This window comes from Heteronotia binoei, chromosome 10 (genome assembly GCF_032191835.1).
Source record: "Heteronotia binoei isolate CCM8104 ecotype False Entrance Well chromosome 10, APGP_CSIRO_Hbin_v1, whole genome shotgun sequence".
Classification (NCBI taxonomy): Eukaryota; Metazoa; Chordata; class Lepidosauria; order Squamata; family Gekkonidae; genus Heteronotia; species Heteronotia binoei.
In genome coordinates, this window is record NC_083232.1 from 62,049,709 (window position 1) to 63,203,141 (window position 1,153,433).

Consider the following 1,153,433-nt stretch of genomic DNA (forward strand, 5'->3'; position numbering starts at 1 on the left):
TCATTTTGTCCTTGATAATGATTTCTACCAACTTTCCCAGTATTGAAGTCAGGCTGACTGGCCTGTAATTTCCCAGATCTCATCTGCAACCCTTTTTAAAGATGGGGGGTGACATTTGCTACCTTCCAGTCCTCAGGAACGGAGGCAGATTTCAATGAAAGGTTACATATTTTTGTCAGAAGATCCACAAGTTCAACTTTGAGTTCTTTCAAAATTCTTGGATGTATGCCATCTGGACCTGGTGACTTATTAGATTTTAATTTGTCTATCAGTTGTAGGATCTCCTCTCTTGTCACCTCAATCTGACTCAGGTCTTTCAACACCCCTTCCAAAATTAGTGGTTCTGGAGCAGGCAAACACTTCTCGTCTTCCACAGTGAAGACAGAGGCAAAAAATGCATTCAGCTTCTCAGCCATTTCCCTATCCTCTTTCAGTAATCCTTTTACCCCTTGGTCATCCAAGGACCCCAATGCCTCCCTGGCTGGTTTCCTGCTTCTAATATATTTGAAGATAATTTTATTGTTGGTCTTTATGTTTTTTTGCAATATGCTCCTCATAATCCCTTTTTGCCTGCCTAATCACAGTCTTGCATTTGATTTGCCACAGCCTGTGTTCCCTTTTATTAATCTCACTTCAAATAACTTTCCACCGCTTAAAGGAGTCCTTCTTACCTTTTACAGCTCCCATTACTTTGTTTGTTAACCATGCAAGCCTTGTCTTATACCTGTTTGTGCCTTTCCTAACTTGTGGTATATATTTTATCTGAGCTTCTAGGATTGTAGTTTTAAATAGCCTCCAAGCTTCCCCAAGGGTTTTGACTGTATTTACCTTTCCTTTCAGTTTCCTCTTCACATGCCTCCTCATTTACCCCTTTTAAAGTTAAACGTGGTTGTGCTGGTCTTTTGGGGCAACTCCCTATTTATACAAATGGTGAAATCAATAACGTTATGGTCACTGCTCCCAAGCGGTGCAATCACCTTTACATCTCTCACCAAGTCTTAGGCATTACTTAGGACTAAATCCAGGATCGCCCCACCCCTGGTAGGTCCTGAGACCATCTGCTCCATAGCAGAGTCATTGAGAGCATCAAGAAACCCAATCTCTTTCTCTTGACCAGAACACATATTGACCCAATCAATCTGCGGGTAGTTAAAATCACCTATTATGACACAGTTTTTACGTTTAGCCACTATCTTTAATCCTTCCATCATATTATAATTGTCCTCTATCTTTTGATTTGGTGGGCGATAACAAACTCCCATAGTTAAATTTCCTTTTGGGCCCTCAATTTCAACCCAAAGCATGTCTAGAACGGAATCTAATTCTCTGACCTCAGTCTTACTGGACCATATACGTTCTCTGACATACAGAGCCACCCCACCTCCAACCCTTCCCTCCCTATCCTTCTGATATAACTTATATCCAGGAATCACCATGTCCCACTGATTCTCCTCATTCCACCAAGTTTCTGAAATTCCCAAAATGTCTATGTTTTCTCCCAACACTAAACATTCCAACTCACCAATTTTACTTCGAACACTTCTAGCATTTAAATCCTTTTTTATTTTCATGAGTTTCTAACTTCCTCTGTAGTTTGTCTTGGGTAATTAATTCTGCAGAGAGGGGTTTTGCCTTCGAAGAGGCACTCTTTGGAATGCTACTTATGTTGTTTGGTCAACCAACACAGACAGTCTCTGCTTATCTGGATATCAAAGCCCTGATCACTGTTGCTTTGGCATGCTTTAGTGTAGGATGATATTGCTGGTTAAAGCATCCTTTCTTAGTTTGTTCTGGCATTGCAATCAGGTACTGGTGACCTCCTGAACAGGAAATATGAAGAATCAGCAACTAAAAACTACAGATTATAATTCCAACTGCAACACCATTATAAAAATATACATTTACTAAGGAAATCTTTAAAGATTCAAGTAATATGTAAGACTGGAGAAAGAAAAAATGAAGTTTATAAATAGATAGTGCACAATCTTTGCTTGCTTTTGTGTGGGTATCTACAGAAGAAAAATATTTCCTTAGGTCTGTATTAGCTAGCTTTTAAAGTGGGACTGTGCCTCTAATGAATTACCCTCTCATTCCCAAAGGATTCCCAAATGACCTATCTGGAGTTCCACTTGCTGTTTCGGTCCAAATCTTTTAATCTATTCATCCAGGAGGTATATGGATTTTTAAACTATTAAAAGCCCAAATTATGCTCAAGGGATTTCTGTGTTCTATCATGGACTTTTAATGACCCCTAAAAACCCACATGGGTTTTGTAAAAAGAGTTTCTGCACATATATGACTGTCTAGGGTGCTGCTAGCCATGCCTTCTAGTTGGTAAAGAACACATTCTTAAAATAGATTCCTGCTATTTTTTTTAAAAAAAACCTATATATGCAAACATCCAGATGTACTCATATTTTCTGAATCCAGTGAGTCTTAAATAGGCTCGGGGGGCCCAGTGGTCCTGAGTGCACATTCAGGTGCTTTCTGAGGCCTTGGAAAAAATAAGGAAATGCCAAAATCTAGTATGAAAGCAGTAGATTTATTCTCTATTCCTGGCTTAATTATGGCCACCATGGAATTTGCTTTTTTCGCAATAGCCCCACAGTGGGTCAACATTTTCATCAAACTATCCACTACTATCTCAAGGTCCCTTTCTTTGTCTTTTGTTGCCAGCTGAGAGCCAGTTTGGTGTAGTGGTTAAGTGTGTGGGCTCTTATCTGGGAGAACCGGGTTTGATTCCCCACTCCTCCACTTGCACCTGCTTGAATGGTCTTGGGTCAGCCATAGCTATCACAGGAGCTATCCTTGAAAGGGCAGCTGCTGTGAAAGTCCTCTCAGCCCCACCCACCTCACAGGGTGTCTGTTGTGGGGGGAGAAGACATAGGAGATTGTAAGCCGCTCTGAGTCTCTGATTCAGGGAGAATGGCGGGGTATAAATCTGCAATTCTTCTTCTTCTTCTTCTTATCAGTGTATAGGTGAAATGAGGATTATTTGCCCCAATATGCATCACTTTACACTTGCTCCCACTGAATCTCATTTGCCATTTTAAAACCCATTCCCCCAATCTGAAGAGATCCTTTTGGAGCTTTTTGTAATCTGTTTTTGCCTTAATCACCTTAATTAATTTGGTATCATCTGCAAATTTGACCACCTCACTTCTCACCACTTAATGACTCTCACCAAGTCATTTATGAACAAGCTGAAAAGCACCAGTACCAATACAGATCCCTGAGGGATTGTGCTGATAACATCCCTAACATGACTATTTATTCCTATTTTCTGCTGTGTTTTTTAGCCAATTTCCAATCCATAAGAGCACTCTTCCTCTCATCACATGACTCTGAAGTTTGCTTTAGAGTTTTTGGTGACGGAATGAAAAGAAAAGCACAAGTGGCTGCCATGGAAATTCTCTTCTATATGCAAGAGCAGAGAGTTTTGTGAACAGAGTTTTCTTGGATCCTAGCCAAAGAGGACAAATGCAGAAATTTAATTTAGAACTCTTTCATAGATCTTCCCATAGAAATAAAAAAAAATGTGATGGCCTGCAAAGAAGCAAAGTAGAATAGTGGTTTTCAGTACACAGAGTTGAAGAATAGCTCCAGATGTTCTTCTTTGCATTCAGCTGGTTATATGCTTCCCTCATATATCCAGTATGTCCTAAGAAATAATCTACATGATGAAAACTGGTTTCAGTGATCTGGAGAGTTAGGGCCATTTCATACTTTATAGTCCCTATGTGGAAACCACCTAAAATCATTTCCACATGCCAGTACTCCATCTGACGGGTAGGGTCATGGCTAAGAATGGCTGGCTGATGTTTTCCCAACATATACTAGTTCAGAGGCAACCCCTTTATCCATGGGAACTTAGAGGAGGTGACCACTCCCAGCTGAATGGAGGTGAAGATGCATGGCTATGTGTGTTCATTTATGAATGTGCATTTGAAGAAAGAGCAGCGTTAACTGCTGTGAAACAAAGGACATATAAAATGTTTGCAGTCTAAAACAAAGTGCGCTTTAAAAGGAAAAAGAAAAGAATGGCTTACACAGGGGTATCAAATATGCAGCCCGGAGGCCGAATCAGGCCACCACTGGGTTCCTATCAGGCCCCCGAGCAACTGGCTGTCATCTGCTTCCTTCTCCCTCTCTCTTGCTTCCTTCTGCATCACAGCTTGCTTTGCCAGGCTTGCTCAGTCACTCAGGAGCTACAGAGCAAAGCCTCTATTTCCTCCATTGGTTGAGGCTCCTCCCTTGAGGAGGAAGGGGAGAGGAAAGCTTGCTTTGCCAGGCTCTCTCCATCACACAGCAGAGCTACTGAGCCAAGCCTCTCTTCCTTCTATTGGCTGAAGCTCCTCCCCTTCCTGGTTCTCAGAGCTTCCTTTGCCCAATTCCCTGGATTGCACGGGAGAGATACACAGAAAGCACCTTTAAGACCAATGAGTACTAATGTTTCAAGCATGTTTTACTTTTTAAATAAAATCTTTAATTCTGTTTGTCTGTGTCCTTTATAAAGTTTCTATCTCTGCCACCTAATCTTAAATAGGTACACACATGGCCCGGCCCGATATGCCGAACCCAACAAAGTCTCATTTATGTCAGATCCGGCCCTCATAACCCCTGGTTTACAACCAATCTAAACCAATATTCAGTTTGCATAACAGTCAACTGAGAGGAGATGAAAGGAAGATTTCATTTAAGGCTCACTGATTCCCAAATGGGAGATTAGCATTCTCCTTTCTAGTTCACCTTAGGGAGTAAAACTAAATGTTGTCTATTTGAACTTCTGGAAAGCAGAAAGGATTTTTAACCCTTCATGGCTTACATCAGATCACTAGAAATGTTAAAATCATGTAGAAAACAAATGCTTTTCTAAAAGATGCTGATAAAAGATTTGGAGCGGGGGTTCAGGAACAGCTGAAGCAGGGAATATTAAAGAAGGTGCAAAAACCTGAAGATTTGCAAGCTTGTGCATCCCTATAGTATTGAATATAAAGAGCAGGACTGGAACCTCTCTTTCCAAAGGGCTAGTTTATTTACAGTAAGTTTTTACTTGAAGGAGCCAAATGTGACTTTTCCCACATGCAGAGGAAGCTATACAGCTCATTCCACTACTTTTAGGATCATGTCACTTAATTATGCTGCCAGTGTAGACAATCCTCAGACTTCTATCTGACTCTAAATAGATGGGCACACACCTTGAGCCTTGTCCTCTAGATAGATGTACCTTCATCCACTAACCAGGACTGCTGAGGATCACTGTGGGTCTCCAGACAAAGATTGTTTCAGGGCTTCCATCATACTATTCAGAACTAACCCAATGATCTTATGAAAGCATTTTGCCCAACTTGCCCACCACAGATTGTGGGACTCCCCAAATTTTATCTTATCGAGTTTCCTTTTGGCAGCCCTGCCATGGACTATCAGTGCTAATTAGAAACATCTTTTCCTAGTAGTTTAAAATTTGCATAGAGACAATTCAATTTTCTTTAACAAAATGCTATTTCTACAGCAGTACTGACCAGAATAGAGTGAAGCTTGCATTCTTTATTATTTTCAGGCTTATCTATGCATACTGTTTATTTGAAATTCTTTTCCTCAATAGGATCAGTAGGGTATTATTTCTTGTATGCTGTACTGCTGCTTCATTTTTATGAAGAATAATTCAGGATCCCCACGCTCTTGTTTCCTACAGACTTAAAAAAAAACTGTTAAAATACTATTTCAGTTGATAAAGTGCTAACAGCATTATAGTGTAGAAAGAACACCAGTTGCAGATATGGTTTCAATTCTGTGTTGTCCTTCTCTGCTGGGAACAAGTCCAATCAATACTCTACTGAAAATAGTGCTGGCGTTTGTTGAGTTGTTCACATGAAAGCTCCCATGGTTACTAACATCCTTTTCTCACTGGACCGAAGTTAGTGAAACTAATTACAAACCCATTCATTGCTTTTTGGATCTGGGCAGGACTTAGGTGTGTGACCAGCCAAACATAAAGCAGAACACCCAATAGGCCCTTAAATAAGTTTGCCATTCTGCTTTCTTCCAATTAACTGAGGCATTGTAGTACGATGGAAGGAGCTAATAAATTTCCAAATAGCTCCATCCTGTCAGGAATTCAGGCTACTTTAAGGTGCTTCAAATTATGTGCTTTTCTCTGCTTTAAGAATGCAAAATAATGTCAGTAGAAATCTTTCTTATTTTCCATGTATAAGTTTCTTCTCCAAAGTATCATTGTGCCTACTGCAAGTCTTCCCAACAGCACCCTTTCTTCCTCCCTACAGGAATGCCAGGAGCCACCACAGATGCCCCAAAGTTTCTCTGTGGAAGCCATTCAACCCACCAGACTCAGCCAAAGCACCATATGAAAATAAATCACAACTTGCCCAGCTTCATGGGCACCTGAGTTGATCACAGGTCCTAGAATTTTGTTCCCCTAGTCCTCTTCTTTTGGTGCTCCTGACTTGCTGTGTTTCATGTTGATAATAGCTACACTATGGGGTGTTTAATGGTATTGTCTAGCCTGATCTCATCAGATCTCGGAAGCAAAGCAGAATCAGTACATGAATGGAAGACCTCCAAGGAAGACTTTGCTGAGGAAGTCAATGGCAAACTACCTCTGCTTGATCACTTGTATTGAAAACTCTGTGGGGTTACCATAAACCAGCACTTCACGTGCACACATGCACACACACAGAGTACATATAGTCTGTGATTCTAGTCACTCTAACTTCTGCACTATAAGATACACATTAATGGAAGGAACTGAGAGTTGCTGCAAACTTCTTGTTAACAGGACTGTACAAGATTTAGAAATCTGTGGCTGAATAAGTTGTCTGAATGCAACCATTGTGAATTCACATCAGAGGTAATATTTGTACCAGAAACTTGCTGATTCTAAGTAATCGTTAATATACTGTGACAGTTTTCCAAAGGGAGTCCACCTTAAGACTTTATCCAGCTCTGCTTTTGACTGTCCTTGAATCTTCTCATATACTAATCAACTGAAGCTCAAGAATTTTCTTAAAGGGACCTTTATAATTTTCCTTTCACATTAGAGGATCTCAATTATGAAGTAGGTCCCCAAAATCTCAATTCTCTTAGAATTGTAAGTCTTATAGCCAAGTTATATTACAGAGTCATTTTAAGACCTTTTTGAATATGAGAATGCTTTTATGTAGTCAGAAATTGTGGTCCGTGACTACGAGATTTTGTATATTGTTATTGCTGGTCAATCAACCATAATAAATTGGGTGTGTATATAAAAAAAGGACCTTTTTTAAAAAAAAATAAGAAAGGGAATCAGTTGTTCAGTGTGTTAGTTGAACCACATTACTAACCATATTTTGGAAACACAAGTAAATACCTGGATGGTCCAGGCTAGCCCACTCTTGTCACATCTCAGAAGCAAACATCTCTTGCCATGAAAACTCTGATGGCACTTTCCACCACCACCACCACCAAGCAAGCATTACCCAGGCATGAAGAAAAAATTGGGCATATATATGCTGTGATTAACACATGCAGTTTGGAGGAAGGCATCTTAAGAAACTGAACCATGGGATAAAGTTAATGGGTCCTGCAACACTGTTTGATTGATATTATATTTTGCAAGTGATAGTTGCTCTGACACAAGGAAAGCAAACATAAGATAATTATTTTGGGTGGAAGGGACTTACTAAAGTACATCACTTTCGTTTCCTTGGCAACTGGTGTTCATTCAACCCTCAAATTCCCATTAATTTTAGTAGTCCTGAAGTGTAATGCATTTTCAAAAGCCTGTCATATTTCTCATCAGTACGATTCCCCACATACTTTCAACATATTTGGCAGTTCAAATATGGTTTATGACACTTATGTTCTAAATCCATATATCAAGATTTTTAAAAGGATGGCTCTAGCTTTTCACATGCGATAGGTGATGACTTTTGATTGTACAGTAAATGTTTTTGTTTTAGCTGGCTTTTTCTGAAGAGATTAAGGGGAATTAAAACAATTGAGGTATGTGCTGCAAAAATAAGTGTCTTTCTAAGCTAGCAATATCTGTAAAGAGTTGGTTTATGAATCCAGAGGAGAAAGATAGACTTTGTATGGAGGAAGAGACATTCTAAGATAACAGTTAAACAAGATTCTATGCATGTTACTTGTATGAAAGTGTTACTGAGTTCAGTACAGCTTATTCCTAAGTAAGAGCAATTCTAGCAGGTCTACTCAGAACCCTACCCAAGTGATCTCAGCAGGGCTTACTCTCAGGAAATTTTAGGATTGCACTGCATGTGTACCTCGGATCACAGCATCAACGCCTATTCTATATGAACATGAAACAAAATGAAATATCTTTGGTTTTGTATTTAAAATACATTTAGGAATGTTTTTCCATGGATACCAGGGTTAACATTTTTGGGCAACTATTAGTGAGTTTGCATGTAGCAGGCAGTGAGACTTGTGACCAATGAGAACAAAAGTTACCCAGCTGAGGTTTCATCAGCCCTACACCTTCTGCAAAGAAAAAAGGGGGCAGAGTTGTTAGCTGGTTTTCACATTCATCAGTTAGACTTCATCATCTGTCTTCCCCTTCAACATCTACAATAGGCCTCCTAGGAACCACCCCACCCCCCTCCTCCTTCACTTTTGGTTGACATATGGACACACACTGCGAATCAAGCAGCAGCCAAGAGCAGGTCTGTATGTGAAAATTTTCAACTCCCTCCCATATAATTTCCTCATCAAATTATACATAAAAAGACTTAAAGCTATTTTAGGGGGGAAATTATACATAGCATGGATTCCTGTCTTTTCCCCTGCTAGAGCTTAAATAAATACAAGGTGTCCATTTTGATTAGGAAGATGGTATGCAGAATGGGAAGAATTAATCCACTTTGCTCAGCATTGTGATAATAGTTCATATCAGGCCTTCTTGCAACTGCTTTTAATATTCAAATAAAATGTTAGGAGTTCCACTGTCATCATACGTCATTTTCTCTTACTCTGTTTCCAGACACTGAAGGTAATTAATTATAATCAATTTGCAAATCCTTTGGTCCACAGTTCTTGACATCTGCACTGTTAATTTACATAGAATGAGAATATATTGGTGTTGAGGCACACAGTAGCAGCCATTAATGGGTCAAGCCCATTTGCCTACTTAAAACATGACTTCCTGGCTCTTAATTCATCTTTAGAAAATGGTAAGACAGCTGTAAACCACACTGAGAACCCTAAACAACTTGGGATCTCTCTTGATCCATACGTTTATCTATTTGACATCCCTGAATTAAATCTTCAATTAATCCACTTTTGATTTTGTATGTTTGCATGTTATTGGGCAGTAGGCTTTACAGTCCCCAGGTCTGGGAGGGGGACCCCCTGGTTTTGCAGGCTTCTCCCCACTGACAGACAGCTTGGAGGCAGGGGAAGCCCTGCCCCAACAGCCACCATGTCTATTTAAATCTCAGTAGGCTTAGAAGAAGCTTAGAAACTGCTTCTGTTTTGGAAGGTGTGTGTGCCTTTAAATTTCAATAGGAGGAAAGCTGGATGCAGGCAGGGCAAGTAGGCAGAGCCACATGGCTCTTCCCAGTGACTGTGTGAAGCTGTGAGAAAGTAAGAGAACACAGTGCCTCTGTTTTGCATTTGTTTCAAAAGTTGTTTGCATAGTAAAATAGATAGTAAAAAGCAAACTAGAACTGATTAGGGGATGGAGGAAAACTCCACTCCCTAGGCTGCTTTGTTCCTTATTTTAGTTTCCCTGGTTGAAATGCAGGAGACTGTTACATTCAACAACTCTTGTGAGTAAATTGTCCCAATGAGATCACAAAGATGTGGGCTTGCAAACTGTTTATTTTGGCTGCTTTGTGTGTATATATGTGGCAATGGACTTGTGGGGGTATGACAAATTTCACTTTTGTTTAGTGGAAGTGTAGCTGCTGGGGAAGCCTTTGAAGGTAAAAAAGAGGATGAGGAAATGAAGTTTGTATTCAAGGGAACTGCACTGCTGTATTTTTATTTTTTATTTTTCTCCTGGTTCCACACCCAGAGTCTCCAGGCTCCACCCTTAAAGTCCCCAAATATTTACTGAGTTGGAGCTGGCAGCCCTATTGGGCATCAAAATTAAGGTTCTGGAAGGAGTCTTTCCCTCCTGTCACAAACTAAACCATGTTTGCAGTCAACTGAAGCTGAGTTACAATGCACTGTAAAGCACTGTGGAAAGTTGTGGAAATATTTCCCACAGCTTCCCTGAAAGTTAACTCTGTGATGAAACTTAAAATGACTTTCATTTGCTGGAAGTGGTAGTAGTGGTGAGGGTTGTTTCACAGTGTGAAGCTATCCTCAGTGTGCAACTTTAATGCATCTACAGTCTCTTTTTGCAGGAGGCTGATGCCTTCCTGGAGATAAGGCTCAGCCATTAGACTGTCTTACCAGATGTGTTGTGTTTAACTGTCATCTCATCACTGCATTAGGCACTGATAGAAGCATACGTCTTCTTGTCACTAAGACAACATTTGAGCTTGGGAACAGCTTGAACAGAAGCCATTTTTGCTACCTTTGCAAATAATGCATATTAAATACTGAATTAAAGGGAGCCCAATTCTGATCGGAGGAGCTTCAGTCAAAAGAATCAGCTATTGATTGGTTTGATCCTCCTACGGGTCCTTCCATGAACTCTCTGTTTGTGTGTACACATGCACAAAGGAATTTTAAACCTGCACTATCTGTTACATTCAGACATTAATGCATTTCTCAGATGTTACTATATTTCACATGCCAATGGAAAGCTCCCCCTCCACACACGCTTTAAATAACTGTATGGATTAAATCTAACTTGTTTGAAAATTGCTGCCAATTGGATGTGGTCTTACATTTTCAGAAATATGACATCATTCTGTTATGTACAAAAGAAGCTCATGGAATTAAATGTTGAAATGGTCTAATGCTTCAGATTTGAGTCCATCCCTCTGCAAACTGTGTGTAAAAGATTAGACTAGAAAGGAATTCTCAAATGCTTGTTCCATTTCCCCCTCCCCACATCTAGTCTCTGGTTTAAATGTTTTATTTTGTTTATATATCCTTAGGGAAATATCTGATTCCCTCCCTTCTAATCTCTTTCACTCTCATTCTTCATGATGTTGAGTCCAGTTCCAAGGTTATATTTTGTCCAAGTTTATTGAAAGTGGGGGGAAAGATTTATTTTTTACTCAGTAATTCTGAAGAGTATTGGATTTAAAAAAAAATGTCATCAGTGTACATAAGGTTGAACATTTTTAAAGGGGGGAAATATTCTTCCATTTATTTTATGCGCTCAGCCTAGAACATAACATTCTATAAAAGGCCCAAATACTCTGATAATGTTATATCCCTAGAGCAATGTTAAAAATATCATCAAACCACTGAATAATAATCATAAAACTAATATGTGTCCTGAATCAAGATCAAGTTTCTTGATACTAATTTAAAAATAAAATAAAATAGAGCTGTAATTCAAATACTGGCCACAAACCAAGATAGAGTTATTGATTTCAGTGGGTTTAATAGTGCTGAATATCTTTGCTGGAAATACAACTTCAGCTAGAATTTTTCGTCTCCTATAATCTGCTCACAAACATCCATCCCTCAGGAAAATATTGCAGCAATGCACCATGAAGAAGTGTATCAGTACATTCCAAAGAATGTCTTATTATGGCGTGGCAAAAATGGACTTTGTTGTTTATGTTCAACAAAAATCTTTTAAAATGTATGTTTGACTTAATTGGATTTTATAGGCATTGGATTCTACAGCTATTGACAGAGTTAATCCCATCACTGTTTTTTCAAATATATTTACCATGAGTTGTTTTGCACAATTCCCTTCCTCTCTAGTAGGTCTTCCTCCAATGGAAGACGCTTTTCATTTAGTGTAAGGAAGCCCTTTAATGCAATGCAGCTTTGTTTGTTCATTATACACAAATGGCACCAAAAATCATTGCAATACAATATGCTAAGCTCTTTTAGATGAATTCAGTCCTGTTATAATAGAACATGTGTGTCCCCAGCAGGCCTACATGACCTACATTGGCCATTCTTGTCTTAGGACTCAGCAGAGGGTCAGGAACAAGCCGAGCTTCATGGCTGCTGTAGGGCTGCCAGCCTATACAAATCATCATCCTTGCCACACCCCAAGTCCAATTCACAAAGACCTTATGGTACTATCCAAAACACAGGGCCACTTGGCTCTATTGTCTTCTGGCTCTCAGTGATCCTTCTGGACAGCAGTCCACCAGGACCTTTCCTGGTAAATTAATGGACCTGTCATCCCCTGTTAGGAGGACCTCAGTATTTCTAATTCAGTAAAAAAAAAAAAATCAAGTACAATTGCCATCCTCCAGGTGGGCAGAAACAACAATAAGACCAAAAAAACTTAACAAATGACATACAAGTATATTATTATATAGAACTACAAGAAGATATAACAGTAAAGTCATAGTCCATGAATGAACATCCTGTGGTACCCTAAAGACTAACCATTTTAAAAACTCTAGTGCAAAACTCCCCAGCCTTTTTAATCCTGTGGGCACCTTTAGAATTCTGATACAAGGTGTTGGGTAGAACAATAAAAAAAAAGGCTGCTGCAGGTGCTGGAGCCAACCACAGAGGACATTCAAGTGCAAGTGAATAGAAGAAGAAGAGACTGGATTTATACCCTGCCCTTCACTAAGAGTCTCGGAATGGCTTACATAAGAACATAAGAGAAGCCATGTTGGATCAGGCCAATGGCCCATCCAGTCCAACACTCTGTATCACACAGTGGCCAAAATACACACACACACACACACACACACACACACACACACTGTGGCTAATAGCCACTGATGGACCTCTGCTCCATATTTTTATCCAATCCCCTCTTGAAGCTGGCTATGCTTGTAGCCGCCACTACCTCCTCTGGCAGTGAATTCCACATGTTAATCACCCTTTGGGTGAAGTACTTCCTTTTATCCGTTTTAACCGGCTGCTCAGCAATTTCATTGAATGCCCACGAGTTCTTGTATTGTGAGAAAGGGAGAAAAGGACTTCTTTCTCTACTTTCTCCATCCCATACAATCTCCTTCCTTTCCTCTCCCCACAACAGACACCCTGTGAGATAGGTGGGGCTGAGAGGTTACAGAGAACTGCTCTTGAGAGAATAGCTCTGTGGGAACTATGGCTGATCCAAGATCACCCAGCAGCTGCATGTGAAGAAGTGGGGAATCAAACCCAGTTCTCCCAGATTAGCGTCTGCACACTTAACCACACCAAACTGACTTTTTAAATTTAGAGTTCTCACATTTAACCACTACACCAAAAGCTGTTTTGTCTTTTCCAGAGAAGAGAGCCAGTTTGGTATAGTGGTTGAGTGCATGGACTCTAATCTGGGAGAACTGAGTTTGATTCCCTACTCTTCCACATGCAGCTACTGAGTAACCTTGGGTCATCCACAGTTCTTGCAGAGCTGTTCTCTCAAGAGCAGTCCTCTGAGAACTTTCAGGTTTCCCAGATTAAAAAACCCTGGAAAAGACAAGAGAAAGAATAACCACTGTCACAGGGCAGGCAGCAAATCAGATCTCTCATGGCCAATCAGAAGCCATACTAGACCCCCACTTTCTGATAACACCTCGCAAGCAACAGGTAAGGTGTTGGAGGACCCATGCTCTAGCAATAGCTTCCACATAATACAGCCCATTTTATGAGATACAAGTCTGGACTGTAATTCTGCCCAGTATGTTCTCCAAATGAAAAGGAAAACTTTTTTTCTTTTTCACAGACTTTCCCTCACAAACTTTTGATATAGTCAGTCGTGGTGTTTTTTGTCCACTGCTATTGTTTATCACAAAACACTGTTCAAATCCTAAAACAAAGCAGCATGACAGGTGGCTACCAATTACAACTGTAACATCCTACAGATCTGACAGAGTAAAAGAAAAAGATTAACACATTGAGACATGTTCAGCTAAAACATACCCTGCTAATATCTAAGCTGCCACAGCAGATTTTGTTACACTGTAAGAAACAAACTTGTGGTGGTGGGACAAATAAATAAATCAGATAAAAAAACTTCCATTATATCTCTCACATGGTTTGCCAGATCTGGTACAGTAGACAAATGTTTTCAGGCAGTGGTATCCCACATAGTCCATTAATTAGACTCTATGTTTTTAAAAGTCCAGTGCAGCAGCCAGGGAAAAGATGAAGGGTTGATTGAATGCTCTGGGGAAAGTCATCTTGGGCTTTTCATTCTCCACCCCCTGCTTTGCTTTTCTGCCTTCTAGCAACTCCTTGCATCAATGAGGCAGAAATACATCTAACCATTGCTCCTAGGCTTCCCTGGGGAGGTTCTCGAGACACACACAAAGGTTCATCTTCTTAGACCTGGAGTGCAATTCATCCATGTTCACACCAGTCCATGTTAGGGAATAAGGTATCAAATAAGCAAGGTGTGCAGGTGAGACCTAGATTAGGGAACACATACTGAAGGATTTCATTAAATTATATGAGAAGATAGATGAGGAAAAGAGAAAACAATAGAAAGAGTAATAAGAAGAGTGAAAGAATGGAATGGCCCAACCAGAGCAGTTCTAGCAATCAAAACTTGTTGTACTTTATAAATACTAGTACATTTTATCTTAATTTCTGGTGCTGTACAGCTGAGTTAAGGTACCTCATCTTTCACTCAGCAAGCAATCAATGAGGCCAGGATAGATAATAGTAATCATCATTTTGGTAGGTAAGCTGGGAAATCTCATTATGCCCTGTACCAGGCTGTTGTGTAGGAGGTTTCTGGATCAGGGCCACTGTGTTTCCTTCTGAATGCTTATGAACATTTTCTGCTGTGTGCTGGAATGTTTTCATTTTCTTAACAAGATGTTAGTTTTGCAAAAAAAGAAAAAAGCCTTGCACCTCCCTTAATTTTTTTGAAACTTAGTGGGTGTTTTGAGGAGAGGCACTGGATGCTATGCTGAAAATTTGCTGTCTCTACCTCAAAAAACAGCCCCCGCTAGATACCCACAGATCAGTTTTCCATTATTGGTCTTCATAGAGTATAATGGAGTGCCCAGCAGACATCCCCCCACAATCTGATGACCCGGAAGTGGCCTCTAAACTGAGAGATCTCCTGCCCCCAATTGGGGATGGTGGCACCCAGCTGCACATCTTCCCCTGCCTTCCCCACCCTGCATGCCCAGAATATTGGGCTGCCACCTGCTCCTGGTCCTGGGTTGGGTAGGTCCAGGGTAGCTGAGCCATTTCAGGCCTACTCTTGGCTGATGCTGCTCCTGTGGCACCATCTGATGATGCCATGGGTGTTTTGTAGCTGGAACAATGCTGCACGGAGCTCTGGACCTAGCTCCCTCCTGTAGCTGCGACCAAAGCTCCTGCTCCTTGTTCCAGCAGTATCATCCACAATCCAAATAGGTCCCAGTCACTCCTTTCCCTTTCCACAGTTTTTGCAGTGCCAGGGGATGGTGGTGACTTTGAATGCCCCCAACCAGGGCAAGTCTGTGCTCAGTGCCAGAAGCCCAGCTGAGCTGGGGCCAGGGGTTGGCACCAGACATAAAAACAGCCAAAGACAAAAGAAATGAGAATAAATGCAAAGGAGGAAAAATATGAAGACTTATGCTATATATTACTTCAGATCGCGCTAGCCAAAAAGCACCTAAATACAAGACACATTTATTTAATTACCACACAATCCAATTTTAAATACTTTAGTAGTATTGCTCATCAGAATTCCGAAGCAACATTACTGGCCAGAGCCCTGAGGAGAATGTTGGCCAAGCTTGGAAGATTTTGTGGTTTTTCCTTTCCCAAATTCACATATGGATTTCATTTTGAGTCTGGGTTTTGCCACTTGCACTTGGTTTTGCTCAGAAATAACATCACACTGCATAAATAATAAAGCACAGCTGAACGTACTGAAGTTTTAATCAAGCTGGTTAGTAAAGTTGGTTAAGAAACTGAAATGTTTGTATGTAAGATTATTTTCATTGGCCAATGAAATATAATTTTCAGTGAAATAACTGAAATGCGCGGTATTCTGCTTTCCATAAATCTTTCAGCTGGTACACTTTACAGGAACAAATGCTGCAGAAAACAAATGTTAACATCATCTTCAAAGGACAGAGTGGGGTGGCTAGGACATAGACCATTTGTGTTCAATGCTCAGTCCTGCCAAGAAACTTTTTATTCTGTTTTTGGTAGCCTTGTCTAACAGCGCAACCCAAAGCAGACTTATACCCTTCTGAGTCCACTGAAGGCAATAGTCTTAGAAAGGAATAACCTTCTTTAGATTCCACTGGCAATCACTTAAAGTAAATCAACAAACATTAAGAGTTCTATACAGACAAGCAGCATTGCATTGTGATCATGCTGTTATTTATAAATATTTTGGGGTAAAATTCATTCCTGGCTGCATTATTATTATTATTATTATTATTTGGCAGAATGCATAGATTCCCATGGGGATGCACAGAGGAGGGAATCTCATGTTTCCATTCCTTGTCTTCCTTTTGGGTCTGTTTTTGCCTACCCAGCAATTTGCAGGTTTCCCCCCTTTTCCCCTTTCTTCCACCAGCCCCCTATTTCTGTTTTTCCCCTGGTAGTCTGTACCCCCCCAATTCACTTACCCAACTTTTCTATGCCCCCCCGGTTGAAATAAAGAGTCAGAAACAATAACTGGATTAAACTAAGGGCCACTTTATTTAATTTATTAATAAACGGCAAGGGCTAAATGGAATCTGTGGCCTGGTCACGGCCAGGGGTCTCAACAGACACCTCCCCTGCCATTTAATGGGCGAGCAACCCAGCCCCTGGCTAGAGCCATACACCACAGCTCACACCAGGCCAGCTCAGTAAAAGGCCACAAACCAGGAAGGTCCAACCATGAGCCGGGCAACTCAATGAAAGGAACCTTCCAGGTAAGTCCCAAAGGACAGTCTGCATTCTCCCACCCCAGACCGGCAAACCCAAGGGTTGTTCCTGACAAACCCCTAACCCCACAAAAGGGGGATGCTTTCTGGTCCTCCCCTAGTCGCATAAGCTCATTAACCACAGAAACCTGCCACCCCTAAGGCCAAGCCTCTGCTTAGGCCTTAGCACCCACTGGGAGACCCAAGGCCACCCACAGCCCTTGCCAAAGGTCTCCCAAGAAGAGATCATTACCCTCATCCGAAAGATGAATGCCATCACCCCTATAGAGGTGGGGACAACTAATATGAATGTCCGGATGAGGCAAGTAGTAGCCCAAACTGTCTTCCAAGGCTCTCGGAATTATTTTATTAGCCTTGTGACAGGCCTGTCGATGCCCAAAGGGTCCCAAACACCATGCCAAAAAAGGCGGGGATCATGGCCAACCAAATTATAATGGTCCCAGGCCATCTCTCCTTGATAGCCCTAAAATCCTCTTCTGCCTGCAGGACCAAAGCTGTGCCCTTCATCAGCCCAAGATCATTACCTCCCAGGTGTATAACTAAGACCTGGGGAGGAAGGCAAGCACTCCCTTGAAATAACAATGGCAACAGCCCAGGCCAATGAAGGCCCCTGGGTCCCCGCCATTCAATGGTAACCCACTGGCTGAGTTCCAGCTGAGCGCTGACTGAAGTTCTCCGAGCCTGATGAGCAGCCCAAAACACATAACTGTGTCCACAGATGAGAACAAGGCTCTTCTGGCCAGGAACAACAGCATCTAAAAAGAAAAACAGTTAAACTAGCAACAATAACCACAAACTCCAATCTAAAACCCTCCATGAGCTAGGGACTGAGCAGGAGGCAAACATAGGCTTTATAAGCTGCTGAGTGCCAAAGGCCCAGATGCTGAACGGTCGAAGAAGGATAACCCAGGGTGGCAGCTGTAGAGGCCGCCCCAATTCTAATGGAGTGGGTACCAAACCGCACCCCAGACAACCCGAGCTTAGCTAAAGCCCAAGTAGTCACAGCCCAAAATTGATGTTCTGTCAATGGACTGCCATTGACATGACAAAACAAAAATCCCTCCCTAGGACCGCGTATTGCCAAATAGGCAGTCAGAGCAGAAACTGGACACAACTCCAGCTCAGAACATGTGCCCAGCTCCAAAACAGTTCCCTTGTGACGCTGGTCAGTCTTGGAGCGTCGAACGGTGATGACCGCCTTACTCTCAACTAACCTCAGATCCTGTAGTAACAAAGCACTACCAGAAACATCATTTCTGGAGTGTGCCACTAGCTCACTGACTCTAAGGGCCCCAAAGAAGGCAACCAAGGAAGCAGCATGAAATAGTGTGGAATTCCAGAAGCCTCCTCCAGAGCCCTAAGCCTTTGCAAAATAGCAACATTTACCACCTCATCACCCTCCTCATCCGAAGATGATAAAGGGGGAGCTGGCCTCTTAGGCGGGGCCCTAGAAGCCTTAGGTATGGGATGTTTTCCCTTGGACTTCCCCATCCCTTTTTCCCCAGGCATTTTAACAATACTGGCCTGAACTACTAAGAGCAAAAAACTGCCAAAAATTCCACTAAAATGGCCGCTCCTGCACAGTACCTAAAATGGCTGCCACCTTCTTCAGCAAGAAAGCCCCCAGGGACAATAGCAAAGCTGCAGCCAAAATGGCCCCTTCTCCACAGCTCCCAAAATGGCTGCCCTCTGATTCAAAAAGACAGCCACAAAGGGGACATAAAAATGGCTGCTGCAACACTATAGCTAAATTACCCCCCCCAAAAAAATTGGGGGGGGGGGGTAGAGGCCTTTCACATCACTCACTACCTGATCCAATACCAACAAGGGAAAAAGTGGCTTCCACAATACTGCCCCCACACCCAATCCCCAGAGGAGTTTGCACTCCATGCTAGCAAAAAGCCTAATCCAAGAAACACCTTTTTAAAAAGAGGGGGGGGGAGAGGGGGAGGGAAGAAAGAAAGCTGGAAGAAAAGGGGAACTGACAAGACCAGAGACAGCAAGCAAAAATGCTCCTGCCCAGCCACTTAATCTTCACTTAAGGATCACCTAAGAAACAACTGAAACTGATAAGATCTAAGCAGGAGCAAGCTAAAAGCTCTCCTGCCTAGACCAATCACCAGATGGAGACTGGCATGAGCGGGGAAGGCACGCTGCTGCTGCAGCCAGCCCCACCCCCAAGCACAAGCCCATTGGGTTGTCAATCTTCCTCTCTTCCCCCAAGGGTGGCAAATGTGTCCCTCTGTCCTTACAGTGAGGCTGCAGGTGTTTGGGACAAATTTCTCCCATCCTCAGTTTTGCCTTTTTACCTTTTCTGCCACTCCCTGCAACTTTATCTTCCCTTCTTCTATCTTTTGCTTTTTTTTTTTTATCTGTCTTTCTCCACACTGACAATAAGTGAGGCTTGGATTTTTTCTCTCCCACTTTTAACATTTTATATTTCCCTGCAAACCTAGGGCTTCCTTGGGTCTGTAGAAAAATACTCCTTGTCTGATCCTGGCTTCATTGTTGAGGTTTTTGGATTCCTGGTCTATGGCCCACTTCTGAGTAAGATATAATGATGTTCCAAAAGACAAAGCCTGTGGGTTTAGAAGCTGAAACTGAGTGGAGTTACACAGACAGTTTTCTTTTCTTTTTTTGAAATCAAAGAAAGCACCTGGATCATAAAGCAATTCTGCAATAAAACCATGGGATATTTTTTTTTTTGTCTCAAATAATGGAACCCATCGGGGTCATTGAGGTAAAATACACTCCATGAGGTTTTTTATCCCTCTGTAGAGCCAGAAAAGTGTTGTTAATCTTTGTTAAGTTCTATGAGTTATTAAATATGTAAACAAGGAGGGAAAAATTCTAAAAAAACCACTCTACCTCACATTAAAGTGTTATTATATAGGCTGTGGAACACCTTGGATTCTATCACCAAAACCAGGTTTATTTTATTTTATACTATCTTGAGATGCATTGGAATTTGATTTGGGGTTTGTGAGTATACCCCAATTACAGATGTGTATATTATTTTCTGCTATGGGAAGCTTCTATTTGCACCATTGAGTAAATGTGCATATGTCCCATTGGTCAAGGGGTAATGCCTAGCTAGGACAATAACCAAGCTTTGTATTAGAGCAAGGAGAAGGTAGTGGCGGAATGGGTCTAAAAATATTGGTTGCCAGGAGACATAGGGGACCCACCCACAACTGTAAGGCTATCATTTAATTTTTGTAAGAAATAAATAAAAATTTTAAAAACACATAAGTGGAAAAAAGGTACAATTAAAGCTTTTGCGAAATATATATATATATATATATATATATATATATATATATATATATATATATATATATATATTAGTAATTACAGTGTACATATATTGTACATATTACTGGCATTATACAGTTGATACTAAATGTAAATACAGATTGCGTTTTCTCCAGGGAAGCTGATCTCTGCCAGCTGAAAATCAGTTGCAAAAGCAGAAGATCCCCAGGTCCCACCTGGAGGCTGGCAACCCTAAATACCATGTAAATTTTAGTTGCATTACAGTAATAATACTGGAACTTCTATTATTGTTTCAAGCTACTAAAAGGTCATTAACATTTTTAACATATTGTCTAATGTTTAAGGGGGCCCACTTGCCATCGGGCAAGCTGACACCCTGGCCAGTCCACCACTGGAAGAAGGTAACCCCCCGGCATGCACATCCAACAGACTATTTTGCTTAGCACAGAGGACAAGTTATCTGCTCAAGCCTTGATGCAATGGCAGCATCACAGTGGCTAGCACTTTGGTAGAAGGCAATAAGCATGGCTTATGCCTGTCATCGTCTCCCAGACCAATACAGCCAGTAGCCAGGTATGAGGCTTGCTTTCAGTGGGTGTAGCCAAGTACAGCCCTCACTCCATTCTTCTGTTTCCCAACACAATGAAATTCTCACAGGTAGACACTGTGAGTTATTTGGCAGTTGGGCAGGTTTTGGGCTGCCATGCTCATCTGACAGATAGGCAACCTTCCCTGGTGGGCTTTGGAGGTATAAAAACTTTGCTTGGGCCTCTGTTTGGGTTGTGTTGTTGCTGGGCCTTTCTTCCTTGTCCTCTACCACTCCACCCCAGAGACACCGCATTGAGGGGGCCACAGTCACATCCTTTCATAATGGTTGGCTACACCCATGTGTACCATTCAAATGGATGATCTTGGTACTACACAGAGGGTGGATGTCGCTGGGGTTGCTCAGGACTTCAGTGGGTTTGCTATCCAATTTGTAGTTTGCAGAGAAACACATGTTGTGTCCTGCACACACACATAGTATGCCCACAGGGAACCAACCAGGGGACCTGCTCTTACACCAGTGGCCAACTACCACAGCTGCAGCAACTCTCACAATTAGGCTATAACACTGCAATCCAAAAGATCCTTTTTTGAGAGTAAGCCCCATTAAATATTGTAATGTACTGAGTGACGAGACGTGTTGAAGGCAACATGCTTTATTAGCGAATACATCACAAGGCAGGGCAATGCGGGCCGGGTCCCGATTATGTACATACCCCAGAACAACCCTCCATCTGGCCAGGTCCAATCCTGGCCAGTTAAACTTCCCGCCATAGATCTTGATTGGCGGAGCGTATTTGCGGAGCTACATCCAGGGACCAGTGGACTTTCACTGGTCACCTCCGTAGTGTCTGCTGTGTTGTAATTTCGGGATTGAAATGCAAGACACAACAAATATCATGGCATTTACTTCTGAGTAAGTTCTGCTTAGGAGAGCTCCCTAACAACTATGATAATTGACCCCATGTGACTACATTTCAAGGGGACTGGAAATATAACCTTTCAGTGAGGCGGGTGGGGGGGGGGAGAGAATATGAATACTGCACCCAAGGGTTGATGTGTGCACATTATGGTATAAATTGGAAACCACTTAAATTTGTGCCTCATGACTGATGTTTGCAGTAACTTGTGTGGATAAGAAAGTTTCTCTGTATTGTAGCAGACATATTTTGGCCATTTGAGGATGAGAAAAGCAGTTGATCTGTGTGGTGGGCTGCTTCACATGAATAGTTCTCCACATTAACAGGCACCACACTGTATTTTAAAGTAGCATCCATGTGGTTGCAGTAATGTGAAACAGCTGTAAAAGTTAGAGAATTATTTGATTGCTCATGATCCAAAAATAAAATAATTTCCATATTGTAGACACTGTATCATAAATATACAGATATAATCAGATCTTCTTCTGGGCTACTTATAGAGGGTTTAAGTGCCTATTCATTGAAAAACAACAACTGTACTTACATTATGATACAAACTGCTAGCACCCTCTCCATTGAGAAAATCTGATATTGCTTAAGACAGGTACTGTTCTGTATCTATTACTGGTGCCGCCTCTGGTGGCAGCAGTTTTAATGATCCCTAAACTTTTTAATAAACCACCTTCCATTCCATTTTTTTTTTTTTGCTGACACAACATATCAATTTATTTTTAAATGCAGCTCAAGTTCAAAAGCAAGCACTCATGACAAATAATGTCCTAAAAGCACTTCAAACTTTATTCACTTTCATAATTTCTCTGCTAAAGGGGGGGGGGGGGCTTCCCCAGCCAGGCATTTTTGAATTAAATGAAGGTGGCATTGTGAAGCAAAATAATCTTCACTAGGGGCTAGCTTGAACTAACCAGAGTTCTTTTCCCTTGCAGCCTACTTTAAAATCTAGGTCTCCAAAAGTTAAAGAGAGGCAATTGCATTAACCTACATTCTTATTAAGCCTTATTAATTTGCTTTTCAAATGATGACTATTTTTGAAAGTCATCCATCTACAGAGATTTGGAAGGGAAGGAAAGACGACTGCATTCCTGAATTCCCTGAGGGAAACTATCCATGATTAATTCCATTGCTTTGACCTCTTTCCACATTACATTGTGCTCTGAGCTTCCAGGTGTATTACAGATAGGTATTAGTGGTGGCACCATTTGCACCCTAGTCATTGATAGTCCCTGTTATGTAATTATTTTCATTGTTACTGTAGTGCTTTAGTGTTATCCCTTGCCCTTCTGCATTTCCAGTGCCAAATCTCAACTTCACAGCCATTGTCTGATTTCTTCACAATCTTTCTCATGCCCCAGTAGCTAGATTTTCAGTCAGATGGTTGAAATTGCCTCCAGTTTTACTTTCTGAAGCTACAATATTAGTAAAACTTAAAGCAATGTATACATTATTCTAAATCCATTGAACTTTGGTTAGGATTGCACTACTCAGTTCCGCAGGGCCTGTAAGACGACCTTCTTCCGGTTAGCCTACGCCTGACTGGACAAATGTAGCTCTCTAGATATCTGTGATACTGTATAGTTAATATTAATTTTAGGTTTTTAGGTTTTTAAATGTCGATTTTAAATGTAACTAATTTATTCCGATTTTACTGTTTTATTGTTTGTTGTAAGCCGCCCTGAGCCACCCGTGGGAAGGGCGGGATATAAATCCCGGAATAAATAAATAAATAAATAAATAAATAAATAAATAAATAAATAAATTAGACTATAGTCCTTCAAATACTTTCCTGGCAGTAAGCCCCATTGAATGGAATAAGAGATCTGCTTAGAATTACTCTTTTTTAAAGAGATGGTAGTGGGGACTTGTGGCATTTTTATAGTATCTTTTTATTTACAAATATACAAGTAGAACAGGTAGGACTGGAAGCAAGCAAGTCATAGTCAACAAGTCCCAAAGCAGCATTATTTTCCCCAAAGTTGCTTCTTTTTTGCCCTTTCCAAATATCAGATCATTTTTCCTTATATTATTTTTCTTCTTCTGATCAAAGGACCTCTTTAAACAAGCTGAACTAGACTGTTAATTATTCAGCATGCATTTGTAGTTAGTGGGCAATAACCTTCTATGTCATTTTATGACATGCTAACAATATATTTGGTCACTGGCTAACCGTGTCCTGGTAGAAAACCTCCCCTCAACCATTCTGGCTCACAGGAAGTTATCACTAGATACTTCTTTATTGCTTCCAGGGCTCACTTTGTAGCAGGAGCTCCTTTGCATATTAGGCCACACACCCCTGATGAAGCCAATCCTCCAACAGCTTACAGGGCTGTTCTTACAGGCTGTTCTGCCAGGGCGGGGGGGTTGGGAAGCCTATTGGAAAGTCAAAGCTGCCTTTTTAGCTGGAGTTTATGGTTAGTTGGAAATCCAGTTGTTGACATTCAAGAGCCTTTGTCATATGCAAGTCCATTGCCACATGGCAATAAAGAAGTGACATTTCCTGAGAAGCTCTCTCATGTGACCATTCAATACTATCCCTAAATTATTTAATATGCATTGAATGTAAAATATCTACATTCCTTTCATTTAGACAGGGAAAGGGGAAAAAATAAAAGCAGAAGCAGCACCGACACTCTCTCTCTCTCTCTGTAGATATATGAAAAACAACAGGAATTTGGCAGCATGTTTATCCCCAGCAAGTAGTCAGAATCATTGTACAACAAATCAAAAAGTGTGAGGTCTTAGGGCCTTATATTTCTAGAAGCATCACAGCATATTTACATCAGTGATTCCTGGGGCGTTTGTCTTTATTATTTTTTTTCTGTTTAAATAAAATTTTCCATATGCTGTGCATCTGCCCTCTGCAGACTCCAGCCTGGAGAATAACCATATGGAGACCTGGAAATCTCCTTCACAGAAGTGCCAGGAGACATCTTTATGCTCGTTCCAAATGGCAAAAGAATCATTTGTCAGTATTTCTTTCACCTCCCTCTGAAATATTTAAATGTAGTGTATTATGTTGTGTAAAACACACATAAAATACCTCTTTTGTTCCAAACTCCAAAGATGTTTCCTATCAATCGAATTCAGATGAACAGTGAATTTTTCTTTAAGCCTTAGTACGCCTTCTGGTTCCAAAGTTCCTCCTTAACCTCTTTTTGAGCTAACAGCTCACACATTTCTTACAGTGCACTTCTCTCCGTGCTGAAGCTGTTTAGCTTTAACAATTGCTTGGGGCCATTTTGTTTTATCCATGAAAGGCCAATTCACTTTACCAAGTGGTAATTACTAAATCATAAATGTATCACTCTCAGCTTTTCCTATTGAGGGTTCTCTATTCACATTAGGAATCTGCTGTCTTGCTCACTTGCTCCCCATTAGTCTGCCTTTTGTGGCTTCATTTCCCCTACCTAGCCAGGATCTGTGTATGACAGCCAGACAATTCCACTCTTCTTGCCAGGTGCTGTAGTCTGAGTAGCTGTAGCAGTCCAAGGCCAGACTCGCTTGTTACATTAAACATATGGCTATGACCAGGAATAGCAGCAGTACAGATTTACTAGTCTGTATGTTGTTCATGACCATCAGCTGAGATCTTCAATAAAGGCACTGCACTGGGTGCCTCCACCTTGAGAAGTTAGGTGGGTGGCTGCCTCTGTGTCAGACTTGAATCTAACTATTGTACTGCAGACCAACACAGCTACTTTTGAAACTATCTATGTTGGTAATTGGTCTTTGAAACTTCCTTCTCATAGCTCCTCACCTGGAACCTTGCTGACCTAGCTTTAGGTGCTATAGGAAAAACTTTGTCATTTAGCCAGGCTATTTCTTAAATTTGGTATTCCACTTTTTTTTTTTAAAGCATGCATACTCACCCTCTGCAATCAAATAGCAGAGGGATATTTCAGACCCCCTAACCTGATCAGTGAATTTGCTTCAGAGGATTATGGGAAGGAGTCTGAGGAACCATGATCAATAGCTAAGAAGACTAGGGGACTAGGAAAGGCGCGGCACTGTAGAGACACGTGCTGCGGATGTACCAGTAGCACCAGAGGCTACCCTGCCAGAGCCTGAAAAGGAAACCTCACAACCGGCCTTTCAAGCCCCTCTCCCCCTCTACAAAAATGGGGGTGGTAGAAGGTCTGGCCTGAGATGGCACAAAGGAGATGGTTCCAGACTGGCTATGCACAGCCTCTCCGTGGTCTAGAGCAGAATGCTGAGGATAGTGATTAAGAGTGGCAGACTCTAATCTGGAGAACCAAGTTTGATTCCCCACTCCTCCACATGAAGCCCACTGAGTGACCTTGGTCCAATCATGCCCCACCTACCTCACAAGGTGCCTGTTGTGGGGAAACAAGACGTTTTAAGTTGCTATGAAACTCCTTTAGGGTTTCCAGCTCTCTCCTGGCCACTGGTGGGGGATGGGAGGGTGGATTGCAATATCCTGGTTGGGAAACTCCTAGAGATTTTGGGATGGAGCCTGGGGAGGGCTGGGACATCAGTAAAGAACTATACCATAGAGTCCACCCTCCGAAGCATCCATTTTCTCAAGGGGAAACTTCTCTTAGTCTGCAGATTAGCTGTAATTTGGGGGCGGAGGATCTTCAGGTCCCACCTGGAGTCTGGCATCCCCAGAAGGTAGAGAAAAGTGGGGTACAAAAAACTTATCTTCTTCTCTTCACAGGATTCCAGCCAATGCACAATGCAGCCTCAGGAACGTCAATACCTGCCAGCAGTGCAGCTGGGCACAATTACCTCCTAGCCTACTTAAATTGAATCCTGGGAGACAGTCTCGTTTAGGGTTGCCAGCCCCCAGGTCCCAATGGGGGAATCCCACAGTTTTGGGGGCTCCTCTCTTCCATGGACAAGCTGGCTAGCAAGCAGAGCCCCTCCCTTAAGCAGAGATGTTGCACGGGGGGATGATCTGGTATTTGGCAAACAATATGGTTTTGAGGGCAAAAAACCCATAGAGTTTGCCCAAATAGCAAAGTGTTCCCACATGACATCTCTGACATAATGATGTAATATACCCATCCAGAACCAAATCCCCCTGCCAGGTGGGCATCCCTAGCTTTGCTGGATCAACCAGTCCACTAGGTGCAAGCCTTGTGCACTAGCATTAAGAGTGTGGTATTGCTCTGAGGAAGCCTGAATGACCGAATGCAGAACGGATATAGACCAGTCCTCTTGATAAAGTAGGTTTGCCCACCTCCAGGTGGGGCCTGGAGATCTCTTGCTTTTATAACTGATCTCCAGACTACAAAGACCTGTTGCTGTAAAGAAAATGGCTGCTTTGGAGAGTGGACATCAGAGGTCGTTTTGAAGAAAAATAGGTGGTGGAGCTCATTAGTATAACTCATTAGCATATGCCAAACCCCCCCCCCCCCACTGGTCAAAAGCAACCCAATGCAAGAAAGGAGAGGCCCGGGCAATCCAACCAGCCCAAGCAGGCCTCGCTCACTCGCTTGGGGGGTCACCTGGGCTAGCAAGCCACCTGCCATCCAAAATCACATAAGTGGGAAAAGGGTAGTGTGGGCTTCTCCAGGGGTTAATGAGGGTTGTTGGGGGTGTGGCAAGGGCCCTGGTGGCTGGCTGACTGCCTGATCTCCTAATCCAGGGATTGTTAAGCAACTGCACCTACTATTCAATGGAAAAGGGTAGGTGCGGAGGAGGAGGGAGAACCCTCAGAAAGGTTTAGGAGCTGCGATCCTATGAGCTCCTGCTAAATCTGAGGCCTGGTGGACATTATAACATGCTGAAGTCCCTCCTGTCCCCAAACACCACCCTTTTCAGGCACACTCCCCCCCAAATCTCCAGGAACTTTCCTAGAGCTGACAACTCTAGAAGTAAGTGAACTAGCATCAGATTACCAACCTCCAGGTGAGGCCTGGAATTAGAACTGATCTTCAGACCACAGAAATCAGTTTCCCTGAAGAAAATGTCAGCTTTGGAGGATTGTATCTATGGCATCATATCCCTGTGGTGGTCCCTCTTTTTCCTAAATCCCTCAGGCTATGCCTTCAAATCTACAGGGACTTTCCAACCCAAAGTCAGCAATCCTAGTATGTTCATAAATCATCTAGTACCAGACAGTTTATGGTTTTAAAGTTCTGAAGGACCCCATACAAGTTACTAAAAGGGTTGTAAAAAGGTACATTTCTTCCAATTCAACATGTCTCTAGTCTTACATTGCTAACAGCTTCTTGATATCAGATGAATCACTGCCGTGTGTTCTTATAGAGTAGTTACTGCATACCAGAATTATATCTTTGCCTTTTAAATGCTCTTTGCACATGCAGAGTGTTTTTTCTCATATATTGATAATTTGAACAAAAAGATGCTTTAGGCACAATAAGAGATATCTAATCTCATGAACATTGTTTTAGCTTTCTGGTTACTAATCTAGTAATGCAAAATTGGTTTGCCAGGTTGTTCTATTGGACCCAAGAACCAGATCTGGGAACCATAAAGTATGCATGATATATAATAATATATAATAATAATAATAATAAATTTTATTTATATCCCGCCCTCCCCGCCTAGGCAGGCTCAGGGCGGCTAACAACAAGTTCGATAAAATTATACAATATATAATAAGTTTAAAAACAGCATTTAAATTATACAATAATTTAAAACAACAATATCTAAAACCAGTTCCGATTGTCTAAGCCATTCCATAATTTAACAGCAGCGGTGATGTTCCTGATGTTATTCTGTCCATTTATATAATGGCAGAGATCACTAGATGGAATCATTTGGTGGGTTGAACAGCCATCTTTGTCAGCGGTCTACAAAGGCCTGCCTGAAAAGAATGGTCTTACAGGCCCTGCGGAATTGGTCCAGATTCCGCAGAGCCCGCACCTCCTCCGGGAGCTGGTTCCAGAGGCACGGGGCTGTAACAGAGAAGGCCCGTGCACGGGTGCTCTGTAATTTTGCCTCCTTTGGCCCAGGGATAGTCAGCTTGTTCTTCCCTGCTGACCTCAGTGCTCTTTGGGGCTCATATGGGGAGAGACGGTCCCTCAGGTAGGCAGGTCCTCGGCCATATAGGGCTTTAAAGGTGATAACCAGCACTTTGTAGTGGACCCAGTATGTAACTGGCAGCCAGTGCAGTTCACGCAGCCCCGGCTGTATATGCTCCCATTTCGGGAGTCCTAATAACAGCCTGGCCACTGCGTTCTGCACTAGCTGCAGCTTCCGGGTTCGACACAAAGGCAGCCCCATGTAGAGGGCATTACAGTAGTCCAATCTTGAGGTGACCGTCGCATGGATCACTGTTGCCAGGTCCCGGCGCTCCAGGAAAGGAGCCAACTGCCTTGCCCGCTTCAGGTGGAAAACCCCCGACTTGGCAGTGGCCGCTACCTGGCAGTGGCCGCTACCTCCATTGATAGTGAAGGCTCCAGTAGGACTCCCAGGCTCTTGACCCGGCCCGCCGCTTTCAGCGGCGCACCGTCAAAAACCGGGAGAGGTATTTCCTTCCCCAGAGCGCCGCAACCCACGCAAAGGACCTCTGTCTTCGTCGGGTTCAGCTTCAGCCCACTCAGCCTAAGCCAGGTTGCCACGGCCTGCAATGCCCGGTCTAAATTCACTGGGACGCAGTCAGGCTGGCCATCCATTAGCAGATAGAGCTGGGTGTCATCCGCATATTGATGACAACCCAGTCCGAAACTCCGGGCAGTCTGGGCAAGGCGGCGCATGTAGATGTTAAATAACATCGGAGAGAGAACTGCTCCCTGAGGCACCCCACAATCTAGTGTGCGCCTCTGGGAGAGCTCACCCCCGATTGCCACCCTTTGTCCCCGACCTTTGAGGAAGGAGGAAAGCCATTGTAAGGCAAGCCCCCTAACCCCTATGTCAGCGAGGTGGCGGGTCAGTAGCTGATGGTCGACCGTGTCGAACGCCGCCGACAGGTCTAACAACATCAGCACCGCCACGCCACCTCGATCCAGTTGCCACTGGAGGTCATCTGTCTCCACTATCACTAAGGTCTTATATTTTTTTCAAAAGCACTGTCACATATTGAGCCTCTTGAACATAAATACCTTCTTTAGGGCTAGTAGAGCTAAATCTATTTTCTGTTTGAAATACTGAATGTGCTTGGACCATGATAAATCTGGGTGGAATACAATCACCAGATATTTGTTGATGTGTAACTTAAATGCACCAATTTTCCATCTTTTGTTTGATCATCTTGTTGACTTTGTGAACACCATAATTTTGGATTTGTCCTCATTTATCTTCAGTAGCTCATTGTTACAATAAGCAATAAATGCTTTAATAGCACCCTTTAGGCTGACCTGAGTTCTAGAGAGTAGGACAAGAGCCTTGAAGTGCTACATTCAGTTGGCAGGCACACAGTCCAGGATAGGCTGTTTCATGCAAAACTGAACAGCAGGAGTAGATGGAATTATTACAAAGCAAAGCCAGAAGCTACAGCTTCCCTGGACAAGGCATACTAATGTAATGTTACACCCAGCTTCGTCCCATTTTGCTAATTTATCAGTGCTTGAGATTGGTCTATGTACACTCTGATGGGATCATTTACAGTTCTGCCACAATCTTGTTTTTGGTAATATAACATAATACACTGATAGGGATGCCAGGTCCAATTCAAGAAATATCTGTGGACTTTGGGGGTGGAGCTAAGTGCAAGGTTGTGACAAGCATAACTGAACTCCAAAGGGAGTTCTGGCCATCACATTTAAAGGGACCACACACCTTTTAAATGCTTTCTCTCCATTGGAAACAATGGAGGATAGGGGCACCTTCTTTGGGGGCTCATAGAATTGGACTCCCTGGTCCAATCTTTTTGAAACTTGGAAGGTGTTTTGAGGAGAGGGACCAGATGCTATGCTGAAAATTTGGTGACTCTACCTCACAAAATAGCCCCCCCCCGCAGAGCCCCAGATACGCACAGATCAATTCTCCATTATACCCTATGGGAATTGGTCTCCATAGGGAATAATGGTGTTTCCAGCGGACATTCTCCCCTCCCCCACCACTTTCTGACCCTGAAGCAGGGGGAGGGCCTTCAAACCGGAGGATCCTCTGCCCCCACCTGGGGATTGGCAACCCTACAAACTGATCTCCTGGGATACTGGAAATTCCAGCCTACTTTGAAATAAGTCGTACTCCCTTCTGCTACTTGTAACTTTGGGTATCTCCCTCTCTGCCATATGAATGTACTTTCTGTATCTGAAGAAGCTGGTGCTGGCTGACAAAAGCATATTGCAAAAAACATTATGTCTGAAGTTCTTTTTCTGACTCCAGCTGTGAGTCTAGGACTAAAGCTGTGTTACAATCACATTATGTAGACTTTAAGGTGCCACAAGACTCTTTATTATTTTGGAATAGTTGTGTTCCCTTTCAGATTTCTGCAGGTTTTTTCTTGATAATAGTAGTGATAACTTTAATCCACCAAATAAACCAGCACTTTATATATTACAGAAATTAAAGTACTATTCTTTTCTTAAAAGGCCTATCCAGTGCCGTTTTACACATGAATGCCAGGGCCATGCAATAAGTACAAGCAGGCTTGAGGCTGTAAGTCATGAAAAGTGTATTTCAAAGAAACTCTCATCCAGTTTTTTGAGATTCCTCTTGAAATTTCCTTGTCTAGTGCCTAATGGAAGTAAATTCAGCAATAGCATTAATCAGAGAGTCGGCTGGGAAAAGAGCAGTGAGAGAAATCAATTTTTGAACCTGAGATGACAACATAAATGTTCACATTCTCCCCTTAGTGTCTTTGATTAGGAGAAAATAGTTTGAAACGCAGAAGAACATTACAAACTCAATTTCATCTATTTCAAAAAGATCACAGTTGAGGTGCAGAAAGTGAGGCAAAGAGCTTCTAATTATGTCAGATTACAGCCTCCAGAATGTTGAACATGACCTCATTTTGTCTGAAGTTCTTTTTCTGACTCCAGCTGGGAGTCTAGGACTAAAGCTGCGTTTCAATCATATTTGAACTTTGGATTACTAGGGAAGGTGAGAATGGAGGAAAACACATGGCAATTGTTATTGCAAAGTAAGCCATTTGTATAGGTGGCTCACCACATGATTTGGGCAATTTTCTCAACCTCAGCACAAAACATTCCTTACTGACAGTTGAAGTTACATGCAGAAAATCATCCAGGCTCCAGGATAAGCTGCTTCACCAGGCCTGTAGCTATGAGGGGGCTGGATGAGGCCCCCTAACTTTGGGCCCCCACCAATCCCCAGGGCCTCTGGTCTCCTTCCCGCCACCCTCCCTTCCCTGGTACCCAAATCCTATGTGGGGGTGGGTGGCGGAAGCATCCCCCAGCCAGTTAAAGCACCCGCTGATCAGCTGATCTACAGGCCCTTTAACTGAAGGCTGGGGCTGCTGCTGATGCCCATCAGCCCGCGCACGCTATTTGAGTGGCAGGGAAGGGAGGGCAGTCCCTTCCTTCCCTGCCACCAGGCCTGGCCTGTGGAGTTCTGCCGCCAGCGCTGGAGAGGGGAATTGACGTTTTTCCTTGGCTTTAAGGGGGAGGGGTTTCCCTCTACAGCACTGGCTGAATTCAGCCAGTGCTGGAGAGGGGAATCGCCGTTTTTCCTTGGCTTTAAGGGGGGGGGGTTCCTCCCTCCCTTTAAAGCCAAGGAAAAATACTTGTCAGTTTCCTTCTGCAGATGGGCCGAGTTCAGCCAGTGCAGGAGAGGGGAATCACCATTTTTCCTTGGCTTTAAGGGGTGGGGTGGGTTTCCCCCCCTCCCCTTAAAGCCAAGGAAAAATACTTGCCAGTTTCCCTCTGCAGCATGGACCGAGTTCAGCCAGTGCAGGAGTGGGGAATTGCCATTTTTCCTTGGCTTTAATGGGTGAGATGGGGTTTCCCCCCTCCTCTTAAAGCCAAGGAAAAATACTTGTCAATTTCTCTCTGCAGCGCCTGCCAAGTTCAGTCAGTGCTCTAGTAGCTGCTGCTCTCCCTTCCCCATCACCCAAATAATGTAGGGCAGTTTTATTTGAAGGGAGTGGGAGGGAAGGCTATGAGCTGGGGCCGCTGAAAAATTTATAGGGCCCCCAACCTTCCAAATCCTGGCTAAAGCCCTGTGTTTTACACAGGTGTCTCACAGCACAAAATCAATTGTTGTATATAGTAATGAACAGTGGCTTCCATGTGACTAGTCCTTAGTCCAACAATGACAGTCACCAGAGAGGGAGATGCTGATAGTCAGACATGGTGAGTAATATTTGCAATTATCTATAAAATAGCAGGGCTCAACTTTTAGGAGCCAGTGTAGTCCAACTTGTAAAGCTGGACTTGGGGGCAAAAATCTGACACTCTAGATAGCTTGCCTCAGCAGTGGAAGGGTTGGGAAAATGTAGGTTGATGATAACGGTGTACATACAAAAAAAATCAGTATTTTTCAGATTTTGGTTTACTGAACCTAGGAAATATTGGTATTCCTCAATATTCCAGAATCCCCATGTTGGTATGATATTGGGATTCAGGATATATTCAGGACTGCTGATTTTTTTCAGCAAACAGACCTAGCTGGGACTCTTCTGTCTGGCAATTTAAACTGCCAGCAAGAGAAGTTCACCCCAGAATATCTGTATGGCAGGGAAAGCTGCACACATTGCACACAGACCTGGCTGGGAGCCTTCTCCTGCCCAGCAATTTAAACCACTGGCCAGGAGAAGCTGGCCCCAGGATCTGCATGTGGTGGGGAGGTCTTTCCCTGCCACAAGCAGACTTGGCTTGAGGAGCCCACCAGCTGAGGTAGCATCGAACTCTCAGCTACTACTGCCCCAGATGATTATCTCCTTGCTCCATCTAACCTGAATAAAAGCCAGGAAAAAAGTCACCTTTAATACGGGGTCAGCTGTTTTGTTAGCCTAATTAGATCCTTTGATCTGTATTCAGCTGAATTATTATCTGAAAAACACCAATAAGTTATTTCTTGGGTATTTATTCAGTTTGGTTTATGCCAAACACACTCCACTATGCCCCACTACATCCAGCCAATAATAGGGTCACATTAAGGTCCTATACCTCTACTTCAAAACTTGCATTTTTTTCTCCATATTCTGAAAGAAGGACCTTAGGCACTAGACAAAGTACACAGGTTAAATGTAGGTTTATTAATTTCAATTAAATAAAAGTGCCCAAATAATTAAACTTGCTCCCCCCCCTCTAATTGTACATGTTCACTAATAAGGCTGGATTTACCAGTGTTTGATCAGTCACATCCTGGCTCCAAGCTCATAATGACCACAGACCATATGTCGCTTTCCTGGCCTGCACCACATTTATGCAGAGTGATTGATCCCATCCTTCTTGAACAAGGATGTGAAGCACAGAGATATTAACTCCCCAATAATAGGTTTGCCAACAATATGGAAACAGGCAACAAAAGTTTTAAAATGAATAACATAATCTGGTAAATAACATCCTATTGAACTGTTCAACGGACAGGACATGCCTCAAAGTGCTTATTCATCTAACAAATAATAAGCATGTAACCTATCCAAATCCTGCACATCCCTGTTACCACTTCACTAGCCCCTCAGTTTCAGGCCTATTTATATCACCCAACCTTTCAACAGCAAATGGGAAGCAAGTGAAAAGAGATCCTGTGAAGGAACAGACTCACAAGCCCTTCCCTATTTCTTTTGATTGAATCCCGAGAAGACTGAAAGACCCTTATGGCCACAACAAGTTGTTGATTTGTACCCTTTCCCTTCACTCTCCAAAGGTGCCAGTTACAAACTGAGTAACCATCAGCTACACTAATGACTCTTAGGAATATTTTCTGCCTGATTAAATCATACCTCTAACACTCTCTACCTGTGTTACTGCTTAGATGCATTTGCCTTGTAGATGCATTTCCCACAGCCCCCCTTTTATAGTCAATCATCTACTGCAGCTTCACATTTTAGTGTTATTGTGACCCAGGGATGATTAGATTCTCTGCAGCTGATCCCCAGTTAACACACTTCAGATAGCTAGACCAAATGGCTGTGGTGAGTTTCTAAAGATCAGACTTAGTCACAGAGTTCAAACAAAAAAAGAAGTTTACTAAATGATTGTGTCTTTTGGAAATTGAATTGTCTTAGTTTGATGTCATTGATGTTTGGTTACAGGATGGCTCTTGGATGAAGCTCATTTGTGAAACATGGGATACAAAGTTGACGAACACATAAAGGGAACACAGTACCTTTGGAGCCTTTGGTTTTGGGAGATTGGATCAACCACAGCTTTTGAAATTGACTGCGTTTGAATTTCCAGATGAAGCTTTTTTGAAAGGACTCTTAGCATTCTCCTTGGAACCTCTCTTGAAATTCATTGTGGGATCCATCCCCTCATAAAAACTTCCTGTATATTTGTGGTATCTTTATAAATAATTTGGACACTGTACTTACTTATTTATTGTTTATTTATTTTTGTGTACACAGTGGTTTTGCTTTGGCTCAGCTATCATTCTGCAGCAGAGCTCCTGTCCATAGACAGAGAGAGCAGTCCCAATAATTGAAATATTAGGATCAATTTTGCTTTGTCATTTAAGAACATAAGAACTTAAGAGAAGCCATGTTGGATCATGTTGGATCAGGCCAACGGCCCATCCAGTCCAACACTCTGTTTTACACAGTGGCAAAAAAATTTATATATACACACACACTGTGGCTAATAGCCACTGATGGACCTCTGCTCCATATTTTTATCTAAACCCCTCTTGAAGGTGGCTATACTTGTGGCCGCCACCACCTCCTGTGGCAGTGAATTCCACATGTTAATCACCCTTTGGGTGAAGAAGGTCCGGCCCCTTCCCAGCCGAGCCGGCTTGCCGGCGCTTAGGCTGGGGGCCGTCTTTGCCTCCCGGGTGTTTGTCTTGGGTGCGGGGTCCGCCTCCTCAGCACGCAGTTCCTTTTGGCTCTCTGCCCACCCACCCTTCCCTTTTGGCAGTACAGGCGTATGCCGGTCGCCTTATTAGGGGCCAGGTAGGAATTTTTTCACTTCCACACAATTGGCGCATGTGGGGGTGTTTTTTGCCTACCTTGTACTGCCTAGTAGGTTAGGATTTGTTAGGGGTATTTGTTATGGTCGCAGGCTGGAGGAGGTTTGGCCACAGGGTTTTCCAGGGGAGCACCTATGGCCTAGCACCGTTGGTGCGGTGGTCTGCAGGAACCGTAGATGGGCTACACGGCTCAGTGCGGGGAATGCAGATCACAGGGAGCCTCACCTGGGTGGATCTTTCCATGGGGATTGATGCCAGCCCAGATGGTGATGGCTGGAGGCCTGGCCGCTCAGCTAAAACCCGAATACGGCGGGCTTGTGCTGGGGGCAGGGTGGCTTGCCCTTTGGACAAGGCGGGGTCCGGGGTTGACCCCAGGGCTTGTCTGGTTCAGGTTCTTTCACCCCCTGCCAGTTACAGTTGTTAATTATTAATAAAGCGGCCCGGTTTAAAACCCAACACTTGTGTCTGCCTCTTCATTCCGACTGGGGGGGCAAGTACTTCCCTCTATCCGTTTTAACCTGTCTGCGCAGCAATTTCATCGAATGCCCACGAGTTCTTGTATTGTGAGAAAGGGAGAAAAGTACTTCTTTCTCTACTTTCTCCATCCCATGCATTATCTTGTAAACCTCTATCATGTCACCCCACAGTCGATGTTTCTCCAAGCTAAAGAGTCCCAAGCGTTTCAACCTTTCTTCATAGGGAAAGTGCTCCAGCCCTTTAATCATTCTAGTTGCCCTTCTCTGGACTTTCTCCAATGCTATAATATCCTTTTTGAGGTGCGGCGACCAGAATTGCACACAGTACTCCAAATGAGACCGCACCATCGATTTATACAGGGGCATTATGATACTGGCTGATTTGTTTTCAATTCCCTTCCTAATAATTCCCAGCATGGCGTTGGGAATTATTTTTTTTTTTATTGCAAACGCACACTGTCTTGACATTTTCAGTGAGTTATCTACCACGACCCCAAGATCTCTCTCTTGGTCAGTCTCTGCCAGTTCACACCCCACCAACTTGTATTTGTAGCTGGGATTCTTGGCCCCAATGTGCATTACTTTGCACTTGGCCACATTGAACCACATCTGCCATGTTGACGCCCACTCACCCAGCCTCAACAGATCCCTTAAGCATGTTTAAGCATTTGAAGCATGTTTGTTTCACGCTGCTCTGTTGTTAAGGGATCTGCAGCTATTTGCGGGTAAGGCAGTCATCACTGTCCGTCACTCTAAGATGGATCAGTTGTAGAAGGGTATGGTGCTCAAGTTGGGTAGTTGTTCAGAGCTTGAGCTGTGTCCAGTTACTGCGCTGGCTGCTTATTTGGCAGTTAGGGGGCCCATGGAGCGGTTTTTGTTTATACATTCGAATGGTGGCCCGCTGACGAAGCATCGGTTTTGGGCAGTAATGTCACGGGCTTTGGGGGAGTTGGGGTTGTCTGGGGTGCGGTTTGGGACCCACTCCTTTAGAATTGGGGCAGCCTCAACAGCAGCTGTCATGGGGTATCCTTTCACTTCCATTCAGAGATTGGGCAGGTGGCATTCCTCGGCCTATAAGGCTTGCCTTTTATTAGGCCGTGAGTGACTTGGTGTCTCTTTATTGTTGGTTCTGTTCTTGTTTAACTGTTTTTTTCACTTTAGATGTTGTTGTTCCTGGCCAGAGGAGCCGAGTTCTCGTATGCAGCCATAGCCACATGTTTTGGGCCACTCATCAGGCTCAGAGAACTGCAGTTGGCTCTCAGCTGGGACTCAGCCACCATGTGTGTATCGAATGGCGGGGGTGCTGGGGCCTTCAGTGGCCAGGCCTGCTGCCTTTGTTGTTTAAACATTGTGTGGGTCCTCCTCCTCAGGATTTAATTGTTCACCTGGGAGGTAACGATCTGGGACTCTTAAAGGGCAAGGCCTTAGTTTGGCGGGCCCGGGAAGATTTCCAGCACATTCGGGAGCAATGGCCTGGGACCACCATAATTTGGTCAGCCATGCTGCCCCGCCTGGTGTGGCGTTGTGCTTGGGACCCTGCAGCTATAGAAAGGGCCCAGTAATAAGGCTAATAAGGAGATCAGGAAGGTGCTGGAAAAGAGGTTGGGCCACTATTTGCCCCATCCGGACATTTTGTTGAAATTTCCTGACCTCTACAGAGGGGATGGGGTCCATCTCTCGGAAAAGGGTAATATGCTTTTCCTGAGAGATTTGCAGCAAGGGTTGTGGGTGGCTTTGGGCCTCCCAGTGGGCACTAAGCCCTAAGTAGATACTTGGCCTTAGTAGTGGCAGGTTTTGGGGGTTTAGGGTACTATGCAGCATCCCCCTTTTGGGGAATTTGGGGTCTGGCATGATCAGCCTTCGGGTTTGAAGACCCGGGTTTGGAGAATACAGACTGTCTGGGAGGCTCGGCTAGAGGGTGCCTTTCTGGCGAGACGTGCGTCTGGGTTTGGGCCCTCTTTTGCGTGCCTCCCTGCTGGGCCTGCCTGGAGGGAGCTGAGTAACACTCAGCTATGGCTGGGGGGCTGGGTCTCTCTCCCGTTAATGGCAGGGGAGCGGTCGCAGTGACCCCTAGCCCTGGCCAGGCCACTGGTGGGGTACCCTTGCTGTTTATTAGAATATTGAATAAAGTGGCCCAATTTTATACCAATACTCTGTGTCTGACTCTTTATTCCATCCTTGGGGAGCAAAATGCTCTTCTAAGTTCTTATTTGGAAGAGAAAAGATCAACAGCTCTCCTTTGTGTATACTTTATCTACCGCATAACTGCAGCCAGCACAAGCAGTGACAGGCTTCCAGCCATAAATACCACATCAAATATCAAATTATTTTGTCTCTCTAAGAACTTTTTACTAAGGTTTTCTTGCTTTTTAGATCACCAGGGGGGAATTTTTTTAGTTAAAAAAGCAACCCAATTTAAACTTAACTGATGGCAATACCACTTTGCACAGTCTAGTATTCCAAAGTTCTTCAACCTCCTGAATGTAGAGACAGAAACGGTGTTGCCATCAAGAAGTAATAATGTCAGTCCAGGAATAATATCATCCCAAGAAAATGTTTTACCCTTTTTGATTGTCAGCATTATTCAATAGGTTTGTGCCTGTGCTTATCAGAATGCATTGCTTGGGGGCTATAAAAGAATTCCTTTGTTTGCTCTTAATGTAAATTGAGGATACAATCTTCTATTCATTTCGTTGGAACTAATGAAACCAAATAAAACCAATGGGATAATTACACAACTCTGGCTTTTTATGTAACACATATCCATGCTGTAATAGTTTTATATTGATATTAGCAGGACTTAGGATCTTTCCCTAAGACACTGATCAGCCCTGCCTAAGACTTTTTAAAATCGCCTTAGATTTGTGATATGATACCTTACATTTTAAAAAATGAAAGGTTATTTTTAGAACAGAAATTATGTTCTTTTTTCAAATTAGTTGTGACTAGGGACCCTCTGAAGTGGCAAAACCCACCCAACCGACTTGCCCATGCTGGTTATCTCAGATTCTTCTTGGCTAAGGGATATTTTTTTTCACAAACAATTTTTATTGATAAAGGGTTTCCATTATCAATATACTGTAAATAATAAATAAAGCAATAACCCAACATAATAATAATAATATAACATAAAGAAATAAAGCTAACATCATAATCAAAACTAACAATAAATAATCAAACAGGGAGGAGAATCAAACCAGACATTAATTGCAAATCAAGAAAGCAGAATGTTCTTGTTTTCTGAACGTTTGTTGATAGAATTAATATAAAAAGGATCATTATCTATTTTTTTCAAGTACAGGAAACCATTTAGCAAAAAATTTCTGGGCTGCTTGGACCGAGTCGTTAAGATCAAGATCAGAGGTAATCTTGTCCATTGTTATGTAGTCCCATATTTTTAGGAGCCAACAGTCAATACTCAGGCTTTGAGGAGATTTTCAAAACTGCAATGATGAACTTAGCTGCAGTTATTAGAGTAATAAGCAATGATTTTTTTGAAAGGGAAGTTTTGACCTTAAACCGGTTATTAAAAAGTATAATATCTGCTTGCATAGGAACCACAGTGTCTGTAATATTTTTAACATGCAGCAAGACCTTTGTCCAACAGGCTAAGGAGTATTTCTAAGATCATTATTAAATTGAAATGATCCCCAACCAACATTGTGTCAGCTACCATGACTGTGAGTGTAAATGAGTGCATACGGAATAAATTGTGGAAGTTAATATTTTCCTCCTTCAAAAACAGTGACATTTAAAAAGAACAAAAATATTCTTTGTCAAGTTGTCTCTTTTGGACACTGCTGAGAGACAAGGCTTACCAGCCTCTAGGTCTGACCTGAAATTCTCCTGAAATTACTTACAAGTGATTTTTAGACTACAGAGATCAGTTCCTGTGCAGGAGATGGTGGACTCTTTGATATCATATTCATGCTTAGTACCCACTCTGGCCCAAACTCCACCTTACCCAGGCACTAGTCCTAAATTTCTAGGAATTTCCCAAACTACAAATAGCAAGCTTAGGGCAGAGTGCAAGTGGAAGAACGCACAAAACAAATGCAATCAAACACAGGTATGAGCACATTACTTTATCCACTCTGTGGTGGTGATGGCGATGAACTGAGATCATTCTCTGTCACCAATGTATCTGTGCAATGTAGAATTTTTTTTTCTGATTATGAAAGTGCTCTTATTCCAGGCCCTGGAGGATGTTGGCCCAAAATATATACAGGCCAGTTGTGACTCTTTTGCAATACATTTTATCTAGCATATATGACACCTGGGGCAGATAATTTTTTAATACCACCCTCCTCTATATGACATGTCTTTCTGGTATTGAACTATGCAATGCCTCCATTCCTGCCTGCACTGCTTTAAACAAGTCTGCCCACGATTATTAGCTGCTTTATTAAGTAAAAGTAATTCTGGAATCATAGAAATATCTTTTTGTTGTTCAGTCGCACAGTCGAGTTCGACTCTTTGTGACCTCATGGACAAAATCATGCCAGGCTCTCCTATCTTCCACCATCCTCCAAAGTCTGCTCAAAATCATGTTTGTTACATCAGTAACGCTGTCCAGCCACCTCATCTTTTGCCGTCCCCTTCTTCTTTTGCTTTCTGTTTTTCCCAACATCAGGATCTTCTCCAGTGTGTGCTCCCTTCTCATTTGGTGGCCAAAGTATTTGAGCTTCAGCTTCAGCATCTGACCTTCCAGGGAACAGTCTGGGTTGATTTTCCTTAGGACTGATTGATTTGATCTTCTTGCAGTTCAAGGGACTCTCAATTCTTCTCCAGCACCACAGCTCAAAAGCATGTATTTTTCTACTCTCAGCCTTCCTTATGGTCCAGCTCTCACAGCCATACATTACTACTGGGAATACCACTGCTTTGACTATATGGACTTTAGTTGGCAGGCTGATGTCTCTACTTTTTATTATACTGCCCAGGTTCACCATAGCTCTCCTCCCAAGGAGCAAACGTCTTTTAATTTCATGGCTACAGTCACCATCTGCAGTGATCTTGGATCCCAGAAATGTGAAGTCTGTCACTACTTCCATGTCTTCCCCTTCTATTTGCCATGGTGTGATGGGGCTGGATGCCATGATCTTAGTTTTTTTGATGTTGAGTTTCAAGCTTAATTTTGTGCTCTCCTCTTTCACCCTCAACAAGAGATTCTTTAGGTCCTCCTCACTTTCTGCCATTAGAGTGGTGTTATCTGCAGATCTGAGGTTGTTGATGTTTTTCCCAACAATCTTAATTCTGGTTTGTGCTTCGTCCAGGCCGGCATTTCTCATGATGTACTCTGCATATAAATTAAATAAGCAGGGTGACAATATACATCCTTGTTGAACTCCTTTTCCTATTCTAAACCAATCCGTTGTTCCATATCCCGTTCTGACTGCTGCTTGACCCTTATACAGGTTTCTCAGGAAATATGTGAGGTGGTCTCCCATCTCTTTAAGGACTTGTCACAGTTTGTTATGATCCACACAATCAAAGGCTTTAGCATACTCAATGAAATAGACGTTTTTCTGATACTCCCAAACTTTCTCCATAATCCAGTGAAGATTGGCAATTTGATCTCTAGTTCCTCTACTTCTCCAAAATCCAGCTTGAACTTCTGGTATTTCCTGATCTACATACTGCTGAAGCCTAGCTTATAGGATCTTTAGCATGACCTTGCTGGCATGTGAAATGAGTGCAATGGTGCGATATTTGAACATTCCTTGGCATTACCCTTCTTTGGGATTGGATTATAAACTGACCTTTTCCAATCCTGTGACCACTGTTGCGTTTTTCAAATTTGTTGACATAATGTGTGCATCACTTTAACAGCATCATTTTTTAGGACTTTGAATAGCTCAACTGGGATATCATCATCTCCACTCACTTTGTTGTTAGTAATGCTTTCTAAAGCCCATTTGACTTCACACTCCAGAATGTCTGGCTCAAGGCCATCAATTTCACTGTCATGGTTGTCTGGGACATTGAGATCCTTCTTGTATAATTCTTCTGTGTATTCTTGCCACCTCTTCCTGATCTCTTCTGCTTCTGTTAGATCCCTACTATTTTTGTCCTTTATCATGGCCATCTTTGCACGAAACATTCCTTTGATTTCTCCAATTTTCTTGAAGAGATCTCTTGTCCTTCCCATTCTATTTTTTTCCTCTGTTGCTTTGCATTTTCCTTCAGGTAGGCCTCCTTATCTCTCCTTACTGTTCTCTGGAAATCTGCATTCAGTTGGTAAATCTTTCCTTTTCACCTTTGCCTTTTGCTTTCCTTCTTTCCTCAGCTATTTGTAAAGCCTCATCAGACAGCCACTTTGCTTTCTTGCATTTCTTTTTCTTTGAGATGGTACTGATTGCTGCCTTCTGTACAATGTCATGAACCTCCGTCCATAGTTCTTCTGGCACTCTATCAACTCCAGTTCCTTAAACCTATTCTTCACCTCCACTATATATTCATAAGGGATGTGATCAAGGTCAAACCTGAATGGCCTAATGACTTCCCCAGTTTTTGTCAGTTTAAGCCTGAATTTTGCAATGAGTAGCTCATGATCTGAGCCACAGTCAGCTCCAGGTCTTGTTTTTGCTGACTGTAAGGAGCTTCTCCATCTTGGACTGCAGAGTATATAATCAATCTGATTTCATCACCCATCAGGTGATGTCCATGTGTAGAGTCACCTTTTAGGTTGTTGGAAGAGGGTGTTCACTATGACCAGTTTGTTCTCTTGACAAAACTCTATTAGCCTTTGCCCGGCTTCATTTTGTTCTCCAAGGTCAAACTTGTCAGTTGTTCCAGTTACTTTTTTACTTCCTACTTTGGCATTCCAGTCCCCTATGATGAGGAGGACATTTTTTTGGTGCTAATTCTAGAAGGTGTTGTAGATCTTCATAGAACTGGTCCACTTCAGTCTCTTTTGCATCAGTGGTTGGGGCATAGACTTGGATTACTGTGATATTGAATGGTTTGCCTTGGATATGGACCGAGATCATTTTGTCATTTTTGAGATTGTATCCCATTACTGCCTTCCTCACTCTCTTGTTAACTATAAAGGCCACACCATTTCTTCTGCGGGACTCTTGCCCACAATAATAGATGTAGTGATCCTCTGAGTTAAATTCACCCATTTCCATCCATTTTAGTTCACTGATTTCCAAGATGTCGATGGCAAGACTGAACATCGACATCTCTTATTTGACTACATCCAGCTTACCTTGATTCATAGATCTTACATTTCACATTCCAATGCAGTATTGTTCTTTGCAGCATCGGACTTTTACCATCAGACACATCCACAGCTGAGCATCCTTTCGGCTTTGGCCCAGCCACTTCACTCTTTCTGTGGTTACTTGGACTTACCCTCCATTCTTCCCCAGTAGCATATTGGGCACCTTCTGACCGGAGGGGCTCATCTTCCAGCACCATATCTTTTAGCCTTTTGTTACTGTCCATGGGGTTTTCTCGGCAAAGGTACTGGAGTGGTTTGCCATTTCTTTCTCCAGTGGATCACATTTTGCTGGGTTCTCAGCTGTGGCCTGTCCATCTTGGGTGGCCCTGTATGGCATAGCCCATAGCCTCACTGGACCGCGCAAGCCCTCTCGCCACATCAAGGCAGCAATCCATGAGAGGGGAAATTTCTCTACCAAGACCAAAACTGATCAATTCAGGACCCATAATTGTAGTGGTCTTATTTACAAGCCTAAAATAATGTAATATTCATGCACAATTTGGGTGTATTTTTTAAAAAGGTTTTTATTTTCCTCTTTCAAAAACAGTTGGAATAATCACCTGCTCACAGTTTGGGGATAAATTACAGAAGATACCATTTTTGGCACCAGGACACCAGCAATCTGCCTGCAGCATGGAGATGGAGCAGAATTCCAGGAACTGTTGTATTAGAGACTGCCAGAAACTGAAATCAAATCCTTTTTTATTGTCCCTTTTGATTGTCATGGACTTTCAGCCTAACTTACTTCACAGGGTTGTTGTGCAGATCAAAAGGGAAAGAGGAGAATGATGTAAACTGCTTTAGTTCTCCGCCACTGTGGAGAAAGACTGTCCTTTTCCTAGGTAGAGGCTGCAGGGAGGGAGGAGGTGATGGAAAGCTGAAGTCAGAGGGGGCAGGTAGGTTAATGGTTGTCTGAGGGGCAGGTAGTCAGAGGGGCAGGTTGGTTAATGGTTGTCTGGGAAGGAGATAGGGTTGCCAACTCCAGGTTGAAAAATTCATGGAGATTTGAGGGGTGGTGCCTGGAGAGGGTGGGGTTAGAGAAAGTGTGGGAAAGACCTCAGATAGGTACAATGTTATAGACTCCACCCTCCAAATCAGCCATTTCCTCCTGTGGAACCATTCTTGCCAATCTCCAGGTGAAGGCTGGAGATCACTCAGGATTACAACTGCTCTCCAGATGGCAGAGATAACTTCCTCTGGAGAAAATGGCTGTTTTTCAGGGTGGAGTCTTTGTCATTATACCCTGCTAAGTTCGCTTCCTTCCTGCTTTGCGCCCCACTGTACTTTTCCTAGGTAGAGGCTGCGGGGGGGGGGGTGAGATGGAAAGCTAAAGTCAAATCATTATCCTACAGAAAAATGGCAGCCTTGAGGTGCATACTCTATGGTATACTATAACATAACCAGACCAGGCCAAAAAAGACAGATCACATCACAAGCTCATGCTGATGCTACAAGGTCAAATATGACAGGAAAAGGTGGCAGCAATGCATTGCAGACAGAAAGAATGCTAAGCTTCAGCATCTGCATGATTGTTGTCATGCTATGATGACACAACAAATTGATGCTGAGTTCCCAAGGCTGGTCACTTGCTGAGAGCCTATTTTTAGAGCCCGTTGTATTTATTCTCACTAAAGGCCTTCTTCCTAGTAGTTTCATATTTTTCCAGATGCAATTGATCTCCTGTGGTAAGTTCTATTTTAGAACTTATGTCTTAGGCAGATGGCAATGGCAACTCTAGCAACCTTACTGTTTACACAAATATGCAATGTCAAGTGTAGAAGTCAACCATGTTTTATATGGTTGCTTAAAGGAAGATAAATTGTGTGGTAAACCACTGGAATTTACACAAGCCTGCCTGTGGATAAAACAAAGATCAACACTTGCCTCTTGTGACTTTTCCTACAACATCAGTGAATGTGATTACAGCAGAGATTGGTGCCAATTAAATTTTATTTGCTTTTATACTTTTTAAACAGTACTTCTTGAGAGGAAAAGATGCAATCCTGTTTAGTATATTCCTATTTCTTCTATTAAATGGGAGAGATTTTCCCACTTGATTTGTATGACATTTGTGGAATGATAACTAGTGCTGCTATGAGCAGAAGAGATGTGATGCAGAAGATTCATAAGAATGTTTCCTCACATTTTAATTGTCCCTTAAAAACACCCGCTGAGGGATGTGTGCTAATTTGAGTGGGAAAGAGTGCTTAACTATGCCCCCCTACCATTTTCTTGTTCTATTTTTCTTCTTCCTGATACACTCATAAACACTGTTATTAGCTTCCAGTAAGGCTTACAGAAGTTAAATCACTCTTCCCCACTGTACTTTCCCTATCACAGAGGTGGCCAACGGTAGCTCTCCAGATGTTTTTTGCCTACAACTCCCATCAGCCCCAGCCAGCATGGCCAATGGCTGGGGCTGATGGGAGTTGTATGCAAAAAACATCTGGAGAGCTACCGTTGGCCACCCCTGCCCTATCAGGTTAGAAGCTTTTCCCATGGTTGCTTTGAAGTGACGATTGAAATGACTAAAAAACTGACTACTGATCCCTTGTGGATCTTAGTGTGAAAGCAGCCATGTGTGATACAGTGCTCATGCATGAAAGCCAGTTTTGGATGTTTGTGCTGTTGCACAAGATTTGCAGCCACCCAGCAACTTCTGACCAATGGCTCAACTATCACTTGATCCAATTATCAGACAATCTGGGGGATATTTGTGACTGGCATTTATTAGATGAGTTGAACTCACAGGAATTTTTTCATCTCTTGTAGGCACTAAGGGTTTTATTATTGTGGGGATAAACCCTAAATTAAAGATGGAGGAAGAGAACAATTTCAAAAGCAAGTGTACATTAAAGTTTTTTTCTTCCATTTGTATTAATGACATTGCAGGAGCAAGCATCTAAGCAACATATATGGAAGCAGGCTAATAGATTTTGATACTAAAAATATTAATACTAAAAATATTAATACTACAATTGAGTAATAAGTAATCTTCCCTGAGCATCTTCACTTTATTGTTACACCATCTACTTGGCCTCCCTATATTGACTAATTGATTTACCATCTCAATTATTAGATTTCGGGCGGACAATTATGACATTCATATTTTAATCTGTAAAGTGTGCCCCCACTGCCTATGCTGTATTTTATGCTGTATTTTATCCTGATATGCTTGCTTGGTTGTTTGATTGTTGGGTTTTTAACCATTTTATTGTGTTTGTAATCCACCCTGAGCCCATCATAGGAAAGAGTGAAATATAAATCTACTAAAATAAATAAATAAATAAATAAAGTAGTAAAGAGGAACCATAATATATTTTATTTTAAAGGGTTATTATTTCATGTTTGAGTACAGTGACTATGGGTCGAACATGGGGTGATTTATGCCCAGGTTTTTTTTAAAGTTATAAACAGGTGCAGGGTGTTCTTGTTTAATTACAGTCTCAGTGCTAGGGGAGGAATGTGAGTTCCCACCTTGCATCTTTTTCTTGATACAGATTACCATCTCAGTGCTGATATTTGCTCTGGGAGAGGAAACACACACAGTTACCTGACTGCCTGACTCACTGACTGCTGAGTGGAATGGCTCACTGACAGATGATAGTAACCTAGGGTAGCATGGAGGCTTTAGTGTTCTGGTGTGACTTAGAATCTGTTGTGATCAGAGGATCTGGGAAGCACAGAAAGGATTCAGCACCTTTTCAATGTGAAAGATGTGGTCCAGCATTAAGTGACAAGAAAAGTCAACAGGGTTTAGGATCCAAGGGTAGGAATGGGCACAAACAAAGAAAATGAGGTTCAGTTAATCGTTTATGGCATGCTCAGTTAATGAACCAAGAACTGTTACAAACTTTTAACCACCAAACAAACCAGTTCAGCTTATGGTAGAACAAGCCCCTAGTATGCTAGAGACACCAAACTTGTGGAGGACGGCCAAATGATCCAGCTCTACCTGCCCTGAAAGTTTGGTGAGAGTTGGATTTATGAGGTCTGGGTTACATCCCTGCAAAGAAGGTGCCACAGGAAAGTGCTGTCTGGGGAAATGACAGGTATAAGTTCAAGAGTGTGTAGAATGGATGCTGTGCATGCTAAAGTAATCAAACTCACAGAGGATGTTTTCCTGATACCCCTCTACATGCCCTCCAAATTATCAGCAGATTGGATTGTGTGGGGTGGGGTCTGAGTTATGGATCCCCTCCAAATCAAATTCTCCAAGAAAAAGCTTTGAAGGGAAATGTCAGTCAGAGGTTCAAAAGTGCAAGCTATTGGAGTTTCCAAGGCTAGAGAATTCCACCCCTCCTCCTGTTACTTTGAAGTTGCTTTGTTGCATTGAAGTTTGGTAAACATTTTGTTTGAGCAGAGTCAGTCTGTCTGAAAAGTATCCATCCACAAACTGCCATGAATTGCTTGAAAGTTTGTGGGAAGTTCATGCCAGTTGACCTGCTCCATGGACTGGTCAAAATTAATCATGAACTTTAGTTCATGAGCTGGTTAATGCCTATTCCTATCCAGGGACCATGACATAGTCCTCTTATTTTCTTCCTATGGTCTCTAATAAGTAAACCACTGAATATTTTGCATTTCTGTGCTCCAGCCTCCTAGCATGATTGAGATTAAAGTACACATTCTTTGCCATGATAGATATTTTTTTTATTTTGTTCTGAAATATTTTGATATCTGAAGCAATGAGAAGACTTTGCTTATGTCACTCCACTAAATCTTTTAATGTATTGCAGTTCTATTATAATTCAGTTATTTTTTAAGCCAGCAGCCTTTGGTAAACAACTCTGTGGCACCAATGGAGAAACAACACAGCCAGTTAGTTTGTAAATGTTTCCTCTTGAAGCACTTCCTTGAGACCACAAGACGCCATATGAAACAGCTAACAGTTTTTGCAAGCAAATGTGATTGAGTATTGTAAAAACTCTCCCATAGAATGATTGCTGGGCTTCTTGTTTTAATTATGCGACTGTCATGCCAGTGTTTAGCTGCTGTTTTTGTATGAAAAGTTGTCTAAGATGCTTTTGGAGAAATATTGATCATAACAATATGTACTTCCAAAATTTAGGTCATAATGCTGCTGCTGAAAATAATAACCCATGCCTATTGTAATACAAAAACAGGTTTTGCATAATATATATATTTAAAAGGGAGCTCTTTTGTTCAACACATATACTGATTCCAAGGTAGAATTTGTCATGAACATGTGAAGCTGCCTTACATTCAGTTTTGACTCAGTATCTTCCAGTCTCCCTAGCAGTCCTCACACATTTAGACAATCTTTCCCATCACTTGGTCTAATGTGAAGTGGTTACAATGCTAGGCTTATCCTAGTGATTCTCTCTCTGTCTAATCTAGTGATCTCCAATATTGTACTATGGTGCCCTCTGATGTGCTTCCTGGTGCACAATTGCATTTTGGCTTTTCTTCACTTCACTGGAGCAAGAAGTGCTTCAAAAGACCCCAGGATCCTCACCTTTGAAATTGCAAGAACTGAGGTACCCATTCAAAAATACCTGCTGCCATGATAGGAATGCCCTTGGATTGGAACCTCCAAACATTTTGTAATTGCCTACTTCTGGAGCTGTTTTGTGCTTGTTATCACCTCCCAGGACAACCATTTCATGATGGTGCCCATTGTCCCTTTTCAAAATTTCAAAAGTATCCACAAGCTTAACATGTCTGGAAACCTCTGGCCCAACCTGTCATGGGTGCTGGGGACCCTGCAGAAGAAGCTGAGCCTGCAGAAGAAACTGTGCCCCTGCCACCTGCACCAGTGCCCCTGCCACCGGCACCACTGCCCCTGCCACCGGCACCACTGCCCCTGCCTCCTACTGGAGAAGATCCAAGCCCCCCTGCCTCGCCCTCTCGGGTGGCTCGTGTGCATGACCGCCTTCGTCAGAACCTCAGGGATCGAAGGAGGGCGGCACGCTCACAAGCAGGACGCTCCCTGAGCCCTGAGTTCTAAAAGGATCCTGGCCCCTCTAGGAATGAGGATGCTTGAGTCTCAGCAGGATCCTGGTCGCCCTCTGAGTCAGCAATTAGTCCAAATGGGCAACAGACAGCAGAGGGCTATATAGCTGTGGGCTTTGGGAGAAGGCTTTGTGGAAACAACTAGTCACTTACCTGATGTTATAGCAGCCACTTTGGCTTCTGGACCCCTTGACGTTGGCTTTGACTTCTGCACCCCCTGACTTTGACTTCTGAACCTCTGACCTGTGATACCTGGACTGTGATTTGGTTTTGGTGCTTTGAACCCTCTTTGCTCACCAGCTACAGACCTTGGACTGCCCCTGGACTTCGCCTGGCCTGGCCCCAGCTCGTGACACAACCTAACTCACAATGCTGTGAAGATAAAAGGGAAGGTAGAACCAGGTACACTATGCTGAGCTCCTTGGAGGAAGAATGGGATTAAAAAATATTTTGTTGTTGTTCAGTTGCACACCATTATTAGCTGCTTAATTTAGTAAAAGTAATTCTGGAATCATAGAAATTTCTCTTTTTGTTGTTCAGTCGCACAGTTGAGTCTGACTCTTTGAGACTCCATGGACAAAGTTCTGACAGGCCCTCCTGTCTTCCACCATCCTCCGAAGTCTGCTCAAATTCGAGTTCGTTGCATCAGTAACACTGTCCAGCCATCTCATCTTTTGCCGTCCCCTTCTTCTTTTGCCTTCTGTCTTTCCCAGCATCAGGATCTTCTCCAGTGAGTGCTCCCTTCTCATTTGGTGGCCAAAGTATTTGAGCTTTAGCTTCAGCATCTGACCTTTCAGGGAACAGTCAGGGTTGATTTTCCTTAGGACTGACTGATTTGATCTTCTTGCAGTCCAAGGGACTCTCAAGATTCTTCTCCAGCACCACAGCCTGGGAAACTTTCACTTGAGGTTCCAAAGTCTGAATCTTTAGTATACAAAACATGTTATCTGTTTTAATGTGGGAAAAGAAAGAGAAGGTGGGTTGCTATGTGAAGAATTTAAATGGAATGCGCATTCCTAGGACTAGCTTCAGGTCTACAAAGTATGCTAGCAAGAAGTCAATGTCACTATTGCACCAGGTCTTTTTGCAACAGCATTTTGTCTTCATGCTAAATGGGAGTGTCAACCCATTTATCTGAGATCAAAAGATTCCTTCTCACTTTAATTTCAAAGCTTAAAAAAAAGATTAATGGGAAATGTCACTGTGATGCATAACATGCTATGAATCCAATAATTTCATTTTAATCAGTTACACATTATTGGTAACACTGAATCATAATTTTACTTCTCGTTCAAGGGCACTATGACCTTAAGCGGCTTGAGAAAGTGATTCAACATTTCAGCCTGCTAGTCTCATAATTTTCAGGTTCCATAATATTCTACTCTTTACAAAATATTAATGATGTTCTTCTAAACAGATAAGCTTATGCAGCCAAAAGCAAGCAAAATAAATAAAAAACCCTCCGGAATGGATTCCCACCAGTCAATCATATTGTAAGAGTATTGGAGAAGGCATAGGCGACTGCAGTTTACCAAAGGTGGGTTCTTTGGCTTTATGCTCCCAGTCCAATCCAATATTTCAAGGAAAGCAATTTTATTTTTGACAGCTTAATATGAAGATTTAATTTGCTCTGGATAATGTGAAAAATGATGAATAATATTTACAAACAGATAATTTACACAATGCAATTAATTGTGTGCAGCACCATATTCGCGTTAATAGATTAAAACATTACAACATATTAAGGTTTCAGTAGCACCACAGAAGACACATACATGCATGCTTCTCATTTGAATTGTTCACAGCTGTTATTTATAGATAAATATATTTCTTTGTTTAAAATAGGAAGGAAAAGCAAACAATCAATTTATTTTCAAAAGTGGAGCACTGGAATATCTGGTATGAAGGTTAAACAGATGAAAACATGTGAGGACTATTGGTATATTTCCCATTTAGAATTTCCTGAATCCTGATTGTCTACCCATCAGTCTGTTCACACATCAATTAAGTCCATTTAAGTTATAACAGACAAATCAGACTTTGTTTTGATAGCAGAAACTGGTTAACTGTTGGGCTTGTAATTTCTCTTCCTTATCTCCCAACATTTCTTTTCTCAGGAACTAATTTGCATATTAGGTCACACACCCTGACATCAGCATTGCTTCGCAAAAGGATTTTTGTAGAAAAAGCCCAGCAGGAACTAATTTGCCTATTAGGCCACACCCCTAATGCCAAGCCAGCTGGAACTGCGTTCCTGTGTGTTCATGCTCAAAAAAAGCCCTGCACTGGAATTCATCTGAAGAAGTGAGCAGTGAGCCATGAAAACTCATACAGACTCTGAATGGACTAGATAGCCATCATGATTAGTAGCTATTGATAGCCCTGTCCTTCATGAATTAGTCCACTCCCCCTTTAAAGCCTCCCAAGTTGGTGGCCATGACCACATCCTGTGTCAGTGAGTTTCTCAAACTAACTGTAATCTATGTGAAGAAATATTTTTTGTCTTAAACTGTGCTAAAGAATGCTGGCTAATCAGAACTAACCTCAGTTTTCCAAAGATTTGTGTTATAGGTTGATGCCAGGCAGAATGCCAAACACTGCAGAATGTTTATAGTTCAATAGTATTCATCAACACTGGGAGGTAGCCAAGATGTCCGAATACTTTTGGCCTTGTGGAAAACAGCAGAGTCTAAACTTGTGCAAGTTTTGAGATATTTCCCTGGAACAGAGACAATTACATTTGAGGAAATGTTGTTTTTCTTCTCCTTGAATAGAGGGTACAGCTGAATTTTAAACTCAGATGGACTTCTGCTGCTTCACCATGCTTGACTGTACTTGTTATGTTTTTTTAGAAATAGGTACATTAACTTAGAAAGAGCCACGTGGCACAGAGTGGTAAAGCTGCAGGACTGCAGTCGGAGCCTTCTGCTCATGACCTGAGTTCAGTCCCAGCAGAAGCTGGTTCTGGTAGCCAGCTCCAGGTTGACTCAACCTTCCATTCTTCCAAGGTTGGTAAAATGAGTACCCAGCTTGCTGGGGGGAAAGTGTAGATGACTGGGGAAGGCAATGGCAAACCACCCCATAAAAAGTCTGCCGTGAAAACGTGAAAGCAAGGTCACCCCTGAGTCAAAAATGACTGGTGCTTGCACAGGGGACTACCTTTACCTTTTTACATTAACTTAGAACTCATATGTGCATATATACAAACACACATATACATGTGTATGTGTGTATGCATACATATATATACATAACATATACATACACACATGCGTGTGTGTGTGTGAGAGAGAATATATTTGTCTCGTAGAAAGGAAGCTTTCAATATGTTGTAGGGTTGCCAGGTATGGGTTGGAAAATTCCTGGAAAGTCTGGAGTTGGAGCCTAGGAAGGGTAGGGTTTAGGAAGGAAAGAAGAGAGATTGGATTTATACCCTGCCCTTCACTTGGAGTCTCAGAGCAGTTTACAATCCCTTTCCTCTCCCCATAATAGACACCCTGTGAGGTAGGTAGGGCTGAGAGAGCTCTTTTGAGAACTGCTCTTGAGAGAATAGCTCCAAGAGAAGTGTCTCAAGGTCACCCAGCTGGTTGCATGTGGATGAATGGGGAAACCTCAACAAGAGATAATGCTTCAGAGTCTGCCCTCCAAAGTGGCCATTTTTTTTCCAGGGGTACATATCTGTGTAGTATGGAGACTGGATGCAATTCTGGTGGATCTGCAGGTCCCATCTGGAACTGGGCAATCTGAGCTAACTGAGCTAGGGTTGCCAGCCCCAGGTCCCAGCAGGAGTTCCCCCACTTTTGAGAGCTTCAGCCCATCACTAGCCAGCTGGTCAGTGTGAGAAACCCCACCCCCGAACAGTCACATTACATTCCTGATGCAATGACATCACTTCCAGGAAATGTCATCACACTGGGGAAATCATGTGCAACATCCTTCCCTCCCCCAGAATGCCCCCAAATCCCTCCTCTGCAACAGTGAGGGGACATGGCAACCCTAAACTAAGCCCTTGCCAAAAGCTTGGTATTTTTAGTTTTGACTGCTGGGCCCCCACAAAAATTGCATGTCTGTGACATATCTGCATAGAGAGTTTACAGTCTTATCATGCCATGTGTGGCCAAGAAGTATATGAGACTAGCAAAATTAAGCACAAGCTCTGGTTGTTAATGACAGTTGATACTTGGGCCTTAGAATGAACAATCCAGAGACAAAATTTGAGAGGGCCTCTGGCACTTGGGTTGCAAACAGGCCTGAAGAAAAATGCCCTGCTCCTTTAATAGAGGCTTAATAGAAGCTTTTCATGGCATGAAGGTAAATAGTATGTTCTAGTAAACAGCATTCTATTCTACCTCTACTAGAGGGGCAGGACATCTCTAGGCAATGGGCAAGCATGTTTGGCACCACTGTGCTTTTCTATAGAAGAAGATTCTGGCATCTGCTAAGGCTTTTCAAATGCTTTCCAAGTTCATATTATTTCTAGATTTATTGCCTATTCCCAGGGCTTTTTGGGGGCAGGGACACACAGGAACACAGTTCCGGCTGGCTTGGCATCAAGGTGTGTGGCCTAATATGCAAATGATTTCCTGCTGGGCTTTTCCCACAAAAAAGCCCTGTCTGAAACAATGGTGATGTCACAGGGTGCATCCTAATATGCAAATCAGTTCCTGCTGGGCTTTTTCTACAAAAAAAGCCCTGCCTATTCCTCAGACCTCTGCAGGAGCTGTTCCCCTGATGTCTTGTCCTAGTTCCAGAAGTGTCTAGATATCTTGAATTCCTGGATATCCCAACACCAGTGGTGCATCAGTCTCTCATCATCTCTCAGTTTTCAGTCTGTGACATAACACAACACTTTTCAAATAAAGGGCTTGCAGGACCTCTCTATGCAGGCCTATATAATGACCTGCAGCACAACTGATATCAGAATACGACATCCACATTTCAACTGTCAACACTTTTTTTGTTTCTCACCAAATGCAATTTTTGCTGACATGATTGCCCTTTCTCCTATAGTTTTCTTGGCAGGTAGATACTACTAATGTGAAACACTTCAGGCCCCAGCAGATAAAATAATAGGGCAGATCATTGCAGCAAGCTTTATATTGACTGCTGGACAAGTGAGAGTTTAAGATGCCATCTATTTCTTAACCTTTTCAAGCTGCCAGCATTTCTTGTAGGGATCCTCCTGCTCAAAAGAACCAGTATGGACAGCGCTGCCTTCCTGCCAGCTTCACACTTCATAATTAATTCTGACTAGAATCATTTTTCGTGTGTGAATATCCATTTTATTTCTGCCACTGCTGTGTTCATTTAAAACTCTTCAATCTTCCAGGCAATAACCTTTTAATCTACATGCTGCAATATTTTCTTTAAAAATTCTAAGTTTTCCATTCTTCTGTCTTCTTATGGTATAAGTTGCCACATGAACTTCCCTAGGAAAAGCCTAGATTGAGGTAGGTAGCCGTGAAGCAATAGAACAAAGTTTGACTCCACTGGCACCTTTAAGACAAAGTTTAATTCTAGGTATAAGTTTTTGTGTGCATAAACAGTTCTTCAGCTTATACCCAGAATTAAACTTTGTTGGTCTTAAAGAAAAAGCCTATAAATTCTTAGTAGAAACATCATTCCTCTCTGGAACAAAACAAGCAAATTCTTGAAGTCAAATTGGGATTCTTCTTTCTCTTCTTTTGATGATATTAATTTTACTGTCTGTTTAAGCACCTAATAGCCATTATTAATACACTCTACATCCAAAGAACCTCTGCATAATACAGTCCCATTATGTCTAGAATATCAGCTTTACTGAACTTTCATAAAATGCTCAGATGTGACCCTCACCAAATCTCTAGGAAGCTAAAAATCCATTACTAAGCAAAAATTATCCAAAGCCCCTCCACATCTGTCATCACATGGACACTTGATGGGTAATATTTTCAAGAGAGTGGTATTGACCAGTTGTAAAGACTTCTAAAGAAAAGTACACCAGGAAGCATTTAAAACAGTAGGGTTTGACTTTGAGGTAGTTAATTAAAAGTACACAATACAATAGTGGTCTTCAGCCTTTGCAGACCTGGGACCCACCTTTAACTTCCAGTCAGCAGCATAGAACTAACAGCTTGTGACACAAAGTCACTTGACATGACAGGAAGTGGGGAGCCATGACCTTCCATCGTCAGGGTCAGGACTTTGTACAGTAGACCAAAGCAGCCATGGATAGAAAACAAAAGCCAAGCACCAGGGTATATACAGTCATGAGGAGCTATAAAGAAATCCTCTTCATCACTGAATGACTTAATTTCAGTGTCCTTTTGCTCCGCTCAGCATGTGTTTAAAGCTAAGATGCATACATGGTGCTCTTCTTTCTAAATGTTTATTTATTTTAAAAAATTCTATCCCTCCTTATATCCCTGGTCTCAATGAAGTTACATGAAGCATGAGTGCTAGTAGCAGGCTGTTCCAAAAACAGCACAAAACAGGACCATTGGTGGGCTGACAGTGAGGATTAGTTTAGAGCGGTGGTGGTGGCAGCAGGCAAGTGACAGGGGACTGATTGATGGGACCACACAGGTTAAACATGGGTTTGATTGTTGGGACTTAACCCTCTCCCTAGAATCCTCCTAGCTATGGGCCTGGGCCTGCAGATCAGCAGATGGGTATCTATGATCCATGTGACAGTTCCAAATCATAGGCTGAAGACTACTGTACTAATATGTGTTTGAGGCAACATAAAGGGAAATGATAGGTATGATATCCCTGACAGAAAAAATATTTATTTGTAGTCAAGAAGGAAGGCAGCCTGCTCTTGTATACATCATGGAAATAGGGTTATGAAAGCTTTTAGTCACACTACAGAGTGTGCTTCTGGTTAGATAAACAAAATGCCATATGGTAATTCTTCAGCCTTCAGTGAACAGGTCTAAAGTTTGAGAGATTTGTGAGACAGCTGCACTTCAAGCCCCCTAATTCCTTTACTAGTTGATTATTCAGACCACCTAGAGGATTTCACGGGCTGCGGTTTAAAAGCTCAAGTGAAGGGCAGCGTATCTCGATTAACAGAGAAAAAAAGTCACATAGAACCATCTTTGCAAGGCTGACATTACCACATAGTCAAACACTTTATATAGTGTTGTGAAGCAGGAAGTTCTATGTAAACTTTTGCAGTACCTTGTATCTGTTAATGTTTAATTTAACACAATTAGCTGTATGGTATTCCAATGTCTTTCTAGACTTACTGCAACTGGGCATTAAAAACCAAATTTGGTAGTCATCTGAATTTAAAGCAGCCAGGTGGTATCCTAATTATTCCAATCTGGCCATAAATTGAGCAGATTGAGGGCAAGTTTGGATTTTAAGTATACAATAACATTGTAAATATTAATTTTGGAAAGTTACTATCTCAAGGCATGTTCCTAAACTTCACTAGCAATGTAGTTTGTAATGTTCATTATGAAATCTAGTCTGTAAATTTTTGCTGAAACTTCTTGAAGTAGCACATGGCTCTGGATATGGAAGAGGGTATACTTGGTTAAAGGATTATTGCTATTTTATGAAAGCAGTTTCGAAGGTTGTAGGTGAAAGAACCTATGAATCTAGGTTAGAACACATACTTTCCATGCAGAAGTTCCTATATCTGACCCCCAGTCTCTGCACTGGTATTTGGAAATTCTTTCTTTGTTTGAGAATCACAGCCAATAAACAACATTAAACTGGAGAAATCAATTGTCTGTGTCAGTATAAAGCTGTTTTATCCATTTAATTTGGTGTTCTTTTAATTATATTAAAACTTATCTTAAGTGTTTTGAACAATGAGGCTTGAAAACAACTCCGAATACAGCAGGCCACCAAAAATATCCCCACATTTCATTATTTCAAGACTGGTTTCTTCTTTCAAGTACTGTACATGAACTTATGTTGATCAATTAAGTGGACTGTGAAGAAACACTACATAATGGAAACCATTTTCACAGAAATCTTCTACATAAACTCAGTCATTTCTTCACCCATTGATTTCCTAAATAAATCACACCTAAATGCATTTGTTTTCCCCTTTTACTCATAATAGAGTTTTATTTCTGTTGTTGTTGTTACTAACAAGGAGGCAACCTATGAGGACTTGCGGAATCAGGTACATCCCATCCTCTTGGCTGCTGCATATTACCCTCTTGTTTCCCTTTCTTATCACCATTGCATGTTCTGCTCCCCTCCCCCTGGTCACCACTTTCTTTCTCCCTTCTTTGTTACTCCAAGCCCTTGCTGCCACCAACTTTGAAGAAGGTGGACTTGAAAAGGAAAGTAAATTCAGCCCAGCCCCCTTCCTCACCCATGCTGTGAGTATGGGGTTTTGGGTTAGGTGTGTTTTCCCCCTCAAATCACCAGGTGGCTGGTGGCAAGAGGCTTGGAACAAAAAATACACCCTGCTTAGTTGTCTCCACCAGTCAGCCAAATGATGCGGGAATAGGGCTGCCAAACTCCAGGTTGTGGCTAGAGACCTACTGGGATTACAACTGGTCCCAGGCAGCAGAGATCAGTTCGCCTGGAGAAAATGGCCACTTTGGAAGGTAGAATCTATGGTATTAAACATTGCTGAAGCCCCTCTCTCCAAACTCAGCTCTCCTCTTGCTCTACCACAAAAATCTCCAGGTTTTTCTGAACTTGGAGCTGGCAGCCCTATTGGGGGATGGAAGGGAAAGCATTTCTGATCTGTCCCCTCATAGTAGCCTGGAGGCCAGGTAGGCAATACATGCTTTCTGCTCCAAGGCTCCCACCTCTACCCACAATTTTCATTGAAATTTTGTGACATTCACAAGATGGCCTTCAGAATTTGAAGTAGGAACTTCCAGGCTCTTTCTTCTCTGATTTTTTTTGTTCGTTTTAAATCCCATTTTAAACATTTTAGAGTTTTTCTGCAAATCTGTAGAAAATCCCCTCTATCTATACACAGCCCCATTATGCAGATTTTATTATCCATTCTTTGGGACCCATGTTCAAAGTTATATATAAATATTTTTATTATTTGGATACAGTTTCATTTCTTTGGAAGTTGAGTTAATATGAAAGAGAAGTGGCAAATAGTAAAAATAAAGCATATTGCTATTAGGCTTATATACTGTATTTAACAAATGAAACAGCATTATCAAATAGTGCACCAATTTATCAGCTCCAAACTCTTTTATAGTGGCTTCTTTGTCCAGAATTAATAGAAACAGGAAGAATAGTGCTTAGCTGTGTTTTCACAGTAAGCAACCATTTCTTCTCCTGAAGCAACTGTAATAGTTTTTGAATTGAGTTTAGAGCCTAATTATGTCTCTCGTCATTCACTTGCATGAGGCTTAAAGCTGCTTCTTGCTTCTGCCACTTGAAATGTTTGCCATAACACTCCATCTGGTTGCATTGGTCATAATTTTCATTCATATCACAAAGCTTCTATTCTATTTTTTCTTTCACATTAACAAAGAACTATACCCATATTACACTGAGAGAGCAATCCTAAACAGGCATACTCATAAGTAAGTACCATGTTATTAAACAGGGATTATTCCTATGCAGCAGTCATTTTGTAGAAAAACAGGTGGTGGGGCTCATCCAGGGATTGTTATGCAGCTGCAATACTATTCAATTGGCAAGGAGGTGGAACTCTCAGAAAGGTTCAGGAGCTGTGCTCCTGTGAGCTCCCACTGAATCTGAAGCCTATGGAAGAATCTTTACTAGGACTGCAGCTCGAGTATCCTATAAAGGTCAAACAGCAAGAGAGATGTCCAGACTGGCTATCTAAAATTTCACTCTCTGGACAAGTTCATGCATTGGGATTCTCCACATGGCAGCATCGCTTGATGCATGGCTAAATTCATGTAAGTTTAAACTTTTTGAAATCTGCCCCCCTAACTTCCATAACCTTCTGAGTTTAACATAATACCAATAATTTATTTCACAAGTGAATACAGTTATGTGTACCCAATGAATTAAATTATGTGCACCTAGCTTGTTGTAAAGTTCAAGGGACTGTGGACTAGGATGGCAGGCAACAATAGCACTAGACAAGAATTAAAATAATACTGTGAACCAATGAGGCATCAAGACGTCTAACGTCCAGTATAGATCAGCAGTGATACTTCATCAGAATTTATCCAGTCAAATTCAAGTCAGCTGGAGAATACCTCCTTAGGTGTGTCTTTCTTTTATTTCTTACAAAACTTCAGGCCATATTAATTACCAGACAAACTTGAAATGATGACCTTCACAATAAACTTGTATTGTTCTTTTTTGTGCAGCTAAACAATAGCAGGTTTACCTACTATTGAACCTATTTAATGAAAGTGTATTCTGATCACACTACTGTATTCCATCAATAAATGATCAAGTTATGATGAATTGCTGAATACCCTGAGATTTATATTTTAACCAACTATGTTGCCACAGCATAATGATGAAATTTGTCAATATTGTGTTACACAATTTGAGTATTTAACAAAATGGAATTCTGATCAATAGATATGGCTAGTCCAAGTAAAACAATCCAACCCTGAATTACAGGTAATCCAGTGTACATAGAGTTCAAAGAACTGGTATTATAATACGGGTATTGCTGCTTTTAGTTTACAAGCTGTATAGGATTATAAATTCACTGTGCATTTAGTAGTGCTTCCTGTGCAGACATTAATGTGACACATTTCTATGACGGCAAAAGTTTTACCTGATGGTTTCTGTACATCAGGCTACTGTTAAAGGCACAAGACAAGTTCAGGCTGTTTTATTCTAGTTAACTGGCATTGAAAACATAGAAAAGGAAATGTCCAAGATATCTGGAATACTGTCCTGGAAATTCTGCAACCACAAATCCCAGATTCAGCTACAAATAATTTACAAGCTTGCAAATAATTAAATTAAGCAGGTTTTTTTAACACTAGTATGTGCTTTACTCAATTGCCATTATTGTATTATTTGGAATAAGGGAGTAAAGATTTATTTGTTACTATTTATTGCATTTATAGGCTTCTTTTTCATGGAACTCATATCTGCTCAGCTTCGTCAAATACCGGATATTATTTTGTCTTATAGCCTGAAATCCAGTGTTTCAACTGAAAAATGATGATAGGGTAGGAATTATGGAACTTGATTCCTATTGCCTTCTGCAGAACCTGAACCTTTCAAAAGACACATTAAGGGTCTGATGTGTGACTGGGGAGATGCATGAACACAACTGCTTAACCATTCTTAAACAGAATTCAACACTGCTTTTTGTATGTATAAAGAGATGGAATTTAACTCCCCACTGTAGTTTTGCTGATTGCAACCTCCCCTCCCTGTGCTGTTATTAGTCCTATATATAGAAAAGTCAGGCAAGGAAAGAGTCTTATTTTCCCTTGCTCAGACTTGTAGCTACAAGGGGGCCTGTGGGGGCACAGCCCCTCGACTGCTAGTTGGGCCCCCTGACTTGGGACCCCTAAGTAGCCCCCGGGGCCTTGGCTGCATTCTTCTGCATTCCCCCACCATTAAAATTTTACTGGAAAAAATCAGGGGCCCCCAATTCTTCAAATTCTGGCTACGGGGCTGCTCAGGCTAATAACAATTGAAGGGAGTCAGTCCTGATCAGTGAAGTGACATGCAGGAAGGCTTAAAGTTGCCCTGCCTCTGCACCACAGTCCCAGTCCCCATCAGGACTTCACACAGCTGCTATTTCCATTTGAAAACCACTGACAAGTGTTGTTCTTGCCTCTTCCTGCACGTTGTCTACATTGGCCCTGAAATGTCTTTAATTACAGAAGACAGGATTTGATCTGGCTGATCTGAGCTTATTTGACAGGTATTTATTTCAAAGCCGTTGTGTGCTTGATGTTGCTCTTTTATTATTATGAGTTTTTATTGTAGCTATACAGTTGATCTGATGTTGCTAGACAAACTAAGTTTCATTAAGAAAGAATGATAGGTGTAAATTGAGAAATCAAACCAATAAATCAGCTCTTACATTACTTTCAGATGTTTTTCAGAGTTTATCTTATCTATGGATTATATTTGATGAAAGAAAGACACACCCCCTTCCAATTTTTCTTCTAAATATTTTCCCTGGAATTTGGCAGGGCGGTGGGGAGAGTCATGCTTAGAAGAGCAGTTTCACCAAACACCAAAACTTTTTACAACCAAATATCTTTATTAAAAACCAGTGAGCAATTGAAGCAAAGGCAATGGAAATTGCTGTATTTAAAAATACCGAGCAATGGGAAATGAACCACAGCAAACAAACACCAAAACTTCTAGAATCCCTCCAAATATTCCTTCATTCCTAGTATGATTAAGGAAAGATTCAGAAAACTCTGAGGCTTTCTGAGATGGATTTAGGCAGGTCGTATTCAGTCTTTTGTCTGTTTTTACAACAATAGACTGAACTAGTCTTTCATTATATCTCCAGTAGTAGTATTAATGGCAAGTCACTTCCCTTATTTATCAAAATAAATAAGGATTATGCAGATGAATATGTATTGGGTCATACCTCATTTTAGGATCCTAAAGCTGAAAGGGAAGATGCGATTCAACTGCAGATTCAGTTTTGTTGTAAAGGTAAAGCTCTGTTCCAAACATTTCACTACTAGAAGTTAAGCATCCACAAATGGGACTCTAACTACCATTCTACATGTGAAGCAGCTGCTCAGCTGTTTGGAGCTGTTGATGCTATGGCCAGAAGAAAATTGAAATTTAAATCTCTTATTGCACTTCCAACACTTATTGGCTGTGGCCTGACAACAGACTTAGCAGGATCTGACCCTGCCTCTAATTAATCCAGGTTTCTTTGTAACTGAGAGTTTTAATCAGACATCCCACTGTAATCCTGTGCATGCTCATTCTTTGGCTCAATCACATTACTGCTGTGCGGCAACCATGGAGTGGGTGGTCAGGCAACTTTCCGCCCATCATTTGTCTTCTGAGCATGCATGTAAGTGATTATGGGAAGCAGCACTTCAGGCTCCAGGCAGGCTGGTGGCAGCTGGTGGTCAATGGAATTGCTGGAAGAGGCTGCTCGGATTTGTAGTTCAGCATGGGGAAAGTGTTTTTGAAACTGTGCCTTGAAGGTTTTCTTAAGAAGAATACAGTTTTGAGAAGCATCTGTGAGAGACAGAGGGAGAGAGATGTCGGTAAACTCTAAATAATGAACACACAAATGGTGATAGATCACAAGGGGTGATTGCCAGAGGCAATTATACGCTTATGCACATGTCCCTATCTGATAAAAGGGGAGGGACAGATGGGAGGGTTCATACTTCCTAACCAGCTTCAATTCACAACAGAGAATTCAAACATCCAGAAATTCAGGATGAAAGTGCTGACACCCATGAGGAACAGATTTTCACCGGTGCCTGATAGCTCTACTTTGAAGACAGGTCAGAATGGGATGCCAATCACTGGGAAATAGGAGGCAGATGTCACTGTCTGATTGTGCACTTTAAATCCAGGAGGGAACAGCAATGACTTCAGATCAAAGTGCTCATCTGACTGCAGCCATTGAGTCTTAATGTCTTGTCAATTAAGCAATGGAAGGGTCAATGGGCATCATTGGTGGGCTGTGCTTAGGGCATCAGTTGATCTTAATATGGTCCTGCCTAAAATATATCTACCTCTGCAACACCCACTCACACTCTCTCACACACTCAGACTTTCTCTCACATTCACTCTTAGAGTACACAAGTTCTATAAATCCAGATGGAGGTCTTGTGGCAATTTTTAAACTGCTTCCAAAATAGCAGTAATGGACATGGGATGAACCCATAGCTATTGTCATGCTTAGTTTGGTTCTAAGTGCAAACTGGTATAGGCTACAGTCTTCTCACTCACCACCTTTGCAAAAGTGAAAGGGGAAGCTTAGTTCCCTTTTCTCACCATTCTTGATGCCAGGCTGTCTAGGGAACATATTTCTCTTTCATTTCTCAGGCAGCCCTGCCTGCTTTGCATAGGAACCAGTGGAAAATTATTCTGAATTTCTATAATTATAACATTTGAATACTAAATAGGGCATTATTTGTAATTAGCTAATATTTCCAAATCCAAATGGCATATTCTTATGTAGGATTCTGTTTTTCAGGGCAGAGAGTGAGCTGTACATGCCTTCATGCATATGGACATGGAAGAATGTTGGAATGAACATACACCAGGTTTTGCCACTGTATATATATATACCTCCTCAAAGCCACAATCCTGTTCCTATATTTCAAGCTATAAGATGTGAGTCAGTTTGAGAGTTCAAGCCCTCTTCTAACAAATGCCTTAGATAGCCTTTCTGCCAATCATCCATAGGATAGAATAGAATGATTGTCTTTCACTTTGCCTGCTTCCTGACATCTGAGATCCCTTGAAAATATTTATGCAGTAATCCCATTCATATACATTTAGTAGAATACTTTCATAAATATAAAGCTTCCAGATTTCTTCAGTAATGGAGTATTTTTCTTTGCCTTTCCCACTTTAGTAGGGTTTTTTAAAAAAAATTAGGCAATCAATATCAGAATTTAAAGAGTGAATTTAAAGAGAGCACCATGGCGCAGCGTGGTAAAGTTGCAGTACTGCAATCGGAGCTCTCTGCTCACGACCTGAGTTCGATCCCAGCGGAAGCTGGTTCAGGTAGCTGGCTCCAGGTTGACTCAGCCTTCCGAGGTCGGTAAAATGAGTACCCAGCTTGCTTGGGGGGGGGGAGTGTAGATGACCTGGGAAGGCAATGGCAAACCACCCCATAAATTGTCTGCTGTAAAAACGTTGTGAAAGCAATGTCACGACTGGTGCTTGCACAGGGGACTACCTTTACCTTTACATTCCATCAGTGAAAGAAGTGCGCTCTACTTCCTTCAAGTATTTGAATGGCTCGGAAGTCTCATTTTTTCGCCATAGCTTTCTACCGCTGTTAAAGTGGACAGCGAAATGGATAGTTTTGCAGCAGCTGTGCTTAGTGAATTGTACCTCAAGTAATCATCCTATATTACAGAGTAATAAAAGGCCCAAGAGGAGAGCCGTTTATCTTGCAAAGAAAGGAAGAAGACTCTTTCTCTCTCCTTCTCTCTGTATGGGAAACAATGCTTCAGATAAAGTCTTGATCTTTTGATGTAAAAAGAAAAATAATGCAGTAAAAATAAGAAGCTAATCTCCAAATAATTACTTTGTTTATTCTTTATTTGGATACAACTGAGTTTCATTCTGCAGTTTCTCAGTTTCTTTCTTTCACAGATGTCTAGTGTTATCTGTTAGAGCTTCTTGTGAAACAACTAATATGCAGAATACTCCAAATATAAAAATTCTTCCAAGGCAAATGCAATTGCCTCTTCTCCCAAGGTTCTTCTTTATTTGTTTGTTATTATTACCTCCTTCTGTGCAATGAGAAAACTAGCACACTCTTCACAAAGCGAAATACAGATAATTAAAGCATGATAGTTGGATGGGAACTTTTGTCTGGGGATGTCCTCTGTAAAGGGCAGGTTTTGAATCCAACCATATCTGTCTACAACATTGTCTCACAGTAATTTAGATGCTGTTATTAAAAGATTACATAAAATAAACAAGAGCAAATGGGCACCCTGGACAATATATTTTTGTTCTGAGAGGTTTTTTTACTGCTATGGTAGATGTTAAGTTCCAAGGAAACAAAAAGATTGTTTAACATCTACCACAGCAGTAAAAAGCTTTCAGAACAAGAATGTGACTTCCAAACTGTTCAAAAAGTGAGATTGTCATTGAAAGACAATCTCACATTTTGACATACTGTTTTGTTGCTTTCACATGCTCATGCTACTCAGATCAAAGGGCAAGGTTTGTTCAATTTGTTAATTTTATTTCATATTGCTGTTTTGTTGCTTTCACATGCTCATGCTACTCATAAGAACATAAGAACATAAGAGAAGCCATGTTAGATCAGGCCAATGGCCCATCCAGTCCAACATTCTGTGTCACACAGCGGCCAAATATATATATATATATATATATACACTCAGATAAAAAGGTTTGCTCAATTTGTTAATTTTACTATTCTGTCATTATACCATTTTACATTCTAAACTACAGCCTACCAGATAATTTTACTTCACTGTCATTGGTTCTTAAATCTGTACCATGTTGCATACTGGGCCACTGCCTACCAGCTATGTATGGCTTTGCTCACTGTGCTGGATTCCTCATCTGATGAAGTGTGTTTAAGAGCGCACGAAAGCTTACGTTCTAAATAAAAACTGGTTGGTCTTAAAGGTGAAACTTGACTCCTGCTTTGTTCAGCTGCTTCAGACCAACACGGCTACCCGCTTGGAAGCATTAACCAGATTAGTAATGGAATCCCATTAACACACCTATGAGTCAGATCATTGGGCTGTCAAACCCAGTACTTTCTACTTTGACTAGCAGTAGTTCTGCAGTTCTTCTCAAGATGAGATATTTTTCATAACATGTTACCTGATCTTTTGAACTGCAGGTACCAAAGACTGACACTGACACCATTTGGGTGCCAAACAGATGTTCTGTCCCTGAGCTATAACTCCAGTCCAACTTAACACTCTTGCGGAAGACTGTCTCAATGTTGGGGAAGACTGTCCCAACCACAGAAACAGCCTTGTATTAGCTAAGATGAAAATGACACACAGAGCAGGGTTTCAGATTATATCTGCAGCATCTGGGCAGGTTTATGTGGGAGAATAGCTAGACTGTTGACTTGATTTTGTTTCTTTTTCCCTATTCTATTTCAAGATGATAGCATCTATGTGTCAGAAAAATTATGGACTCATAGAAAGAAATGCACTTACCCACCAGAAGTGGACACTGAAACAAAGAGCTATTTTAGATGTGCCCAAGGAGTTGCAGAGGTGTGTTTTTTTTAACTTTCCCCCTGATTTGCTAAAATGCAAAAGTTTTAGTGGACATATGGGGCATCCATACATATGAGACTGTCTCACTTTAATGGCAAGCTGAAGGTCAATATCTATGGTTAGTGTCAGAAGCACATCCCAGTGCCCTGCACTGACAGATCTACATAATGTTCTACCAATAGTTGAGTATCCACCATAATATAACCACTTATTTTTGGCTGCTGGGAATAGGGCCAACAGATATTAATTGGCTTGCCAAACCAAACTGGAAACCAAAGGACATATATTCTTCTAATCTAACATTTTTATTTATTTATGCTCCTTTATTCATACCCCATACCCATATAGTGCAGGAAACTACTAGTTTTCCACTGGTGGTAGACAACCCTGTAAATGTGGGCAATGACACTTCCCTCCAAGGAACTACATGCTTCATTTAATTGTGAGAAAGGGAGAAAAGTACTTCTTTCTCTACCTTCTCTATCCCATTCATAATCCTGTAAACCTCTATCATGTCACCCCTCAGTCGACGTTTCTCCAATCTAAGGAGCCCCAAGCGTTTTAACCTTTCTTCATAGGGAAAGTGTTCCAACCCTTTAATCATTCTAGTTGCCCTTTTCTGCACTTTTTCCAATGCTATAATATCCTTTTTGAGGTGCGGGGACCAGAATTGCACACAGTATTCCATATGAGACCGCACCATCGATTTATACAGGGGCGTTATGATACTAGCTGATTTGTTTTAAATTCCTTTCCTAATAATTCCCAGCATGGCGTTTGCCTGGTGTCAACAAGAAGAGATTGGATAATCAAACACAAAGCTGATAATAAGGTTGTGGGTTTTTTAGGAGAGCAGTTTCACAGAATAATATAACAGTTAGTTGCTCTCAGTCAGCTTTAGTTATACTATTATAAAGATACTATATGTAACTAGTTCCACCCCCTTTATGTACATTGCATTGAAAGCAAGTCACCAAGGATAGAGAGCATCCATATTCAGTGCATGCATGTGTACATTTGGACATATCCTCTTTATCCCATGGTTCCTGATACTGAAAACAGACAGTGTGTGGAAGCAGGGCCAGCGCTGGGTTTTCTGCCGCTGGAGGCAGACCCCAGCTCAGTGCCCACCACACGCATCTTCTTTTAAAAAAAACATTTGGATGCACGCTGTGCACACGAGCACAGCACGATGATGTCACAAAAAGTGACATCATCGAGCAGCCCCTCTCACCCTCAAGCTCCCAGACGTATCCCGCGCTGGATGCAAGCCCCTTCCCTCACTCAGCCTTCCTACAACGCAGGAAAGCTGATTGGGGGGTGGAGGAGCCGACGGTCACCTCCCACAGGATGCCCTTCCCTGGCTCAGCACAAGAAGACTGATTGGGGGGAGAAGGAGCCGACGGTCACCTCCGCAGCACCTTTCAAGGCACATGGGACGCGAGCCCCGGCCTGGCTTATGGGGGGAGGCACCCAGTGGCGCCTCCAGGCGGGGTGGTGCCCTAAGCGGCTGCCTACCCCGCCTACTCCCACGCACCAGCTCTGTGAGTAAGCCTGCTTTTATATGGTGGTGTCCTTAGATGGATGAGTGTGAATGAATATCACACTGCTCTCATGAAATTCTCCCCCCCCCCCCACTCCCATCATATCTTCTCTTTGGTCAAGTTACTTTTGGGCTTCATTTAAAAGAAAAAAAATCTGCTTTTATTGCACACAGGAATAATGTTAATGCATTTTCACCACAGACTTTGAAGAGACAAGAACTGTAGTTAGATTCAAGAAATCTGTTCACTATCATCCTTAGTGGTACAAAAAGGGGGTTAATTAAGAAAAGAAGGAACAGGAATGGTTTTTTTGTTCCAATATTTATTTTGTTTTTTAAAAATCAGGAAAGGCAATGGGGAGAGAAAATAGCATGCTCTTATTAATTAAAATTGCATTAAGTCAATATATGACTTTTTGCAAGAAGAAGAGAATGCTACTGTACGTTTCTGGAACTTACAAATGTTAATACTGGAAATAGCTGTTAATCAAAAGGGGGCTTCAGCAGTAAAGGCTTTTATAGCTCTTGTAATTATCATGCCTTCCCCCTTGAGACAAAATGAAACAACCAATTATATTTGAGCTTGGTTTCCAGGGAGATGCCACTTTGGTCTCAGGTGATGCTGGTACTAACAAGAGAGGTAACATTTTCCCTTTTAAAAATGCATCATTACTGTAGATGGGCTTATATCTACATTCTTGGTGATAACATGTACCATCCCCAAAACACAACAATCATACCTTACAATAAGCCTGGTCAGGTCTTTTTGACATTGGTAGACAGATAGGGGGACTGATGATGCTGATGATGTTAAGGGGTGAGGGCCTGTTTTGTATCTTTCTTTTATTGTCATATCTTTTGACATCTACCTATGTAGCCTGTAGCATAAATGAGGTATAAATACTGCTGATCATTGATTGTTTGTGGCTGCCAGGTGATTGCTCCATTAGAGCCTCAGATGACAGCCAAAGAGATCTATTTTGTGCATACTTAGAAATATTTTTCTAAGTATGCACATGAAGTGGCCAACTAAGTCTATGATGCTGCCGCAGGGAGGCACAAAAGCATGGCAAGCAAGAGGGGAAAGCATTAAGTAACCTATTGTTCATTGCACTGCACAGGCAGCCTTTCCTCTTTCCCTACCCCTAAGTCTGGTGCCTCCAATTATCTGAGAGGGATGGGTACAAAACCACCCCTGCCACTCTTTGGCCCTGTTCAGACGCACAGTATAATCAGTTGTCGCTGTTGTTTCATACCGGATTAAAAGTGACTGATCAGACAGCAACATCTGCCTCTTGGTATTAACTCATGGTAGCCTCCTCCAATCCTTCTCAGAGCCAGAGTATTTTGTTACCTGCTCCTTTGCGGTGTTTTTTGAGTTCTCTGGTTTCACCTTGTAGTTTCTCCGTCTGGATAGTTCTTGATCAACTTCCAGATGTCTGAAGGCTGTCCCAGAGCAAAAGGAGCCTCAGACATTCGGTTTACGGTCGCCATTTTTTTTTTTTTTTTGCTACTTAGCGATATGCACATAGTCGCATAACCACATAATGGTTTAACCTATGTGCATGCATGCATACGCATGCATGCATAATGTGTGCATGCACATAGTGCACGTGTGCGCATGTGCGTAATAGTGGAGAAAAAAAGAACTGCATGGTTCCATCATGTGGACAGCAGAAGACAGTTTCACTGCGGAGTGATTCGAATTGCAGTATGGCAGTCTGATTGATAATATCTGGAACAAAGATATTCAGAGCAGAACCGGGTCAGTTTAACAGGAACTCAACATGCTGTGTGAACAGGGCCTTTGAGTTGAGACAGATTTCCTGTATGAACAATGCAATCCAATAATAGATTGCTACAGCACAATGATGTTCTCTGATGAGTAGATGTAGCCATTGCTGATTCAATATCAACTTCTTTTAAGAACAGAACATTTCTAACTTTTTGAACTGATAATGTAAATTGTGTTAGGATTTTTTTTTTAAGTCTTTCTCTGTTGACCAGTCCTTTGCAGTCAGACGGGGGGAGGCAAGAAAAAAAACCCACCAGAGAAATGTTGTGATTTCACAATTTTATTTAATAAGCTGCTGCACATGGATATCATATCATGATGCATTGCTGGACTTTATTAGCCAGCACTGAATTAGCTTTTTCACACTGAAGCATTTCATCGTGCTATTTTATTGGCTGTTACTGTCACTACGTAAAGAACTGACTAAGGAATGATGTACTAGGTTTGGACAGGCTGACAGTTCTCGAAGACTTGTAAAAGAGATGTCTGCAGCACTCAAGCAAATCTGAAGTTCATCGAAGGGCAGAGGCAGTTGTGAATCTCAGCTGGGGAGAGAGAATGAAAGGCAGGGGAAAAGCTAGGACGGAACAACTAGGTATGTTTTAAAAAACATCCAGCTCTATCATTTATATGGCCGTTTCAAAGTGAGGAATATTGAAATAGTCTAACCTTTAATGTGGTTTGAAGCAGAACGGCCCCACTGATCCACAAGTGCTGTTCAGTTCTGGCCTTTGAGGCATTTAAGCACCAACAACTATCCTGGCCTCCATGCAGTTATATGTTACATTTCCAGCCCACCTCACCCCTGGAGAGATTTATGTCTTCTTTGGTATGCAGCCACTGGTTGGCAATTTGGGAATACCCTCCAAAAAGTTCTCTTCTACAGTGCTGATAAAAGGCTTTACTTTCTACCCACATTTCCTGCTACCCACTGATTGGTTGCCACAGAATTGGCTTCCTGCACTTGCACACTCCAGGGGAAATAGTGAGACAGTTCCAACTACTCCCCTTCCCTTGGTGGCCATTTCAAATAATGTCTTCCAATGGTAGAAGTCTATGTGGTATGGAGAACAGCTACCTCCAGTAACAAATATGTTAAGAGAAAAAAGTTCAAAAACATATCCTGCTTAGCAACAGAGTGAGCAAAGAAGACAAGCACACATTCTTCTGGCAGCCATCAAGTGGTGGTCTGGTGTGATAGCTCCTTTCTCCGGGTGGTGTCAGCCAAAATGAACCCTTCTCCCTCCATGTCAAGGGATATTATCTGATCTGTTTTGGCCACCCCCTTCTAAGTCAAAGACTCCTCTCCTGAAATGAGGGATATGCCCATCTATTTCCTTCCCTCATACCTACCGAGGCACTGTGCCCTCTCTAAGTGTCAGATTCTAGCCAAGATGCATCTACAAAGCTTTGATGGATGGTACTTGCTAAAGCTATTGACAAGACAAGGGGTACTTTGGAGCAATAGAATTCCCCATTCCCTCCAGTCTTTAGTTAACTGAGAAAAACTTTTAAACCAGAGGGGAGGGGGGCAGAATTTACGGAGCCTAAAACACAAAATAAAATGTTTGTCTCCACAAGTTTAATCTATCCCAGTACTTTCCTTTTGATAGTGAGATGTCAAGGAAACTTCTCAACATCAAATTGCAAAAATGACACGTGCATAAAATATTTGTATTGCTTCTTGTGAAAAGCAGGATCAGATTCACATTCTTCAGTGTTCACGAACAGTTGACTCACACTGAGCGGACCCATACAAGCAATGCTTGTATTACTCTCCAACCAGTCATGTAAATCTCCATGGGAGTATCAAAGCCCTGTAAGAGCTTTGAATCATGGTCATATAATCCCAGTTTGCCCTGTCCTTCATGTACATGGATTAAATCTGCAAGCATTTGAATAAGTCTTCTAAAATATTATACAGCTATTGATTATTTTGCTGCTCTGGGCTTTTTCTTACTATCATCAAAAATAAGCTGAGGGCAATAATTATCTGCCAGATCCATAAAAAAAGTGTTGAGAGGTAATATTGAATACTATTTGTAAAAATATATCAAGTAGCATGATTTTATGCATTTTACAATGTAATATTAAACTGAGGAAAACCTTTCTAAACCCTTTGGCTTCCCCACTTCCTCTGATTTTCTCATCCTACAGGGGTAGTCCAAGTGATTCTGGGACCCTGGGCCAAAGTCTAGGATAGGACCCCAGAAACACTGTCACCCCACCCCCACTGTCCCCCAACTAAGGCCAAGCAAGGAGTGGTCCTGGTTCCATGTGAGGTAGGCAGCAGCCACCAGTTGCCCAAGCTCTAGACAGGACAGGTACAAGTAGCAGCAGGAGCCCAATCTTTTTTCTTCTCCCCCCTGCAGTCAGCTCCACCCAAGCATGTGGCCTGGAACAGCTGCCTTGTTGTCCTTTGGCTAAGACCATCCCTGCCATCATGTGGGAGACCTCTGACTTTCTGCCTTTAAAAAAAAGTTATTATTGGATATCCTTTTCCCCCTGTGAATTCCATTTTAGGGGGCAATTGAGCTGCATTGGGAAGTTACATTCCACAGACAGCAAGCTTGCGAAATTCAATGCAGAGTTGAAGCCATTGACTTCTACAAAGAGTATAAGAACATTTTTGTGTGTATACTACTGTGTGTATGTTTAACCGAGAAAACTTTTACAACCCTCCTCCATAATCTCCCACTCTCTAGTTTTCTTTTTTAAAAAGCAGGAAAATGTGCTTTTGCTCAGTCAGGCAACCATTCTCAATACCCCCTGTAAAAAAAAAAAAATATTTTCAAGCCTTAGAAACAGGTGCATAATAGGGATGGTAGAAGATCAAGATAAAGTACAGAAAGTATGTGATTACCACCTGACTCTTTTTTTATACTTGATGATCGGTCAGCCTCACTGATTGTGGGATTTAGGGTTTAGTGTATAGTATTTAAGCACCATGTCTTCAAACCATTTTCTGAAATTACATCAAGGTTGACATTCTGCATGCTGAGATGCAACTGCAATTTCACGCAATCTGCATGAGTAGTCAAGCAGAGGAGCACATTGATCAGAGGTCCAGGGTCCATGAGTTTGAGTGATCTTTTAGCGAATATCCTTGGCATTTCCTTTGCTACTAACACATTACATTGTCTGTAATAGTCTTCTGAAAACTTGTGATTATGAAAGTATTTTCAAATATCTAGTAAAATATATATTTGAAAAAGCTACACAATATCCAAGTGATCTAGAGCCAGCCAAAAACTACATCTGAAAAACCATTTGCCAAGATTTCATCAAACTTTAAGAACATTAAAAACAGCTCTGTTGGATTGCACTGAGGTTTTATCTAGGCTTCTTCTGGCTTCCCCTTAGAGCACACTTTGACATGACCAAGAATCAGTTCTGCTTAGAGATAAGAGTTGTGAAGGCAGAGATGAAATTCCCAAGTCACCTTGGACCATATTGGCTTGGGGCCAGTTCTCTCAGCTGCTAGTTTCTCTCCTTCTATTTCTTATACTTTCACAGATGTACCAAGCTGGGAAGGGGAGGAGCAGAGGAAGCAAAACTGCAGACGAGACTAAAGCTGGAGAATGTCTAAGCTATTATCTAGGATGTGGCATTTTTAATTCTTCTTGATCCTTCAACTGGGAGGAAAAAGAAACAAAGAAAAACCCATACAATTCCCAAAGTAGTAAGCGGCAATGAAGATATGCAGCATGATCAGAAGCCTTGATTATAGGGTGAAAACTGGATAGTTAGGCAAGATCTTGGCTTTTGAGAGTCTTCATTTGTGTCAGTATGGTTAGAATGGCATGCTATGTCATGGGCCATCCCTGGTTAGCGTGTGTGTGTGTGTGCGTGTGCATGTTTGTGCTTGTGTGTATTATTTCTTGTTCCCACAATCTATATGTTAGGTAAAGTTAGGTGGGTGGACTGACAAGCAACAATGGAACTGGGACAGGTGCTTCTGGTCTTTGGATAATTGAGGAGTGGGGTTAATTGCATTCTGAGGATTTTTACAGAAGGCTTAAATATACTGATCAAGATTAGTAGCTTTTATTTATCACTAGTTCTTCTCTGGTGTTGGATAGAAAGGTTTCAAAAGAGGAGATAATGTGGCAGGATCAGTGTGTATCTGCATGTTGCTGGGCTGAGGAGCAGGTTTAACTTTTGTGTTTCCTTTCTTCTTCCTTTAGACATGAATGCTTGCTGTTCATTCTGATTCAGGGGGACATGGCTGCATTGAGAGCTAAACCTGCCTTTAAAGGGACAGCACAAGATAGCCTGAAACAACTGGGTGGTGGGAAGCTGGCTGCTCCCTGACACTCAGCAGTTTTTGTGGCTTTTGCATGGAACAGAAAACAGAGGTGTAAAGGGGCTCCAAGTCTGCTCTGTCCACAAACTGCTTAAAAGTCTATGGAAATTTGTGGTGGTAGACATGTCCACATACTTTGGTTCACAAACCACGAACAGGGCAAACTTTGTAACAAATTTTGCTTTGTGGTTCAGTTCATGCCCACTCCTACTACAGATTCAGCCCTCTCCAGGATCCACCACCAAATCTCCAGAAATGTCCCAATCTGGAGGTGGCAGCCCTACCTCAAGGAGATTGCAGTATTGGTACATTATCTCAGGTGTTTTTGTTTGTTTGTTTTTAGTTGAATGAACATTGCTCAGATGTAAATAAACCTCACTCACATCCTACTTATCTTAAAGCGTCCTAACTTCTCCTTGACCCATAATACAATTACTGAACTTCTCTGTCTCTCTGTGTATACATGTGTACGTATACACTCTATCCTCAACTGGCTTTCTCAGTTTAAAACATAAGAATCTTTCTGACAGACGGATTCAAAAGTCTGCTGCTCACAAATACTAAAAAGGCAGTTGTTCCTTTCTCCTCCATACTAAGGCTTCAAATAAGGTACTGCACTTAAAAACAGCCTATCTCGCTCAATATTGTCTATTCTGAAAGACTTGCTCCTCCAAACATCAGGTAGCTGCCTTTTTACAGGCCTCTTATCCAAGTTCTTTTAACTGGAAATACCAGGGATTGAACCTACTCTACTCAGTGCTTCTTTTTTGTAGAAAAAGCCCAGTAGGAGCTCATTTGCATATTAGGCCACATCCCCTGACATCACCGGTTCTGTATAAGGCAGCTTCATGTGTGTGTTCCTGTGAGATGTTGATTATAGTTGGCTGCTGGGTCAGGCCAGCCAGAGCCCTGGCCATCTCAGGCAGAGCTCTGCTCCTGTGGGTTCCTGCAGAAAAAAAGCCCTGACTCTACTCCTGTCCACTGTACAAAATACAGCATCTTTTGTTCACTCACTCATATAAAGGCCCTTTTGACAGAGAACAGCAAGGGACCTTGTCAAGCACCACTGAAGTGTACGCGCATCCCATGCATCCATCCTCTTTTACTCTACATAACTAGTAAGTCTCAGGGCTCAACCTTTCTTTCTGTGTAACTACATTGTGATAATTTTACATAAGGAAAGGAAAGGTCCCCTGTGCAAGCACCAGTTGTTTCCGATTCTGGGGTGATGTTGCTTTCACAATGTTTTCATGGCAGACTTTTTTACGGGGTAGTTGTCATTGCCTTCCCCAGTCATCTACGCTTTCCCCCCAGCAAGCTGGGCACTCATTTTACTGGCCTCAGAAGGATGGAGGGCTGAGTCAACCTCGAACCAGCTACCTGAACCCAGCTTCCACTGGGGATCGAACTCAGGTTGTGACTAGCAGAGCTTAGGACTGCAGTACTATAAGAGGTATGTGTTAATAAATTGTTAGAGAGTGTTCTGCCAGTAACAGATTGGGGTGGGGGGGAGTTGTCACAGATTGGACGACGAGTATGCATTCTTTAGAAAATAGCTGCAAGCGTTGTTCTTCCCATATTAATTACACATTCTTCAGGTATAGCTGTGCCATACACAGTCCTGCAGCTGATACACAGACCTACAGCTGAAACTGACGTATGAAACCACATTTCACTGGTTGGGGAATGTACTGAAGTTCATCTGGTATTGAGAGACTAAAACATATGCTACGAATTTTGAAGTCACATTAGGAAACACCATTCTGTTTTCTAATGTGACTTCTTCAAAATTTGTAGCATATGTTTTTCTGAGATGTGGAGGCATAACATACTATCCACTCTTTCTGCTCTTTGCTCATGAATTTCCTACACCTTTTAATAACCAACTCTGTGTATTTTTAATAGACTGCAGTGCTTACAGGGGGAAGGGGTCAGAACAGTCAGTTATTTTAAAAGTAGATAACTGCAAGTGGTAAGGCATCAGTGCAAACATGTGCAAGTTAATCTTGTCTGGTGAATAAATGCTGTGAGACTGATTCAGTCCATCTTTACATAAGGTCAGTACCAGCTTTTTCCGCCTGTCATTTTATTGTATTTGTCCACAGAAAAAGAGCTAAGTAGCCTCCACATAAGTTATACCTAGATACCAATTTACAGTTTAATTTTTTAAAGCCCAGGCCTGCCGTAAAACTGACTGCTCAAGGGGTGAGTTTTCATTTGAAATTTTCCTTTGTTCTCACTGCACCCTGTGTCAGTATCATTTTTTCTCAGTTAAAGTATGAACACTATATTTTTTTTAAAAAAAAAATTGTATTTGACACATATGTAATGCCCTTAAGAGAAACCATCGTGATTGTCAACATGCTGACAATACACCCCTTTAGACTTCTGTATCCAGATCACCTGAGCCATTGCCTAACTGTTGTGGTTAAATGCCTCAGAGTGCACATGCTTAAACTGAACTTGGCAAGGTTGGCTGGGAAAGCAGAGGTCTACATTTGATAGGGTTCAGTGGACCTTCACTGTTAAGAACCTGGAGAAACAAGTTGATAGAAATGCATCATTCATCTTCATTTAGTCTAGAAGGGGGCTCCATACCTTGACACAGCTGATTTGCCAAGAGCAATTTCAAGGCTAGACTACTATAATGTATTCTGTATTGGTCTGCCCTTAAAGACAATTTGGAAATCTCAGCAGGTACAGAATGCTACATCTTGCTTATTATCAGGCACTTGGTGAGGTTTACATATTACAGCTATTCTGCAGTCACTCTACAAACTACTGATCAGTTATCAGATCTAGTTCATGGCCTTGGACCAGCTCTCCTGTTGTGCTCTGTAACAGCTTCTGTCTTCAGAACAAACCTTCAGAAGACGTTACTCTACAAATGTGTAAAAACAACAACATTCTGTACCTAAGCTTTCTTCATTGTGATCCCAGTTTTAAGAAATGGCCTGCCTAAGAAGTTAGGGACAGCTCCTGTGCTCCAATTGTTCCATGGAATGTGTGAAACAGAAATGTTCAGGAGGGCACTTCTATAAAGGAAAATAAGGCAACAGTCTAATGAAATGGTTCAGGATGGTGTTTTAATAGGAGTATATGATTTTACTGTTTATGTTTGTATTTTGATTTTGCTGCCTTGTCTTCAACTTTTGTAATCCACTTCCTGTGTTGTTCATGGTATGTCATGCCTTAGTATTTGTTTTTGGCATCGTTTTCTAATTTCATAATCCTAGTCCTGTTGTATTGCTTGCTGGGTATTTTATCCTGTCTGATTGCTCTGTTTTTATCTTTTGTAATTCACCTTGAGTCTTAATGGAAGAGGCAGGCAATAAACAAACGAATCAATAAAATAATAAAACTATAATGTTTGTTGACGTGGTCTCCTTCTCATGTAAGGTAGGGAACAATTTTCCTATTGGGTCACATTAAAATGGGGGCCTGATAAGGTTTGTTTTGTAGCATATGTATGTAAGTTTAGCCATCTGATTAAAACTGTATCAGTTTTACATCATTGCTACCACTGAAGGGAAGGAGCTCAGCATGCCTTAGAGCCTAACCTACAATGCACAGTTGCAATTCTAGGAGAACTCCAGACCCAACCTACCAGTTGCCAACCCAACCTCAAGGAGTCAAGGCTCTTATATATGCCCAAACCTTTTCTGCTTGTAAGGTTCTTTGTAGGTTCTTTGCAGATCTACCTGAACCAAAAATATACCTGAAAAAAATGCCTTATCTGTATTTTTCAGGGTATATTTTGACTTCCCAAATGTATTCAGGTTTTCCTGGGAAAACCAAAAATAAAAAATCCAGAGAAAATCCTGGATATATTCAGGAATTACCTGTAGATCTGAAAACAGCAGAGAGGTGGGAGAAGATTGCTCCCACCTCTCAGTTGTTTGTCAGGCTTCTACTACAGTCCCTTTAAAGTTTAAAGGGACTGCAGAAAACAGCCAGAGAATCAGCTGTGCTGGGAGGAGGAGACTGTTTCTGCTGCCTTGGCTTGGGGCTGGCTTCTCATGCCATCCAGTTTAAAACTGCATGAGATCCTGGGGCCAGCTTCTCCTGCCCAGCAGAGTTTGCCAAGCTAGCCCCAGCATCAGACTGGCTTTTTTTTTAACTGGCATTTTTCTTCTCAGGTCTGTTGGACCCAAAAATTCAGGATATCTGAAAAATCCCAGTTCTGAATATCATACCAGTATCGGGATCTGGGATTTTTCAGAAATATAGAAATTCTTCCAGGTCCAATAGACTGAAACCAAAAAATACCACTAAAAAATTGCATACCCTTTGTTCTTTGGGTTGCACCCATAAGTGAAGCAAAACTGACATGAGTAACTCATTACTTTTTTATATTATATGAAGCCCTAATTAATGTTGCATGTTTCTCTGATCTGTTCAGTACGTCTGTTATTCTTACAATCCATTTTTCCTTTTTGTTGTAATTCCTTTTATGGCTTTTATTTATCATTTCAGCAGACACCATTCAGGCATTGTAAATTCCAATTCCAATGAATCAAATTACAGCATCATTAAATTGTGTCATTCATCTTCAATATTACAAGCACTTCTGCATGAAAGAGGTTCTAATTTAACATGCTTTTCTTTCTTTCTTTCTGGAATAATGTGTAGTAATTCAGACAGACCAGCTACAGATAATAAATTTAAAGTTAATGGAATTGTGATATCAGTGAGCCTGATAACTTAGCATTAAATATTAAGATCACGTAAGTGTACCAAAAAAGAAAGACTTGGGACTGGTTTAGATGTTTAAACATTTATCAGCATGACACATCCTAATTATCCCAAGAGACATGTAAACTTAAGTTGTATTCCAGTGTCTCCATTGGTTCTACAATTGTCTCATGAAAAAATTGCCATTATTATCATGGACATCCATTCTATGAGGATCTACTTATGTTCCTGGAAGACCTAGATAACATAGTGATTGTCCTGTAGGGCTGGAAATATTATTGGCAGTCCATTCTAAGGACTTAGCTAAAGGAGATGCTGTGAGATCTGTGAATGGATCCACCCTGTATTGCAGTGATGGTGGGTCCTGGCCATGATGATAAGGGGAAATGGATTTTGTTACAAGTTTTCCAACTTTTAACCCTATATGTGGAAAAAGAAGCCAAAAACTTCAGTTGAGTAAATTGAGATATAATAAAAAAAATAAGATCTGAAGAGCTCTTTAAATCTGAATAACAGCATGTAGAATGAGGGGAAATCATGTTATCAGAAGAGAATGACATAAAGGGGTTGTGTATTTTGTGTGTGTGTGTCTGCACCTGGAAGCTATGGTGACTTCTGGTGACTGACCCCTACTGGAGGCCTGGAGAATATTCAGATGAATAAAGCCTGCCCCTTTCCTCCCGATTGCTGGTATTTCAAGGAGGTCTTCCATCCAAGTACTTGCCAGAGTTGACCCTGTTTAGTTTCTGAGATCTGATGAGATTAGGCCTGGGCTATTCAGGTGAGGGCATGACATGTTTTTTTTCTTCTTTTTTTTAATGGGCTTCCCCACTCCCTCAAAAGAAAGGCACAAAGCAACGCACAGATTTGTCTCATTATTTAAAGAGAACAGAAAAAAGCAAGATTGTGTTGAACTTCTGAGGTTGGAGGTGGTAATGATGGTGCTCTGAATAGACTATCTCAACATCTATAAAATTGGTGTTTGTAGTAAGCTTCTGAATATTTTTTTTGCTCTTATCTGTCCCTTGAGCATATAAAATGCAAATTTAAATGTCCTTTATATTAATTAAAAAAACGTTAGCATTTCTGCATTAAGAGCAGTTGAGGCAGCTTAACAAAATTCATAGTTAGAATAAATTATTGAATTCATAGAACATTAGATGCATATATCTCAGCCTTGATTTAAAAAGAGAGTTCAGCATGTCTGGGCATTTTACTGTAGTGCCAATAAATGTGTATAGATTGAGGCTGGTAGTTGCATGATTAGATTATCTCTGTTAAGAGGGGAAGTTTCATGTTTGTCCTCCAAAACCCAAGGACAAATTTATCTGATTAAATAAAGTTCAACCTGTTTCATGGACTAAGACACTGCAGATTTTAGACCCAAGTTTTTGCTTGCTAATATTCATAATTTATTTGTTTAGAAATTTTTTTAACTGCCTTGCCAGAGAACCAAAACCATAATAGCCACACATAAAATAATGTACAAACCCTCTCCAGCCAGCCAATTTCAATTTTTTTCCCTAGCTCCCGTCATCCAGTGGGAAAGGTCTTGGGGGTGGGAGATCTGCCTTCAGTGAGCATATGACAACCCTGGTCATGTTACTACTACATCAACATAAGTTCACATTAAAATGGGGAACTAGTTTGCATATTTGCACAGGGAGCAGAAGATAGATCTTCTTGTCAAAGAGGTAGCTTTGTGTAGCATGTTCAGTAGAAAAAGGACAACAGCTATTTTAAAATTAAAAGAATTATGGAATTTTAATGAGGGATTTAGAACAATATTTGGGAGGGGAACTTAACACGCGAACACTAAATGAACTCAAAGACAAACAGCTTTAACAACCAGAAATCCATCAGAGCTATCCCCAGGGCTTTTTTTTGAGCAGGAACACACAGTTCCAGATGGCTTGGTATCAGGGGGTGAGGCCTAATATTCAAAAAAGTTCCTGATGGGCTTTTTCTACAAAAAGCCCTATGTAGAACAACGGTGCTGTCAGGGGGTGTGGCCGAATATGCAAAGGAGTCCTAGGTCTAAATTTATCCCTATGTTGATAGGCAGAAATATCCTACAGAACAAGTAGAGAAGAGGAAGGAGAGAAAATTAGCACTTTAAAAAAAAACAGACTTCATGTCAGAACTGTTTGAGCTTAACTACTGAGCATTCACAAATCATAAACACAGCATTCTCAAAGCAAAGTTGAAATTCTTATACTTCTATGAAATGTCATTTCATCACATCCTTCACATTAGGTTGTGAGCCTCTTGGGGACAGGGGTATTTTGTATGTGGGAAAACGTTTGCAAGTGCCATCAGTTACAACCCACTTACAACAACCCTGTATGGTTTTCAAGGGAAGAGATGTTCAGAGGTGTTTTGCCATTTCCTGCCCCTGTATAGCAACCCTGTTCTTCCTTGGTGGTCTCTCTTCCAAATACAAACCAGGGCCAACCTTGATTAGCTTCTGAGATCTGATGAAATCAGGATAGTCTGGACCATCCAGGTCAGAGCAACCTGAGTCTGCACTAAATACCAGGGCTTTTTTGAGCAGGAACACACAGGAATGCAGTTCCATTTGGCTTGGTGTTGAGGGTGTGGCCTAATATGCAAATAAGTTTCTGCCGGGCTGTTTCTACAAAAGCTCTTTGTGAAACAATGGTGATGTCAGGGTGTGTGGCCTAATTTGCAGATCAGTTCCTGCTGGGTTTTTTCTAATTAAATTTACACGAAAATGTCTTATATGAATGGTAATAACAGGGGAAAATATTTCCAATCATCCTTTCTTAGCAAGTGCTAGTTCTAATGTTCATTATACCAGAATGGGTAGTATGCCATTGTTTATCAGCTAACAACTTGAAGATTGCTCCCAAAGTTCCATGTCCCATTCAGTACAGTTGTCCAAGAGGATACTACAGTGCAATTAGGAATTTTTTCTTGGTAGAAAGTCGCAACACTAATGTTCCTCTTCTAAAAGCTTCCTCTTTGTTGCTGCTGCTGAAGATGGAATACTTTTCTGTCTTTTCCTAGTTCCCACCCCTCCGACCATATATCAAGTCAGACAGCAAGACTGCTCTGTTCACACAGTGAGCCTCAAATCCCGAATGTGGTATCTTGATCATAGATAAGACCTCATGCAAATTCTATTAAAATTCAATCATGGAAAATAAACTGCAAACATCTGCTGTTCATTGAAGAGTTGTCTAAGTGTTTCCCCTTGGTTGTAGCAAAATTTGAATATGTTGGTTGAATAAATGCCAGACCAACAGTTTAGAATTGATATGTGAAGTAACACAGTAAACAGCAACCATAAGAAGATAAAGGTGACTGGTATCATAGAATATCTATTTATTGGTTCTGTATTTCACTGTGGAAAAATGCTGATTACTGATCTTTGCTCAGATCCCAGTAGAACAGAACATTTCCTCTCTGAGAATTAAAGGGAAGGGATCTCTTTTATGTGTCTCAGAATACGATAATTCTTTAGGGAAAATAAGAGCAGATTACTTTTCATCCTGATTCTTTGAGGTGTATTATTCAGGGATGCTTCATCATGTAGGTTTACACCCTGAAAAAAATATTATCTCCCTGTCAGCAAGTCACATATATACTGCATGTACAGCATCACATGTGACAAGGATATTGATTTCTCTGGGCATGGATACGATGTACATACATTGGAAAGTTATGACCAATGACAGATTCCCCTATATACATGTTCCCATATGTAGATAGAACAGAACAGATATATGGTGTGCATGCAATTTTTGTTATTGGTGGTATATGGAAAGGAAAAATTAGCCTTGTATGCACCTTTCTATGTAGTTCTTCTAGGAATCTGGTTTTAGCACTATACTGCCCTTGAATCCATATCTAATATCCCACTTTCCAGGTTTTGTTTCTTTCTTTATTTACTTTATGTATACCCCACTTTTGTCCCCAACAGGGACCCAAAGTAGCTTACATCATTCTCTTCTCCTGTATTTTATCCACACAACAATGTGGTGAGATAGGTTAGACTAAGTGTCTGTGACTGGCCCAAGGTCACCTAGTCAGCTTCCATGGCAGAGTGGGAATTCAAACCTGGGTTTCCCAGATCTTAGTCTTACCCTTTACCCACTGTACCATGCTAACAGGGGACACAGCTGATAATTGTGTCAGGTTTGAAGAGAGTTTCCAAAAATATGCGCTTCTTGAGGTCTGTATGTTCAACCTCTTTGACTAGAAGTTAAGTAGGAAGACAAAAGAAACATTTGTATTCATCATTGGAAGGAAAGTCTCTTGCTAATGCTAACACAACTTGTCTTTCTCCATCCTCTGATGCTTTGGGAAAGAGGGGTGGGTGGGAAACTGAAGTAGTACATCTCAGGCTGACACATGAGATTGTCAGTTTGCATAAACGTATCTAGTTGAATTTTAAAGGTAGTAAAATTCTTTGAAATTTCTCTTCTCCCTTTGTAGTAAATCGGTTAGCAAATCTTAGTTATTAATTGACAGATTATCTCTAATTGCTATTTTATCCATCAACTGTTTTACACTCTCGGGTGACTTTAGTGTATTTATCCTCTATCATATTTGCATTCCTATCAATCTGGGCTGCTTTCCTTTCCTTTGCTAGCAAGAAGTTATCCACTCTTCTGAAAATGTGCATAGCTCTTTTCTGTACTTGTTTCCAGTTCTACAAGATGACTAAGCAAAAAAAAAAAAAGTATCATCTGATTATTAATAGAAAATACCAGGAAGGAAAATTTCAATTGAGGTTGTAAATAATCATTTAGAGAAAATGCTACTTTCTTATTCCACTAAACTGGTCACTGTTTTTCCACTGTCCACACCACTGCACCATACAAGATACTCACTGTACAAGATACTCATCAGAAATATACAATTTGAGATGCCTCAACATGAGTACAAATGGCAGAGATTGAGACTAATCTAATGTCACCTAATATATTAATTTTATATTATGAACTCCTGTACACACACAGGCTAGGTACTTGCCCCCACTGCCCCCACCCTTGGTACCAATGGTTCTACTGCCCATCATTTCTTATGAATAGTTGTATCAGAAGGAATGACTGAAAATTTTATTTATTTATTTATTTATTTTATCAGATTTATATCTCACCCTCCCCTAACGGTCCCCTTCAAGGTCAAACATCATGACATACAATAATATTTTATCTGAAGTTTTATCAACATTTTGTACTGTTCATTACAGTTACAGTAGTCTTTGATCTTTTGCAAATCAGAGACTTCTTACTTTAGATATCCAGATTTATGTCTTGCTCACTAAAACTTACCTAATTTATATGCAAAACCAGTCAAACAAATACTAAAATAATAAGGGTCCATTACACAAAATAACTGATGAGTTAAATGCTGGCCAAACCCATCCAGCTGTGCTTACACTCAAAAAGCAAAACTTCCATGCCATGAGACAGAAACAAATATGATATCTGGTGATACCTTCAAACCCAATTTTTAAACTTTGGTCACTCACCATGCCAAAGAAAGCAATTTTTAATAATGCAGATTCAAGTCAAATACTGGTAGATAAGGACAATTACAAAAAAGAGAGAGAGACTGAAGTCGAGTGTGGCAGTGAAAGAGTTAAGGGGTGGAACTCCTTCTCTTGGTGCCCTAAGCACATGCTTGTTTGGCTTAATGGTTAATCCAGGAATTAGGGTCTCCTAAACATACAGCATCCCCTCAGAAACCCATTCTATAATATTGGAGCTACAATGGGAAAAAAGGACAAATTTTGATTACTTCCAGACAGACTACCATAACTGGGGGAACAGCCACAAGGAAGCAATATGAGGCCCATAGCTAGCACACAGGGAGGTATGAGCAAAGACAAGTCTTTAGATATATGAAACTTTAAAAATATGACACTAGTAACGTTAGTTGATCAAATTTTAGGAATTCACTCAAGGTATTAGTACCATAAATATTTGAGGCAAAGTTTACAGAATTTCCTAGATAGAGAGGCTACCCCTAAAGATACTCTGTTATGCTGATTTACAGTGCAACAGTATTTATACCCTTCTAAGCCCTTTGACTTCACTAAGAAAAAGTGTAACTCTGCTTAGAATTTCATTGTTAGTCTATTCTCTTACTGAATTAGAACTTGGACATAATACAGAGATTCCGGAGCCTCATTGTCTACAAAAGTGTCACAGCATGCTGGAGTGGCTAAATAGCTGCTAGCTAAAAACATCAGGGGATGTTTTCCAAAACAAAGATTTCCAAAGCAAATATCTCTGTTGCAGTCCTCTCAGATTTGAGCATGGGGAGGGAGAAGGAAAAAGGAAATGATTTCCAAAAGACTTCATTGACGCAAAATTGTGATTCAGGAATGACTCATTTTTTTTTTAAATGTTCACTTGGATAATTACTAGGGGCAGTATAATTACCAAAAAGGATGTACTTAGTATATCATTGTACCAATATTAAACTGGAAATGTTATGGTAGCCATTGGCATCAGTGAAAAGAAAGACAATAAGCACTATTAAGGACTGTATGAGAGTGTTCCATTCTTTGCAGCTAGTCTAATGTCACAGAAAGATGAATCAGAAATTAAGGCAGAAAACTAGGAACATATACTACAAACTTAGCTTTGTTGTAAATTTCCTGTACAATATTAAACAGCTGTTTTGAGTGCACTGCTTTGTTTCTGTATCTATCAAGTGAATATGTGACCAGCACTGGGAAGTTGGCACAAGACTGGCATCACAGGGCAGGCACCCCCTGCCACCCCTTGCTTCCTCAGTGAGGGTGAGCTCAGAGGCAGCCACACCAGAGCTTCTGGCATCAGCATGCACCCACACACGCACACTGTTGTTCTGCCCCTCATGTCTGTGCTTGGAAACAGAAGACGCGAGGGATGGAGTGACACTGAACTAGTGGCATGCATGCATGTTGAGACTGGAAGCCCCGTGGCAGCTACTGAGCTTGCTATTTCCATGGCAGCCACTGAGTGAGGGTGGGCAGGAGCACCGAAATGGCGCCCTCCCCCCAGAGCCATGCTCCAGGCAGCCACCTCATGCTGCCTAATGGACACACCGTCTCTGTATGTGAGGCCATTTCTTTGGTCTTGGTGATGGGGGCCTTCCCAGGATAGTTGGGGTAGGGCGGGATATAAATCGAATAAATTGAATAAAAGAAATTAAATAAATAAATAAATAGTTAGCTAAGGTATATGAAATTGCTCCACAGGATCATACTGAAATTTATTTAGTGCAGGGCACAGAGTGTTTTGCCATAAGGTTCTGAATAAAAGAGATTTGGGAAATGGGGAGGGATCTATTTTGTTGGAGCCAATATAGTCAGTGTAAATAGGGTCAAAATGCCAGTGCTAATGCACCAAGGAAAATAGACTTTTGTCTCCTGTTGTTCCTCTCACCAGCCACAAGGTGAAAATGTTTGAGATATTTGTTGTTACATAATGATAAGCAGCTGTTTCTACAGTTTCACCTGCCTGTATAAATTATATATCTTGAGAGTTATGGATTCAGCTGTGGTGTGATGCCGCTGCTTCAGTTGGAAGTGGAGATATAAAAAGGGATCAGCAGCCCTCTGAAAAGCTGTCATGCCAGATCAGTTGTCCAGGCAAACAGCTGTTCAGTGTACCACTTGCTTTGTGTCAGTCATCTGAGACATTTTCTCCACATAACTTTGTCCGTCATAGTTTTACTTCCGAAGGTATTGATGTAGGTCAGGTTTATGGTTTCCATTTCGAGTTAGTTGCCTAGAAATGCACAACTCCCTCCACTCGAGCAGCGATTGTTCTATAAATACTCATTACAGGCTTTCAAAAACCATTATTTGTTCCTTATTAATTTTTATGTATTCATTAAATAGGATTATATCATGGCATCCTTGCACCATTAACATAAAACGGCAGAGCAATTACAAAATTATAAAATCTAATAAAACCCTAAAGCATATTTCTCATGATGATATCTCAATCTAAAACAGCAGATAAAGTGCAATAGCAGCAAGAGAATAGCCATCTCCTTCTTAAGCTCACTGGAAAACCTTCTGGAGGGAAAAAAAGTATTTTGAATGTCCTTCCCCCTAAAAACAACAAAGATATATATGAACCACTTCACGTAATAAGTATTTTTAGGAGAAGTTCCTTTCTTATTTCTTCACTCTTCTTATTGCTTTTATAGATGTCCTTGTAAGTAGGGTCTCTACAGAAAGTGAAGTGTGTTTTCATAGGAGGAAGTGTTTTCTGGAGTGAAGCCTTCTTGACTATGAACTGGATGGAAGATTGATGAGTTCTCCCTCCCCCCAAAATGGGAGGGATGAGAAGAAAATGATGGAAGATTGCCCACCACCACTGCCCCCAGGATTCTGAAGAAGCTTCAAAGGCACTGTAAAGTACTGGGGTCGACACAGTAAGAGACCAGAGTCGGAGAGTGATTTCAGCAAGCTTTACTTCAGGAACACAAACACAGACTGAGCTCTATTCAAACCTCCCGCTCCTTTATACAATTCTTGCCCCCTTCTGATTGGTCCTTAACTATGTACATGGATTGGCTATTTACAGGGGCCTAAGGGCCTATCAGGGTACAGTATGAGCCTAGATGTTGATTGGCTACTTATGTTTCAATCCTTCCCCTGATTGGGCACGCTTAGGCCTTCTCTGGAACCCTGGTGTGGAGTACAAGCTTTGGCTTGTTCAGCTTCCCTCCAAAAGTAACAGTTCCCTCCAAAAGTAACAGTTCTCCCATTTCAGCCTAGGACACAACACCCCTCCCCCCATAGTTCCAGCTATCAGGTGACATAGTCCTGGAGATATGCCGGAAAGCGGCGGTCTCGTGTCGAGCGTCGGAGCTCCGAGGGGACTGGGCATTCCGACTCGGTTGGTGGTTCCGCGGCTGCAGAGCTGGAGACATCTGGGACGGCGGCCCCGGGAGACCTGGGTTCAGCTGCGCGGTCGGGGGTCTCCTCCTGCTGGGCCGAAGCGGGCTCCACGGAACCCTGTTCTGTGTCAGGCTCACGGGGACTTACGTTGTCCGGATCTGGAGCCTCTGACCTTGGCTCCCCGACAGGCAGGCGACCACGGAGTTGGTCGATGTGTCGCCTCAGGAGATGTCCACCGTCCAAGGTCACTGCATAGGAGACCAGTCCAGTGACGTGGTCCACCTTTCCAGGGAGCTAGGCGGGGCCAGTGGTGGCATAGTTTTGTGCCCACACTGTCTCACCTGGGTAGAACCCTCTGGGGGCTTTAAGGTGTTCCGGCGCCGGTCGCCTGTCTGAGGCTCGGTCAGGGTGCAGCTTGTCCAGCAGGGTGGTGATGCGGCGGCCCATGAGGAGTTCGGCTGGACTGCGACCTGTGGAGGCGGTGGGTGTGGTCCGGTAGGCCATTAGGAAACACGCCATGTCTTTTGGCCAGTCTGAGGGGCCCAGACGGTTCAAGGCCTCCTTTGCCGTGCGCACCATCCGCTCTGCCTGGCCGTTGGTGGCTGGATGAAATGGGGCAGAGCGAATGTGCCTGATGAGGTTCCTGGCTAAGAAGTCCTGGAACACTGCGGACGTGAATGCTGTGCCGTTGTTGGTGACGATGGTCTCCGGCAACCCGTGGGTTGCAAAGATGGCCCTCAGAGCCGTGATGGTTGCCTGCGATGATGGCGAGGGCACCTGGACCACCTCCAACCACTTGGAGTATGAATCCACTAGTATGAGTAGAGTCCGCCCATGGAAGGGGCCAGCAAAGTCCATATGCAGTCTTGACCAGGGGTTTTTGGTGGATTCCCATGGTTGCACTGGGCCACGTGGGGGGTCAGGCCTTGACACCTGGCATGTCGGGCACCTTTTAATCCAAGCCTCAATTTCTGCATCGAGGCCGGGCCACCAGACATAGCTCCGTGCGAGAGCCTTCATGCGGACTATGCCTGGGTGTGCCTCGTGCAGGGCTCTAAGCACTTGGTCTTGCAAGGGTTTGGGGATGACGACTCTGTTGCCCCATAGTAGGCAGCCTTTGTGGGTGGATAGTTTGTCTTTCCGGGCTGCAAACGGAGTAAATTCCGGCCCAGTCGAGCCCTTGGGCCACCCCCTCCCCACCCAGTCCAAGACATGGGAGAGGACTGGATCACGAGCGGAGCGGGCAGCAACGTTGTGGGCGAGCAATGGCCTGTCCGGAAGCATGTCCATCAGTAGGATCTGATGAGCCGGGGCTGGATCGGCATCCACGTCAGGCAAGGGCAAGCAGCTCAGGGCGTCAGCATGGCCCATTGCCTTGCCCGGGCGATGCACTAGGGTGTAAGTGTAGCCGGCTAGAACAATGGACCAACGGAGGACCCGTGGGGACAACACCTGAGGGGTCTGCCGGTCTGATGCAAAGAGGCCCAAGAGGGGTTTGTGGTCCGTATAGAGGGTAAAGGGCCGGCCGTAGATGTAATCATGAAATTTTTTGACGCCGGCCACAACTGCCAACCCTTCTTTGTCGATTTGGGCGTAGTTCCACTCCGCCGACGAGAGGGTCCGTGAGTAGTACGCAATAGGGACTTCGGTCCCATCAGGGAGTCGGTGGCCCAGAACTGCCCCCACACCATAAGGGGATGCGTCGCATGCAAGGACCAAGGGCAGGGTCTCGTCGAAATGGGCAAGGATGGAGTTGGACATCAGGAGGCTCTTGATATCCTGGAAGGCTTTAGCGTGCTGGCGGCCCCACGCCCAGGGTCGGTTCTTGTCTAGAAGCCGGTGCAGGGGTTCGGCCACCGCTGCCTTGTGGGGGAGAAAAGCATGATAAAAGTTTAGGAGGCCGAGGAAGGCCTGGAGTTCTTGCTTGTTGGTGGGCGCTGGAGCATCTCTGATGGCATGCAGCTTGGCGTCGGAGGGGTGGACCCCCTGGGCATCGATGGAGAACCCCAGGAATTCCACCCGATCCACGCCCAGGAGGCACTTCTCCTGTTTGACCTTGAGGCCGGCTGTTTCAAAACGTTGTAGGACTCCTCTAAGGCGGGCGGCGAATTCTTCAGACGAGGCTGCAGCGATCAGCACATCATCGAAGAATGGAGTGACTCCGGGAAGTCCTTTTAAAAGAGAGTCCATGAGTTCCTGGAACAACCCCGGAGCCACACTCACGCCAAATTGCAACCGCTTTACTCTAAAGGCCCCCCGGTGGGTCACAATTGTTTGGGCGTTGGCCGTGGCCTCATCCACCGGCAGCTGTTGGTAAGCTTGGGCCAAGTCCAACTTGCCAAAAAATTTTGCGCTGGCTAGGGTGGCTAAAACGTGGCTGACGATGGGCACAGGGTATGCGTGGGCCTGAAGAGCCTTGTTGAGGGTGCACTTATAGTCTGCACAAATCCACACCTCCCCACTGGGCTTGACTGGAGTCACGATGGGAGTTTCCCAGGTTGTGTGGGTGACAGGCTCTAGTATTCCCTGTGCAATCAGTTTATCCAGTTCCTCCTCAATTTTAGGCTTGAGCGCGAATGGAACTCGCCGCGCTTTAAGCCTAATAGGCCGCACTGTGGGGTCGAGGTGTAGTGTAACCGGGGGACCCGTGTAGCAGCCCAAGGTGCCATCGAAAACGGCCGGGAACTCTTCACAAACCTTGTTAAAGTCCACTCCGACAGTCTTATTGACCCCCCTGATCTCTATTCCCAGGGGCTTGAACCAGTCGAGACCCAAAAGGTTTGTAAGGTGGTTCTTGACCACTAGCACTTGTAGCTGGCCCTTGAACCCCTTGTATTGGACTGGGACTGGGCCCACTCCCAAGATAGGCACCTTATTCTTCTGGAAGTCCACTAAGGTAAACCCCGGGTCCCTGAGACGAGGCCTCAGTCTGGTGGGGATTTTAAAAAATGTCTCTGCCGCTATAATAGATGATGCTAACCCAGAGTCCACCTCCATTTGGCAGGGCACCCCCCCCGATCCCTACATTGACCCGGATTTTGGAGGGCCTGACTGGCGAGGGTAGGTACTGTACCGGGTATGGGTGGGCGTGGAGAGCGTCGGTCTCGAAGTCTGGCTGGCCTTCGGAGTGCGCAGATCTTTGCGGGACGCGTGCTCGGGATGTGGATCTGCAGGCACAGGCGATGTGGCCTTCCTTGTTGCAGAGTCGACAGGTGGCATTCCGGAATCGGCAGGTCTTCCGCTCGTGCTGGCCCCCGCAACTTGCACGTGCAGGCGGTGTCTTGTGTCTCATGCCCTGTGGGACATGGGTGGTCTTCCTTCCTGCTGAACGATAGCCGGTTTGTAGAGCTCTGTCCTCGTCCGAGTCCTCCATAGATGGTTCAGGGTTGATCTGGTGTGTCGCAGCCTGTCTTGTCAGCCGCGGCTCTGCTGATCTGCCCTTCTCCCAGCTGGTGGCCATATTGATTGCCTTTGTTAGGTCGCACTCGGAGAGGGACAGGAGTTTCTGTACTAGTTTTTCGTCCCTCAAGCCCCATAGAAACTGGTCGAGCAGGGCTTCATTGAGGTCTGTGAAACTGCATTGGCTTGCCACCCGGCGCAGGCTTGTCAAGAACGCCATGGTGGTTTCACCTGCCTTCTGTGTCCTTTGTCGGAAGTCCCAGTGCCGGGTGAGCTTGGTTGGCTGGGACTGGAAATACTTTTCCAGAGCGCTGATGATGTCGTCCACCGGCGTCTCTGAGAGCTTCCTGGGTTGGAGAAGAGCCCTGGCTAAGTCCACGGTCTCCGTGCCACACGTACTGATAAGCAGAGCTCTCTGCATGGTAGTCTCTGTAATCTTCCGGAAGGTCAGGTATGACTGGAAGCCTTCGACCCACGAGTCCCACAGCTCGGGGCGATCGATGCTAAAGGGCTGCAGGAGGTTGGCTGAAGCCTCCATTCTTGGCAGCGTGTCTGGGCGGCTTGCGAGATGGGGTGTGCGCAGAGCGGAGGTGCGGACCCAGATGGCTTGGATTTAGCCACCTTTCCGTGTTCCTGGTTCTGTTGCTGGTTCTTACTGGCATCCCATCCTCGTTGCCAGTGTAAAGTACTGGGGTCAACGCAGTAAGAGACCAGAGTCGGAGAGTGATTTGAGCAAGCTTTACTTCAGGAACACAAACACAGACTGAGCTCTATTCAAACCTCCCGCTCCTTTATACAATTCTTGCGCCCTTCTGATTGGTCCTTAACTATGTACATGGATTGGCTATTTACAGGGGCCTAAGGGCCTATCAGGGTACAGTATGAGCCTAGATGTTGATTGGCTACTTATGTTTCAATCCTTCCCCTGATTGGGCACGCTTAGGCCTTCTCTGGAACCCTGGTGAGGAGTACAAGCTTTGGCTTGTTCAGCTTCCCTCCAAAAGTAACAGTTCCCTCCAAAAGTAACAGTTCTCCCATTTCAGCCTAGGACACAACAGGCACTGAAGTAAGAAATGTTAATTCCAGGGCTTTTTTGTAGGAAAAGCCTAGCAGGAACTTATTTGCATATTAAGCCACACACCCTGTTGCCAAGCCAGCTGGAACAGCCCCAGTCAGCTGATATACTATGAATCTGATGAAGTAGGCTGTGGTCCATGCAAGCTTGTGTAACAATAAACTTGCTTAAGGTGCACCTACTTTGTTTATCTGCTTATCTGTTTGCTGTCGTTGCATTGTGGTGTTTTTGGTTTTTTGCTACAATGCACTCTAATTCTATCCCAATGTATACTGACCAGTATTACAGCCCCAACTTCTTCCAACAATATTGAATATTTGCTAGGTTTTTTTTTTAAAAAAAATGTTGTATTTGAAACAGTATGTTCTCCAGCTGTAAGACATATTTGTCTCTCAAATATCCTAAGTCTCAGTGCCAAATCTGTACCATAAATCTGACAGCATTGGAAATGAAAAACTGAAGATACCACAAGGGAAAGTGACTCATATCAAACAGAATTTCCTCTTACAACCCTACATAACTCCATCACTGATGTGAAGACTTAGCACTAAGCTATGCTAATATAACCATATTGGAAGCCTCTATTTCAATTCTTTTATGCTTCTGCCTTTTGACAATGCAAAGTCTAATTTGATATGTGGATGTAGTCATAAGTATTCAATAGCACATGGCACTTTCCTTGCACTAACAAGTTCACATCCATTCACAACCAGCTACCCCTATACTGTCCTGTCTTTTCTTTCTTTTCTATACTATATCAGTACACCTGATATAGTATAGTTTTGGATTTGGACTTGGAAAATTCAGTTTGGAATCATAAATCCCATTGAAGACCCATTGTTTGGTCAACTGTGAATTAGCCTATGTGATATCCTAGTGTTACGATAAAGCATAATGATAGTTTACCATGGGATCATTGCAGGAAGGATGGGATATATTTTTATGGCAAGAAAGAAGAACCCAGAAGCACCATGGTCTTGTTGTGAATTAGCAGTTTCAAATAAGCAAACAAATATCTTTGAGCTGTCTGTTAAGATAAAAGTCCTGTCTGAGTGGCTTGAACAGTAATCACAGTTTTATAAGTGGTGGATTTTTATTATGGTCAATAAAACACTTATGTGTTAGAGAAATGACACCTCAGGTTTTCAAATGGCTGAAACTCTTGAGCTTAATGAGTACTGGAGGGATGATAAAAATCACAATTTTCTTCCATTTTCAGCCCTTACCATTTATTTTCTTTAGTGACTGTAAGTTCAAACCATCTTGTATGGGCATCTCTGGTTCTGTGCAAACTAGTACAACATTATGCCTAGAAACAGGTGATAAACAACCAAAAATCAAGAGCAGGAGTTGGCAGAGGCACCATGAATAGAACTGATTAAGCAGCATATTAAATAGAAACCAAGCCCACTTTCTAAAAACACTTGGGGTGTTTTCGCACTCACGTTTTACTGGCGCCACGACCCTCCTGACGCCGGCGAATCTGCATGGATTTCGCAACAGAAGCGCCGGCGCTCCCAGAAGCGCCGGCGCTTTCCGTCGCTAAGCCAGCGCAAACGTTTTCCTGCATCTTTGCGATTTCCGTTTGCGCTGGCTTAGCGACGGAAGTAGCCGGCGCTTCTGGGAGCGCCGGAGCTTCTGGTGCGAAAGCCATGCGATTCGCCGGCGTCAGGAGGGTCGTGGCGCCAGTAAAACGTGAGTGCGAAAACGGCCTTGGTGATGCCAGGAAAAGGTGTTGACAGGTGCCATCATGCCAAAGTCACCACAATGGAGACCTCAGTCTAGATTGTATTTTAGTCTCAGACTGCCAATTCAGTTTTTAGCTCTTAGCTCATTTCCTATTTTCTGCTCTTTATTATTTCTCTATTAGTTACAGTATATTCTCTTCCTCATTCATTCTGCCCTGCTCAATGTTACCAGACTGCCTATTGTGATAAATGCTTCTTGATTAAAATATTACATTTTTCAATTGAGCTGTAAGCTACTGAGCCAAAGTAATATGAGCAACATATACAGTCACTATAAGGGACAGTCAGCCTGGTGTTGCTTGCAGATAGCTCTTATTTGAGGAACGTACAAGACTGCTACCTAATCAGTAGGCTAAATCATGGGTTTGGATATAAGACAGACAGTGCAAATTACTGCTCAGTCATAAATCACTCATCCTTGATGATTGGCAGCAAAATGCGTGAAAGGATTTAGTTGTGTTTCATTAAACCATCAAAGTTCTCTGTTTGGCAGTTCATTTGCACATGTAGATTACCAGTAGTCCTCATTTGATGCTGCAGTCCTCAAATGATAGATACAAAGGTACATATGCAGTCACTTTCCTTGACACTGTGCCCTTCAAGTGGCTATCCACATCTGTTCTTAGATGCCAAAACTAATTGGCATCTGAACCCGCAGCTGTGGGCTAATGCATTTTGCTCTCTCTCTCAGCAGACATCTTGTGCTGGTATAGCTATAAATCAGGAATATCAGGGTGGAATTTCAGAGGAGGAAAGGGGTTGTGGCTAGAGAACCTGCTTTTCAGGCAAAAGGCCACAGGTTCATCCCTGGCATCTCCAGTTGAAAGAATCAAGTAGTAGGTGATGTGTAAGACTTCTGCCTAAGGAATGTGGACAGTGCTGCCAATCAGCACAGACAATGCTGGCGTTCATGTTCTGATTCAGTATAAGACATTTTCATGTTATGGTAAAGAGTTACAAAAGATGATACTGTTAAAAAAGAATTAATATTTGGAGGGAAGGTTATCTACCTCCTGGTAGCATCAGAGCCCAATTAACAATTAGGGCAAGTAGGCACTGGTTTATGGGGCCCCACACCTTTAGGGGCCCCGAGCTGGCTTTCCCCCAGTTTCCCCCCTGCTTGCAGTCCTCCCAGCCTGCATGCACAGTCAGCAACTGAGTTGCTCTTTGCCTGACTTGCCTGGTGCAGCTGCTGCTGGTGTTGACTGCGCCTCTCTCTGCCTCTCCCCCACAGCTTTGTCAAGGGGGCTTTTGAGAAGGTGCCTGAAGGCTGCAGCAGGGGCCATGGGCAGTGGGGCAGGCACTCAGACTCTGAAATAATTTGCAAGGGGTCCCCCAAGATTTCAACTGCCTAGGGGCCTCCACAGGGTTTAATCTGGCACTGGGTGGCATAAGAAATTGTTGTGGTTTAAATGGCTGCTGGACTTGTTGCAGTTAGGTGCTCTAGGCCCAATTTGTATAATATGTTACCAAAACAATCCCTGAGTTTCTTCACAAGCAGCTAGGGAGCTGTTCTTTGGTGTGCCTAGGGGCTCTTCCTAAGTTCTCATGATAACACATGTCGTTTTGTGTGTCTATGATGGAACTCCAGATGTTTAAACCTAAAAATCAGCTCTGGAGGAGCCCAAAATAGATTGGGGTCTTAGAGAATGATTCCTTCCCTCAAAGCTTACCAGATCCAAAATAGCTCAAGTAGGCTGATAACAGACAAGCAATGTGGGGCAGATAGGAGGCATTCCAAATCAGGCCAGCTCAAAAAGAGCCGTCCGGAAGCCTCCACACACTCACCCACAAGCCATCCCGATCTCGTCCACAAGGCAACATGGGCACAATCAGACTAATGTTGTGCACCATTCTTGTTGCTTGGTTTGGGTTTCCCTCCCCGCAACATACATTTTTAGTGGTCACATCACCAAGACACCTTGCTTGCGCCCTTCTGCTTCCAGACAGTGAGCTGCACTGTGGATGCCAGAGGACAGGGTGAATACAGGACAAGAATGGGTGGCATTGTGTGTGGAAGGATTTTTCTGGTCAATTTCTAAGGTATCTCTGAGTCAGCCCAAAGTGCCAGGGTACTTTAGGGTACTTTAACTTCAAGAAGAAAACAATACAGGTACCCATACTGTGCCTGTCTATTCCTCTACTGACTTAAAGCTGTTCTGGGGGAGATGGGTCAATCAGGAAAATGTTGTGTCAGAGAAAAGTTAAGCCTTCTTCCCCAGTGTCACAGCTCCATTCCACAGAAGCCCCCCATGTAACTTTATGGAGCAAAATAAAACATCTGAATTTCCAGTAGCAGAACTCCAGAATCAGATCTACTTTCCCCACTTAGATATTACTCCTAAACACGCTTATTAGGGAATAAATTGGACACAATGGGACTCTGTGGTGCTCTATGGATAATTTAATTGCCTTGTCAATGACAATGACATTGAAGCATTCTGCACACTAAAAATTGATACAGAATTTTGTGTGTGCATGTGCAAAAGTTTTTGAGGAAGCCTTTGTGAAATGAAATGACTGAACTGCCAAACTGTTAAGCAGAATATTGCTATGGGGGGGGGGTGTAAATTATTTTAAAGTTTAATGTAGAATGTGATTTCTGGTCCTGTATATGAAAAAAGGCAGTTTTGCCTTTTAATATGGATGCTTTGAAGAAGGTACAGTCAAAACATGCAAATAAAGTTCAAGAATGAGTAAAGTGGTAACGATGATGAGTGATCATTCCAGGCTGCTAAGTAATTAAGGAGATCACTGGAGATTGCTAAAACTTGTGCATTACCAACTGGCGAATTAATATTATATGCTGAAACACGCCGCATGGGAAGAGTTGGCTATGCTAATATTATATTAAAGCAACTGCCATTGGCAAATATTTTACTGGAGAGAATTCAACACAAAGCTTCCACTCCAGGCAAAATGACTTAATGCATGACATACAGTTACTGAACAGAAGTCACTAAAGAAGATGAAAGCAATAATTGCATATTTTTGTATCCTTATGATTACTGGTAAATGATTGTACATCTTCTTCTCTAGAAAACTGAGGATCACTGCTGTATAAATATATCCTGAGAGGTTCAGAGAAAGTCTGGGATATAAATATTTTAACATCCAATATATCCAATAACATAATAAATAAATAAATAAATAAATAAATATAAGATAAGAGTGGTTTCCAGAGTGCCTTTCTGCAGATGGAAGGGATTTGTGTCCCTGGAGTGTGACTTTTTCACCCTTTGCTACTATAGCACCAAATGCCTACCATAAAATACAGGTCCTTGGGGACAGGGGAAACCTAGAAGCCCCATGTGGGGAAGATTTGGACTGAAGCACTGGTGAATAGTGAGAAAGTCATGTTCTGCTTGTGGAAATCCTTCTGTCTGCAGAAAAAGTAAACCTCGTTTAGAGTAGTCTTCAAACATTGATGTACATTTCATTAAACAATATGATTCCAGACAACATGTAATATTGAGAAATCCAAGTAACCATCCATGTATACCCTAATTCCAAATCCTGCCATCCCCTATAGGCCATACAAATGCTCTTCAGTCTGGAGATGCTTAGAATTTCATGTGTGACCTGCAAACAGAACATGAGCTGAACAGCTAGATTCAGCTCATGAGCATCCTAGCTTCTGTCTCTGTTCTTTCCACTCATAAGCCTTCCAAATCTTCCAAACAAAACCCACATCTTCTCATCAGTTAGCATATAACAGTAGGATAGCAGTGTATAAGATGTTCAAAGGAGACATTTCAGGGATGCAAAGTAGATATAGAAATATGTGGTTGACCAAAAATCTACCACAGTCATTCTGGAGAAAAGGAAGTGCTGATACAGAATATTAACACAAGCTGTCTCATGACCTTATCAAGATATTTACAAAAATTGAATTGGGGTCAGGTCAAACTGGTGCTTGAACCTCCTTAGCATGCTTCATCTTGCTTTTAATTAATGCTAGGAATTTTGCACAAGTAGCCGTTTCTTTTCCATGTTGAAATGCTTAGTCAGGCTTTCACTGAATTATTGTTGTAAGCTCATGATTTGAACATTACAACTCAATTAATGTAAAGAGACTGGTGGTCTCCAACCTAAAAGAAACCAACATCCTAACTTGAATCAGCAACTACATTTGCTGCAAATGTAACATCAGACTGATAGCATCAGTAGTCTTGGGACTTTGGGCAGAGGGACAAACAGGTATCTGGGTATGCAATTGCTTCTATCTCTGTCCCTCTTCCATTATGGCTTATAACACTTATAGAAGCAGCTGGATCCTTAAGACTTTTTGTGATTTTTTTGAAGCTTTTTGTGAAAATGAGGTCCTAGTACCCAGAGATGCTCATTGAGTGGGTTTCAGTCTTCTGCTGGAATACGTTCCTTATTGGGTTTCTACTGTGCAGTTACTTGAACAGAAGACGTTCCCTCTGGAAAAGGAATAAGTGACTGCATCACTATTTGAATTTTACCTGTGGAATTTTTTCAGGATAGTTCTATCTGTTAAGCACTGCATATGTTCCATGTTTTGGTGGCAAATATTTGAGTCTATGTTTAATATTAAGAACATGTTTGCATAAGAACATTGCATTTATGAATTTTTTATTGCTTGGGTTGGAACATTGTTTACACGGAGACTGAAACATTATTGGTGCTAAACTTTAAAGCCCCTAATGTCCTGGGACCTTTATATATACAAGACCACCTCTTCCATTACAATCACCTGTGCTCCCTTCAGTCATTCTCTAGAGGTTTCCTACAGATGCCTGGCCCCAGGATGGCTTGGTTAGCTGTCACCAGGCGAAGGGCCTTCTCAGCTGTCACTGCTGCCCTGTGGAATGCACTCTTAGATTACACCCATGCCCTGATGGACTTGTTTGATTTCTGCAGGACATAATTGTTTATGTTGGCCTTTGGAGGGTAAACACATTTGGGCTATTTTTATTAATAGTATGGTGATAGTAACATATTCTGATAGTTTAATATTTGATGTTAATATTTTATATTTGTTACTTGTTTGCTGCTTGTACCTTATTAAGGCTTAATATTATAAGTCACCACTAGACCTTTTGGATGAGCAGCAACTAAAAAAATCTAATAAATACAATAAAATAAATGAGTGTAGCTTTATGGTATGAATGACTCCAAAGGCTTATACAGAGGATCAAACCAGAAGAGATGCTGGAAGGTCTATGAACTGTGTGTATTTTTGTTCAGCATCTCTAGAGACTCCTAATTTGGACTTTCTTTGCAACTTCCTGGAGCTGGTATTTGCACCACTGGGAAAAACATTCAGCATGCAAGTTTTCCCCTCAATAGGACATAGCATGTGAAGGGAGGGCAATTTGAGGATGTGAAAACAGTATGCATAGAAAAAGTTAAACCCCCTCCTCCCCCACCAAATTGCAGCATCAATATATATTGAACCCCTTCCACAAGGCTAGTTAGTACCATTACAGATTTTCTGCAGTGTCTTGCTGACCCTTTCCATTTTATGTGCATGTGTAAAAAAAATCTTTGGTGGATTCTTTAAAAATGTAAAGTAGCAAGCAGTCCTGGAGAAACAATTAGAAATTCCTGGGCTGGCAGACTTATTCTCCTTGTTCAGTGATAGTTCATAGTTGTGGGATGTGCACTAATGGCAGAAACAGTTTTGCTCGATTCCCCTCCCCCAGGAAAGTGGAAAGGCAGGGATGTGTGACAACTTTTTCTTTTACATTTTGGTAACTGACAAAGAGGGGGGAATGCAGGGTAATTGATGTTTTAAGTGAATCCCTATATTGTAATTTTACCAAGGCTTGAGGATTGCAGAGTTGGTCCAAGTACTTGCTGACAAGCTGTTCTCTGGTTTATTAGGGTTCTTTCCCAGGAGGGCTGGATTCAATTATATGTTTCAGCTATTTCCCAAGAGAGCTTCAGAATTAAACCAGAAGGGTTTATATTCAGATTTTCTTCTTAAGGTTACAAGAGAACTGCTTTTGCAAACTTTTAATCTTCCCAGAAAACGACAAATTTGAACACACTAAGCAGAACAGAAATGCTAGCCATGTTTTTACTTCCATATGCATCATCAGAAAGTAAAGAAGAGACTGAAACAGCTAAAAAGGCATTTCATCTCCTTTGTTTATGGATCTATACAATGAGTGCACATTATCTTATCTATTCCAAGTGGCTGTGTTTCATAGTTCAAAATTTTAAAAGATTGCTTTAAAAGAAATCTAATTATTTGGACTGTGTGGCTGACAACATTGCTCTTCCCTTCTTCCTTTTCTCTCTAGGTTGCTGGTGATACTGACTCCAAGTGAAGGATGAACCATACATAGCTATATACTGCAGTAGGCTCCAAAATCACAGGACATCTCCAGCTGATTCTTCTCTACCTGCTCACTAGGTTTCGTGAAGACTGGACTTCATGGGTCCAAGTTACAGAACCCCAAACAAGGCGCCTCAGGAAAGTGTTTTTTGGGGAGATACCAGGTGTGGGTTCAGAAGTGTATAGAATGGACTGAGTGAGCTGAAGAATCCAACTCACAGTATATCTTCCTGGGATGCCCCTCCGCATGCCCCACATTACAGGTGGGTTGGTTTGGGCGGGGGACTTGGGGGGGGGGGTCCAAATTACAGACCCCAGCAAACAAGGTGCCCCTAGAAAACAGTTTTTGTGGAGATGTCAGGCATGGGTTCAGGAGTGCATAGACCAGACCACCCTCCATCTAACTGAAAATGTGATCACTAGGAAGGACAAGCTTGCCCACCCCACCTGCCCACCTGGTCCTGGAGCCAGCTGCATGCTTGCAGATGCCTGCTTCTATCCAGCCCTACCCTCCTTCCCTCTGCAGACTGTCAAAGTGACTACTGGGCAGGGACAACCCTCCTGCCCCACCTGAGACCCGAGAGCCACCCACATGCTTGTGAGTGGCTGTTTCTCCCCCTGCCCACCCACTATTGACATAGTGACTACTGGGCAAGGCAAATACCCTCCTCTGGGATAACTGGGTAGGACCAACCCTCCCACCCTGCTGAGAGCCCAGGAGCCACCTACAGGGTTGCTCCCCAGGCCTGCCCTCCCACTGCTGGTGGGGTGAATGCAAAGCAGGGCCAATCCTCCTGCCCTTCCTGGGTCCAGGAGCCACCCACAGAGTTGCAGGTGGCTGTGCATCTCTGAGCCCACTCTCACTCTGCTGGGAGCATGGTAACTGGTCAGGGCCATCCCTCTAGTCCCAGAGCACCAATTCTATTGCTAAGGACCATCATTCCACTCTGAGGGCTGTCATTCCAGTCCCCAAATGCTTCTGTTACTCTCAGGTGCTATCATTCCAATCCTAGATCTTGTCTGGTATTCTCAGGGGCTGTAATTCCACTCTGCAGCCTGTCATTCCAGTCCGAGAGCACAGATTCTGTTCCCAGAGATGGTCATTCCATTCTGGGGGCTATCATTCCAGTCCCAGAACACCTCTGCTACTTCCAGGGGCTGTAATTCCACTCTGGGGGCTGTCATTCCCATCCCAGAGTAGTCTATCTGGGTCCAGAGACTTTAATGGAAAATCCATTCCACATTTTCTTTGCAACCTTTTTGGTACTGTATTTCAATGGAGCCCATGCAAGTCAATTGGCATTTCTGACTTCCATTATCACCAATGGACCTTCAAGCCTTTCCCATTGTTTCCAGCAGGCAATCTTGTCACTCCTTTTAGTACATCCCCCAAAAACAAGCAGATCAGAAACAAAAACACTCCAAGAGAAATCCCTTCACTGCAACCCAAAGGAAATGGGGAGGAGATGAAATAAAAAGAGAAGGGAAGGGAAGGGAAAGCTAACAGCAGCAAACTCCTGCTAAACCAAAATGCTTGTTATGTGAAGTCCCAATTTTCTCTCCCTTTACACTAAGAAAACAAAACAACTACAACACCAAAAAAAGAATGGTGACTCAGAGGAACCCAGGTCAAAGCTAAGCCCCCCAGCCCCTAACTGAGTAGGCTAGTTAAGCAAACCCCCATGCCCAGCAGCAAAGCTATTTCACAAGCTAGTATACTCACTCCATCCCAAACCACTGCATCTTGCAAACTAAGCGAACAGACACTTGTTGAATGCTTATGCACATTGTTCCCTCCCAGTGTGAGCGATGGGAAGGGAACTCTGTTATTGGCTGGCAGCACTTCCTGTCAAGTTTTGAGGATCCCTATTCATGTTTCCAAGGCTGCAAAACATCATCACCCCCACCATTTCCTAGCATTTTCACATCAAACTTTGTGGGTGCGTTTCACTTTTTGAGCTGCTCTGAACCACATCCAAAACTTGGAGGTTTGTTCAGTGAATACGTGGATGACAAACTTCAGCTTGCAAGCCTCAAACTGTGCAAAATTCAGTTCAGATTTTGGCTGATCACCAGATTGATGTTCATCCCTACTTCATGCTTCATCTAAGCAATGGGCATATGGATACCAACTAATGACATTCCTGATTCTGTTTGTGGTTCTTTTGTTTGTGGTTCTATTTGCCTTGAAGCTATCCTTTTACTGTTGTGGGGAATATGATTCAAATGCATTCTCAGCAAAGTTTGGAAGACTTTTTGATACAGTTCCCATCATCTGGATAACATTCAAATGATTCTTCAGGGGAAATTAATTGTAATTAGTAGCAATTTGAAAACATGCTTTACTTTAGATTTGCAAAGTATGCCTTGCGGGAGCTCTGCTGTGTTTTATTCCAGAGTTAATCCTTTTTCCAGATCATTGTTTTTCTTTGCCAAATGGATAGTCTATTTTTGACCTTTTTGTAGGTGACCCTATGATGATTTTCTTGCACAGCGGCAAAGAACACCAAATAGTAGCACCATGTTCAATGTTCCTTTGCAGATGACCATCCCTTGAGTAACCTAGCAGAAATGTGCATAAAGGTTCAATATGCATGAGTGTGAATTTAGGTAGAAACATTGTGTTGCTGTTCCAAAAAAAAGGTTATTGAAGTGGAAAATAGAAAAGGATTCAGCATTTTTTCTATTTGGATGTGCCTATCTCATCTTTGTCTGTACACTGTTTTATAGATGCCTACTAGATATGAAATAGATAACTTCAGCTATTGTTATTAAATTCTGTGTATCAGAAAACTATATTTTGCTCAATTTTGAGCATCTTTTACAGGATATGTCATTCCATGTTTCAACAGATTTTACTGACGTAAATTGTTAAATACCTTTATTTTTTAATAGTTCCAATTACTAATGCTTGCTTTTGAGAATATTTCAGGTTCCAGGAACTACCATGCTGTGAAGGCAGTGAAAGGGGCAACTGCCAGGGGGTAGACTGTGCAAACCACTGCCTCCAAAAGCAGAATGCTAAATAGTCACACATGATTTGAATGTATCTCATCCTGCCGCTGGCAAATAGGAAATTGTGTAGTGGCCTAACATAACTAACACAGATGATAGCAATATCTTCTACGTGGAAATCACAGGGTAGTTATGCAGTTTGCAGCAAGAAGTTCCTGATCAGAAGTCATTATGATGTTTAGCCCCTTCTGTGTAATGTTTGGTGGATTTCCATACATGGCTAATGAAAGGTTCTCATAGGCGTGCACATCATGATTTGTGGATAGTGGCAAATTTTCCAGGATGTTGTGACACTCTGTCAGTGTTATTACATTATCTCTGTCGCATCAACCATCACCAGTGGTCTGACCTAGCCTCAGATCGCAAAGCATGGAGGCACACCATCCACCAGGCTGTCTCTTCTTTTGAGAACGCACGCATAGCTGGTCTTGAGGACAAAAAGAGATTGAGGAAGAATCGCACTGCTACAGCACCAACCCTAAATCAGACTTTTCCCTGCAGCCACTGTGGCTGGACCTGCCTGTCCCGCATTGGTCTTGTCAGCCACCAGCGAGCCTGCAGCAGACGTGGACTATTGCACCCTTCTTAAATCTTCATTCGCGAAGCCAAGCCAAGAGAGAGAGAGAGAGAGAGAGAGAGAGAGACTTCCACATTGTGGAGAGAGAGACTTCCACATTCTGCTGCTGTACCCCAACTATATGAAAGGGATGTAACACTTGGACTTGCAGCCATCAGCTTAGTAGACCCGTAGGATCCACCATCTAACACAATCTAAACAGGAAGTTGGAAAACCTAAGAAAATAACAACTTTTTTTGTTATTTAAACTAGAAGGTTTTGTAAGTATTTATGAATGGATTCCAGGCCAAAAGTCAATCTCTCCTGCCAGTACAGCTCCAAGAGTTTAAAATAGCACAGTTTTAGTGAACTTTGGAGAAGAAAAGTATAGAGACTCACTTATTGGCATCAGATTTTAGAGCTTCTTTTTATAAGTTTAATCATTAATACTTTCAGAAACAATGCATGGCCAAATGTATCTTTTTCAAAAGCCTCTCAGGCAGCAATGAAAATGTTCCTTTTATCCCCTAAAATGTTTTTTGCCTAGTAGCTACAAAATTCTCATTTGTTCCCTACATTTGTTGGTATGGAACAGGACATTACTAAGAAGGTTAAAGTTGCTGGGATTGTGGGATTTTAAAAAAAAAATCTTGATTTCTCAGAAGTAAGATCTGTATAATTTATTTTTATGCATTAATTGCAATGCAACATCTAATCCTGTTAGCTACAAAATAATTTCAATGGGATTTCAGCATTAGGGTTGAGTCAGATGTGGGGAGGGTAGTTTTTTTGCATGTGCGTGCATGCATGCACGCATACACACACGCCTTTGTGCCCTGAAAATTGTACCTGCTACTTTAGGCAACCCCCTTCTGGCTTCTTCCCATGCCCAGTTACTCCTAGAAGTGATAGAGGCAATTCAGATGGCACTACAAAGAGTTAAATTGCAGTGTTGATTGCTAAACTGGTGCCATTTTTTTTCTTTTAAAATCACTGTCCTCTGCAGCTTGTTAGGAAACAGAGGCACACCCCTCAACAAAAATGCCAGATAACAACATGGGTTACACTAAGGTTTATTAATCTATAAACAGCATTACTGCGATTTATATAAAAACTTTCCCTCTGATTAGCATGGAATTCCTAAGAAACTACTCAGCTGGGTTCACCAGCATTTGATCAGAACCATCTGACTGAAAATCTACAGCAGTTACTCCCCCCGCCCCCAGTTATATAATGGGAGGGAGGGTAGGTCAGTCTTAATCAGCAAATGGCTGTTTCAGATGTACAGAAAGGCAGTGAGTAACCTTCCCTCACAAACATGAAAATGGAACTGGCCAGTTCCTTACGTCACTGGTTGAATTTAGAAAAGAATCTACAATTTCATAAAAATCAAAAACTTTATATCTGGATTAGGGGCCTTATTTTACTTATTCGGATGGGGGTGTTGGCTAATTTACAAGTGAGAATCCATTTCTGATTAAGTTGACTTGGCCTTCATAACTTCTCCCTAACACACACACCATATTTCTGTGCTGCTCTGATTCAGGAGTTCTCAGACATGAGTCTGCCCCCATCCACTAAAGGATATAATTGTTCTGTTCTGCAGTGGATGGTTCTCATTCAATCATTCTATTGTATGATATAGAATTTTTTTTTAAATCAATCCTACTTGGGAAAGATCAACTTCTGAATTCATCTTTCCTGGCTGTTTGAATGTAAGATCCAGTTGAACAAGGCCAAAATCTAGACAATTTATCAGAAATGTTTTTTTAAAAGATAAATTACCAACTTAAATCAGTTTTCACTTTACTTCGATTTCCACACATACACCCCATCTGAACAAATCCCTCCAGAAACAAAGAATGGTCTTCTGTAGTACCTAGTAAATAAACATAGCATGACAGGTCTGCTTTAAGTTTTGTCAAAATGTGGCTAGGAAACAGAATGAGCTTGAGTGTTAAATCAATATGGCTTTTGCCTTGCTAGTAATCATAAGTCAGAGTGAAACATTAGGTATCCCTTTCAGGGCCAGACAGAATGAATACTGCACACTAGACAATTTTGTCTCACATACAAAAATCAGCACTTAAGTCACACACAGCATGGTGATACAAGCTTCAAGGAACACCCTTCCCCCCCTCCCAAAAAAAATCCCAGTCTCTTTGACAGATCTGGCTTTATTGTAATTGTTCTGATTAGAGCTAGAGCAAGGCACAACAAACCAACAGATGATATCAGCTCAACCAGCAATGTAGAACTTATTTGATCAAATCTCTCTCTTTTTTAAAAAACAAACAAACCTGTTATTGATGAGCTTTTGGTTAATGTGAAATGAAAAGAAGATGCTTTCAAAATTTTGGAATCCTTTTATTAATTATATGAGTATCCAGAACAATATACACTTTTACTTGATCATTTCTGCACATTTGATATTGATTGAAGTCTGCTATTTGTAGTTGATGGATGCTTTTGAATTCTTTGTTTGATTTTACATATTGTAAAGAGATGCTCTGCATTTATTTTGACTTAATTGCAAGCCATTGCAGCACTATCTGTAGAAATATTGACTTGGATCCCAACTGTCATTTCTATGGATGCAAAGACTGCTGGTCTTGGAGTATGGTTTCCTCACATTCCTCTCTTGCAGCAGCCTCAAGTATTGTTCAAAATCCTTTTTATCAGCTAACAGGGGTTCCCAGGAATGGAATTTCAGGTTATAATATGGGTAGGGCCAGCCCTGCTACTAGGCTAGATGATTGCCTATGGTGCCAGCCATCTGGTGGCACCAAATTGGGTGCCTTCCTGTGACTCAGTCTGCCAATGAAAGATGCCACCGAGACTGACTGCCTCTCCCTGTTCCCCCTGCATGGGCCTCTCAGAGTCTCTCAGAGGCACAGGTGGTGGGGCTGCTGGGGTGCAAAAGCAAGGAAAGGATCTCCCCCCTGAGCCTCTCAGAGACTCTGAGGTGCAGGCAGTGGGGCAACCCCTTTTCTGGGGTCACTACAGCTGAATTCCTTCATTCTATCCTATGGGCCCATAGGATAGAATGGAGGGATTGGGCCATCACTGCGGCACAACCTCAGCGAAGGGGTTTAAGGGTTGCCAAAGGGTCTAGAGCTGGCCCTGAATATGGGGAAGACAGGAAAATTGTATTCCTGAATATTGGTAAAACACCATTCAAAAAGAATCGTGACACAACTATAACAAACAACAACATTAATATATATATTTTTGCAGAGTTTTACCCATGTGTATATTGTTTATACAGAGGATGGAAAAAGCACTGAAGACTGTAGCAACAGCAAACTGCACATGCACAGTATGCTGTGCAAAATCCAGTTGTTTTTAATGGTACAATAGAGTACCCAGCTTGCTGGGAGTAAAGTGTAGATGACTGGGGAAAGCAATGGCAAACCACCCCTTTGGCTGGTCTATCATATTATGGGGTATGATGCAGGAAAGCATCACCATGCAAAGTATGAGTTGCACCTGTGAGAACTGGAGAGTGATCCTAAACAGGTCTACTTGGAAATAAGTCCAATTTTATTCAATGGCGTTTGCAGCATTAGTACTGGGATCCTACCTCCCTGAGCTCTACATAGAGCTCTCCTCCTTACAGTAGCAAAATCTGAAACCTTTTCCTCTAATTTCAGCTCCACTTTATAGCAAAAAGCTTATTCTCAAATTCAGCCCATTCACAAAAGTTCACTGCAATCGTTTGAAAGCTGAAAGGCAAGACTGCATTTCCTGATAGCTTTGTGTAAGTCCTTTTGGCAAGACACGTGCATTTCTAATGTTATTAAGAACCACAAAGGGCAGAATTTTGTTTTGTGATTCCAAGAGCCACTCTCCTTTCGGCTGGAAACCTGGATACATATTTGGAGATAACAAGCCATACACAATAATGTGAGAAATAAAAGGTTCCGAACACAATATCGGGTGTTTTTATTTTTTTATGTGGCTCTATCTGGCATACAGCGAAGGAACAGCAATGAAACAGAGCGGATCCCAATTGTGTCTCGAAACACCTTTTCATGTCTTCCCAGTACTTTCAGCATGTTAAAGCAATGTTATAGCAACATCATTTCCTTTAACAATTCCTATCTGATACATTTCCAAAAGGCAGCTGTCTGAAATGAAAAATGGGCTATAGCAAGTGGAGCAGGAGTAAGAAGACATGCAGTTTTTTCAGCAGTCAGTTCAGGTTTTTACAGCCTATAATTAATAAATGGTCCCAGTGAGGCATCTGTTTATAAGGTAGAGAAGTCACTGCAGCAAACTTCCCTAATAATATTAGGTACATTCCATATCCCATTGAGTGGCAAACTCCCTGTTGTTCTTGGGGATTTGTGTCACCCATATTTTCATGGCATCATATTCCCTACCCTATTTCAGTCTTCTCCAAACTCATTGTAATTTCAGACAGTTGACTATTTAACATTCCATTCGCAACAGAAAAATGCTCAAACACAAAAGGTGTTTTTGTATGTGAAGATTAGGTCTCCTTTGCCCCTTCTTTGTGTTGTTTGTGTGTACACAGTATTTGTGTGTATACAGTGTGTATACAGTATCTTTTTATGTCTCAGCAGGGTTGTTTTGAGGATAAAATGGAGGAGAGGAAATTATGTGAGTTGCTTTGGGATCCCCATTGTGAAGAAATGTCAGGTATAAATGAAATAAGTAAGTGAATATTGAAAGAGAGGGGGGGGGAGAGATAGCTACATGGATGGAGAGAGGAGAAATCTATATCATCTATCTTCTGAGGAGAAAATTGATACAGCTTAAGAATAACATTATGGGGGACCCATGAAGAAACAACACTATTTTTTGGGGGGGGGGGATCATTAGCTTCCCATACGCTACCCCCTGCAGAAGCTTCTTTTCTTTATAGCCATGGCATATTCCACCATAAGTGAGAATGGGAAGCAGAAGAGCGGCATTTTTAAGTCTGAAGTCCCATGGTACCTTAATGATCAACAAACTTCTTTAAGGTGCCACCAAACTTCTGTTTTATTTTTGCTACAACAGATTCATAGCTGCTACTCCTCTGTAGATGGTACATCCCATGCACTTTTAAGTCAGTTTAAAAAAAAAAAAACCACCCTTGTGAGAGAAAGTAGCCTGTGGTTGGGATCCAGTGAGACCGAGGAGGTTCCAGATTGCTGTATGGGGTGGGGACTAAAAGAACAAAATTCTGAGCTCATTTTTTGGGCCAGTGGAAGGGGGCAGTTCACATAATTTGTTTTCATATTTGGTTTGGGATTGATCTGGATGGTGTAAGAAGTGGACAGAGAATAGATAGATAGATGATAGATAGATAGATAGATAGATAGATAGATAGATAGATAGATAGATAGATAGATAGATAGATAGATAGACAGACAGACAGACAGACAGATGATAGATAGACAGACAGACAGACAGACAGACAGACAGACAGACAGACAGATAGATAGATAGATAGATAGATAGATAGATAGATAGATAGATAGATAGATAAATTTATTGTCATTGTTCTCCACAAAAAGAGAGCAACGAAATGAGGTGCTCTTCCACAAACATACCAACACATCAAACACACATATTCATATTCATACCATTTAAATACATCTAAAACCATTAAAACCATTTAAACCATTTAAATACATCTAAAACAGATAAACATTCATAAAACCATCTCTTTGACTAGGGCACCTGTGGTAGCTTCCTTGAGAGGATTTGCCTATACAAGGCTGTGGAAGAGACAAGATTACTGTTCCCTCACAAAGGTTCACCTTCTGCAGCTGGCAATGGCAACTTCATATATGCAGATCTCAGGGGCTCCATTATGATGTCTTGTTTAAGAAGAATGCTTTCCCTAGAAACCTATGAACACGCTGTCAACTTGACTAAATGGTATGAAAAATCATTCATTCTGAACCTTTCCCAGGAATAACAATTACATTTCTGACTTAAGTCTATTTCTGCTGCAACCTATAAACCTGGGTACTGTTACAATAAAGCACATTAACAGTTTCATCCTTTACATTTTGCTTTAATTTTAAAAGGAAGTTTTTTAATTTCTTTTATAGAATAATTACTTAACTACATATAAGTGGTGTGATTTAGTCATCAGGCAGTAGCTGTGATCAGTGAAAGTTAAATCTGTTTCAACCATCAAGTTAAGAGGGATTAAGATGAAGCCAGAGGGACTCTGATTTTAATTTTGTGGATATTCTGGAGCAGTTAACCATCTTTTCCCTTCCTCCTGTGTGCTGGAAGAGACAGATGAAGAAAAAGTCTTCTATAAACTTGGCCAGTTTCTGAAAGACACAAAACAAAACACATTGAATACTCATTATTCGTAGCAGTCTCACAGTCCATTTTAAAGACGCTAATTGTTTTGCAGTTTGCTGTGTTCACATCCAGACCATGCTGGCATTAAACTGATAGTTTTTGTATATGCACTCTGGTAAAAAGGCTGCTTCTGTGTGCATATATGGAGTGTTCTGAATCACTTAAATGAATGGGGTAGCACTTGTTGGTGCAGAGGTTCATAGAATATGGTATAATATTTTGATTTTTCCTTATCTACTAAGGCAGGGGTGGGGAACGTCAGGCCCGAGGGCCATAAATGGCCCTTGAGATCACTTGGTCTGGCCCTTGGGGATTGCTGGGCTAAGCCTCCTTCCCTCCCTCTCTCTCTCATGGGCATTGTGAAGGACTGCTGCTGGGTATGTGGGTGCCTTTAAAGGTCTGCTGGGAGCAGCTGAAGGGAGGGTGGCAGGGGTGGGAGCCAGCTACCACCAGTTCAATTTGCACGTGATTATCTGAGATGGTGTGGCCGCCCTGAGCCATTCGTGGGAAGGGCGGGATATAAATCCCAAATAAATAAATATAAATAAATAAATAAATAAATAAATAAATATGCTAATGAGTGTGTAGCCCAATATGCTAATATTAAAGGATGTAGTCTAATATGCCTGGTCCTAGGCATTTGCCTTGGGCAGCAGGCTGGGGTGTGTCTCCCCGTATGACTTCAAACAGAAAAACAATTATTTGCATTAATTTTGCCGGCCTGAATTGTTCTCCCTCAGCAGAGCATTGTTTTTTAAACTGATAATTTTGTATGGCCCGCGAATGATGTTATAAATATCCAAATGGCCCTTGTCAGAAAAAAAGGTTCCCCACCCCTGTACTAAGGGATTTTAGTCGCTGCTATGGGACAGTATGGCTGCAGTCAAATTACAAGCTTGGTGTGATCTGGCCATGCCTCTAATTACACTGTTTTATTTTGTAATGAAAGTTTTGGTCAGATATCCCATTCACTGCACACTGGTCCCTTGGCTGGTCACTCAGATTGTTGCAGCATTCTTCTTTTTGTCTTTCACCCATGCACATAAGTGTGTATCTGAATCTCCAGCCCCCTTTTGACATCTCCACAATCCTTCTGCCAAGTACTTCAGCCCCTCTCAGCTTTCTTCCCTTTGCCTCTCCTTCTTGGATTATGGAGGGTAGAGATTTACACAAGAGTAGTCCAATTGACTTTGGTACATTTACCTTTGTGTCAATCATGGGATGGTTTCAAGCAGAAACTCTGACACAGAAACGTGAGAGAGAGGTGGAGGGGGGTGTTGTCACTCCAAAACAACTCCCCTGGGGACTCCTGATCCGGAATGACTACTTGGCCATGGTGGTTGACAATGCTGGAGCATTTATGCACACATTGCTACTAGGAGTGTGCAAAAAAAAAAATTCAGAATTAATCGGATTCAGAAATATACAGGGCCAAAATATTCAGAATACTGTATATTTCTAGATCAGAACCATTAGTTTTTGTGGGTTTTAATTTTTTTTTTACACTAGTCTAGAAGGGAGACAAGAACTCCTAAAGTCTCAATGCCATGCCATTTGAAATCACTTTATGTTATTTAATTTAAAAATTAAGCAAAAAAAAAATAACACTTAAAGATAAGCAGGCAGGATGGAAATATCAGTAAATTCCACACTCATCGATAAGCATTTCAGGATGGGGTCCTGAGTACAGTTGAGGATGATCATCATAATATGATGAAATGCAAGTGAGGTGACACTCCTAAAAACAAGAATATGGATAATTGCTTTTGTTTATTGGGGCAGCCAAAGGAATGATTGGGGTGTCTGAGCCCAAATGTGCCACTCCAGAGTTATGATGCTGATAAACTATAGTTCTGTGTTTGGACAACAAATTTAAATCAACAGAATTACAAATGATTAGCAGAAGGTTTCAAATAATATTCTACAGCTCATACAAAATCATATGGCAACTAAAATACCACAAACACTGGAAAATGTGGACATCCAAAGTAACCAGCATTTCAACATTTATTGACAGTATATGATTGCTGATACTCTTTTTTATAGGGAGCTGCATATGAACTAGAGCCAGGTGAAATAAAATAGTGATCTCATGGGAAGAACTGCAGCATGTTATTTGGCTTGTGACTGACTCCTGTGAGCTTCAGTACTGCAACCAGAGAGAAAACTACAGATTGAGCAGTATAAAGGAGGAAAGATCTGTACAATGTCCTGCAAGTAAACTTACTTTGGCACTGCAACAATGTGGAAAACCGACTTCTCTGAACATTAGCAGCTCCTTGGTGTGATAAAGAAAGCTGAGGGGAGAACCATTAGAACTCCATCAGTCACTGAAGTATTAAAAACCAAAATGCATTTATTGCCAGCTTAAGTGGTCTCTTCTGTTTGACAATAAGGGATCAACTTGATTCCAGTGACAGAAACCTCAGCAGAAAGAGTTATTTGAGGCTTGTAATGTCAAAGGAAGTACCATAATTGCTTTTAGATTAGAGATAAAGGGACAGCTTGTGCTGTTTTTGGTTGCCTCAGTTTTATCTTGAGGAATGTGTGCTAGAAAAGAAATCTGGCTGGCTTCTTAGTATTAAGAAAAGAGGATAATATGGAATTCTTTTAAGAGGACTTGAAAGGGATTCTGTAGCCACTGCAAATATGCAGTCTTGCTACCATAAGGAATTGAGCCTTGACTGTTTCCTATATAATGTTTATTCTTGTTAGTGATAGCTAGATGTCACAATTAATTTATCTCTAATAGAATTAGGAGTAAAGCAAATGAAATGTGCTGAAGAGGAGGACTGGCAAAGTGCTAGAGGAAGCCAACCCGAGTAACTGCATTAATATACAACATCATATCAAAAGATCAGGAAACTGTGGGTACTAATGCTGGAATAATAAAGAAATCCTATTGAACACTTTTTTCTCCCTTCTCCTGCTCCCATCAAATTTCCATTTATTCAATATTCCCAGTTCTAACTTATGCATAAATAACAGCTCAGACATCATCTGTGACTAGATGCCAGACATATGTTACACTTAAGAGGGGGTTGTGGGGGGGGGGAGTTGCAGGGCAGCATATTTTCTCCAACTTCCGTTTGTTCCCTTATTCCTTGATCTGTAGTTAACTTATGGTAGTGTAGTACTTATGTGGAAATGCAGCTCACAGCTTATCTAATCACCCAGGGAAAACTGCAGTTGTTGCTGAGGTAAGTCAGCTAATAGCAAATTGACCAGCTGCTACCTATCTTCTTTACTCACTGTCACCAGTGTGGAACTTCTTCCCAAGCCAAAATGCACATAATGGTGCAATTTTTAGTGCTTGTTCTGCTCCTTCAACATTTAGTAAGGAAGTTAGGCATGAGCATCATGGGACTGCAAATAATTTCACATGTATGATTTCAGTCCAGAAGGGAGACAAGAATTTCTAAAGTCTCAGTACCATACAGATGTTGTAACACTATGGTATGGCAAAAGGTTAGGTTTTAGTTAGAATGCAGCTGCAGTTTTTTATTAGTAAATGACTGGTTATGTTTATTATTATATATTTTTTTAAGTGGCTGATCACAACTGTGCACTTCAGATACTGAATTTGGTCATACTGGGATTCTCAGTACTGATTTTTTTTAGTCCAGAAAATAATTTTAAAATATTGGAAATTTGTGGTAAGTGAATGGTGGCAGCTTAGTGCAATTTGAAGCAGTGTGATTTGTAGCCCATGTTCAACCACATTTTGAGACCCTTTCTTAAGAAAAACATGGCAATTTCTGCTGATTAATCTTCTTGCTGTCTTAGCTACACACCAGTTTGTGTATCTGCTTATTTCACTTGGTAAGAATGTTTTTGTAAATGCTTCCCAATTTGTGAAAAAGGAAGTATGAACAGATGTTAACTGACAGGAGAAGAGAAGGAACAGAACTATGCTACCCAGAAAAAGAGAAACCAAGAACAATCACACCAGTGAAATGAACATGAATACAAACCAAGATCTGTGTAAATGTGTAAAGTGACTCTTAGATACCACATGGAGACATGGGAAGGTCTTCCAAATGCCACAGAATGGGGCATAATTGTTGTCCAACATTCATGTCTTTCACTCTATCACTTTCCCTCTTCTACTACATTTATCTCCCCCTTTAATCCATAAGGCTTCAAAATCTAACCATGCAATTCCAAACAGTTGTACTCTTTTAAATCCACTTAAGTCAATGGGACCACACTGGAAGTCTTATAAGAAGAAAAAACCAGGATTGGTTTATCACTGCCACAGGAGGTGGTGGCGGCCACAAGCATAGCCACCTTCAAGAGGGGTTTAGATAAAAATATGGAGCAGAGGTCCATCAGTGGCTATTAGCCACAGTGTGTGTGTGTGTGTGTGTGTGTGTGTATACATGGCTTCTCTTGTTCTTATGTTCTTATGGTTCCAGCCAACTTTGCTGCTGGTGGGAAAAGAAGGATAGGTTCTCTGATCACCCAAAATATGTTGAGAGACCTTCATAAACAAAAGTCATGAAGAATGGAGACTCTGGACAAGACTGAATGGATCCGAACCTATGTAAAATAAGCATATTTTTATAAAATTGTTTATGTCATTTATACAGAATCTAAGATTCCTTTATATAGAGTTTTTTGTTTGTGTGATTGTATGTGTGTGTTTGTATTACATTCACATCTATAAAGTTTCAGTGAGAGGAATCCTGTCTCTGAAATTTCCAGAGTTTCCTACCTTGGGTTTATTTTCCTCACACTACATCTTGGCTTCATTGACAGCAAAACTCCCACATAACATACTATAAAGGAAGCAGGAAACTATTATTCCTGTAATTATTTTTTTACAACATCTTGTCTTCTGCCATATCAGGTACATGCTGAAACAAGTATAACAACCAGGAACACATTTTAAAGAATGGGCTTTCTTCTTCAACATGAAAAATGACAGAATAATTAAAATTCAATTAATTGAGGATGCAGCAATGGGAGCTGATCTGAATGACAATGCAACATACATCAACCTCCAAAAGTACTCTAAAGGACCTGACTGAAGCTCACTTAAATTGGAAGCCTTCAGTTTAGTAGAGGCATTGTGATGAGATGCCAAAGAGAAAAAATAGGCAGTAATTCATAACACAAGCATTTCCAGCTATTGGCCAGGGCTGCAGCAGAACAATAGCCAAGATTATCCCATGTTTTCCTAGGAATGAAATGAAGTTGTTGCTGAATGGGGGTGTCTTTTAGGAACTGTATTGGATTAGGGGCTATTTGATCCCTTTCCAATTTTAAAATCAGCATGGTTCCCAAACATTCTAGAAGATCATTGAGGACCTGATACATGGAGTATCCATGCAATGTGAATGCAAACATTGAAGCACAATCTCTGAGGTAAATCTCTAACAATTAAATTCATAGTCACTTAAGAGCTGCTGTGTGAATGACAGGGCATACCAGCAAATAGATAGATGACTGCCTCCCATGAGATATTTTTGTGCTCCAGATGAAAATATTCAAAGAAAACTGAATGTGGGGGATCTATGCAGGCATCAAATATGTATATCTTACGCATGTTTCTCATATGTGTTTGTATTCCTGTACTTCATTTTTTGCTTCCTCATTTTTTTAAAAAAACATCCTTTTCTATTTTGCATTCTTTGGAAGGGGCTGTGGCTCAGAAGAAGAGCATATGCTTTGCATGCAGAAGGTCCCAGGTTCAATCCTTGGCAACACCAAAAGAAAAAAAAAACGGATAGTTGCTGATAGAAAGGACATCTGCTTGACCCTGATTTCATGTCCATTGTATGCTCATCTTGTCCATTATATTCTCATCTTGTAATATCAGCCATTTCTCTCATTGGGAGGGCCAGCCCTGGTGATGGTCAATTTTTTTGGCCTTTGTGGGCCAAACATCACCCAGGGTTTTTGGAGGTTAGACTCTTTTGGAGAAAGGTCTGACATAACCAGGCTAAAAGAGATTGGCAGGCATCCTTTCCGGGGTGTAAGAACAAGATGTCTAAGAGAGAGCCTATGCTGCGCTTTAAAGAAGCATCAAATGTCTCTAATACATATACAACCCAGAATTCATTTAATTTATCTTGCTCCAAGGAACCACACAGACTGGTACAAAAATGTTGAACACAATGAAATTCCTCAACCTCTTTCAACTTGTCATTGATAGCTGGCAGAGAATGAAGAACTTTTGAACTAATGACCCAGCAGCCAATCCCCATTTTTCCAGCATCTTGAAGTTCTCTTTTGTGGGCACAAACCACCCATGTTCTCCACCTTTATGGAAACTGATATTCTTTGTAGGCCCACTGACTTTATCCTATGATCATATAATTCCTTGCAAAGATGAGAGAACAACATTGGAGTGAAGCCAAAACTGTTGTCTTTTGATGGATGGGGGGAATAGCAAGAAAACAAGCACAATTAATTAATCAATTATAATTAATATTAGCATAATTATTATGCTAATTATAATTATTATTATAAGTACAGGAGCTTTTAAGGATGCCAGTGTAAAGTTTCTCACTGATTTTGAGTTTGATTACTAAAAGTGTATTGATTGTAGTTCTTATAACCATAATTGTGAAATAGAAAGGTGGCAACAGAAGTATAAGTACATTTCAAACCCTACAAAGGAGGCACAATATTATGCAGTGGAGACCAGGTTGCCAGATGCCCCCTGGCCACCGACGGGAGATGAACGACTGATAGGGTGCATTATTCATAACAAAAAACAAACATTTTTTTTTCTTTAATTTTGTACTGGTTTCTTTTGTTATTGCAATGTCTGACCTCTGTTTGTTTCACTTTTACAAGGCATCTAACATTTTCCCCACAAAGGCATAGAGAGAACACAGTGCTCTTCAGGATTAGGGGTGAGAGAGAAGCTCTGGCATGCTATAGCCATTAGGATTACATAGTGTGTGTGGTGTTCCAATCCTGAAAGATTTGTGGTGGGATTTTACCTTCTCTCCTGCCAATGCCTGCCCTGCTATGCCAAATTTTCCCTTGCAGCCTGCACTCCTCTGCTTGCCTGCTGTTCTCCAAACCTTATCCCCCATCCAATCAAAAAGAACTGCATAGAGCTGGGCGGGGCCAGGGCTTTTATAGCCCCGGCTCCCCACCCAACAGCAGTTCCCTGGATGCCTGGGAAGGCAGGCCAGCCTCCCATCCTTCCAGGTTGGCAACAGCTGCCCCTGTCCTCTAGCTGCCGTTGCCAGCCCAGCCGGGAGGGGCCGACTTCTTCAGATTAAGTGAAATGAAACAACACCATTCAAACTTATAGACAGGATTGAACAGCAAATCAGCATATAACATGATGAAGGCATTTTGAAACAAAACTTTGTTGGTCCTAAAGGTGTCACTGGACTCTAACTTTATTATATTGCTTCAGACTAATGAACCCACCTGGACCTTATCTTCAGTGTTGATTTGGTATCCAGCAGCCTGCTATGAAAGAGCTGCATGTGACTGACAGTCAAAATACATGCCTCCAGGGATCCTGTTTGCCCATTTCTTGGGCTCTACACCTGAGAAAGATGTCAACAGACTCCTCATGGTCATTTCTGCAGGCAAAAACAGTGCAGGGGGGAGCCTGAAGCCCCCCCTTCCCCCTTGCAGCATTTGGAATCACACTAAATGATTGATGGGATTTTAAATGTTAGTCCCTGTGGGAATGTGTGACTGAGAGTTATGTCAGATATCTTTGCCCTGACTCATGACATGCATGTCGTTTATTTTGGCTCTAAAGGGGTTGTATAAAGTGCATCTGAAACCTAATGAAAACTTCTGTGGAAGGAAGAGTAATGTTTAAAGGTATTAAGAGACAGAAAATACAAATGTGCCATCATCCCAACTACATATTTGTTATAATCAGGAAAACTAGAGCTCTGGTCAGTACTTTATTCACACCTTCTGGGTGCTTATGCTTATGTGGTAATATAGACAGTCCCCCCCCCTCTCCTGGCAGATGATATCACTAGTAGAGCAAGTATAAGCTTTATCAGGAAGAGCACCAAATGGATTCATGAAAGGGACTGGGGAGGCTGTTAATTCCTGGCTCAGACCTGACCAGATACAAGTCCTTTTGTAGGCTGCATCCCACGCCACCAAACCAGCTGTGATCCTTGACTCTACAAACATTTATTTAGTAGAGCAAATAGGAGCAAAAATTATGCTGCTATGCACAAGAGCTTGGCAAGGAACAAAACACTAAAGCCATGAAACATTAGGCATTACAATTTGGCTCTGCATGCCTGGATTCTGTGCTTACCTGTAATTCCTGGGCACAAACTGTTCAATATGCAATCTGCCACTGCTTGGTAGTGCAATACCTGCCTGTCTCTCAAAATGCTATGACTAAATGAAGTGCCTATCTTTCCAAGAGAACTACAAGAACTCTTCAAAACCTTACCATGTGTTTCAGTGTATGTGTCCCCTTTTCTTTACAATATACCAGATGCAGAGGCTGCAATCTGAGTGGAAGAAACCTTCACTCTTTCCCTTCTGCTGACTTTCTCTTAAAAATCATCCCCAGGAGCTCCCCTCCCCTGTGAGGGGAAAAAATATGACTAAGTTGTTTGACTATTTAGTTATCCCTTCTTTTGAGCTATGAAAACATTTGTTTTCACATCCTTTGTGTTATATATGTGGACTAAAGTGAAGACTTATTTAGTGTTCCTGCAGGGCTCATTGGAGCCATAAGGACTGAGCTTGGAGACTAGGGAACAATGGGCAGCAGGATCCAAATCCCTGCTGCCCTGCTCCAATCACGGGCCCCTGATGGTTTGATTGATCCAATAACATGCTCGCGTGGGAACCCTGAGTTGTATATAGTTTGCCCCTGTGGGCTCAGTTAGCCAGTCTCTGAGTGCAGCCCTATACTATGCTGTACCTAATAAAAAGCTGATGATCACTACCACCTCGCCTCTTCATTGCATTGAACTCACTATGTTATACTTTGTCCAGTCATTAAGTTTTGCTCAGCCCAGTTAACAAAGGAATATAGTCAATTTTTATAGCAATTTCAGGTCTTGAAACATATGAAATCAGATCTGTTGGCTTGTGCAGAGAAAAGATAAATCACTGTACAGAGCAAAGCAAGTTAGACTATGATTTGTACCAGAAAGGAAATAGGGAAATTCATACATGCTCAACATTGCTTATGTCAGTAGCCAAAAGTATGTGTGTATTATGGATCACTTCAAATTTATCATCCCTGCTTTTTCAATTCAACTCCCCCACCCCATTTCAATTTCACTTCTGGTATGAACAGAAGTTGTGATTCTATATATCTGCACCCTGTTTTGCATTGGTGTTTCCTATAATATGTACATTTGCAAACATTATTGTGCAATAAATCAGCATTATATGTTATACGTGTAGACTATGTGCACTGTATGTATAATGGAGTGGTATGTATAAATACCATGTGGGCTGCCTCCACCCCCAGTCCACACAAAAACCACACAACTTGACCATGCGGTACACAACATGAACAAACCAAATTAAGACCAAAAAGCAGACCGTACTGCAATCCTAAACACAACATGAACAAACCAAATTAAGACCAAAAAGCAGACCGTACTGCAATCCTAAACCCTGCTCATGACCTGAGTTTGATCCCCGGCGGTAGCTGGTTTTTCAGGTAGCTGGCTCGGGTTGACTCAGCCTTCCATCCTTCCAAGGTCGGTAAAATGAGTACCCAGCTTGCTGGGGGGAAAGTGTAAATGACTGGAGAAGGCAATGGCAAACCACCTCGTAAAAAGTCTGCCATGAAAACGTTGTTTAGTAACATCATCCCAGAGTTGGAAACGACTGGTGTTTGCACAGGTGACCTTTCCTTTCCTTATATACAAAATTGCCCAGAGCTGCTCTGGGTTAGACCATGTACTTTTTAGGACCTGTTTGTCCAATTTATATGGATATCTTTCCTCTTGTGAAGCCTGAGGATGTGGACATGATCAGGCCTCAGATTCAGTGGGAGCACACAGGAGCACAGCTCCTGAACCTTTTTGAGAGTTCCACCTCCTCCTTCTGAGAGTTCCACCTCCTTGTCTATGGAATAGTATTGCAGCTGCATAACAAGCTCCTCCACCTATTTTTGTACAAAATAACCCCTGGACATGATCCTTGGAAAGATGAGAACTACCACCTGTGCTCTTGACACTTGCCCTTCCTGACTGATAAAAACTGCCAGAGAAGGGCTGGTATGGGGAGTAGTAAATGCTTCCTTGGGAGCAGGGATTGTACCACACATTCTCAAGGAGGCTTACATCATAAAGACCAGCAGAATAAAACAATAAATAGGATCAATGGTGAATAACAATTAATAAAAAAACACCATGCCTTATATCTGGGGGGAAAACATACACATAAGTAACCCCAAACATTCCAGAAATATCAGAAAACAGCAAGGCACTAGGAAGGGGCTATAGACAGGGGAGAATGAAGTAATTTGGACATCCATCATGTCAGGCAAAAGCCTGATGGAGCAGCAGTGATCAGAACTGCTTTGTGGGGGGGGGGGGGGGACCACACACCACCTCTAAGCCCTACTGGAGAACTTCTGAACAATGCCAGGTGTTGTTTTTGACCTTTAAAGACCTGTATGGTTTGGGATTGGGGCATCTGATGGATCATCTTCTCCCATATGTTTCTGCTCAGAAATTATTATTACAGGGAGCGGTCCTCCTGACTGTTCCATCAATCAAAGAAGCTAATTTAGTGGGTACATGAGAGGGCCTTTTCATTGGCAGCCCCACGATTATGAAACAACTTCCCCAGAGAGGTGCAACTGGCCTCCTCACTTTCAAACTTTAGGAGGCACTTGAAGACAATTTTATTTAGGACCATATTTGGTTAAGTTTGCTAGCTGTTTAGAACTGCAATTTTCAGTTTTGATTTTTATGTTTTATGTATGTTATTTTGTATATTTTATTTATGCTGTAAGCCTCCTTGACGTCTGTGAGGAAGAAAGTTGTCTAATAAATGTTTTGTTAAATAAGTTAATTAATAGATAAACACAGTAACCTTCAAGATAATAAGATTGATTCCTTGTTTTTCATTATGCTGTAGTCAAGTGCTTTTGTTGGTAGGTAGATAGACTGATAGCCTAGTGAATAAAGACTTCCCCATTTGTTTAAGTCTTCTGGGCAATTTTTTGTACACCTGTCTATTATACACAGTCTCCTGGTACTAAAATGAAGGAGCTAGAAAGAGGGAACTGAGTGCATACAAAGATTTGCACTGGATTGAGCCTCTATTGAACGCTATTTATTGGCTGCACAGGGAGTGAGTCGCATGTTCCCAGCCAAGTTTACCTGCCCCACTTCCAAAATCTGTTCTTCCTGTGTCCTTCAAGTAATCGAAAGTTATTTTCGATTATCCACTGACAAAACATAATGAGGAAGGATACAGCATAACTGCGGGAACCCCATGTTTACTTGATACTAATTATATGTTCCAAAAAGCCTTCTTTGGGTTATGAATGTAATATGAATCCATTTTCTTACAAAGACTTATTTTCAGCTTTCACATGGAAAGTGTACTGTATTTTGGCTTAGAAACAATAATCTGCTGTTTAGAAACAGAAATTCTTGCATGGAGTACATTTGCGCAGCATTTCTAACTTAGTAGCATTCGTTGTACAGCTACACTTTTAGCTATGTACATAACCTGAGATTCAGAAAGAGGGAGGGAAGCCTCATTCAAGTCTAACATGGAGATTTTCCCCAACAGTAAATATCTAAAATGAATGAAGTATGTTTCACACCTGGAGATTCTGCAGTGGTTTGACTGTATGGCTGTAATGTATTCAAACTGTGCTGAGGCGCATAGCAGGGTCTTAAAGTGTGCAGAATTTTTTCCAAACAGATATATACTTCTCCCTCTGAAGAATATGTGCTTGGCAAAGTATTTGATGGCATTTTAAAAAGTTGCAGGGGTGCTGCTTCTTATCATTTTTAGTTTACTGCATTTCTGTACTGCTCTTCCTCAGAGGGATGTGGAATGGCATTTTATCCTTGCAAACAGGAGCCTGGCAGTGCCTTAACGATAAGCAGATTTATTGAAGCATAAGTTTTCATGGACCAGAGCCCACTTCATCAGAAGATGCCATTTTTGCAAGAGGATAACACAGACATTTTGTTTTTGATGCAACAGACTTATGTGCCTACACTATATTTTTAATTCTTTGCAATCATCTTATAAGATAAAATGGAATGATAATATATTCAGAATGCTGAACCCAGGCTGCATTTTCCACTAGTGGAAAGCACATCCATTGGCAGAACAGCCCTCTCCTCCTTTCTCTCTCCAACTGCAGTCCATTTATCTTCCTGAAATGTGGTTTCAGGCTATAGCAGACCTACATTTTTGGGACCCTAAAGCTTGAGCTGTTATGTGGGCTCCTTCTCAACCAACAGCAATAGGGGAACCTGCTGCCCTTGCAAGGACCTTGAGGCCCAAATGGCAGAATACAAGGTGGTGGGGAAGAGCCCCTAAGAAAATTTTGAAATTTGACCAATAGGACATTTTGAGGCCATATGAAACAGGTATTACAGCATATTCTAAGGTCAGTATTAAGTACTTCAACTCACTGGCTTATGATTCTGTCAGTAAAATTGCCCTATTTTAATAATAAACATTTTTTAAAAAGCTTTTTCAATATTGTTGAAAAATTCATTTTAAAAAGTTGTTTCAGGATTAGAGGCCCTGAAGTTTAAGCTTCATTAGTTTCATAGTAGATCTGTCCCTGGTTTCAGGGAGACTGGTTTTTGGCGGTTTCCGTTTGCGCCGCAAAAGCGCCGGGACTTTCCGGCTCTTCTGGGTGCTCCGCGGCAATTAGTGCGAAATCCGCGCAGATCCTGCGCAGTGAAGAGGGTCGTCGCTGCTGATTAAGGTGAGTGCGAAAATGACCAGGGAGTCCTCAGGATTGCCACTGGGGCAAACACAGACTCTGCAACAGGAAAGGAGGGATCAGCAGAAATTAAACTGTCCTCCTTTTGCTAATGGAAAACTCAGTCTGGATCCAATCCAGAGCTGTATAGGAGAGCAGAGATTTGGTACTCGGTCTCCAGTATGGCAATCCAATATCTTTACTGTTTCTGTGCATGGGCAGCCACATGAATTTTTGTTAACACCAAGCAACAATGGAATCCTAAGCAGAGTGACTCCAGTCTAAGCCCATTCATTTCAATGAACTTTGAGTTGAATAATTTTGCAAAGGATGGTATTGTAAGTAAATAAAGACTTCTCCTGTTCCTTAGTTCTAATCCACTTGGATGTTTTTTTAAAAAATAAAAAACATCAGGAACAGCAAAACATTGTACTCAATTTAATGAAAATTAAATGGCAAACAAAATATTGTAGCAAAGTACTTAGGATAACGCGTTAGTTAAATGTATAATTTCATGGGTCAGAGCTATTTCTAAATTATTCTTTAAAATAAATGACTTTGCCTTTTGCCTGTTAAGCAGACATACAAGGTCCATTAATCATGTACAACTGTAGTGTCAGGGTGTTGTTTTCCAGTAATGGGCAATTCATTGAGCTATGCACAAGAGGGGGGGAGGGAGGAATTGCTTAGACAAACCAACACCAAAAACTGAGGTAATGGATCTAAAGCAACAAAGGATTTTAATGAGTTACAAGCAAGACTAGAGTAGATTTAAAAACTTACATGCATGTATGTGCCTACTGGATTGCGGAGATGTTGTATAAGGAAAGTATGGCTAAATATGGGAATATGAATCAGTGCTTGACACAAAATACCAAAGACCTATCAGACAAGTGTTAGAAATAATACAGTATTGAATTATTTGTTTTAATCTTACCACTGCTACAGAGTTTGAAGTAAGTCTGTCTTCCATAAGCAGTTCCCTATCAACCCCAAACAGGCATTGTGGTCCTCACATGGATCAGGGGCTGCAGTGAGGATTGGAATTGGGCAAGATCACCAGAATCGTCCATTACGTCAAGAAACCTTGACCTGCTGCAGTGTTGGGCTGTTGACCAAACTGTATTGAGGTCTTGTAAATAAAAGGCTTAGAACAAAAAAACAAGAGCTGCATACTCTGAGATTATTTTTTAAAATTGTTGTACAAAGTGTCCTATTACTTTTTTTTTTTTTTTTGCTTAATTAGGGATTGGGATTTATTTCTTTGGAAACCAAAATCATTTTTGTTGCCAGTCCACCCACATCTTGTGTTTTTCTATATCTGTGTAATAAGCTCTGTTTCTTCTCTTAAAATGGTGCTTGGCTAATTTCCCAACAGGACTTGTAACTGTACATTACCAGCCATGCAAACTATTTCCTTAGCTCAGTACTGGATCTGTCACTGCAACAAATTGCAGATCAGTGACCTCATAGTTAGATGTTTCATGTTGTCTTTGGCTAAGAAGTTATGGTTTTCATGATCTGAAATGAAAACAGGAATTCAAGATAAATCCTGTCAGTGCTTCTGATATCTTACATTTCACAACTAAGGAGACCCAAAAGAAATGGCATTCTGAATGCATGCTGTTTCATCCTCTATGCTGTTAACATTTCATGCCTCTTTAATAGCACCTCAGAGGTAGAAAGCAAAGAAACTGTTTTCCTTTCTTTGAAAGCAAATGTAAACAGCATCTGTATGCTTTCTAATATTCAGCTTTTGTCAAACCAATCCATTCATCCTAAAGCTACATGATCCTTCGTGTCATAACTAAATTTTTCTCTGGTTCTGAGAAAGCTGAACCAACTCAATATTACTTAGTAATCTATTATGGCAGAGATATGTACCACATCACCTTAAGAGGCATCCAAACCAACCCACCCAACAGTGGCAGAGCCACATTCTGTTCTAATTATATTCTACTGTGCTACCCTACTGCTGTTCAACCTGCATGATACTATTCTGCTTGCATGTTCTACTGTTCTACCCTAATCGGAATTACACCCTTCTTAATCAATTGAAGTCATTGGGCTTAGAAAGGGATAACTTGCTTAAGGACTGCACTGTCAATCCTGTTATATAATCAGATCAGATTTTTATGGTTGGAAAATATATGAAATTGTTTTAATTGTATATTTTTTTTGGGGGGGGGTTAATATTTTTTGTGGTTTTCAACTGCTGTTAGCCACCCTGAGCCCATCAGGGGAGGGCAGGATATAAATTTGATAAATTAAATAAATAAAAAATAAAATTAGCATATCCCTTGTTACTTAAGTCTGTCAGTTAATTTTTCTTCCCCTCGTCTTACACCTTGTGTCTCTTCACCTTGTTAACTTTAGTTTTATTACTGCTTTAATTGCTTTAACAGTCTTCAATTGATTTATGCATGATTCATAAATGTATTCATTGATGTGATGTACACTGTCCTGAGTCCCATGCACAGAGGAGAATGGTCTAAAAATCAAATAAATAAATAAATAAATAAAACAAATAAACACTTTCCTACTGATCATATAGAAAAACAGAATTAGATCCTATTGTTCTAGGCAGGGTTGTCAAATAGGTGGCCCACAGGACAGATCTGGCCCTTACAGGACTGGGATCCATCCCACAAGCAACTGAGCCCTCCCCCGTGCACCTCTCTGGTTGTCTGAGAGGAGCAAGCTGGCTGAGCTTTCCTCATGCCTCTGCAGCCTTGGCTGCAAAAGGAGGAGGAAGATCTGCAGGAGGAAGGTCTGCAGTTGAAGCTGCAAAAGCAGCAGGAAGATCTCTCCCCCACCAGCTCACACCTCTGACTGTCAGGTGTAGGCTGGCTGGGTTTTCCTCCTGTTTTTGCAACCAATGCTGCAGAAGCAGGAAGAAGACATCTTACCACCTACAGACACCAGCCATTACATTTTATGACACACATGGCCCGGCCCAACAAGGGCTCATTCATGTCAAATCCTGCCCTCATAAAAAAATGAGTTTGACTCTCCTGTCCTAGGACATTTTCCCAGTACAATTCAGTTTGTTTTAACAAAGCAAAGTTCTCTGGAACTTTCTTCTCAGTAGGCATGCATAGGAATACAATGCTAAACATTTTCATTTATGTGGCATCATCAATCTCTGATACTTTACATAGTAAGAAGAAGCCAGGTCCTGCCCGAAGGTGCTTATCAACTAAAATTCATAACAAGAAAAGTAATAGAGGGCAAGGGAAAAGACAGGAGTCTGCATTCAATTCAGTTATGCATATTTAGAACAAGCTTGATATCAGTGCTTTGCTATGGTATGTAAATACTATTTGCAGATTTCTTCGCTGTATCTCTAAGTTGCTTCCTCCTTGTGTTGGTGTATCTTACACAATGTATGCCAAGAGTTTTCTTGAGGGCAGTAAAAAGTGATGGCTGTGAGAGGTGCTGGGGTGGGGTGGGTGGGTGGGAGTTGGCCTGAGGAAGTGGTGGTGTGGTGGATATTTTGGCATGTTCATGTGAGAAGTTCACTTCCAAATGGGTGCTTGAAAGGTCATGCACCATTTCACTCTGATCATTTGAAAGCTCAGTTTCCATACTGGCTTTTATGTAAAATGCAAATGTGTTTCAACTGTTTTGGGGGTGGGGGTGGGATGATGTATGGAATGTTGTCAGCAGTTTCCTGTAACTGTAACTCAGACCAACCAGGCTCCATAGGGAGATTGGCAAGCCTAATGAGCTTTAGAATGTTGGGGGTGACATCCAATCGGGCGGTTTATACAAATGACCTTTTGCTCTGTCTCTATGGGTGCGGTCAGACGTCCAAAAAACCCCGCTACAGGCATGAGTTGAGCCCGCATGCATGTCGGATTTTACCGGGACGTTCACACATCCACATCTGTGAAGCGTGCTTAGCCCGTGCCCGTCCCACGCTGATGCGCCTTGCTCGCGGATTAATTTGCCACTGCTTTTAATCCGGAACAAGACGTTTCCTGAGCGCTTCCTGGGCGCTCTGGAGCGTCTGGACGGGCAATCGTTGCTGAGTTGCAACAGCGCTTCCCGCTTCCAGCTTCCCGCCACAAGCAAAATGCATATCACTGCGCCATCGAAGGGGGGGGGGCTTCTGAAACGTGCAAGCAGCCCGGCCTTTTTTTTAAAAAAATATTTTAGTTTATTGCGTAATAGCGATATATCGAAATATCGCACCTGTATGACCAACACGGCTGCACAGTTTTAATCCTGCTATGAGCTTTCGTGCATGCACCATACCAAGGGCTCAGACTGAGAAAAGTTAACTTTCTCCCCCTTTTCAGTTTTCCCCCCCTCTGGAGAATACGGTAAAGGCGTCTCCGTCACGTGCGTCACTTTTCCTTCTCGCTTATGATTATTGGAAGGGAGGAAGACGATTCTCTCGGTGCCCAAGGAAAGCGGGCAGCTTTGGCCGCTCCGAGGAGGAGATGGTTCCACTTTAAAAGCCGCCCTCGGGGAGGGCCGGGACTTCCCTGGGCTGGTGGCGACCACCCCGCGCTCCTGCCTCCGGCTGCAGAGTCTTCTCCAAAGGGGGACCGAGAGGCGCGGCGACCTTCCTTCACTTCTCCTCCTCCTGCCGGCGGATCCGAGTCTTTCCCTTCTAGCCGGGTGTGCGTGCGAGTCGCGTGTCCGGCCCGGGGGACGTGGGAACCTTTGGCCGCCACCATGGGGATGTGTTCCAGCCTCCGGCCCAGGCTGCTGGGGGGCGCCCACCCGCCGATCCCTCCCTACGTGCCGGGAGACGCGGAGGTCTCGGAGCGCGGCGGCGACCGGACAGCCACCAAGCAAGAGCTCAAAAATTCCATTTCGACACAACGATATATCGATATATCGATATATCGATAGAGCAGCGGGGAAACAAAAAAAAAGAGGTTTAATAGCCGGAAACCCCGCAAACCCTCCTGTTAGCGCCCAGCACTGCGCCTGCGCTAATGCGGATTGCCGCCATCTGAAAGAAGTTCCGGGAGGGCACTGTGTGATCGAGCAGGGGACGGGATCAACACGGCATGCCATCGGAACTCCATGCTGTCTGATCGGGAAACAGGATGCGGCGGATTATCTGACATACGAAATAACGGCGCTTTAAAGATGGGTTGCTGATGGATTTAATGTAAGTGTGACCGCACCCTATGAGTGGGGGAAGAAGCAATAGCCTCCAAGCCACACTTTATCCTTATAGGGAAACAGATTTGATTCCTTTATATCCGCTTAGGAGGCAAATTTCTTAAAAAATTTTCTTAATGGCTGTCTGCATCATGAAAGGAATGTTCTCCCCAAATTTCAGGTATCTAGGATAGACAAACTAGATGAGATGATTTTTCATGGGACTGAATTCTCTAACCTGACTTTCAGATCATCGGCCACATCATGCTTCTGGGCAGGGCTTTTTAAATAGAAAATGCCCAGCAAGAACTCATTTGCATATTAAGCCACACCCCTGATGCCACCATTGTTTCACACAGAGCCTTTTTTGTAGAAAAGCCAGCAGGAACTCATTTGCATATGAGGCCACTCCTCCTGATGCCAAGCTAGCCAGAACTGCGTTCCTGTGAGTTCCTGCTCAAAAAAAGCCCTGCTTCTAGGAGCTCAAGACAAATCCAATAAGACACTGGCTTAAGCTCATTTTAAAGTGTACTTTGTGGCCACAAAACAACACTTTACTTCTACCATTTTGACTGCACAGTGTAACCCAGAGGAGCTGTTTTAATGTCCCAGGCGCAAAGCGCCCGGTCGGAGGTATCCTTTTTCGACTGTACTACCAACTCAATAATCCGCAGTGCGCTGAAAAAGGCCACTAAAGACGCAGCATGAAAAAGTGCAACCTCAAAGGAAGATGAACATACATAAGGCCAAACCCCGAAAAGCCCCTTCAACACTGAAGGAGATGTGGGCTGCTGAGCATCCACCCGCGGCCCCCATTCCCTTGCCCAACCTTCTAGCATCTTCCTGACTCTAAAATCACCAGTGCCCTCTGTAAGGCCCTTATGATTTACTTATAAATGAAAGGGCGGCCAATTGTCCCTTAATAGACTTAAGTCCCAACCCTCTGCTCTTCTGATGAATGCAGAATTGCAATATGTGCACCACTTGGACCAGCCAGCTGTCTGGAAGCCCGACCTCACACCTAAAAACCTGGAATTGCCTAACCGCCCGATCATAAGCTTTCTGGGTGCTAGGTGCCAAAGCTAATCGAATTGCCCTACCGGCTTCGGCTTCCTAAGCTGCCAAAGATCCAGTGGCATTCGCGCTGGCTGCAGATCCGCTTCCGGAGCAAGCTGGCGAAAGCGCTCCATCTGTTGATGAGATAGAGTGTCCGACACCCCATTGCACACTCCCGGAACAGTGTCCGACACCCCATTGCACACTCCCGGAACATGCCTTGCCAGAAATAAAATGTTCAAACAGAGGCATCACAATGTGAATGCCCACACCAGGTTCATAACTACTGCGGACTTGGATGACAAGGAGTTGATAACATGTACCACAGCCATATTATCCCACCAGAAATGGACCGTATGGTTGGCCAGCTGCTCCCCCAGATCCAAACTGCCACTACAATGGGAAAGAACTCTAAAAAGGTGAGGTCACGACATAGACCCCTGTCCACCCACGCAGCAGGCCACTGCTCAGCACACCAGTGGCCCCGGAAATATACTCCGAAGCCAGTGGTGCCCGCCGCATCAGAGGAAATTTGGAACTCGGCCTCTATCTTCAAGTCCTCCCGCCAAAATGAAATTCTGTTAAAGGATTTCAAAAATTCCTCCCACACTTCCAGGTCCCTTCGCATACCTGCGGTCATCCGAACTCTGTGATGAGGAAGCCGCAAAGACCCCATTGTGTCACATAGGTGCCACAGGAAGGCTCTCCCTGGTGCCACAACCTTGCACGCAAAGTTGAGGTACCATACCAACTGCTGCAGCTCCAAAAGCGACACCTTGCGCTGCCTTTTAAGTGAAGCTAAACGATCCCTCAGCCCCTCAACTTTATCTGCAGGCACCCGTGAAGCTTGCCGTGTGGTGTCCAGCTCGATACCTAAAAAAGTAATCACCAAGCTGGGCCCCTCCGTTTTTTCATGGGCCAAGGGAACCCCGAGCTCACTTGCCAGGTCCTCAAATAACTGCAACAACCTGGCGCATTGCCCAGACCCAGCAGGGCCCACAAACACGTGCTCCATCCCAACAACTGAACGAAGATTAGAAGCCATACCAGGGACTCTAGGTCCCTGATACAGAATTCTAAAACTGAAACTAAAACCCTCCAGTAAATAGGCCCTATCAGCCACCAAGGGGTACTCAGCCAGCAACTGTCTAAGTACCCTCAGACGTATGGGGTTGGGTCCCTTTTCCAGGCAGTTGCTGATTGCTCCCACCCCCGGGGTGCTTGGCAGTACCCTTGGTTTTTGACCTACTGCAGGCTGAAAAGGCATGCGACCCCCCACATAGTGGGCACTCATGTTTAAATTTACAGGCTTTTCTAGCACACACGCCCTTGGATGTAAATTCCCAGCATAGCAGTCAGGGTTGAACCGACTGGCCCACCGTGCTGCGGGCACCTGCAGTATTCTGCTGCCTATGGACCAAATGCCCACTATCAGCCCTATCACCTGTGTTGGGCTTCGCCGGGGACATCAACTGAAGCCAGAGCTGCTGATAAATTTGACTGCAGCCCTCATTCTGAAGGCCTCATCATATTGCAACCATGCAGCCCCAGCAAAGTCCATATATGCCCAGTGTACTATATCACAATATTGAAAAAGGGCCGTGGCCCGTAAAGGCTACACCCTTGCTATCACCCCAGCATAAATCAGGAAACCTGACAGCCAATTGGACCAAGTCCTGTCTACCCTTCTACGTTTCAGCTTCTCCTTTTCTTTATTGTCTAACTCCTCCTTGTCCTTTTTCTCCAATTCTCTAAAGAGGAGACTGAAGACGTCTACATATTCGCCCCTCAATATTTTTTCCTGGGTGGCCACCGCCAAATGATCACCCAGAGGCTATGTGGTGTCACCGTAGGGCAGGACGTGAAACAGTAAAGACCCATAAGAATTCAGGGGATAATGCCACATACCCCACTGATGACCCGGCCACACCCCCTGTTGCAAAAACTGCTGCTGCCCATTCCATGGCAGCACACCAGGCACTGACTGTGAAGTAGAGGCGCCTGTATTCTGTATTCTTGGTGCTTGGGGGGGTGCATATGTGTTCTGGCCCCACTAGTGTCTTGGCCCCACTGGTGGACCTCCTGATGGCACTTGGTATTTTGGCCATGGTGCAACAGAGTGTCAGACTGGATGAGCCATTGGCCTGATCCAACATGGCTTCTCTTATGTTCTTATATTAAGTAGGGCTGATAAAGCTGTTTCAAGAACTGCTCTTGAGAAAACAGCTCTGAGAGAAACATCACTGACCCAAGGTCACCCAGCAGTTGCATGTGAAGGAGTGGGGAATAAAACCCAGTTCTCCAGATTAGTGGCCCTGATGAGGGGAGAAAGGTGGGGTACAAATTCCATAAATAATGTACAGAAGCCCAGTTGAAATCAGAACCTTGGTGTGGGTGGAAAATGAGCCATGCCTTTTCCCCCAACCACAATTGCTGGGGGTGCTAATTGCTTTCTTGAAGGGTTACATTGATGGGGCACATATACAGTCCCACAGGGCAAATAATATTCCCAGGCTATTTTAGGTTGGAAAAATCGTATAAGAGAATGCTGGAGTCACTTATGCCCTCATGCTTCAGTCGCAATCTGAATCAGGCTCCATGTGTTTGGGAAATGAGTTTCTAGCAGCGTGAATTGTGGCTGATAGTCTAAGAGTTGGGCTGCAAACACACATCCAGTCAGAGAAAAATGATCTTGTCTAGTATGGACCTAATATAATGTCTTCTTTTGGAATAATTTCCTTAGATTAATATATGTACAGTATTACATTGCTCTTTCGTGTGATTTTTACAAAGGAGTGATGAAATACCTAGCTTGTGAATCTTTCATGAAAAACTCTTGAAACTTGGCAATTACGATTTCTGTGCTTCCATGAGAACAGTGTAAAAAATATAACCATAAATTAAATGCAACTTGGTACTGATAGGATCATGGTTTAAGGCTGTGAAATATAATCCTAATTCCAAGTATTTCAGTAAAATAAAAATCACATGGCAATTAACTGAGCATGACTTCGCTCTGATTCACAAGCAAAGCTTTTTCATTCCAATGGGGAAAGATGAACCACTTGTTCTAAAAGGGTACACTGATAGTAATGTGCAAATTGCCCTAGGTTTTACGTGCATTGGTGATTCTTCATCCTGCAAATATACTGCTGGTTATAGACTGTACTCAGAATTATAAACTGTAAAAGAAATTGAACATAAGAACTTCACCAAAGACAGGTGCTTGCCTGTGGAGCCTGCTCCACCTCCTCAGAGAAAGCATGAGGGTGGGGAACCCAATTGGAGTTCAGTGCAGGAGTGCTGTCCAATCAAAGGCTAATTCGCCACCATCCTCCCTCCTCAGTTTGGCCCAGTGCAAGCTCCCCAGCCACCTACCTTCTTTTTAGACCATGTGGGATTAGCTAGTTGCCAGTTTTGGAGGCTGAGCAGGAATTTTTGGGGCCTCCAATTGGCCATGAGGAGGGTCTCTCTTTTTTGCCTGTTTCACATGCTCAGAGAGGGTGAGGTATAAATAGACCTGGTAAAGCTGGTTAGGGCCTAACTGAGAGGGTGGGAAAAGCATGGGTTGAGGGAATTTTGAGTTGGCAAGCACCCCAAGGTATGGGCGGGGGGGCTCAAGCTGGGTATCTATGGGCTTGGCAGTTTGGGTGATTCAGTTGAGACCCTCTTTGGGGTTGAGGGAGCATATGATAAGTCCCAAGGCTGTACAGTTGTAGGTGGAAGTGTGCTATCCATCCCCTCTACACACTGGCATATGAGCCATGACAAGTAGATCCAAAAAGATCCTGGACACAGCTCTGAGATGAAGTGGTTTGCCCTGTTAGGGGACTTGCTTTTCAAATACAATACAACCTGTACTTTAACATGTTAATTAGATGATTTTCAGCTTATGTGTAAATAAAATTCCCAGTTTAACACACAACTTGTGTTTCATTCAAAGGGTGGGCAGGCAAAATACAAAGCTCCATGTAAATGAACAGAGTTTCTTTGTGAATAATTGTAGAACTACTGTATCACATACTTTGATTGGGGTGTGTACTCAACACTATTAACATAATTTTGCTGATACATGAAGCAATTGCTATCTGGAATCAGGGGAAGAAGTTCACACTTCTAGCTGTAGTGCTATGATTTGTATGACAAGCTGTGGACTCACTTGGGTCCTTAGTAGTCTAACTTACTTAACATAAACTACGTCAGCTAGTAATGACAACAAATTAAGGGGAGAAAAGGCTTCAAAATAAAGTCTTGCATTTCTGAGGGGTAGATCTGACTAGCATTTCCATTTATTTACAGGTTTGTCTATGTAGCTCACAGAGAAGAGTGTTTCTGTTCTCACCCAATTTCCCTCCTCACCAAGGACTTCGTCCTCCTGCATGTCCATGCAGATCCAGTGATTCTAGGCATAGACTTCTTGGTGGTCAAAGGGCCGCTTTTACCTCTTTTGCTTGCTGGTAGGATCCAACCAAATATTTTAAAAGAAAACTCAGAAAGGAAAAATGGCTTCAAAATTAGATGACTATATTTTAAAAGATCCTGGAAGCTAAGCAGGGTTGTCACTTGATGGAGGGAGAGAGAGAGAGAGAGAGAGAGAATGCAACCTGAGCTCAAACTTGGATGAATAGAATTCAATATTCTCTTCCTAGGTTGATTAGGTCTAACACAAGGGAATTACTCCACCCATGTTAACATATTTGCAACTTATTTGTTTTTATTTAAATCTATTATTTATTGTTTATTTGTTTATTTTAAAATGTCTATATATATCCAACATCCTTAGCGTTCATTCCCAAGTTTTCATTCAGCTATAAAAACATGTAAAACAATTAGAAACGGCATTCAACAACCATAGATTCATTTGCCCTGGCTTCTTTATTCCAATGAGGCACTTGGCAGCACTGAAAATATCCCAACCAATGGAGAGGAGTGGAAGGGTAGCAACTTACAATGGCCATGCAACTAACCCACCCACCTTTCTTTGGCATATTACAGGATTAGCTGGTCGTTTGCACAAGTATTAAGAAGGATTTATTTTATTCCTTCAGATTAGCTGTTGGGGGGACCTTTTTTCTCACCTGCTCAACAATGTCAACAAAGAGGGGAGTTAAAATTAAATAAACATGGACAATGACTGGTTATAATATAACTATTTGGTAAGAATAGAGTGGACTGCTCAGGAAAGGTAAGAAGCAGCATCCTTGGTGATGAGCAGCATTATTCTAACCTGGTAGAGGATTTACAGTGTATCAGGGAAAGGGGAGGAAGCTTGGCAACTCTCAGCACATTGCTTGTGCCGTCAAGGACCAATAATGCTAGTATAATCCACCAGCCAAGTTTTGAATCAGGGTACATTTGTCTTAGAAAAGGCTGCCATTGGAAAAGCCGCCAAGCAGAGCCCCCCCCTTAAAATATACCAGAGTATTTTAATAAATGATGGTGTAGATCAGCCATTTAAATAAATGAGTTGCTTTTCATGCCCTTAATTTAGGAGATGTTTGGGCAATAAAAATATCAGGTATCATTAAGAGCAATAGTAAGACCAATCATAATAATTAGAGGCCAGCATACAACCAAAGCAATAAGCCAAAATACTCAGACACTCCACAAATTATAGTAATAGCAGGAGTTTAAAATGATCACAGCGTGTTTCAACCTATCATTCAATAACTGGCAAAAAGATAAATGATGGGAAAGTGAACAAAGAAATAGAGATGTAACAAAAAAACTATAAAGGGAAATCAAAGAGAAATGAAAGAGAAATTTGAAAGAGCAAAAGACAGTAAGAAAAATCAATGTCTATAGAAGTGACTTTTGGGGAAAAAAATTACACATCCTATAACAACTCTGATTTCAGACTGTATTACATTCTGCATAGATTGACCACTAAGATATAATATGCAGAGACAACAATTTCTGGTTGTATGACTGAGGTAGAACCCAATCCACACTTCTTCCTGAGTCTGAAACTTCAGTTTGGGCATTTCTTTCAGCAGCAGCCCACAATGTCCAAGGAATCAGTTCAATTCCATTGATATTTAATTGTGTTTTAAATTGAACAAACCATGGTTAGGTTTGAATTCACACTGGGATTTTATTTTGAGTAAATTTATTGGGATTATTTTTTAAAAGCAAGATACTTTTTCCAGGAAAGGTGTAGAAAAGAATGAAATAAATCCTCTTTGTAAACTCAGAAAGTTTTAATTTACAACAGAGAATCTGATCAGTTATATTCCACAACCTAACAGTTTTCACTTGCTTAAAATGGAGTTTAAATGGCCATCCTGCTAACTCTCTGTATCTTAAACTCAGTTAATGAATCTCATAAAAACAACCTCAACCACAACATAATGTTTTACTATATTATTAAGTCTCCCATATACCAAAAGTGGGTACCAAATATAACTCACAGAATAATATGTTGGATTTATGGCCAGGTCACAATTAGCCTTTTCCCAAATACATGTGCTAATTGTGGGTATTTTAGCTGCTGGTAAGGGTTACTGTTGAAAGGCTTCGCATTTTCAGACCAATGCCTGGAGAGTTTCACTAACCCAATTATTATGATTTATTTACTTGAAAAGGTGTATGGTCTACAGTATGAACAGATTTATTTATTTTTTACCTTCATTCAAATTCTATTCAAGGATAAATGGAAAGGCTAACTTTTACAAGCATGTCTGGTGTTAATAGCCGCTTATCTCATTCACCTTCTCCAGTTAATGATGCACCGTCGGCATCAGCTTTTGTGACTGGCTTTTCATTTCTTTAATTTTTGCTCCTTGTTTTGGCAAGGGCATTTTTATCATTAAAAAAATGTCAGACCAAGAGCTCCACTTCAATAAATTTGCACCTAATTGACCCTCAATGGCTTCTGAGCTGTAGATGTTCAGTGATTGTTCTAAGACAACACTTCAGTTTTCTCTGTGGTATATTTTCTGTATATTATTAAAGCACATAATTAAGTTCTCACAGCAGGTAAACTTCTATTGGCATGTTCCCTTTAGGAAGATATTATAAAGATCAGAGAACAAAGATCATTTCTTATAAGCTCAAGAGCTGGAAGCACAGTCAAAACATTCACCAAACCATTTAGTTATAGCACAGAATTGTTCATGGTAGGCAGTGCAATCCAAAAGTCAGATCCATTGTAGCGTGTATCATTAACCCAAGTTCCACCAAAACGCACTGGCATAAATTGGCAGTGTCAGTTCAGCCATCACATGTCCTGGCAGTGACTCCAACCATTTCAGGTGTTATCACATGTGGTCAAAAGGCATATGTACACATGCGTCAAGATAAAAGTGGCCTGTTTTCCGATATAAACCAAAGTTTAAATTGAAATTAGGGATGCTCAAACACCCACAGGTTCAGTTCACTACTGGTTCACCAGTTTTTAGTCAAACAGTTTGGTTGTTTGTGAACAGTTCAAGTCTACTCATTGGGGTAGTTTTTACATAGACAATTTAGTGCAATACACCAGTCCATCATTCACACATGCATCTTCTTGCCATTTCCCCATCCAGAACAGACTGCTTATCATCCAATCATATAAATAAACATTCTCCCACCCCCATAATTCTTCATACTGGTTTTGCTCCAGTGAAATATTAGGATCAGAGAGACACCAAATTGAACTGAACTCAAAAATGAAACATTGTCTGCTTCTGATGTCCTTGTCTGTTATTTTAAAAATCCATAGTAATTGACAGGAGTTCTTAGTGGGACCAGACATTTATTGGTCATTGAGAAGACATTTATGGTCATTGAGAGCTACTGAATTTTTCCCTGTAACTATGAGGAGCCTCAGGGTATGTTTTACGTTAGGACTAGATGCAATTGTTTCAAGAATATATTTTACTGCACCTTCTCCAGCATGTTCTGAGTATTTGTCCCTTTCTCCTTGATGTAATAAAATGTTATAAATATACAGAATTCATTGGACAGAGTTAAGGAGCCTATACAAAGTTGTCATACCACGCAAGTGAATTTCATATTATATCCACCTCTAACATTATTATCTTTATCTTTCGAAGGCACACAATTTGTGCCATTTCATAATTTATTTGCATTCTTTATCCAAAGGCTTTGGGAATGGGATATCATGAATTGGGGGAGAGGAGTACATCTGATACATTTTAAGTAAGAGTATTATGCAGGAGCAATATTATTGCAGTGACCTTAGTCTTAGTCAGATTCAAATGACAAATGACACAATTCACAGGAAAGTTCTTGTACTGTCAGTTGCATCAGAGCTGTTCAGGAAAACTTTCAAGTGGATTATACCACTAGATTATAATGACGCAAAACATTTGATCAAACAGTGAGCCTTTGAAGGACTCCTGTAATCAGAGTTACTGAAGCTGTGACTATCCTCAAGACAAGTAACAAAGTATGTATAAATCAGAAGTTCTTTATCTTCACCTTCACCTAGTCGAGAACTTACTGCAGCCAGAGCCAGTTCGTGGGCGCAGGCAAAGTAGGCACTCACCTAGGCACCATCTGACCCAGGGGGCACTGCTGGACGCTTCTTCCCCAATGCGTGACTCTGGCTCCTGACTGCTGTCGCCTCATCCTCTCTCACCACCAAGCTGCCCTCAACAAAGCCAAGCCACCCCCCCCATGTGTGACTTGGCCTCCCACCTTGTTGTCTCCTGCCACCCTTCTTCCTTGTGTGGCCAGCATGGACTTATTCTCACATTTTTAAATATCAATTTTTTTAAAAAAAATTAAAATTAAAAACCAGTAAATTAAAAATGTGAAAAGTTTCAATTTGGTGCTCTTCATTTTCCCTATAATTTTTTAATAATGGGGAGGGGGGGCTCAGTGGTAGAGCATCTGCTTGGTAAGCTGAAGGTCCCAGGTTCAATCCCTGGCATCTCCAAAAAAGGGTCCAGGCAAATAGGTGTGAAAATCCTCAGCTTGAGACCCTGGAGAGCCGCTGCCAGTCTGAGAAGACAATACTGACTTTGATGGACCAAGGGTCTGATTCAGTATAAGGCAGCTTCATATGTTCATATATGTTTCTCCTGTTTGTGCAAGCAAAGGCATTATTGTGTGTGGATGATAATTACTAACCAAGATGCACCAGCATGAAAAAAGAACTTGCAATGTTCCTTCTGTGTTTTCGGCTGCATCACAGGAATGTCTTATATGAACATAGATTGAACAGGGTGACTTTATATCTTCTCAGTTCATGTTGGCAATTGACCCTAGTGTGTACTAGGAACATTCACATCAACAGCATCCATACAGAAAAAGTTACCTTGACAAAGAAGAAATGGCAGAATGAACCTTCCTAAACTGTTGAAATGTTAGAGGATATGTGAGCAAATGATCCCACAAGTATTTTGCTGTGGCAGAGCTAAAGGAATAAAAATGAGTGGTAATAACCCCTGTTTCTGTGACTTTCATTAACTTCTAGTATCCATTGTCAGGTCTGTTTGCATCCAACTCTTCCTCCCACCATCTAGGTAGTGATCAAACTCACAGTATGATTCTTATCACCTTTTCATTTGATTTGGTGGCTTCTCCTCAGAATACTATCCAGAATAATTCTTCTAGAGGACAGATTTTCCCTATTACACGTGTACTTTCAGAGATGCCTTGTTGAATCAAAAAGCATGCACAAAAGAATACAGGATATTTTATTAATTGCTGCTGTTGTTGAGAGTAATAACACTTGCTCTGAACTGTACTTATTTTGAAATGTGTGGTTGGAGGACAGTTTTACAGACAGCCAAAAAAAAAAAAAAAAAGGCTGCCAAAAAGTCATACCAGTAAGTTGTAGGTCAAGCCTGAACACTCCCTAGAAGCTACAATGACTAACCTGAGGCTTTGGTTACATTATGAAAAAACAATAGTAACTGGAAAAAAACAATAAAAAGAATAATGCTAAGAAATGCTGAAGACAGCAGGAAAAGAGAAAGACCCAACATGAAGTGGATTGACTCCATAAAGGAAGCCACGCCCCCTCAGTCTGCAAGATCTGAACAAGGCTGTTAAAGGTAGGACAATTTGGAGGTTGTTAATTTATTTCAAGAACAGCACCATGGCACAGAGTGGTAAACTTGCAGTACTGTAGTCTGAGCTCTCTGCTCATGACCTGAGTTCGATCCCAGCGGAAGCTGGGATCAGGTAGCCGGCACAAGGTTGACTCAGTTTTCCATCCTTCTGACATCAGTAAAATGAGTACCCAGCTTGCTGGGGGGTGGGGGGAGCATAGATGACTGCTGTGAATACGTCATGATGCAACGTCGCCCCAGAGTCAGAAATGACTGGTGCTTGCACAGGGACTACCTTTACCTATTTTACCTTTTTAATGTATATCACCATAAGTCAAAAGAGTCTCAACAGCACTTAGCACACACACATAACATGTATTTATTTAATTACATTTATTTTAAATATGTGTAAACCCCCTTTCTCCCAAACCAGTCAGAATAGCAACAGGGTTATATGTCAACTTTTCTTTACTAATCCTCAGATTATTTATTCACCATGTCTCATACATGAGTGAAAGAATCAACACAATCTAAAACAATTATCACTTTGTCAATGAAGAATTGCATTGTGTCTTCTAAGAAAATGTAGGGAGCTAATCTGTTGTGTACACACACACATCAAAATTCACAGTACCCTTAGACTCTCAACTACACACAAGCACATTCCTTGGCAACAGCCACAGTGCTGAAGATATGAATATACTATCAGTCACAAAGTCTCTATGGGAAGGTTTTCTACTGTTTGAAATAATCACCTCAGACTCCACTGAGCACTGAGATTTTTTTTTGTTGTTCATCATGATGGGTTTCTGATTACAGGAAATACAGCTATGGGGGTGTGTGATTTATTCTTCTGGTATAACTTCCAGCTTTTGACAAGGTGCTGTGTCTTTCAAATCCGTTATTTGGTGTTCTGGTAAGTTAGATAAGAAAATCTGTTCCCTAGTTACCCTGTAAGCCAATGAGAACTCTCAGCCTGTTTTCAATATGACAAGGAAAGAGATGACAAAAACCAAAGTCCTTTGCTTTAGATACTATAATAAAATGAACAGTTGCACTGGAATGGTGGACACTGAGGGGTTTCTGGGTCCCCCCCCCCTCATTATTTTAACACAATGAAGTTTCCCAAGGCATGGAAAGGACAAAGTTCCTAGCAGATTTCCATTGCTGAATGACTATAAAGCATCATCCAGCTGTGCAGCCCGAAAATGAAATGACCAGTTTGGCACAAGCAGTCATCAGCTGTTTATTAATCATCTAAACATTCCCTACCCTTTAGTATTAAGCCTCCTGGGTCAGTAGCTATTACTCTAGGATACAGAGCCAGAATGGACAACCTTGTTGACCTAAGTGCCAGCTCCCCTGCACTGTCTATCTGTTGAGATGCTGATGAGCTATGAGCCAAAGGAAAGGAAAGACAACACGGCTACATGGCCAGGTACATAGGGCACTGCAAGGTGAAACACAAAGGCACTGCCATCAACACAACTGTTGCCTTGGAGATGGAAGCAGCCCAGTATGCTCAAAAAATGGCCAGTTAGACTGCTTTTCAGTGTGTGTGCTGGGGACTGCCTTGCAGCAGTATGGAAAGAAGGCAGATGATACAGTAATTTGACTGAAGCTAAGAAGATCTAGCTTATTCATATCTGGGTGGGAGATTTCCTGGGAACCATTTAAATTGCCTGACAAAAAATTATGCAGGAAATAAATGTAATACATAAATTAATATCAGTGCTCAATTGCAGCCCTGGCATTAGGGATTCTGCCACTCCAGACAGAACCCAGGCCGCTGCCCCCCCCCCCCCTGGCTCCATTAATGTGCATGGTGCAATGATGTAACCCAGAATTGATGTCATTGCACCAATGCACTTTTCTGAAGCATTCGTTCTCTGCTCTGATTGCTTGGAGCTGAGAAAGAACGCTCAGCGCACCCCCCGCCCAGCCCTCTCTGGGTTCAGAGGGAGCTGGGAAGGGAGCACAGCGTTCTTTCTCAGCTCTGAGTGATTAGAGCCAAGTAAAAATGTTCACATGTCATTCTTTCTTGGCTCCAATAACTCAGAGCTGAGAAAGAATGATGTGGTGGATCAGGTGCAGTGCAAGCGGGGATAGGGAGTGCCTGCCCCCCGCCCCTATGGAGGTGGTGCTCTCTGTGGCCACCTACCTTGCCTAACTTGCCTACTCCCATGCCTTGGCCCTGCTCAATTGTCAGGCACTGTGACAGCTTGCAGTCCTGTGGACCAGGAATAACTTCTTGCTGTCTTCTCCGTGGATCAGCTAATCAGATTGGAAGTTAGGCAGTTATAGCTGAGCTATTCATACAACAGCCAATCACATTCCAGACAGGTGATTCTTGTCAGCCAATGGCAGCTCACTAGATTTTCTTCCTATACAACCAAACTACAAACTTTCTCTGTTGTACAGGGTATGCTGTTAGGCCTTCTAGTTTGTTGGCCACAGTTCACACTTTCTTCCCTTCCTACCTCACTTCATCTTGTTTCCATAAAGGAAGTGATTGGGGGGGGGGGGGCGTTGTTAAAGTAATAAAATGAACAACAATTAATTAACATTTGTTTCATTTCCTGGGGGTTTTGCTTCAAATTGACTATCAAACTATCTTCTATCTGCCTACTCTACCTTGCAGGACTGTTGCAAGGATAAAATGAGGAGAGGAAAGCCTTGTACACTTCCAGGAGCTACTTTGAGGATAAGTGGGATGAAGATCTATCAGACAGACAGACATCCCAAGATGCCCCAGTTATGTCCCTGTCTTGGCTTTGGGTAATTGTGTTTTGCTTTAACACATCCATATATCAGCTAAAAAGACTTGAATTGTTTGTATGAACTGACCTTTCAGCTCCAATCACATCTCTGTCTCTTAAAAGCAAAATGAAAAAGGCTGTCAGTCACATGAGGAAAAATGTGTGGCTACTTTACAAATCTGTTTTATCAGATTCATTTGCCCTCAAAATTAAAAAAAATAATAATTTGTTGCTAATGGAATTTGCTTCCATCATTATTGTATTGTTGATTCAGGCATGGACAGATACTTTGAAATGCTCACAACATGTTTAATTACCACAGCTGTCCCATTCTGTTCAACTTCTGCTTCACACCAATGAGCCTATCAACATCTCTGATGCATCTGCCAGCTGTTTCTAATAGACAAAGATAGTTACTACCCTATAAATGACAATCATTCATGGTTTCCCATAATTGTAGAACTGCACTGAAGGAGCAACCTTAGTCTCTTGATGCTCAGCTGAATATTCTGCTCATGAGGTATTTTTTGCAAAAGGTTATTCACTGCAGATAACAGACACTCAGAAAATATAAAAGCCAGTGCTACATATTGAAGTCAGTTGCACTGTCTTAGGACAGGAATGAAGAAGACTAAAGGAAATCACTGATCTATAAAATGAACACAAAACTGCAAGGTCTCATAAAGATAGCCACACAGTTGGAAATTAGTATGACAATTTGTTCTAAAGTCCCAAGCATCCTTTTAGTCTTCCCAAGCAATAAGAAAATATGAGTGAGGATAAGTTGCAACATTGTGGAGGTTCAAAAGATAGATATGCATATGTAAACAGGATTTCCAACAGTGTCTTGTTACCATTTAAACAGCATTCAACCACCTGGGGAGTCTTCTTAAGTAACATTCAAAAGAGACTTGAGCTTCCTGTTTTGGAGATGTTGAATTATCCAACAGAACCTCATAGAAGGTTTAAAATCTGAGCTCAGGCCTGATGCTGGTAGCTAGTATGGTGCTACTGTCTAAGGATGCTTGGACAGTGGCAACAAGGAGGATTAGCAACTGCTGCCATCCATGAGCATCCTAACCAGGAGGCCATTGCTGCTTCCCCTTACTAATGCTGCTTTGCTGTCCTTCTTCCATTCAGCCAAATAAGCCACAATATTTGTACGAATGGGAAATGGTATAAGTAATCTGATCTAATATATATTTATTTCGTTCCAGTGAAATAAAAACAATTTTTATTATCTCAGGAAGTGTATTACCAAAACTGCTTGCCATATTTTTATCTAGTGCACATTTTTTCCATTCCCCCTGCCCTTTCTCAGTGAAATATCAATTCGCTAGCACAATCCTGAATGACTATTATCGGCTTGTAACAAAACCAGCACTGAACTTTTAGTTATAATGGAAAAGGTACATTAATATATAAAAATGTCATTTTCAGATTCTGTCCAGGCTCATACCTGTTCTATTAGACAGAGGCTCAAATTACAACTAAGACCCCCGTGGAGCAGAGTGTTAAAGCTGCAGTACTGCAGTCCTAAGCTCTGCTCATGACCTGAGTTCGATCCCCGGCGGAAGCTGGGTTTTCAGGTAGCCGGCTCAAGGTTGACTCAGCCTTCCATCCTTCCGAGGTCAGTAAAATGAGTACACAGCTTGCTGGGGGGAAAGTGTAGATGACTGGGGAAAGCAATGGCAAACCACCCCATAAAAAATCTGCCATGAAAACATTGTGAAAGCAACGTCACCACAGAGTCAGAAACGACTGGTCCTTGCACAGGAGACCTTTCCTTGCCCCAAATTATAACGATGTGTTCCTCAGAGTTACATAATTTTTAAAGAAACAAAGAGGCCCAATTCTGCTAGGAGGAGGGGTCATAACATTGATCCCAGCGGTTACAGTGTGTAGTCAGAACATATGTGTACCCAAGATACATGCCTTTGGAAGTGGAGTGTGGCTCAAAGGTAGAAGCTCTGTTTTGCATGCAGAAGTCCCAGGTTCAATTTCTGGCATCTCTAATTAAAGGATTTGGCAGTAGTTCCTTTAAAATGTTAGGGAAAGGATTATGTTGATGATGGAGAACCCATGCTTATAAAGCATTATGGCAATGCGTACTCTTTTTCCGGAAGTTACCTTTTCTCCCTAGCACCCGAAGCAGGGATCCACAGTATAACCAGGGCTCTTTTTCTAGCAGGAGCTCCTCTGCATATTAGGCCATGTGCCCTGATGTAGCCAGTCCTCCAAGAGCTTAGAGGGCTCTTAGTACAGGGCTTACTGTAAGCTCCAGGAGGATTGGCTACATCATGGGGACATGGACTAATATGCAGAGGAGCTCCTGCTAGAAAAAGAGCACTAGTATAATTAGCTTAACCCCCTATGAATTACTTCTTTGAAATTAATCTGATTATTGATTAATGGATATCCATTTAAGGTATGGAACTAGAATGTCTTCTTTCTCTGCCAGTTTCAAGAGGGGACATCTTCAGTGCTACACTTGTGTCAGCTACCCTGAAGAAAATGATATAACACCAGCATAATATTATGTAGACCTTATACCAAAAAGTCCATTTCAGGAGATAGATGGTATCACTGGAAGCACTCTTAAAATGAAAAGTATGAATAAAAGGAATCTGGGTTCTTATATATAGTACATTTTTCATAGAATCCTTGAATCCAAAATATTCTCACTGCTAGAATACACTAAGTTTAACTGATGAAACCAGGCTGTGATATTACACAAGGATGCATACAGTTACTAATTAGTTACCATTTCTTTACATTTAAAATGTATTAATTTTACTGCATACTTCTGTTTTGTTGCTTTCGCATGCTCATGCTACTCAGATCAAAGGTTTGCTCAATTTGTTAATTTTACTATTCTGTCATTGTACCATTTTACATTCTAAACCACTGCCTACCAGATAATTTTACTTCACTGTCTTTGGTTCTTTGCATTCTGGGCCACTGCCTACCAGCTATGTATGGCTCTGCTCAGCCATGTGTGGCTTTGCTCACTGTGCTGGATTCCTCTTCTGATGAAGTGTGCTTAAGAGCACACGAAAGCTGATGTTCTAAATAAAAATTGGTTGGTCTTAAAGGTACACTTGACTCCTGCTTTGTTCATTTCTTTACTGTTCATGATTCCACAGAGCCATTACCAGTACAGCTGTTTTGCACAAACACATTCTCACACAGATCAGTGGCATTCTATTCTTCCCATCCTTGTGCACCACAGCTCCACTCAGCAATTGGTTAATTAGACAGCTTAATGTCATAATTCATATCCATCAATTAATCATAAATACTGTAGTGTTATATACACACACACGCACACCATTGGGTGTTTTCCTAAGTAGTCTTTAGCAATATTAACAGCTGCCAGTATGTCTGAACAAGTGGACAGCTGCAAGGGCATATCATCCCCCCCCACAAACCACAGCTTCTTCTTTCCTTTCCCTGCAGCCTTTTCCTGCTTTCTTCTCTCCTTCCAACTCTCCAACAACCTACATTAACTTGCTCATCTGTATTCAGCGTTCTTTCATTCCCTCCATCTTGCAGCCTCTCTCCAGGAAAAGCCAGGTGCCAGCACCAGGCCAAGTTGTACAGTAGTTGATGATCCTGAGCCAAGTTGGCCAGGGCCCACGAGTCCAGGTCAAGTTTTGTAGTGGCTGCCTGGCCTGGTCAGGCCAGTTTCATGGTGGTGGGCACTGCTGCTGGGTAGTGAATCTCTGGTAGTCACTGCTGGGCCTGTCCCCAGTGAGTCCTTCTCCATCAGGGGACAAGAGCTATTTTAGCCTCCAGGTTATAGAAACCAAGCCTTAGAAGGCTCAGCAATATGGTTGTGGCTTGCTATGACAATAAAGGTTGTTTCTGTCTGTCTGTCTGTCTGCTTGTGTCTGCCTAGCAACCTCCAACACAGCCACTGATCGTTCAGTGGGCATTCTTTAAAAAAAAAAGCGTACAGCCATTTTTGTATTATTTTGTTTGTATTATAAATTTTAATCCCCCATTTAAAAAAGAAAAGAAAAGAAAAGAAAAGAAGATTTCAGATTTTTCTGCAATCCTGGGACTTTCTTCAGGTTTGTAGAGAAATCTGCTCTCCATCTATCCCTAGCTCCATTTTGCTGCTCTACAGATCATATTTTCTATGGCACAGTTAGGAAACACACATATTATGGGGTGGCATTTTTGAATATGTACAGACAGGTTTTTGTTTCTTTAAGATGCAAACCAAACAGTCTTGGCATCCAGCTAGGTCACCCCTAGTTGGAAGAGCTCTTGATCTGGAACCTGAGAGATTCATGTCTAAAGTCACTGTGTACTTTGTGCCCAGTGAACAAGTTGAAAGCAAAATATAGATCGCCTCTGTCAAAATTGTCCTTAGGTCCCATTCATCATATTGGCAGCCTTCTTCCATACTATTAGCTTTCCATTGTAACACATTAGCAAAATGTGTTGATGTTCTCTGTAGTGAAACAAAAGTCAAGTGATTGATATGAGCCACTTCTATGTTGCTATAGTAAAGGAAACAGAATAATAGGCTAATCAAAGGAACAAAACACCCGAACTGAAAACTACATTTTATATTTTCACATGTAACTGAAGTCTATTCCCCACCCCCCTGGAAATAAGACCTATTAAAAAGACTTGAGCTGGATCCTGAGTAGACGTGCTTAGGATCACTCTCAGTCAGGCTCTTGCTGTATCAAGTGCAGCTCAGTCTTATCTACTCTTATTGGCAGCAGCTAAGTTCCTTCTTATCACCTACTACCCGATATCACCCAATATCCAATTCTTTACATGGCTGAGACTCACCTGAAATGGCCAGATTGCAGTGTAGGCTTAGGAGGGTCTGGTTTTCCCATCTTTGACTAGTGGCCAGAAAAGGCAGGAGCCTCAGGCAATGTGCTAGCCAGCTTCAAATCTTCTATAGGCACTGGGAAATTTTGGCTGCACGCAGGGGTTACATAAAGTCTGCCGAGCTCTGTGCTGCCTGGTGACTCCAGCAGCATGTTTTTTCTTGGATCAGAGACATCCAGTGACCTCACACCTTTGGCTCATTGGCTGGGCTACTCTTCAGCTTTTGCCAGATTCCTTGTAAGCTCAGTTCCTCTTTGGTGTTCAGTGGATCCCCCTTGGCTCAGCTCCTCAGTGCTCTATTGAGGCACCCAATCATCCATTTGGCTCTCGTGAGGGCTTTATTACTTGGCCAGGCTAGATCAACTCTTCTGCAGCTTCAGTCTGGATCACCTGCTGCCAGAGCATGCCAGAGCCTTCCAGATTTGCTGCTTTCCAGCATGGCTAGAGGCTGCCACCTGGGGTGAGTGCCTGACTCTGAAAGCCTCAGGCTGTGATCACACACCCTAAATAATGCACTTTCAATCCACTTCCAATGCACTTTCTGACTGGATTTTACTGTGTGAACTGGCAGAATCCAGTTGTAAAGTGCACTGAAAGTGGATAGAAAATGCATTATTTAGTGTGTGTGAACATAGCCTTAGTGACCAAAAGAACCCCAGCTGTTGGTGCCCAGTTGTGGGCTGAATTCTCTACTTTCTCCTTCTGGGCTAATGTAATTAGATCAGCTTCAGCTAAGTTCTTGCAGGCAATTTAATTTAGTATCTCACAGGTGGAAGCATATTTTGTTTACTATTTTCTAATTTTGTTTTTGAATTTGTAATATATTCATTTGGTGAGATGCCTTCAAAGAATTCTGCTTCCATCAACAAAACCAGGGCAATTAAGAATCAGATGCCATCTATGAAAAATGCCAGTAAAGGCAAGTGCATGGCCACCACAACTACAACAAAGCCAACTAAAAGGTTGACTAGGAAGTTGCCCCTTATTGTTTCATGTATGCTCAGATGGCACACTTCTGCATTTCTTGCTCGCTCGGTGCAGGAAACTAAAACATGCAAATGAATGTGCCTGTTTATGAACATTACCTGTTTGTCTTGTGAATGCAACATGCAATCAATAGCATACAATACAAAGTGAAAAACCAATACAAAGTGAAAAACCCAGTACTGGCGTGCAGCACAACTACATGAACAGACAACACAAATTCAAGCTAACCACTTGGAAACCACTAAGGAAAGGAAACAGACTAATTAAATAGCAAAGTATCATAAACAGACAGAACAGGCACAGTTTTAAAGAGAAAAGAACTTCAAGCAACAGTGGAGGGAGAGTCATGAAGACTCATTTTGCTTATCTAGAGTCAAGAACATCTCTCCAAGCAGCTGAGCCAAGAGTGACTGGTTGGAAACATTGTGGAAACACAATTCATTCCTGTTGCAAGATCTGTTGGATTTTGATGACTGGAAATTCTCAACATCAGTTTCATATCTTGCCCCTGCCCCTGCCTCCACTCTCTAGAGTGCCAGCATCAGGGAAATGCATGAAATGAAGGAAAGAACACTAAATATTTCCATTCATTTTGTTCCTCTTATGAATGGAATTTTTTCAGTTTGCTTTGTTCAGAGGTTCAAAAATGAACCAGATCCCTAGGACCCAGCAATACAGCATCACTGAGAATTATGGGGGTTAATGTTTTTGGTCTGTAATCTTATCAGCACCTAAGCATCTAATTTGAAAGGGCATATTCTTGACCTGAAAGCTGTTTGTACAGAAAGATCTGTCAAAAACCAACTCTTTCAAACTTTTAAACAGCATTTTAAAACTTATCCTGATCCATATTAATCATAAGCTAACATTTTCAGCACTGAAGAATAATGTAAGTTAAATTTTCAGTATAGTGCCATTGCTTCCATTATTGCACTGATTTACACCAGTACAGGATCAAGCCCAATGATATATAACCTTTAGTCTCTCGCCTACAAAGTTTAATGGCAATAGCCTAACCTTTTCTTTCTACTGCATATCATAATTATATGGTGTTTGATTTTCAAGTCCTTCATCAAACACATTCTATTCCCACATCATGTCAGTTCATAGGGGATACCAGGGTTTTTTTCATAGAAAAAGCCCAGCAGGAGTTTATTTGCATATTAAACAACATCCCCTGGTGTCACCATTGTTTCACAAAGGACTTTTTAAAAGAAAACCCCCAGCTTGAACTCATTTGCATATTAGGCCACACCTCTGATGCCAAAACAGCCAGAATTGTGTTCCTGTACTTTTCTGCTCAAAAAAGAAGAATTGCAGATTTATACAGATTTATTGCAGTATAAAGCAAAACCACTCAGAGCGGCTTACAATCTCCCATATCTTCTCCCCCCACAACAGACACCCTGTGAGGTGGGTGGGGCTGAGAGGGCTCTCACAGCAGCTGCCCTTTCAAGGACAACCTCTGCGATAGCTATGGCTAACCCAAGGTCCAGCAGGTGCAAGTGGAGAAGTGGGGAATCAAACCCGGTTCTCCCAGATAAGAGTCCTTACACTTAACCACTACACCAAACTGGCTCTCTGGGTGATGCAATAAGATTATTGGAGAGGGGGGTGAAAATATGTTTAGGCCAATAAATGTGTTTGGTGGCAAAAGATCTTTCAAAACTTGAAAATACAAATATTACCTCTTAATGCAGAACACACAAAACTGTCCTATACTGATTTAAATAACTGGTTTATCAAGGGCAATATTGTCTACTGTCACTGGTAGGATCACCCACTATTTGTTTCTTATTTCAGCATTTTAACTGGAGATGCTGGGAGCTGATCTTTGGACCTTCTGCATGCCAGGCAGATGCTCCACCACTAGCCCCCCAACAATGAGAGTAATGTCTTAAAATAGCTGATCCTGTGTAACCTTCTGTGCCATTGCCTCAGCTTCATAATAAGCCAAGCCTAATGAGACAGTGGCATTGCCAGTTCCAAAAGCAAAGCTTTCTCTCAGATGCCCTCTTTTGTTATAGAAAGAAAAGTGTATAGAATGCACAGTACAGGCAGACAAGCTAACTAACCAAACTGCATTTCAGAGCTGGCTTGGGATGGGTTCCCTTAACAACGCAGCCAATGTTCCATGCCAAAAGTGATTACCTGAAAATGAGTGGCTGGGGACCTGTCTTGCTCATCAGCATTCAGTGCTGCTGACATAACTTGAGGGGGGTGGAATCCCAACTAAAACACAAAAAAGGGAGAGAAGATAAAAGGAGCTCAGCGAAGCAGAAAATAAGGACACTCATGGCAAATTGATTAGGAACAAAAATTGCACATACTTTAAAAGTTGTACGTTAGAGCAGAGCCACATGTCCTCCCCATTCAAGTCATGTTTCCCTTTCAATGGGCATGTAAGAAAGGGCCTGCAAGCCAAATTGCCCTCAAAAGAGGTTGGGGAATTAATAGGTGGGCAACTCTGGCTCAGCAGGATTCAGAATCTATGTATACAGGATGTAACTTCCAGAACCTCTCACTGAATTGACAAAAGGACACTAGTTAAGTAAACTAATTATGCTTTTATTATAGAAAAATATAGAACACACACGTACAAGGTAATGGATACATACAGCACACATAGAGCTTTTTCACACAGCCTAAGTATTCCGGTATGGAAGCTGGTCAGTTACTGAACAGTAACGGGTTTCTGCTGGCATTTCAGACAGACCCGACTCAGTAACTGGCTGCTAACGGAATACTGTCACCTTTTCACACAGTCCCGTGGCTGTCCTGGTAGTGAAGCATGCCTGAGTCGTTACTAACAAAGAGCAGCTTCATCCAGTTTTCAACACCTCCTTCCGGGTTGAAATCGGTATGGGGCGCTGTGTGAAATGTCCAATACCTAATCCAGGAGCAGTTTTCGCACCCTTTTGTGCCCGATCTTCAGCTTTTTTTTGGAACGTCTTTTAAGAACGCTATAGCGCTACAATGTGATAGTGACATCTCACAACAGCACCACCATAGGGATAGCTGGGCTCCATTGAGATGCCAGAGATCGCCTCTTCTGAAACTTGGTAATAGGTGCCCCATTGGATACACAGTTCAAGCGGGAGATCAGGGCACCAGGCATTGGTCTGTCACCCCAACAATGACTTCCATGCCCACACGGGAGTCAGGGGAATGTGGTTGGTTTGTAAGTGACTCTGAGGCACATTTTTTTTGGGGGGGGGGCTGTTGCCACCTGGAGAGGGGTTGCCCATAGGGCAGCAGGTTTCGGCAGGAGAACAGACCAACAGTGATTGGTGAGACAGATGTTGCTAACTCAGCCTGATGTGCACCGATCCATGCTCACAGGTTATTGGCTGGAAAGTGACTTGTGCCAAGCTGCAGCTGGTATAATAATAATAATAAATAATAAAATTTTATTTATACCCCGCCCTCCCCACCGAGCAAGGCTCAGGGCGGCTTACAAGATATGGCAAAAGCCATGTTGAACAATAAAACAATTATACAATTCAATACAATTTACCATTTAAATTTTTACATAATCTAAAACAGTCTAAAATCAGTCTAAAATAGTCTCATCTCATTGCTATCTGTTATATTAATGTTAATGATGGCGTGATGTTTATTTCAGGCTCCATCTTGGAAGGCTAGCCAGAAGAGGGCGGTTTTCCACGCCCTACGGAATTGACTAAGGTCCCGTAGGGCCCGCACCTCTTCCGGCAGCTGGTTCCACCATTGGGGTGCTTTTATAGAGAAGGCCTGTTCTCTAATTATTTTTAGTTTGGCCTCCTTTGGCCCAGGTACTTCCAGAAGGTTTTGTGAGCTGGATCACAGTGCTCTCTGGGGAACATATGGAGAGAGGCGGTCCCTAAGGTAAACAGGTCCTCAGCCATATAGGGCTTTAAAGGTAATAACCAGCACCTTGTAACAAACTCGGTAAGCAATTGGCAGCCAATGAAGCTCCCGCAGGCTAGCCCGCACATGTTCCCCCCGAGGTAGGCCCAATAGCAGTCTGGCTGCTGCATTCTGCACTAGCTGCAGTTTCCGAGTTCAGCACAGGGGCAGCCCCATGTAGAGGGCATTACAGTAATCTAGCCTCGAGGTGACCGTTGCATGGATCACTGTTGCCAGGTCATTGCATTCCAGGAAGGGAGCCAACTGCCTCGCCCGCCTAAGATGAAAAAAGGTGGATTTGGCAGTGGCTGCTATCTGGGCCTCCATTGTCAAGGAAGACTCCAGTAGCACTCCCAAGCTCCTGACCCTGTGCACTGGTACCAGTGACGCACCGTCAAAAGCTGGAAGGGAGATCCCTCCCTCCGGACCACCGCGCCCTAGGCAAAGGACCTCTGTCTTCGCTGGGTTCGATTTCAGCCCACTCGACCTAATCCAATCTGCCATGGCTTGCAGCGCCCGGTCCAGATTTATAGGAACATCGGCAGCCCGGCAGCCCATCAATAGATAGAGCTGGGTGTCATCCGCGTACTGGTGACAACCCAGCCCATATCTCCGGGCAATCTGGGCAAGGGGGCGCATGTAGATGTTAAATAACATCAGGGAGAGAACTGCTCCCTGAGGCACCCCACTATTAAGTAGGTACCTCCGGGACAGCTCCCCCCCAATTGCAACCCTTTATCCCCGACCCTCCAGGAAAGAGGAAAGCCACTGCAAGGCTAGCCCCTGAATCCCTGCGTCGGCGAGGCGGCGGGTCAGCAGCCAGTGGTCGACCATATTGAATGCAGCCGAAAGGTCTAACAACAGCAATACCGCTGCACCGCCTCGGTCCAGGTGTCGCCGGAGATCATCCATGAGGGCGACCAGAACCGTCTCTGTCCCATGGCCCGGGCGGAAGCCGGACTGGAATGGATCCAAAGTGGAAGCGTCATCCAGGAAGCTCTGTAACTGCAACGCCACAGCCCTCTCTATAACTTTGCCCAAAAAGGACAAGTTTGAGACTGGCCGGTAATGAGCCAATTCAGCCGGGTCTGATGTAGCTTTTTTCAGGAGGGGGCGGACCACTGCCTCTTTCAGAGGGGTTGGAAAAGAACCCTCCGAAAGAGATCTATTTATGATGTCCCGTATAGGACATCTCAGCTCCTCCTGGCAAGCTTTAATTAGCCAGGAGGGGCACGGGTCCAGATCGCAAGTTGTTGGGCGTGCAGTAGAGAGGATCCTGTCAACCTCCTCTAGGTCGAGTGGGTTGAAACGGTCCAGAATCAAACCAGAAGACAGGCATGGAGCCTCGAGTTCACATACTGTATCTAATATGGCGGGGCAGTATAAATGTCGGGGGGAGGGAGTCACAGATTTCTGTGGGTTGTAGTTGGTGAGTGGTTTGTCAGGAATTGTGAGGAGGATGAGTGGGTCAAGAGGTGTAGCTTGGAGTGAGCAGGAGATTCTGGATCTCCTAGCAGTATGGGGAGATGATGAAATCCAAGAAGCTCTGCAGACATCCCATAGGAATTATGCTTGCTATCAAAAAGTCTCAGCTGAGATGGCCAAACGTGGCCATGACAGGACAACAGAGGAATGTAGGAGTAAAACCAAAAGTCGAGAGCAGAATACAGGCGGGTAATTGCACATAATTCCAATCCTGGAAATAAAAAAGTCACATGCCCCTTTTATAGAATACTGAAGGGGGAGGAAGCGTTAAGCCATCAGACCATGGCAAGACTGTGGGCATGGATGGGTGCACATCAGGCTGAGTTAGCAACATCTGTCTCACCAATCACTGTTGGTCTGTTCTCCTGCCGAAACCTGCTGCCCTATGGGCAACCCCTCTCCAGGTGGCAACAGCCCCCCCCCAAAAAAATGTGCCTCAGAGTCACTTACAAACCAACCACATTCCCCTGACTCCCGTGTGGGCATGGAAGTGAATGCAACAGGTGACAGACCAATGCCTGGTGCCCTGATCTCCTGCTTGAACTGTGTATCCAATGGGGCACCTGTTACCAAGTTTCAGCGGCGGCAATCTCTGGCATCTCAATGGAGCCCAGCTATCCCTATGGTGGTGCTGTTGTGAGATGTCACTATCATGTTGTAGCGCTATAGCGATCTTAAACTGTCGTTCCAAAAAAAAAATGGAGATCGCGCGCCAGTGGGCAAAAAATGGCGCGAAAACGGCTGGCGCTGGTGGAAGCGAGATAAAAGCGGAACAGTGTGAAATGGCTCGCTTCAATCACAGAACCCTACCGGAAAAAAAACATGTTTCTGAAAACTCCCATCCCTGTCTCGGATTACTGCAAGGCGGCACAATACCGATTCCCTTCTGGTTTTCACTGGTAAGTGTGAAAAGGGCCATACAGACCTAAGAAAACAGCAAACAATGTACAGGGGTAACACGAGAATGGACAAACGGTGATAATTACCTATCGTAGTCTTCAAGGAAGGCTCCAATGGTGATGAGAAAAGGAAGATGGGGGTGGGGACCCTCAACTGATCAGGTATCGGGGGCGTATCTAAACAGCAGGGTAGGGACACTGTCAGATGCACACTTGTAGGCTGCTGGGTCAGAGGTTATAAGGTCTACCTTGAGCCCTGAGGGGATGGGAGGTCCAAGGACCTGTGACATTTGGTCAGATGGGTCATGATGCTGCATCACATGGTACATTACCTCAGAAAAGGGGAGGCTCCAAAGTGACAGTTTGGGCAAGGCATGGGTGAGTCATGGGTGGAGGGGGTTGAAACAATCTATACAAACTTATCTAAAGTGACAATAGAGGGCCGAATTGATATCTAAGATGACACCCAATTTACACAATAGCTCTGGCTCTGGATTAAGACTGGTCTTCCTCTTCTTCCTCTTCTTCCTCTTCTGGCTGGCACCATCTTTTGTCTGGAGTTCCATTTGACAAAAGCTTGAGCAGTCCGACAGGATCCATGCCTCAGATAAGCGTGATTGCCTTAAGCAGATGTTTGAAGCAGCTGTTTCTTCGTCATGGAGTCTGGCTGTGCAAGAAGGTCACTGGTGATGTTAGCCTTAGAACATGACTTTCATGGAAAAGGGCTGGAAGCCGCTTGACTGGACAGCTCATGGTGGCGCAACTTCTTCCACTGCAACAGCCAATATTGTACTCACATGAAGAGGCTGGGAGCTTGTCTTCACTCCTGGCTAGCACCCATTCAGAGATAGAGAGTGCTGCTGTAAAGCTGAGGCATTTTGTATCCATCTAAGTCTCTCAGAAAATGGCAGGTAAAACTCACGTCTTAGAGCAGATGTGTGAGTTGAAACTCCAGGCACCCTGGCAACCAAACTGGTGATCATGATGCAAAAATAGGGGGCTTTCACTCACAGACCATGACAACTAAGCACTGATGCAACCCTTCCTGCCCTCCTAATCAAACTCCAGAAGGCAGTTTCATATATTCATACTTAGAACACTGCAGTTGAAAATAAGGACCTACCAGGATATATTATAGCATTACTGTCTTTCAAATTTTGTTTTCCTTTTTAATAATATGTAAACCAGTATGATTCTGTATGGCTTTTTTGGCCTTTTATTACTTAGTCTATTCCTTACTTTTAGTACTGTTTGTAAAACTAAATATGGCAATAAAAGGGATGATAATGATGATGATGACGATGATGATGATGACGACAACAACAACAACTTAGAACATTTGTTATGATGGCCATCGCCTGGTAGACCAGCCCACCTGGAGACCTGATTCGTTTCCCTTTAGATTTCAATTTTAAATGTTATTTATTTTGTTCATTTTATATTTATTGAATTTCAACTTCCAGAATTAAAGCTTCTTTTTATAACAGGATAACTGGTAATACTCCAAATTCCAGTAATATTTTGCATTCCTAACAGATTTTTCAAGATTCCCTTAAGTGGTCCACAGTAGCTATAAGCATGGCAGGATGCTTAAAGAGTTATTAGTTAAGAAAAGCAATCATTTTTTTAAACAAAAGTATAACACAAGTGTTCTTATTCACTTTCTAGTGCTAACAACTCATAGTCCCTAAAATACATTGAACTTGCTGACAATGTTACAGACTTTTCTGTGAGTTATTAAGAAATCACTGGTATTAATTTCTTTAATGCCTTATCTAGAAATATGTCAGCACTATACAATGAGCACATAAAGCAACTTTATCTGGAGTCAGGGCACTGTTTATAAAGGTCTATATTGTCTATTCAACTGGCAGTCTCAGACTGAGTTCTTTCACATTACCTGGTCCTTTTAACTGGATTGAGTTTGGGACTTCAGGCATGCAAAACAGAAGTTCTACCACTGAGCTTCAACCTATGTGAGGGAAGAATACCTAAACCTTTGATGGCTTATAGCATTATGTAATCAGAGTCTGTAATTCTCCATACATGAGAAGTTCGAGAAGGTTTTTTAAAATGTAGAATGAAAACTTGGCCCAACCAAACAATAAAGTTGTTGCAATAATAAAGCAGGGGGGAAAAAACCATACAGTTCCTTTAATTCTCAAAGAGACAGAGGAACAGATAAAGCAGAATTGTAAGACAAGCTTTTCTGCTTTTTTCCCAGCCAGGGGGCAGAGGGTCCCCCATGACCACCCTCAAAAGGCTTTGCTGGGTATCATGTGATGTATATGGGGAAAATCCATGTGGGATGGGGGCTGTGGTATGGAGCTGGTTTCCTAAACTGGTCTGGGTCCCTGGGATTCATGAAGAGGGGCAATTTTATATGCCTTCCTTTCCGAGTTGCACTGCAGTGGTGGCATGCCCTCAGGAGTGAAAGGAAGTGAACATGGCTATAATCTAAATGAACCACTACAAAAACACGTGGCAGTTTATGAGCGAATTGCAAACCAGAGGATTGCAAACCATGAACTAGTCTGGTTCATGATAAAACCTGGTTCATAATTCAGTTCATGCCCATGCCTAATTCTGACTCCTCCAATATTACCATTCCCAATACTAACAGAATCAGGAATTTTGTTGAGATGGCAGGAAAGGCTATCGAGGTCAGAGTGCTTCCCTTCTGATTTGCAGCACATGTGCATTTAAGCATTTAAGCGATGCGACATCACCCCAGAGTCGGAAACGACTGGTGCTTGCACAGGGGACTACTTTTACCTTTTTTTAAAATTGTCAACTGGGAGGCCAAGCATACCCTCATTTAAAATAATATCCCTTAAAAGTTTAAAGAACAGATGTGCTATCAACCAGCCGCGAGAGGGGTTGCTCTAAATAATGGGCAGTGGCCTTGCCTCTGGAGTCTTTCTGATATAGTAACAACACTCCTGATATTTAATGATAAGCATACCCTTTTCAACACATTTATACGTAATTAAAAGGACAATTTTGCCAGTGTCCAGGAAGTATGAGAAAGACAGAACTATGAAAAATGAACATGTGATCAAGAAAGGTTCTGAGACCACACAATAGCAGTAATAACATGATTTCCCTAGTTTTGTTAAACAAACTTACCCCTAAACACATGTTCAGATATAGCATGAGAGAATGAAATGATCTCTAAGAGGGAAAGTGGATGAAAATAATTCTAATGATACATTTCTGTATGGTAAGCAGTGAAGCTATTTGGTTAATTACGGAGAATGTACTTCGAGTTAGGACTGGCTTTCCTCCAGCTTTCGTGACATTGAGCACACCATTTGTGCTGTGAACATCATACTCTTCCAGCCTGATGAAAAGCAAGGAGGGGGGAATCAAAGGCTATTGCCCTGATTTAGTGAGCAGTTCATTGACTTGCAACTGTGTTATAAAGTGCTGTATGACCCATTTGCTAGGAAGAAATTTGTGCAAACCCACAAAAGTGTTTTTAAAGTCCTTTACAATTGAAAAGACTCACATTGTCAGTAAGTAATTTATTCCATAAATGATTACAATAAAAATTGCTAATAAGATGACCCCCATTCAAACATGTGCTGGAGCATGAATGGATCGAATTACACAAAATACCATCTGAGAACCTGAGATAGTAGCAGTTTTAGAAACACAGCAGCATTTTAGGTCAAGAGAAGGAGAGAAAGTGATATGTGTTCTGAATTGCTTCCTGATTTCTTCTTACTTTTTTTCCTCTTTAAAACTTTGTAAAGATTTCACACAGTGCAATCAACTAGCACAGCTTGTACAGAAGCAGTATGTCTCTGGCTACTGGGCAATTTGTTTTATGTGTCCCTGGTTTTTAAACGGCACAGAAGATCTTTGTACTGAATCCTGGGGAACTGTCGGAAGAGATATGAGCTGAACGTTTCCCAAGCCTGATTTTTGTGTGTGATCTGATATAAGTCATTTTCAGATGTTTTAGGTGTATACAGTGAATGTGTGGATGGTGGGGTTTTTTGTTTTGTTTTTTTGCAATAACAAGAGCCATCCCCCCCAATCTTCATGTGATCCTTATAATATATACATGGATTCTGTGGACATACCACTGTATAAATTTATTGCTTTTTTCATGCAATTTGGAAACCTGATAGTGCGGAGAATCTTGCTTGTATGCACACAGGTTCTCTACCTTCATGGACATTTTCTTCAGTTTCTTCAGTTAAGGGAAGAATTCTGCTTACAATGAAAACTAGGTGTGATCAGAATTCACTTTGACAACTGGAAGGAAAACCACTTGCATGGGCAATATTTGAAAGACATAGAAAATAAAATTGATGGTGAAAATACCTAGAAGTGGCTCCAAAATGGGTCCTAAAAAACCAAAAGGACTCATTCTAGCTGCACAACAGCAGGTACTCAAAACAAATAATATGAAATCCAAGATTCAGAAGACCAGTAATAAGAGCAAATGTTGACTTTGCAAGACAAAGGAGGAAACCACTGGCCCCAAGGAGAGTGCCTTCAGTAAAATTGCTCAAACTGACTATAAAGAACATCACAATAGAGTTGCAGCTACGTTGCACTGGAATTTTTGCAAGTATGGCTTACTATCAGCCAGAAATTCATGGGAACACACACCAGATAAGGTCATAGAGAATAATTAAACAAAGATTCTTTGGAATTTCCAATTACACAGAGGAAACCTTTGGAGAATAACACCCCTGATGTCACAATTGTAGGGAAAAAAATAATAGAATTTGGATCATTGACATTGCAATCCCAGGTGACAGCAGAATAGAAAAGAAAGAACAGGAGAAGATCACAAAAGACCAGTACCTACAAACAGAGCTGGAGTGTTTCTGGTGACCATTGTGCCAGTTGTCATTGAAGCCTCGGAGCAGTGTTTAGAAGTTTCAAGAAATATCTGAAGCTTCTCGGCATTAAGTGAACAACACCAGCTCAGCTCCAGAAAAGCAAGAATCTTGTGAAGTTACATCTACAGTTCCCAAGAACTTGACTAGATCTCAAATTGCAGAACACCATCTACCAGTTACTTCAGGTGACCTTGGGCCAGTCACATACTCTCAACCTAACTTACTTTACAGGATTGTTGTGAGGATAAAATGAAGGGGAGAGAAATGATGTAAGTCACTTTGGGTCACCATGCGGAGAAAGGGAGGGTATAAATTGATATAAATAAATACATGGACTTATAAGGATGTAAGACCTGAATGGACAAAACTAGACCAATCTCATCAGATCTCAGAAGCTAAGGAGAACAAAGCAGGAGTCAAGGTGCACCTTTAAGACCAACCAAGTTTTATTCAGAACGTAAGCTTTCATGTGCTCTCTAAGCACACTTCATCAGATGAGGGGATCAGATGAGGGGATTTGACCAGTAAACAGAAACAGGCAATTGCAAACTACCTCTGGATGTCTCTTGCCTTGAAAATCCTATGGGGTTGCCATAAGTCAACTGCAACTTGATGGCATTTCTACCACCAGTTCTTCTTATGATTGTATGGTTGATTTATGTACTTGTCTCAAAATGATAGTTCTGTTATTTTAAAAAAGGTAAAGTTTTCCCCTGTGCAAGCACCAGTCATTTCCAACTCTGGGATGACGTTGCATCAGACTTTTTATGGGGTGGTTTGCCATTTTATCCTCAGTGTAGCAGCTCATTGCATTATGCCCTGAGAGACCAACTTCAGAAAGCCAAATTTCATTAAACGAGAAAAACATAAATAGTTTTATTTATTGGAGAGCTGGTTATCTACACCTATTGGGAAACACCAATGAAAGATAATCCTTTAGAAGAAATTGCCTATTTCTTATTTTAAGAAATAATTGCCTGTCATTCAGTTAATTAATTATGCACCCTGCTATTATTTTAGATTGCTGGTATTCCAAATTGTTTTTGTTCTCTCAGGGACAAAGATAAGAATTGGTTAAAAGTGCCTCTAACTTCTCCTTAATATGAAAGTTCAGGACATTATTTATTTATTTCAAACATTTATAAGCCCACCTTTCTCCCAGATAACCGGGACCTAAGGAATATTAAGAAATGATGTAAGTTTATTTAAACCCTTGATAATATCTGTGGTTTACAAACTGTTTTCTGCATGAGTGATTAAAGAACATAAGAACAGATATATTAACCTGTGTGGGGGACAGGTTATTGGCTGACCATGCACTTTGGTCCAATCTCCAAGCTTCATTTTGAATGCCAAACTCCTTCTTGGAATGCATAATTGGCTGGCACCAGGAGATTATAAGAACCTCTTCAATAGGCCTTAGGGCCTGGAAGCATTCTTGTAGATGGTCCTTTCCCCAGGAAATAATAAAAGATCTCTCAGTTTATGGAACTATGAAGGCACTTTCTTAAACAATGTCCTTAAAATGTGCAGATAATAATTCTAGATGGTGAATTTTTGAGCTAAATTTCTTAAATAATACTTTGCCTGACATTCAGGAACCCAGACATCCAGTTCAGAGAGATCCTTTTGGATTATATAAGAATATTTTATGTAGAACCTTCCATTCAATTTGAAGCTTTTCTGGAATTATTTCATTTCAATGCAATACAGTTTATCCTATATTGTTTTTCAGAATCAAAATCAATTGTACATTTTCCTGTTCGGAGTAAATATAGCATCGAAATACAGATCAATATTTTTTTCAGACTGTCAGTGAACTTTCCTACATGATTATGCAGAAATCAGTTAATTGTGTGGAACAAAGTCCACATTATAGTGTTCATACGTGTTTCCTTTACATGCGCATGATGTCTCCCATCCCAGTCTAATAGATCAACAGATCTTGTTATGACACATCACATCATCTATAATTAATGCAGGAAGTGGACTGGTATAGTATAGCCTGATCTTGTCACATCTTTGAAGCTATGCAGAGTCAATACTTGAATGGGAGATAACCAAGGAAGACTTTGAAGGAGAAGTTCTTAATCACTTACCTCCAAAAAATATATAGGGCTGCTGTAAGTCAGCTGTGTCTTGTCAACACTTTACACACAATCAATGCAGTCCAAAACAGAATCACACACCTCTTAGGCTATTGTTTTCAATGAACTAAGAAGAGTGAAACTCTGCATAGAATTGCACTGACAATACCACAAAGGGGTAACCAGACTTCTCACATAACTTCACAAGAGTTTTTGGTATCCTAAACCTTTACTTAGAAGTAAACTTGCTCTCAGGATCTTCCAAGGAAATATACTTAGCAGCCTTGGGTGTACATTGAGAAATATTTCTTTATAATTTCAGACAGGAGGGAAACCTTTTTCATGAATATTAATTTTCTTGTAGGACATTACCTGTTCAGGTTTCAAATCCATGTTTATTTGTTCATTCGGGGGGGGAGGGGTCTGGACACCTGAACATGAAACATGAAACATTACATAGACTTTTCCATGGAGGTGTTTTTTACAATGGCTAGAAATCCTGGATTTATGTAACCATTCCAGAAAATCATGATAATACCCTGAAACAGTTTATTTTTGTGCATATTTTTAGCTTGGACATTCCAGAATTCTGGAATTAGCAGCATAATTTTAGTCTCTATTATTATCACTATTATCAGCATAACTTTTGTTTCTTTTGAAGGCTTGTATCATCCGTTTGAGAAATATAATCTGCCATTATTCAAATAACGGTGACACCGAATTCTAGCTCTTCAAGAGGACCAGATATTAAGACTGGCACAGGAAGCTGTTCCACTCCTTTGACCTGTTTGTTCTATTTGTTCTATTTCAATAAGAAAAGCTGTCTAAGCAGAATATGGAATGTTTGTTGCCAGTCCCTGTCTTTTGCCTGAAGTCTAACTAGATGTTACAAGAGACTCAAAGCTACTGTCACTCCAAATCTCTTCCCCTTTTTGCCTTATAGCTAAACACAACTTAATGTCACTACGGTGTTCATTCCGCTGCCCAACTTCCCGTCATTAGCTGTCAGTGGTGAGGCACAACAATATCTCATTTTTCATCGTATTCTAATAGAGCTTATAGAGAAGAAAAAAAAGAGAGAAGAAGGGGTGGCAATTCAACAGTGCTTGATTGAAAGTCACTAATGGATCTGGCACATTGCTTGATATTTTGCAGTTCATGCATGCTTGCCCCAAGCAACTTGCCCTTTTTGATTGTTCCCTCATTCTGCATTATTTGACATTTATTACTTTGATGTAGTAAAATATATTCAATGTAGCAGCATACAAAAATAGAAACTATCAAAATATTTCACATTCAAAACAACGATACTGAGTGGTGAAAAACAACATGCAACATAATTAAGTTCAATAAATAAAATGCATGAGGTTAGAGCTAAGGTTGCATTCTGCTAATGGTGGAGCTTTCCAATAATTCTGTGCCTTGCAATGTCAAAAGTCCACCATTACTAAAGAAAAACCCTTGGATGCAGCCTTGCAGTGTAATCCTAAGAATATTTTACCAAGAGTAATCCTCATTGAAATGACCTAAGTAGGATTCTGAGGAGACCTTTTTTAGGATTATTCTCTTAATTATTTAAAGGAATGCTTTAAATATGTACATAAATACAAAAGATATTATAAGTATGTTTTCAGCTGTTATGGCAGTTATACTGTAAGGCTCCTGGGAGGATTTTTACATGGAATTCCAGAGAGTAGGAGTCCCTTCATTAAGAAGCTAGGAGTAACCTTGCTTTGAGATAATGGGCGTTTTCGCACTTACCTTAAGCCGGAGCGACGTCCCTCTTCACCACGCAGCGTCTGCACGGTTTTCGCACTAATTGCTGCGGAGCACCTGGAAGAGCCGCAAAGTCCCACGGCTTTTGCAGCGCAAATGTAAACCGGTGGTTTTGGTCCGGCTTAAGGTAAGTGCGAAAACGCCCTAGGTTTACCATGACAGACCCACCTAGATAAAAACCTACAAACCTATTCTATATCCTCTAGTAACTTAATAATCAGGTCTTGGTTAACTCATTTCTTTTTAAAAAGCAGTTCCATTGTTGCAGTTATATGGGGAAATTAGTCTATGAACCAAGATTTTCCTAATGATGCTGATCTCTAGCCTCATTCTCATAATTTCAGTTCAATTTCCATAACTTTATGCAGAATATAAATTGTATTTACAGAGTTAATGTGTTATTATGTGGCTGCTTTGTGTGGTGTATTATTAAATGTACAAAATGGGATATTTGGATATTTAAAAGTCTAGTAGGCCTATAAGGGTATGCACATTCTAGCCATATTAGTTGTATCACTTTCTATGGAATTAAAAAAAAATTAATCTCCAAATGGTTTGGTCTTGTCAGCCACCAGCGAGCCTGCAGCAAACGTGGACTACTGCACCTTTCTTAAATCTTCGTTCGCGAAGTCAAGCCGAGAGAGAGAGAGAGATTCACCCTCCTCTGTGTTCAAGATATACAGTTCCAGATCAGTGTAATTTTGTTTTTCTTTTATATAAATGAAAGATGTAGTTAGCAAAAAGATTTTCCATCTCAGCACAGTGTATTAATCAGGCCTTTGTTATGGTGTTTGCAATCATGTTTCTGTTTTTAGCACAATTTAGAAAAGGTAGCAAAAGTTGTATATATGCATAATAAATCTTTATATTAAATTCATACTTTGAATGGTAAACTCCTTAATCTTGCCCAGTAGACAATGAAATATGTAGCTGCATGACTACGTACAGCACTGGACAACTTTTTCAATTTACTATACTATCAGTGCAATCCTCTGCAGAGTTGTTCCAGCCTAGGCCCATTGAAATCAAAGGATTTCAATGCACAGGATAGCACTGTAAATTACAGCTTCACTGAAACATTGATGGGAGGTTAATTATATGCAACTTGCCAAAAGATCAGTTATGTAAATATGTTACGGTATACATTATGCCACAATTAGCCTCATGTGTTCATTGTATTTCAATAATTTACCATAAATACATAAAATATAACATGTAATGTACAATTGCAAAACAAAATTATGTACAAGTGGAGAGATTGGGAAACATTAGTTTGCTGATCACTTTCATTGCAAATGTCATTTGGAAGCAGCAGAGCAAAATACACAATACTGAGATTCTAACCACCACCACCCCTCCTTCAGATGCAGCCACAGAAGTTATTTTAGGAAATTAAAGGGCTACATTTATGCAGTTCCTCAAAGCTGTTTGCTTTCAGAACTGAGTTCTTGCTGATCCCTTGCCCAGGAAAATGAAGCCAAAGATTAGATCTAGTGCAACTTTCCCAAGTCCATTAGATATTATTCATCACAAATAATGTAATTACAATGCACACCACAGCACTTAACTAATTTTCTAAATGTATTACAATTAATATTCTGACTCAGATTTCCAAGAATTCCAAGCTGTCACTGCATCATTAGAACACCAAGCTAGCAAAATGTGCTGCTATTAACATTAACTGTACTACATTTCTTAAATGAGAACATGAATGTGTATAGTGAAAGTACTAGTATATATTCAACATTGCATAGAGTTCATAGAATCAGACTTTTCCATTTCCCCCTCCTAATGTAGCTGGAAATTTTGGTTTGAGGACTGCCATAGGGGGCAAAGTGGAGTCTGCAGTGAGAACAATGGATTAGTGGAAATTTCTGCTTCCTATTCAGAAAATTAAAGCATCCTTAAGTCTTTAAAACCTCATGGCTGAATACATGTCATTTTCTTATATCCCAATGCATATCTGTTTGCTATATGCATAATCCTGATCTCTGGGGATTGTTTTCTACTTATTCAGTGTCATTTCCTGCATTGTTCAACATACCATGTGTAATAGGTAACACTTTGCTTCAGATTTCAGTAATGCTAATCTTATTACATTGTTTATTTGATGTTTCATCCTACTGATTGCATTGACTCACACTATGCAACCCATCTTTAGTCTCAAAGAGAAATGAAGTAAAAATAAATAAAGAATTTTTAGCATAGATTTCATGCTAGATTATTAATTGATCTTTTTTGAAGGAATTCTGGAGGTCTGTCTCTAGCCAGAGAGAGACATTTCCCCCTGCTTCATACTGCATCAGGGAGCAGGGGTTTAATTAGCCTTTCTTAAAGTAGACTAGCAGGGCTTTTTTTTTTCTTGGGGAATGTAACAGAATGGAATTTTGGAACCTAAACAAAACAAAAATCTCAAAAAAATGTTTAAAAGTTAATGAGGGGCACCTGGGCATTTCTCCTTCATTTCCCTCTTGAGAGTTCTGGCACCACTTTTTCCAGAAAAAAAAGCCCTATCTAATAATATCCTAACTAAGGTGGGTTGGTTGTCAAGTTAGGCTGATCAGCAATCACTCTAATGCACCTAAGGATGGAAGGCTATTAACAAGTTAGCCCCTTACTGGCCCAAGTTGTAAATTGACTGGGGAAGAAACATCTGTAGCACTAAAAAGAATCGTTTTTTAAATTAAAAATAAAAAGGTATGGAGCTTACTTAGTCCCAGAAAGGACAAGAACAGAGCCTTGGTTTTTGACTCCCAGTTAAAACATGACCCAAAATTTTTTTAAATGTCCTTGTACTTTATCACCGACTAGCCTTTGAACAGCAAGAACAGAATTTGTAACTATAATAATCAAGTAAATAGTTGCAGGCCTATGCTTCTACAGCTAGAAAGTAGTGATAAAAATGATCATTATGTTGTCCTTCAGCATTTCAGCTGGCATGAAAATGAACGTTAGGGACAAAGCAAAGTCACCTTTCCATTGTTGCAAGCGGAGATGAACAAGTTTCAAAAGAGGAAACACATAACATTTTGAACTATTTCTCTGCACAGCAATGAGTCTGGAAAAAACAGTGGGCTAATTTGGTTGGGCTCAGCACTGCTTCAAGATTGAGCAATTGGACAGAACATCAGGGGAAGCTTCCTAACAGTAAGATCTAATGAAGTGCAGAATGCTTTTCCACAGGGAGTGTTGCTCCTGACATATCAAAAAATGGGAGGAGAAAAGGGATCAGAAAATACAGTGCAGTGTAAGAAACAGCACTTCACTACTAGAGGCTTGATCTAGGTGACCTGTTATTTTTCTCTTCTCCTCTGTAAACCTCTAGCTCTTTGATTCCCTCAGCAGCACTTCAATTGCAGGAAACTGTGTTGCCTGCTAATACATACTTGTGGCCGGACTCAATTTACAGGTAAGGAATTTTTTTGGGGGGGGGGGGAGGGGGGGTTAGATACAGTGACAAATAACCACTATTTTTTTTAAAGGGACAAACTTCTGCTGTATGTCCTTGCCTTTTAAGGCTTGAATTTCAGACACGATGAGCAATTGGCACAGGCATCACTAAGATTTGATCTTAAAAGAAGTAAATCACATGCTCACAGCATCATAATTCCATAAAATAATTTCAAATGGGAGATCCATCAAGACCTGAAGAATTAGTGGATGGCGCTATATCACTCCTTAAAAAAACACTTCGAGAACAGCACATTAGGAATATTTTACTTATACATTTGAAACATTTATGAGCCACCTTTCTTCCTTATGGAACTCAATGATGCTTACAACATAGATAAAATACATAAAATAAAATGAATAAAAACATAAAACCCAAAATTTAAAATCACCACTAGTAAATTTAACCAAATGCAGTCCCAAATAAATCAACCTTCAACTGTCTCCTAAAGTGGGGAGGTTGTTCCATGATCATGGGGCTGTCATTGGGGCAGTCCCGTCTCATGTACCCACCAAAAAAGCTTCATTGGTTGACAGGATAGTCAGGAGTGCTTCTCCCCATGATCTTAATTCCCCAGCTGGAACATTCAAGAGAAGGTGGACTTTCAGATATCCCAATCCAAGTCACGTAGGGCTGTAAAAATCCTAACCAACACCTTGAACTGAACTCAGGAGGCAATTGGTAGCCAGTGTAAATGCTGTGATATCAGGGTCACATGCTCCCAACAGCTAGTTCCAACCAGCTAAGTTAGGCAACACTAGTCTTATAGTGGCTACTTTCTAAAAAGGCAGAAATTGGCTCAAAATCATTGAAAAGTTCTTATGAAAAGTTTTTAAAAACAATGAAACCAAAGTATCAGAAACCTGCTTCACTTTCTGCCAACTCGATTTTTAATGCAGGAATTTCAGAAAGAATACATTTTCTAAGAATAACCAGAAGGTGAAAGAATTTGTATCAGTCCTCATGTTTATGGAAAGACTTTCCACCAGTGTAAGAGTCAGAGAATGATAAAACTAGCAGTGACTTTGAAAGTCAACTAGTACAACCCACTGTGCAGTATAGGAATACTGTAGAAATATGCAACCTTAGCATCCCCAACAGATGGCTGTCTAGCTTCTCCTAAAAATGGGGTGTTTTTAGGAACACAGATTTATTTGATTTTTGTTGTTTCCACCACTACTTTTTGGAAGAAGAAATACTCAAATATTATACAAATATAATTTGCCCCAACAATCAAATCACACATATCCAGTGGAACTGCAACTTCTGGGCTGGTCCTGAATTCTCTGAACTGGTTGACAGAGGGCCATGGAATTCAGGCCAAGATCCCTTTGGCCATATCCAGGCTAAAACACCTGTAACAGAGGAAAAAACACAACTGAAGTTCCCAAGATATTCCTTCTCTACTGCAAAGAAGTGTTTGTCAGATAAATATGCTTTCTTTGTCTACTGATTTTGAACAATATAAATGTTTCCTTATAGCCATGCAAATCATATTTAGAACTGTACATTTTGTGAAGAACTACACTCTGGAAACCTCCCTGCATCAAAAGGTCCATTTGCATTCAAAACTACAGCCTGTCTGAGCATAGTCAAGTGACCAACTTCATGGAAACACTCAAAAAATCTCCAGCTACATGTGTCCTTCTCCTTGGCTTTAGTTACAGGTGCATAGGATTGTAGTCCAAAGCAGCAACTGGCAATGAAAAGTGCAAGAAACAACATGTCAAAGTTTCAGACAAGCATTTCTCTGAGAATTCTTCAGGAACCAAGTGGCACACAAGCTAAGTGGCAGAGTGTGTTGAACGCAATGGGCTTCATACCACAAGAGTGGCTAAGGGTATCAATTTTCTTTTAACAGAGCAGCAAAATGTATTTCTTTGCAGGAAGAAGAAAATTGTTCTGGGACTAAAATAGCAACATATGACTTAAGCATGCCGTTATGGCCCTAAGATAGCTGTATAGAGAAGTAATAGAAATGAGGCAAGATTTTCAGGGCATCCAAGCCCATATATATGACATTTTTAAAAAATTCAGTCCCTTTGCTTTAATAAATTAAAATCAGTTTTCTATGATAGAATTGAAACTGGAAACCAGAACTACACCTTCTTCATTTATTTGCAGCATTGCTGTTCTGATTTTTTAAAAAAATAGATGAATGCAATTTTTTGTATCACGAGAATCCTTATCCACTGCAACATCTTGTTTCCAATTAACATCCTGAGGGCAACAGCCGGTGAAATTCATTCAGAGCTGCCCCAAAGGCTCAGTTTTTGACTCTACGGGGGCGATCCATTCAAAGCACAACAGAAACATTTAACGAAACAATAAAAAAGGAGTTGCAAACAAGTAATGACATAATTAAAAGACTGCCTCCTGTGAGACTTGAAAGGGCTGAGGGTAAACTAGGCCTTCAGCTGGAAGGTAGTCGTCACCAGGCAGGGAGGAAAGAGCTGCTCCTAAGAAACTAAAGAAATATAAAAACTGGTTGCTTTCCAAACAGACTGTAAAACCCAAGGAGCGCATATATAAGCAAGCCCCAGTGAAGCATCCTTCACAAGAAATATGATGTGTTAGCTGTAGAAGACTGTTGTGGAGAAGGTCCACGTCTCAGAATAAGAAAGTAGGTGTGAATTCCAAATAAAACAATGAGCCTTACTTCACACAAATTTTTTAACATAAACACTATTTTCAAACAACAAAATAAAAATATAGGTCTTTCAGACATGGAAGGATGTGGTCAAGTGACACAATATAATATATTTAGAAATCATTTGAACTGCTGAAAGACAGTCTTCTGTGAGCTGATGCTATATGTATATGGCTGGGAATTGTTTCTTATTGAGTTTGGGTGATGAAGTTGTTAGAATATCAGACTATGACTGAATAAAGGTAAATGTAGTCCCCTGTGCAAGCACCAGTCGTTTTTGACTCTGAGTGACGTTGCTTTCATGTTTTCACGGCAGTCTTTTTATGGGGTGGTTTACCATTGCCTTCCCCAGTCATCTACGCTTTCCCCCCAGCAAGCTGCGTACTCATTTTACCGACCTCAGAAGGATGGAAGGCTGAGTCTACCTGGAGCCGGCTACCTGAACCAGCTTCCGCTGGGATTGAACTCAGGTCATGAGCAGAGGGTTCCACTGCAGTACTGCACCTTTACCACTCTGCGTCACAGGGCTTCTGTGAATATGTGGGTTCAAATCCCTGTTCAGCCATCCATTGCATTTGGTGACATTGGGGCACTCACCATCTATTAGTCTAATCTCACAGGATTGTTGAGAGAAAGCCGAGAACAGTGTGTATGCTGCCTTGAGCTCCTTGGAGAAAGAAGTGGATTAAACAAATGTAAGAGACAGAAGGCATGATGATGCTACCATGGGAGCAAGAGCAGTTATATTGATCTCACTTACCAAAGTGATATCCCACTGGTTGCAGGATGCTAATTCAATTAGTCCTATTAATGCATTTGGCACCATAGTGATTATATCACTGTGTGGGATCTACTAAATGGAAGAATGACTCTCACACAGCAAGAAAGACATATGTAGATAATATGATCTGAAGGGGAAAGGATATTGGATTCCTATTCCTATTGTGATATTTTGACAGAAGGCATTGGCTGAATGGGAAAATTTCATAACCTCTAATCTGATCTGTGTCCCAGTAGCTAACCATTTCATTCTGTATTATACTTTCATTGCTCCTTGACATGTTAGCTATATTCTTTAGACAGAAGAAAATGCAATGTTCCAAGTACTACAAAACAGCTTTGAAAGGGGTGTAAGTACACAGATCAGAAAAGGACAAACTGAGTTAGAAAGGGCCAATGCCATGACGCTTGTTCTGTTTCCTGATAAGAAGTTGGCTACTGTGTACATACCCTATAATGATTCCCTGTACTGTCATACGAGGTAAGAACCTCCATCCACAAAATAATGGAACTAGTGCTTAGAATCCTTCTCTCTGACTTACAAGGAACTCTGAGTTATAAAGGCCACTATAATATAGTGGGTTCAATGCATGGCAGAGGCGAGGTGATAGTGAATCATCAGCTCTTTGTTGATTACAGCATCTTGAGGCATGCACATAAGACTCCCTAACTGGGCCCACAGGGCCAACTATATACACTCCTGTGTTCCCGTGCAAGCGTTTGATTGGTCCATTCAAGCCAGCAAGGGGCTTGTGATTGGAGCTGGGCAGCAGGGTTTTGGATCCTGCTGCCCATTGTTCCCAAGTCCCCAAGCTCTGGCTGTCTGGCTCCAATAAGCCTGACAGGAACACGCTTTCAGTTCTCACTTGAGTCCACATACATTACATCCCTCCCCTCCTAGTTCCTGAGCCCTGACATACATAGTCTTTGAGGTACGCTGACTTGTGGACTTCCCTTGTTGACTGCCTGGTTGCTGCAGAGGTGGTGCTGCTGCGGCCGCTTCGGGCATGGTGGATGGAGGAGCTGGGGATGCAGAAGCTTTTGTTGGTGGCTCCCGGCTCCTGGATGTGTCCTGCTCCAGCAGAAGGTCGGGGGTCAGAATTGCAGTCCCGCCAGTCCGGGGTTTGTCAGAGCCGGAATCACCGACGGGTCCTGCATCCCGCTGTCTTCTTCGTTTTCTTCCCCGGGTGCCTCCCATGACCTCAATTGGCCTATGTGCCACTGCATTATGAACCCCCCTTCGTGGTGATCTCATACATGACTGACCCCAACATCCAGAAGATTCTGGCTGGAAGCCATGCTGGGCCACCCCCAAAGTTCTTTGCATACACTAAGTCCCCCTTATCAAAACCCCTGGGTGCTCTGACCATGTCAGGCATCTCTTGCATGTCTGGGGCCTGATCAGGGTACATGCAGTCTAGGAGCGTCGACAGCTGCCAGCCCATAAGGAGCTCGGCTGGGCAACAGCCAGTGGCGGAGCAGGGAATACATGCTGGACTAGCAGGAATTCCGTGAGGCGAGCCTTCCAGTCCCCCTGGATGATGCGGTGGAGGGACTCTTTTGTGCATCTCACCATCCTCTCCGCTTGGTCATTAGTGGTCGGGTGAAAAGGGGCTGACCTGAGGTGCCAAATTAGATTCTGACCACAGAAGTCTTGGAATTCCCCTGACGTGAAGGCGATCCCACTGTCTGAGATGAGAGTGTCAGGGAGCCCCTGGGTAGCAAAAACCGTGCGGAGCGCTGTAATGGCGGCCCTGGAGGACGTGGAGGCCACCGGGACTATCTCCAACCACTTAGAGTAGGAGCCCATGATTAGGAAAAATAGCTGGCCCTGGAACGGCCCCGCAAAGTCCAGGTGCAAGCGGGACCACAGGTTATGTGTGGACTCCCACTGCTGGGCTGGCACTTTGGGTGGTGCTGGGCATGGTCTGGGAGATACTCTAACAGCATTATCTGGTGCGCTGGCACCAGATCCGGGTCCCCACACGGTAATGGCAACCAACTCAAAGCATCCACGTGGCCCATAGCCTTTCCCGGATGGTATTGCAAGTCATACTGGTACCCCGCTAGGAAAATGGACCACCTTAGGACCCTGGGTGACAGCATCTGGGGCGTTTGTCGGGGGCAAACAATCCCAGGAGGGGCTGATGATCAGTGAGTATGGTGAAGGGCTGACCATACAGATAATCATGGAATTTTTTTACCCCAGCTACAATATCCAACCCTTCCTTATCTATTTGCCCATAGTTGCACTCCGGTTTCTGCAGTGTCCTCGAATAGTAAGCCACCGGGACCTCTCGGCCATCAGGCAACACGTGCACTAGGACCGTCCCCACCCCATAAGGAGACATGTCACATGCTAAGACCACGGGCAGCTGCTCCTCGAAGTGTGCCAGCAGGCTGTTTGACATCAGCAGGTCTTTCACCGCTTGGAAGGCGGTGGCCTGCTGGCAGCCCCACATCCATGGGGCCCTTTTGTCCAGCAAATGGTGGAGGGGTTCCACTACTGCTACCTTGTGGGGAAGGAAGGCGTGGTAAAAGTTGAGGAGGCCCAAGAAGGCTTGCAGTTCCGCTTTGTTACTAGTGGTGGGGGTGTCACAGATGGCCTCCACCTTTTCCTTTGAGGGGTGGATCCCATTCGCATAGACTGAGTATCCCAGGAAGTCGATCTTGGGCACCCCCAACATACATTTCTCCCTCTTCACCTTTAGGCCCACTGAGTTGAAACGCTGGAGTACTGAGCGGAGGCAGGAGGCGAACTCATCCTCCATGGCTGCAGCGGTTAACACATCATTGAAAAATGGCTGGACCCCAGGGATACTTTTCAAAAGAGAATCCATTAGGTTCTGGAAGATCCCCGGGGCCACGCTGACCCCAAACTGGAGGCACTTGACTTTGAACGCACCTCTATGCATTACTATCGTTTGCGCCTTGGCCATGGTGGTGTCCACTGGAAGCTGTTGATAGGCCTGGGCCAAGTCCAATTTCTTGGAAATTTTTGCCCCTGCTAGGGAGGCCAGCACGTGACTCATTACCGGCACAGGATAGGCGTGGCCTTGCAGCACTTTGTTTATGGTACACTTATAATCCACGCAGAGGCGGACACGGCCATCAGGCTTCACTGGGATGACAATGGGCATTTCCCAGCGTGTTAGCGACTGGCTCTAGCACTCCCTGTGCTACCAGGAGGTCTAGCTCCTCCTCTATCTTATGTTTGAGGGCAAAGGGAACTCGCTGTGCCTTCAGCCTTACAGGCTGGATGTTTGCGTCCAGTTGTAGGGACACTGGGGGGCCCGTGTAAGTTCCCAGGGTCCCTTCGAAAACTGCTGGGAACTCCCCACAGATGCTCTGGAAGTCTCTGGGCTGTGTGGGGACCTGATGTAATCCTGTTACTTGGATCCCTAAAGGTCCAAACCATGTTCGGCCCAGCAAGCTGCAGAAATCCCCTTCCATGACTATCAGGGGCAACTGTCCTGAGAAATTGCAGTACTTCACCCTCAGGAGTCCCACTCTTTTGACTGCAATCTCCAGTTTCAGATAGTCCCGAACTATAAACGGGGATGGCTGCAGTTTGGCTTCCCCCTCGGGGCATAACCTTTGGAAAGCCCTAAGAGAAACGATAGTCTGCCCGGCCCCTGAAATCCACTTCCATTTTACATGGTTTGCCCTCGATGTTAACAGTCACTTGCAATTTCCCAGGGAAGGGCAGGGGAAGTTGGCATACCTGCTCTTCCAAAGTGGCGATGTTGTGGAGGTCTTCTACCATGGCGGTGTCCTGGTTTCTGCCCGGGTCCTGCCGGCTGGCACTTCTTGGGGTGGAGCGCTTGGGCCGGAAATGGCAAACCTTTGCGAGATGGCCCATTTTCCCGCATTGGTGACAGACTGTGTCTTGGAATCGGCAGGAATGTCACTCGTGGGCGTCCCTGCAGCTGGCGCACTCTCGAGCAGGCGCTGTCTCGAATGAACGGCTTGGCGGTTTCTTCTGTGCCGCATGCTGGAGCTTGTGTGTGTCATCTTCCCCGGAGTCCTCAGATTCGGATGAGGAGGCGGCAGCTCATTGCGCAGAGGTGCTGGCTCGCTCCTTCCTTGATTTCTCATATGCTGTAGCCTCCTTGATGGCTTTGGCTAGGTCGGTGTCATCCTTTCCCACCAACTTCCATCTCAGTTTCTCGTCCTGCAGGCCGAAGATGAACTGGTCCCTTAACGCTTCGTCAAGGACTGGGAATTCACAGTGGAGTGACAACCGGTGGAGGGTGGCACTGAACTCTGCCACTGACTCATTTGGTTGTTGGTGCTCCAAGAACTGGAGGCGACGAGCCAGGACAGTTGGTTGTGGGGTGAAGTGCGTCGTGAGAGCTGTGATGATCTCATCGAAGGTGGCTGCCTTGAGGGTCACAGGCACCATTAGCCCTTGGACCAACTCCAGGACATCCATGCTCCAGGAGCTGAGCAGCAGCAGCAACTTCTTTTTGTGCCCCGTGACCTCGTTGTAGTCGATGTGGTTCTCCAGTTGCCCTAACCAGGTCTCCCATCTCTCCGAGCGGCCCACATCGAAGGCTTGAATCAGTCCTGGTGTAGCGGCCATCTCATCAGCAGCGGCGGGCCGAGTGCAATGCTGGATCCAAGCAGTGATGAGCGATGCAATGCCGGTTGGGCCACTTACCAGGATTCCATCTTCGTCGCCACTATAATATAGTGGGTTCAATGCACGGCAGAGGCAAGGTGGTAATGAATCATCAGCTCTTTATTGATTACAGCATCTTGAGGCATGCACATAAGACTCCTTAACTGGGCCCACACGGCCAACTATATATACTCCTGTGTTCCCGCGCAAGCGTTTGATTGGTCCAAGTCCAAAAAGCACACTGTTTGATATCCTGGGCTGGTCTTGGACCCACTGTGCTGATTTGTTCAAGCCAAAGAATGCAAGCGATGGGCTAAGGGCTAAGAACCAAGAGCCCATTGGTTCTTGACAAAAGGTTTATGCCTTTGCTCTTGTAGAAAAGCATGCGTTAATGCATGTGTAAAGAAATTTCATTAAGGCTCCGCATAACGTCGAGAGAAAGAGGCTGATGAAGTATATTCTATCAAAATCACGAGGAGTTCTGCAATAAGCGGTTCCTTCTTACTTTCTCCGTGCTGTTTGGAGTCGAACGCTGAGTTCAAAGGATTTTGCCCACCCCTGTGTCTATTAGAAGAAGCCAACTTCCCGGCTGTGAAAAGACTTTGTGGGGACATTACTTATACTGTATACTCAGTGTTCTGTTGTTTTTGTTCAATTCTGTTTGCACTAAATATATTTGTACACGGTTTTGTGAAAGTTACATTGTTTCTGGTGATTTCCTTATATTATCCATTGAGTACACCAGTTCCAGTTGTGTTTATTATTACTGAAAGCAAGATGTCTCCTCATTTTCTTCCTTGCTAGCTGATGATCAGGTAGGGTTGCCAATCTCCAGGTGGGGCAGGAGATCCCCTCGTTTGGAGGCCCTTCCCCGTTTCAAGGTCATCAGAAAGCAGGGGGATAGGGAAATGTCTGCTGGGCACTCCATGATTCCCTATGAAGATCAATTCCCACAGGGTATAATGGATAATTGATCCGTGGGTATTTGGGGCTTTGAGGGGCTGTTTTTTTTAGGTAGAAGCACCAAATTTTTAGCATAGCATCCAATGCTTCCCATCAAAATACACTCCAATTTTCAAAAGGTTTGAACCAGGGGGTCCAATTCTATGAGCTCCCAGACAAGGTGCCCCTATCCTTCATTATTTCCAATGGAGGGGAGGCATTTAAAAGATGTGCAGTCCCTATAAATTTGATAGCCAAAACTCACTTTGGAGTTCAATTATGCTTGTCAAAACCTTGCTCCTGGGTCCACCCCCAATGTCTCCTGGCTCCACCCCCAAAGTCTCATGGCTCCACCCCCAAAGTCCCCAGATATTTCTTGAATTGGACTTGGCAATCCTATGATCAAGTGATCAAACAAAGAATAGTCAATGAACTGCAACCTTGGCATTCATGCATTGTACTACCATTAAACCCCTGTTTAAGGGTGCCTTGTAGAAATATAAAAGTATTATCAGGGCTTTTTTGTAGCAGACTCCTTTGCATATTAGGCCCCACACCCCTTACATAGCCAATCCTCCAGGAGCTTACAGTAGGCCCTGTAATAAGAGCCCTGTAAGCTCTTGGAGGATTGACTACATCATGGGTGTAGCCTAATATGCAAAGGAGTTTCTGCTACAAAATAACCCCTGAGTATTGGAAGTATGGAGTCAGACTTCTAACACTACTGGAAGTATGCATTTTGTATAGGTAGTGACCGGGCTTTTTGTGTAGCAGGAACTCCTTTGCATATAAGGCCACACATCCCTGGGTAGTAAAGAAACTTCTCCCATCCCCATGCATTGACAAAGTGGATATACAAAGTAGAAGTATATTATCTGCCAAAGCTGACATGTTAGGGAAGGGTTACACCTAAGAATTATACCTAGCCCTGATTGCTGTGGACTTAATCCTCAATTTTGCCTTTTTAGGAATGAGGAATTCAGTAAGAAGTCTCACTACAGAAAAAAATATTATTCCAGTAATCAAATGGGTGAGAAATACTGCTCTAAAGAATGGTTGAATCCAGAATCCACGGCAATAGCAAATCAATAAAGTAATTTTAATTTATAACTACTCCATGCGCACAAAAGCATTGTTTGTGCATCAAAGTCATTGCATATATTAGGCGCTAGAAGACAAGCTTTCATTATTTTGCCATTTTGAAACTGTTTTCAATGTTCAATGTTCATGAAATACATTAATTAATATAGCAAAAGGGTTCCAGGCCAGAAATACATGCAGAGGTGATTTGATCTGTTGATAGCATTTTTTTAAAACCAGTGGGCAGGATTAATTTTGGAATAATGTTTCTAGTATGATTTTTTTTGACAGAATTAGCAAACATCCTAGATCAATATTTTAACTTTTAAAAACACTTCTGATAAATAATAAAGTGCATCACACCACATTTGTTTTTCCAAAGGTTACTGAAACCATGCAAATGTACTAAAACAGCAACCACCAAAAGCTTTTAAAGCTCTGGTTTTATTGCATTAGGTACAGGTGGGCATTCATCATGGGAAAAGGCCAAAAGCAGCTGCACAAGGGGCTGGAGAAGCAACCCAGTGAACAAGACATTGCTTTGTTCCATTGTACCAGTGCCATAGCCAGGATTTGGAAGATCAGGGGGCATTTACATTTTTTGGAGGGCACTGATGCCCCCCAGTGCCCCACACAACCTTCCCTCTAGTTGTTCTCTCTCTCTGACACCCTCCACTCCCCCCTCCCCCCCAAGGAAGGGAGGGTGGTGATGAGAGTGACAGACAGGAGTGCTATTTTAATGGCAGAGAAGGGAAGGTGGTGGCGAGGGGCAGGCAAGGAAGAGCTTCCCTTCCCTCCTCTCCTCTCCCTGCTGCTTTCCCCGCCACCACCCTCCCTTCCTTCCCCACCCTTAAAATAATGTGCAGGGCTGGAGGCAGAAGCAGCTCCAGTCCCTGTGCTAGTTAAAGGGCCTGTGAAACAGCTGATCAGGGGCCCTTTAACTCCAGCGGGAGACTGGAACTACTTTTGCCCTCGCCTGCCAAATGCTCACGGGGCCAGCAGGAGCTCCCAGAACCATGGCAGGCCTGGGGGCTGCTTGGGGCCTCCAGTCAGGGGGCCTTGCCCAGAAGTCGGGGGGCTGTTCCCCCACAGCCCCCCTCGTGGCTACGGGCCTGCATTGTACTCAAGTCCAATCACATTACAAACAAGTAACTGTTACTGCCGTGGCTGGATGAATTTGATATCATTATGTTTTGATTCATTATCAGGAAAACTGAAAAGTATTGATGCTTGTGCAGGGTCAGATTCTGATGATGAATCCCAAAACCAGGAACAACATCTCTACTTGGCAGCCTCCCTGATAATTCTGTAGGGGACTCAGGTAGCCTGTTTGGTATCCCTAGAGTGGCAGAGTGCTGACTCAAGTACTGAACTATTTGCCATGGGAACAGGAGTGGCACAAGACTTAGAAGTTTATGGAATTCAGGGAGAGTGGTTACAACCACAGATGGGCACAGACTGGCTCACAGCTAAAATTTGACATGAACTTGAAGCAGTTTGGAGTCCTCAAACCAATGTTCAGAGAAGGTGCCTTCCCTGAACATTTAGCGGATTTTTGTGTGGTTCAGTGCAGCTGAGTGGCATGGCTCTGCATCTGTTAAGTTTAAATGACCATTTTGCCAGTGGGTTTCGCTTCCCACACTTTGAAGCGGAGGGAAGCAAAATGGACCAGCGAAATTGCTGCTGGTCATTTCAACCTCTCAGTTGATGGGTGCACCCACCCTGCTGTTAGCCATTTCACTGGTCAATTTTACTCCCCCCCCCTCAAAGTTTAGGGAAGCAAATCCAGCCAGTGAAATGGCTTCCAACTATTTAAACCTAACAGCCGGGCGGGTCCACCTATCAGCTGTTAGATTTAAACAGTTGTGAGCCATCACTTCCCCCCATCTTTGAACCAGGGGGAAGTGAAATGGACAGGTTAAATGGTAAGCCATGGCTGGGAGAAAAGGAAACTGAACTCACCAGTTCAGTTCAGGGCCTTTTGGCTTGGTTCAGTTTAGGGGCCTTCATGAATCCCAAACTGAATCAGATTTTTAAGGTTCATGCCCATCCCTAGTTGATAGCCATAGACACTTCTGAGTGCTACTGAAATGCTTGCCATTTGTGGCTGAGGAAGATACATTAGGCTGACTCGCTTGTTTCAGAGAGAGAAGAACCAAGTAAGCTGAAGGGAGAAGGAGAAAAGGTATGAAGAGGAACCCATCCCCTATCTGAGCCTTTTAGGAGTATACTTGGGGTTTGGAATACCTAGAAGGAGTCAGCCTGCCCTCCAGAATGCATTGCTTTGAACAAATAAGAGTAGAGCAGATCTGAAAAATAATTTTTCCATCAAAAGTGAATGGCATTTCAGATTAATAGCTAGGATCTTCTCCATAGCTAGATTGTTTTACAAGTTCTATTATACATAGCTCTTTTCATACTTGCATTAACATCTCTCTGTAAGGAGTAAAGGTTGCAGTATTAAAATACTCAACTAGACATATCACAAATCATGATGGATGAACCACCTATGAATGAAATTAAGAATGATAGGATATTTGTAACCATTTAAGAATGTGGCACAAGGAAATTATTGAAATGAAATCACTTTAAAATATAAAGGCAGTGTGACATAGTGCTAAGAGTACGGAATTATGAGTGGGGAGATCTGAGTCCAAATCTCCTCTTTCCTATGCCAGCTTTAGGCTACAGCTTTCTCAGGACCCTGCTTCTCTCTCCTACCTCTTTGTAATAGTACAAAGTCTTTTTGTCCCATGGCACCATAAGATGTTTTATTCTGTCCACACTAACTTTAAAAGGGTAGCTTCAGACATTACTGGAAATCACATCTGAAGGCAGGGAGATGATATCTGCTTTCTGATCTTCACTCTGCCTTCCCAGTATTAATATCAATGCATCCAGCACCATGGAATAGGAGGCTCATGTTCTTATTGCCATTATTGAAACAGACAGATAGCAACTATAAGCCTTTAGGGCAGGGTAGAGATGGCACCCAGAAAGAAAATTAAAGCAGTTGTTTAGAAAAGTGTGTTTCTAAAAAGGGGGGGGAGCTTTGTCCCAAGTTTTAGATTTCTGAAAGTGAAATAATGGCACAGTTTACATTAATACTGTCATCCTAAACAGAGCTATACCCTTCTGGGCCTACTGACTTCTATAAGACTCCCACCCTAACATATTCTCCCCCCCCCCATCAAAGGATAGTAAATTGAGACAAAGTACAGCTTCTTACACAATGCTATGAAGTGGATAATAATAATACCAAGGTCTAGAGATTTGGAGAGTGTTTTCTATTGATGCTAGGGCAATGTTGCTTATGTGTTCATCACATATATATTTTTGGCTGCTTCGGCAGGGACAGCGGGATATAAATCAAATACAATAAATAAATATAAATAAAATAAATATAGCTTCAATAAATCTGTTGTTTTAAAAAAAAAAATGCCTTGCCTCCTTCCCCTGAATACTCACCTGTCTCCAGATACTTATTTGCAGGCTAGATTATAAGCTGCTGTGATATAGTGTAAAATATGATAAAAGTCTCCTGTTTGCCAGGGAAAGTCATACCCCCGAAGTAAGGGACAAGATTATTGATCTTCCAGCATGCCAGCCTCCAGGTAGGACTGGGGGACGCCCCTGAATTACATCTTATCTCCAGACTACAGAGATCAATCCCCTTGGAGAAAATGGATGCTTTGGAGGGTAGACTCTGTTGCACTGTATCCCACTGAGATCTCAGTTCTCCCTAAGCTCCATCCCCAAATCTCCAGGAGTTCCCGAACCTGGACCTGGCAACCATAGTGGCCCCAACTCCTCTTTCCTACTACTGCTTAAAGTAGCAATGGGATCATTTTTAAAAAATGGCTGACAGACCAACAGTGTGATGTGAGTTTGAAGGGGGAGAGGACCAGAAGTGATAGCATGCTGTTGCTGATGGCCACCTCCCCATGGTCCCCATGGTCTCCCTCTGGTTGCCAAGCCAGGTTTGGCAACTCTAGCAGGGAAGAATGCTATGCCAAAGAAAGGTGATAGGGACAAAGTGCTGCTGACTTTTTAACACAAAGAAGGGGCAAAGCAAGTGGTGGAGAGCTCTCATCTTAGTCTTTTCCCCACCCAGTTTTGTCAATGGAAATGAGAACCCAGGGATTTTTTTCTTTAGATATGTATTGACAGGGCCAATCATCCTGGGATTGAAACAAAGTGAAGAAGAAGAAGATGAAGATATTGGATTTATATCCCGCCCTCCACTCCGAAGAGTCTCAGAGCGGCTCACAATCTCCTTTCCCTTCCTCCCCCACAACAGACACCCTGTGAGGTGGGTGGGGCTGGAGAGGGCTCTCACAGCTGCTGCCCTTTCAAGGACAACCTCTGCCAGAGCTATGGCTGACCCAAGGCTATGCTATCAGGTGCAAGTGGAGGAGTGGGGAATCAAACCGGTTTTCCCAGATAAGAGTCCTAACACTTAACTACTACACCAAACTCGTGGGGGGCGGGGATGGCTTAAAAAATTTCTGGCATATGATGAGTTTCACAACTTTAACAGAAAAAAGCTACACAAATAATTCAAATTATCACTCTTACTTTCTGATGCTTTATTTTGTTTTCATGTTGTCATTTAAAAATTATTGCACCTATGGGCCTCAAAAGCCTGAAACTGACCCAGTCAGGCCACTCTGGACCTCTGAGAGGGACCATATATTTATTAAAATAAGAAAATCACTCCAAGTATGTGCAAAGTACCTTTCCATCTATTGAACACGAATGAAGGAATTGGGAATGGAAGAGTTAAGTTACTTATCTAAGGAGAACTTTTGCCCCCCACCCTTCTCTGGCACAACCTATGGGGTTAATTCATACCGGTTAATACAAGAAACTCATCCAGGCCTCAGAACATAATGTACTGGTCATATTTTACCACAAAGAAGCATTCCTCTAGGTAGTAAAAAGCTTTTAAAATGATTGCAGCCTTGCCCAAGGGGAAAAAAAACTAGCTAGATTTTTAAAAGCTTATTCCCCTGAGATGGAAAATTAACATCTAGGTTTTCAAAGGTGTCTGGAGCACTGTGAGCCCAGAGCAGCAGTAAAGTCTTTCTGTTATTTGCAGTTTATCACTACTCACTGAGTCTCAGTGATAGGAAGTTAGCAGCTGAATCTTTCACACTTTTTCTTCCTAAATACATCAATGCAGTGGGTGGATGAGCCAGAAATACCTCCCATCTCACCAGCAGTAGCTCATTGTAGACTTTTTTCACTGTGTTCCCAAGAAGACAAAGTGTTCACACAAACAGTTTTAACCTGGGAATGTTTTGCCATTTTCTGCTAACTTCCATACACACGGAAATGAAAGACTCCCCTCACTTCTGACATAAAAATTCTATAGGCTAGAGACAAAAGGGAAATAGAGAGAGGTAGCTAATCAAAATCACAACTGAATATTCTCCATTAATGAGTATATAGTCATCATATCTCATACAAAGAAACAAACGACAGTAATATTAAAGGAATTTTAAAGGAGTTGTGCAGATCTGAGCACTGACTGACACAATAGTAATGAGTGATCTCTGATGAAGTAGAGAGGTGCATGCAATGATTCAACATTAAGAATGTGGATAAAGCGAAAACACGAAGTGTGTTGAAGCAATGGCCTCCAAAGCAGCTATAAAACATACTTAGGGGAATTGTACAAATGCTCTTATAACTGAACAATACCAACCAAACTCATTGTTCCTTAAGCAGCATGCGGTAGGGAGAGAGATGAAGTTTCATCTTTCTGAACACATTTTGGATATGCAGGATGGGATAAACAAAAGTAACAGAAATCCTGTCCAAGTTTGGATCAGAGGTGTGATGGGAAAACCTCCTTCTCCCCAAAAGGTGCCCAAATTATGAGCACTAAATCCTGCCCCGTTCTGCACTTAACATTACTGCATTCTATTTCTTTCATGCCTTCATTTTCCATTTTTGTTCCCCATCTTGGAGGGGGGTATGTGAAAAGTAGTATATCGTTATATACATGCCCCTTATGTATATTTTTGGCTGCTGAGCTAGCTTGTACTGCTAGCAAGAATTTCAGTTGCCTATGCTTTCCCTGCCTAAAATTTGTTACAGAGATCCCTTGGGTGAAGGACACAGTCCCTGAGAATGTCATTCCAAATGGACAAAGGGAGGAAAGTTTAAAGGCAGAATTATGTGTTTCTCATTACAATGACTGGAATAAACAACAAATAAATGAATATATATAAATAAATGTATATATAAATATTTTTAAAAAAAATAAAATAAACCTGAAATAATTTCGTGTGCATGCATACGTCTAACAGGAAAGGCCTATTATAATGAAAACATCAGTCCATTATAGCTTCAGCTGCCAGTCAGACCACACTTCTGGATATGACAGCTGAGAATGAGGTAGTTGTCTGCAAGCAAAGAGGTCAGCTTTCTCATTGCATTGCAAAACACAGAAACATGACAGCAGACGCTGACTTGAGCTTATGGGTCTTGCCTTATAGCATGCAGAAGGCATAGTGTTCACCAGGGTCTTCATATGCAAATAACTATCCAAATGGGCACCAGTCCTGATGTCTTTCCACAGTGTTTTCATGACAAATGGATGGAATGAGCAGCACTTACTTACTCAAACTGTAACCCCACTGTCATGCCCTGCATTTAAGGGTGGCCTGCTACAGTTATATTGGCAGATACCCTACCTGTGAATTACCCTGGAATCTCACAAAGCAGTGCTCCCAAGCCTCTGGACAAGAAAAGAAACGCACGTATATGATCATAGGAACTTGTTATAACATGAATCCTGCATAAATAGAACAGCTGTCTTGTCTACATGCCATCTGCCTCCCTTCTCATCTGGTATGTATTAGTATCTTCAGTAAAGTCCCAGCATCTTCTCTCCTTTATCTCTCTTAAGTGTAAAATTCCTTTAGTGACATTCCTGTGCAGTACATCTGCATCTGGCCATAAATTCCTTTAAACGGTAAACACCTCTGAGAACAGATTTATGACACTCTTCCAGGACTATCCTCTATGTCAGGGGTGGCCAATGGTAGCTCTCCAGATGTTTTTTGCCTCCAACTCCCATCAGCCCCAGCCAGCATGGCTGATGGCTGGGGCTGATGAGAGTTGTAGGCAAAAAACATCTGGAGAGCTACCGTTGGCCACCCCTGCTCTATGTTACCAAAACAAATGAGTGAGGCATTACCTTTGAAGTATCAAATAGACGGCATCAGCCATGAACACTGCATAGGATATGCCCACTAGGTTGCCATCATCCCTCTTGATCAGAATCTGAAAAACCCCTGATCAAATGGTTGAGAACTCATGATCAAAAATGAAAAACTTCTCAATTCTTTGTTCAGACCCCTCATTCCTGCCCACCAGGACACCTTTTGCCCAGTCACAGCTCAGTGTTTCACTCTAGGGCACCCATAAGAGTAGCACCCCCAATCACGTTGTTTGGGTCCCTTTTGTTTGGTATATACTGGCCATTCACAACCTTTCCTATATGGGATTTTGCACATCTGGATGCTACATATCACTTCAAACTCCCTTTATGTCTCTAAGCTCCTGTTTCTCTGTATATTGTTTGTGTATCTTATTTGCTTGCTTTGTGTGTATGGTTACATTTAACTAGTATTTTTCAATAAAACTATTTTCTTTTAATTTGGTCTTGATCATTGGGTGGTTTTCTCTTCAAAATTGATCCTGGTGTACACAGGTGTACAATCCCAGCTGTTAACCCCAGCTTTGTCTCCTCACTAATTCCCTCATCAAAAGCAGAGACAGGCAGTTAGGGTAACAATACAAGCATTTATAGATATAAGCTTTAATTTATTTAAAAGTCACATGTGTAGTTGAGAAGAAGATGAGACCATATGTGCAAAGGTAGATAAATGATTAAACCTATACTTTGCTTTTTACACACAGTTGGAAATGTGTAATCTTCATCTGGCCTATTGTAAGCCAAAATGCCCTCAAAAGAGGTTGGGGAATTAACAGGTGGGTATCTTTGGCTTAAAAAGGACCTAGAATCTATGTATACAGGATTCCACTTCCAGAAATTATTGCTAAATTCACCAAGGACACTAATTAAGTAAAACAATAATGAATTTATTACAGAAAAATATAGAACACACACATACAAGACAATAGACTCATATAACATACATTCAGACCTAATAAAAATAGAGAGAAATGCATAGAGGTAACATAAGGGTGGACAAACAGGGCGATAATTACCGATCATAGTCTTCAAGGAAGGCTCCAATGGCGACAAACGAGGACTAGGGGGAAGGGGGACCCTCAACTGGCCAAGAATCGAGGATGTATCTAAACAGCAGAAATGGGGTACTGCTAGATGCACACCTGTGGGGAGTTGGGACTGTGGTTATAAGGACTACCTTGAGCCCTTAGGGGGTAGGAGGTACAGAGGCGGATGACAGGTGGTTAGCTGGTACATGACCTCAGGAAAAGGGGAGGCTCCGCGATGACCATAAGGGCTGGACTTATGTGGTAGCCAATAGCCAGTTTATTGGGGGGCCCTGATTGGATGTCCATACCTGGCCAAAGAGCAGACCTGGCCCTGGTTACCTGATTGGACTTTTAGGTAACAATGGGCCAAAAGGGGGAGGCTCCAGGATGACCATTAAGGGAAAGAATGGGTGAAATTATTGGGGTGGAAGTGATTAAAAGGCTATCAAAACTTATCTAAAAGGTGACAATAGATGGCCAAATTGCTACCTAAGATAACACCCGATCTATACAAAGAAGCTTGGCTCTAGAGGAAGATGTTCTTCCTCTTCTTCATTCCTCTGCTGGCACCATCCTTTGTCTTGGGTTCTGTTGGACAAAGGCTTAGGCAGTCTGACAGGATCCACGCCTAAGATAAGCTTGATTGCCTTATGCATAGGTGACATCTGTTGAGTACGAGCCTCCCGCTTCACTGTCATGGAGTTTGGCACTGCAGGAAGATAGTTGCTGGTGATGTTAGCCTACCAATATGGATTCTATGGTCAAGGCTGGAATCCGCTTGCCCAGACAGTTCCTGGCGGCGCAACTTCTGCTGCAACGGCCGAGATGGTGTGCGCACGGAGTGGCTGGAAACCCATCTGTCCTCCTGGTTAGCACTCTTCCAGAGATACCGAGTGCTGCTGCAATGTTGTGGCTGTTAGTATTCACATAAGTCCCTTACATTCTGGTAGACAAAACTCATGTTCTCCTCGCAGATGTGTGTGAGTTGAATCTCCAGGCACCCTGGCAACCAAATGGGTGACTACAATGTTCAGAAATTAGGGTTCTTTTTCTCACACTATGATTTTTTTAAACCTACTGTGTGAAGTACTATGTATCATATGAATTGTCTATTCTGTCAAGATACCTGTCCTAGAACCAATATCTGTTTTGGCTGAGCATGTTTGGAAAAATAACAGTTCCGATTAAAACAAGAGTTTTCTCTTTCTGGTAGCGTGGAATGGCACTAAACACCTGGGTTCAGTTGGTGACTTACTCCAATTTAAAACAATAATAAACACATTTATTTATAACAGATAACAAAGATAAAAACATACAAGTAGGGAAATGAGGGTGCACAGAAGAGCAAAACTCAAACAAAAAAGTTAACTAACTTGCTTACTGATAACTGACTCCTAATGGCATACAGCACGATAACAGGAAATGCATGACAAGCAGCATCTTCAGCAGCGCAGCCGCATGGAAGTAGGCATCCTTAGATGTCACACTTTCATCCTGCATAGTTTCATGCATGTCTCTCTTGCCTTGCCTCCCCCTTGGCTTAAACCTGGGCTTCAGTTATAGTAGCCTAGCTGTCATATGCTAATTCACTACCCAATCCTATTCCGCATCTAGCCTGGATCTTTCAACAAGATGAATCTAGATGACCAACTGTCATTAGATCTAGGTAGGTCACTGTCAAACCCAATTTACTTGACAGTTCTCAGGTGGTATCATTTATTTACAGGGACACATCGAAACAACTGCTAACACCCAATGTTACAAATTGCCTTAGATACTTTGATTACCATCCAGTAAATACTTAACTATGTGCAGACCTTTTTTTGTAGCAGGAATTCCTTTGCATATTATGCCACACACCCCTGATGTAGCCAGTCCTCCTGGAGCTTACAGTAGGCCCTGAACGAAGAGCTCTTTGAGGATTGGCTACATCAGAGATGTGTGGTCTAATATGCAAAGGAGTTCCTGCTACAAAAAAAGCCCTGACTATGGGTGTTGTCATTTGACATTTGAAAGGCATTAGCACATTCAACATAAGACCATTGAACACTGAAAGACAACATGACTACCAGACAAGGTCAGTTTCTTGACATATACAAAGAAACTGATTGTAACAATTCATGAAAAACACAGATCTTGGTTTTTTCATTTGGATGAAATTTCAGTTAGTGCATGGTGTGAAAGCAACATAAAGATTTCAATAACGAGAAACTGTTCCAGGAGCTGTTGTGCTAAGAGTATGAATTCATTCAGTTAAAAAGTTTCAGTTGACAACTACTGGGTGCAGAGAGTGGTCATCTGTCAAACTTTTAAAATACTTGAGATAAATCTTCAGCTTTTCTACAGCTTGAGGAATCTCATGTTATATTATTGTGACTCCAAATCTTTAGCCAGGTTTCCCCAGAAACTAGGCTCTGAGGCTCTCATGAGCACAAATCCGTTCCCCAGCCTAATCTGGTTTCTCCCAAAGTCAGGCCCTGAGACACATTCTCCTGAGAAAGGATCTCTCCAGTCCCAGTCTCTGAAGGCTCAAACCATATCTGAGCAGAGCTGGAAGTTTAATGGGTTGTTCTCTCTATTCTTTCCTCCCGGCTGGCTCCTTCAGCTTTCCATAGATCCTAACTGGCTGTTAGCTGCTCTGCATATACCCCAAGCAGTCATACAGGAGATTGGTAGCTGATAGGAGATTGGAGGAGGACTTTTGTTCATCCATCATATTAACTGCCTAATATTTTATATGCTTGTAAATAGGCGAATGATATCTATAATGCAATTGTAACACAGTATACATTGCTGTGTGGACCAGCCTCAATTAAGATGTCCCACAGAACTACAGTGAAGAAATCCTTACATTAATGTTGATTAATTAACATTGCTATATACCAATAAAACTTTTTAAAAACCCATCTTATGAATTTGTAAGCAAGCAATAATCAGAAAATGAATTACCATGAATAGAGGTTGCTTCCTTCTAATTAAAATAGTCATCAACAAGCTTATACAAAAATGTCTCATCACTTCACAGCATTAGTGGTCACGTGTCCTATTGTGCATGGAAATAATAAGCTCAGTTTTCACTATACTGATTAATGATGCATATTAATCAGGAAATTTTGTGGAGGGGATGCAGTCTGAATTCCTAGTTACCAAGAAACTAGACATTTGAAACAAATGCCACCCAAAATCAGATTAGTGCTATGGCGATAAGGCTGATTATTCACCTATCTGGTAGCTCCTCTTCTAAGTGGACAAGAAGTATGCCCATTCTGCAAATACCACCTCAATAAAACATGAAAAATGCTCACTAGATGTTCCCTCCCATTAAAATGCATTTATTCACTCATTTAAAATGCTAGCCTGCATACTTTCAAGAACTCTAGTCTCTGGAAAGAGGGTAATTTCATGAACTAACCACAGAAAGGTATTTGTACTTCCTACAATGTAAAATCCCGGAATCATTTCTGTTTTAGGAGAAAAGTGTTATGCCACACTCTCAATAATAAGATCTGTCTATTAATATTATAGAGACTAGCTTTTCCAGAAAAGCAGTAGAATTTCTCAGGATTCATTGCAAAGATTAGGAAATCATATTTAGGGGAATCTTGATTGATTGTGCACAATGAACATTCTTGGCCTGCCTTAGAATGAGGTAGATCTTTTTTATACTTCTTGATCCTCAGTTGAACTGACATTAAAAAGAAGAAATGAAAACCTTAAATGCACAGTAGATGTCCAACTACTTAACATGTCTTATCTACCATGAAAGGTGAATATAGAAAGAACATTCAGGAGACGGTTATTTCTCTTCTAGCAGAATGATCAGTGAAAAATCAGCTTTTTTCAGTTAGTTTCTACCTTCTTTCCTTTTAAAAAAAATTATCCCACCATCTGCCTAGCAGGTTAGACTTACTCAACTCCAGAATAGTGCCAAAAGACTACGCATACACACATCATTGAATGGGTTTCTGTTGTTGTGCTGCAACATAATCATTTGCAACCGGTTTTGCCTGTAAAGGCAAGGCAATCCTGAAGGTTCCAGAGGGTAGCTGTGTTGGTCAGCAGTAGAACAGCTGTATTGGAATCCAGTAGTAATTTAGAGACTGACAATATGTTGGGGATATGAACTTTTGAGAGTCAAAGCTCCCTATATCAGGAAGTCTGATCTGATGAAGGGACCTTTTGACACTCAAAAGCTCAGATCCCAGAAATCTTGGTCTCTAAGGCACTACTGGACTTGAATCTAGCTGGAGGCAAATGATTAGCGTAGTGCAAGTGTGCCTATCCAGATACTGCCCCGAGGCACATGCTCTTGCACTCATGCTCACTCTCCCATTGCAATGCTCTCAGCAGCTCCCTTTCCTGTACCAACCCCCTCAAGCAACTTTCACATTTATATAGACAGGGGGGTTTTTTGAGTAGGGATGCAGAGGAATGTCGTTCCGGCTGGCTTGGTCAATTGCATATTAAGGTGTGGCCTAATATGCAAATGAGTCCCTGCTGGGCTTTTTCTACACAAAAAGCCCTGTGCATAACAATAGTGATGTCAAGGTGTGTGGCCTAATATGCAAATGAGTTCCTTCTGCACCTTTTCTACACAAAATGCCCTGTCTATAGCTAAGTATTTGGAATACCCTTTGCATATCCCATGCATAATTACCTGGGAATGAGCTCCACTGAACAAAATGGGGTTTACTGTTGAGTAAATATGCATAGGCTAGCACTGCTTATTACCCAGTTATGACTTGGCAACAGACGATACAAAATGTGCGGTTGTGGGATTTTTTTTTATTTCATAAAGCAGTTGCAACAGAAAAACTGTAGAGGATAAGAGACTGATGATATAATTGGTCAAGGCCTGGTGAACCCATTTAGCTATAACCCAGACCATTTTGCTACTGAGCTGTGAACACCTGCTCTTGTAAGCTTACCTGCATACCCCTTATCTACATATTGCAGTAGTAACAGAGAAAGCTATTTGTAAAATTGATTTGATTTGTATTTTGTTCTGGTAGCATAGTGAATGGATAACGCATGTTTTAAAAAATCTGATTAATGAACAACAACAACTGATATACTATATTGATGTGGACAAATGTATCATGTGTTTAGAGGATCTAACAAGGTATCTCATCTTGGCTTGATTTTTGTTTCTCTTGCAATGTGCTACTCACTGTAAAGACATATTGATTTGCCTTACTAAACAGCTATATCTGCTTGGAATGACTGGCTTCCATTTGCAGACATAACAGGAACTGGGAACCAAAAGCACTCTCATGAAGTAAAAAAAAAGTTTATTAAAAACAGTCATAAGACCAGCATACAAAATAACATAAGATAATACAGTATAAGAACATGGCAATAGACAGTTACAGCCATAATTCCTAAAATTCCGGACCGAACTAATCCTTCACTAATAACTCAACTTACAGTACGATCTACGCTTTTTAATTACCAGATAACAATACCTAGCAACCTTACTTGAGACGGATTCATAATTGTCAGCCAATAAAAACTTCATCGCTTGTTCCTCGGCATATTTACAATAATTTGCCAATGGTTTAAAATGTGAGAGAAGGGGAATCTGCAGCTGCTGTCTCTCTTCATCATACAGAGGACAATGAAGAAATATATGGGCAACTGACTCCACCTGATTCAACGCACAAATACAAATCCTCTGATGCATGGGAGTCCGGGTATATCTACCAAAAAGGACTGCTGAGGGGAGCGCATCGAAACGGGCTCTAGTAAATGCCCATCTATAATTAGGATTTTTTATAAATCCAAAATAAGATGTGGATCTTAGGCTTGGTCCCAGTTTCAGTTTCTTGTAATAACAAGGTAGAGCTGCATAATCATTTTGTGCTTCGATATCCTTAAATCTTTGAGAAATCAAACTCCTTGCATACTTCTGCCCTCCCTCTAATAAATTTTTAGGATCTAACCCAATATAACATTCAGACTCATGAAGGAACTGTGTAGACTAAATTTTTAAACTCTCTTGTGGATTAAGAATTGCTTAGATCATGATATATTATATATTTGGCTCTGATTACTGTATTGTGCAGCCCTTATTATTTATTTTCATACATGGGAGAGGGCTTGGGGAGCAGACACAACATAAAAGCATGTCAAAAATATTTCCATGTAACATAACGGACATTCATTTGCCTTCTGCTTTTGAAAATATCCATGTTACCCTTAGCATAGTTTCAAACTTCTTAAAGGTTTATATGACAAAGGCTGTAATCCTAGGAACTCTTATTGATTTCTTATGCCCTGCACATCCAGGACTACAGGTCAGAAAAAGAAACTGCAAGACCGATTTCTCACTAGTGTTGCTCCACTCCCAGGCTTTCATTTCCCTCTGTCACAAGCGATTGATTTCCCACCAGTTGCTCCACAGGTGCATTTTGATGCAGGGCTCCTTCCAATATCCCAAGTGGCATCATAATCCTTAAAAGAGAGCATCACAAAACCACACAGGGAACTGGAGGGGGCCCTGTATCAAAATGCACCTGTGGAGCAACTGGTGGGAAATCGATCACTTGCACTGGGGGAAACAGAAGCCTGGGGGTGGAGTAACATTAGTGAGAAATCGGTCCAAGTAATTTAACCTTGGATATCAATTTTGCTGGCCAGAATCCTCATGATCCTGAAAACCAGGTGATCCCGGAGAACCAATTTCATAGTACTGCCTGATTTTTGTTGTTCAGTCACACAATCAAGTCTGACTCTTTGCAACCCCATAGACCAGGGGTGGCCAAACTGTGGCTCAGGAGCCACATGTGGCTCTTTCACACATATTGTGTGGCTCTCAAGGCCTCTACTGCCCTGTCAGCAAGCTTGCAAATGCCTATAGTTTCTTATTAACATTAAATCCTATCTCTCTAGCAACTTCAGCGGCCTGTTCTCAGACAAGCACTCTTGTTCTCTGCAAGCACTCGGGGGGGGGGGGGGGAGGGTTACCAGTCTCCAGACTGGAGAATCTAACTTTGGCTACCAAAACAAAAAAAGCACATCCTTGCAAAAAGAGTTCTCACAGGCCCATGTCTGGGAAACTGATTTCTTCCAAGGGGCTTTGGAACACAGCTTAAAAAAAAAAAAAAAAAAGGTATAGTTTTTCAGCTTCATGATGTTTTGATAGCTGCCTTCTAATTTGATCGGTCTTATATTTTGCTATTTGTGAGACAAAAGCATTTGACCCGCAAACAGTCCTAAAAGGTCAGGGGCTCTAGGTCAATGGTTTTACGGGTGGGAAGTGTAGGCTGCAGAAATGTTGCTGTAAATATATTTCAAATGTTGCCTGTCACTCCCGGTGTTAGACTCCCATCAACATGAATCTTAACAGGTCCTGGACAAGATAAATAAACAAAGAACTTGGGATAGTTTTTCAAAAACAGATGTCTTGTAATTCTAGGAGATTTCCACCCGGAGGCTGGCATCCCTAATGCACAGCATTTGTGCATGTGCAAAAGCTGTGCAGAGCTGTGTCTGTTTGTTACATGTTTTTAAGTAATTAGTTTCAGCCACATTTCAATTCAATGAACATTTTTTAAATTTTTTAGTTCTTTGGGCTGCCAAAGCCCCTGATTTTCAATGCATAATTTGTCAAAAGAAAACTGTAATAGCAGGGGTCTGATAGGCATAGAACTATGGGTCCCAGCCACAATATGAATCACTCAACGAAGAAATTTTATTTTTACCCAATGTATAGTCTGTATTAAGCAGTTAGACATTCATAACATTACCTCAGTAATATTTCCTTATAACATTGCAAATTATTGTGACTACCTGCATATTATAAATGGTATTATTGCTTCAATTTTTAATTTTGTATTAATGTTGACTTCTCCCCTTGAAATGAAAAATGATCAGTGTGTTTGGTCACAACTATATAGTTTAAAACCCATCCATGATTTCTGTGATATGTATGTAAGGGTTGGTGCATGTTTTTGAACTTATCATAAATTTAATTTATTGTATACACACATCAATATTGATATTAACTTGTTTGCTTCAAAAAAGTAATAAAAATATAAATAGGGAAAAAAATTAGATGTTCAGAAAGTAAGAGCAAAGGCTCTGGTGTACAGGCAGTCTGTTTGAAACACGGTCCGCTCTTTTAATAGGGAAATCATTATTTGCTACAAGTTATTTTACTAGAGCACAAGATAAGGGTGGAGATGACAACGGCGTCTACCGGCTATGCAGATCTAAGGAAAATTATAACAACAACTTAACCATATGGTACTTGCCCATCACAACATGCCACGGATGTTCATGGAGCAAATACAAAATGGTTCCCCCCAACACACACGCTTCTCCATGTAGGGGAATCCATTTCCTAGCATTTGGCCAAAGAATAAATTTAAATGACATTTATCGAAGTTAGTGAGACTTTCAAAAAATGAACATGGGGCTGAACAACGGTTTCTTCAGTTTATATCTATCGGTCTAATTTAATATCTAGAATGGGTATTCTTCTAGACAAACGTGTACTCTAAAACCGCCCAAAGCACTTTGTGTAGTTTTGAACTGTTTCATTATATATCAAAATTATTGCTTAAAATGACAATAATGTGTATTTTAAAAAAGAATAATAAGAATACAGAAAGAAAGAAAAAAGAATAGAGATAATTATATAAAAAGTTTACATTTTAACAAGCAGATTCTCAGCATTATTAAAAGGTACGATAGTCATAAACTGTAGAACTGAAATAAAAGTTGAGTTTTAAAAGTGAGAATTTCACAAAGATAATTATTGACTAGATGACTGTTCCACCAGCCTGGAACTCTTCCTCTGCAGCTTCAAATAGTTAAGCAAACTCGGTTTGGTTGAAAAATTAGATTTTGCTACTTTTTGCAGTATTTATCAGAGGCATCAGATGCATAATCAGTTTCTGAGGAGACTGTAGGAGACAGATGCATCTTTTCCTGGGGCGTCACAGTTATGGGGGGCAAATGCACTGATTGGGAATTGACATTTTTTTCCCCAATTGCATTTGTTAATTGATTTATGTCGGAAGCCACCTCAAAACTTTTCCTTCATCATTTTTTTAATGTTTTCAAAGAAGCTTTTAGCCATTCTAGCAGTAAGTTCAAGAAGTGCAATCCCTGTAGGCCACACTTATAAGAACACGGGTAGAAGTAGAACAATGTATAAACTGTTCACAAGGCTTTAATTCCAGAGGGGGGGCTAGAGAATTCATGTGGGAACACTTTACACCAGCCTTTCTGAAAAAGAGATAGATCAGACCAGATCTTTACTAATAAATTTCCATATGAACAAAGCTGTACTCAACAGCAATGCATGGTATAGGCTCATCGCTTTTCACAGGACATACATCCATAGCCGTTTTTGTGCGCGCATGTGAATGTAAGTTGCACAGATGCTAAGTTCTGTGAGGCTGTCCGCAAGATCACAATTCATCTTGAGTAAAAATTAGCCGCTAATGTACATTGAATCAATGCTAAAGCCTATGGAATAGATGCCTCTTTCCTTCTGAACGTATATGCACGAATCCTGCCTTCTCTGTCCTGTCCAGGCCTCTCCAACACAGATTTGTAAACATTTTTTTAACTCATCGTAGAGTGCAAACATCCACCATCTGAAACAAAAGAACGATTCTAAGAATTTTTGAGAAATGGAAGAGATTATGAGTGGCATATATAATACCAGAGCAAACTTTGCAACTTCAAAAATATAACATATCATAACCAAATAGCGTTGAAATAGTTTTTTAAGGCAGCTGCGAGATTTTATTTCCTTTGTTTATGGTGGTACCTGTATTCTAGAATGTAATAGTGTTTTTATACATTATAACACATACTGTGAATACACGGAAGATGATCTAGAAGATACGTTTCAGTTTTAATACAAAGGCACGTAAATGGGGCCTTTGCGGTAGTTTCTAAAGCATCCAATTCAGTGTTTTGATTACGTGTGTCTTAGCGGGTCATGGTATATAACCAAATAGAATATAATACGTAGTCACAATGTATAAATTAGACAACCTTGTTACTCTGACTTATGATGTGCCAAGCTGTAATACCTTCGTCAGTAGCGATACCGCAACCCCCGATATAGGCCCCTCTGTGAATTCAGCTCTGCAACCCAATAGGAGAGTTGCAGTTGTTCAAATGCACCAATGGGTGCGGGTGGGGGGAGGACATAGGCTGACCCCTCTTTTTCCCCCACATAGAAAACATCTGGCATTCCTTGCATGGTGGATCCCTAGCCTCCCATCAGGGACAGTTGCATCACTCCCCCATAGGAAAACATATGGTATTCATTTTTGGGTATGTGGGTGTGGGGGGGGGGGCAGCTGCCACTTTGGTACCCCTATCTACTACTCACCACACCCCCTCAGTTTGGGCAACTTGTGGTTAAAAGTCCCTTTGGATTTCTAGACTGTCTCCTGCTCATCTCTTTGCCAGATGGCCCCGTCTGCACCAGAGCCTAACTGTTTCCCAAACCATGAGAGATTGGACCTTGCAGCAGAGTCCTCACAAGCTTCCCAATTTAACTGTGAAGCTCTGGGCACTTGGAAAGTTGGGGGAAGCCCTCTTGCAAAATCTTTAGAAGTCCTTGCATAACATAGCAGTAAAATGAAAATTGGATATTAAATTCAAAAGTAATTAATAATGAATATGGAATGGATACATCAGATTACATAAAGCAATGATCAAATGATTTGTTAAAGAAGTCCTTATTGAATTGATGCTTGATATCATCTGAGAGACTAAGTTTTTAATGTAACTAAATGAACAAAATGGCAAAATCACATTCTTATTAATATGTTAGCCTTGTAAGGAATATTTCTGTATTGGAGGCATCTGACAAGATAGTGCAGGCAAGTTAATTAGATTTTGAGTGAACTGCTAACCATGCTAATTTATATTTTATAAGAAAGGTAATTAAAATCCAATATTCTATAGCTATGGTACAGTATCTTTTTATATTCTATACAAACTTTGCCTTACAAGTAAATTAAACAATGTAGGAATAATGAATCAATATAAAAGCACAGCTCACCATTATTGCCAATATAGTAAAAATTATAACAAGAAATATTTTATCTTTTATATATTTATTATAGCTCATCAAAGACTCCTTAAGCAATCATTGGCTGCAATAAGTGATTTTATATGCAACATTGAATACAGGTTTGACAAAATAAATATCTATTCTAAGCACAGCTTTTTCACCCTCATTTCATTTTCATGGGGGAATCATATGAAGCCAAGATGTATAAGTATACCAATTGTTCCAAAATGCTGAATTAAAACAGATACATTAGCCCATTACACACAAGTTTCTATATATAAATATACCCTTTCCCAGACCCTAAATTCACACTAAATGCATATAACGATCCAATTTACACTCTGTATAACAACATATAGCCCTTGGAGGGTACTTTGTCAAGTCATGGAGATGCTTAGGACCAAGGTAGAAGAATTTATTTTAGAGCTAATTAACAGTGCCAAACAACTACTGTGAAGATCAGAGGAAGGTCTCTGCAGGGAAGGAATATTTGACCTTCTCCTCCCATACCTCTTCCATGATATAGTCCCACTGAAGCTGATTTGTGATGCGACCACTGTCCTGCTACTCTGTATGTCTTAGCCCCTGTTGTCTCCTGCCTGACGTTTTCAATAGCTTCACATTGGTGCTCCAGACCAGCCTTTCACAAAAATTTCTGCTATGAGGGCTGCAGATGTCTCAGTCAAATCCATTTCTCAATTTAAAAAAAAAAAAATCACTGGAAGTTAATATGTACCTGCAGCGATTTGGGTGTTTAACACAAAAGTATCTGCCCAGCTGTTACATGCAGTGGCAGTTTGGATTAGTGTGGTGACAAATAATATTGATCAGTCACTTTTACACTTTCTTCATAGTATTCTGAGTGCCCCTAAATGCATAGCTGGTGTGGTATTTTATGCTGAAGTAGGAGAACAGTCATTGGAATAAAGGCCTGGCTAAGAGCTTTTAAGTTAAAGATTTTGAGGTCTGATTTGCTTCTGGGCTTAGTTAAGAGCGAAAGTTTTAATTTGACTGGGACAGGCTACTCGAAGATACGTTGATATGTCTAAAATGTTACTGCTGATGTGTTAAATACGTTAAAGAGTCAGAACTTATATTGCCTAATCAAAGATATTTAAATAGCTAGATTCTAACAGTACTGTTATAAAATCCCATCAGGTTTGTTCATCTGTTGCTATTGGTGTATGCCTTTTCCCCCTCGTTGAAAATCCTAGAGTATTTTAGGACTCTGACTGTACTGAGATACAGAAGGGCTTTTATGTAGGCCTGTCTGAATGCCTTTCCTTTAGCAGTTATGACTGGAAGGTACTTTGGTATATCATTCTTTGACAGATTATGTGCCTGTGGATTAGAGAAAATTGATACTATTGATCATATTCTTCTTGAATGCCCTTGACTTTCAGATGTTAGAAATGAGTTTCTATTTCCTTTGGAAAGAATATAGTTTATGTGGATTGGATGGAATGAACATTCTTTTGCAGTCAATAAGTGACAAAGAACAACAAATTACTTCGTAGGTAACAAAATATTTGATAGTAGTGATATCTTCTTGGACCTCTAATCCCATTAATATTTTAGTTGTGTTTCCTGTTCATGACTTTGGTTTAATGAACAGTAACTCAAGTAGTAGTAGTAGTTCCAGAGTCAAGAAGGCAGGGTGTTGGCTGGTACCTTGTTCCTCCTCCTTGTCATCTTGCCAGCACCTTCTTTCACAGTCTGCAGAGGGTAGCCAGGTATTCTCCTTAGTATCCTTCTGAAGGCAGTTCAGAAAGTCACACATACCTGCTGGCTGCTTCTAACTTCTCACAAAGGCCTCTCCATTCGCAAAAGGTTGAAAGCCATCTTGGCCACTGAATCAGCTGCTCTTCACATCTGCCTCCTACTGAGATGTCCTGGGAAACAATGGATCAGCTGTTGAGGAAATTGAAACATCTCTGCCAGAGCCAGGAAAAAAAGGAAAGGGGTCCACAGTTTATAGCACTAGTATATGTTTATTTGCATCCCCAAGAGTTAATTACTAGGGATGGGCATGAAGCAGCTCACAAACTAACATGAATATTGGCAGGTTCATGGTTCACAAACTGAAATTCATGGCAAGTCAGCCAGTGTGAACTTTTGATCAAGTTTCAAGTAGTTCATGGTGGTTTGTGAATGGATCCATTCCCAGAGACTGTCTCTGCTCAAACAAAATGTTTACCAAACTTCAAAGCAACTTCCAACAGTAGGGGGATGGGGGCAGAATTCTCCAGCCTTGGAAGCACCAATAGGTTCCCTGTGCATTTGATGTGTCTAGCTTGCACTTCTGAACCTGTGCCTGACATTTCCACCAAAGCACTTTTCAGGGGGCATCTTTTTTGAAGGTCTATAACTCAAACCCCCTAAATCCAATCTGCACATAACTTGAAGGACATGTAGAGGAGCATCAGGGAGGTCTCCTGTGAGATTGCTGTCTCTAGATTGCACAGGGTCCATTCTATACACTCCTGAACCTATGCCTGTCAACTCCTCAGAAAGCACTTTCCTGGAGGAAGTAACTCAGACCCCATAAATCCAATGCTCACCAAACTTGGAGGGCAGGTAGAGGAGAGACAGATGGAGATCCCCTGTGAGTTTGGTGTGTCTTTAGTACACCAGGGGGCCTTTTACCACATCACAAGCCGCACAAATCAAACTGGTTCATTTGGTGGCTAAAAGTTCTGGGCACACCACAAACACAAATCAAATGGCATTTTCCTGTTTTGTGGCCATCCCTATTAATTACAGCATTAAACGATAGTTGTTTAGAGTAGGACAGATGCATAGTAGGAATGGGTTAAAAACTTTCCTTTAAATGATCCTTCCTGATCTTCAAAAAGTTACATGGTGATGCTAATTATTTTTTAAAGTAAGAGATTCCAATGACAGGTCTCCTGCACCGCATCTATTTTAATTCTAATAGTAACTTGCAAACAAGGAATAAAGTTATCCCAGGGAAATACCTAGGATTTCTGTTGCCATGACAGACATTAATAATGTTGTTGAAAATAATTAAGCCCAAAGTCTGGCTCACTCAGAAGAAAGCTCCAAATGCAAAACCGCTGTGTATGTTACTCATAATTGTTGTGGCATTGGAATTTTTTATATGTTGCTTTGTATTGCTTTTCTGTGCACATAGGGCTTTTTTTTAAAAGCCAAGGACAGGGAGTGGAGTTGCCTTGGAAACCGTTAAGGTGAAAAGTGCAAAATGCAGGGGAGGGAAGGGTTTGCTGAAACGGGACGCTTTGCGATGCTTTTGAGCATGCGTATCTATTGCTAGGCAGATTGTGAGGGGGCTCCACCAATTTGTGGGAAGAGAAACTTCAGAGTTAGCCAATTAGTGTGGAATTTGACTCACTCAGGAGAAATGAGATAATGAAGTAATATAGAGTTTCCATATAAGGGAAGGGGGTGCTGCTTTGCGGCTGGGGGCAGTTTAGATTGTAAACTCTGCGCCGATGACCTCTCTGGTCACAGGGGAAGAGGGGGGGGGGGGGCGTGCGTCGGGTATGCTTAAAACAACAGCTTGGGCGGAAAACGGCAGAGAGACTGCTCTAGCCTGACGTCTCTCTCTCACAATTGCAATGTGATTTTTTTTCCAAATAAACCTTTGGATTTTGAGCAAGAAGTCTCTGCCTGGTAAATTGTTTTGGGTTTAAGGGCTGCTGGCCCAAAACCGGTTAACAATGTCACCTAGTCAACTAATGTCATCTTTGGATCTTTCATATGTACTTTGCAAAAGGATAAAGACATGGATCTAGATGACATTACTTTAGTCTGAAAGACCCATTTAAATATCTTTTCTCAAAGATGTTATCCCATCTTCTGCTGGCTTTCTGGGCCATTTGGGGTGACATCATTTCAAATGTGTTGTCTTGACTGATCCAGAAACAGCTGCAGCCAGCCTTGGTGTATAAAATGATGTGCTTAGAGAGATTTTTTAAAACAATTGGTAAGACAAATGCTTGACAATGCCACATGCAGTCTCTGCCACTCAAACATAAGGTGTTATACTAGAAAAGGCAATGGTGTGAAAGCACCCTAGAAATACTCTGGCAAGCTAATTATAAATGCTAGCCTGGAAGTCACACGGTAACTCCTTATTTCACAAAGAGTATCTCAGTCCTGTGTTGATGCCTTGAGTATCAGGAAGAAGAAAGAGGGAGACAGCTGCCTTTTCTGTCATCACATAGACATCTAATTGCATTACACATTCTATTGCTCAAAACTGATTTTGCAAGAAATTTGTGTATGCTAAAGTAATATTTGTGGCTAGAAACAGACTCATGACATTGTAACTCATGTTTCTATGAGTGAGACAAACCCAGGATTTGTCACACACAACTTTGCAGTTAAATAAAGCAGTACTTATTTCTTCATACTGGATGGCAGAATGTCTGAACAAATTCTTCTCTAAGATACATAGCATTTTCCCCCCTCTTCAGTTTCTAATTTGCTGGGGGAAAGTCATTCCATGGTTTATTTCTGTGCATTTTTCTTAGCCATTTAAAGCTTCCAAGGCAGGAAAGGAAATCAAAGCACAAAATCCAGGATAAAGTTAATCATGCAATCTGTTTGCCATTTTTCCCAATTACAGCTTTTCCTCACCATGAAATTGGCTTCTGAAGGCCTTACACAGGCCTCATTGAAAGAGATTTTGTAATGTGTAAAAGGAGAGCAAATAGACCACAGATGCTCTATATGTACTGTAAGTTAAAAAATGTATTGTTTTCAAACACTAGCATCTGTTTGCATTGTGGTTCATGTGAGTTCCTTTTCAGTAAACTGTTGACATTTTGGACAAAATGCAAATGTGAGCTACGTCTGCATTCATTTCATCAGATTCTCTTTGCTCTCTGAATTCAAAATATAATTAGAAACACCATGTGCAAATCCTTAAACAGATAAAGAATTATGGGACAAATTTTAGTTCAAGGGTTGCATATGTAGTGTACTGACTTTCAAAATATTTATGGCACCTAGATGTCATAGGAAGTGGATAGATCTTGCTTGAGTCCTGGGATCGGGCCAACAGAGAACCCATTGTAAGAGCTTACTCCTGCCACATGCAATGCTTACCACAAATTATCAGGCTCCTAAAGATTAAAACAGAATACAAATTTAAAATGTGCCGTAATCCAAATGCATGAAAAATCCCATGCAAGGACAATAAAAAAAAAACCTGACCCAAACCACAGCTAAAGGTCAAGTTGCACACATATATATTTCTCAATCAAGGAATTAAGCATCTAGAAGACATTTGCCGATTTTCAGATGAGAAATACCAAGGCCAAGACTTACCCCAAAGGCAATAAGTGAGTCCATGGCCCATGACCCAGAATTTGCAGTGAAACCCTTAGCAGAGATATAGTTTTCAAAGCCCACATCAAGTTCAATGGACTTAGAAGTGTGTAACTTTGTTTAGGATTACACTCTTAGCTGTGTGGGTCACTTAACTCATGCATGTTATGTAATAGTAGACTTAAGTGGTGTCACAAATTTTGGGGAGTTTAGGAGAGGTATCATTCTTTGTGTTTTTTTTTTTTGGAGGGGAGGTTGTGCGGTTTAAGATGTGGTTTGTTTTGAACTTTTGCCTTTCCTTTTCATGCACCTGAGGAGTTTGTTTCTTATTTTTTATTTTGGGTTTTTCTTTTTTTGGTTTTTCTGGTTGCCTTCAGGTAGTGGGTTACCTTTTTACAGATGAATTATTGATCTTGGGTGATGTTGCATTTTCATTGCTTAAGGTTCAATAGGTTAACCAGTTTGGTGTAGTGGTTAAGAGCATGGACTCTAATCTGGGATAAATGGGTTTTATTCCCCCAGGCTTTTTTTTGGCAGGAACTCCTTTGCATATTAGGACACACACCCCTGATGTAGCCAGTTCTCCAAGAGCTTACAGTAGGCCCTGTACTAAGAGGATTGGCTACATCAGGGGTGTGTGGCCTAATGTGCAATGGAGTTCCTGCTACAAAAAAAGCCCTGGATTCCTCACTTATCCACATGCAGCTGCTGGTGTGTTCTTGGGTCAGTCAAAAGTTCTCTCAGATCTGTTCTCTCAAGAACAGTTTTCGAAAGAGCTCTCTTAGCCCCACCTACCTCACAGGCTGTCTGTTGTGGGGAGGAGAGGGGAAAGGAGATTGTAAGCTGCTCCGAGTGAAGGGCAGGGCATAAATTCAGTCTCTTCTTCTCTTCTTTCTTCTGCCACATAATTGGAAGGCTGAGTTGGCACATCACTGTACTGCTCTGGAAATATTATTTTTACTCACAGTTTCTAATTTTGATTTAAATTAAAAACCAAACACAGCTCCAGAAAACTGGCAGCCTTTTTCACACTTTTTTTCTCTATGCAGAAAGGATGGCTGGGGGCACCTCATTCAAGGGGCTATAAAATTGGACTTCTTGGTTAAATTCATTTGAACATAAGAAGAGCCCTTCTGGATCAGACCACCTGTCCATCTGGTCTCTCATGGTGGCCAACCAATTCCTCTGGAGGTCCAACAAGAGGGCATAGGAGCCAAGGTCTTTCCTTGATGTTGCCTCCTGGCACTGATATTCAGAGGTTTACTGCCTCTGAACATGGAGGTTCCTCAGGAGTGCTTAGAGGAGAAAATAGACTGCCTTTCCTGATAGCAGTACCTAGCAATCCGAGATTCTTTCACCATCAGACACATTCACAACTGAGCGTCCTTCCGGCTTTGGCCCAGCCGCTTCACTCTTTCTGTGGTTACTTGAATGCTCTTCCCCAGTAGCATATTGGGCACCTTCGGACCTGAGGGGCTAATCTTCCAGCACCATATCTTTTAGACTTTTGTTTCTGTTCATGGGGTTTTCTTGGCAAGGATACTGGAGTGGTTTGCCATTTCCTTCTCCATTGGATCACATTTTGTCTGGGTTCTCAGCTGTGGCCTGTACATCTTGGGTGGCCCTGCATGGCATAGCCCACAGCCTCATTGAACCGTGCAAGCCCTCTCGCCATGATAAGGCAGCAATCCCTTACCTTAGTCTTAAAGGGTTTCTTTGGTCTTTCCTGATAAGAAGAATTGAAGATTTATACCCCGCCCTCAGGGCTGGCCCAATGCCATGGGGCACCCTAGGCAGACTTGCTGCCTGGCGCCCCTCCAAAGTGCCCCCCATGGCTCCCCCCCTTTGGCTCAGGTGCAAGCTGCAAAGCCAGCAAAACTTAATTTTAGCCAGCGATGAGCAGGGGGAAGGGAGAGAGCGAGCAGAGTGCCGCCACTTTTAGCCACGTCAGGCAGGCCAATGGAGCACTGCGGGGGTGCGGGGGTGGGCGGGATGGAGTGCCGGGGGGTGGTGGCCATGGCCTGGAGGGGGCTAGCAGCAGCTGCGATGCCTGCCGGGAGGGGGGAGGGAGAAAAGCTAAGCACTTGCCTGGGGCACTGGAGGGAGGGCGAGAGCCCAATTTGCCGCCCCCGCCTCTCGGCACCCTAGGCAACCGGCCCTGCCCACCCTTCTCTCTGAGTCAGAGACTCAGAGCGGCTTGCCATCTCCTTTGTCTTCTCCCCCCATGGCAGACACCCTGTGGGGTGGGTGGGGCTGAGAGGGCTCTCACAGCAGCTGACCCTTTCAAGGACAACCTCTGCCGGAGCTGTGGCTGACCCAAGGCCATTGCAGAAGGTGTGGGTGGAGGAGTGGGGAGTCGGGACCGGTTCTCCCAGATCAGAGTCCATGCACTTGGCCACTACACCAAACTGGCTCTCTTTAAGCCAATTTTATTTTTTGTATGTATGCTGGGTTGGCCATATTTGCTCCTTTTGTGGATTTCTTTCTTCAGTAGAAAGGTGGCCATTTTAGACTGTTGTAGAGCAGGGGCCATTTTCATTCCTTGTGGCCTTCTTTATATAATAGGAAGGCAGCCATTTTAGGTGCTTCTGTAGCAGCGGCCATTTTTGGGCAATTTTCTGGGACCTTATTTTCTTGCCCCGTGGTGCAGAGGGGTAAAGTTGGAGCCCTCTGCTCACGACCTGAGTTCGATCCCAGCAGAAGCTGGGTTCAGGTAGCCAGCTCCAGGTTGACTCAGCCTTGCATCCTTCTGAGGTCGGTAAAATGAGTACTCAGCTTGCTGGGGGGAAAGTGTAGATGACTGGAGAAGGCAATGGACCTCTGCGGTGAAAGCGTTGTGAAAGGAGCGTCACCCCAGAGTCGGAAACAACTGGTGCTTGCACAGGGGACTACCTTCACCTTTTTATTATTATTAATTGGTGTTGTTACAATGCCAAGTAAGAAGGGGACAGAGAGGTCCAAGGGTAAACATCTGGCACCTTAAGCCCCAAAGGCCCCTCCAGAAAGGCCACCCCCTCCCTTTCATTGTATTTAGATGAGGAGGACTAGGATGGGGTGAATACAGCCATTTTGAGAAGGCTTATGGCTCTGCAGCAGGCATCTGGTATTCCTCTTTCACAAGGTTTAAGCTTAGGTATAAAAAAAAATAAAAATTCTTGGGTAGCATTTCAAGCCAATATATTAACCAGGTTGTCTGTCCTTGAGGGTAGGTCTGCAGGAAACATCGCTGGAGGAGCCAGGGAGTTAGGCAGTCCAGACAGGGGTGCAGCTCCATTTTCAATGGATGCCAGATCAGGGTTGGCGCTGGTACCGATGAGAGTGGGTAAGGCTACAAACACTCCACAGTCATACACTGGGCCAGCTTGGCCATGGGGTCCATGGGGCCCTGCTGCTCCAGCTGCTCCTAGTGGTGCCACAGGGGCTCCAAGTATTCCCCTGTCCTCTGGAATTGGTATGCAGCAAGCTTGGGCTTTGCCATTGGGGCAGTTTGGCCCCTATGGGCCTTCGCCTGTACCAGGGCAACATGGCATGTCAGGTCCTGTTTGAGGGGGTTGGGGCTTCCCTTCACCCTTGGGTGCTTTTTATGGGGTGGCCCCCCTTTGCTGCCTTGCTTTTTGGGGATGTAGCATTACCTTTGAATGATCATTTGTTGCCTGTAGCAAAAATAAGATTCTAACGGGTGAATATGTGGATCTTTTCCCTCCTGTTCTGGGAGTTGGAAAAGAAAGATAAGGAGGATTTGGATGACGAAGAAAAAGAAAAATTGAAGAAGAGGAAAGTGGACTGGGCTTGGGCCAATTGGCTGCCGGAGTTTTTCAGATATGTGGATGTGATAGCACGCGCCCAGCCTTGGAGGGCTGCTTTGTTTATCCAGTATATGGATATTATTTATAAGGGGTATACAATGTTTAATCGGCCTACTTGGATTCTATATGACAAAGAGTTCAGGATGTGGGCTCTATACCCTTCCCTCCAGTGGGATCACATCCACCAGCAGCTTTGGCTCTAAGTCATGTCCCCTGTATGACCAAATTTGTGTGACCGCTCTGATAGCGACATTTGGTTGCCAGGACATCTGCGACTTCTTCATCTTCTTCCCTCAGTTCTGCGGGGCAGGTGGTTCAACTCTGCTTGTTTTGCTGGAAGTTTGGGTCCCAGGGAGTATGCAGTAGGAAGGCTTGCCAGCACAGGCACGAATGCCCCATGTGCAGTGGCTCTCCCTCTTTTAATAACGGCCCCAGAGCCCAGCCACATAAGGGTCAATAGAAGCAGGGTGGGGATGGAGGTAATTACCAAGCTGGAATAGGGGCCCAGTCTGATAAAGGTGGGACCTCTTTCTCCCTGTCCATCTAGCTGCAGGAATTTGTTTTGAGTCCTTTAAGGGGATTTCATAATTGGAGGGCAGACATGAAACTTGAAGCAGAACTTCAGGTCATGTCTGATGCTGCTGGGGCTTTAGGTTTTGAGGTTTATTTTTGCGGACATTAGTGCACAGATATATGGCCAGATTCCTGGGTTCAGGCAGGTGTGAACCTAGATCTTACGTTCCTTGAATTCTTTCCCATTCTCACTGCTGTTTGGTTGTGGGGGAGTTATATGGCCAATTGTATGATTCATTCTTGGTGTGATAACATGACAGTGGTTCTTGTAATTAATTCCCTTTCATCCACAACTCAATGAGTTATGAAGTTGGTGTGGGCCTTCACTCTGCGTTGTCTACAGCTTAACATACTGTTTTCTGCCAATGCATGTTCCTGGGATGAATAATAGGGTGGCTGACACTCTCTGTCATGAACATATGGAGAGGTTTCATCAGCTGGACCCTGAAGCTGATTGAGAGCCAGCGCAAATGCCCCAGGAGTTATGGCTGATTGGAGAGCCAAGGCCTGCAGAGTGATAGGCCTAGCCGTTGTGCCCAGCACCAGCAAGTCTTATGAACGTGTCATAGGCTTCCCAACGCCCCCCCCCCGCCCTGGCGGGGGACCCCAGGATTTGCAGCCTCCTCCCCTGCTCTCCAAAAATCCAGAAGCGGGGGGGGGGGAAACAACGCCACTCTCCCCCATTGTCTCCGCCACTGTCACTTGCCAGCCCTTACCTCGACCAGGGCATGACTAACGCTCACTTGCCTACTTACATCCCTTCCAACCTTCAGTTGCTCGGCCAGCTCAACAAGACGTGTCCCAACAAAGGAGCAGCGCGCCTGGAGCCACTGCGGGCCCTACTACATCCCCGCATGCCAGGTCCTAGCGCCTGCCGTTTTCTTGGACTTTTCCTCGGTCCCAGTGCTTACAGGCTCGGCCTTAATTATTCCAACTCTGGCCACAACCCAGCCTACAAGTTGCTGAGGCCTGACCCCCACCCTTCTGCTGTTCATTAACGAGTTGGCGTTGGGAGTTAGCAGTAGGGTTGCCAATCCCCAGGTGGGGGCAGGGAATACCCCGGTTTGGAGGCCCTCCCCCCCACTTCAGGGTCATCAGAAAGAGTAGGGAGGGGAGGGAAATATCTGCTGGGAACTCTGTTATTCCCTATGGAAATTTATTCCCATAGAAAATCATGGAGAATTGATTTGCGGGTATCTGGGGCTCTAGGGGGGCTGTTTTGGGGGGTAGGGGCACCAAGTTTTCAGTATAGCATCTAGTGCCTCTCCCCAAAATACCCACCAAATTTCAAAAAGATTGGAACAGGGGGTCCAATTCTATTAGCCCCAAAAGAAAGTGCCCTTATCCTTCATTATTTCCTATGGAAGGAAGGAATTGAAAAGGTGTGCCGTTCCTTTAAATGTGATGGCCAGAATTCCCTTTGGAGTTCAATTATGCTTGTCACAGCCTTGATCTTGGCTCCACCCCAATGTCTCCTGGCTCCACCCCCAAAGTCCCCAGATATTTCTTGAATTAGACTTGGCAACCCTAACGTGTCATGAGGCAGTTTGAGGGCTTTAGGTCAGAGGTAGGGTATCATATTGTTTGGCCCCTCCCGGTGGAGCAGTTGCTCCACTACGGTGTTTCTTTAAAGGTGAGGGACTGACTGTGCAATCCATTAGGGGATGCCAGTCCGCTCTGGCTTTTGCTAATAAGGCGTTGGGTTATAAGGAGGCATACTCTGAGTAGGTGTTGTGTCCTCTTTCTGATTTGGCTGCTTATTTGGCAGTGCATAGTCCTAGGGATAAAATTTTGTTTTTGTCACCTCAACGACAGTCTGCTGACAAAACATCAGTTTGGGCTGGGACTACTCAGGCTTTAGTTAAGCTTGGGTGTCTGGGGTGCAGTTTGGTACCCACTCCTTTAGAATCAGGGCAGCCTCTATGGTAGCTTATAAAGCTTACGTTCGCCCCTTGCTCAATCCCAAACTGTGTGGTTGTAACATGAATTTTATGGCTATTGTTTCTAGTTTGACTGTTTTTCTTTTTAGATGCTGTTGTTCCTGGCCAGAGGAGCCGAGTTCTCATCTGTAGAAACAGTGATGTGTTTTGGGCTGCACATCAGGCTCAGAGAACTTCGGTCGGCTCTCAGCTGGGACTCAGCCAATGGGTCACTATTGAATGGCGTGGGCGTTGGGGTCTTCATTGGTCTGGCCTGCTGCCATTGTTATTCCACGGGAATGCTGGCCCTCCCCCCCAGGTCCTAGTTATTCACCAGGGTGGGAATGTTCTCAGGCTAGTAAAAGGCAAGGCATTGGTCTTGCAAGCCAGGGATGATTTTAGGGCCATTAAGGAGAGATGGCCTGGAACCATTATAATATGGTCAGCTATGATTCCCTGTCTTGTTTGCTGTGGTGTTTGGGACCCTGCAGGCATTGAGAGGGCCCGTTACAAGGTTAACAAGGAGATTAGGACAGCTGGAGGGGGGGCTGGGCCACTACCTGCCCCATCTGGATATTTCTCTTAAATTCCCTTACATTTTTCAGAGGGGATGGGGGCATCTCTCTGAAAAGGGTAATATGCTTTTCTTGAGAGACATTCAGCAAGGGCTGTGGGTGTCATTGGGCTTTCTGGTGGGTGCTAAGGCCTAAGCAGAGGCTTGGCCTTAGTGGTAGCAGGTTTTACTGTGCTTATGGTACTGTGCGGCTAGGGGAAGACCAGAAAGCATCCCTTCTTGGGGGGTTAAGGATCTGGCAGGATCAACCTTGGGGTTTGATGACCTGGGTGGGAGATTGCACACCATCCTTTAAGGCTCAACTGGAGGGGGCCTTCCATTGAGATGTGCATCTGGTGGTTGGACCCTCTGGGGCTTTCCTTCTTGCTGGGCTGGCCTGGCGGGAGCTGTGCCACACAGCTCTGGCTGGGGCCAGGTCCCTTGCCCATTGAATGGCAGGGGAGGGGTCTGTTGAGACCCCTGGCCCTGACCAGGCCACAGTTTCAGTGCTGGAGGGTGCCTTCAATTGAGATGTATGTCTAGTGGATGATTGACTTCTTGCTGAGCTGACCTGGCAGGAGCTGTGGCGTACAGCTTTGGCTGGGGGCTGGGTCTCTCGACTGTGGAATGGCAGGGGAGGTGTCTGTTGAGAACCCTTGTCTGTTGAGAACTAGAGTCCATGGTGTCTGTTCTGAAGCAAAATTGATGGAGGATTTCATAAGTAACAGTTTCATCATAGCCTTTTTCAGCTGTTTGGGTACCTGCTGGCCACTAGAGATGCATTTATAGCTTTCCTCAACTACCTGTTCAGTCCCCCATGGCAACTTTAACCAGCTGGGCAGGACAAGGAGGCTCAAGCATATAAATGCTACACTTTATCTCTCTAAGAACCTCTCCGCATCCTCAAACTGAACAAGTTAAAAGGAATGTAATGCATCCAGACACATGGAAGCCATCTCTATCTCTAAATGATGTGGCATCCAATTTAGAACAAATGTGTGTGATTTTGCCCTTGAAGTGTCTTGCAAATTGGTCACAGTGGGCCTCCGCATACTCCTCTGAATCCCACTGGAGGCCACTCTATAGCTAGTTCCAAACCATTAAAAAATGAGTGATATGTGATCTCTACTTTGCTTGAATCCCAATTTGACAACAAATTTCAATCAGTGCTCTCAAACAATCAAAGAATTTCATTTTAGTGGAGCAGTCAACATTATTTTGAATTGCATTGTAAATAGTTTACCCTTTTATATTCCTACACCACTTTTCTTTCTCTCATCTGTTGAGCTCACACCAACAGAACAAAATTTACACCAAGAGGTTTTTTTCATTGGTTGTTCCAAATGTTCTGAGATGAGCTGAGGGGCTATGTGACTGATTTGCAGTATTCCAGCCTTGCCAGCCAGATCTCCAAAGACAGATATTTTTATTAAAGTATTCAAAACTGTATTGCAGTTACTTAGCATGTTCTTCCCACTTCTGTCCTGGTGTGGAAGTAGCACATACACTTAAAAGGTAGTACATAATCACAGGAATCCTGCACATTGCCAGCATGTGCCAACAGCAGCTACCTGACAAGGTTCTATGCTGAATGACACCAACTGTGTGTATTCAAAACCATTTGCAATGCTGATTACTTTAAACTGTGAACAAAACATCAATATGAGACAATGGGGTGCTCAACTGGTGGGATAATGGAATTGAGGAAGGAGTAAGTTTAGTGTTTAACATGTTATTTGCAATGATTGCAGACTCATGACTCAGAAAATCTCTTCAGGGCAGTTTTGTTTAGAATCAGTAATGGTAGCTAACTGCACTTAGGAAAAGGAAAGGTCCCCTGTGCAAGCACCAGTCGTTTCCAACTCTGGGGTGACGTTGCTTTCACAATGTTTTCACAGCAGACTTTTTACTGGGTGGTTTGCCATTGCCTTCCCCAGTCATCTACACTTCCCCCCCAGCAAGCTGGGTACTCATTTTACCGACCTTGGAAGGCTGGGAGGCTGAGTCAACCTCGAGTCGGCTACCTGAAACTCAGCTTGCACCGGGGATTGAACTCAGGTCGTGAGCAGAGCTTAGGACTGCAGTACTGCAGCTTTAACATTCTGCACCACATGGCTCATAACTGTACTTAGAGTAGCTTCTAAAATGGACTAAATCTCGTGTTTATATTGAGCACTGTTTAGTATCATCCCTGTGTTGAAATATCTTGCTTCCGGGCACAATTCAAAATACTGGTATATAGCTTTAAGGTCCAAATGGTTTTGGCCTAGTGTACTTGAAGGACTGCCTCTTCTCATATTGTCCATGCCACCAGTTGTCAAACATGGCCCTCTGTGGTTCAACATGTAGAGTTAAAGTGGGTGAACACCAGTGGCAGGGCTTTTTTTTCATTGGTGGCTTTTGAATGCACTCTCTTGAGGCTCACCTAGTGCCTTCTTTAATTTCCTTTAGGCACCAAGCCAAATATTTCTCTTTGCCCAGGCTCAGTGTTGAGACATTTCATCTTTTTAAAAAGATATTTAATTGTCTGCTCATAGCCTGAGAACTGTTCTATCAATATCAATGCTATATGCCTTGGATAACTTTTCGTGGTGGTTTTTATTGGCATTTTTCATTATTGACATGGATTGCTTTGTTATGAAGAAGAAGATATTGGATTTATATCCCGCCCTCCACTCCGAAGAGTCTCAGAGCGGCTCACAATCTCCTTTACCTTCCTCCCCCACAACAGACACCCTGTGAGGTGGGTGGGGCTGGAGAGGGCTCTCACAGCAGCTGCCCTTTCAAGGACAACCTCTGCCAGAGCTATGGCTGACCCAAGGCCATGCTAGCAGGTGCAAGTGGAGGAGTGGGGAATCAAACCCGGTTCTCCCAGATAAGAGTCTGCACACTTAACCACTACACCAAACTGGCTCTCCAGTTTTTATTATTATGCTTTGTTGTTATGCTTTTGTTTTTATTATTATGCTTTGTTGTTATTGTGTTTATGTATGTGTTTTGTTTATTGCTGCAAACCATCTTTACATATTTTCTAAATAAAATAAATATCTAGCCGCCTCATTGGAGCATTTAATTTGATTCTCTAGTCTCAGACAAGCCAATCCTTTGAATATTGAATATTCAATTTCAAGGCTATTTTATATGCTGAAATATGATTTTTTTTGGCTTGGTCCTTGTTTTCCTTTAACCTTCCAAGTTTATTGAACAATATTCGTGAGAATGGATAAAATATCAAAGTACTGGAATTATTAGATCAAGATACTGGGCATTGCAAGGAAACAAGCATAACACGATGAGCTGCTTAACTCATGATAAAGCAGAGGAGCTGAATCACATTCCAATATGCTTTGCCTTGAGCTCTTGAACAGTGTAAGCACTGCAGCGATTCAGCTACAAAACCTCATAAAATTAAATGAAAATGCCTCAGTCATGTAAAGCTAAATTCAAATATAAAGACTTCAGTCTCGTAACGTTAAAATCACAGTGAAATATCAGTGCTTTTAGAAAAACCACACATTAATTAAGGTAAATTTGTAACATCTGAGCTGCTTTGATTGCTGAGGCATAAGTATTGCAAGGAATAGAGACGAGATTCACAAGGAGAGAAGCATTAGAAAATGGCCATTTCCATTTAAGCCTTAAAATATGCTTTTGGTTTTTATCATATATTTAGAAATGTAATCTGGCCTTGGTACCATCTAGAAGACTTCACTGAACCTGCAATATGTTGTGATTCCATATTCACTTGGCCTGGTCTAAACACACTCACTAAAGGAAGTTTTTGTTTTCATGTGATGCATTTTCATTAGCGAAGTCATTATGTGCATTTGGCATGTTCAGTTGTTAGTTTGCAGCTCAGGAATGCACACCAAAAATTCCATGGTGAGCCTTTGCCATTTTGAACATCTGCATAATGCTCATGTGGGATGTGGCTTTTAGTATCTGCTGGTCATTTATTCCAAACCCTCTGGCAAAATGGAAACTATTTAGCCATCTGTGTGCCTATAGTTCTATTTCATAGTACTGGTTCCTACAGCAGTAAGTTAGTAATAATTTATGGACTATGAAATCTCCAAAATTCTAAGAGAGGTAACATTTCTATATGAGGCTTTAAAAAATGCTCATAACCCTAACCCAAAGCAGGTACTCAAATCACATATCACCTCACCAACCAGGAAAATAGTACTGGTTTAGACCGGGTCTGGTTTATGCCCCAAGTAACAATACAAAAACTGTGTGGGGAACATGCACATCTGTTTGCTGAAGAACCCTGCTAAAACTTCATGTTCTTTAAGCATGTGTAAGCCTCATGTCTGAAAATGTTATTTGCCATATAACATAGCCAATGTTTCATGATTCACCTGTTTTACACTGAGAGTGGAACATCTATTGAATATTATTAAGAAGTTCATACCTCTAGATGTCCTTGTATGAATTTAGGGAATAAAATTTTTCAAAGGATAAATTGATATCTAGTGAAATGAAACCTTATATCATGGGTAACCTGTGGCTAAATCACAGGATTTGTGGAAAGTATTTAAGTTTGTACTCTTTTCATATTAATAACCAAAACCTGTTACTCACATAGGACAACTTGCTGTGAAGCTGGGTTAGTTTTCAAGGGGACACCAGCCACTGTAGTAGAAAAAGCATTAATGTACTGAAGTGAGGCAGAAGGCTGTTGGATTGATTAGTAGAAGAAAGATTTTAGAAGGAGAGACTGTGTTATGAGGAGCTGCTATATGGAAGATACAGAATTTTCTGTACGCATACAGCATGTCTGTCAGTGGAACAGAATGTTCCTCCATCCCCCTCCCACAACAGCCTACTTCTGTCCCTAAAATGCTGGCCTAGGGAGACAGGAGACTCTTAGAACAGCATGGCTGGGTCCAGACCAGCATTTTGAGCCTGTAGACGGACGGGATGCAGGCAGACCAAAAAAGCACAACCAAACAAGTATGTCTGTCTCCCATCCCACTCCTGCCCCTGGGTGATCCCACTAGCACCGCAAAAAGCTACGCTTCAGAAGTGGTAGCTTTTTGCAGTGTGAGTGAGATGGCCCTCAGACAGGTTGGGGATGAGAGTGGGACAGGAGGCAGATGCACATGTATGGTCCACCCTCATCCCATCTGTCTACCAGCTGGACCCAGCCCATGAGTGCCTGTTCAGGGGTCTGCAGTAAGAAGAGTGAATTACTGGAAATTATCTCTCCCTCCCCCTTCCATTGGCAGAAAATTTAATCCAACCTGGAATCATAAGGCTACCATGAGCTAAATGGAAATAATCTGTGGTACTCCAAGTTTAGTACTTACCTTACCTCCATCTATAGATATGTTTCAAAAGTGCAAGTAAAGATGATGTATTTGTTTATTACTCCCTTCCCCCCTTTACCCAACTGTCATAAATAATTACTGGTTCAATTATGTTTTCCTTTTTTTAGAGGCTAACATACAAATGAAGCCAGAGGATTTTTTGTTGAGAATAATGAATAAACAACATGAGAAGATGAATGGAATATTGTTTATTTATATGTCGACAGCAGCAAGATTGTTATATACTCAGAAATGGAAAACTGTATGCACACCTACAATTGAGAAATGGCTGGTGAAGATGATGGAATTTTCAGAGATGGTCAAACTCATATCTCTGAAAACAGATAAGACTTAATTTTATGAATTTATTGCAAGAAAAAAATGAATTGATGATTCATGGTTTTGAAGATCATAAGGAAAAGATGACAAGATTATACAGAAAGGTGATAAATTTCCCTTGGTCTAATTCTGGACAAAGCTTGTAATGAGTAAATGTATAGATTCCAGTAGTGGAGAAAGTAAGATATTAATTCCTTATTTTACAACTGTAGTTGTTTCTTTTTTATGCATAAGTGCTTTTTTGTTTCCTGTTTCTTTTTATTATTTGTACAAAAATCTAATAAAAATATTTTATCCAGATGAAAGTTAAAAGGAATAATGCAATACATTTCCTTACATCTCTAGTTCTCCTATTCTATGTTGTCTGCCATTACATAATCTTTTGATGCAGTAAAAACTGACAGGGAACTTACGAAGCAATCCTAAGCAAGTATACTCTGAAATTATATCATGAAATATATCATGAAATTCAGGCCACATAGATATTGCTTTAGTGGCAAGCTCAGTTACATTTGACACATGGAAACCAAGCCAATGTCTTAGATTAATGGTTCCACTGGGTCTCTTTCTACCATTCAGCAAAATTCTGGGATGAGCCACAACTGAATTCCATCACTCTTGATTTACGTGCATCAGGGGAAACTGGCATTTACTAACATAAAAGTTAAACTATGAACGCCAATCATTCTGGGCATTTGGTCTCAAAATGTATAAAGGTCCTTTTGTCACCATAAATCAGTGTTTTTACCATTTGTAAAAACAAACTGAAAATAACAATATTGTTAAATGCAAATTATATACCAGAAATTTCTCAGACACTTTTTGTAACCTATTATACAGCCTCCCAAAAGAACTGAAACAGCCCAGCTTCAGAAACTGCATGAAGCAATATATGATCAGATTTACAGGGAACCCAACAAATATGAAATCACTGGTGTATATACAAGTACTATAACATGAAGGTAAATCAGATTGAATTTTTCTTGTGTACAGTAAATTGCTTTGCTAAAGGAGGGCTTTTTTTGTACAAAAGTAGATTAGTTTTTGCAGATGGAACTCTTATAAGTGTCACATTAAAAGATATTTTCTCCCAAGTGGCAATCATTCAACATACCTTGAAGTAGAAGAAGAAGATATTGGATTTATATCCTGCCCTCCACTCCAAAGAGTCTCAGAGCGGCTCACAATCTCCTTTACCTTCCTCCCCCACAACAAACACCCTGTGAGGTGGGTGGAGCTGGAGAGGGCTCTCACAAAAGCTGCCCTTTCAAGGACAACCTCTGCCAGAGCTATGGCTGACCCAAGGCCATGCTAGCAGGTGCAAGTGGAGGAGTGGGGAATCAAACCGGTTTTCCCAGATAAGAGTCCTAACACTTAACCACTACACCAAACTGACTCAGTGTGCCTTACCTAGGTTTCCTGTGTAAATAATCAGTCCTGTTAACTCAAAGATGACTCTAAATTCATTCTGACCAACTAGAAACTTTAGAAACTCGCAAATAAATAAAGGGAATGAAACTTGGCAAGGTGCTGAAACAATGGGTGCACAGTGTACTGAAGTTAATCAAGGTTTATTTTAATGCAAAGGAAAGGAAAAGGAAAGGTCCCCTGTGCTACTTATTTTTGTTGTCTGGACAATCATTACAAGTTTCGCTCAATGTAAAAACCTTGGTTCAGGCTTATGGCCTACAAAATAATTTCTCACAGAAAGAATAACAATAGCTGTGACCTTCAGGCTAACTGCTTGCATCTGGCTGAGGGAGGTACCATTCTCACCTGGGCTTCTTAATTGGCAAATTCCAAACATCTGAAAGAATGGCCTTAGAATAATAGAATCATAGAGTTGGAAAAGACTTCTGGGGTCATTTAGTCTAGCCCTTGTACAATGCAAGAAAATCACTACCTCCTCCTACCCTCCTTGTAACTGAAAAATGGACAGCTAATCTGCAGTCCAGCTGTCACATGTCTCAGAAATAAGGGAAGAGACTAACATCACCTATTAATTCTAATTGGTTCCTTTGGGTCTGAGTCCTATCAGAATCCTTTCTGTAAGTTAGCCAGCCTTTTGTCTTGGCAAACACTATGTCAGTGGTAGCCCCGGTCAGCCCTGCTTGGAATCCATCTTGATTGCTGTTCCTGCATGGGCTGATGCCTTGACTTGTCTCTGAGAACCAGAATTTAATGCTGAACCTGGCAAAGTTGTCGTCTACACTGATAACTAATGAATATTGTATTAGCTTTGCTGGTTATGCATAGTTTTCTTATTTTTATCCTTCACATGTGTCTTTTAAGAAATACCTTTGCACTATCTATCTATCTATCTATCTATCTATCTATCTATCTATCTATCAATCATCTATCTATCTATCTATCCCTGGTGTGGTTTCTTGGCACTGCACGATCCACAACTTGTGATCTGAACCCATGCCCCTCCTGGCTAATTAAGGCCTGCCAGGAGAAACTAAGATATCCTATACGGGATATTATAAATCGATCTCTTTCAGAGGGTGTTTTTCCAACACCCCTGAAAGAGGCATTGGTCCGCCCTCTCTTGAAAAAACTTTCATCAGACCCGGCCGAATTGGCACACTACCGGCCGGTCTCAAATTTGCCCTTTTGGGGCAAAATTATTGAGAGGGCTGCGGCGTCGCAGTTACAGGATTTTTTGGAGGACGCCGCCACCTTGGACCCATGCCAGTCCGGCTTTCGCCCGGGCCATGGGACGGAAACAGTCTTGGTCGCCCTCATGGATGACCTCCGACGGCAACTGGATCGAGGCGGCTCGGCAGTATTGCTGCTGCTAGACCTATGGTCGATATGGTCGACCATCGGCTGCTGACCCGCCGCCTCGCCGACGCAGGAATTCGGGGGCTAGCCTTACAGTGGCTCTCCTCCTTTCTTGAAGGCCGGGGACAAAGGGTGGCAATTGGGGGGGGAGCTGTCTCAGAGACACCCACTTCATTGTGGTGTGCCTCAGGGGGCAGTTCTCTCCCCGATGTTGTTTAACATCTTTATGCGCCCCCTTGCCCAGATTGCACGGAGGTATGGGCTGGGTTGTCATCAATATGCAGATGACACCCAGCTCTATCTATTGATGGACGGCCGGGCTGGCGATGTCCCTGTAAATCTGGACCGAGCGTTACAAGCCGTGGCTGACTGGCTCAGGCTGAGCGGGCTGAAGTTGAATCCGGCGAAGACTGAGGTCCTTTGCGTGGGCCGCGGCAGACCGGGAGGGGAGATTACCCTACCAGCTTTCGACGGTGCGCCACTGATACCAGTGCGCAAAGTCAAGAGCCTGGGAGTGCTGCTGGAATCCTCTTTATCAATGGAGGCCCAGGTAGCTGCCACTGCTAGGTCCGCCTTCTTTCATCTCAAGAGGGCGAGGCAGTTGGCTCCCTTCTTGGAGCGCAGCGACCTAGCAACTGTGATCCACGCAACGGTCACCTCGAGACTAGACTACTGCAATGCCCTCTACATGGGGCTGCCCTTATACCGAACACGGAAACTCCAGGTGGTCCAGAACGCAGCAGCCAGGCTGCTAGTGGGACTACCACGGTGGGAACATGCGCAGCCTGGGCTGCGGGATCTGCATTGGCTACCTGGTGTACCGTGTTCGCTATAAAGTGCTGGTTATCACCTTTAAAGCCCTATATGGCCGAGGACCTGCCTACCTAAGGGACCGCCTCTCCCCATATGTTCCCCAGAGAGCACTGAGATCTAGCTCTCAGAATCTTCTAACAATCCCTGGGCCAAGAGAGGCTAGACTGAAGACAACCAGGGAGCAAGCCTTCTCGGTAATGGCCCCTCGATGATGGAATCATCTTCCAGAGATGGTACGAGCCCTGCAGGACTTGAATCAATTCCGCAGGGCTTGTAAAACATTTCTTTTCCAGCTGGCTTTTGAGACAGAACCTGGCTAATCTGATGTGTAGCTATTTAGCCATCTTGTGGATATTACAACTTACAGTATTTTTATAGCACCTATTTTTATCTATTTTATTCATTTTAAATTATTATGTAATTAACTATATCTAATATTTGTTATTTATATTGTTTTATCTAATTCATGGAATTTCCATGTCTGTGAGCCGCCCTGAGCCCGCCTCTGGCGGGGGAGGGCGGGATATAAAAATAAATTTATTATTATTATTATTATTGTCTCCTGTAGCCTCAAAAGCTAAATCCAGAAGTCTTGGAATTGATCGCCTACTGGTAACATCTTACCTTGGAAATACAGACTGCAAGCCAATCATGTATCTTTCAGAACTTACCCCTGAAGTCCATAATTCACACATTACATACTCTACTACCCAAGCAAGAAGGCCACCCTTGTAAGTTTGTGTTGCAAAATGGCCCCAGTAGCTTATGAACAAGTCCTCCATTGACACCCAAACCAAGATGCTTACTGTAGCCATTTCAGTCTTTCAGCATTCAGACTTTTGTTGTCCTTTGTTCAGACCAATTAAGCATTGATTGAGAAAGCAATTAAGACTATACTTATTTAGACTTAAATTTAAATGCCTGACTATATTGAATCAGGCCTTCTTTTCCCTAAATACTGGAGTGATTTAGAAGTATGGGCCATTTATTTTTGATGAGATGGGTACTTCTAAGTTATTAACACATTTGTGTGGGGGGGAGGGAAGACTCTTATATGCATGAACTAAACTGATGTTGTTATTTTTTAGCAGTGCTAAAAACATCAGTGCTGCCAATCTCAGAAAATTATTTTAAAAATTGAATTAGCACTATTTAGGGGGTGCATTCAGCTATATCCGAGCAGAAAAATATCCCCAAAAGATTGTATCAGTATTTACTGACTATTCTTTCAGCTGGATATAGATTTTTTTTTGGGGGGGGGGGGTTGGATATTCAAAATGGACAAGCATCCAGAATCTTGAAAATATTTGTGATCTTCAGGATCAGCAGATAGTCAAAGTTAAAGGGTATTTAAAAGGACTGTAGTTCCCTTAAACACCCTCTGGGTGAACTCGCTGCTTGACGAAGGTGTTTAAATGGACTGTAAGCCCTTTAAATGCCTTCAGAGTTCACTCATGGCTTAGAGAAGGCATTTAAAGGGACCGCAGTCCCTTTAAACACTTCTTTCTATTGAAACCAATAGAACATGGGGCACCTTCTTTGGGGGCCCATAGAATTGGACCACCTGGTCCACTTTGAAATTTGGGGGGAAGGGGTTTGAGGAGAGGCACCTGCAGCTATGCTGCAAATTTGGTGCCTCTGTTTCAAAAACAGCCCCCCACAGAGCCCCAGACACCCCCTAGATTGATTCCCCATTATACCCTATAGACACCATCGACTATAACCATACTGGTACTGGGATCTGGGAATATCAGAAAATAATGATATTTTTCAGGTTCAATGTACCCAAACCAAAAAATACGAATTAGTTTTGCATACCTGTAGTACTATTGTACATGTAAATAAGGGTATTTTCAAATACATCAAACCTACTTGCAGAGTTTTTTGTATCAATGATTCTGCATAACAAAATGGGTGGTCTACCCTGCTGGACCAGTTAACATGCTGAATTCTCTATGAGGGAATGTGAGACTTGAATGCATCATCAATTATATCACCTCCTTTCCTTATATCACCTTGATTGCTATGACTGAAAATAATTGCTACATCATTTTTCTTCAATGATGCTCCTAGTAAAGGTTGCTCCTCAGCTATTGCCTCACAAAGGCTATGGCATCAAACAGAATAAGGTGGCAATAAAGAAGTGCAAGTTTTCTATTTGTGGAGAGTTTCTAATGTAACTTCTAAGGAGCTGTTAACGTATTTAAACATCACATCCTGCTCACAGTCAAGAGTAGGGATGGGCAAAAATCAACTCATGAACTCAAGTTCAGCATGAATTGGCCTGTTCACAAAGCATGAACTAGGGATTCATGAGACCAGTTCATCCTTTAAACCCATCCATTAACCTCCTCAGGGTTGACTGGTAAATGCATTTGCTTTCATTAAATAAGTTTCTTTGCATAGTTCAGGTATCTTCTCATAACATAGCAGGTGCATGAGCCTGTTTTTGTGCATGCATGCTATTGTAATGCATACAGGATGTGACTTGGACCGGTAGGGCCAGGCTTTCCATCCTTGCTCATTAATGAGCTCACCAGATGGCTTTGGGCTTCTCAGTTCCCTTCAGTCATGATGTCATCGTGTTAGGGCATGGGCTTGCAGATACATATATGTCTGAAAGGACATTTCGCACTTCTTTCCCCAGGAATCTGCCTCTTTAAAAAAGGTGATACACTATGTAATGTCTAACCTCTCTGGGCAAGCATTTTGCCAAGGAGTTTATGTCTGCATGTCAGACAGTGGATCACTTCATTCATTTCTTGATATTCCATATTCCCATATCTCATATTATGTTTTTTTTTCCATCATGGAAGTGAAGCGGCATCTCCTACTCAGGCACTGATCAAACTATAACCACTTAGCTTTGGAAAGGTTGTCCCATCCCTCAACAATCCCTCATCCCCCCTTTAAAAGTATCAGCTCCATGAAAATGAGTCCATTTTTTATGATCCAAGCCTAAGACATTATCTATATACTCTCTGTTCGTGTATTTTGGAGTCTTTCTTTCTTTTTTAAACAATGCATACATCTCTCTGTCTGGAAAAAATATGACTAGTGGAAAATAAAATATCAGTGAAAATAATGTGTGTTTTAAGAGTGAGAATTAGAAACCTAGATGGATGGCTTCAGTAGGACTGTGGCACACGTGACACTATTGTACCCATATGGAAAATAGAAGTCCAGCAAAGAACTATGTGTCAGTAAATCCAAACCACAGTGTTCAAGCTCTTACTTCTAGATTAGTCCTGTTAGAGTAAATTAGGTTACTCACTAGTAAACAGTGTAGAGACCAGAATTATAATGTTTCTTTATAGAAATAAATTCAGTGGTGAATGTGAATCCTCTGGTGAGCAAGCTAGAAAGAAGAACTGGGGTAAATTTTAAAAGGTAGACATGCTGTGCAGGATATCTTTCTTTTTATTTGCAAATTGCAGATGTATTAAGCAAGACATTGTCTTGCAGCTGTTCTCTGTTATTTCCACAGTCTTTGAAATGATTCTGTAGGCTAAAGGATCAGCAATGTGTTCCAACAATCTTCAGCTCACATGGCCTTCATTAAGCATCACAGTGGGGAAAAGTGCAGAAATTTCTCTGGGAAAACTGCTGCTAGTCCTAACAGGGCTGTGCCCTCACAGGGGGGCTGTACCACCTGACACGGTGAATACCTGAATGTATTCATGCACTAGAGACTGTAATTCATCTGCCAATGTTCTCAGTTGGTTCTTTTAATTTTGTCGGGGTGCAAACATGTTTGCTGAGCTGTGCTGGGGGGGCGGGGGCTGCTGAACAATGGTGGCTAAGGTATGCAAGTCTTGCCCCAAAGCTGAACTCTAATAGCCCCGCTATAACAAGTGACAACATATATTGCACACCATTTTCAGTGGGAGTATTGAAGGTTATCCAATCTAACAACACAATTCCAAGCAGAGTTATACTCCCTAAGTCTATTGACTTCAATGATCTTAAAAGGTAAAGGTAGTCCCCTGTGCAAGCACCAGTCATTTCTGACTCTGGGGTGATGTCACATCATAACATTTTCATGGCAGATGTTTTATGGGGTAGTTTGCCATTGCCTTCCCCAGTCATCTACTCTTTCCCCACAGTAAGCTGGGTACTCACTTCACTGACCTTGGAAGGATGGAAGCCTGAGTCAACCTTGAGCCGGCTACCTGAACCTTGCTTCCTCCAGGATCAAACTCAGGTTGTGAGCAGAGAGCTCAGACTGCAGTACTACAGTTTTACCACTCTGTGCCATGGGGCTCCTTCAATGATCTTAAAGGAAAAGGTAGTCCCCTGTGCAAGCACCAGTTGTTTTTGTTTCTGGGGTGACGCTGCTTTCACGTTTTCACGGCATACTTTTTACAAGGTGGTTTGCCATTGCCTTCCCCAGTCACCTACACTTTCCCCCCAGCAAGCTGGGTACTCATTTTACTGACCTTGGAAGGATGGAAGGCTGAGTCAACCTTGAGCCAGCTACCTGAACCAGCTTCCACTGGGATTGAACTCAGGTTGTGAGCAGAGGGCTCCGACTGCAGTACTGCAGCTTTACCACTCTGCCCCACGGGGCTCCTTGATTTTAGAAGGGTATAATTCTGCAAAGCGTGGCACTGCAAGGAGGTGGTGAAGATTTCCTTCTAATGATCTGCACTTTATAACTCTAATGCAGTGGAGCAGTTGCTGTGGTCACCTTCCCCCATCTGCAGTCACACTGAGATCAAATTATACTTGTAGCATTATTTCCCCCCATCATGTACAGTACAACTGGTTAATGGATGGGAAGGTGCTGCGTTGCAAAAATTTGGGAAGCAAGGAGGAAAAAAAGATATTTTGTTCCAAGAAGCACTGCGGTCAAACTGTGTTGTCAAGCAGAAATCAGACTGATCAGGTTTAATGTGCTGCAAAATGTGCAACCCAAAACTACAGTTGAAACAAAGCAAATAAAATGATTTAAGTACGTAAGAGGAGGAGTCAGAATTGGTTTTAAAAATCAATTTTTTCTGAGTCAAAATATTTTTTTACTTTACTCCTTCATTCCATTTCTATCAAATTTATCATTATTAAAACATACCAGATAAGCAAATAGAAAGCTTTACCGGTGAAACAAATTCTACATATATCCAATCTATTCAGTATTTCTGGTGTTAGGAGAAGATGACCCTATTTCTGTACTGTGTCTGATTACATATTGACCTTTAAATGTAATAAAATGTAAGTTTAATGTAATGTAAAGGTGACTGCCCTAGAAAAGCTGAGGAAACAAGTATTCAATGAGATCTTCAGGGATAGTTAGCAAAGCACCATTCTCATGCTGGTGGCATAGTGGAAACTGGGGATATGAAATTACATTGCACTAAAGAAATGTTTCCACTTCTTGAGGAATGAATTGAGGATATCTTCTTGGATGATCCGCATTGCGGTTGGATCCTATGGTCCATACCCTAGTTTTTGCCAGCAAAGGAGGGGCAATTTGTTTTCACAAATTTCCCCTTCCCACTGTATATACCCATAGTATATACAGAACAGCTCCTGGGGTTTCTATGGGTAATATTTTTGGAGGCTTGGGGACTACAGCAGAAGAGAAGATGCCAGCGAATTCCATCTATGAGCAGAATACTACTCACAGATGTTTGAATCCAGCTCATTGGCAGATCCAATCACTAGATATTATTAGATGGCTATAGTTTGTTTTGACAATTGTCTGCTTTTGTGTGGTGTGAATATTGAGAATGTCATAAAACTGCTAGACAGCTTATTATAAAGTGATGGAAACAGTACAGTAGCTATGCTACTCAAATGAAGCCAACAGGTTTTGTAATCCAAACAAATGTCTATGAGGAGAAAAAGTTAGCTTTTGTGCAGGAAGGGAAAGGTCCTTGTTCCACAAGACTGGCACCTAGATCAAGGATGTCAAACAACCAGTCCATGGGCCTAATCCAGCCCCCAGAGGGCTCCAATCAGGCCTGCCAGCAACTGGTCATCACCTGCTTCCTTCTCCCTCACCTGCTTCCTTTGGTCACCATTTATTTCTCCCATGATGAGGCAGCCAAGCAAAGCAGTCTGTTGCTCTTTCCCTCTTCCCCCTCCCTCTTCCCAAAAGGAGGAGGGGGTGGGCGAGCCTCAGCCAGTGGAGAAGCTTGGCTCTGTAGCTCTGCTGTGTGATTGAGATGGCTGGGTTGCCAGGCTATCTCAATCATACTGCAGAGCTACTGAGCCAAGCCTCTCTTCCTTCTGTTATACAATAATGCAGGCACCAGTGTATTAACCATGGCAAAATTCAAAACTGCACCAGTTGAATTATTACTCTCACACATAAAGTGTGTAAATAAGCATTAGTGCAATATAAAACAATACATGCAACAAAACATTAGAACACACACCCTCTCATTGCTCCCCCAGTCCGTTTTCCTTGTCAAGGTCTTAGCGGCATTGCCTTCTGCTGCTTTTCTTAGAAGTTGTACAGAAGGACACCCACACCTGAGGTCCAGACTGCAAAAAGCAGCAGAAGGCAACACCTCTAAGACCTTGACAAGGAAAACGGACTGGGGGAGCAATGAGAGGGTGTGCGTTCTAATGTTTTGCTGCATGTATTGTTTGATATTGTTTTATTTTGCACTAATGCTTATTTACACACTTTATGCATGAGAGTAATAATTCAACCGGTGCAGTTTTGAATTTTGTGATTCTCTTCCTTCTGTTGGGGTCCAGAGGGAGGGAAAGAGGGAAAGCTTCCTTTACCCAGTTCCCTCCATTGATCGCATGGGAGAGATACAAAGAAAGCACCTTTAAGCAGGGCTGCAGCCAGTATTTTAAAAGTTGAGGGGGCTTTGTAAAAAGTCAGGGGGCACCCTTTCCCATCCACTGCAGGGCTTGCTGCTTCTCAGAAGCTTTTTGGGGTAGGGGCAAAAGCTGGTGGCTCTGAATGTGGCCAATTCAAGGAAGCCAATGCTAAAACCATCAAGTCAATAAGAGATTGCATCCTGCATACAAGCAGGAAGGATCCACCCCCTTCTCTCCCATCCCAGCACTTCGCAGCCAGAAGCTCCATCCATCCCCCCTTCCCCGGCTCATTCCACAATGGCTTATTTTACTGAAAGCCAGCGCAGTATAGTTTTTGGAGTGTCAGATCCAGAGTGAGTTTATATCCTCAGTGGGGGGGTCTAGTGCCGATAGTTCCCTCTCAGCCTAATATATCTCACATTTGTCATGAAAGTATAAAATGCAGGAGCAGAGACCTATATATGAGGCCCTCATCTCATTGGAGAGGAGACAGATAAGACTTAGATAGGTAGTAATAGGTATGTAGATACTTGAAATTTGATGTCATTGCTTCTTTAATGAGATGGTGACTTTATGCGAGACAAAGTTACTGCCCCTGCCCCAACACGATAATAATATATGGCTAAACTAAGTAGTACTAATTAACTACCTGAACTACATCATCAAATTATTCCCTTAATGTTTAAGTATGAGTTTAAGGCAGTGACTTGCTATCAGCATTCTGGGCAACTCCACCCTGCTTCCCAACTAGGCCAATGTTACTGCTTGCATGGGCAGAGAGAGCCTCCCTGTGAGAATCTCCTTTGAGCCTTGGGCACCAACCCATTTTACCAGTGATGCCCCATGCCCCATTTGAAATGGAAGAACTGGCACAATGGCACCCCTGGCTCCATTATAGCCATGAATGAATTTCAAGCAATGCATATACAGTCTACAAAGTGGTATATGGCCACCTACAGATTATGTTAACACCTGTCATACAAGCAAATTCCGTTTTCTATTCAGAGGTTTAATGATACTTGTTACCATTTTTCTTAATTTAAAAAATTTAAAATAATTAACTATCACACCTAACTGCTTCTGCAAATAGATCTGGCCACCAAATGTTTTCCCTGAAAGCTGCAGTTCATTATAGTGGTGTATTGTTCACAGCGCTATTATCACAGCAGTATCATCAGCAACACTTCAGTAAGGTTTTAATAGATGTTAGAGAGTCCTAGACTAAATCTGTAATTCCCATGACAATTTCTGCACTCATTCTGATTCCAAACGCACTTTGATAGCATTGCAAAATGCCAATATTGCCATTCTATGATTTCTTTGTTTTTATATTGCTTCTACTCAGTAATACAGAGAATGGAGCCAATATGATTGTTTGTTTGCTTGCATCAAAAAGAATACTTTTTATAGTTGGGACAGACCATGCAAGTTTTGGCAAAATCTGGTCAATTCTGAAATAACCCACAGGATTCTCTCTGTTTTAGGATAAAGAGGAAGTACAACATATATAATTCTGCTGTGTTCATCAACTCTGATAATTAGAGGTTTGTATTTAGCAAAATGCAATATAGAACAGAACAGAACATCCATTTTTGTTCATTTGTTGTCATAAGAGTCCCATGGCATAGAGTGTTAAACCTGCAGTACTGCAGTCCTAAGCTCTGCTCACGACCTGAGTTCTATCCCCGGTGGAAGCTGGGTTTTCAGGTAGATTAGATTAGATTAGATAATTTTATTTATATCCCGCCCTCCCCACCGGGGCAGGCTCAGGGCGGCTAACAGTAACAGTAACATTCCATTGTATAAAAACAAGGTTACATTCAACATTAAAATTCTAATAGATTTAAAATTAATTACAGTTATAAAAGTGCTAATGCTATTGCTATTTGTTCTTTATTATGATGGCGGTATCATTAGTACTTAATTTTCTACATCATCGAAAGCCAGTCGGAAGAGGAAAGTCTTGCAGGCCCTGCGGAATTGTTCAAGATCCCGCAGGGCCCGCATTTCCTCTGGAAGTTGGTTCCATAAGCTCGGGGCCACAGAGGAGAAGGCCCGATTGCGGGTGCATTGCAACTTCACCTCTCTTGGTCCGGGGATAGTCAGCAAGTTTTTTCCAGCTGACCTCAGTGCTCTCTGGGGTTCATATAGGGAGAGACGGTCCCTGAGGTAGACAGGTCCTCGACCATATAGGGCTTTAAAGGTAATGACCAGCACTTTGTAACGAGCCCGGTATATAACTGGCAGCCAGTGCAGCTCGCGCAGCCCAGGCTGTATGTGCTCCCATTTAGGGAGCCCCAACAGTAGCCTGGCCGCTGCGTTCTGCACCAGCTGCAGCTTCCGGGTTCGGTACAGAGGCAGCCCCATGTAGAGGGCATTACAGTAATCCAGTCTCGAGGTGACCGTTGCGTGAAGTACCGTTGCCAGATCTTGGCGCTCTAGGAAGGGAGCCAACTGCCTTGCCCGCCTCAGGTGGAAGAAGGCTGACTTGGCAGTGGCTGCAATCTGGGCCTCCATTGATAATGAAGGCTCCAGTAAAACTCCCAGACTCCTAACCCGGTGCGCCGCTTTCAGCGGCGCCCCGTCGAAGACCGGAAGAGGTGTTTCCCCTTCCCGGGCGCCCCGACCCAGACAAAGGACTTCTGTCTTCGCTGGGTTCAATTTCAGCCCGCTCCTCCTCAACCACATTGCCATATCCTGCAGGGCCCGGTCTAGATTCTCAGGGACGCAGTCAGGCCGGCCGTCCATTAGCAGATAGAGTTGGGTGTCATCTGCATATTGATGGCACCCAAGTCCGTATCTCCTGGCAATCTGGGCAAGAGGGCGCATGTAGATATTGAATAATATTGGTGAGAGAACTGCCCCCTGAGGCACTCCACAGTCCAGTGTGCGCCTCCGGGACCGCTCGCCACCAATTGCCACCCTTTGTCCCCGATCCTCGAGGAAGGAGGAGAGCCATTGTAAGGCAGACCCCCTCACCCCTATATCGGCGAGGCGGCGGGTCAGTAGCCGATGGTCGACCGTGTCGAACGCGGCCGACAGGTCTAACAACATCAGCACCGCCACACCGCCCCGATCCAGATGCCGTTGGAGATCGTCTACCAGGGCGACCAGTACTGTCTCCGTCCCATAGCCCGGGCGAAAGCCGGACTGGCAAGGGTCTAGGATGGTAGCCAGCTCGAGGTTGACTCAGCCTTCCATCTTTCCAAGGTTGGTAAAATGAGTACCCAGCTTGCTGGGGGGGAAGCGTAGATGACTGGGGAAGGCAATGGCAAACCACCCCGTAAAAAGTCTGTTGTGAAAATGTTGTGAAAGCAACATCACCTCAGAGTCAGAAATGATTGGTGCTTGCACAGGGGACCTTTCCTTTCCTGTCATTAGATGTTCAGATTCTCAAGCCCAACTAAAATGAAGTATGGCCATATAAACTATCATTCCTTTTCTCTTAATTCTTATAATTAAAGAAAAAGAAAAGAATTATAAAATCATTAAAAAATAAAGGTGGTGAAGAAGTTACCCAAGAAGATCAAATGAGAAAAATTGTGCAAAATTTTTATTGGAATTTATAAAAAAAAAAAAAACAGGAGATTACAGAACAGCTACAAGAGGATTATATAAAAAGCGTTAAGATGAAACAGCTAATGAAGGAACAACAGGAATCTTTAGAGAGTCCCATCACAATACACAAAATAATTGAAGCAATTAAAAGACAGAAAAACAATAAAGCCCCTGGTCCGGACGGTTTACCGGTGGAAGTATATAAATCTTTCGAAGAGTTCCTCTTGATTCCTTACAAAAAGGTGATAGAAAAAATTCAAGAATCAGCTGGGATGCCAGCATCCTGGAGGGAGGCATTGATATCACTAATTCATAAAGAAGGGACGGAACCATCAGATATCAAAAACTATAGACCAATCTCCCTTCTGAATGCTGATTATAAAATCTTTGCGGCAATACTAACTAACAGGCTTAAAAAAATTATAACGACCATAGTACATGAAGATCAAACGGGATTCATACCAGGAAGGATGATGTGACAAAATTTAATATTCTTTTTGAATATTTTGGAATACTATAGGTAACAACCTGAAAAGCAATTTGTGGGTATCTCGCTAGATGCTGAAAAGGCGTTTGATAATGTTGACTGGAAATTTATCAATAAAGCGTTGGAAGCGGTAGGCTGTGGGAAGATTTTTAGAAAGCTTGTGGAGGCTATATACACCAAGCAAAATGCGAAAATAAATATAAATGGATGTAACTTGGAATTGATTGAAATAGAACAGGGCACCAGGCAAGGGTGCCCTTTATCCCACTTGCTTTTTGTATTAACGCTAGAATTCTTGATAAAGAAGATAAGAGATGATACTGAAATTAGAGGTATGAAAATTAAAAATGAAGAATTCAAAATTCAGGCTTTTGCAGACAACTTGCTATTTATATTGGAAGACCCTACCTCCTCAATTGTCAATTTGAAGACAAGGTTAAAACAATTCGGAGAAGTATCTGGATTGAAAGTCAACATACAAAAAAACAAATTTCTGACCAAGAATATGAGCAAGGAGCAAATTACGCAATTAAAAATTACATCTGGATTTAAACATAAAAAAAAAAAGATACTTAGGTGTTTACCTAACAAATGAGCTAAAATCTGTCCAATGAGATAATTACGAGAAGATCTTAAAAGAAATTGGAATAGATCTGGATAGATGGAGAGACTTGCAAATTTCTCTTCTGGGGAGAATAGCCACAGTCAAGATGAATATCTTGCCCAGAATCTTGTTCCTGTTTCAGATGGTTCCAATCATTTTACCTAAATCCTTCTTCCAAAAACTTAACAAAATGGTTACGGCTTTCATTTGGCAAAACAAGAAGCCAAGGATAAAATTAAAAGTACTGCAAGAGAGTAAGTTAAGAGGTCGCTTGGCATTACCGGACTGGAGTCTATACTATAAAGCATGCTGCTTTACCTGGGCCAAAGATTGGCTTCTACTGGAAAATAAAAGATTGCTAGTACTTGAAGGTGCAGGGCTGGTTAAAGGTTGATATGCATATACTTAGTACCAGACTCCCCAGAGAAATAGTAACTTCTTCAACCATGAAGTAAGAAAAGCAATCTATAAGGTCTGGACGGAAATCAAAAGTAAATTTTATACATATACTCCACTTTGGGTATCCTTGGTAGAGGCAGCCATGCATCCAAATTTATATGATTGGGGAAACTCTTACAATTATGGTACGTTGTTGGATACTGGAAATAACCTAAAATTAGAGGGTAATATAATATCGGACTGGTGGGTCAGATGTCAAGTAAAGTCAAGGTATCAATCAGATAAAGAATTAGGTTTTCCCAAAAAATCGGAATTAAATGAATTTGATACACTGATCCATGATCCCCAAAAACTTAATTCAAAAATTTATAATTGGTTACTGCAGGTTAAGATGCAAAGCGAATCGGTAAAAGAAAGTTGGATAAAATGGTTAGAGGATTTCGGTTATACTATTGAATTGGCGGAATGGGAAAAGGTTTGGAAACAAAATATAAAGTTGACCAAATCATCAGGTTTTAAGGAAAATTTATATAAAATGATGTATCGATGGTACCTTACCCCGGAGAGATTGGCTAAAATGTATCCAAGCTATACAAACAAATGTTGGAAATGCAGAAAAGTTAAGGGGATGCTCTACCATATTTGGTGGAAATGTGAAAGTGCCAAAAAAATTTGGATTCAAATTAACATCTGGATTCAAAAAATTTTTTAAAAAAGGCTCAAGCACTCTGCAGAATTGTATTTATTGAGTATATGCAAAGAACATTTATCTATATCTGAAAAAAGTTATTAATTTATATGATTACTGTTGCCAGAATATTATACGCAAAGTATTGGAAAGTCCCCCAAATTCCTGATAAGGAAGAATTTTTATTTAAGTTATTGGAAACTGCCGAAATGGACATTTTGACTACAGGATTTAAGAGATGGGAATTTGCAGGAGTGTAAAAAGACTTGGGAACCAATATATGTATGGGCAAAAAATATTGGGTTTATGATGAGACAATAGAATTTGTATAAAGCAATGCCCTTAAACTCCTTGTATGAGTGGGTGCGTAGGTGGTGGTATAGGTGATGGTAGGTGGTTTATATGTTTGTATATTAGTGTATCAGTATGTGTGTTTTTCTTTACGACAATAAAAACTTATAAAACCGTAAAAAAACATAAAAAAAAACCAACTATCATTCCTTATTTTCAACCGGACACAAATTGGTATTGGATTGAATCCAAAGTTCTGTTCAATTAAAAATGGAAGCACCCTTCAATGCAAGGAGGCTTCCTCTAGTAGAAGGAGCATGTTTCATCAGGGGAAGACCCATTGCATTGTAGGATATACGCTTCATGAATTTGTAAAGTTCCCTTTTTAAAAAGCATTTAAGCTAGAGCCCGTCACTAAAACTTGTAGCAACAGCCGGCATCATGGAGGGTCACTTGCTGCCGGTGAGATCTGCTAGTGGGCCCACTTTTTGCAGCTGAAAGAGGGAGTCTGGAAGAATCAGCTGAAAGCAGGGGAAAGAGGTCACATCCTTCCCAGCTCCCTTCTACCCATTGCAGCCTGCTATCTGCACACAGCATTTGCTCTTGTGAGCTTGGGAGGATTTGGTGTATTTAATATGGAATGCATTAAAACAAAAGACAGGATAGCCTACTAGGAACAATGGGGAAGTCTTAAAGACCCATTGGATATAATGGGAGCCCAGAATACCAGCTGACTTGCATTGGTTCAACTGAATTAAATTACAGCAGAAAAAATGTGGCAATGACAATGGGAAATGAATTTTGGTTGACAGTCTCTGAGCCCAGATAGACTGCTCTGGTATTGGATTGATGGTCCTTAGGAGTAGTGTGAGACCAATCTTGCACTCACCTTACCCCGCCTTCACATCGGTCTTTTCCGCACGGTGCCCTCCTGATTTCCCACTATTTGTGCTGGCGCTGCAGCAAACATTGCGGTTTTTGCACAGCAAACAAAAACCGCTAAAAACCAGTTTCCGTTTGCTGCACGAAAACCGCGATGTTTGCTGCAGTCCCGACGCAAATAATGGGATATTGGGAGGACGCCGTGCGGAGAAGACGGACATGATGGTGGAGTAAGGTGAGTGTTCTAGGAGTGGAATGAAGATCTCTGGGAGTAGCAGAAGTGTTCTGGGCCTGGAATGATAGCCCCAGAGTGGAATGGATCTACCCTGGGAGTAGCAGATATGATCTGGAATGACTGGTCCCAAAGTGGAATAATGATTGAAATCAGTATTCATTCCACTCTAAGGTTTATGATTATAGCTGCAGAGAACTGATTTCAGTCACATGGGCCATCATTCCAGCCTTGGACCTATCATTCAATTCCAAGAACATTTCTGGGCCCAAAATACTTCTCTGATTCCCAAGGGCTATCATTTCACTCATTATGTGCACTAGTGCTGTACAAGACTGTTGTATTTTCATGAACCAATTATTTCTTTATTTTATTAAACACCACCTTTTCACCCAATCAGGTTCTCCCAGGTGGTGCATATAAAAATGCTAAACATTTGAACAATTAAAAATTGACCTTTAAAACTGTAAAATAATTCAATTAAAAATCAAAGAAGCAATACCAGAACCAGGGAAGAGGACATAACATAAAAGTTGCCTTTTTCATTGTTCACTGTCGATATTTCCATTGAACAATATGCTAGACTCACAGATATCATTCCTCCTCAGTCACTTTTAGTTTTGACTCCATCATTGCAGGGAGGTTTTCTGCCCAGTGTTCACCGGTTTGAGTCCATTGCTTTAATTGACCCTTATTTGCTTGGTTATGCAATTTGCAAAGATTCTCATAGAGTTCTCCACAAACCCCTTTATTTTCAGCATCCTTAATAAGCTGATAACATCTACCGGCCTGGCCATTTTGCTTCTTACTCCTCATAGCAAGAATAATAGCACCATCCAAATCCATTAACATTCTCACTATTTGCCTCTCTGCAACAAGCATTATTTCGTTTACTGCTTCCTCCATCCCAGACCGAACTGTCACCTCCCAACCTGTGGCTGTTATCTGCAACTTATTAAATACCCAAAAAGTGTATAGAAAGAAGTAGCTGCTTTGGATGTTCAAGCGTTTGGTCTTGCAATATTAAAACCCTTTTCATATACTATAGCTTCATTGTTTAGTCTAGTCTATATCACATCACAATGTTTCCAGGCTAATAGCATGTATTCCTTTTTCAGTAAAGCAATGGCTTCCCCTTTAATGTTTTTTAATAAGTTAATAGCATCAAAAATCTGATTACCGCTGTGCTGACACCACAGGCTGCATCTATCTAACTTACTGTAATGACATGCTCTTGTCAAATGCAAGACTTAGGAGCTCTTTAAAATGCACACATTTTGGATGATTTCACTGGTGAATTTAACAGGGGTAATACTAATAGAGGCTATACTACTAATAATGAAGACTTTGAGCACACCAAGCAGGGAAGTTTGATATTACCAAGTTATTGCCTCAAAATATCCCCATTGAGATACCCCCAGGGAAGTGCAGGGGACCTTTCATGCTCTCAGATCAAAAGATTTGCCTGATGCAGGCATGAGCCAAAACCTTATGACTTATCCCCTGGGCTTGTCATAATTACTTAGTAATGGAAAGATGGCACTCTACAAATACTCAGAAATACTCTTCATATTATTTTATACATACCTGGGATTTGTCAATGATAGTACCATCCTAGAGGTACACCCTTCAAAGACAACTTAGGCTCAGAAACAATTATTGGAATGGGGGTTTTCTGGCCAGATCTATATGAAAAATAACTATTTAAGAAGACAACTATGCAAAATTGCATATTGAGAGAGAGAGAATTCCCACAACACACTAAAAGAGAGTGATGTGGTAACTTCTCCAGTGGACATCAGGAGATGATTACAAAGGCAAAGGTGCTAGCTCCATGTTGCAGTGTCACAAGAACATGAGAAGAGCCCTGCTGGATCAGACCAATGGTCCATCTACTCCAGAATCCTGTCTCACACAGTGGCCAACCAGATCCTCTGCAAGTCCAATAAAAGGGCACAGAGGTCAAGGCCTTCCACTGATGTTGCCTCTTGCCCTGGTATTCAGAGGTTTGTTGCCTCTAAACATAATGTGGAGGTTCCCTTTAGTCACCATGGCTAGTTTTCACTGGAAGACCTATCCTCCACAGATCTAATCCTCTTCTAAAGCTATCTTTGCCTGTGGCCATTGTTAGATCCTCCAGCAGTGAATTCCACATTTTAATCTCTCATTGTGTAAGGTAAACCCAGTTAATAGCTGTGTATGTCCATTTAGTATGTCCATTTACCATCTGCATATTCCATGGTGCTGTAGCCATGGTCTTGTCCTTCTGCTGCTCTATCCAGATTAGGGATGATGTATATTTTGCTGCAAATGTGTTCCATGGTTGAACTTCCTATTTTCAAATTAAGGGTGGTGATCAAATGTGAAATGATTACCTGTTCTGCTCAGTTTGCATTCAGCAAACTGAACTGGCTTGCAAAGGATTTTCCAAAACTTTGAATGCACAAACAAGCTGTTGACTGAAAACAGCCGGCAGCATCACTAAAAAACACTTAGATGAACAACAAAGTGTGTGATTTTATTGAAACACAGCATTTATTAATTTATAGAATTTACATGTCAATTAATTGTTCAGCAGAATAGTTGTGTCCCAATGATGATGGAGGGGGAGTAGAACTTAACCAGACCATGTGAGCATGCCTGCGCACAGAAAGCCAATTGAGCTGAACTGTATGGTTAATAAGGAATACAGAGGGAGGGGGGACTTGCCAAACAGATAGATGAATTATCAAACTGATTGTCAAAAAACCATCTCATTATAGTGGAAACAGAAATAGTTCCTAAAATCCACCATGGGATTTGCTGCTATCTAAAGGTTTGACAGACATTATTTACCTGCAACTCATTTCCATATTTAACTTTTGAGATATCTTTATTTTATTTGAAATTGAACATGAATGGATTCTTTTAAAAATTACATTTTTAATCCTGTTGACAAATGTCAGTGTGAGAATTCTATATATCAGCTTGCAAAATGCAGTATTTCATACATTTTTTAACATTCTCAATGCTATCAGCTAACTATACAACAGATAGTCTTCTAAGACCTTTTAGCAACATATATTCCAATAAACAAGTGTGGTGCCATCTGTGGATGCTTACACCTCCAGATTGGGACTTGGAGACAAGGAAGACTTTTCTCCAAATGTAGAAAACTCCCAAGCTTGCAGAATCTGATAACCAGAGGGGGAGGGAAATCTCCCAAATACAAATGAGCACAAATCACATTTTTGCAGTTCAGTTCATGGCTGAACCACAAACTCATAAGAACAGGGAGACTGGTTCATGAACAGATCCAGTTTGTATCAGTTCATGAGCCATTTAAAATTTAACCCCCTGTCTTTTGCTTCCAGCAGATTTTCACAAGGAGCAGAAAGCAAGGGGTCATTTAAACCAAACACCTGAGCAGTGGCCCCTCCATTTAGCTGTTTGGGTTGGCTGGGAGCCATTGAAACCACTGCTTTCTACTCCCTGCTGCTTTTCATAGAAAGCATAAAGCAATGGTTTAAATGGCTCCCAGCTGTTTTTCATGAAGAGCAGAAAGCAGGAGTTTAAACCCCTGCTTTCTGCTCTTTACAACCCACCAGAAACTTCTATGAACTTCATCAAAATTCATGAAAGTTCATGGCAGTTTTTCAGTTCATGAACATTGTTTCATGAACTGTGTACAATTTGCACACAGATGGTCTGTGCCCATCCCTACACCCAAAGCAATGTCTGTTGGAGCTGCTGCCTAATAGTGTAGAAAAAGAGGAGCTGCTGTAGAAGTCATGGTGGTGGCAACACTTCAGCTTGGCAGGCTAGCTGGCAAGTAGCCAGTGTACTGAGTAAGGAGAAAGGATATGTGAGTGTACAGAGTGGCGGGGTGGATAAGTGAACAGGAGGGCAGAGCACCAAATAAGAAAACTGCTCCCCATTGCTGTGAGGAGGCTATGGGAGGATAAGCTGCAACCGCTACCAGGTGGGTGAGTGAAGAACCTTTGTTGCTGCTCCAGGCTCAGATCTGACCCTCACCATCACTGCTGCCTCCTCCTCCCCCTGCCACCACCTTCCCCTGGAACCATTGCAACTCCCGGCATCAGTGCTGCCTCCCTCAGGGCTCAGTGTGGCTTCTGCTACCACTAGAGTGGCTATAACTGGCCTAACCAAGGCCAGGGACAGACACAGAGGCAGGGACACCAGATGTTCATCTGAGGCCCAGAATCTCACCATCAGTGGCTCAGAAGCATGAGAGGAAAACAGTAGCCATGCCAGTAGGTGAGATCAAAGGAAGTGATGTGGGAAAAGAAAGAAAAGGAGTGACGAGGAGGAAGAGCAAAAGAGAAGAAATGACAGTGGGCCTGTGGAAAAGACAGAGAGAAAGAAAGTAAGAGAAGGGGGTGGGGGACAGAAAGAGTGAAGAGAGGGGGGAGAGGGGAAGGAGCAAATATTTACATCTTAATTTTCTACTACATATATAGTATGGCAACACAGTAAAACAGCTTAGTTAGTAAGATAACATCAAAGTAGAAATGCGGGGATGTGGTCATTTAAATTTCTTTTTGAACATATATTATCACATTTAGCAGATCTGATTAATCTAATTATCATTTATGTCATTGATGTCTCTCTTGATTACACATACAAGCAATTTAATCTTTATTTATATGCCATTTTGTACTATTTATATGAAAACACTGATTTTTTAAATTTTAATTGGGGAAATAAACAAAGAAATTGGTACAAAAATAATGACACAACATACAAATATAAATATTCTAATCAAACTCAACAGAGCTCCAATTAAGTTTTATTCTTTATCAAAATCAGTATAGATTTAAATCAGCAATGAATTGAATAAAACTTACAGCAGGGTCCCACACAAGAGCCACTTAGCTTAGAAGAAGTCTACTTAGACTGAAAGAAGACTTCAAACTTGACATGAAATAAAAAGTGAGGTATTGTCCTGTATTCTGCAGGCAGAGCCAGTCAAGTCTCCACTGGAACAGTGCCCTCAGATCTAGATAGCAAGGCTTGGAAGAATCACCAGGTGCTTGCTGGTCGCAGGGCACTAATTGGCACACAGGCTTCTGTCTAGTGGACTAGTTGATCAAGCAAACTAGCTCTTTCAAACCTCAGCCTAAATAGCTTTGGAAGAAATCAGGTTCAGATGCTCTGCTGACAATTGTGAAGCTCTTGCAGCTGCACTGTGCTTGGCTGGCCTCCTACAAAGTATTATTATTCTTTCTTCTTGGATCTGAGATGGGGTTGTATGCAGCCAGCTGAACACTTCACCTGCTTTGGGACATCTTGATCCAGACCTTCTGCCATCACAATTCCTGCAGAAGAGGCCTCATGACTATTCCAGGGGCTGGAAGTGAGGCCTTCCTCTCATGATCAGTCAGGATGGACTTTGGTGCTGATGGACCATTGTTAGGTACTTTAGCAATGTCAGACTCTCCCTGGTCCTGCTGGTTATCCTCAACAGCTGGCTTTGGCCCCTTGGGCTCTTTCTCTGAGGACTCCGAGTAGCTGAACTGGTTAGTGGGGGGTCATGATAGGTATAAATATTTTAATAAACTAATGAATAAATGAATAACTTTACTTGACAGAGTGGCAAAATAGGGGCAGGGTCCATTCCACTGTCTACTGTGTTTTACCATGGTAAAACAACCTAATGCAGCATTAGAAACCAAGAAGTAAAGGTGTAAGATTTGTCTCTTGGGGGATAATGCTCCAAAGTCTGGATATTATTATGCCTAAGAAGGGTCATGTACACAAAATATGAACTCTGTGCTTATGTGATTATTATCATCAAAATTTTATATCTAAACAAACTGCACTGCTGACAGTGTTATCTGCTTACACGCCTCCCAATGTGTACACTACTACAATCACACAAATCACTACTAATTGTTAAGCTGCAGAGTTTGTAAGACATTGGGGCACTCTGCATGGAAAGCATACCTTGCACTTTCAGAATGTTAAGTATGCATAAGCTTTGTCTCTTAGGAAGTCTTTAAAGGGAAAAGTCAAAGCTACTACTACTGTTTGGGCCAGTAAAAGGTACTTGCTTGTTTTTTCCTTTGCTTTCAATAATTAACTTGGCATAACAGATTGCTTTATTGACCTACCATGAATCCTCCGGGAGCACCTTGAGATATATTGGTATAACAAGTCTATAATAAGCTGAATTTTCTGTTGGTGCTGGTGGAAAGGGCAGCCAGCTGGCTGCCAGCATACAATGCCATTACTTTGAATCAAGTGACTAAGAGTATTTCACTCAAAAGACAGGCCTTTCAGAGCACTGCCAGTGCTTATGAGCTTTACAGTACTGCATTAGTTGGTAGTTGACTTAATACTCTTTCTCACAGGGGTCATATATCAGCTTTTACTTCTGTTCCCATGCCTTACCTCTCCTTCCACATTGCTCACCAGGAATATTTGCTAAGTCAAGGCTATTGGGAGTGCTCATCTGTCTTCTTGTGCTTCCTCTTCCAAATGGGAATATTTATGTTGCTATACAGGCAATTGTGTTTATCTCTGTAATGGTTCATCTTCCCACTGTTTCTGTATGGCACCAAGTAGTATACACAAAAGAGCTCCTCTACTTCAAATACTCAGTAGTTCAAAAGTGCAGTTGCTAAAAGACTATAATTGACCTGGCCTGGCACATACATAACACATGCCCAACAATACCTGGTAGTCTGTTGAGCTCAGATTTGCATAGACAATTATTCCACCCCCAACTTTTTTACTAGAGGCACAAAGGAATAGAACTGTCCCTTCCACTGAAATGGAAGATCCTTCTAAAATTGAGACTGAAATGCTAAGGCCTTTGCCAGAGTAAGCAATAATGAATATCAAATAAAACAGTTCTTCTGTGCTGTGTTGCAAGTACATTGAACTTACAAGGTTAGGGACGGGGACCATTTGGCAGATAGCAGGTGGGTGTTGCAAGGCTGTATGTTAAATCAGCCTTGAACAGTAATGTCTTGTGACAAAACTATAGTGATGCTAAGCCTGTATAAATCTAGAAATGCCTGCCTGCTAACCTACATGCCAGCTCTTGTACATTCAATACAGCTGCATCAGAATGCAGAAGAAATTGAGTTTTTTATTTGAAAAGCCTTTAAAATAGCCTCTTGCACAGCAAACTGAATGTAAGATAAGGTGGCAATTTACAAAGAATAAGCAAACCAGACTAGTAGTATGCAGTAAAAGGGATTTAAAAAAAAAAAAAAAAAGGATGCCCTGATGTCTAAGACTAAACCCTGTCACAACACAAACATCTGCTTCATAGGTAGAAGGTCTCAATTTCAATTCCTGGCATCTCCAGTTAAAAGTGGGCAGGTAGTTGATGATGTGGGAACTGGAATGATGTGGTATAGTCTGATCTCATCAGATCTTTAATGCCAAGTAGGGTCCAAGCATGAATGGAGGACCATCAATGAAGACTTTGCAGAGGAAAGCATTGACAAACCACTCCTGCTTCTTACTTGTCTTGAAATCCTCTTGATGGGGTCATAATAATTCAGTTATGACTTGACAGCACATACATACATAGTTGATGTCGTAAAAGGCCCTAGAAAGTGCCTACTAGTTAGGGTAAACAATACTGACCTTGATAGACCAATGGTCTGAATAGGGCAACCCATTTGTTTTTGTGTTTCTGGATGATACTGCACCTTCAAGATCAAATGTCTAGTGCAGCAGATCATAAAAGCTGCAAATTAAAGTGTAATTAGGGATTTTTCTTTCTTTCATGCTTTGGGACACCCAGGGGTAGTATTCTAACAGGAGCTCCTTTGCATATTAGGCCACATACCCATGATGTAGCCAATCTTCCAAGAGCTTATAAGGCTCTTTTTTGTAAGCTCTTGGAGGGTTGGCTACATCAGGGGTGTGTGGCCTAAAATGCAAAAGAGCTCCTGCTAGAATTTCACCCCTGGGGACACCTATATGTGTTTGAAGTTCCAGATCATGTATATGCCTGCACCAGTGAAATGCTGGCCTACAGCTTCTAATGCTTTAGATTTCAAAGTGTCCATAACTGGTGGGTTGTAGAAAATTTCTCCTGACGGCATTTCACGTTGTTAGTTTATAATTTCCATATTGCAATTTCAGCTGAGTTACAGAACTCCTTTAGGCTCTTAATGAGTTTCCAGAATTATCTGGAACTGCTATAATTCTCCAGGGTCAAAGAACTGGAATAGTTATTGACCTCAGCCATGCTTAAAAAAAAAAAAATCAGATATAATTATTTCCCCAGCTGCTTGCACACAGCTTCTCCTGGTGAGATTTAGATTTTTCTGACCTTGGTCCAGACATTATCTCCTTCTTTGCATAAATTTCAGGGGAAAGCTGCACACCTAGGGAGTGGCATCACCTCAATTTGTTTTGATTGGCACATGCCTATGGAAGCTTCCAGAAGAACAGCCTGAAATTAATGTTAACATACTGCACAAAGCAATGGAATTAACCTTGATTTTAATTCACAGAATAAAATAAATCCTCTTAGTCCAAGCTTTTTGAATGGCTAGAATGTCTAGTGTGGAATTAGATATTTAAATATGGACTATTACAGCAGCTTCTGCAAGACATCCACATATTCTGGAAGGAGAGGGAAACAAAATTACAGAAACATGGGCTGGTTGACTGCTGAACCCAGTAAAACAGGCTGAAACTACCTTGGTGCAAATCACCTGTTTGTGTGTGGATTTGCCGCATTGGAAGGAAGAATGGCCATGAATGCACTACTCCCATTTCTTGCTTTTATGAGATTGCTGAATCATGCAGGGAAAGTGCCCATGCACATGTTCCTTACCCATGAGCTGTAAGCAGCTTCACTATTGGGGGGAGGTCCCTTCCTTTCCCCATTCACACTGAGCAGAATACTTGGTAATCACATGATGAGGGGGACAGGACAGTACACTCATGCCTGCTGTACTTCCCATGCAAAGTCAACACAAGAATAGGTCATCTGCACATGCTAGAGACAATGTGTCTGCCTCTCCCAGCCCCTCCAGGAGATTCAATGAAAAAGAGCTGTCAGTCGGGAGTCTCCTTTAAAATATACAACTTTATTGATATCAAGAAAGAGGGGAGTTGCTTTTCAACGAGCTCCCTGATCAGTTCCATACATGCCCTTTTATCCTCTACTCCCGGCCGATGAGTCCCTCCTCCTTTCCCCATAGGCTGAGGTACTCGGAAGGTACAGCCTACCCGACCGTGTACTTCATACCCCTCCTTGATATGTACCCCTCCCGTTACATACATTGCATGTGCATTTAAATGTACCTTTCTTCGAAGTGGGGTGTGTCAGTTAATATTCATTACTTGATTACGCCTGCGTACTTGCTACTTATTAGTCTCTATCGCTATTAATCTTTACTGTTGCCATGACCTGTTCAACTGTGTCATTTCTTTTACTATAGTAGTTCTGCTTCTGCGTTCTAACAATGGCCAATACACCTGTTCTATGGTTACTAAATGTTTGTGCTTTGCATACCTGGTTCTGCTTCTTGCGTTTTTACAATCACTAAGACATTACATTTGGTTCTTTCTTTGGGAAGTACCTTCTGTTTGTTTCAGCTCATTTCATTATTTCACTCCTCTCAATCTCTACTCTTTTATTTTTACCTGAGCTGGAACATTTTCAAACTTTGCAACCATCAGCTGAGCTTGTCCCTTCTTTGTATGTTTCTTTATTGCTCACTTGCAAGCACTGGTGCACACAGGTAGACAGTGTAGACAACAACAACAGATGATGCTGATTACTACTATGATTATGCCAATTTGTAATATGCTCTTGAGCCATCCCCAGCCTGGTAACCAGGAGGTTAGCCAGTCCCAGGGACTTTGTATTCCTTCATAGTTTTCCTTTAAAGTAGTTTGCATTTCTTGTAGGTGCATTTCTATGCTTTTATTTAAATCATGAAACTGCACATGACATTGTGTTCCTATCACCTTACAAAATCCTCCTCGCTGCACTAACAAATAGTCTAGGGCCATCCAATGTTGTAGCTGGATCTGACTTAATTCTTCTATCTCAGTTTGCAATTCTCTGATGACCTTCCCTGTTGCATTCACTGTTTTCTTTAGTCTACAGGTCAGGCCTATTACGCTTTTACGATTTTCTTGTGCCACTATTCCTGGCACAAGAAAATCGTAAAACACCCCTAATGTTAAAAAGACCTGTTATTAATCCTCCCCCTATGTGGCTGCCTGCATCATCTGAGAGCTGACAGCCCACAATTACTTCATCTTTACAATTTGTACCTAACTGTCCCATTCTGGGACTGAGATGATCTTCCCTTTTTATCCAGGAATGCTTGGGCAAAACCTGCACCGGGAAGGTCAAGAATCCTATCCCAACACATGCCCCTCTCTTGTACCCAGGATGATAATTAGCAGCCCATTTATCAAAGAAAAACCACAGGTTGGGGTCTTTTATTTTCATCCCTGAACATATACTACCTTTACCTGAATAATCGGTCTGGAACATTGGTATGTCAGGAAAATATCTCCCAAAGTTGTCGTGCCCCACAGGAGAGTTTTGTTCCCCAATGTATGGTTTCCTGGTGTTGACAACCAGAAGTAGTTTGTGCAAGCACTGTAGTTACTCAGTTTGCTCATTCTTTCTTATGCTTGGTTGAAGCCTGGCACTATAGAGTTCCATACCCCACTATGAGTGCAACCGAAACATAAACCTGAGGTCAATTTGCTGTATCTAAACCATCTTAATCCGGTTTTTCCTATATTTGAGTGGGAAACAAACAATATTTTGCGTCCACTAATTGTGCTTTGTGTTTGGACACCTTTAACCCTCCCCCCCCTAGGAAATTCAGTAGGCTTACTGTGGCTTGTTCCACCACCCCCTTCTTTTCTCCCAACAGGAGCAGATAATCTACATATTGAACTAGAGTGACACCCTGTGGTACATCCCAGTTCTGTAATAGATTTTCCAATATTTGGCCGAATAAATTTGGGGATTCGGTGTACCCCTGGGGTAACACTGTCCACCGGAACTGTTGCTTCCTCCCCATCTCAATATTTTCCCACTCAAACACAAAAATATCTCTACACCCCTCATCTAATGGACACGCCCAGAACACATCCTTCAAATCAATGACACTGAACCAGACGTGCTCATGAGAAATTCTACTCAGAATGGTATATGGGTTGGGAACCACAGGGTGGCGCTGCACCACCAGAGCATTCACCTCTCGTAAATCTTGCACCATTTTAAATGCCCCATCGGACTTCTTTACGGGGAGTATGGGAGTGTTGTATAGGGACATGCAAGCTTCAATCAGGCTGTCTTTTAACAATCCCTCTACCACTGATTGTAACCCTTTTCTCCCCTCCAGGGACATGGGATACTGTCTTTTACAAACTATAGTACCTGGGACTTTCAATTGTATTTTGACTGGCTCAATTCAGCACTCCTCGATTTCCCGGGGATGCCCACACTCTCGGGTCAACTTCTTGCTCTGCCTCTTCCGATAGACTACATAGTTTCACTCCTACATTGTCATGATCGCAAACAATCACAATCCCCTTTTTACCCAACAGGTCTCTCCCTGCAAGGTTAGTCCCTGCATCTGGAACATAGACAAAATTGCACAAATATCCCTGACTCTCTGGGTCCAGCCTCATGAGGAGGGATCTTCCTCTGACTCCCTGTGCTTGTATACCACTAGTAGGTAGATTGCTACCGGCCAGCTGGTAGTTTAGCTTCACTATTGGGGAGGGGGCCTTCCTTTCCCCATTCACACTGAGCAGAATACTTGGTAATCACATGATGAGGGGGACAGGACAGTGCACTCATGCCTGCTGTACTTCCCATGCAAAATCAACACAAGAATAGGTCATCTGCACAGAGCAACTAATTGCAATTATATTCTTAAACCTGTTGTATGGATCTTAAAATGCCTTTCCATCATTAAAAGACATTTCCACTTACATTTTTTGTAAATTTCTTATACAAGATGCACCAGTGCTGCATCCCAAAGTGTTCATTTGGATCTCTAGATGTTGAAGAGCAGCTTTTCAGGTAGCATTAAGGGGTGATAGGAAAGATCTCTTCTGGAAATATAGCAGATCTCACAGATCTTTGGACCCAACTCATTGCCCACTGGAATCAATAGAATATACCTTCAAGTAATTAATATTAGGTCTCAACAATCTGACAGTATGTATTGTTTATGTTTATTTACTGGTGCCATGTTCTTACTTCACAAGGGTTTAGAGGCGCCAATATGACACAATTGTTTAGGAGTATATCACAATTCCAGTGAAAATATTGTTGGCGCCAATCAAGAAAAAACAGAAAGATTGTGAAAGAACCTATCACAGAAGTTGTGAAGTTTAAATCATTTTTTTCCCATCAGCCTTTCTTTTTAAATATACAGTTAAGAAGGGGAAAATAGATTTTGCATTAAATTTCAGTCCTCAGACCTGGCAAAACCACTTGGGCTCTACAGCTGGTATCCTTTCATCTAAACCAGCAAATATCCACTAGTCTCTTTCCCCAGTATGTGCAGAAAACTTCATCAGAGCAAGAGAAAATAGGAGGACATGGAGGAGGAAAAGAAGTAATAGTTTGTTTTGTACCCTGCTTTTCTCTACCTGAAGGAGCCTCAAAGTGACTTACAATCACTTTCCCTTCGTCTCCCCACAACAGACAACCTGTGAGATAGGTGGGGCTAAGAGAACTGTGACTGACCCAAGGTCACCTAGCTGGCTTAATGTGGAGGAGTAGGGAATCAAACCCACTGCTCTTAGCTACTGCACCACACTAGTTTTCTTCTAAGAAGTCTTTAGAAAAGTGTAGTGGGAGGCTGAGTTCCTCTGAGGACTATGGGAAGAGGATAAGACAGAACAGCTTGGCATAGATACCAAGTGAAGTGTGGGATGGCAGAACAGCTATTGAGGAAAATTGGCAAACCCAGCTTTGATGGATAGCAAGAGATATGAATTGCTGACTGTTAGAACGAGTACAGTATAGTGGTTGAAGTACTGAAACTGTGAATGGAAGACCTGGGTTTAAATCTACACTTGGCCATGAAGCAACTTCATGAGCTGTGGCATAGTCACTTTCTTTCAGCCTAATCTACCTTAATAGGCTGTTCTGTGAACAGAATGTAGAAGACATCCACATAAACTGATCTCTGTGAAGGAAGGAAAGGAAAATAGCTAGATGTCTATGAAGCCTTTTTCAGACATTAGGTTTTGGTATACCAACCATATTTAACAACGGTGAAACTACTTTGAGAACAGAGCAATGCATATATTTTCCCATGAGCCTACAGCTTTAGTATGTGCAGATGCATACCATCAAAAAACAAAAACAAAAACCAGAGTTCTGTTCATGCCTATCAAAGTTAGAAAATATGTGTTTGACCCTATTTACACAATACACCAGCTGTGTATATTGAAAGGATCACAGGATCACATCTGAAAAGAGCTAGAGTGGAACTACTTTTCAGATGGGCCTGTTCAAAAGCAGAAAAACTCATCAATGCACACACGCACACACACACACATATATATACTTCCCCCCTCCATGCTCAAAAGTTCTGTTGAGGTTCTTTTTAAGATTCTTATCTGAAGCAAGCCTTTGAATCAATCTGAAATTTTGTCAGTCACTAACATCCCAAAGCAGATAAAAATACAAATGTAATTTATTTGGCAAACAGAAATTATCTCCCCTATTATCCTGTTCACAAAGCCAGCCCACTGGAGGTCAAACAGAAAAACTTCATGCAGGAACATTGCAAGCTGCCAGGTAAATGGCATCTGATAAAAATGAATGCAGTGAAAGAAAGCGAAATGAGATTTCTGCTATCGACGCAATAAAATTGCGGCACAGCACAGAATGGTTAATGAACTTTAGACCTCAGACTTAGCTTATTGCTTCTGGGAAAGAAAAGATGATATAAATTATATTAATCGGCTCCTATTTTCAAATGTTAAATTCCTTCTCTTGAAGTGTCTATGGAGTAAAGATGAAAGCAGCACAGTTCAAGCTTATTACTGAGAATATGAATAATCTTCTGTGTTCTTTAGCATGTCAGCTGCTTGTGCCCCTTATAAAATTCCAAGCTCTGTCTGTGTAACTGATTCTCTAATATATTTAAGAGCTAGGATTATAGGCATTTAATGAGGCAAACATAGAACTCAAAATGTTATGGAGAAAGCCAATTAGACCTGGGAGAAAAATTCTGTTAATGCCCTCAAGTTTGACATGCCAGGCATTGAAACAGAACCCAAATGGAGAAAAGGATTTTTCTAATACCCAGTACAAGATTACTGAACTTAACATGCTATGTGTACCTATTATAGGTCATTGGGACCTCTGACCTTGAAACAAGATTTGAATAATGTTCAGAAAGTTTTTAGTGGCATCTGCAGTGTAATACTTTCACAAATTCACATTTCAGATTCATAGTTCCTCTTCTATGCCAGTCTGTGTGCCTGCTGGGGAGAGAAGAATCTTGAGGAAATACCTTCAGTCTAATAACTGGCTGATTCCAAGCTAGTGTCATGTTTTCATGAGGTTGAATGTACAGAATGCAATGGAATGGCAGCCTTATTCACATGCATCATGAATAGTTTTGTTCCCTTTCTACTGGGTAGTGAAAAATTGCCTGGAAGGGGAGAGGCTCATTTTTCAAAAATGAAAGTATTCATGCTTCCTTATTAGCACTCAAGACTACTCTGCTGTCAGTAGATTTTTAGAAATATAAAATCCTACTCACTGAGTTGGATCCAGACTAAATCCTCCAATGGAAGAATGAAACTTTCCTGCCTTCCTCTTCCCACTACAGCCCAATAATATCCACTGAATGCTCTTCATGGAGGATAGCTGCGGGGTATAATAGCGACGGGTTAGGGATCGATTTAATGGTGAGTGTGACCGCAGCCTCCTGTCACCCAGTCTTTGCTTCCTTTATGGTCTGCCTTTTCCAGAGACTCATGGTAGCTTACAAAGGCTGAAAACCATCTAGTCTTCACTCAAAGAATAATTACCTTGTGAAATTCATTGCCACTGGATGTAGTTATGGTCACTAGTTTAGTTGTGTTTAAAGAAGGATTAGACAGATTTATTCAGGATAGGTCCATCAATGGCCATTAGTCACAATGACTAAATGAAATACTATGTTCAGACACAGTGCGTCCTTTGGATACCTGTACTAGCAGATCACAGGGCAAGGCTTTGACCTCTCTTCCATACTTATAGACCTTCTAGTGCATCACGTTGGCCACTGTAGAAAACAAGATAATGGACTATTGGTCTGATCCAGCACAGCTGCTCATATTTCAGCTTCAGATGACTAATTTGCTCTTTCTGCAGACTTAACTGATTCCAGCTTGGATAAATGCATTTTTCCCATGTAAAACAAACTCTCTAAACAGCTCCATATTTTCATCCTCCTGTAAGTAGCACAAATTAATTCAGATGGGTCCCAAACTATTCAACACATGCAAAAATGATTATATACAAAGCTAGGATAATGATGTCAGAAACACGGTATGCATTTTGTATCACTGGAGACAAACTATTCTGCAAAAAATAGATTTTTCTATAGTTCAGGATAATATCTTTTGGAAAATAATATGCATAGTGTTTCAGAGACAACTGTTTCAGTGCACATACAGTGGAAGTCTGTAAATCTCAGAAAGGGATTCAGTGTATGGTTTCTATAGTATTAACTGGAACACAATACATTTTCAAATATTTATTAAAAGTAATATACTTCTCCAGGTGGTAGTCACTGGTTTGGCCTTCATGAAAACACCAAAGCCTTCTAATATAAACAAGTCTTTACTTTTTAAAATATGATATTTAATTTTCAAAAATAATAATATAATAATAATACTTTTTATTTATATCCCGCCCTCCCCGCCGGGGCAGGCTCAGGGCGGCTTACAACATAAAAATACAATATACATCAACAGTTATACTTATAAAATCATCATTAAAAAGTTTACAAATTATATTAAAATTAACATTATGGTGCTATAAACATTAAATCTTCAGTAGAATTCAGTAGCTAAAAGCATTTCCAGCGGCACTTTCTTAGCTTGTCATTAGTTGAAGGCTATTTTGAAGAGGTAGGTCTTACAGGCCCTGCGGAATTGATCTAAACATCATAGGGCCTGTATCTCCTCCGGGAGTTGATTCCACAGCAGTGGAGCTGCAATAGAGAAGGCCCGATCCCGGGTGGCCTTCAATCTGGCCTCCCTTGGCCCAGGGATATTCAGCTGGTTCTTTCCCGCTGACCTCAGCGCTGTCTGGGGCTCATATGGGGAGAGACGGTCCCTCAGGTAGGCAGGTCCTCGGCCATATAGGGCTTTAAAGGTGATAACCAGCACTTTGTAATGAACTCGGTATACCACTGGCAGCCAGTGCGGTCCGCGCAGCCCCGGCTGTATGTGCTCCCATCTTGGGAGTCCCAACAGCAGCCTAGCTGCCGCGTTCTGCACCCGCTGCAGCCGCCAAGTTCGACACAAGGGCAGCCACCTGTAGAGGGCGTTGCAGTAATCCAGTCTCGAGGTGACCGTAGCATGGATCACCGTTGCTAGGTCCCGCGCTCCAGGAAGGGGGCCAACTGCTTCGCCCGTCAAAGATGAAATAACACGGACTTGGCAGCGGCCGCTATCTGTGCCTCCATTGATAATGAAGGCTCCAGAAGAACCCCCAAGCTCTTGACCCTATGGGCTGCTTTCAGCAGCACACCGTCAAAGACCGGCAAGGGGATTTCCCTTCCCAGGGCACCGCGGCCCAAGCAAAGGACCTCTGTTTTCGTTGAATTCAACTTCAGCCCGCTCAGCCTGAGCCAACCTGCCATGGCCTGCAGTGCTAGGTCCAGGTTTTCTGGGACGCAGTCAGGTCGGCCGTCCATTAGTAGATAGAGCTGGGTGTCATCTGCATATTGATGGCACCCAAGCCCAAACCTCCGAGCAATCTGGGCAAGGGGGCGCATGTAGATGTTAAACAACATCGGAGAGAGAACTGCCCCTTGTGGCACCCCACATACTAGTGGGTGCCTCCGGGACAGCTCTCCCCCAATTGCCACCCTTTGTCCCCGTCCATCAAGGAAGGAGGAAAGCCACTGTAAGGCCAACCCCCTAATCCCTGCGTCGGCGAGCCGGCGGGCCAGTAGCTGATGATCGACCGTGTCGAACGCGGCTGACAGGTCCAACAACATCAGCACTGCCACGCCGCCCTGATCCAGATGCTGCTGGAGGTCATCCACCAAGGCAACCAGCACTGTCTCTGTCCCATGGCCTGGATGAAAGCCGGACTGGTGGGAGTCTAAGGCGGAAGTGTCATCCAAAAAACTCTGCAACTGTAACGCCACTGCCCTCTCAATAACCTTACCTAAAAATGGTAAGTTTGAGACTGGTCGGTAGTTCGCCAATTCGGCCGGATCTGCTGTACTCTTTTTTAAGAGAGGTCGGACCATAGCCTCTTTCAGGGATGTTGGAAATTGCCCTTCCGAGAGGGATCTATTTATGATATCCCGTACAGGATATCTAAGCTCCCTCTGGCAAGATTTAATTAGCCAGGAGGGGCATGGGTCAAGATCACAAGTTGTAGGGCGTACAGTTGAGAGAATTTCGTCGACTTCCCCAAGGCTAAGCGCGTCAAAGTGATCCAAGGTAACATCAGAAGACAGGCACAGAGCCCCGGGTTCTTGTACTGCATCCAGTGTGGCAGGAAGGTCCTGGCGGAGCAACAAGATTTTATCTGCAAAAATTTTTGCAAAAGCCTCACAGCCTATTTCCAATTCTTTCATGTTTGGTCTGCCTTGAGGCAGAGTGGTCAGATTCTCAATTATCTTAAATAATTGTGCCGGGCGCGAATTTGCAGATGCAATCCTAGCCGCAAAGTAATCCTTCTTTGCGGCTTTGACTGCCATCTCATAAGACTTCATAAATGTTCTGTAGGATGTTCTCGTCGCTTCGTCACGAGTATGCCGCCACCGCCTCTCTAGTCATCTGAGTCCCTGTTTCAATTGGCATAGCTCCAAGGTATACCATGGAGCCAGCCTACTTCGGGGGCACAGAGGATGCCGGGGTGCGATCTCATAGATGGCCCTGGATAGCCTGTCATGCCAGGTCTTTACCAGGTCATCAAGGGAATTGCTAGGGGGCCAGGGGTCCTGCAGAGCCCTTTGGAACCGCTCAGGGTCCATCAGACTCCACGGGCGAGCCAAAATAGGCTCGCCGCCCATACAGGGTTGAGGCAGCGCACCCACACGAGCCTTGTGGGCTAGGTGGTCCGACCATGGCACCGTTTCTGCTGCAATACCATCCACCAGAATCCCGGACGCAAAGATCAAGTCTAACATGTGCCCGGCCTGATGCATGGGGGTGGTAACAAATTGGGAGAGTCCCAGTGTCGCCATGGAAGACACTCAGTCCAGTGCCTGATTGGAGGCCATGTCATCCGCATGGACGTTGAAATCGCCCAAGACCATAAGCCTTGGGAACTCCAACGCCCAGCTTGCCACGGCCTCCATCAGGGCTGGTAAGGCGCTGGCTGGTGCGTTAGGCGGACGGTACACCAGCCAAATCGCCAATCCCTCCCCCACTTCCCACGTCAGACCGGCACATTCCAGGCCATCGATCGTTGGGGCCGGGAAAGCCCTGAAGGAGTAACCCTCCCGTATGAATAGCGCCACCCCTCCCCCCCGCCCAGTTGTCCGTGATTGGTGAAAGACCGAGTAACCTGGGGGCGCTATCTGGGAGAGAGCCACCGTCTCTCCATCCCGCACCCAGGTCTCGGTCATGCAAGCCAGGTCCATATCCTGCTTAAGCAGGTATTCCCTAAGGATTGAGGTCTTATTATTTATGGACCTAGCATTACATAACACCAATGACGGAGACGGGCTTTCCCTCTTAGCCCCACTACCTGCCACCGTTGGGATGGGACGCAGACCGGAAGAGGGCCGAGCACTGTTTTGTCTCCACCTCCTTCCCTTATAACTCCGTCTGCTCCCACCGTCATACCTTCCCCTCCCCATGAGCACTGAGATCCCTAGGCCAGACATCCACTCTGTACCCGATCCATGCCCTAGAATTAAAAAAATTAAAAGAATTTAAAAAGAATTAAATATGCATGCCCTAGAATTAAAAAAAAAAAACAGACAACACCTATTTATTGTATTCCATATTCATTCTGAGCTCCATGAGTCCTATAGCGCACAGATAGATCTCAAAGTCTACAACAGCACAATGATCTCAAAGTCTACAACAGAGCATATGAATGCAGTAACATGTATCATTCATGACATGTGCCATGTTGGCACAGATCTTTACATCATGGAGCTTATTCAAAATAAGCAGTCACACAGTGAGAGAAAAGACAGCTTTAAGATAACATGTGATGTCAGTAAAAGATATTCATTCATAATGAGTAGGCAAACAACCATTTATATGAGGAGATTATAATATTCCACACTGTAAATTATTGAGGCAGCAGGAAGGTAGAGCTTCCTTTAATGTATACTGCATGGCCCACTGTATAAAGAAGTTTATCTTCTTATACAGAAAGTCTCAAATTCTACCCTGTGGAGACCTAATGGCTAGAAGGAGGAAATGTTGAATATGGGATGTGAGTGTGCTAAAGTCTGGATGTGGGTTTTGGCTCTTGGTGTGAATTTGCAATCTGGAAGCCCTGAGCTGTAAAGCAGCAAAGGAACCAAGTGTTGGCAAGTATCACAATATGGTGTCCCCACAATATCAACAGATCAGAAACAGGATATAGAACTTTTGGACCTAATCTCCAGCAAAGAGATTTTGGGACTTTCTGCAAATCCTTTAGGAAGTGGAATGAAAATAAGTCATCTTTAGAGATATTGTAAATCAGCAAGTTTACACAACTTGGGGATTTTGTCCCAAAGAATATAATGGAGAAATTGGCTCATAAAAAGTGCAGTTGGAAATTGCCAGCAGGATGTTGACAAAAGACAGTTCATAATGAAGTACTTTAGAATACTTCAGAATAATGTACAGAATTCTATTGGCCTCAAGCCTAGATGATGCAGAGAACATCAATTAAAAACATACATGCCCATAACTTTCTATGAGCAAAGTTTCACTCTTCCTCCCTCTTTTTATAAAAGTGTTTCCAAGTTTGTCTCCCTATTTCTGTGGATTTTGTTTATATTTCAGGGAAGTTATAGATAATGGCACTGTTGTCAACACTTCTGGAAAGTAGATTGCTCTAAATGCCTCCAGGAGACAGCTCAGTATGATAAATCTCGTCCCATGCCATTAAACTCCAGAGGTAATACGGATAGCATTTTCACACGAGACATTTAAGAGGTGCTTTGGAAGTGGGAAATTATCAAAATTCTCATTTCTTGGTAGGTGTTGCACCACTGCACAGCTGTGGCCAATTAGGCAGACATTTGCAAAGCAGCAGGGAAGGGGAAGCAAAAATAATTTTCACCTTCAGTAACACCTGACTATCTATAAAATCCAGGAATGGGCTGCATTGTGCAAGAGGCCACAAGGACACTTGAGGGACACTTGACCTCAGGATGTCAAGTCTACTGCCCAGGAAATTTAAAGCTTAAAGGGTGGTTGCAATCAGACGGGCTTTTGGCTACCATACCCCATCCCCAGATTTAATGCGTGCAATCACATGCACACTTCTGTTGTCACCAGCCCACTCATCTTTACCTTGTCATAGGACAACTCCCATATGCATTAAATAGCCACCAGGAACCTCCAGCAAAGTCTTTGCCACATCTCCATGGTGCATTTCTAGTTGTGTGATCGGCCCAAGTACACCATGCAGATGCAGGAGCAGTGTGAACTCTTCAGCCTGCATGTGTGTGACCCACTGGGTGGGTGTCATCTAATCGCCACAGTGTGCCTCAACCTGGATCGGCTTTCTTAAGCCATGGCAATTGGCTCATCTAATCCCAGCCAGTGTTTAAAGTACTGCAGCACTATTGGTAAAATGGACTGGCTGGGGTGCTCTTTCTCTCTCTCCCTCTTCCCATGCTACTCCACCTACTGCTGCCTACTCAAACCTGCAACACTCCCCAAATTTCTGCACAAAAATTGTTTTTCTTAGAATTTTAGAAGTGTTTTGATTTCTTTGGGGATTTCCAAAAACAGGCAATTTCCGAATGACAGGCAAACACACACCCTACTGCAAACCAGTTTTTCAGCTCCTATGCTGATGTGCAAGTAACCATAGATAGGGGTTGGCCCATGCTTTGATGATCACATTCTAACCAGTTAGTTCTTGTGACATCTGAACTGATCCCGTGAAGCTGACATTTTACAATAGATACACAGCCCTCATGTGGGGAAGAATAATCTAGAAACAGGCAATAAATGTGGTGTAGTGGCTAAGAGCAGTGGACAGTGATCTGGAGAACCAGGTTCAGTTCCCCACTCCTCCATAAGTTCTCTCAGAACTCTTTCAGCCTGACCTACCTCACAAGATGCATACTGTGGGGAAGGAAAGGGTATGTGATTGTATGCCACTTTAGGACACTTTAAAGGTAAAGGTAGATTGTATGCCACTTTAGGACACTTTAAAGGTAAAGGTAGTTCCCTGTGCAAGCATCAGGTTGTTACCCAGCCATGGGGAGATGTCATATCAGTATGTTTTCTTGGCAGACTTTTTGTTATGGGGTGGTTTGCCATTGCCTTCTCCAGTCATCTACACATTACCTTCAGCAAGCTGGGCACTCATTTTACCAACCTTGGAAGGATGGAAGACTGAGTCAACCTTGAGCTGGCTACCTGAACCCAGCTTCCATGGGGATTGAACTCAGGTCATGAGCAGAGCTTGGACTGCAGTTTACCACCCTATGCCACAGGGCTCCTTAAGACACTTTAGGGTAGAGAAAAACAGTATAAAAGAATTCTTCTCTTCTAATAAGCAGCTATTCAAGAATGTTTTTATTTATGACACATGAACCTATGAAGGTGCCTGGACATTAAATCAAACTATCAAGGTCAGTATTGTGTACGCAGATTGGCATGAGCTCTACAGGGTCTCACATCACCCACTACATAATCCTGTCATCTAGAGACACCTGAGACCTTTTGCATGCCAAGCAGATGCTCTACCACTGAGCAATGGCCCCTCTCCATTAATACTTCTTTCAGTAAAAAATAACTTCCTTGGGATAAGGCAGGTTGTAAATCTAAATGAACAAACATTTCCAGTCTTATAACTAGAACACAGATGTATGAGAATAATTGTTTATGTAACTTTACAAAACTCATGAGCGGGATCCAAATACACCTACCTATGAAAGGGTATCATGGAATATATCATGTTTTTAATTCCCCTGCTGACTCTCAGTTCCCCACCACTGGTATCCACAGAAAGTTATAATGAAATTTTCTCTTCAGAGTTTTCATAATCCTGCCAGAAAACAGCATAGGATCCTTAAACTCTTTGATTGGGCAGAAAGGTTTGTATATTTTATTGTGTACTATGGCTACTTAACTGTGATGAAAGGCCAAATTAGGCCAGGACTCATAAATAATAGTGGAATTGTGTTTATAAGGTGACTGTTTGCTTTTCTTGGCACATTACTTGCTCCTCTTACAAATTCTAGACCAGAATTTACAGAGTAAGCCTGGCGGGGGGGGGGGGGGGGGTGCAACCTTAATCCTAATGTGCACAAAAGGAATGATTTCAATATAATTGTATATAATATAGAGATGGGCTATAAATAGTTACCTTGGCACGGTTTTGCTCATGACATCAATATTTTATTTCCGTAAAATGTTTTAAAATATATATATAGGAGTAGAAAATGCACACTGGACTTCTCAACATAAATATTAAAATGGGAGAAATGAGTCACAACTTTTCTGCTTGTCTATTCATTTTCATTGGAGAGCTGTGCCTTTGTTGTATTTTCACTGGAGAACTGTACCTTCATTGGATAAGAAACAACAATCATTGACATGGTTATGGCTTTTATGGAGAAAGGAGATGGGATGGAATCCTTTCTTAATTATATTCTCCCAATAACCCTGTGAGGTGGGCGAACCTGAACGAGAGAGTGACTGCCCCAAGCTGGATGACAGAATGAGAATTTGAACAACCTGGGTCTCTCAGGCTTGAATCCAGCACTCTGACCACTACTCCACATTGACTCTCAGATCTGAGAAGTGGAATTTTCTTGAATCTACCTAAATGCTGATCTCTAAAGTTCCTCAGACACCTCATATTGTCCATTTTGACCTCCTAGTGCCCTCTTGTTGGAAATTTTCTAGTAATTACTAATTAAATGTCTTCACCTTTGGGTTTATCTTCAAACATTCAGCCTTCGGGGGCTGCAAAGTCTGTCCATCTACCTATTTCTCACCAGGTCTACTTACCAGCAAAGACAGATAAAGCATTTTCTTCTGTCACCAGAAAGTTCCAAATACTTCTTTTTAATTGGTACAGAAATGGGCTGACTGCACATCCCTGAAGCATATCTTTGCTGCCTCTTCCATAGAAAGCAGTATGCATTGCAAGAAGTTAAGAGATGGAGAGAAAAAAACACCTGCCCCATGGAAACACTATGCAAACAGACATATTTTAACCATTTTAATGTGTCTTTGCTTAAAGTAGAATATTGCATTTTGTTATTGTATCGCCACTGAATTTTGGTATGTCATAGTTTCCTAAACCCTCTTTTTTTGATTGACCATTCTACACATCCTAAAATTCTAGTATTACTACACTTGAAAACTTGACCCACTGGTTTCAGTAATGTTTGCTTGCCACTACGTTGCATCCTTAGAAATGTTAGCTTCTCCCTGGTTTTATAAGAAGCGAAAACAAACAGACACACAAATAAAAGCTTCCATCTACTGCAAGGTTCTTTATTGCTCTAGGCACTTTTCTTTCTGAGTAAACAGATATAAAATGGGCCAGCTTTGGTGGGCAGAATATAAATTACATCTTGATTGCCATCTGAATCCTTTCTTCAATGGCAGCAACAATAATATTCTAGACAGAGTTCACTTTTATCAGCACTGTAGAATTCTATCAGCACTGCAGAATTTCCATACTGTGGGTATTCATAATTTAATAAGAGTCAGTGTTGTTGTCAATATTTGGAACCAAAGAGTTTGGGACTAAAGTCAGCCAGTTCAGAAGCTTATGGCCCATTACAAACTCATTGCAAACATCTCAGAAGTTATGCTTAGTTTGACCTACCACCAACTTTTCCTGCTGCTGCTGCTGCTTACCCAATGGTAGTGTTGAGGAGGCTCAGAACTGGATTATCCTTTAGGTATACTTAGGCAGCTGCCTAGGGTGCCAGTCAGTCTGAAAGCTGGAAGGACTCCAAGCCAGCCCTCCCACAGCACTCAAGATCACCCACAGTCAGTAGCATTGGGATGAGGTACATGGTCAGGGCTTTCTCCTATAGCCAGGCTCAGAGTGGGATCAGAAGGTGTGGTGGCAGTCCCAGATGCTGCTGCACTGCACCAGTGTGGCCTTCCCCCATTGCCAATTCCAGCTTTGGTGGCACCATGCAAACCACAGCCCTAGCCCCAGTGAGGGTAGTCTGAGTGGATGCAGGTTCCCTATGGGGTGCAGCAAAGTCAAAACCCTTAGGTCTGCCTTGGGAAGATTTGTGGTAGTAGGTGCCTCCATTAGGCCCTAAGTGCTATCCTGCAGCATCTGCAGCATTAAAAAAATACAGGAATTACAGTTCCCACATCTCCAGTATCTCAAGATGTTGAGTACTTTGGGGCTTCCATCATTCTTGACATTAAGGATGGATGTTATGGACATGCTTTTCAGACCAATGGAGCACTCCCGTTTGTTTCACTTCCAGCAACTCAAATTGGATAAGAACAGAATAGTGTAGCCAGGGCTTCTTTTCTGGAAAAAGAGGTGCCAGAACTCTCAAGAGGAAAATGAAGAAGAAACATACAGGTGCCCCCATGAACTTTTAGACTTTTATTGAGCACTATCCAGCTGGATTTTGCCAGTTCACACAGTAAAATCCAGTTGGAAAGTGCATTGAAAGTGGTTTGAAAGTGCATTATGTGTGTGATTGCAGTCTAAAACTGTCCCTCTTCTTTGGGATGAGGAATCCATGGAGGTTCTCTGTGGAATAATCAGGATTCTAACTCAGGTATCTCACCACTTTCACTCTTTCTTTCATTGTCAGTGATGCTTCTTATTTTCTCAAAGCAATGTAAGTTGGTTTGATATGAAGTGTCCCCCCCTGTACACACAACTTATATGATATCAAAATAAGTCTGAAGAGCAGAGAAAACATTTAGTTTGAAACAACTCAAACATATTTTTCTTCATCAGGCAGAGAGAAATGGGGCGGGGGGGGGGGAACCCCGAATCTGAAAGTCAGCCTGAGAAGATTAATTTTAATTATGGTTTAGATGAGAGTGACAACTTCACTGATAAATTGGCTTCTCCTTCATCTTTTACATACTTTTCTTCCAGTCAAGAATGTTCTTAGGATTAAGGAAGATGTCATTATGTTCAGGAAAAAAGTTATAATCATCCCAGATAGGTAACTGGTAGATATTAAAAGATAAATGGCTTCAAAAATCAAATGTATCTGGACACAGTCAAAATCATCCTTTGAAAACCCCTTAATGTTTGAGTAAAATTAAAGCTTGCTTTCTCTGCAATCAACATGTTCCATGTATTTTACATACAGAAGGGTATGGTGAGACCAACATTCCTCACCAGCACCTGATTTTGAAGTGTCCATGGTAGACAGGTTGTTGCGTTCAGTGAATGTAATGTTTTTAGTGCATGTAACTTAAATGAGCAAATAGCTAGAAACTAGAAACTAACCGTCAGCCTGGAGGATCAGGCATTCCACTTTTAATGGTTTGTTTTTTGATATGGTATAATCAGAAGTGCTTGGTTAGGGGAATTAATGCACAGAGGAGAGGGCATTTGGGACATAAGCAATTAAGAATGAGAGAGATTCATTATTAGATATTAGAAAGGTGATAATAAGGTCCAAGAGATAAAGCAAAAAAGAAAGCAAACTGAAAATGGGGATGGGGGAAGACCAGGAAATACGACTAATGGCAGAGACGGCATGTGGGAAAAGACTTACTATATTTAAGGCAAAGAGATATTCACATTAGAAAGCTTTCATGACAGAGCATTGTGGAATATTGATTATTCTGTGGGTAATGTATGGAATATCAACCATCCAACTTGAGAGAAAATATATATCCATTTATTCACCTGTGTTGTGCAGAATTTTTGCTTTAGCTTCCTGTGTGGACCGCTCTAGCCTCAACAGCTTCAGCCAGAAAGCGAATACTGAGAGCCGCAAACAAATGGCATTTTTTTAAAAAAAATTGAGCTCCATTTTCTTATCTTGGCGATCCAAGCTCTCTTTCCCATGGACTTATTTTTCCTCTTCCTCCCTTGTTTTTTGGGTATTTGACTGTGATTGTCTAGCAACCACAAAATAGTTTTATCATTTCTGTCCCAGAAAAGGAATCTTAAGTGTTGAAACATAAGGATCAGAATGAAGTGGAGACCTTTGGGTGAAAAGGTGGGATTGAAATGTTTTAAATAAATAAATAAAAAGTGTCACTCCAGAAGAATATGATAGAGAAGACAGTGTTTACTCTGGTGTCTCTTCAGATCACATAAGACTGTGTTTACCAAGCAAGGCTGATGAAAAGGAGGGAAATGGGAAGAGGCAAAAGAACATTGGCCTGATCAGGCAGAATGAAACAAATTGCATTTCAAGACCCTTAAAATTCTATGAATCTGTTATCAGCACTGGTTTTGCGTAAGGTTAAAGCACACACAAGCATGAAATTGGCTTTTATGATGTTATGTTTGTTAATATCAGCAATGGAGGAGAGTTCAGAGAACACTAGGCCATTTTTTAAAATGGCTGGATGTGTTAATAAAGAATAAAATGCCACTTTAGAAAAGGACAGCAATAATTGGATTGGAGCAGGGCTGAATGTTTTGTTCTGAGGTGAACATATAATGTCCCCATTAAATCCAGTCAGAAAAATAATGTGTGCAAGAGCTCTTCTGTTGTCATAACTGTTGTGTCATACATATTGGTCACACACTACCAGCTTTATAATACTTATTAAACACTGATACAAAGGTATCGATCTGAAGGAAGAAAGATACTGTAGATTATATCTAACCAGACTTCACAAAGATGTGATCAAGCTAGAACTGGTAACCAGTTTAAGACCCAGAGTCACATGTGTTGCCTAGACAGAAGAACTAGTACCTCAGTGTGAGGTCAGGCTGGTCTGATTGGCAACCGAACAGTGTGATTCTGCAATGAATTCTATAGCTCAACATGCATTTCTGTTCATTACGTTGCATGTCAGTCAATGATACATGCACATTGTACATGTCCTGGGTCATTCAATGTTGTTTTACTTTTCTTGAAAATAACAATACATTACAGATGTTGATTCCTCTATTCACCCATGAAAGGATTGCATACATTTACCCTATTTTTTTTCCTCTGTACTTCTGCATGTTCTTCTACATAACAGCACATCAACCATATAAGTGATCAAGGGCAGAAAGCAGAGATAGCCACTTGAAGCAATAAGAAATTGTTAACACACTCACAATGATTTTAAAGAGAAGAAACAAATGCCTGGTTCATTTTTCTTTCAAAAATACATAATGGGCAAGCTGCAGAAAATTTATTCATTTATTGAAATATTCACACCCTGCCTTTGCTCAAGGCAGCTTACAAATCAGAATTAAAAGCATCACAATCTAAAACCAACAAATAAAAACCCAAATGGCCTGCTTCTTCTGATGAAAACTGCTTCCCCCACTTCTAACAATGCATGCACAATAAAATCCTGCGGATGAAAGCAGAGTAATGCTTTCTCCTGGCACTCCTTGCCAGGATTATACATCAAGGTTTGAGAATGAAGAATGTATATTTCATTTTCAAATTGTGCTTTTCCCATTGGCCCAGTATTGAAGTGTTCATTATCAAAGTTCATTTCACCCAGGGGTGGAATTCTAGCAGGAGCTCCTTTGCATATTAGGCCCTACCCCCCTGATGTAGCCAATCCTCCAAAAGCTTACAAAAAAGAGCCTTGTAAGCTCTTGGAGGATTGGCTACATCAGGGATAGGGGCTGATATGCAAAGGAGCTTCTGCTAGAATTTCATCCCTGATTTCACCTAATAAACCAGGAAAACGAAGGAGAGATTCACATCAAAAGAAGGTTTGCCTTTTCCCTAAGCTTTTGTGGTTGGTCCATGGTCTTGTCTCCTTCTCTTCCCCATCTTAAGCAGTACCTTTACCAGAGTGGGCAAGCAAAATATTTGCCCATGTTTCTGACTAGTGTGGCACCCAACAACAGAATGGCTGCATTCAGATACTGTGACAAATTGAGGTTAAACAGAGTTTTCTTGACACTGAGCCTGAATACAGCTTGTTTGCCTTATATTCACTTGTTCTCTAATTCCTCCCACCTCCCTCCTTCTCTCTTACACACAGTTTGATTGAAAACAATTCTAGATTGATCAAACTATAATTTTATGTGATGTCTGAATGCCAGTGCCTGAATGATTTGAAGATTGTTTACTCCACAGAAAAGGATATTCTCAGCTAGGAAACACTGGTTTACCCCTACAGCTGCATTTAGATAACGTGACAAATTGGAGCCTGATCAACTAGAAAATTTTTAATCTGCTTATGTACTTAAGAAGAGGAGGGAGGTGGGAAGAATGAGGAAGCCATGCAAATAGAACAAGCAAGCGGTTATTGTGTTTAAAATTAACAAACTGCTGTTAGCTCAGGTTGTTCTGGCATCTGAAGGCATCCCGTATCCTGAGCAAACAGTTGACATGACTTTTATATAAAGAAAACCAATAAAGCATGATATATAAAGAAAACCAATGATTGCTACAAACCCTTTGGAAAGATATATATCAGTACAATCATGTTTGGAGGCAAGATCTGTGTAATTTTGCAGGTGAGAAAATACCCTTTCAGTTACATTATTTGCTGACTCACTCTCCTTAATTTTTTTTTTTTTACCTTTGTGATAATTAAGACCAGAAGCACAGGGGTTCCTGTGGGTGACCTGGCATCTGCCAACACCTTTCCTGGTAGCTGCCAAGTGATTAGAATATGAGTGGAACCAGGTGGGCCTTATGACCAACAGGATTTCTGATTGGCCGCTGGAGATCTGATTGGCTGTGCATGGATGGATGGCTTTGGCAGCAGCTGCCAGCTCAGCACAAGGATCTTCACTGCATCACTGAACATAAGCTGCAGTACTGTTAAGCAATATGCACATTTTAAATGTTATCATGTTAAACAGAGCTTCTGTCTGAAATGTTGAAGAGTTATTGTTAGAGTTATGCATTACATCACTATCTGACATTTTGTGGTTCATTCCACCTTCTGCAGCAGCCATGTTGTACCCACCATGCTGTGTCAGAATGCCAAAGGTACCCTCAGACCAAAAAAAGGGTTAGGGACCTCTGTACTTAAATAATACGCATAATCAAAGATTTCCAAAAATGTCTACCCATTTTCCAATTTGTACTAGTTATGATAATAACTAATGAACAGAGGTTTTTCAGTTTATGTTTTGATTAGTTAACATGCAAATACAGATCCTTAGAAATGCTATGTTCTGCTAGCTCACAATTGCCTGACAAATTCTACTCCTCTTTTGGCACCTTACAAAAAGCAGAAAAGGGAGAAGAGATGGGTGATTCCACTGCGCTAATTCAACACTTGTTCCAACAAATAAATAAATAAAAATCAAATTCAAGCCCATCATTTCAGGAGCCAGAGGGACAGTTGTACAGAAAACAGCGTGAAGTTTGCTGCGGAACAAAACTTAAACAAAATAAAATATGAGACGTGTTGGTCTGGATGCACATTAACCCAATTTCCGATTCTATGCCTGTTAACATAAATCACTCACCACCTATTCAAGTTTCAAGTTTATTTCAAATTATATCCCACCCTTCCCACCAAAGTGGCTCAGGGCGGCTCACAACACATAAAATCTAACAAATTCTGAATTTAAAACAAAGGCAAGCTGGAAAAGAAATGTTTTGCAAGCCCTGCGGAATTGGTTCAAGTCAGATCAGTTCTCCTACAGAAAATGGCTGCCTTGGGTAGGTGTGAAGACACTAAGGTTGAGGGGAGTGAATGCCTTTACTTGTGTGAGGAGGTGGGAAGACAGCAAGGGTGAGAGGTAGTCGCCTAGAGCCTCCTTCTAAAGCCCATTGTATTTTCCCCACAACTGGCCTTATTCCTACTGCTATTATATTACAAAACCAATTCCAAAAATAAAACATCCTTCCTAAAACACACAAAAAATTATATACCTAAAGTATTATAACTAGATTAAAGGTAGTTAAGTAGCAAAGCACAGGTTTCATGCAAGTTGTCTCTATAACAGTGCAAGTGCTATCGGTATAGAAGTGGGATCTCTTTATCAAATCTCCAAAGGACTTCTTCACAAAGTTCTTTTCCTGACTTCAAATGAATGAAGCCACCCCTTTGGCTAAGGAGCTCATAGTAACAAATCCACAATAATAACTCCAAGCTAGTAGACAGAGTCATTCAAGTGGAAGTTTACAAAACACTAGCAACCTCACCAGACTGTTGGCTTTCTCCCTTTATTGTTTTCACTACAGGTAAAGTTAACCAAATTAGAAATAGATAGCATTCACCATTTTTGTATCATATAGATGCTTAACTCATCTATTCTCTGGTGATTTGTCACTAGGATTGTGAAGCTTCATTGCAGGCATGCTGTCCTGCTCTTAAAACAAACTGCATGTTTTTATTGTTACTTGTATTGTTTGCCTTACTCCTGGATTTGAACTACAAAAGACAAAACTGTGACATTTTCTTTAGACTTTTAAACACTGCATCAGTCTTAATTCACTAGATACAGTGGAATGATCTAAGTTGTTTTGTACATGCTTATGCCCCCGGTGCTTAGTCAAAACTTGTCTCTCCAGTGCATATACTAGATTCACATCTTGGCTTAGGACATTTCATGGAAAGCCAAACTGAGTATGCTGCTGAAGAGTTCACAGCCACGGTATTCCACGTGTCATTACACCAGTTGGGACCTTCTGGGTAAATTTCAGAAGGAGGGTTTTATTTGGGGTGAGTGAATTCCCTTAGCTCCATCTACTGTTAAAAAATCCCCTAATATTATATTTTTATTTCACATTGAACAATCATTTTACAGTGATCTCTAAAAGTATCAGATTAGATAGTATCAGATTAGATAATCCACCAGTATAAAAATAGGGAACTGTAATGAAAACCTCAGTGAGCTTATCTAATGATTCCTGAATTGCAAAAATGTGAAACCAGAGGCCTCAAAATATATTTAAATCCCTGGCAGAACCTTAATAAACACTTGGACGCACTTTTATGATGACTCATGAAGCACGGGGTCAGTTCCTTCTTTCCCTATTGCTTTCTGTTAAAATTCTACATTTTCACCACTAATTTAAATGCTCTAGTGCCTCATGTACAGATATATGAATTTCACATACACATTCTACTTAAAGGAATCCTTCAGAAGTTCCATTCATGGTCCTCCTTCCCCAGTGTTCATCATAGACCCTTCTCATCTATAGAGACCATTCTTTCTTTTTAAGGCCTTAGATAAAAATGTTGCCCCTCTCCCACAGCATTGAACAAGGTGGTTAGATTTTGAAGGAGAAAAGCTAAATACGAATGAGTGTTGCAATTTCAGCAAAAATGCTTCTATTTTTAAATAGTTATATCTGAAGAAAGATCTCAGAGAGCTTGAGGCTTCTGGGAAACAATCATATTTCACATACTTATGTCCCAGCAGCAGAACTCTTCAATGTCCTAAAGTGCCAGATCACTTGAGAATAGCAACCTGCTTCAATTGCACTGAATGAGTACTTTCACATTATGGAGGAAAACCACGGAGAGACAAATCCCACAGTCGATAACCCTTTTTGAAAAAGTCTGAATATGGCTCATTATTTACTTTTAGGAGTTTGTCTATAAAAACTGAATACCAAGTAGACATCTTTAGTATAGATATTTATGTTGGAAGTAAACAATGAATGCACACAATCTGCCCTCATCTTAGACAGGGATAATAAAATATTATTTAGTATTGCTTTGATATTTAAGAGAAACATTGAACACACAATTTATTCCCTTAAGATTTTTTTTGGCATTCAGGAGTTCCCTATTTATAACTAGATAAAGGCATTTGCAGCTGTTTTGCTATAGAACAAAAAATGACCTTCCTTGGCCAACAAGGCTAATCAAAGAGAAGATGTCCCATAGGATGCATGCTCTACTAATATCTTCCACTTAGTGCTTTAGCGAGAATGAATTTGACTATTGGCTACCAATTCAGCTTCTTTTCCTCATTGCTTTATAAATTAATTGCTTTATAAATTAACTATTCATAGTGTCTAGAATATATTCAAATAAAGACACCTATTATCTCTTCTTTTACTGTGTCTGTGTGTATGTTGGGTTTTTTTGCTTTATGGAGCACTCAGGTTAATTTAAAGCAATGACTGGATCCATAGTTGTACTGCCAGTAAATAATTGTGATGAGAGGTGGTAAATTGGTACTTGGCCAACTGACAGTGGCAAATGTTCAGTTTCAACTAGACCAATTTTCCTCTGGAATGGTTTGGAAAGCTCTTACAAACATTGGTTTGTAGAGATTAGCAGCAGAAGCAAGTTGGCCTGAGATAACAAAAAACAGTAAGGTTTTTAGGAACAAAGAGTGACTAGTGGGCTACAGTTCACTTGCTGGGACACAAGTTGTTCACAAAGACTCACGTTTGGTTCCATCAGTCTCTTCCATGCCACAGCCAGATTCAACCAGCAGGGAATCCGAAGATGATTAGAAAGCCTGTGATGAATTACTTGAACCTTTGACTGAGGAAATGCCTGGGCTGTCAACAGCTGCAGGCCTTCCCCAAGATTTACAGTCAGTTCAGTCCACAAGCAGGGGCACGCACCATGATTTACAGAACCATTGTTGAGCCCAAGCTCTTCCCCAGAATTACAACTTGACCCTGGAGAGAAAGACGCTGCCCCACCCACATTGTTAAAGCATCAGAGGGAGAAGAGAGCAAAACAGAAGCAGAGGAAAACCCATCTGTAAGTGATCACAGCTGGAGAAGCTGATGGCTCCTTTCAAGAACAAGCAACACTTGGTTGTGGAGTAGCTGCAGCAGTTCCATAAATGCCAGACAGTTGCTGCCAGTCCTTTGCTAGAAACAATATTTGTACCAGCTCCCTGCTGTATCTCTCAGTATCAGACTTGTTTTTGCTTCCATCTGCTTCATTTTGGACCTGACCATGCCTCAGACTCTGCCTAGTATTTGGACTTCTTGTTCAGCAACCTCTGTTCTGAACCTGATGATACTCTGTGGACTCTCCTGGGATTCTGGCTCCTTTTGTGCCTCAATCTTGGCAGGGCTGGATTAAACCCTGCAGAGGCCCCTAGGTAGACAAAATCTGGGGGGGGGGAGGGGTTTGCAAATTATCTCAGAGTTCGAGTGGCCACCCTGCCACCTGCAGCCTACAGACACCTTCTCAAAAGCCCCTTTGACAAAGCTGTGGGGGAGACGCAAACTTGGTGGTAACACCAGCATCAGCCACACCAGGCAAGTCATGCAAAGAGCGGTTCAGTTGCTGGCTGTGCGTGCAGGGGGAAAACCAGGGAGAAAAGCTGGCCCAGGGCCCCTAAAGACATGGGGGCCCATAGGTCAGTGCCTACTTGGCCTAATTGTTAATCCAGCCCTGAACCTTGGACTGGACCAGACCTCAGCTGTTGGAACTTCCTTTGCATTGTTACCTAACCTAGGTGCCTTGGTGCCTTGGTCTCTTATGGGAGGCTGGGACTGTCTCTTGTAACCCAGATGCCAGGGCCCTTAATAGTGCCAAGCCTTTGGTCCTGACCACAGGGCATGACAGCAGATGACAGAGGAAGCAGGAACTGTTAGGTATAGTAAAAGCAGCAGAGATTTAAAAATGCAGCAAGACAAATGTATTAGCGTTAAAAAGTACAAACTTTAGTTACTAATAAAGGGAGGGTTTACTAGGAGTTGAAAATAACAAATAACCATGCAGGAAAAACACCTTGTCTGTCTACTCTCAACCTACATGTTTACTATGAAACTTCTAAACCTCATATGAGGAAAGACTAGAGATTCACAAAGGGCCATAAACTGAAACTCAATTATTACTCTCTAGTCCAACCCCAATGTATTGATTACCCTATTGAAGCATCCCAATACAAGCTAATTATGCATTTTGCCACCTAACTCTGGTTGCCACAGCTACCTAAAATACTGTTGTGAATGGTGAAACTTCTGCAACATCCCCTGACAAGGAGAAGCAAGTCTATGGAACATTAGAACACTTAGAACCTATTGCAGGTACTCAGAGCATGGTCAAACTAAACACAGTGTTGAAGGGCTGTACCCATATCTCCTGCCTGTCTTTTAAAATGTTGATAGATATCATCTACAGAGTGGCAGAACAATCTAGATTGGAACACTAAGTGAGGGATATTAATGCTTTCTCTGTTCCCACTATAAATCAGTCTTTTGGAAGTACCACATGTGTTGGTATGGACAACATGTGAGCAAAGGGTCATACACTGACCCCTGAAAAAGGTCAATTGAGAAAAGAATTCAGGGGTAAAAGTTCCCCTAATAAAAGTATAGAAATATAAAGAGATGGGAAAGGCAATCCTGGATCTTGGCTGCTTTGAACTTCAGTTGTAACAGCACTGGCCCATGTTGCCACATATAAAAACAGTGATATCGTTTCTTCCATCCAGCTCACTGCATTGGTGGTCAACTGCCCTTCCCCTAGGCTGTTGAATTACAGGCATTTCAGAGTAAATACCAAAGTCTCACAGCTACATTGGGCTCCTGTCGCAGATGAACAATTGCCAGATTCATCTAGCTTCAGCCTCACAGATCTCTGTTGACCTACTATTCACATTTTTAAAAAAGTGTAACATGATGGAAAGTACCTCTGATAAAAGCAGAGCTTCCAAGTATATTGACATCTCATATTTCTTCCTGCTCCCTCTCCCTCAATGGTGAAGAAATATTACATTTTAGAAGGTTTTTCTGTGACCAGAAAAAAATAGTAAGAAGTTGCTTCCTGCTGCCTACAGGTCTTGCAGCACAATCCTAAACAGAGTTACACCTGCCTAAATCCACTGAAGCCAAAGGGTTTATAAGGGTGTTGCTTTGCTTAGGATTACACTATAAGTCTCCAGTTGTACAGTAGGCTGTTTCTGGTCCATTTAAGAGTAAATGGCATCTGTGCCCAGAAGTTTAAAGATACATTTATCCTATTTGCTAATCTAAACTTATGAAGGAATCCATTTATTTATTAGCACATTAATAGGACTATGGGATGTAACGGACTATTTTACTTTTTGTTGATGATTTAGCACACATTAAAATGAGCAGCTGCAATTGCTAAAGCCAAGCACACTGTAGGGAGATACTGGACAAGATTCATACTTGATCCTGCCAATTCACTCCTATCCTAACCTGAACTGTTCCTAACACTCTCTTGCAAAGTGTTTTTTAATATAAGATGGCCAACAGTAATAGATAGTTCCACCAGCTAAACTGCATAATGTAGTTTGTGGCATACATACATTCTTTAAATGAAAGCTATATGCTTGACAAGTACTGACATAGCTGTAAGTCCAGGTAGTTAATATTAAAGATGATAGATTAGTCTAATAAAGCAAATTATTGCTATACTGCTGGGAAACAAGCATGTACAAGGTCATTGCCTTTTGCTAATGACTGGTTATCATTCCACACTTCCTTGCAAAGAATCCCTACTGTGGATTAGAACCTTCATTACCCATAAACTTGTATAAATGGGTTTTTAATCCCTCCATTTACTGTTCTTCAATCAAATAAATATTCCAGTTTATCAAGGAACAAGTGCCCATGCGTCTGTGCCCAGAAGTTTAAAGATACATTTATCCTATTTGCTAATCTAAACTTATGAAGGAATCCATTTATTTCTTCTAATATGTATATATGTATCTATGTACTCTCAAGTTGCAACTGACTTATAGAAAACCAAGCAAGGGGTTTCCAAGATAAGGCTATATTTAAAATGATTTACCATGCTACATTTCCGACTTTCATCTAGTATGGGGATAATACAACTCTTCAAAGCTGAGAACCATTTTCTTTCTAATAGTGGTCATCTTCATTGTTAAGTATTCATTTATGCTGTTTCTTGAAAAAGAAACAAAAAAGCTTAAGTCATCCCAAACAACATCCATTACTACTATAATGGTCCTCTGTCTTTCCATCGACACTGATAGCTCTAAGGCTGCTGCTGAAGACACTCAACTTGAAACTTTGAAACAGGGTCAGAACCTTCCTCTTGAACAGTGTGCTCAGTGACACCTTCTGCTCTGGGCTTTCTACCCTTGGTTCACTTTACTTGCAATTGAGACATATAATTCCTCATCATACCAGTTTATCATTATTTTTCTCTGATATAGCTCATAAAGTACCAAAATCTGTGTCTGTGAGTTGTCCATCTCCTGAATAAATCTTCAGATATGCGAGAAGAAAATGCAACGTAAAAGGTGATGGGCCCACTATTGGGTAAAAATGAAGAAACTGTCAGAAAGAGAACTGAAGGGCTTAATGCCTATTTTGCCTTAGTTTTTCCCTTAAGAAGAAAACAGGCTCATTTAGAGATGGTAATAGGCAAGGCACAGCATCTGGGGTGTTGGTTGACATGGACAGAGAAGCAGTTGGGAAGCACCTGGCTCTGTTGAATGAATACAAATCCCCCAGGCCATGAATGCTCAAAGAACTTTCTAGAGAGCTTGCAGAGCCTTTGCTCATCATCTTCTAGACCATTAGGAGGATGGGAGACATGCCACAAGACTGGAAGAGGGAAGATGCTATCTCAATTTTCAAAAAAGGGAATAAGGATAGGAAACTACAGGCTGGTCAATGTGACCTCAGTCCCAGGGGAGATATTGGAGCAGATTTTAAAATGATGAATGTGCAAACACCTAAAGGACAACCTGGTGATCCAGGAAAGTCAGCACAGATTTGTCCCCAACAGGTCCCATCAGACCAACCCCATTTCCTTCTTTGATAAAGTGATGAGCTTACTGGATCAAGGGAATGCTGTTGATGTCGTTTACCTAGATTTCAGTAAAGCTTTTGACAAAGTTCCCCATGATGTTCTGATGGGTAAACTAAAGAACTGTGGACTGGACTCTAGGATTGTTAGGTGGATAGAGAACTTGTTGGAGAACCATATTTAAAGAGTAGTTATCAATGGCATTTCATCTGAATGTAGAGAGGTGTCCAATGAAGTGCCACAGGGCTCAGTTCTGGGTCGGGTACTTTTCAATATTTTTAACAGTGATCTGGATGATGTGGAGGGGCTACTCATTAAATCTGCAGATGACACAAATTGGAAGGAACAGTGAACACACCAGAATTCAATGAGATCTGAATATGCTAGAAAAGTGGGCAGAGTTGAACAAGATGCAATTTAACAAGGATAAGTGCTGAGTTCTACATCTGAGTAACAAAAATGAGGAACACATATGCTGGATGGAAGATACATTGTTGGGTAACAGTGTGTGTGAACAAGATCTTGGGGAACAGATGGACTGTAAGTTAAATACGAACAGTCAGTGCAATGAAGCAACAAAAAAGGCTAACAATCATGGAGTGTGTCAACAGAGATATAGCATCCAAATTGCAAGAGCTGCTGTACATTGCATTGGTCAGGTCACACCTGGAGTATCGTATGCAGTTCTGGAGGCCTCATTTGAAGAAGGATGTGGAAAGAATGCAGCTGATGCAGAGTAGAGCGATAAGGATGGCCTGGGCCTGGAGACCAAGCCCTGTGAGGAATGGCTGGGAATGCTTAGTCTGGAGAAAACAAAGTTGAGGGGAAACATGATTACTCTCTTTAAGTATTTGAAGGGCTGTCACTTAGAGGAGTGCAGGGAGCTGTTCTGTTGGCAGCAGAGGATGGTACTTGCAATAATGGGTTTAAATTAAGGGTGGGAAGGTACTGGCTGGATATTAGGAAAAACTTTTTTATAGTAAGGGTTGTTCCACAGTGGAATTGAGAGACAGTTTGTGTAGTGGTTAAGTACGCAGACTCTTATTTGGGAGAACCGGGTTTGATTCCCCACTTCTTCACATGCACCTGTTGATGTGACCTTGAATCAGTTTCAAGTTCTCACAGAGCTGTTCCTCTCAAGAGCAGCTTCTGCCAGAGCTCTCTCAGCTCCACCTACCTCACAGGGTGTCTTTTGTGGGAAGGGGAAGGGAGAGAAGATTGTAAGCCACTCTTGAGATTCCTTCAGGTAGTGAAGGGTGGGGTATAAATCCAATTCTTCTCTTCTACCCAGAGAGGTGGTGAGCTCTCCCTCACTGGCATTCTTTAAGCAGTGGCTGGACAAACATTTGTCAGGGATGCAGTAGACTGATCCTGCTTTGAGCATGGTATTGAACTACATGGCCTGTGTGGCCCCTTCCAACTCTATGATTCTATTATTTTAGGGCTACTTATTGGATTTCAAGAGGTTTTTAGAGAGGACAGAACAATGAACCTCCAGCAGGCTTCTTCAGATTTGGATGAGAACCCTCTTGAGATCCCTAAATGTGGGAGGAATGGTCAAGGCCAGCAAAAGGATTATTTATTCTGTGACTCAAGATTCTGTCCCTGCAGTCTCTGGATTCCTGAAATTATCCAACATTTCTTCCTTTTCTTGCAGGCTCTACATGTAGCTAAGGGTATCCCTGCTAATTCAATATAGAATAACATCTTAAAACAGTTAATGCTAATTTAGATTCAATGTTACCTGCTGGTGGAAAGTGTCATCAAGTCACAGCTTACTTATGGCAATCCCATAAGATTTTGAGGCAGGAGACATTCAGAAGTAATTTACCATGGCTTGCTCTATAAAGCAACCTGGATTTTCTTGCTGGTCTCCAGGGCCGAATTAAACCCTGTGGACGCCCCTAGGCAGTTGAAATCTTGGGGGGCCCCTCACAAATTATTTCAAGAATTGGAGCACTCACCCCATTGCCCGTGGCCCCCGCTGCAGCCTGCAGGCACTGGTGGCTAAAAAGGCAAATGCAATAGTGGGCTGCATCAACAGAAGTATAGTGTCCAGATCATATGAGGTGATGGTATCGTCTTCCTCTGCTCTGGTAAGATCTCACCTGGAGTATTGTGTTCAGATTTGAGCACCACATTTTAAGAAGGATATAGACAAGCTGGAACGGTCCAGGGGAGGGCAACAAAGATGGTGAGGGGTCTGGAGACCAAGTCCTATGAGGAAAGGTTGAAAGAGCTGGGGATGTTTAGCCTGGAGAGGAGGCGGCTGAGAGGTGATATGATCACCATCTTCAAGTACCTGAAGGGCTGTCATATTATAGAGGATGGTGCGGAATTGTTTTCTGTGGCCCCAGAAGTTAGGACCAGAACCAATAGGTTGAAATTAAATCAAAAGAGTTTCTGGCTCAACATTAGGAAGAACTTCCTGACAGAGCAGTTCCTTAGTAGAACGGGCTTCCTCAGGAGGTGGTGGGCTCTTCTTCCTTGGAGGTTGTTAAACAGAAGCTGAATGGCCATTTGACAGAAATGCGGATTCTGTGAATTTAGGGGGAGGTATTTGTGAGTTTCCTGCATTGTGCAGGAGGTTGGACTAGATGACCTTGGAGGTCCCTTCCAACTTTATGACTCTATGGCTGGTAAGGACTGGGAAAGTTATTTTAAAATTTACTATAAGCTACAAATATGAGAATATCCTTACATTTCATGTTGAAGATGAATAGTTAGCACATAGTGACTAACACAGAATATCTGGCATACCCTGGAAAGTAAGTGTGGATGAGGGAGCATCAACCATTTTGTGACTCTTTAACTACCCTGATTGCAACTGCAAGTAGAAATAACCTTCAACAGATATGCTATTTAAAGGTAAGCATGCATACATATTCTATAGGAAGGAGGTGCTCTAAAACCGCACTGAGCATTGGTTCTCATATTGGTATGGGTCACATGTGCCCCATTTCTTGTAAAAGATGCCTCATATTCAGTTGAGAGTATTCTGTGTACTACAGGATACTTTCTATTTGTATTTTAAAACATTTATATCCTACCTTTCCTCCTAAGGCAATCAGTAACATATTTCTAAAGACATCTTTCATAAAACCTGTCAGGTGTCAAAACACACACAAAAAAACTTCCTTTAAAATGTCCACAGAAACAAAACAATTTTGTCCTTCTGAAGACCAACAGCAATGTGATCTTTATTAGCTCCACAGAGAGCTTATTCCACAGAAGTGGAGCCAGTACAGAAAAGTTCATGAGCATCTGGTTGCCAGCTCTGTCACTCTCAGGGAAGGCAACACTAACCAATATTGATCTTAGAAGCACACTGATGGCATGTGAATTCACAGAGACTGATGTCTTTCAGACTTTTAACACGGTCTACTAATGACTATAAAGCAGGGGTGGCTGAACTTGCTTAACATAAGAGCCACATAGGATAAATGTCAGATGTTTGAGAGGAAGAAGATTTATACCCTGCCCTTCTCTCTGAATCAGAGGCTCAGAGAAGTTTACAATCTCCTATATCTTCTCCCCCCACAACAGACACCCTGTGAGGTGAGTAGGGCTGAGAGGGCTCTCCCAGAAGCTGCCCTTTCACGATAGCTATGGCTAAACCAAGGCCATTCCAGCAGCTGTAAGTGGAAGAGTGGGGAATCAAACCAGGTTCTCCCAGATAAGAGTCTGCACACTTAACCACTACACCAAACTGAGAATGTCAGATGTTTGAGAACTGCGGGAAGGGAAGGGGAAGGGGAAGGGGAGGAGAAGGAAAGGAAAGGAAAGGAAAGGAAAGGAAAGGAAAGGAAAGGAAAGGAAAGGAAAGGAAAGGAAAGGAAAGGAAAGGAAAGGAAAGGAAAGGAAAGGAAAGGAAAGGAAAGGAAAGGAAAGGAAAGGAAATCTACTATGGAAGGAGGGAACCTTTGAACTAGGTGACAGTCCTCATCTAGGATACAAAAACAATAGCCACATTATACTTTTTATTAGGTTCAACCCAAATGACTCCCAATATTGCTCAGGTTTTCTCCAGAATTCTTCATCAGTAAACCTCAAAAGTTCACACATTTTTGTATCATCCATTTACTTAAGTTCTATCCCATTTTTCTCCCCAGTAAAGACCCAAAGCAGCTTACACCATTCTTCTCTTCTTCATTTTATCCTTACAACAATCCTGTGAAGTAGGTTAGGCTGAGAATGTGTGTGTGACTGGGCCAAGCCAAGGTCACCCAGCAAGCTTCCATGGTAGAGCAGAGATTTGAACCCAGGCCTCCCAGAACCTAGCCTGACACTCTTAACTACTACTCCACACTTGCAGTAAATAAAAATAAATAAAGGAAGTAAGGAAGGAAGAATGCACAAAGCCAGTGCTTTCAGCTGCCATGGAGAATATATGCATTAATGGTGCCAGACTTCCTGAGAGTAAGTCTCATTAAACAGACCAGAGTAGGATTCTGAGTAGACCTGCTCAAGACCCAGAGTCACTGTCAGCTTAACCTACCCTCACAAGTTGTGAGGATAAAAATGAAGGAGGGGAGAACAACGTTGTGAGCCAGTTTAACTCCCCACTGGGGAGAAAGGGCTCCCCTAAGTTTCCCTTTTTTACGCTGCAGCTGCAGAAAAATAGGAGAAAGCAGCAAGCTTTTCCTCCCCACAACACATGAAAGGAAGCTGTTGCTGGTTGCTGGGTCCTAGCGCTCCTCAAATATCTTGTCTTTCTAAACAACCACCCAGTCCGCCTCCCTCCCCTCTCTCACACACACACAAACACAGAGGAAAGCATGCAGGGACAGAAGGAGGCCACTGGGCGCTGTTGCAGGGGTGGCAAGGAGCTCTACTCAGCTGATGGAAGAGGCACCAGGAACATGCCAGCTATGAAAACTGGGGGAGGGGAGAACAGGCCTGAGGCCTTCAAAGACCTGGGGTCCATAGGCAAGTGCCTAGTTTGCCTAATTGTTAATCCGGCTCTGCTGATCTCCCAAGTAAGTACTAATCAGGGCTGACCCTGCTTTGTTTCTTAGATCTGTTGAGATTGGGCTAGCCTGGGCCATCCAGGTCATGACCAAAATTATCCACTAACCCTCAGTCTTATGCGCCTCTCATCACTTAAATCCAGCTGATGGAAATTATACAAACCAATGGAAATTATGGATTGTAGCCTACTTTATGCCATGAGATGGTTCAGGAAAATAATTTGTTCATATTTGTGTGTGGTTTCCATTCCTGAATGTAATACTTTACTGCATTTTCAAGTTACTGCCATATGCTTATTCAATACCACTTTGAATTTTTAACATTTCTTCTTAAGCATATGCAGTTATCTTCAGCTCCAAAGGCTGTTGATCATTAATAATTACATTGAACGGAGCACTCCTGGATTTTAAGCATCTTCCTACAAAATGTGTATCATTTATGAGCCTCATCTCCTCTCCCTTAGAACCAAATTCCACCAGAAGCTGGAAGATGACTATTTCTCAAGATAACAACAAATCTATAACAATTCTTCTGAAACACTCTTTACATGTATTTTCAATATAAAATTTTAAACCAAGTCAATTCTCATTATTTACTCTCTATGCAACCTTTCCCTATTGTGCCATATTAAATGTTTTTCAGCATTCACTCTGGATTTCTAATCAACTCTCAGTAATAAGAAATAGCCCTCTGGCCATGTTTAACAACTATTTCCAAATGCATAACTCTAGATTTATAGTTGATCTTGCTAATGTACAATTAGCTTAAGTTCAATGCTTGACTTTTTAAAAAGTCAGAATATGAATCCCATTATATTTGCTCTCCCCCTCCCCCCCGTTTAAATATAGCATGCTGGTTTCACACAAAAGACAACTGTGAGCAGTCATTTGACCAAGTGGTTAGAAAAGGCTTTCCTCTACTGTACTGGGCTATCACAGCAGCAGCAGGAGAGAAGGGATAAAACCTTGGGGTTATCCACCAGCTTCTTTATAACACCTAGGAGTGCCATAGTGGCAGGACTATATAGATCAATACAAATGTTTAGACACAGCAGCATCATAAGAGCCCTGGATTATGCCAATTGTAGTACTGTCAGTGGCACACAGCCCACAGGTTGTCATTTGCCTGGGCATCTTGCTTCTTTATTTATTCAGTTAAAACACTGATTAGCCACCTTTCTTTCTTAAAGAGCTCAAGGCAGTTTAAAACATAATAGATAAAAAACATAATATAGGTCAAAAACATAAAAAACCAAAATCTAAAATTATAACTCAGGATGCCTAGGAACCAGATCTTCAAATTGCCTTTTAAATATTGAAAGTAAGGGTGCCAAATGCACCTGCCTGGAGAGGCTGGCCCATAATCATGGGGCTACCACTGAAAGGCCATCTCTTGTGTACCCACAAGAAGAGGAAGGCAGTTGAAAAATTTAGTTTGGTTCCAACCCAATAAGAGCAAGAAACAATGCAATCTGAAGCAGAATTATGCCTTTGAAAGTCCATGAAAGGGAGTAACTCTGCTTAGGCTTGCCCAGTTCATCTTGCTTTCTTTTATTTGGTCCCCCTCCTCGCCATAGATGTTGAATCAGTTGTTCCTTTCATTTATGGTGATCATGGTTGGTAATATTAAGACAACAATGTTCTAGAACTTAATCTTTGCTGAGGCAGTTGATCTTGAACCATGATCATGATGTGGCTGGACAGAGCTGCAAGGCCATTGTTGGGTTGACAGAAGAGAGGGAGAGGGAGAGGGAGAGGGAGGGAGAGAGGGTGGAAGTGCAGCCAGCTGCTGAGGGATGATGAAATGAAGACTGTATTCAGAGGAACTGCACTGCTGTATTTTATTTATTTTAGGGAATGGAAAAGTCTCTTGGCTCCACCCCCAAAATCCCCAGTATCTTCTAAGTTAGACTTGGCAACCCTACAATGAGCAGTTCATATGTTAGGAATGTATGTGCTGCTTTTTCTCTACAGTCAATGGTTTTAATCAGTTGTCGCTTACTCATGTTAGTATAGGCACAGAATTTACAAGGCTGAACTACAGTTCCCGGATTGCTGTGCAAAAATATTGTTTGAGCAAATTTAGAACATTGAATTAATCCAAAATTAATTGGCTAAACTTTCTTTATACGATCTGAAAGAGTCTCATTGAGATTGCACAGCTTTTTGCAGACAATAGGGAAATGCTGAACCCTTGTCCTTTCTCTGTTCTGTTACATACATTACAAATGAGTTATTTGGTCAACATATGTTGCATCCTGGTAGCCATTACCACTTCTGTGATTAATATTGTTCTAGTCTTTTAAATCTAGACAGATGCAGAGAGAATTCATCTAGACAAGTGTAGAAAGAAGTGGGTCCCCCCCTCCCCCGGTAGATTTTATTCCTTTTCTTTTTCTCAAAAAGAGAAAGAGATACAATAAGTAATACATTGACTTTGGCTTCTGAGAGAGGTGGGAGGAGAAAGGATATATGGAAAAGTAATGGTGTGGACAGCCTCACTCCATTACTTTCAGTGTGGTTTTCCAGTTGTATCCATTATATCACCCTCACTTAAAAAAAAAAAAAACCTACAGTGAGCTGTTTTTCTCAGCCTTCTCTGGAGATGAGAGAACATTATAAATTGCATTTCAATGCTCCGAACCAAATAGGAGGTGTTCAGCTTGTCAGCATTCATGCTGAGTTTGAAACATGATCACATCCACGAATTTAAATTACGCTGTAGTTTCAAAACACTTTCTTCCACCCCCCCCACCCCCCATGCTCTAGCACATGTGGAGTGTGTAATGGCTTGTACAGACATGATATGTAAGTTTCCTCTGTACATTATTTCTAAAAAGCCTTAATGGGGTCTATAGTCACTGTCTCTGGAAGTGTCACATGCATTTTATTTCCTTCTAAAATCTTGAGAGGCTGGTCAAAAACATAAATAAGAAAAAATATGGCCATTGCAAGATTTTGAGGATGCTGCTCATCTCAGAACTAGATGCCATCTACCATGCTGGGTGCCCTGATTGTAGCCACATTAGGATTCTCATACCACCTCAGCCATTTCATAAAAGACTCTGTGATTCCTTGAAAGATTTTTACCCAGACTCGTCAAATTATTTTGAGTTTGAGGGGTTTTTTTTAAATCAGGTACTTGTAGCTGATACTATTAATCCAAATTAGAAAACCCCTCTTCTTTATAAATCCCTTGTCCTTCCCATTAAAGTTTTCTGCAGCCTAATTTAACCATGTCTTTCTGCCCTTATTTCCCACTATATCACTTCCTACAATGTCCAGTTTTCTGACTGCTTGTTATATTACATCATGTACTCTCCATTGTCACCAGCAAGACCAAATAATGTGTAGTATTTTAAGTCATCCTCAAAAAAATATATTGGCTAGTCATTGAAGACAACATTACCCAGAACTATTACTTAAATGGCAGTCATGTTCTACTTAGTTTCTGAGAGATCTTCAGCTGTATTCCGTGCTTAGGGCTGTATGTATAAACTCTTCTCCAAGCCATGTTTCCTGACTGTGGACATCTATATCTCATCCCCAGGAATTCTGCATCTAATGATGTTCAAGCACCCGCTGGGTCTGATCACCAGTAGTAGCCAGGGTCCCAGTTTACCGATAGGCTGTTCAGCTGCTCATGACTGCCTTTTAGGCATGGACAGATATCTTCTCATTGAGTCCCAGCCTTGCACAGATGCAGCAAAATGTTGGTGGGGGAAGGGGTTCAGAAGCCAACTTTTATCTGAGTAGAGGGATTAAAGAAACAAAATTAGCAACAACCAGGCAACTTGTTTGGGAACTCTTAGAGTTGTGCAATGCCAAGACAAAGAGACTCAGAGCTTGGCTCTCATCTAAGAGAGACAGTTGAAAACTGCATGTTCAGTTAATGAACATGGACACAGTGACATTCTTAGCATCCCTAGTTGCAGTTTTGTCTCTGGGCAAATATTATCTTCTCCTTGTAGATACATCCTCTGAGACAGATTTTATGGAAGCAATTTGAAGTGTCTGAACTGAATCAAGAGAAGCATACAGTTAGCCATTTTCCCAATCACTTCCATAACATTAATATTTTTATTGTTATTGACAGTTTACTAGACATTCATAATGAAGGAAGACTAATGTTTCAGACTCATTCCAGCCATTCTTTTAACTGAGACATTTTTTTTCCTTTTCTTGGAAACTCATAACATGAAAACATTAAGGAGCTGATATCAGTTCAAAATTGGAAGAGTTCTTAATACTAATTTAAAGAAATTAAAAAGCCATTAAATGGTGTATGGAAATTGTTTTATAATTTATTTAGCAAAAGAAATAAATATTTCTTCCAAATAACATTTTATTTCTTTTAATTCAGATAGGTGGATCTATAATCAATTAAGTTCTTGGGTCTTTTTTTCTTGGGCAAAAAAAAAAATCAGAAGAAATGAGTTGTTTCATTTAAACATCAAAAAGTAGGATTAAGCAGACCAAAACTTTGAAATATATCAAGCTGCTTCTCACTAAATGAATCTTCTTCACTTCTGCACAAATGAAAGCAGAAAGCAATGGATAGAAATGGAAAATTCAGTATTTGACACTGTTCTGTAGATGAGGCTAGGTGGCTAGCTATCACTTAAAGATGACCAATATAATCCCTTAAAAATGTCTACTGAGATAGCTGGGAAAGGTCCAGTGTGTCTTCAAAGGTTTTAATAGTATAGTATATTAAAAATTAAAAGGAAAGCATCACATGGACTTAAAATAGGAATATACTTCAGAAGCAATATGTTTTGAGATTATGGAATGCCAAGCAATCATAGCTAAGAAATATATGTAAATCAAAACGATGAAAGTAAAAACTTAGTATCTATCTACATAGAAGCATGAATTAGAACTATGACACAGAGAGAGAAAGAGAAAGAGAGAGAGAGAGAGAGAAAGAAAGAAAGAAAGAAAGAAAGAAAGAAAGAAAGAAAGAAAGAAAGAAAGAAAGAAAGAAAGAAAGAAAGAAAGAAAGAAAGAAAGAAAGAAAGAAAGAAAGAAAGAAAGAAAGAAAGAAAGAAAGAAAGAAAGAAAGAAAGAAAGAAAGAATTCAGGGAGCAACAATTTACAGAGGAGCAGGCAGGGGCAGCATGGTCAATGCCCCTCCCTGTGTGTTGAGTGAATGTGAGGGGTTGTCATGTGCACTAGGTGAGTGAGACTATTAGGCTGTGGAGTGAGGGGGTTACAGGAAGCAGAATCCTTAGCTTGTCTTGCTAATGCAACATGAGATGCAAATGTTCAAAATGGGGTGAGTGTTGAACTGATTGTACGGAAACAGTTTTAAATGTTTCAGCTGAACTAAGAGTAGAACATTTTCAGCCATTTTTTCCTAGTAAATTCATTTTATTCATTTTTACTCGGTGGGGAGGGCAGGGTATAAATCAAATTAAACATAAACAACATTTTTCCTAATTGTTCTAATAAGTTTTTTCTAATAAGGTCCTTCCTCCAATCCTTTTTTGCTGCTAACAGTTTGCTAAACATTTATGACAAAAGAGCAATAATGGTTTCCACTTATTTAACTAAGACAAGATTTTCATTAGCTTGGAAATCTCTGACAGGACAATTTTAATAGAACCTTTTGAACCTTTTAATGATCTGACAAGAAAATTAATTGGCATACGACACTAAGGGGCTATTCAGACGCACAGTATAATCAGTTGTCACTGCTGTTTCATACCGGATTTAAAGTGGCTGATTAGACAGCAACATCTGCGTCCCAGTATTAACTCGTAGAAGACCCCCCCAATCCTTCTCAGAACCGGAGTATTTTGTTACCTGCTCCTTTGCAGTGTTTTTTGAGTTCTCCGGTTTCACCTCATCATTTTCCTGGCTGGATAGTTCTCGACCAACTTCCGGATGTCTGAAGGCTGTCCCGGAGCAAAAGGAGCCTCAGACATCCGATTTACAGTTGCCATTTTTTTTAACTGCTTAGCGATATATGCATAACTGCATAACCACATAATGAGCATAATATATACATGTGCATAATAGTGGAGGAAAGAACTGCATGGTGCCATCGTGTGGACGGCAGAAGACTGTTTCACCACGGAGTGGTCTGATCGATAATATCAGTCTGATCGATAATATCCAGAACTAAGACATTCAGAACAGAACTGGGTCAGTTTAACATGGACTCAACATGCTGTATGATCAGGGCCTAAGTAAGGGGAGGGGGCTTCAATATTCTCATTATCATAAATTAAAATATCTCTAATTTCCTCAAGCACTATCAGGTGGTTGTGAAAACTTACTTTAAGAAGAAATTTAACAGAAATTCATAAGGTTGAATTCTTTCAAGTTTCAGGTCAACTCTCCTTAGTTTTGCTATTGATGTGAAAAAGAGTAATGTCACATTCTGAGTTAGAGTTGCCAAGTCCAATTCAAGAAATATCTGGGGACTTTGGGGGTAGAGCCAGGAGACTTTGGGGGTGGAGCCAGGAGACATTAGGAGTAGAGCCAAGATCAAGGCTGTGACAAGCATAATTGAACTCCAAAGGGAGTTCTGGCCATCACATTTAAAGGGACGGCACACCTTTTCAATGCCTTCCTTCCATAGGAAATAATGAAGGATAGGGGCACCTTCTTTTGGGGCTCATAGAATTGGACCCCCTGGTCCAATCTTTTTGAAACTTGGGGGGTATTTTAAGGAGAGGCACTAGATGCTAGGCTGCAAATCTGGTGCCTCTACCCCAAAAAACAGCCCCCCCAGAGCCCCAGATACCCGTGGATCAATTCTCCATGATTTTCCATGGGAATAAATCTCCATAGGGAATAATAGAGTTCCCAGCAGACATTTCACTCCCCTCCCCTCCGCTTTCTGACGACCCTGAAGCGGGGGGGAGGGTGTCCAAACCGGGAGATCCCCTGCTCCCACCTGGGGATTGGCAACCCTATTCTGAGTACAAAGTACTTTTCACAAACACTGAGTGCTGAGTACTTTTCACAAACACTTCTTAAATCTTTTCACCAAAGATGAAAATATTTATAATGCCCTGCTTTGTTTTTCATCCTGTTGAAAACTCAGTTTTTGGGGGGAGGGATGTGAACAATATGAAGAAGGCTTTAAAACTTGCTGTTTATGAGGACCTAAGTGAAGACTACAATGGGTGTTCCTGCCTGGCTCAATGGAGCCATAAGGACTGAGCTTGGGGACGCGAGAACAATGGGCAGCAGGATCCAAATCCCTGCTGCCCTGCTCCAATCACGGGCCCCCTGCTGGCTTGAATGATTCAATAATGTGCTTGCGTGGGAACCCTGAGTTGTGTATAGTTGGCCCCATTGGCCCAGTTCTCCAGTCTTAGAGTGCAACCCTATACTATGCTGTACCTAATAAAGAACTATGATCACTATCACCTTGCTTCTTAATTGTGTTGAACTTTATATAATTTTATGAATTTTATACAATTGTGTTGAATATTATACAATTGAATGATCCAAGTACAAAAAAATTGTTTCAGTTAGGGGTCATTTCATAGAAGAAGAAGTGCTGGAGCTCATTAGCACAATTCATTTGCATGTGCCACATACCCCTGACATCACTGGAAGGTGTACTAAATCATATCAGCTCAGCATCTACCTTAAAATGCTTCTTGAATTATAATTGTCATAATTCTCCTGTGTGGCCATAGTAGCATGATGACGATTTCCATCTGTCTGCTTTTTATGTTTGGTTATTTTTCCATTTTTTTGTGAGGAAAAATATTAGAAAGTTTGTCAAATCTTAGAGTTCAGCAAAATTCTCACAGTGAGGTTGAACAATGGAGCTCAGAAGCAAGGGGGTTTTTTTTGGGGGGGAGGGGGGTTTAAGAATGAAAGAGCACAATAAAATTTAGAGGTTCCGGAGCTCTGCTTCTGTGAGCTCCTGCCCAAAATGAGGCCTGGTTTCAGTTTTGTACAGTGCTACAGTCTAAAGCCCTAAGTAAGAAAGCTGAGGATAAAAATAATTCTTAAAAGACTGTTGTGGCTTCATATTGCACTCTGCTATCAAGCTGTACCTTTCATATGATGTGAATTGTTCTTTGTGAATATCACTTTGTAAAATGTTTTAAGAGCCACATGTCAGAGACATATCGTCAGTTATGTAAGAAGTGATGCTTCACATATGGGTTGATATTTTCATTTTTTTTAAGGGCTGATTCTATCATATCTAAATGAAGCAATGATGGAAGTGTACCTCAGTGAAGTCAGTTTTTGGACACTACAAACTCCTGATCTTCTAAAGGAGAACTTTCTGTGTAAACTGAGACACAAGAGAATTCATGGCATATTGCAAAAATACTGAACATACAGAGAGAGAGAAAAGAGGGAGAAAGATCCAGAATTTCTGGCATTAAGTGTGTATTTTAAAACTTCCACAGAAATATATTTTAACATGTCAAGGATGCATTGTTTCTGGTCAGACAGCTGGTAATTCCAAAGGAATGAACCAGTAAAAAACACCACAGCTGATATTAATGTTGTTGAATGTGGAGAAATGCCATTTTAGGCTATGATTATCTGGGAGTTGGCAGGAAGAGGCCATCAAACTGGACTCAGGCTTCCACCTAGTCTCTTCCTCCTCCCCCATCCCCTCCGGTTTGGAAGCAGCAATTCTGAGGAGGCTTCCTAGAGAGGAAGTCTTTCAGGCTGGTCTCCCAGAACGCTGCAGGAGGGAAAACCAGTTTCTGGGCGGGAACTGGGTTTTATATTAGTGATTTTTGGTGGGAAGCCTGCAGTTTGAGTTGGGCTTTCAGTTCAGTCAGTTGGGTTGGTGAATCTGTCTTTGCTGGACAGTATGGTCAGGCCAAGTATTTTATATTAGGGGAAGAAGTGTTTTTCCCTACTTTGATTTATTTTTTCTGTGCACTATTTTAAAGTGCCTGTATATAGTTGTAAATTTTAAATAATTTTTTTTTGTCTTTTTAAAAGGTAGTCTCTCTTTACCACATAGTTCCCCCAACTGCTTGGAATGCTTGGAGTGGGTTGGGGAGTCCCTAGGGTGGAGAAAAATGGCACAGCAGCTGGTTGCCAACTTTCCAGGGGAGCCTCAGCGTTCCATGGGAAGCCCTGAGCAGGGTTCCTAGGGTGTCGGGCGGGAGGTTAGGAGACTGTCCCGCCTAACCAGAGCCCAGAGAGGGACAGTGGTGGCAGTGTGCCGTAGTGGTGGGAAGAAGATAAGCTCCCTTCAGGAGTTGGCAACTCAAAAGGGAGTTGACGGGACCGGGTCTGAAGGCAGAACTGGGCTTGTTCTGCCATATTGAACATAAGAGCTGCAAAAAAATGTAAACTCACAAATATATAGGCCTCTAGAGAAGTAACCATAATTGCTAAGCATTCCAGAAACTCCAATTGAATCAAGTGAACTCCTTGATGATGTGAGTCTAAGTAAAAAACAGCATTAAAGGAGTAGTAGAACCAGCAATGACCACAAGTGGAAAAGGTTACTTTTTTCCTCTGTGGGTATTTTATACCCTCTAAAGTTCCTTCTCTTCCAGTTTTGAAAATTTCTTAAACCAGTTTGACAGATATTAAGAAATTAGCCCAAAATAGTTGAATCTCAATGATAAACTATGTTGCCCTTTCACTGAACACTGAGAATTTCCCCGATGATTCTTTTTTGTTATTTATTAAAGCTTTTTCTCTTTCATTAACATAGTGTGGCTGCTTGAATGATCCTCTTGCAGAGCTGGCTACATAACATGTGGAGCTAATGAATTCCAAAAGCTAGCTGTTTTGCCTCCCAGACTAAAGCTGCAAGACTAACTTGGAGAGGATGGAAATAAGCCAACACTAACTAATTCCATTATGGTCTTTAGGTGGGAAAAAAAGAACAGTTGGGGAAAGAGAGGGACACAGCTGAACATAGTCCAATTCATTGATTAAATATGTTCTCCAGCAAACAAATGGAATACGAATTATGAGTCAAAGTTAAGTCTATACTCAGTGCTAGCAGGCAATATCAGGAGAAGGGCTTGGCCTCACTATGTTGTTTGTTGGCCCACTGGAACAACTGAATGGTCACTGTGTGGAAGAGGTTAGTGGACTAGATTGACTACTTGTCTGATCCAGGAAGGGTCTTCTAATGTTTGAAAGGCAGGCTTGCCAGGCCTCGTGGGTACTGAAAAGAGGATGGGTGGTAATGGTGTCATCATGTTGCTTCAACATCATTTCTAACCAAGAAATGGAAGTATGTCACTACATCACATTGATATTCTAGAAAGCCCATAGAGACCCAGGAATGTTCTAGTCATTATGTGATGAAACATCACTTCCAGTTTTTTGTTTAGAATTTTATTTCAAGGCATCATGCAGCACCGTTTCCCACTCTCTATTTCCCCCTGCTGCTCATTTGAGCCCTGTTATTAGGGGAGGTAGGGATTGAGCATTAGTTGGTAACATCAGGTTGTCATGCTGTGCAGTCTTTAACATATGTTCATATTCATTGTCACCTACTGGCCTAGCTATAGATTCTTCTTGTTTAGAAGGCAATCCAGGCATGCTTCTAGGGATGGTAAGGCTAGAAGAGAGTAAGCTTCCAAGATGAATGCCTAGGCAAAGACTTGTGCATTGTGGCACAAATAAAACAAAGCAATACACTTGCTTTGCTGGTGTGGCCTCCCACTTGTGGGAAGAGACTGTCTTATGTAGTGCAACTAATGGATATAGGACATGGGAGGACCCTTTAAGGAAGTTTGCCCTCTCTTCTCTTCAGCGTTCAGCAGAATGTGCAAATCCATCTTCTCGTCCTGATCATAGCAGTGTCATCTATTTAATAATTCCTGGAGTGTTAGATTTCCCCGCCCCCTTCCATTACCTGAACTGATCATTAAGAAGGTAATAATTTTCTTTCACAACCATCAGGCCTATCTACAATCAAGTTCTGTATAGGGTTGGGGTAGAATGGCAAAGGATCCTGGGGAATACTGTATATAATAGCGTCATAGCATCGGGTACAGACAGTACAAGGTCCCAATGAATATTACAGAAGATCTTATTCACCTCCCCCCCAGCTACTGTAACACTATAAAGCTCATACCCAATAAGATCTCATTCTTGAAAAAACCTCCAAGATTTGGAAAACCAGAAGACCACAAGCAGAAACATCATTGAGAAAGGAAAGCCAGCATCTCCATACAACTGGCAGCAAGTGCCCAAACTGGTTTGAGATTGTGGGTCCCCCCCACTCCAGCTTTGTGAGTTCAAGTTAAGAAGATATGTCAAATATTTACATCTATCTTGTTCCTACACTGGATCTCCAAATGTACATTATGTGATATATGAAGGAATCTTTAGCAGGTTCCTTATGGATTCCTGACAAAGTTCTTTGCTGTTCTCAACCAAGGAAAAGTAAATCTTCCAAAGGCCAAGGGATTCTGAGATTAAGAAGGACTTGTTTGCCCTGCCACTGTCAGTTTTGTAACAACTGAACTGTTTGTTCAGCCTTTCCATGGCCTACAGCCTTTCCATGGAGTAACTGCCATGAAAGCAATTTCTTATTGATTTAAGTCCAAAAACTATAAACAAACTATGATAGTTTTGACAAACATTTTAAGTTATATCCTAAAATATCATAATTTTTGACTTCGTCTATTGCCAGAATGTTTTTCCCTGCAGCTCACACTTTTGCATTATGCATTTATGTAAAATAAATTCACCCTGAAGGAATCCTTTGAAATTTTCATCTTTATTCCAAAGGGGGGAAATTATGGTCTAGATTCTACTTATGCAATCCTGAAATAGGCTTCCCAGTTACTATATAATTTAGTTCTTTAATTTGAATATAAAGTTAAATGTTGTTATCTTCCTTTGCTTGAAGTTTGATTGATGGGTATAAAATCATTCTGTAACTATTGTCTTTGATTAATTCTTATGCAATTCCATTCTTTCTTTCCATAATTGATTTTTGAATTCTTTGGCTATGATTATTTCAGTGGGAGTTACTGTGCTTTACACGATGCTGCAAACCACATTGAAATCTCATTAGAACGTTTAGTTAGAAAATAGTTCTCTTTTGTATATATTATTATTTTAAACATTAAACCAATTACATCAGTCATGAAAGTACATCTTTGTATAACTCCAATGAAGGCTGATAGCCTATTCATTTCATAATGTTGTTGCAAGATGTGTGTTTGGATTACTAGTTTCAGCTTTGCACCTGTTTTCCTGAGCTAAATCCTTGCCCTTATGAGCAGAGCACAGATGGAGGTCACCAATGGCTGCACCAGCACAGCAAGCATATTGCTCTGTATCATAACAGACTAGGCTAGAATGCCGCATTTGTGCAGTAGCATGAATTGATGTTCCTGCACCATTGATGTAACTGGTGAAGTTCAGCTGATGCTCTCTCGGTCTTCTCAGCCTCAGCACATTCTAGGCATTCTTTGGTTTATGGCGCATGCTGGCACAGCTACCATGTATCAGCCGGAAATCATGCTTGGGTTGGTAGCCATTGAAATACCCCCAGCAAGGAACTGCAGCCTGTAGCACTCTATTCCCAGGTAGAGAACTATTTTGTCTCTTTGACTAGTCATTATAATACTAGGAAGTGTTTTGTATGATATTCAGGTTATACATCCTCCCAGCTCCTAAGCTGCATATCTTAACTATCACTCACTGGCACAGGAACCAGCAGAACCACAACTTTTTTTTGAGGTTTCTAAAAAGACACCATTATAATGTTAGGTCAATATTTGAAGTAGCAAGCATTTCAGAGATGCTGTTTTGGGCACAGAATCTTGAGCACCATGGATATTTTTTTTTTTAATTGTGTTTATGGTTTCAAAGATAAAAAGAAACCTGAAGTTAGAGCAATGCCAGCATTGCTAATGGCATGGTTTGGCAGGTCCAGTGAAATCTCTGTAGAAAGAGTCTAGATGTTAATAATGTGTATTCATTTCTGAATGAATGAAAAAAGCAAAGTCCATAAAACTCCGTTTGCCAGCCACAATGAATAGAATGTAGAAACTCTGTGCTAGTATTGCTGATTCAATAGAAAGAAGAAGAAGAGAAAAACAAGAGAAGAAGAGATGGAATTTATATCCTGCCCTTCACTCGGAGTCTCAGAGCAGTTTACAATCTCCTTTCCTTTCCCTTCTCCTCCCCACAACTGGACACCCTATGAGGTAGGCAGGGCTGAGAGAGCTCTCAGAGAACAGTTCTGAGAGAGTTGTGACTGACCCAAGAACCAAGGTCACCAGCAGGTGCAGCTGGAGGAGTGGGGAATCAAACCTGGTTTTCCCAGATAAGAGTTCATGCACTTAGGCATACTGGTAAACAGAAACACTGGCAAACTCATCTTATTGGATAATGTCCCTATCAGGCACATATCATTTCCTCTCCCTTGCTGCTTCATCCCTCATGTAACTGGAAAAAAAACAACATCAGTAAGAAATCAGAAAATATATGGAGGAATAATCACATCTCATTATTTCTGAATGCAAGTGATGCTTTTGTTTAGATTAAATTCTATTATGGAATGGGATTTTGTTCCGGTTGGATTTTGATTAGTTATATCAAGAATATAATCATTTCCACAACATTTTTTTCAGTGATAATAATGAACATTGTTGTGTCAAGTTTTAAGCTGTAGTTATGGATCTTTTGCAAGTTTACAGGCAGTTTACAGATTAATAATAAATGAAAAAGAATATCCCAGGTTACCAGCCAAATCATACACCAATATTTGTTTTAGATTCTAATCTCATATCTTTATACTGAACAGTTGTCTAGCTACTCACATTGCTGTGTCCACAGGGACTATGTGGAGCATCATTTCCAAACATTTTATGACTGCTGCTATTCAGTTTTGATGTTGGCACTGGCAGGCAGCAGTTCTTCTATTATATGCTTGATTTACTGAGGTCTTGCAATGGGGAGAGAGAGAGGAGAGACTGAAGGTGGGAACTGAGAACAGGTAAGGAGGCAACATGCTTTATCAATAATGAAAGACTGCAACTGCAAGTCAGTGGGAATATATTTGCAAGAAGAAGAAAAGGAAAGTTGGAGGTCCATATTCAGCTATGGCCAAACTTACCTATGTGACTGCAATTCCATTCTGTCTTTCTGGAATTGCTAAGCATTCCAGAAATTCCAACTGAATCAAGTGAACTCTATGATGATGTGAGTCTAAGTAATAAAAAAAAAATAGCATTAAAGGAGTAGTAGAACTAGCAATGATCATAAGCACACACAAAACAGATCTCACATTAAGCTCAGGTTATCTGTATTCTCAAGTATGAAGAGGAGTGAAGCAATGGCCATATATCACAGCTGTTCATGATGCTGTGTTATGGCCACTGCTGACCCATGACTGTTTCACCTGGAGTCTAAGGCATACAGAATGAAGATTAGTTGTGTTCAGGAAAATTCCAAAGCATTAACTATGTTGGGCTACAACAAAAAACAACTTGACCAGGGCAAAAATGTGTTAATATATGATAGCCTGCTGTGAAGCATGGTAGATGACAGGTGTCACATGACAGGAGGTGTCACATGACAGGAGTCACAAGACTACCCTGGCTGATGCAATAACTAGTAATAGCTGGACATGTCCAGAGGAGTCACATTGAGTCAGCAGAATTAGCTGATTGGTGGGCTGTACTATTTAGCCAGCAGAGTGCCAAAATGTTTTTTCTCTCAATGTGTTTGGATTACTGGCGAAGCATTTTGGTACTCTGGACCATGTATGTATATATCTTCACTGCTGTAAATATTTTGTATAATACACCGTTTGTTATAAAAACAACTGGTGTGTTGGCTTTTCATATCGACGTTCCTATTGCTAAGGCAACTTCCTGTTGTGGTCTACCTACACTCTGCACACGCTCTTGCCATCAGGGTTATGGGCCCAGTCCATGTGTTGTGCAGTTAAGACCTGGAGACTGTGCTTGGTTGTGGAGGTTAGTTGGAGTTTGGAGAAGAGCCATGCTGGCGCAGGAGGTGAAGTGTGAGTCCGAGGAGAGTGCTGATGCCGTGTTGTTGTCCTTGTCGGTGAGTGACGAGGAGGAGAAGGAATTCCAGGTGTCTGTAGATGGCAGAGAGATGGCTCAACCATTGCCTGTTTTGGTTGAGAAGCTCTCTTCAGTGAATTATGTTGTTTGGTCTCTGCATATGGAATTTTTCCTGAAGAGAGAAGGGCTGTGGACGTTTGTATCTAACCCCCCCCCCCGCTGCTCTGATGCCTAACAAGATTGCCCAGGAGCAGAAGGCTCTCGCAAACATCATCCTCAGTGTGGGGGATGATCAGTTGATATATGTGAAAGGGAAGCCGACGGCGAGGGAGGCTTGGAATGCTCTTTGTGGTATTTATGTGCATACCACTGCTGGGTCTGTCATGGCGTTAACACACAGGATGTATTGCACGTTGCTGGTGTCAGGTGGCTGTGTATGGGAGCATATTAAGGCTCTCACCGACTGCTTTGTGGAGCTGGAGACCAGAGGCAAGGTCGTGGCTGCGGATGACAGAGTTTATATTTTGCTTTCATTGCTCCCTCCAGAGTTTTCGCAACTGATAACAGCTCTGGAGTCTGTCAACGCCAACATTCTGACCATGGATTACGTCTGTGCCCAGTTGTACGACTTCCAAAACAAGCTGACTGCAGCATCCCATTCTGGGAGTGGAGCCGGTGCACCTGCCAGTGGGAGTGATTCGAGGGCCGTGCTGAGTCAGAGGGTCACTGCCAAGCAGCAGCAGGAGACTAGCCCAGCAATACTACATGTGAGAAAGTGTTACTGATGTGGGTCAGCTTCTCACATCAGGAGGTTCTGTCCAGTAGCTGGGAGGCAGAGAAGGACATCTCTACAAAAACCAGTGAACTGTGAGCAGGCAAAGCTGGTGACTACGAGAACAACAGCACAGGGGTCTGTTTGGCTAGTAGACTCTGGGGCGACTAGTCACATTTGCATCTCTAAATGAAGAGTTCTCAGCAGGCTGTTATCACATGTAAACCTCGCTGATGGTTCTGTGTTTGAGGTAGTGTGTAACAGCCGGGTAAACTTTCCAGCACTAGGCTGTGACCTTGAGGAAGTGCTGTGTGTGTTTGCATTACAATCAAATCTGCTCAGTGTTAGCTCATTAGCTAAAGCAGGATATGAGGTGAATTTTTCTGACACAGGCTGTAAAGTGTCTAAAGGTGGAAAAATCCTCACAGAGGGAAAGTTGGTTGATAATGTGTATGTGGTGGGGAGTGAAGCCATTAAGGCAGATCAAGTGACTAATGTATGCCCCCATGATTCATGTTTACACCTCCTCCACCGCAGACTTGGGCATTCAAGTTTTCATACTATTAGCAAGATGCTGTCTTTGCTGCCAAATGCATCTGTAAAATCTTGTAAGGCATATCTAGACTGCCAAGTATGCAAAAGGGTCAAAAGCAAGGCATTCCCAGTTGCAAAGGAGAGCATGAGGGTGTCTGAGTGGCCACTAGCTCTAGTCCATGCCAATATTATTGGGCCATTTCCAAAAAGTCATTCAGCTAATAGATATGTATTTCTGATAATTGATGACTGTACTAGATACTGCTGGTCTTATATACTGAAACAGAAATCAGAAGTGTTTCAATGTTTTAAGCAGTGGGCAAAGAGAGTACAGAAGCAGCTTGGAGTGCAGCTGCTAGCTCTACAAACTGACAAAGGGGGTGAATTTATGTCAAATCAGTTTGGTACATGGATGAAGCACCAGGGGATTGTATATAGGGTGGCAAATCCTGCAACACCTGCAGAAAATGGGGTGGCTGAGAGGAAAGCTGGCATATTGCAGACAATGATGTATGCCATGTTAGATGATGCATCTCTACCTATTGCATTTTGGGCTGAGGCATTCATGGTAGCCACATTCTTGAACAATAGATTGTGGACAAAGGCTACAGACTATATCCCCTATAAGGCTATGTTCAAAGGAGCCTAGTTTAGAGTTCCTCAGAGTGTTTGGAACAAAAGCCTTGGTTAATATTCCTCTGAAATTGAGAAGAAAAGGAGGTGCCAGATCCAGAAAGTTGGTATTTCTGGGATACCAAACCAATATGAAATCATATAGGTTTAGTGACACTGAACAGAAGGTGACGTTCAGTAGATCTGCTAACTTCAGCGAGCATAGAACCAGATGCATGATTCTTCAGTTCTGCACCATTTTCTATTACCGTACAGTAAATTCTTGCTGTAAAATGTAAAATATCAGTGTTATTTGTGCATCAACAAACCAGCACCATGCAATCAACAAATGTCATAAAAAGGGCTTAGAAAAGGCTTAGAAAATGTTTTATTGTGTACTTGGTTGGAACAATAGTTGCAATTTGGGTCACCATATCTCAAAAAGAGTGCTGCAGAGCTCGAAGAAATATAGAAGAGGGCAACTAAGATGATTAAGGGACTGTGGTACCTTTCTTATGAGCAAAGGCAAACACTGGACTCAATCCAAGGGATAAAAGATTACTGAGGGGGAACATAATGGAGGTTTATAAAATCATGCATAAGGTAGAGAAAGTGGACAATAGAGTCAGGAAATATTTTTTTACTCAGTGATTTATTTATTTATTTATTTCACTTTTATCCTGCCCTCCCTGCCGAGGCGGGCTCAAGGCAGCTCACACAGAAATGCATGTGCATGATTCAACGTAATAATACAGCATTAAAACCATAAAACATAGAGTAAAATAGACATAAAATACATCTTAAAAAATAATAAGTTGTGAAATTCACTGTCAGGGACTGTAATGTGTGCCAAGGCATGGCACTTTAAAAGGGGATTAGAAAGATTCAAAGCTCTGAATTCCAGTCCTAGATAGCAACATAAGGGAAAAACCTTGCCCCATCAGCACTGTATTGTCCCCTGCCCAGGTAACTGATTGGCTAATGAAACAGGATGCTGGTCTAGATGGACAACTGGTTTGCTCCAGGAAGGCTCTTCTTACATGTAAGTTCAATCTTGTTGGGCTCCAAGGTGGTATTAGACACGAATCTAACTGCAGAACAACATGGCTACTCTCTGGAATTATATTCTTATGAGTCCCTTAGAGCAACAAAGAAAAGCAGAATTCTTAAATCAATGAAAAACAATTAAGAATGAAATATAGAATGTTAAATTGACCATGCAATCCTAAACAGTATTGCCCCCTTCTAAGTCCATTGCCTTCAATGAATTTGGAAGGGTGTACCTCTGGTTAGGATTGCACTGCAAGTTCTTTCTACAATTGCAGAAAGTTTGTTCTCACTTTAACAAACACAAAGAGGTGCTATAATTTGACTGATATCAAAACAGTAGCATCTCACTAACTGCCAATATTGCTTTTCTTGGCAGCTAGTGCTTTGGTTTCCTTGGTAACTTTCTTAACAGTCAAGATGCCAACAAACACATACAGGAAAAATTGTTTGCTACATCAAAGGATGTGAGTACTCTAATGACAGCATAATACATTTTAATGCGAAAATTTAATGCTACATTAGTGGCAGACTAACTGCTGTCTCACTACTTTCTTTTTTTCTTCTTCTTTAGAGTTATATTGATGGTACCATGGTTTATGCAACTCCTTATACTGGACTCTCAGAAAGGTTCTTTGGTGCAATTTGAGCATCAATGGGCTATTTCAGACAGTTCATAATATTTTTGTATGTAAAGTGCTGTCAAATTGCAGCCAATTTATGGCAGTTTTTAAGGCAATAGACAAACAGAAGTGGTTTGCCATTGCACAGCAAAACTGGACTTCCTTGGCAGTTTTTCATCCAAGTACTAACCAGGGCTGACCATGCTTTGCTTGGTCAAATATTTGATGAAACTGAGCCCAGGTCAGGGCTACGTAATATTATCATCCCTAAAATAAGAACTGAGTTTGTAGTGGTTTCATCAAATAATGTAATCAGTGTGTAGTGCTGGTAATACAAATAACGACAGGAAGTTGCCTTCCAGCAGTATGTTTCAAGAAGGTGGTTGCTTGATTAAGTGGCCTCTATTACAGGAGGAGGAAGGGAAGGACAGGTAAATCAAAAATAGAGTATGATGTGTCCTAACTAGGCAGCTCTTCACCATGATGCCACATTTTAATATACTAATTGGAGTAACATAGGAAGTGACAAGGTCAGTGTTCACCAAACTCTAAGCATCCACCTTCATTAGCTTCAGCTTGACTGATATGCATAATTTGCCAACCAACAGGCATACGATAATATTTTGCCACACTTTTATGTTTAGCTTTACTTTTTAAATATTTTCAGCTGTGTGACTGTGGTAGGGTGGACCTCCCATAGGAAAAGAAAATATCTGGCCGTTACTTAGTCATGTTATCTCATTTATTGGATGGCTATAATTTTTTTTTAAAAGTTAAGGCTAATTTTTCCATTAGGCAGCAATGAAAAGCAAGTTTAAAATCCATATGACTTATGCATATAAAGAGAAGAAAAAGGTGCAAATGATGCCACAGAATTTTTACTTATATAGGTAGAACAATGTAGACTGAGAGGCAATGAGACCAATGTAGGCATAAAGAAGGTCCAAATTCAATACCTAGCATTTCCATTATCAGGTAGTGTATAATATGAAAAACCTCTGACTGAGACTCTGGAGAGCCACTGCCAGTCAGCATAGACAATGCCAACCTTGAGAGACCAATGATACGATTCAATATAAGGCATGTTCACATGTGTTCGCTCTGCATGAATCAAATATATATATATATATGTGGCATTGATTGTAGCCACAAATAAAAATTGGCTACAATTGAGCAGTTTCCTAGTTTTCATCAGCCAAAAGAAATTCTATTTCATCCTGAGTTCACCAGTTTTTCAATAACTGATAAAAGAAACTTAATTTTGTTTATAACTCAGAAATAAGACAAAGAAACAGATGGTGAGCAACTATTTCAATTGTCTACTCACTGCAATATATAATGTCAACTGAAAGGCATGTTTTGGTGCACCCATCTAAAACTGCAGAGGGTATGTGTTGAAATATCGACAAATTTCAAAACAAACCGGGACAAGTGGAATAAATACAATATTAATTTATTTTAATTATTTTAATCTAAGGTCAATAACTTCACAGTTAAGATGGCGCAAGTATCAACTCTGACTGGTTCTCCAGCTGTACCCTTTACTGAATAGGAATAAACACAGAATGCAGTTCAGATAATAGCTTATGAGGACTAGCGAAATGACACATGACTTCATTCTAGAAAGGAACATGCCTTCTAGATTACAGTAGAATGCTATATGTGGGACAGCCTTTGACATATTGGGAAGCTGCATCTTCTTCTGCCACATGGAGCATATAATGCCAGGTTTACAACAGCTTCAATGGCTGCCAGTGAGCTTTTGGACCTAATTCAGAGTGCTGGCTTAGACTTTAAATACACTAAAGAGTCTGTGCCAAGATATATTAAGGACCGCCTTTTCCCATATGACTTTTTTTGAACTTTAGGATCGTCTGGTGGGCATTTTCCCACACTGTCTGACTGTTTAAGGTGTTTGCTTGGGGTGGGGGTTTCTCAGCAGTGGCACCAGAATGTGACATTCTGTGCTTGCTTTGGCAGCACATATACTAAAATTAGAATGATGTCTACATTCTGTCTTTGCTTTATGTTTGTTAGTACTCAGATGCTGGGCAAATGCAGTGTTTTTTTCAACGGGCTTTTGAAGGTATTTATTTTTGGCTAATGGTCCCATTACATTCTGCTGCTCAGTGAGCCATGACTGCAGTGTGGTCCCTACGTAAGTCACTGAGGATTTTGTCCCCTGCTCCCCGCAAGAATTTTAGAAATTTGTAAGCTGTTTCGGAGGATGTTTAATCAAAAGATATAAATATTCCAATAAAGAAACAAATAAGTGGTGACTCCCAACAGCTCAGGACTCGGGAAGACTTCAGATATAATTGTTGTCTCTGTCAGAATATCCACATTACAGCTATTCTGAGGTGAGGACAACTGTATATTTACAAACACTGCAACATTTATTTGGTAGGAAATTCTGTCTGCGCTGGGCTTGATGTTAATTAAAGAAGCCAAGAATAAAAATTGCTTTGGCCTCAAATGCAAGGAAAACAGAAGGTTTCTTTTTTTAGCCAAAAACATTTTGAATCCTACTGTGGTCTCCCAAAGCTTTTTTGTTCTATAAACCATTGCGAAACACAGTTTGCATGAAAGCTGCTATTCCGATTCATGTGGCAATAGACTGTGAAAACCATCAAATGCTACAACTGTGCATTTGGAGCCTTTCTTCTTGTAGCATGAATTTGTGAAACCGCCCAAGTATGAGAACATAATGATTTGAGATATTATGTCAGGTGTCTAGCAAGGCTCTCATATGGTACTATCCTAAACAGAGCTATACCCTTCTAAATCTACTGAAATCAATGAGCTTAGAATAGTCTGTTTAGGATGGCACAGTTAGTCTCCCTGTTTGATAACTTCATGACTAGGCAGAACATTGTGCCATTTGATATGAGCTTTAAAGAGTGGACAGATGGAGAGGAGAATGAGTCTCCAGGATCATATGTGGTTAAGCTGAAGAGGAGTTAGAGCAGATCCAGCTTTTTTAACTCTTGCAAAAGCTAGTTGCTTCTCAGCACAGATTCATATGGGAAGAGGCTATAAACTGGAAAGGGCTATCAGAATCTTCTCCAGTGTGGTGGAAATGTAAGGCTGGTAGAAGTGTTGAGAGACTACACATGGAATAATGTAAAGAATGCTGTGGTATTCTCTACAAATATGCTATAGCAGGGGTCTCAAATGTTTGGCCCATGGGCTAGAACCGGCCTGCCCAGGGCTTTAATTGGGCCCACGGGGCTCTTTTCTCCCTCCCTCCCAACCTCCTGTCCTCCTTTGAAGCTCAGAGGCTACAAGGTTCCCAGCTCCTTCTTCTTTGTCTTTGCAGGCTGAAGTGCAGGCTTGCAAAGCTGCAAAGAAAATGAGGAATGGACTTTCCATTAAGGTCTCTCTGCTCAGAAAGATTACTCCCAGAGACTTTAATGGAAATCCATTCCATTTTTCCCTTGCAGCTTTGTCAGTGCGGCAATGTATTTTTAATGGAGTGGAGCTCAGTTTCACTTTTCAACATTTATATGGCCAGTTAGAAGCTGTTCCTTGCTGGAGGTGTGTTCTTGCAAATAAAGGGTCGATGCTTTGAAGCAGCATGTCTCTACTGAATGGACCTTAGAACTGGTACCTAGTGAGTACTTTAACCTGGGAACCCACAGCCAAAGGGGAATATTACACTGAAGAGCCATTGCCAATCTGAGTAGACTTGAAGGCAGGGGGAGAAGCTTGCAATGCCTAGCCATTTCATGTTTTCCTAAGCTCAGAGCATTTTATATTTTTGGTTTATATTTTTAGTTTCTGCTGTGATCCTTGTGCTTCTTCTTGATTTTTTTTTAAATTGCATTGGCAAGACCCACTATTTCCCCACCTTTCCATTTTAAACAAAACATGGCAAGAATTTTAAGTATGTTTGTATTATACACACACACATATATACATTTTATTATATGCATGGTTTGGCCCCACAAAGTCCCATTTATGTCCGATCCAGCCCTCCTAATAAATGAGTTTGATAACCCTATAGGTAGGCTCTTAATATTTACTAAAATATATATGTCAGATGATTCCTGATCTACCATCCAACTTGAATCCTTGCCTTTTACAAATCTTTTTGGTTTATTTCTTCTTGGTATGTAATCCTGCTTTATACTGTACCATATTACTGGCTTATCAAAAGTTAATACGGTCTGTTCCAACTGGCAATGGCTCTTCATCACCCGGAATTGAATCTAGGACCTACTGTGTGCAAAGTCAGTGATTTGCTGCTGAGCCATGAACACTTCTACTTTCAGTACCTTAATCTCTCTCTCTCTCTCTTTTAGTTATTTAGCATACTTAGAGAGCATGCCTAAGCAATTTACTCAGAATCCTACCCAAGACTGTTCAGTAAGGCTTATTCCAAAGAGAGTGTTCTTGTCTCAACCCACAGCTTGTTGTACAATTGTCTGAGAAAGCCAGGCTTCCATAGTGGCTACTTTAAGTGTGGGCTTGTTATTGTCATATCTTGATGGATCTTATGGCCAACATAGAAACTAAAGTATTTTAGAAGGGAACCAGGGCCATTAAAAAAATACTGTCAGAGCCTGATTCTGATGGTTATATGGTGAGACCAGGCAATCTTGCCATCCCCAATGCCTTTTCACATGCTAAAACAGCTGGGGGCGGGAGGCTATTTCAGCACTTTAAAAAGACAGGGGGGGGGGGGATGACAAGAATGGTTGGTCTAATGGTGCTGTAGGCCTGATCAGGGGTTCTCATAGTATTTTTAAATGGACCAAGTTCACCTGTAAAATGGCAGCCCAAATGTCTACTTTGGCCCAGAGGCTAGATCTGGAGTACATTCAGGTACCTATGAATAGTTCTCTCACTCCAGATAATAGCTAATATCGAGGTAACTAAGAAAAAAGTTGGACAGTGCCCTATCAACAGTGTATCCAATGCTGAGTTACACTCAGAAGTCAAAGGGCTTAGAAGGATATAATTTGGACATAATTATAAGGCAAATAAAGAAATTTTATCTAAGAAAAATTAAGTGAAAGTCCATCTAGTAAATTAAGTGTTTTCTTTCAACTTCTAGTACTTTTTAAAAAAATTCTTTTCAGGACACGTTTCTAAGTAAAAGTCTCCTTAAGAAGTGCACATGGTAGATATATTATCACTAGAAATTGCCCAGGCAAATAGTCCATTGTACATTTTTAAAAAACAAGTCCTCATGTTGGCAGCTTTCTAACCTTATCTCAGGTTTTATGTTTTCCCCCCTAGTTTGCATGGGTATTATGAGTTACTTCTGAGAAATTTTTTGTCATCTGCCTTTGTCTATTCATAAGGACCAGGCCTGTACTGACAAACCCTAGCCATAACCAAGGTTAATTTAGACCCATTTATGAAATGCATTTGGACAGGCATATGGAGCATGGAATCCAGAACACTGCAATTACAAAGGGAAGAGACAAATGGGGAATTCCATAAAATATATTTGTTATATAGCTGAAGGCTCTGCTATATTTCTTTATTTCAAAGGTCCAGCTTCTCACAGAGCTTTGAGAAGAAAATCTGTCACTGTATTTAATAGGGTAATGGAAAATATTAATTTAAGTCATTTCTTTCCATGGGAGTTTGTCACAACAAATTTTAACCAGATTGTGGTCAGTGTTTGCAAAAAAAAAAAAAGTTATGTCTCAGATGGAATCATCCTTATTTATAATCTGGAGTACATTCGGGTTTTCTTGAACATTGATTAAGAAGGGTTGCATTTCCAAAAGTGGAAATGAAAAACCAGTGATGCTGAAAATCCACAGCGAAGAGCTGGACTGCTGAAAAACTATTATGTTGTAGTACATCTAATGTTTATATATGGCACATTCTTTGTATTTTGTGTCAAATATGGCTCTGGAAATCGACACCGAGTTTCTGAAGTTTCTGCAATGCAGGAGTTTGTAACTGAGTCTTTGTTAATATAGAAACACTTAACTTGGTTGTTCCTCTGCTTCAAAAAAAGGCAGCTTCCTTCGGCAAACTATTTGCCAATATTTTTGGTTACTCCACTGAGGCTCATTTGGCAATCTAAGCAATTTCATTATATAAGGTCAATTAGCAATTAGTTACAGAATGGAAATATTGTAAGTAATACATCAATAAGAGTTAATGCAAGGGAACGAAGCTGATGAAACAGGAAGTTGACTCTTTAAAAAGCTGAATTAGTTCCCCTCCCTGGACAGAAAATTATGAATCAACGTGTTCATTAAGAAAGTAGATAAAGGAGGGATTGGGAAATAATCTATATGTTCCTATTAGATTTACCATATTTTAAAAACAAAAAAGAGGACATATTTCCTGACTACTTCAAGCATGTGATCACTATAACAAATCCCATTTTAAACACCCTTACTATTTAAGCTGTGATAATTACTACTAACTAGCAGGGCTTTTTTGTATCAGGAACTCCTTTGCATATTAGACCACACATCTTTGATGTAACCAATCCTCCAATAGCTTACAGGGCTCTTAGTACAGGGCCTACTGTAAAGTCCAAAAGGATTGGCTACATCAGGGGTGTGTGGCCTAATATGAAAAGGAGTTCCTGCTACAAAGAAAGCCCTGCTAACTAGGAATATACCTTCCAACCCAAAAGGAGGGCATTTTCATCAGTTTTTTTTTAAAGGATCCCCAAAGAGGATGGGTACCAAAGAAAGAGAACATGTCTTCAAAAAAAAGATGACATCTGGTAACTCTAGTTCATATTTAAAAAGTGCAGGCATCAATGAATTGTGCGGGTTTCAGAAAATTATTATTTGTAAGGTTTGGGATTTGACCCTTATTAGTGGTGATACACAAATTCTACTTGTATAGTTGATCAGCTGTTGAATTTTCAAACTCAGGACAGTGAAACTACTATCCCTGCCTATAAATTTCTACTGAAGTTTTCGTTCTTCTGAAAACCATCTGGCATTTCTGATTTTTTTTTTTTTTTAAGTTTGGTCACATACTAAGATTACTGCAGATGCTGCTGAGCCAGGATATAGTGTTGTTCTATGTCATTTGACCTGGATAGCTCAGGCAAACCTGATCTCATCAGATCTCATGAAGCTAAGCAGGGTTGACTCTGGTCAGTATTTTGATGAGAGACCACCAAGGAATACCAGGGTCATGACATGGAGGCCGGCAATGGCAAACAACCACTGGATGTCTCTTGCCTTGAAAATCCTATGAGGTTGCCATAAGTCAGCTGTGACTTGACCACAACACAAACATCATCTGAACAAGTAATAAATAATACATGGATGTGTACTCAGATCGATTCCTGCTTCTAGCACTTCTAGTTCTTGCCCTAACTTATCCTCTATGTTGTTTATTTTATTTATTAGAACATTTATATCTCACCTGTTCCCCGTGGCTTAATACAGAATTTAAAATATCAAACAATAAAACTACTCCCTCACCCAATAAAACACTTGCAACTTATATTCCATTTAAAACTCAATGAAACTGATGGGCAGTAGGTTCAGGAAGGACAAAAGAACATTCTGCTTTACACAGAGAGTGATTAAAATTTGGAATTCGGTGCCTTTTGCACTACCTGACTAATCTGCTGCAGTTTCAGAGATCAATGTTATGCCACAGTACTGACTTACTGATAGCTGCCTGTGTGGCCTAGACCAAGGGTGTGTGAGAGCCAAGGAAGTCTTCAGCCCAGCTCTTTGCTAGGCACATGGTTTTCAGTGGGGGTGTGAGGGTGTGTCCCAGCAGTAGCGGCCTCCAAGCAGCTAATTGCACTTTCTCTGGGCTGGCTGGGGAGGGGTAGAGCTTGCTGTGGGCAAAGCCTGGAAGAGCTGGGGTTACTTAATCCAGCTGTGGCTAGCATTCCCCCCAGTTGGTCACAGCTTTGTTTTTCCTCTCATACCCCTTGCATTTTGGTTGTTATCTTATGTGTCATAGCTTGGTAGGCAGCTTGGGCACTAGGATGGCTCTTTCGGGGGGCGGGGGGCAGCAGGCTGTGCCTGCATGCTCACCTCCCCAATTCTGGGGACTCCCTTATGGGGTCTTGGGGTGGAGCCTTCAGCAACAAATCTGGGTCAGGGGCTGCTGGCTGGCTCTCACCACCAGGTGCCAAGGGAACCACACAGCAGCTGGTGTCCAGGTGGATCCCAGAGTTTGCCACTCAGTGATTTCACTCCCTCTCAGGATGCAGGCTGGTGGAGGGGATATCAGTCAGCAGGTATATCATCCAGTGTTGGATCCATGTTGCACCAATGCTCCTGCTATGCACTCAATAAATCTGTGGCATGTTCACGCCAAGCTGACTGGTGCCTGGTGTTTCCTTCCTCACATTCTGCCACCCTCAGTCTTCAGCTCTGGAAGATGGTTTCAAAACCCAAAAAGATTATATAGACATGTGCTGCTGTATTATACATGAGGATAGGGTCTAAAGTAGCAGTTCCTGAAGAAAAACACAAATTCTCTTATCAAGTAGACACCCTAGTGTACATTGTTTCAGTATGTCCCCCAAACCTTACTCCTTAGAACAGCTAACAACACCTTCTGAGAAGCGGACAGAGCTATCTGCTATCAAGTAGATTGGCAAACTGCATGAGAATCATGGCAATTTTTCTCTTTATGCTGTCAAAAGTGAACTGACTTTCATTTTCACACTTCTTTTTTGTGTGAGAAACCATTGATCAATTGCTAATGGCTGCTAAATCTAGGGGAAGGAAAAAGTAGCAATGTCAAAGTGGGGATTTCAACAGGTGGGATGTGTTCTATCCTAGTATACACAGGTGCAAAAATGGAGAGCTGTCAAAATTCCCTCTGGTGCCTAATTATTCAAGGTAAAAGAGCTCAGCCTTCTTGGGCATCTCATGGGCACAAGCACTGCTCCTCCTCACCCCTGCTGACTCCTGTGAGCCAAGTGCCTTCTGAAGAGGAATATAACATGTATGCTAAAATTAAGAAGAAACAAGAGAGGATAAAGGCACATGTTGAGCCTTTTAAAACATGATTCATGCTGCATTTCAAGCAACAAATTAAGTTAAACATAATCATGAGCAATGTTCCCTCTAAGCTGTGTTAGTGTGAGCTAGCTCACAGTTGTTTAGTCTCCAGCTCATGAGCAATGTTCTCTCTAAGCTGTGTTAGTGTGAGCTAGCTCACAGTTGTTTAGTCTCCAGCTCACACATTTTAGTCTTAGCTCAAGAAAAAAGGTCCCAGAGCAAGCTAATTTATGCAGTGGCTCACAACTTTAATGTTAGTAGCTCATAAAGAAGAATTTTCACTCACAATACTCCACGGCTTAGAGGGAGTATTGCTCATGAGTCATCACCATAGAGCAGGATAATACCCAAAGAACTGTGCACTGACAGATGATTTCTTTTTTAAAAAAAACCCTGCGTTTAGTTGAGTCATTGCTGCTTATTTTGGAATGCTTGCATTGAATACACTGAGGCCAACTGTTACCTTGCATCCAGATTTGTGCCAGACTCTTTTGTTGTGTACAGACTGTCCAGTAAGGAGACAATCACCCTCTGCTTTAGTCTGCTCTCTCTGTTTGATCAAAACGAGGGTTTTTTGAATAGGGAAAATGGATTTGTTGTTATTAACTCTAAAGTGCATGCTTTAAGGACACCACACTGTTGAATTCCAAACTCCCAAGTCACAGCAAATGTGTACTTGGCTTAAACAAAATAACAAATGAAGTCTGGTCTAAAATTGTATGACCTACATATCTTGCTAAATTTGCATCACTGCAGTATTCTTTCATCTAATCCATACTACTTTATACTCCTGCAGCACTTTGTAGCTGGCTCTCCGTGTCAATAACTGATACCATGTCCCCAGTAAAAGCCACCAGCATGCAGAATTCATGAGCCAGGCCTTCAATAATTATGACAATTTTATAAAATAATAAACACTTCGCTCTTTCTATCAGCCTGCTGGGATTTGAGCCAAGAGGCTTGAAGCCATCAAGTTTTTTACCCGTAGAGTTGATGGCTGAAAAATTAATTGTCTAAAAAAGGAAAGCTTGAGCTCTCCCAGCCACACTGTGTCTTTAAATGGCATTCAATAGTGGAAGTACAAGGTTCATAAAGAATATTGATGTACAGCAACCCCTCCAAAGTTTTATTCTCTTGGGTAATGAAAAACACGGGGGGAATGAGTGAATGAATGCTATTTATTTGTTGCTAGGGATGCCTGAAGGGGGGATAGTCCAATCTCATCAGATCTTGGAAAGTAAACAGGGTTGGTGCTTGGATAGCAGACCATCAAGGAAATCTTTGCAGAGGGAGGCAACAGCAAACCACCTTTGCTTGGAAAGCCTCTTGTTGAAGGTCGGCGTCAGTTGTGACTTGATGGCACACATGTACTTATATACGGATGCTTGCAAACTCACGTTTGATTCACATCCTGTTTGATCAGCCTGTCCGGCAGCTGCTTCGCTTGATTCCTTCCTAACATTACAGTATAGTGCAATTGGGGTTTGGTGCATATGTATTCTTACCAAGCCTGAAGGGTTCTATTCCTCCTTCCCTTCCCATTGGTATGCTTGGCAGGCAATTGCTTAAGCAGATGGGTAAATCAGTTACTACATATATATTTATATTATGTTTGTGTGCTGTCTTTTCCCTTGGGCTATAAATGAATCAATCATAAATAGTATGTTAAAAAACAACAACCAACAACCTGATTGTTCTGTCTTTGTCTAAATGGCAATGTTACCAGCTGCTTTGTTTAGAATGGCAGTGTTTTTCTGCATGGGCAAGTTTTGGGGGAGGGAAACAATGTAATCCTACTTAGGAGGCATTTGAGCCATTCAGTGCTGAACTAAGATGAACCAGAGAGTAGCTTTGTTGGACTGCAGTAGAACAGCAAGATACGGATGCAGAAGCAGCTTAGAGACCAACAAGAGTTTCAGGTTATGAGCTTTTGAGAGATTCAGTATCTGACAAAAGGACCTTTGACTCTTGAAAGCTCATCCCCTGCAACTCGTTGGTCTCTAAGGTGCTCCTGGACTCGGATCTAGCCGAAAAGATGCAGTGATTGGTTCGCATCTAACTGTCATGGCTGAATATATTTCTCATGAATTATATAACATATATAAGATCCTGATGCTGGGAAAGACAGAAGGCAAAAGAAGGGGACAGCAAAAGATGAGATGTCTGGACAGTGTTAGTGATGTAACAAACACGGATTTGAGCAGACTTTGGAGGATGGTGGAAGACAGGAGGGCCTGGAGTGACTTTGTCCATGGGGTCGCAAAGAGTCGGACTCGACTGTGCAACTGAACAACAACAACAACAACATATAACATCCCTATTTGTTGCTCCCCTCTTAGGCTCCTCTCCTTCTTTCCCCTCCTTATTACCATCCGCAGTGCAGCTGTTGTCACACTTCTAAGGAAAGATCTCCTGAATCTGTCAGTAGGTTTGACCTTCCTATACCCATGTCTGCTTGGTTCCACATAAGGCTTAGCCACAATGGAAAGGCCATCTGCCTCCAGACATCCCTGACACTGTCTCATACTTGTATGGCATCAGGTACTAACAAACAAGTAGCCATCATTATTCACTTGGAAGATCATTATCTGAGCAAAGGAAAGAAATCCATAGACCTGCATTACGGCTGGCACAAAGTACGTGTATGTTGGACTGAATCAGCGTTGTAAGTGCCTGTCTGCAATCCAGAGCTGTGTACACACAAATTTTCCCTTGTTAATGGTAGCAAATGAAGCTTCTCAAGAAACAGGATGGTTTTTCCTAGTCTAGTTGTCAAGGGGAGAGTCTCCTTGCCAGGGCTTTGTCACTCGGTCACAGCTTTTTGACTTGGAAGTGAGGACATAGAAATCAATGACACTGACTTCCCTGAAGTATTATATTACAGAGAATTTTGTGAGGAATTCTCTGAAGGATTGTTTGTGCCGTCTAAGGGTTAGAATCTCAAGCTTCTATTTTAAAAAGGAAAAAAAATCTAGTTCTCATTGCAACAAGCATAAAATGGAATAGTAGCAAGCATCAGACTAAATAAAAGATCTGGCTTATCCCAGTAAATGTTACAATTTTTTTTAAAAGCAGCAATGTTGCCTATTTTGTTTTTTGCATTTGTAAATCTTGCCTGTTTTTATGAGTACATAATACTACTAATTATCAAAAGTGTAAAGCCTTAGAAATAATTTATAAATTAAGATAGCCATTTCCGAAGTAATTGCCTTTCTTATCCTTAATAGCTCCACATTGGTCTTTTCCACTTCGTTTTTAATATATGCCAGATGTTGCATCTGCTGAATTGACCTTGGTGGGCCTAGTCTATAGCAGCAATTAAGGCAGGCTCTATTCATCTCTTCACGGTGGTGAATCATCAGGACTGAAGTCAGGGAAAGTTGCATGTTTAATTTCAAGAGACGCAGATAGTAAAGCAAAAAGGAAAGTGCTGCACAGAAGAAAGCGGCTTGGGTGAGACTGTTAGCACTACGAAGAGCAAAAATGCTGGCTATAGTCATCAAGAGATATCCCAGTGGCCAGGGAGCAGGTCCTGTACAAAACCCCCTTGATAAAGAGGTGAGCTGTACTATTGGCTTCCATCACTACCTTCTGTAGGGGGAGAAAGGAAATAGGAGAACTGTCTTTCCTTTCTGCCTCTCCCAAGGAAAGATTTGCTTTGGCAGTGCTGATTACATCTTATGAGATGATTCTGCAAGTATGGCAGGGGGACATAGCATTCTTTCTGACAGCAGCAGACTGGCCACGTTACCATGTCTTTGAATGGATGAAGAGTTGAATGTACATGCACTACCCAAGCACCCCAGTTTTTCATCCAGTGCCTTTCTTCAGCTCTCCTTGGCCTTTTCTTCATATCCATTTAGTGGGATTTGTAGAGGCATTATCAGGCTAGGACAGCCAGTGCAGTCAAAATGATGTAAAGAAGCACATAAATCTTTAGCATACTGCCACAACTACTTACAGGAGTGACTATTTTAACAGTAGGGAACACATTTTACCAAACTCAGATTGCATATTTATGATCAGCATGTTCTGTAGTTTTTTTTTTGCTGAGTTACATGCAGATTCAATATCTGCTTCTCTGGTGAAAAGATCACAGGCATTGGGAAGGATCTTTCTTGATCAGGGAACCCAGAGATCCACAGCCAGGCAGAGGAGATCATGCAGAGTTCAATGGACCAACGGCCTGACTCAAGAGAATAAAGTTTCTTATGTTCACGAGTTCAAGGACTGAAGCATTGAAGCATGATCACACAACTCCTATTGTGAGGATTAACATCAATTCTGATCCCTGCAGTGCAACCACATGGGTAGCTTTGGCACACAGTGTTGCTTCAGCATTGAGCCACCAGGGCTCAGCCAAAGACTGAGAAGGACTGCAGTCTATATCAAGGGCTTCTGTGGAGGAGCACCCTCTAAGGAGGACACCTGCATTTCCCCAGGTTACAGCACATCTCCCTCATTGAGACAACTCTGCCCGAGAGATAACGTATTTGCAGCAGCACACAATGCACAGAAAATCCACCACACGTTCTTGACATTTAGGCTTTATCCTTTATTAGGTAGTGAGTAAGAGATATAAAAAGGATTGTTTGTTGCTTACAGCTGATGTTTAGGAGAGACTTCTGTGAAGGAAAGATTGTTTGTGTACAGCACTGTGATGACAGAAAAAAAAGAGAGCAAAAGTAAAAGAGAGAGGTTCAGACAACTTAAAAGATCATGGATCAACTGATGAGAAGAGTAGGAATGACTCCTTATTTCTAGCAAAGCTTTGATTATCTCTGCCATCTATACTGTGCCTCCATACATGCCACAGGCCAACATATTATAAGGATCAAGATATTCATTTGCATGGCATTTTGGACAGAGTGGTAGCACGTGCTTGGTAAACCATGTGTACACATCTCTGCTTTGTTAGTATTCTCCAGTATTTTATTCTGCATATTATTTATATAGTAGGATAAAAGTCCATATCAGGGCTGCCTCCCTTTGGAGCCCCTCCAATACTCTATGGTTCGGTTCACAAAGGTTTCCTTTTGTGGATAGAAGCAAAGGTTCTATAGGGCAATAAACATTCATGGAACTTGGCTTGAAAAATCATTGCCATGTGTGCACATGCCAGAGTGCTGAGGACATCACCCTTATTGCAGCTACATCGTAAAAAAAAGAAAAGAAAAGATAAAACAGAGAATGAGAGCACATTGAACAGTTGTCATGGGGATGCAGCTGCAAACAGCTTTACATATAGCAAATCATTCCTGTACTGGCCATAGAACACAGACACAGTGACACGCAGATCACGGTAGGCATCTCAGCAGAGCCACTCCATATTCCCAGTGGTTGCTGGGAGAGAAACTCACAATGCATCTCTGATCCATGAAGTGAGTATGTATACATGCTAATTTCCAGGGCAGGGATAGTTTGCCATGTTGATGCAACTGTAAGCAGTATCCCAGGGAGAGCCACAATATGTTCAAGTTCTAAGACTATACCTCAAGGCTATCCTTAGGAATCAATGTCAGGTATTGCTTTAAAGCACAGTATGGCCAGAGAAGGATACTTGTGTTCAGGCTACTAGAGTAGGCTCTCTGTCATTCTATTTCCAAAGGTGCTCTCCCCTACAAGGTCCTGGTGCTTCAGGAATATATTTATTCATTTACTTATAAGCAGTTAATAAATATTCAGAATTCTCAAGTATGAATTTTGAATTTTAACTTCAGATTTATTATAAAAGTTCTTGAGAAATTTGACTAATGAAAGAGCCTGAAAACCACCAAAATCTTTGATTGACATCCTATATCTAGTTTAAGATTATGAAAGAAAAAAAGTGCTTTAACTTCAAGGCACAAATATTTGCAAGTAAAATGACTGAAATATTGTAAAATAATTCATAAAGAGCTATATCTTTAAAAAGTTAACACTTAACAGACAAATATACCTCTTTGGATTTGGGGGCACATATTTTTGGAACATCTTACTCCTCTTATAATTATGTGCGCATATACATCTTTTATATATTTATATAAATACCTTTTAAAAGAAAAAGTTACCCATTTTCTCTCACGGTCTCTTATATATAAACTTTGTGGATAGCTTCTCTTTTGAAAATAGGAAGTACCAATTACTAACTCTTGATTTTAATGATCTCTAATTTTAATAATTCCAAAGTGCTATAGACATATGAAGGTAGCAAACCTATGGCCTATACTTTGCATCACTAACATTTTATAACCATCCTTTAAGTTCTGTAAACCCACTTAACTTAAAATATGTTCTACTCCCTTTTTTTGTAGCTAAATTCAACTTGCAGACATTGGAGTTGCAAATCAGTATGATCATAATGGCTGAATGTGGCTGACCATACAATCTCATATTATGATCATACCATTTTCTGTTCTCGATGGGAAAAGTCAACAGCAAATATGCAGAGATTCGAGATATGTGCAATTTCTTTCTCTTACTCTGCTATTTGTTGCCAACCATTACATGGCCCATGCATAACTCTGAATAGATGCATATAATTATTGTATGCAATTTTCTCTTTATAAATTATTTTTAGTTCTAGCATATATACAATATATCTCTATAGATCTCCAATATCCCATTCTTTAAAAGCCTCACAGTGAACACAAGCCCTTAAGAAGTTATTTCACAAAGACCAGTTGTGGGGTTTAGGATCCAAGGGTGCTCTCACACAAAGATTTGTGGCTTTCTTATAACATATCTTCATATCTATTTAAATTAGAGCATCTCAGTAGCAATTTGTACCATTCCTTCCTACCACAATCCCTATAACAAAATATTCCTACTTCTGGCTGGTAATGCTTCCACAGGTGTGGTATAATAACAGGTACTTCATATGTAAATTTCTTGGCTCTATTTGAACAAATATTTTCATTACCTGATGAAAAATATAGTATTTGCCATTTTATATATAGTAGCTTTGTATGACATAACCAGTCTAAAGACTTTAGGTTTAAATTTGCTTACTAGTAATTTCATCTTTCCAGGGAACCCCAGTTAGGTGAGGGATTTAGATCTAATTGAGAATGCTTAGCACTTCACCAAACTGCAATACCCAGAATTCTTTGAAGAATTTGTCATGACAAAGTGGCTAAAAAACCCCCTCAGCAGCTAGAAAGATGATGTGGCAGGCAAGCTGCCATCATGGAGCAGCAACCAAGGGGCAAAGAAAGATATCTTACCAATGGTAAGAAGAATAAGAATAAGAAGAATAAGAGGCAGGGAAAAGATATGTGTAGCTGTGTAGCACGCTGCACCGACTAATGATATAATTTACTCAAGGCTATCAAAGTTTGTTGGTCAGTTAGCAGCAATGCTTGTTCTACCTGCACCACAACATAATGCCTACTGGTAAGAGCATAAAATGCCCCTTCCCTACAGTGGCGGACTGGCCAGGGTGTCAGCTTGCCCAATGGCAAGTGGGCCCCTGATGAAATGGGCCCCCTTAAACATTAGGCAATATGTTAAAAATGTTAATGACCTTTTAGTAGCTTGAAAATATAATGAAAGTTCCAATATTATTACTTTACTTTACTTTACTTTATTCGATTTACTTTACTTTACTTTACTTTATTCGATTTACTGTAATGCAACTAAAATTTATGTTGTATTACTATTTTAATGGAAAAAAAATAATAAAATTTATTTTGCAAAAGTTTTAATTGTACCTTTTTTCCACTAATGTATTTTTTGAATATTTTATTTATTTCTTACAAAAATTAAATGATAGCCTCATAGTTGTGGGTGGACCCCCTTTGTCTCCTCGCAACTAATATTTTCAGACCCAGTCCGCCACTGCTTCCCTAGTGGCTCTGCACCAACAGCTGATTCTTTCCTGGCCTATTGGCTTTCTGGCTGCAGCTAATAAAACCAACAAAGTGTCTAGTATATAATCACTTTGTTCTCTGCATATACTATATCATTGTAGCAATCAAGATCCTGGACACAATCCTGATAAACTTAGAAAAAACATATTTGAACAGCGGGAACTTTTTGCTTCTTTTCTGAATGGCAGCCCCTCCCTCGCCTTTGCAACACTTTGAAATTCAGAGGAGATTAACAAGCAGATAGTTGTGAGCCAAAGTGTGGCAAGGGAATGGGGTAGGACCACTGCTTGGAAAGGAGAAGAAAGCCCTCCTGCACAAGCTCTGGATTCCAGCTGCAAGGCAGCTCCTTCCATGCTGGCATTGATTGCAATGCAGTCATTTGAATTGGTTTGGTAACTAGGCTGGCTATCCCTGTGGCAACTGATCAAGGGGAGGTGATGCACTTTTACCGTCTCAGTTCACAAACCTAGTGGCACAGATAGAGACACAATACTAGTGCTTAACAAGACAGCTATTGTATCTACTTTTACTCTGATAAATACCCAGGAAATGCTGACTTGGCAGGAGTCTTGTTAAGAGTATGACTATTCACAGTGTTTCTATTTTTTTTTGTTTTGTTCTGCTTTTATTCTATAAGTATTTTATGTACATTGGAACCAGTTAATGCCCTTTAGACAATTCTGTAAAGTTGTCTTATAAGCAGGAAAGACATTGCAGGGGGAATATGTGCTAAAAAGCACAGTCAAAATGAACTCATACCTTTTTAAATATATATATATATAGCTATGAATCAACATTTGTAGGACCACTTTTTAAATGGTTGAGATTCAAGACAAATGTTTCCATCTGGAGAAAATACTGCTTCTTCCCCCTCTTTAGAATTTGTTCAGTTCTCTATCAAAAGTCCTAGCTCTTCATTTATATATTTATATATATACACATTTTACATTAACTATAAATAAACACTGCATAGTTCATTGTTCTTGTTTTGCTTTTGCTCTGAAAAATTATTGCAGTACGATTAATCCCTTTGTGGAGTTCAGTAAGGAGCAAAGAGCACGGGTGTGTGGGTGGTCCGTATAGGCCCCGGGGCCGGTCGGAGAAGTGCTGGAGGAAGGGCTGAAGTCTGAAAGAGGGTAGCTGCTGGGGCTGTTCGAAGACTGAAAGGGGAATTGACGGCCACAGCAGCAGCTGCTGCAGCAGCTGCAAGAGGATTTGGTAGGATGCGTGGAGCCATTGGTTTTGTAGGTTCTTTTGAAAATACTAATTTTACCTGGGGGAAGAAGAAAAAAGAAGAGCTATTATTGGTTCATCTTGTCCATGTTTAAGACAGCTTTATATTAGGGTTGCCAACTCTGGGTCTGAAAATTCCTGGAGATTTGGGAGTGGAGCTTGGGAAGGGCACAGTTTGAGGAGGGGGGTCAGCAGGGTATAAAGTGATAGAACCCACCCTCCAAAGCAGCCACTTTAGATATCTATAGCCTGTAGATCAGGTGTAATTCTAGGAGATCTTCAGGTCTCACCTGGAGGTTGGTAACCCTAGCTTTGCATAGAAAATACACAAAACAATTGAGTGCCAGAAAGACAAATGAAAGGAAAATATAGAAAGAGGTGAGTCGAGGCAGACCTTAAAGCATCTGCTCTGCTAATCGAAATTAAAAGCTGCCCAGTTTTTCATGCTAAACAAAATGGTGCAAAATGTATTATGGATAAAAGGCTATACTTGTTCTTTTTGAAACCTCCAAGATGTTTAGTTCCCCAAAATTCAAGTAAATCCCCCCACAGCATTCTTCTTATCAGACTAACCAAGATGCCTGAGCAGACAGCTAGTATAAAATTCTATTATTGTATAATTCTAAACGAAGTTGCACTCTTCTAAGCCCATTGACTTCAATTGACTCAATTTGGGATTTTACTGAGAATGCTGAATTTTCACTGCATAACATTAGATGAGTTTATGAGCTACAGGCTGAAGATACTGTGGGGAAATACCATTATGGCTGTTGACTGGCTTCACAGGTTCTGTACATATTGACAATGTTAATGAGAACATCTGGGACAGTGGACTTCGGAGGGCAATTCCATCCTCCCTCCACATGTTCAGCCTACAAGGATGGAATACCATTGTAAAAAAAAAAAGTGATTTGGCTAAGGCCATTCAGTGAAATTTGTAGCTGAGCAAAAGTCATTCCTCTCACATCTAGGGCCTTCAACTGTATTGGCTCTTGTATTTTTCATGCATTCTCTAAACAATTTTCTTAGCAAAGTGACTGCCAGTTTGCGAACTGGATGGAAGGATGACCATGCCAGGAAAGTCACATAGATTAATCTCCAACTCAGATTCTGTTCATTTGAAAACAAATTCCCACTTTTCCATTCTGTTTTCAATAATATAATATAAAAGGTCTAGTCTTTTATGTTATATTATGTGTTATCAATTCTATGAATGTTGAATCAGAAGTAAGTCCAACTGAATTCAATGGGACTTACTGTCAACTTCATATGGGACTCCAGCCATAATCCAACATTATGAAAACTATTTCCTTACCCCGAGAGGGTGTGTTCCCTTCTGTAGTTTGTTGTAGGGGCTGTATTTGGGTTTCGGGGGTTTCCCAGCAGCTCTGTCTTTGTGCCTTCTACTGCTTATGTGCTGTTTGAAAGGCAAGTATAGCTTTATTATTATGGCTATTATTATAGAAATTAATAGCTTCAGCATTGAACATGTCTGGTTCCCCTAAACAAATGTGTTTGTCCAATACAGAGGGTTTTTTTGGTAGCAGGAATTCCTTTGCATATTTGGCTACACATCCCTTGATGTAGCCAATCCTCCTGGAGCTTACAGTAGGCCCTGTACTCAGAGCCCTGTAAGCTTTTGGAGGATTGGTTACATCAGGGGTGTGTGGCCTAATACGGAAAGGAGTTCCTGCTACAAAAAGAGCACTGGAATATGAATACAATACTTCTTATCAAAAATAGTACATCTATTTCATTTTCAAGTGTCCCACAGCAATCTTACATGTATGAAGAGCCCCCCTCTCCCCCAGGATAAACATCATAAACATTGTGCTGGTTTTTCCACAGAAATGTGGGCATTTGCTGCAGTTTTGTTATTGACACAAAGCAAGTTTCAGCCCTGTGAAAAGCCTCAGTGGGAGACCACCTGGGAATCACATGTAAGTTGTTTTGAGTTCTCTAGAGGAAGAGCTGCATAGATGCATAATAAATAACTAAAGGCATGTCTTCCCATGTCCTTCAAGCCTAAACAGGATGGCCAGATGCATATGACTGTCTAGAGGACAAAATTTTGATACGGATAGCTTTTCTCCTGTCCTGCAGGGCAAACTGCACTAGTCAACATGTCCTTTTCTACTTACAAGAGCTCCATTTCCTACTTTTGCATCTGATCTCCTCCATTCATTTGGACTACTATGTCCCATCATATTCACTTATGCAGGGTTCAGGACTTGGCTGTTAACCATCTTGATCTCTTTGCTGTTGCGTTTATCTGCAGGATTTCCCCCTCCCCCCCAATGAAAAAAATGACTGTCTGGCACATGCTTTAAAACGGGTAGAATTCTAGCAGGAGCTCCTTTGCATATTAGGCCACACACTCCTGATGTAGGAGTTTATAAAAAAGAGCCTTGTAAGCTCTTGGAGGATTGGCTACATCAGGGGTGTGTGTCCTAATATGCAAAGTAGCTCCTGCTAGAATTCCACCCCTGCTTAAAACTAACCTTTGTGGAAACAGTCTCCATATTGCAATTTGTCTGCAACAACAGCAGTCTGCAACCACAAACCCACAATCCAGAGAGTTGATCAGAGGTATTTTATGCCTAGAAGGCTGATGTATGTGACCAGCCACATGTGGCCTCTTTATAGTGCCCCTCAAAGGTAACACATTGATAGGTCCTGAAAGAATTATTGCACAAACATGACACATAATGTTAAGCATTCCAATAGCATATTTTCAAACCACATCAGATCTGTTGCCTTTAAAAATTTATTCTAATTGTAAGCTGCCTCAAGAAATCTCCTAAATAAATAAATACAACATACATATCTTAACAGTCATAGGGCTGTTGCCTTATGAATCTGGCCCATATTATTATTAAAGAAGCTAAAAATAGTGGCTACACTTCATCTTCAAAAGTGGTGTGGAGAGTTTTTCTTAACAAGCTCGCAAAAAGACTTGTGCAGCCGCAATGAACGGTAGTATAAATAGAAATTATGCTTTGCCACTGTGTGAATTTCAAAGTAATTTACAGCATAGCACAGTGGTTAGGGTACTGGACGGCAATCAGGGCAGAGGACTCAGGTTCAAGTATCTGAAGTATACTGGGCAAGCTCAGGCCAGAAATTCTCAGTCAGCTCAATCTGAATCACAGGGTTCTGGTAAGGATAAAATGGCTAAGGGGTGATAATGCAGCTCATCACTCTAATCATCTTTGAGGAAATGCCCATTGCATTTACTAGCAGGAGGAAAAAGATGAGGAAAAGAAAAACTACAGTGTATTCTGAAGCCCAAAGTCATATATATATATTTGGTTGGCTACAATGCCTGAACTGTGCTTTAGAGAAATGGTGATTCTGATATCTGAACTGTAGGCTTTCCTGGTCTTCACAGGTCACACTGTTAGCCTATTATGGACGTGAAATCAATTTCCCAAGTATAAATGTAAAGCGAGATAGTAGCTGTTCACTTGTTAGAACCTTCTGAGAGTTCCTTGACAAGCCTGTTTTTACCATGTAGAAAATTTAGCACATTGAGTTTCTGCCAAACTTTAGAGTAATTTCCTTGTAAAAGATTTGAGAAAGTATTGATATTTCAGAACCCAGGTTTCTGTTTTTTTCAGAAAAGAACAAACTGCTGTCTTGGCCATTTTCTTATAAGATAAGTCTCTATGTAGCCTCCATAGTTGTAAAATCTCTTCATAAGTTCATAGTTCCACCAGAAACGTAAAGGTACTCTTTTACAGAAAAAAAAATGAATTTGTTCATCTGAAAAGAATGGCTGTCACTACACAACTTACATTCAGTTTGGAGATGATGCTTCCCAAGTACAGAGAAGAATTGATTTTTAAAAACAACTCACATTCCTCAGAAAATTATCTGTTCTTTAAAAAAAAGTACATACTTCTCAGTGCCCCTATAATTTTGGATACACAGTACAGGAGAGCAAATAAAATGACAGTCTTTATGAAATACATTGTCATAGCATGTAACTCAAGAAAAATGTTCTAAGTTCAACAACAGATATGAGAAAATATACCTAGTGGGCTGGGAAAACATATAGAAAACAACCAAAAGCATCACTATAGAAGCATGAACTGTACAGAAGATTCATCAGAATCACAGGGCCAGTTCACACATCACCAAAGACACCCTAACTCAAGTTAATTCAAAAGTACATGGGGGGTCCAGCACTGACTCACAGCCAGGCTATGCTTGAAGGAATGGGCCACTTGTAGAAATAATGAACTTCTTTATGTGGCTGCTGCTTATGCAAATACTATAATCACTGTAATAGAGGGGGAAATACTTTCCAGATCCCTGCTGCAGCATCTGCAGAAACCAAGGATTAACAGCTCACAACCTAACAGCTTATACTAGTGCCACAGCAATGTTTTGACACAACCTGGTCGTCAGCTTGACAGTGACTCCACACTCCTCAAGTATGAGTGCTGCCATGATAGGTATAATCTGGCACATATTAATGATCCTTGAATATTTGGAAAGCGTGAGCAGCACAAGACCCTTGATCTACAATGGTAGTACCTGTTTAAGTTGTGTCTCAGAATTTACATGCACATCACAAATTTCACAGTGAAATGTTTTGTTCTGAAGTCCCGTGTTTCCTTTATTAATGGGTCCTTTGCCCTTGACACCTGCCCGGGGAAAGGCTTTGATGGTTCCACTTCCATTTCGTGCTTCCAACATAGTTTTGTGCTTCGTGCCTAAATATTAGACATGGAAAAGAAAAGTTATTTTAGCAAGTTATGTGATCTTCCTTCTCTCTTGTTACATCTTCAGTTTTGTCTCAGATAGGTCTCAGGCTCCATGATAGTAATGAAGTAATATTTATGTTTCATTACCTCACATTTAATTATTATATGATGCCAATTTATGCTCTGAAGGAAGGTGCCATCAATATGTAGTGACATGGTAACAGAGGCCTGAGGTGGATGCCTTGTTTTTAGGGCCTCCTGCTGCTAATGAAACATGTGTTGTCACTGAAAGAGAAAACCATGACAGATGTAACTTTAAGATGTAGGTTGGAGGTTTTTAAAATACCTTTCAGATTGCATTCAAAAACAGCTTGTGAAATTTGGGTGCCACTATTGAAACAATGGGCTATCTCAAAGGAACTTTGGATAGGAAACTTTTATTTTTCCAGGCCCTTTGAACGGAAGCTGCATATTTCTCAGAGAAGAAATGCATCCAAAGACCTCAACAAAGGCATCAGACGAGTTACGAATGCAAGATCAGAAGAGTGGTCTATGTAGTCCATCATCTTGTTTTATACAGTGCTCAATTTTAGTCACTTTGGAGAGCCAACAACAGGACCTAGAAGTCAAGGCCTTCCCTTAATACTGCCCCCTAGGAATGGTATTTAGTTTATATTATTCCATTCCCTGAACAGTGAGAAGCAGCAGAGCATAGGTACCGGAGGATGATGGGATGTGACGGGAAAGGACAGATGGAGATTTTTTTGTCATATGGTTTGTTTCAAACTGCTTATTTAAAGATGTACTATTCAGAGATAGTGAACAAAGATAGACAAAGCACACATAGATTTCACAGATCATAGAATCATAGAGTTGGAAGTGATCTCTAGGGTCATCTAGTCCAACCCCATGCACAGTGCAAGAAATTCACAAACACCTCCCCCCACACACACATCTCCAGTGACCCCTGCTCTATACCCAGAAGATGGCAAAAACTTTCAGCATCCCTTGCCAATCTGGCCTGGAGAGAAACTTTAGACTGACCCCAAAGTGTCAATCAGCATTTTCCTGGGTGTGTAAGAAGGGGCCAGAAGAACTAAGCACTGATACAACCCTTCCTGCCCTCCTTCTCATGATCTGCCTAGTTCACAGCCAGTCTCTCTTTAAAAACCTCCAAGGAAGGAAAGCCCACTACTTCCCGAGGAAGCCTGTTCCACTTAGGAACAGCTCTAATTCTCAGGAAGTTCTTCCTAATGTTCAGCAGGAAACTCTGATTTGATTTCAACCTTTTGGTTCTGGTCTTACCTTCTGGGGCTGCAGAAAACAATTCCGCACTAACTTCTATATGACATCCCTTCAATTACTTGATGGTGATCAAATCACCTTGCAGTCATCTCCTCTCCAGGCTAAATATACCCGTCAACCTTTCCTCATAGGTCTCCAGACCCCTCAGCATCTTTGTTGCACTCCTTTGGACATGTTCCAGCTTATCTATATTCTTAAATTGTGGTGCAAAAACTGAACATGATACTCTAGGTGATGTCTAACCAGAGCAGAGCAAAGCGATACCATCACTTCATGTGATCTAGACATTATACTTCTGTTAGTACAGCCCAAAATTGCATTTGCCTTTTTAGCCACCGCATCATACTGCTGACTCATGTTCAGTGTATAGTCCACTAAGACCCCTAGATCCTCTTTGCATATACTACTACCAAGACAAGTCTCCTCCATCCTATAATTATACTATAATTATTATGTCTCCCCAATCCTATAATTATGCATTGGATTTTCCCTACCTAAATGCAGAACTTTATATTTATCCCTGTTAAAATTCATTTTATTTGTTTTAGCCCAGTTTTCCAGCCTGTCAAGATCATCCGGTATCCTTACATTAAGGAAAAGGCAAACAAAGCATAAAACAGAGTTTGTGTACAGCATTCTTGAAAGATGGATCTGCCTGCTAGAAATTTCTTCACCAAAGCTCAAAATTATGTTTCCTTTCTAGATCTCTTAGCCCATAGCCCCAACTCAGACTAAGCAAATCAGCTTCACAGTGTCTGCCTGGTCTGCAGCTGGGTACAATTTCAGATATCTAAATGAACAAGTGATCTGATGCAGTGATTAGCATGCAGTGTTTATGTTCAACCACACTTGAATTAAGAATATGAAAACAAATAATCTACTTTTATAACAACAACATATGAACTATATGATCTGGCTCACCTACCTGAAGGAGGACTATAAGTTATAATGTTATGGAATTTAATTTCCCAATGATGATGAAGAAGAAAGCATTTCAAAAAGGCTATAATTCTGTTTTATTTTCAATTATATACACAGTACGTTCTTCTGTTTAACAAATACAGACTTGTATGCATCAGGAAAGTATGAAAATTATGTCCAAGGCTGCCATGTATCATTTTAGGCCTCCAGCACAAACATTTCCTCTGGCTCCTGCTCACTCTACTAAGACCTATGGTATCACATGCTAAGTATCATGGAACCCCAGGGTAACCAGAATACCTGGATTTTGGTTTACTAACCCCAGTGGCCCTGAAAATGCGAGCTAGTAATTAATTAAATCATCATATGGCTGTGTGTGTAGTATAAGCAGGAGCTCCTAAGATGGTCTGGAAGTCAGAAGTTCTAGCTCTTTTAGCATTATGCACCACTGGATGGTGAGTTAGACATGTTTTTAAGGCAAGGCACATTTCAGAGGTGGTTTGCCATTGCCTGTCTCCATGTCATGTCACTGGTATTCCTTGGAGGTCACCCATCCAAATACTAGTCAGGTCTGACCCTGCTTCGTAACTATATTTCTGAGTCACAATGACCTCAACTAAACTATTGGAGGAAGCAGATAATAATGGGAGGCAAGGTGAGCACTTAAGGAGGCTGATAAATGATAAAGTGTTCTAACAGATAAATGGCAGGTGTCCTCTTGTTATCAGCTGGCCTCCCCAATATTTTCTACCATTACTGTGACTGTGCTATATTGCCAGATTGGCCTATATGTTGTTGTGTGGACATGCCTTCCTATGCCTGTTTGTTGATATGTTGCACTGCCCTCAGATTTTTACGCTGTATGCTTTTATGATGTTTTAAATTTTAATTTGTATGGATGTTAAACTTCTGTTGTAGGCCACCCTGAGCCCACTAGTGGGAAAGGGTGGGATATAAAACTAAAAATTAAATTTAAATTAAATTAAACTAATGCTACACATTTATCCAAGTTCCAAAACCACACATTAGAAAAGGCTGAAAGTAATAATTAAACACTGAGATGAACTTATCAACCATAAGAGTCTTTCAGAAATGGGAATAAAATTTTATTTTCTGGGGGGGGGAGGAATAAGCAACTTTTCCCCATTATATTCCTCCATCACTCATCAGCACTGCATTTTTCTCGCTCCCTTTTTTCAGTTTAATTAGGAGAATTCAAAAAACAAATTCTAAAATTGGAGCATGTGCATTTTGCTGCAGCATTCAATCCCTTCAACTGATTTGAATTTACAAAGCAGTCTGGGGCAGTCCTTCATCATTCTCATGAAAGCTGTTGAGCCAGTCAGGACATTCAGTAGGCCTATGTAGCACTGGCTGCACTGGAAGAGGAAAATCTGGCCTTTTAATTGACTGAAGGACAGAGTTGCATGTATATTTGTTGCTGGAACCTGTCTGTCTGTCTGTCTGTCTGTCTGTCTGTCTGTCTGTCTGTCTGTCTGTCTGTCTATCTATCTATCTATCTATCTATCTATCTATCTATCTATCTATGACATGGGTGGTACCAGTGCCATGCTAGGGTGCTGGCACTAGGATGGCATCCCAGGCAAGGCCTTTTGCTGCCAGCCGATTTTATATGAGCTGGTGGCTCAGGCTCCCCTGTAGGCTGCTGGAGCCATCTGCGAGAAGAGGGTGCAGGTGGAAAGGGGGTGCCCAGCACCCCTGTAGGCTAGGTGACTGCCCTCGGTGGCCACCTACCTGGCCTGCTTGAATGTGCTGGGCCTGGGTGGCCCCCATATCTAAATATCGAAATCTGTGGCTCATGGTCACACTGACATTGGAAGTGGTTGACCCCCTATACCTTCCTCCTTCCAGCAGAGGGTTTGAATTTGGGGTTAAATCCCTCCAACAATACATACACGGAGACTTATCTGAGCAGCAACCTCCACGCACAACTCAACTGTCTGTGTAGAATTCAGAAATAAAAAATTGAGCAATTAAAAATTCTAAATATGTCAGCTCCACTTCACATAAGGAGAATTTTGAAAGTTTTCAAGAAAACAGTGTAGAGCAGTTGCTTATGAAGACTTAGAGTACCGTGCCTTAGATAACAGAATTTGTCTAACGAGGTAATCTGTCAAATCTAGGGTTGCCAGGTTTGACTCAAGAAATATCTGGGGACTTTGAGGGTGGAGCCAGGAGACTTTGGGGTGGAGCCAGGAGCAAGGGTGTGTCAAGCATGACTGAACTCTGAAGGGAGTTCTGGCCATCACATTTAACGGGACCACACAACTTTTAAACACCTCCCCTCCATTTGGAAATAATGAAGGATAGGGGCACCTTCTTTTGTGGCTCATAGAACTGGACTCCCTGGTCCAGTCTTTTAGAAACCTAGGGAGTGTTTTGAGGAGAGGCACCAGATGCTATGCTGAAAATTTGGTGCCTCTACCTCAAAAAAAGCCCACCCAGAGCCCCAGATACTCATGGATTAATTCTCCATTATACCCAAGGAAATAAACAGCCACAGGGTATAATAGGATGCCCAATAAACATTTCCTCCCCCTCCCCATCTTTCTGATAACCTTGAAGAGGGGGGAGGGCCTCCAAACCAGGGGATCCCTTGCCCCCAACTGGGAATTGGCAACCCCAGTCAAATCTCTACTCAGGGCCTTTTAAAAATGACACTAATAACAGCTCTTTTCTGAGATGTGCCACTTTAGGAATGCTGCTGACACTGGACAGTAAATTAAAAAAAAAATCAAATGTACATTTTAGTCAATGAACTTTTTCATTTGATTTACAGACATGGGAGATGCAAAAACCAATTTGTCACAGCAACTATCAAACTCCATGAGTCTACTCATGCTTCACCTTTTTTGTCCAACAATGCAAATTAATGTTCAGTTTGCCTCTGGGAATAAATGGACGAATGTAAACTACTACTGCAATAAAGCATAAGCTCTGGAATTCTTCCATAATGCAATATTTAGAAGCATTAAAATGGAAGTTTACAGAAACTGATCACTTGCAAAAAGTAAAATTCCTCCTTTTTTCTTTGATGAAGGACTTTTTGCATGTCATTTTTATTCTTTAATAGTTAATGAATTCCATGTAATTGCTGGTTTTCTGCCACCTCTTTTTTTCCCCCTGGCTTCAAGCAATCTAATCTATTCAGGGCAAGATAATTGCAGGCCTCTTGAGTTGGGAAAGAAATTGCTATATCTCACCACTGTTGTGAGCCTCCAACTGTGAGGCAGAGTTGACAGCAACCTTGCATAGTGAACAGTAAAGGAGTCGCTTGGCCTTTTCTTCCTCTGTCTCTCCAGAAGAACATGTGTTGCTGGTAGCGGCTGTTGTGGGGAGCTTTTCAACTTTAGAGGTGATTTCAGTCGTCATGATGTTGCTTTTCCGAATTTCAACTGTTGTGGCTGTTGATATTGCTGGTGTCCCTGTTGTACTGTTTGCTTTACAGATTTAAAAAAAAGACAGAAAAAAATGAGTACTTCTTCACAAAGTGTAGATTTGTAGGATGCAATGAGAACGTCGCATTGGGTAGATAGAACAAATCTATGGGAGAAGAGCTCATGGCCAAAGCAATTTTATTTTGACTCAGTGAAAAAGATTTATACCCTATACCACACACTCAAAATTACACTCTTGTATTTTGTGATTAGGAATCTGGGGGGGGGGGGGGACCCTAGCACATTGAGCTATGTAGAATTGTACCTCTACTTGAGCTGTTAACTGGCAGCCCTGCTGCATTGTAGAGGATGGGAACTGTGTTTCCATGGATAGCCAAAAACAAATGCTGATATATGATGAGTATTTCACTGCACCACTGTGAGAGGACAGAGATAGTGTATCCAATCTAAACACAGTTGGTGGCTCATAGGGAAATACATTTTAAAATGCACTTTAGGAGGATGAGAGCTTTGTATTCTGATTATATTCTGCAATTAAATTGTCCAAATAATCTAAAACAGGAAATAGTGCCTTCCTATATTTTACCTGATGACAGTGAAACTGTTCTCTGAATTAGCTCCTGAAAGTAATATAGTCACCGGACAACAAATCAGTAACAAGGCTGAATTGCAATATGGTAGCAAGGAAACACAGAGCCCATGTCTCAGGTGCAGAAACATACCTTCATGGAACAGACAGTAATAGGTTTTATGCTGTGGAAAGCACATGCAGAAAGGTTTCTCCTGAAAAAGGGTTTTAGTTGTAAAAGGCAAGTGCGCTGAATTGACTTTTTGAAGACAGTGACATACTGTAAACTTCTACAGTGTGACCTGCTAAGCTGAACATAGCCATGTATTATGGGTTGACATTTGCTTGACCATCTGTTATCTTTGCAGTCACAGCACGAGCTGGAAGGTTTAGACATGACTGGTGGTTTGCAGTCAACTGGTATAGGAAAGCAGTACTCAGCTTAACTTAGATTACTCAGAAAACAAGAAATAATTGCTAAATACTTCTGAAAGAAGTTGGCTATTTATCCAAAATGCAAGCAAAAAGCACCTAAAAGATGGAAACAAAATCCTAAAAGGTGAATGAAACATCAAAAAATGCACCGCAACAATGGTTTCAAGATAATCCCTTTTTTTTGGCAAGGAAATAAGTGCCAAACTAGCCATGGGGATGAGGCACTGAACCTGCCTCCTTGCTCTGTGCCTCGCTTTAGGCCCTTCTGGTCCTTCTTAACTCACTTGCTATCAGAGCCAGGAAGTGAGAAATCATTCCAGATGGGTAGCTGTGTTAACTGTGTTGCAGCAAAATAAAACAGAAGCTAACACAAATCATTCCAGCAAGAGCTTTTTCTGTGAGTCAGAAGCCACTTCACCAGATGCAACAGTGGAAGTGAGAAAAGTGCCTGAAACTTCTGACTAATGAGAGATAAGGCATAGGAGAGAGAATGCTCAGTGACCTATACTGCCTGTGCCCTTTTCTATTAAAATAAGACACATCATCCTTTCTTACCTCTGTGAGCTGATGGGCCCATTAGTTTACTTCTTTTTTTTTTTGGTGCTGTCATGTCACAGCTGATGTATGGCAACCCCATGGAATTTTAAAGGTGAGAGACCATTGCCTGCCTCTGTGTCACAGATCTGGTATTCCTTGGTGGTCTCCTGTCCACATACTGGTCAGGGCTTAGCCTACTTACCTATCATAGTTTTATCCTGCACCTCCTCCAAGAAAATCTGCTCCTTCCCATTTCATCCTCATAACATCCCTGTGATGTATGGTGCCCTGAGTGTCTGGCCCAAGGTTATCCACAGTGTAAGACTAAGAACATTTTTGTGGGAATAAACCTCACTGAATAATCCTGATTAGGACTTTAAGAAGACCTGTTTAGGATTCCTGTTAGTGAATTTCATTGCAGAATAAGGATTTGAAGCTGAGTCTCTCCACTCATCCCAGTCCAATTTCCCAGCTCATATCTATCATTTTAAAAAAATCAGATATGGATCATAGACCTTAAATAACAGCCATGCCATGTAAAGTTCTGCACTATGGTGACAGTCAGGATGAAAAATGAGTATGTGTGCTTGTACTTAAACCATTCCAATTTGAAAATCTATTAAAACCAATTTTCCCCAAATCTGATGAAAAAGTTGTACCTCCACTTTATGAAAAATATTACATGTTCACTGGCTCATAGTTACCATTCTTGAAAATGCCCCACTACAATAGTCCCTCACCATCCCTATGCCTCCTCCTATTTATGCCTGCAAACACGTAACCAGGCAATAGAGAAAGAGCAAATTGCCTCCTCCCCTCATTGGTATTTGCCCTTGTGTTGCACTAGATTTGGATTCTAGTTTTTGCAAATGGATTCATAATAGATTTCATGAACTGTTTCCTTTACAGCATCAAATAGACTGCATCTGTAGAATTAACTCCACAATGAAAAGGATCTCAGTTACTTATGCTTTTTAAATTAGCTGGAATGAAGTTTTCAGAAATATACTGCAGGGACCATTCTACCATCAGCAGAACAACAGATTAGATTCCTCCATTGCATCTGTAACGTCTAGGAATGTATTCATCTTCTTTCTCTGTTCTACTGTAGCTCTCCTTTTGGAATTTTTAGTCCTACAGTTTCAACATGATTAAAGTGTAAGTCATCTCTACATGCAGGGAGACAATCAGCTCTAACAACTCTAGAGGTGAAACCAAAATTGCCTCTATAGGCAGGAGATATAATCATGCAGTATAATTACAGTCGTCAGTCATGCTCTCTGGAGAAAGGTGTGAAGTGTGGTAAAAGGAGGAGAGAATAAGACCATTTATTCTTTTCTTTAAAACTTCTCCTGTCCTATTCAATCCTTAGTGTTTCTTGATTAATTCATTGGGTTAACGTGACTTGACACTTCAAAATCACCTGTCACATGGAGAAATAACACCGATGCACGGGCCCAAAAGAGGTCATTTAAAAACACTTCCTTATCAAAATAGCAATGGCTTAGTTGAAATCTTGGAAACTTTCAGCTGATATGGTTCATGAAAAGAGGCAAAACTTTCTCATTAGCACCCCATAAAAATAATGGATTGTGAAAATGCATTAAGAGTGGCAGGAGTCTAAACAAAACTATGATCATAGCAGACTCAATTTCTGGCCAATTTTTCCTTAACAGATCCACTATCTAAATTTGGTGTAAGTTCAATGCACGGTATTTCCAGATTAGTCAACTAATTGAATGAGGGTTTTTTCTCCACTTGTGATTCAGTTATTTGCAGCTTATATTTCAAGGCAACGCCCCCCCCACCCCCCAAAAAACCCACCTAGAGTGATTATTATTTGCTTCTTGACATTGGACTGCATAATTTATGGTACAAAATATGGTTCTCATAACATCTGAAGGATTTGTAAAAAACAATTTGAGTTCCCCCATGGTTCTTCATGGTAACAGATTTATTGTGATCTCCCTTGAAGGGTTCCATAGCAATGACTGAGTATCTTGACACTTCTCTTAGGAGGCTGAGAGATAACAACCCTCCCATGAATTCTAGATCTAAGTTGCACTTTGAATTTAGAATACTTCAATATGTGTTTATTTCTACCATGCCTATTTCCATTGATATATGGTTAACATAAACAATGATTCCACAGAGTTCCCCCCACCTTCTTTCTAGTCTCTATGCAAGCTAATTTCTTGCTTGACTTTATGAAATCAAAGAACTCAGTATTTCTTTCATTTGATACACGGGGGCTGATAACAGACTGGCACTTTAGGTTGACTCAGAGACGCCTCTGAAGTTGACCCAAAAAATCTGTGCAGATGGCAACATCTGTCGGCTGTCCTCCTCCCGTCCTCACCCCATCCTCCAGGCGCCTGAGACCGGCTCAAAAAGCTACCACTTCCAAAGTGGTAGCAAATCTTAGCTGGTTGTCAGTTGCCTCCCCGCTGTCTGGACGAGGAAGGGTGCAAGCGAGGTGACTTGGCGGTGTGGAACTGCCAAGTCGCCCCAAGCTGGTCCCAGGGTTTTTAAAAAATAAACCATTCAGAATGCTGGAGCTCTTATGCGCATGAGAGCTTGCACCCTGAGGGGGGAGGGAAAGGAATCTGGCTTCTGGGGCACCTTCCCATGCGGAGGCGCCCAGCCGCCATACAGACGGGATGGGGGTGGCATGCGGGTGAGCGTGCGGAGGCGTTGGGACAGCTCTTTTTAAGCTGTTCCAACTCAGGACGCCTCCAAGCTGCCCCAGAATGCCCATCTGTTCTCAGCCCCAATATGCCCCAAAGTCACAATATGTGTAGGAGACAGCTTTGAGAGAATGAATAACCAAAGGCTCTGATGCAGTCAAAATTCACTGAGACCAAGATCCATGGGAAGTTAGCTTTGACTAATAAGCCCCATTGGTTTCAGTGCACTTATTTTTTTACATAAATCAGGGGTGGCCAAACTTGCTTAATGTATGAGCCACATAGAATAACTTCAGATGTCTGAGAACTGCAAGACATGAACACTAGGTGTTTGAGAGTCGGAAGGAAGGAAGGAAGGAAGGAAGGAAGGAAGGAAGGAAGGAAGGAAGGAAGGAAGGAAGGAAGGAAGGAAGGAAGGAAGGAAGGAAGGAAGGAAAATAGATGGGGAGGAGGAGGGATGGGAAGTGGAAAGAAAACAACTTTAACTTTAAATGCATTCTCCAACCCACTGATTTAAAGAGACAAATGCCTTCTCCAAGTCAGTTGATGGGGCAGTGGGAGCTTTGAGAGCCACACAATGTGTGTAAAAGAGCCACATGTGTCTTCCGAGCTGCAGTTTGGCCACCCCTGTAATACATCTTGACTTTCATCCCCTGTGGAAACCTAAGGCAGTGTGTCTTGGGTTTCCAAACAACTCCCAATTCAGACCTGTATCAGCTAAGCAGTTATAGGTCTGAATAGGAATGGGTCTTCTAACCATAGTCTGCATAAATCCTATTTACAGTTACTTGATAATAAGCTCAAATGATCTAAATATGGGTGAAAATGAATTAACTGTGCTATACACTATAATTAACTTTAGCTGGATCAGGGGTATGATCTTTGACTGCTACAGAGAATATTTCAGTTCCAACATGGTTGTTGATCTCAGGTTCCATCATATAATAAGCTTCTGATGAAAACAAAACATTATTCTGTTAAGAGAAATTCAATCCCATTTAATTCCATTGCTTTTTACTTTATGACTCCTAATACTAAATGCACAATCTCCCAAGATCTGCTCCAGCCATAAGGCCCACTGAAATAAACTGCTTTCATTGATATCAGTGAATGTTCTCAAGAAGTCTATTGTATTCTGTCTGTGAAAACAACATTCCTAGTGCCATTATTGAACTTTATGCATTTTACACCACTGTGTGTACATATTCACACATACAATAGATGGCTTTCCAACTATGTTAGTGAGGTTTACTGAAAATCTGATTAATTGAATGGTATATTGTCATAGTCCCAACACAGGGTTTTTGTTTTGTTTTTTGAGCAGGAATGCACAGGAACGCAGTTCTGGCTGGCTTGGTGTCAGGGGGTGTGGCCGAACATGCAAATGAGTTTCTGCTGGGCTTTTTCCAGAAAAAACGCCCTGGTCTCAACACAGGGAAAATTTTTCAAAACACTGAAGAAAGTATAAGAACAACCTGTTTATTTATTTTAAACACTTTTATGCAGCCTTTCTACCCAGCTTAGGGTCCCAAAGTTGGCAAACAGTCTAAAACATTTACCGTATTTGCCGGCGTATAAGGCGACTTTTTTGCCCTGAAAAACATGCCTCCAAGTGGGGGGGGGGGTCGTCTTATACGCCCAGTCATTTTAAACGCCGGCAAATATCTGCCCAAGTGTGCTTGTGCATGAAAACTTGGCGCAGAATCAAACTTCCTTGGTCTTAAAGGTGCCACCAGCCTCGCCTGCTGCTCTTGAGCCAGTCTGTGCTGAATCTCCTCCAGGAACACTGACTTTTGAGCAAGCATGCTCACCACCGGCCTCTTTTAACCCCGCGCTTCACCATTTAGTTTATTGGAGGTGAGGATAAGGAAGAGAGAAAACTCCACAGCGGGCGGGAGGCGAGCGAGGGGTGTGGTGGCCGTTGCCCTCTCCAGGCGTTCCTCGCGGGGCAGCGGCCCCTTTAAGAGCCGGGCTGGGCTCTCCTGGAGCGGCCGCGAGGAAACCAATCCCGCCGCCGGCCCTGTTTGGCCCTTCTCAGCACCTCCCTCCATTCCTCTTCCCCACTGCCCCCTCCACCGATTTCCCACAACGCGGCAGCGGGAGCGCGCTTGCAAGGGCTGAGGAGAAGGCGAAGGAGCAGCAGAGGGGGTGCGGGGAACGAAGCGAAGCCGTCGCCTCGGGGGCGCGCATTGAGCGGCGGGGTTCTTCTCCCCTCCCCGGAGAGGCGCAAGGGCACCAACTGCCGCTCTCGCGCCCCCTCAGCGCGGCCTGCATGGCTTTTTTTCTCCTCCCCCCGCCTTTTCTTTCCCCCCTTCCTGAGGGGAAGCACCTGAGGAGAAGGAGGAGGGTTGATGAGATGAAAGTGACAGTGTGTTTTGGCAAGACGGGGATAGTGGTTCCCTGTAAGGATGGACAGATCCGGGTCAGAGAGTTAACCCAGCAGTCTCTTCAGAGATACTTACCGTATTTGCCGGCGTATAAGATGACTTTTTTACCCTGAAAAACATGCCACCAAGTGGGGGGGGGGGTCGTCTTATACGGCCAGTCGTCTTATACGCCGGTAAATACGGTACAAACATTTAAAATATGCAAATATAAAACAATTAAAATACATAAATGGAAAACAGGGTCAGTGAGGGATTGCCAAATAAAACAGAAAAGGCTTCAGCCACTGGTAGAAGACAGTGAGAGAGGGGGATAAATAAATCTTCCTGCGGAAAGAATGCCATAATTGTCACAGGAAAGCTCTGTCTCAGGTTGCTACCTGAAGCAGGGCTCCTACATACAGCCTTAATGGTGGGGTAGGTTCAAGTGAGTGTACGTTGCTGGCCTCCAAATAGATAGGGCTTTAAAGGCCAGTTCCAGCATCTTGAACTAAAACTGGAAGCAAACTGGAGCCAGCTTAGGTGGAACAAGGCTGGTGTGCTATGGGCCGTGCGACCCACTCCAGTCACCATTCTAGCTGTAACTTCCAGACACAGTTCAAAGGCAACACTACATACACCAATAATTGTAGGGGGGAGGGGGACGTTGTATTTAATACTTTCCAATTTGTTTTCCACAAGAGCAGCGTAATAGTGGCACAGCAGCTTTCTATTTCTTTTAGACCTTTCAATTATATGTTGCTCTGTCAATATATTAGCTAATTTTGAATTCATTAATCTACCAATTATATCAATTAAAGCTGGTAGTCCTAATGCATATGCTAAGCATGCCAACCATTGTACATCTTGCATTAAAACATTTTGGAAAGAGAAGCCAAAGTCAGTAAGAAGAAAATGTACTCATAACAGTGTTGAAAAAGAAATGGTGAACGCTACACTATGAAATCTGGCAGATTAGAAATGACAGAAAATAGGCCCTGTCAACTTTTGTCCTAGTAAATTCCTTGAGTCAATGAAAACTTCTAGTGCCTCCCCATACTAACAAGGATAATCAGGCCATTAGGAAGTGATCACTCTCACAATCTCTTGCTACATTTTGTGATAAAGATATATACAATTTCAGTTGGCAAAGTTTATACAGATTTAGATGGCTAATTTCTCCTTAAAAATACACTGGTCCCTTTGGCAGGACTATTTGGTTGCTGATACAGTGTATTTTAAAGGACAAGGTGAATTTGAAACTCAAACATTCTCTCTGAAATCAATTATATATATATATATATATTTTCAGATATTGTAATTTTTAAAAAAGAAACAAACTGCATCTTCAGACAATCCACTGGGAAAATTTACTGGGCATGAGAAAATTAGGTAAAAATATAAGAGAAGCCATGTTGGATCAGGCCAATGGCCCATCCAGTCCAACACTCTGCATCACACAGTGGACAATACACACACACACATTGTGGCTAATAGTCACTGATGGACCTCTGCTCCATATTTTTATCCAATCCCCTCTTGAAACTGGCTATGCTTGTAGCCGCCACCACCTCCTGTGGCAGTGAATTCCACATATTAATCACCCTTTGGGTGAAGAAGTACTTCCTTTTATCTGTTTTAACCTGTCTGCTCAGCAATTTCATAGAATGCCCACGAGTTCTTGCATTGTGAGAAAGGGAGAAAAGGACTTCTTTCTCTACTTTCTCCATCCCATGCATAATCTTGTAAACCTCTATCATGTCACCCCGCAGTTGACATTTCTCCAAGCTAAAGAGCCCCAAGCATTTTAACCTTTCTTCATACGAAAAGTGTTCCAAACCTTTTATCTGAGCTTCTAGGATTGAAGTTTTAAATAGCCTCCAATTTTCCCCAAGGGTTTTGACCGTATTTACCTTCCTTTCAATTTCCTCTTCACATACCTCCTCATCTCAGAGAATTTATCCCTTTTAAACTTAAACGTGGTTGTGCTGGTCTTTGGGGGCAACTCCCTATTTATACAAATGGTGAAATCAATAACGTTATGGTCACTGCTCCCAAACGATGCGATCACTTTTACATCTCTCACCAAGTCTTGGGCATTACTTAGGACCAAATCCAGGATCGCCCCACCCCTTGTAAGTTCTGTGACCATCTGCTCCATAGCACAGTCATTGAGAGCATCTAGAAACTCAACTCTTTCTCTCAACCTGAATACATATTGACCCAATCAATCTGCGGGTAGTTAAAATCACCTATTACAACACAGTTTTTACGTTTAGCCGCTATCTTTAATCCTTCCATCATATTATAATCGTCCTCTATCCTTTGATTTGGTGGGTGATAACAAACTCCCATAGTTAAATTTCCTTTTGGGTGCTCTATTTTGACCCAAAGCATTTCTAGAAGGGAATCTAATTCTTTGACCTCAGTCTTACTGGACTGTATACCCTCTCTGACATACAGAGCTACCCCACCTCCAACTCTTCCCTCCCTATCTTTCCGATATAACTTATATCCAGGAATCACCGTGTCCCACTGATTCTCCTCATTCCAAGTTTCTGAAATTCCCACAATGTCTATGTTTACCCCCAACACTAAACATTCCAACTCACCAATTTTACTTCGAACACTTCTAGCATTTGTATACAAACATCTATAATTTCCCAGGCAAGTTAGGCCCGCAACCTTCCTCCTGCTGCCTCGAGACTTTGGCAGGCAGCCCATACTGTTTGTCACCATCTCAGTGGACTCTTTGAGACGAGTCCTCCCAAATCAGAGACATTTCATCTCCCGTCGGCTTTCCCCCAAGATTTAGTTTAAAAACTGCTCTGCCACCTTTTTGATTTTAAGCACCAGCAGCTTGGTTCCATCTGGGGACAAGTGGAGACCGTCTCTTTTGTACAGCTCCCACTTGTTCCAGAAAGCATCCCAGTGCCTAACAAACTTAAACCCTTCCTCCCTACACCATCGTCTCATCCACACATTGAGACTTCTAATTTGTGCCTGTCTCTCCAGCCCTGCACGTGGAACAGGTAGCACTTCTGAGAAGGCTACCTTGGAGGTCCTGGCCTCAAGTCTCCTGCCTAGCAGCCTAAATTTTTCCTCCAGGACCTCACGACTGCATTTCCCCACATCGTTGGTACCAACATGCACCACCACCATTGGCTCCTCCCCAGCACTGTCTATCAGCCTATCTACAACACACGTAATGTCCGCCACCTTTGCACCAGGCAGGCAAGTCACCATACGGTCAGTACGTGGTTTTGCCACCCAGCTGTCTACTTGCCTAAGGATAGAATCACCAACTACCAAGACCTGCCCTCTCTCCCTGCCCAGGGATGGCTGCTTGGCGCGAAAGGATACCCGCTCACCAACTGAAGAAGAGGTCCCTACTGAGGGTGCATTCCCCATATCCTCAGCACTGTGCCCTGTTCCCTCTCGACCCTCATGCTCCCTGGCAGCAACGGGGCTGCCACGTTCAGAGCGGGGCTCGTCTAATACGTCCCTGACAGTCTTCTCCAAGTGCCTAACTGACTGTCTCTGCTTCTCCAGGTCAGTCACCTTGGCCTCAAGGTTACGAACTCGTTCCCTGAGGACCAGGAGCTTCTTGCATCGAGCACACACCCAAGACTTCTGTCCTGTGGGGAGATAGTCATACATGTGACACTCAGTGCAAAACAATGGAAAGCCTGCACCCTCCTGTTGGCATTCTACCTTCATGATAGCTTTTTTCAAAATATACCATCCCCTTTTAAATCTTGTTTGTTTATGTGGCTTTCCTTCTGGAGGGTCTACTTAACTTATTGGGAACACAAGGAAAATAGGGATCTGGGTTCCTGGTCCTTACAGAGCCCCCAGGCTAAGAGCCACAGGCCAAGAGCCCTTTAACTCTCGTCCTTCGGCTCACGCCAAAGGCTTGCGCCTCTGATTGATAATAATGTAAAGAGGGTGGGGAACACAGTCATTCCTAATCAATCAGCAACAATCACCTTCAGCCCACTCAAACCAAACAAACAGCAGTTCCCCAGCAACCACAAACTCAGAATTTTCAGCAATCCCACAGTTACACAAACTAAGAAATTCTCAGCAACTCCCTCAGCTGCTTAGAAAACCAAACCTCACCCTTGTAGCACTTCTCTGCTCTTTCTCAGAGCTCTCTGAAATGTGCTCAGCCTTTGGCAAGGCGCAGCTTAATAATGCTAAGATGAAGGTGAATAATGCGAAGGTGAAGGATTGCCAGCCTCTAGGTGGGGCATGGAGATTTCCCGCTTTTACAACTGATCTCAGGCTGGCAGAGATCAGCTCCCTTGGAGAAAATGGCTACTTTGAAGGGTGGACTCTATGGCACTGTACCATGCTGAGGGCCCTCCCATCCACAAGTCCCTCCCTCTCCCGGATCTGCCCCCAAAGTCTCCAGGTATTTTCCAACACAGACCTGAGAACTCTAATTAGGAGGCTGTTCATTTGGGTCTCCACCCTGTAATCTAAGGACAGGCCACCAAATGTGATAGCATTCCTTTCAGCAAAGGTAAGACATTAAATCACCTTTCCACATAAATCAATACAAGCATGTACACTTATCTTCCTACCAGAACTGATGGTGGCTGATATTGGGCTAGAGATGATGCCTCTAACTAAGCAGGAGCACATGGCACAGAGCTTGCAGACAGAAGGCCTCCTCTGGGGACTGCCTCCAGCTGGCATCCTTTATGTGTTTCATCTAAATGTGCAAGCTGTGGATGGTCACATGTGCTAGGTGGCTACATTAAGCTGAACAACAACCTCCAAAACAAACAAACCAGGAGGCAGGAGGAGCAGCAAAGTTGGTGAATTTCTCATTCCTCATTCAGATCCCCAAATCTTTGTTTTTATTTCACTCCCCCCTTGTGAAACTCCAAAATGTAATGACATTTCTATTTCTACATGTATGCTTTTGAAAACTGTATAAATATATCAGCTTTATACATCTGGGTCAGAACCAGACGGCTTTTTCACTCCTCCAATTCTCCTCCTTCTTACCAACCCAATCCAATATGACTTTTGTACATGGAGGCCCCATAGCCTTTTTGTGTGGTCAGAGGGAATTCTTCTTTCCTCTTTCACCAGCAGAAAGCTGGTTGGCTATAAACTAATATAAAGCATACTTGTAGAATGGCATGTATTGTAGTACTATATAAAATCACCTATTATATGGCTCTGAAATTTTATTGTATGTAGATGTGCTTATGACTCTCTCTGTGTCTCAATCTTAGCTGATCTATGATTGTAATAAGTAAAGCTTGATCGACTGACAATATAAAAATCACAAAACGGATGCATATACAATGAAGACAACTCTAAAAAACTAACAGCAAAAAAGCAGAGACAACCAAAACCACTGACAGAAACAGAAATAACTATTAGAAGAAAGAAAACTGGACATTTGCTCATCCTGAGGGTCTGACACGTACCTTTTAACTGCCTGCTTTAGGAAGGCCCACTTCAGCACTGAAAACTATCATCTGAAACATTTTCCATTAGAATGCTGCTGGACACATCCATAAAGCAATGTCGTGGCCCCCTTCCACCTGATTCCCCATAATTCTTAATCATTTTAGGAAAATATTTTGATCATTTCACCAGTAAGCAAACTGGTATTTCTATTGCAAGATGCTGTATTAAAAGCCCAAAGGGATTCCATCAATTTCACTTTGATGAACAGAAGATCAGAATTGCCAGTTTGTCAATGTATTCATTTTAGCCCTTGAAGAAATACTGCAATGACACAGAGCCCTGGACAGAAGTTGGAAATACATTCAGTGCGCACATGAAATAAATTGGTTTTGGTGATGCGGGCAAGCTGCATTGTGCTATTTTCATACTAATGGCCTGCAGTAATTATTCATTATTGCAACTGTCGCTGCTCTGCATTGGCACTGCCACAAATGCTAATAATGTGCAAAATGGGACATCAGCATCCAATAACAAAGAATGCTTCAGCATGCATAACAATTCCCTGTGTGATCTTCAGCTTAATATAAACAAGTGTTTAGGAAGTCTATAAAAAAATAAGTACATTGGGGGAAATAAATCCCAAAGTTTATTTTCACAATAAAACAAAAAAAAATGTACATATAAATAGCATATGTGGATTCCCCATAACGCCCGGACCACCTACTGAAGTGGGAACTCAAAAGTGAATTATTTAAGGATTTAAGTACTCAGGTTTAATTTGGTAAGCCAAATACACTTTTAATTAATTTTCTCTTGGCAGAATATGCACACTTCCTCAGCGATTCAATACGGAATTCAACATGTGTTCTTATTGAACTCTGTCAATATTGAGAAAAGGTGGCATTCACACTCATCTCTTTAAATTCATATGTTACAAAGAATCTGTTTAACATTTACAAGTAGTTCAAGTGCCTTGACTCAAATACATCAGTTATGGTTTGGAAAAACTGAAAATATTATGCCATATTATGATGAACACATGCATTTGAGCCCCTATTTAGTTTCAGCAGCAAAAGCAGAATGAAAATTAGAGGCTCACCAGAGTTGCCATAAGTTGTGCTATTGAATTTTGATTTCTACTAAAGTTTAGGCCCTCACCTCCCTTGAGGCTCTTCAGTCACTGTCCTTCTAGTTGGAGTACTGGGGGTGATGGCATCAGGGAACCCATTTAACAGCATTGGAATGGTTGTTTTGAAGTCCTTCTGGAACTGAAAAAATACAGTTCCCAGGCCTCCTGGTAGCAAGGTATGCTGTTGAGAGTGTTCAGGAGCTTCTATCACCGCCAAGAATCCTGATGATGCCTCAAGAACTTTGTTGAAAGATGGGATGTTGTAAATGAATAACTGCATACTTTTCAATGAGCCAAGAGGAACTGAAAAGTTCCTATACTTTCTATACGCAACAAATGCCTCAAAGCATGCTTGGGAACTTCCATTTATGACGTAAAAACTAGGAATTTTAGAATAAGGACCCACTTTGCCTTCCTCACCACTGTTTTTCTCATTCCCTAACACAATAGGTTTGTTAAATGAATGTGAGGTTCCAACTGACAAAAGAGCTTAGTATTTCTTTATTTCTTGGAGAATGACTGTTGGCACTTGCCATTAGGGGTCCTTGGGCAATTCCCACCATCCAATCAGGTAGAGGCAGGAATTAATTTCTTCCTCTTCCTGTGTGGAACACCCTTTCCTCAGTTTGGGTAGCAGTCCCATTATAAAGTACTCCTATACCATTTTATGCATAATGTTCCCAGTGTTGGGGACTCTATCTGTCCCTTGAAGGAAGTTGTGGTCATCTGAAGCTGCTTGCCTTGACCAAGACCTCCCTTGGAGGCTTGGGTCATCTCTTAAGTGGTCTGGGAGCTGGCAGCTCTCCCAGGAGCATTTCCTGCTAAAAAGTGAGATCCAATATAGCTGCCACTCCCAGCTGAGTGGCAGGGGCAGGGAAAGATTTGAGTGTCTGCAGAATGGTGGTGTTTCTCCCATGCCTGAAATGGGCTCATTGCTGGCAGCCAAGGCAAGCCAAGAGATCATGCTGGCTCCAGATATTTCTCCTTTGTGGCTCCTGTCTGGGCATCAAGTTCTCTCTCCTCCTCAGAAAAGAAACTGTCTTGCTGTCTGCCAATCATGGCAATGTTTCTTTGTTCTGTGGCTATTTCCCAAGGCCAAGAAGCAGCTGCCATGAAGTCCCCCCACTGTGGAAGCGGGGGATGTTAAGAAGACTGCTAGATAAGGACTCAGGAAGGGATCAGGTTGAAAAAAGAAGGAAGGGACTAGAATAGGAAGAATCAGAAGAATGAGTAATAGAACAATCAACCAAAAAAGGTATGAGTAAGCACAAGTTTGGAGGCTAAGCCTACAATGATCCTCTCCCTGTTGAGGCAGGAATAAAACTGAGGAAAGGGTGTTTCTGCACTGCACAGGAAGAAATTAATTTCCTGACTCTCCTTGATTGGACAGTGGGAATCACCTAAGATATCCTCTGCCTCAAAGGGAGAACTATAGGGAAACCCCTGAGCTCTCACTGAGAAATGTTGGAAGAACAAGTTGGAACAAAACTTTGCTGCTTTCCCCTTATCACTGCAACCCAATGGAAAAGTTCTTCCTGAGAAGCAGAGGATCTTTAGGAACAGTATGGGATATGTTATGTAGGGGAAAGTCTGCAGTAAAGGAGAAAACAGAGCAACCCGCATTCTGCTTACATGAACAGAGCAGAGACTTGCAAAGAAAGGAGAAATTCCTGCTGAATCTCACTGCCACTGTATCTCATACTGTTCTTGAGGGTACCCTAACCACCAGGAGTAGATGGAATTGAAAATATGTCCATGCGATAAAAGGAAAGTTTTATATCTGGGGTTTAGAATGAATGGGCCATTGTGCTGCACAGCTGCTGGGCGAGACATCTTGCCTAGGGCACCAGCTGTGCGTTGGCACCCTAGAGCTCTACTGGGTATAGTGGTTCAGAGAAGTGGACTCTAACCTGGATAACTGGGTTTGATTCCCTACTCCTCCTCCACATGCAGCCTGCTGGGTGACCTGGGGTCAGTCCCGGTTCTCTCCAAACTCACTTAGCCCCATCTACCTCACAAGGTGACAGTTGGGGGGAGAAGATGGGAAGATGAATGTAAGCTGCTTTGAAACTCCGTAAGGTGTAGAAAAGCAGGTTATAAACACCAAGACCAATTTTTCACTAGACCTTTAATCCTGGTTTAGCCTTGTCCCCAAACTGATATTCTACATTAGAATCATAGAATCATCAGAGAAACCAAGTCTGTGACTCTATGATTTTATTGTAGAATGTCAGCTTGGGGACAGAGCTAAACCAGGATTAAAGGTCTAGCATGAAATTTATTCAACTCTTCTTCTTCTCTTCTTCCGGGAATTGGATGTTCCACCACCCCCCTCCCCGTCTGACTCAGCATGCCTCCATCGACAGGTGGGGCTCTCTGGAAAGGGAGTTTCACAACTGTAAACATCCCTGGCAGGGATATGTTGTGCCTCAGATAGCAGCTGCCTTCCCTAGAAGAGCATCTTTCGATTATAATCCTAGGATGGTGAGGGCTAACTGGAAAGAGGCAGACCGGATTTTGGTTTGATTCAACCTTTTGTTGTATCTCCTGCTAACTGCTAATTCAGTTCAAGCAGATTGCACAGAGAATTCATCCTTGGAAGATCTATGACAGATTTCCTACTGTTTACCTCAACTTTCTCCTTTTTTACTAGAAAATTTACACCTGATAGACGTGTGACAGATTTCATACCCTAATGCTGATTGTTAGTTTTTCACGTTCCTGAAGGTGACTGCCTAGTTGGCCCAATGGTAGCACTGGCCCTGCCTGTGCAGTAGATGGGTCTGAGAGAGCTCTTTGAGAGAACAGCTCTGAGAGAACTGTGATTGACCCAAGGTCACCCAGCAGCTGCATGTGGAGGAGTGGGATATCAAACATGGTTCTCCAGATTAGACTTCACTGTTCTTTGAAACTAGCTCTTATGGGGTTGTCATAAGTCAGCTGTGACTTAACAGCACTTTCCACCGCATTACCATGTATAAACTGAAAAAACCCTATTCTTTATAGAGAAAAATGCAGAAAATAAATAACTGGTAATGTAATTAAGGAATAGCAATAAACTAAGATATTCAGTTACATGTAGCAACATTATTTAAGAAGCCAATGTTATTTCAGGAAGTGTCAGATAGATAGGCAAAAATTAACAGGCTTTATTTATTTAGATTTATATTGGGCTCAGGAAACAATATATCCATGAGAACAATAGCACAATGCAAGTGGATTTCTCTAATTAAAATCAATGTCTGAAATGACGTACAGCTTCCAGTTCTGAACTGTCATTTGAGACTTCATAAACCTCAGGATATGGAAGATTTACAAGCTTGTGAACTCTTTCACATGTTACTTGTCCCTTAATTTTGTATGTGTACTGTCACACTATTGGTTCATTTTATTTATTCCAGATGATGAAGGAATAATTGCAAAAGAGTCTTGCTACCATATTTGGCAAATGAAGGAGTTTTGCCACCTACATTTCAGTCTTGTCCCAAATGCCTAAAAATGGCATTTGTCAGCATTGGAAACAGCTTGTCCAACACCAAATCTTAAGAATGATGTTTGTTTGGTAAGGAACACAGCAGTAATTCTATAGCCTCTATTTCATTTGGATCCCAGTGATTTACAGCATTGTGGATTGGGTGCAAGTATAACAATGTTATTTTGAAAGGTAGTATTAAAATACTTCACATCATCTCAAAAGGAAAAGTATTTATAAGAGCCTAGCTTCCTTGCCTGTTATCTGTGTGTTTGTGTGTGTGGGTAAACTGGCTGACTCCCATTTGTAAGAATGAGATATAAGGCAGAAGGTTCAGGGGTTAGAGAAATCACACATGTCATATGTAGCTCAGTAAGTTGCCTTTAGTACTGGACACCTATTTAAGGCTAGTTCCTTTTCTGCCAAATGCATGCATCTCTGGTAACAACCCTACTCTTCAGACAGTGCAGAATTAGGCAGTGGAAATTTGGGGCTGACAGGAAGGGGGGTTTTTTTAGCCCATGCTGTAAGATAGGCCTCAGAAGTTGGACATTTCTTCAGTGGCTTTGCACTACTGGAGTAGGGTGAGCCATTCTAATTTGGCCTGAACATTAAACTGGCTGGCAAAGCCTTAACTAGCTATCATAACTAACATGCACAGTGCAGGTCAGATGGCAAAAACATAGGATACTGTGGAGACCACCTGAGGTACCAAAGCGATGAAAAAAATTTCCCAGATCAGTCTTTTACTGCTTACCATTCTGAAGGGACCCACAACAAGGAATGGCTGGAACTCCAGCCCCATTGAAGTAATGGAGAACAATGATGCTGTCTGGTTCTTCTCAACCTACCTTGAGCCATGTCAGTATATGAGAAGTAATGTATAGCAGAGGCTTTGAGCCAGAAGAATATTCCAATAATCTCCTCTAATTTTAATTTATTTAAAACTAGGAATAAGGCTCATTGTGAGAATAAATACAATGGGCTCTAGAAAGAGGCCATGGTGGCACACCATGATGATGATCACGCAAACACTGAAGCTCAGCATTCCTTTTGTCTGCAGTGTGTTGTTGCCACCTTTTCCTGTCATATTTTGCTTGCAGCTTCTAGCATCAGCCTTAGTTTTTGGTGGCATGGTTGTGTTATGGTTTACCATAGGGCAGGGGCATCAAACGTGTGGCTCAAGGGCTGGATCAGGCTCCTGAAGGGCTCATATCAGGCCCACAAGCACCTCATTGTCACCTGCTTCCTTCTCTCTCTTGCTTCCTTCTGCATCACAGCTTGCTTTGCCAGGCTTGCTAAGTCGCACAAGAGCTACAGAGTAAAGCCTCTATTTTCTCCATTGGCTGACCAGCACATGAAGCAACTTAAGTAAAAAAGCTTGCAATACCCAGCTATTTCATGTTTTCTCTGGGTCCTAGGGCACAGAGCATTGACCATGAGATTTCTGTAACAAATGTCAATAAATCAGAAGTAAGTTTGCAACTTATACACACACACCTGACCAACACCTGAACAGCATACTCAAGATTACTACAGCACAGACACTGTCTCCAGATTTTGATGCAATAATTCAAAGGTGTCAGTTTTAACAAACAAAACATTGCAAGTGTGCTCATCTTTTAAGCAACTTTTGAGGGTTTTTTTAAAAAAAATCTTTAATTGTGTTTGTCTATGCCCTTTATAAAGTTTTTATCTCTGCTACATGACATTACATTTTATGACACACATGGCCTGGCCCAATAAGGTCTCATTTATGTCAGATCTGTCCCTCATAACAAATGAGTTTGACACCCCTGAATAGAGTATGCACTTCAAGGCAACTATTTTCTATAGGGGAAGTGATCTAACTTCAGCTTTCCATCTCCTCCCCCCTCCATGCAGCCTCTACCTAGGAAAAATACAGTCTTTCGCCACAGTGTGGATGAAAGCCTCAGCAGGGTATAATGACACAGAGTTCACAATTTTCTCCAGGAGAAGTGATCTCTGCCATCTGGAGAATAGTTGCAATTTTGAGTGATGTCCAACCCTCACCTGGAGATTGGCAACGATAGTTCCCAAGGAGGAAATGGCTGGTTTGGAGGGTGGAGTCTATGGAATTGTACCTATCTGAGGTCCTGCCCCTTGTCAAACCCTGCCTTATCCAAGGTTTGTAGGATTTGGGACATCATCAGTTATTGCCAAAATGTGCCATGTATTATACAAATGTAGGTATAGCATTGCCATGGGGTATTAAATTTCTATTTAATTTCTATAGTTCTTTAAAGCACAAATAGCAGAGTGAAGGGAGTCAGTTTTAGATAGTGAAACCTTCCTTGTATTGCCTTAAGGAAAATTGAGACTGCATGAGCCCACAGTTTGCATTTCATTGACTGAGATATGTGCTTCTTGCCTCATCTACCTGAGCCCACTGTGGGGGGGAAGGGGGAGCATGGGTCGTTTTGGACAATATATTTGACCAATGTGTTGCGAAAGTAAAAATCAGACTGTAGACTTACAAACTCAATAATGGAAAAGGAAGAAAAAAAGAAAGGTAACTACATATAACACCAATTCAGGGGCTGGGTGTTCTCCTTTTGACAGTGTCCTGAAGTGACTTGTTTTTGTTAATTAACGGTACACAGCTTTGTAATGAAATCTGTATTCTGTTTCAACCGTCAGTCCCTCCAGTTCAATGCACAGTTCATCAATCCTGAAAGAAATTAACTGCATAAATGGGATTCCTGCTAAAGTTAATTGAACAAAGCTGGCAGGAACAACAGTTGGAGGTTGAAGAGCGGGTGGGAAAAGAGCAGGGCAGGAAAATGGGAAGCAATTTCTGAGTTGGGGGCATCTTTCTGAAAATGTCATTTAAAGAAAGATGACTGCAAACAAGGGAGGAGAGGGGAGAAGAAGCAATTTATTCAAGTTCTATTTTAAGTAATTGGTTTTGATTAAATTTGGAAGCTGTCCTTTCAAGCCTATAATACAGATTCTCCCCCCTCAGCAAGGCAGAAATAGAAACAGTTTTCAGAAACTATGAATGAAGCGTTTTCTGCTCAAGCAGTTCTCGGGGAAAGTGGTGTTGCCTCAAGCTGCCACTCCGGCCATTTAATTATAAGACATGTGCAGAGAGATCAGTTTCTGAAATTAGGTCAAAGGGCAAGGATTTGAGCTTCAAAAAGCAGAGTGTATAATCAAGACCGGAGAGGATCACAATGATTTTAGTTCCATCTTATCCTTAAAAGTCACAGTTTCTGTTTAATTTCAAGGTACTGGGATTAAATTCCATAGCTGCATTGTTGTTTTGGAGGGGAGGCTGCAGCACCACAGATTAATCATGTAAAATGGGGCTTAGAAGAAAAGGAACAGAAACACCACATGGTGGTTTGATCGCACATTGGAGTTAATGTCACATAGATCTGGTGTGGCCCTCTTTAATTAAACATAACAAGAAAAAGAATGGTTAAAGGTGGCATCCAGCGTGTTATGTATAAATGCCTAAAAGAAGAGTGCTTAAAATGACAGAATGTTAATTTAATATCAGGCCCTGTGAGGAATCCCTTCACCAATATAGCATTCTGTTTGAAATTTTTTAAAAAACCTCCCCTTCTGCATACCCCAAAGATACAAAATAAAAGTAAAATCAAGCTGCATGACAATGGCTGAAGTGGGAAAGAAAAAGGAAGCAAGATGGATTTGCTTCAAATTGCACCTGACTGTTTAGACCACAGTATGATCCATTCACCATCCTTAGGTGTAGATAGATCCCTGTAGGCAGCCGTGTTGGTCTGAAGCAATAGAACAAAGCAGTAGACAAGTGCACCTTTAAGACCAACTAAGTTTTATTCAGAATGTAAGCTTTCGTATGCTCTTGAAAGGATACGAAAGCTTACATTCTGAATAAAACTTAGTTGGTCTTAAAGGTGCACTTATCTACTGCTTTGTTCCATCCTTAGATGTGTAACTCCTGCCTACCCAACACCCTTCCAACTCCAGCAGGGGCTACTAATTAGTTTTTCAGCATATTGTGTCTCAGAAGTTTATTTGTGTCTCAGAAGAAATAATGATGAGAATCTACAGCTATGAACACGAAAACCAAACCACAGATGTCCTGGATTTTAGCATTCTAAATTGCTATATCATCTTATAAATTGAGTAGAACTGCTGACGATTGAAAGGTCTTGAATGAAAGGAGCTGGATTTTATCTTTGGTTCTTCTGTGCCTACTCAATCCCATGTTTGTTTATTTTTCACATCAGAAACTTCCCACCCCCCATGAAGTGACTGATGGAGTCTAATTTCAGGAAAGGTACTGTATAAACACTTTCAAAGTAAAAGATCCTGTTCTGTTGCTGGAGATATGTATACAGTGTTGTGACTGGGCTGCCAACTTGGCTATTCATTACGTGCTAAAAGAAGCTGTAATGTTTGATCGTAAGTCATAACAAGAGGTGTCTCTGGGGGACATTAGAGGAAAACAATCATAGTGGAAACAAAGCTGCCAACTACTGCCTCATTCTAATTGTCTGCTGGCTGCTTAAAAGTCCTGCAGTGGTGAGACAGTAGTAATGGCTTCTACCATTTATTCACTACTCTTCAGCTTTGCCTGTTGACATTAGAACACATTTCCAAAAACCGGTCCTCAGTTTCATCCAACATTACAGAAAAGTATGATGCAGTTTTCCACCCCAGGGTGACCCATCAAGCATATACTGAGGTTTGCTGTTGCCAAAACCAACAGAGTGATAGACCCAGGATGTCATGTAAGATGATTCTGTAGCCTCAGTGGAGCTTTGATTCTGGTTCACCCATCACAAAGGCCATGCAGCAAACTGAGAGCACCCCAAGACATCACCAGTGCAGAAGATGGAGCTCATCTGAATTGCCTTCCAAGCTGAACTGTCAAGTCAGCCTAGCTATAGCCAAACCTCCATCTTACCCCCTCCCCAACCCAATGGGGGGTGGGAACTTCATCCCAATTTATCCTCTGACATTCACTCATTATAACAATAAAATCAAGTATATGCTGCAGATGGAGAACACCTGTAAAATTTTGTACTCAACAATCCTGCATAACTATTCATTTACATTTCAATATATTTTTACCTCATACTACAATAAACAATTCTAAATTAAGTAAAAATGACCAAAGGCATGCCATTATATTAAAACAGCCATTATATTAAAACAGCAGGTTTTTCTAGTTCCATAAAATATGTTTGTAATACCAGGATTTTTAAATGTGTAATTATGAGGTTCATTTTTCAAGATTGTTTAAATTAGAAACAGCCACAGAGACACCAAAGAAAACCACTCCATTATGAGGATTTCTTCCAGAAGGATTTCCTGCCACCACTGAATCAAGTCCACCTACTATAGCAGTAGTTCTCAAAATGGCATTCACAAAGGTACTCCACAGGGTCCATTAACCCACAGGACTCCACAGAAGCAAGGCTATATTTGAACCTAGCTGGCAGACTGAAGTTGGAAGGGTGAATGGCTTTGTTCTTCTGTCACCATGCCAGTTTCTCAGAATACATAAGGGCAAGATGTGAAGGTGGCAGCAACAACAACAACCAGCTTTGCAAAGTTCCCAGCACCATTAGCTGCAGCTGTTCCTTTAAACTCTGGCTTTGCTCTAGGCCTACTGCTTTGGAAGCAGACAGGGAGTCATTACCAGCACAATTTCCTCCCAGAGAAAAGCACAATCAAAACAACAGCATCTGCCTGAAGGGACCCCCAGGCACGGTACAAGGCTTGGAGTAACTGCAGCTGCTGAATCGAAGAATGGGGTGGATGTGTATCTGTACAGAGCAAAACCAGGCTAACAACAATTCTTGTGTATTTAACAAAAAAGAATTACCACTTGTAAAACCATGTGAGCAATTGTCTTTTTATTTTTTTGTCTTGAGTAGGTATGCTCTAGCATCCACCAGTTCAACTCATGTTCATCTCTTGAGCAGGAAGCCAGTTGTTCTTTTTTCTTTTTCTTTTTAACTTTAACTTTTCTTTATTGTGGATGTAATCAGCAAACAAAGTTGCAAATTGAGCCAGTTGTTCTGATGTAGCTTAACAAATTCAAGTATGTCCATTCATACAACCACAGTGTTTGACACATAGGATTTCTCACTGTTAACCCTTCCCCTCACCACCATTATTACTAGCTCTAATGTTTAAAATGGAGTGAAGTGGGGAATGGGGATTGGAAAGTTCTGAGATGAGATTTACTTTTTCATGACTCAATGTATGTGCATGAAACCTAAGTAATACTGTGATCAGTTCTTGAGATTGTTTCCTGAATGGATGCTGCTGCTGACTGCATAGGCACATCAAGTTAACTCAATGCATTCTATTCAATGTCAGTCATGTACAGGATCCATTTGACTATGCAGGCACAAAAACAGGGTGAATGGTAAGTGATTCCATGTTTATACAAGTTGGTCAATTTATCATAGAACCATAGAGTTGGAAGGCACCTCCAGGGTAATCTAGTCTAACTGCCTGCACAATGCAGGAAACTCAAATACCTTCCCCCCACACACCTCCAGCAACACTTGCTCCATGCCCAGAAGATGGCCAAAACAAACAACCACCCACCCAACCCTCCAGGATCCCTGGCAAAACAAACAACCTTGACTATGAGGGGATGCAGCCTCTTTTAGGGCATATGAGAGGGTTTAGTTGGCAAAAGCACCTGCAGGCTACAATGGCTGAGCAGCACTGTACACATGCCAGGCTGACCAGTGCTGTATTCTGCCTGTGGCAAACTCTACCAGGGAACATCATGACAATTTGATCAGGAGCTTGCCTAATGTGTACTCAAGGACATTTGAAAAAGATATGTTCACCTAGCAAGCATGTTTGCCACTAAATTCTCAGCACATCTAATTCTGAAAGAGCATCGTGAAGATGGGTTGTCTTTGTTTCCTTGTCATCCAGTTTCCAACCAGCTTAACGGAAGTGGGGTGGATGCCAGTGTAAGTAACAAACTAAGTTTAAAGGCAGCCCACACCACTGTTTTAAGTTTCAGAAGCTCAGCTGGGCTTTTTATTTATTTATTTATTTAGCATATTAATATGTTTCACATCAACACTGATTGTCTAAATAATTAGTCTGAGCTCCTAATAAAAGCTCTAAAGTCCACTTGCAACTGTTTAGCTACTGCAGAGATGCTGAGCAGGCTCTACTTTTGGGTAGCTTAACTTAAATCTACCCCGGTATACATTTATTGGATGAAGCATTTTATTTGCTGAGTAAGTGTTTCTCCCTCAACTTGGTGGGAGGCTTTGACAAAAGAGATTCCAGAGTGAGCTGACACAGCTGGGCTAATGTTCCTGGGCCTTAACCAGTAAATAGCACTCTCATGGTGCTCCCATTGATCATTATGATCTGTATTTATGATCTGTTGTCCGTGGTCTTAAGTATTTTTATTGCAGACGTTAGTTGCAAGCAATTGTCTGAAAATACCTTTCTGCAATATCTTCTTCCTGTCACTGCCCTTGATTTTGTGTAACTTGGCAGCAGAGAACAGTGCTTTTCATCACTGGCTTAGTAGTTAGGCCATGTAATAATTAACTTAACAGTTAATCAACTACTTAGTAATTTAATTAACTTAAGTGATTAAGCCATCTAATTATGATGCACACCGCCCTGAGCCCTCTGGGGGAGGGCGGTTTATAAATCAAATTAATAATTAATAAATGCATTTCTATCTTTAATCCTGTGACAATGGATCAGAGGAATAAATCATCCCTTTACTAGAATAACTTCAATGATTTCATACGAACTTTCAAGAGGAAAAGGTTGTTCTTACAAGGGAAAACTTTTCAAAGTGATTAGTTTAGAATATAGCCCTGATCTGAGTAGTCCAGACTAGCCTGATCTTGTCGGACAATGGAAGCTGAGTAGGGTTGGTCAATATTTGAGTGACCTCAGGAAATTTCAACTCCTGATTTCACTTGACCTTTCCCTTCTATATTGAATAAAATATTTTGTTAATTTGGAATATAAAAACTTCTCGAGTGCCATTTAAGTTGTGTGAGTTAAAACGGGCTTTCATTCCTTCCCGGAGGTTCTTGGACTGAGCAAACAATTGTTACATGGTGAGAAAGCCAGAATTTTTCAGGAAACAAGAAAACAGACAACATGAGTGGTTCAGTTACAAAAGGGAAAGAAAAATTGAGGGGAAACTTTGCTTCTGAGGAAAGGAAGTGGATGGTCTCTTAAGCTTAGCAACAAGAAAACAAAGAAGCTAATTATTCTATCTAATACAGTGAACAACTTGGGAAAAGATAGCCATTCTCTAACAGCATAAAATCTAAGCAGTAGCATAAAAGAGTTCCATATGTTGCTGTCTATCTTGATGAAACACAACATATCTAATCATGCTAGCAAGGCATTAGCATAGCTCTCTCTGGCCTATATCCTTGTTATAGCTTTCTACTATATGGCATTAGGTGGTCTCTCAGGTATAGGGCTGCCAATACCCAGGTGCGGATTGCCTGGTTTGGAGGCCCTCTCCCCGCTTCAGGGTCATTAGAAAGCGGGGTGGGGGGTGGGGAAAGGGAAATGTCTGCTGCGCACTCCATTATTCCCTATGGAGACTGATTCCTATACAGTATAATGGAGAATTGATCTGTGGGTATCTGGGGCTCGGCTGTTTTTTGAGGTAGAGACACCAAATTTTCAGCATAGCATCCAGTGCCTCTCCCCAAAATACCCTCCAAATTTCAAAAAGATTGGACTAGGGGCTCCAATGCTATGAGCCCCCAAAGAAAGTGCCCCTATCCTTCGTTATTTCCAATGGAGGCAAAGCATTTTAAAGGTGTGTTGTCCCTTTAAATGTGATGGTCAGAACTCCCTTTGGAGTTCAGTTAAGCTTGTCACACCCTTGCTCCTGGCTCCACCCCCAAAGTCTCCTGGCTCCATCCCCAAAGTCCCCAGATATTTCTTGAACTGAACTTGGCAACCCTACTCAGGTCCAATCAAAACTCTTATTCTCAGGAATTTTCCAGAGGATGTTGGCAACTGCTTTTAATTTCCCCCTCCCAACTAGTTATACAACTAAGCACATGTTCTCATGATTTGCCCAATAACCACATTCTTGCATCTGGCCTTGAAAGAGATAAAGATGGTAGATGCAGGAACACTGAAATCTCTTGTGACTAGGCCTCACATTAACCCTTGAGGGGAAATTAGGTTGCTTAGCCTCCCAATAATCCTTATGCTATTTCACTCATTCTTTTCTTACATATTCCACATGTTGATAAAATATACAGGTCTGCCACAATAAGCCTTCCCACCACTTCTTGCACTTAACTCATATAAATGTTTGTGATATTATTAGTCTTGTTTATCTTGAGTTGAACATCTAGTGCCTTTTTCATATTATGACAGAAGACCATCTGAACAACTTACTCTTTTTGAGACTTTTGAAATTTCAGACACACACAGTGCAATCCTTAAGATATTCCTGCTATAAATCCTAGAAATGTGTCTCTTTCATTAGAAATGTTGCTTTATGATTGCTGATAGAGCTCTTTAATAAATCGCCATAAGTAAACAGTTAAGCTCAAATAAACTTCCTAGTTTTTGGGGGGAAATATGAAGCTTGATTTCCAGTTCCTTTTAAGTATACACAGCACTACATGGCTGTGTCTTTCCAGTTTTATATTATTTATCTTTGACTGCCTTATGATCATTTGCAGATATCAGAACTGATGTAAATCATTTGGCATGTGAATTTCAGAGCTGGCAACATGATGTTTGATGTTTAATTACAGTTTTCCTAACTGATCAGTGTGCCTGTCTGGAGACTCAAGATTTTTTTTTTTTGCCATGTTATACATCAACAGTTATGAATAGACGGAGAAACATCCATATTTGGCTTCACTTCCCTTACTGTGGTTCAGAAGCCATGGAATCTGTTTCAAGTGTCAAAGAGAGAGAAGGGCAGAATTAAAAATGACAGATAATGTGAAGCATGAGAACTAACCTATGAGCATCCAGCGTGAACAAGATCTTTGCAGATGGATAGTGCAATTTGTAATTTTTCTATCTAGAAAGTCTTTTTAAATTACCTATGAAAGCTGCAGTCAATGCCAAGAACAATGATTAGGATAAAATTCTCAGGGCTCCAGTGGGAAATGTTTCAACTACTTTGCACCAGCTAATTGTTTCAAATCCAGAAGGCCTGATTCAGACATAATGGCAAGTCATGGTTTACTGCAGCATGAACAAGCCTGCTCATAAAATCTTCGGCATATTTCCATCATACCCAGCAAGATAAGAAGCTAATTCCAAGATTCCAATCTGGGAAGGGAACTGCTCGGAATTAAGCACAAACTATAGCTCAAAAGTTTGGATATACCAGCAAATCACATTTTCATGTAATCCCAGATCCAACTAATTATCTTGCTGCATGGACAGAGTAGTCATTATGAATACCTGCTTGAATCCCCTTCAAGGGTTGTTCACATGGCAACAGTATGTCATGGTTTGCCATTATGGCTGGACCAAGATGAATATTCATTTGTTTGTGGACATAATTCTGACATAAATAACTTGTGGAAGAACTTTTGCTCACTGTTACAGAAAGAAAATGTTCAATAATATATAATTTAAGCCCTTTTCAGCAACAAGTCCTTGGGCTTGAACCTACCAGCTTCTTCACTAGTATGAAAAAGGGCCATCTTTAACCACCAAAGAGGCTGCACTGTGGATTTAATAGATAAATATCATGTGAGCCAGGAGCTGCAGCAAGAAGAGAAATTGGTTCCATGTTTTAGAGAGCCCTGGGCAGACAATGCCCATGGAGCCCCTCATGTCCACTATTAGGTCCTCTTTATGCCTTCCTTTCCTTCCAACCACCCACAGTCCCCCCATTTAACTGTTTATCCTACCTCCCTCTAAACACTCTCACTGCCTGTGCCACCCTTGTGCTTATTATTTTATTGTAGGTTTTAACTGTTTTATTGTGTCTGTAATCCGCCCTGAGGCCTCTTTGGGAAGGGCAGAATATATTCACTAAATAAACACATAAATAAAAAATAATAATTTCTAGCCACTTGCCTTCTGTGTAAAACAGTTTGGTGACAAACAGCTGAAAGGCCTGGTATAAACAAATTCGTAATACAAAATTTTGATCAAAATCCATTTAGTTGCTTACATAAAAAAATATCATTCACATTTATACCTGTACTAGCCTTTTTAAAATATATATATCACAAATGAAAAACAGGATCTTGCTGTTCAAGAAACTGAATTAAGAATTATATTAGTCCATCAGCAATTGCTCTTAGTACTGCTACATTTGTGAAATCTTATGTTACTGTAACAGACCTTCAATCTACCCCATAAACAATAAAAGACTAATAAGTGAAATATCGACATTATGTAGTTCCAAGTCCAAAATGGAATGATGCAGTCAAAGTTAAGCATTTCCAATCCCCAGCACATTCTATGGGAGAGTCAAGCATATGCTTGAATCTCCAACTGCTGAAATACTTGCAACTTAGAAGGATAGGATTGTGCCCTTCAGCTTTTTGATATGTAAATATCCCAATAGTTTTGATGTCTCAGGACATATGTACTCCATTAAAACTACAATATGTTTGTGGCATTTCTGCTTTTTCTTCTGTACTGTCTAGCCAGTGGTTTCAAATGCTCTTCCTCTTCCATCTGACAGCTCAGTATCTTACAGAGTGTCATTTTATAACCCAAGTTTTTGATCTAGAAAGGCTTGTGTAACTAGTATCAGCTGCTGCTGCTAAATCACCTGTCAAATTTGCACAGCTTTCACTCCATTTAACTTGGATGTTTCTTGGGGAAGTGTCTATAATTTTAATAATGCTGTTAGAGTCTGCCACAGTCTAGCAAGGGCTTCCTATATAGTGTTGTTGTTTTAATAGCATCTTTGCCATGGAGTACAATCTACAGCAGAACAGATTCCAAATGAATGCTGATGTCTTGTGCATTCTGCAAAAACAGACTGGATATGTACTAAAAAAAATTATCATTTGAAGCCATTACACAGAGATATTACAAACAACTAAATATGAAAATGTGAACACATAAAGATGATTAAGTGACAACTGTTGTTGCTTTGCTATGTGTGTGAATGGCCTTAGACTAGAGTGAAGACTGCACTGTTTATCTCAATCATTTTCAAGCAAAATCCCATTTGAAAAAACAGAAACATACAAGTTTCTGAGCCAGACCGGCACTGGGCTTGTATCCCTTGAATCACATTGTTCCACTGAAACTAGAAGTTAAATTCATTAGCACCAAACTGTTTTTAAAATGTTTTAACTGTTTTATTGTAAGATTTTAATGAGTTAATGTTTAACCTGCAAATATTTTTACTGTTGTGAGCCGCCCTGAGCCTGCTTCAGCGGAGAGGGCGAGATATAAATCCAATAAAATAAAATAAATATATCTAGTTCAGAGCAGTGGAAGAGTCTCCTCTTAAATTTTCAAGAATGCTGTGATAGTACAATCTGCTGTGAAATTTCAGAATGCTGGTGGAAGAATAACTTATTTAGTGTTAAAACTTTCTGAACTTTAAAATCAGAAGCACAGTGTTTTCAAGATGGGCTGATATTCACTTATTGGGAATTATTAATGTAGAGAAACGTTGAGAGATTTTGAGAAAACCATCACCAATAGTATGAAGTGGTATATGTCCACTCATTACCCATTCATTCGCATTTACTAGCACCATTTACTAGCCTTCTTCAGGTACAAAGACCCCTAACCAGAGCAACCATGGTGAAACTAATACATTTTGATGTAAAACAGAGTTTGAATTATTATCAACATACAGATTCCTTGGTCACACAAACTAACCACTAGGGAAAATGTGGCTTCATTTGATTTGTGGTGTGCCCCGTTCACGAACCATGGACCATCACAAACTTTTAGCTGCCTTACAGTTGTGAGGTGGAAGAAAGCCCCCCCCCCCCATGGTAGAGACACCAAACTTGGAGGAGACTCTGGCTGACTCTCCTCTACCTGCCCACCAAGTTTGGTGAGGATTAGATTTATGGGGTCCAAGTTATGGCACCCCAAAGAACATGCCCCCAGGAAAGTGTGGTCATTTTTCCACAAAGCACTTCTCTGGGGCACCTTCATGGGGGGGGCATAACTCAGATCCTGTAAATCCATCCTCACCAAACTTGGAGGGCAGGTAGAAGAAAGTTAGCCACAGACCCCTGAAAGTTTGGTGTCTCTAGTTTGCACAGGATTCTTTCTATACACTCCTGAACCTGCACCTGTCAAAATGGTAAGTCAGCTTGACAGGCGTAGGTTCAGGAGTGTATAGAACAGATCCTGTGCAAGCTAGAGACACCAAACTTTCAGGGGATATAGAGGGGCATCCAGGAAAGTTCCCCTGCGAGTTTGGTGTCTCTAGTTTGCACAGGATTTGTTCTGCATACTCCTGAAGCTTCTGAGCCTGCACTTGTTGAAATGACTGCTGTGATAATTTTTTTTTTAAAAAACCTTTTTATTGTTAATCATTTTATTAACTTTTTACATCACAACTAAAATATATATATAAACTTTGCAAAAAACATAAGCAAATGAAGTTATCTAAAAATAAATCTTTCACACTAACATATATCTACATTACAAGTTTACAGGAAGTATATCCTTTTCTGTCATAAAACATATAATTAAAACCAAATTTCTATCCATTGAGCAGCTTTAGCAGGAGTTTGATTTAATATATTATTTGATATCTTGCTCATTATAAGACAGTCAACTATCCAAGTTTGCCATGAGTTAATTGTAGGAGGTTTTTTATCTGCCCATTTTGCTGCAATCATTCTTCTATCTGCAGGTAGTAATATTGAGATTCGTTCTGTTTTTTAAAGATCTGTTCTGCAAAGGGTCTTTCCATTTATTCAAGAGCATTACTTCTGGTAAAAAAGGTAAGTCATACCCTGTTATTACATGTATCTGTTGTAGCACTTGAGCCCAAAGTGAGCTTACATGTCCACCAGCAGTGCATGAAATCGGCTTTTTGCCAGTTTTCCTATGGTGAGGATCGTTCTCTTTATTTATACAATGTAATGTTATAGGAGGTAAATACCATCTTGTAAGTATTTTTATAGATTGAAAACAGATGCTGAAAATTTTAAATGAGATGCAAGGAGAATTCTGATACAATTCCAGTCCTCTTCTGTTAGCATACACTGCAATCTTGTTGCCATTGATTTTGATATTTCATAATTGTTTTATCATCTATGTCATTTAATATTTTATATAATTTTGAGACTAAGCCTGACTGTTATCATCCTACATTTTATAAAATATTTTCAAATTCTGTCATAGGTCTGCTTAATATCCTTGCAAACTGAGGTGACTCGAGCATTTGATTAATTTATAAATATGAGTAGCACATTTTTTGCCCCAATTTTTTTTTGTCCAGTATTTTCCCTTTATCTATTACATTAGCTGTGGTCATTTTGATAGGTACAGCTCCAGGAATGTAACAAATTTTGTGCAAGCTAGAGACATCAAATCTGCAGGGGACCTCTCCTGGATAGTCCTCTACATGCTATCCAAGTTGCTGCTTTGAAGTTTTGTAATCATTTTGACTGAGTGGAGATGATTTGTTTGCAAATTTATCTGCTCACGAACTGGTACATTCAGCTTGAAAGTTCATGAAAAGTTTATGCCAGTTGACCTGCCACAAACTTGACTTCATGAACCATGAACTGGCCAAAATTAATCACAAATGAGACAGTTTATGCCCATCCCTACTAACCTCTGTTAAAATAAAATATGATTTTATATTGTGTGTGTTGAAATATCTGTATCCCAAGAAAATACTAATGAATCGTAATTTAAGAAATTTTCACAATATCTGGAATGTTGAAGACACTATTATTTTTAAATATAAATGTTTTATAGCATGAATAGAATTTACAGAATTTACAAAAAAAAATGCCCTACATACCCCTTTCTTTTCAGAATAATCTAGTTACTGCCAGCAGTTATTTAGGTTCACTTTTTTATAGGGTAGGGGATAGTATCTTAATAAATTCTATATTGAATTGCATTGTTAGGAACACACACTGGTTAACAGTTAACACAATACATTTTTGGTCCATGTGTGAATCCTATCACAATGCAATAATGATGGAATAGGGAACCTGAGAGCACAAAATAGATTAACATTAATTTATGGCTTCTGTGTGACATAATTTAGTAACTAGACTTTATAAATCATGAGTTTCTTGTTTCTCTTAGTATGCTTTATTGAGAGCCATTAAATATATATAATTTATATACCAGGTTGCTTTTGAATAATACATGTTCAACTGATCAGACAGACTAGGAACACGGATGTGTAGGAATGACAGTCTCGCAAATCACACCCATAATTATACAATAAACTAGTATATAATTCAACAATATATCAGGAAGAGCAGGGCTTTCTTTGTCACAATCCTGGTTCTTCAGAACCTTTGCCCTAATTATTGATTTTAATGCAACTTGTTTGTATGAAGAACATTAAGTAAAGCTGTATCATGTATACATGATTATTAAATAATTAGCCATAAAAAGAGAATCTAAGAAAAGCCTTGCCTGACTATATCATTATCCAGCTTCATGCAGTTTGCCCTGGAGGGGCAACAAACAGGACATAGAGGCCAACATCTTTCCTCTGATGTTGCCCCTAGTATTAGTATCTTCAGTTTAAGTGCCTCTGGATATGGAGGTTCCTTTAAATACTTATGGGCTGGTAGCCACAGATGGATCCGTTCTCCGTGAATCTGTCTAAACCCCTGCTGAGGCAATCTATGTTACTGCTGATTTTTCAATCACATGCTGACAGAGTGCCTCCAAGAATTGTTTGTAACATAGTGGGACACATAAAAACACCTTCCCGTGGTGAGACGCCTTTCACAGAGTTGCTTTAAGGTGACATCAAAGTGGCTGCCTGGTTTTGCAAACAGGGCCTCATAAAGCAGACCATACTCTTCACTGCATTCATAAAAGGAAGAAGAAGAAGAAGAAGAAGAAGAAGAAGAAGAAGAAGAAGAAGAAGAAGAAGAAGAAGAAGAAGAAGAAGAAGAAGAAGAAGAAGAAGAAGAAAAAAGGTAGACACATTATTCATTTAATCCTCCCAGTTGTTACTGCAATGGTTGGCTAAAGTATGTCAAAGTGCAGCCAATTCATATTAAGACATTTTGAGCAGGTGTCCTCAGCAACATTCACATTTATGTACAGTGCATGCTTTGTATTTGAAGCACGACAGATAAAGGAGAAAATGAGGCCTCACTAATTCACACATTGAAGGAGCATGAAACAGTAACTACTAAACTAAGATAATGGATTATAGGCTTTTATGAAATGAAGTGTAGATGTTAAGTGGTGAGTGTTTTAAGTTGTAAGTGGGAAAGATGCTTCCCCTTCCCATTTTGCCCTTAATTGATCCCAGATGTTAGCTCTGCCCTTCAGCTTCTAATGATCACAGCTGTGAGCTCCTCTTTTCAAAGCTAAAGAACAACACAGTTCCCACAGTGAGGCTAGCTCTCTATAAGTTCATCAAGAATACTGAACCTGGATTCAAGGATGACAAGTGATCAACCAGGGCAGTTTTGTACATGTAGCTGTGTGAGGGTTATCACATTTATTTTTTAGCCATGTGACTGTTTAATAACAGCTAAAAAAAAATCAAAAATTCACCCAACAAGAGCATGTGCGAAACCAACTTCCTACTATGAAATCCATTTACTAGCATAGAGGAATCATAGAGTTGGAAGGGATGTCGACAGTCATCTAGTCCAATCCCCTGCACAATGCAGGAAACTCACAAGTATCTCTTCCCCCCACACCCCAGTGACACTTGCTATACCCCAGAAGATTGGGGGGGAACCCCCAAACAAACAAACCTCCAAGATCCCTGGCAAAACTGACCTGGAGAAAATCAAACCCAAAGTTCCTAAATGCATATTCTATAAGGACATGTAGCAGATAGGTCAAGATACAATCCTTGGCTTCATTTTGGGTCTAATTTAGTAATTAACCCAGCCCCTTTATGAACAAAAAGAAAAACGGCAGTGGAAGAATGTGAACATTGCTCCATTTTCTCTCCAATAAAGACAGCTGCTCCATAGAAATGAAGTAGCGCCTCTCAACCCATTTAACAATAAAGGTTTTAGCACAATAAAGAGTACAATTCAGCCTGAGTTATAATAATAATAATTTTATTTGTATCCCGCCCTCCCCGCCGAAGCATGCTCAGGGCGGCTATACAATGTAGGTGTGAACTCATTGGGGAATCTGAAATCAGAAAAACATGCAGTTCAGTTGTAGATATTTTTACTGATTGGTAATTTCCAATAAATTCCAATAGGACTTATTTCATAGTAAATTTCCATGGCAGCCTTGGCAATTATGTTGTTGGAAGAAAAGATTTAATTTGCTAAGAGGAGAAAGGAGGAAAGTGGAGAAATAAAAAACTTCTATCTATAAGAGAAATGAAGAAAATGGCCAACTTTCAGTCTTCCTCTGGACTGACATTTCTGGGCTTAGGTTTGTAGGCAGGACATCTCCAAAGATCAGGTCTTCTCATTCCAGAATTTGACATTCATCTACTTGAATTTGCTACAGCGCGACAGCCCTTACTACCTATAAATCTTGAAGGCCTACCTATATACCTTGAAGGCCACATTAAATTGTCAGTCTAAATCAGGAATGGCCAAACTTGCTTAGCATAAGGGTCACATAAAATAAACATCAGATGTTTGAGAGCCGCAAGACATGAACGTCAGAGAGCCACAAGATAGGAGGGAGGGAGGAAAGGAAGGAAAGAAAGATAGGAGGTAAGGAAGATAGATGGAGGGAGGGAGAGGTGGATAGAAAGCAACTTTAAATGCATTTTCCAAGCTGCCAGCTGGCTTGGCTTGGAGAAGTGATTGCCTTCTCCATGTTGGCTGACAGGGCGGTCAGGGCTTCAAGAGCCACACAATATGTGTGAAAGAGCCACATGTGGCTCCCGAGCCACAGTTTGGCCACACCTGGTCTAAGTACATTCTTTCCCCCAGGTTTGTTTTTGCATAAAAGGTAAAGGAAGTCCCCTGTGCAAGCACCAGTCGTTTCCGACTCTGGGGTGATGTCACGTCACAACGTTTTCACAGCAGACTTTTTAATGGGATTGTTTGCCATTGCCTTTCCCTGTCATTTACACTTCACCCCCAGCAAGCTGGGTACTCATTTTACCGACCTTGGAAGGATAGAAGGCTGAGTCAACCTTGAGCCGGTTTCCTGAACCCAGTTTCCAACAGGATTGAACTCAGGTTGTGAGCAAAGCTTCGACTGCAGTACTGCAGCTTTACCACTCTGCGCCATGGGGCTCTCTGTTTTTGGATAATATTTTTTTGCATACTGTTACCATGTGAACAACGCTTGAAGGGGATTCAAGCAGGTATTCATAATGACTACTTTGTCCATGCAGCAAGATAATTAGCTGGATCTGGGATTACATGACAAAATAAATTAATCACTCTTGACAGTCATTCCTTTGAAACTTGCCCATCTTCTTGGTCTCTTTCTAACAAACTCAAATTATATGTACTCCAAAATAGAAACAGCTGTGCAAACAGTGTAAAAAGTGCAATGCAGCTTGCTGAAGAAATATCTGCAGTGTGTACACTATCCTCCTTGATATCTCCCAATTCTCTTTGCTCTCTTTTGTTTCCACGGCTTCATTCCTCCACCCTACCTGCTTTTTCTCTGTTTTCTCTGCCAGTTGTCACAGGCGGATAATCCTTCATTTCTGCTCTGAATAAACTACTGGCTTCCATGGCAGCAGGGTAAGGAACACAACAAATACTTCTTCCAAACTTGTAGAAGGGCTCTTCAGTTTTCAAGCCCCTTGCCCTGCATGCCGTACAGGCCTTGCAGAGGCAAAGTTGAAAAGGAGATTATTTTATTCTGTGCTCCCAAAGGAGCTCTCCTTCTCCTTGGTTCACAGGTAGCCTTTACAGCTAACGCCAAACCCATCCTCTACACACACAAAAATATGCTTAGGCTCTGCTGGGTCCCAGTTTACCCCTCTCAAACAGTTTTTGCAGGGTATAAAACAGTTTCCACACCCAGAGAAACACAACATCAGTTGTAGCTTAGGTTAGAGTTAGGTTTATTTGATTTATATCCAAACCTTCCCGCCCAAGCGGACTCAGGGCAGCTCACAGTTCATAATAAAACAATAAAACATTTAAATTAGAACATTAAATTTGAACAATTTAATTTCAGTACAATTTAAAGATGGCATTCAGTAGTCTTAAAACATCCATTCAGATTCATTCAGTTAAATGCTAGCTGAAACAGCATCATCTTGCAAGCTGTGCGGAACTGGGAAAGGTCCTGCAAAGCTCTGACCTCAGGGAGTTGGTTTCACCAATAAGCGGAGGCAACTGAGAAGGCTCTTTCTCAAGATGTTTTGAGTCTTGTTTTAGTTTGAGCGTATAAAAGTGCAATCCTATGGAGAGTTACTCCTTATTGAGAGTTCAGAGAGGAGTAACTTTGAATAGGACTGAATTGTAATGCACTTGAATAAGTAGAAGAAATCATAACACGTGGTCAGCGCAAAAATGTGAATTGCATTAGCTGTAAAACTTCTGCCTACATCTGAAAAAAGAAAGGATCTGCACAGGCACAGAGACTATAGCCTTGAAAACAGAGTTACCAAAAACAATTTCCAAGCACCTGGGCTTTAGAGACGGGGTTTCCAGTCAGTTTTCTATTGTTTATAATGGCACCAAAGTGACACATTAGTCTCCAAATTGTGGAAGAGGAAAAAAGAAATGAACCTTGTGAAATTAATATGAGAATGCTCTTAATCATATTCTTTGAGGGCTTTGTTCTGGGTATACTTAACCACCATGAGTTAAGCTGCTCAGTGAAATGTAATAGAACAGAAGTGGCTTCCCTCATCTGTGCTCACTAATGATTTAATTTCTATTTGAGATGGTGGGGGTGGGATGCAGCTTGCAAAGACACCAGGCATGGGCAAAAAGTTCTTCAATTTAAATTTAGCCACAATGACATCAGCCAAGCTAATGAATTTAATTGTTACATCTGAAGAATGAAAATCTTGGTATTTAAGCATCTATTGTGGAATGTTTCAGTGGTGCTTATTTTAGTAACGCCATTTTAACAGTCAAGGCTATTTTGAGGGCTCAGTCTTGATTAAACAACCAGTTATTAAATGCAAATGCCCCTGATGACCACAAGAACCACTTCATGAAGTTCACAGAACAATGTATTTGTAGAGCTGCAGGCCATGCTGGTGGGAGACACATTTGGTCGCATCCCACTCCATGTCATCGAATAAGCACTCTCTACAGCATTATCAGAAACAACGAGAAACTGCTTTCAACAGTTATGTGACAGGATTGCCATGAGGTAATATGCATCTAGGAATGCATGCAATAGAAATAAAATAAGAGACCGTTTATGAAAAGATTTTCACTTTAATTTGCCATCTGGACACTGCTTTCTAATGGGTTTATGGGTGGATGGCTACAGGTTTTAATTTGTATTTTTAACTAATAAAATGAATAACTCTGAAGTTTTAGAATCCCTTGGTTTAGTTTATTTTGATTAAGTACACAAATTAAAGTACACAAATTAAAATCTGATACCACTGCCAGCAATAAGTCAGAGCTAGACATCTGGCAGGCAGACTCAGTGTGAAAAGAAGTAGCTGCTGAACAACTGGGAGATGTGAAGGCTGTGGGATGATGCAAAGAACGAAATGAGGCAGTACAGTACACGTGCTTGAGCACCCACCAGCGTGGCTCATTTTGTGATCATGCATTGCGGTCAGTGGGCTGTTGGACCTAAATCCAAACAAGTTGAACATACCTGTTACCAAAATGTCACCTCTGTGCACACATACAAATACCTTCTTTTTTATGATGCTTACCTGCACATTTAAAAAACTTTCCTAGGTCTAGACAGCTTAAGCATTAATGACAGCAGAACTGTCTAGATTCAGATTGGCTTGTACATTCACATCTTTGTGCAACCTTATGGGAGTTATAGCTCGTTTCACTACCTCTCTGTCAGTTAAAAAATTTGTTTCTTAAAACTTTTAACTTGTAAAATAACAGGGTTGCATTGCACATTGACAGAAACTGACTGAACTGTGCTCATGGTTCAGACAACCAAACTGACAGCTGTATACATGTAAGTCACTGGATGGCCACTGCAGAAATAAAATACATTACATAAATGGAAGTAAATGATGGGAGAAACTATGTTCTCTCTGATTAAAAAAACCAAGACTAGGACCAATTCCTCACTTAGGGTGGCCAGACCGTCCCGGTCACCCGGGAAAGTCCCGGTTCTGGCCCCCAATTCCCGCCTCCCGGGCTGGCTATACCGGGACCATTAGAAGTCCCGGTTTAGCAAGCGGGGAGCCGGTGGGCCGCGCGCGCGGGTGGGGAAGGCGGTGAGTGAGGGAGCCAGCGTCCCTGCGCGTGCGCATGGCGGTGTGGCGGGCTCTGCGCATGCGCGGGGCTCGCCACAACGCCGTGCGCACACGCAGGGACGCTGGCTCCCTCACTCGCTGCCTTCCCCGCCCGCGCGCGGGGCCCGGCGGCGGTGGCGGAGGCTGGGGAGGCGGCGGAGAGGCCGGCGCTGGTCCCTGGAGGCCCTCCAGAGACCAGCGGAGGCGGTGGAGAGGCCGGCGCTGGTCCCTGGAGGTCTCCAGAGACCAGCGGAGGCGGCGGAGAGGCCGGCGCTACTCCTTTGAGGGCCTCCAGAGACCAGCGGAGGCGGCAGAGAGGCCGGCGCTGGTCGCTGGAGGCCCTCCAGCGATCAGCGCCGGCCTCTCCGCCGCCTCCCCGGCCTCCGCCGCCTCCCCGGCCTCCGCAGCCGCCGCCAGCAGCACCAGCCGCCGCTGCGCCTCCTGGCCAGCCCACACGCCCGGAGGGGAGGCCGCCACCCACCCTGGAAGAAGGTAAGCAGGCTTCCCTCTTTCCCTCCCTCCTTCCTTCCTTCCTCCCTCCTCCCTCCTTCCTTCCTTCCTTCCTTCCTTCCTTCCTTCCTTCCTTCCTTCCTTCCGTGGCTCTCAAATATCCGATGTTCATGTCTTGCGGCTCTCAAACATCTGACCTTTATTCTGTGTTGCTCTTTTGTTAAGCAACTCTGGCCACCCCTAGAGTAGACAATACTGACTTTGGTGGACCCAAGCACTGATTCAGTGTAAGGGAGCTTTGTGTTTGTGTCTTCTGGTGCAATTTTGTTCTCAAATCCTGTATTTACTTCATCAGTATATGGGATAAGGCACTTTCTCAACTGTGCTGCATAATGCAGCCTATTTATTTTGTCCTGTTGGCTCTGTTGGCTCTATCTGCGCCACCTTCATCACTTTCGGGGTGTGGATCCCCCAGTGGGGTGGTCTCCCGACTCCCTCCGCTGGCTGTTTCTGATAGCCCTGCGCCCCCTCTTTCATTTGATATGTGTCCCGTGCGGGTGCCACCCTCCCGCCGGGAGATGCCGCAAAATGAGCCCCCTTGAGGCTTATGGCGGCAGGGCTCGGGGGAAGTGAGCTAGACTGCTGTTCTTTTGAGGGGTTATAGAGTGTTTCGAGCCCGTTCCTGTGGCATCGGTCCCATCATTGTGGGACCCAGGGGGCCGGCACAGCGGCCCGCTGAAGCAGCGTGTCGGTCACTTCCGGGTTCCTGTCCTGCATCTCGACCTGTGTTATTAGTGACAGGCTGCTTCGGCGGGCACACACATTCCTTCCCCCCTCAAGGTGTCCCTGGCTGGCCTGAAGATATTATGGCCACCCTATCAGTTGCTCCACCCTGGGCTTCTGCTTTCTCTAGCTCAAGTGACCAGTTCCCCACCAATTGCTATGTGGCCACATTTTAATCCACAGCTCCCTCCAATTTCCCTTGCAGCTTCCAGATCTCCAAAAATGAAGATCTAGTAGCTGCAAGAAAAATTGGAGGGAACTGGGGATCAAAACGTGCCCGTACAGTAACTGGTGGGGAATTGATTCCTTGAGTCACAGAAAGCAGAGTCCTAGGGGTGGAGCAACTGCTAGTGAGGAATTGGTCTAGGAGTCAATTATGATACTGACCATGAACTATTAATATCAAAAATTAGACTAAAGCTAAAAAACACAATACATCCAAACATTCTTTCATAGTGTCAAAAAAACAACCTAAACACCGTTCCTGAAGAGTTTAAAAACCATGTAAAGAACAGATTTGTATTACTTGCTTATAGGATCCCATTTGACCAAATTCCTGTTTCCCCTTCTGTCCATTGAGCTTGTTAGGTCTTCCTTGGTTTTTGTTAAGTTGCACCTGAACTGGTAAGCTGTGTTTTGCCCTTTCCTTGGTTACTATCAATTACTGCCCATAGTAAAGAGAACCTCTGTACACAAAACAATATCAGGAGAAGGCCTTGGCCTTTGTGTCATGTTTGTTGGCTCTCTCAGAACAACTGTTGTAGCTACTGTGTGAAATGCTGCTGGACTAGATGAACAACTAGTCTCATCCAGCAGTATTCTTCTGTTCCTCTGTCTCTGCATACAGGGCCAGCCTTAGGGTGCGTGGTGCCCCAGGCAAACTTACTGCCTGCCACCCCCCCTCCACAGCGGCACCCCCGGGCTGCCCCTTCCACAGTATCCCCCCTGGGCCCCCCTCCCCTCTTCTCTCTGCCCCTCAGCATGCTCAGAGGAGTGATGCCAGCTTTGTCCTTAGCCACTTTGGCAGGCATCGCAATAGAGCGTTCTCTTTTAATAGAGAGCAAGACAAGGCTTCACTCCCTCTCCCTTCTGGTTCTGAAAGGGAGGGGGAGCAAAGCCTCCCTCGTCCTGCTCTATTAAGAGAAATAACACTCTACTGCAATGCCCGAATTGAAGCAGGTAAGGATGAGGATGGCATTGCTCCTCTGAGCACACCAGGGGGCAAAAGGTGGCCTGCCTGCCACCTCCTCCCCCAGTGTGCTCAGAGGAGCAACGCCAGCCTTGTCCTTCCCCACTTTGATGTGGGCATCACAGTAGAGTGTTCTCTTAAAAGAGAGCAGGATGCGGCTTTGCTCCCCCCTCAAAAGCCTCATCTTGCTCTCTATTAAGAGAGAATGCTCTACTGTGATGCTTGCCAAAGTGGGTAAGGACAAGGCTTGCGTCGCTCTTCTGAGCATGCAGGGGGAGATGGCCTGCCCCGCCACCTAATTGCTGCTGCCAGCCAGCAAGCTGGCGACCATGGCAATTAGGCATTTGTCTTGGGTGCCAGGAGGGGAGAAAGCACAATTTGGTGCCTGATTTGCCTAGTGGGTGGGCCAACCCTGTCTGCATATGAAAATTCCAACCAGTGGGTTCAAACCTCTTTGGAATTCTGATCTGTTGAAAAAGTGCAAACCAGAGTTTGACAGAACATCTGAAGTATGACTTGCTGCAAAATGGAAGTAACTAATTAGTTCTCTCTATATGAAAGAAACAGAATGAAAGAATCAGAATTTATTTGAAGAAGTCTGAAGATCATTCAAGGCTTAACCATGTAAATTTTGCAGATCCTTTTAGTCCAAGCAACAGTTAAAGGAGGTAAAATAGCCAGAAAATATCAATATAGATCTTGCAACAGGATGTTAAAACTAAATAAAGTGTGAGAATATTCATGAATATTTTTGGTCTTGTTAAATTGGACTTATTATGCCACCCTTCCCTACAAGCAAGGCTCAGGACAGCTTACAACAAATGAGGTACAATAAATAATTTAAATTAAAATCAACATTAAAACTCTAAAGCATCATCAAATAGAACATATACATCCAGTTGGTGGAGGGAAAATCAGCTTCTATAGACCTCCTGGAAGAGGGTTACAGAAGGTGTGTGTGAGAGAGTGCCAGATTTTGTACTGTCCCATTGCTGCTCTCAGACAAATGCCTGGCGGAACATTTCTGCCTTGCATGCCCTGCAGAAAGGTAATAACTCCTGCAGGGCATGGATGTTTTCTGGCAGAGAGTGCCACTAAGCAGGAGAGTTCCACTAAGCTGAATCTATCAGGCCAGAAACCACAAGGAAGTTTTTGTTCCCAGAGCGTAATGCCCTTATGGGAACATACTGAGAGAGGTGATCCTGAAGGCATGTGTGTCCCTGACCACTAAGGGCCTTGAAGGTCAGAACCAAAACCTTGAACCTGATCTGATGCTCCACTGGAAGTCAGTGCAGTGCATGCAGCATCAGTTGAATATATGCTGTCTGGGGGGACCCTGTAAGGACCCACACGGCCACATTATGGATCAGTTGGAGCTTCTGGATCCGTTGCAAGGGTAGGCCTATGTAGGGTGAATTGCAGTAGTCTATCCTAGAGGTGACTGTTGCATGGATTATTGTGGTTAGGGTGAGACAGGTAGGGAGCCAGTTGCCTAACCTGACACAGTTGGAGGAATGCCAGCTTGGCAACCTTCATGACCTGGGTCTCCAGAGTCAAGGAGGCATCCAGAATCATGCCCAGAATTTTGATGGATGTCAAGACAACCAACTTACTTTCATAATAGTTACATTCTCAAATGTTATAAAAAAGGCAGGGATTTCCCAGACACAAATGCCACCATTTTTTGAATTTCCTACCATTAGACATGAATATTTTATCTGCTATCTTTGGGTCCAGAACTCCAACTTTAGGTTTCTTTCCATGAACTGCTGATACAATCAAATGCACCCTTCTAAGTAAACTAAATTCAATAGATGTAGCAGGATATAACTGCATAGGATAACATATAACTTAAAAAAAAACCCTGTCAGTATTTTAAATCTCAAACTGCTCATGTTGTAGCAGCAAAAATTACCATACTTACAGTTTCCAAAGATAATTAAAATCCCCTTTCCCCAGAATGTCCACATTTTCATATTAGCTATATGTCCATTTATTTATTTTTCTGTAGCCTCTTTACTTCTCATCAACTGGCTATTGTCATCCTACCTGTAACTTAAAAGATGTACTTGATCCTGTAAAATGGAGCACTTCAAAAATCCAAGTTCCACAATAAATTAAAGAATGTTTATTTTATGTCTTCTTTTAAATGAACGTAAATGGCTTTTTTCCACCATAAAACCCATGCTTGATTAAATCCATATTAGATTTAATCTAATATATAAATAAAAAACAGAGCTATAAAAAAACCAATGCTATTTAAAGGGTGTTGATCTTCATTAATAAAATGCAATTCATATTCCTATAGACTGAAATAATAGTCTTATTCAGACATAATGCAAAATCACAATTTAATTTAACTATCCATAGTTAACTTGGTTGTGTGAACACTGATCACCATACAACCATGGTTAGTTAGGTTACCTCAAACCAAGATTTGGAGCTAGTATATGAAGATGATTTATCTTCTACAGTCAGTAGGGTTATAATCTACATGATCCAAGCAAATATGATATCCTGATTTAATTTTAGCTTAGTCTATTCTGCCAAAGTTACAGAGGCTACAATAAGAAGCAGGCTCCAGTATATAGTCAACAACAACAAAAGTTATATATGCACCAAAGAATAATATCTTATGTTCAAACAATATAGTTATTATATATCCTACAGTGTTTACATAGGATCCTGGGAATGTGGCTATTGTGACTGATGAAAAAGGGAGTGTGGACAGTGTGTATTTATGAGAAAAGTGTATCTTGATTTTTTCGGTTTTTACATGGCATAAGATATATAATAACTGTGTATTGTTTGAGCATAAGACATTATTCAGCATCCCATACCCAGAAATCAAAAGAAGGTTTCCTTCTTTTGCTGTTCAAGACAAGATTGTGGCAAGGAAAGCCTGGGAGGTTTGAACTTGGAAGACCCCCATAGAATTGTCTTGCTGCATGCAATAAGGTACACGATTGCCTCAGCCTGGTAGGGCAGGTGTGAGAGATGTAGTCCTCCCACCCGACTCAGCTCTTGGCAGGCTACAGAGGCACAGCTTCTGCAGCCCAATTGACTCCATAGGTGAGAGTATTTTGTGTGGAGAAATTCTTCAAGCTCTGCTGCCTGTTATTTGTGTCACTACTGGCAGAGTTCAAGGCTTCATACTCCAGAGGCAGCTGGAGCAGTAAAGGCACTGCTCTTGAAGATCTTCCTCATCACTGTGCCCACTGCCAAAAGGTAAGGACACATGTTCAGCTAGCTTCAGCAGGTGGATAAGCTTTGACCTTTTCTTGTAACCCAAACCCTTAGATTGGTCATTCATTCAGTAGTAATCAACCTCTCACTAATTACTTTAAACAGCTGTTTTATCTGCTGAGACCAGCATGGTTTTGTTAGGGAATGGAATGTATGAGAAAGAGGGAAAGGGGAAAAAAACCCACATGTTGCATCATGATAAGCAGCAAATCGTGAAACACTGAAAGTTACAGCTTGTCTTCTGCAAGGCAACTAATGCAAGTTGTGTTTTGCCAGGTGGGGCAGTCCTTATCCCCTCATCCCATACTCCAGATGAGAATGGCAACCAACACTCTGTTTCAGACCCTGTCACTGGTTACTTTGAGACTGCAAAAGAATTTTCCACTCCCTTATATGAATTGGCCATTGCTAAGGCAAGTGTTTTGCCTAGGGAAAGGATATTACAGAAAACAAAGAGATTACAGGAAGTAGTCTTGTATAAAGATTTATCACAAAATAAAATTATTTTGAGAATTCAGCACAATGATTGCCATAATGATGAAACGCTCTCTGAAAAGAGAAACTGCTTCAGGGAGATTTTCTTTAAAAAAAATGACAACTTTATTGTAGTTCCATAAAATACAACATCCTTCACAAAACTATAGCTGCCGGCAAGAAGCAGCCGGAATTAAACAACAAAACGTGGAAGGTAATCAGCCTAATTAAGGGCTGAGCTCCAGCACCACCAATATGGCGAGCCAAAGAGGCCAATGCACTACACTGAAAATACAGGAACACTTCCTGGATGAATGAGCAATAGACATAAAGGACATTGTGAAATCTGCCTGTACTTTAGAAACACTATTCTTATTTTACAAATCTACATATTCATCCACAAATCCTAAAGAAATTGGCAAATCCCATCCCACCCCCAATGGGATTAAGACTAATTCAGCTTTTGAGGTCGCATGCCTGTAATGAAGTTGCCACTCGGAAGCTAGGGCACAGTGACAGGTTCTTTCAGAACAGAATCATCCCTTGTTTTGATAGCCATTCTGAGGTGTCAGAGAGCCAATTATTTGTTATGCAACCAACAAAACTGTGGTTTCTTTAAACAGGTCTTCATTTGCTGTTGCCCACAAACCATGTAATATAAATATGGAGAAAAATCTGAGAGGCAATTTACATTTCAACACAACCCTCTATATCCCTATCATGGTCCTGCCATCATTCTATTCATAAAACCTGCAAGTAAGAAAACAACAGAGGCAGTTTCATTACTAATCATAAACAAGGGACAAGGACAGCAACCAACAAAAGGGCAACTTTAATTGTGGGATTAGATTAAAAAGAATGAAAACGGACAGGCATTACCAGCTGTTATGATATTTAATATATAAATACGTGTGTGTCTCATTTAGATATGCACTATTAAACTCTGTAGAAATAAATTATATATCTAGGTGAATACTAATGACAAACATTGCAAAATCATGTGAGCAAATACAAGCTCAATTCAAAGGCAGCAAAGCCTTTAGAGATTTTTTTTTCAGATCAAAAAGAAGACCAAAAAAGAAAAACAGAAGACAAAAGGATGGAATTAGAACATAGTTACTTACACACTGCTACACTGTACCTTTTAAACAAACCCTCTTGGATTCTACAATTAAATCCTCCTGAATGGGTAAAAGAATAAACTTGAATGAGCATAATGGGTATCTATAAATACTCCGTTTCTGAAAGGAGTTAATATTTAACATACTGTCCTTAATGATTAAAAGAAGTGACATAGCCTGCCATGATCTAATTGCTCACATATGTAAGAACTACAATAGGCATGCAGAATTTCCTAATTATAAGGACTTTCCCATTCACTTCAGTAGAGAAAATGCCATACCATTTGTGAGCCAGGTGGATGCGATCCATCTGTTGAGGAGAACAAGACTCTACCTGTTTATTAAGACTATGAGTTTTGAAACTTATACTGGGGTGGATCGTATTCTACCACTCCACTGACAAAAGGCTGAAGCTCTCCTCCAGCCTATGAAGCCATTCCATTAAGCATCTCTTCCATTGGAGGATAGTTGGATCCATTGCATTATGAGTTGATCTATCTGTTCAAAATATTTTTTTTGGACCATAAGACGTATTTTTTGGACCATAAGATGCACTTCCCCCCCCCCCCAAAAAAAAGTGGGGGGGAAAGTGTGTGCGTCTTATGGAGCGAAGGTACCTTCCTTGGGGGGGGGGGCGATCCGTTGCCTCCGCCTCTGATCCCAGCGCTTTCCCCGCGCCTGCCTGCCTGGCTCCAGCTTCTTCCAGCAAGCGCTGGGATCGCTCCACGCTGCCCCCACCGCAAACCCAGCGCTTCGCGAGCGCCGGCTGCGGAGAGGGCAGCATGCTTCCTCCGTGCCTGTCTGCCTGGCTTCAGCTCTGATGCTTAAAGCAAGTGCTGGGATCGCTCCCTCTGCCCTCCGATCCCAGCGCTTGCTTTAAGCATCAGAGCTGAAGCCAGGCAGACAGGCACGGAGGAAGCATGCTGCCCTCTCCGCAGCCGGCGCTCGCGAAGCGCAGGTTTTGCGGTGGGGGCAGCGTGGAGCGATCCCAGCGCTTGCTGGAAGAAGCTGGAGCCAGGCAGGCAGGCGCGGGGGAAGCGCTGGGATCAGAGGCGGAGGCAGCGGATCTCCCCCCAGGAGGAAGGTGCGTCCTATGGACCGGAGCGCCTTATAGTCCGAAAAATACGGTAACTATATGTTATAAACTGCAATCTTAAGAACTTTCCTGAGAGTAAGCCTCACAGAATAAAATGGGACTTACTTCTGCATGGACCTACATAGTCTTTTGGGATAATACCACTTCATAAGGCAGGCATAAAATTGCCTATTCTAATGTTCCCCTATATACAAACTTCTTTGCACATAAAACATAAATACTTTATCAGAATAAACCAGGCTAAAAATCTTCTCCTTGATATGCTATATTTTCAAGGGCAGTATGTTCCGGATGTTGAGACAGTGATCCTCATGCCATTCTTTCCCTTGGCATTCTAATAAGGACTCACTGGGTGCTAACAGATAGGCATTTAGGGCTGGCTCGAAAAGAGCCATCCCGAAGCCTCCACATGCTCCCCAGCGAGGTGGCCCCATCCTGTCTGCTAGGCAGCCAGGTCCCTCCAGACAGGGAGGTGCCTCAGAAGGCAGACTCCTCTTTTTTTCTCCCAACAGGTCAAGCGCTCATGCGCTCCAGTGCTCTGGCTGGTTTCATCAGAAAAAAAAAGGGTCGAAACAGCTTGGGTTGGCCACACAGTCAAGTTGCCTCGTTTGCTCCCTTCCCCATCCAGACGGCGAGAAAGCAACTGTGGCCGGCTCAAATATTTGCTACCACTTTAAAGTGGTAACTTTTTGAGCCACTCTCAGGAGCCTGGACGATGGGGTGAGTATAGGACAAGGACGGGCGGCAGATGTTGCTATCTGGAGGGATTTTGGGGGTTGATTTCAGAGGTGTCTCTGAGTTGGCCCAAAGTGCCTGTCTGTAATCACCCATTATGTCCCAGTTAATTTAGCTGTGATACTTCTGCAATGGGCCTTAAGAAACTCAACAGATAGAGGCTCAGAGAAATGTGGTACAACAGGACCCCTGCTAGCAGTTAGGTTTGGAAGAATGGAGGAGAAAGGAAAAGTGGAGAAGTAATGTGTCCAATCTCTAGGTGGGGCCTGGAGTTCTGCGGAATTACAACCAATCTCCATGTTCCCATAGAAAAACAATGACAGCTTTGGAGGGCAAATCTGATGGCATCACATCCCTGCTAAGCTACCTCCCTTCCCAAAACTCTGCCCTCCCTATGCTCAACCCCCAAATCTCCAGGAATTCCCTAACTCAGAGTTGAAAATCCTACAAAAAAGATAAATCTTATATAAGATCAAGCCCAAATTTGAAGGAGTATGGATTCACTTCACATTCAGGTAAGCAATGTCAAAATGGAAGAGTTCACATTGTCAATGGGTAGGATCACACTGGGAATTTGGCGTGGCAGTATCCTGGTTTTGAAAAAGCTGGTGCCCTTTGGTGCACACCACAGCAATCACATAGCCCCCGCTCTGCTGCCAGGAGAGGCATGGGCTGCACATGCACACAAGGAGAATCCAGACTGTCCTGCATATGTGGGTGGTTGCATTGCATGCCCTGGCTATTTAGCCAGCCAAGAAACATGCCCTGAATGCATTTTAGATGCATGCTTATTTAATCCAGTCCTACCCAATCTTAAAATGAGTTAAGTATAGGCAGGACTAGGGTAAGCAGATGTGTGCTTGTGATCATGCACATTAAATCCTCAGGAGAGATGTGGCTAGGTCAGGCCAAATCTCTCATGTGATCTCACCCAATATCAGTAACTGAAGCACAGAGGAACTCGCTCTTTACATCAGGGTAAATAAGTACTAATTTTCTTAGAATACTACCTTGGGGCAACTGATAAAGTTGTGTTTTCCTTCCAAAGCACGCAGAGGAAACAAGCAAAAACATACTCCTTGCCTTCTGTTGGTATAACTCTTCGTTTCATTCTTCCATTTGTATATGCACAAATATTTACATGGGCTTTCTCAGAGATATTAGTGAAAAGCATTGCTGATTGTTACTTTAAACATTCTTAGCCACAAAACAGAAAAAGAATAATATATAGCAGCAGAGGAATTGGGATGCTAGAATAGCAAGTCAGGAATTCAGAACTTCAATTTGCTGTAACTACTAAAAAATTATTGCTCCATAAAGACTGTGGGGAAAAAACTTTGCCCTTGGCTTGGTTATGATTCCTTTGTGTTTTTATGCCAAGCACAATAAAATAGATTAACATGTTGCACATGTGTGCAAACTCAAAAGGGAAATAGATGACTTCAGTTGACCCAAGAAACTTATTCTACGAAGCAGCAGGGAAGAGAACTATGCTATTCAATGTATTAGCAGACTATACTGATATTTCTTTAGCCCTCACCTCCCATTGTGAAAAAGGGCAGGGTTTGTTCATATCAGAAAAAGGCCATAGGCATCAGTGAGAATGTCAGGTTTTTTCTATGTGCATTTTTGATGAAAGCAGGAAAACAACTGAAGACTAGAGAACCAAATACAATGGTCTTTTACACAGGTTTGCAAGTTCTGTGTTACCAAATGACCATTACTTAGACATTTGATAGACTTTATTTGTTTCTTATGAATCCACTGGTCCATCTAGTTCATTAATGTTCAGTTCTTCAGAATCCGAGGCAGAGAAAAGTCTTTTCTAAGACAGAACTTTTGAGCATCTGCATATGAAGCATTAGCCACTTGTAAAAATTTGTGAATATATATCAGCATTTTAGCTTAACTAAGTGAGGCATCGGTGTAACAACAAATAGAACAGCTACCATAAGAACCTGCGATCACTAGTCATCATTTCTTAACCCAACACATCTAACAGTGTCTAACAGTATAACTACATCAATGATGGAATAAATTTATTTCCCAGTAGATTAAGATATTAGATGCCTCTAGTAAAGTATTACTGAGCTTCTTCTACTAGATGGAGAATGGTATGGGGACACCTCCAGTTTTAAACTAGCTGTGTAAGCAAAGTAATGGCTTTCTGTCTATCTCATGACATACATAAGCACATGGAGAGCCAGACATTGTCATGCTTACACCACTACTTCATTATGCATTTATTTAATGATGTATATAAGCACATGAATGCATAATGATTCTGAAAGTGGATGGAGTGGCAGCACGTAAATTAGTCAAAAGCTGCTTGTATGGGCAAACACAATTCAAGGTTTCATTGCAATGTATCAATCCCACATGAACTAAGGTTGCCAACCCAGTGTCTCAAATAGTTGGAACTTTTTTGGGGGAAGGATCCTTGAAAAAAGCAGTGCAATGATGTCACCTCTAGTGAAAATGCATGTGATGTCACAGCCACCCTGGGGTTTTCAATGGAAATGACAATGTGATGTATGTGTTCTCCTCTCTCCCCCTTTCCTTCCTCCTACCCAAAGAAAAGCAGCACATACAATGCAGATGGACTACCTGCCATCATGTCACTTGTACTGACAAAACTGGACTTCAGAATACAGGTGTTTCAGAAAAGAGACTATAATACTAGTCTACAAACCAAAAAGACAGTTTTGTTCTGTCAACAAGAAAAGTAGATATCAGACTAACTTTTCCACTAACAGAAATGGAGAAAAAATATTCACTGAGCCCCCCTTCCTTCTGCAGACATGCTATGTTGTTCTTCATCATCTTCTATCCCTTGGAAGCATTTTTTTTAAATCAGTGAGCTACAATGAGTGGGGTGGGAAGGAAAGCTCTATTCCACTGATGGAAAATGTAGTCTGGCTACAACCATATTAAATCCATTCTCCTCTTCCTTCTCCTTTTCTCCTTCTTCTGTTATAAAGATTACTTATGATTATTTATGAAGGACATGCAGTGTGTGCTGCAGGTAGGGATGGACACAACCTCCCCAAAATGAACTTTGAACTGATCTGACCCCAAATGGCCCCACCTCAAACAAGCTGGCCCTGTGAGTTTGGTCCCCTTTCTTCCAGCTGCAGTGAACCATGGGCAGGAAAAAGGGGGTGGAGACACCTTGGGATAGAGCTCATTGTCACCAGGAGAAAGAGTCACCAGGAGAAAGACTGGTTAAGTGACTGTGAGCCATTAAACTCTTCAGTTTTGCTCCACCCTTCAAAGCGAGAAGTGAAACTGATGGATTAAATGGCTGACAGCCACTAAGTGGGGGAAAGCGAAACCAACAGGCTAAATGACTGGCAGCCATTTAACCCTTCATGGTTAAATAGCTGCCAATCATTTAGCCTGTTGGTTTCGCTTTCCCCCACTTAGTGGCTGTCAGCCATTTAATCCATCAGTTTTACTTCTCGCTTTGAAGGGTGGAGCAAAACTGAAGAGTTTAATGGCTCACAGTCATCTAACCAGTCACTTTCACTTCCCCCTTTTCAAAGGGTGGAAGAGTAAAACCAAAGGGTTAAATGGCTGCCAGGCATACTGGCCATGTCTGGTAAATGTTTGGGAAAGGTGGCTTCCCTGAACATTGGCTTGTGAATTCTGAACCAGCCCAAGTTTGAACCAGTTTGAACCAATTTTGGTTCATGAACCAGTTTGTGCCTATCCCTAGTTGCAAGTCAGAACCACAATGTAGTTCATAGTGTGTCCATAGTGGAAGGATAGCCTCAGTTCGGGCAGTGTGGGCTATCATTTATGCAGATACAATTTATTTTAATAGTGTATGCATAAACAATACACTTCCCAGCCAATGAACCTGCACAATGAGCTCCTGACTGGCAGAAGATAACATGAAATGAATTTGGTCCCCTCCGGCTATCTTGGCCTACCACTAACTTAGCAACACACTGCTCAGTTACATTGGTAAAATTCCTTTAACACTAGAACTGATGTTCATGTTTTCAGTTTGGCAACTTTAAATGAAGAGATGGGAAAGTCAAGTTAAACATTTAAATTCATTCGGTTTGATTCCTAGATGTTGCACTTTTTCTTTCACTTTGTGTTATCCAGCATGACATTTTGTGATACCTAATGCACAGATGTGTGAACAAGAATTTCAGACCTATGCAAAATAATTGCATAGTTGATTATTTAAGTGCACATACTGTGAACACATTTTTGTGAATAAGACTTCTAATTTACAGCCAGGTACCTAAGAAAACTACTTCAAAACTCCTATCAGTTCTCCAGCTCCTTTATGAATACTGAGTGGCCTGATTTTTTTTATTAACTTCACAGAAACAAATTAATTTACAGTGAACTATGCTTTAGTAGTTAATACTACATTTATATGCCTGTATAATTTACTTCACTTAGACTGTCTCCTGTTTTAATATTCATTATAAAAGCCCTCTTTTAATATTACTTGATTTGACAGGAATGCATTAGCTATGACGAATGCTTTAGAAGGCACTCACACAATATTAATACAACCAGAATTTATAGTAATTGCAGTTACTTAAACACTAAGGTTGGCCTGTTCTGTTTGTTTTCCTTCTTTCAAAATTCTAAAGTAATTTTAAAACGAGGAAATCATGCACAAAAAAATTATAAATAAATAAATGGATGTGTTACCAATATCGTGGAAGACCATTGAAGGGTGTGCTTTTTGTATATGACAGGAAACAAAGGAAGAGGAAGTATTAATGTTTTGCATTTACTTTTTCATGCTTCCACTGTAATCTGCAACTGTCTGGATCTTTTATTAAACTACAGCCTAATATATTACATACCACTGACTTTATCCAGGTGAATGGGATTGAAAAGAGTATTTAATGCCACCTCTCAGCCACAACTACGGTAATTATACCACTGCCACACAATGAGCACTGTTATCCCCTGAACAGTTCAACCATTCAACTAGTTCAATTGAGGTTTTTATATGTTCTTTCTTTGAACAGCTGGCCTTCATGTCATTTTACACTGCTCTTGCACTCCCAGTGGTTTCAAGCAGTTTGCCATAGGGGCGAGAGAGGACGGTTTAAACTAGGGATGGGCAGAACTTCCAATTTCCTTCGGCAAATGATTGGTAGTAGAAACAAGCCATTCAATTTCACCAAACTCTGGAATAATAGTGAAAGTTGAAACAATTTTTCTAGTTTATTTTAAATGTACCCATATTGGGTAGTAGAACCTTGGGCCTTTTTAAGTTGCTGTGCACTGCTAGGACTCTGCAGTGACAGAGTGGATACAACATATTTTTCAGCACCAAAGATTAGAGGACAGGAGAATGGTGGTCTACAATTCCTGCGCAATAGTGTAACAGTGCAGTGAGGAGATTTTGTTTTAACAGGCTTTTTATTGTGTCCATATAGATTTGTACTTTTGATCACAAAGAGGAGACCTTATAAAGGGTACATTGCATGTGTTATCAGGAGGAAACTTTGAACTGAATTAATTGCTAGCTTGAGTCAAGTGGAACTGGAAAAATCCAACTGCTCTTGTTGTGAAACTCATCTCTGGCACTTCCTAGTATGGTAACTAGGCTATGGTTATGGTTCTCATAACTTAAGGTATAGTTACTGTTGTCTGCAACATTTTTGTGCTGAGTGTGCTATATTTCTTTTTTGTGATTTTATATTTTTATCACTAATCCCCCCTCTCCTGATTTTTATGTTTCAGATGCCCTTATGCAGAGAAATAGTTCAGTACATAAATAAATACTGGATTGCGGGTCAATTGTCAGTGACCTGAGGATATATGCATCTTCTTGCAACTGAAGAAACAGAAACATAAAGGGCTAGTTGAGACATGTGTACTGCAAAGCACAATGCAATCCAGTACAGAATATCCACTGCGCAGAATACGAAGGCACTCAATAAAAAGCAGTTAAATGCTTTTTCAGATACGTAAGGCTGGAAATGTCAGCAATGCATACAATACAGTTATATTTAGTTCTATAAATACAGTCATCTTGAATGGATGTTTTGTTTGCATTGTGAGAAGAGGTAAAGGCACTAAATTTAGATTAGACCCAAACTGTGTAAGGTGAACAAGAATTGGGTCATTTCATTAAAACTTGCTACATCTCCCCCCCTCCCCCCCCCTGTTAAACTGCCACAGGTCTATGAGAAATACAAAACATGGAGAACAGAGAGAGTTTGCAAGGAAATAATAAATATCAAACTGTTTTTTTTAAAAACCAACTGCAAGATACCCTAAAATAGTACTGAATTATGAATTTAATCACCAAAAGTACACCGAAACAAGCAAGTTTTTTCTCTGCTTTCTGATAGCTAGGAGGAAGCTGGCAGTACACAAGATAGCAAGATAACATTCCATGGACGGGTGACCCAACTATAAGAATATAACATTCCACAGATACTCAGTTCCTTGAGGATGGTGACTTTATCTCAACCAAGGAAGGTGCATAGAACAAGAACCCACCATATTATATGAGTATCAAGGAGTTTGGGGTGGAGAGACACTGAGAAACCTGGCCCATACCAGCCATGTTCACTACATCTGGACTCAACCCTGAGAATGGAAAAACAGGCCAGCACGGTTGCTAAGAAGGCACATAAATTGCATTCTCTCCTGGATTCACACAATCCAACAACTCTGATCCATGTTTGTGTAACATCAAGACACTACATTCTACTTGGGGTGATTGGTAGAAAATGAGGTGGCCCTTTCTTGTGCAAACTGCCTAAAGTCTTGCTGACAGACTACAAATGAATTAAGTAAATTCATAAATAAGTAAATTGCTGCATTAGATTGAGTACATTTACTACTGCTGTGTTTCTGAGCTCAAAGTTCTGGTTTTAACTTTTAAAGCCCTCTATGCCCTAGGAAACATCTGCCTGACATCTTCCTTTGTAGGCCTGCTCTTCCCAGCAGAGTGTACTTTCACTAGTTCTTTGAGGGAAGTTGGATCAGCTACCGCCCATGCAAAGGCTTTTTGTGTGCTGGCTCTTCTTGTTTGGAATGGGCTACTCAGTGAGGTGAGGGCTGAAGCATTTTTTTCTCTGTTCCATTTTCTGGTTGATTTTATGAGGTTCAAGGCTCTCTGGAAGATCTTCTAATGCTTGCTTTTTAATTTTTAAATGGTTTTATGGCATATCGCATGGTATTGCTGTTGAAAGTCACTAAACAGTAATGAAAAGCAATATACAAATACCAGCAACTACAGCAATATTATTTTTTGTCCAGCTTTGTCTTACTGGCACCCATTTTAAAAGCATCTAAACTTCTCTTCTGCTGAATAAGCAAAGCATGTAAAGCAATCAATTTTGTATTGTCATCCAACAATGACTTTACCTCATCTTTCTGCCTATTCACCCACAAAAGTTCTAGGAGAAGTTGCTAATTCCTGGCCAGGTTTTAATACCATTCGTGGAGTTCTGAATTAAGTAACTGAATTGTTCGCTCTCTTCATCCTTCAGATGGGAGCTTTTCTGCTAGAAGCAAAACCAAGGCTAGGCTCAGATTTGTCAGCCCCAGTGACTTCTTTTGCCCCAGGGCTAGTTCACATGGCAATGTTCAGCTTCTTTTCTCCATGTGAACCAGTGTCAGCTACCTGATCACCTGGAAGTATATATTGTGCTGTATAAAAAGCATGGCAGAATCAAGAAAATCACTGCTGCTCAGATAACAATGAGTCATGGCAAATGTTCTCCACAGTCACTAGCATGTGAAGTGAAGGGTAATTATATAGGGGGAAAACAGGCTGGAAAAACTGATTCTGAAAAATCGGCTGAACATCAAGGTAAAATATTTAAACTCTGGAATGGGCTTTACAGTAATGCACATAACAACTATTTTGAGAGGTAAGGAAAGAAGCAACAATCTTGTCTCACACCTTCCCCACCAACACTAAATAACCACCATCTTCCACAGTTTCTCCAATTCCATTTTCAAACTTTTAGTTGCCAACTTCGACTACTTCAATGAGATCTGTCTTGGAACTGCATAGTCCTCTGCTTTGTTTAGTTTCCATTTCATTCAGGAGGGTTATGCAATTGCAATTGGTCTGGATGTAGCCCATTTTCCTTTATCTCATGCTCTAAAATCTCTCATATTCACCCAGATACTGGCACCCTTTCATAAAACATTTTCATTACTGAAATACTGTAAATTGAAATGAAATTTATATTTAGTTACAGAGAACTTCATTTCATAAGGTTAAAATTAAATGTGAGAGTTATGTTAAGGCATTTTTGTCCCAAGTGCTCCACTTATGCTTTTTGGTCTACAACATCTATAGATCAATATATGTAGACCAAAATTCAGTGTCATCAATAAAGCATGTAAAGCCAATAGAAAGGTACCTGTTCTCAAAGAAGAAGATTAACTTACACCCTTTTATATTTGCATTCTGGTTACTTCTACTAATCTCACCTAGGCCTACTTTTCCATATATACTTATCTCATTAAATACTATGTATTTGCTGCTATGTAATACTTAGGAAGCAGGAGTAATATCCCATTTTGAGAACAAGAAAATATGATGTAGCACATAGATACACAAACACAGTATATTGAGTTGTGCTCCACCTAGATCCCAGGAAACATGAAAATCCACTCATATTAAATAATGTCCATTACATTAAAATGTGCTCTTTTGGTCCTACACACTCTTTATCACACAATCATACATGCTTCATGTTGCAAAGAAGAGACAGGGGCTGCTAGCCAGCCTAGATATGAGAGTGATGGTATTGGGGCATATATTAACCAAAAAGGAACAGCAGACTAGATGCAGTGAAGCAAGCCTGGTATTTAACCTGATCCAATATACCACAAGATTATATGACAAAATTTGGACTTCTCTGTCAAAACAAATGAATGTCACCAAATAGCTAAAAAGTAGTTTTTTTAGAAGCTAAGAATTCCCTAATCAACTTTCTTGCTCTTTGAAATTAGTCAGAGTACCTGATTAAAGAGGGACGAGGGAAAAAGAAACTAGAAATGGATGAAAAACAATAAAGGTTTAATGATGGATGATAAATATCATTGAACACATACATACTTAGAATTAGAAAGATCCTTTTGATAATTTAAATATCTGCATTTTAAATAAAATCACTATTAACTGAGTTACCATTGCTATCAGTAATTTTATGGTTTTATATAGTTAGCAAATATGGCATTCTTCGGTTTGGTAATGCAAGAAATACATTGCTTTCTTAGACTTTGAAAACTTTCCTGGAAAATCTAGTTTTTAAAAGTAGGGATGCTGGGTGCTCTTTCTAAAGATCTTTCTTAAAGCCCTCCTGTTACTAATTCCCAGTTTTAAATATCTGTTAGCTTCATAGAACCAGTAGATTATTTTGATATGTATCAGAAGGGAACCATGAAAGACAGCACTGGAACATCCCTTTACTTTGTGATGTCTAAAAGTGGTTCATAAAAACTGGTAGATAGTTAATAGTTATTTATCAGTAAATATTTAATTAATAACTGTTGGTTGATGCAAACTATACAACAGCAGCCAATTTGAGTAATTTGGGCAGAAGGGGGGTTTGGCTAAAGTGATAATAGACTAGTTGATGTCTCGGATGGATTGACTCCTGCTGCGTTAAATTTTTCTTGCAGCTATTAAACCAGCAGAGTAGAAAATAACACATTTGGATCACAAATTGGAAATGCTGGCTGTTACCAAGGATTAAAACTGTACAACAGATGTCTCAGGACTCCCATGACAAGGTGAATGAACTAAAAAGCTCATTCTAGGGGAGAGTTGCTTACCGCATGCATATATGAGACAACTTGGAAAACACAGAAAGCAAATACAATAACACAGAACTAAGCTTTATGGTTCTAATGGGAGGAGAGGTCTGAGATTATTGTAAGGATGTTGTGATGTTTAGACTTCCTTTATAAAAGATCTCAGGCTCAGATGAATGACACCTGGAGTTCAATGATTTTTTAAAAGTGCTAGAGCACTAATGGATAGGAAAAAAGGGCAGATAAAAATGTAAATACAGACCCTGGGGAACAAAAAAAAAAATTAAATTGCTTCATGCTAGTCTTAATCCAAAAAAGACTTCCAAAGAGAAATACTATCAAAGAGGATAGGAAAAAATAATTTTGAAGCAGTCAAATAAAAATGCTTTAAATTCTCCAGATTCACTTTTGTCACATATTTACCTCCTCCATCTCTTTATGTCATGGAAGACAGAGTTCAAAATACTTTTGAACTGTAATGAGTTGTATTTGTTGACTATCTCTTAAAAACCATTCACAAACTTCTAATTTGAGTAAATCTAGTGGCTCTTTGCACATACTCAGGTAATCTGATGTATCGATGACATTCCCATTGTTGAAATCTTTCATGTTCACTTCCTCAGAGAGGACTGGTGCTCCAGCATTGAAATAAACGTTCAATATATATACTAGTGTGTCACCTGGAACGATGGGTAAGAGGCATATTCTTTCCAATATGAAATCTTGTAAGCCAAATTGCCCTCAATGAGAGGTTGGGGAATTTAAAAGTCAGGAATAATACTTACTGGCAGACTCCATCATCCTTATGCTCCATTTGGGCAGGGGAGAAGGCTGTGTTAAGAGGGTGCCTTAAGGTGGTGACCAGAACAAGCTCTCTGCTGGGTCTACTCCATTTTGAATGGAATATTTTCTTGGCCTGTTTCTGATCAGACTCCATTTTGTTTCCAGGAATGGGAGCCCCACCTTTTCTCTCTCTCTAGCTACTGGCGTGCTCCGTATGAACAGGCAGTGCCTCTTGGCCACAATCTCTCTTTATTCATATCCATATTCTTAATAGCAGTGAGGTTAATATTAATACAATTAAAATTGTGTCAGGATAAGGACATACCTAACAGGAGATATATCATGTAAGTTCAGTCTCTATCATAGCACATGGCTAAGGGCCAAACAACGCAATATCTTGAGCCATAAGTCTCACTTCTTTCCTGAAGCACTGGATGAGACCTCTGCCTTCACTTCTGAGCCATGTTCCAAGTCAAAACAGTCCAGGTAGCATTATTGCTCCATTGCTGGATGAATGGGTGCTTTAAAGTCTTTTGGCTAAGATTAAGTGTGTGCACTGAATACTGCATGTGCAGCCCTGCAACAAGGCCAATAACAATTTTGTCCCACCCCCAACCTCCATGCTGTTTGGAGTCAGGAAAATGGCATGGGAGAAAAGGGAGAGGCACCTTCTTTCCCTACACTATGTCTGCAATGGGCAGTGTAGCACATTTTAAATTAAATTTCCAGCATCTGCCCATCTGGATGCAGGGAAAGCAAGTTGGGTCCTCTGACACAGTTCATGACCAAATGAATCATGTAGTTTGGTCCCAGGAATATGTAAGGAGTCCAGCAAGTTTTGTTAATTTTAAGAAGTAGCATGCAGTTCGGCTTTATATTGATTTCTTTAGTACTGTTACTTTTCTCTGAAAAACTGACAGAAAATGTTAGCACAATAACTATTTCATTCTTTCAAAAAGAGAATTATTTTTCAGTCAGTCTTTCTAATAAGTATATTGGTTTGTTTCCTTTCCATTGTATTTCAGAAGTACATTCTTTTGAACAAGCATCAGTTGTAAACAATGTTCCTCATCCCGTGTACTAATTCATGATTGATTAAATAAAACAGTAATATGAATCAGAGAGATGAATTACCTGTCTAAAATGGAGAAAAAAATTGCAAAACATAAACTTGTTTCAGTGGATAGGATATTTGAAAGAACTGGGAAAGCTGCTTTACTTGGAGGCCCAATATGGCTACTGGCATTCCTCTTATCTTAAAATGCTACATAGAACATGGGTAAAGAAGAAAAAATACTGTGAAAAAAGGCAGTATTTTATTTTGCTTCTACCCTTCATAACATCTTTAAGGCTAATAATTTTATAGCAGAATGGATGTTCATGGGCTGAACTATCTTAAGAACATAAGAACATAAGAGAAGCCATGTTAGATCAGGCCAATGGCCCATCCAGTCCAACATTTTGTGTCACACAGCGGCCAAATATATATATATATATATATATATATATATATATATATATATATATATATACACACACACACACACACTGTGGCTAATAGCCACTGATGGACCTCTGCTCCATATTTTTATCTAACCCCTTCTTGAAGGTGGCTATGCTTGTGGACGCCACCACCTCCTGTGGCAGTGAATTCCACATGTTAATCACCCTTTGGGTGAAAAAGTACTTCCTTTTATCCGTTTTAACCTGTCTGCTCAGCAATTTCATCGAATGCCCACGAGTTCTTGTATTGTGAGAAAGGGAGAAAAGTACTTCTTTCTCTACTTTCTCCATCCCATGCATTATCTTGTAAACTTCTATCATGTCACCCCTCAGTCGACGTTTCTCCAAGCTAAAGAGCCCTAAGCGTTTCAACCTTTCTTCATAGGGAAGGTGTTCCAGCCCTTTAATCATTTTAGTTGCCCTTTTCTGAACTTTCTCCAATGCTATAATATCCTTTTTGAGGTGCGGCGACCAGAACTGCACACAGTACTCCAAATGAGACCGCACCATCGATTTATACAGAGGCATTATGATACTGGCTGATTTGTTTTCAATTCCCTTCCTAATAATTCCCAGCATGGCGTTGGCCTTTTTTATTGCAAACGCACACTGTCTTGACATTTTCAGTGAATTATCTACCATGACCCCAAGATCTCTCTCTTGGTCTGTCTCTGCCAGTTCACACCCCATCAACTTGTATTTGTAGCTGGGATTCTTGGCCCCGATGTGCATTACTTTGCACTTGGCCACATTGAACCGCATCTGCCACGTTGACGCCCACTCACCCAGCCTCAACAGATCCCTTTGGAGTTCCTCACAATCCTCTCTGGTTCTCACCACCCTGAACAATTTAGTGTCATCCGCAAATTTGGCCACTTCACTGCTCACTCCCAACTCTAAATCATTTATGAACAAGTTAAAGAGGATGGGACCCAGTACCGAGCCCTGCGGCACCCCACTGCTTACCGTCCTCCACTGCGAAGACTGCCCATTTATACTCACTCTCTGCTTCCTATTACTCAGCCAGTTTTTGATCCACAAGAGGACCTGTCCTTTTACTCCATGACTCTCAAGCTTTCTAAGGAGCCTTTGATGAGGAACTTTATCAAAAGCTTTCTGGAAGTCAAGGTAAACAACATCTATCGGGTCTCCTTTGTCCACATGTTTGTTCACCCCCTCAAAGAAATGTAACAGGTTAGTGAGGCAAGATCTTCCCTTGCAGAAACCATGCTGAGTCTTCCTCAATAACCCGTGTTCATCAATGTGCCTACTCATTCTGTCCTTGATAATGGTTTCTACCAACTTTCCCGGTATTGAAGTCAGACTGACTGGCCTGTAATTTCCCGGATCTCCTCTGGAACCCTTTTTAAAGATGGGGGTGACATTTGCTACCTTCCAGTCCTCAGGAACGGAGGCAGATTTCAATGAAAGATTACAGATTTTTGTTAGAAGATCCACAAGTTCAACTTTGAGTTCTTTCAGAACTCTCGGATGTATGCCATCCGGACCCGGTGACTTATTAGTTTTTAATTTGTCTATCAGTTGTAGGACCTCCTCTTTTGTCACCTCAATCTGACTCAGGTCTTTCAACACCCCTTCCAATATTAGTGGTTCTGGGGCGGGCAAACACTCCTCATCTTCCACGGTGAAGACGGAGGCAAAAAATGCATTCAGCTTCTCAGCCATTTCCCCATCCTCCTTCAGTAATCCTTTTACCCCATGATCATCCAAGGGCCCCACTGCTTCCCTGGCTGGTTTCCTACTTCTAATATATTTGAAGAAATTTTTATTGTTGGTCTTTATGTTTTTTGCAATATGCTCCTCATAGTCCCTTTTTGCCTGCCTGATCACAGTCTTGCATTTGATTTGCCACTGTCTGTGTTCCCTTTTATTAATCTCACTTGGACTGGTTTTCCACCGCTTAAAGGAGTCCTTCTTACCTTTTACAGCTTCCATTACTTTGTTTGTTAACCATGCTGGCCTCTTCTTATACCTGTTTGTGCCTTTCCTAACTTGTGGTATGTATTTTATCTGAGCTTCTAGGATTATAGTTTTAAATAGTCTCCAAGCTTCCCCAAGGGTTTTGACCGTATTTACCTTTCCTTTCAGTTTCCTCCTCACATGCCTCCTCATCTCAGAGAATTTACCCCTTTTAAAGTTAAATGTGGTTGTGGCGGTCTTTTTGGGCAACTCCCTATTTATACAAATGGTGAAATCAATAACATTATGGTCACTGTTCCCAAGCGGCGCAATCACTTTTACGTCTCTCACCAAGTCTTGGGCAGTACTTAGGACCAGATCCAGGATCGCCCCACCCCTGGTAGGTTCTGAGACCATCTGCTCCATAGCACAGTCATTGAGAGCATCAAGAAACTCAATCTCTTTCTCTCGACCAGAACACATATTGACCCAATCAATCTGCGGGTAGTTAAAATCACCTATTACGACACAGTTTTTACGTTTAGCCGCTATCTTTAATCCCTCCATCATATTATAATCGTCCTCTCTCTTTTGATTTGGTGGGCGATAACAAACTCCCATAGTTAAATTTCCTTTTGGGCCCTCTATTTCAACCCAAAGCATTTCTAAAAGGGAATCTAATTCTCTGACCTCAGTCTTACTGGACCGTATATCCTCTCTGACATACAGAGCCACCCCACCTCCAACCCTTCCCTCCCTATCCTTCCGATATAACTTATATCCAGGAATCACCGTGTCCCACTGATTCTCCTCATTCCACCAAGTTTCTGAAATTCCCACAATGTCTATGTTTTCTCCCAACACTAAACATTCCAATTCACCAATTTTACTTCGGACACTTCTAGCATTTGCATACAAACATTTATAATTTCCCAAGCAAGCTAGGCCCGCCACCTCTCTCCTGCCGCCTCGAGACTCTAGCAGACAGTCCATACTGTTTGTCACCATCACAGTGGACAACTCTGATCCGTTACTCGGTAGAAAAATAGAAGCCAACCCTTCATCTCTTTGAGACGAGTCCTCCCGAACCAGAGACATTCCATCTCCTGTCGGCTTTCCCCCAAGATTTAGTTTAAAAACTGCTCTGCCACCTTTTTGATTTTAAGCGCCAGCAGCCTGGTTCCATCCGGAGACAAGTGGAGACCGTCTCTTTTGTACAGCTCCGGCTTGTTCCAGAAAGCATCCCAGTGCCTAACAAACTTAAACCCTTCCTCCTTACACCATCGTCTCATCCACACATTGAGACTTCTAATTTGCGCCTGTCTCTCCTGCCCTGCACGTGGAACAGGTAGCACTTCCGAGAAGGCCACCTTGGAGGTCCTGGCCTTAAGTCTCCCACCTAGCAGCCTAAATTTCTCCTCCAGGACCTCACGACTGCATTTCCCCACATCGTTGGTGCCAACATGCACCATGACCACAGGCTCCTCCCCAGCACTGTCTATCAGCCTATCTACTACACGCGTAATGTCCGCTACCTTCGCACCAGGCAGGCAAGTCACCATACGGTCAATACGCGGTTTTGCCACCCAAACGGAACATATGAAGCTGCCTTATACTGAATCAGACCCTTGGTCCATCTAAGTCAGTATTGTCTTCTCAGACATCTTCCTCAGTTTATCTTCACAACAACTCTATGGGGTAGTTTCACTGAGAAAATATAACTGACCCAGTCATTCAGTAAAATTCACAGCAGCATGGGGAAATGGACCTAAGTTTGACAAATATATTTCAACAGATAAATTTAAAGACAAGGCAAGGCAAGACTAACAGTGTAATCTTAAACAAAGTTCACTATAATTAGGATTGCAGCATAATTCAAGCACTGGATCTAAATTCTGTGCATAGAAGCAAACCTTCTCTGACTCCCTCTCCCCGCCCCCAAATTCCACTTGAAAAGCTGATCTTGGTGTCAGGAGATCTCCAGGAACAATGCAGAGGGAAGTTTCACCTCCTTGCACACGCAGACCTTTTTTATGAGATCTATTGAAAAGGGTATGTAAATTATTCTGCTTAATCATGGTGGATTTGTGGGACAAATGGGTAATACAAGCAATGCAGCATTGTGGAAGGCAATATGTGAAAGCTTCATCTAATTTCTTCATTAGGCAGTAATGTCCTCTTTGTCTGACTCTGGATTACCTTGATGAAAAAAGAGTCACAGACAAAGAGAATAAGAAAGGTAGTCTGGACAAACTTGGTTCATTGATTCTTGTTTGTGTCACACACTTTTAACATTATGTTGTCTTGCATTCACTGTTCCATTCTACAAGAGAATACACTAGAAGCAAACTGACAACCAGCTCCACAGTACAGTGGAGATATAGCAGAGGAATTTGGGTTTGATAAGTTTGCAGCATTAGCATTGAATATAGGAGTATTCAATAGAAAACAAGAAGAAATCAAGATGCCAAAAAATAGCATCAAAACACTGGGCGTAGAAGAAAACTATACCTATCTTGGAATTTTGGAAGCTCACAACATCAAATGTACCATTATTAAGAAAAATATAACCAAGAAGTTAATTGAAGTGTTAAAAAGATATTGCAACTAAAGAGTTAAAGAGATATTGCAAACAAAATTAAATGGAGGCAATATGGCAAGGACAATTAACACTTGAGTAGTCCCAGTTCAGAGGTATGCAGCTGGCATTTTTGATTGGAAACAAGCAGATTAGAAGTAGTCAGGTCTAGCATCAGGGTTTTTGATGCCCTAGGCTACAGGGGCTCCCCACACCCCTGCAGAAACCCCAGTCCCCAGCTTGCGCATGGACGAGGGGGAGGGGCTAGAGGTGTTAAGGGCAAACACGGCCCTGTCTGGGGCCTGGCCAAGAGCTGCTGCAGCAGCAGCAGGTCGCCCAATGGGAGTGGGTCTGTGTCAACCAGCCAGTCAGTGGCTTGGCTGAGAAGGCCGCAAGTGGTGCCCTGCTCAGACTGCTCAGTGGCTGGGCGGGGGTGGCGGATGTGCTGCAAGAGTGCCAGCCAGACAGCATCTGCTGCAGCCTCCCATGTGCTCCCTCTCCAGTGGTGCCTCTGCAGGCTTATTGCACCAGTCGAGAATGCTTGCTTCTCTTCCAAGTAGGATTTCCTAGGAAAATTCCAGGTGTTTGTGTAATCTCTCTTTTCTTTTCGCTCTCATTTTACAGCTATTAATGATCACACCCTCACCACTAAGCAACCAAAACAAATGGACACAGCCCGCTTTAGTACCCAATTTAGTACAGATGATCTTCCTGCTTTCAACACGCGTCTCTTCAACCCTCTGGTTAGAAAGAGGGCAAATGCCTCCCTCATCCTGAGTCACACCTGGCTTTCCAGGGCACAGAAGATATATTGCTTTTGAGAACATGAGCAGGTCACTCAACTTGACTCTGGTGTACTTGGAAGTCAGCCTGGCTGCTGCAGCTCTAGCACCACTGATGTCCAAGCCTATGTGGAGGGGGTGCAAAGCAGCCAGGCAGTCCTGGTTGGGAGTCCAGTTTGAGTTCTGTGGGTGTTGCCTGGGAAGGCAGTGCTTCATTGGCCAGAGCACAGTGCCTTAGCTGGGGTTTCGCCAGTGTACAGCACTTGGGGTGGTGGTGGGGGAGAGAGGCAGAGGGGCAAGGTGTGCAGGAGGGAGGCTCTCTCTCTCTGGCTTCTAGGCAGATGGCGCACATGTGCAGAGGGACATGTGCCTCGATGTGGTGGTGGAACTGACACTTTAGTCCTGCCCACCCAAGTAAGGGGAGTGAGTGAGGATGCTGCTGAGGCGTGACACCTGTGGCTGCTCCTTCCGCATCCACCCTCCTCTGCCTCTTGCCCTGATAACACTTGGTGGATGAGGGCTGCACAGTCTGTGGCAGGCGGCATTGGGTGTCAGGCAAGGTAGGCATGCAGGAGTCACCCCTGCCATCAGATGGTGCTATAGGCAGCCACCTACCTTGCCAACTTGGACGCACCGGCCTTGGAAGCACTAGATCACAAAACTCTCAAGGTAATCATTCACTACATAAAGTTGATAACAAACACACCTTGAAGTGGCTTCAAAACTGGCATGTGAAGAAAGTAACGGAATGCCTCATTGTAGCTGCACAAGACCAGGTACTCAAAATGAAAACTAAAAAAGCCAAGATTCAGAAGGCCAGTGATAACAACAAAGGTTGACTTTGCAAGTCAAAGGATGAAACAGTTGTCCATAGGGTCAACGCCTGCAGTAAAATTGTGCAAACTGACTATTAAAAATGTCACAATAGAACTAGAACCCTGTTGCACTGGAATCTTTGCAAGAAGTAAGGCATCAGCCAGAAATTCATGGGAAGACAAATCAGAAAGGTCATGCAGAATAATGGGAACAAGGATTCTTTGGACTTGATTGCAAACAGATAAACATCAGGAATATAACACCCCTGATATCACAATTGTAGAAAAAATAAGAAATAGGAGAAATAGGATTTGGATCACTGAAATATATCAAAATGGGTAGCCATGTTAGTCTGTTTGTAGCAGCAAAAAAGAGTAAGAGCCCAGGAGCACCTAAAAGGCTAACAAAAGTTGTGGTAGAGCATGAGCTTTACTAAGTCCCTGCTCACTTCTTCAGTTACAGCTACAATGTGAATCCATCTGTCCCACTCCACTTTCCAATATATAGGTTCCCCACAGGGTGTAATGGAGAGTTGATCCGTGGGTATCTGGCTCTGGGGGAGCTATTTTTTGAGGTAGAAAAACCAAATTTTCGGCATAGCATCTAGTCTCAAAAAACCCCTCAAGATTAAAAAAGATTGGACCAGGGGAGTTCAATTCTGTGAGCCCCAAAAGAAAAGGTGCCCCCATTCTCTATTATTTCCAATGAAGAAGATATTTAAAAGGAATGTGGTCCCTTTAAATGTGATTACTAGAACTCAGAGTAAAATCGTGCTTCTTATAACCTTGCTCCTGGCTCCACCCCCAAAGTTTCCTGGCTCCACCCCCAAAGTCCCCAGTTATTTCCTGAGTCGGACCTGGCAACCTTATTTAGCTTTAATAATTTTGCCTCACATTTAAAAGACTAAAAATAACTCAATGTTTACATAAAGTGATATATTATAAAATGGTGTGGTGTAAATATAGTGGTGTAAATATTGACTATAATATCCATAAGAGCAACTAACGGTTGCTGAATGGCAATGTAAGTGTTGCTCAGTGTATCCTTCCTCCCATCTCAGTTCATTTCTTTGCCGTTCTTTTCTTCCATTGCTCCTTTTCAATCAAGTGCTTTGTAGCAACAGCTGCTGCAATAGTCTATGTCACCTGAATGCCTTTCAGGGACTGGACCTGCCAAATTGGTACTGTGAGCCATTTCAGTCTGCTCTGTTCACCATCTGTTCACCATAACTGGCCAGATATATATTAGGTAGGAAAGCTCTGAGTAGAATGTGGGAAAAGAGAGAGAGAGAGAGAGAGAGAGAGAGAGAGAGAGATTCGTATTGTTTCGCACTGAAACCTTCTTTCAGTACAAATCTTAACTTATTTTAAAGTGCTATCCTTGTGTTTTGTACAATGCCACAGTTTTTTCAACTGTTTCTTGTTTCACCTATTGTTTCTGCTTCATCTATTACTGTATTTCTTTCTTTTGCCATCAGTACCCTCAGGCATAGCAAGAGACATATCAACACTTTCCTTTTCAGAAGATAATTTGTCATGGCACAGTTTGAGCAGGAATGTATTTCCAGATCATACTTATACACTTTACATAGGGAGGGGGATAGAATAATGCATTTTCTGGGCATTCTTAAGATATTAATTTTTTACTGCACTCTAAAGATACATTTTCCTCTTTGTTAAATATCTATTACATATAATACAGTTTGATCCAATTCTCAAAATTCACCATATAAAACTCAGAAACAATATTGGAACTAGTGATCCTCTGGATAACTGTGGCTTTTCCACTGGCCTTTCTCCCTTCTGGCAGAGAAGTCGTCTAGATTTATGACATATACTAACTAGGCAGGAAAATTAAAAGACATAAGTTTTTTTTATTATTGTATTTTTGTCTGCGTTGATGCAAACTGGTATAATTAACGAAGACTACACACCAACTAATACCAATGAATTATTTTGCCCCATAAGATTTGATTTATGATCAGTGTCTAGTTGAGGATGAAATGTTTGAATGCTGTCATTTGTCAACCAGTCCAAGGCTTTCACAGTGTGTGTAGGAATTTTTGAGCTGGAATATCTTGCAACCAGAAGTTAGCAAATCCTTGTGAATTGAACAGATTTATTATTTTGGCAGTAAGGCCAGGATATTGCAGTTGGTTGAAGAAGGAGGAACTCACACAATGTTTTTCAGATGCAGAGTAGGATTTGTCAGCTTCTGTTCCGGGTGTTCATAATCCAGAGGTGGGGGGGAGAGGAGCAGCAGCCCACTGCAAATCTGATTGTGGAACAGTAAAGACTGCACAGTATTGAGGTTGCAGAGAACTACTGGAAAAGGGTGGGCATTCTGTCAGCTTCACAGTAGAACCAAGGTAGGTGATAAGGTACATGGCTTCCAAGTTGTCACCAAAAAAACACAGTGAGTGCAGAAGTGTACTGGCCATGTAAGCTAGTTGAATTAGGAAGGCTCTGCTTAGCCCAGGGCTCAACTCATCTGGAGAAGACCCACTGTCATGGTCAGGAATTGGTTGAGACCTGATCCTGCAAAGCAATATATGTGCTCAGGCAGTTATCTGGCTTTAGCTTGGATATGGGTTACCAGTTTGGCACCTGAGAGCCAGCTTGGTGTAGTGGTTGGACTCTTACCTGAAATAACCAGGTTTGATTCTCCACTTCTTCACATGCAGCTGCTGGAGTGACTTTGGGTCAGTCATAACTCTCTCAGAGCTGTTCTGCTCAACAGCAGTTTCTTGAAAGAGCTCTTTCAGTCCCACCTACCTTACAGAGTGCCTGTTGTGGGGAGGGAAAGGGAAAGGAGACTGCAAACTGCTCTGAGACTCTGAGTGAAGGCTGAAGCATAAATCCAATCTCCTCCTCCACCGCCACCTTGTCTTCTTCTCTTTGTTGTCACTGAGTTGTCTGCTCATGGGCTCTGCTGCTCCCATTGGGTGATAAGAGAATGTAGGGAACTGGTAGTCTAGGATTTGGTGCTAGAAGGCAGGGGGCTCACTGTCCTGGAAACCTGTGTGCTAGCAGCACTGTTTGAAGCTCAGGCTTCACAGAAAGGTTCTGTGATGGAGGTCTCAGAATCAAGGGTTTCTGGGTAGGGAGGGGGTCTTGATGGTACCTCATTCATCCCTGTCATCCTCAGATAGTAGAAACAAGCTAGTAGCACCTTAAAGATTTACAAAATTTGCGGCAGGGTATGGGCTTTTGTAAGTCACTGCTCACTTCTTCAGATACAGCTAGAATGTGAGTCCATCTATACTTATAATTAGACAGTAGAGTGATTTCAGATGAATGACAATAGCAGGTATGACTGGATTAGGTATGATATGCAGGCGTGGAGTAGGCGTGGAGAAATCAGCATTGGTAATGAGACAGGAAACCTAGATCTTGATTCAGTCCAGGATAATGCATTGTCTTGAGTTTCATTATCAGTTACAAGTCAGCAGTCTCTTTTTCTAATCTGCATTTGAAATTCCTTTGTAAAAGAACTGCTATTGTTAGGTCAACAGCCAAAATGTTCTGGAAGACTAAAATATTTCAGTCCAAACATGCCATCTACTTAGAGTGATCAAAAAGTCTTATGGATTTTTCTTTTTATAAGTTCAATGCAATAGAGATATTAGATAGCATGTTCTTTGACTTTAGTATCACAGAAAAGAAACGGATGGAATTTAAAAGTGCTTAGTTTTGATGGAACTGTGCCCTTTAAGTGAGATGCAATTACACAAAAGTGCTTTAAGTAGATTTCTTCCGAGAGCTAGCCACTTCCATGCCACTCCTGGGCATGGTAAATAAAGGGACTGACTTGCTTCAAGAGTGGTACATTCTCCTGAATGTGCTCGCCAAGGCTATGTATTGAATTATTTACTCCACCAAAGCATGTAAACATTTCATTAAAGCATGGGTGGTGGGGAATATGTAGCCTTAAACTCAGTAGGGCTTGCTTCAGAGTAAACATGAACAGGCCTGAAATGGTAAAACTAAGAGCTACAATTTGAAGCACTTTTTGAAAATGCCATGTTAATGCACAGTAGAAGATGTTAATTTCCTGGATCAACTGTCATTCTTATTACTCCAGACCACCTCCAATTTGCCTACAGCTCCCAGCTGGAATAATTCTCTGCCAAAAAACTAATGGTATAAACAACATAAGTAGATCCTTTTCTTCCTGCTCCAAGTTGCACTTTGAGGAACCTTTCTCATATGCTTTATTACTTGACACTGAAAGTTTTCTAAGAGGTATAGAAAGCACATGGAACCAGTTAGCAGAAATTTTGACCAATGTACTGTTGTTGACAACTTATCCACTATTTAACCAATGTCTGTAGGTGATATATTGGTGGGGACGACAATATGACCTTCTCTCAGTTTACTTTGAATCACAAATCTTTCAAGCATAGTTTTACAGTTTAAAAAAGGTTCTTCTCCTTCCCCCACTAAAAGACACACAGTTTCCAAGGAAAGATACATAATTTCTAATGACCTTAGTAGACCTAACACAATACCCTACGATCACTTATATCATCTTCTAAAAGCTTTATAAGTACTTAGCACTTATATAGCTTTCAGTGTCAAACCACTTTGCATACATTATTTTGTTACAGTCTTACAACAATCACAGTGGTTTGTAATCTTCATTTTTACAGAACAAGGTCTGAGGGAAAGTGAGTTGTCTATGCCTATCCAGTGAGGCTCTTCCCAAATCACAGCTCACTCTCTTTGCCACTGTGATACAGAAGCTCAAAAATTAATTCTTGCTCTCCATGGCACTTTTTGCAAGAGTTTCATTCACCCACAACATGAAGAACTAAAACCTAGACTGTACAAACATGAACTGAACAAAGTGTAGAGTGTGTTGTGTACTTAAGTATACTAAAAACTGAGGGATTTGATGGAAGAAGAAGAAGAAGATATTGGATTTATATCGTGCCCTCCACTCCGAAGAGTCTCAGAGTGGCTCACAATCTCCTTTACCTTCCTCCCCCACAACAGACACCCTGTGAGGTGGGTGGGGCTGGAGAGGGCTCACACAGCAGCTGCCCTTTCAAGGACAACCTCTGCCAGAGCTATGGCTGACCCAAGGCCATGCTAGCAGGTGCAAGTGGAGGAGTGGGGAATCAAACCCGGTTCTCCCAGATAAGAGTCTGCACACTTAACCACTACACCAAACTGGCTCTCCAGTCGTTAGTAGTAAATCTGAACAATGATCAGCACAATCAGTCCTGTCACTGGCTCTCGGGGTGTCAAGCGAAGGCTTCATTCCCAAGACCTGCTTCCTGTTTTTGTAACTGAAGAGGTCAGGAATTGAAGCAGAATGTGGGATTTGGATATCCAATGTATTTGTTGTGCCACTGTGCTTGTCCTGCATGGCTCTGCTATGCTTTTACAAAAAAACAAAACAAAAAAGAAAAACAAAACCCACACTTACTTTGTAAAGAAAGTTACCAAAATTGAATCAAGGGTTATTTTCCCCATATCATCATCATCATCATCATCATCATCATCATCACCGCCACTACCACCACCATCCTACCCTGGAGTCTTTTGCACCATTTTAGATATTTTAAAGAACTTTGAAAGCTTTAAAACCAACTAGAAGCTCTGAAAAGTTTTATTGTCCCAAATGACATGAAAATGCTGCACCATTCTGTTCATCAAAAGGACTAACAAAATCACCATAATCATTGTACACTGGCATGCTTTTAAAACTGCATTCCTTACATCACTGACATTGGCACCTTTCCCAGAGATAAATCTACCATTCCTCTTTGGCACAAGTTAATTTATTTAATGTATAAAATTAGCTGATTGTCTAGTATGAGATTATGGGTTTTTTAAAAAAAAATTATAAGGCAGTGGCAAAATCCCTGATACAAAACACTTAGACTTTTGTTTTATATGCTATTATTATAATTACTAGGCTAGTCAGTATATTAACGCCTTTAGTACAAGACTGACTTTCAAATTATGTTGTCTTGCTTGCCACCCAAGTCCCTAAACCAAAACTAAAAACCCTGAAATGAATCCATGAGTACTTGAGATTTTATTAAATCTGTTATAGACTGTTATGGACAGCATATGCAGCTATTCTCATAAGTACTCATCAGGCGGAACTTCCAAAGATGACCAAAGCCACCAGTGCTTTAAGATAAAAGTCCTATCTTATCTAGTAACTTTATACCTTATTCATCTGAGAGTAGCCCCCTTCTGTTCACACCTGTTGTGTCAAAGGTCCCATGTTTTTCCAAATCCCTGAATATTAGCATACCTACAAATGAGCTCAATGACTTGGGTTGATACATGGCTGATATTGGGTTGCACTAAGTGCTGGGGTAAATGCTTTCAAGTCTTAATCATTTCTGATCCTTCTCTCTTATATGTTCCCAGATCAAAACCAAGAACAGCTGCAGGAACAATAGAGTACAGACATGTTGCAAAGCAAGCCTTCCATGAATTTCCAGGATACCAATACCAGAAATGAAGCACTCTACACTGTAAGACAGGGAATACAGTTTACATATCCCTTAGACATTCAGCTTAAATCCTTTCATTAAGACTGACCAACTGAGAAGAAAGTACCAATAGGCCAATAAAAAGTGAACACTGGGTTTGCCAGGAGATGAATCACATTTGGAATGACATCAGAACACTCCATTGTGGTGTTTTAGAAATGGTCTTTCTATATGCCTGCTAAGGCTGTGCCACAATTCAGCAAAAAGAAATGCAAGCAAGATGATTTCCTAATGATTCAACCCTTTAAGATAGATATGAATACTACGGTATGAATACTAACAAAATCACATTACCACTATCATTAAAATATACAATCAACAAGTTTCTTACAGATGGGAGAGATCAGATTTGTGTAGATATAGTGCCATATTTATTAATTTGGATACATATATATAAAATACAAACAACATTCTTAACATTTACATATTATGAAGTTGATGATATAATCCAAAGATTCCAAATCAATAATTCTTACATGTCCAGGTCAGTGTGAAGTGACCATGGAAATGCTGAACTTCTCTGCACAATGAATTTACTATTATCCAATCTTTCACTAATAATGTATAGAAAATCAATACTATGCAGCATTACTGTCAAATTGAGTTGAAGCTGAGCTAACCAACAGCTGATTAACGTCATTAACACAAAGAATACCTGAGAATTCAAAGATTATAGAGCTGAAAGGAGGCAGATTTATCTTATACCAGCCATTTATCTTATACCAGCTGGGGGATGTATGGAAGGAGTGGGGGCAAATGATACCACGAACTATAGAATTAGAGTTTGTTTTTAAATTGTTATATTGTTTTTATATTATTTTATTATATGAATCTGATTTTAACTTTGTATTATTGATTGTTGTTACCCGTTCAAAGCCCATTTGGGAAAGGGCAGGCTGTAAATAGAATATAATAAAACAAACAAACAAATAAATAGAGGGCATCTATTTCTACGTCTTGTTCAAATGCTGGGATTTTTCAGATTTCAGCCAATAGAATCCAAACCACAGAATAGTGGTTGTTGGCTGCTCAGAGCAAATGGTTCCAGATCATTCTCTTACACTGCCTGCCATTTCTTGAATGCTATATGTAGCTCAAAGCTAACTGGTTCAGGTGAACTGATGTATCGCTTAGTTTTTGTTTCTTTGGGTCTTTATTTCTGTGTTTTACATTCCTAGCACAACTGCACAAGTTTGAAGCAATACAACTGCACACAGCTGTGCATTTCGGCACCATTTTACAGACTCTTTCAACTTTGGTCAGTGCTAGGGAGTCACTGGGTGGTGCTGAACCAACTATCTCTAAGCTTCAAAACAAGCCAGTGTAAGAGTGATGCATATTAAAGCAATGCATATTAAAAATGGCACATGTATGACAAACAAATTGAAAAAGAAAGGCTCATCAGTGGGTGGCAAGACTCTCCTATGAGAGATGTCAGATAAATAATACTCCACTCTGATGGGTTTAGTAAATAGGATAGCCATACACCCCATCACACTCCAAAGCCCAAAGGTTGTCTTTTTGGAAAGGGTACTACTCTGTTAGTCTCTTGCCTTGAAAACCATATCAGGTAGGCATGAGTTGGTTGTGACTTGATGGCACTTTACATACACAATCCATTGCATCATAAACTGTATTTCGTTAACAATGACTCATGATTAGAAGAATAGATTTTAAGTACAAAGACAGAGCAAATGCTGCAACCCCATGTCATGCAGCTTTGAGGTATGTTAAACCAAAAAGAAGATCTTTGTATCAAATGACTCCTGACGCAGCAGAAACAAACAACTTTTCTGCACATCTTTCAAGTCTGCCTCTCATGGTTTTGTATGGTACAAACACACACTGCAGAAAGTGACAAGATCAATTCTTTCATTTAAGGCACTGCAACTACCTGGCTTTGAAGTCTCCCAGACAATGGCTCAAATTTTAAACACCAGGCTACTCAGATCTCATCACTTTCACCAGCTGCCCACCACGTGTTTGATTAAGACGAGAAGAAGAAACACAATTAGTCCTCCATTCATCCCCCCTCAATCTAAAGCATGATGCAAGCAGAATAAAAGTCACACTTACCTCTTTAAGAGTGTGCTGGTGCGGCTATGTAACTATTATAGAACTTGAAATCATGCAACACCCATTAAAATAATAACACAGTGCACAGAATTTACAGCAATACATTTCTGATGAATAATGCTATTATCGGAGGCTTCCAGTCTCTCAATTAGTGCTATTTGCTGTGTTTATAACAAGCTGTGTCATAAGACATCTGCATGGATATGCACTGCATACAGACAAGAAGGTTCAGGGCCAGTTTTTACTTGAGTGTTTGCTTGCCATAAATATTACGTATGCATTCATGCCTGAAATGACAACAAACATGTTTTGTGCACAAGAGAAATCAGTTCCTTGAGTGGTTATGATTACCTTATTCTCACAAAGTGTACTGCAAAGAAGAAAGAAATCAATATTACATAGAATGATGGATCAAGCATGAATCAATGTGGCAAGCACATAAGCAAACGGACATGGCGGTAAACAAGGAAAATAAAATAATAAAAGAAATAAAACCACAACAGAGATTATCGCTTAACCTGTTTTGTCAGAGCTGGTATTGATGGTATTGGTAGTGATGGAAGTGAAGGTAGTCTTTGCGGTGTCCTTGGTAGTTACAGATTTCTGCTTATTTTTCATGGCTTCCAGTGCTTTGAGCTTCTTGGCATGTTTAGTGCCTTTGTAGTGGGCCGCAGCCTGGCTCTACAAAGGAGAACAAAATGAACCATGCAATCAGGCTCATTTCTAAACTGGCATTCTCTGTATTAGTACAAATACAGACCACCTTTCAATAATAGGTACCATGCGCCATACCAAAACAGTGACCAAACTGCAGAATTGTTTTAAGAATTATACTTTGGACACTGAAAAAAACTTTTATCCCTATACAACCAATATTATAGGTATTGTTAGGGCTTTCTTAGTTTTTCATCTATATTCCCTTTTATAATTTTGGCAGTTAAGGATTTTGCTCCTCAGTAGAAGAAACAATGATACATTCTGTTTGAAGTCATTACATGAATATAAATTAAGGCAGAACTTAATTTTAACTTAAGGCTCAGGAATATTTCAAGAAGATGTCAATAAATAAGAGGTGAATTGTGTCTCTTTGTAAAACATAGCCATTACCAGAGGCCAGTTCAACACTTATAGCCATTATTTGAAGTTCAGTGATAAAACTTCAGATTTTTATAGACACTGAGGCCTTTTGGTGAAGTTTGGGTGAAACAAGGATAATTTATATGTCTAGAACCTATCAGCATGTCAATACTAGAATGAAGTCAATGCACCCACCCTCTTTAGATGCAAAGAATGAAAAGAATAAGCTTATCACATGTGAACTTATTTTCCTCATAGATAGCTTATGCTTTAATACTGTACAAAAAGTCTAAATTCCCGAAGAGCTAATACTGTGGAACTTTCAAATTTCATATTTGTCAACTGCCCACAACTCTTGATTAATTGCCCAATCAGTTCCTCTGGTGTAAGCGTCAGCACATTTGGAAAGCCTATATATTTTTTAAAAGAGTACTTTCTGAATGTGTAAAGGCTAGTTTCTGCCATTTTCTCTATAAGAGGATCAAACCGATGAAGGGCTGGGGCTAGGGGTATGCAATTTAAAAAAAAAGTGTATTTTTCAGTTTGAGTCTATTGGACCCCCCCCCCAAAAAAATAAAAATAAAAAAAAATTCTGGATTCTCAAAGTACGGTATTTGAATTTGGGAGTTTTTCAGAAATCCTGAATTTTTGGGGTCCAATAAACCCAAGAAGAAAAACAGGTTTTTTTAAAGCTTGTGCAAAGATGAGCTGGTGAGGAACAATCTGCTCCTCATGGGAACAGTCCAGTTTAAACAAGGCTACAGGAGAAGCCAGTGCAAAGCCCATCCTGCAGGGAGCAATCTGTTCCCAGTGGTACAGATGATCCTGGGATTGGCTTCTTTTGCAGCATGGTTTAAACAGGGCTGGATGAGAAGCCAGCCCCAAGCTGAGCAGGCAGGAAGCAGGAACAGTCTACTTCCCACTGGCACAGTTGATCCTTGGGTTGTCTTCTGTAGTCCCTTTAAACTTTAAAGGGACTTCAGCAGAAGCCCAACAAATAGCTGAGAGTTGGGAGCAATCAGCGCCTGCCTTTCTGCTGTTTTCAGATCTGCCTGGTAATTCCCAAATACACCTGGGATTTTTGGGGGGGGATTTTTTGTTCGTTTGTTTTCCTGAGAAAACCCAGATACATTTGGGAAGGCAAAATCTAACAAAACCCCCTAAACAGTCGTAAGGTATTTTTCAGGTAGATTTTCAGCTCAGGTAGACCCACCAAATGTAGAACCCTAGCTGGGGTGTGCAGATGTGATTCTCAGTGGTTGGAATCAGTAGTGTCAGGGAGCAGATTCAGTTTGCATCTCAAAGGATAAAAAATCCATTTACTTTCTCAGCAAGAATGTATGTATGGCTGCTATTCAAACTCAAAAAGAAATGCACTACTTGGGACACTGTTGCGGTGAGATCAAAACTTGCTTCCTGTCCTTGACATCATGGGGCAAAGTCATTACTGGAAGGTTTCCCATGGGGTATGTGTTCATTTGCAATGTGTGCCTATGAACTGTAGTCTGTGAAGTATACAAATTTGGCTTCCATGTATACTTTGGACATGATAATTACCAGCATTTTAAGGATCTGAAGCATAAACTTCATATTTTATCAAACCATCACCATGATATAAAGACTCCACTGCTCACAATGAGTTCCACATGCGATGGGTTGACCCCCATGGATACAGCTAACTGTGTGTGTAGAGGCAGCAACTGCATTTGCAGAGAATTTCTAAGATTAAAGAGGAGAGAGCAACCCTATCACAGAGACTTTTGGACAGTAATACTCCCATTAGTTTGGGACCATGGCATGATCATTGCTCCTATTGCTGCAAAACAGTTTTTCCCCCCTGTTTACCAGCAGGTATAATGCAATATGTAGTCAATTTGCAAGTTAAAAACTGAAAAGAATCTTCCTGCACTCAAAGAGTTTTTTAAAAAGTAGTTAAAGGACAAATGTGTTCTTGTGTGTGTGATCATTTCTATTTAAAACATCTCCCAAACTTTCATTGTTTTATAATGGGGAAAAATCTACTAGTATTAAAAGCCAAAAGTATAATTTTTCTTTCTTTCTGAATATCTTAGGTATTGTGGTCGGTACCCTTATTGAAAGAACACTGGACAGTGAAGATATTAATCAGAAACAACTTAAACAGAAATAGCACAATCATGCATCTTTACAGTTTTTCAAACAACATGTAACATTAAGAGACATACTATAAGCCAAATGTGAACAGTTAAAGAGGTGTTAATTACTATTAAATTGAAAGACCAGTGTTAGGTTAGGGTGACAATAAAATGGCAGCATCTTGTACATATTTATGTCATCATTGTCAAGTGTCTGTTTTTGTGGTCCAACATTTTTAGAAGTTCCTCTTTACTAAAACAATATTTGAATACTGTAAGTTAAAACTTTTTTTTTTACAGAGATATGTTTCATCATTCTGTTGCCTATGTAAGTTATAATGTCAGTCGAATCTCTTATCTGAAGTTCTTCATGAATATCTTCTCAAACCTGGAGTCCCCAACCTTTTTTAGCCTGTGGGCACCTTTGGAATTCTGATACAAGGTGGTAGGCAAAATGATTGCCATGTGAGTTGGGAGTCAAAATGTCAGGGAGTGATGTTAAGTATATAATAGTAATTTTTTCAACATTTCAGGAAAAACCTCCATTTAACAGAAAATAAAATATTTTCTTGATTATACACAGCTTATCTTCAGTCATGCCATGAAGAACCTTGCACTGTGGTGAACTACTCCTGAGGCAACTTTTTAAAAATCTGCACAGCCAAAGAGAAGCTTCACCGGGCATAAGCTCCACATGACTGCACACTTTAAAAAAAAACATTTGACAGGTGCCAACAAAGTTAGTGAGTGCCCTGGTGCCCATGTTGGGAACCCCTATTTTAGAAAAAAATCATAGCATTTTTATTCAAATGAAGAAACACTCACCTCCTTCACTAGGAGGTGCAAACAGATAGCAATATAAAGAACAAGTCCCTCCATGAGAATTCATAATCGGTTTTTTCCTCTAATCTTTAATGGTTGCTACAGTGAATTGCAAACTTTCCATACTGACACATTTCCTTCTGTCTACTCATAAGGCTTTTACAAGTTTTAAAAATTTCAGGATGTAAATCTTCATTTTCTATTGGGATATGAAGTCATTTGAGGTTTTTTTTAATATAACAAAGGTTGGCAGTTTAATGGTACTTGTATGTGGGAAAGACAGATTGCCAGCAGTTTTTTAAGCACTTCTAAATTAGCCTATACTAGGGAGCTCTTCCTGAACCTTTAGAGCCAAACTTGAAAATTCCAGAAATCCGTCATTGTCTTTTCCAATGAAGGAAATTACTCAGAGATGGAGAGAAAAGTGGAAATATCTTTCTAAACATTTTTACACATATATAATATACAGCACTAGTACTTCGCTAAATAATTTATTTACAGAGTTACAAAAAAAAGAGGTAGATTCACCATATAATGGCATCCCCATGAAGCATAAGGGCTGAAATCAGACAGACTAAAAAAATTATGCAACAATATCATGCAGAAAAGGGGGGGGGGGGAGCCATAACCTGAACCTGAGTGGAAACCATAATGAAGAACTGTGAAAAGAGACTGAATGACTGACTGCACCATTTTATGTGGGACCGGAAAGAATCATACATACTGTGACATCCCTCAAGATATTAGAGACAGAAGAATTTGGGAGAGGGGGACCAAGTCCTTGAAAACAGAACATTGTTTTTACTAATCTATGGAGATTTTGGGGGCTATAAGAAAGTATTCTGTTGAGCAGAAAAAAGTAACAGCATTTGCTTCTGTTGGCTAATATATTTTGAAATTACAAAGTACTAGCTATTAAAAATATCCTTCAACAAAAATTATCAAAAATTAAAAAAAAGATATTATCCTTTACATTTATCTGTTTAGAATGTTTCTATGCTGCCTCTTCAGAGTCCAATTTAAGGGTGGCTTACAATTAATATCACCACAATATGAAAAACAAGTCATTGGGACATGTAGTATAAGAAGTATACATAAAACAGAGGCAGATCATTAAAAAGCTGATAAGATAAAGCACAAATCAAAAGCCTGGGTAAGGAGATGAGTTGGCCTGTCGCCTAAAAGAGTAAAGTAGGCATGAGGTGAGCCTCAAGGGGGACGACATGCCAAAGGTGAGATGCTGCCATAGAAAATGCCCTTTCTCTTGTCACCACCTGCCCAACTATGAAGGCAGGGGCACAGAGAGCAGAACTTAACTGGCAGGCTGGATGATATGGAAGGGAATGGTCCTTCAGGTACACTGGCCCCAAGGGATTTAGGACCTTAAAGGTAAGAACAAGCACTTTGAATTGAGCATTGAAACTGATGAGTGCAGATCTTTCAGGCTAATATGATCCTCTAAAAGTGATTCACTATGTATAAGTTATCTGTTTAGGTATCTCATGTTTTAGCTAGTACTACTAATTCAACAGTTATGCTGTTGTGGGAGCTGCTTTACAGCAAAAATAATTGTTTTCTAGATAGAACTAGCAGAGGAGGGAAACAACAAAAAAAGAGAGCAGTGCCTAATTCCTGATTTCAGTTCAAAAGAGTATCATAACCCCTATAAAGCCCAATGTGTTACTGAATCTCAATTTAAAGTGGAAATCTCTTCAACAGCTCCAGCTGGAGCAATGAAGGAATGCAGTTACCTGTCCTTAGCCTTTCCTTTCAGATCAGCTGAAATGATCTTATTGACTGAATACTAATCTGCGTTTGTAAGGCTTCACCTTGTGAACCGATTAAGTAAAGGAAACTTGAGTGGGTGAGAATAGGGTTGCTAACTAGAGTGTTACCTGGAACCTGTTGCTAGGGAAACCATTTCTTTTGTCTGTATACAATCAAAACAGCTGCTTCATTGAACTAGGATTTAAAAAGCTATGATCTGGGCAGGGCAAAAAAATAGTGGTAGGAAGTCTCTAAATATAATATCAGAAATCATGGAGGAACACTGAAAAAGCCACCAGGTCAACTCACTTAACTTCTTGATTTATTGTGGAAAAGAATGATGTTGAGTAGACAAGAACTGACTCAATTACTTTCTTTCATTTGGGGTCACTTTAAAGCGAACATTTTAAATCCAAAGTCTTGTGGTGCTTTAAAAGCTATTGTGGCATAAGGTTTTACATGTGGATAGTATACTTAGGTGATTATTTTGAACAACAGTGGTCTCTGGCAATCAAGAACTTAAGCCACAATAAATTTGCCAGACTTTAAGGTGCCACAAAACTCTCTATTGCTCTTGTTTCAACGTATCCAAAAAGTTACCTTTCTGTAAGAATAGAGTCGATAGTTGTTCAACTCTAACACAGTATTTCTATAGTGGTCTCATCATTACCTCTTTAAAAGATACAATAATTTATTAGTCCATCTATCAGTAGTAATCATTTGTACCAGCCATTGGGAAAGCCATTCTCTTAATAATTACATCAACGAAGATAGACTGTCCCAGGGCTCTCCACAGCAGGGGCTGTTTATTCCTAGATTCCGCAGTGACACTCAGCTGTGGCATTTATTTCCTCTGCTATAAAACTAACACTTCTCCCCTAAAAAAAAAAAAAAAGTATGTTCTCACAGATTAAAAACTCAATAAAGTTATTGAAGCCATTTTCCTAATACTGGTGACTGTAATCCTGTATCATATACTACAAGTCAGTTTGGTGTAGGACAACCAGTTTAATATAGTAGTTAAGTGTGCGGACTCTTATCTGGGAGAACCGGGTTGGATTCCCCACTCCTCCACTTGCAGCTGCTGAAATGGCCTTGAGTCAGCCAAAGCTCTCGCAGAGCTATCCTTGAAAAGGCAGCTTCTGTGAGAGCTCTCTCAGTCCCACCTACCTCACAGGGTGTCTGTTGTGGGGGAGGAAGGTAAAGGAGATTGTAAACTGCTCTGAGACTCTGAGATTCAGAGTGAAGGGATGGGTAAAAATCCAATATTATCTTCTCCTATAACATTTGGCAGAAAGGTTTTTTTTTTAAATTTATTGAAATAAATTTATTTATTTAGATATTTATTTATTTATAGCCCGCCCTTTCCCGTAATTTAGACTCTACCTCTTACAAAACTGTTCCCAAGGCATTTTTAAAAAAAAAAAAAAACCAAGAAAAAAATAAAAGAACAAAACACCAATGTATACATTGTTAAAAGATAATGTAGTAAAAACCAAAAGCACAAGGAAAAATTAAACAATAAAGAAGCATAAAAAAAAGGTAAAGGTAGTTTCCGACTCTGGGGTGATGTCACATCATGACGTTTTCATGGCAGACTTTTTACGGGGTGGTTTGCCATTGCCTTCCCCAGTCATCTACACTTTCCTCCCAGCAAGCTGGGTACTCATTTTACCAACCTTGGAAGGATGGAAGGCTGAGTCAACCTTGAGCCAGCTACCTGAACCCAGCTTTCACTGGGATTGAACTCAGGTCATGAGCAGAGAGTTTGGACTGCAGTACTGCAGCTTTACCACTCTGGGCCATGGAGCTCAAAGAAGCATAAAGGGACCCTAACAGCTAAGCCACAGGGGGAAAAAAATCTACAAAAAAATTGTGGGGGATACAAAAATGTATTCACCTGAAGTCAGAATGCTTGGTGCCAGATAAACTGATATAGGGGAAAAAATCCACAATTACAGCACGATTCCACAATTACAGCACCAAATTTCTGATTTTTATTCACTTTACTTGAGTACCTCTGTATATGAAGTAGGACCTCAGGATTTCTTCACCTAACTTTAGTCCTTCTCCCTTTTCTTTCTCTTTCTCTCATATTACCCATTGCCTATTATTTGAAGACATTTAAGAAATTACATTGGAATTAGATATGCAATCCTTTCACACATCTGCTTGTCAGAGCATCTTGTAATGCCGGTAAATGAGAAATATAAATCCAATTTATTAGGTTTGGCTGATATAATTAACAACCTCTCATTGCTCATTTGCTCTACAATTTGCCAATAAATCCCTCAAATTACTTAAATTATAAAATCTTATAGCTTGAAAACTGCAATACAAAGTACATAGTTCAGTAAATGTTGCATCTGACCTGAAGACGGGAGAAAATTGCACTTCAATCTTACCATGTTTCAAACTCAGTCGGAGTGATTCAAGAGGTCTGATTCTCACTGAAGGAGAATCCTTCAGTGAGAATCACAAAACCAAACTGGCACTATATGAATGAGCCTGAAAAATGCCCAGGAGTCATGCACTCCATTCCCTTTTCTTCCTGTCTTCAAGTGCAGTAACTAGTTAACACATGCAGTGGCTGGGGTCTAAAGGAAGTGAAGGATCATGGAAGATCCCATTTTTGAATGCTCAAACTTCTCACCAATAGAAACCCAACATAGCGAGCAAAGAGAGAGAAGAAACTCTTTCCCCTCCTATGCTGTTTTCATGGATCATTTTAATGTGAAATGATATTCAAAGCCAGAATCTCCCACCGGGAGTTCCGAGTAGTACAGTCCATTGGTACTGAGGTTTCTGCAACCTTGTTCTTCTGCACATGTGAACCTTCCCTTAGTGATTTCTGGCTATTTTAGCAAGTCGTAATTTGTTGTTCACATGGGGAAGTACAAACCATAGTATGCTTCTGGAAAGCAAAACTATGGCTTGCTGAAACACCAGAATTAATTAATTAGTACACAGTGTATGGCAGAGCATGTGAGCCTGAGGGAGTCTCTATTATATCTGAACTAAGACACAATCTTCTGGCATCTCATTTTCTCTGAATTCTTTCAAGTGTTCAAATCACTAACTACTGGTGAGAAGACAGTTACACTCTGTGCCCTGTTTCACTGCTTTTGTGACATTCTGTGCTCAATATATTACCCTTAATGCTAATACCAAATTGCTTCAGCCAGCAAGCTTATTCCCCTGTGTGTATGAATTAACAATTTACTTTTTGCAGACTAGTGCACAAATATGATTAGTTTTTGCAAATTGCTGCTTATTCTGTTACTTGTAAGTAATTTTTATATTATTACTGTGTAAACAGATGCTATTTCCCACTATATATGCAGCAGTAATGAACTAATTCAATGTGCTGAAAACAGCAAAGAACTTAAAAACTAAGCTATTTGTGTGAATATTCTCAGCCACATTGAAATCTATGATGGAAACCCTCCATGAACAAATGTCTCAAGAAGCCTGGTTTCGAAGCTGGGACTTTGAGAAAGTGGATGTTCATCAAAATGCTTCACAACTTTCCATTAGCTATTTTATCCATTGATCGTTTAACCAACTTTTCAAACACTGCTTTGGAGGATTTGCTTGTAGTTTATTTACAACCTTCCTGCCTTCTTACATACTAATGTGTACCAAGAGATTGAGACGGGAAAATAATTCCTTTAACCTTTTAAATATACATAGCTCATTGGAATAAACAAAAGAATGTAAACTATGTCAAATCATGAAGATAATTAATATAGGAAGATTATAGAGCAACACTAGAATATTTATATTTGATACATTTTTACACTGAAAACTTGTGTAAACTGTGTAGAAATTTTATGCAAATATTTTTAGCTAAGTATTCTCAAAAGGCAAAAATTGGGATAATGATCTACCAAGGATATCATGAGATTTAGCATGGATATCCTGGCAAATAGGAAGAAATGGTTGCCAGCCTCCAGGGATGGTTGCCTGGGGATCTCCTGCTTTTACAACTTATCTCCAACTGCAGAGATCAGTTCCCCTGAAGAAAATGGCTGCTTTGAAGGGTAAACACTATAGCACATTAAACAAAAAGATATTAAACGAAACAGGTCTCAGGACAGATCCTTGAGGCACTCCACTTATCACTTGTCTCCAAGAGGATGAGGAACCATTAACAAGTACTCTTTGGTTGCAATCTATCAACCAGCTACAGATCCACCTAACAGTAATAGGATCCAAACTACATTTTACCAACCTGTCAACAAGAATAGTATGTGGAACCTTATCAAAAGTCTTACTGAAATCAAGATAACTATGTTTACAGCATTTCCCTGATTCAGCAAGGTAATAACGTCCTCCAAAAAAAGGGATAAGGTTAATCTGACATTACTCAGAACCTTTCAAAGCCCGTCAATGGACTCAAAGTAACATAAATGTATAGGACTGCATATCTGATGCCTGTCAAGAAGAGTACGAGAGCTTCCTCCTTCTCAATAATAACTTCTGTGATCTCTTATTGCTACCACCCTGTAGAAGCAGCTGTCTCTGTCTTCCATCTGTAGCCAAATGCTTGCAGTCAGCATGAAACTGCATCGTGTGTATGTGTATGTGTATATATATATAAACTACCGTATTTTTCGCTCCATAAGACGCACCTGAGCATAAGACGCACCTAGTTTTTAGAGCCGTTTGTGTGAATTTAGAGGCATTTGTGTGAATTTTTTGCAGTATTTGCTCCTTAAGACGCACACACTTTTCCCTCCACTTTTTTTGGGGGGAAAAGTGAGTCTTATGGTGCAAAAAATACTGTATATTGTAACTATATATAAACTAAACAGGGAGGGGTCAAAGGACCCCAACCCCGCTCCTTACATTAACCCAGTACTTGTGTTGGTAGCAGATATGGTCCCATCAACACTGTGGCCAGCAATCTATCAGAATTCTTATAGTACCATTGATGGTATGGTGAAGTAAGATGTTGATTTGTGGTGATGCATTGTTTTGTTTGATTAATTTTTTCCAAAGTCTCTCAGGGAGGCTTTCAAATATAAAACCATAATATAACAATTAAAGTAAGCCAATAAAAGCAATATTAACAATGGAATCCTAAACAATATTCCAACCTTCTAATACCATTGGCTTCAAAGGGTGTGACTCTATTTCAAAACACTTCAAAACATGAAATAAAACAAACCCAATTCAATCAAAACAGTTAAAACAAACAGCAAAGTACAAGAAGAGAAGGAAAAACCTAGACAAAAACTGATGAAAAGGCCAGGTGAATGAAACTCCTAGTCTGGAGTAAAACCTAAAACCAACCACTGAAGATTGGTAATATTCTGATGTAGTGTAGTTCATTACTGCTTTCTAAATTACACCCTTCTGTGATATCTTCCACAGGATTCATATCTTGGCCTCTTTATTTATACACGCTTCCCCAAATGAGGACCCAAGCAGCTTACAACACTTACCTCCATGCCTCCATTTTATATTCACAACCACCACTCTGGAAATAAGTTAGGCTGAGAGAGAATCTGTAAACTATACGTCCTTCATCAAAATGATTTATAAATATATTAAGCAAAACATTATCCTGAAGCATCTTTAAACTTTTACTCACAATCTATAAAATTGTATCCAGAATATACAGGACCTGGCTGCATGCCTTCCACCCTTCTACATGCCTTGCCTCCTCTTGACCTCAGCCTCTTTTCTCAGCTTGTAATGATTCCCCGATGCAAATGTCTATGTTGGTTATGTTCACCTTAGCAAGTTAGAACCCCCCTTAATATGCATTATCAACTGTTATGCCCAAGCAAAGCAGTTCTAATATGCTGCACAGGAACGTTTGTTTCTATACTTTAAAGATGAACTTACATTTGGGGTAACAATTCTAACGGCATTAATCATTTGGTATATATCTGAAATTTCATCAGACATTAACATAAGTTATACAATTGCTTTCATAAATCTAGTCTGCTGCCTTTTAATATTTTGCTTTCTGATTTTTCTAGGAAAACTCTTGATTTTATTCATCTGTTAGAAACAAAACAAGTAAATGTATGAGTTTTCAGCTTACATATGATTTGTCCTTGAATCCCTCAGTTTTTAAGATTTGTTCTAGCCCTGCTGGTATATTCAAAACAGTACAATACAGCACAGGGTTTAGGGTATTACTCCATATATGCCTTTTTGAGTATATGCCATACTCTTTGATCCTCCCCTCAGGCCTAACTAAATTTGTACCGTAGTTCCATCAAGTCCCTTGCCGCCATTCCCACTGCAGATGCTTATGTGGGATATATTTGGGATGATACATATCAGAGCTTTTTTTCAGCAGGAATGCACAGGAATGCAGTTCCGGCTGGCTTAGTTTCAGAGGGCGTGGCCTAATATGCAAATGATTCCTGCTAGGCTTTTTCTACAAAAAAGCCCTGATTAATATGATATGGTAGGATAAGAAATTATGCATGCAGTGTGGAAATCAAGCATGTGAGAATGGCAACTACACTAGAATAGTAACATTTGGATCTGGCAACATCAGCTTGGGAAAATCCTGGAGATTTTGGGGATGGAGCCTGGGAAAGGTGGGGTTTGGGGAAGGGCTGGAGCTCAGAAGGTACAATGCCACAGAGTCCACCCTCCAAAGCTGCCCTTTTCTTTTGGGGAACTGATCTCTGTCATCTGGAGGGCAGTTATCATCCTGGGAGATCTTGAGCCCCCATCTGGGGATCAGCAACCCTACCTTCGACAGTATGAAGCCAGCTAGCTGAGGGTGTATGAAGACATTCCATGCTCACTAAGCATGAGGTGTGGGTTTTAAATAGTGTAACTTATAGTTCATCTATATAAAACACATATTCTTTGAGTGGCTTAGACACATTTAAATGGTGTAATGGGATTCCCTGCAAGTTAAAACAGTATTACATGAAAGCTGCTCTAAATAAAATACTCAGTAGAACACACCAGGACTATGCATTTAATGTCATGAGCCAACATACCTACTTATTATCTTAGAGATCTTTAGCTGAGCCTTGCCCAATGGTTTCAGTTAACCTGTGTGGTATTTAGCAGGTCTACATGAGTGGTAGAAAGTATTTTCTCAGGACTGAGAAGGTTCCTCAAGTCCACCTGGCAAAATTACCAGTGTTCTGCCAAGCATCATAAATGTTTATTAGAACTCCAAATGTTTTTTTTTCTCCTTCTGAAATACTTCTGACACAATTTTTCCATCAAGGACCACAGTCTTGGGACTTTTTCCACCCATGGCCCTTTGGTTCTTAACTCCATCAGTTTCCTTCCATTCTTTTCAGAAACTGCTCCAGACTCAAGGTTACAGTTGCATATCTTCTGTAAGTAATGAAACTCTATCATACTCTCAATACGAAGCAGATATTTTCCTTTCCAGCTCACAGACTTAAGATGTATTATCACCTTCAGGCTTTTTATACATGGTGAAACTAATGAGCTCCTTCAGACATATAACCAAACAGGAGAAAAACTTGAAGCACGCAAGTTAAGCCAGCGGCTTTCTAGTGTGAATTTGCCAATAGGGCAAGCTCTCTACTGGGGATGGATTAACTGTATGGTTTATTCAGTTGAAAAAGAACATTCTTTTTAGTCAGTCTGAGGTATTTTTGTAATTCCTGCAGATTTCATGAGTATAGTGGTGGCTCTGAATGGGAGGGAATTCAAGGGGTAGGAGAACTTTGGAGCATCAAAGAGGTTCAGTTTCTCAAAACTGTTCTAGAGAATTACTGCTCTATGATTGGTGGTAATTTTTCCACCCATACTCATATAAGGCAAACTGGTCTCATTTTATGTCTCAAAAATATACATAATATTTTTACAAGGGGATTTTTAGTTTAGTAGATACACAGTGCAATAAAAACAATAAAAGAGTTATTTCCCGAAGTATCACAATGGCAGTGTAGGTAGAATTTTAGTTATGCTAGTTACCATGAGTCCTGCACGGACAAGCCATATGGGGTGGGGGTTGTAGTGAGGATGGAAAGGCAAAATTGAGTAAAAAGGCTAGCTAGAACCAACTCTTTCATTATACAGAAATTGTATTTTTGTAAAAGAATATTGTTTATGAAAATATACATGTATTCATACCCTCCTGCCTATTCTATGGAACATTTTCTTTTACCCGCATTCATATGAGTACATGTAGGCAAGGATTATTGATCTGTCTGGTTAATTCTATACCTGTTATTCACAAAAGTGGGAAAAATGGAAAGTTTATCTGGTTCTTTTTTCTTTGCAGGCAACCAATGTTTCTGGTTGTTTTGTCTTTGTAATGTGGTCTCTGAAGAATTCCCATATTCTGAACTCTAAGAAATATTAAAGAAACCAAGAACAGTGAGCAGGAGATGGACAACTGCTCCATATGTGACAGGTAACACAGGTAACTGATATGCCAGATTTACAGAATAGGTATTCTATACATCTGGCATATCAGTAAATCTGATCTCTATGCTGTAGTCAAATTAGCATAAGAGCTAAGATGGTTTTTGCCAAAAAGGATTTTTACTTAAATCACTGCCACTATTTGACTAAGTAAGCAATCGCAACAGGTCCATTTTATGCAGCAGGGTTTACTCCCACAAATGTGTTCTTAGGATTGCACTGTTAGTTGCTTACTATTTTAAGAATCTGCAATAGGAATGTATTGTCTTTGTGACTGTGCTTCTGCCTACAGAATGAATTAAATTTGAGTCTGCATAGTTGAGTAACATCTGCAGTAGCTATATCTGCTACTAAGTTTTGAAAATTAAACTTGCAAGTTAAAAAGAAAATCATGCACAGTCCTTGTTTCTAGACCTGATAAAGACCGTATTTGCCTGATATTATATTTACTAACTGACACACAACCTCAGAGTGGCACACATTGGCTGTCTACACACAAACATATTACAAGCTATATCAATATTGGTCATCACTAAAAGTATAATGTTGCTGCATGATAGCACAACTCTATTATATATGGTGCTGATACAAACCATATATCCAGGGGTGGCCAATGGTAGCTCTCCAGATGCTTTTTGCCTACAACTCCCATCAGCCCTAGCCGGCATAGCCAGTGGCTGGGGCTGATGGGAGTTGTAGGCAAAAAACATTTGGAGAGCTACCGTTGGCAATCCCTGATATATACAAAAAAGTCTCCCAAGAATTTCAAGTGCCATTTTATCACTTATAACTTGGAAAATGCACTTTTGTACATACCCTGTGGTGAAACTAAAGGCCAGTCTTCTCCTACAGGCAATTTGTACTTCAGTACACAGCACATTAACATACAGTCATCCACTGTTAGACCAGCAATTCAACAAAAAAAACCCCTGGCAGGCAGAACTATAACCAATTAGCTTTAGCTATAACTGTTCTTCCTGGTTGCAAAGTAAGGGGTTTGCTTTACAATGTTTGTAACATAATTAGCTGAGCCTCTTGTATGAAAGAGAGGTCATGCCTACAAATGACTTGTAAGTTTCCAAGAGAACATTCACTAGTTAAACACCTGAATCAATACTTACAGACTTCTCTACTATTTTTGGAAATCCTTCTTATGATGATTTACATGAACACACATGAAGCTACCATATACTGTGTCACAGTTATGGTCCATCAAGGTCAGTATTATCTATTCAGATTGGCAGCTGCTCTCCAGGGTCTCAGGCTGAGGTCTTTCATATCACCTACCACCTGATGCTTTTAGCTGGAGATGATGCGAATTAAACCAGGAATATTCTGCATGCAAAGTAGAGGCTCTTCCACTGATCCACATGTGTAGTCAGAGTGTATAGTACTCAAGGTCCTGTCTTTTTCTGGGAATAGTGAACCACATCCAGCCTGATCCTATCTAACCAAAATTAACCCATCTCACAAAGCGGAATAGAGCTTACTACCAAACAAGTAGAAACAGAATTACAGCCTTAATCTTAAAAACAACTCAGTCTTAAAAGCTCCCTTTGTATATGACATGATTTTGGCCAAAGGGAAACTAAATGATGCACATGAAAGCTTTGCAATTCTGTGTTACATCCAATAATCTGACTCAAGAAAGACAAAGCTATTATTTTCCATCTTTCATGATTCTTGTCATCTCCATACACTGATACTTATTGCTGCAGCTTTGTGCCTGTTTACAACAGACTTTATTATAGGCATTTATCACCACATACAAATTTGATTCAAGCATTACATTACATGATAAATTGACAAATAATGACAGATACATTATAGAAATCTATTAGACTAGAATTATATTAGAAAATATATATGGGTATTCAGCAGCACAGACTTTTGCAATTTATAGAGCGATAAGGAGGGGCAAGCCTTTGGAAGAGTAATACAGATTGATGGAGAATGTTAATACCACAACATGCTCCCACTGATTATTAAACTAGAAACATAAACATGCTATGGAAAGAATTTCTGCTGAAGATATGGAAATTTGGATCAGCAAGAAGTATTAAAGTAATTAAAACATGAAGAGCAATAGTGTTTTTATTATCACTCTGTTTGAAAATAACAATCATCATCAATTTAGATGAAAGCAAGCCTCTGTAGTTAGTACTTTATCTTTTTAAAACTACCAAGTACTCATCAGTGGCCCTCTAAAATTGACATTTTGAGTGGTTTTGTACTATAGAATCGATTAAGGAGGCAAAAGAATATATATTGAATTGTCTTAGTCTGTTTGCTTGCATCACTTAAAGTAATTGAGCACCTGTTACTATTACCAGGAATATAAGGAAACAGTTGCTGGTCTTGATTAAAAAAAAATCATGCAGGATGCTTCCATAAGTCAGAAACAGGACTGGCCTGGTCTGTCAGCTGAACCTGCCAGCTACTCAGTCCAGAGACCCAGGACATAATAGCCTTGAGAGAGGTAAAGGGGAAAAAATAAAAACATGGCATTTTGTAGATAAGAAAGTCATATCAATGGATAATATGTATTGGGGCCCACGTGTGAGAAGCATGTGAAATTGTCAAGAATATCTAACTAAATCCTAAAATGAGGACATAGGTCAAAGATGGGGTTTATTGGCTGGACTCCAGCTGATAGCCGTATGTACAAGAAACTTCTAATGCCTATTTGTGATATTCTTTGTTAAGATAAAAGGTCACAAAAATAAACTAACATAGGCCCTGTTCACACAGCTTGTTGAGTCTGTGTTAAATTGACCCGGTTCTGTTCCGAATATCGTTCTGGATAGTATCAATCAGATTGTCATATTGCCATATGAATCACTCCGCGATGAAACCATCTTCTGCTGTCCACACGATGGCACCATGTGGTTCCTTTTTTTGCTTTCCCCACTATTATGTGCATAAGCGCATAATGTGCATAGGCACATTATGCACATAGGTCAGAAAACATTGTGGTTATGTGGTTATGCGCATAAATGGCAACCATAAACCGGATCTCTGAGGCTCCTTTTGCTCTGGGACAGCTTTCAGACATCCAGAAGTTGGTTAATATCGCAGCAGAACTATCCAGACGGAGAAAACTACGAGATGAAACCGGACAACTAAAAAAACACCGCAAAGGAGCAGGTAACAAAATAATCCTATTTGGAGAAGGATTGGGGGGGGGGGGGCAATGATTGACTACCAGGAGGCAGATGTTGCTGTCTGATCAGCCACTTTTAATCCGGTAGGAAACAGCAGCGACAACTGATTAAACTGTGCGTCTGAACAGGCCCTGAATGTGATATATTTGAAGAAGATATTTGACTCTGTATGATGTTTGAATTTAAAAGATAGCTAGTCAAAAATGTGAGCCCCCTCAGGTGGCACAGGGAGCTATTGTTGCGAGATGATTTTTGAATTTTAGACGTCTGAGAAACTTAACTAAACTAGGTATTCTTCTTTGAAGATACTCCTTGCCTCTAACCTGCTTATTTTTGATAAGCCATTTTAAATGGGCTCAAATAATAGTTCTCCTTTAATGAACTATGTGAAACAGTGGGTGGTATTATACTCTTTTCAGTAAGTCTATGTTAAAATTATAAATAATTATGTTTTAATTAAAACATTCTTCAGTAATATTTTTACTTGTGCTTTATACCCTAAACAAACCAAAAACATTGTTGAGGTCTAGTTCTTCCTCAGGGCTTAATAACATGATATACGAAGGTTAACTAAATGTCTAGGATTTCCTGTATCTCAGTGGTCCCCAACCTTTTTGGCACCGGGGACCGGTTTTGTGGAAGGCAATTTTTCCAAGGACTGGGGGTGGGGGGTGGCAGTGATGATTTTGGGATTATATAATTGTGCACTTTATTTCTATTACTGCATTGTAATATATAATGAAATAATTATACAACACATCACATATCCACATTGGGAGTCTGTGGAGTGTGTGTGTGTCCATTTTGCAGTACCACTTTAGGGGTGATGCCTCAAAACTCACTCTGCATAACCCACCCAGAGTCCAAAACAGACTAAGAATATAACACAAAGTGAATGTACCCAAAGGAAGTCCCCAGAAAGAGGGAACAGGGTAGCAGGCAGCATCTCCTAAATTGGCTGCAAGCCATCTGCAAGATTTCACAACTGCACTGCGCAAAATCCCACTTTGGGCTTACCAGACCTTTCTCCCTCTTCCAGCTGAGTTCGCCCCTGCCCTGCCACTGCTGAGCCTCCCTCCTTCCATGAAATGAAATCACACCTCTAAGAAGAGCCCCGTCCGTTGCACTAGCTAGGCCCGCCCAGCCAACAACTCTCCATTTTCCTACCGTTCCTTTGCTGCAGCTCACTCAGTGCCTGGGCCCCGGCCAGCAAGCTGAACAAATCCACAGTTTCCACCCGGTCATCTGACTTTTCCTCTGCTGGAGCTGCCCTACCACCACTCTTTTATCCCTTCCCTCCTTCCTTTCCTCCCTCCCCAACATGGCAGACCAGATCTCCATGTCAGAATTTGTTTCGCCGACTGCCTCCAACATCAGCACCCAGTTGACACATCGAGAAAGTGAGCGAGGTAGAGCAGCCAAAAGGGAGCAGAACCCAGCCAGCCAGCTCCACCCTTTCCCCTCCTTTTCTCTCACAGTTACTGCCTCAGGGAAAGTGGGAGGTGAGCTGGAGTAAAGGCAGCTGTCCGAAGGAGAAAAAAAATCCTGATATGCATCATGTGTCTTGCTGCTGCTGCCCTCCCTTTTGTTGTGTGGCCCGGCAGCTAAGAGGCCGCGAACTGGTACCGGTCTGCAGTCCGGGGGTTGGGGACCTCTGCTATATCTGAATCAGGCTTGACCAGCATGATCAGAAGAAACATTGTTCTAAACAATGATCAGCAGGAACAATAAAATCAGAGCTGGCTAATTAAAATATTTTAAATCAAAAAAAGAGTTTTTTAACTGTTGTATTCTCCAGCATTCCACTTAGTTATTACATTTGGTCATTTGAAGTGCCATATTTAGAAGATTATTGTAACTTATTCATTTCCTATAATAAAATAATACCACAATGCAACATGAATTACTTTTAAAAGCTCCATTAAAGAAAAAAAACAATATCTGAAAGGAGAAAGTCTGCATAAGTATTAAATTTGAGAAGGCTAGAAATACCTCATTTAAAGTAAACTTTACAAAGGAATCACATGCAGTTTATTTCAGCCTGCCCACTGAAATCACTAAGATAATTTGAACTCAACTCAGCAGATTCTTTGATATGTGGACCTGGCTACGTCCTGTGAATGCAGAACCCGTGCAGTGGCTGTCAAGTTGGATGCAATTCAAATAATGCTGCCAAACAATTTGAATTCATCTGTATGGCTCCTACTTTCAGGTGGTAGAAAATGGGTCTGTAATAGTTCATGGAACACAATCAGTGCATTGAGGGGAGGGAAAGGGAATCAATACAAGTAGCAGGTAGAAGGCACTGCTGTGAAAGGTCTTTAGTCATTATCACCACTGGAGTAGAAGCTTGTCCTCCTTATTTTATAGAGCATCTAGCTGAAGAAAAATGGCAGAAGCAAAAGAAGCTGCACCATGGTAGCCTGATCTCTCATGTGCACTTCAAGGCACATATACAGTGCAATCAAAGCAAGATACAACCTGCAAGTTCAGGTGCTATTTCTAGGCTCTCATGCTGCTTCAATCCTATGTTGCCAGTGGCCTAACAAGATGAGAACTGTACTTAATTTCTGACTATAACACTTGATGGAATGCTGGGAAACAACACTTGAGTACACATTACTGTGTATGCATGAGCCAGCTGTCTCTGAGACTGTCTAAGAGAGCCAGTTTGGTGTAGTGGTTAAGTGCGTGGACTCTTATCTGGGAGAACCAGGTTTGATTTCCCACTCCTCCACTTGCAGCTGCTGGAATGGCCTTGGGTCAGCCATAGCTCTCTTAGGAGTTGTCCTTGAAAGGGCAGCTGCTGTAAGAGCTCTCTCGACCCCACCTACCTTACAAGGTGCTTGTTGTGGGGGTGGAGGTAAAAGAAGATTGTGACTGCTCTGAGACTCTAAGATTCAGAGTATAGGGTGGGATATAAATCCAATAGAATTATCATCATCTTCTTCATCATCATCATCTTCTTTTAGTGGTACATTTTCTGGGTATGTAGTTATATGATACAGCTATCAAAACCTCTGAATAAATATTTGTATAATTCAAATAAATATTCATATCATTAAGATCAGCAGAAAGCCCCTTGTGCTGGAGAAGAGTGCTACCATTAGCAAAAAAGCTTTATAGGATCCAAACTTACTGCTTGAGACCTGCTCTGGCAGCCTCAGACTCCAAGACCTTACAGGAAGCCAGCGAGCCCAACCACCCAGACTGCAACCACAAAGGGCAATACAAGGAGTGTCGAGATACTGCTAAGGCAGGGAAGGGACCAACGGAGGACCTGTCATTAGCAATTCCCCTCTGGAATGAAGACTCAAGGGGAGAAGACCAGCTGGCAAAAGAGGGAAAGCTGGCCTCTATCCCATTGCTTACTGAGGCAGCCAAAAAGCTGTAAATATTTGCCTTGCCCTGACTCTGACCCCTTTCCCCCATATCAAGGACAGCTAAACTCAGGGCAGTACCACTGGGGGGAACAAGGAGGGGATGCTAGGTATAAAAGAGAATCAGGTATGACTAGATAATAAACTGAACATCAGTGATCAAATTTCACCTTAACTAAATTAATGGAAATAACTGGCTTTGCTCTTTAAAAGACAGAGTTCGCTTTGTCGCTTGAGGCAAAAGTACTGTCTTTTAATTTGTGCTTTTAAAAAAAGAATTCTGTTTACTGTACTAATAATTACTGTAATATTTGTCCAATTAAACGAAGCATGTTATAGCAAAGAAAGATACTTCAATTTCATCAAAGCAAGAATAATCTAAATTCAAAGACTACAATCAAAGGTAGAAGTGAGAACTTGCAAGGGAAGAGAACTTGCAAGGTAGATGAAAGTACTTTAGACAAAAGCTGCAAAGGCAACTGAGTTCCCATTGAGCAACAAATTTCAGTAGTCTCCAGGTATAATATTATGCACGCTGATGAGCTGATCAACAGTACAAAACTTCTATCCAGCTGTAATCAAGAATGATTGATGGCTGGGACAAAAAAAGTTGATTATCATGACAAGACCACTGATGCAGAGAAAATAAGCTATGCTGGGGAAAGCATAAATCCAATTCTCTGAATATTCCTGAAAGCTTCTTTATAAGTGTACAAGGAGGCATTTATGCCTATAACAAAGTGCTCCAGTACAAATGAAATATATTTATGCAGCAGTGGATTTTTCCTCTAAGTGCACACTTACACCTATAGAAACCCGGTCGAACAAGACTTGTAAATCAATTCACACAAAAGTAATTTCCTAAGATCTATCTGCTATTCAAGATTGTGGGTTACTACTACTATGAATATACCTGCCTATTTGTTCTTACATGAAAACGAAATTGATAACAGCTCCTGGGATTTCATTTGAACTGGCCTTTTTTTATTCCATCTTGATAAGAGGCAAGTTCCTGATGGCTATTTGAAATCTTTAAAAAAATATTTTTAATTCTGATCAAAACAGAAGCTTGATTAGAGTCAGATGAGATTGTCTGGGTCTTCCTGGGGATGCCCCAGCATTTACAAACTCTGAATTCCCACCAGGGAAATCTTTTAAATTGTATCATGGGGTACATCAGGAACACTATGATGTGGGGAGCAGAGGGGAGGGGCTCCTGCCTTCCCCCATGATATTTTTCCGCAATGGAATAGCTCTTGGGGAGGTATGAACAAATAATGTCTCCAAGCTTCTCTTGGAATAGAAAAACAGCACAGGGGAAGGCAGGAGCCCCTCCCCCCCACAACAGTGGTCTTGAGCACTAGGAATTCTGTCTTTCAAGATGGCAGGGCATCCCTCACGAATGCCATAACATTTACTTCAGCCCTTTTCCCCCTCAAATATAATTTATTGAATTTTAAATCTTGTTATATACTAGAGTATTAAATATAGGCTTAAATACATAATCATATAAACTTAAAAACAATGAGGACTGTCAAGATTGGCGGGGAGGGCGGGGTATAAATAAAAAAAAGATTTATACACAATAATATTTGTTTACAGCTAATAATAGCATAAACAATAAAATTGATAGCCTCACATAAGTAAAAATATTGCTCAACAAAATCATAATGTTATTACCAAAGGTGTAAAGCTGAAATAATATCACGATTTTCCTTTTGTATTTGAAGGTACTCTAAAATTGGGTACCATATAGGGTGGCCAGACCGTCCCGGTCTCCCGGGACATTCCCGGATCTGGCCACCCAATCCCGGATCCCGGGCTGCCTATACCGGGACCATTAAAGGTCCCGGTTTAGGCAGCCCAGGAGCCGGTGGGCCGCGGGCGCGGGCGGGGAAGGCGGGGAGTGAGGGAGGGAGCGTCCCTGCGCACGCGCAGGGACGCTCCCACCCTCACTCCCCGCCTTCCCCGCCCGCGCGCGGGGCCCGGCGGCAGTGGTGGAGGCCTCTCCGTGGCCTCCGCTGGTCGCTGGAAGCCCTCCAGAGACTCTGGAGGGCCTCCAGCGACCAGCGGAGGCCGCGGAGAGGCCGCGGGGCACCCGGCGCTGGTCCCGGAAGGCCTTCCAGAGCCTCTGGAAGGCCTTCCGGGACCAGCGCCGGCCAGCGAAGGCTTCCCCGCGGCCTCCGCTGGTCCCTGTAGGCCCTCCAGAGTCTCTGGAGGGCCTGCAGGGACCAGCGGAGGCCGCGGGGAAGCCGCGGGGCACCCGGCGCTGGTCCCGGAAGGCCTTCCAGAGCCTCTGGAAGGCCTTCCGGGACCAGCGCCGGCCAGCGAAGGCTTCCCCGCGGCCTCCGCTGGTCCCTGCAGGCCCTCCAGAGTCTCTGGAGGGCCTGCAGGGACCAGCGGAGGCCGCGGGGAAGCCGCGGGGCACCCGGCGCTGGTCCCGGAAGGCCTTCCAGAGGCTCTGGAAGGCCTTCGGGGACCAGCGCCGGCCAGCGAAGGCTTCCCCGCGGCCTCCGCTGGTCGCTGTAGGCCCTCCAGAGTCTCTGGAGGGCCTGCAGGGACCAGCGGAGGCCGCGGGGAAGCCGCGGGGCACCCGGCGCTGGTCCCGGAAGGCCTTCCAGAGGCTCTGGAAGGCCTTCGGGGACCAGCGCCGGCCAGCGAAGGCTTCCCCGCGGCCTCCGCTGGTCCCTGTAGGCCCTCCAGAGTCTCTGGAGGGCCTGCAGGGACCAGCGGAGGCCGCGGGGAAGCCGCGGGGCACCCGGCGCTGGTCCCGGAAGGCCTTCCAGAGCCTCTGGAAGGCCTTCCGGGACCAGCGCCGGCCAGCGAAGGCTTCCCCGCGGCCTCCGCTGGTCCCTGCAGGCCCTCCAGAGTCTCTGGAGGGCCTGCAGGGACCAGCGGAGGCCGCGGGGAAGCCGCGGGGCACCCGGCGCTGGTCCCGGAAGGCCTTCCAGAGGCTCTGGAAGGCCTTCGGGGACCAGCGCCGGCCAGCGAAGGCTTCCCCGCGGCCTCCGCTGGTCCCTGGAGGCCCTCCAGAGTCTCTGGAGGGCCTGCAGGGACCAGCGGAGGCCGTGGGGAAGTCGCGGGGCACCCGGCGCTGGTCCCGGAAGGCCTTCCAGAGCCTCTGGAAGGCCTTCCGGGACCAGCGCCGGCCAGCGAAGGCTTCCCCGCGGCCTCCGCTGGTCCCTGCAGGCCCTCCAGAGTCTCTGGAGGGCCTCCAGGGAGCAGCGGAGGCCGCGGGGAAGCCGCGGAGCAGCCGGCGCTGGTCCCTGGAGGCCAGCGCCGGCAGCTCCCTCCCTCCCTCGCCGCGACGCCGCCGCCGGAGGACTCCCCGCCGCCGCCGCCGCTGGACTCCGCCGCCCTGGAATAAGGTAAGGGGGCCGAAAGCGGGGGGGGGGGGGCGGGGGGCGGCCTTCCTTCCTTCCCTCCCTCCTCCCTCCCTTCCTTTCTTCCTTCCTTCCCTCCCTCCCCCTTCCTTCCTTCCTTCCTTCCTTCCCTCCCCCCTTCCTTCCTTCCCTCCCTCCCTCCCCTTCCTTCCTTCCTTCCTTCCTTCCTTCCTTCCCTCCTTCCCTCCTTCCTTCCTTCCTTCCTTCCTTCCTTCCTTCCTTCCTTCCTTCCTTCCTTCCTTCCTTCCTTCCTTCCTTCCTTCCTTCCTTCCCTCCCTTCCTTCCTCCCTCCCTTCCCTCCCTTCCTTCCTTCCTTCCCTCCCTCCCTTCTTCCTTTCTTCCCTTCTTCCCTCCCTCCCTTTCTCCCTTCCTTCCTTCCTTCCCTCCCTCCCTCCTTATGTTGTTATGTGATGCAGAGTGTTGGACTGGATGGGCCACTGGCCTGATCCAACAGGGCTTCTCTTATGTTGTTATGTGATGCAGAGTGTTGGACTGGATGGGCCACTGGCCTGATCCAACAGGGCTTCTCTTATGTTCTTATGTGACACAGAGTGTTGGACTGGATGGGCCACTGGCCTGATCCAACAGGGCTTCTCTTATGTTCTTATGTGACGCAGAGTGTTGGACTGGATGGGCCACTGGCCTGATCCAACAGGGCTTCTCTCATGTTGTTATGTGATGCAGAGTGTTGGACTGGATGGGCCACTGGCCTGATCCAACAGGGCTTCTCTTATGTTGTTATGTGACGCAGAGTGTTGGACTGGATGGGCCACTGGCCTGATCCAACAGGGCTTCTCTCATGTTGTTATGTGATGCAGAGTGTTGGACTGGATGGGCCACTGGCCTGATCCAACAGGGCTTCTCTTATGTTGTTATGTGACGCAGAGTGTTGGACTGGATGGGCCACTGGCCTGATCCAACAGGGCTTCTCTTATGTTGTTATGTGATGCAGAGTGTTGGACTGGATGGGCCACTGGCCTGATCCAACAGGGCTTCTCTTATGTTGTTATGTGACGCAGAGTGTTGGACTGGATGGGCCACTGGCCTGATCCAACAGGGCTTCTCTTATGTTGTTATGTGACGCAGAGTGTTGGACTGGATGGGCCACTGGCCTGATCCAACAGGGCTTCTCTTATGTTATTATGTGACGCAGAGTGTTGGACTGGAGGGGCCACTGGCCTGATCCAACAGGGCTTCTCTTATGTGACAATACTGACTTTGGTGGACCCAAGCACTGATTCAGTGTAAGGGAGCTTTGTGTTTGTGTCTTCTAGTGCAATTTTGTTCTCAGATCCTGTATTTACTTCATCAGTATATGGGATAAGGCACTTTCTCAACTGTGCTGCATAATGCAGCCTATTTATTTTGTCCTGTTGGCTCTGTTGGCTCTATCTGCGCCACCTTCATCACTTTCGGGGTGTGGATCCCCCAGTGGAGTGGTCTCCCGACTCCCTCCGCCGGCTGTTTCTGAGAGCCCTGCGCCCCCTCTTTCATTTGATATGTGTCCCGTGCGGGTGCCACCCTCCCGCCGGGAGATGCCGCAAAATGAGCCCCCTTGAGGCTTATGGCGGCAGGGCTCGGGGGAAGCGAGCTAGACTGCTGTTCTTTTGAGGGGTTATAGAGTGTTTCGAGCCCGTCCCTGTGGCATCGGTCCCATCGTTGTGGGGCCCAGGGGGCCGGCGCAGCAGCACGCTGAAGCAGCCTGTCGGTCACTTCCAGGTTCCTGTCCTGCATCTTGACCGGTGTTATTAGTGACAGGCTGCTTCGGCGTGCCGCTGCGCCGGCCCCCTGGGTCCCACAACGATGGGACCGATGCCACAGGGACGGGCTCGAAACACTCTATAACCCCTCAAAAGAACAGCAGTCTAGCTCGCTTCCCCCGAGCCCTGCCGCCATAAGCCTCAAGGGGGCTCATTTTGCGGCATCTCCCGGCGGGAGGGTGGCACCCGCACGGGACACATATCAAATGAAAGAGGGGGCGCAGGGCTATCAGAAACAGTCAGCGGAGGGAGTCGGGAGACCACCCCACTGGGGGATCCACACCCCGAAAGTGATGAAGGTGGCGCAGATAGAGCCAACAGAGCCAACAGGACAAAATAAATAGGCTGCATTATGCAGCACAGTTGAGAAAGTGCCTTATCCCATATACTGATGAAGTATATACAGGATTTGAGAGCAAAATTGTTTCCGGCGGTGATATTTGGGGGATTTTTGGGGACGTCACAGGAAGTGCTGTGAAGTCACTTCCTGTTTCCGGCAGGTGACGCGGGGGAAATGATGTCACAGGAAGTGATGCCACTTCCTGTTTCCGGTGGTGGCATGACATCACCGGAAGTGACGTCACCGGAAGTGACGTCACTTCCTGTTTCCGGCGGCGCGCACGCTCCGCGCGCGCGCACCCCCCCCCCCGTGTCCCTGGCTGGCCTTCAGACATTATGGTCACCCTAGGTGGCACCTTCCCCATGCTACAGAGGGAAGGAGAGTGGTGTCAGTGGCTTTCCCACAGTCTAGGATAGGGTTGCCAGGTCCAACTCAGAAAATACCTGGGAACTCTGGGGGTTGAGCTTGGAGGCTTTGGGATTTGAGCCAGGAGACTTTCTCATTCCCTAAATAGTTAAAAATACAGCAGTGCAACTCCCCTGAATATAGTCTTTATTTCCTCATCCTCCTTTTTGCCTTCAGAGTGTTCCTCAGCAGCTGCACTTCTACTAAATGAAAGTGAAATTTGTCATACCCCCACAAGTCCCTTGTTAGGCTTGGCTTTATTAAAGGACTTGGCTTTATTAAAGGACACACACTCGCAAAGAAGCCAAAATACACACAGTTTGCAAGCCCACACTTTTGTAATCTCACTCAGGCAATTTACTCATGGGAGTTGCTGAATGTAACAGTCTGCTGTATTTCAACCATCTTCTTCAGAATACCACAGGAGAACCCAAGTAAGGAAGACAGCAATTTTCTCCATCCCATAATCTGGTTCTAGTTTACTCTTTACTATCCACTTAACTATGCAATCCACTTCTGAAAAGAATGCAAAACAGAGGGACTCTGCTCTCTTCCTTTCTCACACCTTTACAGACTCATCAGGAAGGAAGTAGGGCTCTGCCTGCTTGCCCCCACTCCCATTGCTTTCCTCCTGCTGAGATCTAAAGGCACACACACTTTCGAAAACACGCTTAGAAGTTTGCAAGCATTTTCTAAATCTGCAGACATTTAAAGATACATCATGGCTGTTGGGGCAGGGCTTCCCCTAACAGCCAGCTGGCTGGTGGCGAGGAGGAGCCTGCAAAACTGAAGGATCCCCTGCCCAGACCTGGAGACTGGCAAGCCTAATGCAGGGGAAGTGGCAATTTATTTGTCTAAGGTTCCAGAAATCTTTGGGCTAGTTTACCCTAAACTCTGTATTGCATTCTGGAGTTTTATTTGACAGAACTGATTTATAGTGCAGATGTACAATCCAGCACTAACTACTCATGGTAAAGCTGCAGTTCAGAATTAGGATACTTGGCTCCCATCAACTTTAATTGGCTAGAGCAGCCTGTGTGCAGGATTGCTGATCAGCTCTGAAGAATAATAATTTTGATTATAATACAACAATGACAAAAATGGTAGAGATAAAATAAACTATTCTAAAATAGTCAAATGGTTCTTAACACATCCCATTACAGCCATCTCATAGGTTCTGACTGTGATTTCTGCTAGTATTACCAGCTTTTAAAATTGTGTCTTAGGAAACATAAGGTAATGTTTCAAACTGTGCAGCATATGCCCATAAAAACAAAGCCATTACACATCCAACTGTGTAACAATTCATTGGTTGTTCTCAAAGTAGTCATATATGCTACATAAAAGCAAGGCATCCTGTGGTATTTGGTTCGACTTCCTTAGGGCAATAGTCTTATGTCTCAAGATGTCTGGATGTTCTGCAGGGTTTCTAAATTATGCAGACGTGAATGCCAGAGATACCACAGGAATCTCTGCATCTATTCCTTTCTATATCTTTCTTTTTCATTACATTTTCCAGTTGACAACATAAACCAGACTTTTTTTTTAAGGTAGGAAATAAAAAAGCATTTGGGGCATGAGTCACATTTACTTTCCAAAGGAGAACATACCTATTAGACATATTACACTTGAGCAATTACATGCCAGGAAGGGAGGAGGTTTTTGTTGTTATGTTTTAAAGATTTTGTTTAAACTACTTCTTTAAAAATACTTCACAAGCTAAGTTATTCTCACAGGACAAGAGGTCATGAAAAGAAGCAAATCATCAAGGTTGGATGTATGCACCATATGTTTTCCACTCCTGCATCATTTTCCAACCTTTACATACAAGACTGCCCTTATGGCATGCTGTATGTAGTCACATGAACAGCTAGGATTAAACAGACTCCACAGAGATCCTGAATCAAACAAAGCTGAGAAATCATAATATTCTGTATGAAAAATGGACTTCATGCATGAGGATCTGAACAAGAGATGATACTGATGAGGTTAGTGACAGAATCCATGAAATGGAATGCACAGGAAACTTGTTATTATTATATTACATGCTTTATTTGCAAAACTATTGTTTCATTTTTGCAGACTCACGATAAAGCTGGAAGAGTTATTTGTTGTATTCATTTTATTTGCAGGGAATGCAGGTTGCCACACACTATACAAAAATGTCATTCCAAGTGTGAACAAAATAGGAGTCAATTGCACCTTTAAGACCAACTTAGTTTTATTCAGAACTTAAGCTTTCATGTGCATATGCATGCACACTTCTTCAGACGAGGAATGAGGTACAGTAAGCAGAGCCACATATAGCTGGTGGGGTTTGGAATGCCAAGTGGTACAAAGTTAAAAACCAATAGCAGAATAGTAAAATTAACAAATTCAGAAAACCTTTGATCTGGGTTGCATTAGCGTGGGAAACCATAAAACAGTAAAATGTCAACCTGGGTCAAAAAGAAGTCATTTCTTTTTTCTGGGAAAGAAATGCCTTCTTTTTGACCCAGGTTTATTAGCAACAGAATAATTAACAGGCATTCTCACATTCTGACATGTTACTGTGGTTCTGCTTACTGTACCTCATTCCTCATCTGAAGAAGTGCGCATGCACACGAAAGCTTACGTTCTGAATAAAACTAAGTTGGTCTTAAAGGTGCAATTAACTCCTATTTTGTTTTACTACTTCAGACAAACACGGCTGCCTATTTGGATCTAAGTGTGAACAATTTAGGATTTACTCATAAAGTGAATAATCTGGGGTTACTGAAATATCCAAACCTCAAACTTCTCTTGTCCCATTAAAATCTGTATCTCACTACTAGTAATCTTAACCAGCCTGATACAAAAAAAAATCTTAAAATAAGGAACAAAGAGATACTTAGGCAAGGGGCTTGTACTGTGGGGGATTTTGGATTTAACAGCTGAAACTTGTGCCATATCACCAACTACCCTCGAAACTCTTTTGAGTTACAGAATCTGTTTGCCATGAAGTATGAAGAAGAATATGATGATTATATTGGATTTATACCCTGCCCTACACTCTGAATCTCAGAGCGGCCTACAATCTCCTTTACCTTCCTCCCCCACAACGGACACCCTGTGAGGTAGGTGGGGCTGAGAGAGTTCTCACAGAAGCTGCCCTTTCAAGGACAGCTCTGCAATAGCTGTGGATGACCCAAGGCCATTGTAGCAGCTGCAAGTGGAGGAATGAGGAATCAAACCTAGTTCTCTGAGATGAGAGTCTGCACACTTAACCACTACACCAAACTGGCTACTAGTCTGAAGTCACACTGTGTATCATTGAACCACTTTTACTGTTCTCGGGCTCCTGGCTAGAGGTGTGCAATTCTATCCCCCACCCCCATTTTTTTCAGTTTGGGTATACTGAACTGTGAAAACATTGTGTTTCCTGAAAAAATTCTGGATTCTAATACTGGTGTGGTATTTGGATCCGGGATTTTTCAGAAATCTTGAATTTTTTCAGGTCCAATAGACCTTAGAAGAAGAAGAAGAAAAGGAAAATTTGCACACCAGAAGCAGTGCCCACAAGTAACAGTTTGCTCCCTGTAGGCACAACTGATTTAAACCGGGCTACATGAGAAGCCAATGACAAGCCAAGGTGGAGAGAAGCTCTCAGCTCCCACTGTCCTGACTGGTCTTTAGCTGACTTCTCTTGCAGCTGGGTTTAAACTGAGCTCATCCTCTTGAGGCTTGTTAGGCACTTGTCCCTGGCTAGGCTTTAACTGACACTTTATATTGTTGATTTTTTGGAAATGATTTTACAGATGAGCTGCCTTGGGCACCTGTCTTTGGAGAGGCACAACATCAAATTAACAAAATAAATAAGTACATACTCCAAAAGAATCATTTGACTAAAGTATATTTCTGAATATAACCAAGTTTTGCAGGACTTTGCATGGCTTGCATATTTATCTAAAGTCATAAACAGGGTGGGTGTTAGGATAAAATGGAAGAGCAGAGAGTGTTGTAAATGTACTGTGAAATAACACATAAAAAGCAATTCTCTCTTGAAGATGAAGCCTGAACCACAGTACTGTACTGGCATGGAGAAATTTATTAATTATGGCTTACTCTTTTTCCTTGTGGAAGAACAAAGAAATCCTGAACATGCAGCTGTTGCAAAGACTCATAGATAACTTCTACAGAAAGGATTTAAATAATTTTGCAACAGTGTTGCCTTTTTTGATTTCCACTGGAAACTTGATTTCATGACCCTATGACTTGAAGAATGCTTCTCCATACTGAATGGAAATGAAATATCATACAGAGCTGCTTTACAATAAATGTTTTCATAATACAATCATGCCATAAATAAATGTATTTTTGTCCATTCCTGATATAGAAATTGGATCTCTAGGATTCAAAAAAATCCTCTTGTTTCTATGGAGGTCTGCTTTTTATCAAAAGGGATGCTCAAAATACTTGAATATTTCCAAGGACTTACTTTAGTCCATATTGTTTAACATGCTAAAAACCTACAAATAAATTTATTTCAAAATTATTTTATTAGTTTAAAAAATGAAGCAGCCACAAAATGTGGAAGATCAGCAAACCCACCATGAACAAAAAAGATGAAGTAAAAATATAATTTGATTATTTCATGTCCCTCAAACACATGTGTGTACAGCATGTCAACTTTCCTCACGTAAGTTCAGTAACAAGCAGTATACACAAGGCTTGGAGGAATTTATAAAAAAAATCTCAATTTAATCTCTAACTAGCTCACTTCCTGTCAAACATTATTTATTTTATGTTCAAGTCAATTTTGATCCACCTTTCAGGACTCAAAGTTGATTACAATGAGAGTTTAAAATACTGTGCGTGACAACTTAAAAATCAAGGAATCAATTGTCATGGAGTTAAATGGATATGTCATGGAGTGAAATGGATAAACTTACAAGAATCTTGAAAGACTATGATTTAGAGGGATTTAAAATGGATTGGGATAAATTCAGAAGATATATAGAAAAAGAATGGAAAGTAAAAGGACATTGGGTGATTTTTGAGAATACCACTTAGGTTTTTAGAAGAAGAAAGAAGATGAACTATGATAACTGGGTGGGACTTTATAAAGTATAAGAAATGTGTTTTATTTCTTTGCAAAATGATATATATATATTTTTCTTTTTTATTATGATTCTTTTAAAGTTAAAGATACCTTTTGATATTAGAATTTTAGGCAATTGGCACCGGTGGAAGTCAAGATTTGGGGGGAGGGGAGGAGGGGAAAGCGTAATGTATAGGGAAGGTAGTAAGTGTTTATTAATATTTTATAATATTAATCTCTCCTTCTTTGGATATTTTTAAACAGAGGCTAGATGGCCATCTGACAGCAATGTGGATCCTGTGAATTTAGGGGGAGGGTGCGGTATTTGTGAATTTCCTGCATTGTGCAGGGGGTTGGTCTATATGACCCCGGAAGTCCCTTCCCACTGTATGATTCTATGATTACCAACAATTTACCACTTCATATTAGAAGGTTGCATGTTATAGTCTAAAATTCTCCTGGCATTTTAGTTTTATGTTTGGGCATCTTCTTTTTCATATGGGAAAGCATACAACATAAAATACCATACAGTACCAGTAGCACTTGCAGGCTGAAAGTGTTTTTAACAGCACAGGCTATCTATGTTAGTGCTGTTGTATCCTGCTGGAGGCAGGGGATTTTATTTTCACAGCAAGCTTTGCTTAAGACACATGAGCAACACTGGGAGAAAGAAAGAAAAATTGCCATCAGCAACAGCAAGGTGTCAGGGAACAATCAGGAAGTGATGGCAGTCCTCTCTAAGATTGGCCAAAAATCTTTGGTTTTACAATACAGTGGTACCTTTAAGACAAGCAAAGTTTTATTCAAAGTATAAACGTTTATGTGCATGTGAATAAAACTTTGTTGGTCTTAAAGGTGCCACTGGGCTATAACTTTGTTTTATTCCTTCAGACCAACATGGCTACCCACCTAGATCTATCTATGATTTTACAACAGAGTTTCTAGTGAACCTTAGATAGGTGTGACATCATGTCTGGGGTTTCTAGGTTGCAAAATCATACCATTGCTTAAGCCATGGTGGAGCAAGGACTCCCCATGTCCTTGCTCCACCATGACTCCTGTTGGTTGCTAGGCCTAGCAACTCTAGTACACACTTCTTCTATGCATTTAAATTAGTTCTGTAAAGCAGCTTCATTTCATTAGATTGTTATCAAACTATAGTTACTGAAGACAAAATTGCCAGGCAAGAACACCGTCAGGGAAGAATTAATGACACCAAAGACCTTTGGTGATGTTGCAATTTAAACATTTGAGGCTAGTGGATATGTTAAGAGCAAGTAAACTCTACAGCTTGCTGTCATGATGCATCAAGTCTTCTATCACATACATTTCTGCAATTGATTGGTAGAACTTAAACTGTAGAAATGAAATCCAAAATGAATATGAAAGGACAAACGGTATCCATAATAAGTGATCATAAATATGATTATATTTTATGTACAATGATCAGGTAGGTTCCACAGACAAAAAGAAAACATTATCACATATATAAACTCATTAAGAGATGTAAAATTATCTACTTACATCTGAGTTAAATCTTAACTGACAAATGTTGCACGATATTATTTGCTTTCTTCTGTGAGGAAGAGGAACCCCAAACGTATGATTTATTACTGCTTTTTGAATTGGGTCCATCTGCAACAAAAAGAAGAGAAATAAAAGCTTTTCTGTTCTCTTGGAGGCCTGCCAATTTTGCTTACAGTGTTAAGTGAAATTTATAGACTGCCACTATTTTTCCATATTAACTGAAAAGTTTTTTTCAAAAAGAAAAATTCTGCCACAACAATTTTTTCTCTTTTTAAAGTGAAAAATTCTCTTATCTTCTATTTGCATAATTTTTAAAAAGTGAAAAATCCAGGGGCAAATGAATTAGCAGTTTTGAGAATCATTGTTTTATGTATGTTTCTTAACAACAACAAAAAATGTAGATTGCAAGAACCTGATGAAATTGTTTTGAATATTCAGTTATGTACGAACTCTATCCTTTTAATATTATCCATGGAGTTAGTTAAACTCTAGTAGAGTCCTAAATATTTTCTTTTTTTATGTAATGTCACAGCAACTCCCTGCAATGCTGTCACGACACTGACATAGCTCATCCCTTGGATCTGTGCCTACAGTGGAAGAACAGAAATTAAGGTGACGACTCAAGAAAAAATAGGATAATTATGTCAAGACTCAAGAAAATAGGATAATCAGGGCAAGGATTCTACAAGCTGTTAATTTCAGACCTTGCTTACTTTATGATATTTCTGTAGAAAATTCAAGAATTTAAAGCAAAATTAACTCTAAGTAAAATGGGATTATCTCTCCAAACACTCATTGCTAGAAAGCTTGCCTATACTCTTCCTTTCTAGAAGATGTTCATAGAATCATAGAGTTGGAAGGGACCTCTAGGGTCATCTAGTCCAACCCCCTGCACAATGCAGGAAACTCACAAACACTTCCCCCTAAATTCACAGGATCTCCATTGCTGTCAGATGGCCATCTAGCCTCTGTTTAAAAACTTCCAAGGAAGGAGAGCCCACCTCCTCCTGAGGAAGCCTGTTCCACTGAGGAATTGCTCTAATGTTCTGCCAGGGCCTTTTTTAAAAGAAAAAGCCCAGCAGGAACTCATTTGCATATTAGGCCACACCCCTATGTCACCATTGTTTTTTTCTACAAAAAAGTCCAACCAGAATTCATTTGCATATTAGACTACACCCCTTGACACCAAGTAAGTCGGAACTGTGTTCCTGTGCATTCCTGCTAAAAAAAAAAGCCCTGTGTTCTGCCTTAGGAACTGCCAGCCTGGAGCCAGAAATGTTATGGTAGTGGGCGTAAGTACATGGTGGGATGAGGATGGAAGTGGCCATTTGGCCATCATTCCAAACCTCAGCCCCATGTCATGGGAAAGGACTTGGTAATGACACAGTGAATAGCAGACTCAGGGTCCCCCCCCCCCCCAGGGAAACATGGCAGAATGAAGTTCCAGAACCTCTTTGTGGAAACAAAATGCTCAAAAAATGCTTAAAAGTTCATGAGTAGTACCCATGTGTTTCTCCATCATTTCCCTTTTGAGAGTTCGGCACTTTTTTTTCCCAGGAAAAAAAGCCCTGAGCAGACTTAATAGTAGTACTTTCATATACCAATAGGTATTGCGCCCATGTTGTATTCATGTATGATCATGACTCAGAATCTTTGAAAACATGGACTATCTGGAAATTAGGTAATAATAAAACTTAGAAGTTAGGTACTAGATGGAAAATGTAGTAGAAATATTAGTGCCAGATTATTCCATCCCCTTTCCAGTTTTCATGTGCAGTGGTTATCACAAGCAAACACGAATTCAAGTCTTAAAAGAAGCCACATACCTATTCAAGAACAACTGAATTTCTTACAATCATACAAGGAGTCTTTTGTTGATTTAATTAGTATACTTATACTCATCTTTCAAAACATGATGCATGGCATAAACTTAGGCAGTAAATTTCCAAAAATGTTTAGAAAGCTATGGGTAGGGGATAGCGCATTAATTACTACAGTGCAAGATTCCTAAATCAGACCTTCCTGCACATTACTTTGTCCAATCTAGAAATTATCTTCTAATACTAGGTAGGGTGATATGTGGGTGTAGTGAGGGCAAAACACTATGCTTTAAGAAAATAGACTACTCTTAGTTCAGATTTATTTAGGTTCTCCAAAAATCCTGATTAAGATAGGATAGAAGGCTCTTTGGCCTTCTGCAATGAAGTAATCATTTTTGAACAGCTGTACTTAAAGGCCTTGGTTTGCTTTTGTGCTAACCTCTCCTTCCAAATTTCAACTACTAGTGGCAAAAGAAAGGAGGACATGTGAATAGATAGGTAATGAAAAACTGAAGCAGAAGATGTGGGCAAAACATCTGGCTTGCTAAAATACCTGGTGAATTTATAAGTTATATCAAAACCTTCCAGTTTAAATTAGTGATGTCACTGAAGGATGTCTTTGTTTTGAAATACAAACACCAATTACTGTTATTTCTCGTATTCAGTAGAAGACATCCTCACAAGTTCTTCTCCAGATCAGATTTTAATGTGAGCTAACAAAGAGCTCATGTACACAACATCCACCCACCTGCTTTAATGGCAGAAGCAGGAGAGGTTTCTTTTTATTGCTTTTCCCTTTATCCCAGCACCCTAGGCCACACAATTTTGTGTAGAGTTCTTGATGTCCTTCTGTGAAAAAATGTGTGAGCATTCATAGAACGCTTCCACAGCAGTTCTCCATGTACTAGGGGAGTCGTAGACGTGGACTATTGCACCCTTCTTAAATCTTCGTTCGCGAAGCCAAGCCGAGAGAGAGGGGAGTACACAGCAGTTCTCCACTATTTTTTAAAAAGTTCTCAAGTGTTGTTTGTAATTGCTACTATCATTCCAAACTCATTCCAGGGGAGTTTACCTGCCAGTATTTACAATTTTTAAAATCTGCAATTGTGTTCATTATTTTGTCCATCTAATTTGCTTAACGTAAGAGCCAAATAGAATAAATGTCAGATGCCTGAGATCTGCAAGACATGAACACCAGATGTTTGAAATGAGGGAGGGAGGAAAACAGAGAGGGGAGGGAGGAGAGAGGGTTGGAAAGAAAGCAACTTTAACTTTAAATGCATTTTCCAAGCCACCAGCTGGCTTGGCTTGGAGAAGTGTTTTAAAGAGACAAATGTCTTCTCCAAGCTGGCTAATGGGGTGGTGGGGACTTTGAGAGCCACACAATATGTGTGCAAGAGCCACATGTGGTTCCTGTGCCACAGTCTGGCCACCCCTGATCTAACACAACTTGATATCAAATGCAGCTCTCTCTCTCTCTCTCTCTCTCTCTCTCTCTCTCTCTCTCTCTCTCTCTCTATCTATCTATCTATCTATCTATCTATCTATCTAGTGAGATTTATATCCTGCCCATTCTGCCAAGGCTGGCTCAGGGAGGGTAACAACATAAAAACATACATTGATCCCTAAAAACATACACAATGATCAATTTTCTATGCAAATAAAGATACTTCAGATAAATTAACTGCTTTATGATGTCAAATATTATAAACATAGTTTTGTAGATAAGGGCAGCTGCCCCACCCCCCAAAATTTGTAAGTGATCCCAGGAATTGAATTCCAGCCTATTTCCAAGTGATGACACACTATATCTCACCAGAGTAATCCACTGAGTTCACTGAGTGATCGCCAGTTCATTTTTAAACAGAGTTGCACTACTCTGAGCCTCTTCAGTTCAAAGGACTTAGAAGTGTGTGACTCTACTTCAGATTGCATTGCTCTGTCTCCTGTTTTATGTCCTTGACTACCTAAACTCTGCAGTTTTCTCAGTTCTCAAAGTAAGTGCGTCATACGTCATTGTAAATGACCTATTCTATGAGTAGAAGTTGTTGACAAATTGTTGACTATATGGATCATGATGGATGTACAGCACAGGCAGCTTCTGCTTACACTCTCTTAGTTGTCTCACAAAACCTGCTCCACAGACACATTCAACTAAGAACACCAAATAAAATACACCAATATTGAGAAACAACCACCACAACTGTTCCCCCCCATAGGATTTGGATTCTAATAACTTCTACTGACTACAAAATGTTTTTCTAAAATACAAAACTTATGGATCTTGCTTGAGTGTAGTTTAAAAACTGTGAGGTTTGGATGGTGGCCCAGGTGATTGGTTGATTCAAATGTAGAAATATCTTCTCTGCTGGTTGCTCTTTGATACAAGAAGTCAGAATTACTTTAAAAAAAAAAAAAAACTCTATAAATCCCAGATTCTAATGAACCCAGAGGAGACAGACAAGTGAACTTCAGAGTGCTGGCATTGTATCTGGCTGTAGTATTTTTCCTAGGGTTTTCACTTGGGAATGGTTGCCAGCTGGTAAAGTTCTAAATAAATATTAGATAAGCTGCCCAAATGTTTGTTGTAAGAAAGGGACGTGGCATGGGGATAATACAAGAAAAATCTCTGGAGCCTGAGAAACTCCGATCAGAAAGAAGAAAATGAAGGTCTGTTTGGATCACAGACACAGAGGAAAAGAAATGGACTAAAAGACTAAAACTGTTGGGAAATTTGGTAAAATAGTTATATCAGTCAGAAATAATTTGTACATAAAAATAAGATACATTGTAGTCTCTTTGCCTTCCTTCTAGATGTAATGTTCCAGGAATTGTTCATGCAAATCTTACATATTTTACTGAAATTAAAACTGCAACCTTGTTGAAAACCCTTATTTTGGAAGACCCTTTCACTGCATCAGTGTACCTTTTAATTCACAGCTATTATTAGCCAACACGAAACATACTTCCCTGCCTATTCACAGAGGCCTATGTTAGCAAGTGGTAGTGGTGGTGGAGAGAAACAACTCATGGGACGGAGACAGTCTTGGTTGCTCTCATGGACGATCTCCGGAGGCACCTGGATCGAGGCGGCGCGGCGGTTTTGCTGCTGTTAGACCTATCGGCTGCGTTCGATATGGTCGATCACCAGCTGCTGGCCCGCCACCTTGCCGACGTAGGGATTCCGGGGTCAGCCTTACAGTGGCTTTCCTCTTTCCTTGTGGGTCGGGGACAAAGGGTGGCAATTGAAGGAGAGCTGTCCCAGAGACACTCACTCAACTGTGGGTGCCGCAGGGAGCAGTTCTCTCTCCGATGCTATTCAACATCTTTATGCGCCCCCTTGCCCAGAGACATGGACTGGGTTGCCATCAGTATGCTGATGACACCCAGCTCTATCTATTGATGGGTGACCGGACTAGCAATGCCCCGGAAAATCTGGACCAAGCGCTGCAAGCTGTGGCAGATTGGATTAAGCTGAGTGGGCTGAAACTGAATCCAGCGAAGACAGAGGTCCTTTGCCTGGGTCGCGGTGGTTTAGGGAATGGGGTCTCTCTCCCAGTTTTTGACGGGGCGCAACTGGTAGCAGTGCGCAGAGTTAAGAGCTTGGGAGTTCTACTGGAGCCTCCCTTGACAATGGAGGCCCAGATAGCAGCTACTGCCAAGTCCACCTTTTTTCATCTTAGACGGGTGAGGCAGCTGGCCCCCTTCCTGGAGCGCGGCGACCTGGCAACAGTGATCCACGCAACGGTCACCTCGAGGTTGGACTACTGTAATGCCCTCTACATGGGGCTGCCCCTGTACCGAACCCGGAAACTGCAGCTAGTGCAAAATGCAGCAGCCAGGCTGCTACTGGGACTGCCTCGGTGGGAACATGTGCAGTCTGGGCTGCGGGAATTGCACTGGCTGCCAATTGTTTACCGGGTTCGTGACAAGGTGCTGGTCATTACCTTTAAAGCCCTATATGGTCGAGGACCTGCCTACCTTAGGGACCGCCTCTCTCCATATGTTCCCCAGAGAGCACTGGGATCCAGTTCAAAAAATCTTCTTGAAATCCCTGGGCCAAAAGAAACTAAATTAAAAGCTACCAGAGAACAGGCGTTCTCTACAAAGGCCCCCCAATGGTAGAATCCATTGCCGGAAGAGGTGCGGGCCCTACGGGATCTTAACCAGTTCCGTAGGGCCTGCAAAACTGCCCTCTTCCAGCTAGCTTTTAAAGAAAGAACTCCTGATAAGATCAGTAATACCGAACCATCTTATACGCCATTCGACTGTGTTTTAATGTCATACTGTTTTATTGGTTTTATTGTTAAATTTTAATTATATTATCTATTGTTTATCTGTATCATGGTTTAACCATGTCTTGTTAGCTGCCCTGAGCCTGCCTAGGCGGGGAGGGCGGGGTATAAATAAAAGTTTATTATTATTATTATTATTATTATTATTAAACTGTTTAGTTTCCTAGAGGCAATTCTTATCTAGCAAAGGCAATTGGTCAGTGGCTACTTCTCAAGGCAGCTTCAGGCAGACTCCAACTCTACAAACTGCCTATAAACAGCCATTTGGGGGAAACCACTCAACAAACTAATGTTTTGTGGGCAAGTCATCTATAGTCAACTCTCAGTACTACTGCACAATGCATGATGATTATGTACTAATTCTGGAAGCATGTGCGAATAGATGAATCACATCCTATTCTGAAATAAAGAATAAATTGCAAACAGACCTTTCATCCACTAAAGGTTACTGATATCCTGTAGCACTGCTAAAAGTTATGGAAAATATTGTCACCTATGGATAGTTAAAGAAAGCAACCAAAGCAGTTCATTGTAATTTGGAGCCTTTTTGAATTAACTCAAATATTCTGAATTAAGATGTGTACTAATTGCGATGGTACTGTCTCCAAAGCATATCTAAACAGCTATACAGCTGCAGTACAGGAGAGGAAGAACAGCTCCTTTATGCTCCTCTACCCGAGGTGAGTTTCCATTAGGCATCGTGCTATTGCAGAAAGGATTGTGTCATTTTACTTTTAACTCTTCTCCAAATGTGACTTCACTGAGCAACTTCTCATTCACGTCCAAAGTAGAACGTAAGAATAAAACATGTTTCACAAAATCTCATACAAATATAATCAGATATGTGCAAAAGTCAGAAACGTGCAAGGAATAGCAGGATAGTAGTGGAGATAAACTGATTCACTTCTATCCTCATCCAGATCTATCTCTCTGTCATGATATCAAAGATGCAGCCTGAGGGCCAGATCAGGCCCCTGGAAGGCTCCTATCAGGCCTGCAAGCAACTCACTGTAATCTGCTTCCTTTTCTCTCTTGCTTCCTTCTGTATTACAGCTTGCTTTGCCAGGCTTGCTCAGTCACACAGGAGCAACAGAGTAAGGCCTCTATTTTCTCCATTGGCTGACCAGCACACAAAGCAACATGTACAAAACCTCACAAAACCACATTTCCCTTGGGTTTTAGGTTCAAAGCTTTGCCCATGAGATTTCTGTAAGGAATGTCAATAAATAAGTGGGTTTGCAACTTACAAACACACACCTGAACAACACCTAAACAGCATATTCAAGATTGCTACAGCACAGACATTGTCTCCAGATTTTGATGCAATAATTCAGAGCAAGTGGTGTCTGTTATCAGAGACTGTTAAATAAACAAAATATTGCAAGAGTGCTAATATTTTAAGCATATTTTATTTTAAGGGTTTTAAAAAAATATTTAATTATGTTTATATGTGTTCTGTATAAAGTTTATAACTCTGCTACCTGGCATTACATTTTATAACACTAATGGCCCAGCCCAACAAGATCTCCTTTATGTCAGATATGGTCCTCATAACAAATAAGTTCGACACCCCTGGTATAAGCTCTTCAAGGCTTGTGTAGGACAATTTTTTGTTCCTCCTGTTTTTTTCCCCTTTAACTGAACCTCACTTGCTCTCATCATCCCAAGAGAAACAAGCATGTACAGTTCTCTGTCGGCTGGCTGGGATGGGGAATCATCTTGTTTTTAAAATATGAAAACTAATGTTTTGCTGCATACCTAGGGGCATCGAATCTCTTCTGAATTAGTATGAAATCAGAATGGGCTGAGTAGAGAATCAGTGGAAGTTAGGGACCTACCCTTGGCCCCCTTCCTATACAGAACAGTCTGTGGATGAGAGAAAGCCTTTCTGAATTTATTTTATTTTGGTCTGAGCTGGTTAGCCTAGGATACTGGAGAGCCATCGTAAAACTCCAGTGTCAATATCCAAGGACACATACCCCTCCTCCCCCCAAAAAGAACATGGACAACATAGGGAACAGACACAAGCAAATCTAACACAAAATAAATCTGGCCTGGAGAATCCAACTGCAATACATAAGAACATAAGAGAAGACATGTTGGATCAGCTCAGTGGCCCATCCAATCCAACACTCTGTGTCACCCAGTAGCAAAAAAAAAAAAAAGTGCCATCAGAAGGTCTGCCAGTGGGACTAGAACTCCAAAAGCCCTCCCTCACTGTTGCTTACCAAGCACCAAGAATACAGAACATCACTGCCCCAGATAGTGTTCTATCTATATGTCATGGCTGATAGCCACTGATGGACTACTGCTCCATATGCTGATCCAATTTGTTCTTGACACTGACACTGGAAGCTACCACCACTTCCTGCAGCAGTAAATTCCATTTGATAATTAATTACTCTTTGTAATTATGTGTATGGTCGATACATTGTTCTTAATGGAATTCATCCTGCTGAGCGGCTGATATATTTGGTTGAAGACATATGTAATAATATATAAAGCTGCTCTTAATAGCTCCATGCTTGTCAAATAAGGCTAATTTTCTCCTATCCAGTTATATAAATTCTTAATTAACATTTGAAATAAACAAGGGATCCAGCTGAGGGAACTTACTCATCAAAATATCTAAATAATGAAAAAACCTGAACTCATATAATTTGTTTTTATGTAGAACTGAAAATCAGTGATTCCAAGTAGTTAAAATGCATGTTCTAGATGTGCAATCATGAATGGTTCATCCTTTTATATCTAATTTATTCAGTGTTGCCTCAGTAGTTGTGGTGAATAATTAGCCAGTGATTTGAAATTCAACATAAAAAGTTCAAGCACTTTTAGTGATTAATTGATTTTGGCTTTATCAATGAAAGACTACACGATGCTGTGATATGCTGTTTTTCACACATAAAAAATTCACTTCAATCAGTTCACTTTAAGGGCAAGCTCAGTCTGAAGGCTAAACAAATTTCTGAAGTATGGACAGCCAGTCATTTTGAAGGATGTTATGTTAGCTTTCCCACTTGCTACCATGTTTCATAAATCAACTTACTATCTCACAAGTAGTTCCACCACTTTATTTTAACCTCTTTACAACCGAACAGCAGACATATCATTCATGGTGAAGGATCCTTAAGTGGTATTTAAATATTTATATCGAGCACCACACTAACTAATATTATCTCATGATTATTCTCAGTCACTATATTCTTATGTTGTGTGTTGAAATTGTTGTTAAATTTTAACTCTATGTGGTTTGGAGGTACAGCAACAACTCCTATACCTGAATGTCTATTACATTCCAGCAAATAAAGACAGCAAATACAAATGTATCAAGAAGAAATATCTAAAAGAAGGTAGGAGGAGGAAAGGAAGGTAGGGATGGAAAAAAGGAAAGGAAAGTTTTATCTATCAATCAGCTCCCCTTCATATCTATGAAGGAGCCAGGGCCATATTGGAAAACAAGAAATCCTTCAGGAAATCTTTGTTATTGGTGATGTACATAGCCCAGCAGATTTTCAATATTCCAATTACAAAGATAACAATAAAAACATAAAATTAGTGTTTTACGTGTAGTCATTCAAACTATTATAGTGTCAACCGTCAGGGTCACTGGGCCTGCCTTCAGAAGGAGAGCTTGATCCATTTGTAGCCGGGGAGTTGCTGACACGGCCTTAGATACAAGTGAGAGCATGGGGGGTTACAAACACCCTGGTCCCTCTCTCTCACCCTTGTACTCTCCCTTTTTACTTCCCTCTCTCTGTGGTCTCTGGGCACAGGTAGAGCAATTCCTCCCTGACTGGTCAATTTCAGTTCCCTTAAATCCCTTTGGTCAGCCCTCCTCCATCTGAAGCCTCCAAACTGTGGCTTTCCTAAAAAGGGCTGGTGTGATGGCTGAGTTGCGGGACCAGTTTCCAGCTGCCTCCCTTGGGCTGCCTCCCACCTGTACCCTCGGTGTCAAGTGAGGTGTGCAACCCATTCACCTCTGCTTCCTTTGCCAGAGCCGGTCCATGCAGCCTGTCCTGTGAGGAGTTCTCCAGCCTTCCCTCTTGGCTTAGGCGCTTGTTCCAGCATTCTTCCCTACCTTCTCCCAGCACTAAGGCTGTCAGCTACATCCTCTGGCCCTGTTTTCCTCACCAGCAAAACTCTCGGGAGCCCATCTGTGTTGTCTCCAGTCTCTGGCACTGCCAAGACTCTCTGAACTCCTCTTGCCTTCTCTGGCCCACTGGAGGCTTGCCTGGTGTTTTGTTACTCACTGTGCCTTGAGCCCACTTGTTTGCTGTTCATCTGTGATGTGGCTAAGGCCAAGGCAGGGTGAGTCAGGCCCCATGTCTGGGGCTGGGGTGGGCTCTGATGAGGCCAGAGGTTCTGAAGTCAACAGAGGAAGGGCTGACCCTGGATGTAAAGTCTGGACATATATTAATGAAATGCTATATGAAATGTTCCACTAAAAACAAAGGTTTCCATTTCTGGAGGTAAATTCCCCCCTCCCCTGGAATTGGTGTGATTAGAAACTGCCTTTAGAGACCTAAAAGTCAGTTAACAACTCAAGAAGTGTACTGGTGTTTCAAGAAAAGGGGTTTGGGTACCAGAAAGAGGGTACCAGCCTTCTGGGCACAAAACGAGCCAACAATTATACAGATAGTGTATTAGATGGCAGTCAGATGACAGGCTTGGCATGATCTGGCTGTGCCTCTATTTTATCAGGTGTTAGTTGTTCCAAAGAGGTTTGTCCAAACATGCCATCTTTAACCTGCCTCACCAAGTTGCTGAGTGGTAACCACAGAGTGGGCCGTCTGGGGCATCCTTTTTTTTGTCTTTCATGCATGCACATAAGTGTGTATCCAAAGCTCTAGCTCCTTTTTGACAGCTTTGAATTCCTCCGCCAAGTACTTTGTCCCCTCTCAGCCTCCTTTGCATTGCCTCTCTCCCTTGGAATATTGGGGGGGGGGGGATAAGAATCATGCAGATTTACATTAGAGTAGCCCCATTGACTTCAGTGCATTTACTCTTATGTCAATCACGGGATGTTCTCCAACAGCAACTCTTTTTCTGCTAACACAGTTTGCATGGGGGAAAGTGGGATGGGGAGTAGGGTTGCCTAACTAGAGACTATTTCCATGGCTTTCCAGTTGCAAGAAACTGGAGGGTTTTTTTTATTTTTTTGAGAGAGATCTGTCGCTCAAAAAAACCAACAACACCTTCCCTGGGGAATCCCAAATCTGACAGAATGTTTGGACACAGAAACATGCAAGTGGTGATTCACAGCCTTGGAGTGAAGTCCTGCTTATGTGAACATCACTAACTGAATTCTTAAAAATGGTACGCAGCCTCACACATGCAATCTGACTTCCCAGATGGCTTGAGAGCAGGATGGATTGATTAGACATCCATAAGTGTGGGGTGGAAATGCTGACATTTGTGAAGACCGGACTTTCCTCAGTGTCAAATAACTGCAGCTTGAAGACTGGTGAGAATGGCGTGCCAAAAACTGGAGAACAGGAGACAGATGTTGCTCTCTGATCATGCATTTTAAGTCCAGGAGGGAACAGCAATGACACTGGATCAAACAGCTTGTCTGTTCGCAGCTTTAGAGTGTTTGGGAAAATACTGGAACAAAAGTCTTTCAATATAAAGATCTAATTAACTGTGAATAATTTAAGAACCTCTCATTAGCCTGATATCTAAAGCCAAATTTCTGTGCTTGTGCTAATTTGCCCGTGTTTTCAACCCCTGATTTCACCTGATCTTTCCCCTTTATGTTAAATATAACCTTTTGTTACGTTTGAATTTTTTTAAAGGATCTGAAATGTAATTTTCAAGAGTTTAAGGGTGAACCTATCTCTTTTCCCTCAGGTTCCTGGGCTGAGCAAATAGCCAATATATTATTATTATTATTATTATTATTATTATTATTATTATTATTATAAATTTAATTTATATCTCACCCTCCCTGCTGAAGGGCAGCTCACAAATTAATGGCCAGACAATCACATTAGTGTGACCAAATATGATAAGATAACAATAAAAACATAAAACATAAAAACAATTACTAAAACATCTGCATGTGCTGATATCATGGTTTCAGACAGCGATTAAATTCTAGTGGTGGTTAGTTGTTCTAAGAGGTCTCACGATCACCACAGTGTGATGAGGTAGGCCGTTGGTAGTATTTTTATGGGCCAGTCCCGTTGCTGTAGATGTTGCCATCATAAAAATGCATGGTGGAAGAGTGCTGTTTTGCAGGCCCTGCAGAACTACGGAAGCTCTCATAGGGCCCTGACCTCCTCCGGCAACTCATTCCACCAGCTAGGGACCGCAACAAAAAAGGCCCCAGCTCTCGTTGATTTGAGCCTCACTTCTCTGATGCTGGGAACTGTCAGCAGGTTTTGAAACCCGGACCGAGGTGCTCGCTGGGGCATGTGCAGGGAAAGGCAGTCCCTAAGGTATGCAGGACCCTGGCCATATAGGGCTTTAAAGGTAATGACCAGCACCTTGAAGCGAATCCGGTACATTATTGGTAGCCAGTGCAACGCTTTCAGCACAGGGTGAATGTGTTCCCATAAAGGAATTCCCATTAGCAGCCTGGCTGCAGCATTCTGCACTAGCTGAAGTCACTGGATTTGGGACAAGGGCAGCCCCATGTAGAGGGCATTACAGTAATCCAATCTCGAGGTGACCATTGCATGGATCACTGTTACCAAGTCATCACATTCGAGAAAGGAGACCAACTACCTTGCCATCCCACCATGTTACTGACATATGGTGGGACAGAAAAAGTTTCTTCAGTACACATTACCAGGGCTGCTCAGTTTCTGAGAGGACGGGAAAATGGAAGTGAAATCTAGACTCTAAAGGAGGGAAATAGAGGGGGTCTGTCATAGCTCCCTTCACCCAAGTGACCCTCTTTTCAAAAAGATATGAATGCTACAAGCAATTAAAATTTCATTTGCACAGTGGACAGGGCTTCATGAATAGACAACTGAGCTTTCTCCTTTTTTGCTGGAATCATGGAGCCCTAAGTAGAGGCATTTTGGGTGTTTTATAACAACAGTCATCCTTATAAAGGTATCTAAACAACACGTCTTGCCTTCTGTTGCTGCACTGCATTCTTTCTCCCCCCTGCCCCTTCAAATTTCACATTGGAGACTGACTGGGGGGAAATATATACACATAAACTTCAGTGCAGTAAAATAAAGATACAGGATATAGTCATGGCTGTTTCACTCCCAAGCAATCCAAGTGACTTTCTGGGATGCTACAAGAGCACTGAGACACAACTGGAGTTTAGCTTCCTTCTAGCCAGCAGTGATGTGGACAAAGACAGGAGATGTGGCCTGCTTCATCGTCACCTTCTGTTGATGCCTGGCCTGATGGGAGCTCCAGTGGCACTACAGCTCATTTTGTGTCCAGCTAGCAGCAACACAGGAAAAGGCAAGGCCATAGCCTACACCCTTCATTGCTTCCAAGGCCTGGGCTAGCAGTGAAGAGCTCCAAAGACAAGATGCTGATACTGTTGTTGGAGCCGAAAGAAGGCAACAGGCATGACTTGTTCTTGTTATCACTTCCCAGGCTCATTCTCCTTGGAAAATTGGCTTCAGCTGGCCCTGGAGGGTGCACGATTTAGCTCCCTTGACCTGCAGGTTCCATACATATGAAGAGCCTTGGATATTCAAACAATACAACTAAAATAGTTAATAGTATAATTTACATCATTACTGTGTTTTTTCTTGGTGTCTCTCTGTCTTTCCAATAATTCCCAGCCTCACTTTCCTCATGCATTGCAAATAAGGCTGTTTTGCCTTAAACAAGATATTTTTAAAAGAAACAAAAAAATGACAAAAGTGTTCTGAATTATTGGGATCTAGTTTCTATTAATAACAAGTTATGTTACAGTTGGATCTGCTGTCCCATGAGTAACTCCAGACATGATGTGAATTCCTTTTCAAGGGGGAAAAGAAATCAAAACAAGCCAGGCTTCCTTTTGCTGTATCTTCCTTATTTGAAGCTGCATATGATTTAGGAAAAACTTTAGCAAACCTGTATAGGTAAAATGGTTGCCAACCAAGCTATTAGCTCAACATGTCTTAACACTGTGCTGCAGCTATGTAAGAAATATATGGTCATCTATTACCATGTTTCTCAATAAGACATGTATGAGAAATTAAGAGAGACATTATTGCTGTTAGTCAACTATTGTACAGCTGCTGCAGATTTTCACATTCTCTTAAAACCTAACAGGCTGAAATCAATGGTCACAAGTAGGGCCAGATGCAGATGTATCTAAGGTAGAATAAAACAAAACAGAAAATGACATTTTATACACGACTCTATGAATGAAGTAACTACCAACAAAAGATAGAAAACACAATAGAGAAAGAAATATTTTTTATGATGCTCAGTTAAAAGTCTCATAAAAACTTTATAAATATATCTGCACATAGATTCATGCCTTGTGACAGACAAGGTTAAGTACAAAGAAGCTGAAACATTTTATAAATTCCACAGGAAACTAGGTGCAGAGCTTTATCAGTAGGCATCAACCATATATCTGAACAAGAGCTGCTCTTTTGGTATATGCCTCTAGAGCGAAGTCTCAGTGTTGCTGACATTGGATTAATTGACTAATCTTATCAGCACATTATGAAACTCAAAACTTCAGCCCTAAGGTCTAACTGATCTTTGTCACCACAAATGACAGCTTCTGTTTGCATCAAAGTCTCATAATTTAATTTTATTGTCTCCCATATTCTGGTTAGCATCAAAGATAACAACAATGCAGTCCTAAACAGAGTTACACTCTTCTAAGTATATTGAAGTCAGTGGGTTTATAAGGATGTCGTTGTCCTAAGCACTGCATTGTAGAACTGTGTGTAGTATAAACTGCCTCTGTACTTGAAATCCACATAAAATCAACAAGAAATGAATTTCATGTACAAATCCTAAATAAATGGTGCATTCACATTATACTAAATAATGTGTTTTGCATCCGGATTTTTACTGTGTAGCAACACCAAAAAGCCAGATGTAAAACACATTATTTAGTGTAGCGTGAATGCACCAAAAGTGAACTATGAAAGTCAGAATACTAATATCTCTTATCTTACTATCACACTCATGCCAAAATCTGATTCAAATGTTTTGGAGGTTTTGTGTGTGTTATAGTAGGTGATACAAAAACATGGTTCAGTGCAACTGGGATATAACTAACCAAAGAAATACCAAATCATTCTATTGCATAGCAAGAAAATTTCTTGTATAGATTTGATTGCCAATAATGCATCTTCTTCTTTTGTAGTTAATAGTCTAACACATGCCTATATTGTCTGGCTGCCTATTTCAAATGACTGTTTCAATTGCCAGGGAAACTGATGGGTCATATTCAATTCTACGCACACATAATGTAATGCCAAAAAGTATGATGACTGGATAGCATCCAACAAACTAAAGCACATGAAGATTTCTTAGTATCTAGTTCCCAAGCAGCCAACAAAAACAAAAATTAGAAAGTGGAATGACAATAAAAATGTTCAGACCATTTTCAAGCTGTATTGAACTTCTATATAAAAAATTGAAAAGGCTAATGAGAATTGCATAACAATTCCCAGGAGGATATTTCACATATAAAAGATCTTCAGAGAACTAGACCAAATTCAGTAATTGGCTTTTAATGACAGTCTAGCTTTTAATCATTTATGGCAAAGTAATACAGAACCTTTGCCAGGCACAGAACTTGCTGTATGGACTATATTAATTTCTACATAATTACATAATTTCTACATAACTAAACTCCTACATGCCTGTGAATGGCTGATTTAAATAAGACTATTACACTCTGTTGGATTGATTACATATGTATTCAGGAACTTGATTTAAGGTATTCCATAAACACTTATACCTATAGGAATTTAAAACACACAGTAATGATTCAATAGCATATCACATTTCTAAAGAAATGAGGGAAACATACAGTTGGTGTTAATTATTTGAACACTGGTTTGTATCCAGCCAGTTTTTTCACTGAATCTTAGTCAATTTCTCTCCTCGTTACAGGCTCTATTCCACTAGGTTATTCATCCAGGCCCCCAGCTTACCTTTTTGGGGCAGTCAAAGCAGCTGTTCTTTCCATTTTCACTAGCTGCTTGACTGATACTGGCTCTCTTTTGTATCAGTACAATTTACTTTATGTAGAATATTATATTTACATCATTTTAATTTATATACTTAAAGTAAACCTATTTGTGTTAAATATCATGGTACAAAATGTAAACATCTTTGAAGATTAGGGCTGCTAGAACTAACATAATGGCCAAAGGAAATTAACATATCCACTGTTACTTCAAAAAATACTACTTTAGAAATAAACCATGCATAAGACAACAAAAGGATAATAGGGAAAGTTAAGGGGGATCAGCATAAGACATAGATTTATTCAAATTCCCAACAAGTTTCATATTTGAAGTATGTACTAGAGAACAGTTACAAATACATCTTTTTTCTATTCTACAATGTTTAGTTAGCCTGAAACATGTTCAAATACCTGTATCTTTCATGTACTGAGCTGAGTCTACATGATAAAATATTTTTCAGTTATACAGCCCACCAGGGGTTGTTTTATAGAAAAATAGGTGGCGGAGCTCATTAGCATAACTCATTAACATATGCTGCCCCCCCCAACCAGCAAAAAGCAACTCGACACAAGAAAGGAGAGCCCTGGGCAAGCAAGGCCTGTTTGGGCTTGCTAGAAATCCAGCTATCTCAAGCAGGCCTCGCTCACCAGGGGCTCTCCTTGACTGCCCCCTCAGTCAAAAGGCCAGCAAGCCACTCACCGCCCAAAATCACACAAGAAGTGGAGAAAGGGTGGTGTGGGCTTCCCCAGGGGTTAATTTGGGCCGCTGCGGGTGTGGCAACGCTCTTGGTGGCTGGCTGGCTGCCCACTCTCCTAATCCAGGGATTGTTACACAGCTGCACCTACTATTCAATGGACAAGGTAAGTAGGTGAGGAGGAGGGGGTCATCGGAAAGGCTCAGGATCTGCTCTCCTGTGAGCTCCTGCTGAATTCAAGGCCTGCAGTCCACACATATGGTTCTGCTTCCACAAGGCAGTCACATTTCAGATAGTTTTTAGAACCAACCATGAGACTTACACGGTAATGGCAATGGAACAGGGGGAAAAGATACAGAAACTTTTCAATAGTTTAATTATCAAACCTGTATGTGAAATGGCCCAAAGGTTACCTATAAAGGAAATGGATGTATGATATCCATGTGAGCCACCAATACACTATGGTTGCAGTCCTAAGTACAATCTCTTGGAAGTAAGCCCTGCTGAATAAAACGGGACTTACTTTTGAGCAGACCTTAGAATTGCTCCCTATGTCTATCTTGCTGTACCTGCACCAATGTATGGGGACCAGCACAGATGCAGTGAGGATTGTTGTTCATCTGGGGAAAATCATAAGGCACATTTCCCATGCTGAATCTCACTTATGAATGCTCAAAAAGTGGAGACATAAAAATACCATAGCTTGACCATTCCCAGCTCAGCAGGTAAAGTGCTTCATCTTTTTTCTTGCTATGCATAAATAATGAACAAAGAGGTTGGGCATGATCAATATCCAGAAGAATGCATTTGGCAACATAGATATTTAAAAACAAGAGTAGCAGTAGTGCCACTAGAAATGTTTATGCTGTGAGAAGGTGAAATATTGTGCCCCACCACCCCAGGTGATGAGAAATCCTGCAGTAATAGAGTTTACAGTGCAGTCCTATACAGAAGTACTAGAGCATGTCTTATCTGAGCAATGACACACTAATTTCAATAAAGGGATAAGGGAAAAACTGCAGAGACTCAAAGGCAAATATAGAAGTATTACTGAGACTTTGAATATGGTGAAATCAAGATAGTCCATTGAGAGGAACAATTATCATACTCAAATTGTCACAATAACATCAAGCAATGGAAAAAATACTCAAGATTAGAATGTATGCACCGAGATAAAATATTCCAAATGCTCACACATACTGTGCAACATGTGTTACCCAGGAACAAGAAGGACAAGAGGCCAAAGAGATAGATCAAGAGGGTAAAGCAGGGGCCTACAGTTAAATATCAATACAAGCTCCAGGCACAGGTCCAATTTTTGAGGTGGGAAGTCCCAGTTTCTAGGTAGACAATAATTATGAAAGAAAAAAAAAGAAAAAAAGAGCAGCAGGGAGCAAATCTTGGTGTAGTTTCAAAGCAGGCAGAGAGACAGAAAAGTAATGGAGTGGTCTCAGGCCAGATGTATTGCTGTTCACAAGAACCATGTAATCTTGGTCAGGTCAAAGTGCATTGGGATAGCTTTGAGGTTTAAAACAAAAGATCATTTCCTTTCCAAGCTTGGAATATAGGTTGGCATGATAAACTGACAGGTATGTTTACAAAGCGGTTGCGATGACAACCCTCATCTATGGCTCCGAATCGTGGGTTTTATACCGTCATCACCTGCGACTCCTTGAGTGCTTTCATCAGCGCTGCCTTCGCACCATCCTCAACATCCACTGGAGTGACTTTGTGACCAACACTGAAGTCCTCAAGCGGGCAAAGGTTACAAGCATTGAGGCACTGCTGTTGAAGACGCAGCTGTGCTGGGCAGGGCATATCTCCAGGATGGAAAACCACCGCCTTCCCAAGATTGCCCTGTATGGCGAACTTTCCACCGGCCATCGAAATAGAGGGGCACCAAAGAAGAGGTACAAGGACTCCTTGAAGAAATCCCTTGGTAACTGTTGCATTAACCATCACCAGTGGTCTGACCTAGCCTCAGATAGCAAAGCATGGAGGAATACCATCCACCAGGCTGTCTCTTCCTTTGAGAACGCACGCATAGCTGGTCTTGAGGACAAAAGGAGATTGAGGAAGAATCGTACTGCTACAGCACCAACCCCAAATCAGACTTTTCCCTGCAGCCACTGTGGCCGGACCTGCCTGTCCCGCATTGGTCATGTCAGCCACCAGCGAGCCTGCAGCAGACGTGGACTACTGCACCTTTCTTAAATCTTCGTTCGCGAAGTCAAGTCGAGAGAGAGAGAGAGATGTTTCTTAACTGGCTGGAAATGAGGAGCGGTGAGTTCCAGACTACTGCGAACATTTTCAAATCAGGAAAAAGAGGGAAGCTTATGGGGAAAAGGAGGTAGGTTTGGAAAGAATCATGGGTTCCCTCACTGAGCTGGGGCTTTTGGAACGAAATTCCAACCAGTCCATATTAGATAACTGGATTAATAACTTTTTAGTGTGAAATGTTGTGAATTTAATTATTCTACTAGAGTTGACTGTCAAAGTGACTAGGTCCTTTGTACTAAACATCTCAAATTAATTATTGTGTGGTCCTGATAAATGAATTGAGGATTAAGTAGAGGAAGAGGCTTGATTTGTAACTGAGTTGCTATTGTTGTTACCTGTGAGTCTGATTAATCAAAGTGAGGTGATATTTTCTCTCTGCTGACTCTCAGCCTTTGTCTTGGAGATGGCATCCAAACTCATCAGCTGCATGTGGAGAACTGGGAAATCAAACCCAGTTTTCCCAGATTAGATCCCACACACCTAACCACTACACCAAACTTGCTCTCTAAAGCCTAAGCTGAAGAAGCAGAAGGTGGGAGTTATGAAGAAAGCAAATTTCTTTCCTGATTCCCATTCAAGACCTTGCTGCTGAGCTGATTTCTTCTGGTGTGCTCCTAATAATAATAATAATAATAATAATAATAATAATAATAATAATAATCTTTTATTTCTATCCCGCCCTCCCCGCCGGAGCAGGCTCAGGGCGGCTCACAACATAAAATACACAGTACATCATTTATACTTATAAAAACATGGTTAAAACAAATTATAGATTAATTAAAATTAACATTAACAGTATGGCGTTATAAACATTAGATCTCAATGGAATTCAGTAAATAAAAGGCATTTTCAGCAGTATTCCTAGCTTTATCACTAGTTGAAGGCCATCTTGAAGAGGGGAGTCTTACAGGCCCTACGGAATTGATCTAAGCATCGTAGGGCCCTCACCTCCTCAGGGAGTTGATTCCACAGTAGTGGAGCTGCGGCAGAGAAGGCCCGATCCCAGGTGGCCTTCAGTCTGGCCTCCCTTGGCCCAGGGACATTCAGCTGGTTTTTCCCAGATGACCTCAGTGCTCTCTGGGGCTCATATGGGGAGAGATGGTCCCTCAGGTAGGTAGGTCCTCGGCCATATAGGGCTTTAAAGGTAATAACCAGCACTTTGTAGCGAACTCGGTATGCCACTGGCAGCCAGTGCAGCTCGCGCAGCCCTGGCTGTATGTGCTCCCACCTTGGGAGCCCCAGCAACAGCCTAGCCGCTGCATTCTGCACCAGCTGCAGCCACCGAGTTCGGCACAAGGGCAGCCCCATGTAGAGGGCGTTGCAGTAGTCCAGTCTCGAGGTGACCGTAGCATGGATCACCATTGCTAGGTCACGGCGCTCCAGGAAGGGGGCCAACTGCTTCGCCCGTCGAAGATGAAAGAACGCGGACTTGGCAGCGGCCGCTATCTGTGCCTCCATTGATAATGAAGGCTCCAGAAGAACCCCCAGGCTCTTGACCTTATGTGCCGCTTTCACCGTCAAGGACCGGCAAGGGGATTTCCCTTCCCAGGGCACCGCGACCCAAGCAAAGGACCTCTGTCTTCGTTGGATTCAACTTCAGCCCGCTCAGTCTGAGCCAACCTGCCATGGCTTGCAATGCTAGGTCCAGGCTTTCTGGGACGGAGTCAGGCCGGCCATCCATTAGTAGATAGAGCTGGGTGTCATCAGCATATTGATGGCACCCAAGCCCAAACCTCCGGGCAATCTGGGCAAGGGGGCGCATGTAGATGTTAAACAACATCGGGGAGAGAACTGCCCCTTGTGGCACCCCACACACTAGTGGGCGCCTCCGGGACCGCTCTCCCCCAATGGCCACCCTTTGTCCCCGTCCATCGAGGAAGGAGGAAAGCCACTGTAAGGCCAGTCCCCCAATCCCCGCGTCGGCGAGCCGGCGGGCCAGTAGCTGATGATCGACCGTATCAAATGCGGCCAAGAGATCCAACAATATCAGCACCGCCACGCCGCCTCGGTCCAGATGCCGCTGGAGGTCATCCACCAAGGCGACCAACACTGTCTCCGTCCCATAACCCGGACGAAAGCCGGACTGGTGAGGGTCTAAAGCGGAAGTGTCATCCAAAAAACTCTGCAACTGTGATGCCACTGCCCTCTCTATAACCTTACCTAAAAATGGTAGGTTCGAGACCGGTCGATAATTTGCCAATTTGATAAAATCACTTTCTTGGGAGGATGGATAATGGCCCCCAGACCATATCTTTTTAGTGTGAATTTTAGTTAGAGGCAACAAATTAACAGAGAACCTTCCCATGTTACCCCCTCTGCCTGGCCTCTGAGTTTGGTGACATGTGAGGGGGGCTGAGTAGCAGCCCTCCAAAGCAGGTGCCCCCAGGAAAGTGCCCTCTGGAGAAATCACAGCTACAGGTTCAAAGGAGAATGGTGAATGTCCCCCCTGCAAGTTAGAGGCATTAAGCTTGCCCTCTGCTTAACTGCTGCATGTGAGCTGGGGGTCTGTATCCCTGTTGCTTTGACAATTAATTGATCAGTGCCTGTGTGTCTGCCTCATAAACTGCTGACACAAACTGTACAAACCTCTGTTAAAAACATGGTTGTTCATGGGAGGTGCGTGAGAGATGTGATTGTATGAACCTTGGCTCACAAACCACGAACTGGGTGATTTTTATAATGAACCTAAGTTTGTGACAAGGTTCATGCCCATCCCGAGTTATGAGTATAATATAAATTATGGCAGCTGTTTCAGGTGCTCATTTGGGAGAAATAAATATATGAAGAGTGTGTGTGTGTGTGAGTGTGTTGAATAAATCTTGGAGCTTTTACTGCTATATTGATGTCTTTCGTCTTCAGATCAGTCGTGATTCCAGAACTCCAGGCTCCACCTTGAATTTGGTGACTCTAATCATGCAGAACAGAGCCAGCAATCTTTGGTCTGGACAAAACAATATGTCATCATACAGTCTCCCATTCCTATTTCTACATAAATGAGCTACCTGTGTGCCTTTGCAAGCTAGCTTAACAAACGGCTGTATGGAACAAAATACTTATGCAATGAAATAGCTACTTGGATAGGAAGTAATGTTCTGGGGCAACCAAAAGCACTAATTTCAACATACAAGACCACTAGGAATGACTTTTAGTGGTACTGCCTGCTTAGCTTCCAACTACTGAGTTTCTTTTGCAACAGAAACTTTTCCATTAGGCATTGGTCTCTGAAAGCAGTTTTTCGCATACCTGCCTGTCAAAAACATTTAGCCATAAAATAAAAATAAAAAAGGAAAGAGTTCAACAGAGTGTACAGTATCTTTAATTCAACATCTCTTTTGCCACCTCTCATTCACTCCCTAAATAATTATTTTTAAAAGCTATAATAATGTAAGGTCACTTGCTTGAGCTTTTTCAGTGGAAACAGAAGGCAAGCCTTTTCCTTGGCATTCAGAGGTCTCTCATTCACCTTTTAAATGTATTTTGACAGTTTGCCAGGTGGGTTGCCCTTCACCTCAATGCAGTATATCACCTGCCTTTTGTTGTAATAAAAACAGACAATGTGCTGCAGTATAAATCCAAAGGAAATATTTCAAATAGTCCCTAATTTGGAATTACTTTGCTTAGAAGGAACCTGAATATAGAACTGTATTGATCTGCTAGCTGAAGTGGTTCTTTGTATAATACACAGTATTGCTAAAACTGGTATGTTTGAGCAAAGGCCAATCAATAATTTGGAAGGATGCTTCTTAATAACAATTAATTGACTGATGATACTATAGAGGTCAATTTTTTTTTTTTAAAAAGTATTATCTAACAGATTTGATGTCAAATATTACATTTCCAGGCTACAAACTGAAAAGACAAGTCTTAAGGAAACCCATCTGGAGCATACAGACTGAAACTGGAATTTTGCTGCTTCTTGATATAATATCATAGCATATTTATTAAGGTCAGGATTCAAAGAGAAATTAAACAAATTATCTGGAGCGCAAGAAACATCCTGCCGCTGCCTTGAGAACAAATCTTTAGGCTACATGACAAATGGCTTTTGAAACTGAGAGGAGTTCGTGAGATGATGTGTGTCAGGCTGTTTATTAAGAAAAGTCCAGAACTATGCCGAGTGATTTGAATTTCCTTGCCAAACCTGACTTACTTAAAGTTCCCTGCAGAAGCCCAAACTGCTCTATGAACGTTGGCCCACAGGAGCAAGCCAGATGATTGAGGAGAACCAGCTTAGTAAAAGCACAAACTATCTCACCCTGTTATACAAATGATCACATGCCCCACAGACATACAGCCCCAGGTTCAGACATTGGCACCCAAGTGGACAGGAAGTGAAAATTATAAAACAAGTGATATGCTAAGAAAGGACGCCAGAGATGTATGAGCTATTGTATTAACACTCCTTGAGCAGCGTGAATGTACTGCTAATGGCGGTCAATTACTATGCAAATACCCTGTAATTGTGCTTGTTAAAAGCTGAGCATAGTATGCTGACATTTTAAAAAAAGAAGAAATGAAAAATGACTAGTACATGATGCAGGTTAATTGTTAAGAAAGAATATCAGAATTCTCTTGTCCTTTACAGTCCTCATAATGATGCAAACAGAAAAGAACAAATTTACATCTTTAAAACTAGCATGCAAAAAGTCTTGGATTTCTATAATTATGCTTTTGCTGTCTAAGATTAATCAGGCAAGTTAATGATGCAAAAAATTACATTTATAATCCAGTCTACATACAGCTGTACTGCAAGCTAAAAACTAAGTGCTATTAACATAAATGGAATTAATGGGCTGTCCCTGGCAATCTTCATATCTATCACTTACTAATTAATATTATTCTGTAAAAAATAATTGGAGGTGAGAAAAACATACAAAAGCAACAAGACTAAACTTGCATCAGACATCGCTGGACCTGCAAATGATAGGAAAGGGTTTGCTGGGCTTCTACTTCATAAGAAATTGCCAAGTAGCACTGAAATCAGCAAAAATCTTTTATGCAAGTAATTCATTATGGCAGCCAAGTTATTATCTCCCTCAAGAATGAACTTTTGTGAGAAATGTCAACTTCAGCTAATAACTGAAGGACTGAGTAAGAGAAGCTATAAAATGTGATAGTTAAATTACAAGAGAAAAATGGATGCCGTGTGTTATCTTTTTAGACAGTTCAACATATTTATGATCAAATTCCTTGTATATATTATAAACGTTCCTACCAATGAATAGATTAGGGGAGGATGGGCTATGGATAAGTGGCAGAACATCTGCTTTGCATACAGAAGGTCCTGAACTCAATCCTGGAATCACTAGTTAAAAGAATCCCAGAGAACCTGCAGTGGCGCTGCTAGTCAGAACAGACAATATCAACTTTGGCTGACTTGGTCCCTGGTGCACCTGGGCACAATAGGTTCCCAACATGGTGTCTGACTACTGTAAAAGGAACAAATACTAGGGATGCCAGTATCCAGGTGATTTCACGGGTTATAGCCTGCTGTCATATTGCAGATGGGCAGCAGGGGAGGCCCTGCCCCCAAGTATGACCATGAGGTTGATACTCCCTTCATCCCCTGCTGCAAGGAAAAAAGAAAAGAGCAGGTGCTGCGCTTGCCTGCCCTGCAAGCAGCAAAGTGCTGGGCAGGTGCATGCGGTGACACTCTTGCAAAGTGGGGGCCACTGGCTCCTGCCCTGTAAGAGCTTGCAAGAGTTTGCCTCTTGTAGGTCAGGTCAGGTACACATGGCACTTGGTCTTTCCAAGTGGGGGCCACCAACTTTTGCCCTGCAGGGCTGGCACACATGGCCCTCACCTTTTTTCCAACCATTTAAAGTACAGGCTCTCTTTAAACTGTTGGGAAAAAGCTGGGGGGGGGGTGTACGCTGTGTCCAGGACATAATGATGCCACTCTGTATGACATCATCACATTGGGGATGACATCCCCCTCCTGGAATACCCCCCAAATCCCCCTGCTAGGGAGAAGATTGGACTTTCCTTCCTTCCTTTGGTATTATATACACTTTTAATTGCGTCTCAAATATTTTCTTTTTTGTTTTGAAGGCATGAAACATTTGTTTTGATACTAAGAGAGAATTAGTTGATTTCTCACATTTCTCCAACAGAGCAAGGAAAGCCACTGATATTCAAACAGATCTTGATCTCAGTTCTTGGATTCTCACTTCAGCTCTGTTTTTCTGGAGCTAATCCTTCTGAACCATCCTGCCCTTCAGCATATGCCGGAGGAGCACCTCAATCTCACTGGCTGTTCTGATGCACTTGATCCAGCTGTGTTTATGTTTCCAATTAACATTTGATGGTTGGTATTCATTTCCCAGGGCTTTGTTGTGGATCTGCTGATGACTCCATGGTAGCTCTTGTCCTGGAAATCTCTGGCAGGCATCTGCAGGGTCTAGTGAGATTTGGGTGGCAGGAAGCTGTTCCCCTGTCACAGGAACAGTGGAAGTGATCCCACGGTGGAAGAGCATGAAGGTGGCCCCTTGTTTCATCTGTAGGAGAAATCTTGAGATACTGCCTCCCCCAGGTCCCATCAGGGTTCCGACCATTGCTTCTCCCACCTTCAAGCAAAGATGGTGCTCAAAACCCAAAGGGTTTCCTTCTCCTGTCAGGCTGTGTATACATACACACACACACACACTTAAAAAACAACCTTAAAAACATAGAAAGAAAAAAAACAAAAAAACCCATAGAAAAGGATTGAGGTGATGCTTCAGGCTATAATGCTAACTCCTGTTCAAGTCAGTGCTATGTATTAACTTTTAGGCAGGCAGGCAAGTTTGAAATTATGCTAGTGTCTACTTACACTTATTTAACCTTTAGAATAAAAATGTATCACTCTTCAATAATGACATCATCCTTAATCATATATAGATAGAGTTGGTCATACCTGAAAATGTGGTTTTTTTAAGTGGCCATACCTATCTCCCATAAACATATTCAACACTGCCCTACAGACTCTGCAGTACTGTCTTGAGTTATACTGTATATCCAGAGAAATTTGAATCAACAGCCCTATGTTCTCAGAGTTACAATTTTGAATTGCAATCCAAATCACACTGAAAAAGTCTCTTGTGATTTCCTCAGAGAGGCATGGGGATCAAATACCCACCCAAGCAACTAAATGCGCACAAAATAGCTTGCATGTATGTTAAGAAACCCACCAATTTTTGTCAAAGTGTTCCTATAAACAGAACCACCTGTTGTTGCTATAAGCCAGGGGTAGCCAACGGTAGCTCTCCAGATGTTTTTTGCCTACAACTCCCATCATGCTGGCTGGGGCTGATGGGAGTTGTAGACAAAAAAAATCTGGAGAGCTACAGTTGGCCACCCCTGCTATAAGCTGTTTCCATGTTTAGCAGAATACATACTAGAATAGGCACCATACAGTAGTGCCTTGAAGGTAGCAATTCTAGATTCAATACCTAGTACTTCCAGTTAAGAGGACTTCTGTCTGAAACCATGGAAAGACACTGCCAGAGTAGATCCAGGTGGGTAGAAGTATTCTTGCATATGAAAGCTCATACCTTGAATAAAACTTTGTTGGTCTTAAAGGTGCTGCTGGACTCTAACATTATTCTACTGCCAGAGTAGATAATTTTAGGCTAGATAAATTAATTTCCTGTTTTGCAATGCAATCCTCTACAAATTCTGATTCAGGTGATTTCCACTGATTTCCATAAGATTATATTGGAATATCTCTGGATTACACTGTTGGTAAGGGATGTTCATAGAGTCAGATCCTATTTAAAAAAAATCCTCTCATGCAATTCCCCCTCCTGGTTGCAACCTTCCAACTTTCTCCTTCTGTTGATCCCAGAGATTCCTCATCCCCCAGGAGTAGTATTTCAGGTGTTATTTTGTACTGGGGGAGGGAGGCAGGGAAGTCATGTTTTCATGCATGGCATTTAGAGGGGATTCAACCCATACAGTGGAGAAGACAGTGATGATTTCAAGGCTATTTGTGGCTTTATTAAACAGTAACATAATAAAGCATCGCTAGGTTAGATTACTGCAATACAGTCTGTGTGGAGTTGCCCTTGAACAAAAACTTCAACTGGCATAGAAAACTGCAGCCAGGATGTTGACTGGAGTTGGCTATAGGGACCGTATCACACAAGTCTTGGCCTATCTGCACTGGCTCCCAGTATGTTTCCAGGCTCAATTCAGGTGTTGGTGTTGACCTCTAAAACCCTACATGGCTCAGAACCAGACCTTGCTTTGGATGCCCCTGACTGCTGGGGTTAGGTGGATGGCAACCCAAAAGATGGCCTTCTCAGTCATGGCACCAAACAGGGTTGCCAAGTCCAATTCAAGAAATATCTGGGGACTTCGGGGGTGGAGCCAGGAGACATTGGGGTGGAGCCAGGAACAAGGGTGTGACAAGCATAATTGAACTCCAAGGGAGTTCTGGCCATCACACTTAAAGGGACAGCACACCTTTTAAAATGTCTTCCTTCCATAGGAAATAATGAAGGATAGGGGCACCTTCTTTTGGGGCTCATAGAATTGGACCCCCTGGTCCAATCATTTTGAAACTTGGGGGTTACTTTGGGGAGAGGCACTAGATACTACACTGAAAATTTGGTACCTCTACCTCAAAAAACAACTCCCCCGGAGCCCCCGAAACCTCCAGATCAATTCCCCATTATACCCTATGAGAATCAATCTCCACATGGGGAATAATGAAGTGCTCAGCAGATGTTTCCCTCCCCCCCCAGTTTCTGGCAATTCTGAAGCGAGGGACTGGCCTCTTTACTCACGAGTTGCTACCAACTTCTTCAAGGTAACACAGATACACCATCCCAAGAGGAAGCCTTTCAATCGGAGACTGAAGCCTCCGGAGGTAGAAACGCACATGGTCCTCTGGGGGCGGGAAGCAGCCTGGGAAAGCAGAAGAACCCGCGCTGGGACCTGGGGATTGGCAAGCCTAGCACCAAAACACTGAAACTCTACCCCCAGAGACACTGGCTTCTTTTGTTGTCTTCCACCAGTGGGTGAAGGGTTTTTTTTCACCATCTTGTGTTCCTTGAGTTCTTCTTCCTTCTTTGTTTTTAATTGCTGTTTTTTTGTTTGAGCTATACATTTTTGTTTGATTTTAATGGTTTTTAATAATTTGTTGTGTATTTTAAAAATCTGTTAGCTGGCTTGGTGGCTCTGATGAGGGTGGTAAGGCAGGCTATAAAATTGGTAAATAATAAATAGACTATGGTTTATTATGCATTTATCCTAGTCTGTCTTGTAGTAGAGGGCAATTATGCTTTAATATAACTGTTCATTATTTTCATCATTTCATGTTTGTACACTGAAACAAATATTCTTTCTTTCTTTATATTATATCCTACCTTTCTCACTGAGACTCAAAGCAGATATGATATAAACAATATGATCAGACAACTTGAGATAGTCACTAAATGTAATAGGACTAGGAATACAAAAATTGAAAAAACAGTGCAAAAGATAGACGTATCAGATGTGATATATCATGAACAGTGCAGAAACTGGAATTTAAAAGGTAGAAGATAATTCAGTAAAGAGGAGAATAAACATATAGTGAACACTGGAGTAGACAACAGTAATGTTCCTTTTATAGAGAAGTGTCCTCTGGAAGCATTCCATTATACTATAGCCCTATTCCCTTTATTTAAAAAGACCTCCTGAACAATTGTGTATTAATTAAAAGATCACAGCTCTAGTTGGTTTATTTGTTTTGAAACGTTTATTTTCTTTTTGGCTATATTATTAAGTGTGTTGGTTGTATGTAGGAGTGTGCATTCAGATCTATCCAAGCCAAAAATATTTTGGCTTCCCAAATGTATCTGGGTTTTCTCAGGAAAACTGAAAAAAAAAACCCTCAAGAAAATATTGGATATATTTGGGGTAGATCTGAAAAAAGCAGAGAGGCAGTTCTCTCAGCTGTTTGTCAGGCAGGTTTATGGGCTGATTACAGACAAGCACTTTGGGTCGACTCAGAGATGCCTCAGAAGTTGACCCAAAAAATCCGTACAGACGGCAACATCTGCTGGCTGTCCTCCTCCCATCCTCACCCAGCTCTCCAAGTTCCTGAGACCGGCTCAAAAAGCTACCACTTTCAAAGTATCATTCAAAGTGGTAACAAATCTTTGAGCTGGCCGTCAGTCGCCTCCTCGCTGTTTGGATGGGGAAGGGAGCAAGTGAGGTGACTTGGCGGTGTGGACCTTCAATAAAGCATTCAGAGCACTGGAGCACTTGTGTGCATAAGCGCTTACCCCCCGAGGGGAAAAAAAAGCAATCTGTCTTCTGGGTCACCTTCCCATGCGGAGGTGCCCAGCCGCCTCACAGACGGAATGCGGGCCGCATGCGGGTGAGCGTGTGAAGGCTCCGGGATGGCTCTTTTTGACACATCTCAACATCTCTTTTTCCAAACATCTCAACAAGATGGCAGTGGTCTGCAGTATGAATATTGCATTAAGAGCAGAAAAAAGGAATGGCCCTTCTCAGTGAATCCAAGCATCATCAAGCTATAGAAAGTGTTATCCAAATGTTTCCAAAAGGTTCTACCTCTGGTTTTGTAGCAGTAGCAGCAGTTGTTTCAACTGTGTGTCATGTCTCTTAGTGCTCATTCGGACCCTCTTGCACAGTGCAAACTTTTCCAAACTGGGTTTCTGCCAAGTTAATTGAAGCACGCAACAAGCATATGTTCTGCTCAAGTAACTGTGTGAAGTTCAAAGTATCATATCTAAACAGTCTGTAATCTTCCATGCCTTCAAGGCACCATAGTCCTGGAAATGACTCCTTAATTTCAAGCCAACATAAAACTTTAATTTATTGAAAAGTGCTGCTGCTTTTTGATGGGAAGGCAATTTCAATGCACTCACTGGAGAATTATGTCAAGGCTTAATTAAAAGCAGCAATTCACATATGAACTTCATCCATCCCTACTTAAATTTGTCCTGAGTTTCAGATACAAAGATGAGAAGAATGGCTACATTGGATTTATATTGAAAAGGTGTCTTTTAGCACTGAGATTTTACTTGCAAGGAAGCTTGGCTGGATAACTGTCCAGCCTATCCTCCACTCTCACTTCTCTGCTATCGTTAGAGGCCTCCACCTTGGGTAGTAAGTACCATGACTTTTTTGTACAAAAAGCCCAGTAGGAACTCATTTGCATATTAAATCACACCCCCTGACATCACCATTGTTCCACACAGGACATTTTTGTAGGAAAAGCCCAGCATGAACTCATTTCCATATTAGGCCATACCCCTGGACACCAGGCCAGCTGGAATTGAGTTCCTGAGCATTTCTGCTAAAAAAAGCGCCTTGGAAGTACTCTATGAATTCACATATTTGGGGAATTTATTATTGTATTTAGGGAATGTGTAAACTATAAACTTTAAGTGTGAGTTGAGGTCAAAGAGACTGGAAGAAAGAAAAAGGGTGACTATAAGCAAATGTAAATAAATGTACTCAAGATTCATAGCCCTTGGGGATGAGAACTAAAGGTTTAAGCCAAAGGAAGAAACAAGTTCTGAGAAAGGAATATACGATTAACCAGAAGATGTTAGGATTAGGGGATTTTCTTGGACCCTGGGCACCAAAGTGAACAATGAATGAGGGCAAAATTAAGTCCATGCTTCTGTCTCCACCTCTGAGAAATGTGGTGCCACTGTAGTACTGCCACTGCCCAAGGGAAGTATAAAAGAGTTCAGGAGAAAGGTGGATTAGGAAGCCTTTTTTTTTTTTTTAGCAGCCCTTTCTGTTTAGGGTCTACCTGCTTTGAGGATGGTGTGTCTTAAGGCTTCTGAAAACCTCTCATCAACCTGCCCTCTCTTTCTCCAAATTCTCAGGAGACTGAGGGTTGAGAACCCCACAAACCTATAAGGATACTGTCTCTTCAACCTTCCTGGATCTTTGGATCGATAACAACACATCAATTTCTTGCTAGGAAACTGAGGTAAAATTAGAAAAGCAGGTTGACGTTTAATGGTTTAATGTTTAAATTTAGATCGGCTGACATACATTAAGCTTGCTCTCATGCTTGCAACCTTTTCTTTCATGTACATTTACAATGCCTAGTAGCTTATGGTTCATGGCTCCACTACCTAACATGTCCTCTACTGGGGACTGGTTTAGAACCACACTACAGACCAGTGGCGTAGCTAGGGCTTTGGGGGCCCGGGGCCCAAGATTTATGTGGGCCCCCCTATGTGTGTGCACGCCACCAGAAACAGGATATGATGTCACTTCCGGTGATGTCACTTCCGCAGGATGGCCACCACTTGCGAAGGGCCTCCAAACCGGGGGATCTCCTGCCCCCACCTGGGGATTGGCAACCCTATTTGGAAGACCCCACTGAAGCCCCCCCCTTTCCCAAACCCTCCAAAATCTCCCGACCTGGGCCAGTGGGGCGAACTGAGCTAGCCGGCCACTAGTTGACCCTGGGCACTGGCATGGCCACGCGAGGCCGGCTAAACGAGGGCATCGCTATGAACAAATAACGGGGGGGACAGCGGGATGCAGCCAGCCCCGCTGCCGCTTCACTGCACCCAACTCTCACGCCGCCCGGCTCGGCGGAGCCGCTGATCTTGCGATATGCCGCAATATTCTCGGCCCGACTGGCTGGCTGACCTTGCCGGAGGTGCCGTCGCCCAAAACCACGAACTTGAGCTGCCGGTCGGAGCACTCCTCCTCAGAGTCCGACATCGCCCGGCGGCCAGAAGGAGTCCCGCGCTCATTCACTCCTCCTCACGGCGGCAACGGAAACAAAGTCGCCGCCGCCATCTTGCTTCCCCTTCGACCGCTCGCTATGGCAGCCGCTGGACGAGACCATGAGGCAGAACGGGGGGGGGGGAGACAGAAAAGGAAGGTGCCCAAGCCGACTCGGGGAGGGGGGAGCTGTACTGAGCGGACCAGGAACGGGCGGTGTAGCCGGTGAAAGAGTGAAATAGCGCAGCGGAGAAAAAGCGGGAATGAGATTCGGCTCCTTCGGGACCCCCCTTGGCAATGCGGGGGCCCCCCAGACCCCCCAGACCTGGGGCGACCCGCCCCCCCCGCCCCCTCCCTACGCCACTGCTACAGATTCATGTTTTATTTGTTTATGCTTCTGCACTTCTTGTTTATGTATCTCATAGTTTTCCTTTCAGCTCCAGAAGCTTTACAAAATGGTATGACTGAGAGATAACAAAAAAAAGAGGGTAATACACTGGAGGAAAATATACAATGGAACAAGGAAGAATGAAATTGGCAGCCTGTCACTAAAGTACTGTAACGGTCAATCTCCAAGACGTAATTCCTAATCAAAATGGTTCTCAATACTGGAAAAATTAGAAGATACCCTTGAAAAAAAGGGTATTCATAACGGGACCAATACTACAATTTTTTTTGAAAACCAGCTGGTTAATCTAATTATAGATATTTAATTTAAAAGTTATGTTTAAGCATGTAACAGATATGTTACCTTTATATAGACTAAGACTGTGTTAACCAGGGCTTTTTTGTAGCAGGAATTCCTTTGTATATTATGCCATGCCCTCCTGATGTGCCAATTTTCCTGGAGCTTACAGTAGGCCCTGTACTAAGAGGCATGTAAGCTCTTGGAGGATTGGCTACATCAGGGGTGTGTGGCCTAATATGCAAAGGAGTTCCTGTTACAAAAAAGCCCTGGTATTAACTAAGAATAAAATTATGGTGCTGTAACATTCTATTGATGGTGAGTTGTTGTATTTGAAGTTTAAGAAAAATAAAAATGTTATACAAAAAAAGATAATCATATTTACCCCAAGTCATATCAATTAATAATAGTTTATCCTCCACAATTTTCACCCACATAGATTTAAAAGGCTGTTGTGAGTCAGCCAGGGCTCAGTAATAGTGAGGGCTCTTCAGGAGGAGCCCCATATACCCAAACTTGAGTTAACAGAAGCTGACCAGCAGGAAAATGAACTACAGGCTTGTCAGGATTGCTTCTGAACAGCTGGCTGGAAGCATGACCCTTAGGCATGGGGCTATAAAAACCAGCCAAGAGAGGCTGTTAGGCATGGACACAAGTTCATGCTAACAGTAATATTCTCCTCCAATACCACATTTTGAACAAATCAGCTTTCTTCATCCCCATACATAACAATGGGGGAAACTATGGCATGAATTATCTTGATCTTGGTTATTAGAGACACATCCTTATACTTAAGAACCATTTATAGCTCCTTCATGGGCAGGCTTCCCAGTCTCAATCTCCTGATTTCTTGGTTGCAGTTTTCCTATTGGTTGATGACTGAGCCAAGGAATAAAAAATCTTGAACAATTTCAATTTCCTCATTGTCATCCTTAAAGCTGTATAGTCATGCCTTTTGTCTCCTTAACAGTCAGCTGTAATCCTGCTTTGACACTTTCTGCTTTAATGCTCAGCAGTAGTCATTTTATATCTTCATTATGTTCTGCCAGAATGTTACATATCTCAAATTCTTAATGTTCCTTCCACTGATTTTCACTGTACCTTTTTAAAAAACTAAACCAGCTTTCCTTATGATTTGTTCTTCATACAGATCTGAATAGATAAGGAGAATAGATAAAATACATCCTTATCTGTCACCTTTGCCAGATGAAAACCATTCTGTTTCTCTATATTCTGTCCTAACAGGAACACCTTGTCCAGAGCTCAGGTTGCACATCAAAACAATCAGATTTATGACACACCTATTTCATCACAGGATTTTTGAGGTAAGAGAGTATTAAGAGTCATTTACCATGCCTTTTCCTGTGCATCTAACTAGACTTAGCTGAAGTGGCACCACTGTTGTCTATAGAAGATCCTCTACCACAGTCACTTTCTACTACTGGTGTTGCCCAGCAACAACCTTTTAAGTATTCCTCCACTCCCATCACCAGTGGAACTGTCCATTCTCTTCTGCTGATGTGGCTGTTAATGCATCTTAGTCTGGTGTCTCAGCAGTGACCATTTTGCCTTCAGAGACTCTGCTATGAGTTTAGCCTCTGGCAGAGCTTTTTTCTTTTTGTAGAAAAAGTCCAGCAGGAACTCATTTGCATATTAGGCCACACCTCCTGGCCCCAAGCCAGCCCAAACTGCATTCCTGTGTGCTCCTGCTCAAAAAAATCCTTGATCTCTTGACAGAGTCCCAACTCCATACAGTTTGGTTCTCAGCTTTCCTGACACACACAAAGCACCTCCCCATTAAGGTGTGCATCAAAGAGGGGACACAGTTGTTGGATTTTTGTCAAAAAAATTATCTTATCTGTACATGGCCCCATTGGGCAGATATTTTGATCCACAATATGAGACAAAATTCAGTATTACATATATTTTTTGTAAGACACATTCTATAAGCATTTCCTTTCCTTTTTTTCTTTTTGCACCTTCCAGAGTAAAGGTTGCAATTTCAGACCAAGAAGAAGCAGCAGTAGTTCATGCCAAAATGAGAGGAATACAAACATAGTAGAAATTACTAGAAATGATCCAAATGGGTTACTAAAGCAGTTAATATACCAGAACTTCAAATAGAGTTATTTTTAATATATCAGGAAAAGTGTCAGTATTATAATGGTCTTAACATTCTGCTGAGGATGTCTTTTGGCATGTATTTTATTTCAGCTATTTCTAAATTATTTGAAATTATTTATGGAGGATGAGAAATGTCATGCTCCTGAAAACTTAGATTCTATTCTATGTCTACAGAATGTGGAGAGTGTATTATTAGTTTTTCAAATACTTACAAACCTTGCAAAGGCTTTTCAGTATCTTTTTATAAGTTATAGCCAGGCTTGGAGCTAAGCAGCTTCCGTGTGACTAGCAAACTGCAGCAGAATACTGTGATAATAATATCTTTAAATAAGTCTATATACTTACATTTAAAGTATCTACCTACATTTAAAGTAGATCAACAAAACGGACAATCTAGATCTTTAAGAATTCAAACAAGCAGCTAGTCAGATGGGGCAGAAGGTGGCATTTAACTCCCACCACAGAACAAACAGGGACACTACATCGTTACAGGCAGGAGACATGAGTTCACAGCAAAGGCAGCAGACTTTGACAATCAGCTCCATGTGGATATACTGGAGCTGGTCAATCAGGAGAAGAAGGAAGAGGAAGAAGAATGCAGATTAATACTCTGCCCTTCTCTCTGAATCAGAGACTCAGAGCGGCTTACAATCTCCTATATCTTCTCCTCCCACAACAGACATCTTGTGAGGTGGGTGCGGCTGAGAGGGTTCTCACAGCAGCTGCCCTTTCAAGGACAACCTGATCATGCATGGAATGTGCTGTCTGTGCAGTTTCTGGAGAGTCAGCAGCTGTGTACCTGTATGATGTGGTCTCCAACTGCCCCTTTCAACCATCACTGTGCACCTCCCCATCTCCTCTGTTCTGCTATCCCCTTTTTTCACCTGTCACTCTTAACCTTGTCACATCTACACAAATGCTAACTGTGTTTACTGATAACAATCTGTTTCAATAATCTGTTTCAAACTTGGCTTCATGTATTGATTAAAGTTATTAGTGTTCACTATGGATAGGGTCGAAGCAGATAGACAATGAACTGTGGTTAAGGCTAACAAGAGAAGAGGCAGCAGGACTTAGGCTGGTTGGAGGCATTGTGCATTCTGCACAATAGATTATAATTCACAAAATATTTTTTCCAATGATTAAGGCTGTTGCTGATAACATGTATTCTGTAATCCACACCTGCTGGATGTTTAACAGAAGACGGTTCAGCATTTCAAACCCTGGAATTTAACTTCAGTACTTTAGCTCCATGGTAAGAAACCAAAGATGAAAATGAAGATATTCAGTTCTGTTAGAGATGAATTTTAAAAATCGCATCAGAAACCCTAAAAATTTAAAATTCTGATTACTACAGATTTGTCAGGCTATACCAGAGGTGGCCAAACTGAGGCTCAGGAGCCATATGTGGCTCTTTTATACATATTATGTGGCTCTCAAAGCCCCCATCACTCTGTTGGCTGGCTTGGAGAAGGCATTTTCTCTCTTTAAATCACTTCACGAAGCCAGCTTGCTTGTTCTCTTTCCACCTCTCCCATCTATTTTCCTTCCTCCCTCCCTCCCTCCCTTCCTTCCTCCCTCCCTTCCGTTCTGCCTGCCTGCCTGCCGGCTCTCAAATAAGTCCATATCTTGCAGCTCTCAAACATCTAACATTTATTCTATGTGGTTTTTATGTTAAGTAAATTTGGCCACCCATGGGCTGTACTGTTTCCCACATCCTATCAACTATTCAATAATTATTAAACCCACTGCATTCCAGCAATAATTTTTTGCCATCTACCTAATTACTGAATTCCAAATTCCTAGTGAATGCCAATCCAAAATACAATTGCACATTGACTGTGAAATGCTAAAAACCTATACACCACCTGCTATTCCATAATATTTCTGAAAGGCTAATTACTAATGCATATGATTTACCATACACACTGAAATACTAAACACTGTTGCTTTTTCACCTCTCATTCTGCCAAATATTGCCAAGTATGAAAATGAAAGATCAAATTTAAACCCAAACATGGGCTGTCAAATAATTACATTGTAGCATCAGCTCTTGCATGAGATAACTGCTGGGGGGGGAGGGGGGCAGTAGCTTTAACCATCTGCAGAGCATTACTGAGGCAGATAGATAATTTACAATGCAATCTTAAGCAGATATATACCCTTTTATGACCATTGACTTCATAAGATTTAGAAAGGTGTAATTCTTTTTTGGACCGCTCTGAGAGGCATTTAACTATATGTATGAATAATTTATGTAAACTTTTTCTCTTTACTTAAGAACCAACACAGTCTTTCCCCCCATTCCATACAAATGATTTTTTAATCAGCACATGAGAAGAGGTAGGGGGGGCATCAATATTATTATTTAATTTTTGGCGTTCAAAGTTCTGTGCCCCCACTGCTTTATATCTACTAAGAGACTTGTTTGGAAGTTAACATAAAGAAATGCCATTGCTTCCCATGAGCTTTCAAGGCCTGGCTTTCAGACGTCCTCTCCTGCCTGTCACAACAATCGTCTGAATTAATATTTTAAAAAGTGTTAGATATCTGTTTCAGAAAACATCCATACTTGTTCTAAGGGACATCCATAAACACACAGAAGCAAGCTTTGCAAGTAGCTTAGCTACCAGTGATGCTGATGAGATCAGACAGAAACAGCAATCAGGCATTTTTTTAAAAGTCAAGTGACTGCTCCTGCCATTTATCCCATATCTAAATCTATAAAACATAAGCCCTGTATAACACTGTACACACAGTGGTAAAAGTTCTTTCTGACTTCAATAGACTTAGAAGTGTGTAACTCTTATGTAGCGCTGTACTTACAAGGCCTTTCTTTTGAACAGATAAGTGTATGAATCTTTTTTGTGCAACAGTGTTCTAGCTCCCACACTGGAGATGCAACCTAAATACACCATCCACAATGTATCATATTTCATCCATGCAGATGTTCCAAAGTGTATAATCTCTTCCCATGAAAATTCTGCACATCATATGAGGACAATCTACAGTTGGAAGATCTGCAGTTCTATACTATATATTATGTGTTCTCCAAATGTTAATGGAATTTCATTTTAGGCGGGGTTTTAAGTGGAGTGGGCCCTTAGAGATAAGTGATGGGTGGTGTACCATGTGAGGAAATGCTTGTTGAATTTATATACACTATCATGTTTCTCTTGATTTTTTTTGTCTTTTTTTTTCTCTTCTACCCCCTTGGGGGTAAGAACAATTCCAGGCACCTTCTGGAATGATTGCTATATTGTTAATGTTTTTAATTATTTTAAACTGTATTTAAATGTTGTACACTAGCCTCAACCCCAAGTATTGGGGGAGGGTGGTCTAAAAATTAAATATAAAAAGAACAACAACAATACTGTTTCTCCATTTAGAAATGTCCACATTTAGGAAGAGCATTTTACAACTGGAGGTGCTTAAGTGCTAAGAACACAACACCATAAATTTCAACATGTGGCAGATAATTTACTGAGTCTATATAAGGATTGAAAGATTTATATTAGGATCTTTTCTCCATGCAAATGACCCTGAAGGTTTCCTTTACTGTCAGGTTAATCAGTGGGTATTAGCCATGGTGACTGAGAGGAACCCACATGTTCAGAGGCAGTCAGCCTCTGAATGCAGTGCTGGGAGGCAAGATCACGAGAAGGTCTTGGCCTCTATGCCCTGCTGTTGGTCTTTCAGAGGAACTGGTTGGTCACGATCTGAGACAGGATGCTGGACTAGATGGACCACTAGTCTGATCCAGCTGGGCTCTTCTTATATTCTTACCTAGTGGTACATGTCTTGGGATGGTTTCTTGTGTCATCTGGAGCATCTTCGTTATGCACACTGTACTTTCAGTAATCTATATTAAGGGATGTGTACCCAGATCATCCTACTTTGTAATAGATGCCTTCTTACACCTTTTTGGCTCAATAGACTTAGAAGGGTATAACTCTGATTAGAATTGCACTGTAGTGTAATTAATATGTACAATACTATGATGATTATCTGTAAGACTATTTTTGTCTGTCCTGAATCTCATTAGACTACCCTAAGACAAAAAAAAAATCTCATTTTTTTCTCCATGGTTAATTTTCTGACACACAGATATGATGCCTGTTAAATTTATTATGTTTGTTTTCTTGGTCTTGATTCTGAGAACACAAAAAGGGGAAAGGAGGTCTTCAATACAATCAGAACAACCCTCCCTCTTCCCAAAAGGACTGAAGGAAAATATACATATGTAGATTTGCTATTTTGGCACAAAATCAGCACAGAAAACAGGGCAGCTGCTACAACAAGTTCCTTGCTTTAAAATAACTTTGAAGCATGTTATAAAATATATTAAAAATAAAAGCAAATGATATTCCCTTAAAGATCTACATTAAAGCTTCTACATTATTCATTTGATGCCATGTATTCTGAATCAGTCCATCCAACTTTCTCTTGCACATGCTTTGAACAAGGCTAAAACTTTATGACGTCTATGAGCTTTAGATTGCACAATATTAAAGCCACTGGAGTTTTTGTAGAAGGTATCTTCCTAGCCCCTATTGCATGGTCAAGTCTTGCCAATGACAGGGGGATAGCATCAATATTTTTTTTTACTTCAACTGACAGGTAGGTAAATCTATTAGATAAGTATTTTATTTCTTTCATGCAATTCAAAATAATTAATGTGTAGAATTTATTACAATGGCCACAGCTATTGAAGGCTTCATAAAGGAGTATACAAGTTCACAGAAAATGGGTCTATTAATGGCTGTTAGACATAATAGCTACACATGGAATTGAATTGTTCAGAGGGACTTACTTCTCCGATCAGTAGAGTTCCAAAGTTAGCCCCTACCTCTTTTGAATCTTCTCTACCCAGAGCCAGCCCTGGTAATTTTTTGGATATAACTGAGTTGCAGAACTGTGGCCAAGAGATGTGCATATTCTTGTTCTGAAACTATATAGAAAAGGGAAGAAAGTTGGAACACAAATTCCTGAAACACTGTAATGCAGTGAATGAAAAAAAAAACTCTTTAAAATTAACATTTACCTAGTCAATAGAAAGATGCCTTCCTACCCACAAACCTATTCAGGTAAACATGTTTGTATTCATAAAAAAAATGTAGTCCATCTTAAATGACATTCCTAGTTATTTCTTCAGCACTCTGAATTATGGAATAAACACCACTCTAGAGTCTTGTACTTGACATACCTGGGAATACAGAATATTTTATTCTAAATAAATAATTTTCTGCTTTGGAATTCTGAAAGAGACATTTAACTACAGCTTTGTTTTATCAATAATAATGACCAAGTTACTTATGTTATTAAAGTACCCCTGGGAGAGTATCAGAAGTTTCCGTTTTCTCCCCTTTGAAATGCTTAAGAAAATTCACTGTGGTTTAATACTTAATGTTCTTCAGTTCTCTTACACAAATGTGAAAATACCCTTCATTGTCCATGGCTAAGCCAAAATTGTGCCATTTTTCTGTACCACAACAGCAAGCTCTGATTAATTATTAAACTGGAATTTCCCCCCTCATCTTTCCTGGCTGTTCCATCAATGATGACTTTGCTGAGGAAGGCATTTGTTGTTAAATATTAATTGGATGAACTGGTCAAGTAATCTCCACCCCCTCTATTTTGTTTACAACTTTGGCAGAAAGAGAAGTGTGGCTATTAGAAAATACCGCTACTAAGGAAACCTAGATTGGGAGGCAACTGCACACTCAAAATCCTAAGCTGTAAATATTGTCTGTGTCACCAAAACAAAGGTAGGTGGGATCGATTGATACCTCTGCTCTAGGGTTGCCAGTCCCTAGGTGGGGGTGAGGGTTCTCCTGATTTCATGTGCTCTTGCCTGCCACTGGCCAGCTAGCCAATGGGGGGGAACCCCACCCCCAAGAGCAACCACTGGTGGCCACCCCTCTCCCTCCCTCCTGTGAAATTTAAATAGCCCTTCAGCTGACTGGCAGGAACATGTGGCCTGCTGATTTAAAGGAGAGCTGTTTACATTTTGCAAGAGGAAGGGATAGGGGATGCATGCCTAAATTTCAGATGTGAAATGGCTGCTTGGAGTTCAGGCGTGTGGGGTGCTGGTCCCTAACATGATGACAGCACTTCTGCCCCCTCCGGGAATGGCACCCAAAGTCCCCCACCAGGGAGGAATCAGAACCTGGCAATCCTACTCCACCTATACATAGCTCCATTCACCAGAGAAAAGGACAAATTTTATCAGATGTGGCTCAAAGCCAAGGGAAGGAAGGTGGCATAGTATAGCCTGAGTTTCTCAAATCTTGGAAGCTGTACTTGGATAGGAGACCATCAATGATGACTTTGCTGAGGAAGGCAATGGCAAACGATCTCTGCTTCTCACTCACTTTGAAAGCCCCCTGCTGAAAGTTCCTTGCAAATTGATAGCACTTGTGTACATCTGTAGCTACCAGTGTGAAATATTGACTAACTACCCTTGGCAGTTTCCCTAAGCATCTCAATACTGAAATGATTATACCTACCTATTTCACATTGGTCTCCATAGCTTATATGCTAGGCTATCTTCCTTCCTCTAGTAACTTTGCTGGAAGCCCCACTGAGTAGACTTGAGAACAATTCTAAATAGGCCTGCTTAGGATTGTTCTCAGTGTGGACTGTTTTAATTCCACCTGTTGGCATTTGGCTGTTAATTCCATTCCACCTGCAAGTTCTTTTATAGAAAGTAGTTTACAGATAGTAGATTTATGCTTTACCAATAAATGCCATATTGCATTAGCTGCCTCGGAACTATGCATACACATCAATAAATACATAAATACAAATACATCAAAAATAAGCATAATGTTTGAATATTATCCTGTTTAGACTATTTGGATACAGTGTCACAGCAGGATCTGGGAGACCCATGTTCAAATCTCCAGTCTAGCTTGGAAGCTTGCTGCGAGATCAGTCACATACTATCAACCTAACCTACCTCACAGGGCTTTGCTGTGATGATAAAATGGAGAATGAAGAAATGATGTAAGTCATGTTGGGTCCCCATTGGGGAGAAAAGTAGGATATAAAAGAAGTACATGCATAAATAATTTTAACATTAAAGCTCTATGTTTGTTGCAATTCTATAAACAATCCCAATTACAACCAAATACAGAATAACATAGCTGACTAAAATTGCATTCAAAACAGAGAAGCTCTGCACCTAACTTATAATTGCAGTACCAGATAAAATAGATTTATATGGCTCACTGACAGTTCAAACAGTTATCTTATACAGTACACCAAAGTTGATTGTGAACGTTATACAGCATCACATATGCCAGGCTACTGAATATTTGCTTTTCTGTATTTTCTCCTAAACTATTCATTGCATTCCCAGAATACATTTTAACAATGCAGCCATTACAGGAGTGATTTATGGTGAATTATAACCTATTATGGTGAATTATGAAGGAAGGGTGACTCAGGTATTTACTAAAAAAGGAGATCAAACAGTTAAAGCAGGCAGAACAGAACTAAAATAGGAGTTTTATGTCTGCAAACATTTTATCTCTCAAAGGGCAGCTAATGTACTTGCAGACAGGAACCGGACCACGTGTTCCTTGGATTCAGTCTACACTTTCCTGCATAACTGGTAGGAGCATTCCAGAGAGAACCCCAAGGCGTGAATTGGCCACTGCTTTGGGGATGTTTTTTGTTTCTGAAATGAAACTGAGTAGATCTCTGCTTACTAGTAATAGTGGCATCATTAAACAGCCAATCAGATTTAGCTATGTTACAAAATCATTAAGCACTGATGACAGATGTGAAAATGGGAAAAAATGACACAAAAGCAAATGCTAATGGAGTGGTAAAGAACAATGACAACATTATTTCTATAAACGTTTCTGAAATATTTACCAGAAATTTTATGGCACCCTGAAATTATACCAGAATGTTCATGCTTGAACATGAAACATGATCCTAATAGGAAATAAAAATCAATGTAAGTCAGCTTTAATGCCTCCTGCCCTAAACTAATTTTGTAGGATCTGTTTTGTGTTCAACTCTACCTATACCATTTTTCTAAAGCTTCTAATACTATAAAATTACATTTTTACTGAAAAGAAACCTGACTTATTTGGAATAGCACATTTTGCAGTTGTACAATACCATATGTAAAATTGGTGAGTTGGAATGTTTAGTGTTGGGGGAAAACATAGACATTGTGGGAATTTCAGAAACTTGGTGGAATGAGGAGAATCAGTGGAACACGGTGATTCCTGGATATAAGTTATACCGGAAGGATAGGGAGGGAAGGGTTGGAGGTGGTGTGGCTCTGTATGTCAGAGAGGATATACGGTCCAGTAAGACTGAGATCAGAGAATTGGACTCCCTTATAGAAATGCTTTGGGTTGAAATAGAGGGCCCAAAAGGAAATTTAACTATGGGAGTTTGTTATCACCCATCAAATCAAAAGACAGAGGATGACTATAATATGATGGAAGGCTTAAAGATGGTGGCTAGACGAAAAAACAGTGTCATCATAGGTGATTTTAACTACCCGCAGATTGATTGGGTCAATATGTGTTCTGGTTGAGAGAAAGAGATTGAGTTTCTAGATGCTCTCAATGACTGTGCTATGGAGCAGATGGTCACAGAACCTACCAGGGGTGGGGCGATCCTGGATTTGGTCCTAAGTAATGCCCAAGACCTGGTGAGAGATGTAAAAGTGATCGCACCGCTTGGGAGCAGTGACCATAACATTATTGATGTCACTATTTGTATAAATAGGGAGTTGCCCCAAAAGACCAGCACGACCACGTTTAACTTTAAAAGGGGTAAATTCACTGAGATGCAGAGGCATGTGAAGAGGAAACTGAAAGGAAAGGTAAATACAGTCAAAACCCTTGAGGAAGCTTGGAGGCTATTTAAAACTACAGTCCTAGAAACACAGATAAAATATATACCACAAGTTAGGAAAGGTACAAACAGGTATAAGAGAAGGCCTGTATGGTTAACAAAGTAATGGAAGCTGTAAAAGGTAAGAAGGACTCCTTTAAGCGGTAGAAAGCTAGTCCAAGTGAAATTAACAAAAGGGAACACAGGCAATGGCAAATCAAATGTAAGACTGTGATCAGGCAGGCAAAAAGGGACTCCGTCTTTTTGCCTCCGTCTTCACTGTGGAAGATGAGAAGTGTTTACCTGCTCTGGAACCACTTCTATTGGAAGGGGTGTTGAAAGACCTGAGCCAGACTGAGGTGACAAGAAAGGAGGTCCTACAACTGATGGACGAATCAAAAAGGGACTATAAGGAGCATATTGCAAAAAACATAAAGACCAACAATAAAAATTTCTTCAAATATATTAGAAGCAGAAAACCAGCCAGGGAGGCAGTGGGGCCCTTGGATGACCAAGGGGTCAAAGGATTACTGAAGGAGGATAGGGAAATGGCTGAGAAGCTAAATGAATTTTTTGCCTCCGTCTTCACTGTGGAAGATGAGAAGTGTTTACCTGCTCTGGAACCACTTCTATTGGAAGGGGTGTTGAAAGACCTGAGCCAGATTGAGGTGACAAGAGAGGAGGTCCTACAACTGATAGATGAATTAAAAACCAATAAGTCACCAGGTCCAGATGGCATACATCCAAGAGTTCTAAAAGAACTCAAAGTTGAACTTGTGGATCTTCTAACAAAAATATGTAATCTTTCATTGACATCTGCCTCCGTTCCTGAGGATTGGAAGGTAGCAAATGTCACCCCCATCTTTAAAAAGGGTTCCAGAGGAGATCCAGGAAATTACAGGCCAGTCAGTCTGACTTCAATATTGGGAAAGTTGGTAGAAACCATTATCAAGGACAGAATGAATAGGCACATTGATGAACACGAGTTATTGAGGAAGACTCAGCATGGGTTCTGTAAGGGAAGCTCTTGCCTCACTAACCTGTTACATTTCTTTGAGGGGGTGAACAAACATGTGGACAAAGGAGACCCGATAGATATTGTTTACCTTGACTTCCAGAAAGCTTTTGATAAAGTTCCTCATCAAAGGCTCCTTAGGAAGCTCGAGAGTCATGGAGTAAAAGGACAGGTCCTCTTGTGGATCAAAAACTGGCTAATTAATAGGAAGCAGAGAGTGAGTATAAATGGGCAGTCTTCACAGTGGAGGACGGTAAGCAGTGGGGTGCCGCAGGGCTCAGTACTGGGTCCCATGCTCTTTAACTTGTTCATAAATGATTTGGAGTTGAGAGTAAGCAGTGAAGTGGCCAAGTTTGCAGATGACACTAAATTGTTCAGGGTGGTAAGAACCAGAGAGGATTGTGAGGCACTCCAAAGGAATCTGTTGAGGCTGGGTGAGTGGGCGTCAACGTGGCAGATGAGGTTCATTGTGGCCAAGTGCAAAGTAATGCACATTGGGGCCAAGGATCCCAGCTACAAATACAAGTTGATGGGGTGTGAACTGGCAGAGACGACCAAGAGAGAGATCTTGGGGTTGTGGTAGATAACTCACTGAAAATGTCAAGACAGTGTGCGATTGCAATAAAAAAGGCCAACACCATGCTGGGTATTATTAGGAAGGGAACTAAAAACGAATCAGCCAGTATCATAACGCCCCTGTATAAATCGATGGTGCGGTCTCATTTGGAATACTGTGTACAATTCTGGTCACCGCACCTCAAAAATGATATTATAGCATTGGAAAAAGTGCAGAAAAGGGCAACTAGAATGATTACAGGCTTGGAACACTTTCCCTATGAAGAAAGGTTAAAACGCTTGAGGCTCTTTAGCTTGGAGAAACGTCGACTGCGGGTGACATGATAGAGGTTTACAAGATCATGCATGGGATGGAGAAGGTAGAGAAAGAAGTACTTTTCTCCCTTTCTCACAATACAAGAACTCGTGGACATTCAATGAAATTGCTGAGCAGTCGGGTTAGAACGGATAAAAGGAGGTACTTCTTCACCCAAAGGGTGATTAACATGTGGAATTCACTGCCACAGGAGGTGGTGGCAGCTACAGGCATAGCCAGCTTCAAGAGGGGGTTAGATAAAAATATAGAGCAGAGGTCCATCAGTGGCTATTAGCCACAGTGTGTTGTGTGTGTGTGTGTATATATATTATTGGCCACTCTGTGATACAGAGTGTTGGACTGGATGGGCCGTTGGCCTGATCCAACATGGCTTCTCTTGTGTTCTTATGAATGAATGACACACTTCTCTCTGGCAACTGAAATAAAATATGCTAAACCAATTACATTCATACACTTTTCTCTTGAACCTGACTCAAGTTTTAATCCAATTTCTGTATGCCAGCATTCTGCAACAGAAGTCAGAATCCCTGAAATATATAAAGGGCTTCAAAACATCAAGATATATAATCAAATTCTCCAATCTGTAACCATTCTAGCTTTTCTCATTTACAGTTTTTTTCAAATGTGACTTTTTTGAAATATGGTGGTGATCACAACAACAAACCAAATAAAATCTTGTCTGGTGAGAAAATGGGAAGAACTGCAATGGCCTTCTTTTATTGTTTAGTTGTAGAATAAGTATTGATTTAGATGATGATGGTGATGAAGAAGAAGAAATTGGATTTATATCCCACCTTCCATTCTGAATCTCAGAGTCGCTCACAATCTTTTTTATCTACCTCCCTCACAACAGATACCCTGTGAGGTGGGTGGGGCTGAGAGAACTCTCACAGAAGCTGCCCTTTAAAGGACAGCTCTGCAAGAGCTATGGCTAACCCAAGACCATTCCAGTAGCTGCAAGTGGAGGAGTGGGGAATCAAATCCACTTTTCCCAGATAAGAGCCCGCACACTTAACCATTACACCAAACTGGTTACAATTTTTGTTACTCTTTAACATTTTAAACATTTCTACTTTTTAACTGATATTCACAGCAGATGCAAAACTAATTAAAAACTAAAAGCCAAGGTGAAATGTATTTGAACAGTTAGTACTCAAAAACTAGCTCTTTTCAGATATTCCCTGCGAGTAGCAGGAGGGCACCTGGAAGGGAGCAGGACCACCATGCATGCACCCAACCTATGATATTCACAGGAAGAACTGTAGATGGTGCTTGCGTACAGCCTGTGAATATGTTTAGGAACTCTCCAGGAGTTCTTACCATGACTCCCAATCACACTGAGACAACAGTATATGTGTAGACTACATATTTAAGGACCAGGGCTTTTTTAGTAGCAGGAACTCCTTCCCGTATTAGGCACACACTCCTTTTGTAGCAAATCCTTTAAGAGCTTACAGGGCTGTTAGTACAGGGCCTACTGTAAACTCCAGGAAGATTGGCTACATCAGGGGTGTGTGGCCTAATATGCAAAGGAGTTAAGGAGAATCAAATGCAGAGCTTTTTTTGTAGGAAAAAACCCAGCAGGAACTCATTAGCATATTAGGCCACACAGCCTGACTCCAAGCCAGCCGGAACTATGTTCCTGTGCGTTCCTGCTCAAAAAAAGCCATGATCAAATGTATGTATTGGGAGAGCAGAACTTTGAATTTAGTAATAATCCATAGATGTCCATAGTTTGTTCACCTACACATTTGAAGGAAAAATACACATTTGCTTGGTGAATGCCACAGAAATCATAGAACACAGTTTTAGCAATGCATAGTTTTAGCAATTCTGCTTTTACTGGAAAGGGAGGAAAAGCAGAACATGACTCCTGTTCAAGCAGACAAGAGACACGTCTCCTGTTCAAGCAGACAAGTTGTGGTTTTCTCCTTTTCTTGTTTTTACCATTTTCTAATAATTGCAGGACATATTAACGATATACCATGTACCTCCTACTACCCCAGGAGAGGATAAGGGAACAAACTGAAAGTGGCTAGTCCAATCCTAACTGGAAAGAGGTAAGAACTAAGTTTTCATTAAAGGCACAGTTGGAGTGAGACCACTGCAACCAGTCTCATGGTTCTCAATTTTCACATATTTAATATTGGCCTTCTAACAGCAGTATGACATTCGAAACATATATTTTCTTTTGTATGCATCTAATGTTCCATTTTGACTCCTGTTCTTAGAAAACACATGCTGAACTTTTATACATTTAATTCCTGTTCATAATGTGGATTATAGCGGAAACCTGTTGGGAAGGGGGAGAGGTTTAATGTTTAAAGGGCTTTGCTGGCATGACATCTACTTAATTGAACGAAGCTTGAACTGCTCAGGCAGTTCAAAAGCAGCAATATTAGCAACAGCCTAAATAGCATTTTCAAAGTAAGATGCCAGCAATCAGTACCTTAAAATCTTTTTGGCTTTCATCAGTGCTTATAATTACTAGGCACTTCTAAATCTTTGAACATTTTATTCTGTGTTGCTTACTGGAGATTTCATATTTATTTCTTCGGGTGTTTGCCAGTTTTTCTAAAGTCAATGTAGTCAAGACCCACCATAACTGCTTTCTTCTTTGTGCTGGGGTACATGACAGCAGTTTTTGTCTGAAAAAAGTCTTTTTATTATTCTTTCCATTTTTTTTCATTCTCTTTGTAACTGCAACTCTATTTCAAAGAAAAACTTCTTTAAGAAGAAAAATTCAGAGCTCTTATTTGTGCAACCGGGAGATAAGCGGAATAACATGGAATAATTTCATATTTTTGCCTCTAAAGATTAGACAAAAATGGAATTAGATTTACAGCCAACATTCCTCCCAACAACAGCAATGAATAGATTGGGAAGAAGGGGGTGGGGGTGGGGGAAATTCTTCCAAAAGTGTCATTTTGCATTCACTTCTCTGCAAAGAAACTGGTTTCACTTCCAAAAACGTTCACCCTCTTTTCTTCTAAACTCTGGCAGCTGCCATGGAAACAACAAATATTCTGTAGCTGTGTAAGTAATGCTGTTATTTACTACCTGACTATTCATCAAGTGGACTGGATTAAGGCATTTTTCAGCCAGAAAACTATAAAGTGTTTTATTCTGGAAATGACAAACACAGAAGAAAAGGGGCTGGTCTAATAGTGAGGTGAGATGTAGCAAAAGCAGTCAAGGATTATAACAAAGTCTGACCAAATAATATCAATCAGACTTCACAGAAAGCTTATCAACACACCTGTCATTCAATTTATGCCCCAACTATAGATGCAGATAAGTAGGAAATTGAAAACTTTTATGCAAATATCCAGAAAGAAATTGATCACATACCAAAACAAGATGTGCTGATAATCATAGGTGACTGAAATGCAAAGGTAGGAACCAAAGCAGAATCAAATATTGTTGGAAGATTCAGGCTAGGAGCATGAAATGAAGCAGGGGAGTGTTGCATAGAATTCTGTAAAAACAATTTGTTAATTACGAACATATGTTTCAGGCCATCACTGGATAGCCTATATCAGGGGTGGCCAATGGTAGCACTCCAGATGTTTTTTGCCTACAACGCCCATCAGCCCCAGCCAGCATGGCCAATGGCTGGGGCTGATGGGAGTTGTAGGCAAAAAACATCTGGAGAGCTACCGTTGGCCACCCCTGGCCTATACAGAATTCAAATTCCTATGCTATAGAAATATATATTTTCAAGATTTTTTGTTAAAATAAAATAATATTGGCAATGATTAATATGCTATAATGTGTTTACTGATAATACCTTATTGAAGAGATCAGTTATTTCAATGTTATAAATGATAGTTTACTATTCAAACAAGCTGGCAGTCCTACCAATTGTGATTCTGATTGAGTTTCTGTCCAAATAATATACTTTCTTCTGTTCACTCCTGATTTTTTTAACTTTAAAATCGCAAAACTTAAAAATAATATGCTATGGTAGCAGACATTCAGCAGTCTGCAAACCTTCTTTTGTACTAGGTACACTTCTAATCGTTCTTATGGAAAACAAACATATTAATATTTTAAAATTCCATAAATAAGCCAAACTTTACAATTTTGTATGCTTCTAAATTTTGTATGTTTGTATAAAATACAAACAATTAATTTTATGTTGTTTAACCAAGTTTAGGTTTTATAGGAAATTAGGATTTTTATATATTTCCAGGTCCCCAGAAACGGGGGGGGGGGGGGGGGGAGAGGATGTATTTCCACCTATTTTTCTCCATAACCTCAAAAAAAAAATCAGAAATTTTACATCTTTAGTTCTATCACTAGCTAAAGCTGAGAGCTATGCATAGAGGTATGCACACAAAGAAACACAACAGAAAGACAGAATAAAAATAAATGAAGAACCTACAGATGAAAAGCAACATGTTGCAAGTATTGAGGCAATTCTAAATTCTCTGTCCTGAAGGAAAAATAAAACTCTAATGGGACAATGGCAGATTTGGGGGAATGACAATTTCCCCTCCCACCAGACACCAGCTGGCCATTGAATATTGCCTTGACAAAGAGCTAGAGGAATAATTCTACTTCATCACTGAACTCTTGTCATGATCACAAGATGGGGTGTACACATGGCCACTACCTCAGCATCGTTGTGCTCTGTAACAACCAGGCAATCGTGCAGAGGTAGGGGGCCTGATTGTCTACAGACTGTGACCACACAGAGGAAGTGGTCATGTGTACACCCCCTCCCCATGATCAGGAAGGCTTGTCTCTTCCAACCTTTTTCTATTGTACTTAACAACAGAGTTTAACTCAGAGGTGTAGAACTCATTTGTTATGAACGATGGATCTTTCATAAATGAGACCTTATTGGGCCAGGCCATGTGTGTTATAAAATGTAATGCCAGGTAGCAGAGATATAAACTTTATAAAGGACACAGACAAACATAATTTAAGATTTTAAAAAACTTTAAACAAAATATGCTTTAAAAGATTAGCACTCTCGCAATATTGTGTTTATTTAACAGTTTCTGATAACTGTTCTGATAACTGACACCACTTGCTCTGAATTATTGCATCAAAATCTGGAGATAATGTCTATGCTGTAGCAGTCTTGAGTATGTTGCTCAGGTGTGTATCCGAAAGTTGCAAACCTACTTTTAATTTATTTACATTCCTTACAGAAATCTCACGGTCAATGTTTTGAGTCTAAGACCCAAAGGAAAACATGAAGCAGCCGGGCATTGTGAGCTTTTGCACCTAAGTTGTTTCATGTGCTAGTCAAGAGCATGTGAAGGCACCATGACACAGACTGAGGGCTATGTGTTTGTCTACAAAACTATAGTCTTTCCCCAGAGAAATAACCAACTCCCACAAGGTAGTGCAAGAATACAGAGACAGCAATGTATAGTGGTCAGTATCAGCCTACTTATCTGGGAAGCCTAGGTTAAAAATCCCTAGTCTTCAAAGGAAATGTGCTTAGTGAGCTTGGTCTGGACACACACTCTCCACTTAATCTCTCTCACTGGCTTGTTGTTATTCATCTAAATAGTTCACACTGCTTTCCTACTGAGAAAGACATTCATGAAGGCATGAATACAATGAAAAGGGGGAAGCAAACACAGTTGCTCCCAGGAGATCCCTGGCATAATGAACTAACTAACTAACTAACTAATTCTCTGTCTCTGTCACTCTGTCTCTGTGTAGCGAGGCACAGAGCTCTGTCTCTCTGTAGCAAGACAAAAAGCTCATACCTTGAATAAAGCATTGTTGATCTTAAAAGGTGCTTTGTATCGCTCCTGGGCAATTGAGCGAACTGGGCAAAGGATGCTCTTGTGCTCCTTCTCTCTCTTCCTTCCCAGGAGACAAGGTGGGGGAGGAGCCTCAGCCAATAGAAGGAAGACAGGCTTGCCTCAGTAGCTCTATTGTGCAACTGAGAGAGCCTGGCAAAGCAAGCTCTTCCTTCCCTCCCTTCCTCTCCAAGCAAGGAGTCTCATCCAATAGAGAAAATAGAGGCTTTGCTCTGTAGCTCCTGTGTGATTGAGAGAGCCTGGCAAGGCAAGCTGACACACAAAAGGAAGCAAGAGAGGGAGAAGGAAGAAGACGACAGTGAGTTGCTTGCAGGACTGTTAGGAACTCTCTGGGGGCCTGTTACGGCCTGTGAGCCACAAGTCTGATACCCCAGGTTTAACTCTCATTTATGCTTTGCATATTTCTTTTCCATATTATTATATGTCTGTTATTTCCCTGTTCTTATGCTGCATTCTTTTGGCCAGCACTCCTGCAATTAAATTTGCTTGCATTCCTGTGGAATAACTTTGCTATTTCAGAACTGTTGCAATTCCACTAACAGCCCCTTTGATACTTAGCTGTTTTGATAGCATAACAGACACCTCATGTCTAAACATTATTAAAATTGAAATTGCTTTCTGTAGAAAATAAGAGACCTCTACATATCTGTGAAAGAATCACAAACATTTTGTGTACCATCTCTGGGCTCTCAATGAGTAGCAGTTCCTTTTTGTGTGAGTTTTAAACCAGTGGGATGTATTTCCAAGAAAATACGTTTAGCAATTTATTCTCAGCTAACATACTTCAATTTGAAGAACTACTACCTGGGTGTATCCTATGGGTGACAGAAAATCAAAACCATTTTCTGAATTATGTCATCAGCTTTTGGGATAATGTGCTTGAATTTGATCTTGAGTAGTCTCACTAGTAACATACAACTGAATTATTCTTCATAAATAAATCTTCAAAATCCCCTATTGTTCATATTCCATGGCTGTGAGATGGAACGACCTTATGTAAATGCCACCTTAGCAGTTTCTCTCACAGGTGTAGCCAAATTGCTTTTGCTATAAATGTCACTGCAATTATTACAGTTTCCCTCCCAAAATATGTTTAAAACCCACTGTGCTAAACCTTTTACGCTGTGCCTTGCTGAAACTCTTCCAATTGACAAAACAGTTGAAAATATATAATAGGTAGCTACAGAACATTGCATAGGGCAGTACTGAATACAGAATATTTTTATGGTCTGTTCAGTGATTCCTGTTCAGAAGGGAAGTTAACATTAAGTAATGTAGAGCAAAAAGAAGTGGAAAAAGGAGCTGGGGGGGGGGAGGGAGAGAATCAATAATAACAAATGGGGAAAATACTTCTGAAACAGGTATTCATTATAAAAGTACATGAAAAAAAAATTCAAAATGCCGATAACTAATTCTATATACCTAATTCTGAACATGAACCCAGACTGCAGAACAAAATAACTGCACAATTTGGTAATGTACAGTGGTGATTTTTCTACTAATCCTGCTGAAACCCTAGATTTGCTTAAAAATCTGAAGAAAAAAAATAGTTTCCCATTTAAACTGTAAGTTAAATGAAAAAATGAGATCCTCTGAGATCTAGTCACTATTGTGGGGTATTGCCTACCAACCCCATAAACATTGTTGAAGATGGTGGTAGGTAAAAAGAACATATGTGGAATATAAGGAGGAAGGGAGAAATGCATAGATCAGGGGGGCCAAACTGTGGCTTGGGAGCCACATGTGGCTCTTTCACACACACTATTTGTCTTTCAAAGCCCCCACCACCCTGTTGGCTGGCTAGGAGAAGGCATTTGTCTCTTTAAATCACTTCTCCAGGTCAAGCCATCTGGTGGTTTTGAGAATGCATTTAAAGTTAAAGTAGTTTGCTTTCTTTCCACCCTGTCTTTCTCCCTGTCTTGCAGCTCTCGAACATCTGAAATTTATTCTGTGTGGCTCTTACATTAAGCAAGTTTGGCAACCCCTGCCTTAGATAGGGCAGGGGAAAAAAAAGAGGAGATCTAGAATATAGGGGCAGAGCTGAACCTAGACTTTTTGGCACCTTGAGCAAGGCTAATTACTTGCACCCTCTAGTGTCACGCTGCAGCAGCAACCCATTTCTCCAGTCTATCCTATGGGTCCATAGGATAGAATGAAGAGATCAGGCTGCCACTGTGGTGTGACCCCAGACAAGGGGTTTAAAGTTGAAAACCCCTTCTCTAGTGTTGCTTCACAGAGGCAGCCCAATCTTTCCATTTTATCCTATGGGTCCATAGGGTAGAATGGACTCCATTCTATCTTATGGGCTTAAAGGAGAGATCAGGCTGCATCAGAGAAGGGGTTGCCCTGCCAGCCTGTGCCTCTTAAAGACTCCAAGAAGCTTTTTCCTGCTTTTGGACCCCTGGGGTTCAAAAGCAGGAAGAAAGTCCCACTGGCTGTGCCTCTCAGAGGTGGCAACTGTCAAGTTTCCTCTGACTTATGTTGACCTAATAGGGTTTTCAAGGCAAGAGACCTACAGAGGTGATTTGGTATTGCCTGCTTCTGTGTAGTAGCCCTGGTATTCCTTGGTGACACCCCCCCTCCTAATACTAACCAGGGCTGACCCCGCTTAGCTTCCAAGATTTTACAAGATTGGGTTGGCCTAGGCCTGCTAAGACAGGGTGCAATCAATGTGGCTTGATATTATCACTTGATATTATCACTAGTAAGATGGTATTGCAAAAAAGTCCACCTCCTCCCAAGACCTCTACATCTGTACACTCCCTGAAGACCCTCTGACTTAGCTACTGGACACCTGGATAAAATCACCCAGTTTAATATCAAAAGGGGGGGCATGAATTATCAGGAATTTGTCGTGTGCTCTCTCACAGAAGTAGCCCTCCTGTTGGAACGCTCCAAATGTTCTCAGCCTCAAAGAGCCCTCTCATACTCAGGAATAACTCTTTCAGGTTTGCTGGGTTATAGGCTACAGAATCCTCCGTACTGTACTGTCTGTCCCAGAAATTCAACCGCCGAACTACAGTAATGTTATGAAGCTGCTGCTCAGCTTTTGTCAGACCAGTCTAAGCTGGTCCATTGTTTCAGCAACTCATCACTTCATCTAAATCATTCCATGGCTGTGAGATAGAACAATCTTATGTAAATGCCCAAACCAGTCCCTGCACCCAATCTGTCATGCTAAAGGTGTTCCCTTTTCCACCTGTGTACACACTAAGCCAACATCATTGGGAGGGACGGTGGCTCAGTGGTAGAGCATCTGCTTGGGAAGCAGAAGGTCCCAGGTTCAATCCCCGGCATCTCCAAAAAAGGGTCCAGGCAAATAGGTGTGAAAAACCTCAGCTTGAGACCCTGGAGAGCCGCTGCCAGTCTGAGAAGACAATGCTGACTTTGATGGACCAAGGGTCTGATTCAGTATAAGGCAGCTTCATATGTTCATATATGTTCAAATCATGGTGTCTTTTTGTCTATGTCTACGCAGCTGTCAGTTCTGATGTAATAACCCTTCCGGGGTGGGAGGAAGGGTAAGAAAGATGGAGGAGACACAGAACACTTAAAAGAACACAATTCTACTAACCTGACTGACACATGGAAAAATCAGTATACAAATATATGTAAATCAGCACAATCCTGCCAACAGTAGCAATTCAAACCCAAATACATGATATAAATTAGGAAATGTTTCTCCCAGAGTCAACATTAATGAGGGTAGGAGAGAAACACAGAGTGCATGCAGATGTGAAAAATCAGTAAAATATGGGGCATGTGGAAACAGGAGGGGGATGAGACAAAAGCAAGTCATGTGTTACTTAACCTTCCTGAACCTGATTCCCTTTCTTCTGCCCTGGACCTCAACTCAATATACTCTTCAGGATAAGGCAAAATCCCCCCTTCAACTTTTATTTCCCCTTAGATTCTCCATTTACCCCAATTTTACCTCACTTCAGTAACAACCAGGTGTGGCATTGATAGGGCTGCACTAGTGCATTGCAACATTGTTTTATGTTTATGTTTCCCCTTGCACTTCACCTTTCAGTGGCATCCACTATGCAACAAGAAGCAGTTGTCAGAAGCTGAAGAATGAGAAGCCCCAATGCACATGGACAAGTCCTTGAATGTACCTAAAGATGCATTTAAAAGTACTAATATGAGTCACTGCTGTGTAGACTATTCCTTCACCATCTAGTGATTGTGTGTGTATGTGAGTTGAGTGACTTCTGCATGAGAGACTTCCTGAATGGTACTGTGAAACTCCCCACTACAACCCACTTTACAGTGTACTCTTCCATGCAGCCTCTGGACATTTATAGTGAGGAAGCAATTATTTATATATATTCTATCTGTAAAGCCTACATAAAATTTACATATTTTAAATAAACGAATGCATTAGTCTTATCAGCAGCTACATGGGGCTCTCCCTCTTCCCCTCTTCATTCTTTCACCCTTTCTGCCTATGATAATTAAGTCATTTCTTTAAGTGATTACTTTTGACTAATTGCAGCTTTTTAAGAACAGGTTAATAACTACCATCCATATTTAAACTGCAGATTTTAAGACTGATGCTTATTATGCATCCAGTAAAGATTTTATACTCTTTACAAAATAAAATAACCATTGATCTTTTCCAGCCAGGCACTATTAAAACAAAAGCTGTAAACCTCAGCTGATTAAAACATTACTTAAAAGCTATATTAAAATTTATTTTTAAGCATTTTCACTCATCAAAACTTGACAAATCTGAAGAGCACTTCATTTAATTAACTCTGTGGGAATGTTTTGCATGCAAAACAAGTGCCCAAGGGACAGTCAGTGCATGGTGAAGGACTGTGCTATTATTGCATAGGATGCTACAATTTACAGGGAGCTACTTAATCTCACTTCCCATTGCGCCATCCCTTCTAGCATATGTTAAAGGCAGGAAGAGATAACTAGAAAGTCTTGCATATAAATCCCAAACATCAGTTCAAAAATAAACTCCTGTATAGAATAAAATTAAGGCCATCCAATAACTCCAATAACATACAGGACATCCTCCAACCTACTCTCTAACCAAAAGTCTTGTTCTGAACACTGCAGACCAGTTAAGTCAGGTCTTCTCTGGAGCAGCACACCTGAGTCTAGAATGCAAGACTTGAGAGGTTCCAGCCAGAAACTGGAGATGGCAGCCAGGCTTATGCCTAGTGGACCAGTTGATCCAACAAGGTAGCCTTCTCAAGCCTCAGCCTAAATAGGCTGGCAACTAAGCAGGCTCAGCTGCCCTGCTAGAAAGGGGTTGAGCTCCTGAGACTATACTATGCTTTGTCCAGGATGCTGTAAAGAATTATTTCTTTCACTGCCTGGATCTGGGAAGGGGTGGCATGCAGTCACTTTGCCTGCTTTGAGCCATTGCAGTGCAGACCTTCTGCCACTGCTATTCCTAAACAGTGAGAGCATCCCCTGAGGAGCTATGAGCCCAAGTTCACATCCAGTCTGGTGGACCCCTAGTGGTTATTTCAGGGGCTGGTGGTGAGGTCTCCTTTGAAGGGAGGCTTTGGGGAGCAGGGCTCCAGTTCTACTGGAACATTGGCAGCAGGCACCTGTGCAGTGCTGGGCTACCTCTGATGTACCTTTGTCTCTTAATTGGCTGCGCAAAGAAGATCATGACATTTCTGAGTCCTTCAAAATATGTTTTCCTCTGAGTAGAATAGTATTCAATATGCCACTCCATCTGATAATCTGTGTTGTACCTAGCCCAGATGGCCCAGGCTAGCCTTATCTCATCAGATATTAAGCAGGGTTGTTCGTAAGTTTATGGAAGGGAGATCACCCAGGATCACTACACAGAGGCAGGCAATGGCAAACCACCTCTGAACATCTCTCATTTTGCAAACCCTGGGGTACCAGCTACAACTTGATGGCACTTTCCACCACCAATTAAGGGCACTGCTACTTGGCAAGTCCTTGAGGGTCCTTAGCTAAAACAAGCAAAAAGAAAACTAGAGCCTCAATGCTACTCTACTGAATTCATTATTGCTGCTGCTCTCAAGCTGACTTATGGTGACCCCATAGGGTCTTCAAGACAAGAAATGTTCGGAGGTGGTTTGCCATTGTTTGCCTCCATGCCATGATCCTGGTATTTCTTAGTGGTGTCCCTTCCAAACACTAGCCAGGGTTGACCATGCATTGGTTCCAAAGTCTGATGAGAAGTGACACATGGTCAGCCCTGGCTAGTGTTTGGAAGGGAGACATAACCTGAATAAGCATAACGAAAAAGTGCAAATCTGTATCATGACATCCTTTATAAGACAGAACACAATTCCAAACAAATATTCAACTACATTCTCATTTTCTTAATACCATTCATCTTTGGTCAACACTGAGAAGGAATTCTGATCTAAAAAAAATCTTAGCAGATTGCAGCATGAGCAGGAGTCCTGTGTCTTTAAATAGGTCACAGAGACAGAAACCATACCTTTAATTCTTCCTTCCTTTTAGCTAAAACAATTCAGGCCCTTTCACATATTGGTATAGGAGGGAAACCTAATAAATAAGTGGTAAGAACGTACTTTGCAAGCACAAGGTTCTAAATTAACTCAGTGGCATTTCCAGTTAAAACAGATCACATAGCAAGTGTTGGGAAAGGCCTTTCTCTGCCTGAGACCTTGGACAAATATTACCAGTCAGTGTATAGAGTACTGGGGTAGATAGACTAATGGTCTGACCTCATAAGATAGTTCATATGCTGCTTACTACACAACCTTGAATGGGCTGTTGTCTCCCAAAGTCCCAGGTTCATAGTTGCGGTACACATCTTGATTCAGTACCGCTCCTGGATGTTTACTATGGCCATAACTACCTTTTACTTGGTACATCATCCACAGCCCTTCCTAGCAAACTCTGACCATTCCCAGGGGCACTAGGGGTTCTAGCACCCTAGGTCCCAGCCCTGCAGCGGCAAAGGTGAATGCAGCGGCAGCAGGGTGGCACAGCAAGAGAGGGAGGGCTCAGAGAACCTCCACTCAGTCTTCCCAGGTCTCTGTGTTTCTGCTCCTTCACCTTCAGGCAGGTGAGCAGACAGGCGTTGTACCCGCAACTGCCTGCTTTCCCTCTCTCCCTCACAGAGACACGTAGGGTGTGCAGCTCAGGCAAGAGAGCAAACCCCCCACATAACGCTTACCAGCGGCTGGTCAGGCAGCATACATGCCTTCCTTCAGAACACCAATTCAGGTGGGATAATCCTCTCAAGAGTGAGCAATACTTATGGGCTGTGGATGGGATGGAGGGATTGGGATGTGGGCAGGAGGAGACTGGCTCCTTCAGAAACTTTCCTCCTGCTCTGCAAACATGTGTCTGAAAGTCCCAGTCTCAGTCAAGGCTGAAAGAAAGGGGAGTCAAGGCAGCCATCCAAGGAAACAGGCTGCACGGAGGCTCCTCTGGTGGTAGGCAGGGCTTTCTCCAGAAACTGCTGCTGCCACATGCGCCCACTCCGCTCCCTCTGGTGCCACTGCCAAATCACTGACCATTTCATTAACAGAATGCCAGGAAAGTGAGTCTCTTTGGAGCCAAGGCAGCCATGGTGAGTCCACAAGCCCCAGCCTACCACCGACCTGTGGTGCTGGGAAATGGAGTCTGCCAAGAAGGCTGGTGTAGCTGCCTTCAGGAGCTGCCCTGTGGCCAGGTGGCCACCCTAGGCAGCCGCCTACTCAGCCTACTCCTACGTGCAGGCTCTGACCAGGGTTTGCTTTCTTTCTTAATTCTTACCATTTCTTACACCTTATAACAGCACGCCTCGCGGTCTCACTGGATCGCTTCTATATCCGGCTTATGGCTACCCCAGCCCCTCTTCAGCCTCAGTTCTTCCTTTAAAATTTTACCTCACGACTATAGAACTCGAGGGGTGGGTGTACTATGGATTTCTCACTACTAGTCTCTTCGGGGTTGTTGTTTTGCTTTCAGATGGATATAAACTCAGTTTGTAGGGGACCACATTAGCTTTGATAGTTTTCCCAATATACTGGCACCAGAGAACTTTAAAGTAAACCACAGAAATTTATTAACATACACACACCGTCTTCAACTGGGGAATGGGAAATATATACATGGGCTATATTGTATCTCAAGCAGTTAACAGTTTCTTCATAGTTCAGGCTTTATAACATCTAGTTCACTTAGGTCTCTCAGGTTTCACAGATCATACAGCTTTCACTCTCCAACACTATTCTGGGTTGGCCTCTTGGGTATAATGCGCCAAGTCCCTTAAGTCGACTGGAGTCTCTTCTCCCAGACCTTCAGACTTCTAGACCCACATATTTCCCTCAACCACCTCTTTAGCTCTTAAGAGAAGTGTCTTTGTGTCTGTGACCTCTCAGGTCTTTTACTGTGACTCTTGTCTAGTCACACACAGCCCCTTGGCTGTCTTTATAGAGTGAACAGTGAGCTTTGCTTCTCTCGAAGACTCTCCTCACCTCCTGTCTCAGCTCCTTCTCAGACCAACTGCTCTCTTCAGCAGTCTCCCTCAGACTCTGTCTGACACTAACTGCCCTCAGTCGTTAGCTGTCAATCACCTCTGAGAGTTCCGAGCACTCTGGCCCCCACCCTCAGGTCACCTGACGCAGGCTCTATGCATCCTTAGTTTTCTGGTTAACCCGTTCATTACCGTCACAACCTGCTCAGCTTTCACTAGATAGTTTGACAGTTATGGAGATGCACAGTTATTAAGGGACAGTTAGTCTTTATAACTAAGCCTAACTTTCTAAACATGGCCAGTTTCACAGTCCAGTTGGACAAGCTGTCCCAAATATTCAGAGTATGGTTTAGCTAAAAAATTATGGCAACTCACAAGTGGAGCACATCTATCTCACAGATGACTTGCTGTGCAAAGCAAAGAGGGAAAGATAAATATCCTCCAACCATTTCATACATTTATATGATGCCACCACTCTCCCTTAAAAGGGATAGTCAGAAAATAACTCTGTCTATTCTGTATACCAGTTCTCAGTTCTATAAAATTACAGTCATGACATAAAACACCTCATTTTACACACACTCTCTTTTCCAAGTAATATTAAAACTCATTGGCAATGATTTTCTATTACCACATACACCTATAAAAATGAAGTGCTGATTTACAGTAAATTGAAAACATGACACTGCTTTTTGTCACAGACATACCCTCCTAGAACCAGACTATCCTGGCAGTGTCATCACTGTTCTGCTTTGAAGGACAATATAGGTTGCTGGGAGCAGGGGAATAACATCATGCTCTCAGTCAACCCAGAAAATAAACATTTAAACTAGAACCTGTTTTTTACCAGATGCATTCCTTGCCACCAACAACGGTTGCAACTGTACATTTTCTGCTTTTCTTTCACCCGCTCCCCCCTCAACAGAACATTTACAGTCAAGAGCACAGAAATCCACACAAACACACAAATGGAAGCTATTGGCTCAATGCTACGTCCTATTACAATTTTTTTTTAAATAATAAAGATCTTGGATCTTTAAAATGCTTAGGAAATAAGATCAATGTAGCACTTCTAAGCTACTTTTTTCTGTGGTCATTTTTTTTTTTACAGCTATCTCAGTGTTTTGGTTGACAATAAAAATATCTTGCCTTGTGTAATTTTGTACCAAGACAGTTAGATGGCTACTTTTGGGATAGTAGTTTCATTTGCAAAACTCTTGTTACAGTTCTACAGGGCCTGTAAAACAGAGCTGTTCACCAGGCAGCAGATATCCAACAGGTGACATATTGGAGTCCCCTGAGCAATGTATATTTTGCTGCCATCTTGTTTTAGTAGCTGGTTTTAATTACATATTTATTGTATTTTATTTATGTTGTTATCTCACCATGAGATAGGGTGAGATATAAGTATAATAATAAATAAATGCTGTAAGCCATTTGATTCATTGAAATTGATTCATTCAAAGATAACTTTTCTATCACATTCTCTCTGTCATTGCATAGACTAACAAAGTTGTAAACATAGCTATGATAAGTATTAATGTCCTTTCCTGCCAGTAAGCCTTCCAGTATAGTAAGAATTAAATGAACCATTGCTCAGTTACTCATTATTGCTCACAGATCCCAGTTAGGGTTGCCAAGTCCAATTCAAGAAATATCTGGGGACTTTGGGGGTGGAGCCAGGAGACATTGGGGGCGGAGCCAGGAACAAGGGTGTGACAAGCATAATTGTTTTTACATTTAAAGGGACAGCACGCCTTTTTAAATGTCTTCCTTCCTTAGGAAATAATGAAGGATAGGGGCACCATCTTTTGGGGCTCATAGAATTGGACTCCCTGGTCCAATCGTTTTGAAACTTGGGGGGTACTTTGGGGAGAGGCACCAGATACTATACTGAAAATTTGGTGCATCTCTCTCAAAAAACAGCTCCCCCAGAGCCCCTGAAACCTCCAGATCAATTCCCCATTATACCCTATGAGAATCGATCTCCACATAGGAAATAATGAAGTGCTCAGCAGATGTTTCCCTCCCCCCGCCACCATTTCTGGCGACTGAAGTGAGAGATTGGCCTCTCTACTCTTGAGTTGCTGCCAGCTTCTTCAAAGTAACACAGACACACCATCCCAAAATGAAGCCTTTCAGTCAGAGACTGAAGCCTCCGGAGCTGGAAAGGCACATGGTCCTCTGGGGCGGGGCTTCCCCCCGCCAGCCAGCTGACTGGAGGTGGGAAGGAGCCTGGGAAAGCGGAAGAACCCCCGCTGGGGCCTGGGGAGTGGCAGACCTAATCCCAGTAGGCAGCTGTGTTGGTCTGAAGCAATAGAACAAAACACTAGACTGAGCAATGATGAACAAAGCAGTAGACAAGTGCACCTTTAAGACCAACTAAGTTCAGAATGTAAGCTTTTGTATGCATACGAAAGCTGACATTCTGAATAAAACTTAGTTGGTCTTACAGGTGTGCTTGTCTACTGCTTTGTTCATCATTGCTCAGTTACTCATCAGTATCTCAGCATTAAAAGACCAGATAGTTCCTTGTTCATCATATGCAAGTATGAGATGAGTGCAGGAAAGAATCTCTAAGAAGATAGTCTTTTCAGCTCACTCTTTCATAGCTACAGCAAACATGATAGGAAAGTTATCACTCAGTTATCACCTGATGTCACTCAGAATGGGGTTACAAGCTTGCTGCATTATCAAACATGTTGTTCCTTTCATCTTTATAGGAGGCTCTGAAAAGTTCCCTAAATCCTCCCCTTGTTTTACCTTCCTCTACATTTTAAAATCTGTTAAGTGCTTCGCATAGCAACCTTTCTTAAGCTGTCTAATAAGTTGCAGATACGACATTGCACTGGGTGATTTATCAAGATAATGGTTTCAATAGAATTTAGTAGTTCTATTGTCTTTTATTCTCTCTGTGCTTATATATATATATAAAATGTTCTTTGTCATAGATATTTCGCTAATGATGGTGGCCAAATTGAACTCTCCCACTGGCTTACGGGTGCATACCATGCACTCCATATACCAATGGCTCATCACAGCTCAGTCTCTGGCTTCCCACTGGCTGACTTCCCTGCCCCCACCTACTGCAGGCCTAGGAATACTGAATAAATCACTAAAACAGTCTTACCTCAGAGGCAGACACATCTCCAACTCTTCTCTCTGTCAACTGGCCTCACAAAAGGCATCACTGGCAACAGTCCTCTGCCACCCTATCAACATCCCACACAGATGGCCTCTCAGCACACACAGTCTCTGAAGGCTGCAGAAATATCCAGGGAACTGCTGCTGTAATGTGACAAGGTGGCAAAGTCTGGCCCCGCTGGGAGTGTTTCCTCAGAACTAATGGCTGTGCCTTTTTCCTGTCACTCCCTCTCTCCCTCCTCCCCCCAGCCTCGCCCCTAGTCAGAGGCTGTTGCTAGGCAACCAAGGTTGCTTCTTTCAGTAAAGGAAGAGGCCATAGGTGAATAGAATGGCATACAGTCTATCCTCCAGAGCAGTTCTTTTCTCCAGGATGAGTAAAAGAGGTCTGTTGTCTGGAGTTCAATTTTGATTCCAGGAAATCTTCAGGCTCTACATGGAAATTGGCTACTCTAGGCCTGGAAGCACCCTCCGGGTGACTTGATGCCACCTGGCAGGCATGACTTAACTAGGCCTAGATGCTTGCTCTTGTTCAGCAGCAGCCCCACTATGACAGGCAACTCCAAGTTGGGAAACTCTGGGAGATTTGAGGGGTGGAGTCTGGAGAGTGTGGGGTTTGAAGAGGAGAGGAACCTCAGACAGGTACAATGCCATAGACACCACCCTCCAAACCAGCCATTTCCTCCTGGGGAACCACTGTTGCCAATCTCCAGGTGAGGGCTGGAGATCACTCAGAATTACAACTGCTCTCCAGATGACAGACATCAGCTCACCTGGATGTGGGGGGACCATCTCCATACGGTACAATGGAGAATTTCACTTGCCAAGTTGTGCTGCCATAAAAACATGACTCGGCAAGTGAATTGGGCATTGGTAGCCAAATCAGATTGTCCAAACTGTATTTGGCTAAGAAATTCCAGGAAATTACTGATAAGATATTTTGGGGGATATTTCTTCACCTTGATATAGACCAAGGCACACTCTAGACCCATGATGGCGAACCTATGACACGCGTGTCACTGGTGACACGCGAGGCAATTTGGCTGACACACTGGAAACCAAGGAGCGTGGCGAGCCGCGAGTCATTCGGAGGCTGCTGAGCTCGTCTCGGAGGAGCAGCAGCTGCTAAGGTGAAGGCGAGAAGAGGCGGCAGCAGCACAGCGGGCCGCCGCCGCCTCTTTCCCCGGCTCCAGGCCGGGGGTGGGGGTGGGAGGGAAGGTTGGCCGACGCTGCCAGCGCCTCGCCTTGACCTGGGGGTGGGAGGAGACAGCCTCCTGGCGCAACCGGTCCCCCACCCAAAGCAGAGGCAGCCAAACGCGCCTCCTCCTCCTCGCAACAGGGCCGAGCTTTGCAACCCCCTTTTCCCGCCCTCCCCGGGGCCTGAGGAAATAGGTGGGTATAGCAAGAAAGAAAAAAAGAGCATTGCAAAAAAAGAGGCAGGGGGGGAAAGAAATGCCCTCCTCGGCGGGTCGTGCCTTTGCAATGCCGGGGCTTTGCAAATGCAGGAGCAAGGCAGGCGTGTTTTTTTCCGTTTGTTTGCACGGAGCGGCTGGGGGAGGGGGAGGCAGAGATGGCATTGCAGCAGTGTGTGGGGGGTGCAATGCCCGAGGGGACGTCGCTCTTGGGCCTGTTGTGGGGCTGCCCCCCTCCTCCTCCACCCAGTCCTGTTTTTTTTTTTTTTTGCAACCAACATGATCTTTCTCACTTTGCTCTCTCGCTCTTTCTCATGGCCGCCTGCCAGAGGCGGGGTTTCAGATTTAAAGGACAAGCTGCCCTTTTCAGCTTGGAAGAGGAGGAAGGGGGTGGGCGATGGGGGCTGTGTGTGGGTTGCAAAAGAGCAAGGGGAGGGGAGCATTGGGTCGCCCCCCTTGGCTTCCCTTGGCAAGCGCTGGAGGAGAAAAGGTGGGAAGAAAAAAAGATACACCCTTTCCCGCAGGGTTACCAATCCCCAGGTGGGGGCAGGGGATCCCCCTCTCCCCAAAATACCCCCCCAAGTTTCAAACGATTGGACCAGGGGGCCCAATTCTATGAGCCCCAAAAGAAGGTGCCCCTATCCTTCATTATTTCCTATGGAAGAAAGGCATTTTAAAAGGTGTGCTGTCCCTTTAAATGTGATGGCCAGAACTCCCTTGGAGTTCAATTATGCTTGTCACACCCTTGTTCCTAGCTCCACCTCAATGTCTCCTGGCTCCACCCCCAAAGTCTCCTGGCTCCGCCCCCAAAGCCCCCAGATATTTCTTGAATTGGACTTGGCAACCCTCTTTCTTTATTGGGGCTGCAAATATCATCAAATTATTGATATGGTGAAGTGACACGCGACCCGAAGAAGACTAGACTTTTTCCCGATTTTCGACACACCAAGCTGAAAAGGTTAGCCATCACTGCTCTAGACATTACATATGGGCAGTGGGTGAGAAGGATGTTGCCAGGAAGGGCCAATAAAAGCAAAGACTGGATTAAAGCAATTGTTTGTTTGTTTTAAAAAATGAACATATTCTAGACTACAATGAATTCATCTATTATTTTACTAGATAAACTCTCACTGAACCCATGAACTTAAAACAACACTTCTATGGGGGTTACACAGCAATGTTCTGTTTTCAGCTTAAGTGACTGAGTTGTTAACATTTCTTTCTACATATGACTTGAGGGTATGCATGCACCATACAATTAAATACCTAGTACCTACAAATGTTCTGCTAACCAGATTGCTAATTAGCGTGCTGTTTTTATATGATGCTTCATAAAGTTCTACTTAATGCAACCCGATGACAGGATCATTAAAAGATACCTCAGTCACTGCAGTGAGGGGAAGCTCATGTGGCTTGCCCTGAACCCACAGTGATTTTCCCAGACCTACTTTCACTCCTTACGATACTGATGAATCAGCAAGATGGAATGCAATAAAAATATCCTTTAAAGCAGATCTTCATGCCCAAATGCTTGTACCTCTATTAGCCTTATTTACAGAACATCTATGAAGTACTCAGCTCTAATTATCACAGCAAAGGATGCTTTAAACAAAACAACAACAAAAATCTTTTTCCTACTATGTGTTTATTTGCAATACTGTGATATTATCCTCTTTGCCCTCCAACTGTGCAAGTTTCAAAACAGAGAGAAAATGATGAAAAAGAATATCCCTCTTCTGGACCATTTGACATGAAAAAGGGTATTAGTTTGCTTTTAAATCACAATTCAGTCTAGAAAGTCAGCCAAAGAAAATTCTGAGAAGGCCCACACAGTATGTGTAACTAGGACACCTCACATATTTTGACAAGGGGGATATTGGACTGAAGATTATCATATTGTGGCTGTTGAAGAAATAATGTTCAATAAATAAAAATTTAATCAGAGGGTTTGTTGCTAGTTAATCAGGATGGACATTAAAATACTGTTTCTAGCAGGACTTATATTGGAACAAAATAAAAGTATGAGAAAGTCTCGGGGTGGGGGGGAGACCAAAATCTAATGTGAATGCTGTTTCGGGGGAGGGGGAGAAGGAAGATAGAGTACTCTATAACCTACCAAAAGTAGGGAAGAGAGAACGAAGTGGGTAGGAATGAAGATTATACGCTATTATGGGCACACACGGATTTAATAAAGACAATTCTATTATACCAGAAATAACAAACAATTTAGATAAACAGGAATCATTTTTGCACAGACTACTTGCATGATGAGATCCAGTACAGGCAGGTAACTGAGGCTATGCTAATTTCAGAGAAAGCATTTATGCATTATTTTAAAAATTATCTTTTTACTACATTTGAACCTCACCTTTTTCCAATGAGCTCAGAGCAGCTTACTCCATCTCCCTCTTTCCATTTCATCCTAATCACCCCTGGGCTTATATTTTCATTGGATCAAATGACTGATTTCCCACCAGTTGCTGTGTGTGCTCATTTTGACCCATGGCTTTCTTCAGTTCTCCCTGTGCCTCCAAACTTGTTTTTTTTTAAACATTGGGAAGGTGCAGAGAGAACTGGAGGGAAGCACAGGTCAAAATGCGCTTGCGCAGCAACTGGTGGGGAATTGATCACATGTTCTGACAAAAGTAGAAGCCCAGGGGTAGAGCAAAAGTGACTGCAAAATCAGTATCTGCAAATGATATAGGTAATGAATCGGGAAGGAGAAAACACAGAAAACTACATACTGACCAGTGGTCCCCATTAGGGCCTAAAAAAAAAAAGGTGTCAGAACTCTCAAGATGAAAATGAAGGAGAAACACATGCACTTTTAAACCATTTTGAGAATTTTGTTTCCATGAAGAGGTTCTGGAACTCTGTTTCACTGTTCTCACAGGGGAAAAAAGCCCTGGCCCCCACACCTGAGAATGGTAAGAAAACTCTTCTGCTTAGAGCAGAAGTATATCGCCACTGAAATGACATTCCCCTTCCAAGTTCTCCCTTTCTGTTTGTAATATACAGGAATAATATGTCATGAAACCACGACTTTGCATGTCCACATGTCTGCCAGTAGCGGCTGTTGCTAAGGAGTGAGATATATTTTTTAGGCATTACAATCAGCATACCAGGAGTAGGGGTGTGTATTCAGGTAAACATAAGCCCAAATTATACCTGAAATTAGCTGTTTTAGGTCAGCTGTGGGATACCTGAAACCAGGGCTTTTTTTGTAGAAAAGCCCAGCAGGAACTCATTTGCATATTAGGGCATACCCTGTGACATCACCATTGTTTAGCACAAGGCTTTTTTGTGGGAAAAGCCCAGCAGGGGCTCTTTTGCATATTAGGCCACACTCCCTGCTGCCAAGCCAGCCAGAACTGCATTCCTGTTCAAAAAAAGTCCTGCCTGAAACAATCTTGAAACACTCCAGAAATGGTAGAAGTAATGACAATTCATGAAATTTCAGAAAAAACATAGAAGTGGAGAGGAAAGAGAGGAAACAATCCCAGAAAGAACATGGCAGTCAGTGTCTCTCTTCCCTTTAAAAGAGATGCTTACAAATAGCTGATGGTCTGTATACCTATATGGCTCCTTTAAATTTTGAAGGGAAAAGGGTTTAAAATGGCCCTGAACTTTCCGCTGGAGGCTTCTCCCTACTGCTGGCATTGGAGACAGACAAGCCTGCCCCCAGAGCCAGAAAATGGTGGGCAGGCTGGCAGGCTACTTGACTCTCACCAGCTATGGCTATAGTCAGGGGCGTAGCTAGGGCTTCGGGGGCCTGGGGCGCAAGATTTATGTGGGCCCCCCTATGTGTGTGGCGGAGGGGAGGGGCTTCCCTGCCTTAAGACGCTGAGCGGCGCGCGGCCCTCCCCACATCCCTTCGCCCCCGCAGCCTGCCTCACGCACGCCCGAAGTTCCTCTTTCTGGCGCACCGCCGCGGCCAGGAGCGGCTGAGTCGTCGGCGCCTGGGAGTTGAGGGGGCCGGAGAGCTCCGGGGTGCTGCTGCCGAGCGTGGGGATGCGGCCACTGGGTGTGCAATGCCACCGCCTCCTCCTCCTCCTGCTGCCCGCCGCCGCCTGCTGCTTCCTGCTGCTGCCCGCGGCACGTGGAGCAGCAGGAGAAGCCTCGAGCAGGCGAGGGTCGGACGCCGCTTCCCCCGCCCCGAGCTGGGACTGTGGCCGGAAGGTCTGCGCGATGCTCCGGAGCCCTGCCGGGGAGGGGAGGGACCCCCCTTGGCAATGCGTGGGCCCCCCAGATCCCCCAGACCTGGGGCGATCCGCCCCCCCGCCCCCCCTCCCTACGCCACTGGCTATAGTGTCTATTCTTTCTACCATCCTGACATCAACTCTATCAGGTTCCCAGAATTCCCAATTTTCATTTTTTAAAAGTAAGGCTCTAATCCCTCTCCTAGTTGATATATATATATATATATATATATATATATATATATATATATATATATATATATATATATATATATATATATATATATATATATATATATATATAAAAGTCATATTTCCAACAACAAAAGGAGTGAGAAACTTTCTTTTTTCAAGAAATGAAAGCTAGGAATTCAGGACACCTGCTACACATATTGGATACTGTTATGTCAATATAACACTATTCAGTTGCCAATTATAAAAAAAATAAAATTCCTATGGCAGTGGAGGGGGGGATGGTCACTGTGGAAGCCAAACCTTCATCCACCTGCCATTTTCCAGCTGCGGAGGAGACTGCCATCTCTGATTTTGGCAAGAGGGAGAGTGCTTCAGCAGGAAGATGCCATACAATGTAAGTCTGAGGCTGATTACTTCCCTCCCTCCCCACTCTTAATGCCTTTCAAACTGGAAAGCCAGTTTGGTGTAGTGGTTAAGTGTGCGGACTCTTATCTGGGAGAACCGGGTTTGATTCCCCACTCCTCTACTTGCACCTGCTGGAATGACCTTGGGTCAGCCATAGCTCTGGCAGAGGTTGTCCTTGAAAGGGCAGCTGCTGTGAGAGCCCTCTCAGCCCCACCCACCTCACAGGGTGTCTGTTGTGGGGGAGGAAGGTAAAGGAGATTGTGAGCTGCTCTGAGACTCTTTGGAGTGGAGGGCGGGATATAAATCCAATATCTTCTTCTTCTTTCAGGGAATGACAAAAATTTTAGGAACACCCCCCCCCCAAAAAAAATCTTGAATCAGTAACAATACTTCTGAAACACTCGATGCAATCACATGAGAGATTTAGCCCAGCCTAGCCATGCCTCCCCTTCAGATTTAATGTGCAAGATCACATATGCGCATCTGCTTCCTGCCCATACGTACCTCATCTTTAGACAGGTTGGGACAAGATTAAAAAGCTACCAGGAACTTCCCAGTAGCAAGTATCTGAAGTGCATGAAGGGTACATTTACCAGTTGTCTGAGCAGCCAGGGCATGCAATGCATCCGCCCTACATACACAGGAGCAGTTTGAATGCTCCTCTTGTGCAGCCAGTGCTTCTCCTCACAGCAGGGCAAGGGCTGTGTGACTGCCATGGCATGTATCAAAGAGAACCAGGATACTGCCATGCCAAATTCCCAGTATTATCCCACCCACTGGGATAACTAAAATAGTGTCTACCAGAAATCTGGATCCAAAATTAAAAAGTTTTGAATCCACCCCTAACCAATACCCTATGTAACAGGAGTGCACAATATGCACAGTCAAAATGGTATGGGAAGAGGAGTATTTTCAATGTGCACACAGGCTCAATAGCATGAATGATGCTCCCGGGGGGGGGGGGGGACCAGTCCATTTGCATGTACCACATTTATATGCACATAGTCAAAATGCACATTGCTTCTTGTTCACACAGCATGATGACTATGTGAATTGTAGGTAGTGCACATCCCCATTAAATGCAGTTGGTAGGCTCCTGATACATGTAATTGTAACATCTGGAAATGTAAAGGGGGTGAACTAAAATATGCTATCATCATGACACTGTGGTACTGAACACCACAGGAGATCAAGGAATAAATTAGCAAGGAAGTGCCACATTGACTGGCACCATGGGTCTCCGGCAATGTGGAGTCTCACAGCTTTTCAGCATTCTAACTTTCTTCAAAGCACATTTTTGCCTACAAGGCTTTTGTGATCCTCCCCCCTATAAAAACAGAAAATTTGCATTTAACATAGGCTAGGACAACTAGGATCTAGCTGCCAATCATGCAAACAATTCCATCCACAGCATGCTTCTAGCATTTTTGAAATTACTGAATATGAAACACACCTTTTTGAACACATTTATACCCCCCTGCTCTACTGCTAATTTCTCCACTTGTGCTTCATTTTGGCATGCATGATAAGACAGCACTTAGAGTGCTTTGATAATAAAACAGAAGCTAGGTATTGGGGGAGGGGGTCATTTAAAATATTGTTTTAGACTTTAAATCTTGCTTTAAAATTCAAAACTCAACAAGAAATACTACTTGCAACTTCAAGTTATAATGAACATAGAAAGCTGCTCCCAACCCCAACAGCTTATAATCCAAGAAGCTGAAAAACAGCATGGAATTAATTATATAAAATATTGATTCTGTAACATCACAAGTTAGGAAAGTACGCCTTAACATAGTGTTAACTGTGATACTTAATTTACCCCTAAATTAAAACTAATAAAAATATTCATAAGGAACATCAATTGCAACAGCTTCCCATACTTAGCTTTCATATTCATGGCAAGAACAGCAAATGTAACAAAAATGTGTAAATATTTTCAAAAGTTTTTATAATGAATACATTGTTTTACATTATTATACTACTTCCTGCACACACACACATACACCCTTGGTGACCCTTGGCATTATTTTGAGAAGGTTTTTGAAATAATATGCTTTGCATACTGTGACTTAAGGACAAATACATTATTCATCTATAAGAATATATTTTTAAAAAAATTAAAAATGAGGATCATTTAACTCATTGTTAAATCATTTAACTCATTGTTAAATGAGTTCATATTTTGTAAGTGAAATCGTTTAGACTGCACATGTGTAACCAAGGTACCATCAAGTTACTATTTTTAGGTTTTTTAAAAACTTTGTTTCATTAACTAAGCTATTATTAAAATTAGTTATTGGTTTTTGTTATACATTTATTTCTATGGAAACAAAACATTTCTGTCTACATAGTTTTATCCAAATTCTTAGGTATTGTACTTTTTGCCCAACAGATGGTGAAACATACAGATTGCAAAGAGAATTTCACTGGCCACGTAAAGAGGGCACACAGAAGCATTTGGCAACCCAAGAAAGCAGGCACTACGGCACAGTGGGAACAAATAATATTAAAATAATAAACAGAATGTCATTGGGAAAGCACCACATTTATTAAAATCGTATGCTCTCTGGCCTAGGCAAGTAGGTATTCGGAGAATGCTGTGACATGGCTGTGTAAATTTTCTTCAACAGAATGCACTATTATTCACCAAAATGGGCAAGGGTTAGAAGATGTGAAACCCTGCCTCCCCCCCCACTCCCCACAATTGTCCTTATTTTTCTGTGTTTGGTACTTTTCCCCTAGCCTAGCTGTTATTCTTGAAGTTACACACAACTGAGAGGAAAATGCTGAGAGATGAGCAATATGAATAAAACATGACAAGGGGGACATCACCTGCAGACTTCATTATTATTTAATAATAACCCCACCTCCCTTGCTTTAGATCCAAATGAGATACTGTAGTAAATGGACATTAGCATTAGAAATGCAAAAAAAATTGCTTTTCTCAAACTAGAGTGCAACCCCAGCAAGAGTGCTGTCTTTCAGCACAAAAAGAAGTGATAGCATTTGTCTTTATCTTCCCACCCAATCAGCAGCTCTGTCTCTATGCCACAGTGTAAAAGTAACACACTTATCCCAATATGTAGGAAGTTGGTTACCAGAGAATGTAACAGGAAAACAGTAGCATTGTTCATGTAGAAGCTAGAGAGCTAGGAACAAAACTATCTACTAGATACAAACTGGTGCCTATTCTCCTCCCCCCACCCCTCATTCAGATTTCTTATAAGACTAACAAATGGGTAATTTTTAGATCAGGTATTGGTTAGATAATATCCAAATGCATACTCCTGGCATGTTTTAACCCTAACAATTTTTATTACTTTGCTGATGTAAACAATTTTTTAAAAACCATTATTTTCACATGCATGGCTTTTGCTTTCTGCTAATTGTCTTGAGATTCCTCTCTCAGTTACTCCATGCCAGATATATGAGTGTATGTGTATGTGTGCATGCTGATTGTTTGCCTTGTTAAAATGGAAGCTAAGGAGATTGAAACAAATCCTTCCATAGGAAATGGAAAGCAACCCTTTAGTAAAGTACTTACTGCATTGAAGTTGGGGAAGAGATTTACAGCTGCCGCAGTATCCAGAGGAAATGGAAGAAAAGGTTTGATATCCAGCGATGGCTGCAAAGCTGGGGCTGGAGGACGTACCAGGGCTGGAAGAGCAGGACTCTGGCATGTACCTCCTATATGAAAAAAAGAAGTAACAACTGAAATCACACAGAACAAATTTTGAATCTGTATTAGTTCTTATTTTTAAAAAGTCTCTTATCTGCACTGGTCAGATACCAGATAATTAAGGTAGGATGCTTCTCAGCTGCTAGTCTTAAACTCATAATAGGCTGGCAGGGTCCCCTGCCCCTCACACATAGACACCAGAATCTTCAGCTACTGTTATTTTAGTGGTACTCAAACCATGGGTCATACCTCCATATGGAGATATTAGATGCTTTAAGAATAGCCAAGAACTACTCTTTGATAACCTTCCCACACTTGTTGTATGATGCTTGGACTAGGACAAGGAATATGGCCTGTGCTGAAGTATAATCAGTCCAGCAATGAACGTAACAATGAGATTCTTGAGAACCTCTGCTGGGTGGACTTCTGAAATAAAGCAATGAAGTAGTTCCCCAGTTCTTCCCTGGATGTCTTCTTGCTTGGCTTTTTAAAATAATGTAGCAGAATTTCATTGCATTTCTTCTATCCCCAATTTCAGAATAAGATAGATGCAGTCTATACATGATTTATGGACTACTAACACACATACACACACACACACACATGCAAATTGGAATCCTAAGAGAGAAAAACAGTGTAGTGGAAGAACAATGTTGAGTGAACATAAGAGAAGCCATGTTGGATCAGCCCATTGACCCATCCAGTCCAACACACTATCACTCAGTGGTCAAAACCCAGGTGAGTGGAGAAGCAGTGGTCAAAAAAAAGGTTAAGTAATCCCAATACACATCTCCAAATTGTTTAGAAATTTATTTCAGGGGGAAAATGGTCCCTAGGGTTCATTTAAAGTTTAAAGTTACATAAAAACTGGCATTGAAAAAATTGTGTTGAATCAAAGAAATCCTCCTCCCCAAATGTAAATTATTTTCAACAAGGCAAATTCCCGTATCATTGGCAAACTCTCTACTACTTAATAGCAAACAAGAAGCAAGGGAAGTGGTTCACCTTCTGGTTGGAAAGCAGAAGGTCCCAGGTTCAATCTCCTGCACCTTCAACTAAATAGGAAAAAAAACAGGTCACAGTTGAAGTGTAATACCTCTGCTTGAAACCCTGGAGACCTACTGTCAGTCTGATTATACAATACTGACTTTGATGGACCAAACAGTCTGATTCAGGATCAGATAGTTTTATGCATTCAAGCTTTTTTCAGTTACTTAATTTACTACGTGTAGGGTGCTTTTTTTTTTTTTTTAACAAAGTCCTAAAATTTATTTTGATCACTTTTAAACATTATCAAATGAACTCCTCTGTTTATTCAAAGTAATCATAGAATTTTATAATTAACTTCAAAGGATTGATTTTAAAAGGAATACAATGCAATATAAGGCCAGCCTCTGAAATTCTGCCCAGAGCTGCCCTTCAGAAGAACTGACAAACCCTGGGGGCTGTTGTTGAAGGTTCAGGTGATCAGGAATTGTCTTGAAGTGCCGCAAGCACTTCTCTTGTGAATGCTGCTCCCGAGCAGTTCTCTGGGAACGTTATGCAAATGAAGCTTTTTCTTTGCATACTGATAAGCAGACACCTGCTTACCATGGCCCATAATTTCGCTCGTTGTTTGTTTCTTGCCACAGACCACCACATATTCTACTGGCTGAAAGCTGGGAGCATTCAAATCCTATGTCTGCTTTAAAAAGCTCCTGTAGTTTGGGTACACATCCAGAACATCAATTCACAGCTAATTAAGATTCTTTGAATCCTAGCAAATTCTTAAAATATTCCTGTATTCTTTTAATCTGACAGGCAGGCAACAGACTATAAAACGACTACTGGAATGTGTCCAAGAAATATTCCAAAAACAAAATGCAGTGGGAATTTTTCTAACTCCCTGCAATCTTACTATTCAAAGGATGTGTGAGGGTCAGAAATTGGATTACCTCTTATATTTATTTCTGCATTCGATCCAATTCTTATATAAATAAGTTGGAGTAATTCACTCAAAGTATGTCCAAGTGCAGCCAGAAAAGCTCTTAAGGAGAACTGCATTTTAATACTTCTAATTGAGGGCTTATAACACGATTGAGTTAACTAGCTATATCAAATTATCAGCTCTCCCACTTTTTCTAGGAAATCAGCTGATGACCCCAATTATATGACAACAGTTTATTTCTATCATTTCAATTTCCCTCTCAAGTGCCTGACAAAACTTTTTTTGTGTGCATGCAAAAGAAGCAGTGATATTATAAATCAAGGACATTAATTTATAGCTCATATTTACTTCACACTGTACATGGACTATCTTGGGATCTCTTCTGATTTACAGCAATTGTGAAAGTGAACATTGAATCTGACCTTTAGAAGAGAACTATTATGGGAGGAGAGACGATAAAAGAATAATACAAGAAGTCAGTGCTCATCTCAGGCTACCAGACAGTCATTTATCAGCTGCTTAAATATTGGCTAAATTGACCTGGGGGAGTCAGCAGCATTTAAGGCACTGCTGTGAGGAAACAAGACTGTTCTTTTGATCCAGGACTTCGGTGCAATAATTGCCCTGAACAGATTCAATAAGTATGCTCTGAGTGACTGTGGCAGAGGCCTGTGATAGAAGCTAGAGGCACAACCTGTGGGTTACGTGGAAGGTTTCCCAGATATCAAAGATAATGCAAGGACAGAATGTAACATTACTTCTTAAAGGCACTACTATCAAGAGTCAATCCTCATCTGACTGACCAATGAAGAACTTCGAAAGTCCCAGGCAGAAACAGCATGACACTGACAAATATAGAGGGTACCCAGATATATTTATTTCCAATTCCCCAAAATTAATTTGACTACTTTTCCCAGAAATGTTATCTTCCTATGCACAGAAGCCTTCAACTTCACATCATAGATATGGATCCTGGGTCCTCATAGAAGCAGTGTTCACCAGATTAAATTAGCAGCCTCTGACTCCTTCCTCATCGATTTCAATATAGCATTATACTCACCATCAGTTACACAAAGGAGACTTCTCTGAATAGAAACTTCAAAGTCAACAACTCAGTTGCATGGGTATTGGTTCTGCAAGCTTTGGCTAACGTAATCTGCAATATAGTGAACATACTATATTGCAATATAGTGCAATATACTGCAATATAGTGAACATACTGCAATATAGTGAACATACTAATCACTGAGAATTTTTGGATGCACTTGACAGACCGCTGGTTTTTATGTCCTATGTTTTATTAATTTATTGTTTTAACTGTTATTATGTAATTGTTTTTAAGCCAAACCTATGTAAGTTTTATGTGTTGTGAGCCGCCCTGAGCCACCTCAGTGGGAAGGGCGGGATATAAATCAAAATATAAATAAATAAATAAATAAAATACCCTTTCCTCTGGCTAAACTGTCCTGAAAATTCTGGTGTTGAATATGAAAGCCTTCCATTGTCAGTGACACAAATTCATTTTCAACCTGTATCTTCTATCCTGAAAAATGTGTCCCATGGATCTTTACTCCAGCAGCACCAAGCATAACCACACTTTAAGCTGCCTGAAAACATCACAGTGGGAGATTCTTCAATATTCTTGCCCTTTGTGAAAATTATAGTTCACAACCAGCTAAAATTCAAAAATTCCATCAACTGGAAAATGAGATGAGAGCCTATTTACTGTGGCTGTTTCCTCCATTAAAAACCTAACACAATGTAAATGTTCAAAGTCTTAAAAGACCATTTAAGCAAGGAATTTCCAACTCTCAAATTGTATTATGATGCAGCCCAAATTGCAAATCTGACTTTAATGCTCAATCCCAAAACTGATTTTGATTGGAAATACATAGAACAGTCCTATATTTCCCCCAAAGTCCTTGCTGAGGTTATCTGGAATAGACCCAAGGAGAGACCATCTTCCATAACTGACAACAGATTCTTAACTATCACTTTAAATCTTTGGGATTCCTGGAGGTCTAAACTTACCCCATCAGTTTCATCTCTCGCCACCTTTTGGAACAAGCATGGTTTGAACCTGGGCAATGGCCAGCCTTTTCACAAATTTTTAAAGAATCACATCTTACTTGCTTAATAGACATAACATCAGATGGTACTGTAAGTAAAAAGACCTACATAAGAACATAAGAGAAGCCATGTTGTATCGGGCCAATGGCCCATCCAGTCCAACACTCTGTGTCACACTGTGGCCTATACACACACACACACACACACACACACACTGTGGCAAATAGCCACTGATAGACCTCTGCTCCATATTTTTATCTAACCCCCTCTTGAAGCTAGCTATGCTTGTAGCCGCCACCACCTCCTGTGGCAGTGAAGTCCACATGTTAATCACCCTTTGGGTGAAGTACTTCCTTCTATCCGTTTTAACCTGACTGCTCAGCAATTTCATCAAATGCTCACGAGTTCTCGTATTGTGAGAAAGGGAGAAAAGGACTTCTTTCTCTACTTTCTCCATCCCATGCATAATCTTGTAAACCTCTATCATGTCACCCCGCAGTCAATGTTTCTCCAAGCTAAAGAGCCCCAAGCGTTTTAACCTTTATTCTTAGGGATAGTGTTCCAACCCTTTAATCTAGTTGCCCTTTTCTGGACTTTTTCCAATGCTATAATAACCTTTTTGAGGTGCGGTGACCAGAATTGTACACAGTATTTTAAATGAGACCGCACCATCGATTTATACAGGGGCATTATGATACTGGCTGATTTGTTTTCAATTCCCTTCCTAATAATTCCCAGCATGGCGTTGGCCTTTTTTATTGCAATCGCACACTGTCTTGACATTTTCAGTGAGTTATCTACCACGACCCCAAGATCTCTCTCTTGGTCAGTCTCTGCCAGTTCACACCCCATCAACTTGTATTTGTAGCTGGGATTCTTGGCCCCGATGTGCATTACTTTGCACTTGGCCACATTGAACCTCATCTGCGACGTTGATGCCCACTCACCCAGCCTCAACAGATTCCTTTGGAGTGCCTCACAAACCTTTCTGGTTCTCACCACCCTGAACAATTTAGTGTCATCTGCAAACCTGGCCACTTCACTGCTTACTCCCAACTCCAAATCATTTATGAACAAGTCAAAGAGCATGGGACCCAGTACTGAACCCTGCGGCACCCCACTGCTTACCGTCCTCCACTGTGAAGACTGCCCATTTATACTCACTCTCTGCTTCCTATTAATTAGCCAGTTTTTGATCCACAAGAGGACCTGTCCTTTTACTCCACGACTCTTGAGCTTACTAAAGAGCCTTTGATGAGGAACTTTATCAAAAGCTTTCTGGAAGTCAAGGTGAACAACATCTATTGGGTCTCCTTTATCCACATGTTTGTTCACCCCCTCAGATAAATGTAACAGGTTAGTGAGGCAAGATCTTCCCTTACACAACCCATGCTGAGTCTTCCTTAATAACTCATGTTCATCAATGTACCTACTCATTCTGTCCTTGATAATGAGTAGGCACATTGATGAACACGAGTTATTGCACCTCTTCTGGTAGCTGGATCCACCAGTGGGGTGCTGTAATTAAGAAGGCTCGCTCCCTTGTCGCTTTTAGTTTGAACTCCTTTGGCCCAGGGATTTTCAGCAGATTTTGTGAGCTAGATCTCAGTACTCTATGGCGAACATATGGGGAGAGATGGTCCCTAAGGTAGGCAGGTCCTCGGCCATATAGGGCTTTAAAGGTAATAACCAGCACCTTGTAACAAACTTGGTACAAAATTGGCAGCCAGTGCAGGCCCGTAGCCTAGGCTGTATATGTTCCCACCTAGGAAGTCCTATTAACAGCCTGGCTGCCGCGTTCTGCACTAGCTGCAGTTTCCGGGTTTTGCACAGGGGCAGCCCCATGTAGAGGGCATTACAGTAGTCTAACCTTGAGGTGACCATTGCATGGATCACTGTTGCCAGATCATCACGCTCCAGGAAGGGAGCCAACTGCCTCGCCCACCTAAGATGAAAAAAGGTGGATTTAGCAGTGGCTGCTATCTGGGCTTCCATTGTCAGAGAAGACTCCAGTAGCACCCCCAGGCTCTTGACCCTGCACACTGCTTTCAGTGGCGCACCATCAAATGCTGGTAGGGGAATTTCCTCTCTCAGACTGCCACAGCCCAGGCAAAGGACCTCTGTTTTCACTGGATTCAACTTCAACCCACTCAGCTTAAGCCAACCTGCCACAGCTTGCAATGCCAGGTCCAGATTTTCAGGGACATCGTCAGTCCGGCAGTCCATCAATAGAGAGAACTGGGTGTCATCAGCGTACTGGTGGCAACCCAGCCCATATCTCCGGGCAATCTGGGCAAGGGGGCGCATGTAGATGTTAAACAACATCGGGGAGAGGACCGCCCCCTGAGGCACCCCACAATTAAGTAGGTGTCTCTGGGATAGTTCCCCCCCAAATGCCACCCTTTGTCCCCGACCATCAAGGAAAGAGGAAAGCCATTGCAAGGCCAGCCCCTGAATCCTTGCATCGGCGAGGCGGCAGGTCAGTAACAGGTGGTCGACCGCATCGAACGCAGCCGATAGGTCTAACAACAACAGTACCGCCGAACCAGCTCGATCCAGATGCCGCTGGAGATCATCCATGAGTGCAACAAGCATTGTCTCCGTTTCATGGCCCGGCGGAAGCCAGACTGATATGGATCTAGGATGGAAGCGTCATCCAGAAAACTTTGCAACTGCAACACCACTGCCCTCTCAATAATTTTGCCCCAGAAGGGCAAATTTGAGACTGGCCGGTAATGCGCCAATTCGGTCGGATCTGATGTAACCTTTTTCAGTAGGGAGCGGACCACAGTCTCTTTATGAGGTGTTGGAAAAAGGCCCTCCGAGAGGGATCTATTTATGATGTCCCATATAGGACATCTTAGCTCCCTCTGGCAAGCTTTAATTAGCCAGGAAAGGCATGGGTCCAGATCACAGGTTGTTGGACGTACAGTAGAGAGAATTCTGTTGACTTCCTCCAAGCTGAGTGTGCTGAAGTGATCCAGGGTCAAACCAGAAGACAGGCACGGGGCCTCGAGTTCACATACTGTATCCAATGTGGCGGGGAAATCATGGCGGAGCGACATGACCTTGTCTGCAAAAAATTTCGCAAAAGCCTCACAGCCTATCTCTAATTCCTTAACATTTGGCCTGCCTTGTGGCAGTGTTGTAAGATTCCGAATTGTCCTAAACAATTGTGCCAGGTGTGAATTTGCAGACGCAATCTTAGCCACAAAGTACATTTTCTTTGTGGCTTTGACTGCCATCTCATAGGACATCATAAACCCTCTATAAGATGTATTAGTCGCTTCATCCCAAGTACGCCGCCATTGCCTCTCTAGCTGTCTGAGTCCTCGTTTCAGCTGGCACAACTCCAGTGTGTACCATGGGGCCAGCTTAACGCGGGGTCGCAGAGGCCGTTGAGGCGCGATCTCATTGATGGCTCTGGAGAGCCGGCCATGCCAGGTATCAACCAGATCATCGAGAGAATTGCCAGAGGGCCAGGGATCCTGTAGAGCCATTTGGAACCACTCTGAGTCCATTTGACTCCGCAGGCAAGCCATAATAAGGGTTTGGAGTGGAGCATCCACACGAGCCTTGAGGGCAAAGTGGTCCGACCATGGCACCACTTCTGCAGTTATATCGTCCACCATAACCTCGGCTGCAAAGATCAAGTCTAACATGTGCCCCGCCTGGTGAGTGGGGGATGTAACAAACTTAGAGGGTCCTAGTGTCGCCATGGATGACACTAGGTCCATCGCCTGACTAGAGGTCGCGTCATCAGCATGGACATTAAAGTCACCCAGGATCACTCCAATGCCCAGCCTGTTACAGCCTCGATCAGGGATGGTAAGGCGTTGGCTGGTGCGCTAGGTGGATGGTACACCAGCCAAATCACCAACACCTCTCCAACCTCCCATGCCAGACCGGCACATTCAATACCATCGATCTCTGGGGCCAGGAGAGCCCTAAAGGAGTAAGCCTCTCATATGAATAGGGCCATTCCTCCCTCCCGCCTGCTAGTCCGTGACTGGTGAAAGACTGAGTTACCCAGGGGAGCCGTTTGTGAGAGAGCCACTGTGTCCCCCTCCCGTACCCAGGTCTCAGTCACGCAAGTTAGGTCCATGTCCTGCTCGAGTAAAAACTCGGAGGACTGAGGTCTTATTATTTATGGACCTGGCATTGCATAACACCAATGATGGAGGCAAGTCATTAAACCTGGCCCCTCTACCTGTCAGCCTCGGGATGGGATGCAGACTGGAAGGCGGTCAAGCACTGTCTGGTCTCGGTCTCCTTCCCTTATATCTTTGTCTGTTCCCACCATCATACCTCCCCTTCCCCAGGAGCACTGGAATCCCTAGGCCAGTCATCTCCCACTGATCTCTACTTCTGTCGTAGCCACTACAGACGCACAACTCACACCCCACACTTGATTAACTCCCCAATCCACTCCGTCCTACCAGCTGCCAATTCTAAAGTTAATCAATCAAGATAAACCCTACCCACAATCTTCCTTTTAAATTAATTGGTTAAAATACTTAATTTAATTCTAATGGCTAATTATTAATTATAAACCCCACCCTAACAATAACCACCCTTAATTAATCTGCCAAAAAAAATATATTTATCTGAAACCAATCAATCCAACTAAATCTCTATAAGTTAATTAACAAAACCCATAAGCAACTAAATTATAAACTGGCAGTTCATAAGTGGCTGGAGTGGCAGTTTGTAAGTCACAGAATAAAGTGCTGTTGTGCATCTATGACGTAGATGTAAAGTTCTCCTCGGGTTGCAGTTTGTGTAAGAGCAGGGTCCCCAGTTTCTCAGGTGTAGTTGTGGGATAAAGTGCAGGATTAACTGCAGCAGTCGTACAGCAGGATGTTGAGCGAAATATAGGACGATATATCGATATATCGAGCAAGTGAGCAAAGGCCTGAGCCCAGCAGTCCCCCCGCGCAGCCTGGCAGGCCCGGGGGGGTGGAGACCTCCCCCCTCGTGTCCCCCGCCACATAGCAAGGCTCCAAAGCTCCGTTGGTGAAGTCGTCCGGCACTTAGGACGGCCGTTGTAGACCTCTGCTCCACCTATGTACTCGTCAACGCCCAGGGCGGTTGCTTCAAGTCTCCTCACCCAAGCCAGAGGCACCACAGCCGCCAATCACCCCCACCAGCGCTCCACTCCCGGCGCCTGACCGCGTCAGCGCCCTGTTCGTTGCACAGGTCCCCTGACTCCACTCGGCTTCACCTGGCTCCGTCCGACTCCACTCGCTGCCAGGCCCCTGTCCAGTCACACCCACACTCCAGACCACAGCCTCAGCAGCCCTCCATGTCTGCGCCAGGCCCACTCACCAAAAACGGTAGGGTAAAGCTTGAACTTAACTGATGCTCTGTGGGACCCTCTGATGTTAAGCTTTTGCTCTTCCCATGGTAAAACATAAGTTTTCAGTTTCAGTTTTACCGTTTACCATTTGAAGCAGCTAAACAGACAGAAGGAAGCCTAGGTTTCAAGAGCTCTAGCACCCGAGCTCCTGCCTCATCGCCATTTCAATGAAAGATTACATATTTTTGTCAGGAGATTCACAAGTTCAACTTTGAGTTCTTTCAGAACTCTTGGATGTATGCCATCCAGACCTGGTGATTTATTAGATTTTAATTCGTCTATCAGTTGTAGGACCTCCTCTCTTGTCACCTCAATCTGACTCAGGTCTTTCAACACCCCTTCCAAAATAAGTGGTTCTGGAGCGGGCAAACACTTCTCATCTTCCACAGTGAAGATGAAGGCAAAAAATGCATTCAGCTTCTCAGCCATTTCCCTATCCTCCTTCAGTAATCCTTTGACCCCTTGGTCATCCAAGGGCCCCACTGCCTCCCTGGCTGGTTCCCTGCTTCTAATATATTTGAAGAAATTTTTATTGTTGGTCTTTATGTTTTTTGCAATATGCTCCTCATAGTCCCTTTTTGCCTGCCTGATCACAGTCTTGCATTTGATTTGCCACAGCCTGTGTTCCCTTTTATTAATCTCACTTAGACTAGCTTTCCACTGCTTAAAGGAGTCCTTCTTACCTTTTACAGCTTCCATTACTTTGTTCATTAACCATGCAGGCCTTTTCTTATACCTGTTTGTGCCTTTCCTAACTTGTGGTATATATTTTATCTGAGCTTCTAGGATTGTAGTTTTAAATAGCCTCCAAGCTTCCCCAAGGGTTTTGACTGTATTTACCTTTCCTTTCAGTTTCCTCTTCACATGCCTCCTCATCTCAGAGAATTTACCCCTTTTAAAGTTAAACGTGGCTGTGCTGGTCTTTGGGGGCAACTCCCTATTTATACAAATGGTGATATCAATAACGTTATGGTCACTGCTCTCAAGCAGTGCGATCACTCTCACCAAGTCTTGGGCATTACTTAGGACCAAATCCAGGATCTCCCCACTCATGGTAGGTTCTGTGACCATCTGCTCCATAGCACAGTCATTGAGAGCATCTAGAAACATCTAGTTCTTTGGGTTTGTTGGTGCTGTTTGCTTTGGGAGGCTTTTGGCCAGTGTTTGTTTATTATGCTTTTGAGTGTTTGGTAATTCCCTAGAGAAAGCTTGAAATTTCTCCTCCCCCTTCTCCAGCAATAGTTAATAATAGGACACCTTGTTGAAGAGCTGATAAAACTGAACATCTTGATCCAATTCACTTGAATTTTAGTGGCTATTTACTAGACAGGCACCAGCAGCTCCCCAGCAATTTTGGTACCTTTAGTTTAAAAAACCAGCCACCATGTTCCCCATATTCATTCCCTCACACCACAGAAAATGAGATTTTCAAAATTATGGAAAAGTTCATGCACACTTGTGACATGCAACACAACCATAAGCCTTTCCATTCATAACCAATTAACTCATTTTGGCTTCTGTGTTGTATATATCACTGAAGATCCCCTCTCTAAGCCCTAATGATTTTTGTAATTTCTTTTTTTTAATGGAACCACAGGAAAATGAGAATTTTTTTTGACAACCTTCTGAATGCATGATTAAGTATAACCTAAGAAGGAAATTTTATGATCATGTACATAAACAAAAATGATCACACAACATTTGCACAGACTTGACAACTTTAAGGTTATAAACTATTCTTGACACTAACAGATTTTTAAAGTGTGAAAATAAGGCTGCAGCATTTTTTTCATATTTATATGATGGAGTTTAATCTTAAATCTAATATGCACTAGGAAAATAGACATTATAGTTTAGTATTTGATAATAACCAAGATAACTTTTGTTCCCTGTTATCTGACTTATATTTGCAGTATATTACCGTTAAATGGTAAATAACTGTGTGTCTGTAATATATTTGCAGTTATATCCCTTGTGGATTTTTTAATAGTTAGTGCCACATCCAGAATGTTACCCAAAATAGTTCTTTTGACTTCCCTGTGTGATTTTTAGCACCACTTCTTGCTCTTTTTTTCAAAAGCAACGCCCATCAAAACAACATATGTCCAAAAAGCTCTGAACAATTGACTGTAATTGCTCTTTGGTTGTTCACTGATGGATCTAATCTAGTAAATGCAATTCTAGATTTTTATCGGGCAATCATTTTTTTGATATCTCAGTGGTCTGTTAATAAAATAGGCAAGCACATTGCATTTTCTGCCTTGTGTGACCAAGATAAGAAGAAAGATTTAATTCTTGTGACTCTACAGATTCTATTATTGTAAATAAGCACATTTCTAAAATATTTCTTGTCCACTGCTGGATTAGTCCTCAGAAGCAGATATCATATCAGAATGGCTCTTCAAAATGGATTTTTGTAGACTCAAAGGCTTTAGACCTTCAAAGTGTAGGATTTTTAACAACTACTGTAATCCTTTTGGAAATTTTACCATCACTAATCAGGCAGAGCAATTTTGTACTGACATTTACATTTTTTATTCCTTACTACTCGGGGGGGGGGGGGGATTCTCTTTGTACAGAGGTGCAAGGTTTCTGATGCCTGATCTAAGGAACCTCATATTCAAAGTAAATTTACTAGCAGCTAGAAGATCACTAGTTTCACAGTAGAAAAATGACATTCTTCTAATCAGGGTTGCCATTGCAATGAACACTGAAGAAGACAGGAAGGCAACTGTTCTGGAACAAAAGGTTTCTTTCATATTCGCAGCTATTCAGAACTGTTTTATATCATTGTGTAGTTATAGTTCTATCTCTATGTAGCTTGCCTAAAGTGGCACATGATGGGTAATAACAGATGGGCAGTGTGGGGCTGTTGGGAGGTGTCCCAAATTGGGCTGGCTCAAAAAGATCCATCTGGGAGCCTCCAAATGCTCCCCAACAAAATGCTTGCAAAACTGCCAGGCGCCTCCAGATATGGAGGCACCTCAGAAGCCCAACCACTCTTTCTTCCCCAAACAAGTTAAGTGATCAAACACTCATGTGCTCCAGCACTCCCAACAGTTTTTAAGGGGGGAGGCAGAAGCTGTTTGGGGTGGCTTGGCGCTTTCACACAGTCAAGTCACATCACATCTGCCCTGCCACTTCCAGACACCAATGGGGAAAAAGCTGTCGCCTCAGAAATTTGCTACCACTTTGGAAGTGATAGCTTTTTGAGCCGGACTGTGGAGGCCAGAGGACTGCGGTGAGTGTGGGACAGGGACTGGTGGCAGATATTTGTGTATGGAAGGATTTTTTGGGTCAATTTCAGAGCCATCTCTGAGTTGACCCAAAGTGCTGGTCTCTAATCACCCGATGAGAATCAGGAATTTGATCAAAAATGGTAACTTGTTAATTGCTGTATATTTCCTTAATAGAAGCAAATTGTTAGTATACAGTCTCCAGAGATATATATCCAAGAATAAGAGTTTGAAGAAGGTATTCCCCTCTTCTCAGATAAGGGGAAGACAATTGGTGCAGGAAAACCGTTTTGAAATTTAAGGAGGAAGAGCATGAGGAATTGGGATTTGTGTTGGTGTTTCTAGGTCCTGTCTTACCTTACCTGAGCGGCTGCAGCAAGTGATCCCACAGGTTAACACCACACCAAAGTTAACCTGCTAGGCTCTTGTGGAGAATACGCTCTCAAGGATTTAATTTCACAGCCGCAGCCTGTCATGGAACCCTTCCCCTAACAGGAGCAGGACTGTTAAGAATAATCTCCTGCTTCCCAGAGATCCAGAGACAAGCTCTCAACCAAAACAGAGTTTATTCAGCAACAGATAGATAACAAGCACAACCCACACTGACTCCCCAGATCAGGCTAGAAAATGAAGCAAGATATATAAAAGCAAGGTAATAACCTGACACAGCTCTCAGTTGCTGCAGACAATGGACTGCTATAGCAGGATCACCCCCTCTGGAGAAAAGGCCACCCTTTGCAAATTTGGGGGTCTCTTTTTATACCCAGTTCAAAACATAGGCTGATGTCATCATAGTACATCAGAGTGAACATACACACTTATATGTTAAGTACATGCTGCAAGTGTCCCTGATGTAAAACGACAGAATGGATCCTCTTTCGGGCCTCATTTGGACTTCAGAAACCTTATGTTCCCAGTGGGTGTGCCTTTAGGGTGTCTGTTCTCTCTAACATACAACTTCAGTACTGATAAAATGATCCAGCTGGAGAAAGAGATACATTTGTTTCTGAGATATATTGTTTCAAGATCCAACTGAAAAGTAAGCTTGGGTGCAGAATTTCTCTCTGTTGCAGAGTAGCCATGCAGTCCTATAGACGTGCCTTTTTGCATCTACTACTACTTGTATATTTGTAAAGGAAGCACCATAACTCTACAAAGACACAGTAAAAAACAAACAACCCCCCCCCCCCATACCCAGTTGTGCTGCCCCTGGAATTTCTCATCATTTAGAAGTAGGGAACATATATCACTATGTTACAAAGAAGGGAAAGTAAATAATTTGTGCTCCTCTATTTCCTATTTCTGCTGTACCTTGTACAACACCTAAGAAGCTTCCTAAAGAAGACAGCCAAGAGCCCACATGACCTTTATTAGCTCAGAGATTTCAGTAGAGGATTCCTGTTTCCCTGTATTAATCTAGAGAACTAGGAAAGGGAAAGATGAAGTTCCTTTCCCCCCACTTGTTTAAAATGCAGGGTTCAGTTCTTCAAGAAGGGGCCTGTCAATGTATAGGTGCACAATTGAATAATAATATTGATAGCTGCAAACCTTTGGCTGTTAAATCAGTTTTGAACCTTCAGCCTAAGCAACTATAGCCCACTTAATGTCCCTAAAGCTGGCCCTGATCCTTATTAATCCTTCCACCTCATGTGGTCCTTCCAAGAATAGCTGCAGTGTTCATGCTTTTCCTCTGAGCTCTTTTGTTTGCTACAATAAAATACTCTCACAAGATGAACATCCTGATGGAACTAATGAGACCATCCATATCCTTAAAAGGCAGTGATGAGGAAAAGCAACAACAACAACAGGTTTTATAACACCCAACTCTAAATGTCAATGCAAAGCCACCATATTCCCACCATTGTATAGATTATTCGATCGGAATAGTTGTTATAATTTGTTTCTACAATAATAAAAAAAGATTAAATATGGGCTTAAAGTTACTTAGAGGTAACTATGTTTCACACTTACGAAAGGTATAAGAATAATGCCTCCCTCAAGTTTTTAAAAGGACCAAGACATTTGGAAGTAAAAAGTATGGAATTCAAAACAAAATCACTTTAATCACTTTAGTGAATGTGTTTTTCAAATAATGTTCTTTGTGCTAAACTAAAAACATCTGCAACTTGCCATGGACATTGTCACTATTGAAAATAAATTATTCTTAGTGACAAGACTGAATAAATTTGGTCCATGAGTTTTTTTTAAAAAATATATATAATTAATAGTGATGGGCTGGAAGGAGAAAGTAGCAACTTTCCAGCTCTGTTTTTGAGCAGAGCTTAGATTTCCAAAGAATGCGAAAGGGCAGAAAAAAACCAACCCAAACATAAAATGTATGAATATCATTCTGGAAAAACTGAAAATAATTGGCATTTCTATGGGACATGAATTGTAAATCCACATTTTTAAAATAGTAGTCTTGGAACTGTCAAGATATCAAGTCCTAAATCCCATTCTCTTATATTCTACTATTAAGACACAAACAGCACAATCCTGAGCAGAGTTACACCCTTCTAAATCCATTGAAAATGAGCTTAGAACAGTGTAACTCTTCTTAGGGCTGGACTGAAAGTCTTGTACTATAACAGGCGTGTAAACGAGTCTATTGAGTTTATTTCATACCCAAATATGTGTGTTCTCCAGTTTCCTTCTGGTTCTTTAGTGAACATATATTTGCTGAGAAACCAAAAGGCTTGGAATCCTTGCTGTACAAAGTGTACTTTTAATCAATTACCTTGATGCATTGTTGATCTTTCTTTAAAATAAAACTTCCATGTGCAATTCTAGGTTTACTTAAAGGTTCATTTGGGGGGAAATCTAGTCAAATTAAATGCAGTAAATTCCTCAATGACTATAGCACATAAAACCAGAGCTTAGTGTACATTCTCATCAATTGTTTTAATTGAGAAACCAAGGTATTTCACATTTGAAGAATTCAAGAGGACTGAACATGCAATTGCTATTTTTTGCCACATGACTGTGAAATTGTCTCTGAAAGAAGATCAGAAGAAAAGTAATGTGTTCCTTTATGGTGACCCAGAGTAATTATTTATGTTAAAACAGTCCATTGTTCTCTAGGTAGAAAGCCATTATGTGTTCAATTTTGCTTTGCATTTTTTAAAATATAATTATTTTCATAACTACTCACCTGATATTTTTCTTCAAACTCTTAAGCATTCTACATACGAAAGACTGTATGTTTCAATTGAGAACATCATGTAAAAATGTTCTTGGTTAGATCTTCCATTATACAAAATAGGCAAATTAAACAAAAACAAAAACAAAAATAGGTGATTTTAACTACTTACACATTGATTGGGTCACTTTGTGTTTAAGTCAGGAGAAAGAGATTGGGTTTCTAGATGATATCAATAACTGTGTCATGAAGCAGATGCTTACAGAACCTACCAAGGGGAGGCAGTCCTGGACTTGGTTCTAAGTAATGCTCAAGACCCTCTCATGGATTGCTGCCCTGACATGGCGAGAGGGCTTGCACGGTTCAGTGAGGCTGTGGGCTATGCCATGCAGGGCCACCCAAGATGGAAAGCTGAGAACCCAGACAAAATGTGATCCACTGGAGAAGGAAATGACAAACCACTAAAGTATCCTTGCCAAGAAAACCCCGTGGACAGTAACAAAAGGATAAAATATAGGGCGCTGGAAGATTGAGCCCCTCAGGTCTGAAGGTGCCCAATATGCTACTGGGGAAAAGTGGAGGGCAAGTCCAAGTAACCACAGAAAGAGTGAAGCAGCTGGGTCAAAGCCGAAAGGATGCTCAGCTGTGGATGTGTCTGATGGTGAAAGGAAAGTCCGATGCTGCAAAGAACAATACTGCATTGGAATGGGGAATGTAGGATCTATGAATCAAGGTAAGCTGGATGTAGTCAAGCAAGAGATGGCAAGACTGAACATCGACATCTTGGGAATCAGTGAACTAAAATGGACGGGAATGGGTGAATTTAATTCAGCGGATCACGACATCCATCATTGCGGGTAAGAGTCCCATATAAAAAATGGTGTGGCCTTTATAGTTAACAAGAGAGTGAGGGAGGCAGTAATGGGATATAATCTCAAAAATGACAGAATGATCTTGGTCAGTATCCAAGGCAAACCATTCAATATCACAGAAATCCAAGTCTGCCCCAACCACTGATGCAGGAGGCTGAAATGGACCAGTTCTATGAAGATCTACAACACCTTCTAGAATTAACACACAAAAAAAGATGTCCTCCTCATCATAGGGGACTGGAATGCCAAAGTAGGAAGTCAAAAGGTAACCGGAACAACTGACAAGTTTGGCCTTGGAGAACAAAATGAAGCCTGGCAAAGGCTAATAGAGTTTTGTCAAGAGAACAAACTGATCATAGCAAACACCCTCTTCCAGCAACCTAAAAGGTGACTCTACACATGGACATCACCTGATGGGTGATGAAATCAGATTGATTATATACTCTGCAGTCAAAGATGGAGAAGCTCCTTACAGTCCGCAAAAACAAGACCTGGAGCTGACTGTGGCTCAGATCATGAGCTACTCATTGCAAAATTCAGGCTTAAACAGAATAAAACTGGGGAAGCCATTAGGCCATTCAGGTTTGATCTTGATCACATCACTTATGAATATACAGTGGAGGTGAAGAATAGGTTTAAGGAACTAGACTGCCTGAAGAACTATGGACGGAGGTTTGTGACATTGTACAGAAGGCAGCAATCGGCACCATCCCAAAGAAAAAGAAATGCAAGAAAGCAAAGTGGCTGTCTGATGAGGCTTTACAACTAGTTGAGGAAAGAAGGAAAGCAAAAGGCAAAGGTGAAAAGGAAAAATTCAATCAACTGAATGCAGATTTTCAGAGAACAGCTAGAAGAGATAAGGAGGCCTACCTGAAAGAACAATGCAAAGCAATAGAGGAAAATAATAGAATGGGAAGGACAAAAGATCTCTTCAAGAAAATTGGAGAAATTGGCTTTCGGGTTACGTCATTTTGCCTTCAGGGGTGTCCACAGATCGTCCTCCTGTAGCAGCTCTGAATCTGGTTGTTGGAGGGGCATCACTGACGTGGCGCCTCCATAGGAAAGCCCCGGAGGAGTTTTTCTTTGGCATGGGACTTTTGCGGGGAGCTGGGGGTGCCAGTGGCAGCTGCCCCTATGCTTCCTGCATGCCATGAGGCTCCGCAGCCATGACAGCTGGTGCAGAAGCAGAACAAGATAAATGCCCGACTGCTTTCTTTTGCTTTTCTCAGTAAGCTTTTGATGTAGCGTCTTACTGAAGGAGGATAGAAAAATGACTGAGAAGCTAAATGAATTTTTTGCCTCCGTCTTCACTGTGGAAGATGAGAACTTTTTGCTCGCCCCAGAACCACTAATTTTGGAAGAGGTGTTGAAAGACCTGAGTCAGATTGAGGTGACAAAAGAGGAGGTCCTACAACTGATAGACAAATGAAAAACTAATAAGTCACCGGGTCCGGATGGCATACATCCGAGAGTTCTGAAAGAACTCAAAGTTGAACTTGTGGATCTTCTAACAAAAATCTGTAATCTTTCATTGAAATCTGCCTCCGTTCCTGAGGACTGGAAGGTAGCAAATGTCACCCCCATCTTTAAAAAGGGTTCCAGAGGAGATCCGGGAAATTACAGGCCAGTCAGTCTGACTTCAATACCGGGAAAGTTGGTAGAAACCATTATCAAGGACAGAATGAGTAGGCACATTGATGAACACGAGTTATTGAGGAAGACTCAGCATGGGTTCTGCAAGGGAAGATCTTGCCTCACTAACCTGTTACATTTCTTTGAGGGGGTGAACAAACATGTGGACAAAGGAGACCCGATAGATGTTGTTTACCTTGACTTCCAGAAAGCTTTTGATAAAGTTCCTCACCAAAAGCTCCATAGAAAGCTTGAGAGTCATGGAGTAAAAGGACAGGTCCTCTTGTGGATCAAAAACTGGCTGAGTAATAGGAAGCAGAGAGTGAGTATAAATGGGCAGTCTTCGCAGTGGAGGACGGTAAGCAGTGGGGTGCCGCAGGGCTCGGTACTGGGTCCCATGCTCTTTAACTTGTTCATAAATGATTTAGAGTTGGGAGTGAGCAGTGAAGTGGCCAATTTTGCAGATGACACTAAATTGTTCAGGGTGGCGAGAACCAGAAAGGATTGTGAGGAACTCCAAAGGGATCTGTTGAGGCTGGGTGAGTGGGCGTCAACGTGGCAGATGAGGTTCAATGTGGCCAAGTGCAAAGTAATGCACATTGGGGCCAAGAATCCCAGCTACAAATACAAGTTGATGGGGTGTGAACTGGCAGAGACTGACCAAGAGAGAGATCTTGGGGTCGTGGTAGATAACTCACTGAAAATGTCTAGACAGTGTGCGTTTGCAATAAAAAAGGCCAACGCCATGCTGGGTATTATTAGGAAGGGAATTGAAAACAAATCAGCCAGTATCATAATGCCCCTGTATAAATCGATGGTGCAGTCTCATTTGGAGTACTGTGTGCAGTTCTGGTTGCCGCACCTCAAAAAGGATATTATAGCATTGGAGAAAGTCCAGAGAAGGGCAACTAGAATGATTAAAGGGCTGGAGCACTTTCCCTATGAAGAAAGGTTGAAACGCTTGGGACTCTTTAGCTTGGAGAAACGTCGACTGCGGGGTGACATGATAGAGGTTTACAAGATAATGCATGGGATGGAGAAAGTAGAGAAAGAAGTACTTTTCTCCCTTTCTCACAATACAAGAACTCGTGGGCATTCGATGAAATTGCTGAGCAGAAAGGTTAAAACGGATAAAAGGAAGTAATTCTTCACCCAAAGGGTGATTAACATGTGGAATTCACTGCCACAGGAGGTGGCGGCGGCCACAAGTATAGCCACCTTCAAGAGGGGTTTAGATAAAAATATGGAGCACAGGTCCATCAGTGGCTATTAGCCACAGTGTATGTGTGTATATAAAATTTTTTGCCACTGTGTGACACAGAGTGTTGGACTTGATGGGCCGTTGGCCTGATCCAACATGGCTTCTCTTATGTTCTTATGATGTCTGGCTCAAGGTCTGCGATTTCACTGACATGGTTGTCAAGGACGTTGAGATCTTTCTTGTATAATTCTTCTGTGTATTCTTGCCACCTCTTCCTGATCTCTTTTGCTTCTGTTAGGTCCCTACCATTTTTGTCCTTTATCATGGGCATTTTTGCACGAAACGTTCCCTTGATTTCTCCAATTTTCTTGGATTTTATAATTTTTATTGATTTTAACTACAAAGAAAAAAAAGCAGAGCAAAAGATACATAAAAGGGGGGAAGCGGCATTTACAGAATTGGAAAAACAGAAACAGAAACAAGTACAAATATATCAATTATAATAAAATGCCCATATAATTCTACCTGCAAGTGTAAAGGTCTCCATATATTTTACCATCCTTTCTTTCATTACAGAAAATTTTTACTAAACTAATACTAGCAATATGAATCTAAACAATTCTTCTTGAACACAAATAAGTATATAAAGTTTTAAAAAAAATTCAAAACCATCTCAACACAAATTTGTCTGATTTACCTTAATCCTGTTATAAGCACAAACTAATTTGTTGGTTTAACAATATCCTTTTAAAAATAAGCACATAAAAATCATATCTTTATCCTTAACAAATTAAAAAAAAATACAACTTAATAATTTGTCTATCTCAGTATAAACAGTTTCTCCAAAGGGACATATTAGAAACAAATCTACCAGATTACAAAATAATTGTGCTATCTGCCTTTTTAACCATTAGTCCAACTCTTACATCGATATAAGCAATTTCACCAAATAAATATACTAAGAATAAATCTGCTATGCAAAAATAAATGTGTTGTCTCCACTCTTTAGCAATGATCCAAATTAACCGCATATTTAACTAAAATTTTAACAACACCCTTCCTTCCTTAGGATCTCCCTTGTTCTTTTAAAATCATATATCAGTTCATTATCCATATTTGTTTACCCACAAGAAAAACTAAAACTCAGGAATGCTTCCCAAAATTTAAAAACTTCTGAATTCCTTTAGTTTCTATATCCATTTTACACCAGAGAAAACCAACTTAATGTAACCCAGACATCACACTTTGCCTTTTAAAATCGCATGTCAATTCTTATTGAGGGTTCCATATCCAACCATCCACAAAAAGGGAAAAAGTTCAAGAGTCCTTCTTCCTGAAAGATTTCTACATCTTAATTTGCTGGTTGGGAATCTGCACCTTCTGTCTTCTCAATGTGCCCTGCCCTCTCGATAATGAGAAGAATTCAACGCCATTTGTTCCTCTCAGCATGACTTCACTCAATCTTGATTTCCGGTCTTGTTTTGTAAGTGCGCCATAGGGATCCATCTTGGTTTTCTTTTGTTTGTTTTGGAGCGGATCACTTTCCCATTCTAATTCCGCAGACATCAGCAGAATCTCTTTAGCACTCAGCTCCTGTAGTTTTGAAAGTTTGCTAGCTTTCAGTATAAAAGCTCCCGTTTGCTTTCTAATCAGCTGCATTAATGAGCCAATATCCTGTCTCAGAGAAGTAATATTCCATAAGATATCTTTTTTTATAAGACATTTTGCTTGGTAGTGCAATTTTCTCTGTCAGCAAACTCTGTCAGCAAACTCAGCTGAAAAGTAGCTTCAAGATCCTGTTAAATCAACATTCCACATCAACTCCAGTTGAGATTTCAAATGTTATCATTTCAAATGCAGTCAGACGACGGACAGATCTCAAGAATATATCTCATTTATGTTCAGATCATATTGCAGCCAAATAATAGTCTCTTTAACATATGTGCAATTATAATCAAGGTTGATTTAAGTATTTGTATTCAATACAATTCAAGTAATTACCAATACTTAAGATTGCTTGTAGACTTTTCAAGGCCTCATTTGCACGAGGAAGTAGGCATAAATCCATCCCTTCTATCCCTTCCTTTGAGGTAACCACTCATTGTTATGTAAAATGACCCATTAGCCAGTGGAATTGAAAGTTCACTTACTTGTCAAGGTAGAATTGCCACAATAGAAGTAGAAAGAACATAAGAACATAAGAGAAGCCATGTTGGATCAGGCCAATGGCCCATCCAGTCCAATGTCCTATGTTTTATTAATTTATTGTTTTAACTGTTATTATGTAATTGTTTTTAAGCCAAACCTATGTAAGTTTTATGTGTTGTGAGCCGCCCTGAGCCACCTCGGTGGGAAGGGCGGGATATAAATCGAAATATAAATAAATATAAATAAAAAGTCCTAAAAGACAATGCTGTTAAAGTGATGCACAAATTTGGTAAACACAGCAGTGGTCACAGAATTGGAAAGGATCAGTTTATATTCCAATCCCAAAGAAGGGTAATGACAAAGAATGTTCAAACTATCGCACCATTGCACTTATTTCACATGCCATCAAGGTCATGTTAAAGATCCTGCAAGCTTGGCTTCAGTAGTATGTAGATCAGGAACTACCAGAAGTTCGAGCTGGGTTTCGGAGAGGTAGAGGAACTAGAGATCAAATTGCCAGTATTCACTGGATTATGGAGAAGGCACTGGAGTATCAGAAAAATGTCTATTTCTGTTTCATTGACTATGCTAAAGCCTTTGATTGTGTGGATCACAACTAACTGTGGCAAATCCTTAAAGAGATGGGAATTAAAAGATGTTTGCTCCTTGGGAGGACAGCTATGGTGAAACTGGGCAGTATAATAAAAAATAGAGACATCATCCTGCCAACAAAAGTCCGTATAGTCAAAGCAATGGCATTCCCAGTAGTAATGTATGGCTGTGAGCTGGACCATAAGGAAGGCTGAGCGCAGAAGAATAGATGCTTTTGAGCTGAGGTGCTGGAGAAGAATCTTGAGAGTCCCTTGGACTGCAAGAAGATCAAATCAGTCAGTCCTAAGGGAAATCAACCCTGACTGTTCCCTAGAAGGTCAGATGCTAAAGCTGAAGCTCAAATATTTTGGCTACCAATTGAGAAGGGAGCACTCACTGGAGAAGACTCTGATGCTGGGAAAGACAGAAGGCAAAAGAAGAAGGGGACAGCAAAAGTTGAGATGGATGGACAGCGTTACTGATTTAACAAACACAAATTTGAGCAGACTTCGAAGGATGGTGGAAGACAGGAGGGCCTGCCGTGACTTTGTCCATGAGGTCGCAAAGAGTCAGACTCGACTGTGAGACTGAACAACAACAAAAAATGCTCAGAACCTGGTGAGAGATGATAGCTGCAAAATGGGAACAGTGACCATAATGTTATTAAAGACCAACACAACCACATTTAACATAGAAGGGGTAACTACTCTCAAATGAGAGGAGTTGTGAAAAAGAAGCTGAAAGGAAAGGTAAGAAGGGTCAAATCCTTTAGGATGCTTGGAGGCTATTTAAAACTACAGTACTGTAAGTTCAGATACAATCCATACCAAAGGTTAGGAAACGTACAAATAAAAAAGGTCTGCATGGTTAGCAAATAAAGTAATGGAAGCAGAAAAAGGTAAGGATTCCTTTAAGCAATAGAAGCCTAGTTTGAGTGAGGTAAATAAAAGGGAGCACAGGTTTGGGCAAATAAAATGCAAACTGATGATCAGACAGGCAAAAAGGGACCATGAGAAACATATTACAAAACAACATAAAGATCAAAAAGGAAAAATTAATTCAAATACTTTAGAAGCAGAAAAGCAGACAAGAAGGCAGTGGAGCCCTTGAATGACCAAACAGTAAAAGGATTACTGAAGGAGATGGGGAAATGGCAGAGTAGCTGGATACATTTTTTTGCCTCTGTCTTCACTGTGAAAGATGGGAGATGCTTGTCCACTCCAGAATGTGGAAGGGTGTCAAAAGACCTGAGTCAGACTGACGTGATGAGAGAGGAGGTCCTATGACTGATGGGCAAATCATCAACTGTCAAATCACTTAGATAGCATACACCAAAAATATGCCTCCATTCCTGGTGACTGAAAGGTAGCTAAAAAGAGATTCCAGAGGAGATCCGGGAAATTACAGGCTGCTCATTCTAGCATCAATACTGAGTAAATTGGTGGAAACCATTATTAAAGATTGAATTAGTAGGCACACTGATGGATTAAAGCTATTCAGGAAGAATCAGCATGGATTCTGTAAGGGAAAGTTCCATCTAATTAATCTTTTATTGTTCTTTGAGGGGGTGAACAAACATGTGGACCAGGGTGACCCAGTAAATCTTGTTTACCTAGACTTCCAGAAATTTTTGATAAAGTTCCTCAACAAAGGCTTCTAAGTAAACTCAGCTGTCATGGGATAAGAGGTCAAGTCCTTTTGTGGATTACAAACCGGTTAATTAACAGGAAACAGAATGAATATAAATGGGCAGTTTTCACATTGGAAGGTAATAAGCAGTGAGGAACTGCAGGGAGTAAGCAGTGAAGATGACATGAAGTTGTTCAGGATGGTGAGAACCAGGTAGAACTGTAAGGTGCTCCAAAGGGATCTGTCAAGGCTAGGTGAGTTGGCGTCAATGTGGCAAATGAGGTTCAATGTGGACAAATCCAAAGTAATGCACATTGGAACCAAAAATCCTAACTATAAATATATGCTGATGGGGTCTTAACTTGTGATAATTGACCAGCAGAAAGATCTTGAAGGCATGGTAAATAACTCACTGAAGATGTCGACTCAGTGTGTGACTGCTATAAAAAAGGTAAAAGCTACACTGGGGATTATTAGCAAAGGAACTGAAAACAAATCAGCCAGTATCATAATGCCTCTGTATAAATCTATGGTGTGTATAATCATTTGGAATACTGTACAATTCTAGTCACCACATCTCAACCCCCCCCCCCCAAAAAAAAATCCCTACAACATTGGGAAAGGTGCAGAAAAGGGCAACAAAAATTATTAAGGAGAAAGAAAGCCTTCCCTATGAATAAAGTTTTAAGAGGCTAAGACTCTTTATCTTGGAAAAAATGATGATTGAGGGGTAACATGATAGTTTTACAATATTATGCAGGAGACAGAGAAGGCAGAGAGCAAAATACTTTTCTCCCTTTCTCACGATACAAGGACTTGTGGTACTCAATGAAATTAATGAGCAGTAGGTAACAAGCAGTAGATAACTGATAAAAAGAAATACTTCTTCACTCAAAAAGTAATTAACTTGTAGAATTCACTGCTACAGGAAGTGGTGGTGGCTACAAACACAGAAGTCCATGAGTGGATATTAGCCAAAGGGATAGATGGAACACTGCCTGGGCAGTGATGCTTTGTTTTCTTGGTGCTTGGGGGGCAACACGAGGGGGGGGCTTTTAGAGTTCTGGTTTTGCTGATGACATCTGGGTTTTGATACTGCATGAAAGAGTGTTGGACTGGATGGACCATTGGCCTGATCCAACATGGTTTCTCTTATGTTCATTATTTCTTCACTGTCTACTCTGTGGTTTAGCAAATGAAGTGTTAAGGTAAACTGCAGGGAAGAAATACATGAAATAATAGTTATGTTTGCTCTGCACAGATCTTGGTCCTGTCTCTGCTATTTAAGCTATGCCAAAAGGGACTGCACAATAATTGCTTCCCACTGCTCCTTATTGGAGCTTTGCTGTTTGAAGAAGTGCTATCCCCAGAGGATTTGGAGCAAACATGTACTGGCAGGAAATGCTAGCAGCTAAAATCCAAGGTTCTTACACATTCAAATGGATGTACAAAACCAAGGCATGCAAACTTTTAAAATTATACTTTAAAACTGGTGATAGCAAAGCTGAAAAACAACCCAAAAATCCATAATTGTTCTACCAGAATTCATTATCATTAGTGATATATACAGTGCAATGCTATGCAGAATTAATGTCAATGGTCTTAGACTAGTGACATTTGTATTACAACTACATGTCAGAAACAAAAATGCATTGCTAGAATATTCCAGAGGAATATGACTACAAAAATCACACATACCCAAATATGTAAAGTATGTTAAGAGAGGCAAGTTTTAGAATGGTGTCTGATTCCCCCCTCCTCCATATGAAGCCTGCTGGGTAACCATGGGCCAGTTACAATTCTTTCAGGACTCTCTCAATCCCACCTCCTTCACAAGGTGCTTGTTGTGGAGAGAGGAAGAGAAGGTGATTGTAAGCCACTTTGAAACTCCTTAAGGTAGACAAAAGTGGAGTATAAGAAACAACTCTTCTTTCTTGGTCAGGAGGAAAATTTATCTGGAACTTACACTGCTTTTTAAACACTGATCTTTTTCCTGTGGTGCTCATTTTGAGCAGCTGCCTGGAAACTTTTTTGCCTCTTCAGTATTGCAACATGAGTCTTAATAGCCCTGGACCCTCCATCATATTGTTCTCTGGGGTATCCTCTCCACCTCTTCTACTGCTTCTAGTAAGGGCTCATTTACCAGATAAGCCTGTTCTTCTTGTGGTAGAGAAGTCTCTCTATACAGTTCAGGAAATGAAACAGGGAGCAGAGCAAATCGTGGGTAGTTGAAAACTTCAGTAAGGGAGGGCAAATAATTGGGCACCTCAACAAAAAGCCCAGTGGAACAGCTCCATTTTACAGGACCCACAAAACTGTGATAGGTCCTGCAGGGCTCTGATCTCTGATGGAAGCATGTTCCACCAGACTGAGGCCAGGGCAGAAAAGGCCCTGGGCCTGGTCAAGGCTAAGTGGATGTCTTTGGGGCCAGGGATAATCAGTGATGGTCCATCAAGTGTAAAGTTCTCCGGGGTACATAGGGGAGAGGTGGTCCCCAGGGGATGTTTTGTAGAAAAATAGGTGGTTTAGGTCATTAGCATAACTCATTAGCATATGCCACCCCCCCCCCCCAGCCAAAAGCAACCTGATGGAAGAAAGGAGAGCCCTGGGGGAGCAAGGCCTGCTTGGGCTGGCTAGAGTTCCTGCCAGCCCAAGCAGGCCTCACTCGCCTGGGTATCTCCTGCCCCCCCCCAGTCAAAAGGCCAGCAAGCCACCCACCGCCCAAAATCACATGAGTGGAAAAAGGGTGGCGTGAGCTTCTCCAGGGGTTAATGAGGGCTGCTGGGGGTGTGGCAAAGCCCCCGGTGGGTGGCTGGCTGCCCACTCTGCTAATCTAGGAATTGTTATGCAGCTGCACCTACTATTGAATGGACAAGGTAGGTGGGGGAGGAAAGGCGGAACCCTCAGAAAGTTCAGGAGCTGTGCTCCTGTGAGCTCCTGGTAAATCTGCGGCTTGGTGGTCCCAGGATACAAAGGGCTTTAAAGGTCAGCACCAACAGCTTGAAACAGATTCGGTACTCAATTGATAGCCAGTGCAATTGGCATAGAACCAGCTGATTGTGCACCCACATGGATGTCGCAGTCAGTAGAGGCATGCCACTGTATTTTGCACTAGATGGTGCTTCTGGATCAGCTTCAGTGGTAAGCCCACATAAAGCAAGTTACAGTAATCAAGCCTGGAAGTGACCATTGCATGGGTCACTGTAACCAGCTCCTGGGGGGAGAGATAGGGGGCCAGTTGCCTGATCTGCTGGAGATGATAAAGACTGACCTGGCAAATGTGATGACCTGGGCCTCCACAGAAAGTGAGGCATCCAGAATCACCCCAAGGGCTCCTCACCTTCTGGACCAGCATCAGCGGTGCCCCATCTAACGCAAGGAGCCTGATTCCTAAATCTATCCCCCGAGTCAGGTACAGGACCTCCGCTTTCACTGGATTTCATTTTAACCAACGCTTCTGCAGCCACTCAGCCACGGCCTCCAAAGCCCTGTCCAAACTCTCTGAGGTGAAGTCCAGGCATCCATCCAACAACAGAAAGAGGTGGGTGTCATCAGTATATGGATGGCAACCCAGCCCAAACCTGGACCAACTGGGCAGGGGGGCACATGTAAACAACACTGGCAAGAGGATCGCCCCCTGTGGTACTCCACATCCCTCTCACCAAGAGCCACCATCTGTACCCAACTATGAAGGGAGGAAAACCACTGTAAGGCAGTCCTCTGAACTCCGATGTCGGTGAGGTGGTAGTGGGTCATAAGGTTGTAATCAACCATGTTCGACACTGTCATTAGGTCAGAGCCAATCAGCCCCAATCCAAGTGTCTCCAAAGGTCATCTGTTAGGGCGACCAGCGCCATCTCTGTCCCATGGCCAGTGTGGAAATCAAATGTACTCCTCTGAAATCTCTGGTAATAACCAGGTACTTAACTTTGGTTGGAGCATATCATGTGCCTACCAATTGATTGAAATAAAGCATAGATTCATAAATTTAAACATAGAATGGATGCTGCATTTTTAAAAAAGATACTTCTGGAACATGCTGTAATTTATTACCTCCCTATTATCCTTTGATTCTCAGTCACAGATAGTACTGATAGTAAAGTAATATTATCTATAAAGACAAAGCAAGCTCTTCTCACTGAAATGGTGGGATGAGATACTTTTGCATTAAACTAGTTTGTACAAAGGAAAAATAAAACATGGCTAAAATCTGAGAAGATTTCACAATGAGACATTTATAAGTTATCTGTAACTTTCACACTTGGATATGACTTGCATTTACAAATGATATAAGCATTCATGCTGTCAGACATAAACTAGTCAACAATTTACGTATGTAGGTTTCAAAATAGCTTTTTACCCTTAGTCAGGAAAATATATTACTAAGAATCAGCGAAGTCAAGATTAGAGCTTCATTTTCTGACTTTCTCACAAACAGAGAAGTAGTTATTAGTGATGCCAATGGAGTTCACACTTACCTATTTCAGTGCATGAGATTTGGTTCATAACATTTAACTGCATTACAGTGCCAGCGTTATTTCCCTTCAAATTCTTCAACAGCTTGCTTATAATGCTGACTATAGTAAGGTTATTTCTACATGGATTATCTGCCTCAGGTTCAATGATGTTGAGGAACTTGTTTCTTCTTCAGATCCTCATGGGGTATTCATGTGTCTCCTAGGATTTTCACAGCTTTCCCCTGATCTTTCTCAAACCTACATTGCTGCAAAGTCTTGGGAAAGATCAGCACAAAGCCTGGATAGCTGCTGTGTGGATAGATAACTTTCAGTTTTTGGCGCACATGGCAACCATTTTCCCTGACAATGTCCTTGCAGTGGTCATTTTGTATCTCTGCCATGGGTTTTGTTTTGTTTTTTAAAGAAATGGCATTGAACACTGTTATATTGTGTAATGGGTTTTCTTAAACTGCAGCGCTTTTTAAAAAAAGGATAAGACTTGGCCCTTTTCATATATAAGAAGGAAGGAATATCTCCACAGCAGAAAATGCTAGGGACCAGAAAGAAAGCTGGGAGTTCAGCATTCATTTTGTTTATAATGTTGTACTGATACAATGATAGTCAATGCCTGATTTAAAACAAAACAAACAGCCAAAATCTAAGAGGTCGAAAGGGAAGACTCCTCCTCCTTAGAGACTAGGACAGGAAAACTGTGAGGAAACCTGCCATGTGGAAGCCGCATTGTTGCTGTGCTGTATTGCTACCTGCACCAATCACTCAAGCCTCAAATGAAAACATTACATGTGCCAGGAACTCTGTATTGCGTAGTTATCTCAAAGCTTATTAGAAGTCAAATGCTCTGGATAGAACTATACTATGTCTAAGGAGCTCTAGAACATGTTTCAAGGCATCAGATGTCCACAATAGATATACAAAAATTCCATAAGTATCGGATTTCCCGCCCAAGTAATTTTCATATTAAGAAAGACTCAGGTGTGGGAGGGGCTACATGAGATCCTCATGGGCACAAGACAAACGGGAGACTCATCTAGCTTCTGACTTTCTCAGGCACTGAGTGGATGTTCTTTCCTGCTTCCAAAGGGAGGGGGGGAGGCAGGGCTGAAGTGGGCAGCTCCAGAGGGTCCTATGAGCACTGGCAGCCTCTTCCTCCCTTCCAGCCTACTTGTGCCTGCCTGCCCAAGCAGCCCCATTGCCTCTCTTCTATGAATGGGTGGGTGGCAGGCCAAGGCATTGGCATACACATGGAATGGGGCGGAAGTAGTGGGGCTGGCAGGACTATGGCACAGTGGGGATGGCATTGGTGGGCTGGGCTCAACCATGGGCTCTAGTGGTGTCCCAGGGCTCCAGGAAGCAGAGCAGTGACATTGGCCCCTGGTTCTGGAGAGGTTGCCACTGCCCATGCATTGCTGACCCAGCCTGAGTGCCTGGGGAACTCAGTCTCACCCTGGTCAGCTAGGAATCCCAGTGTTGCCCCCACCTGCCCACCCCTTATGGCTGGAGCTAGGCGCACCAAGGAGACCGATGGAGTGGTAAGTGATTGGGCCAGGACCCTGGGAGCCCCACTGTAGCTACAGGTCTGAAACTTCCCTCCCCCAGATCAGTCCACAGACTCTGAACCACAGTGAATGTCATACACAGATAAGAAGAACATTACTGTGATATGCCTACGTTAGGGCCCCCCAACCTTTTTGAGCTTGTGGGCAGATTTTGAACTTTGACAAGGCATGGCACAGCAACAAAGTGGCTGCCAGAAAATAGCTGCTGCAGGAGACAGAAAATAGGGTTGCTAGGTCCAACTCAGGAAATACCTGGGGACTTTGGGGATGGAGACTGGAGACTTTCTCATCCCCTAATATAAATAAATAAAAATACAGCAATGCCATTTTCCTGAATACAGTATCCATTTCCGCAACCTCTTTTTTGCCTTCAAAGGGTTCCCCAGTAGCTGCACTTCCAATAAATGAAACTATTATTTGCCAGACTTTGGTAGCATTTCTAAGCATGGCTTTATTAAGGAACACACACAAACACTCATAAAGCAGCCAAAATAAAAAGTTTGCAAGCCTACACAGTTCGCAAGTCTCAATGGGGTAATGGTATAGATAGCTTTACTCACAGGAGTTGCTGAATGTAACAATCTGCTGTATTTAAACCAACTTCTTCAAACTAACACAGGGAAACAAAAGTAAAGGACTAGTCTAGGGGTGCAGTTTTCTTCCATCCCATAATCAGGTTCTACGTAACACTTTACTATCGGTTTTACTATACAAATGACTTCTGAAATGAATGCAAAACAAAGATCACAGGTCTAAACAATTATGCACAGTAGATTGTCTCCTTTATTCCATATCTTTAGAATTGAAGGTCATCAGTTTAAAAAGAGTTACTCACATGTCCTTCTACACAATGCACAATAACTTACAGGATTTACTTCCACAAAATGTGTCAATACCCACTAGTTTAAAAGGAAATAAACAGGTAGTATATAGACAGTTATGACGGAATCTCCTTACAGGAAACATCTCTGAATGTCAATCTGCTGGAATGGGCATCTGCCTTTATGCTCTGCTTCTGGGCCTTCCAGAAGCATCTGGTTGGCCGTAACTGGAAACAGGATGCTATACTAGAATGACTTATGGCTAATTCTTCAGAGCTCTTCTCTTGTGTTCTTTAAACAACACCATAATTATTTTTTCCAGACTGCAGAAATGGTGTCCAGTCAGAACCAAAGCATACACAAAATTAATCCATTTAAGAATTTTACTGAACCAAAAAAATTATTGGAAAGGAAGGCCAAGCCACAGAATAATTACACTTTAGCAAGACTCCCTAGTAGCAAAATGGTTTATTAAACTCTTTCTCCATTAAATTCTGTGTTAATGTTTACATTAAAATGCATCATAATTTCACTTCTAAAATTATACTTGCAAGAAACAGGGATATCATCAACACTATTATTCAAAAGATATCTTTTCTAAAAAGGTACCCCCACCTCAGAACGTTGAGATGTAAAAAAAAAGAGGCCAGCTTGCATCATATAATTCTATTCAGAAAATGTGCAATCCAGATATTACTGCTCTACCACCATGCAAGTTGTCTACTAAATAACAAATAGATGATGATTCACAGTAGTACAAGCACACAAAACAAAAATGACAAAACATTGTCCTTTTCAAGCTAAGGAATGAGTCACTTAAACATTAACAATTGGTTCTGATTTAGAATGAAACCTTTTGATCAGCCAGGCTGTTGTTCCTAATGTAGCTGACACAAAACAGAGAAAGGAGGGAAACAATTACCTTCCTTCTAAATGACAGCAGGACAATGTCTGGGTATACTACACAAAGGCATCATGAAAGAAGAAAAGGTGCATTTTGCGGACTAAATATACATAGATGATTTGGAAGTAATGGCCCTTGCTAAATGAACAGAGGCATTAGCAAAGGAAGGCAGTAGAATCAATGAAAGAACAATGTCCAGTGAACATGAATTTGCGTTAGGACTTCATCAGAAAATATTGCCAGTGTTAAGGAGCCATCATAAGGCATGCAATAAAATGTTTGCACTCTATAATGTCTGTAACACTGTACAAATTTCTGTAGCAAATACAAGTGTGGAGATCATACATGTAATTTGCATATGTACACTCATTTGGGCACTCTCAGCCAATAAAGAATCCTAGATACAAGTAGTGATTTTTATGATACATGCATGCATACATTTATCATGATCTCACAAGTAAATAATTCAGCAATCATAATGTCTGGAGCCACAATAACACCAAGGACAGAGTGTCTTGGGCAGATAATATAATATCAAAGCACATCTCCTGTTTAGAAAAAAGTGCTGTCAATTAGCCATATACCACATAACCTTTTCTAAATGTTCATCCCTTAAATATAATTATTTTTAAATGTTCACTCCTTAAATATAATTATTTGAAAGTTTAAGTATTGTTCAGAGAGTTGCCCATCCACAAAGATGTGGCTCAAACAGGCCTATCTAGACTAAGATCCTGACAACCGACAATATTTGTTGTTGTTGTTCAGTCGCACAGTCGAGTCTGACTCTTTGCAACCCCATGGACAAAGTCCTGTCTTCCACCATCCTCCGAAGTCTGCTCAAAGCCCCGTGGTGCAGAGTGGTAAAACTGAGCCCCGTGACGCAGAGTGGCAAAGCTGCAGTACTTCAGTCCAAGCTCTCTGTTCACGACCTGAGTTCGATCCCAGAGGAAGATGGTTCAGGTAGCCGGATTCAGGTTGATACTCAGCCTTCCATCCTTCCGAAGTCGGTAAAATGAGCACCCAGCTTGCTGGGGAGAAAGTGTAGATGACAGGGGAAGGCAATGGCAAGCCACCTTGTAAAAAGTCTACCATGAAAAGCAATGTCACCCAGAGTCGAAAATGATTGGTGCTTGCACAGGGGACTACCTTTACCTTTTCAACCAGCAATAAGATCTGCATAAATCCTGAAATCACAAAATTTCAATCTAGGGAAAGAATGGTTGCAAACATGGATGTAATCAGTTCCACCTGATATCTATAACCTGATAAACACCAATGAGAGGTTCACAGGATTTGACTTGTCACATTAAGTATGGAAGATGGCTAATGGAATATGAACAGACTTTGGCACTTGCACAGGCCTGTTGTTTAAATGGGGCAATACACCAGGACCGGAATGCAATTGTGGTGCAGCCCACCAAACTATTTTCGATATGTCATGGGAATGTGAGTGCCATGTTTTTCAGGGTGATGCGATGGAACTCTTTGAACTCTCCCCAGCTGCAACCGAGTGGACTGAAAATTTAGATATTAGTGTTCGGGGAGACTGCCCAATCGGTCTGCATACTGGTTGCATCAACTTGTTTATGTATTTGATGAACACAAGTTAATGAGGAAGACTCAGCATGGGTTCTGTAAGGGAAGATCTTGCCTCACTAACCTGTTACATTTCTTTGAGGGGGTGAACAAACATGTGGACAAAGGAGACTCAATAGATGTGGTTTACCTTGACTTCCAGAAAGCTTTTGATAAAGTTCCTCATCAAAGGCTCCTTAGTAAGTTCGAGAGTCATGGAGTAAAAGGACAGGTCCTCTTGTGGATCAAAAATTGGCTAATTAATAGGAAGCAGAGAGTGAGTATAAATGGGCAGTCTTCGCAGTGGAGGACGGTAAGCAGTGGGGTGCCACAGGGCTCAGTACTGAGTCCCATATTCTTTAACTTGTTTTTAAATGATTTGGAGTTGGGAGTTGGGAGTAAGCAGTGAAGTGGCCAAGTCTGTGGATGACACTACATTGTTCAGGGTGGTGAGAACCAGAGAGGATTGTGAGGAACTCCAAAGGGATCTCTTGAGGCTGGGTGGGTGGGCAATAACGTCGCAGATGAGGTTCAATGTGGCCAAGTGCAAAGTAAAGCACATTGGGGCCAAAAATCCCAGCTATAAATACAAGTTGATGGGGTGTGAACTGGCAGAGACTAACCAAGAGAGAGATCTTGGGGTCGTGGTAGATAACTCACTGAAAATGTCAAGACAGTGTGCGATTGCAATTAAAAAAAAGGCCAATGCCATGCTGGGAATTATTAGGAAGGGAATTGAAAACAAATCAGCCAGTATCATAATGCCCCTGTATAAATCGATGATGCGGTCTCATTTGGAATACTGTGTACAATTCTGGTCACCGCACCTCAAAAAAGATATTATAGCATTGTAAAAAGTCCAGAAAAGGGCAACTAGAATGATTAAAGGGTTGGAACACTTTCCCTAAGAATAAAGGTTAAAACGCTTGGGGCTCTTTATCTTGGAGAAACATCAACTGCAGGGTGACATGACAGAGGTTTACAAGATTATGCATGGGATGGAGAAAGTAGAGAAAGAAGTACTTTTCTCCCTTTCTCACAATACAAGAACTTGTGGGCATTCGATGAAATTGCTGAGCAGTTGGGTTAAAGCGGATAAAGGAAGTACTTCTTCACCCAAAGGGTGATTAACATGTGGAATTCACTGCCACAGGAGGTGGTGACGGCTACAGGCATAGCCAGCTTCAAGAGGGGGTTAGATAAAAATATGGAGCAGAGGTCCATCAGTGGCTATTGGCCACAGTGTGTGTGTGTGTGTGTGTGTGTGTATATAATTTTTTTGGCCACTTTGTGACACAGAGTGTTGGACTGGATGGGCCACTGGCCTGATCCAACATGGCTTCTCTTACGTTCTTATGTTCTTATTTTATATTACTATATGCTTCCTATGTGCAACTCTGCCATAGGAGAAATAATAGCATCTTTTAGTACAAAACATTCTTGTAGTGATTATCATGCACTTTCCTTTACAATACACATTTGTAAAATACATGAAATCCTACTAAATCATTAAAATATTACAATCAGAAATAGGGATGATGCTAGGTTCAGAGTCTGCAGGCCCAGTGTGTGGGAGTAGTCTGAACTTGAAACAGGGGCCAATTACTCTCAAGGATCCTGTATTCCAATTGGCTGTTCTCTTGGAATTGGCCGATTGGGATGTGAGGCATTTCTCCAGGAAATGCAAATGACGAATCCTGGAGAATCAATTGGGATTGGCTCAGGCCTGTCAATGGGGCATGGTTAACCACTTCCAAACTGTATATAGTTCATGGCGTTGCCTATGTTTCATGTGACTGTTCTTGCTAATAAATGAGTTGTGTTGAGATGAAAGTTGTCTGCACTCACTATATAACACTGATGACAAGGTGTCACTTTCTCAGGGTGCAGGCAGGCAGGAGTCCAAAGCCAGTCCAAGGTCAAAGCAGGAGCCAAATCACCAATGCAGAATCAGAAGTCAATGGCCAAAAGGTCAAGGTGCCAAGGAAATCAAGCAGGTCAGGATCAGGAAGGAGCATGGATGCAAGCCAGAGAATAGACTTGTTGCTTCCACAAGGTCACCAGGTCCTGGGTGGGAGCTATATGGGAGTCTCAATCAGCCTGCTCCTTGGGTGGCAGTGACTCTGCTAGAACTCAGGGCTGAGAGATCTGAAGCATCGGCGTGCCTCATCTCTTCGCTCTGAAAGTTCTTTCCGGAGCCTGCTTCGAACTCTTGTGATGGGAGGAGGACAGCTTGGAGGAGATTGATCGTCAACAGCTGACACTGATGCCTGAAGAGTGATTGATGGGTCAGCTGCTGTTTGGTCAGTTGAGGAACTGGCTGGCAACTCTTCCAGGTCTGTTAACCCTTCCAGCTCCTCGTCAGGGCTCATGACACAAGGATGGGATTCTTGCTTGAGTTGAAAGTCCCAAGAACTGAGCTGAATCTCTTCGCTGAATCACTTCGCTGGTGAGGAATCATTGCCTTGACATCCAGCATGCGGTTACCCTGTCATTCCAGTGTGACGGACAGCATGGCCACCAAGTCCATATTGAGCTGTTCAATCCAGAAGCAGAAGACTGGAACTCATACATCACTCGGTTTCCTTGGCCTGTTTTTCTGACCAGCATCCATTTTGTTTCCTTAGCTGGGAGTCCCCTTAACTCCAGTGGGGTACCCCCTTAAAGGTAGGCACAGTGTCTCACAGTGTTTCTGCCCAATTAACAGTGCCTATGGTGCGACAATCCAAATGGTATAGCAGCAAGATCAAGGTGACAGTAAGCATTGAAGGCATGCCCTATGAGATGGAGGTGGACTTAGGTTCGGCACTCTCCATCATCTCCAGGGACACCTTCTGTCGAGTTTGCCTGTGGAAGTCAGATCAACGCCTTGAACTGTTTGGTGTCCATCTGACAGACTTCCAAGGATGGCAAGTTCCAGTGGCAGGCATAGGAACATTTCATGTCAGTTACAAAGACTTCAGTGACCTTGTCTTGGTCAGAGGCCACCACACTAGCTTGCTTGGATTCGACTGGCTCGAGGCATTGAGCATTCATGTTACAGGTGTCCAACAAATTGGCTAGTCCTGTTTCAAGACGGTTTGTTTTGAATTAGTGGCCATTTTTCACAGTTCCCTAGGACATACACAGGCCCTCCAGTGTCATTCAACTTGGACCCAACCATTATGCCTGTCCGACTCAAGGCTGGTCAGGTGCCATTTGCCTTGAAACCTAAGATCAAGGAAGAACTGGACTGGCTGATCGTCCAAGGTGTCCTGGAACTGGTGTTCCACGCTCACTGGGAAACTCCAATCATGACCCCACTGAAGGCCAATGGGGCCATCCGCATCTGCGCCAACTACAAGTGCACACTCAACAAAGCACGTCAGCAGCATACATATCATGTTCTTATGGTGAGTCATCTGCTGGCATCATTTTCCAGCAGGAAGATATTTGCCAAACTTGACCTGGCACACAGGTGTACCAGCAACTTCCCGAGGACAACACCACTGCAGAAGCCCATCATCACCCACCAAGGCACCTTCAAGGTGAAGCATCTATAGTTCAGGGTTAGCATGGCTCTGGGCATCTTCCAAAGTTTGATGGAAGGACTGTTGAAAGGAAATCCAGGGGTCATTCCCTATGTTGCCTGTGTTTCTTGTGACTGTTCTTGCTAATAAACAAGTTGTGTTGAGATGAAAGCTGTCTGGACTCACTATTTAATACTCTCAATTTTTGTCCCATTGAAATATATTATTTTCTCTTATATAATTGCTGTTTCAGGAGGAGTGGGATATAAATGTACAGAAATAAATAAAGAAGATACCTATGCCCCCACCAAGCCCTCTAGCTATCGTGTTCTCCCTAGCCTTAAGGAGGAAACCCATATCACCATCTCCATAGAATTATGTGGTCCCCTTATTTTATAGAAAGTGCAGTGAAAATATTTTTTTTAATGTGTGTTACATCTGTATGTCTGACAGATCTGCAAACTGCCTGTCTAGCACAGTAGTGCTCAAGGTTGTTAACAGGTGTAAATAAAGTTTAAGTAAATTAAAACAGAATAGAACTATAAAATAGAGAGATGCTAACCATTTAAAAAAAACCTGTTCAAGACATTAAGGGTTGTAGCATGAATCAAATGCCTGCTCTTGAATAGAGTTAAGCTTAAATTGCAAAAGAAAATTCATTTCTTATGATACATTTCATGATAACGTATCATGAAATATAGATGATACCAAAGAATTATCGCAAGAAGTTTGGAACATGGAGGAGAGGTGCTTTTTTTATTTTAGATGTCTGACAGAGTTCCAGAAAAGAAGGATCTACTCTCAGATGGTGGCTACACTGCTGACACATACATTTGGGCAACATCTGTGGAACTGCTCCTGTGATAAAGACAGACATTAGACAGGGAGTGTCATGATTTCTTTGTTATATTCTTCTGACAGCTAAATTATACTTTAAACCACTTTGCAGTATACACAGCTTTTGAGTGTTGCTATGCAGAATCTGTTGCTAGAAAAAAAATCAGCATTTTGTATTGTGTACCCTGCTATTTAAGTCTGCTAAGAAAAAAAAATCCAGTGGTTTAAGTGTTCTACAATATAATCCTAAGGAAAGTTACTCCAGTCTAAGCCCATTCATTTCAACAGGCTTAGACTGGAGGAACTCTCTTTAGGACTGCAGTGGTAAGTATATTAGTGTGCATCCAGTATAAACTGAACCAAATACCCCAAATATATTATTTTTTCTTATATAATTGCTGTTTCAGGAGGAGCAGGATATAAATGTACAGAAATAAATAAAATAAATAAAGAAGAAGATACCTATGCCCTATGGTAGTATTGGTATTTTCCAGGTATTTATTAAGCTGAATACAAATCAGAGATTGGAGATCTGTATTTGGCTACCAATATGATTGAGTCTGATAAAACCCTGGAAACCATAAATGAAATACATGCATAAGTAGGATTAGTTGTCAAACTGAAAAGAAAACAAACCAAAAACCAGCTCCAAAACTCTTTATGGATCTAGTGCAAACAAAACTAGATCTCACTGCACTTTGCAATGGCTGACTCCACACTGAGAAGCAACACTGGTTGTGGCGGGGGTGGTGGAAAGAGAAAGGCAATGGTGGCTATCCTCTCATCATATGAAAGCTTGCTAGGTAAGAGAACAACCCTTGGCACTTACCGTGAGGGGTCCTTCTCCTAGGAGGACAGGAGGACATCTTGGGTGTTTTCCCACCGTCCAATCAGGGAGGCAGGAATCAAAACTTCCTCTTCCTGTGGCTGTGGGGAACCACCCATCTCTCAGTTCGGGTGACTCTGAGCAGCAGTGTGAAAATAATTGTATCTAGAAAAACAAAAACTTCTAACATAACAACTAATTAGTCTGTCGGTACCCATAACGTCAAGTCTGGACGACCGACAAGGGAAAAAGTAAATCCTACAGACAAGAACTAAGAACAGGCCCGTAGGCAACAGACGTAAGTGAAGAAGAACTTCGGTTGAAGGGTTGGTAGACGAGATAGAGCGATAAGTTGCCCAAGGTAGGGCGACAGACGGGAGGGCAAGATGTCCTCCTGTCCTCCTAGGAGAAGGACCCCTCACGGTAAGTGCCAAGGGTCGTTCTCCCTAGGAGGCGGAGGACATCTTGGGTGCTCCCAGAGCAGTAGGTTACTTAGGGTGGGATCGCCCTACTCAGGTAGTACATGTTGTAGGATTCGTCTACCGAAGGCCGCGTCAGCCGACGCGTAAGAGTTCAGTTTGTAGTGTCGAACGAAGGTGGAGATTGATGACCACATAGCTGCCTTGCACACTTCCTCGACCGAGGCATTCTTGCTGAAGGCTGCATTAGTGGCTGCGCTTCTGGTCGAGTGTGCCGTGATCCCTGGCGGAACCTTGAGGTGTAAGGCCTTGTACGCCTCTGTTATGCACTGCTTAATGGCGTAACTAATGGTCGACTTGGACATCCTCTGCCCCATTCTGGGTGCAGTAACATTGATGGACATGGAATCTGACTTATGCAGTGGTTCCGTTCTAATCAGGTAAATTTTGATCACCCTGCGCATGTCCAGGGTGTGCCAAGTGCGTTCCTTAGGATGTTTGGGATCCGGGCAAAAGGATGGTAAGTTGATCTCTTGATTTTGGTGGAATCTGGATGACACCTTTGGTTGGAAGGTAGGATCCGGGTAGAGAACTACTTTGTCCTTGTGGAACACGCATAACTCCTTCTTAGTCGACAGGGCTCCCATCTCGGAGACCCTTCTGGCTGATGTTATTGCCACCAGAAATATCGTCTTCATGCGCAGCATCTTTAAGGGCACGGACATGAGCGGCTCGAAGGGTGGACCTGTTAAGGCGGAAAGCACCGGGTTCAGCCTCCAGGTCGGAAAACGATGAGCTTGTGGCGGAGAGCTCAAGGAAGCCCTTCTAAGGAACCGGCGGATGTGCGGGTGAGACGACAGATTTACGCCGTCCACCTGCTGAAGTACTGAAGATAGTGCCGTGATCTGGCGCTTGAGTGTGGCTGGCTTCAGGCCGGACTGAAGGCCGTCCTGAAGAAATTGCAGAACTCTGGGAACAGTAGGATGCAGCGGATCCACACTCTTCTTCTGGCACCACCTGTGGAAGGCTTTCCAAGACATGTTGTAGATCCGCGTAGTGGATTCTTTTCTGGATGCCAGGATGGTATTCGTCACTTCACTAGTGTACCCTAGGCCTAGCAACGATCTCCTCTCAGCCTCCACGCGGTCAATCTCAGCCATTCTGGATGGGGGTGCCACACTGGTCCCTGCAGTAGCATGTCCGGCCAGGTTGGTAGGCAAAGAGGTTCCTCCACAAACATCTGCTGGATTGATGAGAACCAAGGACGTCGAGGCCACCAAGGTGCAACCAGGATGACCTCTGCCCCCAGCATCCTGATCTTTCTGAGTAATCTCGGGATGACTGGGATTGGAGGAAAGGCATACAGGAGGTCTTGCGGCCACGGAGATATTAGCGCATCTGTGGCCTCCGCCTGACTGTGGTAGTACCTTGTGAAGAATCGAGGGAGTTGGTGATTTTGGTGAGATGCGAATAGATCCAAGGTTGGTGGACCAAAGTGATCCACTATCTTTAGAAATAGAGACCTGTTGAGAGACCACTCCCCCGCCTGGATGCTCTCCCGACTGAGCCAGTCCACCTGCACATTGTGCGCCCCCTTGATATGTTCTGCTCTTATTGACTTCAGGTGATGTTCTGCCCATTCCAACAGTTTTCCGGCCTCCCTGTGGAAGGAGCTGGACCTGGACCCCCCTTGATTGTTTAGGTAGGCTTTCGCTGCTATGTTGTCCGTTCGTACTAGGACGTGTAGTCCTGAGACTTGGTCCTAGAAGTGGAGAAGAGCTAGACGAACTGCCCGAAGCTCTAGGAGGTTGATTGGGAGGTTCGACTCCTTGGCCGTCCACTGACCCTGAATGGGAATCTCGTTGAGGGTTGCCCCCCAACCGGAGAGGCTGGCATCCGAAAACAGCTGCAACTCCCCCTCTATGAAGAAGATTCTCCCCTGACGCAGGTTGCTGGCCTTGGTCCACCACATAAGACTCTCCTTCACCACCGTGGGCAGTATCAGAGATATGGAGCGTCTCTCCATGATCTGGAGTTGATGGGGACGTAGGAACATCTGGAATTGCCTGGTGTGATGACGGCCCCACTGTAATGCTTCGAGGTTTGAGATCAGAAGGCCCATAAGCCTTGCTAGCGTCAGGAGCATCGATGACGACGCCTGGATCACCTGTTGCGCCATCGTCATGGTCTTTAGGATCTTGTCTTCTGGGAGGAAGATGGATTTCAAGTTTGTGTCGACTATCATGCCCAGGTGCTCTAGTCTCTGAGTCGGTTGCAGGTGACTCTTGGCTGTATTGATCAGGAAGCCGTGTTTTTGGAGACAGCTGACTGTGCTCTGTATGTCCTGTTCTGCCTTCTTCCTCGATGATGATCTTATCAACAGGTCGTCAAGATACGGGTGCACGTGTATGCCCCTCTGCCTGAGGTGTGCAATTAAATTCACCAATACCTTGGTGAACACCCGTGGAGCTGTTGCAAGCCCGAATGGTAGGGCTTTGAATTGGTAGTGAGATCCATTTACGCAGAAGCGTAGGAATTTGCGATGCGTGGGCAGGATCAGAATATGTAGGTAAGCCTCTGTTAGATCCAGCGATGACATGTAATCCCTGTGGTTTAGGGCCTCTGTTATAGACTTGATGGACTCCATTCTGAAGTGGCGTAGCTTGATGTTCCTGTTCAGGAATTTTAAGTCCAAAATTGCCCTCCAGTCCCCGTTCCTTTTGGGAACTGTGAAAAAGATGGAATAGACACCTTGATATTTCTGCTTTGGAGGGACTTGTTCTATTGCAGCTATATCCAGGAGGTGGCGTATTGCCTTGAGGGTGATGTCCCTCCGCCCTGGGTTCGAGCGGAGGGGGGAAATAATGAAGCGATCTGGGGGTGTACGCCTGAACTCTATCGGGTAACCTCGGGAGACAATCTCTAGAGTCCAAGAGTCCGCCTGCGATTCCACCCAAGCTTGATGAAAGTGAAGCAGGCAACCCCCTACTGGGATGTGATCCCAGTCATGTCTTGTTAGACTTGGGGCCCTTCTCGAACTTGTCCGATCTATCAAGCTGGTTCCTCTGAAATCGGGTGTTGGAGAAGTTTTTACGGAAATTCTGCTTGGTTTGGCCCCAGGACGATTTTTTGTACTCTTGCTTTGGCTTGGAGAAGCTGTTGGAGGTCCGAAAGGAATTAGAGCCAAACCCTCGCCTGTCGGTACATCTCAGGAACTTGGGCATGGCCTTCTTCTTGTCTCGCGTCTCCACTAGGATCTTTTCCAGTGTGTCACCGAATAGCTTCTGTCCCTGAAAAGGATAGCCTGACACGATCGACTTCGAATGGACGTCAGCTGGCCAAGCTCTAAGCCACAGACCCCTTCTTGCTACCGTGTTGGATGCCATCGCCCTGGCAGAGACGGTAAGAGCATCCAAGGAAGCATCCGCTGAGAACTCAGCCGCCCGCAGGAGTCTGCTGGTGCCCTCCAGGATCCTTCTATCTGCATCCGGCAAGAATTGTGTTAGACGTCTTATCCACACTATCGCCGCCCTAGAGACTATAGAGTTAGCGGCAGCTGCCTTGATGGCCAGGGCTGTAGCCTCATGGCTCCTCTTCAGGGCCAGGTCAATCTTTCTGTCCCAGTTGTCCCGGATTGACCCTTGGCCATCTTCCGCTAGTAGGCCATGGGACTGTAGAGCTGCCACAGGTGCATCTACTAAGGGAACCTGTAGAATGTCATTAGCGAAGGCAGGTAGCTCATACAGCTTCTTAATGGAGTTGGGGACCTGTCTGCTGGCACTTGGTTTAGCCCATTCTGATCTTAGCTGGCGCTCGAAGAACTCTGGGAAGGAGAAGACCTTGTCGGAGGATCGGTACCTAGGGAAGAACTCTGAGTTCCCCTTGGGTTTATTCTTGGGGTTAGTCAAAGGACTGGAAGCCTCCTGGTCCTCAGGAGACACTTGGAGGTCCAGTGCAGCCAGAACCTTGGGTAGGAGGGATTGGAACTCTTCCGCCCTGAAAAAGCGTGAGGAGGGTTCTGGCACGGATGTACCCTCTATCTCCTCATCTAAAAGGAAATTTGCCCTCCTCCCGTTCTCCCTCATCTGACTCCTCCGACTGATCCCCATACTGGGATCTCTCGCCCTCCAGGAAGTCACTGACTAAGGAACCCCTTGTGGCCCTAGAGTGGGAGCCTTGTTCCCTAGGCCTTTTGGGTGAGGGTGACCTGGAGGAAGGGAATGGGCTAGAGGGCCTTGGTGTCTTGAGGGTGGCTGCTTTAACTGCAGCTCCCACTGTCTGTCTAATTGAATCTAGAAACTCAGCAAATAAAGAAGGTCCCATCATGGGTATGTTACCCAAGCCCATCTGGGGCTGGAAGGTCTGCGCAGCCTCCTGCTGTGGCCAAACTTCAAAGGAGTTGGCATACGAGGAGGTTGGCATACGAGGGTCCCCGTCCCTGGGGGCTGCTAGTCTGCTGGTCACCGTCTTTTCGCGCCTGTTTCCGCTTCTCAAAATGGCCACCGTGGCCGGGGCGGTGCTCTGAGGAGGAAGCCTCCTCTGTTGCCGAAGATGACCAGCGCCGCTTCCGCTCGCTCCTCAGTGTTCTGCCCCTACAGGGCACGTTGCCGGCAGCCGAGGCAAGCCCCGCGGTCATGCCGGCTCCGGGATGCGGCCTCTCAGCCCCGCGCGGTGCGCTGGCGGCCGAGTCCTCATCTGGGAAGGCGTCCTTCGCCCTGCACGCCATCTAGCTGCACTTCGCACCGCGGCTTGTAAGCACAGCCCGGGCTGTCGGCGCGCCGCTCCTCTTCGGTGTGTGAGGGGGGGGGGAGAAGAGGAAGCCAGAATCGGAGTGAAAAAGATTAAAGCAGCAGAGAGGCTGACAAGGGTTGGATTCAAGACGAGGTAAGGGGCAGCTAAGAGAGAAAGGGTAAAGGAAAGAGGGAAAAAAGTTTTGTTTTGTTTTTTATAGAAAGCAATCAGAAGGATAGAACCTATCCTAAGCACATGCTCTCCCTGTCGAGGCAGGAAAGGAACTGAGAGATGGGTGGTTCCCACAGCCACAGGAAGAGGAAGTTTTGATTCCTGCCTTCCTGATTGGACGGTGGAAAAACACCCAAGATGTCCTCCGCCTCCTAGGGAGAATGATGGGACTCTAGTCAAAGTGATGGGACTCTAGTCAAGAGGTATTCCGGTCAGAGGAAGGAAAGCTCTGCTCCCTAATCAGTGGTTGCTGTAAGGTGCAAAAGGAGCCAGCCCAGGATCAACCAGGGTGGTGGGAGATGACAGCTCTGTGCCATTCCTGCTATTCCTCTCTTGCAGCTCTGGACTGCCCAACAGAGCCCATAAAAAATCAGATCCAGCTGAGACAACTCTCCTCACAGGCTCTGCTGGGCAATCTGGCTTCAATCAGGCAGCCCAGTAGAGCCCTTCTGGAAGCTGATCCTGTGGAGAGAACTCCCTTCCTTTCCACTGGCTGCGATTCCCGAAGCCAGTAGAATGGAAATGGGAGGAAGATCGGAGATCTTTCCTCACTTGCACACGGCTTGCAGTTGCAAAAGCTATTTATAAAGGTAACGTTCCCTTCCATGCACAAGTGAACCCAGAAGTGATGCAAGTTCACCTACCCCTTTCTCTGTTATACTCTATGCAGATGATCCCCATAGGGTATAATGAAGCAGAATAAATTTGGTAATCCTGATTATTTCTCACATATTGGGATTCAGTAATATCAGGAAATACCAACATTTTTCTGGTCAATGAACCTAAACCACAAAAATGTCAAATTTTTTTGTGCACACCCCTAATGGGTCCTAATGTAGATACTATTAAACTCAATAGAGGCAAAGCAACAAGGTATATGTAGTGCGCTGCTAATCAGGCTGAGAGTAAGTTTTTAATAAGTCAAAAGCTACACATAACCAATGGAATAACCATGACATAAATGAGCAGAATAAGGTAATGCTCAATGCTTTATTATTATTATTATTAAATTAAATTTGTGACGGGCTCTAGGTGATGTTCAGCAAAAATACACATAAAATCAATAAAACTGAAGAATTAAAAGCAGTTGCAACTCAATCGACATTTTCTATAACGTGCTGTAATTCTACTTTCTAGGCATTGGGAGCAGTCCCTCCCAATGGAGGGGGAACAGGGGTGCCAACCCATCAGCCATCAGTAAGCCCAACAATTTACACAATGGGAGGTATCTTTTAAAGGGAAGATACACAGCCACAGACCTTAGAAAGTTTGAGGTGGCCAGAAGAGGTTAAGATACCAGCATGTAAAATACATACAGTTAAGTCCAAGAGGACACAGAATTCAGTACACTTGGATATCTCTTCTCTAACCTATGCTGAAAAATCTTCCCTTTGGGGCAAACTACTGTTGGTGGGATGCATGTGATTGTATATGCATATCATATTCATGTATATCCACATCTAAGAACAGTGTACCATGAATCAGAAAAGAGCACACCAGTAAGGGAAACAAAACTTTTCACTGTCCCACTCTCATCTTGTCATGTTCTGTCATTTTAAATATTCCAGGGATTATATTACTAGTAGTAATGGTTTTTCTGTTTATTTATGGACTTTATTTATTTTCTATTTATTTATGGCCTTTCTCATGGATTACAAAATATAAAACCAATGAAATCAGACAACACTAGACATCCAATAAACAATGCAATAGGACTAGAATAACAAAATCAGAAAATAATGCAAACAAAAAAACTGTTGTAAGGTATGACATATCATAACCAATGCAAAGAATGGATTGCAAAACTAGAAGACAATGCATAAAACACAAGATCATACATACAATAGTGTAATAAATTACAATGTTATTCTTTTATAAAAGTGCCCTCCTTAATTTTTTCATTATACTGCACACCTATTTACTTTCTAGAAATGCCTTCCTGAATGTTTTTGTTTTTACACAGAATGACAGAAGTGTGGAAACCTCATGTAAGCCATTCCATAAGGTGAGAGCTTCGGCAGCTGCTGATCTTACCCATTTGCAGGGTGGCATTTTAAGAAAAGTGTGCTCAGATTAGTGAAGATGTCAGCACGCAAATGGAGGAGAAGAGAAAAGCGAAGATGTCATGACAGCGCAAAGCAGGAGAGGAGGGGTCCTATAGATATGTGGGTCACCAAATTCTGGATAGCTACTAAACTGCATCAGTTGAAGTTTCTAAGGTGACTTCAAGGGCAGATCTACGTGCAGTGCTTTACAATAGAGTAGCCTCAAGATTACCATAGCATGAATCTATGTGGCCTGATTAGATGAACTGAGGTATAAAGTCATCTTCTGAACTAAATGAATACAGAAACAAAGCATTGACAGATTCCATACTGATGACAACTGGTTTCCAACAGCAACTCTCTGTATTGGTCTATAAGAAATTATTTCAACTAATTTGCTACCCCAAATAATACTAATAAACTAATTCGCTACCCACAATATTTTCAGAGGCCCCTGTGCACAAGAAGGCACTCTGTTCGCAAAGGGGATGTCCTGAATGTCCACCAATTTTGACCTAACGCTCAGGTACATTGCACACCACTACAGAGAGTCTCAGGATAACTTTTGAGAGATAAAGGAGCAGGGAAATCTTGATGCCCAAACAAAATACTGCTGTTATTTATTTTCCTGTGTTTGTGTAAAGACACAAAGAGGGATCAGGACTGATCATCTGAAGACACTTCAGGAGGAGACCTTAGCAATATTTCTGTCTGGGAAAGCCCCTTCACTGAGGATGTAAAACTAACAAAAGGTTTGAAATTTCTTGCCAGTTTCATATTCATAGACTGGAGGCTCTTACTCACTCACTGATAGGTGGGGAACCTATCAATTTCACAATTAGCCTTTGTGCAGGGACTGGATAATACGCAATTAGCAGAAGGAATAGGAAGAGGACACCAGTGATGTTGATCATATATTTGTATGCATAAATTATCCACATTTATTAACTTGTTTATTCTTAACAAGCTGTTCTCCCACTGTAACTTGCATTCAGTTGTTTGACTAATCTTTTGGCACTGTTGGAATAGATGGATAGATAGATAGATAGATAGATAGATAGATAGATAGATAGATAGATAGATAGATAGATAGATAGATAGATAGATAGATAGATAGATAGATGGATTATGGATGGATAATGTTATATGAATAATCAAAGTAAGTAATATGAAAAACTATACGAAAAATATGTTGGCTTTATACTTGTCCACAATGGGGTTTCTCCCCCCAACCCATCTACTGTACTGCACCCAGACCCAAAACTGAGTCACCTGTAGGGCTGGGATTAACCAGAAGGTAAACTGGTCACCTGCCTAGGGCCTCTATGCCCTACCATTTTTATACATTTCTTAGCTCCGGTTCCATGCACACCTCAGCCATTTTCACTTGTACTGGTAGGGACTCTTCTGCTGCTTCTACCTCCCTCTCCCACCTGCCCTCCATGTCTTTACATCCCCTCAGGGACAACACAACACTTTTCTCTGCTTCTGGATGGTTTTTCTTGACTAGCCATGTAGGAAGAACATGCTACTTGCAAAGTAAGGACTCTTACTAGGTGGCCACACCAGTTGCTATTGATACTACTAATCAGCTGAAAATTGTCATTTCTATTTAAAGTAATTACTTTCCCCTTTCTTTTGCTATTCTGTATCATGGTTAGGGCAATCAAATTATGAGATGATTAAGCATCTTTTTCTCACTCTCCTTTTATCCTCTGGTGGCAAATGCTTACAACCATAGCTGTGTATACGGAGCCTTACTAATTCCCTCAGAACTAGTGTTTGGGACTGACACATGCTGAGATGTTTACATGTGTGCCCTCAGACAGGGATCTGTTTAGGCAGCTCTCTTGCCACTGCATTAGTGGTTCTGAGTAGGCTTCTTCATCATGACTTATTCTGATTTGTTTGTTTGTTTATGGGACTTATATCATTGCCCATCCTGCCAAGGCAGGCTCATTGATCACTGAGAAGATTCAGTGGCTCACTGTAACATGCTTGCAAGGCATTTTTGTAGTATAAATTCTTCTGCATCCATTTTGAGATTGAACTACTATTGAACTAAGTAATTGCATTTGCTTGAATAACTGTTGTCCTGTTGAGGACATACACGATTGCTTAGAGAGCTATAGCCTACCACTTCGTATTCAACTCTTCCTAGCTGGTTTCTCATGCTGGCCAAGTGAGTTCGGGAAGTAAAATTTGAAATAGTAAAAACCAGCCACATTGAAGAAGGTACTTATTGGACCCTCTTGAAAATGATTTCCTGTATAAATATGATTTTTTTTTGGGGGGGGGGGGGGGAGTTGCAAAGATTCCTTTTTTTTTAAAGGTATGGTGATATAAATGCAGGTTATTTTTTTTTTTATTTATTTATCTGGGATTTATATCCCGCCCTTCCCATCGAGTGGCTCAGGGCGGCTTACAACATATATAAAACTAACATAAAAGTATAAAATTACACTTTAAATTAACAATTCACAATATATAATTAAAATAAAACATTTGTTATAACTATACATAATTAAAACAGCCAGCAGTCGTAAAGCTACACTCCATTCAGCTTCAGGTAAAAATTCAGTATACAATATACAGCATTCGGTAGTCGGTATACAGGGCCGTTAGTTGTGGGCCAGCCGGAAGAGGACTGTCTTACAGGCCCTGCGGAATTGGGTGAGATCCCGCAGGGCCCTTACCTCCTCCGGCAGCTGGTTCCACCAAAATGGAGCCATTACAGAGAAGGCCCGGTCTCTTGTGATCTTCAAGCGGGCCTCCTTTGGCCCGGGGACAACCAAAAGATTTTGAGATCCCGATCTCAGTGCTCTCTGGGGAACATGCGGGGAGAGACGGTCCCTCAGGTAGGCAGGTCCTAGACCATATAGGGCTTTAAAGGTAATAACCAGCACCTTGTATCGAACTCGGTAGGATATTGGCAGCCAGTGCAGCGCCCGAAGTCCCGGCTGAATGTGCTCCCACCTTGGGAGCCCCAATAACAGCCGGGCGGCGGCGTTCTGCACCAGCTGCAATTTCCGGGTTCGACACAGGGGCAGCCCCATGTAGAGGGCATTGCAGTAGTCCAACCTCGAGGTGACCGTAGCATGGATCACCGTTGCTAGATCGTCGCGTTCCAGGAAGGGAGCCAGCTGCCTAGCCCGCCTAAGATGGAAAAATGCGGACTTGGCAGTGGCTGCTATCTGGGCCTCCATAGTTAAGGAAGGCTCCAGAAGTACCCCCAGGCTCTTGACCCTGTGCGCCGCCATCAGCGGCGCACCGTCAAAAACCGGAAGGGGTATTTCCCCCCCTGGGCCACGACGGCCCAAGCAAAGGACCTCTGTCTTCGCTGGGTTTAGCCTCAGCCCGCTCTGTTTGAGCCACCCAGCCACAGCCTGTAGCGCCCGGTCCAGATTTTGTGGGGCGGAGACCGGCCGGCCGTCCATAAGCAGATAAAGCTGGGTGTCATCAGCATACTGGTGACAACCCAGCCCGTACCTTCGGGCAATCTGGGCGAGGGGACGCATGTAGATGTTAAATAACATCGGGGAAAGAACCGCACCCTGAGGCACCCCGCAATCAAGCGAGTGCCTCCGGGACAGCTCATCCCCAATCGCGACCCTCTGTCCCCGACCTTCAAGGAAAGAGGAAAGCCATTGCAAGGCCAACCCCTGAATCCCCGCGTCGGCGAGGCGGCGGGCAAGTAACTGATGGTCGACCGTATCGAACGCTGCCGATAGGTCCAACAACATCAGTACTGCCGAGCCGCCCCGATCCAGATGCCGTTGCAGGTCATCTACTAAGGCGACCAGCACCGTCTCCGTCCCATGGCCCGGGCGAAAGCCGGACTGAAGAGGGTCAAGGACGGAAGCGTCATCCAGGAAGGTCTGTAACTGCATCGCCACTGCCCTCTCAATAAGTTTGCCCAAATAGGGCAAATTCGAAACCGGCCGGGAGTTATGGGAGTTGACACATCATTTTGACCATAGCTAGAAGTATGGTAGTATAAGTCCAGGTTTTGGAAACTGACACATTATTTTGACCCTGCTTAATCCAGTTTAAGATCCAGAACAGTGATTGCCTCAGTCAACACAGATAGGACAGAGATGGAGGAGTATTACTCTGTTGATTCTCTTGAGTTTTTCAGTGCCTTTTGATACCATTTACCTTCCAAAAGTTACAGATGAAAATGTAAGATGCCAAATGGCCAATGTAATAGGCAGCTGTAGTTTAACATTTCCATCCCCCAGGAAAGACTGTATGATCAGCCAAGACAATTTGCCTTATTGGTCAAATAGCTCAGGCTGGCTGGAAGAAATACTGTTTCCAGGTGAACAGGGAGGTTTTTTTAAAAAAAGCAGCCAGGTATGGTCTATTAATTCATGATGTTAAGAGATCTAGGAGTCATTCTCTGAATGCTCTGACTGCCTCGAACATAGCCTACCCAATCTAATGCTAGGTAAGTGAATTATTATGGTTGGCAATATTTGACCACACACCCATAGTTCTGGATTGATAATCTTATCTGCAGATGTATACTTCAGTTTCATAGTATGCAGCAACTTGAACCAGCTTTGTCTAGTATGTCAGCTGTGAATTTATCTCAAAAAGCATGATTTGGCCATAATTATTGATACATCTGAAGTATTTGTATATTGTCTCCCCATAAACATGCTTGAAGTGGTTCATAATACAATAAAATAGCTCATAACAATAAAACGATTCTATAATCATATAACCAACAACTAGAAAACCTAGAGTATAAACTAGAATACCAGCAGTACCACAACCAACATCCATGTCAAACCAAGAAAAAAATAATTGCTCAAAGGCGACACTTAGTCAATTAAAAGCCAGTAACAAAACCCATAACATCTTGGCCTTGAAATTCATTCAGGGATTATGCTAGGTGGATTAGGACAACAGCATTACAGAGTCAGTGGGATTAACCAATGAAAAGCTCTACACTCTGTGACCACATGCTGTGTTTCAAAAGGTGGGGAAATATAAAGTAGAACCTAAGACAATGTGTAGGGTGCCTCAGCAAGACTATATGGGAGTAACTGGTCTATCAAGTACCTTCAAATTGGGCTTTATAAATGAATCTACCCTCTGACCACTTCCAGTTTAGATTGCTGCTATGTATTCAGTGTGGGCTGTCTTTTAAAACAGGTCAAGAACTACAGTTAATTTAAAATACTGAAGCAAGGTAAGCATTGGTTGCATATTCCCCACAGTATATGTGGGTATATGGTATAACAGACATTTCAGAGTTCAAATCTCTCTGTAAGCTTCCAGTTAGTTTCTGGGCACAACTTAATTTGCTGCACCTTGCCTTTAAAACCCTCTAGGACCATGATCTCATATTTTATAGGATCCCTTATGAAGTTGCCTAAGAACTGTAATCATCATCTGAATCCTGCAACATGTGCCTTTGCCTTTAAAAGTGAGTTTAGTGGCCACCAATCTTAGTGTCTTTCCTAAGAAATTAATTCGCTGTAACTTCCACTTCTGCAACAAAATCTTCAGTACCAGATAAAAACTCTGTTTGCGCAAGAATTTGTGAATTGTTTTTTTTTACTTTTCAAACATTTTATTAAGAATAATGACAGAGTACAACCAAGATCATCATCATAAACATAAGGCCAGTAAATCAATAAGCAATAAAAAAGTTACAATGGTTAAAAGCATATGTGAATGGAGGTCAAAACATAAATGTTATGACAGAACGAAGGCAATTCAAACAAATAAAAATTAAGTAGGTAATTAAATTATACATCCAGGAGTGGGAACCTTCAAATATTATTGAAGGGATGGTAGAAGCTCTGGTCAAGACAGGAGGGGGTCTCAAAAGAATCTGTAAACTGTTAATGGGATTCTTAAAAAAAAATCTTATGTGTCCTTCTAAATTTGTTTGGGTTCTCATATTGAATGGGTCTTTCTGCTACCACTATTTGGTTTGGAATCATTTTTATGGCTCCTGTTTTTGATCTGATTTTATGTTACTGTTTGCTAGCATTGGCTTTCCTTGTATTTGATTCCTTTATTTTATTTTATCAGTGGGAAACTGCCTTGAGAATTTTGATTGAGTATAAAGGATAGCAATCTATTAGACAGGCATTATATTAAAAAGACATTTTCTTTTCTACTCACTGAAGCATAGCAATAAGGTTTTAGAGTCAGGCATATTACATGCATTACTGTTTTTCTTTGTGACATCTGATTTTGACAAAACTGGTGTTTCTAGTAAGTCTTGAATATTAGTGAAACGGTTTATTTTCTGCGAATACAAGAAATATAAAGTCACCCTTCTATATCTTTTATTGTTAAAATGTATTGTGCATTTGCTTTGTTTTGGGGTACAGAAGGTAGATTTTTCCAACATAAATTCTACTTGTACCTGGTTACTATTTGACTGAGCAGGGGAAAGATTTGAGCAGATCCTGCTGGTAAGCAGCAGTTGAATACCATCTCACTGAATGTGTTATTCTGCACACTAATATGTAAAGCTTGGTGTGATCAGAGGTTCAAGCCAAATGGCTGTTGTCCTTCCATTCTTAGACTGAGCCTGAGCCTCTAGGCTTAGATGGAACCTCGGGTTGGACAGAAGGTCACCCAGCAAAGAACTTCTTGAACTACTGGCAGCTGCCCTTTCCCTTCTTGCATTATTGATCTTTGAGTATTACTATCTGCTTTGGATTCTCCTGGGGAGAAAAGCAGAATACACATATGCTTTTTTTTTTTTTAAGTGCTTATTCATTTCAGGGTAGCAGCAAGCTTTTCTTGCTCCCAAATTGACAGAAATTTCATGAATAATGATAAAATAACAGATAACCATGAAGAACACATAACTCAGATTATGTGAGCCAGTTCATTTAAAATTTCTAATGAAATTATTAATTTCTTTAAAAATTTCTATCACTAAATTAAAATGCCATAATGTGAATCTAATTTCAGCCTGAGGGAAATTTCTATGAAATAACATAAGAGAAAAACATGCTAGCTTCTTAAGAGTTGGAAATATGGGTGAATTGCTATGGAATCAGGGTTGGTTTATATGGATAGTGAAGACAGAAGACAGCACAGTCGTCTGATCCAAGCAATGGAGTATGGGTGTGTGTGTGTGGGGGGGGGGACAGAATGATGGATAAAAGGCTTGTACACATGATTTGCTTTCTGGTGGTCCTGTGATCTTGGTTCATCATCACAGACAAGCTTAAATTCTATTCCTTAGTACTGCTAGAGAATAAGGCTGCATAGGTAAATACATTCACAGAAGTTTACATGTTTGTTTCTCATGATGGCAACTCATCTGTAGTTTAAAGAAACAGGAAATACCGTACATGCGAAGGGAGTATGTGGAAGAATAGCTTATATGTTGCAAGGCCCCCAGGGTACAGCAAATCTATAAATCATGCTTTTGGGGTCCTGGATCAATGACAGCCAGGCCATGTGGACCATGCACTTTATATGGGAGGAAGTAAATATGTATTTACTTCATTTATAATTTCCCCCAATAGGAAATTATACATTATCCCCTTCTCCATTCTATCCTTACAACTATTCTGCAAAGAAGATTAGGCTGAGAGTACATACTGTATAAATCTTATGCTGAGTTTTCTTTTAAAGACATACTTGAATGTGAGTGACCCCTTTGGAACTGGTTTTTTTTATTTATAGTGACATTTCAAAACATATTTTCCTCCTATGAAATCACTTAACTCTATAAACTTAAATAAACTGGTTCACATATATATGTGTGCTATACTTGTATGACATTGGTTATTTTTGTTCAATGCAGAAAAACTCACATCTCAACACTGCTAAAGAATTTGCTGCTTCTAGCTTTGGCATTTACCAATAACAACAGAATAGCCTATTGTTGTACACTTTCAATATAATAGTCAAATCTGTGACAGACTAAATGCTTCTGATAAATGGCTTGTCTTGACAGAAGGTGACTAGATTGGCTTTCATGGGCAAATGCTGACAAACAGAAACTCATTTGCTAAACATCATACTGTAGATACAATAGACCCTGAGACATGTTCTGAAAAATGACTTGGCTGAGCAAAAAAGAAAAGCGGGGAAGCCGTGATCTTCTATACTGCACCAAGTAAATAGCATGCCTCTTACTTTGTGCATTTACAACTGAAGATCTTGTCAAAGCTCTGGTTTTTAAAAATATTGATCCTACTACAAGGACAGAGGGGGCAGTATTGGAAAACAGAGCCATTATCTCTGCTTGTTCTCATGAGTTACTATGTTTAACCGTAAGGAAGGTTAACTTCTGAAAGAAAGAAAAAAAATGAGTTCTGAATTCTCATCCAAAGTAAGTGAAGATCCAAAATATAAATGCATACAAATTTATATATAATGCCATTCTTGAGGCATTAAAAGCAGAGCATATAAACCAGACACAATATATTTGGGGTAAGTGGGTGGGGAATATATATATGTGTGTGTGCACACACACGTATGCATGTGCGAATACACACACACTAAAGAGTCCTGTAAAAATATCAACCAGCTTTACAGGCACTACAAGGCAAACTCAGCATTGCAGCTGGCATGAATTACCTTTAAAAACCAAAGGATTTTAGGGTATAAAAATAATCAAAGTGCTGTTCAAGCTGTGCTTGATTGCCAAAATCTGGATTCACAATATTAGTCACAGTGGACTACACTTTACAAGTTTTTACAAACACATCAACAGAAATACACAATTCAATATAAGAATACTCCAAATTGTTAAAATTCAGTTTTGAAGGTAAAACGTTGTCAGGACACCCAATAAGATATTTTTAAAATGGGCAATTTTCCCTGATTGCTGACTGCTTTTTTAAGCTAGAAACTTAACATGAAGAAGAAGAAGATCTCTGATTAAGCAAAGCTTCTCAGGTATTTGAAACCCAAGAATGTTCCAATAGTTGACAGAATAGATACACTTCAGATTGACTGAGGCCTCCATAGGATATGTTCCAGGAATAGGGTAGGAATGGATTAATTGGATGAACTGATTTGGAATGGGGTACATAAATTCACAGATAAGGACTTCCGGGGGGGGGGGGCGGGGAGAAATGCTGAGCTGCTTCTCATAATGGGAGCAGGCTGGAACGTCTGTTCAGGGTAGTGGAAGGCAAATTAATGCCTACTGCCTATGTTTTGCAGTTAGAGATTAGTCCAAGATATGCACAGAAAACTTTGAGGAGATATACCTTGGCTAAAAGGGAGTTACGGAGGCGGGCTCCTTTGAGGCTTTAAGGGGTCTCTGGAGAAGAGTTGCATTTTCATCATTTGCAGAAGTTCTCAGAGTCATTTTTTGACTTAAGCTCGACAGAATCCTAACCTTCTTGGACATTGCTAAACATCAAAAGCTACACAAGACCGATGTGGATCTGGATAATTGGCAGAAAAGGTACAGATTACTATCTTTCATTCCGGGACTATTTACAGTTAAACAGAATAAATTCGGAAGGTGGGAAAAGGAAATCTAGAAAGCTTGGAAGAAGAAGGGAGGAAGAGGTGAAATTTGGACTTTGTAAATTTAAAGGACAGTGCTAAAAAGTGCGAAGGAATGTATTGTTTGGTCTACTTGTGGCTTTGAAAAAAGAACACCATCGTCACAGACCTGCAGCATATACAATCAACGCAGGAAGTACGTCAAGTATCGTGAGATCTCTTTACCAGCGAAAACGAGATTTGGTGGCAAGTAAAGCAGGAAGTAGCAGATGAAAAGCCTACTCTAGGACTATAATACCATAGAGAAACATCGGCGGCCATTGCAAGGAGGATAAAATTAAAATAATATTTTTTAAGTGTTCGGGACATTAAATATTGTTGGAAATAATTGAGGTGATGATAAGAAGATAAATATTATTGGACATATTGTTTATAATGGACTTTAGAAGCCTTTAAAAGAAAAAAGGAAAATTTTTTAGAGAGAAGCAAAAAGTTGCGACCGTCATTTTGAAGGATTTAAAAACTTTAAAAAATAATATCTCGGTTTGGGAAGCTCTGAGGACGGCAAAATTAGGTTTGTTATAAAAAGCAAGCTCTAATCTTTTTAACGTGATAGTCAAATTTGAAATTGGTGAGATCAAAATTTTCGGTGTTTTTAAATGTCAGAGCACAAGCAAACCCATGCAAGGGCTGCTTCATTGGAGAAAATGCAGGATCAGTTAGAGGCAATGGTGGCTAGAATGATGAAAGGCATGAAAGAGATGATAACTTCATCTAAAAAAGAAATTATTGAAGAAATTAAAAAAGATATGGAAGATCTCAGAAAAGAGACAGAGGAAACATCTAAGAAAGTGCAGGAGGTACAAGGGAGAATGAAAGTACATGACTCCACCTGGTTGAAAATACAAGAAAAAGTGACAATCCATGACTGTAAATTGATGGAGACTCAGATACGTCTGAGAGGAGTACCTGAAAAGAAAGATGGCGACTTGAAAGAATATATCATAAAAATAACTGCAGAATTTTTAGAGGAAGATCCTGAAGAGACTAAAAATATGTATGATTATATGTAATTATATGAACTCACTCTATGCAAAAAATAATAATTTACCAAGAGATGTTGTCATGAGATATATGACAAAAGAAATGGTGGGAAAGATCATGAACAAAAACTTTGAAAAGACATTGATAGTGGGAGGCAGCAGAGTAAGAATTATGAAGGAATTGCCAAGGCAAGTGATAAATGATAGAAGAACATATAAAAAACTGACAGAAAAATTACGGGACAATGAAATGAGGTATAGATGGATTATACCTGAAGGTTTGAGCTTTGAACTTCAGGGGAAAAGAATCACAATTACAAATGCATAGGAACTGCGTAGATTTTATGAAGAACATAAAGAAATTGAACCGTGATGGATTACAAATTATTGTCTTGGAATGTAAATGGACTAAAAAAGAAGGGCAACGTTTCATTGGATTAAAAAGCAAAATTGTAATATAGTTTGTTTACAAGAAGTGCATATTAAACAAAAGGATTACAAATTTTTATGGAATAAACAATTGGGACTAGAATTTTATTCATTGGCTGAACAGAAGAAAAGGGGAGTGATTTTTTTTATATTAAACAAGAATTGGAGCCAAAATTAGTGTTTAAAGATAAAGATGGAAGATTTGTAGCAGTAGAAATAATATTAAATGCAAAAAACCCCGTAATTGGGACTGTATGCACCTATTGGTGCAAAGGATGCTTTTAAAAAAGACATTATACAACAATTTGATGAACTGACATATGACCAAGTTTTGATAATGGGAAACTTTAACGGAACAATAAAAATACACTGGATAGGTGTGGGGGAAAAATAATAATAAAGAAGGAAAATTGCCAAAGTCTTTTTTTGAATTGGTCAAGCAAGGAAATTTGGAGGATATATGGAGGAAATTTAATCCTAAGGTGCGGGACTACACTTTTTTTTCAGCAAGACATAAAACTTTTTCCATAATTGATATATTATGGGGCACTAAAGATTTAGGTCTTATAACAAAGAAAATAGAGATTTTACCTAAAATTGGGGCTGATCATAACCCAATAATGTGGATTACAAAATTGTCTAAGAAATTGAGAAGATGGAGATTGAATGAAGATTTACTACAGAATAAAGAAATAGTGACATCCCTAGAAAATAAAGCTTTCTTTCAAATGAATGACAAAGAGGATATTGAATTTCAGATGGTCTGGGATGCTTATAAAGCAGTAATGAGAGGAATATTGATTACTTTGAATAATAAAGATAAGAGAGCAAAAGAAAAACAGTTGTTGGACATTCAAAATGAAATAAAGAAAAAAGAAGGGGAGTTGAGAAAAAGGCCAGGGAAAAAGAAAATTATAAGGGAAAATACAATACTACAAACGCAAATGAGACATTTGTTAAAAAAAGAATTGGAATGGAATCTGAAAAGATTGCAGCAGAAATCTTTTGAGGGAGCAAATAATTCTGGAAAATATTTGGCTTGGCAACGGAAGAAAAACAGAGAAAATAAAATTATTAATAAAATTGTGGTAGATGGAAGAGAGGTGGTTAGCCAAGAGGGAATAAAAAGAGAATTTTTTAAGTATTATGCCAAGTTGTTTAAAAGTGTTAAAATAAAGAAAGAAAAGATGTATGAGTATTTACAAAAGATGAAAATAGAACCCTTAACAGGAAATATGCAAAAAGTTTTGAATGATCTAATTGAAAAGACAAAAATTGAAACAGCAATTAACGCAATGAAAAATGGAAAGGCACCTGGGCCAGATGGATATACAGCTAAATATTTTAAAACCTTTAAAGAGGAGTTAATACCGATGTTGCAGAAGTTGATGAACATGATAAGAATAAAAGGGAAAATACCAAACACATGGAAAGAAGCTGTTATTTCGTTGATTCCAAAGGAAGATAGAGATGTCGCGAATGTAAAAAATTACAGACCGATTTCGCTTTTAAATAATGATTATAAACTATATACAAGAATCTTGGCAAAACGGCTTAAACAACATTTGATAAATTTTATAAAGGAAGATCAATCGGGGTTTCTTCCCAAAAGGCAAATAAGAGACAATATTAGAACTGTTGTAAATATTGTAGAATATTATGAACATCCAGAAAAGAAAGTAGCATTATTCTTTGCGGATGCAGAGAAAGCATTTGACAATTTAAACTGGGACTTTATGTTTGCAGTAATGGAGAAAATGGAGTTAGGAGAAAGCTTTATAAGAATGATAAAAGCAATATATACTGAACAATCTGCAAGGCTATGTATAAACACAGATCTTATAGAAGATATGATAATTAGCAAAGGTACAAGACAAGGCTGTCTGCTTTCCCCATTGTTGTTTATAATGACTCTTGAAATATTACTGATGCAGATTCAAGAAGATAAAGAAATAGAAGAAATATGCAAGAAATATAATTTGTTACCATATGTTACCAAATAAAAAATTGTTTTAATCAAATAAATTCACAGATAGAATCTTAAGGCTTCCCTCTGCGGAATGAGAGCATAAAATTTGGGGGAATGGAGATGTACTGATATGTACTGAGAAAAACAGGCAGAAATACAAACACACATGTATAGAGTATGTAATTTGTTTCCAAATGAATAGCCAAATGAGCCAAAGAAACCCTACTGGATTAATTTGGTTGGTTAATATTTTATTCTATTTGTCCATCCCTCCTTCCTTCTCGCTCCTCCCATGCAGTTCACTTACTGTGCTGCAGGTAGAAGGGGAAATTGTTGCTGCTATAGTAGAATCAGACATCAGTCCAGCAGTAGCATTGGATGCCAGGCCACCAGCCAACCAGCAGATGGATAAGCAAGAAGAAAACCTTCCCACCTGTTTCCTATAATAACTCAGATGCCACCTTTGCAGCGTCTGGGGTTCCATGACTTGGTGCACCCTAAGAAACGTTTTCTCAGGCATGCTTGAGACTACATTTTCCAGGCTGCCCTGAGGAACAGTGACTTGGATATCATACAACTGAAAAAGCATCTGGAGTGCCAAGGAAGGTGGGAGGCAGGACACAGATTATCCTGCTGTCAGTCCATTGAGTGGCTAGTTCTATCTGTTGATGAGTGGGCAGCCAGTCGCCACCCCTGACCAGTTGTCTGAGGCATTGGGAGCCGTGGCTGGGTGTTTACAACAGAGTCAGCTGAGGCTGAATCCAGCTAAGACAGAGGTCCTGTACCTGAGTTGGGGTGGGATGGGTATGGGCATCGAGCTCCCATCTTTGGATGGTTCCACATTGGTGCCAACCCAACATGTTAGGAGCTTGGAAGTGACCTTGGATGCCTCCCTTTCCATGAAGGCCCCTATCACAATGGTTGCCAGGTCTGACTTTTGTTATCTTCAGCAGATCAGGCAGCTAGCACCATATCTATCCCCCCAGGACCTGGCTACAGTGATCCAGACTAGACTACTGTAACTCACTCTACGCTGGCTTAGCCTTGAGACTGATCCAAAAACTGCAGTGGGTGCAGAATGTGGTGGCTCACCTGCTGACTGCACCACCTTTACAGGTGCTCTGCAGTCTGCACTGGCTGCCCATCGAGTACCAGATTTGCTTCAAGGTTCTAGTACTAACATTTAAAGCCTTACGCGGCCTGGGACCAACATACCTGCAGGACCGTCACTTTCCATATATGCCCAGGAGGTCATTACATTTGGCCTCCCAACATCTGTTGGCCATCCCCGGCCCAAGAGATGCCTGCCTCGCCTCGACTTTTTCAGGCTTGGCCCCAACTTGGTGGAATCAGCTCCCTGTTGAGCTCCGGGCCCTACCTGGCTTATTAGCCTTCCGTAGGGCCTGTAAAACGGAGCTGGTCGTTAGGCTTTTAGCTGAGGCTGTGGGCGTCTATTCTTGATCTGGTTGGCCTCCCCAGCCAACACTATCATCTGTTCTAGGAAATGGAATAAAGACTGCCATCCCTATGAGATATCATGATGTGAGATGGCTAGGCTGGGCAATATGTGATGTCATGGTAATCAGTGCTGTTGAGTTGTCTGTTTATAAATGTTTTTATTATATTTTATTGGTTTATTATATGTTGTACTCTGCCCTAAGCCCTACGGAGAATGGATAGAATAGAAATTTACTAAAAAAAAATAAAAATAGTTGGCTGCTCTGCCAGTTATTGCCTATCACATTTCTGACACCACCTGCAGCACAAATAGTAGGAAGAGTAAAAGTAGTGGGTAGAGAGAGAGGATGAGGATGGTTTCCCATTTCAAAGTGCTGAGAATAAAAACAAATGTAATAATAAAAATGAGAATTTGTGGTAAGGAATCTAAAAACACAAACCAATCTTTTAAGCTGAAGGGGTGGGGGGGGGGAAGGGATTGCATTTTCCAAATACATATACATCACCTCAGATGCCTTGCAACTGAATTTAAAAACTCTCTCCCCCCACCTCATTGTTGTGCTTGAAGTGATGCCAGGTTATCTGGAAGTTCTGCCAGGAGCATTTGATTTGTGATGGCTGTTTCCCAAATATAAGTAATTGAAGTAGCCAGTGAGTTGTGAAAAAGCCTGAGTGAAATCTCCTTTGCATCAATTTCCAACAGAATTACAAAATCCAGGCCACAGTCAATATATCAAGAGTCTGATATTCAACACAACAATGTAGAATTCTGAGGTGGTACAACAAACCCTGTCATTTGACAAAGCGCTGAAAAATGGCACCTCCTAATTCAGCCCAAATGACAAAGACCTTGCAAGTCAGAAGTTCAAACCCTCTAACTCTGCCAATAAGTATGGTGTGTCACTTTCCCGCCATTGCCCTTTTTATACGGTGAACTAGATAATTATAAACTCCAGTTACCTTGTTAGATGTCATTCAGAGATGTTAGAGTTCAACACTTCAATCAGTGTTTTTACTCTTCAGAATCTGTGCTACTTCTCAGCTAAGGGACAAAGCTTGGACAGTCAGAAGCCATGCAAGAGCCAAATGGGCTTCTATCTTCCTAAGGAAATGGTGGCTATCACTGAGAGTTCAGTAGATACATAGAACCTGATCCTAACTTGCCGCCCAGAAACCAACCTTTTCCTTCTGCATCCTGCTTCCATCACCTTCAATGATGTACACATCTTACTGCCAGTTGCTTTAGCCTCAAGCTAAAGGCTGTTGCTGAAAAAGATAGGCAAGAGTGATGTGTCAAAACAGCAGAACGGACATGGAAGACTGAAGGGGCTGAAGCCATGGGATCCTCTCAGCACAGCTCATCCACACAAGCCTGCCGCTGGTAACTTCACATTGCAGTTTCTACATCTTCAAGAGAATATTTGCATTTCTCACAATGTTACTATATCTGCACACATTGCACTAATAGCAGGACTTAAGCACAACAGGACCATAAGCAGAGTGTGCAGATTTCATCCAGGGAATGATGATGGTATTTTGTTTTTAAGTATATTGCTTCATCTAAGTGACTTAGATGCAAAACAAAAAATGTTGCTGGATCAACATTTAAGAACTATCCATCCAACATCACAAAAAGACCAGTCAACAGAACAGAGAGAGAGCATTCATTAAGGCTGCAGTTCTATACATGCTTACCTGACAGTAAACATGCATAGCTTTGCACAGTAAGATATGTACACTATTTCCATACCCCTGATTAAAAACCCTCATGCCAAACTTCAAACTGGTTTTTGTTTCTTTGTTTGTTTAACATGAGGAAGCTGAAGGACCGGTTCCAGGACTTTGTAGAAATGACAAGTGAAAATGAATACCTTGGGGAACAAAGCACAGCTCCCTAGATGACATTTGTGTGTTAAGCAGGCATCAGCCTCTGCATCATATGCAGAGTTGGCATACATACATAAACACAATGTGCGTGATTCTGGGATTACTGCATCTCGTATGGGTTGATGCTGTTCCTTGTGTCAGCACTCAAGACACCAGTGGATCTTGAACTGATGACCTAAGTTATAGTCAATCGCTGCTCTGAGAGAGTGGAGACAACTCTGAGGAGATCAGTTTTAGCAATCAAGGAAGTCCCCTTATAACAATAGGTCCCAGGAGATCCAATTATACAAAAGGTTACAGGTGAGGCTTGCTCACTTGTAAGGTCTGAGCAACCTAGTGACCAATCTTTGCTGATTACACCTTGCCTTCACCTAGCTTTGTGTATGTGTTTGTCACTCATCATCGGGTTAGGCAGCAGTTTCTCAATAAAATGCTCACTGCTGAGCTTTCACGACAATAAACCTTTGGTAGAAGAGTGTGTAGAATGAAGCCAACAGATCCCTAGCACTATTTGAACTGACAATAAGGGGGATGGGGACAGAGGAACATGCATCTTCAACAGCTAAGACACAAACTTCTGCTGCACACTGAATACAACATAGACCTAGGAGAAAATGCAAAAGTTGTAGCTAGGTCAAGGGCAGAAAGAGGAATGTATATGTTTTGAACCTATCCAAAAATAACATTGTGTGGTGAAGGAAGAAAATGTAATGCCTCATAAGCAACATTAGCTAGTTCATTTGATTTTGTGGAAATAGGCTACAGTTTCAAATATTTGCTAGCTTGATAGCTGACCTGCACTCTGCTGCTCTTCTATATAATGACTTAATGAGGCAACCAAGCAAAGGATCTTTTCATCCTCAACCCTAGTAATTTGACTTGAGTACTTTAGGGCTTTGGTATTGCTAACCAACCTTTTAGACTATATTCTTCTCTTAATGCTGCCATTCGTCTGTGAAATTCGGTTGCAACACTAATCTTTGCAGTAAATGATACGTAATAGTCCATTTCTTGAAAATCAAGACAATACAATTTCTTGCAACATTTTAGGCATTTTGTGGCCTAATACAAAATGCAAATATTTTTATTCTCAAGGTCAAATGTATATGTAAATACGGACTGCAATATTCCTCACATTTCTGCTGAAAGGAGTGATACATTTTATACATTTTTTTTAAGAAAAACCCAAAGCATCCTCTAAGAATTTAGGACAAAAATGAACTACGCAGTATAACTTGAGTAATGTACCTGCTTAGACAATTGTGTGCATCCACAAAAACACACCCAAATTTGAACACATACACACACACACACACACAAAGCACTAATATGTAGTGCAAAGAATTTACTCATTTATAACAAGCCTTGCTGTTCTTTAAAATATACAGTGGATGTTCCATAGACATTTAATGCCTCAAAGTATTAGATTTAAATCATATCCCAGTAATGAATTCATTGGGTTGCCTTAAGCATGGCTCTCCAACATCCATCTTAGCATCTCAAAGCACTACACACAGAGAAATAATTATGATTACTACAACTACCATTACTTCTCAAAGTAGTAGCAGCAGTAGTAGTAGTAGTAGTAGTAGTATGACATTATACCAGAAAGTTAAATAGTAATATATTTACAAAGCAACAAACCACAGATAATGGATAGCAATTTATATTGAGCCTGATGTAGCATTTTTGACAGCAGAAAGACATTTCCTTCAGCAAAATATGCATCCTTCTCACCAATGCGTTTGGTTTAAAGAAAATGTTTCAGTCAAAAGCCATTGTCGCTATGTCCTTTCTCACAAGCATGAAACCACTGATTTACATCATTGAGTGATTATGCCACCCGCAAAGACATTTTATTGCAAACCTCCATTATCAAAAGAATGCAAGTAATTTATCTTTTAAACAAAACCACTGTATTTCCTTAACACTGCTGCAATCAGGGATATGTCTAATGAACAGGCATGGGATGACTCGATTGGATGTGCATGCCACAACACTTTGTAAAGAGAAGATGTATGTGTACACTGATGGCTAGTCCATGAAATGCTCCCTCCCATCTTTATGTATTTATCTATTTCGGAACACAAGCTTGACATGCTTACAGATATTTTTGGCTTTCATGATTCTACACTTTGGCTCTCCTCAGCTAACATTCTTCTGTCGCAATCAGCATCTATTATGTATTAACTACACAGTTTTACTGCACACGCTGATTGTAAAATACTGCACAGTGAACAGCTCAGTATAAATAGCGTCTGAAAGCATTTTATTTTTTAATGTGTCGTCTTAAAGATCTGCCCTGATTCATTCTTCTACACATGAAGATAAGCAGAAGTAGGAAAAGGAGGATTCTGCTGTGTGTAATCTTTCACAATACATGCTGCAGCTTCCTCAAAACAAATGGGAGCTGCTTGAAGTGCTTTCCATGAAATGGCAAGTGATTTATTTCACATTTCCAATATATATTTTCTTCAAAGTGCCTCTGAGATTTAGTGGGAGGGGGACACTTCTTTGCTTGCGACTCATCTACCATGAATCTCTCTTTCTTGTAACTATGTCAGTAGTAAAAAGTGATACTCAATGAAAGAATATGAAGGCTGACAAGATCACATCCACTGTTATGCTCACTGGAAGACAGACCTGGCCCTAAAAACAGCCAAACTGCAAAGAAGAATGTGACACATCTCTCTGCTGCTTCCATTACAAAGGGGTCATGTAGTCCCCAGCATCAGATAGGTACCGATAGATTAAGCATGTGACTGTTACATATCTTGCTTTAAAAACACAAGAGTGCCAAGAGTGAGAGTAATGGAAGCTCCTTGAACATGGTAATACTGCAGCAAAGGCAGAAGAGGAAAACACTACCAGGATAGGTAACATCCCCCTCTAGAAGAACATTTCCACAAAAATGGAGTAATTTATACATACTACCTTCATTCCACCGTGGAGGTGATGGGATTTTCTGAGACAGCATGCACAATCATGTAATTGCAATATTACTGAAGCATTTATTCTTACTGACAATCATGGCTGTAACACGCTGCTGGCTCATAAACCCTCTCAAATGCCTTTCCTTTCAGCTACATCTACTGAATGTAAGAAAGAAACTGCATGTTGCATTCAGCTTCACAAACTCACTTGCCACACATGATACAGGGACTTGAAATGGCACTAAATTTGCCCTTCTGGCCTGCTCAGGGTATCCAAAGGCTTATATCAGACAATAACAACTGTGCTGACAGGATATGTCTATGGTCAACTTTTTAAAAACTGAGCAAGTCTACTGGAACTGAATGGCCTGTCAATCATAACACTGTCTCTATGTTAACCAGAATGTAGTGGAGCAACCAGCACTTACAGCATCACAATGATGGCACTGACAATCACTCCAAGACTTCTTTTTAACCTATAGAGAATATTCATAGCAGACTTGTTTTTCCTACACACTCAACAATCAACATGATAATTATCCTAAGTAGACACACAGAGTTAGATCCAACCAACTTTCCAGCTGGTGGAAAAGGGATACTGGAGGAGGGGGTCCCTTTTGACCACCAGAATCATAAGTCCTGCGTATGAACAACAACCATGAGGGAAGGGGGCTACAATAAGGATGGTAATTAGTGAAAAAGCTGGCTAGATTCAACCCACATGTTGTTTCTTCAAGCTACAAAATACTTCCTAATGTTAGGCTTTATTCAAACCATATATGTTCTCATATATACAAAAGCACATTCTTCTACAAATCCCATTAATTGAAGTTGAGCTTAGAGTAGTGAACTTTAAGATCAATTGTTCCCATATCATATAGTAATATTTAAGCAATAGCACTTCTTATTTTGTATCCAACTCAAAATACTGAATGCACAGGCAGTAAAATAACCAATGCAACATACATAGAGGACACCAATCACAACATAGTCAATGGGAATTAGAAATCAAGACAAAATTCAGTTAGATCACAAATGGCCAGGATATACGTACAATCCACGGATGATGAAAGTGTCATCATAATGCATACAGGAAATAGATATTATTTTCTTATGAGCAAACCTTAGTGCCCCAAAGGTGACAACAGAGTGGTCAGCAAGATGCAACACATACAAGTTTATTTCTGTCATATGATTACAGAAATGTTTAAGGGGGGGGGGAGAGGTGTTTTTTTTTCCTTGTTATGTTTTTAAGTCTTGAAACTCAGTGGGTGGCATGTTCTATTGTAACATTACCCTAATTAGAAGCATTTTAGTGGCAAGGCCTAGTGAAGCAAAGAAAACATTTACCTAGAGGATACATTTTCCTGACTCTTGTAAGACTTTAATGTAGATTAACATTATTTTTTAAAAATATAAAAAAAACCAGACAGAAACAGTGTTCAAATGAGCCTGGCTTTATAATTTTATATCCGGGGGGGGGGGGGGAGACAGGGAGGGGGAGAGCATGAACATGTCTATTTTGCAGTGAATACATTCTATATATCATCTAAAAGTAAGGGGCAATGTAACAGCTCATCTTTCTTTTTGGATATTGAGTGTCGCAAGCATACCTGATTTGTATATTCCTACTGGGAACTGGTGAGATTCTGATATAACCTTCTGAAGGTATGAATAAGAGACTGTCCAAAATAGCTGAACAGGAAGGTAATAGCTGAATGAGAAGGTAAGGACTGAGATAGGGGAAGTGGTTCCAAACATGATCTGGTACTCAAAACAACTCCAAATTTCTTTTAAAAAACTGATTTGAACACAAGGTCAAAGAGATGAAAGTAGGCTACCAAGATGCCTAACTTCACTGTTAGTTGAGCTTGCTAAAGCAATGTGTTTCCTATAATGTGAGGTCACGATGCCTCATCAATTAAAAATCTGAAGTATACAGCATATCAGAATGAATGTGTGAATGGCTGGCAGCACATTTTGTTTAGGACGCTGAAACCTTGTGGAGAGCAAAGCCATGCTAAACAAACATTTAAGCTTCTGAATCAATATTGCACATTTATGGAAGGCACCCCTAAAAATGCATTTTATTTGCTTTAGGACAACTTATTCCTAGTATTCCTGAAATCTGCAGCTGTGGTCATACAAACATAGATCACAGGTTCCTGCCAAGATCAAGCATGTAACTATTGCAAAGCTGAGCAGAGTACAGAGAAATCTATTATAAACATTCTCCTGGTAGCCCATCACAGTTTAAAAGGGGCATTTCAAGAAAAGCACACAGCTCATTCAACTCCATGTTTATTGCACAATGAGAGATTAATTGTGCCATTATATGCATTGACTCACACCTTCTTGAAAACAGTCACACTGAAGATGTCATGCTTTAAAAAGAATTGTTGCTTGTCTTTCTTTGCATACACACACACACCCTTTTCAATGATATATAAGAATTTAAAACTTTTCCTGCTTAGCAAGACGGGCTTTACATAAAAAATTAAGTCTTCTGAAGCAGAGCACATGGACTTCATCACTGGTCATATTTCCTTTATCATTCTAAGGCACTGGCAACAATGCCTAAGAAATAACGGTTAAAATTACACTCACCAACATTAAAAAATATGCTAGTCAAAATGAAATGAAACTGACATGAGCCAAACAGAATATCAAAGAAATACTTCCTTGAAGTTCAGGTCAACTCTGGATTTAATATTTAATGAAAGAAAGCTATTGACTACCCCAGGAGTTCCCTGCTTCCTAGTGTGTATCACTGAATATCAATTGCCTACATTTAACCCCGGCTAAGACTTCACGTTTTCAAACCAGCACAAGATTTGCAATGAATGTTATTAGTTCTTTCCTCCGTTTTTTGAAGCATTAAGTTACAGATTTACACTGTGGGCTGCATCCAAGCTAGCTTTCAACATTGCAGAGCTTACATTACTAAACACACACTTCTGAGCTCCAACATGTTTCTAGGATAAGCCGCCAGCTCGTCCGCAAACCTGAGGAAGGATTTCATCAAAACTAAACTCTGCACAAATATTTAACTGCTCTCAGACCTCTGAAGGCTAACACACACACACCATGCTTCCCTTGGTGTGCTCGGCTGGCAGATCCAGAGAACTAGAATCTACAGAAAGAGTATTCAAGAAAAAAAAGCAGCTGGGTAAAGAAAGCATTGTTTCTTCTTTTTCAGAACCAAATGCAAGACTTTCAATGGAAAAGCTAAAAATAGTTACACAGAGACTTCAGAATCCTAAATAGTCCAACGATGGCTCGTACTTATTACATTAAGTTTGCCTCCAACTTCCCACGCTTCACAACCCTTGCAGCGGATGACACACAGGTTCATTTGCAGGAACGCAAGGGGGCTGGCGATCATCCTCCTCATTATTAGTACCATGAAAACAGTTTTCAAAAAAAACTAAGCCACAAAGCAGGGAAACAGACACATTATCTAAGACAATGGAATCCTCCTTTGCAACAGCGTGTGCTGTCTGGGTTGGCTTGTCAGCATTAGGAGAGCAAAATCTTCCGGCAGCTGCAAAACAATGTTAAAATCTTCACTTCATACGGATAAAAACGGAAGAGGTGAAGGAGTAGTAGAATAGCACCATCAGAGACTTACCAAAATACATTATGTTTCTCATTAATCATGCAGTCAGGATCCCTCTGCTGTGTGTTCAGCATTAGCTCCCGCACTGAGCTGCTTGGAAAAGCAGAGCAAGCTCCTTTCATTCTACATGATGTGGAAATTTCCCAGCCTCGAACAGAGCGAGGAGCAGTGTGAGCCTCCTTGGGATCAGGGCTTTGAAGGCAGACTTATCCCCGATACAATTCCTCTCTGATTTAGCACTGACTCTCGCTGCATGCTGCACTGCCCATTCTTACTGTAATCTGACTCCTCCTTGTGATGTCCTTGCTGTGCCTGTGACATCAGGACGAGGAGTACTACAAACACATTTCTTCCCTTATGGTCTTTCTTTCACTAGGTTTTGCTATTAACTCGGGTAGAAGTGACCCTGCCTTTGCCTGAACCTTTTAATAGCCTTCTACCATTGAGGGTATTTCTCCCCCCCCTTTCTTTCTTGGCATCAAATATAGTCAGTGACATAATGTATTTGATTGCATGGGGAGGAGGGCAGGAGGAGAAAGACAAAGCTGGTATTGTTTTTCACCCTCTAGGGGTATGATCCAGCAAAGTACTGAGTACACTTTAGTGCCAGAACCAGCTTGATGTTAATGAGGAAGGCAATGGTATATAATGTTCAATTTGCCAAAAAAAAAAAAAAAGGGGTGGGTGTGTGTGTGCTGGGACTCTGCACATGAGGTTTTATCTTGCTAGAGCTTTGCTATATGGGATTGTGACCGTGACAAGGCACTCTGCTCATGGTCAGAGCCTCTGTTGTCCAGCAAGCATGAAATGTGTAAAGCTGTTGGCAAAAACTAAGCCCTAAAATACCTAATCCTAAAAGTGTAATTTCAAAAAAAAAAAAATCACAATGAAATAAGCAGCATCAAAAATTTCAATGCACATGTCTATAATATATTATAGTGGATACACACATTTTAAACCCTTAACATTTTATGTCATTCCACCCGGGTTCATGTCAACAAATCCATGTTTTCCTTCTTCTATGTAACGCATGAAAAGAAAAAGAAGAGTTATCATTTGAACAAGATCTTAAGCTTTGCACAGAATGCAGGCACATCTGGAACAGATGACTGGTTGTCTTGCCTATGTGACAAATGTGATGTTTCAGGCCAGTTCACACAGGCAGCACTATTGTAAGTGCCATTTTGGGATGGGAGGCAGTTGGACTCTGAAGAAAGAGAATAAAGACAGAGATGTTCATTGTCATGTTCTCAGGGTGCAGGCAGGCAGGAGTCCAAAGCCAGTCAAAGTCCAGGAAGTCAAGCAGGAGCCAAGTCACCAATGCAGAATCACAAACCGGAATCAGAAGTCAATGTCCAAAAGCCAAAAAGTCAGCCAAAAAGGAAATCAAGACGGTCAGGATCAGGAAGGAGAGTGGATGCAAGTCAGAGAATAGACTTATTGCTTCCACAAGGTTACCAAGTCCTGGGTGGGAGCTATATGGGGGCCTCAATCAGCCTGCTCCCTGGGTGGCAGTGACTCTGCTAGACCTCAGGGCTGAGAGATCTGAAGCATCATCGTGCCTCATGTCTTCACTCTGAAAGTTCTTTCTGGAGCCTGCTTCGAACTCTTGAGATAAGGGGGGGGAGCTTAGAGAAGATTGATCGTCAACAGCTGACTGGTACCTGGAGAATGATTGATGGACCAGCTTCTGTTTGTTCAGCTGAGGAACTGGCTGGCAACTCTTCCAGGTCTGTTAACCCTTCCAGATCTTCCTCATCAGGGCTCATGACACTATCCCTCCCTGCAGGACCCCGCCCCTCCCCCCAGACGGGCCAGGCCGGTCAGAGTAGACCATGTGGAACTGCTGCACGAGGTCAGGGGCATGTAGGTTGTCCGTGGGTTCCCATGAACAGTCCTTGGGGCCATAGCCTTCCCAGTCCACAAGGTACTGGAGATCTCCACGGTGGATTCAGGAGTCCAGGAGCTGGTGGACCTCTTATTCCTCCTCGACATCAACCAGGACAGGGGGAGGCAGCGCTGGAGGCGGTGGTCAGATGGGATGCGGTGATGTAGCAAGAACAAGGAGGGATCGGTGGAAGACTGGGTGGATGCGGAGGGTGGCCGGAAGCTGTAGCCGGACAGCAACGGGGTTGATTTGGTCCATAATTAAGTAAGGCCCCGTGAAGAGAGGGCCCAGTTTGCGAGACCGGCCAGGCTAACACAGGTAATGGGTGGAGAGCCAGACATAGTCCCTGGGCTTCAGTGAGGGCCCCACCTGTCGCTTTCGGTCAGCGGCTGTCTTCTAGGCCTCTTTAGCCTGTTGGAACTGCTCTCGGAGCAAGTTCTGGAGAGCCCGGAGTTCCTGCAGATGTGCATCAACAGCAGGGACTGCTGTGGGGAGCAGGACTGTGGGGAAGAAGTGAGGGTGGTACCCATAGGTGTCTGCAAATGGGGTCTGTTGCGTGGATGCACGTACGGCGTTGTTGTAGGCAAACTCGACCAGGGTAGCAAGGTGGCCCATTCATCCTGCTAGTAGCTGGTGTAAGATCGCAGGTATTGTTTCAGCATGGCGTTGGGGCGTTTGGTCTGCCCATGCGTTTGGGGATGGTACGCTGAGGACAAATGCACCTGGGTGCCTAAGCTGGAATGCAGGGCTTGCCAGAATCGAGAGGTGAACTGGGGGCCTCAGTCTGAGATCAAGTGTGCTGGGAGCCCATGCAAGCGAAAGACGTGCTGGAGGTAGATCTGGGCTGTTTCAGGAGTCATGGGTGGTTTGAGACATGGAACAAAGCGAGCCATCTTGGTGAAGAGGTCCACCATCACCAGGATGCAAGTGTGCCCCTTGGACCTGGGGAGCTCAGTGATAAAGTCCAGGGAGATGGTGTCCCAAAGTCCTGCAGGCGTGGGTAGGGGATGCAAAAGCCCTGGGGGCTTGGCCGGTACATTCTTGGCCCGCCGGCAGACCTCACAGGAACTGACATAGCGGGCCATATCGGCAAGGACACAAGGCCACCAGACCTCCCGTAGGTGCAGGGTCTTGTGTTGGCCAAAGTGCCCTGCAGGAGGGGAGTCGTGGGTCAGGCAGGGCACATCAGCCTGGAGGGGCCCCGGAGGCACGTATAGGCACCAACAATGCAGGAGGAAACCTTGGTGGGTAGAGAGGTCCCCGGCCAGGCTGTCTTGCACTTCCAAGAGGCGTTGCTGAGCCTAGAGGTCTTGGGCCTGGCTGGCCTGGATGTCTGCAGCCAAGGTCGGGTGAGTCGTGGTGGCAGCAAAGACCGAGGATGCAAGGATGAGCCCAGTTGGGATCTCCTCTGTTAGAGGCACAGCGTACTCTGGTTTTCGGGAGAGGGCGTCTGCTTTCTGTTTCTGCGGGATGTAGGTGATCCGGAAGTCAAACTGGGGAAAGGAGAGAGATCACCGGATCTGACTCTGGGTGAGGCGTTGAGCAGTGTGTAGATGCTCCAGGTTCCGGTGGTCAGTCAGGTTCCAGTGGTCAGGGGTGGCGGACCCCTTCAAGGTGATGCTTCCAAACCTCGAAGTGGTCTTGCTGGCCAGGAGTTCCCGCTCCCAGATGATGTAGTTGCACTCTGCGGGCATCAGCTGCCACAAGTAGTATGCGTAGGGTTGTAGCTGCTGGGAGGGGTCCTCCCACTGGGATACACTGTGCCGAGGGCCACGCTGGAGGCGTCAGTCTCTACTGTGAATGGCAGCTGCGAGTCTGAGTAATTCAGGAGTGGCTTGGTGGTGAAGCAGGTTTTTAGGGTGGTGAAGGCAAGGTCTGCCTCTGGAGTCCAGTGAAATGGCTCTTTGGGCCGGAGGAGCTGGGTCAGAGGCGTGGTTATGTTGGCATAGGCAGGGATGAACTAGCGATAGTAATTGGAAAAGCCAAGGAGCCACTGTACATCCTTGTGGTTCCACAGCATCTGCCAGTTCAGGGCCACCTTTACTTTGTTCAGGTCCATCCGAGTCCCATGGGGTGAAATGATGTGGCCAAGGAACTCGACTGCTATTAAATTGAAGGCACACTTCTCTAGCTTGGCGTAGAGACCATGCTCGTGCAGCCACTGCAGGACCTGGCATATGTGCCCTGAGTGCTGCGCGGGGCTTTGGGAATAAATTAAAATGTCATCTAAATAAAAGATCACAAAGCAGTTGAGCAGGTCACGGAAGATGTCGTTCATCAGCCTTTGGAAGACAGCAGGGGCATTGATTAAGCTGAAGGGCATCACGAGATACTCGTACTGGCCATAGTGGGTCCTGAACGCCGTCTTCCATTTGACTCCTGCGTGGATCTGCATCAAGTTATACGCACCCCAGAGGTTCAGCTTGGTATAGACCTGGCCCCCCTTAAGGTAATCTAGTAGTTCTGGGATCAGTGGCAAAGGGTAGTGGTCCCGGACAGTGATTTTGTTCAGCGCCCAGTAGTCATTGCAGGGTCGGAGCTCGCTGCCTTTCTTCTTGACAAAGAGAACACGGGCAAACAGCGGGGACGTGGATGGCTGGATGAAACCCCATTCCAGGTTTTTTGAGAGGAAGTCCTGCAGGGCTGCTAGCTCTGGTTTGGACATGGGGTAGAGCCACCCCATGGGCAGGGGTGTCCCTGGTACGAAATGGATGGAGCAGTCATAAGGCCAGTGCAGGGGGAGCTGGTTGGCCTCCTTTCCCTCAAAGACATCGGCAAAGTCTGTGTAGGCCGGGGGAAGTAGAGGACCAGCAGTAGGGGCGGCAGTGGCCAAGGTGGCCAACTGGGCCTGGAGAGGACAAGGGTCCCTGAAGCTCAGCTTTCCCTGTGCCCAGTCCACGAGGGAGTTGTGCTTTACTAGCCAAGAGAATCCCAGAATGAGGCGAAAGTGAGGCATGCAAGCAACATCGAATTGTACTTGCTCGTGATTGTGTTGGATCTGGAACATGACCGGGTGGGTCTCCTGGGTCACCGGACCAGAGCGGAAGAGGCGCCTGTCGATGGCTTCGACCAGGGTCAGAGTGTCTGTGTCCTGCACCGGGATCTGGTGTTGCTTCACAAAAGCCACATTGACAAAGCAGCGGATGGCCCCGGAGTCAACCATGGCTTAGACAAACAGCCAGCACCCGTCCAGCAAGCCGAGTGTGACTGGTACGAGAAACGGGCCCTGGCTGGTAACGTAGGGTTCAGGGGACCCAGCTAGGTGTCCCAAGTCAGGGGGTCCACTCAGACTTGGGCCTGGTCTTTTACTGGTGGTGGTGGCATGGTACTGGGCTGGGTGCACTTGGGGGGACAGCCGGAGAAATGCCCCGCCCCTCCACAGTACAGGCAGAGATTATGTGAGCGGCCCCGTGCTTCTTCCTCGGGGGTGACCCGCGGCTGTGCAGCCCCAAGTTGCATAGGCTCAAGGTCGTCAGTCCTGAGGCTGGTGTGCATCAGGGTTGGCACCATCGCTGGGTGGCGAGACAGCTAAGAGGGACGGACGCTGCTGCGCAGTTGGCGGCGGCTTTCCAGGCGGCCATTGATGTGGAGACACAGCGTGATTAGGCCTTGCAGCGTGGTCGGCCTTTCTACTCGTGCCAGCTCATCGAAGACTTTGTCAGCCAGCCCCTCCATATACTGGTCCATGAGGGCAGCCTCATTCCAGGCCAGGTCTTGGGCCAGAAGCTTGAACTCAGTGGAGTACTGGGAAACCGAATCTTTACCCTGCTTCAGGTTCTGGATCTTCTGTTTGATGGTGGCTGCTTGCTGTGGGATAGCAAAAGCTACCACCATATGATCCAGGAAGCCCTGGTAGTCAGTCAGCTGGGTGATGGGGCTATAAGCAAGGGGGTAGCCCATTTAGCTGCCTGCCCCTTTAAGAGGCTGACAATGAAGCATACCTTGGTCTTGTCATTGCAGAAGTCTCTGGCACGTAATTCAATATACAGTTTGCACTGTGCCAGGAATGCAGGAAACTCCTCCACCTTCCCAGCAAACTTCTCTGGGGGAAGCACCAGGCATTTGGGTGGGGCAGCGACAGCAGCTTGCAGCTGCTGCTGTTGCAGAGGAGCCACCATTTGGGTGAGGTGCTGCACCTGCGTAAGCAAGGCTGCTAGCTGCCCAGAGCCTCCGCTTGCCTCCTCATCCATCTTATGGAGTGAGTGTGTAGGTGGAAGTAATCTGTCATAATCTCAGGGTGCAGGCAGGCAGGAGTCCAAAGCCAGTCCAAGGTCAAAGTCCAGGAAGTCAAGCAGGAGCCAGGTCACCAATGCAGAATCACAAACCGGAATCAAAAGTCAATGTCCAAAAGCCAAAAGGTCAGGGTGCCAAGGAAATCAAGCAGGTCAGGATCAGGAAGGAGAGTGGATGCAAGTCAGAGAATAGACTTATTGCTTCCACAAGGTTACCAGGTCCTGGGTGGGAGCTATATGGGGGCCTTAATCAGCCTGCTCCCTGGGTGGCAGTGACTCCGCTAGAACTCAAGGCTGAGAAATCTGAAGCATCGGCATGCCTCATGTCTTCACTCTGAAAGTTCTTTCCGGAGCCTGCTTCAAACTCTTGAGATGGGAGGCGGGGGAGCTTGGAGGAGATTGATCATCAACAGCTGACTCTGGTGCCTGGAGAGTGATTGATGGGCCAGTTGCTGTTTGTTCAGCTGAGGAACTGGCTGGCAACTCTTCCAGGTCTGTTAACCCTTCCAGATCCTCGTCAGGGCTCATGACACTCATATGCATTCTGTTTCTAAGAAGAAATGCTCTGGGTTAGATTTGAGGCAAATTGACAAAGGAAAAGGAAAGGTCCCCTGTGCAACCGAATCTTTACCCTGCTTCAGGTTCTGGATCTTCTAGTCATTTCCGACTCTGGGGTGACACTGCTTTCACAACATTTTCACGGCAGACTTTTGACAGGGTGGTTTGCCATTGCCTTCCCCAGTCATCTACACTTTCCCCCCAGCAAGCTGGGTACTCATTTTACTGACCTCAGAAGGATGGAAGGCTGGGTCAACCTCAAGCCGGCTACCTGAAAACCCAGCTTCCACCAGGAATTGAACTCAGGTCGTGAGCAGAGCTTAGGACTGCAGTACTGCAGCTTTAACACTGCATCACAGGGCTCTTAAATTGACAAAACAGCATGTGAAAAACTATACCATTAATGTCTATATGCCATTGTTTTTCATTATGATCAATGTGAATTCCTGGGCAGCAATAGAAGTTTTAGATACAATAGAAAAATAAGAGCCCAAAAATTGAAAGTGAAAGCATGTGGTAGTGCTTATCTCTTTTAAATAGGATCTAATACGATGAATGCTTTACATCATCAGAAAGAGGGTGGCAGCTCTAATATTCGAAGCTCAACTTCTTAGTCTTAAAATCACCCATAAAACAAGCCTGGCTCCACATAGTGCTGCCTACCTAATGCAGCAGTGAACGAACTACAAACATCCTAGGAACAAGCCAATTACAGAGGGTTAGACTATATCAGTAGGGTTTTACAGTGTATCCCATTACCATGGCCAGATTAAAAGACTATGGGGAAAGAGGAGAAGAGCAAGTGACAATCACTGCATACCATATACCTCATATATAAATTTTAAAATCTTAAGTGGCAGTGACACCATCCAAGCTCAAAAGATAACTACCCATTGGAGACATAGATTCAGGTGGACAGCCATCTTGGTCTGAAGCAGAAGAACAAAGTTTGAGTCCACTGGCACCTTTGAGACCAACAAAGTTTTATTCAAGGTATAAGCTTTCATATGCATGCACACTTACCAACAGTGAAATTAGGGTGGCATCTGTCCTTCAGTGTCCTCTGCAGGGGTTTGCAGATTCATTCACTGAAGGGATTCTACAGTGTTCAGAGCCTATATACTCTGGACCTTGAAAGGAAACTCTTCTAGCTTTTTTGCACTACTTTGCACTGAAGCAAACCCTACCCACAAAGTTTTTTACAATTACGTTTTGGTGCCCAACCTAATGATTGTCATAGTCCATCCCCCAGTATTTCCTTGCCACTCATGCTCCTGCAGGGCCCAGAAATTGCTGTTTTGAGCTGATTACAGTTCAAAGGATAAGAACTGGCAGAACATGAAAGGAGCAAGGCAGACTCAGCATGATTCTGTCAGATCCCACTGAAGATCCAATGAAAGTTCAGAGAAACCTAAGCACTAAGGCTTTTAAATTATTAGTCAGGATGTCTTGGCTAGTGTATTTTGACATGAAAACTCTTATTGCATTATCATTTCTCTTCCAATATAGACTCTGGCTGCATTACTGTTTTTAGCTAATAAGCTGTTTTCCTCACATAACTCAAGATTGGACAGTTGGAAGCTATTTCTCTCCCTACGAGGTAAGTTGGAGGAGAAAGGAGCCCATAAGGGAACAGTAGGGATGGGCACAAACCAAGAAAATGCCATTTATTGTGGTTTATGGTTTGTGGCATGCCCAGTTCGTGAGCCACAAACTGTCACAAACTTTTAGGATCCAAGGTTTGTGATGCAATAGCACTAGTGCTAGAGACACTAAACTCACAGGGGATTTCTTCTTTACCTGTCTGCCAAGTTTGGTGAGGATTGGATTTATGGGGTCCGAGCTATGGCTCTCCAGGGAAATATGGTACTCCAGGGAAAGTGCTTTCTAAAGTAACAACAAATGCAGGTTCATGAATGTATAGAACAGACTCCGTGCAAGCTAGAGACTTAAAACTTGCAGGGTGTCTTTCCCAGGGAATCCCCTGGTTTGGAGGCCTGCCTCCCACTTCAGGGTCATCAGAAAACTGGGGGGGGGGATGTCTGCTGGACCCTCCATTATACTCTTGAGACTGACTGCCATAGGGTATAATAGAGAATTGATCTGTAAGTATCTGGGATTCGGGGGGGCTATTTTTTTAGGTAGAGGCACCAAAGTTTCAGCACAGCATGCAGTGCCTCTCCTCAAAACACCCCCCCCCAAAATTTTTTTCAAAAGGATTGGACCAGGGAGTCCCATTCTATGAGCCTCAAAAGAAGGTGCTGCCATACTCCATGATTTTCAAATGAAGGGAAGGCATTTAAAAGGCATGTGGTCCCTTTAAATGTGATGGCCAGAACTCCCTTCAGAGTTCAATTGTGCTTGTCATATCCTTGCTCCTGGCTCCACTCCCAAAGTCCCCAGATATTTCTTGAGTCAGACCTGGCAATCCTAAATGACTGACCTATGTTAATAATGAAAACATCACTTACAGGGGTACCTATTATGGATGCTGAATAACATTTAGTAAAATTAATATGTCCATTAAATGTTCAAGGATCTCTCTCTTCTGCTTTTGAAAACACATAAGACGCACCCAAGAACAGGTCTACACTCAAATTCTTATTAGTCAGCTTTAAGGACTCTTTCTGTGAATATGTGCAACGGTACACCTAGGGACTCTTTTGTTTGCAGAAATGTAATGATGTGCAACAAAAGATAATGAGTGACAGAATGTTATCAGTCTAGATGCCTTATGTGATAGGTTAAAAGATCTTGCACACTTGAAAGGTTTTCCAATTCTTCATAAAATAAAGTTCATCTTTTGGTCCCAGATAGGTATCAGGGATCAACATATGCTGTACTGTAACAGAGACAAACAAGAATGAGCAAGCAAAATATTTAATTTTTACAATGGGTGTTTTCTTTCTCTTCCTTCCTCCCAATCCAACGATAAAATATTACTGAAGTTAAAGTGAAATGAACATTATGAAATATTAAGTGAGGATGGATCACAGTCAGCTTTATGCATTCAAAAAAAAAAGTAGAGTTGAAGGAACCATCCTCACATAACTCAACCATTTCATGCTAAGAATATCTGTGAGTGTTTCCAACGGTGCAGAATCTGCAGCTGTTAGTCAAAAATGTAAGTGCCATTGCTAAGACTATGTTTTCTTCAAATCCAGCTTGACTGGAATAGGGAAAACACATGTTTATGTTTAATTTGATTTATATCCCACCCTCCCTGCCAAGGCGGGCTCAGGGCGGCTTACATCAGATCATAGAACAATGATCGCAATCATCCACATTCACTTTAAAAATGTACTTCACCTAAACAGTCAGCTGAGGTTGTCGAACAATTATAACATGAAGGCACTTGTAGCACAGTTATTTTACATGACTATACCATTTCAGAATGCACAGAGTTTTTTCAAGTTTCAAGTTTATTTCAATTTATGATGATGATGATGATATTGATGATGGTATTGGATTTATATCCCGCCCTCCACTCCGAAGAGTCTCAGAGCGGCTCACAATCTCCTTTACCTTCCTCCCCCACAACAGACACCCTGTGAGGTGGGTGGGGCTGGAGAGGGCTCTCACAGCAGCGGCCCTTTCAAGGACAACCTTTGTCAGGGCTATGGCTGACCCAAGGCCATTCCAGCAGGTGCAAGTGGAGGAGTGGGGAATCAAACCCGGTTCTCCCAGATAAGAGTCCGCACACTTAACCACTACACCAAACTGGCTCTCAAATTTATATCCCGCCCTTCCCACCAAAGTGGCTCAGGGCGGCTCACAGCACATAAAATCTAACATAAAATTATTGAATTTAAAACATCTTACACAGAAAGCAGTAAAATAAAATATATAACAGCAGTATTAAAACTACACTCAGTTTCCAATGCCAGTTAGTTATAGGCCAGCCGGGAGAGGGCTGTCTTACAGGCCCTGCGGAACTGGCCAAGGTCCCGCAGGGCCCTCACCTCTTTCGGCAGCTGGTTCCACCAGAAAGGGGCCGTTACAAAGAAAGCCCTGTCCCTGGTAGATTTCAGGTGGGCTTTCTTTGGCACGGGGATAACGAGCAGATTTTGAGATACTGATCTCAGTACTCTCTGGGGAACATGTGGGGAGAGATGGTCCCTAAGGTAGGTAGGTCCTAGGCCATATAGGGCTTTAAAGGTAATAACCAGCACCTTGTACCGAACTCGGTATATTATTGGCAGCCAGTGCAGAATCCGGAGCCCTGGCCAAATGTGCTCCCATCTTGGGAGCCCCAATAACAACTGGGCAGTGGCATTCTGCACTAACTGCAACTTCCGGGTTCGGCACAAGGGCAGCCCCTTGTAGAGGGCATTGCAGTAGTCCAACCTCGAGGTGACCATTGCATGGATCACTGTTGCTAGATCGTCACGCTCCAGGAAAGGGGCCAACTGCCTCGCCCGCCTATGATGAAAGAATGTGGACTTAGCAGTGGCTGCTATCTGAGCCTCCATCGTTAAGGAAGGCTCCAATAGTACCCCCAGGCTCTTGACCTTGTGCGTCGCTGTCAACGGCGCACAGTCAAAAACTGGCAGGGGGATTTCCCCTCCCGGACCCCGACAACCCAAGCAAAGGACCTCTGTCTTCGCCGGATTTAGCCTCAGCTTGCTCAGCCTGAGCCACCCAGCCACGGCCTGTAACACCCAGTCCAAATTTTCTGGGGCGCAGGCCGTCCATCCATAAGCAGATAGAGCTGGGTGTCATCAGCATACTGGTGACAGTCCAGCCCATACCTTCAGGCAATCTGGGCAAGGGGGCGCATATAGATGTTAAATAACTTCAGGGAGAGGACCGCCCCTTGAGGCACTCTGCAATCAAGCATGTGTCTCCGGGACAGTTCACCCCCAATCGTGACCCTTTGTCCCCGACCCTCAAGGAAAGAGGAAAGCCATTGTAAGGCCAACCCCTGGATCCCCGCATTGGCGAGGCGGCGGGTCAGTAATCGATGGTTGACCGTATTGAACGCTGCCGATAGGTCCAACAACATCAGCACCACCGAGCCGCCCTGATCCAGATGCCGTTGAAGGTCATCTACCAGGGCAACCAACACCGTCTCCATCCCGTGGCCGGGGCGAAAGCCGGACTGAAGGGGATCAAGGATGGAAGCATCCTCCAGAAAACTCTGTAGCTGCATCGCCACTGCCCTCTCGATGAGTTTGCCCCAAAAGGGCAAATTCGAGACCGGCCGGTAGTGTGCCAATTCGGCCGGGTTTAATGTTGTTTTTTTCAAGAGGGGATGGACCATATATGCAAAGAGCATATATATGAGAAGAGCATATATGCAAAAGTGCTCCCATAATGTCCCCTGTATTAGGGAACCTTTCATATAAAAGTATTCCTTCATTTGTAAAGTCTTCATATCACAGTGAAAGCTCCTTCTTCAGGAACAAGTAATTCTCATAGTTCTTTTCAAGGCAGTACCACTACACAAAAAGTCTGTACCTGAGAATGGATGAGTGCTTGAATAGATTCTCAATCTCCTATCATGTGCCAAGTTTTCAGAAGTCTAGTCTAGAAAGTATCTCCTCAAGACATGATCACATGGAGAGAGATTTTATTGTGGAGCACACTTTCAAACAAGTAATTCCCATTGTACAATCTGAAGTGGTACATTTACTAGAAATCTGTACCACACAAGTACCTGGACATTTGAATAAGCAAAAACTTGACAAAAACGAGGGAAGAAATATAAAATTGTATGCAGGGAAAAATTATGCCAGGTTTAAATATCCATCTTTTTTCTACAGTGTTTTTCTGAAACAGTAGTCCCTAAAACAAAAGATGCTATGTGTGGCAAGATAACATTTTTTGACCTTATATCACCTCTTCCCAGCCCATAAAAAAGTCTTGTTTGCAGCCTTTAGTAACTAGCCTTTCTGAGACTTTCTTAAGGTTCAGACAGCAGATTAATTAATTTTTTGGAGTGCAATAAAGTGAATTTTCATCTAGGTTTTACTTCCATGCAGCACAGTCAGCCATTATATTAGAATAATAAATTAATGCATTCTTAGTTGCTGGAAGTTGCCTTGCGTGGCTTCTGTCCAATTTGCAATAATGTGATAGTGGCTTCCTTATTATAAATGTGGGTGGCTAAATGAAAACAATGCTAACTCCATATCCCAAATGGCATTGTCTTATAAATAGACTGCTGTCTCTACATTTATAACTAGTCACAACTGTTCTTCACTGGGTTTTGCTGCTCACCTTTGGATAAAACTACCAAATGTGGAAAGGTTTTTTTTTACCCTTGAATCAAAAGTGTCACTTCTGGAAATCTGCAATATTTGTCACCATGAATACTATTTAACTGCAGCAGTACCCAAAGGAACTCTGTACAGTCGCCTGTGAATACAACTGGAGGGACTTAATTAATCTTCCTGTCACTTCCATGATACTTTTCATTAGTTTGGCTTCTATCTGATCAACCAGCCCTTTCTCTATTGGAAATGGCTTTCCAGAACCCATTTCAGAGGCATTTTCAAGAGGTAAACAAAGGCTCACCTCTGATGTGAATAGTCTTTGCTAGTCTTAGCCATGCAAACTTTATCAGTTCAGTTATATAGTTTGTGCAGAAACCTTATTATATCCACAACATGGAGTTTCCAACAAGAGATTTGATATGCATTAAAATTATTACTATTAAAACAGACAAAGAAATCCAGTTTTTAAAGTCTAATTCCAGGTTGCTGGACCCTCCCCCCCCCAAAAAAAAGTACTGGTTAGTAGTTGCTCTTCAGAAATGCCCCCTCTCTTTTAAAGAAATCAAAACAATCCTTTTTAGTAATTATTCTTGTACTTGCTGGCTTGACGACATTATCAATATAAGAGGAAATAAGTTTCTTTAGTAAGGTGTATTGATCAAAATTTGCAGTAGATCTCTCTCTCTCTCTCTCGCTATCTATCTATCTATCTATCTATCTATCTATCTATCTATCTATCTATCTATCTATCTATCTATCTATCTATCTATCTATCTATCTATCTATCGTAACAATAGCATGTGGTAATCTCTTAACATTGTTTGTGTCAGATATGACCTTCATCACTGACTGTGGGCTTCACAATTGCTAATGGATCTTTAGCTTCCCAATGCTACTGTAAGGTAAGGAAGCATTATCTCTGTGGTACAGACAATTGACCAGCACACACAGTAGATTAAAAACAGTGGTAGGCTGTACCATTATTTAACTCTCACAAGTACTTCAGAACAACTCTGCATGGAACAATACTGGAATTCAATCCAAGAAAACCCACTGAGTTTTCATTTGTCAGCCTTTGCAATCTATGTGAAGTTTTTATTGTTGTTAATGTACATAAGAATGTATGTGAGCAGAGAGGAGAGGCATTTGTGAATGGGAGAACTTTTTCACCTATGTAAATTTTACATTTGCAAAAGTGATTATGGCTCTAATTCTATACATGGCTTTAGAGAGTAAGCCCTTTAAACAAACTCAGGCTTATCTTGGAGAAAATTTCCTTAGGAAAAAGCTGTAAGACAAACAACACTTTAAGGTATGAAAATAACAACTACCTTCAGATATTGCAACCCTCCCCAGTGAACCCAGGCATTACTTAGAGCTGATGCAAAGGTTAATGAAGCTGACTTGCCTGCAGAACAAACCTCTTATGCATGCCCAATTCAGTGTAAGAACCTGAGACGTTCATGTAAATCCCAGAGAGTCACCCAATGTGCTGATGTTATGTCCAGGTTCCTGTCAGAAGTGACACTGTGGGATTGGCATAACACCAATTTTTCCCTCTCAGTCTTGTTCTGACTTATCTTGATCCATGGCTCTTAGTGCAGCATAGAGCCTAGCTATAGACAGCAGATTGTTTGGAATCTTTAAGATGGTAGTTGACATGGACAGAAAGTTAATTAAGAAGCACCTGGTTGCATTGAATGAGTACAAATCTCTCTCTCATATCTGTCTATCTGGGCCAGATGATATGCACCTGAGAGTGCTCAGAGAACTTTCTAGAGAGATTGTGGAGCCTTTGTCCATCATCTTCCAGACCTCCTGGAGGATGGGAGATGTGCGACAAGAATGGAGGAGGGCAGATGTTATTCCAGTTTTCAAAAGAGTGAGGAGGGATGACCCAGGCCAGTCAGTCTGGTTTCTGCCCCATGGAAGATACTAGAGCAGATTTTACAGGGTTCAATCTGCAAGCACCTAAAGGACAACTTGATGATTTGGGGAAGTCAGCACAGATTTGTTCTCAACAGGTCCTGCCAGACCAACCTCATTTCCTTCTTTGACGGTTGTTGATGCTGTTTACCTGGATTTCAGTAAAGCTTTTAACAGTTTCCTGTGATGTTCTGATGGAAAAACTAGATGATTGTGGACTGGACTCTAGGACAGTTAGGTAAAAAGGGAACCGGTTGGCAAATTGCACTCAAAGAAGTTGTCAATGGCATTCCATTTGAATGGAGGGAGGTGTCCAGTGAGGTGCCTCAGGGCTCAGTTCTGAGCCTGGTACTTTTCAATATTTTTTATCAGTTAACTGGATGAGGGCATGGAGGGTCTACTCATTAATTTTGCAGATGACACCAAATTTGGAGGAGCAGTGATCTCACCAGAAGACAGAGATATAATTCAATGAGATCTGAACACACTGGAAAAGTAGGTGGGTGTGAACAAGATGCAATTTAACAAGGGCAAGTACTGAGTTCTTCATCTGGGTAACAAAAATTAGCAACACACATACTGACTGGGGGATACACTTCTGAGTAGCAATGTGTGTGAACAAGATCTTGGGGTATATGTGGACTGTAAGTTAAATATGAACAGTCAGTGTGATATGGCAATCTTGGGGTGTATCAATAGAAACACAACATCCACATTACAAGATGTCATAGTCCCACTGTACATTGCATTGGTTCGGCAGCACCTGGACTATCATGTGCAGTTCTGGAGGCCTCACTTCAAAAAGGATGTGACAGAGTGGAGAGGGTGCAGAGGAGAGTGACCAGGATGATCAGAGGTCTGGAGACCAAGCCCTATGAGGAACAGCTGAGGGACTTGGGGATGTTCAGTCTTGTGAAGAAGAGGCTGGAGGAGGGGGGAAACATGATTGCTCTTTTTAATTATCTGAAAGGCTGTCACAGAGGGCAGGGAGCTGTTCCTGCTGGCAGCAGAAGAGAGGTCTCACAGTGATGGGTTTAAATTAAGGGTGGGAAGATACCAGCTGGATATTAGGAAAAGAATTGTTCAACAGTGGAATCAGCTACCTAGGAAGGTTGTGAGCTCCCCTTCACTGGCAGTCTTTAAATAACAGTTGGACAAAGACTTGTCAGGGATGCTCTAGGCTAATCCTGTACTGAGCAGGGGATTGTCCCATATAGTCCCATCCAGCTCTGTGATTCTATTATTCTATGGTGGTAGCTGGATGCATGTAGATTTTTCTCATCAATCAGTAAGTTTCCAGCATAAGGATGTCTATGGGTCCATTGTGCATTTGTACAGTGCTATCTAGAAAATGTATTTCTTGCACATGTATTTCTTGGCCATTTATACATCAATCTCCAATACTGATATATTTATTTGTTTCACTATGTTTTCCCTCAGAATTAAATCCAAACAAGTGGTGACCATATAAACTAAGCCTATTATGCCTGCTTTGTCCTTGCATCTGTTAAACATCATTATGTTGTATGCTAATTTACTGCTCACCCTCTACCTATATGTATGGATTGGTAACTTCCATTTCAACATATCTGAAGAAGTGTGCATGCACACTTAAGCTTATATCTTGAATAGAACTTTTGGGTCATAAAGGTGCCATTGGACTCGAATTTTGCTCTGTTGCTTCAGACTAACATGGCTACCCGCCTGGTGCATGGTTTGTCACTTGCTGAGATTCTTTTTAACAGAAAGCAAAGAATTCTTTTATCTGAACTGGGCCTATACATGGGCCTATATGGCTTTCTAGAGATGTAAAAATAAATGAACACGGTAACTGGCTCTATTAGCATTACACCCAATAGCAAAACTGATATTTTTAGCTGTAACTCTTTGGAACAGAAAGCACATACCTTAAGCATGGCTGTGTCATGTTCCTGTGAAGTACTAATGCATGTTGTATACTCTTTGACATAGCAGAGAAATTTACACCTTGTTGTGGAATATGGGCAAGATGATTATGGACTAAATGACAAATATAAAGAAACTGATAGAGGAATGTGTCTTAGAAAAAAAAAAGAACAAAAATAAAAAGAATTCTATCATGCCTTGGTGACCAAGAAATTTAAAATATCTCCCTACAGATGAGACGGAAAAGGCAGAACATCAGAAAGATTTATTCAGCAATGTCGATTTACATGTTAAAAGTTATATTATCTTTTTATGTTTCAAAAACCAGAGGTGACGTAAAAATAAGTATTCTTTCTCTCAAAGTTTGTTGAGTCTAGGTAATTAAAGCCACAATGATTTACAATGTCTATACCAGCTGCTAAAAGGAACTGGCTACAGCCTTAGTAAGAAGCTAAGTGCAGAAAGAATCAAATATATAATTTTCAGTTAATAAGTAACTGTTGAGATTGAAAAATTGCTTTGGAAAAAAATGGTTCATGGTACATACAGAAAATTCTGGGCATAGGTTTTCAGAAGGTCAATTTATTAAAGCATGGCATCTTTTATTATCTTTTTGTAACAGAATCAAACTAGACAACTTTGTTAAAGAGGAAATTTTGAATTATATTTGAATTATGAAAACTTGTTCGAACCTGATAAAAGGAATTATGGGATCTGTTTACAGTTGTTTAAAAGATTATACCTGTTGTCAAAAATGAATAAGTGTTGAGAGATATCAGAAAACTTTTTTTTTATTAAAAGAGAGAATACCACATGGTCTTGCTCCTCCAACACCACAGCAGGAATCCTATTTCATGACACAGGTCACATATAATAAAATTTCTTACACAGAAATCACACTGTGTGAATATGTGATAAATGAGAATATCCATGTTGCCACATCTTCAGTGTATACATCTCAGTACATATACTACATGTACTGCTGTGGCACTAGAAGAGCTGAATTGTGTGATATTGTCTCATTAATAAGACTTCTGATATCAAAAAGGTTCTTATTAACTGTAGACTATACTACTGTGCATAGTTCATACTATCTGTTGCTGTAATTAGGCCCCTACTATGTAGTTTTTGCTTTAATTTAACATGGCATGTGAATACTTATGCTGTGCTTCACCTGTGGTTGGTTTCCAGATCTCTACAAGTAAAATCCTATTGCATAGTCCTTTGGATGTCCCAATCTGCTGATTGTATTTATTTATTCTGTAAGCAATGTAAATAAAATTAATAAATGAATAAAATAAATCATGTAGATTTTTGCTGTTCACAAAAAAATCACAGGTAGGAAGTTCATCCTTTGTGAAGTTTCCTACAGTGGTACACGGATGGTGAGATTTACAAGTAGCAAAATACAATTATAGCTAAAATAAACTTTAATTTCTAATCCACTCAGGGACTTGTCACATAAATTTGTCAAACAAATCTTTTTGGTAATTGACCATACCATGACTATCAGCCCAAAGGAAAATATTTGCATACGAAAATTCAAGAAAACTAGTGAAGCCAGTTCAAGAAATCTTAAAAAGGACGTTTTGCAAAACTCTTCATGTGCACATGACTTAACAACAGAAATATTTTAAAACTTCATATCCTATCTGTGTTAACTGAAGGAGAACAAATACTTCAATTGAAAGTACACATTCAAATCCTAGCTATAGTAATTTAATATTATTACCTTTGTTTTAGGTTTTCTTCCTAAAACAATCCCCTTCAAGCTAGCAAAGTTTAAGAATGCTTTCCTAGGGACACTTGTGTATAGTAAGAATGGATATTAAGAGCTCTCACATCAAGAATAATGCAGTTAGGAATGCAGAACACTTTGCTCACGAATATTTCATTTAAAGCCACTTCAGTTTGGAGAACATCTAATAGCAATGAGGCAGTTACAGAGGTACAAACTAGGAATGAGGTATCTAAAAATTGAAGAAATTAGATTATTAGGGAGGGATTATCAGAGAGTCTTCCTTCTGTGCTTTATTTTTAAATATTGCTTATTTGTGGCTATTGTTATGAAACTATGGCACACTGACTCCATATGTTGAGCAGCCAGAAACAAATGGTAATAATATTTTCACTGACACAACAAACGCTAGGACCAATTTCGCACTACGGCTTGTGGAGAGCCCTTTTGCCTCCAGCGCTTCTCTCTGTTTTCACACAAGCTGTCCTAGAGCTGTGAGTTGGTGCACCACTTTTCCATGGCAAGCAGAAACTGCTTGTAAGAGGATCTCGCTTGCTGCAGAAAAGCGGCGCGCCAACTTGCAGCTCTAGGGCAGCTTGTGCAAAAACAGAGAGAAGAACCAGGAGCAAAAGGGCTCTCCACCCAGAACAAGCCTAGCACGAAATCTGTCTAGGTGAAAGTCTGCAGAAATTTTTTAAACATGAAGCTCCAGACTACAATAAAGGAAGCAACACCTTTTCACCCTAATTCTTATCATAGGAAATGCCATGAACTAACCAGCACTGCTAATCTTTGGTTTAAAAAACAAAACAAAAAAACAATGTAGTGTACACAAAGGCATAAAATTGCTCACCAGTTCCTTGGAAGTAAATTCCCTTGGAAGTAAAATTTAATTAAGTGTACTAAACTTGCACACAAACAGAAATGTGAGCAGGGTTTGAGGATGTTGATACCATGATTTTTCCTCACAGTGAAAAGCTGCTCTGGTTTGCTGAGACTGGGTCCATTGCGGGTGTGTGTGTGTGTGTGTCAGTCTTGACTTTTGGGATACAGCTCCTTCTCTTCGAAGGTAGGATCACTGAATGTTGCAATCCCAGAGGGGACAGATCTGGAGTCTCCAGGTTGTTTTTAAGCCATAGCTCTCCCTCATCATAATAACCAGCTGTTCAAAGATATAAGATTAGGAAAACTTTGTAATTAACAACTCACACTAACCACAGAACTGAAATCCTGAGATGCCAAAATTCCCAACCACAGGGTTCTGAGCATCCAAAGATTGATGCCATTGATGGTTCATATCCACTGCTATGATGGATCTCCTTGGTTCCCTAAGGGGATCTCTTCCTGGAACCTGGAGGGAACAGTCCAACACCTATTTTATGAATCCAGGTAACTGAAGAAGCCTGTATCTCTTGCTGGCCATTAGGTTCCAAAAATGGAAGCTGGAACCTCTGGAGTGGGCAAGCATGAAGCATGGATCTCTGAAGAACACCCTGGCATGATGCCATCATGCCTAGTGGGTTTGCCAGTAACATCACTTCTGCCTAGGAATTAGAAGACTCTCATACACTGTAGCTGGAGTCTCCTCCTGTCTCTTTGGTGATAGAAAGACCATGTCTTGTGTAGTGTCTAACACCCCCCCAACTGAAAAAAAGGATTGCCCTAACCACAAAGCCATTTTCCTGAAGACAAGACATTGTCCAATTCACGTGTTCCATACCTTATTGTAAGGAAAGGTTAATACACCCTGGATCCTCAGATGTATTACAAGGTCTACCAGGCCCCAGGTAAATACGCTGGCACTGATTTCAGCCGGAATGGGAGAGTCCAAAATTGGAAGTGCCCCCCATAGTATGCAAACCCAGGAACCTTTTACAGCTTACTCAGAAGGAAATTGCAGATAGGCCCTTGATAAATTGATAGATGCTGAGAAGTCTCCTCGCTGTATGGATGCCAACCACAGTGCACTTGAGGGACTCCATTTTGAACCTCTGTACTCTTACACATCTGTTCAGCCACTTGAGATTAGAATGACCCTTTCTTCTGTGGGACTATGAAAAACACTGAGTAAATACCTAAAGTCCTAGGTGCTTCTGGTAATGGTTCTATCATTCCACTAACCAACAGTTGTGAATGGCCTTCTCTAGGAGGAAAAGCTTCAGGGCAAAACAATGTCTTGGTACCTGAAGAGAAGATCGGCCAGACTCAACCCACTTGTCATTCCAGCTTTGATTAAAACAAATAAAGACTACCTATGACTCAAAGGTTGCCTAAATTCACAGCATAGTAATGCAATAGATCCCTTTGAGAGTCCTTGGTGTTCTGCCCTTATCAGTTAAAGGTAATTGCATTGTAACTACCTTGCTGCTTGCCCTGCCATCTTCCTTAGAAGGACCCAGATGACTCTTGAGGATTGCTTGGAATCTCAAAGGAGGAAGAAGCATTTTCTGCCCTTCTTCTTGACTTTATCTTCCACTTGGTAGTTGTTCATACCTTTGCCAAATAGATTGATGCCCTTGAAAAGAACACTGGCCACCCTTGCCTGGGCCTCAACATGTACCCCCAACTCTGAGGTCAGGTACTGCACTTGATTGCACCACTAGAAGCAATGGCTCTAACCAAATGTTGAATGATGTCCAGGAAAGCTCTTGAGAGTGCAAACATCTACGACTCATCCTTAAGTATCCTGGGCATATTACTGTCTGCAGCTACAAGATCAGATGTCCAAGGGTACATGACTCTGGCAAACAAGTAGCATAACACAGAAGCTCTCAAGGTGGTTGAGAAGGCTTCAAAATCCTTACATAGATCCTGCTCTATCTGCATGTCGCAAGAATCCCTAGGACAAAACTGCTCACTTTAGCTGGGAGCACAGAATTTTAGCTCAGGCTTGCCAGAGGATCATCCACTGGGGCAGCTTGATGATCTGCCATTTCAGGCGCCGAGGAATAGCACTTAGAAAAGGTAGGATGGTTAGACCTTATTCAAGCTGCTGCTTCCCATTCAGTCTTTGGCTACATAGCTATGGACTGAAGGGAAAGGGATCCTGGAGTGGACCATTCCCACCTTTAGAAGGACACTGCCCAACACATCTGGAAGATTTTGGGTCTGGATCTTCCTCTCCTAGGTATTGCAAGAGGACTCTTAATAGACACAACACCTTTGGCAGTAAATTTGCATTAACCTCCTGAGGGAAGACACCTGCCTGCATGGAGGTAAGCCTTAGGTTCATCCTTTACAATTGCTCCCCTACCCCTTTGTGGGTTAATAGTCTGAGCCTTGAGATTCCTCCTAGAAGACTCTGGATGATACTGGGTTCCCAACTGTGCCTGGGAGAGTGGTCTGTCTTTCTCCTTTTGGCTTGGGATGGCAGGGTTTCCTCTGCCATGGGAGAAATTGCTTGGAGGGGAATGCTCTCCTTGTCAGACAGAAGACCTGGTAGGGGTACTCCTGGTCTGGCAAGTCTGACTCAAGTCCTCTTTAAATTTTCCTCCTTGATCCAGGGTAGAAAGTTGGTATAGCAGCGCCCGCCTTATGGCCTCACTGGACCTCTTTATTTCAGTCTCTTCGGGGTATTGTACTTGTTTATTTGATGGGACCACAGCCGCTTTGTTTGTTCTCCCCACAAAATATAGGCTCTTGAGAACTTTAACATAAACCACAGATTTATTGTAACACAAAGTTCTTAAACTGGGGACATGGGAGATATTTACACAGGCTAAAACGTTGTTCAGTTGTTTCAGGCTTTACATTCACTTTTCCTTTTGTTTTGTGTCTTTCACAGTTACACAGTTCACCTTTCACTCACTCTCCACCTCTACCCAAGGTCTGGCCTCTTGGGATTGATGTGTCTAGTCTCACCCCTCGACTGGAGTCTCTCCTCTCAGCCCTTCTTGGTGTCTCAGACCCACATCCACTCCCTCAACCTCCTCACTAGACCTTTAGAGTAGTTTCCTGGTGTCTGTGACCATTCCAGTCTTAACTGACTCACACACACACAGCTCTCTTGGCTGGTTTTGTCCAGCTGGCAGTCTCTGGAAGACTTCCCCGTCTCCGTCTCCAGCTTCTTCACAGGATCAGCTGCCCTCTCAGCCCTTCTGGCCGGCGCTAACTGACCCTCTCAGTCTCTGTCAGGTCCCCACTGACAGACTTCTCTGACAGGCCTCCACTCTGTCAGACATCAACTGACTGAACTCCTGCCTCAGCAGTTTCTCTCCTTCAACTCACTTTTCCCTCCCTGAGAGTTCTCAGCACTTTGCCCCCCACCCTCAGGTCACCTGACGCAGGCCTGTGCGTCTTCAGATTATGGTTAACCAATTGCTTTCCGTCACAGTTGGCCTTGACATTTTCCCCCAGAAAGGAATATAGCAGGTGCATCTTCCATCTCCAAAACCAGCTGGGACCCTGGGATGAAGGAGGAAGCAGAGAAATTGGAAGGTCTCAAACAAACACATGCTATCTTGGAGCTGCATGGTTGCTAGGCCTGCCTTGGCTGCAATTCCTCACCTTAATGTACCCCTTCTCCCCTAGGGTTTTCAAGGCAAGAGCTGCTCACAGGTGGTTTGCCATTGTCTGCCCCTGTGTCAGCACCATGGTATTCCTTCGAGGTCTTTCATCCAAATGTTACCTAGAGGTGACCTTGTTTAGCTGCTAAGACCTGACAAGATATTTTGATAGCAATTATTAATAAAAATGGGAGAGAAGACAGCATGGTATTCTCATCAGCTCTCGGGAGCTAGAGAGGGTCAGTATTTGGAAGAGGAACTGCAGAGGCAAATCATCTCTGCTTCTCCTTTGCCTTGAAAGCCCTTTGCTGGGGTCTCCATACATCACCAATACTTGATGGCACTTTACAAACACACTAATAAATAATAATAAATAATAAATACAGTCAAAACCCTTGGGGAAGCTTGGAGGCTATTTAAAAATACAATCCTAGAAGCGCAGATAAAATATATACCACAAGTTAGGAAAGGTACAAACAGGTATAAGAGAAGGCCTGCATGGTTAACAAACAAAGTAATGGAAGCCGTAAAAGGTAAGAAGGACTCCTTTAAGCGGTGGAAAGCTAGTCCAAGTGAAATTAACAAAAGGGAACACAGGCACTGGAAATCAAATGCAAGACTGTGATCAGGCAGGCAAAAATGGACTATGAGGAACATATTGCAAAAAACATAAAGACCAACAATAAATTTTTCTTCAAATATATTAGAAGCAGGAAACCAGCCAGGGAGGCAGTGGGGCCCTTGGATGACCAAGGGGTCAAAGGATTACTGAAGGAGGATAGGGAAATGGCTGAGAAGCTAAATGAACTTTTTGCCTCCGTCTTCACTGTGGAAGATGAGAAGTGTTTGCGTGCTGCAGAACCACTTCTATTGGAAGGGGTGTTGAAAGACCTGAGCCAGATTGAGGTGACAAGAGAGGAGGTCCTACAACTGATGGACGAATTAAAAACTAATAAGTCACCAGGTCCGGATGGCATACATCCAAGAGTTCTGAAAGAACTCAAAAGTTGAACTTGTGGATCTTCTGACAAAAATATGTAATCTTTCATTGAAATCTGCCTCTGTTCCTGAGGACTGGAAGGTAGCAAATGTCATCCCCATCTTTTAAAAGGGTCCCAGAGGAGATCCGGATAACTACAGGCCAGTCAGTCTGACTTCAATACCGCGAAAATTGGTAGAAGCCATTATCAACAACAGAATGAGTAGGCACATTGATGAACACGAGTTATTGAGGAAGACTCAGCATGGGTTCTGTAAGGGAAGATCTTGCCTCACTAACCTGTTACATTTCTTTGAGGGGGTGAACAAACATGTGGACAAAGGATTCCCGAAAGATATTGTTTACCTTGACTCCCAGAAAGCTTTTGATAAAGTTCCTCATCAAAGGCTCCTTAGTAAGTTCGAGAGTCATGGAGTAAAAGGACAGGTCCTCTTGTGGATCAAAAACTGGCTAATTAATAGGAAGCAGAGAGGGAGTATAAATGGGCAGTCTTCGCAGTGGAGGATGGTAAGCAGTGGAGTGCCGCAGGGCTCAGTACTGGGTCTCATGCTCTTTAACTTGTTCATAAATGATTTGGAGTTGAGAGTAAGCAGTGAAGTGGTCAAGTTTGCGGATGACACTAAATTGTTCAGGGTGGTAAGAACCAGAGAGGATTGTGAAGAACTCCAAAGGGATCTGTTGAGGCTGGGTGAGTGGGCGTCAACGTGGCAGATGAGGTTCAATGTGGCCAAGTGCAAAGTAATGCACATTGGGGCTAAGAATCCCAGCTGCAAATACAAGTTGATGGGGTGTGAACTGGCAGAGACTGACCAAGAGAGAGATCTTGGGGTCGTGGTAGATAACTCACTGAAAATGTCAAGACAGTGTGCAATTGCAATAAAAGGCCAACGCCATGCTGGGTATTATTAGGAAGGGCATTGAAAACAAATCAGCCAGTATCATAATGCCCCTGTATAAATCGATGGAGCGGTCTCATTTGGAATACTGTGTGCAATTCTGGTCACCGCACCTCAAAAAGGATATTATAGCATTGGAAAAGGTGCAGAAAAGGGCAACTAGAATGATTACAGGTTTGGAACACTTTCCCTATGAAGAAAGGTTAAAACGCTTGGGGCTCTTTAGCTTGGAGAAACGTCGACTGTTGGGTGACATGATAGATGTTTACAAGATTATGCATGGAATGGAGAAGGTAGAGAAAAAAGTCCTTTTCTCCCTTTCTCACAATACAAGAACTCGTGGGCATTCAATGAAATTGCTTAGCAGTCGGGTTAGAACGGATAAAAGGAGGTACTTCTTCACCCAAAGGGTGATTAACATGTGGAATTCACTGCCACGGGAGGTGGTGGAGGCCACAAGCATAGCCAGCTTCAAGAGGGGGTTAGATAAAAATATGGAGCAGAGGTCCATCAGTGGCTATTAGCCACAGTGTGTATTTATATGTATATATAAATTTTGCGCCACTGTGTGATACAGAGTGTTGGACTGGATGGGCCATTGGCCTGATCCAACATGGCTTCTCTTATGTTCTTAATAACTCTGACAAGAATATTTTATCGTTCAGTCCAGTTCAGTATCTTTATTGGCATAAATTATAAACACGAACAAACAGAGAATGCAGATTTTAACATACAATTTTAACAAATAAATAAATAATAGTAAAAATGCAGCTCTCTACCTGTTCCACGCCTCCCATTATCTAGACCAGATCCAAAATCCTCAAAAAATCAGTGCCTTTAGCCTACTGCAGAAATACTCTTGCTGGAATCTGTGTTTCTTGTCATATTATGGTATGAGCAGAAATTCCCTCGTACCTAGGAATGAAAATGTCAGTGGGGTGGATCCTGCCCTAGCACTCAAAAGCCCTGTTCAGATGTACAGTATAATCAGATGTCACTGCTGTTTCCTTCCGGATTTAAAGTGACTGATTAGACAGCAACATTTGCCTCCCAGTATTAACTCATGGTAGCCCCCCTCCCCAATCCTTCTTGGAACCAGATTATTTTGTTACCTGCTCCTTTGTGGTGTTTTTTGAGTTCTCCAGTTTCACCTCGTAGTTTTCTCTGTCTGGATATTTCTGCTGCGATATTAACCAACTTCTGGATGTCTGAAGGCTGTCCCAGAGCAAAAGGAGCCTCAGACATCCGGTTTACGGTCACAATTTTTTTTTTACTACATAGCAATGTGCGCATAACCACATAATGCTTTACCTATGTGCATAATGTGCGTGTGTGCATAATGCATGCATGCGCAAAATAGTGGAGGAAAAACAGAACTGCATGGTGCCATCATGTGGATGGCAGAAGACGGTTTCACTGCAGAGTGATTCGAATTGCAGTATGGCGGTCTGTTGGATAATATCCGGAACAAAGATATTTGGAACAGAACCGGGTCAGTTTAACCCGGACTGAACACACTATGTGAACAAGGTCAAAGAGTGAAGTGTATTTATTAAATATTTATACCCCCTCCTTTGCTTTTGTCTCAAGTTGGAAGCATTCTTCCAATCTAAGAAAGAATGCTACTTGGAAGATGGTTGGATCCACTCCATTTTGTCCTTTTCATGACTCTGGCAGCAGAAAGTCTTGAGTTTTCCAGCAGTCATTAATGAATTGATTTTCATAAGACTATCTGCAAAGAGTTGTCAGCTTCCTAACACAGCGTTGCAATAAATACTCCTGCAGTCAGGCTGTATTTCCAAGCCTTATCACCACCTTAAATCACGTTGCCAATAATATCTTTGGAGATTTTTTTTTCTTTTGGAATTCTTCAGGCTTGAATTTAATTACCTTATGTAAACTAGAAAATGTTCACAATACACTTGGAGTGAATAGCATATCTCTGCAATTGTTACATTCTGTTTTGTCTGAAATATTTGCATTTTGATAACTTTGGTCTCCTATACGCAATATTTATTGACCTTTTTCAGGAATTCATTTTTAGTACACTGTATTACCTTCATTTTGCATAAAAACTGACTGGAACATTTACCTTATCAGCTTTTAGAGGTAAAAAAATACTTTGCAGAGAATGCAAGATGGAAACATAGGAAGTAAAAAGCATAGAACAGATTTGTCATGGTTTCTTTGATTTCTTTCATATCAATTACTTGATAGTGATACTGACATTGTTCATAGTTCAAACACACATTTTCTGAAGCATAAATACTAACAGTGCCCATGAGTGAATGACCAGATGACAAAAATAAATTCTAATATGTAGAATAGGGATTTTTTTTTTACATAGAGTTACTGATTTCTATTGTGGATGGTGTTATCTCTATTATTGGTTGCCCTGGTAGATGACCTTCAACGGCATCTGGATCGGGGTGGCTCGGCAGTGCTGATGTTGTTGGACCTATCGGCGGCGTTCGATACGGACCGTATCATACGGTCGACCATCGGTTACTGACTTGCTGCCTCGCCGACGTGGGGATTCAGCGGCTGGCCTTGCAGTGGCTTTCCTCCTTCCTTGAAGGTCGGGGACAAAGGGTCGCGATTGGGGGGGAACTATCCCGGAGGCGCACACTTAATTGTGGAGTGCCCCAGGGAGCGGTTCTCTCCCCGATGTTATTTAACATCTATATGCGACCTCTTGCCCAGATTGCCCGAAGGTATGGGCTGGGGTGTCACCAGTATGCTGATGACACCCAGCTCTATCTACTTATGGACGGCCGACCGGTCTGCGCCCCAGAAAATCTAGATCGGGCACTACAGGCCGTGGCTGAGTGGCTCAGACTGAGTGGACTGAGACTGAATCCTGCAAAGACAGAGGTCCTTTGCTTGGGCCGTCGAGGACCGGGGGGGGGGGAAATCCCCCTGCCAGCTTTTGACGGTGCGCCGCTGATGGCGGTCCCTAAAGATGGAGGCTCAGATAGCAACCACTGCAAGGTCCACGTTTTTTCATCTTAGACGGGCAAGGCAGTTGGCCCCCTTCCTGGATCGCGATGACCTAGCAACAGTGATCCACGCTACGGTCACCTCGAGGTTGGATTACTGTAATGCCCTCTACATGGGGCTGCCCCTGTGCCGGACCTGGAAATTGCAGCTGGTGCAGAATGCCGCGGCCCAGCTGTTATTGGGCCTCCCAAAGGTGGGGGCACATTCGGCCGGGTCTTCGGGCTTTGCACTGGCTCCCAATAACATACCAAGTCCGGTACAAGGTGCTGGTCATTACCTTTAAAGCCCTATATGGCCTGGGACCTGCCTACCTGAGGGACCGTCTCTCCCCACATGTTCCCCAGAGAGTACTGAGGTCTGGGACTCAAAACCTTCTCACCATCCCCGGGCCTAAGGAAGTCCGTCTCAAGACAACCAGAGACAGGGCCTTTTCTACAATGGCCCCTACATGGTGGAACCAGCTACCGGAAGAGGTGAGGGCCCTGCGGGATCTTACCCAGTTCCGCAGGGCCTGTAAGACAACCCTCTTCCGGTTAGCTTACGCCTGACTGGATAAATGTAGCTTATTAGACTCTGTGAATTATACTGTATAGTTTTAATGTTAAGATTTTAAGGTTTTTAGGCTTTTAAATGCTTTGATTTTTAAATGTAATAACTCTACACTTTGTTTTGTTGTTTTATCGTTTGCTGTGAGCTGCCCTGAGCCATTTTGTGGGAAGGGCGGGATATAAGTTACAGAATAAATAAATAAATAAATAAAATTATTTATCAGTATTGGTTTGGGTGGATTATTTATTTTTCTCTTCATGTGTTGAAACAACTGTGTGCCCCACCCCCCACATTTATTTCAGATCTAAACATGAAGGTATTTTACAGCCAACAAAGCAAGGCCTGCTTCCACCTCTGTGGAAAGAACATGGAAGAACAATTCTGATTAACAGACCTGGAAAGGAATCACATCAGAACCCCTCCCAATGTTCCCTCTAAACTGTGGAGTCTTGTGAGCAAAAAATCTACTTTGTGAGCTACTGGTATTAAACTTGCAACCTACTGGTATTAAACTTGCAACCACACAAATTAGTTTGCTCTGGGGCCATTTTTCCTGAGCTAAGACAAAAATGTGTGAGCCAGAGGTTAAAAAAACCTGTGAGCTAGCTCACACTAACTCAGCTTAGAGGAAACACTGACCCCTGCATAAATACACACATGCAGTATATACTCAGCAAATCATGGAGCTTTTCACATCTTTTCTAATCTGAAATTTTAGAAAGCTCAAGACAGCAAATGAAACATTTCAAAATATAGCTTGATGCTTGTCAAATCAGTAAGTCATTTGTTACACTGTATGTGGTGTCTGTGGGCAACTATTTTGTACATGGTAGTAATTCTGAACAAAAACATTAAAATGAGGAAGTCCATTTCAAGAAAGAATGCTTATGCTTGTGTCACATGATATGTGTAGCAACACTCTATTCTCCTAAAATCCTTGTCATTTTTCTAAAGGTAACAAACGAGTCAGACTGTGACATAAAGAATTAAATTCTTGCCTCAGCTCAGAAATAAGAGTGCACCTTACATAAGCAGCAGAGATGAAAGATTATTTGGACAGGAATGCAGAAATTTGGATCAGTTGGATGAGGCTGTCTTACAAATAGCATCCAGCTGTATACTGCAGTTGTTCTGGCTTGAACTCCTCTAACAAAATGTCATATGTTATAGCCAGAGAGAGAGGAATTTTCAAGTTCAAAATCACACACATTTGGATGCTCCTATACTGTCACACAAAGCAGGCCATTTAAATGGGGGGAGTAGACAATTTACTTTGCAGTACAGCAGTCTCCTCTGACACAGAAGCATTGCCTGGTTAGTGAAGCACATACAGTACGATTTCATACATACCTTATTGCAAATACTTTAAGAATTTGTTGTGACTACTCATTCAGGGGATAGGATAGTACACCCTTCTCCAACACAGGTGCTGTGCAATGCCAGATCTATCAATAATAAGATCTCTGTTCTCCAGGATTATCTGGTGGAACAGGCGGTAGACCTGGCTTGCGTGACCGAGACCTGGGTGCGAGATGGTTAAACCATTGCCTTGAGGCAGCTGGCTCCCCCAGGTTTTTCGGTCATCCACCAGTCCTGGACTAATGGGCAGGGGGGGGGTGGCGATACTTATTCGGGAGACTTTCTCCTTCAGGACACTCCCTGAGACACGGATTGCTGGCACTGAATGTGTAGGCCTGGTGCGGGATGCTGAGGAGAGCTTCGCCATTTGGCTGGTGTACTGTCCGCCTAACACACCAGTGTCCTGCCTGGCCTGATGGAGGCTATATCCGTCTGGGCATTGGAGTATTCCAGACTATTGGTTCTGGGAGACTTCAATATCCATGCAGAGGATGTGACCTCCTCTCAGGCTAAGGACCTGGTGTCCTCCATGGCAGCACTAGGGCTCTCCCAAGTTGTTTCAGCTCCCACACCTCAAGCAGGTCACACGCTAGATCTTATCTTTGTCTTGGGGATTGGAGTGGACTGTATTACAATGGATGTGGTGCCATGGTCAGACCACTTTGTCCTGAAGGCCTGGCTATCCACGTCTAACCCCCCCTATTTAGGCAGCGAGTGGATTTACGCTCGCCCTCAGAGCCAAATGGACCCAAATAGGTTCCAGGAGGCTCTGAGGGATCCAATTTCCCCTGGGGGCCCATTAGATGAGCTGGTGGAAGACTGGCACAGCCGTCTTTCTGAAGCCATTGATGTGGTCACTCCCCAGTGCCCTCTCCACCCCTGTACCAACTTGGCTCCTTGGCATTCCCCGGAGCTGAGGTGGATGAAACGGGAGCTGAGACAACTAGAGAGAGTGTGGTGGAAGGCTCAAGACAAAGCTACAAGAACATCTTATGAAGTTTATGAAGACCTATGAGATGGCGACGAAGCCAGCAAAGAAGGAGTTCTATGCTGCCTCCATCTTTTCTGCAAAATCGTGCCCAGCTCAATTATTTAGACTAATTCGGTCTTTAACATCTTTTTCACAGGGCATGCCAAACGCTAAGGAATTGGATATAGACTGTGTGGCTTTCACAGATTATTTTGCAGATAAAGTCTTGTCACTCCACCACAACCTTCCAGCCACAATTGATACACTAATGGAACTGGAAGCCCCTTGCCCGTTTTTAGGTCCCGTTTTGGACCATTTCAGCCTGCTCTCCCAGGATGAAGTTGACAAGACCCTGGCTGCTGTGAAACCTACCACTTGCCCCCTTGGTCCTTGTCCATCATGGCTGATTAAAGCCTGCAGTGACGGCATACAAACCCCCCTGAGGGAGATCATCAACTTGTCCCTCTCAACAGGGGCATTCCCAGGGATCTTGAAGGAGGCAGTGGTCCGTCTCTCCTGAAGAAACCATCTCTGGACCCTACGGTCCTAGCAAACTACCGCCCAGTTTCAAACTTGCCATTCCTGGGCAAGGTAGTGGAGAGGGCGGTGGCAACACAGCTTCAGGCTTTCTTGGAGGATGCTGTTGTACTGGATCCCTTCCAGTCCGGCTTCTGCCCTGCCCATGGAATGGAGACGGTGTTGGTCGCCTTGGTGGATGATCTCTGGAGGCATCTGGATCGAGGCGGTTCAGTGCTGCTGATTCTTCTTGGTCTGTCAGCAGCGTTTGATACAGTTGACCATGAAGTGTTGGCCCACCACCTCGCCAACGCAGGGATACGGGGGCTGGCCCTTCAATGGCTGGTCTCCTTCTTCCAAGGTTGGAGACAGAGGATGGCGCTTGAGACTGAACTATCTCAGCGGCGCCCATTACAATGTGGTGTGCCACAGGGAGCAATTCTCTCCCCAATGTTATTCAACATCTATATGCACCCCCTTGCCCAGATCATCCGGAGGTATGGGTTGGGGTGTCATCAATATGCAGATGACACCTAGCTCTATCTGCTGATAGATGGCCACCAGGATTCAGCCCAAGAGGAATTGGGTAGGGCACTGCAAACCATAGCTGGTTGGTTGCAACAGAGCCAGCTGAAACTGAATCCATCAAAGATGAAGGTGCTGTGTCTAGGTTATAGGGAGCTGGGATCAGGGATCAGGCTCCCATGCTTTGATGGGGCTTCATTGATGCCCACATCGAGGGTAAAGAGCTTGGGGGTATTTCTAGATGCCTCTCTAACTATGGAGGCCCAGGTTACCATCACTGCCAGATCGGCCTTTTTCCATTTGAAGCGGGTCAGGCAGTTGGTCCCGTATCTCGACCCCCATGACCTGGCCACAGTAACCCATGCAATGGTCACTTCCAGGCTAGATTATTGTAACTCTCTCTACATGGGGCTGCCTTTGACCCTCCTCCGGAAGCTCCAGCTGGTGCAGAATGCAGCTGCACAGATGTTGACTTGGTTGCCTATACGGACACAGATCCTGTGCTGCGTGAACTGCACTGGCTACCCATTGAGTACCGGATCCAGTTCAAGGTGTTGGTACTAACCTTTAAAGCCCTATACGGCCAGGGGCCAGCATACCTTCGGGACTGCCTCTCCCTATATGAGCCCCATAGGTCCTTACAGTCAGCAAACTAACAACTTCTGGTAATACCCGGCCTCCGAGACGTCCATCTGGCCTCAACGAGGACCACGGCCTTTTTGGTGGAATGAGCTCCTCCTGGAGATCTGGACCCTGTGGGATCTGCTTCAATTCCACAGGGCCTGTAAAACAGAGCTCTTTCACCAGGCTTTCAGCTGAGGCAGTGGGTGTCACTTGTTACCAGCCTCCCCCCCTCATTTCATCCCAATGCTACAAGATCTGCTAGACTTGGATAATAGGTTACATCTGTGAGGCAGAATCTGCCATCTTAATCTTTGTAATTTTAGATTTTATATTTTAAATTGATTTTTTACTGTTTTTACTATGGACCGTTTTTATGATGTAACCTGCCCTGAGCCTGTTCTAAGGGAAGGGTGGGCTAAAAATCGAATTAAAAAAATAAATTCAAACATTGCTTTGTTAAAATATATAAATGTTTTTTAAGTCCCACAAGTATCAAACAACTGAAAGAAGAAAACTTTTAACAGAGGCTACATTTGGAATTGGGCAAGGGATGAAAGACAAACACATTGGCTTAACACAGTTAGTCCTGTGAACATAAAACATAGGAAGAATGTTGTTTGATGGGACTAAGGGTCTATATAGTCCCATAGCAGTCAACCAGAAACCTCCATGGAGGTCTCTGTCACTGTCCTCCATCCCCAGCAACTGGAATTCATAGCATGCTACCTCTGAAGATGGCACAGTATAATCAGATGTCACTGCTGTTTCCTTCCAGATTTAAAGTGGTTAATCAGACAGCAACATCTGCCTCCTGGTATTAACTCGTGGTAGCCTCCCCCCAATCCTTTTTAGAATCGGATTATTTTGTTACCTGCACCTTTGTGGTGTTTTTTGAGTTCTCTGGTTTCACCTCGTAGTTTTCTCCGTCTGGATAGTTCTGCTGCAATATTAACCAACTTCTGGATGTCTGAAAGCTGTCCCAGAGCAAAAGAAGCCTCAGACATCCGGTTTACGGTCGCCTTTTTATTTTTTACTACTTAACAATATGCGCATAACCACGTTTTTACCTATGAGCATGTGCATATGTGCATAATGTGTGCATGTGCATTATGCTCTTATGCACATAATACCGGAGGAAACAAAAAAAAGAACTGCATGGTGTTGTGTGGACGGCAGAAGATGGTTTCACTGTGGAGTGATTCAAACTGTGGTATGGCAGTCTGATCGATAATATCTGGAACAAAGATATTCGGAATAGAACCGGGTCAGTTTAATATGGACTCAACACACTGTGTGAACAGGGCCATATTCTCCTCCATGTATTTGTCTATTCTTATAGACTGTGGAAGCCAAAATAACAAGTAAAAAACCATAATTCCAGTAATCAAAGAGTCTGTTTGCTGATTTCTGAATGTGTGCTAAAACACAGGTAAATGACAGTGAGAACCAGAATGCATAATAACAGCAAAGCTCATAGATCTGTGTGCCTGTCTCCCCTGGATTTTTCCAGGGGGGGTCCTTAAGGGTTCTTGGAGCTGGAGCTTGGGGTGGAGCCACTCAGCCACATGTCCAAGAGGGGGCTGCCCGCTGGCTTCCACTACCAGGCAACAGGGGGACAATGCAGCAGCTGGTGCCCACTTGATCATGGTATTTTGCCATGCCATGGCTATCCCCTAGCAGGTGCACTGGGGGAGGAGGTTATTGGACAGTAGACAGGTCACCCAATGCCAGATCTGTCCCTGTGTGGCACCAGTGTTCCTTTGTCTGTATTCAATAAAGCAAGCTGTGGCCATGTTTTACCAAAGAATTTTTGTGCTGTGTGTTTATTCCTTCCATCACCCATCTCACCCCCTTTCCCTCATTGAACCTGCAAGCACAGAAGAAATGCAAGAAGGTTTAAGAAAAGCCAGGAGCCCTGAAAGCCTACAGATTGTGCCACTGGTTCATGTGACTAGAGCAGGAACTGCAAACATTCAGGTCAGCTACAAAGGAAACTGCTTACAAAAATTCTAAAATCTGTACCTTTGCTAGAAGAGACAGATCATCTATTCCTGAACTGGAGAGGATTTCAGTAAGCCACATTTTGCTACACTTTATAAAAAGCATGCATACTGAAGGGAGAAGAGAAAATGCATGGGATTGTATCCCTAACTCATCTATGAACAATCTATCTTCTTTGAAGAACTCCAGACCAGACAGGGAGGAGCGATTATTTTGGAAATGTAGGGAAGGTTTTTGAAGGTTTTTTTTTTCATTCCAAGGGAGTCTGAAACCAGGCAATTTGTTGCACAGAAATACCTGCAACTCTGCTTTTGAAGACACTATTTACTACAATTACCACCTCTGCAGGTATGCCTTTCCTTTCCATTCTGAAGAGGGGAAAAGACCAGGGAAGAAAAGCATAAGCGATCAAACAAACATTTTGATCCATTTTATGATAGTAAAATAATTTTGTTCATGAAACACCACAAAGTACAGTGAGCATGTGCCATGAAAGTTTGCTTTTTTCAGCATGACTCACAGTTAAAGGGTTTCCCCCCTTTCTTTCATGTCAGGTCAATAACCATCTGTTCCCAAGTACTACTTTTGAGTGGCTTTGTATAACTGTCCCAGGAAATGGCTTTAGATGTTATACTTTATATAACATCTAAAGCAAAAGTCAGCGTCTGCAGCTCAATGAGTCCACTTGCCCTATGGAAGAATTGTGACAGCAGAGAAGAAAACCGGAAAGAATAGATTTTTTGTTAATTTTGCTTTTTCTATCCTTATCCTTTGCACAAACTGGAAAGGCTCCAAGAGCTTAGGAATCTACTACCCTTTGCTGCTGGTATCCCTGGAGCCTGTCTTTTCTTCCATTTGGTGGGAAGCTTTCAAAGAAGATAAAGCTCCTCTGTTCCCAGAGTGCACTGGCAGCTCATTCTCCTAATTCAATTTAGAGTTTCCTACTACAATTATTTTGACCCGCTTTTTCAAAGTGACACTATTTGCTATATTGACAGATGCCAGAGCTGTCCCTGAGAGGAAGTGTATTTTGAGCTAGTAGAGACTAAATGATTAATACACTATTGATCGCCAGTAGGTTTCGCATTGAGATTACCAAAGCCAATGGCTGCCATACCTTATCAACAGGCAGTTCTTTGACAGGCCCTTATTTGATGCCTGATATCCATCAGCTACCTCATACATTCTTAAACAAGGTTTATACAAGTTCGACAGAAAAAATAAGCTGCTGAAACCACACAGAATGCATTTCCCCCATGTTGCAGTCTTAGGGTTCCCAGGTCTATGTTGGAAAATATCTGGAAACAGTATTGCACAATGCCACCCTTCAAAGCAGTCATTTTCTCCAAGGGAGCTGATCTCTGCTAGCTGGAGATCAGTTATAAAAGTGGGAGATCTCCAGAACCCACCTGGGGGCTAGCAATGTTATGCAGATTTGCATTAAGTTGTGTTAACTTTTAGAGTGTGAGCATGATTTTATAATCCCTGAATTACTTCAGTTTTTTACACTTATTCAGAGTATAAACCTTCCTAGAAATCATTGTTATATGCTAAATGGGCAAAATTAAGTTTCTAAACAATCTCTTAAGACAATTTCTCTTTAACTTGTCATATTCAGGTCCAGTTCAGTTCATGGTCCACTGTGGTACATCATCTAATCAGAGTGGTGATTTAACAACATGATATTTCCTGGGACAGTTGAAATGACCTTACAGCCAAAAGATGTCAGTAGCAGGAAATGTAATTTATTGGCCAATAGATTTGCCAGGAAGTAAGACTGCTTACAGGAACATGTAAACAAACTATAATGTCTTCTTGTGGCATAAGAAGGCAAATTTATACCCCCCAAAAAGTATGACTATATTTCTTCATTTCAATCCTGTCCCCAGCCAGAATCTCATGAAGGTATCTTTAAACAATTCTTTAAACATTCGTTATTTCTAAATATACTATTATTTTTATATATATTATTTTTTCTTTTGTTTGTTTGTTATAAAAGTTACTAGAAAAGGATTTTTTTAAAAAAAATACTCAATGCCGACTCAGGTGTACATACCAAAAGCCAGTTCCAATTTAAGAGCTTTCCAACACTTTTTTGGGGAAGGTCCTCAGAGGTACTCAGTTACACACAGCACAATGAGTGCTACTAGACTTTCTTTTTTCAAATCTAGCATTCAGTACTATAGATACAGGATCCATTATCAGTTATGTCATGCGCATTTTGGCTATACACAAATATGCTAATTTGCAAACTCTGGAAACTCATATGTTTATATACAAAAAAGCTCTACCAGCTCATTGGTAATAAATGTTATCTAGTTAAAAGCTAAAATAATCTGTATCAATATTGTGGGATTTGTGGCGTAACCATTCATACTAATCTTAACAAGCAAGAAAAGAGGGACTTGACATTCTATGACATGAATTAAAACAGCAGACCTTATTTGTTTTCAGTTCTCTTGAAGGAAGAAAATACAATCAAATTAGCTTATTTCATAGTCATAAAAAGATTAATTCACTGGGTTGCTTACCTGTAACTGTAGATCTTTGAGTGGTCATCTGTGCATTCACACTCATGGGATAGAGTGCCTGTGCCGATCCCCGAATCGATACCTAAAAAGCCCGGGATTTATTTGCGCTCGGCACCAACGGGCATGCGCAGGCGTCCCAGTGCGCATGCTCGCCGCCACCAGCGCGAGGATCCCGCCAGTTCCTTCTGGACCACTGGAAGCCCCTACTGGAGGGAGACCATCAGCAGTGGGGAAGGAGGGCGGGTAGTGTGAATGCACAGATGACCACTCAAAGATCTACAGTTACAGGGAAGCAACCTGTCTATCTTCTTCGTGGTCTCTGTGCTTCGCACTCATGGGAGATTAGCAAGCAAGACTTACCTGGAAGCGGGAAGACGGTCAACCAGAAGAAACAGCTTGCAGCACCGCAACTCCCAGACAAGTCCTCTGCTGAGCATGCACATCCAGCGCGTAGTGCTTCATAAAGGCATGCGGAGAGGACCAGGTGGCAGCCTTGCAAACATCCATCAGGGAAACGCCTTTCAGGAACGCCACCAACATCGCCATCGCTCTTGTAGAGTGTCCGTAAATAGGCCCAGGTAACGGCTTCTTTGCCAACAAATAACACAGTTTAATAGTCTCAGTGAGCCATTTCGAAAGCCGCTGAGACAAGATCTTGGAACCTAACTTAGGAGCAGCATAAGAAACAAAAAGCTGCTGGTCCTTACGGAAACTCTTGGAGCGACTTAAAACAATAAAGCACGCTTCACATCTAGAGCATGCAACCTACGTTCCTCATCCAAGGAAGGCGTAGGATGAAAAGTGGGAAAATAAACTTCTAAGTTGAGGTGGAACTGAGAAACCACCTTGGGCAGAAAAGAAATATCAGGAGCTAACGACACCCCAGCCTCCTGAAAAACTAGATATGGGTAGTCACAACGCATAGCCGTGAGCTCCCCTGCACGGGGTGCTGATGTGATGGCTACCAAAAAAGCAGTCTTCCAAGATAGAAGCGGTAAGGAACATGTGGCCATCGGCTCAAAAGGACGTTGAGTCAGCCTGTCCAACACTAAAGTCAAATCCCACAACTGTGGGGGTGATCTCGATGGAGGATGAAGCCTAAGCAAACCCTTCAAAAACCTCTTAGAATGAGGGTGCGCAAAAACAGAGTGCCCCTCAACTGGTTCATGGATCGCAGAAATTGCTGCCAAATAAACCTTGATGGAAGAAAAAACAAGGCCAGCATTCACCAGAAATAACAAAAACTCAAAAATTACCGACAATCCCACCCTTTGGGGTGAAACTGAGGGATCAACTAAGAACTGCAGAAACCTCTGCCACTTCCTATCATAAGAAGTGCGGGTAGAAAGTTTCCTGCTGTTCAAGAAAACATGTTGGACTCTGCTAGAGAACCCACAGGGTCGATGAACCACGTAGTTAGCTTCAGGTGGGGCACGTTGTGATGGAGTACATGACCGTCCTGAGCTGACAGAAGGTCCGGTTCCACCGGAAACTGGTAGAAGGCCCCCCTCGCAAGTTGGAGCAGGATCGGAAACCAGTTCTGGTGAGGCCACCAGGGAGTCACCAGGATACAGCATGGTCTCTCGCGCGCGATCTTCTTGACCACCCTCGTCAGTAGTGGCAGAGGTGGGAACAGATAAAGGAACCGACTTTCCCAAGGGAACAGCAGACCGTCCCCTAACGACTCTGGATCTGAGCCCCCTCTGGAGCAAAACAGAGGACACTTCCGGTTTTCGGCTGTGGCAAAGATATCCACATGAGGATACCCCCAGAACTGAAACACGGGTTGAAGGAAGTGCCACTGTAACTCCCACTCGTGCAGGGAAACTGCACCCCTGCTGAGGGAGTCTGCTTGCAAGTTGAGGACCTCTGGGAGATGTGCTGCCTTCACAAAGATGTTGTGGTCCAGGCACTCCGACCACAGATCCAGCGCCAGAGCACAAAGCTGTCGAGAGACTGTCCCTCCCTGTCTGTTGATGTAACACAGGGCAGTGATATTGTCTGTTAGCAGAGCAACAATCTTCCCCGCCACCATGGGGCGGAAAGACCGAAGAGCAAAGTGAACTGCCAGCAGTTCCAAGTAATTTATGTGGCAGTGAGTCAATTTCAAAGGCCAAGGACCCCCCACACACAGATCATCCATGTGGGCCCCCCAAGCCCATAAAGATGCATCTGTTGTGATAGTCACAGTTGTTGTAGGTAGATGGAAGGGAGTTCCCTGACAAATGTTGTCCTTTGACTTCCACCATTGCAATGTTTGAAGTGTCACAGGTGGAATTACAAACCTCTTTCGAGGTGAGTCCCTTAATGGGCGAAACTGATGAAGAAACCAAAATTGTAGGCCTCTCATCCTCAGCTTCGCAAAGAGCAGCACGCTTGTAGTCGACGCCATCAGCCCCAGCATACGCTGCAGCTGCTATGCCGTGCCCCACTTTCGACTCTGCAGAAGTTTGACAAGGTTGATAATGTCCATCGCTCTCTGCTGAGGCAGAAACACGCGATGAAGGTTCATATCCAGCAAAGCCCCTATGAATTGAACTGTCCTTGATGGAGTAAGGTGTGATTTCTCCAAATTGACCTGCAGACCCAAGGTGTCGAGAAGACGAAGAGTGATGGCAATGTGGGATGACAAACTCTCTTTCAACTCCACCACAAGGAGCCAGTCGTCGATGTATAGAAAGACAACTATCCCTTGAAGCCGGAGATGGGCAGCCACAATGCTCATCATCTTCGTGAACACCCGAGGTGCAGTGGACAGACTGAATGGAAAAGCTTTGAACTGGAAGTGCTGAGAACCTACTGCAAACCGAAGGAAACGTCTGAACGCAGGATGGATGCTGATGTGGAAGTATGCATCCTTGAGGTCCAGCGTTGCCATCCAATCCCCTTGGTTGATGAGGGGCAGAATCGTTTGCAGAGTGGACATTCTGAACTTCTGGTACAAAATAAATTTGTTCAGATTCTGAAGATCCATGATTGGTCTTAGACCCCCATCCCGCTTGAGAACCAGGAAGTAACAAGAGTAGAAGCCTCCCATCCTGGCCTCCATCGGGACCCTCTCTATGGCTTGTTTCTGTAAGAGGCTGCTCACCTCCGCCAGCAGAGGTGGGGAAAGGGGTGTTCGGAATCTGAGCAAAATCTATTTTGTAGCCTTCCAATGGAAAGTACCCACCTGTCTGTAGTGATGGACTCCCAGGCTGACAGGAATGGGCGGAGGCGGACAGACGAAGGGGAAGAGGGGACGGTGATGCGTGCTGCCAGAAAGTCAAAGGCCCTGCTTTTGAGGGCGAGTGCCCTTGGACTTGCCGGTGGTCTGTGCTGAAGCATAACAGTTTCTGTTGTTCTCCCTGTATGGGGACCTACTCTCAGGATGAACAGAGTGATGTCTCCACTGCTGTTCCGGGGAGAACTTTTGGTACGGCTTCTTTGCCCAAGCCTTGTGGCACTGTCTCTGTTTTGCAGCTCTGGAAGATGCCAGTATGCCCAGGTTCGTGGAAGTTTTTATACTTTTATCCATTTCCTGGAGCGCATTGTCGGTGGTAGAGCTGAACAGGCCTTCGCCCTCGAAGGGCAGATCTTCAACGAAGGCCCTGGTGTCCTGCTGGAGAGCCGTGGATCTGAGCCAGGAGTGGCAGCGGAGGCAGACGGCAGAAGTGATGGTCCTTGCTGAGACAACGACCATATGTTTTGCTGCAGCCAGTTGTTGTTTGGCTACAGCAAAGTCTTCCTTCTGCAACTTCTTTGTAGCCGACCTCTTCTCCTCACTAAGGGAAGACAGAAGGGGGATAAGTTGTTCCCACACTGAGTATTGGTATCTAACCACGAACACCTTTACTCCCAGCACCCCAGCAGAGTAGAACTTCCTCCTGATGTTATCCAGCTTCTTCCCCTCCTTGTCTGGTGGAGAGGAGTGCGTCTTGCGGGCCTTCGATGAGGAGGAAACGACCACCGAATTGGGCTTTGGGTGTGTAAAGAGGAACTCAGCCTCGGACTCTTGGACACGGTACATATGGCCCAACTTTTTCAATGACATGGGTGTAGAAGCAGGCTTCGCCCAGGGCTCCTTCACCGCCTGTAGGATGACCGGCAGGGCAACCGCTGTAGATGTATCCCGCTGCATGATGTTGAACACTTTATCGTCTACAACGGGTTGCGGCTATGTCACTGGAAGCGAGAGGGAGAGTGACATAGGTTCCCATATGACTTCAGATCCTCCGATGGTGAGATGGGAAGATCTTCAGCCGTATGAGACACTGGTGAAGGTTCCAAAGCCTGGTTCGGATCGTTGGTATGGAGTAGAGAATGTTCTGAGAACACTGGTGTTGACTCTCTGGCGGGTGACCGGATCGACACCAACGACCAAGGTTGGACTTCCTCCACTACCACGCCATGTCTGTCAGGCGGGACAGAGATCGATGCCGAAGGATGCCGTCTAGAGTGTTGAGACAGCCTGGACATATGGGATGCCTCGGACTGCTGGTCCCAGTCTGCGAACTCGCGAGGAGGGTACCATTGGTACAGTGGGTAGGGATAAGCGTAAGGAGGCCATTGGCACTGCTCCCAGGGTGGAATCGGTGAGAAGCGATGAGCTATTGTAGTCGGTTCCAGCTCTCTCCGGCCTCTCGCCTGATCCATCGGTGCCGAAGGCTCCATCGGCGCCGACACCTCTACCTCCGAGACCGAGTCGCTCTCACTGCGACGCCTGGACCCTGAAGAGTAGGAGCGCTGAGTCAGGTCGATCTCTTGCTCTGATGCCAATAGGCACAGCTGCGAAGCATTGCCTCTCGACACTGCAGGGCTACGACGCGGGGATACAAAGATCTTCCTTGGTGGAGCTGTCGATGACAAAGCATCATGGGAAGGTGAAGGAGTGCGGGATGGTCCCTTCTTTCGCTTCTCCTTTGATTTCACCTTCTTCAGCGCGGATGATCGGGTCCCCGAATCATCCCGATGCTTTTTTGCTGGGGTGTCCACTGACCCTTCAGAAGGCTGTTTCGTGGAACACCCACGCTCGACCGGCATCTCGGTCCTAATTGGCGAAGCCTCAACCGATGTGACCAACGGGGCTGCGGCCACACCCATTGGTACCGACGGCCCCGATGCCATCTTTTGAGGACGAAGTGCTGACTCGACCAAAGCCACCGAAAGCCTCGCCGCTCGATTCTTATGAGTTTGCTTGGAGAAACTCAGACAATCCGTGCAAGAATCGACGCGATGTCCCTCGCCCAGAGGAGACGGAGGGAATGGCCGTCGGGGGGGGGGGCAATCTTCTTCCCACAGGAGCGGCACCTCTTAAAAAAACCCCAACGTCTTTTCATAGACGCCCAGGAAAAAACCCACCCAGGAAAGTCTCTGAGGGGGAAAACATGGGGAGAAAACCGAGCCCCGAAGGGCAAGTCCAACAAACTTTAAAAAAAAAATGACACTAACCATCTAAGAACTAACTAACTAACTACACTAAGAAAATAACAAACGGGCTATATACAACAGGAAAAAAGCAATCTAAGATTACTTTACCGACTGGGGACACGAAAGGAGATTCTCTCAGCGCAGCGGTCAGAAAGGAACTGGCGGGATCCTCGCGCTGGTGCCGGCGAGCATGCGCACTGGGACGCCTGCGCATGCCCGTTGGTGCCGAGCACGAAAAAATCCCGGGCTTTTTAGGTACCAATTCGGGGATTGGCGCAGGCACTCTATCCCATGAATGTGAAGCACAGAGACAACGAAGATCCATACCATATCAGACCTTTAATGATGTAACAAGCACAACTGAGAATAAACAAAGCATAAAAAGGTTTAAACATTAGAAATAAAACCATAAAAGATACCAAGATTATGCATATATTCACACATGGGCAGATTTAGATTTAAGAATATCTGCCAAAAATTTGCTACAGAATGCAAACATAATGTCATGTTTGAAAGAGGAAAACACAAAGCAGCCTAAGGAAAAAGCTTTGCAGTATTAAAGGACCCTGTATGCAAAACTATCTCATTGTTTAACGAAAGGGGCGGGCACTGAATGCAAACAGCTGTCTTATAAAATATCTCAAATTGTATAAGGTTCACGGATCAAAACCTGTGAAATTAAAGAAGAAAAAAGTTTGTCCAATGCTGGTTGGAAAGATGCCAGTAACCAGGGATTTTTTCCTGGAAAAAGAGGTGCCAGAACTCTCAAGAGGGAAATGAAAGAGAAACATGTGGGGTTCTGGAACTCTCTTCTGCCACATTCCTCCAGAAAAAAAGCCCTGCCAGTAACTACCAAATGATAGCCACAAGTCTAAAAGCTTTGGAGTACTTTGAGCCAGGGTACAGCTTTGACAGGCCTCAAAAGAGACATTTTGAAAGGGGTGGATGAGAATCAAAGCTATTTAACACAGCTCTGATTTTTGCTAGTGCTATGAATAAAATCATATTACTGATAGTAAATCCTCCCATCCACCAACTGAATTTGCACCTTTCCATGTTCGGAAAATGTCCAAAGCACACAAAAAAAGTGTTAGACCTTGAAGGAAATTGACTGAAATGGAAGTGCAAAGATATACACATGTATTGTCTGCAGGGCAACTGACAAGCAAACTAAATGTCTCTCCTATTCCCTGCAGTATTTATTTCTGTAACTGAGCTAAATGAATAAATGAGCACATTGACTTATTGTTTAAATACCTTCAGTGTCCTGATTATTGTGCATTAACTTAGATGCACTGTGAAACCCTCACTTGTCATCTAGAGATTTATATCATGCAAGGGGAGAATCCAGAAAGGAGATATAACCCTGGAGTTGGGAAAAGAAGAATCTACTGTGCCAGGGTTCTTAGCTTTTGGCTTCTATTGGAGAAGATCTATTATGAAGCTTCTTGGAACCATAACACTCATCCTCAAAGAGAAAATAAGGGAAAGGTCAAAATATTCTCAATCTAAATGTAGATCAAATTCTGAAAAGGGGCGCCTTAACAGTGGTTTTTCCTTTGTCAGTTTACTAAATGAAGTAATACACTGGTATGTTAGAGTCCAGTGGCACCTTTAAGACCAACAAAGTTTTATTTAAAGAATGAGTTTTTGTCTGCATGCAAACATCTTCTATATTGTTCTAAATACTATATCAATATATTGTTCTTTAGTGGTGTTATATCAGAAAAATCTATTTCTATGTATTGCATTCCTATATATTCCTACATATTGCAATGAAATAGAAGCTAACCATTCAAACACAGACAGAGGCTGAATAGCAGATTAGAATATAATGTGTTAAAGGTATTTTAAGATATATGGAAACAAAACAGGAATAACAAGCTGAGTTTAGAGGATCAACAGTTATATGAATTTAATTCAGGGAGAACAACAGTGAAGCAATAAATATGTCAAAATAGGAGATAAATATGTAAGAGAATCCTTTCTAATTGTGAAAAGTTAACAGACTCTGTTGTAATCCTGTATTCATCTCCTCTCAAGCATTAAGGTAATAAGCATTTTTTTCTTTTGTTTTGGTGGGATGCAATGTTATGGAAATATATTTCAAGTTTCATGCATTACATTATAATCACCATATATTGTTCTAAATAGAATAATAGAACCATAGAGTTGGAAGGAACATCCAGGGTCATCTAGTCCAACCCCCTGCACAATGCAGGAAACTCACAAATACCTCCCCCTAAATTCACAGGATCTTCATTGCCTCTGTTTAAAAATACTATATCAATATGTTGTTCTTTAGTGGTGTTATATCAGAGAAATCTATTCCTATATAGATTTATATTGCATTACAAACAAGATTCTAATATACTATCCCCAAAAAGAAATGCATAAACACAGAGATGAAATTCTTCATGAGAATGAGTTTAGCATATGTGACTGATATCCCTGTTATGTCCTGTGGGTGTTTGTTCTGAGTGTTGTAATACCTTGCAATTTCCCTTTCCATTCTGTTCCCGAAGTTCCTTTGCAATAAAACAGCTACTTTGAGGTCACCCATTGAATGTTCTGGGAGGTTAAAGTGTTCTCCTACAGGTTTCTCAGTCTTGTGATTTCTGATGTCAGATTTGTATCTACTTATCCATTGGCATATGGTTTGTCCTGTTTGCCATATGCAGAGAACCGAAGGGCACTGTTGGCATTTAATGGCGAATACAGCGTTAGAAGATGAGAAAGTGAATGAGCTTGAGATGTTGTGAGTGATGTTAGGTGATTATGTTGTCTGGGTATATGTGGCAGCAAAGTTGGCATTTGGGTTTATTGCAAGCTCTGGTACCAGTGTCCATGTTCAAATTAGATGTTGCATTATCGTGGGTGAGACATTGTCTGAGACTGGGGAGTGGTCTGTGAGCAAGAAAGGTTTGTCCATGATTATCTTACAGTATAAATGTTTATTTGACCCATGCTAGTACAACTGAATTCATATTTATTAAGTCAATGTTGTCTTTTTCTCCATTGTAGTGACTTCCTAGATATGCAGAAGAACATTAAATATAGAAGAACATTTGTTTATTAACAAAATAAGATGCTTCCCATAACAATCTGATAACTGATCATGCCTTGGAAAATTGTTAAGGATAGGGAAGGGAAACACAGAGGAACAATAAAATCAGGGAGGGTCATTTTGTAATTCTTTTCAGGTTTGGGAATTTCAGCACCTGTAAATCATATCCTAAAAAAACACCCCCAATTAAAACAATGCTTGGGATTTTTAATTTTTTTAAATTTAATTTAATTTAGATTTATATCCCACCCTCTCCACAAGCGGACTCAGGGCAGCTAACAATCAACCAAAGCGTTACAATGCTAAGATCATTAAAACAAACAAATACTAAAATCCTTAAAATATAGACATTATGGTGCTATTCAACAGATAGTGGTTCAGCAGGCAGTTCTAATGGTTCTAATGATAAAGGTTTCTCTTGAATACCCCAGCAAGATTCTCATTGACACACAGCCCTGCCAGAGATTGGGGCAGAAAGTCACTTTTTTTGTTTACTCCCCAATTCCCCCAGTAGGTGGGATTTGGAAATCTCCTTCAGATAGCCACCCTTATCTCAAGTTTACTTTCCTTTGATTTCCCCCCTGCTCCTAGTGGCTGCTCTGAGGTACAGCCCCAACCAGAGATGTATGATAGCATATGGCAAGTGATTTGGATGTTTACAAAGAATCCATTTATTTAATTCTGGCCTATTTTGAAGAAAGGTGAAATTACCTTCGAAATCCTGGGGCAGGGAGTGCACAGGCAGCCAGCAAAGCACTTTACTGGCTTATCTCCAAGATGCACAGACAGAGCACTCCAGCATGGCTGTACCCAACTCCAGCATGGGAACAACAATGAGCAATGCCTGCATAAGCTGCTGAACAAGTGGGGGAAAGAGTGAACTCAGGAGCATGGCAGAGTCAATCAACTCCCTAAGCCATCCCAGCCTGGGAACACCACCACAAACCAGCTTCACAACAGAGACCATAGGTGCCCTTAAAATGGGATGGAAGAGGCACTCCCCACAGGCATGATGCTACCCAAAAGCCCCAGTGGAGCACAGGATGCCAACTACTGCCAAAGTCAATCACCTTCCTCTCCAGCAGCAGCCAAACCCCTTTACATACACCAAGTCACAGTCCCTTCTCCAGCACTTTATAAACCCCAGCCAGGATACCCCATAGTTCAGTACACAGAGTGTATGGCACAGGACTCTTTCAAAGAGGTCTCTGCCATATACACTTAGTACACACAGCATTGCACTTTGATGGCAGGAGAACTGAGAAGACACTTAGCCCCAATCAGGAAGCACTTTACACTAATGCTTTGGAGAAGGACTGTGGCTCAGTGGAAGAACCTCTGCTTTGCAGGCAGAAGGTCTCAAGGTTCAATCCCTGACATCTCCAGTCAAAAGAACCAGGCAGGTGATATGAAAGACTGCTGCCTGGAGCTCTGCTTTCAGTCTGAGTAGATAATACTACCATTAGTGGACCAATGGTCTGATTCAGTATAAGGCAGTTTCATATCTATAGCACCTAAGTAGTAGAGCAAAGTTCATGTTGGATGGCTAATGTGTCTCATTTCAGAACCCCAACAGGTACCCCCCCCCCCAATCTCCTGAGGCTCAACACAAAGGAGCAACTATGCAGGTGAGCAGTGCTAGGAACTCAGCTACCCTGGCCCAGTAACCTACATGCACTAGTAGCTGTGTGTGCATTTGGGGACAACCAAAGCCAGCCCATCTACAACTATGTTTCATGTCATGCAATGGGGTATACTCCCAGAGAAGTGTACCCAGGAGAGCCATGTATGATGCCGGGGGCAGTGATGCTGGCAGCCACATACTGAACTGTTAGCATATTCTTTTTCCAGGATGTCCCCTCCTCCTAGAGGGGATGGGGCACAGTTGTGGTTTGGAGTGACTGGCAGCAACTCACTGTGTTCTGTGGATCAGCTGGCAAAGACAACCATAGGACCCATTGCCTTGAGGGATACATTGCCCTAAACAGCAGAAGCTGGTGGGCAGTTGCACAGGATCAGTAAATGTAATTTGGATAGCTGCAGCATGCACCTCCACATGGTTCCCTGAAGCCACCCAGTGGGGTGGAACCACAGCTGATGCCAGAGCACACAGATATAGCATCTGTACAGTTTCTATTTAGCATCTGAGCAAGTGGTTATTTAATAGGAAGACCTGGGAGCAAGATTGGTACAGTTTCTGTCACTCTGCTTAAGCACTGATTTCAGCTCACCTCCTGGAGAATCCTGCATTGGACAGCCTTTGATCCAGGAAGTCCAACTCATTCACATGCATGCTGTGCTAGGAACAGTTCATCCTGTCTTCCCCACAGCCCTGGCACAAAAGCACAAGTGCTGCATGGGGCAGAGGAAGTTGGATCTCATCATGATTTGATGTCCAATAAAGCCTGGATAGTTCTACAACTTTGTCCCCCTCTTTGAGCAAATAAGAGCAGTTCCCTGCCCCCCCTTCCCTCATCTGTGACTTCCCCATCATATGTCTAAGAAGGTGGGCTCTGACTCAGGGCTGCCCATGCTGGGATTGCTGCTGTTGGTCTTTCTGGTGCCACTGGACCTGTTTTGTTCAGCTGAAAAACATGTCAGAGATTGAGTGGTACCTTGATGTGTTGGTCCTCGGTCCAATCTCACACACCCCATCTGCTGGTTGCTGTGTGCAGCTTGCAGAGGGAATGGGCTGGCGGTATGCAGATGATCTAGCATGGGGGAGGTGGCAGACTCGGGATTCCACACGCCCCCACAGTACTGCTGGCATGCAGCTTGATGGTGCAGGGGACCCAGGATAGATATATAGGAGCTGCTGCCATGGATACAGCACAGAGGTACTCTCACTGCCATTCCACTGAGCCAGTGGTATCTGCCTGGCCCCACGTGGCTGGTGGTGATGTCAGGGATGCAGCGGCGTGCCTAATGCCTAGTGGCATGCTTCCTTTGAACCCATCCTCTTGGTCCTGATGCTGGTCATGGAAGTGGGACCTGTGAGTTCAAGCCTAGCCTCTGTCTTTGTTTTTTCAGGGGAAGGTGTGTATGATTCAGAGAAAGGATGATTGCAAAATCAAACATAACCTGAAGGGATAAATCTCCCATTCACTTCTTGCATGGCCCTGATCCAAATTATAGCTAGGACTGCCAGCCTCCAAGTGGGTGCTGGAGATCTCTCAGGATTATAGCTGCTCTCCAGATGACAGAGATCAGTTCCCCAGAACTGCTTTAGAGGGTGGAAGCTGTGGCATTATACACTGCTGAGGTCCCTCCCCTCTCCAAACCCTGCCTTCCCCAGGCTCCACCTCAAAATCTCCAGGTGTCTCCCAAGTGGGAGCTGGCAAACCTAATTACAACTGCATGAGCAATTTCTTTTTCACAAACCAATGGACATTATCTTTATCATGTTTGTTTTAATCCTTATAATTATTGTCCTTTCTATTTCATATTAGAAACTAAAGCAGCTTTTTTCCCACTGGAGTCAGAGGCATGAGTTTATGCTGTCTGCATATACATACATGCATTATCTCCTTCTATACATCATCAGCTCTCTGGCAGTAGGATCCAATAGCATTTCTATAGGAGTTACAGTCCTTGTTTTTTTTAGAGTATTATTTTAGCACTAGCCCCAAGAAAACTTTAATGTCAAATAAGGGCACATTTTCCCCCACTATATACACTATTTGGATATTTTTATGACACCCTTTTTAATATATAATTTTTCCCCCAATGGCTTTGTTAAGATGACTATAAAAAGACTAGAAGGTTATTTTTCTTAGGATCTTTTATTGCAGAATGTAGAGATATCACTACGTAAAACAGAGTGACAAGTTGGAAACATTTGAAAAACTATTCTGAAATTTTTCACTCCTGTCAAACATCCTCAGAATGATATATCATTGCATTATCTCAAAATCAAGTGATGATGGCATTCTGGTGATTAAAAATCAACGCCAGAATGCCCCCTGCTGAGCAATAATTACATTTTGGAATCATATAGTGTGACATGTGACAGAATAATATGGCCATTTATATCTTCATTGGCTGGTAATTCATAAAACCAAGTACAAGTAATTTCTCGAGCATTAAAGCTTTTCAATGACTGAAGAACAGAAGTATGCTAATGAGTTAAACCATTTTTGTACATAAATGCACATTATCTTTTCCAACCAGAACCAAATTTCCCAGCTAAATCTCTAGATATAATTTCCTGAGCTTGTATAAATAATTCTTTTATGCATGATTATTTTGGTAGCAGTGATTTCTTTAAGAAAAAACTGCTAAATTCATTAAAAATAGTAATTGACTTTCAAGTACATTCTGGTATTTATACTGATACCCATAACGAGGAATCAAACTATTATTCTTTGCTTATTTTCACTACATGCACACAAAAGTTTATACCTTGAATAAAACTTTGTTGGTCTTAAAAATGCCACTGGACTCAAGTGTCATTCCGCTGCTTTAGACCAACATGGCTACCCACCTGACTGTAAAATCAGGCAGATTATTTAATAAATTGAAAAAACAACCCCCCACGCACACATATCCAAAAAAGTCTGATGGGTACCCAACAAGGACACCATATAGGTGTCAAGTATCAAAACAAACAAATAAACAAGGTATTACAAATGTCTGGTTCAAAAACACCTACAACATAAAAATATGCAAAAATGTATAACATAAAACAGTCAAAATTGTACTATATACATAATGAAATTAGCCTTTCTCAGTGGCACATATTTATTTTTTAAAAAGATGCAAGCAGGCCACACGATATAGGTAAAGCCTTTTGTATACATACTTCTGATCAGATACTATAAAAGTCAAGAATAACAAATCACCTCCTCCTAGCATAGAATTCACAATGGACATCAATAGGGCCTAATGACAATCTAAATAAAATGTATTATTTTATTTATTTTAGCATATTTCTATTCCGCCCATTCCCCATAGGGCTCAGGGTGGAGTACAACATATAGAAACAATAAAATACAATAAAAACATTTTATGAACAGACATTCAGAAGTTACAAGGGTTATCAGAGTTACAAGGCTAGTGGTTGCATGTAAGTGTATCACCAGCCTCAATGGAGATAAATGGATGAATGTGTAAATGTACATCTGATACTACAAACAGCAACCAAAGAGGCAGCATAACTGAAACGAGGAGATCAAAACCACTGACTGATCTAGAGTTTTATTTATTTAATCCCGTCCTCCCCTAACAGGCTCAGGGCAGCTAACAGTTAAAATAACAGAGTGTTAAAAACAAAGTACAATAAAATCATTAAAACATTTCAACGGTTCATACAATATAACATATGTAGTACGGTTCCAGGTTCACTCGCCAGAATCCAGATGGTGGGTTTTAATTTAATGTCACCTCTTGAGGAAAGCTGACCTCACAGGTGAACACCTTGCTGTGACTCTCCAAATATTTCCTCATCCTTGTAAAAAGAGTCCCATGAGGCACCATATATTTAGATAAACCTGTACTCTGGTGTGATGGCCATCACACAGACATATTTAAGTTAGTACTTCCGAACATCTTAACACATTACTATAACTTGCCAAAGTCTTTACAGGCCTGAAATTTAAGGACAGAAAGATTATGACAGCAACAGATGACAGCTACCCTCACAAATTTCTGATAATTAATGTCAAATGCTGTAATAAGACTGTTGCTGTCATAATGTCAGAAGCATCTCTGAGAGGGAGTCAGCTGTTCTCATCATGTCTATCAGAATGCAAATGATAAGCTTTCAAGTTGCATTCATGTGGGTGGACCACATAAACTTGGGTCAGTGAACTTAAGTTATCAAGTTGCAAATCTCTACTAGGAGCCTGTAAAGAGACTAGTGAAAAGAGGCTTACTAAATGACTTCTTACACTATCCTCTGGAAGATAATATATTTTTATAGTATAACAGACATAACAAGTCGTTTTAGTGGAGAAGAAAGAAGTACAATTATTATTTGCTAATAAATTTACTTGTTTTTCATTGTTTTATTTTTGTCCCCCTCTCCAAACCAGTGTGAGCTCCTTACACTTTCTAGATCAGGGGTGTCAAACTTACAGTCCATGGACTGGAACCAGCCTGCCCAAGGTTTTGATTTGGCTGTGGTTCTTTTCTGCCCCCTCCTCGCCTGTTCTCACCCTTGGAAGCTGCAGGCTGCCAAAGGATCCAGCTCCCTCTGGCTTGTCTTTACCTGCTTTGGCAGGAAGTTCTTCCGGGCTTGCAAAGTTGCAAAGAAAATATAGAATGGATTTTCCATTAAGATCTTTAGGACCATTTCTAGCAATAGAAACAGAGCTCTGGCAGTGGAATGACAGCCGCCGGAATGGAATGATGGACTCTAGCAACAGAATCTGTGTTCTGCGACTGAAATGACAGGGCAGAGAGTGGAATGACAGCCTCTAGGGGTAGCAGCAGCATTCTGGAAATTGAATTCCACTCCGGGGGCCCTTATTCCATTTCCAGAATGCTTCTGCTACTCACAGGGACCATCATTCCACTCCTGGGACTGTCATTCCAGTCCCACAGTAGTATATCTGGGCCCAGAGACCTTAATGGAAAATCCATTTTGCATTTGCTTTGTAACTTTGTGCGCAATGTATTTCAATAGAGTGGAGTGCAAGTTCTTTCACTTTCTAATGTTTGTATGCTAGCTGAAGCTATTGCTTGCTGGAGCTGTTTCCATGCAAATAAAGAGTTGATGTTTTGAGACAGTTTGTCTCTGCTGAATGGACCTGAAAATGGGTGCCTGAGTGAGTATGCTAATCTGGAAACCCACAGCCAAAGGGGGGCATTACACTGGAGAGCCATTGCCATTCAGAGTAGTTATTGGGGGGAGGCCGTTTGCAATGTCCAGCCATTTCATGTTTTCCTAAACTCAGGTCATTTTATATTTTTAGTTTCTGCTGTGATCCTTGTGCTTTTTCTGATGTTTTATTTTTAAAATTACACTGCCGAATGGTACTGTTCCCCCATCTTTCCATTTTAGGCAGGCATCTTTTAAGTGCAGGGGGGAAATTTGGGAGGTGTCAGTTATCAGACTGTTAAATAAACAAAATATCACAAGAGTTTTAAGCAACTTTGTATTTCAGTTTTAAAAATATCTTTAATTGTGTTTGAATCCTTTATAGTTTATATCTCAGCTATCAGGCATTACATTTTATGCCACAGATGGCCCAGCTCAACAAAGTTATGTCAGGACCATTGCACCTGCAGCCACTTAGCTTTTTTTTCCAGGGCAAATCAGATCCTAGGAGAGGCCTCTGGACTCACAGGTTCCAGATCCAGCAATGAACAGATGTACAGTCCCAGGCAAGGATCTTTTCCATGGAATATTACTGGAAATACTTTTAAGTCATCCATGTTTGGCCAAACCTGCTAGTTGTACACGACTGCCTGAGCATACTGCCTGGAGGAGAGATCTGTCAACGGTGGAAAGTATAACTCCCCAGTCCATCTTTGGTCCCCTTTTGTACAGCGGATGATGTCACAACACCTCATGCCCTTCTTTGATCTTTCTTCACCTCTTTTTGCCTTGCCTCATAGCCAGTTTGATACAGTGGTTAATTAGTGAACTCTAATTTGGAAGAACTGGGTTTGATTCCCCACTCCTGCACATACAGCTGCTGGTGTGACCTTGGGTCAGTCACAAGTTCTCTCAGTTTTCTCTCAAGAGCAGTTCTTGAAAGAGCTCTCTCAGCCCCACCTATCTCACAGTCTCTGTTGTGGGGAGGGGAGTTACCTTTCTGGTCTTGTTGACATCTTTGTCAGTTTCCAAAAGGTTCCAGTTATCTCTACTGATCCTCTTATCTTGCTGCTGTTTCGGGATTGCTTTCCTTTATCTCACAATACTTGTGAGAAGGCAAAGAGAGGCTTGGCTTACAGGGAAAGGTTCCAGAACTTCACATGTGCCGTGTCACAATGAAACAATTTGTTCCAGGGCTGCAGGGTGAGATCCTTGATCTTTGGCCTTAGTGTTAGGCACAAAGAGACACTCACAGACACACAGGCACACATTTCCCACATGTATTTACAAACATTCTCTAACTGTAAACACGGATAAGGAAATTTCAGCCTGAAGTTGCTGATTATATAGAAAGAAATAAACAGACAAGTTCAGGGACAGTTGCAACAAGCTGCATTGAACCACAAGGGAAAATGGTGCATAAATGATTTAATAAATAAATATTCATAAATAAATGCTCTTAATCCTACAGGCTTAGAAGCATTTAATTAGGCCTATTATTTTTGCAACTAACCAGTGGATCTATCTACAGTATTAGTTATGGAATCCGTATTTCATATCTGATGATCTTGTGAACCCCCACAAGCTTCCTGGAGTGTTACAGTTGAGCAACAGACCTGTTATTCCATTTGCTGTTTGGAAGAACTGGGCTTTTACAGTGCCTCCACAAGTGGGTAACTGGAGATTCCAGAAAGGTCAAGCTTCAACCACTCCCCAAAATGCTGCAACACTTTTGTTTAGGTAGCTGTTTTTCAGTGTCTCTGCTTCCCACTACAAGGTCTCACATTCCCTGAAAACTAATTCTCAAATGTTGGGCAGCTGTCTTTAGAAGAGAAAACTGAGCAACCAACTATTCATCCACAGAAGCACCTTTGGCATCCACACAGGCATCTTATTTATAATAAAGAGTAGTCATAATAAAAGTAGATGCAAGGAATCAGATACCAAGCATTGTGGGGGTGGATTCTGTGATATTTTATCTCATCAATATCATGGAACAACTGCAAGCACATGGCTGTTTTTTAGCTGTATGTAAAATTCAAGATCCTATTACCATAAGCACGGAACCATCTGCTGGATATAACAAATGTCAACTGATATATATTTTTTCTCTGAGAGTGTCATACTGTGAGTGGCCAATTCAAATTATGCATTCACTGTATAAAATGGGAGAGGTGAGACAATGTGGCACATAGGCACAGATGCAGCAATTTGTTTGGAAGATTCAATTACACTCTTCCGTACAGAATTTGATTTGCTATCTTTCCCACTGACACACTTTCATATTGTGAAACCTGAAATTTATAGTGAGTGGTTTACCCTCTTCTTTCAGTGTACCAATCCAGGTGACTTCCAGTCACTTCAAAAGCACAGAGTCAAAATCAGTGGTGGAACTAACTGACATCTCCTAATAAATCATGAAAAGTGCTCAAAATTCTCAGGGTTATTTGTAGAGAAGATACAACGTTTACACAATTACATGTCTGATTTGATTCAGAGTGAGTATTAGACTTAATGTAAGGCACACACATATAAAGCATTCAGGAAATAGCAGTCATATCTGATCAGAATACTCTCTATGGATGTAATGCTGGATAACAGTGCTATGGAGATACGTGCTTGTATTCTTTTACACCCTGAAAACAAAGATATGTCATGAGTATGGTGGTATATTTTCAAGGTTATACATCTGTTCGTAGACTTGAAAAGGTAGAAAGACATCCTGACCATCCCACTGATTCAACAAGCACCAGCCATAAAATACCAGATTCTGGTTATAGTGAACCACATTTTTAAAAAAAGAAGAGAAAAAGATGTCAACAGAGAACACAATTCCAAACATCTCCAGCTAGTAGAGCTGGTTGCAAGTTTTCAGGTTATACAGAACTTCTTTTCTTAGAGTTTTCACCAACAAAACTTAAAGGCCAATTGATCAAGAAATGTTACAAAGTCTTGAATCAACTCATGAACTCAAGGTCGCATTGAAAATTTGTGTCTTATGAAAAGGTTTTGATCCAAAGCCAGACATAGCAGAAATATATATAACCCTCTTTGTAAATTGTGAATAGTGACAATATGGTGAGGAGAAAAGAACTTGTGAGGAATAGGTCTAGTTCTACTCTTAGAGTGTTTTCACACTGACCTTACTCGGGAGCGACATCCCTCTTCACCGCGCAGCGTCTGCGTGGATTTTGCACTAATTGCTCCGCAGAACCCGGAAGAGCCACAAAGTCCCGCGGCTTTTGCATCACAAATGTAAACTGGTTTTTGGCCAGTTTACATTTGTGACGCAAAAGCCGTGGGACTTTGCGGCTCTTCCAGGTTCTGCGGAGCAATTAGTGCGAAATCCGCGCAGACGCTGCGTGGTGAAGAGGGACGTCGCTCCCGAGTAAAGTCAGTGCGAAAACGCTCTTACTCTCTGTTCTGCCTTGGACAGATTAACCAAAGGCACTTCAGTGGGTTCTCCCCTCCTAGTTGTTAACAGACCCATCAACTTCAGGGCTGGCTACATTTATTTACTTATTTTGTTTATATCCCACTTTCTCCCCCAATGGTGACACAAAATGCCTTACAGCATTCTCGTCTTCTTCATTTTATCTTTCATTTTAATTTAAAATAAGAATTCATGCAAAGAGAATGCTGTAAGTTGTAAAGACACTGAAAATATCTGACTTATTAATATATTACATATAAATCTTGCCTTTGCACCTTCATGCATCTCAGTGACATACCTAGGAATGTGAAATGCATCATTGCTCATCTCTTTTCCTTTTGTATGCCTCTTGGAGGATAACATGATTTCCAGTCCAGCAAAAATATGCACAGATGTGAATCTGCACAAAAGGCTAAAGGTTCATTTCAGCCTGGGTTATCAACAAGTGATATAGAAGCACCGGAGACATGATACGAACGCAAAGATTCATGTTCAATTTACATCTGTGTCCCAAGATAATAATTTTATTTCTTCCTTGTGCTGCCTTTGCATATATGGCTGGAATAAGAAAAAGTGCAAGAGGGGAGAGGGAGCTCCTAAATGCAGACATTATCTGTTAAAGAAGTAACAGTACGTAACAGACTGGAGCTGAAATTAGTGTACAAAAACACAGCAAGTTGACATAACATTGTGTTACTTGCCCTGAAGGCATAAATTCCAATTTGCCTTGGATAATAAATTTGGTCAAGTCATCTACAGTTGCGCATGAGTAAACATATTCAAATGTGAATTTCTTTTTCCATAATGCAGAAATGGTATAATGAATTATAGCTTGCTTTCTGTAAAAGCAATTCTCATCTCTCCCTTTTGAAATACGTGGGGCCTAATAAAGCAAATCCCCTTCATAGTATAAACAAATACTACATATAATGTATCATTTGTTGCTTTACTGGTTTGAAAGCATAAGAAAGAAAAGAGTTCATCATATATTTACAGTCCATTCTTTTTTGTGAATCACTTTTCCAAAATCTGTCAGGAAAATCATCAAACTATATATTATAGAACAAAAATAGCAACATTTTGAAGATGACTGAAATATAAAATGAGCAAAACCCAGTCAGTTGTTCACAAAACTAGGCTCTGTAATTATTTCTTCTCACCAATATTCTCTTTTCACTTTTTTGTGTGTGGCTGAAGCCCTTTTTCATTGAAATTAAGTCGGCTATGCAGTTTTATATCCATGTAGATGAGAGTATAATTCCAACTCTGAATTGAATGTTAAAATGTTGCCATAAAACAAGCCAATATAGCACACACTTTTGATCTATTACTGAAAAAAGCAGTGAATACATGTAATATAATCCATGTTTATCCATGAATGATAAAAAAAAAATGACTTGATGCTTATACGATGAAAGAAGGGTCTCTGAGGGAAAGAGAAAACATTCCTCCACTGATCCCCCTTCCTCTCTTTCTGTCTTTACCTCCTTCCCAGTGTCACCATCTCCTCCTTCTCCATCCCCTACCATTCTATTGGCACCTCTTCCTCCTCCTCTTTCTTCTTCTCCTCTTTTCACCCAGTCCTTCCACTGCCTTGGTCTTCATGCTCTCTTCACCACTCCACCTGTCTCCATGTCCTCCCTCTCTCCTAAAAAGCTCCTTACTCTGTGCCTAGAAAGCTTTAAAGCACTACAACCTCTTTAAAAAAAAAAGCTGAAATTTTCCTGCAAACCTGAGGGTTCCCATTGTTTGGGTTGTGTGATCCATTCTCTGAGAATCAGTCAGATTAATAATCAGACGTATGATAGCCAAGACATTGCATTTTAATGAAGCATTAAAGCATTTCCAGTGAAATCTTTCCTGATGTTAGTACTAAAGCTATTGGCTATGGCCAATAAAAGGTTCACTTCTCACAACAATTTCAGCCTGATGCAGTCCTCAGTTCTTCCCTCAAAAGCACAAAGGACCACTTCTAACAAGTGAGCAGCATGGAGCTGCACCTCAATAACATTTCCTTTAACAGTTCTCTGAACAAAGGCTTTGACAAAAGATTTTCTTCCCCTACCTTAGCTTCCCCTTTCCTTACATAATGTGTGCTGACTAATTTGTTTGACTCATCTAGTATTTTTCTGCCCTGTTAAAATATTTTTTTCAGGTCATGAGCTCTCTGCACCAATCTACAGGTCAGGCCCTGTCCCAAATGTCTTCATTACAAAAGGCACAGCGAGTTCAAAAAGTTCAAGGACTTAAGGGAAATCAATCTATGAAATCTGAGCATTTCCCCCCTTGCCTCGTAAAAAAAAATCCTAGTGGTGTAGTTTCAATCATTCAAGCTGTAATCAAACCCATATTTGTTTCCTTAAACACATCATGACTTAGTATGTAAACTGTCAAGAGAGAAGTCATCTTCAGAGGAAAATTCCACAAAACATCTCCCCCCCTCCATTTCTCTGGTTCGTTAACAACAGGTATAAGCCCACCCATAGACAGTTATTAGCCAAGGTCATTTTCTCAAGCCTTGCTAATTATCTCACATGGTTAAGCTGCATATGGATGAGAAAAGGAAGAGAGCTTGCACTCATTCAGAATCTTCATCAGAGATAGCCCAGTGATCAGTTGGAGAGAGTTAAAAGGTCTATGGCCTGCGTTCTATACAGTGTAGTACATGTTGTTAGGCCTGATCCCTTTCCCTTATCTACTCAGACCCACAAGCAGAGCAAATGCAACCACTCTCCCCAAATTTGCCCCTTTTCTAACTGGTATTCAGCAGTATATGGTATACTACTTATGGCCAGGGCTCTTTTTGTAGCAGAAGCTCCTTTGCATATTAGACCACACCTCCTTGATGCAGCCAATCCTCCAAGAGTTTACAGTAGGTTCTGAAAGTACAGCCCTGTAAACCAGGGGTGGGGAACCTCTTTCCTGAGGGCCGTATTCCAGAGGCCCTCAAAGTCACTTGGTGTGGTCCTCGGGGATTGCTGGACCAAACCGAGCCATGTGGCAGCCTCCCTGGGGCCTGGCTGGCCAGCAAGGATTGTGGGGCCCAGCTGCACTGTGCAGCAGCCTCCCCATGGCCAGGCAGGGATTACAGGGCCCAGATCTACTGTGCAGCAGCCTCCCTGGGGCCTGGCTGGCCGGCCAGAATTGCTGCAGGGCCTGGAAAAGTTACTATCACAGTTCAGTTTGCACTTGATTATCCCAGATGGTGTGGCCTAATATGCTAATGAGTGTGTGACCTAATATACTAATATTAGGGGATTTGGTCTAATATGCTACTGAGGTCATGCTGGGCTTTTTCTGCAAAAAAGCCCTGGACCTATGCATTTGCCTAGGGTGGCGGGCCGGGTATGTCTCTGTTTGTGTCAGATTAGGCTTTCCCCACATGACTTCCATTTGAAAACAATTATTTGTCTTAATTTTGCTGGCCTGAATCATTTTCCCTCGGCAGAGATCTGTTTTTTAAGTTGATAATTTTTTATGGCCAGCAAATGATGTTATAAATATCCATAAGGCCCTTGACAGAAAAAAGGTTTCCCACCCCTGCTGTAAACTGTTGGAGGACTGGCTACATCAAGGAGGTGTGGCCTAATATGAAAAGGAGCTCCTGCTAAAAAAAGAGCTCTGCTTATGGCAACTGTATACACATATAATACTTATGGCAACTAACCTCTACATTCAAATAATGCTACATGGGAACAGATGCCACAGGGAAGAATCTAAAGTAACAGAGATGTAGTGGCCATACCATATACACCAAACTTAGGATTCTGTTGCAAGCATGTAATACTTAGACACTTACATTGAATGAATAATTGTATTACATATGGGAATCATAACTTAATTTAAATAATTTAATGCACTACATAGTGGAAGTACCATTATAAACAAAAAAAGCTATAGGGCTACTTCGCAGTAGTTTGGTATGTGGCTGTATCAGAGACAATCTCATTGCATGTACATGTTCAAATGTGGTAAAATAAAATATACATTGAAAATAAAATCACAAGCACTGTCATAGTATTAACATGTGACTCTACTCTTTAAGAACACCTTAAGTGTACATCTGCTGAATAAAGCTGATGATAATTGATCTCTTCTGTCTTAGCTTATATGTCAAAGTAAGATCTCTGGAAGTGATTCTGACTCATTTATTACCAAAAGCATTCTCTCTACTTAGCTGTAGAAGTATCTGGCTATAGAGTCACGGAATGTAAGTGCACATGTTTGAAATTAACATCCATTTAAAAACGTAACATTTGCAACATTCATTGATATTAGGAAATGGCTTCCGGAATTGCCTTCTGTTTATCAGGCTTCCTTATTTTTTAAAATACTTTATGAACTGTATATTTCTTGTCACCTTGAAAGAAGTTCAGGTAGAACTTTATGGCAATCTTAGCATTTTTAAGATAAGAGATGCTAAAAAGAGAGATGTTTCTTACAAATACAAAACTGTGAGTTGAGGAGGAAGAGTTTAATGGTTTTCAGGACTAAACTTTAATCTTTGAATTCTAAAATTCACTTTGGGGTCATGATAAATTGTTGGTCATGGATGTTTACTGTATGGTTCAGTGTATAAGCCTTGGACATCTGACTAAAGCCTTTGCTCATCTCTGAAAAACTATCTGCTTCCCACCAGCAAAGTCTGTATGTAAAATGTGATCAGCATTATACAAAAAATCATTGGTCTAGGTTGTGAAGCTATTTATTTGTTAATGGTGTGATGTTTTAGTACTGGATTTTAATGCGTTATTAGCCACTTTGGGAGTTGATCTGGAGCTGGAAAGCAGAATTTAAATGTGATAAATATACATACATCAGAAGACATAATAATGAATAACTTACTAGTATTTAAAACACTAGAGGAACCCCATTGCAGAGTGGTAAGCTGCAGTACTGCAGTTGACCTGATTTCAATCCCAGTGGAAGCTGTTTTCAGGTAGCTGGTTCAAGGTTGACTCAGCCTTCCAAGGTCGGTAAAATGAGTACCCAGCTTGCTGGGGGTAAAGTGTAGATGACTGGAGAAGGCAATGGCAAACCACCCCGTAAAAAGCCATGAAAATGTTGTGATGCGACATCACCCCAGAGTTGGAAATGAATGGTGCTTGCACAGGGGACTACCTTTACCTTTTTATTTAAAATACACTTAAATCTATTATTTTGTGTGTCTTTTTGTTCACAAAATTTAGTCCATAGAGGGCCATGACTTAAAGACAGGATGGCACACTTTCATGTGGTATGATATTCAGGGCCATGGTTATTTTAGGAACCACTTGATTAGAATCGCATTAAAAACAGAATTTAAAAAGTGACTTATCCAAAGATTCCAAGATCAGTTTCTCCCACTGAAGATTTCACACAGTCACAATTGCTAATGATTAATAAAATAATAAGATATCAAGACCTTTTATGGGATGATGATACTTTGAAAACAGATGCAGATTTGGTAAGACATAATATTGTTTTAGATTGATGGCCACTCACCCAATTAAAATCTAGATTTAATACAGATAAAACATTGGGTTTTTACTCTCAAAATTGTTTGTTTGATAAGTTACTGTTGGAACCTGATGACAAGCTTATAAAAAATTATTTGCTGCAATTGAAAATGGAAGAAGAAATAGTTAAGGAAGTTATGATTAAATGATCCCAAAATTTAGGCCACAATATTGAGATAGAACAGTGGTACCAATTATGGAAAACAAATGTTAAAATCACCAAAACCATAACCTTCAAGGAAAATCTATTTAAAATGTTTAATCGTTGGTATATGACAGAGGTGGCCAACAGTAGCTCTTCAGATGTTTTTTGCCTACAACTCCCATCAGCCCCAGCCATTGGCCATGCTGGCTGGAGCTGATGGAAGTTGTAGGCAAAAAACATCTGGAGAGCTACCGTTGGCCACCCCTGGTATATGACACCGAATAGGTTAGCTAAGATATACCCAAATGTATTCAATGTTTGTTGGAAATGTGAAAGTCAGACAGGTACTTTCTTCCATGTTAGGTGGTAATGTAAAAAGGCAAGACCTTATTGGGCTAAAGTACATGAAATGTTACAATTTTTTAAAAAAAATTATGATTCCTTTTAAACCAGAATTATTTTTATTAAATGTAATGCATCAAATGGTAAAGAAGAAAGATAAACGTGGCGAGAATTCTCTATGCAAAATATTGGAAGAAAAGAAATGTACCAACTATGGAAGAGTTACTTGAGACGGTTATGGACATTGCAGAATTAGACATATTAACAGCATTATTGAACATCCAAGCAAGAAGCGATGGATAAATGGACTAAATTACATGCTTGGTTACGGAAGAACTGGTTCATCTATATCAGGAGTGGCCAAACGTGCTTAATGTAAGAGCTACAAGGCATGAATGTCAGATATTTGAGAGCTGCAAAGACAGGAGGGAGGGAGGAAGTAAGTAAGTAGGAAAATAGATGAGGGGAGGGAGAGATAGAAAGAAAACAACTTTAACTTTAAATGCATTCTCCAAGCCACCAGCTGATTTGGCTTGGAGAAATGACCTAAAGCAGTGTTTCCCATTTGCAGGGTCATGATCTGGTACCAGGCTGTGGAAGCCTCAATACCGGGTCACAAGAAAAGCCAAAGCTAGCCCCGCCCCAGCAAAACATAAGCTCTGCTCTGCTTCCTTCTTTCCCATCTCTCTGTTGTGCAGAGAAAAGCTAGGTTTGAAGACTGACACAGGCTGAAAAGCCTGAGCTCCGTTTTCCTTTCTTCCATCCCCCAACATATCTGTGTTGTGCAGAGAGGAGCTGGGCTGCCTCTCCTTCCGTCTCCCCCCCTCCCAGTGCTTGAGAGAAAAGCTGGAGTCCACTGGCACTTTAGACCCATGAAGTGTTCTTCAAGGTATGAGCTTTCATGTGCCTTGTAGTATGTTCTTTCAGGGAGATTCCCCCAGGAGGCCTGGGCGGCAAAGAAGAGGAGGATGTTTTTTTCAGTCTAGAGGGGCGAAGAGTGGGCATTCCAGTAGCTATTTTTTTTTTTTTACCAGACCCCTAGGAAGAATTGCTGCTGGTTGTGGTCATCTGATAGTGAGTAAGGCTTTTTTTTTTCTTTGTCCCCCCCTTCTTTCTTTCTTTCCCTGCAAGTGATGCTCTGTCTGTATTCTTGGTGCTGGGGGGGAAGCAACAGTGGGAGGGCTTCTAGTGCCCTGGCCCCACTGGTGGACATTCTGGTGCTTTTGGGGCACTGTGTGAGAGAATTTTGGACTGGATGGTCCACGGGCCTGATCCAGCATGGCTTCTCTTATGTTTTTTCTTTCCACGGCTTTTCTTTCCACGGCCAGTTTGGTGTAGTGGTTAAGTGTGCAGACTCTTATCTGGGAGAACCGGGTTTGATTCCCCACTCCTCCACTTGCACCTGCTAAAATGGCCTTGGGTCAGCCATAGCTCTGGCAGAGGTTGTCCTTGAAAGGGCAGCTGCTGTGAGAGCCCTCTCCAGCCCCACCCACCTCACAGGGTGTCTGTTGTGGGGGAGGAAGGTAAAGGAGATTGTGAGCCGCTCTGAGACTCTTTGGAGTGGAGGGCAGGATATAAATCCAATATCTTCTTCTTCTTCTTTTCATTTCATTTCCTTCCATTTCATTCTTTCCCTTTCTTTCCCTTTCTTTCTTTCCTTCCATTTTTACTGGATGAAACTTTTCTGTTAATCATACTGTTGTTGCAGACATAGGAGCTCTGCCAATTAAAAGTTGGCACCCCCAATTGTAGCCAGTTGGCCTTCTATGAGATTTCTGTGAGAGTGAGATGTGTGGGATAGAAAGAGATTATTGGAGATTACTGCTGTATATCTCAATAGCACTGGAAGTGATGGTACTATGAACTTGGCACCATTTTACTGGTCCTGCTTTTAACAGCTGTCTGACACCAAAATAAAACTCCTCCAGTAGATAATAAAAAGGATGAAAGAAGTTCACTGGCTAAATATCTGTACAACAGGTTGCTTTTAAAGGCATGGGAAACACAGCCAGCAAAAAGCTGCAAGCCCCTCATAACTATCCTTTTTGGGATAACTGCAGAAAAGCTTATATGAACTTCATATAACTTGAAATTAATTCATTAATTGCAGTACAATTCTCTGCTACCTTTCACAGCAATTTCTCAGTGTTTCAGCAAAGGAAAGGTGTGAAAAATAGCTGTCAAAAGATTTTCTTGAAACCAAGCAAGCTTAGTTGTAGCTTGAGGCAGGGTTCCAGTAGCAGCAGCTGAAGGAAGGGAATACTAAATGTGTCAATATGTTTTGAGGCAGAGCAGCTGCCAGGGCCCAGTGTGGGTGGTACACAGCACTGGCATTCTTGTTGGCAATGGCAACAGCACTCCCAACTGCATACACTGACCAGTGCTATTGAGGAAGGGGTGTGTAGGTGATGCAGGCAACTGAACATGGAAATTAGGAGTGCTTGCAAGCTGGAGAAGAGCACACAAACAGATAGGTGCATGCAGGTGTGCAAGTGGAAAGAGAGGACTCTGGGAATGTATGAAAAAGTTGCAGACCACTCACTTTCCACCCCCATTTTGGCTCAGCATGAGTTTCAGAGAGATTTTTCTGAAAACAAAGTTACTTCAGAAGAAGAGGCAGGTTTGGGAGAGTGCCCTGGAAGTGACATCACAGGAAGAGGTGGAGTTTTGGTTCAATGTGCCCTGGAAATGACATCACTTGGCCCTTGACTTGGAAGTGACACCGCAGGAAATGACATAATTCCTGTCTCCCAGCTCCACCCCCAAAGTCTCCTGGTTCCACCCCCAAATTTTAGTGGGCTGCGAAGGAGAAGTGTAAAAATAACCGGGCCACAGGGGAAAAAGTTTGGGAAACCCTGATCTAAAAAGACAAATGCCTTCTACAAGTTAGCTGATGAGGCAGTGAGGGCTTTGAGAGCCGCACAATATGTGTGAAAAAACCACATGTGGCTTTTTTTATGTTTATGCCAATGATGCAAATTGGGAGTGACTAAGGGATAGAAATCTTTTTTTCTCCTTGATTTTCTTTAATGGGCACTTATTAATGCTCTTTTAACTGCTTTCTATTTCCGCATGATCTATATGCTTTAATATGTGTAATGTGTTTTCTTTCTCTTTTTTATTTTTAATTAACAAATAATGAAACTAGAAATATTATTAAATAAAAACATAAACAAAATTTAGTCCAAAGGGCATAGCTGTCCCCCCGCCCCCCCGCAAATTCATTCTATAGTGCAAGTCTAACAGAGCAGGCTTTAGAATCGTATTATTAATTTAGCAGGAAGAGAATTTTTATAAATGTACATTGCCAGTGAGTTGGACAGAGAGTGCCTTCCTCCTCATAAGAGAACTCAATGTCACTCATTTTTTTAAAAAAAATACATTATTAATATAGTATCAATTAAAAGTGTACAAAATATTTAAATTACAGAAGAACAAACCCCAGTAACACATGCAGCACCACTGGCAAGAGATGACACTGCAATCAGTTATGCAGCTTAGGGTTGCCAGGCCACAGGTGAGGGATGAGGGCCATTCAAGTGATCAAGTCAAGAGAAAACTCATCCAGTGAAGCAAAATAACAACCATAATAGTAGACAAGAAAAAGCGGGGAAAAACAAATAACCAGAGGGCTTCTCTTGCAAAGCATACATACCAAATGCAAAAGGTTGAAATGTCAACTACAATCACATTGTTTGATCTACTATGCTCTAACAGCAACACATTCTTTTGTGGGTCTGAAGAAGAAGCTTATTTTCAGAAAAACGCAGTTTATGTTGATGGTTCAAACTGTGTCATACATCAGACTTGAGAGTGAATTTGTCATTTGATTGCTAAATCATTCAGTTATTAAATTGCTTAATGATACATAGAGGACAAAATCTTCACCAAGCATTTTCAGTGCATTGCTTTCCAATACTTCTACAGAATGAAATGTTTCTGCCCTCTCATACTAACATAACACAGTCATCTGTGCAATTTATAAAATTGAAAGTGGATTGTTACTGCCCGAATACGGCATTGCTTAAGTCAAATTCTTGACAGCATGCAGCATGATCCTTATGCTGAAAGATACATGGGCTCACTTTATGTGTGGGTAAAGTGCTGTTAAGTCACAACTGACTTATTGTGACCCCAGCAAGAGGTTTTCAAGGCAAGTGAGAAGCAGAGGTAGTTTTCCATTGTTGTCCTCTGCAGAATCTTCCTTGGTGGTTTTCCTTCAAAGTACTGAACCTGCTTAGATTCTGAGATGTAGCAAAACTGGACTATACATGCTGCATTCACTCTCAGGCTCACTTTACAACAGGATATATTTTATACTTCTACCTTTAAAATATTCAGTGTTCAGGATGGCCACTGCACATGGAAACACAATGGAAAGAATCAAACATGTTGTTACTTGGGCAAGTTCATTAAGAGTCACAACTTTATTGTTTTAAACAGAGAATATGCAATAGATAGGACAAGTACGAACTTTTGTATTCTGCCAACAGCATGCGTAATTACTGTCAGGAATAAGGTGGAGTCAAGTCTCCTTCCACTGACCTCCCTGGCATCTGGGCAACTTCATCATATCTCAGAGTCCATGACCAGTTACATAAACTCAGGGCTTTGTTTGAGCAGGAACGCAGTTCCAGCTGGCTTGGCATCCCCTGCAAATAAGTTCCTGCTGGGCTTTTTCTACAAAGAAAGCCCTGCATAAACTGTTGAGGTTCCTCCCAGCTGAACAATTACTGGCATCTGAGAGAGGTGTGCTTTCATCCTACCCATTAGCTCTCAGTTCAGGGGAAGTGCTGCCCCACGAGGATCCCAGTCTCAGTTTACCAGGGCAAGGAGGTATGAGCTTCTGTTCTGAGAAAGGTCATTTTCCATATTCAGTTGATACATCAGGATGCTTACTACTACTTCTAGATTTTATGTGCTTTATCTATAGCGGTGCTGCAACTTGTGAATAGTCAGACATTATTTAAGGCCACTGACCAAAGGTATCAAAGGCACACTTTCTATCCCTGTGCTGATTTGCAAGGTGTAGCAGGTGAAAGTCACTCATCCCTATGATCCTTTGCTGGGGTAAAATAAAATCCAATTTTGGACACAAAGAGACAATCAACAAGCATGTCTTGCGATGTTGAAAAGGAAAGATGCTATATGTACCCAAATTAGGCTAGGAAGTGCAGGCTAGAATTTTATAGCCCATCAAGGTCAAATTGACAGCCTGGCACAAGACAGTAGTCTTGTTCTCATCAATACTGGCTCTCCTCCAATACCTGCTTACCTAAATTTCCTTATGGGACACAGTTGGAAACAGTATGTTAACGAAGCCGTTGTGAAATACACAGATACGATACTTCATTATTTATTTATTAATACTTGCATTCACATGTATGTATATTTCTTTTGTACCCATTCAGAATAGTTGAATTGATTAAAATCCTTGGTTTAGATGCTCATAAGTTGAGTGTCTCTTGGCCATCCCCGGCCCAAGAGAAGCCCACCTTGCCTCAATGAGGGCCAGGGCTTTTTCAGTCCTGGCCCTGACCTGGTAGAATCAGTTGTCTACAGAGATCCGGGCCCTACCTGGCTTATTAGCCTCCCGTAGGGCCTGTAAAACAGAGCTGTTCTGCCAGGCTTTTAGTTGAGGTTGCGGGCGTCTATTCTTGATCTGGTTGGCCTCCCCTATTGGCACTGTCACTTGTGTTACAAAATGGATTATCATCTGCCATCTCTATGAGATATCATGATGTGAGACGGCCAGGCTGGGCAATATGTGATATGGTAAACTATGCTGTTGAGCTGTCTGTTTTTAAAATGTTTTTATTGTATTTTATTGTTTTATCATATGCTGTACTCCGCCCTGAGCCCTATGGGGAATGGGAGGAATAGAAATATACTAAAATAAATTAAATAAATAAAAATAAAATAAAATAAAATAAATCCTTCCTCATAAAAAATCAGATTCCAAGTTTTCTGCCTAATGTGTCACCTTTCTATGTGTGGTAGGTTTTTTGCTTGTCTGGAATAGCATTTTACTGATAAATATATGAAGAGATATATATCCTGTTAATTTTTGTTTTTAAAAAGCATATTAAATATAGGCAGCCATTAAATATAAACATTCAAATATGTTGAGGGACCTGTTGATAAATTTATTTACTATAAATATTATCTACTATGACAATTTCTTTACAGAGGAAAAAACTGTCTTCCCAACTTTTAGAGGAATGGCTTTACAGAATTTTTACTTTCTTGAGGAAGCTATATTATTAAAAAATGGATTACATGTGAAGCTATATTACTAAAAAAAACACATTTTGTACAAAATTAGTTTGGTTATGTATTGGAAAGGTATGCTTTCTGAGAATGCATTATTTTATCTTCTGTAAGAATTATTACTGGAGATTGGATGGTGTGAGGTTTGGCATTCACTTAATTCACATTGGTGCAGCATCTATGGCGATTACTTTGAGTTAATTCAGCTCATGATATTCAATACCTGGGCAGGTGGCGGTCAGTAGCCTACAAGGGCTATGTGCGTCCTCTTCAATTTTGGTAGTTGTTGGCTTCTTCAGTTGCTCACTGTTTCTGTTTCTCCTAGGTGCTGTGGTGCATGGCGAAAGAAGTTGCGTCCTCATCTGCAGGCACAGTTTTGTTTTTTGGGCTGCCAATCAGGCCCGGAGGACTGCCACTGGGTCACAGTTGGGCCTTAGCAAGTGGGCCACTTTAGAATGGTGTGGACAGCAGGGTCTTCAGTGGCCAGGCCTGTTGTCTCTGTTGTTCAACGGCAGTTTTCAATCCCCACTGCAGGTTCTGGTTATTCATCTAGGGGGTAACGACCTGGGGCTAATGAAAGGTAAGGCTCTTATTGTACAGGCCAAGAATGATTTTAGAGTTATCAAGAGCCGGTGGTTGCAGACTCTGTTAGTATGGTCCACCATGATCCTACGTCAGGTGTGGCGTAGGGTATGGGACCCATGTGCTATTGAGAGAGTGCAGCGTAAAGTCAACTTAGAGCTTTAAAAAGCCCTTGAGGGTGTGTTGGGCCACTATCTGCCTCACTCTCAAATCCAAGCTCATGAGTTGGATTTGTACAGTGAGGATGGTAACCGAAAAAGGTAACGACATCTTCCTGGAGGATTTACGGCATGGGCTTAGGTTGGTGTTAGGTCTGTAGATGGGTGCAATGGCCTAAGGAGAGGCTTGGCTTTGTGGTGGCAGGATTTTCTGGTTAATGTTATGCAGCTTGGTGAGCACCAGCAGCTCTCCCTCTTTAGGGGAGTATGAGGGTCATGCTGAATCATCCTGGACCGTGTAGACCGGATGATGAGGATGTTAACTGCCTGGATCAATCTGCCCCGATAGCCTTGTGGCTGGGGGTTGGAACTCCAGGGCTTAGCCCATTTTGATGTGCTGGCCGTTTCAGGATGGCTCATTTCAGGATGGCTCTACCTAGGGGCAAGGGTGCCTTGCCCTTTATGCAGCGGGGGATTGGTCATTTTGACCTTTGGCCCTGCCCATGCCGCTAGTTATGTTAGTACCCTTGCCGTTTGTATGTACTAACAAATAAAAGTGGTCCTTAGTTACCCAACCCTTTGTGTTGGCTCTTTCTTCTATTTGCATGGGCAATTTACTTTCGCAATGAAATTGGATTATTATATGTGAAGCTATATTACTTTCTTTAAAAAAACATGCTTTGTACAAAATTAGTTTGGTTATGTATTGGAAAGGTATGTTTTCTGAGAATGCATTATTTTATCTTCTGCTCACGACCTGAGTTCTACCCCAGCGGAAGCTGGTTCAGGTAGCCGGTTCCAGGTTGACTCAACCTTTCATCCTTCCAAGGTCGGTAAAATGAGTACCCAGCTTGCTGGGGAGGGAAATGTATATGACTGTGGAAGGCATTGGCAAACCACTCCGTTAAAAAGTCTGCCGTGAAAATGTTGTGAAAGCAACATCACCCCAGAGTTGAAAATGACTGGTGCTTGCACAGAGGACTACCTTTACTTTTTACTTTTTAAGAATTATTACTGGAGATTAATAAGCCTAACAAAATACTAAAAGGCAGAAGAGGCTGGCCAAAAGAAAACTCCTACAAAGTAGTAGTAAAATTGTTTTTTAAAGACAGCTACAGGTAAGTAGACATTAAAAGACCTTAAAAACAGCTTCAGCATAAATACCAAAACAGATGAAAATTCCAGTGTCAGGAGATAAAATCACCAGAGGCCTTCGGCCAGCTTTCACAAACTTGTAGAAGGCTAAGAGTAAGGCAGTATGATATATTTCTTTGGGTAAGGAATTCCATGGTTTGGAGGGTGCAACCAAAAAGTTCCTGTCCAATACGCCAGCCAATCTCAAATCTGTCTGTATGGATAAACCAGACAGACACTGGAAGACAATCTTAGATCTGGGACAAGCTTATATGGGTAGAGACAGTACTTCAAGTATCTTGGTTTAGGCTACTCAGGGCTTTCAATACCAGAACTGGAGGCTCCATGACTGTCTTCTGGTTTAGTCTTGGATCATTTCGACCCACTCAGCCTGGAGGAAGTCGACGGAATACTCTCCTCTGCACGCCCAACAACTTGTGATTTGGACCCATGCCCCTCTTGGCTAATTAAATCTTGCCTGAGGGAGCTTAGATGTCCTTTACGAGACATCATAAATAGATCCCTCCTGGAAGGGCGCTTTCCAACGCCCCTAAAAGAGGCTCTGGTTCACCCCCTCCTGAAAAAAAGTACAGCAGACCCGGCCAAATTGGCAAACTACCGACCGGTCTCGAATTTACCGTTTTTAGGTAAAATTATAGAGAGGGCAATGGCGTCGCAGTTGCAGGGTTTTCTGGATGACGCTTCCGTCTTAGACCCTTGCCAGTCCAGCTTTCGCCCAGGCCATGGGACAGAGACAGTACTGGTCACCTTGTCGGATGACCTCCAGCGGCATCTGGATCGAGGCGGTGTGGCGGTGCTGATGTTGTTAGACCTGTCGGCCACGTTCGACACGGTCGACCATCGGCTACTGACCTGCCGCCTCGCCGATGTTGGGGTTGGGGGGTTGGCCCTACAGTGGCTCTCCTCCTTCCTCGAGGATCGAGGACAAAGGGTGGCAATCGGGGATGAGCTCTCCCAGAGATGCACACTACATTGTGGGGTGCCTCAGGAAGCAGTCCTATCACCGATGCTATTTAATATCTATATGCGCCCCCTTGCCCAGATTGCCAGGAGGTATGGGCTTGGGTGTCACCAGTATGCAGATGACACCCAGCTCTATCTGCTAATGGATGGTTGGCCTGGCTGTGTCCCAGAGAATTTGGACCTGCCACTGCAGGCCGTGGCAACTTGGTTGAGACTGAGTGGGCTGAAATTGAATCCAGCGAAGACAGAGGTCCTTTGCCTGGGTTGTGGCGCTCTGGGAGGGGAAATACCTCTCCCGGTTTTGGACAGGGCGCCACTGAAAGCGGCACACCAGGTCAAGAGCCTGGGAGTTCTACTGGAGCCTTCATTATCAATGGAGGCCCAGATAGCAGCCACTGCCAAATCAGCCTTTTTTCACCTGAGGCGGGCGAGGCAGTTGGCTCCCTTCCTAGAGCGCCGGGACCTGGCAACAGTGATTCATGCAACGGTCACCTCGAGATTAGATTACTGTAATGCCCTCTACATGGGGCTGCCTCTGTGCCAAACCCGTAAGCTGCAGCTAGTGCAGAACGCGGCTGCTAGACTGCTGCTGGGGCTCCCAAAGTGGTAGCACATACAGCCGGGGCTGCGTGAACTGCACTGGCTGCCAGTTATATACCGGATTCGTTACATAGTGCTGGTCATTACCTTTAAAGCCCTATATGGCCGAGGACCTGCCTACCTTAGGGACTGTCTCTCCCCGCACGAACCCCAGAGAGCACTGAGGTCAGCAAAGAAGAACCTGCTGACTATCTCCGGGCCAAAAGAGGCAAAACTCCAGAGTACCCATACTCGGGCTTTCTCTGTCATGGCTCCACAGCTGTGGAATCAGCTTCCAGAAGAGATGCGGGCCCTGCGGGACTTTGAACAGTTCCGCAGGGCCTGCAAGACCATCTTGTTCCGAATGGCCTTCACTGAGTAGAACTGCTAAGTAAAACTTGCCATCCGGGTAATAGCACAAAAATATTAATTTTATTGTTTTTAGAATTTTAATGGATTTTAATTAATTGTAGTTAAAATGTTATATTATACAATGTATGTATTGAATTCTTGTTGTTAGCCACCCTGAGCCTGCTTCAGTGGGGAGGGCGGGATACAAATAAAATGTGATGATGATGATGATGATGATGATGATGATGATGATGATGATGATGATGATGATGATGAAGAAGAAGAACTTTATAAGCTGTGCGGTTTCATAGCACTGGTATATGGTCACCTCAGCAAGTTCATAAGAACACTCACAAGCCTAGTACTAGGATTGCCAGGTCCAACTTAGGAAATACCTGGGGACTTGGGGGGTGGAGCCTGGAAACTTTCCTAATCCTTAAAACAAGCAAATAAATAAATACAGCAGTGCAGTTCCCATGAATACAGTCTTCATTTTCTCCTCCTGTTTTCTGCCTTCAAAGGGTTCCCCAAGCAGTCGCACTTCCATTAAATGAAAATGAACACACACACTCAGCAGCCAAAACAAACAGTCTGCAAGTTCACATTTTTGTGATTTCACTGGGACAATTTACCTCATGGGAGTTGCTAGATGTTGCAATCTGCTGTATTTCAACCAACTTCTTCAGACTAATACAAGAAAACAAAAATACTGAACTAATTAGGTTCTGGTTAACTTTTTACTATTCATACACACGACTTCTGAAATGAATGTCAGACAAACAGAGGGACTATGCTGGCTTTATTTATTTATTTTAGTATATTTCTATTCCGCCCATTCCCCATAGGGCTAAGGGCAGAGAACAACATATGATAAAATGAGCAATATGAGCAGGTGGAAGATAAACAATTACTTAGGGAGACTGGCCAATTTGCAATGAAGAATTATATCTGAGTTGTTATTATTGTTGCTATTATTGTTCTTAAATAATTGTTGCTGGAGTTGTTGGAGCCAGTTTGGTGTAGTGGTTAAGTGTGCAGACTCTCATCTGGGAGAACCGGCTTTGATTCCCCACTTCTCCACTTGCACCTGCTAGCATGGCCTTGGGTCAGTCATAGCTCTGGCAGAGGTTGTCCTTGAAAGGGCAGCTGACGTGAGAGCCCTCTCCAGCCCCACCCACCTCACAGGCTGTCTGTTGTGGGGGAGGAAGGTAAAGGAGATTGTGAGCCGCTCTGAGACTCTTCAGAGTGGAGAGTGGGATATAAATCCAATATCTTCTTCTTCTTCTAAAACAATAAAATGCAATAAAAACATTCTATAAACAGACAACTCAACAGTCATCACATATTGCCCAGCTTAGTCGTCTCACATCATGGCAGTTTTTATTCCATTTCCTAGCACAGATGACAGTGCTGGCTGGGAAGGCCAACCAGATCTAGACGCCTACAGCCTCAGCTAAAAGCCTGGCAGAACAGCTCCATTTTACAGGCCCTACGAAAGGCTAATAAGCCAGGTAGGGCCCAGATCTCAATAGGGAGCTGATTCCACCAGATTGGGGCCAGGACTGAAAAAGAGAGGCCGAGGATGGCCAACAGATGTTGAGAGGCTGAACGTAATGACCTCCTGGGCATATATGGAAGGAGACGGTTCCGCAGGTATGTTGGTCCAAGGCCACGTAAGGCTTTAAATGTTAGGACTAAAACCTTGAAGCGGATCCGGTATCAATGGGCAGCCAGTGCAGACTGCAGAGCGCCGGCCGAATGCCCATCCGTAAAGGTGGTGCAGTCAGCAGGCGAGCCGCCGCATTCTGCACCCGCTGCAGCTTCCAGATCAGTCTCAAAGGTAAGCCAGTGTCGAGCGAGTTACAGTAGTCTAGTCTGGAAGTGACCATTGCATGGATCACTGTAGCTAGGTCCTGGGGGGATAGATATGGTGCTAGTTGCCTGATCTGCCAAAGATCAGCTTTCTCTCTCACAAACACACTAGGAAGAGCCACATGGCTCTGCCTGCTCACCCTGCCCCCCTGCAGCTTTGTGCCGCTGAGATTTAAAAGCATGTATCTTCCAAAACACAAGAAGTTCTTTGCAAGCTTCTTCTAAGCCTGCTGAGATGTAAAGGCACATGGTGGCTGATGGGGTGGGGCGTCCCTCCATTGGCCAGCTGGAGCCTGCAAAATCAGTGGATCCCCCACTTGGACATAGGACTGGCAAGCCTACCTAGTACAGACAATTTTTGTATATTTATTTTGGTTATGCCAATAAAGGTGTGATATTGATATTGATTGATTGACAACATATCTGTGGGCTGGGCCAACTTACACAGTGGGAAAAGAGGGACAAGAAAGCTAGCCCCTTACCCACAGCCATGGACACTGGTCCTGCTCCTTTCTTTAGGTGTTTACACAAATGTAGAGACGGTGTCTGCATATGGCCAAACTGTACATGTGGGGTCTTCATACTTGGAACTGGGTACGTTCATTCTTTGTCATTCCCAATCTGATACAGTCTAGTTGCCAGTTTACAAGAACCAAGGAGCATTGGTTATGTCTTCCTCTAATGCTTTCCATGAATTTTAAGATTGTATTTTAATGGACTAGGAAAGGAGCTATTTGAAATACAAATTAACTGTGATGGAAAGTAAGCAAGCAGAGACTATGCTTGATGGAAATATTCCCAACACAGATGTGACTTCTTGTGTAATGGAATATAATAAGCATAATTGCTTTGATACACTACAAACCCAGACATAAAAGCTCTGAATATACTGTGCCTAGTACTAGCAGTATTATATTTTGCTTTTAAAATAGCCAGGATTTTTTTCCTATAGGCCAGTTGCTAACTAAACTGGTAGAGGCCTTGCCTGCAAATCTGAGTTAGCATGTCATTACATTTTAGAAAATGAAATGAACAATGTCTACATTACACAAGAAAAGCTATTATCGCTATTAAACTATGGGCAGAAATTTCTCACAGTACATAAACTCAAAGGGGGAAAAACAGGAACAAACTATAAGGTACATATCAAGGTGCTAAATACGAATTACACTAAATGATACATAAAACGAAGTTTCTCTTTGTACAAATGTACCAATTAAAGGCTTCCATTAAAGGCAAAAATGCTTTAAAAAATAAAAGTGGAAGAGTTACCCAAATAAGGAGAGAAGAAAGGAACTCTGGTTCTGGCAAAATAAATGTAAGTTTAAAACAAGACAAGCAAAAAGAACAAGCATGTGGATAAGAGTGATCTGGTTCACATTTTGAAAAGGTCCATGAAAGATGACAGGCATGAGGAAAGCATAGGATGGCAGTCATGAGGTGAGATGACAGTCTTCTTATGGATTAAAAACTGGTTAAATGACATGAAGCAGAAAAGAATAAATAAATAGCAGGGGTGGACAAAACCAGAAAAATGGAGGTCCATGGTTTGTGGTTTTCATGAACCATGAATTTCCATGAACTTCTCCATCGAACAAACCAGATAGTGCTTTGAGAAGTTTGTGGGGCCAGAGCACCACTCAGAAGTGAGCGCCAAAGACATTTCAATTAATTTATAAGAAATACTAACGTTTGAAAGAGAAATTAATATTCTAAAATGCCTAATAAATGAATGAGAGTAAGTAGACTGCATTCTGAGCTAAGAGTCCAAACCAGGCTTAAATATTGAAAGTACAAATATGTAAAGATATAGCTCATGTATGTAATTTGATGGAGAAAAAGCCTGACAACATCTACTAGTAATGCCTCATCACCAAACCACCCAAATGAATGGGAGCTACACATCCCATTATCACGCTCTTGCACAGTTCCCATTTATTTCAATAAAGAAATATCATTTCTTTTCTGAAAATGCTCCCAGTAGGTTATGGCTTTGGATTTCTGATCATTAATGTAATTCAAAAGGGTGAAGGTTGTGAGTCTTAAAACTTTATTCTACTATCAGTAATAATTCACAGTTCTCCTACAACCTCAGAACAAAGACAGAGGACAGCAAAAGCTGGTAATTTCTGGACCATAATTTTGAAAATAATAGTCTGAAGTGTGCAACACAAACAATTTCCCAGCAGTCAATAAGGTAACTTTCTATTTCAGAGAATACTTGAGCTTAAGTCCTCATTTACTATCCTTAGTATGGCAAAACGTTCTGTCTTTGAGCTATAGACCAGTACTAGCACTTCTCCATAACTTCACACACACAAAGAAGATTTTGCCTGTCAGCAGAGCCATGCTCTTAATCTGGAACGCTTTGAACTGCCAAGCACCAGCCGATGCCAGCTGCTGAAATCCAATCAATATATATGGCTGGTGAGGCAGAACTTCCCTTTGCAGAAGCCATGCTGATTTTCTCTTAGCAGGATAAATATTCCTATAGCACATACATAAACTCTACTAACTACTAACAAAATACTGAAAGGGGGGGGGGGAGACTACCTAAGGTCCTAATTGTGCATACTGCATAATTTGTCATTTTTATTGCGGCTATATTTGGACCTATAATTGTTTTTAAACCAATTTGCAATAAATATATATATTTTTAATCATTTGTAATATTTATGTGGGTTAAATGTTTCCCTTTATTACAGCGCAGGTACTGATCACAGTGGTTAAAGGTGGTATAATGCTCAGTGCTAAGTAGTTTCTAGCAAACAGCTGTTTAGCATCTACACTTCCATGCATGATGGATTTTACCCAGTTGTGACAGAACCATGTATTTTTGAAGTTTAGATGGATACTAGGGGTGCTGATTGATTAATTAAACATATAGTGATGGTTTCTAGACCAAGTTTCTTAGTAAGCTTAGAGAGGATTAGAGCAAATAATGGGCATTCGATGAAATTGCTGAGCAGATAGGTTAAAACGGATAAAAGGAAGTACTTCTTCACCCAAAGGGTGATTAACATGTGGAATTCACTGCCACAGGAGGTGGTGGTGGCCACAAGCATAGCCACCTTCAAGAGGGGTTTAGATAAAAATATGGAGCAGAGGTCCATCAGTAGCTATTAGCCACAGTGTGTGTGTGTGTGTGTGTGTGTATATATATATTATTAATATTTTTTGCCACTGTATGACACAGTGTTGGACTGGATCGGCCATTGGCCTGATCTAACATGGCTTCTCTTATGTTCTTAAATAATATAAAGCTGAAATGAAAAGGCTTTGGAAAGCCACTTGTTGGGGGGGGGGGGTGTTCAATGTTAGGGGAGGTGTTCAATATGTTCATTGTGCAATGTTTCTTGGTTTCTCAAAATGTCTAGTTGGCCACAGTAGAAAATGGAATGCTGAACTAGATGAGTATGATGGTCATAGTTCACCTAAGGATGGGAGGGAAAAAAACATCTAAACCTTCGGCCAGCCCTGGATGGGTCACCATACCAAGTAAATTTAGACACACATAAAAAAGGTTAGGAACCACTGATTTAGACTAATCTGATATATGAAACATGGGCACAACTTAGCTTGAACAATAAACTAGGATGCCATTGCTAACACTAAATGAACATCTATTGTCTTGGGGATTATATTCAAGCATAACGTGAATTGACTAAAGCATGAAGTAGGCACTGCTCTTGTTCCACAGCTGCACTTGGAACAATCAGGCTGAAAACAACCAAGGTAATGTAGATTTAAAAACCATGAAGGTGAAAGGCCCATTAAGCAGGCTCTTTTATTTGAAGCTGAAAGAGCCAGGTGTTAAACATTTGATCTGTTCACTGCTGTGATGGGGTTGCTTTCTTTATGCTGGATATGCTCCAGTAGTTAATGTCTTCTCATTAGTGTACAGTAGGTATGTCCTGGATGGCTATGTTCCTGTTAACGATCTCTCTGCATTAGCATATAACCACCCAGGAAAGATATCAAAATACACTACTTGATCCACTTTCATTGCTGTCTGTTCACACCAACCCCTTTTGCTGTGTGGCAACATTCCAGGATTTCATCGTCCCTTCAGCATTGCTTGTCTGCTGTTCTGACTGGCCAAATTCCAGTGCTTGATCTCCCGTAGTTCAGCATTAAATGCTTGATTCCTCTATACCAATTTTGCCCCACCTGGGATGGGTGTATTCCAGAATTCAATCAATTCATCTCTCAATTAAGAATTACAGATTTGACTCTCCATAAATTTATAGTAGACTAAATTACATTTTACAAGTTTAAATGAGGCCAAACTGTTTTCCCACTTGTTTTATCAACACTAAGCCTTTTCTTTAATATTATTAAGGATGTGCACAGATTGACTATCAACTAAAGCAGAGAAATCCACGTTGCCTTCATGAGTACTCAACCCCCCCCCCCCCAAATAACAATGTTCAAAAGATACTATGAAATCCAAAGGTTGTTTAAAAGGGTAAGTAATACCATGAGCATAAGTGAAGTATGAAATGATAAATAAGCATGCAGGCATAAGTATTAAGGGAGAAAGGGGTTGTATTTTATTTCTAAATATCTAATGCAGTTGCATTGACTTAATTTAGACTAGCTCTAAGGTTTGTGTAAATTCAGTTTCCTAACCTGCTGTCTCACTCTACTAAACTACTGTAGACAGCTAGCTAATATTTGCCCTCTGACTATTGTTCTTGTACATTTATTACATTGGCATGTTATCTTTTGAAGTATGTATTTAAATAAAACTTGGGGGTTCAACAAAAACACAACATGCTTAAAGAAGCTGTGAATAAACCAACTTTTCTGTCTTTTTAGTTTTGTGTTTTTACTCGCAGCATTTTCCCCAATTATGACAGTTATGAATATATGGGAAAGTACACTTGGAGTTTCTTTAACTTGAGAATGCGTGGCATGAGGTCCAAACATCATATGCTTTCACCTCAGAGGCACTAAATATTCAAGCTTTATTTTTCAAAATTTGGTCACTATGGTATCTTACACCGCAAAAGTTGCATCATTTCTGTAGAAAGATTCCAAATGTCTGTTGGGGAAAAAGGAAATAGGCGAGATCTTTCTATCATTGTTCATGGCAATGCCCAGTCATTCAAGGGTTTTGGAGCAAAGTACTTAGGGTGATTCATAAGATCTGCAATGTAAAGTTAGTGTTAGATTCTAAATGGCTACTATTAGATTTATCTGCTCCTAAGGATACTGATATACCAAAGCCTAAGCTCATTTCAGCTTTATTGGTAATGGCAAGTTTTCATATTACAACAAACTGGAAGAAGGATAAACCTCCATCTTTAACATTAGAGAAGGTTAGGAGCTTATGGTCATAGATAAAATCTCTATAACTCAGATTCTAAATTATTCCATTTTCTTTTAGAAGTGGATGCCTCTTGTTTCTTATTTTGAGGGAATGAAATGCCATAAAGGTGAGGAGATCCCCTCTAAATATAGGTTCCTTTTTTAATTTATCTCTATCTTGTAAGTATGTATTTTATTTTATTTGTTTTAAAGAGAAAAAAATATTTTAAAAAAAATTCCCATCAAAACCTTTACTTACAGGAACATCCTTGCAACACTTTCTTGGAAGTATGTCCCATTGAAAAGTCTTTAGTAGGATGGATTCTAATTCTGGAATCATTTAAAGATTGTACAAATTCTACCAGATTCTAATTAGCCAGAGTCTCATTGCCAGGCTTGTGGGGCTGAGCTGCACTGCAGCTGCTTCCTGAAGCCCAATTTGCCAGCTGGGTTCATGGGGCTGAGCTGTGCTTGGCAGCTTCCTGGAGTCCAGATCGAAGAGAGAGTAGGTGGAGGAAGGGGTGGCCTTTTGTTACTTGGTCAGCAGTCATGGGTAGCTGAGGAGGTTTCTGGTCCCCACCCCCACCCATGCTCACATAGGCAAACCCCACTGTGGTTAACTGGGTTGCTTTAGCGAACTTGTGCAGAAGAGGCAGCCTTTGCAAGCCACATTCTGTTATGCATCCTTATTTACAGAGTTGTGTGCACAGAAATTTAGCAGCATGCTAGTTAAAGGTAAACATGGACTTAATCCCTATATAGGGTAGCTACCAGTGTTCCCTCTAAGCTGAGTTAGCGTGAACTAGCTCACAGATTTTTAGCCTCCAGCTAACACATTTTTGTCTTGGCTCAGGAAGGATGATCCCAGAGCACACTAATTTATGCAGTAGCTCACAAGTTTAATGCCAGTAGCTCACAACTTTAATACCAGTAGCTCACAAAGTAGAATTTTTGCTCAAAAGATTCTGCAGCTTAGAGGGAACATTGGTAGCTAGCAGTCTGTTTTTGACTTGCAGATGAAGCATGTTGAAACAAGTGATGTGTATGAATTCCAGCTGATATCTGGGCAACCCTGCATTGTAAGAAGCATCCTTGGTACTCAGTAATGACAGATTTATCTGTTTATTTCCTTCATATATACTGCACCTTTCTCCCCAGTGGGGCTGTTGAGAACAGTAGCAATTTGGATGCTGCCACACTGTGCACAAAAGTTTATAAATTCCTAGATCTTTGTTGCTGCTCTTTCAGGCGTGCTGAGTTCAGGAGACATGGTCCTAAACTTGTGCTAAGACTCGAAGGAATATGCAGTTATCACCCAACACACCTTCCTTTGTGTATTCATTTAGTTATTCAAATATACATCTCTGTGTATGTTTTTTCTTCTTCCTCCAGGTCTAATGTATCAATGCCTTTATATATGGCAGTAATTTCCCTGGGCAATCAGAAAAATTCCAAGCTTTATTTCTTGGTATTTGTTTTATATTTTGATTACATAAAGGAAATTCAGGGTGATATCAGGGGTGTGTGGCCTAATAGGCTAATAAGTTCCTGCTGGCTTTTTCTTAAAAAAAAAAAAAGCCCTGACTGTATATAACAATAAATGGCCTGATTCTTTGCAAATGTAAACAAACTGAACCAATGTAAACAAACTTAACCAATACTTTGTTTTTAATTCTTTTAAATTATAAATAGTTTATATCTTATTGTTTTATACCTGACATTGAAATGTTGGTTTTATTATGATTGTTTGCTGCCCTGAGTCCTTTTGGAATGGGCAGGATACAAATCAAAATAAAATAAATAAAAATAAAATAAATAAATTCTTCAAATACATCCAGGACTTTCCTAACTGTAACAGAGGCAGAATGGCAATGTAGACCACCTGGAATCTGGATCAAGCACTCTTGAATTATGATAAAGTTCACCAGCTTACCCTCTGGAAATTGGTTCCATTGTCAAACTGCATTCATTATTAGGAAGTTTCTCTTAATGTCCAACTGAAATCTACCCTACTGTTTCTTAAATCCATTAAATTTTGTCTTTGCCCTGTTCATGTGTTAACCCTTCAGGCATTCAAAGACCGCAATTGCATATATATCTTTCTCTCTCCACATTAAAAATATCCTTTTCCTTCAGTCTTCTCTTATAAGATGCTTTCCAGATCCCAACATACTTCTGAACCCATTCCAACTTATTAATCTGTTTTTTAAAGTGTGGTGTCCAGAACTTGACACAGTTCTCCAGATAAAGTATTAACTAGCAAAGCATAGTTTGGAACAATCGTTTGTCATGGGTTGCATACTTTTATTCTATTGATGTAGCCCAATATTGTACTAACTTTTCTTTTTTTGTAAACTCATCAAACTGCTGACATGTTCACTTTGTGATCAACTGCAACCCAGAGATCATTTTCATGTGTGCTACTTGCCAATCCAAGTATCCCCCATCCTATATGTATACATTGTTTTTGCCTAACTACAGAACTTTGCATTTCTCTCTGTGGAATTTCATTTTGTTTCAATCTAGCTTTCCAACCTATCATTTTGGATTTTACTTCTGTATTTTAAAGAAGTCGTGCAAGAGAAGGCCAAACAACTGTATAGTGCTCGCTTTCCTAACAGTTACCCTCTGTATCATGATACCTCATTCAGTTTGCCAAGTTCCCCTGCCAATGGATGGACTCAAATTGCTTTCTTAAAGGCCACATTTATATGATGCACACTACGTCCTCAAGATAGATTTTAAATCAAGTGTCATTGGTTGACAGAGACCTGGCTCAGAAGAGCCATGGTATTGTACTGTAAATTATATACCCATTTTTAAAATCTCAAGTCAATTTCATCAATCAAGAAAAAGAAGAAGAGATTGGATTTATATTCCGCCCTTCACTTGGAGTCTCAGAGTGGCTTACAATCTCCTTTCTCTCCCTCCCCCAACAGACACCCTGTGAGTTAGATGGGGCTGAGAGCTTTCTCAGAAATGCTCTTGAGAGGAACAGCTCTGAGAGAGTGATGACCAGGGCTGACCCTACCACTAGGCAAACTAGGAGACTGCCTAGGGTGCTGGTCTTCTGGGAGGTCAAATTGGGCACCCTCATGTGACTCAGTGAAATTATGGGGGAGCACCAGAAGTTAGCCTTGCCTAGGGTGACAGGCAGTCTAGGGCCAGCCCTTGTTATGACTGACACAAGCTCATACCAGCAGGTGCAGACGGTGGAGTGGGGAATCAAATCTGGTTCTCCCTAATTAGAGTCCATGCACTTAACCACTACACCAAACTGGCTCTCAGCAAATATGCCAATAGAACAGTTTCCTTTTTCTAAGGCAGACTGCACATTCAAAGCATTAACCCTTAAGTTTCATAATATTAAAACTCAATTTCAAAAGCAAAGAACTTCACCTCAAAATATGGGGTTGAATATAACTAGCTTTTTTACTCAATCTTGCCCAGTTCATCCTCTTACTACAGACTCATTCTACATGGCCTTTGTACATGTAGGAGGCATGATACCCAGCATAGCCTCTTTTGTTCATCAAAGATAAATACTCCTTTCCTTCAGTAGCTGGTGGATACAACCATTAGATCTTTATTGAAAGCCGGGTAAAGTCATATGTTGAACTCATTATTTTTCAAAGTTTGGCTCTATCAGCAAATAGTTCCAGTGAACTCATTGTGTGTTCTATCTAGCTTATGAGGAGGATACATCCTTGAATAAGCATCATTAAGGAATATCCTCTCAGATAATCAATAGTAAATTATTACCCAGACAAATACAGTGCTATTAGAAATCTTAAAAAGATGTATACATTTTTAATGAAGTGTTCCAAATGCACAATAACAGCCATGCAGATTCATTATGCAGTGTAAGCAGTGTTAATGCAAAGGGGGGAAATGTGCTAGTTACAGCATGAGCATTACCAATTTAATAAAAGCATGGCTTGAATATGAATGTAAGTTGCTTCCCTCAACACAGAGTAAGGAAACACAAATATGATTGTCATCAAGAACCTGAAAAAGTGCAGTTCAAAAGTCAAAACATTAAAAGAGGTAGTGTTTGCAATTAATAGCTTAGCTCAAAGCTATCAAGTGCATTAGCACAAGCTTAAGCAGTTTTAGATTGTTGTGGTGTTAGCTAAAAATCTGTCTCCAAGTGCCCAGAATTATTTATAACTCAGAAGCAGACCACTAAAAAGTTGATCAAATAAAACCCCTGATTAAAAATCCTAGATAAAAAAGATGTTTTAGCCTGGGGCCTAAAAGAAAATAAAGTAGGTGCCAAGTGAGCATCAAGAGGGAAGGCATTCCAAGGGTGGTGGAGGCACAGGGAGCAGGGCTTGAGACCCAAACAGTAATTTGTGGGCTGGATACTATGGAAAGAGAAGGTTGTAAGGCAAGAACCAACAATTTGAATTTTGCCCCAAAACAGATGGGTAACTAGTGCAGATCTTTCAGCAAAGGAGCAATACAATCCATGTAACCAACCCCTGATAATAGTCTGTCCACATTTTAAAAGTCAGTCCTATGTAGACTGCACTATAGTAATCTAACTTGAATGTGATCAGAGCATGGATCACTGTGGCCAGATCATGCTTTTGACAAAACAAACATAGTGAACCAGCAAGAGCTGATAAAAGAAGCTATACACTATGCCTGAGCCTCCTGCCAAAGGCCAAGATCTAGTAGCACATCCAAGCTATGAATCTGCTCCTTAGGGGGACCGCAACTCGTTCTAGGACTGGGTGGCTTTGCAGTCCCCAAGCAGCTTCTCCATTAACCAACTGCACTCCAGTCTTGCCTGGACTGAGCTTTAGTTTACTGGTCCTCATCCACCCCGTTGTCTTGTCCAGACACCTATTCAGGCATTCCAAAGACCCACCTAGTTTAGTTGCTGAAAAGAAACAAAGCTGGGTGGCATATTGGTGGCATCTCACTCCAAATCCCTAGATGACCTCTCCAAACAGTTTCATGTAGATGTTTAATAGCATAACATGGAACCCTGAAAGACCCCATAGCATAAATTCCACAAGGCCTAGCAGCAGTCCCCCAGCACCAGCTTTTGAAACTGGTTGGTCAAATATGAGCAGAACCACCAAATTTCAGTGTCCCCTATTCCCAGATCAGTTAGCCTCTCCAGAAGGATACAATGACTGATAGTATTGAAAGCCACTGGCAGGTCCAATAGACTAAACAGGAATATAATATTATTATTATAAAAATTTATTTATATCCCGCCCTCCCTGCCAAAGCGGGCTCAGGGCGGCTAACAACATTTTCATATAGTTATACAGAGTTTAAAATCACATTCGCTTTAAAACATTCCAGTTAACCAAATACAATACAGATTTCCAGGTGCTATATATTCCCTCTGTAACTCTCCTGGTGAAGGTTATCACTCAGACTGACCAAGGTCATTTCCATTCCAGAGACAGGCCTAAATTGAAATGGGTCTAGATAATCCATCTCCTTCAATACCACCTGAAGCTGCGTAGCCACTGTTTGCACAAGCACTTTGCCCAAGAATGGAATATTAAGAACTGGGCAGTAATAGTTTGGTTCATTTGGACTCAGAAATGCCTTCTTTGGGAGGGGTCTCACAACTGCCTCTTTCAAAGCAATGAGAACTTAACCATCCCAAAGAGAAACATTTAATACCTCCTGAATCCCATCAACCATCCCAACCCTGCATGATACTATTAGCTATCAGAAACAAGGGTCAAGAATAGATGTGGTGGGCTGCCTACTTCAAAGCACTTTGTTCACTTCATCAGGCCTCACCAACTGAAAGTCATCCATAAAAAGAAAGCAGGCTGTGCTCCAATAACATCCTGAGATGGAACCAGTCGAGCTGTGGTGGATGTCGTGGTGGATGTCTGCAAAATTAATTGAAAGGAATCACAGCAGGCTTTCATATTTTCTGGGTCAATATCTTCTGTGGCTTAAGTTAAAAGCCACTTCACAACCTGGAAACGCTCCACCAGATGGTATTACGCAGGCACAATGGTGGCACAAAAGTGAGCTTGCTCTGCTGTCGTTGCCATAAAGTATGCAGGATAATGTGTTTGCTCGCCTTTGTCACATTTACTTCAGTTTTTTCTCTCTACTTGCACTCTAACCATCTTGCCTAACCATTTCATTATCCAAATAAACCAAGTGGCATTCCAGACACCATGGAAGAAAAATAACACTAAAGGACAGTGATGTCTACAACACAGGTTACATGTCAACTAAGACTGAAACAGGAATGCCAGTCTTGCTGAGTAGAAAATCCCCAAGGGACATCAGGAACCCATCTGGATCCATTAACCTCCTGGGGTGGACTATTCTAATTGATCTATCACCCTTGAGTTTTTGAGTCTTTCAGAAGTTAGTCTGTGCAGGACAACTTTTATATCAGTCTGTACTGCCAAGATTTGCTAACTTTCCTCCTCAACAGCTAAAGGTGGAAGCATATCTGATAACTCCAAGTTTAAAATTAATTGTTTTGGGAATTGTACTACAGATAGGAATACATTTTCATTGTTAAAGATCACCTTGATGATAACAATCCGACAAGGGCTGTCAGCCTAGGAAGAAGAATGGTAGCATTTTAGTAGCTTATGTATATTGCTCCTGTGTCCACATCCACAACTGATTCATCTTCTTGACATTGCTCATGTATTTGGGTACCCCAAAATGAACCAAATTTTATCTTCCATTTGTAGTCTGAAAGGATAGATTTTAACATTCATTAGCATGGGTTCTGGGATCTCTTCTGGTGTATTTAACTTCAGAAATTCCTTTAGCTTTCTTAGGTTTTATATACTGTTCAGATTGCCTTCTTAACAATAAGGAATAGTGTGATTCACTGCACTTTTAAAAGCATAGAAGTGCTGTGTAAACAGGTAAAGGACTGTGAAGGGTTAATTCTTCAAAGAGCCAGAGAACCTTGAGTGACAGGCTCCCCAAACAATCTGATTGGTTAGCATCAGCTGAGCAGAGGAATATTTGAGAGCTAACGATCTGAGAGCCAGTTTGGTGTAGTGGTTAAGTGCACGGACTCTTATCTGGGAGAACAGAGTTTGATTCCCCACTCCTCCACTTGCAGCTGCTGGAATGGCCTTGGGTCAGCCATAGCTCTTGCAGAGGATGTCTTTGAAAGGGCAGCTGCTGTGAGAGCTCTCTCAGTCCCACCACCTCACAGGGTGTCTGTTGTGGGGAAGGAAGATAAAGGAGTTTGTGAGCCACTCTGAGACTTTGAGATTTGGAGTGGAAGGCAGGGTATAAATTCACTATCTTCTTATACTACTACATGCTGAGGACACAGTCAGTCAGATTTCTGCCTTGGTTGAGTTCAGTCTGATTTCAGCCTTAGCTGAGAGCACTTTACTACAGACAGGAGAACTGGGAGAAAGTTGGCAAGGAAGTTTGGGAAGTAAGCAACAGCTTCCATTTGGGCCAAGAAAAGGGGATAGATCAGGGGTGGCCAAACTGTGGCTTGGGAGCCACATGTGACTCTTTCACACATATTGTGTGGTCCCCACTTCTCCATCAGCCAGCCTGAAGGAGACATTTCTCTCTTTACATCACTTTGCCAAGCCAGCTGGTGGCTTGGAGATTGCATTTAAAGTTTAAAATTGCTTTCTTTCTATCTCCCCTGCCCCTCACCTATTTATTTCTCTCCCTTCCTTCCAGTCTTGTGGCTCTCAAACCATCTGACGTTTATTCTATGTGGCTCTTACGTTGCAACTTTGGTCACCTCTGGGATAGATCTACTAGAAGGAGAAGAAAATTCCCTACCCAGTGAAACAGGGAGTTAGCTCTGAAGAGTGACAACATCCCTGTGGTTAGAAACTATCTTTAGAGACCCTTAAGAGTCAATTAAAAAACCCTCAAGATGAGTACTGGTGTTTCAAAAGAAGGTGTCTGGGTGCTGGAAACAGTGTATCAGCCTTCTGGAAACCAAAAGAGTCAGAGGATACTCAAAGAAAGTGTACTGAAATGTTTGGGGGAAACACTAGAAGAAAAGCCACTCAACATCAAGATTTAAGTCACTGTGAAAAGTTAAGAACTTTTCATTTGCCTGAAACATAATAACTAAATTCTGTGCATATACTGGTTTTACCTCAGAAATTTCAACCCTGATTTCACTTAACCTTTCCCCTCTATGTTAGATAAAATATTTTGTTAATTTTTGAATTTTGAAATTCCTCAAGTGCCATTTAAGTTTTTTAAGTTAAAGAAGGCTCCTGATCCTTTTCTTAGGTTCCTGTGCTGAGCTAACAGCCAAAATATTGTACCTTGACAGAGTTCTTCAGCAAAGAAGAAAACACATTGCTAGGGCAGCTCAATCAGTAAAGGGAAAGAAAAATGGAGGGAAAATCTTGCTTCTGAGGGAGCGAAGTGGACATGGCCATTATAAGCAGGAGCGAAGTGGACATGGCCATTATAAGCAGCTTACTGCTGTTTTTGTTATCCAACAAAGTTTCCTGCCTTCACTCTCTTATTTTAACAACTGGGGATCCACTTCTCAATTTATCCTTACCTTATGACAACCAGAGGGTTTCTAATTTGATGAATTCCATTAAGTTATTTGTTGGGTACTTGGTATTATTCATTAAAGAATGTTATCTGATTTGATGGGAGGCAGTTTCAAGCCACATTGTTAAACATGTTGTAAGGTTGGTAGAATACCAGAACTGAAACTATAACATATTTACTGTCTGCATCCCAACTGCACAATATATTTAATTAAAACAACTTTGTTTAAAAAAAAAAACTTATACATATTGAATATGTGGTATATTTCTACTCTAAAGGAGTCTAACCAGGCTGCCCTAAGAAACTTACCTTAGGACAGCTAACCAAGTGATGGGAAACATCCTGTCCCATGGCTCTCCCTCCACTTTTGCAGAGGGAGAAAACTGTAGGGACATCACTTCTGGTCATAATGTTTGCAATGCTCAAGGAATTTCCCCAATCTTGTAGGTCTTTTTACCATGCAGATCTGAGAAATTCCTTGAGTAGAAGGGGGGCGGGGTGGCATTACTTCTGGTTGATCACTGGAAGTGATGTGTCACCATCATTTGTCCTCCCTCCACATGCAGTGTCCCCTCAAAAGCACAGGGCTGGCAACCCTAAGCCTAAACTGTAAGCCCTAAACCTAAACCGTATTCCTAAACTGTATTCCAAGTGCATCTTGTGGTAGAAACATTCCCACAAAACAAAAATGTTTATGGTGGCAGATAGCATTGCGTTTCACATTGCTAAAACACTGAACCTGAAAACACATTTTGACATGTGGCAGAATTTTCCTTTGTAGAGATCCATCCATCTCTCTTTTTTTCAAAACTATATTTTGAACCTAAGATCCTAGACAATATAAATGTCCATGAGTTTTAAAGAAAATCACCTGCCTTTACAATGGCAGAAAGGTGGGATATAAACAATAATAATTTTAAAACTTGAAGTTTATAATTTCTGGTGTTTTTGCACCCTGAGGTATTTTTATACCCCATGCATATATTCCTCTGAGATAAACATTATCCAGATTATCAGGAAGGGTCATCAGGTTGACATGAAGGGCCACATCTCTTTGGAGCACTTGAAAACAGTTCCCTGTGTCAGTGTTTCCTTAATAAACTCTTGAGTTTGTTTTTTTAGCCCAATGGTAAAGTACACAGATTTCTGGAATTGTTTTGTCAATAGAGTGCTTCTTTGTTTAAAGAAAAAGATATTGTAAGGGATAAATCACTGTAAGGAATAAAATGTTTGGGGACATTTTTTTTTTACTACTGTACAAATGACAATGTTACAAAAAGGTACATCTCTTGAGCCACTTTTCTTTGTATTCTGCCAAAAAAATGCACAACCAGGTAAGCAAATGCATCCTTAACTGACTGTGCTTTTAAAATGTTTCCATTTAATCATATAGCAGTACTTGATACATCATCCTCATAGGAATAATCAAAGTAATTAAGGCTACCAGCCAGCTGTTCTCATCAGCCTTTCTTTCAGGATCCAAAGACCAATACATTCACCCAATTCCAATCCAGAGCAACTTTTGATCCCAAATATTGCATTCATTCTTAGAGTTCAAGGTCAATACATAAACAAGACCTCAAAATTCTCAATAACATTAACTTCCTACTTTATACATATATATGAAATCATTTCATTTCCAATTTTCTTTTAAAATTGATGGCATTGCCCAAATTCCATATGTAATAAAAGAGGCCGAACTTCTTTCAACTGGGAAAATGGTAAAAAATCTTTGTTGATAACATGTCAGTTTCTCTGGCACTTAATTACTACAAGTGATTCCCTTTCTTCAATCCTTATTAGATGTGATTACCTGTTGCATTTACACATGGCACAAAGACATTTGCTATATGATCAGCATTGAAAGCTATATTTTAGAAAATTCAAAGAAGGTCTAAAAATGTACAAATACTACATTTGTTACATGTTACAGAATGTGTCAAATCTTCACATTTTGCTCATTACTAACAAGGCAGTCCACTAATGAGAATTGCCTCATAGGCCTTCAAATCTTGAAGGCTTTTAAATCCCTTTCTGTGGTTTTAATATCAATCAGCTGAAACACCAAAATCTTGAAAACACCAGTATACGGCTGGGTTTAGACCGATAGCTTCGGGCACATGGGAGGCATCTCAAATTGGGTCAATTAAAAATGGAGCAACCGAATCCTGATCAAATACTCGCGTGCAAGTCACCCATTTCCCCCCGTGTGGGAGGTGCTTTGGTGCAGTCAGATGATTGTTGTGCACCATCCCCTTGGTGCAGTTTAGCTTTCTTTTTGCCATACATTTTTAGTGGTCATGTGCATATGCAGTTATGTGCACATGCACTCTGGGGAGTTTTTAAAAAAGAATACCAGTGAGCGCCTAGAGCAGACTGGTGGGTTCAACCACCAATCCACCTAGGGTGGCCAGACCGTCCCGGTCTCCCGGGACTTTCCCGGTTCTGGCCACCCAATCCCGGCTCCCGGGCTGCCTATACCGGGACCATTACAAGGTCCCGGTATAGCCAGCGGGGAGCCGGCGGGCCGCGCGCGCGGGCGGGGAAGGCGGGGAGTGAGGCAGCCAGCGTCCCTGCGCGTGCGCACAGCGGTGTGCGCACGCGCAGGGACACTGGCTGCCTCACTCCCCGCCTTCCCCGCCCGCGCGCGGGGTCCGGAGAGGCCGGCGCTGGTCCCTGGAGGCCTCCAGAGGCCAGCGCCGGCAGCGTGGAGAGGCCGGCGCTGGTCCCTGAAGGCCTCCAGAGGCCAGCGCCGGCAGCGTGGAGAGGCCGGCGCTGGTCCCTGGAGGCCTCCAGAGGCCAGCGGAGGCATCGTGGAGAGGCCGGCGCTGGTCCCTGGAGGCCTCCAGAGGCCAGCGGAGGCAGTGTGGAGAGGCCGGCGCTGGTCCCTGGAGGCCTCCAGAGGCCAGCGGAGGCTTCGTGGAGAGGCCTCCGCTGGTCCCTGGAGGCCTCCAGAGGCCAGCGGAGGCAGCGTGGAGAGGCCTCCGCTGGTCCCTGGAGGCCTCCAGAGGCCAGCGGAGGCTTCGTGGAGAGGCCTGCGCTGGTCCCTGGAGGCCTCCAGAGACCAGCGGAGGCAGCGTGGAGAGGCCAGCGCTGGTCCCTGGAGGCCTCCAGAGACCAGCGCCGGCCTCTCTGGCCTCCGCAGCCGCCGCCAGCCCCGCCAGCAGCCCGGAGGAGAGGCCGCCACCGCCCTGGATCCAGGTAAGCCAAAAGCGGGGGGGGGCGGCTGGCGGGGGGGGCTGGCGGGGGGGGGCGGCTGGCCTTCTTTCCTTCCCTCCCTCCCTCCTTCCTCCCTCCCTACTTCCAGCCTGTCGGTCACTTCCGGGTTCCTGTCCTGCATCTCGACCTGTGACAGGCTGCTTCGGCGTGCTGCTGCGCCGGCCCCCTGGGTCCCACAACGATGGGACCGATGCCACAGGGACGGGCTCGAAACACTCTATAACCCCTCAAAAGAACAGCAGTCTAGCTCGCTTCCCCCGAGCCCTGCCGCCATAAGCCTCAAGGGGGCTCATTTTGCGGCATCTCCTGGCGGGAGGGTGGCACCCGCACGGGACACATATCAAATGAAAGAGGGGGCGCAGGGCTATCAGAAACAGCCGGTGGAGGGAGTCGCGAGACCACCCCACTGGGGGATCCACACCCCGAAAGTGATGAAGGTGGCGCAGATAGAGCCAACAGAGCAAACAGGACAAAATAAATAGGCTGCATTATGCAGCACAGTTGAGAAAGTGCCTTATCCCATATACTGATGAAGTATATACAGGATTTGAGAACAAAATTGTTTCCGGCGGTGATATTTGGGGGATTTTTGGGGACGTCACAGGAAGTGCTGTGAAGTCACTTCCTGTTTCCGGCAGTGGCATTTGGGGGAAATGATGTCATTTGGGGGAAGTGATGTCACAGGAAGTGATGTCACTTCCCGTTTCCGGCAGGTGACGCGGGGGACATGATGTCACAGGAAGTGGTGTCACTTCCTGTTTCCGGCGGTGGCATGACGTCACCGGAAGTGACGTCACCGGAAGTGCCGTCACTTCCTGTTTCCGGCGGCGCGCGCGCACCCCTACCTTCCACCCCCCCCAAGGTGTCCCTGGCTGGCCTTCAGACATTATGGTCACCCTAAATCCACCTCACTTGCATGGTCCTGCATTGAGATGGTCAGAAAAATGGATGGTGTACGGCTACCATTTTGTAAGTGGTAGCTTTTTGAGTCACCTCAGAGATGCTGGAGAATGGGGTGAGTACGAGAGCAGGACGAGAGGCTGCTTTTTTAATCCATCTGCAAGCTGTCCATGTCAGCTTAAAATGCTGGTCTGGACCAAGCCTATATTTTAATGCAACTATTTCAAGATATACTTATCAAAGTAACAAAGCCCATTCTCAGAAGGAAGCATAGGGATTCATTTATTTCTGTCCTTATGACCATATTGCTACTCTTTGCTAGATTTCAAGTGCTTCTGTCCTTTTTCTTGTTGATAATGTAGTTTTTTTCACAGAGATTGTTCTACAATAAATTCCCAAAGAGGAAGATAAAAGATTTTAGAATATTACAGAATACTGTACCAGAACTCATAATAACATCAGGTGTTTTTAATAAGCCTGCATTAGCAAAATTTGGCCTTATGCAGTACAACTAAAGGATTTGTTTTCCTAAATCAAATGGAAGAGCTAATGAAATCAGTCACTACTGCTGCAGGAAAAGAAACGTTCCATGGTCAAATACAATGGCAGATAATTAAAATAAGGAATTTTTCAACAGCAAAACAATTTATATCTTTTGACAAATGCATCCCTCTACCATTTTAAAAGACTGTACATGTTAAATAATGCAAAATCCACTATAAAACTTAATTCTTAGGTGACTATCTTAGATATATTTGATATACTATTATTTTATCCACAGATGTTAAAGTGTACAGGCAACTAGGCCAGACAGTTCAGAAGATTCCCATTTCCTCCATTTTTTTGATACTGTCATCATTTAATTAGAATAATCAAGGTTTGGGTTTTGTTTTGTTTTAAAAAAAAGAAGCTGAAGGATAATCTGGTTGGGGAGGAATCTCTCAGTCATATTGGATGTAAACATTAAAGTCCTTCTGTGTCAAAAGCAGCACCATAAACTATGCATGAAAAACAACACAGATCTAGTGCAGAAACTGAAGCAGTGGCACAGAGATAACAGGGGGAAATGTCAGAAGGGCCACTGTTACAGTCATTTTATTCTTTCTTCCCCTCATGGAGTTTTTGTTGGCCCCTGCAAACATTTATAAAGAATTCAGGATTAAAAATTACCTTCATTAAAAAATCACTTCAGAAGAGTTTTTGATGGCTATCTAGGAATGAATAATGAGCCCTTTGTCTCCTAACATATTAAAGAAATGACATGAGAACATACTATGTATCACCAGCAGATTATACTATAAGTAGATAAGGGTGCCTTCCTAATCCATATGGGTAGATTTATTTCACTGATTTGATAGCATGAGATGGCTTCTCTGCAAGAACACCATTATTTATTGTTCAATGGTTTGGCGCTACAAAGATTAGGTGATGGAAAAGATGTTAAATTGCTTTTAAAGTCTCAGATGCTGTTTAATGTAGATTCATTCTTGCTTTTTAAAAATGAGATAACTTGTCATCTCTTCCCCTCCCCCCTTCCTCCTACCGATTTTATTTGCTATTTTTCATTTACTGTCACTCTGGGTTGACTCTATGCATCAACATGGTACAGTTAAAAGGAGTTTTTCAAGAACCTCTGGCTGGGTTTCCATATGGATCCCTATTTGTTTGTTCTATGTTATGTCCAAATGTAGTTCAGCACAGAATAGAAGGCTATTACAGATGATGATGATGATGTATACAATAACAACAACAATAAATACAGGTGTTTTCCTCCAAAACAGTAATTCCCACCTATCATTCCTTCATGTGGCCATGAACCTGAGGTTCTTTAGGAGTTAAGCAAAAGGCCCAATTTATTATTCACGAGTTTGCTGTTTTCTGAATCCTATTATCGTGCCTTGCTGTAGTGTATATGAGAAGTGAACCCATGTGGTATAGCGCACAAAATGTTTGGCTTGCATTGCTCCACGCAATGAGTGATGTTAGGCTAGACTCTATCCTTCATCAAAATCTACCTCAGTTGTATTAAGGATTCTCTGAACTTATGTTTAGATGAGCAGTCGGATAATGGTGATGATCTCAGGACTTATTTGGCTCTACATCACATTCTTCTTGTGATAGTTGTTATCTCTGTTAACCTGTCTCTTGCTTGACTTACTTTCACTGTGTCCATCTAGATAAACTATGCAGAATCATCATTCCTTATTGTAATGTACTGGATTCAGACACGAGTAGCAGTCAACATACTTTATTAGCTAGTACATCGCAAAGACAACATGGCGGGACCGGGTCCCCGATTATATACATTACCCAGAACAACCCCCTTCCTACGGTAGTCAGGTCCAATCCTGACCAGTTAAACTTTCTGCCACAGATGTTCATAGGCGGATTGCATTTGTCCCTTACGTCAGGTGATCTGCAGTTTCCCGCTGGTCACCTCAAAACATGTAGTCGCTCTGTGTTGTAAATTCAGAGACCAAAATGCAAGACACAACACTCCTTCCCCCCCCCTCCAGTTCAAGATACATAGTCTTTTAAATAAGCTGGTGGTTGCCACTCCCTGTGGGACGCCCAAGATTTGACCTGGGAACGAGGGCTGCTGGAATCACAGGTGGAGCAGCATGTTCCTCGCTGTGAGGCGAGGCCGGAAAGCGTCACCCTGTGACTGCAGCAGTGTCAGAGGCTCCTCCCACTCCCCTGCTGGGGGAAGTTCTCTCCAGTCTCTGTAAGGCTCTGATGTCGGCAAGACTGGTGCCGGCATGACCACTGCCGGTGGCATCCGGCAGGGTGTTACGACACAATTGGTCAATGTGCCAATGGAGGAGCTGACCCCACCCCCTGTCGAGACCTCGTACAAGTGAGATCTGGTGACCCACAGCACTCAGGCCGGTATCCACGCCAGGCCGCTTGAAACATTCTTCGCAAAGACCGGATTCCATGGAAAGAACCCCCTAGTGGCCTCCTGGGTCTCATGGGAGCTGCGGAGGTCCGGAGCCTGGTCAGGATGCAATCTATCTCGCCTGGTGGTTAATCTCCTGCCCATGAGTAGTTCAGCAGGGCTCAGGCCTGTGACTGGGTTTGGGGTGATCTGGTTGCCAAAAAGAAAGGCTCCCAGGTGATTATCCCAATCCCCTTGAACAATGCAGCCCAGTGCCTCCTTGGTGGTGCGAACCATGCGCTCCACTTGGCTATTAGTGCCCGGGTGAAAGGGAGCGGACTGTATGTGCTGGATGAGGTACCTATTCAGGAACTCCTGGAATTTCAGGGAGATAAACACAGTACCATTGTCCATCACTACAGTCTCTGGGATCCGATTAGTGCAAAAGACTCTTCATAAGGCCCTAACTGCGGCCAAGATGGAGGTTTAAGCTATGGGAATCACATCCAGCCACTTCGTGTAAGCATCAACCAGGATGAATATTTTATCCTGATATGGCCCCACGAAATCTAGGTGTAGCCGGAACCAAGGTACGCAATTAGACTCTCAGCGATGAATGGGGGCGGTGGGCGGGTCTGGCCAGGACACTTGGCAGGGCTGGCACCTTCGAACCCACCCCTCTATCTCTTCATCCATCCCTGGCCATGCGCACCATCCTTGGGTGCATCTCGTGCAAGGATTCAAGCACTTGCTTCCGGAGTGGGGGAAGGACCACCACTCTGCTGCCCCAGAGAATGCAACCCTTGTGTACTGAAAGTTCATCCCGGTGGGATGCAAAGGGCCTGAACTCCGCTTCCATTTTTCCCATGGGCCAACCCCTCCCCACCCAGTCCAAAACACGTGCGAGGATGCAGTCACGGCCTGTGGACCAGGCTATCTCAGCGGCATGGAGGGGCCTCTCCAGAAGAGAGTCTATTAGCATCACATGGTGAGCTTGTGCTGGATCAGGGTCCTGCAATGGCAACGGAAGGTGGCTGAGGGCATCTGTGTGGCCTATCGCTTTGCCCAGGTGGTAGACAAGGTTGTATGTGTATGCCTGGAGGAACTCGTTCCAATGCAAGATGTGCTGGGACATGATCTGTGAGGTAAGATGGTATGAGGCGAGGAGGCCCAGCAGCAGCTTGTGGTCAGTGGTAACCATGAATCGCTGCCCATACAAATAGTCATCGAATTTGTACACCCCTGCCACAATCACCAACATCTCTTTATCGATTTTTGCATAATTGCGCTTTGTTGGTATCAGGGTGCAGGAATAATAAGCCACAGGAACCTCCCTCCCATCCACCAGTTGATGGCCCCAAACTGCTCCTACACCATATGAAGAAGCATCACAGGCCAAGATCACTGAATTTGTACACCCCTGCCACAAGCACCAACATCTCTTTATCGATTTTCGCGTAATTGCGCTCCGTTGGCGTCAGGGTGCAGGAATAATAAGCCACAGGAACCTCCCTCCCATCCGGCAGTTGATGGCCCAAAACTGCTCCTACACCATATGGAGAAGCATCGTAGGCCAAGATCATTGGTAGGGACTCGTCAAAGTGGTGTAGGACCTCGTTAGATACCAAGATGTCCTTGACACCCTGGAAGGTGGCGGCGTGTTTTTTCCCCCAGACCCACAGGGCATGTTTGTCCAGGAGTCTGTGTAGGGGTTCCATGCGGACGGCTTTGTGGGGCAGGAATGAATGGTAGAAGTTCAGAAGCCCCAAGAAACTTTGAAGCTCCACCTTGCATGTGGGGGCCGTAGCTTGGACTATCACCCTGGTCTTGTCGACCGAAAGGTGGATTCCTGCGGTATCAACTACAAACTCCAGGAACTCCACCCTCGGCACTCCGAGTGAGCACTTCTCCCACTTCACCTTAAGTCCCGCTGTCTGAAAACGGGACTTTCAAAGGCAGAGCTCTCAAAGGCAATGGCTAAATTCTTCGACATCGAGTGCCGCAATTAAAACGTCGTTGAAAAAGGGTTGTAGTCCGGAAATCCCTTTGAGAAGAGAGTCCATTATGCTTTGAAAAATTCCCAGAGCCATGCTAACCCCGAATTGCAACCACCGGATCTTGAAAGCCTCCCCAGTGTGTAACTATGGTATTGGTAGGCTTGGACCAAGTCCAGCTTCCTGAAAATCTTAGATCCGGCCAAGGATGCGAGGACATGGCTAACCACCAGGACAGAGTACAGGTTGTCCTGGAGAACTTTATTTATTGTGCATTTATAATCTGCACATATGCGCACATCCCCATTCCGTTTCACCGGAGTGACTATGGGGGTCTCCCGAGCAGAGATGGGCTCTAGCACCCCCTGGGCCATGAGGCGGTCCTGTTCAGCTTCTATTTTTGTTTTCAGCATGAACAGAATCCATCAAGCCTTCAGCCTTATGGGCCTTACCATGGGGTCAAGCTGCAGTGCTATGGGTGGTCCTTTGTGAAATCCTAGAGTCCAATCAAATACCTCCGAGAATTCCTGACATACCTGGTCGAAATTGTGGGTCTGAATTTGGTTCACCCCAACTATTTCTATTCCCAGCGGCTTGAACCAGGCCAATCCCAGCAAGGTGGTGAGTTGGCGCTTTACCACAAGTCTGTCCAGCTCTTGCTTAAAGTGTTTGAACTCTACCCTGACTCTGGCCCACCCCTTAATCTGGACGGAGTTTTCTTGAAAGTCACACAAAATGAACTCCACCAGCCACAATGGTGGCTGGCTGTGGGGGCATAGTTTTTTAAGGGTCTCCTCTGAAATTATGGAGATGGAGGACCCCGAGTCCAGTTCCATCAGGCAAGGGCCCACCTCAATCCGGACCGACACTTTGACCTTATCAGGGATGCCCAGGGGCAAGTTCATTACCTGGAGGCTGGTTGAGGCAGTCATGTGTGCATCAGTCGAGTTGTGGTGTATGGACTGGCACCTCTGGTTGGCCTTGGCCCGGCAAGCTCGAGCGATGAGGGCCAATTTTCCACAGTTTCTGCAATCTGCATTTCGGTAGTGGTAGTCATGGAGCTCGTGTGGATCCCCACAGCTAGCGCACTTGGCAGAAGCAGGCTTCTTGGCAGCCCCAGGTTGGGTTGCAGGCCTCGGGCTTTGACGTGGCGGTTGGCAGATTTGGTGGGCTTCTTCCCCATCCGAGTCGTCGGATGCTGATGAGGCGGCAGCCTGGTGTGCACTTGTGGAGTGGCCGAGGTGTGCCTGTTCAAAGGCCATTGCCTGTTGGAGCACTTCGCAAGAATGATATCCTTGTCTTTGATGGCCAACAGCTTACAGAGCAGCTTCTTTCTCTGACCCCCACTGCGAAACAGTTGAGTAGGATCTCCTCCAGGTCCCCCATGAAGTCACATTGCAGGACAAGACCCCAGAGCTCGGTGAGCTATTTGGCCACGGACTCGGCCTGCCGCTGCTGCCTTGTATAGAAAGCATGTCTGCGAGGCGGGTTGGTTGTGGGGATAGGTGATCCGTCATCACCTTGATCAGGTTCTCATAGGTGATGGCTGTGAGGGTGGGTCAGTGCGATGAGTCACTTCATCAGTTGGATGGTCTCCACCCTGCACGAACTAAGGAGGAGAGCCTTCTTTTCTGCCACTCTATCTTGTGTAGCTTGATGTAGTAGTTGAGCCAGTCCACCCATGATTCCCACAGGTCAGGGTGGTTGGAGTTGAATTCCAGGAGAGATTGTCCTGGAGTCACAGCCATGACCTTGACCACGTGAGTTGCGTTGTGCAGAGGAGAACACTGAGCTCGGTGAGCAGAGCTTGCAGTATGGCTGGGCGGAGAGTTGGCTGCTCAACAGGATCCCACCTAAGTCGCCAGTGTAATGTACTGAGTTCGGACATGAGTAGCAGTCAACATACTTTATTAGCTAGTACATTACTTGGAACAACCCCCTTCCTGGTCAGGTCCAATCTTGACCAGTTAAACTTCCCGCCACAGATCTTCATAGGCAGATTGCATTTGTCCCTTATATCAGGTGACCCACGGTTTCCCGCGGGTCACCTCAGCACATATAGTCGCGCTGTGTTGTAAATTCAGGGACCGAAATGCAAGACACATCACTTATATTGGGTCAAAAAGTGTTCTTCTGCTTCTACGTCTTACACCACAAGTGTAAGCTATGTGGAACTGTTCCATGTGGTTTAGGACCTCTTAAAGCACAGATACAGGAAATTGGACTCTGGCCACAAGATCAATTTGCTACTTGCTTAGTAGATAAAATTGCCCAGATATGATCTGAGTTAAACACTGGCATTGATGCTGTTCAGATGACATACCTCTGGCATCTGCTTGTCTGATTGTTAAAGATACAGAATCCTTGGAGAGGTGAGGACTACCACCTGTGTCCTTGACCCTGGCCCTTCCTGGCTGAAAAAAGCTGCTGGAGGGAGGCTGGCCAAGTGGGTAAGTGGCAAATACTTTCTTGAGAGCAAGGGCTGTGCCATGTGTGCTCAAGGAGCAGTAAAGAGCTTTAAAGATTTGGGACTAGAGAATCTGAAGAACCATCTTCTGCCATATATTCCTCCCCCAGAACCATATTCACAGGATGAGGCTGTACTGACTGTCCCATTTACTAAAGAAGCTCATCTGATGGGTACAGAAGAGTGGGCTTTTTTATTTGCAGCCCCAGGATTATGGAACAACCTCCCCAAGGAGGTATTCCTGGTCCCCTCACTCTCACTATTTAGGAGGCAGCTAAAGACAATTATGAAGGCATTTGATTATTTATTCTGCTTACTAACAATTTTAAATTATTGATTTTAATGTACTGATTTTATTATTATTTATGTTGAAAGCTCTCTTGAGTTTCTATAAGGTAGAAAGATGACTAATAAATGTTCTAAATACATAAAATAAATAAGCACTTACACTTTTCTAAGTGAATTGAAGTCAAAGGGTGCAATTGTGGTTTGGATGGCACTGCCAGATTACATGAACCCAGTTCCAACTTGTATATAACTTTATACCAAATATCCATTTGTCTTACAAAAATTCATAAGAACATGTTGAATCAGGCCAATAGCCCATCCAGTCCAACACTCTGTGTCACACAGTGGCCAAAAAAACCCAGGTGCCATCAGTGGGGCCAGGACACTAGATGCCCTCTGACAGTGTTAAGTTGCTTTAAGAGAACTAAAAACTGCTGAATCATTTGTTATGTAACTACAGTATCTCCAACAAAATTCAAGACTAATGCAATACTGGACCTTGTTTTTCTTGATCTGATTGGACCTTTTCCAACCAGAAGTTTGGGCGGAGCTAAATTCTGTTTGCATATAGAAGATCATCATTCTCGCTACGGTTTTTGTTTTTTACTTAGATTGAAGGCTGAGACGTATCAAACTTTCAGCAATTGGCTTCGTTTCATCAAGAGGAAAACAGATAGAGTTCCACACACTATTATTACTGATAATGGTACAGAATTTTGTAATGATAGAATGTTTTCCCTACTTAGGAGATATGGCATCAGTCATCAACGCACAGCTCCATATCGACCACAACACAATTCATTTTGTGAAAGGAGAAATCAAACCCTTTACAACATGTGCATCTCTATGCTGAGAGATAGCAACCTACCAATGTGTTATTGGGGGGAGAGTATCATGTATGCTTCCCATGTTCTAAATTACTCTTGGTCTTCTGCTATTGGAAAAATACCAGCTGAGATATGGTATGGCAGAAAAGTTACAATTAACCATATAAAGATATTTGGGATACCAGCTTATGTAAATATCCCAAAGCAGCTCCAGAGAAAGGGGCAAAACAAGGCTGTAAAGTTGTTATTTCTTGGTTATGCAAATAATCACCAAGCTTACAGATTTTCCCAAGTAGGTGAAAAGAAGATAACAACATCGTGCTCTGCAAAATTTCTGGAAAACTCTGTGGGTTGGAAGAGAACGTCCTCTACAGTATTCCTGCCTACAGCGGAGAAAACTGATACGCAGCTACCACCTAGAGGCGAGAGGCGGAGTCCTTCACCCAGCAGCAGAGACATCAAGCCAGAACCCGTAACACCTCCATCTTCGGGAGCGGGAGTGTCACAGCAGCAGCAGCCAGTTGACCAGCATGCAGCGCCAGATGAGGCATCAGCACCGGTTCTACGACGATCTACAAGAGAAACACGTCCTCCAGATCGCTACAGTCCGGGCCAAGCGTGCATCGTTCTTGCTGAACCTTCTTGCTACGAGAGCATCAAGCATCTAACGCAAGATGAGCAGACTGGATGGTCAGATGCCATGAATGCGGAACTTGAGTCGTTGAAAAGTCTGCAAGTGTATGAAGAGTCTGTAATACCACCCAACCAAAAACTCATAGGGTGTAGATGGGTTTTTAAGTTAAAATCTGGGTCAGATGGAAAAGTGCAGTACAAGGCTAGACTTGTGGCACAAGGGTACTTACAGTCAGCGCTAGACTATGACGAAATTTTTTCACCAACACTCAAGGCCACATCAATCTATTGCGCATTGTCTTATGCAGCAAAGCACAATTGTGTAATTAAACACCTTGATGTCAAAACCGCATATTTGCACGCACCTCTAGAACATACAATGTATATGAAATTGCCACCAGGTGTATCTGGTGAAAATGGCAATGTAAATTTATGCTGGAAACTTAAAAAATCTTTGTACGGGTTAAAACAATCTGGTCATCAGTGGAACCAGTATTTAACAGAATGTTTGAAAAAGCTAGGTTTCAAACAGGGTGTAGCTGACCAATGTATATTTGTCAAGGGAAAAGGGGAGCAGCAGTGCTTAATACTTGTTTTTGTTGACGACTTAGCTATAATTTGTAGAAATGCAAAAATGCTAAATACCATTGTTGAAACTCTGAAAAACCAGTTTACAGTGAGGGATCTGGGCAACATCAGACAATATGGTGGCTTAGACATAGAGTGTGTAAATGGTGGGTATCGAGTCTCACAAAGGGGTAAAATAACTCAGTTATTGAAAAGTTACAAAATGGACCAAAGCAAGGGAGTTCAATGTCCTATGCTGCAGAATTTTGATATTGATGACGATCAGAGTCCATTATTTGACCAAAGTATTTATCAGTCCTTGATTGGTAGTCTTTTATATATAGCTAACTGGTCTAGGCCTGATATTGCGATGGCAACCAACCAATTGGCCAGGGCGGTGAAACAGCCAAGACAGTGCCATTGGATAGCGGCAAAACATATTCTTAGGTACCTGAAACATACTTTAGAATACAGTTTATTTATAACACCTACTAAAGATCTAAGAATATATGCTTATGCAGATACAAGTTTTGCCAATGACCGGAACACCCGACAGTCCACTACCGGATTGGCAATTTTCTTAGGTGGTGTACTAGTAGGATGGAAATCTTTGAAACAGCGACATGTAGCTCTCTCGTCATGCGAGGCAGAGTATTCAGCACTCAGTACAGTGTGCAGTGAACTTATCTGGTACAAACAGTTACTATCTGACATTGGTTTGTATTATGTAGAACCAATTACTGTGTATGAGGACAATCAGGCGGCTATCAAGCTAGCGAACAGTCTAGGAGTAAAATCTTGATCAAAACACACAGATGTCAGGTTTCACAATGTAAAACAATGCTTGGAAGATAAACTAATCACTCTTGAATACTGTGCTACAGCTGATAATATTGCAGATATCTTTACAAAGTCTCAGACACCTGTTAAACACAAAGAGAACTGTCTGAAACTAGGTTTGAAGTAAAGGTGGCAATACTACTGTATATAGACTATGAATGTTTATATAACTGTATAGCATGTTTAGTTCCATAAAGGGGAGGATGACAGTGTTAAGTTGCTTTAAGAGAACTAAAAACTGCTGAATCATTTGTTATGTAACTAAGCTATACAGGAGTCACGAGAATCACAGGTGCAGCTAATGTGACAATCAGTGTTATGATTGGATGGCTGTACTATATCAGTAAAAAGCCTTGCCCTGTGTGGGTGTGGGTGATGAGAAGGAGCAGAAGGACGTTGTGAGTGAAGGAGGAACATCTTGCTTATATACTGAAACTCTGGAGGATTGCATGGCTACTGATATGATGTATGGACTGGACTTTTGACTTCTCTACCTGGACATTGAGGAGATTGAGGAAGAATCGCACTGCTACAGGACCAACCCTAAATCAGACTTTTCCCTGCAGCCGCTGTGGCCGGACCTGCCTGTCCCACATTGGTCTTGTCAGCCACCAGCGAGCCTGCAGCAAACGTGGACTATTGCACCCTTCTTAAATCTTCGTTCGTTCGCGAAGCCAAGCCGAGAGACCTGGACATAGAATTGGTACTGTATATTGGACAGACTATTTTGATGTGTATGACCCATTGGCTTGCCTGAGACTGCTTTCTACGTGTTAACCCTGAATACAACTGTTTACTTGGCTGTCTTGGAGTTTTGTTTCTTACCACAGTGTTCTGGAGTTGCACTCTACTACCTACTCATACAGGGGCACCTTCCTACGCACACAAAACTCTGTCACCCTCCCACTGTGCCCCCCCCCCCAAGCACCAAGAATACAGAGCATCACTGCCCCAGATAGAGAGTTCCAACAATACACTGTGGCTAATAGCCACTGGTAGACTTCTGCTCCATGTTTATCCAATTCCCTCTTGAAGCTGTCTGTGCTTGCAGCCACCACCACATCCTGTGACAGAGAATTCCATGTGTTAATCACCCTTCGGGTTACTATGCTGATTGTCAAATCCAGCCATATTGTCAAACCCAGCCATATTGTCAAACCCAGACATATTGTCACCCATAGTTTGGGTGACCATGCTGATAGTCAAAGGGCTATGCTGTTTGTGGTTTGTGCTTGGTATATACTGGGATGAATAAATACCACAAAAAATACCTTATTGGTATTCTTAAAGTATTTATTAAGCCAAATACAGATTAGACAATCTGATTTGGCTACCAAAATAGCCATGCCTGAAAAAAGGCTAATATTATTCAGCTTTTATTCAGGCACGGCTACAAGGCATTTAAAGTTTAAATGATGTCTGAACTCACCAAGGCGCTGAGTCCCAAATATTTACTCAAATACTGATACAACACCAATAATGGTATTTGGGAATATTTAGTAATACTGATATATTTTGGGTCCAATCTGAATCAGGAAAAAATGATTTGATTTTATTTTTTTGCACACCCCTAATACTGACCTGGGGCATTTGGCAATATTTTATTTACATTCAGGTTAAATTTCTGTTGTTGTGCTTTTCCAAACACAAAAAGTTTCAGCTGTGACAAAAAAATGTAGCATGAAAGATAATCTACTAACACCAGATTTGATTAGAAAATTCAAGGTCCTAGTAAGTCAAGAAAAGAATAAAAATTTCCTACCGTTTTGTAAATCCCTACAAGCTTTCCCTCAGTTATCTGTCTTTCTAAACCAAAAAACTCCAACACTTCAGCCTGTTTACACATAGATAACATGCTCTACTACTCTGATTTATTTTTTTGTCTTTTCTATATCTTTTTATAGCTGTAAAATACATTTTTTGAGAAGGGACTACAAGAACAACTCACAGTATTTAAATGCATCTACATTTTTAAAAACACATTGTGATGCTGCTGACCATTTTATGTTCAGTTATCTTACAAAATATTCCTAACATGAAATTGATCTTTACAGCCGACTTGGGGTTTCACCATCCTGACTACTTCATTTCTCATTCCTAACATCACACAACTTATATCATATTTAATGAATACATTAAAGCATATGAGTCCTTGTATAAATCCTTGAATTATATTACTGTTTTGTTCCCTTCACCATGTGATTTGTCCAGTTAATCCTATATATGTCCAATTAGCCCTTGACACTGATCCAGAAACTGCAACTGGTCCAGAATGTGGCAGTGCAGGTCCTTACTGGAATATCACGGACAGAACATACACAGCTGCAATGGCTCCAGGTGGAATATCAAGTTCAAGGTTCCAGTATTAACCTTGAAGGCCCTAAATGGTCAGCAACTCACGTATCTTCGGGACTACCTCCTCTGGTGTACCCTCTGAAGAGCAGTATGCTCTACTTGCACCCAGGGGTTTTATTGGACCCACTGTGGAATCTGACATATATCTCAGGGAACATGTGGATTTCCCCAAATATTGCTTCCTGAGATTGATTCCATCCTGTGTAATGAGACCCTGATAGAGGAATGGCAGGACAAAATCCACCTTCCCCTTCATACATCCCAAAGGTAAGGTAATCTGGTACTTGTGTTAAAAACAAACAAACAAAATGAGTAACATAAGAGAAGCCATGCTGGATCAGCCCGATGGCCCACCCACTCCAACACTCTGTGTCACACAGTGGCCAAAACCCAGGTGCCATCAGGAGGTCTAAAAGCGGGGCTAGAATTCCAGACGCTCTCCCACTGTTGCCCCCGCCCAAGCACCAAGAATATGGAGCATCACTGCCCCAGGCAGTGTTTTATCTATACCTTGTGGCTAATAGCCACTGACGGATTGGATATGTTTATCCAATCTGCTTTTGAAGCTGTCTGTGCTTGCAGTCACCACCACTTCCTGTGGCAGTAAATTCCACATGGTAAAATTGCTCTTTGAATGAAAAAAGTACTTCCTTTTATCTGTTCTATGCTTACTGCTCATTAATTTCATTGAGTGCATACCATTTCTTGTATTGTAAGAAAGGAAGAAAAGTACTTCTTTTTATGCCTTCTCTATGCCATACATAATTTTGTAAACCTCTATCACGTTACTCTTCAATTGTCATTAATCTAAGCTAAACAGCCCTAACATCTTTAACCTTTCTTCATAGAAAAGGTGTTCCATCCCCTTAATCATTTTAGTTGTCCTTTTTGCTAGTGGGCATGCCACCCAAGGTTTCCATGGAGAGATCGATTGTAAGCACTTTTCTCCCAACAGACATGGATTCAGACTAATTTAAATATAATGGGGAAATACATATTTAAAGGAAACAATTTTATGCATGAGTCCTTAAAAGAACGGACAGCAGGCTGTCCTGACCCAAAGAGTAAAAAAAATAGTCACTCACGAGCCTAAGAGAGTGCTGCTCCAGCATCTAGCCACTCTTCAGAAGGGGGATGGAATGTTGGTGAGACGCTCAGCAGGAGTTTGTTTACTTCAGGTCTGCCTCAAGAAGAGCGCAGAGTTTAGTTCAGTTCTGCCTTAGGGAGGAAGCAATGAGAGCACAAGGCTAACTCAGAAAAACAGCAGAGTAAAAGGTAGCTCCAATTGGAAATGTGGCACAGCGCCTTAGCTCTACCGCTAAGAGAGAATAGAGTACCAAATTTTTAGGCCAGTCTCTGCTAATGAGCAAACTTTGTGTCATGGGCCAGCCAGCTGCAATCTCCTCTTCAGAAGAGGAATCAAAAGAACTGGACCCTGCTCCAGTGGAATCCCCACTTGAGCAGCTGGGTTGTTCCAGCAGCAGACTCAATGAGGGAAGCATTGGCAAGTGTGAATGCTTTCCAGCAGACAGCAGAAAGTAGAAACAGAGCTTGACAGCTCTAGAGAGAATACAAAGTACTCACCTCATTGTTCAGTGTTAATTCCTAGAGAGAAGTCTTTACAAGATCATGGGTGCAGTCACACGTACCATTAGTGGTGACACAGCTCCGTCTCACTGACGGATTAAATATGTACGTCCAGACATCCACATCTGGCAATTGAGCATCATCCAGGGTCATTCCAACTTGCTGCGGATCAGTGCCGCATTAATTTGACAGCGCAGAAAGTCCGGCCCTTTTTCAAAAAAGCAGCACAAGATTGGCTTTTTCCTGTTTGGACAGCTCACGCGCGATACTGCCCCTTGGAATGTTTACCGCTCCTCCCACCTTTTTTTAAAAAAAAAGCCCCAGCAGACATGCGCATTGCCAGATCATCCGGGAATCTGAGGTGACGCTTCTGCTTCTCCAATCAACACAGGATTGGAGCGGGGGGGAAACGTTATCCCACCATTCAGAAAGGAAAAAAATCTTTTTTTTTCAATGTGGAGGATTTCCAGATATCATTGTCACTGCCAATTTCTAGGAAAGTAATTCCTGGCAGTTCCTTGGTTTGAATCGGCAATGTTAATTCCGAAAACTTCCCCCCTTCCCCCCTGCCTCTGAAGCAACATTTGATTTCCCACCTCCAAACAGTTGGGTGCATGTTCAATGGACCCCCTCTCCCAGAAATCACCATCTAATCACGCATGCGCCAAGAAAAGAGCATGATAGTATTGGATGTCTGATCGCTCAACAACAGAATGAGTCGCATTCTTGGATGCTCGTCTGAACAGCCCTGCATCGAATCAATATTCAGCGGTTCAAATCTGAGCGCTACACACCTGCTTTTAATGTGATGTGTGACCACATCCCAGGACTGACATGAAAATGTAGGTAACTGAACACAACTGTAAGGAGTGATACCTGGGCCTCAGGAGATGAGTCAGCAAAGGAAGCAAATAAATGGAAAATGCTGAGCAAGGCTCAGGAAACAACCTCTCTCTCCACCCTCTGTGAGCTGACCTGCTTAGCAAATAAAGCTCTACCCTGACATGCTATCTTATATCTTGTTGCTGGTAACCTGTGCTCGCTCCTACAGCCTGTGATCCAGATTCTACATCCTGCACCTGTTCTTCAGGTTTACAGTTTAAAATGACCCTGGTTCACCCCAAATCATAAGAGGCTGTGTGGGTCCCCCTCAGTTGATAGAAACGACCTGTTACACCAACAATCTGAGTAAAGTAAAAATTGTATTTGGATAAAACTGACTAGAAAAATAGGGAACTATTAGGTCCAAACAACAGAATGAGTCGCATTCTTGGATGCTCGTCTGAACAGCCCTGCATCGAATCAATATTCAGCGGTTCAAATCTGAGTGCTACACACCCGCTTTTAATGTGATGTGTGACCACATCCCAGGACTGACATGAAAATGTAGGTAACTGAACACAACTGTAAGGAGTGATACCTGGGCCTCAGGGGATGAGTCAGCAAAGGAAGCAAATAAATGGAAAATGCTGAGCAAGGCTCAGGAAACAACCTCTCTCTCCACCCTCTGTGAGCTGACCTGCTTAGCAAATAAAGCTCTACCCTGACATGCTGTCTTATATCTTGTTGCTGGTAACCTGTGCTTGCTCCTACAGCCTGTGATCCAGATTCTGCATCCTGCACCTGTTCTTCAGGTTTACAGTTTAAAATGACTCTGGTTCACCCCAAATCATAAGAGGCTGTGTGGGTCCCCCTCAGTTGATAGAAACGACCTGTTACACCAACAATCTGAGTAAAGTAAAAATTGTATTTGGATAAAACTGACTAGAAAAATAGGGAACTATTAGGTCCAAAGATGAAATGTCATTGCTCATTCTAAAGGTCATAACTGTCAAGGAATGTTGCACTCTTGAGCAGGTACCACTATTTCAATACAGCTTACAATGGAGGAGTTCTCTGAGGAATCTAATATTCATTATCATTGCTTTGTTAGCTTAACTTTCATAGAGAAAAGAAAGTTACACAAAGAATTTCCCTATTGAGATGAATTTTTCTTTTCCTATGTGCCTTAGAAAATCAAATTTGGAATTTTCTTCTCCTTCATTTTTTAAAGATCAAATCCTTCCTTATTTTGTGTACTTATAAGCAGTGCAAAAAAAAAAAAAAATTCCTTTCCTAAATCAAGTGTGGTGACATTTTGTTCTGCTTAATCATCTATACTAAAATCATAGCAATTCCTTGCTACTTAATAACACCAGAATGTAAATAACAGGCTGCCTTCTTAGAGGGTTTGAATTCTTTAAAAATAGTTCAGCATTAGTCACTTAAATATATCCTGTGGATGGCTGCCTAATTTGAGTATCCATTTCTAATTTCAAGTTTTGTGATCTCTGAGAATTTGTCTATTTTAGTGTTTCACTTTTAACATTTTGTGCTACATCTGAAGGATGTCAGCATACTGAATGTCTTTTAATCTAAACCTATGTCATGCTTCTGGGCTGCATTATAAATTTATAGATTGGAAAAAAGGACCTAGGAGCTGTTCACTATATTATGTGATTAAAATTCAGGGGCTGCCAGGGATTATGTTAAAAATTAAATTATTTTGGCTGTATGCAAGTTCTCTCTTTGCAGCTTTGTCAAATGAGTCAACATTATCTTCATGAAGATATATATCTGTATTGATACGTAGGTCACTGTCATCAGTAATCCTAATTAATATATTTCTGCCAAGACAAAGCATTTTTATCATTTTATATTTAATTTTTTTAATTGTATGAATGTTAGATTGCCAGTGGAGACATTATGTTTTAATGTTTTGTCATGTAAGAAGTTCATTGCATATGTTTAGGCCAGCTATCTCTCTGACTTCAATCTCACATCCAAGAAGTTTTTTGTGTAGAGGTACACAAACTCTATGATACACTCATCTATCTGAGTTGGCACAGTTCCAAATTCTACTACTTCCATCTATCATGCCACGTAAAATGTACATAGTCTCTTAGAGACATTTCTGATAGTATATAATAGACATGGAAGCCACTGCAACATGGGTGATGGAGAGCAGAACAAGCGGACGTCGTTTCATCATATAGTCTATACCATCTATTGCACTCCCCCACAATAGGCCGGAAACGGTCTTAATCTGTAAATTGTGCCCGCCCCGCCTGTGTATATTTTATTGTTGTGTTCTTTTAATTGTATATTATTAATTTATTATTGTATTTTAACTATTTTGTTATGACGATAATCCACCCTGAGCTCACATGGGAAATGGCGAAATATAAATCCACCAAATAAATAAATAAATGTTTGCCATTCTGTGCTTCTCGCAAGAAGGGCAGAATCAAAGTACGATAGAAATGATGTGAGGTTCACTCCCATGTGATTATGTTTTCTCTGTCATGTTGTGGAAATCAGCTTTCCACTATGTTTTTGCATTTAAGCAAATAACAAGTCTCTAGTCATCACAGAACAAAGAGCAGAAAGCAAAAAGGGAGAGAACCTGCAGGGGTTGAACATGCTAGCAGAACCTGAATATGCATTCCTTGGCAAAGCAATACTTGTAGGGTATTTTGTCTTAGTAGCTTTATAATTGGGTTCAGAATCTTCCCCCACAGTGTAATTTTTACTCATTCAAAACTGCCCATGTTTGTGCTGTTGCAGAGTTCCTACTGGCATATGAAATACATCACTGATTCTATCGTTTCTGGATTTACTTGCTGCCCTGACACTTGAGCTGCTTTGCACACAGAGATTATTCTCTGTGTAGCTTTTGGTGCTGCATTTGAAGTACCAACAGAACATCCACACAGCAAATTTCCCCACACTTTCCTTGACCGATTTCGCATTCACCCTTACGCCGCTCTCACGTCCGTCTTCTCAGCGCGGCATCCTCCTGATTTCCCACTATTTGCACCAGGGCTGCAGCAAACATCACGGTTTTCGTGCAGCAAAAGGAAACCGCTAAAAACCAGTTTCCATTTGCTGTGCAAAAACCGCGATGTTTGCTGAAGCTCCAGCACAAATAGTGGGAAATTGGGAGGACGCCGCACTAAGACGGACATGAGACCGGTGTAAGGTGAGTGTGAAATCAACCCTTGAGTCAGCCCTCCATGACCACCATCACACAGACACAAACCAGATAGATTTTTAAGCAATTCCCAGATCACTATAGATCACTATAACATTGATTCCCAGATCACTATAACATTGTAAGAATAAATTTCCAAAGCCCACTAATTCCCAACTTTGATTATTTTAAAAGAAAACTTTTCATTGCAGAATAAGGGGGAGGGGGCAAGTTTCCTGATAAGACATGCTTTTGCAATTCCCCTTTTTTAAAGAAAAAAGTACTCAGGAGGGTGGGGAATGAGAGCTCATGGGGGAGTGGCTGAGACAACAAAAACAGCATCCATGCAGAATGATCTGCAAAAATCCATATCTTCCTGCATACACAGCATCCAAAAGTGCTTTGACTGTAAATATCTTACCATACCAAGTTTGCACACATATGGTTAGAGAAGACAGACAGGTAGGTATTGGATCATTTGGAAGGAAGTCAAAGTATGCCTTTTACACAAATACAAAAAATTAAAAATGCCCACCATTTTTGAAGAGGCAGCAAAAGATAATACTCAGAAAGCAGACTGTTTTGAAGAACCAGCATTTTTAATGTTTATATTTAAGAAAAATAGTATTTTAGAACTAACAGAAGACTAAATAACATGCATAATGACCGAAAGTTCATTTACTTATGTGGGTCATATCAACAGTGAAATTTCAATTGTACATAAAAATTTCACTTAACATTTCAGTTGCTAGCATAAGTTAACTGCAAATAATGTAAAAAGGACAGAAAAAGAGGTGTCAGATAAAGTGTGGTATTTTAGGGGTTTTTAAATATATATATTTTAATATAATATAATTTATATTGCAAGCAGCCCTGATTTCTACAAGGTAGAAAAGTGTCTAATAAAAATTTAAAAAATGTAAATAAAAACATTGCTGATTTAAAAATCTTATATATACATTCAAGTTCCAAACAGTAAAAGTAACATTTCATTTCATTTCATTTCTATTTATTTATTTATTTATTTATTTATTTATTTATTTATTTATTTATTTATTTATTTATTTATTTATTTATTTATTTATATTTCGATTTATATCCCGCCCTTCCCACCGGGGTGGCTCAGGGCGGCTCACAACACATAAAACTTACATAGGTTTGGCTTAAAAACAATTACATAATAACAGTTAAAACAATAAATTAATAAAACATAGGACATAAAAACCAGCGGTCTATCAAAGTGCATTCTAGCTCCATCCAAAAATTCTCAGTGATAATTAGCTGTTGTAGGCCAGCCAGAAGAGGACTGTCTTGCAGGCCCTGCGGAACTGCCCTAGGTCATTCATCTGAAATGAGTGCTATATTTTGCCTTATGAGCTCCAAAAATAATTGTTAAGGGCTACTGAAAATTGAAAATGCTTCTAGGTCTAAGAAATTTATTCTCCAAATAACCACCAGGATAAATACAACACTGTGCAGTTTGCTTCTGAACCCATCCAAACATATGAAATCAAAACTACTCAACAAAGTCAAGCTCAGCCTTTAGAAACCTGCACCAGTGTGTCACATGAACATGACAAACTAATTTCATATATTTGAGTTCAGATTAAACTGCTGCAAAAGACACTTGGCACTTCAATACAGCCACACATCTTCTTCTAATTTATATTAAAAAGAGATGTTTGCATTTCTTCATTCACCAAAGGCTTTGTAATACAAGATCTCATTTCATCATGTTATCTGAATTATGGCATTATCTATCTCCACCAGCACCTCTTGTGCGGAATAACAATGTCAGCAGGCACTCTGGGCCAAATTTAACTTTCTGGTCATGTTATTACAAATTAGTTTGAGTACAGCTTGCCAAGGGAAAAAGGCAAATCACAAATCAAATAATCCACAAAGGGAATTTACTGGGTGGGGGAGGGGAGAAAAAGAAAAAAAATACTTTTTTTCTTTGTTATCTGACAAAAGATGATGATAAATAGAATTACTTTGTGGATGGTTAATTTGTAGCCTATCTTTAAAGTCTACGTTCTGTATAATGCAAAGTAAAAAAAACAACAACAACCCAGGAGTATTACCTCTATATATGAAACACCAAATTTGTTGCGATGCCTCCTTTTTTAAGAAAAAATCTCAGCTATCATCAGGGTACCACTACAGAAACTGTATCTCTTCAGCTCATTAGTTAATTCATTCACATATTTAGTTAGTTAAACTCATATGCTGCCTTTCTACTACCCCCCCCCCAAAAAAAAAAACCTCAGGTGATTCACAAAAAAGATCTATCTGATAGTAATCAATCCATACTGGAACAAGACAAAGATTCCCTCACCTAATGTTCCTCTTCATGGAGATTTACATGGCAAAAAAGTTTTGTGTAGCCCCCCTCTTTTTTTTTTGTCCAAGAGAGTCTCAAGACCCCCAGAATAGCCATTTTCATAGAATACAAGCCATTATACTCCTAAAAGCAATTTAAAACATATTAAGATGCAATAAAAGCATCACTGTTTTTGTGTATTAAAATGTTACATCTTTAAAGGTTTTCCAGAATTTAAAAAACCCTCTCAATATTTTAGAAGATCTGTAGAGATACCACAATTTTCCTCATACAAGCCTTGTACATTTTTTCATAACTTTTTTTTAAAATCCCTGCATGTAAAGTATTGTTAGTGGGAAAGGGTTTCATCTTTTTCCTTTCTCAAAACACATGCACACACATATTAATAAATGCACACAACACTGAAAAAAATTCCAGAGGATTAAAAACAAGTGACTGAAATTCTGCCCCCCAAATCTGTTGTGATTACAAACTGAAAAACAAATTTTGTAATCTAAGGAAACACTAAATTTTAAAGCATATGCTTTTCATTCAGTTCCCAATATATTTCTCAGCAGGTTTTCACGGAATATGGGCTCCCTCCGGTGGAGAAGAAAGACCCATGGAATTTCACAACTGTTGGTTTCAAACCAAATAACAAAATAAACAATTGTCAGCCAGATGTACCTTAAAGGTTGCGGCTTCAACAGAAGGGCCTCTGGCCCTTTCCCTGAATGTACACATATTAATTCAGTGTTTGCTTTTTGCATGCTGCATCTGTCCAGTATTAAATCTAAAAGGTTTTACTCAGCATAACAATTCTTTGTAAAACATTTAGTTTGAACCAAGCCTGCAAGTAATGAGATGTGAAAGGCAGCTATAGCTTGATAAAATCCGGATGTAGTAGGATTACACAGTCTTTGCCCCTGACTCTGGTTTTAAACCTTAGCCATATTGTTGAAGCATCTTGGCTTTTACCTACAGAAGGACCAAAAAAACACTGTGGCAATAGCAACACGTGGCACAATCAGCTCCACTTCCTTAGCCTACTGTTGGCAGAGACTTGGACGACAGAGAGGGTGAGCCTGAAGAGTAGTGTTGCCCATTTCCAGGTGGGAGCACTGGAATTTGCTCAATAAAGTTTTATAATAAATGAGTTAATGTGTAGTACTGCAGTATTTTGTACAGTCATCCAGAATCCATATAGTAAGTTCAAATCCAAAAGTCTATTGTATACAGGGCTTTTTTTGCAGCAGGGATTCCTTTTCATATTAGGCCACACCCTCTTGATGTAGCCAATCCTCTTGGAGCTTACAGTAGGCCTTGTACTAAGAGCCTTGTAAACTCCAGGAGGATTGGTTACGTCAGGGGTGTGTGGCCTAATATGCAAGGGAGTTCCTGCTACAAAAAAGCCCTGATTGTACATATACAGTTCCAAGTGCATTCAAGCCACAGGAAGATTGCAAATGCAGCAACAAAGGCTTTCATGAAAGCTGAAACAACTACATGCATCCTAGAGTTTACCTGCATATTTCAATTGTAGTCTTCTTCAAGGTAAATATATATTTTAATTAGAATCAATGTTCAAAGAATAATTCTAATTATGGAAAAAACCACCTGAAACTGAAGTAGGCCTCTTGGGAATTCTTTACTGGAATGCAGCTTTCACTCTTCTACAGGTTTAGTGTCATTTGGTTGAGAAATAGCCACTCCCCCACCAAGCCCCCATGGGAATAATGGCAGAGTAACTAAGAGACAGGATGGAGAAGAGGAACCAATTTTCATTTTGTGAAAGAAAACAAATGGGCTACAGCTAGGAAGAATAGCAAATGAAGAGTTTTCAGTAGAAAGCTAAAGCATTTTTATTGTCAATCAGTCAAAAGAAGAGTAGGAAAATACAGACAGATTTCTGTTGTTTGCTTTAAAAAAACCACTGTGGCCAACCAGAGTTCCCCTGCTAGGCCGTCACTTAACTATCATTTTAGGAATCAGCAGAGAAAAGTGCAACTATAAAGAGTGTTACCTTGCTTGTGAATCTGTAAATATAATCCTTTTGTTCAGCCTATGTTCTGTGCAAGTTTGGTGCCATTGTCTTTTTAAAAATCACATGGATTGAAATCCTGAACCTGTAATGCCCTACTTGGAAATAAGCAGTCACAGTAAAAATCCTTCTTTCTCCAAAGCCCAGATCCAAAATTGTAATTCTTTTTTATCTCAGTGCACACCTTTACCACCATCCCTTTCCAGATAGCTGGCCCATGCCAGAAAAATATTCAAATGTAGTGTGAATAGAAGAGTGCCAGATAAAAGATCCATTAATAAGAATGGGTTCACCCAATATGAAAATAAGGTAACATCTGAGGTAGAGAATTCCACTACAAATTGCAATTAGTAGATGCCATTTTTAATGTTCCTATGCAAAAACAGAAAAATAGTACATCAGGGCATTACCCCCCCTCCCCCCTCACACATACGCAGTCTGCTACAAGACTATTCACCTTCCCTCTCTTACAAAATACAAGATGTCATCTCTCAGGATTCTTCATTTTGCTGAACTGGAGAACTAGTAAGAAGTCTGCAATCATGGCAGAAGGTTAAGACCAGAAGGAGCTATTTGGAACTGCATGCACATAATTACAGACCAGTGTTACCACACAAGATGTTGATCTAAATGCTACAGATAAAATTGAGCCAGTGCCATAGTCAGATTTCCTCCTGAAGGCCAATCTGAGATTTGTTACTCTTCTCTGCAAAGCTGATGAGCAGCTTTATGCTCACTTGAGGAGACTAATGGATCCATTAGAATTCCAGAATGCTCAGCAGGATCACCTAGGACCTGTTGGAATTTCCCTCAATGAGCTTACTGAGATCTGGAATAGGAATCTTCAGGAGACCATTGACAGAATTGCTCCCCAACGCCCTCTGCATCCTTGTGCCTCTTATGCTTAGAGAATTAAAGAGGATATGCAGATAGCTAAAGTGCTCACAGAGCCCCATGGCACAGAGTGGTAAAGCTACAGTACTGCAGTCCAAGCTCTCTGCTCATGACCTGAGTTCAATCTCAGTGGAAGCTGGGTTCAGGTAGGCAGCTCAAGGTTGACTCAGCCTTCCATCCTTCCGAGGTCGGTAAAATGAGTACCTAACTTGCTGGGGGAAAAGTGTAGATGACTGGGGAAGGCAATGGCAAACCACCCCATAAAAAGTCTGCTGTGAAAACATGATGCAACGTCACCCCAGAGTTGGAAACAACTGGTGCTTGCATAGGGGACTAACTTTTACTTTAAAGCGATATTGGAGACAAACTTGTGATGAAGCAGCAAGAAAACTTTGTAGAGCCCAACTGAGGACCTTTGAAGTGGCAAAACAGCTTAAGAAGTCTACTTTTTCCATCCATTACATCTACTAGCTCATGTCCAGCAGTTATTTAGGGTAGTGTGGCAACTAATCTCCCTGAGATGAGAGTCCCAAAATATTAGTCATTCAGCTTTTAGCTGTGGCTTATTTGCGAGATTTTAAAAAAAAGTTTTGAAGCTCTGCCAGGATCTTGCCTCCAGTTTAAATGCAATTAGTGATCTGGAGGCTCTGTTGGTTTTATCTGGTCCTTTTCTGGACCAGTTCAGCCAGCTCCTGATGTTGGAAGTGGACCTTACCTGAATACTGTTAGAGCAACAGTTTGCACTTTAGATTCCTGCCCTTCTTGGCTGATTAAATTTATATGGAAGTGACAGAAGGCCCCCTGAGAGAGATTTGCCTCAGGGTTGCTGCTTCCCTAGTTCCTTAAAGGAAGCTGTAGTTAGAAAAAGCCTTCCTTACATAAAAAAAAAGAATTAGCCAATTACCATGTTTCACACTTACCATTCTTGGGAAAGGTGATAGAGGGCGTAGTTGCTAAACAGCTTCAGGTCTTTTTGGATGAGACTTTGGCACTCCAGTCCATTCCAGTCCAGCTTCAGGTCTTGTTTCAGTAGAGAGACAGCCCTTACAGCTCTTCTGGATGACCCCTGGCTGCAGTTGGAACAAGGCAGTTCAGCACCTCTGATCCTGTTGGATCTCTCCGCAGCATTTGATACAGTGGACCACTCAATTTTGGTCCACTGTCTGGCCTCCCTTGGGATTCTTATCTCTTGGAATTCTTATCTTGGTCCTCATTTCTCCAAGGACGTAGTTGAGGAGTCTTCTGCGCAGACCTTGGTCCGCAGGGTACTTCAGGGATTGGTCCCGTCCCTAATGTTATTTAACATCTATATGAACCCTATAGTGGAGCGGCTGATGAAATGAGGGCTCAGATGGCTAGAGAGGCAGTGGTGGAGTACTCGAGACGAATCGTCTAGAACATCTTATAAAGAGTTTATGAGGTCCTATGCGATGGCAGTGTAAGAAAAAGCCCCTATTTTTCATACACATGGGCATCATGATCACCAGGATGGTTTCCAGGGTGCCTGGAGTTTGACTCGCACACATCTGCTCTAAGAAGTGGACTTTCCCCACGGTTTCTAAGGCTTATGTGGAAAAGATAGGTTGCTTACCTGTAACTGTAGATCTTCAAGTGGTCATCTGTGCATTCACACCCATGGGATAGAGCGCCTGCGCTGATCCCCGAATCGGTATCTAAAAAGCCTGGGATTTTTCCACGCTTGGCGCCAATGGGCATGCGCAGGCATCCCAGTACGCATGCTCACCAATGCCAGCGCAGGGATCCCGCCAGTTCCTTCCTGACCGCTGGAAGCCTCTACTGGAGGGAGACCGTCAGCAGTGGGGAAGGAGGGCAGGTAGTGTGAATGCACAGATGACCACTCGAAGATCTACAGTTACAGGTAAGCAACCTGTCTATCTTCTTCGTGGTCTCCGTGCTTCACACCCATGGGAGACTAGCAAGCAAGACATACCTGGAGGCGGGAAGACGGTCAACCGGAAGAAACAGCTTGCAGCACCGCAGTTCCCAACCAAGTCCTCTGCTGAGCATACACATCCAGCGCATAGTGTTTCATGAAGGCATGCAGAGAAGACCAGGTGGCAGCCTTGCAGACATCAGAAAGGGACACGCCTCTCAGGAATACCACCGACGTGGCCATCGCTCTTGTGGAGTGTCCACGAACAGGCCCAGGTAACGGCTTCTTTGCCAACAAAAAACAGTTTAATCTTCTCAGTGAGCCATTTTGAGAGCCTCTGAGACGAAATCCTGGAACCTATCTTGGGAGCAGCATACGAAACAAAAAGCTGCTTGTCCTTACGAAAAACCTTTGAACGTTTCAAATAAAACAGCAAAGCACACTTAATGTCCAGAGCATGCAACCTACCTTCCTCATCCGAGGAGGGGCTAGGGTAAAAAGTGGGCAACCAAACTTCTAAATTGAGGTGGAACTGAGAGACCACCTTCGGAAGAAAACTAATGTCCGGAGCCAGGGAAACCCCAGCCTCTCGAAAAACAAGATAAGGATAATCACACCGCATCACCTTGAGCTCCCCGACACGACGTGCTGATGTGATGGCAAACAAAAATGCAGTCTTCCATGACAAGAGCTGCAAAGAGCACGTGGCCATCGGCTCAAAGGGGTGACGGGTTAGTTTGTCCAGCACTAAAGTCAAGTCCCACAACTGTGGGGGCGATCTTGATGGTGGATGCAGCCTAAACAACCCCTTCAAAAATTTCTTGGACTGAGGGTGTGCAAAAACGGAGTACCCCTCCACCGGATCATGGAAGGCAGATATTGCCACCAAATAAACTTTGACGGAGGAGAAAACCAGGACCACGTCCACTAGGGACAATAAAAAATCAAAAATTGCTGGCAACCCCACCCTGCTAGGTGAGACCGACGGGTCAACTAAAAACTTAGTAAATCTCCATCACTTCCTGTCATAGGAAGCGCGGGTGGACAGTTTCCTGCTGTTCATAAGGACCTGCTGGACCCTCTCAGAGAACCCTACTGGTTGATGAACCACGCTGTCAGCTTCAGATGGGGCACGTTGTGATGGAATACATGCCCGCCCTGAGCTGACAGAAGGTCCGGTTCTGCCGGGAACTGGTAGAAGAACCCTCTCGACAGTCGGAGCAGGATCGAGAACCAGTTCTGGCGAGGCCACCAGGGAGTCACCAGGATGCAGCGTGGTCTCTCCCTTGCTATTTTGTTGACCACCTTCATCAACAACGGCAGAGGAGGGAACATGTAGATGAATCGACCCTCCCAAGGAAACAGGAGCCTGTCTCCCAGAGAGGCTGGATCCGCTCCCCCTCTGGAACATTTCTTGTTCTCGGCCGTGGCGAAGACATCCAGCTGCGGATACCTCCAAAGCTGGAATACAGGCTTCAGAAAACGCCACTGCAGTTCCCACTCGTGTGGGGAGGCCCCACTCCTGCTGAGGGAGTCTGCCTGAATGTTGAGGACCCCCGGAAGATGTGCCGCCTTCACGAAGATGCCATACTGGAGACACTCCGACCAGAGATCCATCGCCAAAGTGCAGAGCCGACAAGACACTGTCCCTCCCTGCCTGTTGATGTAGCACAGGGCAGTGGTATTGTCCGTAAGCAGCGCTACAGTCTTCCCCGCCACTAAGGGATGGAAAGAGCGTAGGGCAAAGTGAACCGCCAGCAGTTCCAGATAGTTTATGTGGAACTGAGTCAGTTTTGGTGGCCACTGGCCCCCCACACACAGGCCTTCCATGTGGGCCCCCCAACCCCACAAGGAAGCATCTGTGGTGATAGTCACAGTAGGAGTTGGCATATGGAAGGGAGCTCCCTGGCAGACTCTCTGACTCCCACCACTGTAGCATCTGAAGAGTCCCGGATGGGATGGTGAACCTCTTTCGAGGTGAGTCTCTGAGTGGGCAAAACTGGCGAAGAAGCCACAACTGTAGGCCTCTATCAGTTTCGCGAAAAGTAGCACGCTTGTCGTCGCCGCCATCAGCCCCAGCATCCGCTAGAGCTGCTGTGCTGTGCCCCACTTTCGCCTCTGAGAAGTTGTACCAGATCGACAATGTCCTTTGCCCTCTGCGAAGGCAGATATGCACGATGCTGGTTCGTATCCAGCAAAGCCCCTATGAACTGCACTGTCCTTGACGGAGTAAGGTGAGATTTCTCTAAATTGACCTGCAACCCCAAGGTGTCGAGAAGACTTAGAGTGATGGCAATGTGCGTTGACAAACTTTCCCTCAACTTCGCCACAAGGAGCCAGTCGTCGATGTATGGAAAAATGACAACTCCCTGGAGACGGAGATGGGCCGCCACAACACTCATCATCTTCATAAACACCCGAGATGCAGTGGACAGGCCGAACAGAAGGGCTTTGAACTGGAAGTGCTGGGAACCCACTGCAAAACTGAGGAAACGCCTGAATGCCGGATGGATGCTGACATGGAAATAGGCATCCTTGGGGTCCAGGGTCGCCATCCAGTCCCCTTAGTTGATGAGGGGCAGGATTGTTTGCAGAGTGGACATTCTCAACTTCTGGTACAGAATGAATTTGTTCAGATTCCGAAGATCCATAATTGGTCTTAAGCCCCCGTCCCTCTTGGGGACCAGGAAGTAGCGAGAGTAAAAACCTCCCGTCCCGGCCTCCATCAGAACTCTCTCTATGGCTTGTTTCTGTAGGAGGTTGTTCACCTCCGCCAGCAGAGGTGGGGAAGGGGGAGTGGTGATCACCACAGATTGGTTCGGAATCTGCACAAACTCTATTTTGTAGCCCTCTTGTAACGGACAAGACCCACCTGTCTGAAGAGATCAACTCCCAGGCAGGTAAGAAAGGGCGGAGGCGGATAGATGTTGAAGTAGGGGTGATGACGCGTGCCACGAGAAAGTCAAAGGCCCTGCTTTTGAGGGCGAGCACCCTTGGATTTGCCGATGGTCTGAGAAGCGTAGCGGTTCCTGTTGTTGCCTGAGTACAATGGTCTGTCAGGCTGGGTAGAACGAGGTCGCCATTGCTGTTCCAGCGAAAATTTTTGGAAAGGCTTCTTGGCCCATGGTTTGTGCCACTGTTTTGCCCTAGGAGCCCTGGTGGTGGCCTGCACACCCAGGTTCCTAGAGGTCTTCAAGCTCTTGTCTATTTCCTGCAGTGCACTGTCTGTGGTGGTGCTAAACAGGCCATCCCCCTCGAAGGGCAAGTCCTCGACAAAAGCCCTAGTGTCCTGCTGCAGGGCTGTTGATCTTAACCAGGAGTGCCGACAAATGCACACAGCGGACGTGATTGCCTTTGCCGACATGTCCACCATGTGCTTTGCTGCAGCCAATTGCTGCTTGGCCACAGCAAAGCCTTCTTTCTGCCGCTTCCTGGCAGCAGCCTTTTTGTCCTTGCTCAGGGAAGAGAAGAAAGGAGTTGTTCCCATATGGAGTACTCGTATCTAGCCATGCAAGCCGCATAATTAGATACCTTTACTCCTAGGGCCCCTGCAGAATAAACCTTTCTTCCCATGTTGTCCAGTTTCTTTCCCTCCTTGTCGGGTGGGGATGAGTGGACCTTTCGTGCCTTGGATGAAGACGAGACAACCACTGAGTTCGGTTTCTGACGGGTGAAAAGGAACTCAGCCCCCGTCTCCTGGACCCTGTACATTTGGTCCAGCCTTCTGGATGACACTGGAGTCGAAGATGGTTTCTTCCAGGGCTCCTTCACTGCCTGCAGAATCACTTTGGTGACTAGCAAAGCGATTGCTGTGGATGTGTCCCTCTGCATAATGTCAAAGACATTATCATCCATGACGGGTTGTGGTTGAGTCACAGGCAGGGAGAGGGAGGTTGCCATCCTCTTCACAAGATCACCATAGGACTTCAGATCCTCCGATAGCAAAATTGGGAGATCTTCGGTCGTCTGGGACCTTGGCGAAGGCTCCAAAGCACCCTCCTGGGTGTCGGTACCGCTCTCAGAGTCCGATGAAGAAGACTCACAGTGCTCAGAAAGGATCGGCGTCGATTCCCGGATTGGCGAGCGGATCGACGTCAATGGTCGCCGACAAGTCTCAGCCGCTGATGTAGTGCGCCTCTCCGGAGGGATCGATGGCGATGGTCTTCTGGAATGGTGCGACAGCCTCGACATACAGGACGCCTCGGACTGTTGATCCCATTCCGCAAACTCCCTCGGTGGATACCACTGATAAGGAGGGTACGGATATGGATAGGAGGGCGGCCATTGACGCTGCTCCCACGATGGTAGCGGTGGGAAACAGCGTGGTGCCATGGAGGACTCTACCTCCCGTCTGCCTCTGGGTTCCATCGGGGGAGACGGATCCATCGGCGCCGAAGCCTCCACTTCTGAGATTGACCCGCTCCTACTGCGACGTCGCGACCCTGATCGCTAGGTGAGGTCGATCTCCTGCTCGGACATCGAGAGACGGTGTTGTTGGGTACTGCCTCTCGATGCCAATGGGCTGTGACATGGGGACGCCAGGATCTTCCTCGGCGGGGCAGTCGGTGCAGAAACGTTGCGTGATGGCGATGGAGTGTGGGCCCTCTTCCGCTTCTCCTTGGCCTTCTTCGGGGCGGATGCTCACGTCCCCGAGTTATCCCGACGCTTCTTAGCGGGCGTTTCCACTGATCCGTCATGGGATCGTTTTGTGGATGAGCCTCGCTCAATCGGCATTTCGGTCACGACCGGGGTCACATCAACCGATGTGACCATTGGGGCCGGAGTGTCTGCCATGGTCAATGCCGACGGGCCCGATGCCGATTTTTGACGGCGGAGTGCCGATTTGGTTAGATCCGCCGAAAGCCGCGCTGCCTGGTTCTTCCTCGTTTGCTTGGAGAAGCGGAGGCAATGTGGGCAGGACTCCACATGGTGCGCTTCACCGAAGCAGAGAAGACACAGAGAATGGCCGTCTGGGGGGGCAATCTTCTTCCCGCAGGAACGGCAACGTTTGAAAAACCCCCAGCGACTTTCCATAGACTCCAGTCGTTAAAAACCCGGTCAGAGTCCTCTGAGGGGAAAAAAACTTTGGGGAAAACAAACGAGGGGGAAGGCCCCGGAGGGCAGTCCGACAGACACACACACAAACTTTTTTTTAAAAAAAAACTAACTAAATAACTAAGGAAAACAACAAACGGGCTATCTACAATGATAAAGGCAAAAAAACAGTATCTCACCGACTGGGGACACAAAAGGCAAACCTCTCCGCGCAGCGGTTAGAAAGGAACTGGTGGGATCCCCGTGCTGGCGCCAGTGAGCATGCGTACTGGGATGCCTGCGCATGCCCATTGGTGCCGAGCGCTGAAAAATCCCAGGCTTTTCAGATACCGATTCGGGGATCGGCGCAGGCGCTCTATCCCATGGGTGTGAAGCACAGAGACCACGAAGAAGATCTATAAGCTTCAGCTTTGCAGCAGCATTCTACATCTCTGGATGGATGTTAGCCAGAACTACAGACGAGCTTCCAGCTGCTCCTTGCGTGCCCAGTCTTGGCTGCTGCAGTGGAAGAAGCCACGCCACCATGAACTGTACAGGCAAACAGTTTCCAGCCTGTTTCCATGAACCAAAGACTAACACCACCAGAATCCATCTTGTTTTCCTGACTCCATTACAGCAAAGCAAGAAACTCACGTATCCAACAGCTGCTTCAACTTCTGCATAAGGCAATCAAGCTTTTCTTAGGCGTGGATCCTGCCAGACCGCCAAAGCCTTTGTCCAACGGAACTAAGGACGAAGACTGGTGTCAAGAAGAATTCTGAAGAAGAGGAAGACCATCTTCAGCCAGAGCCAAGTTCCTTTGTGTAAACCGGGTGTTACCTTAAGTAGCAATTTGGCCATCTATTGTCACCTTTTTAGATAAGTTTAATAGTCTTAAGCACACCTCCACCCAGTAATTTCCCCAATTCTTTTCCCCAACAGTTATCCTGGAGCCTCCCCCTTGGCCCATTGTTACCTGGACAGCCAATCAGGTAACTAAGGCCAAGTCCACTCATTGGCTAGCTATGAGCGTCCAATTAGGGGTTGCCAACTAACCGGCTATTGGCTACTGCACTAGTCCAGCCCTTATGGTCACTGCAGAGCCTCCCCTTTTTTGAGGTTATGTACCAGCTGACCACCTGTCATCCACCCCTGTACCTCCCATCCCCTAAAAGCTCAAGGTAGTCTATATAACCTGTAACACAGCTCCCCACATGTGTGCTTCTAGCAGTATCCCAATTCCGCTGTCTAGATCCATCGCCGATTCTAAGGCCAAGTTTCGGGTCCCCTCTCCCACTTCCTCGCTCATCACCATTGGAGCCTTCCTTGAAGACTACGATCGGTAAATATCACCCTGTTCGTCTACCCATGTGTTTCTCTATATCTCTATCTAATTTTCATAGGACTGTATGTATGATTTTATGAGTATTTTGATCGTGTGTATGTGATCTATAATTTTCTTGAATAAAATTTAATTGTTTTTACTTAATTAGTGTCCGTAATATTTTAAGCATTAATTTCTGGACCTAGAATCCTGATTAAGCCAGGTGCCCACCTGACAATTCCCCATCCTCGTTTTGAGGGCATTTTGGCTTACAGTAGTCAAAGCGACAAAGAAAGCTTACTTTGCGGTTAAGATTGTGTCTGCAACTTCGCGCCCGTCACAATTGTTTAGCACAATTCAGACTCTTACAACATTGTGGCGTTTGAGAATTTTGCCAATGATTCATTTGATGAATTTTGCCAATTTTGAATCATTGGCAAAATTCTCAAAGGCCACAATGTTGACACAGTCTTCAAACCCACACAACAGATCCGCCACTTGCTGCGCTCGGCCAAAGATATGAGAGATCCACTTTCAACCCCTGGAGTCTACAAAATACCCTGCTCCTGTGGTGCAGTCTACATTGGCACTACCCAACGCAGTATCAACACCTGCCTCACCGAACACAAGAGACACTGTCGCTTGTTTCAGCCAGAAAAATCAGCTGTAGCTGAACATACACTTCAAGAAGGAGACCACATCATCCACTTTGAAAGAACTGAAGTCCTTTCTATGGCCTCACATTATCATACCCGCCTGAACAGAGAAGCTATTGAGATTTACAAACACCAGCACAACTTTAACAGAAAGGAAGAAGGCATTTCCATCCACCAATCTTGGTATCCAGCTCTACAAAACACCCTACAGACTATAAATTGCAGAAATTCACAGAACAACCAGCACATTGCACAGAACAATCAGCACAGTCAACAACCATCTTCCTTTTCTTCACACCCCTTCCAACCCTCCCAGCAATTAACACAGAACAATGGTCACAATCAACAGCCAGTTTCCTTATCACTACCCTTCCAGGAAGCCCCACCAAACAATGGGCACATCCACAAACCTATTGCCCTTTCACCACACCCCCTCCAGCCTAGAAATAGCAGCTCTCCAGCAGCCCTGGCCTCACTCAATGCACAGCAGCCAAGAAGGTCAGAGCGCCTGCTCCAGCTGCAACGCCACTGCGGATGTTCTCCGCAGCCGAGAACGAAACGTCTGGAAGAAAAACTTTCTCCAGTAGAACACGGCACTTGAGCCCGAAAGATTCTACAAACCCTAATGATGTTACCAGCCGTAAAAACCTGAAATCTTTGTTAAGAGAATGAATGGTGGATGAAACTGTTAAGAGAAAACTGAACACAGTTTCATTTAGAACACCTCCAAATGTTCGCTTATGCTGTTGGTGCATGGAAAAGACTGCATTTAGATTAAACCAATTAGACTTACCCTTTCTGTGAATTTTTGCAGACTTCCACGGGTTATTTTTATAATTCCTTTGTTGCTAAGAAACTCTATTGCAGGAGAGATTAGAATTACCTGCTATTAAGGTAATCAAGGGAGCTAGAAGTGGACAAAAGAGTCGAGCCCATTAAATCACTCTAAGTAGAAGCACTTAACTGAATGCAAATAGGTTTGCCAATTTCTTGTTGAGGTTTTGTCAGGCTAGGCAGATGTCCATTTTCAGCAAGAAAAAGCAGATATAACAGTTATAAATAAATACTAGAAAACAAGGAGATAAAAATAATAATGTACATTTCAGAAACAATAAGACTGGATTCATATATTACCCCATATTCATATGGGGACCTTTCATATGGCTGAATGTTCCTTTGGTAACATACATTACCATATAAAAAATCTTGTAGTATGCTAATTTAGATTTGAGACCCACTGAGCTGCAAAAAAAAAAAAGTGATAGGAAGTCAATTTATGTTGCCTGTTGCTGACTGTCTTGGTCTATTGCTTACAGCCCTTATCCTACCTCTATAGTTATAAGACTTAAGTTAGCGTCATGGCAACAGACCAAGAGAGCCAGGAACAGGAAACACAAGTAAACACTAGGAGGCACACTGCAGTGAAATGACCTCACCAGTGAGTGACCTTACCTCACAGTGTTGATTCACTCACAGTGCACGCAGGGAGAGATAGGAGGCATATCTTTTGTGTCTCTACATGCATACCAATGCATTGTTCTTGCAGAAGACAGACATGAAAAAAAGCTGTTCTAAATCCAGCTGGTAGGGTACCATGGCCCACCTAAATGACAGGCATATGAACCACTGTGCTAAATTATGTAGCTTCTACCCATGAAACATTACTACTACACAGGCACTGGAGGTGCTGGCATGTAAATGAAACACATCATTCATCTAAGTAAAGTCACCTAAGTTAACATTATAGACATTACTGTAGGAGCATAGGCTATAGCTACCTTAAAATAACTCCTATACCATAAGCAGTTATGTTTGTATAGATCTCCCTTAAATGGAATCTCATCCAATACAAACTAATGACAATTATGGATTTGGTTTTGTGATTAATATTCTTCCACAGTGGAAGAACCATGGGCAAGTGGCAGAGCATCCACTTGCCATGCAGAGAGTATCAGGTTCAATCCCTCACATCTCCACTTAAGAATCAGTGTGTAGGGGATGTGAAATATCATTATGGTTACAAGTTAATCATTATGGTTACAAGTTAATACAGTATAAATTCATCAGTAAACATTACATCAACAACATACACATCAAGACATGAGTTCATTAATTAACAAATTCATCAATTAGTAAATCAAGTTCAATTGTTGTTAAGTTCATACTTCAACAGCACTGTTCACACAAGGATTCCTGGGTAAAAGCCCCATTCTGGCCACCTTTGTCAGTGAACCGGTTTGCAGTGAACACTTGCTAATCAGATCTTTTCTGCAGAGTTATGGGAATGAATACACAGGAATTTGTAATATTTATTTTTGTAGGCACCATACAAAATTACTTAGAGCATGATTGCTTATGGACCACCAAATCTAAGCTATGACAGCTCCAAAGGCAAATTTTCCAATAAAACAATTAGTAATTAAAACAATCTGAATCTAAAAGCAGCTTTGGTTCTCCATATGTAAGAAAATTAGGATAAAAACTTATCAGATAAATAAAATGGTGATATTGTGAGAACTAGTATTGGTTGTATACTGGGAGAATTGATCGCTAAGATAATTCTTCATAGGTTATGCACTTTTTTACAGACTTTCTCCTTCTATATGCTACATTGCAACTATGAAGAATGATAAATTTACCTTATTAAAATTCATGCAACTTGAACAAGTGCTCAGTAATTTCTAGTATATAAAAGAATTTCAGTTTTCAGATAACACAGTACTTTAGGGTCATGTCAATATTGCATGACAGAATTCTACAGATAAGACAAGCATTCAGCACATTCATAGGAAGCCTCCTAGGCATATTAGGTCATAATCACTAGTCATTATTAAACAAATAATAACTGTGCCGCTTATCCTACCTCTGATCACCTTCTAAAAGCCTTGCCTAGTCCATATGGATGATCCATGATCAAGGAGTAACATTTGGACTACTCTGCCACCACAACTGCACAAAGAATTGGCCACCAAGTACTGTCTGTAGGGGCAGCTGATGATGAAGCACTAGCTGTTAACACAATCTGATATAATTTTATATAGTACATATAAAATGTCGCTGTCACCCATGGTATATTGCTGGCAGTTACTGAAAGGTAGGATGAGTTGAATAAGCCCTCATATATGTCACTTGAACCATGATGAAGAAACAGAGTCAAAATCAAGATCAATGTCACTCTAAATATTACCTTGTTTTTTCTATGTCTAAGTCGTTGAGAATCAGATCGGGGGGGGGGGTAAGAAAGAGCTGATGGAGTGATTTCTTTTTAATGCATGTTCCCACAATGCAGTGAGGCAATCACTAGATATATATTAATTTTTTTAAAAAAAAACACCCAAATTTGCCCTCACAGGAGTGGGATTTTTTTGCCTTCGCCTGCTATTTCTTGTCTTAGGGTGCTGTGTTACTTAGATCTATGTAAATAACTATCTGAGCACATGGTAACATATGATAAGGAAGCAGGATCAAATGCATTGGCCCACCCAACCCCCTTGCAATTTAAGGCATTTGCTCCACCCATTCCTCTGCATGTTTGTCTGAAGGCCTTCCACACCAGCACACTTGTTCATACTTCTGTTTGTATTACCTTGTGCTCATGTATCTCACTTGTAAAGAGCATAGTTAACTGTTGCTTTATGGAATAGTATTTATTTTTAACATAGTGTTTTGATAATATATTGCTTTGATAATATTTTGTTCTTATACGTTGCTTTGGTAACTTCTCCATTGAGATGCACGCAGAAAATCCTTTTTTTGGACCAAGGTTTGCATTTCTTGTTTAAAAACACTTTTTTCAGCTTCACTGGAAACTATGGCAGCTTTGTACTTGGTGTTCAGTCCAAATGTTTCTTTTTTCCATTTTTTTGTAAGTATTAGTCATGTCTTCATTTTCCTATCTATTTAGATTGCATTAATTCCTTTCCTGGCCTTTGCCATTTCAATGGTCTGGTATATAAGAGTTTTATATATGATAACATGTCGCTTTACTAAAATATATTAATATAATACCAAAACAACCTTAGAAAATGTGAGTTTAGAAAGAATAATTGATTCAGTTCAACTAAGCTGAAATTAAGTCATTAGGATATTTGCGATTCAATGAATTAGGTCTTTTGCTATTGTCTATGTTTTACTATCTTTGACTATCAGGACTGAAGAAACTAATCTAAGGGAAACCAGAAATTACAGCAGATGTATTTTGAAAGAATATTACTAATATTCAAAATCTGATCATCTACATGGAAGTCACCAAAATACTTTCTGCGCAACACTGCTATATAAAGTGGGCTGTGATATTTCAGTTGTTCTTTTTCACATCTGTCTAGCTTTAGGAAGCATATTCATCATAGCATATGTGTTTCTGGAAGCTGTTAACTTCTATGAGGACACATCTGACACAGAAATGTGTGGCTCCTTATACACACCCATATGCCTGCTTTCTTAGGCCCTCAAAACAACTTCTTCTGTCTTTATCTTCCCATAGTTATATCTGAACAGCCACCTTGAGAGCCTTCTCCTGTTTCTTCAAATGGGGTTTCCTGAGGATGTTTGTACAGACCCTTACTTACTTACCTTCCACCAGCAATTTAAGAGACAGCAGAAAGTATTTGATTGTCAAACTCTCAAGTTCTTCTACCAGTACCATTAGCTACCTCAAAGGACAGAGATATTTTTTAAAATATATATATTATGCTAAGCCTCATGGAGGATTTCTACTTTGACCCATTCCAATATACACATTCCATCTTTTACAGTGCAAAACCAGCAGACTTTCAGCTGTTTAAAAATATATGAATATTTTGCCCTGACCTGGATAGCCCAGGCAAGCCCGATCTTATCAGACCTCAGAAGGGACAACTGTGGTTAGTAACTGGATGGGGAATTTCCTTGAAATATCAGGTCGAGAGGATGGGGGGGGGGGCTCTATTCAGCCACTTATCTGAATATCCTGAATATCCAGTAGGGGTTAGTCACCAGAGGTTGACATGACTTCCAGGTGCAGACACATGCACACACACAAACAAATATACAAAAAGAAAGAAACCTGCATATTTTAATAGTGTTGAATTCTTCTGGTCAAATTTTGATGTTTTGGGCACAAAGATTGATATTTTTTACTGCACATGGATTAGTTGTTTGGTTTTTACCCCTTTGAAAACCATGATAGTTCATAATATTGATTCGTACCACATAATGATCCATCTGCTGAGATTTGCACATCGGCTGAAGTTAAAGTTAGAAAAGGATTTGTTGATGGGTTATTTTTATTCACAGCGATATTAATTCAAATCTTAAAGTAATCATTTTGCATTATATAGCCTTTCATGCAGTTTGAACAGATTTACAGCTTGGTTGATTTGTCTGCTCTCATGTTTGTGAGACAGCTGCTAGGCATTTAGCTAATATTCTAATACACAGGGGCATTCTGCTTTGTTCATTTGAAGTTAGATGCATACACCAAAGACTACTATAACTCTTAAGTATTTATCCTGAAAATCCCAGTTAGACCTTAATGTCATACACTGTGTAGGACTTGGTACACTCTGTGATAAGCCCTGGTAAGGACAAGTCATATGAGATATATATATTTATGGTTCTGGTTTCAGGAGTCCTATAAACAAGTTCCATTAGTTTGTCCCATCTAATCTAAGTTAGCAAATGTTGGCAGCAAGTTGGCAGCAAGTTGTTTCCTATTCTGTAGTTTCAAGACATAAGCCATTGTTATTACATTGTAAATAATCTTGCTGCTGTGTAGATGACAAAATCAGATCATCTCTCTAACTACCAAGTCTCTGCATACCTGAAGGACGACACAAGTATGCAGAAATATATAGCTTTGTAAATGAGAAATCAGAAAACTGGGGGGGGGGAGACTTCAGAAGACAGTCTCCTGAAGAGTAAATATGCTCTAGAAGGGATGAAATGATGGCAGGAGCGTGCGCTGAGTGCAGGTAGACCAAAGCAGTAACTTGCCTTAGCAACAGGAACGTTGATATGAAGAGCCCACACACCAGTTTGGTAGTATAACAAACTGTGTATTATACAAATATTTACAGTGAAGTTATATACAAGTACAGTCCAGAGTAGCAAAGTGCTTCGCCAGTAATCCATATACAAAGAGAGAAAAAACCACTCTGGTACTCTGCTGCTTATATAGGACAGCCCACCAATCAGCTAAACTGCTGACTCCTCTGAACAGATGCAGATATTACCAGTCCTTGCATCATCCAGGTTAATTAGTCATGTGACTCTTGTCATGTGATTAGCTGTCACTTTGACAGTTCTTGATCTAGCATGCTTCACAGCAGGCTACATAATACCAACATGAAATGCTGAGAGAATTTAAGAACATAAGAGAAGCCATGTTGGATCAGGCCAATGGTCCATCCAATTCAACACACTGTCACACAGTGGCCAAAAAACCACGTGCCATCAGGAGGTCCACCAGGGGAGGCAGGACACTAGAAGACCTCCCACAGTTGCCCCCCCCCCGCAAGCACCAATAATACAGACAGTGTTTTAGCTATACCTTGCGGCTAATAGCCACTCATGGACCTTTGCTCCACATATTTACCTAATTCCCTCTTAGGTGGCTTTACTTAGATGAATGATGTGTTTCCTTTCCATGCCCCCTAAGCACCAAGAATACAGAGTATCACTTGCCCCAGACAGAGAGTTCCATCTATACCTTATGGCTAATAGCCACTGATGGACCTCTCCTCCATATGTTTATAAAGTCCCCTCTTGAAACCGTCAATGCTTGTAGCTGCCACCACCTACTGTGGCAGTGAATTCCATGTGTTAATCACTCTTTGGGTGAAGTACTTCCTTTTATCCATTCTAACCTGATTGCTTAGCAATTTCATTGCGTGCCCATGAGTTCTTGTATTGTGAGAAAGGGAGAAAAGTACTTCTCTACCTTCTCTATCCCATGCATAATCCTATAAACCTCTATCATGTCATCCCTCAGTCATTATTTCTCCAAGATAAAGAACCCCAAGTGTTTTTACCTTTGTTCATAGGGAAAGTGTTCCAAATCTTTAATCATTGTAGTTGCCCTTTTCTGGACTTTTTCCACCTACCTCACAGGGTGTCTGTTGTGGGGAGGGGAAGGGAAAGGGGACTGTAAACTGCTTGAGACTTCAAGTGAAGAGCAGAGTATAAATCCAATTTCTTGTTTTAAAACTAATGTAGCCCAAGTATTGTCCTAAAGATTGTATCTTATGAAAGATTTGTAATGGCTCTAAACAGAAAAAGCTTGGAACAAAGGAAGAATAAAGAAGGTACTAGTACTTGCTATTTTTAAGCTTCACAGTTTATTACCTTTCCCCATTCACTGAATAATAGGATTTCTTTTTACAAACGGAACAGCATGATACTAACAAAAAAGAGTAATATAAGCAGAGAAGTTGGAAAAGACTCACTGGTTCAGATGCCATGATTATTAAAAGATCTGTTATTTCTATTTATCAGAGGCAATTTTTATTTAAACTACTCAATACACTGTATCTGTAATCACTAAATTTCACATCCTTCACCATGTTAAAATATCACCACATAAAATGAGAAATTTAAAAATCACTCTTTCCCTCTACTTCTCTTACAAGAATTTTTTTCTTGTAAAGATGGAAAACTGTTACTTGGGTTTGCTATTTAGATTGGTGGTGTCTGATCTTCTGTAGCCAGATCATATGTACTTATATTTCAAAACTAAGAAAGAAGCATTAACAACCAGATTCTGGCTTGGAGCCAGAGGTGCAATTTCACAGGGGTCCCCACCACAGAATTTGGGAGGGTATTTGGGGCTGTAGCAGGAGGGGAAGACAGAAAAAAAAATCATATCCCATGGATGAAAAGTAAGAAAACCTCCTGTTTTTCAAGAGCTCTTCTTAGAGCTGGTAGCAGCAAATTAGAGCCTGTGTGGATCCATGTTGTAAAGAGTAGAGCTGTGGCTCCGTGTAACATTGGGAGAAAGAGGCTGAGGAAGAACTACCTATTGAAACTGTGAGGAGTCTTTTTAAAAGCAGTTCCTTATTCTCTCCGCACCATCATGAGTGGAACACTAAGAAATTAAGACTTCACCCACATCTTCATTAAGTCCTATTTGAAGAGGCTATCGTTCTTTGTGACTGTTGAGAGACTTTGTGGGAAAAATTTCAAGAATGTTCAGTGTTCCTTAGTTCTGTTTTTGTTTAACTTCGCTAAAAATGCATATTTACGTGCTTTGCGTGAAAGTTTTATTGCTTCCAGTGGTTATCTTATATTGCTTATCTTCACACCAGTTCCAGTTGTATTTACTATTACCTAAAAGCCAGGCTCTGACACCTATATAATCTCCTGAGAAAGGATTCCCCACCCAGCCTAATTATCTAGGGGCACAAACCCCTGCCTTGTAAAGCATTCACTATGTTAGCCTGCTTTGTCCCAAAGCCAAGACCTGAACAGTCTCCTGAGAAAGGCTGGCTCCAGTCTCAAACTCTAGAGAGACTTAAACCATATCTGACTAGAGCTGGTACTTTAATGGATTTTCTTCTTCACTCCCCCCCCACCCCCACCCCCACACACACAGCTGGCTCTTCCAGTATTTCGTGGGCCGTAATTAACTACTAGCTGCTCTGCACACATAGAACTGGCATACAGGGGATTTGTGACTGAAAGAAAGGGCCTGGACCTTTGCCCATCCTTCACACCACTGAATAGCGAGTTACTTCGACCACCAAATTACAAACAAGCTACCACTCAGGTTAAACCAGAGAACAGAGATAAAGGAAGACAAAGATACAAAAGAGAGAGAAAGATCTGTATCTAACAATCCTGAAGGTCCAACCAAGGGTTCAACAGAAATTAGGAAAATTAAGTAACAAAACAGCAAAAAAAAAAATCCAATAGCAAGACTGGATAGTGTCATGTAGCATGCTCCAGATAAAGCTGCAAAGGGCAAGGGGTTTATAAATTTCTGAAGCAAAAAGTGAATTTGGGAAATGATTCTGTCCCCAGTTACAAGACAACCAACAGGGACCTAAAACAAAAAAAAATTATCTTTTCAGTCTTGGAGGAAGGAGGAGGAGTTAGATGTGAGGAAATGGTGCAGGTTTAGCTTGAAAAAAAAGTAGGTTTAGCTCGAACAAAAAAAGGGGAAGAGGGGGTTGGCAGATATTTCAAGCACAGCCAAATTAACATTCTGGACAACTAGTCCAAAGGCAAATATGGGCATGGAGCCTGTGTTTAGCTAATGGAAATACTAATAGCAACATGTTCTGCTAGTAGGCAAAGTACAGCTTTTTCCAGGTAATTTTCCAGGATGCCTATTTAGTTTCAGTTACTATGACTGAATTATGTGTGAAAATTCCTTCTCTACCTGTCTGATTTTTGTCTTGATATGGCTTCATCTGTTATGCACTTGCTTAAATGCAAAAATATAGATGAAAGCTGGTCTCAGTACCAAATGGAGAGAGAGAGACAAAATGGAGAGAGTATGAAATCCCAGTGCTATAACCTCAGAGTGCGAAACTCCATCACAGAGATAAAGGACAAATGTAGTGTTTCTCATTTAGATTTGATTGTTTTGCAGAGCTTCCTAAACAGAGTACCAGCATGTTAGCTAGGTTACTTGCTCTCTTGTTATGCCTATGAAAGCATTCCAACCCTCCAATGCACTTCTTGATACTCGGGTAATTTCCTTCCTGAAATTCCCCTTTCCCAAATAAATAATTTCTAATATGACATATAATGGGAATAGAAAAAGTTGCACACTTTAAAAACATACATAAGCACTAACTTGTCCTGTACACAAAACAAGATATGAATCAGACTATGGGTACATCAAGGTCAGTATTGTCTACTTAGACAAACAGTGGCTCTCCAGTGTCAGGTGGAGGTCTTCTGCATAACCTACTCCCTGGCCCCTTTAAATGGGGATGCTGAGGAATGGTCTTGGGACCTTCTGGATGCAAGGCAGCCCATCCTCAGTATAATAAAATGATCCTTCATCGAACTCATAACAAAGCTGTTTGCTTAGGCTGAGGATGGTTTAGTAACACTAGAAACCCGGGCTTGATTCTATGCCATATGTCTGTGGCTTAAGTTAAAATTTTCCCCTTCAGGGTTAACTTCTTTAATCCTTTCAGATAGTTTCTGTTCAAGCTGGGCTTCCTCAATAGAACATAATGGAACCTCCGGCAGCCAGCCACATTGTGGCGTGGCTGCTAGGGAGATTCCGCCCCCTCCGGAGGAAAGAGCAGGCGATTTAGAGCGCTTTAGGCGCATCTTTAGGGGGCGGGACTTCAGCATGCCTTCAGAAGCCTCCGCTCCCCTCTCGGCAGTCCTCCTGCAGTGCTCGGTGAAGCGAGAGCGTGATTTTACATTCTTAGCCAGCATTGGGGGGGATTAGGCCTGTATCGGCCGTTGGTCCATTGGGTAGTGTGTCGGAGCCTTGGAGGACGGTGATCACGTCGTGGGACTCGTGTTTTAAGAGGGTTTTTTAGCGGCGTGGCGTGGCTTTCTCACTTCCATCCTCATTGGCCACCTGTCTTCGTCCTGCGCAGCGTGTGCTATGTATTGGGTGGTTGGGTGTCCTCCATTTTCCCCTCTTGTTACTGGCTAAGGGGTGGGATTGCAGGGGCATTTTTGAGGGTGACGGGGGGCTGCTTCATGTTAAGGCCTCGATTTCAAAGGTCCCCTTTCACTCCCCTTTCACTCCTCTCCCTTCATGGCCTTGTGGCCTAGGCGGCCATTTTAAGTTGGTTGGAGGTGGCAGCCATTTGGTGGTGTAGCTTCGGCCATTTTGTGAGGAGTTGGTTGCTTGTTCTTCCTTCCTTGCCTCTTGTTCTTGGTGGCCATTTTAAGTGATATTGAGGCGGCAGCCATTTTAGTGGTGGGATTTAGCCATTCTGGGTAAGGAAATTGAGTGGTTTAAGGGGTTGTGAACCTTAGCCCCTGGGGCAGAGTGGTAAAGCTGCAGTACTGCAGTTTAAACTCTCTTTAATTTTTGTCTGGTGCCATAATCTCTTTGGGTGACAAACATGTTGGGGTGGAAAGGCGGTGGAAAATTAAAGGGTAAGCAGCCTGTTCGTAAGGCTCCTAAGCTGCTCCAGAAGTGTCCTCCATCCCCCTCATCTTCAGACGAGGAGGGAGAGGACGAGGTGAACGCAGTCATTTTCCAGAGGCTGCAGGCCTTGGAACGGGCATCTGTACTTCCACTTTCTCAGATGACAAGGAAAGGGCGGGTTCCCAAGTTGGCTTTGCAGGTAGATATACTGACCTGTTTGTCTATTTTGGAGGGAAGGTCTGCTGCGACTACTAGTGGAGGAGCTGTTGGGCTGGTCGGCTCAGATGCTGGATCTGGCCCATCGTCCGGTGCGGTTGGTGTGGGAACAGCATTGGTGCCTGCTGTTGGGGGATGGTTCTTTGCCCTATACTGGGCCTGTGTGGCCCTGGGCGTCTTGGGGATCTGCCACACCTAATGGGGCTGGTGCTGTTTCAGGTGGTTCTGGGACTCCTTCAACTTCAGGCGTGGGGCAACAGAATAACTGGATGTGGCCACATGGTCATTCTGGCCCATTCGGTAATTGGCCTAGGGCCAGGCAACAGGGGGCAGCTTCGGCTTTAACTGGTGGATGGGGTTTCCCATCTCCTTACGGGGCGGTCCCTTTTGGTGCCATGCCTTTTGGTGAGGTTGCCTTACCTTTGGACGATCACCTGCTGCCTGCCACGAGACAAAATCCTTAAGGGGGAATATGTTGACATATTCTCCCTTTTATTTAGAGAATTAGAAAAAAAGGATAAGGAAGAGCTTGATGATAAAGAGAAGGAGAAGCTTAAGAAGAGGAAAGTTGATCGGACATGGGCCAATTGGCTTCCAGGGTTTTTTAGATATGCGGAAGTGATAGCACGTGCTCAGCCCTGGTGGGCGGTAGCGCTGATTCAGTACATGGACATCATATACAAAGGGTATACGATGTTCAGCGGCCTGGCCTGGATTCAATACGACCAGGAATTCAGGATGAGGGCCGCTTTGTACCCTTCCCTCCCTTGGGATTAGATTCACCAACAGTTGTGGCTACAGGTGATGTCATCTGCGCGGCCCAATCTGGGGGACCGCTCTGACAGCGGTCACTTAGTTTCTACGGGTTCCTCTTCTCCTTCCATTTCATCATCGTCTTCCCGCAGCTCTGCGGGGCAGGCGGTTCAACCCTGCTTGCTTTGCTGGGAGTTTGGGTCGCAGGGGGCGAGCAGTCGGAAAGCTTGCCTGTTCAAGCATGAATGCCCCATGTGCTGGCCCACACTCGTTTACCAACTGTCCAAGAGTTCGGCCACGTAAGGGTCAGAAAAGACAGGGTGGGGGTCCTTCCCAACCTGTAAAAGGGCCCCAGCCCAATAAAGGTGGGACTTCTTGAGCAATGGCTTCGTAGGTACCCACGTAGGGCTGACAGTTTATATTTGTTGAACGGTTTTACGTTAGGTTTTAGAATTCCTTTTCAGGGTTCTTGGGTACCAACTTGGTCTTGGAACCTCAGTTCAGTTAAAGGTTTAGAGCACGTAGTGGAGGCTAAGATTGCCAAGGAGTGGCGGAGGGCAGGATTTTAGGCCCATTTGCTAGTCCTCCAGTGGTTAACCTTAGGGCTTCCCCTTTAGGGGTAGTGCCAAAGAAGGCGCCTGGTGAATTTCGTTTGATTCACCATCTTTCTTACCCCAGGGGTTCTTCCGTTAACGATGGGATACCTGAGGAACTATGTTCACCATAGGTATGCTACCTTCGATCAGGCCGTGGGCGTCATTCGACGCTGTCAGGGGGCTGAGTTGGCTAAATGCGACATCAAATCTGCATTTCACCTTCTCCCTGTCCATCCGGATGATTTTGAGCTTTTGGGTTTCTCTTTTGCAGGGCAATTTTACATGAACAGGGCATTGCCTATAGGCTGCTCTGTATCGTGTGCTGCTTTTGAGTGTTTCAGCACATTTCTTGAATGGGCTGTGCACGAGAAAGTGGGTTTACAGGTTGTTGTTCATTATTTGGATGACTATCTGTTTGTGGGCCCTGCGAGTTCTGGACCCTGCACTCAGTTGTTGTCTGGCTTTATTGAGCTGGCCACTGAGTTGGGTGTGCCATTGGCTGAGGAAAAAACAGAGGGCGCGGCCCATTGCCTTGTTTTGGGGGGTTGAGCTGGACACTTTAGCGCAATCGTCCAGGATTCCTTGCCATAAACTGGAGGATTTGAAGGAAAGGATTAATACTTTCCTCCTCAAAAAGAAGGTTGCGCTTCTTGAGCTTCAACAGTTAGTTGGGCACCTTAACTTTGCTTGCAAAGTGATTGCCCCGGGTAGGGCTTTTCTTCGCGGGTTCTGTGACACTATGGCGGGCCTTCGCTTGCCTCAGCACAGGACCAGGGTTGCTAGCAGCATCAGGAAGGACCTGCAGGTGTGGCAGGAGTTTTTGGAATCCTTTTTGGAGAGCGGACATGAGGCTTGAGACGGAGCTTCAAATCATGTCCGATGCTGCTGAGTCATTAGGTTTTGGGGTCTACTTCCGTGGACACTGGTGCATGGAGGTGTGGCCGGATTCATGGGTGCAGGCCGGTTTGAGCCGGGATTTCACGTTTTTGGATTTTTTTCCCATTTTGGTTGCGGTTTGGTTGTGGGGGAGCGATATGGTCGATCGCACTGTTCATTTTTGGTGCGGTAACATGGCTGTTGTTCATGTTATTAATTCCCTTTCATCCAAACCACAATGCGTTATGAGGTTGGTGAGGGCCTTCACTCTGCGTTGCCTGCGGCTCAACATTTTGGTTTTGGCCAGGCACGTTCCGGGGGTGAATAATGGGGTGGCTGACACTCTCTCTCGTAAACAGATGGAGAGGTTTCATCAGTTGGCCCCAGACACCGATCTGGAGGTGGCGCCAATGCCCCAGGAGCTATGGCTGATTGGAGAGCCGAGGCCTGCAGAGCGATAGGCCTAGCCATTGCGCCTAGCACCAGGAAATCTTATGAACGTGCTGTGCGGCAGTTTTAAGACCTTAGGGCCGAGGTAGGGTATTGCATTGTTTGGCCCCTCCCGATGGAGCAGTTGCTCCATTATTGTGTTTCCTTAAAAGGTAAGGGATTGGCCGTGCGATCAATTGGCCGTGCGATCAATTAGAGGACGCATGTCTGCGCTGGCCTTTGCTTGCAAGGTGTTGGGATATAAGGAGGAAACAGCAGATTTTCGTATTCGAAAGATGCTGGAGGGGTGGTCCAGAGAGGTTGGGCCTAAGCCTGATACCAGGAACCCTATGTCTCCTGAGATTCTTAGGGGTTTGAAAGGGGTGTGGAGAGCAGTCTGTGCATCTCATTTTGAGGCTGTTTTGTTTCATGCAGCCTCTTTGGTGGCCTTCTTTGGGGCGCTGAGGATTAGTGAATTGGTGGCAAGCTCCAGGAATGATGTTTCTGGCAGGACCTTGTCACTGAGGGATATTAGGTTAATGGGGGTAAGGCGGAGCTTACCATTCGTCAATCCAAGACAGATCAACAGGGCATTGAGACTGTGGTGGAGTTGGGTTCATGTTCAGAGGTGGAGCTTTGCCCAGTTTCCGCATTGGCCGATTATTTGGCCGTGCAGGGAGGCTGCGAAGGGTTGTTGTTTTGTCATTTTGGAGGCAGCCCTCTGACAAAACATCAGTTTTGGGCAGTGACATCTAGGGCTTTAGCTTTGTTGGGGTTGTCTGGAGTGAGGTTTGGTACTCACTCCTTTAGAATTCGGGCGGCCTCTATGGCCGCGGCCTTGGGTTATTCTTCTTCATCCATCCAGCAGCTTGGCTGTTGGCGGTCTCAGGCTTATAAAGGTTATATTCGCCCTTTGCTCCACTCTTAGCTTTGTTGTTAGGAGCTGGGGTAGTTTAAAGTTTGGGTTTTATAACGTGTCTGTTTCTCTTTTCAGATGCTGTTATTCCTGGCCAGAGGAGCCGAGTTCTCATCTGTGGACACAGTTATGTGTTTTGGGCGGCACATCAAGCTCGGAGAACTGCTGTTGGCTCTCAGCTGGGGCTCAGCAAATATGTTACGGTTGAATGGCGGGGGCGCCAGGGTCTTCAGTGGCCCGGCTTGCACCCGCTTTTATTTCATGGGTGTGTGGGCCCTCCTCCTCAGGTTTTAATTATTCACCTGGGGGGGAATGATCTCGGGCTGATTAAAGGCAAGGCTTTGATCTTGCAAGCTCGAGACAATTTCAAGTACATTAGGAAGAGATACCATTATAGTTTGGTCGGTACCATTATAGTTTGGTCAGCCATGATTCTGCGCATGGTGTGGCGCAGTGCTTGGAATCCAGCTGGGATAGAGAGGGCTCGTTACAGAGTGAATAAGGAGATTCGTAAGGCGTTGGAGGGTGATTTGGACCACTATTTGTCCCATCCGGATATTTCTACGGAATATCCTGAACTCTACAGAGGGGATGGGGTGCATCTCTCGGAAAAGGGTAATATGCTTTTCCTGAGGGATCTTCGGAAAGGGCTGGTGTTTGGGCCTTTGGGCCTTTCGGTGGGTGCTAAGCCCTAAGTAGAGACTTGGCCTTAGTTGTGGCAGGTTTTACTGGGTTTATGGCGCCATGCAGCCTGGGGAGGACCTGTTAGCCTCCCCCATTTGGGAAGTAAGGGGTCTGGCAGGATCAACCTTTGGGTATTGGTGACCCGAGGTGTGTGAATGCAGACTGTCCTGGAGACTCGACTGGATGGGTGCCTTTCGCTGAGACGCGCTTCTGGTGTGTGGGCCCTCCGGTGCGAGCCTCCCTGCTGGGCCTGCCTGATGGGAGCTGTGACATACAGCTCCGGCTGGGGGGCCGGGTCTGTCACCCGCTGAAAAAGGCAGGAAAGAAGTCTGAGGAGACCCCTGGCGCTGACCTGGCCACAGTTTGGTTGCCCTTGCCGTTGCTGTGTTATTTAATAAAGTGGCCCATAGTTTTACCAACTTATTTGTGTCTGCCTCTTTATTCCGACTTGGGGGGCAATGGAACTTCTGTCAGCCCGCCACATCGCAGTGTGGCTGCCAGCGAGATTTTGCCCCCTCCGGAGGAAAGAGCGGGCAATTTAGCACACATTAGGCGTGTCTTTAGGGGGCGCGGCTTCAGAATGCCTTCAGAAGCCTCCGCTCCCCTCTCGGCAGACCTCCTGCAGCGCTCGGCCCTCCTGCCCACCCTGTTTGTTATTTAGGCATTTGCTAGTCGCCTCTTTTTTGAGGGCCGGGTAGGAATTTTTTACTCCCTGGCTGTTTGGCTTATGACTGGGGTGTGTTTTTTGCCTACCCTGCATAGCATATCAGTGGATTGAGGAATTGGCTTTGGGATGGTGCCTTCTTATAGATTGGTCACTTTTTAGGGCAGGTTTTACTGGGCTTAAGGTGCCATGCGGCCTTGGGAGGACCTGTTAGCCTCCCCCTTTTGGGGAGTTAGGGTTCTCGCAGGATCAATCTTTGGGTATCGGTGACCCGAGGTGTGTGAATGCAGACTGTCCTGGAGACTCGACTGGATGGGTGCCTTTCGCTGAGACGCGCGTCTGGTGTCTGGGCCCTCCGGTACGAGCCTCCCTGCTGGGCCTGCCTGACGGGAGCTGTGACACACAGCTCCGGCTGGGGGGCCGGGTCTCTCACCTGCTGAAAAAGGCAGGGGAGCGGTCTGAGGAGACCCCTGGCCCTGACCTGGCCGCAGTTTGGTTGCCCCTGCCATTGCTGTGTTATTTAATAAAGTGGCCCATAGTTTTACCAATTTATTTGTGTCCGCCTCTTTATTCTGACTTGGGGGGCAATGGAACTTCTGTCAGCCCGCCACATCGCAGCGTGGCTGCCAGCGAGATTCTGCCCCCTCCGGAGGAAAGAGCGGGCAATTTAGCACACATTAGGCGTGTCTTTAGGGGGCACAGCTTCAGAATGCCTTCAGAAGCCTCCGCTCCCCTCTCGGCAGACCTCCTGCAGTGCTCGGCCCTCCTGCCCACCCTGTTTGTTATTTAGGCATTTGCTAGTCACCTCTTTTTTGAGGGCCGGGTAGGAATTTTTTACTCCCTGGCTGTTTGGCTTATGACTGGGGTGTGTTTTTTGCCTACCCTGCATAGCATATAAGTGGATTGAGGAATTGGCTTTGGGATGGTGCCTTCTTATAGATTGGTCACTTTTTAGGGCAGGTTTTACTGGGCTTAAGGTGCCATGCGGCCTTGGGAGGACCTGTTAGCCTCCCCCTTTTGGGGAGTTAGGGTTCTCGCAGGATCAATCTTTGGGTATCGGTGACCCGAGGTGTGTGAATGCAGACTGTCCTGGAGACTCGACTGGATGGGTGCCTTTCGCTGAGACGCGCGTCTGGTGTCTGGGCCCTCCGGTACGAGCCTCCCTGCTGGGCCTGCCTGACGGGAGCTGTGACACACAGCTCCGGCTGGGGGGCCGGGTCTCTCACCTGCTGAAAAAGGCAGGGGAGCGGTCTGAGGAGACCCCTGGCCCTGACCTGGCCGCAGTTTGGTTGCCCCTGCCATTGCTGTGTTATTTAATAAAGTGGTCCATAGTTTTACCAATTTATTTGTGTCCGCCTCTTTATTCCAACTTGGGGGGCAAACTGACACTTCTAGGGTTTTTTAGTACAGCCTTTCTACACCTTTAATTCCAAGGCCAAAGCAATGGTCAAACAAAGATTATGTGACACCTCTCTCCAAATGGATAGAGCATGAGCAAGTAGTGAGGAATTAAAACAAATTGTTCCTTGTTAGAACTTCCCAGGCTGTAGAGCTTTTACTTCAGCATGATTTAACATTTTACCCTCTGCCCTTCTTGAGGGGAGATATGCCCACATGCAAGCCGCCTTTGCCCTTATAAATCTGGACAGGTTGAGACAATTGAGCACATTCTTCTATTTTGTCGATTTTATCATGAGATTTGGCTTAAATATATCACTCCAATAATCATCGCCTATCCAGGCAAGTGTAACCAATTTTATTCTACTCTCCTGTTAGCGGATAGCTCTAATGAAATCACTGCTAAGGTAGCAAAATTTTGTGCCATAGCTATCCTAACTTGGCAGAAGATTAGTGTCAGAAAATTTTGAATCCATTTTAGTCTTATTCAGCTATTTTTTTCTGAACTAATTGGTTGGCTGTGTTTTGTAGTTAATTCATATGTAATATATCAATGTATTTTCTGATCTTTGATTGTAATAATTTACTGAGTACTAAGAGCATCTTAAAGAATGTTTGTGAAAACCTTTGAGATGGCAGTGAAGGCTACCAAGAAGGAATTCTATGGAGCCATCATTGCATCTGCAAGCTCGCACCCAATCCAATTATTTAGAATGATTTGATCTTTAACATCCTTGTTACAAGGCAAGCCAAACAGCAGTGAATTGGACATTGGCTGTGAGGCTTTTGCAACCCATTTCACAGATAAAGTTTGTCAATCCACTATAACCTTCCTGACACAGTTGAAACAATAATTAACAAAAACACAGGAAAATACAGTGTTGAGAAATAGCAAAAACCCCCAAAAACCAATTACGCTGTATACATACAAATTTCAACCAAAAGAAAAACCACTTAGCAATGACTATACAGATGAAAATTCACTCTCACTCTTTTAGAAATTGTATCTGTTTAAATTACTATTTTATAACATATAGAACACAATTACAACAATGACCACCAGCTCACTAAATTGGTAACAGTCTCCCAACTTTGAAACAATAGCAGAACTGGAAGCCCTTGGCTGTCTTCTGGTCCTGTTTTGGATCACTTCAGTCACCTCTTTCAGGAGGAGGTCAATGATCCTTGAGGCCCACCACTTTGAGGCCCACCACTTGGCTCATCGATCCGTGCTCATTTTGGCTAGTTGAGGTCTGTGAAGATGGGCTACAGGCCCCCCCTGTACGAGTATAAATCTATCCCTGATGTCAGGGGTTTTGACAGCAGGGTTGAAGGAGGCAGTAGTGCATTTGCTCTTAAAGACCCTATGGTCCTGACCAACTACTGCCCAGTATCAAGTTTTCCATTTCAGCGTAAGGTAGTTGAGAGAGTGGCAGCCAAGCAGCTGCAGGCCTTCTTGGATGATGCCTCCATTTTGGATCCCTTCCAAACCGGCTTCTGCCCTGGCCTTGGGACCAAGACTGTGTTGGTTGACCTTACAGATGACCTTTGAAGGCAGATGGATTGAGGTGGGTTGGTGCTGCTGTTGTTTCTTCATTTGAAAGCAGCATTTGACACAGTTGACTACAGTCTTTTGGATCACCACCATGCCAACGTGGGGATTTGGGGGTTTGTCCTGCAATGGCTTTCCACCTTTCTACAGGGTTGAGGACAGAGGATGGTTCTGGGGGAAAGGGTTTCTCCATTATATTCATTGGATTGCAGCATCCCTTTGGGAGTGATCCTCTCCCTGATGCTGTTTAACATCTATATGCACCCCCTCACCCAGCTGGTCCTGGGGATTGGGCTGAATGTCATCAATATGCTGATAATGGGTTCTGTTAATCGACAGCTGGTTGGACATGGCCCTGGATGTTTTGGGCAGGGCTCTGGATGGTTGGTTACAGCAGAGCCAGCTGAAGTTCAATCCAATGAAAACGGAGCCATGCAGGACTGGGTGGAGCAACAATGATGCCATTGCCAAGAGTTCAGAGTCCAAGGTGATAATGATATTGATAATAATGATAAAATGATGATAATAATAGTGATGCCTCACTATTGATGAAGGCCCAGGTCACTGCAGTTCCCAAGGTAGCCTACCCTTGTACCTGATCTGAAAGTTGCAGCTAGTGCAGAATGGGGCAGCGCACATGCTGACTGTGACATCTCCACAGGTGCACATTCAGCCAGTGCTGTGCCAACCAAAAATTCTGGACTCATTCCAAGGTGTTGGTTTTAACCTTTAAGGCTCTTAGAGGCCAGGAAGCAACATACCTGTGGGATTGCCTCTCCCCATATGTGCTCCAACAGGCGTTTTGCTCTTTCAGGGTTCACTAACTGGAAGTCCCTGGCCCAAAAGAGTTCTGCCTAGCCTCAATCAGAGCCAAAGTATTCACAGCCCTGGCTCTGGCCTGGTGGAATCAGCTCCCAAAAGAGATTAGGGCCCTGTGGGATCTTTTACAATTCTGCAAGTCCTGTAAAACGGAGCTGTTCCACCAGGCTTTTGGGTGAGGCAGTGAACACCATCTAGTCCCTCCTCCCACAATCTGGTGTAAATAGTTGGGTCACGGGATTATAATGTTTGCTGTGGGCTACCTAAGAGCAATGAACCGCACCATCAGAGAATTTCTAATGGCCCTGGCCTGTCATCTCTTTATTGTTATGCAGTGCCAGGACACTGTGAAATGACTTAGACTGTCATCTAGTTGCAAGAGCTAGAGGGTTTTTTTTTTAATAGTAGCTGAGTTTGTTTTTATTGCTGTGAATTTTATGTTGTAACCTGCCCTGAGCCCACTTGCAGGAAGGGCAGGATAGAAAATAACAACAACAACAACGCTGTATCAGTGTGTAAATGTCTGAAATCATGAAGAGCCATCAGAATTCAGAACATTGCAGCTATCACATAGTGCCAGCATATGAACTACTGCACTGTCATAGTAAATTGGATCAGTCTCTACTGCCAGATATGTTAATGGAATCAGGCCAAACCAACACAAAAACATAGAAACAAAATGGTAGAACACGGGACACAGCCAAAACATATATAAACAGTCTTAGAAGCTCCTACTCTAATATTGGCTGAAACCGTCACACAAACAGTTATAAAAGTACTCCAACTGACAGCTCAGTTAGTTAATCTGTTTAATGCTTTCCTCCCTAAAGGGACCCAAAACAGCTTACAACAATTAAAAATACATTAGGTATCAAAAAAGAAATTTAAATATACAAAAAGACACAACAAGAACTATATCCTGAAGTCTGAAATTGGACAGACCAATTATCCAGACCACAACTGCTTAGCCTTAGCCACATTCAGTCTATATGTATGTATCTATGCATACAAATACCCCTTAGGCAGGAAGAGAAAACAGAAGCACAGCTAAATGTTGTAGCTGATGGCCTCCCAATCTCCCTTACCAACTCACCAGGGACAGTGTAAATGAACAGAGCTGTCTAACTTTGCTACAGTAATACCTTGGGCAAATCTAGTCAGCACCCTTTATTCTGTGCATTACTGTAGCTAAGCATATCATTAGGACTAGGATATCAACTGTTACTTTAATCTGCAATATGGAGGCAAGTAATCCTCTGAATGAGGCAGACACCTGTTGTTAATTGACCCTGGCCTTGGCTCTGGGCTTCATGGCAGGCATTACTTTGCTCATTAATGACCTTTGAAGAGTAGCTTTGTGTTGCTGCTCAGAATTGCTAAGCTTTATTGTAGAGTCAACAGAAATAAGAACTGAATCTCAGAGTGTTAAAGTGAAAGCTGCAACATAGAAAAATATAATTAAGAGAAGTTCAAGGTGTCACTGAAACTATTTTAGAGCATTCATTTGTTTTTAAAGATTTGTTTCCTACCGTCTCCTTCACTTCATGGGGCTAGCAATAAACAAATTTTTAAAAAACAGTTGACATAATGACATCAAAAAACTTGCAATAAAACAGCCATAAAAACTAGACATAGCAAGAAACAACTTCAGTATAGAATTATACATACAGCAACCAGAACCCCAAAGTACCCTTCTAAAAAGCAGTGTCTTCTTCCATTGTTTCTTGAAGGACAGTAAGGCGAGGACTTAAACTTTGTCACAAAGCAAGGCTGCCACAAAGAACTGCTTTTTTGAAAATTCAGGTACAATAGAGCCCTGTGATCCAAGACATCTTCAATCAAAGCCTCATACTCTGTTCTATCATCTATTTTAAACATTATTCAGTCTAGTGCATTTGACCTTTGGAATACAATAAAGCCAATGGCTTTTACATTTATTTGCTCCATTGTGTCACTGTAATTGAGTTCACCTAGAGAGCCATCTGACATTGTAATAACAATAATCATTTGGGCTCCAGGTTTGGTGCTTCTAATCACAAGGAAAAGAATAACAATAATCATTTGGGCTCCAGGTTTTGGTGCTTCTAATCACAAGGGAAAGACCTCCTTTTCAGCTAAGTTATCGAAAACATTAATTGCTATGTGCATTCTTGAGCAATGGCAGGACTTTTACCCTACAGTACTGCTTGTATTCCTTTTTACCTTGTTAGAATTTTTACTATGTTCAAACCTGACAAATCATATATGAGGAGAAGAGTTATTTTGAATGGGACAGAAGTGTATTTGTCCACACACGAAACAAGGGTATGTACCCACTACATCCATATCATTTGATGATTCAAAACATTGTTTTCTCACTACAAAGCACAAATCTGGCATTCTCTGAAAGGCTTTGGTTTCTGGGATGCAGTTTTCAACTACAAAAAAAGTTTTACTAGCACATCCTTCTCCCTTTTTAATTTTAAATATTTTAAATAACCCAATAATTCTAACAAACTTCTGGACTTTTATTTTAATTAATTAATTCATGAGATTTACATCCCATCTTTTCTGTTGCAAGGAAACTTGTGGTCGTTTAAACTTAACCGATAAATAAATAGCAAAATAACAACGACAAAAGATTCCACATGTATTTTGGTATTTAAACTCAAGCAGAATTTTTTTTTAGTAAGCACATGAACAATTCTCATAACTGTCCACTGCTTTGCTTCAATCTTTCCCAGTCTTTCTCACCAAACCTGGCTACTCTTACCCTCTGTCACAGCCACATTCATCCCCTCTGCTCAACTTTATACTTGTCCTCACCCTCCCCATCCCATCTTCAATATCGTAGGCTGGGTCCAGACCAGCAGCTTCAAGTGCACCGGAAGAGTCTCAAATTGAACTGATTCAAAATGGAGCAGCTGAATCCCAATCAGACACTTCCGTGTGAGTTGCCCTTCCTCCCCCCCCCGCCCCACAGGAAGTGCTTTGGTGCAGTCAGACGGTTGTTGCACACCATCCCCTTGGCACAGTTTGGGTTTTTTCCCATTCATTTTTAGTGGCCATCGCATATGTGCTCATGCGCTCTGAGCAGGTTTTTTTTAAAGAATACCTGGTGAGCGTCTAGAGTGGATTGGTGGGTTCACACCACCAATCTGCCTCCCTTGCACACTCCCACATTCAAATGCCAGGAAAGGCAGATGGTGCGTGGCAGAAGAATTTGAGCCACCTCAGAGATGCCAGAGGATGGGGTGAGTACTGGAGCCATACGGGAGGCATATGTGCATGTTTGGTCTTGATTCTTTAATCTGTCTATGAGCAATTCCTATGTCAGCTTAAATTGCCAGTCTGGACCCACCCCTATTTTCTGTTCTTTCTCTTGGGGACACCAAACACTTCTAAATGGATGGAATGCAGCCTTATCATTTAAAAAGGTAAATGTAGTCCCCTATGCAAACACCGAGTTGTGCCCAGACATTGAGTGCCCACGAGTTCTTGTATTGTGAGAAAGGGTACTAAAGGAACTTGCTGATGTAATTGCAAAGCTTCTGTCCATTATTTTTGAGAATTTTTCGAGAACAGGTGATGTGTGAGAAAATGGAGGTGAGTAAATGTCTCCATCTTCAAGAAGGGGGGTAAAGGAAGATCCAGGTAACTACTGACCTCTCAGCTTGAATTGATTTCAAAATATATCACCAGTCAGTCCTTAAGCATTTAGATACAATGGCTGTGATCAATAAAAGCTGGCACAGGTTTCGCATGAACAAGTCATGCCAAACTAACCTTATCTCCTTTTCTGAGAGAGTTACTACTTCGCTGGATCATGTGAATGCTGTAGACATATTTTATCTTGATTTCAGCAAGGCTTTTGAGAAAGTTGTACATGATATTCTTGTTGACAAGCTGGTAAAATGTGGTTTGGATCCTATTACTGTTAAGTGGATTGATAACTGGTTGATAGATCACACCCAAAGAGTGCTTATTAGCAGTGCCTTCATCCTCTTGGAAGGAGTCACAAGTGGAGTGTCTCAGGGTTCTATCCCAGGCATCTCTATAAATTACTTGAAGGAACAGAAGGGATGCTCATTTTATATGCAGATAATACTAAATTGAAATAGGTAGTGAATACAGTAGAAGGCTGAATCAAGATACTACAGGATGATCGTTACTGGCTGGGAAACTGGGCTAAAACTGACAAAATGAATTTAAACAGAGATAGATGCAAAGTTCTGCATTTAGGTAGGAAGATCAATTACATACTTATAGGATATGAGAGACTTGTCTTGGCTTGCGAAAAAGATATATGGGTATTAGCAGACCATATACAGAACATGAGTCAGCAGAGTGATGTGGTAGTTAAAAAGGCAAATGCTATTTTGGGCTGTATCAACAGAAGTATAGTGATCAGATCACATCATGTACTGATAGTATTGCTTTATTCTGCTCTGGTTAGACCTCACTTATGGTAACCATGTCCATTTTGGGGCACTGAAGTTTAAGCAGGATGTTGACAAGCTGGAACATGTCCAAAGGAGGACAACAGAGATTATAACAACTGTTTATTTAACTTTTAACTTAATTTATATATGAAAGTCAATTATATTTTAACTGTTTTTATATGATTGTATTCTACTGTAAACATGGTATACACCACGCTCTGTGAGCTGCTCTCAGCCTGCCTTTGGCGGGGGAGGGAGGGATACAAAAATAAACGTATTATTATTATGATGATGATGACTGGAGACCAAGACCTATGAGGAAAGGTCGAAGAAGCTGGGCATGTTTATCATGGAGAGATGACTGAGAGGTGATATGATAGCCATCTTTAAGTATTTGAATGACTGTCATAATGAGGATGGGGCAGAGTTCTTTTCTGTTCCCTAGAAGGATAGACCAGAACCAATGAGCTAAAATTAAGTCTAATGAGTTTTCAGATAAACTTTAGGAAGAACTTCCTGACAGAGTGATTCCTCAGTGGAACAGGATTCCTCTGGAGACAGTAGGCTCCCCTTCTTTGGAATTTTGTAAGTGGAGGCTAGATGGCCATCTGACAGCAATGCAGATTATGTGAAACTGTGAATTTCCCATGTTGTGCAGGGAGCTGGACTAGATAACCCTTGTTGTCCCTTTCTGCTCTGTGCTTCTATATCCTATTATTTATTAGTGCTAGTGTATTTCCCAATATTAGTGTATTGCATTGCATTGTCTTTATATTTTCTTTCTTCTTGTATATGTTTGATAAAGATTAAATCCAGATCAATTAAAATTTACTGTTTGTCTCTCTTTTCCCTTCACAATTTAACGCAAAATACTGCCTCCAAGATTGCTCCAGTGTATATACAGATTACTGTTCCTGGAGCCAGGATCTAGGATCTATGCATGTAGGGACATGTACATGCAGGGCTTTTTTTTTTTTTTTTTTTAGAAAAAGCCCAGCAAGAGTTCATTTGCATATTAGGTCACACCCCCTAACATTACTAGAAGTGTGGTCATCCTGCCACATTTACCTCATAAGAGTTTCTGGCAATTAATGCTGGAAAGTCTAGAGAGAGTAAAGACACTATAGTCATTCCAGCAGAAAAGTTTGACAGAGAGTAAAAATAATATAGTTATTCCAGCAGACTGACCTTGGACCAGTCATACACTGTCGATGTAACTTACCTCACAGTGTTGTTGTGAGGATAAAACAGAGGGGAGGAAAACAATATAAACTGCTTTGAGTCCCCAGTGGAAATTAAGGCAGGGTATAAATGAAGGAAATAATTAAAACAATGTCTCTGTTACTGAGGAAAATGAAATGGTAGGGGAAGAAGAGAATCTCTTCAGTCTCTCCTCACATCCCACCTTTTTGGTCTGGCCTTGGGCTTATGGCCCTGAAGCCTTACTGCCAACTATAACCAAGCTTTAAGTACAGCATTTCTTCCCTCTGTTGTGCCTCTTCACTGTCCATTTTATAAGACAGTGTCTCTGTTGCCTACATAGCTCTAAGGTGCCACTATATTGTTGTACCAGTAAAGCAAGTTTGGTTTCTATCTACCCATTTGGCTAATAAGAGAAAGAAAGCATTTGACTCCAGGATGAGGCGGGAACCTTAACAGCTCTGAGATAAACCCTTCCAAATTTTAATTATGTAATCTAGGGAGCAACAACTTCTTTCAGCAAGTGGTACTACTGAAAACCAATTCCACTCTAATGTAGCTTAAAGCCTGGCAAATGCCACTAGCATCAGTGACTCACCAATCTGAGTTGCCAATTGACACTAATTCATGCCTTCTGGCCAGTTCTCAAACTGCAGAACTCCATCTACTAGTCAAATATCTGACTGTGACAATCTATAATAATAGTAATATAATTTAGTGTTCAAAGTATGTGTTATTTTGTTATTGTGTTAGCATGTGTTAAAACGTGTTATTTTGTAATCCTTACAACATCCTTATTAAGGATGAAGAAAAAAAGGTGCAGGAGCTCAGTAGCATATCTCATTTACATATGCCCCATGATCTGTGAGCTACAGGGAGAGAACTCCCCACTGCATGCAGAGCCTGGCTGGAGGTTCAAGAGCTGTACTCCTGTGAGCTCTTGCTGAATTCAAGCCCTGGGTTTGGCCTATATGATTTCCCCTATATTACAGATTTGGAGGCTGACAGGGTGGTTTCCCCAAAGAGACCAACTAGTGGGGGTCATGGCTGAGGAAGGATTTAAACTGGAGTCTTTCTAGCTCATCAATCACTATGCTAGTTCTCAGGAAGTCTTTTTATTCCTGTCCATCAAGTGTTGGAAGCTATGAATAAAAGCAGTCCAATATTAAGGAATGCATGCAAAAATGTGAAACTGCTCCTCCCACCAAAAAAAAAAAAAAATCACAGAAAGAGAAATGAAGAAATAAAACTCCGGGAAAGACACCCCATGTCCATGCTTGAAAAGATGGGGAAACGTCAGTTGACAAATTAACACGCATTCACTTTTCTGATTCTTGTTCCAAACGAAAGTAGTTACAAGTTCCATGCATTGCATTAGCCTTCCTGCACTCCAGGGAGAAAGGACACAAAACAGGTTCTGTGAACCAGTAACGCATAATTGCATTTTGAAATGCTGAAGCCCTAGGTTGGCTTTCAGAGTTCACACAACTGTTTGTCAGTCTTTGTCAGCTCCAGGAAGCAGCCAGTACCAAATGTAGCAGATTAAAGCAAAATAATATTTACCTCACAGGACGCAGTCATGCTGAAGACAATCAGGATACAAAGCCAATTACAACTCCCATGAAGCTCCCTGAGCCAGGCTCCAGGAAGCCACGGCTGCAGCACAGCTCGGCCCCCTGACCCCAGACGGCAAGTTGGGCTCCAGGAAGCCACCACCACAGCATAGCTCACTCCCCCGCTCCAAGCCCAGATGGCGAGCTGGTATCCAGGAACCTGCCCTGCAGTGCACATGGTAGCATGTAGTTGCCTTCTTCTGCCAGAGTGCTCTGGTGTGTTCCAGCTCAAAAAAAGCCCTGCTTACATGCAAACACCCAGGCACAGGTGTCCAGTTGTAAATAAAAGAAGAGTGGAAAGGAAGGTGAAACAAGAATTTAAGAACATGGCATTCTGCTCCACACAAGGCCTATTTGGTTGCTGTTGTTCAGGGATAGAGCATTCTCAGATAGACATAGGCAAAATTCAGGTCCATCCTGTAAGGATATAAACACAGTCATGTACCCAGAACACAACAACACTTTGACTACCTTTCCACATGTTCACCCTAGGATTCAAGCTCAAAGGTGACTATACAAATACAACTGTTTGATGGAATTGATAGGACCAGAATAAATTTTTGCCCAAACTGAACTGGCTCAGGGGACACCTTGTGGTTTTGCCTTCTTTATAACAACCACTAGGACAACTGTACAGAAAATGGCTATTTAATATTTTATACACAGTGCTATTAACAAAGTGTGACAGCTAATTTGGCACAAGATTTGGTACCTTGTAGCAATTTGGCATTTGGAAGGAAACAGGCTTTGCAGATATAAAATAAGAAAGAGCACCCACGACCAGGGAAGGAGGTAAAGAGACCTCTGAGGAAAAGTACACTAAAATTTATCCTATGATTGGGAAAAGAAATAAAACCATATAGACTGGGAAGTTGGCAGTTTCCAGCTTCTGTTCATCTCCTCCTTGTATTTTCTTCCCATCTGGTTTAATCTACTATCAATCTCATCCGGCACTTATGCCATTGCTTGTGTTTTGCTGTACTGAATGCAGGAGAAGAGAGCTGAACCATCCACAGAGCAAAACAACAAAAGGGGGGTTGAGGAAAAAATGGTGCCATGAGAAAAAGATTCCATTATATCACTGCACATGTCTTAACTATGCTTCTTCAGGGGATCTGTGTAACAGTCTCAAGTAACAGAATTTCAGGGACACTGAAGTCTTACAAAGGTACAATTCTGCTTCTGGAGGCACCCTTAGTCCTAGTCAACAGACAACTTCAGAAAGTATATGGATAACCCCTCACCCTACATCTGGTGTCATTTATCCTGGACAGAAGAGGCTGGCATACCACTGATAGTGTCCTTGCATTTATTGGTGCCATCAACATGGAGGATGAGAGGCTTCTCACACTCTTATGCTGGGGTAAGAATGGCTGGGCCTCGCTAAGGTCAGGTCCAGAGTGCTAATAAAGGTCTGATAGGTCTAAGAACAGTCTAAGAATTAAAGATAGTTAATGCTGCATACCTGGGACAGGAGCAGCTTCTCTGTGTTCCACAGAAACTTTGCCAAGGAATCAAAGGCTATGTCATCTTCCATTGCAGATACACAGAGTTTTATTGTGCTGCAATGAACGTGCCATTATGAAATTCACAATTAATTACACATGTATGCCCATGTATGCCTACATTTCAGATCTACATGCATGCCAAAATTTCAGACAGTTGTTTGTGTAAGAACAAGAGCCCTGTGGCACAGAGTGATAAAGCTGCAGTACTGCAATCCTAAGCTCCGCTCACAACCTAAGTTTGATCCCGGAGGAAGCTGGGTTCAGTAAGCTGGCTCAAGGTTGACTCAGCCTTCCATCCGTCCTTCCAAGACCAGTAAAATGAATACCCAGCTTGCTGGGGGAGAAAGTGTAGATGACTGGGGAAGGCAATGGCAGAACACCCCGTAAAAAAGTCTGCCATGAAAACGTTGTGAAAGCAACATCACCCCAGAGTCAGAAATGACTGGTGCTTGCACAGGTGACTACCTGTGTTGTGTAAGAACACTGACAATTGTTAGGATTTACATGGAAAGAGTTGTTTTCCATCATGCCATAAACAGATTTTGTGGTATTTCAAATTCTACCCTACCATCAGGGTAAAAAGTTAGTCCCCTATGCAAGCACCAGTCGTTTCCAACTCTGGGGCACGTTTTCATGGCAGACTTTTTTATGGGGTGGTTTGCCATTGCCTTCCCCAGTCATCTACACTTTCCCCCCAGCGAGCTGGGTACTCATTTTACCAACCTCAGAAAGATGGAAGGCTGAGTCAACCTTGAGCCAGCTACCTGAACCCAGCTTCCACCAGGATTGAACTCAGGTGGTCAGCAGAGCTTGAACTTGCAGCTTACCACTCTGCACCATGGGGCTCAATTCTGCCAGTGTACACAATACAAGAAAATACACCTGGCACACACTTTCTACACTCTGTTAAAGTTTTGGTTTATAAATTTTGGAGTTTATCTGTAATACTGATACAAACAGGGCAGTGACTGAAAATCTGTAGCTCTGATTCCAAAATAAGCCAAGAATACCAATTTTTACGAGTTATGGTGAATTTTGTTGGCAACGCTTCTGTCACAGAGCCTCTAATTGCTGATGAAGACATTGCCTGGGTATAAAAAAAAAGGTAAAGGTGCAAGCACCAGTCATTTTCGACTCTGAAGTGACGTTGCTTTCACAACATTTTCATGGCAGACTTTTTACGGGGTGGTTTGCCATTGCCTTCCCCAGTCATCTACACTTTCCCCCCAGCAAGGTGGATACTCATTTTACCGACCTCAGAAGGATGGAAGGCTGAGTCAACCTGGAGCCAGCTACCTGAAACAGCTTCCGCTGTAATTGAGCTCAGGTCGTGAGAAAAGGGCTTAGACTGCAGTACTGCAGCTTTACCACTCTGCGCCACAGGGCTCTTTGCCTGGGTATAGCCTGATCAAAATAAAGAACAGATAACATGTCTGTCAGTGGTTAACTCTGTGATACAGTTTGCTGCCCATGCAGTCTTACCAGGACGTTTTCAGGCAAGAGACCCATATAAATGAACTGGATTTATATTAAAAGCATTTCACCTGAGCATGTGGATATTGCTGCGTTACTCCTATTCCTTTGGGGGAAGGGTATTGCAAAATAACTTCAGTGTTACTAAATTGGCTTAATTCCATAGTTTACGGGTTAGATCTACACTAAATTTTCCAGAGGCTGAATGAAACTTGTCTGCCTTCCCCCTCCCACTGCAGCCCACTGATCTCCACAGAATGCTGCTCCTGGAGACAGGGGGCCCTGAGAGGCAGGGTCTGCAGCAGGAAGGGGGGAAATCAATAAAAATTGCCAATTAAGTCCAGGTACAACTCACAAGCTTCACAAAATTGTGTCTTTGTGGTTCAGTAGATCTCAGCTGAATTTAAATCTCTAATACCAGTACTAACGTACAGTTTTAAAGGACAAACTACATGTTATACTGAAGCCACATAGAAACAAATGCTTAAAGAAATGCTTGAACTTCTTCCCCAACAGCTACTTTTTATTGAAATTTCTTTTCCAGCTTATTTTTAATCTACAAGAGAACATGCAACATGGAGTCCAATACATAGTTTGCTTCTAAAACTCTTTTCAAAAATCTTTCTATTATTTCCTAGAATACTTTGGGTGAAGCCAACAGAGCGTCAAAGAAAGAAGCAAATTCATCTAACAGTAAGCAAAGTATGACAGGTTTTTAAACAGCATGCTGTCCAAAAGGAGCTTCTGAAAGACTGTTCCATTATACTGTAAAAAGAAGCACAAGGAAATAATTCAGTATTGTCAAATCCAATGTTTACCATTATGACTGGGCTAAAAATTCAATCACATTTGCCTTATATATGAACACTGAATTTTTAAAATGTCTTGCTGCAAAAAAAAACCCCAAACCCAAAACCCTACTTTCAGATCACCAAAGCATACAACTGCGTTCAACAAACACAATCCAGGAAGGCTAGTTTTTTATTTTTATATCACACAGTGCTGATATCACACAATCCATTCTTAAAGCCTGCTTTCTTTCTGTCCTGATTCAGCAAAGGAAAGCAACTTAAAAAAAAATTAATGAGAAACTTTATAGATTTCATATTTTTACACTTTTTTCTTGTCATAGTTATGCATGCATTAACTTACCTAACAGCATTGCAGTTTCTACTAATGAAAAGAAAGCCGGCAGTACAAATCTTCTTAAGCCTCCTGTGGCATGAAAACTATTACAGAAATGAATATAAGAAAGTCTGCTGAGCCCTTTCTTTGCCCGCTTGTTTTAAAAAAAGCAGTCTGAATCACACTGAGAAGTGTCAAATCTGAATAAGCCACTAGCAATTGAGCTTATAGCCTTGGGGCAGTTAGTTCTTCATGTGTGATCAGGTTATTTTGTCCAAAAATTCCCAATATGTGGTGATGAGGGAAAACACTGCAGAGTCTACCAGAGACTGTAGCTAAGCCAGCAATGGTAGATGAAGAATCAGTTTCTCTTGAAAGGTTTGCGTGAGAGAGCTTGTCACAGAAAAATAATTCAGGCAGCCTGAAATTATTTCAAACCAATCCATCTAAATTCTGTCAATCTGCTGCTTTTCTCATTGCATTTTAAGAGCTGTTCAGCTGCAGACTGGAGGAGTCTGGATTTATGGTGTAATTTATAATATAAGAGAATCCCTGCTTTCCTCTTACATATTCAAATTTATGATGAGCAATACAGAATATTTGTTGCAAAATGCAGTTGTCCAAGAAGTATGTGAATTGAAGCTGAAATAATTAGTATTTTTTTAAAACTTTTATTTATACCCCGCCCTCCCCGCCTAGGCAGCCTCAGGGCGGCTAACAAGACATGGTAATACCATGATACAATAAAACAGAATATAATTAACAATTTAACAATAAAAACAATAAAACAGTATGACATTATGGTACAAATTATGTATAAGATGGTTCGGTGTTAATGATATTATCAGGAGTATATTGACTTAAGGTAGCCAATAATATCCATTATATTCTTTCTTACAAGAAATGCACTTTAATTTACTAAAATGGAGTACATGGTTTTGAATGTCTTAATTTGAACAAAATATGGTATGCAAAATTACCAAAAAATGAGATGGAAGAAAATCAAAATTCCATTTCTTTGCAACCTTTGTATATTTGAAAGGTTCAACATTATTATATAGACCCAGTGCTTGTTGCTAACAAATGTTCATAACGCCTCTTCCAAGACATTTACCACTTAAACAAAGTATTTCTGTTCTCAGTCATTTGGTGTTTAATGCTCTGCAAACTTAAAAAACATTTACTGCAAATTTAGACTGTGTGATCGAATAAATGTGCTTACATCACTAACAATGCTTTTGAAAGAACAGTTCTGAGTTTAGTATATACCCTGGCCCAGGCATAATCAGTGTATCTAAACCTCACTGAAATCACATCTCACTGAGATGCTAGAAGATACCCAACTGGTTCACCAATTACACTATTTTATACAATGTTCTGTGAGTGTTAGAAGGACTGGACTGCTGCTCCCATCACATAGGGCTGCCAGCCTCCAGATGGGTCCTAGAAATCTCCTAGAATTACAACTGATATCCAGATTACAGAGATCATCTCCTCCGGAGAAAATAATGACTTTAAAGGGTGGACTCTAGCATTATACCTCATTATACCCTGTCCGGATCATCAGTACCGACCTCGGAGTACGATGTCGAAGAATCTCTTCTAGCAGAGTGTTCAGATAACATCAGGGTCGAAGCACGTTCGGGCGACCGGAACGATACCGATGGATGAGCCTGCAGGTCTCCAGAACGCTCCCTGCGTCTCCCTGGTGGAATCGACACTGATGCCGAAGGTGAACGATGAATGGCGGAGTGATGCGAAACCCTCGAGAGGTGAGAGGCTTCCGACCGCTGGTCCCATTCCAGGAACTCACAGGGAGGATACCATGGATATGGCAATGGATATGGGTAAGGTCCATACGAGCAAGGCCACTGACGTTGGTCCCACATTGGAGGTGGCAGGAAACGACAAATCACAGCACCTGACTTGAGCTCTCGCCATCCTGTAGTAGGCTGAAGTGGTGCTAAAGGTTCCCTCGGTGCCAAAACCTAGACTTCCGATACCGAACCACTGTCGCTCCAACGACATGACCCCGACCTGGACGAATGAGTCTGCTGAGTTAAGTATTTCCTGCTCCGATCCCAAAAAGTGGGTCAGCTGCGAGTCGCATCTTTCCGATACGAAGGGCTTCAGAGACTGGGAGGCACCAGAATCTTCCGAGGTGGAGCAGTTTGCACCAACACCGACTCCATCAAAGCATCCCTAGCAGGGGAAGAAGTGCGGGAAAGTCTGTCCTTCTTCCACTTCTCCTTAGACTTAAGCTTCTTCGGGAGGGATGATCGGGTCCCCGAATCGTCCCGACGTTTCTTGGTCAGCGTGAGCACCACTAACCCTTCAGAGGGTCGTTTCATGGGTGGACCCCACTCAGTCTGCATACCCGCCTGTACTGGCAAGGATGGATCGACCGATGTCAAAGCCATAGACTGGGTAGCGTCCCCCATCAATACTGACGGGCCCATTGCCATTTTCGGCGGATGAAGAGCCGATTCCACTAAGGCCGCCGATAGCCTTGCTGTCCGATTCTTTCGGGTATGCCTCAAAAAACTCGAGCAATGCGGGCACGAGTCGACACGGTGTCCCTCGCCCAGGCACAACAAGCAGAGGGAGTGACCGTCAGGGGGTGTGATCTTGCTACCACATTTCACGCAGCGTTTGAAGAACCCCAAACGCCTTTTCATAGGCACCGGAACCCACGAGGGAAGGGAGAAAATAAAGCCCCGAGGGGCAAAGTCCAACACAAAGGTTTTTTGGGGGGGGGTTTTTCACATTTAAACATTTTATTGAGGCATATTTTGGGTTTTTTAAAACAACTACTAACTACTAACAAGAACTAGGGAAAACAAAAAACGGGCAAGAAAGGGAAAATCCAGAAGGATTACCAGGCACCGACCAGAGCAGTGAAGAGATATCCTTTCAACACGGCGGTCAAGAAGGAACTGGCGGGATCCTCACGCGGGATCCTCACACTGGTGAGCATGCGTACTGGGACGCCTGCGCATGCCCACTGGTGCCGAGCACGAAAAAATCCCAGGCTTTTTAGGTACCGATTCGGGGATCGGCGCGGGCGCTCTATACCATGAGTGTGAAGCACAGAGACCACAAAGGAGATCCAATTGAAAATTTTCACAGAGAAAAAAAAATAAAATGGGCCCACTTAAAAATAAATCTACAGGAGACAAACAGATGGTCAATTTTTTTTAAAGATCCCTAAGTCTTTGTAGAGGGAAACACTAAAAATGGCCAAGGAATTTCTATGGCACTCATTGCTTATGTTGTATCATACAAAACTACAACCTCATTTGCACCAATAATGTACAAACTGATGAGTCAATCTAATTTACAGCATGTTAATTACACAAGACCATTATCCAGTTCCAGCAAATTAGTATTTCAAAAACTCCTGTATTTCTCCAGTTTGATGTAGTGGTTAAGTACACAGACTCCTATCTGGGGAACCAGGTTTGATTCTCACTCCTCCACATGCATCTGCTGATGTGACCTGGGGTCAGCCACAACTTGCTCTGAGATGTTCAGCTTAAGAGCAGTTATGGGAGAGCTCTCTCAGCTCCACCTACCTCACAGGATGTAAGTTGTAAGGAGGAGAGGGGAAAGGAGATTATAAACCGCCATGAGACTCCTTTAGGTAGTGAAAGGCAGCGTACAAATCCAATTTCCTCCTCCTCCTCCTCCTCCTTCTTCAACAGTGTCAGATCTGCCTCAATATACTACGTTCCATCTTCAATGCTGTTCAACAGAAGTTTCTTTCCTGTTTTTACAACATGCGTGGCTTCTAGCAAGTCATATAGTTTGCTGCAGAAAGGGTGGGCAGAGGACTTGTTCAACTAGTTGTTCAGAATGTAGAAAGAACCTCAAAAGGGTTTAGCAGGACTTTAGCCTTTTTTCTGAAATAATGGTGCCAAGCATTCCATTCATAAAGGCTTGTTCTGCAGTGCTCAGTTGTATAAATATTCCCTAGCTGTGCCTCAAGGCACAGGCAATATAAAAATGTGTTTACACTTAATTAATCCCTGTCAAGGATTTCCACATTTTAGTAGGAAGACATTATTGACAGCAAATGAATAGATCTGTGCTGATCCCCCCCCCTCCCCGGGGAATAAATTAGCACACCACAATGACTCAGAGAATGTGCCTGTAAGGAAGCAAGGGAAGATGGCCTGGGTGGCAAAACCACAAGTCAATTTACCTTGGCAAATGTCAAAACTAGAAATGATGTGACATGCATCTGTCAACCACTGAAGAAAGCAGTTAAGAAAAGTCTGAGAATGGTAACAGATACTTAATCAGTGCTCTGGGAACTTCTTCCAAAAGACATGCCCCAAAGCCAACTAGCTGGGGAAAAACAATGGCAGACTATTTCATACAAGCAGTCCCGGGGGACATACAGAACCCCTCCCCCAACACTAATGTGGCACAAGATAGAAACTGTAAAGGCTAGGAAGTCAAGGGAGTGACAGCTCACCTGAAGCAACATGATGCCAGAGTGAGAATTTTATACATGAAAGAATGGCAGTGGAGCCACTGAAAAATCAAGTGACATCATCACATCAGAGTGAATAAGCAGATAAAAGGGGTGACCATTGGACCATTTTACTTATGCATTTACAACACTTCTTGAAATGCACTTTTTACAAGATAATCTTCTATTCACTACAATAATTTTTCCTCAAGCAAGATTTGGACAAAACAAATTAATATGTTTCCCCACACTGCAGTGACAAAAAGGAAAGGGGGCAAACAACATCAGGGCCCGGTGGGGCTTAATCTAATTCCATGGGGACTGAAAGGCAAAGATGTTCTGCCAGGTTTTTGGTTGAGGACACCAATGGGCTGGCAACCTCTTTTTTACCCTTTTATCTCTCCCCCCCTACTTATTCTGCTTGTGAGGTGGTGACACAGTCCAAATTGGTTAAAGGTTAACTATTAATGCCATCTGGGGATTAATTTTAAGTCTGTAATGTTATATTTATTGTATTTTAAATAATTATTATGATGCATTTATGTGTTCTTTTATTGATGTAAATTGCCCAGAGCCCTGTGTATTCAGGGATTGGGCAATTCATAAATCTAAAGTATAAATAGTCTCTATTTTGTACAGAAGACATAAGAATGCTTAAATTATAAAATGGATAAAGGCCTCCTGCTCTGATGACTTCCATACACTTTCATGGCTTGTTTGACCATGTCTATCTATTTGGAAAATTCACTGCTGACTTTCCGGAGACCTGCTCAAGACATGTACATTTCCCAGAGCAGGACTGAAAAAAGACACACAAAGATGAACTGACAGTGACATTCTTATCAAGGAGGCAACTGGAGCTCTGCTTCTGGAAAATTTCTCACTGAATGAAAAAAAAATGTAGTCCCAAGATGACTAGACTGAGTATTACACATGTATTATAGAATCACAGAGTTGGAAGTGACCTCCAGGGTCATGAAGTCCAGTCTCCTAACAAAGCAGGAAATTCACAAGTACCTCCCCCCCCACATATATGTGCCCAGTGACCCATGCTTCATTCTCAGAAGATGACAAAAAACCTCTTGGAGCCCTTGCCAAACTGGCCTTGAGAAAAATTGCTGACTGATCCCAAAGTATCAATCAGCATTTCCCTGGACGTGCAAGAAGGGGCCACAAGAACAAAGCACTGATGCAACCCTTCCTGCCATCCTTCTCATGATCTGCCTAATTCACAGAATCAGGATTTGTATCAGATAGCCATCTAGCCTCTGCTTAAAAACCTCCAAGGAAGGAGAGTCCACCACCTACTGAGGAAGCCTGGTCTGCTGAAGAACCTAACATTTAGCCAGAAAAGAAATTGATTTAATTTCAAACCATTGATTCTGGTCTGACCTTCTGGGGCAACAGAAAACAATTATGCACCATCTTCTATATCACAGCCCTTCAAGTACTTGAAGATGGGGATCATATTACCTTTCAATCATCTCCTCTCCAAGTTAAACAACCTTCAGCTTTTCCTCATAGGACTTGGTTTCCAGACTTCTCACCATCTTCATTACCCTCCTCTGGACATGTTCCAGCTTGTCTATATCGTTCTTACATTGTGGTGCCCAAAACTGAACACAATATGCTAGGTGAGTTCTAATCAGAGCAGAGCAAAGCGATAACGTCACTTCATGTAAACCTGACACTATACTACTGCTGATACAGCCCAAAACTGAATTTGCCTTTTTAGCCACCCCTTCACACTGCTGACTTATGTTCAGTGTATGGTCCACTAAGACCCCTAGATCATGGGTGTCAAAAGTGTGGCTCAAGGGCCGAATCAGGCACCCAGAGAGCTGTCATCTGCTTCCTTCTTTCTCTCTTCTTTCTGTGCCTTTATATCTCTGCTACCTGGAATATCTTTTTTAAGACACACATGGCCTGGCCAGACAAGGTCTCATTTATGTCAGATCCAGCCCTCATAAAAAATGAGTTCAACGCCCCTGCATCTAGATTGTTTTTTGCACATATACTGCCAGGACAAGTCTCCCCCATCCTATAATTATGCATTTGATTTTTCCTACCTAAATGCAGAATAGGGTTGCCAAGTCCAATTCAAGAAATATCTGGGGACTTTGGGGGTGGAGCCAGGAGACTTTGGGGATGGGGCCAGGAGACACTGGGGGCGGAGCCAGGAGCAAGGGTGTGACAAGCATAATTGAACTCCAAGGGAGTTCTGGCCATCACATTTAAAGGGACAGCACACCTTTTAGAATGCCTTCCTTCCATAGAAAATAATGAAGGGTAGGGGCACCTGCTTTTGGGGCTCATAGAATTGGACCCCCTGGTCCAATCTTTTTGAAACTTGGGAGGTATTTTGGGGAGAGGCACTAGATGCTATACTGAAAATTTGGCGCCTCTACCTCAAAAGACAGCCCCCCCAGAGCCCCTGACACCCGCGTCATTCCCTATGGGAATCGTTCCCCATCATTCCCTATGGGAATCGTTCCTGGAGGTGCATAATAGCTATGGGGGTGGAGCTTCCCCCGCCAGCCAGCTGGCAGGGGGAGGGGGGAAGCCTGTAAAACCAGGGGATCCCCTGCTGGGACCTGGGGATTGGGAAGCCTAATGCAGAATCCCTGGGAGACAGTAAACATAGAACTTCCTGACTGAGTAGAATAATGGATTAGAACATATTTTGATTTATACATTGGCCCAAATGACTGATGTAATATAATAAGAGCGTGCAAGCACCAGTCGTTTCCGACTCTGAGGTGACGTTGCTTTCACAATGTTTTCACGACAGACTTTTTACAGGGTGGTTTGCCATTGCCTTCCCCAGTCGTCTACACTTTCCCCCCAAGCAAGCTGGGTACTCATTTTACCGACCTCAGAAGGATGGAAGGCTGAGTCAACCTCGAGCCAGCTACCTGAAACCAGCTTCCGCCGGGGATCAAACTCAGGTTGTGAGCAGAGCTTAGGCCTGCAGTACTACAGCCTTAACACTCTGCACCATGGGGCTCTTCTAATATAATAAGAACTGTTTAATAATTAGGTCTCACATCAAGAACCATACAACCAGCTGTTAATCTAGTGTATTTTTTGCCCTGAATTGGCCTACTTACAGCCTCCATCTTTGAACAAATAGATTTTTATGTAGCTTGCCATCAGAAATTGTAACTTTTGCTGAGACTGCAACAATACAGTGTTAAGTGATCACATTCTATAAGGAACATCTAACTACAAGTAGCTGTAAACACTGGGAAAGAATCTCTTAGTATTAATAGAAGAGATTTTGACACTGTGGAGAGAGGAGAAACTGGATATTTGATCCTATTTTGTCGGATTATTCCTATGGCTTTGAAAAATTTGTGGATTCAGCTAATGAGGCCCAGAAACTGATGTGTCAACTGGAATACTAACTTTGCCAACTAAACTGAGATATGCAGCTGCTGAGATGCCATGAGAATAAGATGGCACAGGACTTGGTTTCACACAGAAGTAGAAAAAACATCCCTCACACACAAACACACACTGTTTACGTGTGTAATCATGCTATTTTATTTTTCCTTGAACTCCAGACTGAAACTTAAAATTGGAAAGTTCCAGAATTTACTGTTGGTCAAGCATGAAGACTGAAAAACACACACCTGGCAAATACCTGCAACTCTGACAAATAAGATCACCAGTCTCATGGCCAATAAGAACTCTGACTAACAGAAATACCGCAATACCAAGAAAATGTTAAGAGTATAGGGTTTTGCAGCACCTAGGTGCCAAAGAAAACAGTGAATGAGGAAAAAATTAAATCACACCTCTGTCTACACCTCTCAGGAGTGATGTGCCTCCGTGGTGCTACTAAGGAAAATATATTAAAGTCCAGAAGGAAAGCAGGTTTTGGCAGCAGTTTTCCTTATCAAGCCAGAAACAGACTCTTCTGTTTAAGGCCCTCATGCTTTGAGGATACATTGAGGGATCCAAATGCCTGTCCTCACCCTACCCTACCCACCCTACCCTCCTCCTAATGAGCTTGAGGGTTAAGAGGCCCTGAAATCTGTGAGAATCATGCCTCTTCAACCTTTCTAGATCCTTGGATAGATAGCTATGGAACTGCAACAGCTTGCTTGCTAAAAAAACTGAGTTAAACATAGAAGTATAGTGGTACAGTGCCAATTAATGGTTTAATATTTAGATTTAGATAGTCGAATATGCATTGTTTGCTGTCTTGACAGCAACTTTTTATTTCAAGTGTATTTACAAGGTTTAGTGTTCTCTGGAGAGCCAGGTTTAGTGTTCTCTGGAGAGTAGTGGTTAAGTGTGCGGACTCTTATCTGGGAGAACCGGGTTTGATTCCCCACTCCTCCACTTGCACCTGCTAGAATGGCCTTGGGTCAGCCATAGCTCTGACAGAGGTTGTCCAGCCCCACCCACCTCACAGGGTGCCTGTTGTGGGGGAGGAAGGTAAAGGAGATTGTGAGCCGCTCTGAGACTCTTCGGAGTGGAGGGTGGGATATAAATCCAATATCTTCATCTTCTTCTTCTCTGCTATGTAGTGTACCCTCTAGTTAGGGCTGGCAACTTCAAGATGGTGGCTGCAGATCTCCCGCTATTACAACTTATCTCCAGACAACAGAAATCAGTTCACCTGGAGAAAATGGCTGCTTTGGAAGTCAGACTCTATGACATTATGCCCCAAACACCACCCTTCTCGGCCTCCACTCCCCAAATATCCAGGTATTTTCCAACCCAGAGCTAGCAACTCTACTTTTACTGGTTTAGAACTGATTTAAATTTGAACTTTATTTACTCATGCTTCAGCACTGATGGTTTATGTTTATATTATTTTATGTACCTATCTGCATCTTACACATGGTTTTGTTTCCATGCCATATATATATATTCCTATATCATGTCTCTGATTCCATTTGCAGTTTGCCATTTGCTTTTGCTGAGAATTGTACAACAATACCTCCCAATAAACCATTTAATTCATATCAGTAAGAATCTGAAGTCTGTGTCTTCCTACTAACAGTCACGTACCCACTGGGATGACAAGAACCCATAGGAACAAAGGTCTCTTGCTTAAGTCGACCAAATTAACACCAGCTATCATCTAAAACACACTCAAACAAGGCATTATTCTTTAGAAGTATTTTTGAAGAGTGTTTCATTCTGACATACAGTATAAGATTTTGCCTTAGAGATTCATTTTTAAAAAAATAAAAAAGTTAAACAACCAGTTTAAAATTGCTAGACTTAAGTCCAGCAGCAGAGATTAACAAGATTTTTGGATATGAACATTGAAGAGTCAAAGCTCCCTTTGACAGATAGGAATGCTGTTCTACTGCTGACCAATATGGCTACCCTATGAAACTAGCTTAAAATAATAAATGCAGGAGTGGAAATCTAGCAGAAGCTCCTTTGTATATTAGGCCACACACCCCTGATGTAGTCAACCCTCCAAGAGCATAAAAAAAGAGCCTTGTAAGCTCTTGGATGATTGGCTACATCAGGGGTGTGTGGCCTAATATGCAAAGGAGCTCCTGCTAGAATTCCACCCCTGAATAAATGAAACAAACAGTAACTAATTAATAATAAAAAACTTTAATACAACATGGTAAAAAAAAATCTGAATGCAGAAAGTTGCCTGATTTTAAGCAAGCTTCCTCAAAAACATGCTGATAAAGAGATAACCAAAAAGCACAAAGATCAATGCTGTAATCCCACATAGTCTGACTTCAGTCTAAGTCTACTGCAATCAATTGGTTTAGATTGGAGTAACTCTGAATAGGATTGCATTGTAAATTTCTACTGGCATGGTTTTCAGTGGTCCTTAAAATTAACTCTGCACAAAATCACACTGTGATTTAGTTTCCAATTAAACAAAGACCAGTGATACAACAGTTACAGTTTTAACAAGACAAAAATGTATTCATATTGTCAGCATGGTGATACACATCTTTTAAATTCATCTGAAGCATTATTATGCATACTGAAATTGGATGTGGACAATTCCCTACCACACTGTAATACTAAAAGGCAGATAAAATGTTTCAGCCCCAATGGATTTCTACAATCTGTTCACTTCTTTTCAACTCAAAGCCACTCAAGCCCAATCACTGCCTGAGCTATAAAGTCCAGCTGATTTATGCCACCAATGGGAAGAATCAATAAAACATTGTGCAACTTGATATCTAGAACATCATGAACCCAACAAATCAAATTTGTTGACACCCCTTCAATTCAGCCATGAACATCTTCTCCACAGGAGGCAGACACTATAAGATGCTGCTTTCATTATTCTGCCATTCATCTACATTCATTAATAACAACAAAATGAAACATTGCAAGGAATCTTGCATCAGCAGCTAGAGAACAATTTAGGGTTTTTTAGAGCATCCTTTCCTGTTTCCTTATTAAATAAATTATATGAACAAAAATGCATCTAAGCAGCTTTACCAGAAGGAATAGAATAGCTACAGTGTACACTGGGGGGGGGGGGGTAGCTCCCATTTATTCTCAATTCACTTTGCATCAGAGGATCTTTGGGAAGACACTTGAAGGAATGGGGATCATTAAGTCCAGTTACATGCAGTTAAACCAGATGGCCATTGACCATTCAGGGGAGGCTGAGTGAAAAAATAAACAAGAGGAAGGAGGTAGAGGAAGAAGATGAAGATGAAGAAGACAATTTCTTGGGACCATCCACTTCCTCATCCAGTTTGGTGTAGTGGTTAAGTGTGCAGATTCTTATCTGGGAGAACCAGGTTTGATTCCCCACTCCTCCATTTGCAGCTGCTTGGAACAGCCTTGGATTAGTCATAGCTCTTACAGAGCTGCCCTTAAAAGGGCAGCTTCTGTGAGAGCTCTCTGAGCCCCACCTACCTCACAGGATGTCTGTTGTGGGGGAGAGAGATAAAGGAGATTGCATGCCATTCTGAGACTCAGAGTGAAGGGCAGGGTATAAATCCAATATCAACATCATCATCATCATCATTCAATATAATGCATGCCCTAATGTGCCAGTAATAACTTTCTGTTATCTACATTAGACAAACAGGTCAGTCTCTATATAAAAGAATAAATGAATATATCTGACATCAAAAACTGCAATATTCAGATGCCAATAGAGAAAAATGTTAACCATTCTGGACATACTGTTGCTGTTCTAAAGTATAGTTCTAAAGTATAGTTATACTACAAAAGAACTTCAAAGAAATAAGCCAACATGAAAGTGCTGTATTTGGATTCATCAAGAGATTCAACACTCTCTTCCCCAGGTTTGAACACCTGCACATAATTAGGTCCATAGACAAAAATAATTACATAGAAAAAAGTAATAATTGATAAGGATGATGATGATGTTTGTATGTGGAAATTAATAAGACCACTATGGCAGTAGTGCCATTTGCAGTGGCCACGCGTATGCATACTGCTGCTAGAAGGCATACCTGAAACTATGCATATGACAGGCCTGATGCAACTTTCTTTGTTTAATTCTGTCCTTCTAGCCACTGTAGATAAAAGAGCCTTCAAATGTCTTAACTAACATTTAAATTTAAATTCCATGCAAGAGCTCTCCAGGATATCTTGGAACACTGTGGTACTTGGAATAAATGAAATTGCACTGCATGTATACAATAACACAGCGAGAGAGAAAGTGACAGCAAATTACCACTCAGAGTACTGCCAGTGAAGACCATGAGTGACCATGTGCAAATATGATTGCCAGATTTGTACAGTCCAAGAACTAAAGTGTCAAAGAAGGAGGAGGAGGAGGAGGAGGAGGAGGAGGAGGAGGTGGTGGAGGAGGAGGTCTCCCTGGAAGCAAACATATCCACACACAAAAGCACAAAATACAGTGCATTCACACTACACTAAATAATGTGTTTTACATCCAGATTTTTACTGTGTAAGAATAGCAAAAATCCAGATGTAAAATGCATTATTTAGTGTAGTGTGAATGCGCTAATAGTTTACCACTAGTGCCCTCTTTGTGCTTTCAGAATCAGAGGCATCTATCCAAAAACCTAATGCAATCACTAATCTCATGATTAGTTGAGCTTATGAGCATTGAAGACACAGAAACACCTATGCAGTAAACCTCAACTTAAACTTACTTTTTTATTATTATGTGCCTTTTAAAAACTGAAGAAGTCGGCAGATGGGTGGCAGCTGAAAAAAGCAGTATAATCATGAAGGCAAGCACTGTAATAATGTTAACAGGGAATATCTGAATTTGCTCTAACAGAAAGCTAAACAATTGGCTCCCTGCTTGCAAATGGCAAACACAGTCAAACTGTCAGATATTTAAGCATGACTACTGTATGCAAATACAAATAATATAATATCAGTATAAAGAAACTTAGCTATTCCCATGTAACATCAGGTTGAGTTCTTTGATGTCTCAACCTGAAAGCTATTTTGCATCAATATATAGCTCCCCAAGATCAGTATTACAGCTGCCTTTGATACCATCCAAATCATCTGTGCAATAGAATGCATTGAGCCACACTCTAAAGTCACAGCAATGAGAGTTCACTCACACAATGCCATATGACACACAAGACCTGAATCAAAAGCCAAAATTAGTCCCTTATAATCAATAATAGAATACACTACTATGGTGTTACAAAGAAACTTTGAAAATTGCCCTTAGAAGTTTTCATCAAAAAGACCACTTCTATCAAGGGAACAAAGTAATTCCCCAGGAGAGTTCAGGGCTGCCTTGAATATTTTTTGTCACGAGTAAAAATCACCTCTGTGCAGAGTATGACTAACCAATCAAAAGCCCAGCTTAAATGTGAGTCTCTGTGAAATTTCAACCCCAAACTCCTTGTTAAAATCTGATGGAGATTTTAGTCTTGTGATATGATAGATAAAATTATCTAACAAATTAACAAAATATAAATGAGTAAAAATGAGGCCACACAAGATGAGGCTTTATATTTGATTTAGAAGAGGGAAATGCTGTGAGCAACAGAAGAATTCCAATAAAGCATTATTTGTTTCAGATTCTGCCCAGCCAGCTTCATGATTAATCAAAGCCACTATACCATGAGTCTATACCATACTGCCACATATAAGCAAGAGTGACCAAGTGTAGCTGTGATTTTGGCTGTGTAGAATTGCATTATTTTGTTTTGTTGTTTTTCTAACACTAGGAGGCTTCAGACTGAAAACAAGACACAAGGTTCGACAGACCTTATGAATGCGTAAATAATTTCTTATATGGACAGCACACTGTGTAGCATGAAGGTGAAGATTTGCATTAACCTTTTAATGGATGTACATATAAATTTCCCAGCAATCTGAAAAATACAAAGAGAGATAACAATAATAGCTAATAATTTGTATCACTGCTGTAGGTTGAGGAGAATATATATGGGAGGGATCAGTGAGTGAGCAAGTAAAAACTTTGATATTACTTCTAAAGGAAACAGGCAATTTAATACTGTTAAAGTTATGTTATGTTAAGCTCATGTCACCTAGCATGATACCAGTTCCAATACACAATTACTTAAAAGGTAAGTTGAAAAGAAAAGAAAATATTCTAAAGCTGTGGGGGATGCTGTATGTTGTTCCAATCATGTTGCTTTTCAGTTTGATGCTGATTTGAGACTCAAGGGGACATATAGAGGCCAAGTTAAACACGCTGTTGAGTAAGCAGCTATAGAAAACAACACAAGCCAGAATTACTTTCTCTGAGTTCTTTCAAAATGCTTTTGTTCTTTTCACCAAGACAGCCCTGTAGTACTTAAAGCTTTGAAAAGGTACTGAAGTAGAAAGATTCTCACTGAGCACAGCTCAGTGAAGTTCAAAGGGAGGCTGACCCTCTTAGGTGTAGGGGTGAAGTGGAATGTATTTTACAATATTACAAAAAACAAAACAAAACCCAGTATATCAAGTTATATTTACAGTCTTTCCTTTCTGGTTGGCTTGGTCTCTGACTCTCTTAACCAGCATTGTAACAATAAATATGATGCCATTTAAAAAAAAATACTGAGATCAGAACAAAGCTTCATGTTTGCCTCAGCAAAATTAACTTCTTAATACCGACATTTCACTAAATCTATGAAGATTACGCATTAGATTCCATACATGACAGTCTGGTGTATGAACTGTGTAATATATTCTACTCCTATGTCACAGTGAATGGGTTTCAAGAATATTAAAGAAATGGCTTTCAAGAATATTTTAAGAATCATATATTTAGATATTGGACAACATACTGAACATTCATCATTAAAAGTCATGCAAAATGGATTTTATTTTCATCTAAGGCCAGTTGTCAGGTGTCATTTTTTTCTGCACAGTATTGTGTATATGAAAATATAAGTGTATCAAAACATTAGCATGCAAAAGTACATTTATGCCTGTGACTGGTTACTTAACAGAAATTTGTGATAATATACTTTTTATTATTCCATGGCTGAGATCACTTCCCCAGGAAGAACCCTCAGTTTAAAAATGGTGCAAACACCAATGGCCGTGACCAGTTTCAAAAAGGCAAGGAAGAGGCGGATTTGGAAAAACATTTCAGTCCCTTCACCTTGAATGCATTACTTTCATGATGAAAATATTCATAAGGGAAAATTCAGCATAGCCTTACTTTACAGTTTTCACCAAAATAATATCTAGTATTACCATATCTAGTATTAGGGATAGAGCCACCACATTTTTTTCTAGCACATCTATGTTTTAACAGATGACAAATAAACTATAACAAATAAATGGATAACTATAATAGCCACATTTACTGAACTTCTGCATTTCTTCCAGCTGTTAAATGTACAGGAATTATATGCAGAAAACAGGGCAATCCTAAGCAGAATTACATTTCTAGGTCCACTGAACACTCAGAAGGATATAACTCTGCTTAGAGTGGCACTGTTAGCTTTAGTTACAGCCAGAAATATGCTTAAGATAGTTGATTTTGCATTTGTGAGTGAGGAGGTTGCTTGGATAGATAATATTAATAGATGAACCAGTGTGAATCAGCAGAATTAATCAAACTAATATATTAATCAATTAATGTGGTGACTGAACATCAAAAGCAGAGCCTTGATTAAAAATTGCTTTGCACTGAAGGGAACCAGATCACTCATCAATATAATGTAAGACTTCAGAACTGCCATCACTATTGTGAACAGTCTTCAAAAATCTCTTGATTGCTTTAGTGTTATTTCACTGGTGCATTTAGAATCTACTCTCTGAAGAAAAAAAGGAACACAAGGGGCACTGTCTACCAAAAATTTCTCCTTAGCCCTGAAATCAATGGAGACTAGGCAAGCAGCAATGGTAATTGCCAAAAGCTAAAGACTCACTAGGCTCACCATTCCAACAGCATTGTTATTCTTACTTTGCATTCAGCACTCAGAAAGGAAAAGCACAAGGTCTACATGCCGTGTTTCTTCCAAGAGGAGGATGAGAAGAAGGAGGATATTGGATTTATACCCCACCATTCACTACCCAAAGTTAATGTGAAGAACAGCTCTGAGATAATTATGACTGACCCAAGGCGACTCCAGCAGTTGCATGGGGAGGAGAGGGGAATCAAACATGGTTCTCCCAGATAAGAACCTGTGCAGTTAACCACTACACCAAACTGGCCCTCAAATGTACTTTGCATAAAACTGCAAAACTGCCACTAAGAAAGACTGTCAATTTGTGGGTGCTGGGGAGCACAGAAAGCTCAGCAGTCATGTGAAGTCACTTAAGAACTTCAGTTTCTCTCAGACTCTAATCTAGAGAGTAACACCATATCATCAGCATAAAGTAAGACTGGGATAGAAGTATGTAACAATACAGGGGCATGAAACTGCTGATTATTCAATTTAAGGGCCATGTAATTAACATAAAGATTTAAGAGAACAGGAGCCAGCAAACATTCTTATCTTACCTCCTTCTGCGGAGGAAAGGAATTTGACAGATGCCCTTCAGAGCTACAGTGAAACTGGGCAGCCAAAAATTCATAAAGTCTTTGCATTAGTGACAGAAGTCTCCAATCAATCAAGGTCTTCCCTAGTTTTTTCCATAGACACTTTCTTGGTACTGAATCAAAGGATGATTGTACGTCTACAAAGGCCACATAAAGACACCCTTTTGTAACAGCTGTATATTTCTTACCCAGAAGATATAATAACATGCAGTTGTCAATTGTTGATCCCCTTTTAATGAAGCCTGCCCTGTTCAGGACCAATAAAATTATCTAGGAAAATCCAATCAAATAAATGACGTAACAGAACAGCATATATTTTTCCCAATACAGATAGTAAACTAATTGACCGGTAATTACTTGAATCATTTTTGTCCCCTTTCTTATGAATAGGGACAGTTATTGCCCTTTGCCATATACTGGAGATTTGACCTGTCCGATTAATGATAGTGTGGTGCTAATATATCATACCACCTATCATTATTAGCCAAGAAAAATTCAAGTGGGACTAAGTCTGGCCCAGGTGCTCTAACTGACTTCAGTCCCCTGATGATTTTCCTAACTTCTTCTTTTGTTATTGCTGGCCAGGATGGTAAGTTCTCAGACTGTTCCAGAATAACATCCACTGAGTCACTGGAAGTACAGTATATAGTGCTGAAAAATATTGTTCCCAATCCCATACTGGTGGAGGAATACAGAAGGTGATTAATTTACTTGTGCATTGGGAAGAAAAGAATAATATCCAAAACTGTTTCGAATTACCATTCCTTGAGGCATTAATTAAAGCATTCCATCCATTGTAAATAGCCTCATGTTTCTTCCTATGAATCATGACTTTGTATTTGATGTTCCATTACTCAGGCCCCTAAACCACATGTCATTTGTAGGCATGTGGGAGGCATCCCGCTAGTTGGATGTCTCTAGCTCACACAGGGTCTGTTCAATACACTCCCGAAGCCATGCCTGACATCTCCCTGAAAAGCACTTTCCTGGTGGCACTTTACTCAGAGTTCCATGACTCAGACCTCCTAAGTCCAATCTTCACCAAACTTGGTGGGTAATTAGAGGAGAGTCATCTGGAGATGCCCTGTGATTTTGAAGGCTCATCCCAAGGTTCACAAATGGCATGTTTCAATCAAGGTTAAGGTTCACAAACCAGTTTGAGACACGGTACGGTTTGGTTCGTGAACCAAACTGGGGTTGCTCAGTTTGTGCCTATCTTTAATTCTAACACTAAGCAGAAGCTTCAGGCTTCACTTCGTCATTCTTGCATGATTAGGAAGGCCATGCACCTTGGATAGATGAACGCATGGCAGAAATCCACACTTGCTTAGAAATGTAAGCCCACCTCCTTGGTAAGATTGCATTTATATGTTCTATGGCTATGACTGGAAACCAGTACACATTACACACTGCTGCACAAAATGAAGACTCTTTAGTGGTATGCAATGTTATGTTAGAAAGCAATGCTAGGTTGGATGAAAGAGGATTCAATGTGTTGGGGGGCAAGTGTGCTTAGTTACTAGTTCGCTCAGTTAATAAACAATTGAAATTATATTAAAGTATACTGTGCAACAACTAATAAAAGCAGAATACACAGGATTATCATATCAGCATTAAAAATCCCATGAAATTTTTACTAAAGTGAAATTGTTCATGTTGGCATTCTACCTCAAACTGAGCAAATTTGTTATTTGAATTCCCCTACAATTGTAACTGTTCTTCAAGTTATTTACTACAGTCCTTATTAGTAGACTTTTAAGAGTGGATGTTATGCTTCATATATACAGTAACTGTAATCTAAATTATACTCTGCATAATTCTCTTTGGTATATATGTTCACACCATTTAATTAGATTTTTCCAGAGCATTCGGTAAGGCTGTAGCCTGAAAAGAAATATAACAATTTCATACCATTAAAGCCAAGGGAGTTTGATGATATGCTGTTCCTGCTTGCAGGCAGCTGTCATCAGAACTGAACATTTTAGACACTGTTTGACTCCAATGCGTTCCCTTAACCCCCCCCCCCCGCCCCAAAAAAAGACTACACACGTAAACTTACATGTTGCTATGGTGCAACTGCCTTGCTCACATTGCTGCAGCTCTCACCACCTCCAATTGTTAAAGCGTACATTGTTAAAGAAGGGGGGGGGGGGAATTATCATTTTGAGGTAAGGTGTACTACTTGAGTTATCTGTGTGGACCTTATGGCAGCGTAACAAGGTGTCCATCATGGCTGCAAAACTGCACCCATCAATTCACACATGCATGTGCTCACACAGGAGAACATGATAATTTTGTTTTATATAGAAGAACATAGGCATTGTAGATCCACCACTACCATGTGGGGAAAAACATGTTTTTATATTGCACTTAGGGCTTAACAAAAAGGAGATAAAATTGTAATAAATTCATATATTAATGTTATCACACTTTCTATCACCGTTGGTGCTTCCTTGTGACATGATAGAGAGATGTTCGCACTGGCATGTACTGTATGTTTCACCTTTTAAATAAGTGGAGCCTAGCAGCAATGTGGACCAGCAAACCTCCTCTAGTAGAGCATGCTGGAACAGACACTTGCCCATGTAAACAAGCTGCAGCAACATGACCCTCTTAGCCCTCCTCTGCTGCTCCAAAAGGAACTAAAATTACAATTCCATGATGATTAGAATATTTAATGCCCCAAGGGTCATTTTTTTTCAAATTCCTTATGTCTTTAGACATTACCATGGGGAATGCAGACATTATCGGTTCATTTTGTGTATCTGTGAAACACAAAATGGATCCTCTGGGGTCATAATAGTTAGGAATGCAGTCATTCGGCTACACACCCAGTGCTGGTGTGAAGATAGCCAGAATCCTTCAACAGATCATCATCAACATCAGTTATTACATCAGGGATAAGTTTATAGCAGCCCCAACCCATGGCAACCCACACAACAGGAAATGGCATAATTTAGTCTTCTGAAATTTAGTTGTCTGAAAAGGGTGTAGGAGTGTTGTTGTTCTTCATGTTCTGAAGAAAGTTTAATCAAGCAAAAATATCTGAGACCATCTATGCTTGGGACCAACATACCTGCAGGACCACCTTTCCCCATATATGCCCCAGAGGTCATTGCGATCTGCTACGCAACACCTTCTGACCACCCCTGGACATCCGACTTGCCTCAACCAGGGATAGGGCTTTCTCAGTCCTGGCCCCAGCCTGGTGAAATCAACTCCCTGTGAAGATCCAAGCCCTACCTGAGCTATTACCATTCCACAGGGCCTGCAAGATGGAGCTATTCCACCGGGCCTTTGGTGGAGGCAGCAGGCATCCTATTCCATCTATTATTCCATCAGTTGGAGTAGTAGCTGGAATAGGATGCTGTACATCATGCTCTACTATTGTGCTATCCTATTTATTATTACCATTTTATTCTTGGACCAATAACGGTTTATTCCGTAAAATGTGCCCTTCCGGCCTGTGATGCACTTTAATTTCCAATTCCAAAACTTTTATTGGCATAACAATAATTTTTTTTTAAAGGTAACAGTACAAATCAGCCTATATGCCAACAAACAGAAACAATCAAAGTACAATGATGGTGAGAGGTCCGAAGACCAATTCCTATGAGGAAAGGTTGAAGGAGATGGGATGTTTAGCCTGGAGAGAAGGCAGCTGAGAGGTGATCACCATCTTCAAGTACTTGAAGGGCTACCATATAGAGGATGGTGTGGAATTGTTTTCTGTGGCCCCAGAAGGTAGGACCAGAACCAATGGGTTGAAATTAAATCAACAGAGTTTTCAGCTCAACATTAGGAAGAACTTCCTGACCGTTAGAGCGATTCCTCAGTAGAACAGGCTTCCACAAGAGGTGGTGGGCTCTCCTTCCTTGGAGGTTTTTAAACAGAGGCTAGATTGTCATCTGGCAGCAATGAAGATGCTATGAATTTGGGGTAGGTATTTGTGGGTTTCCTGCATTGTGCAGAGGGTTGGACTAGATGACCCTGGAGGTCCCTTCCAACTCTATGATTCTATAAGCCTACAAAATAAATAAAATAAATATGAACTTTCTATGAGTATGCAAAGGCACAAGAAACCAACGCAGAGAAATCCTCAAAAATTAAGAGGCAGGTTTTGCATTTCACTATATATAGATATGCAAGATCTATGGCATTTTCTTGTGGAAATTCTGAAGAGCACAGCATTACAACTATCTTCCTTGGATTCACATCACATTATATAGCTATAACTCCAATCCACCTTCAAGCTACTACTACTTAAAAGACAGAATTCTTTCAAGTTAAATGGAGTTTTCCAAACCAAAGGCTGATATTCAACATAAAGAAGCCTAGCAATAAAAGCAAATTGTCTATTATGAAAAGATGTTTTATGAACAATGACACTTTAAGATATATACCGATAGTCCACATTCAAACCAACAATAGTAAATAAAAAATACTGTTTTTATCAATCAAAACAAAGTAGAAGTAATAGCAGAAATGGAAGTTTACTTTCGTTAGATATAATTTATTCATCAATGTAAAATGTTTTATTCTGATATTAAGGGACGCTTTTTAAAACAACAAACCAGATTTTCCACAATGATGCTAAATGTAACTGGTTTCATAAGCACTGTCCAAAAGGGATATTAATCTACTAAGTGAAGTTGCTAATATGAACAGTAAAGCTTTCCATTAAGCTCTTTTTTATACAATTTTTATACAGCTATTTTTATACAATTGCAATGCTGAAAACAAATATTAAGAATAAAGAGGCAACAGTATTTTTTTTTCTTTTAGCAGTCTGATAAAGGGTGTGCAACAGCTGAGAAATAAGGCAAATGAATAGTGAGGTGATAGGATAAAAATGTCTGTGAAAACACTGTTATGTGGGATGTCTAACATGAGCTGCTTTCATAAAGTGCAACTCATGTGACTCACAGAGGTGTTCCTAGTTGTTTGATCTGTTAATCCTGTCTTGTTTATTATTCTATTCATGTCAGAAGAGGCTGGACTTTCTGCTACAGCCCAGACCTCTGTAGAATAAATACATCCAGCCTTCTGGAATTTGAAAACACACCCCACTCTTGAAAGCTACCAAGGTATGACAGCTTCAGTATGTTTTATAAAAAATGTGATGACTGACTGACAACAGAGTCCCAGCTTTTAATTTCAGGAGCACTTCAAAAGCCTTGGCATCTCAAGTGAAGACTTTAATTTCAAGGTTGGGTCATATGATTCGCCTTTCTGGCCTGTGTTTCATAAAAAATATTTTCTCACATGGTAGATCTTTTGGCGGGGAAACCTTAAACCAGTCAGTTCATCCTATTTCACTGGCACATGTACAAGAAACTTTATTAATTTAAAACATTCAATGGGTCTGAAGTTTCCAAGCAGACTAGTATGTGCAATGCAGAATCATTAGCACTGGAGATGAACAAAGGCTGCCTGGAACAGAAACCAAATCTTATGTCATTGGAGAAATGCTATATATGTGAAATGTTCTAAGAATTCTGAAGGTATCCTCAGACTAGATATATCTATGGTAGCAACCTAAAAGGCCTGAAGTCCACACACATGCTGAAAAAAGTGAATCTGTCCAGTTCCCAGTGGCGTCGAGAGGGGGGGGCGGGGAGGGCGGGCCGCCCCGGGTCTCGGGGGCCCCTGCAGGTCTGGGGGGCCCCTCGCAGAGCCCCGGCCGCTCGGGCACCGTCAGGCACTGGCTCCAGCCTCCCGCTTCCCTCCCCGCGGCGAGACCCTGGGCGGGCGGGCAGGCGCAGGCCGCCGGTGGGAGCCCCCGACGCAGAGTCCGCGAAGCGCTGCTTGCCGCCAGGGGCAGAGCGCGGCGTCCCCGAGGCGCCCTCGAGCCGCTGCAGCTCCTTCCTCTCCCTCCTTCCCGGCCAGTGGCTCCGCGGCGCGATGGGCAGAGGGACGGTGGCGGTGCAGAGGCTGCCGCTGCTGCTGCTCTTGAGCCCTGGCCGCTCGGGCACCGTCAGGCACTGGCTCCCACTTCCCTCCCCGCGGCTAGACCCTGGGCGTGCGGGCGCAGGCCGCCGGTGGGAGCCCCCCCGACGCAGAGTCCGCGAAGCGCCGCTCGCCGCCAGGGGCAGAGCGCAGCGTCCCCGAGGCGCCCTCGAGCCGCCGCAGCTCCTTCCTCTCCCCCTCCTTCCCGGCCGGTGGCTCCGCGGCGCGATGGGCAGAGGGACGGTGCAGAGGCTGCCGCTGCTGCTGCTCTTGGGGCTGCTGCACTGGGGGCCCGGCGGCAGGGAGGGCAGGAAAAGCTGGAGGCGGCGGGGGCGGCGGCCCGCGAGCGGCGGCCCGCGAGCGGAGCGAGGCGGCAGGGCTGCCGGTGGAGAGCTTCCCGCTGGACTTTACCGCCGTTGAGGGCAACATGGACAGTTTCATGGCTCAGATCAAAAGTCTGGCCCAGTCGCTGTATCCTTGCTCGGCGCAAAAATTCTAACATAATTATGTATATAAATTTGCTTCTTTCATTTACCCTGTCTCCACTCAGAGGTTGTACTCCAGTGTCACAAGCCTCAGAAAGGTAATACAAAGCTAATGAGAAATACAGATACTCCTCCTAGCCATGCAGGTGTTTCTGTTCCTGTGCTTCTCAAAACCCTCCCCCTTTTTCTACTCCCTGATCCCACAGGTACATCTGCACCATCTCTCTGTTGCCTTTTTCCTTCTATATATGGCAGAATACTTCCCCCCCTTGTCCTATCTCGGCTTCTCTTTGCTGAGTTCATAGGGTACAATGGAAAATTGATCTGTGGAGAAGGCATTTCTCTCTTTAAATCGCTTCTCCAAGCCAAGTCAGCTGGCAGATTGGAGAATGCATTTAAAGTTAAAGTTGCTTTCTTCCCACCTCTCCTTCCCCATCTTCCTCGGGAGGTGGTGGGCTCTCCTTCCTTGGAGGTTTTTAAACAGAGTCTAGATGGCCATCTGACAGCAATGAAGATCCTGTGAATTTAGGGGGAGGTGTTTGTGAGTTTCCTGCATTGTGCAGGGGGTTGGACTAGATGACCCTAGAGGTCCCTTCCAACTCTAGGATTCTGTGATTCCTTCCTTCCTTCCCCTGATGCGCATGTCTTGCAACTCTCAAACATCGGATGTTTACTTTATGTGGCTCTTTCATTAAGTGAGTTTGGCTCTCCCCACGCCCAATGGCCTCCGTGCCGCCACAGCCCCGGGGGCTGGGGGTGGAGGGGTCCCCTGCCTGCTGTGTTGATCTGCTCCTCTGTCCAGTGCACTTTGATCTCAGCTAAGGAGCTGTGTTGTGTCCTCACAGCAACCCTTTGAGGTAGGTCAGGCTGATGGAGACTGGCCCCAAATTGCTTTGGAGTAGAGGGGACTGCTCCACTGTGCCACAGCCTGTTGGGGAGTGCAGTTTGAGTTCAAGGACCTGGGGGTTACCAGTAGCACAGGGGTGGCCAAACTGCTGCTCGGGAGCCACATGTGCCTCTTTCACACATATCGTGTGGCTCTCAAAACTCTCTTGAGTTACTCCTGAAGGTTTTGGATCTAAAATTGGTTGTGAATGGACATGTCTGTCACTCGAGGTTGCAAATTCCCCATGAGAACGCAGTTTCTAACACAGAGCTTTTGTTTTTGTGGCCAGTCCAGGTTTCTTGAAATCCCCACTGCCCTGTAGCTGGCTTGGAGAAGGCATTTGTCTCTTTAAATCACTTTGCCAAGCTAGCTGGTGACTTGGAGAGTGCATTTAAAGTTAAAGTATATTTCTTTCCACTTCTCCCTCCCTCCCCATCCATTTCCTTCCTCCCTCCCATTGTAGTGGTTAAGTGTGCAGACTCTTATCTGGGAGAACCAGGTTTGATTCCTCACGCCTCCACTTGCATCTGCTGGAATGGCCTTGGGTCAGCCACAGCTCTCGTAGCAATTGTCCTTGAAAGGGCAGCTTCTGGGAGAGCTCTCTCAGTGCCACCTATCTCACAGGGTGTTTGTTGTGGGGGAGGAAGATAAAGGAGATTGTGAGCCATTCTGAGACTCAGAGTGGAGGGCAGAATATAAATCATCTGTCTGTCTGTCTTCCTTCCTTCCTTGTGGCTTTCAAACATCTGACATTTATTCTGTGTGGCTCTTACATTAAGCAAGTTCGGCCACCCCCGCAATAGCGATTGTGTGTGATCCTGGCCTTCCTTTCAAAGCGTTCCAGGTAACATCGGTACAGAACTTCTGCAGCCACGGAGAAGTCCCCAAGAAGATTTTAAAAAATAACCTGGATCACCTGGGGAAATGATAGGTAATGTGCTGGCATGGCTGCTGTTGGCACAGTGCTGTTAAATACTTCTGGGCCCCGTTTTTTTTTTTGAAAAATGGCTTAACTTTACTTGGATTACTCCTAGGTCAAAGTCCACCAACTCCTCAGAGATCAACAAAAGTTCCAGAGTATAAGTTTTCAGGAATCACTTCCCGTTTCCGGCAGGTGGCACGGGGGAAATGATGTCACAGGAAGTGATGTCACTTCCTGTTTCCGGCGGTGGCATGATGTCACCGGAAGTGACATCGCTGGAAGTGACGTCACTTCCTGTTTCCGGTGGCGTGCACACACGTAGGGGGGCCCACATAAATCTTGGGCCCCGGGCCCCCAAAGCCCTAGCTACGCCCCTGCCAGTTCCTATCCACTAATCACATATAAAAAGGATTTCCAAACTTGAGTGCCTTCAATAATGTTAGTGTGTGTGTGTGTGTATCTTATACCACATTTCCAAAAACCTGCCTAAAATAGCTTACATTTCCAAAAACCTGCATAAAATAGCTTACAAAGTAAAAAAAAAGAATTCTAAAAATTAAAAGATATTAATTAAAATCTAGCATTAAAAACCCACCCCCGTCAATTTTAAATTATACTTTTTCAAGACTAAAATAGCATTACTAGATTGACCTAGATTACTAGATTAATTAAAAGACTGCATGAGCAAAAATATTTTGGTCTGATACCTAAAAGAAAGCAGCATAGGCCCCAGGATAACCTAAGGCGGAAGGGAATTCCATTAAATAATATAAGACTGGCATGTCACAATCAGAGCCAGCTCACCCACTAGCAAAACTAGGCATTTGCCTAGGGCACCAGCAGGGCGGGGGTGTCAAAATTGCCCCTCGCCCCTGCCACCTAGGTAAATTCCTTTTTGCCTCCCCCTCCCTCCCTCCCAATTTTAATGCTCAGGTGAAGCACAGTGAAGTGCTGCATTCCCGGGGCTGTTTCAAGGCCACCCCTCACCGATCAACTGATCGGTGAGTAAAACAGCACAGAGACTGGTGGCTCCTATGCCGGCCTTCTGTGCACTCACCAGGATCAGCGTTGGGGCAGCGGGAAGGATGAGGATCCTCTGAAAAGCAGCCAATACTGATGCCTCCTCCCCACTTCCTCCCTGGATCGCGTGGGAAGGAAGTGCGGAGGAGGCAGCAGCAGTCACTTTTTCAGAGGTTCCTCGTCCTTCCTGCCACCACTACCCCAGCGCTGATCCTGGTGAGCACAAGGAAGGCTGACATAGGAGCCGCTGGCCTCCGCACTGCTTTACACACTGCTTTGCACACTGACCGCACTTCAACCGGGCACTAAAATTGGGAGGGGGGGAGGTACCACAGAGGGGCACAGTGTGGGGGGTAGCATGCAGCAAGGCTGCCTGGAGCGCCATGCGCCCTAGGGCCGGCCCTGGTCACAATTGCAGACATATCATTATACAGTCAATATTTCTCCAATATACATTGGCATGGATCTATCATCTTCCAAGGAGACTTCTTCCAGCCTAAGGAACCTCTTCCATTGGGAAAAGGCATCAAGCTTTGCTCAGTTGAATGGTACAATCCATGCCATTGACTTTTATGTTTGTGCTGGGTGGTGGGATGTCAAGGCCCAAGAAATGGGATGAGGCAAAAACAGGCTAGAAGTACCGTAGGTTTCAATAAAGTATGTGTCTCACCTTACTTAACCCTATTGTTAATTAACAGTGCTATCCACTATACAGGAAATCAATAAATCTATTCACTAACAAAATTGCGGCAAAAAAAAAAATCCCAAGCTTGATACTATCAGTGTGTCATTAAGACAGGTTTTGTGTGGAAGACCAAACCTAAGTGGAAACAAAAAGTACTGAGGTAAACATCAGGGGAAAAAATCATAAATTGACAAACTGGCCAGTATCAATAAAATACAAAGCAGGAATAAATCAGAATTCTTTGCATAAACCACTTTAATAATGGCTATGATACAATTGTGTGTGAGTGCATGCAGCAACAAGAGCTGCATACACACAGGAAGAAAATCAGCATGCATATCAGTTGGTAATTTCAGCATGGAAGAGGGAGAAGGGGACTAAATCCAGCCCTCATTCACTTATCAAACAGCTGATGACAACCAGTGTATACCACCTGCAACTTTATCAGGAAAAACTGTGTCCCCTGATCCTAAAATGAGCAAAAATATTACATACATGCAGCTAATTATGACACTGAATAATAACCAGGATGCTAAATGAAATACTCCCGAATGTTTGTTCAAAACTGCAAGGCTGTATTTCATTCTTTGAAGGAACAGCTGGTACTAGACCACATGGCTGGTTCCAGTATTAGTAGAGCATCAAATTAAGTAATCTGGAAACAAAGAGCTGGCAAAATTAGTCACTGTCACAGGAGATTAAAAGGGTCAATTGCGCATTCAAATGTGCTCATTTGATTGTGCCAATATATTAAATACACAGAAGGGTGAAAGGTCTACACATCTATATTAAGTTAAGTGCACTGACATAAATATGCATCAATATGCATACTGTGCACACCGGGGGGGGGTGGGAATGAGCCCACAAGAATATTAACTAAAAAGTGCAAAAAAAACCCTACAGTTGAAACTTTGTAACTGTTACTTATTATCATATCAGTTTCAGCTTATCATGTCAAAGTGCACTTGGGTGGGAAAAAGCTGCATCTGCCAAGATGGATTTTTCCATCGAAAGGAAAATATGACAGGGGAAGCTGACAATCATGAATATGGCTGGCAGAACTTGGACAATGTGGTGAAATGTCCACTAGCAGCCCTCCAACTATCCAACTATGAATGTTCTTTGATTGATTTTGGCACTGCTCTTTCATCTGTATATTGTATTTTTTAAGATGACTACTTGCTTTGGCCATATCGCATCTTTTATTGGTTTCTATAACCAATTTTGATTTTTAAAAAACAATTATTGTAATCCACTATGAGTACTCAATAAGTTAGGGGGCAGGTATAAATATTTTACATAAATCAAAACAAGCCTAATATAATGTTCACATCTATTGTAGAAAAAAATCACATTTATCTCATTTAACAGAACAAAATCTGAGACTGGTAGCAACTTAAAGACCAACAGAATTTTCCAGGGTATAAGCTTTCATGACTCAAAACACAAAAATTCTGTTGGTTTCCAAGGTGCTACTGGAATCAAATTTTTATTTACTACTGCAGACTAACATGGCTACCCACCTGAATCTGTCTCCAGTAAATTGATTACACTTGTTTTGATCTGTTGCAAAGTCAAGAATGTTATGAACAAAAGAACTCCTACAGCTGCATCCTATGATCTCAGCACCAGTGGTGATGGGCTGTTCCTGATCAGCTGCCTCATATACCCATCATTTTGACCATCCAGTCCTCATCATACCATCTCCCTTCTGCACCCATGGAGCTTACTACTACTACCCACTCTCATTTAGCCCAGTTCCATCCATTCATGCCTGCCCCTTTTATCAGATACATCCTGGAGACTCTCCCCATCCCCTTTGCAAGAGCACACCTGTGTTCCCTCTGCACCCTCTCAGTGTGCACTTCATGATGAAGACAGCTGAGGAAAAGAAGAGTAGAGCACGGAAACTATAGCATGTGAGCTAAGTGCTTATTTAGTCACCACTTATTTAGTAACCTACTAGACTGAGGCTGTAATTGTGAGGCAAATCACCTTTTCCTAGATATTTGACTAGACAGACAAGACACTGATGGAGATAAATGTATATTTAACAGAAAACAATATATTTAATAAGGTAAGTGTTTTCTGTGAATGGCTTCAATATATCAAGTAAAACGGACTCTCAACTTCACTTCCCAACGAAGTGGGACTTTTCCCAATGAGAGTGACTAATATGTAGCTGAACCTCAAGTAATAGAAATAACATCTTCTTCCAGATGAGTCCAAGGCTACTATTTAACACACAGAGCTCCTTTCCATGAAAAAGTTTAAGGCTGCTATTTTAACACAGAGAGCTTCTTTCAACATAACCTATGTGCATAAGTTAGAAATGCAGGGCCTGCTAGCAACTCTTAGGATTTACTGCTAGCAACTTTCAGGATAACAATATACAAACATGGTACATAGGGCAGGGGAAAATGTTTGCAGCAGTTCCTGGTAAGAACTTGGACTCCTCCTTCCTTCCTTATCTCTATGGGGTGTATTATTATTGTACCAATCCCATTGTGGGGACAGCATCTCTCCCTTTGGTGTCTGCATCCTTGGATGGGATAATTGTGAAGGTTTTGAGCAAAGAAGGGTTAGTCAAATGCAACAACAATGTCTTTTTTCAGCTGTTTATGGTAAGTGTTCCCTCTGTGGTGCTAAGTGTCCCATATGGAATAACTATCATCAGATTAACAAAGCAGGAGTCAAGTTGCAGCTTTAAGAGCAACCCATTTTTATTTAGAACATCAGCTTTCGTGTGCTCTTAAGCACACTTCATCAGATGAGGAATCCAGCATAGTGAGCAAAGCCATACACAGCTGAGCAGAGCCATACATAGCTGGTAGGTAGTGGCTCAGAATGCAACATGGTACAGTTGAATGAACATGGTATAGAATGCAACATGGTGCATTCTGAGCCACTGCCTACCAGTTATGTATGGCTCTGCTCAGCTATGTATGGCTTTGCTCACTGTGCTGGATTCCTTGTCTGATGAAGTGTGCTTAAGAGCACACGAAAGCTTACATTATGAAAAAAAATTGGTTGGTCTTAACGGTGCAACTTGACTTCTGCTTTGTTTAACTGAAAGGGTGCATGCTCTAATTGTGTCCAACATGAGTCAAAGAGAGATTGTTTTAGACCACGCACCTTAGCTTCTGAGCTACGGATGTTCTGGCTGGGATTTATATAAAACTGGCTGCCTTGTCAGCATACTAAACTGCATCAGTGCTTTGGAATGGCATAAGAAGTGGGAGTAGCTGGATTTCTCCCTTGTACAGGATTACAATCTGAGCTATGCCAGGGTTTGCAGTGGCATAACACTGCAAACCCTTAAATAACATATTTAAGGCTGGTGGTCCATAGGAAGCTAAGTCATGATGTCACCCAGTTCTGCACTGGCAGAGTAGTTACACCAGCATAACGCTAGTGTGGCGCCAAAAAAGCTTGTCACTGATGCAAGGCTTAGGCATTATGCTAAGCCTTTTAAGGCTGGGACTTGGGATAAGGCTCTTAATACATTGGAAAATCTAAAATATTTGCATTGCAAGTAGCACAATTGTGTATGGAGTTAGCTATTAAGTAGAAACAGCTGTTTCCAGCCTCTGCAGAGAATTCTGATTAATGGTCCAGTTCCATTGTACACAGAGGGTTGTTGTAACTGACTCATTTCCAAATCAACCATTTGACTGAATGTGTTTGTGCATTCATGTACACACATGCTGTCTAGAATCTAATTGCCAGCAAAAGGAACTTTTCTTATCAAATCCAATATCTACAAAGTTGTTCCGAAATACATATATCATTACTACTGACATGTTTCTTTACTAAAGAACAGCTTGTGATTGTCAGATCAGAGATAGCAAAAAAGAGTGACTACAAACAAATTATATGTTACAATTCTATGAACTTAAAACCCTGATTCTTTGGATCCATATGGCAGATCAAGTGCACCAATTTGACTTCCCCATCACAGATACACATCAAAGTTCCTTAAAATTTCCACAACAGTAGCCACATTAAACTGTTCCAGCAAAAACAAAAAAAGGAATATTCTGGTATCTTAAATACTAAGTTTTATTTATAACAAGTTTTGTGGACTAGACTCTATAGTAATAGATACTTAAAGCCTGAAAAATAGGTAGACTGACCAACCTGAGCACAGTGATTCATAAACCAATGAAATATAAGAAGTATAGTCCACTAAACTATTTAAAACCTGGGTAATACAATGTTTTCTTATGAATTTTAATTCAGCAGTTTCATGCTGGGTTTTCCTTTTGGATTTCTTTTATGAAAGAATTATTACTTTTAATTCGGTTACAGAGAGTACCAGGAGACTGTAATGACCCCCACTTGTCCGTTGGTTCTTAACCACTGAATCCACTACCATCCACTAGGTACACCATGATATCATTTAATACCCTTAAACCACAAGTTAAAGATTAGGAAACACACAAAGAAATCTAGACAAGGCTACTTTATTTATATAGATTAAATATAGATCCAATACACAAATTATACACATATGCTGGATGTGTTTTTATACACTTGTGTTTGATGGCCGTCTGCCAACTCTTTAATGTTAGGTTTGACTCCTGTTTGCTGTGCAGATCTTACAAAGGGTCTGGGGAAATCCAGTATCAGGGATTTTATCCTCGCGACAGGTGAGCCATATGAAACAACTCTCATCTGTCAGATGTCAGAAGCCATTGAGAGGAGGGAGAAGTATTAAATGTTATAGTTCACCCTATTAAGAATCACTGGCAAGTTACTGAATAAACAGGTTTCCTACCTGTAACTGATGATCTTCGAGTGGTCATCTGTGCAGTCACAATGACGGGATATAGGCGCCCGTGCCGATCACGATCGGTATTCTTGAAAGCTGCGGATTTCCGCACCCCAGGCCCAGTGCGCATGTGCAGAAGCCCCACCGCGCATGCCCACTGGGACCGGAGCGGACATCCCACCAGTTCCTTCTGACCGCTGCGTAAGCCCTTCCAAGATGGACCGGCAGCGGAGGGGAAGGAGGGCGGGTAGTGTGACTGCACAGATGACCACTCGAAGATCATCAGTTACAGGTGGGAAACCTGTTTATCTTCTTCGTGGTCTCTGTGCATCACACTGACGGGAGACTAGCAAGCCAATATCCTACCTGGAGGAGGGTGCAACGGTCCATCAGCAGGGAAGCTCCTGGAGAACAACACAGCCCACTGACGAACGTCTACGCCAACGAAGGTCCAACGCATAATGTCTCACAAAGGTATGCGGAGAGGACCATGTGGCAGCTTCGCAAATGTCTTTCAACGGCACCCCCTTCATGAAAGCCGCAGAAGTGGCCATGGCCCTGGTTGAGTGGGCTCTAATAGGTCCAAGAAGGGGTCTCTTATTTAACAAATAGCATAGTCTTATAGTCTCTGTAATCCACTTAGAGATTCGCTGGGGTGAAACTCTAATGCCCTGTGAAGCTGGAGCATATGAAACAAAGAGTCTGGGGTCCCTACGACCCGGTCCTACCCAATGTAGGTAGAACGAAAGTGCTCTCTTGACATCCAGGGCGTGAAGCTTTCTGTATGTGGATTGGGGAAGTACACAGGTAAGTATATTTCCGAGTTCAAATGTAACGAGGAGATCACTTTTGGAAGGAAAGTAACATCCGGACGAAGCCAAACCCCCTAGGTGCTGAATCTCAGATATGGGTCGTCACAGCATAACGCTGCCAGTTCACCCACCCTGCGTGCGGAGGTAATAGTAGCCAAGAAGGTTTAGTATCAGGGTGTGTGAAAACCGAACAGTCGAGTTGTGCATGGTTGGCTGAGATGGCTGCTAAGTACACCCGTATTGAAGACACCGCTAAACCCTTATCTAATAGGGAGAGTAGAAAATCCAGGATTATTGGAAGGCCCGCTGTTTTGGGCTCCACTGTGGTTTCTGAGGCAAAGTGGACGAATCTCGACCACTTGTAATCGTAAGACTTCCTGGTGGATGGTTTCCTACTGTTGAGGATGACATGTAACGCTATTGCCGACAGCGTTCTCACACCAACCTCCATGCCGTTAGCTTCAGGTGTGGTATGTCATGGTGAATCACTCGCCCTTGGTGAATCACTTGTCCGGAACCATGGGGAACTGATGGAAGGTTCCGTGTGACAGCCTTAAGACTGGGGAGAACCATTGCTGTCTGGGCCACCATGGGGTAATGAGGATCCCTCTGGGGTGCTTGCTGTAAATTTTGTGAAGTACTCTGGTGATTAGTGGAATTGGTGGAAACAGATACACGTGTCTGTGTGACCATGGAAGTAGCAGTCTGTCCCCCAATGACAGGGGATCTACTCCTCGCCTGCAGCAGAATTTCTTGCATTTCGAGCTACTGCGAGTGGCGAAGACATCCACCTCTGGTGCGCCCCATTTCTGGAACACAGGTTGGAGAAACTTCCAGTTGAGCTCCCACTCGTGGAGCGTGGCACCCCCCCCCCCCCCCGACTGAGATAGTCTGCGCAGGCGTTCAGATTGCCTGGACGGTGAGTGGCTATTAGGGTTGTGTTTGTTTCCCTGCAGATTTCCCATACTCTCAGTGCTAACAGACACAATTTCCTTGACACTGTGCCCCCCTGTCTGTTTATGTATGCTAATGCAGTCGAGTTGTCCGTTAGGATCGCTACCGTTTTGTCTGCAATCAATGGGCAGAAAGAGAGAATGGCGTGATGGATCGCCAATAACTCCAGAAAGTTTATGTGGTAATGTAGGTGGCATTGAGGCCACCGTCCTCCCACACACAGGCCGTTTACGTGCGCTCCCCAACCCCATAGGGACGCGTCCGATGTTATGGACAAAGTCGGGGTTTGTCTGTGGAATGGAGCTCCTTGAAGGAGGTTCTCTCTCTCTCGCCACCAGTACAGGGAGGACAAGACTGGTTGTGGAACGGTCAACCTGTGAGACAGGAGGTCCGACTGGCATCTGAACGTCTTGAGAAACCACAGTTGTAGTATTCGCATGTGAAATCTGGCGAACAGTAGGACCGCTGTGGTAGATGCCATTAGGCCCAGAAGGCGTTGGATCTGTAGCGCCGTGACCGTTGAGTTGTGAAGGAAGAACTGTACCAGGGAAATGATGTCCTCTGCCCTCTTGGTTGGTAAGAATGCCCTGCAAGCTCGTGAGTCCAGGATGGCTCCTATGAACTGTACCTTCTGTGAGGGTTGAAGGGAGGATTTCTTTTTGTTGACCTGCAGTCCCAGCTCTAGTAAAAGAGCCAAAGTGGTGTCGATGTGTTGTAACAGGAGAGATTTTGACTCTGCTATCAGGAGCCAGTCGCCTATATATGGGAACACTGTGATTCCCTGAAGTCTTAGATGAGCTGCTACCACTACCATGGTCTTTGTGAAGACTCTCGGTGCCGTGGAGAGGCCGAATGGCAGCGCTTTGTACTGATAGTGAGTCTTTCCTATGGTGAACCTGAGGAACTCCCTGTGTGCTGGGTGTATGGTGATATGAAAGTAAGCGTCCTGCAGGTCCAAGGTGGCCATCCAATCTCCTTGATTGAGAAGAGGCAGGATGTCTGGCAGGGAGGTCATTCTGAATTTGTGGTGTGGAATGAAGAGATTTAGGTCCCGTAGGTCCATAATGGGTCGAAGACCCCCATCTCTCTTGGGAATTGTGAAGTATCGAGAATAGAACCCTTGTCCCTCCTGATCTGGTGGAACTGGTTCTATTGCATTCTTCTGAAGGAGTGTTTGTACCTCCTCTCGTAGTGTGGGAGATGTTGCAGTGTGAACGACTGTGGGAACTGTAGGACTTTGCTGGAACTCTATCTGATAACCCAGCCGGATTATCAATAAGACCCATCTGTCTGTGGTAATTCTGGACCACACCTGAAAATGTGAGAAAAGCCTGCTATGGTCCGAAGGCGAGGGGGGAGAAGAGGAGCAGGGGAAAAGGCAGTCAAAGTCCCTGCTTGGGTTGCCTGTTCCCCTTCTGTCTAGAGGATTGGGAAGAGGCAGGAGAGTATTTCGATTTGGAGTTGTATGGAGGCTTGGAGAAAGATGTTGTACTCTTTGGCCTCCACTGCTGTTCTGTGGTTTGTTTAGTGAATGGCTTCTTGTTCCATGGTTTGTTCCAGGGTCGTCTGTTTTGAGACCTAGATGAGATGGGCACCCCCAGGTTTCGAGATGTCCTGATGCTTTTGTCCATCTCTTGTAACACGGAGTCCGTGTTAGAGCTAAACAAGCCGTTACCGTCAAAGGGGAGGTCTTCAACGTATGACTGCGTATCTGGCTGTAGTGCAGTCGACCTTAACCAGGAGTGACATCTCAATGTAATGGCAGAGGTGATCGTCTTAGCACCAATATCGCCTGAGTGTTTAGCAGAGTTGAGCTGCTGTTTTGCCAGTGTCATGCCCTCCCTCTGAATCTTCTTGATGGCGTTCTTAGCCTGTTCAGGAAGGCCCGGCAAGATGCTCGACAGTTGGTCCCATAGGGCATATTGATATCTCCACATACAAGCTGCGTAGTTTGCGACCTTGACTCCGAGCGAGCCCGCTGAATAGAAGCGTCTGCCCAAATTGTCTAGCTTCTTTCCCTCTTTATCTGGGGGGGGAAGCATGCGTTTTCTGAGCCTTCGATGATGAGGCTACTACAACTAAATTCGGTTTGGGATGGTTAAACAGGAATTCAGCTGTGGATTCCTGGACATGGTACATATGGTCCAGCCTGCGTGAGGATATGGGCATCGAAGCCGGCTTGTCCCAAGACGATTTAGCTGTGTGCAGCATGACTGTAGTTAGTGGTAAGGCAATAGCCATAGAGGTGTCCATTTGGACAATATCGAAGACGTCTGTGACCACAGGTTGAGGTTGCACTGTCGGTAACGACAAGGTCTGGGCCATCCGTTTTACAAGGTCCCCGTAGGACTTGAGGTCCTCGGATGGGGATATGGGTTGGTCCTCCACCACCTTGTGGAAGGGCGATGGCTCCTCTGGAGATGAAGAGATTCTCTGTTCCTCCTGGATCAAGCCTTTCTCTGATCTGGGGGAGCCTTCTACCGATTCGGTGTGTTCCGATGGAAGTCTCGGGGTTTCTGGAGCCTTCAATGACTCTGGGGTTATAACCTGTTCTATGCCCCGGGAGCGTGGGGAAATCTTCTGCCTGCGCAGAGATTCAGCGTCCGGCGGCTTCAATACCGATGCCAATGGGGTACGTTTCGGGGGTCGATAAGATGTTCGCGACCTGCATGAAGCTTCCGAATGCTGGTCCCACTCAGGCTGTCTTGGGGGAAACCAGGGAAACATTGAAGGCATCGGGTACAACCTGTACAGGTACTGCCATTGACGCTGGTCCCAGGGTATCGGCGACGGCGGTGGTCTCCGGAGAGGGGAGCGGTCTTTGCGCAGGGACCTCTCTTCCTCCGATTCCCGAGATCTTCGTCGACGGCAAGGGCTCTTGGATCGATCTCTCTGCATACTCCTGGAGCGATCGCGCCTGAGGCTTCTGGATCGGTACCAAGGCGTGGAAGAGCATCCTCTAGGCAGGCTGTGGGAACGGCCTTGACGAGGGCTAACCGATCGATCTCGAAGGGGGGTACAGGATCGAAGGGTTTCTTCTACGGTGTGAATTTCGGGTGGACTGTCTTCCGCCTCCGAGCGTTGTGTTAGCTCCAGATCGCGATCGGAGTCTGATGAGATGGCAATCTGGGTTGACATGGAAGCCAGCATCGGAGGGCTTAGCCGGCGAAGAGCTTCAGCGATGGTACCGTTGCCGCCGATTCCGATGGCGAAGTGGGAGAGGAAGATGCGCCAGCCCTGTGTTTGAGTTTGTCTGCCTTCTTCTTCCTCTTCGCTTCCGGATGCGCTCCCTTCTCCTCCCTTGGCCTTTTTGCAGGAGTGGAGGAGTCCGACAGATACCGAGCCCGTTCCTTTAATGGGGCAATCGGCATCGGTAGGAGGTCTGTCGGTATCGGCCGACTCCAATGTCGACAGCTTGTGGCCTGCTGTCGACGTTTTCTTGGGAGACCACGCACACTCCATTAGCGCTGCTGCTAGTCGGGCTGCCCGGTTCTTTTTGGTCTGCCGCGAAAATTTTGCACAGTGTGCGCACGAGTCAGGTATATGAGACTCTCCCAAGCAGAGTAGGCAAAGAGCGTGTCCGTCCAGAGGGGCGATATTGCTCCCGCACTTTGCACACATCTTGAAAAATCCCCAATGCTTTTCCATGCGAGGGGGAGGGGGGGCAAGGGAAAAAAACTGAAGAAGAAAAAATAGAAGGGCCTTTCCGCCTTCCCTCTCGCCCAAGAATTAAGAAAGGAATAGATATAAAGTCTCTATGTTCTGAATCCGAATCGCAACTAACAAGAAATTCTACCGACCGTAGCGAATGATCGACTGATCCAAGCGGCGGTCAGAAGAGAACTGGCGGAATGTCCGCTCCGGTCCCAGTGGGCATGCACGGTGGGGCTTCTGCGCCTGCGCACTGGGCCTGGGGCGCGGAAATCCGCAGCTTTCAAGAATACCGATCGTGATCGGTGCGGGCGCCTATATCCCGTCAGTGTGATGCGCAGAGACCACATAGAAGATCTTGAAGTTTCTTAGGTCTGATGTGTCTATTTGATCTTTTGCACCTGCCTGCATTACATAGAGCATTATTATGATGCAATGGCATATATTATGGTGGACACTAGGCAGATGAATAAGTCCCTAATTGTATGACTGATGTTCTTAGGGAAAAGTTAGCGTCTGATCTGTTGCAGTGTCTAGTTTCTAGGGTTGTGTCATCTCTATTAGGAATCTCATTTGGCATTCCTTCAGTGATCCCTCCTTCCTGCCTTATGCTTTCTATGTGTATTTTAGCTCTGGTTTTAATTGTTTTAATGATGGTAGAAAGAAGGGGCATAAATTTTGCTGAATAAATGAAATTATCACTAACAAGTAGCTATTTTTGATTAATATTGCATGTAAATGAATATCAATTACCCAGGAACCATCTGAAAGAAATGTCTTGGGTAGGGATGAGCTTTGCATAGATAAGTCTCATACTGTCCTCCTTGCATTTTGTTTGCTTTTGACCTTCCACCTGCAGATACTCATCAACTGAGGACGTTTGTCTATGAAAGCTTATGTTGTAATGCACCTGTTTTAGGTGCCACAAGACTATTTTATTGAAGTGGCTTACCTAGAATGACATGTCTTTCTTGAGGATGATGGTATGGATCCCATGAATCCCTTTGGGCCTTCTGTACCATAGCAGCCTCTCTCAACTGAAGGAAAATTAGGATGAAGGAATCACAGGATCCAACAAATTTAAATTCATATAATCTAGTGGGGACATAACCCTGGAAAAAATTAAAATCCTATGTAATAAGCATGTTTTCAGAAAAATCATTCTGGTGATTAAAATATGTAATAGAAAACACTGATACCATGCCCCTCTGGGAAGGTTGCCTGTCCTTCCAACCACTGTATCATCCTGAGTTGACCTACATGTGGAAATGTTATGAAAATAAACTAGGCAAGGCCGCTGTGCAGCTTTCCTCTGTTAAGCAAGTAAGACCATGCCCTAGGGTTAAATTTTCAAGCTATTTTTGTTCAGCAATACATCATATAGCAATTACCCTGGAGGGCTGCTCAAAGCAGAGCAAGAAATAATCTGAAAATGTCTGCAAATAACTGTTTTAACAACAACAAGAGAGCCATAACTCAAAACCAACTATTTTGTGAGTTTATTTTTAAGCCAAATGTTGCCCATGGGATAGTACAATTGATGATTCTGTTAGATACCAAAATGCATGGTTATTGTATTCAGGAAAACAGAGCATAGATGTCATTATGGATAATAGATACATATAGAAACACCTGTAAGATGTTTGGTTAGCAAAACTATATTCAGGGTTTCTAGAATTGTGTACTAACACACATCAAGTTTTGTGACTGGAACAAGATGGATATCACATTAATTTATATACTACAATGCATTTAATCAGAGTCAAAATCATTTATGAAATTTATTTTGCATATTTTTTGTATCCCTTCTTCCTTCTGTTGCAAAGAGAATACTATGGAACACTGTACAAACATCATGGAACAAAGAGGAGTGAATGATATTTAACTTGAGAAAATGAATCTAAATGCTATTAGATCACTGTTTTCTTCTGAAGGGCCATTCTTTTCTAGCAGCTCCTCACATTTCAGCAACATCATATCAACTAAATGTCTTTGAGGGGTTGTTTTGCTGTTGCAATTAAAAATGCCTAAACCATGTAAAAATGACATTCCAGTTAGTTGTAATGTTTGCTCACTGCAGCAACCATATCAGTAGAACAACATAACTATTTCTGCTACTAATGAAGCTCATTACTTTTTAAGGCCATAGTCCCTATGCCATGCTTCTGCCAAATGCAGTCTAGAAACTCACTGTTGTTGTTTTTTAAAAAAGTGAATATAAGATCCAACAGTAGATCCCAGATTCCATAGTATACACAGATATTCCATACATGCTGCAGAGTATAATCACTGCACGGATATTTCTAAGTCTCCTAAAATGGGTGTTTCAAGTTCTCCCATATGATCTGAAAGATTTGTAGACATATATAAACAATAGTCTTCCCATCTCTCTATAGTTACCCAGAATATAATTACACCATTATGATCACTCTAAGTGAATTCTAGGTAAACAAAGGCTGATCCACACATTCAGCAAAATCAACTTGAATAGTGGTGCTGAGATTTTGTATGCAAATAGAAAACTAGCACTCTGGAGAAAATGCTAGGTTTTGTACTTAACAAAATAGTAATCTGCATAGGAAGAGAAGCTGCCTCAAATTGAATTGGACCATTGGTCCATCAATATCAGTACTTTCTAGATATGAAAACGAACTGGGGAAATGGTAGTTTGTGTTGGTTCATAGTTCGTTTGATTGCCCCAAGCAGTGGCTCATGTTGGTTCATGGTTCATTTGATTGCCTGAACCCCTTCATGGTTTGTTTGGTTCAGGAGGTGTAGAACAGCCCCTTCGGGAGTTAGAAATCCCAAACTCACCTGGAGTCTTCAGGAGGCTCTCTTCCAACCACTCTCCAAGTTTGGTAAATATTGGATTTGGAATGTTTGAGTTATAGCCCCCCAAAGCCCTCAGCTTCAGCTCTCTCATGACAACTACTATCTTTTTGTGCCACATAGTGAAAACAGCTGAGTCAGGGCTGTTTCTAGGTGTTTCTAGGGCTCCCAGAAGCCCATCCCCAGTGTTACTTAGGAATTGATTGAATCAGCACCAGGCAGTCTTGCAAATGAACCACTAAAATAAATCAGATGATACACTGCAAAAGAAATGTGTTTTGGTTTTGGATCAGGGACGAGGCAATCCCACAAATCAGTTCAAAATGAAGCACAAATAGGTCCAATTTATGCATGAATCATGATTCATTTATTGGTTCATGCCCATCAAAGTGAAAGTAGTTTTTTAAGGTCTTTCGTGTCACCAAGATTAGTTACGCATATAAGAAGCAATACTGTACTTACAGTGTAGACGACTGGGGACATCCGTTGAAGATGGATCGTAGTACAGCCTGTCCGAAGGACGTGTCACGCCGGGCATGGACGTCTAAGGCATAGTGCGAGGCAAATGTAGATGGAGACGACCGGACCGCAGCGGCACAGATGTCTTCCATTGAAACACCCCTACAGAAGGCTGTTGAGGTTGCAACGGCTCTAGTAGAGTGAGCTTGTAAATGTTCAGATATAGGCTGTTTTGCCAGTCTATAGCACAATGTAATAGCAGCCACAATCCATTTGGAAAATCTCTGCTTTGAGATTTTAGTGCCTTGATTGTGGGTTGCGTATGCTACAAAGAGTCTAGCGTCCTTTCAGAACTGACATGTCCTTTCGATATAAAAGGCAAGGGCCCTACCTACGTCCAGGTTATGTAAAGTTTGTTGACCTGTATTGGTAGGGCGATGGAAAAAAGCAGGTAAAGTCGAAGGTTTTCCCAAATGAAACGCTGAAACCACCTTTGGTAGAAAAGAGGGGTCAGGGCATAAAATGACTCTGTCATGATGGAAAATAATGTATGGCGGGTCTGCTCTGAACGCGCAGATGTCGCTAGCTCTCCTGCCAGAAGTAAGTGCTACCAGTAAAGCTGTCTTCCAGGACAAGAGATGTAAAGGAATGGATGCCATGGGCTCAAAGGATGGCTTCATTAACTGACTCAGTACAAGTGACAAGCTCCAGGTGGGATGAATCTGGTGGGTTGGAGAATGAAGGTGGAGGATTCCTTTCAGGAAAGCTTTAGTAGCATAGTGGGAGAAAACAGTGCAGCCTTCAATATGCGGATGAAATGCAGAGATAGCCACTAAGTGGACTTTTAGAGAAGAGTACGAAAGTCCTGAGTTAGAAAGAGATAAGGTGTAGGTTAAGATCTGAGTGATGGTGGATAGTTCAGGTTTGAAGTTATGAAGAACAGCATACGTCGAAAAACGTTTCCATTTCAAGGAATAAGATTTCCCGGTACCAGGTTTTTTGATGCTAAGACATGCCGAACGTCCGGAGGGAAATTCAGAAATCGATTTTCCAGGTAGTCAGTCGTAGAAGTGCCGGATTGTGGTGTAAAACCTTGCCTTCTTGCTGTGAAATCACGTCCTGAACTTGAGGAAGTCGAAGGAATGTGTTGTCTGATAGGAGGAGAAGAGTGGTGGACCAAGGTTGACGAGGCCACTATAATGTAATCAGGATGCAGTTGGTCTGATCTAACCTTATCTTTTGTAATACCCTCGTGATGAGAGGGATTGGTGGGAATAGGTAGTGTAGTGTCCCTGATCATTGCTGGAGGAAGGCGTCCCCTGCCAACAGTGGGGATGGAGGGCCCCGAGTGTAAAAGCGAGAGCACTGTGCATTGTCTGGAGATGCAAATACATCTACTGTCGGAGTTCCAAAGGTCTGGAACACTGCGTGCAGGTAACGATGGTTGAGAGCCCATTCATGGTCATTGACTAGATGGCAACTCAATGTGTCTGCTTGGACATTTTGGACTCCCGGTAGATGCACCGCTGTCAGGAAAATGCCATGGGCAATACTCCAGTGCCATAAGGATTCGACTATGCTCGTTTGCATAGTCGAACAGAAGCTGGGCCTCCCTGCCAATTGATGTAGAAGACGGTGGCTACATTGTCGGAGGTGACCTGAATGTGGTGGTTGTGAAGAGACGGAAGAAAGGATCTCAGGGCTCTGTGGACTGCCAGAAGTTCTAGACAATTGATGTGAAGGGACCTCTCGTAATCGGTCCATTGCCCCTGAACTGTCAGTGTTCCCAAGTGGGCTCCCCATCCCCACTTGGAAGCATCGGTCGTGAGGGCGGTGTTCGTACGAACGGCATTCCTGCCAGGAGATGACGATCCACCGTCCACCACTTTAGAGATGGGATGATGTGAGATGGAACCGTAAGCAAGGTCATTTGGTGTTGCCGGTGTGGATGGAATGTCCGGACAAACCACAGGTGAAGAGGGCGCATGTGAAGCCTTGCAAAACAGAGGACGGCGGTGGTGGCCGCCATAAGGCTTAACATCCTTTGAAAGATGAGGGCAGTTTGGGAGCGATGTGTTATGATCGTATTGGCTAAGGATTGGATGTGTTGCACTCTATCTGCTGGGAGAAAGGCCTTGTGAGATAGCGTTGACAGACGCACTCCTATAAATTGAATGTTCTGAGTGGGATTCAGGTTGGATTTTGCATGATTGACTTGAAGACCTAGACAGGGTAGATGAAATGTCCTTCTGAAGTTGTTCCTTTCTTTGGGATACAACCAGCCAATCGTCTATATAAGGGATGAAGATCGCAATGAAGAGAGGAGACGCAACGAGGTAGGTGCATCCCGGGCGGCGGTAAAGAAGAAACTGGGTGGGTGACGCGCCTCCCTCTCCTCTGGGCATGTGCAGTGGATGCCTCCTCCCTGGGACGAGAGGAAGTGCGCGCCAAAATTAGCGCTCAAAGATTGCTTTGAATTCTCCGAGGTCGGGTTCAATCCTGGCGGATAACCCATGTGTGGGACTGCACAGAGACCACGAAGAAGATCCCTTGTTGGTGACTGGCTCTATTATTATGCATGAGGTGGAGCAAGTAGATAAGAGTTGTTGTTTTTTTGCGTTCTCCCACAATACTAGAACTTGGAGGAACCCAGTATAGTTAAAGAGCAATAGGTACAATAAAAGGAAACATTTATTTGTTCAACAATAACTAAATTGTGGAATTAACTGTCAATGGACATAGTGCTGGCCAAGAGCACAGATGGCTTTAAAAGATTAGACAGATTCATAGAGCAGAAATTTATCAATGGCTATTAGTCATAGTTAGTAGAAGATATCTCCATATTCAAAGCAGCAAACCTCTGAAACCAGTGCTGTGAGGCCACATCAGAGGAAGAGCCTCTCCTTTCTACTCAGTGGCCCTCCAGGTTGACTACTGCATGAAACCAGATGACAGACTAGATAGACCACTGGTCTGATCCAGGATACTCATCTTATATTGTTAATACATTCCTGCTAGTGGTGCTCCATCAAAGTAAGATGCACTGTATTGTTTTTTTTTCCAGAAGGCTAATTGTTTCAGAACAACAATATTAACCAGGGATTGCCAAACTGTGGCTCAGGAGCCACATGTTGCTCTTTCACACATTTTGTGTGGCTCTCGAAGCCCCCACTGCTCTGTCAGCCATCTTGGAGAAGGTATTTTTCTCTTTAAATCACTTCTCCAAGGCAGCCATCAGCTTAGAGAATGCATTTAAAGCTAAAATTGCTTTCTTTCCACCTCTCCCTCCCTAATTTCTCTCCCTCCTACTGGTTTTCCTTCCTTCCCTCCCTCCCAGCTTTCAAACATCTGACGTTCATGTCTTGCGGCTCTCAAACACCCGATGTTTATTCCTTGTGGCTCTTATGTTAAGCAAGTTCAGCCACCCCTGAACTATAATAAAACAAGATCAATATCAGTAAACTGAGACTTAAAAAATAAATGCAAATAAGTTTCTAAATTCCAGGGAAATGTGCAGATAATAACCAACTCAGTCGTTTTTTTGTTTTGAAAACCCACTCCTAAATTCTGTGCTGTGTACAAATGCCAGACAACCTTTATTTTGCTTTATCATGGATTAGTTGACTTTATGGCAACTGCAAATAGATTATTTCATTGTCAGGGTAACAGAGTACCAAGTTTCAGCCTCACAAACTTGTTTTGATCCTTCCAAATGATAGGGCTATAAAACAGAACGGTTAAGCATGCCACCTGTCAAAGAGCAGATAGACTTGTCTCTCATTTCAATCTAGTATAGTTGGTAACTTAATATAAGGTATCTGCAAATCCCCAAGAAATTCAACTGAAGCTGGCAGATAAAATACAATAAGTTAATGTACAATGAAAATCTTTGTGTTGTTTGCAGGCCTTCAGCATGATTATGACAAGATAAGAAAACTTGTACAATCTGTTCCCTTTCAAGTTTTAGGATCACCATAGCTCAGGTCATTTCAATAAAGTATTTTTCCCCTGAGCTTACAATTAGAAAGTTCAAAACATCCATGTTGTAAAACGGATCCACAGTGAAATTTCCAACCATGACCACTGTCCTGTGAGATGCATATTTAGCTCACATGTTCATTTTGATCAACAGCATAAGTCTTTGTATGTAAATTCTGCATTCTATAGAAGCAATAGGAAATATTGGGTTTATTCCAAAGCCTAGATCATTGGATTATAATGAGAAACACACTTGAAACTATTTTTATCATAATTTTCCAGCCAATAAAGCCAGTGGCTATTTGATTAATGGTCATAATATGCAAATAACTATTAAATATTTAGAATAATAGTTTTTAAAATCTAGTTTCCTAATATAGACTGTCAAGCATATAAGGCCTTCTTAGCAAGCCAGTTTGGTGTAGTGGTTAAGTGTGCGGGCTCCTATCTGGGAAAACTGGGTTTGATTCCCCACTCCTCCACTTGCACCTGCTGGAATGGCCTTGGGTCAGTCATAATTATCACAGAGCTTGTCCTTGAAAGGGCAGCTTCTGTGAGAGCTCTCTCAGCCCCACCCACCTCACAGGGTGTTTGTTGTGGGGGAGGACAATAAAGGAGATTATGAGCCGCTCTGAGACTCTTGAGTGGAGGGTGGACTATAAATCCAATGTCGTTTTCTTCTCTCCCATGTAGCTATGTAGGATCAAATGCACTCTGTGAAAGTTAGCAGCAGGAGAGCCCAGGAAAGGCAAGAAACCACCTAAATGTATCTAGATTCATAACTACTCTATATTGTTTTAGATTAAAACATTAACAATCTGTCTTCCCTTTATTCTGACTCTTCTGATATTTGCTATTATTGCTCTTGACAACTTTGGGATGAGCCTTCAACTTTAACAGAATTTGTTACTGACATAAATCTAGAGTAATATCATCACAATGCATTTTACAGCATATGACAATATATTTTAAAAATTATATCTAAATGTGAGAGGCTGAAACTTTCATATCTATATCAAAAAAGGCTGTGTGTAATATTGCTAAGGGCATCTTCATAAAATTGCCATTCTGAAAATGGCCTGTTAAATTATCTAGTGAGATTTTCCAAAACAGTGAACTATTTATTAGTTCCTTGTTGCCCAAAGCAAAATACCAAGAACTGAAAAATCAACTTTCTCCATGAATCTGATTATGGAAGCCCAGTGTCGCAGTGATGTATAAATAATTGACTGGCCAAGCAGAGACACACAAACGCAAATAGATCAATACCCCACTTGCAAACTTGCTTACAGAGCTCAGAAAAATCTTGATTCACTTTATTTCCTTTATTTCATTCATGAGTCAATTGACACTTTAGAGCCCACAATCTAATTCACCATGTATAATGATCAACAATTGCTGACATCTTTGATTAAACCTTTAAATTGCTTCTTAATACAATTTAAATGGGGAAAAGTTATCGATCAAAGTATTTTAAATTGTAACCTACCAAATTAAACTGGGAAAAGCACAACTAGTCACTGAACATTGGCAACCAATAGTTTTTTAGCATTATGACAACCATTCCACTCCTGATGACAATAGTATTGTGTATATAACAAAAATATTTTGCAAAGGGAAGAGTGAAATACAGAATCACCCCTTTAAATTGTTAGCCTCTTTCTTTTGCAGCTAGACAAATTAATAGGTGCATAGGGTTGCCAAGTCCAATTCAAGAAATATCTGGGGACTTTGGGGGTGGAGCCAGGAGACTTTGGGGGTGGAGCCAGGAGACATTAGAGGTGGAGCCAAGATCAAGGCTGTGACAAGCATAACTGAACTCCAAAGGGAGTTCTGGTCATCACATTTAAAGGGACTGCACTCTTTTTAACTGCCTTCCTTCCATTTTAAGTAATGGAGAATGGAAGCACCTTCTTTTAGGGCTCTTAGAATTGGACCCCTTGGTTCAATCTTTTTGAAACTGGGAGGAGTTTAAGGAGAGGCACCAGCTGCTATGCCAAAAATTTGGTGCATCTACCTCAAAAAACAGGTGCCCCCAAGCCCCAGATACCCATAGATCAATTCTCCATTATACCCATTATACTCCATTATGGGAACCAGTGTCCACAGGGCATAATACAATGCCCAGCAGACATTTCCCTCCTCCCCCCTTTCTCATAGCCCTGAAGCAGGGGATGGTCCTCCAAACCAGGAGATCCCCTGCCCTCAACTGGGGATTGGCAACCCTACATTTCTTCCAGGGGAAACCAATCTCTATAGTCTGGAGATGGGAGCTCTCCAGGCCACACCTGGAGTTAGGCAACCCTATAAGAACCATACCACTGCAGTCTTGTTCCACCTATACTGGCTCTCAGTTTCCTTCCAGGGCCAATCAAATGTGCTGGTATTGATCTTTAAAGCCCTATATGACATGAGGCCGGTATGCCTTAAGGACTGTTTATTCCCACACAAATCCCACGCAAGTTGAATGATCACACAAGTAGCTGTGTCTCTCTTATTTAAGGGGAAAGGGTACTGACTCAGCCTCTGTTTTGTTAAAATATGTAACTTTGGAAAATTATTACAGTTGGTTATACAGCATGTGCTTATGCAGTAGCAGGAGAATAAGTTAGCAGAATGCAGCCTGTGAAACAACAATAGTCTGTGGGTCATGGGTGGAAAACTAATCCTTTCATAGAAATCAAACAAGAACAAACAAATATGCTACACCTTCATTCTCTGACATGAATATATCTAGAGTATACTATGCCCTAAGTATTTACTTCACTGAGACACACACACACCCCAAAAAAGGGGGGGGGGGGAGATTTGCATCTAAAGGCTGTGGAAACATAACTGATAATTGATGGCCTCACCTCACCTATGCTAAGTGCTTGACTGCACAAATTCTATTTAAGCCAATTGGGGAGGGGGGGGGGAATAAAAAGAAAACAGCTTATTTACCTCATTACCTTTCTCTTTTAAGTTCCAGAACACAAGGGACAGCTCCAGGAAGCTGCCCTCAGAAGGTGGCACCAAAGGGAATGTAAACATTTTAAATGGACAGCTAGATCACCAAGGAGGTGAAAAGGATAAGAAAAAGCTGGGGGAGGGGGTGGTCAGCTAGGGAAGCCAAAAGAGTGGGAGGGTGGTGGAAAACAGCGTCCCAAAACGAGGTCAAAAAGAGGCTTCTAACAGGGAGGGCAAGAAAACAAGAGCCTCTGTGCTGCCGGGATGGAAGGACAGACAAGATAAACGGATTCTGACCGGTGGGCAGAAAAAGCCAGGCACGGAAATGCAGGACTGCCAAAAAAACAAACGGGGGGGGGGGGGGGCGGAGGGAGCTCTCATTACACACGAAGGATGGCTGAGATTGAGGGAACGCGATTTTGGAGGAGGTTAATAAAGAGTTTTAAAGGGGGAAGACACAAATTGCAAGCATGAAGAGGGGTCCGTGAGCATGGCGAAGGGGATGAATGCACCTCAGCTGCTTTCCCTTCCCTTCCGTGCTGCCGTTACCTTACTCCTGGGTCACCAGCTGAGATTTTCCCCTGGTTTTTTCCCCCCTCTCTCTTTTAAAGGTTTTTTTTAAAAAAAAAATGTGTAATGCTTCCCCCCCTTCCTTTCCTCCCCCGAGGCCACAAGCAGGAACTATTCCAGGGAAGTGGTCGGCACAGCAGAGCTTGGCCCGGCAAGCCTGACCTGAGATCTAGAAAGCAGCTGCGACAGCGCGGCTGGGCCCTGCAAGCCAGGCTGGCGACTGGGGCTCTGTTAAGTGACTGCTGCAGGGAGGCTCAGCCGGCAAGCCCGCTCTACGACCTGGGCTCTGGGAACTGGCTGCTACAGCGCGGCTGGGCTCCGTGAGCCTGGCAAGCAGCTGCTTATAGGGAGGCTTGGTGCTGCGAGTCTGCCCTGCACCTTGGACTCTGGGAAGCGACCGCTGCGGCGACGTTCGGCCCTCAAGCCTGCCCTGCAACTTGTGCTCTGTGAAGTGCCTGTGAGGCTCGGTGTTGCGAGCCCGCCTTGGGCCCCGGGCTCTGGAAACTGCTGCGGCTGTGAGGCTTGGCACTGCAAGCCTGCCCTGCACCCTGGGTTTTGGAAAGCGGCCGTGAGGCTGGGTCCTGCGAGCCCACCCTGCGCTGTGGGAAGCGACCATGAGGCTCTGCGCTGTGAGTCTGCCCTGGCCCCGCGCTCTAGGAAGAGGCTGTGGCTGCAAGGCTTGGCCCTGCAAGCCCGTCCTGCGCCCCGGGCTTTGGAAAGTGGCTCGACCCTGCAAGCCCGCCTGTCCCGCCGCTGGGCTTGACGCCCCCGGCCCTGCGATCGGAGGGGCAAGAAGAAGACCCCGGGCCCAGGGGGAAGCCGGGTGGCGGGGGGAGCCAAGGGTCCTGAAGGGGGGGTCCCCGCAGGGAGGGAGGCAGAGGCCCTTGGAGAGAGCGCGAAGGGGGCTCCGACTCCCAGGTGAAATTGGGACAAAATTGGCACAAGACGGAGGCAGGAGCAGCAGCGACTTGGGTGGCAGGGCTCTGGCGGCGGGCGAGAAAGGGGGCGAGGAGGACGAAGCGGGGGGGGGGTTGAAGAGTTTGGTGAACACAGTGCCAAGGTCCAGCACGGTCACTTTCTGCTGCTGCCGCCGCCACAGGGTCTTTTTCTGGCCGCCCTCTGGCAAAGCGCCTTCTTTCCGCTGTGGCGCAAGAGGCGACCGACGGACCGCCGCAGAGAGAGTGGCAGCCTGGGTGGGAAGGGCCGCCATTCCCCCCCACTTTCCGGATTTTTGGCGAGCGGGGGGAGAAGGCTCCAAATCGGGGGTCCCCCGCCCAGGCGGGGGATTTGGGAAGCCTATAGGTGCATTATATTTTGTATTTTCGATGTCAAATACACCATTCACATTTTAGCATTACAAGTTTAAATATGTCATCCACAGACAATAAATGCCATTAGGCCCAACTAAGCATATTGCTTAGGGGAGGACTGTGGCTTCTAAAATACTCAAAGCACAAATAAGTATGAAAGTATCCAAGATTATGCCAGACATACATCCTATTCCACATTATCACCTTAACCATGATAAAAAAAATTAGAAACAGACTAAGCATCCATGCCAACATGGAGGGATGTAGCATGATACATGCAAAAGATACTATTTTTTCTTTCATCTAGTCCTAGCAAAATGCAAGTGATGCCTCAGGAAGAAGAGCAGCTTCTTGTTAGATTTTATGATGTGAGCCACCCTGAGTCCAATTGTGGGACAAGGTGGTATATACATTAAATAAATGAAGTTTCAAAGTAGAAATTTGCACCATTATTGTGAAACTCCTGCCAATCATATTGTGAAACTTCTGCCAATCATATGGAAAATATAGAGTAATATATTTTAATAAGTTTCATTAATATTTATTAACCATATTACTTTTTTGTTGCTAAAACTTAAAGACTGAGATTGACGTGTTAGTCAAGGTGCTATGCAAAAAACCCTGTTCACTGTAAGAACTGCACAACAATTACATAATGCATAATATGGAGATCTCTGTCTTCAGTAGAAGAAAATAACCACAAATATTTTCTTTTCTTCCATACTCCTCAAGTATTCTGAATAATTCATAGCTCCTCTAAATGTTGCACTACTTAGTACATTAATTTAATGCTCATAGGAACAAAAAGTTGAAAGTACTGCTATTTATTCAGCCTCCCTCTAAAAATACATGGGGGAGCAGATGTTCTTCATTTGAATTTTGGTTTCCATACCTTCCAGAATTTACAGCACTCTTCTCTGACAGATGCAACTGACAGATGCAAAAAAGGGCTAATATTTTGAGAATTTTGGGCTGTCTAAAATGAGATTAACTCCTTCACTAGCTATTCCATTATCAATACAAAGATAAACAGAACATCCCAATCTGAAGTAAGATTCCAAAATAAATTTATCCTAGGGCAAAGGAAAATGCACAGATCCAAGCTATGATGTATGCAATCATCTCCTCTATTCCACTTTCTTCCCTTTCCTACAACATATTTTAAAGCAAAGAAATTGCTAAATCAGCAAGAACTAGGGATAATAAAAAAACAAAAACAAATGAATGCCTCATCATTTAGTGTTATGAAGGGTTTAGATGAACATCATAGTGAAAAGAAAGATTACAAGCAAATAGTGAAGTTGTATCTCTTATAAGCTGCCTGATGTTATAAAGATTTGAGGTCAGTAGCACCTTACAGACCAGTAATATTTCATGGGTATAAACAAACTGTTGAGAGCCAAAGCTGCCTTCATCAGAATATCTGATGAAGGGAGCTTCAACTCGCAAACACTCACTCTATGCTGGCCTGCCTTTGAGACTGATTCAGAAACTTCAACTGGTCCTGAATGCAGCAGCTGGGTCCAGACGGGGTCAACACAGACCACACATATTCATCCTGTGCTGCGCCAGCTGCACTGACTCCCAATTGAGTATGGGTCAGGTTTAAGGTCTTGGTAAAAAGGTAAAAGGTAGTCCCCTGTGCAAGCACGAGTTGTTTCTGACTCTAGGGTGACGTCACATCATGATGTTTTCATGGCAGACTTTTTAATGGGGTAGTTTACCATTGCCTTCCCCAGTCATCTACACTTCCCCCCCCCACAAGCGAGGTTTTACCGACCTTGGAATGATGGAAAGCTGAGTCAACCTTGAGCCAGCTACATGAACACAGCTTCTGCTGGAATCAAACTCAGGTCGTGAGCACGGAGCTCGGACTGCGGTACTGCAGCTTTACCACTCTGTGCCACGGGGCTCCTACCAAGGTCTGGTAATGACCTTTAAAGCCTTGAGCTGTCGGGGTCCTATGCATTTTTGGGACCGCCTGTCATGGACAATGGCAACCATGCTGAGCCCCCGTCCAAACTGACAGCATCATCAGAGTGTGCAGCCAGCCCCTCTGATGCCCTAGGAGTTGACAGCTCACCACCACTGCTTGAGCCAGCATCCTCGCAGCTGCAAACAGAAAGCCCGCCTGATTCACCTCCACATGTAGCTCAACTACGAGAGCAACTCCGCCAGGACTTAGCAACCCATTATCGCAATGCATGCCTACAGGGGAGGCGGTCGCTGAGCCCGAGTACTAACAGGAGCCCTACTACTTGCTAACTGAAGGATCGCTGGAGGCCTATTTAGCCCCTGCTTGGGGCTGGGCTCTCTGCGGACCCCGCATCTACCCTGTTTTTGAACCTCAGCCCTGCTTGGTTTTCTCAGCTTCTAGATCCCCCCCCCCCTTTTCGAACGACCACACTCTCAGACCCTTGACTCGGCTCCTGGTTTTATGACTTGGCTCTTGTTTGAACTTCCCTGGCTACAACCTCAGACCAGAACTGGACTCTGCTCCCCAACCACACCCAGACCATGATGCCACCTCCTCTGGTATGTACCCCAAAGTGCTTTATGCCTTGCTGGAAATAATCTACTGGAGATCCCTATTCCTAAAGACTTCTCGGAAGTGCTACCTGTTCCACGTGCAGGGCAGGAGAGACAGGCGCAAATTAGAAGTCTCAATGTGTGGATGAGACGATGGTGTAAGGAGGAAGGGTTTAAGTTTGTTAGGCACAGGGATGCTTTCTGGAACAAGCGGAGCTGTACAAAAGAGACGGTCTCCACTTGTCTCCGGATGGAACCAGGCTGCTGGCGCTTAAAATCAAAAAGGTGGCAGAGCAGTTTTTAAACTAAATCTTGGGGGAAAGCCGACAGGAGATGGAATGTCTCTGGTTCGGGAGGACTCATCTCAAAGAGATGAAGTGTTGGCTTCTATTTTTCTACCGAGTAACGGATCAGAGTTGTCCACTGTGATGGTGACAAACAGTATGGACTGTCTGCCAGAGTCTCGAGGCGGCAGGACAGAGGTGGCGGGCCTAGCTTTCCTGGGAAATTATAAATGTTTGTATGCAAATGCTAGAAGTGTCCGAAGTAAAATTGGTGAATTGGAATGTTTAGTGTTGGGAGAAAACATAGACATTGTGGGAATTTCAGAAACTTGGTGGAATGAGGAGAATCAGTGGGACACGGTGATTCCTGGATATAAGTTATATCGGAAGGATAGGGAGGGAAGGGTTGGAGGTGGGGTGGCTCTGTATGTCAGAGAGGATATACGGTCCAGTAAGACTGAGGTCAGAGAATTAGATTCCCTTTTAGAAATGCTTTGGGTTGAAATAGAGGGCCCAAAAGGAAATTTAACTATGGGAGTTGGTTATCGCCCACCAAATCAAAAGAGAGAGTACGATTATAATATGATGGAAGGATTAAAGATAGCGGCTAAACGTAAAAACTGTGTCGTAATAGGTGATTTTAACTACCCGCAGATTGATTGGGTCAATATGTGTTCTGGTCGAGAGAAAGAGATTGAGTTTCTTGATGCTCTCAATGACTGTGCTATGGAGCAGATGGTCTCAGAACCTACCAGAGGTGGGGCGATCCTGGATCTGGTCCTAAGTAATGCCCAAGACTTAGTGAGAGACGTAAAAGTGATTGCGCCGCTTGGGAACAGTGACCATAATGTTATTGATTTCACCGTTTGTATAAATAGGGAGTTGCCCAAAAAGACCGCCACAACCACATTTAACTTTAAAAGGGGTAAATTCTTTGAGATGAGGAGGCATGTGAGGAGGAAACTGAAAGGAAAGGTAAATACGGTCAAAACCCTTGGGGAAGCTTGGAGACTATTTAAAACTATAATCCTAGAAGCTCAGATAAAATACATACCACAAGTTAGGAAAGGCACAAACAGGTATAAGAAGAGGCCAGCATGGTTAACAAACAAAGTAATGGAAGCTGTAAAAGGTAAGAAGGACTCCTTTAAGCGGTGGAAAACCAGTCCAAGTGAGATTAATAAAAGGGAACACAGGCAGTGGCAAATCAAATGCAAGACTGTGATCAGGCAGGCAAAAAGGGACTATGAGGAGCATATTGCAAAGAACATAAAGACCAACAATAAAAATTTCTTCAAATATATTAGAAGTAGGAAACCAGCCAGGGAAGCAGTGGGGCCCTTGGATGACCATGGGGTAAAAGGATTACTGAAGGAGGATGGGGAAATGTCTGAGAAGCTGAATGCATTTTTTGCCTCCGTCTTCACCGTGGAAGATGAGAAGTGTTTGCCCGCCCCAGAACCACTAATATTGGAAGGGGTGTTGAAAGACCTGAGTCAGATTGAGGTGACAAAAGAGGAGGTCCTACAACTGATAGACAAATTAAAAACTAATAAGTCACCGGGTCCGGATGGCATACATCCGAGAGTTCTGAAAGAACTCAAAGTTGAACTTGTGGATCTTCTAACAAAAATCTGTAATCTTTCATTGAAATCTGCCTCTGTTCCTGAGGACTGGAAGGTAGCAAATGTCACCCCCATCTTTAAAAAGGGTTCCAGAGGAGATCCAGGAAATTACAGGCCAGTCAGTCTGACTTCAATACCGGGAAAGTTGGTAGAAACCATTATCAAGGACAGAATGAGTAGGCACATTGATGAACACAGGTTATTGAGGAAGACTCAGCATGGGTTCTGTAAGGGAAGATCTTGCCTCACTAACCTGTTACATTTCTTTGAGGGGGTAAACAAACTTGTGGACAAAGGAGACCCGATAGATGTTGTTTACCTTGACTTCCAGAAAGCTTTTGATAAAGTTCCTCATCAAAGGCTCCTTAGACAGCTCGAGAGTCATGGAGTAAAAGGACAGGTCCTCTTGTGGATCAAAAACTGGCTAATTAATAGGAAGCAGAGAGTGAGTATAAATGGGCAGTCTTCGCAGTGGAGGACGGTAAGCAGTGGGGTGCCGCAGGGCTCGGTACTGGGTCCCATGCTCTTTAACTTTTTCATAAATGATTTAGAGTTGGGAGTGAGCAGTGAAGTGGCCAAATTTGCGGATGACACTAAATTGTTCAGGGTGGTGAGAACCAGAGAGGATTGTGAGGAACTCCAAAGGGATCTGTTGAGGCTGGGTGAGTGGGCGTCAACGTGGCAGATGCGGTTCAATGTGGCCAAGTGCAAAGTAATGCACATTGGGGCCAAGAATCCCAGCTACAAATACAAGTTGATGGGGTGTGAACTGGCAGAGACTGACCAAGAGAGAGATCTTGGGGTCGTGGTAGATAATTCACTGAAAATGTCAAGGCAGTGTGCGTTTGCAATAAAAAAGGCCAACGCCATGCTGGGAATTATTAGGAAGGGAATTGAAAACAAATCAGCCAGTATCATAATGCCCCTGTATAAATCGATGGTGCGGTCTCATTTGGAGTACTGTGTGCAGTTCTGGTCGCCGCACCTCAAAAAGGATATTATAGCATTGGAGAAAGTTCAGAAAAGGGCAACTAGAATGATTAAAGGGCTGGAACACCTTCCCTATGAAGAAAGGTTGAAACGCTTAGGGCTCTTTAGCTTGGAGAAACGTCGACTGAGGGGTGACATGATAGAGGTTTACAAGATAATGCATGGGATGGAGAAAGTAGAGAAAGAAGTACTTTTCTCCCTTTCTCACAATACGAGAACTCGTGGGCATTCAATGAAATTGCTGAGCAGACAGGTTAAAATGGATAAAAGGAAGTACTTCTTCACCCAAAGGGTGATTAACATGTGGAATTCACTGCCACAGGAGGTGGTGGCGGCCACAAGCATGGCCACCTTCAAGAGGGGGTTAGATAAAAATATGGAGCAGAGGTCCATCAGTGGCTATTAGCCACAGTGTGTATGTGTGTGTGTGTGTGTGTGTGTGTGTGTGTGTGTGTGTATATATATATATATATATATATATATATATATATATATATATATATATATATTTGGCCGCTGTGTGACACAGAATGTTGGACTGGATGGGCCATTGGCCTGATCTAACATGGCTTCTCTTACGTTCTTATGTTCTTACGTCCAGCTGTTCTTAACCAGAGAACTCAACCCTGGCTCCTACCTAGTACAACTTGGCCAGATAACATCAGTGCCCTGTGAGACCTTAGGCAGTTCCTAAGATGTTTTGACAGGCTTTTGGTTGAGGACAGCAACAGAAACCACCTTATGTGGCAAAACCTCCCCCCACTCTACCTGTCTTTCTCCCACTTGCAGGACAGTAATGCATACTGCATTTATTTGGTGCTATCTAATGCTCCTTAATTTTAACTTGATTGTTTTAAATCTGGTTTTATATTGTACTGTTAACTGCCCTGAGCCCTTTGAACTCAAGAAAGGGCAATACCAAAGTTGGTAGGATACTACTTAATGGGTATATAACAGAAAGGACTGCATCACTGGTTAGCAAAAGTTCACCAGCATTACCTACTCCCAGAAGTACAAAATAACATTACAGCGAACCATAGACCCTTTCAGAAGACTAAATTCAAACAACCATACAACAGTTTAATATAGTTAAAAGTTTGTAAATATTTCTACTTATTACTTTCGCCCCAAAACCAATAGTGAAGATTCCTCACATGTTCATTCCCCCAAACCAATTACAATACTTCAGGCTCTAATTGGGCAAGTAGTGTGATCACTTAAACTTTTAACAAAAGATTACCCTCATCCCTTCAGCTAATCAAAAAGGAAAAATGATTTACCATTAGACTAATATATGAAGAAAGATAAGTTTGCCTGACAAAAGAACTAAAATTTATGGTGGCAGAAAGTGGCACATTTGTTCCCACTTGGAAATATCTCAAATGTCATGAGAAAGAGCTATGTCACTTGATATTGCTAAAGGAAAAAAAATATCCTTGATAAATAAAGTCCTGACGTATTTGCAATGCTACTAGCAAGTAAATAAGACAGTAGGATCCTGTTGGGGTTTCTTTCTTGTTTTTCTAAGCCAAATAAACTAAACCAGAAGAAAAATCTTGAATTTAACAAGTATGATAAAATTCAATTAAGCAATGACTTTGTGCATTCTCAGGTTTTTTACAATACAAACAATGTTGTACTTGCCAGCACCCTCTCATTCCACCCTACATAAAACCTGTTGTGTCAGGGTAGCAACACCATTCTATGAGCACTAGCTAATAAGTCATTTGAGGTTTCAAAACAGGCCAGAATGGCACTAAAATCCTAAGAGAACCTTCAGAAAACATCTGTATAAATAACAAAAAATATCAGTATTATCTATAATGAGCAGTTTACAGCACCACTGTTTGTAGTCAATAAACAGACAAAGCTGTAATCCTGTGTACACTTATTTGAAAGAAAATCCAATGGAATTCAATAGGGCTTACTTCCGGGGAAAGCAGAAAATACACTGAGATAAAATTCTCTGTTGGGTATATAATTCATACAGACCTGGGATATGTGTGTGTGTACAACACAGAAAGATTTTAAAAAATGATTACTATTCTTGCGGGATATATCAGTTATTCTATGGTTTCATAATAACCATTTATAACTATGAAGCAATTATAGGGAGAAAGTGAAATTGGTATTTAAACCATGTACGTACAATCTGCAAGAGAAGACTGGGCAAATAAGACCACCAGGAAAAATCCCAGCAGACCAATGGCATGGAGGCCCTTCACAAGTGATAAGATTACCATATTGTGAAAATGCCATCAACGTTGTTTAAAGCTTTGGCAAGGTTTCTCATGATATTCTGATGGATAAACTGTAGAACTGCAGACTAGACTCTAGGAAAGTTAGGTGGATAATGAACTGGTTGGAGAACCGCACCCAAAGAGTGGTTGTCCATGGCATTCCATCTGATTGGAGGGAGGTATCTAGTGGGGTGCTAAAGGGCTCCGTTCTGGGCCCAGTGCTTCTCAATATTTTCAAAACTTATCTAGAATAGGGAGTGGAGGAACTGCTCATTAAATTTGTAGATGAAACCAAATTGCAAAGAAGATATAGAATTCAACAAGATCTGAACACACTGGAAAAGTGGGGAGATGAAGAGATTGGATTTATACCCCACCTGTCACTACCCAATGACATCTTAGAGTGGCTTACAATCTCCTTTCTCTTCCCCTCCCCACAACAGACACCCTGTGAGGTAGGTGGAGCTGCGAAAGCTCTGACAGAAACTGCTCTTTGAGGAACAGCTCTGTGAGAACTTATGACTAACTCAAGGTCACATCAGCAAGTGCATGTGGAGGAGTTGGTAATCAAACCCAGTTCTCTCAGATAATAAGAGTCTGCGCACTTAACCACTACACCAGACTGGCTCTCAGTTTGTGAATAAGGCACAATTCAACAAGGGTATGGTCTACGTCTGGGTAACAAAAATGAGAAGTACACATATTGTATGAGGGACACATTTCTGTAGCATCTTGGAGTATGAGTGGAATGTAAGATAAATATGAGAGGTCAGTATGATGCACAAAAAAGGTCAGTGCGGTCTTCAGGTGCATCAACAGAGGCGTAACAACCAAAACACAAGGCATCACAGTCTCACTGTGCACAACATTGCTCAAGCCACATCTAGAATACTATGTGCAGTTCAGGAGGCCTCACCTCATAAAGAATGGAATGGAGTGAATGCAAGAGAGCAATGAAGATTATTAGAGGCCTGGAAACTAAGTCCCACTAAGAAAGGCTGAAGGACTTGGGAATGTTCAACCTGGAGAAGAGGAGGTTGAGGGGGGACATGATTGCTTTCTTTACATATTTGAAAGGCTGTCACTTAGAGGTCAGGAAGCGGTTCCTGTTGGCAGCATAGGTCAGGACTAGCAAAATGTGTTTAAATTATGGATAGAGAGGATACTGGCTGGATATCAGGAAAAAATTGCAATAAGAGTAGTTAAGTAGTGGAATCAGCTGCCTAGGCAGGTGCTGTGCTCCCCCTTGCTGGCAGTCTTCAGGCAGCAGCTGGATGAACACTTATCAGGATGCTTTAGGCTGATTCTGCATTGAGCAAGGGGCTGAACTAGATGGCTTCTATGGCTCCTTCCAGCTCTGATTCTATGGCTACAAGTAACCCCTATTAAATAGACTGGAAAGTAGAAATTATATGAAACTACTACATTTTCTGCCTGAAGTATGCTATACCTGAACAACTGTAGTATGAGATATTATCAGAAGTACAGCATCCAGTGGGTTGGATCCAAGAACCTGCAAAAGTGGAAAGCACAAAAACATTGGGGGGCATGTTTTCTGTCTATTTACCTTCTTCAACTAAAGCTTTCAGTACTATATCCCATATCATTTTCATGTGCCTTTTTTCCCACGGGATACCAGGAGGCGCACTACAGCTAAACAGAAGAGGTGGAAAGATTCTTCTGCAGGTAGAATTTTACTCACTATTCTATGGATCCCTTCCATTATTTTTATGAAAGAAATTAAAAGGTAACAATGGTGTGCGAACTCTTATCTGGGAGAACCGGGTTAGATTCCCTACTCCTCCACTTGCACCTGCTGGAATGGCCTTGGGTCAGCCATAGCTCTGACAGAGGTTGTCCTTGAAAAGGGAGCTGCTGTGTGAGTCCTCTCAGTCCCACCCACCGCACAGGGTGTCTGTTGTGAGGGAGGAAGATAAAGTAGATTGTGAGCTGCTCTGAGATTCGGAGTGGAGGGCAGGATATAAATCCAATATCTTCTTCTTACCTTTTTATCTGGAACTGAATCTTTCACTTTAATTACAGGTGACTACTGAATTTCAGAGAAACAGATAACTGTAGTAGTATAGTCTTGGAATTATGATTTTTGAAAGAACATTTAATATAAATAATTTTCACAAAACACTGGGAGAATTTTGGACCCACCTCCATATATACATATGTATTTTTTAAATAATTTGTATGGGAAACCGTTTTTCTAAACATCAGCAAGACTTTGCTCTGATATCAGATTGATGGTGTTATAGTCAAATTCCAATAGAACTTTCTCCTCACTTAATTTACATTGGATCAGTCCGACCTATTTAAAAAGGCTTGTAAAGCTCTGCTGCTTGGAGTTCTTTTTTAAGTTATGCAAACTTAATTTGTAATGTCCATAAAAATTTACAAGCTTAAAATGGTTCTCCAGATACCTTTATTTATGAGTAATAAGTCTTTAAATGCCAGCCCTATATGTCATTATAAGGTATCATGTAACACACCAGGCGGTTCAAATGTCTTTTCTTTGGCCTTCTCGCAGTAGCCAAGCTATTTTTGCTTGTCAAGGGTGACTGACATCAAAAGAGCGTAAGATAGAATCCAAATGAAATGTAATTTCTTAAAACTTTCCATTCACACATAATATTTTAAGACACCATCATGGCGTTGTAGATAATACTGTCAGTGGCTATTATTCTGATTACCACAAAGTGATTTTCCATACCAACAGACTGAAGAATAACATTTATGCTCATACAAGGCATGGACAAGATTATTCAACATTGGACGGGACCACGTGAAATCTGTGTACTCACTGACTGTGGGATTCAAGCAAGATGTAGTATATGACTTATCCAGTGGAAAACAAGTAGAGTTCAACTGGTTCTGAGCTCATCACATCCAAGGAGTCAGGTCACAATAACACCTAAAAATGTCTTCTGGCATTTTGATCCCTGTACATCTGTGAATTTCCCTAAGCATTTTGATGCCTGTACATCTGCGAATTCCCCTAAGTATGCATGGGTGACCCAATTTTTCTATATTCATAACACAATGGGGAAGAGATCTGCCACTTCTCTGTTTGATATAGTGAGAACTTGGAGGTCTGTGAGGTACCTTAGCAGAAGGAAACAATTCGGAATCGGCCCACCCACCTCACAGTTTTCCATTCCTGAATTTTATAATTCTGAGGAGGCTTGTGTAAGCATATTTATCCTCCCCCTTTTCTCCTTTAATTGACTAACTGCTGCTTTCAACATTCCATGTTCCTAGAGCATACATAATAATTAGCTTACTTAAATACATTTTAAAGTTTCTTTTCTTCCTTTTGGTTGGTTTACAAAGTCATATTTTTCTGCAAAGTAATATTTTCTGTGTATCTAAAGAGCTTGTAGGTCAGTAGTTACCCTCGTCCTGGCCATGGGTAGCAAGCTACACAGTTAGACTTGCTAGCCCCCAAATCTGGGTAGGGGATTCCCCAGTTTTGCAGGCAGGTGGCCAGCAGGCGAAAGCCCCACCCCAATAACCATGATGTGCCTTTAAATTTTGGCAGGACATTTTAGAAGAAGCTTGCAAACTTTTTGTGTTTTGGAATGGGTGTGTGCCTTTAACTCTCAGCATGATGAAAGCTGCGGGGGAGGGGACAGCAGGAAGAACCATGTGGCACTTCCTGGTGAGTGTATGATGTGTGTGAGAGAGGAAGACAGCAGTCCCTCTGTTTGTTTTGCATTTGTTTCAGAAGTCACGTGTATAGTAGAACAGATAGTAAAGAGTTAACTAGAACCTAATTATGGGATGGAGAAAACCTCCACCCCCTAGACTGCTCTCTTCCTTACTTCCATTTTTCTGTGTTAGTCTGAAGACGTTGGATGAAATAAAGCAGACTGTTACATTCAGCAACTCCCGTGAGTAAAGCAATTATACCATTGCCCCAGTGAGATCACAAAAGCATGGGCTTTCAGACTGTTTATGTTTATTTTTATTGCTTTATATAAGAGAAAGAAAGAGAGAGAGCCTTAATAAAGCTATGATTAGAAATGTTACCAAAGCCTGACAAGGGACTTGCAGGGGTATGACAGATTGCATTTTCATTGAGCCAGAGAGCCAGTTTGCTGTAGTGGTTAAGTCTGCGGACTCTTATCTGGGAGAACCGGGTTTGATTCCCCACTCTTCCACTTGCAGCTGCTGGAATGGCTTTGGGTTAGCCATAGCTATCGCAGGAGTTGTCCTTGAAAGGGCAGCTGCTGTGAGGGCCTTCTCAGCCCCACCCACCTCACAAGGCATCTGTTGTGGGGGGAGAAGATATAGGAAACTGTAAGTCACTCTGAGTCTCTGATTCAGAGTGTAGGGCAGGGTATAAATCTGCAGTCTTCTTCTTTAGTGGAAGTGCAGCTGCTGGTGAACCCTTTGAAGGCAAAAAAGAGGGCAAAGAAATGAAGACTACATTCAGGTGAACTGCACTGCTGTATTTTATTTTTGTTTGTTTAGGGAAAAGTCTCTAAGCTCCACCCCCAAAGTCCCCAGGTATTTCCTGAATTGGACCTGACAAACCTATCCACAGCTTTTGATATACACACAGGGAGGTACACAGTTTACTGTTAGATACAGTGACTGCACTTTTTGAAAATTTCAAACATATCCAAGACAGTCTGCTTATTGTCACTGGATTTGATTCTTTGTTCTTAAAGCTGTAAAACAAAACCCTGGAGCAGGATCTGAGCCAGTTGTTAAACCATGGAAGAGACAGAACCATCAGTCAGTAAATTCCCTAACCACATAATCATCACCAAAGGCAGGCTAATTAAATAAAATAGTTCATTATCGTGCTCAATTTACTCCAACAAATCTACAGCCTTAATTTTTTTGGATTTTAACAGGAAAGCAAGCAGTCTCCTTGGGACTCCTTAAGGATGTTTTTATATCTTTCATTTCACAAGTTTTTAAATGCACCAAATAGCAAGACAGTGGAAGTCACTGTCAGCAAAGCATTCGTGATTTTTAAGCATGCCGTGCTTCCAAAGTGCTCTTGGTTACAATCCTCTAAAGTTCTGAAAGGGCTTCATAAGATCTCTCATTGTAAATTTGTTGAGGAAAAAATAGGCTTATATGAAAAAAGCTGATTAGTGATTCAGGGTGTGCTTTAAACTAGTAATATCAAATGAGCAGTTAATGGGAAATGGTTAAGAATGAATTGTAATGGGGAAGGCCATTGGTAGAAGCAAAGAAGTTACAAAAGGTGTGTAATTTCAGGATGTGATGAGTGCAAAGAGGATGGGGCTTTGAAAAGAGTTTTTACCTATGTATGTTACCTATGAGAAAAAATAATTATGTTTTACTAACCTCTGTGAAGGAAGAAGGAAGGAGGTTATTATAAGAAAGGCAGGGCCAAATGGTAATCAGAATAAAGTCTGGTAATAACTTTCATCATATTTGCCATATAGCAGAGGGTCAAGAGGAAAATGTGTCAGCATTAAAAGGCAGACAAGCTACTTTCAGAGGATGAAAAGAAGCCATAATCATTGCATATATATGGTGACAATGAACCAGCACAATTAGACCAGAAGTCATGCCAACTATCCTGGTATAGTTTAAGGAGCTGAAGAACAAGTGCAGCTGTTTCTTTCCCCTGTCAGAAAAGCTTCTGGTGCCACACTTAGGGTAAAATGTAAAATAACAGACTCTTTTTAAAAAACCTCTTCAATCAAGCAGATGGAATGCAACCTTTTCTTAGGCCATTTCCAAAGTCCAAGAAACAACGGTTGCTGTTTTTCCAGTATAGACCAGTATACTAGGTGGGTCACAAATTATTCCTGTGGTGCTTCACACATCATTTAGTTCTAAAAATACCATAAGACCATAGATTTCTAAAACAATTCTGGCACATGGCGAGAGTGCTCAAGCCTTCACAGAATGAGCCATTTAGCAAAGAAACTCTAACACTGCAGCAGATAAAATTAGAAGAGACTGCTCAGTTCAGAGCTGTCAGCACAAATATCTGATCTTGAGAAGATATGAAGAGTACACTGAAGACGGCACATGTAGGATAAGGAAAAAGACTAAGTATGGAAAATAAGAAAAGATGGATAAAAAAGAAAAGGCTAAATGCCATAATATTTTTAAGACTTAAATTGGGAACGTTAAACATCTTTACATTACCCTGGATAGGTATCGTAAGAAGTTAATTCTTATGTAGTTAGATACTTAAAAATGCTAAGGGAACAAGAGTATCTGTTGGATACAACCAGAAAAACCAGAAATAAGCAGTAACATGTGAGAAGCACCAATTAAAAAGGCAGATTTCTGCTACCAAGAGCCATAGTTTAACAGGACAGAAAATATTCACAATGTAATCCTAGACAGAAGCCAGTGAGCATAGACTAGAGTAACTCTGCACTGGACTGCTCCATTGGCAGCACCTTCATTGTGTTTTAAGGTAGTCCACAGGCTCCACTAGTAAGCCCAGAAGAAGGCTCTGATGGCCTTAATACTGGCATTCTTTTTTCATTAAAAACAAGAAGAGAAAACTCACTTACCTTGAAAATCAAGCATCTGTAAGAGCCTACAGACACTAAGATGACTAAATGCAGTACTTCCCTAAAATTTCAATGAAAGTGATAGGCTGTTTAAAAGATGCAGTAAATGTACAGTGTTTTGTCCGATTCATCCTTTACCAGTATTTTTTACCAGCTAATTTATAGTGTTGACAGAAAAGCAATTTTGCTTTTACCTTAGCATTGTCTCATTTGCTAAATTGTGATTTATGCTAAAGGAAGGATATTTTTCACTATCTGTTACAAAAATTCAATATAGTGCAGGCACTGTACCTTCTTCCAAAAAGATGCATACTTCTGATTCTGTGAAATTCTTTGTTATTAAAGCAAACCTAACAAAAAGGCGGGCAGCCCAATCCAGACATACGCGGTGGGCAGCCCAATCCAGACATATGTGGCAGGCGGCTGCTCGGGCGTGGGCAGATATATGGTGCCTCTCGTTGGCTTCCAAAGGGGAGGCGGTACACCATGCTGGGAGAGGAAAGAGGGGCCCGACGAGCGAGAGAAAACCTGTTGCCATGGCAATTCTGCTCAGGCGCACACCATTGGCCCACTGCCGAGGCGAGGGTGGGGGAGGCGCAGGCTCGCGCGGGACCATGGTATTGACCAGCCCATTGCATGTGACCAGGCAAGGGGGCGGAAAGCCCACGCCTGAGAGGCCATCATTCCCCCCACTCCCTCCCACTGTCAGAGACTCTGGCAATGGCAGGCTGGCGACCAGGGGCATGCGCAGACAAGCAGGAAGTGCCAAGTGCAGGAGTTCCCTGTTCTAGACAGCAGCTGGAATGTGTGTCTGGGAGCGGCCAGTCCAAGTCCAAAAGACACCACCACCACCACCCAGAGCCCCCCCCGGTGTTGCCCTGCTGCTGCCCCCCACTATGTGCAAGGAACATCTTCCTGGGGGCCACAGAACTCAGAGTGCGAACTGCTGGGCATGCATCCACTTCAGCAACGCCCCCCAATGCCCAGCGCACAGCAGCCCTGTGCGGTCGGGTAGGCCATCAGCCCGGGCAGGCTGAGAGGCGGCACCCCCCTTCCCCTGTCCAGCCATGTGGGGCGGTGTGGCAGCTCATAGCCCATTCTCTGTCCCCAAGAACCAAGTCTGCCCACCCTCCCAGGCACTCCCTTGGAGAGGCCACTGACAGAGGGGGGGTTGCCCCTGGAATATGCAGCATATGCCTAGCAGGAGAGACAACAGAAGGCACAGCTCAGACTTTATTTTTCCGGAATAGAGTGCAGCAGTTTCCCTGGTGCACGCTGGGCAGTCTCGCCGTGGGCAGGGCTCTGCTCCGAGCGATGGGCAGAAGCAGCTGAGGGAGTGGGGGGGCGGTGGAGCGGCAAACGTGGAAGCCTCTGTGTTATAGTCCCTCCTGCAAAACGGAGACAGAGATCAAGAGCACCTGCAGGGGCGGCGATTGGAAGAGCAGGCTGCGTTTCAGCCGGGTGCTCTCTTAAAGGGACAGTCTCTGACCCACCTCCCCACAACGGGGCAGCAGCCACACACACACACCCCGTGCCTCACCAGAGTTGGGAACACAGCAGAGGATAGACCAAGGAAAGGGAGCAGGTGGCAGCACAGGGGAACGAGGTCAGCAGATGCTCCCTGCCGGAGCCCACTTCCTGGTTCAAGTGCCAGAGATGCTTGCACACTGAGTGGTCGAGAGAGAGGGGAGGGGGAGGCGAGGGGGGACAGTGGAATTTACCCAGCCATGGGCAACAGTCCTTGCATGCAGAGCCTCCAGGAGCCCAGAACCTGTGGAGACCTGGAAACAAGAGCAGTAAGCCCCAGGGGACAGACTTCTCTCTCCCCCTCGCAAGTCACAGACACTGTCACAGCAACCGCAAGGTGCAAAACCCATCACCAATGTGCCTGCCTGTCCCTCACTCTAAGTCCGTATGCCCAGGAGCTCACCGGCAAAGCTTCCCGCCACGTGCTCCTCTCCCTAACAACTGAGTTGTGCAAGGCCAGAGCAGAAGTATTTCTAGGAGGGGGCAGACCGCGATTGGGTGCTGGGGAGGGGGCTCATCAGCCTGAGGTGCAAGAGGATTGGGCAAGGCAATCACGCCGCTCCCTAAGGGATTTCCGAGCTTCCGCAGCGGCGGAGTCAACTTTTGTTTTTGGTTTTAATGAGAGCCTATGGGGCACGCCACTGTTTTAGCAGGCGTAAATTTGCGCCTCTCGGGGGGGCATGTAATGGGCCAAACTGCTCAGGAAGCCGCTTAAGTCTGGTCACGCCCCCAACTCCACCCCCTCTCCTCCACCTGAACACCACACTCCACCTCTCTTCTGCCCAAGCTTGGGCGCAGCTCTCAGGCACCACTGTCCTCGGATGGAGCAGTGCTCGGGCAGCTGTCCGCCCACGGAACTCCCCTCCACTGTGGCGGCGCTGCTTGTACATCGGCGCAAACCCTTCCTGCACCAACGTAGCGGCTCGTCTGCTCCTAAAAAACTTTCCGTGCCCCCCCCCCCCCCCCCGAATTGCACTCTTAATGTCTGAACTCAGGTTGAATTACATACTCTCTCATTTAGAGCTGTAAAAACAAAAATAACGCTTTCATGCAACACACAAAAAATTCCTGGACAGTCTTTTCAGCATAAGAATATAGAACTTTTTTATTCCATTCACAGCATTCTTTCTTCAATTTGCTATAGTTTTGATGCCAGTTTTTCTTCTTACAATTACTGTTTGTTCCTTCTTCCCCCACAGGGTAAAGACAGGTTGCTTACCTGTAACTGTAGATCTTCGAGTGGTCATCTGTGCATTCACACTCATGGGATAGAGCGCCTGCGCCAATCCCCGAATCGGTACCTAAAAAGCCCAGGATTTTTCCACGCTCAGCACCAATGGACATCCGCAGGCGTCCCAGTGCGCATGCTGCCCGGCACCAGCGCGAGGAAGCAATCTGTCTATCTTCTTCGTGGTCTCTGTGCTTCACACTCATGGGAGATTAGCAAGCAAGACATACCTGGAGGCGGGAAGACGGTCAACCAGAAGAAACAGCTTGCAGCACTGCAGTTCCCAAACGGGTCCTCTGCGGAGCATGCACATCCAGCGCGTAGTGCTTCATAAAGATGGCAGCCTTGCAAACATCCGTCCGGGAAACGCCTTTCAGGAACGCCACCGACATTGCTCTTGTAGAGTGTCTGCGAATAGGCCCAGGTAATGGCTTCTTTGCCAACAAATAACACAGTTTAATAGTCTCAGTAAGCCATTTCGAAAGCCGCTAAGACGAGATCCTGGAACCTAACTTAGGAGCAGCATAAGAAACAAAAAGCTGCTGGTCCTTACGGAAACTCTTGGAGCGACTTAAATAAAACAATAAAGCACGGTTCACATTTAGAGCATGCAACCTACGTTCCTCATCCGAGGAAGGCGTAGGATGAAAAGTGGGCAACCAAATTTCTGTTGAGGTGGAACTGAGAAACCACCTTGGGGAGAAAAGAAATATCAGGAGCTAACAACACTCCAGCCTCTTGAAAAACTAGATAAAAACTAGATATAGTCACAACGCATAGCCGTGAGCTCCCCTGCACGGGGTGCTGATGTGATGGCTACCAAAAAAGCAGTCTTCCAAGATAGAAGCTGTAACGAACATGTGGCTATCGGCTCAAAAGGACATCGAGTCAGCCTGTCCAACACTAAAGTCAAATCCCACAACTGTGGGGGTGATCTCGATGGAGGATGAAGCCTAAGCAAACCCTTCGAAAACCTCTTAGAATGAGGGTGTGCAAAAACAGAGTGCCCCTCAACTGGCTCATGGAACGCAAAAATTGCTGCCAAATATACCTTGATGGAAGAAAAAACAAGGCCAGCATCCACCAGAGATAACAAAAACTCAAAAATTACTGACAATCCCACCCTTTGGGGTGAAACTGAGGGATCAACTAAAAACTGCAGAAACCTCCGCCACTTCTTATCATAGGAAGCGCGGGTAGAACGTTTCCTGCTGTTCAAGAAAACATGTTGGACTCTGCTAGAGAACCCACAGGGTCGATGAACCAAGCTGTCAGCTTCAGGTGGGGCATGTTGTGATGGAGTACATGACCGTCCTGAGCTGACAGAAGGTCTGGTTCCGCCGGAAACTGGTAAAAGACCCCCCTTGCCAGTTAGAGCAGGATCGGGAACCAGTTCTGGTGAGGCCACCAGGGAGTCACCAGGATACAGCATAGTCTCTCTCTTGCGATCTTGTTGACCACCCTCGTCAGTAGTGGCAGAGGTGGGAACAGATAAAGGAACCGACCTTCCCATGGGAACAGCAGACTGTCTCCCAACGAATCTGGATCTGAGCTCATCATCTTCGTGAACACCCGAGGTGCAGTGGACAGACCGAACGGAAGAGCCTTGAACTGGAAGTGCTGAGAACCTACTACAAACCAAAGGAAACGTCTGAACACAGGATGGATGCTGATGTGGAAGTATGCATCCTTGAGGTCCAGCGTTGCCATCCAATCCCCTTGGTTGATGAGGGGCAGAATTATTTGCAGAGTGGACATTCTGAACTTCTGGTACAAAATAAATTTGTTCAGATTCCGAAGATCCATGACTGGTCTTAGACCCCTGTCCCGCTTGGGAACCAGGAAGTAACGAGAGTAAAAGCCTCCCATCCTGGCCTCCATCGAGACCCTCTCTATGGCTTGTTTCTGTAAGAGGTTGCTCACCTCCACCAGCAGAGGTGGGGAAGAGGGAGTGGTAATTACCAAAGATCGGTTCGGAATCTGAGCAAAATCTATTTTGTAGCCTTCCGCTACAATGGAAAGCGCCCACCTGTCCGTAGTGATGGACTCCCAGGCCAACAGGAATGGGCGGAGGCGGATAGACGAAGAGGAAGAGGGGACGGTGACTGTGACACATGCTGCCAGAAAGTCAAAGGCCCTGCTTTTGAGGGCTAGTGCCCTTGGACTTGCAGGTGATCTGTGCTGAAGCGTAAAGGTTTCTGTTGTTCCCCCTGTACGGGGACCTACTCTCAGGTTGAGCAGAGCAAGGTCTCCACTGCTGTTCCGGGGAGAACTTTTGGTACGGCTTCTTTGCCCAAGGCTTGTGCCACGGTTTCTGTTTTGCAGCTCTGGAAGATGCTGGTACGCCCAGGTTCCTGGAAGTTTTTATACTTTTATCCATTTCCTGGAGTGCATTGTCGGTGGTAGAGCTGAACAGGCCTTCACCCTCTAAGGGCAGATCTTCAACGAAGGCCCTGGTGGCCTGCTAGAGAGCCGTGGATCTGAGCCAGGAGTGGCAGCGGAGGCAGATGGCAGAAGTGATGGTCCTTGCTGAGACGTCGACCATGTGCTTTGCTGTAGCCAGTTTTTGTTTGGCTACAGCAAAGCCTTCCTTCTGCAACTTCTTTGCAGCCGACGTCTTCTCCTCACTCAGGGAAGACAGAAGGGGGTAAGTTGTTCCCACACTGAGTATTGGTATCTAGTCATGCACGCGGCATAGTTAGATACCTTTACTCCCAGCGCCCCAGCAGAGTAGAACTTTCTCCCGACGTTTCCCTCCTTGTCTGGTGGAGAGGAGTGCGTCTTGCGGGCCTTCAACGAGGAGGAAACGATCACCGAATTGGGCTTTGGGTGTGCAAAGAGGAACTCAGCCCCGGACTCTTGGAGATGGTACATATGGTCCAACCTTCTCGATGACACGGGTGTAGAAGAAAGCTTCGCCCAGGGCTCCTTCACTGCCTGTAGGATGACCTTTGTCACCGGCAGGGCAACCGCTGTAGACGTATCCCACTGCATGATGTTGAACACGGTATCGTCTACAACGGGTTGCGGCTGTGTCACTGGAAGCGAGAGGGAGAGTGCCATCCTCTTCACCAGATCCCCGTACAACTTCAGATCCTCCGATGGTGAGATGGGAAGATCCTAGCCGTATGAGACACTGGAGAAGGTTCCAAAGCCCGGTCCGGATTGTCGGTACCGACCTCGGAGTCCGACGATGAAGACTCTCTGCGTAGAGAATGTTCTGAGAGCACTGGTGTTGACTCTCTGACGGGTGACCGGATCAACACCAACAACCAAGGTTGGACTTCCTCCACCACCACGCTGCATCTGTCAGGCGGGACAGAGATCGATGCCGAAGGATGCCATCTAGAGTGTTGAGACAGCCTGGACATATGGGATGCTCAGACTGCTGGTCCCAGTCTGCGAACTCACAAGGAGGGTACCATTGGTACGATGGTTAGGGATAAGCGTAAGGAGGCCATTGGTGCTGCTCCCATGGTGGAAGCGGTCGGAAGCGACGAGCTACTGTAGTCGGTTCCAGCTCTCTCTGACCTCTCGCCTGATCCATTGGTGCCGAAGGCTCCATCGGCGTCAACACATCCACCTCCGAGACCGAGTCGCTTTCACTGCGATGCCTGGACCCTGAAGAGTGAGAGCGCTGAATCAGGTTGATCTGTTATTCCGATGCCGATAGGCGCAGCTGCGAAGCACTGCCTCTCGACACTGAAGGGCTATGATGCAGGGAAACCAAGATCTTCCTCGGTGGAGCTGTCAATGTTGAAGCATCATGCGAAGGCGAAGGGATGCGGGATGGTCTCTTCGTCTGCTTCTCCTTCGATTTCACCTTCTTCGGCGCGGATGATCGAGTCCCCAAGTCATCCCGACACTTCTTAGCCAGGGTGTCCACTGACCCTTCAGAAGGCCGTTTCGTGGAACGCCCGCACTCGACCGGCATCTCGGTCCTGATCAGCGAAGCCTCAGCCGATGTGACCGTCGGGGCCACAGCCTCACCCATTGGTACCAATGGGCCCAATGCCATCTTTTGAGAACGAAGTGCCGACTCGACCAAAGCTGCCGAAAGCCTCGCCGCTCAATTCTTACGAGTTTGCTTGGAGAAACTCAGACAGCGTGTGCAAGAATCGACGCCATGTCCCTCGCCCAGACAGAGGAAACAGAGGGAATAGCCGTGGGGGGGAGGCAATCTTCTTCCCACAGGAGCAGCACCTCTTTAAAAAAACCCAATGTCTTTCCATAGACGCCCAGGAAAAAACCCACCCAGGAAAGTCTCTGAGGGGGAAAACATGGGGAAAAACTGAGCCCCGAAGGGCAAGCCCAACAAACTTTTTTTTTAAACAACACTATCTAACAACTAACTAACAAACTACACTAAGAAAATAACAAACGGGCTATATACAACAGGAAAAAAGCAATCTAAGATTACTTTAATGACCGGGGACACGAAAGGAGATCCTCTCAGCGCAGCGGTCAGAAAGGAACTGGTGAGATCCTCATGCTGGCGTCGGCGAGCATGCGCACTGGGACGCCTGCGCATGCCCGTGGGTGCTGAGCGCAAAAAAATCCCGGGCTTTTTAGGTACCGATTCGGGGATCGGCGCAGGCACTCTATCCCATGAGTATGAAGCACAGAGACCACGAAGAAGATACTGCATACAGTTGGATATTAAGCATCACAATGTCAGACTCCTATATAGCCAAACAGTGTTGGGTATACAGTGACTTAAACAAGGGCAAACAATTGCAACAAACAACATCAGAGGACAATGAAAATTAGCAGACTTTATTTAAAATAATAGGTGCGCACAAAAAGGAAGGCATTTTTCAACACCATACATTGCTAGTCTGAATTCTGTAACCCATAATTAAATAACACAGTGACTGTTTTGCCTCATTGTACTTTAAATAAGATATTTGATATCTGAAGGGTGATGTGATGCAATTATTTTTAAACAAGCACCTAGCAAACTAACTAATTAATTCAGATCTAACAAGTAGATCAGTGTGTGATAGCTTTAATTACAGTATTTTTTGCACCATAAGACTCACTTTTTCCCCCCAAAAAAGTGGAGGGAAAAGTGTGTGCGTCTTAAGGAGTGAATACTGCAAAAAATTCACACAAATGCCTCTAAATTCACACAAACGGCTCTAAAAACTAGGTGCGTCTTATGCTCAGGTGCGTCTTATGGAGCGAAAAATACGGTACATAAGTGTAACTGAGATGGCTCCTGCTTGCATCCAGGAGGCTACTGCAAATTCTACATGGACTGCTGATTCACATAAATTGCTTCTGAGTTTCTACTAACCTCTTGTTACAAAACTCACCAAAATGCTTGTTCTATCTAGAAATAATTCACAGCAGAAACAAAATAAGCAACAAGTCACATCAGTGTTTTCACACACCCTGCCACAATGAATTGGCTTCAAGAGGATATATAACCTTGCAAAAGACACCCAGATAATCATAAAAGGGTCCCCCCCCCCCCGCCAAGAATAAATGACAGTGACACTTTACTGCCTCTCTCCGCCCCCAATAATGGCTGCTGGGTGGGGCCTGCAAAACATTCTGAATTTTTTTCTATTGTTTCAGGAACAACCAATTTTAAAGTATATCCAGCTTATATAAAGGTTTTAAAAATATATATATAAAGGTTTTTAGAAATACTGTAATATTGGTGGTGGAAAATGTCAACAAGTCAGAGCTGACCTATGAACACTCCAGGAGGTTTTCAAGGCAAGAGACTAACAGAAGTGGTTTGCCATTACCTGCCTCCATATAGCAACCTTGGACTTCCTTAGTGGTTTCTCATCTAAGTACTAACCTGTTTAACGTCCAAGATCTGATGAGACTGAGCTAGCCTAGACCATCTACTGTAATATGTCACCTGCAAAAATCTACAATTAACTATAAATGTAGACAACATTTATAAATTAGTTTATGCAATGAAAAACAATTTTAATGAATAGCTCATATCCCCAGACAAGATAAGCTCCTCAATCAGTAAAGCATTATCTGCAAGTGCTCTACAGTTTGGGTCCAATGGCAGAAATGAAGGAGCCAACCAATATTCTCAGTGTCAGCATTAGAGATGGGTCATGGACTGAACTACAGACCTAATTTTGTCATTGTCCGGAGGTCTGTTTATGGTCCATTTGCTCAGTCTGTGAATTCACATTTTCAATGGTTTACCTATAGATCCCAAATGTTTTTAGATGCTCTGTTTGATCCACAGGAGCAGTTCATGAGCCAGACTTCCGGCGCTGAAGCATTAATTGTCAAGGCAACCAAAGCAATACTGGCTCCAAAGACTGACAGGCAGTTCTGACCGCCAATAATAGAACTTCTATTCTGCTCTATGGAAGCAGACTGCATCTATAATGTGCTATAATCCAAAGCCAGTCTGCACACAACTTGGAGAGCAGGTAGAAGGGCATCCCAGGAAGGTCTGCTGCAAGTCTGATACTTCTAGCTTGCGGGGGGGGGGGGGGTGGCATTTGACACACTTCTCCCACTCTTTGCACATTGGATCCTAGGGATCTTTTCCCCCTTCCCCAAAGCACACAACTTGGAGGGTAGGCAGAGGGATATACCAAGAAGGTCTTCTATGAGTTCAATGCCTCTAGCTTGCTGGGGGGCCATTCAACACACTCCTGATTCTGTGTCTGTGAGTTCCCCAAAGAGCACTTTCCTGTGGGCACCTGCTTGGAGGGGCAATAATTCACCCCCCCCCCCCCCAAAATTAAATCCTCACCAAACTTGGAGGGCAGATAGAGGAGAGGCAGCCGGAGACTCACTGCAAGTTTGGTGTCTCTAGCACATCGGGGGGCATTCTACCACATACAAAAGTCACAAACCATAAGTTAGTCCATTAAATAAAAAGTCCATGAAAATTTATGGTCCATTAAATCCATTAACCTACATTTTTCTGGTCCGTGCCCATCCCTTCTCAGGATTTCAGGCCTATGACTGTGGAAAACCATCCTGAATAAAATTTGGCAAATCAAATTGTCACAGTTTTTATGAAGATTTTAAAACTAACACTGGACCAAATGTTCATGATTCTCTAGTTCCAGTACTAAAATCACCATCCAAGAGGACTGTGGAAAACTCTTTGACTTCCATTCTTTTATATATTATTTTGTGCAAGTCTGAAGAGACTGTTATCTCTTTCTGCTACCATCTGGCACCATTTTACATTAAAAATACTCTCTTCATTATATCACTCACACCAACCAAGGAGCCTGTATTAAATGTGATAGCCGTCTGATGATATGCAACAATTAGATTAACTGTGCAATCCTATCCAGGATTACTCCAGTCTAAATCTACTGATTTCAATTGACTTCAAATAGAGTAACTCCACTTAGGATTGCAATGTTAATTAGCTATTGAGAGCACTAACAGCAACGTGCCCTTATAGCTGATACAAGCAAATTGGCAGGCTGCATGGTGACATGCTGCACTTGTAGTCTCACTGCTTACCAGTGCTACATGACAAGATTTGCCCAAATCCAGTGGCCTGTGTCACATGACTCTCAGACAGTGCTACAGAATGCCAATAAGGAATAAGCATTCAAACCCCATCAGACATCCACTCATGGCTAAATATGCACTAATTGACAGAGAAATGAAACACTGGTTTCATTGCTTAAGCAACAGGGACACATTCACACTCAATCTCCTAACATCTGTTCTCTTGTAAATAATTTTACTCTTTCATAAAGGGTTGGTAACAACTGCTAAAAGTGGGGATAAATTCAGGGAAAGGGAGACATGTTCATGAACCACATACTCCTATTTTATCACAGCAAAACATGTTTAGTCCACCAAAACTTCAGGCTAAAGTGCTTACTCCTGCTGTTGTTGTTTTGCAACCAGAAATTTTATGGTAGCTAGAAAAAGAATTCGGGCAGAATTGTGGTTAAAAGTTTCAGACAAGGATATGGAAGACCCAGGTTCAAATTCCTACTTGTACCATGGAATCTCACTGGATGACCATGGGCCAGTCACACTCTTTCAGCCTGATCTATTTCACAGGATTGTTGTGAGGATACAGTGGAGGAGAGGGGAATGATGTAAGCCAATTTACATTCTGACTGGGGGGAAAGGCAGTAAATAAATAAATCAGAGAACAAGCTGAAGCATTATGCAGGAACATTTTAGGTACTCCTCAAGGATATCCCACAAACAGAATGAATTGTAGTAGTTCAACATGAAGTTTACAAAACCATGACTCTCATAACTATTTGTTTTTCCAGATAAGCTCAGCCACAAGATCCAGCACAGACAGCAAAATTCCAATTCATCCACACTAGTTGATACTTTGCATAATCTATTCCATTTATCGAAATTATCTCTAAACATCCTAAAACTCCTACACTTTAAATTGCATTACTCATCTAAATTGTGCACAGCATCAGTAATCACTACTACTAAAAAAATATAGCACACCTATAAGAAGAGATACAACCACCATCTCAAAGTATTATATTATTCACTTTTGCAAAGTAATCTGATAGACACAAAAATACAAAATATATCAAAAAGCCTACCATGATCATTTTTGAGACTTCCGTTACTGAGCTGTTTTAACCTTTTCTGATGAGATTTCCCATTATAGTGGATCTGTGCCTGAGCCGCAGAGTTCAGCTGAATGTTGCATACACTGCACAATGTATAACTGGTATGTTTCTTCTCTGGTTCTTGCTTTTCTTTATCATCAGGTGCTAATTCTGTCTCATTTTCTCTTTCATGCAAACAAGTGAAATCTGCAGTACATGGAACATTGTCTTGGGAAGAAATAGGACTCCAGGGTTTCTTCATGATTTCTAAAAAAAAAAAAAAAAAGCGACAAGCAAGAGAAACATGAGTGATATGAATGTCATAAGGCCAGGACTCAATGTGTGGAAACTTGATGATGGAAAGCAAAAGAAATAAACCTGACAGTGCTTCTCATGGGATAATTTAGTTGTTGTGGTGATTGACAAAGATGACCAAATAAGTGTTTTATTTACAATGCAAATCAGTGGTCTATAGCACAAAGAATAAAATTCCAGTCACTTTTATTTTTTAAAAAAAATTTACTTCATTTAAATACCACCTTTCTCTTCAGTTTGTCAACTGATATTGTCAACTGATATTAGCACCAGGCTGTTTTAACGGTTTTATTTTAATTTATAATACAATGTATGTGAACTGTTCTGATTTTACTGGTTGTGAGCCGCCTTGAGCCTGCTCCGGCAGGGAGGGCAGGATATAAATCTAATAAAATTATTTATTTTATTTATTTATTTCTGTGGATTTATATTCCGCCCTTTCCCAAATTGGACTCAGGGAGAATTCCAACATATCAAACACTAAAACCAATAATTACACTATTACAATAAAAGAGTTAAACAATTAAAAACATTAAAAATTAAAACTTAAACTTAGTTGGGACCCAAAGCAGCTTACAGTGCCTTCCTTTTTATCCTCACAACAACCTCTGAAATAGGTTAGGCTGAGAGTGTGTGACTGGTCCAAGGTTACCCAGCAGAGTGGCAGAGTGGCAATCTGAACTTGGGCCTCCCCAGGGGTGGAACTCTAGCGGAAGCTCCTTTGCATATTAGGCCACATACCCCTGATGTAGTCAATCCTCCAAGAGCTTACAACAAAGAACCTTGTGTGTGGCCTAATATGCAAAGGAGCTCCTGCTAGAATTCTACCCCTGGGCCTCCAAGATCCCAGTCTGACATTGGAACAACTACAGTATGCTGACTCTCATGCAATTGTAGGGCAATTGCCATCAGCCTTAACTTCAAAAACTAACATGTATTCATTCGACTTGCATAAAATTCCCATGCAACATCTTTTATTAATTAAACGTTCCTTTGACCTACACAACCTTTCACTTTGTTTTATTAAACCAGTATAAAGCAGATTACCTAGAGATCTGTTTTCAAGGCCTTAACACCTCCTCTTTAACGAATATAGCACTCAATGGATAGCATTTAAAAGTCTTCACAAAGCAATAATAAATTTTGCAATTTTATAACAGTGCTAGTGATATTTGGTAGTCCCCCCCCCCCTTCAACTCCATAATCGTGAATCTTATTACCTGCAAGGGAAAGCTTCAAAATATTAAATGTTTACATTTTAAAGGGTCTAGATCTAAAAGGGAAATTAAATAGATTCATCCCCAGAATTAAGTGGCCATCTCTCATGCCACAAATCCACAGTTCTGAAAGCATGGATATGTCGTCACATAAAATCTAGCATCCTATATAAAAAGCACAGTGTGCTGGCACTTTCTGGCTCTCCCACTGACCCATGAGACATTCCACATCAGCCATTGGCATGTCAACCACCACTCAATTTCCATTCCATTCCATTGACTGAGTCCACTCCTGTCTCCCACCCACTGTTGTCTACCCACTCTCTTTGGCATTTGGAAGAGAAAATAGGTAGTGGTGGCAGGGAGATTCCAAAGAGACAGGGAATTAAGACACTAGTGCAATTAGGCAGCAAGGCTTGGCCCCACTGGGAGCATTTCCTCAGAGGCCATGGCTGCCGCCTCTTTCCTGTCACTCCCTCCCTCCCTTTTCCCTTCAGCCTTGCTCCAGGATAGATGAGGATTAGGCCACTGGGGAAGCTGCTATACATTGGCTCTTGCTAGGCAACCAACCTTGGTTCTGACTGTAAAGGAAGAGGCCTCAGCTGAATATAATGTCATAGCAGTTATTTTCTCCAGATCTGTTGTCTGTTCAACTGTGATACACGAAGATCTTCAAGCTCCACCTGGAAATTGGCTACCCTAGGCTGTACTGCTTGCTACTGTTCAGCAGCAGCCCACATGAGAAACAATGTGGCACGGGAGTTTTCACTTCAGAGCAGAGTCTGCCACACCCAAAGCAGGGTCTACCACACCCAGATTCTTGCTGTGGCTACTGATGGGGCGATTTCAAACCAGTCACAGACTTTCAGCCTAACCTACCTCACAGGGTTGTTGTGAAGATCAAAAGGGGGAGAGAATAATGTAAGCTGCTTTAGTCCTCACTGCAGAGAAAGACTGTCTTTTTCCTAGGTAGTGGCTGCAGGGATGGAGGAAGGGATAGAAATCTTAAGTCAGAGGAAAAGATAAAGGTGGGTTGATGGTTGGCTGGAAAGGAGATAGGGTTGCCAACTCCAGGTTGGGAAATTCCTGGAGATTTGAGGGGTGGAGCATGGAGACGGTGGGGTTTGAAGAGGCATGGGGACCTCAGACAGATACAATGCCATAGACTCCACCATCCAAATCAGCCATTTCCTCCTGAGGAATCATTGTTGCCAATCTCCAGGTGAGGGCTAGAGATCACTCAGAATTACAACTGCTCTCCATATGGCAGAGATCAGCTCCCCTGGAGAAAATGGCTGCTTTGCAGGGTGAACTCTACATCATTATACCCTGCTGACATTGCTTCCCTCCTGCTTTGATCCCCACTATGGAGAAAGACTGCACTTTTCCTAGGTAGAGGCTGCAGGGAGGGGAAGGAGGTGGAAAGTTGAAGTCAGATCCGTTCTCCTATAGAAAACTTGAGGAACATACTTTATAGTATACCACAATACAACCATGCCAGGTCACAAAACCCCCAGATCATGCCACAAGTTCGTGCTGAGGCTAAATGCAGCAAGAATAAATATGACAGCAAACGGTGGCAACAATGCACTGCAAACAAAAAGAATGCTTAGCTTCAGCATCTATGTGACCATCATGCCTCCCCCCACATCCTCCATAATTGTTCTTTCTCATCTTCATTCTGAGCCTCTTTCAGGGCTTTCAACCACCACAGAAACAGCGACGTGTATACACACACACATGCAGGGGGAAGCAAGCATCTGTTTCAGCTGTGGGGTGGGTGGCAGACAGCAAGGGTGAGGGGGTGAATGAATGCCAGGGGTTGAAAGTGGGTGGGAAGACAGCAAGGGTGGGTGGACATTCACCCAGAGCCTCTTTCTAGAGCCCATTGTATTTTGCCTTGCAACAGGCCTTATTCCTTGTAGAATTATAAAGTTGATACCTTCAGGCTAAGCCTTTCAGTCTGGACCATTTGTGCCTAGCATGAGACTGCATTAACTCTGGTAATCCCAATTATTGACCTTTGTCCATTTGATTCCATGTTTTGTCTTGCCCTGAACTGTCTTGCAGATTCTTACTCGTTGCCTGAATTCAACTTCTGCCTAACCTCAGATCCTAACTTCTGATCCAGCTGACACTGTGCACCTACAATGCTGTTTCCTACCTCTGACCTTCCACTCAGCCACAGACTTTTCTCTCTGTCCACCCAACTGCATTGTCTCAGGCTAAATCCCAAAGAATTTAATGGAGATTACTTATGATAAAGCAATCACAGGATTGTGTTGCTCAGCTGAAACTATTAAGTGCTCACTATTAAGCTCTTACTATTAAGTCCTCTTGTCCAAGCTTGTTTGTTACATCATTCAATCTCCTAATGCTACCCAAAATCAATCTTAGCAGGTATTCAGAAAAGATCCCTAGATGCAAGCTGGAAGTAAGACTCCTCCCCTTACACAAGCACATATGTCTGGCACAACAAGAGGTTTTACCCCCCGCCAGCAGGGACATAAACTACAGTGGGGCAGTTGGGTTCAAGCCCACCTGGGATTTCCTGAAGGGGGCTATGCCCCCCCCCAGCTTCCAGGTACTGACATGAAGCTGCTTCAGCTTAAACTGTGCAGTGTCATCCTGTTCCCTGGCATAGAGGCTGCCAACTCTGCTTTCTTTCTCTTGGATTTCAGAACATTCACTTGCCAATTGGTGTACCTTTCTACTGCCTTATCTTTTTTTTCCCCTTGGGATCTTTGGAAGTTCTACCTAAAGCACCTACTTTGTAACTGGGGTCACTGAAACAAACAACATATTGGAAGTTAAGGTGATTTTGGAATCCGGGTACCTGTAGTTTTAGCAAAAAAGAAATGGAGAGTATGGGAATATTTCTATTTAGCTATGTGTGTTGGAGGGAAACAGATACCTGTGGCTCAAATGCTGGAAATTAAAGTAATGTTGATATCCTGAGACTTGCAGCTATAGAAAAGATATGGGAATAGCTTTTTTTTTTTTTTTGTCTCTATGCATCTGTACATGAGGGGAAGTGATAAAGCTGGTTCACCAAATATAAAAAGCAAGGTGATTCTTCAGTTCTGGATCCTATTTTAACCAAACAAATGCTCCCATAATTTCAAGTCTGGGTATCAGAAAAGCCAGTATTTACTGATTTACTGTGGATTCTGTGATGTACTAGAGATTCATATTGAATATCCAGTATGCAAGTGGTGTAGTTGTTAGAGTGTTGGTCTAAGATTAGGGGAACCACAGTTCAAATTCTCACAACCACAAAGCATACTATCTGACCTTGGGCCGGTCACACTCCCAGCCTAACATGCTTCACTGAATGAAGGGGAAATGGTGGGAGGGGGAGCATTTCCTTTCATACACAAATGAAATATTTACTCAAATTGCCTCACAGAGTTATCTTTCTTTGACTGGGATTCAGACTATGACAAGAGAATATATATATATATAACATTTTTAAAATCATATGATTAATGATGGCACATGTTTTTGAAAATATGAATAATTTCATAATTTTATAATTTAATATAGACTACTAAGGAGAGATGAGCACAAACCAGCTCACAGGCCAACATTCTGCATGAACTTGGCCCAGTTCAGAGGCCTGAACCACTGTTCGTTCAGACCATTTAAACCTAACAGCTGAGTGGTGTGGGACTGCAGCTCATCAGTTAGGATTAAACAGCTGCAAGCCATTTCACCAGTCTGTTTCACTTCCCCCTGCTTCAAAGCTGCCAGCCATTTTATTGGTGGGGTTCACTTCCCCCCTCACTTGGGAACGGGGGAGGTGAAATGGACCATTGAAATGGCTAACAGTCATTTCAGCCTAAATACATCCTGTTTCACTCCTCCCACTTTGAAGCAGCCAGTCATTTAATCCTTCCTGGGTAATCCCCCGCTCTCTCTGCAGGCAGGAGGGAGGGGGAATTGAATTGGCTGGCTTGGTTTGCGCATTATTTGACTCATTTTGGTTCAGGGTTTGGTTTGAGAATCACCCAGAACCAAACCAGAATTTTTAGGTTGTCCCCATCCCTATTGTTCTGTAGTCCTGAAGCAGGTTTAGCCCCATGGCACCCCTTTCCCTGCTAGTTACAGTAAGGTGCCTTAGGAACATCTGAGGATGCTCAGAGAAGCCACCTTCCAAGCCAGGCCTACAATCATCTTCAGTGATCAGGAAACTTTACTAAACAAACCTAGAGTAAGTAGCAGAGGTCATCAAAGCTTCCATATTCCCTCCAGAGTTTTGGAAAAGTAGAACAAATGCAATCGACATTCTGCCAAAACCTTACCATATTCTGCTGTAATCTACCAGGAGGAAACTCTGTAATAAGTATTGTAAAATGCCCTAAGGCCCATTCATACTTCCCTAGATAAAAATGCAAAGGGAATGAAAGCAAAAGATTCCTGGTAGAGATTTACTGAAAGAAAAACAGGGGAAATTCCCTGTGTACAAGATGTAGTACAACAAAAAGAAAAATGTTCTGTCCAAGTAGTGTAGCTGACAAAATGTAAACCCTACAGAAGTTATAGCAGTGGTAGTATAGCCCTTAGACAAAAGTAATGAAGCGACACCAGAACAACAAAAAGCTCTGGTTTGTATCAATGCATCTTCTGCACTGAAAGAATTCTCCACTAGAGAGCAGTATTAATTTAAAATTACTAGTCATACCTTATCTATAAATCCAGCATCATAACTATGTTTTATCTATGTACAGATCTGTCAGTAGGCTCTTCTGAACTTGGCAGTCATAATAATATAGTGTAAGACATATAAATATATATCTTGTTAATGTGAGTTGAATGAAGCATGTGTATAAATAATGGTAATCATGTTATTGTTTATGAAGGTGCACAAGTGAGCAGTATACCCAGGAATTTTTTTACCATAACCTTCACCTAGAAAACTGCACAGAGATCAGGTAGCTAATAAATTTCACATTTTCTTGTGCCACTGGAGAATATACATATTGGACAAGATGTTAAAAACCTGGTTTATTGTTCAAGATTCCATGTTACTGCACACAATTTAATGTACAGATTTTGATACTGCTTTTCACAGATACTCTTAACAGGCCTGTTTGGTGTAGTGGTTAAGTGAATCTACTCTTATCTAAGAAAACCAGGTTTGATTCCCCACTCATCACATGCACCTGCTGATGTGACCTTGAGTCACGTCAAAAGTTCTCACAGAGTTGTTCTGCTCAAGAGCAGTTTCTGTTAGAGCTCTCTCAGCTCCATCTACCTGACAAGATGTCTGTTGTGGGGAGGGAGGGGAAAGGAAAGGAGATTGTAAACTGCTCTGAGACTCCTTCGGGTAGTAAAGGGTGGGATATAAATCCAATCTCCTTCTCCTCTTCTTCTAATATAGTATGACAGTGATGTATAAGTTTCATAATGCTGAGGATTCAAATGACTATCACATACCCATTTCATCTGCATTGTAAAAATACTTAATAGTACTGTTCTGCACAGAATTGTGCTGAATACAATTGCTGATGTTTATTAAATTTTTCTATAAAGGTGTTATGAGGTAGCTTTGCAAGGAGAAGTTCTTAAATTTTAGCAACCTGGAAACTTCTTTTGATTTTAATTTTTTTACAGACCTCCAAGACCTCCCCTGTGACTCACATCACATATCAGACAGCCCTTTTTCAAAGTTCATTTGGCAAGTCACATATACCATATAAAAGCTTCCATCCTCAAAACAAATACAGTGAGACCATTGTCAGCTACATTTTAAAAGAAGTTTATTTAAAAAAAAATTGTACTCTGTGTGCACTGAGTACAAGGCTAGATCTCAGAGAGCAGCTGATTTGACAAGATCACAACTCAAAAGTGTTCTGAGGTGATTAATTACAGGAGGTAGCAACACCATAAGTTCCTACCCTTAGAAAGATTATGCCAGATCTGTCCACTCCCCCTTAAGTGGAGAATCCCTGCCTCCATTCTTTTCTTCTTTTTTAAAATGACAGGACTCCATTTTGAGATCAACCAGAAAGTCACAAGGAGGGCTTACCTTCTGTCCTAACAGAAGTCTTAAAAGATCCTCAAAGTCCCGAGAACCCAATTTGCTCTTCCTGCTGAGGCTTGCCTGGTGCCTACCTTGCTTTCTCTTTTAGATGCCAGACCAAAATGTTCTCTCTACTCAGACTTTAATCTAAAGAGTTTTTAACTTTTTTCAGCTGTTTTAAAGTCTGTTTCTAGTAGGAGGACTGCTTCATCAATATCATTTTCAACTGCTATGAATGTTTTGATGTTTTTAATATCCTTACTGGTTTTTATTCCCTTGTTTTACTGCATTATTTTGACATGGCTCCTGTTTTTATCTTTGTTGATCTCCCTCAATCAGATACTGAGAAGCAGGATGCAAGTATTCTAATTTTTTAAAAATCTGATTTTAAAGTGTGTATAATAGTTACCATTAGAACTGCCAGGGGGTTTTCTTCTTGAATTAGGCTCACTGTTTTTAACAGCTGTGCATCTATAAAAATACCAAACAATTTCTCCTATACTGCACCTTTCTGATAGAAAAGAGCAATACTTGTCAAATTTTTACCTGTTATGCAACTCTAACCACCACAAACTTGGATCCACCAGTAATGTCTAGGGAACAAATGACAGCCTTAAAAGTAGGGCAGGGACAAAATCCCCATGTTAATAAACTTGCAAAAGGAATGACACATTCTTCCATTGCCCTATTTTTAGTTTTTGTTCAGCTGCTGTTAATAACTCAGTTTATTTAACAAGTTTGTCCTATATGGCATTGTAAAATTCCACCTGTGTTTTTCTTCTTCCTGCTACAAATAATTAATTTTGATTAAGTAATCTGTACAGACAGTTATTTCCAGTAACTATGAAAAGAACTGTATGAACAGATGTGGAGAGAGTGAGGAGACAGCAACTAATGCGTGCATTTAAAAAGACAGTGCAGCAGAAGTAAAATGAGCAAACTAAGAACCCAAACCTGAAGCCTACTTATACAGCATACTCAGAACTCCTTGGAGCCCAGAACTCAATTCTAGTTCAATGATGCTTACAATTGCAATGAACTTTGCTTGACTGTATTAACTGTACATTGTTTTTTTTTTTAAAAAAAAACCTATCCCTTGTGGAAAACTAAAAGATCTATAATTTGTGGCAATTTCTGGCTAACTAATACAGTTGGAAATACAATTTAAAGAAGTAATTGGAAGTACAGCAAAAGAGATTTAGAAATTGTGTGCCTTTCCTGAAATAGTCATTTCCTCCCCATTTCAACATGATGTACACTTTCCAGTCATCCAAAAATGGCCAGCATTCCTAATTTCAACCTTTATTTCAAATAACTGTGTTTTTGTATGCTGAGTAAATTACACATTTTATTCAGATTACTCTAATTCTATGTTTTCGAATCATAGAATTGGAAGGGACCTCCAGGGTCATCTAGTCCAGCTCCTGCACAATGCAGGAAATTCACAAGTACCTCCCCCACACACATACATACTCAGTGACCCCTGCTCCATACCCTGAAGATGGCAAAAGTCTTCAGGATCCCTTGCCAGTCTGGCCTGGAGGAAAATTGCTGATTGACCCCAAAGTGTCAATCAGCAGTTCCCTGGACATGTTAGAAGGAGCCACGAAAAGCACCAATGCAATCCTTCCCACCCTCCTTTTCATGATCTGTCTAATTCACAGAATCAGCATTGCTTTCAGATGGCCATCTAACCTCTGTTTAAAAACCTCCAAGGAAGAAGAGCCCACCATCTCTCAAGGTAGCCTGTTCCACCGAGGTATCAATCTGTCAGGAAGTTTTTCCTAATGTTGAACCGGAAACTTTTTCAATTTAATTTCAACTTGTTGGTTCTGGTCAGACCTTCTGGAGCAACAGAAAAGAATACTGCACCATCCTCCATATTTTTTTTAACTTTTAAACAACTTTATTGAATTGTAATGCACTTTACATATGACAGGTAATTATATAACTTACAGAATAACAAGGTGAAGGATAGTAATACAGTACCTATCAGTAGTGTATGAAAGCTAGTGCAGAAATATAAACCAATTCAATCTACAAATATATAATTACTTAAATAAATATCAACTACAATGGGGAAATGGAAAGGGTATAAACATGACTATACAGTTATTATACCGTCCTGGTATACATAAAGAAATCCAAAAAGTAGAATTATAGTAATAGAAGATCTTTATACACCTTATTTTTTGTGAAAGAATTACTATAGGGCGGATCACTGTCTAGTTTTTCCAGAGTTGGGAGCCAGATTGCTATATAGTTGGTGTATGCTTGGTAGGGATTTTTTTGATCCAGGGCCGCCTGAATGTTGTCCATAGCAATATGTTCCCAAATCTTGAGGAACCAGGAATCAAGTGACAAATTGTTTGGATTTTTCCAAGATTGGGTGATGGTTGTTTTTGCAGTCGTTAAGAGTTTAACAATTAGAGATTTTGGGGGGGATGTCAGTTGTATGCCAGACCAGTTATTAAGAAGTATGACTTCTGGAGTATCGGGGATTATAATGCCTATTAAGGTTGAAAGGTGAGCACATATTAGAGTCCAGAAAGATCTGATTTTTGGACAATTCCACCAACAGTGGATGTAAGACGCTTTGAAGCCATAGTTCCGCCAACAATTGGAGGAGCCGTGGGGCGATATGTGGGAGAGCCAATGAGGTGTGTGGTACCAACGAGCTATTAGTTTGTAGTTTTGTTGGGATATGTTTATTATGTTAGATTGTAAAGTTTCACTGGCCCAATTGGAGTGAGTCCCACAGTTCTGAAGAAAGTGTAACATTACAGTCTTTGTGCCACAGATTGGTATACGAAGGTAAAGAGATTTCTAATTTGGATAAAAGAATTTGGTATAATTGTGAAATGAGTCCTTTTTTCTTTTCTTTTTTTAACAGGTGGAGGATCAGATGCTCAAAGTCTGTTGAAGGGCGAGAGATTGATTGACTCATTCTGGAGTCTTTTAATAGGTGTCTAATTTGAAAGTATTCAAACCATGGGGATGGAGTTACCAATTTTTTTTTTCTGTTTAAACAATTTTATTGATAACATATGGTAACAATATCTAATTATATCATTACTATCTCTAACCCATATGATATTTTCCAGTCCCCCCTCCCTCCATTACTAGACTCCCGCCGAGGTTACATACTTAAGTTCAGTTATAAAGGTACCCTTAACCAATCAAAGTTCAATATCTTTCTTTTCTCATATTCATGTTAAAAAATTGTCCAATGTCTTTTTACATTCCACTCTTTCTCTATATATCCTCTAAATTTCTTCCACTCCTTTTTAAACACATCCAAATCATAGTCTCTTAAAGTTCTTGTTAATTTGTCCATCTCACTCCACGATAAAACTTTCACAATCCAATCCCATTTCTCTGGTATTTTTTCTTGCTTCCAAAACTGCGCATACAATGTCCTAGCAGCTGAGAGCAAGTACCAAATTAGATAAAACTTGTCTTGTGGTGGAAAGAAGGTCAAAGAGAAAAACTCTTGAAGAACTTCTCCAAGTTTTGTAAGAGGAAGGTAATTGAGCTTGGGGGAAACCATCTTTGACCTATGAAAGAAGAAATTATAGAATATCCTGGTGCTAAGTAGGAGCTTTCAGAGTCCCACGTAACTAGGAGTGTCTTGAGAAAGGGGTTTATAAAGTGTCATGGTGGGCGTTCAGTTTTCCTAAGCCATAGTAGCTTGTAATATTTGAGAGGGGTGAAATGAGCTTCTTCTATAGACTTCCAAGGGGGTGGAGGTTGTTGATATAATAGTTTGACCATTTGGGACAAAATTGTAGCCTTATAGTAATATGTAATGTCTGGAACAGCCATTCCTCCTTTTACTTTTGACCTATTAAGGTTGCATATAGTTGTTAGTTTTATTCTGGCTTTCTTGTATTTCCAAATAAAGGAGGTCAGTTCTTGTTGCCAAGACTTCAGCATAAACGGAGGTATCTCTATGGGAAGAGCCCGAAATAAGTATAAAAATCTGGGAAAGATAAAAGACTTAATTACTTGAATTCTTTCCATCCATGACAATGGTAACTTGTCCCATTGCTTTAAGGTTTTGGAAACATCAAAAAAGTAGCTTTGTAGTTAACTTTTAGTAGGTCAGAGAGTTGTAAGGGAATTTTCAGTCCAAGATATGGCCATGTTTCTGTGACCCAATGAAATTAATAATAGTTATAGCCTTTTTAGAGTTAGGAGGAATTTTGATTGGGTAAAGGACTGACTTGGAGGGGTTAACACAGAGACCAGTCAGCTTACTAAAGTCAGACAAAATATTAGAAATAACTGGCAAGGATTGTAATGGATTTGAAATGTATAAAACAATATCGTCTGCAAATAAACTGATTTTAAAGGTAAGATCTTGAACTGTAATGCCAGGAATCTTTGGAGAGGACTGTATCATGTTCGCGAAAGGTTCTATAACCATGGTGAATAGTAACGGCGAGAGAGGACAGCCCTGGTGTGTCCCTCTTTCTATGAGGAGTGTGGAAGATTGTTGACCATTGATTTGTAAGAGAGCAGATGGACAAGAGTAAAGTGTTTTTATGACTGTCACAAACTTTGACCCAAAGCCCATGTGATGTAATATTCTGTGTAGGAATTCGGCTCTACACTGTCGAAAGCCTTCTCAGTGTTCAGGATTCATATGGTTGAAAGGCACAGTAATGTATCAGGTTAAGTGTTTGTCTCATATTATCGGTAATGTCTCGATTTGGGATGAAGCCTGATTGGTTGACGTTAATATAGGATTCTATTATATGGTTTAGTCTAGCAGTCAAAACTAAGGTGAACAATTTGTAATCATTATTAAGTAATGATATGGGGCAGTAGGATTTGGTGTTAAATGGGTTCTTCTCTTTTTTAGGTATAAGGACTATCTTCGCCTGAGACCATGAGGGAGACATGCAACCTGACTCCATGATGAAATTACATACTGTGGTAAGATGAGGTATAAGAGAGGGGCCAAATTTTTTGTAAAATACTGAGGGTAAACTGTCTCTGCCTGGAGATGTATTAGGTTTAGTAGTTTTAATAGCTTTGTTTATTTCTAGAGAGGTTATGGGTGAATCCAAGAAGCGTTGATACTCGAGGGAAAGTGGGCTGAGAATATTTTGGTCTTGTAAAAATTTGTCTATTACAGAGGAGGAAGGGTTGGTTGAAGCGTACAGCTGTACAACAAATACAACACAAAACTAACTAAGCTGTTCATTGTCTCTAAATTGAGAACAATAGAACTCTGTGTAATAATTAGAACTATTCAATATATGGAGAGCAAGAGGAAAGGACATCCCAACTGTCCCTTTGTATGTAGAGCAAAGTGATTAACAAATCCGTTCCCTTTAAAATGAGAAAACTAAGAACAAATATAAGAACAATGTTCATATACAAACGTTTAAGCTAGGCATAGGGTGGGATAAAAGTTTATAATGTACTCAACGTTGTCTTTTTGGTTTGTAAGAAAATGACAAGTTAGGTGGTCGAGATGAGTTGGCCGGGTTCGAGTCTCAGTAGCTTGAGGAGGGTCAATTTGTAGCTGCTTCAGGAGTTCACATCCAGAAACGAAGTCAGAGGCTGACAACTGAAGACCCTGATGAACCACAGAAATTTGTGCGGGGGAAGACCACCGAAAACGAATCTTATGTTCAGGGAGTAGATTCAGAATCAGCTTCTTTTCTTTTCTGTGCAGCAAAGTCTCTGGTGAAAGGTCAGCCAGGATCAGTATCTTCTTTCCATTGTAAAGTAAGCCATCTTCAGAACAGGCTTTCCATAAAATCAAGGTTCTAGTCCTGGAATCCGGGACCATGGTCAAGATGTCTCACAGAAAGTCCTTAGAATTAGGTTGTAGGGTGCCCAAACGATAGGCCAAATCAATAAGCAGGGTGATGCCATCTTGAAGATTTAGAGCGGAGGCGAGACAAGCCATGATGAAAATTCTGATCTCTTGATTTTCTTCAGCCTGTTCTGGCAGCCCTCTAAATTTCAGTTTATTGGACAAATATAGCACCTTTTCTTGGAGCCAGAGATCAGAACGCTGAAGGTTCTCCACTGCATCCTGGGCTTTAGATGCCAGTTCAAATGCTGAGTTGGCAGTTTGGGTGACCACCGTTAACATTTCATTTCTTTCTTTGAGCTTGTTTTGAATGGGAGTGACAGCACTGGAGATTTTGTCTCTAAGAGTCTCTTCCAGGCGAGGTATGACTGCGTGGAACATCTGAGAGGTAAGAAAAGGGCTTTTGTCTGAGCCGGAGGAGTTTTCAGACACCATTTTCTGAGGAGCGTTAGGCCGGGGAGAGTTAACAATCGCATCAGGGCTCGCCGAAAAAAAATTAAATACCTTTTGGTTCTTGAAGTAGCTCTAGAGGCTGCTCTGGTTCTTCCAGAGTTCCTTTTGCCCGTGCCCGAGTGGAAGACGAGCGTTTGAAGGGAACAGGACGGAAATAAAAAGACTGCAAGTCGGGAGTATTTTCCTCAGGCGTCCACCATGTTCCGCGTTGCCCTGCCCTTCCCCACCATCCTCTATATGACAGCCTTTTGAGTACTTGAAGATGGTGAGCATATCACCTCTCAATCGTCTCCTCCTCAGGCTAAACATACACAACTCCTTCAACCTTTCCTTGTAGGACTTGGTCTCCAGACCCCTCACCATCTTCATTGTCCTCCTCTGGATATGTTCCAGCTTGTCTATATCCTTCATAAACTGTGGTGCCCAAAACTGGACACAGTACTCTAGATCAGGTCCAACCCAAGCACACTAAAGTGATACCATCACTTCATGCGATCTGGACAGTATACTTCTGTTGATACAGCCCAAAATTTCCTTTTTAGCCACCACATCACACTGCTTACTTATGTTCAGTGTACAGACCACTAAGACTGCTAGATCCTTTTCACAAATACTATTGCCAAGGCAAGTCTCCCCCTCCTACAATGATGTATTCAGTTTTTCCTACCTAAATGCAGAACTCTATATTTATCCCAGTTAAAATTCATTTTATTTGTTTTAGCCTAGTTTTCCAGTCGAGATCATCCTGTATCCTGTGTCTCTGTCTTCTACTGTATTTGTGACACCTCTCAGTTTAGTATCATCTGCAAATTTAATACACATTCCCTCTATTCCTTTATCTAAATCATTTATAAAGATGTTGAACAAAACAGCCCCCAGGATAGATCCTTGAGGCACTCCACTTGTCACTTCTCTCCAAGAGAATGAGGAACCATTCACAAGCACTCTTTGGGTGCAATCTGTCAACCAGTTACAGATCCATCTAATGGTAACAGGACCCAAACAACATTTTACCAACTTGTCAACAAGAATAGTACATGGAACCTTATCAAAAGTCTTACTGAAATCAATAAACTATGTTCACAGAATTCCCGATCTAGCAAGGTAGTAACTTTTTCAAAAAAGATCAGCTTAGTCTGACATGTTGGCTCTTAATAATCACAGCCAACTTTTCTAAATGTTTCAGTACTGACTTTTTCCTAAAACACTTCCAGATATAGACATCAAGCTGATGTGTCTGTGGTTACCCGGATCCTCCTTTTCCCCCTTCATGGAGACATTTGCCTACCTCTTCTGGCACACCACCAGCCTGACCTTTCCCAAAAGGCAGACTAAATAGTACCAGGTCTGTTCATCACCAGAAACAGGCTTCACAACTGGGCACTCTGCCCTTTCCCACAGGTAGAGTTCAACCACTGGGCACAACACCAGGCAGACCTACCCTTTATATTATCTTACTGAGACAGACCCAGACATATTGGTGTTGTCCTTCCCTCCAACATTCCACCCCTCGTCTAACAGTTGAAGGATTACTAGAGCAGCACTCCCATAGGCTCAGATGCAAAACAGTTAGCTATTTTATGTTTCAGGGACAGAATAGCCTCCTGTCCATCACAAGATTCATTGGAAGAATAATCTTTTTATCAACCAGTCATTGTAATATTGATTATATTTATACCTTTGTTATCCATGGTGGATGCATATGGTTTTTTTTTCTGGTGATGTTATACTGTAATTTCTATACTTGTTCTGCAACAGACTTCACTTGAAGGTGAAACAGCCCAATCCACATGGATCTCCAGTGTCACAGTTCTTTTGGCTGGCAGGAAATTTTCATGCTTACTGAAGGTATGACATAATTACACAAGGATACCAAATTCCAGTGACTGTATTAGCCACTTCATTGTTGTTCAGTCGTACAGTCGAGTCCAACTCTTTGTGACCCCATGGACAAAGTCACGCCAGGCCCTCCTGTCTTCCACCATCCTCCAAAGTCTGCTCAAAATATGAAGCCACTTCATATTGGACAGTAAATGACAATGGTATTCTACCTGGCAGATCTGTGGCCCTATGAGTACATTCACACACACCAAATAACACTCTGAAACTGGATTTTTACTGTGTAAGAATAACAAAACCCACTTGCAAGCAGTCGCCATGTGAAAGCACCTATCTATACAGGGGTAGAGGGGGCCTGTGCCAATTGGCCATGACATTAATATAGTACCTGTCTTTTTCTAAACCCAAAGCTAGATCCCACAAAGGATTATCACAAACACAAGGAAGGATTTTGTCAGTTACTTGCTTTTGGGTAGTCATTCCATGCCCTTGTCATGATGTTCCCATCCTCCAGAAGTAGCACTGGAAGAGTAATTTTATGCTCCAGTAGGAAGGGGCAGGAACCAAAAATTCACACAACAAATGGAAAATTCCATCCATGAAAATATTCCTCATGACTTAAGCTCTATTAGCTTGTGGAAAGGGAATGTTACAATGGAATGGGACACATATAATGCTTTCCATTTACTGTGAAGAAGAGATGAACTTGGGATGGTTATTTCCAGGGCTTTTTTGTAGCAGGAACTGCTTTGCATATTAGGTCATGCACCCCTGATGTAGCCAATTCTCCTGGAGCTAACAGAAGGCCATGTACTAAGAGCCCTGTAAGCTCTTGGAGGATTGGCTACACCAGGGGTGTGTGGCCTAATATGCAAAGCAGTTCCTGCTACAAAAAAAGTCCTGGTTATTTCAGAATGGCAAATACGTGACTGCTTAGCTTGATGCTTTCAGGAGACAATCCTATACACTTCTACTCATTAATAAGGACCATACATTACAATGATTCCAATCAATCCAGAACCATTAACAATGTTTTATAAAGCCCATTTTCAGGTGAAACTCTGTTTCTGCCTTGATGTCTTTTTTAAAAAAAATTAAAAGATTTATGCACACATGTGCATTCAATACCTGTATATATACAACAATGGCTACCTCAGAAGACAGAGGAGTTTCCTGCTGCTTTGCTGGCACCTGCCCCTACACACTGAATACATTTAAATACATTAAAGAAGGGGCTACAAACAGAGACTGGCAATAATATTATGCCAAGCCAAAATTTGTGTTTGTCATGAAACAACACCTTATCTTCCTCTTAATAGGCACAGATAGTTTGAGGGAGAGGAGGAGATCTCTCTTCCCACCCCCACCCCAGTTTATATAGATAAGAGTCTGCTTTACATCCTCTGCACTTGCCACAGACTGATTTTTTTTTTTCTTTTCCTTTGGGGAAGACAAGAAACAGCAGAATCATCTGAGGCTGTTCTTATCTTCTTTGCATATCAGCACAAATGAGATAAAACCTACCTCTTACTCCTAAGCCCTCTGGCATATGTAGAGCATTTGAGGGAAAGAGGAGTTTCTCTAACTTGTACTGGGTTATAGAGAAGTTAAGAAATGGCTGGAAACCACTCTTGCCTTTTCTGACTTTTTACAAATCAATGTGCAAGTGAGAGCTGGAGAGTGGGGAGGCAGTGCTGGGAATTTGTAGCACCAGAACAAGTGGATTCATAGACACCAGCATTAAAGCATAGTGAAAAAATACTGCAAAATCAGGGGTGTCAAACTTATTTGTTATGACGGCCACACCTGACATAAATGAGGCCTTGTCTAGTCCAGCCATGTTGGGCCGGGTCAAGTATGTACCCTCAGCCAATAAAGGAAGAGAGGCTTGGCTCAGTAGCTCTGCTGTGCAGTTGAGAAAGCCTGGCAAAGCAAGTTTTCCTTCTCCTCCCTTCATCCCCAAGGGAGGAGCCTCAGCCAATGGAGAAAACAGAGGCTTTGCTCTGTAGCTCCTGTGTGATTGAGCAAGCCTGGGAAAGCAAGAGAGAGGGAGAAGGAAGCAGATGGCAGCCAGATGCTTGGGGGCCTGATAGGAGCCCTCTGGGGGCCTGATTTGGCCTCCAGGCCGCATGTTTGACACCCCTGTGCTAAATACTTCCTCTGAAAAAGTTACAGGGAAATGCAATGCGCATGAGTCCTCATATCCATAGGGTGGCTGTGCTATGTATTGCCTACAGTGCTACTCAGCCCCCCTAAATACACCCTTCACCAAACTTGGTGGGCAGAGGATAGTCAGCTGGAGACTCACTGCAAGTTTGGCATCTCTAGACCACAGGAGGGCTATTTTACTGCAGCTAGAATTCACAAACCTAACAGTCAACAGGCCAGTCCCTTAAACAAGAAGGTCTATGGTAGTTCATGGAAACCTATGGACCATGAACCCATATGAACCTCCATTTTTTTCAGTCCATGCCCATCCCTAGCCATTAGTGATGAGGATCTATTCTGTATTATTGACGCAGCCATGTCCTTCATCTTCTTCTTTTCTAACCTTTGTGTATGTGAAAAGAAGATAGCTGGATGTGGTGTCTATGATCACACCTAAGTGTTCCAATTTCTGTGTAGGTTCTAGGAACAAGGAACCTGTGGGCTTGTAAATACTGTATGGTTCTCTCCATGTCTGCCCTTGTTTCTTGAGCTGTTCCTGATTAACAGGTTATCCAGTTAAGGGTGGATGTGTTCTCTCAACTTTACAATTGGATTGATTAGCACTTTTGAGAAGGCTCTCAGGGCTGTAGATAGACTGGAGGGCGGTGCTCTAAACTGAAGATGGTTCTCTCCAGGGCTCTTTTTCTAGCTGGAGCTCCTCTGCATATTAGGCCACACACTCCTGATGTAGCCAATCCCCCAAGAGCTTAGAGGGCTCTTAGTACAAGGCCTACTGTAAGCTCCAGGAGGATTGGCTACATCAGGGAGTGTGACCTAATATGCAGAGGAGCTCCTGCTAGAAAAAGAGCCCTGTTCTCTCCTATGCAGAAACAGGAATTTCTGGTGGCCCTGAAATATTGGAACACGGAGATGTTTCAATCAGGTCTATTGAAGTGAGGTACTCTTCCAGTTGTAATGACTCAGTGATTGATTGTAGCATCTCCATTCTGAAATGCCTCAATTTCAAGAATCTGTTGAGGTATTTCAGATTGAGTATTGCTCTCCAGTTTCCATTCTTTTTTGGAACTGTAAAGAAAATAGAGTACACACCATGTCCCCTTTCTGAATGCGGGGGGTGGGGGGGTTAGGCTCTCAGATCTTGAGCACATGTTCAATCACTTTTATGGTTATGAGAATTCTGGTGAACAGATGATGTTACAAATCGCTACAGTGGGTATCTATTTAATTCTATGGTGTAGCCATTGGTAAGAATGTCCAACTGTCAGCATTCGAGGTGATCCAGACATCTCTGAAGTGAAAGAGACATCCTCCCAACAGAGTGAATAGCAAGTCAATCCTTAAGAGGTTTTCCATCTCAATCCATCCTGTCTGATCTGCTGTTTGGTTGTTCGTTAAATCTGATGTTAAAGTTTCCCTTTTGGAATGGTTTTTTGGACAGATTCCAGTTGGGTTTTCTCATTCCCTGTTTAAACCTAGGGAATATGTGTTGGCCATGAAAGGAAGCATTTCCAAAGGCCTTCTGCCATTGTGTTTCAAAGTTCTGGGAAGTGCTTTCTTCTTGTTCCTAGTTCCCACTAGAATCCTATCTAGTGCTTTCCAAACAGTCTGTTCCCTTGGAGTCCAGGGCTGCATTGGCTGTAAAGAACAGTGTCTTAAGTAGCCTATTGATGCCTTTGTTCAGATGGTAATTGTTAGGTATGAGCTGGAATTCCTTTCTGGTCCAGCCTATGGTTGTACTAGATACTATAGACACCATCGTGGTCTTGCAGCCTGCAGCGTAGCTGCTAGGCTGCTTAGACCTGTTTGCCCTCCAGGGCGGGAGAGTGGGACTGCGCCGCGTTTAGGCGCGCTTTGCTGGGGGCGGGGTTTAGCCGAGTCAACGGCTGGCTCCCCGTCCCTTTCTCAGTCCCTCGACGATCGGAGCGTGATCGGAGGGCTGTCTTCGTCGGGTTTGAGGCTTTCCGGGAGCGCGTTCGAGGGGGCGCGGGGCTCAGCGGGAGCCTTTTCGGCGGTCCGGCATTTCGGAGGGGGCGAGTTCTGCTCCTCGTGAAGTGCGGCGGCGGCGGCCTTATCTGGAGTGGATCTTCGGCGGCAGGCTGAGTGGCTTTTGGGGCTGGGGGCTAATGTAGTTAGCCAGATTAGCCTGGTTTCGTTGGGGCGGTTAACCTAGCCTTGTGGTGTGGGGTGGTTAGCCTAGGCTGGTGAGTTTGGGTGGACGCCGGGGGTTCCTTGTTATTGCATCTGGTGTGGGCTTCTATTTTATGCTGCAGGAGCTTGTTTGCCCAGGGTGTTAAAGCTGCAGTACTGCAGCTTGGGCTAATTGGAAAAAAAAAAAAAAAGAATCTTGAGTTGGATCCTGGTGGAAGCGTGGGCCAGGTGTGGGGCTTAAGGTGGCATTTGTCTTCGCGCGAGGGGCCGTCTGCTGAAACCCCAGTATCACCCTGGGTTGCAGTGGAGCACCTTGGTTATAGTGGAGCAACCCTTGGTTATAGTGGAGCAGCGTTGGGTTGCTTTAGTTTTGGCTGCTGCTAGGCAGTTTGGGCGGCCATTTGGGGTATCCTGAGTGAGGGGAAGAAAGGCAGTTGGGCGGCCATTTTGAGGTGCTGGTAGCTGGGGCTGTTGCCGGGCAGTCTGGGCGGCCATTTTAGGTTCTTTGCAAAAAGGGGTGGAAAGACAGTTGGGCTGCCATTTTAGGTCCCCCTTTTATAAAGCAAGTGGGCAAAATGTCTGGGGGTAAAGGTTCAGGCAAGTCTAAGGGCAAGAAGCCTGCACCCAGACCATCTAAAGCTCCTGCTAGGAGGCCACCACCTCCGTCATCCTCTTCAGATGAGGAGGGTGAAGGGATGGTGGATTATAGTATTCTAAGTAGGCTGCAGGCCTTAGAGCAGGCGGCGGGTGTCCCTTCCTTGAGTACAGGGAGCGAGGTTAGGCAATCCAAAAAGGCAAGGCAGGCTAACATTCTCACCAGGTTGTCCATTCTTGAGGGCAGGTCTGGTGGAGTCGTGCCTGGCAAGGATGCTGGTTCCAGTGGCCCTGATGCAGGTGCGGTGGAGGAGGCGCGGACGTCGGGCTTCGGTTTGCCGGTGGTGCCGGCTGGACTTGGAGGTAGGTCCAGTGATGGTTTGCAAGTTGGGTCTGGGCAGGTGTGGCCATGGGGAACATGGGGACCTGCAACAGTAGCCGGGCTTGGCACCTCAGGGACAGGCTTGGGGGTGCCTACTCCTTCCGGGGCTGGGCTGGTGCAGAATTGGGCTTGGCCAGGGGGGCAGGGCACACCTTGTGTTCATCCGGGTACAGGGCAGATGACTTGGTCTGGTCCCATTTTGGGCGCACCATCGCAGTATGGGATGGTGCCTTTTACAGACTTGCCTTTCGGGGAGGTTGCTTTGCCACTCGGGGACCATTTGCTTCCTGCTACAAGGGAGAAGATTTTGAAGGGAGAGTATGTGGACATATTTTCCCTTCTGTATCGAGAAATGGAAAAGAAAGACAAGGAGGAATTAGATGAAAAGGAAAAGGAGAAGCTGCGGAAGAGAAAGGTTGACAGAACATGGGCTAATTGGTTGCCTGGGTTCTGCATTTATGCTGGAGTAATTGCCAGGGCGCAGCCGTGGCGGGCGGCAGCATTGTTCCAATATTTGGACATTATTTATAAAGGTTATACTGCCTTTAGTGGATCAGCCTGGTTACAGTACGACCAGGAATTTAGAATGCGGGCTGCCCTATATCCGTCCATCCAGTGGGATCGGATTCACCAGCAGCTTTGGCTGCAGGTTATGTCTCCGGCTAGGCCTAACCTGGGTGACCGATCAGATAGTGGTCACTTAGTGAGTAGGGCGTCCTCATCCGCCTCGTCGAGCTCTCCCCGCGGTACAGCGGGGCAGGCGGTTCAACCCCGCTTGCTCTGCTGGGACTTTGGATCCCTGGGGGTGTGTAATAGAAAGGCGTGCCAGTTCAAGCACGCCTGCCCCTTGTGTGGTGGATCCCACGCCTTTGACAGCTGCCCTAGAGCCCGGGGGCGCAGGAATCAAAAGAAGCCTGGCGGGGGCGGAGGAGCTTTTCCAGCCAAGAAAGGGCCCCAGCCCGATAAGGGTGGGACCGCTTAACGATGGCTAGCTAAGTATCCTAGAAGGGCGGACGCTTTGTACCTGTTGGAGGGTTTTAAGTTTGGGTTTAGGATCCCTTTTCAGGGGCCTCGAGTTGCGTTTATGTCTAGAAATCTTAAGTCTGTTAAAGGTTTGGAACAGGTTGTTAGAGACAAGATCGCTAAGGAGTTGGCTGAGGGAAGGATCCTTGGTCCTTTTTCACAGCCTCCAGTGCCTACTTTGAGGGTCTCGCCGTTAGGTGTGGTGCCCAAAAAGACGCCTGGTGAATTTCGTTTGATTCACCATTTGTCTTTTCCTAGGGGGCAGTCAGTGAATGATGGGATCCCAGAGCATTTATGCTCTGTCAGGTATACCAGTATGAGAAAATGACCCCTCTGTCACAAACATGGTTGCCAGGGCGCCTGGAGAAGTAAGCTTGCGTCCGCCTGGCCAGTGAATGCGAGCAAAGCTATCCAGGGACTGTATAAGACTCCCGTGTACCTATTACTAATTATACAAGTGCTTGAGACGGGCACAGAGTGTCTGCAGCCGCACGCAAACATTTCCCCGCTACCGCATGGAAGCCGCCATGGCGAGGAGGAGGCTACGCCGCAACGGAGCTATCCAGGCGGACGGTGTTGAAGCGCTAAGCATGGAAATCACTGTGTTTCGCTTACACCACATATAGCCATCTTCCTGCTTGGTTGGATTTCATTCCTTCTAAGTGGGAACCTCACGTACACACCCTGAGTCATTCCTAGCCCGCAAGCAACCTATCTAGTTTAAGATTGGATTAATGGCTCTACAATCAGTCCTGATTGCCAAGTAATATCCTGAACAACAGGCTTCACCCCGGAGAGTTGAGAAAGAGGAAGGATCTCTCCTGATACAGCCAAGCCCTTTTGTCTACACCGGAATACCTAGGTGCATATCTGATTCTCTATTGTCCCTTTCCCAGTTAATCCCATCTCCTCCCAATCACCCAACCATTCCCACATTGATACCAGCGGAGCCGCCCCAGGCCCTGTCGCAACCTGGAAGTTTCCAGGATGCCCAGGATGAAGGTGATGTTCATTGGTTGAAGCACACATCCAATCAGGTGTCGCCATTGACTCGCCATTGGTCCAGCCGATGTCCAGCCTTCGTGGTCATCAGCAGAACCTCCCATGACCACTCCCAGTCACCTCCCATCCCCTCAGGACAAAGGTGACTCTATATAATCTGTGGACTAGCTACCCACAGGTGTGCCCTCTACTCAGTAACCCCCATTCCCGCTGTGTAGTTACACCCCCGATTCCTGATCAGTTTCGGGACCTTTCCCTTATTCCCTCATTCGTCGCCATCGGAGCCTTCCCTTGGAGTCTGCGAGAGGTAGTATTACCCTGTATGTCCATTCCTTTATATTCCCCTATCGATCTCTCTATATTTCTTAGACCTGTGTGAATGTGTGATTGATTTTGTACCTTGAATGAAAGAACTATTGTTTCAAATAAACCACAATTGATTTTATTAAATTAGAGTCCTTTATTGAGCATTGACTCTCTGATCGGTTGAGCCTGGTATACACAGATAATAAAAGATTCCGATGGGGCTAACTGTCTCTCAGCCTAATTCCCCAATCTTGTTTTGAGAGCAGTTTCCCTAACAGAAATTGGTGGAGAAAGCTTGGGCATTATCCTGTTTGTGTGAATGCACGCAAGTCGACACGCGTGTCTCCATACAGAAGACGTAAGGTTGCACCGTTCAGAAAGTCTTGCTAGCGAGGCTATTGCGTGAGTGATTGAGTGAATGAGTTCTGTGTGAACGGCTCTAGCGAGCATTTCTATAAATTGTGGGTTGGGCTGCTCCCCTTTCTATCATTCAGCGTTGGACTTCTCAGCCGCACCTAGGAGGCCAGACACCTCGAAAGAGGACTGAGCCCGATAGAACGCAAGGGGGAAGTCCCGTGAAGCCTGGCCGCTGTCCCGAGGCCTTCTAAACGCGTCTATCGTGGGAGGGAATGTCAGGACAGGCTAGGATTGTTTAAGATCTGGATAGAGCACCCTTCCCTTCTCCCTTTTCTTTAGAGCTTAGCGCACACACGCACACACACTACATACACACTCAGACACCTACACACACACACCCAAGTCCTTACACGAGTCTAGGCCAAGGCTAGTCTAAGGCACCCGACAGTCAAGAAGGCAGGTGGGTCGTAGGACCGCTGCAATCTGACTGCTGGGCAACTTTCAGTTTATTTGCCCGAGACGCGACCGTCGGGTCGGCTCGAGGCTCCCCTTTCTGCCCGAGACGCGATCGTCGGGTCGGCTCGTGGCTTCCCCTTTTGGCCGAGACGCGATCGTTGGGTCGGCTCGCTGCCTAAAACTTTGCCCGAGACGCGATCGTTGGGTCGGCTCGTGGCTTCCCCTTTTGGCCGAGACGCGATCGTTGGGTCGGCTCGCTGCCTAAAACTTTGCCCGAGACGCGATCGTTGGGTCGGCTCGTGGCTTCCCCTTTGGCCGAGACGCGATCGTTGGGTCGGCTCGCTGCCTAAAACTTTGGCCGAGACGCGACCGTCGGGTCGGCTCGTGGCTCCCTTTTCTGCCCGAGACGCGATCGTCGGGTCGGCTCGTGGCCCCCTAACCTATAGCTAAAATACCACCAGAGATTGACAGTAGGCGAAATACAAAGAAAGACCTACAATCACGCTAAAATGGAGATTTTCGCCAAAAAGGAGGAACTCCCCAAGTTGGAGAAATGGTTAATAAAGAAAGGGGACAACCCCTGGAACAGGGGGGTCTTTAACCAAGGCTCTGATCCCCTCCAGTCCTTTAGGGATATATTTGAAGAAAATTGCAACAACAAAACAATTAGCACTGGCAAAAGAGATCTTTTTGCCTCGTGGGGCCTGTTTGAAGCCTTGCGGGATAGCTCTGCCTTGAATAAGCAACTCCAGGAGCAGCTAACCCAGAAAGACCAGCAGATAGAAAGGAAGGAACGAGAATTCGAGGAAACTCTTAAGAAACATGCAGAAGCATTGGAACAGGAATTCCAGAAACATACCACTGAGAAGGAAATCCTGCTCCAAGACCACGAAGCCGAAAAGGCAGACTTAGCTAGGAGACACATAGCAGAGATAAATAGGATAGCAGAGGAGAATAACAACCTAGACCTCGACTGGCAACGGGCAAGTCGAACCATAGAAGAGGTCAAAATAGAGAAAAATACCTTGGCCTTAATCCACCAAGATACCATAACCGCTCTACAGAAGGCCCAATTGCAAGTAAAGGCATTGAGCAAAGAGCTGGAGCAAACCAAAAACCGGAATGACAAACTGCAATATGCCGTGGAAATAGCCACCGAAACGGTGAAGAAAACCAAAGAGGCAGCCAATCATGAGGCATGTAAAAAGGAGATTGCCCTACTGCAGCAGAAGTTAAACCGTAAAAACGCTCTTATAGCGACGGTCTCCCCATCCACCTTCTATGCTTTTTCGGATGAGGAAAGTGAGGATGAGGAGGAAATACAGCCCTGTGAGATTGCCCCCGCCCCAGTATGCCCGGTGGTCACCCGGCAAACTACCACTAAACAGGGGAACGGTAAAGAGACGGTGCAGATAACTAAGGAGGTTAAGGATTGGAAAATTGAAAATGTTAAAATGGCACACCAAATTCTCGGCCCATATAATAGGGAAACCTCCATCCGATGGATGATGCAAATGTACCGAGAATACCCAAATATAACCATCAGGGAGCTAAATCAGGTCCTGAGATTGGCTCTAAACGGCCCTCATGTAGAAAAGGTGAGAGAAAAGCTGCTACTCGCACACACAGACGCCATAACCACCTTGGAGTGGATAGCTGAACTATTGAGAATAACTTGGAATGAAGAGAATGTTAAATATGTATATACCCAGACCGTGCAAGGTCCAGATGAAGACCCTATGGTCTATCTAGCAAAAAAACAATTTTTAGCCTTAGCTGCCGACGTAATATTTCCGGAGGAAGAGGGTCAGGAGCCCGACTACGATGACGCTGATTTTATAACAGATGTCATTAAAGGCCTCAACCCAGAGACGCGGCAGGCACTGGGACCCACACACGCACCTAACCCCAAATGGAGCACGCTTCATGCCAATCTGGAAAATATTAGTAGGTATATGGACACGGTAGCGCAAGGGAAAAAGAGTAATAAGAAAGACAGGGCTAAGGAAGCTGTTAGTACGGTTACTTATGCTAACAACGGGCCTCACTCTCAATATCAGAAGAGGGAAGTCAATCCGGGCCCCTATAACCCATCACAGCCTCCAGTCAATCCTCCAACAGGACAAAATAAGTACGCTCAGAAGCCAAACAATGGGAAACCGGCCAGGCAGAAGCACATAGCAGGGGGAGGGAATCCTAACTATCAACCGAGAGCCCCTCCGCCACCGGCGCAGCCCTCGGCCCCTTTTCCTTCCCCCAATGTGCAACCGCCTCCGCCCCCACAGCCCAACATAATGACGGGCCCTTATGGGGAGGCATATCAAGACTTGCAGAATCAGAGTCGAGGATACAAGCCTCCCTATAACAGAAAGGCCGAGCGAGTTCGTTTTTGGAATTCAATGCCGCCCGAAGAACAGACTCAGCGAAAAGCGCTCTGGAACTTTTTACTCCATGCAGGGTGCGACATGACCAATATGGATCTAGCACCCACTGCACTTTTGATAGAGAGGCAACAGCAAGTGATGCAGGGGTGGGGAAATCAGCAGCCGTCTGCTCCCCCGCCCCCACCAACCCAATCTCATTTTGCGGCGCCTCAAGGGTATTCACCACCCGTAGCTGCGGTAGCCCAGAATCCGCCTACTCCAATATACCCTACGGTTCAACTATACACAGCACCAGTGGCGGCAGTTAATCAGGTAGCAGTCGCCAGCGATCCCGAATATGAGGAACAGGGGTTGCGCTAGGGGTGCCCGGGGCCCACTAATCTCCCCGAAGGAGTAGTGGCTAAACTTAAGCCAGACACCTGGGGGAGACCAATGGTAAAGGCAGGCATTGGGGCTCCAGGGAACATTAAACCTGCCACTCTGTTAGTGGACACAGGAGCATCGATCAGCGTGCTCCATCCAAAGCTAGTTACTCAGGGAACCCAGACAGACAGAACTCTGGAACTGGCTGGATACGCGGGAGGAAGCCACCTCTCACACATCTGGAGAAAGATTCCAATCACTGTAGGGAGACTCAAAGCCACCATGACAGCCTGTAATAATGCAGGAGAAGACGATGGAATGATTGGGGCTCCCTTCATAAAGAAAAACCATCTAACTGTGGATTTAGCCAACGGACTCCTGTGGCACATCCCGGGAGGTCCGGACTTTATCAATGCTATACACCGATGTGCTGCTCTAAAAGCGCCTTTCCCTGTGTGTTCGGTGACGGGAGACCTATGGACCCAAAAGTTTCCCGGGGTATGGATTACTGACAAGGCGGAGTGTGGGACTGTGAGAAACGCTTGTGTTCTCATAGAGGGCAAAGACCCTCCTCCCCAGCGTCAGTTCAAATACCCCGCGGAAGCGGAAGCAGGAATAGGGAAAACAATTGAGGGCCTGTTGAAGTGGGACGTCATCCTCCCAATGCAGTCCATCTGCAACGCCCCCTTATGGCCGGTCCTTAAGGCAGATGGGGTAACTTGGAGGATGACGGTGGACTTCAGAGCCCTTAATTCAGTAACTCCCCCGGTGGCCCCGGTGGTCACCAAGTACAATGAGATAGTAGCAGCCATTGCGGCGGGATCTAAATTTTACAGCGTGGTGGACTTGGCCAACGCGTTCCACTCGATCCGCCTGCACGAATCCTGTTGGTATAAATTCGCGTTTACTTTTCGCGGCCAACAGTACGTGTTCAAGCGGACGCCGCAGGGCTTCCATTCCAGCCCAAGCATCTGTCACGCGCATGTTGTACAAATGTGGGACAGACTGCTACCCGGATCAAAGGATTGCGTGCTCAGTTATGTAGATGACGTGCTGATTCATGCAGAGACAGAGGAGAAGGTCCGGGAGGTCACTGAGGAGGTCCTTAACCTCATCCAAGAAACTGGCTTCAAGGCAAGCAGGGAGAAAGCCCAGCTAGTAAAGACCGAGGTGAAGTACCTCGGCATCACACTAGGGGCAGAAGGGAGAACACCGGATTCGCAGAGAGTAGAAGTGATTTCTAAACTCCCCGCCCCCACAGACCCCCATTCACTGAGAGCTTTGTTAGGCACCTTTAACTTTTCCCGGGATTTCATAGAGATGTTCTCCGAGAAAGCCCGACCTCTTTATGAGCTCCTGAAGAAGGATGTGCAGTGGTGCTGGGGACCGGAGCAGCAAAAGGCTTTTGCAGAGCTCAAAAATGACCTCGCAAAGGCTCCGGCGCTTGCCCATCCCGACGTTACCCAGCCGTTTTTCATTCAGTTGGCTATCTCGGAGCACAGTCTGGGGGCTACTCTGATCCAGAGGCGAGCGGGATCTCAGCGGGTGGTGGCTTACGCCTCCAGGAACCTTTCTTCCGTGGAGGAAAAATTCTCCCCCTGCGAGAAGGTCTGCCTCGCTCTGGTTTGGAGCTTAACCCATTGGGAGTTTATAATAGGAGGAGCAAGGGTGGTAGTTCAAACCACTCATTCCCCTCTTAAGTACATTCTCTCAGGGAAAGTTAAAGATGGGCAAGTTTCGAACCAAAGGATTGCCCAGTGGACACTGGCGTTAACTAATAGAGGGGTAGATTTCCAGAAGGAGCAAAAGGAACCGCCCTCGCCCTATGGCCTCGTAGTTGAAGGGGAAGAGCATGAGTGTCCGCTGCCAGTGGTACAACATATACCCTGGCCGGTTAATGGAGGAATAACCCTAGCAGAAGCCCGACAACAAGAGCTTGTTTGTTGGTTTTGCGACGGGTCTTCTTTCCATGTAAATGGCTCAGCTCGAACCGGCTACGGCGCCATTAGGGTGCAGGATTCCCTAGTCCTTAAAGGAACAGTCCGCCCTCATTCCAGCCAAGCTGCGGAAGTGGAGGCAGTGTTAGCTATCCTCCAGTTTGAGCCTCCGGACGTGCCCCTAGCCATTTTTACTGATTCCCATTGGACGGTGCAGGCGATCACAGCCTGGTTGCCCATTTGGAAGAAACAGAATTGGCTAAATAGCGAGGGGAAACCGGTTGCGCACTCTCAGAAATGGCTGCAAATAGCTGAGAGAATAGAGGCGCGAACTGACTCCACCTACGTGACTCACGTCAAGGGACATCAGAGACAATATACAGAGGAAGGGATGTGGAACAACAGAGTAGACGCTATTGCTAAAGAAGCTGCATTCGCAGACAGCAATCCTTTCCGCTCACCCCCCACCTTTCCTCTACACCCGGTCACCACCCGGAACCAGAGCAAAGGGAGGGAAATCCTGATGGATTTGGGCGAACTCCAGAAAGACGATCCAGAGATCCTGGAGCTTGCCAAAGCCCAGAGGGATGAAACGGGGAAATACACCATTATTCAGCAGGATGGCATTTACTGGGCAGTAGATAGCCAGGGGGAACAACACTGGATTGTGCCCCTGCAGGTTAGAGGGGATTTAATCAAGTTTGTGCACGAGCAGGGACACCGCGGTGCAAATCTAACTTTGGAACGGGTAAAGGAGACGGGCTGGTGGCCGGGCATGCGCCAGGAAGTCGCGCAGTGGGTTAATAATTGCCTTGCGTGTGCTATGGTTAATGCCGACACATCAGGACCCAAAGCTCCCATCCAACACCAAAGAATAGAGGGACCCTGGGCTCGTATACAAATTGATTTTATCGGCCCCCTTCCCCGCACAGCAAGAGGAAATCGATACTGCCTCACGGTGATCGATCCCTTCAGCAAATGGGTGGAGGCTTTCCCTTGCAAATATAATACTGCCGCTACAACTGCTAAAATTTTATTCAACCACCTATGGACGAGATGGGGAATCCCGAGGGTCATGGACTCGGATTTGGGGTCACACTTCATCGGGGAGGTCACAAAGGAATTGTGCAAAGCCTTAGGGGTGGAGCAGCGGTTTCACATTGCCGGGCACCCTCAAGCCTCAGGGGCAATTGAGAGGACAAACCGGACTATCAAGGAAGCCCTACGGAAAGTAGTAAAATCCACAGGCCGGGATTGGGACGAGAAGTTGCCCATTATCCTGATGGCGCTGAGAGGAACTACTGCCGTCCATGGTCACACACCGCATATGGTCATGACAGGAAGGAAAATGGTGTTGCCAGAAGCCTTCTGGCTCAAAACACAACTTCCATCTGACTGGATGCCGGTGGTTGTGAATGACGCGTGGGTGCAATCGCTAGTCACGGAGGTCCACAATATCCACCTGGAGGTAGCTAAACAACTAGGAAAAACACAACAGGCAATGGATCAGAGACTAGGCTGGGTTAAAAATCCCCGAGTGTGGGATCCAGGCCAGCTAGTGCTGTATAGGAAATTCTCACAAAATGAACACTCCTTGGAAGCCAAATGGTTAGGTCCGGTCCCGATAACACTAAGGATCAGCCCAGCAGTCTACCAAGTGGAGATCCAGAAAAAGAACGGAGAAACTTGGCGAAAGTACTTCCACTGTTCCCAACTCAAGGAATGGAAGGGGACTGCTCCCGCCAACACTAATCCGATTCAGCAACCTGAGGGGACGCCGCCGCAGAAAAGAGCGGAAATCCGACAAATCTCTGTTATGCCATGCCCCGAACCGGTAGATTTCTCCCTAAGCGACACATTCCTCTCTATAGGAGTAACCTGAGCGAGCTAAAACACATGGAGATTTCTGAGACAGAGACCTGTACACAGAAATCTAGGGGGGGTGGAGGAGATACAAACACAGCTATATAATGCTAGGAACTGCAGCAAGTTTTTTTTTTCTCTTTCTTTGTTTCTCTTTCCTACCCTCCCCTCATACCCTATAAAAACCCCTCACTGTGTGTAGAAGCAGCAACAAGGGTCTACAGCACAACTTTATTTTTGTTCTAGGTACACAATATGGATTACCAGAAAACAAAGGTGAGATTTTTATGGGAAGTAATATATGCAATGTATTTAGTGTTGATGTTAATGCAGGAGAAATGCACAGCTGATAGAGCAGTATTGCCCACTATAGTCCCATTCTCTCATTGGAGATGTAAAACAAGCCTATACCCCAAGGAAATCATGCTGTGCAAAGTCATAAAGTCTAATTATGGGGAAAATGACAGCAGACTCCCCAGAAGCAGTTATGACTTTCGCAGCTGTGATGAAGAGTGGGTTAGACCACCTAATATGATTTTGTTATGTGCTGGGACTAGAATGCTAACGCAGGAACTGTACTGTTTTTCACATGAGGATACCATGAGACCTCTTGTGCCAATGCATTGTGTTTATGTCCCAAAAGGCCCACGGAAATTAACAACAACTCCTACAATAACTCCTAGCGCTACTCCAGCCTCTAAAGGGTTTACTGAGGACATGGGGCCATACTGTGAAATTGCAATCGTGTCGACCGCAGTATGGAGCGCAAAGGATCCCTTCAAATTTATATTATCAATTGGCTCTAGGATAGAAAAACCGCTTGCGTTCTCAATACAGACACCTAGTGGAGAGACGCATCATTACCAGCTAACCGCATGGTCAATTAGAAATTGGATCGTTACTGATTTGGAGTTGGGAACACAGGGACCTCCTGACTGGTTTATAGTAATAGACCCTCTATGTCAGCAGGAGCCCGCGATGGGAATGAAATTCACCAAATTAGGTACCTTCAACACAGAGCTTCCATCGGAGGAAGGAAACTATACCCTCACGATAGGGAATTCCACCCAGCTCCAATTCAACCCTCTCATTCCAGATGCTGAGAGCACATTAAGCGCCAACTCTCACATAATTGGTTCACATGTGATCAAAAGGGATATAAAGGAGCAAGTTTTAATTCGCCCACAAATGGTATTAAAGGAAATCAGGGTCAGCCTGACGGGATTAAATACCATCGAAAAATTGCCACAATGCGCTCCCTACTTGGAACCCAGTAAAAAGGGTTGGGAAGCTTGGCTGCAGTTATGGGTGGGGAACACACCTCGCAGATTGAAACGATCTGTAAGAGACTGGGTAGCACCAGTTGCTGGAGGAGTAGCGGTTTTAGATTCTATAAATATAGAAACCCTAGCAAATAAATTTGCCTACGCTACCTCCTATATTTCCCAGCTGGGAAAACCCATTAATGACTCTTTCCACACCATCTCTGAAGTCCAGCATTCTATCAGCTCCATTCTAGTAAATTGGGAAAACCAAATTGAAAGGGACTTTGCCTTACTGTTGAGAGGCACTCAATCCCTACAGTTAAATATTTCTTTGGCGCTGGCATGCACCCAGGCTCAAGCTATGAATTTAGCAGTAACCATGGGCATGATCAGACAAGCCACGGAGGGAAATATCCCACTAGAAATCAAGCAGTTAATTAGACCAGAAATTCCCACCCCACAACTGGAATTGGAAGCCTGGTGGACTCTGGTCAATACATCTTTTTCTGTGGACCGGCAGGAGCTAAGACTTCTCATCCTGATGCCCACAGCACAAAGGTTCTTTTATGTGCACCCCGTTGTGCCGCTAGGACTGCAAGTGGGACCAACTGACGTGTTATATTCCTCGGACTCAGACAAATGGGCCAGGAATGACAACGGAAGTTGGGAAGCTGTAGATTTACAAGCATGTGTACACAAGGACAACTTGGGATTTATTTGTGATGAGCAGACCTTACACACTCACCACCCCTGTGTGAACCCTCTAAGGGACTCTCCCCAAGAATGCAAATATGCGCTCAGGCAAGAGAATGCCTCCGCTTTTGTGTATTTGGGAAGAGGGTGTGCTTGCGTGAGGACATATTGTGAGTACCTCATCATAAATACCTTCCACATCCAACCCATGTTGCCAGGAGTCAACAGATGTTTCTGTAACCTATCTTCCATTGTAGGGTGCGATATAGAGTTCACAGTCCCCATATGGACTAGGGAGGAAATCCTGTTGGCCCCTAGCCTGTTCAAATTTATTCAGCCAGTCTTCCTGGGCATGGGACTGCGGGCGATTAGATCCTTGCTGTCTCATCCCCTTTTAAAACAGACCTTGCAAGACATTAAGAGGAGCGGAGATACAGCCGCCATGGTGGTTAAACATGATGGACAGGAAATCTCCGGGCTTTTAACACAAATCAAGGACACGGGAAAGCATTCGTTCCTTGACGCGCTCCTTGGCTGGAGCCCTACTGGGTCAGCGATACTTAACGTAGCCCTGCACCCTATTGTGGTCATTTTGGTCTTCCAGATTATACTCTGTATTGCAATAATTGTTTTGGGGTGCTGGCTGAGAAAGCAGCTCAAGAAGGTGGACGAGCTCCAAACCATGTGGAGATATCGTCCCCTCGTCATTGAAAAGCCCTAAGTACCGCCTTGAATCCCCCCCCACTTGTGCGAGGGGGGGGGCTCCCTTTCTTCATTCCTTTTCCAAGATCTTTCTTTTACTTGTAAGGGAGGGCTGTAAAGCCCAAGGGAAAGGGAGAGGGGAGAAAGGCGACGAAACCGAACCGTGGAGTGCGGACCAGCAGTGGCAAGGTAGAACTTGCAAGGATTGCTTCCCGAGGGTTCGGAAGTCTTTATCGGAAGACTACCATCGGGCGCGCGTCCTGCTTTGCCACTTCAGGCTCCCATCTGAACTGGATTGCGCCAGGCGCTTCAGTTCAACAGGCCCGCTGGGACCCCCGGTTCTGCAGCCCCACATGGTTGATAACAGCGGGGACCGGTCGGGTCACAGGCTAAAGCCGCCCGATCATCCCCCTCTGGTGCCTCAATCCCACCAAGTAACTAAAAGGTCACCAGGAGTCAAATGGAGGCTCGGCTCAATATATAGTTTAAATCTACACACCCTGTTTATAGGTTTGGAAAACCTCCCTCCTCATTAACCCCTGAATAAGGTTTTAATGGTTGAAAACTTCACTGCCCCGTCGCTCCCAGGCCGCCTTGGATTTGAGGCATTTGCATAAATCTCTCCGGCACATGCTCCAACTTTTGGGATGGGAAACGGAGGACGATGGGAAATGTAGTCCCCACAGCCAGCTTTTACATTATGCATGTCAGTATCTTTCAGCCCCTCGCTCTGTTCCTATGGGAAGTTCTATCTTTTACCAAGTAAAGGGTGGGCTCGTTGGCCCAGGGGGATGGGGTGAGAGGAAGCCCAAATTGAGCAGAACAAACTCAGGGCATTCTTGCAAGTGTTGGATCGCTTCTTGATGGTCTAGATAACAGTCCCACCAAGTGATCCATCACTACAAGGCCCGAAGTGACTCTGGGACAGAACCTGTTCTGACCCAGAGAGACTCCCAGCAGTCCAGTGTTTGAGCTCTGTGACTCTTCCGGCGCTCCGTGATCCTGAAGGAACACAGGGAACAGAGAGGGGAAGAAGTTGCAGACGCTCAAAGCATCAGGAACCTGGTGCAGCCACTGTTCTGACCCATTGGGACGCCTGAGCGTGCAGCCCTTACCCACATAACTGTGGAAGGGACTCAGGCTGTGCATGGGCACCCGAACCGAGGAGCTTAGGAAAACCCTCTCTCTCGGGCGCCCTGTGTCTGTCAAGTATCTTCTAGGTTAAAAGCAACACAGGTGGAGAGCGATCTCGGAACCCATGGGACGCCTGAACCGTGGCCTCCCGGGAGCCGCTATTCCCGCAGGAACGGACCGAACTTAGGCCCATTTATTTGGAAAATACTTTACTAATATCCTATTCCCAACATGCCTTGGACTTAGTTCATCTGCATAAACGCACCATGCGCATGCACTAACCCAAGGCGCAGGATTGGGGACATCTGGGACTTAGAGTTCCAACACCCTATGTGGGTAATGAACTGTTGTTATGAAGACTTGTCTATCTTTTACCAGAGAAGGTTGGGCCGCCGAAGCAGCCCGAGGGTTAAAAGAGGGCAGGCAGTGACACTTGCCCTCCGGAGCGCGGAGCTCCAGCTAAAAGTTCCGCCCACCTAGGGTCTCAGGGGGCCAGAACAGACTCTGCACCAGGTGCCATACTTGCAGGGGCACCCTGAGTTTGTAAAGGCGCACACGAGACCAGGCGGAATGCTTGAACCCGGCCCCCACCGGGAGAGCCAAGCGCACCAAAGCACTTCCAAATCACAGTGACTCTGGTATTCCACACAAGAAAGAAGTGCCCAATAATAGGAAAACCGCTGAAGTATGACCGCAAGCCTTTCGGGGGTGACTCTGAAAAAGGGGCGCCCCACAATAGCCCAAGGAACCCATTTCAAGGCAAAAGAGTATTTGCATATGTGCCTCCCACTTGGCTTGCGTAATGAACTGTATATCATCATTGCCTGGCGCCTCTACAAACCGCCCTGTCCGTGGATAGACAATAGTGCGAGGCGGGAGAAAGTGACGTGGCAATGAATCAGTTGCTATCTCCCGGGCGGGAGGGGTAGCATGAAATGAGCTCTTGAGTGGTTGTATTCATGTTTGTATGTTTTAAGATCTATCTTTATACCAAGAAAAGGGTGCCCGCCCTTGGGTGGGCAGGCTGTGAAAAATTAGAGCAGGCTTTTGAAGAAATTACAAGGCCGAACCAAGGAGCATGGAGTTGGAGAGTGTGGGAACCAAGTTAGCCCTTTTTGCAGGCTATCTCATCAAGTTTTCCCAAGAAGCATCTGCGGGCACAGGCCTCTCCAATGGTGCAGGTTCGGAGAAGCCTACCCAATGGAGTAACTGGCCCAGCTTGACACACTCCTCCCCATGGTCTCCACTATACTATCAGATTAGTGTGGGAAATGGCAAAAATCTCCCAAGATGCTTTGCAAGAAATCATTTACATATCCCACGCCTACGGACGGGATATGGGCATCATGATGTGGGCACGACCTCACAGGAAGTGGTGACTACCATGCAACCTAGATCCCACCCCTGCCGGTCAAAGATTTGATTGACAGGCAGGGATCCTTGGGCCAAATACCAACTTGGACCAAGGTGTCCTTGTGAGAATGTTTTTATTATTATTTATGTTTTCTATCTTTTACCAAGTAAAGGGGGAGTCCCCCCCTCCCAGTCAGGGAGGGACTCCAAGAGGCCCTAAAAGAGAACCACGCTTATAGCTGGTTCTCCGGAGCCCAAACGGGCTCCCGATTAAAAAGGGGAAAGCGGCCAGTGGATCAACTTCCCCGAACCTACAACATGGGAGAGGCCTTTCCGCGGCCGTGCTCCCGGGTTCGGGGTGTTGCTCCATAGGCCTGCACTTCCAGGCGTATGCCTTCCCCCTCCGCAAAGCCGGGAAGGCATGAGGAACGAGGTACTTCAAGGTGGAGGGGAGCAAGCTAAGGTCGACTGGAGAAAACTGTGACCTCGTTAGGAAAGTTGGTTCTGTAAAAATGCTGTGACAGAATTTGCTAAATGTTATTCTAAACATGTATAAACATAAGCAAAGTATGTAAAGATCTCTCCCAGAACCCCATTGTTCCTTAAATTTGCATAAGTGCCCTGGAGATCCCTCTAGATAGGGTCTCCCCAGGTCATGTGAACAGACCCCCGACGAGGTCCGAGCTACGTCGGATGTCTCCGCCTAGAGCATGCTCCGACGGAAACTTGGCTTCACTGGGGGCAGCCTGGATACAAGGGGGGGGTGGGATATCCGCAGCAGACTCCTCGGCGCCGCCAGCCTCCTCCCCTCCAGAAAAAGACTACAGGCAAGCCAAATGAGAAGGGAAGTCTCTCCTGTCCCCAGCGTGGAAGTTATCGAGGGGGGGAGAAGAAGAAGCCCGAAGACCAAAGGTCAGGAAATAGACAGATGAATTATGTACTAGCATAGTGTTAGGAGCTTTATGAGTATGAAATGTATCACGGAGATTTTGAATGATTTGCCTTGTGAATCCGTGGATAATATGAAGTGCTTATTGCCTATCTAATCAACTATTGCAGCCTAGCCGGTCTAGACTGCGTGCATGATTTTTGCTTTTAAGTAACCTTTGATTCAAATACTTTGTATTATGTGATTTTACCACGTGTTTTTATGGATTTTAATAATGCTATATGAAATACTGAATATGCACAATGTATCCCAGAAGGCCTCCCTGTAAGCACGAACGCAAAGGAAGGATCTGATGGCCCATTGGCATTTTAAAATTGTGTTTTTGAGTAGTTTTAAGATAGTGGCTCCAACCTTTTTGCAGGTAGCCGGTATTCCCTAGTAGACACTTCACGCTTCAAGGGCTCACCGCCCGCTTACTGAAGCCCCCGTTTTCCTTTTTTAAAAAAATTTTCCTGTATGCGAGACTTTGCCACTAGACGGTGACGTCAGTCTCGAGGGGGGGAACTGTAAGAAAATGACCCCTCTGTCACAAACATGGTTGCCAGGGCGCCTGGAGAAGTAAGCTTGCGTCCGCCTGGCCAGTGAATGCGAGCAAAGCTATCCAGGGACTGTATAAGACTCCCGTGTACCTATTACTAATTATACAAGTGCTTGAGACGGGCACAGAGTGTCTGCAGCCGCACGCAAACATTTCCCCGCTACCGCATGGAAGCCGCCATGGCGAGGAGGAGGCTACGCCGCAACGGAGCTATCCAGGCGGACGGTGTTGAAGCGCTAAGCATGGAAATCACTGTGTTTCGCTTACACCACATATAGCCATCTTCCTGCTTGGTTGGATTTCATTCCTTCTAAGTGGGAACCTCACGTACACACCCTGAGTCATTCCTAGCCCGCAAGCAACCTATCTAGTTTAAGATTGGATTAATGGCTCTACAATCAGTCCTGATTGCCAAGTAATATCCTGAACAACAGGCTTCACCCCGGAGAGTTGAGAAAGAGGAAGGATCTCTCCTGATACAGCCAAGCCCTTTTGTCTACACCGGAATACCTAGGTGCATATCTGATTCTCTATTGTCCCTTTCCCAGTTAATCCCATCTCCTCCCAATCACCCAACCATTCCCACATTGATACCAGCGGAGCCGCCCCAGGCCCTGTCGCAACCTGGAAGTTTCCAGGATGCCCAGGATGAAGGTGATGTTCATTGGTTGAAGCACACATCCAATCAGGTGTCGCCATTGACTCGCCATTGGTCCAGCCGATGTCCAGCCTTCGTGGTCATCAGCAGAACCTCCCATGACCACTCCCAGTCACCTCCCATCCCCTCAGGACAAAGGTGACTCTATATAATCTGTGGACTAGCTACCCACAGGTGTGCCCTCTACTCAGTAACCCCCATTCCCGCTGTGTAGTTACACCCCCGATTCCTGATCAGTTTCGGGACCTTTCCCCCATTCCCTCATTCGTCGCCATCGGAGCCTTCCCTTGGAGTCTGCGAGAGGTAGTATTACCCTGTATGTCCATTCCTTTATATTCCCCTATCGATCTCTCTATATTTCTTAGACCTGTGTGAATGTGTGATTGATTTTGTACCTTGAATGAAAGAACTATTGTTTCAAATAAACCACAATTGATTTTATTAAATTAGAGTCCTTTATTGAGCATTGACTCTCTGATCGGTTGAGCCTGGTATACACAGATAATAAAAGATTCCGATGGGGCTAACTGTCTCTCAGCCTAATTCCCCAATCTTGTTTTGAGAGCAGTTTCCCTAACACCAGCTTCGACCAGGCTATCGCCGTGGTGAGGCATTGTGGGGTGGGGGCTGAGTTGGCGAAATGCGATATTAAGTCTGCGTTCCGCCTTTTGCCCGTCCACCCCGGTGACTTTGATCTCTTAGGTTTTTCTTTTGAGGGCCAATTTTACATGGATAGAGCATTGCCCATGGGCTGCTCTGTGTCATGTTCCGCTTTCGAGCGTTTTAGCACATTTTTAGAATGGGCTGTGCGAAAGAAAGTGGGGTTGCAGGACGTTGTTCATTATTTGGACGACTACCTGTTTGTGGGGCCCGTAGGGACAGGGCAGTGTGGCCAGCTGCTGGCGGGTTTTGCCGAGCTCACTACTGAACTTGGGGTACCCTTAGCACCGGAAAAAACGGAAGGTCCAACTCAGAGGTTGACCTTCCTGGGGATTGAGATTGACACGATTGATCAGTTGTCTAGGGTGCCTTTGCAGAAATTGGGGGAGTTGAGGGATAGGATTAAGGCATTTCTTCATAGGAGGAAGGTCACTCTGCTGGAATTGCAGCAGTTGGTGGGGCACCTCAACTTTGCTTGCAAGGTGGTTGCTCCTGGAAGGGCTTTTCTTAGGAGACTGTGTGATGCTATGGCAGGGTTACGCTTGCCCCAGCATAGAACTAGGGTTACCTGCAGCATGAGGGATGATCTGAGGGTTTGGCTGGAATTTTTGGAGTCGTTTAACGGGGTCTCCTTTTGGAGGGATGACTTGATGCTTGAGGCCGAACTACAGGTCATGTCTGATGCTGCAGGATCTTTAGGCTTTGGCGTTTACTTTCGCGGACATTGGTGCGCGGATGTTTGGCCTGATTCCTGGACCCAGGTAGGGGTGAACCGAGATCTTACGTTTCTCGAGTTTTTTCCCATTTTAGTTGCGGTTTGGCTGTGGGGGAAGGATATGGCCAATCACACTGTCCATTTTTGGTGTGATAACATGGCAGTAGTCCACGTCATTAATTCCCTTTCATCCAAATCGCAGAGGGTAATGAGGTTGGTGAGGGCCTTCACTCTGCGCTGCTTGAGGCTTAACATATTGTTTTTAGCCAGGCATGTTCCTGGGGTGAGCAACGGGGTGGTTGATGCTCTATCTCGTAAACAGATGGAGAGGTTTCGTCAGCTGGCCCCGGAGGCAGACGGAGAGCCGGTGCCAATGCCCCAGGAGCTATGGCAGATTGGAGAGCCGAAGCCTGCAGAGCGATAGGCCTAGCCATTGCGCCCAGCACTCGGAAGTCTTATGAGCGGGCCGTGCGGCAGTTTGAAGACTTTCGGGCTGAGGTAGGGTATCGCAGGGTTTGGCCCCTCCCGGTGGAGGAATTGCTCCATTACTGTGTGTCTTTGCGAGGTAAGGGGTTGGCCGTGCGATCTATTAGGGGGTGCCTCTCTGCATTGGCTTTTGCAAGTAAGGCACTCGGTTATAGGGAAGACACAGCAGATTTTCGTCTTCGAGGGGTGGGCTAGAGATTTTCGCTGGAGGGGTGGGCTAGAGAAGCCGGGCCCAGGGCTGATACGCGGAATCCGGTGTCTCCGTCGATTCTGCAGGGGTTGAAGAGGGTATGGGGCGTGGTGTGTGCCTCGCCTTTTGAGGCATGTTTATTTCATGCCGCGTCCCTGTTGGCCTTTTTTGGGGCGCTTAGAGTGAGTGAGCTGGTTGCTCAGTCTAGGAACGATGTTTCTGGTAGGGCTTTGCAGCTAAGGGACCTGAGGTTGTTGGGGCCTAAGGCGGTTGTTACTGTCCGTCGCTCGAAGACGGATCAGTTGCAGCGGGGTACTGTGCTTGAGCTGGGTAGTTGTTCGGAGCTCGAGTTGTGTCCAGTTAATGCGTTGGCTGCTTATTTGGCAGTGCGCGGGCCCAAGGATGGATTTTTGTTTATACACATGGATGGTAAGCCATTAACGAAGCACCAGTTCTGGGCGGTTACGTCTAGGGCGCTGGGTGAGTTAGGGTTATCAGGGGTGCGGTTCGGTACACACTCCTTTAGAATTGGGGCGGCCTCGACAGCAGCTGCTATGGGGTTGCCTTCCACCTCTATTCAGAGGCTGGGGCGTTGGCGTTCTTCAGCCTATAAGGCATACATCCGCCCCTTTTGTGGGCAATGAGCGCATTAGATTGTGTGCACGAGTTGGTTCCGTTTGTGTTTAATGGTTTTTCTCTTTTTAGATGCTGCTGTTCCTGGCCAGAGGAGCCGGTGCCGAGTTCTCATCTGCGGCCATAGCTACGTGTTTTGGGCTGGTCTTCAAGCACGGAGAACTGCGGTCGGCTCTCAGCTGGGACTCAGCCAGCATGCGGTTATCGAATGGCAGGGGCGCCGGGGCCTCCAGTGGCCAGGCTTGCTGCCGTTGTTATTCAAAGGTAGAGCGGGTCCTCCTCCACAGGTCTTAATTGTTCACCTGGGAGGTAATGATCTGGGGTTATTGAAGGGTAAGGCCTTGGTGTGGCAAGCCCGGGATGACTTCCAGCGCATCAGGGAGCGATGGCCGGAGACCACGATAGTTTGGTCAGCCATGCTGCCCCGCCAAGTGTGGCGTCATGCTGTGGACCCAGCAGCTTTAGAAAGAGCTAGGTATAAAGCCAATAAAGAAATTAAAAAATTACTTGAAAAGGGTTTGGGCCACTATTTACCTCATCCGGATATTTCAGCGAGATGTCCTGACCTCTACAGAGGGGATGGGGTGCATCTCTCGGAAAAGGGTAATGTGCTTTTTCTGAGAGATTTGCAGCAAGGGTTGCGGGTGGCTTTGGGCCTCCCGGTGGGTGCTAAGCCCTAAGTAGAGACTTGGCCTTATTAGTGGCAGGTTTTAGGGGTTTAGGACACTATGCGGCTAGGGGAGGACTGTGAAGCATCCCCCCCTTTGGGGGAAATTTGGGGTCTGGCATGATCGGCCTTGGGGTTTGGAGACCCGGGTTGGAGAATGCAGACTGTCCAGGAGGCTCGGCTAGAGGGTGCCTTTCTGCCGAGACGTGCGTCTGGGTTTGGGCCCTCTGGTTCGGGCCTCCCTGCTGGGCCTGCCTGGAGGGAGCTGAGCAGCTCAGCTTCGGAAGGGGGGCTGGGTCCTCGCCCGTTAATGGCAGGGGAGCGGTCGCGGTGACCCCTAGCCCTGGCCAGGCCGCTGGTGGGGTTCCCTTGCTGTTCATGTTGTGAGTTAATAAAGTGGCCCAATTTTAATCCAATGCATTGTGTCCAACTCGTTATTCCGACCTTGGTGGGCAATCGTGGTCTTGCAGCCTGCAGCGTAGCTGCTAGGCTGCTTAGACCTGTTTGCCCTCCAGGGCGGGAGAGTGGGACTGCGCCGCGTTTAGGCGCGCTTTGCTGGGGGCGGGGTTTAGCCGAGTCAACGGCTGGCTCCCCGTCCCTTTCTCAGTCCCTCGACGATCGGCCCTCCCACCCGCCCTGTCTGCTATGTAGGCATTGCTGGTTGCCTCATTTGGGGAGCCGGGTAGGAATTTTTTACGCCCCAGCTGATTGGCTGGTGCTGGGGTGTGTTTTTCGCCTACCCTGCATAGCAGTGCAGTGGATTGTGGAATTGGCTCTGGGAAGGTGCCTTTAAATAGGTGGTCACTTTAGTTGGCAGGTTTTAGGGGTTTAGGACACTATGCGGCTAGGGGAGGACTGTGAAGCATCCCCCCCTTTGGGGGAAATTTGGGGTCTGGCATGATCGGCCTTGGGGTTTGGAGACCCGGGTTGGAGAATGCAGACTGTCCAGGAGGCTCGGCTAGAGGGTGCCTTTCTGCCGAGACGTGCGTCTGGGTTTGGGCCCTCTGGTTCGGGCCTCCCTGCTGGGCCTGCCTGGAGGGAGCTGAGCAGCTCAGCTTCGGAAGGGGGGCTGGGTCCTCGCCCGTTAATGGCAGGGGAGCGGTCGCGGTGACCCCTAGCCCTGGCCAGGCCGCTGGTGGGGTTCCCTTGCTGTTCATGTTGTGAGTTAATAAAGTGGCCCAATTTTAATCCAATGCATTGTGTCCGACTCGTTATTCCGACCTTGGTGGGCAATAGCTGATGCTCTAATTGATATGGATGCCGTCTCATGCTTTTCATAATGCAAAGTCTGCCCTTTTATCCAGGCTATTCCTTATGCAGCCTTGATAATATATATAATTTTTAATGAAGCCTGGGAACTGCCTATTAGCTATAGGCTTTGACTATTCTGTTTTTAACTGCTTTTCAAAAAAAAATCTCAGGGAATGGAAAGACGATCTCACTAATGCTCACTAATAACTCTTTATTTCCCTTTGGTCTGCACCTTATATTTGGCACTGTGGAATCTTGATACACTCCCTCTGGAATGTCCTGTAAAACTAATGCTGACAGAGTCTTAGATAGGAGGCATTGATAGTCCTCCAATTTAAAGAACCTTATAGACCGAGGTGAGGAACTCATTTGTTATGAGGAACAGATATGACATAAATGAGGCATGCTTAAAATGTTAGCACTTGTTGGTCTAAATGTGCTTTCTTTGTGTTTCTCTCATGATATCCAGGGAACTGGGCAAAGGAAGCAGAATGCTTGTCTCCATCATCCAAGTTTGTGGACCCAAAATGGCAGCAGCTCACTACTGGGAGGCGCAAGTGGGCCATTTCAATAGTTGCCTTCTGCAGTGTTTTTTCACATCTTTTTTGAAGCTTTTGGCTGAGAGGCTGGGATGTTGGCGTAAGGCAAGTCTGCTGGTACCTTGCCAGCCTGAATGGAGGTTTCACTTGCTCCTGCTGAGAGTGGAGCCTCCAATTCCTCCTCAGAAAGAAAGCCATCACTACCCTCTCTCTGTTCCAAGGCTTACGGATCCAAAATATGTGCTATGCAAGCCTGTTATGAGTCAAATGACTGCTAGTTGGTCTTCACCTTCTGGCCTTCACTCACTTCTACCAAGAGTTGGGGAGTTAGGAGGATAAAAAAGGTGGAAGGTAAGAAAGATCAGTTGTAGAACAGATTTAAAATTAAAGGAAAGAAAGAGTATTTTAGAATAAATCAGAAGAAATTAGCAGAAAGACTAACATAAATGCAAAACAGCCCACTCTAAACTGCTCTTCCTGAAGAGTCAGGAACAGAAACTGAAAAGTGGGAGACTGCCACAAGCAGACAGGAAGAAGAAAAAGTAGTTCCTGCCTTCCTGAATGGATTGTGGGAATCACCCACCAAGATGGGTGATGGGCATTATTGTCTTCTCCCTCTGAGTGGGAATCACCCATCAAGATGGGTGATTCCCATTTAGAGGGAGAAGACAATAATTCTATGAATACAATAATGCTATGAAAAGTTGGGTTCTGGTACCAAAAATACTCAATTTCGTTAATTCACAGGGTCACCGTAAATCAGAAGTGACTTGACAGCACTTAAGGCATATGCACATACAAAATTTATACCCCATCTTATGGTCCTTATCAGAGCCACCAAGTCAATTAACAGACTGAACATATATAATAAAAACATGTCTTAATGAACATTAAACACAAAACACATAATTAGAGCAGTTAAACACAAAAAAGAACCTACAGCTCTATCTAAATAATTCCAGCCTTAGTTCAGTAATTTCTTCATGCTGAGGAACCTCGTCATCTTAAAATATACTGCATGCTTTTGTTTAATTGAGTTCTATAAAAAAGTGCTAAACACTAATCAACACCATATGCTATTTAATTAACTAGTAATATGTATCTGTTTCTCAAGCCTCTGTAAACATAATACAGTATTTGGGGTAGCTAGGAACAACTTAAAAATCAAGTGATTAATTTATAAACATCAAATTCCAAAATGGAATATTCCACAATGCAATTATAAGCATTTCTGCAGTACTCAGACAAATTAAAATCATCTGGCTTTATTATGGAACAAAATTTAATTCTTAAATGTGTCACTGGACTCAAACTTTGTTCTATTGCATCAGACCGACACAGCTGCTCACTTGGCTTTATTATGGTTAGCAGAACCCTATTGAAGGCAAATTGTATTTGTCCCATAAGAAGCAGGCAATCATGGGAAATTCAGTAATTCAAATGAGCTGGACAAAATTTGATTGAGACTAAGGCCTGGATCTTAATGTCACACTACTGGCTTAGGCTCTATTTTAGAACTGAGCCAGGTTCTCTCTTATTCCTTTTGCAAAAAAGAATTGGGTAATACCTCCTGGGACTCCATGATTATATCTAAATTAAGCCAATTTGGAGATATCTTATATTTTTAAACTAGTCAAACGATGACTACTTGATATTGAATAGCAAAAGTTACTCCCTACTCAACCCTGTATCTGCTGTCCTGCAATACTCAGTCTTACTAATCACTTTGGCAAAATGCCTCGGTATTTTTATAATCTCGATATCCCTCTCCAACGTAGAGTCTTCCTTCTGGCGAGGGTTAACACATTCCCCTCTAGAATGCTCTATGGCAGATACCATCAGATTCCAAGATAAGAATGGCTATGCTCTTGTGGTCTTAACTCTCTGGACACAATTGAGCACATAATTGTGGAATGCCCTCTGTATGAGTTACCCTGAAAAAAATTGCTCTCGGCTTCACCCCAAAAGTTATCTAAATATTGTTGAAATGTCAATTCTTTAAACGATCTGGCCCATGAGATCACCAATGCTGTTGCCAAATTTCTTATCGAAGTTCTTAAATTTCAAAATTTTAGGCAGTACTGTCCTTCATTGTATTTAATCTATATGGAATATTAGATTTAATTCCCTTGGCACTATGTTTTATATACTACTAAATTATTTTAGAAATTCTTAAAAGTCCAAATTTTAGATAATATTATTTCTGAGTGTACTCAGACTACATGGAATCTTAACCCATAACTTCTATGGTACAATGTTTTATATGTATATGACTGTCATGCCAATAAAGGTCTATGAATGAATGATTTGATCTGAACCATATTCTTTTGAGGGGAGGGAAGATGGCATGGCATAATTCAGTCTCATCAGACCTCAGAAGCTAAGCAGAATCAGTACTTAGAAATGAGACCAAGAAGGAAGACTCTGCAGAGAACGGCAACAGCAACCCATCGCTGCTTCTCAACTTGAAAACCTCTTACTGGGGTCACCAATAGTCAGCTGTGAAATGATGGCACTTTATACATACACACATTTGAGAAGTTTATCTTTTATCTGTTTCACCTTACACAGAAGTACCACACAACAGTGTAAAGCTGATGCATGAGAAAAAGAAGATTCAATGAATAAATAATTATACAAATTAGAAGCTTCCCTTAACTGTCCACTCTCCTTACTTCAGTTATGTCATTCTCTATCCGACGTTACTCTATAATCATCCTTTGCCCCCTTCCATGTCTGTTAACTTCCCCTATCATCTTCATTTACCCATGGTGGATATTTTAATCCCATTCCAATCTTCACACAGAAGGTAAAACTCAAACTGTTACACTTCCTGAGTATTCAGTGTTCTACATCTTCTCAGCCAGCTGCAGTGCACTTCTATGCAGAGTTGCTCTAGCATAAGTCCACCAAAACGAATGGGCTCAGATTGGAGCAACTCTGCAAAGGATTGCAGTGTTAAATAGCAAAGGCTTCACCACCACAGGTGCAACACTACAAAGATGTTAATAAGAAAACAATTCCCCGTTTAATTTGTTTTACTGAAAGAAAGTACAATATCTCATATATCATTCACAGGATCCACAATCAGTTTTTAGCTCCATTTCTTTCTCAGTAAAGGTTAGTGTCATTTCTACTGTCTTGTGTTAATGAACTCCACAACTTGTAGTGCTAATTAGATTAAGCTGGCTCTCCCAGACCCACAATCCAGCATCTGTTTTGCTTGTTTTAAAAATTAAAATTTCGTATTCTCTTTAATTCACAGCAATGCCTTAAAATAACAACTGTGAAAGAGCATTTTCATAGATTAGAAAAACAGGAATGAAAAAGCATTCCTTTTCCTTTTATGCTCTTAGAAACAGAAGAACAGAACCAAGGCTATTCTCCACTCATCGGAAGACCTCAGAGGTAGACTTGCGGTCATCCTCCCACTGGAAAATGTTACAAATAACTTGAACAAAAGCCTTGAAGCTACTGTTGTAATGAAGCTTTACTCTATGCTTAGCCTCTGTGGAGTGCTAATGCCAACCCTGCTGAGTGTGCAAACTCCTTCAAGCCCCCTGTGGCTCATCTGGCAGAGTCAGTAAACTCTCCCAATATGCCTCACTAAGCGCAAACGCTGTAGAAAAGCAAAGGATTGTACCATGCATGATAGAATGCATAAACTTCTCCCTAGGTTTGAGAGAATTAAACTTCATGATCCAAGCTGACTGTGGGTAAGATGTGTACAAACTCGCTAGAAGTACTTTGCAAACTTTTCTATGACATGAAATACTCAGTTCTGGGAAATAACTCCTAAGTATTCCAACTGAAGATTGAGTTACAAGATCAAAATGAGGATTCTCTTTAGGAGCTCAGTGGGAATAATGTTGCTGACAAAGCTGGTTCAACTAGGCTACAACGAAAAAGACCCTGTGTGCTCCAAACAGATGGCTTGCCACTTGCCAGAGATCCTACTAGACTAAACCTGGCAGCATAGCAAAGCCCAGGGGTCTGTTGGCTGTACAGAGATTTGCATCAGCTCCAGGTAAAGACCTGGCAACACTTCCATACAACAAAGCCTGTTGTGTTCAGTCATTCAGGAGTCATAGAATCCATTGTGCATTGGACTTTTTTCTCTTCTGTACTCCTTTGGAATTATTCTAGGCAATCGAAGCATTTTTATGTTAATCTCAAAGAGCACTTATTTATTAATTTTATTATATTATATTAGACATGAATCACCCAGTCCCTGCTATTGCCAAGCTCTGGGCAATATGCAACATTTAAAAGCATCTTTACATTTTAAAAATTTAAAATAAATACATAATAATGCTACTATTGCAATCTAAAAGTTCAAGTGGCAAGAACATCAATTTCCTCCTGGCTCTGGACTGTGACCACCTCACAGGTGCAGGCAGGAGGGAAAGCAAATTGAGGGGAAGGAGAATAAGGGAGGGTGAATTTGTATATTGTGCTGCCTCTCTGACTGGAATTAGGCCTGGAATTAGGCCTCTCTGACGGGAATTAGGCCTGGAATCAGTGGAATGCTTTTATATGAAGGTCTTGTTTTCTGAAGATATTAGTAGTTTTATTTTTCATGTTGGAGGTATTGTTTGGAAAATCAATTTCTATATCCCAGACAGTTCAATGGATTGTTGGACCAAAATTAGATTGAGAGCTCTTTAGTATAAAAACAAAGCATAAGTTTATTTCTACAGGGATGGGGAACTGGGATGAAAATAAGAAACAGTAGCATCTTATCACTAAGAAAGTCACATTGCTAATGGAGAATCTTCCTCCTTCTTGACCTCCCTCTCCCTACACAAAGGAAGTCACCTGACTAACTGACCAATAGCTTAAACAAACAGTCCTTTCACAGGTTTTCTCTTCATTGGCAGACAGCCACGTTCCTCTTCCTAGATCAGGCAGACAATAAGAGAACAGGTAAACATTTTAACCCTATTATGACTGAAACTTAGATCATTGCAGAGACACGCAGAACAGGTGCAGAATTTCAACATTTCAGAAGTCTTTTCTCATGATCCTTATTGTCTTGCACTGGAAGTCTAACCTTGAATCTAAATTTTGTTTTTTAGGGTTGTCCTTTCGTCCCTACTGTCTGCTGGCCTATGGACTGCTAGACTATTTTTAGAAAGAACACTAGAGGCATTAGACATCAGTTGACTCTTAGCAGGACTCATAGAGTGTATTTTATGCTGTTTTTTCGTATTGTGCCTCCTCTTCTCCTTCCATCTTATTATAATTCATCAACTGTCCCCAAACGTATTTGGGCTATACAGCATGCTCCCCTGCTCCCCACTTCAGTGGATAGATTCTGAGGAGTACTGTTCACAGGTAGATTACATGCACATGACTTTGGGTGATTGAAACTTTATTCCATTTTTAACTGTTTGTTAACTGCTCTTTTGAGATATCTGAGGAACAGCCAGCAATGGTTTTCCTTGTTTCTAAGTCTTCCCTACGTGGACCTTGGTATTACTAAATGTCTTGCACTAGAGGCTTCTATGCAAGAATGGAAACAAAGGATGGTATTTGTAACATTGGTCCTGTCCAAGACCATTGAGTCATCAGATTGTTAAATAAAGAAAATATCCACATCCTGAAAGGTATTTGTGTATTAAAAATGCTCAGGGCTGACCATTTATGCAGAAATACAGAAAAGTACTGCTGACTTTTAAGCATCAATGAAAGAAGATTGAACAGCAGGCTTTAGTAAGAAAGGACTCTCTTAAATTCAAGCTATCTTCAATGGAAGGGTTTAACAGAAGCAAAACAGCCAGCTATGTCTTGAGGATGGTGAAGTGTTTCACATGGAATAGCTTCAATACTTCCAGGAATGCTGCTATGTATGCTTTTTCTCAAAGGGAAGATTTGTAAATCACTCTTTCAGAGTAGACAGGTATGATTCATATGCTAACTTCCCAGTCTGGAAGTCTCCCCAATGTGATCCAGTCTCAACATTGCATAAGCAAGGTCTTCAAAGCAGTGAAATTAGTACTTTGTACAAATGTCACATCTCCCTACTATGGCTGCAATTGTCCACCAAAGATAAAAAACGTTACATCACTATATTTTCAAACAAATTAATATCTTGTAATCTCCCCAGCGCATCTTTTTTCTCAACTGGCCAACAACCTAACTGTCTCCATTGAGGAACACGAATGGAGCACTTTCCCCAAGATAGCCAACTCCTGTAATGCCAGAGGCTAGTGACAGATGAGCAGTTTGCCATGCACTTGCACTGAAGACTCAGAAAAATTCTGCTTAACACTTGGTAACCAGTACAGAGATCGTGGTAACTGGAAACAAAACAGCTCATCCAGGCAGAGTTTGGACCTTTATGCAGACTTGTAGCTATCAACACAGTAAGTCACCTTCTGATACTTAAATATATGCATAACATAGAAGTTATTCCATGTAGGATTCTGGTTGTCTTTACGTTCTATTCATCTACTTTATTGATGTTATCAAGCAATTCTATTAAATTACTGTGATACTTTATTTCTGTTACAATTATGCTTCTCATTATCCATCTTTAATATTTATGCTAATTTACAGGGTAGAGATACAACATTGCAATAAACTTTGATGGCCCCTATGACTGATTAAAAAATAGGTTCAACACTTGCAACCAACAATGCTGGAGTCCAGTGATCTACTTTGAACAGTATTGTTGTTAGGGTTCCCAGACCTCAGGTGGCAGCAAGGGACACCCCACTTTGAGATCCCACCCCCTGATTTGTAAGGACTGGGCAGCAGGAGAAAAAATGGCAACTACATGTGATGCTTTAGGACATGATGCTCTAAGGCTTCCATAGAGAAGAAGGCCAGAGCTCCCTAGCCAGAAGCCTCCTTGGACCCACTTCTCCCTAAAGTGAGCTAGTACACTGATTTACTCCCCCAGAGCTCCTGCCCTGCCCCAGCACTAAGGTCTCTGACTCAACCCAGCTGACTGCCAGCACTAAGGCTTGAGCAGTCCCATCCTCCTGCTTAGTAGCCACCTATGTGCTGCCACTGCATGTGCTCTATAAAGGGCATCCATGTTCCCAGCAACCATCAGATTGTGCTGTTTAAGCTGCTTTTGGCTGCTGCATGTCTGATTCAGCCTGGAGGAAGTCGACAGAATCTTCTCTGGTGCTCGCCCGACAACATGTGATCTGGACCCTTGCCCCTCTTGGCTGATTAAATCTTGCCAGAGGGAGCTTAGATGTCCTTTACGGGACATCATAAACAGATCCCTCCTAGAGGGGCATTTTCCAACACCTCTGAAAGAGGCTTTGGTCCGCCCTCTCTTGAAAAAAGTTACAGAAGACCCGGCCGAATTGGCGAACTACCGACCGGTGTCCAATTTACCGTTTCTAGGTAAAATTATTGAGAGGGCTGTGGCGTTGCAGCTACAGAGGTTTCTGGATGACGCTTCCGTCCTAGACCCATGCCAGTCTGGTTTCCGGCCGGGCCATGGGATGGAGACGGTGCTGGTCGCCTTAGTGGATGACCTCCAGCGGCAACTGGATCGAGGCGGCGTTGCGGTGCTGATGCTGTTAGATCTGTCGGCTGCATTTGATACAGTCGACCATCGGCTACTAACGCGCCGCCTCGCCGACATTGGGGTTGAGGGGTTGGCCTTGCAATGGCTTTCCTCCTTTCTCCTGGGTCGGGGACAGAGGGTGGCTATTGGGGGTGAACGGTCCCGGAGGCGCACACTGGATTGTGGGGTGCCTCAGGGAGCAGTTCTCTCCCCAATGTTGTTCAACATCTATATGCGCCCCCTTGCCCAGCGGTTTGGACTGGGTTGCCATCAATATGCAGATGACACCCAGCTCTATCTACTAATGGACGGCTGGCCCGACTCCGCCCCAGGGAATCTCGACCGGGCTTTACAGGCTGTTGCAACATGGCTTAGGCTGAGTGGGCTGAAGCTGAATCCAGCAAAGACAGAGGTCCTTTGTGTGGGTCGCGGCGCCCTGGGAAGGGAAATAGCAGCGCGCCAGGTAAAGAGCCTGGGTGTTTTACTGGAGCCTTCATTATCGATGGAGGCCCAGATAGCAGCCACTGCCAAGTCAGCATTCTTCCATCTGAAGCGGGCGAGGCAGCTGGCCCCTTTCCTTGAGCGCCGGGACCTCGCAACAGTGATCCATGCAACGGTCACCTCAAGATTGGACTACCGTAACGCCCTCTACTTGGGGCTACCTCTGTGCCGGACTCGGAAACTGCAGCTAGTGCAGAACACAGCGGCCAGGCTGTTGTTGGGACTCCCGAAATGGGAACATATACAGCCGGGGCTGCGTGAACTGCACTGGCTGCCGATCATATACCGGGTCCAGTACAAAGTGTTGGTCATTACCTTTAAAGCCTTATATGGCAGAGGACCCGCCTACCTGAGGGACCGTCTTTCCCCATATGAACCCCAGAGAGCACTGAGGTCAACCGGGAAAAATCTAATGACTATCCCTGGGCCGAGAGAGATTAGATATCAAAAGACCAGAGCACGGGCCTTCTCAATAGCGGCCGCCGCCCTTTGGAACCAACTCCCTGAGGAGGTGCGGGCCCTGCGGAACCTTGATCAGTTCCACAGGGCCTGCAAGACCTCCCTTTTTAGACTTGCACATTCGGACTGCTAGAGAGGACCGTAAATCAAGGATCCGCCAAATCTGCTGGTACTAGCTGGTACTAGCAGAACTAGCGTCAATTTCCATCAGTACTGGCAGATGAAGTTACTAACTGTATCAATTGTATTGACTGGTTTTTAAAATTGTTAAGTTCAATGTTTTATATTGTTAAATTTAACTGTTTTGATTATTATTGTATGTTTTTATGAAATGTTGTCAGCCGCCCTGAGCCTGCCGAGGTGGGGAGGGCGGGATAAAAATAAATTATTATTATTATTATTATTATTATTATTATTATTATTATTATTATTATCATCATCATTATTATCATTATTATTATTATTATTATTCCCCCAACCCAACCCAACTCAAATCCAAGCAGCCAGCAGCTGCTGACAACTCTGGAACCACAATCCAAGCCAACAATCAGAATTTGTGCTGTGCAGGCACCCATCACTGGGTGGAAGGCAAAAGCCAAGGTCTGACTCTTGCAATTCCTAGCTGCCAAGTGGCAAGCAGGGTGGGATGGGGGTTGCATGTGCAAAGAAGACAAGGCAAGGACCAACAGAGTTGTGTTTATTCATTATGTGTGTGTCACTGTGTGCACATGCTGTGGGACTCTGCAGCACTGGAGTCAGGGATGAAGGTGGTAGGCCAGATGCTCTCTCCTTTCTCCTCCCCCTCACAAACATTTGAGTTCAGCAGAACCATTTAGACCAACAGAGTTGTTATTATGCAGGGGGGTGGGGTTGAACATTAAAGCCAGGGATGGAAGGGGGGGTCATAGGCAGGTTCCCTCCTTTTTCCACTTCACAAATGTTTGAGTCCAGCCCAGCAGCACCTTTTAGACAACAGAGGTGCTTATTTAATGTGTGTGTGTGTTGCGTGGGGCCCTTTCCCAGTTTTGATCACGAAAGGAGCAGTGTACACATCCTTTTCATCCAAATATTTCCCCTTCAGCTTAAGGACCACTTTCACCCCCCACCTGAGGTATTGTGGGAGAGAGTATATACAGGGTCAGCCCACCCATTAGGCAAATTAGACTTTTGCCTAGAGCAGAGCCACGGCCAGGGTACCATTTGGGCCCTCCCACCCACCCTCACTCCTGGGCGATCTAGAGCAGAAGCTCTGCGATGCACAAGCCAGCCAGACCAGCCAGCTCCTGCGCGTGCGTGCAGAGGACTTCCGCGTGCCGCCGCTGCTCTTGCCACCAGCGCCACCACTGCTCTCACCCCTGCCACCACTCTTGGATTGGACACTGTTAGTTTGCATATATCCAAGTGGTAGCCATGTTGATCTAAAGTAACGTAACAAAGTTAGATTCCAATAGCATCTTTAAGACAAACAAAGTTTTATTCAGGCTTTCACGTGCATGCACACTGTTTGGCTTTGTTGGTTTTAAGGGTGCTATTGGACTCTAACTTTGTCATTCTGCATATATATTCAGTTTGGATATTATGGGACCTGTGGTAGTCTCCAGCTTTGGTATTGGGAATATTTCACAAAGGCTTTAAAAGTCAGATCATTTTCCTGTATAACTTTTCAGTGGAAAGACTCTTTTCCCTTCTCTGTTGGATTGTTTGGTGAAGATTTACTAAATTTTTTTTGTATTACCTTGGGTAGGTGAATATTGATTCTTTCTGGAGGTTGGCAACTCTGCTCCTCAGGGGGCCCATTCCATAAGGTGGAAGGTATGAAGGAAAAAGAATAGGCTCTGGTCGATGCCAGGTGGGCTACCATAAACCAGTAGATGGCACAGAAATTACCAGGCCTATATTCCAAGGCTTAACGCTCATTTGATTCTGGAGTTAATATTTTTGCAGCCTCATGCAATGTTGTGCATAAGTAACTGTGGTAGTGTAATAGGATTAACATGATGACAATCTAGCTCCCACTCCCACATAAGGATTTGTCTGGAAATTCCCACAAACTGGGGAAGTTTGTGAAAGAGCTAGAAGAACTGGCATGAATGTTGTTTTGTGTGGTTGTATTTTCATTGCACTTCAGTTCTACTACATCAGACTATTAGCTTATAAATGGCAGTGTTGCCTACTTTGATTGGCATTAGCTCTGACTGAGTTCTTTCACATCACATGCTGATTCTTTCAGTTGGAGATATCAGGAGCTGAACCTGGAACCTTCTGCATTTAAGACAGGTGCTCTGCCACTTAGACACAATCCTTCCCCTTAATAATGAACACATTAAGCTGCATTATACTAAGTTTGCCCATTGGTCTAACAAGATAAGTGTTGTGTTTGTGGTGGGCAGTGGCTCTCCAGGGTCTCAGGTAAAGTCTGTTCACGTCACCTACTTCTGGATCGTTTTGACTGAAGGTGATGGAGGTTAAACCTGGGACCTTCTGCATGCTAAGCAGATGCTCCACTCTTGAGCCATTGCCCAACCCGATTAGGCATGCTGATCTTGCTGACTGGTAGTCATGCCAGATTTGTAGTTGGGTCTCTTAATGCCCCTCTCCTTACTCCTTACTTACATAAAACACAATGTCAGCACTTGTGCAACTGTTCAATCAGAAGTCTTAAAGTCGCTTCCCCTTCTTTGTTAGCCTCCCAGGAACCACATCTCTTTGAAAATGTCTTTGGAGTAGTTCATATTTTGTCAGTATGTTTTGTATATTTGTAAACTAGAATTTTTTTAAAAAAATTAAAGAGGTAGGGCTTTGATGCAGTGTGCTGGAAGGGATATCATTGGAAGGGGATAGCACTTGGGAAGTGGAATCACTTGATCTTTAACCTGGAAATGACATCACAGGACTTGACATCACAAAAGCCTCCTGGCTACACCACAAAGTCTCCTGGCTCCACCTCAAAATCCTCAGATATTTCTTGAGTCAGATCTGGCAACCCGAATTGCTGTCTATAAAGCAATCCTCAGCATGCCTAATGACATTCTTTACATATAATAACATCCACACAGCACTGACTAGACTAGATACAATAGAATTTGTGACATGTAAAATCTGTACACTGAAAACAAAATCATGAACAGAGGAAAAGAAGGGAAGCTGTTTCCATTCAACTTATAAAAATCAGAGCCCAATTTACCACTCAAATGGTCAAACTGGCTCCAATGTTATATTTAAACACTTTTATCATTTATTATCATAATCGAACAGCAAGAGTATTGGCCTTTATTTTCACATGTTGTTTATCATTTTTATAATTCTTTCTTATTACAGGACAGTCCCAAAGTTGGGGAAGAGAAAAGATAAAATAAAATATATGTTTTAAATTAGTATTGAGTAGTCACAAAATTTCCTTGCACCTTGAAGTACAAGTTAAGATTGCATATTAGAAGTAATTATATCAGATAGCAACTGCACAGACTGTCTAAATAGATATGAAATCACAACTAGAAACAGTTATTCTTATGACATTACAGTGGAGAAGGAGTAGTATGTAGAAATAAGGCTGAAGTAAGTAGAACTGAAACAATGCACTTTGTTAATAAAGTGAATATTAAACATCTTTTAATAGAACACTAAGCAGAAACAAAAGAAAAATCTGTCTAAATAAAGTACTGAAATAAGAAAACAACAGTACATTCAATACCTCATATAGTTCTAACATATTAAACACAGTTCTTTCAATATGTATGTTTTTCTGTCACAGTATTTAGGCATAAAAATATTATACATGACTTTTGTAATATGACCTTATGAATGTTTACTTTGAACTAAATCCAAATAAGTTAAAATAGTGCATATTGCCATATATAACATGATTACAAACTTTAAAAGTTAAACAGTGCAATACATTACTTTCCTTTAAGAAGATTACCATTCCAGTATTAACTCTCATTCCCTTAGACAACCCACAATGTTCCTACCAAAAACCGTAAAAAACAAGGACATTTCAGCCACATTAAGGACATACATATAATAATAATATTTAATTTATAACCCGCCCTCCCCGCCAAAACAGGCTCAAGGCAGCTCACAACATAATATAAAATACAAAGATTACATAATAAAACAACAATCTACAACATTATCTTTCTTGGGCAAGAGTCTGGTTCATCAGACTTGGAAATGACCCACTAAATTCTGTATCATTGTTTATCTTCTAGACTTTAAGGTGTTATAAGACTATTTTTTTTGTCCTACAATTAATTAATATAGCTAGTCTTTCAGACTTCCTCCATACAAAATAAAACTAACAGCAGAATATATTCAATATGAAACAATCCTACCTGTCTTATCTCTGTGCATATCAGGGGTATCTACCTAAACAAACTAGCTTCACTCTTGTACAAATTTGATACCAATATAAATCCACAGTCATCAAGTTTTTCACAAATCACTTGATTATTGATCCCTGTTTATCATTCCGCACTGACAGAAACATTTTACACTACTGTTCTACTGCTGCCTCAGCATGTCTCCTGACATTTCTATAGCTGTGAGATCTCACGCGCAGCGACCCTTTCCTCAAGATACCTTATGGACATTTAAAGATTTCTCTATTTTCCTTTTTTCTTTCTTTTTTCTTTTCTTTTTGCACTGGTGTGCATTTTTTTCCAGGAACGGAAAAGTGCCTTGGCTGCAATTTAAATTTTCAAACTTTTGATCTATAAAATTGCAGAAAATCTTGAAGTTTGTGTGTGCTGATCTGCAGTTGTAGTTTAATTTAACTAATATCCCATTGTATAAAATGGGATATACAATGTATAAATATATATTGTATAAATGGATATGTTGGTGTTTATTATGGTCTGCAATTTAATCTTGGTATGTTTTTAATCTTGATATGTTATTTTTATTGCTATAAGCCGCCCTGAGCCCACTTGTGGGATAGGGCAGGATATAAATTAAAAAATTAAATTAAGTTACTAAACTAAAGAAATGTTTCAATAATTTCTTTAGTATATTCAGTTCCTATCATCCTGCTTTTATAATAAATACATGGTTTTGAAAACCCTGATAATGTATCAGTGATGTGATATGCTGAAAACAACCTTTCCCATGATGTTTTCCTGCCTAGTAGTAATAATAGTTGGTGTTTATTATGGTCTTTAGACCAGCATTCAGTTCATGCAGGTATAAAATACTACAGTAATACAATGGCAAAAATTTTAAGGTGCAGTTCCTGTAATATGAGAATCAATGCACAAAATTTAACAACTTCACATGCGATCTTAGAATTATTAGATAAAAACCAATGAAACCTGGATTTTAAAAATGTCCATTCACCCATGCATCTTAATGAGTGACTGTGGGCTCAACCTAACTTAGGTCACTGAGTTGTTGTGATAAAACAGAACATGTTCACTTCCCAGACTATGAAGGAATGAAGAGTTAAAATATGATAGACAGATCAAGTTCTCCCTAGGAGGCGGAGGACATCTTGGGTGCTTTCCCACCGTCCAATCAGGGAGGCAGGAATCAAAACTTCCTCTTCCTGTGGCTGTGGGGAACCACCCATCTTCAGTTCCTTTCCTGCCTCGACAGGGAGAGCATGTGCTTAGGATAGGTCCTATCCCTTTAAGTGCCTTTCCTTTCAAAAAAAAAAAAAAAAAAGATCTTTCTTCCTCCTTCCTTCTATTCATCTTACCAAGCTTTCTCTACTGCTTCCTTGGATCCTTATTCACCTGCCAATACTTCTTCCTTGCTTCTTTGCTTCTTGGCTTCTCTGCTCCTGGGGATTCTCGAATCCCCCCCCCCCCGAAGAGCGCGCCGGCGGCTCGGGCTGCACTCAAGCCGCGGCGCGGAACAGATGGCGCGCAGGGCAAAGGACGCTTGCCCCAACGAGGACTCGGCTGCCTGCGCATCGCGCGGGACCGAGAGGCCGCTTCCCGGAGCCGGCATGACCACGGGGCTTGCCGCGGCTGCCGGCAACGTGCCCTGTAGGGGCAGAACAGGGAGAAGATCCGAAGAGGAGCGAGCGGAGCGGAAGCGGCGCTGGTCGTCCTCGGCAGCAGAGGAGACTTCCTCCTCAGAGCGCCGCCCTGGCCACGAGGGCCATTTTGAAAAGCGCAAACGCGCACGGAAGGACGGGGACCAGCAACTGAGCAGCCTCCAGGGGCGGGGAACCCCCCATGCCAACCTCCAGGCGGGAGATTTCGACACCTTCTAGGTGCAGCCGCAGCAGGAGGCCACGCAGACCCTCCAGCCCCAGACGGGCTTGGGTAATGTACCCATGATGGGACCTTCTCTGTTTTTTCTGATTTCCTAGAATCAATCAGGCAGACTGTAGGAGCTGCAGTTGAGGCAGCCACCCTCAAGAGGCCAAGGCCCTCTAGCCCACCCTCTCCTCCCGGGTCCCCCGCACCCAAAAGGTCTAGGGAACGGGGCTCCCATTACAGGGCCACCAGAGACTCCATAGCCGGTGACTCCCTGGAGGGCGAGAGATCCCAGTACTGGGATCACTCAGATGAGTCAGAACAGGGGGAAAGGGAGGAGGGCGAACTCATATCGGATGAGGAGATAGAGGGTACGACTGTACCAGAACCCTCCTCACGCTTCTTCAGGGCAGAGGAGTTCCAATCCCTCTTACCCAAAGTGCTGGCTGCTCTGGACCTCCAAGGGTCGCCAGAGGACCAGGAGGTTGTCAACCCCCTGACTAGCCCCAGGAACATACCCAAGGGGAACTCAGAGTTCTTCCCCCAGGCACCGACCCTCTGACAGGATCTTCCCCTTTCCAGAGTTCTTCGAGCGCCAGCTAAGAGCCGAACGGGCAAAACCAAGTACCAGCAGGCAGGTTCCCAACTCTTTTAAGAAGCTATATGAGCTACCTGCCTTTGCTAATAACTTACTGCAGGTTCCCCTGGCTGATGCACCTGTGGCAGATCTACAGTCCCAGGGTCTACTAGCAGAAGATGCAGAGTTCCCCACTTATGGCACAAGGTATTCCTTTAGCAAGGACTTGCTCCAGACACTGCTACATGAGCAAGCCTCAGCCCTTTACGCCAGAAATTTTCTGTCTTTAGCTCATCCCATTTGGGGAATTTGAAAGCCAGAATTCTGTGGAACCTCAGGGAATGGTAGTCCCGCATGGGCAGGCAAGGTTCCTTTGTCTCTGAACCTCCCCCCCTACCCAAAGGAAAATCTAACATCTAGACTCGAATGTCTCTTAAAACAGAGAGATCTGGCTTTATTAGGTTTAAAGGTAACAAGGGCGCCTTTTCCCTTGACTAAATAAGAAAACATACAAGCAATGACTTGGACTACAATTAGACCAGGCCATTTCTCCAGGTGAGGCCTGGAGATCTCCTGGAATCCCAGCAAGGGTTCCAGCCTGCAGAGTTAGTTTTCTCTGCAGGGTAATGGGAGCTTGATGTAATATATTTAGGTTAACCCTTTAAAGATGCCAGCATCAAGTACCTGAGAAAGAGAGATTGAACTAGTTTTTATTCATTCAAAGCATTTATAGCAAAATGTAAGAAACTGACCAGCTTTAACTTTCAAATTGGCTGAATGATAATCTGTGAAACTCCCAAGTTCATCTTTCTCTCTCTTGCTTATAAAGTCAGGAAATATTTATTTCCTCAGTTCTATGAAATTTAAATGGTATAGCCTCTGAGCTTGTACAGAGTGCCTGCAGATTAGCCCAAATAGAACTGGCTAAAATATGCAAATGCTCAGCACTCCTGCCATCAGGAAGAAATGCTAATTGTTCTCCCTCTTGCTCAATGGAAATCTGTAGCAGTAAAGATTTGATAAGCAACTAAGGCAAAGGAATAGAATTTTAAATGCATTGCCCTGAGAAATTAAATTTTTGTTTATCTCAGGTCTCCTTAAGGTACAAGCAACTCAGTGTCTTTGAGAGAAAGCCTCATTTTCTTATAGACCTATAACTAGCCAGTGGCAAGAGGAACCACAGTTTTTGGTTTGCCACCATTCTTGTACAGAACTTGTCCCAATATCTTCCAGTGGATGGCTGGCTAGGAAAGTTTTCTTGCAGAGCCTCAGAAAAGATCAAATTCAGTGTTTGTAATATAAGAGGTGTTGCCTCTCCTTCTCAAAGGTCACAGTAACACAAGACAGCTAACCTCAAATGGGCAAGTTTGTCATTTAAATCTGAACGTACAGAAAGTAGAACCTCCAGCTGCAGGAGCAGCAACAACTAATGTAGTACTGATTGGCAAATCTCATGCAGACCCTCTTGAATTAAACTCAGCCAAATTCAGCTTGAGTTAAAGAAACTGGAAAGAGTTACAATTTTGAGTCCCACCCAGGCAGAAAGCTCATTATTCTCCTTCTCCACCTTTCCTTTGTAAAAACTTATCAGGGTCAGATAAGAGTACTGGCCAAATCCATTGTGTCTGTTTTTAGCCTTTGTTAAGGTAAGCATTCACCTAATCCAAGAGGGAAGAAATTTTGGTTTGTCTGTTCAAACCTTCCCCTCCTTTCACATCTGGAGGGGGGGGAGGGTGGAAATAGTGTGGAAATACAGTTGAGGTATTTTTTGTGCTATTTTGAATTCTCATCTTCTGATTTTGGGTCTAAAAAGATATAATTTCAAAAGTTGTTCATTACCAAACTTTTTTTAATATTGCAGTCTCTCACAGAGACAGCCTCTTCCCAGCCAGAGAAATACCTGGATGGAAGATGTGCATACTACTTTGTTTTTTGTAAGGTTGCCTGTCTCCAGGTGGGACTCTCCGGTTGGGGGGCAACCCTCAACGAGATCCCAACACAGGGCCAGTGGTCGACCAGGGAATCGAACCTCCCAATCAACCTACTAGAGCTTCGGGCAGTTCGCCTAGCCCTCCTACACTCCCAGGACCAGGTCTCAGGCCAACACGTCCTAGTGCGAACGGACAACATAGCAGCGAAGGCCTACTTAAACAATCAAGGGGGGTCCAGGTCCAGCTCCCTCTACAGGGAGGCCGGAAAACTGTTCGGCTGGGCAGAACTTCATCTAAAGTCAATAAGAGCAGAACACATCAAGGGGGCGCACAACGTGCAGGCGGACTGGCTCAGTGGAGAGAGCATCCAGGCAGGGGAGTGGTCTCTCAACAGGACTATATTCCTACAGATAGTGGATCACTTCGGCCCGCCAACCCTGGACCTCTTCGCATCTCCACAGAATCACCAGCTGCCCCGGTTCTTCACAAGGTACTTTCACAGTCAGGCGGAGGCCACAGACGCCCTAACATCCCCGTGGCCTCAAGGTCTCCTGTATGCCTTCCCGCCAATCCCGGTCATCCCAAAAGTTCTCAGAAGGATCAGGTCGCTGGGGGCAGAAGTCATCTTAGTTGCGCCCTGGTGGCCTCGGCGTCCCTGGTTCTCTTCAATCCAGCAGATGTCGGCGGAGCAACCCCTCCACCTACCAACCGGGCCGGACATGCTGCTGCAGGGACCAGGGTGGCACCCCCGCCCAGAATGGCTGAGATTGACCGCGTGGAGGTTGAGAGGAGATCGCTACTAGACCTAGGGTACACCAGCGAAGTGACGAATACCATCTTAGCATCCAGAAAGGAATCCACGACGCGGATCTACAACATGTCTTGGAAAGCCTTCCACAGGTGGTGCCGGAGAAAGAGTGTGGATCCATTACACCCTACTGTTCCCAGGGTGCTACAATTCCTTCAGGATGGGCTACAGTCCGGCCTGAAGCCAGCCACCCTCAAACGCCAGATCGCGGCACTGTCATCAGTACTTCAGCAGGTGGATGGTGTATCCCTGTCGTCTCACCCTCACATCCGACGGTTCCTTAGAGGGGCTTCCTTAAGCTCCCCACCGCAGACCCATCGGTTCCCGACCTGGAGGCTGAACCCAGTGCTGACCGCCCTAACAGGTCCACCCTTCGAACCGCTCATGCAAGTGCCCTTAAAGATGCTTCGCATGAAGACGATTTTCCTGGTGGCAATAACATCGGCCAGAAGGGTCTCCGAGTTAGGAGCTCTATCTGCTAGGAAGGAGCTATGCGTGTTCCACAAGGACAAAGTCGTACTCTACCCGGATCCTACCTTCCAACCAAAGGTGTCATCCAGATTCCACCAAAATCAAGAGATCAACCTACCATCCTTTTGTCCGGATCCCAGACACCCCAAGGAACGAACCTGGCACACCCTGGACGTGCACAGGGCGATCAAAGTCTACCTGATTAGAACAGAGTCACTACGTAAGTCAGACTCTATGTTCATCAATATCTCTGCACCCAGATTGGGGCAAAAGATGTCCAAGTCGGCCATTAGTCATGCCATTAAGCAGTGCATAGCGGAGGCCTACAAGGCCTTGCACCTCGAGGTTCCGCCTGGGATCACAGCACACTCGACCAGAAGCGCAGCCGCCAACGCAGCCTTCAGCAGGAACGCCTCAGTCGAGGAAGTGTGTAAGGCAGCTACGTGGTCGTCAATCTCCACCTTCGTTCAACACTACAAGCTGAACTCTTACGCGTCGGCGGATGCGGCCTTCGGTAGACGAATCTTACAGCATGTACTGCCTGAGTAGGGCGATCCCTCCCTAAGTAACCTACTGCTCTAGGAGCACCCAAGATGTCCTCCGCCTCCTAGGGAGAACGACCCTTGGCACTTACCGTGAGGGGTCCTTCTCCTAGGAGGAAAGGAGGACATCTTGCCCTCCCATCTATCGCCCTACCTCGGGCAGCTGAATTCTCCACTGTACCTAACTACATCTCTACCAACATTTGATGGCCTTCGAGCCTGTTCCCTACTTTTCCTATCAATAAAGTTTATACCTTCGTCGATCGCCCATCTCCTTTATGGGCACCGACAGACTAATAGTTGTTGTTGTTTCACTTGTTAGAAGTTTTTATTTTTGTAGATACAGTTAACGTTATACTGCTGCTCGGAGTCACCCGAACTGAAGATGGGTGGTTCCCCACAGCCACAGGAAGAGGAAGTTTTGATTCCTGCCTCCCTGATTGGACGGTGGGAAAGCACCCAAGATGTCCTCCTTTCCTCCTAGGAGAAGGACCCCTCACGGTAAGTGCCAAGGGTCGTTTTATCCAATCGCCCACTGTTTTAGCCAAGGAGCATTAAGGTTTTCTGCTATTCCCTCCAGCTAAACCAAGAATTCACTGGATGATCTTTGGAAAGATACTCCTTGCTATAGAATGGGAACACTAATAACTCGTCTCAACAAATCACTGGATGTAGGAATTGAATTAGAATTATTACTGGCCAGATCCTAAAAAGCAATGTACAAAAGGTAATACATGACTATCCAAGATGTCAGATAGAAATCTTTCCCCATTGTAGTATTGAATATGCTTATTGGTGATGATGTGAGATGAACCAGAAATTTCATATATGCAAAACATGCACTCCACTACTGAATTTTTAAAACTTATCAGTCTATTTTTTTCAAGAATAACTTAACTTACAGAATACTGTCCTGTAAAATGTAGTTCCTCAAGGTGAAAAGGACAATAGTCAATAATATAAAAGCAGAAACAAGATTTTTTTTTCATCTCCCACTTACCCAATGATCTAAATGGAGAAAAAAGTCAAGCATGTTATTATTAAATATCCTAGAGTATGTGATACTATCTTTATGTTTGCTAGTCATAATCTTTCTCATAATCTTTTACCGTGCTGAGTCTTTTGAATTCCCTGCACTTCTAAGTAAGATCCTGCTCTTTCACCTAGCTTCAGTATATTGTTTCTGGGTAATTTATGGAGAAGGCATAGAAATGAACAAGCAAATGCTTAGGGAAGGGTTAAATTCAACCTGAATATTCAATTATAAAACTGTGCTTTTGTGGGCAAATTTTGAGGAACCTGCTTATAAAGTTGGCACTAGAATTTGGCCATTTATCCCAGAACAAGCTAGCATGTATGAAAACAATGTAGTCAGGTTTATTTATTTATTTTATTTTTATTTTGCTGACTTGATTTGAATCCTAATTTAAGAGAGAAACATCAACAATTAATGTGGCCAGTGAGAACATCAAGAGGCTTTTGGAAAGGATTTGAAATCAATATAGTAAGAACATAACAGAAGCCATGTTGGATCAGGCCAATGGCCCATCCAGTCCAACACTCTGTGTCACACAGTGGCCAAAAAAATTTTATATACAAACACACACACATATATATATATCACACACACACACACACACACACTGTGGCTAATAGCCACAGATGGACCTCTGCTCCATATTTTTATCTAACCCCCTCTTGAAGCTGGCTATGCTTGTAGTCGCCACCACCTCCTGTGGCAGTGAATTCCACATGTTAATCACCCCTTGGGTGAAGAAGTACTTCCTTTTATCCATTTTAACCCGACTGCTCAGCAATTTCCTCAAATGCCCACAAGTTCTTGTATTGTGAGAAAGGGAGAAAAGTACTTCTTCACCAATACCCTTTTTCACCACTGTCATCAGAGCCCAAGAAGTCAAAACAGTCCTCTGTCTCCCATAAAGACTCATGACACTCATTACTGGGTTTACACTGTCAGCAACTTCTACATGAGAATATGTCTTCTGAGGCCATCATTTGAGGCAAGTTACTATCTGCATGTACTCCAAGAGGAGATCATCATTCCATAATAAAGCAAAGGCAAGGCTCCAGACTATTTGTCCTAGATGTGAGGGTACATCCTCCAGTAATAGTAAAAAGATGGAGCTTTGGAAGGTGAGAGCTGCACATAGATAATTTTATTTATTTATTTGATTTATATCCCTCCCTCCCTGCCGAAGCAGGCTCAGGGCGGCTCACAACATAAAATCCTGCAAACTAATTAATGAGTATTAAAATTACACATTCAATAATAAAATAGATATACAGTGATTAAAACAATTAGTGTGGCCAGTGAGAACATCAAGAGGCTTTTGGAAAGGATTTATCCAATATTTATCCAACAGATGAAATGCTTCCTGCTGTCCTGATATAGGCAGCTGAAAGTCCTTACTTTAAAAAAATAATCTGGATTTTTTAAAAAACCAATTATTGTCTGATTGCAAATTGTTTTAGGACAAAGTATCTGAGAGAATGGTGGTGGCTCAGGTCCAGATATTTCTGAATGATACTTTCTTCTGAACCCATCTCAATCTGGATTCCAGTCCAGTTTTTAAATGGAAATGGTTTTGGTCACCTTGATGAATGAACACTACCTGGAGAGTGACAGAGGGAACGCATCCTTGTTGATTCTCCTGGACTGGTCAGTAGATTTTTATACTATTAATCATGGTAACCATGACACTTGTCAGTTTGAATATGACCTATTTCCCAAATTAGATCAATTTCACGCTAAAGTAGCTTGAGTGTGAAAAAGAATGACTTTCATTCCTGTACTAAAGAACTGCTGACTTAGGGCCACAAGCTTGAACTAAAAACAAAAAAGTGAACATTTGTGGCAAAATATATGGGAAAATACTACAATTGGCACGCCAAACCATAATGGCCTCTAAGAAAGAAGGAGACTGCCCTGACCTGGATAACCCAGGCAAGCTAATCTCATCAGATCTCAGTAGATAAGCAGGTCCAGCCCTAGCAAGTATTTGGATAGGAGACCTCCATGGAATACCAGAGTTGGGAGGCAGAGCCAGGTTATCAAGTCATTTCTCTGAACATCCTCCAAGCCCCAGTAGGATTCGCCAGAGGTCACCATGAGTCCCAGACAAAGGCACGCACACACACACAAAAATGCAAAACAAAAACAAGAAGAAGGGACTGTCAGATTATGCCAATAATTCTCTAGTTTCATTTGAAGGTTTTTTCATGGCCACCGAGGATATTTGCAAAGAGTTCTTACTTCTGCTGAAATACAAAAGCAGTAAGCCTGAAGCGTAGAGTGGGAGGTTATTGATTACGTAAAATGCATACACTGCAATTTGTTAACACAAATTGGTAGAGCAATTAAGCCTATATGATTTGCTATCTTAGGAACAATACAATAAAAATATACATATAAGCATGTAAATAGAGGTAGTCAGCTTTTTGCCTTTGCCTGCTTACAAAACATGAAAATCAGAACACTGTCATATTATTTGGGGGGAGGGAGAACCTCCTGATTCCACTGTTCTGTACTGACAAATTATTTTGATGAGTTTAGTTTACAATGGAAATGTTCTAGATTAGATCAGATGATGATCCATCTATCACAGGGGCTCTTAGCTGATTGCCCTGTAAGCAATTGTAATTGTGTGTGGGGGGGGTACAAACTGCGAGAGCATATCTGAAATGTCTCCCCACAGGCTCATGCTGCAGTTTTACATAAGCCAATGAGATCATAAATAATTTCTGTACCAGCAAAGAGAAGGGAAAATAACTTTTTTCTTAATATCACCATACTGTTTAACCGATTAATTTATTATTTGTAAGTGGTATTACTGAAACTGTGGCAAAGTTCCTTCAAGCAGCTCTACTTATATGTAGTATTATATGGTAAATTAAACTATTTTATAATAATTTAACTAATTTTAGAATGGAATTGAAATATGGAAATACATTTTTTACTCATGTATATACTTCATTTCCATATTTCTTTTATCCTACCCCTATCTATGCTAATACCTTTTATAATGCCAATAAAGGCAATTGCTGCTGCTGGTGATGATGATAGTAGAAACAACAGTAGAAATAATATGGCAAATTCCATTTCTTTCTGTACAAACCTTCTGTTTTGGTAATTTGTTCCATCAAAAAGGCTTCTTTTTCCTCCTTTTTCCCAATAAGACACCACAGCTAGATACATAAATTACAGAAGCATTTATCAATGATAAAGGCACTGAAATGCATAAGTCCTCAGCATGAGAACGCCAACAAGGATTTAGGATGAAGAATAGCCTAGGACAGGGGTGGCCAACAGTAGCTCTCCAGATGTTTTTTGCCTATAACTCCCATCAGCCATGCTCACACATTTTCATCTACTTATATATTCTTGAAGCTAAATTCCTTGCTTGCTTGACAGGGCTTTTTTTTTGAGCAGCAACACACAGGACCACAGTTCTGGCTGGTTTGGCATAAGGGGGTATGGCCTAATATGCAAATGAGTTCCTGATGGGCTTTTCCTACAAAAGAGTCCTGTGTGAAACAATGGTGATGTCAGGGGGTGTGGCCTTATATGCAAATGAGTTCCTGATAGGCTTTTTCTGCAAAAAAAAGCCCAGCTGCTTGGTACGCCTATTCCCAATTCCAACACAACAGAGGGAGTGAAACAGGATATTATGCATATAAACCAGAATATATGTACATTAAATATGTGGCTGATTATTTATTCAGAAGATTTTTTATGCTATTTGTCCAGAAACTTGCCAAAGGTGGCTTACAAAATAATAATAATAAAATAAAAATAAAACTTTAAAAGAAACTAATTAAAATTCAGCATCAAAAACTCATCCCAGAATTTAAAAATAGACTATAAAAACAAACCACTGACAATTTAAAATACCAGCTTTCAGACTAAAATAGCATTAAAAGATCAAACCCTTAATTAAAGTCTGACTGAACAGAAACATTTTTGCCTGATATGCCAAGGAGAGCAACACAGACAAGAAATGCCACTACTGAAAAAGCCCTGAATCTGGTTGCCACCCATCTCACCTCTGAATGCAGGAGAACAGAGAGTAGAATTTAAGAGTCATATATTAACTGGTGAGCTGGATAATATGGAAGGGAGCAGTCTTCATGTCATTCTAGATCATGCAGTTCAGCGCCCACACTTTATCTGGAAAACCAACCACATGATCTGACCATATATATATTGGACTAAATCATATATTATTTATTACAAATGATGAACCTGCAAGGATTTTCAGGAGCACCAATTTCCCCACTCTCCATGTCATTTCCTTTCCCCCTCCTCCTGGCAGCCCCCATATTCTCTCCCCCTTCCCCTTCTTCCCATCAACTGATCTAGCTTTTATCTGCCCCCACAGTGTTCAGCTTTACTTATTATTTACCTCATTTATATCCCACCTTTCTCCGTAACAGGGTCACAAAGCAAATAACATTGTTCTACTCCTCCTTTTATCCTCACAACCACCTTGTGAGGAAGGTGGGACTTGAAAGTGTACAACTGGCTCAAGGTCACCAAGCTGGCTTCCATGGCAGAGTGGAGACCCTGAATGAGTAATGCAAATCGCATGGTAGCAAGTCACCCATGCAACTTGTGAGATGGCTGCTGTCACACTGATGTCATCACCAGACCTGGATAAATTTTATTTATTTATTATTTGTGTTTGTTTGTTTGTTTCATCTATTATTAAATCATCCATGTCATGTGGTAGTGAGTCACCTTTGTTGTTGCTGCCAGGCCTGGTTCCAGTGAGTCTTCCCCTAGGTCAGAGAGGAAGGGACCAGGAATGGACTAGGAGAACAAACTGGCTCTGGAAGGCATCCTGCCTCTTATCCCTACCTTTTACTGACAGAAAATAAGTCCTGAAGTCCAGAAGTACTGCTGTGGTTGCTTAGCACCCACAAACCACCCCAAAATAGTCAATGAGTTTCATTTCTTAAAGCCACAGAAAATGTTTCTATGGGAGGGATGAGGTAAACCCCCAATGATTTTTTTTTCCTTTTTAGAATTCAGATTTACTGCAGAACTGGAGTTTTTCTCAGGTTTACAGAAAGATTTGCCTTGATTGTTTATGGCCCTAATCTATTAATCTATGCTAAGAATTAGATGTTGACAAATGGGGGACCTCAAAACTTATGAAGGGAATTTCATCCTCTCCCACAACTCACTAGACTACCCACTCTCCAGCATACTTGCTCCAGTGCCACAAGCTCTGTCTGCCTGGTGCACACATCAATGGTTCCCATTCCTCCCACCCATTCACCTGCAAGCACCATGTCCTCCTTCTGACTAACTCATGGGGCTGTGACTCCATCTCTTCCCATCCAGCCACTTGCGGCAGTAGAAGCAGGAACTCTTCCTCCCCCTCCCTATAGCTGCATCTTCCCCTACCTTGTTCACAAGGAGTGCTGAGGAAAGCAGCCCTCAGAAGCATAGCCGCTTGCATCTATGCCAGACAGCTGGTGGAGGGAGGGCACCTTCAGCCATTTCATGTACCTCATGAAGGTCAACTGTGAGAAGTCTTTTACGACACTTCTACAAAATGGCTGCCACGATTTTTATTATTTTTCTTTTGGTGAGTTTTTTGGCAAACTTTTTTTTTAATAAATTTATTTTTGTATCCCGCCCTCCCCCGCCAAAGGCGGGCTCAGGGCGGCTCACAGACATGGAATACCATGATTTAAATAAAACAATGTAGACAACAATTTTAAATACAATCAATTACATAAATTAATTAAAATAGATAAAACAGGTGCTATAAAATACTATGTCACAATCATACATAAGATGGCTAGATGGCTACAGGTCGGTTTAGCCAGGTTCTGTCTTAAAAGCAAGCTGAAAAAGAAATGTTTTGCAAGCCCTGCGAATTGGTTCAGGTCCCGCAGGGCTCGCACCATCTCTGGAAGTTGATTCCACCATCAAGGGGCCATTGTTGAAAAGGCTTGCTCCCTGGTTGTCTTCAATCTAGCCTCTCTTGGCCCAGGGATTATTAAAAGATTTTGAGAGCTAGATCTCAGTGCTCTCTGGGGAACATATGGGGAGAGGCGGTCCCTTAGGTAGGCAGGTCCTCGGCCATATAGGGCTTTAAAGGTAATAACCAGCACATTATAGCAAACACGGTACACAACCGGCAGCCAGTGCAGATCCCGCAGCCCAGGCTGCACGTGTTCCCACCGAGGTAGTCCCATTAGCAGCCTAGCCGCCGCGTTCTGCACTACCTGAAGTTTCCGTGTTTGGCATAAGGGCAGCCCCATGTAGAGGGCATTGCAGTAGTCTAGTCTCGAGGTGACCGTTGCGTGGATCACAGTTGCTAAGTCACTGCGTTCCAAGAAGGGAGCCAACTGCCTCGCCCTCTTGAGGTGAAAGAAGGCGGATCTAGCAGTGGCAGCTATCTGGGCCTCCATTGATAAAGAGGATTCCAGTAGCACTCCCAGGCTCTTGACCCTGCACACTGGTATCAGTGGCGCACCGTCAAAAGCCAGTAGGATAATCTCCCCTCCCGGTCCGCCGCGGCCCACGCAAAGGACCTCAGTCTTCGCCGGATTCAACTTCAGCCCGCTCAGCCTGAGCCAGTCGGCCACGGCTTGTAACGCCCGGTCCAAATTTATAGGGACATCGCCAGCCCGGCCGTCCATCAATAGATAGAGCTGGGTATCATCCGCATACTGATGACAACCCAGCCCGTACCTCCGTGCAATCTGGGCAAGGGGGAGCATGTAGATGTTAAACAACATCGGGGAAAGAACTGCCCCCTGAGGCACCCCACAATGAAGTGGGTGCCTCTGAGACAGCTCCCCCCCAATTGCCACCCTTTGTCCCCGACCTTCAAGAAAGGAGGAAAGCCACTGTAAGGCTAGCCCCCGAATTCCTGCGTCGGCGAGGCGGCAGGTCAGCAGCCGATGATCGACCATATCGAACGCCGCCGATAGGTCTAGCAGCAGCAATACTGTCGAGCCGCCTCGGTCCAGTTGCCATCGGAGGTCATCCATGAGGGCGACCAAGACTGTTTCTGTACCATGGCCCGGGCGGAAGCCGGACTGGCATGGGTCTAGGGTGGAAGCGTCCTCCAAAAAATCCTGTAACTGCAACGCCACAGCCCTCTCGATAATTTTGCCCAAAAAGGGCAAATTTGAGACCGGTCGGTAGTGTGCCAATTCGGCCGGGTCTGATGTAGCTTTTTTCAGGAGAGGGCGGACCACTGCCTCTTTCAGGGGTGTTGGAAAAGCACCCTCTGAAAGGGATCGATTTATGATGTCCCGTATAGGACATCTTAATTCCTCCTGGCAAGCCTTAATTAGCCAGGAGGGGCATGGGTCCAGATCGCAAGTTGTGGATCGTGCAGTGCCAAGAATTCTGTCGACTTCCTCCAAGCTGAGCGGGTCGAAGCAATCCAGGGTTAAATCAGAAGACACGCATTGGGTCTCGAGTTCACTTACTGCATCTAAATTGGCAGGGCAGTCGTGGCGGAGCAATTGGACCTTATCAGCAAAAAATTTCGCAAAAGCCTCACAGCCAATCTCCAATTCCTTAGCCTTTGAATTGCCCTGTGGCAATGTGGTAAGATTCCGAATTATTCTAAATAATTGGGCCGGGCGCAAATTTGCAGATGCAATCTTAGCCGCAAAGTATGTTTTCTTGATTGCCATCTCATAGGACTTCATAAACTTCCTATAAGATGTTCTAGTCGCTTCGTCACGGGTACGCCGCCATTGCCTCTCTAGCCGTCTAAGACCTTGTTTCAGCTGGCGTAATTCCGGGGTATACCACGGAGCCAGCCTAGTCCGAGGTCGCAGAGGGCGCCGAGGTGCGATCTCTTCGATGGCCCTAGAGAGCCAGCTATTCCAGGTCTCAATCAGGCCATCGAGAGAGTCGCCAGAGGGCCAGGGGTCCCGCAGGGCCATCTGGAACCGTTCCGGGTCCATTTGGCTCCGCGAGCGAGCCATAATAGGCTCCTCGCCTAAACAGGTTTGGGGAGGCATATCTACAAGGGCCTTGAGGGCGAAGTGATCCAACCATGGCACCGCTTCTGCGGTTATATCGCTCACTGCAACCCCGGCTGCAAAGATCAGGTCTAACATGTGCCCGGCCTGGTGAGTGGGAGTTACAACAAATTGAGAGAGTCCCAGTGTCGCCATGGAAGACACTAGGTCCGTCGCCTGACTGGAGGACGGGTCATCAGCATGGACGTTGAAGTCACCCAGGATTATCAACCTTGGGTGCTCCAGCGCCCAGCCCGTCGCCGCCTCGAGCAGGGATGGTAAGGTGTTGGCTGGTGCGTTAGGCGTACGGTACACCAGTCAAATCGCCAACCCCTCTCCAGCCTCCCACGCCAGCCCGGCACATTCAATACCCTCAATCTTTGGGGCCGGGAACGCCCTGAAGGAGTAAGCCTCCCGCACAAATAATGCCACTCCTCCCCCCCCCGCCCGCTAGTCCGCGATTGGTGGAAGACTGAGTAACCTGGGGGAGCTGTTTGCGAGAGGGCTACTGTATCACCCTCCCGGATCCAGGTCTCAGTCACGCAAGCCAGGTCCATGTTCTGTTCGAGCATAAACTCTCGAAGGATTGAGGTCTTATTATTAATGGACCTGGCATTGCATAACACCAATGACGGAGGCGGGTTATTCAGCCTGGCCCTACTACCTGTCACCCTTGGGATGGGACGCAGATTGGAGGGGGGCCGAGCACTGTCATGTCTCTGTCCTCCTCCCTTGTAACATCTGCTCCCACCGCCATACCTCCCCCTCCCCAGGAGCACTGGAATCCCTGAGCTGGCCATTTCTCATTGGCAGCAGCTGCTATGTTGACCGCTATCGAGGCTGCTATCAAAATTATTCTCACATTACTCCGTCCCACTAGATCCTAGTATTCCAATCAACCCAAAAAACCCCACCCACTTCCTTTATATATATTTGGTAAAGTTAATTCCAATAGCAATCAATTTTAGTCTCCCTTATTAATTTAAATCAGTTTGCTAAATATATATATATATATATATATATATATATATATATATATATATATATATATATATATATATAATCCAATCCAAATATACAGTAAAATAAATGATCAAATGAGTTAATTAGTAACAAAATTCATTTTAAACTAGTGGATTATGGTAAGTGGAGCTAACAGTTGTTAAAGTGCGATGTAAGTGCAGTTCAACTCTTCTCATGAGGTAGCAAAGGCACCAGTAAGGTATAATGGGTGTTGCCAATAAGATGTTGAGCAGTCAGCATGTAAAGTGCAAAGTGCAAAGTCAGGGGTGCCGTGTGAATGCGCTGGGTAGTTCCGGGGGGTCGCAGGCTCTGGGTGCAGGTCTCGTGACCCCCCGGAACTTGGAAGCTGAGCCTGGTTTGTACATATATCTCCCTGCTCCATGCTTAATCCCAGCATGAGATTTAATGATCTGCACACTGAGGTCTCAGTTCAGAATTATTTCTGGTTATTTACTATGCATATGTTATACATTATATAATATTTATATATTCATTATTATTTGCATCTAACATACATTTACAAGCACCCTTGGAAATTTGGTACAGATGTCTGAAAATATTAACATTTTATGGTATCACATTGCTTCCTGAAAACCTGGTGCTATCTCCCAAATATATGAAATTGTAACAGTTTTTTCTAGCAGTAGATGCATACACTGTTAACTTGAAGTCTTGGGCATTCATGTTCTTTACCTCTACTGAGGAAATAGAGAGCAAAAAATTCCATTTTGATTTTTTACAGCACCTCACCTAGGTGTTTTATGTTAACCCACAATAACTAAGGACTCCATAGGTGGCCACCTCACCAGTACATAGAATATGTGTCATGAGATTAATTACAAATGCAGCCTAGGGGAGGATGAGGAAGTAGAAGTGGCTGGAGGCACTAACCCAAATCCAGCCTTCTTATAGCCCTACTAAATTCAAGGAACAGCAGACAGCAATGCCCACAGCTCAGTACTGGCAGGGGAGAAAAAGTCCATCCAATACCAGTTCTTAAAACCTGAGCCTTTCAAGTGCTGTACAGCTTTTGATCATGCACAGAAAAACAGTGGGTGTGGCTATGAATGATGGCAAAATTGTGATGGTTCTCTCTCCCTCATGTCTCCATCACACTTTAGACAGAACTAAGAGACAAAACATTTCCTGTACACTGGAGGAACAATAACCTTATGTATAGGAATTTTTCCCAGCTTGTGCAAAAATGGTGTCAAAACAAAACCATGGCATTGTGTGTTAAAATGTGAGCTGCTAGGCATGCATTAGCAGCTATTTTCTGCATGGATGTGTACAGTAAGCAGGGATGATGGTACAGCCTGGTAAAGTATCAGCACTCTGATACCGCTTTAGTTCATTCTGCCTGAAAGTGTTGTATTTTTAAAAGAAAAATGTCTCCAAACATAATGTGGATAGTCTCTTGACACATCAAACCTCAGGGTGCCAGATCATGTAACAATATATGCAATACCATTAGCAATATAATTCAAGTAGTTTAAAACTTGCTGTTGTCAAGTTTTCTAGAAAGAATGGAAAACAGGAAACTACTTATGAAGCAAGAAAAGACTCCAGCTTCAACTGCATTGCTAGAATGCTGGAGGTAGGGAGAAAAAGGGAGAGTGAGAAATGCCAGTTTATTGACTGAATGATTTTATTGGTTACAGGAGTTATAAAATCTGATAATATTAGTTTTGCTACTGGCTGCAAAATCCAGCCACATATTCATATTTCATACAAATTGTCCCTCCTTTGAAATTAATAAAGGCCAGCATGTGTACATGAAGTGCATGACAATTATTAATTATATTTATTCTTTACAAAGCACATATCATCTAGGCACTATACAAAAAGTGTTTTTAAAAAAGACTAAATCTGCCTGCAGGCTTACAATCTAAAAAAGCCATCAGTGAAGAGAAGAAACACAAAAGGAAATGGGGACAAGGAGCAGTAGATGGAGAAGCAGACATTACAGGTTGAAAACTCAAAATAAGAGAGAAGTATATCTTTGAAAGATAATACATATTGGGGAGGGCTAGTAAGTTACAAAGAAGGGGAGAAGTTACAAAGAGGAAAGAAAGGATAGGCATATGGGGAAAGTATTTAAGAGGAAAATGGCAGAAATTATCACTTGGTCATTTGAAAACCAAGAAACAGCTTTGGAACTGAAATTATTTGTCTTTCTATTAAGCCTAAAATGCATTTTCATTTGCAAAGCACAAATTGTTGTAAAGATAAAGCATGCCAAATATTTATTGTTTCAACTGAAGCATAACTCTGAAGATATTTTTTTTTATTTTAAAAAAATATTGGAAGTTCACAGACCTTCTGTTAAAACAACAACAAAATTTTATTTGTATCCCGCCCTCCCCGCCGGAGCAGGCTCAGTGTGGCTAACAACACAATTCAAACCTTAATTATACAGAAGTGAATAAAATTACATTTAAACATTTTAATTAAAATTCTGATTAAGCTTTTAAAATTAAATTAATAAAAGTGCTAATGCTATGATATGTTTGCTTTTATGATGGCGGTTTTTCTTAGGAGTTTCCTTCTTCATCAGCGAAAGCCAATCGGAAGAGGATGGTCTTGCAGGCCCTGCGGAATTGTTCAAGGTCCCACAGGGTCCTCATTTCCTCTGGAAGTTGGTTCCATAGGCTCGGAGCTATAGAGAAGGCCCGGTTACGGGTGCTTTGCAACTTCACCTCTCTCGGTCTGGGGATAGTCAACGAGTTTTTCCCGGCTGACCTCAGTGATCTCTGGGGTTCATATGGGGAGAGACGGTCCCTAAGGTAAACAAGTCCTCGACCATATAGGGCTTTAAAGGTAATGACCAGCACTTTGTAACGAACCCGGTATACAACTGGCAGCCAGTGCAGCTTGCGCAGTCCAGGCTGTATGTGCTCCCACTTAGGGAGCCCCAACAGCAATCTAGCCGCCGCATTCTGCACCAGTTGCAGCTTCCGGGTTCGGTACAGAGGCAGCCCCATGTAGAGGGCATTACAGTAGTCCAGTCTCGAGGTGACCATTGCATGAATCACCGTTGCCAGATCTTGGCACTCTAGGAAGGGAGCCAGCTGCTTTGCCCGTCTTAGATGGAAAAAGGCTGACTTGGCAGTGGCTGCAATCTGGGCCTCCATTGATAGTGAAGGCTCCAGTAAGACTCCCAGGCTCCTAACCCGGCGCACCGCTGTCAGTGGCACCCCGTCAAAGACTGGGAGAGGTATTTCCCCTCCCCGAGCGCCCCGACCTAGACAAAGGACTTCTGTCTTCGCTGGATTCAGTTTCAGCCCGTTCCTCCTCAACCGAGTTGCCATATCCTGCAGGGCCCGGTCTAAATTCTCTGGGACGCAGTCAGGCCAGCCGTCCATTAGCAGATAGAGTTGGGTGTCATCTGCATATTGATGGCACTCAAGCCCATGTCTCCTGGCAATCTGGGCAAGGGGGCGCATATAGATATTAAATAACATTGGTGAGAGAACTGCCCCCTGAGGCACTCCACAGTCCAGTGTGCGCCTCTGGGACCGCTCACCCCCAATTGTCACCCTTTGTCCCCGAAAAGGGAAGGTTGAGAGTAGACTTCTTAGTACACATTGATGTTGAAAGTTTCAGTGCTGAAGATCTTTGTGAAAAGTTCTTCTGACCAAATTAAGTACTGAACATCAACTCCAAACCAGAATCCAGTGGGATGGGTAATCATCTTTCTTGAGTTTTTTCCCTTCCTCAGATTCCCAGGATGAATTTTGCTAGCATTGATTAGTTGTTCCTTGTATTTGGATCTAGAGATAGATCAGGCATTTTACTTGTTTACTGTACAGAATGATGCAGCTCAACTACTATCAGGAGTTAGGCAAAGTATGCATGTGACACCTATTCTGAAGTTGCTCCATTAGTTACCACTTAGTGTCCATGTTCAATTCAAGGTAGTGGTCATCACTACGTTGTCCTCATATCTACTGGACTGCCTCTCCCAATATGCTCCGAAGAAGAAGAAGAAGAAGAAGAAGAAGAAGAAGAAGAAGAAGAAGAAGAAGAAGAAGAAGAAGAAGAAGATGATGATGATGATGATGATGATATTGGATTTATATCCCGCCCTCCACTCCAAAGAGTCTCAGAGCGGCTCACAATCTCCTTTACCTTCCTCCCCCACAACAGACACCCTGTGAGGTGGGTGGGGCTGGAGAGGGCTCTCACAGCAGCTGCCCTTTCAAGGACAACCTCTGCCAGAGCTATGGCTGACTCAAGGCCATGCTAGCAGGTGCAAGTGGAGGAGTGGGGAATCAAACCCGGTTCTCCCAGATAAGAGTCCGCACACTTAACCACTACACCAAACTGAGGGAACTGCACTCATTTAAGCAAAGCTTTCTTCCTCCAAACAGATAAGACCAATTGAAGCTTGTATCCAAGCATTCTGTTCTGGCTCCCTTCTAACGGAATGGATGAGGAAGGCACCTACACATCAATCATTCTGCAGAATTCATAAAACATACATAAAACAGAATTGTTTAGAAGGGCATATTTATGAAATGAATATGGCTGAAGTTATTGCCTAGAATTTAAGGCAGTCTTCATTGTCTATATTATGCTCTGTCCCATTATTCCCTATATTTGTAATCCAGTTTTATTGCATTGTTTATTGTATGTCATATGTTTCACTGCATTGTTTTCCACTTTTGCAATTCTGCTTTATTTTCTGGGTTATACTTTTTAGTGCATTGTCCTCTCATTTTGTCAGTGTATTACACTGTTATTCCTGCACTGTTTTTAGTTGTAATCTGCCTTCAGTCTCGGTGAGAAAGACAGATTATAAATGAAATAAATATACTTTGTTCTTAATCAAATAAACATGAAATTGTTTTGTACAAATTATGTAAGCAATGTGAATGAATCTTACTGTGCGCTGTTTGTATATATCTATGAATAATCATGATAAAAACACAGACTGCTATTTACACAAAGAAACACAAATTCAATCAGACAATTCCCCAAACCAAGTCTGGAAGATCAAGAATAAGCCATTGATTTGTATATTCCTCTTTTTCTCCTTAACACAAGTGCTTTCAATCGTCATAACAAACTACAGTTTATATACAAACCAGTTTATTGTGAGTCCTGAACTCAGACTATTTAACAAATTATAGTTTGTTGGTGGGCACTGAATCAGGATTCTGAACCATGGTTTGTATTTGGGATTAACTGTGGGTTTGTTGCTGTTACATCTTATTCTGTGTAAATAGTGTCATTTGCACACAACAGTAAAAAACCTCAGTTGTCCCAACAGCATTTAGCCACCAGAGGTACTTTCTCAAGGCACGTCCCTTTGCTCTCTTTCTCTGCAACCTCACATTGCTGGTGATGAGCCACCTTATCATCATAAAATGTGCTGCTTCAGGCCTTCCCTGAGAATAATTTTTTTAAAGACAATAAGAAAAAAATTCACTTCATCAAGTACTTATATAAAGTTCGGCTCAATCCACACACAGGTCATAACCCACCTTCTGTCCCACTTCCTCTCCGTTAGGAAGTTCCCCTGTCAAACCTCTTTAAATCTTAGAGCAAGTGACTAACCTGGCAATAATTATGTGTTTCTTCCAAGATTTTATGTTATTGCTGAAAACAAGATTAGGGAAACATGGCAAACTGGAAAGGGAGGAACATAATGACAGTAAATGATCTACTTTGTTTCAGAGTGCAAAAAAAGTTCAGGAAATGCAGTGAAATCACTAGTCAGAAGAGAATAATGCTCAGCCTAATCAAGTCAAGGCCAAAGATCTCAGCCCTTTCCCTGCCCATTTACTCTAGCCAACCAACAGTGAGTAGACTACATACTGAACCTCTGCCAACATAATGCAAAAAGTATGAGACATTCTGGCAATCTGGCTGGAGCTATAAGTTTTATGAGGCATAAAGTAGTAACAGAGTTTCATAATCAAACTGTGGGCCATTATCTAGCAGACAAACCAAGACTTGTGCAACAAACTACTATAAATAGTGGTTTACCATAACATTTCAATGTTTTTATTATTATTATTATTATTTCTATTTCACCCATTTCTATTTCACCCATTTCTATTTCTATTGGGGGCTCAGAGCGGAGTACAACAATTAGAGATAAAATCATAATAAAATCAGCTTCAACATTTGGTAAAGTGCAACAACTTAATTCAGCAGATGATATAAAGCAAGATGGTATAGCACAAAAGTAATGCCACAGTACAGCACCACAATACAGTACTGCAGTAGGTCGTAGGGGGAGGCCAACCGATAGATGCCCACTGCCTCATCCAAAGCCCTGGCGGAACCTGGATAGAACCCATTCCTTTTGGGAAACTATGTTTATGGTGGTAAATATTCTCTATATTCTTTCTATCTTACATAAAACAAAATGCTAAATTGTTCTCTCTCCTTTTACACTACAGCAAATGAGAACCTGACATTTCCACAGAATTCTTATAGTTATTCCAAAGCACAAGAATTATGGTGTTTTCTTTCAAAGAAAGAATTCAAAACATTATTTAGGAAGGACCATGGCTCCAGTGCCAGAGTATCTGCTGAGCATACAAAAAGATTTCAGGTTCAGTCCCTAACATCTGCAATTAAAAGGATCAGGTCGCATCTCTACCTAAGATTCAGGAAAACCACTGCTAGTCTGAGTAGACAATACTGCCCTTGATGGACCAAATGGTTTGATACAATATAAGGCAGCTTCATGTGTTCATGTGATTTGGAGTGGGTTTCATTCTGCTTGGCTAAATAAGAAAATCCAGAATACATAGTTAAGAACCAAATAAAGAACTGGAATCTGCACAAGAGAGTTGAGAAAGCATTGTGTGGCCAGCATCTCAGCAATTGCCCCTGGCGGCCACCTCTGAATTGAGCCACAGATATAGTTTTAGAGTAATTACAAGTTGTGGGGGTGGACCTCAGGGATACCAGCAATTCCTACTCGTCTTACACTTACGCTATAAAGAGAACAAACAAACCACTCTGTTTTGCACAGACATAAAACAGAACAGAGAATATTATAATGCAACTACAACCATAAATCATTTTTATGATCCTTATTAGCAATACTGATACCGTACTCCTGACAGACTACAGAAACAGAATATTTGAAAAGAAAGAGAATGGGTAAGATGAATGACAAGAAGACTACCAGCATGGAGAAAACAGAATTTTTACAGCACAAAAATAATGTGTCAAAATATAAGGCCTACAAAATAAGAAGTTGCAAACAGAAAGTAAATTATGCAGTCTTATTTGCCCTTCTGCATTGTAAACACAAGAAAACCAAGAACACAAACTAAGAAAGTAAAAACTAGAGCAACTTCCCATAAATCAATAACTAGCCTATGAGACTTTACTTCACAAGCCATCTTTCATCTAAGAAAAACTCTGCAGTATTCTAAAGGCTACTGTGCATTATATACTCAATTATATTTGGTAAGATTATATTTTAAAAGGCATTCAAGGATAAACATTCATATTTGAGGACATAAATCAATATTCCTCTACAGAAACACTTTTGCAGAGAAAATATTTTATAATTATCCATTCTGAGTTTCTTGCAGTTTTTTAAAACTTTTGTGATGCAAAGCTTATATTTATTATTTATTTAATATATTTGATGTGAGATCTATTTGATGTGAGATGGTGAGTAGCTCACATCCAACAATGCTGCAAGTAGCTTACATTGCCAACAATTACCAATTAACCAGCCATTAGAATCTCCTGTATCCATTGAAGCACACGTTGAACGTCTGTATGCCAGACATATCAAAGTAGTCCACTTAAATATTGTGCACAGTTCTAGCTACTGTACATCAAAAAGGAGATTGCAGAGCTGAAGAAAGTACAGAAGATGGCAACCAAGATGATTGGGGATTAGAACGCCTTTCCTATCAGGAAAGACTGAAAAATCTGGAATTTTTCAAATTAGAAAAGAGATTACTAAAGGGGTACATAACGAGAGGTTTATCAAATTAAGCAAGTGGTAGAGAGTATGGACAAAACATTTCTTCTCCCTCTCCCAAAATACTAAAATGCATGAGCATCCAATGATTCAGATAGACAATAAATTCAGGAGGGACAAAAGGAAATCCCTCTTTACACAACCAGTTATTCAAATGCGACATTCACTACCAGAGGATATAGTGATGCCCATAGGCATAGCTTTAAAAGGAGATTAGACAGATTCATGGGAGACATGTCTGTCAGTGACTATTAGCCATAGTGATTAAAGGGAACCTCCACATTCAGGGGCAGTAAACCTCCGAATACCAATTCCAGGAGGCAACATCAGGAGAAGACTTTAGCCTCTATGCCTTGTTTATGGCCTTCTAAAGTAACTGGTTGGCCACTGTGTGAGACAGGATGCTGGACTAGATGAGCCACAGGTCTGATCCAACAGACCTGTGCTTCTTCTTTTCTTAACCACTCAGAAATGTTTGTCTGAATACAGGCAACTAATTGCAAATATTTTCCTAAACTGAAACCTTTACTAAGCCACTCATCACAACTAAACAATTTTTAAAAGACAAGAGATATCTACAAGAAAAGGATAACAACTGCTTGGGGGACAGGGTTAGTTGTTGTTGTACTACAGCCAACTAATGACCTATGCACAGCCCAACAGTGGTGCCCCTCAGCCCTTCCACTACTTAACTGACAAGACATTATGATTCACCTTGCCAAAGAAAACATTTTTAATAATGCAGATTGAACACGACAGATAAAGACAATTAAAAAAAAATTCAACTAAAGCTGAATGTGGCAGTGAAAGAGTTAAGGGCATGACAGCTAGGGGAAAAACTACTCTGTGGTGACCCCTTCTCTTGGTGCCCTAAACATATGCTTAATCCAGGGCTGACTATTCTAATTCATTTATTGCATATTTCACAAGCTGTTGGTCTCTTTGACCTGGTATCATAGCTAGTTTCTGCTCTACACTTTCAAAAATGGCCTAGGGTTTTCTACAATGAAATCTTCTATTTATGGTCAATATGGATATTGTGTCCAAGAGGCACTGTCTGTTCATACAAGAGCACCCCAACACCTAGAAAGAGAGTGGGGCTCCTATTCCTGGAAACAAAATGAAGTCTGATCAGAAACAGGCCAAGGAAATGTTCCATTCAAAATGGAATAGACCCAGCTGAGAGCTTGTTCTGGTTATCACCTTAGGCATCCTCCTAACATGGCCCTCTCCCCCGCCCAAACGGAATGCATAAGGACAATGGGGTTTGCCAGTAAGTATTGCTCATGACTTAATCCTCAGGTACTGATCAATGGCCCATCCCTCAGGCCCACTACTTCTACTCAGCCTTTTCTATTTACTTCTATGCTAATGCCTACCAAGGTGCTCAAGGTCTTTGTCTACTACACTGATTTCCTTCCTGGGTGTCAAAACCAAAACAGCTTAAACCCATCAGCTGCATCCTGGCCCACTGTAATCTAAGCGTGGACATCACTAAATCAGCCCTACTATTGTTTTACCTGGAGATCCATCCATGTGACCAGTGTCAGCTCTGCTCATTGGCTTGAGGTGGGCACCCAATCAGGTATCCAGAAAAGACTCACCACTGCCCACCACAAGCCAGCCCCCTTTCTGGGAGGACCTCATCTCCTTCCAAAGATTAAAACATGGGAAGCAAGTTTCATCTCTCTCTCTCTCTCTCTTCAAACTAAGCACATGTAACCAGATTGTCCCTCCCCCATTACTGTCAAGTCTGCAGATTCAATGATGAGTCGGTGTGGATACAAAGACTCTATTTTATTGATACTGTTACTTGTGGCCTAAGCCAGGTCTTGAAAAGACTAAAGTTCATATAGTAGATACATTGCATATAAGGTATACTTCAAAAGGATTCCTACGGGGGGGGGGGGAATTGTGCAGAGGACATTCACACATAGATGTTACAAATACATTCTCATGTTGATTAGAGGCCTGCATGGCCTTGATGCTCTCAGGTTCCTTCCTCTCCCCCAAGCCTGGGCTGAGAAGGCACAGATAAGACTCTTCACACATTACCATTTCAAAGCAATACCAGATCTCTAAAGGAGGGGGGGGAGGAAGAGAGGGTAAGCTAGCAGCATTTGGTTATACTTTGGTTCTACCCAGCATGCTCTGTGTTTGAGCCAGACAGACTTGACAATTACTCTAAGTAAGGATGCCCTCAGACATGGCACATGACAGTGCATGTCTACATCTACTAGTTGTAACTGGACCCTCAGCACATCTGAACCAGGTTGTATTTTCCTGTCTGTGTTACCCTCATGTTACCTCTATCTATTTCCTTCTATTTTTCTTAGGAAGTGTGTTATTGCTGTATGAATTATTTACCTTGTTTGAATGTGTGATTTCTTAATAAATATCATTGTTTACTCAAAATCTCTTCATTATTTAAAGGTAAATTCTTGGGAGACCACCTCCTGTATACAAAGGTTTTGATCCTGCTTAAGCTGGTCATCTTTGCCCACCAAACTAATTCCCCAAACCTCTTTTGAGGGCAATTTAGCTAACAATATTGTCCAATCGAGTTATACTACTGGAAGTTCTGATGTGTCAGACATTTACTGAAGAATGCCTATTTATATTTCATGGGCATCTTTAGCACATTGCCAAGGATCATTAATTGAAATTTTAGTGGAAGCAGATTTTACTCAATATTCTGTTCAGTTGTTCTATGATCAACAGTAATAAGAGGCTAAAAGGCATATTTGCTAAATCCAGTATGAAAGAGCTACTCCTACAGTGTGTTGTAATAAGAGAGAAGACACCAATATCTCTCAAAACTACAAATTTGTAACAGTATCATGAAGAAAACTAATCCATGATTGAAGCTACTTACAAAGAATCACTCTGATCAACTAATAATCACTCTAAATTATCACCAGGAAAATCCCTGTAGCAACTATATGTAGATTAAGTTGTCAGCACTCAATTTGAGCTTTGTAAAAGGCATTTTACTATCACACAATGCACCGAAAATATTAATGTACCTGGCAGCTATTTATGCAAGAACCTTACATACAAAATGCAAAATACATTATAGCATTGCTTTGGCAATAATATCTTTACCCAATTTGGTAATGAAAAGATACTGTTTAAATAAGTCACTCTGTAGAGTCTTGGAACTCTTTTTCTTTTAACATAAATCTTTTGGCTTAACTTTCTGCTACATGTGTTTTGCCCTAAGGTAAATTTCTGTTGCTGTTTTAAAATTCCATTTGCTTACTTGTGGGGTATCTGAGCGCCTTTTTTACATGCAGGGATTTTTTGGCCTCTTTTTAGAGACTGATAACTCAGTAATTTTTAATACGTTAGAAGTAACCAGGTGTATAATATTCACACCCATTTTAATTGAAGCAGGGCTGAAATTCAGCCACTTAGCACTAATTTAGGTCTTTAACATCTCTTCAGGCTGTGACCACTAGGGTTGCCAAGTCCAATTCAAGAAATATCTGGGGACTTTGGGGGTGGAGCCAGGAGACTTTGGGGGTGGAGCCAGAAGACTTTGGGGGAGGAGCCAGGAACAAGGGTGTGACAAGCATAATTGAACTCCAAGGGAGTTCTGGTCATCACATTTAAAGGGACAGCACACCTTTTTAAATGTCTTTCTTCCATAGGAAATAATGAAGGATAGAGGCACCTTCTTTTGGGGCTCATAGAACTGGACCCCCTGGTCCAATCGTTTTGAAACTTGGAGGATATTTTGGGGAGAGGCACTAGATACTATAATAAAAATTTGGTGCCTCTACCTCAAAAAATAGCTCCCCCAGAGCCCCCGAAACCTCCAGATCAATTCCCCATTATACCCTATGAGAAACGATCTCCACATAGGGAATAATGAAGACGTTTCCCTCTCCTCCACACACACACACCCTTCTCGCAAATCTGATGTAGGGGACTGGCCTCTCTACTCACCAGCCAGCTTCTTCACAGCAACACAGACATAGACACAGAAAGTTGAAGCCTTTCACCACCTCCGGAGGTGCAAAGGCACATGGTCCTTTGGGGCGGGGCAGGAAGCAGCCTGGGAAAGCTCTGGCTGCTGCGATGGAGCTGGGTGGGAAGGGGAGGGGCAAGGAGAAGCTGCTGCAATCCGAGGTGAGAAGGGAAGGGAGGAGGAGAGGCATTGGGGATCGGTGGGAAGGGGAGAGGAGAAGCTGCTGGGCTCTAGGTTGCGTGGGAAGGGCCGCCATCCCACCCCCCACTTTCTGGATTTTTGGCAAGCGGGGGGAGGAGGAGGCTCCAAATCGGGGGTCCCCCGCCCAGGCGGGGGATTTGGGAAGCCTAGTGACCACTTAAGAAAAAAATGGGGGGAAAGTTTCAGTCTTGTCATGTAAACCATAGTAGAAATTTTAACCTGTTGGGTGGCTTCCACTGACGATATAATTGCATTAATTGATAGTGCAAATTCCGTGCAGTGTTACTCTAACCTAAATCCATTGAGTTCAATTAGCTTGCAATGAACTGATTCTGCTAAGACTGCTTGGTTGCTAATGGCTACATTACTTCAGTACTCATACCTTCAGACAGAGTTTTGTGGGGGTTTTGCACTGTTTTCAAGTTCTGCAATTCTAGTCTTTCTGCATTGTTTATTGCATTGTCCTACAGTATTTATTCGACTGTTGTGTGAGTGAACTTTTTTTCAGATTTTACAATCCGCCTTGTATCTCATTGAGAAAGGTGGCCTATACATGAAGACAACTACAAAAACTTCTGCTGATGAATTGTTCTCTACTAAGACTGAGAGTGGAAAGGACTACAAGAGGCTACATGATGACGACTGGGGTCATCAGTTATAAAGAAAGAACTGCATAGGTAGATCTGCAGCAGGAGATGAGTGAAGAAAATGAAGATGAGTGAAGATCAGGATAAGAGAGCAAGGGCATGATTGTGGCACGCTACTGGCACCTTACTGAAATGAAAGGTGTGATCTTATTAACAGAATGAACAGAAAAGAATAAAGCGGTAGGAGTCAGGGAAACTTACATGGATGAGATTTCTGAGTAAGGCTCTGTTCATTTTTCTCTCACACATTCCATTTTTTTGTCATCTCTTTCTCTGTTTCACATATTCTTGCTGCCTTGTGTTCCCTAAATCCATGAAACTGAACAACAGATTGCAAAATGGACACAAATTGCATAGAAGTTTTACTTTTTCCATTGTCTTAGAAACCTGAGTTGCATATCGTAACCTCGCTGAAATCAATGGGCTCAGAAAGGCGAACCTCTGTTTAGGATTGCTAATTTTCTGTCCCTAAGTGTTCTTCCCCTGATTGCAATTTGCATTGTATCTCTGCATCCTGATTCCTTCTTTGCAACATCTCTCCCACCTTCAAACTGGGATATGAGGACATAGGGATCTTTGTTCCTATTTGTATCTAATGAAGAGAGCCTTGACTCTAAAAAAAAACTCATACCCCCAAAATCCCATTGGTCTATAAGGTGCTACTGGACTCAAATTTAGCTGTTTTATTTGGGGTTGTACTGTTGATCAAAATGCAATTTCTTGCCTTTCAAATATGAAGAAAACAATACAGGATAAGTAGGGTTGCCAGATCTCTTTTGGAAAATACCTTGGGACTTCGGAGGTGGAATCAGGAGAGGGTGGGTTTTGGAGAGGGAAGGGGCCTCAGCATGGTACATTGTCATAGAATCCACCCTTCAACACAGCCATTTTCTCTAGGAGATGAAGTTGCAAAAGACAAGTGGCAACACAGTAATGGAGTAAACAAAAGCAAAACAACTGTGTGATATGAACAATAAAGGCAATACTACAATGAAATTATACTAAGTTTCATTTTTTTGTGCCAAATCTTATTCATTTATATCAGCACAACACATGAGAACATCAGAACATAATTACCACAAGTTCATATTGATACCAAAGAACCACAGAAGCAAAAATCATTCAGGAAGGGACTCCAACGTGACTACAGTTTTCTAAATGGCACAAAGTGTTTAATATTTCAATCCGTCTTAAGAGCAGCACAAAGTGCTCAATTAGTCAACAACAGCAGAGTCCTCATCCAATAGAAGTCGGTCCGCAGAGGTGTTACTCCTCTATGAGTTCACTAGCTGATAAGCTGTATTTCACATGTAGCTGCTTTATCAAGAAGCCAACAATTTCAAAATTCTGTGATGTCCGTAGACTAACATCAAAGATGTTATTAAGATCTCCAGGTCCCACCTTGAGGCTGGCAACCCTAAAAGTTTGCAGCCCCATACTGCATTTGCAACAAAACAAAACCCCAAACTCAGTACTAGAATTGTACCAAAAGAGGAGGAGTTTGTTGTCAGTGACTGCCGCATACAAATCACTACACCAACATCTAAATAAAACATCTTCAAGCATGAACAAAGGTTGTCAGTATGGTTGTCAGGGGAACCATTACTTTGAACTTCTTGACTTGTGAGGATAAATCTCAGCAGTAAAACTGCCTGAATATAGTTCTCTGCATTTAATAGACTCAGGTTTACAAACAAACAAAAAAGTCACTGCAATGACAAACAGTTCTCCAACATAACATGCTGGGCAAGTAAGCTTCAAGTAACATGGGAGTATTCAGAAATGTAATATCACAGATGTGCACTATAAGCAGAACCACTTTAAGTACAAATGTCCTTGGGGAAAAGGTCTGCCAGCAATGCTTGAAAGGGGAGAATGCTTTGTGTATCCAAGGACGACTGCCACTTTGCAAGACTGGACAACCATTACATAAAAGTCATTGTAGGTTGCAGAGGAGGGAACCTATATATTGCTATCAGTTATTAATTTTATACCAAATGTAAATTATGCTTTTTAAAAGCCATCCCTTTGGACCAAAAATAAACCAGTTTCAAATAAACTTTTAGGCTTTGTACATTCAAAGGCCAGAGCAATAGGTACTCCTGATATTGTTAGAGCAAGAACAACAAAGAGTTTGAGACACGTTACTCTAATACTCTAATTTAAGATCAAGATCTTCTGTTCCATAAGTCTATCAGATGCACTGTTATCTTTTGTTGGTATAGACACACTCATGTGTTTGAGGACAGCAATGGCACAGCAGGCAGTCTGGCACTCTCATACTCTTCCATTCTCTGCCATTTCACACCATTGGAATGGATTGAATTATTGTTGATGTATGCATTATGTATTTTATTGTATAATTTTAACTTTTAGTTATTTATTGTATGTTCCTTTCTTGCAAGGAAGGGCAGCCTAAAATTTAAAATAAATAAATACACATGGGTACAGTGAGAAAGAATCATATATACACAGGAGCTTTGATCACATGTCTTCTAATACTAATCCCTGTAGAGTACCACTGCTTCATACCATCCCTTGTTGGATCTTTTTACTCCTACTCTCTGCTTCTCGTTCTCTAACCAGTTTCTAATCCACAAGAGGGCCTGTTCTCTTATCCCATGATGGCTATGTTTACTCAGAAGCCTTGGGTGAAAGGTTTTTTTAGAAGTCCATAATGTCCATCGGACCATCTTTTTTTTTGGGGGGGGGGTGTTGTATTGTGTGTGTGTGTGCATGCCCATGCCTGGAAGTCATGCCAACCTCTACTGGGCCATGAAGGGCGTTCAGAGAATGGATTGATAGCTTGCCTCTGTACTGGACCGTCTTTTGTCAGTTAATCATCTCAAAGAACTGAAACAGATTTATGAGATACAATGTACCTTTACAGACACCACACTATCCTAAGCAGAAAAGCACCCTTCTAAGTCCACTGAAGAGAAACAGTTTAGGATGCATTGTAAGGCTAGTTCTCCTACGTGTTTAAAACTTAAACCTTTAATAACAGTTTCCACTGATTTATCCAGAGCACATATTAATCTAACCGGTCTATAATTTTACAGATCTCTTCCAGATTCCTTTTTAGAAGAGTGGAGAAGATGATGAGGTTTTTCTACAAAAACTTTTCTCTACTTAAGGAGTCTGAAAGAGGTTTACAATGGCTGATTTCGCACTTACCTTTTACTGGTGCGACCACCCTCCTCACGCCGGCGGATCTGCAGGGATTTCGCACCAGAAGCGCCGGCGCAGCCAAAAGAGCCGGCAACTTCCGTCGCGGAGCCAGCTCAAACGTTTTCCTGCTTCTTGGCGGTTTCCGTTTGAGCTGGCTCCGCGACGGAAGTTGCCGGCTCTTTTGGCTGCGCCAGCGCTTCTGGTGCGAAATCCCTGCAGATCCGCCGGCGTGAGGAGGGTGGTCGCGCCAGTAAAAGGTAAGTGCGAAAACGCCCAATCACATTCCCTTCTCCTCCCCACAACTGTTACCTTGTGAGGTAGGTGGGGCTGAAAGTTCTATGACTGGCTCAAGCTCACCCAGCAGACTTTATGTGAAGAAGTAGAGAATCAAATCTGATTCTCCAGACTGGAGTCTGACACTCTCAATCACTACATCACATTGGCTTTAAATAGCTGCATTAAATTTGGTGCCTTTCAGTCTTTTGCAAATGGAGGTTTGATAGTAACATCTGTTTCTTTTTAAGGGGGGTGGGAGAACCCTCAAATGCCTGGCATAAAAGATACAACAGGTTTTGCTCCCAGTATATCACAGTCAGAAGAAAAAGGCATTCCAGTCAAGGCATCACAACAGAGAGGCACAAGAATATCAGATCAGACCAGTGGTCCCTCAATTCCAGCATCCTATCAGGTAGGAGTAGGTGAGGTAGGCAGCTACCTTGGATGCCAACTTGCCACATGGCACCTTCTACCCTCTCCCACCACTCCACCATTCTGAGAGTGGTGGGACTGCGGGCCAGTGTGGGCTCTCCTTCAAGCCCAGCTTTCTAGCCAGGCTCAGAGGAGAATGGCCTCACTCTGAGGCTGTCTCCTCTTGCAGGGGAGGCAGCCTTGGAGTGAGGCACAGCAGCCCTGCAGCCCCTTTCACCCACCTGGCAGCCAGGCGGACAAAAGGGGCTGCGCCACCCCTGCATCCTATTTCACATATTAGTCAATCATTGCCCTGGAGGGCCAATGAACACATCACAGAGGGCAAACACAAGCTCTGATGCAGCCCCCCTGCACTGGTGTTTCAGACATCTGTTCCTCTGACTATGGAGATTTTTGTTAGTCACCATGGCTAGCTGCCATTGATGAACATAGCATCCATGAATCAGTCTAATCTCATTTTAAACCAATATACCAACATAAGAACCCATCTCTAGTGCTCAGTAACCTTAACTCTGAAGATGGCCTAAGAAATGGATCTTAACTGAAATGCAGTTCTGGGCTCATACACAGGATTAGGGATATATTTAATATTTGCAAAGGGAGAACCAAACTTAGTGTGCAAATTTATCTAGCGCACCATGTACGTATTTGAAGGCAAGCTACCTTGGGTAATAGCTCATGATATAAGTCAAGAATATTATATGTGGATTTATGTCTTAAAACTTATTTCAGAATTCTGCAGGAAAATTGAAACACTTGTAAATGAGCAAAATAAACACATTACCTTTTTACTTTGTAAAGCATGCTTTAATTTCTACATTTCACTGGGTTTTGATTAGGAATGAAAAACTCATTAAAATTTCCAAAGTGGGTTTTTAATTTTTGTTTAAGTTCCCATTCAGGCATACTACGGTTACTTCAAATATTTTCAAAAGCAATTAACAGACAATCTTAGAGGGAGAAAGCATGGAGGCTGAGAGTACATACTCTTAAATATATTCTTATTATGAACAAAAATCCAACACTCCATGTCAAGAGTCAAACTTTTTTAAAGCAACAGAAAATATCACTTGCAATTGGCAAGTTATTGCTATTCAAGAACAGAGGCATTTGCTCAGCACTATTAGAAAGCTGGGACTATTCTGCAACTACCCTGCTTTTGGCAAGTTCAGGGGGAAACAAAGACTAAAAAAAATAGTGAGATGAAAGCCACATATGTTCATGGGAATGCTTCACACTCTGCCAAGACATCACAAAAAGGGAAAAAAATAAGCAAAGAAGATAAGAAACAGAGCAGTGCCAAAGCATGAATGTTGTAGAATTCATTCACATGGAACATCCTATCCATGCAACACATCAAAACACAACATGGACCTGAATTTAGAATGAAACGGGTACAAATAACAGATCTCATCCTGGATTCTTGTGAGACAAAGTGCTAGACAACACCAAAATCTGCAACCAGCCAATACAAAAAGTATTGCTTAGGCTCCAAGGAAGGCTATATTCAGAAGTGGTCTGCTTTCTTCATGATAGCCAGATCATGTTTTCTTTTTTTTTTGTTTTTAAAAAGTTTTATTGATTTAAACTACTACAAGACAGAAGCATTGCAGAGTATACATAAAAGAAAGGAAAAAGAGAGAAAAAGGGACACACAGAATGGGAAAAACAGAAACCAGTACAAATGTATCAGTTATAATTCCACCTCTCAATATAATACTCAAATCTTTCTACCTGCAAGTATAAAAATCTCCATTAAATGTTAACCTTCCTTTCTTCTTTTACCAGGACAAGAAAAAAAAATAATTCTTTTAGTAAACTAGTAAAGCATTCTTCTTAAACACAAATCAGACTGTCTCATCCTCAGATTTTACTAAATTAATTTACAGCTATAACAAGCACAAATTAGATTATTAATTTAGCCAAAACCCTATCATAGAAAGCACATGTATTTTCTTTATTCATAGCAGATTGCATAAAGTACCTCAAATGCAGTCAATTCCTTTATCAGTCTCTATCTAAAACATTTCTCCTACAGGCATGTTAAAGCAAGTCTACCAAATTACCAAGTTGTTCAAATTCTGCAGCTGTTATGTTATCTAGCTCTCCACCATTAATCCTATTTTCACCCCATTAGCAACAATCTCTCTTAATAGCCAGACTATCAATATTTACCTATTCACCGAGGAGAGAAGAAAGAGAAAGAGAACAGAACATAAAGTCCTTCTTCCCCAGAGAGTTAAAAACTTTTAAGTTCCTTTAGTTTCTACATCCAAGTTAAATCCGAGGCAGACCATTTGTCCATAGCTTATCTTCTAGTGTCATCTTATATTTCTTAGTCAGAGTTCCTTGTTCAGCCATTCACCAAAGCAGAAAAAAACCCCAAAATTCTTTTTGCGGATGGCTTTCCAAATCCAGATTCGACTATGGAAGTGCAGTTTTCCTCTTCTCGACATGGCCCGCCTCATCAACCACCAAAGAAAGAGTTCTTTGCCATTTCCCCTTTTCCAGTTGTTCTTTTTAATGTTCAGCATCCGGTGGAGAATTAAAAATGCATCAGACGGGGTCATTTTCTTTTCCCTTCGTTTGTTTCGCATAATCACAGTTTCCCCTTCTGTTTTCACTGCCACCGATTCACTCTTTTTAATGCAGGGCTCCTGTAGATTTGCCCTTTCATTAGCTGTTAAATCCTCTTCACTCAAATGGTTAGCTGTAAACATGAAGTAATCTTTAAGAAGCTGTGTGAGTGAAATAAAATCCTCCTTTAGAGATCTGAAATCTGCAGTGATATCTTTTCCATGTGCCATTTCATTAAATGATGCCATTTTAAAACTCAGATTGTGCATAAACTCAGTCTCTTAAATCAGATTATTTTTTGCTTCTCTCTTGTTAATTCTCATTCCACAGCAACTTTAACCAAAATTGTTAAGAGACATTCTTTCAGCTACCGAAAGATAAAGGAGATAGAACTTTCTGAATTTCCCTTTTGTATTCAGATCATATTGCGGATTCTTGATGACCTTTGTAATATATGTCCAATTAAAGTCCGGGTCAATTTTATTGTTTATATTCAAGCCAGTTTGAATAATTAAGACTGTTCATCATGTTCCAAGGTCTTTTGAAGTAATCCTTGATCTAGTCTATTGATGGTATGTTAAGTGACCCATCGGGGGGGGGGGTAGGGTTAGAGAAAAAAAACACCTACTTGTTAGGCAGAGTTGTCGCTTTAGATGTGGAGAAATGTTGCTTTAAAGGATGAACTGGAGAAAAAGAAAGCTGAAGCAATCAGGAGTTCTTCTTTCATTGCTGACATAAGTGTTCATAGCTGTGAAGCTTCAGGACGCACAATGGGTCTCAGGGGCTGTTGCCTTTGGCCCCTTCCCCCCCCCCCCCCCGTGGAATTCCCATGCCGAAGAGAAGGCTCTACAAGCCCCCCCCCCCTTTGGGGGTATCACTTTGGTGATACCCCTCCAATGACCAGATTCAGAATTGCTGCAGAGAGCATCTGCAGACAACTCTGAAGCCAAGATGAAGGATCCTGGACCAGATCACGTTTTCAAAGGAGGAACTAATCACTTCTTTCACCCTGTCGGTTACTGACCTCTGGCTACATTTGATTAGCCAAGCAGGACAATGATCATGGTTACAAGACACAGGCCAGGTGGGTAGCCATGCTGGTCTGAGTCAACAGAACAAAGTCCAATGGCATCTTTCAGATCAATGAAGTTTTATTCAGGGTGTGAGCTTTTGTGTGCCAAGTACATTTCATCAGACAATAGAATGGCATGGCATGGACTGGAATGACATGGAATGAACAGTCCTACATATAGAGAGAGGGTGGGCAGTGAATTAGCATACAAAATACTGAAAATGTTTTTGATAGATCAAAAGAACAAGCTTGGTTTCTGGGATAAAGGGGAGAGCAAAGGCAATAAACTTGTCAGAATTGGAGACTGATGTGTCCTTGATGGTGAGATATATGGTGAGATATAGGCCAGATGGCTACCAATAACAAATATCCACATCCTCTGTAGCAAATATTTATCCAAGCAAAAATGACAATCAAGTAACTGGACTGCATTAAAAAAAATGTTGTCAGTATCAGAGAGAATATGAGCAGTTGCAACCACAGTATCCTACAAATCAGTCACCAGTCTACTTGATCAAAGTGTATGTTTACCTAATTTGTACCTTGCCCTCCTTCTGTCTACCCTCAACACACTTTTCTTTTCACCACACTGGTATGACTTGCTTAAAATACTGCCATGACCTTGGACGACAACAGAACTCAATCACCATTCTCACAGCTTTACTCATAGAGATTTGTACAACGGAACAGATCAAGAAATTGATTGAGGAAACCACCCTATTCACCTCATCACTTCACCACTGGTAGTTGCAAATTGACAGCACACAAATGCAAAATAGATGGTGAGACTTACAATGTATCTTTCAACTTACTACACTAATCTGGAGGTGAAATGTGAAAACATAAGCTGCCAACATGAAATAACAAGCACTGTCAGAAAAGATTGATAGAAAAGTATCTGTTTTCATTTTGGATAGTCTATACAGTACTTCTAGTACACAGAACTTCTAATACACAGAAGTTCCTGTGGAATTTGGAAAGGGCAAGGGGGGACATAACATATACAAGGTAATTCTGAAACATGCATTTACAGAATCATAGAGTTGGAAGGGATCTCTAGGGTCATCTAATCCAACCCCTGAACAATGCAGGAAACTCACAAACACTTCCCCCTAAATTCACAGGATCTTCATTGCTGTCAGATGGCCATCTAGCCTCTGTTTAAAAACCTCCAAGGAAGGAGAGCCCACCACCTCCCGAGGAAGCCTGTTCCACGGAGGAATCACTCTAAGCATCAGGAAGTTCTTCCTAATGTTGAACCGGAAACTCTTTTGATTTAACTTCAACCCATTGCTTCTGGACCTACCTTTCAGGGCCACAGAAAACAATTCCACACCATCCTCTATATGACAGCCCTTCAAGTACTTGAAGATGGTGATCATATCACCTCTCAGCCGCCTCCTCTCCAGGATAAACATCCCCAGCTCCTTCAACCTTTCCTCATAGGACTTGGTCTCCAGACCCCTCACCATCTTCATCGCCCTCCTCTGGACCCATTCCAGTTTGTCTATATCCTTCTTAAAATGTGGTGCCCAAAACTGAACACAATACTCCAGGTGAGGTCTTACCAGAGCAGAGTAAAGCGATACCATCACATCATGTGATCTCTTACTTCTGTTGATACAGCCAAAAATTGCATTTGCCTTTTTTAGCCACCGCATCACACTGTTGACTCATGTTCAGCGTATGATCCACTAAGACCCCTAGATCCTTTTCGCACATACTACTGCTAAAACAAGTCTCCCCCATCCTATAACCACACATTGGATTTTTCCTACCTAAATGCAGAACTTTACATTTATCCCTGTTAAATTCATGTTATTGATTTTAGCCCAGTTTTCCAGCCTGTCAAGGTCATCCGGTATCCTGTTTCTGTCTTCTTCTGTGTTTGCAACCCCTCCCAATTTAGTATAATCTGCAAATTTAATAAGCATTCCCTCTATTCCTTCATCCAAATAATTGATAAAGCTGTTGAACAAAAAGGTCCAGATCCTTGAGGTACTCCACTTGTCACTCCTCTCCAAGAGGATGAGGAACCATTCACAAGCACTCTTTGGGTGCGAACTGTCAACCAGTTACAGATCCGCCTAATGGTAACAGGATCCAAACTACATTTTACCAACTTGTCAACAAGGATAGTATGTGGAACTTTATCAAAGCCTTACTGAAATCACGACAAACAATGTCTATCGTTTATCTTGATAACTAGAAAGAACTATTATTTTATATAAAATCAAATAGATCAGTGATACCCAGCCTGGTAGCCATGCATTTCCTGATGCCCACTTGCTTTTCACCAAAGAGTCTCCTCCCCTAAGAAAAGGACCAATCCTGGTGGAGAAGGAGGTGATACAGAAGATCTCTATAGGCACTGCCTTAGGGTCTAATGGCAGTACCCATTCAGAAGCAGCTGGCTCCATCATAAGGGTGTGCTTGGCTTAAAACTTCCCAACATTTCATGATTATCCTGCATGGCAGCCATTCTGGAACTGCCTCTACCTCTCATTGCAGCCATTCTGTGCAGCCATTGTCTTTTCTCAAACTTCCCAAAGTGCCTACCTACTCAACAAGCTTGGCGACCCTGAAATAAATGGCTGCAGAAAATAACTGCGGCATTTACCATAACCAATACCCACATGGTACCAGACTACCGAGTCACTATGCAACTGCTGAAGTATGTGACTTTGCAGGAAGCCACCACACAGCAAATAATTATGAGACTGTTGCACATCCTCAAAAAAAAAAGAAACACACACACCATTGAGCAGCCCATCTTTCAAAAGAAAGGGGGGGGGGGAGAAATTTCCTAAGGAACTATTTCCCTATAACCACTTGTACTTTTTGCCAGCTTTATTTTTATATAAAATACTTTTATGCTGCCTTTCCACCCAATCAGAGTCTAAGTTTCAGAAGTATTTGCATGTTTCAATGCAGTTTAAATTCCAATTTTCTTACAATGAATTCTAGTTTCCTTTTTTCATTGTCTACAGAGTTTTCCTTTTTGCCAGGTAATTCTGTTCCATCCTTAACTGTGGTCTTCACTAGCCAGAATGATCCTCAGACACTGCTGGGGAATGGGGGGGAGGCAGAGTTTATAAAAGCTTTTTTATGAAAGTCCAGTGGTGGCAGATTTTGTAGGTTTTGATTTCTGAGTTTTGGGAAACAGGTAGGAGCTTACAGTGCAGGAATGGGGGGGAAGGGGACTCTGACACAATGAATCCTCCTAAATACATCAGCTGGTCATATCGAAAAATAAATTCAGCCAAATAAAGATAAACAATACTGATTGAGCTAGGACTATTAGTATAAGAAAGTGACGAAGACCAAGGAAAGGCAGAGCACCACCAGCAAAGCAATATGAGAGATGACAGTGAGGAAATTCCTGTACTTGTCTTTTCTTTCCTTTCAGGAAGAGTAGGGGCACTTGAATACAGCTGGTTGCAATTATATGCATTTAAATAACAAATTTTGATCTATTAATTGCAATTATTTGAACGGTGAGATTAAAGTTTGAAATTTAGCGTGCATTCCAACCTTTATTGTACACGACACGGTTTAAAATATGGATAATTAACAAGTTTGGATCTATGCCTATCTTAATGGATTTTTAAAACCTTTTAAAATAATAAGACTAAGAGGTATTTATCAGCTTTCAGAATATGCAGTCTTTAGAACATTCACTTAACTAGATTGGGAGGGGGAAAGCAATATAATCAAAATTAAGAATGGCATTTCTCTTTAGGAATACTGCAAAGGAATGTTTTATGAGATCACATTGCTTGACCTACTTTGTGAGGATCTGAACATATATTCATTACATGGCCCACTCAGGAACCCTGTGGTTATAGAACGGAGCAGAATAGAAAATAAAGATGGTTTTTATACAAATATTGATTTTATTTGTTTTTGGCTATTATTGCCTGTGACCTGTTCATATGCTTCTGTAGAGCAACAAGACTTATAGACTGCTCAGTCTATAAACAAACTACTGCCTGTTTCTGCCCACATCTGGCTGCCACAGCCTTCTGTCACAGTCCTGTCATACACAGTAATGCCTATTGTAGTGTAATCCTACTGCTATTCAGTGCTGCCTTGTTTCTTTTTAAAAATTACTCATTTGCTCCCTGATAGTAAAGAGATAATTGCCCCACTATGGGCAGACTAACATTTCTTTTACCATTTAGACCCAGTCCTTTATAGCACAGTCACTACTTCTAAATACTAAGTTTCCCAAACTATTGCAGTCACAACTGGAGCCCTGTTCCCAAGCTATACTGAACACAAATACAATGCACATATATATCATACACAATTTTTTTTTAAAAAATGTGTGTGGTGAATAATTCTCATGTTACTAAAGTTGACAGACTCAAGAAATATCTGGGGACTTTAGCAATGTAGTCAGGAGACTTTGGAGTGGAGGCAGGAGCAAGGTTGTGACAAGAATGACTGAACTCTGGCCATCACATTTAAAGAGACCATGCTCCTTTTAAATGTCTTCCTTTCACTGGAAATAATAGAGGATAGGGGCAACTTCTTTTGGAATTCATAGAATTGTACCCTCGGTCCAATGTTTTTGAAACTTGGGGAGGCACCAGATGCTATGCTGAAAATTTGGTGCCTTTACCTAAAAAAAAAACAGCTCCCTCAGAGCCCCAGATACCCACAGACTGATTCTCCATTATACCCTTGTTGGCTGGTTAGTTGGGATGGGTGGGTGTTGGTGGGTGTGCATGCACACACACTTGTGGTTAACTTAGGGAATTAGTTCTCAGGGATCTAGTGTAGGCTCTTTATATTTTTATTATTTTTATTTTATATACAATAAAGTTGTTTGTGTTTAAAATCACTCACTCTCTGTCTTTATAATTTTACTTTTTGGGTATGCCCACCGAGATCCACTTTGATATAAACAGACTACAAGGTCATTGCTTTCTGGAACTCTTTTTAAAGCTAATTTTCCCCTTCCCTTCTCTGGGTCCAGTTTGAGTAAAAGCCCACCTGTATTGCAAAGGTGCATAAGAACCAGACTGTATTAGTCTCATTCAAACAGTCTTCTTGCAGAATTCAGACACAAAAACCCAAAAGTCTTGAAAATTCCAGAAAGGAGCCATGCTATACTGTAGCAGCAGAATAAAACAGAAGCCCACTAGCCCCTGAAAGAAGCATCTCTGAACAACCCAGGTATGATCCCAGTAGCGCCTCTGAGCATCCCAGAAAATAGCTTGTATATCAGCCCATATTTATTTATCCCTCAGCCCAGCTAGCTTCAATGCAATTGTTTCTAAGTAATCAAATGTAAGTTTTTTAGTTAATACAATTCACTTTGTTGTTATTATTTATTTATTGCCCTATCCCACTTGTGCCAGGTGCTGGCTGATGTACAATAGAGAAATGCAGCAATAAAACAGATATTAAAAAGCATTACAATTCAGACAAGGTTTACAAAGTTTTAAAAGGTCAAATTAAAAATTATCCCAGTTGGCATCCCTAAGGTTTGCAGTCCAGATTCTGGACCACTTGGCTACTTTATGGCAGGGGGGAAAGGAAACACAGATCAAGGTGGGGGGGAAGGGAGAGGTTGCCAGCCACAATAGAGAACTGTGGCTGTCCTCAACTGAAACCCGGTGGAAAATCTATGCCTTGCAGTGCCGGTAGGATGGCTTGAGGTCCTGCAGGGCCCTGATGGTATGTCAGTGTTTGAGTTCCTTTAAGAACTAAACTGCTGAGTCAAGGTTATGCAACTAAAACTATACAGCTGTGATAGAAGTCACGAGAAGCACAGGTGTGGCCCATGTTACCAATCAGGCTTAGGATTGGGTGGCTGCACTATATCTGTGGTAGCATTAGCCACAGCACTTTGCCTTGGTTACATGCTGTGCCTTGGCCTTGGGCGATGCTGTATGAATGACGTATGTGAAGGAGAAACTCTGTTGAACTGTTTCTTGGAAGGAGTGACTTACTGACTGACTTGCTGGATTCATGTAATGTATTGGACTGCTTTTGACTTCTCTATTGGACTGTGATTTGGTGCTGCATATTGGAGGACTGCTATTCTGTGTATGACCATTGCCTGTCTTGACTGCCTCTTACGTCTAACCCAAAATATATCTGTTAACTGGCTGTTGTGGAGTCTGTGTTTTTACCACAGTGTTCTGGAGTGCACCCAACTATCTACTCACTCAGGGGACCACACCTTCCTGCACATTCAAACTCTGTCATGGTATTAGGCAGAGAATTCCATCATGTTGGGGCTAGGCCCTGGCCAAAGACACCCAGACATCTTTACGGCCAGGGATTACCAGTGTAGGATGTAAAGCTTCTGGTAAAGCACAAAGTTCTCCCAGGGACATATCAGAGGAGACAGCCCCACAGATATATTGGTCCCAGACAGTTCAAGGCCTTAAAAATCAATACCAAGACCTTGAACCTGACTCAATACTCCACTGGAAGCCAATGTAGCTGGTGCAGCACAGGCTGAATCTGCCATCCATTACATTCCCAAGAGGACTCACACTGACACATTCTGGATCAGCTGGAATTTCCAGGTCAGTTTCAATGGTAGGTCAGAGTAGAGCGAGTTACAGTAGGTCAGGTCTGGAGGTGACAGTTGTATGGATGACTGTGGTGCAACAAGAAGTACTGTAAGAGTAGTATAAGCAAAATAGGTGACAGGGTTCTATTCCAATAATTTGCAATTTAAATTTTGGCAAAGGAAGGAGAGAAAAACTTGAAAGATATAAAAAGAAATTATTTAGACTTTCATAACTAAGAACTAAAGCTTTAATCCTTATTAAAGGATTGGACTTTTCACGCAACAAAAAAAAAGCAAAACCAAAATGCTTTGTGAATATATCTTTCAATATTGTGCATGCCTTTTGAATATTTTAAAATTGCAACTTTTATGCTATTTTTATGGTTGTGCTCATGTTCAAGTAATGCAAAATGAAATTCATCCATTTGGAGCCATTTTATTTCCTTCTACTTCCAACAACACTGTTTAAGTATACTCGACAAGAGACAATTATTATGTAAATTTATTTGCAGTTCAAGTTTTTTCAAAATAACTGCTAACAGAAACGTATTATTTAGCCCCAGGTTATCTTACTGCATTCGAATTAAATGTTAACTGTTGCTATTTCAGCAACGGCAAGAACCACCATGCTGATATTAGCATCACTTGGATTGCCATTACCGTGGCTTCATGCAAATTTATATATCTATCTTGCCTCTCAGAGGAAGAAAAATTAGTTATTTCTAACACAATAAAAGTCTCTAGCTATTTTCTGGCCCAAAAGCCCAGGGAGGGAGGGGGGGCAGGATTCAAATTTTCTTTATATTTTCATTCAGCGTTTTTTAATAGTCATGATTATAATTATATTACACATTTTAAGATAGCTGCTTAAGATAGCCACCTTAACACTACAATTAAACAATTGAGGGAATGTATGAAAAAAGATACAAAGTTATTATCCAGTTTAAAGAAATAGGTAATGCTCTGATAGCAAACCTTCTACTATCCCAAGTGAGAAAAGGAAGAACTGCCAACACAGCCAACTAAAGCCGTATTCAGGAGACCTTAAATACCAATAAAGAGCTCAAGCTTCTGCTAGGAATGTCCTGTGCTTTCTTTCAGTGACTGTCTTGCACTTTGGCATCCATTTAACATTTATTTATGCAAAATATTTATATTTCACTTATCTTCAGAAACCAAAGACAGCATACATACCAAATCTTAACACAATCCATCGGAACTAAAGTACAACACAAACACTTGTAATAACAAAGGGAAATAAGCTCCATAAAACCCAGAAATAGTCATCCAGTGTTGCAAGGCATCATAGACTCTTTTACAGAATTGCCGGCCCCTCCCGGCCAGGCTGGCAACGGCAGCTAGAGGCTGGGGGCCGCTGTTGCTGACACGGAAGGATGGGAGGCTGGCCCGCCATCCTGGGCATCAGGTGAACTGCTGGGGGGCGTGGAGCCAGGGCTATAAAAGCCTCGGTCCTGCCCAGCTCCATGCAGTTTTTTCTTGGCAGTTATGTTGCCCGTTGGCGTGGTTTTGTTTCAGGTTGTGACTGTTTTCTGTTTTTCAGGCGCTGTGGCTCATAAGGAGAGGTGTCAGATCCTCATCTGCGGGCACAGTATGGTGTTCTGGGCTGCCCACCAGGCCAGGAGATCACCAGTTGGCAACCAGCTGGGTCTCAGCGAGTGGGCAATGGTGGAGTGGCTGGGTCACCGTAGCCTGCGTTGGCCTGGGATCATGCCACTGCTGTTCCGTGGGAGGATTGCACCTCCTCCGCACATCCTGGTCATCCACCTCGGTGGGAATGACCTTGGATTTATGAAAGGGAAGGCCCTTTCGGTGCAGGCACACATGGATCTCCAGGCCATTAAGCCAGGTGGCCAGGAGTTATCTTGGTTTGGTCAGCAATTCTGCCACGCAGAGTCTGGCAGGTCGCCCCGTACCCTGCTGGGATAGAGCGTGCCAGACGCAAGGCCAACTGGGCCTTGCAGAAGGCCATGGAGGGGGGGTTAGGCATATTCCTTCCCCATCCAACCATACGGGTTGAGAATGCCGACCTGTATGGGCCGGAAGGGGTTCATTTATCGGAGTTGGGTAACTGGGCTTTTTTGATCTGCGGAGGGGGCTGGGGTTGGCTCTGGGCTGTCCGGTGGGTGCTAATGCCTAAGCAGAGCTTTGGCATTGGCAGTGGCAGGATGAGGTATGGGCTACAGTGTTTTTCAGGGGAGCACCTATGGCTTGACACCGTTTGGTGCAGGTGGTCAGTATGAACAGCAGATGGGCTTCACAGCTCAATGCTGGGAATGCAGATCCCAACAAAACCTTACAGGGGCAGATCTTTCCAGATGGACTGATGCTGGCCTAGGTGGAGGTGGAGTTTTGGGCCTGGCTGGCCCAGCACCAGCCATAATATCTTGAGCTCATGCTGGGGGCAAGGTGGCTCGCCCTCCCAGGACAAGGCGGGGTCACGGGGCTGACCCCAGGGCTTGTCCTGTTAGGCCTATAGCCCTTGCCATTCTAGTTCGTTCAGTTATGTTCAATAAAGCAGCCTGGTTTACCCAACACACTGTGTTAGCATCTTTATACCAACTGGGGGGGCAACTGCTTTGCACAACTTCTTGAATGTCTATGGATTAGACTTCTTCCTCACCCACTCTACTCCACTATTCCAAAATACTGGAGTAGAAACAGAGAACCTAGAGAGCTAGAGTTGAAGCAGATTCTACTGCCATTCAGGATGGCATAATAACACTAGATGACACATAGAATATATTTTATTTTATTTTATTCGATTTATATCCTGCCCTACCCCACCGAGGTAGTTTCATTATGACCCTTGCAATGCCAGTCCTTGAAATAAACACATTGTTATGTTCAATAAAGTAAATTTACAACCTTCCCAAACCTGGTTAAGAAAGGGAAGTCTCTATGGGCTAGCTGTCCCCTTGGATTCAATTACATTTTTCTGTACAGACTAAATTAACCGCTGATATTTCAAACAAAACTACCAGCTGTGTTTCAATATTTTATTACAACACTTTACATATTTCAGTTAAATTACCCATGAAGACAGAATGCTATATAGTTGTTTACTACTATATCCACCTCAGGCCAAGGAAATCACATCTGAGGTGCACACCACCTAGGGTCCCCTGAACATCCAGAGTTATTGTAGAACTTGTAGTAGTTTTGAACATGTCACTATCAAAGCAGCTTCTTATTGCATGAGAACAATAGCTCATGACTCAAAATCATCAAAACTCATGAACTACTAACATTTGTAATATTGTAGGATGTTGTAGAATTATATCTCAAAAAGCCCCACAAATGCCACTATGTCCCTCAAGTATCCACTGATTATAAACATGCTGCCCTCTTGCCCAGTCATAAAACTGTCTTTTGGGGAGAGTTGAGACTTGAAATATGATCATCCAAACAAAGCATTCTTAGATTAACAGACAACAAAAAAACAGTGTGCTGCCTTTCTTTTATACCTGTTACTCCAAGGAATAGCCTCACTGCTATGATGCACTGACGATGTGAGAGCTAGATATCTAAAGTGAAGTCCTGCTCAATCCCCTGCAGACAATAAAATTGATGCAATAAGTCACAGAAAGTTTTGTAAATCTGTAGGAACACCCGTTGTATAGAAACACATACATTTTCTTCATGAGTCCATGCATGGAGATCCCCCTACTGCAAAAAATTAGATCATGACAGATGGCATAAATGCACAAAAAAGGTGGAACAGCAGATTCAGGAGCCAGCCAACAGCACTGGCTCTAAACTGGAAGTGGCATGATGCTGGAACTGAGCTGACTTCAAGGACCCCAGCAAGGCAAAGAGTAGAAAAAGTGTGGGGACAGAAATTTAGCTTGTATCATCTAGAGCAGGACATGCTCCAGCTGGCATAGGAAAGGTAATAACAGGAAATCAAACGGGTGCTGAAGAGAAGTTGAGGTCATCAAGGGCACAGTTAACATGAGACAGAGGACGGAGGAGAAAGGGAAAGAGGGGATTGAACGCAAGGGAAGGTGAAGCAGGTAAAGTGTGGTAGTTATAGCGTTGTATAAAGTCAGCTGAAGGAGGATGTGAAAAGCATGGGAGGGAAAGAGAAAAGGGGAAGGAGAACTAAGACAGGAATAATAGGGAACTGTGGGGAAAGTATGGTAGATGGGAAGGGTAAATTGGTAAAGGGAATATGGAGAGACTAGAATGGTGGAAAGCACCAGAATTCTTTGGAGAATGTGAAAAAAGAAATGCTGTGGGGAGAAAGTGATAACAGAGGGAACAAATAAAGGGATGGGGGTAGAGAAAGAATCTGAAAAGGTGTGATGGATAGGATGCTATGAGGGAACAGGATATGGGGAGAAAAATGCAATGGGGTTGGGGAGGGCAGAGTTAAGAAAGAAGTAGGGTTAAATGGAGGGGAAGACAACAACAGGAGAAAGAAAGGACAGAGAGACTATCCAATCCAATTTTTGCTTCTATAATTCCAAATAATACTGGTTTATTTCATTGTCTTTGCCTGCTTTAACCATCCAAAGTGATGCAGTTACATAGACTATGAATCCTTGACTGCATCATGTGGGTGGGACAAGAGAAGCTTCTGTACATCTGACATCCACAAAGCCATATCAAACGTTCGTTTTTTGAACTGGCCTCTGAGTTTTGTTCCCAATGCAAGTATTTAATTCAGTTTCATTATTAATAAGTCACTAATCAGAAAAGAAAACTATTTGAAAATTAAAGTTCTGATTAGTACTTTAAGTGAGCTAAAAACCCTAAAATATTAATCAGACTTAAGGATAAGTATTTAGCTATTCTCAAAACCCATAACGAAGCACCTGCAGTTTGTAAGAGGTAAAATTATTATTATTAAAGTCTATGAGGTACTGAGAGTGTCTTGATTAGTCTGAGACCATTTTTTTCTGTTTCCTCTAATCAAGTTAATTATTGTATACAATAACTCCTATAAGGATTACACTGTATTTAACATAGTGAGCCTTATGCACTGTGGTGCTTATTAATTATGACAGTTCCTTGAGAACTTCTGTAGTTAGCTAATATTTCATTCTTTAAAGAGATGTCTACAAAATTTGGCTCTGTACCAATTTGGTTCTAACACTGTTGGCATTGCACAAGCTACAATTAGAAGTGCCTTAGCTTGAGTCTGGGAAGGAAAGCCCATACTGTCCACATTGATTTTAAAACAAAATTTTGAAAGGCTTTCTGTCGCAGAGCTCACTAACTTGCAGTGGATTAATTCTGTCTTAGCAAAGAACCTCCACCAGCAATGGAAAGTTACTTCAAAATGTTTCAGAACCAAAGACAGTATATTATAGTCAATGTGGCTGCAACTAATTTCTTTACATTCAATGAAAAAAGATAAGATGCACTTACTATTACCAGTTCTTTGCAATATATTACTTTAGTAGATTGTTCTAATTAGTGGCATCCCAAATTTGTCTACAGCTTAGTTTTAATTGGACTTTTATGGGCTGCAAAAGCACACCAGAGAATTATTTTGTCTTAATGTTATTTTGAATTATTATAGCATATATTTGCTACTTCTGAATGTCATTTTTCAGGCTTTTCTTCCAACTCTATATAAAGTCTTACTGGATCAGACCAATAGTCCATCTAGCCCAGCATTCTGTCTCACACAGTAGCCAACCAGTTCCTCTTGATGGCCAACAACACGGCATAGAGGTTGAAGCCTTCACCTGATGTTGTCTCCTGGCTCTGGGATTCAGAGGATTAGTGACTCTGAATTAAAGTTTTTCCTCAGTCACCATGGCTAGTAGCCACTGAAAGACTTATCCTCCATGAATCAATCTAATCCCCTTTGAAAGCTGTTTATTCATGTGGCCATCAATACATCCTTTGGCAGCAAACTCAATCCGCCCTGAACCTACTGCCCATCAGCTTCACTGGATACTCTCAAGTTCTAGTATTTTGCAAGAGGGAGAAAGAAGTTCTTTTTGTTAACTGTCTCCATCCAATGTATATTCTTTTAAACTTCTATCACGTATCTCCTTAGGCATCTATTTTCTAAACTGAAAATTCCCAGACTCTTCAGCCTTTCCTCATAGTGAAATAGTCATCATTATCAACATTGGATGACTATCACTATCCTAGAATTGCTCCATTGCACTTGTGAGTTCACTGACTACTGAAGTTTCACGTCAAGATTCTGGCTCTTGACATACATATTAATAAATAGTTCACTGAAATAGAATGTGTCGGGGATGCCCATCCAAGTATGTAGTCATTAACCTATGCATTAAATTTCACTTCCAAAAAGAAATACCGTATTTTTCAGTCCATAAGATGCTCCGGACCATAGAACGCACCTTCCTCCTGGGGGGCGATCCGCTGCCTCCACCTCCGATCCCGGTGCTTCCCCCGCGCCTGCCTGCCTGGCTCCAGCTCTGCTTCCAGCAAGCGCTGGGATCACTCCACGCTGCCCCCACCGCAAACCCAGCGCTTCGCGAGCACCGGCTGCGGAGGGGGCAGCGTGCTTCCTCTGTGCCTGTCTGCCTGGCTCCAGCTCTGATGCTTACAGCAAGCGCCAGGATCGCTCCCTCCGCCCTCCGATCCTGGCGCTTGCTTTAAGCATCAGAGGTGGAGCCAGGCAGACAGGCACGGAGGAAGCACGCCACCCCCTCCGCAGCCGGCGCTTGCGAAGCGCTGGGTTTGCGGAGGGGGCAGGTGCTTCTATTTCTAAATGGTTGATTCTGCTGAACTATTAGCAACTATAGTGAATTAGGAAACCCATGTAATTTGTGGGGGAAGAGGAATAGATTTTAATCTCTTGATGAATTTAAGTCATACATATTGAATTCTCCTTTTGAAGTTTTTTGTAGCAGAACAGTATGTCTAAGAAGATTAAAATATTCTTCCCAGCAGTTTCTGATGTCACATTCATGTTCACATCTTCTACTGGCTGGATTGATCTCATCAGATCTCAGAAGCTAAGCAGGGATGGCTGTGGTTAGGAAATGGAACGGCGATCTCCAAGGAATATCAGGATGCAGAGGCAGCAATGGCAAACCACCTCTTAATAGCCCTTGTCTAATAAAAATACAAGTCTAGCTTGCCACCTAGTGGTGCACAATGAAGAGCAAGAACTTACAGCTGCCAGACAATCTTAGAACCCCCTAGCTATACTACACACAATGCCATATGATAATTAATTGTCTGTTCAGCCAACATGGAAAAAAGAAAGGCATTTTTAGCACACCATGGCCAAATAAGATATTATATTAAATTGTTGTTGGTATATATCAAATTGGATGAACACCAGCTAAATGAGCCAAAGAAGGTACTAAGACCTGTGACAGTAGGGTTGCCAGGTCCAACTAAGGAAATATTGGGAACTTTGGTGGTGGAGCCAGGAGCAAGGTTGTGACGAGTCCCGTCCCCCCCCCAAGAGCCCCATATACCCATAGATCAACTCTCCATTATACCCTATGGGGATCAGTTTCTATAGTATAATGGAGTGCCCAGCTGACATTCAAATCCCCCCCTTTCTGATAACCCTGAAGCTGGGGGAGGACTTCCATACCAAGGTATCTCCTGCCCCCAAATGGGGATTGGCAACCCTATGTGACAGTATTCCCTGAGGGTATATAAGGACAAAGTTGGCATCTAGATCTGTTATGCCATTTGGTTGCTGGGTTTGTGTTTTTGCTAGGAAGTCTATAATTGTTAATAAAAAGATGCTTTAGTTTGGGAGGGTAAGAATAAGCAAGGTAAGACCTACTTTCCAAGGCCTATGAAAGAGTGATATTCTTCAAGAGAGAGATTCTTCAAGAGAGATAACTGATGATTTATCAAATTGGTTTAAGCTGACAACAACCAGCAGTGTTTATTATCATCCCTCCTGAGGATTTATTATTGCAGATGAATTGAAGTATGAATTTTTGCCATAAATCAGTGATCATCTACATTTATATATTAATTAATAAAATTAGTATGTAAGGAACATTTTATGTTAATAAGCAAGACTCTGCAAAACTATATTATTGAAGTTCCTCAGCTTTCAAAATATTTTTCTACTTCCTTGAAAAGATATGGATTAGACTGGATGGTCTGATTTGCATTCTTTTTAAATCAAACCTCTAGGCAACTTATTGGGAATTGCCAGGAATTATTTCCATAGAATATTACTAAATGTAGAAATTACCCTTAATTACCCTTTTGTTTGTTTAATCTGAAGCATTCAGACTTGGAAATATAGTTTTGCATCCAATGCCCTTGTGAAATGATTAATTCTTTAAAAGATTGTACTGAGTCAATTGTAGTTAAAACTATGTTGTCCAAATCTTATTTAGAAAACAGGTTATCGCAACAACTAAGAATTGATTAAATAGGGTAAACAAACACTATGAGACAGGACAATCCTGATGTGTTCTTTGCTGTAATCCAGAATGTTATAAACAGGATGTATTGATTAAAATAACTCAGAGGGACAATTTAAATTCTGATTCAAATCAAATGTTTCCATGTATTATTTAGATATATCCTAAATAAAAGTTTTCCATGCATTATTTAAATATTTCCTAAATAAAAGTGCACACTAATTGTAATTACAAAAAGAAAATATTGATTTAAAAATTAATAAACCTTTACGAAGTCTTAAAGGCTTCCTTAACCATTTAACCTTTTTTTTTACTGTTTTAGAAAATGTTATATATCACATAGTATAATGTTTGGGTGCATGCGCATTAATTTATCAAACTTTATGCTTTGTGATATATATCATTTTCTATGGAGATGCTGCCATATATATCATTTCCTCCTTGGGTGCATGAGCATAAAGTTATCAAGCAGGGTTTACTTCACAACCAATAGCCACTACAGGCTTTTATAGAAAGACATTGGTTGGAATCAGCATTAGAAGTTGTTTCTATTGTCAAGTGTCCCTTTCTGCTTTCATCTATCCTTTCTCATTTGTCATATAACTAACTTGCCTCACTCCACAATAAGTAAATGATCTTGCCTCACTCTACAATAAGTAAATGATAGACGCAAGTGTTTCTGAGCAGATTAGAGTCTTCCATGAAATGTAATAACCATTATGTTTGTAATTACAGTACAGAGCAAACTGCAGAGATCAAACTCTAGGCTTAAAATAGGAGTAAAAGATCACCCAAATGAATCAGCAGACAATTACCTTTGGTGATTTGCCAGTCCGACATCCAGTAATATAAGAAAATGATTTATTATGCTATCTGATGATTGACAAGGCTGTTTTGTCTGTAGTTCATTTTACAAAGAAAAGCCCCTTCAGTCCTGAGCTCAGTCCTAAGAATTCTATCTAGTTGAGTGGTACCAAAAAGGTACAGGGCTAACATAACCATCATAGTTGCTTGAAGTAATACTAAACAGGTTTTCTGCTTTCCAATGCAAAGGATGTTACCACAGAAGTAAAGAGATGGCACTTTGTATCTATAGACCATGTAAAGAAATGTCCTTTACCCAAGATTTTCCTCCAAAGTTTACTATAAATGAATCTGCATTTTACCCATGTTTAGAGGATACTAAGTGCCTTTTTCTGACTAGCAAGCAAAGCAAGGTGACTTATTGCTCAAAGAGCTTGAATTCCTTTTAGCCAACTGCTGGAGGCATGGAGCTATCTCAGACCTTAGCTCTTCCTTCAAATGCAGTTAAACAATGGTGGGGAGGCCCCATCTAGAGGTATGAACTATTTCTGAATGCTTCCAATTTCAGGAAATAAGAACCAATCCTTCCTTTAACATCTTAGGGGAAAGTGAGCACAGGGTTAGAGGATTAGCTATTGCCTTGCTTTTAATTTGAGCTTGCTTGGATCTACTGCATAAATAGGGATGCATGCATTTCTGTGACTCTATTAATTTGGATGCCACTAGCTGGAAGTTCTGTGATGATTTCACACCCAATTTGGGCATGCTTACGCAGCAGGATAACGTTCCATCCTGTGTTGATCAGAGAAGCAGAAGTGTCACCTCAGATTCCCGGATGATCTGGCCATGCGCATGTCTGCTGGGGCTTTTCTTTAAAAAAAAAAAAAAGGTGGGAGGGGCTGTAAACATCCCAAGGGGCAGTATCACACATGAGCTGTCCAAACAGGAAAAAAAGATTGTGTGCCGCTTCTATGAAAAAGGGCCAAACTTTCTATGCTATCAAATTAGCACGGCATTGATCCGCAGCAAGCCGGGATGATCCCAGATGATGCTCGATTGCCAGATGTGGATGTCTGGATGAACATATTTAATCTGTCAGCGAGACAGAGCTGTGTTGCCACTGATGGTACGTCTGAACGCACCCCCTATCATTCCCTGAGAACATATGTGCATCTCTTGCTTCCTCCAATGACTGGGGTGAAAGAGCCAAACAAGAGATACAATTGCAGAACCTTCTAGTGGCGACACAATAAGGGTGCTAAAGCACTAGCCCTTTAGCAGGAGGTGATCTTTAGTGTTAGGAGGTGGCAGCCACCCATAGAAAATTAAAAGGGGGAACAGAGAAACATGGGGACCCTGGCTGGCTGGAAAATCCAGAAAGGCTGCATATCTTTTCCTCTCCCACATACATAGAGTCATTATGGCTTTGTGAGAGTCATTATGCCACAGACCATATCAGCCAATAGTAACTTTCAACTTTATTCAAGAAAGTTATGGTTGTGTGTGACATTGGTCTTCTAAGTAAATCAAATCTAGTATCCTCAGGGAGTACCAGTTTATACACTTCCTCAGATACAGTTTACACATTTTCTCAGACACCTTGTTTAAAAGTCTGGTCAGTGGCACCCAAGATTATTGGACTGCACTCCTTAAAGAAAATGTGACACACTCTTGGATAACAGACTCACAGTTTGTTGTCAATAACAAGTAGTTAAGACATACGCAGCTCCAAAGAACATCCATGCTGAAAGCATAGCTTCCAGTTCCATCATCTAATTATCTAGGAAGGGAGGGAAAGTTCCATCCCTCTGTACTACAACTAGAAAAAAGATGCCTTCTCTACTCCACTCTTTAGAAGGGAAGGGCTAATGATCACTGCAAGCCATCTAAATATCTAAAGGGAGGCTTTCTCAAGAATGTTGAAATCTTCCTCACAACCACATTGCCTCAAGAACAAATTCTGGCTGCACTCGCCAGTTTTGTGAACAGTATACTTTATATTCTTATTAGGAGCCATTCAGAAGATAGCCAATTGAAGTTGCGATGTGTGACTCTAAATGCAAACCAGATCCATTAAATTGTAGCTATCTGCCTTGAGTTCTGAAATGCTCAGAGAAAGGTGGGCATAGAAATATGTTAAACAAACAACAAATCAACAAATAAATAAAATGCAAACACTACCAAAGCATTTAAAAGAGGATTTGAATTTTTAGTTATATTCCACATGCTTCAAACTCTTCAAAATAGCTAACAATTAAAAATGCAACAATATCTGATAATTTAAAAACAAAACAAAAAAATTGTAGAGGAATACATTCAAGACTGAACTGATCTTTGTAGCTTAATAAAATACCCAAAGACTGAGCCGATTCTGTGCTTTATGGCATAATAAATACAAAATGAAGGTGACATTATTGGAAGAACACATCATACCAAACAAGAAATAATAGATGGAAGGCCAAAAAGAATATTAAAAAGGACATAAGCATCAAAGTTTCACACTTTCTCTACGTTCTACACCATCATTGTTACTTGTAAAGGTTAAAAAGACTGCAGCATAAGAGGCAAGAGGAACAAAATGTCTTTGAGATTTTTTTTATGTCCTTTGCAAACCAGGAGAACATTTTGTAAGCTTTCCATTCTGCATACTAGGTCAAGAAAAATTATTTTAAAATAAGGGGAAATGTCACTGTAAGAACTACACTGTGTTTAATTGATTGACTGGATGTGTGACATATTCATTAATTAAAGCTAATAAGTTTTTTCAATATGAATAAAAATCATTATTTTAAATATCATTTAGTAAGTATCACTTTTAAAAATGACTTGGTTTTAAATGAAAATTTGATGGTTTAAGGACAGAACTACAAACTACAGCATCCCCTCATGCAAATCCACTTCTGCCATGAACTTGCCAGGGGCCATCAGCAACTAGCCCCTCGCCCCAACCGTGTATCAAAGAGTAATAGCAATACTAGTATACTTTACAAGACTATCAGGACTACAAGAGAAATGCTTAGAGTACCCTGAAATTGCTATACATATGCTAAACTACATTTAATGCAAATATGGAAAATTTTATACCTATAAAATTCAGTCCCTGATCTTTTGCTTAGCACAATGAATTAATTATGTTTGTCTATGTAAAAGAAGAAAACTGTTTGACTTCTGAGGCAGCTATTACAACTATAATAACAACAAGTTATGTTTCTATTACTGGAGCAAAGGTATGTCTCTATAACGAGAACAGCTTTCCATCTCACAGAGATATGGTTTTGTCCAATAACTACCAGCCTTGCTTCTGGAAAGTTCTGGCACTTATCCAAAATTCAGTATCACTAACATTGCACTAGACTACAGCTCTGTCATGATCCCTGCCAACCAGCTCAGTGATTCAGACTTGGAGTCCTCAGAGGTACACCCTGAGGAGTCAAGGCCACTAGCAAAGGAGGACATGAAAGGACCAAGAAGAGTTGGCCAAGGAACCTGCTAACAATGGTCCAGCAGTACCATGACTCATTCTGCCTGACCCTGAAAAGGAAGCCTCATCACTAATCCCCAAAATAGTCAAAGGGCTCCACTGGGTAGGACCCAGGCCCACAGCCTACCCCACCCCCTCAGGGACACTCTGCAAGAACAGCAACAGCAGGGGCCTGGGCTGAGGCAAAGCCAAAGGAGGCAAGGTGCTCAACTAGCTGCATGCAATCCCATCCCAGGTCCTGAGAATGAGAACAATAATTCTTCACATGATCCCAGCCAAATTTCGGCTGAGGCTTGTGGTAAACCTATCCTGCTAGATTAACCAGTCCACTAGGTATAAGCCTGTGTGTCAGCTCCTCCTCTACCATCCTTGCCTCCAGTTCCAGCTCCCAGCTCCTATTGATGCTTCCAAGATCCAAAATGCAGACTAGAAAGCACTGCTTCAAAGGAGACCTGACAGGTCAGCTTGCAGAGTGCAGGAAAGGCCTTTGTCTTCAAGAAATTATCCAGCTGAGCATCCTTTGTACAAAAAGACAAACAGTAACCTAATGATCTTCCCAGTTACCGCCTTACTCCTCAACACCAAACTGCCTACTGCCAATGGTGACCATGTATGAATGTTTATGATTTGTAAGCCACTGCAGAAAATGGGGGAAAGCAGACTACAAACCTTTTAAGACAACAGGTTGGATTCAGGCAAAATCTTCCATAAGTGGAACAGAACTTCCTACTCCTCCCTAAAGTAGCCCACTCTCCTCCATGAAATGCTGTTCATGAAAAAATAGCTGACCCTGGGAAACAACACAATGAGGTAGCAGGAAATAGGAAACAGTGGAAACTGCCAATTCAGTTTGGATCCAAACCTGAACATTTCATGGCAGGAACATTAAAAGCACTTTACATTCTGTGAAGGATTCTATGTGATGTTACTATAAGTGGTTGTTTATCCAAACACTTTCTGCAAAAACACTGTTTGCACGCAATCCAGATGTGCCAATAGTTTAGCTTCAGAGTCACATGTGGCTCTTTTACACATAATGTGCGGCTCTTGAAGCCCCCACCCTGTTGACAAGCTTAAAGAAGGCATTTGTCTCTTTAAATCACTTCGCCTAGCCAGCTAGTGGCTTGGAGAATGCATTTATAGTTAAAATTGCTTTTTTCCCCCCTCCCCATCTGTTTGACTTCCTTCCAACTCTCAAACATCTGACATTCGTGTCTTGAGCCTCTCAAACATCTGACATTTCTTCAATGTGGCTCTTACAGTAAACAAATCTGGCCACCCCTGTTTAGATTTTCACTAGGCAATATATTTCTTTAAATGTACCTGGTATTTAAATTTCGTCATAATATTTAGCATGTTACAAGAAATCTCTCTATAAATAAAAAGCAAGCCGTGTTGCCAACAACCACCTTCAATTGGCTGAGTTGCATGTTGCTCAATCTCAACAGAGAGAAATTCCACCCTCCAGCCCCAGGACAGATGAGGATTGGGCCACTGGGGAAACTACCTTCACTGACAACTCACTTTTCCATCAGTGGCTGTTGCTAGGCAACCATAGTATTCCAAGCTTGGTTCTGCCAGCAAAAAGGCTATTCCAGGCCTATTTTGGCCTTTGAAGGTAAACTCATTTGGGTCAGTCCTTACTAGGGTTGCCAGCTCCAGGTTGGGAAATTCCTGGAGATTTTGTGGTGAAGTCTACAGAAACCAGAGTCTGGAGAAGGGAGAAGCTTCAGCTGAATATAATGCCATAGACTCTACTCTCCAAAACAGCTATTTTCTCCAAGGGGAGAGAGATCTGTTGTCTGGAGTTGAGTTGTGATCCCAAGAGATCTTCAGGCTCCACCTGGAGGTTTGCTACCCTAGGCTTGGCAGCACCTTCTGAGTGACTTAATGCCACATGAATGGCATGACTTAACGAGGCCTGGCTACTTGCTACTGTTCAGCAGTAGCCCCCTTATGACAGCTAGTGTGGTGTAGCAATTCGTTCTTCAAAACCCAAGTTCTTGCTATGGAAGCTGACTCGGTGATTTTGGACCAGTGACAGACTTTCAATCTAACCTACCTCACAGGGTTGTTGTGCAGATGAAAAGGGGGAGAGGAGAATTATGTAAGTTGCTTTGGTCCGCACTGTGGAAAGACTGTACTTTTCCTAGGTAGATGCTGCAGGGAGGGGAGGAGGATATGGAAAGCTGGTCAGATCAATTCCACTATAGAAAATTGCTGTCTTGTGGTGCATACTCTATGGAATACGATAACACAACCAGGCCAAAAAAAACAGATCACACCACAAGCACATGCCAATGCTAAATGCCACAAGGCCGAATACAACAGGAAAAAGGCAGCAACAATGCAGTGCAGTCAAAAGGAATGCTGAACTTAAGTTTCTGCATGATCGTCATCATGCTATGACACCAGAGCAAACTGACACTGAGTGCCCAAGGCCAGGGCACTCATCCAGAGCCTCTGTCTAAAGCCTGTTGTATTTATTCTCACAATGGGCCTTATGTCTTAATTTATTCTAATAGATGATCATCTGACAAAAGAAATTAAGGCTACTGGGTAATTGCTCTAGAATAATCAGACAGCAATTATTGCATGACTGAACTACACATTACACACAGCTTTGTCTATCATCCCCCTTTTTAAAACAGCAGTCAACTGGACTGGAAGAACCAAGGGCTATCAACCCTTTTCCTGTCAGTTGTTTTTCCATTCAAAATCACATATCCTGCTGCTGTTTCCCAGGCAAGAGTAAAGGTATCAGGAATGTGTAGCCTTTCTCCTGTAAGCAAAAATGCATCTTTTTATATAGCTCATGCTGTCATTTTGTCACAAAATCTTTGCTTGTCACTTCAAGAAAATCCTATTTAAGTCCTCATACCACATCATTTTCCATAGTTGCACAGCAGCAGATGCTGAAAAGTAAGATGAAATTAGTTTAACCATTATATATCCTGTATCTGAAAACAATCCAGGCTCACTCATCTAAAGACTGCAATATTATCACCTTAAGAGCCTGATTTTAAGAAAGGCAAGCATACAAGTGAAAGCAGGATATCCACTGAGAATCCAGATTAGCACTGGATGCTTCATTAGCAGAAAGTCGAAAAACAGACCAGTGATGTAATAATCATAGCTCAATAAGGGAGCATTTTCAATCTCTCTACTTTACTGACAAATTAAAATATTTTAAATGAAAAGTAGAACAGATAGAGAAATGAGGGTAATTTATTTAAGTGACTAAGTGAACTGACGCAATTATGGGACTAACACAGAAAGCTGAGTTAGCGTATTCCTATTCATTACCATTTGCTATGGAAATTATTACCAGGAATGTCAGACCAGTCTATACTAGTAGTATAGCAATGTTTATTATTGCTTGTAGTATCTGCGATACCTAGCCACATAAACACAATGGCCACAATCCAACATAGAGAAAAGCATACTTAAACCCTTTGAAACTAAAAGGATTAGGGGTGCTTCCGTATGTGTGGGTTGTGGCAGACGCCAAATGATCAAAATTTACTGCCAGGTTTGTGGTGGGGATGAATCTCTGTGACCATACTGTTGTGACTAACAGCAAAATAAGTAGTCTTTCTCCTCCACCACCTCTTTTGCTTACATTAGCACATATCTAATGCTTTTCTCTAAAGAAACTGCAATATATTTATTTCTTTACAAATCACTGACCAAATGTATTTTTAAGATTAATTTAATCATTGGATGCAATGTGAAAGCAATTTATTTTAGAAACAAAGCAAAATTAAACCTAAGTGGCTAGAACTAATGTATATATTGTTCATCACACTTTCTGGAGCATTTACCTAATTTCCAATTCAGGCACATTATCAACCGGGGGTGGGGGTGGGGACAGGCTCTTAAGGCACATCAGATACATGATACTGTATAAATTAACCAAAATCAGTAATTCAGGAAAATACAGTACAATTAAGTTTTTTTCTGCTTTCATTTTGTAATATTAAATTATTTTTCTGCTGGAGGTTAAAAATTTAATTCTCTATTAAGAGGTATATATAGATGCTTAAAATAGAAGTTTGCCTTTCTATTCTCTATTTCTGTTTCACAGAAAAGGAATTGTCACAGCTTGCCACTGCACAACATTTCAGCTGCACTGTCTTCTCCTTCCAGCCCATAGGAATCATAGAAGGAACCTCTAAGGTTATCTAGTTCAAGCCCCTGCACAATGCAGGAAACTCACAAACACTTCCCCCTAAATTCACAGGATCTTCATTGCTGTCCGATGGCCATCTAGCCTCCGTTTAAAAACCTCCAACGAAGGAGAACCCACCACCTCCCGAGGAAGCCTGTTCCACTAAGGAATCACTCTAACGATCAGGAAGTTCTTCCTAATGTTGAGCTGGAAACTCTTTTGATTTAATTTCAACCCATTGCTTCTGGTCCTACCTTTCAGGGCCACAGAAAACAATTCCACATCATCCTCTATATGAAAGCCCTTCAAGTACTTGAAGATGGTGATCATATCACCTCTCAGCCGCCTCCTCTCCAGGCTAAACATCCCCAGCTCCTTCAACCTTTCCTCATAGGACTTGGTCTCCAGACCCCTCACCATCTTCGTCGCCCTACTCTGGACCCATTCCAGTTTGTCTATATCCTTCTTAAAATGTGGTGCCCAAAACTGAACACAATATTCCAGATGAGGTCTTACCAGAGCAGAGTAAAGCGATACCATCACATCACGTGATCTGGACACTATACTTCTGTTGACACAGCCCAAAATTGCATTTGCCTTTTTAGCCACCACATCACACTGTTGACTCATGTTTAGCGTATGATCCACTAAGACCCCTAGATCCTTTTCGCACATACTACTGCTAAGACAAGTCTCCCCCATCCTATATCCATCCATGAGCCAAGGGCCAGCTAAGTCAAACACGACCAGCCCAGGATATATTTTTGTTTGTTACAATTATTTAAGTAATATTATTTAATTTTGTTCAGAAATTTCTTTTAGTCACTTTGGGTCTTGGCATGAAAAAGTCCTCAAAATGCTACATAAATAAAATTCATGTCATAATGGCTAGTAATGAATACCCATCACACATCTATCAATTCCTTGTTTTCGCTATTTAATTTGTGCAGAAGCTATGTTGGATCAGGCCAGTGCCCTGTCCAGTCCAACACTCTGTGTCACACAGTGGCCAAAAACCCAAGTGCCATCAGGAGGTCAACTAGTGGGGCCAAAATTCCAGAAGCCCTTTCACTGTTGCCCCCAAAAGCACCAAGAAAACAGAGCTTCACTTTCCCAGACACAGTGTTCCATCTGTATATTGTGGCTAATACATGATGACAAATAGCCATTGATGGACCTCTGCTCTGTACATTTATCCAAACCCTTTTTGAAGCTGTTTATGCTTATAGCCACCACCACTTCCTGTGGCATTGAATTTCACATGTTAATTATGTGTTAAAACTGATAACTGATAGAATTAACCGAGTATGTTCTTTATGCTTACCAAACTTAAACTGTTCTTCTCTTATGTACTTATAACTATTCCAGAGCCCATATTTTAAGCACTCTATTCACCTGTTTGTATTTGGCATTCAAGACAAGTCAAGGGTTAAGATATGCATAACAGTTTTTTTACTCTGTAACAGTTCTATTGGCTCCAAATAACAACTTAGGAAGGTGTTTTCATGACTAACTCAGGACATGATTTTGTACTTCTACAGATGAAATGAACACCACTATTATCTCTTGCTTTTCTACTTTGAACTGTATTTTTAGATATTTGGCTATATGAAGTTATTGCTTAAAATGTGTCATGAAAATTAAAGTTTGTGTAAATAAGTGATGGTGGTGATGTACATTAATGGTCAAATATGGGTACAAGTACCATTTGAAAAGCTTTTTTTTAGTATAGCCATCAGCCATAAATGAGCCAAAAGAAATAATGAGCAAATCTCAGCACTGTTTCATCTCCTAACTGAAAGCCAAACATAGGGAGTCAAGTGAATTTGGTTACAAGAAAAAAATATTTTAATATGAAATGAGTCTTTACTTTGACATATTACCAAGAATCCTTAATATGGCTCCACTCTAACACAGTGATAAAGCTATGGAAATCCTCAGGACTGTATGATTTCTTTCTTTGTCATGCACAGCTCAGACACAAAAGACCTCTGTCTTCCCATTAAATTACAGTGTGTCATGACATCCATTTTTGAGACAAAATGAAACCTAGGGAATCCCTCAAGACTACTCCTGCGGGGAAGAACCATATCTTACTACTAACATAGCCAGGCAGGGCCGGCGCGTGGGAGTCGGCAAACTAGGAGACAGCCCAGGGCGCCGGGCCCCACAGGGGTGCCTCCCTCCTCCTGGCAGGATGGGCTGCACCCCTGGCCCCTCCCCTACTGCCCTCCTCCCTCCCTTCGTGGCGCTGGAAGCCAGTGCCGCACTCCGTTCCGCCCCCCCTCCTCCCCCGCCACCACTGCTGAGCCTAGGCTGGTCCTTACCAGCTTCAATGTGGCTGCATGCAGCTTCTAAGCCTTTGTAGGGCCTGCGATAGGAGAGTTCACTCCCCCTCATTTCTGGTTCCAGGAAGGAGGGGGAGCGAACTCTCCTCCTACAAGCCCTTCAAAGGCTTAGAAGCCTTGCGCAGCCGCAGAGAAGCTGATAAGGACCTGCCTCGATGGCGGCAACGGCAGGTGGGGGGAGTGCAGCCTGGCTTGCAGCGCCGCAACAGAGGGAGGGTGGGGGGGGGAGTAAGGATCAGCCAGGGGGTGGGCGATGGAGGCTTTGCAAGCCTCTGCAAGATGGGGGGGCAGGGAGTGAGCGCGCTCCGAGTCAGTGACTTTGAGCATGCCCGCTGTCTTCCCGTTCTTGCCAAGGCTTTGCAAGCCTTGGCAAGGTGGGGGGTACCCAGCTTTCTCCTGCTTCAAAGCAGGAGAGGGCTTAGAATAGGGGGGACCGCACATGCCGTGCACAGCTTGATGACATCGTCAGGCTACGTGTGAAAGTTTATGAAAAACAGAAAAAGGAGGGGGCAGGGGGCAAATTTCAGCCTGGGGCTCTGGAAATCTCAGGTGTTGATTGAATAAAGCCAGTTCTGAGAGTCAACTGAGACAGTTGAGGTCAACTGAGACAGCTATGGTCATACTCTTTCAGTTTAAGTCATCAACCAGGGTAGCCAATGTAGTTGAACTCTGAACCAGTCGAAAAAGTTTGTGTCATGAGATTACCTGGAATTGAGCCTCTACTGCAGGGGTGGCCAACAGTAGCTCTCCAGGTGTTTTTTGCCTACAACTTCCATCAGCCCTAGTCATTGGCCATGCTGGCTGGAGCTGATGGAAGTTGTAGGCAAAAAACATCTGGAAAGCTACCGTTGGCCACCCCTGCTCTACTGCATACTCACCTTCCCCAAGAATGGCAGATGAAACACTGATCTGAAATTTGGTAGGTGAAATGGTTTCACAAGTAAAGGATTTAATCATCTTCTAACTGCTGTCTACATCAACTGATCCCTTTTTAAGAGATGGTTATTACGTAACCAGACTCTCAGAACGGCCCATTGGACTTACCGTGAGGGGTCCTTCTCCTCAGAGGTTCGGAGGACATCTCTGTGGGTTATTCCTACTATTCCTTCAGGGAGGCAGGAACACTTTTTTCAACTTCCTGTTGGCGCCTTCGGAATAACCCCGCCCTCAGTTGTGGGACTCCGAAAGCAGTGTCGTCTTCCCTCTAACTAGAAGGACTATAAACACAACTAACAACTCGTTTTAACATGTAAACTGTAAACTTGAACTCCGATAATACTGAAAGTAACACAGTACAAGGGAGATAGGCTATAGAAAGAAACCTAAGCGATGAAATGAATCTGGGAGTGGCGAGATGTCCTCCGAACCTCTGAGGAGAAGGACCCCTCACGGTAAGTCCAATGGGCCGTTCTCCCTCAGAGGTTGTCGGACATCTCTGTGGGACCTATCAGAGCAGTCCCCTTTAATCGGGTGGGTCTTCATCGCTGACCTCCCCCAGAACATGCAGTAATACCTTTCTCCCAAATGCTGCATCTGCTGATGCCATGGAATGGATCTTATAATGTCTTATGAATGTAGACGGAGAGGACCAAGTAGCAGCTCTACACACCTCTTCGACTGAAGCCCTATTCAGCAGTGCCGCGTTTGTGGAGGCACTCCTAAGAGAATGTGCCGTGATTCCTCCAGGTACCTGTAACCCTGATGCCCTATATGCTTCGCTGATACAGGCCTTCAGCACTGCACTGATGGATGAATTAGACATCTTGTCTCCCACTCTTGGAGGAGAGATGTTGATGAACATGGATTCAGTTTTCCTAATTGACTCAGATCGTAGAATGAAAATCTTCAAGGCCCTGCGCACATCTAACGTATGCCAGACTATCTCCTTTGGGTGTTTGGGTTCTGGACAAAAGGTGGGTAAGTAGATTTCTTGTGAGCGGTGGAACCTGGAAGCAGCCTTAGGAATGAAGGAGGGATCCGTGCGTAGAACCACCTTTTCTTTGTGGAACACGCAAAGACCCGCCTTCACTGATAAGGCCCCCAGTTCCGAGACTCGACGTGCAGACGTGATGGCTACTAAGAAGAGAGTTTTCATTCGCACCCATTTTAAGTCCACCTCTCGAAGGGGCTCAAATGGCTTCTTGGTAAGCGCTGATAAAACAGTATGGAGCCGCCAAGACGGAAAGCGATGGACTGTCGGAGGAGATTTCGATTTTGCCCCCTGCAAAAATAATTGGATGTGTGGATGTTGAGATAGCCTATACCCTCCAACGACCGGTAAGACAGTGGACAGGGCAGCTATCTGCCTTCTCAGCGTAGCTGGTTTTAACCTGGACTCCAGGCCCTCCTGTAAAAACGCTAGTATCTCCGCAATGGAAGGGGAAAGCGAAGGAACCTTTTTCCTACGACACCATCGGACAAAGGCCTTCCAGGTGGTGTTGTATATGCGAACTGTGGAGGGCCTTCTTGATGCTAGCATAGTGTCCGTCACCTCCGGAGAGTAACCTAGATTTCTGAATGTCTCCCGCTCAATCTCCACGCGGTCAGATGAAACCACCCCGGGTCGGGGTGCCACACCGGACCCTGATGAAGCATGTCGGGAGGAACTGGAAGTGACATTGGAAGGTCTATTGATAGCTCTGTCAACATTGAGAACCACGGACGCCGTGGCCAATAGGGAGCTACCATGATGATTTCCGCCTGTAGAGCTCTCACCCTCCGCAGTACTCGAGAAACTAGAGGGACCGGAGGAAACGCATACAAGAGACCTGGAGGCCATATGGCTGTCAAGGCATCTGTCTGTTCGGCTTCTGGATGGGAGAACCTTGTGAAGTACCTTGGTAGTTGCGCATTTGTGTTTGAAGCGAAAAGATCCACCTCTGGTAGACCCCAACGCTGGCATATGAGGTCGAATATGTCTGAGCTGAGGGCCCACTCGCCCTCGCAGATTTCCTGTCTGCTTAACCAATCTGCCTGTATGTTGTCCTGGCCTCTGATGTGTTCCGCCCTTAGAGAGGCCAGATGTTTTTCTGCCCATGTCAGAATTCTTGATGCTTCCCGGTGCAACTGAGAAGACCTGGAGCCCCCCTGGTTGTTCAGATACGCCTTGGCTGTGATATTGTCCGTTCTGACAAGCACATGCTTCTGGAACAATTGGGTCCTGAATGCAACCAGGGCTAGACGAATGGCTCTGATTTCTAGCAGGTTGATGGGAAGCAGACTCTCGGACTGAGACCACCTGCCTTGGACTGGCTTGTCCTGAAGAGAAGCTCCCCAGCCCCCCAGGCTGGCATCTGTGAATACCTCCAGGTATGAGGGAGGATGGAACAACTTGCCCTGGCGAAGATGAGACAAGTCCGTCCACCATCGCAAACTCCTCTTGACTGACAACGGAATTATCAGATTTATGGCCTTTCTCTCCATTATCTGAAGTTGAAATGGTCGTAGGAACAGTTGAAGAGACCTGGAATGGAATCTGGCCCATTGAATCATGTCTATGGTCGATATCAAAAGTCCCATTAGTTTGGCAAGCAACATCAGAGGTGATGATTTGCTCTGGATGACCCTGGAAGCCAAATCCTTGATGGCCCTGGCCTTGGACAGAGGTAGAAATAGCGAATTGCAAGTGGAGTCGATCATTGCGCCTAGGTGCTCCAACCTCTGACTCGGCTGAAGTGAACTCTTTTCTTTGTTCACCAGGAATCCGTGAGACTGAAGACACTGAATGGCCAGAGTTGTCCCCCGAAGGGATTTCTCCTTGCTGTTGGATCTGACCAAGAGGTCGTCCAGATAGGGGTGAATGTGAATACCCTGCTTCCTCAGCTGGGCTATTGGGTGAATTAACATTTTGGAAAAAACTCTGGGCGCTGTTGACAGGCCAAAGGGTAGGGCCCTGTATTGGAAGTGCTGATTCAGTACCACGAACCTTAGAAAACGACGATGAGAAGGGTGGATAGGGATGTGGAGATAAGCTTCGGTCAGGTCTATGGAAGTGAGGTACTCCCCTGACAATAGAGAGTCCATAATGAATCTCAAGGTTTCCATTCTGAAGTGACGTACTTTGACATAGCGATTTAGAAACTTGAGATCCAAGATGGCCCTCCAGTCGCCATTCTTCTTGGGTATGGTGAAAAGGATGGAGTATACGCCTTTCCCCTTCTCCGACCCTGGGACTAGTTCGACTGCTCGAATGTCGATAAGATGCTGAATTGCTTTTGAGGTGATGAGACGTTTGTGCTTCTGCTTGGGGGAAGGTGATCTGACAAATCTGTCTGGTGGAATGCGGTGAAACTCTATTGAATACCCCTCTTTTACAATTTCTAAAGACCATTGGTCTGCCTGAGAGGCCTCCCAGGCTTCTGCAAAGTGGAGTAGCCGAGCTCCCACCGGTACGTGACCGTAGTCATGCCTGCTTGGACTTGCCCTCTCTGTCAGGCTTGTCCATTTTGGAAAAGTTATTACGATTGAATTTGGAGCCGAATGAGCCTCTTTTGAAGGAATTCTTTGGTGTTTCCCAATTAAACTTCTTTGATTCAGAACGATATCTGGCCAAGGAATGTTGGGTCCGAAAGGACTGAGGGCCCCTCTTTTCATTCCTCCGAATGGATTTGGGCATGGCCTTCTTTTTATCCCTAGTCTCTACTAGGATCTTGTCCAAGGCGTCCCCGAAGAGACGATCCCCTTGAAAGGGATAAGCTGCCACTGTGGATTTAGAGAGGAAGTCAGCTTGCCAAGCCCTAAGCCACAGGAGGCGTCTAGCCACAGTAGCGGAAGCCATTGTTTTAGAGGCAAAGGTCAGTATATCTAAGGTTGCGTCAGCTGTGAATGACGCTGCCTTAAGGATGCGTGAGGCGCCCTCTAACATGCGTCTGTTGTCCTCTGGTAACATCTGGAGTAACTTACGTACCCAAACAATGGACGCCCTGGAGACCAGGGAGGCCGCAGAGGACGCCTTAACTATCATGGCCACAGATTCGTACAATCTCTTCAAGGTTGCCTCAGCTTTTTTGTCCAGGGGATCTCTAAGAGAACCCTGGCCGTCCTCTGAAACCAGTCCCGAAGACTGTAGAGCTGCTACTGGGCCGTCCACAGTTGGAGCTTGTAACAACTCATTGGTATAGGCAGGCAGTGCATATAACTTCTTTACTAAGTGAGGAAACTGCTTAAGGGAAGCTGGCTTTTCCCATTCTGCTCTAACCTGCTTTTCAAAGTATTCTGGAAAAGGGAAGACTTGTTCAGAAGCTTCCCCCCTGGGCAAGAACTCAGAATTACCACTGGTTCTTGACTTAAACTTCTTAGATTTAGCTACCTTGATTTCCTCATCAATAGGGCCCTCCTCAATTTCTAAGGCTGAAAGCGTTTTGGCTAGAAGGAACTGGTAATCTTCCTGATGGAAGAAACGACTAGCCTTTTCAGGAATTTTAACCTCCTCCTGTTCCTCCTCAGAGAAACATTCCCCCTCTTCCCTGTCTTCCTGGTCAGAGTCAGATGCCATAGTCTCGAGCTCTAAGGATTGGGAAGACTGCACTGGGGCCTTTCGCGCTGCCTTAGTGGGCCAGGAGAAAGAGCGGGGAGGATCTGCAGGAAAGGTTGACCCTTGAGGGAGAAGCCCCAGCCGGGCGCAAAAGGAGCCCATTTCCTCCTGCATAGCTCTTCTAATAAAAAGCATAGCCTCTGGATTCAGAGGGTTGCCCATTTGTACATTACCCCCGTCCTGGAAGCCTTCGATGCGCGGTTGCAGGTAGTTCCGAGTCTCCGGAGTGCCTGCTCCTGGGGGTTGGAAGGTCTGAGAGCTACGCTCCGCACTTCCAAAATGGCCGCCGCTGCTTGCTGCCGCCCCGAGGGACGTAGCCTGGGCCTTCATTACGCGCCGTTTCTTGGCACTGGCAGCTGGCTCGTCTGCGGCCGCGTCAGGAAGGGCGCGAACAAGCCGCAAAGGCAGGTCGGCTCCTTCGACGTGAGTTGGCGCTGCTAGAAGCGCGGCGCGCGACTCTCCCTCCTCGTCCGATAGGAAACCGTCCCTACTACAGGCCATTCTAAAACGACCCAGAACAAGTTTCCTCGGTAGTCTTTGATCAGCAAAGGCAGAAGGAAAAGGAGGGATAAGTAGATATGGAAAGGAAAGGATATGGATGGAAATTGAGAAGAAGAAACAGAGAAAAAAGGCTGAGCCTAGCCTTGTGCTGCTGCTCCCTGTAGAGGCAGGAACAAAACTGAGGGCGGGGTTATTCCAAAGGCGCCAACAGGAAGTTGAAAAAAGTGTTCCTGCCTCCCTGAAGGAATAGTAGGAATAACCCACAGAGATGTCCGACAACCTCTGAGGGAGAACTGGCTTTATTCAATCAAGAAATAGCAATCAAGTGCACATGTGCTTAGCAGCACTTAACTTAAGTGTCCTTATGAGGCACTTTATTTCTGGAAGTACAATGCTTCACCCACTATTTAATTCTAATTTTGTAAAGATGAGATGTAGTGTACTTCATACCCAGAGGAATTTTTTATTATTTTTCTTGGAACAGAAGACCTCCCATGACATATCACAAACTCTTCTGCTAATTCCTCTTAGGTTCAGAATTGGCCTACCAGGTGTTATGCTTCTTTAAGTGTGTAAACACACACACACATATATATGCACACCAAACCCTCAGAAGTCCATGGAATTATTTTTGTGGATCTGATTATCAGTCGTTATATGTGCTTTTAAGGCATCAATAATGAGGTATTCATATGCTTAAAAAGACTATACAAACATCAACAATCATTTCTTCCTCCACCCCCCCTTCATCAGCATGTCATGGATAGGGAATTTCATAGCCCATTGGAAAGGGCTCTGTCACGCAACCACACTTTCAGCCTTCACCTTCCTCTCAGAATGACAAGATCTGGACACTTGTCAGACTTTTGCAACATTTCCACTAAGCCACTCAGCAAAAAATACATAGCTACAAGGCAAAGGATAGGAAATGGCCATCAAGCAAGATAAGACTGTTGAGTTTGATGTTGTCAAAATGATTATTTCTTTCTCCTTTCTTCTATGGTGTTTCTGGGATGATTAAATGAAATAGTCCCTAAAGTGTACCAATGTCATTTTTTATGGTAGTTTCAAAAATTTCAGGACACAGGCAAGTTTCAGCAATATTATTCAACCTACCTAAAAGCTTTACTTAAATAATGTTATTTTTATCTATATTGACATTTTAACCATTTCACAGTTTCACAAATGTATATCAGGGCTGGTAGCCAGGAGGGAGGCAAATGAGCATGTTGGCTGATCAGGATATGAGCCAGCCGGCAAGTAGTCATGTTCAGATAGGGCTTTTCTGGCAGTCTACAGTAACTCAGCCTGCACTGTACAATAAGTTACTCAGTCTGGAAAGCCAGGGCACAGACAGAACTCTTACAAGACAAGATGGGACCTTTGTGGCTCTACAGGTCGCCTGAGCCTCATACAGCGCATCATCTTGCCATCAGCAGTGTTGACACTGCAAAGCAGTCACAACTGACTCAGCAATTTATCTGCCTGCAAGATGTCTAGGTGGCATAGGGGAGGAAAGTGCCTGTGCCACCAACTGAATAATCCCTGCTCCTTGAGTCAGAAATGTCCTATTTAAATATATATGCATTATACTGAACAACATCAACCTGAGAATATATAAAATCTCAGAGATGCGCTTCACAACTCTGACAATCTTAAATGAACACTAAAGTGACGTGCAGTACACAAGCCAACCATATCACATGCTGATGACACTCAGTTCATAACAAATGGTGAGCCACTAAACGACAAGTACCCTTTTGAGTTTTGAAAACAGGACAGGACATACCAACATAAATTAATCCACCAGACAGAAGATAGAGTCGAGTCTGTATCAATGTTCACAGGTGACAAGGGCAGTGGGAACTCGGATGTTGCCAGTATTTAGTATTGTATAACCAAGAAGTTGGGATGTATAATTGTGTGCTCATGTATGTGAATTAATCTGAACATTAATGAAACTCATGCTTATCTGCATTTAAATTAACATATGCCTAATTTGGGAGATTCACCTATATATAATAAATCTACAAAGAGAATTATTAATATAACACACTTTGGCTCAATCTCCATCTTAACAGTACATCTTTTTTCTTTTTCTTTTTGAGATTTGAAATTTGCACTTTATTTTGCTATCTTTTGCCCTAACTGTTAACATTATAGATTAATAATCTGTTCTCTTCTACACCCCCGCCCCCTCAAGCACACATGCATACAGAAATTGACAACTTCTTTCTCAGCATGAGTGTAATTTCCTTCCACTGGAATGCTTTGTTCTGGTTCATGGTAAGCTTAACGTAGAAATACACTAGCAAAAATCTGCACAAGCTAAGTGTTCACCTATGGTGAGTACCATCTGTGTGCTTTTAATTCCACATCACATAACATTAGCTGTCAAGAATACAAAATTAAATCAGAAAAGAAAGATAAAGAATGCCTGATGATTCAAAACTTGCTGAAGAATCCACATTAATGAACCATGATTATTTATGGCATAGCATCTTTCGTTACATTTTCAGATTTGTACTTCACAACAGTCATTCACTTGATGGAACAAATCTTTCCAGATGAATTGCTTGCCAAGCCCACCACTGAACAGTCATACATACAGATACATGAAATCAGATAGTGTGGGGAAAATGTATGGTGAATGTGTAAGTTCATCTTAAAAGGTTTCTAAAAGACACCCAGTATATCTAGATACTGATTGCTGAAATGTATGTCTAGATTGCTGAAATGACTGCATCATTTCCACTGACACTAACCAAAGACTAGAAGGTGCACCAAGAAAATTTATACCAGGCTTTGGTCTGACGAAGTGCCGAAACATGGTCTCAAGTATAAACATATGGCTGTGGCATGATTCGCAAAATGCAATAAACACATGGATTACATTTCACAGGGCAAATGCTCAGCAGAAGCTCAGGGCAATCTCCTCTTTGTACTTTCAGGGCTTTAGGTAAATAGAAATGAGAAAATAAGGGTCATGGCCCTCTTTCAGCATGACTTCCAAATCAAGAAACGCCAAAGACATCCTGCACTTTGCTGCATCTACAGACATTTTTAGGATTAGGATGTAATCATTGCAGACCTCATTTCACAGCAATTAAATTGCATAAAGCTGAAGCTGATTATGCAGCCATTAGCAATGCTGGATCTCTGAAAGACACCCCTGTACTGATTCCCAAGCAATGCACCCCTGGAATGTGATACTGCAATGTAACCTTAGAATATTAATATGACACAGCAATGCCCATTTGAATTGGAATTGTCTTTCTTGCGCATAAGGGAGAAAAATCCAGTTCCTTCTAGGCCCCAGGCAGGCTGGAATGATGTCAAGTCTGGTTCACAGGCTGGACAGACGTGGTGGCTATGCTGAAAGACTAATGAGCATCCATCTTTCTGCTCCTGGAAATGAAGAATTCCAGGCCCAGAGAGGGACACGTAGTGGGCAGAGCTGTAAAAGGTCCTTCACCTCTTTTGGCAACCTTTTAAGACCTGTTATCAAAACATAAAAAATTTAGAGTTACCAGGACCCCTGCAACACAAATAAATGGCTTGTGTATATATGTTCTGTTATTCTTCAGGGCAAGACAGCAGAAACACAAAGGCTAAAGGTTAAGTGGTCATCTTGTTGTGAATGTGTGGTATACCCGTAAACTGGTCTCACATTTCTGCCAGGGAATCTGACTTTTAACAAAATTTCTATTTTTCTTTAATTACTGCTAAGGCTATCAAAGTCAACCAGTCTCCTGAACACTTGATGGATGCCTATCCATGTTTGACATTAAGGGAGAAATCTATCACTTTCGGAGAGCTTCAAAGGAATCAGTTTGGAAAAACAGGGCCATAAAAAGTCATTTGGCCAGTGTAATTAAAACTCCTCTATTGGGGGTATGGGTCTATGACACAATGATCTCTGATTGGATATTCCACATATGACACTCTGATTTTCCATTGGTGTGACACTCTGCTTCCTCATTGGGTAATTGAATCGCTTGACGTGACGTAATTTACCTTAGAAAACAGGCAATCCTACCTGTCAGGATTGGGATTCCTCCATCCTCTCCTCCCTCCATCCCTTCCTGCCTTCACCCCCCTCCCTTCTCAAGAGAAATCTCCCTCCAGAGACCTTGTGTTTTCCTCTGACTGAGCCTACTCTGCAAGATCTAGGTATTATATCACCTCTCCTCAAATCCACACTTATTCAGCTAACCACTGTATTCCTCTTGTATGCTTGAAATTGTTTGATTGGGATGTAACTATTTGAAAACCAATACCTATAACAAAACCCATTATTAACCAAAGGATTTTCAGTGGTCTATCTCTGTAAACATTGACAGAGATCCTTGCTCATTTCACCTCTCATAGACTCACCATTTTGAGCTAAGAAATATTAATATTCCCCAATAAAGGTTAGTTGAGGTGTAACACTCTCTCCAGAAATTTCAGGTGTTCCTTCTACTTCTACAGACTACATCAGTCCTTTATTTACTTATTTACTTCAGATTTATATGCTGCCCACTCTAGGAGCAGACTCTGGGTGGCTAACAGTCATAATAAATGTAAATACAATTATAAAAGAATAAAACACATATAAACAATTTGGATACAATATACTGGCAGACTTTGGACTGGAATACTTTTCATTCCCTTGGATGTAGCAAATACTTTAGCAACAGAATGCCAATGTTAATTTATCAGACATAAGATTTAATTCAACTTTTGACCAGACAATCAACTGTTCAGACAATGGGTTATAGGTTTCTCATATAACTGCTATATAATTCAGCACTGGTCAAATCTGAGGTTCTCTCTGAAAATGATGTGACAGTCTCTTATGCGGCAAGCCCACAACCCACATACTGAGGAGCAAACGTGATTATCAGGGATCATCAGCACCAGAGAATCTCTTCTTGTCAAAAGTGTCCAGGAAGAAAAGGCATTTATTCCTACCACTTCACACAGTAAACTATAAAGTCTGCCAGCCTAAAAGCATTTCCTTTAATTTAAGCAATTCCTCTGTCAGAGCCACTAGAATATATGTCATTCTGTGTTAGCTAAAGAATGGATTAATATCTGTAGGTGGGACTTCAAATATAAAGGTATACAACTTCAGACAAAGATGTACAGAAGACAGAAAGTTTATTTATTTATTTAACTTAAATTTCTATCCTGCCCTCTCCACAAGCAGACTCAGGGCGGCTAATAATCAATTTAAATATTTACATTTACAATTTAAAAACCAATAAAATACAATTACAATTAAAACATTCTAAAAAACATTCTATGGTGCTGTCTTTAATACAGGCGGATTCTTTTCCTGATGGTGGTCAGATAGTAATCACAGCTCTTTAGAGATGTGGAGTGGCAGTCTTCTCCCGGGTCAGATGTTAAATGCCTGTTGGAACAGTTTTGTCTTGCAGGCCCTGCAGAAGGTAGAAAGATCCCGCAGGGCCCTTATAGCTTCCGGGAGGGCATTCCACATTCCTGGTGCTGCCACCGAGAAGGCCCTAACCCTTGTGGAGCATAACCTGGCCTCCTTTGGTCCAGGGATGGACAGTAGATTTTGTGTCCCTGAATACAGTGCTCGCTGGGGAACATGCGGAGAAAGGCGGTCCCATAGATAGGCAGGCCCCCGACCATATAGGGCTTTAAAAGTCAATACCAACACCTTGAAACGGACTCGGAACACAATAGGTAGCCAGTGCAGCTCTTTCAGCACTGGCTGAATGTGCTCCCAACAAGGGAGCCCCATTGTTGTAAGCCGCCCTGAGCCGCTTCGGTGGGAAGGGCGGGATATAAATTGAAATATAAATTAATTAATTAATTAGTTAACAGCTTCACCACAGCATTCTGCAATAGCTGTGAGACCCGGATGTACATTCCTATTGCTTATTTTGCATTACCATTGATTGCCCACATTTATATTACATCCAAAGCCATTTTAAGATTAACAAGTTTGTTTAAGCACTGCAGTAGCTACATACAGTTTCTCGCACAGGTTTTGTTTTCAGCATTGCTATTGAGTTTCTCCATTGTCAAAGTATTCTTACAGCCTTCAAATCATTGATATGTTTTCTGTTGGTATTCATTTTGATTATAGTGATCCAAAAAATGAAAGTCAAATTATTTGACTCAGCACACTATGCTGCTAAGCATAAGAAACATGATGCTGCTTAAAAAAAAACATTCTCCCTTGTAACCTGGGAACAGAGTATTGTACTTGTTTGCTCTAATAACAATCAAACAGCTAACCTTGTAAACAGATGCAATTAAAAAATGGCCTGGTGAATTACTGACACTGGACAGCCATAACCTTCAAAGTCACACACATCAACCAAAGAGAATTATGCTCAGAGGAGGAAGAAATTGCAACCCCATCTTGTTACAGGCACTTACAGCAATATATTTATTTCCTCCCTGTCATATGTGAACATAAGCCAACCTAGTAATTGAAGAGGCCACTGGGAAGCATGAACAAATACAGTTGATAAAAATTGGACACAGAAAGCCAATATTTTTTAAAAAAACTTAAATGTTGGAATCAAATACTGTACCTCTTGATAGAGCAAAATGTTTTATATGCTATTAAGAATATAATATTTTCAAATAATATACTGTGTGAACTAGAATTTTCAGCTTAATAAAGCTTGTTGCTTTATTTCTTAATAAAGCCTCTCCTTTAAATCCATTCCATATGTGAAACAATAGAGAAGAGAAAATAGTCAATATTCCTTAAAGAATTCCAGTATAAACCTTACTTTACCACTATTTTAATAGAATTTACCAGGGAAAAATATATGTAGCTATCCACTGAAGAATCGCAATCTATGTAAAATAGCTACAACAAAGAATGTATTTGGCTTCTCAGATTTGCACATCTAGGTAAATTGCTCATGGCACAACACTTCTAATCATATCAACAAATAACCACATTAATGATAAATTTAAAAATACAGTCTGATCTGACAGGGCAAACTCTTATATATAAATGTTCTCCAGTTTCATTAAGCAATTACCGTAGTTGTAAGAAGGGAACAAACAGAAAAATGCTTTCCAATGAAGAATGTTCATACATTTAGGTCTACCAGGGCAAGCCAGCAAAGTTGCAATGAGCAATGAAGAGCCCACAGGTTGGAATGTGATGTCATCAGGTATTGAATTCTAGCAGGAGCTCCTTTGCATATTAGGCCACACACCCGATATAGTCAATCTTCCAAGAGCTTACAAAAAAAAAAGACTTGTAAGCTCTTGGAGGATTGGTTACATCAGGGGGGTGTAGCCTAATATGCAAAAGAGCTCCTGCTAGAATTCTACCCCTGGATGTCATAAGTTTGCTTCCACAACCTGAAGACTTCAAATAGTATAAATTAACAGGAAGATCATCATGAACTCTTCTTGTCAATGGAAAAGTGCATAAGCTTATATTAATTCACCATAAGAAAAGAACAAATGTTTTAAAAGTGAGAAGTAATTTTGGAAAGTGCAACCTGTTGATCTTCAGTACACTTACTGGTGGAAAAAAACTTTAAAAATTTGGAGTGATAACTGCATAAACAAAACACTGGCACAATTCCCACCGTTAGGGCTCGTTTTTCATCACAGTACTTGGGTTGGATATGAGAGTTTCGCAGGTAAATGCTGAACTACAGCTACTGATTATGAGCATGAGGAGCACTTTCTTCACGACTCGCTCAAACCTGACCTCTCAGCTCTCCAGCATCAAGTTGGGAGAAGGCTATCATCTCTTTTACTCATCCCCTTGACTCATTACTGCCTAGAAGCTATCCATAATAGGTCTCTGCAGAAAGTAAGACACCAATGCATTACACATGGACTGGTTTATGTTTGTTCCTCTGATATATCACCTGCGCTACCGCCAGCCCCAACCCCTCCCTGCAAAACATGCCAAGAGATTATCAATAAAAGAATATTTAGAATAGGATAATGCATTCTTGAAATATAAGAACATTATGAATTATGACATTGTGTGGGGTAGTACAATATTTTGGCAACAAAATCTCCCATTTTTGTAATTAAAGGTCCTATATTTTAGGCACACTATCAGCTCATTATAGATCTCACAACAGGAACAAACACTGATTCTCTTTTTTATTGTTTTTTAGCATTTCTAAATGCTCTAGCTGATTGAGAACTTCAAAAGAAAATCCAGTGGCAAATCACTTTCTACACAAAAAACACAAGCAGTTTTATTAGCATAGTTCTGGACAGTTTGTATTTCATATGTGTTTCAAACAACGATTAATTAATGCACCCCACACAGCTCTGTCAGTTCCTTTCAGGGACGTATTAAAACCAGACTGCATATATTCAGCGGAAGATAGATGAAGTTAACATGTTTCCCACTCATGCATTAGAAAATGTTTTTAAAGATGAAGTTATTCATAAAATGAAAAATATTCACTTCTTCAAATGTAAATTAGAGTACCAGATCAGTTACACACATTCTCAGAAGCAAAAGGAAAGAAAATGAAAAATTTGAGAACTGAGCTACCTAACAGAACATGAAACACAAATCACAAAAGATAAATAAGACTACAAATCATAAAAGCATAAAACTTAAAAATCGTGATGGCAATTTACAAAAAAACCTCTTCCATTTACAAAATACATGAAAAGCTTGATATCTTTACTGAAATTTTTCACAAAGGTTCACTGAGTGACTTTGGGCCAATCACACTCTCTCAGCCTGACCTATTATTACAGATGGCTGTGAAATAAAAATGTGGGAAAGAAGAGCCAGTGTCCTAATCTTCTTTGAGGAAAAGTGGGAATAAACTTGGTATGGAAACAACCTGCTAACATAGTGTGTGAGTGGGGGGGGGGGGGGAGATGGAAACAGAGTAATGTGGCAACTGGATGTGAAATACATTTTTGGAATACAGAATTAGCCATAAACCAATTACACATTTTGCACAAAATGCCTGTGTAATGAAAACCAACAGCACATTTGCCATCAGAAATTATCAGTAGCCTTCATTATTTTAGATTCAAGGAACTAAACATTCATGCATTTTGACTCATCATTGGATTATACACCACCTGCATAAACTCTTGAACACTTTATCACTGGATTATGCACACCTGCGTGAATGGCATTTGCAGACTATAAAAAGCTTGCTTTCTGTGCACAGCTTTTAGTCAATATAAGAAAAAGTTGACTCTCTCAACTGGAAAGTCTACCCTAGGCTTTCTTTTTAAGCCTTACTAGCAGGTATTCAGATATTAACAAAAAAATAATAATAAGACATTTTAATTTATTTTATAATTATGGCATTATTGTATCATTGTTTATTGTTAGCAAGATTTTTGCCTCATTTTTCTGCCCTCATAGGGCCACCAAGTGACTAACAAATTAAAGGAAAGGAAGGAAAGGTCCCCTATGCAAGCACCAGTTGTTTCCAACTCTGGGGTGACGTTGCTTCACAATGTTTTCACGGCAAACTTTTTACAGGGTAGTTTGCCATTGCCTTCCCCAGTCATCTGCACTTTCCCCCCAGCAAGCTGGGTACTCATTTTACCAACCTCGGAAGGATGGAAGGCTGAGTCAACTTCAAGCTGGCTATCTTTCAGTAAAGATATCAATTCTGCCAGGGATTGAACTCAGGTCGTGAGCAGAGTTTAGGACTGCAGAACTGCAGCTTTAACACTCTGCACCACAGGGAAAATTAAAACAGACATACTAATTAATATTTCCTCTTAAAAGCCATTAAAACAGAGGTGTCCAGCATACAGCTCACAGAATTGATCCAGCCCCTGCAGGGCTCCTATCCAACCCACAAGCAGCTGACTCCCTCCTGCTTCCTCCTTTGCTGTGGTGGCTGCTTCATTGCAGCTTGCTGTTGCCCAGCTCATTCTGCTGCTTCCTACTTCTTTCCAAGCTAAGCCTCCCTCCCCTCCATTGGCTGAGGGCTTCTCCTTTGGGAAGCAGGGAAGGGGCAGCAAAGAGTGAGAGAGTGCCCCACCCAAGAGAGAGAACAAAGTCTAAGCCCTGTGGCTCTTTAAAGAACAGCAACTTTTTTATTTCAGATATAAGCTTTCCTACACTTCTTCAGAGGGAGGGTGGATAGAAGATAGATGGATTCTTCTTACAAACACAATGTCTGATGTTTTCTTTGAGACTTGATCTCTCTCTCTCCCTGTCTGTCTGTCTATTTCACACACATGTGCATGTGTGTTAAAAGAAAGTGGCACATTGGGATAAGTGGAAAAGAGAAATAAAAAGCTTCCTGGGCGTGTTCTGAAAAGTTTCTTTTTTTAGGTTAGATTTATCTGTGCCTATCTGGGAATGTCTTTCAAAAAGCCTCTGATCAGGAATTAGAACACTTGGATTGGCTTCCATTGTTTAATAATCCAATTCCACTGGATTCCATTGTTTAATAATGGAAGTTGATAGCTAAGTATTTATAAATACATTAATGGTTCTATATTGGGGTGTCAAATATGTGGCCCAGGAGCCAAATCAGGCCCTCTGAGGGCTCCTATCAGGCCTCCAAGCAACTGGCTGTCATCTGCTTCCTTCTGCATAACACCTTGCTTTGCAAGGCTTGCTCAATAGCACAGGAGCTACAGAGCGAAGTCTCTGTTTTCTCCATTGGCTGAGGCTCCTCCCTTGAGAAGGAAGGGAGGAGGGAGAGCTTGCTTTGCCAAGCTCTCTCAGTTGCACAGCGCAGCTACTGAGCCAAGCTCTCTTCTTTCTATTGGCTGAGGCTTCTCCCTTTCCTGGCTCCCAGGGGAAGGAAGGAAAGAGCCAGAGCTTCCTTTGTCCAGATCCCTGGGTCCCATGGGAGAGATACGAAGAAAGTACCTTTAAGACCAACGAGTGCTAATGTTTTAAGCATGTTTTAAGGTTTTTTAAAATCTTTAATTGTGTTTGTGTCTTTTAGAAAGTGTATATCTCCGCTACCTAATCTTAAATAGGTACACACACGGCATGGCCCGACATGGCTCAGCCCAACAAGGTCTCATTTATGTCAGATCCAGTCCTCATAACAAATGAGTTCGATACTCCTGTTTCAGAAGCCAAATCACAAAAGCAGGCATTGGTAATGAGACAGGAAACCTAGGTTTTAGTTGAGCCCTGGAGGATGCACTGAGTTTCATTATAAGTTGCAATTCAGCAGCCTCTCTTTCTAATCGCACTTTGATATTCCTTCATAAGAGAACTGCTGCTCTTATGTCAATGTCCTGAGTGGTTAAATGACCCCCATCCAATGTCCTGAGTGGTTAAATAACACCCACACTGGTTTTTGAATATTGTGGTTTCTAGTATCAGACTTATGTCCATTTATTATTTGCATCCTCTTGAACTGAATCCTCCTGGATCGAATTGAGGTTTCCTGACTCATTACCAATGCTGGTATACCCACATCTACCACCCCCCTGCATATCACACCTAATCCAATCAAGCCTATTGTTGTAATTTACCTGCTATTGCCATTCAGCATCTGAAATAACTATTATAAAGTTTATATCTCCAGAACCTTGTATTACATTTTATTGTATTCATGACCTGGCTCAACAAACTTGACATTTATGTACAATCTGGCCCTCATAACAAATTAAAACACCTCTGCATTAAAACAACACAAAAATACATCATTAAAACAAGTCTCCACTCAATCTAAATGTTTACTAAACTTCAAAGCAACAGAGGGTGTGGAACTTGAAAGGCATCTAGAGGAGCATCCAAGAGAGGTCCCCTGCAGTTGGATGTCTCTAGCTTGCACAGGAGCCATTCTGTACAATCCTGAACCTGCACCTATCAAAATGACAGACTGTCTGGAAATGTACATCAGATACATCGGAGGCTCATCACAGACCTGACTGTTAGCCCTGGACCTCCTCACCACCTTAATGGACTATGATTCCCCAGGCTCTGGTGCCATACCCACATGGACACTTAGCTACTATGGACTTTTATCCTTAAACTCACATGCATACTGCCCTATTGGACATTGTCTTGTTGGACTCTAAGCCACTGGCTTGGGTACCAACCCAGTATGGACGTTTTACTCTATGTGGAACAAAGCAGCAAGCTTTTTTAGCCAGGCTCCAAACAGTTCCTTGCCTGTTCCTGCTATTGGTGTGACTGTTTGCACTTCTCCTGTAATGACGGACTCCAGATCATGCTTCCCTAAAGAGCTGCCCAGCCCTACAGACTGCAACTACATTCCTGTCATCAGAAGACAGAACCAAAAAGCAGCCCTCATAGAAGCCATGTTCCTGAGGTGTCCTAAAACAACAAATCTCGATCCTGCCAAGCACTATGAGGCGAGTGCCACACATACTCCAGTCGTGCTATGGAGATGTAAATGAAAAAGTCAACAGTCAACAATAGACATGCTGTCATGTCTTCACACCTAACAAAAGACTGTTCCTGCCAACCATCTAGGCAAGCGTTTGACACAATGAAACATCCAGAAAAATGATCACCATCAAGGACTTAATCCTGTCATGTAGATCTCCTCCACTGTGTTAGATCCAGTGACACAATAGACAGTAATTTGGCGCTAGATTGACCCATCATTTTTCTTTGATTTAGTGATGGTTTGCAATAGGTAAAACCATCAACACCCATTAATCCTTTTGTCAATTTCCTGGAAGCCATCTCCAGGGTGATGTCAGGTGTTACCTGACAACACCTGAAGACATAAATTGGCTATAAGAAGGCCAGTTTTTTATCAGATTGATGTGTTTCTTGTGGTACCCCCACCTTTGCTGCTTGAGCCACCCCCAAATACTTGATCAGTATTGGGTCCATTATAGCAAGTTACGCTGGTCGTTTCTTGTTCCCCCTTCCCTTATTGACTCTGCTTTTGGCTCATTTGGATTCTTTGAGACTGGTAAAGTGTTTCCTTATATGTGTCATTCTGATATCTGTTACCCTATCTAATATTTCTTAGGACTGTGTGATTATTTGTGTGATTTCCTTTGTATGCTTGAACTATTTATCTAATAAAAATCCTTTAGCTTACCACAAATCTCCTTGTTATTTTAAAGGGATCTTGGGTAGACTGTCTCCTGTATACATAGGTTACTGACCCCATGCAATTACCATCTTTGCCCACGTAATAAATTCCCCTATACCTCATCTGAGGGCAACCTGGCTAACATGACTGACAATTACATTAGCTCCTATGAATGGACAAAGGTATTTAATGTGTGAATTTATTCTTGTTCATTGCTGTTCTAGCCAACAACCCATTTCTCTGGGCCTTGACAAGTGCACCCAAGGATATCCTTTATAAATACCATGCACAATGTTTAAATATTGAATTTTGAATTAATGTTGTATACTCCATGCTAGATTCTTATACGTTCAGAAGGTTTTTGCATTATGGTTTTAATTTTAACAAATGGTTTTAACTTGGAGCGTCTTTCTCTCTCTTTCTAAAACTACTGGGTCATTACCAGTCATCCTCCGCCCTTACTGAACCCAATGGGAATGGGAGTCCTATGAAAAGTTCCTATACTCCTATAATTCCCTAACAGTCACCTCCAGGTTGGATTACTGTAACTCACTCTACATGGGCCTGCCCTTGAGGCTGATCCAGAAACTCCAACTGGTGCAGAATGCAATGACCTGAGTCCTCATGGGGACTCCACCATGCACAGCTCACATCTCTCCTGTGCAATGGGAACTGCACTGGCTCCCAGTGAAGTACGAGATCAGGTTCAAGGTCCTGGTATTGACCGTTAAGGCTCTTAATGGCCAGGGGCCCACATACCTTCAGGGCCACTTCTCCTGGTACACTCCCAAGAGACCTTTGAGCTCTAGTGATCAACATCTGTTGGTGGTCCCTGTTCCCAGAGATATCCAGGTATCTTTGACCAGGGCCAGAGCCTTCTCTGCCCTGGCCCCCACCTGGTGGAACTCTCTGCCAAATTCCATCCAGGCCCTGCAAAACTTATTACCATTGCATGGGGTTTGTAAGGCAGAGATGTTCTGCCAGGCATTTGGTTGAGGGCATCAAAGGTTCCATCTTGGCATTCCCACTTCCACTTTAGGGTCACCTCTTCTGCGTGACAGTAGCACCTTTAAGATCTGATGCCGTCTTCTTCTTTAGGGGACTGTAATGTTTTTAACGCTATTTATTTGATTTTACTTGTTATAACTGTTATTTAACTGTTGTGAACCACCCTGAGCCTGGCTTCAGGAAGGGCAGTAAAAATTTCAGTTAAATAAATTAATTAATGTTACCAGGGCATGCACCACATTAGCCAATCCTTTCCTGCCTAGGAAAGGATGCAGCTGGCTAACCAGCTGAACCTGATAACAGGCATTGGGTCCAAGAGCATTCCCAGACTACAGAGTTGTTTTTTCAAAGGGAGTGCATCCCCATACACAATGGGTAACACCTGCAATCCTGGGTCACACCTTCTGCTCAACTGTACTGTTGGGATTAGGCTTCAGTTTATTAGCCCACACTCCAAAACTACTTCCAGGGTCAGAGTTACTACAGCCTCCCTGGGATCAGCCAGAAGTACAAGATAAAGCTGTGTCATCTGCATATTGATGACAACCCAGCTGAAATCTCCAGATAACTCCATCCAGCAGTTTCATGTAGCACAGGGGACAAGATGGGACCCTGTGGGACCCTAACAGTCCCCCAGCACCAGCTTCTGAAGCCTACTCTCCAGATAAGACTCAATCCACTGCAGAATGGGCATCCCAATCCCAGACTAGAAAGATAGTCCAGAAAGATACCATGATGACCAGTGGTACTGAAAAATGCTGAGAGGTCCAGGACAACCAAGGCATACTCCCTTTGTCCATCTCCCAGTGCAATTCATCCACCAAGTTGACTAAGGTTGTTTCAAACCCATAACCAGGTCTAGAACCAGACCTGAAAGTATCTGACCAATTTTCCTCATCTAGGAAAATCTGAAGTTTCCCAGATGCTACCTGTTCAATCACCTTGCTCAAGAATTGAACATGTGAGATTCATCAATAGTTACTGAGATCTCTTAGGTCTAGAGCAGGCTTCTTTATGTCATTATTATGCCATACAAGTGGGGGATCATGGCAGGGGCCACAGTAGCAGCAGGGACCCAGGCTGTAACCATGGGGGTGGAGGAGGTAACAAGCCACACCAGGTCAAGGAGCTGGTGGCAACAATGAGTGGCAGGGGGTGGCTGCAGTAACATGGGGAGGCAAAGAGCCATGCCAGGCTGGGGGGAGGTGACACTGGGTGGAGGGCAGAGAGCTGCACCACAAGGCTGAGGAAGCAGGGGTAGAATTCTAGCAGGAGCTCCTTTGCATATTAGGCCACACACCCCTGATGTAGCCAGTCCCCTTGGACCTCTTTTTTGTAAGCTCTTGGAGAATTGGCTACATCAGGGGTGTGTGGCCTAATATGCAAAGGAGCTCCTGCTAGAATTCCACCCCTGGGAGGAAGGAATGCTGGATCCCTGTCCTCATCCACACTGTTGGTACAACTAGCCTCGTGGCAGTGAGGCAGCGAGACACAACAGGCCCAGAGGCTGCAAGACAGCAACTCTCTCAGCCAGTTGTCATGCCCAATGGTGGTGGTGGTGACTTTTCCAGTCACCCTACATATTTGCTACCACAATGAAGAGTCCCCTGGCTACTCACACTGTCATATCACCACCAGTTGTGGCAACTCTGTCAGCCTACCTGCAGCAACCTCTGGGCACCCAGCAGTAAGTGCCCCATCCAATCTATCTTCCCTTTTCTCACCCTTTTTCTCATGTTTCTGCTGTCAACTGTGCTTGTGCAGTCAACTGTTCTGTTTCAACTTTTCTTTTCTTTATAAAAATCCTTTTTTTAGTTTTCAGATTTTTTGACAAACCGGGGGGGGGGAGGGGGTGTCACCCAAGATTACAGAACCATCTGTTTGTGTCAGTGCAGCCCAGATCTCTGGGTTAAGTATCTGCAAACATGCCTTCATTCTACTCTTAGATATAAGATTATGTCCTCATATCAAACGGGGGGGGGGGGGGGGGAGAGGCAATATTCAGAATTGTTCAGATCTGTTAATCTAGCACCTGGCTGTTTGTCTTAGAACCCACAGAGGTCAGAAAGTGGTGAGAAAGGTGACTCAGCTGATAAGCAACCAACACAGAGGTTCTTTAAAACAAATTATACCAAGCATGCCACCAAAGAGGATGACAATGCCTTTCCATAGTGCTCACACTCTAGTTCACTGGACTGATTTTATTTAAGTAGTAATTCTTGACAGGATTATTTGTTTTGCTCCCTGATGCTGTTCCAGAGATGCAAATGCAAACATATTTCTTCCCTAGGTCCCAGGCAGCACTGAGACCAGAAGAGAAGGGGTGATTTTTGTTAATTCACCCCTCACATGGCAAACCTGACTGCCCCCACACTTTCAGAAATTCCTTCTATCAGCAGAGATTCTCTGAGAGATCCAAGCCAGTACTTTCATAATAATGTCCATACAGTGCAATCAGCAATGCAGAGAAAGAGATGCTTGACAGAGCTCCAAGAAATGGAGCAACATGATAGTGAATTGGAAGACTGGGTGGTGTAACACAACAGATTTCCAAGTGGGAAACAGTACAAGGTGAACAGTTGAACAGCCTCAATGTTGTAATCCTAATCCAAATATAAATAGTTGCTCTACATAGTTGCCTTTAAAGAACATCAAAAACATCTGGAGATACAATCATGCATCTACACATATCTCATACAGTTGAGTCCTAAGAGAAAGAAGGGAAATTCACACAATACTATCACAGAGCAGGCAGAGAAGTTGGTTACCAGCTGTATCCTCATACAGTTTCTACGCATCTAGTACAAAGATGGTACACCATCCCTACTAAACATAGTACCCTACTACACTATTATTGATTGTTGTCATGCTATTATTTCTGCACATTCTAACTCCGATTGTTCCCAAAGGCTTCCCATTTCTGCAGAGCTGAATGCTCACCAGAATTCCAAGCAGGCAGACGTACATAAGGATTCCATCTTGTATGACAGCTCCAATATTAAGTATTCTTCAAATTAGCCAGACCCCCACAACCATAGCAATAGAGAAATGTCTAGTCCACCTGCTTCATAGCAAGCAGCAATACATAGCAATACAGAAATGTCTAGTCTACTTGCCTCATAAGACAGACTCTCTCAAGATCAGTTTTCCTCAGTAATATTAATCAAAAAACCCATCTGCTCTACCTGAGCCATATATCAAAACCCACTAATCCCCTCAGCAGTCAGACTCTCTCTCCTGAACTGCTGGAGTTACCACTTCACTCTCAGTTCTCCCCCTTCCACTCAGCATTCTCCCTTTCCTGAATGGATGTTGCTACAACTCTACATCGTTAAAACTTGGCAACAAGAAGACTGGTGCATTACTCAAAGCAGGGCAATCATCTGTCGGTCACAGGGACCTATACATGTAGGGACAATTATGCATGTAGACCCTGACACTGGTATCCTTTAGATAATGTTATTTGCTTTCTTTGGCTGTCTTGCCAAACATCTCCTCGGCAATCTGCCTATAAAAAGAGTGCATTATCTGACTAAAATATGGCAGAATTTTTTTATCAATGTATTTTTAAATGCAATATAACCGATGCTATCTGATCTCTTTTTTACAGGCTACAGGGAAACAGGATTGTGCAGCTTTGAGTCTTTTCTACCATGACTGCCAAACAAGTCAACACATAGCCAAGTACCAATCATATTTTCTCACTGGAAGGTCCCACAGTTTTAATAGAATTTATTTAAATATGGTTAGATTTGAAACACTGATATAATAGTTTAGGTAAAATATTTTTATGTTACGGTAACAGCCTACTTCAAAATAAGCTTCCTTGTTATAATGAACTCCTTGATTTTGGGGGGGAAGGCCAACTGGGCTAACCCAAAGGTCATCTGGGGTGGGTGAGTTGGTTTGTTTTCACTTCTGTATAAGAAGAAAGCTTCCAATCTCCAGAACACACATTCATCCTTTTATGCACGTTAACATCCAAGGCAGAACCATTCTCTGTAAGCTGACACAACAGGGAAAAGGAAAATCCTAGCAGAATAAAGATATATATCCAAATGCTATGAAGTCTTATCCTTCTGTTGCTCTGAACAACACTGGGTGAAATCCAGGCCAAATACATCTGGAAAGTAGTAGTGGTTGCCAGGATTCCAATCAATTGTTACAGCAATGTGATGAAACAAATTCAGTGCCTAGGCAGGCCGTCCAAGCTTAGTTAATGGACAAGATGATTCATTGCTACAACACAAGTCTAAATGGAAATACAAAAAGTCTGAGACTGGGAATGGAATTCTAGGACTGGAAACTTCCAGATGTGAGAATCAAAAGTCACTGAGCTAAAGGTACTGAAAACATTTTTTAAAAACAGTACTCCATCAAAATTTTGGAAGATGAGCTCATTCCTAGAGCACTTCCAAAAGAAATCATTTCACCACAAAGATTCAGCCCTTATCAGTGAAGAATTTTCTTCCTACCCTTTCAAAACTCCATGATACATTACTACCATTATGATTACAGATAGCCATACCATGAGCCCATGGCTTTGGCTGGGCAAAGGACAAAGATCTGGACAGCACATATAAATCATTCCCAATCTGCACACATCCTGGCATGCCAACTGTGTGCAACCTGAGAACACTTTCCTGGGGGGAAAACCTTGTTGAATAAAATGGGATTTAACTTCTAATTAGACCTGCTTAGGCCATGTTTTACCAAATGGGAAATGGCCCTGTTGTTATATAACAAGATCCTTCCATTTGCAGGCACATAAACAAGGATAAAACCCATCCATAAACTCTTAGCAGAATAACACATTTGTACTCCGATGGCACCTTTAAGACCAACAAAAGTTGATTCAAGGTGTGAGCTTTCATGTGCAATCACACTTCCTCCTTTATAGAATACTTAATCACCAAATATGGCATAGGAAAAAAGGGAAAGGATTCCCCCTCCCCCCAAAAAATGTTAACTACAGTAGACTTTATTTGAAACATTTATAGGGCCACTATTCTCTCAGGTAATGAACCTAATGCAGACAACTAATTAAAAACAAGAAATTTGAAACATCAACATATTGAAAGTATACCATGGGAAATTTATCAATACATGGTTCTTTCATCTTCTGCTCAGGAAAAGATTATATTTTGAGTCCTATTCCTGCTGCAGGTGGAGAGGCTATGCCTCAGTGGTAGAGCACCTGGCTTGTATACAGAAGATTCCAGGTTCAAACCTCAGCATCTCTAATTAACAAGATCAGACAGTAAGTGATGCAAAAGACACGAGATCCTGGAAAGCTGTACTAATGAAAGCAGATATTACTGACCCTGATAGACCAATGGTTTGACTTGTAGTTTCATGTGTTTTAGAATTAATTTCATATTAGTGTTGATTAACTGATTTTGTTTATTTTAAATTAGCATTAGCAATTTTATTGCTGTGTTAACATACAAATGTTGAGGGATTAATCAGGCATACTGCATGAAGGGACTAAGTAAAACTGAAAGTTCTTATGTGGGCACAAAATATGTAGGACCAAAGTGTCAGTTTGAAAAAAACAAAGCTACTGAACAAACTACTTAATTGTCATGAGTAACATAAAAACCTCTGCTCACTGAATTCATGCTGTTTAATTTCAGAATCAATGGAGCAAATTAATATTGGAGGAGAATCCAGAAATAGTTTTGTGTTTGTTGTCAAAGCAATGGAGACAGAATGCATATACCCACAAAAAGGCATATAATTTTCCAGCTGATTAACATTTCTCAGGCCTCACTTCTTCTACTCTGTAAATTAAACAATCTTACCCACCCTTAGCAAATCTTACAAATTCATAAAGAGGTCAGAAAGGCAACTCTGCTTACAATTTTAAGGTATTACCAGATTAAACACTGTTTTTTAAAATACTAAGGTAGACACACATTTATTACCTTTTTTGTCATCCCTGTGGGCTTTTTCTTTAGCAAGGATGTTTTAAGTAAAGCATCTGTGCTGATAAAGGGAACAGTTGGAATCCTTAATCAAGTCCTAACTTTTATTCGTAGATGCCAAATTTAGGAAGTGAAGCATTTATTTGAACTTGAGGACTAAATAGAGTACTTGGGCTAAAATTCCAATAATTTTACGTGCACATTCTTTTAGTTCACTAGACAACACAAAAAGAATTAATCAGATTCAATACTTATCCTGAGATTATCACCTATGATTACTGTTGCTTTCATAGATGATCCACAGCCTTCCTATTAGATCAACTTGCTAATTAAGCAATAATAATCCCTTGAAGTAAATCGTGCTCAAGAATAGACAACTGGCATAACAGCAAGTTTTTTGGGCAAAGACTAAAACTTGGGTGTCCTACATAACCAATGTGAACTTCAACCATGGCACATTTCCAGAATCTACAGCTAAAGTTTTCCATAATGAAAATGTATTCATGTATCAAAGGCAGTCAAACATAAAAAAGTAAAACAGTTGCACTACACCTTAGTAAATGCAATATGAAACAGTCAATAGTTGTAAGACACAATTAATGTTTGTACCAGGCTGCATTAAACCAATCAAATGATATGTACTATTTCATATAATTTTCAGTGGCACAACTGACGTGTTCCAAAGTTAATACTAGCAACCCTATGCATACTGGCTGGAAAGTAAGACCCACTGAACTCCTGAATACAAATAAATAAGAATTCACCATTAGTTCAATTTCAGAATGAAACTTACACATGACTACTGTCTTCAACTCATGGGTTGTAAAGGTCAGGTGGGTCACAGAGACCCACTACTGGCTTACTACACTCCATAAAATTCTTATTTTGGGCTGCTATTTGGAAGGAAATGCTGCTGCTGCACATGTACAAGGAGCAAGGGTGCCAATGCATCTACCTCTCCTTGAATATAAACAGTCATGGAAGCATGGAAGATGATGGTGGCAAGGAATTTTTTTTCACACAGGTTTAAGAAGTACCCCTTCCCAACAAAAGCACTCCATCTTCTCACTCTCTCCACCACCTGGCACAGCCCATCTATCAGCTGATCCTCTGTACATAGGTTTGTATGCATGCATACCTCTGCTCTTTTTCACAAAAGCTTTCCCTTTTTCCACATGCACTCCTCTTCTCACTCACTCACTGACAAACACACCATCACAAACCCACAAAACTGGCCTGTTCTGCTAGTATCTGCATTTACCTCATTCCTTTATCTTGGTTTCTGCCTCAGTCTCTTTGACCCTACTTACCTTGTTCCTGTTTACGGTACAGCTTGAGGTGCATAGTTTGTGTTTCTTGTTCTCCACTCTTTGCCGCATGGTCCTGGCCTTGACATTGGTGAGGCCAAATATGGCCTCTCCTTTCCCTTTCATATGGCTTTGATGTCATATTACTTCCTGTTACATCTATTATCTATTTGTGATATAACTAGACTTCCCGTCCTATGCTTCCATCTCAGCAGGTCATATGCTGTCACTTTGGAAGTTAAAGACCTGGAAAAGTTAAAGAGCCCTGCACTAATTAATCTTAAAATTGATGGTTAGAGTGTACATTTTCTGGTTTAGCATATGTGAGAGGGTCTTTTCGTTCCCTATAGCACTGCAGTGCAATTGCCAAGCACCTCTTCAAAGGATCACAGACCCAACCTTCTAGAATTATCAGATTTCTCCCACAACAGCAGGCGAGATACCCAACAAAGCTGTCACAGAAAAAGAAATGCCTTCTGGTATTGAGCTATTTCCAACTGTAATAGTTAGTGGCATTCCGCCCACGACTTTCCCACCCAGCTGCTAATGTTTGGTAAACACAAGTTCAAAACACCCGCTGGGACAAAAGTTGCTGGAAGGATAAAGATTTAGGGGAAAGGAACCCACCTACCCCACCCCAAAAAATACCGTGCAGAGAAGAAGGGACCAATGGGCTTTGTTTCATATAGCTGTGATGTAGTTTGCCCTCTTTGGTTAGCAATCAGGCAGGCAACTCCAGTTTGGCATCTGACAGGCTCCTTGCTGACACCCACTTAAACCATGTCATACTTCTTGTGGGAGGCTGCCGACATTTCAGCTACATAAGAAGAGAAGCCACCAAAAGTCATGTGTATGAGTGTTTTCTCATGTGGCTTCAGGAGATTTTTAGTTACATGGGCACGATTCTTCTGTTTTGCAAAAAATTTCTTTTGGATGACCATGTCTAACAGCAAAGAGTATTAAGTTGAGGAAAGCAACACCATTACTGAATGTGCAGATATACTGATGGACTGAGACTATGGAGGACTGAAATTATTGTGGAGAGAGAAATGGGAAGATTGATAACTAAAAAGATAGAAATTAATAAAAATATAGATAATTAAAAAGGGAAAACAAGAAGAGGAGACTATCACAACCCCAAATGATGGTGGTGTAACTAGCTGGTTGATATATTTTTCAGGGTGAGCATAAAGTGTAGCCAAGTGAAGCTGAGAATTAGATTATGGATGAATTCATGAGAGCTTTTACCTTGTCTCTGAGGTTCAGGACCTCTCACATAATTTATTATTTAGGATTACTGAGGTAAAGAAATAACCCATAACATTCTTTAACAGTTAAAGGAAAAGTCATCCATGAACTATAGTGTGGTATCCCAAAGTTTTTGACACTATATGCAAAAAATATATGCCAAAAGCACCTTTCTGAATGTTCCCAACAGCATGATTAAAGTGAACTTCATTAGCACCTTCTTTACCACATGAACTTCTGTGAGACCAGTGACGAAAATCAGCCCTGTATTAACCATTAAGTAGAAGAAGCAACTCAAGCAAGGGCTTAGGGCACCAACTGAAGGGGGGCACAACAGAGGGGTTTTTGCTTAATTGCTTACGGGCTGGCTATTTAGTGTTCAATAAATAATAAAAAATATATTTAACATAGTTGAGGGTCTGACCTGGGGGATGGCCTGGAAGAAAAATGGATTTGTAATCTCTTATTTCACCTTCAGCACTTATTAATGTCTTGTTAGTTAAGTGAAGGAAGAGCCGAAGGGCACCACTGTGACTGTGCTGAGGGCGTCAGTTGGCTTTAATCCAGCCCTGGCTAAAATGATGGTCTTAGGCTTGTAAAAAGGTAGACTAGAATCCACATTTAGCCATGAATCTCATTAGATATCCTTTGTTATATCTTCTCTCCGTTTACCTCACAGACTGGTTGTCAAATCACCGTTCTGTACACCTTGCAGAAAGAAATGAAACAAAAACTTCCATGTGCAGGAGCACTTCTTTGTAAATACAAAGTACTACTTTTAGCTTCAGGTCTCATGCCACACCATCTCACATTAGAACATACAAAACGCAGGCCCATACATTACATCTAGAGACACATGTAGGACAGGATAAAAGCCCAAAGTAAGTTTTAAGGCAGAGTTATTGGGGGGGGGGGGAGGAATGCCTCTCCTCCTCAAAGAACAACTGGAATACTCTGCCACTAGGAGAGACTGAAATGTGCCCTTTGTTCAACTTTTTTGTTTGTTTTATTCATAGCATAGCCCTTCATGTGATATTATTTCTCTGGAGTAGCCACTTAGCACTAGATCCATTCATATGTCTTTCACAAAGCAACAACGTAAGGAGAAAACTGCAGCTGCTGAAATTAGGAGGCAGGTGTAGGAGTAGGATTAGGCTCTGTTGTAAATTCTTCTTTTAAATAGCCAGATTCTCATCCTGACAGCATCATTCCATTAAATTTCACAGCAATTACTATCTTTAATAAACTCTCTGCTAGCAGCATTATGTTCCCCTTCACAGCTGTATGATTATCCCCAAAGCTTACAGTTTTATATCCTTTCCCTAGGAAGACTTCTGTCTTACCTTCCCTCCTCCTTTTTCTTTTGCCAAAGTACGACAGTTATTCCCTGGGAAAACACACTTGGCAATAAATGGCACAGATCATTTTAAAATTGGGACACACACTGAACTGCATCTCTGTAATTATTAATTTTCCCCTTTGTAATTACTGTGGTTCAACAGTGGGTTTATGTGCAAACCTACTTGGTTTAAGTACAGGTAAAGAACAGTCATCAAAAAAGAGTAAAGTTGCATTCTAAACAGCTGTCATACCACTTTAACTATCATAAAGGACAAGAAAGTTTCATAGTAAATAATGTTTCTAATAATACAATTAATAAGCTGTTCTCTTATTAACTATAGCTCATCCACTGGCAAACAGTGGGTTGCAAAAGAGGTTCTTCTTGTATCAGTCTCCACTCCTCCTCCCCTCTTACCATGAAGTCAAGTTCTGCAAAATTGGTAGCTGCACTCAGCTAAGCAAGTAGAAAACACATCTGTCTTCTGCCCACAGAAAAGCAAAGCAAGGGTTTGATGTTGTTTTTAAATGCTTTCGAAGCATTTAAGCTCCTAAACATGCAAGCCAGTAAAGTTTGGAGTGCTCCCTCTAGATTTATTGAAGTTCCTAAGTGCTTTTACAAATCACTGGCTGTTTATCTTCTCCATTGCTCACCAAGATTTTGCCCTAATACTCACTTCAATGCCAGGACCCTGTCAGTAACACACGAAGTTAAAAAGAATGCCTTGGTGCATGCACAAAGTGCAGTGGCTCCAGGAGTCGGAGCAGAAACTTCTAGTTGCGAGAGTTTTCCAAACAAGCCCGAGTCCCAACAGCTCTTCATTTAGCAACGTTCCAAGTGAAGAGTACTCTTTAAAGCATGTCTTATCACATCAATGCCAGTGAGCCTCATTCCTTCTATCCAGATTTGACAGAAGATGAATAACAACCACAGCCAGAACCAGCGAACAACCAGAGGGCCACCGGGTCTTGCCAAAGAGCTGAGGCACAGTATCGAATCCGCTCTGCCTCATCCTAATCCTGAGGCAGCTGCGTTTCGGGTCTCGCCGCCACTCGGAAGGTGCGCGGGGCCGTGGAGGAGTTTCCTCTCTGGCTTGCAAAGGTCCCGGCTCCACGGAGCCCAAGGGAAGCCCCCCTTCTCCAAGCTCCGCGTGCACAGGAAGCAGCGGCTGCTCCCGGCCAGCGGCCACCAACCCCGCCAAAAGGGAAACTTTGCTGCGGTGAGAGCAGCGCCCGGGCGCCGCTGCCCCTCCCGCAGGCCTTTTTGCGCTTCTTTTGCGCTGCCTCAGCGACCGCTTGGCGCCTTCCTTGCTCTTCCCGCCTTGGGACTGGGGCTGAGCAGGAGACGGGGGCGGCTCCTCGTTCCCGCCAAACGCTGCGCGGAGTCAGAGCGGGGCGCCCCCCGGCTCCCCAAACTTACCGCTCTTGGGCTGGGCTCTGGCTCCGAGCAGCTTCTCTCTCCCGCCACCCGCGGAGCTCTTCATCCTGCCGGAGGCTGCCGCCTGCGCGCCCACTCAGCCAGCCATGCGCCGAGCAGGGGGGGCGCGCGCGCCGGGGAGGAAACAGCCCAAGCAGCTGCGAGAGGCGAGCGCCGAGCGCCGGGCTGGTGGGAAGCGCCGCCGGCGGAGGAGTCAAAAGCCCAAGCGCCGACGGGCGGCTCGCCCCTTGCGCCTCTGGCTCCCGGGCGTTCGTCGGTCTTCTGCCCGGTCAGAAAAGAGCCCCCACCCCGCGCGTCGGAAGAGTCTTCGCGCCCCGCCACTTGCCGCCTCCTGCCTTTGCTTCCCACTGGCGGCGAAGAGAGCCCGATAAACACAGCAACCCCTCCGAAAATTAGAGAGACCCGCTCGAGTCGAGGGCAAAGAGAGAGGCAGGCGGAAAGAAAGAGCGGCGGAGCCTAGAAAGAGTCAAAGGCAAAAAATCAACCCCATCTGGAGGAATAAAGAGAAGGCAAAGAGAAGCGCAGGGCCCAGCCATGGATTGGCCCCAGAACAAACAGACTGGTTCCCTCCCTTTCTGGATCCTAGACGCTTGATTCTGCTTCTGAGTAGATGCAAGAATGCTTTCCCACATGATCCGTTTTATTGCACATCACTAGCTGTTGGGCTTTGGATTAGAGTTGCCAGCTCGGGATTGGGAAAACACCTGGCGATCTGGGGAGAGCACGGTATATTGAGCAGAAGGACCTCAGTAAGGTATAATGCCACAGAGTCCACCATCCGATGCAGCCATTGTCTTCAGGGGGACTGATCTTGGTCATCTGGAGATCAGTTGTAAAAGTGGGAGATCTCCAGCTGCCACTTGGAGATTGGCAACCCTACGGGGTCAGGGTCAGCATTTTAAGTTCAGGCATCATTCTTCCATTACAGTTTCCATCAAAGCTTTTTTTGTAGAAAAAGTCCAGTAGAAACTCATTTGCATATTAGACCACACCCCCTGGTATTACCATTGTTTTTACACAGGAATCATTTGCATATTAGGCTTATGCCCCCAGATGCCAAACTAGTTGGAACTGCATTCCTGACTGGTTTCCATGCAGTAATGCACAGGATTGACACAGTGTGAGCCTAAGAACACTTTCCTGGCCCTAATTGAAGACTCCTGAGGAGGATTCCTAGTCCTGTTTAGGATGGCTCCTTTGAGCTGCCCCCCCCACACACACATGACAACTCGTTGAGAATTGATGTGCAAACTGAGGGCCATATGCATCCTCTTGCACATGCACAAGCCCCACTTTCAATTTCTCTGGTTCCTTTTTTGGCAGGCATAGACATGCACTCGTATCCATACCTCATTGTGCTTGGGGCTTTGATGCCAGGCTATGTGAACTGTCAAGCCTGTCTAAATGGTAAATTATTTATTATTCACTGCCCAGCTGGTATATCCAAAGCTACTTAAATTACTGAGTGGGATGCAGTTGCTCAGTGTGCTCACAGGCAGTGATTGTTCCTCATCTGGTCAGTCCGTTCAGACCAGCTTCATACAACTTGGAAAAAAAGCAAATGAAAAGCAATATCCAGTAAACTACACCCAGCAGTTCAAGGCTGCTTTTTTCTCTGGCGTTGATAAAATCAGGGGGCGTTTTGTAGAAAAATAGGTGGTAGAGCTCATCCAGGGATTGTTATGCAGCTGCACCTACTATTCAATGGACAAGGTGGGAAGGAGGAGGTAGAATTCTCAGAACGGTTCAGGAGGTACACTCCTGTGAGCTCCCACTGAATCCGAGGCTTGGATACAATGAACTTTAATGCTCCAGGCTTCAGATAACCACAAACTTTTAAAGTTTGCCTGTTTATTTACATTATTTATAGTACACCTTTCTCACTGGGTCTACTGATAGTGTTTGTTCAGAGGTTATATCTTGCGCTGTTGGAGCCCATTGCTGCTTGAATTAGTCCCCTGGACTCCTAGTGCAAACATCATCATCAACACCTGGGAAGAGAGAAAGAGGTACAGCATAGTATAGTGGATAGACTGTTGGACTAGGATCCCGGGAGGCCCAAGATCAAATCCCTGTTCTACAATGGAAGTTTGCTGGGTGACTTTGGGCCAATCACATACCCTCACTGATTCTCACTTGACCTTCAGCGCAATCAGTTGTGACATTTCCAAGCAGGCAAGGGAGCAAATATGGAGCTTTAAATATGATAGTGTAGCTCTGAGGAAAATTCAAACCTATTCTTACTTCATAATTGTAAACTGAGTGCTAGCATTATGTAAGCTACACAATTTTCAAATTATCCCTACTAATGTGCTTATACCTGAGTGTCAAATTATAGCAATTATAGTAATTACTGCATTAGCATTAAAAAAGATGTTCTATAGTTTATGTTAAAACAATGTGCTGCTCAGAGTCCACAATGTAGTCTTTTGAGTGAGCACTGGGGGAAGTTTCTTATTAGCATGTTTGAAATCTGGCATAATAATATACTCATATCTTCCACCATGAAAAAATCCTACTGTGAGTGCACCAATATTGCTATTTTTGTGAAACTGTTCAGTAGGGATGAATGTATTTCCCTCTTCTCTTCCTTTGTTGTTCCAGATTTTCTCTCTGCGCTGCATTCCACTTTTCTGTATTTCCACTTTGACTGTGACCAAAATTATATGTATATTGTAAAGCACAGGGAAATTGAATCACAATCAGCCTTTCTATATAGCTATTGATCCATTCAGAAACCTGACACAAATGTATTTAAATACAGCTTTTTTCACATGTGCACCCAGTAACAGATGAGCATGTTTAAATAGCATGTGTGAATTTGGCCTGGATGTGCTTTTTTCAGCCATGAAGTAAATGGTATTTGAAGGTCAAGAGTTTTGAGCTTTCTGTCCTGTCTCTATTTCATTATGTCCATTAATCAGATTTGCAATCAAGGAACAAAAAGTTCTCTTGTTGCTTGTATATTTAATCAGCTTACTCAAAGTGTAACAGCTACACCAACTCTGGGTCTAATCTCAGTCATCTTTATATTATTAGTCAAGAAGTTATATATGAGTTTGGGTTACAATTTCTCTGTGTTTAGGACAACTTGTTTTTTATAATTATTTTATTCATCAAGGGGGATCTATAAAATAATATTCATTGCACAAGTACCAGCACTGAGGACATGTGGGATTATCTTGATGCATTCAACATTCTCAGAGTTTGTACGCCTGCATGGTTAAACATGTGCAATCATAAATATGGACATTAATGAAGAAATGTGCATGTTCCTAAATCTTAATTACAATTTTGCCATCTGTTGACCAATTTTTTGTTTTGTGGGAGAAAATGATTTTTCAGAGTCCAGAAATATATCCTTTTAAAAACACCCTAAATTGTTGTACTTTCTTGATCTTTTTTACTACTGTTTGCCTGTTCTTCTGCTGCTTCAGAACTGTTTTTCTCACCGCTATGGCATCATCCTCTCTCTGGGAGTATCCACTAGCTTTATGATTACATCACTGAGGATAAATGAAGCCAGTTTACAGTGAGGGCAATGCTTCCTGTATGGTTTATTCCAGTCAACTGAAAGTCATATAGTAAATAGGATTCTGTCTATGCAATTTCAAGCTGGCCAGCACCTTCACTCAATCAGTTGGCCAAGGATTAAAAGCTAGTGGCTGAGAACAAATCAGAGCATGGACTACCCACAGGATCCAGGAACCCAGGTGGCAGTCAAAGTCCTGAAGGGCCAAAATCCCCTTGGTAACAGTTATGCAGGCTGGAGCACAAGTAGGAACAGCAGACTTGAGCTAAGGAGTCTCACAGGATCTGCTTTTACCACCCTTCCTTTGGCTTGAGCAGGACTCCTGATCCACTCAAGGCTTAAAGCTCAGCAACATGCTAAGAGGTGGATGACTAGATAGCCTAGACAGCCGTGTGTGGATGTATCCTTTTGCTCTGTTTTTACCTATTATCTTCTACATTCTTGGGATCCCAGGGAGCTGTGGAGATTCCAGACACGTAAAAGTCTAATCAAGAGGCTTCTGGCTGTTCAGCAGAATCTTAAATAAGCATGGGGCTTCCTTCCTGAAGTCTAGCATAGACTGTGGGGATGTCCTTCCTGAGGAGTAAGACCCTTCCTGCTGGGTAAGACAGATCCTGATATTGTCATGTCAATATTTATCCTGTCAGATAAGGTTACACCTCCAAGGACAAAGCAAGCAGCCTTCAAGAAGCATTTTTGATAGTTTTAATAGCTGAACACCTTTTTTGACACAAGTTCTGTCAAAATCATCAAAAGACATTTTATGATGCTGCTGAAAATACTTTGATTCTGCCTGAACCTCTTATTTAAGGCCCAATCTAGTTGATTCCAAGTTTCCAAATATGACTTGATTTTTCATGATTTGAATAATGCCTCACTGTAGATGACGCCTCCTTTTCCAGTCATTCTATTCTCTAAAGCATCTTATTTGGCTTATTTTCTAGAAGACAACATAACAAAAACAAAATGGCACACAAAGACATTTGTTGTTACATTTATATTTGCTGTGAACAGAATCCTAATACATAAACATAAATGTTCTCTTACTCTTTCATTAATTAGCTACATGCTCCAAACACATCCTCCAGTTTCTCCTATTGCCAGAAACAAAGGTGATTTGGGGGACACATCTTTCATGCAAAAAAAAAAAAAAAAACGCCTTTTGCAAACCAGAAGCAAAACTTTAGCTATAAAATCACAGAGTTGGAATGGACCATACAGGCCACCTAGTCCAGCCTCCTGCTCAATGCAAGATCAGTCCTAGAGCATCCATATGGAATCATAGAATCACAGAGTTGGAAGGGGCCATACAGACCACCTAAATAATTGTTTATAGTTAAGTATGAAGGACAAACTTTCACCTTTCAGTGTTGTACACAGCAGAGAGGAAAAAAGACAAAACAAGAAAGTGAGAACTTATAATGCTGAACCTACCGCCCCAGCTATATTATGTGATAACAATCTCAGCCCCAGCTGGCATCAACAGTGAGCAAAACAAATGTTGGGACATAAACATTTCTTCCACTCTTCCACTCCTAGATTACAACAAGCTAGGACCAGAGTCATTTAAGTTGGTTCACATCTTTCTATCCATCCACATGTCTTTCATAATGTCCCGGGGGCTGCTGCTACTTAGTTTTTTCACCTGACAGTATTTGATACCAAAAGTATTTGGTACGCATTATTCCTTGGTCACATTGCTGAAAGTGTAAAATAGACAGGGACTCATGAAGAGAGGACTAAGTGGAACAGGACAGCAAAGAATTTTAAAGAGTTTCCTCAAGACATTCTGGGAAATCACAGGGTATCAATTACAGAATTGTGCAAAATTGTTTTCTGTGGCCCCAAAAGGTAGGACCAGAACCAATGGGTTGAAATTAAATCAAAAGAGTTTCTGGCTCAACATTAAGAAGAACTTCCTGACAGAGTGGTTCCTCAGTGGAACAGGCTTCCTTGGGAGATGGTGGGCTCTCCTTCTTTGGAGGTTTTTTAAACAGGCTGGTTGGCCATCTGACAGCAATGTGGATCCTGTGGATTTAGGAGAGGAGGTATTTGTGAATTTCCTGCATTGTGCAGGGGGTTGGACTAGATGACCCTGGAGGTCCCTTCTAACTCTATGATTCTGTGAATCCTACATTTTGGAAAGGAAGGATTGAGATCCATACATCTAGGTAGGTGCTTTGTAGTCTATGCAGATTTACTCCAGTCTAAACCCACTGAACCCAAATCTGACCATCCAGAGAGTTCGATGTCAGATGGACGTTATCTTCTTCCCTTCTTCCTCCCTAACGATGCTTAGTATACCATGAGTGTCAGTCATTTCTGTTGATAACACCAGGCCTATGATGATAGCAACCATGTATGTACATGAAGAGAATCTTCCGTTTCTAGTGTCTTAGATGTTATTTTGTCTGTGTCCAAAACTCCGCACATAGTGCACTTTAGGAAAGGTGGTTTTCCCATGCACACATGAAGCTACTGTATACTGAATTAGACCATTGGTCCATTGAGGTCAGTCTTGTCAACTCAGACTGGCACTGACTCTCCACCACCCTAGGCAGAGGTCTCCCATATCACCTACTAGAGCAGGGGTGGCCAAACTGTGGCTTGAGAGCCACAGGCAACTCTTTCACACATTGTGTGGGTCTTGAAGCCCCTACCACCCCAACATCCAGGTTACAGAAGGCATTTTTCTCTTTAAATCATTTCTCCAAGCAATTTGGAGAATGCATTTAAAGTTAAAGTTGCTTTTTCCCATCTCTCCCTCCCCTTCTATTTGCTTTCCTTCTTCCCTCCCTCCCCTTCCTTCCTTCCTTCTCTGGCTCTCAAAACATCTGACGTTCATGTAGCTCTCAAACATCTGACATTTATTCTATGTGGCTCTTATGTTAAGCAAGTTTGGCCACCCCTGTACTAGAGACAGTGTGATATAGTGGTTAAGAATGGAGGACACTGATCTGAAGAACCGGGCTTGATTCCCCACTCCTCCACATACAGCATGGTGAGTGGCCTTGGGTCAGTCACAGTTCTCTCAGAATTCTTGCAACTCCACCTGCCTCACAAGATGACAGAGGAAGGGAAGGCAATTGTAAGTCACTTTGAGATTCCTTAGAGCAGATAAAGGTGGGGTATAAAACCCAGCTCTTCTGCTCTTCTACCACCTGATGTTAAGGATTGAACCTGGGACCTTCTGCATGCTATGCACATGCTCTACCAATGAGTCATGTCCCACTCCCTTTCCAAGTGCCTAAAGCATGCCAAGTGCCTAAGCAGGGGTGGCCAACGGTAGCTCTCCAGATGTTTTTGCCTACAACTCCCATCAGCCCCAGCCAGCATGGCTGATGGCTGGGGCTGATGGGAGTTGTAGGCAAAAAAACATCTGACCACCCCTGGCCTAAAGCATGCCTGGATGTTATATTTCCCAGAATGTTTTGGATGAGTCAAAACATCTGCTCAAACACCTGAGGGAAGCAGAAGAGATAGATGGATAACCTGTAATCCACCAGCTGTTTGGTCATCTAGCTACCTACCTATCTGCCTGCGTGATCAGCGGCTACCTACCTATCTGCCTGCGTGATCAGCCATAGTAGCAGTCACCTTGCATAAACTAAATATAGGTGGGGATTCTGTTCTCAAACAAAAATCAACATAATAAGAAAAACAAACCTGTATAATACAAAGATTTAAACAAAAAATGAAGAGTAAAAAAACAACTGTATGCCTCTATATGGTTTGAGATCAATATACTTGAAGGACCACCTAAACCCTTATGAGCCTGCCCAACCACTCAGTTAATTTTCATAGGCCCTGTTCAGAGTGTCCCCACCTTCTGAAATTAGGTGGGTGCAACTCAGGAGAGGGCCTTCTCAGTCATGGCACAAAGCTCTCTCCCCAGCGAGATTCCTCAGTCCCCTTCTGCTGCCTTCTTCCACCATCAGGTGAAGACTTTTTTGTTTGATTTTGCATTCCTTCAATGATCCCCCTCCTAACCAATGTCTGTATGTTTTGTATCTGTTTTCATGCTGATTTGTATGTGTTTTAACAATATGTATTGGGGGGTGGATTTATTTTAATTGTTTAGAAATGTAATTTAATCATGTATTTTTAAACTGTTAGATGCTTTGGTGACCCTTGTAGAAGCAGAAGGATACAATTTTTGAAAATAAATACAAATAATTAAATGTATGTACTCAAAACATGTCTGATCATGCTCTCAATTTGCCCTTTTCCATATCATTTGAATGTATTTTTAATAATACAATATTTTTGAAACCCCTATTATTGAGTTCAAAGCCATTATTTAGCACAAACATCACTATTTAATTACTTGCACTTGAAGGTGAGATGGTTAATTACCCTACACTTTTCCAGTCATCTTCTATTCTTAAAATATGATATCATCTACCTAGAAAACGGGGAACAAGATTGTGTTAGTGTGCAGCTAGGTCAGTTTATAGAAATATATTACTTTAGCATAAAAAATGGCTTTCCGGCATAAATGATGACTCCATTTTACTGAAATATCTATGATTCCATTAAACAGACAATGCAGGATAATTTAAGGAAGGTGATACTTATTTCTGTTTGTAAGTATTGCTAAGGTGAAATGAATGAGGAATTTTGCAAATATTTCTTCTTCCCAAATTGTGCCTCTGTTTGCAGAAGTTCTGTATCCTATATTTAAAAGGTACAATACATTTGGCATCTGGTTGGATGCAGAAGGAAAGATGGAGTTCATTCCCCTTGCTGAAACAACCAGGTGATTCCTCCTGCACACTGAGATGTACTTCGAAAAGCACATTCCACTGAATGTAAATGGTGCTAGGCTTTCTGGCACTCTAGACAAATCACCCACTAGTGCTCCCCCCATTAGTGAAAAACATAGGGAAGATGAAGAGCCCCAAACTTGAAACTTTTCACATTTTTAATTTACTGATTTTTAATTTTTTTTAAAAAAAATGTGATAAGTTATTTTTTAAAGTGAGAATAAGTGCTTGCCAGTCACACCAGGAAGGAGGGTGGCGGGATTGGATGAGGTGGGAGGCCAAGTCACACATTGGGGAGAGGGGTGTGGCTTGGCTTTGTTGAGTGCAGCTTGATGATGGGAGAGGACAAGGTGACAGTGATCAGGAGCCAGAGTCATGTGTTGGGAGGGGGCGCCCAATGGTACCCTACACCAGGTGGCGCCCTAGGCGACTGCCTACTTTGCCTACTCCCACGCACCACCCTGAATGTAATGCATCGTAAAGGAATGGCATCCTTATTCCCTATACAGATGTGGCTCCTCTACACTTCATTACCTTCAATGGGAGCTGTAGCTATAAGTGTATGTGTGTGGGGGGGGTCTTTTCCTAGACTGGGGAGAGGCCACATGATCAGTAGACTAACATTCCCCTTGCCCTTGAATTTTACTTTTTCTCCCCCCTCCACATCTGTTTATCCAAACACAGCAGAAAATCAAGGCAGGCAGGACTTGGGTGAGCCACTTGATAAACTTTCTCCTTCAGCAACATGTCTTCTGCAATGGGCAGCTGTTATGTAAACAGAACACATGTCACAGGTTTTCAGAGGGGTTGAGAGGGGTGGTACCAAGATGAGGAACAATACTGTACAAGGCGAAAAGAAAGTATCAAAGGTAACTAGCTGTATCAGACTCTCGGAAGACCCTGATTAATGATCCTTTGCATACCCCATCAGATGACACAACACACAAGTGGCACTTGCTGCTCTGATATGAATCCATATAAATTCCTTGTTGATTAAATGTATATACCTCCTAATAGAGACTGGGATGAGAAGTTGGCATTTTCTTACCAAACCAGGCAAGGCCAATTGTAAGGCACACACCTTTACCTGATCTTGAGCACGTTCTTTCTATGAATGGTCTTTTCTAATATTTCTCATTGTGAGGCAGCATTAACCCAGCTGCCTCTAAAACAGAGACAATTTTTTTCCCATACCAAGTAGATCAGAGGATCAACCATAGAGGATCAATGGCTACAAGCAGGCATTAAAACATGTCAAATAATAGAATCAAGTTTGTCATGTAGCAACTTTCAAGCAAAACTTCCAGAAAATGAAATGCATCAATATACAAAGGCATTTTAGAAGGCAGTCTCAACTTTAATCTTACAACTAATTTTAGCCCCTCTAAAATACAGATTTATCTTCTCCAATACTTATAGTCTATGTACAAGAAAACCATAGCTCTATAAAATAGATCTGCCTATTGCATTTGCATTTCATTAGCAGGAAGATGGCCATTTGCTGACAAACAAGAATATGTAACACTGCTCACAGATTAATAGGATATTCAATATAGCATTTGTAAATGGCTTTATACCTGCTGCTCTTTAGAGCATGTTCTTCTTTCAGTAACTTTCAGGTCCCAGGGAAGTGAAATCCAAACAAATGTATATGACCCACAGCATTAACTCTTCCATTTTATATTCCAAAGAAGACAAGACAAAACCATAGAATTAGAATAAATGATTGTAGTGTATCAAGCATAAATTCCCAGTTTGAAAGATACCACTGCCTGCCAAGGCTGATTGTTGATGACATGTCTGCCATGTTTGATAAGAGATAATGGCTTTGTTCACACACAGTTCTGACATAGAAGAAGAAGAAGAAGACTGCAGATTTATACCCCGCCCTTCTCTCTGAATCAGAGACTCAGAGTGATTTACAATCTCCTATATCTTCTTCCCCCACAACAGATACCCTGTGAGGTGGGTGGGGCTGAGAGGGCTCTCACAGCAGCTGCCCTTCCAAGGACAACCTCTGGCAGAGCTGTGGCTAACCCAAGGCCATTCCAGCAGCTGCAAGTGGAGGAGTGGGGAATCAAACCCGGTTCTCCCAGGTAGGAGTCCGCGCACTTAACCACCTCACTAAACTGGATCTCTTTGCTGGACTATATATTAATAGTGATTTCTGCTGCCCCAGTTCAGATGCACAAGAGCTTCCTCCAAGAACTGATTTGCACAGTCACATAGGAAGCAAATCATTAATGCTTCTACTAAGAAATAAGTTCCATGTTATTTAATGGAGCTTACTCCCAGGAAGGGCCTTATGATTGCAAGTTGCAACCATAGTGACTGTTTTACACCTTCAAGCTGAGTGGATGCGGTTCTAGATGGCAACCTATTCTAACAAAACAAATAGTACCCACAAGATCAACTTCACAAACCCAAACTCCCTAAATTATTATGAATCCATCCTTACTGCTGAAAAAGGGAGTCATTGTGGTGACCAAGAGCGCCTTCTATCAGCTGCTTTTGGTTCATCAACTCTCTCCGTTATTTAATTCTGGCCACACTGACCTATGCCTTTCTAGCCAGATTACTGTAATAATCTCTGTGTTTGACTCCATTTGAAGACAACCCAGGACTTGCAACTGCAGCAGCGTGCAGCAGTCTGATTATTGTCAGGGGCAAGCTGAAAGGTTGCCTATTTTAAAATAGATACGTAGAATGCAAGTTCATTTCAGAGTCCAGTTCAAGGTGCTTGTTATCACCTTTAAAGCTTCTCATGGCCTAGATCCCACATTGACCCAAAGTCACAGTGCAGCATCCTGTGGCTACACCCTGACTTTCTATTCATGCTGCGCAAACGATTGCCAGCAAGTCAGCTCTCCACGAGCTCTCCAAGACCTCCTGGAGAGCTCTTGGAAAGCCGACTTGCTGGCTGGTGCAGATGCAGTGAGGCACTGGAGTGAGCCATTGGAAAATGGAGAACCTTTGTATGTTTTAAATTTAAATCAGTAAGCTGCCTTGGAAAGGTGGGGTATTTTAATAATAAATAATTGGCAGTGGGATGATGAAACTGGCAAATCTGCATAATATGTGTACTCCAGCCAGTTTTTGAGCAGCCACAATATGGCTATTTTTATTTATTCTTTTATTTAGTCTGATTTTAGATGAAGTTGCCACACTGCAAATCTTGACCAACATTCTAGGTCAAGAGAGGTCCCCCCATGCTAGGGGAATAAAGCAAAAGAGTAGCAATATAGCTGCAGCCTTCTACAAAGGGAGGACTAGGAGTATGTGTCCATGACTGGATTCCATGGAATGAGTTGTCTGAAGATCTATGCAGTGGTCCAAATTATGCCTTTCAATACTTATAGAGCCTGCGGATGACTAGTTTCAGACCAATGGGAGCCCACGAGAAACTTGGGCTCTCATTCCTCCCTCCTTTGCTTTCTTCCATCTCCCTCTACTTCTTTCAGTGTGTCACTCTTTCCTGCTCCCACCACTACTCCTTATTCACTTTTTCTGCCTCCCTTCATCATCAGTCTTTCTCTTTCTGCCCCCATTACTCTCCTGGCCAGCTGCCAACTTCCTCTCCACAGCAACATCAGTGGATCTCCTGGTCACCCACCCACTTATCACCACAGTAGTGGCGGTGGCAGCTCTTCCCCCCAGCCGCTTTCTCCACGGCAACCGCAGTGGCAGTTCTCCAAGCCACTTGTCTGCTTCCCCCCACAATGATAGTGGTGGCAGCAGCTAACTGCCAGCCAATCAATTGCTCCTCCCCCATACCCTGTAAAAGCAATGGTATCTCTCCTGGCCACCTGCTTTCTCCCCACAGCAATGGCTCTCCCAGCTGGCAGCCTGGTTTCTTCCCAAAACAATGGCAGTGGAAGCTCTCCTGGCCACCTGCTCGCCCCCCTCAACAGTGGTGGTGGCAGCTCTCCCAGCCACCCACTCACTCGGCCCCATAGCAATGGCAGCAGTGAAGAACCTGAGGCTGCTGAGGAGAGGCAGGACTTGTGGCAGTGGCATTTCTGTGCAGGCAGGGCTGGCTCACCCACTAGGCAAACTAGGTAGTTGCCTAAGGTGCCGGGAGGATGGGGGCACCAAATTGGGCTCCCCACCCCCTCCCGGTGCCCCAAGCAAGCACCTAGTTTGCCTGCCTCCTCCGCCTGCCACTGCTGCCTGCCACCACCGCTGCTGCTGCCCGCCCCTCCATTCCCTTCTCTCCATGGCTCTGTGCCCTTTGCACCTTCCCGCTGCACCTCCCCCTTCCCGCTGTGCCTCCTCCCTTCCCCCCCACGCCCCCTCCCCTCCCCACCACGCCTCCTCCTTCCCTTCCCCACCTCGCACTCCTGGATGGGAGAGGAGTCAGTGGCAGCGGCACTGCCCTTTCAGAACACTGGTCCTGACAGACTGTGATCGAGGTCCCACAGCATGGTTTTACCTGCTGTTTGAGTGGGGGGGAGCTTTAGATAGCTGGAACACAGCACTAGAGCCAGTCCTGGCATTGAAATCAACGTGGGGTGGGGAAGGGAGGGAGGAAGAGGAGGCGCTGGGGTGCAGAGCCACAGGGGAAGCATGGAGCCGCGGGGGGAGGTGCAGGGGTGCTTTGGGGGGCGCCAGGCAGTGAGTCTGCCTAGGGCGCCATGGGCCGTCAGGCCGCCCCTGTGTGCAGGCACTGAGAGGTGAGTTTGGTGAGGCATTTAAAAACACCATCTTTCCCAGTAAGTTCATAGATCCCCCAAATTTGCAGAAAAACCTCCATATTCTCAATCTGGCATCCACATCCACAAATCAGGGTACAGTTGGCTATTAGTGATATAGATTCCCCAGAAATCTAGGGCAGGTTATGATTATTGGGCTGAACTCCAAAATCAATAATGTAGTTCACTAGTAACTCTACTGCTTTCATATGCTCCGAAGTAATTTGCTAATTGTTTGTCACTGCATGATCATTCAGCTAAATCAATCATAGCTTTCATGATTACACATTTTCTTTTCTCAAACATTTTTGGATGCTGTTCAGAAACTCTTTAGAAAAGCTACATGAAACTAACAGTTCTTGCATTCATAGAAGGACCATCTTCAATCAACAGCTAAACCTAATTAGCATCACCCTTACTCCAGAAGCCAACAGTACTAGCTTAATTAAAACAATTTCTCATCAAACTATATTTAAGTATACACCTGTTTCAATATTTTAGGTCTCTTTTAAAAACTTTGACAAAATTATCATTTATATTTTAGACAGGATAAAACAGAAAATTTGTTAAGCTGTCCTTAGTGAGAAATTAGTAAGGAAAGAAACCTAAATCTTAATATAGCCATTGCTATTATTATCAAATAGCTATCAGCATGATGCCCGATCAAATTAGCAAATGTATTGTTTCTTGATATATCAAGTTAATGGCTTGGCTCTACAACATTAGTTGTAATTAGCCCCAAAATGTTTATTGGGAAATGTAACATTATAGAAAATAAACTCTTTTTTGCATTAAAAAAAACCCTTTTATGGACAAATCAGCAACTAAATCAAATGGAAAGGCACAAAAATGGTGGTTATGCTTATATGTTCATATTTAAGACCACAACGAGAGTTTTTCTATACTAGTCAAATGTTCCACCTAGCCCAATATTGTTTCCTGCAGTGACCAAGTAGATGACCCAGAAGGCCTAGAAGCAGGAGTACATCCCCTGTGGTTTTTTCTAAGAGATGACATTCAAAAATTTGCTGTCTCCATACATAGTGGTCCCACTTGATATCATAGCTAATTCCAATGATCATCATGGCTAATAACAGCTGATAGACCTATCCCCTGAGGATTTTTCTTATCTCTTTTTAAATTCACTTGTGCTGGTGAAGTACATCTTGTCCTGGTCATTTCCACAAGTTACTCTGCATTGTACAAAGTACTCCCTTTGATTTCCCTGGATCCCTTTTTCTTAAAAAATGCTATTACATTTACTACTTCTTAGTCTTCAGATAGAGAGCTTGAGTTGAGTGACAAGATGCATGTTATCTGGAGGAAATTAACTATACCATAATTGACTTTGTTAAGGACCCTCAGATGTATGCCATCCAGGCCTAATGACTTGCTAGCTTTAATTTGTCAATTACCCCTAGAAATGCATCATTTCTTGTAACCTCAGCTTTCAGCATTGTCATATATAGTCAGAAATTGCAAATGGGACCTGTTTCTTTTAAGCACACTACAGCATATACTTCATGTCCTAGAATTCATCATTCTGGCTAAGAATTTTCTGCTACCATTAGAAGTACATATATTGGATATATTTGGCGTATCATGACAATTAAGAATTATGTTCAAGCAAATGTGCACATAGAATGCTTACAAGAGCAGGCTTACAAATTTGTTTCAGTGGAAACAGAAGGTCGATAAGCATCTGGGGAATCTATGTCAGCTTGGTGGAGTGGCTGGACTAGAATTTGGGAGACTCAAGTTCATATCCACACTCGGGCTTTTTTTGTAGCAGGAACTCCTTTGCAAATTAGGCCATCACACACCCCTGATGTAGTCGATCCTCCAAGAGTTTACAGTAGACCCTGTAAGAAAAGCCCTGTAAGCTCTTGGAGAATTGGCTACATCAGGGGTGTGTGGCCTAATAAGCAAAGGAGCTCCTGCTACAAAAAAGCCCTGTCCATACTGCAAGGAAGCCTCACCAGCTTTTCTTGGTCTAGTTACTCTCAGCCTTACTTTACTTCACAGAGTTGTTGTGGAAATACAATGGAAAAGAGAAGATCAGTAGAAAAGAGAAGCAATGGTAGATGCCCACTGAGGAGAAAAATGAGGTATACAAAAAATAAATAAAATCTGTTTGCATCTCTTCCATTAAATGAGCAGGGAATTGCTTGAAGGTGGAGGAAATTCACAGGGACTTTGCATGTTACAACAAAAGTGATCTGCGAAAAGCAAGGGGGGGGGGTTCCAGAAAAAGAGGTGCTGGAAATCTCAAGAGAAAAATGAAGGAGAAACAGGATTATTTTAAACAATATTATTTTCATACACTATAGTCTTCCCTCCATTTTAAAGCAGTTTCCAAACTTTAGACATGTCACCAACTTCCTCAGTTCTTTTTTTGGGTCTTGCTTTTGGTGCCTAACACTGACCTTGAAGCAACTGTGTTTTAACATATTTTGTTAGATCAAAGACTGTCATGCTCCCCTGGTCACCCTCATGTGTAAGCCAAAATGCCCTCAAAACAAGGTTGGGGAATTGACAGGTGGGCACCTGGTTTGAAAAGGATCTAGAATCTATGTATACAGGATTTCACCTCCAGAAGTTATTGCTTAAATTTACCAAAGGACACTAATTAAGAGAAACCATCAAAACTATATTACAGAAAAATATAGAACACACACATACAAGGTCATGGATTTATACAACACTCATATAGTCCTGATAAAAACAGAGAGAAAAATATAGAGGTAACATAGGGATGTACAAACAGGGTGATAATTACCAATCGTAGTCTCCAAGGAAGGCTCCAATGGCGAAAAATGAGGACTAGGGGGAGGGGACCCTCAACTGATCAGGAATCGGGGGTGGATCTAAACAGTGGGAATGGGGTACTGCTAGATGCACACGTGTAAAAAGTTGGGTCAGAGGTTATAAGGCATTCCCTGAGCCCTTAAGGGATGGGAGGTACAGGGACGGATGACAGGTGGTCAGCTGGTGCATGACCTCAGAAAAAGGGGAGGCTCCACAGTGACCATAAAGGCTGGACTTGTGCGGTAGCCAATGGCCAGCTTGGAGGGGGCATCTGATTGGATGCCCGTTCCTGGCCAATGAGAGGACTTGGCCCTGGTTACCTGATTGGACCTCCAGGTAACAATGGGCCAAGGGGGAGGCTCCAGGATGACTATCAAGGGAAAGAATGGGGGGAAACTCCTGGGGTGAGGGAGATTGAAAAGCTGTTAAACATATCTAAGAGGTAACAATGGATGGCCAAATTGCTGCCTAGGTGACACCCAGTCTACACAAAGATACTTGGCTCTAGGTGAAGACGTTACTCCTCTGCTGGCACCATCCTTTGTTTTGGGTTCCGTGCGACAAAAGTTTAAGCAGTCTGACAGGGTCCCCTCCTGGGGTGAGCTTGATTGCCTTATGCACAGATGACATCTGTTGAGTACGTGAGCCTCCCGCTTCGCTGTTATGGAGTCTGGCGCTGCGGAAAGATAGTAGCTAGTGCTGTTAGCCTTTCCCTAGAGATTCTGTGGTTGAGGCTGAAAACCGCTTGCTTGGACAGCTCCTGGCGGCGTAACTTCTGCTACAACGGCCAAGATGGGGATCACACAGAGATGGGGATCACACGGAGTGACTGGAAACCATCTGTTCTCCTGGTTAGCACTCCTCCAAAGACACGGAGTGCTGCTGCAACGTGGTGGCTGTTAGTACCCAAAAGTCCCTTTCAGTTTGGTAGACAAAACCCATGTTCTCCTGGCAGATGTGTGTGAGCTGAGTCTCCAAGCACCCTGGCAACCAAACGGGTGACTACGATGTTCTGCATTTGGGGGCTTTTTGCTCACAATTGAACATTTAGACATGTGTTAAGACATTTGTTTCCACAAAGAAGTTCCAGAACTCTGTTCCAGTGCATCCCCCCCAGGAAAAAAAGCTCTGGCAAAGGAAACATTTTTTGGGGGGGAAGCTATGGCTCAGTGGTAGAGCATATTTTTGGCCTTTAACAGACGCTGAGCCTTGCACTGTAGGGAAAATTTAAGAAATACTGTTGCCTCTGTAATTATATAACATCAAGGATGCTAGCACCACATTGTTTGGATTGTTTTAACAATTGAATGTTAAATTTTATAACATTGTTGTGGATTTTGTCTGTTGTGGTTTTATGCTGTGAGCCACCCTGAGCAGGCTTCGGCGGGGAGGGCAGGATATAAATCAAATAAATCATAGTAAAGTAAAGATTCTGGAATGCAGAAAGTCCCAGGTTCAATCCCCTTATTCCCCAACACCTGCAGTTTAAGTTAGCAGGCAGTAGGTGATGTGATGGGCCTCAGTCTGAGACCCTGGGAAACCCTGCTGCCAGTCTTAATAGATCATTCTGACCTCAATAGACCAATGGTCTGATTCAGTATAAGGCAGCTTCATGTGTTCTCATGAGTACTTTCTCTTGCTGCCTTTAGAGATGTTACCTGAATAGGGGGAAAGTATGGGGCTGACATGTGCAAGCTTCTTATGCAAAAATAACCAGAGCAATTCACTCTGGCATGTTTCTATTTCTTTATGCTGCATTAGAAATCACACATGCCTCCTTTTTGCCATCACTAAATTCCAAACTAGAAAGTTTGAAATAGGAACTACAGAACTGTTTGTCAAGCTTTACTAATGCATATGTTTTAATTCTGGGGCTTTTCCACATGCTCTTACACCTGATTGTCTTGACAAGCAGTAGAATCAATTTGAGCATGGTGGTGTAGAAAGCTAGCATGGTATAGTGGTTAAGAGCAGTGGACTTTGTAGAACCAGGTTTGAGTCCACTGATCGTCCACATAAAGTCTGTTAGGTGACCCAGTTCTCCAAGAACTCTCTCAGTCCTGCCTACACTGCTTTCCAACCCGATTTTGCCAGTTCACACAGTAAAATCCAGATTGCAAGTGGACTGAAAATGCATTATTTAGTGTGCGTGATGGCAGCCTTGTTCTGAGATCTGAGAAAACCCAGGTTCAAATCCCCACTCTGCCACAGAGCCTGGCTGGATGACCTTCAACTAGTCACACAATCTCAGCCTGACCTACCTTGCAGGGTTGCTGTGAGAATCAAATGGAAAAGAGAACAATGCAAGCTGCTTTGGGTCCCCATTAGGGAGAAAAGTGAGACAAGATGATTAATGTGGGAAGAGGAAGGGAAGGTGGTTGTAAGCCACTGAAACTCCTTAAGGTAGAAAAAAGTAAGGTATAAAAATTAACTTTTCTTCTTCCATATGTCTGTCCTTCTGCATTTTCTCAGTTGTGGAGTCAGGGAGAGGTCTGACGATGACAACAGTCCAATCATCAAAAAGTGGGACAAAGATGGCTAGGAGTGGGCAGGACAAAGAACACCGACAGAAATGTTATGCACAAGAAAAAAGCCAACTCAAAATCATCTTACAGAGAAAAAATTGTCGTAAAAGTAATCTCAAAAGACATCCCCCTAATAAGGGGGGGGGGGGTGGCAATCAAAAAATGAAAACAAAAGGCACAAAAATGATTGCTGAAGTCAAGGGATAAATCAAAGAAGTTTGGGCCAGAACTTATAGGAAAAAATCCATGCAGAAAGCTCTCTGTTATGCAGCATGGCAAGCTGAGTAATGTGCATTCTGTTGTATATAACTGCTTTCTAACCTCATATGTTTGGATATGCTTGCAATAAAGCTATATTCTAGCTTTATAGTCCTGTTATGTTACTATATGTTAAAAGAAATGAGCACCAATTAGCTTCAAGTTTATAAATGAGAAACTCTCAAATAGCTTTTTGAAATAAAACATGGTGCATTCCCTTTAGGCTATGTTCTCCTTTGAAAAGGGTATTCTAAACATAAGGAACCTTGTGAAAAGCTAGACAGATATCCTCAGAGGGATTATATTAATATTACAAGACAAGTGCAAGCATCAAGAATTTTTATTTCAGTATATTAGCAATCAAGAGCCTCTTATTTAAAACTGGGACTTGTTTTGCTTTTATTTGAACATAACTTGCTAATCCATTCCAAGAAATTCTTTCAAACATAACTTTGAAATATGCTACAATGAAATATTCTCTTAATGTATTGCTTTCTTATGTTCCTTCACAAAAAGTGAACAAGAAGTCAGCAGGAATGATTTCACTTATAAATGCAGACCTTTATGTAAACCGTTGAATTTTACTAGGTATGATGCAATTATACATAGGCCAGGACAGAACCTGATGGACCATCTTGAAGCAGGACCCCTAAAAGCACCCTTTTTGCTGTGTTGTCATAAACTATTTATCTCATTGCATTTTGGATTAATTGCTGTGTAGATACATTGGCTCCTTCTTTGGGACTTGGGCCTCTGCTTAGGCCTATATTCATTTGTAGATTACCCCCCCCCCCCGTCTCAGTCCTCCCTCCAAATTTGTACTGGTACTTCATCATTTAGGGTCTTATTAGATTATATGTTAAATGCAAGTTTTCCCCAACCCACCTCATGTTCACCTGTGACCTGGGGCTTATCTTAAAAATGTGGTGGGTTATCTCCTGAATACAATATGGCAGCAGAATGGGGCTTCATCATTCCCTTCCTCCCACCTCACATTTTATGCATCATCTTATCAGGCTCTTAGTCACAGTTCCCTTATTACAGTTGTGCAGATCATTGCCTAGATATGGAAGTTCCTTAAGCTGGGTGAAGAATCTAAGTCATCAGTTCCTAGGAGTGAAAGGTCACAGAAGGAGAGTTTCTTCCTTAAACTATTTTTAGTATAAATTTATACTCTACTTGAAATATGGAACATATTCATACGGACATATGTCATCTTTCTGAAACACTGAACCAGAGGACCCAGCTTTCCCATGAACTGGTGAAGGTAGTCTGTCAAGAAGAATGTTTAAAGTCATTCCCTTGTCTACTGCTCAGCTGACAAAATGAGCAACCGTGCTATCTCTTCTGTCAAATCTTGTTTTCCATCTGTACTGTTCATTAGGCTGCCAAGAGACCTCAAGAACTCTCAGACACCTTCAGGATACCCTTTATACTACATCAGTCTCATTTAGAAAAACCCATGCAAGATGTTGAGTTAGAAGAGATGGTGAAAATTGCCAGAAAACTGCAGTTAACTTATGGCAACCCCATAGGGTTTTAAAGGCAAAAGATGTTCAGAAGTGGTTTGTCATTGACACACTATTTTCCTCCAGTATTACCTTTCCTGGTTTTCTGCCCACTCCCTGGTGAACTGCCTCCAGAATTTTGCACCCATAGCCCTCTCCCTCTTGGTAGCTCTCACTATAGATTACGGATATGATCCAAAATCTCATGCCTAATTGAAGCATAAGGAGGGTGGCTGATGAAACCTACATCAAGTGGATATAGTGCAGTTGATCATCTTATGTCCTTCTTCTATCCCTTAGTTTTAGAATCACTTTGTGTATTTTCTATTAACTGGAAGCAATAACAGTAAGCAGAAGAGACTGAAAAGTATAAACCAGGTAAATCTTGAAAGACAGTTGTGTTGCTGCCAGAGATAAGATCACTTGTGAATGCTTCAAAGTGAAAAAGAAAAGCAGAGAGGTATTAGTGATCCCTTCCTGGATAAACAACAGCTAGCATCAATGATATGTGTCTGCCAGTTCTCAATATGTCCAAATTTCTACTCCTTATCTTTCAGCTCTTGCTAGTGCAACAATCTTATCTGGTGCAATTCTGCAAATTTAATAGCAACATCATCACATAATTGCTGCAGCTATTTTAAAAGTGCCTGGGTTTCTTTTCTTCTGATTGTTGTTCATAGCATCATTGAGTTGGAAAGGACCTCCAGGATCATCTAGTCCAACCCCCTGCACAATGCAGGAGATTCACAAATACCTCCACCCACACACTCAGTGACCCCATTTCATGCCTGGAAGATTTAAAAAAAAAAAAACCCTCCAGGATTCCTGGCCAAACTGGCCTGGAGAAAATTTGCTGCCTGGCCCCATAGTGGTGATCAGCATTTCCCTGGGCATGTAAGAAAGGGTCACAAGAACTAAGCACTGATGCAATCCTTTTTCTCCTCCCTCTTATGAACTGCCTAAGTTCACAGAATCAGCATTGTTGTTAGATGACCATCAGCCTCTGTTTGATAACCTCCAAAGAAGAGAAGCCATTACCTTCCGAGGAAGTCTGTTCCACTGAGGAACTGCTATGTAAAGAAGTTCTTTCTAACATTGAGCTGAAAGCTCTTTTGATTTAATTTTAACCCATCAGTTTTGGTTCAACAATCTGGGGTTATAGGAAACAATTCTGCACCATCCTCTATATGACAGCCCATCAAGTACTTATCTTGCTCCTACTAAAAGACATGATAAATAGCTTTATTTGTGTGTGTGTGTGGGGAGGGGGTTCTTATATTTCTGCATGGCTGTTTTTGGCAATCTTATTCTAAGCCTGAAATCTATGCTTACTTACCTTAGGAATAAACAATATTGAACTTGACAGAAAATACTTCTGAGTAAACATGCGAAGCTATTTTCTAAGTAAGAGTTTGAGCTGCATCTTCTGCTGTTGCTGCACATTAAAAGGTAAAATCTGAAAAAAATACAGAAGTTCAAAACATAAGACCAGTTAAATCAGTAAGTTAATCAACTAAACTTGATTTGCAGATTAAACCATGGTTCCTGATTAATCATGGATGCAGCAACTCTCTGCCTTTGAAAAGCACCATAAATTTGATGTAAAGCAACATAAACATAGTTTCCCCTGCATCAGATATCTAAAATTGTAGATATTTTACATTGCAGGGTGAAAATGCAATGATTTTCCTTCCAGAAAGGAGGCTCACACCTACTTTAATTTCATACCACTGTGTTGAAATCAGCATCAATATGTTTTAAACATTTATATGTTGAACATATTGAACACTTTTGAGCCTGTTCATTTTTAATGTCATTAACAACAATATGATCAAGCAAGAAACTCACAAACATTTCCCCACCCCTCCATGCACACACAGGAGTATAATGTCTAGATAACTTCTAAACTCTTCTCATTTCTAACAACATCAAATACATTAAAACAGCATTTAAAATAAAACCTGGATAGCCCAGGATAGCCTGATCTCATCAGAGCTCAAGAAGCTAAGCAGGGTCCAAGAAAGTCCAAAGTTGCTATACAGAGGCAGGCAATGGTATACCAGTTCTGAACATCTCTTGCCTTGAACCCCCTATGGAGTCAACTGTATATAATAATATTTAAACAATTCTATAAAACATAAAGACACACATAACACAATTATGGAGAAGGGCTAATATGTTACAGGGAGAATGCCAAACAAAAAAAAAGTCTTCATTTACTGGTAGAAGACAATGATAGAGGGAGACAGATTACTTTCTATGGAGAGGGAGTTCCAAAATGTTGTCACTACAACCTAGAAGGTTCTTTCTCAGGTTGCCACCATCTAGTGTCAGACACTGGGTGCACACAATGCAGGGTCTTCAAAGATGACTAAAATTGATGAGTAGGTTCATATGGAAGTAGGCGGTCCTTCAGATATGTTGGCCCCAAACTGTATAGGTCTTTAAGAGGCTTTAAATGATGAGGATCTTAACTGAACCCTGAGTAGGGATGGGCACAAATCAAGGCACGAATCATGATTCATGCCTAAAATAGCCGATTCATGTTTGTTCATTCCAAATCAGTTTGGGTACTTGCACTATGCATGACTTGCAAAATGAAGTGGCTTGTTTTTTGGGCAGTTCATCTGTGCCATTATTGGCAAGGGATCCTCCTTGCATGCCATGATGTGCCCAGTGTGATGATGTCACCCAGAAGTGAGGCTATCACACCAGGCACGTCGCTCTGGCAAATGTGCCTGGCGAGATAGCATCACTTCCAGGTGACGTCATCATGCCAGGCACGTTCACAATGCACCAACACTTTATAGCCCTCCTGAATTAAATGAACCAAGCAAATGTGCCTGGCGAGATAGCATCACTTCCAGGTGACGTCATCATGCCAGGCACGTTCACAATGCACCAGCACTTTATAGCCCTCCTGAATTAAATGAACCAATGAACCACAATTAATTCAGAAAATTAAAAAAATACAAACTGAACCGTGGAATTGAGGAAACCAATAGACCATGAAATGAAATGAACCACCATTTTCACATTCTGTGCCCACCATTTTCACGTTCCTAGCTCTGAAGTATACTCTGAGCGGAACAAGATTAGAATAGTGGTGAATGCACCCCTGACCACTGCTGTTATTTATAAACCAATACTATTCTTAAATTATTTGGCTGAAAAGAAACCTGGTTAAAAGCATTAGGATTTGGGTGGGTAACTATATTTTTGTTTCACTGGTTAAGTGAATGATCACATTATTGCCTGATTACAGACATCTTTTTTATAACATTTAGTAGATAGAAGCTGCATGATACAAACAGTTTGGTAATTAAAAAGAATCAGGAAGCAAATCCCAACTTTAATTCAAAATAATGTTTCAGGTCATTTCCAAATACAGAAATAATAAAAAGGATTTGAAAGATTTATTTTAAAGTCTTCATATAAATCTTAGCAATTGATGTGAAAAGGAAGCTGTTTTGGAAAGTCTTGTGCATTGTTATTTGGAGCTCAGTCACCAAATACTATCTGGAGAATTATAATTATTTCTAGTATTCACCAGCCAGAGGCCATAACAACACAAAACAAAAATAGATAAAAAGAAGCAATCATTTCAGAACAACAAATCAATTAACTAACTTTCATCATGGCAAATGCTAAAAAAATCGACGACATGAGATTTAAGGGAAACAACACAGAATTCCAAGAAGGCTCAGGCAGGAGCTGCCAACGGAGTTGTTACTTTCCAGTGTTTATTAGCTAATAAAAAGTCAATCTCTTAAAGATCAGATCAATTTGCTTTGCCCATCAACAGTTGGGGAAGAAATTTATTCCTAACTGGTGGTGGATTTAACAGGGCATTTGAAAAGGTAATGAACAAGATCTTCAGTTTCTATGTACAACAAAGACAGAATCGAGAGATACATAGAATTAGGGATGTTTAGCACTGTCAAGGATTGTAATCCACATCTGAACTTGTCTTGCTTAAAATGTCTCTCATATTATTGCCTTTATTGCAAGCAGCAGTGTGAGCAGTTTTGCATATGTATGGTAGCAGCATTAAGCATGGGAGCCAGCTAACTACTAATAATGCCTATTTGAGTATATGACCCAGTCACCCAGGTCGTTGTGGGATGCTTCTTCTAAAGGCAATTAACAGTGCAGTTCTAAGGACATTTTCTCATAAGCCCCACTGGACACACCTGAGTAAGATTCTGAATAGACCTGCCTAGGAGTGCTCTCCAGGTTAGGTTGTATGTGCTGCTTTGGGGGTTGCTTAGTTGTGATGACAGTCTTCCCTCTCCTCCTCTTGTTTTGCATCTAAGTTTAATTTATCTATTTAAAGTATTTTAATAATCCTTCTCCAAAACCAGAATTGAGGAAGGTTATAGTGATAACAAGAACATAAAATTAAAAACCCCTAACAAGTATGTAACCAGCAGTCTTCCTGAATAACTCCATCTCACAGCATCTCATCAAAAAAGAAGCCTTCCCAGTAGCTTTAGGAAGATTATTCTATAGAATAGGAGCTATCAATGAAAGCTAACAGTAGCTGTCCTATCTACTCTACAGGAGGAATAACCTATAGGCATTGTTCCAAGAAGTAAAGTTGCTACTCAAGATGATGCTGGAAGAGGTGGTCTTGCAGGCATGCGTATCCCTGGACATGAAGGGCTGTAAAGCCTCCCCCCCCCCCAAGAAGCCCCTAATAAATGACCAACTTCAAGTTCCTAGGTCAGAGTTATACTTCTTCCAAACTAATCAGCAAAGTGCTCAACTACATGTGGCACTGGAAGTTCCATAAAAAGAGCTTTCAATAGTTTCTTTTCCTGAAAAATATCCCATGTATGGAGAGGTCTAATTACAGTGAAGACTGCATGTAAGGAGAGAGGTATTTAAGACTTTCCTTTGCACCATTTTCACAATCTAAAACAGCCTCTGGAAGTCATTATTTGCCCCCTTGGGAAAACACACAGTTTTGCCCAGTAGAACAAATCCTAACTCCCTGAGGCTTCCATGTATGATTTTTTTTTCCAAGAAGAAAAATGCTGGGAGTTCTGTGCCACCCATTTCCCTGCATCGTGTGTTGTTGAGCTTGAAGCCTGCTGCTCACCCAGTGTATTGAAGATGGAATCAACCTGAGTTTTGCAGGCAGACATGGAAAAAGGGGAGTCAACTACAATGGGTCAATCTGCTTCAGTGAAGAGCACATAACACCTTCCATAACTATTTATTTATTTATTATATTTGTATCCCACCCTCCCCTTATGGGCTCAGGGCAGCTAACAACAATTAAAACAATGTAGCACAAAATAAACCCACAATAAAATCATTAAAACAATTCATACGATGTCGTACATTTCAAAACATTGCATTCCATTTCAGTTTCATTCCTTAGAATCCAAATGGTGTGGTTATTGGGATGAGTTCAAATACCAGTGTTGTGGGATGGTGGAATGGTGGTCATCCCCCCATTAGATGTTAAATGCCAGCCTAAATAATTGTCTTGCAAGCCCTGCAGAATTGTGGCAAGTCCCGCAGGGCCCTGATGTTTTCAGGGAGAGCATTCCACAAGGCAGGGGCTGCCACCAAAAAGGCTCTAGCTCTGGTGGTGATCAGCCAAGCTTCTTTTGGGATCCTGACACAATTTTGTGATATGTTTTTAATTGTAATATGTTTTTAAAAACTGAAAAATGTAAATTATGGTTTTATATGTTTTATTGGTTTAATTGTGTGGATATGATGTTGTGAGCCGCCCTGAGTCCGCTTGCGGAGAGGGCGGGATATAAGTCGAACGTAATAAATAAATAAATAAACTTGATCAGAATGCTCTCTGGGACTCATATGGGGAAAGATGGTCCCAGAGGTAGACAGGTCCCTGGCTATATATGGCTTTAAAGGTCATAACCAGCACCCTGAAGTGAACTTGGAACACCAGAGGCAACCAGTACAATGATTTCAGCACAGGTTGAATGTGCTCCCATAAAGTAGCTCGATTAACAACCTGGCTGCTGTGTTTTGCACCAGTTGCAGCTTCTGAATTTGCATCAAGAGCAGCCCCATGTAGAGGGCATTACAGTAGTCTATTCTCAAGATGACTGTAGCATGGATCACTGTTGCCGAGTCGCACCATTCTAGGTATGAGACCAACTGCCTCATCTGCCGAAGATGATAATATGCGGATTTGGCATTTTATGCTTAATGCACTATGGACATTCAGTCTTGATGGAACTATAAGCATTTGGCCTCTGTGCCAACCCCAATATGGACATTTGCCCTGTATGGACTATGCAGCAGTGTTTCCAGCCACCTGTTTTTGTAGTGAGGGTGCTTGATGGGATGCATAAGAGCCAGGTCTCCTTGTCTGTGTATCCCTGATTTTATGAGTAGGGTTACTCTAGCTCCGAGCCCTGGGCTGTCAAATTGTGGTTTCTCTTGGCCAAGCATTTGCTGGTGCTTGAGGGAGGTGTGCCATGTCCTGTCCCCAGAGCTGTGAGGTCTTTGGATCAAGGCTAATATGTGAGCCCTGGACCCCCTCTTCTTCCATTATGGACTATAGCTCTCTAGCTTTCTGATGCCAGATTCACATGGACTTACAATTACAATGGACTATGATCACTTAAAACCATATGCTTACTGCACTATGGACATTCAGTCTTGATAGAACTATAAGCATTTGGCTTCTGTGCCAACCTCAATATGGACATTTACCCTGTATGGACTATGCAGCAGTGTTTCCAGCCAGCCTCCTGCCTATGTCTGCTATTGTGAGGTTGTTTGTGCCTGCCCTGTAAAGAGAACTCCAAATTATGCTTTCTAGTTGAGCTGCTTAGCCCTGCAGACAGCAACTGCACTCCTGCCCTCCAGAAGACAGTGCCAAAAAGCAGCCCTGACAGAAGCCATGTTTCTGAGATGTCCAAAAACATCAACTTCAGCTCCTGTAAACTACCATGCAAAAGAGATGTGCAGAACATGTACTACATTCCAGAGACCAGGCATGCTTTGGAGAGGTAAATGAAGTGGCCAATAGTCAACAATAGACTTGCTGCAACATCTTCACACCTAACAAAAGAACCTTCCTGCCAACCATCCAGGCAAGCGTCTTATATAATAGAACATTGTGGAAGATGGTCGTTTGTCAACTACTCCATCCTGTCATGTAGACCTCCTCCATTGTGTTAGCTACAGTGTCACAATAGTAAACAATTTGTTGCTAGATTGCTCACTTAATTTTCTTTGTTTTAACATTGGTTTGCACTAGGTAAAACCATCATTGCCCATTAATCCTTTTGTCAAACTCCTGGGAGCCATCTCCAGGGTAATGTCATTGCCTTAGGACATGAATTTAGCTATAAGAAGGCTGGTTTTTGGCCAGTTCAGTGTGTCTCTGATGGTACCCCCACCCTTCCTGCCCACCTGGAAACTTAAACCAGTCTCAGCTCACATTCTGCTAGGGCCTGGGTTAGTCACATTCCCACAATCTTCAGAGAAGAATAAGTGGGAAAAAACACCTTTTGCTTACAGCCAGTATAGCCAAGTTGGGGAAATTTCTACTTGTCCACAATCTGGTGACCAGCTGCACCTATTTTGAATTGTTGGAAGGGATGGTAGACACTGTGATGAGACAGCTGAGACAAAGAAAGGTGGGTCTGACTGGCCTTTATGAGCCTTCACATGCCCCCTGATTTCCACACCAGCCCACTTCCATGCACAAGGGTCTGGACAAGCACCCCCCTCCCCATCAGCAGGGATGTCTGCACACTTTACCCCTCCCTCTACCTTAATGGAGGCATGGGAAAGAGTGGCATTGCAAGCAGACACAGGATAAGGGGAGCTGACAACACTGGTTGGGATAACCAAGATGAAAGCTTTATTAATTTACATACAAGCAGTATCTGCAAAGGAAAGCCTTAGTGAATTTTATTTTCAATATATTCAGTACAATCCTCAACAGTGTTACTCATATTTACTTGAAAGGAAGGCAACCACAAACGTAAAACAGACCCTCTAAAATAAGTTATTTACTCCTCCCAAATTGTACTGGACATAACTGTAAGTGGTAGGCTAATGAAAGACCAACTTCTTTCTAGAGAGCCAGTTTGGTGCAGTGGTTAAGTGCGTGGACTCTTATCTGGGATCGAGGTTTGATTTCCCACTCTGCCACTTGCAGCTGCTGGAATGGCCTTGGGTTAGCCATAGCTCTCGTAGGAGTTGTCTTTGAAAGGGCAGCTTCTGGGAGAGCTCTCTCAGCCCCACCTAACTCACAGGGGAAGGAGATAAAGGAGATTGTAAGCAGCTCTGAGGCTCTGATCCAGAGAGAAGGGTGGGGTATAAATTTGCAGCCTTCTTCTTCTGATTATATACTGTACATGGAAAATCTAGTCTTGCTTTGGAGTAAAAACTGTACACTTTCTATTGAAGGTCATATAACTCTCCCAGCTGGTGGACCTCCTAATGGCACTTGAGTTTTGGCACTGTGTGACACAGAGTGTTGGACTGGATGGACCATTGACCTGATCCAACAAGGCTTCTTTTGCATTCCTGCTAAAGAGTGCACTGCTGGAGGAGCTCTGGAGAAACTCTGCTAGACTAGTAATTTGAACTGAAACTGAAAACCTTGGTTGAGTTCATTTTCAGTATACTGGTTGAAACAAGAGAATTGCAGAACTTGAATCCTGAAATAAAATTGACCAAGGCTTTCTAAGCCATGAAGTACACACTTCAGGAAATCAAGTCACCATTACCACAAAAAAGGAAAGGTTCCTGGTTCTGGAACACTTATTCCTTAACATTTTTAAAATCAATATTTTTGGGATCCAAAATGATTGTGGGAAGGGGCCTTGGAGTCAATTAATGTCTAGCCCACACAGCTGACACCAAACTGTGAGCTCAGGTTTTCCCCAGGGAAATAGGCACCTGTTATTGTCCAGCACATTTCAGCATTCTCTGTTGTATACTATGGCACAGAAACAAAGCACCGAATCCAGAAACTGTTTCAGAGATTTTCTCATTATACTATGTAATGAAATTAGGCCAAAATTAAAAGAAGGGACATGCATAGAGAGAAGAGAAACATGCTTACAGTGCTTCCACTGCTGCTTCTGAAAAGCTTTCTGCTTTTCAAAACAGTTTGTATAAAACCTGGAAAGTGCATGCAGCTTTCTATTATATGTACATTTCCCTTTGGGTGATTCTGATCTAAAACAGGAGCTGTATTAGTTTTCCCTCAGAATATTTTGGTGGTCTTTTTAAAAAATGAAGTGGGAACAGTACAAAAGCTCATGTTCTATCCCACAGTGAAACTTATTTATCTTTAAACAATGATGCTACAACTGCAACAATTAAAAGATTGCTTAATTATAGAGCTGCAATGGTTAAAAATAGCCACCTTTGAAGAATGAAAGTTCTCACCTTTCTTAATGTGCTCTCCTCTTTGAAAATAGGAAAGATTCTCTGGTATCACATAGCAACTGGAAAGAGAGGGGAAGTATGTCAGGAAAGATTCTCTGGTATCATGTAGCAACTGGAAAAAGAGGGGAAAGTATGTCAGAAAAGAAAACAGAAACAAAAGTGTCTGCAGTATCATTCATACTCTATAGGTTCAAAGAGGATCTGAAGTTTGAGATTAAAGTAAATACTCAGATGTGGAACATCGAATAGAAATAGTGGAATTTGGGAAGACTTCTCTATACTGGAATGATCCTAGACAGCAATTATAACATCACTGCTCAGTCATAGGAGGATAATAGAAAAGGTAGACTCATCGACCACTTTCACCCTGTTATTTTCTTCCAACATATCTGAGTGTACTTATCCTGTAATGCCTTAAATCAATATTTTCAGATGACCATCCATAATGAATTTCATTGACTTTTTGTAAAGCAAGTCCAATTTCAAGCTTGATCATTTTTTAAGCAAACTATAATTTTCATAGCAACCTTCTCTTTGCTTTCCTTCTTACCTAGAACATCTGCTGTGCATATTCCCTGAGGATAAAGTATAAAGAAAAATGTCCTCAGAGAGAAACCAAAATGAAGATAAGGTTTTTGATATAACAGTTGCCTTACTAATTACCATTTTTGAGCAACGTGATTGAATAAGCGGTGGCTAGGCAATTTCTGAGATTCCTGAATGCAGTGGATTGTTTGAATCTATTCCAGTCTGGCCTGATTTTGGGACTGAAACAGCCTTGGTTTTACTAGTGGATGTCTTGTGCTGGAGATGGATGAGGAAATGCAATCCTTCTTATTCCAGCAGATCTTGGGAAGGCCATAGAAACCATGAACCTGGAGGCAGTTTTGGGATGGATGAGGGCTAATAAACTGAAACTTGATCCCAACAAAACTGAGGCACTACAGTTGGGGAAAGGTTTAATTCATGGATTGAGATATCTTCTTTACTGAATGGGGTTGCACTCTCTTTAAAGGAGCAGGTCAAGTTCGTGGGTGCTACTGTCTTTGTCCCTCATGTTGGATAAACAGGTGGCTGTGGTAGCCAAGGTGCCCTTTACTAGTTTTGGATGGTGAACCAGCTGTAGCCATTTCTAGTAGGAAAAATCTTGCTGGTGTAGTGCATGCCTAGTAACATTTAGATTTGATCACCACAATGTGCTCTGCATAAGGCAGGCTACCCAAAGTCTGCAGCTGGTACAGAATGATGCAGCCAGAATGTTGACTGGAGTGGTATGAAGGGACCATATTACTCTGGCCCTACTTCAACTACACTGACTCCCAGCTTTCTTCTGGGCCCAATTTAAGGTTCTAGTATTGACATTTAAAGCTCAATACAGCTTGGAGCCTGTATGCTTTAAGGACCACATTCTTCCCTATGAACGTACCCATCTACTCCGGTCATCTTTGGAGACCTATCTTTGGATGCCCCCACCATCTGAGAATAGGCCCACTCAGTCACGGCACCAAAACTTTGAACCTGCCTCTCCAGGGAGATTGGTCTGTCTCCCAATATTATTGTCTTCTTCCAGGAAGTGAACACTTTTGTTTTGTTTTGTTTGGCATAACTCCAGTAATTTTCCCTTCTTTCTTATTGTGTTCATATGTTATATCATTTATAAATATTGTTTTAATTTTGAAATGTTATATATTTTGATGTTCAGCACCTTGGGGATCCTATTTGAATTAAAAGGCAACACAGAAGTGTTTTAAGTAGCAATAGTAGTAGCAGCAGCAGCTTCAGTAGCAGTATATGGCAGTATCAGTGTACGTCTCTAGACAGCAGGTTCAGAAAAGGTTTTCAGAATAAATCAATAGCAAATCTGATCCCAGTGTTTAAAAAGACCAGCCCTCTCTTCTTACCTACTAAATAGTAGGGATGCCATGTTTTTTGTCTGTATCCATCCTGTCTCTCTGGTTAAGGTTTCGGGAGGAGTCTGAAAAGATGGTCCGCAGCTGTAGAGAAACTGCTTTTGAGTCACAAAAAAGCCTTAGTTGAAAATGAAAGTGAGAATTGGCAGCTAGTCTAGCCTAGTTTTGAGGATTTAGCACAACAAATTCCTTAGCCTTATGGCACTAAAAAAATTAAAAACCAAACTCACTCTCTTACCTTTTCCCTCCATTATATAAGGAAACATAATCTAGACACTTAGCAGTAGTGGGAAGGCCCAGTCATACCTGTGAAAAACCAGCTAGGCATTCACTCTAATATGCAACTGCCCCAAATTAACCCAGTAAACTTTATCACTGACCAGGGATTTAAACAACCCTCATCGGACATTCTTTTCATTTCACTCTAGTGCTTGTAGTTGTGCCTTTAGTACTAGATAGGGTATAAAAATAATTCCCAGAGCATCTTTTTAAGACTAGTATTTTCTTGGATTATGTAAGTAGCCTGCTTTAGTACGATACAATGTCAGAGTTAGCAGACTGTTCTCAGGTAGTATATGAACCTCTATAAATATACTGAAAAATTTTACCTACAGCAAAGAAAGCTCTCCCATCCTCTGATCCATTAAGAAGACTTAAAAAACAAACAGTGCCTTTCAACAGCAATTGAGGCTGCAATAGCTGGTTAAAAATATATTTTTAAAAAATTTACTTTGGATTTATATCCCATCCTCTCCTCAAGCAGACTCAGGGCAGCTAACAATCAACCAAAAATAAGCATGGTAGATATAACTGAAAAGCACTATGTGGCTCAAGTAGTATTTTGAAGGAAGTGGTGCTTGTTTTAATAATAATGAGTTGTTAGAAAAAGGTATTTTATACATATAAAAATCCTGTATTCCTCAAATCTACACACACACCCAAATCTGAAAGGTAGTTTAAAACCAGCCTCAATTCTTTTTGAAAGGATCTGCTTTTCTTTCTTCCTTTTGGCATGAAACTAATAAATATTGGACTTTTTACAGCAAAAGGTTTCCCCCCTGATTTCTACTTCAAGGACCATCTCTGGGGAAATGAAAGTAAATCTACAAGAAAATCACAAGTGTAAAATATAAATGCAGTTATTGGAGGAAATGCCTAAAGACACAGACAAATCTCACAGGGCAAGACAACAGGTGCATAAACTTGTTCATAGACCATTTTCCATGCAAGTAAGGGTAGAAACAGGTGGTACTATTCTAAGTCAAAAGGCCACTTTTGTACATCATGACATAACCACAAACATGTGGCTTTTCTGGCACTGGAGGTTCACCTCCTCCTGTCCAATATTCATCCCCCCCTTTATTCATTTGGAAAGGATTTGTCTCACATCAACTTCAAAGGCAATTTATTTCCTTCTTTCTGTTACTTATTTACTGCAGTTTATAGGACTGTATAAAATAAAACTAGCTATATATTAGAGAGTTAATTACATAATGCCATTTTTGTAGTTCTGTCACAGCAGTTTGATATACTATACAACAGACAGAGGAACTACACGTCTATCTATCATGAGGAAATCCAACACTTCAGTGTTGTGTAAAATATATTAGCTGGGAAAGGAATTAAAATAAGAAAATCTGAAGTATAGTAATCCATAACATTTTACAGTTAGAATGGCATGTCTGTGAATACACTACAAAGACCTCTAATTCTGGAAAAACAACCATTTTGCCGAGATGTCTGCCCAGCATCCTCTCTTGTTCATTGCCAGATGAAGAAATTTTTGTTGACATTTGATTAAATTGTGTTTAGTATATTGGTCCTCCTAGGGCCATACATGGAAATGCTGAAATTCAGCCTCTTAGTAAGATCCATTTCATTTTTCAGTTCCATTTCAGTTTGGCTTTTGCTAGTAGCCAATTCAATTCAGGATCTTCTCCTGATGGATCTTTCTGGTTATAATAAAATTATGTGTTGATTATGATCCTTCTCTTCATGATACTTAACATTCTGGTTTCCGTTTTTATTTGGTTTGTTGGCTGTGGAAAAGTTATATGTTGTCAAAGGCTTTCACAGCCAGAGTCCATTAGTTCTTGTAGACCCTGGAAAATCTACAACTGTAGGGAAATTGTTGTTGTACTTTACTGCTGCTACATCAATCTGCTGTTATAAATAATAGACATTTTAATTATTACTATATTTTATTGCTCGTATGTTTGTTGCTGTTAATATTGTGCTGCTGTTTTATTCAGTTATTCTTTTACTTAGTTTTAAAGTGTTAAGATATTTAGAATGCTGCATTTAAAAAAATGATGACTCATTTTAGAAAACTTTTTTGGAATGGTGGGGCATACGATTTTTAAATAATGCCCAATATCACCTTGAAAATAAGTGATGCTGTGAAATGCAGATGTACCAATTAACTCAGGATACATTAAACAAAGATCTGGATTCATTTACTGTCTGTTAAAAGGACACTGTGTTCTTATATGTTTTAAAGATATTACAGGCAAGTTTGGTGATGGTGACAAGTACTGAACTCAGGTCTCAGAAAGCCATTATGATAATGGAATATGACAGACACTCCTTAAATAGTACAGTCATGTCTCAGTAACAGATTGGATACTATGGCAAATATGAATACAAAGGCAAGGAAACAACAACTAAGCCAGGAATATTTTGGAATACCATGCCAAGTTTGAATCCCATCTCTTTTTTATTCTTATATCTTCAGAAGCAATAATACTTTGAACAATTTCAAAATTGGAAAAAACAATCCAGTTTTTGAAATCTCTCTTTTTCATTAATGTTCCTTTGGGAAATTTTGTTTTTAAACCTTCAGCATATGATGTGATTTTCCCCCAACACACACATACACACTGAGAAAGAACTCTCTGTCATATTCCAATATCCTGGGACACTGGATTGGATCCTTCCTCCAGTGCAAGAAACCTTTTCCAGTCTAAGCATAACATCTTATCTCATAAAATGGAAAAAGCCTAAAGAAGCCGAAGTGGCTCCATAAACAGCTCTCTAAAGACTTGAGAAATAAAAAAAGACTCCTTTAGGAATTGGAAGGAGGGCCTTATAAGGAAGGATGAATATAAACAAATCACCAGTGCTTGTAGAGAAAAAGTTAGGAAAGCTAAAGCTCAGTATGAGCTTAGGCTGGCCAAAGATGCTAAAAACAACAAAAAAGGGTTCTTTTCTTATGTTCAGAGTAAGACAAAGAGCAAGGACATGGTAGGCTCATTGCGAGGGCAAGAAAGTGAAATTGTAACAGGTAATGAAGAGAGGGCGGAACTGCTCAATTCCTACTTTTCCTCAGTCTTCTCTTCTGAGGAAAACGGTGCTCAACATGGCAAAAACCTAGGGTAGTACACAACCTAGGGTAGTACTTAAACACCTAGTTTCTTTAAATGAAACTAAGTCTTCAGGGCCAGATAAAAGAGCTTGCAGATGTAATTTCTGAGCTTCTGGGTATTATTTTTGAAAATTCTTGGAGAAAGGAGAGGTGCCAGTAGATTGGAGGCGGGCAAATGTTGTCTCCATCTTCAAGAAGGGGAAAAAAGAGGATCCGGGGAACTACCGACCTGTCAGCTTGATGTCTATACCTGGAAAAGTTTTAGAACAAATCATCAAACAGTCGGTCCTGGAACATTTAGAAAGAATGAATGCAATTACTAAGAGCCAGCATGGTTTTCTCAAGAACAAGTCATGTCAGACTAACCTGATCTCTTTTATTGAAAAAGTGACTACCTTGCTAAATCGGGGAAATGCTGTAGACATCATTTATCTTGATTTCAGTAAGGCTTTTGATAAAGTTCCACATACTATCCTTGTTGACAAGTTGGTAAAATGTGGTTTGGATCCTGTTACAGTTAGGCGGATCTGTAACTGGTTAACAGATCGCACCCAAAGAGTGTTTGTGAATGGTTCTCCATCCTCTTGGAGAGGAGTGACAAGTGGAGTGCCTCAGGGATCTGTCCTGGGACCTGTATTGTTCAACATCTTTATCAATGATTTGGATGAAGGAATAGTGGGAATGCTTATTAAATTTGCAGATGATACTAAATTGGGAGGGGTTGCAAACACAGAAGAAGACAGAAACAGGATACCAGATGACCTTGACAGGTTGGAAAACTGGGCTAAAACCAATAAAATGAATTTTAACAGGGATAAATGTAAAGTTCTGCATTTAGGTAGGAAAAATCCAACGCATGGTTATAGGATGGGGGAGACTTGTCTTAGCAGTAGTATGTGCGAAAAGGATCTAGCGGTCTTAGTGGATCATACGCTGAACATGAGTCAACAGTGTGATGTGGTGGCTAAAAAGGCAAATACAATTTTGGGCTGTATCCACAGAAGTATAGTGTCCAGATCACGTGATGTGATGGTATCGCTTTACTCTGCTCTGGTAAGACCTCACCTGGAGTACTGTGTTCAGTTTTGAGCACCACATTTTAAGAAGGATATAGACAAGCTGGAACGGGTCCAGAGGAGGGCGACGAAGATGATGAGGGGTCTGGAGACCAAGTCCTATGAGGAAAGGTTGAAGGAGCTGGGGATGTTTAGCCTGGAGAGGAGGCGGCTGAGAGGTGCTTGAAGGGCTGTCATACATAGGATGGTGTGGAATTGTTTTCTGTGGCCCCGGAAGGTAGGACCAGAAGCAATGGGTTGAAATTAAATCAAAAGTGTTGCCGGCTCAACATTAGGAAGAACTTCCTGACCGTTAGAGCGATTCCTCAGTGGAACAGGCTTCCTCGGGAGGTGGTGGGCTCTCCTTCCTTGGAGGTTTTTAAACAGAGGCTAGATGGCCATCTGACAGCAATGACGATCCTGTGAATTTAGGGGGAAGTGTTTGTGAGTTTCCTGCATTGTGCAGGGGGTTGGACTAGATGACCCTAGAGGTTCCTTCCAACTCTATGATTCTATGATTGAAGAGCACATTAATTGTCACTCTTGTTAATAACTGCTATTGTGCACAGTCATGTATATGATCCCAAAGGAATTACCACTGATGTTTTAACGACCACCAGAAATGGTAATTAATTGAGGTTATTGAAACTGCTATGAGATAAAATTATGCACAGCTTTCATATTCCCACCAGCTGCATTTTCAAGCCATAGATTTGAGGAAAAAGAATACTACTTCTAATGGGGTTCTACTGAGTTTTCCACCAACACAATCAATTAACAAGCCTTTGCTTTCATGTTGCTTGAAGCCTGTCTTGTGGTCTCAACTATGAATTGAACTCCTTTGCTTGTTTATGCTGGGTTGTCAACACAACTACTAGAATTCTCACAACTCACCTGCAAGTTTTCTGTAGGGTTGCCGGATATTTGTTTTAAAAACACCAGAGGATGATGTGGAATTGTTTTCTGTGGCCCCAGAAGGTACGACCAGAACCAATGGGTTGAAATTAAATCAAAAGAGTTTCCGGCTCAACATTAGGAAGAACTTCCTGATCGTTAGAGCGATTCCTCAGTGGAACAGGCTTCCTCGGGAGGTGGTGGGCTCTCCTTCCTTGGAGGTGTTTAAACAGAGGCTAGATGGCCATCTGACAGCAATGAAGATCCTGTGAATTTAGGGGGAGGTGTTTGTGAGTTTCCTGAATTGTGCAGGGGGTCGGAATAGATGACCCTAGAGGTCCCTTCCAACTCTATGATTCTATGTTTCTCTGGACATCTTCTCTCACTGAGGCTCCCCTGGCACCTACCTTACTTCTTTTTTAGTGCTAGGCATATTTTTACCCAGGAGTTAAAACCCAGGAGTTTTATCTTATCAGTTTTTTAATGGTATGTTTCTGTTCTATGGACAGTTTTTACACTTATGTTTTTAAAAGTGTGTGTGTGTGTGCTGGCATGCCTCGAAGTCACAGTAACTTCTGGCAACCCCCAGTGGGGCTAGAAGGTGGCTTGCCATTGTCTTCCTCTGCATCATGACCCCGGTATTCCTTGGAGGTTGCCCTTCAAAATACTAGCTATGGCTGGCCTTGCCTAGTTTCCAAGATCTGATGAGATCAGGCTTGCCTGAGCTATCCAGGTCAGGGCTTTACTCTGCTTTACTCCAGGTCAGGGCTTTACTCCGGATACTGTTAGCCGCCCTGAGCCTGCTTTGGCGGGGGAGGGCGGGATACAAATAAAATTTTACTTACTTACTTATGCTGAATGGCACTCTTTTCTTTTTGATGGCTTAGCTTTTTTATACTGTGATTTTTAATTGAAAGCCACCTCAAGCAGCACTCTGAAGAGGCAGCATAGAAAGATTGTAAATAACTAAATAATAAATGTCCCTTTCACCAGAAAAGGATCCTTACACCAAAAGAAGACCCTCCAACATTAGCTGAAGGAAATGAAATCCAAAAGCCACAGGGCTTGGTCCTTGATGGCCAAAACAGACTGACACATACAGCTAAGCTTTGTTACTTCTTCTCTAACCAACCTCTGTCTTTCTAATCCATTCTGTAGTTAGGTTCAATGTTAGGGAAACTGCTCTCAAAATGAGATTGGGGAATTAGATTGAGAGACAGTTGTCCCAATAGGAATCTTTTATTATCTGTGTATACGAGGCTCAACCGTTCAGATAGTCAATGCTCAATAAGAGACTCTAATTTAGTAAAAACCAATTGTAATTTATTTAGAATAATATTTCTTTCATACAAGGTAAAAATACAAAACACTCACACATTCACACAGGTCTAGGAAATATAGATAGATCAATAGGGGAACATATATGGATAAACAGACAGGGTAATATTTACCATCGTAGTCTTCAGGGAAGGTTTCCAATGGCGACATAAGAGGACAGGGGAAATGGACCCAACACTGTGGCCAGAATTGGGGATGGATCTAGACAGCGGGTAATAGGGTTTGCTGAATAGAAAGCACACATGAGTGGAGTTGGGTCAGAGGTTAAATAGGCTTCCTCAGACCCTTAGGGACTGGGAGGTCCAAGGGAGGAGAGATGGGAGGTTCAAGAAGGCTGGACATTCCTTACTGACACCTAATTGGATGCCTGCTTTGGCCAATGAACTTCACCTTAGTCCAGTGAACCTGGAAATTTCCAAGCTGCAATGTTGCCTGGGTTGGCCCCAAGGTATTAGACTGGGGTAAGAATGGGAATGACTGGATACTTAAGTTTAAATGGGATTAACTAGGAGGGTGACAATAGGTAATCAAATGCTGGCCTAGGTACCACCTGAGTTAGACAAAAGACTTGATGAAGACAGGAGATGTCCTTCCTCTTATCTCATCTTCTGCTGGGCAAGATTTATTGTTCTGGTATTGCTGAGCAATTAGGATCAACAGTTGAGCTATTAATCCATTCTTAAAACAGATGGGTTGCTTGCAGGCTCAGGGTGTGTACGTGTGACTTTCCCACTAAGAAGGAATGAGTTCAGCCTGGCAGGGTAAGCTTGGGTCAGGAAAGCAAGCTGGATTCTGCTGTTGTTAGCTCTAGGTCCATGGAGCCAGGCTGGAAACATGGTGGCTTCTTCCACTGCAGTGGCCAAGACTGGGCACACAAGGAGCAGCTGGAGCATGTCTGTAGTTCTGGCTACCACTCTTCAGAGATGTAGAATGCAAAGCTGCCATATAAGCCTTAGAAACTAAGCAAAGTACACTTCTTAGAGCAGATGTGTGAGAGTTAATTCTCCAGGCACCCTGGCAACCACACTGGCGATCATGATGTCCACATGCATGAAAAGTAGGGGGCTTTTCCTCACAGTTCCCCCCCTCAAGACCTATGTCACCATCTGGTGGCGAGGTCTTGCAATAACACAATGTCCATATCTGTAGTTGACAGGCGGCGAGTCCACGTAGCTTCAGGTGTCTATCGGGGTGTACCGTCTATCTAAAAGGGTTGGAGCCACTATCTAAACTACTCAAAAATTAATTTGGAAAATATTCCAATAGGCCAAAGGTTCCTTCCTTTGAATACTACGATGCAGGGATAACAGGCATTGGCAACATTGTAGGGCATACAGTATTAAAACACAGGGTTACAATCATTGAAATAAAAGTTGAGCTCATAAAATCATTACTGCCATTTAAACCAGATAAATAACAAGAATTGATCTATAAATCACACACAATCATGACAATAATTGATTAGGAAAACACACAGGTACATTAGAGTTCATGGCTACAAGTGAATCCATATCTTAATCTTGAGTCTTCTTTTCTTCTTCTCCCCCCCTTGATAAGCTTCTTATACTGGGGTTTGAAGAGGATCTTCTTCCATGTACCTATTGGGTATGTGAAAGTCCTAGTGGAGGGTGAACTAAAGAGTCTTCCCACCCCCCCTAGCACCCAGCAAAATCTGTCTTTATTGTTGCTAAAAGGGAATTCTTCCTGTAACCCAGCATGGACTTGGCAATGGTGCTTTTCTGCCTGTATCACTGATGGTCCATAGAGCAACAGTGGGCTTTGAGGAAAGAACCAAAAAGGAACCAAAAACATTCACACATGACAACATGGAGATGATTCTGTACCATTGTAGGGAGCAGTGAAAGCAGATCAAAAATGCATACATTCAACCATGAAGAAAGGAGTCTTAAAAAGCTATTAGTGAAGTGTCCTCCTGTCCAGAGTATGGTGACCAGTGAGCTTTTACGTCACAAGCTTACATATGTCATGTTAGGGGCCTGCATTGGGCCAGTTTGCCTATTACACTAAGCATTCAGGACTTTAGGAGGCTTTTTCCTTGTCAAGGAAGGAAAGTAACATACACAATTCAGAAAACACAACCCCAAAATATTCTTTGTTGCAACATAAAACTTAAAATAAAACATTGTGCACAATCCAGGAAAATGACCATAGTTTGGGGCGTCCCCCATATGACGAAAATAGTTCCATAAAGAAGAGACAAAAGAAAACCTTTGCTATAGCTTTGGAATATAATGAATTGTCAAAACAATATAAAAACTTCAAAAACAAAAACTGAGGCCTCAATAGAACAATGCTAGCTAGCTTTACATGAGAGGGATCATACCCCAAATGACAGGTGAGCTAGAGCAGAGAAATTAAAACCTGGACATAAGTGAGGTGATCAGGTCCCACTAAATCCAGTTTTTCTCTGGGCTAGTTCAGCTAAAACGATCTTGGTATGGGGGTCTCACATGTGAGCATAGATTTCAACAAAAACTTAACAAAACAAGAATTCTGAAAAGCAACATAATGGTTACACATACATAAAACAATTCTTAACAGGACTATCAACAATTAGAACTACTGAGCATGCATTAGACTTGATTTGCAGGTCCAGATTCCCTGCACATCTATATTGAAAGAAAAGATGAGCAAACTTAACAAAACAGTTACAACATCCTAGAAATCAAATTATGGTTAATTCACCTTGACAAACACATTAAACAATTCATAAAAAGAGAAAAGATGGGGCATTTGTAGTACCAAGAGAAAATGCTGAGTTGTTGCAAGGACAAGTCAAAAGAAAGACTTGAAACACGAAAGCATATCCCTTGAAGAAGAAACCTTTTATGGAGTAAAAGGTAAAACTAAGATGATGGCACAATGCTCCAGGTTTAAGGCTTGTGCCAGAGAATGATTTTCCTCTGTGCATACACAGAGTGCAAAGAATGTGTTGCTGGAAGGCAACATGCTTGTCAGAAATACCAAGTAGACCAAAATTTGAGCATAATACAACAAGACTTAAATTGGGGAGCCTTGATAGGCTCAGCCAACTGGTTATAGATGCAAAAATAACACAAAGGACATTTAGTGGCAAGAAGAAAATCATGATCAGAAATGAACCCTGAGGAATCTACATTAAGAATCTAACAGATTATTGCTCATTTCCTTGAGAACATGGGAAAATAGAAAAGGGTTTTCACTCAGAAAAAGTCTAGTTCTAACAAGATATAGGTGGAGGCAGAACCATTCAGTGGTCATTATATTGCTTAAAACCAAACAAAGATACTGAGCCCACAAGTTGGGGCCTTTTAAGAACATGTGGATACCTCTTTCCACAGGCAGACTGGATTAAACTAAAATTAAAACTCAAGCTTCACCAAATAGCTAAAAGGGAAGATTGATGATGCAAATGGCATTCAGAGAGAAAATGAAGATATCAATAGTTGAAGTACATTTGAGGAATCCAGATTTCTAATGGAGACCAAGAGCTTTCAGGAATTCTGCCAACAACCAGAGTATTAGTTCTTGAGGCTTAAGAGAGAAAAAGCACAGGGAGAGGGTAATTTTACCCCAAGGAAGTGTACAGATGTCCTATACTTCTTGTAGGAACCAAAATTTGTGAGATAAAATTTTCTGAGCTCCAATGCCCAGCAAAGGGCCCACAGATTGCAAAGCAAAGCACTGGGAATGCCCAATAGACTTTGAGGAGCAATTTCTTAAAAGTGTTTCCCTTAAAATTAAAAGCTACAAAACCTGAGTATAGGGGAGATTGGTACCAGTCACTAGAAAAAAAAAATATTTTAAGACTTAAAAGGTGCAGCAAAAATAAATAACAGAAAGAAAGCTTCTAATCTAGGAGAACTCTTAGTATTAGGGCAGTTTACAGGCAGGGGATTTTCTCTAGCAGAGAAGGATTGGCTGTAAGTAGAGCTGTGGGATGCCAGCTCCAGGCTGGAGATTCCTGAAATTTTGAATTAAATTTGAAAATCACAAGGCATGCAGTCTGTTTCCTTGGACACTTATTTCCTCCAGAGGCACTAGCCTCACCGTACTGGGGGAAAGGCTATGATTTTGGGAGAGAGACCTCCAGGTCTCACCTGGAGACTGGCAACCTTACAAAAAACCAAGCAGTATGCACATCTTCCATCCAGGTATTTCTCTGGCTGGGAAGAGGCTGTCTCTGTGAGAGACTGCAATATTAAAAAAAAAGTTTGGTAATGAAAAACTTTTGAAATTATATCTTTTTGGACCCAAAATCAGGAGATGAGAATTCAAAACAGCAAAAAAATATTTCCACACTATTTCCACCCTCCCCCCCTAGATGTGAAAGGAGGGGAAGGTTTGAACAGACAAACCAAAATTCCTTTCCTCTTGGATTAAGTGAATGCTTAGCTTTAACAAAAGGCTAAAACAGACACAATGGATTTGGCCAGTACTCTTATCTGACCCTGATAAGTTTTTACAAAGAAAGGTGGAGGAGGAGAATAATGAGCTTTCTGCCTGGGTGGGGCTCAAACTTGTAACTCTTTCCAGTTTCTTTAACTCAAGCTGGATTTGGCTGAGTTTATTTCAGGAGGGTCTGCATGAGATTTGCCAATCAGTACTACATTAGTTGTTGCTGCTCCTGCAGCTGGAGGTTCTACTTTCTGTACTTTCAAATTTAAATGACAGACTTGCCCATTTGAGGTTAACTGTCTTGTTGCTGTGACCTTTGAGAAGGAGAGGCAACACCTCTTATAAGACAATGAGGCTCTCTCTCTCAAAGACACTGAGTTGCTTGTGCCTTAAGGAGACCTGAGATAAACAAAAATTTAATTTCTCAGGGCAATGCATTTAAAATTCTATTCCTTTGCCTTAGTTACTTATCAAATCTTTACTGCTACAGATTTCCATTGAGCAAGAGGGAGAACAATTAGCATTTCTTCCTGATGGCAGGAGTGCTGAGCATTTGCAATACTTTAGCCAGCTCTATTTGGGCCAATCTGCAGGCACTCTGTACAAGCTCAGAGGCTATACCATTTAACATTCATAGAACTGAGGAAATAAATATTTTTTTTTTTACTTTATAAGCAAGAGAGAGAAAGATGAACTTGGGAGTTTCACAGATTTTCTTCCAGCCAATTTGAAAGTTAAAACAGTTTCTTACATCTTGCTCTGAATGCTTTGAATTAACAAAAACTAGTTCAATCTCTCTTTCTCAGGTACTTGATGCTGGCCCTTTTTTAAAGGGTTAAACTAAATACATACTACATCAAGCTCCCATTACCCTGCAGAGAAAACTAACTCTTCAGGCTGGAACCCTTGCTGGGATTCCAGGAGATCTCCAGGCCTCACCTGGAGAAATGGCCTGGTCTAATTGTAGTCCAAGTCATTGCTTGTATGTTTTCTTATTTAGTCAAGGGAAAAGGTGCCCTTGTTACCTTTAAACCTAATAAAGCCAGATCTCTCTGTTTTAAGAGACATTCAAGTCTAGATGTTAGATTTTCCTTTGGGTGGGGGGAGGTTCAGAGACAAAGGAACCTTGCCTGCCCATGTGGGATTACCATTCTCTGAAGTTCCACTGAATTCTGGCTTTCAAATTCCCCAAATGGGATGAGATAAAGACAGTAAATTTCTAGCCAGAAGGGCTGAGACTTGCTCATGTAGGAGTGTCTGGAGCAAGTCCTTGCTAAAATGAATACCTTGTGCCATGATTGTGGAACTCTGCATAGGCTCAGAGACCACATTTCCTTCATGATTCTGGGGTAAGAGAACTGAAACAGGGACTGTTTTCTCATTTTCATGGGGGAAAGAAGTCTGGGGCTGCACAGCTGGGTTTGCCCCGCCATATTTCCTTTTATCCTGCACTTCCAGAATTTCCAGTCTCCTCTCTGTGGCCCTGCAAGACTCCAGGACATGTTGCAGGAGACTAGCAGTTTCCTTTTCTTTCCTAGCTTCTAACCTTTGCTGAAGTTCCTGATTTTTCTCAGCAAGCTTTGGGATTTCTAAATCTTTTTCCTGAGTAGGATTTGTAAGTTTCCCTACCCTTTCCTTATTAGGGAAATTTTCCAAAGCAGTAGCTTTGGGGAAGCTATCTCCATTTTCTGCAAACCCTGGGGCTTTGGGAACCATGTGCCCTGGTGGCTTCATGGCTTCTGAAAGGGCAGCAAGTAGCACATGTGTGGGCTGCTTATCAAACTGCCTCATGTCTGCTCCAGTGGCTCTAAGCTGGGACCAAGCTGCCATTCTGACTTTGTCTCGAGGAGTCCGCTGAGGCCAGGGTTGCCCAGAGGCTGACTGTGTCTGCCTAGGAGCATAAGCCTGCTTGTGAAGGGGAACCTTTGGGGCAAGCTGGGGATGGCAAGAAGAGCTGGAACCAAAGCCAGTGTTTTGGAACTTCCAGTTCTGGCTTTCTTTTCCATGCCCGTCCTGTTCCTGATTCCAGTAAACAGGGTACTGGCCTTTTCTATTTAATTGTGCTTGAGTGAGCTGTGTTTCTAAAACAGCAGCCTTCTTCTCAGATTCTTGGGCATGCTTTAAAGCATTCTCCAGTCTCCATTTGGCCTCATGGAGAGAGTGGGTTAAATTTTGTTTGTCTATTAGGTACTCATATCTCTCAGCCCTGAACCTTTCTACCTCCTTCTCATAAGTTTTTAACCTAGCTTCTGTCTTTCTAAGCTCAGAGGATACCTGTTTTTGCTGTTCTTCTCTCAATCTTGTCCTTTCTTCCTCATGAGTTTCCAGCATTTGCTTTACTTTGGCCTCATGACTCATGAGAATCTGCTCTTTCTCTGCTGCATAGGCCTGGAGCATGAGTTCCTTCTCTGCCACATGGCTTTGAAACTCCTGCTTCAGCACTGATGCATGGCTTTTAAGAGTTTGTTCTAGTTCTTGTTCCTTTAATTCTAACTGTTGCTCTTGTTTCTTAACTTGTTCCCTAAGCTGTCTGTTCACATTGGAGCTTTCCTGCAAGGCTAGGAACAGACCCCATGATGCGAAAAGATCTCTTTTTCCTGGCTTGATCTTTTTCTGAGCACATTGGTCCTCAAACGTGTCTCGAAAGAATTGGAGGGGGTCAGGGTTCTTAAAAACTCCTGCTTTCCAAGGGTTGTCTCCCTTCTTCACAAGCCACTTCTCTAGCTTGGGAAGCTCCTGTTCTTTCTTGGCCAATGCCATAGCTTACACTTTAGTTCCTCTCAAAGTCCTAACTTTACTTGCAGGGCTGGTTTTCCTGCACTGTTAGGTGCCTAACCACAGGCCACCAAAATTAACTGATGCAGGAGCCTTCCCTGGCACTTTTCCTGCTTATTGGGGAGCAAAGAACTTGCAGGACACCTCTGTGTGCCTCACAAGTAAAGGAGGGAGTTGCAGGACCTTCCTTAGTTCTCTGCAACACTAACAAATGTTTGTGGCATGGGCTTATGGCCTTGCACACATTGTTGAGCTCCTCAGGAGGGGCTTTTCTCTAGCCTCTGCCTCCAAACAAATCAAAAGTTTTAAAAGTCTCAGAGCCTGAGCTTTTCCTCTGTTGGCCCTAAGCAAAAGGGAAATTTTTCGGCTGGGAAGATTGCCTATCTCCTCAGACCCGGGACAAATTTTTTTTTTTTTTAACCCTAAAGGAGAGCTTCTTGCTCCTTCCAGTAAATTCTCTTAAAGGCACAGCCAAGTGAAAGAACTAGCAGCATATTTCCAGATGCTTTCTGGCTCCTATGTGCTATTTTAACACTTGGGTTGGTTTCTTAAGTTCCCTTTTTGTTTTGCCTACTGCCAATCTCCGATTGCGCTTCGGCTAGGGGGTTTTAACTTGTTGAGCCAGCCGCCGGCTGCGCATCAACCAAAGTAAAAGTGTGGTGAGCCAGCCGCCGGCTGCGCATCAACCAAAGTAAAAGTGTGGTGAGCCAGCCGCCGGCTGCGCGTCAACCAAAGTAAAAGTGTGGTGAGCCAGCCGCCGGCTGCGCGTCAACCAAAGTAAAAGTGTGGTGAGCCAGCCGCCGGCTGCGCATCAACCAAAGTAAAAGTGTGGTGAGCCAGCCGCCGGCTGCGCGTCAACCAAAGTAAAAGTGTGGTGAGCCAGCCGCCGGCTGCGCGTCAACCAAAGGAAAAGTGTGGTGAGCCAGCCGCCGGCTGCGCGTCAACCACAGTTAGGGCAACGAGCCAGCCGCCGGCTGCGCTCGGCCAAAGAAATGCCTTAGACTAGCCTTGGCCCAGGTTTGTGTAAGGACTTAGCGTGTGTGTGTCAGTGTATGTGTATGTAGTGTGTGTGCGTGTGTGCACTAAGCTCTAAAGAAAAGGGAGAAGGGAAGGGTGCTCTATCCAGATCTTAACAGCTCTGACCTATCCTGACATTCCCTCCCACGATAGACGCGTTTAGAAAGGCCTCGGGACGGCGGCCAGGCTTCACGGGACTTCCCCCTTGCGTTCTATCGGGCTCAGTCCTCTTTCGAGGGGTCTGGCCTCCTAGGGGCGGCTGAGAAGTCCAACGCTGAATGATAGAAATGGGAGTAGCCCAACCCACAATTATATAGAGATGCTCGCTAGAGCCGTTCACACAGAACTCATTCACTCAATCACTCACACAATAGCCTCCCTAGCAAGACTGTTTGAACGGTGCAACCCTACGTCTGTCTGTATGAAGACACGCGTGTCGGCTCGCGTGTGTTCCTACAAACAGGATAATGCCCAAGCTTTCTCCACCAATTTCTGTTAGGGAAACTGCTCTCAAAATGAGATTGGGGAATTAGATTGAGAGACAGTTAGCCCCAAAAAGGAATCTTTGTTATCAATTGTATACCAGGCTCAACCGTTCAGATAGTCAATGCTCAATAAGAGACTCTAATTTAGTAAAAACCAATTGTAATTTATTTAGAATAATATTTCTTTCATACAAGGTAAAAATACAAAACACTCACACATTCACACAGGTCTAGGAAATATAGATAGATCAATAGGGGAACATATATGGATAAACAGACAGGGTAATATTTACCATCGTAGTCTTCAGGGAAGGTTTCCAATGGCGACATAAGAGGACAGGGGAAATGGACCCAACACTGTGGCCAGAATTGGGGATGGATCTAGACAGCGGGTAATAGGGTTTGCTGAATAGAAAGCACACATGAGTGGAGTTGGGTCAGAGGTTAAATAGGCTTCCTCAGACCCTTAGGGACTGGGAGGTCCAAGGGAGGAGAGATGGGAGGTTCAAGAAGGCTGGACATTCCTTACTGACACCTAATTGGATGCCTGCTTTGGCCAATGAACTTCACCTTAGTCCAGTGAACCTGGAAATTTCCAAGCTGCAATGTTGCCTGGGTTGGCCCCAAGGTATTAGACTGGGGTAAGAATGGGAATGACTGGATACTTAAGTTTAAATGGGATTAACTAGGAGGGTGACAATAGGTAATCAAATGCTGGCCTAGGTACCACCCGAGTTAGACAAAAGACTTGATGAAGACAGGAGATGTCCTTCCTCTTATCTCATCTTCTGCTGGGCAAGATTTATTGTTCTGGTATTGCTGAGCAATTAGGATCAACAGTTGAGCTATTAATCCATTCTTAAAACAGATGGGTTGCTTGCAGGCTCAGGGTGTGTACGTGTGACTTTCCCACTAAGAAGGAATGAGTTCAGCCTGGCAGGGTAAGCTTGGGTCAGGAAAGCAAGCTGGATTCTGCTGTTGTTAGCTCTAGGTCCATGGAGCCAGGCTGGAAACATGGTGGCTTCTTCCACTGCAGTGGCCAAGACTGGGCACACAAGGAGCAGCTGGAGCATGTCTGTAGTTCTGGCTACCACTCTTCAGAGATGTAGAATGCAAAGCTGCCATATAAGCCTTAGAAACTAAGCAAAGTACACTTCTTAGAGCAGATGTGTGAGAGTTAATTCTCCAGGCACCCTGGCAACCACACTGGCGATCATGATGTCCACATGCATGAAAAGTAGGGGGCTTTTCCTCACATCAAGGAAATGTTTAAGGAATGGTTTATCATAAACTCTGCAGATCCTAGCCTACAAGACCATCTCTGTTCACTTCAGTGAACAGTTAACAATTAGTCCAAGTAGGTACTGTCCTATGGGCCCTCATGCCTTTAGGGGCCCCAGCCTGGCTTCCCCCTAGTTTTCCCACTGCTTGGGGCCCTCCCAGCCTGCACGAGCAGCCAGCAACTGAGCTGTTCTTTGCCTGACTTGCCTGGTGCTGGTGCTGCTGGTGTTTTCGCCAAGTTTCCCTCTCTCTGCCTCTCCCCTGCAGCTTAGTAAAAGGAGTTTTTAAGAAGAAGCCTGCAGGCTGCAGCAGGGGCCATGGGCAGTCGTGCAGGCACTCAGACTCTGAGATAATTTGTGAGGGGCCTCCCAAGATTTCGACTGCCTAGGAGTCTCCACAGGGTTTAATCCAGCACTGGAAGAGGGTAGCACTCGATTTGCATCTGCCCATCTGTTGAAATATGGAGAAGACTGTTTTCAAGAATAACTGCTTCACAGAACAGGAGATATTCTGGGATGGAGTGAGGAAAAATAGCAATGTAAGTAGGAAAATTCATGGACTTTAAGGCTTCTACACATCAAGCTGAAGAAGCTACCAATCAATATTATAGCTTTTCATTACTAAACCAATAGGACATAGTTATGATTATGAATGGCTTTTCTTTTTCATTTTACCATTGCTTGTTCTGCCCAGCATGGGACAGGCACATCAGCTTGCTTTGTGTTTGGTATAGCATTCATCAAACTGTAATCTAAAAACAAAAAGAAAGCAGTGAAGTATGGTAGCAAAAATATATTATTTTACTCTTGAAAGGAACTAGCTCCAGAACTCTGCAGCTTCAGATCCCTGGGGAAGATCGAGACATAAGACTCGCCAGAGTTGAACTAATCAAAATCACTGATGGCACAAATTACCCAAGGCAGTCAGCACAGAGGTCGTGGCAAATGAAATGATCAAAGGTTCAGGACTATCATGCAGCTAAATAAAAATGTCACTGTGATCTTCACATAGTAAATATGAAAAGAATGGAAGTGAATAAAATGCTTGAAGGATTTCAATAAAACCTGCCAGCAATGGTAGTTTGAAAGAAGACATTTTCCTATAGAGGTTTTCAGAATATTTCACTTACTTTCAGAAGAGTTAGCTATTTCTCTGCATTGTTCACAGGGACATATACAAACATCATATTTTTAGCTCTGGATCAGATACTGTGTATGATAAATAGGCCAACTCCCTTGATTTTACAAATGGTTATGTATAAGTGATCACATTGTCAATATGCATAATTTTTGGCAGAATCAGAAATGAGAATTGCTTTTCTAACTATGATTTAGTGATCAGTGGATAATTGTCACATGGCAACTTATTTATTTCAGTGTTGATGAATTATGCACATAAAAGGGTTCCTCTGCAGGCTAAGGAAACCAAGGATCTAAAATTCTTAGCCATTTTATGGGAATGACTTAATCACAATTTTAAACCAGTGGAATTAAAAATATTACAGTTACAACAGAAGTAGTCCTTCAGACTCAGACTATAGTTGCCAATGGTAAATATAAATGTTCCCAAGAAACATAATTGGGTTTTTTTTTAGCAGAATAAGCAAAAACTTATTTTCAAGTTTGTATTGAACACATATGCTTATATTCAGACAAATGAAAAAAAAAATAATGGCTTCACTAAATTTACACCGAAATAGCAGGCAACAGTTTCCAATCTTTAAGGTTGCTTTTCAATACTATTTTTATTTTGTGTGACCTATTTAAGCAGTTGCCTTTGAGAGATGGAAGAAAAGCTGTTGTTGCTAACACTGAACTTTGCATTTCACTGTCACCTTTTGCATTGCTGACAGATAATTCCATAAATGAGAACAATTGAGGCCAGGCAAATAGAGGATATGTTGTGAATAATAATAATAATAATAATAAATCTTCATCTTGAGATATAATCACCAGCCAGCTTTAGTTGCATACATCATTAAAATAAAATTTGCCATGAGTTATGATAACAGAAGCCCTTTGTGACATTATTTTAATTTACTATGTTGTTCAGGTTACAAATCAAATAACTATATTGCTTGGGACGGAGACTGGACATCTCCACTTTTGCTCAGCATATGCACAGGTATTCTTGCCATTTTAACATTTTGAATTTTATTGATAAAAACCCACTAACATCTGAATAACTGTGAAGGTAGCCAAAGCAAACTCAAGCACTTTTTAGAGGTGTTCCTAATCCCATCTGAGATTAAATCCCACTGAATGCAACTGGCTGGCCGCTATGTGAAACAAGATTCTGGGTTTAGATAACCCACTGCTTTATTCCAGAAGGGCTACACTCTTCTGATATTATTTTCATGAAGTGGAATCACCACTGCAGTCTGTCAAGACGTGGAACTTCAAGCAAAGTCGGATCATGTTGCTTTAACAATTAATCCACTTATTGAGAACACACATACAGTATAGAGGCAGATTGAGTTTGATACTGGTCCAAGGTTGGGGCCAGTCTTTTCTAGGTTTCTACGGGCGGGAAACAATACAGCCTTTTTTCACACCCCCAGAGACAGCCAGCTCTTCTCAGGGTGTTATCTCATTCCCAGCGGAAAAGTCCTTGAGGATGTGCACTTCAAAGCTGCAGCTGGCTTCTCACATAGGAGTGAGATTTCACTCTTGCGGTTACAATGTGCTTTGGGAAATAGGCGCTGGCTACAATTCTCATGGTTAGTAAAGCAGAGTTCATTCTAAGATACATCATGGCGTTAGTCATGTCAAGCATTCTATTCTATAATTCAGTTTCAGTAAGTTACACGTCTGACACAGTCTACAGCTCAGTTGTATCAACCACATCATTTTAAAAAAGAAAGATATATTGGCCTACTACATAAACATGCCCATGCCCAATGTAACATTGTATAGATTTTGCTGAATTTTTGATTTCTAAACTGGAGATCATGACATCAAAGAAGTGTGCATGTGTATAAACACATCGATCATATGCAAAACCATCTGCAGATTTAACAGTTTGCAGAATAAACCTTCTAGTAATGAACTCTGGAATCATATCAGTCCAAACAACCTCAGAAAGTCTGTTATGGAGTCCATCAAACAGAAGACAGATATGCATATGATGCAATTTCAAGAAAAGTAACAGACTCAAATTATATTTTTACATACAGTTCATATATTAGGGGGGAAAGCATCAGGGTGAACAGGCATGGAGAAGAACAGTTTCCAGAAGTATTTAGACGGATGTGGACTCTGAATCACAAAAGCTTCTGCTGCAATAAATGTGTATTTACTTTAACACTTTGATATGCTGCAACACTCTGGCTGCAACAAATACAGGTTCCTCTCTGAATGTATACATTTCTGAATTGTAAATCAAAGGTAGAAAACTCTTAACATAACTTTCATTGAAAACCTGTTTCTACAATCCAAGCATTTGTTATCTTTCCCAAGTGTGTACTTTGTTGTGTAATTTGAAATTAACTTCCAGTTTCACTCAGCGAAAAGGAGAGGTGTGTAGAATACTCCACAACTTGAAAGCTTCTGCTATGAAAACAGTTGATCCAATAGTATAATCATGCAACAGAAATACATGCCAGCTGTCTATATTAGAGAGAGAAATATGTTATCAATATTTCCTGTAATCCCCAGATGAATGCACAAGAGTAGGCAGACTCATGAATGGACCTTGTCTGTTTTCTAAGGCAAAACCTTCTCTCCATCTGTTCAGACTTATATTTATTTGTTTTAGTGTTTCTTCTGTATCCACCATTCTGCCAAACAAAGATCTCACTAGTTTTAGAAGCTGAAATACGTCCAGGTCTCAATGCAGCTCAGCAGTTACCATGTCCTACTCCCTTAGGATGAGCACTGACCTGGGTAAGCAGTCAAGCAGCAAAGTACTCCTGCCTCTCCACTCACCCATAACCCAGGAAGTGGCATCTAACAGAGGCTGTTGTGGCTCATTAAAGCCAAGACATATAGCCCAGAAGGCCCTACACTGGCATTTCCTGGTGACTTGTGAGTTGTACACATTATCTCTTTCCTCCCACTTCTTTGGGTTTTTAAAAGTCATATACAATCTGTGAACAGAAAAGAGAGGCTGTTCAGGTGGCAGGAGTACTCTTTAGGAGTAAGACATACACCCATAAAAAGTTAATGACAATTCCTAGAACAGATAATCTGAGATGTTTACAAATCCTGTTTGCTTGCATTTTCAGGAAATGTCATGCCAAAATTATTGTACATACATTAATTACAGTAGTTTCAGAATCCCATGGAGCCCAAATACCTGACATAATGGAGTGGATGGGCAGGTGTATAAATGGGTGCTGATGGGGAAGGGAAACCTTAGAATGATGTTGAGGCTCTGCTCTCTCCAGCCCCAGTTGCTCTCCTTTAGCAATCTTGTCACACAAACAGGATAGGCTCTCAGTGGCCTCAAAATGGACAGCGAAAGGGCTTTTTTTGTAGCAGGAACTCCTTTGCATATTAGGCCACACACCCCTGATGTAGCCAATCCTTCTGGAGCTTACAGTAGGCCCTGTACTAAGAGCCTTGTAGGCTCTTGGAGGATTGGCTACGTCAGGGGTGTGTTGCCTAATATGCAAAGGAGTTCCTGCTATAAAAAAAACCTCCTGGTGTAGATGAAGTAGACCAAGGAGATTTATAGACTGTAATGCTACAGGATTGGTTCTCTGGGATTTCAACTACATTACAATTTCTTCCATCATGGTAGTGGTTAAGAGGTAAGAATTGCAGACTCTAATCTGGAAAGCCAGGTCTGATTCCTCATGCCTCCACATGAAGTCTGCTGAGTGCTCTTGGGCCAGTCACAGTTCTCTCAGAACTCTCTCAGCCCCACCTACCTCACAAGATGACTGTTGTATGGAGAGGAAGGGAAGGCAGATGTAAGCCACTTTCAGACTCCTTAGGGTAGAGCAAATTGGGATATAAAACCAATCCTTCTCCATTTTCCTTTGCAGATTTAGCTACCAGGATTTCCTTATCATGGTCAGGAACATCATAGGGACAGGGGGACTACTTTCTTCCCTTGGCATTTCCTTGCTTCAAAAGCCATCCCTGAGCTGCTTTTACCCCTGGTTTGAAAAAATTATATGAATACTCCATGTCATTGTCCTCATTGACAGAGCAACCCCAGCAGCTAAATTTGGAAAACAGAAAAGCTACTTAAAGCAAACATGGAAACAAAAGAAAATGTACAATTGAACACTGGGATCATTGGATTCTGAGGGCCCAGACAATGCTTGGTGGTGATCAGGCTTTTTTTTGTACCAGGAACTCCTTTGCATATTAGGCCACATACCCCTGATGTAGCCAATCCTCCAAGAGCTTACAGAGCTCTTAGTATAGGGCCTACCATAAGCTCCAGGAGGACTGGCTACATCAGGGGTGTGTGGCCTTATATATGCAAAGGAGTTCCTGCTACAAAAAAAGCCCTGGTGCTGATACTGCTGCCCTCATTTGAATGGCTGATGGTTTCTACTCCACCCAGAACCCCTGGCAGTACCAGAAGAAAGCTTCCTCTGCAGCTTCCTCTGGTTTCTCATTTGAGCCCTGCTGTATCAGATGGTGGGATACCTACAACCACTTCATTAGACTATTACTACCCAACTTGTAGGAAATTGTGTCTATGTGTAACTTTTTAAAAAATCAAGAAAGAAAATATTTTAACATGGAGACAAAATGAAAGGAAAGAGGCATTGTACATTTTGACTCTGTCTCGTAACAGGATCCTTGCATGGCAAAGGAATAAATCTCTAAGTATTATCTCCTATTTTACTTTCGTTTTAATTAACCTTTACGGGGAGTCCTTGCCAAAAGAGGTATCATTTGCAGTTATTGAATTTTACCTGCAGCTTCCAATAGCCAAACAACAACAACAAAAGCAGATGCTAATGGCAAATTGAAGTCTTGAAAGAAATGAATCAAAGATTTCTTCTTTACTAAAGGATCACTTCCTTTCTTGTACTTTGGAGAATGGGGGTGGGAGGTATTGAGGGACAAGTATATGAGTTCACAAAATAAATCTGGACTGGAAAAACAAGCTAGCTAGTAGCTATTAAGACACACTGCCACAATTCGGCCCCGCTCTGGCTGCGCCGCAAAGCGGCTGCGCACCGCGGGGCTGCTGTTTGCCTCCCTGGAAGGATGGGAGGCTGGAGAGCTTCCTGCCCATCTGGGTGCTGCGGGCGGAGCGTCGGGGCTATTTATAGCCTCGACCCCGCCCAGCCAACGCAGTTCTTTTTCGGCTCTCGGCTGGTCGGAGGCTTTGTTAAGCGTCCGAAGCCGAGAGTGGAGGAGGGGGTCCCTGGTTGGGTTGGGCTGGCGCACAGCGTCAGCAGCGGACCCGTGTGCAGTGAGGGACCCGATATTTCGGTGGCAAGCCCCAGCGGACGGCAGAAGGCGTTTTGAGGCTGCGAAGGATCCGTGGGCGGTAGAAAGGGGCGCAGTGTGGCTGCCGGAGAACAGCGGGCCCTGGGGGCTGGGGAAGGAGCCTTTAAGGGGACAGTTCTTCCTTATTTGTTGTGGGCCAGTTCAGTGTTGGGGCTGCTCACCCCCCCCCCACAAGTAGTTACATTCATTGGCTGGGGAGTGGCCTGGGTGCAAGAGGGTGTGAGCCCCCCCCCTCCGTTAGAAAATTTTTCTGTTAGAGGGTTAATTGACGAGCTTAGTATGGGGCAAAAAAAAGGCAAGGCCCTTCCAAAGGGAAACAGCCGGCCAAAGGCCCTACTAAGCGGGTCCGCCCAGGTGCATTGGGTGGGGAACAGTTGGATGGCTGTGAGATGAGGCAAGCCATAATGGATAAGTTGGGTGCCTTAGAGAGGGAAAGGGGTGCGGCTGGGGCACCTACACCCTGGTCAGGTCGCCATAGGGCTTCGGGGCTGTTGGGTGCCTTTACATTTGAGCAGGAGGTACTGGCGAGACTGCATTGCAGGAGGGCATGGGATCCAGACCAACGCCCGACCGGAGTCAGGAGGCTGGGATGAGCAAGGACGCCTTGTCGGGTGACCTGGAGGTGGTGGAAGAAAGACAACAGCTGGACCAGCCGGTAGCAGTGGCAGTGACGTCATCTGGCGGAGAAGGTACAGTTGCACCAACACAACATTCCCAGGTTTGGCCATGAGGGCCTTGGGGCTATAATACATTGCCAGGCCCTCTAGTTTGGGGCAAGTTTCCACATGATTGGACCAGGGTGGGCAATGGGTTTTCCCTGCCCAGCCTGGCCCAGAGTGGGCGGCAGATGGTCACGCTGTGGGTTGAGCACAGGGCACCTCGGCGGGCTGGTGCCAGCCTCCTGTAGCCTCTATGGGGTCGGGGGCAGCTCAGGGGGCTTCCGCACCATTAGTATCAACGGGGGTTCTCCCTTGGGGTGGGCATATGTAAATGGCCCAACCCATGGGGTGGCCTAGGGGGCAATGGAATGCCTGGAGTTATCCTCCGAATCCTTATTGGTTGGTGCCTTTTCTGGCTCTTCCCTTCAGAGATACTGCACTGCCCTCAGGGGACCATTTGACCCCTACGATGGCGGGAAAAAAATTTAAGGGGGAGAAAATGTCGATGTATTCAGCCTTCTTTACAGAGAATTGGAGAAGAAAAGTAAGGACAAAATGGATGAGAAAGAAAAGGAGAAGCTACGGCGTAGGAAAGTTGACCGCACGTGGGCCAATTGGCTGCCGGGTTTTTTTATATATGCAGGAGTTATTGCTAGGGTGCAGCCATGTAGGGCGGCCCCACTATTTCAATATTGCGATATTATATATAGGGCTTACTTGGACTTTGCATGGGCTGCCTGGTTACAATATGATGAAATGTTTAGGATGAGGGCAGCAATCTGGCTTTACCTTGGGACCAAATCAATCAGCAGCTTTGGCTACAGTTGATGGCCCCAGCAAAACCCAGTTTGGGTGACAGGGTTGACAGTGGTCACCTGGTGCATAGACAATCTGGTGTCTCAGTTGCCCACTCATCAGCAGGCCAGCCGGTTCAACCCTGGTTGCTGTGTTGGGAGTTCACTTTTCAGGGAGTTTGCTCCCGAAAAGCTTGCAAATTGAGGCATGAATGCCTGTTATGCGGTGGGCCCCATGCATTTTCGGCATGCAGTAAAATGAAGCAGAAAGGGGGGGCAAAGCGCCCCGGGGGTGGGGGCAATTTGCAGACACCTGGAATAGGGTCCCAGTCCCATTCTGCTGAGAGTGTTTAAGCATTTCCTGGAGGGTTACCCCAAAGAGATGGACAGGGCCTACTTATGAGAAGGGTTCTCCTTGGGGTTCAGGATACCATTTCAAGGGCCTAGGGCGCCTTGCAGGGCTTCCAACCTCCATTCTATCATAGGGCTTGAACAGGTCGTTAGGGCAAAGATAGCAAAGGAATGTTCAGAGGGGCGAGTCATCAGTCCTTTTGACGACCTCCCAGTTCCAAGTTTATGGGTTTCTCCTCTTGGTGTGGTGCCTAAGAAGGCAGCTGGTGAATATAGGCTTATTCATCATCTTTCTTATCCTAGCGATAGATCGGTGAATGATGGAATTCCCGACCACCTATGCTCAGTTAGGTACACTTCCTTTGACCAAGCTGTCAAAGTGGTGTGGGGGTGCGAGCTGGGTGCAGAAATGGCCAAATGCGACATTAAGTCGGCGTTTCGTCTGTTACCAGTACACCCTGAGGACTTTGAGTTGTTAGGGTTTCAGTTCGAGGGGAAATATTACATGGATAGAGCCCTACCCATGGGGTGCTCTGTTTCTTGCACAGCCTTTGAGAGATTCAGTTCCTTTTTGGAATGGCTGTTGATGACAAGATCGGGGCATAGGGAAATTGTTCATTACCTGGATGATTTTCTGTTTGTGGGCAGGGCAGGGACTGGGCGTTGCGCCCAGCTACTAGAGTTGTTTACAGAGCTGGCAAAGAAGCTTGGCGTTCCTTTGGCACACAAAAAGACTGAAGGTCCGGCTACATGTTTGACATTTTTGGGCATTGAGCTGGACACCGTTCAGCAGGCCTCGCGGCTGCCAAACAAATACGGCAACTTAAAGAGCGGCTTGCTGCCATTAGACCTAAATGCAAGGTGTCGCTGCTGGAGTTACAGCAGCTTGTCGGGCATCTCAATTTTGCCTGTAGAGTGGTAGCGCCAGGTAGAGCAATCTTTCGGCGCCTTTGTGATGCCATGGGGTCCCTGCGGTCTCCCCATTATAGGGTGCATATAATGGCCAGTATGTGCAGCGATTTGGAGGTCTGGGAGACCTTCTTGGAGTTGTTTAATGGGGTTTCGTTTTGGCGTGAGGACATGAAAGTGGAGGCTGACCTCCAGATATCCTCAGATGCGACTGGGTTGACCGGTTTCGGGGTTCTTTTCCGGGGGCACTGGTGTGCTAGGCAGTGGCCCCAGGATTGGCAGGACAGTGGGCTTTGCAGGAACTTAACATTTTTGGAGTTTTTTCCTATTGTTGTGGCAGTATGGATCTGGGGGGAACAGCTGGCTAATAAAGTCGTACATTTTTGGTGCGACAACTTGTCGGTTGTGCACGTCGTTAACTCATTAACATCTAGGTCAATACCAGTAATGAATCTGGTAAGGGCTTTTACATTACGCTGCCTTCAATTAAATGTGTTGTTTCTGGCAAAGCACGTGCCTGGTGTTTGTAACGGGTTGGCGGACGCCCTGTCTCTCCGACAGATGGAGTGTTTTTGCCAGCTGGCCCCGGAGGCAGACCCACTGCCAGAGCAGATGCCCCAGGACCTGTGGCAGCTTGGCAGGCTGAAGCCAGTAGGGCAACTATGTTAGCTTTGGCCCCAAGCACCTGGAAAGCATACGAACGTGCCGCTCGACAATTTAAGGTGTTTAGACATGTGGCTGAATTGGGGGATAGCGGGCCCATTCCACTGTTGCATCTGATGCAGTTCTGTGTGCATCTGAAAGATAAGGGCTTAACGGTTAAGTCTATTCGGGGGCAGTTGGCCGCCTTAGCTTTTATCAGCAAGGAGCAGGGCTTTCCAGTAGCGGTTGGGGATTTTAGAGTTAAAAACATGCTGGAGGGTTGGTTGCATGAGCGGGGGGTGCGGGCAGACACCCGACAACCCATCTTGCGGTCCATACTTAGGGAGTTGGGCCGTGTATGGCCTGAGGTGTGCAGCTCTGACTACGAGATTGCACTGTTTCATGCAGCGGCACTGACTGCATTTTTTGGTGCCTTACGGGTATGCGAACTGGTTTGGCTGTCATGGAATGATCAGTCGGATGGGGCGTTGCAGCATAGCGATTTCAAATTTGTGGGAAGACAAGTGGTGCTGCATGTCTGGTGATCCAAAACAGATCAGCGGTGTAAGGGCACCAAGATCACAGTTGGTCCGTGTGAAGAGGCTGGTTTGTGTCCTGTGCAAGCGTTACAGTGCTTTGTGGCAGTAAGGGGGAATGCCCAGGGGCCGCTGTTTTGCCATAAGGGTGGGGCTCCTCTCATTAAGTATCAGTTTTGGGCGGTTACGGCTCGGGCCCTAGACAAGTTGGGTTTGGCAGGGTTCAAGTTTGGCACCCATTCTTTTCTAATTGGGGCCGCGTCCACTGCTGCAGCAATGGGCTATCTGGGGCCGGCCATCCAAAAGGTGGGCCGTTGGCATTCAGCAGCTTTCCGTGCCTATGTACGCCCATTGGTGTTTCCATGAGGGTGTTGGGGTGGCTGTTTAGTGTTAAGTGAGTTGAAGTTCAGTTGTGTTTGACCGTTTCTCATTCCAGGTGCTGTGTCTCGTCAGGAGAGGCTGCGGATCCTCATCTGAGGGCACAGTATGATTTTCTGGGCGGCCCACTATGCAAGGAGATTGCCAGTTGGTACCCAGTTGGGGCTGAGCAAGTGGGCTGTTGTTGAATGGCAGGGGCGTCGTGGGCTAAGGTGGCCAGGGCTCCTGCCATTGTTGTTTTTGGGTAGGGCCGGTTCCTCGCCTCACATACTTGTCATTCACCTTGGTGGGAATGATTTGAGGCTGATAAAAGGGAAGGTCCTTTCATTGCAAGTGGTGGCAGATCTTTGGGTCATTGTGCGGAGGTGGCCTGGAGTTCAGCTAATTTGGTCTGCCATCCTACCAAGAAGAGTCTGGCGGGCCGCTTGGGACCCGGCTGGGGTTGAGCGGGCCAGAAAAAAGGTGAATTGGGCCCTGCAGAAGGCCTTGGAGGGAGGTCTGGGTACCTTCCTTCCTCACCGGGGAATGAGGGTGGAGATGGGGGAGCTATACCAGCCAGATGGGATTCATCTGTCGGATGTGGGTAATCAGGCCTTCTTAAGCGACATTCGGCAAGGGCTTTGGGCGGCTCTAGGCTGCCCAGTGGGGCACTAATGCCTAAGCAGAGGCTTGGCATTGGCGGTGGCAGAAGGAGCAAGGGGTTTATACCTTGCAGGTGAGCACCCAGGCATCTGCACCTGTTAGTGCAGTCGATACGCAGGAGCGGCAGATGGACTTTAAGGCTCAATGCTGTATAATGCGGATCATAGTAGTGCCTCCCCCTAAATTCGCCTCCTTCTGGGTATCAGGGCGGAAGTTTAGGGGAGGGTAGTTTTGGCCTGGCCGGCCCGGCATTAGCCATAGTCTTATGGCTTGTGCTGGGGGCAGGGTGGCTCGCCCCTTTGTTGGACTTGGCAGGGTCGAAGGAAGACCCCAGGGCTTGTCCAACTGCAGGTAGCCCTTGCTGTGTTAGTTGTGTTAATTAAATAAAGTGGCCTGTTTCCCAATATTCTGTGTCAGCCTCTTTATTCTGACTGCGGGGGGGGGGGGGCAATTTGTGATACTAACATGTTTATCTGCAACAATATACATACCACATTCTGGAGCACTTTCTGATTTGCCATCCCATTTACAAATGGGGTGCATTAGCTGGGTGACTAGACAAAAATCTCAGTTCAGCCATAAATTATTAGATGCCTATCAGGAAGGGCTGAAGAGAGGATGAGTAGGTGGGAAGGTAACTTAATCTGCTCCTAAGTAATGAGCTGCTCAGGCTGAACAACTAGGCCAGAATCAGGCATATCATAGGATCAGGAGAACCTTGTTGGGGCCTTGGGTCTTCTGACCTCTGCTGAGTTCCTATTTATGATACCACCCTCTGGTCACTGAAGTAATGTTGCTGGAAACAGTAGATTGAGTCTTGCAGTTCCTTCCTCAACCAAAATGGAGGGAAGATTAAGGTGCCCAAGTCTAATTACTCCTAGTACATTAAGTATTCCTTGAGGGGGACTTTCAGATTCAGCTCCATTCCTCCAAGGAATATTCCTAGTGTCATAGACTAAATGTAGTGATGCATGTGATTCAGACTAAGAACTCTTTGGGTGGTAAAAGTTATTAAACAGAAAAGGTAGGCTGGATGGAATAATCTAGTTAAAGATATTCTCACGCATATTCTATTCCCTTATGTTCTTAAGAAAGGAACATCTGAAGCACAGTCAAGCCTCGATGAGTTCTGTATTGATTTGGAGTGTCATTGTGCAAACAAATCTTTGCTTTTGTCTGAAGGAAGCCTTTAAATGGGAACTCACTGCTTCTTAGACATTAAACTTCAGACAGAGTTGTTTGCGTGGCTCCTATTATTTTTTTGTACATTTTCAGGAACTATATTTGGGGTGTGATTTTAAAACTAACAATAGAGTGAATCAAATATATTGATAAAAGGCAAAGCTCCACCAACATAGTAAACATACAGCACAATTATCTCTGCAAAATACACAGCCTCTGACAGATGGAATGCTGGACATGTTTGTGGGTTCCATATGCAGCATTAGCTTTAGGAATGCAGGCATCCCCCATTTCTTCCCCCTTCCGTTGTCAGCCCTTGTACTAGTTTTGTACTACCTCTCCGCAACTGCTAATCTGGATTCCCATTTTAAGTAGGGTATGAAGCCTGTGCTTGTCATGCTTACATTACTTAAGTAAAAAAGATGCTTGTAGAGAAAGATGGAAAATGTGCAACATACACGAAACAAGTAAACAAACACTACAGACATAATTATCTTTTTAAAGAGGCAAGGTCATTTCATATAAAAGAGATATCAAGTTCTGTATTGCCATATGTGTGAATGCAGCCTTTGCATTTACGTTTTAGTGAGATTTAATGCCGAAACTCTTAATGCCTTGTCAACTTTGCCTTGTTTGGTACATGAGTTAAGTTCCTATTAAGCCAATGCCTTGTTGCTTTGGATATTAATGTTATTTATAATGCATTTTACTTTTGCCATCTTCTACTGGTCTTCTATCACTCTAGGACAGCACTATTTAATCAAGTTATGTATACTACAAAGTGGCTGTGAGAATTATGGACATAATGTATAAGTGAGTACTCTGAGCATTCTGGCATGGCATAAGGGATTATTATTGTTAGTGTTCTTTCTACAAAAGAGCCACTAAGCACCTTCCATTAAAAAGCTAAAAGTATGGGGATGCATGCTAGAAACTTACAAAATTATGGAATTTTAGTGAGTATAAATAGAATGTTTTTCTTCTGTAGAATACTACTTCTGTCTCTGTGGGAATACTAGAACACAATGAAACTAATGGGCAGTAATTTCAGGCAAGACTAATGGAAGTAATGTAGTGTATTGGTTAGATTGGACTAGAATCTGGGAGACCCAGGTTAAAATCTGTGCTTTCCCCTGGAAGCTTTCCCTGGGCCAGTCACACACACCTCTTAGGGTGGTTGTGAGAATAAAATGATATTGTATGCTGCTTTCAGTCATCATTAAAGAGAAAAGATGGGTTTAAATGAAGAGGAAGGGAGGGTAGCTTACAGAGTTCAGTGCCATAAAGTATAGTGATGACCTCAACCTGAAACCTGGCCTACATATAGTGCAGAATGATAGGTCCAAATAGGCAACCGTGTTGGTCTGAAGTAGTAGAACAAAATAGGAGTCGATTGCACCTTTAAGACCAACTGAATAAAAGTGCAGAATGATGTGAAAGAAGGATCAGATGGAGAAATGGATTGCACTACAGACCAAGGATGTACATGAGAACAAAACCAGTGCAGTTTTTCCACCCACCTGGCCTACCTCTCTATTTTCTTCAGTTTCCAAGACACCATTCTTTCCCCTTGCCACTGGGGACAAAAACCTTTCTTAAAGTGTGCTTTCTGCATCTCTGAAACCATCTGTGTTTTATAAAGTGCAGCATTATTATCTGGCACATTCCTTGAACCTGCCCTTTTCCCTATTGACTTTATTCATCAGCCAAATTCCTGGATCAGTATTGGTCTCCAACTAGCACCTTCTCCAGAGTGAACTGGTAGATACATTGGATTCCCACCCCCCTCCTTCCCAGTTCGCCCTCTCTCTTGCTTTGTTTGCACTGCTTTAATGGAACACTTCCACTAAAACACTTGCTCTGTTGCTTTGGTGCTTAATATCAAACTTGTATCCAGATAGCTATCTCCTCTTCTTTAATTCATTGCCTGATTCCTCCTTAATAAACTGCCTTTTTGATTTCATCCTCTTTGGTTTCTCAGTTTCCCTTCCAAGTTATTTATAGCATTTCATCACCTAGTCCTTATTATTGAAGTGTCGGTTATTGCTGTGGGTACAGCCACAGTACTAAAACTCGACTTCCCTAAAAAAAGGAGTTACTTTCTCATACTGGCTATTTTGATAAGGATGAAGGCTGCAGTTGGAAAGTTTCACACAGATACTTATCTATGGTAGAGCTATCTCTGAATGGAAAGCATTAGTGTAGCATCATGCCCTAAGACCAGAAATGGCCCCAAGTAATCAGTTGCAGACAGGGGAGTCTTGGAAGCAACCCAGTGATTTCAGAAGCATTACAAAAAGTATTTGGTGGAAGAGCACTAGACTCATGGATTCTTTGGTCAGGAAGAGCAAGTCATCCATCACATTAGAAGAACTGATGCAGAAGAAAGGATTGTGACTTGGAAGCTAGGGTGTTTAAAGGGAGAAAATCACACTGGCCAGGAATGTCAATTGTTTGAGGATTACTGCTCTAAAATCATGCCTTGTAGGAATAAAAATGATGCGGATGCCATGTAAGCATTGTGGAGCATGTCTTTGAAAATGCGTAGAATGTTAATGCAAAGTAAGAGCATGAGAGAAAAGTCAATGCTATAACTGGGGGACAAGGTAAACAGAGCCTTAAGAGACTGCAGAAACATCTGGATTAATGTGGAAGAGATGGATGTGGTTTTGTTGCTGATAAACAGAGGTTACCCTTATTGTTGAGAAAATCACAGGGGTGGGGGGAGGAAGATGCCAGATGAGTTTCTGAAGAGTTGCAGAGAAATCACTGACCTACAGACCCAAATAGAAAAAGGGAAAAGTCAGCATTCTCATTCTGATGGACCAAACTCAGAGTAGAAATGAGTCACTGGGAATGGAATAAATCAAAAGCCCAGCTGCCACACAACCTGCAGCCTCCAACCCTATTCTTTCATTTCCCTTTTATTCTTATCTCATTCTCTTCTCTCTGACAGACACACACATCATGATTATGCTGGCAGTAAGTCTTAATGGCCAGAAGAACAATAAACTGCAGGGAGGAGAGGGAACAATCCAGGAGACAAAAGAGAAGGTTAAGTTTCAAAAGTGCACATAAATCTGTTTTTTATTATGGACCAGCACATTTTGAATCAGAGTCTTCTTCAGATACAAAGGAGTGTATTTTTAGAAGGAATATATTCATTAGAAAAAGGTACAGGAAACTCAGTGTGTGTGAGTGCTTCATGCAGTTTGTTCTAAGGAATTCATTGCCCGAGGAAGAGTCTTTGATACAAAGCATGTTGAGTTATAATAAACCACAATGTTGTTTGCGTCTCTTTGAGGCTCTCCTTCTCTTTGCTTTTTTTTAAAAATAGGATTAACTATACATAGAGGAAAGGTCTGTCAATAGCTATTACATATAAACAGAACCTATGACCACAGGCAGCAAATAAAAAAGATGACTATCTGCACCATGCCTTCCTTAAAAGAGGCAAGAGCCATTTGGTATGCTGCTGTTAGAAAAGAAATAGAATTCTGATTTGACACAGCAAGGTTATTCTTATCCTGCATTCTCAGGTTCTAATGTGGTCATCACAAACCAAAAATTGACCTCTGATCAACAGACATACTTCATGTCTTGTATACTATTTTGCAACTGTATTAAATATGCTTTGGAAATATTGTGCTAGATGTCTGTTTTCTGCTTTCTCCTTACTTTGTCATCACTGTTTCAGGGTTTAAGTAAAGAATTTCAAATGAGGTTGCTTGACAATACATCAGATTCAGTTCCTGCATTTCTACAATTGACAGGTGTAGCAGTAAATTTCACATTGTGGCCTTATAAACCAAACAGGTCATGCATTTTAAAGAAAAAGGTCATTTGAATGAAATGGCTGAAGCTATTTAGATGTAGTTTTACGGGGGGACTATTTTGGGGCATATAGCGGTAATGGAGGAGATCAGTTTTCAAAATGCAATGTTCAGTGAGATGAACATAGATACATACCAGCTGCTATCACTGAATCACTGGGGAAGAGGGGTCACAATCCCTAAGAACAAAAGTTCTGCAGGAATCACTCCATATCTAGGCTAGCATTCAGTTTCAAATCAGTGGGCTTAGAAAAGTACAACTCTGTTCAGAACTGAGATAGATCAAGAAGGGGTAGCCATGTTAGTCTGTCTGTAGCAATAGAAGAGTCCAGTAGCACCTTGAAGACTAACAAAACTTGTAGTAGGGTACCCTACTACAAATTTTGTTAGTCTTCAAGGTGCTACTGGACTCTTACTCTGTTTAGTATTGTACTGTAAAAAAAACAGAAATCCTGTTTACTATTTTATTCCAAAATTCACTGTTCTTGTCACTGTCTTTCTCAAGCCACTTCCCATATTTTAGCAGTCTTCTCAAGAGCTGCCCATTATACTAGAGAAACATGAATTATTCCAATGCTAACATAGATCATTGCATGAACCACTTTTGATACTTTGATGTGAAGCATAAAGACTAGCAAATGCAGAAGGGGAGGAGAAACTTAATGAAGCCATAATTAGGGCATAGAGAAAACAAATTCAGTGGAATGTGAATACTTTATAAAATAAGGAGTATTTAGAGGGAAGAAAGGAACACTTACCACAGAAATTGAGTCTCGGGCACCAAGCCATTCTCTAAATGATTCAGCAGTGAACTTGGCAGTAGAGTCAAAGTTTTGCCACTCCTGAGTAATATATTCTGCTTGAGGATCATAGGCTTAAATCCATTATACCTAGATTAAATTTGATTTTGTACTAAGACAACAAATTATGTAGAGGCAAGCTGTTTCTCCCCTTGGTTTTCTTTGCCGTTCCTGTAAGTTTGTTCATCATTTCTAAAAATAAGCTCTTTCCAAATATATTGCTGATGTATTGGTATTATTTTAACTTTACACAATAAGGGAAGAAAAGAATCTGTGACTGGAGCATGGGCTCTTACTTCATGGAAACCTCAGGATCAAAACTCAAAATCCCTACTCTAAATACAGATGGAGTAGAGAATACTCTTAAAATGTTGAATGTGGTAATTACTAAATGTCAATGAAAGAGGATCAGAGCAAAAACAACAACAAAACCACTCCAACTACAGCCCTAGGTGGACTAGCCATTTAACTTAAAAGGAAATTTCCCAATGGCCATAATCTTATGGGGCCACTGGAGTCCAGGAGCAAGTAGAGTCAAGTGCAGAAAACTCTACCAATGTCTAAGGGTCTGTCAAGAACCCAAGCCTAGGTCCCCCTGTGTCACCACTCCTTTCTATTTGAATAGTGCCCAGCCCTATGGGCCTTTAAGGTAAAATACACACAAATGAACAGTTTAAAAAAGGAATATCACTAGGCAGTACAGTCTCTACCACTTTGCAGCAAAGAAACTAGCTTTCTATCTAACACATTTAGTACCTAGCATTAGATGGCACACCTTCTTGCAGCACAGAAGTCCAAGCTACAGCCCAAAGCATGACTGCTTGTCCTGATACAGCATAACAGATCAAAGTATACTAGCATGGCTTGATGGCACAAGCATAAAGTTAGTATAGCTTTCCTCTGGTCTGTACCTAATTATTATAGCCTTTTGCCTCCAGAGTTCAAATGGTCTTAATGCTCTTTAGGTCCCCTATGATGCAACTTTCCAGAGCTGTTAGCAATTACTCCTAATTCCCCCCTCCCTTCTGGTCATACAACCAACACAGGTTCTTGTAATTAACCAAGAACCAAATTTTGAATCTGGCCCTGACAAAGGTAAAGATAGTAACTGTAGGAAGACCCAAATTAGGAACACCTGCAGGCTAGACCAAGGCTTTTAATAATCATATTAAACCTTGAGAGAAGCTAAGGTGCTTAGCTTCAGAAGGTCATTTGGCCTGGAGCCTTCAGCAGTAACATTGATCGGTGTCAGTCCACCAATTGCCTCTTCCTGCACAGCCATCAGTTTGTAGGAGGAAGCAACAGGGGACAGAATGCTCACTGTTGACACCATTGAACTGATGAGTGGCTTGCAGAACCAAGTAGTATCACAGGGGCTACTCAGCATGGCTTGCTCCAGGACCACTGTCACCTCTCAATCTAACCCTGAAGCCTATGATACAAACTTTAAAATATAAAATGTTCACACAAATGGATAAGTTACAACTACATTTGAGAGGGGGAATGCATAGCATTAAGAGTTCAAGAGGCACATTTGTGCAGGGTGACAACATATCTTAAACCTATATTATGCAGACACAAGTCTGCCTTATACTGAGTGAGATCATTGGTCTATCAAGGTCATTGTTTGGGGTTCTTATTTGACCTTCAACATTTTGCATGCTAGGCAAATGCTCTGCCACTGAGTTACAGCTCCTTTGCAAATCATGCAGACTACCCCCAAAATGTGTTACATCTGGTTTAACATACTGTAGGTGAAATATTTCTAAATTATCAACAGATCAGTAAAGACTTTCTCAGCTTGAAAATTATATAAAACCCTATCATTGTAGATATTCAAGCCCTCCTATGCTGCATGCCCTCCTACATATGCATTGGAAATATACAGATTTTATTGAAGGGTTTAGTTTGTTTGGGATTTTTCCTGTATTCCTTTCAACGCTAAATTTGTCTACACTTGAATCTTGAAGATGAGCTACTTTTCATTTCAGGAGTGCCCAGAGATGATGAGAATCAATTGATCTGGTTTATTCATCCATGTAAACTAAGGTGATTCATCAACAGATAATAATGATTCACAATGAAACGTCTGAACCTCCTCCTTCAACACACACAGTACCCAAGGTAATAAAAGAGTTCCAGCTGTAGTATTTGATCTATGATATCACATTTGTATATATAAATCATCATGTGATGCCTAGAGCTAAAGATGGAATACAAGTGAATCTATTGTGGAGTATGGGAGTCATGTGGCCAGGAATTACACACTTCCAGATGGGGGGAACTAAATTCAAACAATGTACTATATCTGGCAGATCCTATCTTTAGCCCCACTTTCTTAATTCAGTGTTGTTTTATATAACATCACAAGCAACTCAGAACCAAGCCACATTATTGTTGACCCCATAATCAAGGACCTTGAAAGCTCTCTGCACACATCTGGACAATGAAACAACCTTGATTGTACTTATATAGGTAGCATTCTACTTCACATATATATTAACCAGAATCTGTTGGACCCTATGTCCTATTCCAACCAATCTGTACCAGCAAATCAAATGCCAAATCTATTCTTTAGTACTTTCAGAGAACTGAAAGCACTTATTGGTTTTCTTATTGACTCTACATGACTTCCACCATTTCAGAAATAGAAGTCTGGGAAAAAATTATATTGTACAACTTTATTAAGCATAGCACATTTGTGCAAGCAATATCTGCTAATGGTTTACAAAGCTATTATGGACCTGAAAATTAAATTTAAAAAACAGCAGCAAGGGTGAGGGGAATGAAGAAGTTTGAAAATAAGAAAAAAGATACACTTATCACAAAATAAAATAGCTATATGGTTGATGAAAATAACTATAGTTTATGAAATCCACAGGATTTATTCATCTACTGGAAATATAATAAATGCCTGTGAATGCTAAATTTAAAAACATGTTCCAAAGCAATTTAAGTTCTGCTACAAAGACTTTTTTTTCTAAAAATACTAAATTCTGCCACATCTTATATCAGGAAAATTAGCATAATATTATATTTACATGATTATTCCTCTTTTACTGGTCTTGTGAGAGGGCAAAGCCTCTGAATCTCTTAATCACTGGAAATCTTCATCTGAGATTTCATTTGGTTTTGTGCACACTTTAATGTATATATAGTCTTACTCAAAAGAATTAGGGACTTTTTAAAAAAAACAAAATGAAAACTGATTTTTTTTTCTATTTCATGTAAAAATGCATAACTTATGCAGCCATAAGATAAAATAGTGCCCATAATTTTTAAAAAAGGTAAAGGTAGTCCCCTGTGCAAGCACCAACATCTAAATACCTTTTTTGCCTAAAAAACTGTCATACTTTGGTGCATTCGTGTCCCTCATGTTAGAGAGTGTTTTAATGGATAGTGGTAAAGAAGAAGGAAATTTCAGGAAAAGGCTGAATGTATACAACCCAGTGAATAGGGGAAGCAAAACATGAAGTATCAAGATTACTGGGCATATGACCCTATGTACCAGCTGCCTGCCTGCTTAGGACCAGCTTGATGCATAACCCCCCTCCCCTCCCACACACATAGACTTAAGATTCTCGAGAACCATCACAAATTTTGACTACCATACACTACAGTAGCATGGGAAAACACTGATTTTGTATGAGATGGTAATGACCCACAACCAGAAGGCCAGAACTGCTGTACATAGCTTTGAAGCATTATGAAGCAGCTAATTATTAGGTGACTCAGTTAATCCCTAGGCAGAGCCAGTGAGATGGAAAAATCTAAACTTAAAGACTGTAGGAAATGAACCACATGGATAGAATTACCATGTGATCCATCCCTTTGCTCCACATATCCAGAGTAGTAGACAGGTGACATATGGGAAGAATCCTTCAAACAACAATAAAAATTGCATGTGGAAAATTTATGTCTGGAAGTCAGTCCTCTCTGCATTTTCTAATGTGAAATGAAGATGTGCTGAATGCTTGAAGACACAAGATTATGATTAGGCTATTAGAATGTAATGTTTTTATTAAAATAATCTAAATGCTTTAAAATGCCTTTAATTTAAAATCATTTCCAGAGCATGGTATTTAATTATGTGTTTTGTAGAAGGCTCTGTGGATTTCATTATTCTAAGAAAAAAACGGAAGGGGGGTACAATCTGCTTTCCTTTCTCTCATGAGAGGCATCATCTATATTTTCTGCTATCAAAGTTATCTTCTTCATCTACCAGCAAATATACTATTTGCTGCATTACTTGCAGACTTTTATTGTCTCATTCAAACAGACAAATACATCTGTTTGCAAAGGAATAGCATTAGTGGCAACATTCCTTTGTAAGCCATATATTGCTTTGGCCCTTTAGAAGAGCTGAAACAGAGGATGCAGAAAGATAATTAGCCTTAAGGCCTCACATCTAGTTTGCAAAAGACATAGCACAGTATGGCCAGGAGGGGTATCATAAAACAGGTCTGAGTAAGGCAGTCGAGCTGTAAGTCAAAGTGAGCTACTGCATGAACAAGTGCATCTCAGTGAGTTATTCATATATCTGATGGGAAAGCCAGCTGACAGCTTCAGGTCTTAATCATGCAAAACTGGAGTGTCCATAAAATTTTATTCAGCTAGCACATACTGTTTCCTAGCACGTGTATGGTAGTAGTACTGCTTTGGGGTCTGGAGTAGTACTACGCTTGCCTTTCAGTAGTACTGGAGTACTACTGGGCTTGCCTTTCTGAAAGCCCAATATTTCCAAAAACCATTGAAGTGAATACATACACTCCATCTCAGCAGTATTTTTGGATATGTATAGAAAAAGGCCTGCATGGTTAACAAACAAAGTAATGGAAGCTGTAAAAGGTAAGAAGGCGGAAAGCTAGTCCAAGTGAGGTTAATAAAAGGGAACACAGGCTGTGGCAAATAAAATGCAAGTCTGTGATCAGGCAGGCAAAAAGGGACTATAAGAAGCATATTGCAAAAAACAAAGACCAACAATAAAACATTCTTCAAATGCATCAGAAGCAGGAAATCAGCCTGGGAGGCAGTGGGGCCCTTAGATGTGTTTGGTTGGATGACCAAGGGATAAAAGGATTACTGAAGGAGGATAGGGAAATGGTTGAGAAGCTGAATGTATTTTTTGCCTCCACCTTCACTGTGGAAGATGAGAAGTGCTTGCCCACTTCAGAACTGCTGATTTCGGGAGGGGTGTTGAAAGACCTGATTCAGATTGAGGTAATGAGAGAGGAGGTCCTATGACTGATGGGCAAATTAACAACTGAAAAATCACTGGGCCAAGATAGCATAAACCCAGGAGTTCTGAAAGAACTCAAATGTGAACTTGTGGATCTCCTGACAAAAATATATAGTCTTTCATTAAAATCTGCTTCCATTCTCAAGGACTGGAAGGTAGCTAATGTCACCACAATATTTTTAAAGGGTTCCAGAGGTGATCCAGGAAATCACAGGCCTGTCAGTCTAACATCAATACTGGATAAGTTGGTGGAAGCCATTATTAAAGAGAGAATTAGTAGGCACACTGATGGAAAAAAGCTATTGGGAAAAACTCAGTATGGGTTCTGTGAGGGAGGATCTTATCTCACTAACATGTTGGAGTTCTTTGAGGGGTAACCCAATATATGTTGTTCATCATGACTTCCAGAAAGCTTTTGATAAAGTTCCTCATCAAAGTTCATCATCAAAGGCTCTTAAGTAAGCTCAATAGCCATGGGGTAAAAGGACAGGTCCTCTCATGGATCAAAAACTGGCTAATTAACAGGACCAGAGAGTGAGTATAAATGGGCAATTTTCACAGTAGAGGGTGGTAAGCACTGGGGTACCGCAGGTCTCAGTACTGGGTCCAAGGCTTTTTAACTTGTTCATTAATGATTTGGAGTTGGGAGTAAGCAGTGAAGTGGCTAAGTTTACAGATGACACTAAATTGTTTAGGGCACTCCAAAGGAATCTGTCGAGGCAGGGTAAGTGGGCATCAATGTGGCAAATTATGTTCAACATGCCCAAGTACAAAGTAATGCACACTGGGATCAAAAATCCTAACTATTAATACAAATTGATGGGGTGTGAAATGGCAAGACCAAGAGAGAGATCTTTGAGTCATAGTAGATAACTCATTGAAAATGTCGAGACCGTGTGCAGCTACAATAAAAAAGGACAACACTGTGCTGGGGATTATTAGGAAGGGAACTGAAAACAAATTAGCCAATATCATAATGCTATTATATAAATCGATGGTGCAGCCTCATTTGGAGTACTGTATACAGTTCTGGTCACCACACCTCAAAAAAGATATTATAGTGCTGGAAAAAGTCCAGAAAAGGGCAACTGGAATGATTAAAGGGTTGGAACACTTTCCTTATGAAGAAAGATTAAAACATTTGGGGCGCTTTAGCTTGGAGAAATGATAACTGAGGGGTGATACGATACAGGTTTACAAGATTATGCATGGGATAGAGAAGGTAGAGAAAGAAGTACTTTTCTCCCTTTCTCACAATACAAGGACTCGTGGGCACTCAATGAAATTGCTGAGCAGTCGGGTTAAAACAGATAAAAGGAAGTACTTCTTCACCCAAAGAGTGATTAACACATGGAATTCGCTGCCACAGGAGATGGTGGCAACTACAAACATAGACAGCTTCAAGAGGGGACTGGATAAACATATGGGGCAGAGGTCCATCAGTGGCTATTAGCAACAGGGTAATAGCTTTTCTGGGGCAAGTGGTGCTCCAAATTCTTGGCGCTTGGGGGGCAACAGTGGGGGAGCTTCTAGTGTCCTGGCACCACTGGTAGACCTATTGGTTTTTTTGGCCACTGTGTAACAGAGTGTTGAACTGGATGGGCCATTGGTTTAATCCAACATGGCTTCTCATGTTCTTGTGTTTGGTGTTGTCTGAAGCTACCCGAGATTTAGATAGACTACAACACTATGGTTTAATTAAACTAATCATCTGATTATCCAAATCCATGGTTAGTTATGATACCTCAGGTCAGGATCTGAAGCTAGGATATATGATTTTTTTTTAAAATCACAGTTACTCTAAAACATAATTTCATGTTACACATCTGGTATCCTGTCTTAAATGTGATTGGTTTTCCACCCACATTCTGCCTCACTAACAGTCACTTAGAGGAGTGGTTCAAAATCAAATTACCATTTATTTCAGCTGACCCTCTCTAGGAACTAAGGTCTTTCCCACACACAGATCCAAGTCCACCTAGCTACAAAGCATTTACACTTATTCCACAAATACAATGGCTTTGGACAGAGTGTGATGCACAAAAGATACATGCTGTGGAATATGAATAAGAACAGAGAAAGGCATGCTGTCTCTGCTACAAGCATCATTTTGATCACAGACAGAATGCTTTGAAGGGATTTGATAGAGTTTGCTTGTGGGGGCTGCACTGAAGTCAGCAGCAGGACTGCTGGTGGTGAGACTGCCACTGATGTTATACAAATTAGGAAAGGGTATTTTGGTGCCTAAGGAGAAAAATCCACCTGACAATTTCCCACTCTTTAACAACTAACATACAAAAATTGATGTTGTGTACTTCACTGAGGTTGGCCTTGTTAGTATGATCAGAGTTAAACCTAGTTCCTTTCAGGGCTATGTTAGATATATGGCTGTGTATATTCTGTGATAGCACACAAGCTTCGAAAAGAACAGACACTTTAAACATTGCAGCTTTCATTTTTTGTAAGGCATGTTTCTTCTTCTATGGCTGAGAATATACTTTGAAGTAGTCAGCGGCAGAAGTGGCTCAGAAGTGGCTCAGCTGCAGCAGAAGAAGCTGTTTGGATCTAGAACAGACCTGCTGGTAAGGTGAGTGAGTAAGACTTGATTTGCTTTTCTAAAACTGCTGGAGAGCATTACCTAGGGTTGCTGTGGGAAGTAACTGTGGAGTGCTTGGTGCCTGCTGGAGAGGGGTTTCTGATTGCTTTTGTGTGTCTTTTGTGTAGCTGTTGCTGAGTGAGGAGAGCTTGTTTGCCTGGGGTAATTACTGACCCCATCCTCTGCTGTTGCTCTGGCTGTTGAGTCAGAGGTGGGTGGGGGCTTGAGCCTTTAATTTGCAAGGCTTATCCTTGCCAGAGGCAGAAGTGGCTCAGCTGCAATAGAAGAAGCTGTTTGGATCTAGAACAGAGCTGCTGGTAAGGTGAGTGAGTCTTGGGCCGAGATCAGACGCACATAAACTGACGAGATGGGCATGATGAAAGCCAGATGCATGTCGGATTTTATGTGGTTGTCCAAACATCAGCATCTGACAATGGTCGTTGGCTCGTTCGTGTCCTGAACTGCCACGACTGAGACGTGGACTTTTTTGATTAAATCCGGAATAAGAATGCTTCCGACGACTCCCGCGCGTACTTTCTATGTTTGAATGCTCCATTGTAGCCGACTCGTCGCAAGTGCACATCCGCTTCCCTGCGAGAGCCCACTCCAAATAATATCATTGTGCCAGCAATTGTTGACTCAGCCTTGCAACCTTCTGAGGTCGGTAAAATATGTACCCATCTTGCTGGGGGGGAAGGCAATGGCAAACTACCCAGTAAAAGGTCTGCCGTGAAAACTTTGTGAAAGCAGCGTCACCCCAGAGTCAAAAACGACTGGTGCTTGCACAGGGGACCTTTCCTAAATGGGGGGGGGGGAGGCAGATTGCCCATCTTTGCTGTCTCCCTGCCAGGGGAGGAGGATGACCCACCTTTGCTGTCTTCCTGCCAGGCGGAGAGACAGCAAAGAGAGTTGCCATGCCCCCCCATTTAAACACCACGGCGGGGTGTTTAAATGGTGGTGGGGGGGAGAAAGATGACCCACCTTTGCTGTCTCCCCACCAGGCAGAGAGACAGCAAAGAGAACTCCTGGGCTTCCCCTTCCTTTCCAGGTGTTTAAATGGGGGGGGGGATCGCCCACCTTTTCTGGCACCTTTAAAAAAAAAAAGCCAAGCACGATATCCCACGGTACTGCGCTTGCACGAGCGTGGAATGCCATCTCAAAAAATGAGGTCTGGTTGAGACCTCTGATCAACCAACAACGAGACCAACGCTGCTTAGAACTGAAGGATGGAGGGATGTCTGATCAGGAAATTCGTTGTAAAAAAGCTGTGGGGTATAATAGCGACGGGTTAGGGATGGATTTAATGGTGAGTGTGACCGTGGCCTTGATTTGCTTTTCTAAAACTGCTGGGGAGCATTACCTAGGGTTGCTGTGAGATGTAACTGTGGAGTGCTTTGTGCTTGCTGGAGAGGGGTTTCTGATTGCTTTTGTGTGTCTTTTGTGTAGCTGTTGCTGAGTGTGGAGAGCTTGTTTGCCTGGGGGTAATTGCTGACCCCACCCTCTGCTGTTGCTCTGGCTGTTGAATCAGAGGAGGGTGGGGGCTTGAACCTTTAATTTGCAAGGCTTATCCTTGCCAGAGGCGTGAGCTGAAGGGCAAGAGCCAAAGGGCTCTTGGCCTGGGAGTCTAGCCTAAGGGTTCTGTAGAAAGGTGGGTAGTTACTTAAAAGTAGTTTCAAGTGGCAGTTGGTAGTGAAATTTAAAGTGAAGTGAAGATAAAGAAAATTTTGAAATGGATTGCAGCAGTATGGCTGGTAAGGGAGCAGAGGCAGTGATGTGTAAAGACTGTGGGATGTTTGTATTTCTACCTGAGAATAGCACAAATTACACTTGCAGCAAGTGAAAGTTAATGGCCCTGCTGGAGGAAAAGATACAGGGACTGGAGGCACAATTGTCCACACTGCAGTGTATAAAGGAAGATGGGGATTTTCTTGACAAAACGTATGAGGCGCTCTTGAAAGGACAAGAGGAGGGAGAGGAAATGGTATCCCAGCAATTAGAAGAGGACCCAACACAGGAGGAGGGTTCCTGGAAAAATGTAACCCAAAGGAGAAAGAAAACCAGGAGATGTTCTGAGCCCCTGCTGCTCAGCAATAGGTTCCAGGATCTCCCCACAGTAACTGTTTCTGAGCTATTTGAACAAGGGCTACTTCCCCAGCCTCCATGAAGCTTGAAGAAAGTTTCTCAGGATCCTGTGGATAAGAAGCCTGGAGCTTCTGCTCCCCAATATAGGAAGGTGGTGGTGATTGAAGACTCCTTGCTCAGAGGGGTGGAGCCCGAAGTGTGCCGACCAGACTTGTCATCCCAAGAGTTCTGCTGTCTGCCAGGTGCACGCATCCAGCACGTGACAAAAAGGATTGGAAGTCTTATCAAGCCCACAGATTGCTATCCTTTTGTGCTGATCCACATGGGAATGAACAATACTACCTGTCATAGCCCTGAATGTATTAGAAAAGACTATGTAGCTCTTGGACAGAAGGTGAAGGAGCTGGGCGCACAGGTGTTCTCGTCAGTGCTTCCTGTTGAAGGCCATGGTTTAGGATGAGAAAGAAGAATACTTCAAATAAACGACTGGCTATGTCAATGGTGTCGTCAAGAAAGATTCGGATTTCTGGACCATGGCTTACGCTTTCGAGATGGTAGTCTTCTATCAGGAGATGGTTTGCACCTTACAACGGTAGGGAAAAGGGTGTTTGGTAACAGCCTTGCTAACCTAATAAGGAGGGCTTTAAACTAAATTGTATGGGGGAGTGAGACAATAATTCAAAGCCTCGTATGATATCAGAAACTGGGGATAAGAAAAATTTGCAAAGAGTGGTTCATATGCTAGGTAATGTTAACTTGCAGGCTTGTACAGAAACTAAACCCTTGGGATGCATAAAACGTGGATTACGATGTCTCTACACTAATGCACAGAGTATGGGAAACAAACAGGAGAAACTGGAAGTCCTAATAAAGGAAGGAAGACTATGACATAATAGGCCTTACTGAAACTTGGTGGGATGATACTCACAACTGCAATATTAGGATTCAGGGGTACAACTTATTTAAAAGGGACAGGCAAATGAGAAAGGGCGGAGGCGTAGCAGTATATGTGAAGGAGGTATATACTTGTGAGGAAATATGTGAATCGGAGCATGGCAGCTCAGTTGAGAGTTTCTGGGTAAAAATAAAAGGAGTAAGAAATAACAGTGATATTATTGTGGGGGTCTGCTATAGACCACCAAGTCAGTCAGAGGACTTGGATGAGATACTTCTACAGCAGACTGCAAAGTTCTCCAAGAGAAGGGATACAGTGATCATGGGAGATTTCAATTACCCAGACATCTGTTGGAAATCCAACTCTGCTAAAAATGAAAAGTCAAATAGATTCCTGACTTGTCTTGCTGACAACTTCCTTTTCCAGAAAGTGAAAAAGGAAACAAAGGGATCTGCTATCTTCAATCTGATTCTCACCAACAAGGAAGAATTGACTGAAGAAGTGGGCACCCTGGGCAGTAGTGACCATGTGATTTGGAATTTACAGTCTTAGGGAAGGGAAAAGCTATATGTAGTCAGACTTATAGGTTGGACTTCAGAAAGGCAAACTTTGATAAACTTAGAACTATGCTGGGTAAAATCCCATTGTCAGAGATACTTAGGAGGAAGGGGGTTCAGCAGGGGTAGGAGTTTCTTAAAAGCGAAATACTGAAAGCACAATCACAGACGATTCCTATGAGAAGAAAAAATGGAAAAAGCCTAAAGAAGCCGACGTGGCTCCATAAACAGCTCTCTAAAGACTTGAGAAACAAAAAAGACTCCTTTAGGAATTGGAAGGAGGGCCTTATAACCAAGGATGAATATAAACAACTCACCAGTGCAAGCCAAAATGCCCTCAAAACGAGGTTGGGGAATTGACATGTGGGCACCTAGCTTAAAAAGGATCTTGAATCTATGTATACAGGATACACGTCCAGAAATTGCTTAAATTTGCCAAGGACACTAATTAAGTAAAACAATTAAAAAATTTTGTAGAAAAATCTAGACACACATACAAGGTAATAAGCTCATAAAGCATACATACAATCCTAATAAAAATAGAGAGAAATGCAGAGACAACACAAGGATGGACAAACAGGGTGATAATTACCGATCGTAGTCTTCAAGGAAGGCTCCAATGGCGACGAACGAGGACTAGGGGGAGGGGACACTCAACTGATCAGGAATCGGGGATGTATCTAGACAGTGGAACTGGGGTACTGCTAGATGCACACCTGTGTGGAGCTGGATCACAGGTTATAAGGACTACCTTGAGCCCTTAGGGGGTGGGAGGTACAGGGGCAGATGACAGTGGTCAGCTGGTACATGACCTCAGGAAAAGGGGAGGCTCTGCAATGACCATAAGGGCTGGACTTATGCGGTAGCCAATAGCCAGTTAATTGGCGGTCCCTGATTGGATGCTCATAGCTAGCCAATGAGCAGACTTGGCCTTAGTTACCTGATTGGACTTCCAGGTAACAATGGGCCAAGGGGGAGGTTTCAGGATGACCATTAAGGGAAAGAATGGGAAAAATTATTAAGGTGGGTGGGGTACTTAAGTCTATCAAACTATCTAAAAAGGTGACAATAGATGGCCAAATTGCTATCTAGGTAACACACGGTCTATACAAAGAAACTTGGCTCTGGGTGAAGATGTTCTTCCTCCTCTTTGATCTTCTATTGGCACCAGTGTTTGTCTTGAGTTCTGTTGGACAAAGGCTTAGGCGGTCTAACAGGATCCACGCCTAAGATAAGCTTGATGGCTTTATGCATAGGTGACATCTGTTGAGTACGTGAGCCTCCCGCTTCGCTGTTATGGAGTCTGGCACTGCAGGAAGATAGCTGCTGGTGGTGTTAGCCTCCCAAGATGGAGTCTATAGTCGACGCTGGAAACCGCTTGCCTGGACAGTTCCTGGCAGCGCACCTTCTTCCACTACAATGGCCAAGATAGGGATCGCATGGATCGAGTGGAAACCATCTGTTCTCCTGGTTAGCACTCCTCAAGAGACACGGAGTGCTGCTGCAATGTTGTGGCTGTTAGTACTCATAAGTCCCTTCCAGTTTGGTAGACAAAACCCACGTCCACCTGGCAGATGTGTGTGAGTTGGGTCTCCAGGCACCTTGGCAACCAAGCAGGTGACTACAATGTTCTGGAATTAGGGGTATTTTACTCACATCTTGTAGAGAAAAAGTTAGGAAAGCTAAATCTCAGTATGAGCTTAGGCTGACCAAAGATGCTAAAAACAACAAAAAAGGGTTCTTTTCTTATGTTCAGAGTAAGAAAAAGAGCAAGGATATGGTAGGCCCATTGCGAGGACAAGAAGTGAAATTGTAATGGCTAATGAAGAGAGGGCGGAACTGCTCAGTTCCTATTTTTCCTCAGTCTTCTCTTCTGAGGGAAACGGTGCTCAACATGGCAAAAACAGAACATATAAGGAGGGTATGAAGTTCCAACCTAGGATCAGCATAGGGTAGTACACAACCTAGGGTAGTGCATAAACACCTAGTTTCTTTAAATGAAACTAAGTCCTCAGGGCCAGATGAATTGCATCCAAGGGTTCTAAAAGAGCTTGCAGATGTAATTTCTGAGCCTCTGGCTATTATTTTTGAGAATTCTTGGAGAACAGGAGAGGTGCCAGTAGATTAGAGGCGGGCGAATGTTGTCTCCATCTTCAAGAAGGGGAAAAAAGATGATCCGGGTAACTACCGACCCATCAGCTTGATGTCTATACCTGGAAAAGTTTTAGAACAAATCATCAAACAGTCGGTTCTGGAACATTTAGCTAGAATGGATGTGATTACTAAGAGCCAGCATGGTTTTCTCAAGAACAAGACATGTCAGACTAACCTTTTTTTTTGAGAAAGTGACTACTTTGCTGGATCAGGCGAATGCCGTAGACATTGTTTATCTTGATTTCAGTAAGGCTTTTGATAAAGTTCCACATACTAACCTTGTTGACAAGTTGGTAAAATGCAGTTTGGATCCTGTTACAATTAGGCGGATCTGTAACTGGTTGACAGATCGCACCCAAAGAGTGCTTGTGAATGGTTCCTCATCCTCTTGGAGAGGAGTGACAAGTGGTGTGCCTCAGGGATCTGTCCTGGGACCTGTATTGTTCAACACCTTTATCAATGATTTGGATGAAGGAATAGAGGGAATGCTTATTAAATTTGCAGATGATACTAAATTGGGAAGGATTGCAAACACAGAAGAAGACAGAAACAGGATATCAGATGACCTTGACAGGTTAGAAAACTGGGCTAAAACCAGTAAAATGAATTTTAACAGGGATACATGTAAAGTTCTGCATTTAGGTAGAAAAAATCCAATGCATGGTTATAGGATGGGGGAGACTTGTCTTAGCAGTAGTATGTGCGAAAAGGATCTAGGGGTCTTAGTGGATCATATGCTGAACATGAGTTAACAGTGTGATGCGGTGGCTAAAAAAGGCAAATACAATTTTGGGCTGTATCAACAGAAGTATAGTGTCCAGATCACATGATGTGATGGTATTGCTTTACTCTGCTCTGGTAAGACCCCACCTGGAGTACTGTGTTCAGTTTTGGGCACCACATTTTAAGAAGGATATAGACAAGCTGGAATGGGTCCAGAGGAGGGCGATGAAGATGGTGAGGGGTCTGGAGACCAAATCCTATGAGGAAAGGTTGAAAGAGCTAGGGAAGTTTAGCCTGGAGAGGAGGCGGCTGAGAGGTGCTTGAAGGGCTGTCATACAGAGGATGGTGTGGAATTGTTTTCTGTGGTCCCAGAAGGTAGAACCAGAAGCAATGGGTTGAAATTAAATCAAAAGTGTTTCCGGCTCAACATTAGGAAGAACTTCCTGACCGTTAGAACGATTCCTCAGTGGAACAGGCTTCCTCGGGAGGTGGTGGGCTCTCCTTCCTTGGAGGTTTTTAAACAGAGGCTAGATGGCCATCTGACAGCAATGACGATCCTGTAAATTTAGGGGGAAGTGTTTGTGAGTTTCCTGCATTGTGCAGGGGGTTGGACTAGATGACCCTAGAGGTCCCTTCCAATTCTATGATTCTATGATTGAAGAGCACATTAATTGTCACTGTTGTTAATAACTGCTATTGTGCACAGTCATGTATATGATCCCAAAGGAATTACCACTGATGTTATAATGACCACCAGAAATGGTAATTTAATTGAGGTTATTGAAACTGCTATGAGATAAAATTATGCACAGCTTTCATATTCCCACCAGCTGCATTTTCAAGCCATAGATTTGAAGAACAAGAATACTACTTCTAATGGGGTTCTACTGAGTTTTCCACCAACACAATCAATTAACAAGCCTTTGCTTTCAAGTTGCTTGAAGCCTGTCTTGTGGTCTCAACTATGAATTGAACTCCTTTGCTAGTTTATGCTGGGTTGTCAACACAACTGAATTCTCACAACTCACTTGCAAGTTTTCTGTAGGGTTGCCAGATATTTGTTTTAAAAACACCAGACACACTGAGACCTGGTGCCATCGCCCCCCTGCACAAACAGCATGTTGTTGCTACGGTTGCCAGGTCTGTCTCAAGAAATATCTGGGGACTTTGGGGGTGGAGCCAGGAGCCAGGTTGTGACAAGCATGACTGAACTCTGAAGGGAGTTCTGGCCATCACATTTAAGGGGACCACGCTCCTTTTAAATACCTTCCCTTCGTTGGAAGTAATAGAGGATGGGGGCACCCTCTTTTGGGGCTCATAGAATTGGTCCCCCTAGTCTAATCCTTTTGAAACTTTTGAGGAGAGACACCAGATACTATGATGAAAATTTTGTTGCCTCTACCTCAAAAAAAAACAAAAAACCAGCCCCCACAGAGCCTTAGATATCCACAGATGTTTCTCCATTATACCCTGTTTCCATAGGGTATAATGGGAGGCCCAGTGGACATTTCCCTCCCCCTCCACACACTTTCTGATAACACTGATGCAGGGGGTGGACCTCAAAACCAGGTGATTTCTTGTCTCCAACTGGGGATTGGCAACTCTGTTTGCACAGGGAGAAGTACCCAGCCTCAGCGCAAAGTAGCAGCAGCTCCTGTTTCATGCTCAGGCTCAGAACTGCCTCCCCTTGCCCAGCTCAGCATGAAGCACATTGTTTTTGCTGGGAAAAGCACCCAGCACAGAGCAGAAGCAGCAGTTGTTGTCTCACACTTGGGTTTGGTGCCACCTTCTCCCAGAGCAAACCGCATGACTCAGACCCAGCCTTGTTTTGCGTAGTTTGCCTTGGTATTGTCTCCTCTGTGCCCAGTCTGCTCCACTGTTTGGGTTTGGTGAAGTTGTCAGTTCATCCAGACAGTCAAGTATTTGCATTGACTATTTGGAAAAAACACCGGGGGGGGGGGGGGGGACCCAGACATTTAAGATAATATTGGACAAGTTCCTGCTATGTAATTTAAAAGTCCAGTATTTCCCCACAAAAAAAAAGTCCATGAAAATACCAGGCTGTCCAGGTCAACACCGGATACTGGGCAACCTCTGTAACCTGCAATCACTAGTCTACCAGGAAAAAAAACTAACATAATTGAGTCATAAGGTCTGGTTTGAAAACAAAATATATGTTATTTTTAATCATGTTTTTTCACAGCTCCATTTTTACAAGTTCCTGCTATTTCATCTCCTAGAATTCAGAGTTATTTCAGATGTACAGACGTAGCACCTAAAGAAAGTAAAAAAGCATTAATCCTCTTTGAAACATGCCATTTGTCAGCTGTATGCACAAGATATGTCTCCTTCTTCCCTGTGCTTTATGTTTCCCTTGAACAAGTGCTGTCTTAAGCATCAAGGTGACTCAATATGCCTGTCTTGCAGGTAGTTCCTTTTTACTGTTTAAACATTTGGCTTGAGAGAGCCAATCCTTTCTTCCACCATTGAAATCATTGCTCTTGTACAAAAAAAAATGTTAAAATCTTCAGTGAAAAATTGCTGAGTTAGAATTGAAGACGACGACGACATTGGATTTATATTCCAACCTCCACTCAAGAGTCTCAGAGCGGCTCACAATCTCCTTTATCTCCCTCCCCCACAACAGACACCCTGTGAGGTGGGTGGGGCTGAGAGGACTCTCACAGCAGCTGCCCTTTCAAGGACAACCTCTGCCAGAGCTATGGCTGACCCAAGGCCATGCCAGCAGGTGCAAGTGGAGGAGTGGGGAATCAAACCTGGTTCTCCCAGATAAGAGTCCACACACTTAACCACTACACCAAATTCACTAATAAGTTAAAGACTATTTATCCCAAAGACCAGGGATGCCTTACTAAAATCTTTACAGATGTTAATTAGTTCCACTACAAATCTGTAACTGCTTATTTATCAGGTTATTGTGTTTCATTGTGCAGTAGATATTGCTTTGCAACTGGCCACGGCTCCCGCTTCTCTTCCCCACACACTTTCTTTTGTGAGTATGGGGGTTTACATTCAGTTTGATCCAGAGTTTTAGAGTCTTCAAATTGCATGCCACTGTTCCACTTTAATTATTTTCCTTTTACATTCAAGCGTTTCAATTTTTTTTTGGGGGGGGGGTGTATCTGATCAGCTGGAAAACCAGCACTTAGTTACGGTAAATGTATATGATTGCTTGGAAATCGTGTCAACACTGCAAAAACAATGCAAATTTAAATTACTAGATGAGGCAAGCAATGATATGTAAAAATTTCAAATGCTGTCAGTTCTCATGCAAATTACTGCATCTTGTGGTGGCTCTTGGAGGAGTCTTTTAAAACGCAGGAAAACTTTCACAATACAAGTTTGCAACGCCCTTAGAGAAAAGACCAGACCAAAACTAGTCTCGAGAAAAACGCTTTTGTGGCGTCGTCAAAACCCATCTCACTGAAACAAATGTAAATGCCTCAGGAAGCAACGATGCAAAACAATTATGGGAACATTATGTAAGGTGAGTTTACAATGCGGAGATAGAGAGTCGCAAACTGCCAGTGTAAAAACACCCTATATGTGGGCTTATCTAATGGATGAATAGCTCGTGCATCTGATGAAGTGAGCCCTGATTCATGAAAGCTTATGTTATAGTACATTCTGTTAATTTCTAACATGCCTCTGAATTCTTTGCAATCTTATTCTGTGACCTAAAATGGTCTCTTCAAGCGGTTAAAGCAAGTGAGACTAAATATTTCCAACTACATTAAGAAATTAATAATGTGTTGCTTTCTGGAGTACAGGTTTTCAAAGAACTCCTTAATGGGCTTGGAGCAGATTCAGAATCAAATTTAAGCAATAAAGAGAAACAGGTGCAATAGTTTATATCAAAACTAAAACATATTGTATAGTCTGCCTGTCAGAATGCCTCATCAAAGTCAGGTTACCCCATCAGCCCCCCCGCCGAAATATGGCATAACAACAAAAAATGGGTCCAACTAGTTTTTATTTAACATTATTTAAAGTTAATCAAATGGCTGATCTACATCACTGCTTATTTCAATAAGCTGATGATTTTGAGGGCTGGCTGTGTTAGGCATCGCCCTGGTCTGCTTTTTGAACCACTCCACCCTAGCTCCAAACTCAGCCAGTGACCTGGCTTATCACCACCTGTGCAGCTGTATGTGCAGAGAGGTGCTAAGCTTCATTCCTCTTCCCTGACATGCTGCAAGGCTCTTACTGGGTTCAAATAGGGTTGCCAAGTCTAATTCAAGAAAAATCTGAGAACTTTTGGGGTGGAGCCAGGAGACTTTGGGAGTGGAGCCAGCAGCAAGGTTGTGACAGGCATAATTGAACTCCAAAGGAAGTTCTCACCATCACATTTAAAGGGACTGCACACCTTTCAAATGCCTTCCCTCCATTGGAAATAATGAAGGATAGGGGCACCTTCTTTTGTGGCTCATAGAATTGGACTCCCTGGTCCAGTCTTTTTGAAACCTGGGGAGTGTTTTGAGGAGAGGCACTGGATGCTATGCTGAAAATTTGGTGCCTCTACCTCAAAAAACAGCCCACCCAGAGCCCCGAATAACCACAGACCAATTCTCCATTATACCCTATGGGAATCAGTCTCCATAGGGAATAATGGAGTATCCCTCCATCACGCCAAATGCCTCAGGGTGCTTTCTGATTAGTCATACATATCCTGAGCAACCCATCATATTCCTCCCAACTAGTGGCCTAACCAGCTTTACAACTAGACCTATTTAATGGGGTGAAACCCAGAGTAGGCAATAAAAAGGCTTCACATGGAGGCCACACCCAGAATTCTGAACTATAGCAAGCAGCTAGTCCAGTGCTACCCATAAGGAAGGTGGGTGGATCAGCTGCAGCAAAAATGGTGCAGGTGAGTGGGTACCGCTGAATAAAACAACCTGACTCTCTCTCCTGAATGACTAACCAGATTTCCTGTGAGCCAAGTGTGTCTCATGCTTTGAAATCATGATCTGATGTAAATGTCTCCTCCCTGTGTTAGGGCATTTTATATCGTAGCACCAAAATATGAAACCACTGTGTGTTAGCATTTACAGAAATAACTATAACATGCATTTGGTCCCTCAGCTTAAAGGCTTGCTGAGTTAATTTTTCAGAGAGAATCAAGTCAAATGCCAGTGTATTCCCTGTGGGGAATTCTCTTTGTCACTGTAACACAATACATTTGCCTGGGTCTATCATGCTAACTAGTGATCTTGCTACATTTAGCAGAGGAGACTACCAAATTACTGTTTAATTCAGTGCAGATACACATCTAGGCAGCACATTAAGACCATTACATTGGCTCATGGGTTGATTTGAAATGACCATCCTAATGTGCTGTTATATAACTGTAAATTAATATGATATAAATAATATATTCATTCTTGGGCCAAGCAACATATAATACACACCAAAAAAAGAGAACCTGAAGACAGAAATTAAATACTGAATTTGTAGATTTTTTAATTCACTAGAGATGTTGGGACAAGTGAGCAATGAGGTTTTTTTTAACTCCCATCTATTATATAGAAAAAGGACAGTTTAGCAGTGCCTGTTTTAAGAATATATGTTAATGTAAATGTAAGATCAGCTGCAATTGTTTTTAGCTAATGATGATCGGAGAGTGGTGACATAGCAGAAGGGCAAGGTTTTATAGAGATAATATTCTGACAACAAAATAAATTCCATTTGAACATGGAAGTATGAACATTACAAAGGTTTTACCATAGTGTTGGAAGAATCCAGTTTCAGTTTCAATACACTTGATCTTAGCCAAAAGGCTGAGAAACTATAAGAATTCTAGAACATTGTGCAAATGCAAGACATCACTCTGAGGTTGTAAAGTAAAGAATGTCATGGCATTGGCACAATGCCTATTTTCTCCCACTGCTCTACTGAGTGGCAGTGGGGAACCAAGGCTGCTGGGCAGGAGGGGTCCTGATGGTGCAGGAGACCTGACAGCCCTCATTTCAGATGATGCAGAGTGAGTCGAAACTATAACCCAGTTCCCACTTTCTTGCTCCAGCTCTTTTGCACTTCAGCAGTAATGCACAGATGACACATTAGATACCCATTGCTTACTGCATTAAGTTTAAAGACTGATCCACATGCAAACTTTTAAAAAATGGTGATCACCCTTTGTAGCATGGAATAATTAATGTATATAGGTGGACTTGTTGTTTGGTGCTATGTGTTTACATGTCTTGTAGATCTGATCTGTTGTTGGTTTTACACTGTTGGAAACCACTTTGAATCCAACTGAATAGTGAAAAGCAGATTAAAAGGACTCAAATAAATAAGAACAAATGCATATACCATGCATGCAAATCTCATGGCTATCTCCTATGTTTATATATTATCATTGTTTCCTAAGTCTTTCTCAAAATGGCTCAGAACAGTTTACCTCAGGTGAGATGTGTCATCCACGAGCTTGCAGGGTAGAATGGAGATATGAACCCGAAGTCCCTCAGAGCCTACATCAACATTTTAATTTCCAGGTCGCATGCCACCATCATTGGCAGTTTTTTTTAAGGGAGAAGGAAGCAACACCCCCCCCACCCCCCAACCCTCTATGATTGAGGCCTTTTAGTTTGGTAGCTCATAAGCTACCAGTAGCTTACCAGTTGCTGCAGATTACTTCATCTATCCCCAAGAAGACACCGGGAAAAAAAAAATCACAAATAGATTGACTTTGGGCTTTTGTTTTTTTCCCCCTAAGCAAATTTCTATTTCATAAGATTTTTCTCTGCACTTAGCTAATAGCTTCAACAATGCCAGTGCTCTTTTGAGTGCTGTTTCTGGGATAGAACATGATGGGGAAGGGAAGTAGCTCAGGATTTCCTCCCCTCCGTGACTCAGAGGTAGCTCACATTATTGAAAAGGTTGCTGACCCTTGCTTGTTCTTTCTCACCTTAAGGCTGTTGTCTGAGAGTTCCTCTTCATCTGAAAGTCCCTTGCCTTTGAAACAGCAACTACTATTTAATGACTGTATAGGCTGGTCCAGAATTCAAGGTCTATGTCCAAAAGGTTGCCTACCAGTAAGTCAGTGGTTCCTTTTTGACTCTGGAATTCACTTTTGGCTTGAAGGAGTTTTAAAACTCAGAATGCAACTCTTCAGGTAAAGTATACTTAGCTACACTGAGTAAACCCCAGAACATAATTTCTTCATGGTTCTTAACAAGTGAATAAGTTATTTTGACCTTCCTACACTTTCCTCCATTGTCAGCATACCCAGCCCTCTGCTATCACAACTGTGCTGTAGTGCTTAGAGTAAAATAATAGGATATGAGAGATCCAGGACTTAATCATCATGCTGCCATGAAAGCTTGCTGACCTTGAACCAGTCACCATCTCTAAGCCTAACCTACCTCTCAATGTTGTTGTTGTGAGAACCAAATAGAGAAAGGGAGGACAATGTTGTAAACCATTACATGTCTCCAATGGGAGAAAGGAAAAGAAAGCACCAGTCGTTTCCGACTCTGGGGTGACATTGCTTTCACAACGTTTTCACAGCAGACTTTTTACAGAGTGGCTTGCCATTGCCTTCCCCAGTCATCTACACTTTCCCCCCAGCAAGTTGGGTACTCATTTTACCAACCTCAGAAGGATGGAAGGCTGAGTCAACCTCGAGCCAGCTAACTGAAACCAGCTTCTGCTGGGGATCAAACTCAGGTCATGAGCAGAGTTTAGGACTGCAGTACTGCAGCTTTAACACTCTGCTCCACGGGGCTCTTAGGAATGGGAGAAAGAAAGGTATAAATACCCGGTTCTGCTATACAGATAGCCATATCTTATCTTCAGGAAGATGTTTGCAGATGTCATCATCAACTCTTAATATCAGGTTTCTCCATTGATATGAAGACCAAGATTACCTGGAAGCAGAAAAGCATGCTAAGTTGATTGGTAGGGCTGAATGCATAGCTTCTATCTGCTAAAAATGTAGAACCTTTAGGAAATTCATAGATTTAGAGCCAAATACACATGACTACAGTATGGTAGCAAATTGTCAATACTTAATTGTATGTATGGCAAAATTGATCCTAAAACAGGAGCATGTATGCATATTTGAAGAAGTATGCATGCACACAAAAGCTGATAACCAGAATAAAATTTTGTTGGTCTTAAAGGTGTCACTGAACTCAAGACTTTATATATACATTGGGCACTGAAGTTTATACCTGGATTCCTCTTTATACTTTGAGGAATCCTTATAGTACAATATTACCTCTCCATCTCCAACCAGATCTCCGCTTTTCTAACTACATTGAAACTTGAGGGTAATCTCATTTCACTCCAGCTTCACAGCTGCAACCGTATTATATTTCAAAAATATAGGCTGGTGCTCATCATGGATCCTGAAGCTCTTCCAACCAGAAACTTCAAACAGTGCCCCAGTCCTTGGGAGTAAAATCAGGAGAGAAGACTAATGGCTATCAATGTATTTACTTAATGGCTGAAGAAAAAGCATGCAAAATGAGTTGTAATATATAGCAATCATTCTATTGTTTCATCTTTTGGATCTATTTTAAGAAAGTGTTTAATATGTCTCCTTATCTCCATGCCAAGGTAACAATTGGAGTAGCACACCTCAAACAGTAAAAACTTAACTCTTTGCATTCTATATTTCCCCAGGGACTCATATCCATAACCAGATGCTGACTGTATAAACAGCAGAAAATGTAATTATATCTTCTGCTAGGAATTCAAAATGTTGAATTTTCTCCTGTTCCTACAGCCCCAGTATACCCTCAAAACTGCAAGAAAGACACTTTGGTAAAATATAAATCACCTCAATTATTGCCATTTTACACATGAAGAATCTGAAATACAGGGAAGTGAGGGGAAAAGTGGGGAAGCTCTCAAGAAAGAAGATCAAAGTTATTTAATGAACAAGTTTTAAAGTCAAAAGGTAAGAGAAGAGTCATTTACATATTGTGGTGGAATATAGCAGGACTGAGCAACTTCTCCTTGTGTCTCTGGGGCTCACAGTGCCATGTGAATGCAGCCCTTTGCTTTATAATAATAATCAATCAAATAGTAACAGCCTTTGCCTCTGCAAATATAAGCACAGTTGCTCAGCTCAGCAGGGTGCACATTTCTGGCAGGGAAGGGGGAAAATAAATACAAACTAAGAAATTGAACTCATTTCACATGCTTGACCTTCAGGCAAAGAATGTCCTTTTAAAGCTTTAAGATGCTGAAATACTACATTTGCCAAAAAAAAAAAAAAAAAGCTTGCCTGTGTTCATGAAGAACATGACTGAGATTCCTGGAGCTGCCTTCTGAAACATCTCTTAACATAGATCACATGCTGATCCATCCTGAACAAATTGAAGGGCACAAAAATGAAGACAAAACTTAAACCCACAGAATCTGTCTTTTCTTGAGAACTATATGAACATGCAGTTCTTTGGCCTATGGCAGGTGTGAACATGTGCCTAGTACTGGCGGGGGAGAGGATATGATAAGGACACACAGCGGCTCAGACTGAGTGTAGCCTGAGGAGAGATCTGCCTGCTTCACATGTTCCATCCCAAACTGCCTGGATTGAATTAAATAGGGACTTTGTTCGTGAAGAAGAGCACTGACAATTTTACTGTTTAGTCTACATTTATTACTAAAGAATTAACCACTCTATTTCCAAAGGTGAATGTCTTACCTCAGAGACAGAAGAAAGCTCAAACAAAGAGACCATACAGGGATACATAAGAATACAAGCCTGTAAGAACCCAAGAGAGTAATTCTAAGCAAGTCTACAGAGAAGTAAATTCTATTTTATGAAATGAAGCTTTCTCCCAGGAAAGTGATGTGAAGAATGCAGCCTTAGTCATCAGGTCTTCTGGGGGCAAGGGGGGCACTTGTCCCCCCCCCAACCCTAAAGTTACTGATCTGCATCAGATGATATGCAGTTACAATGAGTAGACTTTGTCCCCATCCCTAGAATTGTTTCTGTGGATGCCTTTTGCCTTAGTAGATATTTTACAGCATAGTATGGTGCATGCACTAGTTGTGTTTATTATAGAACTGGAATAAAGTGGAGGGGCCAGGCTCAATGGTAGAACTTCTGCCTAGCAGGCAGAATATCCCAGGTTCAGTCCCTGAAATATCCAATTTAAAGACTCTGACCGTAGGTTGTGTGAAAGATCTCTTCATAAAACCCTGGAGAGCACTGCTAGTCTGAGTAGACAATATTAACCTTGAAGGACCAAGGGCCTGATTCAGTATAAGGCAGCTTCATGTGTTCACCCATCATCCTGAAAGTTTCTGCATGAGTAAAAATTCAGCCCCCAAAGTTGTACTGGATTCTTGTAGAAGGATAGTAAGCCTAGGGATTATGTACAAAGAAAAGGAAAGGAAATACCGATAAGGGGGGGAAACCACATGTGAAGACACTTCCAGCATGTATCCTTTTAGTGCTTGAGAGTTTATGTGAACTAGCCTGGTTCAGGGTTATTTTCCAATAGATGAGAAGCAGTTGTGCCTGCAGGCTAATATCTCCAATTCCTTTCCTAGTACTCAGAAAGATAAAACAATTGGAGGGCGGGGAATGGAACATTCCAGTCAAACCAATGGCATGCTATCTCTTGGTTAAGCATGGTGATTTTGATTCATGGCTTTCAAAAATCATTTCTATAAAATATAGTCCAGATTAGAAAGTTTAAAAAAGAAGAAAATGTATGGAAATGAATGAGTGGTAAACATTAGCAGGAAAGAAAACAGTGGAACCAAAATTTAAATAGACAAGACCCAAAGAGTATAAATGGTCTGAAGTCTCCACAGCAAGGCAGAGCACAAAGAAAACATGGAAATGCACAGCCATAGAATCACAGAATCATAGAGTTGGAAGGTACCTCCAGGGTCATCTAGTCCAACCCCCTGTGCAATGCAGGAAACCCCAGATACCTGCCCCAAATTCACAGGATCTTCACTGCTGTCAGATGGCCATCTAGCCTCCTTTTAAAAACCTCCAAGGAAGGAGAGCCCACCACCTCCCGAGGAAGCCTGTTCCACTGAGGAATCACTCGAACAGTCAGGAAGTTCTTCCTAATGTTGAGCCAGAAACTCTTTTGATTTAATTTCAACCCATTGGTTCTGGTCCTACCTTCTGGGGCTACAGAAAACAATTCCACACCCTCCACTATATGACAGCCCTACAAGTACTTGAAGATGGTGATCATATCACCTTTCAGCCGCCTCCTCTCCAGGCTAAACATCCCCAGCTTCTTCAATCTTTCCTCATAGGACTTGGTCTCCAGACCCCTCACCATCTTCGTTGCCCTCCTCTGGACCAGTTCCAGCTTGTCTATATCCTTCTTAAAATATGGTGCCCAAAACTGAACACAATACTCCAGGTGAGGTCTTACCAGAGCAGAGTAAAGCCAGCGAAGCATTCAATATTTTTTAAAATGGAGAAGGATACAACGGGAACATAAAAGGACTGCTAAAACTAGGAGATTGTAGCAAGGCAAGTTTAGAGTCTGAAGGCACAGAGAAGAGACTTGCAAGACAGCAAAATCTTAAGTCACCTTGTTTAAGCCAATTGTGTAGCACTTGATGCGCCAAGATTTATGAAATAAATATGTATGTTTGTATCTTAAAATTCAGCTGCCTTTTGAAAAGATCAAGACTGGAATAGCATTATGAATCAATTCACATAAACTGGCAAAAGAAAGCTGGAAGTACTTCAACAGAGGCTGGGGGGGATGCAGAAACAAACTCTGGAGGAAATGACGACTAAGCAGATAATCTGCTATGTGAAAATTACTAAAACAATATTATAATATACCATTCAAACAGCAGGGAAGCAACCATCAGCCAAACATGTGCAAAATGACAAAGGGGAGGTTCTCCCAACCCCTGAAAAACATCCACAGAAACAAACCATGCTGGAGAAATGCTCTGGGAATGTGCAATACTAATCTTAGGTAAAACAATACGGCAGATAATGAGCCACAATAAAACATAGCAGAATGTGTAAGAAATTGATAAGGCTATTTCCAGTCGCCAAGGCATTAAATTAACCAAAAGAAAATCAAGCTTATGGCTGGGGAGGTGAAGGGAAACACTTCAGTGCACTGTTAGAGAAAGATATAAAATGTAATTTACAACCAAGATGGAACTCTTTAAAGACAAGAATAATATGGCATGAAACTCCAGGGAAGCTTAAACCGGCTTTGAAACATTGAGCCTGAAGAACAAAACACAACTTTGCAATGTACTAGGGAACAAAGTCATGCAGCATTAAATGAAACTGCTAACAGTATGTCACCACAAGAAAACCAGAGGGGCTGTTGCAGAAATATTTATGAAAAACCAAACGGAAGAGCTTCTGCGGAAAGACTCTGGCTCTGAATAACCTGAAAAGGATCAGCTATCTTTACTTTCAGATATACCTTCTCAACCCCTTGTTAGGAGTCTCGATTTCATATTTAATGGCAGTCAGAAACCAATCATTATGCTAAGCAAAAAAGGGATAGCTCACCTATATGCTGCACATTTTTTTCCTATTACCCTACCAATTTGCCTCAGCCTTGACCTGCCATACCTCTCCCATCTCAATCCCCTTCCTGGCTCCTGCAGAGACGTGACCCATTGAAAGACATTACGTGACAGTTCTGTGAAGCAGAAATGTCTATTAAGAAGAAGTCAAAGCTACACAGTTCATCCTCACTGATGACCTAAAGAAATTAAAGAGAGCGCTTCTACAGGGAGAAGGTGCCATTGCACTGGCATGCACAAATATTTGAGATATGGTTTTAGTGGAAGGCACTTGCTACACCGGAAAAGACCATGACTGTTTCCTCACAGTGATGATGCTCAGTGGCTCATATTGCCACTGAGAATGCAACAACAAACTGTCCGTACAACAGTTTCCCGCCTTACTTTCTCACCTATGCTCCATTTTCCTTCCACTACTACTGGAGGCTTTTCAGACTTTTTTTTTTAAATCTCAGTGATAGGTATATCCGTATAGAGTCACAGCAATGTGCTGATTATTGCTTAAAAAACAAGAAAAGCCTGGAAAAGTAATGGGAAAATGGCACTGATGTAAGTAGGACTAAATGTAAACTTTTTGGTCCATACAGCATGCAAAGATGCTTTGTTTGTGCGTTTTCCAAAAAGACTGTACTAAACCAGCTTTGGAAAAGATCACAGCAATATGGTGAAAGAATGGAACTGGGATGAATTGTGGATGAGGTTATGTAGATGCTTCTAAAAATAGACTGGAGTAAGAAAATCAAAGTTGAGCAAAATATCCACATGAAAGCAGCCCTTGATATAGCAGACTTTCTTGGTGATCTCCGGTACTGACTGTGGCCAACCATGTTTAGCACCCAAGCTCCAATGTGAATGAACTAAGCCAGGCTACTTAGGCTGCTAACAAATTCCAAAGTGGCATAAAATATTAAAACAATGGAGTAAATCCTACCTTACCATACCACTGAGCAAAATTTGAAGCTTCCCTCCAGCCTAAAGAGCTTTCCTCCAACAGTCTCTTTAGTTTGAGAAAAGCTCCTTAGAGGAAGGCTGAATTCACACGTATATAAACATTAAAAGCAATAAAATATAACAATGGCGTAATGGTAAAGAAACAGTACTATTAAGTGTTATATTACTAATAGCTAAAAGGAGAAAAGATTTGTCACTCAGGAGCTAAAATAAATCAGCTGAAAGGCTATAATAGAATAATCCTTCCTTCCTTCCTTCCTTCCTTCCTTCCTTCCTTCCTTCCTTCCTTCCTTCCTTCCTTCCTTCCTTCCTTCCTTCCTTGTTGAATAAGCAAGGAAGATCTTGGGGTGAAGGCATTCCACAGTTCTGGGGCCACCACCAAAAAGACCTTGCTATATTACAAGGCTACTTTGACTGGCCTGCAGGATGGAACTTGAAGCAAATCCTCACTAATTACCCTCAAATAATGCATGTTTGAGTTGGCAAAGTGTTTCATATGGGAGTAGAAGCTTTCTGAGATCTGTTAATGAATTTGTCTCCCTCATAAGAACATAAGACAAGCTCTGCTGGATCAGACCAATGGTCCATGTACAGCAGCACCCTGTCTCATACAGTGACCAACAGTGACCACTGATAGACTTATCCTTTAACCAATAAAGGTATTGACTGACTGAAAGACCTATTCACCATTAATCTAATTCCCTTTTAAAGCTACAATTGCCTATCCATCTGCCAATGTGAAGCACTGACACTGTGCAGATCTTGTCTGATTCTGCTGCGAAAGATAAGAGAGAAAACCCTAGCAGAAGGGCCGATCCAGATAAGGAAACCAAGGGTCATCTGAAGGTCCCGATGTCTGCGATGCCTGAGCTCCTGGATGTCGACGAGAAGGCCAAGCAGCTGGCAGAAAGAACGCTGCCCAGCGGCGAAGCAGAATCGAGCAGATCCACAAAGGGGAACTGACTGGCATCAAGGAAGTCCCGCGCCTGAAGGCTGCAGCCGGATTGCGCCAGAGGGAGGATGGCCAGGAAATGGTAGAAGCGCGGAAGAAGCAGCTGTCCCAGTCCCAGAACGAGGTGTGAGCCTGCAAGAGCCTCTCCAGCAGGGAGAGGGCCCAGAAGAAAGTCCGGAAGAAAGTCCAACTTGCTAAGTTTCTGTATGAAGCTGGGAGCTTTGTGTTGGGCTTAAAATCAGCTCCCCATAAGGGGCAGCAGAAACACTGCTCTATGTCTTGGCATTTAATTCCCAGGGGCTTCCTAACTAAAAGTGCCTTGTCCTGAGACTGAGATGCCTGTCCAGGGACAGTATATCTCACAACCATATACTACTTAAAACTACACACTAATACACTTAAGTAAAATGGGAAACCTTGGCATGATTAATGCTTTTAGGTGCTCTTTCACATGGTCTCACACGGCAGTATTATTGCAATCATAAAACAAAATAAAGCACAGTTTTCCTGGTTAATAGATAGCATCTTTGGGGTCTCCAGGAATCTATCCTGGGGCAAAACACATACATTTTGCAAGTTGCTAGGTTCACACTCGCACTTCCCGTTTTCCTGAGCGAGGGTTATGCAATACTGCAGAAATATTTCACATCACCTTTCCCTGCTACAATTCCTTCTGACTCTATTTTGTTTACTCCAGCTGTGGGGTTATACAATGACAACTAATTTGTTATGTTCCGCATCTTTTAACTGCCCTTATATGTGTAATTGTTTTTATACCTATATGGTGACTGTTTTTAATTTTTTTAATCTGTTGTTACCCGCTCCAAGCCTGCTTGTGGGGAGGGCAGGATAGAAATAAAATAAAATAACATAAAAACTGTTTATTCCCATGGACATCACTACATCCTCTGGCAGCAAATTCCACATTTTTATCACTCTCTGTGTAAAAATCGTGTGTGTTCCATAGGTAAAACCCAATAATCATGTATTTGGATCTAGCTACTGTTCTGTCCTATTTGATACATGTAACACAACTTTTGAATTCTCAAATGATACTAATATAATAACAATGAACTTCCAACCCAGAAACAGTAATGTATGCCTGCTTCTTCCTCCTATTTCTCTCTCTCACCATACTTGGACCTACCTGCAAAGTTCTTGTTGCACCTGATACCTGGTTGATATTTCTCTTAATCATGCTGATATCTTTCAAGCTGTGCTTGGATCTCTGAAAAACATTTTTGTATGCTACTTCCTTATATATGTTAATATGACTGGCTGAATACTGTGATCTTTTGTAACACTTGATCCAAATTGTAGTCTTTTTGAAATCAATGGAATTTACATATGGATGACTGGATACTAAATCACATCTCAGAAGGCATCCTGGGCACGAAATCAGTTCCACACAGAAAATATAGTAAGAAATGTAGCTGAAAAGACAAAGAATCACATTGACTGTGTTATATATATACTATGTTTTCAGTGCAGTCTTAAGCATAGATATTGGATTGCTGGGGGCAGGGGATCCCCTGGTTTGGAGGCCCTCCTGCTGCTTCAAGGTTATCAGAAAATGGGCAGGGGAGAATGTCCACTGGGCACTCCATTATTCCCTATGGAGACTGATCTCCATAGGGTATAATGGAGAATCAATCTGTGGGTATCGGAGGTTCTGGAGGGGAGGGGCTTTTTTTGAGGTAGAGGCCCCACATTTTAAGCATAGCATCTGGTGCCTCTTAACCCCCCCCCCCCAAGATTTCTAAAAGATCGGACCAGGGGGTCCAATTCTGTGAGCTTCTAAAGAAGTTGCCCCTATCCTTCATTATTTCCAATGGAAGGAAGGCATTTAAAAGGAGTGTGGTTCCTTTAAAATGTGAAGATTAGAACTCCCTTTGGAAATCAATTGTGTTTGTCACACCCTTGCTCCTGGCTCCACCCCCAAACTCTCCTGGCTCCATCTCCATAGTCCCCAGATATTTTCTGAGTCAGACCTGGCAACCCTATATCTTTGTAAGCTTATTGACTTCATAAGAACATAACATAAGAACATAAGAGAAGCCATGTTGGATCAGGCCAATGGCCCATCCAGTCCAACACTCTGTGTCACACAGTGGCCAATTTTTTTTTATACACACACACACACACACACTGTGGCTAATAGCCACTGATGGACCTCTGCTCCATATTTTTATCCAATCCCCTCTTGAAGCTGGCTATGCTAGTAGCCGCCACCACCTCCTGTGGCAGTGAATTCCACATGTTAATCACCCTTTGGGTGAAGAAGTACTTCCTTTTATCCGTTTTAACCTGATTGCTCAGCAATTTCATCGAATGCCCACAAGTTCTTGTATTGTGAGAAAGGGAGAAAAGGATTTCTTTCTCTACTTTCTCCATCCCATGCATTATCTTGTTAACCTCTATCATGTCATCCCACAGGTGACGTTTCTCCAAGCTAAAGAGCCCCAAGCGTTTCAACCTTTCTTCATAGGGTAAGTGTTCCAACCCTTTAATCATTCTAGTTGCCCTTTTCTGGACTTTCTCCAATGCTATAATATCCTTTTTGAGGTGCAGCGACCAGAACTGCACACAGTACTCCAAATGAGACCACACCATCGATTTATACAGGGGCATTATGATACTGGCTGATTTGTTATCAATTCCCTTCCTAATAATTCCCAGCATGGCGTTGGCCTTCTTTATTGCAATCGCACACTGTCTTGACATTTTCAGTGAGTTATCTACCACGACCCCAAGATCTCTCTCTTGGTCAGTCTCTGCCAGTTCACACCCCATCAACTTGTATTTGAAGCTGGGATTCTTTGCCCCAATGTGCATTACTTTGCACTTGGCCACATGGAACCTCATCTGCCACGTTGACGCCCACTCACCCAGCCTCAATAGATTCCTTTGGAGTGCCTCACAATCCTCTGTGGTTCTCACCACCCTGAACAATTTAGTGTCATCTGCAAACTTGGCCACTTCACTGCTCACTCCCAACTCCAAATCATTTATGAACAAGTTAAAGAGCATGGGACCCAGTACCGAGCCCTGCGGCACCCCACTGCTTACCGTTCTCCACTGCGAAGACTGCCCATTTATACTCACTCTCTGCTTCCTATTAATCAGCCAGTTTTTGATCCACAAGAGGACCTGTCCTTTTACTCCATGACTCTCGAGCTTTCTAAGGAGCCTTTGATGAGGAACTTTATCAAAAGCTTTCTGGAAGTGAAGGTAAACAACATCTATTGGGTCTCCTTTGTCCACATGTTTGCTCACCGCCTCAAAGAAATGTAACAGGTTAGTGAGGCAAGATCTTCCCTTACAGAACCCATGCTGAGTCTTCCTCAATAACCCGTGTTCATCAATGTGCCTACTCATTCTGTCCTTGATAATGGTTTCCACCAACTTTCCCGGTATTGAAGTCAGACTGACTGGCCTGTAATTTCCCGGAACTCCTCTGGCACCCTTTTTAAAGATGGGGGAGACATTTGCTACCTTCCAGTCCTCAGGAACGGAGGCAGATTTCAATGAAAAATTACAGATTTTTGTCAGAAGATCCACAAGTTCAACTTTGAGTTCTTTCAGAACTCTTGGATGTATGCCATCCGGACCTGGTGACTTATTAGTTTTTAATTCGTCTATCAGTTGTAGTACCTCCTCTTTTGTCACCTCAATCTGACTCAGGTCTTTCAACACCCCTTCCAAAATTAGCGGTTCCGGAGCAGGCAAACACTTCTCATCTTCCACAGTGAAGATGGAGGCAAAAAATGTATTCAGCTTCTCAGCCATTTCCCTATCCTCCTTCAGTAATCCTTTGACCCCTTGGTCATCCAAGGGCCCCACTGCCTCCCTGGCTGGTTTCCTGTTTCTAATATATTTGAAGAAATTTTTATTGTTGGTCTTTATGTTTTTTGCAATATGCTCCTCATAGTCCCTTTTTGCCTGCTTGATCACCGTCTTGCATTTGAGTTGCCACAGCCTGTGTTCCCTTTTATTAATCTCACTTGGACTGTTTTTCCACCGCTTAAAGGAGTCCTTCTTACCTTTTACAGCTTCCATTACTTTGTTTGTTAACCATGCAGGCCTTTTCTTATACCTGTTTGTGCCTTTCCTAACTTGTGGTATATATTTTATCTGAGCTTCTAGGATTGTAGTTTTAAATAGCCTCCAAGCTTCCCCAAAGGTTTTGACCGTATTTACCTTTCCTTTCAGTTTCCTCTTCACATGCCTCCTCATCTCAGAGAATTTACCCCTTTTAAAGTTAAACATGGTTGTGCTGGTCTTTTGGGGCAACTCCCTATTTATACAAATGGTGAAATCAATTATGTTATGGTCACTGCTCCCAAGTGATGTGATCACTTTTACATCTCTCACCAAGTCTTGGGCATTACTTAGGACCAAATCCAGGATCGCCCCACCCCCGGTAGGTTCTGAGACCATCTGCTCCATAGCACAGTCATTGAGAGCATCAAGAAACTCAATCTCTTTCTCTCGACCAGAACACATATCGACCCAATCAATATGTGGGTAGTTAAAATTACCTATTACGACACAGTTTTTACGTTTAGCCACTATCTTTAATCCTTCCATCATATTATAATCGTCCTCTATCTTTTGATTTGGTGGGCGATAACAAACTCCCATAGTTAAATTTCCTTTTGTGCCCTCTATTTCAACCTAAAGCATTTCTAGAAGGGAATCTAATTCTCTGACCTCAGTCTCTGGACCGTATACCCTCTCTGATATACAGAGCCACCCCACCTCCAACCCTTCCCTCCCTATCCTTCCAATATAACTTATATCCAGGAATCACCGTGTCCCACCGATTCTCCTCATTCCACCAAGTTTCTGAAATTCCCACAACGTCTATGTTTTCTCCCAACACTAAACATTCCAACTCACAAATTTTACTTCGAACACTTCTAGCATTTGCATACTAACATGTATAATTCCCCAGGCAAGCTAGGCCCGCAACCTTTCTCCTGCCACCTCGAGACTTTGGCAGACATCCATATTGTTTGTCACCATCACAGTAGACAACTCTGATCCATTACCCAGTAGAAAAGTAACAGCTAACCCTTCATCTCTTTGAGATGAGTCCTCCTGAACCAGAGACATTTCATCTCCTGTCGGCTTTCCCCCAAGATTTAGTTTAAAAACTGCTCTGCCACCTTTTTGATTTTAAGCGCCAGCAGCCTGGTTCCACCCGGGGACAAGTGGAGACCGTCTCTTTTATACAGCTTTCGCTTGTTCCAGAAAGCATCCCAGTGCCTAACAAACTTAAACCCTTCCACCTTACACCATCGTCTCATCCACACATTGAGGCTTCTAATTTGTGCCTGTCTCTCCTGCCCTGCATGTGGAACGGGTAGCACTTCTGAGAAGGCTACCTTGGAGGTCCTGGCCTCAAGTCTCCTGCCTAGCAGCCTAAATTTTTCCTCCAGGACCTCATAACTGCATTTCCCCACATCGTTGGTGCCAACATGCACCACGACCACTGGCTCCTCCCCAGCACTGTCTATCAGCCTATCTACTACATGTGTAATGTCCGCTACCTTCGCACCAGGCAGGCACCATACGGTCAGTACGCGGTTTTGCTACCCAGCTGTCTACTTGCCTAAGGATCAAATCACCAACTGCCAAGACCGCCTCCCTCTCCCTGCCCAGGGATGGTTCCTTGGCGCGAAAGGATTCCCGCTCACCAACTGAAGAAGAGGTCCCTTCTGAGGGTGCATTCCCCTTATCCATAGCACAGTGCCCTGTTCCCTCTCGACCCTCATGCTCCCTGGCAGCAACGGGGCTGCCACGTTCAGAGCGGGGCTCATCTAATACGCCCCTGAGAGTCTTCCCCGAGTGCCTAACTGACCGTCTCTGCTTCTCCAAGGCAGTCACCTCGGCCTCAAGGGTACAAACTCGTTCCCTGAGGACCAGGAGCTCCTTGCATCAAGCACACACCCAGGACTTCTGTCCTGTGGGCAGATAGTCATACATGTGACACTCAGTGCAAAACACTGGAAAGCCCCCACCCCCCTGCTGGCATTCTACCTTCATGATAGTTTTTTTTTAAACATATATATGTATATATATATATATATATATACATACACACACACACACAGTCCTCTTTAAATCCTGTTTGTTTAAGTGGCTCCCCTTCTGGAGGGTCAACTTACCTTATTGGGAGAACAAGGAAATTAGGGATCTGGGTTCCTGGTCCTTACAGAGCCCCCAGGCTAAGAACCACAGGCCAAGAGCCCTTTAGCTCTCGCCCTTCGGCTCGCACCAAAGGCTCGCGCCTTTGGCAAGGCACAGCTTAAAATGCAAAGAGGCTGGGGAGCACTGCCACTCCTAAGCAATCAGCAACAATCACTTTCAATCACCTTCACCTTCAGCCCACTCAACCAAACAAACAGCAGTTCCCCAGCTACCATAACTCAGCTGTCTCAGCTTATCTCAGAGCTGCTCTGCTCTGCTCTCCCTCAGACCACTCTGAGATGAGAGACTTCAATGGACCTTGAAGGGTGCAACTTTGCTTAGGATTACATTGTTGACCTTAACTTCTAAAGACTTCAAGATATCACCATATTTTATGTGTTTCTTTGTTTTCTGCTGCAGCAGACTGTATATACTAATTACAGGCTCTCAAGTAGCTAATTCAAAATTAATAGCCATCCTATCTTTTTCAGTTAGCCTCTTATTTCTATATTATCATTGCTGCAGGTATAGTCACTAGCTACAGCAGAATTAGCAGTTTTGAAGAGGGAGTTCATTAAAATTACCAATAAGAAACCAGATAGATAAAAGGAAGAGAGGGGAAAGCCAGATATGTATCGAGCAATTCAGTTTTTGCTTTGTGAGTGTTTATATCCTGAACTTGAGATTTTATATTTTGCAAGTGTTTGGAAATTAGACCAAGGCTGAAATGTAGTCATTCTTGCTGAATAAGAGATAACTGAAACTTTGCTGGCCAAAGCAAGGACAACAGCATGTGTTGAAACAATAGCTGGATAGGAATTGGCAGGGTCAACAAAGCTCTCCGGTAACAAGATCTGCAGGAATGGTGCTTTTTCTTTTTGACTATTACAGAAATTTTAGGCCAACTCAGGTTAAACAAAAATAGCTCTGGGAGAAAAAAAACTCGATATCATACTGCAAAGTTACCTCTTCCAAGGTTATGTTTTCCAGTGACTTCTTACCTATGGTACATCTGTCTTGAATGCAAGGAACAAAATCTGGGAGAGAAAAGAATCAATAGAAGAGACGATAACACCTATGTGTACATAAACTTGGATAAATGAAGCAGCTATATCACTGCAAATATAGAATTAATATTATGAATGATTATTCCCTTTCAAGTAAAGCAAACCAGAGCGACAGAAGATAGAAGCATAATAAAGACATTATTTAGTGAGCAGTCAGAGACAGTCCATCAAATAAAAAGGCAATTCATTCAGCATGCCATAGGTGGATTCCAGGAGACAGGACTGTCTGCAGAAGCAGGTGTCCAAGATGAGCCTCCTTATAGGCTAAGCTATAGGGAAGCTGGGAGAAAAAACCTTTTGCCATTTTTTGTGTTATTCTCATTCTGTCAGTGTTAGTACTGGGTAGTTCTTGATGACTGATGACATCTTATTGAATTCTTGATAAGCTCCCTTTCATTCTTCGCTGATTATTTCTCATGGATGATGTTTGGCATCTTGGTCTAATATGTTTATGATCCATAATTTATCCCTTCTAGGGCCTTTCAACAAAACTCTTTCAATGCAATGCAGCTTTTGTTAAACAGTGGCTGTAATCCTGTGCATGCTTACCTAGAAATAAGCAGTAGGTTTTGAATAGGGCTGTGTGGGTTTTAAATAGGGCTGTGAAGCCTATAACTGATGGACTGTCATGCTTATAGTAGGAAGCAGGGTTGAGGTGGTAGAATTTTTAGGTGGTTTTCCTGCAAATTAAGGAACAGAAGTCAGTGTATCAAGGCCAATTCACATCTGTGCACAGGTTGAGGCAGGGGTTCCCATGCTGTGTAACAGTGAGGCATTAGTTGTGTATTGTCATCAGTTCCCATGTGTGTGGAAGCAAAATCAGATTGGTACCCTGAAAATCAGATTGGTACCCTGCATGAAAAGGGGCTTCTGTGTCCCCCTCCACACTGTTTTTCCCAACCTGAGATGGTCCCAGTGGGAGAAATACATATACTCTCCTGAGAAGAGAGATGCCACAGAGTGAGGCTTTATAAAAGCTGTTCTTAAAACTATGTCTATTTGTGAAGTACAAATTATAATATTTTAATTAATGACTTCCTAATCAATTGAGAAAGGACTGATTCTGAGAGAGAGAAAAGTATGACTTTGAATGTATGCTAGCAAAAGACAAAAATAAGACCGAAGTTAAGACCACCAGGGATATTAAACCTGCAAACTAAGAATATAGCTCAGGTCTGTGAGACTGGAAAGAGGACAACCTCAGCTCTCCATTGGCACTGGGATAAGAAGGGTTGTGCCCTTGAGCAGTAATCAAAGGGGAGAAGGATCTGATGATCTAACTGGAAGGCATTATGAGATGGCAGCAGGGGGCACTACTTGAACAAAGCAGCTTAGTGGCTAACAGAGTCTTACAAGGTCTGTTGTCATTGTACTCTGCCCACTATGGGTGTTGGTTACCACTTACCTGCCAAATACCTCCAAGATGTTCAGTAGGGGTTAGAGATATTGCCACCTTGGACATGAAAAAATACAATCAACATTCAAACTTAACAGCATAGAAGTGCCTGGAGAACCAGTTTGGTGTAGTGGTTAAGTGTGCTGACTCTTATCTGGGAGAACTGGGTTTGATTCCCCACTCCTCCACTTGCACCTACTGGAATGGCCTTGGGTCAGCCATAGCTCTGGCAGAGGTTGTCCTTGAAAGGGCAGCTGCTGTGAGAGCCCTCTCCAGCCCCACCCACCTCACAGGGTGTCTGTTGTGGGGGAGGAAGGTAAAGGAGATTGTGAGCCGCTCTGAGACTCTTTGGAGTGAAGGGCGGGATATAAATCCAATATCTTCTTCTTCTTCTTCTTCTTATTTACACCAAAGCTGAACCCTCATTGCAGTGATCCCCAGTGTGGTGTCCATGAACACCACGGCACCTGCTGTTGGGTTTCCTGGAGCCCATTTGTTTCTTCCCCAAAGCATCTCTTCCCCAAACAAAGAACTAGTCCTGGCTTTCCATCACCTCACTGTAACACAAGAACCCAGAAACAACTGATGCTTTTAGCTTCCTAGTATATTATGACTTACGCCAGTAGTCCATTAGAGCTGTTTTATGATTAGCCCTGACTGTCCATGGCAGTCAATTCATGGTGGCATCCATTCAGTGCTTATAAATTCTAAAACTATCCACAGCTTCAACAAGTTTGGGAATCACCGCCTCATTGTATCATCTTGATATTTTTGCTGAAAAATTGAATTGGATGTTTTGTTGAGTAGCTTAGTGTAATAACTGTTTCTACAGACTTTCCTGAGTAAATTGTTTTCTATGCTTCAGAGTCCTAGATTCTACCTTGGTAAATAAACTACATTTGTAAGTTATATATTGCAGTTTGGGTAGTTTTTGCATGCAACCAATCAGTATACAGAATTTTCTCACTAGGTAGTGAAGGTAGTATTAGAATGCACATTAGTGAGTTATTCCCATTAACAACACAATCCTCAGCGGAGTTGCACCCCTCTAAGTCCACTGAGGTTTACAAGGGTTTAATTCTGTTTAGGACTGCACTGTAGGTAGGGTTGTCCAGCCTGATCTGGCAACTGGAAGAAGAAGAACAAATTAAACAAATAACAAATTATGACTCTCCTTTAATGCCAGAAGTGTTTCTACTTGATTTCTGGAAGCAACTTTTAAAGGATAAAAGTAAAATGAAATTAATATCAATATTGTTAGCAATAGCCAGAATTACATTGGCAGCTATGTGGAAAAATAAGAAAATACCCACCATCGAGCAATGGCAAGCTTGACTTTGGGACTACTTTATCATAAGTAAAATCCCAGAGTTAATTATACTAAAGTAAATAATTCTACTAAGAAATTTGTTGAAGTATTGTTTCCTGTAGTTCAGGACATAACTGAAAAAATACACTCGATCAAGATTTTTTTTTTAAACAGACCTCTAGTATATTTGTAGATAACCATCAGATATGAAAATGTCATTTGGGTGACTGGCTAGATGTTGTATGTTATTTTGTATCATAGAGAATAATTTCCCTACAGTGGTGGCAAAATGGAGCACTCCCACTGGCTTAAAGGCGCACACTCCAAACCATTGGCCCATCACAGCTTAGTCACTGGCTCTGGTCTCCCGTTGGCTGACTTCCCTGCTCCCACCTACTGCAGGACCAGGAATGTCGAACAAACCACCAAAATAGTCTTACATCAAAGACAGACACATCTCCAATGCTTCTCTGTGTCCTCTCTGTCATCGGCCTCAGAAAGGGCTGCTGCTCCACTGCAGCCTCAACAAAAGGTGTTGCAGCCAGCAGCAGCAACAGACCTTTGCCGCCCCATCAACAGCCTACACAGATGGCCTCCCAGCACATGCAGCTTCCAATGGCCTCTGAAATAGCCAGGGAGCTGCCGTCATTGCCATAATGCAACTAGGCAGCAAGGCCTGGCCCTGCCAGGAGCGCTTCTTCAAAGGCCATGGCTGCTGTCTCTTTCCTGTCACTCCCTCTCTCTCCTCCCCTCAGCCTCGCCACAGGATAGACAAGGTTCAGTTGTGATCCCAGGAGATCTTTAGGCTCCACCTAGAGGTTGACTAACCTATGCCTGGCTGCTTGCTACTCTTTAGCAGCAGGCTATCTATGACAGACAGTCTTGCATAGGAGTTAGTGCTTCAGAGCAGGGTCTGCCAGACCCAGGTTCTTGCTGTGGAAGCTGACTGGGTGATTCAGGACCACTCACAGACTTTCAGCCTAACCTCACAGGGTTGTTGTACAGATCAAAAGGGGGAGAAGAGAATGATGTAAGCTGCTTTGGTCTCTCCCACTATGGAAAAAGACTATCCTTTATTCAGGAATAGCCTGCAGAAAGGGGGGGAGGAGATGGAAAGCTGAAGTCAGATGGGCAGATCAAGGTAGGTGGGAGGCTGGTTGAGAAGGAGATAGGCTTGCCAACTCCAGGTTGGGAAATTCCTGAAGTTTTGAGGGGTGGAGCCTGCAAAGAGTGGGGTTTGAGCAGGGGTGGGGCCTCAGACAGGTACAATGCCATAGACTCCACCCTCCAAACCAGCCGTTTCCTCCTGGGGACCATTGTTGCAGATCACTCGGAATTGCAACTGATCTCCAGATGGCAGAGATCACTTCCCCTGGAGAAAATGGCTGCTTTGCAGGGTGGACTCTGTGTCGTTAGGATGCTTCCCTCCTGCATTGGTCCACACTGTGGAGAAAGACTGTACTTTTCCTAGGTAGAGGATGCAGGGAGGAGGGGATGAGATGGAATGCTGAAGTCAGATCACTTCCCTTGCAGAAAACAGCCACCCTGAGGTGCATATTCTATGGTATACCATAACACAATCAAGCCACACAAATAAAACCCAGATCATGCCACAACCTCACACTGATGCTAAATGCTGCAAGGCTGAATATGACTGGAAAAGGTGGCAAAAATGCACTGCAAACAAAAGGAATGCTGAGCTTCAGTGTATATGTGACTGTCGTCATGTCCCCCACACCTCATAATTATTCTTCCTTATCTCCATTCTGAGCCTTTTTCAAGGTTTTGAGCCACCACAGACACAGGGACACACACACACATGCGGGGAGGGGGCGGGGAAAGCCAGCATCTGTTTCAGATGCGAGGTGGGTGGAAAGACAGCAAGGGTATGGGGTGAGTGAATGCTAAGGGGTGGGGGTGGGGGAAGACAGCAAGTGTGCATGTGAGTGAATATCACTTGTGGGGGTAGTTGCATGCCAAGAATGCAGGGGTAGTTGAGAGGAAGAGGTGGTTGGGGGTGAGTGGTATTATGATGGGGGGGTGAGGTGGGAAGTTGGTGGTGGGAAGACAGCAATGGTGGTGGGGGAGTGAATGCCTTAACTTGGGTGGGTGGGAAGACAGCAAGGGGGGGGACACTTGCCCAGAGCCTCTTTCAAGAGCCTGTTGTATTTTCCCCCCACAATGTGCCTTATTGCTAGTTTTTATAATAAAGTACAAAAAGGGGAGAGGGGAAAAAGAACTGTTGTTTTTTATATGTCACTTTTGATTGTTCATCGGAGACCTGGGGATAAAGCAGCAAGGGAGGGCATCCATCAGCAATGGCATGATGTTACTTCTTGGGAAAACCCAGAAGTGACATCAAACTTCTCTATGAATCAGCAGAAACTCTATGGTTAAACCTTTATGGTTATTATACGTGACTAGCAGCATTTAATAAGGCTGTAATGGGAGCATCAGCATTAATATTTTAAACCTAGTTAGCTTATACACTACTAACATTCCATTAGCTTCCACAGCCTGGGCATTTTTATATAATTACCTCAATATTTTTAAGCTTCTGTTTCTGTAAGCCTTTTTCTGATAGCTGTATATTGAGTCTCTTTCATTCTCTACCTCTCTCTCTTTAAAAAAAAATGAGATCCATAGCTCTAACTCCCCTTTGCTTTGTGAACTTAGTCACTGAGAACTGAACTCTCCATTGTCATCCTATGTTACCCTACTATATATATATATATATTCACAACCCAAAGTAACAATTTGTCCTTGGACATGAAATGTGTTGGTAGGTACTAGTGTTTCCTATAATCATGTCTGTTTTGGATTGCAGCAAAAGGAAATAAAACTTTAGAGTTGCTTGTGGCATATTTCTATAATTATGCAAGAAATATATGCTATTTACAGAAGCTGTTTGTGTTAAAGTTGGCAGTACACAATGATTTCTGTTGAACAAGTCAAGAAATTTGAATGCTCTTGTAAGAAGCACTATGTTTTTCCGGCTATAATGATACCTGTTATTACAAAGACAATTCTTCTGCAAAAGCACTTGCTAGTATAACAAAGGCCTACACAGAGGGCCTTCCGTTGTGTGGCTGCTTTGGGACAAAGCTTTGCTCATGTTGTTTCTACTGCTTTACTCTCTAACAAATTAGCCATATGAATCCACTCTCAGAATTTGTCTTTAGGCATGCCATGGCACATGGACAAAAATATGCTTACAGCGGCGTGAATGCAATGGTGGCAAATGGAGGATAACCAAATAAGGCCATGAGACATCAATCTGTGGGTTAATTAGTTTATTAATGGCTCATTTACATCAATTAAATATCCCTGAATTAGTGTAAATTAGTGCTAACCATCAGCCTACAAGGCTACCAGTATTTTGGGCAAAACCACCTTAACTCTAAACCAGTATTACTACTGCCCTTGTTTATCCTCACCTGCATGTGAAACAGTGCCAAGAGATGCTAAGCTTCATCTCCTTCTCCTCATTTGCTGCTTGAGTAACTAAGGGCACAGCTGATGCTGCTGATCCACCAAGGGGGCTCCTTCTCCAGTCCATCAGTTAATGATGGGCTTGCTTGGGAACAGCACTCCCCAATACTTAGTTGGCTCAAGGTGCTTGCCAATTAACCCTGTCTATACTACCTGTGGCAGAATGAAATTTCAGAACCTCTTGTAGCAAAAAAATTATTTTAGAAATATTTAAATGTTTATGAGGGGCACCATGTGTTTCTCCTTTATTTTCCTCTTGAGAGTTCCAGCACCTCTTTGTCCAGAAAAAAAGTCCTAATACTAAATGCCACAACTAGCTACAGCCTAACTATTCAACAGATCAGACCAATTAGAGAATAAGGCCACTCCCCTGGGCACTGTGGAGCAGGTGACAATACTACCCCTCCCCCTGTCTTGGTCACTCCAGTCCAATAGGCTGGGAACTACATTTAAAAAAAAAACCCTTTCAACACAACTCATAGCACTCTGCTGTATATCCTTGACACCACAAAATAAAGAACACAGTTTTTGACACTAGAGTAGAACCAAACATCAACCACTAGGAAACAGATTTTTATTTGCCCAGATGTTGGCTATGAAAGCTCATGCAACAAAAAAAATGCATTAGGCTATGATGTGTCAACAGCTTTGCCATTTTTCTACTGAAGAAGACTAACATGGCTACTGAAGCTCAAGGCAATCTCTGCAGCAAATGTTAACAAAAAATGAATGGAAGAGGCCATTCACTATCTGAAACAATATTAGTCAGCTTTACAGAAAAACTCCTGAATCACTGGGAAAATCTGATAGCATGGGGTATTTACAGAATTTGTAAAAAGGACTCAAAGATCTTAATAGGTAGCAGAAGTGCCTCAGTGAACCATTCTAGCTTCTTAGTTAGCCCCAGCTAACTTTAGGGTTGCCAGTGGGAAGGTCAGGGAAAATGAAGAGATTACATTAGCAATACCACTGCACCCCAAAAGTGATATATCTGCATAGGGGCTGGCAGTGGTTTTTTTCTTCCCACTGCCATATAAAGAAGCAACAAGCAATGGTAGTCATTGCAGGAGACTTGACAACCCTAGGGATGCCAACGTTGGCTTGGAAAATTCCTGGAGACTTATAGCGGTGCCTGGTAGCTCCAAGGTTGTTATGCATGGGTGTTTTGCCCCACTTTCACCATGCATGACCGCTGGCTTTTTTTTTTGTTCTGCATTTCATTTCTTCCCTTCAATGCTCAGTTCAGTTCCTGTTCACTGTTTCCAGGATTTTTAAAGAGTGTTTTTGTGCCGCTTTCTCCCCCTGTCCCCACCCCACCCCCTTTAATGTTTTTTTCAAGCAGCATGAGTATTGCAAGATGAGACCATTAGTAGTTTCGTGCCACTTGTAAACAAAAATAAATGACTCCTGGTAAGTCTGTCCTCTCCTACTCTTCCCCCTTCTCTTCGCTGCATTCGCTTTGCATTGCCTTTCTCTGGTCCATCTTCTCTGGTCCATCTTCTCTCTGGATTGCAGCTGCAACTTTATGGCTGTGCAGGGAGCAATGTGTGGTGCTAGTGTATGCACATGTGTGTAGATGTGTGTGTGGTGCTGTGTGCATGGGGGGATTGCATTTGACTTGCCCAGCCACCTCAAAACACCTGCAATTCTGGCTGCACCTTCCATGGAGGTTGAGATGTGGGCAACAAGGAGGTAGAGCAGGCAGTCTACTGCTTTCTCTGCAAACCAGCATCTGATCAATCCCCAGTAAATAAAAGCAAGGGTGAGGAGGAGAAAAGAAATCCTCTTACATTAAAGCCCAGAAATCGAGGCTGCCTTTCAAAAGCCCACCCCCACCCACCCACCCACAGACACCTCGATTGGCTTGTGCAATGCACTGACCAGCTGGCCCTGGCAGGGAGGCTTTTTCCTTAGGAACTGAAGTGGCCTGAAGTAGCTGGTCAGGGGAGCTGAAGGGGTGTGCACGGCAGCAGTGCTGCTCAATGCAAAAGGCTGTTTTCCTGGACAGGGAGAGCCAGTGCATGCCTGTGTGTGCATGTGTGTGTGAGTGAGTGTACATGCGAAGAGGGGGTTTCTCTCCCTCCCTCCCTCTTTTTAATCTCTGTGTCCAGCCCTGAGTTGCCTGTTGATTGTCTTTGGGCAGGAGGAGGCAGCATCAGGCAGGAGGAACTGTGCCTGCTGGGAGCCATCATGCACAACGAGCAGGGCTAGGCTGTCCTCTCCAACCACCTGGTTTCAAGAAGACAGCATAGAGCTGCAGAATAAATACACTGGAGAAAAAAGAATGGTGCATACTGCAGGCACAGAATCTGGTCAAGCTTAAAGGATGTGTGTGTATAATAGACCAAACTTTGAGGTCCCTTATATCTGCAGGACTACCTTCCTACCTCCTCTCCATCATGACAGCTTTGCTCACGTGAGCAAAGCCTCCTGCAAGTGCCACCCTGCAATGTGCAAAATCAACAACTGCCCATACTTGTGCATTCTCCTTTGTGGCTCCCATATGATGGAATGACCTGCCAGACAAAGTTGGGAAGGTTCCTACTCTCCTTGCTTTTAACAAACTTTCCGCAATCATGAAGCTAGAAACATGGCTAAAGCTTGTGTCAGCTTTATTCTCTCTCTTGCTATTCCAAAACCTCTTTCTCTTCAGGACACAGAGGCTGCTACATGTGCTGATCCATGACTCCAGATGATTGCCAAGACTCTCCAAATTGGCCAGTGGAAAAAATCTTCTAAATAAAGTACATTAGACTTCTGAAGACCAAGTAGTCATCTGCTCTTTTGCTCATGTTAGGAGTGGATTGACTGTTACTGAAAATAACCTCTTCTTTCGAGGCACATGATCAGTTATCCCACATTCACTATGAAGCCATGCACTTGATCTAGCTCATGAAAATCAACAAGTAATAGTTAAAAGCAATGCTTTGCTAAGAGGCAAAGTATAGGTATCATAAGACTGAAAATCTGACTGAATGAGTAAAGTCTTGTGCGCTGTGCCAAGCAGCTTTTCTACAGAACTGCTGTGCCCCATTGCTAGCTTCTCCATTACCTTCCTCTCCATGGGTCAAGGTCAATGCGGATTTGTGATTTCCCTCCCCCCTATCTTTGGGTTGTTATTGATTACTACAACTGGTGCTCAGAGGTAGAAATACTCATCACTACTTCAGCAAATGTTGTAATCGCTAAAGAGTACAAGATCTTTTCTTCATTTTATGACATACCAGCTACTGGGGGAAATGATAATAGGCCACCTTTTCTAAGTCTGCAGTTTTCAAATTATCTTGGAACTATTTAGGTTTCTCTGCAGTTATCAAACAGCTTGTTATTGTTCCACTGGCATGGCACCAACAACTATTATGCTTGGGGAAAAGATACAAACAAAAATGCCTCAAATTGATATCCCATGCAATGATGCCTCCCTATGCCAATGTTGTAAGAAGGAAAAGCTTGCAATAAAACAATACACTGACCAATGCAGGCAAACCATAGTAGTACCCTTCAAAGTGGAAGGCATATTTCTTGTAAAGAACATTCACCCTAGAAACAAATTCTCACTGTGAGTTTCTTCTATCCTGGACCATATCTAGTCATGTTTATGAATGTCACAACAATTACAGCCCAGAGGATAGGCCATAGAGTCACAAGAAATGTGTCTAACCTTAAACTATTTCATAGCATTCAGTTTTTCAGATCAAATAATGGTGAGTTCCCTCACAGTGACAATGCTACTCCATTGATCATTTCCATTCTCTACAATGCAGAAGCACCATCAGCTCCAGAAAAAAAAAGGACCAGTCTTCATGCTCCAAACTATTTGCAGGACTGGATCCCATAAATTGAGATATATTTGGACCTTAGAATTTATGTGCCCAGTTATCTCCATTGATTAATTTGTGTAGTTAATTCTCTCTAATTTTTCTCAAATGTTTTATGTATATTAGTTGCTAGGTTTGTATAGGTATGGGAAAGTTTTACTTTTCTAAGTTTATGGGTATACTTCCAGGTCTTGGGTAAGAGAATGAGATAGCTGTCACAAATCTGTTCCTTTAATCTCTGCCAATTTTTTAGACTTAGATTTAAATTTAGTGTAGGCAAGAACAGAGGGGAAAAAATTGTTGTTACTACAGCTCCACACACAGAAAGAATCAGACTTATTAAATTTTAAAACTATGCATCCTCCTTATTCTGATACCAAACAACATTCTTGGCCTCACTGGAAGTTGGCAATCCTGAAACTAAATCAGGAAAGAGAGGAAATTTTTTTTTCAGGCCATGATTTTACAACTTTTTGTTTATACCCTGTTCTGGAATGCCTACCGTTCGTGATACAGTTTATCATGTGAAATCCTGCTATGTTAACTGGTTGTAAGTCTGTTCTAATTACTATTCAGTGCAAATAAGGATAGGAGAATCTAGATGTTTATTTTGCTTCTCAAACCGAAATACTTTTAAAATCTAATAGCAACTGTAATATGAGAGAACAGTTCAGTTCTGCTCCATCATACTTTATAGATTTTTAAAGCACCTAAAATTTGTCGATTCTACATTTAATGTCTGGCAAAGAGGAAAAAAACGACTTTTACTTATGTTGCTGAGCCTCCAGTTTGAGAAAATATCTGGGCAAAAGCCAGGGAGATACCTTTTAGGATTCCCAGTGTTGCTTCTCAGCTTGTCAGAGCCCACAAAATAAGCCATTTAATCAATCCAGTTGTCAAAAGCCTGGGGCCAGTCCATTACCTAATGATAAAATAACACAGGAACTATCTGAATGTTTTAAAACAATTATCACAGAATGGCTACACTCAGTTTCTCAAGTAGGTTGAGAACTACTTGCCAATAGCTTCTGGAATCCTCCTTCCCTCTCCTTTTGAGGTCAAAGCATATGGCAACCGTGGTGTTTGTCTCCTCTGGAAAGTGGAGGAGGGTAAATGGCCTACCCCAAGGCCAGAGAGGCAGCAGGCAGGATGTCTATAAAATCTTCTTTAATGCACAGAACAGCAACGCAGGGACCAATTTAATAAGGGCTGGGGCCTAACTACCAGCAACTCACCAGTTCTAACTAGTATAGTCCAGGAGACGCACCTACTCATGTGAAGAGAAGGAATTCCACTTAAGACATAAACCTGTCTCTTAAAGAGACAGTTTCCATATACTACAGCAACAGTAAGTAAGGTTGCAGCTTAGAGAAAAATGCCATGTCCTTTTAACAAAGGGTTGCAGCTTGGAGAAAAATAACATGTCCTTTTAACAAAGGGATGTAATGGGACGTTATTTACTTCTAGACTAGGAAAGCTTCAGCTGCCAGTTTCCACACATTAAAGGGCATTTCCCCCCCTCTGGGCCTCTTTGCAACCCCAACGGTAAGTAGCCCTGCTTCTTAGGATTGCCAGGTCTGTGATGGAAAACAGCTAGAGACTTTGGGGGTGGATCTGGGAGAGGGAGGGACCTCAGTATGGTGCGATGCCATAGAGTTCATCCTTCAAAGCAGCCATTTTTTCCAGGGGAGCTGATCTCTGCCAGCTGGATATCAGTTGTAAAAGTAGATCTCCAGGCCCCACCTGGAGGCTGACAACTCTACTTTTGCTGCAGAATTGAGGGTTAAATTACTCTAGATCCAGTCATAAACTAGGTGAAGAAGACCTGCTTGGAGGTTGCATCTTTTCCATTCTAGCAATAACAACAGCAAAACCAAAATTTTCTCTCCCCCTCCCCTTTTATTTAATGTAAATTTAAAATATTTGTTTAAAACTATTTTGGAACGGATTTGGGATACAGATAATATACATAAATTAGAACATAAATAAATTTCAGTAGGCTTGATGATTATAGAAGAATGAAAATATTTGTGGATATTAAGACTGTCAGTTAAATGGGACCACTTCATGAGTTACTGGGGTCAAAAGAAATGAATGCAGCAAACCGTCAGAAAGCCAGAAACCTTCCCCATTTCCTCTGTTGCCATTTTGGGTTTCTCTGTGTCCTCATGAAAGAAGAATTATTTTGGTCAACCTGTGAAATCTGTATCCATGTTTAGGAACAGCTGCCTCCATTTTGCCCCACCAGCTTCAAACATCTTTGTTTTGAGACCTACCTGCCGCCACAGTTTGCATCTAACCAGTAAACAGATTTCTGGCCATCTCAGACAAAAGATTCAATAGAGACCATAGGACTATACTTAATTCAGTCATGCTAGCTGTAAAAGAATAGTAAACACTTAGAGAAGCTTCACTTCATCCAATGTCTGGCTATCAGTTTGTCTTTGTCAGTGTGTCTTTAGCCACCCATAGAACCTATTGCATTTGCATTATTTAGCCACAAAAGCCTAGATGTGAGAGTCTGAAGGTAGGCATCATATCCAGTGTTCCCTCTAAGCTGAGTTAGCGTGAGCTAGCTCACAGATTTTTAGTCTCCAGCTCATACATTTTTGTCTTAGCTCAGGAAAAATAATTTATGCTGTAGTTCGCAACTTTAATGCCAGTAGCTCACAACTTTAATACCAGTAGCTCACAAAGTAGAATTTTTGTTCACAAGACTGCAGCTTAGAGGGAACATGACTCATATCTAAACCAACATCTGCTTAGGGATGGAGCAGGGTAACCAAGTACGGCTAGAAATCTACAAGAATTATAACTGATCACCAAACTATAAATATCAGTTTTGTTTCCTTTTTTGGTGTTTGGTGTTTAGTCTCAGCCAATTTACACTGAACTTGTAGGGTTTTCAGGGCAAGAGCTGTTCAGAGATGGTTTGCCATTGCCTGCCTCTGCATAGTCTCCTATTCAACATGGCGTAGCTGTTAAGAGTGGTGGACCATAATCTGGAGAACCAGGTTTGATTCCCCTCTCCCCCACATGAAGCCTGCTCCGTGACCTTGGGCCGCTCACAGTTCTCTCAAAATTCTCTGAGCCTACCTCACAAGGTGACTGTTGTGGGGAGAGGAAGGGAAAGCAATTGTAAGCCACTTTGAGATTCAAAGAATCACAAAATTGGAAGGGACCATACAGGTCATCTAGTCCAACCACCTGCTCAATGCAGGATCAGCCTAGAGCAGCGTTTCCCATCTGCAGGGTTGTGACCCGGCACCGGACCATGGAAGGCTCTTTGCTGGGTCGCGAGAACCTCCTGTCGATGTCCTGCTGCCGGTCAGAGCTCAGCGGGACCTGCTGCATCCGCGTGGCAGGCTCCGGACTTCCCGATGCCAGGAGGAGCTCGGTGGGGTTTGCTGTGTCTTCGCAGCAGCGTCCGAGTTCCCAGCTGCTGGGAGGAGCTCGGCAAGGCGGGCCGTAGGCTTTCTGATGACGGAAGGAGCTCAGGGGGTCAAGCTGTGCGGTGCAGAAAGTCAGTAGTTTTAAAGGTGAGTTGCTCCCATCTCTTCTTTCCATTTTTCTTTTCCTTTCCTTTTTTAAATCTTTCTTTCTTTTTCACTTCCTTTCTTTCACTCCTTCCCTCCTGTTTTCTCCCTATTTCCTTTCTCTTTCTTTTTTTCTTTTTTTCTGTCTTTTCCCCCCAACTCTCTCCCCCTCCCTCCCTTTTATTCATTCTTTCTTTCTGTCAGTCAGTCTTTCTTTTTCTGTCTATTTGCTTTATTTCCCACCCCCCACTTTCTTTCTTTCTTTCTTTCTTTCTTTCTTTCTTTCTTTCTTTCTTTCTTTCTTTCTTTCTTTCTTTCTTTCTTTCTTTCTTTCTTTCTTTCTTTCTTTCTCTCTTTCTCTCTTTCTCTCTCTTTCTCTCTTTCTCTCTTTCTCTCTCTCTGTCAGTCAGTCTTTTCCCCTTTTCTTTCTCTCTTTCTCTCTCTCTCTGTCAGTCAGTCTTTTCCCCTTTTCTTTCTCTCTTTCTCTCTCTCTCTGTCTTTCCTCATGTCTCTCTCCTCCCTCCCTCCCTCCTTCTAATCTGAGTAAATAATTGGAGCTACATAATTCTGAACACGTGGTTGGATGTAATCGGGGCCTTTTTTGAGCAGGAATGCACAGGAACGCAGTTCCAGCTGGCTTGGCATTGGGGTGTGGCTCAATATACAAATGAGCTTCTGCTGGGCTTTTTCTACAAAAAAGCCATATGCTAAACAATGGTGATGTCAGGGGGTGTTGCCTAATATGAAAATGAGTTCCTGCTGGGCTTTTACTACAAAAAAGGCCCTGGATATAATCATTCATCATAAAATCTGACATAACAGGCACTGTGAACTTGTCAGTCTCTACTGGTACAGGGACAAAGCCGAGGGCTATATCATCCTCCAGAATTCCCCTTTTATCCAGGCAATGCCCACAAAGAACCTCAGTTTTAGGGCAAAACTCTGATTCCTGTCTCATTTTTACTAGGTGCCTCTACCTTACAAGGAGTCTTGGCTTTCCCTGGGCTTGTCTAATGAAAGATTACCTGCAGGAGAGTTGACTTGGACTCCCCCAATGTTCTCTCTTCAGGGGCAGGCCTATGGTGAGTGAAGGGGATCTGGGCCAATGGCCTCTCTGGCTGAGTCATCCTTTTTCTTGCCATTCCCACCCCTGAGGTTTTAAGAGATTGCTCCGCTTTACTGCACAGGACCCAACTGCTGCCAGGATCTTCATTAGGCTTCTTTCCAGGTGTAGTCTTCTGCCTGATCCCTACCTCTCTTCAGGTGCATGCCCTGGGTTTGCCAGACTCTGAGGCTGCTGTCAGTCTGTTTCTGGTGTGTCTTGCTCCCTTTCCCACAGGTTGGGCTGAATCAGAGGTACCTGGGTGAGGCCATTGCCCTGCCAAACTGACTAGACATACTGGCTTTGATAGATTGCTGATCCTCAGGTGGGGGCAGGGGATCCCCCGGTTTGGAGGCTCTCCCACCTCTTCAGAGTCATTAGAAAGTGAGGGGGGAGGGAAATGTCTGCTGGGCACTCCATTACATAGAAACCAATTCCCATAGGGTATAATGGAGAATTGGTCTGTGGGTATCTGGGTATCTGGGGTTCAAGTGGCAGCTGTTTTTTGAGGTAGAGGCACCAAATTTGTAGCATGGTATTCGATGCATCTCCTCAAAACACCCTCCAAGTTTCAAAAGGTTTAAATCATAGGGTTCAATTCTATGAGCCCCAAAAGGTGCCCCTATCCTTCATTATTTCCAATGAAGGGAAGACATTTAAAAGGTGCGCGGTCCCTTTTAATGTGATGGTCAGAAATCCCTTTGGAGTTCAATTGTGCTTGTCACAATCTTGCTCCTGGCTCCACTCCCAATGTCCATCCCCAAAGTCCCCAGATATTTCTTGAATTGGACTTGGCAACCCTACTGAAAAGTGAGTATATAAATGCTTCAAGTAATTAAACAAAAGTTAAAGCTCCCACTGTTGTGTCATAATCTCAGTCTGAATTGCGCCCTCTATGTTGTTGTTCAGTTGCACAGTCGAGTCCAACTCTTTGCCAACCCATGGACCAAGTCATGCCAGGCCGCCCATAACCTTAATTCCCCCCTTCCTTCCCCTCAATCAAAAATGCTGTTAGGGCTGTAAGCACTTCAAAGCTAAATGGAGTCTAGGCAGAAATGTTAAGGATGGGATACTTCCTCCTGTCATAATTAACCATGCTACCACCAACCTTTTACATTGCCCCAAAGAGCATAGCTCCAATCAGCTTATAGTATTTTAGAATTTGGGAGGTAAAATTAGATTTGGGGAATGTCTACCAATTTCTGTCCCCTGAAAACACCTGCAGTACAGACATTGCACTACATTTCCAACCTAAAGTAAAAATGTCCTTTGACAGGAGCTTAATGGGATGTTATTTTCCAGGTGATATTAACTCAGAGCTGCAAAAAACTTTCAACTGCCCATTTCCAAAAATTCAACCTCTGCTCAAAGGGCAAGTCATTTTTCTCCATGCTCTTTGCTCTTTCTTCACATTGTACCACTCAGACTTGGGTACATAAGTGGAAATTCCTGCTTATCTCACCTTGAATCTCAGCAGCAGAGGCAATTGTTCTTCAGACCAAGGCTGCTGAATTCCAGATGGAGTTGTGATGATCCCCACCCACTCCTTGCTCAAGAGTGCCCATGAAGCAGTGGGGAAATCTCTCTGTGTGAAAGAGAGGGCTTTGACTTTCTCAGTCCTCCCTTCTCTTCTCTACCTTCTAATACATCGTTATCTCCATTGAAATAAATGGGACACATATGGACAAGTATTCTGCTTGCACAGTATTGTAGCTCTGGTTGGGAGTATTGCCATACTCGGCTTTCTGGGTTCACAAATTCAAACAAACATTTAAACCAAACAGTTTTAGGCAATACGAGAGGAGGGAGGAAATGACCACTATTATTATCCATTGCAATAGAAAATCTTACTTTTGCACAAGATTCTGCAAATTCCCTAAATTTATTTAGGGAAAACTTGAAAAACATCTCTTTAATAATCAAGGAAGGGAACATTAATGGATTGTGTTCCTTGTCTGCAACTGTTATTGATTTTGCAACAATAAAAATCAAATGACTACATACACTTCCAAATGCTTTGTATATTTATATGGAATCCTGTTCTACGGAGAAAAGAATAATCATTTGATGAATGATTCCTAAATAGAAGCAACTTCTTCTGAATATACATCATCATTTTCCAAACCTAATAATTTGCTTTTCTATCTTTTTGACATGATTGCAATCATCACCACGTTACAGTCTTGAATCAAATGTAATATATAGATATTGAGCGAGATAGATGAAGATAAATATAGATAATTTCAAGATAACTTTACACCACTGTGGGAAACTACCATTCATTTGTACTCATAAAAAGCATAACTGAGAGCATAACATTTACATACCCAACCTACTCTCCACTATTTGCATTTCCTAATCAAACAGGTCCTGAAATGCTAATATATATTCAATTATTCACACTTTTTCTTTAGAATGCTATTAGCATGCAATTAACCAGTGAGCAGTAAATATTCTGAAGTAGTTTCAACACATTCTAGAGTGTTAACTGTTAGTTCATTCCATCAGTGCATATACACAAAGTCTTGTGACACTTTAGAGACCAACGTATTTATTACAGAATAAACATTTATGAACTGAACCTTACTTCATCAGAAGTAAGGAATGTTAACTTCAGTTGGCAAAGTATCTATAGGTAGTTAAACAGGAAAGAATGTAAACAGTGAGGTTAAAAAGCATGAAATGGAAAGTACAGCTGTAGTTCTCTGTGTGCAGGGCTCAATTAAAGAGATTATTTCATAACAGTACTCACTAACGTTGTTCCAACTATGCTATACTGATGTGAAAAAGAAGGTCAAGAGTCCTGATTAACTTCATAAGTAATGCAATCAATTCTAGTTCATCCGTTTCACACTTGGAGCCTCCCTTTGAAATCTTTCTGTAGAATTATATAATATTGACAGTGACAATAGATGCACTGGGAGTTTGGAGCTAGTGTTCAGCCAAAATGCAAAAGAAGGAAAAATATGATCATTTTTGAAAAAATTTGTACCCTTTTGTTGAAAGGATAAATATATTTGCTAGGCAATGGATGTTGATGGAAAGGAACAACCAGGCTACCATTTCATCATCTCAATCCAGTTTCAAGTACTAAAACTAACTGGAGCAAATGATGAATGAGGATATTTGTTCAAATATTTGCAGTATAAACAATTTTTATTAGTAACATATGGTAGCAAAACTATATCTATATCTTACAACTTAAAAAAGAAAAAATTATCTACCCCATATCTTACTTTTCCCCCACCCCTCCCCCCGTTACTTGACCCCCGCCAGTGTTATTTACTTAAGGAAAAACAAATATTAAAGGTACCCTTAACTATTAAAGAACCAAAAGTTATACTCTTATTTTAAAAACTTAATCATTATCAAAGATTGTCCAGTGTCCCTTTATTTTCCACTCTTTTTCTATGTATCTTCTGAACTTCTTCCACTCCAACTTAAAAAGTTCTAAATTATAGTCTCTTAATATTCTTGTTAATTTGTCCATTTCACTCCATGACATAACTTTTATAATCCAGTCCCATTTCTCTGGTATTTTTTCTTGCTTCCACAACTGCGCATACAATGTCCTAGCAGCTGAGAGCAAGTTCCAAATTAAAGTGCTATCTTCTTTTGGAAATTTTTCCATTTGTTATCCCAGCAGAAAAGTCTCTGCAACTTTGTTAAACTCATATCCCAAGATATTAGAAATCTCTTGCTGGATCATCTGCCAAAACTTTTTAGCTCTTTCACAAATCCCCCACATATGGTAGAAAGAACCTTCATGCTTTTTACATTTCCAACACCTGTCTGGCATCTTGTTATTCATCTTTGCTAATTTTTTAGGAGTCATATACCATCTATACATCATCTTAAAACAATCTTCTTTAATACTTTGACAAGTTGCGAGTTTCATAGAGTTCTTCCACAAATATTCCCAAGATTCCATCTTTATTTCTTTATTTACATTGATTGCCCATTTTATCATTTGAGATTTCACTACTTAATCTTCTGTAGAGCATTGTAAAAGTAATTTGTATACTTTTGAAATCAGTTTCTAATTGTCTCCAAGCAGAACTTTTTCCATTTCTGTTTGTTCTTTCCTTATTCCTTCAGTTTTGATGTCATTCTCCACCAAACTTTTTATTTCTTGCATTTGAAACCAATCATATTTATTTCAATTCTTCAGCAGTCTTCAGTTTTGTTTTCCCACTTTGTATTTTTAATAATTGATTATATGACAGCCACTTTTCTTCGCCTGTCTTATCTGTTATCTTTATCACGTCAGCTGGCACAATCCATAAAGGTCTTCTCTCATCTCCATATATTTTATCCATGTATTTAATAAATTGCTCCTTATATAATGGTGAGAGAAAAGACCATCCATCCTCTTTTTTCCATAATAAAAATATGCGTACCAGCCAAATTTATTTCCGTGGCCTTCCAACACTAAAAGTTTTTTGTTTAACAGCGTTATCCATTCTTTCATCCATACTAAACAAACTGCTTCATGATATAATTTTAAATCTGGTAGTTGAAATCTGCCTCTCTCTTTTGCATCTGAAAGAATTTTCATTTTAATCCTTGGCTTCTTCCTGGCCCACACAAATTCTGAAATTTTCCTACGCCATTTATCAAATTGTTTGGCATCCTTCACAATAGGAATAGTTTGAAACAAATACATTATCCTTGGTAGAATATTCATTTTTATTGCAGCTATTCTACCCAGCAATGACAAATTAAGCTTGTTTCATTTTAGCATATCTTCATCCATTTTATGCCATAACTTCTCATAATTATTTTTAAACAGATCAATGTTTTTCATTGTTATCTCCACCCCTAGGTACTTTACCTTAGAGGTAACTTCACAGCCCATTAATTTTTGTAATTCTTGTTGTCTATTCAACTGCATATTCTTACACAAAAATTTTGATTTTTCTCTATTTATAGAAAGTCCCGCCAACTCCCCATATTCTTGTATTTTCATTAACAACAAAGGTGTAACTTATATGGGGTTTTCATTTATAAACATTATATCATCAGCAAATGCTCTATATTTGTAAGTACATCCTTTTATTCGTAAACCTTCTATATATTTTTCTTCTTGAATCTGCATCAATAAAATTTCAAGAGTCATTATAAACAACAATGGTGAAAGCGGACAACCTTGTCTAGTACCTTTGCTAATTTTCATTTCTTCTGTGAGGTCTGCATTAACACACAACCTTGCCCTTTGTTCAGAGTATATTGCTTTTGTCATTCTTATAAAGCTTTCTCCCAACTCCATCTTTTCCATTACAGCAAACAGAAAGTCCCAGCTTAAATTGTCAAATGCTTTCTCTGCATCTGCAAAGAATAATGCTACTTCTTTTTCTGGATGTCTTTCATAATATTCTACAATATTTACAACAGTCCTAATATTGTCTCTTATTTGTCTTTTGGGAAGAAACCCTGCTTGATCTTCCTTTCCAAAATTTATCAAATGTTGTTTAAACCGTTCTGCCAAGATTCTTGTAAATATTTTATAGTCATTATTTAATAACGAGATTGGTCTGTAGTTCTTTACATTCGTGGCATCTCTATCTTCTTTAGGTATCAAGGAAATAACAGCTTCTTTCCATGTATTTGGTCCATTCCCTTTTATTCTTATTATATTCATCAGCTTCTGCAATTTTGGTATTAATTCATCCTTAAGAGTTTTAAAATATTTAGCTGTATATCCATCTGGCCCAGGAGCTTTTCCATTTTTCATTGCGTTGATTGCTGCTTCAATTTCTATCTTTTCTATTGGATCATTCAAAACTTTTCTCATATTTTCAGTTAGAGGTTCTATTTTTAACTTTTGTAAATATTCATCCATCTTCTCTTTCTTTATCTTGACACCTTTAAACAGTTTGGCATAGTATTTAAAAAATTCTCTCTTTATTCCCTCTTGAGTAACCACTTCTCTTCCATCTACCACAATTCTGTTAATAATTCTGTTTTCTCTCTTTTTCTTCAATTGCCAAGCCAAATATTTTCCCGGCTTATTTGCTCCCTCAAAGGATTTCTGCTGAAGTCTTTTTGAATTCCATTCCACTTCTTTATTCAACAAATGTCTCAATTGAGTTTGTAATATTGTAATTTCCCTTAAGATTTTCTTTTTCCCTGTCTTTTTTTCAGCTCCCCTTCCTTTTTCTTTATTTCATTTTGAATGTCCATTAACTGTTTTTCTTTTCTTCTTTTGTCTTTATTATTCAAAGTAATCAACACTCCTCTCATTACTGCTTTATAAGCATCCCAGACCATCTGAAAATCAATGTCTTCTTTATCATTCACTTGGAAAAAAGCTTTAGTTTTCTAGGAATGTCACTGTTTCTTTATTCTGTAGCAAATCTTCATTCAAACTCCATCTTCTCAATTTTTTGGACAATTTTGTAATCCACATTATTGGGATATGGTCGGCCCCAATTTTAGGTAAAATCTCTATCTTCCTTGTTATAAGGCTTTAGTTCCCCACAGCATGTCAATTCTAGAGAAAGTTTTATGTCTTGCTGAAAAAAAAGTATAGTCCCGCACTTCAGGATTAAATTTCCTCCATATATCTTCTAAATTTTCTTGTTTAGCCAATTCAAAGAAAGATTTTGGCAATTTCCCTTCTTTCCCATCATTTTTTCCCTCCAGATCTATCCAATGAGTTCTTAACTGTTCCATTAAAGTCTCCCATTAGCAATACTTGATCATAAGTCAGCTCATCAAATTGTTGTATAATGTCTTTAAAAAAGGCATCCTTTGCACCATTAGGTGCATACAGTCCCAATAACAATGTTTTTTTCCCCATTTAATATTATCTCCACTGCTACAAATCTTCCATCCTTGTCTTTAAATACTAATTTTGGCTCCAATTCTTGTTTAATATATAAAACCACTCCCCTTTTCTTCTGTTCAGCTAGTGAGAAAAACTCTACTCCAATTGTTTATTCCATAAAAATTTATAATCCTTTTGTTTAATATGTACTTCTTGCAAGCAAATTATATTACAGTTTTGTTTCTTAATCCAATGAAATGTTGCCCTTCTTTTTTGTGGTCAATTTAGTCCATTAACATTCCAAGACAATAATTTGTAATCCCTCATGGTGCAAACTCTTTATTTTCTTCAAAAAATCTACACAACTCCTGTGCATTTGTAATTGTGACTCTTTTCCCCTGGAGTTCAAAACTCAAGCCTTCAGGTATTATCCATCTAAACCTCGTGCCATTGTCTCTCAATTTTTCTGTCAGCTTTTTATATGTTCTCCTATCATTTATCACTTGCCTTGGAAACTCCTTCATGATTCTCACTTTACTGCCTCCCACTATCAATGTCTTTTCAAAATTTTTATTCATGATCCTTCCCACCATTTCCTTTGTCATATATCTTATAACAACATCTCTTGGTAGGTTGTTTTTCTTGGCAAAAAGTGAATTCACTCTGTACATATAGACATACATATTTTTGGTCTCATCAGGGTCTTCTTCTAAGAATTCTGCAATTATTTTTATTATATATCCTTTCAAATCACCGTCCTCCACTTCAGGTACTCCTCTCAGACGTATCTGAGTTTATAACAATTTGCAGTCATGAATTGTCACTTTTTCTTGAATTTTCAACAAGGTGGTATCATATACTTTCATTTTTCCTTCTATCTCCTGCACTTTCTTAACTGTTTCCCCAGTCTCTTTTTTGAGATCTTCCATGTCTTTTTTCATCTCTGTAATAATTTCTTCTTTTGATTCATCTATCATCTTTCTAACTCCTTTCATTATTCTGGCTTTCATGGCATCCAATTGTTCCTGCATTTTCTCTAATGAAAGAGCCCTTTGTCGGGTCTGCTTGGCTTCAGACATTTAGAGAGAGAGAAAAAACACAAAAATATCAAAATTTTTAATCTCACAAATTTCAAATTTAACTGTCAGGTTCAAAAGATTTGGGCTTGCTTTTTATAATAAGCTTTATTTCATCTTCCTCTGAGCTTCCTAGGCCAAGATATGAATTTTTAAAAATTTTAAAACCTTCAAAAAATGATGAAATTTTTGACCTCACCAATTTTTAATCTGACTATCAGGTTCAAAGATTAGGACTTGCCCTTTATGGCAAGCCCAATTTCGCTGTCCTCTGAGCCCCCAAAGTCCAGATATTTATTTTAAAAGTCTTTAAAATTTCCAAACTGGCGGCCGCAACTTTTTATTACTTCTTAAAATTTCTCTTTCCTTTTAAAAATTTCCTAGGAGCCCACAGAAAATATGACCAATAGTACTTATCTTCTTACCCTCTTTTCAGTTGATTCCAACAATTTTTAATGTCCCAAATTCTTTTAAAAACAATATTTTTAATTTAGCCTCCCAGCAATGGCCGCCGATGTTTCTCAATGGTATATATTGCTAGAGTAGGTTTTCTTTCTACTGCTTCCTGTTGTTGTTGCCACCAACTCACAAGGAGATCTCACGATACTTGACGTATTTCCTGTCTTGCTCAGATGTGCTGGTCTGTTCCAGTATGATGATGTTGCTTTTACTTCTAAACCGCAAGTAGACAAAACAATAAATTCCTTCTCACTTTTTATCAGTTTTTAACACTGTCCATTATATTTATAAAGTCCAAATTTCACCTCTTCCTTCCTCTTATTCCAAGCTCTCTATATTTCCTTTTCCCACCTTTTATTTTTGTCCCTTTAAGCTATAAATAGTTCCGGAATGAAAAAAAAATCTTCTGTACCTTTTCTTCCAATTATCCAAGTTTTCACTGGTCTTTCAAAGCTTTAGATGCTTAGCAATGTCCAAGAAGGTTAGGATCCTGATGAGCTTATGTCAAATAAATGACTCTGGGCACTTCTGCAGACGATGACTATGCAACTTCCCCTGAGACCCCTAAAGCCTCAAAGAAGACCCCCTTCAGGGCTCCCTTTAAGCCAAGGTAAATCTCTTCAAAGTTTTCTGTGCATGTCTTGGACTATTCTCTAACTAAGAAAAGTAGGCAGTAGGCAATAATTTGCCTTCCACTACCCCAAACAGAAGTTCCAGCCTGCTCCCGTTATGAGAGACAGCTCAGCTCGACATTTTCCTCCCCCGGAAGTCCAGATATTTATTCAAATATGAATCTGAACACAAGCATGATGGAAACCAGTGGTGGACAAATGGAACTCAATGGAAAGCCCTTCTTTGCCCTATTAAATTTGATTGGCTACATGGTGATATGAAGTCATAACATTTGCTATGTTTGCAGATTGACTGACACAATTTAGTGATCTTCCAAGTTTTCTTTTTAAAATAATGTAGATGGAACAGTAGCAATCAGAGAAACAACAGGAAACTGGAGATACTGATCAGTATTCAGTAAGTGGAAGATACTGAGTTGTTGTTGTCGTGGATTTTTTTTTTTTTTGCAAAACCATTCATCCTCTCCCAAACAACAGCTTTCACATCACAAATCACATTTCATGAAGAAATGATGCAGCATTAATTGAAGGTGGTTTCAGTGGTTTCTGAAAAGTACCATTTTGATGTCAGAGTTCTGACCACCTATCCTCTTGAATAAGAAACTGAACTGTGTCTTGTTTAGACAACAGAGGGGCATTACTAAAAGATACTATCACAAATCATGTTAGAGGATAAGCAAGTGAATGAGCCTATAACAATACTATTAGACTAATATTATTAGGCTTTGCCACAATCTTGTCTGGTAGGGAGATGAGTATCTTCCTCCATGAATAGAAAAACAATGGGGAAGGGGGATAAAGACCAAATACAAAACTAGATTCAGGAAAAGCTCTGAAAAGCTTCTCTCATCTAAAACTTTTGGCTTCCTGCAACTGCTTTTCATTAGGGAAAAAAAGAGTGAGGCGGTATCTGCCATGTAACGCCTTGTTAACACCCTTAGTAACTCCTTGGTTTTTAAATTACAAATACCTATCCAAAAAAGCAAAGAAACACGCACAATGTGCGTTTTCCCCTTCTTGCCCTCTGAGCTAGGAAACCCTGAAATTAGCCATTGCTTACATCTTTACTTGATTTAGAAACTCTTTTTCGCCCTGAAAAGCCAAAGCAAGTAACAGTAAAACATTATTTACTTGCTATAAAGATTAGAGTCACATATCTGAGAAACAAAGTCACGTGTAGGGTGGCCAGACCGTCCCGGTTGCCCGGGACTTTCCCGGATCTGGGCCCTGTTTCCCGCCTCCCGCCCTGGCTATACCGGGACCATTAAAACGTCCCGGTATAGCCAGCTGGCCGCGCGCGGGGGGCGGGGAAGGCAGCGAGTGAGGGAGCCAGCGTCCCTGCGCGTGCGCACGGCGGGGTGGCGGGCTCTGCGCATGCGTAGGGCCCGCCACACCGTCGTGCGCACGCACAAGGCGCTGGCTCCCTCACTCGCCGCCAGCACCACTGCAGCAGTCTCCCGCCCGCCTGCCCGCCCGCCGGAAGGGAGGCCATCCACGCCCTGAAGAAGGTAAGCCTCCCTTCCCCCCTCGCGCAGCGACCCGATCCCCGCCCCGGCCTCGCCGGACGCTGCCCGCCCGCCGCCCGCGTCCGCTTCCCTCCTCCCCCGTAGGCCTCGGCTGGCCAGCCGAGGCCTACAGAGCTCGCCCCACCCCATCCCCGCCCTTTCCTGCCGCCCGCCCGCCGCCGCGTCCCGCTTCCCTCCTCCCCCGTAGGCCTCGGCTGGCCAGCCGAGGCCTACGGAGCTCGCCCCACCCCATCCCCGCCCTTTCCTGCCGCCCGCCCCGCCGCCCGCGTCCCGCTTACCTCCTCCCCCGTAGGCCTCGGCTGGCCAGCCGAGGCCTACGGAGCTCGCCCCACCCCATCCCCGCCCTTTCCTGCCGCCCGCGTCCGCTTCCCTACTCCCCCGTAGGCCTCGGCTGGCCAGGCCAGGCCAGCCGAGGCCTACGGAGCTCGCCCCCCCCACCCCCGCCCTCTCCTGCCGCCCGCCCGCCGCTTCCCTACTCCCCCGTAGACCTCGGCTGGCCAGCCGAGGCCTACGGAGCTCGCCCCACCCCACCCCCGCCCTCTCCTGCCGCCCGCCCGCCGCCGCGTCCCGCTTACCTCCTCCCCCGTAGGCCTCGGCTGGCCAGCCGAGGCCTACGGAGCTCGCCCCACCCCATCCCCGCCCTTTCCTGCCGCCCGCGTCCGCTTCCCTACTCCCCCGTAGGCCTCGGCTGGCCAGCCGAGGCCTAAGGAGCTCGCCCCCCCCCACCCCCGCCCTCTCCTGCCGCCCGCCCGCCGCTTCCCTACTCCCCCGTAGACCTCGGCTGGCCAGCCGAGGCCTACGGAGCTCGCCCCACCCCACCCCCGCCCTCTCCTGCCGCCCGCCCGCCGCCGCGTCCCGCTTACCTCCTCCCCCGTAGGCCTCGGCTGGCCAGCCGAGGCCTACGGAGCTCGCCCCACCCCATCCCCGCCCTTTCCTGCCGCCCGCGTCCGCTTCCCTACTCCCCCGTAGGCCTCGGAGCTCGCCCCCCCCACCCCCGCCCTCTCCTGCCGCCCGCCCGCCGCTTCCCTACTCCCCCGTAGACCTCGGCTGGCCAGCCGAGGCCTACGGAGCTCGCCCCCCCCACCCCCGCCCTCTCCTGCCGCCCGCCCGCCGCTTCCCTACTCCCCCGTAGACCTCGGCTGGCCAGCCGAGGCCTACGGAGCTCGCCCCCCCCACCCCCGCCCTCTCCTGCCGCCCGCCCGCCGCTTCCCTACTCCCCCGTAGACCTCGGCTGGCCAGCCGAGGCCTACGGAGCTCGCCCCACCCCACCCCCGCCCTCTCCTGCCGCCCGCCCGCCGCCGCGTCCCGCTTACCTCCTCCCCCGTAGGCCTCGGCTGGCCAGCCGAGGCCTACGGAGCTCGCCCCACCCCATCCCCGCCCTTTCCTGCCGCCCGCGTCCGCTTCCCTACTCCCCCGTAGGCCTCGGCTGGCCAGCCGAGGCCTACGGAGCTCGCCCCCCCCACCCCCGCCCTCTCCTGCCGCCCGCCCGCCGCTTCCCTACTCCCCCGTAGACCTCGGCTGGCCAGCCGAGGCCTACGGAGCTCGCCCCCCCCACCCCCGCCCTCTCCTGCCGCCCGCCCGCCGCTTCCCTACTCCCCCGTAGACCTCGGCTGGCCAGCCGAGGCCTACGGAGCTCGCCCCCCCCTCCCCCGCCCTCTCCTGCCGCCCGCCCGCCGCCGCGTCCCGCTTACCTCCTCCCCCGTAGGCCTCGGCTGGCCAGCCGAGGCCTACGGAGCTCACCCCACCCCATCCCCGCCCTTTCCTGCCGCCCGCGTCCGCTTCCCTACTCCCCCGTAGGCCTCGGCTGGCCAGCCGAGGCCTACGGGGCTCGCCACCCCAAATCACCGCCCTCTCCTGCTCCCCGCCCGCCCCCCGTCACCTGCTCGGCGGCTGGGCCCTCCGGCCCAGGCGCCGAGCAATCCCCGGGCTTGCCTGGCTGCGCCGCTGCCCTCCAGCAGCCAGCGCCGGCCTCGCCGCCGCCGCCGCCGCCGGACTCGTCGCCGCTGAAAGAAGGTAAGGGGGCTGAAAGCGGGGGGGGGGCGCCTTCCTTTTTTCCCTCCCTCCCTCCCTCCTTCCTTCCTTCCTTCCCTCCCTCCCTCCTTCCTTCCTTCCTTCCCTCCCTCCCTCCCTCCTTCCTTCCCTTCCTTCCTTCCCTTCCTTCCCTTCCTTCCTTCCTTCCCTTCCTTCCTTCCTTCCTTCCTTCCTTACCTCCCCCTTCCTTCCTTCCTTCCTTCCTTCCTTCCTTCCTTCCTTCCTCCCTTCCTCCCTTCCTCCCTTCCTCCCTTCCTCCCTTCCTCCCTTCCTCCCTTCTTCCCTTCCCTTCCCTTCCCTTCCCTTCCTTATCTTCTTATGTGGCACAGGGCTTCTCTTATGTTCTTATGTTGCACAGAGTGTTGCACTGGATGGGCCACTGGCCTGATCCAGCAGGGCTTCTCTTATGTTCTTATGTGACGCAGAGTGTTGGACTGGATGGGCCACTGGCCTGATCCAACAGGGCTTCTCTTATGTTCTTATGTGATGCAGAGTGTTGGACTGGATGGGCCACTGGCCTGATCCAGCAGGGCTTCTCTTATGTTCTTATGTGACGCAGAGTGTTGGACTGGATGGGCCACTGGCCTGATCCAACAGGGCTTCTCTTATGTTCTTATGTGATGCAGAGTGTTGGACTGGATGGGCCACTGGCCTGATCCAGCAGGGCTTCTCTTATGTTCTTATGTGACGCAGAGTGTTGGACTGGATGGGCCACTGGCCTGATCCAACAGGGCTTCTCTTATGTTCTTATGTGATGCAGAGTGTTGGACTGGATGGGCCACTGGCCTGATCCAGCAGGGCTTCTCTTATGTTCTTATGTGACGCAGAGTGTTGGACTGGATGGGCCACTGGCCTGATCCAGCAGGGCTTCTGTTATGTTCTTATGTGACGCAGAGTGTTGGACTGGATGGGCCACTGGCCTGATCCAACAGGGCTTCTCTTATGTTCTTATGTGATGCAGAGTGTTGGACTGGATGGGCCACTGGCCTGATCCAGCAGGGCTTCTCTTATGTTCTTATGTGACGCAGAGTGTTGGACTGGATGGGCCACTGGCCTGATCCAACAGGGCTTCTCTTATGTTCTTATGTGATGCAGAGTGTTGGACTGGATGGGCCACTGGCCTGATCCAGCAGGGCTTCTCTTATGTTCTTATGTGACGCAGAGTGTTGGACTGGATGGGCCACTGGCCTGATCCAACAGGGCTTCTCTTATGTTCTTATGTGATGCAGAGTGTTGGACTGGATGGGCCACTGGCCTGATCCAGCAGGGCTTCTCTTATGTTCTTATGTGACGCAGAGTGTTGGACTGGATGGGCCACTGGCCTGATCCAACAGGGCTTCTCTTATGTTCTTATGTGATGCAGAGTGTTGGACTGGATGGGCCACTGGCCTGATCCAACAGGGCTTCTCTTATGTTCTTATGTGACGCAGAGTGTTGGACTGGAGGGGCCACTGGCCTGATCCAACAGGGCTTCTCTTATGTTCTTATGTGACGCAGAGTGTTGGACTGGAGGGGCCACTGGCCTGATCCAACAGGGCTTCTGTTATGTTCTTATGTGACGCAGAGTGTTGGACTGGAGGGGCCACTGGCCTGATCCAGCAGGGCTTCTCTTATGTTCTAATGTTTTACCATCTTGTTATAATTTGTATATTTTAACTCGTAATTTATCTTAAGTTGGATTTTATATGCAACACAGAGTGTTGGGACTGGAGGGGCCACTGGCCTGATCCAACAGGGCTTCTCTTATGTTCTTATGTTCTAATGTTTTACCATCTTGTTATAATTTGTAAATTTTAACTTGTAAGTTATCTTAAGTTGGATTTTATATGCAACTTAGGGTGCATTTCATGCCTGCTGAGTTGTGCTCAATCTATATTACAGTTTCTGAGTTGCTGTGAATTGAGACACTCACTTTCCAGTGTGTTCCTCCTCCACATTCTTTAAAAAGATATCTCTGTCCACCTTCACATTATGTGTGCAAGTGTGGACTTTCAAGTAATCAGGCACATAGTAGAAAGATTTATGATGTGGTGAAGAAAATGCCTTTTCCTTTTTAGCCAAGCCAAGTCAAGCCAGTCAAGATGCGGGGCTTGGAGAACGCATTTAAAGTTGCCTCCCTCATTCCCTCCCTCTTGCTCTATCACTTTCTCTTCCTCATGTTCATGTCTTGCGGTTCTCAAACATCTGACATTTCTTCTATGTGACAAGCAAATCTGGCCACCCCTGTTATAGAGCCTACTTCTAGTTAATGCCCCATCTTTCAAAAAAACATTTTGAATCATTCTACATAGACATAAAGCAACTGCAAATGCTTTACATAAGAAGCATATAATAATCTTTAATACAAGCAGCAACATAAAGAAATATGTGACAGTGCCATCCATGCAGGCATCCTTTAAAGTGAAGTGGCCCTGGGATGATTGTGGCCGCTGAACGTTAGTCTTTAAGCTTTGTATTTGAATGAAGGATGTTTCACTGATATTTCCTTATGAGGATGGGTTGGGGAAATTGTGGAAGACTGTGGGGATTAGCAGAAACAAACAGCAGAATATGAAGAAAGCAATATTCCTATCAAGGATAGTGGATTGTTTTCCTGTGAATCTGACTCAAGAGGGATTGCTGTTGGAGCCTTTTTTTCTTTTTCTTCTTTTTTTAAAGTTGTATATTTTGGGGGTGGTAATATTTGGGGGAAATGACATCACAGGAAGTGCTGTCACAGGAAGTGATGTCACTTCCTGCTTCCGGCAGGTGGCGCGGGGGAAATGATGTCACAGGAAGTGATGTCACTTCCTGCTTCCGGCAGGTGGCGCGGGGGAAATGATGTCACAGGAAGTGATGTCACTTCCTGCTTCCGGCAGGTGGCGCGGGGAAGTGATGTCACTTCCTGCTTCCGGCAGGTGGCGCGGGGGAAATGATGTCACAGGAAGTGATGTCACTTCCTGCTTCCGACAGGCGGCATGATGTCACCGGAAGTGACGTCACCGGAAGTGACGTCACTTCCTGTTTCCGGCGGCGCACCCCTACCTCCCCCCCCCCCAAGTGTCCCTGGCTGGCCTTCAGACATTATGGCCACCCTAGTCACGTGTTTGAGAAACAAATTATATGATGGGGTATGAAGTAATTTTATTTTTATTTTTGGTATTCCCCCCCCCCCTCTGTTATTCCTATTAGCTCTCATTATTTACCTAATCCCTTCTCTGATTCGTTTTTTATATTTACTTTGGTTTCCATTGGTTTCACTGAGACATGCATATATGGTTGTAATGTTCTCATTTTTCAACCAGAATTTAAATAGACATTTCCAAAGACTTTCAAAGGCTACTGATGGTTGCCATTTTTAGAAATTTGTTCTTTCCCTTCCTATCAATTGGTTTTCTTTATTTCGGCTCCCTGCCTGGCTCTGCCCTAAGAGCACCAAAGGCCATTGCTTGAATTCAGTCTGGAGACCAAGTCCTATGAGGAAAAGTTGAAGGAGTTGGGGATGTTTAGCCTGGAGAGGAGGCGGCTGAGAGGTGATATGATCACCATCTTCAAGTACTTGAAGGGCTGTCATATAGAGGATGGTGTGAAATTGTTTTTTGTGGCCCTGGAAGGTAGAACCAGAACCAATGGGTTGAAATTAAATCAAGAGTTTTCAGCTCAACATTATGAAGAACTTCCTGACTGTCAGAGCAATTCCTCAGTGAAGCAGGCTTCCTCGGTAGATGGTGGGCTCTCCTTCCTTGGAGGTTTTTAAACAGAGGCTAGATGGCCATCTGACAGCAATGAAGATCCTGTGAATTTAGGGGGAAGTTTTTGTGAGTTTCCTGCATTGTTCAGGGGATTGGACTAGATGACCCTAGAGATCCCTTCCAACTCTATGAGTATATGATTCTGTCACTCTATAATGCCAAGCACAGCAAAATTCAACCTGCTTCCATTCCCTGCCAGCTCTTTTTTAGTCTCTCTCAGTTTAGGCAATACTAGTTTCAGTTTCTTTGTTGTTGTTCAGTCACACAGTCGAGTCCGACTCTTTGCAACCCCATGAACAAAGCCACGCCAGGCCCTCCTGTCTTCCACCATCCTCCGAAATCTGCTCAAATTCTTGTTTGTTACATCAGTAACGCTGTTTCTACCAATCTCTAAAGGGACATGACATCCATTCAGTCAGAACGAGGACTTTTTTGTAGCAGGAACTCCTTTGCCTATTAGGCTACATCAGGGGGGTATGCAAAGGAGTTCCTGCAACAAAAAAACCCTGGTTCTGACTGAATGGATGTCATGTCCCTTTAAAGATTCTTCAAGAGCTTACAGGGCTGTTAATACAGGGTCTGCTGTAAGCTCTTGGAGGATTGACTATATCAGGAGGGTGTAGTCTAATATGCAAATGAGTCCTGTTACAAAAAAAGCCCTGTTCAGAACCATTTTGCCCAACTGGCTGCTTTTACTGTTTGACCCGTCAAAGATGCATCTATATCAGAACTTGACTTTTCTCCATTTTGCAAAATTGAATAGCACAAGTTGGGAACCATGAGACTAGCAGGGGAGAGAAATTCTCACCACATACATTGGTACCCACTCTCTCTTCACTCTGCTCACCCCCCTCATTGCAGTTTCCTACTTTCTAATCCTTTCTGTTCTGTCTCTATTTTTCATTCCCTCTCTTCCTCTTTCTCTGCTTTCTCTTCCACATTCCCCTCTCTCCCCTCTCCCATTTGCCACTTTCTGTTCCCGCCACTACCTTCAGTCATGCCAGGGTTGCCTAGGAATCAGTAGTGTCTTGAAATACTGAATTTATATGCTCTTGAAACAACCACAGCCATATATAGTTGTCAATTTAAATAATCAAATCTTCTCTGTGATGTATTGATGGAACAAAAGGAGCTGACATTTCCTTACCAAAAATTCTTAAACCTCATTCAGCTACAAAGCCTCAAGGTCAAATGTGGACCACTGAGGAGAACCCTTAGTAAGAAGTAACCAAGCCATAGGCAAAAGAGGCACATGAAGAAAAAGATATCTATCGATGGAGTTTGCTGGCAGTCCATTTTCTGAGCAAATTTGGGATGGAGGCTTTTATTTACATGACACATTTTCTGTTCAACATATGTTTAGAGTTTATTTTCCATTCTGTTCTGATTCATGTGAATCACAATGCTTGTTGACACATCTTCAGAATTGTCTATATCCATCTTTCAGAACCAGTCAGTTCCATTTTTGACACAGCAGCTGGGCTTTTGAAATTACGAATGAATGAACAATGCAAAGAATGATTTCTCATTTGAAGCCCTGCTTCTGTTATTGGCTTGAAGTGAACTGGACAAAGTGAGAAATAAAAACGAAGGAGAGAGGAGGAAATTAATTGTGACTGAGCCATTCTTAAAAATTATATCTTCTGCATCTCCTGACATCCAGACAAGTGCTGTACTGTCTGTTTGCCCTTGGACTGTCCTGCAGTTTTTCAGGTGAGATCAGCATCACAAGACAGAAGGTGATGCGGCCACAGCCAGAGTTTGGGAGGCAGCTCTGATGTATTGCTCCACTATATAACATGCTGAGTTATCCAGTGCTGTGATTTCACCTGGTATGAACTCTTTACAGTAGGTCATGAGAAAGCAAATTACAGTATTGATCTATGCTAGTATGGAGTAGGATTTATACAGTGACTGTGACTCATCTGTATTTACAGTTCATGAGGTACCTTTTTTGTTCTTTGAACAATCAATTATGGGTCTATGGTCGGAAGAACATCCAAAGAACACTTCTGAATAACAGCAAATGTCCATCTAGTCCAGCATCCTGTTTCTAGTATAGACAGCCAGGATGTCTAGGAAGCCCAGATTCAATGTCTGAAAGCTGCAGCTTTCCCTCCATTACTGTCTCCAGAATGTGCTGTTTTGTATACTAGAGACTCCTGTTAGTTTTGTATGGACCTATCTTTCATGAAATTGTCTGCTCTCATTTTAAAGCCATCTGAGTCAGTGACCATCATCACATCTTGTGATACTAAATACCATAAGTTAATTTTGCCTTGTGTTATCTCCTGTCTATCAGTTTCACTGAGTTACTCAAGAGCCCATGTGCTACCTACTTCATGATATGGCAAAGGACAGAGTATCAACAACAGTGTCTGCAATCAGATCCATTCCAAAGGACTGCCTTAGTTTTCGCCTAATGCTGATATTAACTTTCAAAGGCAAAAGATGGACAGCTAGACTCCCCCCCCCATCTCTTTAACTTTTGAGATTAGAAGAGTCAGACACCATTTTCCTTTCCTTCCACACGCAATCCCATTCTGAATCAGGTCCCTAGTTGACATTATTGGTCTAAAATACTGCAGACCACTGATCATCCATCATCTCATCCAGTATGGGCCCGTAAAAGGCAAAAAAGGTGAGTTAGGCTTCCTTGAAATTGTTATGCAGAAAGCACTTTAGAATCAGAACAGGTATACAACCATGTAACAATCTCACATGCATATATTTTACTATATGCATTCATAAACAATATTTATGTGTGTGTATCTGCACAATAGTAGCATACCAATACCCACATAAACTTGCTGCTGTCATATTCTGAGCTTTGTCACCACAGTTTTATATGCAGGTCAATTATCAATCCAGCATTCCCCCCTACCCCCAGGTTATGAAGATTTATCATCATAAGATACACTGCATTTCTGCAAGTAAAGCATGACCTGTGCGATCTCTGCACTTTATTCCACCTCCCTCTATGTCCTCCGTGGTGGTTAGTGGTAAGGGGAGGAGGAGGAGAAATTGGATTTATTCCTCACCCTTCACGCTGAATCTCAGAGTCTCGGAGCAGTTTATAATCTCTTTTACCTTCCTCCCTCACAACAGACACTCTTGTGAGGTAGGTGGGGCTGAGAGCTCTCACAGAAGCTGCCTTTTCAAGGACAACCTCTGTGAGAGCTATATCTGACCCAAGGCCATTCCAGCAGCTGTAACTGGAGGAATGGGTAATCAAACCTGGTTCTCCCAGATAAAAGTCCGTGCACTTAACCACTATATCACATTGGCTTTCTCTAGTGGTAAGAGCAGCTACTTTGTTAACAGCTCATCATGTCATGCAATAATTATGACTAGGAAACTAGGGTTCCCATTCTCGCTGCTTAACCTAACTAGGATGTTAGGTTTTTAAATATAAAATTGACTCAGTCAGACTTGGATTGAATAGGGATTTTGGATTGTTATCTCATTCTCAGAAGCAACTGTGTTTCTCAAAAGCTTATGCTATGATAAAATTTGTTAGTCTTAAAGGTGCTACTAGACTCTTTACTATTTTTTAGCCTAGAATGTACACTCTTATAGTATTATTTCTGTACTATTTGCATAACGAACCAAAAACATTGTTGATGTGGTATATTCGTTGTATATATGTATGTATGTAATGGAACAGTCTGCTTCTTCTCTGATATCTGTTTGGTCCTGTTGGGTGGAGCTCTCATTTCAGTTTCCAGTTTTGTATGTTAGCTGAAGATGTTGGTTGTTGGAGTTGTCTCCTTGCTAAAAAATGGCTGATGTTTTGAGCAAGATTGCCTCTGCTGAATGTATGTGAGAACAGGGGCCCGAGTGAGTACTCTAACCTGGGAACCCACAGCCAAAGGGGGACATTACAGCTGAGGTGTACTTCTTGCTAGGAATTGAATGATCTGCTATGACAGGGATGGCTAAACTTGCTTAATGTAAGAGCCACATAGAATAAAAGTCAGATGGTTGAGAACCGCAAGACATGGACACTGAAGGAAGGAAGGAAAACAATAGATGGAGAGGGAGGGAGAGGTGGAAAGAAAGAAAATTTAACTTTGTATTCATTCTCCAAGCTACCAGCTGGCTTGGCTTGGCAAAGTGATTTAAAGAGAGAAATAACTTCACCAAGCTGGCCAACTGGGGCTGGAGACTTCAAGAGCCACACAATATGTGTGAAAGAGCCACATGTGGCTCCCAAGCTGCATTTTGGTCACCCCTGTACTATGAGAAAGCTAACAGGGCTTCTTAAATGCATACCTATATCTGAATGAGACCTGACCAGAGTAATCCAGAACAGAATTTAAGGCAGTCCTGCGAAATCCCATGCCCTGGAAGATTTGCTCAGTCATGATCACTATCTTCAAACATTTTTATAAATAGCATAAATTGATTCTCACTGCTAATCTCTCTTTCTATTGTATTGAAAGTAAAATAAATAATTGAGCATTGAGCAATATAAAATAATGTTATTAAAAGTGTTCTTATACTCCAACTCATTGCAAATGTGTTGCACACTTTAAATTAAGCCTCTACATTTCACATTCTGTACACATTTACTAATCTAATTGATACACTTCTATCTTAAAAGAGAAACAACCATGGATAAGCTGGTTATTCAAGAAACAGACCGTGGGCTCCTCACTCTTCAGCCTAACTTACCTCACAGGATTGTTGGGAGGATAAAATGGAGGAGTATGTTTGCCACAAGTTCCTTGGAGATATGGCAACATAAAAATGTACCAGAATATCTAGATAGAGAAAAGCTGAAGAAGAAAAAAAACAACAACCCTAAGGCAGATGTTACTTTGAGTTCTTAATTGTTGTGGATATCAAAGCACAATTTGATCACAATAGCCTTACAGATGGACATTTGGGGAGCTGTCATCAAACTTCTTGAATTAGTTTGCAGTGCAAAACAGCCAACATGAACTGTTGATTTGTACTGTGACTTCAGGCAGGTATATTTAAACACTGATTATATTCCCAAAATTCACAGTGGCTTTTAATTTGTGAAAAGAATTGGAATAATAAATCAGTAAAAAGAATTGGAATATTAAATGAACAAGCATAAATAAAGTGAAAACTGAGAAAATGCCTGATTTCCCTGTGAGACATATAAATATATAAACATATTTGATACTAATTTGGAAGTTGGATGCTATGAGAGGAAGGTAAGGTGTACATTTGAGACTCAGGATTGTGGCTACAGCTGAAGAATGACATATTCCAGTCTTTTATGTGGCAGGAGAAGTGCAAGCCAGCTGGCTCATGGGAAAAAAGATCTTTAGCCAGCTGGCCTCAAAGCAACAGCAGTGTTAAGTTCACAGGCTACACGTTAACAAAAGAAGCAGAATTAAGCCACTCAATTCTACATTCATAATAACTTTCCAATAAGTTTCCATCCAATATGGATTTGCCATTATCTCTAACTTCATTATTTAGTTTTTCTGGATGTTTTCCACAAGAAAACTGAATTATTGTTCAGCTGTTCACAACCCACAGGCATCACATCAATTCCGCACTCATCTCTACATACACATACGCCACATGTTTACATAAATCCCATTAGCACACACCATTGGCACAACCAGCTTATACTACTGTAATGGAGATCATCTCTGCATATCATCCTTAAACAGCACACATATCCTTCTAACTCTATAGGCCTTTTCTACCAGTACCTCATCTGCTCAGCTGTTCATGTACATTCCATGACACAACAACAGCTCAGACAATGGATGTAGGGAAATGGCCCAGTTGAATAAAGTTTGAAATCTTGCCCCCAATAACTAGGGAATCTTCACAGGCTTGGACTTCGTATGCCTCTCATCCATGTGAAATAACTGTGGTATCTACAGCCTTCAAAGCCGTACCGTGATACATCACTCTTTACTGATTTATTTTAGTTAGTAATTTTTTTTCTAAGTCCTGTCCTTCGTCTAAGGAGCTCAGGGCAGTATGCATCATTGTCTCCTCTTACATCTCATCCTTAGAGCAACTGTGAATTTTGGGAAGAAGTGTGCATGAAGCACACAAAAGCTTACGTTCTGAATAAAACTAAGTTGGTCTTAAAGGTGCAATTGACTCCTATTTTGTTCTACTACTTCAGACCAACATGGCTGCCTATTTGAATCCCTGTGAAGCCAGTCATGCTGAAAAGGGTGAGGTCCAAGCTCATCAAGCAAGCTTCATAGCAGAGTGGGGATTTGAACCTGGGTCACTCAGAGCCTCATCTGACATCCTAGCCACTCAACCACACTGGCTCTTGAATGCAATACTTTCCATGGTCATTATGTGCATTCAGCTGCAAGCAGTGAACGATAAAAGTCACTGACTCATCAAATACTAGGCACTGGGCACGAATGCATGAATCAGACTGTAGTTTCTGACTGTTTCTTCTCCTGCTTTTGCTGCTTTTTTTAGCAATACAGAATAGGCACTGACCAGAGATAGTTGGCACCCCAGTTGCTTTTTGTGGGGGTTCCTTCATGCTGTGGCCTTCCAAATCACTAGGAGAGATTAAGCTAATTAATATTTCCTATGGGAAAGCAAGCCTCATGATAAATTGCAGCCTTCAAAGGTGTAGAATCTCTCACCTTTCTGAGTGGTGTCACAGCAGCACTAGTGCAGCCAGTCTTTTTTTTTTTTTTTTAAAGAGATTTGAAAACTGAAACATCTGCAGTCCTGGACTTCTTATCAGACAGTCCAGATTCCTTCCTGGGATCAAGTTCTCTGCCTGCCTCCTTTAACAAACACACAAAGATTTCTTATATTGATCAGAAAGGAAAAGCTTCATACAGAAGATTTGAAAAGTAAAAAAAAAAATCTTACAGGGAGATTGTCAGCCTGTGAAAGTCAGCATTGTCAGTTCCTCCCTTCTATTTGCCCCCAACCTCTGTCCTCAATCTTCTTTCCACCAGTCACACTGCAGGACTGAACAACCCAGGTCCCCACAATCTGACTTTGCATTTAATGACTATGTCAGTCAGCCAAGTTTTTGGTCTGAACAAAGCATACAGTGGAAGTCGGCATCTAGCAATGGCAACAAAAGTCAGATTGGGAAGGGAAAATTGCTCATAACAACTGGAAGCAATTTCATTGGGGAAAGCATGGCTCCTGCAGATGACATACACCTGTTTATTCTTCGTGTTTGAGCTCTCCTCCCTTTTCTTATTTATGTGCCATAAAACTGCAATTCACTAGTGAGGAATGAAACACTTGTATTGAACCCCTCCACAATATTTAGACTTTCTCCATCAGAAAACCCCCTTTCCATCATAACAGGACCCACTGGGAATCCCATAGCCATAAAGATTTATGAGGCATATATGTGCATTGACAAAGCTGCATAGAGACCTTAGCAGAGGCTTGCAATGAACTGAATCTTGCACACTTTCATATTAATTAACATTTCCAAAAGACTTTACTAGGAGCAGTCAATGTTTATGGTAACATCATTCTTGGCAGGGCGTAATTCCCCTAGAGCCCCTCAAAAGGAAGAGAAGGGAGTCTAATAATAGACTTTGACAGAACTTTAAATTCTGTAATTCTTTCAGCTCATCAGCTTTACAGATACAATTTTGTCAACAACCTATAATAAAATATCCTGACATTTTCAATTCGACTTCCTGATTTCAAATAGCTATTTATTAGACCAGTAAACACACTTTTAAAACACACTTGATCTGGGAATTGACCAGATCTCTCAAAAGCTGAAAACCATCTCTCCATGACCCAGTTCATTGGCTCAAATATTTCACTGTTGCATTCTTAATACTGAGGTCAGCCATGTTATTTGCACAGCATTCAATTTACCATACAGAATCATTGACAAGGATAGTATTCCAGCTATTCTCCCATAAAACATCACTCTAAAAATATGGTTGTATTCGAGTGTCGGAAACCTTGGGGGCACATCACACATTTTGTGTACTATACTGCATACATTTTGTGTATTCCCACTTTTACAACTGATCTCCAGTTGGGGAAGGGTGCAGACAGTACACACGGAGTCCTTCTCTTTTTCATTTCACTGCCTCTCAGGTCAGAAGCAGACACTGCCTGAGAATGCTGGATGCCCCTGTCTGTTGTTACAGGATTCTCATCCAGTTTTTCAACAATCTCAAAAGCTAGTAGCTTCATCATGTCAGGGGAAAGTGCAAGCTACTGCCAAGGGTGCCAGTCAGATTGCCTCCTTGCCCTCCACACAATCTCGAGACAAATGACTCCCTCTCACTCTCTAACATTACCTTTTCCCCCCTGGGGCTGCCACATACAAGCCACTGTGCCTACTTTGCCATGGTAGCGGGTTTCCTTGGAATGTCAAATACCGAATACTTCCTCTCTGCCTCCTCTGAAGGAAATGAACTTCCTTCTAATTAGACCTCCCTTATTAAACATATTCTTATGCTTGCAGACTGCAGCGTAGCTGCTAGGCTGCATGAGCAGAGTTTGCTTCCCTGGATGGGAAGAGTCAGGGGGCGCCTGTTTCAGCACGCAGAGAAAAAGGCGGGATCTGACAATCTAACTGTCAGATCTGCGCTCCTCATTGGCTCCTTCATCTTGGCAGACGATCGGCTGAGGCTTTTCTTTTGTTTTTGGTTGGACGTCGGGGCTTGTTGGGACAGTCGACTGGGCAGCAGCAGGTGAAGCGTTGGCTGGAATGTCGGCGTTGGCTGGAGCGTCGGCTGCAGTGCTGTGGGCTGGCAGCAGCATCGGAGGCGGTGGAGGACGTGGCATTGTCCTTCTTGTTGGCTGAGTCTGCCTAGGGTTTGGGGTCTGCTGGGGCAGGGGTTATGGAGCCCAGGGGTTGGTCTTTCCCCTTTTAATTTTTGAGGGTTTTGTGGCCATTTTGAGTTCCCTTTCTTCTTCCAGGGGGAAGCCATTTTAGAGTGGAGCTGCAGGAGGCCATTTTGTGGTCTTGTGCTTGCTATTTAGATGGCTGGTGGAAAGGGGTCGGGCAAGTCCAAAGGGAAAAAGCCAGCACCTAAGGTGCCCAAGGCTCCTGCGAAAAGGCCACCACCACCGTTATCCTCTTCTGATGAGAAGGGTGATATGGTGGTTGATTCCAATATTGCATGTAGATTGAGAGCATTGGAACAGGCAGCGGGCATCCTTTCTCCAGGTGGGGAGGATGGTGTGAGGCAATCTAAGAAGGGTAAGCAGGCAAGTATTCTCACCAGGTTGTCTATTCTTGAGGGCAGGTCTGGTGGAGTCGTGCCTGGCAGGGACGCTGGCCTTTGCGGTCTGGAGGTGGGTTTGATGGCGGCTGGAGCATCAGGGATCGGTTTGCCATTGGTTCCTGCTGGATTCGGAGGTAGGTCGGGTGATAATTTACAGGCGGGGCCTGGGCAGGTTTGGCCATGGGAAGCATGGGGGCCTGCTTCGGCGGCCGGGCAGGGCGCTTCCATGTCAAGTGTGGGGGCGCCTGCCTCCTCTGCGTTGGGCGCATTTCAGAATTGGGCTTGGCCATGTGGGCAAAGCGTTCCTAGTGTGTACACAGGCACAGGGCATCCTGGCATGGCTGGTTCCTTTATGGGGGCACCCTCAACATATGGGATGGTGCGTTTTGCTGCTTTGCCATTTGGGGAGGTTTATTTATTTATTTATTTATTTATTTCATTTATATCCCGCCCTCCCCCACCACGGCAGGCTCAGGGCGGCTAACAACATTCTACAATCATACAATAACAAGTAAATCATACAATCATACAATCATACAATAACAAGGTTGCCTTGCCGCTGGGGGACCACTTGCTTCCCGCTACTAGGGAAAAAATATTAAAAGGGGAGAATGTGGATATTTTTTCTCTTCTCTTTTGGGAGGTTCAGAAAAAAGACAAGGAAGAATTGGATGAGAAAGAGAAGGAAAAATTGAAGAAAAGGGAAGGTAGACAGGACCTGGGCTAATTGGCTTCCTGGGTTCTGTATTTATGCTGGGGTGATTGCGAGGGCGTTTCGCCTTTTACCTGTCCATCCCGATGATTTTGAACTTTTAGGGTTTTCTTTTGAGGGTCAATTTTACATGGATAGAGCATTGCCAATGGGCTGCTCTGTGTCATGTTCGGCTTTCAAGCATTTCAGCACATTTTTGGAATGGGCTGTGTGGGAGAAAGTGGGTTTGCAGGATGTCGTTCATTATTTGGATGACTACCTTTTTGTAGGTCCCGAGGGGACTGGGCGTTGTGGGCAGTTGCTGTCTGGCTTTGTTGAGCTGGCGGCGGAGCTTGGGGTTCCTTTAGCGCCTGAGAAAACTGAAGGTCCGACCCAGAGGTTGACCTTTTGGGGGATTGAGATTGACACTATTGTGCAGTTGTCTAGGATGCCTCTTTAGAAAATAGTGGAGCTGAGGGCTAGGATTTCTACCTTTCTTCTTTAAAGGAAGGTTACTTTGTTGGAGTTGCAGCAGCTAGTTAGGCACCTCAACTTGCTTGCAAAGTGGTTGCTCCTGGGAGGGCTTTTCCTAGAAGGCTGTGCAATGCTATGGCAGGGTTACGCTTGCCTCAGCATAGAACAAGGGTCACCTGCAGCATGAGGTATGATTTGAGGATTTGGCAGGAATTTTTGGAGTCCTTTAATGGAGTCTCTTTTTGGAGGGACAACATGAGGCTCGAAGCTGAGCTTCAGGTCATGTCTGATGCTGCTGGTTCCTTGGGTTTTGGAGTCTATTTCCATGGACATTGGTGCACGGATAGTTGGCCTGACTCCTGGGTAAAGGTTGGTGTGAACCGGGATCTTACGTTTCTTGAGTTCTTTCCTATTTTAGTCGCGGTTGTCTGTGGGGGAAGGATATGGCCAACCACACTGTCCATTTTTGGTGTGATAATATGGCGGTGGTCCATGTTATTAATTCCATTTCATCCAAATCTAGCCGGGCTATGAGATTGGTGAGGGCCTTCACTCTGCACTGTTTGTGGCTTAACATTTTGTTTTTAGCCAAGCATGTTCCTGGGGTGAGTAATGGGGTGGCTGATGCTCTACCTCGCAAACAGATGGAGAGGTTTCATCAGCTGGCCCCAGATGCTGACAGAGAGCCGGTGCCAATGCCCCAGGAGCTATGGAGAGCCAAGGCCGATAGGTCTAGCCATTGCGCCCAGCACCAGGAAGTCTTACAAACGGGCTGTGAGGCAGTTTGAAGACTTTAGGGCTGAGGTAGGGTATTGCAGGGTTTGGCCCCTCCCGGTGGAGCATTTGCTCCATTACTGTGTTTCGCTGCGAGGTAAGGGGTTGGCCGTGCGATCCATTAGTGGGCGCCTGTCTGCATTGGCTTTTGTCAGTAAGGTGCTGGGTTATAGGGAAGAAACAGCTGACTTTTGTATTCAAAAGATGCTGGAGGGGTGGGCCAGAGAGGCCGGTCCCAGGGTTGATACGCGGAATCCTGTGTCTCCTTTGATTCTGTGGGGTTTGAAGAGGGTTTGGGACGTGGTGTGTGCTTCATCATTTGAAGCATGTTTGTTTCATGCTGCATCTTTTTTAGCTTTTTGGGGGGCTCTTAGAGTAAGTGAGCTGGTGGCACAGTCTAGAAACGATGTTTCTAGTAAGGCTCTGTTGTTAAGGGATCTGCAGCTAATTGCGGGTAAGGCAGTCATCACTGTCCGTCGCTCTAAGACAGATCAGTTGCAGAAGAGTACGGTGCTCGAGTTGGGTAGCTGTTCAGAGCTTGAGCTGTGTCCAGTTACTGCGTTGGCTGCTTATTTGGCAGTTAGGGGGCCCATGGAGGGGGGTTTTGTTTATACATTCTAATGGTAGCCCGCTGACGAATCAGTTTTGGGCAGTAACGTAATGGGCTTTGGGTGAGTTGGGGTTGTCTGGGGTGCAGTTTGGGACCCACTCCTTTAGAATTGGGCAGCCTCATGAGGTATCCTTCCACTTCCATTCAGAGATTGAGCAGGTGGCGTTCCTCGGCCTATAAGGCTTACATGCAACCTTTTATTAGGCCGTGAGTGACTTGGTGTCTGTTTATTGTTGGTTCTGTCCTTGTTTAACTGTTTTTTCTCTTTAGATGCTGTTGTTCCTGGCCAGAGGAGCCAAGTTCTCGTATGCAACCATAGCCACATGTTTTGGGCCGCTCATCAGGCTCGGAGAACTGTGGTTGGCTCTCAGCGGGGACTCAGCCAGCATGTATATATCGAATGGTGGGGGTGCTGGGGCCTTTAGTGGCCGGGCCTGCTGCCTTTGTTGTTTAAAGATTGTGTGGGTCCTCCTCCTCAGGTTTTATTTGTTCACCTGGGAGGTAACGATCTGGGACTCTTAAAGGACAAGGCCTTAGTTTGGCAGGCCCGGGATGATTTCCAGCACATTCGGGAGCAATGGCCTGGGACCACCATAATTTGGTCAGCCATGCTGCCCCGCCTGGTGTGGCGTTGTGCTTGGGACCCTGCAGATATAGAAAGGGCCCGGTATAAGGCTAATAAGGAGATCAGGAAGGTGCTGGAAAAGGGGTTGGACCACTATTTGACCCATCCGGACATTTTGTTGAAATTTCCTGATCTCTACAGAGGGGATGGGGTCCATCTCTCGAAAAAGGGTAATATGCTTTTCCTGAGAGATTTGCAGCAAGGGTTGCTGGTGGGTGCTAAGCCCTAAGTAGAGACTTGGCCTTAGTAGTGGCAGGTTTTGGGGGGTTAGGGCACTATGCGGCTAGGGGAGGACTGTGAAGCATCCCCCTTTTGGGGAATTTGGAGTCTGGCATGATCAGCCTTTGGGTTTGAAGACCCGGGTTTAGAGAATGCAGACTGTCCGGGAGGCTCGGCTAGAGGGTGCCTTTCTGGCGAGATGTGCGTCTGGGTTTGGGCCCTCTGGTGCGTGCCTCCCTGCTGGGCCTGCCTGGAAGGAGCTGAGTAACACTCAGCTCTGGCTGGGGGGCTGGGTCTCTCTCCCGTTAATGGCAGGGGAGCAGTCGCGGTGACTCCTAGCCCTGGCCAGGCTGCTGGTGGGGTACCCTTGCTGTTTATTAGAATATTGAATAAAGTGGCCCAATTTTATACCAATACTCTGTGTCTGACTCTTTATTCCATCCTTGGGGAGCAATTATATATACAGCAGTGCTCTGTAACATCAAATAAATAATAGAGTTCAGTTTCTGACATGGCAACAGTGTAGTCAGGGCTTTTTTCTGTAGAAACCCCCCCCATCACGAACTCATTTGCATATTAGGCCACACACCCTGACCCCAAGACAGCCGAAACTGTGTTCCTGTGCATTCCTGCTAAAAAAAAAGCCCTGAATGTAATGTTTTACAGTGCAATATTTGTTTATAAGGAATGTTTCGTAGGTAAGATATATATATCTGGTTCTGGGTCCACTGAAAAACATTAGACTGGTAATACAATAATAATTTTTTTTAAAATAAGTTAAAAATTAATCAAAAGTTTGGAATCATTAATGAAACAGACCAAAAGGTTTGCACACTCCTAACATCTAGGATTTGCTTATAATTTAAGTTCACCTGACAACATTGTACAAGTGAGAAGGGTCGCCTGAGTACAACTGGGATGACTTGGGTCTCTCACATTGTCATTCCAACACAGTGATTGACTGTCCCAAAACGGAGTGTCATAAAAAGACAGCACAACCAGCATGGCATCTTATTAAAAGTCCTTTCCGTGAAAGCTCTGGAAGATTGGAGTTCCTCCCATGACAGCAGATTAAAGCAGCATGTCAATAGCACCTGTACTACAGCCTGTAAGAGCTGTTAGTGCTTGAGTCATCTTGCCATACTGTGGGTAATCTGGAATGCTTATTTCCAACCATCCTCTCAGTCTGTGTGTCATGAGGGAAAAACAACACATGACATAAGCAAAGAAGTTTAATCATTTATTAGCGGGAAAGAACATTTCAATTGTTTCCCAGGGAGAACCACCCAGAGAATTAAGCTCACAAAAAAAGCATAAAGTAAGCTCTGGCAGGGGAGAGACAAAAAGAGGTCAATGGAGAATGTAAAATATTTAAAAGGCAGGTGGTTTGGAAAAGGGTCTGCTTGATAGATTTTAATGGTATTTCTGCATGAACTGGAGAAGGAGAGGGGTTGCATATTAAAACCACATTTGTTTCCTATTCATTTTGAACAGTATTCTACATAAAGAATCGTTAAGAATAAAAATCCATAGTTTTGTTGCTCCTTAAAGGACAATGTTAGAAGCTGGCATAGCATAGCAACTGACACTGTGGTCTAAACTGGTCTATTCAGAATCTTGCTGAGGTCTGTTTGATGAGGCTTTCTCCTAGGAAAGTATTCTTGGACTGTACTGTAGGAGAACCACTTGTGATCAAGGGATGTCCTGGTTCAAAGCTCATTTCTGCCACAAACTCAAGTGCCTTACAGAAGTTGTTCTCTTTCAGCCTCAGCAGACACATGTCATTTGAGACTGGACAGTTTTATAGGGTAGTTTTAACAATGTTGTAATTATAGCACTTTGTACACCAAAAACACTAAATAAATACTGCTGTTTATTCCCAGATGGGTGTTAACTCCTAAACCGAACAAACACCTCTGTGGTGCCTTCCACAAAGATAGATTCAGGTGGGCAGCCATGTTGGTCTGAAGCAGCCAAACAAAGTTTGAGTCCAGTGGCTGTTCAGAAAGACTGTGTCTCACATTCTCCAATAAACTACTCAAACATCAGTTCTTGTACTACAAACAGGGTGATCAAGGAGAAACGCTTTGAACTGGACATTTCTACAAGGAATCAACCTGCTTGGCAGAATTTCCATGAATCTTAAAGGTGTCTTTGGACTCAAACACCTCTGTGATCAGTCAGGATGATAGTCAAACACCTCTGTGATCAGTCAGCCATGTTGATCTGCAGCAGAACAGCTAGATTCTACTTGTATCTGATGAAAGCAGCTTTGACTCTTGAAAGCTTATACTCTCCAAATCATGTTGATCTCTAAGGTGCTACTGGATTCAAGGCTAGCTGTCATCTTTCTGTTGTTTATGTAAGCATTATGCAATCACACACACTAAACAATGCACTTTCAATCCATTTTCAGTGGCCAGTTTGGTGCAGTGGTTAACTGTGTGGGCTCTTAGCTGGGAGAACTGGGTTTGATTCCCCACTCCTCCACTTGCAGCTGCTGGAATGGCCTTAGGTCAGCCATAGCTATTGCAGAGTTGTCCTTGAAAGGGCAGCTTCTGAGAGAGCCTCACAGCCCCACCCACCTCACAGGGTGTCTACTGTGGGGGGGGGGGGGAGATAAAGGAGATTGTGAGCCACTCTGAGCGGAGGGCAGAATATAAATCCAATGTCATTCTTCTTCTTCTACTTTCCAGCTGGATCTTACTGGCAAAATCCAGTTGGAAAAGTGCATTGAAAGTGGATTCAAAGTGCTTTATTTAGTGTGTATGATCACAGTCAAAGTAAACTATATTTTCATGATAGCCTTTCTTTTCTGGGAACATGCAAATACTTTCACTTTCTACAAAGGAAATTAGCACAGATGGATAAAACTCTGCAGTTGAAATTTATTTTATGATAATTAAGAACATAAGAACATTAGAACATAAGAGAAGCCATGTTGGACCAGGCCAATGGCCCATCTAGTCTAACACTCTGTCACACAGTAGCCAAAAAAACCCAGGTGCCATACTTTCCAACAAAATTTGCAAATAATGCTGCAATGCAGTCACAAAAAGCTGTAAGAGCAAAAGCATGTATACTAATGTTTCCAAAACCGAAGCATAAAGTAGGCTCCAATCCTTTTAGAGGCTGCTTCACACATTACAGCAGCAGTTCTCAAGTGTGTTAAAGACAGACCCGCTTCTAAACTTTCTATTCTTTTCAGGCCTCATTTTCGAAGTAATTCTACATTATATTCCTCCCACAAACACGTAATATAGTAATCTCATATCAGTTAACAAGATTATATTTTATTTTTCATATTTTGCATTTATAAATACACATTACTGAGCAACAGGCTGCATTTCATAGCATTGGCCCTCTGCAGACCTTCCATTTTGTGCTAGTTGTGTGAACTGGAAGCCCACCAGCTTTACACAGAGGGAGCACAATATATGCAATGGCCATCTTGTGCTGTTGGGGTACACCTTCTGTTCACCCAGAACCCTAGAAAATCAAGATTCTGGTTTTTGTGAATGGATGTTGTTCCCACATGAAAAATGCATATGTTGCCCAATTCACATGAGATGGCTGTACAAGTATCATACTCCAAGGAGAACCAGTGGTCCACACCAGACAAGGATGGGCTGGCGGAAGCTCTGGAGAGTAGGTGGATAGCTGAGGGAGAGCACTGGAGCCTGATGACTGTGGCTAAAGTGGACCAATCCAAGAGCAGTTCACCTGGGGGCATGGTACACCAGAGGCTAGAGGGAACATCATTGTAAAAAGGGAGTTTATCAGGATTCAGGAGGTAGGTTGGAAGCACAGGACTGGTACAGGCTATCAACACGGCCAAGGCCAAAGAGGATCCCCAAAGGGACCTGTCTGCCATCCCATGGCCAGGTACCCAGGCTGAGGCCAAGGGTGATGGTAACAGGCGGACTAGCACTGAAATAAGTAAATAAATACAAATCCAATTAAAAACATGTTACATGTTAATATAAAGTCATTAGGCAAATGGATGAAAAAGGAATGGACTAAAAGACCTGAGGTTTGCCCTAAGGTATATACAAAACAGCTTCTTCGAACAATTCTAAATTTAACCAGTTCACTATAAAAGGAAAAAACCCCAAAGCATGGCTTATCAAACATTTGTCACTAGCATTAATTTAAACCACACTGTGGAGTGAGCTATATAAATAGGTTTCTCGACCTACTTTTGTATTGCAGTGCTTGGTGGGGGGGGGGGGAGTGGAGCATTAACTTAGAAAGCACAGATTTGTTTTTTCATCTTCTTACGAATCATGTTTTATAAGGGACTTTCTGCCCAAGGTTTCCTTTTATGAGCTATTTTCCACTGCATACTGGCATTGATTGATCTGCATAATGTAGGAGGATGGAAAAGTACTTTAATGCACCATTGCCCCGAGGGAATCCGTAGCATTGGACATCTTGAAAATAATTTTGCCTGAAGTCAGTCTTTGCCATGTCTTAGACACCTAAGAAAACGGTACTCCTTGGCCATGAAAAGAATGTAACAATGGCTAAAATGGTACATTGCCAATTAGAACAAATGATTTATAGTCGATTTTTCTGCTTGCATTTCAGTTTAATTAGTTCTCTTTCTCTCTTCCTTACTCTTGCAGTAAGATCATACTCAGATTCCAAGAGAAAGAATGAGTGTGCAGAGAGGTTCATCTTACTACATGCAAAATAGTCTGGGAAACCAACAAATTCACATGTCAGCTGTAGCATCACTTCTTTCTTACTGTGGCATTAAAATGGTCCAGGAACAAGAGCCAGCTTAGTACTGGCCCTTAGCTCAGACCTGACCAACTGTGGTGGCAGCAAACATAAATCTCCTTCCAGGTTGCCATTGTCTGGGTGCAATGTCGCCAGTGCAGCTGGAGTATCACTTTGCCCACTCCTGGCAGTCAGAATCCCTCTAGCCTCTTGGGAACTTCTCCACAAGACTAATCTCCCCACATCCTATTCCTAACTCTCTTTCTCCTGCAGTCCATTGTGTGGATGAATCCCCTTGTAGAGAGGTTTTAACAGTGTGTTTTCCCTCTGTATCTGATCTCAAAAGCTGAACAAGAAGATGGATAGAGTAAACTAAGGGACAGAGTGACCCTTGTGACTAAAAGAAAAGGGCCAAAGCAAGAAGGGACCCAAGAAAAGATCAGCACAGAAGAGGAAGAGGGATAGACAACTCAGGTGAAAGAAAGATGTCTCTGTCACCAGGTGACTGGTGTGGCCCTTTTATTTTCTTCTTCAATCAGAAAGGGAACACCTCACTTAGATCTCAGCAACAGTAAGGCAGCTCCAGAAGAATAGCTATGATAGTCTGTTACAGCAAACACAAATTTAAAGGAGTGTGGCATTTTACAGACTTTCCAATGTATTGCATACGTTGTTTTGGACTAGAGCCCATTTCATCAGATGCATGAAGAATATCCTGAGTTGGCAGAGATACCTGGTATCATTGGCAAAGATGGGGGGTGGGGGTGGGAACTGTCAGCAGCTGAACCAGAAGGCAATGAAATGCTTGAGGTCTAGTCTGTGATATTTCCATGCGAAGCTCAAGAGTATGCAGGATAAGCCCAATGAGAATTCAATTTATGCTAATGCTGGTATTGGCAGCCACAGCATAAGAGAAGGATGGAAACAGCTGGCTTGAGAGGCACATTAAGCAGGAAGGATCAAGGACCTGGGGAGGAGGAGAAATTGAGGATTGAAATATCCAGACAGACCTTTGATTGTCAAACTGGAGTGTGTGCGTGTGTGTGCGTGTGTATAGTTTAGATCCAGAGCTCTTTTTTTGAGCAGGAACACACAGGAACGCAGTTCTGGCTGGCTTGGTGTCAGGGGATGTGGCCTAACATGAAAAGAAGTTCCTGCTGGGCTTTTTTCCCACAAAAAACCCCCTGTGCAAAACAATGGTGGTATCAGGGGGTGTGGCCTAATATGCAAATGAGTTCCTGCTGGACTTTCTCTACAAAAAAGCCCTGTTTAGATCAAACAATAAATTAATAGCAACTTATTGGAAGTTTATCTACTGAATAGTAAAAAGGATTCCACTGGCAAGAGGCCACTTTTGCCTTCCTCTTCTGGTCCAAATGTATCTTACTCAGATCAGCAAGTCAATATGTAAAGGCATAAAATCAACTGAAGATTCTTTGTCCCAATCCCTTTCCTGAGCTTTTCCACTCTGTATTTTGTTTCACTGTATGTATTCATTTCTTTTATACTCACTTTTGAAAGCATTGAGAATGGTTTATATGTGGGATCTTCATTGACCACTGATCAGATTCATGCATTGCCAAGCAGCTGTTTGCTGGGGTGAGCTTCCTCTCCCACCCTCCCTCCTCAGTGCTCCTGCTGCCTCTGGAGGGGATGGCAAAAATGGTCCCCAAATTTTGGAATCCAAAATAGGACCCAAAACAAAATCCCAAAATGGTAACAACATGCCCCAATGTTTCTGATAATGAAAAGCACTGCTTTCCTGAAATCATGAAATGAAATAACCACAAAAATATTGCAAGTGGCTCACTCCTACATCAGACTATCTTGAGCTTTGCTTAATTAAGGGGGACTGGACTGTCATGGTAAAGCTTCATATCAGGGCATTCAGAGTGTGCCATCCCATTCTCTACTCTAATTGACTCTGGTACCGTTTTCACACACAGTTTACCTCGCGGTCACGTTCCTGTTCTCTCCACAGCATCCGTCGGATTTCCCACTTTCTGCGCTGAAGTTACAGGAAGTGCTGTGGCTTTTGCATAGCAAACATAAACCGCTAAAACCCAGTTTACGTTTGCTATGCAAAAGCTGCAGCACTTCCTGTAACTCCGGTGCAGATAGTGGGAAATCCGACGGACGCTGCGGAGAGAGCAGGAACGTGACCATGTGGTAAGCTGTGTGCGAAAACAGTATGGGTTTTGCCCTGATCACTAACTTCTTGATGTCCTTGATACAACATCCTAGTTTGTTGTGGTGGTTAAGTGTGCGGACTCTTATCTGGGAGAACTAGGTTTGATTCCCCACTCCTCCATACACATCTGCTGAAATGATCTTCAGTCAGTCACAAGTTCTCTCAAGGTTGTTCTGCACAAGAGCAGTTCTCTGAGTGCTCTCTTAGCCCCACCTACCTCATTTATTTCTGGAATAAGACAGAATTTTCTTAAAACTGAACAGTTAGAGGTGAGGAAGAGAATGCAGTTCTTCCCACTGTGCTGTTTGTATCTGTTTTGGCCCTATTTCCACACTGCCTCCCTGGGTTTTTCTCAGGGCTTTTTTTGTAGAAAGAGCCAACAGGAACTCAATTGCATATCAGGTCACACCCCCTGATGTCACCATTGTTTAATAGAGAGCTTTTTTGTAGAAAAGGCCCAATGGTATCTCATTTGCATATTAGGCCACACCCCCTGAGACCAAGCCAGCCGGAACTGCGTTCCTGCTCAAAAAAAAGCCCACCTGACTGTTGTACAGAATTGCCCAGTGGGAGAGTCAGGACTCCCAGCTTCCCTTCCAAGTTCTGAGACCTTGCCCTTGTGTCTCTGGTTCGGGAGGACTCATCTCAAAGAGATGAAGGGTTAGCTGTTACTTTTCTACCAGGTAATGGATCAGAGTTGTCCACTGAGATGGTGACAAACTGTATGGACTGTCTGCCAAAGTCTTGAGGCAGCAGGAATAAGGCTGCGGGCCTAACTTGCCTGGGAAATTATAGATGTTTGTATACAAATGCTAGAAGTGTTCGAAGTAAAATTGGGGAGTTGGAATATTTAGTGTTGGGGGAAAACATAGACACTTTGGGAATTTCAGAAACTTGGTGGAATGAGGAGAATCAGTGGGACACGGTGATTCCTGGATATAAGTTATATCGGAAGGATAGGGAGGGAAGGGTTGGAAGTGGGGTGGCTCTGTATGTCAGAGAGGGTATACAGTCCAGTAAGATTGAGGTCAGAGAATTAGATTTCCTTCTAGAAATGCTTTGGGTCGAAATAGAGGGCCCAAAAGGAAAGTTAACTATGGAAGTTTGTTATCACCCATCAAATCAAAATATAGAGGACAATTATAATATAATGGAAGAATTAAAGATAGTGACTAAACGTAAAAACTGTGGAGTAGATGGTCACAGAACCATGCTGTGGAGTAGATGGTCACAGAACCTACTAGGGGTGGGGCGATCCTGGATTTGGTCCTAAGTAATGCCCAAGACCTGGTGAGAGATGTAAAAGTGATTGCAACACTTGGGAGCAGTGACCATAACGTTATTGATTTCACCATTTGTATAAGTAGGGAGTTGCCCCAAAAGACTAGCAAACCACTTTTAACTTTAAAAGGGGTAAATTCTCTGAGATGAGGAGGCATGTGAAGAGGAAACTGAAAGGAAAGGTAAATGCAGTCAAAACCCTTGGGAAAGCTTGGAGGCTATTTAAAACTGAAATCCTAGAAGCTCAGATAAAATATATACCATAAGTTAGGAAAGGCACAAACAAGTATAAGAAAAGGCCTGCATGGTTAGCAAACAAAGTTACGGAAGCGGTAAAAGGTAAGGATTCCTTTAAGTGGTGGAAAGCTAGTCCAAGTGAGATTAATAAAAGGGAACACAGGTTTTGGAAAAACAAATGCAAGACTGTGATCAGGCAGGCAAAAAGGGACCATGAGGAGCATATTGCAAAAAACAAAGTCCAACAATAAAAATTTCTTCAAGTATATTAGAAACAGGAAACCAGCCAGAGAGGCAGTGGGGCCCTTGGATTACCAAGGGATAAAAGGATTACTGAAGAAGGATAGGGAAATGGCTGAGAAGCTGAATGCATTTTTTGCCTTCGACTTCACTGTGAAAGATGAGAAATGTTTGCCTGCTACAGAACCGCTAATTTTGGAAGGGGTGTTGAAGGACCTGAGTCAGATTAAGGTGACGAGAGGAGGTCCTACAACTGATAGATGAATTAAAAACTAATAAGTCACCAGGTCCGGATGGCATACATCCAAGAGTTCTGAAAGAACTCAAAGGTGAACTTGTGGATCTTCTGACAAAAATATGTAATCTTTCATTGAAAGCTGCCTCCGTTCCTGAGGACTGGAAGGTAGCAAATGTCACCCCATCTTTAAAAAGAGTTCCAGAGGAGATCCGGGAAATTACAGGCCAGTCAGTCTGACTTCAATACTGGGAAAGTTGATAGAAACTATTATCAAGGACAGAATGAGTAGGCACATGGATGAGCACAAGTTATTGAGGAGGACTCAGCATGGGTTCTGTAAGGGAAGATCTTGCCTCACCTGTTACAGTTTTTTGAGGGGGTGAACAAACATGTGGACAAAGGCGACCCAATAGATATTGTTTACCTTGACTTCCAGAAAGCTTTTGATAAAGTTCCTCATCAAAGGCTCCTTAGTAAGCTCGAGAGTCATGGAGTAAAAGAACAAGTCCTCTTGTGGATCAAAAACTGGCTAATTAATAGGGAACAGAGAGAGTATAAATGGGCAATCTTTGCAGTGGAGGACGGTAAGCAGTGGGGTGCCGCAGGGCTCAGTACTGGGTTCCATGCTCTTTAACTTGTTCATAAATGATTTAGAGTTGAGAGTAAGCAGTGAAGTGGCTAAGTTTGCAGATGACACTAAATTTTGTGGCTAAGTTTGCAGATGACACTCAGGGTGGTGAGAACCAGAGAGGATTGTGAGGAACTCCAAAGGGATCTGTTGAGGCTGGGTGAGTGGTCATCAAGGTGGCAATACAGGCTACAAGGGAGCAGAATTTTTCTTTTTTGAGGAACTGGAATATAATATCCCCATTATGTGGGATCTCCATGTGTCAAAGTCCCACTTCTCCTTGAAAGTAGTTCTCTGCTGATCGGCAGTTTGAATGCATCTGGCTAGGTTTCTCTCCCCCCTCCCCTCATGAGGATCCCTTCCCACAACAGCTGTTTTTCAACTGCACGAAATGTATTGCAACTACTTTGGGCTATTTTTTTTTCAAATACACACACTGAAATTGTCATTCTCCAGGAAACGCTCCGGCTTCCCCACACACCCTCTTCCAAAAGTTTAACTGCATCCTTCAGCTCGCCCTGTAATAAAAGAACATCATCCAGATTCAACTCTTTCTCTTTTTAAAAAAGTTTTGGAAAGAGCTGCTTTTCTTTCTTGGAAAGTGATCCGTCATCAACAATAACACTAATAACGGGAAGGGGAGGGAAGGGTTGCAAGAGGCATGGAAAGCAAGAAAGCCCTCCCCTCTGCCAGGGGTCTGAACCCAAGTCCTTTTCCCTCACCATCCATCTACAAATTTCTTGAGTTCTGGAGCAACCATATCAACAAAGAGATTGCAACCCCCCCACCGCAGGAGGTGTGTGTATGTGTGTGCACTTCTTGGGAGGGGGGGAAGAAAAAGGGAATTCGGGGATGCTGCTTTTAGCTGAGAATGCAACGTGCAATCCAACTAATGGTTCCTAGGGAAAGAGGCAATCGAGATCTCTTCATCCCCCCCTCCAAGTGTGTGTGTGTGTTTGCTTCTTTCTCCGCTCCAGATTTTGCCAGAACTTGTTATTTCAAGCACAAGGAAGAAGCAATACAGGTCTGCAATGTCTGATCATTCAAATATGGGACCAGTGCGGGACAGCTCTCTTTCAGGAGCGGTTGTCTGATCAGAAATGTGCCAATACAAAACTGGGCGGTTCAGATTGGAGCGTGATGCATCTGCTTTTAGTGTAATGTCTGACCGTACCCCTAAAATGTCAAGACAGTGTAGGATTGCAATAAATGCTGGGAATTATTAGGAAGGGAACTGAAAACAAATCAGCCAGTATCATAATGCCCATGTATAAATCGATGGTGCGTTCTCATTTGGAATACTGTGTACAATTCTGGTCACCACACCTCAAAATCCCTCCAAATCTCTGTTCCTTGCTAGGAGGAAGAGAGGAGACCTATTAGCATTTCTTAAGAGGTAGCTGAGGTGAGCCTGGAAAGCCATTGACAGACTTTCCCCTTCCCAGCCAATTCCAGGAAACGCTCCGGCTTCCCTACTTTTAAAAGTTTGTTTGTGTTTTTCTCCCAAAGGGAGAAAAACACAAACTTTTAAAATACACAGAGGAGGCTTTGCTCATCTCAAACCTCCCAGGAGAAAAATTGCACTTCTTCAAAGAGTTTAATCATCTCCTTCAAGCAGGAGGTAATTACAGGTTCTTCTGCTTCAAAATGTAGTGGGCAACAATTTCCTCCTTGCTCAGGATTGTGGTGGCTCCTTTGCATACACCTGATTTAGTTCTCAGCACTATACAGTCCAATAATTTTAAAAACATTTACAGATACAAAGAAAACAAGCCAGAAAGATGATGATGATGATGATGATGATGATGATGATGATGATGATGATGATGTTAAACTCTCTCAGCTGCTCATTCATTCTTTTTAAAATGGTCACTGAGGTCATATAATGTAAGATAAGAGCATGAACATTAATTAGTGTGGTTGTGCACAGAAGCTCTAACAGAGATGGTAAAAACACTGGAGGCAATAGGCCTATTTAGAAAACAATATATTGAATATTGCTAGTTGCTTATGTACTTAGGAAGAAATTGAATGGGACACTCGATCAAATGGCATTGGTCTCTGACTTCTTATGTTCCAAAGTATAGCCACAGAGGCTGCAAAATAAAACTGACCAATGTGGAGAGGGAAGTGTTCCTTTCACCTCATACTTGTTTCTTGCTAAAAGTCATCCACATCACAGTTATCCACTTAAGAGACAAGAGAACGGTACCTGTATATTTTCCCTTTCAGGGCAATAAGGAGCTGTGGAGTTGTTTTTAGTGGATAGAAAAATTTGAGTCCTAACAGTCAACACGTGAAGCAGGTGCTGGGGCTCAGGCAAGGCCCTATTCTAGTGGGAATCTGAAAGGCAGGGACATGGGGAGGGGGTACCGAAAGTGAAAATGTGACATCACTTCAGGTGAATCTCCAGAAAGTCTGTGGTAAAACCATAGCATTTCTGGCAATGCTAGGTTTTCCCTGAAAGTAATGTCACATTGTTGCAGACAGAATAAAGTTAAAGTCCAGTAGCACCTTTAAGACCAACAAAGTTTTAGTCAAGGTATAAGTTTTTGTGTGTACTCACTCACGCTTCTTCAGATACAGTGAAATGGGAGAAAAGCATTCAAACTTATATACAGGGTTTGAGAGATTAAAAAACAAATTAGTATATTAGAAGATGCAGATATTTTGAGACAAAACAAGGACAACAAGCAAAGTGCACAGAATATGTTGTTGAAGGCTTTTATAGCCAGAGTTCAATAGTTGTTGTGGTTTTCTGGGCTGTGTGGCCATGGTCTTGGCATTGTGAGACCTGATGTTTCACCAGCAACTGTGACCAGTATCCTCAGAGGTATAGCCCAGAAAACTGGAGTTAGACTTCCCAATCCCCCGGTCCCAGTGGGGGATCCCCCAGTTTTTCAGGCTCCCCCCTGCCCCCAGCCAGCTGGCCAGTGGGGGGAAGCCCCACCTCTAGATCTCCGGCTGCAAACAGATCCAGTTTTAAAATGTGTGCCTTTAAATATGAGCAGGAAGTACTTCATGGGGGTTAGCAGAGCCTCTGAGAGCACAGTCCCTCCGTTTATTTTGCTTTATTTTCAGAGCAAGTAAGTGTGTGTATGTGTGAATGTGAGAGAGAGAGAGAGCAGCATAGCCCCTGTACTTTTCAGATGTCGTTGTGGACGAACCAGACCCAGGAAGTGTGTGTGTGAGAGAGAGAGGAGAGAGAGAGAAAGACAGCGCACCATAGCCTCTATACTTTTCAGAAGTCTTTGTAGGGGGGGCAGTAAGAGTGTGTGTGTGTGTGTCTGTGCTTGTTTTGCATTGTTTTCAGAGTCTTTGTATAGGAGCCTGTTTATGGGAGGAAGGAAAACTCCACCTCTTTTTATTTGCCAGTGTTAGCCTGAAGAATAGCAGTTCCTATGAGTAAAGCCCCAGTGAGATCACAAAAATGTGAGCTTGCAAACTCTGTGCATGTTGGCTGCTTTTTGTGTGTGTACACTTTCATTTACTAGAATTGCAGCTGTTGGGGGATGAGGAAATGATGACTATTCAGGTGAACTGCACTGCAGTATTTTTATGTATTTATTTTGGAAATGGGAAAGTCTGGCTCTGTCCCCAAAGTCTCCTGGCTCTACCCCCAAATTCCCCAGATATTTTCTGAATTAGACTTGGCAACCCTAACTGGAGTTCTCTCTGGGTCAAAGTGAGAAGAAGATGGTAGGCAGGTAACTTTTATCTACTCAGGAAGGTAGGGCTGAGTCATTATCTTGGGAAGCTCCTATAGCCCTACCCCACCTTTCTGAGTAGATATAAATTACCTGCCTACCATCTTCTTTTCACTTTGACCCAGAGAGAACTCCAGTTTTCTGGATTATACCTCTGAGGATGCCAGTCACAGTTGCTGGCAAAACATCAGGTCTCACAATGCCAAGAAATGTCAGGTCTCACAATGCCAAGACCATCCATAAAGCAATGTGTGAATGGTGACATCAGGGGTTGTGGCCTAATATGTAAATGAGTTCCTGCTGGGCTTTTTCTACAAAAAAGCTCTGCAGACGATGTATAGGTCTTCTTGATGAGAATGAGTTTAGTATATGTAATGAGATAAGAAACCGAAATCCCTGTTAAGTCCTGGATGAGTGTTTGTTCCAAGTTTGGTAATAACTTGTAATTCAGCAATTTCCCTTTCTAATCTGTTCCTGAAGTTCCTTTGGAATAAAACAGCTATCTTGAGGTCACCCATTGTATGCTCTGGAAGGTTAAAGCATTCTTCTAGAGGTTTCTCAGTCTCGTGATTGCTGATGCCAGACAGTGTGTGTGTGTTTAAAAAAACAGTATTTTCCTTCTGTTGACCACAGGAACAGTGGTGGGAAACAAGAGTTGGGGGTGGGGGATTCCCTGCCTCTGGGAAAGAAAATGACAGCTCTCAGGGCCTCCTAAGCATGTGCTACACATTTACTTAACCTGGTGGCAACTATCTCAAGGGAGAGCTAAGGCACTAATCCAGTTATAACATACCAGTGCTATATTCCTGAACTGGGAGGAGAGATATGAAACAGAATGCAGCAGCACATTCCCATGGCAGACAATATTCCATCTGCAACAACTGCATTTTAAACTACAAGTGTACATAATTTATCTTCAAGAATTATATCTGTGCTGTAGAACCTTCTGCTGACTTTGCTTTGACATTCCATTCACATGGAGCGGGAGCCTGCCACTAACTCATACAAGGAGTGTGCAGGTCTCTGTGAGGCATTCATTCTGATATGCAGGGTTTCTGTACCTTGTGAATTGGGCAATGCATGGATCTTCTGAATGGGTGCAGTTTACATTCCTTAACTTCTGGTTCACATACATGGAGGCTGACCCGCATCAGAAATTCACTGATTATCCAGTTAACATAATATGGTGATCACCCAAATCATGATCCTGAAAAGTGAGTCTAACGGGTTCCCTTTCTGCGTGAACAGAACATCAATGTAGCATTTGCAGGTTATTTTGACCTGTTACAGTCAAGGATTTGGATATTCTGAATGGTGTGAGAGGACAAAGAAGTTCCTAAGAAAATTTTTGAAATGCATATTATTTTAAAATGTGTATTATTTCTGGGATCAGAAAGACCCCAATCTGTTCCAGTGACTGACTGATAGTCCAAGGTCAAATGATGAAATAATTTTAATCCCTAGAGTTCCCAACCTGCTTCCTAGTGATTAAGTGATCCCCAACCTCAACAGGGCATTCTACCCTTTGATGTGTGATATCCACCTCCTCAGTTTGGTAATCTGAGGCACAGTCTACCATATTGCCTGTAAGCAGGCCAGGGGAGTAATGCAGGAAGATGCAGCCACCTTAGGGTTCCTACTCAGGAAATATCTGGGGACTTTGGGGGTGGAGCCAGGAGCAAGGTTGTGACAAACATGATTGAACTCCAAAGGGAGTTGTGGCTATCACATTTAAAGGGACGGCACTCATTTTAATGCCTTCCCTTCAATGGAAATAATGGCACCTTCTTTTGGGCTCATAGAATTGGATCCCCTGGTCCAATTCTTTTGAAATTGGGGGGTGGTGGTTAAGAGAAGCACCAGATGCTGTGCTGAAAATGTGGTGCCTACCTCAAAACAGGTTCCTCAGAGTGCCAGATACCCACAGATCGATTCTTCATTATATCCTATGGGGACCAGTCTCCACAGGGTATAATGGAGTGCCCAGTGGACATTCAACCCGCTCCCCACTTTCTGATAACTCTGAAGTGGAGGGAGGGCCTCCAAACCAGGGGATCCTTGCCCCCTCTAACTGGGGATCAGCAACCCTAACCTATCTGGGTCACCAGAGCAAATAATGTGAGCCTTCATAATTTGAAGATGATGAAGTTAAGAGTCTAGGTTTGGTGGCATTATTAAGATGGGCCAGCATCCAGGGCGTAGTTATATATGTGCTACTTTTTCTCTCTCATTCCAGTGGAGCTTCAGTGCGTAAAACTGCATGCTGGATTGTAGTCTCTTTCAATAGCATTTTTTTTTAAAATCCAGAACTGAAGTCATGTGGTTGTTTCCATTCATCTGTTAAAATTATCCTGAAACGAGATAGACTCGATTCTTCCCAAGGCTGTTTGAATGATGACAGCCAATTACTTATCTGTTTTGGCTTGTTATTATATGGTAGAGTGCATTCTGTACTGGCTGGAGAACTATAATGGAACTGAACAATGCAGAGAGCCAAGGTATCGCTAGATGAAAGAGCTTCAGAATGGCAAGCCATCTTGTGAGCTGACATTGTCTATTTAAGTTAATCTAATTGGTTGCCAATTATATTAAAATTCATTCTCTTGTTTATGCCTCAAAGCTAGTAGCATATACAGAAAGCGTATATTTGGGGAAAGAAATGTTAAAAACCATGGTCTGACTTCATGCCAAATGAAATACTAATTATATGTTTCTTTTAAATGGCTCCAATACTGCTTTCTGAACTCATTTAATGGCCTCAGCTAAACTGCTTCCACTGGGAACTGATGCTTTATCACTAATTACTTGTCGCAAATTGTTGGGCAGCCAAGTGGAAAATATAGAATGCAGGGCATAGATATGAAATCATTGTTAAAATTCAATATTAAAAACGTCAGACACAATAGATGTTAAGGTTGTCAGCACTGTCAGTTAATTTTGCTGTTTGCATTTGGCAGCACAGAGAATGGACTCCTCCTGGTTTTTAAAATATGAAAAAAACCATTTTTTTAAAACTAGGATTTAAACACACACACACACACCCCAACACAATTTTGTCTTCGCTGAGCAGGCTTTATCCATATACAAAAGCATGCCAGTCAATTACATTGAAACAATTTCATTTGGGTCACTAAGCATCAGGAGGTAGCATGACTTAGTGCCAGCAGCATTTTGTACAAGCGCAGAGCAATTGAAATGGAAATGGCTGCATGGAGGTGTATTGACAGAAAGCAGGTACCGCAGCAGGGGGCCCCTCTACTCCATGAGTGTCGGGAGGTGAGTGCTCATAGCTCACAAGAAAAAGACTTTCCAAATCCTCATCCTCCCTGCATCTATGCAAAATGACAAGATTGGGCATGAATGTCAGAGTAAATTCATTTAATCGCTAGCAGCTTTATACAAATGGAATTTTTAAAAAGGATGAGAAAAAATAATTGGCATAAATTTCATGCTTGCAGATTCCTAAAAGCCTTTGTATTATTCTCATGTGTAATTGGAGGTTTTAATGTTTTTTCTTCTAAATGGAAGAAGTTTGTTTGTTTCCCTGTAGAAAAAGAATTAGTTCCTGTCAGGGCTTTTTTTGTAGAGAAAACCCAGCAGGAACTGATTTGCATATTAGGCTACACCCATGACATCACCATTGTTTCACACAGGGCTTTTTGTGTAGAAAGAGCCCAGCAGGAATCATTTGCATGTTAGACCACATCCCCAATGCCAAACCAGCCAGAACTGTGTTCCTGTGCATTCCTGCTTTTTTTTAAAAAAAACCCTGGGTTCCGTGAAATATATATATTTAATGTGATTCAGAACAAGATGTTACGTAGAACTCAAAAGAGATGAGAATAGTAGCTTTTCCTTCCCCAAATACATTTTAGAACAATAAAACCTAATGTAGTACCTCCTTTATTTATTGTTAGAATGAAACTAACTGGACCACATGTGATTAATGAATACAGCACAATGGGGTCACCCATATATAGGGTATGGGAGTCTACTTAATTGAGAAACTTCCCAAGTTTGCTGAAAAATATGGCTTTAACCCAACAACAACAAAAATCAAAAACCCTTAAAAACTTGCCCAACAACTGAAAATGCTCTAAAAGGAATGGAATGTTGAGAGTAGCTGAGTGTCCATTTAAATGGGAAACTGGGGACAGAAATGAACTCAGTTTACTCAGATATGAAGGATGGAGTGGGACTTTCAGATTGTCCACTTTTCCCACAACTCCTCATGGCCTTAGATTTGTCATAAACTATTATGAAAAGGAAGTATATATGTATGATAAACAAATGTTGCTTAATTGCTCTAAGATTGCAATATCTTCATCGAAACAAAGGCACTGTGTTTACAGATGTCAAATTATTTGGTTTATAACAGTACATTCTGATTTAAACATAAGAGTTATTATTCCAAATAAGCTAAGCATGGCAATGCTTGAACTGCTCTATGAAAAACACATCAGTATGTTTTTGTGTGCTCTAAAAGTTACAACTTTCTTCCAATTGCTAGCCGAAAGTGGGTTGATGTCCAATTAGTCTTAACATGAAATGCTGTTCTTCCGTTATCGTGTTGCCCCCTGCAAAATAGTTCTAATATTAAAAATCTAATACCTTTACAATATGCAAATGATTTAGTTGATTCTTGTGTTGGCATGACTTGATCTTGGCAATTGTTACCTGTACTGTAATTCTAAATCTCCCACCGCCATCAGGAAGCTAGCAAACTTAGTTGCCTCCCATTCTGTCCAGCCCTCCAGTTCAGTTCAGATCTGCCTCTAAAGTCCTTAATCAGTAGTAGTACCTTCACCTTCAGAGCTGAGGTGGCTGGTGACCAAAAACCAGACATTTGCTGTGGTGGCACCTCATCTTCAGAATACCCTCCCCCTTGAGGTTCACCTGGTTTTACTTTCTTACAGGTGCCAGGCCAAAACTCATATTTTTACCCAGGCATTTAATTGGAGTTTTATCTTATCAGCTTATTAGCCATCTGCTTCTGTTTTATAGGTTGTTTTTTATGCTGCTTATGTCTAATGGCTTGCTTTTAATAGCTTATAAACACTGCTGATTTTACTTGTGTGTAACAAGTAAACTTGGAAAAATAGAGCTTGAAAAGACCCCAAGGGTTCATCCAGTCAAAAACTCTTGCACAATGCAGGGCATTCACAGCATCCCCCCTCCTCACTCCCTCAGTGGCTCCTGCTCTATGCCCAGAGGAAGACAAAAAACCCTCCAGGATCCCTAGGCCAATCTTGCCTGGAGGAAAATTCCTTCCTGACCCCAAAATGGAGACTGGTATTCTCTTGGCTTGACTTCGCAAACGAAGATTTAAGAAGGGTGCAGTAGTCCACGTCCGCTGCAGGCTCGCTGGTGGCTGACAAGACCAATGCGGGACAGGCAGATCCGGCCACAGTGGCTGCAGGGAAAAGTCTGATCTGGGGCTGGTGCTGTAGCAGCGCGATTCTTCCTCAATCTCCTTTTGTCCTCAAGACCAGCTATGCGTGCGTTCTCAAAGGAAGAGACAGCCTGGTGGATGGTGTGCCTCCATGCTTTGCGATCTGAGGCTAGGTCAGACCACTAGTGATGGTTGATGCGACAGGTGCCAAGGGATTTCTTCAAGGAGTCCTTGTACCTCTTCTTTGGTGCCCCTCTATTTCGATGGCCGGTGGAAAGTTCGCCATACAGAGCAATCTTGGGAAGGCGGTGGTTTTCCATCCTAGAAATGTGCCCTGCCCAGCGCAGCTGCGTCTTCAACAGCAGTGCTTCGATGCTTGTAACCTCCGCCCTCTTGAGGACTTCAGTGTTGGTCACAAAGTTACTCCAGTGGATGTTGAGGATGGTGCGAAGGCAGCGCTGATGAAAGCGCTCAAGGAGTCGCAGGTGATGACGGTATAAAACCCACGATTCGGAGCCGTAGATGAGGGTTGTCATCACAACTGCTTTGTAAACATTGATCTTTCTGCCTTTTTTCAGATGCTTGTTGCTCCACACTCTTTTGTGCAGTCGGCCAAATGCACGGTTTGCCTTTGCCAGCCTGTTGTCAATCTCCTTGTCGATCTTGGCATCTGAGGAGATGATGCACCACAGGTAGCTGAACTGCTGGACTGTCTTCAGTACTGATTCACCCACAGTGATGCAGGGAGGGTGATAATCTTCCTGGGGTGCCGGCTGGTGGAGAACTTCTGTCTTCTTCAGACTAACTTCTAGGCCGAATAGCTTAGCAGCCTCTGCAAAGCAGGACGTCATATGCTGCAGAGTTGATACCGAGTGGGAGACGAGTGCAGCATCATCAGCAAATAGTAGCTCTCGGATGAGTTTTTCCATTGTCTTGGAGTGAGCCTTTAGTCGCCTCAGGTTGAACAGGCTGCCATCAGTGCGATAGCGTATGTAGACACCATCGTCATCATCTAGATCTACTGCGGCTCTTTGAAGCATCATGCTAAAGAAGATCATAAAGAGAGTTGGCGCGAGAACGCAGCCTTGCTTTACACCTGTGCCTATTGGGAAGGGCTCTGAGAGGTCATTGCAGTGTCTGACTTGGCCTCGCTGGGCTTCATGTAGCTGGATGATCATGCTGAGGAACCTTGGGGAAATCCTAAACGTTCCAAGATTTGCCACAGGCCTTTCCTGCTAACGGTATCGAAAGCTTTGGTAAGGTCGACAAAAGTCACATATAGACCCTTGTTCTGTTCCCTGCATTTCTCTTGGAGCTGCCTGAGAACAAATACCATGTCGGTGGTGCTCCTGTTAGCTCTGAAGCCGCACTGGCTCTCTGGGAGGAGTTCTTCTGCAATGGTGGGCACCAGTCTGTTCAGGAGTATTCTGGCAAGGATTTTGCCTGCGATGGAGAGCAGGGTTATCCCCCGGTAGTTGGAGCAGTCTGACTTTTCCCCTTTGTTCTTGTGTAGAGTGATGATGATTGCATCGCAAAAGTCCTGTGGTAGTTTGCCTTGTTCCCAGCAGGTGACACAAGTACTTTGTGAAGTGTGCTATGTAGTACTGTGCCCCCATGCTTCCAGATCTCTGGTGGGATTCCATCAACTTCCTCTGCCTTGCCACTTTTCAGTTGCTTGATGGCTTTAACAGTCTCTTCTAGGGTGGGGATCTCATCCAACTCTGTTTTCACTGGTTGAAGTGGGGTGAGGTGGATTGCTGAATTTTGAACTACGCGGTTGGCACTGAAGAGAGCCTGAAAATACTCCGACCACCGGTTCAGTATGGATGCCTTGTCTGTGAGGAGCACTTGGCCATCTGCACTACGCAAGGGACACTGAGCCTGATATGATGGGCCATATACTGCCTTTAGGGCTTCGTAGAACCCTCTTAAATCACCAGTGTCTGCACACAGCTGGGTTCTCTCTGCAAGCTTGGTCCACCACTCGTTCTGAATGTCTCGAAGCTTGCGCTGGAGGTTGCTACATGCAGCGCGAAAGATTGCTTTTTTCCCGGGACAGGAGGGCTGAGCAAGATGTGCTTGGTAGGCAGATCTCTTTTTCGCTAGTAATTCTTGGATCTCTTGATTGTTCTCGTCAAACCAGTCCTTGTTTTTCCTTGTGGAGAACCCGAGGACTTCTTCAGAGATCTGCAGGACGGTAGTTTTTAGGTGTTCCCAGAGTGCTTCTGGAGAAGGGTCTGTGGGGCAACCGGCATCCTCAATTCTTGACTGGAGTTTTGCCTGGAAGGCAGCTTTAACTTCGGCTGACTGAAGGCTGCCAACCTGAAGCTTCCTCCGAGGGATACCTCCTCTCCTGGGTGTGGGTTTAAAGTGAAGACGGAGATTGCAGCGTACAAGACGATGATCCGTATGACATTCCGCACTGGGCATTACTCGGGTGTGTAAGACATCTTGAAGGTCTCTCTGGCGCACCAGAATGTAGTCGATAAGGTGCCTGTGCTTGGACCGTGGGTGCATCCAGGTTGTCTTCAGGCTGTTCTTCTGCTGAAAGATAGTGTTGGTGATGGTGAGCTGGTGCTCCGTGCAGAATTCTAGCAGGAGGCGCCCGTTATCATTGCAGTTGCCAATGCCGTGTTTGCCAAGTACTCCTTTCCAGGCTTCCGAGTCTTTACCTACTCTGGCATTGAAGTCGCCAAGGATGATCACCTTGTCCTCTGTAGGGGTCTTCCGTACGAGGTTGCGTAGATCAGCATAGAACTTGTTCTGTTCTGCAGGATCTGCTTGAAGGGTTGGGGCATACACACTGAAGAGTGTTGCATGCTGCTTGTTTTGAAGTGGGAGGCGCATGGACATGATGCGATCTGAGTGACCTGTTGGCAGGTTTTTGAGTTTGGAGGCAATGGAGTTCCTGACCATGAAGCCAACGCCAGAAAGGCGGCTCTCAGCCTTTGACTTACCCGACCAGTAGAGGGTATAGCCAGCACCATGTTCTTGAAGACTACCTTCCTCAGGAAAAAGGACCTCACTGAGAGCTGCTATGTCAATATTCAACCTGAGAAGTTCGTGGGCAACTAGAGCAGAGCGTCGTTCAGGGCGACCACTGTCTACTGTGTCAAGCATGGTTCTGATGTTCCAACACACAAGCTTAAGTCTTTGCACACTTTGTGAGGCAGGTGCATGCCTTTTCTTTGTTGTTATTTTTTGACCGCAAGTAAGGATGCCCGTTGACCGCGGCTAGCCAACTGGGGTGGGGGAGACGAGCTTTGTTTAGGCCACCTTTTCTAGGCCCCTCTCCGTGTGGAGCAAGCAGTGCTGTCCCTAGATAAGGCTGCTTGGTCATTCAGGGTGCTGCCGAAAGATGCTTTCGTCTCCGGGTCAGCATCAGGTGACCAATACCCTGAACCGCCTACATGCAGGATCAGGACTGCGGCTTCCAGTGGCATCTTCCACCTGCTGTTTCGCCCCTTGCCCATCGCTGCAGGACTTGGTGTGTTGTGTGTTGTGGATGTGGATATGCCCTTCAGGCCTGCGCAGAGGAATTTTTAGGTGAAGCACAGTGTGCGCAGTACTGGCTCCACCCTTTCACCTTGGGGTCATCTGCCATGGCCCAGTAAGCTGGGACGCCGGCAGCGAGTCCTCCAGGTGGTAGGTGTTACATTAACGAGCTCTATCTGCCCGGGTTTGATGTTAGAGTTTTCCTTCTCTTGGCTGGCGAGGTTGGTGAGGCCAGCCTGCCCATCCGGTTATACCGCCGGACATTCGGTCGCACCATGACGTGGCAAACTCTGTGAGAAACGGGGGGGACCAGCGGGAAGGTGTTGCCACAGATGCAGTAATGCAGGAGAGGCCATTGCAGTGACCATCTGCCAGGCATAGCCGGACAGTGGCCACGCGGTGTTCACTACACCGGGAAGGAGAGGCTATGTATTGCGCATACACTTTCCCTGGGGGGGCAGGATACCCAAGAGGGAGCCCCCCCTCCCCCCCAGACTGGTATTATCCTCAGCATATAAGAAATGGCCAAGCACTGAGTCATCCCTCCATGGCCTCCCTCTCACCATCTGCCTAAATTCATTGTGAATCACAGAATAAGCATTAATGTCAAATGGGCATCTAGCCTCTGCTTAAAAACCTCCAAAGGAGGACAACCCATCTGTTCTACTGAGGAACAGCCCTGTCAGGAAGTTCTTCCTAATGCATAGCCAAAATCTCCTTTGATTTAAATTCAACCTGTTGGTTTTGGTCCAACCTTCTGGGACAACAGAAAACAACTTCACTCCATCCTCTATATGACAGCTCTTCAAGATGGCTACCATATTGCTTTTCAGTCTTCTCTGCAGGCTAAACATACTCAGTTCCTTCAATATGTTGTAGTGCGCTGATATGTGCAGAAGGGGTTGAAATATATTGGTTCCATCTGACGGCCCAGTCATCTTATGATATCAGTTGATTTATTAACCAGCTGGAAATTGTTGTGAACTAATTTGTCTTCTGCTTTGTAAATAGGAGGTCTGTTTTAATGTATGGTTTTTATTGGTTTTAATGTTTTAACTGTTGAATTATATTGTAATCCGCCATGAGCCTGCTTGCAGGGTAGGGTGGAATATAAATTTACTAAACAAACAAACAAACCTTTCCTCCACAGGGCATGGTCTCCAGACCTCTCACCATCTTGGTAACCCTCTGGACATGTTCCAGCATATCAACATCCTTCTTACACTGTGGTGCCCCAAAATGAACACAGTACTCCAAGTGAGGTCTAACCAGAGTGGAGTAAAGTGATACTATCATTTCACATGATCTGGACACTATATTTCTGTTGATGCCTTTTTAGTTACTGCATCACACTGCTGACTCATGATCAGTGTACAATCTAGATCCTTTTTGCATGTGCTACTACCAAGACAAATCTCCCCCATTCTATAATTATGCATTTGGTTTTTCCTATCTAAATGCAGAATTTCATATTTGTTGAAATTCATTTTGTCAGTTTTAGCCCAGTTTTCCAAACTTGTAAAGATCATCCTAATTCTTTATTTTGCCTTCTACTGTGTTTGGTGCTTCTCCCAATTTAGTATCCTCTGCTGATATAATGAGCATACCTCCTATAGCTTCATCTAACTCATTTATAAAGCTGTTGAAAAACACGGGATCCAGAATAGATTTCTGAGGCACTCCACTTGTTGCGCCTCTCCAAGAGGATGAGGAACCATTTACAAGCACTCTTTAGGTACAATCTGTCAACCAGTTACAAATCCACCTAGCAGTAGTGGTATCCAAATCACATTTTACCCACTTGTCAACAAGAATATCATGTGGAACCTTATCGAAAACCTTTCTGAAATCAAATAAACTATGTCTACAGCTTTCCTCTGATCCAACAAAAAGGTAACTCTCTCAAAAAAGGAGATAAAGTTAATCTGACATACATTGAGCAGGACTCTGAAGAGACAGGATAGAAACATCCTAAAAAAACTGAATAATCTCCCAAATCATAGAAGCAGTGACTTTACCCTTCAGAAATGTATCTCCTCTGAGATCTCAGTAGCCATTGTGGGGGTTACTAGGAAACCATAACAATATTGCTAGCCTTCAAACTTTCGTTTCTGTCAATAAACTAAGTCTTCCAGTTTGGCTTCCACCCCGATCATGGGACCAAGACTGTTTTGGTCACCCTTAAAGATGACCTCTGGAAGCAGCTGGACCAAAGTGGGTTGGCATGCTGTTGCTTCTTTCCCCCTCCCCACCAAAAGTAAGCATTTATTAAATACAAGAAAAGCCAGAGAAAGATCTTAAAGACCACAGGGCTCAGTACTGGGTCCCATGCTGTTTAACTTGTTCATAAATGATTTAGAGTTGGGAGTGAGCAGTGAAGTGGCCAAGTTTGCAGATGACACTAAATTGTTCAGGGTGATGAGAACCAGAGAGGATTGTGAGGAACTCCAAAGGGATCTGTTGAGGCTGGGTGAGTGCGCATCAACATGGCAGATGCGGTTCAATGTGGCCAAGTGCAAAGTAATGCACATTGGGGCCAAGAATCCCAGCTACAAATACAAGTTGATGGGGTGTGAACTAGCAGAGACTGACCAAGAGAGAGATCTTGGGGTCATGGTAGATAACTCACTGAAAATGTCAAGACAGTGTGCGTTTGCAATAAAAAAGGCCAACGCCATGCTGGGAATTATTAGGAAGGGAATTGAAAACAAATCAGCCAGTATCATAATGCCCCTGTATAAATCGATGGTGTGGTCTCATTTGGAGTACTGTGTGCAGTTCTGGCCGCCACACCTCAAAAAGGATATTATAGCATTGGAGAAAGTCCAGAAAAGGGCAACTAGAATGATTAAAGGGTTGGAACACTTTCCTTATGAAGAAAGGTTGAAACGCTTGGGGCTCTTTAGCTTGGAGAAACGTCATCTGCAGGGTGACATGATAGAGGTTTACAAGATAATGCATGGGATGGAGAAAGTAGAGAAAGAAGTATTTTTCTCCCTTTCTCACAATACAAGAACTCGTGGGCATTCAATGAAATTGCTGAGCAGACAGGTTAAAATGGATAAAAGGAAGTACTTCTTCACCCAAAGGGTGATTAACATGTGGAATTCACTGCCACAGGAGCTGGTGGTGGCCACAAACATAGCCACCTTCAAGAGGGGGTTAGATAAAAATATGGAGCAGAGGTCCATCAGTGGCTATTAGCCACAGTGTGTGTGTGTGTGTGTGTAAAAAATTTTTGGCCACTGTGTGACACAGAATGTTGGACTGGATGGGCCATTGGCCTGATCTAACATGGCTTCTCTTATTTTTTTATGTTCAGTAGCAACCAATCCTGCAGTGTTATTTTGAAGAGCAAACTGCTATGAGGAGGTTACAGAGGGAAGCTGGGGCAGAGGCTGCATTCAGTCGAGAAGGAAGGGATGATGATGCTGTTAATGGATGGCCAGCTGGACTTGGCCCCAGACAACTTGGCCTGGGCATTGAAAGCTGTGGCTGGTTGGTTGCAACAGATTTGGCTGAAGTTGAATCCATCAAAGATGAAGGTCCTGTACCTGAGCCATGGGAGTTTAGAAATGGGAATCTGGCTCCCTACCTTGGATCAGGCATCACTGATACTGGCACCCAGGGTTAAGAGTCTAAGTGCGATACTGGATATCTTACTATTGATGGAGGCCAAGGTCACAATAGTTACCATATCAGTCTTTTTTCATCTTTGTCAGGTTTGGCAACTCTTACCACTCCTCCTGCAACTTAGCTGTAGTGTTCCATGCAAAGTTCACTTCCAGATTAGACTATTGCAACCATTCTAACACAGGCCTACCCTGTACCTAATTCAAAGCTGCAGCTAGTTCAAAATGCAGCAGTGCATCTGTTGTCTATGATGCATTTGTGGGTGTACATTTAGCTGGTGCTATGCAGACTGCATTGGCTGCCAATAGAGTTCTGGATCTGGTTCTAACTTTTAAGGGACCAGCATAGCTGCAGGGCTGCCTATTCCCTTATGCATTCTGAAGAGCCTTATGATCAGCCAACCATCATCTGATGGTAATCCTCGGACGAAAAGACATCCATCTAGCCTATTGTCTTTGCTGCATTTGTGGGCGTATATTCAGCACTGGTAGAATCAGCTCCCCATTGAGATTAGGGCCCTGTGGGACTTGTTACAGTTCCACAAGGTTTGTAAAATGGAGTTGTTCCACCAGGTTTTTAGTTGAGGCAGTGGATGTCCAATATTATTTTATTTATTTATTTTACTTTTATTTTATTTATATCCCGCCCTCCCTGCCGGAGCAGACTCAGGGCGGCTCACAACATAGAAATCCACAATAATAAAATAGTAAAATATACCAGCTATAAAATAATCCATTCAATAAAATTATACATTCAGAATTAAAATCAGCATTACATATCGTTTGGTGCTAAGATCTAAGTATTATTCCATTTTTCAGTGTGACAGCATTCCATCTGCGCTGTAGGCACTATGTTAGTTAAAGGCCAGCTTGAAGAGGATGGTTTTGCAGGCCCTGCGGAATTGGCTAAGATCCCGCAAGGCCCCTATTTCTTCTGGTAGCTGGTTCCACCAGTGGGGGGTAGTGATTGAAAAGGCCCTTTCCCTGGTGACTTTCAGTTTGGCCTCCTTCAGCCCAGGGATTACCAGTAAGTTTTGAGAGCCAGATCAAAGTATCCCCTGGGAAATGTAGGGAGACAGTCCCTAAGGTAGACAGGTTCTCGACCATATAGGGCTTTATAGGTAATAACCAGCACCTTGTAACGAATCCGGTACACTATTGGCACCCTGGCTATATGTGCTGCCACTTAGGGAGCCCCAATAACAGCCTGGCTGCCGTGTTCTGCACTAGTTGTAGTTTCCAGGTTTGGCACATATAAAGGGCATTACAGTAGTCCAGCCTCAAGGTGACCATTGTGTGGATCACTGTTGCCAGGTCGTCGTGATCCAGGAAGGGGACCAACTGCCTCACCCACCTCAGATGAAAGAAAGTGGATTTAGCAGTGGCTGCTATCTGGGCCTCCATTGTCAGAGCAGGCTCCAGTAGTTCACCATCAAGCGCTGGTAGGGGAATTTCCCTTCCTGGACCACTAAGTGTCAAGTCTGCTGTATTTTGGTCAAGCTGCATCTTAACATTGGTTCAGAAGTAAGGGGTTCTGGGTAAAGCCACACTGAACACCGAATGCTGCTAGCTAACTTTCCTCACCCCCTCACCGTCCCTTTGTTGTGTAGCATGCTTTGAAATGGTGATATGGGAACAAGATAGTAGAGCCTTCTCAGGCAGGGTGTCTGTGGGAGTGTGAAGGCGCCAAGGCCTCAGCTTGGGAACGAAGTAGTAACATCCTGATGTGAATATACACTGCATAGAATGCCCCTCCCTCAAGAATCCTTTTGATCTATACCTTAAATGCTTGGTTATTGTCTATGTACCCCAGTCCTTCAATCTCTATCATGGTCTATAGTTCTGTTTCCAATAAACTAGTAACTTTGTTTCAACCAAAGTCTCATTATTGAATTCAGCCGACTTGACTCCCGACCCAGGCAAAGGACCTCTGTCTTCGCTGGATTCAAATTCAACCCACTCAGTCTGAGCCACCATGCCACAGCCTGCAGCACCAGATCTAGATTTTCTGGGACACAGTCAGGCCGGCTATCCATCAGTAAATAGAGCTGGATGTCATCAGCATTTTGGTGACAGCCCAACCTATACCTCCGGGCAATCTGGGCAAGGGAGCGCATGTAGATGTTGAACAACATCGGGGAGAGAACCACCCCCTGTGGCACCTCACAATTAAGTGGGTGCCTCCGGGACAGTTCTCGCCCAATCACCACCCTTTGTCCCCAACCATCAAGGAAAGAAGAAAGCCATTTCAAGGCCAACCCCTGAATCCCCACGTCGGTGAGTTGGCGAGTCAGTAACCAATGGTCGACTGTATCGAACGCAGCCGATAGGTCTAACAGCATCAGCCCCACCGAGCCGCCTCGATCCAGATGCCACTGGAGGTCATCCATCAGGGCAACCAGCACTGTCTCCATCCCATAACCTGGGCAGAAGCTGGATTGGTGGGTGTCTAAGACGGAAGCGTCATCCAAAAAACTGTAACTATAACGCGACTGCCCTCTCAATAATTTTACCGGAAAAGGGTAAATTCGAGACTGGCCGGTAATTTGCCAATTTGGCCAAATCTGATGTAGCTTTTTTCAAGAGGGGGCAGACCATGACCTCTTTAAGAGGCATTGGAAAAAGCCCCTCCGAGAGGGATCTATTTACGATGTCCAGTATAGGACATCTAAGCTCCCTCTGGCAAGCTTTAATTAGCCAAGAAGGGCAAGGGCAGAAAGGGCATTATCAGACTCTCCTTCCTAAGCTCCCTGTTAAAACTATTGGCTCATTGTCTGGTTCTGACAGTCTGGAAATCCTACTGACCAGACCTGATGTACTGAAACTTGATGCAGACCCAGGGTAACCTAATGCTATCTTACTGTCTGTTACTTTAGTTTCAAATTAATGTAATTTTAGATTTTAAATGTGGATTGTATGAACCCTTATGCTGTAACTGACCCTGAGTCCGCTTCGTGGGAAGGATTGGATAAAAACTGAACAAACAAACAAAGGGAAGAGTGAAAAAAGGCCCTTTCTGAGACTATTTTGGCCTCCCAGTCCACCCATGCTCCCCTTCCTCTTGCCCTGGAGGAAAGACTCACCACAGCATGAAGAGCAACTTACTACCATGCAATTTGCAGAGCTCATGCATATGTGATGGTGGCTATGACTTGATGCCACACAACTTACTTGCACCCACTGGCAGCTTCCATAGAACTTCCATGACTTTGCCAACCGCCCTGAGCCTGCCTTGGCAGGGAGGGCGGGGTATAAATAAAATATTATTATTATTATTATTATTATTATTATTATTATTATTAGGTGTGGGAGTGGCCACCACACAATTCACCTGACTGCCTTGGAGCCCCATGACTTATGCAACTCAGATAAAGGCTGAACTCTCAAGAGCACTCTTGACTGAACAGCAATGGCAGTTCCAGAAAATCAGCCATTCCAAAAAACTGCCCCACGCAATTCAAAAAATGCACTGCTGGATTTCTTACTAATACCATAGTCAATGCTGGTCTGCAGTTTGCAGAACCAATATAGTTGTAAAGAATCTTAAAAAGCTCTTTTCTTGAACAGAACACTACTATTTCATCAGTACTTTGGGAAATATTGCTGTTATCTAGTAACTGGCTGCTTCAAAGACTTGTACATCAAGTCAGGACCACTGATCTTGTATTCTTGCTAAATAAATATAGGACAGAGAGGGATATAAATGTTAAGTACTTATCCACAGTAAATTGGCAGGCATGTAATTAAGTAGAGACTCTAATTCTGTACATGCTGGGAGGCATAATTTAAAATATTTATATTGATCTTTCATCTTTGTATGTATGCTTTATATGCAGAAAAATGAATGGATTGTACACAGCATTTGTACTTGAGGCTAATTCTCGCTTTCTGCATCATTATTTTAGTAAGTATCTAGAAAGGACTCAAGAAAAAAACAACTACCTTGTACAAATAGATTTCAGCAGGTGGTGATCCTATTAATGTTTTCAGTGATTTAACGAGGATAGGAAATAGCTTTAGGAATTGAATGATTGTAAAAGGAGAAGCACAATTCATTATACATCAGGGCTATTTGTAGTCTCTAGTAATCTGGGTAACGAGAACAGCAATTAAATTCTGGTTTTTGACATTTCCTGCACGTATATTGTAGTACTGGTTTCTTTCTTGTGACTCTTCTGTCAATGTAGTGTGCAGAAACAACCAATTGTATAAAGAGAGAGGAATAATGAGAGATATTCTCCAACAGCTTCCATGACATCAGTTTTAAAAAATAGAAATTCATTAATGACAAAAATCATTGTAAGAGGAAGGAAAGAAGTTGGGAGACAGCAAAACAGGCAGATTATTACTGTCTGCTCAGGTGATTCTTCTGGATGTCATTCTTGGTGCAATGAGAAAGAATTTAGTGGCATTTTCTAGTTCAGAAGTAGTAAACAGAAGGTAAAAACCAATAAAATGACTGCGAGTTGCAACTGACCAGTTCCAATCATTTTAGTAGGATTCATAAATAGCTTTTTCTCTATCAAAGCCAAGAACGTTAAGAATGCTCCCCTGGACATACTAATTTGTCCAAATGAGCTCAGTAGGTCTCACTTGTCCATCCATCCTTGCAAATAAAGACCCCAACACATGGACTCAGCTGGGATTTTATTGAACTGAGCTTTTTCAGTCCACCCCTCAGTGTATTATCCTAACAGGCTACCAGAGGCATGTCAGCATTAAGAGCAATGCCATCATAGCTCCAAGTGCAAGGTGGCATAAAAACCATCCTCAACTTATCTTTACTTGCATACATAAGCATTCTCAGGGAAATTGTAATTCCACTATTCTCTTCTCATGTTAGCAAACACTAGAGATTAAACTGGTGAAGTCCCAACCCGAAGGGCTGCTCTCCAACCCCCACAACTGGTAAGCCATATAAGGCTGGTTTGGGAAACCTCTCCTACCAAGGAATGTTGCATGAGCAGTGCTCAGCAAAACATTTCTAAGTTATGCAAAAGCCTGCAGTGTTCCGGCCAAAGCCAGTCAGAGTCAAATCAGTCTAAGATCAGGCCTAGTTAAAATCAATAATCCCACCTTGACAAATGGAAAAGTGAAGCAGGTAAAAAAGAGCCCTTTCCTGGCCAGTCTGAACAAGCTCCAAAATTTCCAGCTTGGCCTCAAGGTAACCAGCTTATCCCACCTTGCCAAATATTATGATGCCACAAGGACCAGGCCTTCTGAGTAAAGGATAACATTTAGGGTTGTCAGATCCAACTCAGGAAATATCTGGGGGCTTTGGGGATGGAGCCAAGAGACTTCTCCATTCCCTAAATAAATAAATAAAAATACAGAAGTGCAGTTCCCCTGAGCACTGTCTTCATTTCCTCAGCCTCTTTTTTTTGCCTACCTTGGCAGTTGCACTTCCACTAAATGAAAGTGAAATTTGTCATACAAGTCCCCTTGTCAGGCTTTGGAAGCATTTCCAAGCATGGCTTTTTTAAGGGACATGCACACAAACTCATAAAGCAGCCAAAATAAACAGAGTTTGCAAGTCCACATTTTTGTGATCTCACTGAGGCAATGTACTTATGGAAATTGCTGAATGTAACAATCTTCTGTATTTCAACCAGCTTCTTCAGACAGGAACAAAAAAGGAGAGAGCCTAGGGGGTGGAGTTTTCCTCCATCCCATAATCAGGTTCTAGCTAACTCTTTCCTATCCATTTTACTAGAGAAACAACTTCTGAAGTGAATGCAAAAGAGGAGGACTCTGCTCACTGCCTTTCTCACAGCTTCACACACTGTGGCTCTGCCTGCTCACCCCACCCCCTGCTTTCCTGCTGCTGAGATTTAAAGACACACATGCATTCCAAAATACAAACAGTTGCAAGCATCTTCTAAGCCTGCTGAGGTTTAAAGGCACATGGTGGCTGTTGGGGCAGGGCTTCTCCCTGCCAGCCAGTTGATTGATGGGAGGGAGAAGCCTGCAGAACTGGGGGATTCCCTGCTAGGACCTGGGGACTGGCAAGCCTAGCACAGAATTTTATCAGCTCTGGTACATCATCTACCTAGCTTCTGATACATCATTATGTTCCCATCCTTCAGGTGGGGACTGGCATTTTCCTGAAATTACAAGTGACCCCATACTACACAGATCAGTTTTCCTGGAGTAAATGGTTCAGAGGGAGGGCTCTATGGCACAGCATCACATCCTCACTGAGCTCCCATTTCTTCCCAAAGCTTCTTCAACCTCATAGCTCCAGAAACTTCTAAACCTAAGGTAGGTACACACCAGGTTTAGCCCTTTTTCTTTTTGACTGTTGCATCCATTCACCACTTGCAGTGTAACATTTGCAAACTCGAAAAGGCGAAGAAATCATGCAAAATTTCTAAACAAGCTGAAGACTCTGCCAGCTCTACTCACAGCCATAATAAGAGTTAACCCCCTGCCCCCGTTTTAGCTACCTGTGTACAACTGCAAATGAGAGCAGGGACATTTGGTATGCCAAAGTATGTTGCTGATGAGCCATGTTTGAAGTTGTGTCATAAACAGAGGGGGGCAATTTAAAAATTAAACAATGAAAGCAACCCAGATAAAGAAAAAGCAAAAATTAACTTTAAAACCCCCGCCTTGTTTGATTTGGTTGTATTCTAAACAGCCTAAAAGAAACAAAGTAGGTCAGGTTGTTGGAACTCCTCTTGATTCAAAAAAGCATAAGACCCAGAGGCAATTGTCTGCAAGAGTCCCTGAGACATTTTGAACTTGACAACATGATATGTTACAATAGGACACTAAGAATGCAAACCTAAGAACACTTTCCTAAGAATAGGCCCCGCTGAATAACAGGAGACTTACTTATAAGGAGTCCTGTATGATTGCTCTCAACGCCTTTTACTAACATCAGCTCCTGATATAGTTGTATGTGTCTGAGTTAAGCAGACGCTAACTGAAACTGAGAAAAAGAATGACCAATGAATTGTGAATTTTGCACTGTTCCCTTTGGGAAATAATAATAAACAGCCAAAAGCATGTTCATGTTATCCAGTATATTCACTGCAAGCATTCAGTGATTCAAAGATACCCCAAGACAAGGCCTTATAACTCTGGGATTCCTTCCTCATGTAGACAAGGCTAGCTAGTTCAGAATAAAAATATTTGGTAAGTTTGACTATGTTAAACAAGATATATTAAAAACACTTCAGATCAGATCATCTAATAAAATGAACAGTTCAGAACATCTAATAGTTCTGCAAGGACCTGCAGGGATTTGTTTGTTATAAATTTATCCTTTTTCTTTGTGACGTTAGCAACAAGACTCTTAGAATGGAAAATTAAGAGGCCAAAGACAATAAAATTTCCAGTCATAATTAGAATGAGTACATAGCTTTAGGCAACTGGCATTAAAAACAGTTATCATTTATCAATGTACATCATTGGCTTCAAGGGCTTTGAAACAGTTCACATATTCAGTGGACGCCCTAGATAGATTTGTCAAGTAAATGTGTGCTCAAGAACACTCTTTTTACCAGCCAGCATCAAACAAAGCAAATACAACCATTTAGTCTGTGCAATTACAAGAGGAGTTTAGCTGTAATACTATACCCAAGTGAATTTCAAAGTACTCCATGGAGTTTTCTCAGAAATCCTGGGCTGGATCCAGCCTACATTTTCTACCAACAAAAGGTACTTCTGTCAGCAGAACAGAACTTTCCTGCCTCCCTCTGCAGTCCATTAACCTCCCTCAAATGCTGCTCCTGGGGAACAGTGGAACACGGGCAACAGGAAGGGGAAGCTGGTGGAAATTACCTTCAATTGGTGGAAAATTCAGTCTGAATCCAACCCCTGGTTTTAATTCAGAGAAAGATGTCCTATTTTGGAACTAATGGACTAAGCATAAAACTTATAATTTGCAGGTCACATCAAATGGCATCCTTCATATGGGTATTTGTTGAGCAGAAATAGATGTAAAATAAATCATGCTGATTATTAAATTGCATGATTCACTAGTCAGTAAGAAAAAGAATCTGCTTTCATTATTCCCTGTATAACAATGAACAGTAGTTTGTGCTAGTGCGATATGACACAAGAGAATGCTAATTTTAATTATTGAAAGGAAAATAATTCCATATACGAACTGAGAAGATAAATACTTCTAATTAGGATACCATTATTTCTTCAAAGTGATTTTTAAAAACATTTTAATCAAGTACTAAAACTGTCATGATTTTTTTCCTGGAATGCAAAAAGACATTTTAGATCACCAATATCTTAACATTATATAACATCATTAAAGTATACAGAAGAGAAAGCTGACTAAAAATGTCTTTGTAAACAGAAAAAAACGATGTCTAAGAATGCCCTATCCATCCAGATAGGACAAGCTCCGTATTTCCACATTCATTCATTCATTCATTCATTCATTCATTCATTCATTCATTCATTCATTCATTTATTTATTTATTTATTTATTTATTTATTTATTTATTACCTCTCATTTATACCCTGCCCTCTCCGGACTCAGGGAAGCTAACAGTCCAAATTTTAGATTATAAATACAATACAATAAATTCAAACAATAAATACTATTAAAACATTTTTAAAACATTTTAAAACCATTTTACAGTGCTGTTAAATAACTACCTAGGTGGGATTGTCTTTTACTAACAGTTAAACCTGGTAGTAGTTCCAACATCTCAGTAGTGTAGGTGGCAGTCCTCTCCCATTTTAAGTGCCAAAAACCTGTTGAAATAACTCAGTTCTACAGCCCTGCAGAATTGAGAGAGGTCCCACAGGGCCCTTATGGTCTCCGGGAGTGCATTCCATATTTCAGGTGCTGCCACTGAGAAGGCCCTGGACCGTGTAGAACACAGCCTGGCCTCCCTTGGTCCGGGGATGAACAGTAGATGTGGTGTCCCTGAATGCTGTGCTCTGTGGGGAACATGTGGAGAAAGGCATTCCCAAAGATAGATAGGCCCCTGATCATATAGGGCTTTAAAGGTCAATACCAACACCTTGAAATGGACTTGGAACACAATAGGTAGCCAGTGCAGTTCTTTCAGCACCGGCTGAATGTACTCCATTCGAGAAAGCCTCATTAACAGCCGCGCTGCTGTGTTCTGCACTAGCTGCAGTTTCCGAGTCAGGGTCAAGGGTAGCCCCATGTAGAGAGCATTACAGTGATCTATTCTCAAGGTGACCGTGGCATGGTCGTCATGTTCCAGGAAAGGGTCCAACTGCCGAGCCCGCTGGAGATGGAAAAAGGCAGATTTGGCAGTGGCTGCAACTTGAGCCTCCATTGTCAAAGAGAACTCAAGAAGCACTCCCAAAATCTTGACCTTAGGGGTCGGTATCAACGGCACCCCATCAAAAGTTGGTAAAGGGATCTTCCTTCCTCGGCCACCCTGACCTAGATAGAACACCTCTGTCTTCGTTGGATTCAGCTTCAACTGACTCTGCCTAAACCAAGAGGCTATGGCTTGAAGAGCCAAGTCTAGATTATCCAGGGTACAGTTGGACTGGCCACCCATCATTAGATAGAGCTGGGTGTCATCTGCATATTGGTGATATCCCAGCCCATACCTCTTGACAATCTGGGCAAGGGGGCACATATAGATGTTAAATAAAGAGATACTCTGTTGTTCCCAGTTATAATTTCTGGATACTGTTCATGAGCTGCCCAAGCAAAGTGCCGTTTATAAGTCAGACCTGTAAGTTGCCAAAGCATGAATAATGGCAGCATGATCTTCCATTCCCAGGAGCAAACACACCAGCTGAAGCTGTTGACAGTGTCACTGGGCCATTATGTCACTTTAAATTCCTGGAACAAAGGCAGGTGAATAGTTCCTCCCAATCTGTGAATCGAATTGTTGTGAGGGAGTCCAACTGCATCCAGAACAAGTCAAGGTGGTACACTGAGCCAGTCACCTACTATCAACATCAACATCTTGTTGGGATGAGCTTCAATTTATTAGTTTCTTATGCAGACTATTATTTATTTACATGTTTTATTTTTATTTACTTCACTTATACTCTGCCCTTCTCCACAAGGCAGCTAACATCATCCTCATCTCCTCCATTTTATCCTCACAATGCCCCATGAGGTAGATTAGTCTGCAAGCGAGTGACTGGCCCAAGGTCACTGTAAGGAAAAGCCCCCTTACAGAGCATCGTGATTACCAGCTTGGTTGCCAGAGCACCTGGAGAAGTGACTCGCACACGTCTGGCCAGAGAGTGTGGGTAAACCTATCCAAGGGCAAAAGGAACTTATGCAGTACAAGCAGCCATGACGCTACTAAGACACTCTAAACCGGTATAAGAGTGTCCACTAGGAGAACGGATGGTTTCCCGTCATTCCGTATGACAGCCATCCCAGCATTGGAGTGGAGGAAGCTGCGCCGCCAGGAGCTATCCAGGTGAACGGTTATGAAGTTCTGACCATGGAATCCACCGTGGAGGGCTAACACCACACGCAGCCATCTTCCTACCAGGCTTGACTCCATTCCAGCGAAGCGAACGGCTCATGTACACGCCAGATGTCACCTATGCCTGCAAGCAACCCACCCACCTCAGGAGTGGTTAAATCGTCCAACCGCCACTTTCTTTGTTTAACGGAACTCTATACAAAGACTGGTGCCCAGAAGAAGACAGAAGAAGAGGAAGACCATTTTCAGCCAGAGCCAAGTTCCTTTGTATAGACTGGGTGTTACCTAGGCCATGATTTGACTCTCTATTGTCACCCTTTTAGACAAGTCCAATAGTTATAAGTATCTCCCCACCCAAGTAATCTTTCCATTCTTCTCCCCAACTGTCACTTTAGAGTCTCCCCCTGGTTCGTTTCAACCTGAAAGTTCTCTCATGTATCCAGGATCCAGGACAGTCCATTGGTCAAGAGCAAGCACCCAATTAGGTGACACCAATGAACTTCCCATTGGCTATCGTAGTAGTCCAGCCCTTATGGTCACTGTGAAGCCTCCCCTTTTCATGAGGTCACGCACCAGCTGACCCTCTTCCTCCTCCCTCGTACCTCCCATTCCCTGAGGGCTCAAGAGAGTCATAATCTGTGGACTAACTACCCACAGGTGTGCTTCTATCAGTATCCCAATTTCCGCTGCATAGATCCATCCCCGATTCCTGATCAGTTTCGGGTCCCCTCTCCCACTTCCTTGCTTGTCGCCATTGGAGCCTTCCTCGAAGACTACGATAGGTAAATATCACCCTGTTTGTCTACCTATGTGTTCCCCTATCTCTCTATCTATGTTTCCTAGGACTGAATGTGTGTTTTGATGAATATTGTATCTTGTATGGAAGCCTATATTTTTCTTAATAAACTATAGTTGTTTTACTTCGAGTCCCTAATATTTTAAGCATTACTTTTCTGGACGTGGAATCCTGTATACACAGGTAAAAAGATCCTGAGTGAGCCAGGTGCCCACCTGACAATTCCCCAACCTCGTTTTGAGGGCATTTTGGCTTACATCACCTAGTAAGCTTTTATGGCAGAGTGGGGTTTTGAATCTGGGTCTGGCACTCTAACCATTACAATAAACTGGCACCACGCTTGACCCTAAATCCTTTTTTTTAAAAAAAATAAATAAACTGCAACATGGATTCAGAAAAAAGAAGAAGAGATAGAGTTGGGTGACAAAACAACCCATACTGATTTCCCACCAGAGTTGCTCTACCCCCAGGCTTCTGTTTTCCTCAGAGCAAGTGATCGATTTCTTGCCAGTTGCTCCACAGTGCATTCTGAGCTGCAGCAATCTCCAGTTCCCCATGCGGCAACGTAATCCTGAAAAGACAGCATCTAAAAATGGTACAAGGAACTGGCGGTTGTTGCGGCTCAAAATACGCCCATGGAGCAACTGATGGGAAATTGATCACTTGAGCTGGGGAAAAACAGAAGCCTAGGGCTATAGCGATACTAGTGGGAAATCGGTCTCAGTGTTGTACTTCTCTAACTGCTGACCTATTCCCACTGAATTTCAGACAGGGTGATTTAAATTTGCAGGGCCAAGCAGAAATGATGCTGGGAATTTGTTGTGTCTTGCAATTCGATCCCTGAATTCACAACACAGCGCGTGTGCGTGCACGCGGAGGTGACCAGTGGGAGACTGCAGGTCACCGGATGTATGGACATAAATACCCTCCGCCTATGAAGATCTGTGGCAGGAAGTTTAACTGGCCAGGATTGGACCTGGACAGGTAAGAGGGTTGTTCCGGGAGATGTATATAATCAGGGAGGCAGGCCCGCCATTTTCTCTTTTGTGATGTACTCGCCAATAAAACATGTTGCCTTCTACAAGTCTCGTAACTCAGTACATTACAGAATTCTTGCCAGTTCTTGCCAAATGGAGCTCCTTTTAACTGTTTTTAATTCACTATGTCACAAAAGTCAGACTCTATATATTGAAAAATATTCATCAAAGATATACTTAAAGATATTAACCAATACACTACAAAATTCCCTCCTCCCCCCCCCTCTTCTGTTTTATGACCTCCGCCGGTCACAGCAAGCTTGTGACAAGCATAATTGAACTCCAAAGGGAGTTCTGGCCATCACATTAAAAGGGACCGCACACCTTTTAAATGCCTTCCCTTCATTGGAAATAATGAAGGACAGGGGCACCTTCTTTAGGGGCTCATTGAATTGGACTCGCTGGCCCAGTCCTTTTGAAACTTGGATGGTATTTTGAGGAGAGGCACTGGATGCAAATGTGGTGCCTCTGCCCCCCAAAACATCCCCCCTCAGATACCCGTGGATCAATTCATTATACCCTATGGGAATCAGTCTCCATAGGTAATAATGCAATGCCCAGCAGATGTTTCCTTCCCCCCCACACACACACTTTCTGATGACCCTGAAGCGGGGGGAGGGCCTCCAAACCAGGGGATCCCCTGCCCCCACCTGGGGATTGGCAACCCTATTTTTCAGGCAGAATAAAACAATTTAGAACACCTAATTATTAAAAGCAATCAAACCATGAGAGAACAGCCAGTAAAAGCATAATAAATGTCAACCATTTAACTCTTGTCTAGACACTCTGAGTCCTTAGATCATATCAGTATCAGGAAGCTCCAGAACCTACTTAAGAAATTTAGTCTTACAACTCTTAAAGAAATTCAGAGTGAAAGCCTGGAATTACAAAGTTCTGAGGCATAGGGTTGCCAAGGTCACACTGGAGGTGAGGGATCTCCCACCTCCAGTAAACGTTTTCGACTGCTGTTAAGCTGGCATCAGGAGAAAAATGCTCTAGCATCCAATCAAAACTCTGTGATTAAGCCAGATGTTAGAATGTCCCTAACAACATGATATCACTTTCCATCATGCTGGAAGTGATGTTAGCGTATCACTGACGACATCATTACATCACCAGTGAAGGTCCCCCCCTAGTGGTGAGTCTCCTGCTTGTTTCCAGCAACTCAGTGTGAAACAGCCAACAAAAAGGTTCACAAACAAGTGCAGCAGAATGCACCTGGGGGGAGGAGAGTGGTTACAACAACTATTGCTGTGCCAAGTTGCTGCATGTGCACAAAAAGTTATAGAAACAGTCCTTCAAATATGTGGACCCAAGGTTTTAAAGGGCTTCAAAGGAAAACACTAGCACCTTGAGTGAGATCCAGAAATACATCATCAAGTTCACAACCAATGGAAAGATTGTAAAATAAGAGTATTGCCCCATGGCCAGCCACCAACAATAAAGCTGCTGCTGCATTCTCATGTCTTCTGGTTCAGCCTCTGTAGAGTATGCTACAATAGCTGAACCTTGAAGTCAATGTAGTATGGATGGGTGCGACTAGAACAGCAGTCCACAAATAAGGAGAAAATTTTGTGGCTAAATACAACTTAAAAATACAGTTTTAGCCATATAATAGGTACCTGCTTCTCTAATAGCATAGCTGGATCCAACAAAACTCATCTAAAGTAGGAAGCAAAACATCCTCAAAAGCAGATGCCTCAATCAGCATCTCCCTCTTCTTGTTAGGATCCTGTTTCAGTTTATCCTCTTTCAAACCTTTAAATATGGCAAACAGGTACTGAAAATGATAGAAATAGTTTCTTTAACTAGATGTCTGATTGAGTGTCTTCTGTATTCAAGGAACAACAAACTTTAAAGCTTAATTGAGATGCCTCATGTAAATAGGGGAGAGCACAGAGCCTTGTTGAAATCTCCACAATGGACCTCACACTGTTGATTCCTCATACCCTATGACCATCTTCTGTGAATGGTTAGTTACAAGCAACCTCAAGGTCAAATACTGCCCTGTCAGAGTTTAAGCACCATAAGAAGAATGAATGACCAGCCAGATCAAAGGCAGAAGATATTTTCGAAAGCTCAGTATTGATGCATTTCCATTATCTAGTTGTAAACTGAAATTGTGCAGTAAAACTGCCAAAGCCAGACCTAAAACCAGACTGAAACACAGTAGGGTTGCCAATCCCCAGTTGAGGGCAGAGGATCTCCTGGTTTGGAGGCCCTCCCCCCACTTCAGTGTCATTTGAAAGGGGGGGAGGGAAATGTCTGCTGGGCACTCCACTATTCCCTATGGAGACCAATTATTCCCTATGGAGAATTGATCTGCAGGTATCTGGTGCTCGGGGGGGGGCTGTTTTTTTGAGGTAGGGGCACCAAAGCTGCAGCATAGCATCCAATGCCTCTCCTCAAAACACCCTCCAAGTTTCAAAAAGATTGGGCCAGGGGGTCCAATTCTATGAGCCCCAAAAGAAGGTGCCCCATCCTTCATTATTTCCAGTGGAGGGATGGCATTTAAAAGGTGTGCGGTCCCTTTAAACGTGATGGCCAGAACTCCCTTTGGAGTTCAATTATGCTTGTCACAACCTTGCTCCTGGCTCCACCCCAATGTCTCCTGGCTCCACCCCCAAAGTCCCCAGATATTTCTTGAATTGGACCTGGCAACCCTAAAACACAGTGAGGGCGAATCTGTCACCCAGGTATCTCATCAGCTGCTTGACTAAGTGAACTTACTCCAGTTTGGTGTAGTGGTTAAGTGTGCGGACTCTTATCTGGGAGAACCGGATTTGATTCCCCACTCCTCCACTTGCACCTGCTGGAATGGCCTTGGGTCAGCCATAGCTCTGGCAGAGGTTGTCCTTGAAAGGGCAGCTGCTGTGAGAGCCCTCTCCAGCCCCACCCACCTCACAGGGTGTCTGTTGTGGGGGAGGAAGGTAAAGGAGATTGTGAGCCGCTCTGAGACTCTTCGGAGTGGAGGGCGGGATATAAATCCAATATCTTCTTCTTCTTCAAACTGGTAAATCAGAAACCACATATAATTGGCCAGGACCTGAACAGCCAACATAGGCCCTTCATGAGTGTCCATAAAAGTAATACCTAAATATCTTACAGAAATAGCAGCAGAACCTAGCACTCTACAAAAAATACCTTTAACCAATGTAGGGTGGCCATAATGTCTGAAGGCCAGCCAGGGACACCTTTGGGGGGGGAAGGTAGGGGTGTGCGCGCGCAAAGCGCGCGGGCCGTCGGAAACAGGAAGTGACGTCACTTCCGGTGACGTCATGCCACCGCCGGAAACAGGAAGTGACATCACTTCCTGTGACATCATTTCCCCCCACACACACCACCTGCCGGAAACAGGAAGTGATGTCACTTCCTGTGACATCATTCCCCCCCCCCACGCCACCTGCCGGAAACAGGAAGTGACATCACTTACTGTGACATCATTTCCCCCACGCCACCTGCCGGAAGCAGGAAGTGACATCACTTCCTGTGACATCATTTCCCCCAAATGCCACTGCCGGAAACAGGAAGTGACTTCACAGCACTTCCTGTGACGTCCCCAAAAATCCCCCAAATATCACCGTATTGTCAGTATTGTCTAGTCCAGTCACAAACACAAAGCTCCCTTACACTGAATCAGTGCTTGGGTCCACGAAAGTCAGTATTGTCTAGTCCAGTCACAAACACAAAGCTCCCTTACACTGAATCAGTGCTTGGGTCCACGAAAGTCAGTATTGTCTAGTCCAGTCACAAACACAAAGCTCCCTTACACTGAATCAGTGCTTGGGTCCACGAAAGTCAGTATTGTCTAGTCCAGTCACAAACACAAAGCTCCCTTACACTGAATCAGTGCTTGGGTCCACGAAAGTCAGTATTGTCTAGTCCAGTCACAAACACAAAGCTCCCTTACACTGAATCAGTGCTTGGGTCCACCAAAGTCAGTATTGTCTAGTCCAGTCACAAACACAAAGCTCCCTTACACTGAATCAGTGCTTGGGTCCACCAAAGTCAGTATTGTCTAGTCCAGTCACAAACACAAAGCTCCCTTACACTGAATCAGTGCTTGGGTCCACCAAAGTCAGTATTGTCTACTCCAGGGGTGGCCAGAGGGAGGGAGGAAGGAGGGAGGGAAGGACGGGAGGAAGAAAGGAAGGAAGGAGGGAGGGAAGGAAGGGAGGGAAGGAAGGAAGGAGGGAGGGAGGGAAGGAAGGAGGGAAGGAAGGAGGGAGGGAGGGAAGGAAGGAAGGAGGGAAGGAAGGAAGGAAGGGAGGAGGGAGGGAAGGAAGGAAGAAAGGAAGGGGGAGGAGGGAGGGAGGGAAGGGAGGAGGGAGGGAGGGAAGGAAGGAATGGAGGAGGGAGGGAAGGAAGAAAGGAAGGAGGGAGGGAAGGAAGGGAGGAGGGAGGAAGAGAAGGAAGAAAGGAAGGAGGGAGGGAAGGAAGGGAGGAGGGAAGGGAGGGAGGAGGGAGGGAAGGAAGGAGGGAAGGAAGGAAGAAAGGAGGGAGGGAGGAAGGAGGGAGGGAAGGAAGGGAGGAGGGAGGGAGGGAAGGAGGGAAGGGAGGGAAGGAAGAAAGGAAGGAAGGGAGGAGGGAGGGAAGGAAGGAAGGAAGAAAGGAAGGGAGGAGGGAGGGAAGGAAGGAAGGAGGGAGGGAGGGAGACAAGGAAGAAAGGAAGGAAGGGAGGAAGGAAGGGAAGAAAGGAAGGAGGGAGGGGAAGGAGGAAGGGAGGGAAGGAAGGCCGGCCGCCCCCCCCCCCCGCCAGCAGCCCCCCCCTCCCTGCTTACTTACCTTGTTCCAGGGCGGGTGGCGGCCTCTCCTCCGGCCTGCTGGTGCTGCTGGCGGGGCTGGCGGCGGCTGCGGAGGACGGGGAGGAGGCGGAGAGGCCGGCGCTGGTCTCTGGAGGGCCTCCAGGGACCAGCGCCGGCCTCTCCGCGGCCTCCGCTGGTCGGCGCTGGTCGCCGGAGGCCCTCCAGAGTCTCTGGAGGGCCTCCCGGGACCAGCGCCGGCGCCTCCGCGGCCTCTCCGCGGTCTCCGCTGGTCGCTGGAGGCCCTCCAGAGTCTCTGGAGGGCCTCTAGCGACCAGCGGAGGCCGCGGAGAGGCCTCCGCTGGTCGGCGCTGGTCGCCGGAGGCCCTCCAGAATCTCTGGAGGGCCTCCAGCACCGGCGCCTCCGCGGCCTCTCCGCGGCCTCCGCTGGTCGCTGGAGGCCCTCCAGAGTCTCTGGAGGGCCTCTAGCGACCAGCGGAGGCCGCGGAGAGGCCTCCGCTGGTCGGCGCTGATCGCCGGAGGCCCTCCAGAGTCTCTGGAGGGCCTCCCGGGACCAGCGCCGGTGCCTCCGCGGCCTCTCCGCGGCCTCCACTGGTCGCTGGAGGCCCTCCAGAGTCTCTGGAGGGCCTCTAGCGACCAGCAGAGGCCATGGAGAGGCCTCCGCTGGTCGGCGCTGGTTGCCTGAGGCCCTCCAGAGTCTCTGGAGGGCCTCCAGTGACCAGCGCCGGTGCCTCCGCGGCCTCCGCTGGTCGCTGGAGGCCCTCCAGAGTCTCTGGAGGGCCTCCCGGGACCAGCGCCAGCGCCTCTGCGGCCTCTCCGCGGCCTCCGCTGGTCGCTGGAAGCCCTCCAGAGTCTCTGGAGGGCCTCTAGCGACCAGCGGAGGCCATGGAGAGGCCTCCGCTGGTCGGCGCTGGTCGCCGGAGGCCCTCCAGAGTCTCTGGAGGGCCTCCCGGGGCCGGCGCCTCCGTGGCCTCTCCGCGGCCTCCGCTGGTCGCTGGAGGCCCTCCAGAGTCTCTGGAGGGCCTCCAGCGACCAGCGGAGGCCGCGGAGAGGCCGCGGAGGCGCCGGCGCTGGGCCCCGCACGCGGGCGGGGAAGGCGGCGAGTGAGTGAGGGAGCATCCCTGCGTGTGCGCAGGGGCCCTGCGCACGTGCAGGGACGCTCCCTCCCTCACACGCCGCCTTCCCCGCCGGCACCCGCGGCCCACCACCTCCGGGGCTGGCTAAACCGGGACCTCTAATGGCCCTGGTATAGCCAGCCCGGGAGGCGGGAATAGGGGGCCTGAACCGGGACATTCCCGGGTGTCCGGGACGGTCTGGCCACCCTAAACCAATGAGTAATTCATGGTCCTAGGTGCTGGAATACATTAATCTGCTTTGTACTGCCTTATACTGAATCAGATGATGATGATGATTTTTATACCCCACCCTAGCCCACAAGTGAGCTCAAGGAGGCTTACAACATAAAATCCAAAAGAAAATAAAAGCAATAAAACAATGGATGGTAACAATAAATAATAACAGAAAACCCCTGCCTCATGTCAGGTAGTTGTGGATACCCCAGGAGACTCCAGAGCCAAAATAATATCTAGAGCAGCAGGGCACTGGAAGAGGGGCCATAGCAGTATATTCTGACTGGTGATAGCTCTCCAGGATCTCAGGCAGAGCTTTTTCACTTTACTTGCTACATGATCTGTTTAACTGGAGATGCTGGAGATTGAACCTTATACCTTCATTCAAAGCAGATGTTCTGTCATTGAACTGCAGCAAAGGACAAGGGTCCAGGCTACAGGTAACTCTTAACAATATTGTTAGCATCACTTAGGGGACCTCAGCTGAAATTATTCATAAAATTAGGACCAGGTGAGGCTATAGATATCTACCACATAACTTAATGATAAAACTGACATCCAAACTGGAGAAGATACTAGATTTTTTAATTGCAATGAAAAGGCACAAAAACATCAGTTAAAAGCCAAATCTCTATACTTTTGTGAGCTATTTTAGGGTTTGTCAATAATAAAATGCCCTTAAACAATTGAGTTGGATGTAGTTCAGATGATTCAGTTGGATGCAATGTAAGCTTTCCCCTGTACCAATTTCCTGTCCCAAAATGGCCCCATGGTCACATAGCTAATATTTGCTCCATTGAGTACCTGTTTACTACCACTAAACAGTAGTTCTGCAAGGCTGTTACAGGTTAGGAGATCATTGTGGGGCAGGGGACAAGATAAATGATCCACTGATAAATTAGCACTCCTCTTGGTATACCCACCACCAGCACTGGGTTTGTGGGGAGTGCAGGGCATCTAGTGAATCAGATTTCTTATGTGAACATGAGCCTTCTGAGTCAGGTTCGGGGGGGGGGGGGGTGGTCATGGGACATGACAACTCCAAAGGGATTCAGAAGTATTTCATGTCAAGTGGTATCAAAAGATCCTAGGGCCCGTAAGAATCAAAAGGTCACACTTCCTCATCTGTTTCTCAGATTTTCTGCCTTGAACCCAAGCCAAAAACCAAGCTGAGATAGATCAAAATGCTGAACTCCTGCATGGTTTAATTTTTTTTAAGCACATGTCATCCATGTGCTGAAGTTTGCATTGAGAAGAAGTTTTGTTGTGTTTTTTTAGGAAAGCTGGCTATTTTACCACGCAGTGCAGAATGTCCATCAGTTCTTCTCATTTCTGTAATGACAACAAGTTTTTGTGAGTTACAGCTTTCTACAATATAGAAAGCAATTTTCTCAAGGACAAGCCTTCAACAACCCAAACCATTCATAAGCTGCTGATGTGCTTCATTTCCTATATACTTGAATTTTATTACACCACCTCTGTTTATTTGCATGCGTCAGCTCATTTCTCTCAAGTTTGTTGCGTTCCATTATATTCCCCTCTGTTGCCACTTTGCCCATACTTGTGCACTGTATTCTTTGCTCATGGCACTAGCTGTAGTAGCAGGAGCAAATTTAAGCAACCCATCCCCTAACCTGAACCATATCTCCCATGAATACACTGCCACTGAATCCACTTATCCATCATATGTGCTGAAGAAGATGACTGAATAATAGCGATGCAGCCTATCGCAAACCATTTCAACAAATTACTAAATGCACTATGCTTTCCTTTCACATGAAAGATTATGGAGGGAAAGTGAATGCCAAATGGTACTACTAGCAAGACAGCCTGTCTGGGAAAGAAATAGCTGCATTTGCCTACAGTCTGATGGTAAATTCTACAACATATCAATCACTTTCAGTATATAATTTGTCTGAAATGGCTTGTCACAACACCCACTATGCTAACATCTACCTAGGAATCTAGATCAGTGGTTTTTGAAAACATACCTTTAAATATTTCTTAGAAACAATTAAGCTTCTGCATTTCAAAAGTTGTCTGTTTTTAAAGGGAGAAAACCCACCATGATTCCATAGAAAGGCTCTGATTACACTATAATTCAAGTGAAACTACAGCCATTAGTTTTTACCCTTCCTCACCTCTTGCATCCAGCTACTCACTTTACTCAGAAATTGTGTCACTACCAAAGAATATATCAGTCCTTGAAAAGCTCTAACGACTGTCCAGAAAAATAAAGAGAATTATATATGCATGATGGGGAACATTAAAGGTTGTCACACAAATGGCTGTTTTGCTGTTTCTTTGTTGAAACTTGTGCAGCAATAGAGTGTGTTCACCTCTTTAGGTTCCAACATTTCACAAATGAAAATAGAGACATTCCTGTATATGATTGAGAGGGGGAGCCATTTGCCAAGTTGTAGCTACTCCGTAACTGGGGAAATGGTGGAGCTACTACAAGCTTGACTCAAACCAAGGACCAAAAACATGCACACACACATAAAAGAGCAAAAGACTCATACTGTAATTCACATCAACCAGCCCCCATAAATTTTCAAGTACAATTTTTTTATCACATTGCTATCTGACAAAGGGGACTGTCTGAACCACAACTGCTCACATTGAAATAATGTTAGTGCTGAAGGTGCCACTGGATTTTTGTTTTATTTCACAATGAAAAATTAACGTGGCCACCTTTTTGCAACCAAAATTACAGGCAAGCAGATGGTTCCCAACAGCAAAAGCAATGAGGCAAATCCCAACAAGAAAAAATGCACCATATTGCACGTTTTCTATTTTGAGGGCATCTGTCTCATTCCACAGCTGAGGAAAACTGAATCATATAGTAACAAGTAGCTCAAGGTCAGTCAGTCAGTCCATGGCATGTAATTCTTCAGAAAAAAATAAAGGCAAAGTGCTTTCCTCTCACTGCCTTCTTCCTTCCTGCACATAACATCTTCAGCACAGATTAAAACTACAGTAGCCATCTCTTCAGAAATTAACCAGTGACTTTGTCTTCATTGTTTATAAACTACAGTTAGAAAACACATCGATTCTGGTTTCCACCAACCTTATTTTCCTTTCTCTTTCCAGCAACTTTTTACAAAAATATGTCCCTATTTGCCTGAATCTTCCTCCCTTTTTTGTAATATGCTGGCCATACTATTGTCCCCTCTTCCACTGTCACAGACAGTGGATCCAGTCGCCCATCCAGGAGCCTTCTTCCAGCTTAAGAAAAGCCAATTAAGTAGGTGGCGTGGAAGGCTCTTTAGACTGGAGGCTACAGTCTCTGAAAAAATCTCTCTAAAAAGAAGGGAAGGGGGAAAGGTTAGAACTGAGGATGTTTTGTGTTTTTCATTACCTCTAAGGCTTTTTCCTACCTGTGTGAAATGTAACTACAGATCCATTTGTGAATTTCATCCCCACTCATTGAGGACAGAAAAATATTACAGGAAGGAATGTCCTCTTGAGACCAATATAAATATCACCCAGAATCAATAATGACCCCAAACATGTGATTGAACAGTTTCAAAAATCCAAACATGTTGATGAACAAAATGAGCCAAACCCACATAGAAGTTCAGTGCACATTCTCCATTCAAAAAAATTATTAAAACCACTTCGGTGGGGAGGATTACTTAGGTAGGCTTATTCTCTCTGAGCTGTTATCTGTCGTATACATGCAAATTACCAATGTTAAACCTGATTTGAGTCCAGTAGCATCTCAAAAACCAACAAGATTTTCGAGGTATGAGCTTTCGAGAGTCAAAGATACAAACAGGGATGGAAATCCCTGAGTCCTTATATCCCAGTCAGAAGGTGGGAACAGCGCTGCAAAAAGTACAACACAAAATGTAATCCGGTTAATCACCATAATGATAAAGTCTAATTTAGACCTGATGTTCTTTGCCATTTTATCCTCTGAATTTGCTTTTGTTCAGAACAGTTTCATGTACAGCGCTATAAAATGCTGATTTCTTAACTGAAGATTCCTGGATACTGCTGGAGAATAAGGTTGTTGGTGTCCTGGCAAAAGTTTTTAACAATTAATGTGATCTTTACAAAAGCAGAGCTGCTTAAGGTCATAGCAAAACCATTTCTAAATCAGCTCTTCTTTATGCTTACAATAAGGCTAAACTGCTCCATTGGGCAAACTGCATTGCAAAAATTTTGCCTTTCATTTAATTAAGAAGAACCCTTTTAAACCTCCACTGGTAAATATCTCAGGCCTAAAGTACTGCAAGCCAGGCAAGTAACCCCATTAACAGGTAACCCTCTTCCCAAAGGCAATTATGACGATGCTAACAGGCCCTTCTCAAGACTGAATTTGTGAAGCATCAGCCAGAAGCTGGTTTAGAAAATTGCTTTCTTTTTACAGGAAGAGCCTTTGTCTGCTCAGCAACACTTGCAAACTGCACAGACAAAAATCTACCATAAACCAGGCAGCAGAAGAAAGCAGGATAGTTCTTAATTCTGACTGAAATTTGTGGAACATAGTGACAGTTACAGGGCTGATAGATTAAGTGAATAAAAAGTGTGCTATTTCCTAAACTACACTCTAAACATTTTTTCCCTAGTTCACTCTTCATGTGCAATTTCCCAGTGAGCCATTCTGAAGAGAAGCTGGCAGGCTTTCCTCACCAAAGCCAGCAGGAAGAGCAATAATATGTGGTCCACTGGGAACTTAAACACCAATCTGTCTTCTGTATACACAGTCTCATTGAACTCAAGTGCCAAGGAGATGAAAGCACTCAAAGTAAATGCCTGATACGTTCAGCTTCCTGGACTTATTGAACTGCCCAGATGTGCACCTTGGAGGAAAGATTCAAAAATGGGATTTTTACTTTCAAGACTGGCTTTGCTGGAAGCTAAAATGATAGATCTTTAGTCTTCTTCTTTTTTAATATTAATGTTCTCCAAACAGAACCTGAAGATGAATTCTAAAGCAGTCTCCTTTATTCAACTCTTTCTTTAACCATGAAAGATAATGGTAACAATATTCTTTCCACCACTGCATGGAAATATGTGTGTTGAGCTGAGAACTGGTAATACTGAGGTCATAATAAGGATCACTCTCCCCCTCATCTGTGATTCAATATTTAAGACTTTTCCTTTTGTGGAAACCGTTGTAATCTGTCTTGAGTTTCAGCAAGAAAAGATGAAAATAAAAAAAAAATACATTGAAAGGGTCACTCAAATACTCACTACTTCACCTCACATTCTGTTTACTAGATGCAAACAGAGAGCCAATTTATCAGTGACTAGTTCAGCTATTCATGACCAGTTTGAAACTGTTCATCAGATTATATTTTCCCCACATATTCAACATAGTGCAATCAGCAGGCTTTTACTTATTCACATAGCCCAGTGGGAGTATTACTTTTCTTCCTCCCTCCAACTCAAACCTGTTGGTGCTGAATGCTACTTGGCAGTCAGTCATGCACATAACCGACCCTTCCTGATAACCAATCCCCTGTCCTCCTTTCTTTCCCTATATCTAATGGTTGAAGAAATTCTGTTTATCAAAGATTTCAGGTTTTCATGGCTGGTAACATCATTGGGGTTTGTAGAATATTTCGGGCTCAAGTGCTGTGTTCTACTGGAGAAAGTTTTTCTACCAGATGTTTCGTTCTCGGCTGCGGAGAACATCCTCAGTGGCGTTGCAACCAGAGCAGGCGCTCTGACCTTCTTGGCTGCTGTGCATTGAGTGAGGCCAGGGCTGCTGGAGAGCTGCTATTTGTAGGCTGGAGGGGGTGTGGTGAAAGGGCAATTGGTTTGTGGATGTGCCCATATTTTGGTGGGGCTTCCTGGAAGGGTAGTGATAAGGAAACTGGCTGTTGAATGTGACCATTGTTCTGTGTTAATTGCTGGGAGGGTTGGAAGGGGTGTGAAGAAAAGGAAGATGGTTGTTGACTGTGCTGATTGTTCTGTGGAATGTACTGGTTGTTCTGTGAATTTCTGCAATTTATAGTCTGTAGGGTGTTTGCAGAGCTGGATACCAAGATTGGTGGATGGAAATGCCTTCTTCCTTTCTGTTAAAGTTGTGCTGGTGTTTGTAAATCTCAATAGCTTCTCTGTTCAGAGGGGTATGATAATGTGAGGCCGTGGAAAGGACTTCAGTTCTTTCAAAGTGGATGACGTGGTCTCCTTCTTGAAGTGCATGTTCAGCTACAGCTGATTTTTCTGGCTGAAACAAGTGACAGTGTCTCTTGTGTTCGATGAGGCGGGTGTTGATACTGCGTTGGGTAGTGCCAATGTAGACTGCACCACAGGAGCAGGGTATTTTGTAGACTCCAGGGGTTGAAAGTGGATTTCTCATATCTTTGGCCAAGCGCAGCAAGTGGCGGATCTGTTGTGTGGGTTTGAAGACTGTGTCAACATTGTGGCGTTTGAGAATTTTGCCAATGCAGTCGGTGACAGATTTTATGTGGGGCAGAAAGGCTGTACCTACATTTGTGTGTGGCTCGGGATTTGGTGTGGATGGTCTCTTGGGATGGAGGGCTCTTCAACTTTCTTGTAGAGAGTATCCATTGGCCTGCAGTGACTGGTTGAAGTGGTGTAGTTCCTGCTGGAGTTGGCTTGGTTCACAGATGCGTGATGCTCGGTGGATGAGGGTTTTTACAACTCGTTTTTGGCGAGGATGATGATTGGAATTCTTATTTAGATAGTGGTTGGTGTGTGTGGGTTTCCTGAATACAGTGTGGCCGATTCTGTTTAATTGTATCTGAGGAAGTGTCCTTGTACACAAAAGCTTATACCTTGAATAAACTGTGTTGGTCTTACAGATGTCACTGGATTCAAACTTTGTTCAGTGAACGATTCAATCAGTCAGCCAACTGTTATAAACAAACACTTAATTGTTACTGTTCAGTGTTCATTTTAATCTATTTTATCACATTACTTCACACATGCCTAAGTAGACACCGGCTGAGGCATAGTCTCTCCTTCTTGTCATTTAATTACCTGATCTGACCATCTATGAAGTTGAGTAGAATCATCTTACCTACTGCACAGATGCAAAACTCCACCACATCTACTGTACAAGCTGCAAAGCTGTTCAGCAGGTGTTTAAGGCAGACCGTGGATGGGCAAACAGATTGGAAATCCAGCTCATTATTAGGGATGAGCATGAGCCTAGAAAATTTCATTCATTTTGGTTTGTGGCATGCCCAGTTTGTAAGCCAAGAACCATCATGAATTTCAGGCACCAAATGAACTAGTTTGGTTTGTGAGGTTCATGATACTGTAGAACAGCCCCCCTGGCATGCTAGAGTCACCAAACCTATAGAGAATCTCTGGCTGACTCTCCTCTACTTGCCCTCTGAGTTTGGTGAAGATTGGATTTACTGGGTCTGATTTGCACCCACCACCACCACCAAAGACAGTGCCCCCAGGAAAGTGCTTTCTAGAGAAATGACAGAGGCAGGTTCAGGAGATTTGGGAGTGTATAGACTGGGCCCTGTGCAAGCAAACTCACAGGGGACCTCATCCTGATCCTCCTCTACATGCCGTCCAAGTTATGGGCAGATTGAACTTGGAGGATCCAAGTCATGCTGCCCCACCAAGCAGATGCCCCCAGGAAAGTGCTTTTGGGGGAAGTGTCAGGAGGAGGCTCAAATGTGCAAGGTACACACACCAAAACCACAGGAAACCTCACCCTGCCATCCACTCCTCTACAATCTCTCCAAGTTGGGGGTGGATCACATTTCTGGGGTTCCAGTTATGGACCGCCCCCCCTCAAAAAAAGGTCTCTTCAGTGCTCTCTCTGGAAAAGACAACTGCAGTTACAGGAGTCTATGGAACAGTTCAGGGGTCTATGGAACAAGCCAGTGACACCAAACTCACAGGGAAACTTCACCTAGGCAGTTTCTTCAACTCACCCAGATACTGGAAGCAAGGCAAGCATCCCCCCTAGGCTCACTGCCCCCCCCCCAACTCTCCAAAGGCAGTTTCTGAAGGACAGAAAGACAGACATCCCCAAAGTTTCAACAGGGGCTCCCCAAAGTAACCCCACAGCAGCTTGGCAGGCATTCTAACCACATAACACAAGCAAGAGAATTGTGTCCACAACTCTCACAGTTCTCCCCCCCCCCCCCCATCAACCTGGGTGTATTCTTCTACACAGCAAAGGAATGGAAACTCATGTTGAGCTGGCAGGGCCACACCCTAGTCTCCAAAGGCAGGTTCTGAAGGACATAAAAGCAGACATCCCCAGAGTTTCGATAGGGGCTCCCCAAAGTAACCCCATGGCAGCTTGGGACAGAAAATTTCCACTTTGGGACAGACATGTAGTTTCCTCATTGTAGCTGTGGCAGCCACAACATAGCTTCCACATGGCAGGTTTTCCTGTAATTTCCCTATGCCAGTCTCCTGATAGTGGTGATTGCCGCCAGAGCTTTCCACCTCTCTTATTGGCAATTAAGTATCGTTATAACAACACATCCATATAGTTCTCTGAATTCCTAGCTTTCATGCCTTTAAAAAAGTAAGTGTCCATCCCCTCTGCAGCAAAGCAGGTTTAGGAAAGATCAGAAAAAAGCTGGGGGGGGGACACCTGGGAGGTGCACAATCACAATGTCTGTGGGGAAGGAGGGGAGCAACTTCCCCAGATCATCAAACCCAGAGCAAATAACCTGTACAGAAATGTTGTAAGAATCATACCAAATGTCAATTGAGTCCAGCATTCTATTTTCTGTAGTGACCAGCCAGTTGCCGCTTGGAAGCTAACAAGCAAGGCATGGAGGCAATTGAGTCCCTGTGGTTTTTTTCTAACATCTGGTATTCAGACCCAGACTTATCTCAAACAGAGTCTTTATTTAGCTATTCTGACTAAGAGCTATTGTTAAGACTCCATGAATTTGTCTTTTGCTTTAAAGAAGCATTGTAACCCACTGGCTATCATTATTCCTGTTCTGTACCTTCCCGGAGGATGCGGATGCTGTCAAGAATAGTTCACATACAACTGGCCCACGTGGGAATAAGAATGCTGATCTGTACACAGATCTGAGTGTTCTTGTTGAATCAGTGGTTCATTTTAGTGCTGTTTGGTTTATATTTTTCCTTTAGTTAGCTGCTTAATGCTTTGAAGCAGCAGGGCATAAACAAAAATAACCCCACGTGTGCCCAGAAGAGAGAAGATACTGCAATTCCATCTTTCTGAGAGATGCAGGCATGATTCCAATAAATTCGCCAGGACTGATGTACCATTTACTTCAAACACAGGTAGGAAGGCTTCATCTAGAGCCTGGATGATAGCAATTGTGGTAATGTGGTGCAGAGTGGAAGGAACAAACAGCCCTCTTTGTATGTGATAATTCTAGATGCTGAAAGAAAACAGTAAAAGGAGTCATTTGATGCTTGTGCTATTACATTCCCTTAGATTCTGAGCGGGAGTTTTCCCCACATCCTCTATTTTTGGGACAAAATATTAAGTTGTTTTTTTCTAAAGCAATGCAGCGGCTATAAAGAGTGATAAGAATGCCTCACTACACCAGAAGGCAGGAAATAGGTCAGAATGAAATAGAAAAAAGTGTTCCAAACTAATTTGAAAATGCTCAGAACAAGGCAAGTAGGGGAAAGAAACATCTTTCCCGAATGCTTAGAGGAAAAGACTGCAAGTCTAGAGAACACTATAATGTGGGTCAGAGATAACACTAGGCCAGGAATAGAAGTGCTAAAAAGAGAAAGTTAGCAAAAAGTCAAACAAATTTAAAACATGCTAAACCTAAAAGAAATGAACTGGCCTCCTAATCTAAGTATAGCAGTTTAGGAAAGCTTGATCCAACAGGCAAAATACCTGCGAAACATACAGATCCTGGAATCAGGGAATGTTGGAAACAGCATCCTGCAAAGAGCACTGAACCATGCTAATCCATGAAACCAGAAATACTGATGGTCTTTATTGCTAAATTCTGAAGGGAAGGTCTTTGGCTCAAACTAGACCTAACTGAAATCACTGATATTTCAGGATCCATCTACACACTACAAAATCCTTGTGTTTATTGGGAAACCGCACAAGGACTTTGCATCACACACATGATGGGAGGTTTGTGTCTCCCGTATGTGCATCTATTCTTTTCAGTTTGGAACCACAGCACACAAAGTGCTTCATGGATCTGCAGCTAGCTCTGTTGAAAAACTTAACATGTAGACACCTAAGTAACATGATTTTACAACAAAGCCAATAGTAGCTTTGTGGGGTAGTTTGAGGATGTGAAAACAGTGGGTGGGAGGTATAGCTACTTCTTTCAAAGTGCTATGATAGCAAACAGAAAAGAGCTCATGTGTGTCAGAGATGCATGTGTGTTACAAAGATGTCATGTTGTTCCTCAGCAAGTGCAGAGACTCTGTAATGTTTAGGTGGTCCCTCAGATTTTACAACCAAATAAAAGCTATATGCCTCTTATATTCAAGTTAAGGTAATATAGGATGGAGACAGAGGGTTTAATTCTTTCATCCAGTATGGTTTTGATAAGATACATGTAGTACTGGAAAGAACCATCAAGTTACAGCTGATTTATGTTGATCCTGTAGGGTTTTCAAAATAAGAAACATTCAAAGGTGGTTTGTCATTGCCTTCCTCTGCATACTGACCCTGCAATTCGTTGGTGGTCTCCCATCTGAAAGAACCAGTTTGGTGTAGTGGTTAAGTGTGCAGAGAACCAAGTTTGATTCCCCGTTCTCCCCCTGCACCTGCTGGTATGACCATGGGTCAGTCATAACTCTCTCAGAGCTGTTCCCTCAAGAGCAGTTCTTGAAAGAGCTCTCTCAGCCCCACCTACCTCACAGAATGTCTTTTGTGGGGAGGGGAGGGGAAAGGAGATAGCAAGCCACTCTGAGACTCCAAATGAAGGACAGGGTATAAATCCTCCTCCTTCTCCTCCAAGGCTCCAGGTTGACCGTTTTTTTCGGTCTGTGAGCAGGGAGGGCAGACTGGGAAGAAATGCACTGCAATTTTCCTTTTTTCTGAGTCAGGCACATATTGTAAGCCTTAGCTTTCAGTCTGTGGCCCTGTGGGATGGACAACTTGGCCTAATGGATTCCAGACCAGCCTGAGGATACGGTTCATGTGTCTCTTGTTATAAATTTAAATTATTTATTTTATTGCATCTTTTTATTTTTAATTGATTGGAAGCCACTTTGGATCTTGTTAAAGAGACATGCAGCCACAAACTAACTCATAAAAATTACACTTCCTATACTAGGGGTCCCCAATTTTGTTAACTTGGGGCACTTTTTAGAATCCTGGAACCAGGGAACAGGAGTATATGTGCATAGGGAGGGTAGTTTTGATTCGTCAACTATGCAGAAATAGAAGAATTAAACCTCCTCTCCCTTCCATGCACAACTATGCAGTTGTAATTACATTTCCAGAGGTGCTGGGAAATAGATTTCCCAGTGTCTTGATCGGATTTTCCAGTTCACATTTTATGAAGCAGACTAGGTAAGACAGTGTTTGTCCAAAGACTTGGGGACAGGTGTTGAAGAACTGCTGTTAACTATGGTGTGTCCAGGGCATGGTGTTCAGACACACCATGACTAATCTTTCCTTTCTTTAGTGGAACACTATTGCATAATGAAAAAATTATGCAATAGTGTTCTACTAAAGAAAGGGAAGATGGGGTACAGTATGTCAGAACATGCCCTGGACACATCATAGTTAACAGCAGTTCTTCAACATTACAATGTTCAAATAATGCAGCATCTGTGAAAAGATGACACAAAACATTAGAAGACCTGAATGAAAGCATATTGATTTATTCAGAAATGGCTTTTGTATTTAGGTGCAATTTTAAGAACTGTAATTTTCTATTTACCTCCTTTGATGGAGCTGAATGTATAAAAAAAAAAAGAATAAATGCATATCTAGGTGCTGAAGGTCTTCAGTCCTCACTATTTTTTTCAATTATTTTTCTTCTAATGACTAGTTTGGCTATTAACCATTCACATTCTCTCTCAGAGCCAATTTATTCACTTCCTTCCCATTTTGCTGCATGTCTTTCAATCAGTTGCTCCCCGACACCCCTTTCTCTTCAAGCACACATCCATTCAAACCATTTTTTCATTATTGCTTCTTTCTGCTGAAGATTTATCATATCTTCACGAGGGCTTAAATAAACACAATCCAAAGATCTCTCTGTCCACCTATGAAAAGTAAAACACATGCACAGTCTTGATTCAGTTTGGGTCCACATGGGAAGAGAAGACCTCTGTTCAATTTTGCTAATTGAAACCTGTCTCCTTGTGCTGTTATTATTGTTAAATCAGGTGCCCTTTAAAAATCCATCTTTTCTTCCTTTAAATAATAAATAGCTCAGGAAGCCCAACTTGGATTTGCACATTTTATTTTATTTTTATTTGCTTCATTTATACTCCACTATTTTCCCTGGATGGCAAAAGATGAGATGGCTGGACAGCGTTACTGATGTAACAAACACAAGTTTGAGCAGACTTCGGAGGATGGTGGAAGACAGGAGGGTCTGGAGTGACTTTGTCCATGAAGTCGCAAAGAGTCAGAATCGACTGTGAGACCGAACAACAAAAATTCTCCCTGGTGGGGATACAAAGTAGTTTGCAACATTCTCCCCTTCTGCATTTTATCTTTAGAACAACCCTGTGTGGCAGGTTAGGCTGCATGTGAATGACTGGTCCAAGGTCACTCAGCAAACTTGCACCATGGAGCTAGAATTTTAACCTGATCCCAGTCAGATGTTGTAACCACATTTGCTCTGTGGAGAACTGAATGATTAAATCCCCTCTTTTCATCCAGTGTTGATGTTTGACTGTTGCTGATTGACAGATTCACATCCTTTTTTGCTCTAAGAAGCCAAATTTTAAGAAATTAAGAGTTTTGCTTCTTTCTGAACAAAATTGTCTTAATAGAGATCACTATGATGTCACCTTTATTCCAGAACTGACTATAAATGGAAGTCACAAACAATTGTCACAATTGTCAATGTTTTTATCTCCTTACATACCAAACCCCAGATGCTGAGTAAGACATAAATGGCTCTGAGATTTTTAGGTTGTTAGGGTGACCCTGAACCCTTTAGTAGGGCAGTGCATTTGATCACTGACTAAAAATAAATCAAGCCACTTCGTTCTTTAATACAGTTATGGAGGGGAACCAAAAGACAGATAGTAATATTCAGAAAGGATTGTTAATTTTCAGTAGTTTCTGAACTATCCATTTAATAGGCTGCTGGGAGAGAGAGAAGAGAGAGTGAGCCAGCAGGTGAAGTGAAACGAACATTTTCAAGTCAGCAGAATTATCATTCTTGCTGCTGAGGAGGATTGTGGTGCATGGCCATTCTATCAGTCCACAGATTTAGTATTTGAGTCCAGACTTGGCTTGTTGAGATATCATTCAGAGTTATTATTGTATCTGCATTATGTTCAGTGGCTGCTGCTTGCTCCTCATAAAAATTGGATCTCCTCTGGGTGCATTCTATCCTTGGCATTGTGCTGTTCTACACCACTGCTAAAGAAGAAGAAGAAGAATATATTGGATTTATATCCCGCCCTCCACTCTGAAGAGTCTCAGAACAGCTCACAATCTCCTTTACCTTCCTCCCCCACAACAGACACCCTGTGAGGTGGGTGGGGCTGGAGAGGGCTCTCCCAGCAGCTGCTCTTTCAAGGACAACCTCTGCCGGACTATGGCTGACCCAAGGCCATTCCAGCAGGTGCAAGTGGAGGAGTGGGGAATCAATCCCGGTTCTCCCAGATGAGAGTCCGCACACTTAACCACTACACCAAACTGGCTCTCCAAAAGTAATGGTCATTCCTCCTTTACTTTCTTATGACATTTTGGGTGGAAAAGGAAGTGCTGGAGGCCACTAGGCACAAACTTGCAAGGGGCAGCTGCCACTAATCCAAGGCCAGGACTAGATCTACATGTTTTTTGGGGGGGAGGGAATTAAAAAAGGACGCCCCCTTATGGGCCTTTCTATCTTATGGCCCCATAGAATACAATGGACTCCATACCCAATTTGGTGCCCCCCCTCTGTTGGCACCTGGGGCAAGCACCCACCCCTCTGCCCCCCCCCCTAGATCTGGCCCTGTCCAAGGCTCACCTGCCTGCCTGGTCTGTCTCTTTCTGGATCTGTTTCCGCTGATGGCTACTGATGTTGCTGCTTCTCCTAACTGGGTCGGACCAGCAGTTATCAAACTGTTGGTTAGGACCCAAGTGTAAGTTGCAACACTTTTGCAGGTGGGTTACAAGACAAGTGGTTGAACAGGGTGACCTGGAAGTGGAGGTTCTAGGAATCAATGGCAGATTTACCTCTGTATAATATGTGCACAACAGTCATGAAATACACTTTTTTGATCAAAAATGCTATGCCTTTGTACATCCTTAAAATGAGAGATAAAATATTAACTTCTTCAAGTGTTAACTGATGTAAGATTCTTGCATTTTATGCCTGAGAGGGAAAATTTTCATAAGGAAACTTTGCAGATGAAGGAGGTCCCCAGTTCAAAAAATTTGAGAATCACAGAATAAGACAATGACATCAATAAGCAGCAGCACAAAAAGGGAGGGAGGGAGAGAGAGAGTCAGAGACTGAGATGGGACTGGTGGGCAAGAAACTGATTAGGCAAGTCTATTGTTGTTGCTGCTATTGGACCAAGCAGAATAATGGTGGGGGCAAGCTGTCTGATCTGTCATCATAAAGAAGGGGTAGAAGTCCTGGAACATGTGTTTGACACACTAGAGGGCATATTGCACAGAACGTCCCAAACTCTAGATCTGGCCTAGGCCCTTTCTACACTAGCCATTTGATCCTTTCTTTGTTTGTATTTTAAAGTGACCTTCCACATTACCTGCTGCCTTCAGTTCTGTCTTGCTTCATGGTTTCTTCTAGCTTCCACATTTATTTTATGTGAATGTGTACCGACACTGCTTCCACCCTGCTGCTGCCCTGTGGTTCTCAAAACTAGTTTTGGCCTGGACCTTTATTCACACACACACATCCAGATTGAAATCTTAATTGTAGAACTTTCCCTTTGGGTTTTCAAACTCCTCCCCAAAGCTCAGTCCAACTTTTCATTGTTGTCTTTTCATTGTTGTCTTTTCACCCTTCCATCTCCTGTTGATTATTTTCTCAAACTTTCCATAGTTTTCTGTAATTGAGAGTCACTTACTTACTCGTTTTTACTATATTTGTGTTGCAGATATTTTCCTAGACAAAACTATATGCTTTCCCTTTATTGTTTGGAGTGGAAGCTGGAGACATTATTGAGCACTCCCATTCTCCAACTCATTCACACACACACACATCTTCTCCTGACAGCACTGACTGGCATGCCAATTTCTGATGGGAAAAAGGACTTGCACAGGCTCCCCCCACCCCACCACTCTCCAACTCATTCACACAAACGTATCTTCTCCTGATGGCGCTGGCTGGCATGCCAATTTCTGAGGGGGGGAAAGGACTCACATGGGCTCCTCTTCCACTGACACTCACACTCATTCACAGACACACACACACACATACCTTTTCCTGACAGTGCTGGCTACTTGCCTAGGAGAAAAAGGACTCTCATGGGCTCCCCTCCCCCTCACAATCCCAGAAGCATGTTAAACAACACAGATACAGAAGTAAAAATCCACAGATAAAACTGTTTCCTGTGGGAAGGAATATTTTAAATGCAGAATCTATTTAGGTGATGCAGGTCCATAGCAGACAAATCACAAAATCTGGAGCAGAACTTTAAAGGGCCCTAGATTAAGCTATTGCATTCTACCAGCATCATATTGCCACATTTTGTATTCCTTGACTGAGGAAATGAGTACCACTAAGGTAGCTGACGCATGCAACACTGTGTTTCCGTTAAGCAAAGCAACTTTAAGAAAGAACACTTGGCTATATTAAAAGTATAGTATCTAGTAAAAGTTTCGTGTATTTCAAAGTTGAATCCTGAGTCATTGTCATAGAACTTTATAACAGTGCTTCAGAAGTGGCTAATATTTATGAGGGTAAAATTTATGATGAAGTCAAAGTGCTTAAGAGCCCTTACTTGAAATAAAAACATCATGTCAATTGATATGGAGTCTATAAAGATTTCACAGATTAGTCAATTCAAACAATGAATTAAACTTGGTGCTCAAGTCTTTTTCCATGCCCATCAGTGCTGCTCAGAGGAAAAGCCTGGATTAAACTAAATACCATATCAAATGTGACATGTTCCCATCAAGGATCCTCAAATACACTCGACTATCATACTGAGTTTCAAAGGCACTCAGAATCAAGTCTTGCTTGCCTCCAAAGCCTGCTAGCCAAAAACCAAACCCTGTGAATATAAGTAACTAATGAACTATAATACATTGTTTTAAAAAATCATTAAGTAATAATTTCAATACTGATTTCATCAGCACAAAGCCCAGAATGATATTTGGGACAATATGAATTTGGAATTCAGGAGCTCATGGCTGACTTCCAACTCAGTTTTGGAAAAAGACTGCAATCAATAAGTCTCACTGCTTCTGAATCCCTCTGATGCCTGAAAAGACTTATTCCCTTTCCCAAATTATCAGGGCTGGGTTCATGGCAACTTCAAATAATGTACACCTAATATATATGGAGAAAGAACACATACTGTGTGGCTATCTACATGAGTAGCATTCTGTCCTTCATACAAGAGCTTTACACATGTGGATTTTGCTGCATGGAAGCAATCTTAAGGTTTGAACTAAGTGACTAAACTTTTCTTAACCTATAATGTATGTGAATTTTAATAGATAAACATGGTTTACAAACAAGCCAGTTATATCAGGGCAAGGTGGAATCAGCCTGCATAATTAACTAAGATTTCCACACATACTCCCACACAAGCTATACAGGCCACAATCTATATTAACACTTAGAAATCACATATTCCTTCTCAGATAGGATTCCTGGAGGCTACCTTTCTATCTGGTTGTATCACCCTATCACACTACTTAACTACCAATGTTATTTGTGAGCTGCTCCAGTTCAAGCAGTATTCTGACATTCATCACCAACGTAGCACCAACATTTCTTCAAACCCCACCCCCATTAATGCTTTTAACAAGTTCCCTGCATCTCTGCCAACATCCATGCTTAGTCATAATCATGAGAAAATATGAAGTATTCACCACATACACACAAACTTATGTAAAACATTTAGAAAACTTTAAAAGTTACATCCCATACAATTGTAACTGTGCACTAAATGTATAATGTACTTGAGGTTTTAGTATCAAATTAATATCAAATCTGAGGTATTAGTATCAAATTCGTCTTAAATTCTGCCTAACAACTCCTTCTGCACTGCAGTAGTTACCATGACAAGGTGTTCAGAGAAAACAAGCTATAAAGTTTAGGGATGGGCACAAACTTGGAAAATTGATGTTTATTTCAGTTCCTGGTTCATGAGGCTGCACAAACCATGAACTTTCATGAACATTCCAATTCACCAAACAGGTTCATTTTATAAGGTATGTGATGCAGTAGAATGCCCCCCTGTGGGCTAGAGATGCCAAACTCACTGTGAGTCTCCAGCTCTATCTCCTCTATCTGTCCTCCAAGTTTGGTAAGGATTGAATTTAGGAAGGCTGAGTTATGGCCTCCCAAAGCAGGTGACCCCAGGAAAGGGCTATCTTGGAAAATCAGGCTCA

The 1,153,433-nt window shown here is 42.6% G+C and overlaps 1 protein-coding gene across 7 annotated transcripts; it reads right to left on the reverse strand.

Annotated features, from left to right (window-relative positions):
- Nucleotides 1-308,438: 308,438 nt before the first annotated feature.
- Nucleotides 308,439-947,199, reverse strand: ZNF385D (zinc finger protein 385D). Of its 7 annotated transcripts, none has more exons than XM_060248775.1 (10): nucleotides 947,106-947,199; nucleotides 797,646-797,921; nucleotides 499,471-499,613; nucleotides 466,420-466,521; nucleotides 426,850-426,960; nucleotides 394,182-394,344; nucleotides 319,530-319,766; nucleotides 313,910-314,088; nucleotides 310,683-310,784; nucleotides 308,439-309,407 (listed from the first exon to the last, which is right to left on the reverse strand). In XM_060248775.1, the coding sequence occupies exons 1-10, from the start codon at nucleotides 947,167-947,169 to the stop codon at nucleotides 309,174-309,176; spliced, it is 1,611 nt and encodes a 536-aa protein (XP_060104758.1). In that variant the 5' UTR covers nucleotides 947,170-947,199; the 3' UTR covers nucleotides 308,439-309,173. The 7 variants fall into 7 exon arrangements, with proteins under 7 accessions (XP_060104758.1, XP_060104757.1, XP_060104760.1 ...); XM_060248774.1 differs by having other exon boundaries at nucleotides 466,384-466,521; XM_060248777.1 differs by lacking the exon at nucleotides 466,420-466,521.
- Nucleotides 947,200-1,153,433: the final 206,234 nt, after the last annotated feature.

Bases quoted from the DNA above. Each gene is read 5' to 3' on its own strand.
- ZNF385D (XM_060248774.1), bottom strand. From the start codon at position 947,169: ATGAAGAGCTCCGCGGGTGGCGGGAGAGAGAAGCTGCTCGGAGCCAGA. The intron at 426,961-466,383 runs GTAAGTCCCTCT...TTTTTGTTGCAG, and splicing joins GAACTCTACTGATCGGAGAA to ATGGACCCAATTCAAAAAGC. The intron at 394,345-426,849 runs GTAAGTAGATAA...TCTCCTTTGTAG, and splicing joins AGTTAAGATTTAACTCAGAT to AGCCAGGCTGCGGCCCACTA.